At 41.8% G+C, this 1,153,433-nt stretch overlaps 30 protein-coding genes, 5 long non-coding RNA genes and 1 other non-coding gene across 72 annotated transcripts; 17 read left to right on the forward strand and 19 right to left on the reverse strand.

The window, feature by feature from the left end:
- Positions 1-35,635: 35,635 nt before the first annotated feature.
- Toll-6 (Toll-like receptor 6) lies at positions 35,636-74,229 on the reverse strand. 2 transcript variants are annotated; one of them, XM_076692278.1, is made up of 4 exons: positions 69,661-74,229; positions 37,017-37,088; positions 35,777-36,525; positions 35,636-35,716 (listed from the first exon to the last, which is right to left on the reverse strand). In XM_076692278.1, exon 1 carries the CDS (start codon positions 73,331-73,333, stop codon positions 69,677-69,679), a length of 3,657 nt encoding a protein of 1,218 aa, XP_076548393.1. In that variant the 5' UTR covers positions 73,334-74,229; the 3' UTR covers positions 35,636-35,716; positions 35,777-36,525; positions 37,017-37,088; positions 69,661-69,676. The 2 variants fall into 2 exon arrangements, with proteins under 2 accessions (XP_076548393.1, XP_034183784.2); XM_034327893.2 differs by having other exon boundaries at positions 35,644-36,525.
- A 108-nt stretch (positions 74,230-74,337) lies between these two features.
- On the forward strand, positions 74,338-251,339 carry LOC117605989 (uncharacterized). Its single transcript, XR_004581848.2, has 6 exons — positions 74,338-74,491; positions 74,554-74,690; positions 95,599-95,875; positions 168,287-168,374; positions 225,484-225,631; positions 241,695-251,339. It is a non-coding gene; the product is annotated as an uncharacterized LOC117605989 (long non-coding RNA).
- On the reverse strand, positions 150,733-153,956 carry LOC117605986 (uncharacterized). The gene is made up of 2 exons (XM_034327895.2): positions 153,733-153,956; positions 150,733-153,420 (listed from the first exon to the last, which is right to left on the reverse strand). The coding sequence occupies exons 1-2, from the start codon at positions 153,853-153,855 to the stop codon at positions 150,946-150,948; spliced, it is 2,598 nt and encodes an 865-aa protein (XP_034183786.2). The 5' UTR covers positions 153,856-153,956; the 3' UTR covers positions 150,733-150,945.
- Positions 251,340-252,076: 737 nt separating the features above from the next.
- LOC117605987 (solute carrier family 22 member 21) lies at positions 252,077-268,157 on the reverse strand. 3 transcript variants are annotated; one of them, XM_034327896.2, is made up of 11 exons: positions 267,920-268,157; positions 259,179-259,270; positions 257,697-257,838; positions 256,619-256,832; positions 256,435-256,541; positions 255,381-255,535; positions 254,366-254,555; positions 253,836-253,968; positions 253,452-253,758; positions 253,189-253,373; positions 252,077-253,105 (listed from the first exon to the last, which is right to left on the reverse strand). In XM_034327896.2, exons 1-11 carry the CDS (start codon positions 267,943-267,945, stop codon positions 252,929-252,931), a joined length of 1,728 nt encoding a protein of 575 aa, XP_034183787.2. In that variant the 5' UTR covers positions 267,946-268,157; the 3' UTR covers positions 252,077-252,928. The 3 variants fall into 3 exon arrangements, with proteins under 3 accessions (XP_034183787.2, XP_034183788.2, XP_034183789.2); XM_034327897.2 differs by lacking the exon at positions 267,920-268,157 and adding an exon at positions 261,948-262,424; XM_034327898.2 differs by lacking the exon at positions 267,920-268,157 and adding an exon at positions 259,610-260,045.
- A 669-nt stretch (positions 268,158-268,826) lies between these two features.
- On the forward strand, positions 268,827-271,039 carry LOC117605988 (zinc finger C4H2 domain-containing protein). 4 transcript variants are annotated; one of them, XM_034327899.2, is made up of 6 exons: positions 269,146-269,631; positions 269,779-269,950; positions 270,019-270,200; positions 270,284-270,493; positions 270,653-270,784; positions 270,880-271,034. In XM_034327899.2, the coding sequence occupies exons 1-5, from the start codon at positions 269,573-269,575 to the stop codon at positions 270,780-270,782; spliced, it is 753 nt and encodes a 250-aa protein (XP_034183790.1). In that variant the 5' UTR covers positions 269,146-269,572; the 3' UTR covers positions 270,783-270,784; positions 270,880-271,034. The 4 variants fall into 4 exon arrangements, with proteins under 4 accessions (XP_076548416.1, XP_034183792.1, XP_034183790.1 ...); XM_076692301.1 differs by lacking the exon at positions 269,146-269,631 and adding an exon at positions 268,827-268,966 and having other exon boundaries at positions 270,653-271,039; XM_034327901.2 differs by having other exon boundaries at positions 269,142-269,631; positions 270,019-270,146; positions 270,653-271,038.
- A 7,284-nt stretch (positions 271,040-278,323) lies between these two features.
- On the forward strand, positions 278,324-279,285 carry LOC117605918 (small ribosomal subunit protein eS19-like). Its single transcript, XM_034327731.2, has 3 exons — positions 278,324-278,482; positions 278,667-278,737; positions 278,856-279,285. Exons 2-3 carry the CDS (start codon positions 278,667-278,669, stop codon positions 279,247-279,249), a joined length of 465 nt encoding a protein of 154 aa, XP_034183622.1. The 5' UTR covers positions 278,324-278,482; the 3' UTR covers positions 279,250-279,285.
- A 6,025-nt stretch (positions 279,286-285,310) lies between these two features.
- Positions 285,311-310,334, forward strand: LOC117605914 (uncharacterized). 5 transcript variants are annotated; one of them, XM_034327721.2, is made up of 11 exons: positions 285,311-285,607; positions 285,679-285,786; positions 285,947-286,209; positions 290,589-290,804; positions 291,480-291,518; positions 292,585-292,831; positions 301,650-301,867; positions 303,609-303,772; positions 306,361-306,452; positions 308,005-308,197; positions 308,565-310,334. In XM_034327721.2, the coding sequence occupies exons 3-11, from the start codon at positions 286,022-286,024 to the stop codon at positions 308,798-308,800; spliced, it is 1,593 nt and encodes a 530-aa protein (XP_034183612.1). In that variant the 5' UTR covers positions 285,311-285,607; positions 285,679-285,786; positions 285,947-286,021; the 3' UTR covers positions 308,801-310,334. The 5 variants fall into 5 exon arrangements, with proteins under 5 accessions (XP_034183612.1, XP_034183614.1, XP_034183615.1 ...); XM_034327723.2 differs by having other exon boundaries at positions 285,706-285,786; XM_034327724.2 differs by lacking the exon at positions 285,679-285,786.
- LOC117605915 (non-selective voltage-gated ion channel VDAC2-like) lies at positions 295,108-300,145 on the reverse strand. The gene is made up of 5 exons (XM_034327726.2): positions 300,005-300,145; positions 298,617-298,832; positions 298,183-298,408; positions 297,156-297,365; positions 295,108-295,503 (listed from the first exon to the last, which is right to left on the reverse strand). Exons 2-5 carry the CDS (start codon positions 298,773-298,775, stop codon positions 295,238-295,240), a joined length of 861 nt encoding a protein of 286 aa, XP_034183617.1. The 5' UTR covers positions 298,776-298,832; positions 300,005-300,145; the 3' UTR covers positions 295,108-295,237.
- A 6,375-nt stretch (positions 310,335-316,709) lies between the features above and the next one.
- On the forward strand, positions 316,710-327,913 carry LOC117605795 (uncharacterized). Of its 3 annotated transcripts, none has more exons than XM_034327516.2 (4): positions 316,710-317,521; positions 320,746-321,106; positions 324,898-324,975; positions 325,729-327,913. In XM_034327516.2, the coding sequence occupies exons 2-4, from the start codon at positions 320,948-320,950 to the stop codon at positions 326,752-326,754; spliced, it is 1,263 nt and encodes a 420-aa protein (XP_034183407.1). In that variant the 5' UTR covers positions 316,710-317,521; positions 320,746-320,947; the 3' UTR covers positions 326,755-327,913. The 3 variants fall into 3 exon arrangements, with proteins under 3 accessions (XP_034183407.1, XP_034183409.1, XP_034183408.1); XM_034327518.2 differs by having other exon boundaries at positions 316,710-317,291; XM_034327517.2 differs by lacking the exon at positions 316,710-317,521 and adding an exon at positions 317,753-320,502.
- Positions 326,779-454,359, reverse strand: LOC143305385 (uncharacterized). The gene is made up of 4 exons (XR_013062274.1): positions 453,836-454,359; positions 419,268-419,310; positions 360,839-361,035; positions 326,779-326,918 (listed from the first exon to the last, which is right to left on the reverse strand). It is a non-coding gene; the product is annotated as an uncharacterized LOC143305385 (long non-coding RNA).
- Positions 454,360-454,674: 315 nt separating this feature from the next.
- Positions 454,675-539,579, forward strand: LOC117605794 (uncharacterized). 2 transcript variants are annotated; one of them, XM_034327513.2, is made up of 4 exons: positions 454,675-454,806; positions 496,169-496,245; positions 520,615-520,692; positions 537,415-539,579. In XM_034327513.2, the coding sequence occupies exons 2-4, from the start codon at positions 496,243-496,245 to the stop codon at positions 538,603-538,605; spliced, it is 1,272 nt and encodes a 423-aa protein (XP_034183404.2). In that variant the 5' UTR covers positions 454,675-454,806; positions 496,169-496,242; the 3' UTR covers positions 538,606-539,579. The 2 variants fall into 2 exon arrangements, with proteins under 2 accessions (XP_034183404.2, XP_034183405.2); XM_034327514.2 differs by lacking the exons at positions 454,675-454,806; positions 496,169-496,245 and adding an exon at positions 509,083-509,691.
- Positions 539,580-539,950: 371 nt separating this feature from the next.
- On the forward strand, positions 539,951-544,318 carry LOC143305739 (uncharacterized). Its single transcript, XR_013062900.1, has 3 exons — positions 539,951-540,975; positions 542,564-543,001; positions 543,080-544,318. It is a non-coding gene; the product is annotated as an uncharacterized LOC143305739 (long non-coding RNA).
- Positions 544,319-548,560: 4,242 nt separating this feature from the next.
- On the reverse strand, positions 548,561-639,444 carry LOC117605899 (uncharacterized). 2 transcript variants are annotated; one of them, XR_004581825.2, is made up of 4 exons: positions 639,359-639,444; positions 606,757-606,821; positions 573,837-573,954; positions 548,561-552,726 (listed from the first exon to the last, which is right to left on the reverse strand). It is a non-coding gene; the product is annotated as an uncharacterized LOC117605899 (long non-coding RNA). The 2 variants fall into 2 exon arrangements; XR_004581824.2 differs by lacking the exon at positions 573,837-573,954.
- Positions 639,445-664,196: 24,752 nt separating this feature from the next.
- Positions 664,197-734,654, reverse strand: LOC117606897 (uncharacterized). The gene is made up of 5 exons (XR_013062356.1): positions 734,319-734,654; positions 733,987-734,192; positions 733,072-733,194; positions 691,103-691,339; positions 664,197-664,315 (listed from the first exon to the last, which is right to left on the reverse strand). It is a non-coding gene; the product is annotated as an uncharacterized LOC117606897 (long non-coding RNA).
- LOC117605898 (uncharacterized) lies at positions 675,896-677,078 on the forward strand. 2 transcript variants are annotated; one of them, XM_034327696.2, is made up of 3 exons: positions 675,896-676,100; positions 676,179-676,404; positions 676,614-677,078. In XM_034327696.2, the coding sequence occupies exons 1-3, from the start codon at positions 676,018-676,020 to the stop codon at positions 676,671-676,673; spliced, it is 369 nt and encodes a 122-aa protein (XP_034183587.1). In that variant the 5' UTR covers positions 675,896-676,017; the 3' UTR covers positions 676,674-677,078. The 2 variants fall into 2 exon arrangements, with proteins under 2 accessions (XP_034183587.1, XP_034183586.1); XM_034327695.2 differs by having other exon boundaries at positions 675,897-676,100; positions 676,627-677,078.
- TRNAP-CGG (transfer RNA proline (anticodon CGG)) lies at positions 718,009-718,080 on the reverse strand. The gene has a single exon. It is a non-coding gene; the product is annotated as a tRNA-Pro (tRNA).
- Positions 721,392-733,078, forward strand: LOC117606894 (knirps-related protein). The gene is made up of 3 exons (XM_034329911.2): positions 721,392-722,104; positions 726,462-726,539; positions 729,826-733,078. Exons 2-3 carry the CDS (start codon positions 726,462-726,464, stop codon positions 731,011-731,013), a joined length of 1,266 nt encoding a protein of 421 aa, XP_034185802.1. The 5' UTR covers positions 721,392-722,104; the 3' UTR covers positions 731,014-733,078.
- Positions 734,655-734,831: 177 nt separating the features above from the next.
- LOC117606893 (BTB/POZ domain-containing protein 9) lies at positions 734,832-746,933 on the reverse strand. Of its 2 annotated transcripts, none has more exons than XM_034329909.2 (10): positions 746,512-746,933; positions 744,310-744,530; positions 739,449-739,569; positions 738,917-739,082; positions 736,326-736,519; positions 735,891-736,108; positions 735,646-735,828; positions 735,497-735,575; positions 735,259-735,437; positions 734,832-735,170 (listed from the first exon to the last, which is right to left on the reverse strand). In XM_034329909.2, exons 2-10 carry the CDS (start codon positions 744,504-744,506, stop codon positions 734,969-734,971), a joined length of 1,539 nt encoding a protein of 512 aa, XP_034185800.1. In that variant the 5' UTR covers positions 744,507-744,530; positions 746,512-746,933; the 3' UTR covers positions 734,832-734,968. The 2 variants fall into 2 exon arrangements, with proteins under 2 accessions (XP_034185800.1, XP_034185801.1); XM_034329910.2 differs by having other exon boundaries at positions 735,939-736,108; positions 746,512-746,932.
- LOC117606895 (Small ribonucleoprotein particle protein SmE) lies at positions 736,710-737,939 on the reverse strand. Its single transcript, XM_034329912.2, has one exon. The coding sequence runs from the start codon at positions 737,478-737,480 to the stop codon at positions 737,196-737,198; it is 285 nt and encodes a 94-aa protein (XP_034185803.1). The 5' UTR covers positions 737,481-737,939; the 3' UTR covers positions 736,710-737,195.
- A 21,297-nt stretch (positions 746,934-768,230) lies between the features above and the next one.
- fz2 (frizzled 2) lies at positions 768,231-866,366 on the forward strand. Of its 3 annotated transcripts, none has more exons than XM_034330281.2 (2): positions 768,231-768,511; positions 860,591-866,366. In XM_034330281.2, exon 2 carries the CDS (start codon positions 860,638-860,640, stop codon positions 862,858-862,860), a length of 2,223 nt encoding a protein of 740 aa, XP_034186172.1. In that variant the 5' UTR covers positions 768,231-768,511; positions 860,591-860,637; the 3' UTR covers positions 862,861-866,366. The 3 variants fall into 3 exon arrangements, with proteins under 3 accessions (XP_034186172.1, XP_034186171.1, XP_034186170.1); XM_034330280.2 differs by lacking the exon at positions 768,231-768,511 and adding an exon at positions 793,199-793,707; XM_034330279.2 differs by lacking the exon at positions 768,231-768,511 and adding an exon at positions 825,638-826,271.
- Positions 866,367-885,852: 19,486 nt separating this feature from the next.
- On the reverse strand, positions 885,853-895,601 carry LOC117606906 (uncharacterized). Of its 3 annotated transcripts, XR_004582091.2 has the most exons (8): positions 895,083-895,601; positions 893,598-893,859; positions 891,273-891,534; positions 890,822-891,104; positions 890,348-890,536; positions 889,446-889,564; positions 887,132-889,373; positions 885,854-887,058 (listed from the first exon to the last, which is right to left on the reverse strand). XR_004582091.2 is itself a non-coding variant. In XM_076689482.1 (7 exons), exons 2-7 carry the CDS (start codon positions 893,661-893,663, stop codon positions 887,857-887,859), a joined length of 2,436 nt encoding a protein of 811 aa, XP_076545597.1. In that variant the 5' UTR covers positions 893,664-893,859; positions 895,093-895,601; the 3' UTR covers positions 885,853-887,856. The 3 variants fall into 3 exon arrangements, 2 of the variants coding, with proteins under 2 accessions (XP_076545597.1, XP_034185828.2); XM_076689482.1 differs by having other exon boundaries at positions 885,853-889,373; positions 895,093-895,601; XM_034329937.2 differs by having other exon boundaries at positions 885,853-889,373.
- A 4,243-nt stretch (positions 895,602-899,844) lies between these two features.
- Snrk (SNF related kinase) lies at positions 899,845-919,543 on the forward strand. 2 transcript variants are annotated; one of them, XM_034330259.2, is made up of 8 exons: positions 899,845-900,753; positions 909,959-910,162; positions 911,067-911,219; positions 912,297-912,543; positions 913,443-913,794; positions 914,041-914,169; positions 914,259-914,364; positions 914,485-919,543. In XM_034330259.2, exons 2-8 carry the CDS (start codon positions 909,968-909,970, stop codon positions 916,579-916,581), a joined length of 3,279 nt encoding a protein of 1,092 aa, XP_034186150.2. In that variant the 5' UTR covers positions 899,845-900,753; positions 909,959-909,967; the 3' UTR covers positions 916,582-919,543. The 2 variants fall into 2 exon arrangements, with proteins under 2 accessions (XP_034186150.2, XP_076548098.1); XM_076691983.1 differs by lacking the exon at positions 899,845-900,753 and adding an exon at positions 900,777-907,821.
- Positions 919,544-922,404: 2,861 nt separating this feature from the next.
- LOC117607055 (choline transporter-like protein 1) lies at positions 922,405-952,924 on the reverse strand. 9 transcript variants are annotated; one of them, XM_034330263.2, is made up of 17 exons: positions 952,586-952,924; positions 933,443-933,582; positions 929,859-929,972; positions 929,622-929,770; positions 927,823-927,891; positions 927,347-927,440; positions 926,158-926,221; positions 925,970-926,078; positions 925,685-925,793; positions 925,193-925,312; positions 924,715-924,840; positions 924,530-924,636; positions 923,364-923,620; positions 923,082-923,248; positions 922,921-923,013; positions 922,660-922,752; positions 922,405-922,590 (listed from the first exon to the last, which is right to left on the reverse strand). In XM_034330263.2, the coding sequence occupies exons 2-17, from the start codon at positions 933,491-933,493 to the stop codon at positions 922,528-922,530; spliced, it is 1,785 nt and encodes a 594-aa protein (XP_034186154.1). In that variant the 5' UTR covers positions 933,494-933,582; positions 952,586-952,924; the 3' UTR covers positions 922,405-922,527. The 9 variants fall into 9 exon arrangements, with proteins under 9 accessions (XP_034186154.1, XP_034186155.1, XP_034186153.1 ...); XM_034330264.2 differs by lacking the exon at positions 952,586-952,924 and adding an exon at positions 952,390-952,519; XM_034330262.2 differs by lacking the exon at positions 952,586-952,924 and adding an exon at positions 946,478-946,556.
- A 13,763-nt stretch (positions 952,925-966,687) lies between these two features.
- Positions 966,688-1,006,160, reverse strand: LOC117607056 (cell adhesion molecule 3-like). Of its 2 annotated transcripts, none has more exons than XM_034330269.2 (7): positions 1,001,290-1,006,145; positions 999,909-1,000,993; positions 990,097-990,305; positions 984,170-984,305; positions 978,609-978,742; positions 973,726-974,038; positions 966,688-968,693 (listed from the first exon to the last, which is right to left on the reverse strand). In XM_034330269.2, the coding sequence occupies exons 2-7, from the start codon at positions 999,943-999,945 to the stop codon at positions 968,605-968,607; spliced, it is 918 nt and encodes a 305-aa protein (XP_034186160.1). In that variant the 5' UTR covers positions 999,946-1,000,993; positions 1,001,290-1,006,145; the 3' UTR covers positions 966,688-968,604. The 2 variants fall into 2 exon arrangements, with proteins under 2 accessions (XP_034186160.1, XP_034186162.1); XM_034330271.2 differs by lacking the exon at positions 966,688-968,693 and adding an exon at positions 969,906-973,624 and having other exon boundaries at positions 1,001,290-1,006,160.
- Positions 1,006,161-1,028,758: 22,598 nt separating this feature from the next.
- On the forward strand, positions 1,028,759-1,053,656 carry Nhe2 (Na[+]/H[+] hydrogen exchanger 2). 2 transcript variants are annotated; one of them, XM_034330357.2, is made up of 18 exons: positions 1,028,759-1,029,483; positions 1,029,558-1,030,703; positions 1,032,823-1,033,086; positions 1,035,528-1,035,724; positions 1,036,384-1,036,640; positions 1,040,016-1,040,233; positions 1,041,237-1,041,439; positions 1,046,485-1,046,574; positions 1,047,076-1,047,146; positions 1,048,097-1,048,312; positions 1,049,110-1,049,245; positions 1,049,518-1,049,658; positions 1,049,774-1,049,843; positions 1,049,923-1,050,027; positions 1,050,272-1,050,373; positions 1,050,494-1,050,655; positions 1,052,086-1,052,244; positions 1,053,084-1,053,656. In XM_034330357.2, the coding sequence occupies exons 2-18, from the start codon at positions 1,030,268-1,030,270 to the stop codon at positions 1,053,326-1,053,328; spliced, it is 3,072 nt and encodes a 1,023-aa protein (XP_034186248.1). In that variant the 5' UTR covers positions 1,028,759-1,029,483; positions 1,029,558-1,030,267; the 3' UTR covers positions 1,053,329-1,053,656. The 2 variants fall into 2 exon arrangements, with proteins under 2 accessions (XP_034186248.1, XP_034186249.1); XM_034330358.2 differs by having other exon boundaries at positions 1,028,759-1,030,703.
- On the reverse strand, positions 1,047,142-1,058,892 carry LOC117607102 (uncharacterized). The gene is made up of 6 exons (XM_034330368.2): positions 1,058,823-1,058,892; positions 1,058,231-1,058,313; positions 1,058,020-1,058,090; positions 1,056,866-1,056,973; positions 1,051,502-1,051,604; positions 1,047,142-1,047,553 (listed from the first exon to the last, which is right to left on the reverse strand). Exons 3-6 carry the CDS (start codon positions 1,058,068-1,058,070, stop codon positions 1,047,492-1,047,494), a joined length of 324 nt encoding a protein of 107 aa, XP_034186259.2. The 5' UTR covers positions 1,058,071-1,058,090; positions 1,058,231-1,058,313; positions 1,058,823-1,058,892; the 3' UTR covers positions 1,047,142-1,047,491.
- LOC117607103 (uncharacterized) lies at positions 1,057,203-1,061,060 on the forward strand. Its single transcript, XM_034330369.2, has 12 exons — positions 1,057,203-1,057,573; positions 1,057,907-1,057,984; positions 1,058,040-1,058,134; positions 1,058,206-1,058,286; positions 1,058,368-1,058,514; positions 1,058,701-1,058,776; positions 1,058,847-1,059,034; positions 1,059,203-1,059,347; positions 1,059,428-1,059,643; positions 1,060,184-1,060,302; positions 1,060,476-1,060,611; positions 1,060,740-1,061,060. The coding sequence occupies exons 1-12, from the start codon at positions 1,057,271-1,057,273 to the stop codon at positions 1,061,058-1,061,060; spliced, it is 1,905 nt and encodes a 634-aa protein (XP_034186260.2). The 5' UTR covers positions 1,057,203-1,057,270.
- Positions 1,060,609-1,064,621, reverse strand: LOC117607099 (lethal (2) k01209). Of its 2 annotated transcripts, XM_034330359.2 has the most exons (12): positions 1,064,426-1,064,621; positions 1,063,981-1,064,150; positions 1,063,777-1,063,907; positions 1,063,536-1,063,634; positions 1,063,177-1,063,347; positions 1,062,998-1,063,104; positions 1,062,747-1,062,917; positions 1,062,595-1,062,666; positions 1,062,204-1,062,455; positions 1,061,925-1,062,134; positions 1,061,661-1,061,846; positions 1,060,609-1,061,594 (listed from the first exon to the last, which is right to left on the reverse strand). In XM_034330359.2, exons 2-12 carry the CDS (start codon positions 1,064,031-1,064,033, stop codon positions 1,061,277-1,061,279), a joined length of 1,770 nt encoding a protein of 589 aa, XP_034186250.1. In that variant the 5' UTR covers positions 1,064,034-1,064,150; positions 1,064,426-1,064,621; the 3' UTR covers positions 1,060,609-1,061,276. The 2 variants fall into 2 exon arrangements, with proteins under 2 accessions (XP_034186250.1, XP_076548260.1); XM_076692145.1 differs by lacking the exon at positions 1,063,536-1,063,634 and having other exon boundaries at positions 1,064,426-1,064,606.
- A 244-nt stretch (positions 1,064,622-1,064,865) lies between these two features.
- On the forward strand, positions 1,064,866-1,066,643 carry Rab10 (RAS oncogene family member Rab10). Its single transcript, XM_034330366.2, has 5 exons — positions 1,064,866-1,065,434; positions 1,065,770-1,065,830; positions 1,065,886-1,066,024; positions 1,066,105-1,066,194; positions 1,066,270-1,066,643. The coding sequence occupies exons 1-5, from the start codon at positions 1,065,308-1,065,310 to the stop codon at positions 1,066,453-1,066,455; spliced, it is 603 nt and encodes a 200-aa protein (XP_034186257.1). The 5' UTR covers positions 1,064,866-1,065,307; the 3' UTR covers positions 1,066,456-1,066,643.
- A 1,508-nt stretch (positions 1,066,644-1,068,151) lies between these two features.
- Positions 1,068,152-1,071,994, reverse strand: Lfg (Glutamate NMDA receptor-associated protein 1 lifeguard). Of its 4 annotated transcripts, XM_034330364.2 has the most exons (7): positions 1,071,718-1,071,988; positions 1,071,137-1,071,201; positions 1,070,409-1,070,478; positions 1,069,887-1,069,970; positions 1,069,129-1,069,306; positions 1,068,793-1,069,063; positions 1,068,152-1,068,702 (listed from the first exon to the last, which is right to left on the reverse strand). In XM_034330364.2, exons 3-7 carry the CDS (start codon positions 1,070,458-1,070,460, stop codon positions 1,068,343-1,068,345), a joined length of 945 nt encoding a protein of 314 aa, XP_034186255.1. In that variant the 5' UTR covers positions 1,070,461-1,070,478; positions 1,071,137-1,071,201; positions 1,071,718-1,071,988; the 3' UTR covers positions 1,068,152-1,068,342. The 4 variants fall into 4 exon arrangements, with proteins under 4 accessions (XP_034186255.1, XP_034186254.1, XP_034186253.1 ...); XM_034330363.2 differs by lacking the exon at positions 1,071,137-1,071,201 and having other exon boundaries at positions 1,070,409-1,070,490; XM_034330362.2 differs by lacking the exon at positions 1,071,137-1,071,201 and having other exon boundaries at positions 1,071,718-1,071,984.
- Positions 1,071,995-1,083,497: 11,503 nt separating this feature from the next.
- LOC117606901 (uncharacterized) lies at positions 1,083,498-1,084,669 on the forward strand. The gene is made up of 3 exons (XM_034329919.2): positions 1,083,498-1,083,563; positions 1,083,928-1,084,048; positions 1,084,397-1,084,669. The coding sequence occupies exons 1-3, from the start codon at positions 1,083,552-1,083,554 to the stop codon at positions 1,084,561-1,084,563; spliced, it is 300 nt and encodes a 99-aa protein (XP_034185810.1). The 5' UTR covers positions 1,083,498-1,083,551; the 3' UTR covers positions 1,084,564-1,084,669.
- Positions 1,084,670-1,085,285: 616 nt separating this feature from the next.
- Positions 1,085,286-1,090,776, forward strand: tko (30S ribosomal protein S12 technical knockout). The gene is made up of 5 exons (XM_034329942.2): positions 1,085,286-1,085,448; positions 1,085,776-1,085,823; positions 1,085,893-1,085,940; positions 1,089,279-1,089,503; positions 1,089,770-1,090,776. Exons 1-5 carry the CDS (start codon positions 1,085,385-1,085,387, stop codon positions 1,089,901-1,089,903), a joined length of 519 nt encoding a protein of 172 aa, XP_034185833.2. The 5' UTR covers positions 1,085,286-1,085,384; the 3' UTR covers positions 1,089,904-1,090,776.
- Positions 1,090,777-1,093,201: 2,425 nt separating this feature from the next.
- Positions 1,093,202-1,099,296, forward strand: gt (transcription factor giant). Of its 2 annotated transcripts, none has more exons than XM_076689863.1 (2): positions 1,093,202-1,094,828; positions 1,098,157-1,099,128. In XM_076689863.1, the coding sequence occupies exons 1-2, from the start codon at positions 1,094,672-1,094,674 to the stop codon at positions 1,099,110-1,099,112; spliced, it is 1,113 nt and encodes a 370-aa protein (XP_076545978.1). In that variant the 5' UTR covers positions 1,093,202-1,094,671; the 3' UTR covers positions 1,099,113-1,099,128. The 2 variants fall into 2 exon arrangements, with proteins under 2 accessions (XP_076545978.1, XP_034185830.1); XM_034329939.2 differs by lacking the exon at positions 1,093,202-1,094,828 and adding an exon at positions 1,096,961-1,097,669 and having other exon boundaries at positions 1,098,147-1,099,296.
- A 483-nt stretch (positions 1,099,297-1,099,779) lies between these two features.
- Positions 1,099,780-1,101,040, reverse strand: l(2)k10201 (zinc finger protein 511 lethal (2) k10201). The gene is made up of 3 exons (XM_034329940.2): positions 1,100,757-1,101,040; positions 1,100,432-1,100,633; positions 1,099,780-1,100,357 (listed from the first exon to the last, which is right to left on the reverse strand). The coding sequence occupies exons 1-3, from the start codon at positions 1,100,894-1,100,896 to the stop codon at positions 1,099,911-1,099,913; spliced, it is 789 nt and encodes a 262-aa protein (XP_034185831.2). The 5' UTR covers positions 1,100,897-1,101,040; the 3' UTR covers positions 1,099,780-1,099,910.
- A 410-nt stretch (positions 1,101,041-1,101,450) lies between these two features.
- On the reverse strand, positions 1,101,451-1,108,183 carry LOC143305632 (uncharacterized). The gene is made up of 3 exons (XM_076689869.1): positions 1,107,997-1,108,183; positions 1,107,864-1,107,929; positions 1,101,451-1,101,710 (listed from the first exon to the last, which is right to left on the reverse strand). The coding sequence occupies exons 1-3, from the start codon at positions 1,108,090-1,108,092 to the stop codon at positions 1,101,618-1,101,620; spliced, it is 255 nt and encodes an 84-aa protein (XP_076545984.1). The 5' UTR covers positions 1,108,093-1,108,183; the 3' UTR covers positions 1,101,451-1,101,617.
- Positions 1,102,257-1,104,993, reverse strand: LOC117606908 (uncharacterized). Its single transcript, XM_034329938.2, has one exon. It carries the CDS (start codon positions 1,104,804-1,104,806, stop codon positions 1,102,257-1,102,259), a length of 2,550 nt encoding a protein of 849 aa, XP_034185829.2. The 5' UTR covers positions 1,104,807-1,104,993.
- Positions 1,108,184-1,153,433: the final 45,250 nt, after the last annotated feature.

Below are 1,153,433 nucleotides of genomic sequence, written 5' to 3' on the forward strand. Positions count from 1 at the left end.
CGTCATTTTTGTCGCGCCGAACAGAAAACCTTCAAGATTCCCTAGTCATCGTGGAGTGATTTCGCAAGTCAAAGTCCCGGGAGATCTTCGAACTGAAAGGATACTCTCGAGAGATCATTTCGATCTCGTTCGCGCTCGCTTCAGCGAGTCCTTTCAAAGGACCAGGATTTCAGATCGACATTACTTATCGCGCAACTTATCGGACTGACATTACTCGCTCTCTGTGAATTAAGAAAGCGGAAAAGAAAGCGACAACACGTGAACGCGTGCTGACTTGCATCTCGAGTTCAATGCATTTATAGCATGGAATGCGATAAAAAGAAAATTGATTACTTTTAAGCTGACGTTTCTATATTGTATTCTATAAAATATTAAAATTCATTCTTTCCTCCTATACATAGATCAATTACGCTTTCCTTCGCAGGTTTAAAAGCTTCAATTTTTAAACGAACCAAGTTATTTGATTACAAAAGAAATAATTTCAGCCACGGTACGTCTGTTCATTTTCCACCCCTTCGATCGTTACAGTTTACAATCACCTCGGTGAAGCCCGCAACCCCCTTGGGTCCGTTCGACGTCCATAATTCGCCGCGGTAAATCATCCTCGCGTGCGGTCTTTTTTAATAACTTCATTTCACAAGCAGCGTTCTGTGTTTATAAACGGACGGGAGCGACTTTTAAATTAAATTCGATGCACACACGGGGCCGGTCTGCTTTCGCTGATGCACGTGGCAACGCGTTCCGTTCCATCCGGCAAAGAGAAAATCGACGAAGAAGAAAGAAGAGCGAGAAGAGAGAAAGCTTGAAGGAAAAGAGAGCATGGGGACACAAAGAGACAGAGGCGGAGACCTTTACCGAACGGATTATTCCACCCTAAATCGTGTTTTCGGCTCGAACATTGGCATTCGTTGCCGTAAGCCGACACAGACAGGGGGACACCTGCGTGGGCCGAAGGGTTCCGATTCCCTCCCGCCCTTTGTTGCTCGATATTTGTTTTTTCCCTAATGTTGTCCGCTCGTCCCGACCGAACAAAGAGGACCACGGCCCCGGCGTTATTCGACATCGACTAGAAAACGCTTCGAAACTTTACTCCTCCCTCTAACAATCCATTCCTCTACTCGCATCCCTTTTCCTTCTTTCCCTAACGAGTTTCGTAATTTTGCTTTTGTTAACGAGTTTTTAATTTTCTCTCTTAAATCTATGAGCACGTACCGGTTACTCTACCTCTTCGGTATCCTCGCTCGTCAGCGAATCCGGTCTCGATAATAATATATTTTTCACTCTTGCTCGCTTATTTTCTTCGGTTAATTTCAAATTTCTCCTAATTCTTCCCCACTTCTTTTATTTCTATTGTCTTTCGCTTCCCTCGAAAGTTAGACATTTTCATTCAATATCACTCGATTTATATTAATATGAAGTATTGATTGAATTAAGAATAAATTGAAATTTATTTCAATGAAGTTTTCTACTGATTAAGTACTAATTCGTTTATCGGATAAGAATGACGGGATAAATATAGAGGGACGTTTTTTCGCAGGCACGAATCGCGTGGGTTTTGGACACAGATACGAATGGAAGGAACTAAAAATTGGGAAGAGATTGGGAACCCGAAAGGGTGTACGTTCAAAGGATTGAACGCGCAGGTATCCAGGTTTATTTCTCGCTCTTCTTTTTTCTTTCTTTTCACCCTTTGAGGATTTCAAAATGTATCGCTATATCCTGGCTTCTATGTACATCTACGAGTTTTCTATCTTTCATTTATGTCCAGATAAAAAGTAACGAGCAATCGGTACGTAACAGTTACTTTTTATGAATGAACGATTAATTTGAAAATAGACGAACCTCGAGGGTAAAGTGGTAAATGGTTTCATACGGTTCACAAAGAGCTGCAGCGGGTTCGAAATTCTATTTTTTTTTTACAGCAGGTCGCAATTATCGAATATTTGACGCGTGTGCCCGCTGTGATTTCCGGCGAATTAATAGCGACGTCGATCCAAGCTACAAAAAAGCGATTTCGATTTTTGTGTTTTCGCACTTTTGTCGGCTGATGAATGAATTCCACGAGGGCTGAATAAAAACTCCAATCCGCTCGTGTCAGTTCGAACATTCCAAACATAACGCGGAAGAGGGAAATAATTTTTTTTCCTTTCTTTCTTTTTGTTTCGGTATTTGAAAATTGTTAGGAAATTCCTTTGTCGAACAAGAATTTCGTTTGAAGTAATTAAGCGATACAGAACGCACGGTATTCGCATTTTTATTGAACCATTCAAAAGTAATTCTCGAAGTGACCAAACAAGACGTTTAAAACGACGAAAAAATCGACGAACATTTACGATCTTCTTTTCGATACATCGGACATGTTCCAGCTTGTGAATCGACTCGTCCTTAAAACGGAGTATTCGTATATAAAGCTCGGATACGACGAAATAAATCTGTGAATGGATCGTAAAGTCGTCCCACCGCAAATTCCACTTTTTAAAGCGTTACAGTGGACACTAGCGAGCGATCGTAAAACTCTGCCTCCTTTCCGAACTTCTTAAGTTATTTCCGACCGATGCGATGTTTCCTTTCGTTACAATCGAGATCGAATTCTCGATAATTGGCCACGTAATTGCTACGTAATCTCTTTTTATATTACGTTGACATTTCGAATAAATTGATAGCAGATTTATTTTACTAAAAAAATAGTGTAAGGATATCTAGATGAAAGATGATCGAAACGATAAGATTACAGAACTTACAAGTACAAGCTCGGTACGTTTTATTACAGATCTCTTCGTTTGCTGAAAAATACTGAAGCTTTCAGATTAATTGGTAATTTTGTTGAGTGTTGAAAGAACCGAGAAGAGAAACTCTGCACGGTTTCCTAAGTAAATTTAGAAGTTTCTAACCAGGTTTAATGAAGCTGAATCAACATATGACGTCGGAGTGGAAGTTCTTCTATACCAATTCGTTCAATTATTCCCACAAGAAATTTCAGCTTAATTGTTTGTCCCTTCAAAATCTATTGTGGACACGTTCCAAATTAATCAAACGTTTTCGGTGGAAAGAATTCTTCTACTTGATTCAACATCGAAATTAGCAGGTGAAATGTTAAAATCGGGTTTCTATCCAATTTCAAGTTTACTAGATATCTTTTTCACGATTCGTTCTATTACCCTCGAAATATCCTCAGCTCTTCAGGTAAGAGACGCGACTCGCCTCTATCTCTTCGTTCGAATTCATTTGCACGTTTCGGATGTGCAATTTCCGATAAGCGATACAATACGGTTCCGCGTTAAATCGCGTATTCTGGACACATTCTCGAGGCGGAAACGGCACGCGTTTTCGTGTTTCTCGTTGCGTTTGATTCGCGACGAATATAACGAGTGTATTCATCGCGTCGAGCGTCAAACTTCCATCGAGCACGTTAAACGAGTCACCCAGTTGCGAAACTTCACCTTTGGCCCTCGTTAATAATTTCCGCTTCTCCCGGCTCGTTCTACCGTCCACTTCGCGGTCGCAGTTCCGTTTGCTAGGCGCGGAAACTTTCTAAAAAGGCACTCGACCGGGCTCGCGAAATAATGCGAAAACCAGCCGCTCGACGGCTGCTGTTTCAACTTTTAATAACCGACCGGAAATCGTGTGCGAAAATGCGCCAGCTATCGGCAACCATCGTTACACCCTCCACGGATTGACCGACTTTTCCTTGAACCCTTCAGCGATCGGCTCTTCGCCACTCTCAAGAAGTTGTTAAAAGTTGAGAGATAGAAAAAATATCATGGAATAGATGAAAATTAAATTGTATTGAATAATGCATATTTTCCAAGTGACTTTATGCACTTTTGTGCATCGGTGCATCATAAAAATGCAGTTGCACCCTCTTACTACTGTCTTCTAATTTATATTTAATTTTTATTGCATGTCTGTTGTTTGAAAGTTTCAATTTTAGTTTAAATAATAATTAATTTTTAGAAAAGTTTGATGTATATTGTATGGCCACGAAGTAGTTCAGAAGTGTGCTACGAGCACTCAACGAGTTCAGTTACGAAACTGCTTAGTCAATGTAAAGTAATATATTTCTCTCAGGATTTTCTACGTTTTATCCAACAAATGGCGATGTATATAAAAATAACTCATTGTGTCATTAATTTTCATTAATAAATTAACACCCTGTATATCTAATTTACGAGTAAGCAGCTCATGAAACTGTTTCGTTCAATTGCTCGATATTTATCGCGTGAAAAACCCTCGACGGCTTCGAGTCGTCGATGAAACGCGCGAAAACGAAGCGTTCTCCGTTCGACATGGAACAATCGGCTCGGTTGTTCGATCCACGTTTACCTTCGCATCCAAAAAATGTCGCGTTGCTCTCGAACGAAGAACTCTCGACCAGTGCCGACCCTTTGTAAAACACATTTCACACGAAACCCTGCTCAACCCTATCCCGACCCGCGCGACTACTGTGCACCTACATATGTACATTCTACTCTAGACCCTTGTTCGACAACGACGAGTCGTTCTCTACGCTCCAGCGATTTCCACAAGCGCGACGATAGAGGAAATTCGGTATAGCGTGTCTTGAATCCTCCGGCTGGTGAAACTTGTTCAGAAACAACCCCTTATTATAAGATTTAATTATACCGTCGGTCTGTGTTTGCTGTGCATTATTGCCTCTCTTATATATAATCATTGCCAGAACGAAATTACATATCCGCTTACTATGGCAGGTGTGCCATAAAGCTATGATCGATGATAGTTATTTAGCGAACGATTATTACGCTTAACACCGTAGTTATTATAATGTACAAGAATATTAGTCTACCTTTCCAGGTATAATGGTTGCTTGAAAATCAACCCGCGTCTCCATCGACGCGTTTAATAACGTTCGAACTTCGACGAAGGGTTAAATATCAATCTGATATTCCGGATAATGGGAAAACGGTTACGGAATAAGGTCACGGAGGAAGGGAAACCCGCTAATTTCCCAGCTCGTCGAGCTTGCCCTGTGATTTATCGCGTCAAACCGAGCCTCGTTCTCGCCGCGAAACGAAACAACGGCAACTTTCGGGACACCCCGTACATGCAAAGCACAATATTCACCGGTGGAACACGTCTATCCGGAATCTTGAAGGGCTTCAATAATATCTGCGAGCTACTTCCAAAGTCTCGGGCGAAGTTCTAGCAGTTTACGATACGTGCTGCGAAGCAACGTTGCCTACCATCTCGATCCACTTACGTCCAACCCCCTCAAACATTTTCCGCTCACCAACCCTCTGCAACCCTCTCGCCGCGTAGCCCCTTCCGCCCGCAAAGTCTGTTCGCCTGTGGGCACGGAACCGCCTTGTTCATAAATTATCGTTCCACCGTTCGTGTACAATGCCGATAGAGAATGTGCTCTATTCGATCGAGAAGAAGAAAGAAAGATAACGATTGCCAATCTCGCGAGGGTCATCTCCCTCGTTGATCGTCGCGATTGGCCACGATTTTTTGTGAACCACGATCAACGTGTGACTTATTTCTTTATAGAGCATCTCTTTAAAACAGAGACGAGATATGATCGTCTCTGTGTACGAAATGATTTATTTATAAACGCGAGCATTATGAAATTTTTTAAGCAAATATTTTCGAGCTGAGCGTAAGAATAATATGATAGTAAATCCTCCACTTGATATGCATCGGGCTAATATTGTTGCTTCGGGGGTTGAATTTGCATGAGAAAGATACGGGTAGCTATAAAAACTAGCCTTAAAAAAGAAGTATGCCCCGAGATGGAGGAACAGTTAACAGAAACGAGGGATAGTTTGAAACGACAGCATTCGGTGGTTGCTGCGTCTTATTCGAAATTTTCGGCCCATGAATTCAGACCCCCCGCGTTTCACCACCCCCTGGGGAATCAAGGATTATTGTGCCGGTAACGCTGAACTGCCAGCTAATAATAAGCAACGCTTTCGAACCCCTCACGCTCTCAGACACAATGTCTGACGAAGGGGGGAAAGGACTTTAGGAACACACTGTATGGCTGTTAACAACACGCTAGTTGCGCCCGCGCGCGAGTCACGCCGGCGCCTAATTAATTTTCTTTGCAACTTAACTGCGCGCCGCCGCGAAAATAGCGAAAATTATGCAACGGCCCATCGAAACTTTCCCCGCTTTCTCATCATTACTTGGACACGCTTTCCGCCATGTTTCCCTTCTCCCCTTTCCTCCTTCTGCCACCAATTTTCAGCTGCACCCTTCTTCGCTGCGTGTTTCCGCCGCGAGAGACGTTGTTAAACGAAACTTTCTTTTTCGTTGTTGCAAATTTTTACGATAATAGCGGGATTTAAGGGAAATCGCGAATCGATGTTGTAACTTGGTGAGAAGTTTATACTGGTAGAAAAATTGGGTTAAAAATTGTGAAGTGCAGTTATTTCTTAAGAAGACTTAGTTTTTTTTAAGAAAATTAGTTTGAACCTGGCAGTTGTTAGAAATTAAAATACACTTCTTTTGCAGAATACATAAAATATAGAATATGTGTGACTGAAACTTTGACACTTGAAACAAAATGATGAAAAATCACCTTTGTCAGAAATATACCATTGCAATCTTCTGTCCGTTACTTCAGAATTTTATCGCTGTTCCCTGACCGTATTTTCGATCTCAAGAATCCATTCGCAAGCTGTAAGTTTCTAGAACGACCTGTGTCAACAATTGAACAGAAACTCTGGTTTCAAAAGCCCATCGAACACGTTCTTCTTTCTTAACAAACCAACAATCTCGAGAAACCCTTCTTAATCGTGTTCGTGACACGTTTTCCCCCAATGTCGATAGCTTCATCGGGTCGAACGGAATTCCAACGATATCGACGTCGATAGAACACCTGTAAATACCGGCTCGAAGGATAAAAAGGAAGCGGTATTTATTTGTAGCCGAGGTAACTCGCAAGGATGATCGGGATCTGCCTAGGAACCATCGTTATCCAGGAACGCGGCTCTCCTTTGCGCCTACCTTTCATTCAGGACGAGCAACGACGACCAGCTGCTCCAACATGCGTCGCTATCTCACTGAAACACCGTTTCCTGTGACTAACGACGTTTTTTGTATCGAGCCCCGATCCTGTTCCCGCTAGCAGAACGTATTTTCCAAAATAGTTGGAAAGTGGGACGTGTTCACAGATCCGTATCTACCGAGCGCACCAATTAATTTTTCCCTCCCTCATTTTTCCTCATCCTCGCATGTTTGCCAATGGTTTTTTCCCTCTGGATTCAGTGCGTTCACCCTAGTCCAATCAACACCGCCTCAATTTTGATTCCAATTTATATCTCATGTGTTGTGCATTGACGTAACTACTGTTATTTAATTTCAATTTCGTCAAATGTTCTCTTAAATATTGATTTATATTAAAATCAGATTATAAAGAGTAAAATTGACTCTATACAGTGTTTTTTCATGCATCAACCACGATCCTATTAGCGTGAAAATCCGAACAATGCTGTTTCCGGAGGCAAGAAATCGCGGTTTCTCGCGCCTCGATGCCGACCGCATTTCCATATCGCGACACGTGGAAACGAGTGAATTTATTGGGAACACGGGCTAGAACAGGCACTCGTCACCACTAACGACCGATTCTCCGGGACAAAACGACCGTTGAATATCTATTAGCCCCCGAGACAATACGCTCTCGGTGGCGCTAATTACCGACAGCTGCTGACGCCGCGATCAATTTTCGATCCCCGGTTTTCCTCTTTTCTTTCCGCTAATAAGGGCAGCTCGTATACACTACAGCTAGAGCACGAGTTTCTCTTCACCTATTTTTTCCTTACCCGAAACGACCCAACTACGTATGTCGACCCATATGTCGGCCATTCTTCGTCGTTTCCGAGCTGACCCGCTTTAATTACCAACCGGGCGACAGATATCCTGTGCCCGAAGGAATATTTCACGAGACCCCGTGGTCGATCGTTCTCGGAAGAAACGAGAGATTCTTTTTCCTTTGAGACGTTTCGTTGCCGCTTTTGTTAATTTTCAAGTAGGTTAAAAAAAAAAGACGACTCGCTTTGAACAAACGTTCACAAAAGACGATATTAATCGAGCGATAAATAAATAAATTGCAGGGCAAATTGCAGTGGCGAAACACGGATTTCCCGGTCGGCTATTACGCCGGAAATTCGATAAACCGCGTCCGCTTGCGAGCGAAGAGAAAGAAATCTCTCCGGCGACCATCGTCGAGGAACTTGAACGTCGACCAGCAGCAGTCGTTTCTCTGTACACCAACCCCTTAGACGTCTAATTAATTTTCTTTGTAACTCGATTCTCCCCGCAATCGTCAAGGTGGCGCGAAGGTGTTTCCCTTCCTCCACCCTTTCGTCGTGGAAGAAGGAACGAGGGAACTTTCGCCACTGTCGTATTGCGGATTTAATAAAGAGCCGCTCGGCGAAGTTTCTGTGCTCACGAAAAACCGACGGAAAGCGACAGGATCGGGTAAAAGTAACCGGGTTTGGGGGCAGGTCTCGAAAGAATTTCCTTTTTCGAAGTAATCAGCGCCCGCTTCTGTCGCTAAGTTCTTCGTGAGTTGTCGCCCGAACGCGTTGAAACGGAGAGGGATTCTTCTGGATGAGAGTAACGGGGGATGAAACGAGGAATTGGGATAAAGGGGATCGCGTTTGCTACTTCGGAACAAAGAGGGTGAGACCAGGTGGTGGATATGTTGATTAGAGGCATCACTGACGGATTTTGTTTAGTCTGGGGTTTGATACTCAACTTAAACTTTATCACCCTGATATTAAATTGCTAATTAAATTCCTACTAATTAAGAAAAAAGAATCGAGAATAATAAAATCCTACAGAACCTTGGGTTCCCAAATTGCTTTAGGAGAAAGGAAATGTTCGGAACATTGCACGCTTCACTTAGAATCTTCTCATAAAGAATCTCTAACTCAAAACACTCTCAGCGTGAATTGTCGCCGAGGGAAACAGGAAAAGGACAAGATTTCCTGCTAGGTAAAGCGAACAAAGAGAGAACGAGAGGCTGAAGAGAAAAAAAAAAAGAAACGAAAGAGGATCGTGTCAACGAGTCTAGGATACGAGCGGCAGCTGCAGCAGAAGGCCAATGGGAGGCTGTAGCATTTTGGAACAATGTCAGCCCGGTCAGAATCGGGAAAAGCTCGCCCCAGGAAATCGTACGATCGTTCGTTATTTCTCTCCCCGATTTCTCGTCTTCCTCGATCCTGTCACTCCTTGACGTGTCGTGCACGCCCCGTCATCCCGTTGCCTTCTGTTTCCCTCTTTCTCTATTTTCTACGTGCCTCTTACTACAACACACAGACACACACCCCTGTCGAACGAAAATGTGCATCGGTGGGCGTTACTCAGGCTGGAGCTTTAAGGGCCACGTTTTACGTTCCTGGGATTCCCGGGAGAGCCAGGCCTCCCTGATAAATTTCAATTCCGCGCTGTCGTTTAAGATTTTCTGCCTCCACAGGCCCAAATAGAGTGTCTCTATTTTTTCTCGTGATTTTCAGACGAACACTAATGTTACCGATATATTTTAGAAGATGTTCTTCATTAATAACGTTTCTGTAATGAGAGCAACGGAAAATTGTTAGAACGCCAGAAGTGTTAATGATTAACGCATGTTCTAACGCCATGACAAATTTCCTCTCGGAGTTTCCACCCAACGCCCGTCAGCTCCCTCAAAAACAACAACCTGGTCAACGTACGCAACAACTTCCTTCTGGTCGCCGCAAAAACGAGGCCGCAGTTTGGAGACGTAACTTTCTCAGCCTCGAGCCACCGGTTTAGAAGCCAGTTTTCCCAAATTTAATGGACTTCCGTCGTCATATCGGTACAACTAAGCAGTAGTTACCGCAGCTAGACGCAATTGTCTCTGCGGAGCTGTGGAACGAGCGGCAAAGGAATTCCCGGAAGAAAACCGGGACACCCTAATCAATTTCAATTCACGGCGGCGAGGCTTTTACCGGGAACACCAGGCTCGGCCAACTTCTTCGTCAATTGACTTAATTGCAAGGTTGGTGTTTGCAAAATCTCTCGTAGCCCCGTGGAATTGTCCACGAACGATTCTTAACCCTTTCGATCCTGCGGTGACAAAATGAGCTGCTTCGTCGCACGTGGAAGTTCATTGTTCCAGTAAAAGAGCGAATAAGATCTTTTATAACCTTCTTCCCAACTCGTCCAATCGAGCTGTTTGGTCCTTGCTTCTAGAGTGACATTTACCCCTCGCAAAATATGGATTACCGACCTAATCTTCCAAGCTGACTCCAACTTCCGGGGATTCTCAGCCGGTGGTGTGGGAGACCGTAAATACCAGTTCATTAGTTCTGGTCGGTTTTTACGCGAAAGAAACACGTGTACGTTTCTTTCGTTGAGTTTGTCGAATGAAATGGTGTGTCATCTTCCACGTGTCAGAAAATAAATAGGCTGCCCTAATTAATTCGACGTTCCTTCACTCCAAATTGCTTGTCGTCAATAAAATTTATATCGAAAGTTTCGTCGACGTGACTTCTTCCGAAAAGTATCACGCGCGTCTAGTTATTAATTGAGAGGGTACAAACATTTAGGATACCCACTGCGAGTTAATAATTGTGAGCGTCGCGACTTGCGGGCGGACTGGCGACCACTTAATTGTATAATACAGCGATCAAAACAACTGCGGGTCACGTTTCTGGGATAATTTAGGTGAAGAGTGTATGAGGGTTGAAGGGGATACTGTCGTTAATGTAGTAATAATTTTTCGTGGCTGGCTGGTTTACGTAGGATCGCCGGGGCTCGTAATGTACGCTTCACTGGCTGGCCTTCTGTTGATGCTAACTTAATGCGGTATTCGTTTCGTAACTTCCATTCAATAGTTATTGAATTATTGAGTTATTGCTGGTAGCTTTCAGTTGGAAAGACAAATTGGCAGAAATTTGAGGGGAGTAATTTCAGAGAAGATTAGAATCGTTCCAATTCCACAAAAACGATTTTAGACGAGCTGTTTCATTGTAGCGACGTTTAACTCGCGTCAGAAATTCGTCAAGTGTACGGGGCTTTAGATTTTATTACGCTCCGTTACAACAAGAACCACAGCTGCCAAAGTACGGGATGAATTGTAACTAGGACGAGTTACACCCTTGTCTGGTTGCAAATTGAAGGAAATGGTGGAGGAAGTTTAATACTATAATCTTATTACTCGATGCTTCACTTGAAGTGACATTGAAGGACAGTACATGCTGATTTAATAATAAAACTACGATCATTTCTCTATAAATGATTAAAAAGTTCGAAACACTATTTATAATAGCTTCTCCGTAATTAAATATCTGGATATTACTACCGCAGCAGGATTAATTTCATCGAAAGCTAATGATTCTTTAATTACTGCAATCGATACGTCGGAATTAGGTGTAAGTAGAAAAGTAGACTACTTAAAAGATTCAAAACTCTTTCGAAGAAAATTTCGAGAAAATCTTCTGCCAGTTTATCGCGCCTCGTATCTATCGTTGGCCAGATATCGCGCCTTGAGAAGCGACTTTCAGGATTCCCGAGCTACGTGTACCGATAAATCTTCATAAATTCCGATTCACGAGTTGTGTGGGGCAGCTCGCACCATTGTGCTCGGCCCGCAAAGCCACTCTGTGTTTAAAATAAGGGCTCGGCAGGGACTCGACTTAAGCCAGCGTTCAAGACGCGAGTTTACATCGAAATCGCGTAAGCTCTTCCTAAAACTGACTCCTCGGTGCATGGAATATTTCCCTAAACGGTGTTACTTTTAGCGAACGATCAAACAAGAGATGATAATATTTTTAAAGAAATATTAGCAGTTCGTTTCCAACTTAAATTGAGCCTCATAGATCTGCAATAAAGAGTTTTCCCTTCAACTTTAATATCGACAAAATGGCTGCCTCTTAGGTAACCCTTCATAAGTTTTCTTTGCCGTCTCTCCTCGGCTCGTTTTTGTTCAGTGGCGCGGCGGAAACGCGCGACACTTTCCACCTTAAAACCCGGCTTTCACGCTTGCGGCATTCTCGCCGCGTGTACCGATAAATCTTCATAAAATCCAATCCACGGGGCTAGCCGGTCGAGTGCCGTTGCACTCTTCTCGCGACGCCGTCAAGGGCTTAATGAGACCTCGCTGGCGAGCCTGACGCGGATAATTTGATGCCGAAAAAACTGGCAGGCTTAACGACCTCCCTGTGGCTCCTCCCTCTTGCCAAATTACTCGCGAGAATTGTTAATAAACGACTTCTTTTTCCTGCCGATTATATTCGGTTAAGGGGCTTGAAAAACCCTTCACCCTTTCGAGTATCATAAACAAACGTATCAAACTCTAATTGCTAAACCTTAAATTTATAAGTATCATTAGTTTCAAATTTATGAGCATCCTAAATGTTAATTTGTGTTATTTCTACGTTATCGAATTGCGTTCCGATTTATCAAGCACCAAAAGGCCAATTTCGCAATAAAAAGAGAACCGTGTTTAGCCGGATGTCAAAAAAGAAGGAAATATATCGGTAGGATGAGAACATAGGAGAAAACAATTTCACATCTGCTCGTTTCCTGGTGGACCGATTAGAGTGATCGACGACGTGTCGCGTCCACGAACAGCAGAATCCTCCAGCGTGAAATGCATTTTTCATGAATTCGGCCCAACTGACCGGTCGTCGCTACACTCGCGTGTTTGCTTACCATTATTATACAGTTTGCAAACCGGACAGAGCGGAGAAACGGGGCTGACATAACATCCGCGAAACCGTGTTTCCTTTGAGAACGTCTGAAACAACATTGTCGGGACATCGGTCGAGACGCGAGCGTCTGGTACCTCGTTCTTTTCGTTTCTGCACGAGTGGTAACGGGCTTACGGTAAACTCTAATCCCTAACAGGATGAAAATTAACGACGTCAACAACTTTATGCCACCGGGACACCGCTTATGCGCCACCGTGTAGCCGAGGTTATTGAATTTCTGTGAACCCGAGTACCTACGCCACCCTACTGCCGACTATGGTGTGAACCAGATTTCGAGTTTTCAGCGTAATCATAAGTTTCACGCGGGAGAAACGTTACGAAGTAATATGTTAACGCTTTTGATATTGCTCGTGTCGTATTGAGATTCTATCTTTGAAGATTCGACGATGAATAGGTTCGCGATGCGCGGGGATTGAAACGTGTTGGATATGCATGAAACGAGTTCTTTGTATAGTAAAATAAAATAAAATGTATCAAAGTGTGAAACTGTCGATTGAAAAAATAAATGAAACGATGGTAAAATGAGTAATTGCAATTATATTCTGCTTGATTATAGCTGGACACTTTTACCGTGGCAGTCAAAGGGTTAAACGTTTAATATCGTTTTTATCTTTTTCCAAAGATTTTTAACACACCACTCGAACTTCGTTTTTACTTGCACAAAATACTCTCGTGACGAGGATGCTTCTAATAAAGCTGTTCCTCTTTCCGGACTTCTTCGAGCGCAACCCTTCGGACGAAAACTGTCGATGATTAACATGCGCATAAGTTTCGCGGTTCATTAAATAACGCGTTGTCCGGAACGTTATTAAATACTCTCAGAGAATAATTTATTAACAAAGCAACGTACACAGAGAAAAAAAATGAAGATGAAAGATGCGATTTGCTTTATTGCCCCAATTCGCGCGGTTCTCCTTCGAAACTCAAGCGGAAAAATAAGCTAACGATTCCGACCCGGAAGTTCGTTAATTACTCGTGAATTCGGAGAAACGAACGATAACAAGGATGTTTTCTTACCGCCGCGAAGCACTTTTATATTTCAGATTGAACTTTTCTACTTCTCGAGCCTGGCTCTTCTTCCCTCCCGGCCGTAAAACCGTCCGTAATAAAAAAAAATAAAGAAGCGAAAGAAGCGGAACGTCGATATCCCTTTTACGCCTTTAAATACAATTTTCCGAGGCGATGGTGTTGGTGCAATCAGCGGGCAAGTATTTGCACGTGTGCGGAATACGCAGCTTGTCCCAATTCCGCGGAAAAATTCGAACCTTTCGAAGGCGGTCTTAATAACGCCTCGGTCGGATTGAAACGTTTCTCGGCGAGCTTACACGCTTCCGGTTGGGAAAGGATATCGTCGACTGGAAATTTATACGAAATACGTGCTCCCCCTCTTACTCGTTATTGATGGGACTAATAATGCGAGATTTCTCTAGACCAAGTTTTCAAGAAATGCCGTAAGGAAAATCTTTCATCTGTCGTGAACTATAAAATTGTGACTGTCATTCATTTCATAAAATGATCATTAAAATTATCATGCGTTTAACGAATCTCGACTGTGCAAATTATACTGCTTAAATAAATTAAAAAATTAAATTGTTGCAGGAAATAAAGGCATTGGAGTAATAGATCCTTTAATTATTTCAAGCTGAGTATAATTAGAGTTGAATTTAAAATTTAATTGGCACGTTATAATAAGGGGTTAAAAAACGCTTGCTATTGTTCATGGAATACAAACAAATAATGAACAATGCGTTATGTTATGAAAGGATTATTCCAATTCCTTTTTGCCTCCATGTTTTTTAAAACCTTTGTTCTGTAAACTAGCTCGTTAAAAAACATCCTAATTGCAATTCGGGTGGTGTAAGAAAATTGCAAAGATTTTTATTCCTTGCTGCCTCGGTACTTTGCAGAATCTTTGTTCTTTAAGCTGGCTCGTTAGAAAATATCCTAGTTACACTCTGTACACTCTGTACCGAGTAAAAGGACATTGTTTAAAGTGTCGCGAGCTGTAAGTATCGTCGATAGGTTAGCATCTGGAACGAGGTGAAAACTCGGTCGCGGCGTTAAAGTTGATTAACAAAGCGACACTCGAAATTTCGATAATTATTCGGCCCCAGGTTTTGATAATGATCCCTCCAAGGACAGGACCAGCAGTCATTAGCCGCGTAACGCCGCTCGTGCAGGTATTATCGTTTCAATGAACAGTAGAATGCACGGGTTATTAACTCGTGCACGTAAGAGCCGCGAATTAACATCGTAATTTAATCACCATTACAGTGGCCTAATTACGGTCTCTCTGGTTGAAAGTATTCCGTTCATGGCGATGAAAACCTTCTTTCTCTTAGACGTTTCATTTTTCAAGACGGAAAAAAAAATAATAGGCGATAACTTTGGGAATTATTAAAAAAAATTGTCTGATTCGATAAAGTAAATGGTTCATGTAGACTATTGAAAGATACGCTCTGCTTCGCGGATGATGTTGCTAGCTTTTCGCATTCTGCTCACTGGTTTTTACAATCTTACGCTTGGTATACAGGTTATTCTAGTTCGGTGGCTGCCACCGAAGCGGTTTCAAGCGTGTAGATGAAGAGAAATAGAAGAAAATAAGACACGAAGGGCATATGTTTCATCCTGAACCTGCTGCAAGATTTGTTAGCGTACTTTGAATCGAAGTGAAATAACAGGTAGAATACAAGGATCGATATTAATGAAATTTATATTTACTGTGAATTAATATTGTACCAACAGCGCGAAGAATGAAACAAGCTTATAAATTGACGCGTTTTATTCTTTATTGACGCTAACAAATCTTGATCATTGCAGCGTCAAGCTTCATAAGCTTGGAAGAATCCCGTCGCTCCGTCTCTATTTTCACGATATAGAAGACGATCCAAGGAAACACGATTGTTTCCCTTAAAAATTGTGAACGACGCTCTATCAAATCAGAAAGCAGTTGAAACGTGAAAAATTGTGAAACAACGTTTCCTCGAACGTTCCCTGCGCGAAGAGTTCGTCTTCGAACGGTGAAATGCCTCAGGCTCGAATCGTGATATCAAATGAAAGACAGAATCAAACGAAAGACACAGTGTTTTATAAAATATTATTGTTTAAACGTAATCGAGATTATCAAGCACCTTATCGAAACTGCAAAACAACGAATCTCTAATTGAATAATAATTCAATCTACGTCCCTCGATATCTCTTTCACTAATTTCGGCAAAACAATTCGTATTTCGGAAAACAATCAGAGACGCGTTTTCGTACCCCTTTCGCTGGCAGACAGATATAAATTCAGTGGTAAAACTAGTCAGAAACTTCCCGTAGAACGACATTGTTACGAAACCCTAACCATTTCGCTACCAAGCGTACGAACGCACGCCGGAAGCTCGTTTAATACTCGCCCTGAGTACACAGGGAAGCTTTCGGTGCAGGAATCGAGCATCCGTGGTGTCGAGCTTCCCCAAGCAGTCATATTAATCGAAAATAAAGTTCGGCAAACTAAAATAGCCGCGGGTATCTGAGGAAACCGTAGGACTCGCGGCTATAAATTCGTGCGAGCGTTTGCAGAGGTCGATGAGCTTGCAATTAGCCACGCGGAAAGAAGATCTTATCGATTCCGTGCCCTTGTAATTGCTCGGAACGCGCAATTTGCCCGGGAAACCGGCGATAATTCATTTTATTCGAGCCATCTTAAGCCTAAAATGTTGCGGCTTTTGTTCGATACCGAGCTGAGAATTATGGTATCGCCTGGTAGAGAAGGGGTAATCGAGTTTATTAACTTCTGCAAGACGAATGCCTCGTGAATGACGTTATAAAAGGATGCAGAGTCATTTTGACCCATCAAAATATCATTAGAAATACATAGAAAATTTAAAATATATGAAAGAGCTGACGAATGTTTTCGAACATATAGGTATCGATTTTTAAAAATAGTTGATGATGATTAATCAAGTCTGTATGTTGGGTAACGCAAATGTTTGCACTCCAATTATTGCACTTCATTATCGGTAAATAAAGTATGCATGATTTCGAAAGTTCACTGCCTATGGCTTGAACAGGCCCGGAAGTCAAACAAGTGATTTTTAATGTCGACAATTCAGCCACAGATTGCAAATTGGTAAATCGTTGCATTGCTTTTATTGCTTCATTGAAACTAAACACGAAATCGATTCGCATTAAATGTTTAATTGCGGTGAACTCGAAGGGTTCGTTCAAACTAACAAATAAAATACAGTTCTGTTTGCAGGAATATTATTATGTTACACAAGCATACCTACTTATGGTAACTACAGGTACATACTTTATTTACCATTTTCATGTATTTCGAGATAATTAATGTTTGTAAAGTATGAATAATTTTGATACGAATACAAGCTATGGATAATTGCATGTACCACGCACATGCATAAAGTGCAACCTTAAAGTTCTCTGGTAACAAACATGTTAAAGTGGAAAAAATACAACCAATCCCCTATGTGGTTTCGGACCATTCGTCCTACGACACAGTGGGGACCAGAGGAACCATAAAACATGCGACTCACCGAACGTTGAATTACACCACGGTGCCCACAATGCAGCTTACGATTGACCCCTCAATTGACCCCAGGTTGACCGGTCTCCCTTTCTTGTACCACTCGGTAACTGAGACGTCTTCAGCATCTCCAAAGTAATGTCACTTGACCCAAATTTCACATCCCTCCTATGTACGTAGAGCCACGCGGTGTACTGATGCACTTGGATGCACTTTGATGCACACGTAAAATCACACCCGATCACATATGCAAACGCGCGAATGTTAAAATCGCTTCGATGCTCGACTAGCACTTCGACGCGTACAGCGCGACTGTCGCGGAAAGACTGAAATGTTTATCAACACCTCAAGTTCGAGCGTTAAGAATGTAAACACGCCTTTACTCGGCGGTATACGACGAGGCTATAGAAATTCGTATGATTTTAATTCGGAATTTTACTGTTTGATTTTGAAATTATTATAGCTATACAAATAATGGATAAATTAAAATATTACTTGAAATATCCATGATGTGTATTATATGAAAAATTTTTAATTAAATCCGTATTTGAACAGGTTAATTAAACTATTGCTTTACTTATCTGTTCCTCTGCGTTTTATGTCGAGGCAGAGAAAAATTAGCTTATTAAAACTAATGATTTTATGTCAAAAGATATTTACCACAATATCTTAGTAAATACAAGCGATTCCCGAATTTTATCAACAATTTACCTCTTTTCAATTGATTTCTCGTCGAGACCCTAATTGTAGATATTTACCTATTTTTTTCCTAGAATTATGCAGAAGATATTTTCCGTAAATTGTGTAATTACTTCCCAGCATTTAAGCATTTATTTACGATAAATCTTGCAAGGAACACAATTCTGAAACGTTTCAGATTCTCCATTCGGAGCTATTCCTTCAAACTCCCAAGCAACATTGAAACCTTACAACGGCATCGAGAGACAACGACAAATTACGAAAGACAACAAACCAGAATCTCAGCGTACAATAACAATGCTATTCTCCCAAACCAGTATTCGACGAAACAACAGAAGAATCTGAAACGTTTCTAGCAAACGATATCAACCACCCTGCGAGTGGCAGCATTGAAAACCGAAAACTACCCCCGTCATATTTCAGTCTTAAAAATTTCAAACACGCCCATTAAGCCAGCCTCGTAGTATCCATCAAAGAGACATCGTTCTTTCCAACATTTTCCTCTCCATATAAAGTGCAACGAACCCGGAAGCCCGTCGCAACGTAGATCACAAGGTGTTCAAAGCTCGTGGCGCGCATGGCTGGCTGCATCCGGATAAAGATACCCCTTTTCATTTTTTCTTTTTTTTTTCTTTTTTAACGGGTCGTCGTCGTGGCGAACGTAAACAGAAGCGAAACGTTTTATCGTGTAACAGAATGTTTCGCGATGCACGCTCCGTTGGAAAGGTGGATGCGCCGCGTCGGTGAAAAACGTATCCCTCGAATGCAAACATTCCCAGTCCCGACGGGATTGTTTTTAATTATTGTTTATTATTGGACGATCTTACGCCGTGGCCGTGCTTTGTTCCTCCGGGTTGGTTGCTCTGAAAGCAAAGGGTTAATACACCGAACGAGTAGCTCGACGCCGCTGAAAAAAACCTCCGCGCTGCAATGGATAACCTCGCTCTACCCGGTTTCTATTGTTTTTATAAAAAGGGGTAGCATCGCGATTCCTTTTTTCGCTGCTCGCAACGTTACTCGACGTTTCGAGCATTTAGCGGCTAGCCAAGCAACGCTGGAATATTAAACAGGGTAATTTAGATCGCGTTTAGGCACCCGGTCCGCCTTCGTTCTTCCACGAAAATGAAAGTTTAAGCGAGAGCTTCGTCCGAGCATGAAAGCACAGAGAGGAAATTAACGGAGTGCACGTATTGTCGGAGAGTGGATTTTAAATTTGACTTTATAGTCGCCCCTTTTTCTCTTTTGTTAGATAACCACCGAGTTTTCTGATATTTTCTGTTATACAAAATACGTTCACGTATATTTTTTCATTCTAATTACATCCGACATTGCTGTTAACCTTTGGATGATTATTTAAAGTATTATTGAAATATCTTTATCCAGATTTTTCTGGTTTCATTCCCTCAGCTTTAAAACAAATCGCGACCAAGTGGAATGATTTTTTCCACTCGAAACGCAGTTCTTTCAAATTTTTAATATAATCGAGAGAAACAAGCTGAATTTTTTGCATTCACCTGTACCGTAGCTCAATAAAAATGCCGAATCAACTGGCTTGGAAGAATTCCTCTCCCGAGAAAGGGACATAATTTCGAGGGAAACGTAGGTGGAATCGGTTTTTGACCGGTCACCCGTTCGCTCTGTATAACCGTACGTAAGCTTGGAATGCCTAGCATTAAATCTTTATTATTGCACCGAGTGTTATTACCGTTAGCGTGCAATGTGCGAACTGCTGTTCGCGTACCTGACACGTCTACCCGTATATTATCCGTACGAATATTACGCTTTCTATCAGAACTTCAATTTCCAGCGAAATTAACGCGTGCTTCTCCGGGAAAATTTTCTGCTTTATACGCGATACGCGTCGCGTGGGACGCACTACCCCGAAAAAGTAAAAATCACGCGGAACTAATTGAAGAAGGCGACGCCCGAAGCGTTTCCGCCAACGAAACTGGGTTGAGCACTTCCTGACTGACAGCGTTAAATTTTGCGTTAAGATGCGTCTACTTTGAAGCGTTCGTAATTAAAGACGCTTCCTCCCTTTTCACTTAACTGTACCCGGTTCCTCGTGATTCATCTTATTTTGATCGTATTTTCAGCCTCCAAAGTATCGAGAGCATAAATATTTTCCACGATTTCCGTGGAAGTTGCGTTATTAACCAGCGGGGGTTGATTCCACTGTCTACCGGGCAATGACTATCAAGAGAAAGGAGAGAAAAACGGTTGTTCGTTAAAGGTATCGCCAGAAAAGGAATTTAATTTAGCTCTTAACACGCTGCCTTTCGTTTGGACGCGCTGCCAACCCACCCTTCGCTCCGTCCGAGGTTTCACCCCTCGCTAATTGTCGGAGATCGTGGCGCAGAAGCTATGAACGGTGAACTGATTGTACATCGTCGACGATGGGAGGCAACGTTCGCGTTTGCTCAACGTATACAGGAAGGGGAACACAGTGGCTCGTGAAACTGGCCAGATGCACGAACTGACGGCCAGGGGATTGACCGGGGACATAATTGACATGGTCAAACGGTGTGTTCTCCCTGGACACGCGAAATGTGATAGAAGACGTGGCTCGTACTAGATGACGAATTTCGGTCGCAGCATCGCGATTCTGCTTGTTTCCCCGTTCAACATCCTGGAACAACGTTGTTATCCGTGTCGAATTGACTGCTTGAATCTACAACGATAATCACGAGGAGCGACGAACGGAAACGGTCGTTTATCATTTATTTCATAGAAAATTTGGAAAATGAAATAGTTACAAATGCATTCGATTGAAACGAACCGAATAAACCCACCCTTAACCAGCAGATATCATTGAAACTCTCCCCCTATCGGTGAAAGAAAGAAGTTTGACGCTCCCTACGTTTCACGGGGAAGCACCGAACGAATAATCAAAGAGCTTTTTCAGCCGATTAAACGTCAATTGCCGAAGAATGGAATGATAGAAAGAGAGAAGTTATCGAAACGTAGACGAAGTTTCAATTCACGGGCGTTGCATATTAGCGAACGGCAGCGCGTTCTCCAAGTTCGAAGGCGTCCATAGTGCATAAAACGTTTCCTTCCCATCGGGAACGGTCGATTTAACCCTCGGCCCGGATCCGGTCGAACGGAGTTTGCGATCTGGACGTGACAGATCAGGCGAAGTTGGTGAAACCGCAGGCAACGCGAGAATCGAACTTTACAACGCGCGCGACATAACGTCGAGCCGTCGGTGTGTCTGCATGCATGCCTCCCTCACGATGGGAATTCGACTCGAGAATCACATATACAGACACGTATATACGGTATGTACGTGCGTACATAGGAGAACGTCGACGGAAGTGGAATGGAGACGTTCCGCAATCGTACGGAACTATTATTTCGACGGTTCGTTCGTTTTCCTTCTTTTAGAAATCTCGGAATCTCAATGTTATTGGAATTTTTTACCGCTTATTTTTGCCGAAGGGCCGTTCCCTCTCGAATCTCTTAGCTGTTTTTCAACCCGGCTTCCTACCTTTTTCTTCGGAGACATTTTAAGATTCAGATGTCATTTTGAAACGGGCAAAAATTCATCTTTTTGTCGAGTATTCGAAGTTGATCTATGGGAACAGCTAATAAAAATCGAGGTAATCCTCGGAATTGAAATTATTAGACTTGTAAAAATAAAAGAATATTCTTCTATAGCATCCACGTGATAATGCTACAACGCCCGTTTCATACAACAAAGTTAATTCTACTTTATTCCAGTATAAGTTGCGTTGACAAAGATGATATTTCAATACTTATCCGTACAATCGGATCATCGGATTAACCAGCTCTTCCCATTGTTCCGACGCGTAAAATCGATCCTTAAAAAAGCTGTCCCGTATTTATCAATATCCTTAACGATGCGAACGAATCACTGCTCCTCCGTCGAACGGGAAAATTGTGCAGCCTCGAAAGGTGAAAGAGTATCGCGTGGTATCCGATCGTTGGCTTTCTCGCGTTCGCGAAGAAAAAGGAACCGTATCTGTTGAAGTGGCAAGCCATAATCACATGGACCTTCTATAGCCGCGATAGAATCTCCTAGCTTTGGAATTCTCCTTCTACTCGTGACTTTTTCTCTTCGTGAAACGTCATTCAGGAACTCGAGCAAGTCTGTTGAAAATAAACCTCCCCAAAAAAAAAGGAAGAGAAAAGAAAATGAGAAGAGATTGCGAGTTCGTTTTCAGGCTTCCCTATTGACGGTCTCCGCTCAATTCCATCCGGAAGTTGCATTAAACAAATCTTTCCGTGGTAACGAAGACGCGAACGAGCTGGCGTTCTAATAAAGGAACCTCGAGACTCTTTCCTCGACCGCTTTCTTCCGCTCGTAATTAATAATACTCGCGGATTCGTGCCGAGCCAGGGTGGCGTTCCACGGGTCAAAGAACGGCTACTTTTCTCCCTCGGACTCGTCCTCTATCCCGTTGAAAAGCGTAACACAGGGTCGAGATGAAATTACCCAACGTCGCGATGCTCTTTCGTCTGAAACACCAAAGCGGAATTGCGTGTTTTCATCGTTGAAGGAAGCGAGATGGAGATTCGAAAAGCGGGGATGAAGAAGGAGAAGAAGAAGCGGAGGAAGTAGGGTGGTTGCAACGCGAAGGAGCTTGAACTGCTTTCGGGGGTAGCTAGTTTCATATCGATCTAGGTGTCGTTATCAAGCAAGTAGGTAGGGGAAGTTATATAGTTATTGGCCCCTGTACAGTTATTGGCCCGTGGCCCTGGTTACTGCCATTCAGGGGCCAATTTCGTGGTTCATTTTCATCCAGGCGACTTTAATAATAACGAAGGTGCTTCCAACCTCTTTTTTCCTCTTTTCCTTTTTTTACTTTCATCCCCCTTATTTCGCCTCCCCGTCTTCGTTTATCTTTCGCCTCTGCTTGGTCAAACGGCTATTATCGTGACCGAATTATTGAGCTACTTTAGAACGGGCCATCGAGGCAGGGAATTCTTGGCTGCCGCGAAAACGAGAGAAAAATACAGCTGAAAATGCGAAGGAACATGCCACCTACTTTCCAGATTTCGTACATTCTTTTCGAAATAAATCTAATTAACATTCGAAACACATTTCGTAAATTGAAATGGAAAATGATGTTAATGGTGCTTTTAAGCGCGCAAATAGGAATACGCGGGTTTCAGTTATTAAACCATTACCGAGTTGGATTATAAATTAATAAACGCAGCTATTAGCGAGTTCAAAGCAAGATTTTTCCTTACACCGTTTATTCTGCTCTGATTCAACGGAAAGTTGAATGAAAATTTTCTTGAAAATCGTAAAATTTTCCGATCATTGATTACGAGTTTCTGAATCAATCGAAACGAAATTCGATTCGTTTTAACATCGACGGCAATAGGTCGAAACGAAATATTTGGACGGGGCGCGGAATTCCGCGAGGAACGAGGGAAAAAGTTGTCAGGCAGCGAGGAAACAACGAGATAAGGGATGAGTGGCGTTGAAACGATCCGTCTGTCGTCGATAAAATATCGCAGGATCGTCGTAAAACAAAAAGCGCGCGGGCGGTTCACCGTCTCCCTTAAAGAAAACCCCTTTGATTCGACGTCAAAACAATTTCAACCTGGCTCGAGTTTTACAACTTCAGAATTTCCTATAAATATCAAACTATTTCCTGCTACAGGTCGTTCCACGTGCGATCGCTGTTTTCAATTCGCATTCGCAACGAACAATAATGCTTTTGTTCGGCGAACAATGTTGATATAAAAGGATATACCCTAATTATTTGGGAACAAATAACGCGCATCGATTCGGACAAAAGTGAACGATATCGATTTGATCGGGGTCAACTAGCCAGCCAATTCACCAGCCACGGAGAATAATTACAGACATCGACAGGCGTTAACAGGATTATAAATTCTATCCTGGCTGGTAACAGGCGTCTCGACGCTGGGAATCGGTAAAGTGGCGAGCTCAACAGGGCAAGTTTATGGCATCTTAGACCCTGTTCCACGATATTAGCTCTCCGGATAATTCTGTCTAAGATTGTTCGCGGTCTAACCACGCCTCTGCAATCACTTTCGCCCGTTGCTAGGATTCCTGGTAAATAATCGTTATGGTTTCGACGCTGATTACGCCAGGAAACGTCGACGAGCAAGAAACAATACGGTGAACGATGTTTCGTCGCGATTCAAGTATCCTTCGTATAAAAAAATGATATGCCTTGTTTCTTCGAAGGGAGCGAGTTTACAGGTTGTCACTCGTTAAACGAAACGTCGTTAGGATCGTAACAAGGCCAGAATTTTCCGAGGCGTCGTTGATACCACGGGTTAATTTTCGACGCGATAGAGGCGTGAATCGCGTAAAATCGTGGGAGGCAAGTTTCGAACATCTGGTACCGCTTTGAATCGGTCCCCACCTGCATCAGCCATTCCCTTTGAAGGGTTATATTCCACGGCTCCGGTGATGGCTGGAATATGGGACACTGGAAGATAGCGAAAGTACGAAATTATGGAGCTGGAGTTGGTGTTTTGATTATGCAAGTGCTGGAGGATGAAGTTTTTGGTATGGCTAGTGAAATTTCGGAAGTTTAGACAGCTTGGTCGGTTCACATGCCTTGGTGCGCGGCGGAGGTTGAATCTTGATGTTATTATGCGTTATTAGGATGTAGCAGTACTTCAAGTGCTTAGGATGAATTTTCCTATACTCCTACGTCACGAATCGATATTTTCCTCGATAACAAGACTCGAGTATCGTATCAAAGACCGTTCCTATCCACTTGTTTCAATATCCAGGCAAATTTCATCAAAGCGGAGCAGCAATTAGGTGACAATCAGGCACGTGTTCGAACGGGGATACAAGAGAAACGGCGCGCATCAGAAGTTCCCGGATAGAGGGAGATAGAATTTAACGTGCCACGTGCTCGTAACGATCCGAATGTCTGCTCGTACGTCCTGTTCCGGAATTTAATACAGTAACGTACGCGTAATTTAGATCTGGTCCGGCACGGCTAATGCGTTACACCGCAACGCTCGCTCGCGCCTGGAATTTCGCGGGCAAATTATATGGGGCCGGGGCTGGCAGAGAGGAGAGGCGGTCATTAACGCTCGGTGCATCAGCGTCGCATTCTGCCGCCGCGGATTCACTTTGCGCTTCGGGATAGCGATCGAAAAATACCTGGACGTGTCCCCGTGTGTCCCCGTGGTCTCTACAAATCTTTCACCGCGGCAAATTATATCGTTACCCGCTCGAGCATTCCTGAAACGTAACGGTGCGTTTACAGCGGCGATGGTAGCGCGAATTTGTTCCACAAAATTGGGACTTCTCACGGTATCGCGAATAGAGAATATTGTTACAGCTATATCCTTTTTTATTTTTCGTTCAACGCGCTACTTTTAAAGCTGCGATGAAATATGAAACTATTAACTCCCTTAATTTGCTTGTAAAAGAGACATCATTCCGCGCTGAAACTTGACACATTTAGCAAAGTGTTACGTTTCTTTTCTAAATTACAATGTGCGTTCCAAAACCGCGACGTTGCGGAAAGGTTGACGCGGTCGCTAATTTATCCAGCGTTAATTCGTAACACACCAAGACTTCTCAGTCAGCGTTTCACCCGGTAATCGAGGTGAAACACAGCGAATTCCAGCATCCCCAAGAAACCACGAGAAACTCTCTCTCTCTCTCTCTCTCTCTTCTCCCTTTAGGTTTTCTCAAGCTTTCTCGGAAAGAGAAGGTGGTACGGATAAGGAAAAACTGACCTGCGATCTCTAATTTCTCGCGCGATTTTTACCACCGAATTCCTAGCTGGATTTTAGCGAAATTGGAGCGGAAAGTGGCAGAGTAAAAGCGAGGCAAGAGGAAATCGCTCTGTTCTCAGAGCCACGTAAGCCACCAAATGAAATTCTCAAGATAAACTTGAACACGGAAGATGGATCGACCAACGTGCCTCCATTTTCCGCTCTCTAACCGACGACGACGACGACGACGTTCTGTCGCGCACGATTCCCCGTTGCACAAGAATATCGTTCGGCCAAGCTGTTTGCAATCACGACGACGATCGCGAAACCAGTTCAGCACTCGGCTACAACACGTGTCGATTTTCTTGTCCGTGTAACAGCCACAAAGATCGAACCACGCCTAACAGTTGCGACACTTTCGCCTTCCTCGTGAACGTTCGAAGGTTCATAACAGAGAAATATTAAATATTGTTTTAAAAATAAAATTACACATGATCTGATAAAATTTGAAAATTTCTTCTCTTTCTCTCCGGTAATTACTTGATCAAATGAAACACGTATGATAAGAGACCTCAAAATCGAGTACATTAAAACCAAGTGACTTGAACGATTCGATTAATCAGAGCAGAATAGACAAGTAGCAGTGACAAGAAGTCGATGGATAAGCTGGATCGTGAAACGATCGTAACGAATTTCTAACGCGCGTTTAATTATTATCGATCATTATATCGAAATCACTAGGAGATTAGAATGATATTAGAGTGAATCCTGGTGTTGCGGCGTCCGGGCTGACGGCCGGCTATCGGAAAACGATTACAACATAATTCACGGTATCGATAAAATTTAATTGCACTTTATATAATGTAACGGCACAGCCGAGCGAAGAGAGAGAGAGTGAGAAAGATAGCGCCTCGAATCGGTGAATTTATACACCGTTACTTTTGCAACCGTTCGAAATACCGAGTAACAAGGCGATTTCGATGGTAATATGATTCGTTATCGTACGCGTACTCGTTTTATCATTACCACGAATCAAGCTACGTTTTGTATCTTGCCACTGCGACTCGAATCTGACGTTTCCCCGATAACCGCGGTATAAATCTGGGCGCAATATCACCGGGCAAAACCGTCACGAGCTGGCCACCGATTTTCTCGATGAAGATCGACGGATGTGTGACGTAAAAACGCGAAAAATTCGGAACACTCTGAAAAAATAACAGAAACTTTATATCCCACGTTCCATCGCTCTTTCATACTTTTGGATTGCAAATGTTTCACGACGTTTCGCGATGAAATCATCGTCTCTTTCATGACTCCGTACGGCGAATTCGAGGTATGATTATCGAGCTCGTTTCTACAGCTTCGACAAAGCGTTCGCCCGAAGGCGAGAGCGGTTCGCGGACGAATGAAATTTTATCGATTCGCGAAACGCCAACAGCGAGTCGACAACGAGGACGCGTATCAGCGAGTCAGACGTTACTGATAACGTTGAATCGTCGCGAAACGTCTTCAGCAACGCGGATATGGCCCGAAAATGGGCGCATAACAATTCGCGTGCTTCATGCCAGGAAGAGAGTTAACTGAATCCTGCGAAAAGATACGAATAAACGAGAGCGAGTTTAAAGTAAGCGCAGACGTTATTATTTCGATAGAGGAATTTCTTGATTATTTTAGTAGTAGCGAGATTTGAGTGAAGGCAATTCGAAGGGTAACGCGACAGAGATTGGCAAAGGGAATGTGCATCAGGTTTGAAGAGTGAACTTGAAGCTGAGCTGGATCCGACTTGTGCTTTGGGAGGTTTGACTTGGATCGAAGTGGGTTGTTGAGTTACGTTAGAACGGTTTCCACGTAAGTGAAATTTACGTTCAGCTGGACTGAGACTACATTCGGATTAAGAGGGTCCTATACTGAAGTAGGTTAAACTGCAGCTTGATTTAAATACGAATGAGGTTTACGCTGAGCCTGAGTTACTACGAGAGACGACTTTACCTCCGTTTTCTACTGTTTTCAAAATTCTATCCGCAACCATTCAAAATTCATCCGATTTACCAACAATGCAGTCGGCTACGTTCTATCTCACCGACATCGAAAGCGTTCAAGGATCACCAGGATAGCGTTGCCTTAGATGAAAGCGTCGAAGATAACTGAGAATCCTCGAGCAGAGATCTCTCTCAAGTATCGCACAAAGACATCGAGACACTGCTTCGTCTACGCAAACGAAGGGAATCTCGAAAATGTAGAACGATTCAAAGTACTACCAACTCGCCACCGTTTCTACCCTCCGACAAATTGACAAACTTTCCCACGCTACCCTTAATATCATCAGCATTTTTCGCCAACGTTCACGGACTTTCGACTTTCTTAACGAATAGATTACTCCGTGAAAGTGCCTCTCCCTTTCTCCTCTTGTCTATCTAAATGGAAACGGAGAAAGACAGACGTTTTCTGGAGCAGTTTCGCGGTACGGTTGCGCGACGAGGGCATTAGAGATAACAGCAGAAGTGGTTCCATAAGGTAGCAAGAAACTCTGGAAGGAGATACACACACACAGACGGGGGCGCTCTGTAATGTTACACCTGTGGTTGTGTAGGTATGTAGAGGGAATAGGCGAGTGCATCTACAAGAGCCTTTACGTGGGACGCAGTGGGCGAAAAATTTGAACAAACAACAGCTGCAAGAAAATTTGCGCTCGCTATGGTAGAATTTGCTAAAGCACGTGCCTCCTCGCTTTCCACCCTCGTGCGAGTGACACGCTAGCTGAGGAGGATGTTTATTTCGAGACACGTAACCGTTTCTTACCGGGGCTCGATCTTCTCTCGCTTCGATAAACCACGACCGTTCTAAAAACCGTTGCATGCCTGGTGGATTTGTCGAGCGTGGAATCACGCTTTCGCGTCTATTACGCAGCCATTACGCGAAACGTGAATTCCTCCCCGCGGTGATTTTAGCGGGAACCAAAATGTCAGCGGTGAATTCATCCCGACGCTCGTAACATGATTCGTAGGTTTTCTGAAATTCTGTCGGAAAAGGAAATATTTTTACAGAGATACGGATGGAAGAATGTTATCTCGGGTCGCTGACAATGGACACACGAGGGCAAAGGGTTAATACCCGAGCCGTTCTCGTTGCTTCTCGAGAGCAAAACGCGCTCGCGGCCTCTTCTCCCGTCCGTTTGCCGCTTTTTCCTCGCTCGTCGCCGTCTTTATACCGGCATGGTTTCGCGAGCAACGACCGCCGCCTGCAGTCAGCCAAGATGGCAAGTGTAACGCAAACCGGGAGTAAGGCCAGCGCCCGTTCAGCTCAATTATTTTCGACATTTTTCAACGCGTCCCTCGAACGCGTTGCTCGCGTGCACCGGGCACCTTTTTCTATCGGACGTTCCGCGAAACGATCGTGGACGGACCGTCACGAAAAACCGTTCCTTGGCCAGGGAATTACACGATCCCGAGTGGACGTAATGGCCAAGGGATCGTAACAAGTCGCTTACCGCTGCGAATTGACTTCCTTGCAAAGAGAAGCTACTCTCCGCTCGCTAACGGGATCAATTTTTCTACCTCGCGCTACTGACGAGCATCCAGCGAAACATTTCCTGTCTCCGGAACGACAGTCTTTCATTTTACAGAATAATACTTTACCCTCCGAGTAGCTTAGAAAATTTCCCAAGAATGATTTACGCTCGAAGGAATCAGAGTTGGCGCAATTATAAAATTCCACTTTGCACCTACTGCAGGTCACTCAGGTGCAAACTTGGGAAAATGCAACTGCACCTCGTGCATCAAAGCTATAATCTAATCGGAAAATGAACAATTACGACGTCCTCTAATACAGCCTGCATCTTTTCACTGGCACTTCTTTGTACAGTCTCGATTATCCTCAACTTCTTTCACTCGCGTTAAGTCGCACCCTGCCCTGCTATTAAGTCATTCGTAAGAATCTTCCTCGATCTCCGCTTCGATTCAGACTTTTTCCCTCTCCCGGACAATCGCTGTTTTTCGTTCGTGTGTGCTTAGTTGAACAGCCACACGAAGGGAAACGACTTTCCAGCGAGGAACGCTCGCTGGTGCAAATTGGTTTAATTAGAAGCGGTCGAACGGCAGTGTAAAGGTGCATCAGTGTTTATGCACGAAGCACCGCGGTTCCCCGTGACAACTCAATTTTCCATCGAAGGAAAAATATTTAATTATGCGCGACGCGACCACCCCCGCACGCTCCACCCTGCCTCGCCAGCGGCGAGGGTAAATCAATCCGGAGGATCGGCACGGTTCGACTCGCTGCGTGTTCGACATACGAGAAACGCTGCGCGAGTGGTCGATAGCCTATGTATCTTGCAAGAAAATTGTTTTTTACCCGCTTTTGTTACTCTCGATACATAAAATTTGTAAAAGAGAAGCGTTCGAGAATATATTCGACATCCTTGTTTATGGAATTTGTAACGCGCGAAGATAAGCTTCCGATTGAATTCGGAACCATGAAACGATAAAAAAAAGGAATTGATGAACTATTAATGTATACTGTTAAAATTCAAATACAATTTTGACAGTATGCACGGTCGATTTCTCTGAAAAAGAACTGCAGATTTGTTTGAGTACGGTCTATCGTGTAAACATTTGAACCGAAAATATTTATTGCTTTACGCTACAGGGCAGTTTTTAGCTGACAGATACGAAAATGCATTCATTTGATGTTTACAATTAATAGGATGAAATAGAATGGGGAAAGTCACAAAATGGTTTGGATATTCCGAAAACCAGGCTCGTGTGTAAAATATTTATCATTTATATTTTACGGTTTCCACTGATGTTTTATTGTAGGTGTTGAAGGTAAATTCTTTTTTTACAAATATTTAACGGTATAAAGCGATACAGAACGCTGAAGCAGTTGAGCCGTCGTGTGTTTGATATAAAAAAGAAAAAAATTCACGGAAGATCATTATTTCTCCATTTATCCCAACCATGTCAAGATAATGTTACAGCAAATCTCTTATTCAACTTTTTCGTCTCGTAACTTTTCTCGAAAGCATCTCGAAGTGTTCCAAGATCTTTTTTGCTTGTTCGCTTAAACTCTCGACGGACATACTTTCCATTGGTCAGAACGAGCAGAACTAAATATTACTGCGGAATGTTAGCAGTCCATTTTCGCTCCGGCTACGCGAAAGAAATTGCCGAAGTTTCAGCATTCGCGAGAACAGCGCCGGTGAATATTCAAAGTTGGCCAATTTTTTTTCGCCTACTCGGCGAGGAAAATTGGCAGGTAAAATTCCGTAGTAACACTTCGCTCAATTGAAGCACGCTTTTAACTTCTGTAGCTCTTCTTGCAACCGATAAATTCCTTTGTGACTCTTCAATTTCATTTTTCAATTTCGTACTTCGTATTATCGATGTAACGTTAAAAGGTATTCAGAATTTTCATTCTGTTTCCTCTTTGCGGTGTTTAACGATGTTAATGTTAGTGGTATTAACATATATGAATGGCGTTCACTCGAACCAAGACCTTTTTCTCACGCACCGCATTTATTAATTTCCCTGTATCTTACTCCTTGAATTGTGTAATTGCACTGTTACCGTGTACCACCTCTCCTTCCACATTTAAGATCGATAGTTAGCGTCTTCCGTTTCCTTGCTGCAACGTTGCATACCGTTGCACTGTGGCATAATTGAGCCTGCACGTAATGTTTCAGAAAAGAAATCTTGCAACAACAGAACCACTCGAGCAATGGAATGTTCAAATAATGGGTCCTTCGGATAATGAAGAGAGCGAATAATGGTTATGCTCGCATAATAGAGATTCCAATGCGACAGCAGCAGTACCATTGGGAAAAATTCTTGCTACATCTTTTAATGAATGGTTAGTCTCTGTCAGATATCACGGTGTTCGTCGTTATTAGCTATTATCAAAGATCCGAGTAATAGCATTTCAAATAACAGCTCTAATGAATACGAAGCGAAGGCGCAAGCGTGACGAAAGCGAACAAGAAGCGGATATGTAATAAGCGGAATGCTTATAAAATAGGGACTTGGAAATTTTTCTCTTCATTAGCTTTTCTATAGATAATCAAGGATCTGTCCGGAAAGTCGGCAACGCACGGTTCAGACTCTGCACTTTGGCATTTTAACATTCCAAGTTCTGCTTTGCCAAATTATTAAACAGAAAACTTCGAAATTTTTCTCTTTATCAGCTCATTCCTTTTTTTATAGACATCAAGGATTTATCCGGAAAGTCAGCGACGCATGGTACTTAGATTGCACTTTGGGATTTTAAACTTTCAAATTCTATGTTGCCAAATTAGTGAAATGGGAGCTTAGAAACTTTCTCTTTATCTACTTGCTCCTAGCATTATGCTTTTCTATTCGTAACCAAGGATTTGTCCGGCAAGTCGGCGACGTACGGTGCTTAGACTGCACTTTGGGATTTAAAACTTCTAAGTTCTCTTCTGCCAAATTAGTGAAATGGGGACTTAGAATTCATTCTCTTATCAACTCGTTCCTCGCCCTATGCTTCCTTATAAATGCCAAGGATTTTTCCGGAAAGTCGGCGACGCACGGTACTTAAACTCTGTGCTCTGGAACTTAACATTGCCAACTCGTATTTTGCCAAACATCCAACGTGTCATCATTACTACATGATTGGATCTATAATATTCTATTTATCCAATGTTGGAATAAAGGATTCATCTGATTATCATTTCTCGGCCATAAAAACAAAGCGGCTCGTCCAAGCTTCAGATGAGTCCGAAATAAATCAGTATTCGGGCGCGTCCAGCCGGAAATAAGAAAAAATGACGTGCTTGTTATCCGTATCAGGAGCGGAGCTGCGAGTACGCAGGCCGGACTTTAACAGAAGGAAGAGGAGCAAGGCAGCCAACGAAGGGAAGATATATAGACCATTCGCAGAGTCCATTCGCCTCGACGCGTACGCCTGCCTATGGGACAAATAACCGTATAAATTTCCCCGCGCGACACGTCCTCTTATATTACATGGAAATGCACGGGATGTCGTGCCAAATAGTCTCCTACGAGCTTCTTCCCTCGTGCTAGCGTTAATTCTTTCGTCGCTACGATCAACGAATTTGTTTCTTCGAGGATAAAAAACAGAAGAAGAAAAAACTTAGTATCCTATCTCAGGGTAGGAATTAGTTGCAACAGAGCGTTAATTCAAGAAGAATATAAATCTTGGTGGAGAACAACGAGAGAAGATGAGGAGTTAAACTGATGAAGGCAGCTAGTGTTTTGCAAGTAAAATGAGGTATCTTTTACAACGCATCTCAGCAAACATCGCGTAAGCCTCGGAGCGTTTGAAGATGTTGCGAACGAGCTGAGATGAATTCAAATCGGGCTACAGGTGTAGCCAACATATTTTTTGGCATAACTTCATGAATAAATTTTGTATTTTCCTTTTTTCTCTTCTGTTTGTTACATCGTGGAAAAAAGAAACAATTTTCTTGGTCCTCGAACAAAACAGAAAAATAATTTTATATATCATACAGTTTTGCATGCTTTTGAATATTTATGTAAAATTCATTGAATTCTTCTGAAATGGATTAATTTGCATGGTATTTTCGAAAATAAATCGGCACGTCCGAGAATTATTCGGTCTGTAACATTGTTGGGTTATTCGGATAATGAAGATATCGGTTTTGGTACGGTTAATACGGATATCCGAGATATTTGGATAACACAAGTGGCATTGTGAATCGGGCACGACGGCGATACGCGGGTTCGTGAATATATGGAGAGAGCTCGTTGCCCGCTGTTATTCCCGCTACTCGAATATTTTCTTCGATATTAACATCGGCGAGAGCACGGTGGCCGGCGGGGCAAGCAGTTGTGCAATAGAACGGAAGGGGAAGTGCTTCGCTGGAGATTATTGTCCGATTCTAGGGTGCTTGTTCGCTGGAATCACGTTCAATTTGCCGTAAATAGCTTTCGATCGAAGGATGGCTACTTTACATTTCATATCTGATGTACCTATCTCTAGTTTCTCTATAAACTTAACAGCCGGTTTCTTCAAATCAGTAATTAGCTTCGTTACAGAAGATTAGAAGAATAAATTTTCCTCTTCGGGCGAGAAACGTTATCGTTCAAATGAAAAAACCTTGCTCCTTTTGTACGCGCTGTAACACAGTGAAATAATTTCCTCTCATTCTGGTCGGCGCTCTCGTTTTCCGTCAGCTCCACTTTTGGTTGCCATTTGTGTCGCGCAATGGAGTGCGCTGCTCCTGACAGCACTTCACATCCCCTGCACCCTCTTTGTCCGCCACGTCGACACGACAATGAGACACGGGTTCGCGATATGAATGAATTCCTTGCCAACCCCTCGGCAACATCCCTTTCTGGCTGCAAGTGCAGATGCACCCTCTCTGCTCATCCGATTGCTGGTCAAATTCGATATCTCCTTCTCTTTCCCTTTGAACGGAGCATCGTTCGTAAGACCGCTTCTATTTCCTCCGATCAAGTCAAAGGTCCTCGAGCACGGTCAGCGTTTCGAAAGCATCGATCATTAGTACTCTTCGTGCGAGGGAACGGGGTGGGTGGCTTTGATGCACCCTTGCTTTTCTCCCCGTTCTACGTCTTTCGATAATTATGACTGCCGAACGCGTGACTCGCCAGGATTCATTGAAACCGGGGTTGTTTGTCGTTGAATGAAGTCTGCTATTGCAGGGGGATCGAGAAGATCGACTTGGAGAGCTGTCACTGGACGCGGAGTTCGTTTAAGCCGGTATCAATAATGCCGAGTGACGGCGAAAAAGGGAGGAAAGATTGATTCGGTATTACCTATATTTTCCAATAACTTTTGAAAGCTCCTTTTGCGGGTTTATGTGCATTCAAACTCTTTAAGCGGGATTTTATTTTATATACCGACTCACGCGCTGGTAGTAACTCGGCTATGAAAAATAAATCCGCGATTTTTGGCTCACTTTGAAATAAAAAGAAACGCGGGTATCTGAGAGAGAATCTCTGTAAATAAAGACCGGTTCGCTTAGTGATTAACGATAAATCTGCTCGAATGAGAGTCTTTGTAATTGTTTCGAGCCGAGTATTCGGGGTGCATCGCAGCGGCGCGCAATTACGAACGTAACTCGATCGTTAGGACGTTAGAAAGCTGAAGGACCATCGTCGGTGACCGGAGGCTCGACGGAGGAACGAGGGGGGTGGCCAAAGAATTAAGCGTAACAAGGTTTCCCGGCGGGACCCGTTATTACCAGCCAGGCGATGCACTGCTCGCCGACTTCTCGTAATTTTCCGACTCGCGAGCCGACGGGAATAATTATAAAAGTGGGCGAGAGCGTTCCCCTTTACGGATGTGCGAGCAGCTTTCAACGAAGCTCGCGTAATTACTAAGAACTTGCCTTTACGTAGCGCGAACGAACGAGCCAGGACCAGGCTCGTGAAAGATAGCCCGCGATACGAGTCCACCGTTCCATCTGTCCCGCCAAGATCTATTAACCTATATTTCAACAAACCCCTATCCCATTGTTCCGGCCAAGGAGTTCCAAGCGAATTCGTATCCAGCCGTGAGAGCGACTCGATGACGTACTACGCGGACGATTTTTGTGCTCGTTAAAGAGACCTCCGTGGAAATGATCGAGTTCATTAGGAGGATGCTGATGATTCGCGAATAGCGGCGGTTGGATTCGCGGGAACAGAATGCCACCTTGATTCTAGAGCATCACTTTTGCAGATGTCGAGTGTTAGAAATGCTTTCTGGCCTAGATATTCGGTTTCGTTTTGGAAGAACTGCTTCTTCCTACAATGATGGGTGGAAAATGAAACTCTAGTTAAAACGTATGGTATTTTTACATTTGTTCGTTATTTAACACTTTGATTATCAAATTAGTTACCTATGACTGGAATTTATTTTCTCATTGGACCCATGGTGGTCATTAGTGGCCAAAAATTCTATAGTGAACCCCGGGATAAAATAAAACTCGCGTGGCAGTCAAGGTGTTAATATTAGAGTAATTAACGTTAGAGAGATAATCCTAAAAATGTTCAGTAACTTACCGTTTTAATGGTCCATTATTTCCAACTGGTCTGAAATCTCTTGTTAAAGAAAGCAAAAGAGATCGCTGGACGGCGAAGCGAAGGCTGGACTTCTAATGATATCAAACGTCCGTCGTTAACGGGGTCCGTTAACGAGCGTACATAATACATACCGGTTGATAGAATTTTAGATCATGACGTTCCGTGGATCTCACACTCGGGCGGCTGATTAACCGATGAACGTTGAATCGTGGATCGATCCGTGACGGGTCAAAAGGAATACGTTCTTCTCCGTGTTGTGATTAAAATATATATAAATAACTTTATTGTTTATAATAAAATGCCCTATCTATATTACAAATATACAAAACTCTCGCTATGTACAATGAAAATCTCCTGCTCGACGAGAAACAAGAGAACGCTCATCGGAGGAGACACGCTAGACCCCCTCTAGGTTCACCGAATCGATCGATCGATAGGTATTCTTACAATTATTCGATCGATCGGATTTAATAAACTATTCGAGTTCGAGTAGAAAGAGAAAAAACTTGTTTACTTCGTTGCAATTACGAGTTAATTAAAGGTAGTATGCTCTCTGTGTGTGTTTGTGTTGTGTATGTGGTTTTCATTTAATCATCATTCTTCTTCTTTTTCTTCTGCTTTTTTTTCGTGAGTTTTTTTTTACTTTTTTTCGTTTTCTTCGCTCTCATTTATTCCTGTTGTTTTTGTTCTTGTTTTGGTTTGTTTATCGCTGTTCATCGCCCTAATTACATTTGCACACTACGAAGCTATCACGAGTCTCAAAAATACGAATAAACCGTTTACTTTAGGTGAGAACACCGTGTTACGGAGTACAATTGCGATAGTAAGAAATACTTCTTGATAATAAGTAGAGAGAAACGTCGCGCAACAGTCGGGAATCCTGCAACAGAAAATAACGTATCCATGATTAGAGGGAAATGTGTACCGTTTCTACTTCTCTCTTTGACCAAGCTCGAGAAGAAAATTTACTTCAATGCTGTCTCCGTTCTACTTTGTTACAATCGAAGGCGTTGCCCGTGGCATTTTTTAATTTCTTCAATGTTCTACTTTAGCGAAGAATTCTGCTACGAATTAAAAAACAGACGAACTGACGCTGCTCTACTAACACAAAAGAAAGCCACTTTCTTTGCGTTGTACGGAGAAATACGGCGGACCATGTGTCTTGAGACTTTCCTCTAGCAACTTTGAAGTTACTCGAGCTCGGCCATGATGAATTCGACTTTTAACACGTTCCGCAAGAATTACAACGTAACGTCTACTTTTATCTTTCGACCTTTGCCATAAATTTTCGGTATGCGCGCGAACGTGTTGGCCATCAATTTTAATAATCCAGAATATACAGAGGGATTATGCGAATAAAGAGTCACTCACCTTTGCCCACTGCGATTTTCAATTACTTCATGCGTAATGCGAATCGATAATACTTCTGGCAACAGTTCACATCTGAAACAGAAAAAGCGAAACGTCCGGTTACAACGGCGCCTATAAATCACTTGGACGTCGACGACGCTCTCGACGCTCAGACAAATTCTCCCGGCGAACGTATTTTCAGGAAATAAAACTGGGAAACTGTGGTGGTCACCGGGAGACACGACGATTTGTACGCGTGTACACGGGTGCACTGACTTCAATGTGTATGCACTCGATTGTTTCTTGGACCGTCGAGGACAGAAAGAACGTGCTCGCTTCGAAAAAGGAATTGCTATGCTGGAATTAAACGTTTGCCGCGGATCAAAACTCCCTTAGTTCTCGAATTCCGATGTTTTTCGAAAGAATTTTCAATTAAATAACAGAAACGTCGACGTATGTTCAAAATCACACGGTGACGAAAAATTTTCTATACAATCAGACTTCGCGAATGACAGGACGAAAATCGAGGAAAAGATTCAAAGTAGAAATAAATATTTAAATAGAAGCTGAAACACTGTCATGTATCTCTCCTCTTAAAAAAGGAAATATATAATATCCATTCATGGTATTTCGTTAACCAGAAAATAAAACAGATCGAATACGCAAACATGAAAATTGATGGATGTGTTTCAGTGAAATTAAAATGATGAATGATTTCGCGATACCATTGGAACGGACGATGTGTGCAATGAAAATTTTTAATTCAATAGACGGGTTTATTGAAATACCAGATTATTGATGATGAAAGGGATACGAGTATGTTATAAGCCAGCTGTGATAAACCTTACTATAGTTTTAGCTTCGATGCATTCATTCCCTTTGAATCTGGCTATGAAATGATCAATTCAGTTATTTTAGCAACAAAACGTTTTGAAGTTTTGCTGTGAATTATTTCTGAAATTACTTCTGCCTTTTGCTCGTGTTTATCAAAAAATATTTATCAAACATAGCTGAATGATTAGCTGATATTTCGTTAGAGAAACGAGTGAAATTCGTGATTTTAACACCGTCTGATACGGTATCAGGTAGGAAAATTACCGAAAAATTCCATCGAAATCGAGCGTGTCATAACGTCACATCCTCTTTCTTCGCTCGGCCGGACCCGCCTTTAGAAATGCATTTAAACTTCCGCTTCGTTGTGCCCCCTGTCGAAACGCGTTTCCATTTCGCCGCGGTTGTCGCGTCTAGACGCCGGGATCCCTGGTAGACGCGGCGCGGCGTTTGGTTTAGGAAAAACCGTCTCGGGATCGTGGCTCCTACCGTGGATTCCGGTTACTTGAATCTTCTTACGCCTCGATGAACGGACACGTCGGGGCCCGACGCGTCTCGTCCGCTTGTTACGTCGTCCATCTTGCTCGGAACCGAGGCACGAATTGATACAACACGGGGTGGAATGTCCATTGCCACGCCGCCGTTTCACGAGTTGGAATCGAATTGGATCTTGGGACACGTGACATTTTATTGCTGCGTGCAACGACAGTTTTACCGTCCCGGAAGGACGTTTCGATGCTCGCCTCTTGGTATGCCGTTCCTTTTATTGCCGACGTTGAAATGGTAAACGTTCGACTGTCTAACACGAGCCCGATGCCCCTAAATAGCGTTTGCGATCAATGACATTCAATTTTCGGATCCTAAACCGGACGATTGAACACGAAATGGATTCAAACGACTCGTATTTCTCTTTCCCTTTATGCGTTGGGGTATTATTAATGGATTAATCGATAAATATTCTTGACGCCTCTGGATATATTCTATAATTACGGTCAAGTGACTGTAATTACCTTTTGTACAGAGTGACCGCTTAATAAAGGCTGTCTATAATAATGAAAGGGTTAAGAACCGCCCTAACTTTCGTGCGCTGTAACACGAGACCCAACCCTCGACACGCAACCCTTGACGATGAGACTACAAACTGAGCAACGCGACAGGCGCATCGGTGGGAAAAAACAAAAGGCAGAGGTGAACAAAAAGAAAAGCCAACGGGTTAGGGATTGCGAGGAGAGCAGTCGACGGAAGGAGGGAAAGCCGAGCGACTTTGTCCGCTTCCCTGGTGGGCGACAACGGTGTCGCCGGGCGATTTAATTGAACCGGCTTGGAAAATTAATAATGGTTCGCGCTAGTCGCACCTTTTTGTTTCACCGTGCCCGCGCGGCCGTTTGTGAAATAATTCCAATAAACGTGCATCAATAGGATTTTCCAGGAACAAGTTGGCTGGTACAAATGTAATTACAACGTCAGCCTGCTCGATTGGATCTGCTTGATTCGTGAAACAGCGCGTAAACAGCCGGGCGTATCGATCGCGAAAAAATCACTTCCGACTAATAAACGGCAAGTTCGATTAGGAATTGGCTGAATGATCGAAATGACGCGTGATCAGCCTCTCGTGGAAATCTCGTCGATCATTAATTCGCGTACCGCTCAGCTTAGTATTTCTCCACAATGGCCGATACACAATTTCGTTGATGACGATGCGTCAACTTGTCGCCGTTATGAACGTCCAACGGCCCGCTCGCAAAGTGGCCGCGATTGCCCGACTATTATGTTATCAATTTAGACGCAATCACGACAGCCCGATGATTAATTATGCGAGCCGTGCACGCGCGCCGAATAAAAGTGTCGAAATAAAATAATGCGAATACAAGAAGAAACGTAAAATTGAAAGTGTTAATAAGAAAAATGACAATTGATTCGTCTACGATGAACACGTTCCAGTTTCTGTTTGTTCGGATCGACTGAATCGGTGGTTAAAATTCCGGACGAAGAAAACCGCAACGGAGGGAGGCGGTGTTTGCAGCGGAAAGAAAGTAATATCATTCAAAAGCACCGGAAGTTATTCCTCGATGCGAAAGTTTCTCCATTTTACATTACAGAAATGGTCCGCGGTGGATGTTAGTCGCGGGGAAAACTTCATCTCGGCGATAACTTTTCCAATTATTATTAGATGGCAAATGGACAGTCTTTGTGTTTGCCGTGGCCAAGTCGGCCTCCCGGAAGTTCAAGAAGTCTCTGAAGGGGAACTCGAGCCACGGCGCACAATACCTTGGTGATAAACCCCGACGGACCTGGCTTGGAAAATCTATTTTTGATCGAACGCTCGATGTTTTCCGAGCACTTGCACGCGCTCTCTCCACGGACAAAGATTTCATCGACAAGTGGATCGACAGAGAAAGAGAGAAAATGTGCTTTAACTCACTCGAAATCGAACAATCACGTTAACTTCCGCCCACGGTCCATCGATATTCTCCGCGCAGGGTGTCTAGCAATCGAGGCCGCATATTTTAACTGCTCCTCTCGTTTCGAGTGGGGAAAGCGCGAATTAACGCGAGTTTAATTCGTGGAAAATTTGATTGAAAGATTTAGCAAAATTCCAATCTATCCATCGCTGGAAGAATAATAATTCCGTACTGTGTTGTAATACTTTTGTTTATAAAGGCATATGCCCGTACGTATTGAAATAATTAAATAAATAAATGAATAAATAATACCCAGGATACAAAACTCTTGCTTTTGTTTGGAATTCATAATAGCTATGAACCAGGATTCAATTAATAAACAGCCTAACAACCTTTCATCCTCAAGCCTCTTCAAGGAAGAAAATAATCACAATGCTATCAGATACTCCTATCGCGCTCGTCAACGAGGAGGAAACAGGGGATCTTATATACCATTTAAAAAAAAAAAAAAAAAAAGAGGGATCATCAACATATCAGATCGTATTTATCATCCGTTAATCACGGTCGTATCGTTAACGAACAAAGAAGAAAACGAAGAAAAACATCGAGGGGGTAAGGCGAGCGAACGACAGAGGGAACATTAATTACAACCGCGCGAGTGGCGTGTCGGTAATCGCTTTCGTCCTGAATTAAAAGTAGATTAAGATATCTGGCCAAGCTGTGACTTTTAAAAGGGGCGCGAGAGGATGAGTCGCAGCGATAACAACGGCAAAGGTGAGCCCAACAACGGAAATAATGAAATGTTCTAGCGAGCCGATGTTGAAATACCACCCTTGTGTGGAAGTAGAAGTCGTTCCATGTTTACAAACAAAGTGGAACTGGTTCTGAAGGGACAACCCGTACGAGTGGACACACCCTGCCCCATGGCACTCGAGCGTGTGAAAGAGCGACCAGATGAACAAAGAACGCCACTGTCCTTTGTCTCAACGGCTCACGACAGGCTGAATATAATGCGAGCGTGTTAATTAAAGCCGATAGCTCGGCGCGGATAATCGCGCGTGCACACAAGAATCTAGGAAAAGAAATGAAAATGGTCAGCATTCAAAGGATTTATTTCGCTACCGCGAAATTTAACGCACGCTCCGTGGTGATAATAACGTCCCGTTAATTTACCATCTCGCGTATAATAATAACTTTTCGATTCGCGTTACTTTTATTATCCCAATGACCGGCAATTAAGATGTCGTGAGCTGCGTGCCGCATCGGTGGCCATTATTAACCACCATTAGCCGAGTCTCGTTCGTCAATAACGCGATGTGAAATTGAAATTCCCCATTGTTCCCGTGTTGATTAACATTCCGTTCAACTTAAGAAGGTATTTCAGCATCATCTTATAGCAACAGAAATAAAACGTCACGGAGTGACTTTTGCAAGAGAAACAGGCGAGACTGACAGGAGAAACGGACGAGGGGTTAAATGAAAACGATTTCTTCGATGCAGTCTAGGCTGCATCATACTCGGTCGCGGCTAATAAGAGCGTCTCGATAGTTCCGATGCATTATTCCTGTTCATTCGTGGCTCGCATATACGTATACATCCGGCGTAGCTTCGCGTCCAATATTCAGAGTGCAGCTGAAATTCCCTCAGCCAGGATTTTAAGGAATAGAAGAGACAGAGGTAGAGAAAGAGGGCGAATGGAAGAGAACATCGGTAGAAACTTTCCTCGACCGAACACGCTCTCCCTTTCCTACCCTTATTCTATCTGTACTTCGTGCTCGGTTCATTAAAATTGAAGGTTCCTCCGTCGTTGCCGTTGCCAAGTCGAAAGTCTGCAGAAACTTTGCCGATGTATCTCTCTCGCTACCCAGTTTCCTTCCTTCTCCTCCTTCTTCCCTTCGAACAACCGCCCCAACCACCCTTCGCCATCGGCAACGATAGTAACAAAACGTGACGTGGTCCCCTGTATTTCGTTACGTGCATCCGAGTGACGGTGTCGCGACCACGCCAACCGAATTGCCTTTCCTTCCTCGTACCCTCTTCGCGACGAAAACACACCCCTTTTGCGTGCCGACCACCCTCGGACCCTTTCGAACTTTCCGCCCGAGGGGACGCGCACAGTTCTGCCGATATTCGGCCACATGTAAATTCCTCGTGTTTCTTCTTTTTCTTTTTTTTTTTTTAAGAATGTTGGAAAGGTCGACACGACAGAAACTTTGTGTAACTCGCAGTTAGTGGTGGTGTATTTGTACGAGAGTTGACTTGGTAAATTTTGGGGGAAACAAGGATCAGGTTGATAGGGAGAGGTTTTCGTATTTGATAGAAAAATGAGCTAAATGCATTGTGAATATTTTCGGATAGATAAAGGGGGTGGAAAAATTCCAGCTCCTTCTATTTTTTAATTGAACGCATTTGTCTTTGGATAGAAGCGACTTTTGTAAGAGACGGTCGTTTAAAAGGGCAGGCTTAAGGGAAAGGAAGTTGTCGACAGTTTGAATGGCTCCGAGTGGTTAAAGCAGTCGAGATAAAGGTAAGATCCTATTTCGGATCTAGATCTAGCCCGGCACTGAGCCGCAGGAGATAGCTATTTGGCATTATTAGACCCCGAGAAGAGAAGGTCTCGGGAAGGGCTGGATGGAGTTCGATTAGTTAGAGCAATCGAGTCAAAGGAAAGATCCGACCTCGAACCTTGCTCCAACGATCACCCGTCGAACGATTTTTATTCTTATTGCAATTCACGGAAATAGAATTCCGCTCTCCTACCTCGGAATTTTCTATTATTTTTCTACTTCCTACGAAAGCTACGACTTATCCGAAACGAGACAATTATTTAGAGCATATTTGACTTCAACGAAGCACCTTTTCTAACTCAATTTCCTACAACCAGGCTGGTACACGATTCAAAGAATCGCTTCCGTTCAATTCGAAACGAGAATTCGTCGATCACCTACGATTAATCGATGATCAAACGACGAAACGGAACAAATTCAAAAATCATTGGGGACTGTTGGTTTTCGAACGTGTTAAAAGAATCAGCCGTGAACGGTGCTCGACACAGAGGCGGGCAAAAATCTCGTTTCGCGATCGAAATCGAATGAGAGCGAAAGGAACGAACAGTGGACACTATTGACGGTAGGGTGGGTATGGAACAGGTGGAGGATGAGGGGCGCGATTGGAAAAAGCGTCATTCAAATTTCGGCTCGTTGGACGAGCGACGCGGCTTCTGAAGCGGAATGACACAACGGAATGACGACGCCGCAATGGCTCGTTTTTTTCCGGCTTCGGCCGTCGCCTCTGAATGCGAATCGAATCGAATCTATCCGGTCGAAAGGCGGCGGCCACGTTCGATAACGAGCGGTCAATAAACGTGATGGGAAACGCGTCTCTTCTAACGATGGCAAACGTGTTAATTCCTTTTTTCAAATCATCAGACCCGTGCCAAGGAAGCGAATGAACCACCACTTCTATTGTTTCTCGCTTTCAAAGCCTCGTCAATTTTATAACCACCCGAAATCCTAAAACTCCATTAGCGTGCAAGTTTTTATTTAGATGGAGATAATTTGGAAATTTTATAATTTTGCAATTTAATAATGAATTCAGGGATATCCATATCATTTGAAAAATTGTTAAACAAAGTGAACGTTAAAATTGTATTGCTTCCGTATCAAAGAGATTGCATATCGAATTTTTTAACAATGTAAAGAGACACCAATAGTTCCCATGGAAAACACAATGAAATCGAAACGATAAAAGCAGTTATGATCAAAGTAAAAAGTAGCAGAATCAACGAGTTACGCGTTTATACAGCAGCAGTGTCCTTTTTTCTCTTTTTCCGAAATGACAATGCTCAATTTCCCTTCCAACTAGATGAGAGAAAAAAAGATGCATCCACGAATATCTAGTACATCCGCGAGCACACGAATCACGATGTAACGACGTGCCGGCGTATAGAATTCGCGAAAACCAACGAGGGAAGATATTTTTTTTCCGACTCTACCCGGAGGGCCGACGATACAAAACGAGAACGACGCGGCGGAATTAGTCCGAATCGATGCTCTCTGCATCGTGGAAATCGTCAACGTCCGGGTTTAATACGGGCACGAGGCCCTTAAATTTCTATTTGTAATTGTGCGAAAAGGTCGACGTGGAAAAGAGACAAATTCGGGGCAAAAAGAATGATCGAAACAAAGGGAGCAGAGGGTAAAAGAGATGGAAAGGGTGGAAACGTTGGATGGAAATTTCGCTTGGACCCTCTCCCTGGCGGCTCTCGAAGCCAAACGAAATGCGCATAGGAATGACACTAGCCGCAACGTTCCTTCTCTACGTTTCGATTCGACCATTTGCGTCGATCCCGTGGACCAGACTATTCGAGCCAGCACAATGTAAGAGCACTTTTCATGCTAACGAACGCGACCCGTTCCCATACGTCCGAGGTTTATCCCTGTAACTGCATCGACGCGTATGATTTTCGTTTTTCTTCGAAAGGTCTCCGAGTTTTCGACTACGAAACACAGTTGTCCCCTTTAATCCGGGTAACGACCGAAAATACGACTGTGATGTAACATCGAAACTACAAACAAATCGCAAGGTATTCTTGTCATTTGCATTCGCGTTTTCCCCGTCACTTTCGACGTGAATGATTTTCGAGAACGTTTCGTGCTCCATTGAGCTGTTGAACGAGCACTCCACGCGTGTAATTAATGCTCGGTTATGTGTGCTCGCGACTGTGTTTGCAGTTGAATGTATGATGGAAACGTTACTGTTGCTAATTATAAAAACAATGTCACTTCCATGGATGGAACAACCGGCGCTGGATACCATTATTTTTCGATTAAAAATCAAGTAAATCCTTTCTCTAATTTTTATCATTTTTTAACGTTTACGTTGCTGAGCATTTAACTTCTGATCGTTACAATATCATTCTGTCAATGTTTTTTTTTTCCTGTACTCTGCTCCAACTAGTAGGATCCAATATCGATTCAAAGATAAAACGAAAGAATAAAAACGCATGTTGGAAAAAATATTTAAATTTACAAAATTTCTCTCTCCCTTTCTCGCAACTGTAAAATTGCACCGATGCAATATGCAGCCACGCTTCCTTCCTAAATGGAACACCGTACCCGGCTTCTCTTTTTCCCCGACATTTCACCGGGCGAAGTATTAAAATATTTTTCGCGCAAAAAGCATGCGCGACATTTTCCCTGACCACCGCGCGATACAGCGTCGATAACGATCGGGCAATATCGATAAATTCGTGTAGAATTTTGCTTATCGTGACCGGACATCTGCGTGGACCATCGCGCGCCAATTTCGGCAACGTGACGGACGAAAACGTCGCCAAGAACGCAGCTGCTGTGTCCTTTTTAAAAAGAAGGGACAGTACGAATTTCGCATACAATATTCTCTACACAGCAGTGCGAAACCGACGTTTCAGCAACTATCGAGGTAAAAGTCAGGGCTACTTCCAGAGATTAGCATCCGTAGCACCCATGAAAATGGCAACTGGAAATACCGAACGCTTTTCGACAGTTCGTTGAATAATTAGGTATACAGAGCTCTTCGCAATAACTGAAATTAATCACGCGTGTAATTACATTGATTGATTCAATGTATACGTTTCGTTCGTATTCACGTAAACTCTTTGAACGTTCTCTTACTACCGATAGTCGAGATTTGTTGTGTGGAAGTTTCTTCTTAAGTTGACTGAACGGTCAAAGGATTAAGCTAGATTAGCGTGGATTACGTTGAATGTAACAGTAAGTTAATCTCGAAATAGTTTGGAACAGATAAAGTTGTCTAGATCCGGAGCGAGTTCTAGGTAGCGTTACGTTATGTTAAATTAAATTTCTGCCGAAACTTCTAGGCAACTTCTAAAATTCCTATTCGGATGATCTCTTAATTCAATCCAAGTAAGAGACAAATTACAAGTAATGCGTCAAGTTGGCAACTAAACTCGTTTATTTCAAAAAATACCTGGTAATTTTCTATTCGTAGATAGAATGAATCGTACGCGAATAAATGACAGAATGAACAGATCCCACAAATTTTGGTTCGTCAGTTCCCATCAGATCGACGTCGCATGTCCGACACGAGTGTCCCCTTCGTTCTGATTCCACGTCCACCGTGATCCTGATACGAATTGAGCTATCTGACCCGACACAATGTAAGAGTCCTGGATTTATCGTCTGACCGACGCTGACATAGGGAACGGTGGTTTCGTTTTCGAAAGCAGGACAGATGGATATCCCCGTTCTATATTTTCCTGTCCCGTCGTCTGACCGACTATTCAAAAAGACGAAAGTAAGAAAAACTCGAAGTTCCTCTTGAACATGTAATTTCAAATTCGCATGTACTTTTCGGGTGAACGCGTTTCAATTTTAGCAGCCGGAATGACGGGCTTACCTACGGCGTTAGCATCCGATTGAAACGCCGTTGGATGAACGAAGTGCACCCTTGTGACTTCCGACAAGCCTTTATTCGAAGGGCTTGGTAAAACGTAACGATTGGCTGTGAGAAGAAAATAATTTGAACCGCGATGAATAACACACGACTGCGCAAAAATTGGATTCTTTTTATAAAAAGCAATCGTTAGAAACAGCCGGAGAAAAGGGTAAATTTCGATGAACGCGAGCAGGGGTGAAATTTATCTAACGTCAGGTCGACATAATTCAACGAACACCACGTAACTTCCCCTTGGACGAGCGAACACGAAGCCGGATTTATCGTTCGTCCAATGACACGGCCTGGTTGTATGTATGAGCTCGTCGCCGGAAGTGGGATGTATGGACAAGCTCTTTCGCGTTTTCCCTTGTTACACGACCCGCGCGGTGGGTGGTGAAAGTAACCAGCCCGTTGTCTCTTTCTGCGAAACACCATGAAATTACGTATTACCCTCGAAAGAACGAACGCGTAATCTACAATATTTCCATGGCGTAGTGGGTTCTTTTATACGTACACATTTGTGCTCGTACCTTCAATTTGCAGCAATTGCCTGGGGGCTGGCATTAAATAGTCGCTCGATTATGTTTGCCGTTGGAATTTATGAACGCGTCTAGTTACTTTTGTTTCGTTTATAAAAAATGTAAAAAATAAAAAAGCTTTTATCATTATCTTAGATGCGAGATCGAAAGAAAAATGATGGAAAAGTTAAACGAAGTGAAATTCCAAGTAAAAAGAAAAAGAGCACCAAGAATACATAAGGTTGATTCATTGATTTATTCTTCGACTATACCGTCTAGTCTGATTATGATTAAACGCGAGTACAAGAATCGCCGATTCACGATTGTCCGGGGGAAATGGTTCGATTGTCAAACGAACGATAAGTATGTTTGCCTTACTCTGTCGATTGGGCGAAGGGGGGGGGGGGGGTTGAGATCGAAGGGAGACTCGGTCTGTTTTGAAACGACCCCGTCAGACTGTTTTAAAACGTGGCGGGAGTTAAGTGCAGCGCTCGATAAATTTTTTCGAGCACTCTTTACCTTTCCCTCGTCCACGGCTTTGTACTTGTTCGCCACCTACCCCTCTCTTCTTCACCTTTCAACCCTCGTCGAACGTTCGGAGCCTTGGATCTACCCCCCTGAAAACTGCTACCGGATTTTCCGGCTCACCTGACGCGTCTCTCTTTCCCTCTTTCCACTATATTTTTTCACTCCGCCATCCCTTTGCACCCTCTTCACCCCCTGTTCAACGAATCTTCTTCTCCCCTGCTTGTTCTTTTCTCGCTTTGACGCTTTACCACCGCGTTCCTTTCTCTCTCTTTGCCACTTTGCCGTCCACCTCTTTCCGCTCTTTATCTCTTTGACCCTTAACTTCGCTCTTTGCCTTCCCTCTTTCCGGTACCAATTCATCCCATAAGTAATACGGTTTATTTTTCGACACGTATGTTAGATGTTAATTTTTCGATGTTAATGGAAATCAGTTTCAAACTATTCGATACGCTCTGTACTTGTTTTCCCGCCCCAACAATCTTGTTCTTCGGTTCCCTCACCCCTATCCTCTGTCTCTGTCGCTGTCAAATTAACATAGTTTCCGGAGTCGGATTTAAATAGCGATCCTGGTAACCGTCTCTCGGTCGCAACGATTTCGGTTTACCCCTGCTGAAACTTCGCTTCGAGGGGACTCGATCGTGGAACTTTTTGCGGGATTAGTCGGTAATTGGAGCAATCGAGAGCCGTGACAACGGTCCCGGGCAAAAACAATGTCTCCGCGCAGTTAATTCCGTGTCTAGGATAAGGTACGGCGAAGTTTCGCGGGTAACGTTTATCGAAAAGTCCGGACGGGGATCGATCCTCAAGGACGAACGGTGCTTCGCTCGTCTATGTCCGAACGGGATCGGAAAAGGTTTTAAAAAGAGTCCACGTAATTCGCGATGGGCCAACTTGAATTGAGGCTTACGAAGTAATCGGAAAGTTCCAGCCGAAGCTATCGGCCGACACGCTAGCTTTTTGCTATCGGCCAATCCTTCTCGAACCACGCCGGCCACGTATTTCATCCAGACGAGCGTAGAAACGAGTTTACGCGGGAAAAACACCGTCCTCCGAATGATTTTCGCGATAACCTTTGGAAAATTTAAAAATTTCCCTTCCACACCTGCTATCTTGTAATGCAAACGCTTTCTGTCTGTTCGAAATCGTTTAGACGGTGTTTCTAAGGCTTGACAAAGCCTGTTATCGCTAATTTGAACCATAAAGATGAACAGATACTCGACGCTAATTCGCCGGCTAAAATAACAGGTTTTAATTAAGGAAAGTTTACACACTCTGGGATCAGGTATTATCAGGGTCTTCGGTTAGAAGACCCTAAGGTTCTGTGGAACGTAAGGGCGAGTCTGCGATGGTTGATCGGTTCGAATTCGTAAGCAGCAGAGCCGAGGACGGACGAGAGGCAGGAAACTTGCGTGTGTCACGATTTCCGTAATCGCGGTCACATTCTGTCGCGAATAGTTACGTTTTGCCAACAACTTCGAAAGTGCAGCCAGTCGAAGTTCTTTACGCCGTTCGTGCGCGCTTTGCCAACCTATCCGCCTTCTTCAACCGACGTTATGCGCAACTTTCGGGCGTAACTTTTCCCTAGGAGAAAACTTCTCTGTATATCGTCGTTGCAACGACGAATAATTACTGTCTCGACGAAGTATACGGTGTGGAAGTGGTTCGTCGGTTGAAACTTCTCGAAAACACGATCGTTTCACAATTCATCGACCATAGAGAACGAGCAGAGCCAGGAATTCGAAATCGTATGAAAAGAACGATCCAGGAAACGAACACCGATCGTATCGATCGCGATGATTGAAGAAGCTATGCGAATGCAAAATACTGGAGCATCGATTGAACGAGTTAATTGGGAAAGGCAAAAATGAGACTAAAAACGATTAAAATTATATTCATAGTATTCTAACAAGTTCTATCGGTCGTCATGCTGTAGAAATAAAAACAAAGCACCCGCAAGCCCGGTGTCCACGGACAAAACGAGAAAGAACAGAATAAAAATCACGAGGGATTACACCGTCCATTCCTCGAGCAATTTTTCACCGGTATCGTTCGCCGAACAGAAATTCCCGTCCATCATACGCGAACGCGTCAAAGCTTTCGCGCGACTCTTCGAATAAATCTCGCGACCACGAAAAATCTACCGAGCTAGAAAAAAACAACCCCCGGTACACACTAGCACAATAAACGCCCGACCGATAACGGGCCAACCGGGGCTCGGTCGGGACGCATCGACAGATAACAGCGAATGGTAAACCAAAATGACAGAGAAGACTGGTGATTCGTCTGTTTTTCATCGCGACCACCCGAAACTGTCCTGTAGATAATGCTATAGAAATCCGTGAAAAAATAGCCGACCACCGTTGAGATTCGAAGCCGAGTCTTCCGAGGAAAATCTAACTAGGTAACCGACTATTTTCACCCGCCAAGCTATAATAGTCCAACGATATCTATACTTTCACGATTCCTCTTATTGGATCTAGAGGCTCCTTGATCCCATAATATTTTATCGGCAAGTTGGCCAAACGGGGTGAGAGTTCATTCGACTGGAAACGCGGCGTCGTTGGAAAATGGGTTAAGACGATGTTGAATCGCGATCCGGCCGCGACGAGCAGCCAAACTTAACGACTTTCCGCGTGGATGGAACGCGAGAAGAGGTTTTCGAGGGTAAAGGCACGCGCGAGCGAACGCAGAATTGAGGCTGAAAGTCGAATCGCGGTTCGCGAACGAACGATGAACGTTTCCGTTCGATCAAGGACGCGAATGGAATGAGAAAGAAAAGGTTCGCCGACAATTTGGAACGGCTGGAGGGGTTGTTCGAGGCAGAACGGATAGAACGGCAGGAATAAGTATCGCTGGTCGGGTAAAGCTCTCCATTGGATAGGGGAATTGGACGCTCAGCACGGAGGATGGAATCGAGGCTGCACTCAAACAATTCTTCGCCGTGTATTGACCGTGGGTAAATCAATCAGAAACAGTCGTTTTGACCTTTACGATCAGATTCTCGCTCGGTTGCGTTCCGTTCGCTGGGACAAGGAACCATCCGGAACGAAGCTGGATGAACGAGTTTGCCGAGAGATTGGAGAGTAAGAGGAGGAGCAGAAGACGATGGAGAACGAGGAAGCAAGAGGGTATCTAGACATTGTTTATCCCGATCGCAATTACACTATCGAGGACTTTGCTTCAATCGAGCCCGGCCACTCGGTGAAAATCTTTTTACGCCCGATTTAAATCGAACCTTCCGAAGAACTAGCGAGACTCTTCCGGCACAATTTCTCAGATTTCACGATTACCGAGAGAAGCTCCGATGTCCAATATAAATAGCAAATTTCTCCGTTTAACGTGCGCAAAGATAATTAAAGATGAAGGAGCGAAAGTCGTCGGGGGGTTTGGCGAGCTGCTCTTCTTTCATTTCAGCTAAGTTTTTAAATAATTCTTCTCGGTCTGATTATTCTCGCGAAGATTCGAATTTGAACGCGTTAGAAAATCTCCTATTTCATCCCTGTTCGTTCCACTTTTCCTCCCACGTAAATTCTGGTCAACTTTCGCGAAAGGGTATCTCCGCTCGACGCATCGCGGAAAGCCTTCACGGTGGCCCGCGCTTTTATCCCGCTTCGTCGGATCTGTACGCGAACAGCGTGGCAACTTTCGCGAAAGAGTATTCACCCTCACGGTTCCGAGAAATCCCCGCTTCGTGTGGATCGCGGCCGGTGATCCAGCTTTTAAATTATTAGCTTCGGTAGCGGGGCCGGTAAAAAGCGCATAAGCCGATGCAAGGTGTGCGGAGAACGAGAGAGGGCGAAAGAAATTGCCGGCCAAACCTGTCTGTGTGCGAGTTTCGGTGTTGTTCGTTTTCATGGAGAAACTGCTGGCCTTGGAGCACCTGCTGTTCCGTTATCGACGCTCTTTTCTTCGAACTCTTCGCATACCCCGCCCTTTTCCAACCCCTTCTCGCCCTTTCTGAACGCGCGTTCACGGCATCGCGCTTAAATATTTTCAACCAGTGACCGTTCCAACTCCACGCCACGGGGCGAGAAAGCGAAGGGAAGTTTTCAACAACGAAATTTACCAGCTTTCATGGCATCCACCCCCCTGTTTCAGCCCTCTTTATTCCCTACGTAACACATGGGGGAGTCCCGCGGGCCAGATGGCGGTCGCGTTAAAAAACTTTCCCGATCATGATTTTCCAATTTCAATGGTCGGCCACGTGGCGGCTGGAGCGATTAAGCTGCTCGCGCACAATTTTATGTCTCTTCGAGGCGGATTACCGGGCGCGTGTAATTCGCACGTGGCTTTTCCAGCGCGCGAATCGCTCGTGCGTGCACGAGGGCCGGTTCCTTCGAAAACCTGCTCGTACGAATCGAATTATCGAGAGGCGGGTCCAGTCCATGGGTTACATGATCGCCGAAAAATGAAAGTGATCGACGGGGGTCTTTTGCGCCTCGTTCATTGGCTGATTATCGCGCAATCGATCGGTAAAACGAGGGGTGTTAGAAATTTCTTTTCATTTAATATAATATTTCTCAATCTGATACAAATTCGAATTAACTTTTTATTAAAACAGTCTTTATTGGAGCAAAGTTTCTTTATTGTTTCTCCGTGCGCTCGATTAGCGACTAATTGTTCGTGGAATTATCGAGAGCGAGATAAAAATGTGTCGCGAATAAATGACAGCGAGCTTTAACGAACTTCAATCCTGGAATCAAGTGAAACGAAGCGACAGGTTACTTTGTTACAAATTATCGTTCATCTCGATGCAGGATATTTAATCGAGCGTAATTGCGATCAATCGGAGAGCTGAATAAACGACAAGCAATACGAGGCTCTCTTATTAACGCCAGCCTGACCGATATTCCTCGAAATTATCCCCGTGGCCGCGATAGCGAACGAGGCTGAAACGGGGGTGTTCTTTTCTTTTTTTACGGTTTTGCAATTACGGTCGCGAGCGCACGCTAGTATAAATTCGGCAAATGGAAATAGTTGCAGTAACCTGGAATTAAATCGACCAGCGACATTTCGAACTATTTAAGTACAATGGGACACGGATAGCAATTCCGAGCGACAGGCACGCGGCGGTTAGCCAGATAAATGCCGCGTCGCGACGCTCTTGGCTGCCTTGAAATCTCGTGCACTATTTTAGCCGGCAGCCTTCCCTTTTTCGCCCTTGGACACCGTCGAAATTCCGGGCTCTCGCGTAATTTGGAAATTGTCCAGCAAATCGAGAACAGATTAAAATAATGAATCGTTTGAAATATCCGTAGAAAATTTCGATTTTCAAAATAAATATCATGAAAATTAGAATGTAAATAAAAAATTTTACAATTTTACGTAGAGAAAAATTCTAATGATAAATACGTTGCTCGTCCGTGAACAAAGTACTCCTCGTCGAAGAAAAGGAATATCAAATGCAAAGTTAATCTTTCACGCGCAGCAACAATTTCAGTCGAAGTCAATTCTTCTATCGTCAAAGTGCTCTCAACCTGTTTCCATAATGCATAGAGTATTCTTCTGTCCAAGCATTAATGTTCCTTCGTCTAAAACGTAACATCGCTGGCTAAATCCCATTAGTAGCGACGGGTTTCAGCCTCTTACCCCGGACGAGAACGATTCTCTAAGCAAACACGTATTCGGAACTCCACCCCCTTTTCTGTTCATTACCATCGATGCGATATTTATCTTCGGGATAGCCGGTTGAAAAAAGGTGAACGATCGTGGACGAAGTCGTTGAAAAGAAAATCGTAAAGACACCGGCGTCTATCGAGGGATAGATGACTTACAAGTCGCGCATAGCAACCTCGATTCTACGCTCGCTGCTTTACGATCGGGGATTCCAGCGGTCTTCGGGGTAGGAGAGCGCGTATCCGGTAATAACGATAAATAATCGTAAAAATCCACTATCGTTCACGGTTGGTTAACCCCGCCTCTTCCCGTCGACGGAGGGCAAAAGCAGCCTGCTAAGAATTCAATGCGCGGCTCGTCTAATAAATATTTCTTCCCCGACGCGACACAAACTCGCGCGCATCCACGCCCTTAAAGGACATAGATACACGTAAGGCGCCTTGCTTGAAGATCGTCAGTAATTTTTGATGAATTTTACTAAAAATCGTGTTCAACTATGTTTCAACATTCTTTCTATCTGTCCGACCTAGTTTATCAAATATTCAATCCTTCTCAAAATCCTTATTCAAAATATTGAGGAAATATAGCAGGGTGTACCGGAAATGAAGGAGGGAACAGATCGCTGCATTTCGAATACGCTCTCGAGAATCGAGTTCGCTGTCAATAACCAAGGAGATCAGACAAAATATCAAGTATTCCCCGCACGCGAGGATAGGAGAGCCTACGTTAGGTTTTTCAAACGTTGCAAGGTTCCTCTTTCTACCCGAAAAGAAGCCTACGTTGCAGCCGTAGAGAAATATACCTATGTAAGTACGTGTCCCTTCATATAACGAGGAAGATATAATCGGAAGAAGAAGAACGTCACCGTCACCGATCTTCCGGTGAGCGTAGCGCAGCGTACGTAGAAAAGTGGCGAAGGATAGAAGAGGGTGGTTTTCCAAGATTTCGGTGCCGCTAAAACGGCCGGGCGTCGACTCAGCGTGGCACGGCCGGGGATGGGAATGGATGGTCGTTTCGTTATCTTGGTCACGTCTCGTCTGGACCCCCTGGGCGCGCGTTTCCTCGCAGGAAAAGAGATACTCGAATATTTGTTGGCCGTGCGATCTATAACCGCGCGGAATCTATATACGCGCGTGCACGCGCGAGTACGTGACTCGTCTACGCGATACCACGAGACTACACCGTTAACTCCTGCTGCCTTTAAATCACCGGTAATTTCGCCGTTCGCGGTTCACGACACGCAACGTTGACACGGCCCTCTACGGCGACCGTATCTTTTCCACCCTTCGCGATATTATCATCCGGGCCGCGTTTCGTTCGTTAAAATTCATGGTGTTCCGCGAGGCGAGAGCTCTACCGTCGCCTTTCCACGGGGTGAAAGAACGACGAGAAGGGTGGAGGTATAACAGGAATGGTGTCCTTTTGAGGGTGGGCGGCTCTGATGCAGTAACCGGTGAGGAACGTTGTATCAAGGGTATTGGTAGTTCATTCATGGCGGTGCTTTAAATGGAAATTTCACCCTTTCGATACGGAGGGTGTACGCGTACGCTGCTGGCTAACAGAGGTACAGGGTTTATCATCGTGTTAAAGGGTTACAGATGCTTCCTTCGAAACTGTTGAAACTACCGATGTAATTTTTTGGTACAATTACAGTACTTCTTTAGAGGAAACTGCGTTGCTATCAAAGAATGTAAAGATAAGTAATAAATCAGTTATCAGCAGAGAGGAGAGATAGGGTTAAAATCATTCATTCGAGGAGAAAAAAGGAGTTCCTTTAAGGAAGCATGCGTCCCGATGTCTCATGATCGATGAAAATATTAAGAAGATACCCGGTCGGAAGATAAATCGTAGTCGAATGGACGTCTTTATATCGGATCCATCCGGGGGGACCGATACGATGGATTTAATTGATTTCTTTCTCCGCAGCCTCGTGGCATCGTTCTCGATCAATCTTACGCGTACATCGTTACGCCTAGAATGTATACGTTATCTCGAGCGCCAGATAATCGGCGGTTACGTAAAATGATTAAGGGCCGCCCATTACTCATGGAATCGTTCCCTCCTCCTTGAACCACCACCCATTCAACACCGTGAAACTTTCATCGAGTTTCAACCCCTTCCGATTAAGATCTAACCCTCAACCTCAAAACTACTCCTCGCTTTCCTTCCTTTCACCCTCTCGTTACAACGATGTATCCTTCTCTTTCTCGTTGAACAGAGAAAACCAGAGATATCTGTACCGTTCACTCTGAAAAATTCACGAACACGAACGCGAAGCAGGGAGGCGAACGAAGAAATACGCGAGTTAGGGTGTTCGGATAAAAACTAACAGGCGGATATGGACGAATACAAGGAGGAAAGGCCGCGGAACTTGGCGGAACTTATAATGGAATTATCTTTCTGGACCAACCTTAAGCTACGGAAGCCATGCGTCCGCGGCGAACCCATAGAAAACTAGTTGCCTATAATTCCTTCTTTGACGGCGAAGCGACTACACCGTCTGTCTCCTGCCATTACTCTCCCTCTGTGTCTCATCGGTTCGTCCTGCTTGCGGATACACACTGACGCACTCTGGATACGCGGACCGAATGGAATCGCGCTCGACCGTAAACTTGACACAATTGTGCCCCTGGACGTAACTCGGGATTAGCACAATGCTCGCCCTCCCTCTGTTTTCTTCCTCCTTCCGTCGCTATACAGAGAGGTATCCGTACGTCTGGCTGGCAGGAAACGCCTAAGGCACGCGTGTGTCTCGGCGGAGAGATCTTAGAGGTTGGACAAAGCTGAAGGGGGCGAAGGGTGCCGTCGGTTATTTGCAGTTTTCGATTTTTCTGAACGTACAAGGACATCAGGGGAATGGAAGAGCGATGCAGAGTTCCTGCACCCTAATAAAATCGCGCCGAAGGACGAACGAAGACGCGGGATTGCGAGGGTGATTCATGCGAATGGCGAGGGATGTGAAATGCTTACGCGGAGAAGGAACGTCGTTATGCTCTTAAATACTTAAGACCTTGATATTTAGCGAATTACGCGAACACCCTGTATACTCGGTTTCCTCTTATCTGCCGCGAAACAGTGGCTCGTATATCCTTTACAACGTCCTCGTGAAGTGGGGTTGAATCGGTCGTTCTGGTTGAAAATCAGCGATCGAGGGGGCCAGGTTCCGTGAAACGCGGCTACGAGCAGAGGTAAGGGAGAAAAGAATTCCGTGAGAAGGGCACAATAAGATGCTGGAAAGATACACAGAGCGTAGAATAGGGGAGATAGATGCGCGGATAAAGAAAGATGGACACTGATACAGAGTGAAGAGCGGTGAGACGAGAAGGGTAGGGATGCGCAACGAGATAAATGGAGGTAAAGGTGGCACGACAAAGAAGACACACGCTCGACGCACCACCGTTCACAGGGGAAAGAAGAAGGTGGGACCGTATTGAATCGGTTCATAGGTTTACAGGCGACCACCATTATTTTCGTCTCGCATTCTGGACCCATTGTATCGGGGCGTGAGGCTGTACAATGTAGAAGCGAGCATCTGCCTTCTCTTCTGTATGCGCGCCCTTCCTTGCAAATCTTCCGAGAACCACTCGATGCCGCTTTTTGTTCGATCGTGAGCGCGAATTATTGGCGCCAGGGAGAGAGAACAAGAGCTCCGTTTTTGCCGCGAAAAGGAAAACGTCGCCCTGTCCGACGTCCGACCGGTTGCGACGGAACTTTTCACGAAACGTAAACAACCGGGATCGTTGGCCATTTCGTTGGCCATCGTGAAATCGATTTCGCTGTCGACTCGAAAATTCCTCTGCCAACGAACGCTCGGCTTCCGCTTCGAGAATTAATCCTGTCGACGAAACTGACTCCCCGGGTAAATATTTATCGTAAGCGAGGCGGGAGTCCAGTTTTCAGCGAGGCCAGACACCGGTCTCGAAATTATTTATTCGACGGGTAAAATCAGCTTCGTTATTTCGTTATTCGGAAAAGAAAGATCGAATATAATCTATTAAAGACACGATGCTTTATTTCTAATTTTCTGTTTCCGCTCAATTTAATTCGTCGAATTACGTGTCGTAACGTAATTTTGTGGAAAAAACACAATTACAGGAAACTTTGTTTCGAAGCTGAAACAAGAAGTGCGCGAGGATAATTAAAAGCGCCTGAAATCTTTTGTTTATTTAGTTGCTGAGAAAAGAGAGGAGAACGTTAACGACCACTCGAACGAGGAAAAAATAAATTAAAACCCGTCGGCTTCTCGCGTGAAAGAAGCTTATAAAAGATCAAGTTTATTACGAGGAACCGACTGTTTCTTCGATAACGAGGGGGAAAAAGCCAGTTTCCCATTTCTAATTTCTGTTTTCCGTGACCTAACCGCACGAGAGTTGGCGAACGAGGAAAAATAAACGGGAGCGGATCGTCGAGCCGTTCGAGTTCGAGTTGAGTTTTTGTCGACGCTCCAGGAAATTAACTCTTGACCCCATGGCCAGGGGAATTTTATGAAAGCGATAAATCTTCGAGTTTATGTATTTACCTGGCTACACCCGCTAATGGAGAACGTTTTTGCTTTGTCTTTGAAACGTTTCCCCTTGATGAATCATCCTCCCTCTTTTCGCCTCGACTTTCGTCACTTTCGCGCTATTTGCATACTTAATTAACTAACGATTCGAGTTTACCATTACCTGCTTAAAAACGTGAGAATATTTTAGAAAATTTATCGTAAAACTGATTCATAAAATTCCAGGACAGTGACATCAGCGTTGAATCCAACGGAGACGGTCTTAAAAAATGACACATCCAGGACACGTAACGGATCGAAAGGGGTCTATTACGTCTGGGTATTATCGCGTCAATTGCCAGGTTACAATAACGCGTTACGGTACCGGTTCGATGATCGCATTAAGCGTAACAGGATCTTCGTCTGATTTTCTCGACGGACCGTTCGAGGCTAGGAACAATAGCGATTTTTCCTGGTGCTCGGTCGCAGAGGTCCCCTTAGACGAGCTTGGCATCACGGGACACAAAGAAAAGTAATTTCGCGAGCCAAGGCTCGTCCTTTCGCCGAGCGTCAGCAGAAAGTCCCGCAGGAAATTCGAGCGGATCTCCTCGGTCGCGCGTACCTTTTGTTCCTTCTACGAAAACGCTCAAATTTACTTGTTGCGTGCGGCTGGCAGTAGAATTTTATTCTCTACAAATCGTCCCTCTCTATAATTTCCTGGCCAGCTGCGTAATTACAACGCGCTGCATTAATTGCCGCGACAGACGGCGCGTAACTGGTCAAAACGATTCGTTCCGCGAAATGGACGAAAAGCCAACGGTACCGTCGCCCTGGTTCGCTATTAGTCACGAGGATTCCTAGTGGATGGAGGAAATTGACGATGCCATTTACGAATGGAACGTTTCTGAAACGGATCAAAGATAGAAAGGCTCAAGAAATTCCTTAAACCCCTACTTATTCAAATAGTAATGAAAATAGTCCTAAATCGCCGATTCCTAATCGTTCATTGATACATCTAATTTGACACTTGAGAGATACGAATTTACGAGAGACTTGATTCCAATACAAAGGGTTAAATCGAGCTCGGACTGTATTGAATTTTCCATTCAGACCGTATGGTGTTCCAAGTGGAATCATGATTGATGCACATGGTAATACCTTTTCAAATGGCAAGATTTTTACCCGAATCGGAATACAGAATCACGAGGAAACGATGAAAAACTGGTGACGACCGACTGAATTAGATTACTTCTTCTACAAACTTAGAAGAACTTCATTGACTTTCATCGTAACGAGTTATAATGACGACCAACGAACTGTAGATTGATTCTTTGAACTGAATTCACTGGGATTCTTTGGAATTCCTTTTTCTTCTACTTCTTTAACGCGGGAAAGAAAGAACCGGGGTGAAATGAAAATGAGATCAAGAGCCTGGAGTTCCGCTCTTTCTTCCATTTTCCTCGGCTATGGATTTTATTCTACCCTCTCTTTCTCGGCGAACAAAACGGAGAAACTATTCGACGGCGGTGTTTTAATTAATAAGCGGAAATACGGCCGAACGGGCTGGCAAGCTCGCTCATCTCCCCTTGTGTGTTTTATTCGAAACGACGTAGTTCGATAATTTCGCGTATAAATCGGCGCAAATATTTAACGAATCGCACAAATGAAATGCTCGTTAGCGTGGAATTACCGAGCGTTATTCTTCCACGCGCCGGGAACAATTTCAGCGTCGCTTTTCCTAGCGAGAACGCAAGGAATATCCTATGAAATTGAAGCCATTAACATTTCGAATACTCTTGCAACATTATCGAACACAGCAGATTTTTAATATTTTAAAAAACATTGAATTTTTTCCGTTTGACATGCATCGCTTCTTTTTTATACAAAATACGGGGTTAACAGAGGTAGCAGGGTTAGAAAAGTAGGGTTTTTCGCGGGACGTTGAATTTCACGGGATGCCGATCGGACTGGAAGGGTCGGTCGAAAATGCTTGAAGCCAAGCGGATTATTAAAAGGGAAACGTAAAAAAAAAATGGTCGGAATCCTGAGTCTAATGGAACAGAGACACGCACGTGGGTCCCGAGAACTGGAACGAACGGAACGAAAATTACACGGTAGATTTAATAAAGCGAGGATCATACAGGGATCCACGCGTAATTTCGTGCGCAGCCTCAAAGTCTCTAATGACGGCCGCCGGCTCCAACGATTGCAGTAACCATCTCGTTCGGATTTTTCACCTCCGCTTTATTCCACGTCATTTTCGTTCTTCGTGGCGAAACACGGAACCAACGTCCGCCGTGAAACGGCCCTTTTTCTTCATCGCCGTTAATTCCCCCGAATCCCGCGTCTTCCGAATTCTGGCCCTCTTTCCGTCACTCTTATTCGATTACACAAACCCGCAAATTATCGAGTACTCCACGCACGCTTTCCACCTACTGCTTCCACCGACGGGGCTAGTAATTTCATTCGCTTCAAACGTCGCGTGAAATTTGAAATTTTAGACACCCCATTATCGTTGATCAATTTTTCTAAAGTGCCTTTCGGATAATTGTTTCATTAAAGTCTGTACTATTTTAAGAAAACGAATGCACGCTGTTGTTTCACTCGCCACGATAGAATTTCGATTACCCTAACAACGTTTAAGGGAATATTGTGGAGAAAAAAGAAGAATTTTTATAAACGCCCGGACAGGGTAATAGGTTGTAAAAATTGCGATGGACGTGCGGGAGAGGACAAATTTGAAGCGGTACAACCGAGCGACATAATTGACCGACGTACTCGACGATGAATAATAAGAATGGGATTCTAAATGGAAATGTTCTCGCTGCCGCAGAGAAAATTTCACAAAGGCGCAGGAAACATAGGGAATACGAATGACGAAATTGTTAGCAGCGAAATTGCAGCAGAAATACTTTATTAGCACGTTGATGAAAATGGTATAGATATCTGTTATGATAACAATGAGAGAGAACTAAATAAATATGAAATTAAACTGCGAGAATGAAAAGGTAGATAATTCGATTTCAATGTATTTTATGAGAACCTACACACAATCAAATCATAGAGACATCATTGCTTCAAAAGAGAAGAGAAAGAAAGAGCTCTGAAAGAACCTTTACAATATCCTTTCTTGCATCACGTTCAAAGCGTTTCACCTTGGAAAAAAAATTTGTACCTTCTTCCACCCCGCCCAGTTTCCCATTCGATATTCCCATCGCACGTCTCGTTACACCCTCATTGTTAGAGTGAAAACGAGGATGTTATGATAGGCCAGTACGGTCCGTTTTGCGGATTCTTCGGTGGAAAGGATCGAAGAAAGAGATAGAAAGGTAGTAGGGGAAATGCGAATGGTGCAGAGACACGACAACCTCGACCCTCTCACGGTTATCATCCCCTGAATGGACAGAAAGGTAGAAAATTCAGGCTGGGCGTTTTGCTCTTTTCAAACGACCTGGCCAGACTGACACTTCGATGACAGGTAGAGTGCCGGCAATTGAAATAACAAGGGAACGTTAAGGAGGAAGCTCTGCTTGAAAACGACGAAGCAGAGGGAAGAGAAGAGGAAGAAAACCACCCCCCCCCCTCTACCTGGTTGGTTAGCCGCCCGGCTGGCTGGCTGCTTGCATGAATTCCGAAAAAGTTTGTTTGAAAGGAATCCGCCACGATGCTTCGTGGCATTCGTCTTCCGTCCTAGATCCGACGAATTGCAAAGCGCCCTGAAAAATTGTCCTTTTCAAACTCGTCGCCGAGCGTAACAATGACGGGTCGCGGTCGACCGTGTTCCCTCGTTCCACTCGGATATTATCGTTCCTTTCGTATGAATTAAATGGACGGTCCCGCGAAAGCTCCTGAATAATAGACGACTGCACCGAGATACGTCGATACTCGCAGTACAAATGTTTTCGCGAGATATTTTCAATTATTACCAGCTAATTTTCCTGGAAAATATATTTTCAGAAAAGCGGAATAATTAATATCAACCGCTTGGGAAAGATCGTCAACTTTGACAAGGGTTGTTTTTATCACCAACCCCTCGGACAACGCGCTAAAAATAATCGTTCGATAATTATAAAAATGAAACGACGTTACCCGTTTCTGTCAACGGAATTACCAATGGATCGCCCGGGTTTTTCGCGAACTCGGAAAATTGTCATTCGCCCCTCCGAACGCGTTTCACCCCCCACAATTTCGCGAGTGCCCGTTGCACGCGGCCGTTCGACGAGTCCATTAATCAGGCACAAAGGAAAAATCAGCCAACGGAGTCCGGTGAAAAAAAAAAGGAGCAGAAAGTAATTAACACCGAGGGAGAGAATTGCAAAATCATCGGGCGGCAACGAAAGTGAAAAGGGCCGACGAGTTCGAAACTCGAAAACCTTCGAATCCAGGGGACAAAGGATACCATCGTGGTCGGTCACGAAAATTTCTGTTACCCCCCATTGAACAGGGTAGGCATTCATAATCGTATCTCGCGCGTTCGTTTACAACGTAACGGCGTGACAAATTCGATACCGGTACCGGGCATAATTGCCCTCGTTTCTCCCCTTTACGTTTCCAGGGCAAACGCGTTGGCTTTGTATGGAAAATATTCCGGGGAACGGATAATCTCTGGTCGCTAGGACCGCTCATGGATACAATTTCCCGACTGGCATCGTTAAATCGGCCATATGCTTAAGTCTGGTCACGTTCGCGCTTCGACCTGATAAATTGATTGCGTTTCGGGATTCGCCACGCTGTCGCAGCTGTTGGAGACACGCGTATCTGACCCAATTTCCGAGGGGTGTCGCGGGCTCGTTTCGCGAATCAGATTTTCCCCCTCGACTCGGCTACGCGCGAACGTTCATTCATATTTAAAGATACGGAACGTGCCGAAACGCGTACCGGTTGAAGGATCGACGAATTTACACGCGGTCTGAGGCAAAGCAAGGACACTTCTTTAGATCTCGTTCTTTCATGCGCGACGATAACTGCCTGTATCAGCCTGAAACGTAACCAGACGTGGTTAATTCGGCAACGGGCGGCGACGTGCGCGGAAAATTATTCCGCTGCAGGCAGCGAGAGAATGTTTTCGTTTCATAAATAAAACGGTCCTCGTATCTGGCTGCCGGGTCCACGATAGTTCGGCCCACGGTTTACACTCATAACATCTGAAAGTTTGCACCGGTGGCCGTGTTAAGGTCAGTCCGTTATTTCCGCTAGCCGCGTTGCTCTCTTTCGCGCGGTTCCGTTTTCCTTCGCCGTTCTGTTACTTCTTCCTTTTTCGTGCTTGTTCAAATAAACCCTGGCCCATGTCGGACGAAGTTCAAGAACGATCCTCCAAGAAATCTTTAAAAACGCTTCCAGGTAGAAACTTTGCGAATGGACGAAGGAATCAGTAATCTAAATGGAATAATTTCCAATTAAATTGTTTGAATGTTAACAATGTTTAACGATATCGATTCGATCGCTGGCTGTGTAACCCTGCGAGCGTTTTCAGCCCGGAACGTATCGATTTGTACGCCGCCATGAATCCGCTGAAAATTCCTGGTCCCTTCTGGTGAGTCATATCCGATCCTTTGCATTAGCCGAACAACACGCGAGGGGAAAAGCGCAGTAAAAATGGCGAGGATCTGGCAAGGGTAGGTTCGTAAGACCGACCGGAGGGGGGTTGTGTGCAAAAAAGTAATCAACGTAACCATATTTTACGGAAGCTGTATACACGCCATGGTATTACACTGGCCGCGATAAAAATACAACGCGAACGGCACGTTGGAAAAATTCCAGACTTGAAAAAAGGTCTAATATAATATTTCCCCTAGGCAGAAACGAACGTCACTGCAATTTTCTGACGTTCCCGGTCCGATGATTATACCGGGTCAAACGCGACACTATGGTAAATATTTTTCCTTCTACGAAAAAGAGTTTGAAAGGATGCTTTTGAGGGAAAAAAAACCCACCCGAAATGGTACAGATGACTCGATGAAACGAACTTTATAGCTCGTTAGATAAGATACTCAGCGTTTTCCGTGTTCCAACGTGCTGTACAAAGACGTTGCTGTATTAAATAGACAGCACTCTAAGTTCCTAAGAAACTCGATGCTTCAATTGTTTTCGGATACGAGAGTCGGAGCAACGACTTTTTGCTGCGAGAAGCAACAGCTATTCCGATGGAAACTAACGACACGCTTTCAAGGTAAATACCTTTGAATTCCGGGGGAGCAAAACGTTGCCACGATGAAGTAGAAATAATGAAAAAAAAAAAAAAAGAAAGGATATAATCGAAGGTCATTTTTTCGAAGAATCGTTTTATCGTTCGACCGTATTATTTCATGGTGCTTTAAAAAACTAGAGTGGATGAAAAAGTATCGGCACTCCATTATTTGTTACAACTTGTACATTATTCGAAATGAAAGGTGAAAGCTTGTTCTTCGCCCACTCTCCGCCACATTATCTACCAAGATATGAAAGTTATTAGGATGCTCTTCTGATCCAGAGTATCTAGAGAGAGCCCGCGGTAGACGAGACGGAATGGAAGTTAGAGCTAATAAAAAAGCGACAAGAAGGAAAGAAGTTCGATAAGATAAAAAGCACGTATTAAAAGTGGAAGCTGTGCTCTTAAGTGAGACGTAAGAAGCTTCTTCCCGATGTCGATGAAGTTAGTCTAGCCGTGGCTGCGCGACGTGAAACCGTCGAGCGTTAAAGCGAAGGAGACGCTTTCCAAATTGACCAAACACGCCGCGAGATAAGTCTGTTAACGACTATGTTAAAAGAGAAGAAGGCCGGCTGTTCTTTCACGGAGCTCGGGGGAAAAAATCCGGCTAGCAGTCCACGGGACCGCCTAAAAGCACCATAAAGATTCCCGCTTCTCAAATATTGCGCGGATGCAGGTGCTTTCCAGGCTACGGCAACGTGCTCGATAAGACTAGTAGAATTTCTAAGAACTCGCTGCTACTGTCATAAAACGGAGTGCTCTACAGAGACATCCGTTGTTATCCCGCCGGAGAAATCGTTTCGCCGAGCACTTTTGTTCTGCATATTCGCCAAAGAGGAGCGCGACTCGACGAGGGGTGATAATGAGTAACGAAGGTTAACATTCATTTGCTTTTTAGTAAAACAGTGAATCACCGCGAGACTCGAAATCTCAGGGACTTTAGAACACCTTTCAGCTTTAATCTTTGTTTGATAAAATTATCTAAATACTACACGGAGTGGTTCGCGTATTTGTCTAGAGAACAGATCGCGGTAAGCATTATGAGAATTGAAACGGAGCTCGATTTCAAACGTTTATGATAATTCCAGCGGTAAAACGGAGCCATTTGTTTGGCAATTTGGCCGCGGACAAATTTTCCAGCGACCGTTTCCTCCGCGACACAGATATCCCTTCGCCGAGAAAGGCCATCATCCACGGAACGGAAACGCGGCCCGGATCGTCGCTCGTTATTCGTCCATTCATCCGAGCGACGCGATTCATTTGCCGGAATTACACGGCGAAAGGTGGTGCTGATGACGAAGGGTGCCACAAGATGTCGGAAAGCTAGCGGATATCTGTGCACCTTTTACTTTTGCAATCTCCCGCTCGGTTGAAACGTCAAGAGCGACTCGGAGAGGTTCACGCCCGGACGGAGAGATCCTGAGGGAAAGAGAGGAAAAACGGAGCGGAAAGAGAGAGAGAGTGAGAAAGCAGAAGGGAAAACCGGGAGACGTGAAAGCCGTGGAACGAAGCTGGGACAGAGACAGAGACACGTCTAAAAGGTTTTAAAGAGTCGAGGAACAGCGACGGCTTATTCGAGCCGTTTCGTTCGCGGTACCTCGAGTTACATTTATACCGGTGGAAAGAACGCTTCTCGGGGATGGGATCCCTGGCAAAGGCGCGGGCACAATGTGAACCGCTCGAGAGGATAGAAGCTTTGAAACGCGGGCTCGGAAGGTAGCTGGGACCAACCGGGTGACCCGGTGGCCTCGTAAAACACCGAGCTGACAATGAGCAACGTGCCCGAATGACCGGCACCGATCCGGAAACGCGTCTCGCTGGATACATCGAACAATGCAATCTCAGGATATGTAATACTACGGCTGTCGATACGCGGACACGTCGGATCAACCGTGTTTCCTGTTTTCTGATCAACACCCGCGCGGATACACTAAACCATGACGAAATGTCCTAACCGATACGCGCAGAAACGTGTTGTTTTATTACACTCTATTCTTTTATTATAGCCTTATGATTGAAAATGCGTCTGCAATAAACTTTCATTGATATTGACTGATAATCTACTTGAATCTCTCTTCTATTTCTATTAGACATTCTATTATGTTAAATAAGAAAGTCTTCGGAAAAAGTTACACAGATAAGGGTTACTTTGCTTCTCCTATTTCTACCTATGATAGAGCAGGTTTTTGCACGAAGCCACCGTTTTCAGGCAACGACACTGCTCTTCCGGTGTACGTGCAATTAAAGGTGCTTGCTCACGACTTCCTTTACCGAGGATCGTAAACTTTATCGCGCAATTTGCGTAATGCGCGTAGAAACGTCTAAATAGGAAGAAGAAACGCACGAGTGCGCGGTCTCTTTCAATTAATTGTAGAGCGACAGCGTTTAATGGTTGCAACTAAATAAATAATCGAGCATTAAACGTGGGAAGAAAAAGTAATGGAGGATGTTAGATAGAAGAACCAAGTTGAACCGGGAATTAATGCAAAGAGAAACAACCTTTCCCTCCTCGTCTGCTTAATTTATTGCATTCACAACCTGATAATTTATCTCGAAACCTCATTTATGTACAAAAATTGATCGTTGTAAATATATTATCCAAGCTATTCTAACTCGTTCTCACGAAGCGACAAAAACGAAAAAGGATTACGCGTCCTCGTTTCGAAAATCTGAATGAGCGGAACGACCACCCACCGAAGAGGAACGAAGCCCGAAGGAATCAGTCAGCCGGTACAAGAAATCCTCTTTTAATCTGTAACGTGCCTTCGGGATAGGAAAACGCAAGGCCGTTGGTAATCCCATTTGTCTTCTAGATTCGGCCCAGCCGTGGTCAGGTACGAAGGTAAAAGGGGAACGAACAGGTACACGAGATCGTGGATTCTACCTGTTCCAACGGCCCCCCATTTTCTTTTCTTTTCCTTTTCCCTACGATTCGATTCGCTCTCTTTCAGCCGGGATTACGGGACGGTTTTTCCGGCGAAAGTTTCACAATTAGCAGCCGAGACACGTATTCGAAAGCGGGTGAAAAGCATTTTTCACAGGGAATTTTCGTCCACGAGCACGCTTTACGCCTGTTCGTTTCCCCTTTGCGGATTATCACTGGGAAACACATAAATATTATGAGGTGCACGCGAATGTTTCAACCTCTCTTTTAAACGAAGAAGACTACAATTTTTGCGTACCACCGATAAGTTATGGGAGTAAATTACGAACGACCACGTCGAAGTGCGAGCTTATGAAGTGGCTTACGACGAGGCGAATCGATGGAAACTCATTTTTTCCACCAACTCGTACATCATAGCCGAAATCGAAACTTGACAACAAAACCCCCATACGCTACGCGTATGGCGCGTAATAAATCACGGTAAAAAGAGCTCGATCCTTTTTTCCCCTGCAAGCCTGACGAAATCCTAGCTTCTCCTCTACCGTCTGCCTTTCGGCTTGATCTTACAAAGATCCTCTCTATACCCTGCTGGAGAAAACACGCAGGGCCGTAGAATCCCCAACCCCAACCACCATTTTTCTTTTTTTCCCTTTTTCGCTCTGTTTACAGTTAGATCGTCCTCCAAATATTTGAGACACGAAAATAGGGCTCTCACCGTTCGATCGTTACCGAGCACTTTTCTACGAGATGAGAAGAAATTTCGGAGCATTTCTTTTCCCTATCTCCTTCTCGAATCGCTCTCGATAGAACGATAAGGCTACTTTCGATTCGTATACAATTTTGTAAATCAGAAATCCTAAACGAAATGGAACAACAACGTCCTCGTTTCCGCTGTATACCTTATAACGATAGAAAACCATTCTCGCTGATCTATCGTTAGATTATTTATCTCGGATAATCTCGTAAGGCGGATCGAATAGAAAGTAATTTCAGGGTGAAAAGCTGTGACCGTATGCGACTTATCTATGGATCAGCTGTTAATGGAAACTAGGCGTGAATTCGTCTGGTTCGTCGGATAAAAAGGATCCATTTGGTCCCTTCAGGCCCGCAAATATCTCCCCCTCGTGACAAGCTGACCGAGCAGTTATATACGCTAGGAGGAGAACAGCTGAAACTGAAGCGTGTCACGAAAAGTTAACGCGACCAGCCAGAGTTCTCGTGAACGCGAACGACCACCTGACACGAATAAAAGGGACACAGTTTCGTGGCAGGGGGTGCGAGAGCATTGTGTTCCCGTAGCATTCCGAGCACGGGATCGATCGAACACAATTGACTTTCCTAATTTCCTCGTACCGGCCGCGACAAAGTGTGGCTTGTTGCAATTTCGTATTTCGTGCGAGGAGGCGCGGCTCGCTTTATGCGGCTCTGCACACTGCCCCTTTTCAATGAATTCTTTTACACCCGATTCAACGGTCGATGACAATTTTCGCGAGGGATCGAACGGAGCTGATAACCAACTAAACGATATTAGCTTGGCTATAGACGTCGAGTAGATATTACAAATTTTTATCAATGTTTGAAGCTACTTGAGGAGCACTCGAAGCCATCGCTAATGGCCAGTGGCGAACAGGTTGGTCGAATTTCAATCTTCATTCGGGCCGTTAATCGTGTACTAGGTTGTTGTATGATAAAGGTTTCATTGAACGGAGAAAAGGAGGCGTACGATGGAACGTATCGGTTTAATACGTGCAAAGGAGATTGCCCGTATGTCACGGAATAGATTGCCGTGTCTCGGATGGCGTTGAAAGGTGTTAGGCGCAGGGGAGGTGGATGGAACGATATCGGGGACACGTTAACATTAGACACCGAGTGAATAGCTTGTCGTGCAAATGCACCGGGAGGCCTCTATTGAATTAAGAACGACAACGATGCAGCGTGATGATCGATAAAAGGTAATGCGCTCGTTCGGTGTGCGGGGCCGATGCAATTTCGACTGTGTTCCTTTGCAAGACCGTCAGAGGGGAGCCGATAAAGGCGAGTTAATTGGTAAGTGGGTGAGAATTGTCGCGAACCGTGAAGGGGCGAGGAACAGTTCGATCAATAGAGTTTTTCTATAATTCGACCCGACGACAAGCGGCACGTGAACGATGAGTTTCACGCGTGATGCTGTTCGTATACTTTTGACCGGTCCATATGTTCCCGCAAAACCCGCCCGTCCGAAGATGACCCCATTGACGGTACGATCACAATGGCGCGAAATGTGCTGCCGTTAAATCGAGCTATAGGTCGGGACCCGTGTTCAATGGCATGACTACAGTCTCGTTAGTTTGTCATTCGGGAATGATATATAATTTTACAGCGTTAACGTTACGAGAGTAAGCTACTGTTCCCAGTTCAAGCTTTACGAACGGATTCGATCGTTTAATCGCGGTTGTAAATTTCAGCGAGCGATCAATGATTTTCTTACGGTTTAACGGAGCAGACGAAGCAAATTGATGGCTATTTTGGTACAATAAAAGTCTAACTATCAAAGTCACGGACTGTAATTGTTATTGCGTTCCAGCGAAGTGGCTCAGACGCGAAACGAATGCAGAAAACATTGTTCTGTTTAATAATAAAAAGCAGAATATTGATTCGTTCTATTTTTGTATTAGACTCGCTTCGTTTCACTTCCTTTAACCGTATTATACGGTCGTCCATCGTTCTCGCGAACGAGTGGAGAGACAAAAGGTAAAGTAGATAAGACGCAAGATGATTAAATAATGACAGTTCTCTTACCTAAATAATGGCAGTTCTACGTCCATTGATGCTGCGCCGGGGGCGGAGGCGGCGGCGGCAATGGCAGGGGTCTCTCCAAAACAGGAACAGGGGACACGTCTGGCATGGCGAACCTTAGCTTCTGCCAAAACAACTTGTCCCCCCACACCAGCACGGTGTGCGAGGAGATTCTCTTTTTGAGATCGGCGTCGAGATCCCGTGGACACACACCGCCTACCAGCAGCAGGATCACCGAACGGCCCTTCCCTTTCAGAGCGTCCCTAAGCGCCGCTTTAAACTCGAACCTGGCCCACTCGCCGTGCAGAAAGTTCTTCGACAGCACGAGGATGGTGCGCCTCGAGGAATCGGCAGCCTCGGCCACTGCATCCGCAACGTTGCTACCGGCGCCCAGGTCCCGGTAGTGCAAACACAAACGATACGAGGTCTCCAGACCTGGTACCAGGATCGTCGATACGAACGCTTCGTCGACAGCCGAATAGGAGATGTATGCGTCGAAGGGTTTCTCCTGATCCTCGAACGCGGCAGTTTTGTAGCAAGCTCTCAAACCGCATCTGCTCGCTGCCCATGTCCTGAGCGTACGACGATGCCTGAAGGCGCCGCACACCAGCGCGACCATAGCAAAAATCAGCACCGCGGTGGCGAGCAGTAGCGGCAGATAAGCCTCGAGCGGTCGGCTCTCGATGACCGAGGTCGTGCCGGTTAACGCGGCGCAATTTATGACCGATCCGTTGGTCGGAAGAGTAATAGGCACGCCGAGGGAACAGGTGACGCTACGCCAGTCGCTGATCTTTGCTCGGTTACGGGACATCCACTCGCGCACACGATCCAAGTAAGAGCACTCGCAGCTCCATGGGTTGCTCGACAAACCGATGTCAACCAGATAAGGATTCTGTCCGAGTTGCCAAACGGCGAAAGTGCCGAGCCGATTGTTCTCCAGCCGTAACACTTCCAGCTGACGTAGCGGAAGAAACGTTTGGTTATCTATATAAGTCAGTAGATTGTTTTGTAAGTAGAGCTCCTTCAGGTTCTCCAACGGCATCAATTCTACACCGTTGAGCACGCTTATCTTGTTGTTCTCCAGATGAAGGACCAACAGACGCTTCAAACCGCTGAAAGTGTGATTCCGTATAGCGATGATGTTGCTATCGTTCGCGTACAGGATCTGCAGGTTCTTCCGGCCGATGAACGAGTGGGAATTCAATTCCCCGAAATTGTTTCCATCGAGGTAAACCTCGGTGGCGTCCATCGGCAATCGACCGGGTAGCGTTTTGTAGCCGGAGTTCGAGCAATCCACCACGTTCGCCGACCAGGATTGATCGTGATAGCAAGTACAGTTAGTCGGGCAGGTCATCTCGCAGTCGCACGCGTCGAAGTCGCAACAATGACAGAGCGCGAAACAGTGAGCCTTGTACGTGCAGAGAAATTGAGACGGTTTAGCCTCGAGCAACGGTATGTAAGATTTGTGTCGATCGTAGGGAAGCCGGCAATAAACCGACTCGAGATCCATTACCCTCGGGTGTTGCCTCAGCGACAGCGAATTGATTCGTTGCAACCACTCGGTGGTGCAGTCGCATATGAACGGATTGCCTCCTATATAAAACTCGGGCAATTGTCGGTAAGCTGGGACCGGTGTCAACTGAAGCGCGGACAGATTCATCTTGACTATCTGATTCGCGTAAAGATCGACCCTGGTCAGATTCTTCTTGTCGAAAAACGTTTGCGGTTCGACCGTTTGTATCAGATTATCGTTGACGAACAGTAGCTCGATGGAATCCGGTATCGACCTCGAGTGTATCCTCGTTAGCTGGTTGAACGACACGTCGAGCGTCTGTAATCTCATTCCCTGTGGCGCGACGCCGAGATCCATAATAAGATTTTTATGCAGATCCATCCACTGCAATTTCTCCGGCAAGTAACCGTAATCGAACTGCGCGATCATGTTGTCGGACATGTTCAACCATAGGAGACCGGGCGCGCTCGCGAACATACCGGACATGTCCTGCAACAAATTCGAGTCCAAACGAATCGCCTGTAAAGCCGGGTTCGCGGAAAACACTCCGTCCTCCACCGTTTCGATCTTGTTCCTGGCCAAATTCAGGATCTGCAATGCTGGCAGCTCGGCGAAATCCTCGACGGTGACGTTCGTGATCTCGTTCTCGATCATTCGTAATCCGTAGAGACTGGACATTCCACGAAAACCCGGCCTGTTCAAGGTTCTGATTTGATTCTCACCAAGGTCCAGGGTACGGAGCATTCTCATGTCCTTCAATGCGACCGGTATGCTGTCCAGACTGTTCCCGGACAGATTCAGGTCCTGCATACTGGAGCAATTTCGAAAGGCATCCGGGTGAATACCTTCGAGTTGATTAGAATCGAGCGACAGCAGGGAAAGTGCGAACAGCCCGTTCAGAGAGTAAGCGTCCAGGTAAGTTAATCGATTGTACGCTAGATCTAGCGTGTGCAGATTACTCATCGGCGCGAACGTGTCCGCCGGTATCGTCTCGATCTCGTTGTACTGCAAATTCAATATCTGCAGGGTGTAAAGGTCTTTGAAGAGGGCCGGGTCCAACCGACTGATTCGATTATGGGACAGATTCAAGAGGACCAGCCGAATCAATCCGGAGAACGTAGCGGAGTTTAGCCACGAGCTGGTCAACGCGTTCCTCGACAGATCCAACGCTACCAGCTGATTCATGTCGGCGATCAGGCCCGGTGACAGTACGCTGATCGAGTTATTCTGCAATCGTAACTCCTTCAAAGATTTCGCCGAGTCACGAAACATTTCCGTCGGCAACGCGACGATTCTGTTGCTCGATAAATCGAACGTCTCCAACGATCTAAGCCCGTGCAATGCCTCGTCCGCTACCATGGAGATCGCGTTGCTGGATAAGTTCAATACTCGTAGCCTCTTCAACGAGGAAAATCCGTAAGCAGGCAGCACCAAAATTTGATTATTCGACACGTCCAACGACTGCACGTCCAAGGAACATGGATACGGCGACGGTGTGGATTCCTGTTGACGTCTCGGATGTTTCTCCGTCTCGATGTCCCTGAAGCTAAGCTCACCGATGTCCTTCAACATGTTCCAGGAGATGTTCAGAGTAAGCAAGTTCGACAGCGGGCAAAACAAGTGTTCCGGTATCTGCCAGATGTTGTTCCACGATAAATCAATCTTCTCGATCTGCGGGACCGAATCGAACGCGCCGTTCTCCAGCTCCAAACTGTAATTGCTCTTCCGCCCGTTCAAGCTTCTGATCGTCAGATTGCGAAGATCTCGGAGACCGCTGAGAACTTTGGCCGGCCAGTGTACCAGCTTGCATCCAGTCAACCTGAGTGATCGCAATCTCCATAACTGTACGAACCCGTCGACGTTCAGGACACCGTTTCCCAGTGACTCGGATTCCTCGCAGACCACGTTCACCGTGGTCACGTACTCGCTGGTAGCTTGAGAAAAGTTCGTTCTGAGCGAATCGTTGCCGACGTAACGATGCACGCAAGTGACCGCGCCATCCTGTCTCGACTCCCAGGAACAATGCTCGGGCAGATCGAGCCTGGGTGGTAGCTCGCTGGTCACGGCGAACACGTGGTATACCGGGACCAGAAGACAGTAGTAGTAAACCAACGACAGCGAGACCGATCTCCTCAGCCCTTGCGGACCGGCAAGCCCACGCATCTTTAGCGAACCCGTTGCCTTCCCGTATTTCCGCTCCTCTGTCTCCACCCGGTCATCACACGCCTCCCACCGCTCTTATTAACGCACGTTGTGGTCGCTTCTGTACGCCCTCCAGTATTTACTACGAATGACTCGCATGTGTGGCGCTGCCTCTCGACGCCGATCGTTGATCCTCGATCGTGAGTAGTCTTAATGACTCGAATGTTTGTTGTTAAGAATTCCGGAACACGACCACTCGTCGAACTCGTCTGCCTCGTCTTCTGTATACGGTCCTTTTAATCGAGCAGAAGAGGCACAATATTATCGCGTTTCACTGAGTGTTTTCAAGTAGTCTACACTTAAAGAATCACACTTCACCCGACCGGCAAATCGTCCGCGTTTCAAACATTTCGAGCCGAGATACTCGACCGGTTTGACTGAAAGTATCGTATTACCGACTGAATGAATCCTCGAGATGATTACGTACAAACGTCGTGACGCTTAGTGAATTCAGTTCGCGCGTTTCGTTTTCTCTCCTCTTGTCAAAATGATACTTGTTTACGTTGCTTAGTCATCGGGGGATCGACAACGTTCACCGCCTCCCTGTTCATACTTTTGCTCGACGAATTATCCGACACTAACCTAGAGTTCCGGTGAAATTTTATGTTTCCTATTCCGTTCGCGAAATGTCCCATTGCCAACGCGCGTGCATCGCACCGTTTCCAATAAGCAACGTAATCGACACGGTTTGAAATTGCGATCCTTTCTCACCGAGTTTCCATCGCTCTTACGATCAAAATAAATTCGCACGAGTTTCCCGAATATTAAGGACGAGAGCAAGAGAAGAGAATAGAATATCCGTAGAGCACGACACTCCAAACCATAACACTCGCTACGGCGACCACCGCGCAACTGACGGTTGAGATCTCCTCAGCATCTAACTCGACGCATAGCGTCCACGAATCGTTCCTTCCCCCTCCACTGGCGGCAGCACTAACACACCGAGGACCGGCATCCAACTTCAGTGAGCACGCGCCTCTCCTCGGACCCGCCATAGTCGAACGAAGACAGCATACGTTCTCGTCCTTTCCTCTTTCGACCTGTGTGAAAATAACGCGCGCTTTTGTCCACGAACGGTGTGTTGTCTTCCTATCCACGCAGCGTACGGCCTGCTGTAACGTAAGTGCGAAAAAAAGGTACGTCGTGCACGCAAACTATCTCTATCTTGTCGACATTTGCAGGTTGGAGAGTATTACCTGTGCATCTCGAAGATGTTGACTGCAAACGAGACACCTTACACCTCCACGTCCACGGCCACCCTCATCTTACGCGATGAAATCTTATTCTTAACCAGAACGACCACCCTGCTCTACGGAAGGTGAGTCAAGAACGTATAAGATTTTATTCGAACGCGTTTCTCGATCGCTTGCATGCGCACGCCATTGTCGTTGCGTGGGAGTGGAAAATACTTTAAACGACGAATTTCTTTATTTCGTGTTCAATTTTCTAGCTTCAAATTCAGGTCATTCTAGTTGAATTCATTTTTCGTTTAATAAACATGTGTATTTCTATGTAATTAAACGAAACGTTTTGTTGAAACAAAATGGCTGCCGGAGCACGTGCATGCATAGAGAGTATCGAATTCGCGCAATCGATCGAGAAACATTATATCATTCGATATTTTTCGATTCTGTTTTGTTGCGTTGTTATTTCACCCACTCGATCAAATGTTTGCATTATCATTGCAAATATCAATTGTATTTAATAAATTTAAGTAAATATCAAAACGATCGCGAATTAAAAATAACTATTATAGATGGCGCGGTCATCGAAGAGGTTAGTTTTAAACGTGTTATTAGCCATCAGTGTTAACAAAATAACAACCTCAAAATGAAACAATGTACGATTTTACGTTCTGATAAGGATAACGATATTATACGTTCCGAGAATCATTACTCGATTCGATTTCTTTAAAAAGAATTATCTTCCTGTAGCATCCGATACAAGACACCCAGTGTCTATTCGCGTCTACACCCATCTATCGTATCTTTCGTATCGATAAAAGTAAGGATGTGTCGCTAAGGTGGAAGAAAGATGGTCGAATGGGGCGAACGTGCACGAAGAAGAGCGAACCGGTCTCTGCGCTGCTTCTCTTTGCCTCTCGCGTTTCTCTATCGCGATCCACGCGATATTCAGAACACACCACCCCTGTCCAAGGACTGTTCATAAAAAGGTTTCGATCAATTTTTAAGTGGTCGACCGACCAGCGCGCTTGTCTGTTTCTCTTTGTATCGTCGCGGCTTTCGAGGGGGGGTGGAAGACGCGGGAGAGGACGTATTTATACGCGAGTCTGCGATCCTCGCGAACCATCGAGATCTTCGATTTGTGTGTAACACGACGACTGACTCCGCAGGATCGAGTCCTTGATACGCTTTTGAATAAGTCTCGCTGATTCATTCTTGTCCACCCGTCGAGAGACTTTCGAGTTGATCGATGATGATCCCGGATGATTTGTATTATGTATCCTGTCGAGGTGAATTGAATTTCGGGGAATCCGCGCGAGTAGCATGCTTTCCACGGCACGAACAGCCTCGAGAGTAATCGAGATCAGCTTTGGCTTACGCGCGATTCGATTAGCGATCTTTTAATTTAATTTAACGCTTCGATGCTCGATATTAGATATTTCTGACCATTTAATTTATTTCCATTTGAAATTTGAAATTATTAGCGGTATTTGTAGTTCCATAAGATTTCCTTTGAACCAGTTTTCCAATCTCGAGTAAAGAATTCTGAAACTTTCAAGTAGTAGAAGCAATATTCGATAGGGGCGGTTCTTTCACGAATGATCGATCACCTTCTTAATTGATACACATACCAAGGTGAAAGAGATTCTTGGATGGTATCACCTGTTAGGAAGAATTATCGGTCGTGAATGAACGTCAGGAACTAACCAACTGGTTCGTTCCTCCGTCGTCGGTTCGGCCCGTGTATTATTTAATCTACGCGGAGACACTTCATTATTCGAGGCCGGTAATTAACGGGAGGATCCTCCATCTGGCTCGACGAATTACGCAAGTCTTCCGATAAGAATCGGTAAAAAACTGGCTGCTACCTACCTACCGGATGGTCTCTCGAAACGTAATTAATACTTCTTACCGTGTCGGGGTGAGATCGCGCCCTGTGGGCGCTCGTAATTAAAACCGTTAGGAAAGAGAGGATCGTGGATCGTTATAACTGCGATGAGAGGTTCGCGGGAGGTCGAAGAAAGTTTCCTTCGCCAGCGGGAAAGAGGCCGAGAGCAAAGTCAACCGTGGGGAGCCGTAAACTCCGACGTTTGCCAGAAATAGGTCTGCCCGACGCGGCTGTTGGGCGTACGTGTATACATACAGTATTTCTATGTGTGTATGTACACAAGCTTGCCCGGACGGACAGGTGCTGGTGTAAGAAAGGGCCAGGAACACTTGTTCGCGCTAGATAACTTCCGTTTTCCCTCGCTTTGGACGCTGTTTATCTTATTTACACTGTGTTTTACCCGTTTCCAAAGTTTCTCGAACTGAATCGTTCTTCCGTGAACGTAACACAGAGAAGAAGAAGAAGAAGAAGAAAGAGGGAAGGCAATATAATCGAGGACGGTTTCGTTCTTTGGCTCGGTCCGTTCTTCGGCAGGAACTTTTCTCTTCGATTCGGATATCAATTAGCGGCGGATTCAGTTTCCATGTAAGAGGAGGGAATCGCGTCAGTGACCGTTCGTCGCGAAGTAACGGCTGGCCGAGAATGACGATGAAAAAGAAGTTTTAATTAAAGCTAGAATAAGAGTTTAATCGAGCGAAAGGGATTAATTGCCCGGGGGGTTCGAGCGAACGAGGGGTCAAAGAGGCTGCTTCTGCTGTTGCTGCCTGCTCCTCGATGATTCCGTGGCTTCTCGAGTGGCACGGACAAGAGAGCCGCCCCATAAATACTCGCCTCGAATGCTTCTCTCTGAAAGCCCTTTTTCGTTCGCAAACAAAACCGACCGCCTCGATACTCTCGTGCCAATGGGAACCGATGTTATTAAAAGGCTACCGAGCTTTACTTTTCTGGTAGGTAACGTCTAACCTCCACGTCGTTCAGTTCACGAGCACACTTTTCCAACAAGACTTTTAGTTACTCCGTGTCGTATTGATTCATTTAAGGCTTTGTGTACAAGCTAGCCTCCGATAACTATTTGTTGTAGGTACACTCTAAAAATACTTACCGTATGAATTTCTTCTATTCTATTCTTATCGAATAGAATTTTCTTTACGTTTTTCTTTGCTTTCCCCTGTATTTTACAACCGTTGTAGAATCACATTTGTATTTACAATGAAAACCGTTTCGATTGCAGTATTTCGTAAACAACACAATTTCACGATCGTGTAACATCGCTAACAGTTCTACAGAAAAAAAAAAAAAAAAACAAATCCATCGATCGCGTTACAACATACATATGCATGCATGTACGAACAAGCGAGGAAAAATTCGAACCTCCTCTGAATGTCGTCGATTTGACGGTCCTTAGAGCGTATAAATCGCCGCGCGTTTCCATGTTCTCGTTCAAATAACGAATGTACGGTTGAAAGTACCGGGAACACGGTTCATCGATTTGGTGGCAGTTTCGGAAAAACGAGCCGCCAAGGACCGAAAAACATTTTGCCCCGTAGAATATCGACGCGAGCCCGGGCTCGTGACACTCTTTGGGTCGCTTTTAACGGACCGTATAGTCCCGTCGATCTATGGCCGTTCAGAAATTTCTGACGCGGAACATCGTCACCCAGCCACCGGGTGTAATGCGCGACAACAGCGTACTTTACGACGATTTGATTTACATCGAATTTTTCCCGGATTCCCGCGGTATTTCAACGCTGCGATATCGAAAATTCCTCCCACCGTACATACGCGACCCCGATTTCATTCGCTACTTTTTCTTCAACGAATCGAACGGTGTTAATGTCACAAAAAGGAAAAGCGGATACGAATGCCGGTAGTTGGAACATTTAACCGAATACATACACCGGTGTTTAGGAATAGGATTAAATTCAATATGCACGTAGATCGATCAAATATAAACTGGTATTGTTTTGTAGTAATTAAACATGCAAATGTGCATTGTTACAATGATTCGAGGAAATTAATGGGGCTGTTCAGACCCGCTTTGCACAATTCGTTTAGTCCTGCGGTCATCCTGTTGACACTTCGTGTGTCATGTATTCGCGTTGTCGATATTTAACTCTTCACGCTACTGTATTTAATCTTTTTTCACTGTACGACAGAAATTCTGTGCATTAGGTAGAAGAAGGTTCCTCCGATCGTTTCTAGGAAGCATCGACATACAGGTTTCTAGGAAGGTGGTTGGTTTTCTCGAAAAGAACAGCTTCTTCGCGAAAAGTGGCTCATTCGCGGTATCCCAGTTCGTTTCTCCTTCGTTCTACGGAAAATACCGGTGAAACGCGGTTGGATGAAAGCGTTGCGCCTTCTACGGCAGAAGGTTCTTTTATTCTGGAAAACTTTCTCGCTCGTGCATCTTCTGTTACGTAAAATTTCACCACCATACTTTTCCCTCCGCGCGAGGACGTGGAAACGATTGCAACGTAGCGGGAGTATGATATCCATTAATTTCCCTGTTTTCCCGTTGTCCTTCGTTTCTTTATCGCGTCCAGCAAATACAAGCGACGCAAGCACAACGAGGTAAATCTTAGAAGCGACTCGAAAGCTTTGCTCGAGTGCTCATCGACGACGCGATCGACCCTCGAATTCCGATACTACCGTCGTCTCCAAGTTTTCAATCTCCTTTCCGTCGTCAACCCTTTTCGCTCAGACGTCTATCGATAAATTGTAAATACTGCCGAGTGGCTCGATATTGAAAGACAGTCGCGGCACAGTGATTGCCAATTACTTTCAGAACCGACCGTTTCCTTCCCCTTTTTACCAGCGACGCGTTTTATTTTCGCTCGTTATTCGCATCGAGACGGTAGTAATTATTAGGTACAGCCTATATTCATTTATTTTTCCTTACGCATCCTTTGAGAATATTAGATGGTAACTACTGTCGATCGCATTTAGTTACTTCCATGATACATCATCGTTCGTCTCGTTAAAGGAGACGCACAGCAAAACCGATCGGGTAGAACGATTCGAGTGCGTGCAATTTTTTACTGGTACCCGCCATCGATTCGATCGATGCAAGTCAGATCGATTCGAAGGATGCACTTTTTGCAAGAACTGCGTTTCTACTTCGAATTCCGAACGGTCTACTTGGACCCGGCCCTACATCCGTTCGAATTTCGGCTTCTCCTTTTCACTTTTTCTCTGCCGAAAGATTCACTTTCTGGAAGAAGAATTGATATTGCTGATGGTTTAACATTTCTTCTTTTTTCCTGTCATCATATACCGGGTATAAAGGAAGGATAAATTGAATCGATGCAACAATTTTGTTCGAATTCAGAAGAGCGTGGCATGCAGTGGCTAGATTTTTTTTTTTTTTTCGCTGTCGGCCATTCTAGATTGTTAATTTGTCGCGTAGAACGCGCGCCGAATGCAACTATACCAGCGAGCGTACATGATCTGGTTTCAATGCGATGGGGAGCCTCTTTCAAGCTGCACCGGCACAACCTGAACGACATTTAACCGGAAACTTGATATCGGTGGACATTCACCGCTGCGAGCTCTTTCAATCGATCTTGTTCTACAGGACAACAACGGGGATCAACAACGTGGAAGAACGTTGCGTTACAACGGTGGTAGTAAGCGGCCGCTTGCCTCGAACAAACGGACCAGAACTTGCCTCTCCTTTGTGCGTTATATTGGGTTAGGGTACCAACGAAAGGTAGACATAAATGTTTCTGAAAATGGGCTCGACACGCTGCTAACGACATCAACGATAAATGTGAATTCATTTTTTAATATGATAATTTGAAAAAAAAAAAAAATCGTTCGACGAGAGGAATTTGATAGATAAATGAATACTTTAGTATTTGATCGACAATTCGAATCGAAAGGTGGAAACAACGTTGACGCGTCGATCAGGAAACGTTAAATCGCTCTGAATATTCCAAACGCGTCTCTGCGCGACTCGTAATTCCACGCGTCCGGTCGTTCGACACGGCCAATCGACGAGCTTTCGTTATTATTTACATCGGTGGCGGATTGATCGCGCCGGGATTTTTGTCAGGTAACCGGTTTCCGTAGCCGGTAAATATCGAATCGAATTTTTACCCCGTCCCCCGTACTCGTTTCGAAGCGAAACGGGATCGTCGGTCCGGTATTTGCTTATTGCAACTCGACGAATCGTGTGAGCAAACATTTAAACGGGTTGAAACAAGGGATGCGCGCGATGAAAGATTGTTTACGATCCCGGGGCACGTACGGGATACATCTCGAACACCGCTGGCCGACGACGCACGCTCGCCGGACGTGTGTAGCTTTATTGGATGGGATCGGCACGAGGAACGTTCAACGATTTGCTCTGTCGCGTCGACGAACGATTTGAAACAGCAATATGTGTAATGGCGATAGCCACGCGGGCGCGGCACGTCAGGGCGCGATAAAAATTTTTAGGCCACGTCTCATTGATAGCAGTCTCGCGCCCATAGCTCACGTTAACAGTAGCATTACGAGACAGCGACGTCGTGACGGCTACCATAACGGACCACCCTAAAATCCTTCGCCGACGATATTGTTCAAGTTTATACGACTTACAAGAATACCGTGAATATACGGGGCTCGTATAAACGTTGTTATAAACGCGCCCTCGATGGAACGTCGTAGATGAAAATGGCCGGCTTCTAAGATTCTCCCAACCATATATTATCCTTGGTCCAAAAGAATATCTTCGAGCGAGTTCTGATACTTTTCAAACGAATTATTGCAAATTAATATAGATATCCTATATAAATATTTAAAAACATAAACCTTTGGATTTTCTGGAATACGCTCGAATGGATTTGAAAGAAGAAGGACCACAATAGTGTCCAAAGGAAAAGATCTCGAATTACTCGAGTAGGCTCCTCGAATCTCGACAAACTCGTCGAAATTCCAGCTTCTCTGATCGGGACGACGGTGCTGCGAGTTTCACGATACCTCTCGTATACCTCCAGCCACGAAACACCGGTGAAGCTCGACAAAAGCGGCGACAACGGAAACACACAGTGGCTGCGATCGATTTTCGCCGGTCCGTAGAGTCTGGTCCTCGCCGGTGCACGACATCCAGCCGGCTAATTTCGAGACAATGGGCCTTCGGCAGCTTTTATTTCGCTGTAAGGTAGAAAGACGGCAAAAAGAGGCTTGCCGGTTCGTTCGAGAGAGGGAGAGCCTGGGAACCGAGGGAGAGTCGTCGACGAGTTCGGTCCCCGAACGCCTAATCAGCACCGTTACATCGTAATTCCGTGGCGCGGATAACGCGGGATCGACTAATCTAATATCGAAGCGAAATTACGCATAAGGGATGCAAATCCACCCTTGCACCCTTCCACCAGCTCTCGGTTCCTCCTCGTCCACCTCGTCTCTCCGTCGCGCGTCCTAATAAACTCCTTTCATTAGAACCACTCCTCTTTCCAACCCACCCACTCGCTGGAACCGCGCGGCGAATGAACAAACTGTGCACAGTCGTAACACACAGGCCTGGCAACAGCTGCGGAACGAAGCACACGGTAGTCGCGGTTTTCTCTCCTCGCTCGCTCCTTTCTACCTTTCGATCCGTTCCTCTTCTTTCGACGCTTCTATCCGTTGCAACCACCGCGCTCGTGCCCGCTTGCATTGTCTCACCGGTGCAGCGGGTAAATGCATATGAAAAATGCACTCGTGGATCGTCCTTAGGATTCGCAGTCAGAAGTTCATAACTCATTTCGCAAAATGATAAGAATATAGGTCATACCTTAGCGCGATCACTTTCGATCGATTTTACGTTTCGAATCAATTTCTGAAAAGGGTTCCGCCGATTCGAACCCTTACGAAAGCAGGCCGCGCAAACGTATGCATCGAGAAGAACGTTCTAAAATCATTGTATAAGTGGGCGATTACATAAGGGTGCATTGTCGCACGGTTGCATAGAAAGCAGCACGGCTTCGTTGCGCTCGTACGAAACTGCAATCAGAAGAGGAAAACGGAATATCGAATGACGAATTCAAGCTCGAGCCAGGCTGCAAACAAATATCAAATGAATGGGAGGGCGCCGCGAAACCTCGACGTTTTAATTACTGGTATTTAGCCTGCCGCGCGGCAGCCGGACTTTCGTTCTTCCATTTGCAAACGTTCCCTTTAGATTTTTCGCAGGGAAAGCGAGGTAATAACGAGCCGAACCACGGACCGTTCGACTAGTCCCGTTGAAACTTGCAATTTGTTCCGGTCCTTCCAGGGAAACTGATTTTCGAAACGGACGTTCTCATTTCGTCCGGTAATGAGACGGCGCATTCAAGGTTTCAGCGGGACGACAATTTTTTTCCTCCCCTATCCGTGGTTCCCACCGGATTCAGTAATCTGAAAAGTCTAAATTGAATCGGTCGGAGAAAAGCGTGAAAAGAGTTTCATTAATCCTGGACTCGGGCCGAGTTACTTGTTACGCGAACGGCGTAGATCGGGGTCGAAAGAACCGATGGAATTTACACTTTGCTAAACTAAACACGCGATCGTACTTAGGTCAATGCTGGATTAACTTGTTACCGAACTCTCTGACCTGCGAAATCGCTCCGAATTCAAAGTTTCACGGTCCAGCGACGACGCGAGTTTCGTAAGGAACGTCTGTTTTGATATTACCGATAGGATCAAGTGTTTCTCAGGCAAGCTCGAACGTTGCAGGGAAAAGAGAAAAGGAATGAAAGTAAACGAAGGAAGGAAAGATAAGGGGGAGTGTGTGGTAGTTGAAATGATTCGAGTCAATTTTTAACTGGCTTCCGCGTGTTTTGGTTGACGGCGCGCGAATCGTGTTCGAACAGTGAAATATTTAAAGGTAAGCTGTACATCTCACGTCAGCTTATGATACGTGCACATGAGAGCCCTGCTACCTGCGCGATATGGATATCATTAACCGGCCCCTGTTACGTGTGTCACGGACTTTAACGACCGGTACCTCGTTACCAGATAGGAATTAATTATTTCAGGGTAATGAAGTGTCAAGAGAGGGGACACGTTGTTCGAAGTTATTCGACGGAAGATATTTCCTGCTCGCAAGAGGGATCGTTGCGCAGCGCCGAGAGTTACTTCTAATTATATGGGAGCCGCATGATCTTCCAAGTAGATTAGTCGGCATATCGGAACCGTTCAAAGATTGAGAGGAAATTACAGCCCGTGGGCGGTTATGTCACACGTAACATCGGTCATTTTAATTATAACCGTGCGATTATGGCGTTCTATCGTTATTCGCAACGTAAAGTACACGGTGGGGAAACTAAGAATCCGTCCGGGGAGTCGGCGACGCACGGTAGATTTTCAATATACAGAGAACGTTAAATCGTGAAACGATCACGGTTCTTATTTTCTCTCTTTAATACACGATTACATCACAAGGATTTCATCTTACCGACTCGCCATTTAAAGTTCCTCCTCTGATCCGTTAAATTATCTTACCGTACCGTATCGTATCGTTTCCGCGCGCGTTTTGTTTCTTTTTCTTAACACGTACAGTCCGAGTGCCTGCGTCGAGAACGGTCCGAAAAACAGTCTGTGGGTTGTTCCGTGAAATATAGAAAGCTACTTATCCCACCAACACTCCGCGAGGGTTCATTATCCAGCCGCATAATGATATGGCACTTACGTGCGTACGAGCGGCAGCTTGTGCTCCGTGTTCAAGGCGTTTTCAATGGCCGCGAGATCGGTCTGGATGGACGAGGGGTTCTCCGGATCGGTGTTGGGGGAGAAGGTAAGGGCAAGGGGGAAGCACGGAAGGTTTTACCCCTTTTGTCCTTTAACATCTTTGCGAGCGGCGACATGTCAAACGGTCCGTCCCCGTTGGCTGTCCTGGGAATATAAACAAAGAGCCGACGACAGAACAGCAAAAGCAAGTATAATGTCCCTTTCTGATCCTTGCTCCTGTTCCTCTCTGCTTCGTCTTCTCGATTTTACCCCCTCCGGCAAGTTTCGGTCCGCCTCGTTCCTTGTACCACCGCGATTTACCTCCTGTTCCTCTTGATCTTTTTCTATGATCTCCTCTCTCCATTCCTCTCGTCAAAGCTTCTCTTCGTTCATCTTCCTCCTTAGGCTGTTTCGCTTGTCCTCTCGTCCTTCTTCCCTCGATCCATCTTATTCCGATCTACGCTCCCGCTCCCGCGAGGTTCTTTGCATTGTCGCAACGAGAAAGCCTCCGCGAGATCTTAATTCCTCTTCGCCGGCTCCATTCCCGGAGTTGTCGAGCGTGAAATCGGCACCGTTCGTGGACCCCGCGAACCCCTAGCCGTCACATCGGCCACCCTGCGACAATTCGTAAAGAATAAGACCGTGTCCCATTATCGGATCAAGATATTATCATAATTGCCTGGAGCCCTCGACGCTCGATCCCTGTTGGAGCAGGCTGTCTAGGGGTGGCTGGGCTGGAAATTAAAATTAACGCAAATACGAAATCAAGCCTGGCATTCTCCTCTTCGAAGAGGAAATCGTGAGATATTTACTCGAATATTTAGGGCTACGACAGGATCACCGAGTTTCTCCTAATATGGGGCTGTTTAAAAGGCTTCGAAATAGGAAACAACCCTTCGCATGCCACGCAAAGTTTTCAAAGTTTATTTCAAATAGTCGAGATAAGGTGATTCACCCTGTATGTACGTTCTACTATTTCTCCGCCGTTTTCTTGCGGGTATCCTTGACTCGTGCTGGGACGAGGGAATTGCCGGCACGAACGTGCAGGAAGTTTAGCGTGATCTATTGGCTGAGTTTTCGTCCGCCAACGGAAGCACCGTCGGAATTTAACGAGCCGCTCAAAACGAATATTTTGCTCTCGCGGCCATCACGCGAGGATAATTAAACTTTTCTAATTCGTTCGATGAATCAGTGATTCACGATAATACGAGGGCGGAGGCACGGCTCAAGGCAGTTCATTCTCCAACTTTCTGACCTCACGTCCGCCTTTCCAATTTTCGAAAAGCCTTCGCTAACTCCGCTCTTCCAACTGCGCGCTTCTTTTTTTTCTTCGTTATAGCTCCCGAAGAGCTTTCAATGAAACTCGAAAGGATAAAATATTTTTCTTCGGTTTATCGAGCAGCACGTATCAAGCATTATTCCTTTTTTATTCTTCATCAACTATCTCGTGGCACCCAATATATTTGGAAAAAAAATTGGGAATTTTGAAAAAATGTTTTGTACGAGAATCGCTGAATAATTCCGGGAACCTATACGGATAATCCTTGGGATAGTGATATTTTCAGATCGCTACAAAAACGATTGGAATCCCACCACTTGTGTGGTTTATAAATATTGGAGATGCTTATAATATCGTTTCCAAAGTGAGCTTTGTGCATTTTGTGAAATCGATGCAAGAGATTTTCTTTGATTATATCAAAATTATGAAAGCATATTCAAACTTTTGTTAAAAGACCTACAATAAGAGCAGAAAGAAACTAGAAAATTTGCAGAAGCAATTTTCCAATTACACGAAACGAAGAATCTGGGCCAGAAGTTCATTTATTTATTTAAATTTCCATTTGCAACCTTTCCCGAGGATTACGGATATCTTAAACGTTGAGGCGTACGGAAATTGTGTTAAAAGCAGAAATCTTTTGCCAAGAAGAACTTCCAACATTTGAATGAATAAACAAGTGCTACGAACAGAAGCAACAATTACCTAGCGGACGATAATTTTATTTTAATTAATTCCATCCGTATGAAAGAGAATATCATTCACGAGTGGTCTTTATACCCACTTCAAACTGTTCTTCATCTCATTGAATTCCATTTCAACGAACGGGTCTTCGTTGAAATTGGTCGAATTTAATTATTTATTTTTCAAAGTATCGCGAATCTCCGTGCTTTGAAGCCGAGAGCACGGTAGATGAGGATCTTTGTTTAACGAATTGCCCTTCTCGACGTGGCATTAGATTAAATCTGAAGCAAGTTCGGTGGGCGTGTGAGGGTAGCTCGCGTAAATTGATACAAACGACATACTGCCCACCCTCTTTCACCCTCCCTCCTTCCTCTCCTCGAACCTCGAGCTTTTTTTCTTCTCATCTACGCCTTCGTTCACCTTCGTTCTTCTTCGAGGGTTCACGCGATCGAAGGAACGAGAGGAAGAAGGTGTTCGAAGTTATTTTGCCGTCGTCGTATCCCGCCGATCAAAATGCCGAGAGGCACGGAGAATTAATCTCGGAAGTACTTCTATTCCGTCAAACGTCAGCCCGACACGCCCTGATAAGTGTACGGGTTCAGCAAATTGAAATTGAAGATCAGCCGGATATTGGCTTTTGCCCTTTTTCTACCACCTAGACCAGACCTGTCCAGCAGTTTGCCCTCATGGCAATGATCTTATCGTGGCATTGTCTTACAAGACGGATAAATCGATACATTTATTGATCGAGGAAACGGGGACTCGAAAAGTCCTAGTTAAGCCAATGTACTAACCCAGACTCCATAGTATCAAGGTGCATTGTCCTACGTGCAGGTTTCGCCTAATAAAACGCGACCATCTTGCACGTTCGCGCGATATAATATTCGTTCACGGTGGCGGGCAACCGCGTGTCCGTTTGGGTTGGCTGGAAAGTTTTTCGATTAAGAACTAGATAGGATATTTTGTCGCGGTAACGGCGAGGCCGTCGTAACGAGCGAATATTCAACGAGCCGCGAGAGTTCTAGGTTCGTCGTTACTTTTATTGCAACAGCGCAACGGGGCGGGTTAGGTTCCACGCGAATAATGCATTTCCGGGAGGACGCGGAAGTCCGTGGCAAGTTCTATCAACGGGAACGCGCAAATCGTCCAATTTTTTTCCTCTCTCTCTCTCTCTTCCTCTCTCTTCATCCTTCGTTGTTACTCGGCTTACCAACCGATCTAACGTAAACTTCGGATGATTTACGCCCGCGACAACAGCGGCGGCACCCGTTGTTTTTCCTCGCCGTTTATTGCGAGCGAGCGCCACGAAAACTGCGGAACATTTTTCTCGCGGTTTTTCCGAATGGAAATCGGCGATCGTAAACGGGGCTACGTCGAACGAACGAGAAGTTTATTTATTCGATTCGCGGCTCGTTGAGCTTCGGCTCTGCCGTCACTGGCAAGCAGTAAATTAATTTTAGACACCGGCAAAGAAGGGGACGAATAAGGGTGGAAGCAACAAATTCCTTCCGACACAGTCAATGAGATGCGGCAAGTTGCGGCGGGACGAAGGAATGGGGGCTGGTTGCCGCCACGGGTTACCTACGAGAGATTATCCTAAGAAAACTTTCCCGAGAGTTCCCGTATCCGGGCGTTACTGCAGTTAAACAATCTACAAAATTGAAATAATATGCAGATGTAATTTCGAGTAACTTTATATCGTGCAGCCCCCCTGGCTCGCGGAACGACCCCTTCGCTTGTCCCAGGGCGACGGAACTTCCTGACGAGGCCCGATACTTTCAGTAACCCCCTGCGAGAGCATCTCTCCCGTGGTAAACGAGCGTATATTTTTTTTCGAAAACGCCCCTGGCACGATGTCCGTTCCGTCGTCTCGCCGTAGCTTTCTTTCTCCCGCTGGAAACGAGCTTCTTACTTCTACAGGAGAATTAGCTTTCTCATGGCGCTCCTTGAACGGTCTCCGCCGTGGAGAATAATATTTACGCTTATTAAAAGTTCTATCTTTCAGAATTCTCGGACGATCTTCTTTTCCGTTACCGGGGAGATATTACGCAACCGTACGGTCAATGAGGGAATAAGAATTTTTTAATCGTTTCGATTCTACTCGCTGCTCTAGAATTCGTAAGAAAACAGTTCGAATTTGAACCATGGGACAAATTCGCGTGCGGTATTCAGGCAAAACCGAGCGTTCACCGCAACGGGTGATGATCGGTGAGCGGGAGTCGAAATTGTATAACTCATTGCCCGGGATTTCTTGCGCTAAGGAATTCCATTCCCGTGACAATTATCCTCGGCGAGGAAAATCGTGCTTATCCGGCTCCCGATGTCAAGTAAACGGACACGAATGAGACGAACGCGGTATTACGAATTCTTGGCCGACGTCTGCCGTCCATAAGACTTGCCGTAATAACGGAGTCGTGCACGCCGGCTCTTGCGTGCGCGTCCTCCCTTATTTGTGCGAGTGTCCAGCGTGGAAAATGTCCGGTATGCAGGCTCGTATATTCTACAGGAGCCGTCGTCGTCGCGGCTTCCGAAATACCGGGGATACTCGTGTCGCGTAGATACTCGTCGAAAGAAGAAGTAATATCGATCCGGCATCATCCATCATGTCTCACTCTATTAAACCGGCGTACCCTATTTTTCCCTCTAACCCCCTTTTCGCAATCACTTTACTCGTCCTATTCCCTACCACCCTTCCTTACTCCTCTTATCCGGCATCCTTTTCGACCCCAAACCCGACGCACCCCTTCGAACCACCTATCTCCTTCCCTCTCGTCTTACCACCCTTTTACCGGTCTCGCATTTCGCTATCATGGTTACTCCCGAAAGCAGCGTCGTTTCTGACTGATACTCCTTGCTGGAAGCACTTTCCCAGCACGCTTTTTAGAGCCTTTAAACTCGTCCCCGTTCGCGGCCAATCCGAGATTCCGGAGCGGCGGGGTGCGAGTAAGCGATAAGGACAGCTCTGACGGATGCTAGACGAATGCCTTGGGCGGGCTTTACCGCGGCTAATTACGACCCTCCTCGCCGAGGAACGAGAAAAGGGCGTCCTCCGGCTCGAAACGGGGATCCGGTATAATTTCTTTGCACCACCTCTGCACTAGGCCACTGGGTTCCTTCGAAACTGGGACACCCCCGTTGTTTATGAATTCGCGTGCTTATTAATTAGGACATTACTTATAACGCTGCGAAGGAGCGTCTTCTGTTTTAGATATAAGCGTGTCGAATAAAGTCTGAATTTAATTTTTAATCCACGAATAATGATCGCAGGCTACCATTGAATGCGATTAAATCATTGTTAGCTTAGGTAACTCGGTTTGGCCGTGCTGTGGGCTAAGGTAGCCGGGAACGTCGGACTTTATCTAACTTCTGCCACCTAGTAAATTGACTACTAAAGATTAATCCCTTAAGCCCGTTTAGCCGTATCTACGAGCCAGGTTACATTGTCTTCGGAAAACTGGTAATCTCGCTACCCAGTTACCTAATCACTGTAAAATTTTCCCGTAAAATCTTCTTTCGTTCCGGCGACCGAACGTGTCTAAAGGTGAATCATTGTCCACGCGTGACGTTCACGGAGCAGGAGCAAGGATACGAAATTGAGAGCACACCCTAAGAAATTAATTGGCTCGGATATCGAGGCGAAGAAAATAGATCGGGGGTGTGACTTGTTTCCTTTGTAAGGTGTTCCGCTTCGTCATTAGGGGATTCGGCTTGGAGATATATCGGGATTAATGATTCCAACGAGCTAGTTCATCCTTCGTCACCGGAGAAAATTGTAAAGGGTACGGTGCTCCCGGGATAAGGTAATCGGCTTTCAGGCTTGCATTTTATCTTTCGCTTCTTTGATTGCAGAAGCGAACGCGACGCGTCGTGACTGAGATAAATCCATTCGATATGAATCCCTGGCATTAAATTTTGCGGGCTCTCGACAATTTATAGGAAAAGTCTCGTCCATCCGTCCACCTCGATTTTTCCCCCTCCCCCCGATCCGACGGTATCTTGCCACGCATTACCTACTCGCGAATCGAGTAAACGCGAATCTCGGGGAAAAAAGGCGTTTCCAATTTGCTCCGGATTCAATTTACTTCCTTGATTACGATCGAAACGGTGCTGTACCGTGGCATGGGTTGCGTAACGGCTATCTTATCCCTTTATGGTTATCACAGGAGACTAGCTTCTTATAGTTGCTACTAACAAGAAGTTAGAACGATGACAAAACGTTCGAATCCTATTTCAAGTGAATACGACTCGTATACAGAATCGTTACCCACGAAATTATCTCGTTGCTTCCATAAGTTTCTTCCTATCTCTGATCATCCTTTTCCCCTTTAATCATTCCTCTTTTCCCATAATACATAGACAGGGGGACGACGCATTGCCTCTCGGTTATTGCTTATCGTTGAAATTATCGTAACGACCTACCAGAACGATTTATACGGCCCCATAGAATCGACGCTCGATCGTCGCGAGCCACTTAACCGACGTAAAAAAATAAAAAAAAAAAACATTTTATAAGAGAAATCTTTTATGTTCTCGCGTGTGTTGCCGGAGAAACAAAAAGCGATTACGTACAACGGACGGATGACTTTGCTGAAAATATTATTCTTCGTGGAAAATAGCGAACGGCTATTGTACGGCGGCACATAGAAATGAAAAAGAGGAGAAACCAGACCACCGTCACCAGTCGTTTGTAATACTCGAGTTTGTTGGTGAACGAGGACGAAAGAGGGGAAAAATACGAGGAAGATGGCGAGAAATTGGGTGGCCCGTAACGTTGGGAGGGGTTACGTTCCTTCCGTAACGCAGTAAATCGATTTCCTATTATCAAGCCGCTCTTCCACTATAAAAGAGCCGAGTAGATAGATTATCCATAGCATTATCAAACCATTCTTTTTTATGGGCCGCCATAATGGGCAGCCGGAACCAATGACACGCTCCATTCTTGGCCTTGCCACGAGATGACTCGGCATTATCTCCAAGATGAACGCATCCCAACGCACCGGCGTAAATGTCGACGGAGTAAACGTCGAACCGGGCTGAGCTAGATCCTCTCGGCTATTTCGTTGCGACATAAATTTGCCAAGCGATATCATAAACACGTAGACATTTATTGTTCACGCAGGAAATAAAAGGTTTTATCTTTTCACCGTTACGAATGCGTGTATCTTACCGTTCCGTTTCATCCCTCGTTGTACGACTCTACCGATCTTGTCGTGGAGTACATAATCACGTGTATCAAGAACGTTATAACATTTTTAAGTCGCATCGCATTCTATGCAAAACTATTCGAGTACAATATGAAGTTGTCGCTACACGTAGCAACATCTGGTACCCCAAGTACGAAGGAACATTTCTGAATCTGTATGATGAAATTCTCCCTCGCACTGGTCGATTGGAAACAAGTTCATAGATGAATTTGTGTCATTTTCTTAATTAAGGAGAAACGCAGGGAAAGGAACGTTAAATGGGGGATGGTTTCTCACGCTGTTCTGGGTTAATTAAGAAGCCCATCGAGAGAATAGGTCACGATGCAAATATCAATCGATCATCGATCGACGGAATCATAAACTTACTCCGTTAAATCAATTTGCCGTCGACAGATTTCGCATTACACGTTACACGATCAGCTCGCTGATCGGAAGAATAATAATATCGTTTTAAATTATTTTCGCGTTTCAACGCGATAGTCAGCCATTAGACGTCTGTATTAAACGCGGCTGACACGAACACGACACTGACACGGAAAGTTACAGAGAAATTTATTCGCTCAAAGCAGGCCGAATGACAGGCTTGCATTATCCTGTATTTTATATCGAAAATCAGCGGCTGGCTAGTTCGTTAAGATTGATTAACAAAGGGTATAAAGTTACTCCGTTTGATGGGACCGTTCGCTAATGATCGTTATCGAAAGAACGAACTGTTAATGGGAAACGGTAACGAATAAGGCTCGTTATTAAACGAACTTGCCTCGTGTTTACGCGATTGTTATTTTAGTGAAGCTAGGATATACAGTCGGTCATAAAAGTCCTCATATATCCCATAAATTTGGTACATTACAGTTAATAACTTGGCTACCTATTAATTGAACGTAGAACTCGAATTTATTGAACTTATGAAAAATATAATACGAAGAAAAATGTTTAAAAAATATTTTAATTAATATTTTACAGATCCTTCGATAGGTATACGTAGACTTTTATGGCTGACTGTATATTTTATGGAACACGAGAGCATGCACGCCTATTATCTTTCACCGTTTCTATTATCGTTATACCGGACGAATTATTATTTCAAACGTTTTGCGAAAACAGAGAGAAACGCACGAGTTCGCGGAACGGAAAGCAAAAACGAGGAAAACATGGTCGCGTTCGTTGTACAAACGTTCAGTGTTTTCTTTTATTTTTTCCAAAAGCAACTGGTCGGGAAGCACAAATTACCAATTTCTATTTAAAACTATCTTGCACTTTTGTATAAGTTTGACACGGTCGTCGGACGTGGTTTTCAGAAACAACGCCAGAAGCGTTTTCGCAAAATGTTTCATGTACGTACAACAAATTATAATAATTAGCTCCATTAAAAAAATTACTACTAGTTTCCGCATGGCTGACCGTCCTCGGTAAAACTGCTATCGTTTTCGTCACAACGCCGAGACTTCTCTAAATATTTAACCATGCTCCGACTGTACAGTCAAACAATTCTTCTTTCCGCTACTGGCCGGTAATACAATGAAATTCTAGCAGCGGTTCCACTTTGTTGTAGAATTTTCCTCGAGACCCGCGTTTCACCGTTTTCCACATTTTTCTTCGAAACTTTCTCCTACTTCCCAGACATTATTCGGTTGACTCGATGACAGGACCTATTTGTTCGCTTTGTTGATTCAACGAACCACAATGCTCTGTTCTTTGCTGCGTAGCAACAGTTTGCTAGAAAATATCGTACTTTTATACCGGAGGGAAGAATACCTTTCAGGAAACGTCGTAAACGTAAAGATTTAATTAAAACTATCAAATACATCCAAAGTTCTCAGATTTCCAAGAATTTATAACTTGAAATAATAAAGAAGTGTATCCTATACATTTCATCCCTTTGGAAGGAAGAACACCGACAATACACAGATTGCTATAAGCCTACTTTAGGGAGTGTAGGTCAAAGGGGATGATCTCGGTCGACGGAGAGCGTTCGTCGTAAAACGGTCGCATAATTTCTTCACCAGGACGCGAAGATTGTCTAGTTTTAAGGAGGCTAGAGCCCCCGAGGGTTCGCGCGGAGGGAATTTTTCAGTCGATCGAAAGAAAGAATCGTCTGGTCCCTGCGGCTGTGTTCTTCTTCTCCCCATACCACCCCGATTCGTCTCCGTTTTTAACACGAGCCGTGGATCCGGGAACAAAGATCTTGGAAATGAATTTTTTCTCCCCTTTCCAACATCCTCGTGGTTCAATCTCTGACGTCGTTCGATGCGACGTGTTTCCAGCTCGATGCGTTCCACCGATCATGTATTATTTGTCGCTCTACGCCCCAGTTTATCGATACACGCTCCGAACACGATCATGTTCCAAGTTGCAGGCCGATCAAATGTTAATCGTTGTTGACAGTTTTCAGGATAACATCGTCCAACTCGTCGTTCGGTGGATACTTTTACTACATTGTATTTCAAAGCCTCGGGGATTCTCGGCTCGGATCGTCGATCCGCGTGGATCTTTATCGGGATCGATGGACGCGTTTCCAGTGTCGCGGTTGAAACGCGGGCATCCTCTATTTATAAATCGTCGCCGGGCAAATAGTATCTCTAGCAGGAGGGTGCTGCGTACGATAATTAAATGCAGGCCCCTTTTTGTTGTTCCATTTACATATTTTACCCTGTGCATACGTAATTTTCGTAGCAACGCCGAGCGAAACGGGTGAACGCGGTCGCGTGTACGAGCTGTGTGTGGGTCGCGGGGCCGAGGCTCGTTGCGGAGCTTCAATTCATTCAAAATTATCTGCTTCCTTCCTGACCCTTTCTCTGCTGTCGCGAGACAGAGCAACTTGTGTGCGCCACATTTTGAGAGAATTATGCGCGTTCGTGTCCGCGCGGGTTAATGCAGACCCGAGCGACGAGGCGGCAAAGCGAAATATGAAGCATATTTTTCGCTCCGCCACTTTCAACGGAAAATTATAGCGCTTGGTAATTAGAGTTTGTTCAAATTCCTTTCACCCATGTCCCTGGTAGCAGCTCGTGTGAACGCCTCCCCCTACGAAAACAGGCGTTCTAGCTTCAAAACGCGGCCGTAATAACGGCAAACGTTGAAGATTTACGCTTCGCGCCGTTCCAGTATTCCGTTTGCGATACAAAAGGCAAACGCTGCCTCGTCTCTGCAGTTTCACGATTTTTCCGATGTTCCTTGAATTAAAGGGCAACCTTCCAGTTCTTCACTCTCGATCGAAATTAAATATCTAATATCTCCTAATACCATGGAAGAATTTTTCAAATTAATAAATTCAACCTTTTTGTTTCATCACTACCCCTCAAGTTATCGAGTTTTCGTTGTTAAAATCTCCCGGGCTGTATCAGGTTATATAACATAGCTCTTTCTTTGAAGATTTAATCTCGCAATTAAAAACAGCTTTAATCGCGCAGCTAGGAAAAAAGGGAATAGGCAATCCTCTTACGAGGCTCTCGCGATAAGCATCGTCCGCGAGGCAGAGCCGGTAATCTGAAAAATGGAAGCGGTCTCTTAACGAGATAATGCAAAAACGCGAGCGGCTCGATGAAATTACCGGCTGCTCGCCTAACTGCTGCTCGACCCTCGACCGCAACAGGTGAGCTCTGATATTGATATTACAATTCGTAAACTCCGTTAGAGGGAAAGATTTATGTTGCGGCGCACGTTCTGTTTCGCGACGCTCCGTTCTCGGCTCGGTTGCCCCACGGAGAGCCGGATTCGAGCGGGTCGGATCAATACTCTAAATCCCGGTTACACAGCTCGGTTGTTGGTGTTGTTCGACGCTGGCCCACTGACAACGTGTCTTTTGAAACTGTCTCCAGCAACGACCCCGCAAGTTAACTATACACAACCACTTGTTGGCCCTGGCTCCGCTACGTTCGCGACTAATTCACCCCCTCGAGAGTTCGACCATCCTAGTCGATTGCTACGGATCCGATCAACTTCCACATGTACTCACAAATTTCCACCAGTTTCAATGGGAAAGTGTAGCTTCAAGGGATTCGAATGCTACACATCAAATGTTCAGTTCGTATAAGTTCCTTTCGAATCCCCAAAAGGGTACCCCTAGGCGTTTTGTCTTTCGAAAGCATCAAATCTAGTAAAAGTAGTGTTCGAACCATGAAAAGAAATATTACAATAAATGTTCAGAATATTTCGTGTGTTTGTAAAAACAAAAGAAACAATGTTGATTCGAATATCGTTTATTTACCTTCAATCAAACCTGCATAGATAAAACAAAATTCAGAATTTTTATCGAGCAATTTAAAAAGCAAATAGTAGGATTCTGAATTGTAGTCAAATGAATTTCTGTGATTTCGTTTCAGGCTCGAAGGAAGGCGACTATATCGAAACATCAACAAGAGTCATCCGTGTTTATGTCCCTTACGCTTGAACTTGAGGTGTTCCAAATCGTTTCAGTCTTATCGCGTTCGTCGCGCAGTACACACGGAACTGCTAATCGTTTACCGATGTGATTTTATAATTCGCGTGTTTGTATGTGTAATCGCGTGTGATATAAAGAACAAAGGTGAGTGAACCTGAGGTCCATCGAGGGTCAATCGCAAGGTGCAGTGTGGTCATCAGGGTGTAACTCAACGATCGGTGAGTCGCATGTTTTATGATTTATATTTCTTCTTATATCTAGTATACGAAAAATTTCACTGAATAACGAAATCGGTTTCGCTGTATATGCAGAAATTTTAAATCTTAGCTTTATATCGCTTCACGGAGCTGTGATTATTCGAACATACGGTTTTCAGGATCGTTGGCTTGAAAATAACTGGAGCACGTATTCGTATCCGCGGCTTTCTTTTCGCACGTGTATTTTGAATGGCCGGCAACCGCGTCGGGACTTGTTTAAATTTTAAATTCTCGTTTAATTTATAATGTTGTTTTCTTCCCCCGCTATAATATCGTAGCGTACAGAGGCGCAGCTTTAGACTCTTTCTCTCGGTTCTCTATCTCCGTCCCGGCATTGTATGCATATCGTTGTTTATTCATTTCCATATTTCCGAGGCGTAACCGGGGCAAAGAAAGTCGAGGCGAGGCGAGTGCGAAAGCCCGAGCGCACGCGCGTTCCCGTAAAACGTGTTTACCTTTTTAAATGTAATACACATTTCATTTTATTTGCCGCCTCATGTAAATTCGTTGCTTGTACACGCGGTAACACGATTTTTCCATCGTCCCGGGCGACAACAACGCCGCGATACCGACGGGAAAATATACCCGGCAACGCGATGCTTTTTCACCTCTCGCACGATCTTGCAATATTCCGCGGCACCCCTGAGTGCCACGTTATTTACCGCGACGCTTCGATCGTATCGCTACGTTACGCAAGCAATCCGGATGGCTAAATGCGACGCGAAAGTGGATGACGCTCGTTTCTTTCTTGACGCGTTATCCTTACTTTTCCTGATAGCACACTTTTCTATTCTATGGCCATTGCGGCCTCACAGCGAAAAATGGGGAGAACCCTCTTTCTCGGTGATTGCTTATTTAACACGTTGACTGGCATGAAATAAAAATGAGACGTATCGAAGCTCTAATTATGAAGAATAAGAATACTTCATTTTCAAATTTCAAATTTCGAGCATTATATTTGTCGTTTTACATTATTTATTCAGATTAATATTTTTCTATGATCTCTATAACATCCAACGTGTTAATTTTTCAATCACCAAAGATTTAACGCTTCTACGAAGTAGTACAAGTCTATAATTTATTATCTAATAATCCTGTCGAGAAATAAAGGAGCACTTGAAATTTTAATAACTCGTTCTATATCGTCTCAAACTCTGATCAGTAAGTATTTATTTTCCAAATACCGATCACGAAACCTGTTGCTGCCGAGCTTGGGGCAAGCAAACGGAGTCCCCGGTGTTCTGGAGACTAATATTGCACGGTCGAGTTCAAGAAATTGTTCTCGAACCTCTTGTGATGATAGAGGAAAATTATGTTATTTGTTATTTATCGTTCTACGAGCTTGTGTAGCACCGTCTCCCTTGCGGGATATGAGACCTTACATGTAGGGTGTTCCGTTGTCATCCCCTAACGTTAAGAAAGGACTCCCTTTCAGAAACTTTCGACACAAATTAATTTCGAATCAAGAACAGTTTTATTTCACCGTTGAAATAATATAGTAGTACCGTGTAACGAGTAGACACGGGAGAATTAAATAGATATTTCGGCAAACAATAGTTCCGGTATAGCGGAGAAGAGAAATCACGCGATGCATTATTTGGCCGAATGAATTTGTGTAAACGAACTGGTTGCAACGCTCCGCGGGCACCGACGAATCCCGTGCACCGGTTGAAAATCAATCTTCCTGCCGGCTGGAATTTTCATTCCGGTTTTTTGAAAAGTATTTCCATCCGGGGTGGAATTAACTTACACGGCTTGCACGCTCGCGTTACAGCGTTAATTCGCAACTCGCGGACAGAGGCTCTGTTCCGTTCTCCCTTTGACTCGATTTACCGCAAACTTTTATTAAAATTATCGATTGCCAATACAACACTCGAAAAAAAAAAAGAAAAATAGAGAGGGTAAGCGAGACAAAATATAAAAGCAACGCTCGCATAGGTACTATGTATCGTTACAAGCAACGGAACAACCGCAGCCGTGTTTTTCTCGCATTGACTGCATCCCACTGTTGCCCGTTCTTCCCTTTTCCTCTTTTTCAACGAAGATCGGGGTAACAAAGGTACGAACCAATAATAAAAATTCCGTAAAGGCAGCCACGCTATTTCAAACACCGCTTTTTGCACCACCCTCTTGCAGTAAAGGGTGGAAGGTCAGAGAAGTCTGTTCTCCCGTCTTCTTTTCTCGCTTCCTTTCTGCTCCCTGTCGTGTTATGTGCTAGTAAAACGTTCGCCATGCTGAAATATCGTCTCGAAAAACCTCCCTTTTACACGCTCGTTCGGAAATTTTCAAACGCGAGATACATCACGATCAATACACGTTTTGAATATTTTCTAATACGTGTTTCTAAAACTTTGCTGTTATTTCATAAATTCGCTATTAGAAATAAAGAAACGCGCAATAAACAAACTGGAGTTGATGGATGCGCACGATGGTCAGCTGAACAGAAAACGTTAGATCGATAGCGAACGGTTTCTAATTGCTATTAAATGTTCCGATCGGCGCCAGGACACCGGTAACGCGGACGATATATCAAGAGCTACTTTTGACTTGGCTCTCGCGATAATAAACGCGGCGAGGCTCGTCCAATATTGGCAATTCTCGTGGCCGCAGGTATATGTAGGTGGGTAGTACACGTTTCACCGTCAGCGAACCGGCCAGTTAGTCGTGACCAATATGGAACCGGAGAAAGGGAGGAGAGATTTTTCCTGTGTACCTACGTACACGGTTATATCAGCCGATATTACCAAGGGTCGAAAAACTCGGAAAGACCCTTTCCATCGTTGCCGAGCCAAGCCCTAGGGCTATGTTTGATCAGTTAGTCACTGTTCGGGGACACTCCGAGGATATTGTTACCGATGGCCCCGGTTAATATTCTCGGATTACCATCGTGCCGGGTGCGCGGTTTTTCGAAAATACTCCACCGCCAGAGACGGAAGTGACGTTCCATATCGGGGATAGGAAGATAATGAGAACGGTACCTCGGCCACTCGTTTCGTAATTGATGCACTCAACGATAGGTATGCGTTCTTCGGGATTAGGTCGTTTCGAAAAGGGAACAAGTCGGACCTTTGCTTTTAATCCGGGATGCTTTACCGAGTAAACTGACGAATCCGCGTTAACAATGTTCGTTGAACGGGTACGCGTTCCCGTCGTTAAATCGGGATACAGTACGTGCACGCAGCGCGCTGGAAGAATGATAAATTCGATGGTAGTCGTGGAACGGGTGCAGCCTCGAAGCACGATGGTTTATGAGTTTAGAAGAGCTTAATCTCTCGGCAAACCAATATTTTTCTTCCTCTTCCCCTGTGTTTCTCTGTTTCGTTATTATCGTACTTCCTGCCCTCTCGTCGAGCGTTCATTTTTCTCATTTCGAGACTGAACGCGTGTTCCGCCCGATCGGGGAGCAGCGAGAACCGATGGGATCTTGCGTCTTCGAAAATCCTCGCGACGAGTTCGGCAGAACGGTGGTTCGCGATTATGCTTCCAAGAGGCGAACGGTGCACCGATTTTCGCGATTGCATCGGGCCACACGTTTGTTTCCCTTTCACCCGTTCCCCCTCCAGCGACCCACTTCCGTGGGGTTCTACTAATTGAACGCGTAATTGATGAGGCTGCAGTCTGTACTTACACAACGCTCCAATTGTGCTCAGCCAAGCGCCGGCACAGTGTGCCAATATTAGCGATGCACTCGACGTCCCTATAACGGACCCCTCCACGCACAAATAATGCCCCAAGTACCATAAATACTCGACGGCATCCGCAATATGCCCGACCGTCGCTACCGAGAACCTCCACTTTCAAAGGCAGCGAGAGTCCTTCAAGGATCCAAGACACGAATACCGAAGGATCTCCCTTTCACCCGCCCCCCCTATGCATATGCCGCGCTAATGATTTTTCGAGGGTTCAAAGGTGTTTCGCGTGCTTACAATCTACCACCGTCCCTTCGAACGGTCGCAGTCCTTTTTTTTTTACGCTAACGAGTTCACGTATTGAAATTGTATTTAGGGTCGAAAGTGCGTATTATACGTTCATATTCGTATCCAAAAATGAATCCACGTTTAAATAAAAAAAAGTAGTCATGGAATTATGAATCGATCTCTAAAGCTCGATAAATAATTTTCTCGTTACTTCCAATTACTTACGATACTCACGGTGAAAATAAACGTTCCTCCTTTGTTTTACTTTCCACCACTTAACGGGCAAACTTTTTGCGTGCCAATTAATCGAGTCGGTTCGCGAGCTCCATAAAATTAGCGGCCGGGTGGTCTTAATTTCGCGAGCGTGCTGCTTTTTGCGGCGGTGTATAAATCCACGCGACGCCAGCCGCATAGACTCTTTTCCACGTGCAAATAATGCTCTAAACGTCGCAAATAGCCGACCGCTTTCGCGGTATATCTTACTGTCGTTTCGACGTACCCGAGTCGCGGAGAAAACGCGAGTGAAAGGATCGCCGAAGAATTTCCGAGACAGGAATACCAAAGGCACGACCGCGACAAATCGTTTTTACATAGCTGTTAGACGTTAGAAATTCGTGGCGAGTTAAGGGACGAATGAAGCGTGATCCTGCATATTTGTCGAGGAAATTATGCGGCCGGAAAAGGAAGTCCACGAATCACGAAGATTCATTCCCTTTTATCACAATGTTTCAATAAATCACACTGTCATTTACAAACTTTCCTTCGTATATTTCATAAAAAGGAAATTTTATTTATTTAACACTGGAACTACCAAAGGAGTCAGAATGACTGGTTTCCAGTTTCTTATTTTAAATTACAAATTTTATCGAGGCACTTTTGTTGAAATGTATAGAATGAATGCATTATCCTTTATCTATTTAGTAATCTACATTATTTCCAGTGTTAAAAATTCATAATTTAAATCGAATAAAAATATAATTTTGTCCACTTAGTAGAATCTAACCGAAACACTGTGCAACATCATTTGTGTCTTTGTTAATAAATCTTGGTCGATCGTGTAAATCGTTGCTGCTCGTTACCCAGGTCCGTGCTACCGTTGTTCGTGATTGTATTTTCAACGAGGCTCATATTTTCTTTTTTTCTCCGGAGCGAGAGAGAGAGAGACGTGTTGGAGGATCCAACATTCGGCTTGTGTATTCTCGCATCCGTTTCCGTTCCCTCGACCGAGCCGTATCCCCGACGAAAGTTCTCTGCTCGCTTTCGCGGAAGTTGCTCGAACCTCTCGGAGGCGAATCGAATCCGCCTTCTTATTTATTAAACGATCGCTGGGATAACTCGGTTATTCTCGCCCCGGCGAGATCCCTCAAGAGAAAGGAAACCCGCCTCGAGCGAATATGCCGCGAGATAAATAAATCAAACGTAGGTAACGTCGACGAGCTGCTGTTGCTTTCTCAACACATACGCCATTACGAGAAAAAAAAAAAGAAATGAAAGAAGAAGGTGAGGAAAAAAAGAAGCTGCGTGTCCTGGTGCGTGGAAAAAAATGTCCCGAGGGTGGTGAAACCTTGAATACGTTTAACCCGCGTTGTACCAGGGTGCCCCTGTTGAAAGTTGTAGTCGCGTACATGAATACAAAAAGTCCGGCTTTATGAGCTTCCGTGTACAGAGAGGGTTGGCCGGGTCTGCGGGGTGGAAGAAGAACGAGGAGAGGAAGGTTGAACACACGGGGTCGAGTTTGCCCAGAAGAACTTTTATAATACGCACAGGCACGAGGCCATAGATTTGAATTAATTCGGCGGCAAAGTTTTCACCGGTAAATAAAAATAAGTCACTGTATCAATTTAATACCGTTTTATAGTCTGGCCCTGCCTTCTTGGCGGCTACCCTTCGCGAACAAGCGTTTATCGGTCGCTGTTGAAACAAGAAGCGGGGGTGGCCGGGGCTCTTTCGCGTTATATTACTTGGCCCGTTGTTGAAGAATTGGTCAAACATCGGGACTGAAATTACCTCTCCGCTCCCTTCTTTCATTCGTTCGTTCTTTCTTTTCCCTTTCCGTTCTGTTGGGAGAAAATTTTCAAGCGCGGATGAAATTGTCCACGGTACTCTGGCTCTCGGTTGGCAAACAAAAAGTTATTAAAACCGGCTTTATTGCCGGACCTGTACGACGGATCGTCAGCGTCACGTGTTTTACGCGAAGCCCGCTTTAACGGCAAGCAAAATGGACGCTCCCTCGAGAGGAAAGACTGTTTTTACCGTGTACGTACGCGGAGAAAGTTCATGCTTCAACGAGCCTCGACCAGAGTTCCCTTGCGAACAAGAATTATCACAGACGTAAACGATCATGTTCCGCGACAGCAGTTTCGGCTTTTTGGCTGATTGGCCCGTTCTAACGGCGAGGGTAGATCTTTATCCGTCGATGTTGAAACGTTCGATGGAACGTGAACGGAAATAGACAGCTACGAAATTAACTCGATCTTAACCAAACGATCGTTGGTCCAGATTTATCGCGATAAACAACCAGTCTTAATTGTCTACAAACTGGACTACCATTCACCGAGAAGTATAATAGTTATTCCACTTTCTCTTTGCTAAATTATTTCATAAAATTGTAACGTGACTAGTTAGAACGTAAGTCTTCGAAACGAACAACCGACCAGGTAGACTAGACAATCCTAGATGATAGATAGATCAATATCGTGAAGGGAAAAGGAACACTAAAGCGCAAGGTATTAAAAATTCGAAGAACAGATGGGGAAACAACGGAGGCCAGAGATAGCGATAACTATCTCTAGCTGGTTGTCCCCGCGTCGTTCTAGTTGTCCCTTGAAAGGAGCATCGATCAAAAGAACCCCCTGTAGTACAGCATCTACGTGGCATTGTCTTCGGCAGCGGGACGTCCCTGGACTTGTATGCGGCAGGTAACGCAAACAACGGAACAATTTGCCGTGCACTCGTGTCCGGGCTCGGTCGCCTATGCGTAATTCGTTTACCCTTAATTCCTCGTTGAGCCGGCCGTCGAGCGTATTATTCCGACGCATCTCTCGTTGCCCTGGGACTTTGTTTCGCATTTGACCCCCCTTTTCGCGTTAGTCGAGCGCTGGCGCTAGAACGACGCCGCGAGCTGTAGTACATTTTACGGTTGGCTAGCCGGTAATGCAGTAATTAACGTTTCTTTCATGTACTCTGTGTTGCTTTCACCGCTTTAAACCAGCTGCTTGGCGCGAGACCCCGCCCCCACCGCCCCGCCGTCACTGTCCACCGGATCGTGCTTGCACACACTTTAACGCGACGCACAGACGCGAGTATTTACAGAGACAGGAGTACGTTCAACCTTTCTCCCAGTCCCCCCATACCCCTCCCTTCTTCTTCTATTTTCACCCTTGTTCCTGTGTTGGTCAGAGCGGAGACCCCGCGGTGAGCGCCCCTTACACTCCGCCCCTTCCGTCCAGTTGAAAAAATAATTACCCCATAAGCCGGACCGTTTCCGCTGGTGGACCTACTCGTGTTCTCTACGCTGCTCTACGTTCACGTTGCTCCCGTTGCTGCCCGCCTTGCCCTAGGAATCTGGCTACGAACCAGCCCCTTTCATCGGTGAAACAACGACAGGGTTGACGAGGAATCTTTCATGAATCTGGTTGTTGTTGAATCAGGGGTGAGTTCGTAATGCTGGACAGATTATAGGTTTTTTTTTTCATTTCTTTACATTATTCTTTCGGGGATTCGATTGAATTAATTATAGTATCGTTTTGATATTCGATTCTTTCCATTATCCAAGCTTTCGTAAATTTACGATTAATATCGAAGAGTTTGCAGAGCGGCAGCGGTTGCCCGTAACCAATCGATGGTCAGAATAATAACAGCGTGTTGCCTGTTTCGTATCCGGATTTACGCTCACTCGTGACTCGGTTATCGCGCCGCAAATCGCTCTCCTATCGCATCCGTGGATCGTTCTGGCAAACCACTCCGCTTCCATCCGCTTGAAATACCAGATTTTAATTCGCGCCCTCGCGATTGCCCTTTTTGCCGGCCCTTTAATACCCGTCTGTCGGGCGCAGAATCGAGCGGTAGAATCGACGACGTCTACTAATTCGCTGCCGAGCGTCTTACAGGAAGCTCGAGGGTCGTTTTCGTGAAACGTCGACGCGAACCGTTCGATCCCGTGGATTATCATAATATCGGAATTCGGTGGATACGAAGGGAGAAGCTCGACCAGCCCGAAAGAAACGATTCGCATGCGTGAAAAATGAAACAGTTACGTTCGTCCTATCGCGAGTACATTACCAGACGGTATCTCCTAGATTTTTCCATTCCCTCGGGATGATCGCACTCGATTGTCGGTTCTTTTATCGGCATATTTTTATTGTTATATCGGAGGGAGGGAAATTGAGCCCGGATAGAGGTGGCGAACGTTTTGCATTCACTGACGTCTCACGTTTTCCTTGATATAAAAACCGTGTTCGATCGGCGATCGAATAGAGCTGCAGAACGCGGCAGGACGGATCGTAAAGCGGGAAATAGAAAAATCGATGGCAACGCGTCGTCGAGGAGGGATCAAAAAATCGGCTGACGGCAGGAAACACGCGAATCTTAAATTTATTTACCCTTCCACGTCTGCCATACTCGTGCTCGTTTTTCCTTTTTCCTCTTTTCATCGTCCGACCTTGCTCGACCTACATCTGCGGGGAATAAAACTTTATTGCCGCCACCGATCGATGCAATTCGCGCACCACCCTCGAAGAAAAACGTTGCGTGTTGTATTCTTCTGAGGGGATCCTGAACATTTTCCAACTTCGTTTCGTGACTGACCTTTCGCCGATTGAATCGTGGCTCGCGTCGCGACGATCCTTCAATTCCACGCGAGAAAAACCTTGGCAAACTTTTATTGTGTCTGCCAGATTTTCTACAGTTTTTCTTTCGATTTTACTCGTGTACCCTTAGGATCCTGGACCGGGGTAAACTTCGCTAAATTCGGGATAGTTTTCAACTTTTCTTTTTTCCTATTAACTCTTTCTATCCTTCTTCTTGTTCGTTCGTTAATCCAACCGCGACATTCGCACGTTCTCGCGACGGCACGTCCCTCGTTCAAAGTCTGAAATACCTGCTCGAACGTATCGCGTCGCGTTTTGAATACGCGATACACAGGTTCTCATGCGAGCTGAACGAAGCTGACTGGACAAGAGACCGTAATCGTAAGGAAACTCTTGCAAAACTCGGCTCGGTTATTCTCTCTTCTACCATCGTTTCGCGACGAAGGAAGCATGAAAATGATAACTAACTCGATACGGGAATAATCGTTTCGCAAAATACGCGAGAATGATATCAACGATCCACCTTGAAGATGATCACGTTTCAGGGAGACGATACCCGCCTCTGGATTTCCAACTGCTCGAGCGTAATAGAGTTTCCAGCGTTGCTTTTAGCGCAAACATCCGCGGAAATCTAGGAGCGGATTGTAAGTCCTCGCGTTTATGGGAATTCCGGCTCGGAATGGTCGATTGAACGCTTTCTTATTGAGAACAAGTTTGTTCAGGTTGTAGGCCCGATCAGAATGGTAGTTTCTGCACGAGTTATTGTTCACTTTGCGGTTACTTTTCCATAGATCCAGGGAATATTAGGATCTCCATTGTTTCAGGCTCTCGCTTCTATGGCGTTGCTAGCTTGTATTTCCGTTTTGGAATAGAATCGTTCCACGTGGAACTGTGTATAGAGCGCGGTATAGCGTGGTATTATGCGTGCATGCAAATTGAATCTACGCCCGTAAACGTTCACGGTAGCATCACAATGCCTAGGAACCGGTGTCCGCTCGATTTAATAGCAGACAAGAGGCAAACCTCAGATACAAGAAAAATCGAACCGTCAGGGTTATTGTTAGCGATCGGGTAAATGTTCAAATAATCAAGAAGAAAAGATAGTTCTGAAGCTTACATCTCTTTGAACCATTCAGTAATTTCCTCTAATTGCAATGAAATTTAATTAGTTCCCCTTCCAGGAATTACAGTTTCATACGAAACATTGCCAATTATATGTTTCAATGTAAATTCAGGAACATCCTCGATAAGCATCTGCATGAAAATTTTGTTTAATAAGAAGCTTAGCTTCCGAGAAGAACAAATTATTATTAAATTCATCTCGTTCGCAATTTCGACGAATCGATAACCGCGTGACGTGATAAGCATTTTACAAAGAGAATTATTGCACTTTTCCGCGTTTACTGCAGCATGTTATTGGCCCCCTTTTATGTTTTCCTCGATACCGGCAGGTTGGTATCGATGCATCATTCGGATGCAGCAGCATCTCGCGAGTTGCAGCAAACAGTTAGAGCAATACTTCAATCGGCTCACAGTCGAACAGAAGAACGTTTTTGCGTGGTGCATCCTCTCTCACGTATCGCGATCCTGCTGCATCCCCGGGGAAATTTAAAAAATCCCAATATGCGGAACGGGAAACACGGTGAAAACTATATACGTTCCCGGTGTTGTATACATTTTACATGTTTCCAGAAAGATGTATCGCGAATCATTATGTTTCTCGATACAATTCGTGCGTAGGATAGAAAGAGGGAACACGTCGATTCTCAGGAATGAAAATAAAATTGCTGCTCTACTTTGCTTACGTTTGCGTTCGGTTCTCTATACAAGTCTTCGTTCTCAGCGTCAATTATTCAAAAGTATCTGGGTTAATAATCTTCTGCTTCCTTTGGAACAGTCATGCATTACCATAAACTGTAAATATTCAAATTTATCTTATCAACCTAATTATTTATTACTTTATATAATCTCATAAAAACAGGAAGTGCTACAATACAGAAGTGCGGACCATGGAGAGAGCCCGAAATTTACACTGTTCTTCTAATATATGAAATTCTTTCTTTAATATCTTTGTTTGGGTCTCGATTGACCCAGACTCCGCCGTTTAAGGGTTAATCTCCCAAGTTTTCTCCATCATTTGAATTGCCAGGTCGTTAAAAATCAGTCACTCGAATGTCTTGAACTACCAATTTCAAACGAACGATAAAACAACCGCAGACAGACGAGATTGCAGCAAAGTCGGCAGGATGTTAGAAACGATCCCGATCGTGGCCCATATGTTCCTGGCGCGTTTATTTCAGTGGAAGACGTCTCGTAAAGACATCAAAGTCGTATCGTCGACGACGAAATAAAGAGTACGGAAGTCCATAAAAGCGAAGGAGCAAGCTTGCGGGAGCACGTGGCGGCCGTGATCGCTGGCTCGTTGCTGCTCGCAGTTTTGCAATTTTTCGCTCGCGAAACACTCGCGTACGCGATCAGACGTGAAGTACGCGGCTGGGTAACGGGCCGTGTAACGATCGTTAACGCGCTCGACGCTTTGAAGTGGTAGCTTTTCCCTGTTCGCCGTGTCGAGCACGCAAAGGAATCCGTTTTTTTAACCGTACCAGCTACATACTTTCGTCCCCCGAGACGGTGAATAATTGTGACGTAACTTCGCCTGAGAGTAAGTTAGAGTAACAAGAGGGGAAAGTTGGTTAAATTAGAATAATAATTGCAGCAAAGTATGAAGTACGACTTCGTTTCATATTTCAAGGTTTAAGTTTTACGTTACACCGGGGCTGCAGATATATTACTCTCTCGGCGAATTCTAATTAACTTCATTACTCTTTGCAACCTTCTTCAGTCGAATACATCTTCGCGTTACTCGGCATTTCACGACGACGTTTCGAGTATTGAATTTCGCATCACGAATCCGCCCCGGTAACTAACGCGCGGCTAACAGTCGCGCGGAAGTTTACAGTCACGAGGCGGAGAAGTAAATTTTTCACAGAATTTCTCCGCTCGTATTTCGTGGCTACATACGTTCCTATGAATGTTACGCAAGATTCGGTGGGGTCGAAAGCGTGTAGGGGAAAAGCGACGCGTATGCATAGGCGCCATTTGTGTAAACCATTTCATGCGGTCGCTCGTAAAGGCGGCGTAATGCAAACATCCGGTTCACGAGTGGCGCCCTCCACTCGTAAAGCATCGAAGACGTTGGATGTTGCTGCGATGTGAAAAAGCAAAATGCCAAAAAAATCACGATTCACTTCTTTGTAATTTTACAAAATATCCGAAGGTGTTCGGTGTGTTTCGTTCGATTAGCCGCAAAGCGAGTCGAAACGCTTGGAAAATGGCAGAAATCGCGAGAACGGAGTCGCATGAATAATGGAGAACCGGTAGAACGCGGCCAATAGCCGGTGAATCGATGTCGCGGATAAACATGTATAAAATTGACCGTAATAAACGTAGAAACGTTTTATCAGCTTTCACGGCGGGGCGAATTGAATTGTAAACCGAAACGAATCCGTGCCCGTTCACTCTGTTTGGCGATTCCTGAAACGTCGCCCACGCCTCGTCCCGCCCCGCCGCCGGATATTGCGCCGAAATAAACTGAAACAAATAAATGTTCGCCGTTTATGTAAATAACTATGGGAGCCGCGTTGGTTAGCTACGAATTAACCGGCGAATCATAAATTCGATCGCGTTCTGAATCGGCTCGCTGATGAAGTTACAACGCGTTCTTGGAAACGTTGCAACGAAACGATATTCGTGTCGTTCAATGAGAATTTTACAACAGACGTTTCGAAATTTGTATAAATTATTCAAAATTAGATGTTGGGTATTGTTTCTGAAAGAAAACGATCAATCATCGAATGGACGACGATTGATAGCCGTTCGAAGAAAACGGGCAATTAACGAGTGAACGTTGTCGCGAGAACAGTTTCGTGTATCGGTTACGCGTGTCACGGTGGTCGGAATTAGTGGACGACATTAGCAGGCCGACACGTATGCCGAGCATGCGGCCTACTAATAAACATAATCGCAGCTGTACTTGAGTGTACGTTCGCCGCAGTCGAAATGGACAATTCAATTGCCGCATAAACGTGTAAGCGAGCTGTACAACGATCGGTCGACCATAAACGCGACGACACCAGGCAATCACCACGGGTTTAAACGCCGTTAAATCGGTTGCTCCTGTAAAGCATGCGAGACAATTAACCGGCGAATTCGTTCGCCCTCGTTCTGCCTCTTTTTCCCTGCGAAAATACGACTACGTTGTAATTAATAATACTTTATGATTCCGAATTTTACTTGTCCCTTTTAATCGGCAGCTAATTGTACCAATTCATTCTATTCTCGCGAACATAAGTATTTTCATTCTGAACTTAGTGTTTCGAAGAGCATCAGCTTCGTCTTTCACTGTTCAATTATCTTAATCCTGGATCGTAAAGGGTAATCTTGTCGCAATAAAAGAGCCATTATTCCGTGACCGGGGGGCAGAGAACGTCGGTCACGGGAATCATCGATCAAACATCAATCAATTTTAATCGCTCTAAACTGGCATCGAATTTGATCACGGTATAGCTCGATTTCACGGACGGCCGATCGCGTGCAGCTTACTCGCCCCTCGCGGATTTAATCCAGCATGACTGCCGCAAAATATCGTCTACGTTATAAAATTTGATTTGTTTCGCGTGTCACCGGCTACCGGGGCCCATTAACATTTCATCGATAATCCGATCGAACGCAGTTCGTAACTCTCTTCGTGCCTACGCCTTCATTAGCCCGCGTGTCCGAAGGAAATTTATCCTTTTTCCTCTGCCTTTCCTTCGAGGCGACACTCGTGACCCGTTCGCCTACGTTTCACCAAGACGACCGTGATTCTTACAGTCTCTGATTATCCGTGAAAATCGTTTAAGTTTACGATAATTTACGAGCCGTTGCTAGCTTTCAATCCAATACTGCAGCATGTCCAATTTAGTCTTATTGTTAGTACTTTTTCAATGTAAATAATGAGACATCTTATATATAGTTAGCATCAAAGATAAGAAGATGATTTCATTTTTATAAGTGAAACTTCTTTTCAACAGGTGCATCGTTAGTAACCGTACAGTCTAATAGGAACTTCTGAGAGAACAGGTTTTATATGTTAGTAAGATGCATTATGAAAGCTAGTCTTCTGTAGCAACAAAATTTACCTTAGTTCTGTTAGAACCAGTTTACAATGAATTCTCATTAAAAATTGACTTTTAACAACGTTCTCTTAGAATTATTTGAACAAAGTTAACAGAAGAATCACGAATATGGAATAAAGACTTGTAACTTTGTTTTTAACTCGAATCCAAATACACGACCCTTTTCACTAAACAACGTAAAAGGACCAAAACCGGTAGTTTCGTAACTCGTAAATATCCCAGAGAGAGAAAAAAAGAAAAAGGATTACTTTTCCCGTGTCGTCGAAAGGTTTCCCAGTTAGCCGTCTGTCCGCGATTTCGACGCTATTTTTTAAACAAGCCCAGCAGGAGCCCTACAAAATCGGCTTTCAACCCGCGCATGGAGGGCTTTACCAAAACAAAAGCATATACGAGCCGAAGTTCATGTTTTAAATACTGCCCGTCCAAAGTTCACGGTCTCACTTTGCCGGTTCCTGGGAAACAAACTTTTCCAACAGCAAAACCAGCTCGCGTTTCGTTCCACCCCCTTCCACAACCCTAAATGTACACTTTTGTCTCTAAATCAAAAAAGGATTGCGGACAGTCCAGCTGTGATTTGGACGAAACTTTACAGTCTTATCCCTTAAATTTGAATCGTTACAACTACAAAAAAAAGAAAATATTCGTATCATAGCTCGTAAGTAAAATAGCAATCCTAAATTAAATTTGAAAAATGCGCGTACACACCCCGGCAGGAAGTCGACGAGTTAGGTGTTGCCGTGTTTTACGTAGCTTTACAACAGCCACCCAAAGCCATCGTTAACAATATTCCGCGGGTCGGCTACTCGTGTAACCTGTCGCGATTTACATAGCTTTAAGCATGTCGCGGCGGAGGCGCGTGTTGCACGCGAATCGCGCGACCCTCGTAAATCTCTCGGCTCGTAGCCGGTACCAGGCACGAGGAGTCGTCGAAAAGACGTAACGATTATAAACGTCCTGGCACGCGTGACACGCGCCCACGCGAACCGATGGAGGGGTTAATGAGTACCCAAGAGATGCATCAGTCACGAGACCTACGCGCGGTCACAGTATACCCCGAGGCTATTAATGAAGGTGGTTAATTGCTCGACCGGTTCAACGATAGCCGCGCGCGCGCTTCGCGTGAACGATAAAAGTGACCTTGGCCAGCCTCGTTGTCCCTTTTCATCCTGGACGTCGCCGTTGGTATCCCGTGTACGCGAACCTGGTTCACGGCGATCCTGGTACACGGGTGTTGCGCGTGCGGACACTTTTTGTCCGCGCACGTAATTTATCGCCCGGCCGGAAGTATATTAACTGGCGGCACTCCAACTTCTCTGACACGGGGAAGGATTTGTTGGATTTGATACACGTTGGCCGCGGTTTGGTCGGCGAGCTTCGAGCGAATAGTTTGCGAGGGAGACCCGGCGCAGGGAAGCGGCAAGGTCTTTGAGGTCGTTCCGAGGGTTGAAGTAACGGAGATGTGTTACTTTCATTTTTTTCTTCATTCCTTTCCGTAGAAACACGTCGACGTTGGATGTTTAGCTTGTCGGATGGTACCCGCGAGACGTGGGAATCGATTCATACCGAGGAAATTCCGGGCAAGTTTGCGGGTTTGAATACGGATTCTTGGCTTTTTTAATGGTGTAAAAATATTTCATATTACGTCTTCCTTACTTTTAATGGATCACCTTAGAATTTGTCCGATATATTCTCAGAACTATATTATTTAAAAGAATAGAAAAAATTTTCTACAAGAGAACACCCTCTCAAATGTCTGGCACGAAGAAAGGCATCCCTCGAGCCTGAACCTGCCATTTGCTCGAGAAATCACACCTATCCGCTCGTTTCGTGATTTCGCCCTGTATATTCTCGAGGGTGAAATATTTCTCGCGTTATCTTCGTTCATTTCCATTTGTGAGAGCATTCGGTCCTAGAAAGGCGTGGCTGTCCAACCTTCCACACGTGTCAGTCGAGAGGAGCCACTCCGAAACATGTGGCTCATCGCTCACTTAAGTCGACGCTTCTACGTGCGTGCATTCTCTAGTAACGTTGATGAGTAACGAATCATCCTCCCGTGAACTTTTTCTCTTTTCGTCGATTTTTTATCCGGCCGTCGATGCTCCCTGTAGAAGGTAACTGTATCCGCGTTTACGTATTCCGAATGCATCAGAAGTGCATCCTGAATCACGTTGCCTTAACACTTCTCCCAGGTTCTCTTAATTCCTTGAAATTAGGGAAATAAAGTACGCGATTCGATTTAACAGGTGGAGCACGTTTCGACGATCAAAGTATCCTCGCAAGATCGAACGACGAACAATTTAACGGCGGCGAAGTTTTCTTGTCTTTGACGGGACGAGCCAGACAACCGATCAATTTTCAGCCTCGTTGATCGACTTTGTCGGCTGCTAGAAGTTTTTTAATTAATTACACTGGAAGGAGCGGCGAAGGATCGTGCCGAGGTGAAGGAGAAACTTAACGAACGCCTGGTAATATCTGGTAAAGCGAGGGAAGTCAAACAAAATTAACTTTTCAGCAGGTTCGTGGTAGGTACACGTGGGCTACACGCGTTTTCGTAGACGAGGCTTAAGCAGCTTCGAGGACCGTGAGCTTGTGCCTGTGAAAACATCAAAGCTACCATGGGGGGGGGTGGAAGGTATTTCGTTCGCGACCACCCCTAGGAAAATGAAAACCTCGCTACCGCGTTTAATAATCGGTTTACATCAGTCTGTATTCTGTAATGTCGCCGACAGCACGGAAAATTACTTGTCCGTGGAAAAAGTTTTCCCCGTTTTTGTTAGACTTCGCTCCGTATCGATTTGCCGAAGTTACAAAGATTTTACAAGGGTCTCCGTCCAACTGACACTTGCTAGTTTTCATGTAAATTTGGTAAATAACATTTTTAACTCGTCGATACATTTAACAAAATACCCGACTAATTATCCTGTCGCTCACTTGACGCGCTAAGGAAGATGGACATTCATCTGTTACATTAATATCGAACGTAATCCTCGATCTTTCCATCAATCTATGGTAACGAAATTGCAAATGGGCGGATTCGCATGGGCTTCGCAACGATGCCGAGCATCGTGGAAATTCAAAGCCGATTCCCTGTTACGTTTGCGCGTAAACAGGGCGAAGGTAATATCTTCTGGGACTGGCGATCGTTTATGTATTATTCGATTCGGTGGCCGTCCATTTATCCCATTTTCCTTCTTCCATGGGAACGCGCATTAACACCAGCGGCCGGCTAACTGGATTCTCGTATCTCAAAATGCACTGGCTGCATGTGTTGTAATTCGATGTGATTAACAGCGCCGCGTGTTCGTAACTGTATGAACAAGTTGGCGATATTACCCACCTGGCCGTTTTAGCTCGGCTCACCCCTTGCCGCGCCCTTTACTCTCACAGATATCGCCGGGGATATTGCGCTAGTCTGCATTGGGAAATTTAATAACGGACGAGGCTGATTTCCGGCTGCGTTTAAGGTTATTCGTTTATCTGTCCGATAGGATACAGTGGCTCGTTTCCTCCGATGCTTCGGCCACCAAATTCGCCCGATGGGTTCAAGAATTTGTCGAACGATGCAACAGGATAAATGACGAACGACAGAAATTAGTCAAATTTCAATTTTTGAATAGTTTCCGTTGAAATCGATTTACGGTGAAATAACAAGAGGATACTTTTATACCACGTTTGTCGCAAAACTGACAATTGATAGTGGATAAAAAAAACACACGTTAGTTCTCACGGTAACATCTGTCGCGGTAAAATCGCGACACAATTAGACGACGAGAACGAAGCGCGTTGACACAAAAGAGCGAAAGGGTACAATTCAGACACAGTTTCCAACAATCGCCACGGCTACGAGCGATTCAATCTCCGGCTAGGTTTACGGTAAATCCATTATATAAATACGCGAAGAAAAAACAGTCGTTCTCTATAGAAATCCTTTTGCCGGACCCCTTTTCTCGAAGCAACGGCAAAGGAAGTCTGCGGAAGGCGGCGTGGCGAGGCGAGACGAGGCAAGCCGAGTCCAGCCTGTCTACCGCAAATACACTGCTTCCCCTTACCCGGGCATAACTCTATTAAACTTTGAAATATCCTCAAGGTATCGCGCACAATGGTAGAAGCGAAGGAACGCGTCGGCTGTGTCAGCGAAACGGCACCACCCTCTACCCACACACGATCCACCCCTTCCTCTTGCCCTTTCAAAACAAACTGTCACATACTTTTCCTATGGGCAGAAGCTTTAAAAACACCGATGAACTATGTCGCCGCGAGGGCAGAATTGTTCGAACGAAGAAAGGGAGACGATCTCTAAGCACGCTAGGGGTTGTAAATAAAAGATCGAGAGGTGGTCGCTGAACGATGCTACCAGATAGCAACGAACGAGGAAGTGGTGTACGTATTTCAAAGTATATACTCCTTTCGTACTGTTCTTGAATATAATACGTGATTCCAAGTATTTTATAGTCATTTTGAGGTTGAAAATAATTAATTTCGTCCTTGTATTACTCTGGAATTACTGATTCATTTTACTTTAATTTCGAGTAAAATTTACCCAAGTCTGGTGTGCTCGTTTCTTGCACAAAGACACGCGTGTACACGCGGTGCTCGACAACCCTTCGTGTCAGTGCCGTCGGTGCAAGGGTTGCGCGATTTTATCTCCGGTATTCTTCTGCGAAAAGGGTCTCCCCGCTGCATACGTGGATTCGATGTATAGTTAAAATGGAACGCTGCTGTGTGTGCGTGAACGCACACAAGGATCGGTATCGTCCCACGGCCTTTTAAAGGAGCCAAGGAAATCTTGAGACGAACCCACCCTCCTTCCCTGCTAGCGATTTAAGCCCTAATCCCTGCGTTTCCTTGCATCATCCTGCCCGTCTCACTTTCTCTTCTTACCTGACATAGGTTTCCTTCTCCCTTTTCGAGCTGCACTCGAACCGATTCTTCTTTCTCGTTGGCGTACCTTTTCAATTGTCCAGGCGACATCCTTCTTCCTGCGTACAAATATCGGCCGAGCGGATCAACGATTAGATCTCATCTGATTAGTTTCGGGAGTGCGTTAAGGGCTTAAGGGACGTACACACGGTCTGTTTCCATGAATCGTAGCCGGGTAGACGTTCGTCCGATCCCCGATTGCCGTGGCCGATCGCTGCCAGGTCAGGTAAGGGAGAGCTTATTGTCAACGATCAGGGACATCGGGAACGATCGTACGGCAACGAGTTTAAAGGATCAAGGGGTTAGAGAGAAGGTTTCAATGGGACCTAGGGGATTCCTTCGAGATGGAGTCTCATAGATATTAATGCGATTTGCTGTAATCTTCTTCGATTCTTAGGACTATGTCCTCCTTCTTTTTTCTTTTCGTTTATTCTACTTCTTTTCTGAGAAAGTTGACTCTGCTGGACGAAAGTAAAATCGAACCCTTTTTTAAGTGATACAAATTCATTTTCTTTATTTCGAGATGGTTATACACGCAGATAGACCTAACAATAGGTACAGGATAGATGAAAAGAGTTGGTGGATACGATGAAAATTGAATATCCACCCTGTGACATCTTCCCGTTTCTGTAGCAAGCTTATTTCAAGCATGATGCGTCTAAAGCAGCAAACAGAACGCAAAGTTTTCGCGACTGGGTGCAGTTTCTTTCACGATCCAGCGATCGCGAGCGTCAGGAAGCAGGAAAGGCGAAACGAAGGGAAAGTCGACGACGAGGAAACCGAGGGGAAAGCGTTTTTCTCAGCCTGCTGAAAGCTGCAGCGGCCGGTAAATGGCATCCTTGCCGGGGAGCATGGTTTTCAGCCGGATTTCACTCAACTCGACGGAAAAAAAATTTTCCGACGTCTCATTCGGTCGTGTCGCGAAATCAGAATTCACCGGCAATGTTTTTTTCCCCGTGCGTCACCCCTTCTCTGAATTGCTTTACAAGTGCACTCGGTTGCAGTCACGCGAAGCCCATCGCGCGTGTAATACGAAACGGTTCCTTTTCGCTTGGAAAAACAACTCGTTACGTTGTAAATTTTCCTCGTCCAAACGTTGAAAACACGCTGATCCTATTCAACACTCGAATGGAGGAGAATGAACGGCGAGCAATCTAGTTGAACCTAATTTCGTCTCTTTCGCCATGTAAACGACACCTCGGTGACGAAATTCTGGTTACGTTTGAATCGAGCTACGACAGATATTAATTCTAGGATCCTGAAGTTTCATATTGACTCTGGAACGTTGGTGTAACTTGTCGTTCACTTTGTTTTCCGTGATTGTGAATCTCGTTACTCGCTACCTGTATTCCTTCATCTCAGGAACTTTAATCTTTTCAAATTGAAAGAATCTTTTCTAAAATTTCATAATTACCTGTGATCTTCTGAACGCGAATATCGGAGCTACGTTGATTTTGGCACATAAAATCATCGTAAGTAAAGGAGAGAATAGGCGGGGCAGAGAATTTCAAGAGGAGATCGAGAGACAAATCAGTGAAGAAGCCACGCTTCGAGCTCGTAGCCAGTCTTCGGCTAAGGTGTTTGAATAATGCATGAAGAGCGCTTCATTTTTCTATACCGTCGACCATACGATACGAAGTTCTCGGTCCCGAAGGACCCAAAACAAGCTGCAATCTCCGCCAGTCGATGCTTTGTAATCCCCCTGATTTATGGCGTCAGATTTCGACTAGCGAGGAAGAAAAAGGAGTAAAAAGAACGTACGTGTACGTGCACGCAGCGCGAAGAAACAGCAGGATCAGAAAAGAAAATAAAGAAAAAAAGAAGGGAAGCAATGAATGTGTAAAGGGAGAAATAAAGAAAAGGAGTAAAGAATAAGATGGAAAAGTAACTATCTGCTCGATACTCGGTCGCGATAAGCCACGAATCCTTTCCGAGCAGAAGGTCCTGCTGCGAGATTATCGGCCAGCCTCTGTAGGGAATCCTCGATGACCTTGCGATTAGTATCGAAAGTTCTGAATGGAAAGGATTTCAGCCACCTACGGAGTCGGCCGAAAGTCTAGAATCGTTGGCTCAGGCGAGGAGAATGCAACGAACCGATCCGGCCGACGTTTCCACACCGGGGACAGGTAAATCCTCTTTCGGAGCAACATCGAAACGAATTATCCCACCGTTCTCGTAATAATACGGCTACAGATAAATGCTTTTAACTTAAGCGCATTTGAAATTGCCCGACTCCTCTTGCCGCTACGAAATATGCGAACGATTTTGTTGCGTATAACCAACCTGCTTCTCATTTTCTTTCTACGGTTGAAAATTATACGGCAGGATCGAAGCTAAGCTCGAGAGAAGAGAATTGGAGATGAAAATGAAATTCTAACGAAATTGTTAGTTAGTTAATAGGAGAATAATTGTACAAAAGACGACTTACACATACGGTACATTTCCTCTCAGCCTTGTTGCATTTACCAGGAAGCGTTCAAACTAACCGGTCAATTAATCGCGTTTGTTCAATCATGCCCGACGAAGACATTCATTAGGCTCTTCGAGCATGAAATCCGGAACGCTTCGAATCTTTAGATCGTGATCGTGAAATTCACTCGTGCTGCGCGAGAACGATTAGCCGCGGACACGAACGATCCCTCGGCGATGCAGGCGGCGGTATAAGCGTAGGTGAAGAAAGAAAGTAAAAAAAAAAAGAAGGAAATCACCGCGACGTCGACGGGGGTAGGATGATGTTAATTGAGCGTTTAATAAAGGGAAAGCTTCCTTTTAATCCGGCCACGATAAACGCCACTTCGGAAAGAGTAAAGTAAGACCGACGGTAATAAACGGATTAGAGAGTGCTCGTATAATTGCGCCGGATAAACGGGCGGCAATTAAGCGAATACCGACGAAGACCATTAAGAACATATTATTAAAGAAGTGGTAAACGGGAGTGCGTCTTTGGTGACGCGATTAACCAGCATTTACGTACGATACGGTGTTAAATATTTACAAAGAAATAATTACACGGTCCAATTGAAAGTGGAAGAAGGATCGGTACGATTCGATAGGCGGAGAGGATTATTTGGATATCAAGTTGGACGAGTTCCCCAGGTTTCTTCCTTTATTTCTTTCGGTCCTTTTGGAAGACTCTAGCTCGGTTGCTCGTTCATTTCCTCCCCGTTTCAAACGGCTCGTTCGAATGAAGAGGTTATAAGGGAAGCGGCGCGGAACGATACGTCATTCGTTATAGCTTTTTTCGACCGGTCTATCTGTACTTTTTATCTCTGGCCACGTAATAAATTTGGCAACAAATTGCGAGAACACAGCTTGCCTTCAGTGGGGTTCGAAGAAGAAGAAGAAGAAGAAGAGGAGACGTAGGTAGGGGGATGAGATGAGTTGGCGTTGCCACGGTTTAACTGGCCTCTCGTAAGCCAGACTTCAGCCTGCCGCGATTAATGGGCGAAGCCGCGCAGATGACGGCATTAATGGGAGAGTAAGTGTTCTAAACTGGCTCGATTTTTGCCTTGGCACAGAACCGTGTATATAACGCAACCGTCTCGTTCATTCTTTTACCAGACCACGTAACCGCTCGAGAAGATGATCGAACGGCTTCGTGTTTGCCTCGTATCGTTTTTACTCAGCTTCGTATCTTTTAACTCGAGGATGTATGTAAGCACAGGACGTGGTTGATTGCGATAGAGGAAACAGGTCGATCCAATTAATAGAATCGAGGAAATACAAATGAATTAACGAGTCTAGGTGACGTGTATTTATTGGGTAAGAAAGATACGTGGTGAACAGGAGTTAGGTAATCTCGGAAATTAATTAAGAAATTAATTAAGTAATAAATAGGAATAAATTGCTTGTCCACTTAGGGGTACACTTGCAATCAAATGAGAATCATTTTCCTTGGGATAGTTTGATTTAATTGCGAGTATACATTTTGTTGATTAAGGCACTGCATTAATTAGCATAAGGTGCGCAATTACAGAGAAACGAACGACGAATCGTTGAACGGATTAAATCTTTTCTCGTAAGGGATGAAACTGGTAAAAATAATATTCATCGAAATCATTAATAAGTACACAGTGTTACGGAGGAAACGTAAATTGATCGTAATGGAATCCACGTGTTAAAAGCTCTCCATAAAATGTGGGAAACAATAAGAAATCGGTAGCCGCGGTTCGCCAGCATTGTTCCCGCCTGGAATCCCATTCTATCGTAATTAGCAACGTGACTGCGCCCCACGGTACCGGCATTGTTCCTTTTCATATCGCGGATGATTAATGTCGACTAATCGTAATGATCGATCTCTCGACGCTCCGTCGAGGGTAAGTTTAATTCTCTTAGACGCGAAATACCCTAAGTCTCGTTGCCTCGCTCTTTATCAACTTCCGCGTGGCTTCTGTGCTCCAGCTCGTCGCTTTTTGCTCATCTCTTCTTCCTCCACCGACGCTCGCCAACCACGCCGTCAATTGTATCGCGAAACTTTTTGCTCCGACCCCTCCAATCGAACGGATTCCCTAGGTGTCTATTTTTTTTTTATCACCAACATCGATCTTCGCCGCTCGTTAACTCCCGTGCCACACCGCAATTTCGGTTAACGCGCGAACGTTCGGTTAATTTGTTCGACGCTGGGAACAATTTAATAACGTTTCATTGATTAGTCGACTTCCACGCGAGCGATTAATTACATTCGCGAATCGATGGGAACAGGTCGTGTTCGAGTATCTTTATTAGCGATACTCGAAGAACGAGAACAAACTTCGAGTAGCTGAATCGATAACGAGTTACATTCGTAATTACGTATTACTGGAGCAAAAGGTTTGTTTCGTGTATCGTTCATTTAATTAGCAAAATGATTTCTTGAGGAATTTCATTTCATCCTCTGACGTAGTTTGCTAAATATTTTATATATTCTTTTGTCATTTGTTCGGGGTTCGTTTTAAGGCGATCGTATCGAGGGTAAAATCATTAGCGATCAGTTGCAACTCTGTTGCAAGCGTATCCGTCGCTCGATGTCGCGAGAGAAGAAAAATTTGAAAAGTTCCCTGTCAATCGCAGAGGTTCGAATGTCCCGGTGCGGATGTTTAATAAACTCGGCCGTTTCATTTTAATAAAGTCAGACACGAAGCGAGCGACAACAAGGGGAGGCTTAATCGCGAAAGGAGCGTGGAAAAGTGTTCGCCGTGCCGGTGGAGTTTCATTTAACCGGAAACCGTTGTGACAGGGCGACCAAGGGGGTTGGGCAACGACGAAGAAGGGAAAAAGAAATAAAGAAAGGGGGGAAAGGAAAAAAGAGAAAAGAATCGAGCGAGCACAAATTACCTAGAATCGCGCTCTGTTGCGCTCCACCGTGTAATTGCATTTACGTAATTCGATTCTAAATCCTGGCAGATTCACCCGGCGGCGTAATTAATTCTCTGCCGATTAAATAGAACTTCGGCATCGATCGTGCCTCGGCCGATCGTTATTACCGATCTCGTCGTTACGCATACCCGTATTATTTATTGCCAATTAGGATTCTATCGTTCTGTTCCTTACTGTGATCTGTCGCGTCGGAGTTGCTTGATTGCCGCCCGATGCTGATTGCTCGATATCAAACTCGTTTATTTATTTATATATTTATTCGTGTGGACAGGAATCTCCTTGATGCAAACAGCGGTGTAATAAAAATCTGATAAAATATTAAGCGTGAGCAAAGATAATTGTTGCTGTTTTCTCATTTTAATTTCAAAGAAAATATTTCAAGTTCGTTTGGATGTCTTTAAGCGTAAGAAAATTTTAGTATTTTACATACTTTGTAATCTGAAATTGTTTTATTTCATACCATGTAAAAATATCATTTCCGGAACCGCGTTGCGAGAAATAATGTGCAGCAGTGCACAAGGTTCGAGTTGAAATCGGCGCGTTTCAATCGATACCGTCCGTATTGAGTGAGCTGCCAGGTTCAATCCTCGCGCAATTAATAAAGCGGCCTCGTTAATAAATAAAACAGCCGGATCGGTGTGGCCATGATTTTCTTGTCGCGTCGCATCGCGTCACGGATAATCGGGCCACGGAAGAAAAATGGATCGAGCAAATTGAAATCCAGATGGAAAAACGAAGCATAATGGCGTATCGCGTACACCGCGGACAACGAATTAATAAACGAAACGAAACGCGGTACCGACGTTTAAAAATACACGCGAAAATCACGAACAAACAAAAACATTGCCACGATGGAAGGCAATTATAAACGGCAAACACGATGATACGAAAAAATGCGTATTACTGTTTGACGAAAAGAGGGTAATTAACGATTCGTTCGGACTGGATTATCGAGAGAAAATCTAGGTATAACATTTATAAATTTCATTCTATTTTTTGTTCCCGCTCCAGAATATAAATATTAAATTTCATCGCCAAAATCGTTTAATTAAAATACATAACGCAAAAATCTCAAAAAATCTAGAGTATGTTTAATATCGAGAAAAATGATATTAAATTAATTTTACAATAAACGTAAATGCATTTTAGCTTATAAAGGTAAATACAAAAATACATATTTCGAGTATCAGAGCAATATGTTATATGATTGAAAATTTAAAACGTTGAAATACAATTTAACAAATATTTCAAAATAAATTACGATTAATTGAAGCTCAATCCTTTCAGTCACGTACGAAACGCAAAACTTGGTCTCATTAACAAACCATCTGATGCAAATTTCTTAACACAATCTTCCGAACTTTCAAATCAGACCAACATAAAATGAGCGCACATAAAACATACATCCTCTATCGAATAACACGGTAATCGTAGTATCTTTCAAGATACACTTCCAAAGAAGAAGCTATAAATAATAGGCGATAAAACAGAACAAGCGTCCCTGGTTAACACAGCAACATCTTTGGAACTGTTTCCATTAACACCGTCCCGGTACTGTTGATTATTAAATACGGCCAATAAATCGTGGCCGTCTCGTCGAATCGACAACTTTCTTCTTCCCAAAGGGTTCGGATAAGCGGGAGGGCGTTAAAGGTAAGATCGATCGGCGATTACGATCCGGCAGGGTCTTGGCGCGGGTTCCAGCGGCGCGGAGAGGCGGATGCCGGCCTCTGGATTTCGCAGCTTTAAAAAGCTGACCACTTTGTCATCGGGCGGCCGGCATTGGCGTTCCGCGAATCGAGCCGACGATAATTTATAAGAAGGTACAGGACGTGGCGCGATCGTCTATGAAAGGAGAGCAGCAGAAACGTTTACCGATAGCATGTTTCACGGGGCGCTAATGACACCATGAATATGTATACACGCACCGTCGAATGGACGAGAGCGAGAGTGGTCCCCGACCGGCTGTGCATACAGGGTGTCCTTTTAGCGCATACCCGTGTGCGGACAGGGGGGACGAGGGAGAATAGTGGAGGCGGAGTATCGTCGAAAGGCAAGCCAGGTAATGACTCGTCTCTTTGCCTGATGTTTCGTGGAAGCTCGCTAGAAAAATTAGTTGCCCGGCTGGACAGGGTTAGGATACTTTGCGGGATGAAAAATTGCAGATTGCGTGGCGTTCGGCGACTGTTACCTGGCGGATGAATAATTTACCCGTGAGCCGGGACGATTCTAATTAGAATAGAAATAGGTACACGCCTCGTGGAATCTCGGGAAAAGAATGTTCCACGGAGAGATTTGAATCTGATTCAAGAGATTTTAGTTTATTCGTGTAACCGTTAAGGTGTTTTATACATACATTTAGGAGGTGGTTGTTAACATTTTCAATTCACTGGAGATCGTTTTATTTTCAATGAATCTAGTCTATTAGATTAATGCGTGTCAGTGAGGGATCTCGGAACGCAGACGATCTGACGTTTCTCCAAAATAAGTGACAGATTTTTGCGAGAATTCATATGTCATAACACTCGGAGTGTCGAGGAAGGATTGCATCGTGGATAACGGATCGTTACCATAGGGATGAGTGCTTCTCTGAACGGAATATCATTCCCGGGAATTTACGTTTACGCAAATTACTCGAGTGTTCTCTCGCAAATCCTAATTCGCGGGGAACGTGTGTACATACACTTATTCAAACAACGGATGCAAAGTGGGAAACTCCACGAAGGTATTATCTACTCGTGAAAATTTTTGAAATTAACAAACACGATGCAACAAACTATGAATATCCCAACGTGTAATTTCCATCTCAGGGTTCGGTCGAGTTTAATTCAGAAATTGAGAAAGACGGGTCAGTCGAGCGGTTGTAAAATCACGATACAATATAAAAGGCCTCGGAGGGTAGACAGAAAGACGAAGGGCTTTGGAAGTCGAAATTAAAGCGGCTCGATGCTGAACACCGTGTAGACGGGGTTCAGGAGAATAAGGGAGGGCGACTCTCGGAACCTGGCTCCGAAGGACCTGAAGGGAACGACGAGGAAATGGGCGTGTCCTTTCTATGCTGTAAAACAAACAAGACCCGTTAATGATGCGAGCTGCTAGTTAGACGCAGGACCAGCACAGCCTCTCCGCTTTGCATAGGAATTCGTTTCACGTCATCCGCGTGCATTTTTAATACGCTACCCTGAAGGGCTGTCGCGGCTCGACCTTTCATTTTCCTCCTCAGCCTTTGTCGCTATGGGCTGAACTTCAACCATGAGTCGTAGCGTTTATATCAAAAGAACAAATGCAATTTTTATCTACTACGTTTTGCAAGTTGACTACCGTAGCTTTAATGGAGACATTTTTCTATCAATAGTTTCAAACAGTATAATAACTCGATTCATGAAAATCTCGAAACTTGAATTTCCTCCCTTGTATACGCAAGTCGATAGCCGAGATCGATAGACGAGAGCCGCGAGGACAGGTTGCAGGATCACAGCAAGGCTCACTGTTCTCCCGAAGGATTAGCCAGCTCGTCTATTTCTGACGTGACAATTAATTTGCAAATCGCGCCGATAGCGAAGCGGCCCGAAGTTCCGGCGACACCGAGGGCAGTGTGCACGCGGTCCCGCACACAACAGGTATCGGTGGTATTAATCTTCGTTACGCGCGAGAGATGCAACGGTCCGTGAAGCATCGATAGCAGACAAGGAAGATCAAGGCTTATCGATTGCGTCTTATCAGGGAATATTAAGAAGATGGGGTGTATACGCGTTCTTCGTGTGTGCCCGATTACATAAATTGGTGGTCGATTTACGAGGAAGCATCGGCGGGGTTCGGGTTAATAACCCGATTCCAAGGATTTACGATACGCTTTCTAATCGGAATTTACGGCCGGAATATGGTAATCGATAAGAAACTATGCTAATAAATAGCGTGGCTCCTCGTAATTTGGATCCTCCGTTCACCTGACCGATGCACATCGACTGGAACCGGGTTTCGTTTAAATTATTTCACCAGCGTCAATTCCCGACGACAATTTCGGGATTGATTAAAATTTTATTCGAACACGAAAGTTTCAAGATTTCTAAAGTTTTAATTTCGAATAATATTTTCGAGCGATTTAAATCAATTGCTAATCTAACGCTATCGTTAGACATTTCCAAGATCGATCACGTCGTCGTCGTCGTCGTCGTCGTTCATTCAATGATTTGTTATTTATCACCGGTGACCCGGTTAACAATCGTGATTACCCTTGGTAAACGGACAGCATTGCTTCACGTTGAAATGCTGAACAATACGCGACTGTGTTCGCGAATCGACGTAATTAGACGCAAACTAGCCGTGGTAGCCGCGATTGTTCGCCGACGTGATTCACCCGGGAGCAAAGCAACTAACTTCGACATTCGAACACGTCTATTAGCCAACTGGAATCACCTTCGTTGGTTAACGATAAATAATTCCGCGTATACGCTCCGAGCAGATGCTACAGTTTCCTGAACACGTTGATGTACAGTGATTTGCGGCCAGGCTTTGATTCAATCTTCACGATATGTCAGGCCAACAAGCCTTTGTTTACCAGACAGAATACTAATATTCGGAAGTAATTAAAAAATGGATTTCTCTCTCTCTTTTTTTAATTATCCATAAGCTTTGAATTTCTCTTTCTTTTTTTTAATTATTTAAAAGCTTTGGATTTCTCTTTGCGAGCTTTTAATAGACGGCGTTATTACAATAATTCATTTGTTAAAAGACTTTCTCAAAACTTTCAGCTTGACCCGTCCACTTTTTCTTTTTAACGATGTACACACAACATTCATAGCCGTGTAACATACGAGCGAATCTGGTAAGTGAAAAAGTTCTCGATGTTAGCCGATGCGCATAATTAATAGCCATGAAACAACAATTACTCGGGTGTAATTAAGCGCGGATGTGTGCGAGGCTATGGCATACGCGTGCCGGAAGAGGGATCCGCAGCGAATGGTGTAACGGAAAACGAAGAGAATGGCTCCGCGGGTCGAATCGGGACTCGTTAGTTACAGATTCGCGAAACTAGATTAGCCGACTAATTGTCTTGGCAGAAATCTCCGTTCCCTCACGGCCTTGGCCCGCGGATGGCCAAGCTCCCCCGGCTGAATTCACCGAACAAAGACCGTCCAGACGATCGTAATAATCCAAACTATACGTCTCATCGGCCCTTGTCGTGTAAATTTACCGTTCCATTTTGGCTGTAGGCTAATTGCCAACGTGTCTCCATTAACGTGCTGCCCCATGGAAAATGATTAACCGAGAACGTTGATTGAAATCACCAAACAAAAACAATTCAGATTTTTCAATCCATCTTGTCTCATCTTTCGACAAATTATTTGTATGAATTGTAAAAAATTTAAAAGTTAAAATATCTCGTGTAGCTGAAGGTATTATCGTGAATTTCTTTTGTCGGTTGTTAACTTTTATGTTAGCCATTTTGAACGATAAGTTTTGATAGGAAGCAAGTCGCGTTCAGCTACGCTGACGCTGTGTAAAGCTTTCGCTGTGCTAACGAGAAAGGTGTTACTGAATTCCGTGTTCTCCCCTGGAAAATTAACATTTTTCTTTCGTGCGTGCTTTCGCTTCCGGTGGGCGTGGTCGCATGAATATGCGCCACGTATCTCTCGTTCGAGCTTCGTTTTCCTGCTATTCCAGGACTCTCGTTGTGGTAATTTAGGCAGCTTTCAGGTGATGATGTTGGATGTTGTTCTGCTACTGCTATAATTGTCAGAATCTCTTCTAAGTACGTACCGAGATAAATACATAAATTAATAACGGTTAATTAATATATAATATTGTTACGTTAAAAGAGCGTTACGTTATAAATTTCAGGATCCAAATATCGTCTATTAAAACCTACAAAGCTCTTCATCATCAAAACTTAAAAACTTCCAATTTAATCCTTCATTATGCAAATGACCAATTAAGGGATCATCGTCAAACAACAGAATACCAAGACAACGGTACCGGTCATTTGTCACCAAGAATAAATTTCTTTTTCTCCACGAACCAATAAGACAGATTTGCAATCATGGTCCGAGCCGACGTTATAAAGCCGGACTTTCATTGGCCCGGGATGGTCGGTAAATTTATCGCCTGGTCTGATCCTCGGCGATGTCTAATCATTAGAAGGAGCTAGGGATTATTTAATGAGGCGCGCTGTAGGTCGCATCGACCTTCTACCCTTCTTCGTCCCACGATCTCGCCTGGTAGAAAATCCTTGCTCTATCTCTTTCCTCTTCGCTTCTCATATTATCGCCTGGATCCGCTGTCAACGCTGACAAATTATGCCAGGACGCCGCGCCACTTTCCGAGAACGGATATTCATAAAGCAGCCTCCTACGTTCCGCGGAATTTGCGAATTACTTTTTACACAGGCTCCTGGCCGCTCCTCTTTCTCGTTTACCCGCGCCCATACATAAAGTATGGGAAACAAGGAAGATCCGGCAGATCGTTTTCGCAGTATATTTCGAGTACGAGACGGTAGGAGAGCATGCGCGAGCGTGTAACAGCGGAGGATCGATGACGATGTGCACGCGTGTCGTAACGAGGAAGCGTGTTCCAAGCGTGAGTCCCGGGTCATTGATTGTTCAAAGGATCATCGTTTGGTATGCAGGATCGGGGCTGGTAGCCCGTTAGGTGTACGTACATCTGCTTAAATCCGGCTTACGAATGTCAGCCCCGGGGAAATGTTTGCCGCTGGACAATGGAAAACCGTGACGTCCTACCGGTGTAGCCCTTTAATCATGCATCGCCTACACTATGAACCTTCTTCTGCAAATGACAGGACAGACCGCTTTTTTTTACATAATCTTCCTCGGATAAATGGGTCTCCGGTGGATATCATTTGATTTAAGTAACATTTTATGAAATTTTTCATACTCAACTGTCCGTGTTTATCATGCGAATGGGGTTAAATCACGAATTAAACTTGGCTGGCGTTGAATCAGGGTAGAATAAGAGGAGAAGACTACCATTCGGAGGCAACTAGTTTCTATGCGAGACGAAGGATGTGAAATCCCAGCACGAATATCGTGGGCCGCGTGCTCGGTTGATCGCGCGAACGCTCGCAGACGATTCCCGGCGCGGCGCGGCATTCAACGCGTTGATTGCAAATTTGAATCTTCTTCGTCACCCTTTGATGTCGCGCGGCACCCCTCGATGCTCCGATGCTGTATTATTATCGATTCGGTTTCGTTGGCAATTTCGCCGGTTCGTATTCCGTTGTGAAATCGTCGCTCTTTCTGCTCGCTAATTAACAATCGTCCCGTTCCCCCGTGGTTCGTGGCTTGAAATCGTAAGCCGATACCTCGACCGACCGCGCCATAACGCGAAATTCAATTTTGCGCCGTGTAGAAGCTGTATCATTGCTCTTGATCGAATGACGTTCGATAGAAATTATAACAAAGGCAAAGTGCAAAATTTTATACGGTTTTCGTTAACAAAATGAATCGTAGCAGAGAAACGTTTAATTACAAAAGAGAAGAGCACGGGAAAGTTTTTATATTTTCCAAAAAATACGCTACCGAAGAGATGATTTTATCGCTGACTCATTTTCATGGGTCGTTTAGAAAGTAGCTCCCTAATTAGGTGAACAATCTAGTTTTGTACGGGAAGATGCTATCAACTACGCGTACGCGATCCCTCGACGGTATTTTAGAGCTTTCCAAGTTTTAACGATGCAATAAACGAGTGGATAAAAATGTCCACGCGGTGCCATGGGTGCTGAGAACATCTTCATCCGAACGGATAACCTGTTTCTCTCTGCGGAAAGGATTGCTTTTAAAATATACGGAGGACAGTGGTCACAATGCTCTGGAGATTAATATGAAAGATAATACAGTACACAAATTACGATTTCTAAATACTTGAATTTCACGAAAAGTCGTAATAAATAATTAGAGATCCGGTGACGAAGAAAATTCAAATGGTCAGCTCGCGGCGTCTTTGTCGAAAGCATTCGCGGTTTCGTAAATTTAACGAAGACCAAATCTTCTCAGATGTTCCACGCACTTTGTCGTCGAGGATAGTCGTTAACTGAGCCGACTCGAGTTCGTTGCTGCGGTATCAGCTTGCAATTACCGTCGATATCACGGCCCTTGTTCTACCTCTCAAACGATGGACTTTCCTTTATTTTTCCCTTCTTTAACGCGTACCTTTGAAAGACTACCCTCAAAGGAAAGAAGATTCCTCCAGGTATACTGGCAGACCCGAATCTAACGAAAAAGAAAGAAAGCATAAAACATCCCCTTACGCGAGATTCGATCCTTGCGTCTGGTACCTTCGAACCCTTGACACTTGCACCGTCGATTTTAAAAGACGCGTCCTAAACACAACCCTCCGAAGCATTTGACCTTACTTTTAACCCTCGAACGATGGAGACGAGTCAATTTTCACCCAGACGACGGTGTACTTTAAAATGGGAGGCAAAAAATGTTTAATGAAACAAGGTTACCGCCGAGGGAATAATTCCGAAACGAGGACGTCTAGAAACTGTCTCGGAAAACGCGTTCCCGCCAACAGGTGCCTAACGATAATTACCGAAACACCAGTACCAAGAGACTCGGTCGTTGGATAATTCACGATGCAGATGTTTCGAGGCCGCGCGATTTCGTGAGGACGAAGAAAAATGGGCGTGTGTGTCGGACGACTCGGAGGACGAGGGTCGGCGGTGGTTAGAAAGGTGAGACGATGGCGCAGGTAGAAAGTCGTGAAGAGCATGGAAGAGGGTAAAATAGAATAGGAGGAGAGGTGGAGCAACACGAGTCGTCCCGAGCGACCTAATGAGCCCCGGCTCCGGGACGAAAATAATTATAGAAATTTCCTGCCGATGAACGAAGCACCTTAAGAAAGATTGCCCCCCATTAATAAGCCACAGACGTATTTGCCTCCAGAATTATAATCAGGCGGGGCTAACGCAACGCTCGCTTGCTCGTGTTTCCATGAAATTCGTGTGCCTGTCTGGCTGCTTGCTCTTGCTAGTCGCGCGCACCACCCGCCAAGGCACGAAACGATTTAGTTTAGATTAATATGCCACGCTGGTGTTCCCAGCACCGACAGACCGAAAGTAAGAGGGACAAAGAGGAAGAAAACGGCAGAAAGAGAGAGAGAAAGAAAGGAAGAGGAAGGACTTTGCCTTTCAACCTTATTGATTTTCCTCTCTTCTTCTTCTCTATCTCTCGCGGCTTCTTCAACGTTCCCCTTTTTCTCCGGCTCTTCTGCTTATCTTTCTTGTTCTTGCGCTTCCCTCGTCCATGCTCGAAAGGAGACTGACCCAGAGTCGAGCAGAAGTTAAGTACCCCGCATAAATTAAGCGTGTATTAGTTACGGCTCATTGATCAACGCAAGAAACGACGCGAAGCGTCGTCGATCGGCCGGCAAGAAACGGACGTTTGTACAAGGCCAAGTTTCTGATTATTTACGGATGACGTATATTTGCAACTATTAATTTTTTCTTTTTTTCTTTTTTGAGTCGAGCTTTTGCTCTCAGTCGTTAATCAAGGGCTCCCTCCTGTAACGTTGGAATTCCGATTGGTACTATTTTAATTATCGAGGAAAATGGGGTTAATCGAGTCTCTAAGCAACCAGTCGGCACGGTCTGGCCATTGTTCGCGAATCGCGGTGAAATTAGCCTCGCCTCGACGGCGAAGGGTTAATGATTCCGAACACGAAGCGCGCCGGCTGTCTTGGAAGCGGTCGAACCAGCGGGAACACGTCGGAGCGCAAACAAGTCGGCCTGGACGCGAGGTTAAACGCGGACCGTATCGATTGTCGGCGAGATCATTTTTCATTGGAAGCGAGAAGGCCAGGGTGTTCGAGACAGGGTAAAGGCTTGCGAAACAAACGCGTGCCTCGCGCGACCGACACACCATTTGCATATGAAAGCCAGCATCGCTTTGCGCCGCTACCTAGCTTGGTCCACGCTCATTGGCGTAACTAGGTAGGGTCCTGATCCCCCCAAAACGCATACCGACTCTTTATCCCAGAAAAAATTATTTGAATACTCAAGGAAACATTCTTCAGTATGCAAAATATTATCTTAACCCTTTTGGTGCTCCTTTTTCCTACAAGGTGTTTATATTTTAAAATAGCAAATATCTTTCCAATCAAACAGCAATTTGTAAGGAAAATTATTTGATTTATTAGAATTTAGGGAATAACATATAATACAAAATTAAATTAACATTGTGCCTCTCTTCATGGTCCGTCATCCGAGGGTTGAATTAAAAATGTACAAGTAGGGATTCCACTCGCGCCAATGTACATGCTCGTCGTCGGGCCGCAAAAGAAGCATTGATTGGCAGCGTGCTTTATTTCGCCTGGTTTCAGCGACTCGAAGAATCCCGGCAAGTTCGTTGTTCGACTCGCAGAGTGCGAGTTTTCGAGACGAACAAACGAGGAGGATCGAGCGTACACGCGCCACGAGATTCCTCAGGCTCGAAAAGGAGCCTCGACGGGATTGTTCGCGTTATTTTTCTGCCTTGCGTGTTTACCTAGGAACGGCATTTGCACGGACGACCGTGTTCCCTCGTGTGTCGGCCCGATAGCCACCGCTGATTTCGGTATTTGACGCCATGCTGATTTATGCAAATTGCACGTTCGCTGCATTCGAATCGAAAACTTCTCTCTTTACCCCTCCCCATCTCTTTCATTCTTTCTCTTTCCCTCGTAAGCGAGATACGTAACGTTGCTTTTTGGCGGTCGTTTGATATTACCGAGAGCGAAAGCGAAGGATCGTTCTCCTCTCTGTGGTTGAATCGCGAAAAGTTTGCGATTGTTAGGAGGATCGGGTCGAGGAACGAAATTTCAGGAGTAATTCTCTTTTTTATCCTCGCCAGAAGTGTGATTAGTGGGCTTTAACAGCTGGAAACATTGGCCTTTGTGGTCAGCAATTTTTTTTACCATTCATTTACCTTCGAATTTATATTCATGAGGCTGTATCGTAGCGGGGCTTGTTTTTAATCTTCGCCACGGCTCGCTAGAAGAAGCTGTCGGATGTTTGACGATCACCTGCTAGTCGAGGGGTTGTGTTTTCAATCGACCGTTGTCCTATGTAAACTGAAAACCAATTTGCAAACAACTACCTTCCTCTTTCGATCCTTGAATTCTTTACACGATGATTATCCGTTTCGTTCGCTGGCATCGGTAGGCGTTCATTATTCATGGAGTACCTAATTACATTATCCCTAGAATGATTTAATATAAACTTTCGATGCACAGACTTGGATCTTACTCTCGAGTTATAATCTAGCGAGGTAAGAGGAAATTTCTTCGTCACCGTTCAAACTGGGTCAACTCGAAATTCCCTAAAGTCACGTTAAGTCTAGCAAATAACACGATGTTTCGAAGTTGGTCGACGTTCTTCGTGCAACATCAAGCTGACGCTCGAAAGGCTTTTTACGGGAAGGGACAAGAAATTATTCTCGTAGCGGATCGAAAGGTGTGCCACGTCGGATATTTCAACGACACCCTGTACTTTCGCCGGTATAAATGTTACACGCGCACGGTAATTGGCCCGAAATTACGTCGGGTCCAGCTTATGGAGATTAAGATCGGGCCGCGCGAACACGATCACGGTCCGCGAAGAAGAAGAAAAAGAAGAAGATGATGAAGAAGAAGAGGGTGTAAGGAAGGTTCGTCGGTCTCGTGCAACTGAATACTTCGGGACAAAAATGAGAAACCGGCAGGCCGGTTGCCGCAAACGCGATTCAACCGGCGCGCCGCGAATTATGTTCGTCGACGGTCAGGTTGTTCCCGTCGACGTTACAATGCCAGGTAATTTCTCGTAACAGAACCGCGGAACGGCGTAAACAGCGTGATATACGGCGTCTCGAAGCGGATTGCCGCCTCCGCGTACGTGCTGACCAACCGATTAACCCATTTTCATTGGTAAATAAAATCCGACGCGCACGATATTGTTTCGTTTCGACTCGCTGATTAATGCGTTCATATTTCATCCGAACAAATTACATCGTTTAATATTGTAACTCCGTCGATAGCCGAACTGAAATTTATTAATAAACAATTATTGATAGCTCATCCCTGGTATTAACATAAACCGAAACATTAATCACGAGGAGACGAAATGAGCAAAATACCAAAGAGAAAAAGAGAAGGGCAAACGGAGGCGTTTCGCATTCTTCCCGTCCGAGAGCCCCGCGGTTACCCCAGGCAAATTAACGAAACGAGGTTCGATGATCATCAGAAAAAACTCGTATCTTCATCAGTTTGACGAATAACCTAGGCTGCTCCGATGGTCCTGGCTAATCAACGAACGCGAACGTCACTCGTTAGTCGTCCGGTATAATTGCGAAATTTGTCAAGGAAGCCTCCTCCCACGCACCGGCGAAGAGGGAGCTTACCCCGGCCGAAGAAGAGAAAAAGCGGCGCGGCTTGGACAAAAGAGGGACGGGGTCGTAGGTCGTGGCGGATATGAAATTCTTGTATTATCAAGGTCAAACGATGGCCGAAGGGAACGTGACTTTTAGCGGAGCTGTTAGCCACGTCACGCACGACTGGTCATGATAACCGGCGACAGTGGATGTTCTCGGAAGCATCAGTCTTGCGAGCTGAACTCGAGAGGAGACAGAGAGAGTTCTGTTTCTTCTTGCAGACCACGTCGGGGGGGAGCAAAAAATGATTAAGCCCGACGACCATCGACATTCCAGCAGTCGAAAAGAGGGACTGGCTACGGATATCGCGTTCGATATCGTAAAATAAATCGAACTTAAGCAATATCGTGCAGGTGGCTCGTATCCGCTTCACGGAGGAAACGATTTTTCCATTCGATCCGAGAAGGAAATGGAACCGTCTCTTCTCTTGCTGTAGCAAACGAATTTCGTCGAGACTTCTTTTTATCCTCATCAACCCTCAACGGCGAACGCTGACGTTCGATAATTTGTTTTACTCAATTTCATCCGGCCGGTTCGGCAATTATTTACACTGGTTAATCGACAATTTCACGCGTAATTACATTTTCATTTTAAATCATCGGCTTCGACTCGACGCGGCTCCGCGAGATGATCGAGAACCGCGAAACGAGTCGTCACGGGTCGTCGTTTGAGTTATCGGTGAGGTTGGTCGGATTCGAGGATGGAACGCCGGACCCGGAATGAACAAAACGAAACAAACGCTCCTGCGAGCCTGTTATAGCTTTCCTTTCTAAACGTCTGCCAGGTTACTCATCCACGGATCGAACTCCTCTATTTGCCTTCTTTCGAGGATATAATTTAAAAGCGGACGAGCGATGTTGACTGGTCAGTGGGAAGGCATGTCGTATCTTTTTGCTCTGCGCTTGTTTTTCATTAGCAATTAAATTAACTAGATGCATTCGTTTCCACTGGTATTATTTAAATAATTAAAATCCTTACTCGTTAATAATTTCCAGATCGTGAAAAATGCGGAAATGTCGTATCTTTTTGCTTACCTTTATTTTTCATTAGCAATTAAATTAACTGGGTACATCTATTTCAATTCATATTATTAAAATTTTTACTCATTAATATAATAATTCCCAGATCGTTTACAATACAAAAATAGATTAAATTAAAGATTTTTATTTTTCATCAACTTATTTTCATGTAAATTCTAAAGAGTCACCTGTCGCTTCGTAACATCGGCTTTCAGCCGGCATTCTACACGAGGTTAACGAAGCAAAAGGCGTGAAACCGAATCCACCTCGATCGTATAGACCGCTTCGAGATCGAGTGTCCTATCGAGAGGCCGATGGCCAGTTGTTTCGCTACGAAACGATCGATCCTCGTGTTTTAAAATTCGACCTCGTCGATCTAATAACATGGCACGGGCTAAAATGGATTTTTCACGTTTCCACGTTGACTGCCGCGTGGAAGCCGGTATGCGAGGAGGAGTTACGCTCGCAGCGGAGCTTTCCTTCGGGCAACCAGTTCCGATGTTGGACGTTGCGGTGCAGGAAGAAACGGCGAAAAAGGTAGGAACGATCGTATCGGCGGAACGAGTAACCGCCTTTTGCAGCTCGTGAAGGGAAAAGGGGTAGAGAGAGTGAGACGAAGGGAAGAAAAAATAAAAAAAAAAAAAAAAGAATAACGAAAGTTCGCTATACAGTCGGGCTGAGATATTACCGTCCGTAGAATCCATTATGCCGGTCAGCGAAGTCGTTTTCATGCTTTTTCTTCGACCGCCTCGTTCAGGTTTATCGGCCTATCGATAGAAATAGAACGACCGCTTCTTCGTGGCTTTTTGCTCGCCTCGTCCACCTGAGTTCCAGGTAAAGAGCATCGAGGAATCGAGCGACTGTAACGAACGTTCAGAAATGATAGATATTTATCGAGCGTATCATGATTCACTCGAGCCTGTGGAATGGGAACAGTTTCGCTTAGGGTGCATCTTTTTCTAAGCCCGATCCTGCTTATAGATTTATGGAAATTAGATCAGCGGGAGGTAAAAATGTGTTTACGACAGCTTTGAAAACGTCTGACTTCCCCGGGGCGCGCGAACCATCGAATTTCATCGAGAATCCTTGGATCTTTAATCTATGAAAGGGATAGGTGTTTTCGGGTGTTGATTTAGAACAGCTTCGTTATTACTTCGAGCCGTGCATTTGAAATTTTAATTCAAGTTATTTATAGTAACAGCTGGTCCACGAAGCATTTTTAATTATCTTTGAATAATTATAAATATGTATACGAAGAAAGTTTCGAAACGTAATTCATAATGATCAATGTATACGATTTAATTATTATCTAGAGTTCTATAATTACACTCTGATCAGTTTCAATCAGAATTCTCTGGTTCAGCATCGACGAGACGTTATCAGACGCGATGCGGAGAAGGTATCGGCTTCCGTGGCGACCGGAAGCGTATCGGGCGATAAAATATGCATCGCGTGAGGTCTGGAACGCGTCGGAAGTTTGGGTATACCGGAACTCGTGGGGATCGAGTGCTAGCCGCGTAGGCGAGGCAAATTAAAGCCGTAAATCGAGTCGGTTCGCAGCGGGGCCGATTCTCAGCTCGATGAATAGAAAAGTTCGCTCGATTCACCTGTCCTTCGCGTTGAAACGACTTTACGCTTTACGAAACCCTTTGGGACCGAGGAGCGCGTGGGCAGAGAGTATTTTCGTTTGGAGACCTTGCCGCCCGTTCGCGTGGGCTGTTCTTTCATCGAGACGCGGCGAGGAAAGGCGCGAGCTGTACTTACGTATATTTAATATCCTGTCGGTGTGTTCGTAAATATCGTTGATATTCTCTGAAACTTCACAGCTATGGTAATCATGGAAACGAACGAAGCGTTTTCTCACGCATCGTCCACCCTATCGAGATAATTCTCGTAACGATTAATTCTCGTAACGAAATATGATCGATCGCGTCTCAGAAAGGTTTCACACAGGAAAAATTGATCGTTTCGAAATCCACTGCTTCGGTATCGAGGCACGAATTTCAAAGAACATAACACGAGCTGATAAACAGCATCCGATCGGATCGCAAAGTGGTAAAAATTGCTAGATAACAACGGGCCGCTAATGTTTATCGTAATATCCTCATTTTCGCGATGGACCCTTATTTTTCTCCAACCACCTCCTCCTCCTCGTCGAGCCAACGATATCCGGCAAATACGAATGATTAAATTTGGACAAAGGTTCGCGGCTGCACGATGTACACGCAAGCCCGGCTGGCCTCCAATAAAAGGATCGAACGCAAAGTACTCCCTGTAATCAGCGGCAATCTCGACGACTGCTTATTTACACCTCGGGACCTGCGAAAGCTGCGCAACCGGCCATCACAATGAGTTTCGTCTGTAAAAATCGTAAACACCGTGTACGAACGCGGTACTGCTGGCTTCGGGGCCGAAGGAATTACTTTTATCGATGCTGGATCTCGATGTCCATCCTGTGACGAACAATTCGAGTGACTCGAGACCGAGGAATCCCTTCGACGGTGTTTCATAGCGAGTCTGAACACCTTGGAAAATTTCAAACGTATCGTGAAGATCGGTTTTCAGAGGAAGGATGAAAGTGGTGTAGGATTTGATACGTTGTAAAATGAATTCGAGGTTGAAAGGTCTCCGGATGGGAAATCTAACGCGTGTCTCTTGAAACTGAACTTCTAACACATACATAGATCGGTGAACATTTTAGAAATTTGACGTTAACGTTTATTTATTGTAACGTATAAATTTCTGTGCTTCCGTGGGTTCCAGTTTGAAACTGAACATTTCAATTTAATTCTCGGACAGCGGACCATGGAGAGAGCCCTATATATTATTTTCATTCTCTAAATTTTACACTGTTCCTTTAAAAATTATTCTCCAAATATATGAAACTCTTTCATATATTCAATTTTAAATCTTACAAGTTTGGGTCTTGATTAACCCAACCTTCGCTGCTCAAGGGTTAATTCTTCGCGCGTAACGTTACGAATCTCTCCGCCGACATTGTTCCCATCCCGTTGATTTTAATTAATTCGAACGTATGTCGGTTACATTTATGATCCGGCAGGATGCGTCGTCCTGTAACCTCCGGGATCGTTCCAACCGGTTTTAAACAAAGAAACGGGCCGGTGTCGTGGGGCCGCAAAGGCAGCGGAACGTCTTGTCGTTAGCAGAACAATGGCCGTGTTGCGTGGCGATTCAATGGTTCGGTTCTTACGTGTTAATCGAGATTTACATTGTAACCGCGTAATAACACGCTTCAATCTTGAATGGTGCGTCGACGATGGCTCTCCGGTTTCAATGATACGTTTCGAAGAACACGCCTGTGGACCCGTGAGCGAGCAACGCGTGAACGCTTTGTCTCATGCGGTGATTTTCGACGGGCGACCTTTCGAAATTTTAATCCTTTCGACTGTCTTCGCTCGTGTATCGTTTCGAAGGGACCTGGGATCTTCAACGTGATAAATCGGCGATTTATTCACGAATTAATATGTTTCATATTTCGTGATGCTCGATGGATCTTCTTAGGCTTCAGTTAATAATAGGACTAATTCAATGACATATTCATTAATACCAATATGCATTAATTTGCGAGTATTACTGATTGGTCTCGATTAGTGCGAGTACTAAATTTCAAGTATTCGAATAGTACTATTTATTACTCGTACTAATCGAGACCTACCTGTATATTACAGTATCAAACTATTAAATAATTAAAATTACATTGGACACAAGCCATCCCCTAAAAGTGCTGAAGAGGAACCGTAGCAAACGGGAGCATGAAAGCCTCAAAACTTTGATTCGATTTATTATCAAGCTTCTCGGGCTGGATCAAGAGTTCACGAAGAGTGAAGCAACTCTTGAGAGATCCATGCCAAGTCGAGGCACAGTCTCTATTAGAAAATTACAAAGTTGGACGAAGCGGTAGGACGGATAGAATTGATTTGGACAGGTCGATTCGTAGCTGACTAGCGATCACGAGCGTGCAAGAAAGACGCGGGGCATTTGTATCCACGAATTACAAACTTTTAAATCGCTAGCCGGACGAACGTACAATCCCCTGGCTTGTCCGTGTAATCTGTTCGACCTGTCGAAGATCGGATAACCGTCGGATGAGAAAAGGGAAGAAAAAGTTTGAAAAAACTTTGCTGGCTCCGTGGAAAAGCAGTCAGTCCTAGCAGTCGGCCAATCTGTCTGCCTGTAACCCAGAACAATTTTTTTTCTCTCCCTCCCCTCTAACCCGATCCTCTTCACCTCCACCCCCCCGGTCGGTCAAACTTTTCTATATCGAACCGTTCGAGTACCCTTTCCCTTCCTTCTCGTTTCCACGATTCGCGCTCGACTTCCATTGAAATCAATTATACCGACTTCGATACGATTTCACTTCCCTTCGCTTACTCCTTCTTGCCGTACCATGAAATATTCATCCGGTTGCTTCGCGTGCCACTGAAGTACGACAAACACAGAAAGGGAAGATGAGAATTGATACAACGCAGGGATCGCTTCTAACTAAATTCCCACGTGCCTCGTTATTCTGAAACAATAATAAGAATTCCTCTTCTCCTTTATCTGAGAGAAGAGTATCTGTGCATTTTATGCTCTCTATAAATGACTTTGAAATTGTAATTGCCACACGAGAGGGGGTAAAAGTTAAGAGTACGTGACACCGTTCGTAGAAACGTTGATAATCGCGAAGGAATCGGTACTCTTCTTTCCACGAATTTTCCGCACGAGTTTCCTCTACGAATGCGAAGCGATCGCGGGGAGGTGCGATAACCGTTCGTGGGGGAGTCGCGATATGTCGGGGTTGGAAAGTTCCCGCGGACGGGTTGGTATCTCCTCGCGCTATAATTATTCGAGAACGGGGGTGGAATTCGCGGATCGTGCCCCATAACTCAGACAGTTTGAACGGAGCAGTCGGCTCCGGGCAGAAGTCGTGTCGCGGCCCCGTGGAAAGTTGCAGATCTCCGGGCTTCGCCAACTTCCTCAACGACGTGCCTTTGCAAACCTGACAGCACTACCGCTTCTCCTTTAGCTTGCTGCTATGTTTGCCGAAGACGTTTACAATCTGCCGTACAGTTGATCCGTTTCTCGACAAATAACGTCACGATAACGATGCCGGTGATGTACTGTTAATAGCGGATCTCGAGTTTCGAAATGGATTAACTAGCAGGAATTAATTTCAACGCTGTTCGTGTAACGTCTGCTACTCCATACGTATGTGCTTTTTATCCCATGTATGGCTGTATTCTAACAGAAATTTCGAAACTTAGAGGAAGACACTATTGGTACACTTCCGTTATCTCGTAATCCAAGGAACGACAACCTAAGGAATAGAGAAAAGACTCAGGCTCGATTTTCTATGCTACCGCTTCACGTTTCCCATGAATAAAGCAAGCGTATAAAATAAGAATCTAAGACTTATAAAAGAATACGTATCGTCAGAGAAATCACGACACCGGCGCGGCACGAAATTCATTCTGGTCGTTTCAGTTCTCGTAGCCCGACCTCGTTCTCGTTCCGTTGTAAAATCCGGCGACACGGCACATATTTGGGTTTCGTCATCGGACCGAGACAGCCAGCGTGGTATCTCTCGGATTTAATTGCACCTGAACGAGGAACTGCAAACGTTGCACATCCTTTCCGCGGCGTGCCGTGGCTCACGAACTGCTGACTTCCCGAACCGCCTTCGGGATCCAACCTTTTGCTTCTCAATAATTAATCCCCGCCCCACGTTGGCCTGCTCTCGATTATCTTCCGGTGCCAAGCGGAATCGAATCGATTAGTCGTTACGTAACCGAATGAACGCGACGGTTCTACGAAAACTGACTCACCTTGTTTCGAATTTCTTGTTGATCGAGAATCTATCGTCTTATACTCGTTGCTCAATCTTTGCATTGTCTCTCGTGTAAGATTTATGAATTGATAACTCTTGAAAGGGAACGCGGTATCATCGAAATATTTGAAGAGTTTCCAGGAGAATTTCACGGGAACGTCTCCCGATTGAAATATTCACGGAACAACCGAGCCGGATAATCTTGTTCGGAATATTTTAATAAAATATCACTTGTCACACTGCGGAGTGAACGTTTCAACTATCGAAGCAATCAGAATTTCTGCAGAAACTATGAAGCTGCGAAGTTGAAATTATATTCCGGATCGTAGCTGCGAAATTCTTAACCATTTCTATTATTGAAACCATAAGAATCGGATTGAAAGCTTCCACGTAGAGTTATGAATATTACTTCCTTATAGTTTCAGTACCCCTTTCTTCTCGATTCGAATTCAAGAATAGACTCAATTTTTCTTTAATTTAATTTTACTTGGCCAGAAACGCGGTCTAATTAAAACGCATTGTACTACTTGATGGAGTCTGACATTTTAAGAATTTCGTTTTAAGAATTCCTGTCGTCTCTGCAATGTCATTTTCTTCAGGGAAGTCAACTATGTTCACTACTGTGCATTTTTCTATATTTATATCTCGGTTTTTGTAAACTGAGTAAACCTAAGTAACCGACTGGTATTGTTTAAACCACCCTCTTACCGTGTCGGACGGCAAAGATAATTAAATGTTCTATTTCTGAAAGTCCGTCTTATACAGGAAATTAGGTTAAATGTCTGAAAGGAGAACGGTCTCGTGACACAGCTTTTCATTCCTCGCTATTCTTCGCCGTTCTCCACTTGTCCCAGAGAAACCGTTTCACTCTACACGCATGCTCGAGCGCGTACATCTTAATTACTCCGAGCTTCTGCTGTTCCAAATGAATCCTCTGTCTCTACATTCTTCGTTACTCCACAATAAGTCGTTTTCACTCGTTTCTGTGACCAAAATCACATCCAACCATCTGGATCTCCTACATTTTCCAACTTCCCGGGCAAATTTGCAATCTCCGCGAATCGTTGTTTCTTCGAAATTAGAATGATTATTTCAATTATGATTCTTATCTAAATTGTTGCGACCTGTGTCTTTCGGAATGTCGCAACGTCGTTTTCACCGTGTTTGCATCGCGAAGTGCGTCATTTTCTTATCTTATTTGGATAATTAAGAGTTGAACAAACGATGGACCGTTTTTAAACGATCATTGTAATACAGAAAAAAGGAGGTCAGTCGCAGTGTAAATTTTCAGCGACACTTTGAACACTTCAATCTCGCCGGCATTGTTTTGTTGCCCCGCAATTATCGCTCCCGTTGAAACATTTTAAGGGGGAAATTGTTAAATTACACGGACCGACGGCGTGGAGCGCGTTTGACCCAGTTTTCCGTGCCAAGGGACCGCTCGCGGCCAACGGCGAAAAATATCAAATAATATATACATATATATATGTACACGCTGTTCGGAAAACGCGAACGAAAATTGCCGCGGCAGACGTAATATCCCGGCAAATTATAGCTCCGCTCGGAATGCTCGAGATATTGCATATAATCATAAATGCTTTAAGATGGAAATTAAGCGAAGATTGCAAGCATTGTGTAAAGCCACCCCGAGAGCTGTTGAATACATAATAGAACAGTGTCAACACCTGTTTCTCATTACTTCGCCGACTCTCGGTGATCCAATTCAATCTTTTTTTCTTTTCTTTTGCCTTTTAAGTTGGACTTATTAGCGTAAGAGAAGAACGTTCAGTGTTGAGAAATTTAATACAACGATGCTTTTTACAGTGAATTAAGCCGCAAGTAGATTTAATTTTCAAGCGAAGAATAAAAGTATTCTTCGAGATTCGATTCTTTTCTTGGACGTAATCTCAGTTTGTACATTCTTCTTTAGAAAGAAAGCCTTTTCTTTTACCCGTTTCTTTCGAGTTTCGCCCAACTCTTGCTCCGTTCATTCTCGTTCAAGATGCAACAGAAAAACAGTCGATAAAAAGGTACATTACACTCGTCGAACGGTCTTTCGGGTGTGGTAGAAGATGGTTTAACTAAGGACGAGCGAGCGAGAAATTTCATTCGATGAAGTTCGTCCAATGTCTCTCCTCATTACCGACTAATCAGCTAATTACTAGGTTACGCGGTGTCAATTATGCGCTTTTCAACTTCGGAACCAAGGACGACGAGAGACGTACATCTCGATGACACGTAGGGACGCATTGATAGGTTTAATGAATTTATTTAATTAACGGTTGGATCACTGCCACCGCGTATTTTTATAATTTAATCAATCAAACAATTGACATCGAAGGTGATACAATTATTTATCCGTCGTTCACACTATTTTTACAGTGCCCAGCAAATGATCCAATAAAACGTAGAATCATCAAAGTCTTATCAATTAACCGCGCCTTCGTTAAAGCATCTAAGACACAGTTTTCCGTTTCTCCGTTGGAGTAATGGAATTTCAGCGATGATTTATCTTCGCCGTAATCGAGGACGTCGGTTATTATTTCACGCGACAGGCGTAACTCGATTCCCAGGGGAAGCTGGGCCAGGCCAGAAGGAAGCTGTTCCATGGACGATCGACTAATTCATTCAAATTGCTCTCCCACGTGCTAGCTATTTTTCTTGTCGCTTTTCTCTCTCGGTTCGATTCGATCGCGCGAACCACCGGCCCGTCCCGTTTCCATTGTTTCGAACGTTTCGAGTTTTCAAGCCGTCGCACCGCGGACAGCACCACGTCCGACGCGGCGGGAAGATGAGAACGATAAGTGGAAACGGTGAATCGGAGGAAAAAGAAGAGGTTCCCGATCGTAGATGGTGAACCGATCTCCGAGCCCGTGAATAAACGTAGGCGTAATAATATGCGTTCGTTCGAATGTTGAAAGCCGCTTGGCCGGATGAAAGGAACTGAACGATCACGCGAAACGAACAATCGCGAGTATTACTCGCCTGTATCAACGGCTGCGCGGCGGTAATTGTTGCTTTTAATTAACTGACAGTCCTTAGGTGGGTCGATCAAACGAACCGGGTTGTGAGAACGAGCTTCAGTTGAAATTCGCATAAATTGATTAAAAGTAAAGGTAGAAGACGTAGGAGTTTGGAAATTTATCGTTGGTAGCATCAGTCGGCGACGCACGGTGCTTAGCCTTTTGACTTCAGGACGTAAGACTCTTCTTTTCGCTAAATCGACAAAATGATGACAGAAATATTATCCCTAATCGTCCTTATATCCCGTAGAAAACAGTAGTCGCTCGTCTAATGCCTCCGTATAAGCAGGTATCAGCGAACGCGATTTACACGTTGTTCCCTCGCTTGTTTCCTCGGAGGATTCTTAAAGGTAGACTGTTGTGTTGGTTCGCGCTGAATTGCCGCTGGACGGGCATCGCGATTAGCGTGGTGAAGCGAAAAGAGAAGAAGAAGAAGGAGAAGCGGTGTAACGCAGGAATCTCGATCGACGGGGTGAAATTACCGGCGGCTAAACAGCCTTCCCCGTACGAAAGTGTTAACTGGTCCGTATATCCTTCATCGACCGCGTGATTTTCGTTTCGGGCACCGCGTGTCGATCGCGAGCTGCCTGCTCGCGCCCAAGCCGCTCCTAGCGCGGCAAATTATTAACAATCAGGCAGGTGTTTGCGCGGTTCGCAAGATTTGCTAACGAGCCGGGGCCATTTTCGAGGTGCCGACTCGAGGCATATAATTATATACGTGGCTCGCCTCCCCGAGCGCGTATGCATGCACCGACCGACACAGCCGCTCATCTACAGGGTGTTCCAATTACGCAAATCGACGAATCGTAAACGATCAACCGTGAAAATTTGCTTGAAAACCAAGGAAATGTGCAGAAACGATACAGCGTACGCTTTAACTCGGTCGAACGGTTAATTCAAAGGAGAGAAACGTTTCCTTCGAAGATTTCGATAAATTGATTTCAAATTCGTGGTACGAGCTACGTTTCCTGTAGATTTTGTTAATAGAAACTCGACGAGTTCCTCGAATCGGTCTTATCCGAGATCGCGTGTACGTGAGGGAATGAATTTCCTTTGCTGATCGATCTCGAGGTTTTTGGCTCTATCATCGATTCTTTACGTCGAGGAAACCCAACTTTCGATAAGTCGACGAAATTTCATGAAAATCCAAAGGGAGGTAGTTTTTGATACGTTTTGGAAACATCATCCTCTTCGTTAGCTTTTGAAACAATTTATAGAGACACAGCAAGGTGACGTTTATCGCGTCCGCAAATGGTTCTTCGTCGCCATTATCGTCGCCATGTCGCTCGGTGCAAGCGTGTCCCTGTTCTCGAAACACTGGGAATCGACGTGACTGGCCGTGGTGGCAGTCGTCGAAAATTTGCCGACGATTTCGAGCGTACGTTTCCGGGCGACGTGCACCGACTGCTGTCGTACGCGCACGTGTGCGCGCGGAAAATGAAAAGGGGAACGGCACGTAAACGCGAAGCTAGGTCAGAATCCTGGGACCCGGGGTGCCGTCTAATTTCGCCACCCTGTATACCCGAACGGCCGGTCGGCCGCGGCGTGAAACCGGTGGGTATGATTACCCACTTTAGTTAACGATCTTCGCAGCCCCGTGGCGGTTCCGAAAGGTCAGAAAGAAAACCGCAAAGAAAGAAGGGCCGAGCGAAACCTCGAGCTACGCTCGGATCATCCGACGAACGGAGCACGGCGACGATGAATTCCGAAACGTGCACTCGTTGCATCCACTGCGAAACCGATTGGTACCGTTTTAATCCGTTGTCTAACGATCTATTTTAAGACCAAGCGTATGCAGGAAATTGAAATACGACCATGTGTTTGTAGACGTTTATCTTGAATGCAACTGAAAACAGCGTAGCGAGTCGGAAAACATTTGAATTTGCAGAGCGATTCAAACATTAACCTAGTTACGCCGCGAATAAATTGCAACGTAAAGAGAGGGAAAGCAGAAGAAAGGAAGAGAGAACGTATAAAGTTCATAGCTTTTTATAACGCGGCAATTTAGTGCAATTCTTTAAATAAAAACACGGGAAAGGATAATTAAGAGTTTTTGCCAATCCCTAACTAACACGGGACCTTTTTAACTGATCAACAATATCCTCTTAACCTACATTTACAAATAGGTTTTACAACGGTAACATCATTAATTTTTCTTTCACATTTTTTTTTTTTTTAAATTACATTCACCTGATTCAACGGAACAGCCTAAAAGGAATTAATTAAGCGTTTTCATTTGAACCAAACGTCCTGTATACGGGTTAAAACTACACTAGTTGTACACCACGATAATGTTTAATTACACGCGTTCTTTATACTCTTTCGCTCCCTTCGGTACGTGGTGTGTTCTTTGACTCGTCAGCCACGATCGTCTCTCTGATGATACTCTCTTCTCCGCAAGGCATTAACTACCGCCTCTCTAATTCCGACTGCTCACTTTTTGATCTTCCCGCGATTTCTCATTAGCTTGCTGTACTACCGGGTCAGCGTGTACGTCGCCGGAAGTTTCACTCTCCTTTCCGCCCTTCCTTTGCAAACACTCTTCACAATCAGCCGGCGTAAAATTCTCAACCACAAACTCGGTTGCAAACTACGCCAACAAGTTTCCCCTGGCGATCCCGTAAATACGCCAAAGTTTCGCCATTTTTTCAACAATTTCCGGTAGAAAATTGCTGCCTGAAAGTTGACGCTGCACAGTCGTTCTCCGAAGAACGAGAAGTTATATCAGCCTGGTGCATCTACTTGTTTTCTCTGTTTTACAAGCTAGGCTCGTTTTCAATAATTTATTTTATCCTTCTTTATCGTCGTGCGCGAAGAGAGCGAATACCGATGGTTTTCTCGATCGAACGAAAACGTGCAGGTTTAACGCGACAGACGAGATATGCAAATGGAATTTTAAGCAAACCGACCGAGCTCAAAGCAAATATTTGTGTTGCAGTGAATAAGCCGACAGGTTTGTTCCGCGGGAAACGCTAGATTTGCTCGAACGTCCGCTCGTTCTAAATGCAATTTTCTTTTTTGCGAAATCGTGAAACTCTATTCGTTGTTATTTGAACGATAATTTTGTCGAATGAAAGGTTTCAAGAAGGGATCCGAAGCAATTGTAGGATGTGTTTAAACGTTGAAAAGTGAACCTCTTAAAGAAAGTAGATGTTTCCAAGAAGAGAATGGCCAGCATTGGATAACGAGTGGTGGTCCCCGCGGACAGGGTGAAACTAAAACGTTGAAAGTCACATAAGATTCCATCCGAAGCTGGCAACTTTTTTATTACACCGTCGTGCTCTCCGAGGAGATAAGTTTCCGCGGTAAAGAAAAGCTCGACACTCTCGATCGTGGAAAAATCGAGGGTCACTTACGTTGAACAAGTGCTGGGTATTACAAACGAGGGGGTTCGAACAGCGATCGGTGTAAATCCACCCTTAGTCGACTTTCACTTTCAAACGATTTACCTTCTATATGCTCGTTGACCTGTTTTAAATGGGTTTTACTGCTCGGATCGCGTTCGCACCCTGTTAGATATTTTGTTAAATTAAATTACCATTCCTTTTTTATCGATTTCAAATTGAATTCTACAAGATTTAAAAAAATGATTATTCATTTTCTCGCGAAGCAAAATCTCTATTTGCGAACGTCTAAGGCTTAAAGGGTATTAAGGAGGCATTAAAGGAATTTGAAGAATTCCAATATCTAATTTTTCTAAATTATTTTTTTTGGGAAAACGCGCGAAGAAGCGTGAAAGTTGACACGAATCGCGACACTACGCTCGATCACCGTCGTATTTCAGCAAACGCACGCTCGTCGGACAACTAGTATGCAAAACGCGTGCATGTTCGTAAGCGTGAAATTACATAGTGTTCGACTAATGCTTGCGTTTCGACGGAGCCTGCATGACGGTTTGGACATAGGGGTTGGCTCAGTTCAGGACCAACCGAGCTGGCCACCAGCTGACAGCCCTTACTTTGGAATCTCGTAAATGATAGCACTGCTGCAATTAGCGTAATAAAGTAGCGAGCCCGAAATCGCGTATTCACACGTGCCAAACTTGTCACGAAGGGTGCCCGCATTCTTTTAATTGATCTTCTTTCATTGTTCTGGTAACCGAGCTTCGAAAATCCATCTCTTTTTTCATATTTTTCTTTTATTATTGCATAGTTTATTTGATACATGTAAGGTACAGTGTACACTGTAAAAAGGTGAGAAAGTTTCGAATTTACGACGGAAGTTTAATATGTTTCCTCAAAGTTACACGGCTGTACGGCGTGTTAACCACGTTTTCGTTAATTAGATTTCGGCGTCTGAAGAAAATGAAATATAGGGCTGGTCCGTGAAACATTCTACAAATTATAAAAATTCTTGGATTCTAAGATTCTTATTTATTCAAATAGAATTATCATTGCTCAGCATCGAATGAGAATTTTAATTGTACAGATTATGTACAGATATCTACCGATAATTCCCCAATTTATACGTTATCTCGAGAAAATAATTCTTGGCTGTCGCGAAGCTTGTCACCGAGTTGATTCACGAAGCAGCAAGGACCAGGGCGCGTTCAGTTCGCCTAACCCATTCACCTAAGGTCTCTTCCGCTGTTCCAGGTGACTCTGATACGACGATACGGGGAGACTTTGAATGATAAATGGCGCGCAAGCCGTCTACGGATGCTGGCGCGCCTGTACATTTATTAGATGAGATTTATGCCGTTAAAGGACGGAATCAGTAAACGGATCGCGAATACCATTCCCGCGAAGCCGTGGAAAAGCAGTTTGAATGGGAGCTTCCCCGAAGGAAAATCCCGGCTCGATCGTGCTGCTCTCTTCTTATTCCCGCGCGTTCTTAATACTTTATGGGGCCGCGTTGTCGCGCGAACATTTACATCGAATACCTTGCTATTGCCAGGAAAAACTTGAACGCGTACATTTTTACCTCTTCAACCACGATGCCCGTACATAGCGGCAACGACGTGTTTGTATCTTTGTTGGTCGCGTTATACCTTCGCTTATTTGTACTTTAAAGTCTTTCGCTTACATGGAACGTTACGGAAGCGATGCACCCTGATTTTTATTCCCTTTTAGTACAACGTGGTACTTGAAAAATATTTCATACGTGTTATATATTTTATATATTAGAATACAGCCTTTGAAGCTGCAGTCGCGAACCATATTTTATCAATATCGTTGAAAATTGTTTATTAAACAGAAATGGTATGAAAGGAATATCTCTATTGTCCCTGTGTCGTTTAATTAAATAATACCTCCGAAAATTCATCTCGATTATCAGGAAATTAAAATAAACATTTTCACTCATTGTCTCTCATCCTGAAAATTAATTTCGAAACGATAACGAGCAAGTAAATTTAAAAAAAAGGAAAGAACCACCCGCACATATAAAAAGGTGAAACGAGAACCGAATATTCCTGGTTTCAAGCTTCCGTGTCGCTCGGTGAATTACAAGACGAACGCGCGATCAGATACGCGCGGAAACTTCCGTTCTACAGAAAAATTACAAGCCACCGGGCTGAGCGTGAAAAAGATGAATCGAGCGGGTACTGTTTTACATGCGACGAGGTGAATACGCTTCATCCACCGAAGGAAATAACCGAGGCTATATGCGCATCGATGAAAGTTCCGTGGCGGGCATGTTAATGCGTTACAGATACGCCCCGCGAGCTGCTTCGAGCGTTTCTTGCAGCGGCCACAGCCTGGATCGATCGTGAACCGAAAGAAATGCAACAGATGCGAAGAAATTCCGATTCTCCTTGCCGATATCGTATGAAATTGATGCATTTTTTCACAGACAAAGGTAAATAATTGTAATTAATAATCGTGATTTAAAATCTACTCGAGATATCGGTAAGTTTCCACTAAAAATAACAAAATAAACTGAAGTGTGTACCGGACGGTTTATAGTTGTACTCTGCTCTCAGGTGTGATTTTATCATTTTTTCTAACGATACGTTAGATTTTGCTATTTTGTAGTCGAAGTAGTGTCTATAATAAGAGTTCGGTGAAATTTTCATTGATAACCAAACACGTGTCGATAAAATTTTGATATTAATGATAACAGTTTAGATAAAGTTGTCAACACAATTTTTTTAGACTTCTCTTTCATTCAGTTTCCTTTGTCAATTTGAAAAGCCAGCGATGAATTATTCAAGAACTCAGCAAGATAGATGTACCTTAAAAACATGCCACTTCTTTTCTATTCCAAAGATACACGTGTAAATTAAACGATACACGTACTTGAACAGGAATACATTTTAGTTTCACTATCCTTACGTGTTTTACATTTTTAAATACAGTTACCTCGAATACCTTTTATGAAAAAGGATCAATGAGTACTATTTTTAATTCTCCATATTTATTTCTGATATTAATTTGAATAACAATATCATCTGAAATATATTCGGCGAGTGAACCAGGTGTTTGATTGAATGTAAATATTCGATCGACAATCGGCATAATTATCTTTGTAATAACTGGCCATTCTTGTACCAGTTTCCAATAATCAATAGTCTCGATCGAAATTCCTCGTAAAGAAATCAATGAAAGATATCTCCTTGATTGATTAATCGCTTTCAATGAGTTGTTATAACAAAAGAGAATCAATCTTCGTATCAATCTACGATCGGTATATTTAGCATTCTCAATTATCACATTGAATGACGTGATGACCACTCGGTGCCCAAAAAGAAGAATTCCAACTATTCCAGCATTATTTTATTAAACGTCAATCACTGTTCCACAAATTTCCCTCAGACATCGTTAAAAAGAAGAAGAGAAAATATTCGCGAAAAGGAAGAAAGTAAAACGGCAACGCATTGTTGTAATACCGAAAAGACACACAATGCAGTGATTTTCCGATCGACCATTTCTTCCATTTTATTGACTTTCTCTCATCGAAATGCGGCGGAATAAAAGTGAAGAGGAACGTTCGATTCCGCTCGACTCGCTTCTCTCGGCCCGGCCATTATTGCATGCTTTTTGGGTCCAAACAGCTCTTCGGCTCTCACTTGTTGCTGTAGAGGATTTTTCTAGCAACCGGTCGAGGAATCAACGATTTTATTATTTTATAGACGAAGATCCAACGGGACGTACGAATCGTGGCAGGAGGATATGATTTATGCAAGGATTAATGTGTCGGTTAGGAAAGATTGAAAAGGGGTGGATCGTGAAAAGGGTTTTCCCTGATACGACGCGATGGATGATTTTGAAAGATGAGATGAATCGTAGATTCTTTGCGACTCGGCACAGTATAATTTTGCCCAGAAAACGACATAATTTCTCTCTTCATCGCAAGGTTCAAATTAATATTAATAAATGTACACGTTGAGATGAATCCCTTGACGTTCAATTTAACTAAAAGTAATTTTCGGTACGAATGATGTTTAATTTTGTTTCCTATATCCGTGTTACATCAAGGAAACGAAAAAGATGATAAAGCACGGGGTTAATTTAAAACGAGAATTTTAATTGAACGGGAGAAGAAGCAATAGATAACAGTGGGGTGAGCTGCGGAAGCATAAGCCGTACAGGAATATTTAACGAAGGGTGTTGATCTTCAACGGGAGGAAGAATTAATTTTTCAAACGGTTGGTTACTTAGCCGCTTCATCCCGATGAATGCCATCAAAATTCCACTGGAGCTTTGGCTCGATATCCAGAGCCACGATATCGCGATTCCGACCATCCATACAAATTGGATTTTACCAAATTGGAGTACGATTTTCACGAGGATCGGTTCCAAGGCACGCGTGCGCGCAATGGGTGGGAAAAAAACAGAAGAGAGAAAGAGATAAGAAGAACGTAGGGTCAGAAAGACGCTAGAAAGCGAGCCGTGTGGATGATGAAGCGAATCAAGCAACGACGACGGTTTACGTGCGATGCAGCCCTAAAACATCGCCAACGATCGGTGGAGCAAGTTTCCTGGAAACGCGTTAGCAACGAAACGTTTGTGCTTAGAATTTTCAAGCGTACCGAATTACATCCCCGTCACGGAGAATCAATGGTAACTGAAATACGTAAGCGACAACGGATACGACGACATTGTTCCTGCTCGTGAGAATTTTAATTTATTCCCCCGAGGGGTTAGCTGCAAGGATAACTAACAGGTCGTTAGTCACGAAATTCGTAAAACGGAAGTTTCTGTATTTAGATTACGTGGTTCGTCGACGGAGGTTCCCGCGTGAGAAACGCGTGGAAGTTGTGGTGGTATTCTACGCATTCGCTACCAAAGGGATGCTGGTATCACCTTTCTCACTAGTTTCTCACTCGATTAACTATTTTCATGTATATAGAACTATGCAGAGATGACAAGAGGAAAAATAAAAGATAATGAGAAAATAGGATTTTTGTAGAATAACAGAATTTATTTTAAAAGAATATTCTACAGAAAATATTTCATACATTGAGCTTTCCCTGTGCATACTCAGGCCAGTGATGTATGACAAGTTAATTAGGATCCCGGTCACTGGGATGCATCTTACGACTGTAGGTTCCAGTGGTCGTATCAATAGGAAGGGTTGAATCTTCTAATGGGTACCCCGTTATTAGTTTTTGGGCACCTCTTATAGCATTGGAATTAATTTACAACCAAGTCCACCAACGTGCAGGCGGTGGAGACGCTGTAGAGGATGGTTCTGAGCTTGAAGGAGAAGATGGTTGTTCAGAGCTGCTTGGTGGTTCAGCTGAACTCGAAGGAGAAGATGGTTGTTCAGAGCTGCTTGGTGGTTCAGCTGAGCTCGAAGGAGAAGATGGTTGTTCAGAGCTGCTTGGTGGTTCAGCAGAGCTGCTTGGTGGTTCAGCAGAGCTGCTTGGTGGTTCAGCAGAGCTGGATGGGGAAGATGGTTGTTCGGAACTACTTGATGGTGGCGCTGGGCTGCTGGATGGGGAAGATGGTGGTTCGGAACTGCTTGGTGGTGCAGTGCTACTGGATGATGGGGCAGAGCTGCTAGACGGTGGTGCTGGGCTGCTTGAAGGAGAACTTGGTTCTGCGGAACTACTGGAAGGGGAAGATGGTGGTACAGAGCTACCTGCAGGAGATGGTTCTGCAGAGTTGCTTGAAAGAGAATATTGCTCTGCTGTGCTACTTGCAGGCAAGGATGGTTGTTCAGAGCTGCCTACTGGTGGTTCAGGGCTGCTCGGTGGGGATGATGGTTGTGCAGAACTGCTTGCTGGTGGAGCAGGGCTGCTGCTCGGTGGGGAGGATGGTTGTTCAGAACTGCTTACAGGTGGAACAGGACTGCTGCTCGATGGGGAAGATGGTAGTTCAGAGCTGGTTACTGGTGGTTCAGGAGTGCTGCTCGATGGGGATGATGGTAGTTCAGAGCTGGTTACTGGTGGTTCAGGAGTGCTGCTCGATGGGGATGATGGTAGTTCAGAGCTGGTTACTGGTGGTTCAGGAGTGCTTGGTGGGGAGGGTGGTTGTTCAGAACTGCTTACTGGTGGTACGGAGCTACTGGAGGGGGGTGTTGGACTGCTTGAAGGAGCAGTTGGTTGCGCGGAAGTGCTGGAAGGTAAAGATGGTGGTGCAGTGCTACCTGCAGGGGATGGTTCTGCAGAGTTGCTTGAATGAGAATATTGCTCTACTGTGCTACTTGCAGGCAAGGATGGTTGTTCAGAGCTGCCTACTGGTGGTTCAGGGCTGCTCGGTGGGGAGGATGGTTGTTCGGAGCTGCTTGCTGGTGGAGCAGGACTGCTGCTCGGTGGGGAGGATGGTTGTTCAGAGCTGCTTGCTGGTGGAGCAGGGCTGCTACTCGGTGGGGAGGATGGTTGTTCAGAACTGCTTACAGGTGGAGCAGGGCTGCTACTCGGTGGGGAGGATGGTTGTTCAGAACTGCTTACAGGTGGAACAGGACTGCTGCTCGATGGGGAGGATGGTAGTTCAGAGCTGGTTACTGGTGGTTCAGGAGTGCTTGGTGGGGAGGGTGGTTGTTCAGAGCTGCTTTCTGGTGGTACGGAGCTACTGGAGGGGGGTGCTGGACTGCTTGAAGGAGCAGTTGGTTGCGCGGAGGTGCTGGAAGGTAAAGATGGTGGTGCAGTGCTATCTGCAGGGGATGGTTCTGCAGAGTTGCTTGAATGAGAATATTGCTCTTCTGTGCTACTTGCAGGCAAGGATGGATGTTCAGAGCTGCCTACTGGTGGTTCAGGGCTGCTCGGTGGGGATGATGGTTGTTCAGAACTGCTTACAGGTGGAGCAGGGCTGCTGCTCGGTGGGGGGGATGGCTGTTCAGAACTGCTTGCTGGTGGAGCAGGGCTGCTGCTCGGTGTGGGGGATGGTTGTTCAGAACTGCTTGCTGGTGGAGCAGGGCTGCTGCTCGGTGGGGGGGATGGCTGTTCAGAACTGCTTGCTGGTGGAGCAGGGCTGCTGCTCGGTGGAGAGGATGGTTGTTCAGAACTGCTTGCTGGCGGAGCAGGGCTGCTGCTCGATGGGGATGATGGTTGTTCAGAGCTGCTTACTGGTGGCACGGAGCTACTGGAGGGGGGTACTGGACTGCTTGTAGGAGCAGTTGGTTGCGCGGAACTGCTGGAAGGTGAAGATGGTGGTGCAGAGCTACCTGCAGGGGATGGTTCTGCAGAGTTGCTTGAATGAGAATATTGCTCTGCATTGGTACTTTCAGAGGAGGATGGTTCCTCAGTGCTGTTTACTGATGGTGGAGGGGTGGTTGGTGGAAAGGATGGTTCGTCGCTTGGTACCGTTGATTCAGGGGTGGTCGGTGGGGAGGATGGTTCGTCGCTTGGTACCGTTGATTCAGGGGTGGTCGGTGGGGAGGATGGTTCGTCGCTTGGTACTGTTGATTCTGTGGTAGTCACCGTTGTAGGTTCTTCAGTGGTGCCTGCACCGTTTACGGGAGCAGAGAACACAACAAATTTCATCTTAAGTCCAGTGCCTATTTTTCCAATCACTGACACGACTATAAATGGTGTGCCAATACCCCCTTTGACTGGTTTGATCAATACATTGGTAGGGTTGATGTTTCCGACCCCGACAAACGAAATCACTTCTCCAGGAGGAGCATTTGCCCCAAGTGTCACCCTTGGTATAACGAAAGGTATCGGTGGCTGAAATGAATTCAAATTTTGCATTTTTTAATCTCTACAATCTCTACGATTCAATGTTCTCTTAAATAAGCTACACCCTACAGTGGCGTTAAATTAATCTAGGGGTGTGTTGAACTATTTATGTTCTTAATCATGCTAGATGAGCGATAAATTAATGAAATCAAGGAAGCCGTAGAAGTTCAAGAATGTTACTGTTATTCCTTAACTCGAAGTTAAATTGTATAACGTCTCTGGCCAATTTATTCTATTGTTCTATATTATTTAATTTTGTCTAATTAATTTCTTGGTTTATAAAAGCAACAGGTTTCTTACCTTGATAATGACACGACGTTGAATTAGAGTGTCGTTCGGTGAACGATGTCCCAAAATTAAATGGTTAGCCTGCGTACAGGCTAACAGAGATATGCACACAAACAAAAGAACGAGCTTACGCATCTTGGCTGGTAGTTGTTACTGGTCAAATTGTTCTTTTAATTCTGCTATAGAATCGAGCATGATACCATTTATAGTTACTCCTTATCAACGATCCACACGATTCTCCGAACAATGAGTGATCAGTCAATCACGTAACTAAAAGATCTTTATCATCGCGTACGGTGGCAACAACTTACATAACGATGTTTACCTTATGTTCTTCGTCATGTAAAGATAACTGATACTTTCAATAGCCCGTTCATCGTTACTTTTATTTCAGGGCTCGAAATAAAAATGAAAACACGAAGCGAAAAATGTCCGAACGACGTTTAGAAACGCACAGATTTAATCTGTAGGGAAAGAGAAAGATTTCCCTTAATCATCGAAACGTGGCGAAATGCTTCAGATTTCAGCAATTATAATACCATGGAAATCATTGGTAGCTGATGGCATTGATGCCTTATCTTCTCGGTAGCGTATACCGCAAACTCATTGGGGGGTCTGATAAAGCTAGACGCGAGGTAATAAACGATAATGCATCATCTCTTCTTATCGTTGTTATCATCTTATCAATTGTACTAGAAAAAAAACCCTTTGACATCAGGTAGTACAATCGATACGAGAAAATATCCTGAGGTCTTCTTCGAATCATGGAACGTTTTCGGAACGTACAACAATAAACACGGTAGATAAGTAGATAAGCGTCAGACGCAGATTAATTAACAATTTTTCGCGATAGTCCTCCAGACACTTTAGATCAAGAGATCTATGATTTGACGAGGTTCATTAACGATTATCGAGAAATTCCTAAACGAAGGAAACAAAGCTGAAGAAGGGGTAAACATTTGATGGGTGAAAATTCCGTTTACCAAACGCTTCGTTAGAGCGTGGAACAAATGAATTTGTTCGCTTTGTTGATCGCTAACGAACAGGTTAATTCCTGATCGATCATTCCGAGCCGATCTGTCGCCGATGAGGGTTGCCGGTGGACGAAAATCGAAGGGAGATTGAAAATTCTTTCATTCCTATTCTTTTATTAATCTGTTAACTCTTCAAATATTATTTTCTGCGTCACGATCGATCACCCTTCGTTTCGAAGCTTCAAATTCGCCCCTAATACACTTAGATTGGAATTTACATTCACCGTGTTGTCTTGCGAAACAGCAATTGATCTCTTCAGCGGTTACTCAATTTAGCGGTTGCTCGTCTTCGATGCTGATCAAGTTTAACTAACGGTTAATTTATGCGAGAACGTGTTGTGGAAATTGTGTCGTGGCAAGAACTTTGTTGAATTTTAATGCTTCCTGACAGAGGGTTCGCGTAATCGTTAATTTGATCAATAAAAGGTGAAGAAATGCTTTTTCTAGCATCGAAGCTGAAAAGATTAGCTAATTATTTATCACAATGTTTCGTGGCCAATATATTTTCAAATACCTCATTCGATGGTAGATTACTTTGTTGTTATTACAACATCACAAAAGACTCTGTATCTATCACGTGAATTCGGAGAAAATTCTGTTTATATTATTTTCTCACGAATTTTGAGCGTTAATTATAGACTTGATTAAAAATATTCCCTGGTTTTCGATTCATCAACCGTTGTTACGGTGAAAGGTATCTAGATTGGATATGGAAGCGCGATTTCCGTTCTACACAAATTATTTTTCTTTCATACGACTGCGAGAGTTCTGGTTTACAGCCATAGCAGTGTGCACTTTAATTTCACCGGAGATTTATGCAAGCGGCTGCTTTGAACGTGTGCAACACGTAATAACCAGAATGCAACATCGGTTTCGCGTTTTCTGTCCTTTGAAACGGGCCGAAACGACAGCGATCTTAATATCCTCGCGAAAAGGATTTACGCGGTCAAGACTCGTATTTTCGTCCAATGAATGTTTCCACCTTTTTTCTAATTTCGCTGGACAATGGGATGTTCACGCTGTGCGCCATTCAGTTTCGCGTTAGGGTAGGATAACTTTTTCCTTTCAGGTTTTCTGTTCCGATTAAAACAGATTATTATCAAAGGAAGCGTGACACGTTAAATTCGGTCTAACTTAATATTCTAGCTTCAAATATTTCGGACAAGTTGAAATCTGAGTAGAAAAATCTCATCTGGATGTAAAACGCCTGACCTGGCTTCGGATACCGAGAAAGATTTTTAATAAGGGATGGGACTTCGAATAACCGTGGCAGACGGTTGATGGGTAGCGCGCATTTGCATAAAAGCCCCCGTCAACTTCGTCAACCCCCGTCAAGATCTTCGAACGCGTTTTCGTTAGGGTGACGCGACAAACTTCCAACTTTTTCCCCCCGCAAATCGGGGATCGAGAATCGTCAAACGAATCTGAAGTAAAATATTTTCCTATTCTAATCATTAGTTACCATTAACTGACTTTTATCCATCAGATCGTATCTGACAATCGCGAATATAGATAAAAATAAATAGCCAGTCAATGGTCGAATGAAATACGCAGTTCTAAAACCGATCGATTCGGTAATCGTGTTAATTAATCTAATTAAACCGCGCCTGTTCAGGAGATCCATCGCGCGATAAAGATTACACGTTTGACTTTTCTCAGCGAGTCGAAACGATCGGACAAACGGTGAAAAGGGCCTAGTTTTCCCGGCTACTTTTCCGCCGGCTTCTCATCACGACCGGACGCATTAATCCGTCGCGTTTCCGGCACGGCTATGAAAAATCTTGCTCGTGAAGCTCGATGCACGGAACCTGGCTGACCATTCGTGCATATGCGTGCGTCTGTGTGCATGTGCGGCTCGTACCGGTAATTACTCACGTCACGTGGCGACGTTGCGCCAACTAGCCGGCAAGCTATTTTTTTTCTTCCCCCTTTTATTCCCACCACCCTGGCGTTATCGTCGAGAGCTGACAGAACACGTAGGTACATGGTAAACCAGCTTAGAGTGGATAATATCGGTCAGCGGTTTTTTATGCCCAGCAGACCGGAGGAAAGTGAAAAACGCGGGAGACAGAGAGGAAGAAAGAGAGACTGAATCACGTGTATGATTTTTCCAATACTACCTTCCCGAAAAATAACGAAAAATAATTAAGGATACGATTTTCAGTTGAAACGCTTCGTAGAAAGAGGAGGAAGGGATTAAGGAAGTCTTCTGCCTCGTGAACAACGATCAAGGCGTTTCACGTCGTGCGATTATCCCTCGATTTTCCGGCTATCCTGGGAAAACGTTTCACTGTTAAGCCAACAATCCGTCTAACGACACCCTCGGACCTTTGCGCCGAACCGTGGATAGTAATTAGAGGACAGTGTGCGAAACGAGCGTGTTTAATGAAAGAAAATATCGTCGATTGATGTCTCGTATAGATTGTTCAATATCGTTGTGTCTAGTCAAACATTTGAATTTCTATTTAATTTCGAAATTGTCAATTTTAAAATTAAACGACATTTAGATAATGATATTTATCGATCATGATGATTAAATCATAGTCACCATAGTTTAACTTAAGGAGCCGGTTTACTGAAACAAACATAGATTTATTAATTCGTCGACAAACAAAAGGCTAAATGTAGAAACGTTTCTTTCTAAAAATAAGAAATCGCCAAATACTTTATTATAACCTTCTGATAATACGCTAAATTAACGCTATCTGTTTTCTTCGCCACTCACAGAAACAAGACGCACTTGAGAAACTAAAGTATTTATCGGGCAGATATTAACTACCATATCATATGATCGCGGCTTTTCAAACTATCAAAAATTTTTCAAATTTTATTTATTATTTTTAGAACCAGGAATACATAGATGTAAAGATAAATAGGATTTGAATGAAGAAAAACAGTATAGATCTGAATAAGAGCGAAAGGGTTAATATTCCTAATTACTTTCTATGAATCGAAGAAGTTTCGATCCTTCATTCTTATCGGCCCTCGGAACCTTAAAGACCGAGCTTCGATTGTCGCTCTGTACTGATATCATCGTCTTTGATCCGACTCGCGAACATCGAAGTGTCCTTTCGATTCGATATATCGATGCGGTACGATACGCAACCGGGCTCGAATCGTTCGTCATCGTTACTCGAGGCTTGGTAATTAAAAGCCGGCCGCTCGATGATGAACGAGCACGCGAGCCGAGCTGATTTTTCTCACGAGCTGGAAGATGGATCGTGGCTCGAACTCGCAACGGAGAATTATAGCCGATACATTTTTTCCTTGGCCCGCTCGAACGTTGGCCGCATTTGTCAGAATAATCCGTAATTCTGCCCGATGTAGGTCGGTCAATTGGGAAATATTGTAACTCCCTGTATGACGTCGATCGTCGGATCGGTCGGAAAAAAAAATTCGGAACACGTTCGTTCGCTGGATTAGATTGTCGGATAAAAAAATTTTTTCTCTCCACCACCCGCTTTTCTCGTGTTTTTCCTTTGGCCCGTTCAACGAGACAGAACCTAATAACGGTTGGCGAGTCGTGCGAAGGTCGATGTGTGCTTTTGTTTATTGGTTTTATCCGAGATGTTAGCGAACGTCGATCCGGATCTAAAAAAAAGTTCCTGTCGATGCTCCGTTGCAAATTTGATAAAGCCAGGTACACGTTGAGAATAAATTATGCATAGATAGAGAGGCATGGTGGTTTATCCTGGTGACAGGCATGTTCGCTGACAGTTTTATTTAATTTTGCATTTCAAAGAGACAAAAATACAGTTTTTACAAAATACAGGCTCGCCAAAAGAATAAATTGAAATTTAGAAAATGAGGATAAACCTCTGTAGGTATAATGTATCAAAGTTTCCTAATTAATATTGAAATTTTTAGCTGCTCGATCGATCGACGACTTTCATTAAACCTGTGGAACATGGATCGATTCAGCTTTATTTTGAGCTTTCGTTGATTAATTTTGAACCGGTGCGGTGGCTAGATTCCGATCGAATAGTGGACCACGCGGCGTAACTACACGTGTGTCTCGAATATTTCCATAAACATGTCACCATCGTGGCAAATTAGAATATCGAATATCGATCAGCGAACATTGGTCGGTCGGTTCTGGGTCGAGTCGGAGTCGGATAATTAATTCGGTGCCGGATGAAATTTACATCGCGTTCGACGATAAAACACAACGTGCATTAAAAGTTTTCACAATACCGAGTGCACGTTAAAAATGATTTGAACGTTTTTGCGTGTATTTAATATGAATCTCTGCCTCGAATAATTACAAGGGTTTCTCATGGTTTCTTTGCAATTGATCAAATGATCGTTCAATTCGGTGTTCCTTCCGCGCACTTTGGGTAAACGAGACGCGTGATTTCTAGAAATACCGTAGATTATGCATCACTGTTTCTCGTTGAATGGCTTCGTGTTCAGTGATTCGTGAACCGCTATCTGGTCCGCGTGACCGCACGGCCCTTCGCCAAACCAGCGCCCCGATAATAGTTCTAACCGTGCAACTATATACGATATGGAAATGCTCGTACGTACGCGGTCTCGTGTCTGTGCACACGGTGTGCTGGAAAAATCTCGATTCCATCGAGATCAAATCGGTTGAATGATTTAAACGAAATAAAAATAAAAAAGAAGGAATAAAAAATTCTGTTATAAAAGGTTGCAATTCAACTTCAACATTTTGCAACTACAGATTTTATGATATCGATGGATTTTGTAATTTTATAAATTAATTAGAGAATTATATTTGAAAATTTTTGGAGTATAGACTACAAAATTAAGCACCACTTTTCAAATTCGAATCTCTACAAAATACGATAAATGGAAATAAACTGCTGTAAAATGAAAAAAAAAACCGGAAAGCATTTGATTTACAAAGCAGCCTCGATCAAACATTCGAGGAGCACCCAGTACGTGTGTGCACGAATCGATATTCGCATGCATATGTATACGTTGCGGTTATTATTAGATTTCGATGGTAAAGGGCCACGGTTTTCCCGCGGCCCTATGAAAATGGGTTCGAACCATGTCTGACCAGCCTTCTGATCCTCGTGAAACCAACTGACCGGTTCTTGTACCGTCAAGATTTTCTCCATCAACGAATTTTGTGTAACTTTACAAGTTCCACAAACGAATAATGCGTACGCAATGCGTATATTATGTGTTACATGGAAACGAAAGAGAAGAGGTGAAACGTGCGTAGACTGCCAGCGATTTAAACGTCCACTGCACGTTTTATAGGTAAAAAGCTGTATCGAGCGGCCTGGTTATTGTTTGATATCCAATTAAATAGCGAGGCTTCGATGTTTACCCGCGAATGAAAGCGGTGAATTAAACGCGACGGTGTACATACGTGTATCGATATACAAAATTGACAAGCAGGAATGGTAGACGGGGCAGTCGAACAAGGTTGGTTCGTCCTGCAACAGCTCGTTTCACCGATTGCTTCCTGCATTGTTCGAATTCCTCGCTAATACCAATTCTACCGACTGTGTAATAAAATGAAGGAAAAGAGAAATTTACGGGAAAGGTATCGTTCGTTTCGCTTGGATATCATCGAACGCCCTTTGAATTTGAAGATGAAAATTTCGATGAAAATTAATTATAAATTATCTTCATCTCGGTGATCTACCGTCCGAGGTAGATCATATGTACGTTTCATAGGATCGTCGTAAAAAAAGCGTCTCGTTCAATTGACGAGCTGTGTTGCCTCTCTTCGCCAGCCGCGTTCAATGGTCCATTTCATTATTCACGGAACAGACAAAAAGCGTATTTGCTTACGTTGCCGCGTCAGTAAAATCAATGATCCGATGAGCCGTCGTTCGGATGATGCATTCGAAGCTCGTTGACCTCGATTCGCGAAAAATCGGGATTAAAGGTTCTCGTTTGGCCGTGGCCTCCGTCGGGACGAAACAATTTCATCGGCCGCTGTCTCCTCTGAAAATCGTTTCGTCGCATTATACAACCACACCTGTGGGACCGTGCTCGGGAAATCTTTGAGCCGTTCGCAGGAAACCGATCGTTTTGTTTCCCCTCGTTGCCTGTATTGCATTGTCCAATCGACGTTGCTTTGTAGTTTTAACGTTTCCTTCTTTTTCCGTGCTACCACGGCACCCACTGTCCTCTCGTAACCGGGGAAAAAGAAACGGGAAGACGAGCGGATCGTTTGTACAAATAACGTTTAATTATACGAGGAGCGAAAAATGGTTATTTTTAATATTCTCCTTTCGAACTTGATTGAATTTGAAACTACCACGGCGGGGTACTAGCAGGATGTAATAAGATTAAGAATGCATGGAAAAATGTTAGAGGTTTGAGGGACGTTTTCACGGTCTCAATGCGAATTCCTCCTTTTTTACGTGCCTCGGTACTTTTCGAATTGGAAACGCCCCTTGTCAGTCCGCAGGGCTTCGTCTACCTGTAGCTAATATCTAAATGGACCGGCCAGACATGCACGGTCACGCACGAGGCACGAAAATGCGAAGGCACGTAAATCCTTGTCGCGATTAAACGCACGCTCGTGAAAAGGTACGGGGAATGTCGGTGGACTGTGAAAAACACGCGACTGTTTCGTCGGTTTTGCAAAACGATGACGTACAGCGTCGGGCAAAGTAGACTTTCCTCGGAAAAATGGTGTTACAAAATTTTTCAATTTTGACAATTTAGATAGAAAACTATATAAATTCTATTCTTATTTATTTTTGAAATTACCAATAGTTTTTCCCTCGAAATTTATCGAACCACCCTTCCCTGCGGTATAGAAACGATATTCACCCTTCGGTATCCTTTTCCGTATCCTTGTCCATCTTTCTCTTTCAATGGAACGATTTCGAATCAGAAACTAACTTATCGCGCGAAATTCGAAAGGGACCGAAGCAATTTCTAACCTTCTTTCGCAATGATATCCAAGGTGTAAGAAGGTAGACAGGAGGGGCATCGAGCGGTTGGTGAGTCTCTTCAAAGAACAAGCAAAATTCAAGCACGCGTGTATCAATCTCGAGTGCCAATCTCGAGTAGAAGCGTCTCTTATCTCCCTACCTTTGATATCAGAGGTCCGTGCTGCTTTCCTGTCTTTGGACTTTCCTCTGAAGCTGCTCTTTCTACGGAGGGTGTCCCGTATGTAGGAAACACCCTCTCTCTTTCTCTCCTTCGACAGTTTAATATCCGAGCTTGCAGATCAAATTTCTTGCGTGCTTCCGCGTTGTCGACGATTCCTTCGCCCAGCAATTTCATCAACAGACAGCACCATTTTCACGCGATTTTTCCCTTTCACCCCTGGTAGATCTACTCGTTTCTTTTTCTGTTTCTTTCCCTCTGACTCGTATATTAAAAGGTTCGTTCTTTGAATACGTATAAAGGGGATAGTGGTCAAAGGAACACGCGAGCTCGTGAGATGGATCCAAGAATATCCATTGCATCCTTAATTACTTTCGGAACGGAACGATTCTCGAATTACCAGCTTCGAAAGGAAATAAAATCCTGGAAAAAGGGAACGCACCGATTGTGTTTTGCGATGTCGGATAAGGGACTCGAGAAACCATCGTCGACTTCCGTCTCCGCGCTGCGAACGGTCGGTTGAACCGGAAATAAGCAATCGTCGCGATGCCTTCGAGTTGCTCGCAGGATCGGCCGCAGGTCGTTTCTAAAGCGAAGAAAAGAGAAAGAAGGGGTCGAGGTCGAGTCGCGGCTGCGTGAAAATTCACCGTCCATGGTTGTTCATTAAGGGCAACCTTGTGGCTTTGTTAGAGTACCTGGCGAGCTTTATCAACGGGATCCATAAGCCGTGAAATTACGAGGATAGCCGTGCACCGCCTTGTAATTTGACGATTCGCGGGCTACTTAACACCGCCACGACACCGTGTATTCCCCATAATCGGCAGCGATCTGTAAGGCTAAACGGTCAACCCGTCCGTCACCAACGGGCAACAATGGATCCTTTCGACCATCTGATATAGAGGCAGCGACAAAATGACGGGGCTGTTTCGTGGCTGGCTGACACGACGTTCTGAAAAACGCTCGGTTCGTTCTGCACAATGGATCGCTGGGAACGAGCTAAGTTTTTAGTCCATCGCTCTTTTCCTAACTGGAAAACTGATCAACGTCCATCGCAAACGAAAAAATTACCAACCCTTCGTGGCCGTTTTTTCAATTTTTCAATTTTCATTTAATCGAAAGTTTCCTACGTGATTCATTACACGAGTTACAACTTCCATGTTCTATTTCGTTGCTGCAATTAGTCTAGCGTTAATTCGTTTCAATTAATTACGCAGCGTGTTTCACGGCGCCTTTTCCAGGGTTTTCCACGAAACCTCGAAAGAAGTTTCGCAACGAGCTACTGGTAAACAAGGAAGCGCGATAATTTCGTAACAAGCCACATAAACAGTGCGTAGAAGTTCAATTCGAGGAACTGTCGTCGCGATATTCCATCGAAAAATCAGATTATCTTTCGTCACGGCCGGTAAATACTCAGTCAGGTTTAGAATTGTCCTTCGGCATGGAGATTAACCGCTTGTCAAGCAATTTTTCCGCCAACGTTCGATAAACCGGCGCGAATAAACGCGCGGCACTATCTTCTCGCTTGAAAGAGTTTGGACCTTCGTCGAAACGGGATGAATTCACGGATTCGTTTTTAACCTTTCACCGAGGACATGCATAATTTATGAGGATCTGAAACGAACGTTCGCGTCAGTCATTCCCGATATTGCTAGCTGTAATAATCGTTGCTTCGAATGAAAGGTGGAATAGGATTTTTTTAATCAGAGATAGATTGTTTTATGCTACGTTTATAAATCAAAATCACAAACGAGTGCACCTATTCAGGTGTTAATTTAATGCATGTTTATTGATTAATGCACCAGTGTCGATGTGATGCAAATTCGGAACAATTTGTGACTTTAGAAGATATAGATCCTTTAGAATAAATCGGTCGTTTCGTTTGAAACAACCTAATAAATGTGAGCAAAAGGATTTACAAAAAGTTGATTATGGTAAATGGATCGCGAAAGAGTGTCTACTTTGCGGGGCAAATATTCTTTATCATGCAAATTGCCACGATCTTATGAATGGCTGATCAGAACATACGTTGTAACGTGATATCTCATGCAAAGAAAGGATAATAACGTGATTTAAAAACATTACATGCCACTTTGGTATCTCGCGAAGGAACCATGAAAAGCACACCTAGATTTACACGATTTTTCTTTATCGTGCCCTTTTTTTCGACTGATCTTGCCCATCCGAGCGTTGATTTTCACTGGCTCGACGAAATACGCCGTTGTATCTTTTACTGTCAGATAGAAATTCTCAAAATTTTATTGAACAGAAAAATTAATTACACTCTTTAAGACGTTTAAACGTTTACATTCTTCGGTTTTATCAACAGCAGCGTTAATTACTCGAGTAATCAGTTTAACACCTCTCGTTGTTCTTCGCAGCTACACTATGCGAGTAGAGGAAACGGAAGAGATCCATCAAGCTCGTGTTTTCCTTGTATCTTGCGTTGATCTTGAACCGGTATTTCGAAGAAATCAGTTCGTAGCTATGGTGTCCAATGAATTGAAGCTCGAGAATTGCACGAAAAAACGAATAATCCCTTGAGATAACAGCCCCTCGAAGGAATGTTAATCGTTACACAGCTAATTTTCGCATCCGATTTCTCGATGATCGTTATCTGATCGACTTCAACGTTCAAGCACCAAGTTATTTTTGTCAACGACCGAAAATTCTTCAACAAATCAGAGGAAAAATTTGAAGTGTTATAACTTCCGTTTGATGAAATATCTGTAAGTTGCGATAAGACAGTCTCGTGATTAGTTTTGGCAAAAGTTCGATAACGTCGGATAAAAGATTTTTACCGAAATACATTGTGTTATAGATTACAATCACGATTTATCGCTAATTATTTTTTATTGTCGAACTATTGAACAGCACCTGTTTTATTATTACGATTATTAATTGGATGATTTGAAATGTGATTGTTCATTACCGATAATATCGTTACCTGATATTTCATCGATTGATATAAAAAAAGAAATATGGGTCAAAGGATATTGACCTTTTTCATTGTTATTGATTTCTATAAGAAAATAATTGATTTTGGTAATTATAAGGCACTTGGGGTAATCAAAACACGTGCAAGTTTAATACAAAATTAGAACGAGGTTTAAGATAAATTTAATGATCGTAAAATAGATAGTTCGTTTCGAGACAACAACAACAACAACATCAACGACTAGGGTGAAATTGGATTTGAGGGTGAGAGAGCGTCGCGACGAAGATCCCCAGCGAGAGCCTTTGTTTCTCCCTGGCCCGTAGCCTGTTTGCTTCCGCAACAGGAAATTAACAGCTCGGTTCCATGTGCGACGCCCGTATTGTTCGCTCTCCCTGTTGAAAGTAATCTGGGATTTGTCGTGCTCGTGTGTGCCCCGATATTAACGGAGCAACCGCGTGACGTGCTTGCGACGGAAGCCGCGTAACGCTTGGCTGTGGCGCGCGATACTTGTCGCGGTTAAGTAGCAATTTAGTTCACAGGTGAAAAGCGAACTTGTGCGTGTTCCTCCCTCGTAATTGGCAACCCCTTGATCTTCAACGCGGACCGGAAATCACTCTGATTCGATAACTGCGGTTCGAACTAAAATGGTAAACGACGTAAACCGTACGATAAATCGGGTCTTGATAAGTCGAAAAATAATATCTAAAGAAATAGTATCAAATTTTAGTAAAGACCCAATTTGACTATAATATCTAAAGAAATAATATCAAATTTTAGTAAGGATCCGAAGGAACCACCCAATTAATTATTAAATTAAATTTTGATTTTCTAAATTTTAGACTATTCTCTCCTGAAATTCTTTCGAATTTAAAAATTCATATATTTATGCGGTCCTGATTGATCTGGCTCTGCAAGTTAATATAACCTCGCACTAAAGTAGCCACTTCGCAGCGAGGATTACGATTTATCAGTGAATCAAAGAACAGTCAGCGAAACGAGAGCAAAGTAACACTTTAATACTCGCTCGTTGCCAATGCTCGTAATCCGTCTTCCGCGTGCTCATTGCCTTTTGCAATTTGTCGCCGCTTGCGACATCGGCGATGCGGTTTCAGTGGGCTAATTAACGAAAGCGCAGTCTGAAAGATCCCCGTGGGACTGGCAAAAGAGAGGATGTTGGCCGCTTTGATACTGCCGCAGCTTCCTAGCGTTTTGCCGTGGCTGGTCGGTTCAATCCGACCGACGAGCTACCACCACTTTACTCTTTGCTACGTTGAATTTTTGCTCGAATCACGGGAACAGGGCTTTTGATTATCGCTTCCGGGACGTTTCACGAACGATGCTTCCCGGAATGGACAGCGTGTAAGAAATTTCGGAGATTGGCCCTTTACCAGGGTTCGAGTTAAGGTCGGTTAAGGGGCTCGAGCGAAGGGATGCAAGAGGGTCGCAGACGCTTGAAACTGCTCCTTTGATCTCTGTTGATTCTCTTCGTCGTTTGTGTACCGCAATTCGGCGAATATGCTTGGCAAACTGCATGGATGTACGGCATGTAAAGAAAGAGAATTGGTGAGTTAAGAGATGCTTTCACAATGCTGGAGGGTGGTTACTGGAGAAATATTTTCACCCTTTTGTGTCTTGTATGGAATTTTCTATAATAATTAAAAATGAATTCAGTTTATCTCAAAAAGAAAAAACAAATCTAAAAAGAAGAGAAGGGATTCATCCTGTTCAAAGATTTATATCCTCGAAGACCCTCCCTCTTTTCTTCGACTCGTTCGTCGAAATTCGTGTCAGATGAACGAAAGACCGGCCAGATTCCCCATCAAAACACTCTCTACGAAGAGTTATTCTCCATCAACAAAACGGAGAACCTTCGTGTTTTCTGGCAACCTTTCATTACCCTCGTCATACGAATACGTTTCAGTCGTCGGTTTCACGCTTTCCCGACGCATTAACGGTGTGAAAGCCGAAAGCGAGGAGTTGGCAACCCTCTTCCCTTTCGATTCGTGCCAGTCGCCCCGTGGAAACGCGACAAATATTCAGGAGAAACGTTTCTTTCACGAATCGCAAAGATCCTCCAAATTCTTCTCCAATTGCCTCGAGGGAAAAACTTGAGATAAATAGAGTGATTTCTCGCCTCAAGTTTCTTCAGCAACGTCTCGAATCAGGATTCTACTTGTCCCATGATATCCATCTTGCAGTTTTTGGGTCTCCAGGCCATTGTAACTGTCCTACTGTCTCTGTAAACGCTTCCGGATCCATATTCCAGTAAATCCTCGAGCAGTTACCGCGACAAGGACCGATCCCCTCGATCGTTGACCTTTCGAAACTCGCCTAAACTCGTACGGCGAACACCAGGATACGTTTATATTCAAACTACCAGTTTCCCTGGTAAGTAATGGGGAAGATTTTTCCGTTCGACGGCGTGAATGGTGTCCCTTTTTCGCTCGGCGAAACCATCGACTGGCGCGATCGATTCGAATCGTACTCGGATTTCGACAACGCGAGGAATCTGGGTCGCGTCTTTTGTCGAACTCCTTCCGGTCAACCTGCTACGGAATTGAAATATTTTGCAGACGTTCGAACATCGTTGCGAGCGGGAAGAAGCGGACAAATGCTTCTTCTCCTCGAACGATTGATCGGGATTGAAGTTTCAGAAACACGGTAAATATTTGCTGTTTGTCGAAAAACAAGCTACCGCTGAAACGAATTCGGAAATATTAATTTCAAGCTAAATGTTGAAAATTATTTGGAAACTAATAATGCGTTTTATCAAGAAAGTTGTCGATCCTGGATTACCTGGGATTGATTATCGAAAATACTATTAACAGACAGTTCAGCCCCCGGGATTGCACGACGTCGGGATTAGTATACGTGCATCAATATTGAATTGGAAGTGTTATATTCGATGAACGTTAATTAGGGCTAACAAATCCTCAACTAATGAAACAGTTATTGGGAAAAATGATTTGATATTAGATTATCAATATTGTATTAATAGATTTTATATTGATATATGAGAATGTTTGATTTTGAAAATCATATCACTATGTCGTTCAAGGATTTTTATCGAAATTTCGAAAGGTGCATAAAGTTTCAAGTTTGACGCGATGCTGAGACGCTTTAAGAGCCACGTTTCCTCTGTTTACGCCTGGCGCGAAACTTCCCACCAGCATATTAGTCGTTCGGATTTCCACAAATTTACGAGATCCGCTTGCATTATCCTCGCGTTTCAACGTACTCGACCATCTGTCTTGAGAAAACGCGTCATAACCGCGGGCCCGTATGGCACCTTCTGTCGCATGCGAATTTTATTACCTTTTACGGGGCCATTTTTCGCTGGGACCATTTTATCAGTCTCAGCACGTTCCAGGATTCGTCGTCGAAGAATTGAAACTGCGAACGTGCGATCTTGAACCATTAAATGAAACCTAGTAGCGGGAAGCATGAAACAGCATGTTATTACGTGGCGTTTTATAATTACGTAATAATTAACACCAAAGTAATTTGTTATTTGAATAAAAATATCTGACGAATTATTTTGATATTTCAGATGCTGCGTTTTTTCAATACCTGTCTTCCCTTCGATGATCGTCCTCGCAATATTCTTCCCGTGTTACACAGCAGACAATCGGGAAAAGGTACGTACAGGAAGTATTAAAATAAGAATTTCACGTGAAAATGTTCATTCCGTACGTGCATGTGTACCAACCGAGACGTTTCGACGCGAATGCTCGTTTGTTCCAGCCACTTGGCGAGCAATATTGTCGCGAATTCTGCCGATCGAGGAACTTTTTAATCTATCCGCGGCGAGAACGAGCAGATGCTTTCAGGCTTTTTGTTCGACGAGGCCCGCCTCGAGCTTTCCCGATCGACTGGCGAATTTTTCCTCTTCGTGGCGAACTTTCGCTCGAGAGATTTCGAGCTATGCCATTCGATCTTCGCTTCCTCCTTCTTCGAAGCATTAACGATGAGTTAACCGAGATGGAGTTCGCACTTTCCTATTTTTTTTCTTTTACTTTCTCATACACACACACGGTAACAATTTATTTCAAGTATCTTATTTATTTCATTTCAAGGGTTAAAATTTCTTTCGAAAGGTAACTGTAAAAAGTTACCCTCGAAAAAATTAATCTCTGAATTAATTCGGAAACGTTCCACCGAATCTAGTTACTCTGCATCGACCTCAACTTTCTTGCTCGGTATTTACACGAACAGCAAGGCTTTTTTAATTCGGCCGAGCCGGAAAGAGAGGGATGTTTTCATCGTCGTATTCCGTCACGCGACGCTGCAGCTTCCGGCCAACGTGGATCTCCCTTTTCCTCGAAACTTTGACGACGTTCCACGAGGAAAGTAGCCGGAGACGTCGAGCCGTGTTTCCAGCGGGAAGACTTAATCGGGGCTGAACTTTTTCATTCGTCAAACAAAAGCCGTGTCTCCGCGACGGCGATGCAGGGCCCACATCCTGAACGCGTCCACGAACTTCCATACGATGACTATCGGCTGTTCCGCGCGGCTGATCTGCCGACAGTGAAACTTTCGCGAAGAAACAATCGTCGTTTTAGAAATCGTCCGCTCGATTGAATAAATCTAACGTGAAATTCGTCGAACCGCGACGCGTCGCCTCTCGGGAGGTTTCTTACTTTTTTTTGGTTCACGACTGAAAAATCGTCGAGGGAAATTGACGTTCCGTTTTTGGCTGAAAGGTAGCCGGGCCGAATTGCAGCCGGAAACGGTGAATCGGTGAACGTGGCTCGCTTTTCAAGCATTGTTCTATCCAGACAGGAAATGTCCTTGTCTCTTTGATGCCGAGAACATCACGGTTTCGAGACGTTTCAGAGAGCTTTACTTTGTGGCCTCCTTTGAAGAGTTATCCTTTGGTCTTTGCTCATATTTGCTCGGAGGATTGCGGTGCTGAATTATAACTGGTTAAGTACCATTGTTTAGGTACATTAGCACGTTTGTTGGTGCGGTGATTAGCAGATTGAAATAATTTAGCAGTTTTACATTTATTTTTATTCAAGGTATTACCTTCTATTTTCTATTCAATTCATTCGAAATTTTCCACCCGGAATCTTCGTATATACGAGAGTTTAATGAGGATCGTTGCTACTTTGCATGGAACCTGTTTCTCATGTAAAAGTAACAGCGTTTGGCTCTCCGGGCACGTTAGAAGCATTTCTGGAAAATGTCTGACCTGCGCTGTCCCTATTCTACTAGCTACCCAATTCCATTCTACTGTCACGATGCACCAAACGCGTTAATAGTTTCAAATTCATTTCCCATTACAAAGAAAAAATACTTCATACGAATAAAATGAATTATTAGTTAATTTCTGATGATCTTCCTCATTTTATCCTAATGTAGAAGCATAACCGTGATGCTTAGGTTTCGTTTAATTTTCCGGCAACTATAACGGAAACGATTACGGAGCTAGTTTTCAGCGAAGCGTTCGAATTTTTTTAATCTCTCGAGCGTGAACGAGCAGACGCTTTCACGACGACGACGATTGCCGACTTGACGCGACGCGTTAAGAGCTGCCAGCACGCTAGGGGGATGAGAGACGCTCCTTCTCGCCCGCATTTCACCCCATCTGCTTCTCGCACGCCACAGGATTCCGGGATACTCTGGACGTCGGAATGACGTGTCGGTAGAGATTTCGTTCCGAATGCCGGGAAGCGTTGCTCGGGAAGCTCGAATAACCAAGGGAAGCGGAGTGCAGGTTCGCGAGAACGCTAGCTACGCCGTCCTTTAACTGGGCTACGTATTCTCGAGGGGTTGCGTCAAGCGTGAAAATATAATTTTTAACGCGACCCCCGCTAACACGCTCGCGGGAAAATTCGTGTCCTTCTTTCATCTGCCTTCACCTGGCCCTTTTTGTCGAGGATACGCGTCTCGAAATAACACGTTACGATGTTTTATTCCTGTTTCATAGAGCTTCGCCTGTATGGAAGTATCTTAACCCCTCTTGATATATGGCGCTTTGTTGCGGAATATGGAGATGCGAACATGTTCCGCTTTGCGACGATGCGTCTTAGGGATGCAAGGTGTTTCTGTAGTTTACTGTTGTTAGCATTTTTCTGAATCATCGACTCGGATTTTAGTGCTTAGATTTTAATGATATTCTTCTTAACTCTTTGACTACTGAATACTCCAGCATGCTGAGTACGAAATAAGAATTCATTTTTCTTTTTTATTTCATTTCATTTCTCAATTTATTTTTTCATTGTTTTATCACATCATTATAATTTGATAATATATGGCGTGTAATTAGTAATATACATTGATCACAGTTATACTTTATCAACCCCTAAGATCGCTTTACAACAAAGTTTGTCGAACCGCCCTCATCCCCAAAAATCACGACTCGCGACGCATAATAATTCGGGCGAAGCTCGTTTAATCGCGTTAACGCGACCTCTATTTTTCACCCCCTGCCCTGGTGTCCCCTTTGGCATCGCGTATGACCCGTTCCATTCGCACCCCTACGGTCAACCAGCAGGAAATTCGAAGTAGGAAATTGCCTGTCCCTGGAGATTCAAAGAGGGTGGATGCGCTAGGCCGATCTCGGTGCAGATGCCAAGGAAACTGTCCAGTTCCTCGCGATTTTACCTGAACGCAGCCTCCCTATGGACTTTCCTTAACGTTCAACCCTCCTGCAGCCCTAATTCGTCCGTCTATGCCTTCTCTGTTGGCTCGTCTTTGTCCCCGTCCCTTTCCCTTTTGTCTCTCCGTTCACGTTTCGTATCCCACCCTTTGTCCATCTTCCTCCCTTGACGTCGACCCCGAAACTCAGAGGGGATGCTAGTCGGCCTATCCAACCGCAGGATGGACTGGACGGAGAACGGGATACGGTCAAACCAGGACCTGTTACCCTGGTAACGCGATACAGAAACTAAATTCTGTATGTATTCTCAGACTAAGTGCAACTCGGATCGAAATTCCTCTGTTCTTGAGTAAATATTTCGTTAACATTTTTATATGGAATCTCGCAATTAATGTTAGAAGTCGATGATAAAATTTAACTCCAAGAATCTTATAAAAAATATGTAGTAATATAAGGGAACCGAATACTCCGGTAAATTTTAACAAACTGGTCCAAGCAAAAGGCATCATCTTCGACGCGTAATTTTGAAGCAGCTTTCGACCAGGCTCGCGTCAACGTTAATTACCTCTTCATATTTTTTTCCGCGTCTAAAAGAGCCAGTCGTGTCCCTATCTGACGAGAAGGCTGGTTCGCCTAGAGGCAGATCCACGGATTTTGCCTGGCTGGCCACGAATTGCATACAGCCAGGTGCCCTCGTCGTCTAAAGAGGCCGTGAAAAACTTGCTCCGCGAGCGAATGCCACGCTTCTGTATTTACATTAAATATAAAATCATGCAGCGAGAGTCTGAACGAGGCTCGATCTTTTCGAGCGTACCGATGGATTCCTCGTATCGTAATTCAATAACGTTGAGTGCTACACGACAGCCAATAAGGGAAAAGGGCAGTCGCGAGAGGAAACGCGCGTCTACATTTCTCCCTTTTCCTTTTTCCTTTCTCGTCTCCCTTTTCCTCCCTTTGTTTCTTTGGTATTATACCTTCTCGCGCTTTAACGGGCAAACTGTATTCCCCCGGGGATCATCTCTATGAGCTCTGTTTGCCGCGAGTGTAATCGAGAGGCTGACTGTTTAATCCTTTGATCGAGAAAGGGTTAAATTACGAAGGGAGTGCATTGAAAATTGACTGAATTGAAGTTTCAGTGTACAGACATTGGTTTGTATAGAAGTTAGGAAAGTACTTGTTGCAAATATTTGAGGTCATTGATTAACCACTTTACAGGGATGAAATTAACGTTCGAGATTATCGTTCAGAAAATATTTTTCAACTTTGACGATACGATAGAGTGTCCGATAGATTTCAATTTTAACAGAAATTCTTGTTTTCTCTGAGGTGGTGAACAATCGGTAATAGACGTATACTTTTAGTGTCTAAGAAACGTTTCTTCTTCTGTGTTATTTGAGATAACAGAAACAGGATACTTCAAACGAACGAAGTGCTTTATCCTGTATCGTAGTTACACTCTTTCACACCTTTTGATTGCGACTCCGAAGCGAAGAATGAGAAACCGTTTATAGAGAATGTGTGTCTTTGGAATTGCATTTTCTTTTAATCAGAGAACATCACATTTATTTCAATTACCATGAAAATTTTATTTTAATCAAAATATACGATCCTCGGACATTTTTATAAAAGAAAATTAATTATTTTCTTTCTTCCAGTGAATACTAAAATAATTTATAAAAATTCATACCCAATTTATAGATAATTACACTTGATAGATACCTTCACCATTGTTCTTCTTCTTATACATTCAATCATTATCTATATTTTTATTAAAAGAAAACGTGAAGGAAAGACGAGAGATAGGTAGAGAGAAATTGTAATTCTCTAAGAGACTGCCTGCAAGGCTGAGAGGGTTTTTACGAGATTATTAAAAAAAAAAGGTGTGTTTCGTAGAGAAGGGGTCAAAGGGAACAGAGGGGTAGCCGAGAGGAGTAACGAAACTTCCGGTAGCTCAGAGCTCGCTTCCGGCGTAAGTGGTACTTTAAAAATTAACCGTGGGTATTATATAGTTTTTTACAGCCACGGCATCTTAACCCTGGTTCGTATCGCGTTTTATGGACTGGCAGAGCGAAAATCATGCTCGGTGTCGTTGGTTCGGGAGCGGAATGAAACGCGTCGCGGAACATCCGCTTGTAAACGAACAACGTTATCCGACCGTCTAAGATGTATCTAATAAAACGTCAACCCTGTAAATTCTCGTTCGTCGAAAATTCAGAGTGAAATACCGCGCGACACGCCGGCGGGTCGGCTTCGCACGGAAAATTTATCGCTCCTACCTCGAGATTAACGATCGAGCCGCTTCGAGCTTCGAGCGTTCTTAATCGCTCGTGAACGGAGCCGAGTTAACGATCGCGCGTCGCTTAAAATCGTCGCGCTGGAATAATTGATCATATTGGTTCGACATTTCGCTAACCGAGTAATTTAAAAACACGCCTGAAAATATCTGAAGCGACGCGAGTACCGCTTTTAGTTAATTTTTCTATAAAAGTCTGAACGTTTCTATCGAGAAATTCAGTTTGACGGAATGGAAAAATTCGAGAGTAGAGCACGGGGAATTTCAAAGCAGGAAGAAGGACAATGCAATTTCCGTTCGGTGTCTGGTCTAACGCGGAAAAGGAACGTTGCTAATCAGGTCGGCCGGATACCATCGATTCGTCGCCGGGCGGAAATTTCTCCGCGTGATAATTACTCGCGCCGGGAGCAGGAACTATTCTAATTCGATGGAAGCTGGTTCGCGGAAACGCTTGGAGCGCGCAGGATGTCGCGAAATATCGCGCGAGCAAAAACGTTTCACGGTTAGAACATAGACAAGATTTGTAACGCGTTCGATCGAGTTTTCTGAAATTTTCTTGCAATTCACTCGCGCATTTAACTTTTCGAAATTTTCATAGCTCGCTCGATATTCCGTGAAATTCAGTGAAGTTCCTGGAAACGGTTCATATTTCGATGAAATTAAGTTCGAGATATTTGGATATTTTAAACGATTGTTTGTTTATTTATGCTTTTGGTCGGGTTTGAAGTTCCGTTTCGTTTCGTAGCGGCAACCCTCGGAAACTTGTCCAATTAATTTTAAAAGGTGCTCGAACGAAAGGAAACTTTTAATTACGCAATCTGCCCGTCAAGAATCCTAATTCCCGTGAATTTTTAATCCAACCTTGTCCCTCAGAGGTGTTGCCGGCAAATGAGCCGGGACTGGATAACATCGAGACGACGAGCTGATGAGCCCCTTCGTTTCCTTGGAATTGCGCTTAATTAAAACGCGATTGCGAAACACTTCGACAAACAATGTTGAAAGATTTAATGGGCTGTTTTCCTTCGTAAGAGAACAGGGCTGTTCAAGGTGCGCGATGCTGTTTTGAAATTAAAGCCTCGAAAATTTACAAGGCGTACCTACAATAATTACGCTGATTACAGAAACCGCTAAGTTTATAAAATTACATACTGTGCGTCGAGTTGAAAACTTGGAAAACTTAAGTCCTAGAGTTCACCGCCTAAGTACCGTGCGTCGCCGACCATCTGGACAAATTCTTGTTATCTATGGAAAAGCAAGTTAACAAAGCGATAAATTTCTAAGTCCTCACTTCATCAGTTGAGCGAAACAAGAGTTAACAACTTTTAACTCTTTCCGGACGGATCTTTGGTACCCATCGAAAAGCATAATACGAGGAGCAAGTTGACTATGGGAAAAATTTCCAAGTCCTCGTTACATTAGCTTAGAAGGGTAAACTACCCACTTTGAAAATGTCAATTACCTACTTTAATTGCGTCTTCGCATCGAGGATAAAGAATTTTGTTTCGCATTCGTGTTGTACTTCTCTGTTTCATCGTATTTGCCATGAAATCCGTTTTCTATTCTGCCTGTATTAAAGGCAGAACGAGAAGGAACGAGAAGGAGAATGAAATAACTGGTGGTAATATTCGTAAATCGTGATTATTGTAAGGACAATGCGGCAAGACAAGACTGAAGGTAGCGCGAGTTAAGTAGCAACGAGCGAATCTTTGCTCGAGCACGTTTGTACCTTCTTCGTTACTGTTTATATTTAATCCGGCAGCAACATTTAGGGCTCCTGTTTCTGCTTAACCAAGCGTTCCCGTGCATTTCGCCAGGCAAAGTTTGTACAAGTAGAAACTCGACGACGTTAGTTCCGCGCCATTCGGTAATTCCCAGCAGAGGTACTTTCACGGAGGCTAATAGCTGAGAGAAACGATGAGCTTCTTGAATTTATTAAACAAAACCAGCCGAAAAAGTCTTCTTCAGAACTTTTCAACGTATCTTATTTAATATTTTTCTTTCTTCTATGCTACTCAAAGGTATCATTTTATTTTCTATGCTTTTTACAAATTTCCCGTTGCACAAAATTTGCATATTCTATTATAGGTATAGTCATTACTCTTCTGAGATATATTGACAAGATGTCGAAAATGGAATATGGGAGGGCAATCACAAATCTCACCTACTTTGCGACAATCGAACACGTCGTAGCAAGAATCGATTGGCGGACGATCAATCAAACGGTATCGCCGCGTTATCAGGGTTAAATTAGCGAAACTAATTTCGCCGTGAGCCGCATTAACCCGATAGCAGGCTGGACAAGGTAAATACTGGCTCGTGATTGCGCCCGGTTAAGTGTACCCGTACGCCTTAACATAGGCTTGCACCCTGTTTCGAGCACGCTCTAATTTGCCATCGACCGCTTTGGTGGCTGTGAATTCGCCGCTGTTTATACTACGACCGCTTCCAAACCGCTCATGCTCCTTCTCAACAGGAACATTCGTTGTCCCGTGGGAGCACGTCATTTTCCAACCGATTCCAACAGCGCGATTCTGAGGCAATCAGGTAAATTTTCGCTGAAAATTAAATCAATTCAAACCGATATTTCCCGAACCGTGTTCCATAAAAGATTGCTGAAAATTCCAATTCTGGAAAAAACATTAGATATAAATTGCCGGAGATGACGATTCTTCTCTCAACTTCTGTGAGCCTCAGACTCAACTCGATTCAATTCCAAACTGTAACTAAAGAACAAACAAGAAATTCGAGATCGTTCCTATAGAACAAAGTACCATTTCTCTTCGCCTGTTTTATTGTCCTCTGTCCCCCGGCCTCATTTTCCATTACCAGAAAACAGTTTCAAACAATTTAATCCAGCATGGTACAGTAAAACCTGGATAAATTCAACGAAAGAATGCTTGGATAAATGAAACATCGCTATCCCCTCCACTTGGGGGGATCCCCCTAGGCGAACCGAGCCGCTCGACGAGGAAACCGTGTAATATGATCCGACCGTAATATCCGTGTGACTAATACTAATTCAACGATAAAACTTTTTTATTTTTAACTTTTTCTCAATGAAACTGTTACTAATGCATTTGTGAGATTTTTCTGATTAAAATGATACCAAACTCAATATAGGTTGAATTATATTTATAAACAATAGTAATAGAATAAACAACATAGAATTGAGACCACGACTGAATATAAATGATGTCGGCTGAATACAAAAGATGTGTACGGACACAGAATCGGCATGTCGGCTGCAAAGAAAACATGTGTACGGACTCAGAATCGACACCTCGCTTGGGTAAATGAAACATTAAATGCCCAGAATCGACTCCTTGCTTGAATAAATGAAACATTAAATGCCCGGAATCCACTCCTCGCTTGAATAAATGAAACATTAAATGCCCAGAATCGACTCCTCGCTAGGATAAATGAAACCTTTGAAACCAAAGCCGACACCGCGACTGGTTTGGATTTCGATCTCTCTTGCTTTTCGCCAACTTATAACATCAATTTTAGCAAGTAATTATAATTGAAACTATATCGTGTTTGGTACCACTTTACTCACAAAAATCTCACCAATGCGCTAGTAAAAGTTTCATTCAAAAAAAGTCAAAAATAAAAAAGTTTTTTGATTCAATTAGTATTAGTCACACCGATACGTTTCGGCTCTTTCCTTTGATCATCGGACCTCCCTCTTTCCACCACTGTCTGTCCCTTTCTACCTTCACGCTTGGCTGGTCGTCGCGTGTCATCCGAGCTTCGATACCGTGCTTAGGTAAACGCAACCACTGGGTCCCAATCTTGGTTGAATTTATCCAGGTTTTACTGTATCCATTATCCGCGGAATAAAAGAAAAGGAGATAGGTACAGCAGGGAAATGAAACGGTACTACGTAGACGGTGTTTCAATTTCCATCGTGATCGTTACGATTAATTTTCAATTTCTCCTGGAATGGTACCGAATTAATTGGAGCTTCGTTACCCATCGCACGGATCACCGATGTTCCGTTTCGTGAACTAGACCGATATTTTTTTTTTCAAGGATTCGTTCCTTCCGATAACAATTATTGTCTCGTACGAAAGTGTTGCCATTATAATTGACGGGAACAGTGGCGATAAGAACGGTCACGAAACGTGCCATTAATTATCACGGCAGGGCTGACTGAACGATTGACCGTGCAATTTCAATAATTAAGTCGAACGATTAACCGAATAATTATCGTGCATTATCATTCATTATTCTATCAAGCTTCCGTGCCGTGGCCGGGCCGTTATCAAGTATTGATCCCTACTTGGCCCCGGAGCGGGTCACATGCCGTTTCCGAATGCAAAACTGATTAATTTAGGTAATGGAAGATCAGATGAAACCGGACACCGAATGTCATAATATTTCAATAATTCATCGGCCAAGCGGTCAGCTAGCCCCGGATATAAAACGAAAAACGGGCGAAAAGAAAAACAGGAATAATGGCGTTCCAGTTATATCGAGCGTTATAATTTCGAGAGTCGGTCGAAAAATTTCCTACGGTTCTTCATTTCCCCTGTATTTTCACTGCTTCGGGTTTATTGAGCTTTCGAATTTTTCAACTTCCATCGTGGAATCAAAACGAAAAGAAATTGTAGTAAATTTAAAAAGAAAATCTTCTATTTATTAAATTTATTGTTAGGCTTCACCAATTTTTATAAGTAATCTTTCTTTTCTAAATCGCTATCAAACTTCCCAGTCGGAAGCTCCAAGGCGGAGGGTAAAAACGTCGCGACGCAGAGGCAGTTCCGGTGACCTTGTCGCGCCATTTGTCTTCCTCCGGGATCCACAGAACTTTCAATCAAATAGCAACGCATCCACTATTTTCAGATCTCTCTGTTTACCGAAAGTTGCTCGCTGCAATCGGTATTCCATCAGAAGGGGTTTCGAAATTATTTTGTCAAGAAACTCATTGATACCACTTTTTTCTCCACTACATTTCCCCTTGTACTCCAACTGCATCTCCAAACGTGCTTGTTAATTAAATACCGACAAAGAGGCTCGATGAAAGGGGGAAAAGTTGAACACGCCGACAAAGAGGCGAAAAGCCGTTCGTTCCTGTCGTTCTTGTCCTTCGGCAATGGATTCATCCGTGCTTAGAAACGAGCACAAAAGAACGTGCCCGATCGCTTAACTTGTCTGTCCTTCTGCTCTGGGATTCGTCCTATCCTTTCGCGATCAAACGCGTGCTCGATACCGCGTTTTCTCGACGCGTATCCACGTGTCCCTGTTGTCATTGTCCGATGGAAAGCAGACGTAATGTCGTCAGGTGAGGCTCGAGGGTGCAGGATTTTTTCGAAGCGGCACGCTTTGTGGGGTGCTCGAACAAACGATTGCACCGATGGCCGCCCAGATAGGGTGCAACTATTCCGTGATTCTGTCTGCGAACGAAGATGCTGAGGACAGTGGTTCTCGGTGTGCCTTGTTAGACAACGTTTCGCCGGAAATTTTTATAATTGTGCTCTTTGGAAGTTCTCTTTCGAAAGTATAAAAGCCGGATGGAAGAAGGTGAGTTTGGAAAACGAGCTTTCCTCGGTATTGGTATTCTTCGGATTTAGAGGGATTTCGTTGGTGATGGAAAGCGGTGCGATGGGGTTGTTGAATTTTGAGTGGAAATTGGATTTTATAGGATTTTAAGGTCACCATAAAAGTTACCACAATTCTCCCTCAACGCGTCCATCCGTTACATTTCGCGGCGGGGTATTATCACTGTCAAAATTTGTCATACTTTATCACATGACCAGAAACAAGTACCAACCATTAATCAATAAAAAAGCGTAATGTCCCAACTCGGCTACGTACAAGACACCGCATTTGTCACCTCTTCCTTCTTCAGCACACGGGCGGTAGTTACATCGACAGATTAGGGGAAGCTGTAAATGCCTAGGACCTTTGGACACGTTTATTCCCGGGAAACTTTACAACTGCGGGGACCATTATTTTTCAAAGGTCCCTTTATTTTCAGCAAGAAATCGTTATCAGCCACGTTGTCCGCAACTTCTTTCGGGTTGTTGTTCGTCCTGTTGTTACGTTTACTCCCAGGGGTGGAAGTCGTGGGGGAAGAGGGAGGAGAAAAAAACTTTATTATCACGACTAACTCCCGGCAAATTCGTTCATTTGGCGCAGATAGCGAGCCTGGACGAAACTTTCGGCATTAAGGACACCGATAGCGATGAGATGGCCGGCTGTTTTTGACAAGGGAACTCCTGCCAGGACTGCGTCACATTTTCAGAGTAAAACGGGGTGTCAAGCGAAAAGTTTTGTCGAATAGTTTCTACGGAACACGTGGAACGCGTTTTAATTTTATGCAAATATTTTTGTTTGTTTCTCTGTGATTGTTCGTAGGAAAAAACGATTGCTGTTTTAAGTAAAGAAAGTCTCATTTTTAGAATACCTGAAAAGTTTCACAAAGACTTTGATCTTTGAAAAAATGTATTTTTGAAAACTTCCCTGGTAAAATATGAAACAATTCTGATGGAAGTTTCTGTGTAAAAGGTATGCATCAGTACTGAAAGATATGGGTAAATTGGAATTTTTAATTTCACTTCTAATAAACGTTATTAAATGTCTAGAAAAAAAGTTGTACATTTTTATGATGCTTCAAACGGTTACACTAGGCAGAAGTTAATATCGTACTTGCAACAATTGGAGTTCCTGAATCAAGTAGAAAAAGAATTAATTACACAAGTGAAATTAAAAATTCCACTTTGTCTCTATTTTCATTACCGGCATATAATTTTCGCAGAGATAATTTTCTGAAAATTGTTTAATATTTTCCGCTTGAAGCCAGGTTTGCTAATAATACCAGCACTTTCAAAGTTTATAATCTATATACTTTTATTAAATTCGAAGCGTCTCCGACGACCCCAATGGCAGACAACGCGTTAAAGCCCTCCATACACGTTTATTGCTGAAACTTTAAATCAGACCTGTTGAATCACTGAAAGAAAAGCATTCGTGTCGTCTCAGTTTTCTAACTTGTGAAATATACCGCCGCTGTGAAACGAGGGAAAAAGTTTTTACAATCCCGATCCAACGTTGTTGCTAGATGTGTTTTCGAGAAACGAGAAGACGCGTCCTTTTACGAGGAAGTAAATCGTGACGGCAACGTTTCCGCGGCTGAATCATCATCACGGTAAATCCTGATTTTCCGTTATCGCGGTTATTGTACGCGATAATGGTTGTTCGTTATCAGGGACGATGCTCGCCGCAACGTGCACATATTTGCAATAACTTCTTCGCAATACGTCAGCCACGAGCGGAGCACGGTCGTTGAATAAAAATGCAGTCGTGCCACCAATTTCCCCTAGGCACCGTAATAAACGAGAATCGCGTGTTAATGCGTGGTAACGCGCGTTAATAGCGCTGGAAACGCTATGATCGATGTGCCCGATTTGTCGTCGAACCAATGTCCGGCGGATTTTCGATGACCAGCACCGTATTAATTTGAAAGCTTTGAAAATTTCTATCGATTGACAGTTGAAATAATTAATATGCCATCCGATTACATTAAAAAATAATCCAAACGGCTGAGAATAAAAAGGAAGGATCGTGAAAGGAACTCACTGGCAGAGGGACAAAGGTGGTCACTGTACGAAGCAAAGGTTAATTAAAGCCGATGCAGACGAGCCCGTATCTTGGTGGCGGCTTGATCAAGCCGGCTTTAATTAACCGGCACGCGATTTTTGGCAAATTTACGCCACCGATATCGTTCGCAATTACTCGTGCATTTTCCTCATTCATTTGCAGTAATTCAATTATTCCGGAAATGTAGGAATCGTTGAAAGGTCGTCGTGAGATAGACCAGCCTTCGTCCTCATCCCCCTGTTCCTTTCTCTTTCTCTCCCGATGCCTTTCCGGCATTAATTCGTTCGCCGTCTGCAGAATTTCGCGTCGAAACTCGGCTAATTCGATTAACGACGGCCAAGAATGCGAAACAATTTAGCGACGTCCGCCAGACGCCCACGGGGATGCCAAATAAATTCTTCCTTTTAATAACACCATCTAATTGCAGCCCAAAACGGGCCACGATAATTACCTCCCTCGGGTGCATATTTCGAAAATCCACACCTTTTTGCACGATTTTTGGTTTTCGGTAAAAACGCGGCTCTTTGAAGATGATTTAATACGTTTCCTGGTTATTAAGGATCTGATAATTTATCTTGATAATCATGGTTAATTCCAGCCCGTCGCAACATTTTACTCAAAAGCGTCGATAAATATTTACAGGAATTAATATTTTATATCGAGATCAAACGATACGTCGCGGGCAGAGTCAATGTTTCGTGTTTCGCACGGACGAATTTTCGATGCGAGTCGCAGCCGGTGGAAAAAAAATCGAATCGGCCCCTGGGCCAAAACACGAAAAAACACGTTGCACGTAGCCGGCCGAGAACGTTGTACTCGCTGTGGGAAAATGTTCGACAGTGGCACGACGGAGACATAAATTGCCCGTTTCCCGCGGCGAGAACGCATGAATTTATAAACACCAAAGCGGTCTCATTACGGCGGTAAAATCGTATAAATCTTACGCGTGAACAAGTTTCGTTCAACTTTCTTTTTTATTTTCCCTTCATACGACGATGATTAATCAAACGAAAGCACATTCTGCTATCGTTGCAACTACCATCCGGGACATCTCGACAAATCCATTGTCAAATCTCGCAGGGTATCTCGGCATACACTCGCGTACGGAATCCATTTTCTAAAACAAACCAGACTAGAATTCCTCTTTCAATTCACAGTTCGAGATTATCGGGCCGCGATTCGGGGAAGGTGGGCCAGGAGGCCATTCACCGAGGACGACCGAATTGTTTCGGTAGCGAGGATTCGAATCAGGAGTCGATCGTATCGGGGGGGGAGACCGGTTGAATCTCTTCTGGAAGGATCGTCCGCAGGAGGCAATAAGGAAAATGCCTGGACGAGGTAGCGTGCCGCTACATGCTCCATATAAGTGTCGGTCCCGAGGGAATCCGGTCTCCGGGTACATCAGATAAGGTAACCCGGTCCGGAATAGAGCCCTATTATGTTCGCTATAAGTGGCCGAGGGTAGAAAGCGAGGCAGAAGCGGCTGGCGAGCAGATAAGAAAAATGTCTGGACGGTTTGGCCCTCGTAACCGCAGAAGTTGTAATTATACAGTGATATTACTACCGAAAAGAATGAGGGACGAGCCGGACGAGGTAGTTTTACTTGGAAGTCGCTCGTTTCAACGTTTACCCCTGGATCTGGACGAAGATACGTCCACGCTGAGATAAAAGCAACCAGACGACCTGTATTTATTGTCGCTTCCAGTGGCCGGTTAAAGGGTGAGTCTTTACATCTCAGCGTCTCAATTAACCAGGAATTTGTGTTATCCCTCGTCTTCTCCACGGGAGCCAATCGCTTCTTCGTGAACCTTCCCACATCGTTAATGAAAACACAAATTGTAAGGTATTTCTATAATTCGTGCAATTGATAAATGTTTACACGATCGGCTGGGCCGATTCATCTCGCGGAAAGAATTTCGTTCCCCAGTAATTCGGTTAATTTAATTAACAACGGGTTAATTGGTGGCGGAACGAGAGGCAGTCGTTTCGCTCGGCGAGCCGGCAAGCGTTCTTTTGTCACGGCGACGCGTTGTAATTTGCGGGGTCGTCGCGCTTACATAAAGCACGCGATAAATATCGAGCCGTATAGCGGTTCCAGTAAGCCGAACAATCGTAATTGCGAGCCGGTGCACGGCTATTAAAACGAACACGCGACAGCTTTCTCCTCTGACTGCTGTAAATCTGATTAAAGATACCGCGACGCGACGGAAGTACCGCTCGAAAGAAACACGGTAAACGGGTATTTATTGTTATCTAACGCTGAAGGAAAACGAATCTGTCTCGAGTGTTTTCGAGGGCAGCTCGCGACTGTCGCCCGCATCCTTGCCTATCTTTCCTCGCACTTTAATCGCCTTTCTTTTACGACTACTCTCCTTTCCGCTGGAAGGAAATGTAACGATAGACGCACGGGGGAAATTTCTTCTTCCCCCTCGAATGTACAAGTCTTAACCGTGGTCGCGAATGAGAGCTAAGATTCTGCGGGATTTATGGAGATACTTAGATTTCTCGTAAATTCTCAACTTTCGAGATACCTTTTTCTATAAAATTCAACATTCTCACCGTTCTGTGGAGAAACGCGGTGGGATCAATACCGTTGCCATGAACTGGCGAATCCCTGCTGGATGTTTTCAACGAAACAATGGACACGAACACGACATTTTATTCACACTTTTACGCTTGTATGTAAGATTCGGATCATTTATCCATTCGAAATTTTGTTGTAGAATCCATAGTTACTTGTTCCTATTTCATTTTAAAGGGGTGGAATAACTTAGCGGTACTTTGATCTGATACTTTGTCTACATGATTTTATTATCTCGTCTGGTGGACATTATTGAATAGAATGACCGACATTTGCAAGACGATTAAGGGAAAGGGGACGATACACGGTTGACAACAAGGGTTCCGGCTGAGAATCGTTGTTACGAGAAGAAGCCGTTCGTGTCTGGCTACGAGATTACCGTCGAACTGCGGAAATGGCTCTGATGGAAGGACTCGACTTTGTCAACTGAAGCGCGAGGAGAGCTTCCTCCTGTTGCTGCCAGCATTGTTACGTAAATACGTAATACGCCGTCGGTGAATTGCTTGCTTTATTAAAGTTCGACCGCGGCTTAACGCGTTAACTGCTACACTGATAATGGACATCTGTGGAGAGACACGTTCAAACACCGATTGTCAACTACAAGATCGGTCAATTTTAATCGTTAACAATTTTGTAATAATCGAAGGGATAATTGTAAGAGATTGTCTTGCTCCGGGGTGTTTAAGGGTTGTTCGATAAGTGAATCGAGCGAGTATATTTTTCAGCGTCAAAAGTAAGAAGATTTCCACCCCTGTGGTTCTTACATTATGGAGAGGGTCGGACGCTTGGCTCAGCGACTTTCCAAGTTTTTTGATGTCCCGATATCTATAGACGATGGAATCGTGCTCGCGTAGCTTGAATCAATAAGGGACGGCTCGAGTGTTATTTCAGTGGAATAGGGTAATTTTCCTGAGGGTTCTCTAACGTCTACGTACCTTGGTATTTCGGTGCAGGAGTTTAGCTTCGGGCAAATAACATGCCCGTTCTCGGACGAAATAATTGTAAACGATAAATCATTTTCAGGGTATATTCGCGGAAAAACTTAATCTGATTTATGCTACGCGCTCCGCGAAAAGAGGGTCCCGAGCAAAAACTTTCGAATCCAATCGAAAGTTTGTTCAAGCGAAGCGAAGATATGGTTTGTCGAACCAAAAAAGATGATATACGGAACTTTGTTTTGTATCGTTTCTTTCCATCCTGCCTTAAAAAAGGCACACGCAAAGTAACTTCCGACTTCGTGTCAATACTTCGGCAATGAAAGTGAGAAACATTTCCCTCCGAGTGGATGAAAAAAAACAAAGAAATATCAGAAAATATGATTCGAAAGCTGTAAATAATTCAGGAAGAAGGTGAATGAATTTCCAAAAGGACCCGCTGTCGACCGTACGAGTGTTAATACACTCTGTGCAATGGCGAGAAAAAAGAAACGTAGGGGAAAATAAACCCTAAACACCCCTCGTCGACGCACCCTTTACGCTCCAGATTAACCCTTTTAAGCGTGAACCCTCGTGGCGGCGACAAAAGAAGAAACGAAATTCAGGCGTCGTCGAAAAGCAAATGGGACAGAAACCATCTCGTTTCGCGAGCTCCGCCGTTCACGAATCAGCCCTATGTATACACAATGGAGGACAGGGATGAAACCGCGCTGGTTCCCCATGGATTCCTCGAGGAACCGTGACGGTCGTCCCGTGTAGGGATTTGCGGTGAATGGAAGTTGCTCGATAAAACTATGGCAAACGTCCCAGCTCGTCACGCTCGGATGTCCGAAGCGTTTTTGGATCCGATAGCGTAACAGAACTCGTTCGCGACCCCCCAACTACCGTCAGAAAGGTCAGAACAGCCATAAGTTATCGGGAACGACCGATACCCGTGACATTTTTCATCGACTGGTCAAAGGGAAACGGGAACGTACGAGTGTAAAAATTCCAACATCGCGAAAGGTCCCGTTGGAACCACGGAAATAGGAAAATGGTGGTTAAATATAGAGTAAAATGGAACAGATTTGGAATCTCCTCGAATGGAAGGTTTTAACATGAATATTTTATGAAAGTTACTTGACATCACTTGGTGTAATTTGAAATTGGAATTTAACGCTTCGCTTTGGAACCGCTTTTCATTGTGATTAACTTATATCCCTTTCTACCTGGATTGAACCCTTTCATCACTGAATTAACTTCTTTCTCTGTAGAACTTACAGTCGATCAAATTTAATATCTTTTAATGGACGTTCATGCTTTGTTGGAGGTTTCATATGATTTAGGGATTCTTGAAGTTTTATGTATAATTAAGGTTATTAATTATACTCCAGCATTGAAATTTAATTAGAGAAAGGAACACCGAACGTTTCTGTCGGGTGAAGTACGACTGTATGGTACAGTTAGTTGAATTTTGAGAACGATAAGAGGATCAAAGCATTGATAGATTTGAGATGTGGGAACATTGTGTAGTATCTCTTGCAGTCTCTGCAGAGACAGCACAAGAAACCCGGTGGCTTTTGTTACAGTGAATGTAATGTGGTTATAATAGTGTATAAATGTTAATGCTGAAGGATCAAACGAAAGCCCCTAGTCACGGACAGCGGTCCTGGACAAAAGGATTCTGATGTTTGGTGTACAAGGGAGAACTTCCATGTATGTACCACGACGGAAGCACTATTGGATAGCCAACATTCTCTTTGCCACGGGTCACAAATAGCCGGGATTATTTCCTGCGAAATATCTCCTTCTCTTGAATCCTCGATCCTTTAACCGTTCGATTTCTCAAGATTTTGAAACCTTTTCGACGTATTTGAAGAAAATTATACTAACCGCTCTTTCTATACGTTGATCATTTTTAGCTCGCTATTAAATTTCGAAATATTCTCAGTTTTATTTGTCGGTTGTTTACAATTAACAAACATCTCCTGCGGCACCAAATTACACCCGTTTAAAATCAAAAGCAGGTACAAAAATAGTCGATCAAAGTAGCGCAGCCCTGTATTAAATAAACCTTAAAGTTGCTCCAGTTAGGCACAATACAGTTATTAAAATCTGTAATTAAACACGGCGTTGGAATTATTCTCGGGATGAAAGTCTACGCGATTCATCGTCGCGTGGAAGCAATTTCACCCAGTTACCGAGGCCCTTTCTCACCCCAGCGTGCACCTATTCGTTACGCTGTATTTACAAAGTTCGGCGTGGCACGTCGCGCATAATGCGTTTTGTGCCCAACTTTCGTTGTTTTCCGGTTTGAAATATGGGAACAACATCAACGGAGCCGTAAATTTGCGAGAGGGCGAGAAAAAAACCGGGGTAATAATGAATAAAATCGTAGCAAGACATAATATTCTTCGTAAGTCGGTCTACCCTGTAATTTTTGTGTCCGGCTGCTACCCTCTTTTTTCGAGCGTTTGCCTTTAACGGGCACGATTGCCGCACAAACTTGTCATATCGTAAATTTTTCCGGGGAAGCCTTATCATTTACAACCGTACTCCATCGTGCCTATAAAACTCCACTGTCCGAGACAGACACTCGTAAACTGGCAACTACACGATCTGGACGCCCGATTGAGCCACCCTCGCTCTTTACAGACGAACCGGACGAATGAACCGGACTTTACGTTGCAGTTACGCTGGATTTTCGTGTACCCTCTACGTTTCCTCGTTATTTCCTAGAATTCCCTTTAGTTTTGCTTCTGCAGAGCTATTCTCGAGAGGGTATTTCGTGGAAATTAAAAACGATCCCTTAAACTAAGATTTTTATTATTTCTCACGTAAAGTTACATGGATCTCTGTGGAATATTATTTAAAATTTAACAACCCAGAGAATTATGAATGTTTATCACGCTAGTCATCTTCCAAATTACCTCTTCATCTAGTGACCAGGTTTAGTCACCTTCTTTAAGAGCACGCATAACCGCAGGTAAAGCATCAAACACGAACATCTGAAGCCGGTAAGATTTCGAAGAAGAGCATTTCGAAAGTAGCGAGTCGAGGTTGCCCGAAATGGTAGCCGAAGAGATATGGATCTGTGGTTCCGAACCCCGTGGACCCGCGCCACAGGGAGTACGGTCGCGATGTCCAGATCTTCCACAACGATTATTGGCCTGACAAAGAAGCTGGAACGTTCTGGTGGACGAGTCGATCGTCGTTCAGGAATTCGTGTTGGTGTAGCTTTATTCGTTCGGAAATGAGGTCGGAATCCCCGGTGACTCTAAGTCGCGTTTTTGAGGTATGGAAAGCCGGCCGAGGGAATCGAGCGAACGGGTTGCCGGGAAGTTGGTGAACGAAAGGTGAATGGATATTTTCACCTGTACTCGTCAGGTGCGCATCGAGTGACCGGGGAAGAATCTCCGAGGGACAGGAAGCCGCTTAAGACCGGTTAAGCTGCTTACCGAGCAGACTACTCTTCCGAAACTCGGCTTCCAGCCGAAACGTGGACGTGTTCCCGCGCGGGATCCGCTCGAATACGAATGCCGTAGCTCGAGGAATCGCTTCGCTTTACCTTGGCTCGCGTTTTATGCGCAAACCCTGAAGTTGATGGGCTGACACGCTCGTGAAACGCTGATATGTAAATAACTTTTCCTGATAGCAACGGGATCTTACACGATTTTCCGACGGTATCGATGCTGCCCGGAGTTTAACCCCCTTCGTGTATACCTTGGATGTCCCTGGATATTTGGAGCGAATATCTGTTATAAAGTAAAGGCACAATGATTCAAGAAGAAAAACTTAAATTTCCAAGATTCTCAACTATAAAAATATTTTTTTAAATATAAAAATAACCACGTTCGTGTCTAAACGAAGCCTCGCGATGCATGAAGAATTCTCCGCACCGGAAGACACGAATGACACGAAGTATTTCTCTCCACAGAGAACATTCGAGGCGTGCGATCGAGGCCTAAAAAGAAATTAAAAGAAAGAGTCTCCTCTACGAATCGACTTCCACTGTACGCGAAGAAACGCTAGCGGAGCGTAACGCGGAAGCGTGGAATAAAAAGCGTCGGAAGTCGAGGAGCAAAGTAAATGAATGGAATCTTCTGACGAAGTGCAGAGTGGTACTCGTGGCTGACATTCATTTTCCGGGCCTCCTTAATGCCGCGCCCCTTTCGTTGAAGAACTTGCTACAAAACAGAAAGCCACCCCCTCTTCTTCCTTCTCGTTTCTTTCACACTTCCCAGGAATTCGAGCAGCGTGAAAGAAGCAGATATCGAGCCGGAGAGTGAAACACGCGCACGGGCAAATTGTCGCTTTTTTCTTGCGGATAGTCCACTGGTATACAGGCAGTTCCAAAAAAAAAATTCCGTCTAAAAATTAGGAAATTGATAATTGATTATACGCCACGAGAATTCAATTATATTTCAAAAACACAGTCCCATCGAATTGCAAAGTGGTAATTAAATTTTATATTTCTTCGCGCACTTCTTTTGATGCAGCCTGTATAATGGAATAAGGGAAGAGGTCGAGTGGTGGCGAAGAAAAAAGGGCTGTCGCGGCCTACGACCTCGTCTTTCATTTTTCTTCTTCTATTTGCCTCGATCGGTTAGTCTGAAACAGCCTTTATCCGTGGAACGGTCGCGGCTATCGCATCGTCGATTTTCAACGAGAAGGACACGACAACAATAAACATTTCTTCGGGAAGGAAAGAGGGGGATATAGATTCGTCGCGGCGGGACGAATTAATCCGCTTCGTCGATAGTTCGTGTCGGGATGACGCTGAAGTAACACCTTCGTTCGCTTTGGAATTCGAGGGTTCTCCTAGGCGTCGAAACGGTATCGGCGATCAGGTAACGGATTTTGATTTCTATAGAACTATTAGCTTGTTCTTTGTCGGGAATCAATTGGTTCGTCGAAGAAAAAAAGCACCGTGGCGATCTTATTTCTTATCGTTATAGTTTTAGTTCGATCTATACCTCTCAACTGTGAGTCACTTTGACGTTCGAACTTCGGATGATTCAGATTCCAGAAATATTAATCATTGTTTCGCGTATTATTTTGAGAATTCGAGGTGACGTAATCAGTGGGTGATCGTTCAAAGTCAAAACTAAACAAGCCAGAGGACGTCCACCTGGTCTGTACCGAGGAAAATTAATGAATTATACCATTAACTGCGATAACTCTAGGTAGACAGGCGGCTGTGCATTTCCTTATAAAGACTAAGGGAAGGAGTGATGAGCTCAGATGAGCTCCAATGAACGATACAGATACATCGGGTGATACGAAGCGTGTAATAACATTGAAAAAGTCACTGGTAGGTAGTTCTGAACGGAGAAGGTTCCTTCGAAAGGTCTATTGATCTAACGCTTAACACTTAGCGGATGTTTCCCAATCCATTCCGGCGTGTATCGCGTGTAAAACGTTTGCTATTCCACGCGTACCGGCACCGAAACAGTCTCTTAGAACCGTACCGAAGCTCGTTCCTCCATCTTGCTTGTTTACGTGTACGTTTCTTGCGAGTAAACGTCATTTTCCTGAGGTGTGTGTATACAAGACTCTCGGGATGCGCGTTGAAACACTTGGTAGCGAAGTAACTCTCATTTTCCCCCGCCTGTAAACAGCTTCTTGTGTGGCTTCAGCGTTACTCGATGTTAATAAGCAATGAATATACGCGAACGTAGGTGTTGCGGAAACGGGAAACTGAATAAATGCCGCGTCCTCTTAACTGGAAAACGAATGATTACTTTTATTTTGAGAAAATCAAAAGCTATTGGGGAAAAATGATATTCGCGATACATAACAAGCATTAACGTGGAGCGGATTATTTTTTGACAGACTTGGTAATTTAGCTACTATTCAATCTATTATAGTATTATTCGGTTCTAGTAAATAATTGATTCGTATTAGGCTACATTAGCGTAAAGTTCGCGAAGCTCGATAGAACTTCGTTTGTTTAACTTCCATTTGTTTAGTCGGTCAATACCCGAAACAAATTTGTAAACATTTAAATTTCGTTATTAATTCACTTACACGAACGTTGATTGCCTGAGAAGTAAATTTTCCTTAAATCCTTAATCCCTTAGTTTCGCTGTCAAAAGGTACCAAAACCTTTCTGAAAATCATTGAAACCACCAGGGGAAGGCGAATTAATCGATGTCTTTATCACGGGTTACACGTTCGAAATTGGGATCACGTGCGGAATCGATCGAGACTAGGTTTGATCGGAAGCAGATCGAAGCAGGTTGGCCTCGTTCGGGGTCAGCGTAATGACCAAAGGAAGGCTTCGGGGCTGAAGAAAGATTTTTCGAGTGGCCGTTGGAGTCACGTGCACGGCAAACGGAATAAATTGGCCGGTGCCGATCGAAATTCCCATGGACGAACGGATCGGAAATGGGAATGACGTATAAAGGAGCCAGAGCACGTAGGGTCAGTTTACCAGGCAAGGCATATCCTGTACACCGTGAAGAATCCTCGGCAAATCTTGTGTATGTCCAGCTCGTCACATGACCCCGCTAGCCCCTCGCTGAATACTGATCGTCCTCCTCAGAGACTCGAAACGGTTTGCGTCCCTTTGTAAAATCAGTAGCGAACCTTTCAGCCTCCTTTTTGCTTGGCTCCGCGAACAGCCCGATCTCCTCGACCCTTTATACTCGCATTCCTTTCTGTCGTCTTACCTCGTTCGTGTTACGTGTATCCTCGACTACAGACCCGGGGAAACGCGTCCGGATCGTTACGTTACGTTTCGACTATCCTTTCAAAAGGATAAGGAGAAAAAGAAACCCGTTTTCCACGTTAAAGTATCCTTTACCCTTCCTTTATCAACCCCCCCTGAGAGATAAGTATTATAACACCATCGATTCTTCTCTCAGTTGTTCTTTCGTGACGAGGAAATAAATTAAAAAGACGAACGTCAAAGATTCTCGTAACAAGACGTGTTAATTAAAAGCCAGACATCGTTCTCTCAAAAAAAGAAGAGGGTATAATCGTTCGATCAAATTTCTGAGAATCATCCTTGTTCCAGCTTCTGCTACTCCAATTACGAAACGACTTATCAATTCCTCGAATCTCGCAGTGCCTATCACCGAGAATCTTTCTTTCGCCGTTCTGTCGTCCTTTCACGAAACTCCTTCCAACTTCTTCAACGCTCTCGTAATACCTCATCAAGTATTCCCGTCAGATAAGAAGACGAACGTATGTCCCGGTGGATGTTCGTTTCCGGATTATCTCGAAGTCGCGATTTTCGGTGCTACCTCGCGACATTGTTCCATTAACGACGCTGTAATTACCTCCCCCCTCGACAGCCGTCAAATTACAAACCGTGTATCGTGGCTAGAGCGAAAGGGTGAAAGGAGAGGGTCAGACACATTTTCTCTCTCCTACGCGCGATCAGCTGCTAACGATACCAAAAATGAAATTAACCGAGGGAAGCGAAGCCGGATCGAAGCTAATCTCGTCTGGTATACAGCCATCTCAATATCCTTGACGTAAATAGATTACCGCGGCGACGTTAGGTGACATCCTCTTTAACAACCGAGACAGAGAGACGGCCAGAACCAGACGCGACGTAGAAGGAATCTATATGCGGGCTACGATCCAGCCGGAAAATGCAGAAAATTCGTGGAAAAGACAGTGGCGTCGCGGTGGCTCCCATCCCTGTACACTGACGAATAAGAAGAGGCAAGCGGGCGTGGAGAGGAGAAAATTGTACGGGACACTGATAAGTTGGAAGGAACTGGCACGCTTTGACAGCCGGTAAATTAAAGTATATTTCCGCGACGCTAGAAGGCAGATGTGCTGTACGTGGTAATCGGAGAGAATCCGAGAGATGAAAGAAGGTACCGTTCGAAAGAGGGAATTTTTTATGAACGAAATCGGTACGTTGGCTAGGGTGAGCTGGATGACACAGAGAACGCTGGCTGCGAACGATAGAGGGGTAAATATACCGGGTGTTCGAAATAATGCTTTGCAATTTTGGCTGTAATTTCTAAAATATCTACACGAACAGCAAGATTGTTGCTTACTTCCCTTCTTCTCGAAATTGCATTATTATTAACAGCAATATTTTTATTTATTTTTATTTTATTTTATTAAATAATTGCTAATTACATAAAGTGTAATGTGTCTGAAACGCCATATGGTGCTCAGCTGAGAATGCAAGAGACACGAGGACGAAAGGAACACCATAAGAGTAAAAGAAGTTGTCAGAATCAGAAGAGGCTGTAGATCGGGCTACCTTGGCTTATCTGATGGGCCACGAAATGAATCGATGAAACAGACACTCACCGGGAACTTACGATCGTCCTAACAACTTTCCAACGAAATCGTTGAAACGTTACCTTGCTCGATCGAGCTGTCAACCTGCTCGACATACCACGAAGGGGAACTTTGGTATTGCTGGACCGTATTGCTGATTATTGGCCTCTCGAAAGCCATCCTCCATGGATGTCGACTTATTACCATCGGTATTGGATTAGAGGATAGCAGGGTGTCTGAAGTTTGACGCGGTTTGAAAATTTCAGTATTCAAACACCTATGCTTGCTAATGCCTTATAATTAAATTAGACTAACAAGGAATTAATTTAGTCCCGTCGTTCATCGAGATTTCCCTGTTAGAAGCGTGCGTTTAGAGCGTGAAATCCGGAATATCTCTCACGAAACCGTGGCACGTTCCTCGTCACTAAAGACACGTACCGGTTTCCCCGTCATCGACGGAGCTCGCGGGTCCAAGATAATAAACACGTTCTTGTCAACGCGTTCTTTCCCCAAATCAGACCCCTTCAACGTCGAGACGCCAGTCGGCCGGATCTTCCGAGCTGCGAAACCCTGCGGCGATTTCTGAATTGCTTAGCATCGGGGATGTTCCGGCGGATGTGCCCGCACGAAACGGAGGGTCTGTCTTATCTGGCTGAGCGTATTTCTCATCTCTGCGACCACCCTCTTTCAAGTTTTTGCATCCTCGATCTTCCGGGTTGCATTGAAATTCACCGACGATGTATTATAAATTTGAAAAAAATCTTACTTATCGACGATGGGTACAATTTGAAAAACGTGTCGATGAATTGTAGTCGTTGGAAAACACAGTGTCGCGGGAAGCTCTGTGTTGGTGATTTCAATGTAACCCCTTCCATTCGCCTCGTTTCGCTCGCTTTTCTTTCCATTTCGCTCTCAATTTCCCCGTGAAGGGTCTCGCTCGTCCCCTTGTTATTCCAACTCGCGGTCTCATCTTCGTTTCCGCGTTATTTTTTCCTCGACTTCGCTTTTCAACCTCCCTCCTTCATCATCATCCGACTCTCGTTCGAGCCAGTTTCCTCCGAGGCTCGTTTCTTTTCCCTCTCGGCCGACGTTTTCTTTCATTCCGACGAAACGTCTCAAAGAGCTTCGGGCAGACCATCGCGTCGTGCAAACACTCGCTCGTGGAAGAAGTCGGCGACCGCGGGTCTCGGTACGAAAGGGTTGAATAGCTGGAATGATTTCCAGGCTCGGGATCATTCTCGCGTCGCGCGATTCCTCGAACGAGATCGCGCGAGTTCTCTTTGACCGGATAACAGAGTACTCGGGTGTTTGTAACGCTGATTGCACGCGACTGCAAAGAAACGAGGAAAAAATAGAAAGGGATGGAAAGAAATAAAAGGAAGGAACACGCCTCGGGGTAGGACGCGTACGGGTCGTCGGAGAGGGTGAACGGAGGAAGATAAGAGAGGAATCGAACGATCGATAGGGAAGCAGGCTGATTGAAGATGAACGAAGGAGACGAGGAATTTTGTTCGGATAGAATCGACGGAGAATCTTGGATTCCTCGAGGAGTCTGTCTCTCGGGCTGGATTGTCTGTCCGTCGTTTTTCAGCGAGCATTGCTTTCCAGAAATTGACTGTCATGGGCTTTGATCGTGCCTTCTGGATAAATCTTAGATTAATAGAAAATTGAAAAGTACATGCTTTTAACTTGCATCAAATTTTCTTTAAAAAATAATTTCAAATTAATTAGGTGTTCGCTCGTCTCCTCTTGTGAAATAAAATCAGAGACAAATCACTCTCCTCGAATTTGTACGCATTAGATTGAACGCAGTGGTAGATCAGTATCATAGAAAGGATCTGAAAAGCGTGTTCATTCGCCTAAGAAGAGATCGACCTGGTATAATCCTAATATTCTGCGAGCCATCCATTGCGAGGATCAGGAAGTTGTTCGCGGATAAAACCGCGCCACGACTCGCTTTTCGAGTGACTAATCGCCGCGACTTAGCCACGGCTTAGTCGAGCTACAACGAGACATCATAAATTCCCGAGGATCCGGCAGTAATTGCTCTTTCCAGAAATTGAAAATCGTCTGAAAAATCCTTTGAATCTCTACGACGGTGTTAACACTTGTCGACTCTAAGGCTTCGCGAGATCTATCATTTTTCTAATATCAGTTATTAACTTAAAATTTTAATAACTACATTCTCTTTGTCAGTTATTACACAATATTTTCATCAACAATGCTCTTCAAAGCATTTTGCAAATGTCCAAGAGAGGGAGAGGGCCACTTGTATAATTAAATTCACTGTGAAAAGCGTTTTCATATTTCCCTTCGTCTGGTAATTAGATTGTTGGACAAATTAATACAAACTTTCCTCTGTGAGGTCTAATAATAAACGATAACAATGCTTGAATTTGTTTGTTGCTGTAGTATAAAGCAACGTTATCAGCCATGTCCATGTCAGTCCAGTTGGAAAAATTACCTCGCTCGATGTTCGTGCTAGGAGCGATGGAAAAAAGGCTCGTTTATGATGGAGACTCTTTTGTGCTGTTCATTTATATAATTTGTTTCTTCGCTCGTTTTGTCTACGGAATATACATTTTTATTCTTGCTTAAAATTGCAACTTCCCTTCGCGTCTGTGGTATGAATGAAAAATTATATGAATTTTCGATGGATTCTTCTGTTAATATGAAAATTCCAACAAACCGCGAAAGTTCATCGTTCGAACCGGCAATCAATTACGAGAACTTCGATGAAGTTTCTTATAAAAAAAAATGCACGCGCTCGCAAGATCGTAGCTCGTTTCCAGATGTAAATGGTGTCTTATCGACCTAATTACAGTTCGAGGATTTATACCGAACGGAAACGAATCTGCACCGTCTCGATTCCCCCTTCGGGCTATACTATCAGAAGTCTGTAATTCGTTCGCCTTATCTAGCCGATGGTAATGAATGAACTTTTAACATTATTTCTCGACGAGAATCGAAGCTGGTGCCGAGCAAGCACCAGTGGCACCGGGACGTCTCGATAAGTGCGGAGAAAACACGATTTCCTCGGCTCGACTTTTGCTGATCGTAATTCCCCGTGTAAAATCCGTGATCCTGACGCTGCAGATCAGTCGGAAGAGATTTCAAGAATAATTGCCGTGAGTATGAATAGTTTCGTACCTTGAAGAGCTACAGCTGCTTCCATAACGTTAAGAAAAAGCGCGTGGTGCCAAGACGAAGGATTTTCCGAGAGGAAATAGAACTCGAAAATTGTGTTTCGCCGGCGACGTTTTCGCAATCCGGTCAGTCTGAAATCTACGACGAAACGATTGCACATTGGCACGTTATCAATGCAATTGCAAGCCCGCAACCGATATTCGTCGTTCACGTTCTTCTCGCGTCCGATCCATTTGTCAAACGCGTGGTGGCGAACTTTGATATCGAATCTCGTTAAAATATACAAAACATAAATGTGTGCATTTAATATGCATCGTACATAGCGGAAGAAGAAGGTACTGTATTGATCTTTCTGCCGTGTTTGATCATGTAATGGATCGTGGCACGAGCAATTTTAGGAAATTAGGTGAGAGGTGTCTCTAGCACACCTTGACTCGTAATTTTGGAGACTTCAATTAGAAGATAGAACGTTCTGCTTGGTCTTGTAGTGTTCTAGGAAATTTAATTAGATGAAAGGTTGTCGGCGATGATGAAATCGTTAAGGAAACTGCACTGAAACGTCATTTTGCTGATTGAAATTGAATTTAATTATTCAAAGGATCGTTTTGATAATTAGACGTTACACTGTTTTGCGAAAGCGTTAGATACCGATGCACTTTTATGTCTCTGAAATCAGAGGCACGTTTTCCAAGAAGTGTACAACGAAGGAAGCGTAGTTCATCGGAAGAACGCCTTAGACACTTCATAAAATTCCGCAATCTCCGTATTTCTTTCCAAGCTTTCTCCGGAAACCGTGGCTCCGGTTTGCAAATTATAGTTCGCTTTAAAAAATGTCCAACACGTTCGTGGAGATGTCGCAATCTCTATATTTCCTAGCCTCGGACAGGCAACGTTTTCACTCGCAAATTATGGTTCGTCCGTAGTTACGCTTTCGTAATTCGTTTTAATAACGTCTTTCTACGTTCTACGACGAAATGTAGACTTCCAAATGCGGCGTAACGAAAGAAATGGAAGAATTAAAAAATAATCTTCAGAGAATCATCGTACAAAGATAGAAACGTAAATTTAATAGACATAAATACTCAAAGGTTTTAACTGCATGTGTACTTTATAATCCCTTGTGACGATAAGGAAGCTTACAACCCTGGAGGAAATCTCGAGATCATTCAAAGAAATCTTCACAAATCTCTGCGATATTAAAAACACTCTTGAATCCACCAGAATTTAATATACCATAAAATTCCACGAGAAACAGATATCAGTGATAACTCATCTCATACAGTGCAAGTTCACATTATCGCTAAACTCCTATAAATTTAACATAATTTCAATGAAAATAATATAAATATAACAAAAGAATTCAGAAATTATCTAAACGTAAAAGGGAATAACAGGAAAAACTACTGTAAACGTCCGCAGTATCAAAATCAGTGATGCAACCATATGATAATTCAGACGTCAGTCGAATACAATGCAAGTACCATAGCACTTGGAAGGAAAGGAACGGAAGGGTCCTCCTCTGATTTTGATGGAACTTCGTATATTTGTTAAGCAGGTAAAAATAAGAAACAGATAAAACCACCCCTTAAAATTTCGACCTGAAACTACAACCCGAAAACCAGAGGAGATATGTGAAAACTCTTGGTGGACGGATTTCATGGTTTTTTATGTACATTAACAGATTGTTCAAAATACAATTTATTTTCGAGATGGTAGTTTGAAGTCGAAATTTTAAAGGGTGATTTCAATATAAAAAAAGACGAGCTCCTTATTTTTGCTAACAAATGTATGAAGTTTCATTAAATTCGGAGGACATTTCCATGCCTTTCCCTGTCACCGTTAATGAATGATTTTCTTTTTCTGATTTCTTAATTATTTAATCGAAGTCGATCACTGACGATCATCGATTTAACCAACATGCGAAAAACTGTTTGAGACCGCAACAAAATTTAAGAATCTATAAAAAGAAATGACGGGAAAACGTGTGTCGCGTATAACTCGTCGAATGTACACAACTCTGAGACCGTACGAACCGTTCGCTCCGTAAAACCATCAAATCGGTACTCGTCCGGTATTTTTTTCGAAACGTTCCTGGCAGGCAGGTGCCTATTCCGGATTAACGCCTATTGCCTCGAACGCCATTACTTCGCCGTTGCATATTTCCCACAGGGCTCAACGGGCGTTTCTGCATTTCGCCGGGGAAAATCGATAGCGGCCATACATAACGTATAAATCTGTCTGGTTGATACATAATCACGAGCTGCCATAAAAGTGTAATGTTCCACGTGTTGTCGTGCGTCCCATCGTTCGGCCACGGCTCTCGCGCGTATTTCCGCCGTTACCGAAACGTCCGCGGGCTTAACGAAACAAAATGGCACTCACCGGTCAACACGGGACCATTTTCTTCCCGCACGGGCGCGATCTACGCTAGCGTGGAGTCGAGCAAGAACGTTGACAAGCTGGAAATTGCAACCGCTGAAAACCGGCCGCATCGCGATTTTTGCTTGTCCCGCAACGTTGATGCACGTCATTTTTATCTCGTCCATCCTTCCCTCCCTTAGCCACGCAGTGACGTGAAATTAAACACGACATCACAAATTTGGTTTCGAATCGGATGTTTACCGATGTAACCGGCTGTATTTGTTGGAAACGTTTGATGGTATTTCGGGTTTAGGTTGATGGACTCTGTTGGGCGTTTCGTTAGTTTGATCGATATTTGCCGTATCTACATGGGCACCAGGTTTTCGTTTAACTTTAAGCCTCGAATTAATACACTTTAAGTAGTATTTTGTTAAATTATGTTAGAATCTCATTTGATATCTGATTCATTAATTACTAGTGACCTGTTAAATTAGAATCTCAAATGGCGTGATAAATCCTAATTAACCTTTCGAAGGTACACAATCGTGTCCTTCTTCGCCGGTCTGGTAACCGATTCAACAAAGACGAGACGCAAAGTTAAAGTGGAATGTTCGAGCGCGCGGAAGACCTACTCGTTGACAAGTGATCCTCGAGTAAGAGAGCGAGAGGAAAACATTGTTAATTTCCCTTGCAGATTCGAGTGTCCCTGCTCCTCCATCGACGTCGTTTTTCCTCCTCCTTCGGCACCGCTCTCCGCTAGCTGCCGGATGCCGATTGAATTAACGTCCCCGTTGCGACGAAACGATCGCCACCGACACGGCTGCAAATCGAATTTCAGAAGCGTGTAACGCGTTAGAAAGTGACGAGACCGGGACACGTTTTCCCTGAAAACGGAAGCAGCCTCGAAACGCGACCGGTTTCCGCGACTTCCCGGTGAGGAAAGCTTCCTCGCGATCGTGGCAAACGAAACGTAAACGAGTGTCTGATGATGGTGTTCGTTGAAAACGACGCCGGGGAATATCGTGGTTCGATAGCGCGGGAAGAGAAGGGCGATTGTTCTGGGTGAAGCGAGTGGAAATTGAGGATAAGTTTTGCGCTTTTCTTTTTTTCTTCATCGCGCTCCTTTCGCGCCCGAAGGGGATGGATTTTGATTCGGTGAAGCGAACAGCGAAGTATCTTCGAGAGCGGAACTACTGTTCTCGTGAAAAGGCGAAGATCTTTTGTAAGAGTAACGCTTTAATAGTGAAGCGGGAAATTTTCAAGAGAAGCGACCGGTTAAAAGCTTGCTTTGAATTCACGGGGAACATACATTTTTCATGAGTACTCTTTATGGAGAGAACGCCGATTTGGAAAAATCAAGCTGTTTCGGCATGATACCTGCTCTTTTCATCGATACTTTTTAATTCTCCTGAAACTTTCATTCTTTCTTTTTGTATAACTTTATAAAATGGGTAACGGTTGAAGCCGTCATTTTGACACGGAAACGAAGAATCTTGGTGGAAGATTCTCGGTTGAAATAAAGGTGAAGGAAAAACGGCACGAGATAATTATTACAGGTAGCCGCAAATGAGAGGTCAAGTCGGGAATAAAAGGTTCTTTTGAATCGGTCCAGATAATTACGAGTTGGATTATTCGCGATCGAGAAAAATCTTCGCTTTTTATAGACCGACCTCGACACGTGCGATTAATAACTCGGTCACTTAAAAACTGTGGAATATAATTGAACGAGCCCGTAGCGCGAGTTATCGCGATAATAAAATGAAAGTTTCTTTTCAAAAGTACGGAATCTGATAAAGGCTTTTCCTTCGCGCGAGACTCTAGTTTCACGTTCGCGGATTAAAATGCCTTTCGTGTAACTTCGACGATAACATTCCGCTTCGTCGAGCAACGCGATCTCCAGGCTTAAAAAATGCATTTTCGCGGCTACCTGAAGCTTTCTAGAAACTAAAGGCTTGCGGAAAATATTCGTGGTGTAACAGAAACGCGTTTCAAAGAAATATGACGACGATGAGGGATTATTTTTGCCCGGGGGATAATTATTTTCGAAGGATCGCGATGTTTCCTCGGTAAATAGCGTATTTTAATTACCGTACGTTGGGAGAAGCACTTATTAAAATTTCATTGATATTAATTGCAAATCGAAACGATAACATTCGTTTAAATAATTTAAAATTCAGTTCGGAATAAATGGTAAATGGCAAGTAAATTTGCGAGCTTTCAGCGAATTTCACTTCATAAACGACCATATTTTACTGCAGAAGGGAGGAAAAATGATCACAAACAAAAGATTATTGTTTCAAATCGTGCTTAATATTTTGATTTAAAATTATTCCTTCCGCAGAATTTTAATTAATAATTCTGTAGCAACAAAAAGCAACATGAAATTCTAGAATTTATTTAGCAAAATTAATAGCTTCTGTAATTACCGTTTGAATTTTTCATTCTTTATAAAACATGAGAATTTCCTGGAAAGAGAAGTTGAACTTAATATAAAGCGGATATTCTTGAATATTAAGTAAAACATTGAAAAAAAATAAAGAGAAATAATAATCCATCAAAGAGGATATTCATCTAGTTGGTCTGAAACTTTCCCCCTGTTCTCGATTTCATTTCACAAATTCTCGGCTATTGGTTCGATATTGATCGATAGGCCCCTAGCAGCGTTTCCAAACACCGAAATTTCGTATCCGGCTCGATTTAAAATCCGCTCTCAGTGCACGATTCAAATTTCCCATTAGCAGTTAACCCAATTATCCAGGGAAGTAGCCGCAAAACTCCAATCAATCAGGCCTTAACCAACGCGGAAGCCTTTTAACCCACATATTTGATCACCTCTTCACCCTCTAAACGAAGAAGCGATAGAAAGGGAAGAAAAAAAACGGAAGAAAAATAGGCGAAAATCGAATACAGAGGGAGGAGGATTGAAACAGGGTGTCGTTCAAGGTTCGATCGATCTCGTCCGGTAATCCGTTAGATGCGCGACGCTAAATAGACGTAAATCCTATCTGTTCAGGGGCCGAAGTTGGCGTACATGCCTTTAGCATATAATTATCGCGTGTATCTGGCCTATCACGCATGGCTACACTTGCGAACGAACGCAACACGGCTCAGCCGGACCAAAGGGGTGTTAAAGCATTAGGGGATTCCCCCGATCTGTCTGATGATCATTTTATATTAGCCAAGGGGAATCTGCATGACAATGGGTGGCTCCATTGTGTGATAAGCGCTTCACACCGCGCAACCCCATCCATATGTTAATATTCAACCCCCCACGACCATCTCTCTCTCCACTAGGTGCTTACGACATACGGCCAACTGGTTCAACTGAATTATACAACTCTGTTCAAAAAATTTCGGGACAAACTCGTTTAGAAAACTCGTTAAAAGATAGTAGGTGAATGTAGAGGAATCTCTGCTGTGGCACTATGTTTCTGTAGAGGTGCTAAGAATTCGTCAGGAGAGTCGGCGACGCACGGTACTTTACTATACCAAGCGAAATTACTTATAGAATCGCCTAATTTCAAATCATGGTTCCATTCTTGATCTTGTGAATCGAATTGTCGTTAATTGCAATACCAAACGAAATCGAACAATGCATCGTTAGCTATGAGATTTACAAACGAAGCACATACACATTCGGTCTTATCGAATTAGCAGCGATAGCTGGTAGTCGGGAGCGAAATCCAACAAAGTCGCGACTAGCAGCGAATAATGCAGGTGTCCCCGTAATTTACGAGCAATCAATACGACGGGACAGCCGGGTAATTTATATTCATATCCCGGTGCGCGAAAACCGAGCTGCGACTCGCTCGGAAACATCTCTACGGAGGACCATTAGTCACGGACGACCAATAACGCTGTCCCGGAACCTTGATATTTGCGCACGCAAACATTGCACTTCCGACACTGAGCACTTTCCTATCAAACACCTTCTGGCACCAAGAAGTCTCCACAGAGAGATCCGTCCAATGAGAGGAAGGAAAGTATCGTCGAACTCCTGACGAAGTTGCATTTCATATTGACAGAAACTTGCGATTCTCCTTCAATTTCATCCTTTGATGGAATGTTTGTTCATAAAATATTGATAAATTTTCAGTACTTTTGGTACATCGTCACGAACAGACATTTTATTACTAATTCAAAGTGTTCGTTGCTTACAAAACAAACTTCGTACCGCAAATATATCGCGAGGTGTAAAGCAAACTGAAACAGCACGCTTTATTTATCCAGTGACAAGAAAAACCTCGGAGAACCTCTTCACGTTCAACAGAATCTTGTTCGACCTCTCAGAAGTATCTTCTCCCTCGAACACCCCATCGATTACCTCTTTCCCAAGGATCAGCACCCCTTAAGCGGGCCCGTCCATTACCGTGAAGGGAAAAAAAAAGTTGCTCCAAATGGTTCACCCTCACCGCTCGCTCCTGTTGGCACCCTTGACGGAGACGGTTTCGAGACGGCGCACCCTTGATTTCGGGGCTGACAGCGACGGGCTTTTTGCTCGAGTAGCTGTTGCGAATTCCGACACCTCGTGAAAGGGTTGGTTCGCACGTCAGCATCGCCCACGCGCCCCTTTGACAACGACCAATAACCCTTGTCTCGTTTCGGTATCGCGAACCCAAAGGCGCAACAGAGCATTCCGCAGCGTCGCGACGACGACGTCGATCGACGGATTACTGACTCGTGTTACTGCGATCGACCAACTCAAAGGAGAAACGTTAATTTTGTGGTAGATGACCACTTGACGGCTTATAACAGGAATTCCTGTCCCGGGTGATTTTTAAATGCAAGTAGTATAACCAAACGATTAGTCAGACATCGTAAGCAGACGGACGAATTCGCAGCTCTCGCAAATTAGCTTTGGATTAAACAAATAAAAATCATGAGAAGTATTATTAAATATCGTGTGCAACAATCGACAATGCCATTGGGGTGGAAAAATAATTTCCAGCGACAGGAAAGAAGGGGTTGAAATCCAGTGGAGCGTGAACCAAGCGATAACGAATTGACTAGTAGTTACCCGACGTTTTTCTTCCAATTCTCTGCCTATTACTATTAAACTTTAATCAGCGAAAACGTAATACTCAGCTGATCTAATCGTTTGAAGATGAGTCAATATTTCTGGAAGATTTCGAAGACGATGTTCCACTTGAAAGTTCTACGACTCTGAACACATAACTTTCCAGTGAGATTTTCGAGAAATCCAGTAAAATTAAAGCGTTACCACTCGCTACTTTCAGCGATGTGCGATTGTAAAATCCAACGAGCTACCGACGAATCGTATCAAACGAACGTAAAAATAAGCGACGCAGAAATTGCAAGTACAAATTGCAAAGACGATACAAAACGCGAGTCGACCTGATTCTTCTATTAATCTCCGACGTAAATCGCGATCGAATCGGGCAAATTGCCGGGGCGAAGTCTTCGCGAAGAGGAAGAAACTTGATGTCGATCCGTTGAAGTACAATGGAGCCACGGGAACAAGCGCCAATTCCATAGGACCATTAGATAATTGGGATAAAAAGGAAGCGATTGGTGGGTTCGGCTGAAGAGCATTTGATCGGTCCAAGAAGGATTTTTCGCCCGGGGCATCGACCAAATGAAATTGCCGGTGAAAGAGGGCGGCTTTTTATCGAATGAACCGGCTTGCGGTAATTACCAAACAGGAAGTCGAAAAGCGTGCTCGATGCCCGATCCGCTTCGCGAACGAGTTGATTCTCTGCTGAATTAGAACACGAATTACTACTTTTTTTTATTCTTTGCAAGCAGAGTACTTGGGATCTCATCAATATACCTGTACTTATACGGAGAACTACCCAAGTGTTACACTCACTTATTAATGAAACTTTGCCAGCTTGTAGGACTCGTCGAGCTGAACACGCCTATACCCGCTTTTGGGGACAGACGGCTAATTGTATAAAAGATATTAATAATTAAAGTTAGTTACTATTTACATTGAGAAATATGACAGACTCACACATACAAACGGTTAACTCTGAGCACGGTTCAAATCCATGGTTCCCAAGTTTTTTTTAAATTATAATTTGTCTCTTTTTGAATAACTATTACATAAAAATTATCATAAAAAAAAAAAAAAATGTTGGGAACCAAGGATTTGAACCGAAGACCTTTGGATTGCGAGTCATGTGTTTAACCACGGACCGGATCCATGACTCGCAATCTGAAGGTCCTCGGTTCAAATCCTTGGTTCCCAACATTTTTTTTTCTTTTTTTTTTAATGATAATTTTTATGTAATAGTTATTTAAAAAGAAACAAATTATCATTAAAAAAAAAAAAAAAGTTGGGAACCATAGAGTGGCACCGTGGATCTCTAGATTGCGAATTGTATGTGTGAGTTTGTCATACTTCAGAATGTAAGAAGTAACTAACTGTAATTGTTAATATCTTTTAAACAATTAGCCGTCTGTCCCCAAAAGGGGGTATAGGCGTGTTCAGCTCGACGAGCTCTACAAGCTGGCAAAGTTTCAGTAATAAGTGAGTGTAACACTTGGGTAGTTCCCCTTGTTAGATGAACTCGTCACATTTGCGATAGGAGAAATTAAAATAAATGAACGAGATTCGCGCGAAAGGTTTTCATCGCCTCGCGATCCCAGGAGTGTGTAATTGCAAGAAAATTTGCGAGGCCCCCATGGCAGAACTTATCCAAGGCGGAAGCTAAACTTACTTAGGGCGCGAAGTAAAATTTACTTGGGCCGCTAGCAAGGACTTACGCGCGCGGTAATAGAGTCGCGTGCACCTTTGCATGTAGCGGTTTGTACATGCTACCGTGCTCCCGTACATCTTCCGTATAAAACAATTCCCCTCTGAGCAGGATGTACGCGAGTTTCTTCGCGAGTTCGCGAGAAAGTGGGAAAAAATTAGAGATTCAAAAACGGAAAGAGAAAAATGAGAAGATACGTGAAATTGCAAATGGCACAAACTGAAGTGTTACCAATATTCCGAGTCCGACAGATCCTTTATCCCGCAGATCGAAGATGAAAGAAGATAAGGACTCTTGATAAGGTAATCGTAACGGTTAGCGAAGTTAAATCCGCCCGGTTCTGAATCTTTTTTACGTCGAATCTACCATCCACGTCGACGTTTCCGCGCTCGTAAAACGTGGCCCGTAAAAACGTTCTTCCTGTTGCGGATGGCACGTCGCCGAGGATCGGGAATATGGGTCGAGGGCGTTGATCAGCATTCGTAGGATCGTTTCGATCGACGAGCAAGGATGCGCGATCGTTGCCAAAACGTGTTTCATCGGTTTCCCCCGAAAACGGATTCAAGATTGCCGCAACGTGGAAATTTACACGTCCGCCGGGTTGCGGCAGCGTGGATTAAAACGCGGAAATTCCAGAATTATTACGAACGCTGCCGGAAAGAATTGCGAGCGGATCGTGGCCGGTTGGAAACGCTTCCAAAAGTATTTTTCGTCGTAGCGAAACTTCAAGGGCCGCGTTGTTCTTCCGCGTTTCGCGTCCCGGTGCTCGCGTTTAACCACCTCGAAACTGTTATTCCGCGACATAACTCGTGAACTTTTATTTTACCCTCTCTCTATTCCCTGGAATCTCTTCTGCCTCGTCCTTTAATGGAACCTTACAGCGCTTACAAATTCCTGTCTTAGCGTACAAGTCTCCGGTATTAAAATTTACTTCCTCTCTGTTCTTTTTTCTTATTCCTCTTCGTTCCCATTTTTTTTTTATTACTGTGTTTTCCGAGGAAAGGTGGTACAAGGGAAACGGCTGAAGGCGTTGTTAGTAGCACGCTGTTCCGTAAGTACTTTTACGCGCAGCGTTTAGTGGGTCTAAAAGGGTGGGTGTTAAGTTTTGTTAAAATTCGTTCGCACGGTTGTCGATGTAAATTATTAGACTGTCCGACACGTGGCGAACCTCATAAACTAAGCCCTTGAAGACAAGAACGATCCCTAAAGAACAATCCTCGTCGCGGGGAAGTCGTCCCAAAGGCGATTCTCCCTCGAAATCCTCGGGCTTCCCGCATTTTAATAAAGCGGAAACGTTTTTCTACGAGGCACCAGGGGCGGATGGTCGCATGGGGTAGGGATGAATTCCACGGGTAGTTTTTCTGAATCGAAACCGCTGCGTTTCCACGGGACGTCGAGGCACGAAAAACCCTTCGATGTAACCGTTTTCAAATATAACGCGCCCCGTTCTACGGACAAAAAGGGACCGTGGAACGCAACGTGGCTTCGTGAAGGAAGAAGAAAAAAAAAGCGTCGGCAGCGTGTAGCAAGCAAGGAATAGACGATAAAAATAAACAGAAACATGGACGGGGAGAGCGCGGGGGTGTACGTTGCGGGAAATTGCGAAAGAGGGTACCATAAAGGTGTTCCTGGCAGTGTAGCAGAAGCGTTGAATGCGTCTAGACAGTTCCACTTCATGCGATGAAAAGCACCGCAAGCAACTGGCGTCGATGTAAAGTTTCATTATTTACCGGTGTACAGGCCCGACGCATCCTTCTAGCCTAACGTTTTCACTTCTGCTTTTTATATGTATCTCTACGAAAGTCAACGCTGGAGAACCCTTTCGTTCGAAGGTCTAACCCGACGATCCTTTCTGCCGGCATTCAAACCGATATTAATTTTCCGGCCACCTTTATTTCGACGTGCGAACGCGTGAATGGGACACTTCTTACGGCTAGAAGTGTCCTATTCGCGAAGTCTGCGATTCGTCCGCTGTGCAAGGGTTTTTTCTTCAAGGTTCTTCGTTACGACACCGCCATTCATCGTTTATTAAATTAGAAAAAAAATTCATCATTTTACAATTCAAAATTTGACAATATTTCTCTTGGTACTTTGGGTAAGGTAGATTTTTATCTAGACCGATTAGATTGCTTCCTGGTATTTCGCTATCGATCCCGGTTTAATTGATGCCTCTGCTGATCGAGGACGCGGGGGTTTGCCGTTGTTCCGAGGTCGAGTCGAGTCATCGTTACCGGAAGCAACGGTTACCGAAAAAGACCAAGCAGCCAGCAAGCAGCGAGCCTTGATCGAGTTAATCAAGACGTCAGTTGATAGAGACATCGATTAATTGATGCGCTGCACGGCTTCGAGCCGGGCTCACTGACGTGCCTGTTAACATAGACGTTGATTAATCGACGGAAGCCTTAATCGACGCGTTCGTGGACTGATACACGGGTCGAGGGGCGAGAACCGATCTGTCTAATGGAGGAAGAAGAAGGAACCTTGATATCATATCTCTGGACCGAGCTTCTTTATCGAACCACTGTTTCAATTAATCGAGCTTCATCGATGTTCTTTCGAAACTCGGTCCGTCAGGTGCATCGTTTGAAAATTTACTTTTTTATTTCAAATCGTTATCGATAAGCTGTCTTAAAAGCTCAAAATGAATATACAAATAAAACGATCAAGAGTATGACACGTTTCCATGCCAGGTCACCGACCTCGGCTTTATTCAAAATCCAAAAGATCAGAAACCAGAGGGAGTAGGAAATTTCGGTAAATACTGCTTCGTTATGTATTCTTTTTCGAAGTGCACGAAACGCACAGCTGTGTGCACTGCCACTAATTTAAATTGCCGTTTCGTCGGCTACGAATATTCCTAGGAGTAATCGTGGCTCGGTCGAGACAGTCCGTACACGGACGTTCTAATTATTTTTCGCCAGCCGAAAGTTACACAGTCCCGAAACTCGACTGCACGTCGACAACACGCATCCCCTACATGCGTCGAGGATATAAAACGCTTCTCGTCCCTCTCTTTATACAGTTACCACGAGTTTTCCGCGATGATGATATCGACGAATCGGTTGCTTTTCGCCTCCCCCGAATTCATGCCGCGGCGAGAGTGAAAACCGCGATTCCGCTTCGACGGAAACTTTCACCCTCGTGCGAGGGTTACGCTGAAAGGGGTATCTAGCATTCGCGCAGCACTCGTGTGAATCTTTGATGTTGTATTGGATTTTACATTTGAAATATAGATGGCTCGATATTAAACGTATGAAAGTCAATATCTTTATATTTCAATCGCATTCGCTTTCGGCATCTAATTCTCTGTTTCATCCTTTCCGAGATTCTTTTTATTTCTCGTAAGTAGGTACTTTGGGGATAAAATTTGTACGATACTATTAAAAATTTAAATTGCCCTTCGCTTTTGAGATCGAGGAATTTCACGAGACAACATTTGTCTAGGTGGAGCTAGAAAAATAGCGTATCTAAGTGTACTGCATTCACCGTGTGTCCTCGAGACAGACGTTTTCACGCAAAGTGCACATTCCAGTTGGAAGAGACGAAAGCGGTGAATTCGAGTAAACTGAAGTGTCCATTGTCGGTGTCCGTGTCGCAAGAAAACGCGTCGAGACTATATGCTTCTTTACCCTTCGAGCAGCTCGACGTCAAATCGCATGGCTGACTTGTTACCCCTCATTGAATGCCCAGCATCCGTATAAAGACAATTCCCTTCCGGTCGCTGCTTCTGACGTCTCGAGAGCCCGTATTCGCAACGCCCATTCATCTTTGATCTGTTCGGCTGAACATCACGAAACACCGTCTCCAAGACGTTCCATTCCGTTCTCCATTTTTCATTCGTCAATCTCCAAGTCTACTTCCCCCCGTCGCGATAGAAAAGTAACTAGAATAGTAACTAACAAATAGTATGAACCGAAAGTTACCCACATCTTTGATTACAAAAATTTGTAACTTAAATTGAGAAAAATGTTATTATATTTTTATTTGAAATCGTGAAATGAAAATGGAAAACAACAGAATGGTGTGAGAAAATAGACGAAGAAAGAGTATAAAGATGAAGCAGGTTCGGAAAAGCGGGTTGATCGAATTTTTCGCAGCACTTTAGTTCATCATCGCGGTAGCGTGGGCCCAAACTCGCGGAACGACATTACCGGAAATGTAATACCCGTCTTGATTACAGAACGGCCGTAGGGCGTTTCCGTGGCGATGCTTCCTCTGTGAGGCTCTGCCTACGTAATTTCCATCCACCAGCGAGACCGCCTTCTTCTGTGAGGCCTGCTTCTATCGTTACTACCGCCTCGCCGCCGCGTTCCATGGAATTTTCTCTTTATCTTACGGCGTGCCAGACTATGACATTGTCCCGTCTTCCTTCTCGCTTTCATCCCCTTACCTGTCTCCCTCGTTTCTGTTTCACGCGTCGTCTACCATCCCCGTCCGGCATTCACACCCCTCGACGTTTTCCTCCCTCTCGTGCCGCTTTCCAATTTATCCCTTTCGCTGCTTCTCTCTACTTCCGAGATATTAAACCGTAGTTCTGTACCTTTGATCCACGGCCTGGGTACACAATGCTGGATCTTAAGCCGCGTTCCTAGTCCCTGGGTTAGCACCCGGTTCGAATCCGAGGATCCCTCGGCATCGATTGTCGCGTTAATCGTCGACTAAATCGCGATTACTGCTTAATGGAGAGGAATATTTTGCTGTATAGGCACCGGGGACGCGAACCGTAATTCGCAAGATTGTCTTTGTCCGTGGGGTGAGAAGTGGCTTTTCGAAGGGGGTTGGAATTAGGCCAGTGTTCTTTTCTTCGTATTCTTCTGTAGAAATAATGTAACATTATTCGTAAATTATTTCATAGACCATCATAATTTCTATTATCTAATTCTCAACGAAAACAACCCCATATGTTTCCCTTACGAACACAGCATTTATGACAGATATTCCTTGGCCGATCGCATTCCGAATAACCAGTGAATTCAAAGGGGTTGCAAAAAGACGTTTGACATACCCGTACGGGTACGGTTAGTCGGCGGGGAACGAACAGGCAAAAACATTCCCTTCATCTAAATCTCTGTCGGTAGCCCTCAAAGGGGCAGGAGCTGGCTCGCTCGTCTGTCGCGTTAAGCTCAGGGTATTACGTCAAAGCGATCTGTAATGTAAAGTCTGGCCAGATAACGCGAAAGAACGAGAGAATATCGGCGTCAGTTAAACTCGTTAGGGATGAAAATCGGATTCGAATAACGGTTCGAAGGGAGACCGCTGGCGTTGTTTATGCCGGCTCGAGTGACTCCGGTAAGCTTTCAATAATTGTTCCGTTCGACGGCGGAAGCGAGAGGAACGCCGCGCACGAAAGAGGAGGGAGCATATAGAAGGAAGTAATTTAGCCGGTGAGTAAATATCGGCGCAAACAAAGACCATCCCTTCGGCTCGGAGGCTCAGCGAGGAGGGATAAATCGGCCTGAACCGACGCGACGCCCGCGCTTGCTGGTTCGCCTGGATACGTAATATTACTTCGGATACGAACGCGTCGAGATTGCGGGGAAACGCGGTCGTTTACGCTAATCTTCCTTGCGGCAACTCAAGGATTTCAGAAAAAAGATTCTACCGGAGATGCAACCGTAGCTGGATCCGTGTGTCTCGCTGAAACAAATTGCATGCAAATGCAACGCGATTGCTCGAGAGTAATCTCACGTCCTAGGATTGTATTAAGACCGAAGAAGAACTCGAATCAAAATTGTGCGCAGGGAAATGAATAAAATTTTAATATTCCATCTGATAAACTCGAAAAATATAAGCACCAAGGGATCGAGAGGAGCTACCTTCTAAGATATGCCGTAACAAACGTTCCGCAAACGAGCTTCGAAAGCAAGAAAGATCGCGTCGAATCGCGCGCGCATTCGACGAGCAAAAATTCACGAGAGGCGTTCATCCGCGACGAGATAAGCAGCTCTATGCCAGCGGAAAGGCGAGGCTTGTTACCGTGACGTTGGCGAGAGAGAAAAAAAAAAAAGAACCGACAACAAAACGAATCCATTTGTAGTTGAAACTTAACAGGGGATGGCAGGATCACGAAGGCGAAGGACGTTCCATCATCCGGTTCCCCGGGATTGTGATAAAGGAGAGCGAGGCCGTGAAAAGGGGAGGCGTACGGGCGGAAAACAAAAGCGAGGCGAGCGTAAAAATGTCGAGTGGCTAAGAACCGAGTGCAAAACCATAACGTCGGAATGAGATCCGGCTAGAGGTGACGTTCTCTGAAACAATGTCATCGTCTGGTTCACCGCAAGCCGATGCGCAACCGATGCCAGCGGACATCCAACCAGGAAGATGAGAAGTAACAGAAGCCGAGCTTACAAGCCACGGGAAGACGAAGAAGAAGAAGGAGCGAGGTGATGGTTAAGCCGGTGTCTGGTATATTGCGCGGTGACGCAAACAAAAACCACCCCAGCCCCAGAGAATCCACTCGCCCCTTTCATCGCGACGCTGTTTCGCTGCGAAGAAAACTCGCTGGCCCTTGGGTTCGCCGTTAGACCGAGGGATGAACGCCGTTATCTACCCGCAAAACATATAAAGTTGGCCGGCAGAAGGCAAGAAACTTAATTCAGTGGAAAATACACGACAGATAAAGGTCTTTTCAGACGTGCTTCGCGGTGCTGGACAGCAAACGAAGAGCGAGAGGAGACGATGAAACGAGCTCTCCTCCTCTCCCTTCTTTTCTGCTCTTCTTCTTATCGCTATCTTGTCTAAGACCCAGGGTATGACTTCTGCCTTTGCGATTGCGCACCTGTGACGTTCTGCAATTTGGCTGATTTATATATTTAATCGTGCGATGAAAGGAAGGGTGCATTGAAAATATGGAAAAATATCCGATCGAATAGAAGAAAACCAGCGTCTGCATCGGTGAAGTTAAACGAGGCCGACCAGCAGACAGCAGACGCTCCGTCTGACTCTACGTCGACTGTAACTACTCGCCTTAATGCCCGAGCAAATAATCGTAAATATTATCAATGTCAAGCGGCGGTTTTAGCCTCGTTTTACTCTGGCATCGGTATCCAGACGAGCTTAGCTCGTGCCAGCCTCTCCATTCTCGTGTAACAGTGGGTTTTTGAAAAATTTATTACAATTACCGTGACGGGGTGTGCGCGGATGCCACTCGTCGATGCCTATAATCCGTTTCTATGGTCGCTGCCCTGTACGGCATACGTCGGTCGTACCCGGGCTATTCACCCTCCATTTACCCCTAACATTCCGGCGAATTGATCGCGTCGCTTCGCCACCGAGCTATTGCTCGATTTGGCGAACGACGAGGAACTTTATATCTCGAATCGCCACGATCGAACGTCAGCCGTTATCTATCGGCGCGCAGACCGACGATATTTGCCGGGGTTTCTCGCATTTTCGATGCCGCCGCGTAGAGGAGGAACAACGAGAAGAAGAAGCCGGAGGATCGACGAGTGGTTTACGAGTCCACGACGGTGTAATGCGATTTGTGTCGGTGGCAGTGGTTTCGCTGGGCTTCTACAGCCTCGTAAACAATGGCCGAGCAGTAAAACACCGTGATGAGCATTTACCTCGAGCGATTAACTGCTCGAGACGGAACGTTGAACCCGAAGAGGTACGCGAATGCGTTAGGAAACTTACGCCGCTACGAAACGATCTTCTCCGTGCCTTTTCAACGAGATTCGAAATTCTACTTGATACGAATTCATCACGAGTTATTCGTATCACGAACTTTGCAGGTTCGTTCATGCTAAATTTCAGATGCAAACTTTATTCGTTTACTCGAGATAAAAGAAATATTTTGATAAAGCACGTTTTAAGTTTCCAACAACGAATCTTGTTCCGTCACGTAGACGAGCACCGCAAACGAGCCCGTTCTCTTAAACGATTCGCGGATTCGCGAATAATTTGCTCATCCGAGGGCAAGAGTATTTCAACACAAAAGGCAGGACGGAACGTTCGCGACGTTGAAAACCGAGCGAATTAAACTTACGCGAAATGAAACCCCGTAGCCGGGTCGTCTCGGTTCGGGTGCGTCGCTACTCGTCGGTCGGCTTGTTATCCCCGCGGATGAATATTGTTGCTCATGTGGATACGCTAAATAAATTACGACGTTTCAGAAACAGCCGTGGAACATAATTTAATCACATTCCGCGGAAGTGAATATGAAGGTAACCTCCGAATAATTTAATTAAACGCTAAACACGCAGATGTAACGCAGCGAAACGCAGAAAGCTCTCGAGCGATTGTGTGAGCGGGCTGCTACTGCTCTGTATATAATACGTGTATGGACGTATCCGTGTTCCTCGAGAAATTCACCTTTCGACGACTGAATTTTCACCGCGAACGTTTAAACCCGAGCCGCGGACGATTTTCGCTCCTTGTTTCCCATACTCTTTTGACGTATTATAGTTTGTGCACAAACAAAGCACGCCGGGGACCATCTGGTTTAATATGTCTGGGAAATTGTGACTAGGAGTAATTAGTACGGAGGTGGTTGAACAAGGGTGGAAAGAAATACAACGGGATGATATTGTAACAGCAGATTTAATTGATCCAAAAAAGAAACTCCATTAGATTAACAATTTTTCACTTCACCCTGTACATCATTTCGCCGTGAAGGGGATGAAATATCACGAATACATTATTCGCGACATTCCAATAATTCCTGGAGCCATTCCGAACCCGAAGCCATCCCATTTTGTAAATAAATACCTCCTGCTGCTGCTGGAAGCTCGGTCGAATTCCTGTGTCCGTTTGATCTCGTTGTGAACGCGGCAGAAAGGAAGACGTAATGCGATGCGGCGTGTTGCGTGACGTAAAACGAAAAAGCTTTTGAAGTTTCACGGAGGGGTCGGTGAAATTGAAGCGATCGGTATGTATTCCACGACGATACGTACATACGTGTACCCCTTTATTGGCGAACGGCCATAACTTCCGCCCTAGAATGTCGTCGATCGTCGTTAATTACCATCGACGCGTTTCTCGGTTCGAATCGCTTTTCTTTATTTTTTCTATACATATTCTTTGAAAGAGCACGTGGCGACGATGAAGAAAGAAGTTTTCGATACTTACAATTAGCGAGAAAGGAGAGATCGTTTAAGTTCGTCGAAAGTTTTGTATCATTACAAAGCTTTTCAAAGCTTCGGCTTCTCATCTTGAAACTTCGCGCGATGGACGATGGAGTTCTTTGTGAATCTAGACGTCACCCTCTCGCTGTAACGCGGGAGTACAAAGGAATCGGTAGTTTTCGAATTAATTGCTATTCATCAGCCGCGTTATCTATCGTTCCACGTAAACGCGAATAACTTGTGCAAAAAAAGAGAAATTAAAAAAAGAGGAAGTGAAACGATAAACCCGAAATAGAACGGATGCAAAATTTGATATTTAATGTTTACAACGGTGGGTAGAGTTTCGTTAAAACCGCTGGCACCGGCTTGATATGCAAATGTCTCGAAAAAACCACGTATCCGACAATGTGAACGTTACATTATCATTCGCCGCATCAGAGGAACAGGGTTTTCTGCACGCACATGCGGACACGCAACACGAGATCAAAGTCGTGGCAAAATTTTGCCTGCAGGGTCTTTAACTCGACGTTACTCCGGGATCAAACATACCTGCACCTGAATTTCCCTGTAAATATGTACGCGTCCGCTGGATAGGAAAAGGAACGTTCCTCGAGTGTTTTGGAGTTATGCAATAACGTTGCAAAGTATCTCGTGATACGAGTGATTTATTAGCTTCCTACAGTTGTACGGCATTCTCGAGAGCCATTGAAGAACGTTCTGAAATGTTACCAACATAGATGCAAAGCAACGCGAAATGCTTTCGAGTGTTTTATAAAGTTGAAAAGTTGTTCAATAACATCGTAAGACGTCATTTGAGAGCATCGCGTATCGAATATAAATTGTCCCGAAACATTTAATCCTGCAACAATATTGCGAATCGAACTACGAGATTCTTAAGCACGGTATATAACTTCAAAACCGCTCAACAATGTGGCAAGTGTTGCGAATTCCGCGGCGTTATCTTCGGAAGTACTCAACTATGTTGTAAAGCATCTCGAAACGTTCTTAAACGCTTTCAAAAATTCTATCTACACTACCAAAGCTATGCGAGAGATGAAATAGCATCGAACGAAAAGGCGGGATTCGCGTTTCCCATCGATCGACGTATCGAATCTAAACTAGTGAACGGTCCTCGAAACTGGTTCATCGTGCAATTTGATTTTCGAATTATTTGCACCCGACAAAAGCCCCTTGCCTGACGATATTCCACGTTAAATGTCGCTTTCGAACTAATTTACATTGAGCCGCGACGAAACACGGAACAATGCGTTCTGCTGCAAACGGCACAAAGCCGAAAGGATCGTGGCGAAAATAATGGTAACAAAAGGCGACTGTTAATGCAGTTTCCCTCGCGTTTGAGGGATTTTAATTTAATTCATTAACGCGAATCCGTGCGACGTTATAATCGAACGAAATCTAACCGCATTCATTTTATTCTCTCGTTTCTCTTGCCAAAGAATGAAACTATGGTACACGCACTTTGATAGGTAGAGAACGGTAGAGGGCGGGTAAATGAACGGCATAGAGAATAGAATTATTAGCTTAATTTATGGGTCACAACGATGCGCGAAATTGAACGTGCCACGGGAAGCTGTGCGAGCTATAATTAGCAAGGCAGAAATAGGAGAGGCCATCAATGTTCTTACGGCCATTTGCCGCTAATGCAACGTTACCTATGTATATAAGACACTGTCAGGAAGTTCGCTGTGATCACTCACGCTCAAGAAAGTAAACTTTTCTCGATGTAAAGCCGTTGCCTCTTAATGGTCACGGTGCCGGAAGCGAGCTTCATCATCGACATCGTTGTCGTGGTCTTCAAAGGTCGCTTTCTATCGATGATACCGACAGACTGTGCCAAGTTACTCCGTCTAGACGCAATCTATTAACAAAGTTCCCGGTGGCTTCTAGGAAATTCAATTTCCCGTCACCTTTGTACACCATTTTTTCATTTTCAACGTAGTCGTGTCTATTAATACATTAAGCTACAATTTGCTCTATTAAAAAATTCTCCAAGGGTTCCACGAGCGAGGAACCCTGACCTCCATACAAGGGGGATGCTCTACGCGAGGAAATAAGGACCGTGCTTCTACCCCCGTTTGCCTCGCGTTTCCGGCCTTTCTGTTCAACCCCTCTCAATTTTCTCGTCTTTCAGCGTCTCTTTCGAGCCGATTCAAGAGTGTCTCAGCGAAGTGCACCATTAAAATAGATCAACTGTGATCTCGATTGGGAGAGGCGCCAGGAAAAAAGAACAGGAGGCCTTTTCTTACCCTCTCAATGGATGATAATATAGTCTCCCTATTGTGCGTTTATTCTGTCGTTGAATAAATACGTTTTGTCGTTTCCGTGGGTGGCAACGATCTCGAAATACACCGACAACGTCGAATTCGAAAATTTCTCTCTGTTTTTCATTTTTTTCATTCGAGCTCCGATTCTGACACGGATAGCCTCGGGTTACGAGAATATTTCCCGCCGCGTCGCTCGCAATTTGTTCGGTTGCCAGTTATTTTCGAGATAATTAGTCTGCCGATAACGGATACGCGATTAATTCGTTACCAGCGAGCTGCAAACAGACGTCCATTGTACCTTGTCGCTAGAACGATCGGTTCGAATGCACCCGGATTTTTCGTTACCGAAAATTATTCGTGCACGTTTGAGCTGCCACTGGATGATAATGTAAATTTCAAATGATATCGATTAGAATACCATTTTCTTCGCATGTTGATTAATTAACATCCTCCGATATACCTGGCTGAAGAAATAAAGTTTGAAAGTTTCTATTTTACCACGGAAATAGCTCCGTGCAATTACGGTTTCAATTTTCAGAATACCTTCTGTCGTAAATTGTTTCTCCACTTATGAAACTTGTTAAAGGTAACTACGTCTGTCAATCGATACTAGGAAATCTGAAACTTTCCATCCAATAGCTTGGTAATTGTAACGTAAGTCGCGATAAAGTAAACGCACTCGTTCACCCACCCCCTTCGGAGGAAATTTCTTTTCAACCCTTGGTGCCGCGTTTAACCGAAGTCCGAATCGAGAAATTCGAAGCCACCTCGGAAACCTTTCCTAACGATTCGAGGACTCGAGTTACCGGGGAATCGAGTTCACCTGCTGTTACATTTCCGGTTCGCAGTTGTTCCGTCTGTTCGTTGCGATTCGGACTTCTGAACTCCGAGAGGTCATACGCGTTATTAGATTCTTTAAAAATAAATTCTCTTTGGCGAATTTATTTTCGCTCGAAGGTAGGCAAAGGTATCGGGCAGGTCTCGATGAATTCCTAAAAATCTTTTGAAGCAGGGTTGGAAGGGTGAGGACAGGGTTGGAAGAAGAGGAAGAGGGCGATGGTGGTTGCGTGTACACGTCGTCAATGCGCGACGCCCGAGGCAGGCCATTAGACGGCGACAATGCGCACCCTTTTCCCGACTTTTATACGTATTTCCGCCATTACTGCGCATTCTATGTCGCAATAAATTCTTTCTCCGTCGCATTAAAATTCTTGAAGGGCATTCTGAATACTTGGCGCGACGCGACGCCACGGTACGATATTGATGTCCTTCTGTTGGGAACAAAACGGTTTTGCGGCAAGCCTTCTTCCTCTTCTTCCTATCCTCCGTATCGGCGTTGTTCCTCTTTCTTTCTCTGGCGTGTTGTTTCGTAAACACTCCTGGCTACATACGGTTTCGAAAACAAGTACCGGTACTCGCGTATGTGAATGGAAGGAGCCATTAACAGGTACAGCTTTAACTTTTGCTACTCGCGGCACACGTTACACACACACGAGTATCTTTCTTTCTCTCTTTCACGTGTTTTTGAACGACGATCTAGGCTTCTGACGCGGAGCCTAGATCGCGGGCCAAACTGCGCTCTGAATTTCTAATGCGACACGGTGCAAGAGTGCGTTCAAAGAGGCTGGTTCTTTTGTAGAAGGAAGGCAGAGCGGAGGAGGCGTGCTTTTGTAGCGATGGAACGTGACAAATTTGCGGCGGAGCTTGCTCTATTTGTGTTCTGTACTCGACTCCGGGGCTTGCTTTCAAGTATTTCTTCTTCCGAGTGCTGGCAGAAAGGATTTTTTCATTCGAGAGTGCTTCCGCGATTGTTATTTTTGATCGAAATCAGGGAGAATGATTTCTCGTCGAGTGGTGTTTTTATTTTATAAATAAAAATAATCTGACGAGAAATTAACCATCGAACGGATCGCTCGTAACGACGAAAAGTCATCAGCAGATCGAACAATGTTAACATTTATATTTGCCAAAGTGTCATCGATATCGAACCTCCGCCACTCCTGCCATTATCACGCCGATCGACTCGTTTATTGGTAATTTTTCAAGTGTAATCGACGATAAATGATTCTCTGCTAAATATGAATTCTCAAATGTGTATCGAACAGTTCGATCAACAAAGTAGACGCGATACGTCTCTTTAGTTATTTCCATCTCGTTGATCCAATGCCTTCATCTTCTACTCCGCTCTGCTTCCTCTTTGAGCCAACTACATCATGGGCCATTAATGTCGATGCCTGTGGCAGTCGCGGTTCGTTTCATTCTTGCAATTTACTTCGCCACTTAATTCGCGAACAAGGACGGTTTACACGGTGGTCGTGTCTTTTGTGCGATGCCATCGACCGCGAACGAACGATAAAAACGTTCCTCCTCCATCGGGCTTGGCGTGTCTCGAGGATAAATATTGAAGGAAGAGCGACCGACCAACCAGCCGGAAGACAAAGGATCAAAGGAAGGGAAAATCGTGGAGAAAGGAAACGGCGACGAAGTCCTAGCTCGATTAAGTGGAGCTCTGTTCGTTACTGTCAGCCGTAATTAACAATGTACATCCAGAACGCTTAGAAGATAAATGAGAAAAGATTATCCGAAATTATGCCGCCTCCGTTACCCACCCTCTTGGCTACTCCTTTCTTCGGCGTCGAACCTTCATGCAAATTCGAGTTTAATTAAATATCGATTGACGCGACCGGAACTGGTTTCTTCTAATAACGCGGCAAGACAAAGTTTTCGTCGAGCCAGATACCAGGCTAATGAGATTCGCCTACTTCTTTTCCTTCGTTTTCTCTTTTTTCTTCGTCCCGTCGATCCGAGATTTGCTTTGAAATCGAAAGAGGAAGAAAAAAAGCATGGTTGCGAGACTAATTGATTAGGGAAGAGAGTTTCGTGTGTAACGAACGATCGGCCGGGATGAAACGGCGAAAAACTTTGAATGCGCCTCGCTTTTGGAATCCACGGCAAGCGGGAAGAGGGGTATTCTACCGGCGTATCGAAGGGGATGCTTTCATCTCATAATTACGGCTTCCTTTGTGGGCCCTTCGCCCGAAACGTAAATAAGCCGGGTCGAGCCGCCTTCGGGCTACCATTTCATTTCGGAAATAATCACGCTTATTTGCTGTTACATTTCACCTGACGCTTCGTTCGCTTCGTTAATTATTCGTACTTTTGAATTATGATTAACGAGTTCAGTTGTGCGTTAAAACGATCAATGATCCGAGCTGATCATTTTCCTAATCTTTTACATTTCATAATGTGTTTATATAAAATATTGTTTATCTGATAGGAATTTTCTTTTTCCCATAAGGTAACCTACAGTTATTGACACCTGTATAATTATTAACCCTTTTCCTAAAAAAGTAGAAAATATAATATAATGCATTTCTTACATAAACTATAATTCTATTTGGGCTACGAAGGATAATTATATTTTATTATTTAACCCTTGAACCCTTGAACCCTTGAAGGACATTAACCTAAACGTAAAGCTATAATTTTTTAACAAAAGAAAATATAAAATTAATAAAAATTATGGCTCTTTCTATGGTCCGCCCTGCGTCTTAAGAAACGCATTGTACTATATTTCTTATTGTTTTAGGGAAAGGGTCAATCATTGTATAGAAATTAATAACTATATATATTTCTCTATTACATACTATTACTAATTCTAATTTTCTGTTTGCGGAAACTCTGAACATAAACAAGGAATGTCAAGTAACATCACTGCTTGGCTTGTCTGACTTATAACGCACCTGTTCTACTTGTCTGCCATCTACTCCATTGAAATCCATTTATCTTTCTGTACTTCCAAGATGATACAAATTTCTTGTAATATTATTTCAGTATTTTTAATGTAAAAACACAAGTCAGTAGTTTTGCATTACTATTACAGGTCTGACTATACAGCGACTTATTCTACTGATCTGTTAGTTATCTCTGAATCTACCTATCTTTCTAAACTTCTCGGATGAAAATTTTTTTATATTTCGTTTGATTGAATTTCACGGCTGACACTTGGCCAGAAAGACAACAGCAATCCCCTGAATTGCACTTTTCCAACGTTGCAAATTTCACGCGGCCATTAAGCAACCTATTATGGATCGCAACGGGTCCCGGAGACGGCATTTTAATTTTCATGAAAAATGTAATTGCTGTCCAAGTGGTTCGCCGGGATCAGCTGAATTTACAGACGACCGAGTTGCTGGAAAATTGGCCCGGCCATATGCTGTTATTCGCACGCAGCGAAAATATCTGTTGCGGCTTTCCAATAAAAAGCGCGATCACGCTCGGGGAAAAAAAGGAAGGAGAAAACGACACGGACCGTTGGCGTGGTATTAAAAAAAGAGGAAATGACAGGCGAAAACGCGGCGTCCGTTTAATTGTTGCGAACGAGCTGCCGCGCATCGTGGAATATTATTCGCGATTCTCGTGGTTCATTTACAAAGAATTCTACGAAAGTATCGCAGACGAATCGGCATAAATTACGATCAAAGCTCTCAGCCCGTACATTCATAAGTACACTCTACTTTCTCGTCTACTTTTCAATAAATGTCCACAAGACGGAGTTCACCGAATAAAAGGAAAAGCGTGGCAAAGAATTTTCCAGCTTGAAGAATACATTTTCAAATCGGTCGAGGCTAAAAGCGCTCTGCCATTTTCGCTCCTCGACGGAACGCCTTCGATAACAAACCGGAGGAAAAAGAAGGAAGAAAAACGACGGCCAGGAACGGATGCGCGGCCTCTGTCTGTCCCTTTCATCCCTTTCCAGTTAGCCAGTCCTCTCGTCCAGTAATACCTGTTTCCAATCACGGAATTCAATACGGCCTCGCAGATCCGCGCATCTCATATGCAATACCGGATTAATTTACATTCCCCGCTCTGGTTGATCGGGGGGAAAGAGGGGAGACAAAAAAAAAATAAACGGCGAATGGAATGAAAAAGCAATCTTCGCGCGACAATGCGGCGAGAGTTGTGTGTCGGCTTCCTGATTGCTCGTTGACTTGGAAAATCAACTGTACAAATTGCCATCAGCCGCGGCAACGATGCCAAACGCGAAGGAACGGAATCGCTTTTTATAAATATGCGAATATCGATGTATGATCGAGCGATAATTAAATGTATAGAGATGGACGGATTTTAATTGCCGCTTTATACGCATCAATAATGCCGTTTGATGAAAGAAATGGAATTTTAAGAGGGGCGCACAGGGTCAATGAGGGATATATCAAAGGGGGTTGAAGAATTGATTTTTCCTCTTCTTTTTTCAATGAACATCGGTAATCTTTTGTACTGAAATTTTTGTGTTGGTTCAATTGAATATTTTGATCATTTAAGAAAAGACAATAATTTATTAATGACTGCCCAACGTATCGGGGTCTTTTTTATTGAATTTTACGGAGGGGGAAGAATGGTCGAGGAGCAGAAACGAATTACCATGGATACAATTCATTAGTATATTAATAGAGAAAACAGAAACGCGGAACGCGTAAAATCAATGGCGATCGCATCACGTTCCCTCGTTAACTCGATTGAAAAGATCCCATCCCTCTCGGGGTAATCAGCGACCGGTCGTTTTTAATCGCGGCGCCCGTTCGCCAATTAAACATTAAAATGCGCTGTGATTCCCGACGATTCCTGTTTTTCACCGACGATCGTTTGCAACGAAGCTGAACCTTTTCATCATCGGGAACAATATTGAAAGCGATGAAATTAGAAAGTTACATTCTATCGCAGAAAGTGAAGAAGTTTCGAAGTTCGAGAGAGCGATTTGTTTGTTCTTAAAAGAGAAGTTTATCTTCGAACTTTGTTTTCAAGAGAACGAAGAGTTGCTCGAATATTGTTTTACAAGAACGACGATTAAAAAGGTAGGAAACTTCTTCCGTACAGAAATACAAGTTCCTCGAAGGTTGAAAGCTTCGAGCAATTGATGATTTTGAAGCTTGCAAATTTTCTTTCGACTATCTAATTATGAATTACAAAACGATCTCGAAGTCGAATTATTTTAAGTACAATAACCATTGAAAAGACGGAAGAGTTATTCTCGTTTCGTTCTCAATTCGAAGATCTGCCGTGGAGAGACAATTAAATGGGCGATTAGCAAGCTAAATAACGCGTCGTAAAGCCGATCCTCGTCGTAATTTCGAATGCGCTTCGGTTTCTGCATAAAATACAGCCGCAATTAGCGACGGTAGACCCGATAAATAATATCTATTTTCGCATCGTATCCCGGCAACACGGGATGCAACGTGGCATAGTATCGTAAAATTACCTTTCGATCGATGAATTTCATTATTCGTTGCATAATTTCCATCCATACCGCGGCAGGGTGAAGAGAAAGAAAGCTTATCTGTCTGCGGCATTGGCGTAACTGGAGCCAGATTTGGCTACTCCCAGTAATAATTATTTAAAAACATCACATGAATAAATAATTACTAACATAAATAACAGATGTTTATTTAACAATGAACGAGATTTCGGAAAACGGAAATTGAATACCTGTAGATATTCTGTAAGTACCGTCCCGTATGATGGGAACGAATAAAAAGTAATTTGTCATTTAATGCTTCTAATTAAATTAAAGAGCTGATTTATCTGAAACAAAGGTACCAGTTACGCCAATGGTCTGCTGTCGCGACGTTTTCAGTAACCGAGACCAGAATTACGAGGCTTCTAAAGCTTGTAATTGCAGAGACAATTATCGAGGTTGAAGAAGCTGTTTCGCGATGATAAAACCCGGAACGAAGCTTGAACGATGGGAAGTTTCGCGGGGACGCGTCCCCTTCCGATTCCAAAGTCATTATACCATTTCCCGAGACGTTGCTAGGAAATTGTATTCCGGTTCTTTGTTCCAATAGGAAATATTCCGGAAGCTGTACGTACACTTGCATCCCTTTCGTCTGCCTTTCTCTCTTTTGTTTTTCCTCTTCTATCTCTCTCTCTCGCTCTTAGCTACCATCTTCCCTTGAAAACACGAAACTGGGTCTTCGTTACGTAACATAAATTACATTTTCGTTCATTATTTACACGAGCAATACAGCTGTTCCCTATTCTATTTTTGTATTCAACCAACGTAACGTTCGATGCGATTAAGAAAATTTCAACGTTTCTGATACCGTTGGCCCTTCGAGTAGATCTATGGTTGGTAAAATAAAGGAGATCCACGGTTGCTGGAAAATTATGCGAGTGAAATAAAAACAGTGTCCGCGAGAAGAAAGACGAGTACCTTCTTGGAATGAGCTGAATTTTTCAAAGGATACCAGGTCAAAGTGACCCGGCTTCCGCGACGGCCGTCTCATTACGAAGTCGAAGAAAACTCTTTTGAAAATTTTGCAAGTAAAAGAATTAGAAAGTTTTTGAAAGAAAGTCGATCGTGGTTCCTTTCTTGATAGAACACCGGGCTCGATCCAACCAATACTCCAACTTTTGTGATCGTTAATTATTTGATTATCCCCGGGGAAGAATTTCAGCATAAATTTGTTTCTGCAGATTCAAATTGAAAATATTCCGTGGATAACAATGAGCACAGGAAGAAACGCGTAAATTCAACGTCCGCTGCAGACACGTGGAACGTCTTTCGTTGTTCCGGTTGCTCGCTCGTCACGTCAACCGTTGCATCTTCAAATATAATCCCGATTAACTGAAACTACGCGATTGTCATGAATGCACGTCGGCTACATACATACGTTCCGCTCGATTCCCGTCCGTTACATATATACGACGTCCCGTTAACACGCGAACAATCAGGTGTACACGAAATTTACACGCGTGCGCTTAATGTGTCCCGAGCTGGAGGAAACCAGCGTGAAAAGCTGTTTGCCGAGCCCCATTGTTGGAGACACGAGGACCAACGCGCCTGTTAAATATTACGTGTGCACATGCACACGATGATGGCACAGGTGTAACACGCGCCAATCAGGACCACGGGGATAGACGCCGTTTCCGGCCAGCTGCTTCCATAACGGGGTAGAATCTTACAACAATTGTTAGATTTCCAAGAAATTTGCAATCTGAAATAAGGCTTGTAAAATTGGCAAAATTCATCTTCATTTAGTTTTTAATTCTTTATTGTGGAAGTTAAATTTTTCAATTTTAATTGAATATTTTCCTTTTTTATTATCCGATAGAAAATGAAAAATTTTCAATAAATTATACAGCATTTAATTATCACAATTATAGGAAAATATGAAACTGATTTATTCTTCGATTCGTTTCAATTAATAAAATTGATTGTAAATTCAACGTCGTTCTTTGATACATTTTTTTTTCACATTTCCGAGAAAACGAAAGAAATACTGACGAACGATTGAATTAAATCATAATTGGGTGAAACTTCTTTCCTACCGACCACTTCAATCCGTTTCTCGCCGGCAGGCCGCGAATTCCGACTAGTAAATTGCATTAATTAAGGCATATTCGAAACACGGTGGCGCCGTAATGAACTGAATCCAGGTAATTAATCGTAACGACACATTGTTATTCGCGACAGACAGGAGCCGCTGCGTATAATTCTTACGCGTCTGCGATTGAAATCCAATTGCAGCCTGCTGCATCGGCCGTGCCCGATTTAATTAACGAGGGAAAGCGTTAACGAGAGGTTCTTTGATGCCGCGACCGAAAATCACGGAATTTAAAGCACAACGTAACCCGCCAATCGCGTTGGAAAGGATTTCCTAAAATAAAACAATCCCTATTGTTCGATGCGGAGTTTTGCAATACCAGGTTTTCGAAATTGCCAAATTTCACAATCCGGTAATCAAAAATAAATTTCTTAATTTTTGTCAAAGAAATTCCGACTCCTCTTTTTTTAAACGAAGCTCTATTAACAGAGGTTTTATTTGAAAAAATGAAAAATTCGATTAAGAAATTCGTCGAATCTTTCGCGGAAACTGCGACGCAGTTGAAAGTGTTTTAATTTCGAAACGTTTCTTTGCAGGTCCATCGAGCACGCCATTATGATAGTTCAATTACGAGATATTGCCTCTTGGGTTTGAAGTGTTTGAGGAGTGCTGGCCACGGTGGTGGTTCAATAGGCACTCGAGGAAAGCTGAAGACCCTTTCCACTGTTCGAGTTCTGTCCGATCGTAAGTTATGAAACGCTGAATTTCCTAATTAATTCGCCAGCCGCCAGAATGGAAACAGAGATTCGACTTCCATTTGCCGGCTTCTTGTCCCCTTTCTTCGAACGAGAACCACGAAATTTTATTTGACAAAATTTTTTCATTTCTAATTTTACAATATCTTCGTTGCTCTTTGGAATCGTTAAAATTACACGGATCACACGATGTCAAGAATGGTCGATAATTTTTCAGACGCGTTAGACGAACGGTCATCGATAATCGCGGAAACGCGTCGACCTTCCGAACATTGGAACGGAATTAATTGGACGGCCGATAGGCCAATTAAAATTCTACACTTACGAACGGGGACGAGCACGTAGCCGACGCCGTTCCTCCTCCACCGACAGAATAAATAAAGCAATTACCGTGGTCGTTGGGGACGCAGTCGTCCGCGCGTTGTCCAAATAATTGTTAAGTAAAACGTTTATGAATTTTTCAACGCGACGACGAAACGAAACGAATCAGTGCGTCGCGTCGACATCGGCCATCGTTGTTTCCTTTGTGACGAAAATTGAAAAGCGAGAAATTACTTTTTTTTCATTTTGATGACCATTACACTATGCGCAATACGCCACTTCACGATTTCAGGTATTCGAGTTACAGAATTTGTTGTTTGAAATCGTATCAATTGCTTTTCAGTGTAGATATTCCACTTTGTTGTCGTTTCACCACTTGCTCGTGTGCTTGTTTATTTATTTCAAATTACGAGAGAATTACGAGAATATTTTTCCATTTAACAATTAAATTAATTTCTCTGTAAAAGGAATACGATTAATCAACGCAGTGTTCGTGAAATAGAAAAAAAATATGGCAAATATCGTTGAACAGAATGTCTCAGTACCATTTATTTTAATTTTAATTTGAATAAGGTAAACAAGAATACATTTGAGGACGATGGAAGCATTTGTTGACATTATTCCTTATTAAATATTAATTCTGCATTAATTTACCTACGTTGCAGATGGCAGTCGTATTTGCGTGAAATAACAAAAATATCGTTACCAGTTAATTTCGTGCGAATGCTTGAAATATCGTCCTTTATTTCGTTAGTATTTATTTGTTCGATTAAGAAGAGATTTGGTAAATTAACCCGTTACTAATTAATTTCAATTCTTGAAAAAAGGTGGTCCAAGATGGAACAAATATATTTTTCTATAAAAACGCGTGCAGGTTTATGCCACTTTTACTATTTCACATACAAATTCATTATCGAATTGTACGGATCCAGTTCACTCATAAAGATGTCAAACCGTCAAAACATTCTAATCCGAATTGATACTTTATCTAAACGATAAATTATTAAATGATCATCGATTTATTAACGGTGGTCGAAGCGATTTGTGGGAGGCCGTGTGTAAGCAGTGCCGATTCAGCAAACATCAGAGCGTGCGAATGATTAACTAAGCTTGGCGTGGCGGGGGTGTCATGCAAATAGGCATTATGTATTCCTAGTTCATTGGGGACCGATCATTAATATTTGCGTCCCCTGGCTCCTACCCTTCTCCCCATATGTGGCTTTCAGAGGCACGTATGTTATTAACGATTGTTAATGTGCGCGGCATTATTTATACGTGTGTGCATACTCGCGACCGGTCGAGGCCCGAAATCGATACAGATAAACCCTCTTTCAGCTCGATAGCTTCGGATTAACGTAATCGATTTATCCGTTTGTTGTATCCCACTTTGCCGCGCCGAGATTCCACCCCCCACATCCCATCCACGATCATTCGCTCGACTTGCCTCGTTGATTATACTTTTTACAAATTTAAGGATCGTTAATTAACGCTTTCGTACATAGAAATATTACTTGCTACGAAAATAATAATTTTATTAGATCAAAATGTCATTTATTTTGCAATATAAAATGGTACAATTAAGAAGCTTTTTTCTTGAATGGCAGGTGATAATATTTATGTTAACGCGACAACAATTATTTCGATCGGTCGAAAGCTAGAAGCGAAGGTGGGTCAAGCCGTTAACGTCAAAGCTAGATCCTCGATACGTACGCGATGTTACCGGAACACTGTTAAACTGATTCCTCAAGCGAGTTCATGCAAAACGGGGATCTGATGCAATTTACACTGGCTGTTCGAAACTTGTACGCAAATGTTTCGGAATAATCTGCACGCCTGCATCGCGCACCGTATCCGATCTAACTTATCGTTCCACTTACGACTCCTATCCTCCCCATTCCGCATCGAGGAACTTGTCTCATCCGCAATTCTTTTGACACTTTTCCTTCTTACCATCGAATTCACGATGCAACACACTCGTCGATGTGTTAATCTTCCAAGCTTGTCCTCGCGGAAACCATCGATCCACCCCTCTCCGATCAACCCCTTCTTCTCTCTACCATTCGACACAAACGCGGTGGCAATTTTTTCTCGGTCCGCGAACGTCACGGGAAACGAATTTCCGCTAATTGGCAGTTTATTGGCTGGCCGAGGAACGAACGAGGAATTATTTTAGCCAGAGTTCCGCGCGGCCACGCCGACCTGTTCGATCGTTATCCAGTGTGTCAGTATTGATTTCATTAATACCAGTTACCTGTGTGAAACAACCGGGGTCGTCTCATTAAACCAACCGGTCATTTTAATCTCTTTCTACCTTTATCCGACGGAACCTCGAACCTTTCGTTTCAACTTCTCTCCTGGTGTACGTGAAACGCTATTGGCAAGAACGAGAACGCGTCTATTCGAGTTACACACAGTCCAGCCTGGTTTAATCTCATTTGGCCCCGGTGCTCGTTGCAAGGATCATCCTGGAACACACGTTGGTCTCGTTGCAGCCTCGTCTTTCACGATCGTTGAATATTCCACGGGAACAAATACGCCGTGAAACAGGTGCCGTCTGGAAAAGATGAGCGCAGACGTGTTAGGGTAAATGGAGTTGATCGCGACGTCAGGAATTACGGTAAAATGATACGGTGCGCCACACTTTTCATGCTTCGTCGTCTCGCTTTTCTAATATGCTTCTCATATCCAGGCTACGGTATAATTACGAACGTTTAATTGTGATCCTTTAATATCAGAGATCCTTCGAATGTAATTAAGGATACTGTACGTTTCATATAAAAAAGTTTTAACTCGTTCCAGGTGGAATTCTTAAACAGAGACATCAAAAGTATGATGAAATTATTAGTTTACTCGACAGCTGCCGCAGGATTCCTGTGTCCCGACGCGGCACGGATATTCGCGAAGGAACGACCAGGAGGTTTGCTGATTAAGCTTAAATTCGTATCTGTAATTAAGCCCGTGGACGCGAACCGTGGTGGAAACAATGATTTTATTTGCAGTGCACCAGTTGTTTTATTAAGCGGTCGCTCCCGTTTCGTAGCCGGGAAATATACACGCGTGTACCGCAATTTTAGACATCTGGCGGTAGCAATAAGTTAACCGGCATAGCTTATGATAACTGAATTATGTAGCTACAAAACTTCACGTGTACGTTGCATGGAAAGCCTTGTATAATTCAGGGATTGCGTGCAATTTCTAGGCATTTCGTAGGTTGCTGTCTGGCGATACTTTTGGTACACTGCCAGGTACGATCGGTTCCTTCTGTCAGCCGAAATTTAACTCGAAGAGATTAATTATTTTCATATAAATAGAAAAGAGAACGATTGGATTTGCAGTCGTGGATGACATTTCGAGGAACGAGGAGGTAAATCGAGACAAGACTCTGATTCCACGGTATCGCGATTCGCAAAGGGGCATGCAAACAGATCGATAGCCACGATTACCCTTCGCGTTATTTGTCGATTTGCACGGTATACGTTTCCGATAGGGCACAAAGTGGCTTCTAAGCCGTTGCCAAGAATTCCTTTGACGTTTCTTGTTACCTGGCACCGTCACAAGGCGTTTCGTAGACCTAAACCAGCCGCCTCTTCTCTCAAATGTCGTCTAGACGTTAGGTAAAACCCGATACCCTTCCCTACGTTTCCAGACTCCGTGTGCATACGTGTACAACTCGTTCCCGCGTTACTAATGTATCCGCGTTGAGTACACTGTTAATATTTAAGAGGCCGGCTTGATTCTGTACCCAACGCTGACTGCTTACTTCGACCAGCCTCGAAACCCTTCAAGTTTCCTCCCTGTTGATCGACGCCGCCTCCTAACTCCAGCTGTTCCGCGCCGGAACGCAAACTGCATCCTGTAATTTCGGAAATTTCGATACGACATTTGCGATTAATTAATCACGTCGTTCTGAAGCCGCGAGCACAGGCCGTCTGATTGCGCCAACCCGTTTCTGTTTCTTCTGATCTACTAATATCAACGTCGTTTACTAATTCTACTAAATCGATGGGGTTCGCGTTAACATTTAGCGTTTATAATTAAAGCCGCGATTTGGAAAATAAAAAGGAACGTTCGAAGTTGAAGACTACGTCGGTTTCGAGGGTGGTCGTCGACGGGGTATGAAAAGGGTGAGCTCGGAGGGAGGCGCGGTGTTGCCTGACGAAGGACTACTTCGGTTTCGAGGCTGATGGAGTTTTGATGCTGTTTGGGAGGCGCTGATTCGATTATTCTTTGGGAGAGCGTTGGTATGCAAACAGGAGGGGTTGCAGAGACATTTGGATTATGATGTATTATTTTACAGCCGGGAGAAAATTGGATTGCTTGCCTGCTGCATTACGGGGAACACGATGACGCGTTGGTAACAGGCTTATTCGGTAAATAAGGTGAATTAGCGTGATCTTAATAATATTGAAATTTCGAGATACTGAAAATATTAATGGACATCGAAAAGTCTTTTAATTCAACGTGAGAACAATGAAGAAACGAGTTGGATAACATGAATTGCACACGTTGCGGTCGCAAGAAGCGATTATACGAGCGGAATTGAATCGCGCCATCGCGCAGATTGCTGCACCTGCTTTTTCTTCGTGTCGCGGGGACAAAATTGCACGCGACCCAGAAAACCTCGCGAAGTAGAAAGAGGGTATTGCGATTGCAAGTAAAAAAGAAGAATCGAAACTCGTCGAAAACTATTAAGCCACCCTCCTTCCACCCCTATTAGACTCCATGCAGTCGCGAAGAGCGCGATCTTTTGCAGGAAAAAATGGAGAAACGTTCCATATTTCTTACTTCGCGCGTTCAATTTCACGGCAAATGCGGTTAACCACATCAAACGTATGGCTCGGTTCTAACAAACTCCCTTCTTGTCAGATGGCATCAAAGTACCGGGACCAGGTAAGCTCCGGTTCTCGAGGGATGCGCTACGTTTAAACGAGGACTTCGACTAACGTATGTGAAGTCCCATTCAAAAGACCACATCAAAAGCCCCGCTGTTGGAAGCTATACACGGCGACTGTCGCCCATTACCGAAGCTCGTTTTACGCAACTTTTCCCGCTACGAGTATTTTTCTTACCCCGGGGCTACCATCGACCGCCATTAAAAGGGTATTCCCATTTGGAAGGGTCATCGTTACACGATTTTTCAGAAAGCAGAGTGAGATTTTATATCGATTAATAAGAAAATTTGTTCAAAATTTGTTTAAGGGGTAAATCGCCCTTACATTTTGGGGTACGTCTTTTTATTAAATAAAACCATTAGAATTGGTGTCGATCAGAATTTAACGAAGTCAACCTAAATTCATAATTCAATGGAAAACGTTCTCAATCTGGGTGGCTTTTTCTCCACAGAAGGCTATTCAGGTCTCCGCAAAATTAGCTCGGGCTACGAGCGCCCAAAGAAGGGGGAAAAAAAATGTAATTCATACACGAATTCTACTACACTCTCCTAATTATTAAGTCCGTAGACGTAATCTGGACAAGGGGAACAAAGAACGAGCGTTACAAAGGGTGGAAAACAGGAGCGGCTATGAAAAAGAACAGGTCGAGAAACAGAAGAACCGTCGTGTGGTTAAGTAAATCTTTTAGCTACGCGAGAGCCGCAAGAATTCCTTGCCCAGGGAACCACAATTTTCTCGAGGGAGACTGAAAAATAAAAAAAAAAAGAAAATAGAGAGACCCAATCGTCGTTGTTCCAGAAAGGATAGCCAGTCACGTAACAGAGGAGACCAAAGGAAAGAAAGAAAAAACAAACAGAGACGGAAATGGACGTTTCTTGTAAGACGCATTGAAACTTTATTCATTAAGATTTCAAGTTCTCTGTTTGCTACATTGTAAAATTATATTTTTCGTGGTTGAATCAAATCTACTTTCTGTATTTTCTGAAGCATCTCAGCACGGCCATAGAAAAATGACGCTATCAGCGAAGAATTACAAGCATGATCCTCTCTGTGCGCGGATTTTTGAAACGCGAAGCAGCTCGTAACTCGGAAGAAACAATAATCGTTATCGTGCATCCGGCGAGTGTAATGGTGGGCGTTTTTATGCGATCTACTAGACCGCCAACGTGAAATGAAATACCCCCTTTAGCCGTGATCCAGAAAAGGCGTCACGATCGCGATAAAAGTGGAAAAGAAGACCTGGTCGGACATTTTCCATCGTACGTACACTAGCTGCCAGTTACCGTCGTCCATTTTCCCGGCGAAAAACTTGTCGTTGACACGGATTTAAAAAGCGTTTGCGATGCAGTTACCTTCTGTGCTTCGAGGTCGAAATTTTATTCAAACATCTGCATCAGCGGATGCTGATTCTCTTCTGCTTCGAATATCGAGTGAATTGGAATTTTTTGGGAAAGAGGAAAATTGATTTTCAAATTATTTTTAAATTCTAATTCGAACACTGATAATTCTATATGGAGGAGCTGCTGAATATAATCATCTCACAAGGAGAATATGATTTAGCTCAAACTTAGCAGCAAAAGTTTTATTTTATCACCTGCTAATCCCAATTCGAATTGATAATTTATAAAAGCTTTCTAAAATTCCAAGTTCCATTAATTCCATGAAACATGTATCTATCGAAATGTCAATTTTCTCATATCTATTATAATCTGTGATATTTGAGATCCATAGAGAAATAACCTCGTGAAATCCCCAAGTTAGACAGCCGTGTGTATTCTTTTCCACGAAACTTCCGCCAGTCGAATCCTACATTTCGCCCGAAGGCTCGAGCTAATAATAATAGTTATTTTTGCGAACGAATATCATTCGGTTATGTTCCAGGATATTGTGTGTAGCGCGCAGGAAAAGCAGCTTTATAAATTCAATAACAACAGAGACAGCAAGCTTGTCGTGGCTCGTATTATTTCTCCGGGAATTCGATATCTCCGTGGGTTTCACAGGCGAACGATATTTCGTTAACTGCACGCGATCGACTTCGCGATCGTTACTGCCAATTAAAAAATCGTCGATCGCCTCCGCGTTCCTGTCTTTATCGGGGTAACGTTAATGAGAGTAAACCCCTCGTCGCGAAGGAAATTCCCTAACGATAATTCAACGCGATTATCTCGGACGATATTTTTGTGCGAGGTAGAAAACCTCGTTCTTCTCAGTGGCACGGGGAAAGAAAATAAATGGCTAGTCGTGATTTTCATGAGAAAAAGCATTTAATGGTGTTAGTCGCTTAATGGTTTGCTGTTTCTCGGTCTTGAACCACGGGACGTGGCTCGTTTTATCGACCAGAGGGAAACAACCGGACATTAAGCCACGTGTGGGCTATTTCGAAAACTCTGCCGCGATACGTGTCAAGCTCTTTCTTTTCGACTTCGCCCACCACTTTGATTTGAAAATTTCCAGGTAGAGAATCTTGGAAGCTCAGATTCGATGAGTCTGTTTTTTGAAAAGTTAGGGAGGATTAAGGATCCATTTCGAAGTCCCATTTAAAAGTTTGAGATTTCGATGGTTCTTGTCTGGAAATTTCAAGTGGAATATCTTCGAAACACTTGAATTGTAATTTTTGAAACTTACAAGATAATAGCGAAATAGAATTTCAAAGTTTCGACGTAATGATCATTCTCCACGCGCGATGGGCGCTGAAGCACACAGGAAACGCGCAGGGAGTAGTTCACGGAAATGGCGCTCGATAGACAAAAACGTGGGCCCCTTCGATACAGGGTGGCTAGGTTCCGGGCTATTAGCTATCGAAAAAGGGGACATTTATAATAAAAAGCCATAAAGCACGGTTAGGCGAGGGGCAGAGAAATGCCATTGCAATTCGTACGAAGCGGAAGCCAACCTGTCAGGGGTTCTAGTGGAGGCACAATGCCCGATGAAGGGGCGATTTCGAGACCAAGCTGCGAAGTGGTGACACAGGTATAATAATCTGAACCGGTTGGTTAGTCCCGTCGGTTAAGTGGCCACAGATGGCCGAATACATCGAGTCGACGCATTTACAGGCCAAATGATTCACGCTAAACGTGGAACCTTCGTTGGACTTAATTAAGCGGAACCACTTGCGTCCGAACGATCGACGATAGATAATCGCTTCCGGTTTGCGGTGACACCCTCGAGAACGCGTCTCTTTCGAGGTGGATCTGTTATTATATCAGGTTCCATGGTAAATGAGTGTTTAATAAATTTTTTCTTTTCGAAGGGTGAAATAAGAGAGATACTTAAGAGAGTTGTATTAACGAATACCAATGAATTCTAGGAAATAGAAAAATTTATAATCTTCCCTAACGAGAATCGAGTCGATAAACGAAGAGTGATTAAGGATTATTTACACAAGAGTATTAGTATTACAGTTGGAACGAGGGAGCTCGTTATGCAAATTAGAACGTTATTCGAGGATTTAATTGTAAACGCGTTATAATGCCCTCTCATTTAAAACGAAACGCTATCCACGCATATTTCCATGAATATCTGTTGTTCAGCGTTCGGCGTTAATTTTAACGATTATAAGCTCACCCATAATGGTATCAATCAATTAAATCATCGAACGACACCTAAATGTAACTACATTTTCTCGTAACGAGTTTTTAATCACCGATAAACTAGCAGCATCGTTAGCTAGACGATTTTACAGTCGACTTCGCTAAGAATCGTACAGAAAACGCGGAAAGTCCCTGAGGTCGCATTAAAAGGAAACTCGTATCTTGTTGGAAAAGCTTCAGGATCTTGCAACTTACGATAAAAGAAGCAAACAACCGTAAAGAAAGAGTCGAACGTTGCCTCGCAACCAGTCTCCTGAAAAAAAACACGACCAAATATCTGGTCGAGAGACTCTGTAACGCTTTGAATAAATATTCATAAGCTCGGTGGTTTTTGAATAAATTGCACGTAAACAAGCAGACGTTCCGGTAATGCCTGAAACCGATCGATCCTTCGTTCTTGGAACAATTTTCAAGGGAATTATTCAATTTTATGTGAATCGTAAAGGAGCTTCAATAAATGCCACCGGTAACTTTGGTAATTTTTCAAATTACCTGCGCTCTGTGGGAATAATTTAAAATTCAAGAGGAGGAACGGTTAGAATCAATTAGTTTCAACCCTCATAAAGTATAATATTTAGCCTTCACCGGTGGGTTAATCGTTGCAAGATGGTACTTGGTATATTTTTCAAAGCAAAATATACGCGATCGTTCGAAGGGAGACTGGACCCTCGTCGGAATCGAATGAGAAACGTGAGCAAAATTATAAAGTAACTTGGGACGGTTCTGAATCTAAATTCCTCAATTGCCAGAACGTAAGATTTGGATTTGTATCTTGATCCAACGATTTCATTTTACAATCGAAAATCTCTAAATTTTCTACAATCTTCTTTCTGAATCAATTTATCCAACGTTGATGCAATTGCATCGTTGAAATATCCAGAAAATAATTGCCAGACGAAGCCGATCGGCAACGTTTACAGACGATTAGGAGGAGGTGCAGAAGGTGACGTGCGCGACGTTCCTCGTTTTCGACGATAATAACCGTGCAAAGCGACGCAACTGACCATTTCACATTTTATTTCCACTTATCACGTTATCTCCTCTCCCATTACACGGTCTTTCCGCGACACGTCCTATTGTTATTGTCGCTACTTAACGCCGCATCCACGACAGTCGTTCGTGCTTCCGCTATTTTGTCTCGCAGTTTCGCCACCCCCCAGCCCCTTCCCGTCAGATATTGCACCCTTATTGGTCGCGAAATTCGATGTCGTTCGTACTCGATCGCGTGCACCCCTTTTTATTCTTTTATTCTTCGTTAAATCCTCCTTCAGGCACTTTTGTTAACAAAGAGTCATTACAAAAATGCAAAAGATCATAGATTACCTTAACGATTGTTATTTTTCTTGCATTAATAAAAGACTTTTCACGAGTTTATGATCTTTAGTTTAATAATTCAGCACATTCCTATTATTTTCTGGACCACTGCACCTATTGTTGTTATTGGAAAGTAAAATATTTCACGATCCACTGAATCTATGTAAATAGCAGACATTTCTTTCATTTCATAGAAACGTTGAATTTTCAAAATATCACAGCCATTCATGGTCAGGAGGGTGAAAAACTAACTGGGAGAACGCGTTCTACAACCCCCTGTTGCAGAAACTCTCTAGCATCTTCCCTATTTATGTGTCACTGATTCGCATCGCTAAATTGCGGCGATTCGTTCCACACATGTGTCCACATCCAATGTCCCCTCTGTACCGTGAAAGCTACTTAACACGATGATCGATATCCTATCGATTCAATCCGTGAAACGCGATACATCATAGCCAGAAATTCGACACGCGAGACCAAGTTAATCCGTCAGGACTATTCCACGAGACGTTCTCATGAAACGTTACGGTCCTCTTGATCCTTCGAACATAAACTAAGGATTTCAATCCCTAACCAAGACATTAAAGAAATTAAATTATATTAGTTTATTTATTTATTGTATCTACCAAAGAGGTACTTCTTTCGAAAATTCAACATAAAAATCAGAAAAATTTGAACGGGTTATCGAGGGACAACGATATGTTACAGGAAAAAGAAATCAAGAATCGTATCACGACGGTCTTGCGGCTTGAAAATAATTCACGTCCTCCGGGGGTCGTTCGGTAAAATTACCAGCCTGGCCGAAGTATTAAACTTGTTAAGATATTTAGAGCCCTATGGAGATTCGTCGTGAATTACGATGGTAAACGAGCGAAAGGCTGCGTAAAATTTCAAGGCGTCGCCAGGAACTTGAGAGAAAAAAAAGAGGTCCGTTGGTGGAGAAAAAAGAGGGAATGGCTGTCGCGAACTACGGAAAGATATCCTGTTTCGTTATTTAGAACGAGGGACTTCCCTCTTTGGAGCCGAGTGCTCGGTTCCTCTGAAAAATTCAACGCTCGCCGCTGAAATTGCGTATCGACGGAAGTTGCTTGTCCTGATCAAGGATCAGGATGGATCAGGAAACTACTTTTCCTTCCTGGAGCTTTATTTTCAGCAGACGTTCGCTTAGACGGCTTTCAATGATACGGAAACATTAATTTTTGTATCTATATTTGAATGTACAGTGAAAATTTCCAATTTTAAGGTACAAATGTACCTCAGGTGTTACGAGACAGAAAAAATTAGATACCCAGATTGGATTTAAAGAAACAAATAAGTACATAAGACACGAGGATCGATTTACAAACACGTGGAGATTCGACGTAGATGGTTTTATCCGATGGAAATTGAAGTTTCCACGAAACTTCCAGCGATTTAACTCATGAATGCGTTAAGAGGCTTGCTTCGAAGAGGGTAGAAAGAAAATTTTCATAATATCGAACGCAACTGTGACCCAAATTTCTCTCTGTTCGAGTGGTATACTTCTTCGAGATTGCTCGTGAAATGAGACTTCGGGAAGAAAGGAACGACCGGCAATATTTTCCACGTAAAAACTGATTTTTGGACGATTTCACGTGTGAAGGTGATTCGAGCGGAAAATAAAAATTACTTTTTCAGTATGACGAGGGCGAAACTGTGATTTTTCAAAGGAAAATAGGATACTAGAAGGTCAAAAATTTCAATTAACAATAAAATATTTTCAATCTTCTCGGAAATGGAATTTGAAACTAAACAATTGATAGTTATAACAGGTTTCAGCGCGTCTTATTTTGAGAATAAAATGTGTGCTGCGCGTTCATTAAATTGAATACATTCTCTTTCTTTTTGGAATGTGGTACTGATTGAAAAAGGAAAATTGAAACGCTGTGTCGATGAAACACTCAATTGTTATTCCAACATTTTTAGCCTGAAATGTTGCCTACGCTATTGCAAGTACAATGCAACAACAATTTTTCCAAAATAACAGAACGGTTAATAGAAATACGAGTATCGATAAAGGAAAAGCATTTCCTCGTATTTTGTGATCGAAACGAGACTGGAAAAAGGAGAATGAGTAATTTAATAACAAATGGATAACGACGCGAATAAAAACCTCACCGGTGGAAACTGTATCACAGAATATCTCCTCTCTTTTTTTTTTTATTATTTTTATCAACGCGTATTCTTGCCGCGCTAGCTTATGGAAAGCTGCATTCGAATAACGTGGAACGGGGCAATAAGAATCGAACGAGTTAGAAGAAGCAAATTGAAAAATTTAATGGTATATCGGAAACGATGCAGAGAACGCTGGAGTCACCCAGCTTCCTTGTTTCGTGAAATATTCCATCGCTTTTTCTCTTCTCTCCTTTTTCAGTCCCGCGAAACCAGGCTACTGGCACAAAACAGAACGATGGAAATCAAAGTCTGACAGAGAATTGTTACGAGAATCGCAGGTGATTCGCAGGAGCATTCTTTCGCGAAAGGAAGATTAACCCCCGTAAGAAAATGAATTTCAAGAACCGGGTGAACAATATCGCCTCTTTTCGATCCATTATTCAGTGGTTACTTCCACTGCGAGACAAAAATGTTTAATATACCTCGAACAAAGAACATTTCATCCAAATAGCTGAAAGCATTTCCATTGAGATCGAACGGAATTCAGTGAAATAAAGGCTCGATAATCGATACATCGAGCGAACCGTTAACGGGGTCCCAGAGGAACGGTGAAAAAGAAAAGAAATTAACGAAAATGCTCTCGCCGATGCGACGACCGCGAATTCGTTCGTCCTTCGGGAACCGGATGGAAAATCGACGCCGGTCGCGGGGGTTGCGGCGAACGCACCGAACGAACATACGAAGGTTAATCAATTCCAAATGCGGCGTCGTTTCCGCAGACTTAATTCGTGCTTCTCCGGTGCGGCACGAGGCCCTCGGCAGCCTTTCTCATTATTATCCGACGTACGAGAGGGTTGGAAAGCACCCCACAAGGGAGTCTGATGCCGCGAGCTGCCTTCCAAGGATGAGGCAAGACCGCTCTTGTTCCCTCCTCTTCCTCTTCCTTCAGCTTCAGATTCGCCTCCGCTCCTTCTATTTCCGAGTCCGTGCTTCGTTGTAGCAACTTTGTTCTCCGGAGAAATTCCCCGTAGCGCTATCTACATATTTGATGTCGCCTCGTCCACTCCGCTAATGCTTCTCGTTAGAAACTTACCGCTTTACCCGCGACCTACCACCCGTGTGGTTTCCTCTTCCTCTTTCCACCCGCCACCTCCTCAAACCTCTACCCGTCTTTTGGCCACCGTTCCTCTCTCCTTTCTTCCTTCTTTCTCCCTGTTTCCTTCTTTCCACTCTGTAAACTCCACTCGCTCTCGATCACCCATACTCTCGCGGTTCAAGGGTTAAATCATTAGTTCTCAACGTAGAACGGTAAACGTTGGTCAAAACGACGGGCAAAGACAGTTGAAACTTTTGCTACTTTGTGGACAGATGGGAATAATGATTTAAAGACTGCACGTGAAGTACGTATTTAAGTACCGAAAGGTGATTTTTCAGTTTTTTGCTTCAGGGAATTGAACGAAATTTAAAATACTATCGGCAATAATTTTTTTTTTTATCATGAATATAGATTCGAAAAAGGGATCCCATTCGTTTTTACCAAAAATCGCTTCAATAATTCCGACGATGCTTTCAGCGGTTGTTATTGCTGCAATTTTCAATTCGACCCTTTTTTTTTCTATATCGCTGTTCCGGCAACTTCGGTGGACCGTGTTTCGTAACGAGATGATGCGCCGACACAAAAATGATCCGTGTAACGTTATTCGCGTGTACGGTTACGTAAAAAGCACGGGACCATTTCAGTCGGGTCCAATCGAACGTAAAGCGGGCCAGTTTACCGTAGCGACCGCGGTTAAATGATTTCCGGTGCATTAAGGGAAAATATTGCAATGGCATTCGTCGCGCGATCCTGTTCGTCTGCGTGACACGAATGATCGCGTATATTAATGCGCTTGTTAAACGAGAACGAAATTCACCCTCTTTGAAAAAGGGAGGGTTGCAAATATCGAAGTACCATCTGCATTCGTATAACAAAGTATAAATAAATAGAAATGAAAATTGAATTTCTTGGTATCGTGGATAAAATAATGATCTTTCAATTAAAGTCAATTAACCGAATATACTTCGGCGATAATTTCATAATAAAAGTCTGGATAATTACGAAACAGTAAGAACCACTTTTATCGTTCTTAGCAAAGTTTTCCATAACTTAAGAAGCAGTTTGAAAGATAGCATCGGTGTTGAACGTCGTTCTTACTTAAATAAACGAGCAGAGAAGAAAAAAGAAGGAATAGGGTTGCTTCTCATTTTTGTCGCGAATAGTTGAACGATAAGGGAAAGTAATCGCGGCGAGGAGAGGGATGGAACGAGGGGAACGGAACAGTTTTTCCATTAGTCAACCGGTTAGCGAATGATAATGGCGATTTCCATGGGAGGACTCGCAATCAGCTTCGAACGTTGCATCGCATTACGCGGTATTACTAACTGGGGAATCGTCTAATCCAAAGTTGGCCGGCCGGATAGCGGAATTAGTTAATATGTAAAGCAGCCACCGTAGGAAATTCCAGAAATTCCGTGTCGTTGGGATTCGAGCTGTTCGTTTTAACCGGTCTCCGTTTTTCCTCTGATTTTGTTTGCATTTTAACGTGATTCCTGGAAACGACTGGTACTCGTTAAAAAATGAAACCCTGTTACACTATGCAAACGTTACATGCGAGTATTTAACTATACATTTACACGGCAAACTTGCTAAATGTATTTTATTTTTTCGTCGTACGTGAACATTTTCAAAAATGATTTCAAGGCATAGGTTGAAGCCTCGATGTAGAAATGACGCCATTGTGGCGTCGTCCAAGCTTTGCGAATATAAATTACTCCTCAAGGCAAGAAGAAGTCGAAAAGTTTGGTGACGTAGAACAGGATCGAAGCAATGGTGGTTCGATACGGTGATCCTCTATTCCCATTTGAATTTTATTCGACATTCAGGAAACCGTTGACAAATTCCATTCCGCTAAGTGGAGGCGCGACTGACGTGTCTGGTTTCGTTCGTTTCCAAGACTCTGTTCTATTCAGGAGAGTAGCTTGACGACGTGGTGAGACATGCCGAAAGTTTCCCTCCTCCTACGCATCCTTCTCCACCTCTAACTTTCTTTGTGCGTAACCATCTCTACCGTAGTCCGTTTTCACCCCCCTCGTTTCACCCCGTCTTTCGATAGGGAAGCTGCTGAGTGGAGCATCCCTTTTCTGGCCCCTTCACTCCCCATCGCATCTCTATCTCATTTTATCTTTTTTCACCGGTCCCCTTTACTCTCGTTACACTTCAACCCTCGTGCAACCCCAAAACGTTACGCTTAGTTTGATTCAGCACGTGGTACCAGCCACTTGGCCCCTTTCACCCCTCTCTTCGCCCTGTGTACTCTGCCCTACCACCCTGCGTTTCGACACCCTTTCGCGAACACTTTTCACGTTCGCCTGCGTGAATTCGAGCGCTAATTGCGTAGACGAGCCGCGATCCAGGGAATTTTCGCGCCCCGTTTTCGACCGAGCTTTTTTTTCGAAGCGGATCAATTTCGATGGGTGCTTTCGTCGCTGGAAACGTGTCACCGCTCTTTGTTCACTTTAACTACTGCTATTTGAAACTGACATTACATGAATCTTTCGAATTAATTATAAAATACAATAGAGTTGTAACATTTAAATGTTTGAGAGGGTATTATCGCAGTAAATAGAACATTCGAAAATCATGTAACGTTATTTAATTCGCCATGCAGATGAATCTGTGCGAAAATTTTAAGAACTCTTTAATGGCTAACTGGATTTCATAAAAGATGTATCCCAGATTTCAACCGTGAATAATTTTCCGTAGGTGTTCCATGGTAACAACGTAACCCAGTTAACGAGAACGAAGGAGACCGGTTTTCAACGTGCAAGAAAGTGGAAAACATTAATATGGAAATTGCGTGAGTTGCGACGAAGTTTTTTCTTTGTGCGAGAAAATCATTTTTCAAGTGAGTATTATTTTTTTATAATTAAATGCTCGGCTACGTACCGGATTAAAGGCTTTGTTCTTTGTGAGATAATCACTTTGAAAAGGTACGTGGCCGCTTCCAGTTATCTGCAGGCTTCTGGCAACGGTTCTTCCGGGAACAGAAATTTTAATTAGTAGGTAGACGTCTTTACATCCAAGCAACCGGGCGGACTATTAATTTCCCTCTCGCCCTCCCTTCAAACCCCATAGTCGTTTAACCTTTCGTTCTCGACAAACAACCTGTCTTTCCTTCGATCTCGTTCTCGCCAACCTTCACTGTCCAATGCGCTAATTGTTTCATTATTTTTTAACATTCAAAGACATAAGTTTTTTATTCGTATCCCCTGTAAATCACAAACAATTCACCTTCGGATCGAAGTTTCCTATTAACCCTTTTCTTCAAAATTGAGGTGAACAATATTTTACGAATCATTTTCCATTTTCCCATTTTATCGTCCCCTTTCTTCGTCCCCTTGCTCTAAGAAAGATCGATCCGAATATTCTATAGAATCCTCTATATCCGTCGACGGTAAACTACTTTCGACTCTTTTTGCCCTGTTGAAAGAAGAAACTGCCTTTCTAAGGAGCCGGAGCAGTCCGGGATGCCGCATTCAAACCGTCGAATATATACTGCCGGCTCTTTGAACATCGGGAAAACTAACGAGAGGGCATTCCAGGACTCGGCTTTAAGGAAGTTTATTTTCTTAATTCGAGACCCGCGCCCGTACATCAGTGCGGCGCGTTGCGGCGCACCGCGTCGAGTCGCGAGCCACCATTCAAAAGCTTCATTAGGGGAAGTCGCGGATTCTAGAGGCCATTCACTGAATCGCGAGCTGAACTCGCGTGACCTTACGCTATTCTGCGCCCACCCCGAGTATCGGTGTCCTTTTTACGATCTCCTTTAACAAGCTGCCTCTTGACCGCGCTCGGTACTCTCGTTACAGTTATACAATTTTCATTTCAATAACGAAGCCGGTAGATAAAGTTGAGCTTACGAACTTTTCCAGAAAATCTACAATATTTTGAAAGACGATTTGTCAGCGCGTTCGAAACAGCGATATAACAAACGTGCGGTTAATTGAACGTTCACCTTATCGAACCACCCCATGCTTAATGTTAATGAGACAGTGTGATTGGTCGAGTGTGCGAACGCACGCGTACATAGAGGGAAGAGAGTAGAGGGAGAGACGTAACTAGCCGAAGGCTGTTAACCTCCTCATTTGCAACGCTTTGATCCAACCCTACTTTCCAACGATGGCTTGGATGCAACGTATTCCCCCTGTTCCGTGTCTGGTAACCGATTCCGAACAGATCGATCGATCCTCGAAATGCATCCCTGTTTCACGGTGACCGATGTCACCGGCTGAGGTGGACCGCAACGCGATATAAAACGGTACGGTCAAACTGGATTGATTTGCATAAATAATTGCGCACATATCATCAAGACACGGGCGAAACTGGTTAATTAGTACGCCGTTACGCGGGAATATAGCTACGTCAAGGGGATTACCGGCGACGTATACGTATACCGTTGGCTTTACATCGATCCACCCTGAACGGATCAGCTTCTCTGAGAATGGAAATGGAATTATCGTCTAATCGAACGGGCTTATTCGTACGATTATATATCCTATCATCTTTCCTGGTGCAATTATTTATTTACAAAATATTGCTATCAAAAATGATTTAAAGTAACTCGAAACAATGAAAGATAAATTGAACATAGAATTAACCTATGCTAAAGAGAAATTCAATGGGATGGTTTCGAGTTCATTACACTAACGACCCATCATTGTATTCCCATCGATCCTTAAGCGTTTCCGCGATAATCGTTTGCCAAACCGGAAACGGAAAATCATCGCGACCTTCGAGCTGGCGTCGATGAATAAAGAAGGCCAGACACGCTTCATTAAGAGAAGCGTATTTCACGAACAAAGTCCGGCAACCTCCGTCAGGGAGCAAGTGACAATGCGAGCTTTGAACGGAAGTCACAAATCACCCCGTCGGAATAGCGAGCGGCCCGATTCATTTTAACGACCGTTAACCGGAGGAATGGAGAACGCGATGTTACACTTGGCGATCGTTAAAACTTAACGAAATCCTCCGCCTCTTCGCGGTGCTACGTGTAACCCTTTATTGGAGAATGGGCCAGTATGCTAACAGCTGGAAAAATTCGGGTCAGATTAATATAGAGAAGACGTTGCAATTGCGTCCTCGTTCGATTCGACTAGATGCAATGATCATGCTCTCTTGTTAAAGAATGGAAAATAGATTAGCACCTTAATAATTATAATGAAGACAGAAAAGGGTTTAAAATAGAACAAGAAAAATATTGTCGTTTTAATGAAAACAATTTCAGTCAGGTGATTTTCCTTTTAAAAGTTAGCCAACTCGAAGAAGTTGATTCTGCTGTTACAGCCAGGTCATAAAAGATACAAATGAAGTCTCAAGGTTCATTTACAACGAAAAACTACGCAACTCGCCTGTATTCGACGGGGAACGTTTCATTTGAGGGTCGGGTTGCCACCTAGAACCCCCAATAAATCCTGTAATCCGGCGTGTCACGTTAGGAATACGAATTTCTCATGGCGTCGCGACGCTACGCGCTACACGAACCGTACCACCAAGAAAGATTGCATTTTTTTCATATTAGAGAGGCAGCGGGGTGAAGGCTTGACGGAATCCCAACCTTACACGTAACGTAACGCAGACAAATTACTCGATTCAACCCCTATGGCGCGCACGTGTACAGACCGTTCTATAATTGGCTATACGTGTGTGAGATGGGGTGATTCCTCGACGGAGGAATAAAGCGAGCAACGTTTACCTTATTTATGAGGCCATTTTTGGGATTGCTCGTTTAAAGCTGCGGTACATGATTTCCAGCACGCGTTCGGGTATCGAGTAACCGAAGGAAAATGTTTTGAAACATTGCGAGGGACTCATTTAATATAAAGAATAATACTGTTTCGGCGCGACAGTCGATCTGTTAATAAAGAAGAAAGTAAGAAATTGCAAAGCAGACCGTGAAACGCAACTCTCCATTTTTCTGCTGCCATTTAAATGCAGTCTGTAACAAAACAGTGTTCGCTCCATATTTAAATGTCTCTTAGTATACCAGCAAAGTCCATTCGCGATGTCTCTGGGATCTCTCGCGTCTACTTGCGGTTCAAGCAAATAGACAAACGAGATAAGGGACACCGAAGCATCGTTCTTCGAGTCGCCCGAAATTTCTCGCCGCATCCGGAAGCACTCCCGCTTGCATTCCACAATGCTAGAACGACCGCAGCAACACCAGTGGATAGGAATATAAATAATGGAGCAGCAGGCGACGTTCAGGTTTATTTCCCCGTCAGGGATCACCATCCTTTCCCTACCCACCCGCCAATTATGAAACACCCCATACGTGTGCATACACGCGAACGCATCGTTGCCTTACCCTCCCGCCATGTTTCTTCCTTCCCGCGACGTGTAATACACTTTTATGTCGCGTGCAAGAGGGGTCGCAACCCCCTTATTCCCCATGCGATTCCACCGATTTGATACGCTTCAACCTTTGCAATCGTTTGAGTCGTAACTTCTTCTGGCCCTTGCCAGATTTCCTCCCTCTATCTACTAGTCAGAAATCTCTTCGCACGGGAAAGAAAATTTCTCGTTTCACCCTTACGCGATAGACAACATTCATGATTTCACGGAGGAATTTATTTACGAGTTTTTGGTGTAATTTTTCAATTCGAGCTTAATTCGAAATATTAATAGCAAGTTTAAAAAGAAAATCATCTCGCCAAGTGATGTTAAGTCGTGAATCCTAATAAATAAAGTTGCTCATTAACATGACTTTTAGCCTACTCGAGTAAAATCCAGAATTTAACGCGGCAGAAGGTACAACCGTAGGGTGCTGTCGCGATGACCCAATTACCGCACTCGTAAAGTGCAACGGGGCGGCACGTGAGCCACATGAAAGCGGTGAACAACCGGAAACTTTGTTAGTCTCGCAGTCTTTCGACACGTTAAGAGGCTGCGCACGAGCCACGATACCCGGGCTGGGCCGACTTTCGTAATTAGTTAAGCCGCCTCTTAACGCACCGACGAAGCCCCGAGATATTTCCTCGCGAAAACAATTATTTCCGCGTGGCAGTCGATTCGCGAATCCCCGGCAACCGTTTGCCAACGACTGAGAAAAGAAGAACAAACCACGTTTAACAGCAATCGGCGGGCTCAGATGAACGAAAATACCGTACGCGCACGTGTACCAACGAAAATTTAATTAAATCCAACGGTAAGGTTTCGGCGTTTCGGTATTCGAATCCGATCCGTTTAATCCGATCGAGCAAGCAAATCGGTTACCTAAGTAATTTCATCGATATGGAGCAACGAAACGGACGTTTAACCGAGCTCGATAAATTTTCAGCTTCGCTTTCTCCTTCTCCTTTACACTTTATCTCCCCTCTTTCGTTGGATGTCGAATTTTTGGTGAAATTAGGTGCTGTAGGGTGATACTTATTATCAAATGGATATAGAGAGATGAAAAAGGAATGAAAATCTACTTTCCACAAAATTACAGTTATCGTAGTAACATGGCCATTTTCAATTCCGTTCGATCGACTGGCCAAGGGATACGAAACTTCCGGAAAGAGGGTTTCCAAACTGAGCGCACGTGGATACGCGTCGTGCAGTTCGCACAGGATATCGGAGCAACCCTGCTCCGTTTTCCCAAATTACGCCAATAACCTGTCCGATATAATATCTGACTTCGTCGAATTAATTAGCCAGAGCAACAACGCCTGGGAACGGTAACTCGACCAGGGAGGTGCATAGAATCGCGATCGAATTAGCAACGCCGATACCCGTTCGCTCGTTGAATAATGCACGAGTTGACATTCCGTTCAATAACAAACGTCCGTTATTTCATCGTTACTCCCGTCGAGTTTGCTTATTTTAACCAAAAGTGCCTTTTTCATGTTCCCAATCCCGTGAGAGAGAACCAGCACGTGCGCCATTCGCGTCTTGCATAATCGAATTGAAATCGACAGATCGCAGACACCCCCGGTGACAAAGGGGTTGCAACGAGCACGCCCTCTTGACACAATGTCCTGGATTACTCGGGGAAATTTATGTTTTCCCGTGACACAACTCTCAGTGTGGCTGGGACGATAAGTTTCTTAAACGCGTGCCATTTACCGGCTTATCATATTTGTACCAATCCCAGAACTAAGCCTGACAAACGAGACAACACAGGCTTCTCGTTTCTATTCCGGGCATCGTTTTATTATTACGAATGTATACGCAACAAATTTTCGTACGAACACGTGTCTATTAATTAATTAATTAAATGAAGCATGGCAACTGTAGGTCAAAGGTTAATCAATCAGTAATTTGACGGAAGAAACACTTCCAGTGGAGCAAACGGCAACCCTATGTATGTTTCGCGGACGATGCAATATTAATAACTACGCTGCACGCGTCGGTTCGTTTGGTAAATTATAGATACACTGCCGTAACACGGGCATCATCGAAATTTTCGCTGCAATGGGAACCGGCAATAAAATAGATTGACATTATGTAACCCCGTAATGAACCGACGCGTTGTTAATTACAGCCTGACGCGAGCTGGACCTCGCTAATATTCGTCCAACCTGACACGCAACGATTTCATTTTCGTTCATTCACTATTCACGATTCGCGTTCCGTCCAATGAAAGATTATCTTTGCTTCTGTTCAATTTCAAAATTTCCTTAATTTTTCTACATATCCTAGAAATTATAATTATACTCTCGCATATCTATAAAGCAAGCATCGTTGTGTCTGTTGGAATACAGTTTGATACTTTGATGCATTTTATCAAGCTGGCTGAAAAATCGCCATTTTTTAATATCCTCCTCAAGTCGCTTATGAAGCGGAACGAACATAGTTGCGATTGAAACCGTAAATCCTCTTCTTTGTGTCTACACCGGCGAACGACGTTGGCTGATGACGGCTAACAAATACTTGGACAGTAAAGGTTCTCCACGGGAGCTACGAACCTCGAAATTAGCTACTTTCAACCATCTTCCAGCCGAGACGAATGGCGTACTATAGCGAGCTAGACAGCCGGACTAATACCGTACGCTTTACCGTCCTTGTGATACCCGTCCTAATGGAAACCTAGGACACCCGGAATCCTGGCTTCGTCTAATTTATTTGTCGATGGTCCGGTGACTCCACGGTTGGACAAGTGTTCGTTTAAACTGCCAGAATTGCTTGCAGGAAAACGTGGAAGAAAGTTGTTCGTCGCGTTCGTCGAGATTCTTCGAAAAGAGTAGAAGAAAAATGAAAATTAAGACTTTCGAGGAACTTTCAAAGATCCAGGAAAGTCTCCGATAGACTTTTACGAAAAAATCGTGGATTTATCTGGGACGTGGTTGAATCATACCCTCGAGGAAGTTGATACGTCAATCATTTCGTTTCGCAACGTCAGTTACCCTTCGTTTTCTACGTCAGTCCTGACAGTGGCTGATTTATTCCTCGTAACCGGCAGATGTCCTCGATTCCCTTAACGCGGTCAGCTGTGATACCGGGTCCTCCTCCTCTGGTGGTCAGACGATGACGCCGTTGGATCATTCGCGGCCAACGTGATTGATAAGGGGTACTGGCTGATAAACACGAGCGTTAAGCGTGCACCAGCGGCCGCGATAAATCAAGAAATGTTTTCGAGAGGCGCGGCTAACGCCGTGGATATCGGTGTTTTCGCTTGTTCCTGTTTTCTACAAGGTTTTATTGGCCGAACTACGTGGCGCGGTGCTTTCCGACGTATCTGCTGAAAAATGGGGGTGTTTGTCGTGTAATATCGTTGAATTGCACGGTCGGAGCTTTTTTGCTTTCAAAGCCGCTCTTTCGAAGTTTAATACCCTTCGAATTGCTTTCATTACTGTTGGAAATCATTTTTGAAGAATTATAAATATTCAGCGGTGATAGATTAATAACCTAAGAAGTTTAAAATTTAGGAAGAGAAAATGAAATAGAATTAAACATTTTTGAAACGTTTCATTTCTTTGTTCATTTTCGTTCGTTCTTCCAGTCAATATCGTCGATTTGATTCGCTTCGATCATTCCGTTGTACTCGAAGCGTGACACACGTTTGGCATGGCAGGTGACGGGCCAATTGTTTCGTCGGTGAAGGGTTTTTCCAGAGGAAAAAAAGGTCGCCGGTGTTTTCATTAAATTGTCGCCTGTTTCGGCTCGACAAAAATTGAACTCTTCGGCCAGCTGTTCGGCCCGTGTAACACGCGCGAAACGATACGCGTTAATCGAACGGCTAATAAAAAAGTGTGCCACGAGCAAAATCGTTTTCATTTCATGCGCTAATAAAATTCTTGCTTATATTTTATGTGTTAACGTATCGAATTATCGTCTACCGAAAATTCAATCGATATCGTTTCGTTAATAAATATTCCAATATTCTAAACAAAGATAGTAATAAAAAATAACTCAAAAATTCTTTGATACTTCCTAGGATGAAATCAAGATCCCTACGACGCCTTTAATTCAAATTAATGTAAATCTCAATGAGATACATCGAATTTACTTGGAGGGCAATTTTCAGGAGGGTTTCGGGGCTTTAATCTTTCTTAATGGAACAAGGGGTTTCTAGCCAATAAAGGCAACCGAATCGACGTACCATTTTTACGGTGACTCATTTCTCATTTACGCTCCATTGCATGTTTCTTCCTTCACAACTATAGTCACTATTGATAAGAAAGGGTTAATGAGAAAAAGAAAATACTATGACAGAAAAATAATAAGGTATTGTAATAGAGTGTACGAGTGTGCGTTAATACACCCCTACATCTATAACAAAAACTTCTTTCCCATAAGACAAAAGATCGTAACGTCTTCGTTATCTCTTTCACTGTACCACCGGAAACGGTAACTCAAACGAGCTGCAACCTCGACAGCATAAGCAACGTGCATGTCTGTTAGAACAGGAACTTTCGCATGGACAAAGAACAACATGCATACGCGCGCGTATCGAGACTATTTGCGTCTAGAAGCAATGTTTTTTCCTTTTTTTTTTTTCCTGTTCCGTATGGGCGTCGATAAACGGAACGGGAGTACAGGAAGCTGGCTGGATCGAAAGCAAGCCCCCTCCAGGCATGTAGTTAATCCGGGATAAAGGTGGTACATAGCTACGCCAGAAGCACGATACGCTGGTTGAAGATGCATCCAATGCATAGCGCGTATCCCACGGATTTATCGACTTACACGCTAACGGAGAATCCATCTCGTTCGTCCGATCAGACGCGGTTCTATGGCCGAACGGATCAGGCGTCGAAGAAACGACAGACAGGTCGCATCGGATGCACCTGCATTATATTAATTAAACGCACTGTCCCGTTTGTATTTGCAAAGACTGGGATGTTTTATTCTTTTGTCTGGCAGTCCATTATGATTATTAAAAATAAAGGTGGTTTTAATTAATAGTAAGTGGCTCGATATTAAAAATAAAAAAATCATAGAGTGAGGGAGGAGTTAGCAAATGGAAAAATTTGGGTGTCGCGAGTCCTAGAGCCTAAGTACCGTGCGTATCTACCTGTATAGGGGACCATGGTATGAGAAACGAGTTGACGGAACGAAAAGTTTCTAAATCCCTCTATATGTCGACCATCATTAATAACATAAAAGGTATAGTACAACGGTATTACAGTCAAAGTATAGTTTCATTCCTATGTGATCTGTAATGGACTGTAGGAGTCTTTGATAATGATGTTTATTGAATCATGAATGCGTTACTTTATTAAATGAGGGCTTTTGTTCAGAGACAATGCATAATGAGGAAAACGTAGGCACCGGGTAATGTACTTAGTTAATTGAAATTGTTGAGCTCGTTACAGGCTAATTGAACAAGAGTAAAATATCTGTTACTAAATGTAACGAATGATAAAATTTGCAAACGAGCTTCCTTAAAAAATTTATATTATTCTTCACCAGTATACAAACTTAATATAGAAAGGAAATAGAGTGTAAAACTTGAAAATCTATTGTATAATGTCAATAAATTCGATGGAAGATAACGTGCATCCTTCCAGCTATTTATTACTGAATTCTCACAATGGTTACATCCGATCGTGACCGCAACGTTGAGAGTGATACGTAAAAAGGGCTACATTTTCGTGAATAAGAAAAAAGAAGCAAGGACGAATGTGTAGTAGCGAAGATTTGTGGCCCAGTCAACGATATTTATTACTGGCCCGTGGGTCATCTGTAAACATTAAATAACCAGCTGCATCGCGTGCAGCATACTATTCTATTGCACTCCTTGGATGGTTCACGCGTGAACTTCAATTTCCTTTAAGCAACAGAACGACTGAGAATTTGTCAGAATGAAATATCTAAATCCCAGTGTATATTAAAATATCTTCTTAGAACTAATGCGCCATTAGTTTTTCGATACTATGCATCTAACTTCTTCACGTTTTACAAATGGCAACTTTGTCTTTCATTTTCTTCAGGTCGAAAAATAAAAAATTTAAAATTCATTGTTTTGACAGGTTTGATTGTTTCAGTATTACTTATATTTTTGGATAATAGTCGATGTACTCGTGTTTTACTTGAAAAACATAATTAATCTGTCCAAGATTCGATCACCTAAAATCATTAATATATCATCTCCACTTCTTTAAATATTTTATTATTCTCTTCTCATTTAGGAAGATTGGACGGGACAGGGCAAATTATTTAAAATGAATAATTATTTGATAATTTTAGTAATCTGTTGTTTGGAAGAATTAACACCAGGATTTCGTAAATGCCAGTCATATATACTTTATTACATATACATGTTCTTCACTGGATCTTAACAATACGGTTGCTTATAATATCTATAAATGTTTGCATCTGACGTCACGATGGAAATATCAACGTCATTTTAACAATCACTATAACACTCCATACTAAAAACTTCAGAATAATTAACATCGTTCAATACTCCCATATAACACTTATTAAGAAAATTATTTTTCATACCGGTAAAATGTACAACGCGTTCGCAATCTTTGATCGTAATATTTCCATCATTACAAGTATTGATCTTACAGTGAAATGCATTTGTTATTCATCAGAACAGTATCTTGGCTTAAACCAATGCTCAATACACATGCAATTTCCAGTAACCATTGTACTCTATATTCTTTTGTACACTACGTATTCTTCGCGAAATATAAATATAGGCATATATGTGTACATATAGATGTGTGTGTGATTAAATTATTGCTATTGTTCCTAAAGGATGCACTATCATGGCACGGTGATACTCGATGTGACAACAATCGGAATAGTTAACACGTTGAATGTCTGAGGGTCACTAGTAACCCCAGAGTAACTTAATTATACACAAATTTTTTAAAATTTTAACAATAGGTAGCATTAACTTTAGCCCTATAAACACTAAGGGATTTCGTCGAGTCCATCAATTAAAAAATATTAAAAATATTTTTTCTAATCTAGAAAATTTGCAATGAAATTACAATTAATTTTCAATGGGACATTTAACGTGTTAACAGCAGTAGAAGGAAAAACTACCGGGGTTGATAATTAATTACCGATTGATACGTTTACAGACATGATGTACCAATACTGTATAAATACCTGAGCATAATATCGTGTTTTCTCCTAAGGAAAAGAAGAAAAAGAAGAAAAAGCATCATGCAGCAAACTGACTCATCGTGCGTAGACCTCTAGACGACAGATAACGTGAACAACGATAACCTTTAACGAGGCACAATTAATCGTATTAAAAATTCATTATACATCGTATGCGCGATATCTGTCAGCCGAGAAAAATGAAATAACGAGACAACGATTTATCGAAACCGTTCGCGATACCCTGCCAATCCTTCATCCTGTTGATTGACCACAATCGATGAGTCGTTGACTCGTTTGATAAATTTCATGACAAATTGATCGCGATTGTCGAGGATCTCCAACGTTAAGCTCGTTTCGTTTCTTACTTTTAGCTTTCTGAACTTGAAAACTTCTGATATCCATTACTGCTTTTTTATTTTATTTCTCTACAACAAAACGCGTGTATTTTCTCTCTAAGAAGGCGAATCCTGGATCTCTTGCTTCACCTCTGATTTCCCTATGTTCTCCGCTTCCCATACAGTGTCCGGGAGTTTGGTTCCCAGCGTTTCCGGGAAGAATAGAGACAGCAGACCCGCCGACAATGCCATGCAGCCGAAAAGAATGAGCGGTAACTCTGGCATAATTTGTGCCTGTGAAAATTGAAATTTATGAAAACATTTACGTAGCCATTAGGCTATCTCTACGATTCGCATCGTTCCGGTGTATGACTCACCAGAAGGGGAGTTTGGGGTGACAATATTGACCCCATGCGGCCAGTCATGCTGCAGATACCGAGCAGCGAGTGTCTCAGATTCGTGGGGAACAGCTCAGCCGTGTAAATGTAAACGGTGGAAAATGACATCGTGATGCACCATTTCCCTCCCATGTACAAAATCAGTGGCAAGAAACTCAACGAATCTGAAAGAAACACCTTGTATATCAGCCTCTACTTTGATTGTTTCGAATGAAAATTAGTTTGTCATTAAATCAGTTTACCTGCAGGTACGAACTGTATCGCGAGGCAGAATGCACCGCTTAGTAAGAAAGACGAGGAGAGGGTCGCCTTACGACCGATGTAATCGGTTAAAAACCAGGTCAGAAAGTAAGCTGGTATCTCCACAAGGGCGACCAGTATGAAATTGGTGTATTTATCGCCGGCAAAGGCCACGGAATTCAGCGATAATCCATAATAGACGAAGGTGTTCGTCAGCCAGCAAAACGAGCAGGCCATTAAACGTGTAAGCATCACCGAGCTATTCAAAACTTGCATGAACGGTGTTTTATTATCGTTTGCATGTTCCGTCTGTAAGATAGCAAGATTATAGATTATCCGAAAAATCCTCTTCATTTTGATGGTACAGTCAAGTCATTATTTCATACCTTCTCGGCCTTCACCATATTCATATCCTTGAACGCTCCAATCGCCTCTTCCGAGATTTGCAGCCCGTTAATACGCGCCATTTTACGATATATGCTCTCCACCTTCTCGTGTTTCCCTTTCGCCAATAGCCACCTTGAAAATTGGCATCATGTGTTTTGTTTTGTTTACGCGTACGAGATATTTTCGAGGGGAAACGAGTGTATAGGAACACGCATTTATCGATTACCTATGGCGTACATAGAAAAGCAACATAAGAAAAATATCTTATTGAAAGATTGAGCCGTAAAATATTTAAAGGCAGCACGGTATAGAGTACGCGTGCCGCGGCTCGTACAGACCGTTCACGATCGCGTTAATTAATTAGGGAGTAACGGGTCCAATTAAGGGTGCTGTGACGTCAAAGGTCCAGTTAATTGGCCGGATGTCGTGGAGGCATAACTGGACGACGACTTCTTAGATCGTTAAGGGGATCATTAACGAGGATCCCCTCTGGGACAATACGAATTAAACAGTCGCCAAAGGAAATTACCTGACTGATTCCGGGATCAGGAACGGCAGGAAAATGGCGAGCAAAGCCGGACCGTATACCACCCGGAGGATCAACCGCCACGATTTCAACCACATTGCGATCAATCCCAACAGCATCTCACCCACTGCAAACATGCAGCAAATGATCGTGCTCGCTAGAACTCTGCCTTTCACTCCTGCCATCTCCATTCCTGAAAATTAACCTATTTATTGGTACATATTCGCTCACATATAACAATTCTTCATCATTAAATGTGCATGCAAATTGTACGGGGTTTGATTTTAGAAAAGTATTCAAATTACATACATACTCATGTTCATATTTGAGAAGATGAAAGTCATAATGGAGAAAGTCATATTTTTTAGAATATTAATATACATGTCTGCTCATTGAGAGAAATTATATTCCAACAAATAGCAGAGCTAGTAGAATATGTAAGTAGAGCATGTTCTATTGATAATGACAATGGTGCAAGTCAGACTTATACCATTATAATTGCAATTGTTACTAGTGTTTTAACAGTTCTTGAAATTGTGGTCATTTAACTATCAATGTTCGTGCAAATATATGTCCCTCCCCCAAATTTTAATCCTACAAGTCTCGAGATATTAAGTCTAAAGATTATTGTGTCTCAGAATCACAAAAATTTCATTGCCTATTTGTTTAGAAATTTTTTAATATCCAATTTCCTGCATTATATAACTTTGTTTCCAATGTCTTAAAAAAAAATGATTACTCATACAATATGATAATTGTGATAATCTATGTACCAATAAGCGTCTAAAGTGGAACAATTTATCTGCTACATTTATACATTCTAAGGCAAGGTATTAGCAATTTAGATGAAAATTATTGTGCAAAAATTCTGTTCAAGGCTTGCTACGGTTACGGGCGCGCCTCTTTTTTTCGATATCGAAAACATTTCTGCCTGGAAGCGTGTAAAACATGACCGTTATTTATATGAACATTATTCACGTGAAACATCTTCCCATACTTTGCCTCGTTATTAACTCACCTAAAATAAATCCAGCGCTGTAGATACCGGCCGCGACAGTCGCGTCGATAAATTCGAACGCTAGAAACATCCAATAATTCACGGAAAAAGAATGTATCAGGCCGCTGATTCCGCTCAGGGACGTGATGAGTGTCAAAACTGTGCGTCTTCCGTATCTGCAAATAACAAAAAGAATAAGCCCGTTGCACAAGCACTATTTACCACTTTGAATGCCATTGTTAAAACATCTGTGTTCAACCATTCGAATAAGGCGAATATTTCAAATTGTACCGGATATTCAAATATATAATTTTTGAAAGGTAAAACGAATTCAATGCTACGAGTTTGCATTGAACGTTTCAATATGCCGCATTCGTCGTAAGAAACCGTTTCAATGCGAAGATGAATCGCGAAACGTCTAGCAAGTTCAAATCGTTCGTCGTAAATCTCTCAAAGTTTGCCCAAAGTACGAATTCATTTAAATATAATCTCCCACTTCTTGAACGATCGTTCCCCGAATTCGAATCAGAATTCATGAACTAGCTACGGGTAAGTCTGTTTGAAAGCCACTAACTGGAATACTAGAGATCTGCTGGCTCTCTAGTGTACCACCAATCTACGTGGTATTTTAGACACTTCCAATAAAATTGTTAGAAAGAAAAATTAATTCTCACTGAACAGATTTCATGATAATATTGAAATTTGTCAGAAAACATTGTCTTTGATAAAATATCAGAATCACTGATTCACAGAAATAGAAAATCTCTTAATTTTATTGTTATAAAATCAATTACTTCCGTGTACTCTATTTAAAACCAACATTTGAGTCTTTCTACTTATCACCTATCCTATCAAGATCTAAACACTTTGACCGCGTTTTACGAGACTCTCGAAACCAACGACCTGTTGATTTCGATCTCTACCCTCCATGGTTATACAAAAAAAAAAAGAACTTTCGAAAGTGACTTTTCCCTCTGGTCGTTTCATCGATTTCGATTCGTACCAAGAATCTCATTTCCTGGATTCTCGTATCGAAGCAGAAGTAATTAGGACTCCGATGTTGATTATTTCTCACCTGTCCGATATGTATCCAGCGAAGATCAATCCAACGAATTGGCCAACGTTATTTATCGTACCCACCAACGTGAGTTTCCATCGATTGATGTCACAGGTGAGGTCCCACTGTGTCGGAAAATAAAAGAAACTTTAGCGATCGTTGATCGATTTTGAATAATGGCAACCAGTGGCAATGATTTTACCTCGCTGAGCACCGTGTTCTCCGACGGATCGTAGACCCAGGAATCGCAATTGAGAGTCTCATTGCTGAACGACTGACTCGTACAAGTATCAGTATGATTTCGAACGACGTAACGAACGCACTTGGACATTTCTGACAGTTCTGGAACAGAATCCGCTGCCCATGGCACATTGTACTTCGTGTTGTTTGGGGCTTCGCATTCTGGCACCAAACACCTGTTTTTCCCAATGTTTTATTAAGAAATTTGAAAATTTATTTAGTAGATCTATTTAGTGGATTTATTTATTATGTGGCTCTAAAAATATAGTATTTGTAATAATTAACAATAGTATTTAATTATTACTCTTCCTAACGATAGTACTTAAAAAATTACCGAAAATAAAATGAAATTTTCCAATATATTCTCTTCATACCATGCGAATGAACAAAATATACAGATTGAAAAATTAAATGTGTTTTGAACAAAGAATCTTTTTATTTAGCACGGGTGAATTTCAGAATGAACGATGAGTAATCTCTGCTTGTACGTTTGTTCAAAATAATGGATAGGTACGTTAAAAGATGTAATTGTTTGAATCATTAGGGAAGTAGTAAATGGTTTGCCTCGTTCTTGGAACAGACGCGATTCTGAAAAAAGTCTGCAAAAACTGTTTACATATTTTACACTTTGCATGAAATTTGTTCGTAAGAACAATTATCACGTTATTAACGAGAGAATAAATCAGAACCCTGCGTGTATTTCACGCACTGTGCTACTATGGAAAGGTTAATAGACTTCTCAATAAAGTACTTAATCGATTTATCGTCCCGACAGTGTTACACAATTCAATGATCAATCAATTTGTTCCAGCTCGTACACTAGGATCTTCTTCTACGAGTTGTGTTTCCAACACAAAATAAATGATCGCACGGTACAGTTAAATCTCAAAAGGCTGATATAAATTCAGGAAATTTTTATTTAATTTTCTATAACGGTATATCAACGTTTATTGATAATTTATGCTACGTTCATGGAACTTTGTCTCCATCGTGGATCGCATAACAGAGATAATGAAAATTATTCGAATCAGTGTACATACCTGTACTTAACTTCCCCAGCTGTGAACACGTAGGCAAGCGTGAATCCTGCTGACAAGAACAGAGGCAAGCTAATTATCGCGAACATAATCATTTGATAGTATCCGAAGCGATCCACTTCCTGCTCGCTGCCTCTCGTTCCTCCTGCGAAAACATTGATTTCCGGCTATCAAACATACTATTCTTCCGGTTAATTCCATTTGCATAGCACGATACACGTAACGAGCGGAAAAATCGACGATTAACCCTTTCAATGAGTATACAAGATGTTTTAAGAGTTAACCGAGCAATTTCCAGAAAAATAGAATTACAAACTAAATATTATACAAATAGGTAGGCGTCCTTTCTTAGGATAAGAATAGAGGGAAGAACTATCCATTATTTAATTTTGATTCTTTATGAAAATTTAAGAAAAGTCTAATGTGGACCTTTCTAAGAATTGATATGAATAATGAGTAGGTTCTTTCCTTTACATTTTCCCTTAATTCAGGAAAGTTTAGCGAAATTAATATAACGTTGAACCTTAATATGTTACCAAAATTTTGCCACCTAGTTCTCTGTCATTTTATACAATTATCATTAAAATAAAAATGTGGTATCAAGCTCGAGCGGACATTGCCGCGTTTCGTTTCGCCTCGTATATCGCTCTAATTGATTTAGCCTGAACCGTTAATGAATCGCGTCAGCAAACGAGTGGTCGTTCTTCTTCTTCGAGGAAACAGAAGAGAAGAAACAGCCACTCGGCAGCGAGGAAAAAACATTGAACGAAAGGAAAATTGTGCTATATGGCCTGCGCCCGTTTCTTTAGCCTCTTCGTCGCGAGTGTACGCCCGTCAGTCGATTAACTCTAGTTACCATTAATCAACGAGGAAATAGCGTGAAACTTTTGCAGTTCAGATTATTTTCGTCGTTACGTCCGATCATTTTTCCAAAAATAGATGATATTTAAAAAAACAAGAATTTTGATCTTAGGAGAAACCTAAGACACTCAGTGTTTATCAAATTAACACTTTGAAGACTAATGTAATATATTTGTAATTTCGATGCTTAATCCTTTATCTATCTTATATCAATTAGAATTGAAAAATTGAAAATTCGTTTGCCAAACAAAATTCTCAAGCATTCCATTAATAATCTCTAATTACAAGAAACATAATAGCGAATCAGACTCTACGCAGAATCACAAAGGGTTGATAACCAAATAATTAAACAACAAGAAATGAAAAATATTGAGTTAACATTATGATGATTATACAGTGACTCAACTCGGCACGTTGTAGTACACATATGGTAATTTTTATCATGGCAGCATGTTGACGCATGATTGCCTAATTATTTCTAATTATTAACAATAATTTTTTTTCCTTCTATTAAGAATTGGTGATGAACTTTTATTAAGCCAGTCCCTGGTGATCCTTACCAAATAACGCATCAAATGAAATGTCACATTTGAATTCAGGTAACTAATAGGAACTTGCTCTTACCTGTGCAGCCATCGGTGATCTTTGGCGCCGACGACGATTCGTCCTTCTGCGAGCAAAATAGCCTCATACTGTCCTCCTCGTCGCCTCTTAGGCTGCGAACACAGAGATTCGAGAATTATGCCGGTTCACGGGTGGCGTTTCCTTCGTTGACCCCACGTCGGAGGTCAGATTGGTAGCGTTCGATCGACGGCGAATGATCACGAAAAACGCGCGAAACGACGCAATCCCTCGCGTGCATTACATAAAGTGAGATCAACAACGAGCTTTTACCAAACGAGTCGAAAGAGTAAAAAGAAAACCGGCAAGGAACGGGACTTTCACAACACTCTATCGCCTGACATCCGGCTAGCACCGTAGGTGGGAGAGAAACGATCTCGACTTGATATCAAGCGAATACGTGTAATTTGAAATGAAAAATTTCTTCGACTAACACGAAACTGCTTTCGACTTTCGTGATGGACCAACTGGAACTATGTAAATTGAATTGCCGGCTCCGGGTCCAACGATAAGATCGATAAAAAGTGAACCGACTGACCGCGTGGTCGCGCGAGCATTACGCGATCGCGTCCGCAGCAACCGCTCGCGGCGAATACCGATTTTCTACTGGCGCGGAGAGTGCGAACGAAATCGAAGCAAGAAGAGAAGCAACGCAACCGGTGGCGTTCGCCTCGTTTTAACCGTGCATACGTGAAAATTAACGCGTCATGCAAGCTCGCCGATTTCAGACCGGAAGTACCCTGCACACTTTGTCACTCGTTTACGTTCAGATCGAACTGGATTCCATTTCCATTAAGTTCACCGAACGATATCGATCGACGTTCCATAATTCGGTGATTGAATTTAGGAACTAGAAATTTGAAATATAAATTTCAAAAAAGTATTCTGAAAGTTGAAATAGTCTTTCGAATTTTATTCAAAGTTGAAAGTATAGTTGAAAAGTTGTAAGAGATAGTTTCGCGTATTCATTGGTAACGGATGCCTCGAGTTACATGGCCTTCCGTTCGGAATGCCATTGACTTTCTAATATGAAAGAGCGCGTCTGAAAGTGTTGAACGTCTTCAATGATCGGCATTTATATGCGGTCCGCGAGTATCGCCTTGACAATTCTTGAACGCAACGCCATGGCCGATTTAACGTTTCAAGAAGAAGAAGAATATGATGAATCGTTGTCGTTACCCTTCACTCTTGTCGTCGAATAAATATGGATAGAGAAGCGGACGATGCTGTAGAAAATTAGCACATTCGCGTTGTCATCGTAAATCATCAGTTTATTATTATTTATCGCCACGTTACCGCCTACAATTCGCTTGCCTTTTTTATTTCGTTGATTCAGGATAGGCGGATAGATAATAATATTATTGCAACTACTAATTCGTAAATTAATTATTTCACCATAATTTCATATTCTTCGAGATTTGAAAAATCTCGTCCAATTCAGATCTTAAAAATATCTTTGACCTTTAATCTTTCCAAATTCGGAAAGATGATTCTAGTCGATTTAAAAAATATTTCGCAACTGAACTGGAGCAAGATGTAATATATTTGAAGATTTCGACTCGATTTTCCCGACATTGTTTTTATTTAATTGATAATCACGTCGATGTTTCGTAATAATTTTTCGACGTCGGAGATACTCATGTCGATGCGTTGCGCCGGCTGATATTTCGTGACGATTTTTCACTGTTGCCTCCAAACACGAGAGATAAATTCAAAGATACGGTTCGTTGTTTGGCATTGTCGCGCGTAACGAATAACGGGCGGAAAGAGAACACGAGAAACGGAATGACCGTCGTTGAATTAGCCGAAGAGATATTGGTTCACGGCTGCACAGGTTTCGTCCTTCGCATGCAATTTCGCGGTTACTCCGTTCTCATTGACACGGTCGCGCGATTAACATACATTAACGTTTAAACGATCTGCCCGCCGGAGAATCCTAATTCTTCAATAAAGACGCCAGCGTGAAGCCGATATCGCGTTACCTTCGTTGAGACGCTGCGCGACGCTTCGACGTCCACCACTTGCCTCAGCTCTACCCCGATGAATTTAAGCGAAAGGAGTAATTACAACTTTGCAATATCGAACCTAATTCATATTTGACTTTACATCGTCAACAATTTACAAAGTTCACTTTGCAATCGAATTCTTTCCCTACTTACGAACTCCCTGAATCGGATTAATTCCTGATTAAACCAGGAAATCAAATTAATTCTCATACGAAAATTAGTTTTCGAAGAATATAAAATTCGTGGAAATTGAATTTCAACTTTTTAACGACCGTACATGAAATTATTCGTAGAATTCCATTAAACATACGCTACAAAATGGCCAATTGTAATTAGCATCTGTTATGAAATAATAATTGACATACCAAACGAATCCACGACACGGGTCGTTAAGTGTTGACAAACTATCGGAATTGTTCTCTTGTACTCGCGATTTAATTACCAATCGCTCGATTATTGATTAACAAAATTTTTTGATTTCTAATTAAAAAACAGGCGCGTACGTACCGTTTGTAAACAGTGCGAAGTACTGAAAGGATTAAAGCCGAGTTCGAAGCATATCTATAGAAATCGAAGTAGAAACAAATGTAACCAGCTGGCTACCTTAAAACACAGTTCAATTAAACAATCAATTTCAACGATGGACTTAAACACTCTTATCCGAACCCTATTGTTCTTAATTTGCCATGCAATTGGAGCGGAATGGATCCCGATCAAACGCGACACAATTTCCGTCCGGTATTCAAATGAAAAGAATAATAATTACCTTCAAACTTTCTATAACCGATTAATTAAATTTTTCGCGAAACAAATTCCAGGGGGTTAATCACGATCACGTTTTTGAATCAGAGTGTCACTGTTCACTTAACGCTCGATGTTCAATGAATACAAAACGGTTTCGAGATTTTCGACCGCGGCAATATCGAGAAAAATATTGTACAGAATCTACAGGAACGATGTTTCTCGTAGCTTGAATGAAATTGTACTCCCAGGATCACTATGCGTGTCGCTCGAATCGGCGCGGTATCGCGCGTGAAACAGGTGTCCGGCTACTTCGTGTCCTTTCACAAATCGCTTACGCCATCTTCGACGCCTGTTATTCGCGTGGAAACTTGTTAATTTCGCGACGATCGACACACCGTTATGGAAAATCGCGAATCTAAGCTGTGCGACCAGCGCGCAACTTCATCGTCGGTGACCACAAGTCGCCTTGTTGCTGCAGCAACTGTCTTTTGAAGGTAAACGTATACCACACACTGCCGGGTCTCCGATGACCACACGGGGGTGGGGGAAGTAAAATGGTCGAAGAAGGGGAAAAAGGATCGGTCCTTCTTAAGTTCTGCTCTTTACGACCGGATGACCACTCGGTCGTACCTACCGGTCGCGCCATCAACATTTCAGCACCATTTGCTACCTGCTTTCGATCGGAAATTCGTAGATCACTTTTGCAAATCTTGTATCGTTTTTGAAAGTCTTCCCATGAAAAATAATGATTCAGAGCCACTAATTTAATAAAACATCCTAATTTTGTAAAGGAAGAATGAGGAAGAACTTTGGCAAAGTTAAAAGTGGATTAAAGAGTGAAATTTTATTAAAACGTTGACCTTGCATGATATTAGAATCGAATGAATAATAAATGAGAACCGGGTATACTGTCTTGTCAGTCGTTCTCTGTTCAATCATCAAATAAAAAGAGATGGGGAAAAATACGATGTCCATAATTTATGACTGCAAAGCTCTTTGCGATTAACCGGGCGAACAGTTTAGCGACATTTTCCAGCGTTGAAATTTCATTGGCCCTGACGATCATGTTACGTAAAATATCGCCGTGGTATATTTCATGCTTTGCTGGATCAGCACGAATATTTACTAAAATTCTATCGTGTCGAGCGCAGCTTTTTGAACTGTTTAATGACCGATCGTATCAGAGAATTGCATAATTCTAGACGACGAATACTATGTGTGCTGTCGTTTCAGAAACTTGTGGTCAAAGCGTTAAATTGTATTTTTTACGCTAATTCGTTTTGTTTTCAGTTTCACCTCGAGAATTGCATTTTTAAAATGTTCAGGAAAATTCTCGTTAGAAAAACGTCACTTATAAATGACATACGTTACATAAAATTAATCGTTAATAAACCATTACATCGTAACGGTATTATAACATTGAAATTCTGTTAATTTTCCTTCGAACGTTCCATAAAGTCTTCGATGTGACGCAAGCCCATGTACGATGGCACTAGTTAAAAAAATTTTCCTGTTTTCTTCCAACTCGTAATCGTCTCGCTTGAAGATTATTAAAAATCACAGCATACCTCATGTGTTATTAAGCTATGTTAGGATTTATCATTTATTAAAAATTATAAAAATATTTCTATAAAATACTAAACTTCATACCACGAGACCATTATCGTGAAAATTTCGATTTGTTTTTCGAAAACATTTAAACAATGTTCCAATTTTAGGAGAGCCCCTGGCGAGTGATCTCCCGTCGAGCATCGTTTTGATTTCGTTGCCTCGTCGAGAGTGACGGTTCGATCGCGCGACGATCGTGGGCAGAAAATCTAGGCGCGCGATTTCCCGCCTCGAAACCCCGACAGATAACGCGACAGATAAGCGGGAACGGGTGAACGTTACTCAGCTCGCAGCCGCGCTAGCGAGCGTATTTTTGTCTTATTCAGTTCATCGAAAACAACTGAGGAAAAATCAAATAAAACTGGTTTACGCCGGTTTACACCGGACGCGACAGCTTGGTTACAACTATCGTACGTCGGTTTATTGTTACATCGATCGTTCTATATAACACGCTGCAATGAAAATCGGTTTCACGGTACACGAACACCAAATGAGAAAGAAAACCGATCCGAGCCGATCGGGTGATCTGTTTGTATCAATCTGGTTGGCCCGTATTTTTTTACGTTACATTTCATTACATACACGAGCAAAAAGAATGATAGGAAGTTTCAATGAAACGGAAAGAGGTTTGTCGCATTTTGTCGTCGAATTTGAATGAGGAGGTTCGAGTAAGATGACACACCTTGATATAAAGCGCGACGCACCTTATGCGTCCTATATTGTTTATTCCATGATGCACCTTGTGCGGTCTGAACTGTTTAACCCTTTCACTGCTGAGTAATCTAGGTTTAAACGTTCTATATGTACAAAATAAGAATTAGGTAAATAATACTTATCATTTTTTCCATTGCTTTATCGCATCATTATAATTTGATAACATATGATGTGTAATTAGTAATATGCGTTGATAACTTTTATTTGATTACGATTAAGATATACAAGAATCAAACTATGATATTCACGTGATGCATATGTGCGTCCATAGTAGTCAAAGGGTTAATATTTAATATAAAAGGTGACACACTTTGTGGGAGCCTATATTATCTGTATAACATAAACTACCATGCACCTTGTGCGTCCTATATTACCTACCCTATCTAAGCCCTGACGCATCTTGTGCGTCCTACATTACCTACCCTATGTAAGCTCTGACGCATCTTGTGCGTCCTACATTATCTACCCTATGAAATCTACGACGCACTATTTCATACAAAAGGCGATGCAACCTGTGTCCAATATTAAAAAAATTACAAAAAAGATAAGATCGTACAAAAGTAAAGTAAATATTAAATAGTCTAGAAATTATAATCCCAACGCCTGATGACTGTCGTATAACAAGACCCTTGTCTCGAATGCAGTCTACGAGATTATGAATCACGAAGAGAATCAATCGATCTCAACTCCGTTCGATTTTCACAGCGGGAAAATTGAAATCACACTATGTTAACAATTAAAAAGAATAAATATACGGTATGCAAAAAATTCGCAGTTCGTTTCAGATTGATTCGCCTGTTTCTCGTTGGATTTCGCATCCGATGTTTACGACTTTCAATGTATTTACAATGCATCGATGTTTCAATTAGATAGGTGCAATCTATCGCTCCGATTGCGTGGCCGATATCGGTGCACAATTACATCTGCGTACTTTTATGCTACATTTTTATTTTTATTTTTTTTTTCGTAAACGTGTTGCTATAGGTTGATCGTAGGATCTTGTAACGGAACGAATCAGGACGTGATAAACGAAAATAAAACCTTCGCTAATGTTTGAAGACTTATTTAAGGTTTAATTAACGCGTTCTAAATGAAGCATTCTAATTTAGCGATGACTGGAGGGAAAACCAAGAAACGATGTTATTTTCGATTTCGGTCATTACACGCGCGTAACCACTTAAATATTGACAATTGATCGATAATAAAAATAGCACACAACGAGCCGGAGGAAAGTTTGTAATAAGATCAAAGGCGTAAGGAGGTCGACAATCGTTCAATGTATAAATATTTGTGGGTTACTCCACTTTGTCGAAGTAAATAACATTTCATGACCCAGTTAAAAAAAAGAAGAAGAAATCGGAAAGCAGAAGATAGCGGAAATTGGAAAGAAAATAAAGTATATGATAATAAACCTTTATCGCGACGATTGAAGAAGATGCATTCATTGTACGAACGATCGTCTGTTTGCACGAAGATAACCCGCAATTTGTTTAAGATTTCATCTGAATCCGTCGATTGTTCGAGCAATATCTGATAATCGTCAATTGTCGAGAGAAGCGCAGATTTTTCATGGACAAATAGACCTACTTATCGACCTAAAGTTTCCATGATGAATGATCATTGTACAATCGTGTTTAGATGTCGGTCACTTTCGCAAAAACAGTGCAATGCAGACCTTCCTGACAGTTCGATAAAAACTCAATGCGATCTATTAATCACAGTTGTGGGTTTTTTTACCATTATAGAAAAAAAAAATTCAATTGGATTTCCCATAAAACGTCGGTCAGATTAATCAAGTTTCTTGATTATATTACATTCTTCGAGCTCCTCTGCTTCCTTTCAATCAGTACATTCTTTCCAACTTCTTTACCTTTTTTTCTGTAATTCTTTTGGATTACGTAAAAAAGATAATTACGGTGAATGTAGAAAATGTTATATTCCAGATCAATCAAAGATAGAGTATCAGAGACTTAAAAATCGTATCGATACAATCAAAAGATCGTTAATTTAAATCGCTTTATCATTCGGCAAGATATCAGCCACTTGAAAATTCATATTATGAAAGCTATCATTTTATTCATCTTCCATTATAGTTATTATAATTCAATTTCTAAGTTTTCGTGATTTAAGCGATCTTAATGCATCAATAACCAGGGAGATCCATTTTGAAATTTAGGTAATTGAATTAAAGAAATGAAGATGGTACAATTATGTATTCTCTAGATGGAACATATCAACGAAGGAAAAAAATAATCTACTGCCACGATTAAGAGAAGCCGTTGGTTCTAAGCGTTCCTGCAAACAGAAGTTAAGTTCTGCAAACATTTCGAAGGCCGGTTAAACGCGATACTAAAACGCGACTACCCGTGTCAATTAGTCAGTGATGCATAATGACAAGGTAAATGAGCCTGTCCGAACCCTGGACTGTCCTCGTTCGCGATACAACGATTCGACAATGAAACTCGCAGGGGAAAAATCAGTAGCTGAAAATGCAAATCACGAATGCACGAAGTTCGCGACCTCGTGGAAACGTGACTAACGCGCACGCAGTCGAAACAAAGTCTTGCATTCGCCTTCGAATAAATCAAGCCTTAAACAGCTTTCGAATCTGTAATTAGCATTCGTTTTGGTATTCACGAATTACGAAGCGATCGCAGTAACTCTTTATAGCAGATACTTTATACTTCGCCTTGAATTTTGGAAATTTTATACGCAAACATTACCAAAGGTAGTTGCAAATTTTTCCAAAAGTAAGAAATTTTCAAATTTCAGCTTATGTGCTTATTATCTTCATTTATCTCGTCGTACGTAAATACCAAGAAAGCTTGGATCATGCTAATGACACGGTACCGTATCGCTAATAGCCTTTGTTGGGAGATAATGAAAGGAGCGTATAATTATTACTTTCGCTCGCTTAGAATTTTGAAAACTACTTAAATACCAACAAAGCTGATGACATTCTTATTATCGTACCATTATTTCAATTCGTTTATCCTTTATTAAAAGAAAATGATAAGAGGAAAGGCTACTACTTGTATTTTCATTCGTTTCGCTTTTATTTTGGAAATAAATACAGAGCTGTGAAAACAAAACAATAACAATATTGTAATTATTAATTTAGCTCGCGACACTATCGTCGAGTTGACGGATCATTTTCGAGGGATCAACACCAGCCGGGGTACTGTTCGAGGTAAACATCGACGTTATGGTAGCGGATGTGCGCTGTTCGTTTCGTTCACATTCTTATCGAGAGTATAGTGGTCGTGGTGTTTTGAAAAAGAGAAAATCGTCGAACAGATAAAAACAGACTGGCACGATCAACGGTCCGGGACAGCCTGATAAATATGTAGTCGGGCTACCCGATGATGATTTCACTGCGATGACAAAGAATGTAACGGATGAAATTATTTTTAACCGATTTATGACAGAAAATTCGTTTCCATCGACGCAAAATGTCTCTCATTAATGAATGAATTCTTTGATGAGAAACTGAACGATCATTATCGATGATCCAAAGTTCGTAACACGTTCGAAATGAATCGTTACTTATCGATAGACGCGTATGATCGATCATTGTTTCGCGTATGGCTAGTGTGAAAAAGCGACGAACGATAGAAGAAGGGTGAAATTCTCTGAACAGGGTGAAAACACGTGTCCATATGAATTACTTACATTCTAGACCCCATCCTGGACCCCATGGTGCTGTCGCGTTGAAACTCGTCTAATGCACTCGGTCCGGGAACAGAGAAGCTGTCGTTAAAGCGGAAAAATGCTTCCCCTCCGCGTTAGCTCGCGGGGCTAGGTAAGCGTCGAAACCGCTCGACTTAACGCCACGCCGCGCCACTCGAGGCACTCTCCTTTGTCCTATATTTCACAGCTCGCGGAGCTTCAAACACTCGAAAGTTTGTCAGTGTTTAGTCATACGAAGGCGGCAGCAACAGCACAAGTTTGTACACTCGTTATTAAGTAGTAAGAGGAGGAAAAGAAGGAGGAGGATCAGGAGGAGGAGGAGGAGGACTGATGCAGCAGTGAGCGGTGCGACAAGACGAAAAGTTGGGGGAGAGACACCGAGGACATCGTGGGCAGCGTCACATTTTTCCGACGTTCTCTCATCTGGATCGTTGTCAAAGCTGGGTCAACAGTTCGTCTGCTGGGATACCCAGGGACGCTCCATGAAACTGATTGGATATCCCTATCTCTCTATTCTAGAGAATACTTCGCCTCTTCCTCCGAATGTCTCCTCCTTTTTTCGCGAAACACGCGACGCTGGGTCTACGAATCGCTCATGGCCACGTCCTCTTCGCGGATCGTTACAATTCGTAACAGATAACGTCACGAATTCGACAGATGCGTTCTAATCGAACTGATAAATGTTTTGAGAAGTGTGCTTCATCGTCGCGCTTGATTAACTATTCTTCCAGATATACCGACGACCTTTAAACAACGATCGAACAGAGGCAACGCTTCTGTTTCGCGCTTACGCGAAACTGATTGGTGACTGAGATCGTGGCATTCCCGATAAATCGCCGTGGAAATCCTTTCAGATAGAGATACCGATTCCGTCGGTACCAAGACGTCGCATCGACGTGTAATTTCACCGAGCTAGATATAATCGCTCGTCTGGAAACTGATAACTAAGATTCTTGGCTAACTTCCGATAGATATCTAACTTGTTAAACAATTTCGAAGAGTAATTCATTGGAATTACCAAAAAGAATGGTATTACAACAAAAAAATATGTTTAATTAAACGATACAATAATTCAAAGTTATACTTTTGTTAAATTGCTTCATGCTTCATTTTAATTGATAATGAAGTTCATTATTGTATGTAGTATTTTATTTCCCATAATGATTTGTTTTTAAACTTTTAATAACGAAGTTTTAATTAAACTTTGACAAGGTGTATTTTAAACTGGTATGCCTTCTTTCCCAAATTTTTATTTCGAAAGAAGCCGCTCTTTTCATTTTAGTTTGCTGATGCATCGTTGAAAGGCGCTTGCATACGTTCGTCTTCGGACGCTTGCTGCTTCTGATCTATCTCAACATGTTTATTGTTATAATTCATGACAAAAATTATGTTCATTGTGTTATATGTCAATGGTGTTGGTTAATTTTTCAAAACAGAATTAAAAGTGAGAAATCCGTTCAATTTCCAATGAAAACGTTGAATATATAATACCGCAACAATTCCTCAAATATAATAGGCATGATGCCTTGACAGGAGAATCTTCACTCTTGAATTCGTTGGGTTTATTTAATAAACGAGTTGACTTTCGGTTGACAGAGCTGGCTTAAACAAAAAAGTATCAAGTGCCGTTTAACAATGTCTGTCACAGAAACTACAGTTATTTTCGCCAAATTAGAGGCGTTGAAAGATATCAAGTATGTAAATGAGTTTACTTCTGAACAGTTTTCTTTTGAATTCAATAAAATTTTAGAGAAATCTACAAATTGTAAATCATCTCTACATGATACTGACAACTCAGTCTAGAATAGATTAAAATTAAATTTGTATTTGTATTTTGGTAGATCAAAGACCCTGCAGCTGGAGAAAATGAAGCAAAGAATATTGCAAGAGGTAGAGCAAACTGAACAAGAAGAAAAATGTTTATTGGAATACAAGCAGGAAATGGACCTTCTTATGCAAGAAAAGATGGCACATGTTGAAGAATTACGACAGATACATGCAGATATTAATGCGGTATAATAAAGCATGGTTTTAACGTTATCTCCCAAGTAAATGATATATCATTTATGTAATTGTTTTAGATGGAAACTGTTATTAAGCAAGCAGAAGAAGCTAGGAATAAAGCAAGGGAAACTGCAAAATTGATTCATAATAATGATTATCAACCTTTGAAACATGATATTGATCGTATGCGCAGAGAATTTTTGGGGTTGGAAAGATTACCAGAATTATATGAAACAGAATCTGATCTTATTTCACCAGAGTTTGTTTCTTGACTGTTATTAAGTACAAATAATATAAGCTATTTTGAACTGAATGTTAATTATATAAATTGTTTATTTATAGCTATTTTGAACGTCCAATGCAAAAAGCAGAATGGAGGGTAGAAGTCAGAGGTGATGATTTATTACCTCCTCTTACTTTACACCATCCTGGCCACCCAGGTGGTTCCACACCTTTTCTTGCTCCTCAACCTCTTCAGGGTCCAAGTAAACCAGAACCAAGACCATTACCACCAGCCCCGGGTCCACCGGCTCCAACATTCAGGTACCACTGGTATATCGCGATTTTACATTACATTTACATACAGCAGGGCATGTAAACCTATATCCTAATAACTATTAATGATATAACTTTCCCAATTAGTTAAATAATATTAAATAATAAGAACTTGTGTAATAACATGTTACTATTCTACTGTTTCTTTGTTTTTAGGCAACAACCACCACCAATGAAATCATGTTTATCATGTCATCAACAAATTCATAGAAATGCACCAATTTGCCCTCTATGTAAAGCTAAGTCTCGATCGCGTAATCCTAAGAAGCCAAAGAAAAAAGACTAATTGTAATTATAAATGTTATTTATATGGAACACGAAATACTTCTGTCATTTATTTCTAAGGGCATGTGTTAATGGTTTTGTTTTATAACTTATAACAGTTCTACAACCCTATAATGTACTGTAAAGAACTCTATTCTCAACCTCTATCAACAGCAACATAGGTGGACATAATAGGTAATAATTCTATAACAGATATAAATAAAACTTAATGTTTTACGATTTTCATAAAAAAAAATTGTAAAGTTTAGTAATTGTCGTTTACATAAACAGAAAACGTTTTATTACAATATTTGTCCATTAAATAAACCTTTTATATTAATTTTTATGAAATGGAATTAAGGTGATGCGAGCGTCGAAAACTTTACCGACAGTCCCTAAAGAAATCCCTAGACGCGAGTTTTCAAATTACGTCCTCATTTCTAAACAGAATGTAAAAAAATTTGTGGGACGTGTTCAGAAGGTTCTAAAGAATATTTGTCTGGTCCTTATATTATCCAAATCGTCAAAAACTTATAAAATATTGAAATTGCTGTGTGTCAACAGTCAAGAAAATGGCGGATCGGACTCACCTGCATTGATTTATTCGTAATATAAACATTTCTGTGAATCGTATGTCCAAATAGGGACCAGACTGATATTCTTTGGGTCGGATAGAATAAAACGAGCACCCAAGGGATGATGTACAAGTCTCCAGGTAGAAGTAATTTGAAAACTACGATTTCGTTGATTGTTCACTCGCGAAAGACGTCAACAAGGTAAAACAGACCAGAAATTTAGTTTCTCGTTCATTCTGTAGGGCGCAGTTCGTTCGTTTGATTAATAAACAATTGTAAAATTAAAAACAATAATTAAATAATTTTTAATAGAATAATTAAACAAAATTTTGCAATATACCCACGCGGAAATGTAAAGAAATAAACAATTTAAATAGATATAACAATAATTTGATTAATAAACAATTGTAAAATATAAAATAATAATTAAATAAATATTAACAAATATCAGATAGAAGTAGTTAAATGTAACCGGCCGCGGAACCGGTGAAACGGAACGTCATGCTTGATTGGGCGCGTCGCGCGCCGGTACAACGGCGACCTGGAGGAAGGTCAAATCTAATCAGTCTTATCGCGACCGCCGAAGGATACGGATGGAGCTGCCAAACATATACCGGTACGGGTTGACACTATCGATATTCGTGCATGGATTTATCAGTGTGTTACCACAAGTGTTTCTATGTGTGCCTATGGTGCTTCCTATAGTGTTTCCCATGTGTTTTGGAATATTTATACGGATATATTAGTGCGTCTTATGGTGTGGTCACCAATGTGTTCTGACATTTTTATACAAGTGCATTAGTGTGCTGTGTGGTGTGGTACCCCATGTACCTGCATGTGCTTTATTGTGTTTTATGGTGTGGTTTCCTTTGTGCTTTGGCATATATTTACGGATTTATTATTGGGTTTTATGGAGTGGTACCCTACGTGTTTTGGCATATTTATACAGATTTATTAGTGGGTTTTATGGAGTAGTACCCTTTGTGTTTTGGCATATTTATACGGATTTATTAGTAGGTTTTATGGATTGGTACCCTATGTGTTTTACTATATTTTTGCAAATATTTTATAGTGTTCTATGGTTTTGATCTTCGAGTGTTTTGGGATGTATTTGCATGTGGTTTACCGTGGTTTATGGTGTAGTTATTCCCATATAGTTTTGCATGCATATTTTTGAATTATCCTATGTATTAACATATTAACTACAACAAATTGAGAGAAAACATATATCGTTCAAGAATCGTGATTTTTATGCTTTCAGATGAGTGCTTTGGCCAGTGGGGATACCGTTTCTTTGACGAGGCAACATATGAGCTATGGGTCAATCTAACAATAAGATGCGTGGCGAGTGCAGTGGTGCAAGTCAACGATCGGTGAGTCGCATGCTTTAAAGTTCCTCCGGTTCCCATCATGTCGTAGGACGAATGGTCCGTAGCTACACGGGAATTGGTTGTAATTTTTATTTTTTGAGCGAGCATAGTGACCCACGAATATCACTGTATCATTTTATACAATGATAATCGTTCAAATTGCTTTTTTGTGTATTTTATGCCTTAGCTCAGGATAGGGTTTTCTTGTACATATTCACATGTATAGATTTCGAGTTTAAAAATGTAGAGAAGTCGGATGACCCTCCGATTTCACAATACACCTTCTTTTTTATATGTACAAGAATTTATTTCGCGATGAGCAGATTTCAATATCAAAGTAATAAGCATGAATACTTTTAATTATTCCAACTACTTACTTTGATAACGAAATCGCTCTTGAAATTGAAACGTTCTTCCGATTTTACTCGTTAAATTGGCATAAGTTTAGTATATGGGCTGGCCCCCCCACAGGGGGGTGGTTACGTTTACGGTTCTCCGTCCTAAACACTCATCATTCACACCTCAGCCTCACGAACTCTATCACATAATCATTTATCCACCCGCATACCCTTGTGTAGTGAAATATTACCCTGTTAGGATTTTCAAGTTTAAGTAGTGTTGCGAAAAATTTTAAACGAGAGAGTAAATATTACCCCGTTAGAATTTTCAAGTTTAAGTAGTGTTGCGAAAAATTTTCAACGCGAGGGTAAATATTACCCTGTCAGAATTTTCAAGTTTAAGTAGTGTTGCGAAAAATTTCCGACGCGGGAGTAAATATGACTATACACTGATTAGTATTCGGTGGGAATCCTTTTGGTTTTGATTTGATAAAATTAGTTACAAGGATTCCGCGGCATAAGACCGTGAACACCACCTCATGGGAGATAAAACCATGCATTACTAGGCCTTTTCAGGCACAGCCATAGAGTACGGAACATTTAAGTATGTTGCAGCCCATACGCTAAGCTGTCTTAAAGTCCTTTTGCCTATACTATGGGCGTCCACCACTCGGACACGTTGGATGCAACGTGTTCGATGGGTGGGTAGCGCTCTTAGCGAAGGGGTGCACCCTGCCTGGGCCTAGAGCCTTAACAGGCGGGGTGGGTGGTATGTAGCGTCGGGCGTAAGTCCAGGGGGCCTAAGAACCTCCGTTGCCAGCTGATATTAGCAGTGGACGAATGTTTGAGTCATATTTGCTCAATTTTGCTTTTCAGTATTTGCTCTTCAAGCATAATTTAAAGCTCCCCTTTAGTCATGTTGCTAGATCAGGATTTTCTATTTTAATTAGTGTTGCGAAAAATTTTCAGCGCGAGAGTAACTATGACAGTGCACTTACTAGTATTCGGTGGGAATCCTTTTGGTTTTTAAACTCAATGTCTTATTTAATTAATTAAATTAGTTACAAGGATTCCGCGGCATAAGACCGTGAACACCATCTCATGGGAGATAAAACCATGCATTACTAGGCCTTTCAAGGCGCAGTTTAGAATGTGGCGCACATCCATGTGTTCCATTTAATAAACTGCAGTCCTTTTGCCTATACTATGGGCGTCCGTCAATCTGACACGTTGGATGCAACGTGTTGGACGGGCGGGTAGCGCCCTTAGCGAAGGGGTGCATCCTTTCCTAGGCGGGGTGGGTGGTATGTAGCGTCGGGCGTAAGTCCAGGGGGCCCGAAAACCTCCGTTGCCAGCTGATATTAGAAGTGCACCGTTTTTGCGTCATAGTTGCTCTATTTTGCTTTTCAGTATTTGCTCTTCAAGCATTGTAGAAAGCTCTTCGTTCGTACTTCAAATTCATTCTGTCACGTTCACGGTTCTCGACCCTAAACACTCATCACTCACACTCATCATTCATCAGTATAGTGAAATCTTAGCTCGTTAGATGTTTATGTACTAGTCATGGTTTTAGATCAGGATTTTCTATTTTAATTAGTGTTGCGAAAAATTTCCAACGCGAGAGTAAATATGACAATGCACTGACTAGTATTCGGTGGGAATCCTTTTGGTTTTTAAACTCAATCCACTATTTTATTTATTTAATCAAATTAGTTACAAGGATTCCGCGGCATAAGACCGTGAAACACCATCTCATGGGAGATAAACCCATGCATTACTAGGCCTTTGCAGGCGCAGCTTTAGAATACGGAACATATGAAAATATATTACCATATTCTAAACTGTAGTCCTTTTGTCTATACTATGGGCGTCCGTCAATCTGACACCGTTGGATGCAACGTGTTGGACGGGCGGGTAGCGCTCTTAGCGAAGGGGTGCATCCTGTCCTGGCGTTACGACGTCCAGGCGGGGTGGGTGGTATGTAGCGTCGGGCGCAAGTCCAGGGGGCCTAAGAACCTCCGTTGCCAACTGATATTAGCAGTGCACCATGTTTTATGTCATAGTTGCTCAATTTTGCTTTTCTGTATTTGCTCTTCAAGCTTTATATTTGCAAAGTCGAATCACTTTTATTAAAAATAAAACCCCCTGGGGGGGCCAGCCCATATACTAAATCGTAGCCGTGAAATTTCGCGGATATTCTTACTTTTAATAAAGTGAGAATATCATCTTTAGTTTTTGCTAATCATACATTTTAGCTTAGGCATTTCAGCACACATGAAGAAAACTGGTAGGTGAAAATACCTTTGGCCTTGTTCATTTTTATGCCCAAAGCTCATTCGGGTACTTAGATGTACTCGCGTGGGTGGAGGGCGGTGGACAAGGTTTAGTTTTAAGTGTAATAGATTTTGGCGACTGACAAAAGTAGTGAACCAATAGTGAACCACGATAGAAGTTCCACATGTGTGTGTGTGGTTAGGATGTGGGATTTGTATCGTTTATTAACAATCTTAACTTACTATAACATTACAAAATACTTATCAAGAATAAATTGAAAAATTTTTACATTAGATAATTCGATAGAATACGAAAATGAAATGTATTACTTTAGCATAATGTTCACTATTATTTGTCAGTCGATTTTAGCAAAAAGGTATGATTTTATTAGAGTGTGAAAGTTGAATTGAACTCGGGTGTCGGAGGCGTCCCGGGACGTTCTCTCTAGATGTAGGCATTTTTGCACCCGGGTGGTTGTATGAGAACCGTGGAGTGAATTTTTGTGAGAATGATTTTTGCCCTTTTTTAAATATAGCGATAGGCAGGCAGGTAGTTTACTTCTGGTGTGATTGAGTTTAGTTTATAAGTAGGCAGGGCCAGAGCAAGCTTTCATGTTTCTCTTCGTATTCTCCTCTAATACGTGAGAAGCTTGTATCTGGGGTTGGGAAACCAAAAATCAAGAGAAAAGATGAAAATGCAATTTAATTAATTTATCAATTAATTAATTTAGCATTCTCTCTTGATTTTTTCAAGGCCAAGCCTTATTAGTTTGTAAGTCGTAGTCGTGGTAATAGACCCGATTACAAAAATGAAGTATTAAAGTGAAAGTGCAGTGAAGTGAAGTGAAGTGAAGTGAAGTGAAGTGAAATTAAAAAGTGTTTTGTGCTTGGACATTTGCAAAAATTGTGCAGGTATGCGAGTAGCGATTCAAGGGATCGTTGCTCGTTTACGTGTTACGTTTTTACAAATGTCTGAGCAAACGTAAAATTTTCGCGAGTGATTTTTGTGAGGCTATTGCCGAAGAAAGAAGAGGCTATATGCTGAAGAGCCCCGGCAAAATTTGCCCTGAAGAGGGGAACTAATAATGGCTCTCCATCTTCGGATGGACAGTCATTCTGTCACTATGCTCGCTAATTTGTTTTTTCATTTTTTGTGTTTTTCCTTGAACGGTATGAATAATACCGTCCAGGACGTATTGAACTCGACATTTTACGAGTTCAATACCCAGCTCGTTGAATGGTCAACTCGCGATTTTATTTCCCCTATTTCTTTTTCGTTTATTGCTTTATTGAAATAAATTATTCTTTTCTTATTGATTTGCACATCAATTATATTTCATGTTCTTATTTTAATTATGTTCTATTTATGTAAAACATACTCTGAGATTATAATGATAATTATATTTTCTATTTCAGCATTTTATTGTTGAATTATTTTTTAATTGTTACTGAAATTATGATGTTAATTATATTTTCTATTTCAGCATTTTATTGTTGAATTGTCATTTTGTTAATTGTTACAGAAATTATGATGTTAATTATATTTTCTATTTCAGCATTTTATTGTTGAATTGTTATTTTGTTAATTGTTACAGAAATTATGATGTTAATTATATTTTCTATTTCAGCATTTTATCGTTGAATTGTTATTTTGTTAATTGTTACAGAAATTATGATGTTAATTATATTTTCTATTTCAGCATTTTATTGTTGAATTGTCATTTTGTTAATTGTTACAGAAATTATGATGTTAATTATATTTTCTATTTCAGCATTTTATTGTTGAATTGTTATTTTGTTAATTGTTACAGAAATTATGATGTTAATTATACTTTCTATTTCAGCATTTTATTGTTGAATTATTATTTTCTCAATTGTTTCTGATATTAGGATGTTAATTTTATTTTCTATTTCAAGATTGTATTGTTTAAATTTTTATTTTATGTTGTATGTTTTGAATGGTTTCACGTTCTTATGATTTTAGGGTGGGTCACTAACGTAGCCACCTCCATGTGGTGTGACCTGGTAATTGATATCGTTTTCTAAAGATAACTTTTAGAAAGCGATATCAAGCTAAGCGCTACGATAAAAAGATTTATATATTTTTTAATTGGGAAACAATAGTTTAAATTCAGAAAAGTATTTTCGGGATTGCAATATTACCATATAGAACGTATAACTACAGTAATTTTATAGTTCCTAAAAAAGGAACTTGTATGATTTTTGACTAATTACAAATGACTAATTACCTCCTTCTTTTCGAAGTCGATTAAAAATAAAATAAAAACAAAATCACAAAATATGGAATTTAGAAAGAACGAAGTTGTTTGATACGCAATGGTAGAAAGAAATCAACCCTGGCGAAGATATTTCAAGCAGAGAAGTTGTACATTGGAAAGGCCATGACTTTATCCATGACTCTGGTCAGACGCCAGATCTCGCTCTTGTCCACAGAACACATAATTTCTGCTTTTCATTTGATAGAAATTCGCTACGTTGACTAACAAATATTTTTCTTATAACAATTTTCGAGAGGAATTCATTATTGAATGAAAGTAAAAATTTGCATAAAAATTTTCGAGCGAACATGCTTAGATACGCAGTACATTTATTGAGTTCTTTTTATTTCTTTGATTTCTTCTTTTAAAAAGATCTTTCGCTCCTTCAGCCCCGATGTAGTTCCTAAAATCACCGTCCTAAATCATAGAGTGCGCCACAAAATGACTCACAAAAGCTATGTCGGTGTTGCAGAGCGTGCAATATGAAGTCTCATAAGATTATACGTCTATTTTATACCTTGTCTGTGGTATATGCATTCGTGTTTTATCGGCAGATGTCGCTGGAATTCATATAACGCGGAGACGATAAAGTTATTTAATTAGTGATTATTTTTAGATAGAAATATAAACTAAAAATAAAATTTCGTAAACCCAGAATCACATATATATACTTACAACTTTGTTTGACTTGTCAAATAAATAATATAATGAGTAAAGTTGGTTTAATCATTGAACTGCTCTTCCGTATTTCAAATTTTGCTGCTTACTTCCTCTTACGCTCTCCTCAAGCTTGTTGCGCCCTCTAGAGATCTTTCTTTCCGGTTAATTTTCGAACCGAGTGAATGTGTTTTTTGTGCATCAAATTTAGCATCTATTTGTAAGAAAAGGTAACGCAATTTACAATATAATTCAATAAATATTATTCTGATATCATTTATATATATTCTGTTATATTTCTGATTGCATTTGATCATGGTATTGAAGTGTTTGTTGTTATGATGATACACGTGTATCGTTTAGGTTATAGACATATTTTGATTATTAACCATTTTTATAAACAATTTGTTTCAGATGCCTTCAGTAACGCTAAAAGATGTTGACCAACATAAATTTGTAAAAGCTTTTGCCGCGTTCTTGAAAAAGTAAGCAGTTCTTTTTACAGAAGTATATCTAACCTCAAAGTGTGGTATAACCTCGAAAAGAACATATTGATGTACATAATACTTTTAAGATTGAAATATATTGACTTTTGTTTTTTAGAACCGGTAAAATGCGCGTTCCAGAATGGGTGGATATTGTAAAATCTGCACGTTTTAAGGAACTTGCTCCTTATGATCCAGACTGGTATTACATCAGGTGTGCTGCTTTGGTTCGTCACATTTATATCCGCAGCCCAATTGGTGTAGGATCAGTTACAAAGATTTTTGGTGGACGCAAACGTAATGGTACCCACCCCAGTCATTTCTGCCGTTCTGCTGGAGGTGTTGCTCGTAAAGCCCTTCAAAGCTTAGAACAATTGAAACTGATCGAAAAGGCTCCTCTTGGTGGACGTAAACTTACCAGTCAAGGTCGTAGAGATTTGGATCGTATTGCAGCGCAAGTGAAAGCAAAAAGCAAAAAACAACTTAAAATGCAAGAAACTCTCTGCCTTTGATTTTTCTACCTCTGAAATAAAAATGGAAAACTCATACATTGGTAGCTTTATTTGTATTTAAACCTTGTTTTGTCTGTCTTAAGTTAATTAAAATATAATTGTAATCTAAACGAATCATCCTTTTACAGAAAACAGACTATTTTTTCTGTTTACAACATTATTCCCTCTTTTTGTCCCTTGTAGCATTCTATTAATAATAAATCAAGAAATATCTTTTATATTACATAACACTCTGTTTTAAGCACTTTTGACCCTCCTTACGCTTTCCAAAGATCGAAACTAAATCGACGAATCGTAAATCCATTTTTCTTAGAGTAAGTGATATTATCTATCCTATAATCCTTCAGTTATTTACAGAAATTAAAAACAGCGTTCTCGTGTTATAATTAAAAATATATCTCTATACCATTTCTGTGTTAGGTATATCAAATGTTATGACTTTACCCTTTTTAAAATTTCGCCACAATGAATCTATGATCATCAAACGTTAGATAATTCTATTCTAATTGAAATACGGCCCAATACACGGATGAACAGGTAAACTTTCTGAAAGAGATTGAAAACATAAGCTTCCTACTAATCTATCATGTTCTTTCAGGTTTCCGGTGATGGCGTTCTAAGAAGACAACGAGAAATTTCTCGTTCGGGTCCAGAAATCGAGCTCACCAGCGACTAACACCATCTTTGTGTCAGCAGCATCGAGTGAAGCTCGATAAAAAGACTTGACGATGATGTAAGAGGAATAAGAAAGAAGCGGCAAAGACCTATTCATAGATCAGTGGCCCTTTTCAGAATTCGATGAGAGAAAGAGGCGCGCTTCCAAGACAATGGTCCTATCTTTAGATATCACTTAAGACGTCGAAAGAGAAACGCGTGTCAGCGACACCTAGCCTGATAAGGACTGTTGGAGAACCAAACACCTTCCAGGACTAATTTTCCTTTAGCTAATTAAAGAAGACTGATCACAAAAATGCTCAGTTTTAGAACTACAGAGAAAACAAAGATTTGGTCCTAGGGTCTGCGCTAATTTGTGATATTCAGTTACGTATTAACACTGATCTTTCTTTTATTTATCTATCATATACTACTTACAATTTACTAAGAGAAATTCTGAATCTGAAAGTCACGAAAATTACGAAATTTTTTGTTTTGCTTTTCTTAATTTGGGGGAAGAGGGTGAATATTCTTAAACATTTGGCAATTTTTCCTTTTATATAAAACCATTAAAAATCATTGGAAACATTTAGTGGTCCTAATTCAATGGTTAGGGGTAGTAGGACGATGAAATTTGATCAACCGCACATATGGATCGATAATATACTTTGATAAGCTCTCGGTAGGACGCATATATACGTTGACATCACTCAAAAGGTCAATTAAACAGAAAAGACACCGCTAACTGATGTAACCTATCGGCCTCGTAATCCCCCATGGTACATCCATCCCCGTTACCTTACCCCAACCGATTGTCGAATTTGATTAACTCCTAGTAATAAGCTGCAGCCATGTCTTAATCATTTTCAAGCGTTAACGAACGAGCTTTGATGTATCCATGGTAACAACCGCGATAACAGTTATCGATCCCTCGGGCTCGGACCGCCTTCCATCACTCTCGTAACGATAAATAAAATAGCAGGAAAATTTCGAGACACTCATTGGTGTACAATACACTCCCTTGACACTTCCGGCTGGTAACTAGAGCAGGACAATCTTATTCCTAGAAATTGTTCACCACATCAAACGAGTAGGGAATAAATAGAATTCAAATTCACGAAACCAAGCGAATTATTAAATAATTTTGCGGTAAAATTCTATTTGCAATGAGAAACATTTTAGCATAGATGTCATGAAAATTTCCGTTTCATCCCTGCTGTATTGAAATATAAACGCTGTGCGGCGGACGATCATAGACGCGAGTATAGTAATGAAAGGGTTAATGGCCGTATGATAGCGTAAATATTCTCTTGCGGTCGCCTCCGCCGGAAACTACACTCCTACGTTTTTATAGCAGATTATTTAACTCAATATTCCAACGCAGATGAAACAATTTTATTTGCAACGAGAAATTTCTCAGCGTGGGTGTTATAGAAAAAGTTAAATTACATTTCCGCTGTTTCAAGACATAAATGTTTTGCATTGAATGATTATAATAGTTAAAAGGATTAATGATCGTGGAGAGCGAAAATTTACTTCTTTCAATGCTCGCCCCCGCCGTAAGCCGTGTTCCTATGTCTTTATAACTCAATATCCCGTTGCAAATAAAATAATTTCATTCGTAAAATTTTATTTGCATTAAAATTAACGCAAACGTTATTAATAATGTTAACTCAACTGTTCGAACAAAAGCTTATTCAGAAATTCTTCTGGAAATTGCGATCTCGCAATAAACAACTGGTTCGTATTCCCTCGTTCAGTAAATTTAGCGAGTGAGTTCGGTTGATATGAACTGAATTCGTAGGGCGACAGGAAGGGAACAAGATCCATTCGGTTCGTTAGCACAGTGAAGTCTGTTTACAAGCTCGTTCGAGGTCCCTTAATACAAGGTGTTCCACGATAAATGTAATTCAATCATTGATCTGACGGAAATGACAAAAACTTTTTCCATAAAAGGAAAATTGTACCAAAGTTACATTTACATTCAGAACATTGAAATTCACCCTTGTCTCGCATCGTAGTTTCTTTCTTTCCCTTCGGGCGATTTCGTTTTAGGTCTGGGTCTTGTCAAGGAATATAATCTTAAACAGAATTCTCTGGAATCTTATGACGAACTGGAAAGAATTTTCCTTGCTTTCCACATCAACTTCTCCGCATCAAAAGCGACGGATTTTATCGTTGAAAATTGGTTTCCCGGAAACTGCATTTTTAAATCTTTCTTCTTAGTAGATTTTGAATAAATTCTGCTGTTTTTATTTTATTATTCATCACATTCCGAATGATTTCAATTAATTTCTTACGAACGAAGTTGAAAACTTTCTGCTGGAGGTAATTTTCATCTGAAAACGCGTGGTTTACTAAAATAAATCATGATTTCGAAGTTGCGTTAGTACTTCTAGTTAGTAATTGTGGTTCTGAAACACCTTGTACAAAAAGGGAGGAGAAAAACAAAGCTTCTTGGTAAAGGGATAGAAAAAAGGTTGATCCAGCGATGAGATTGACCCCCCGAGAATTAAGAAGGATGAACGAAACGATCGATTGTCGCGCGTGTAAAGTGCTAGAAACGTGCTTCGAAGTTGAATTAAATTTCTTTGCGGTGAGAGCAACAGTGTCAAACGGATATTGCTCGTTTCTGATCACTTGCGATAGAAAGGACCGTTGTCTGTTATATTAGACCGTGTAATTAACATGGTTACTGTCATTGGGGATTATCGGTGACCAACATCAAAATTAGGGGTGTATTTACGTCAATTAATGAAAATTTCATTATTCCTTTAAGTAGAAGAATTGTTTTTACGAAACTTGTTAAATTATACATTTTTTCAACACTAAAGACCTTGGTTTTCGTAGCCAATGATCCTGCGTCCTTTACGTGATTGATCGACGTTTTTTCATTAATAATTCAGAAACTACGCCTTAACGAGCATTTTGGTAAAAAACAAGTTGTTCGGAATCACCCTACCTAGCATCCCCTCGAAAGATTCCCACCCTTAGCCGAACACCTTGAATATACGTCTGTGGCTATCCACCACATAAATGTTTACAAAGAGAAAATGATATTTCAATTACATACTAAAATTTACAATATTTAATAATTAAAAATTATGTTATTTGTTTGTTCGGTACTCTACACGTGTATAAGTTGTTTAGATCTCATGTTACGTATAAATGCAGGTAAAATATGTATCAGAAGATAAATAAAATTGCTTTTGTTTTAGATAAGAAAAGCAATAAACTAACTGGAATATAGTTTATTATAGCCATCATATCAAGAAAGTTCAGTTAACAAACACTCCTATCATTAACTATTCATGTTTTTCTTCTTCACGTTCTACGCACAACATAGAACGCAATAGCGTATAAATTTCAGTCTGTTTTTCAATATTTTTTTTCCCGAACAGTCTTTATCCCGTAAAAAAGCAAAACTAAATTTCGCTCCGGTTCACAGCTTGCTATAATTGAAGACCAGTCGTTTTGTTTTAAGAATTTTTACGAGACGTTTGTTCAGCCATTTTTGCCAAAGCTTAAGCTTTACATTGGTGTACTATAAGTATTATTGCCAAATACTTGTATGTTATGAAATTCTGAGACTTTCTATATTTCAAAATCGGTTATTTGATATGCAACATTTGAAATGGCCTGAAACTCCTACCGACATCTTACGGTTTTTGTTTCGGTTTCTGCTTAAAACGCAAATGAAAACTGCGTGCCACAGATTTATTTTCAGTGGTCGCATTGTCATGACACATTCGCTTTCTTTCTACGCGACACGCGTTTTTCTCGACTACTGGGACACTTGTTATTCATCCGCGGCTTTCGTTCCTGTCGAAAATGAATGTAATTTATGATATTTTAATATGGTTCACGGAAAAGTTTCAGTCGAAAACAAAACATTTTTATTCTTCCTCATTCTTTAGGAGTTTGTTTTTATAAGACGGGCTAGGAAAATCACGAACGGTTCAGAATTTTTATGTTTGAGTTTATAATGCTTAGATTAATTAAACATTTAATTTTAGCTTGATTGAAGACTTCAAAATGTCTGTTACGACGAATTCTTTGTTGAAAACATTTATTTTAGGACCGTTCTTGACCTTTTTAAGCGTCCTTCTGCTAACAAGGGTTAGGCTTTTTATCGTAAAGACGCTTAATTTCTCCAATTAAGATCCTTTCGGGATCGTTTCATTTTCCTTGGTAATGTACTGGGTCTTTTTCAACTCACCATCACAAAAGAACTTATCACTTTTTGTCCACGTAGCTCAGATTCTCTCGCAAATCGTATTTGGTTTTTATTTTTCTCATTGTGTTAACCCATATTTTTTGCAATTTCACATTCAATTTTATAGTTAATGCAAGATTATTGGTAGAATTATGTTTGTATAATTTATAAAGTATAATTGATATTAGATAGAATATATAAAGATAAAATAATTTTAAATTATAAATAAAAATGTAGTCATTTAATAATTCCATTTCAGTTTCTATCTCATACATGAACTTAAGATAAATTTTTCTTCCCCTTTAGGGAAAAAACACTTTTTCATTTCCAAAAAGTTTTTGTTTGCGATAAAAAAAAACTACCCTCGGAAGGCCCGATCAATCTAGTCCGAATGAATTTTTATCCTCAAAGCTGGTCCTGTTGAAGAAAGAGAAAAAAGTGTCCTAGATTTCCCTTTATTGAAACGGGAATTATTCAATCCCCAATGCTCGTTTGCATCATTTTCTCTTAATTCCTGAAGAAAACCTTGCATGAGGAACATTTTCTTGATGTAGTAACATTGAAAATATTGAAAATTGTATAAACCTTATCATTTACATAACTCGTGTGCTTCTACTAATATTACCATTGCTCATTAGCAATGATTCCCTGTGGTATCATCGATAAGTCAAATGCTGATTATTGATGATCCCCATGGTATTATCCCTTTTACTATCAATAACAAAGGTAACTATAGTTATACGTCATTAACCTTTAGAGTCAAACGGGAGAACATATGCGATGAATAATTATTATTTTGCAGCTTAAAATAATTATAATTTAGTAATTTTATATTTATTTATATCAAAAACAAAATTACCTTTGGAAGCTTTAATACCAAGATGTTTCCGAATTATAATCGATGTACATATAATGTAGGTAGTAAAAAATAAGAATGTTGATTATAGAAAGAAATTCTAAATCACGTCTACGTAAGAACATCTATCAAAATGTTAAGAATCTTTGAGGTTTTTTCGGAAACAACAAAGTAGTAGTTTCTTCTGGAACACGATGATCGTAGCAGAAAAAGAAAGATAAAATGGAAAGAAATGGTCACTTTCACCGGGTTGTCGCGTATATTCTTCGTTTCGAGGGAACTTTGGGGGTGAGTCACGCTTGCGCAAGCGAAGCGCACTTGAAGCTAGAACGACGTGCAACAACCATGCGAGCTTCAGTTTTCATCAAGGTCTTGTCGAGACAAAGCCGTTTCGTCGTTCCGTCAGCCACGCGAAAGGGATCGTGAATAAAAAGCATTCCCTTTGATCTATTCCGTGACAGAAATCGCACTCTTAGTTTTTCTCTGCTGTTCTCACAAAAATCACGTGGATCATCAAAAACGATGCAGGGAACTTTCGTTCGAATTGTTCTCCACCCACGTGAAACCTGAAGCTACATCTTCCATCGTGTAATTCAGTGTTTTTAACATTAAACAAACTCTTCGATTCATCTGTGAGATACTGAACATTCAAACTGTATTTATTATCGAAACTATCGATATTTTCAAAGTATCGGTTTTTCAGATTTTATTCTTCTTTTTTGAAAAAAAGCCTTGAAATTTTGCGGATGAAGGTTCAAAACGGATATCCGGTAAAACACAATTGATCTTCGAACGGCGGGTCACCGAGGAGGTGACAATTTTTAATTAACGTTACACTCTTTTTCTCTTTTTTTATTTCTAAATTTTTAACTTCTACCTTTGGATGTTGTTTTAACTAGTAATCGATGGTTTTGCGTTGAAACATTTAATTAGCTCGTTTTATTGGAAGCGTCGTTGTATACGTTCCGTAGGTTTGGGTCATGATTGACCCTGCTCCGTTGTTCGAGGGTTAAAGTGATCGCCTTCGAGAATCGGGATAATACTATATGGAAACGTCAACCGTATCAGGGCAACATGAAGCCGCCGAAAAAAATCCTACAGAGCTTCTTGATCGTATTTCTATGAACAGCTGTCCGCCCAGCAGCTTTCCTGATAAGTTTCAAGACTTTTTCGACGCACTCAACGAAGATTCAAACGATCTACCCAGTATGCTCGAGGATAAGCTGATACCTAGGTAAATACACTGGTTGTTTGTTAAAATTAAGTATTATTTAAATAGTCAATCTCTTATAAATTTGGAATATTATTAATAAATAAATTTCGTAATGGTGATTTATTAGAATAACTTGAGATTAGAAATCTATGAAGGCCTAATATAATTTGATGACATAAAAGTACCATCAAATATTACTTATGCTACATCAATTTAATGTTTAAGGTTTCAAGAAAATAATTCCATAAATCCTTCATCAATATTCTTAATACGAAATTACTAATATTTAGTCACAATAAGTAATGAAGTAAGGTCAGGTGCATGGTTTCTTCTTCAAAGTCTGTAAAAGTCTCACATAACTTTATGACATAAAAGTATTACAAAAGAATGATTATATCACATCATTTTAAAGTGGAAAATTTCATGAAAATTATCACCTACTCGTTCCATCAATATTTTTATTACAAAAGAACGATTTTATCGTTTCTTTGTGATATTCTTGTTTTTCTTTATTCGTTTCATAAATTTAATCATTATTTCTTAATAGCCTTGGAATATGTGTACAGACAGCAAATGTATTAATTACCTGCTACAGATAATACATTTTAACGAAGGAAGGCCATAATACCATAAGCCCTTAGTAATGTTCGAAATGTCCCATGGAACGTGCCATCGGTCGTTACATGATGAAGTTTCATGGTACACGGTAAACAGATATAACCCAAATAGACGAAGATCAGAGAAGTTTCTCGCTATGCAGTAAGATATATTGCTTAGACACGAAGTAAAGAGATGTTAAACAGAGTTCCAAACTACTGAAACGTCGTTGAGAAATGAGATAAAATGTCATCCAAGGACTAATTTATAGTCTCTGTTGAACTATCTGTCTTCTCTTCCTCATTAAATACTAATGAGGAATAATAACGATGATTATGCAAGCATAAGCTTTCAATATACGTGCACACAATTTATCCAAGTTTTAATTCGATTATCTTTCATCACTTTTTAACTCTTTGAATTTAGGAAGTTTGATACTAGGACTAGGTAGGAATCAGAGGGTCTGGTATCCCCAAAATTGGTCTCCTTTTGTAAAATCTTGTTTCAATTAAAAATAAATTAGACGTAGAACAGAGTAGAAGGTTTAATAAAAATGAAATACAATATCTTTTATCCATGTTACAATCGTGCATGCAAAATGGAATGAACGTTTAATAGAATGGAATAGATAGAACAAGGGAAAATTTCTTCAAACTCGATATTCAACTGTTATAATTATACCTTTACTGCTATTATTGGAGAAGTCTGTTCAAAGTTCACCGATTCGTAACCTCTGTTGAAATACCTACATTTTTGTCCTCATTAAATCCTTAGTAATTGCGTAACAATCTGAAGGTAATGAAAATTTTGCTTATTTTAGAATCAAGCACGTTCACACTCCACTTATAGGCACGCTCTAAATTTATTCTGGCATAAAAGTGACGAGATGTTTATTATTACTATCTACAGAAGATGCACTTGAAAATTTGAACAAGATTTCTTTTTTAAAAAACACATTCAAAAATAATTCCCATCTTGTCGCCGAAATTAATTAATCTTTTTTTTTAAATAAGTTTTGAAATGTAAAATAATTTTCTGTATAACATTTCTTTAGAATTAAATTTAATAATCCTGACCCATTATACAGATTTTATTTCAGTTCACTCGAACGAACCAGGCGACGGAAGCTTCCGTTTCCGTCAGTAATTACGATGCAATTATTTCTGGCAGAGCAATAATTATAATCTACGAAGATCCTAGTAGGAAGCCGATGTTGTCTCCAGAGAAAATAGAATCCTTTTAATCGTTCCTCGATTGTTCTGGCTATCCCTTAATCCATGGTTGTAAATCGTTCCTTCTACGATATACGTGTGGGCAATTAAGTGCAATTAAAGTGGTAGAATTTAAAGACAGTTTCCTCCGTTTATCGAATTTCGTTTCACTCTCAATACTAAATTATTGATTGCTTTTATTCTGACGATCCCACCTCTTGTATTCTAATAATTAAATTGTGAAGTTGAACGAATCTGCTAATTAAAAATAAATTTGACAAAGATTATTCATTCTTATCTGCAATTTTCTTATCATTATCAGAATATACTATTAGGTATTATATGTATAACACTACACGTGTTCAAGTTCCACCTAATCAGGTTTTTAATTGGCGAGTTAATCAATCACAAGATGGGCAGAGAGTGATGCGAATGTGGTCGATGTAGTAACCCTGTGTCTCTATTAATGTTGTTAGGGTTCTATGTAATCTTTATGGTTTCTCTGTATTTTCGAGAAAAACAACCCTGGCATTTATTTTATATTTACCTAAGTAATTAGGCACTTATTTAATGGGCACAAAATACCCACCTACTCCTCTCGTCAATTAGTATAAAAATGAAAAGGTGAAATTCCCTTCTTCTTTGAACATCATTGCCACGTTATTGATAACATTTTGTATGAATGAAAGGGGGGTGCGAAATAGCAAACGATAAATGGACCCGACAAAGGACATTAGAATTTTATCGCGAAATCACATTTCCTCATATCCGAATTCGTACAAGTGTGGGACACGTGGAATACACCGGAGACGACCTTTCACGCGGAACGAAGCCACCTCGAGTGGAAGACTCTCAGATTCGGGTTTACACTGTAAAGCGATTTCATGGTAGCTCGATACGTGACAGATAAATCTTTAAGATACGAGCTGAAATAGAATGGAGTTATCGACCAATCCCTAATTTGATTGAGTAACTCGGCCAAGGATCCAGATTGATACTTCAATTCTGTGTTAATTAACCAGCCGCTATTATTCTTTTTTCATTCAATGACTTTCGCTTCGTATTCGCGGATAATGGGGTTACTCTTCACAATTAGATACATTTTGTTCAGAAACCTTTTGATGATTCTTTATGAATATTGTTCGAGGTGTTAATTACATATTATTGTACTGGGTGTTTCGTAAGTGGTAACAATTGAGTTGTTAACTAAATGACACAATTTCATGACATAAAAGTATCGTAAAATAACACTTATGGCATGGCAATTTTAAGTCCAAAGTGTGATTCCAAACATTTCTTATTTTGTTTTTAATGAAAAGGATGAAGTATATTCATTAACACATTGTTTGGTACAAATTTGTTTTGTACAGTTCGTTTGTTTCAACGAAGAATCAACCATTTTGTATCGAGATTATTAACAAATCGTTTACGTAGTAATTATCTGTAAAGTTTAATCTTTAAATTGATATACTATAAGAGCAAATTTGCATTATTTTGATGTCATGAAATAGCGTTAGACTTTTACTCTATCAAGAAACGAAACTTGAATTTTACTAGGGTTTACTGCTTGCTCTAATTGACAACCAATTACTTCGTATTCAATTACTTTGTAGTCACGAGACGATAATGCAGTTGTTTTTATCAAACTTCAAGTTTTAAATTGATGTGGTATAAGTATTACTTTGAGATACTTCTATGTCATGAAATCGTATCAGACTTTTCATCTTTTACAATCAGTCATTTGTGATGGTATTTTTAAATAAAATAATAGTGTTGAATAAGTCATGATCCCATGTATGCAAATCTTCTTTTATTGACTATAAGTCTGATCAATATTTATTGAATTTCTATATTCTTTTTTATTTTGATATATTTCAATCCAAATTCAACGAATAAATTCAATAAACAGATAAATCGTAACGTACTTGACATTATTTTATTTTCGTTTACATAATTCAATATACATACATTCTGTAAATGAAACGCACGTATAAACCAACCCACATACCTGGGGGTAATTATTCACTGTGAGAATTAAATCGGATATCAGCAGGAACGCATGAAATTATTCACAAGTTTCATTTGAACAGAAATTTCAAATTATATTTCTGCATTTACGTTCTAATGTCTCCAATATATTCTAATAAATCAAGCGTAATATCCATACCACTGGCTCACGAACGTATTTAAATATTATGTTTAAAAAAATGCTATTTTATATTTGGAATTATTGTAATATATCGATATACTTGAACTATGAGCACCGGAAACATCAACAGAAGAGGCAACACAAACTGAACCGTGTTAACGAGCGAACTTCTCTTCTAATTCCTCTCGTGTAAACCAACTTTGACTAATATTAACAAGATCAACATTGTGTTTCATCTCCTATCAATAATGTCTTTTCTTGATTTTATCCAACTCGATGAACGTGTTTATCTCGACGAGAAATTTTAAACAAGTAAGCTTTTCCTTTTTGAAACGAGAAGAGAAGGCGCTTCTATCCTCTTGACTCAGCCTGTTTAAAATTGTTGTTGAACAAGGCAAAGGATCAATTATATGTTTTGTGCTAACTCATCATTGTCCTTTTAGGCAACAGGAGGGCTCGAACTCAGACTCGAAGAGCCGACGATGGAGCAAGAGGGCTTTTCAAAGGAGAAGCAGCGAGGTCGAGGTTCGTTTGCATCGCAGCTCATTAACAGGATCAGTGCAAGGACATACCAGTGCCGATGGTCCGAAATCACCAACCCCTTCTAGGCGACGCAGTTCCAGTATAGCGGTGGCCAGACCAACTCCAGATTTGCACAGGTAACTAATTTCATTGGGTTAAATGAATTCATAATCAGAATATCAAAATTTGGAGAATCTTTGTGCGTCCCATTTTCCTATAAAAAAGTGGCACTATAGAGGAAAGAAATTCCACCACTCAATATAAACGTTTAATTTTCACCGGAAAGATTCTGTGAATTATATTAAATTTTCCCAAATTTAATCTTAAATATCAGAATTGAAACAAAATTCAAAAGCCATTCAGTTCTCTCGTGAAAACAAAATTTCTGTAATACAATATAATTTTCATTATTCTCTATTTTCTTTTTTGACCTGATAAATTAAATACGACTTCACAACGGAATATACATCGTATTGTGTTATTAATACATAAATTGAAATTAAATTGCAAAATAAATTATAACAAAACATTTTTCTTAAAGACATTTAATATACCAGTATAGAAATAACATCTGTTGCTTGGTTTTGAAGGAACTTCCTATGAAGGGAAGCTTTTAATTACAATACTTCTTTCAGAAAATAATTAAAAAAGGAATCATTTGAAATTACGTGGTATTCAAGAATCAATATTTTATTATTAGATATTGAATCACCAGAAATAAAGTTAACGAGGAACTTCAGTGAGAACAGAAATATGAAAATCATTTACCCTCTCGGGAGAAGCTTTGAATAATCTGTTTTTCTTTTCTTAAGGAAACTAGTGGGACCCTTTTTACATCACAGTATCGTACAGTTAAGTTCTTGAATCTGATTATTCTCCCACTCAGCTCTGTTTTTAGTTTGAACATTTTACACGGCAATTCTTCTGCCATCGTTCGCTTAATTACTTTTTTAATTACTTTCCAGTTTGAAAAGATTTAAAATTATCTGGGAACTTAATCAAATATTGACACCATTCTTCATCTTTATTTGTTATCCATTGAGCTAATTTTCCAAAAATTATCTTAACGAGTAATTATGATCTTTTAATTGACTTGTGAAAGGTCCAAGTTTAATATTAATTTTTGTAGCTTCATTTTATCGTATCTTATTGTACCTTTTATGGAACCGAGTATAAAAATTGAATATTAAAATAGTATTCATGGAACAGTAAGTAATTGTAAGGTATATTATTTAGTTAATAATAATTGCTAGATACCTTTCTTCTCTTGTTCCCTTTTAGATTTTTACATCCAGGACATTCATTTTAATATTTTTCCTACTTTTTCAAAATTAATGAATTTAAATACGTGCTTTTTTATTATTAAGTCCTGAGATTAAGTACTCTGTAATTTAGAAGTTGAAAAGATTTGTAACTTGGGCTAAGCTTTATGTTCCAAGTACCTCTGAATTAAAAAAATGTTGTTATTAAATTATAAAATGTAGGACACCGTAGAAGCTATAAAAATGAAATTTTTAATTTCACTAAAACGCAATCTCAAATAATATCTTTATTATTATAATAATGACTTACATGCTAATAAATTTAAACGATTGTAACTCTCTGACATGAATTCATGACATAAAAGTATTGTAAAATTGCACTTATGCTATATCAATTTAAAGGTTAAAATGTAAGAAAAATAACTTTATAAACTATTCATTAACATTCTTCATACAGGATAATTAGTTTCCAGTTGTATTGAACAATAACCAATTTCAATGCCCATCAAGTCTGACACGATTTGATAACATAAAAATTTGAAACTTAAATCCTTCAAAATTACGACTTGCTGTTATTCCCAAGGTTAACGTAACAACATCGCAACAAACAAGATCTTTTATCACGAGCTGATAACAATTTTCCTCCAAACAATAGGTTTCTACAGGCAGAAGCTGGCCCATGGGGTCATTTATCACCTTCACCAAGGAGTCCCACCAGAACACCGGCCATTAGTCCTGGAGCAGTGTCTACCTCGTCTCACTTGAGTCCAGGAACAAGTCCAGGTGGTCCAAGTCCGACAAGCCCAGCTGGACCAGCTGGTTCGTCCTCAGGATCTCGTGGTCCAGGACCAAGGCAATATCGTGGAAGGACCAGCAGTATGCCAGCGGTTCCAAGGCATAAGGTGAGTTATTATTTACGTGCATTGATTTTGCGGCCATGTTAATTTCCACTTGCATTGTCAGGATTTGCATTGTTACATTCCGAGCAATTCCCTGTGGAATACTGGTAATCGTGATTAATCGTCCGACTCTTATTGCAATGAAGATTGAAAGGTTGTTTTTGAATTAAAATTAGAGATAATCTTAGAAATGACTGATCCAGAATAGTGTATGATAACGAGTTGAAATTTTTACTTTTTATTTTTATAAACTATAAGAAATTATACAAGAAATAATTTTTTTCTCTTTTTAATCGAAATTTATTCTAAGAGGATGAAATTTATCAACAGTGAGAGATAAAAAATTCTAGATTTAATGATTTATTCAAGGCAAATTTAAAAAAATCATTTCACCCTTTCAGAGCAAATGTCGAATGAGTAAAGAAATGGTGCTTCCGTATTTTTGCCGAAGGTAATAGTCAGAGTTAGTAAGATAACGCGTTACGATTGATTAAGATCGTTCCCCTTTAACTTCGTAAATTTTCATCTGTGCTGTTGAAAAGTTCGCGCAAGCTACTTCTTCGTTTACAATAGAGCTACGCGTTAGCAGCAAGATCAATAATGTTCCTGTACCATTAATTTCTAGTATCGTTGTTAAATTACCAAACTACGTGATACCCTGTTAAAATACGTCCACGGGTATTAATGATCGCTAGGCTAAATATCGTTGAAACGAACATTATAATTAATTGCCCCTTTCAAAGAAAAGAAAACAGAGAAATTGGCTAGCAAGGAAACCATTCAACGGTTCGCGTATATTAAAAATGACTCGATATTGATCGCCTGTTGCATATTAAAAAAAATAATAAATAGATAAGTAAAGAAGGTACTAAGAGTAAGTAAGTATAGTCACGCAGTATTGATCGCCTGTTGTGTATAAAAAAAAAAATAATAATAAAAAGAGGCAATGGAATTGGTTGAAATAAAATGGAATAAAATGTTTTTTTAAAATATCTGTATGGTTGAAGGAATTTTATATCTACAGTCTTTAATTGGATATTCCTATAGCTAAACGTTAATTTCCATGGCGGTCATTAGTGACCAATGCTTGAAATTTTGTATGAGGGAATAATTAGTAATTAATTAGTAATAATAAAAAGGAAACATGTTTTGAGTAGAGTTAATATTATACTAATAATGCAAGATATCAATGTAAAAGCTTAATCAATTAACGTTTTAATTTGTTTTTAATTAAAAATATCTATTTTCTATCTATTTTAAATGTGTTGAAAATAATATTCTTCTCAATATACTATAATCTACTTGTTACGATACACGTAAATCTCAGTGTTACACAATGCAGAATGTATACAAGAAAGTTTTCAATTTACGACAAAAATTTGATATATTACCTCGGAGTTGCACCATTATATGTATACAGGGTTAAATGATGAATAATGTAACGAATATGAATTTCGTATCTCGAACTTACTTTTTACGTATCATAAACTTGATGAAAGATTCAGATGATACTACTTACAATTACTTTAATGTATGGACCAAATGAAGCTCAAAGGGTGAACGGAATACTTTCACATTATGCAAGATTTCATATAAAACTTCAAAGGGGTAAAAGAAAATGTATATTCAGTGATGGAAAGCAACAATCCCTCATGCTTTCATTTTCTTTTTCTTCTTATATTTTGTATCGAACCAAGGGATATGCTCTTTCATTTAATGGAAACTTTACTAGGGATGAATATCACGATACATCAATAATGTACGCAATGGAGTGTGATTAAACGATTTTCTGCTATAAGTGCAACTCATTAATCATAGAAACTTTCGTGAACAGCTGGCAAATCGTTCGAATGTTTCAAGCAGAGGAACAGATTTGAACATGTTATAAGGGATGTATAAAATAAATTTTAAAGAAAATTGATTTTTCATGTCCTAATGATTTCTTCCAATTCAATATTATACACTTTGCATATTGAAAATCAATCTTTCATGTTACGTTTTTGTCATTTCACTACATAAAAATATTTCAATATAGCACTTATGCTACGTCAATTGAAAGTTTAAAGTTCTATAAAATGTTAATTAGTTCTCCATTGAAAGAGGCAACATATCCATATCATAATTTCGGAATATAAAATTCTAAAAAATAAACACCTAATGCTTTGAAAAAAAACTCTACCTGCTATTAATTTCTGTAAGAAATATTGTTCTTCTTTTTCATTTGATCAGCCATTTAAATTACTAATAAATTCGTACTAAATTCTATTAGAATATATCTTTAATATCAATATTGGACATTTGATATGAACGTTCACAATATGCACAAAAAGCAAATACACTCCAAAAGTACAGATATCAAAGAGCATTTTTACAAAAGGAAAACAGGACTAGGAGTGTCCTATTTGTAATTTAGCCTTCCAATTCGAGGGCTAGACCGACTTTGTGACCACCTCTTGTCATATTAGAACAATCGACGTTAAACGATAAGGTTAGCAGGACATGTGGATCGAGTCTGTGCTGCATACTCATACCCAGTTGAAGGTCGGTGTTGAATTTACATCGAAACGTTGATCTGTCGTCGATCTGGCATTTCGCACCGGTTCCAAGTGTCCATTTCTGCATTCCGCCAGTTCTGGCTAAAATACCGTTGATCGCTGCGTCCCAATCCGAGTTCACTTGAAAAATAAAAAGACCATTGTTATTTCGTCAGTTTGAAATTTCATAGAACCATTGTAAGAGATTAGTTTCAAGTGAAATAAATTGTAACAGCAAGTATTTCAAAAATACTGCAATACTAAAAAATATGTAAAATTTTAAGGGTACTATAAAAATAATAAATGCTTAAAATTTTCAAACACTGTGATAGGAAAGATTTGAAAAATATTGAAATAGCCAGGATATGAGAAAACGAAGGCAAGGTATTAAATTCTGGAAACATCCTATGAATAAATGAATGTGGAGTATACTGGTGTTAATTTCAAGAGAACTTTTCAATCATGATTAGTAATATCGATTCACAGCGACAGTAATGCGAATGAAACTGACGTGCATAAATTATGCAAGCCGTTGTTGCACCTACACGATACCATTCCTCGCTTCGAACGAATTGAAATTACGTTTGCGCGGTATTTTCATTTCATCAATGTGTTCGAGAAAAGTTGACCCGGACCAGCATCAAAGTTGAACGCTGTTCTGATCAGACCACACCCGCACAGTTTTCAAATCAGTACTGGGAATATAATTTTCATTAGAAATTCAACAATAGTCTTGGGTGTTTATAGTGGAATATTAATTGGTTAATGCATAGAGTATCATATGGTGATTATACTCCATGCTAATTAAGCAATATTCAGAATAATCCTGCCGCTGTTCTCATTAAGGCTTTCATTTCAGACCCTTGAAAATTCCTTGAATTTTGAAATAATATAAATTAAAAAATCAAACAAAAATTTTTAGATTAGTTCCAGTTATTTGTCACGTAAAAGTTTGACTTGAATAACGAGTATTAGAAGATCTTAGGAAATTCATCAAAGCGTCTGCTATGTTTGAGTTATTTTACTTTTTGAAAAAAATATATTAAAAATTTTTTTTTAGAAGTAATTTTGAGGCAGGTAATCAGGAAAAAATCAATATAGCCCATTATTGAACAAACTTTTTTTTCCGTATAAAAGTATGCAACTCACGATGCATCGTTCAATGAAACTACGTACAACCCCTTTTCAATTTCCTCTGACAGCAGTTTCCTTTGTGAGAATTTCACTCTTCTGCTTGCCCGACATTCGAAACATTTAAGCCATTCATGTAACAAAGTTCGAGAGCAGTTAACGAACAGGGTTCATTGGTCAACCGGAAATCAATGAATTCAAAGGGATACCTGTTTCCAGTGTACTTGTGTTAACATTTGAATCCATCATTAGAATGAAGGATTTCGGATCATTTCGAAAATTCTAGCGTAGGATTAAAAATCGATTCGGGTGTTACCTTCAAACTTTTGAAATGTTATTTACACCCAACCCTTATTTTAAAGGGCAGATCAGCAGCTTGTAAATTCAGATTCATATTTTCGTAGAGGATACAATATATTTTTATGTGAATTTTTTTCTGTCTCATGTACAGAATTTTCAAATCTTTTACTTTTCAATAGCAAAATAATTATAAAACATTTCTTTTTAAAAATAATTAATAACTTATGTGGAATTATCTTTTTAACTTATTTGCAATTGATCAACTTTGAACAATTTAAAATCATTTTAACATACTTGAAATTTAATACATTTTAACTTATATTTGAAATCTAAAATTTTGCAATTAATTAAAAGTTTGTAACCTTTGTATAAGAGAGACAGTCCATATTCGTTCGGTATGGAGACACATCGAAAATGTAATCCGACGTCATGGTAAAGATAAGTCATGCCGATGTCATTCTTCGTCATTCTATTTGTTTCCGTGCTATATCCACCTTGATAACCGATCATCAGACCCTTTATAGCTGTCACGATTGATCCCAATACGTTTATATTCGAATTGAAGTCACTAGCTATAAATAAAATTAATTTATTCATTTAGAAATCTTCCAGTTTTCAACGTGAAATAAAATTATCTGATGGCTGTTACTATTATGCCAATCAACGTGTTAAACTTTTTTTGCTTTATTTTAACGAATGACATATTTCACTAAAGTTGAAATATTCCGTATATGTATAACTCGGTTATATTCAGAAATCTAAATTAATTGAAATTTTGTTTCTCCATGTCAGTAAATTGGATCGTTTCAAAAACTTTTTTTCTCTGTTCCATACGCTTTTATTAGTAAATACGAAACGTTCCATAACTCTGAACCTGACGACAGTTTAAATTCAATATTTGCAGCGTATACACTAAAATTTGTCTAGTGTCTGTGTAAACGAGAACAGGACAAAATCATTAAACGATTTTCGATAATTGTGAGTTCATTTAATCATTAATTGCATAAATGCAAATGCAAAGTGTTGTGCGTAGATAACATGTCAATTGTATGTGCAAAGTTAAGGATAACGATTGTGTCAAATAATTAACACATTCTCAGCTGGTAATTTTGTCGCTTTTCTAATACTGAAAATTAGAAAATTTATTTTACGATAATGAAAATTGCTTGCAAGGGTGTTAAGAGAATTACATTGAATGGCGGGTGAGTTTCGTAAAACCTATTCGCAGTGCTAAAATGAAATTTTATTGTTCGCTTTTAAACGAACCTAAGTTAGCATGCAAATGTAATTATACCAAATTGCAGTTGTAATTGTAATTTTCGAATTCAACTATAATATGCGTAAATTTGATCGTAAATTAATTAATGAAAAGGAGTAAAATCGACTAACAGATCGAACAGACTGCGTTAACGTTTTCTTGGTTGCATTTGAGCCCACATTTTATAGCTCCAGCAACAGTTGCAGGATTGTAGCTGAGTTCTGATAGCAGACCCATACTCGATATTGGGAATCCATTTACGGTGTATCCTAACATCATGGTACCGTCTGTTGACCATTGTTGCCGAAAAATTCCGTATTCGTTCGTGTTGTATTCTACGTGTGCGGCACCACTTAACTGTAATTATAAAATTACCAAAACCTCTAGATTCTTTTTAAAAAGTCAAATTAAAAAAAAATAACATTCTCTCTATCGTAGATCAAGGTTTGTTAAAATTTTCAAATATCTAGCTTTGATAATTAAGACTTTCCTTAATTTTCTGCTCTATAATTATGATCCATAATTCTGTTTAATTTTCTTTACAATTATTCGAAGATTCTTTTACCTTCGAATCGTCGAAATACAATCGCAAATCACTGTCTACTTGCACGCCACCAGATCCTGCTTTACCAGTCAATTTCATGAGACTTTTGCCATAATGGTAACCAGTAGTGAACACATCCCTTGCACTTTTTCCGAGATCTGCGAAGCTCGGCACAGACATGACGTGTTATTTAGAAAAGGTTGACGATGAGTAGGGCACCAACGATAATCGATTTAACTGTAAGAAGAAAGAAGATAGCGGCATTTTTACACGAATAACTTATAAAGAGATCGATAATGTAAAATTCTAATAAAAAATTTATTGGGATTATATTAGTAATTAAAATAATCAATATTGTAATCTATGTTCGATAGGGTTCGATATTTATTCGTGTCACACGAATGCACTTGCATTTAATTCAGGGCAACCATCGTTTTATTTTTTACATGGATAAATTTTTAAAGAATGCAATATCTTTGGAAATATTTCATACAATATTTCATATTAAAAAGGTACCTGAAGTATAGCTAGAGCCATCAATACTATGTAGTCTAGTAAATTTAGTTTCTACACGAAGATTTGGTGTTGATTAATTCTGTTATATGGATCATGTATGCTGTTATGAACAACAGATTCACATCATGCGTCAACATATTTCATCTTCTGTGTCTCATTACCCTAGTGAGACAGGGAAGATGCACAGTTGCCCTATATTATTTTTCTTTCTTTTGTGAGCTGTACAATAGGATGTCACTAGAAACTTCATTCACAGAATAATGAACTACAAGTTGTGTTTGTTCTGTTTCGTTTCATTAGTTTGCACAACTTAAACACTTGTTGCATTTTTTTCTTAGGAGGAAAGGACCAGTTGATCTATTAATTCTTAGAAGTCAGAAATATATTATTTTTAAGATAGAATTTTATATTGTATTATAAACAGCTCCCTTATATTATAACAAGCCTCCAAGGCTTTAAACTAAACATGCTTTAATTCAATGAGTATTAATATAATTTATTCGCAATTATTTATTTATATTTAATTGCGAATATATTTTTGGAATTAAAACTAACTTTGCTCTTATCAATTTGAGAAAATGATACCTAAATTAAATAACGGCCCTAGGAAACTATTCTAATAGGAATTACATTTGGAAATCGGAAGAACGATTAAACACTAATTATTTTGCATTTGACAAATATCATTTCAAAGATATATAACTTCAGCTTGAATTCATACAATACCACGAACTTTCATTGATATGAATCCGATACGTTTCGTAGAATTCGTTCAATAATGCAGTACTGCGAATACATAATCGAAGGAATGAAAAATAATTTCTTCAAATGAAAGCTCGTTGAGAAAGTTCGTGAGAAGGGGTTGCATGTATGAAAGGTTAAGGGCCATTCACCAGATTGAAACGTCGATGTAACTGGACTCGACGATTGACGCGACGACCCTCTCGATCGCGTGCAACATCGCCGTCTTTTAACCTTCCTTTATAACGGCGGATCACTTGCCGAAAACTTGCGATACTTCCAGATTTTTTTTTCGTGATCAGTTATCAAAGGCAATAACAGTGCCGTTTGACGTATCTTCCGATTAACATGCCGCGAGAATCACTGCGAGCTTCGTCGTGGAAGGCAATGATCAACGACTTAAAGTTGGATAAGTATTATAATTTGAAGAATACATTTTCAAATTAATAGAAAAATGAGAAGAAGTGCTAGAAAAAGCAAATGACTATGTTTATAAAAATATGGAACATTAATTTAATTTTTAGAACTCAGAAATTATGAAAAATTTAGAATTATTAATTATAAGTTGATTCATGGAATTAGTTTAACAAGGTAACAGGAATAACCCCTTAATTCTTCTAATGGTCATATTGATGGACAGGGTTTCACTTTGACCTTAATCCCTCATACAGATCACTTATCGAATCCCACAAAGCTTAAAATATTGATTTGATTTAAAATTTTTATATAAACAATTTATTTTGTACCTTTAATGCTAAGTTGAGAGATTAGTGATCTTTTCCTTCTGCAATATGAATGAATTGTGACTAATTCATCCCCTTTAAATTCTTTACCCTTCAAAATTAATAAAAGGAGTAAAATTCGTTTCAAAGAGCAAGCTAATTTTGACGTTTGAACGAATATTTCGTGGAAGAGCGGTTCTAGCCAGTTCAGTTTCGTACGAGGTCCGTGAAATTATTTCCTCGTCTCGTGCAGGTTAATTTCGCAGCACGTGCGCTTTATTTGTAGCTTACGATGAGAGAGAATCGTGTCGCGTTTCGAACAAAAGCGCCGGGAATAGAAGCGTATCGCATAAATCCCTGATGAATTTTCACGCATGAATTCGATACGAATTTGTGCATTGTGACTTTCGCTTTCATGATCGATTTAATTTTTGTTATATTCCAAATGAAAAAATCCTATTAAGTTTATTTCTTTTTTTTTGCATCCGACAGAAGATTATTGATTTGATTTTTATTTATTTGATTTTCGTTGATTTCATTTTTATTGCTTTAATTTTTACGATTTAATTCATACTATAAATGTGTCGCTATTTTTATCTACCTCTTCAACAAATAAAATTTCTTGCAGTACTATTAAGACCCAGAACATATTTCTCTTGAAAATATGAAAGGAACTAAGAACCCTTGCACAAAAGGTGAAACCCTTTATATACAAAATAACAGGTAGATATGATACTTCTTCAATAAAGAAAGATGAAGATATGAATAAGAATTGAAAAATGCAAAATAACAAAAAATCAATAAACTATGTTACGACAGAAGTTTGAAATTTATTTTACATTGAAAGAAGACTTACTTTGTACACAACGTGTTTCTATTTTACATAACTTCCACGTTTTACTTTGATTCTGTATAAGAAATTTCTTTTCCAAGAAATTCAAGTAGACTATTGAGATCCTTTACAAGACAGTTTTATTATAGATAAAATTTTATACATTTTATCTCTGTAGTTGGGCCAAAATGATTTTGTGTATGCCCTGAAAGGGTTAAGAAGGAATGATCGTTGCTGTTGCAGCCAATGCTTGCTGAAACGAAACGCGGTGGCGCCAACGGGACTGACGAGGGTGAAACCGAGAATGGCGTGGAATATTACAGACTAAGATCATTTTCCATAACAGCGAACGGGGTCTACAACCTCGGGGATTCGTTGAAAAGCCGTCGCAGCAAAAGCATCAACAGTGTCACATCTTCTGGCACAAGTTGCAGCAGCACCAGGGAAGCAAGGTTACTTAGGTGAGTACCAAGAATTATTTCAATATTAGAATTTCCGGAAATCAATTTTGTTTATTGCATTCCTTAGAAATATAAACATTTTACAATGTATTGTTATATTTTGGTATCAAAATTTGTAGTATTTCAATATTGAACGATACCAGGAAAAAATTTCTTTTTTAATAAAATAAATATGAAATTTTAATATGTCATTTCGTATAACTTTAGCTCGTCAGTGGCAGCGGATTTATATTTCTGTTTTGAACATTTAATACTTTTTTAATAGTAAAATAAAAAAATAGATGGAAAATGTTGGTTCAACTTCAAATGCACATCATTTTTGTTTGTGGTACCTCCCGCTAGTAAAAGTCATATTAAATAAGATTCTTGGGGATTTTCTTATTTCACTCGAGACTGTGAGTTAATACTGTTTCAAAAGATCACATAAAGTAGCTATTGAATATTATTTAACTTTTCCTAATCTTTAAGAATTTAAAGAATTTTCAACCGGAAATATTTGATACAAAGTTTAAATTCTATTGAAAGCATAAATGCACGGAGAAAAGTTGTGGAATTGAATTAATGAAGATAATTGGTAACGAATGGCGGAAGCTTTCAATTTCGCGATATTGAATATAAACATAAAAATAGAATATAATTGAATTTACATGGGGTAAAATGTTACAATTGTCAGGTGGCTCTGGCCTTGGATGTCGAAGCCCGCCACTTGTCTTTCCTCTCGCGAAGCAATTAACAGCCGTGTAATTAACGTCGAGCAATTACATCCAGCTCGGTGTGTTCGCGGCTCGGGTAACGGTTGACGGAAGCCAAAAGATCCTTCTCCCTTACGATTCCACTTAAAGAGATTAAAGGAGCCTTTCTTGCGTTTCCCTGCTCGTTCGTCTCGTATAATTTTCCACCGGGTTTCCGCGCTCGAATCCCAAAAGGTTATATCGCTGTCGCAAAACGACCCAACTTCCCCGAGCAGATTGCGGTGCAACAAGATGTAATCTCAGCGAGTGCTCTTCTATGAGGAAAAATCTGAAAAACCATCAAGAAATTTTCGATAAAGAACGAAAACTGACCAATTTAACGGTTAGATGGTTCATTAATGTATGTAGAATAATTGAAAAACTGTTTCACTGACATAAACGCAGAGTATTAGGTAATTGCTGGTATAACTTGGGAAAAGGTGATTCAAAATGAAAATGATATAGTTTATATATTGAATTGAAAAATATACTATGTATTTGTTACCCTTTAATTTACTCTCACATTAATTAAAAATTGCAAAATAATTGATGATAGTTTGAAACATAGATAATTGCAGGAGCACTAAGCAAATATTCAAAGACCATTTTCTCAAAAATAAAGTTTCATATGAAAACATTACATTCTACATTTTCATTTTATTTTTTCATGTTAAATCATCCCTCTTCAATGTTTTACCACCAATTATATGATATTCTGTGTATTTTATAATTTTTAATATTTATAGTACTGAAAAACCCAGTACATTTTTATACACAATTTTGTTCCATTAATGCACGAATTTAAATATTATTCAGAAAATAAAAATTCAAATTTTGGTACTTTTTCCGGAGTTTGAATTAACCGGGCTGATAAGATCCATTAAAGAACTACAAGGCAAGCAACTCGCGCAACAAACGTTCTTTCTTTTTTTTTTACTTGCTCGATCGATACGATTCCACCAGTCAGCCACATTTTCACGATTTTTTTTTTTTCTTTCCGTTTGTTTCAGCTCCGCGTCGCAGCTTTCTGGTATGGAAGCTGAGGAGGACACGTGCAACGAACGAGTGGCCACTTACAAAGTCGGCATGTTGGGTGCATCGGGGGTTGGTAAAACCGCCCTCACCGCGCAGTTCACCACCAGCGATTATATCTGCGCCTACGACACATCACTCGGTAGTGTATAATAAATATTTGATATGATGTTCCGTACAATATTGATATAAATGTGAAATTATTATTCCATTATTAATATACCAATTCCCTGGTATATTAATATGTTGAATTTGGTGGATTTAATTTTAATCGTTCTCTTTGTTAATACAATTGTTTCTGTGTTTAATTTAACTCTTTTAGTATGACAGTTTGTACCGGAAATCGCTTCAATATATTTCTAATAAATGGTTGCTTATTAAATGATAGGTTCAGAAACATTGAACATCTGACGTAATTTCATGACAGAAAAGTATCATAAAATGGTACTTGTGCTATATCAATTTAAAGCTTAAAATATAATGAAAATAATTACGTAAGGATTTCATGAATATTCTTATTACAAAATGGCTGATCTTTCATGGGAACAAATAATAGATCATATATGTTATTGTAATTAGTAATCAGCAATTTCGTATAAAAGATATTGAAGAAGCACTTATGTAGAAATTTAAATCAAGCTTTAAGCTTTAAATTGATGTATGATAAATCCTATTTTGAGATACTTTTATGTCATCAATTCGTGTTAGACTCTATATATCTCGAAATTAATTATTATCTGCTGTACCTGGCAACCCGCCATTTTATATTTAGAATTGCAATGAAACATTTATATAAACATTTAATTTAAGCCTTAAGCTTTAATTTGATATAGTATAAATGCTACTTTACGATACTTTTATGTCATGAAATCATTTCAGACTCAATATGTTTGAAAGTTGGTCATTTAATACGATACGAGCTAATATTTAGCTAGTAATTTCGTTCGATTCGCTGAGTATCTTTAATTAATTTTATAAATTTCCCTAACAATTTCCAAGTACATAGTTTGAAATTGTTTATCGCAAATTCTGGAAACCTTACCAAGTTCGTAGTTATTAAAGTTGGCGTAATTTCAAGCGAAATGTTTCCTCGACACAGCATACGCTTCGAGCCAAATCGATTTCAACCGTTTCGAGATTTCGCGAAACGTTTCGAGGCCTGCATTTAATACCTTTCAAAGTTTACTCTTGTCTTTGAATTACTCGATAAGACTGCTGCTTGACCTTCTGCTCTCAGATTCAATATCGCCTACGCGAATGAAATGGTGGACCTTCGAATTCAAAATTCACTTAACCATTTTGCGACCGAATTTCTCTTCTTTTCTCCTTATAAATTATAATAGCAGATATTTAAAATTTTAAGTAATTTGTAAGAATAATTAATTTTGAAATAAAGTCTAAAGGGGATTAGAACAATGTTAATTTCTTTCCAAAATTAGTTATAATAATATTTTCTCTAGTTATTGAATAACAGTTCGTATCTTTTTTGAAAGAAGTAAAGCGTGACAAATCGAATAAGTGACGCGATTATATGGTCAATGGGGGTTGTTCGTGGTACAAGCACCCGTAAATGCAAATTGTAGTCGATCTGCTGGTGTGATTTGTACTTGAACAGGAAATGTAGGTAGGAAAGTGACTTCGTTTACATCCGAAGCGAATGAATAGTCGAATAATGTTGATTGTCTGCCATTTCTCCAACAGCTTTTCTCCCTTTTTGCATTAAAAGCTTTTCATTTGCTGCGAAACAAAAGAAATACGATTCCCAGGCTGTTTGCCTGTAGATAAAAATTAATGTCCCTTTCCTGATTTCATTAGTATAATCTCTGCGATGCTTAATATTCCTACATTAGCAAATTATTAATGAAAAAGGAACAGATTAGCACATTTTTCTTCTTTATAATTATAATATTGTTAATTAGCACAGTCAACCGGAGCTGATTGAATTAAATCAACTGTTTAAGCATTAATTTAGGAACTAATTAAATGTTTCATGAATTACTTAGGCGGTTTACCTGAATTTCATATATCTGTGATAAGTAGCATTCAATTAGAGTGTTTGTTGCAATGTTATAATAAAAGAGTCGTAAAACTAATTTTAATCAATTAAAACCGAGTCCATAAACTAAAAAGTAACATACTTAAAAATTTAGTAATTTTCATTTTCTTTTAAATAGTTTAATTGGGAAAAAAGAATCACAACTGGTAATAAAAATTATTTCTTTCTTTTTCTACGGAATTGTGAAACCTTAATGTTTAATGAGCAAATGAGATCAGATTTCTTTTGATTAAGTATGATAGAAAGGAGACCCGCGGTTCGTTAGCTCTATTCTCATTTTTCTTGAGAAATTTCCCTTTCACGCTAATCCACGATTGTTACGAAGGAATGGATATTAATGTCATTGTCAGAGAAGCCATTTTCATTTGGGCGGTTGTTTTTCTTGAATAAAAAAATGACATCGATCTCCATTGCCCTTTTTATAATGAGAAACTGGAGGAAGGTATCTTCTTAAGAAACAAGTCGTGTCGTTATTTTTCTACTCATTTTTGCAATATTAATATTGATTCCATTTTATTTTTTAATAGTCTGATATTAAAAATCGCGTAAACAGACAAAATTCTGAATACTAATAATTAAAAATATCAAACTTAAGGAATATATTAGGAAAAGGTGGAAATAAATAACTGATGCTATGGAAATTATTATTATTTTATTATTGAAATTTGTTTCAGACGAAGAATACGGACAAAAGACCGTTTCCGTGATGTTGAACGGTCAGGAAACGGAACTAGAGATCATTGATCATCCTGCAGCAGAGATGTCAGTAAGTGTAACGTTGTTAAATTCTGTAATAAAGAAGAAAAATATATCATACTTTATCTATTTAAGTATCAGGTTATTTTATAAATCATGCCATTCTCTATGAAAAATATTTCTCATTTGTTCTTTTTATGATTAATATTTTCGTGTACTCTAAATATAGTGTAGTAAGCAAAAAAGTTAAATGAAAAAATTGTTTGAAAATGTCTAATAATTTTTGTTTGGAGGTATGGAAGTAATAACGTTAATTCTCATTGCCATTTATAATTAATTGATTAAATCAGTATTTAGCATAAGCTTCATTTGAAATATTAATTATTTAGACAATAAAAAATATTCTTTGAATTTCAAAATTTTCTGCAACGCGTTATTTACTTTAGAACGTAACATACATTTAATAATTTACCTGGCATGACAAAGTTTCGGTTAATTATAGAAAATTCATTCTAAACTTTCTTGTTTTCTTCCCGTTTTGCGACCATCAGGTAGATATTTTCATAAACTCTGCCCCTCATAACGAAAACATTAACCAGGTTATTTAAAGCGGTGAACTTATCTCTACTTAACATCGTGTTACTTTTATCTTGCTTGAATTTCACAAGATTACATTATAAATTCAATTTGCCTCAGGTACAAAGCAAAAGGTTTACCAGATTCTAGATTTAATTAAAATTAAACTTAACTGATTCTTACGATCAAATTCAATTTTACTAGCACTTTAAATGAATTTATCAATGAATCTTTATATTTTATAAGATTAACGAGCATCTCTTATAAAATTATGAAATGTACAGAATTAGCAAATGTGATTCTTTTTATAAGAACAAGTTAGCGTAATTAAGGTCGAATGAAAGAAAGGAAACTTTATCTATCCAGCCTTCACCTTTGGATTAATGAAATCTGCGTCCCCCGGAATGGAGACTTCGTGTTAGATCCTTTTCCAAGCACACAGAATCGACACATTGCTTTTCCTCTTATGAGCTGTTTCTCCTTTATGGAGGATCGTTGTATTGCGTGACCAGATTTTCAACCTACACTTGTATCACAAGTTCCGATAAAACTTCGTTAAATGTTCTTTTTCTCGGTAATCTTAACGCTAAAAGTAAAACTCGGAAAGTAATAGTAACAAATTTTACTAAAACTTGTACGACGATACTCAAATTTTTAAGAAAATAGATCTGAAATTAAATTTAAATTCTAAATTTAGATTTCCTGGATTAGATCCTCAGTTTTCTTATTATTATTTGTACAGTCGCGTGCAACTTAGGCTTCTTTTTTCTACGTAGAACAAGAAAATTTAGATTAGGTTTTCCCTGAGTTTCTTCAAGATTCTCCCAAAATTAAAGTCAAATGGCAAGAGGATCCGCTCTGTACCTACCTTCTTAATGAGAAACCTACGTTGCGCCCTTGCTAATTCATTATTAAATTACCCCTCCTTAAATAGACAATTTCCTAGAGCCATTATTTCGTTTACGCGAAAAGGCAAACAAATTTTCATTTCAGTGTCTGAAAATTTAACGAGTTTGTAATATTATTTTTCTATTTGCTCTAATTAGGTAGAAACATTTTGCTCGACCTACAACCCCGACGTTTACGTGGTAGTTTATTCCGTGGTAGACAGACGAAGCTTAAAGATGGCTGAGGAAACTCTGATGTATCTATGGAAAAGCGATTACATGGCAAGCCACGGAGTGATCCTCGTCGGGAACAAAGTTGATCTTGAGCGGAAACGTGAGGTTCCGTCTGTTGGTGAGTTATAGAAATAACAAGGGAACTTTGTAACGAGTTATACACGTCGCTTGTTATTTACATATTAACCATTTTCAACGTGTGTCTCGTTCATTCATGCGATGTATAAAGCGTGTGAAAACTACATCGCCATTTTCCCTAGGAAAGTTTACTATACTCTGTTATCAATGTAATATTTACAAATAAATTTTCTAAGTTACTGGACTTACGCCAGTGCTGAATAATCAACACTTTCTAATAATGATAGATAAAATCAATGGTCCACTGAAAAAGTAGTATCTAACATTTTCCTTAACGAATTTCAAACCAATTAACAATTGTTAAAGTAACAAATTTCAAGCAAAATTCGTGGTTTCTCTCTCAATAGTTGGTCGACGTCTGGCGAACAACTGCGGTTGCAAATTCATCGAAACTTCCTCGGGGCTGGCCCACCATGTGGACGAACTACTAGTCGGTATCCTGGCACAAATTAAACTGAATCCGCAACGAGATCGAGATCAGGCGACCAGACGAAAAAGAAGTAAAAATCGTAGAAAGATCCTGAAACACTTGCTGGGCTTCAAAAGAAAAACCAAAAGCTGCGAGGATCTTTTCGTTCTCTAACGTTCGAAACTACAGGTCTACGAAGAATCCTGAATTTCATTTTTCATGAAACTTTCAACACCTATAATTTTATTTAAATTAATATTTATTAATCAAAAGGTGGTTGTAAAAATCCATGAATCGTTCGAAATTATATATTTCAGTGTTTATTTTAATTAGAAATTTGTTGCATTAATGAAACGTTTGTTTGTTTGTTAATTGTACTTTTCTGTTCTGTGCTGCGTATGTCATTAATGGCATTTTAATTGAACAAGAAAAATGTGTTTCTTAATTTAACTTTAAAAAGGAAATGGCCTATACAGGAATTTTATTTTCATTCATTGTTCACTGTAATTATTTTATAGTAAGAGCATTTGTAAAAAATTTGTGTAGTCATATTCTACAAACTTTAAACTTCGAAACGATGTATTATAAATATTTTGAGATGGCTTTGTGTTATGAAATCTCGCCAGATTGTGTTGTGTCACGAAAATCGGCCATTTGACATGGAACAGTGTAATAGAAGGATTCGATAAAATTAGCATAAGATTTCGAAGACATACGAGGCGTCTGGAGCATCATGAGAAATATATGTTTCTCTTGAAACGATCGTGCATTTCGGAGATCTCCTTTGGGGGATGGAATTTGCATATCCTGAAAAGTGTAATGGAAGCATGTGTCCGAAAGGATTTCCTTGTCGAAGTTGATTTAAATGTGAAAGAGGAAGACGTCCAAAGGAATTATTTATTCAACTTTGAACGTATTGATCTGTAGAGAAACATACCATGGAGAGCTACTAGCAGACTTGACAGCTTTCTAGAGTGAAAAGCTTCTTCAGGAAGTTTTTTCTGCGATATGCAAAACAACAAAGGAATTGTAAGTAGGTATTGGTTTTAGACGTCTCGTATGTGAAACGATATTATAGCTGTGCGATGAAAGTTTTAAGAATACGATTAAGGATTAGAGGATAAGAAAACGAAAATAAAAGTGACTTTGGTCATGTCATATCGAAAGTATAATTTGTTCTTGATACCGATTAGTATACTGTACATTATCGCTTTGTAACCCAAACGAATCAAACTGGCGTCGTTGCCACAACATACTGTTTGATCACCTTGATACAGGGATGAATATTAATGCAATTTTTTGAAGTATGATATATTATAATTCATACAAATTAGGGCGATAACATGACATACTGCTTTAAGTCGCCCCCACACTGCGCTCTTCGGTCATTTTAACACTTTGATGGCCAGACTTTTGTATAATAGTTCTATAATGTATTCTTTTCACATTGACAAGATTATATTTTAAAGTTTCTATAATACATATATATAAATATATATAATAAAAATACCAAAGTTCATATTGTAATTAATATATGATGTAACAAGTGAGTATAAGCAATCAATTAAAGTCATAATATTAAATAATAAAGATTGAATCCCTCCTATATTAATGACTCTAAATAATCTATTAGGAATTTTTGAAAAAACAAAATTGTATTAAATATTCAAGTAAGTGTAGTAGCGGATTAAAGCAACATGTCCTCTCGCATGATTTGTTTAATTGCCCTAATATTCATCCCTGTCTTGATATTTTTGCGATAGTATTTACAATAGTTGTATAAGATTATGAAAAATAATATCAATTGCTGACAACTACCATGGACCAAATTTATGTACCAATTACAGATTAAAACATTCGCAGAAGTATCAAAATGATTAAACAGCATATCGTGCTGGATGCTAAAATCGGCATATGGTTTGTTTGGCCTTTCCTATTCTAAAATGTATTGTAAATAAATATTATTTAGAGAACTACATAGATGTACTTCGTTTATTCTGTATTTTAAATCCTGAGGAAATATATTCATCTTCATTTTCATATCCATTATTCTTATCCTGAGGAAGCCAAATAAAATCCCTTATCATTTTCATGTCAAATGCGACATTATCGGTTCAGAATAGAATAAGACAGTAGCGTTGTTGAAATTGTAGGAAAGATGTGACTACAGATCACCGACGAGAGATTGTCTCTTGAGAACGAGCGCCATCTGCTGTATCCTAGTATAAAAATGTGAAATACTTTGCACTGCAACAGTCTAACGCACGTTGATGGTAATATCAAAAACTATATCCCATCAACCAATCAGTGTCGCTAGCTCTCAGCCTTGCCATATTACCGCAATAAGAGAAACAGCAAGGGGAGGTTGATCTAACCCTTCCCTCAACACTAATCGTAAATATGACGGCTTCACCATTAAAACCGGTGGGGCCGTGAGGGCTGCTGGCGTCAGGAGTTGGGGTTCCGCGGCCCGACAAGCCGGTACCGGGTGCGACCCCCGGTGTCGGCCACACTGTAGGCAGCAGGGGGAGGTCCCAATTTGGACCTCCCCCGAGATAGGGATCCGTGTACCAGGCGTGGAGGGCTCTGGAGAAATATAATAAGATACCAGAGCCCTCCTTTAGCGCCAATATCGGTCGCCGTGGGGTTTTAGTCAGTAAGAATCTGACACTCCCCCGCCATCCTCCCCCAGGGGACGGCGGGGGGTCTTATGCAAGATTTCCCCACGTAAAAAAAAAAAAAAAAAACTTTACAGATTTTAATTCCTTTCATCCCTACACTCCTTACATGCCCTTATTCCTTTCTCGCGAAATTCTCGAAAAAAGCGCCCCCTAGTGGCAAAAATTTGAACTAAAATTTCGATGTCGAATCAGCGCCACCTGGTGTCGAAAAAAGGAACTAAATCATGCTCAATTTCTGGCCCCCTGGCGGCAAAAATGTGAACTAAAGTTTCGATGTCGAATCAGCGCCCTCTGGTGTCGAAAAAAGGAACTATATCATGCTCAATTTTTGGCCCTCCGGCGGCAAAAATGTGAACTAAAATTTCGATGTTGAATCAGCGCCCTCTGGTGTCGAAAAAAGGAACTATATCATGCGCAATTTCTGGCCCTCTGGCGGCAAAAATGTGAACTAAAATTTCTATGTCGAATCAGCGCCCTCTGGTGTCGAAAAAAGGAACTATATCATGCCGAAATTTTGGCCCTCTAACGGGAAAAATGTGAACTAAAATTTCGACCTCGAAACAGCGCCATTTGGCGGTAGAAAAAGTAACTAAATTTTTTATGATTTCTTATTCCAAAGGAGCTTACAGCGGTACAAGGGAGGCAGGGATGTAAGGGATGCAGGAATACAAAGGGTACGAGGATACGTGATTAGAAACATTCAGGGGATAGTCCTTGCGATGTCCATGAAAAAAATGAAAAAAATAAATAACTGGAAAGGGAGACCTTAGTACATAAAGAGTAGGAATGGGATAAACACTGGGAAGGGTGGTCCTCGTGAGGCATATAAAGAGAAATAAAATATAATAAATAATTAGGAAGCGCGGGTTTAACCCATAAAGGAGGATAAAATAATTAATAACTCAAAAGGGTGAACTTTAGTCCATAAGGAAGGATAAAATAATAAATAGCCGGAAAAAGTGAGACGTGGTTCATAAGGAAGGGTGAAATAATAAATAAAAGGGGTGGTCGGCCGAACCCCAGAAGAGAGATAAAATTATAAAGTTTATTCCTCTTTGATGAGCTTGTTAATAGGCGGAAAAAATAAATTAATTAATTAATTAAACTCCGAAGGTAAATTATTAGTATATCTATGGTTGATAGGTTGATCCGCACCCCTCGGCAGTCGCTATAAGACTGAGGAGATCGCACCTCGTTCTAGGTCAAACTTCTTATATTGAGAAGTAGTTACTGTGTTCCGATTTAAATTTGATTTTCATGTATATTATGTTTGTAATTTATTAAAGATCAAACAGTTGTTTTATATATAAATAACTGAGAAATGAAGTTAAGTTCATTGAATAACTAAAATGGTAGAAGAATTTAAGTCAAATAAATAGCTGAGAAAAGAATGTACAAGCATTAAATAAATAACTGAGAAATGAAATTGGGTAAATTAAATAATAACTCAGTTGCTTTTTTCAAATGATGTATTTACCAAAGTGCAAGTTTGTCAAACAATCTTCAATGCCAAGAGGTTTCAATTTTTCTACAGAAAGTCTATGGGTCGCACATTTCAGCTTCGGGGTCTCTAACACCCCAAAATGATATTACGTCGGCACGCAGAGGCATTGGGGTTCGTGACGCCCCAAGACGATATATGGTCGGTACACATGTCGCCGGGGTCCCTGACACCCCAAGATGTATTAGATCGGTGCGCAGAGCACTGTTGGGGTCCCTGACACCCCAAGATGTATTAGGTCGGCGCGCAGAGCGTCGCCGGGGTCCCTGACACCCCAAGATGATATTAGATCGGTGCGCTGAAAGTCGCCGGGATTCCTGACATCCCAAGATGTTAGGGACATTTTACGTCTTATATTTTGCTATTCATTCTTATATTTCATTTGTCGGTATTACCTACCGCCGGTAGGTACATCGACGTCAATACCGACGGTAGATAATACGGACCAGTGAAATATAAGAACGAACAGCAAAATATAAGACCTAAAAACGAACAAATCGTAAAAAATTTGGGATAACGATAGATACGACCGGATCTAGCGAAATATAAGACCTAAAAACGAGGGTGAAACTACCTACATTATATAGTGACTCACCCCGCAGTCGATGTAATAGTCTAACACCTCCATTCCATTCCATCTCTTTTCGCCCCTAAAGGGCCGGTGCTATTGGGGCCTAATCTGTCCCCGTTTTGCCCAACGAACTTTATCGGCCACGCAGCCCCGCCAGCACCAAACCCCGCGCATTTTTTGAATTACCTTATCTTTTTCTTTGTACATTTTCCATCTATCATCAGTTTTACATTTCCATACTCTTAATCGTCTGATCCGGTGTGTGTGTGTGTGTGTGTGTGGGTGCGTGCATGTGTTTGTGTGACCCCTTTTAGTCGCCTCTTACGACAGGCAGGGGATACCGTGGCCGTATTCTAAGCTCCCCAAGCCACAGGGGGCTCCCTAACACCTCAAGATGATATCAGGTCGGTATGCAGACATTTACTGGTGCTTCGGGGTCCCTGACACCCCAAAATGATATCGGGTCAGTATCTAGAGAGCGTTACCGACGATAAACGGAACTATTTTGTTAATTTTACTGGACATAATTAGATGGCGATAGCAGTTCTGTTCAAAGCGCGCGGTAATGAAAGATTACAAACCATACAAAAAATAAGGCTTATAGAACGCTCAGCTTATCACATTAATTATAATACGTTATTAAAGAAATCTGAGATACATGCGAAAAAAGAGTAAATCTTTTCTTAAATATAACAATTAAAAACTATGAATACCTTAAATCTGATATTCTGAAAGATGAATTATAATTATTAGCGTGCCACTACGAGATTTTCTAAAACAACTAATTAAATCAACTTTAGTAATTATGTGAATATAGACTTATAACACAAACCTTTATATGTTCTACAGAATATTTATAAAAATTAAGTTAATTTTACTAATTCACAAATAAAATTCGATGTATTATTATTACTCAGATAGAAGGAGCGTATATATTGTTTAAAATCGAAAAGTAATAATACGATAAAAACAAACCGTTAAGGAATCACGTTCCAATTGAAGCATAAACAATCATAAACGTAAGATAATCTTTCGAATGTTACAGTACAGTTGGAGTAGAAAAGTTTTCGAAGAAAGGTCGGGGAAGACCCGACAGATAACGCTATCTCGCGGGGATGCTGGGAAATCTTGTGGCAGCGGGAACGGAGCAATGGCGTAGGCGGCGATCCATGTGATAAATTAATTTTTATAGCTTCGTGGGTGGCGGCTGTTTCTATTGGTTGCTGATCGGGCGCCTCCCACTTCGAACGAAGTTGCCTTCTCCTGGTTTATTCCATTCAACTGTGATACCATGATATACCATTTGTCTCGTTTTAAATGAGCTAGCAGGAGAACGGCAAGGATGGGTGTAATTGAAATACATTCGCGGATCTCTCTCGAACGATGCTTTAACAAAGGCGCAGCTTGCACGACGTGATTTTTATTCTCCTCTGAGCGCCGCTTTCAAAGAGGATTCACCGTAATTGCGCATTATACGCGATCGTTCACGTTTTACGACGATGAAAACACTGGGACGATTGCATAAGGATCAAGACGATATTTTTTTCCCATCTTTTTTTTCTGATTAGTTCTACGACTGATGAGACATCTGGATAAATTACTCGAGCTTTGATTGCTAATTGCGAAAGGTTCATCCGTGTACTCGTGTGCAATTATTTTATATAAGAAAAATTAAGTACATCAATTTTGAATAGATCACAGAACGAGAATTATTAAGAAAATTTCAAGAACCTATCTGATGGTATTGAGTTTGTATAAAAGAATTACGTTTCTTTAGTGCTTAAACAATGGAAGAATTATTGCATTAGCAAACTGAAAGCTAAGACGGACTGAGTTTACTCGTGTCCGGCAAACCCAGTATTGAAATCACCGAGGATCTCTTCTATGCGGGCATTGAAGTCTCCGGCCGGCTCAAGTAACGCGTGTTAATAAACGCTCGAAATCGTTCTACGACACCAAATAATCGTCCCAAGGAACTAAATATCGATAAATACAAATACTGTAATATTATATAAATTATTATAATTTATTATTATAATATTATAATTTGACAATAAATTTCGATTACAAGTATCGGTGACGAACAAAGTAAAAGGGGTTTTTATTTCAAAGTAATCCTTTATTTTAAATAATTTTATATCATATTTTTTATTAAATCTACACATACGTGCAAAATGGCTGATAACGAGCGAACAAACAAGATTCCCTCGATTCCAACGACGGACAAACCACCTGGAAGCGAAGTGGCGGACAACACTGGTGGAACAAAAATGAAGGGTCGATAAAGTACCCCGGTATACGAGTCGGCGGTGTTTTCCTCGATTACGTTTACGAGGCGTTCGACTGCTATAGTTACGCGAATCACCGGCTCGCGTTGTATCGTAGCGAATTTTATAACGCGCCGCTTTTCCGCACGTGCTTCGAGTTGGAGTTCGCGGGGAAATCGCGGTGTCGAATGAACGGCTCATTAAATATAGATGGTTATCAGGATACCAATGGTGAAGACGAGCCCCGGGAAAACGTACTCCGGGAACTTTATGAACCGTCGACTCGGTTACAAAGGTTAGGAGACATTTTCGCCGTGGAAAGTTCATAATTCTCAGCCTCTGAACACGTCGAATATTTCCTTCGATCGACTGAACCGAAGAAAAACAAGCCGATCGACGGAATACTGTCAGAGAAATTTGTCCTTTGAGTGAGACTAGCGAGACGTTTGCCAAGAGGAGAGCGTAAATTAACGAAGCTGCTGATTGAATTGAATTTTTTCTTCAGGAAAAACATAGGGAGTTCGATTCCCGCAAGTTCGTTTCAAGAATTTATCATTGATTTAACATATAAATTAACACCGTATACAAATGAAAGTGTCTGAAGGAATATAAGGAATCTTGGATCTAATAAAATTCTTTTTCAAATCCAATAAAATTTCCTCAGCTTCTATTGAGCAGAACGCAGAGCAGTATATTGGTCTCGGGACACTCATACACGGTAGAATCGCTCGTTGGCTCGCGCGCGCAGCATCCGTCTGCTCCTCGGAGAGAGATCGACAAGATCAGAAGCAGAAGGAGAAGCGAAGGATCGGAAAGCGAAGGAGGAAAAGGAGGTGGAAGTACGAAGAAGAGAACAACTGTGGAGGGAAGAAACGGCGAGGAAAGAAGCAGCAGCATCCAGCGGAGGAGGCAAAGGAAGAGGAAGAAAAGGATTAAGCATCGCGAGAAGGAGAGGGCCTGGAAGTGGGGAGAGGAGTGAGAAGGAGAGAAGGCCGCGGTAGTCTTTCTCGGTGGAGCAGGTAAGATAAGGACGAGGCGGACAAACGGACTGACGAAGGTGGCCGAAGTAGGGGATATTCAGTCTCGCGGCCACGTGCTACACGAGCGCACGCCCCGAGCCGGCCGGTGGTCCATCCACGACTCCATCCTCTTCTTCTTCGTCCCGTTTTGTCCCGCGTTTCCTCCTTCTCTCCCTTCCATTCTACTTTCGTACACCTTCGACTCGTGTTCCTCTTCTTTTCAACGTGTGTGTACGTGCGCGTGTATCTTTTTTTTTTTTACCTCTTCGATTCTCCATTTTTATCGCGTTTCGCCTCTCCTCCGCCAACGAGAGGCCGGCTTCCGAGTCCGCTCGTCGAGGACACGGACGAGACGAGCGGATTCCCTGGGCGCCGCTCGACTCGCGCTTCGTGGCCGGGCTGACCCGCGGAAACGCTTGACTCAACGAGTGACGTTTGCGAATTCACGGAAAGGAATACCCTGTGACTCAACCCGCGAGTGCATCGATCTAGAAAAGCAGATAGAAAAGATGGAAACGGGCGAGTATCGAGGGGATGGTGCGCGAACTAGGACGTCGAATTGTGTGCTCTGAAAACGGTACTAGATCCAGCAGGACACTCGTCCTGCGACACACCGTACGCTGATGGTACGTGTTACACCCACGAGATTCAGTGAAGAGTTTAAGAAGATTATTCGATGTATGATGCTTTGTGATCTGTTGTGACTGTGCGATCGTTACGAGACACGTGTGCTGAAAATTCTCTATCGTTCAGAGATAGAATTTATTCAGGCCAACGAGAATCTTCTGTGCCTACATTGAAAAAAGAGTCTTCAAACCGCGAAGATTTCTCGGACCGTAAAATATGTGATACACATGTGAGTTAAATTTACTTGAATTTTCTATAACCTGTCTATCGTGATCCGTCAGAAGGTACAAGTCAGCAAATCAATTGTACGAATCAAGTAGAATGACGTATCGCGAAGGACAGTGATCACAAAGAAATCGAGTGTATACGATTGCCGGTGTTTAACAAACCAGCCGCTGGTCTCCTACGAAAAACCTCTCTTTCCCTCGAAACCAATTGGTCAATGATTAATTTGTCACGATGTCCGGCCACAACAATTTCAACTGTCTGCAGTCGGTACCATGATATCCGCGTGACGTGCCGTTCACAACCGGTTCATTAAAGCTGCAGCCACTCGTCACTCATTGGTTGCCACGAGTTGGCAGCGATCGTGATATGCTTGCGATAGGAAAAAGAAACCGCGGGGGGGAAAAAAGCACGCGGATGATGCTGAGGAGCGGAGAAAAAAGCGACAGTCGAGAGATACTTTTGACGCGAGTGTTTCACCTTTCAATCATTATTACGAGGAACGCCGTTGCCTCGAAGGATCACCGGTCAGGGTGAAAAAGTTGACGGACAATTAGGATATTAATGACGCGTGACGGCCTGAGAAAGTTGAAAAAATCCAGCCTACATCGTCTTTTTTTCTTTTCTTATTTCATCTTCGATTACACGAAGCTCGTGTTTGATCCTCTATTGTTGAAAGTGGTATCTATTTTTAGAGGGACCAGTTCTTCTTTTTAGTCCATAAAAGACGGTCGGATTTGACGTTTACGTTCGTTCTTATGGTTATTAGGATGCTTGACCGTAATTAATGGGACGTGGGATTCCCATCAACGTTGGAATTTTTCAATTGTTTACGCGTGTTCGATAAAACAATTTTAATGGTATCTTGCTACACTGCATAGAATCGTAGGATGCTGCTAATCCAGCTTGAAAAGAATGACGCGATTACGTTTGCAATACACGCGGTAACGCGTGCGAGTAAAGAAGCGATTATTTCAAGGACTGCAGGCTTGTTGCGCTAGTAACGATGCACTTCATTTGTCTCTTCTTTTTTCCTCGTTCAAACTAGACACAGATCTATGAAAATGAATTCTCGCTCGAGAATCTTAAGTGAAGAGACAATAGAATAATTCAATGGGAACTTTGACAATTGCTGATAAAATTCAGATGGTGTTATTTTATAAATAGAGCCTTTAAAACTATCTTTATAACGCAATATTGTTTGTGAGTATTTTCATTTAGAAGTCGGTCAAATGGTGAAAAGTTTATATAATTATAGAATGTGTTATATAAGATAACATGGTATTAATAATATTGACATATCCAATTAATTTTAACGCGTTGAATGCTGTGGGTGCCCCCAGTGACCAGTGTCATAAATATAATTCAATAATTGAAAAAAGATTACAGAAAATTTTAAATAGAATTTATATTAATTTCACAAGATAGCTGATGGAAAGTTGAAAATAATAATTAGAATAATAGCAATTAAATCGTGATTTATTTAACACGACCGTGTTCACTGCAACATTTAACACGTTAATATCATAATCGTGTATGAAGTTTGAGAATCGAGCTTAGATTGTGCAACGACAGTGAACAAGCTTCTTATCGGACGGCACTGTAAAGCACAGCAACAATGTAACAGGCTAATTAATCGTCCCCGAAGGTATCAGTTAATTACTCGGGTTATCTGTTGACGCTAAACGAGCCGACGCTTTCGTCGTTAGCTTGAAATAATATTATAATGTTTCTCGTGGGTTATTCATGGTTAGCTCGCGACCACGGGAGATTCATTTCGTCGCGTTATATTTCCCGCACTAAACGGGAACGTTTGCCAGTAGAAACTGGGATTTATAGGAGCTGCGCGAAGGCGACGATGCGAACCGGTCTTTCGCGACGATACGACCGCTTAATTAATTTGTCATTACTTAAGGAAGACGTTCGACGATAAAATTTAGCGACGTCCAGACACCCGTAGTGTTTCGCGTAGCTCGGATCAACGGAGAAATTGACAAATCGAATTAAAAAAAGGAAAAAAATTTCGCTTCTTCCCGGTCTATGCATCATACAAATTTTCGTCGAGCTTGTTCGAACCTGTCGTACGTGGTTAGAAATCAATCTTATACTGTGCGTCATTAAAACTCTACGATGTTTTGGTAATATAATGTATACTATGAATGGTAAGCAGCATTTTAGCATAGAGGAATTTTCCTAGAATAAAATTTCAATACTTTCTTGTTTTATGTGGATTTGTTTCCAGAAATATCTCTACCCGAAATCAAAAGTGTAATCTTTTTCCTCAATTTCTATAAATTCATCAATTTAATTTCTTTTCTCCAGCTTGTTACATAATCGCGAGTTTCACGCAAAAGTGGCATCAATTTTGTCGAACGAGCCGAACAGGAAATCTCGTTAATCGGAAGCGGGCACGCTTACTCGCGTCGGGATTTACCAGGCGTATATACACGGGTTCGGTTCCCGCGCACCGATGAAATTAATACGTGGTCGACGCTGTAATTAGCGCTCGTATTTATGCGGCTCTTACGAGGCGGGCACTGTTAACATGGTAATGGCGTTACACCGTTGTAAACACGACATGTTATCTCGGTTAACTCCAGCGAGATTCGTACAAGAAACGGCGAGCAAGAAGCTTTTGAAATTCGAGACAGCTTTTGGTTTTTCGAGAACTCGAAGAATTCTACGATTTTTTCAAGAATCGTTTCAGAATTTTTTGATACGTTAATCCGTTAACTAGGGATGAAGAGTTAATTTAATGCTTAAACTAATACTAGAAAAATACTGAGACATATAATTGAATAACAGTAAAAATGTACCGTATGTATGTCAGTCATTAACATAAAATTATTAACCAACCACTGAGAAGTTAATTATCACGTTTCGACTTACACGTTTTCTGCGTTAAACTCTTTGCCTTTTCAATTACTTTTTCCTCCAAATTTCTGCTGAAAACTTTCTACACGACGGATTCTTGTTCTCACCAATGTTAGTACAATACTTATGAATTTAGTTCAATAATGTCAAAATATATAGTGTGAAAAATATTCTATTCTTATTATAACGTGTCTTCCTACACTGTGGCAGTCGACGTAATAAAGAAAAATACCATTTTATATAAATTTCGAAAAATAGTAAATGTGAAGTTTGAAATTAAAAAATAAAGTGATCACGTTCTGTATAATTACGATTACTACATAGATATTACAAAAATCTCGTTTGTGATTCCAGTTGACGGACGATAAACAGAGAAGCAACGATCGATGATCCGTTTCACGAAGATCCTGGAAATCCACGAAGCGAGAAGAAATTTTCAACGGAGTCGCAGGTTGTAAGACACGCACGAAAATGTTGGGTCGCGACATCGAACACGGAACAGACGGCTCGAGGGACCGGCGCGAACGGTTTACATCGAGAGATTAAAGAACATCGAATGGACGTGGGCGATTTGTCCAGCTCGGCAGGATTGGCTGGGAGCGGATCCATCCCTGCTGCAACGGGTGTTGGTATCATTACAAGTACGACATCCGCCACCGTAGGGTGGTGGACGCCTACGTCGACGATTGCCACGGCAGCGGCCAACACCGACGTGGTAAGTTTTTCTTTCATCTTTTTCTCTTTTCACTTTCTCCATTCATCGCTTGGACAATGTAGATACTGGGGATTTAACACGTTGACTGCCACAGTGAAAATTGACGTACATATATCGCAAGACACGGTATAATGCAACTTATTAATACATTCCATTACCAGTTAGTAGAATAAATGATAATTGCAATTACTCAATATAATTGATTCATTTCCAAGTTTAGCTTTCCACTTGTTGCTTTATATAAATAGTATAATAGGTTTAATTCAACAGGTAGAAAATTTTCTTTGATTATTTCTCTTATACTTGTTTGATAATATTAGTAGCAATGATCGTGTTAATATTTTTCATTTCTAATTGTAATGATAAATGGAAGGATTTTTATAAAAAGAGGCATTTTGTCGAGAAAAATTCGGGACACTCTGTGTAACAACACATTTTTCGACCTGTACTAATCCACGATCTCTCCAGCTGACTTCACCCGATAAATTTTGCACATCCTTTAAAGGTCGGATTGATCAGCGTTTAACGGATGATTGACTTCGTCTCTCTGCCTCGGGAAGATGGATACGTTGAAATATCGAGGTGTAGCTATCAAAGTTAATTTAAATCGTTAAAAGATGTGATTGGATTAAAAAAAGAAGATCCTGGACGTTCGAAAAGTTCCCATAGGGCAAAACGAAGTTTCGCAACCTTTGCCTCTCTTAATAAATATCAATTACATTTGACAAAAACTTCCATTCATCAAACGAGTATTATCTAAAATTTCTGCGAGCATTCTTACTCGTGATCAATCATATTATCGAGCAACCCTCGTACTATAATAATTCCGTCAGAAAACGACCGCTTTTCAAAGGTGGAATACGTGACACCGGCTGTTTGAGTGTTAAGTAAATCATTTTCTCGGCAAGGTATGACAGTGAAATGATGATGCAAATTCGACATTTCGTATGCATCTAATACAAACACCGAACGAGTAGAAAGCAGAGATAAAGACAGCGTTGTCTCGGCAGACCCACATTTCCCTCTGAGAGACAATAAAAAAAATAAAATGAAATAAGAAGCGTGCGTGCGTGCACGGCGAGACAGCTTGAGCGTAAAGGCGAATCATCAGGCGTATAACGCGAGGAAAAAGATCCCCGGTTGGCACGCTACTTTCATTTCTTCGTCGAGTGCCATTCGTCATCGGCATTACCTTCGCACCTTTGCTTAATGAGACGTCTCCGTGGATGCGGGTGTGCGATTAAGTCGAAGAGGGTCGAATATCGCGCGGTCAGAGGAGCTGAAGGAACGCGGTAAGATAAGTTCGCTCGGTGAACGAGGCAGGACGAGGAAAACCGGGTAGATGATGAAGGAATGGCGGCGAGAGGCCATCGAGACACGAGGAACATTATTTAGTTCCGTTGGTGCGCGACGGGCCGCCGCTGGTGCAGGGATTAGAAGCGAGGTGACACAGCCGCGTCATCTGTTGGACGTTTAACCTTTTTTACCTTGGCTCGGGTTAAGCTTTTACTGGCCGTTCCCACAAGAAGCCATCAGCCGTCGTCTCACCTAGATACGCGAACGGACACACTGCGAAACGGGAAATCATTTTTTAATACGCCGCCAGAACTAACTTTCATCCTTCGTTCCGCGGCATTGTAACGCGGTGTACCATGCTGTCTGCTCATTTTGACGAACAGGGTATTCGGGCTCGAATAATTCAATTACGGTTCGGTATTTGTGACTTTAAGTTTCTTTAAGGGTGTATTAATTTTGACTCAATAATGATTGTCGAGGAAACATACCAGAAATGTACAATGATTCGGCAAAATAATTCAACAGTCTATGTTGTTATGTTTAGTTTAAAATAATGTATAAGATATACCTAATGTGTATCGATAGTAGATTGATAGAACTATGGCTCGATATTTGTAACTTTGATTTTCACGCTGATACAGTATTATTTGCATTTCAAAGGTGGATTAAAGAGACACCTGTATGATCTACCCTATTGTATCTTTAAATTATCATCTGAGATTGCAGAAAGATTTCATAACAAATTAGGAAAGAGATAATGAGAGAAGAAGATTTATCTTCAGTTTCTTTAAATTGTTGCCAACATGATTTGCACCTAATTAAGATAATTTTATTCGAAAATATATATCGTTGATCACTGGTCACTGGGTAAAATATGACAAATACGTATAAAAATGCACAAATTAAACTCCTAAGAATATAAATCATTTACAAAAATAGTGTTTCGTAAATTAAAAAAAAAACTGAAGACTAATTGGTTTTTTATTGGAACATCATACTCTCCATCAAATATGTCATACTGTAATATGATTCATTTATAAAATAGAACACAAAAAATCATACCAACCTTCTCGACTTCGTTTCTTTCTTGTTCATCTATGATTCACAAAAAAGCTGACGCCATTGTGTCCCACCCAGATTTTTGCAACTGAATCATAAACATAACCACATAGACTGTTATTTTGTCGAATCCCTGTACACTGCCGATCATCTCATCTTTTCATCCATTACGATTACCACACAACATTCCAAATGAAATTATCTGGAGAACACGATCGTGTTCGAGCAAAGATAAAGCGTGAAACGCTACAGTAAACGCGCATACCGTCGTTCCATCGGTCGAGAAGAGGAAAAAAAAAAAAAATACACGAATTCCAAAAATATTTCGAAAGCATCCAGCAGGACCTTTGACCCGGTCGGTTATTCCGACAGCTTCTCCTCTGGGCACGCACGCGAGCTGACGTAATATTATATTTCGAAGAACGCCCCTTTTACATCGACGATTGCCTGCCGGTTGCGAAATCGCAAACTAGGATCGATACACCCTGTTCCCGCGAACATCTTCGCGGTTAAACGAGCGATCTCTCCCGCGAATAACGTCCACGTACGATTTTACCTTTCTCGTGTCGGTCATCCTTTCTCGTTTGATCGTCGTCGCGCGTCTCAGTCTGCTCGCCTCAAAGGCTGCTACAGTCTGATTCACCGGTAATGACTGGCTAACTAGATTTTAATAGGAACACGGTCTCGCAACCAAATCCCTCACCGACTATTCTGGTTCTTGCAACAAGAAAAGGACTCCTTTTTATCATGTCTGCGTCGCTTTTCGAGCGTAGACGTATTAACCCTTTCGTTACGGTCACATCTGCTGGAAACCGTGCGAATTTATATTAAATCATCAAATTCCTTACCCAAATGTAGTTCTATCCTAGCGAAGATTCTCAACTCGCGAGCAGCGTGTCCGATGATCGGCGGCCGATGATATTCGAACGGAATCGGCATACCGTGAATCGATCCCATCATTCATGGATCCTTTTCTCAATCGGTCATAAATCACGGGGAACCATCAAAAATTTTTTTTTTTTCTATACACGTCCCGACGCGTCTAAGTTTAAACGTTTTAATCGTTCACCGTTGATGGCAGTCTCGCGGTATACACGGGACGTCGTATCGAAGAGCTTGTTAAACACCGAATGATTAATCCGACGCGGTTAAACGGTGTCCAACGTTCGTCGGTGAAATAAATATCACCAAGCACCGGGATCAGCGTGTCGTCGTCCACCGGCTTTATTTCTTATCCTATCGTCCGGCTCTTGCGTGTGATTCTTTTCTTCTTTTTCCTTCCTTCGTCCCGAGATCGACGCGAGTGAACGAGCAAGAAACTCTTCCATGATTGGCACATATTGCACGCGTGCTCGCGGCATGATCACCGCTGCATTCTAAGCGGAGTTCGGTTTCTTAGCCGAAGCGTAACCACATGTCGCATCTTTTTGTTGCAGATGAATCAGCTCTGCAGGGTCTGCGGAGAGCCGGCCGCGGGTTTTCACTTCGGGGCCTTCACGTGCGAAGGTTGCAAGGTCAGTATCCACCGAATCCCATTGCTCTCTTTAGATCATCAGAGCGAGGCGACGGAAAAATTCAATGGCCGGTTTATATTCTCGTATCTTTCATTCGTTTGTTCTTTCATCCTTCTCCCCTTTATCACTCTCTCGCTTTCTTTCTTTCAACGAGGTACTCGCGAATGCAAATAAAATGGTAGCCTCAAGCGTGCAGGCGCATGCACCGTAACCCTGATACAATTGCTCGTACGTTGATCCACGGGCCTCTGGGTTCGAACTTGTATTACACATATTGGGTCGTTTCAAAAGTTCGTGACGTTTTTCGATAACGAGGGTTAATTCAAAATATTGAATTCTTATGAAATGATCGAGGACTAATTTGGAGGTACTAATTAATGGTACTTGAGAGAAACTTTTGAAATGACATAATTTTCAATACCTTTAAATACTGTGCAGAGACGAGAACTTGATTAATGGAAATGTGTCTGATTTATTATAGTGCAATCTCCTTGATATCTTTGAGACGTATTTAATTTTTAGAAATTAATTCGAAAATTCTATAACCGCGTCAAAATTTCTCACCAGAAAGCTGAATGTGAAAATTTCAAGAGTCACATACGGAATCAGGTGAAGGTTTATCGTCTCTGCACAACAGACATTCTAAGATTCCTTAAAATTACCATCAAAGCGTCTTCAAAACTGGCCTCCAACCCCAAAGTATCGCCCTCCCTTTGTCTAACGGGGCACGTCCCGCGTTTTTCTGCTCCACAGTCGTTCTTCGGTCGCACCTATAACAATCTAGGCAGCATTTCCGAATGCAAGAACGGGGGCGTGTGCGTGATCAATAAGAAGAATCGCACCGCGTGCAAGGCGTGCCGTCTGCGCAAGTGTCTGATGGTGGGTATGTCGAAGTCGGGTTCCCGTTATGGACGTCGCTCGAACTGGTTCAAAATCCACTGCCTCCTCCAGGAACAGTCGCACCAGGCGCAGACGCGTCTGATCAAGGACCCGAAGTCTGCTTACGAGAAGGCGTTCGGCTCGTTGGACGTGGCGAACAATAACAACAATAACGAGAACACTAGTAGCACGAGTGCGGCTAGCATGGTCGGTATGGTGACCACGACCACCACGACCGCGAACAGTTACCATCACCATCACCACCATCAGCAGGACAGGTACCCGAAAAGGGAGGACATGAGGCCGCAGGACATCGGCTCGCAGTTGAGGACGCCCGACGTTCCGGCGAGACCGAGTCAGGACCCTCTTTTGAGGCCAGTCGACTTGGTACGAGCTTCTCACGATCTGATGAGGCCGGAAGTGTCCAGGTTCCCCATGTGGAGAGGTCCTCCGTTCTTCCATCCGGCATTGACGCACATGCAGCTGTTAAACGCGCCCTTCTTCCCGTTCCAGCAGCGATTCATCGTCCCTTACGTGAACCAGGTCGGTGCACCTCAAATGGTCGCGAGTTTGACCAGTTCGTCGAGCGACAGCGTGAGTCCTAGATCGACGCCGTCGCCGAAGAGGGACGAGGAGAACAGGAGTCCCCGGGAAGAATGCAGGGACGCGGATGGATCGTGTCAGAGGAGTCAAACGGAGACGCACGATAAAAGTTTAGCGTTCCTCCGCTCCCTCGGCCCGGAACAGGAAGAACCGATCGATCTGAGCATGAAGAGCGGACGAACGGATGGACAAGCGGTGGCGGACGCTGGTAGCACGGAGGAAGAGAGGTCGACGGACAGCGAGGACGAGCTGTTACAGGACACGGGGCCGCCCCTGGATCTAACTAGAAAAACGTGACCCCGGAACCAGCTCGCGGACAGCTTTTAATAGGAACTGGACTCCGGGCTGGAGTGCGTTGTCGACGGCGTTGTTCAGCATCCAATGTCAGTTTCGCACAGAGACCCGCATTGTTGTCTTTTCACGGAGACAAGAAGATGAGTCGCGACGTCCGTTCGAGTGCCCTGAAAAAAAAAAGAACAGTTGGTTAGAAAGGGTAATTTGGATCAATTATGCAAAGCGAAGAGTCTGCACAGTGGAGAGACCCGTACAGGAAGCACGAAGGAACGGACGTCGCTAGCCACGTGTAGCCTCGCACAAATGACTTTACGATCAGCGATCGGATCGACGTAAAATTGCTCAAGTCCTCGGCATTAGCCGACACGGTCCCTTTGGCCGGCTTTCAGCTTTGCCAGGTGTTCATTGACGGAGTGGTCGAAGATCAAGCTCGATATATCCTTTCGTAGCGAGATGTACGACGGACGATTGTGCCTTAACCGGTGCCTTTGAGCTCTTTTACCGAGCATCGAGAAAGAGAACGAGAGAGTGCCAGTAAAAACCACGTGATAGTTTAACGTTAAATAATAACAGCACGCGTATCATCAGCAACGCGTGTCCACGTAGATAAATACATGTATATGTGTGTGTGTATGCGTGCGTGCGTGAGTGTAAATGCGAAGAAGCGGAAGATCGGTGAGAGCGTACGAAGAAAGCGGAAGTGCTAATGGCCAGTGTTTCGTTAAGCCGCATCGAGATTTCTTTTATTTATGTCAAGCCCTTTATTTAACGCGATCTAATTAGGTATTCGTGTCTGATTGCTTGGATGTTGGTGTGTACTAGCGATCAAATCCCTTCTTTAGGAAAATTTTTCTCATGTTTTTCAGGTTATTTGAAAATATAAAAATTGTAAATCGACGAGAAATTGTGATTAATGCGCACGTGTAACTCTGAAGTAACATATTAAATTTTTGTTGTAAATTCAACATTTTCTTTCTCACCTTTTCAAACATTGTGTTTCAATTATTTTTCTGTGATTTAGAGATTTCTATGGGTATGGATGATTTAGATTAGAGGATGGCAGAGGGAGAGATACAGAGGGGACGATCGCGATCGAACGATACGCGTGCAAACGCTCGCCGAGTGTCCGGCGAAAATACGAAGTAAAATAAAGAATACTGTATAGCCAATACGTGGCGCCTTGATCGTCGTTCATTAAATCTTTCCTCGATCATCGTTTCCCTTACTCGAGCGTCCGTAATCGCGTACCTCGAACTCGAGATGGTATTCGATTACTTTCGTCTCGCGCGTCTTTCGCATTCCAAACCGTCGCCGCGGAACACACGACGCCGGATTCATCGCGAGGCGTACGCGCGCGTACACGTATCCGTCGACTTATTTATTCAGTAATAAATTTGTTCGGCTTGATGTACTACCGCGAAACACGTTTTCTCAGATAATTCCGTTCTAACGCCTCGGATAGTTCGCGAGATCCTCGATGATTGTCGAACGATAAACGTTCGTTAAAGAAAAAAAAATCCTTCGCAAACACGCTGGGATAATATCGATCGTAAGGCGTGTCGGTGGCTAACGTTTGACCCACTCGTTTGACACGGAGAACCTGACGGGAAAAACTTGCATGTGACGAACAGTTGACCTGAGGCGTCTTTGTACGCATGGTTTATTGCTAATTACGTTCGCTTGAAATCGAAAAAATTTCATGATCCTTCGACAATCTATCATAGGCAGTAATAATTTATGAGCACTCGTGAGGTAACGAGAAATCGGAGACACGAGGATTACAGTTTCAAATGAGGACGAAATTAAAAATTTATTTTAAATTATAATTTGCACAATTTAAGATCTTTACATCTGGATAATATTTCAATTTTCATTATTCACCTTGAATAGGGGTTGCTGCGATTCCTTGCCAATTCTCGTTATTTTTACACACTTATTTTACTTCATTTTAAACCATCATCCAACATTGATAATGATGAAAATAAAAAGAAAAGTGCATTCCATAGAAAAAATTTCAGTTTGATGGAAAACACTCTTGGGAGACGCGGAGATTTCAACGACCGCATAAGCGCGACGATTTCCAACTTTTATTATTTACCTTAACACTTTATTAGCCAGAGTCATCAACTCATTTTTATCTACTTTATCAAATACTAATTACAATCCAAAAATTAAAATTAATGAAAAAGAAATGTGTTTCGTAGAAAACGCTTTGGATTCGATAGGTAGCTCTCGGTAGTCCAGGAGATTTCAACGAGCGCAAAAGCGCGATGATTTCCGCGTGCTCACGGTTTTCTCAGATCCGTTCCACACCAAGTATCCGCACACAAAGTGACACAATCGGAGACGCGTTCACCTGCGTGCACCTGCGTGTATTCACGAGCACTCGTGCCCGTAACCCCGGACATTCGAATGCCTGGGATCCCGGCTTGTTGACTTAGGTTGAACGAAGAAGAGGGACCACTCGATGTCCGTCGAACGAGCTCCAGTGGTTTCTTGGCCCGACCATTCAGGTTTCCATGGAGCTCCTGGCACCACGAAAAAAGTACCACTCTTTCGAAGAATCGTTCGTGTACCTGGATTACATAAAATTGTCAAACAGACTTCGGTTCTTTCGAGCTGATCTTAGAACGACCGACGACGAAATTGAGCGAGTTACATAATACTACTTTTTGGTGAAAGAGCATCAGTAATTGATGTTTATCTTTCTTTTTATAATCTGAGGAAGTTAAAAGCTGGTCAAAGTTCTTCCTCTTGGAAGTGAAGAGTTTAATTGAACACAGTGTGTTTCAAAGAAAATAATTAATTGTTTTACTATTTCTTCTTTTGTAATAGTAGCAGCGATAGCAGTTTAAACCTTCATCCTTCAGAAGCAAATGGAAGTTCACATCCATACAATTATATCTTGCTTAATGGATAATTATTCAAAATATGTTTTGACTTGCGATCAGTTTACATTGTTCCTTTCATATTACGATAATCTGAGCGTTGAATGCAGATGCCACTTATTATACGACACCTGTGACGCGTTGTACATCGCGCCCACGTGAATTATCTCCGGAAGATTTACGACGCGTCCGAAGTCACACGTATATCCTCGTGTCTCGAAAACCTCGGACGAGTGGCTGTTATTAATGTCGGAATTAGAAGAAAAAATCGCCTTGCTAGACCGTCACATTAGTAGGTTTCTCGACAACAGAAATCTCTGCTTCCAAAACATCCGATGGCATCGATCAACGGTACCACTTTTGTCTCTCTTTCTCTACCACACAACCGATGTTTCCCTTTCTTCCCGTTCATTCTTCATTTGTCGCGTGTTTTCTCCTGTGTTTATGTAAATTCCAACGAGCACTAACTTGGCGTTGTCGTAAATTAATAAAATCCCTGTTCGAGGACAGAAGAAAGAAAGAAAGGGAGAAGGGGGACCGGAAGAGTCGAAAGGACCGTTTGTTCGGTCAGCTCGTCCCACCTGAATGGTGGCGAACAACCGAAATGCAACGTTCTTAATCTCAATTTTTCAACCCTGATCACATTTTATCGTCCATTATCAATTTCGCGTCTCGTTTATCTAATTGCCCGTTGCTTCCTCATTATTCCCGCTGACACGTCGAACGATAGACCGCGATTTTTCACGTTACGCGTTAGAATATCAAACGAAGAGACGTAACATCAATTGTATTCTGACTGTGATAAATTGTGACGTTCCGATCGTTCGTCCAAGGACTTCTCGATATCTGCGAATTCTGATGTACGTCTCTAACGAACCCGCAGGAATATATGATGCGACACGATGCATCAAGCTTCGACGGCATACGGACGTGCCGTTTGTAATTGCGGAGAAGAGCTCGCAGGTGTCTGATGGTGACCCTTATTCAACGTTCGTTTTCAAAAATTTCCTTCAGGCCACAGTACTGTACGCGATGTTCAATTAACTTTATAAACAGTATTCGCTTATTTTGTCAAGCACATTAAAAATGGCCCACATAGGGTAAGAAAGATTGCGGGTTAAATTTAAATAAAAAATTGATTACTTGCCAAATATAAAAATGTCCCATGTACTTAAGATAATGATAGCGGTAATTTTATGGCGTTATTAGCAATCGATGGAATCTCCTTATTTTACAGTGCTTCTTTTTTTTCTTAGAGAAGCCTATACGTCAATGGTCGCTCGTGTAAAGGACACCTTGCGCGCAAATCAACCTTATGCAAAAACGCAGAGCCGCGTAACAAGAGTGAAGCGAGGATAAAAGACGGCCAGGAAGAAGCGGACCACGACTGGCGATGTAGCATGCGAGGTAGGCAGATGCACGGCACGGGTGTAAGAGGGGCCATTACACGCGAGTGCGTGAGGTAAAGAGGTTTACTACACCTGTGGCCTGTGGGCTTGGCCAAGTCGGGTCGTTAGCGTGCGACGGGGAGGAGGACGATGTAGAAAATTCAAGTGAAAAGTTGCGAAGAGAAAGAGGACGGGACCTTTAAGGTTGACAATCCGGGGTCATCGAGACGAGGTGCGATTGGCCGTCGGGAAATTCATAATAAGATTTTTGACGGACGCTCGAGGAGACGGCGAGCCGCCTGCTCGAACGGACGTTTACGAGCGTTTGACCCTAAGTGTACACCGGCAGGCGGAAGACACGGAGAAAGGGAGAAGTTGATCTCTTGTGGTCTCGCTAATTGGGTACGTTGCACACGCACCGTCGTAAGAGGATCCTCGAGAGGACGTAAACTCAATATCGTCGGCGTGTGAGAAAGGGATGCTGCGCGATCAGCTGATGTTTTGCCGATCACGTGACGAAGGTATAATTCGGAGCTGGAAGGAAAAAGTGCCCCTGGCGAGGGACATTTGGTAAATGACACAGGCTAATTTTTTTGTAACTTTGATTGAAGTGCTATTTTTGTATTTTAACTCATTTGATATTAAGGAAGATTATAATTACTATAATCACTAATTTATCTTCAACGTAAATCTTGAAATATGGATCAGGAAAGATTGATGGATGACTGTATAGTCGACGCAATGTTATGTGTGACAGAATAATAAATAGAGATTAAGTTCTAATTGACTTTCCACTCATTAGGCTCGTCAGTATCTTTGATTAAGCGTGTCCTCGAAGGATAGAAATTTACTGCAATGATTAACAACATTTTAGAAAAGTATTCGAATGATACCACTGTTCTTCATAATTTCCGATCGATAGCTGGTATCGTTTCGATATTTCTCGTTCTCTGACGTTCTTTCGATATGATGAGATTCAGTTTGGTCTCGAATCCTTGATTTCATAGGCTCGATTTGAAAAGATCAAGAAATGAATAGCAATATTACGCCGTCGCGGGATAATATCGAGGACGGATTAATGAAAAGAACTGGTTCTTCCGAAATACCTTGTAAACCTATTATTCACGCTTACACGCTATGAAAATCAATGGAATTAACGACGGCCATATAGCCGATAGTTACACGATTCGTTTTATTTTATTGCTGTTATTCGTGCATCGTGGAAGGATAAAATATTCAAGGAGCCTTTGAACGTTGCTTCATACGAAGACATATGTCCCGGCAAAAATAGAATGCAAAGGAATACACAAACTATTAATAATATTGATGTTGATCCCGGCTTTTTTAGGATACCTCGATACCTAAACCGCATAATTTCGATGTTTGTTCACGTGATTATATATACATCTTGTTTCTCAATTTTTGTCAATAAGTGTATATTGCTTACACCAACAGATGTGAAACATAATCATCGCTATTAATCCTTCTTCGGATTATAGGGGTCGCATATTTTATAATCCCATTAATATAACTACTAATAAATTTATGAAACCCTTTACCTTATCAAATTATAGGAAACCACCTGTTCGAAGAAGGGTTGAACGCTTCGCTAATTACTGAATATCAATGCTTTCGTGTAAATTTTTAGACAGTAGGCTGTTCAGAATGAAAATGGTAGCCTTTTAATTATCCCGCCGAATGAACATCCGTTCAGCTGTGTCATCGAAACTTTCTTGATCGAAAGTTGCTGCGTAGGCGCGGGTCCGCTTTCGAGAAATCACGCGCGGACGATCATTAATAAGAGTCGCATCATCGTTAGACCAGTACCGCGTGACACTTGACAAATATCGTAATTCTTTTCGAGGGAATGGATCGCGGGCAATTACCGAGGAAATCGTGCGCGAGAACGTTCCTCGCCGAAGATCGATTCGCCTCGCATTGTGCCACGTTAATTAATTAACTCTCTGCCTGCCGGTCTATGCGACGACGTTCACCGACGTCGACGTTACCAGGCATACTTCAAGCGAACGAGTTGAAGGAATCGTTCGTTTAGAACCCCTTTCACGTGTATCCGTGAATTCTTCTTCTGGCTGAATCGCGGCCATTTGTAAAGGGGAGAGGTCGGCCGCGATAAGGGAATTCTGCGGTAAACGATGCGCATCGAGAATGCGTATTTTTCGGAGCTCGCGCGTTTCATTATGCGCGGCGTGCCTGAAGAAGAACAGCGAATCGAAGCGGAATCCAATTCCATGGGAAGAACGCTTGAGACGAGCTTCAAGTCACGGACCAACTTGTCCAATTATTCTTGAATTTGTTATTGGCTAATTTCGTTGCAATTTCGTATCGAGCCTTTCGTGATATAATCAAACAGATACATTGCAGAAGGAAAGTGTCGATGCTCTAATGTTGATATTTTAATTATTTCCTTTCGTTCGGAAAGCCGTCGATCGTGGAAAAATGAAGGAAGAAATGTATCGGTCCGGGAAACGCCAGCATTAATAAAACGTTCCCCGGTACACGATAAGGACCCTCCCGCGTGCCTTAGAACCGAGCCGTTAAGGATCCGTAAGTCCTCGCGGCGGGAATGCCGTGGCACGTCCTTTCGCGCGGACTAAGGTAACTTATTCTCTGTCTTTGTGGGCACCCTTTTTGCGCGCTCGCTCTGCGCGCCGGATAGGGTTAAGTGGGTGCGACCCCAGGACGCTAAATAATATCGAGCTGTGCCATCTACCGAGCACGTAGCGCGCCATCTTGAAATATTACGCCGGCCGCTTTATTATTCGTTTATGTGCGACTTCTCTTGCCCGCTTCACCGCTCCGTACAACCTCTTTGACGATCATTATGTGTACTTGGCGAATTCTCGGCCTGGCGGGGAACCGAGTGGCCACGCTCGCGATACTTTCCAGGAGCCATCGGGCTTTTTAATATTCACCTGGTTGTAAATCAAAATTCGCGGCACAACGGGCCATGAAATATTAAATGCCACTTATATGGAGATTTTTGAAACATGACCGAATTATTAGCAAGAGATTGATCCTTTGAGAAAGGTTTTTTTGTATGGCACTTGTGACAAGGTTGCTGATTGGAATTTTTATAGATACGAGAGAAAACTTGATGAAATTCAATTTAACCCCTTAACGCTTGGAGCCACTTTATATTTATTTAATTATAATTTTTATTTAACTTAAATTCTCAAATTTATTATAATCTTGTTAGTATAGGAAACTGATTTCTGCGAATATGATTTTAGAAGGATCTTGAAATTCCATCTTTGGAAGCTTCAGATAAATTCCGAGCGAAGATAAGATAGCCTTCGGTAAACAGAGAGGTTAAACAGGTGGATTTTCTAAAGGTATGTTAGGACTGTCAGTCTCTCCGAACTAGAACCATACGTAAGAGCAAAGAAATATCAGCTTCTAGTCGAGCTGACCGAATTTTAAGGAGCAAACTCGAGCCTTCCCGAGCTCGTAGTTGTAAAACAACATTTGACGAGAAGAAGGCAGCCTTGGATGTGGAGATTCTCCGGCCGGCAGAATTCGAGAGCAAACATGGGCGCGATCCGACGACCGTTTTCGACATCACGACACGGAAAGCACTCCACATTTACGGCCCTCCACTCGTCTCTTCACCCGTCTCGTTAGTATATATGCTCGTACTCTCGAGATTGACATTTGAATTTCAATGAGCCACGTTCTACTCCGTCAGTTCTCGTCTTTCGAAACGTAGCGGGGAGAAGGCGTTCTCTACGGACAACCGTGAGCACGGCCATTAGTCACGTCCGTATGTCGTGAATTTTGGACGAAACGAAAATTGCTAGTAATACACCCGATTCCGTGTAAACGGATATTTGTCGTTCGGCTCGAGATCGGACAGGTGGACCGTCTTGTCCTGGAACTTCGGTGTTAATCGTGCTAAACGCATCGTATGCCCCAGCTGAAATCCTCCTCTTTCATTTCGTTTTTTCAAACAAAAATTCTATCGCGTCTTCTTCTATGATTTACTTCGAAAGTTTAATTAGGCGCTTTGATATTTGACTCGCATTTAATATTAAGTTTTCAGAAATCAGAACACTTAGTCCTCGATAAAATAATTATTTTGAAATATTTTGAAAGTGTGATAATTTCCAATAATTATTTCGAGCTTCTGAATTATAACCACCGTTCTTTGCATAAAAAGAAGTTTAAGTATGGAAAGTAATATGTATCCAAGAACAAATTTTTGCAACATTACACTTTACCTTCTTCGAAACCTGTCCTCGTATAATAATCCAATGATTTATCCCGACAAAAATCCGGTGACCCGCGAAGAAGATACAGACGAGGAACGGGTTTCAAAGGACCCCTCGATGTTAAAAATAATGAACCGAAAGGTTTCAGGAGTACCTAAGTATCCAGCAGAGAGTTTGGCGAAAAAGCGAGTCGATGTTCAGCCAGGATGCGGATACTCTCGAAACCTGGACGATATCGTAAATTCCAGCAATTATCCTTAATTAATAAGTATCCAGTTAGTCGAAATGGGGGATGGCGGTCAGGTTGGTCGTGCGCTGGCGCGCGCTCGCCCCAACACGAATTTAATGTCGACTGCGGGAAATTTAGGTGAGGAGCCGGAGTCTCCAGGTCCGCGTACCGTAAAACACACTGTTTATTGGCGAACCGGCGAAACGCGCTATCCAACTGGCACTTTCATTACCGTCTTTCTAATTGCCCGCCGTTTAGGTAAACGTATACATATAAGCACCGTAATCCGGGACTCGTCGTTTGCTCGCCCGCGATCTCGCGTCACCGTGCTTGAATCCCTCCGAATGGCCTCGAGAGGTCGCGAGAATTGGAGGGAAAGCAAAATAAGCTTCTTCTTGCGTACGAACACCTGGTCCCTATTTCTTTTTCCTTTCTTTCTTCAAAGCACGCGTGAGGATATATTCTAACACGAAGGGTATTGTTTAAAATTCATAAACTCGAAGTCATTACTATTATTTAAAATTAAAATTAATATTCAGCACACTTCCATCGTCAAAAATATTTAAGATCTATGACCTATGATCCCATCTATCATCATTTTTCTAATTCTGCATCAATGCTCGTGAATCCAACATCCGTCGATAGCAACGACCGGAAATCCAGGCGAGATTTCGCGATCCGGTCGTAGTTCAGGTCGGCCGCGATAAAATCGACGTTAAAAAGCCCCCGTGCGTCCCGATCGTTCTGAAAGCCGAGAGAACCTGGCCGTTATCGTGAATTGAGCGCATAGGCAGCCCTGCTACACCTGTAACTCCTCTTCTTTATCTCTTCCCTGGCCTCTCGCTCCCTCCACAGGGGTATCAGTTGCTGATCGATTCAACCTGTGGGTGGTCTCGGCCACGGGTACGTGCTGTAACCCTACTCGCCTCGGAGGCTACCCGGTGTCCAGAACGTTTCGGTGTTAATCGCGACCCCGCTCGGCTGAGATTCCCTGCCCGGAGCATCGAGAAATCGAACGGGTCACCAGGTACCACCTTTACGATTCCCTGTGTCGCGTGTTTTACGGCCTCGTTCCTTGCTACCCGTACACTGGTAGCTCGCACGAGAAAAAATCGTCCCTCGGTGAATCGTGTTTTATCAGGTCATTCCGAGAGTCTCGGTTTATTTCTTTAACCCCTTAGAATTTAGTTTTTCAATATTACTGATTATTGATTGATAAACCTTTTCTATGAATCAATTTTCTGAAACGATCTAAAGCTTCGAGTTTGAAAATTTTCATGTTTGTAATACAACTTTGTTGCACTTCGAAGGATTCGATGATGGGTGATTAATTGTATTTACGCCGAGAGGATACATAGAGGTGGTTGTATAAAGAAAAATAAAAGCAGGGGATGCGGTGTTGTTTCGAACGAGTGATGTGTTCAGAGTTATTGATGACTGGTTCGAGAGTTTTAGAAAAAAAAGATACGCTGCAAGTTTTCACCCGGTACGTGGTACGAGGCTGTGAAGCGGTTCGAGACGGGGGCGTAAAAGAGCGGGAAACAAATGAGGTACAAGGGTGGTAACCTACACTCTTGCATATCGGATCAGGCTACCCTAATATTCGTCAGAGATTTTTCACCTATCTAATCTGACGCTTGCAGCCAACTATAAACTTGTTACACTATGAAATAATCATAAACATATTTCTGTGTACACTATACATTTCCTTTTTTAAATATTATAAAATATTTAAAAAAAGGGTTTCTTATATCAGTGGATGAATTGTCAATTTAACTCGATTAATATTAACCTTAGGTAATTAAAAATAATCGAAAATTTGTCAGGAAAGATACACGTATAAAATAAGACGCAAGAGTTATATATCATAAGACACAAAGCAATGATAAGCAGCTATTAGTCAATTTAATAATAGACGCAATATGATATAGTAGAACGACCAATAGAAAAATGAAAGTATAATGTATAAAGCGTGTTTCTGTAACTCTGACATATCACATCATCGAACTTAATGTTTCTCTGCTAAACTATCAATTATTTCACACTGATCCACATCATAAATCTTATCACAATTTTCACCGTATAAATCATATTCGTAACATCGATTCATATTACAATACCATTAATTTCCTTACCGAATCTAACCTTGTCTCAGGTATCGTTTTCATGATAAGTTATTAGGATTATCAATACTCTATCTTCCCACAAATAAATAACACGTACTTTTGTCTTACAACGACATCAATCATTTTTCCAGAGTACTAATAATAATTCCGTGTCAGAAGATCAATTTTCATTTCCATCGATTGATATTCAATTTTTCCGATCGTTTTCCACGGTGAACCGTGGTACAGCACAAAGAGTAATTTACGGGTAAGATCTTTGGATCTGAAGTATCGCGGATGAAAGCACGTCGGATAGTTGCAGCGAGCGATATAAATTAAGGCCCAGGCTCGCCGGTTACTCACCTGGCGCATTATGGATCGCCGTTACCCAGAAGATATAGTCTCGCCTTTATCAGGTTTAGATCACTCGCAATGCTACGTCCCGGCGTGTGCAGTTCATTAATCCGTATTTGCGATAGGCGTGTTGTGCGTGCAAATCGCCATGCCTCTTTGAGCTCTCACTTTCCAGAGAAGCAAAGTTCCCTCCACGTTTATTCCGCAATTAGCGCTGTCAGATCTGAATCTGTCATTTTCGCTTGAACGTTTCAATATTTTCAACCAAGGCCCGATGACGGATCGATGGGAACAAAGTATCATTATTCATCGGAAAGTCTCGACGTTGCGATGAATAGTTATGCTCTTTGAAGGATTACACGTTGTTGCCGTTTCAGATCACAAAATGTGCACTCCAATTTGGTTAAGATATAATTTATCTGAGCCAGGTACTTTGCGCATAATTGATGCGTTTGACTCGCAGGTAGAGGATTAAGCAACGCGCTGTTTGCAATATCTGATAAATTAAATTCGAACATTGATTGACTTCGATAGATGTTTCCAAGATAGAGTTCCTATCAATTTTGTAAGCAAACTGACATATTACCCAATAAACCTTTCTTTCTTGAATCAACCATTAAAAAATCCGTGTCCCCTATTTATTTTTTCAAATTTGAAAATTAATTATCCATATTTTTAACGCTTTCTGCAATCAACCCGTTAAACGAGCCATGAAAATAAATCGCGTAGCCTCGAGCTCGCCAAGATCGACGCACTGTTTGTCGTCGAACAGTGCGATATAACCAGAAGCCTCGTTTTCATAAGAATCTCCGAAGCGCGCGTTTTCGAACGCGACAGGAATGACGTTCGAATGAGATACGACCCGCGTAGAACGTCGCACGGCCATAATCTGCTTCACGTTATGAATCCTCCGGCGAACGTGACGATACGTATACCGGTGTACCAGCGTCACCCGTCGATGGGTATGCGTCCACGGGGGTGGTCCACTCTTCTCGCGATGGAAACCAGCTGCTAATCACGTTCCCCGTTATAACGCAAAGCCGGCAACCTATTCACGTCCCCTTTTGCCTCTTCGACGATCCTAGCTGGCAATACACACCTATGTATTACCCGTGCTTCTCGCGTCGCTACCTACCTGCCGCTGTCATCTCCAGCCACGTTGTTATCGAATTTCGACGAACGCCGGAGTCTCGTTATGCGGCTTCTTTCACTCGCGCTGCCATTTTTCCGGCTGCGGTAAAGTAAATCAGCCTCGCTTACCTGCCTGATGACCGCGCGAAACGTGCAAAAGGAAACGGAGACGCGTAATGGAACTGTGGTATTTCTTCGATGACAGCAGCTACCAACTGAAACTAAACTTAATCCCCGAGGCTTTTTGTTTATGCGAAAGATTTTATTCAAGGACGATTTGGTACTAATGATTTTTTTTTTAATTTATAGGGGTGTAATATTTTTATATCAGGAGAGATTTAGTGTTTATGTACTTTGGTTAGTAAACTTCGGAGATCTTAAGGTAGGAAAGTATATATTTTTCAGCGGAAGCATTTTTCTGTATTATTAAGGAGGGGTTATTTTTTTGGATTTATTTTGTACATAGAAATTAAGGATATCTACGTTGATTGCCATAGTGAATTATTGAGAATGCATTTTAATTTTCAATTGAACTACCTGGTTACTATCGTGTGCTATCTAAACCTAATTGTAAGTTTTAGATGAAATGCAATATTAAATTAAAATTGTGGCTCTCTCCATGGTCCGTCGTCAGAGCTTCAAGCACAGAATCTAATTCTACGTTAACTTTACCATTATCCTGATATTATCAATCTACCCTTAACAGCATAGAAAGTTCGCCAAGAAAAATTCACCCAATGATTGGCACTTAAATAACACATGGTAGGTAAAGATAAACTACAATAGACTCGGTTAATCAGCAAACTCACGATCCCCGTTGCTCAACCGAAAAATCCCACCATGTCGAGCATCAAAAGCGCGGTTTTTTTCAATCGTTTGGTCAATCGCACGCCAACACGTCAAATCACCAGCTAACCAGAACCTTTCACGAGCCATCCGATCGAACGAACAGGAACGACACCGATGAAGTCACGTTGATAGTCGAAACTGGCGTTTCGAATGCAATTAGCGTCGAACGTTAAACGCTGTCCTGTGCGATGAATCGTCTAGTGACGATTACAAAATCACTCGCCAATGGAGGATGAAAAAATGGTGTGTATACGAGGAGTGGACAAGACGAGGCTAGGCCTGGTGGAAACGTCGGGTACCCGTCTCGTTTCCGTGTGTTGATCCTAAGCATGTTCCTTAGGCTTCACAAGCCGAGCCGCACGTTCGTCAATTTCCACCAGGAACGTCCTCTCACTCGAATAATAGAACGTTCACCGTCGCTTCGTTCGAGCACGAACGCGCCTAATCATACAAGCTGTACGGTCGTTTCGATGCGTGTACCCGCGGGTTTCTCGCTCCTCTAACAGGCACCGCCGTCGTGTACACACAATACCTGCGCGTCGACCTGTGCGTTCTAACGGTGAAACTTGGGAGGATTTCACGCCAGCCTGGCAGAAATCTTAATTCTCGGAAGGGTCAAACGGCCCGTTGCTAGATAGAAAGGTACATGGTACCAGAAGAACGAAGACGACGAACGTACAAAAGCGCGACTGGTAAAGAGGAACAGAAAGGGTCAAACGGGAGTGATAGAGGGGTAAGATCGAGGCATCGCAACGCCCGTTGGTTATACCAGGATAATACAGACAAATCGTAATCCCGGTGGCACGGTACCAGTGCCGATTAATTTCCAGATGAGCTCTGTCAAAATACAGGCGCGCCGTTAGGGACGATGCTCCCACGTACCGGGGGCTAATCTTGACTAATAACTGTCGCAACCGCGAGCAATAGATAAAAAGAGGAGAACCTGTTGAACTCACTACCAGAGCGGTTTGTCCTACGTATGGCGATTCTGTACGTATGTTTATGGCGTGGCTCCCCGTCTCACGACCGCTAGATATACCTCCATAGATCAGAGATTACCGGGACGAACCAATCGCCTGGCTCTTTCCTGTTTCGGAATTCACCGTGGACCGGAATGCGTCTGGATCTTAGCGTCTCGCTCGATCAATCGATCGCTTTCTCGCGCTCCTCTTCGATCTGGCTCTGCCATTACGATAATCGTGTGACGAGCCGAGTGGATCGGTAACGTGGGAATGTTTCGCGGTTTGGAGACCGAGGATATCGTTATGGTGCAAAGGGCAGGCAATTTTTGGTTAGAAAAATTCATCCATAATTTAGAGGAAAATTTGTTCTCTTTTTTAATTTCATGTTTTCTCATCAGACCAAATGTAAAGTAAACTTAAGATTTGATTTATAAATTTAAATCATTCAGCTTCGTTCGAATTTTAATACTGGTACCGATTTATGTAAATTGCAAACTTTAGATGTTCGCTATAAATAAAAAATTACTTGAGATAAGAATATTATTTTCCCGACCACTTCTAATACTGACAAACGGGCTCGACAAGATTTCAGCATGTAGATTTAATTTCCTTCGAATCGTTCCAATAAAAGACTATGAAACACAACTGGAAGCGTTTTCTCCCAGCATTAACGATCGAATCGAGCTCATAAACGGTAATCAAAATGCGAGCAGCTGAGGATATAGCGGAAACGAACGGGATATGCGATCATTCGAGCACATGAGAACATATGTTTCTTTTACGTGGGCAGATCAGATGAAGCGTAGGATTGCGTTGTGTGAAATGTCGTCTCGTTCGTAATCCCGTGAGCCGGGTATAGCTACCGGTTTGAGGAGATGGTTGGAAAACAAGCTTCCTCCAGGACGTTTTCATCAGGTCGACTTCCTACGAATCATCCGTCGGAAGAATCGAAGTTTCCACGATAGCGCAGATCTACTTGCATGCTCGTAAACAGCGTTTTGTTTAGAGTCCGAACTTATCGATGAGTTATCGTAAGATCGTTCGGGTAAGAACTAGCGTGACCGCGAGGTTTGTATGCTCGTTTAATTACAGTGTGCCTCAGCTTTTTATTGCGCCGCGTTATGCCCTCTCTATCGCGATGCACGCGATCGCCAGAGCAAAATATTGCGAACGTTCGTACGTAAAGAGGGATTGCTCGAACAATTATCATTACTTATTTTCTTTTCAACCGTCTCCAATCAGCAGTGCCCTTTCTCGTCTCGTTGTTTTATAATCGACACGATTTTCTTACCTGTTGCAACTTACATTTTATATTCTGCGTTCGGTTAAACACGCGATTCCCGATGAATCCTTTGTTTATTTCTAAAGATTAAAATTTAATTTTCTCGACGCAAGTTACGGTAATGTTGGGAGTAAATTTATAAAAATTCTCAAGATTTCCACGGTCGAAAAGAAGGCTAGTTATTCTAACAGTAAATAATCATTAAACCTCGGCTCGCAAGATTAATATAAAAGTACATTTACTCACCAATTTGGACGATTCGCTATAATCAACTAAACGCGACGTGAATCCAAATCACATTATACCACGCTAGCGGCTGCAGATTAATTCCCATTACGGCTAAACCGCTTCCTGGTGCCGACAATGTTTCTCACCCCCGGAAAAGGAACGCGTCATTCGAACGGAGCCGATTCGTAGCGGCGAAACTCCTCGGTTCGAGGTTGCAATCAAACTCTAACCACCGTGTTTTCATCTCGAAAATCATGACGCGATGCTGTTACGTGATCGTCGTTTGTCTCTCCGATCCAGCGATCGGCCGGTTTTCTCGCACGTACCAGCACGCGTCGAATGAATTTCAACGAGGAAACGCCTGAACTCCGAGGTATCTAGATCGAGATCGTTGGCGAGGCAACAACAAATTGACTTCAACGATGATCCGTACCGACGTGTATATCTCACAGCGATATTGTATGTGTATAGTATATGCACAGCTGCAATTTGCGAAAGAGATCGATGTATCCGCGGCGAGTCACGCGCTTGTTACACGCCGCCGCGATACTTTTATTCGACCCCTTTGGCTACCTGCACCAGCCTCGCAATCCAGTTACCTCTCGTCCGTCGGATTATCGCCCAAGAAAAGAACTCGCTCGAACGAACGAATTTGTAGCACGTGAGAACGCCATGAACTTCTCTGCCAGACTGAAAACCGCCCGTACGATCTGTATCGAGCAGAGAATGAAACGGAAAACGGGGTTCGAATTGATTTTCAAGGGCGTTTTTGCACCCTGTGTCAAACACCTGACTGGTGTTTTTAAAATTTTTGGAAAAGTACTCAGGATATCTAGATTTAAAGAGGTATGTGATATTTTTAGAAGAAACATAAACAATTATTATTAGTGGAAATATAAAAATAAGTGAACTGTGAAAATCTTTTTGCAAAAAAATGTCAAAAAAATCCTGTGTCAAACAATACGTATGCATACTGTTATGTTTCAACTTTCCATAGTTCCTTAACATAACAGCAATGAATATTAAGTCTGACAGACGCAACTGCTGAGAAAATGCAAAGGCAAGGGGTTAATCGATCCAATGTACCATCGATTAACCGTGATCGAACATTGGTTATCGATGGAATAGATCTGAACGAACGGGGCCGATCGCGGCGGTGTTGGTACGATTCACGGGATAGTTTCGCAGAGCGGCGGGGACACGTTTTATAGGCTCGATCGAGATCACGATCTCCCATATATTTTTCCCACCTTCCACCCTAGAGTCTGAGAAGGGAAAGGATCGAAGGAGATCTCTGCGGTAAGAAGGAGGAAGAAAGGAGGTGGAGAACGGTGGTGAGAGAGGAGGACGACGACGAGCCAGGGAGAAGTCTCATCGGCCACTTCCCATGTTAATATCCGGTTATGCGTAAGGTATGGAGGCGTACGGCCAGTTTGCATGGAAACTAAGGCATTACCTTGCTGGACCACCGGCGTCGAACCACTCGTCGAACGGCCCTGTTTGCCGACACCTTGGAGGACGACTCTCCCCTACCTTCTTATCCTTCTTTCTCTTCTTCCTTCATCTTATCGCCGCCCTTCTTTCCTCCTTTTCCTACTTTGCCGCTTTCATGGAGCCTCGATTCCGATTTCAGACATTCGTTCCCTCGTTCTGGCGCGGATCTTCAGATTACGCGCGCGCGCTCCTACTATCAAGCACCGGATCGGTGCGGTTTTATCGACGAGACAGGGACGGGGTTAGCCGCGACCCTGGCGGACCACGGGCCATCCTGCTCCCTCTGACAGATCCTGGCTGTAAAGGCGAGACTCGTCGAAAATTCAGATTTGTTGTATCACACGAAAATATGGAACGACAGCGATTTCGAAGTGAAACCTGTTCGACGAAGAGTCCCGATAAAGGAAGAAAAGGAACGGATGATATCACCGGTCACGACTCTACCGGCCTTTTAAGAGCTCCTTTTTTTCATGGCGGCAGAATGAAAAGGAGACTTTCGGAGCGGTCTCGATCGTTTATATTGGGTGTAGATTAGACGTGGGCCGTCGATTACCGGCTTAGGACAGACTGCCGAACCCTTTCACGAATTTTTTCTTCCACCCTGATCGATCGAGACACTTTCCTTCTTTTACCTGTTTTTGTGGATTCTAGTTTGAAAACACGTAAGACACATTACAGACTCGTTATTCCAAGTGCTTGGATTCATCATTTGAAAATACTTTAATAATTTATATTGAGAAAAAATCCTAACATAATAAAGTATGAATAATGTATTCTATTAACGAACTGGTTGTTTTATAAAAATTATTTAATAAACTATAATTGAAATTGATTACCGTCAAAGTCAAGGGTTCAAAATCTATTATTTTCCAGACACTCTGATAGAATCAAATATTTCCGTACGAGTACCACTTTAAGGAGGTCATCGAACATGCAAGTCACTAATTACGAAAGAAACTTCAACGTCTATTTGCCCACGGGGAAGACTAGTAGATAAAAGTCTAATAAAACCTTCATCAACGCTACTGTATGGCAGAAAAAAAGAAAGACGCGTGGGAACTTTTTCGAGGTTCAATGAAATAGCCAGTTCACCTGTCGACGATGCTGCATTCGCTACGGCCCTGTCTCCGTGACACCTATGCCCCTTCTGGTCGGATCTAAAAGTCCTCCGCGCCCACACTCGGGTTCCTAGGCTTAAAGAGGTTCAAAGTTCCCTCCGTGGTCGTTTACGCCTTATTTATTCTCGTAATTTACTCCCACGCGGCCCTTGCACGCCGGCAATTTATTTTACGACGATCATATCTGGAAGTGGCTGGCAGAGTGCCGCCCTGTCCACCATACAGAACTAACTCCGTGTACCATGGATTCACACTACTTTCCAGAGCACGCTGTTCACAGATACTCTGGGAAAAAGTGTTCTCGCCACAAGTTTTTACTTTTTATTGTCACTTTCAGGAGACATGGTCGAATAAAAATTTATGTAATGAAAATAATTGAAAATTTTATTACAGAGAAAATGTAAACGTTTCAGTCATTTTTGGCAAATAATTAGAATAGAATGGTATGATTAGAAATTATTTAAAAGGTGATAGTTTTGTTTTTAAATTTAAGTATTCTAGTCTTTATCTTTTGCTACTTTGTGTAATTAATCTAAGGCTAATAAAAAATTGTTTATTGGTAAATATACCAAATTTAAAATATTTCTACACAAAGGAAAGTCTATAATCCAGAATTGTCAATATTGTAAAACCGTCAGATAATTATTTTTTCCATCGTTTCGAATACTTTTTCTTATGTATAAATAAATTTCATTAATCCCCGAAAATTGTTGCTACCAAGGTTCACCTCTTCATCTTTCCTTTCAGAAGCAGCAAAACAAATTTAAAAGTCTTTATATTACAGATTTAAGATTTGGAACCTCGTGCCTCTTTGTGTTTTAAATATTTCAACGTTCACAGTAAACTGCATTAACATGTTTCTTTCTTGGCATCTCTCGTTTGCCTGCTTATTAATTTCGCACTCATCTTCGAGGTAGAAATATTTGTCTAAAATAACGCGCCTTCGAGAAAACGTCACAACACGTGACAGTGCAGTTGAGACAATTTTTATTGCATGTTGAACGTGAAGAAAAACACGTTTAAATATTGGATGATTTACGTAGACGTTTTTGTGCGATCATCGAAGGACAGTAATATTTCATATTTATAATTGAGATGTGTTTTGCCGCTACCTTCTTCGCCATACGTGTTAACTTATCGATATTTCTGGACGAAATCGAATAGATGTTTTTAAGAAAATCTTATACTATTTGAACTAATCTGATCGCATCACATGGGATTATAGCATCGATTTATGGAGTATCATCGGAAAATAAAAAAGGTATCAAGCTAAAAGCTGCAATGATGTCTTGTAATTTTGTCTGCGATCTTTTTTACGGTGTTTTAAGCGTCATCGGTTCGAAGAGATCGTCGAATTTATTTCCTTTCATTCCAAGATCTACCTTACATAAATTTTTCAACCACACCGCAACACGAGGATTAAAAATTTCATCGCATCAAATATTTCCCTTGTATCATCAGCGTTCGATAAAAATCACGGCGCACAATTAAAAGTGTCATTAGTTCGAAACATAATAATTTGAAACAAAATTTACGATGCGATATGTTAACCAGTAGCAGTATTCCTCAAACTTCTTCAAAGAAGTAACGCGTATCTCAATGGTGATTGCCTTTTTCTTCATGAAATTTCATGACGTCTACTTTTTTAAAGTATCATAATTTTCGTGTTTAATTATTCATAGCAGAAGTTCATATATTGATGCAATTAAAATAACGACGATCATAATTTTTCGTTTGACTTTCTCCTAAAAAGTAAACTGTAATTAATTTGTCCATAAAATTTCGCAACTTGTGAAATGTTGTTGAAAAATACTTTCAGATTATAATTATATTATATCAACAGACACAATTTATAATACATGATAAATATGCTGAGAGTAGTAGACACTTCTGATTATTGAAATTTGGCAATCTGCTAATGGCACTCAAAAATGTTACAGACTGATTAGCTAAGAGGTTGCCAAACACCGTGCGAATCGATGCTAAAAGGTACTGTTTAAATTACAGGCGAGCCCTCCGATAAATAGCTCCGGATGTGATGGTCCAATTACGCTCGCGTATTTATATTCATTCGCTTCACGCCCGCTCCGACGTTTATTCTCGGTCGCGTGCGCGACTTAATGAGCCCGGATCGTTCGTGACGTACGAAAAAACGAATGAAATTTATACGGATGCCTCGGAGCCACCTTGCTCGTGATATCGAACATGAAACATAAAATATACATAGAAAAAGAGTTTCATCTTTCAATTTAACCATCCTCTAATACTTTGCCTAAGGAATATAAACATTAACCCTTTGATCGGACGTTTCGTTGAATCCTTTCATTCTATGATCCTTTCAATTTCATGCTTTTTTACACCAAATAAATTATTTGAGGAACTCTATGAAATTACTAATTTTCAAATTGGAAGTGGTTTCTTAGTAAAAAGATAATAAAATAAGGGGTAATAGCGTTTGAGGGTTTCGATTCCGTCAATTATCACAATCTGCACCACCAAAATTTTATGAATTCTCATAATTATAACTGCAAAAAAGGAATGCTTCCTCTTTAAAAAGATGATTTACAACTGTCATACAAGAACCACTTTTCCTCGCGAATGTTTCTCATTTCGATGCTGAAGAGTGCCGGTAGCAATTCGGGGGTGGTTTCTCGAGACGCGAACAGGATGCCCATACATGTAAGTCGAGGCGTTAACGGGCGTAAAATGAATTATCATTTATACTCGCGCGTTCGGTCGCGTGTTAGTTTGCGTTGTCGCGCGGCGTACACGCCGTCCGAGCCCCACTTCGCACCTTCCCGTAAACGGTGCCCACTGTAAGGATACGAGTGCTTATTTATTCCAATACGAGCCGGTGGCTTTATGGCGGAAAATTAGCGAGGGTTACACCGGCATTCATCGTCATTCGCAGCTCGAACCGACCGACGTATTCAAGGCTTTTTTAATGGACGCCGACACGCCCTCCTTAGCGCCCTTTAACACCTTGCGAACCTCTTTTAAAGAGCGCCGTTTTTTATTTCGCGAGATCATCCTCGAACAAGGCCCGTTCGCGTGAAAATTCCATCGACTCGCGTTACGTGCTAAAGAGAAAAATGCTCGCCCTCCCATGTCGAGCCGTTCCTCCCCGGGCATCGATGTCTCCGCACGCGGTGGAATTTCCTCGACCATCACAGGTTCGCGGATTTTTTGTTAGCGATTAATTAACGGGCTAGTTATAATTTTAAGGAGGAACGTTAAACGAGATTTTTCCGCATTACTTAGATGGTGGTCTCCGGGAACGATACTGGAAGAGATACACAGTTGCGGAAGAAACATCTGCGAACATCGGAGACGGAAGGAATTTATTATTTGCTAAGTAGCGACGTTTAGATTTTCCTTCAGTTTCCATGCAGTTATGGCACTTCGTTTCGGTGCAGCTATCGACGTCTTTCAATATTGCATTTCAGTAATTGCTTAACAGAGTATTCGACATTCCAATGCACGTTGAAGTAGGGTTTTCTTCGCTGCAATGTTATTGCAGGTTCATTTTTTGTTCAGTTAGGGCTTTTATCATTTTGTGCGCAACAGTGCACAAATTTCAATTATAAATATAAAAATACATATTTTTATAATGACTTAACACATGTAAAACAGAAGTGAATTTTTATAATTTTTTTAATTAGCCAAATCAATTTCAAAGTTTTAAGATGTACTTCAGAAATAATTAGAAAATTTTTGAATCTCTAGGTGTATATGCCTTCTTCGCTAGTCAACTGTAATTATCAGGACCTTGTGAAATTACTGTCTTTGATGTTAAAGGTCGATCTCCAAGAAATTCGTTAACGTTGCACAGTGGTGCCTATCGATAGCCCGTTATTTTTTTCTGCTCATTAAGTAGTCAACTGTTCGTTCGTAGTCGACACATCTCGGAGGGGTTTATCTAGACCCAACGTTACCGCTGACAGAGTTAAATAGCGTTCTCTGACCTTTCGATGAACCGTGATCGCTAAAAGCTTGTACCACGGGATTAACTTAATAACTTCTTTACAAGTGGTTTCTTTCCTAATCCTCCCTATTCTTTTCTCCTCCTATGCGACAATTAATAACCACGAAACGGTGTGTCTCTTCGAGTGATCATCAGAGGGTATGAACAAACATTCATTTCTCCGATTGACAACCAGTGATTGATTGTACTTTTCTACGCTATTATGCTGCCTGCATATTTCATCGTTTGCCTACAAACACTTGCTACAGAACTTTTTCTTTCACGATTTCTCAATTCAATCTCCCGTAACTATTATAAAATGTGTTTACTTTAATCAGCAATCATAGGCAAGAATCATCCCTGAAGCTGTTCGACTTTTGCATATTTCGAAACGTGGAAGATTTGTGTGATAACTAAAATTCATCGTTCGATATGCGACGATCTACATTCTTGATGATCTAACGAGACCATTCATCGAAATGTTTGAAATTTCTTCGAGGAACGTTCACAACGTATCCAGAGAGACGGGCAGACCGCCCAGTACCTGCGTCGCGTCTCTCCGTTAAGTTACAACGACTGGCGCTTAACCCCTGACACAGGGTACAATGGCTGGACGGGACTCCATAATTGTTATTTTAATAAGCTAATTTTCGCCGCGCTCGACCGCGCCGCGATGCGCACGAGAAGGAAGAAGAAGGCCGGCCAAGAGGGTAGAGAAGGGTGTTGGACGCGAGATGCGGAAGAGAGACAGAGGGAAAAGGGACGAGAAGGTGCACCGGCTATGGCCCCATCGACGGCCACGTCGGACGTGCCGAGATTAACGGCTGTACTTCCGAGGGTCCCGACGATTTACCCGTAATAAACGTAGCCACGCTTCTTGCACCGCGATTCGTCCTCTTTCGTATCCTTTTCCGCGAAACTCCTTCATCCTTCCACCTTTCTTGCGTGCAAGTTGCGCGCGTGTCGTCTGATCCTACTTCTATATCTACTGATAATTACTTTCAGCTCATTTCTGCTGATTAAAATTGAAGAAGTGTTTAATTTGGTACTGTGAACTTTAAATTCTGAGGCATTGGAAGGGGATGATTCTGAAAATAAGATGTGGTGTTTAAGATACCAGTTAACACTTAAGTGGAGTATAATTCGAAATTTTTCTAAATTTTATATCCGATATTCCTTTAGGTATTATTTTTCCAATACTCAAGGTCTTTCGTTTAAAAATTTGAGAGTTTCATTATTAGAAAAATGAGTAAATTCTTTATCTTGTACTATTGGTATTAATTGTAATGCCATATGTAATTTCTTTAACCATAGAGTTAAAGTTGATCTGGCGGTTCAGGATTGCCAGGAGAACGTAAAACTTAGATTTCCCGTAGGGAGATCCGTTCGATCCTCACCCAATCGAGCGAACAGAACATTTATCTCGTTACAAAACTTCCCATCTCCTTTGCTGGAAGATCGATAGGGTTTTCTGGCTTTATCGGACACGATGGAAATCCATAATGCCACCTTCCGCGACCTATCCCTGGTACCGTGGTACTTTTCAATCATTGCGAAATGTGAAAGGACTCGACCGCGGCTTTATATGGTTTTCACTCTCTTATTATCTGCCATGGCTAGATTCTATTGTCAAACGCGACCACAGAAGGTTAAATAATGTCACAGCTTATATGGCAACGGGATCTCTACGCGATTCTCTCCTGTTTGTCGTTTTGTACGGATGCCAAAGGATCTCTTAAAGATCAAATCCTCGTACCTGGAACTCCCTTTGGTGGTACAAGAGGAAAAGACACCGTCGGATACGTTGATAGATAACAGCCAATCGTGCATCCTCTTAAGGATTAAATCCTCCAGCTTCATTTGTTTCATTATCGTTAAAATTTCCTTTTTGGTTAGCAATTTTTCCCTCAGCTTTATTATTAACCCCTTACCCTACAATATAAAATTTCAGTTTCTCGAATTGAGAAAATTGTTTGATAAAGGGTTAATAGGCAGATCCTAGGAACCGTTTAATAAAATACAGAGAGGTCAAAGGCATCGGTGGCCGATCGATCAATATCAATCGCATCACTTGCATCGATCACCCTCTATGAAAGTGCAATAGCGATTAATTCGTTCAAGAGGGATCATAATGAATTTACCTCGCGTTCGATACTTTTCTCTGCACGCATCATCGCGCTCGCTCGAGCGTGTTCCATCGGGCAGCATCGAGCGGCGTATGAGTTTCAGCGGGAGGACGTTCACTCGCATTAACGGCTTATGGGATTCCTGCGTAACTTATTTACGATGACAAAAAAAAATCGAGGCTCCCCCTCGTCCGCCTATAATATACGCTCAAATCCGCTATTCTTCAATTACAGCTCTTCTCCTTTCTATATACTCTCTATGTTCCCGCGGTTTTATCGTTTCGTCCCTTTCTCGTTTTCTTCCACACGATCACGGACAGTCTGTTTCGTTCTTATTCTCTATAGAACCCTTTTCTTCGTCGTGTACGCGCATCCTCTCTTTCCTTTCTGTTCGCCAAGCGGTGCACGGCTTGCGTGCATCTGAACGCGTGAGCGCGTACAACACGGGTTAGCTCGGGGTCAGAGGTCGGGTACCGTGTAAGAGAAAAGAAGAAGGGAAGGGGGGGGTAGAGGTGGATGGGCGTGGTTCGTATTTGAAGTAGAATCGACCCTCCACCTTCTTCCTTCTATCCCTTCGACGTAACCTCTTCGCCAAGGCAGAGGATACGTCACGGAATTCTGTGCTATTCGAAAAAGAAATATTCATCGTTCCCGCCATTCTCGTGTCGTACGAGGTCCTCGACACCGACACAGCCGACCAACGTTCGTTAATTTACGCGTTAATCGATGCCGTGAATTTTGTCCCGTTTACGATCCTCGTCCAAGAAACTTAAATACGCAGGGGTAGTTAAGGGAAATTGGTAATTGATGGCTCGTACGTGCAACGATCGGCGAAATCGTACGATTAAATAATAATGTACAAAGATTGAGTCTTCTAAGGTTTAAAACTCAATCTGAAAATTTTTTAACTCAAGCTTCGAAGCTGGCTCCTTGAAGAATCCTTAAAGTTAAGATGTGAACACCATGCAGTCATTAATTGCAATTTGGAAATTTTTAATAAAAGGACAAATAAAATTACTATTATGATTTAAACCCAGAGAGTTTAAACCACACCTCGAGTTTCCAAAGCTGAGGATTCAAACCCTATTCTAGCAAGAACACGGTAAATGTCTCGAGTCATTGTCCGATGAGGATGATACGATGATTCCAGAACGCGCCAGGGAATGGTGTATTAATCATCCTTGTATCAAAGGTAAATCGAACTTTTTTTTCCAAGTGTGGCGTATTTAGAGACACCGGTCGTCGATGTCGTAATTAGAAAGGGAAGTTGCGTACGTTCTCGCGCGCACGATTAGTCGCGGGAATACCAAGAATCTCTCGTAAACGGAATGCTCCTTTAGCCCGAGGTATTGTGAGCGTTAATAAGACCCATAGCTCGTTACGATTACGACGATCGGTGCAAGTCATACTTCGGAAAGAGCCGCTTTGAAAATGCTAATACAACTCGAGATGGTACAATTTTGTATCATTAGGTACGTAAATTGGAGTCAGAGTTCATCTTAGCAGTTAATATTTAAGAAATCTCCAAAATTTCTTTAAAATTCAAATAATTAACTTGTAATAACAAATTTCAGATATCTTAATTTAAATTACAGAAATTATTAAGCTATTTTTGTTGAAATAAAAATCCTGATGCATCCTTAAATGCATAAATAAATTAATTTCACTATTTACCTACCGCTTCTTTGAACACTCCTAAACGAAATTATCCGTTCTCCATGAAACATAAAACCATGAAACACGCTGGAAAATCGCGTAACACCCAAACACCCCTGAGAACTCGCGTGCTGTCGGTCTTCAATCGCGTTGACAACACCGTCTGCGGTTACGATCGATAATTACCAGCGTGTCTGGCGCGTCTCGGATGCCGCGGATACCATCGAGGCATCATTCTTGGTTCCGAGGTACAAATCAAACGGAGAAGAAGACCACGAAGAATGGTCCGAGAAGGTCTGGGAGGGGAATGGTCGCGTCGAATCGATCGGTCGCCGGTCGAAAACAATTAAGAGTGGTCGCACGCGAGATATTCCGAGCGGATAGTGGGTCGAAAGGACGATTCATCGCCTCTTTCTTCTCGAGCGTGGCTTGATCGAGACGTGACGAGTAGTAGATGGCCGTTGCTAATTTAATAAAAGCACCGGGCTAGAGAGAGCGAGGATACACAGGCCTGTATCGATGACCAATTTAGATATCGCGTTTGAATTCGAAACAGGGTAGCCTTGAACATGGCGAAACACGTCAGTTCGATGATCTGGTCCGCAATAGTTCCCGAGGACATTCCGCTTAGTCACCGCGTCCGTGTGGCAATTAATTAACCGGAAAAATGTTAGCGATGGTGGGTGGAATTCTCATAGCCGGCCGGCCGGTTACGATGATTCCTCGTAGCCGGCTTCCCTCGATGATGTCGGCAATTAAAGTCTTATACCCTCCGTTAATCTGCATAGGGAAGTAGATAAGCATAAAGAGGGACGGGGAGCGGGATTGGAAGAAAGAGGAGGAAATAGGAGGGACGAGAGTGTCTCCGCAGGGGTTTCGCGACCCCTTCGAAATCACACGGACAACAGAAGAAAAAGGGAAAATACGAAGCTTCTGTCACTGAGGAATCACCGCGGGAGGGACGTTTAACGGCCGCGATCGCCTTCGAGATTCCCAGGAAAGTTCCTTCGATATTTGTCGAGATGTCTACGAGTGTAAAACCTCTTCCGTGTTAAATCATGACTACGACGTATGTGGATTATCTATGACAGCGGTGTTTAATTATCATAAGCTTATATCGTGGGTATTTTTGGTGTCATAATCAGTGTACAGTAAAAATATATGTGAGAAAATAGAAATTGTATAAAAAGATTATTTTAATGATGATTAATAAATGATTGCAATTAATAAAATGCAATTTAAATTTTGCTTTTACTGAATTGATAAGTAAAACCATTTTTAAAAATTCGAAAGAAACTCATAACGTGGGTTGTATAAATAGTTTCCATAACGGAGCCGCAGATTGCTTATCACTAATTTAGAATTCAATTAAAACCAATTACTAAATAATTCAATTACAAAATAGCATCGGCACTGTTCCTAAGAAAATCTTCGTATCCCAATCGCGGAAAGAATTCAATTTGCAGCAACCTGTCCGCTCGATCGCGGGCTTAATTGCCGTCTGAAAATCTTCGGCATTGATAATTGACACCACGAAATGACTCATCCCGTGGCGGTATAAGCGGTGTCGATTTTTGAACAGTGCAAAGGATAGAAAGCCAGAATATCGAGACGGCCGCCATCACGTTTCCTCCGTCACGTACTTGACGAGGTAATGGTGCACAAGGATTAACCAACACCTAGCCCGGGACACTTACCGCACGGCAACGACAGATAAATTAGCGATGCTCGCATTGTGGATGGGGTAATAGACGTCGCGTAGCTGACATTTAAGCCAGGACAGTGCGGCAAGCTCTGTTTTGTAATCGCTCGATGCCGCGCCGTTCGACAGACACCGCTTTGCCAGTTCCATTTTCCGCTTTTCTACAACGCTGACGGATCATCTCGTTAGACAATGCACTCTCGACGATCGAACAAAAAAGAGAAGAAAAAGAGCCCGCCACGACCTTTTTCAAACGAGTCTTCCAACAGAAAGTCCCCTAATTGCTGCACGCGTACCACCGATGGGAATATTCATGAGCGTTGATAAAGTTGATTTATTGACCACGAATTAATTAGGCGCTTCGCATAATAGGGGACAGAAGAAGCACGTAGAGGATGTGGCGTTGCACAGAAGTCTATATCGGGTTTAACATGCGCCGCTATGGTGAAACGTATCAACTATTATCGTGCTTCATCCCTTCTGCAATGGCGAAGGTATATGGGGGCTAAAGCGAGCCTTAAAACCCTTCAAATATAGATTAGTCCTTATACTTTAACAAAAGATATTAAAATAATTAAAAAAAAATATTTGTCAATTTTTAAAGTTTTATGGGAAGAAATAAATATTTAATAAGAAGCTACGAGAATAGATAGTTGGTACTTTTAGTGAAGTAAGAAAACCTAACTGCCCCGAGGAAAAATCCCAGCTACGCCAATGTTCGTCTGTAAATCTCACAAATTGCAGGCTACGTCAAAGGCTAACTTCACTCTTCTTCCTGTAACTGTGCAATCGACAGTCTCTTCCGAAGATACACGGCCATACGAGGCGATGATGCCACGGAAGCACTTCGTGAAATGCATATCGATTCAACGAAGATGAAGATTTATGCGAAAGAAGTTGAAGAGGATCTTGAAAACATAGGGAAGAAGTTACCGGTGGGAATTGAAAATCTACTGCGATTTGAAGTTCATAAAAATCTTATATCTTTGCGAAAGAGCTTACAGTTTAGCCTGTAAGAGAATTCAGGAAATTTCAATAACAACAAAAGAAGGAGAAGCTTGATCATTGGTATTTGTAATTAAAACCAAGACAAGGACGTTTCGCTGCGAAAATTTCACCAAACATTCGCAATTGCCACGGTACTGAAGAAAAAATGAAACAAGTGAAGTATAAAAAGGTGGACGAGTCAAAGTGAAGGGAAATCGAACGCGGTCTCATTAACGTCCGGCTTTTCGTTTTATGCGATCGTGATCCGCCAAGTTACGAAATAATCGTGGCGTCCTTAATCTTAGATCACCGTGGTGCATCAAAGTTACCGATGGAATATCATTACGATCGAAGAGATTCCCCTGTTTCCATCTTCCTTCGACCCGTGCACCCGGAGGGTCCGAACGTAATTTGTGCGAGCAAGACGGACGGCTAATGATAGTCCAAGTAGAAATATATTATAGATGATGTTACGGGATAACGTAATGAGTAAAACGTGGCTTTATCGAAAAATTTTGCGAGCGCCTTCGTTATAACCCCGCAAGAATGCTCGGCTTATGTCGAGGAAGAGGACAGAGAGTATAAATGCATCCTCGACTTGACTTTTTTACGTTCAGCTGCAGCTGTTTGATAAGTTACCTCAACATCTGTCGAGTTTTAGGCCCATTTTGAAATAGCTTTATGACTTCCACTTTCACTGATTCATAATATTTAAATCAGAAATGAACGTCAGGTAGCATAAATAAACCAAGGTGGCTATATACCATCCTTTCATTTTCCAACTTCAATTTATCTTTCACTCCCTTACGAAATTAATATAATGCCTTCGATTATATTAAATTTGTGATGCCGATGATGATACGTTATATCACCTCCTTGATTTATTTGCTAATTGCTTCGATATCCATGTCCAATTTAAATTATTGCCCCGAAGACAAATCCTTCAAAGTTGAGTATTAAAAAAGTCATCAGTAAAATAAAGGAGGCAAAAAGATAAAACGAGTAAAGCGATAGATTAACGCGTCTAAATCAGCCAACTCAGCACTCCATAAATCCTGCAACTGTATGGGAACCAGGAGATACCCGGTAGCGGTTCGCACAGTTTCCAGGAACCTAAGAAACAGGGCCTCACGAAGGATGCCCGAAGGTAGCTAACGGATAGAAAGAACATAGCAACAACAGATCGAGCCTCGTCTGGGTCTCTCTCTTTTTTAACCACAAAGTCCCTGACAAGGCGACAGCAAGCTAACTATTCACACGCGCGACCCTCGAGGCGTGTACGCGGTCGTACCTGTTTCCATCCACGATGCTCGAGGCAGGTGAGTTATAAGCCGGCTTCTTCGTCTCCGATCGTCGTCGTCGTCGTCGTCGTCGTCGGTCAACAAGTCGGTGAACAGAACGCGCGTATGGGCCTGACCGTCAGGTATGTATCGCCTTGAACGGGCACCCGAGGCTGACCTCCGACCCGCAGGACGCAGGTGAGCCGCGATTTTTGAAGCGATCTTCCCCGTTCCCGTGCTCACACACGCGCCAAGATATCCGCAGAACGCTCGAGGACAAGGGGAGGTGAGGCCAGAGGCAGCGTTTCCCGATTGGTCGGCGCCGTCCTCTTCGCAGCCAGTGACGAGAATGGAGGCCATCCTGACCCACTCCCACCGCGCCTAGTTTATTCTTACCTTTCCTTACCTTTCCATTCCTTTCCTTTCCATTCCTTTCCAGAATCCGCACTGTGTCGCTGCACACTCCCTTCCCCCTCCCCGTGATTCGCGACCACCCCACGGCCACCTGTGTCGCCGGGAATCTAATCCAGGAAGTCGGCAACAAAACGAGGCACCGGAGATTTCAATGCCTGGCCTGACACCGCCGCGTGTTCGGTGGCCAACTCGAGCCTCGCTACCGCTGACATTTCGTTTCCTTTATGGTTTAATTGGACGTTCATGCTTTTGAGAGCACACAAAGACATTTGTAATAGCAGTGCTTTCAGATCATGGCAGGATGTAATTAAAAATGTGTCTAATTAGGCACTTAAATAAAAATCCTGTTGGATGTCAATCTTTGACAAATTGTCATCTATGCTTTTAGATAAATGGTCCATGTCATGGTGTAATAGAAAATGTCAAATAAAAATGTATCAGTTTCATTTTAAAGAGAAAAAGAGATGTAAACTTACAAAGAATCATAGATGCCATAAAATGTGCAAATAAATATTTTTGCAATTTGTTGACCATCGAGTATTGAATTGTTAAATCCTTATTGTTATATATAATAAAAATTCTTATGAAATCCTTATTGCTTTATATTCATTTTAATTTTATTGCATCCTTCCTATATTCTTATAAAGCTGCTACTCGTTATTTAAGTAAAATCGCTCCAACACCCACGTACATCCACCTGCCAGAACCAAGTCCTCTATCCTGATATTAGCTCACCATCCAAGCCGGATTAAGCTCGCTAAAAATGTCTGGCACGCGTTATGTGTGGTCAGGCAGAAACAGATTAGAGCGATCAATCTGCTTCGCTGATCCTACTCCCTTGTTTCTTTGTCTCTTCCCTACCTTGGACGTCCCTTCGTCCCTTTCTGTTCTTTTTACGCCGACACTCTTAATGCCCTCTCCTTTGGCCGGTGCTCCGGCTAATCTCCAGGTAACGCGTTCCCTTACGACGCCACGGTGTCGTAATGCCCCGAGCGCAGGGAGTAATATCTCAATTAATAATGTAATTGCCGGACGGAATCACGGATGCGTGCACCGGCCATTATCAAAGGGTATTCGAAAGGGTATCGTTCATGAACGTTTCACCTGTGCGCTTGGCAGGTTGAAGGTACTTAATAATTGGAAATTAAAAAAATTGGAATCTGAAGGTTTCTCAATTTCATGCAAAGCGAAGAAAATTAAAAATATTAAACCTAATACGAAGTAAGACACGATTAAATTGGATAAAATAAAATTGTTGAGTAATTAATATTGCTACCAAGTTGTAAACGTAAAAATTGAAAAAAGTGTGGGCACCTTGATATCTACTTCTCCTCTGATTCATAAATTTTTCAAATTAAAACTTAATTGCCTACATAAAAGTGAAAGATCTAGAATAGAAAAAAAATGAATCATAAAGTAGACTTGTAAATTCGTGTAGCAAAGAAACCGTAGAAGACAAGAGAAGTTCTAGGGTAACCGTTTTTAGCGAATACCGAATTCCACGTCGCCTAATAAGGAAGTGAGAAAATGGTCGTCGCACGGTGTTACGAATTTTTGCAACATTCCATCGTATTCGCTTACATGTACGTTAATAATTTAAGCGTTTTTGGTGCTGGAAGCACGCAACCCAGACAAACGCACCGCTCTTCTTGCGTCGCTTCAAGGAACGTGTTTGCCCGGAACGGTACTAATTGCATTTGCACAGTAATGGACGAGGCCGCGTGGCAACCGCGTGCGTTTCTCACCGAGGAACGGAAAAAACTCTTCTAACTGAATGACAGGTATGCGCTTCTTGTGTTTCTATTACGTGAATGGACCTCTAAGCGACTGCCACCCAAGTGTATTTACTGTTTCCCATTGGAGATGTTCGAGAAAGAGCAGGCAAAGCAAACGACGTTTTAAACAAACGGGTTTCGCGACGAATCGTCTATTTTAATCTGCTAAACGGGTCATTCGAAATATGATAAATGCACTCGTTAGAATTAAATGCATTCTTCAATAATTTACAAAGTATTTCTTGAAGAAATGACTAAGCGTATTATTACTACCGTATAAGAAAAGAAATTAATAACTCTATATTTCAAAAATTTCAAACGGGCCATATTGAAAGAAAGAATTTTTTAAATAGACCTCTTAGATGATTGAAAAGCAAATGTTAATAAAAATATGACTGCACGGTCTTCGGAATAAATGAAAAAGCTACCAGACAGTAAAAATGTTCAGCTGTAAAATGGCAAAATTCCAGAAGAACGACAAAGCAACGATAGACGCGGCTAATCGATAGGACGAGAAGAAAGCGGATTTCTTTTGTGGTAACGCCAATGAATTTCACGAGCATGTTTCACGGCAACGATGCGGCTTCTACGAAGAGCGCGCCACGCGGAAAGTTATTAGCGGCGATGAAATCTGAACGCGAAAGGGTGAACGAGACGAAGAGGACGGTGGCCGCGTGCGTGAACGCATCTCATTCGCCCATTAGGAAGGTATTTCACGGCGTGTCACGTTTTATGTCGGCCACGTGACTTCGCGTGACACTGGCGAGTAGAGCCGGTGCTGGGTCAGGGGTCGTCTGCGATTCGCGTCGAACCGTTCGGACCTGCGGTTTGTTGTTCGCCTCTAACTTCCTCTCGAAACTAACCGTGGAAACGAAAAACTTCGTACCTTAATGAACCAGCTATCTTCTAACACCGACGATTTTCAATTCCATTTACGATCATATACGCGGGACTATCTGGTAAATTAAATTCCGAATTAATCAACTGCAAGAAAAGGCGAATTGACAGAAGGAAAAATTTCTAAGTACTGGGAAGTTTTTAATTCGAGGTCTTGAACTTCGGGGCCTACAGTCTAAGCACCGTGCGTCGCTGACCTTCCGGATGGATGCTCTGGGTGGTGCGAGAAAGATCCCAAAAAACGAAGGAAAGAATTTCCAAGTCCTTATTTTTTCGTTAATTTAGTAAAATAAGCATTAGGAGTTTTAAATCACAAAGTTTAAGTCTCGCGCGTCGTTAAATCTGTGTCACAGTTTTAGATTTTGTTATTTAATTTACGATATCTTTCTTTGTCGCGAAAGTTGGTCAAGAAACGCGACCCAGGGCGACGTATTCTAATTTGGTTAAACTTTCATAAATGGGACAACGCCGTACGAGACGAGAGCCCGTGTCGCAGCAGGGGTGCTCGCCGCTCTTTTAACGACTCATTTGCGTCTCCGAGAAACTTTACGGTCCGGCTGATCGATTATTTTATTTTATTTTATTCCTGACCCCACTTTGACTGCCGGCATAGTCTCTACGACGTTTTATCGTCTATCATGTTTCCGATACGATCTTTCAAAATCTTCGGTGTTCTTTCTATTCTGTATCTCGGAAAATTTCAGTTCGGGAAAATCTCAAATGTAATTTAAAAAATGCAATTCAAGAAACATGATTCTCGAGAAGTAGCAGAAGAATCATATTTTCATAATTTTCGAATAATTTTGCAGCATGGAAAGGAGCCGCGGGAAAAGCGAGAAGGTGGATAGGAGAAATGGAAAACGTTGTTCACTCGAAATGCAAGTATCAACGGCAGGTTTCACGGAACGGCGGCTACTTTATCTTTACGACGATGAGTTTTTAGCCCCGTCCATTCGCGCCCGCTTGCTTTCCTGACAATTTTACAATTCCGCACGCCGCGCGGGAGTGCTACAGGTTTATAGTACTTACGTTTATAATACGTCTTGGAGTTTATGGTCGACCGTGCGCACGTTACCAACCGCTCCTTCCGTGCTGGACGTAGCTTTACTTCGATGCTAGTCACGGCCGTATGACAATGTCCCCTTTGGGTGGTTCGTTGCTCAGAAACATGCCAATAATTCGGCCATTTACACCAGGTTCACCGTGGTGTTGCGATTCTTGTAGCTCTGAAACATAGTATGAATTTTGTTAGAGGCGAAATGAAAGATTGAAGCTTGAACACAAATTGGAGGATTAAATTAAATCCAAAATTAAGGATTACAAAAATTGAAAATCAGTAGTATTTCATGGCGTTATTCTAAAAGCACACACTCCAACAGAAATAAAATTATACCATAATATATTAGATTTTAGATAAATTATTTATGCTTTAAAATATTCACTTGGTTTTTAAAATTCAATTTCATTAACCCTCGTTTAAAAATTCTTATTCTGCTTCTATATTTATCAACATTTATCATCGTTGCATGCAATATTTCGAAACACCAGTGTACAATGATGCGATTATATTATTTCTTACTATTTCGAATGCAATCGTTAGAGCAGAGATCATCAAGTATCACACCCTTCATTTCTTAACAAGAGTGTGTCAGTAGATAGTAAATAAAATCAACAACAATAATCGCGATCATTCTCCGTCATGTGTATCAGGATCGCTGAAAAACGAGGGTGACGTGGCTTAATTATCGCGTATCAATACCGTCTAATTTAATTATCGACAACCGTGCAGGACGAATGACTTCACGGGAGATTAATGTAATGACGATTCGCGCTGAGAAACGATCGATCACCGAGTATCGGGTATCGACGAGCGTTCGTTTCGAAATTTTTGTTTCGAATGCCACGAGTCACCCCGCGTCTAACAGTCGAAGGATTATGCACGCATAGCAATCGCGAATAAGCATTGCCATCGTACCGATACTTGTTCGTACACTTGGCCAGAATCTCCCGGGATATCGTGATCCATTGGCGTAGACATATTGATCCTTCGCGATCGTTCATCAACCCACGCTTCGATCCGATAAAATTGGTTGGAAATCTTATTATCCGCTCGGTATTCTCGAGATACGATCAACGAAGCCTTGCGATTCAACGTGACATCATCTTTTACAATCTTGCAACTTCTGTTTACTCTGAAACGTTCATTAATTCCAAAGAGACATTCGTTTGGAAGCGACAAGATTGAGAAAAAATTTCATGAATTAATTTTCCTCTGATTTAACAAATTTAATCAACTTAATATTTTTCAAACACCAAAATATTTCGCAGTATTTAATTTCTAATATAAAAAAAAAAAAATTAAATAAAATTCTAATTATCATCATTGTTACATTAATTTTATAAAATAAAAATATTATTCTGAAAAATTGTAATTATAGTATATTGTACTTTACGTTAGTTTTCACTGTTAAATGCGACCGAGTAAGGCTGTTCTCCATCAAGTGTAAAAAAATCAGTAGTATCAGTCGGTCGTGGTCAGACAGGGAGTCTGGCATTTACGCCACTGTCGGTGCACGCCAGTTGTATGCAAATAAAACGGGATAAAAATTGATCAACGTCAGCCACCCGATGAATCTCCGAAGCCAATCAGCGTGTCTCATTAACCCCCGCCCCAGTCGAACAGTGCCTGTCAAATGTTACCGGCGAAACGAGCAGCCGATGGATCGTTCGTTTTGCCAAACGTGTCGCGAGCGTGAGAATCACTGCATCCCAATTGATCCTAGGGTCAATGAAGCTGTTGAATGATGACCACTGACAGGTGCATTCACGGGATTGCACATAATACCTCGCGTTGCCAGCGAGTTTTTAGCCGTGCCTTTGCTTATTTCCATCTCCCTCTCTTTCTTTCTTAACACTTTCTCTTTCTTCTTCGCTCGTCGTTCGTATTCTTTTCACTGCTGTTCCTTCTCTCTTTCACGGGAGAGACAACATTCTCCGCGTTCTCTCTTCTGCTCCTCTTCCTTCTCGTTTTAAGGCTGCTCCTTCAAAGAGAGAGAACGCATTGTTTCGATGGTTTATTCGAGGCTGTTAATTATGAATGGAAATTGGAGATGCATAAACGGGTTGCTGATTTATAACATTCATTGTTATGCTAAATTGACTTATCAGATCAGTAATTTTATTTGCAATAAAATATAACCTGTTATTGTAATGATATTCAGTGTCTTTTATTACTTGTCTTCTGAGATATTTATTAAAATCATTAACGATTAGGTAGAAACGAGATTTTTCACAAGATAGGTAATAAAATTGTATGAAAATTCATACGTTACTTGTATATGATTTTTCTGAATAATTAAGGATTATAATCATCCCCTAAGTCCACCGAATTTTCCCTTATATTTCCGCTTGAAAATACCACAAAGAAGATACACAATTCCCCAGTTTTCGCGTTATAGTAGATGATTTAACAATCAACCACCCTATCGCGCGAGCTCACGAACCCGCGAACGTGCGGAGCTTAACGCTTTAAGTGGTACAAAGCTGTCCGCGATTGACGCCGCGTTCACACCCGCCAGGCGTTCGCGTACCGGTAAATGCAGTCGATTCATCATGGAATCATTCGCGCCGGGAGAATTCATTTATATTAATGAATGACTTATTAATCACCGCTGACGAGTGGTCGTGCCTCGGCTGGCCCCTCACGGGGGTATCAATTATTATTCGCGCGCGTTGCATGGCCGCACAGGTGTCCCTACGCTTGATCGCCTTACAAGGAACCCTTAAATGAAACCGTGGTTAGGTTTAGATTAGCCATGGTACAACTTTAATCATACTAGGGGCTGGAAATTTAATTATCCTTGATTGTGGGGTGGACACGATATTAAGCGTGATTTCAGGTTCGTTTGGATCGAATATGAAAATTTAATTAGGTAAATTAGGAAGAGGAGAAAATTAATTATTTGGTGAACCTGTTTTGAGGTTGACATTAATTTTAATTTTCTAAATTTAACACCATGTTTTTAGGTACTATTACAAGTATTTTCATAAAATTTTATAGAAAAATAGATCTAAACTATTTAAAAGCGATTTTCTCGCAGGAAGGCTTCACGGATAGATTCACATTGACCCAGGGCATCGGGGAATGTCTGATGCCTGACGAACCTTGAGAAATCGACTGGAGCCCTACGATTGACAGAAACAATATGTTTCGCGAGCCCCTCTTCCGTTTCAATTTTAACGAGCTCGACGGGACGGCGCGAACACGGGACCGCGAATTCGGATTTTTCCCGCTGCACGACGGCGAAACGGAGTAGTGATGGATAGGAGATGCTGAGATTTAATTTCGATGATTGGGATTGAATAATTGGCGATACTCCGCGAAGAGAGGAAACGCATATAGTTGAAACTTTTCTCTCGATTACCTGAATGGTTGCTTAGAAAGAGAGCTAGCAGGAAGATTGGAAAGATGGAATGTTACTTTTTCAGATTCAATTATCTGCACTGAAAAACCAGAAAGTTTCTCTTTTTTTCGAAAAGAAAAAAAAACAAAGAAAATTCCCAGCTAAATATGATTATAAGTTCCTCTAATCACATACCCTCATAATTAAACGTCAATTATCAATCCACCAATGGCAAATAATTTAACCAAACATCTATTACTAATTCTATACACCCGAAAGAAATATTCTACGATAAATCATCGCGTTAACAAAAGCTTTTACATTCGTTTTAGCCAACAGCATACTTTTCCCGTTACAGCATCCACGGTACCCACGCTCGAAGCTTCCTCCTCGCAAAAAAAAAAGCGCCTCTTCACCCTCTGGCTGGTCTTCAATTATTCCAATACACGATGAAATATTACAATCGAATAATTTATTCGCTCGATAACGCTGCTTGGCGTTAATGACGATCCTCCCTCGTCCCTTCACCCTCCTACAACCACACTAATTACGAAATAGCAACCGCGTACCAACGATTATCATTATCGTCGTTCCATCGAGTCCCTTTATCCGTCAGCCTGGCCAGGCTAGTCGGCCCGCTACAAAAGGGTTGCTCATGAAAGGGTTGTTGCCTATCCTGGCGAGAACCGAACGCTGATTAACAGCATACCGAGACACTAACGATCTCGTATTACCACGATATAAATGATGATATTAACAATCTTGTAAACTGCATCGTGGGAGTCGGTCGTAGGTGAAACGCTCCTCCTGGCCGCTGGTAATTAAGATCTTAATTAGGTATTCACCGGCTGGTGCGCGTACACACGCGGTTCAAGTACCTCTCCTTCTCTCTCTCTCTCTCTCTTTATTCTCCTTGGACGTTACAGGCTGCTTGAAACCCGCGTTACACAAGCACGAGGACACGTCGTTGGTACTTCTATAAATCCCTCTTCCGATCCAACAGACGGCGTAAATTACGTCCGAGGCAAGCAGTCGTCGATCGACCCGAACGATTGGCTAATTTGCCTGCAATTAATTCCGCTTGAACAGTCTCGCAGCCACGCTCGAGCGCAACAATCGGTTAGATTTCAAACGAGTCAGGGAAACGGCAGTTGATTCATCGAATCGAGCGTTATCGGGGGCGGAATCTCTGGCATACTTTTCAAGAGATCCAACCGACCGATAAACGGACGAGAGGAGTTTCTCTCTTCGACCCGGTGGAGAGAATAGAAGAATCTCAACGATTTGATTGTCCACCGGTCACAATGGTCAGCTCGGAATCGTACCGTCGATCAGAAGGTAGCCCGCGTTAATTTCGTGCTCTGTGGCGCCGAGTATAATTAAAATATTTAGACGAGACTCGCGACCGCCTCATTATTTCACGACTTACGCCGGCCAGGACGATAAAGAACGAGCCGGAATGCCGTACGATCGTATCGCCGCGACTTTTATGCTTTCTTATGTCGACCACACACCGGTGGCCGCGTGAAACGTCATAAGCCACGTAGAAGTACCACGTGAATGTCGTAAAAAGGGGGCTCCTTTTTTCAGGGGATAGAGACACTTTATCGGGGTAACGCGACACCGGGATCTACGAAATCGAGATCATCGGTCGTGTTGAATAGCGGGAGGTCGTTGCTTTTTTATTTTGAAAACGATGGTCTTTTGATAAGGGGTGCAAGATATCAAGGGGTTAACCTAGTCTACTCTTTTTTATTTTGAAAACGATGGTCTTTTGATAAGGGGTGCAAGATATCAAGGGGTTAGCCTAGTCTACTCTTTTTACTAAAAAACATCAAACGTAACAAAATGTAATAAAATTGAAATACAGCAACGTTTACATTTTTATTATTCGACTCCGGAAGAAAATGAACGAGGCAATTCATCTTTAGAAATTAAACGTTGAAAACAAAAGACAAAATTGACTGATAAAAGGGTTAAAGGTTACAATAAGAAATCTGCCAGATTGTTCGGTTACATATCGCGCCACATCCTGGTAACCGTAAACGTAGCGGTGAATCGTCGATCGTTCGATTCGAATGCGTCTACTTAGGAATCGATCCACGATGATCGCGAGAAGATTTGTGCGAAATAGGAGGGAAACGGGCCATGATCAGGCTGGAAGGATTGTAATGGAGCGACCGGTCGCGGCCCTACTCTGCTCCACCGCGAGAAAGATCCTCGATCGTTCGCGCGATCGTATCTCGGGGTGAGATCTTAGGATCGTGCGCGATAGAGCAAGATAATGGAGATAATCTTCGACGCGGCTCCGCTCAAAAGATCGCACACCCACGCGCCCCTTGACCGGAGATCGATTTCGACGCGATATCGATACACTCCACGCGGAACGCTGGCGATTTTGGAAACGTTACAACGATCCTTTCGGAATTTACTGGGTTCGCCCGTTTACTCCTCGACGTGTAAAATGTTATTAAGTCATTCCACTTTAAAGATAAAATGATCAAAAGTACAGGTTTGTTTTTGTAATTGGAAATATATAGAGGGTGGAAGAGCAGCTGGTACATTCGAATTCAAAGGTTCTTAAAAATGAATTTAGTAACTCTTTATTAATTAGTTTTGAAGATATTGTGGTTATAAATTAAGTAATTTTCAGTAGTCTTCAGTAATCTTCTTCATACTTAAAGTATCATCTATGATAAACCCAAAGATTGACTATCACTGATATTTTATTCTGAAAATTATTTTCCATTGCAAATTAATCAATTCGTAAGGACAATATCTCGAAAACTAATTAATAAAATATGTAAAATATATTGTAAGCTACTGAATTCATTTTGAAACTCGTTATCAATTGATCTGAAAACAAACAAGTACATGGTTCCTTTAAAAAAACCAACTGCCAATATATCTGTCCCTCGGTACCATTCAACTCTCATATAAACAAGTTCCTGGTATCTTTAGTAATTAAAGAAATAACGGGACTGTCGGAAATGATCATGGACACCCTGGATAATATTGTATATAAATATGTATCTCTTTTTGTGTGTATGTTAATTAACGATACGAGGACACGTCGAAGGTGGAGTGGATCGGTCACGGAGAGTGTATCGATACTTCGGTGCGTCGATTGATCGAGTCTCGGTGGGAGCACGTGCACACGTACACGTATGCTCGTCGGGGCCGCAGTAAATACACGATGGGAGCGGTGTTCGATATATATTTGATAAGCTGCTACACGACCGGTCGACCGCTGACAAATCGTCCGGAGATCGCCAAACCGATACCACCGACCCGGACGACGTGCTGATACACCGATGCATCGCGGTGAACCGCGTGAAGCTTCCACGACGAGTCCTGGACCACGCTTTCATCGCTTCGCGTTCACCATTCTACGAATCTCGTCCACTCATACTACTCTAATTTATTTAATTCGAAAATATTTGAAACACCTTCTCATTTATAATTTTATTCCAATTCTAAAAATTCTTAAGTTTAACAATTTTTTAGATATTAGCGACTCTTGAGTGTGAATGATATGCAAATTTTAAATCTGAATTGAAATTATTCTATTCAATGCTTCAGATTCGACATTTTCTACCCCCTTCTCCTGGCATTCGAAAATACAACAAAGTTCATAAAATTATCTTGTATACATTTTCTTTTAGGATAAAGTTACTTTCTATTGTTACTAATTGGACAGTAGTACTACACAAGTAGTAAACCATTATTCTAATATACCATCAACATTGATGGGCCCTAAAATCCAATGTTTAAGGTCCATCTCCACGGAGTAGCTCGCTGATGACACCGTTTACAAGCTCGAAACGAAACGCATGCTGTTTTATCGTTCCATCTTCGTTGGTTCGTTTGGGACAGCAAAGAAAAAAGTTCATCGTAGCCCCGAAATGAATTCAAGCTTGATCTGACGAACGACACTTGATATCTTGAATCACCCGATTAAATCGAAACCAGTTAAAAGCACAAGATACAACGTATAACATTTCTTTTTTCTGAAGAGGGGAGGGACATTAAAAAGAACTCGCGATCTTCATATTTCTCCTCGTTTTTTTTCCCCTCTCCGATCTGATAGAGGGAGGTCGATCCTGATATTAAAAGAGCGACCGTGTGTTCTGGCCAATGTGAACGACATACCGTTATTTTACCTGTGTTATGGCCCGAAATTATTTCGACTCCGGTCGCAGGTTCTGGTCGACCGGTTCTCGTTATCTCGATTGATCCTCGAGAAACTCTTTGATTACGAGACATTCCAGCTAAGAGCTAGGATTCTAAGCGTCGAACTTGGCGATTCTACGAAATAAACCGCAAATCGTCATCTAATCATAATTTTTTCACACGAAATGTACGTTATCAAAATTTGCAATCTCTAAAAGTCTAATTAATTTACCTTCATTAAAAATGTTAGGAAATAAAATACAAAAATGTGAAAAGAGCGCTATTAATATATAACTCAAAAAAGGAAACTATAAAATCAGGTCCATCAGGTGCAATATTCGACCCTACCAGACAGCCGGACACAAAAATTGAATTTTTATAGTCCCCTTGGGTGCAGCGGTGAAAAAAGTTTAAGTGGGACGTATATTGGTCAGGAGAGGGTTAAAAAAAGAAACTTTGTTAGTTTACCCATAGTGGTAGCAGTCGAAAGCGCTGGCAATGGGACGAACAGGGCTACTTCGACTTCTTTCTCACGAACGATCATGGCTCGATTCGATAACGAACTCCCATGGATAATCCTGCTTTATCGCTGCGTGCCCGTGGTCCGGCACGTTTCACGCTCGGCGATCTCGATAAGAGTAGCTCGCTGCCACGGCAGCGCCGCCTTCTAAATACTGTGGTAATGGCGCTTAATATATCGCCTGTAGATAACAATCGTCGGAGAAACGCGGCGATACGCGCCTCCGGACTTTTACCGGGCTTTATCTCTGGCAAAGGGCCCTCTCTTATAAAGGATCGCGCGAGAAAACGAGCGAACCTAGCACAGCCCTTCCTCCTCTTTCTCTTCCCTTTTGCATCCCTGATGCTTCCCAGTTCCATCCAACAGCATATCCTTTTCATTGCCTCGCCCTTTAAGACAGATCCGTCTCGCGTGCGAATCGCGAGATCCGCAACAGATACCGTGACAGCCTCGAACTTGGCAATTAAACGTTTCGCACAGATTCTAATCCGATTATTGCGCCGTCCTGTGTCGTGTCGGTTGATTTGAATATTTGATATACGGTATCGTGAAGAGGTGCTTAGAGATAAACGGCGAACACTGGAAGAGAGAGTTTTCTGAACAGATATATATCTTGACGGAGTTCGTCGAACTTGGTAATTAAAAATTTTACAAGGTTCCATTCAACTCTCATTGTGATATTCAATGGGGGTGATTTGAATATCTGATACACAGCACAGGGATAATGGATGATAAATATTAAAATTGCTGTTCTATTTTTCATTTCACTGCTTCATAATCATAATAAATTTAAGGGATTGTCATTAAGGCAAATTACCATTATATAGAAAAATCGAAATTTATCTGAATATAAATCAACAATAAACCTACAGTGTTAGAATATCGTTCAGGAAAATAGCAAAAGGTAGTAATAAAGGAGTCGCAGGTTGTCGAGCGAGCGGGTCTGATGCGACTTCGAAGAAACCGGCCCCGCTCCGCAATTTTCGACGTAATAAAGAATCGCGTATATGGAGATTCCATTACCAGCTCAGCTGTTCCAGGGTCGCGGCGTATTAAGCAAATTTATACGGCACCTGACTGTCATAAAAGAGCGGCGGCACTGTCGAAGCGCGCGTCAACTCTTTCGTCGCCGTTTCGCGCCACAGCCGGGCATCGTTTTCATTCGTTCGCAACGGCCACCGGATCGAGGCGGGCAAGAGAAAAATTCCCGCGACTCGCTAACGAGAAGAAGACGAACAACCTATGAATAAAACGAGGAGAAGAGGGAAGATACGTCGGGGACGATCGTGCCGGACAAGCGACGACACCCGTGTTGTGTTTCAACCATCGAGCGGTTCGTCGCGGGGTCAACCTCGAGGGAGCAGCGAAGAAGGAGAGCGGCGAGAGGGTCAGCGTGAGGTCAAGAGGCTGCCGGCACGCGGGGTTGACGGATAAACATAATGATTTAATGACCATTTCGTACGCGAACGACACGAAATTCTATGATCGCGGTGCCTAATGACACGGCACTTGCCACGAGGCTGCAATTATTTTGCCGCACGTTGGACTCCAGTGACGTCATCCTGAACGTACCTTCTCACGCCCTATGACCGGCTACGGGCAAAGTACACTCCGCCCTAGAACGATCCTCTGCTCTGAACACCTTAAGCTTCGTTCATATCTAGAGATAGTTTCATATTTTTAGCAACGTTCCAATAATTTAAAAAAGAAATGATCAATCAATAAACGGTTCGATCTCTCGACAAATTAAATTCTTCGACTCATTCAAATTTCCCCATCATCCAAGTTGAAACTCTGTTTGAAACTCTCTATCGGCTCGCAAAGAATATTCACCTCGAAACGATGTCGTAACACGGGGCACGGCTCGGTCTACGTATAATTTAAATAAAATATCAATTAACGCGGCGCGAGGCCGCTAAGCTGCGTTGAAAAGCAGCCGCGCGTGTACACGGTGCTCGTGTCCAATATAAATCAGATTGTATCATCCTGGTTGGCGGTGCTTCGCTTATCGTCCATTGGATCTCGCAGTCTCGTTCGTTGGGCAATTATCGTCGATACATCGACGCGGGCAAAATGTCACCGTGCGTCTAACGAAACCGTAAGTACCCACCTCCCTCGCCTTCCCGACGTCTGCTTCGATATTTTTTTCACGCTTTTCCATCCACGATAATTACATCCGCGCCGAGAAATTCGATTCATCTCGATCACCAGCCAGATTAGCTTCCCCCAGCGACGCGACGCTGTCGCGTCCGCAAAGAAAAATGATCCTCGGTTATGTCACCGTGCAGCTCGCGGATCCATAAATTGCACGCGGACGGATCTCTCTTAAGATGGAATTACGCGCGCGTGGATGCGCCATGGTAGCGAAAAATAAACGTGATTGCACGCATCCCGGAGCACCGGCAGGACGATAAATTTTCGATTACGTCGTGATGCTACCAATACACGCTCGAATGATAACACGACAAGCTTCCTCGACAAGCTTTTAACGATGATTGTTTCGCTGCTCGTCCTCGTTGGTAGAAGGATTCGAGTTTGTTTGCAGAAGGAACGCGGAAGGAAGATCCTGGATTCTTCGTTTTAGTTGAAAGAAGCCTGATGAATCGTGTGTGGCTTGATGATTCAGACTAAATATGGGATTCATAGATGTTACGCACGGATTGAAATCATGCTGGGTGATGAATAATTAAAGATTTTGGATAGCCTTCATTTGTGCGGATAGAAGTGTCAAGGATTTATACCTTTATGAATAATACTTTCATAAGTCAGTGTTATTTTATATTCCGATCTACAAATTACAATTAACGCGTGATTCGATAGACAGAAAAATAAATTAAAAATAATAAAATTAAAAGGTAAGCTTGGAATTAGAAATGGAATACGCGACACTGGACAAGTTATAATTCCAATTAGCGTTAATTCAATGATAAGAATCTGGGATTATAGATTGTTATCATATACTTCAATCTTATTTTTCATTAAACTCTACTTCCTTCTTTAGATTCGTTTTATGAATATTTATTAGAAGTTTGAAATTAAAATCTCACTGATGCTACTATCTCCATTAGAGGTACCAAAGGATACTCTAGTTTACACGATAGTACGAGCTAGCCACTTCGTATCTATTCATCTGGTTTTAGATCCCGTTAAAAGCGACGGGATGTAGTCGGGTTACCGAAACAAGACGATACCAAAGAAATTTATGCTTTTGCTGTTCTAGGAGCGAGGACGAGCCCTGTTTCAACGAAAATAGAAGACGAGATCGCGATGGAAAACATGGGTCTCGTAACTCGGGCTGCTCGGAACGCCCACGATGATGATCGTCATGTTTTGGTGAATTCACCATTAAAAAAAATTCCGTTCATCTCATAGAACTTACAAAAACAGCAATATTATTACTATTCCTGTTAACTTTTGATGTAAAAATAATTTCCTTCATTAGACTTTACCTAATTATTCTAGGCGAGTTCCCTTTAAACCTTCTTCTTTAAACCACTATATTTAATCTTTCCTCTAATTAAAAATTGAAATCTATTGCAATTATTTCAAGAAAAATTGCATCTTCCCGTAAAGATGATTCACAATTGCAAAACCAATAAGTGAAAGTAAAATTTTCTAATGAGATGTTTTAAAGAAAATAAAAAATTATTACCAGAATATAATCGAACTAACGAAGAGATCTCATCTTTTCGATTATATTTCGCCACGATCGATCCTCGTGTCACACGAACGTTGGTCCACGTGTACGTGAACACGACACGGTTATACTCCAATTCCAGTTTCACCGAATTATCATAACGACCTCCGTCGGAGCTCGAGAGATGGAGGTCGATTTCTAATTCCCCGTTTGCGGTGTTCAACGGGCGTCTCCATAAATTCGATAGTTTACGCGCCTTTGCTTAGGTTTTACGAGCCGCCCAGTTTTCAAGCGATGCCCAACTCTGAACTGAGTCAACTGGCCAGCAGCTCTCGATCATACGATTGTCCCCATTCGTGGGTTTCACAACCGATTCGAAGATTCCGAAGCATCGTGAAACGCGTCGTCGCGATCGATCGCTCGTAATCGAAGCTATTTTCGAGCGATTACGCGAGCCTCGACGGCCTTCGTTCGTCGATTTCCGTCGTTTCCCTTCTAGATGTTTGCCAGGCGCCTTCTGGAACTGGATTCTTTACGATGAATGATTTAAAGGACGCCGATGATTCAGCCGAAAGGTAACAGGTACCATTTACCTTCAGAATATTCGAAATTGACACCATTTGTTTATAGACGCATTTTGTAGAAATCATTGAAATGGAAGATTTATTTGCAGGACTTCTCGTCGAAATATGCTACAAAAATCTATATTAGAAACTGATTTACAATTTTCTTTGCAACATATTTGAATACCACTCTATAAACGAACATATCGACCAGTCACCCAACGTATCCCCAATTTAATTAAAAAAGCTGATCGAAACCAGAATCAAGTGAATCTTCGCCTAGATCGACGAATTTGTTATTCAAATGCCAAAGGTGTGACACCACTTGCGATGTATCCGCGCCTCGTCTATCGCGTGGCTGGCACGTAGCAATTAATGAATTGAAGAGAAGCCTTAACGATGAAAAGGGAGAAGAAAGCGCGGCTGGCTCGTTTCGCTGGCAAATAAGCCGCCTGCGGCAGCAAGACAATAAAAATATTGACAAAAGCCGGACAGAATTTAATAACGATCGACGGTGCTGCCTGATGATTACGCGTTCCCGGTTGCATCCAGGCAAATCGTTCGACGCGTACCTGCTGCCGATGAAAAGTCGTACATCGTTCCACGGATGACCGGCTAGACGGACAACGAATCAGCCGGCCCTTAACGTGTAATTCCAAGTGTTAACGTTATTATAATCGCTCGGTTCCCAGCCCGAGCGAATGATTGTGCGGTTCAAGCGTGGCACGCGGTGCCCATAGAGCGCCCGGCTACAAAGCAGCTGACTTGTAAAGGATGCAAGGGAACACGCCGTACGTCCGTTAATAGCTGACATCGTGAATGGCGGGAATTTCATGCTTTTCCCATAGCGACAGCCTCCTATCCGCCTCGCGCTTTTCTTTCGTTCGTTTCGCCTCATAATGAACGAGACATCTGTATCCTTGACGGACGCGATCTAGCCCCGGTTTCACCGGGATGCGTCAGAACCAAAGATCAGCTCTGTTTCCGTTGGACAATCCTTCGATCGGTTTCGCCTTGTGTGCCGATTTTCTAACGATTCATCTTTCAATCCGTCGCGACGCGACGTCTTCCGCGTTTGCTAACTCCAAGACTTTTAGACATCTCCTTTCTTTCTCTTATTCGAATTTATTGTACAAGAGTGACAGTTTTCTATTGTCACACAGAGAAATTAGAAAAATGCTCGCTTCTCGAGTGATGGGACTCTTTCAATTTTCCATAGATATAAGGTTGCAGGAGATTTCTACCACTATCTATCATCGACGCACACCAGGGACGTGTCAATTGATTAAACAATCCACCATTCCCATCGCGGTCCCTTCAATTTCAATTTCCTTCGGCGGTGGGTCGCGTTTCGCCATGATCGCGCTGCAACCGGCGGCGTTTCTTTATTTTTTCCTCTCATTGCCGCGCGCGTGCATCTTCGCCGTGTGTTTGCTCACACCGGGATCGGTGTCCAAGCGTGAAATCAACGCACGTGTAGGCGCGTGCACGCGGCCCAACATTCCCTTGCCTTCACCCGTAAACACAGCCGACGGGCTTTTCCGTTTAGCCGATGATTTACGGCGTGAACGTGTCTCGGAAGGTGTCGATCGCATAATGGCGAGCCCTGTCGCCGTCGATCGCCGGCCAATACGGTAATCACGGGGTGGCATCTACCTGGCCGCGATCATAACGATAATGGTCGCTTTGCGGGGAAGTCTTCATCCTACACGCCGTGTCCGGCTACGTGTGCATCACGGCACCGTTGGCCCTCGCACCGCTTGTGCGCTCGTTCAAGTCACTCCGCTCTGTTTCGTCGTTTCGAGCGGAATTTATCTGTACCAAGGGTGGAAACGTTGAACGGGGTGAATCGAGTGTATAGAAGTGATTTCAACTCCTTTTGAAATATTTTTGTGGAATTTATCTGAATTTATTATTAAGAAAATTAACTTTTCCCTACTAAGGAAGAAAGAGACGAAATTCGAACCAAGAATCTTCAACTCTGTGCGTATCATTTTAATTAAAATATTATGTCGGAGATTCTTTCGAAAGTTTCACAGGAGAACGAAGGTTTCCTTTGCTTTATGTAAATCCTCGCAGGAAGATACCGTTTCTCAAATTTCCTGCAACCTCGCAATCAAGATCGCGCGGTCTAAGACGTACTTCTACGCGTGATGAACGATTCAGAAGTTCCCGCGTAGCGTAGATATTAATAACAGTGACTATTTTCAGAGATGAAGCGTCACCAAGAGTTCAGGATGAAAAGTATTCATGAATTCAAAGACGTTTCGCCACGTTCCGTCGAACTGGCGGGGATTATTTATCGAACACCTGTTACACGGACAGTCAGTGAAATTATCATAAGTCGACCGATCTCGACCTCGACTATGGCTCGTGTTGCGCCTCTTCGTACACAACCACCGCGCGAATTATATTTAGACCTTGTCTTCAACACGCGTGCAAGTATCCTCCCGAAGACGATACGATCGCCTCCTAATCGGCCCGCCAAAAATTTGGTATGCCGATTTCTACACCGACCACGTGGTTTAAATATTCATCAGACCCGGCCAGACTAGACGAAGAAGACGCACGTTTCGTGATACAAGTTATTGATTTGCAGAGCGAAGATAACGTAATCATCGTTACAAACAGATGATTTAAAAGTTTTCTAGAAAAAGGACCCACCGTATAAAATGATGAATGAAGTAATAATATAATTTTGTTGATTTAAACCTCTGTTATTAGTATTTTTAATGTCAATAAAAAAGATTCATAAATTCATGTGTGTTTTTTCAACTAAAATCCCCTCAATTATAAATCCCATGGGGGTGTAACTCTTGGATCACGTTACCGTCCAATTACAAACATTTCATCGATGTGTTTATCGCGGCGATAGGCGTGCATCGTTTTACGCGGGGCTTATCGAGAAAAATTACCAAAATTGACAGCAATTTGCGACGCTCGTAATTTCTGGTCCTCTCTTCATTCACACCGAGGTTGGACTAGCGCTCGCGCGCGCTCTCTCGCTGTATCGCCTCGGCACCATCATCATCGCCGGATGAGGTCGAGAGACCATCCGCAGCTACGTGATCGGTGTGGTGTTACAGCAATTTCTACGATACAGCGCACGTTGCCGTACGTGAGCAACGTTGTCGTGAACGCTCGAGCCAACAATAAGGAATCCTACCAGCCCCGCACCTTATGCCTGTTATCCTGCCCGAGAAAACGAGCACACGGCCCGTAGACGTGTTGCGCTCGATCGGAACCGAATGTTAATTCGGACGAATCGATCGTAAATCTTGAAAATTGCCGCGAACTGGAAGCCCGAGCAGCGAGCCGCGGAGCGGAGAGGAACGAAGAAACACGCGTGCGAGTTATGCTGTTTGTACAGGGCGATTCAGCTGACAGATGGTGGCTGTATTGATTCTTGTATTATTCTTCGCTGCACAATTATTTATTAAGCATTGGACGATGCGGCTTGGTATTTGCCGACAAGACGCATGATTTAAAGCTTCAATTTCTTTTCATTGTCATCTTCGATATACTATATTATTTCTTTGAAAAGTGCTGAATTTTTGTATATATATTTTGGATATAAAACCATGTTCTCAGAGACAGAGAAAATAACTGGTTCCCTTAAATAATTGCTCCCCTTCTATGGAAAGTTGCAGAATATCAAGCGAAACTCGGAATATGATGATTAGTTTTTTTGATATCCAATTTTCGTAAGTCGTTGGCCGGAAGAAGGTCGGAATCCGAAACTTTGGAATATTCGAAATTTCAAGGGAATCAGAGGCTTCATTAAAATCATTTTTTACTCGAATAGTCGACACTCCAACTTATGATTTGAAATATCATAAAATAATTTTTTCATTTGAATTAATGATTATTAACTACTATGTTATTTGTTTACCAGAATACCAGTGCTCATTCATAAATTAATCAGCTTAAGATCTAATGAATCCTCTTATACGTTATCGATACGAAATTTGCATTCGACGGCGATATTTTAAAACCCTCGCTTTTTAAAATATTACCAAACAACATCAGAGACTCAATTTTTTTTTTGCGAGATCGCGATCTGAAAAATTCGTCGCCCAGGGCCATTTTCGAACGTCGTCTGTCACTTGTACTCGGTCATTCCGATTTCAAAAGCTCCCCCGGAGGAAAAGAGCGTGGTCACATTTCACGCGAACTCTAGCCTACGCGCCACGATGCCGAGAAATCACGGCTATTAATGCCACGACGAGAGCGTCTCCGTATTTAAACAGTAACTATAAGTCATTGAGTAATCGACAGACGGCGGCCATTCAGTCACGTCGGGGAGTGACGCTTCTGACGTCACCGACACGTGGGAAATCGTGGGTGAAAGTTTTCAAATCTCTTCCACGGACTGCCGTATCGCGTATTCCCGCTCCCTGCAGCGATTATTTATCGCGGGTAGACAAGAGGAGATTCTAGGCTGGACCGGATTGACCGAATTCTCGGCCAGCATATAGGCGTGGCGTTCTCAATGATCGCGAGTCCAGGTGATAAATTTCGATCGTTCGGCTTGTCCCAGCCTCGAAATGGCCAGCACGAAAATTTGATCGGATTCCATGATCCCCTAATGCTTCTGAACGTCAAGGTGACTCTTGGCCGAAATCTTTCGAAACCAGTTCAGGGAATATCGGTACACCTATACCAGTGAACCAGTTGGAGACGATGGAAGAAACGTAAGGGGATGCGTGATTCTATCCGTGGGTGAACCTTCCGCTTTTATTTATGAGTGGAAGATTTCTCTGTGCGGTAATAATTTCTCTAAAGTGTCACGTTTTTACGCCTGGAAAGAACTTTTTTTATCCTTGGTTAAGCTGGAAATACGGCCACGTAACTTGATCATCATCGTTAGTGGATCAATTCTTTCCTCTATTCCGTTTTTTATAATGTCGTCTTCAACATCTTCTTCGATGAATACACACGAATATTCAAATGATGATGTAAATATTTAGTGTTCTATATTCTAGATTATACAAAAGTCACATATGCTGTTATCCACTTAAATTGGGAAGTCACAATGTGCTGACGTACGCTGATTATTTAAATCAGAACAAATAATCTTTAAAAAAAGAAGGAAAATTCCAAACAGCAACATGATTCATCTATCCCAAAAATTTCCTGATTAGTTTCAAAAATAATAATTGAAAGGCTATCTGTAGCAAGAAATTCATTTCATCGTTGTATCATGTTTACAACCAAATCTAACGAGTATCTGCGTTCCCCTGTTATCTCATCGTCCAGCATAACCCCATCCCATCACAGCTGCAGTTTCTCCATTCACATTGTTAACCGTGATTCTCTTCGTTCCTGATCCATGCCAGCAAGTATGCGTGCCTCGAACCGAAGGAAATAGAAGAAACGAATACGGACCACCCGTCCGTCCCCCGTGTCCGGCAGTCCGTTCACCGGGGTCCCAGACCCATGGAATTATTTATACCGTTCCCTCGAAAGGGGAACCCGTGGCTGCCGTTCCTGGTGCATCGTCGCCGTAATTCAACTTAGAAAACAACGGCCGTGAGCGTGCATGTGTCCCAGGTAGCGGTAAATTAGTAGCGTGGGGCCCCGAATTTCGACCGCGGCAAAACGTCCGAGGGGTGTGACGGGGGTAACAGGGTGTCCTGGGGCTGCGAGCCAGGCCAACCGTGGCTTTCTACGCTCCGCGGAGGGACGTCCCGCGGCGAGACCCGGCACTCCTGATTAAAATTACTCTGCCGAGATCCGGCGAGATTTCCGCGGCGAAATTTATGAAATTGTCCCGGTTTATTGTTTTAAATGAGCTTGCGTTCCCCAAGAGATCACCGCCGGATAAGGGGTTGCCTGTAAATCCAGCTACGTCGAGAGCGACAGCGGCGAACGGTACGCCACGATGGGGGCGGTCGACCCCCTAGAGAGGTCCACTCTCGTGAAAATCGTCCGAGGCTAAATCAGAATTAAAACCGACCAACTAGCTGGAGCTTCGATTCTTTCAGTTAGGATAAGTGGTCGCTCGTTTGAGCCTTCGATCGAGGATACGGTCCACTGTGAAGTAGTAGAATTGTTCGAATAGTTTCAGAAATTTAAGGATGCACGAAATAGCTCCTGTCGAAGAAGGATAACTCTTATTCTTTTTTTTTTTTTCAAAGAAGAATGTTAGATCCTCTGAAAATAGCCTCGTAAACCTAACGAGGTAGATACTTCAGATTGGCAGGAGTTTCAGTCACAGAAGATGACCAACGCGTGTTCATGTCGCCGCGAGTTAAACACTCGTACGAGACATCGAAGACGAAGTCAGCCAACGGCTCCTCACGCAGCCGGTACGGCTCAATTAAAAAAAAGAAAAGAAAGATAAAAAAATCAAAGCTCGGTGTAGCACGCTCGCTTACTATCCGACCGCTATTAATCTTCCAGTTAACCTTTATGATTATGTTTTTGACGTTCCGCCAGGAGACCAGTGTCGATCGTTCGAAGGTGAACACACGCGGCGTCGCGTCGATGGAAACGCGACTGGCTCCGTGCGTGTATCGTGAGAAAATTATGGAATCTCATCTCATCTCGCGGGAATTCCGATGGAACAGCAGGTGCGGATCCAACAGTGCCAATCATCATCCTGGACGACTAGTCAGTTCAATGATGCTGAGTATCGTCGTATCGCGTCCGAGTTTAGCTCAATATCAATCTAATTTCGCACGGATAACGGTCCCCGAAGGCATGGGAATCGTGTCGGGATCAGAACCGATCAGAACCGGGCGTAAACCTCGATTATCCGTACGCTCGTTTTACGATCAGCCTGATCACCGTGACCGTAGCACAGGCTCGATCTGTTGCTCTCCTTCGAGTACCTGCCTCGATCGTTTAGATTTTCAAAACGTACTTTCAATTAATTAGCCGCCATTCGTTTATGAATTGCGATGTTGTTGATGCGTGTATCAGTCTGGATATTAGAATACCCGTATCCTTCTTTTCTTTGGAATTCTCATCATTGGTCGTTGGCAACTTTGTTCAAAGAGACTTAAAATAGTCTGATTGTGAGAAACTTATTACACTTTTATTTATTACTATACTGATCTTCGAGGATAATCTAAAGTAATTGGAATGATTTTAATTTGGAGCACTATTCATCTCAATTTTCTTTTTTTAAATAAATAGTTGGACAATTAAAATTTTTTAAATTTCAATCGCAACACTTACTGAACATTTGTTCTCCTTTCGTTTATCTATTTTTATTCACACTGAGCTGTCCAGATTCCTCGAATTAATAAAGTAGCAAGCACGACAAATTCCTCGTTCGAAAGCTCGCAGTCGCATCGAGCATGACGACTTTCGCGCTTGGACATTACGCTTAAGGACGATGTTGCGAGCGTTCATTATAAGGATGGGACTCGGCATGGGGTCCCCACGGACTCGACACCCATCCCTGCGACGCTGCATTTAATTTCCCTTTAAGCCGATCCTAAGAAACTAATGAGACACGCGCTATGGTTACCGGAAGTGGACATATCGAATTTATTACTCGATCCTACATTTTCTTTCTCCTCGAATCGTTTCTTCATCTACTCGCTGGTTGTCTCAATTGTTCAAACAATAACACCTAGTGACTTCTAGTCTTCGAGCTTACCTTGTATATTTTTTTAACGTAACCAAAATGATCAACGAAATAAATGCAGCAATAAATTAAAAGGGAAGAGCGTAACGGATGGAAAGACGACAAATAACCGGAATAACACCGGGGAGCATTGAAAAATCCTCTCTTTTATACGAACGGCCTCAATTAAACACATGTTCACAAGGATTTCTTTATAAGCCGTGTTGTAGCTCATCGATCAGTACGCGAATGATGCAAAAGGCGTAATCGTTGTGTGGATTGCAGAAAGGTTCCTTGTCGCATTTGCGAAGGAAAGCCGTCGATTTACGCGACAAAGCGACGCAGGGTCGACGATCCTTTCGCCCAGGTTAATCCACTTGTCGGCGTTCGTGATTTAACGTGCGGTTGCACACTTTCTGTCATTCGTTGCGGAATCATGTGAAATATTGTGATTAATACCCTTTTATCGCGACGCTGCGTCGCGTTATTATATTTCCTCATCGGCACGCAATCAGTCCTCTCTATCCCCCACCCCTTTTTTTTTAACACCCTTTCGCATAATCGAATGTAATCGATTATCGCGAAACCCGCTAGACTTTCCATGATTTATTGCCAGCCACTGGTGTTCGACGAACATTCGGTAAATTGTTGGATTGATTGATATCGCACGGCATTTTATCCTGAGCAAAAGAGACGGGGATTCTTCGGTATTAAAACGGTTATAATTAGGAACGATTATAAAGCTTGGATTAAGTTTAATCGTACGTGTGGATGCGATTAGGCATTATTAGTTTTGTGACATATAAAGATGAGCAATTTAGTTTCTTCGTTTTCTCTTTGAATTCTTCAAATAAATTTTATTATAACCATAGGTTCATTCGTGGAGAAATAATTAGATGCTTGATTAATGTGGTCCTTTATCTTCTGAAAGATTACATCAGGAAAAAACTCAATTTTGATCTATTCATAATTATCCAATGCTTTGCCATTCGTCGAAGCATACTTCTGATTGATAGATCGCTTTCCGTTATTCAGACTCTAGATTCCATTCAACATCAAATGATATTTGACCAAATTTATGCTTTCTATATCGATCACCATCATCATCCAATTAATAAAACTCATTGCCTTGTCTACAACTTGAACCTGTCTGGGTCAACACATTTATATTTCAACCCCTTCCTAAAGCTAGCTGTAACGCGATATGTATAAAAAATTTACGTTTCTTGAACCCTGCTGAGAAATCAAAGACAGAACTTATTAACATATCTATAATTCAAACAATTCCGGGCTTCCATCAAAAGGATAATAAAATGAACGATGTATCATCGATATTTATTTCAACCCCTTTTTATACTACCAGTATCCCACAGAAAAGCTTTATATTTTCCAATAGCTGTCGGGAAATGAGAGAGCTCTTATCACGGACCATCGGAAAGTAAAGTTTTCGTTGCGTTCGTAGTCGACCGCGCCGGGGCGCCGATGCTCCGGCGTAAATCACCGGGCCACGCGGAGGTTTTCCGTTGCCAGCAGGGCACCGGGGCCCCGGCGCGGGCCCCACGGCGGTGCAAATGTATAAATACCAGCCACAAATCTGCCAGCCGGCTAATTTATAAATTTCACGCCGATCTCGTAAATGCGTTTCTGATTTAGCACGTTTAAATTATCGCTAAACCACTTCTAACTGCCCGGCCGTGTAATCTCTCTCCTCGTTCAACCACCCCCTCCCACCCTCCTTTTGCTGGCTTTACGGCTTTCGATAAATGGCTGTCCGCATAATCGCGAACGATACTTCTGCGACCGGCTACACAGAACGGTCGAGAAATTATGGAGATTGCCAGATAACAGGCGACACTGTGTATATTCTGCATTTATCGCTTGACTCTTTTCGAAGAATAGAATATGTCGGCTTTTCTCTCTTTATCGAGTCTCTTACGGGTTGCATGAATGATTTCGATAGCGGGGTATCTTCTTTTATGATTTTCCTTTTAAAATAGCAGATATCATTTTCTCTCTATTTGAAATTTAAGTGGAACGTATTAATAAATATTTTATACAATTATTAGGTACATTTATATTCCAAAATAGTTTATTTTTCTTTACTAATATGTAAAGAAAAATTGTTCAAAAATAAGTTGGAATGCAACCATAAGTAATTTTTTAAATTTTCCCTGCAACTCGTACTGCGTTAACATTGATTCACCCGACACTTAGCGCGAAACGGTAAAATCTATTCGTACGTTGATTAAAATCCCTCGTAATCGACAATTCCCATTCATAAACACCGTTTGAACCTTGTTCCGCAAGGGTCAACGACGCGATCGTATGCCACGCAATGCGCGGCCACGTTTCATTCCAATCGCGAACGATGGATCGATATCGAGTCGTCGATACTCGGTCTCCTGATCGTCCCTGCAGTCACTCGAGCTGATACAAAGTAATTGAAAATTATTCGGTAATACGTCTGATCGATTGCGACCCGTTAACTCGTTCATACATCACCCGCGTCCGGTGAGACGCCTGCCCCTCAGCCACCCCCTCGACCACCCTCGGCCGTCGACGTTTCTGCGTCTGTTCGTTTTTTCTTATTTCGAGAACACGCTCGCCTCCGCGGCCTTAGCGAGGCGTCTTAGCGGGGTCAGGTCGGCCAATAAATCCAATACGCCACGGTTCGTCCCGTGCGAGAGCAGCAGTTTTACAATTCATGAATTTATTATGGGCACCAGCGAGAATACCGCGGGGCCTCTGCTATTGATTTATCGTTACGCTTGGCCGGCCACGAACGGGCCCAGTCTTCCATCGCGTACGCTCCTGGCGGAACGGGTCGCGGGGGAGGCGACGCGAGAAAATTAAGCTCACCCCCTTTCGCCTTTCCAGTCGACGTGTCCGCGAAACATCGATGGAAATATATTGAATTTTGATCGTCTGAATGATGGAGACTCGATTGGAACTTCAGTATCGAGAACGTCAGAAGTTTCAGAGGGTGGATTCTTTTCATGCTCGATGGGATAATTGATGATCTATGGTTTCTGATACGGTCAAGGAGTACATTAACAGTTTGACAATCACGTGACAGCTTGCAGTGGGTCAATACAGATCCACTCGTATTTTGTGTTTCTTTTTCATTCGTCGATCAATAAGACAAAGTAATCAAACGTAAAAAGAGATACTATCCAAAACGGAAGCGTACACCGAAATCGAGGCCCGAGGAAACAATGGAACGGAAGGGTACCATCAGAGCCGCGATATCCACGAGGAGGAGGCACGCAGGGAGGCCGAGGTCGAATCCAGTACGCGGACTTACCGTAGAAATCCCGTAGTTCATTAATCAAGCAACGCCCGGAGTCGGAATGCCTTCGTATTTCGAGAGTTGCAGTCCATTTATCACGACGGAAACGTATTTGTAGGCAGTGGCTGTGCCCGCTTCGCTAACAAGTGGATACGCTGTCCCCGCGGATGATGTAGCACCGGCTAGGCTCTGGACCCCCTACGGCGTCTGACACCTCGAACCTTACAACCTTCGAACCGAACTCCCTCCCGACCAAGAAGACCGCGTTTAACGAATTTCCTTCGGGAAAAGCATCCGGAGCCGAGAGGAACGGCACCGAGAGACGAACGGTAGAGTTATCACCGCGGGATAGTGAAAGAGTCAAGTGGAATCCTCTTTGGCGGTTCGTTTCGATCCCTCCGGTTTCCGGTTTCACCAGGGACCAGAGATCCGGTGATTTACGGCGAAAAAATGGCGTACGGACGGGTCGCATTCGATCGTCGACTAGCTCGCTTTCAACGAATTTTCTTCGGGAAATCGCGTAGAGTTTAGCGGCCGGTTTAAGGCGCGTGTTCGAGCGGAGGGTGTGATTTATCGAGGCGCGACTATGGCTAGTGACGCGTTACATAAGTTACAGGTTGTCGGCTGCTTTTTGCGCTGCCGTTGCTGCACGCAGTAAATTAAATATTAAAACGCCTGGATGCCGATCCAGGATGTTTACACGGGAAAGAAGCGATTCCTGGGCTCGCGTACAATCGTCCGGTGAATTTATCGCTTCGGTAATAATAAACTGACCGCTCGTGGCTGTTCGCGTCGAGATCGATTGGCTCGAGTAATTTGTCCGCGTTATTGTTTAACGTTGCCTTTGTTCTCACGAAGATCGTGCGATCTTGTACATCCTGATGCGAGAGGATCGGCCCTCGACAGTCGGGATAATTACGCAACGAAATTATTAGCACGATATCGCGCGAAAGAACGCAGTTTCATGACTGACAATTATAATCAACCGGCAAAGGTTCGTTATATGGAAACCGTCGTTTACGGTTTGATTGGCTGAAATTCAAATGTTCCGTTTGATGAATGATGATGAATTTCGTCGGACGGCACGATTACCACGGGACATTGTTAGACAACTATATTAATATGCAAATGTGGATGCTGATTAGAACGTTCTGTTCAATTACGCCTGAGTTTTTGAATAATGCAGAAGGCAGTTTCGAAACGATTGGAAAAGATCGTGTCTATGGTGCAGAGTGTTTAATGAAAATTGGAGAAGAAAATTACAGAAATAAGATAAGGTTGAAATCAAATTATTAACAGTATGATTAGATCATTAGGGCAATTATTAAAATTCGCACTTAAAATCAATTTCTCATTTAATTAATTACTTTTTTAATTAACCTGTAATCTGATTCTATTATCTTATACAACAGATGATCGAAATTTTCATTGAGATCGTATCGCAACTGCGGATCGAACGCGACCGTCTCAAGAACTCGCGGATCCACTGAACTGGATCCTTTAAAAGGTTAGCCGGTCTACAATTCCGCCGCGTGCACGGCTGGCATGCAAAAGGGCAGAGCATCCGCCATAATTTGCAGCGAGAGCACGACCGAATTGGAATCTCGAACGCGCTTTTGTCCGCGCTTCTTCCTGCTCGGCTGGGGCAGGTGAGAAACGGGCCAAGCGATAGGCGCCATCGTTTCTTTCATCCTCGATCCCCTTACGATTGAATTTTCAATCGCTCGCGAAGAAAGTCAGCTCGGATGTTGTACGCTTTGATTTGTTGCGTTTTCAATAGCAGGCGGAACAATTCACGTGCGTGCGACTCGTGCGAAGCGGAATTTTTCTCGCTTCGTTGAAAACGATATGGGTGAGTGAAACGAAACCAACTATCGAAGATCGAAAGCCGATCTCGATCACTTTCTATATTTATAGGCGCTGTTATGGGAGAAGGAAATTGATAATTGAAGGTTCGGTGCGCTGGAAACAACAGGTTCTTACATAGAATGCTATGGGATTGCATTCTTCTTTACTGCTAATTTTGTATGGAATACCTTGCCACTTTGAAAAATGATAATACTATTAATTTTCTAACTTGTATCATGATATTTAAAAAATAAAATATTTACAAAGTACAAAATCCTCTATTTTTCATTATTTTTTCCCAAAATCCTCAGAAAATTCTATATTATTTCGTGAAATTATATTTAACGCTGACAATCCTAACTAATCAAACTACTCATTAAAAAATTACTATAAGTCTCTTAATAGAAAACGTGATGGCAGTAGCCAGAACCCTCAGCCGATCTACAATGAAACCGATGCCGTAGGCTTGGAATAATTCCGCGTAGCGATCGTGCAACCCCATTCTTCTCTCTGTATTCTTGCGCGGCCTTTAACACGCGGACGACGCAATAATGCTAAGCTGTCCGCGCTCATAACGCGGCGGAAGGCGGCCTACGCTTCACTCCGCCTTCTCGCGTTCGCGTTCCCTCGTTTCAGCTCATTTCCAAGCGGCTTGGCACCTCCGTGGGCCAGGAAAATAAATAAAAGGGCAAAGTGGCTTATTGAAATCGGCCCTTGCGCCGCTCGTTGCCCGCTTTGACGGGCCAGGATCGCAGTCTCGAAGCGCGAACGAGCGCGAAAGCTGACGTCTCGACCCCTCCCAGCCGGTGTTGCTCGTTGCTTTCCTACCTCGTTGGCTCGTTGCACGTGCTCGATAGCACAGGTATCGTGCGAGTTAAAACGCTTTGCTTTCTCTTTGTGCACCGTTCTTGCACGCTTGCCAATTGAATCGGGCTATTCTGGAATTGAGTTTCTACGACGAAATGGTACCGACGATAAATCGAGTTCGATAGAATTGTTCAATATTCACAGTTCGTTCGTGTCGATCGCGCGTGCTCGCTGAAAGATAGCTCAGCCCCGAGAGCTGCGTCCCGGGCATCCTTTTCTACCGACGCGTCGCGTCGCCATCGGCTTATCTGTCGTACACACGCTTTTCCCGTACGCAACGTTCAACACCTGCCTCGCGTCGAACGTTCGAAGAATTCCGTCTGTATCGCGTCGTTAATTACCCGTCGTTCGCAACCCCGAGTCGCCGTATTATTACGCGCCTAACAATCGTCGTTCACGATCGATCGTGTGCCCGGCTAACTGTTTCCTTCCTCCGTGTCGGCAGCCGCGATTTTTCCGGCATATCAGATGCGCGCGACCTGTTAAGTAACGAGTCGCTATCCGACGACGCTCGTGCATCGTAAAGCCTCGGTTAGCCGGGTAGGATGGAATTCGGCGATGCCTGAGGAATATTCAGAGACCGTCTACCGGCATCGAGATCTTTGGGGATCTACATATTTAGAGTCGTGCACGGGAACGTGACCGTACTTAAACGATACGAGAACGAAGGTGACGTTCGATACACCGCGCATAAGTCTAGATTTGCATTCCCGTTAAGGATATTTCTACATCTGTTCGCGGGAAACATTGGAACAGTGCCGCATTCCGAGCGTGGCAGTGCATCCTTCGATGCTTCTGCTATTAATTACCGTTCGACTAGTTTATTTTTAATTAAATATTAGATTTTTACCGATTGAGCCTTCTTAAAGCTTCATACGGAAATGATTAGTTCAACTAAGCTAACGAAATTCCAGCCAGCTGTTTTCCCATGACATCCAACCCGTTGGTCGCCCCGATCAACCATCAAACATACGAATGGTGGCGCATTAGAAGAGCGATAACAGCTGGAATCGATGGCGAGGATGGCAAAGATCGGTCTCGCGCTTCCGCGGGATTAGCGATCAACTCGGCTAGCGGTCAGCGGAGGCCGATTCACCGCGAGCGTTCGCCGCGGAGAAAGCACGACGTGGGAATACACGTCGCCGCGGATTACGCCCCCTCCTCGCTTAGCTCTCCCTCTTTCTCGCACGTACACGAGCGTGTTCACGTGAACACGCCGCGGCGCGTTATCTCGCGTGTGCATGTAGGTATACGCGCGCTCGCGAGGTACCGACCCGCCACGGATAAGTATTCACTTTAGCCCGGTGGTTCGTGACCTCGTATCGCCGGGCATTACAGAGCCCGGTTGCCTTTTTTATCGGGGCGCCACGTCACGCGGAGGCTGCAATTACTAATTTAGAGGCGAGACCGAGTCGTGCCAAAACCGTCGGCTCGGCTCGCGGAAAGCCGCCCTCTTTCCCTCCTCTGTTATATTCGTATGAAAGCAAGCAACCGTACCTTCTTCTCGCTCCGCGTACTCCTCCACGAGCGTGCACCGACCGTGGTAGCCGCGGGTACCGTGGCCGGGCATAACGTACGGATGCAACCATCGAAATATGCACGGCCGCAAGGGCCTGCGCTAATTACATGCCTGTCGCGATGCACGAACGCCGTTTCCTAATTGTGAACACGAGCGAGAGGAAGAAAGAAGAGGCTTGGCCGTCAGCGGAGATCCGCTCCGAGCATTTTTCGCGAGTACGACTGACGTACGTGCCGGGGGTAATAGAAAAGCGGCCTCGGATTAATTGCGCCAACGGTTGACCCGTGCTGCTCGACTCTCGATGGCTAATTGGTTTCGAGATTTGTTTAGATGGACGCTATTTTTTCGAATAATGATTCAATGAAACTGTTCTACTGTTCAACACTAATTTTCTTATAAGGATGGTTAGTGATAATGGTTAATATTAAAAATTTAATAGAAATGTTTAACCATCGGTTTTCTTTGATTATTTCATTGAAATGATAGAATATGGAAATGATGATACCCTCGATTTTATAATAAAGATTGTTAAAAAGAAAAACGATCACCCACTCGATGAAATCTTTCTCTGATCATCCTTTACCTGGCACGTTTCCTTGCACCCTCCACGAGTCTGGTGCTTAATTTAAAGCCTTCTCTATTCCTCGCGAGGAAACGAGACATCGAGAAACCGGGATTCGTCGAGCCGACCCTCCGCTCGTATCGTAGAACAATGAAGGGCCGCTATTAATATTGGCTCACTATCTCGCCGGTATCGCGCGTTTCACACACCCCACGCACTCGAGTAACACGGCCCGCGTAGGGACATTTTCATTGCATATTAATGCCCCTCATTACTGCCACTCCGCACCGCATTACTCAATGCTACACCACCGTCCCGTCTAGTGTTTCAAACGGGATCGAGCCGGAAATGCTATTGACCGCCTGAGTTCCTGCCACGTAAAACACGCCCCCTCCAACCCTACTTTCGTTCCGACTTGCTAGAATGCAGCCTAAAAATGATTTTGACGCTGTTCCTATTATCAAATATGAAATTATACAGATGCACGCTGATTTTCAATTTTTTAATTAATGCAATGCAATGAAAATTACTGTTTATCCAATAATATTGGTGAAAGTACCGATAGAAACCTGTTGCAAATTTTCAAAAAGCGTTCATCAAGGACTTTTCCTAAAACACAATTAAACTTTAAGTACTCTGTTATATAAAAAAAAATTAGTTCCTCCAAGTGTATTTCCCAAACGGACAGAACTTATCCGGCAACCGAATACCACCCTGTGCCAGGGACACACGATATTTCTACGTTTCCACGAGAGTCCATTCTTAACCTTGTCCCAGCTAACGAGGCGAGAATTAATAAGATTATTAATAAGCGAAAGTATAGCCGGAGGGATGCTCGATACCTTTCCACAAGCTGGTCGGTCCACTTTCGACGAGTCCCACGAGCGGATCGCGTGCAGACGCTTCCGAGTCGCAGCTTGTAGACCGGTGGTGAAAAGACAACTCCCGAGTAGGATTATTAATCGTGCTGGAGACCTGGTCAGGGTTCAGGTGAACGGGCATCCTACGAGGTGGGTTCAACGCGCGAGGTCGACGACGAGCAGCTTATAAGCGACGTGTCCGGGACATTAGCTATCGAATCCGTTGCCCCGTGTAAGAAATACTTAAATGTCGAGGACTCGAAGTGAGCCGAGGGAGAAACCGTTGGCCGGGTCGTGCTTTTATCAGAGCGATATGTCAGTGCGTGACAGCGCCGTGTGTAGACATCGGTCACGGGACGAGCAACATTTCTCACCTCTTAGAGCTTAGGCAGGTAAGGACGTCGCGGCGATGCCGTGTCGAATCGCTCGATTAAATTACACCATTTTTCATGGCCTCGTTCCCGTCTTCGTACTGCCATCTCCTAGCAAGCCGAACCGACTCCGGATTCACGTTTCTCGATTATACCTGCTTTCCTAACTGTGCTAACCGATAGCTTTCTATTAAACTCATCGATACTCTACGGATCAAAATTTGGAAAAATTCTTTTGTACATTTTCGAATTTTAAAATAATTTATCGTAAAAATGAACAGCACGAATTGTATAAAAGTTCACGTACATGGAGGAGTAAAATTAGAATCCTGATATATTGTCAATTGCGTTGAACGTTAATTGCCAACGTTAATTGACATCTGGACCTTTAGCCATGGTAATTTACACAGGAAAAGCTTATCAAAGGTGCCGATGACAGTTGAAAAAATGTCGTATACAGCGAGATAAAACTTGACAAGGTGGAGGCCCTTCAAAGGACGATTATTGAACAGGCGGCCGAGCCTTGTTTACACGCAGCCACACACCTGTCTTTTATCTTGCTGCCTTTATGCTGTGGAGCATAACATCGTTATTTAATTACGGAGAAAGTTCAATACACTGTTATTTATCGAATGCCATTTTTCGTGATCCCTCAGGCATATGGTTTTAAAGGTCAAATGACTTTATAAAAACAATTCTAAAATTACAATTCTGTATCATTTGACTGTAGTCAATTATATTTTTCTACGGTCTTTCAGTTATGAATAACGTTAAAATTGAATCAATTACTTGGATAATTAATTGTTCGAAACATCTTCCCCCACAAATCAATCGCGATCGCCTCGAAGTTTCCTTCCAAAGTTCTCTCACGCTCCTTGGAAGAAAAGGAAGAGCAGATGCGAAAAAAGGACACGAGCAACGACGGAGAGTAAGCGGCGTGATTTAATTGCGAGGACATTTCTTATATGGAAGTTATCGGTTACGGCGCACGTGCCGGGCCGACGCGGCACGGAGCCGAGCAGAACGGAGCGGAACGCTTAATGGGAGTCCCTTGCGCGTCCCTGGATTCAAATATTTTCAATGGTCTCTTCCGCGCTTCTTATCTAAATGCGATTCCCCGTTATCTAACCGTTGTCTGGACTCATCACCGGGCCAGTGTCTCTCTTACTTATCCCACAGGCCAAAGCTGAGCCAGCGTCAAGAAAACAAGAAGAAAGGGCAGAAGAAAGGAGGCGACAAAGAGGAGGAAGAAGAAGAGAGTTCAAGTAACGTGGTCAGAATTTCCTTCAGATAAAACATATCGACACTTGATATAAATAACATTGTAACTAGCGATTTACAATCTTTTGACTCTATTTTTTAGAAGGATTTAAGCATAGCAATTTTCTTATTTTTTTGAATACTCATAAATGGTTCATATTTTCTGTAATTCAAAATATAATGTTTTTAAGACAGAAAGTCAGGAAATATAAAGTTACAATTTATTATTTTTTAGAGTTAAAAATAGTTGTAATAAAATCATGGTTCCTGGACAGAAAAAAAGATTTTTTTTTAATATGTTTGTATTATAGTTGCAAAACTCTGTAACAAAAGTTACAATGTTGTTCGTATCAGGTTTGTAATACTAAACAAAACTGAAATTAATATAACTTTATAAATTAAAATAACCCTTCTTCTCAGAAGGACTCTTATTTTCCAATGATATAAACAATATTAAGACAAAGGGTGTATATGTTTAAATGATCACAATCACCGCCTCATTAGGTATCAACTTTTCCAGATATCGCGTGTACGCTGTTGTGTTACAGACTGTACATGGCTACGTATCCTTACGGTTAGAGTTCTCCACTTTAACGTCCGCTCTGTCTTCTCCTTCTGGTTCTTTTCTCTCAGTGTTCTGCAGCCCGTAGGTTCTACGTTCCAGCGTATATGCAGAGAGGGGCCCCCGCGTACATACGTCCCCGTTGCAGCGGAGATCGAGATGCAAAGGAGACCCGCGCCGCTTTTAAACTCGCCGCCACGAAGCGGATAAATTCGCCCGGGTCCCTCGATCTATTAATTCGAGCCGCTGTTGCATTCCTTCGGGGTCTCGACCGCTCGGCTCCTCGACTCCGCGACCTTCCTGCTTTCTCGCGATTCCCTCCGCGCTAGCTCGCGACCGGCTACGCCTGTATCGCTTGTACACGCGCGTACGCGCGACCTCTCCTCGCCGAGTTCCTTTCGCCAGCCTACCCGCGACGATACCGTCTCGTAAACAGAATTGATCTTATTGTTATAAATTTATACATTTTTCTAAAGAAATTTAGCTTTAATATTTTAATAAAGAAATGGTTGTAACTTTATCTTGGTTGTTTTTCTTTCAATCTATATAACTCGCACTAAATTTTAACAATTTCCTTTTAATTTTTAATTTTTACATTTCTTAAGAATAAATTGTTTGAAAATTTTAAAAATATTTTTATTCTCTGCCTGATTATTGTCAACAATGTTCGAGGAATTGTAACGAATCTTCAGAACGATAAGCGGGAAACTCTAGGCTGACGTTACGATCCCCTTTTAATAACCACGGGATTAAGTTTATTGTTGGGAGGTAACGCCAATCTAATCTACCTTTTATACCGGTACACCTACACGCCTAGCAGGAAGTATACCCTTGCCAGGCTGTATTATCCTTATTTACGCCGCTCTTGATACTATATTGCCGATAGGTCTTTATCTACGCGCGTCCCTCGTTTGAACGAGGAAAAAAGAAAATTGTTCCCCGGGTCCCGCGTACACGCTCGCGGATTTATACACGCGAAGCGTACGCGGCGAAATTCTCTCCTACGATCTCCGGTTACAAGCCGATGCGAGGGAGATACAGCGGTGAGGAAACAAGTGTAAAGAGCGCTGTAAAGCCTGGTAATTATGCGATACAACGAGGGACCGGCACGGAGAGGTGTACTTTATGTCGACGCTGGACGCGAGCTCGTCAACTTCCATGGCGGAAGTTCAGGACATCGTGTCGTGGGATTGATAGTTTAGGTCAATCGACAGGGTTCATGATATTTCCTGTTTTTTTTTTTCTCACTTTCCGCAGTTGGATCAATTTTTCTTCAGCAAATGTTTCTCAGAAGCGTACGTGTTAATTAAACCGTAGATGTTCATGCAAATGTATATTTTTATAGAAAGTTGCTAATAAAGAAGTTGCTTGTTTATCATGTTAATTTTCCCATGAAAATATTGAAAAATTTGTCACTTTCAAAGGTTACAATTATACCTCATTCTTGAGGTACTTCTTATGTCATCGAGGGAAGGGGTTAAAATGTTACTTTTACTTACGCACTTTGGTGCAACTGTTGGATTGACTGTCAGAAAAGTCTCGGTGCACACTTTATTGCGTAAAATCATCAATTTCGATGCGGAGAGTTAGAACTTCTCTGTCAGAGATTAATTTACCTCGCTAATAGAGGCTGCTAATTGAATTCGAACTGATGAAGTAAACAACGATGAATATAATATATTTGCAGACGTGTTCTGAGCCCATTACTGACAATGTGCTTGCCCGTTGAAATAAAATAGAGAATTTCGCTATTACAGTAAAACGTAATTTAACTGCAAATGAACGTTGCTGCTCGTTCTATTATTTCATTAGAAGAACAAGACTTCACGATCCATCACCATTTAGATCGACGTCTATATTAACGCAAACATTCATTAAGCCCGCTCTCCGTTTCTATTTTTAAACGTTGATTAATAAATACGTTCGCTTCGTTTCCAGAAATTCTTAACTCTAAAAATTAACGTTACGACCATAATCCGTGTCACGAGTGGCGACTACGATACAGCGAGACAACAAATTTGTACAACTTCTCTAATTTCATAGTAATTTGCAAGTCATGAGAAAACAAATAAGGTAAATGGAAATCTTTAAAGGGAGAAACCTCGGCTTACACCGAAGTTCTGTTAGTATGTTACATTGAATCGATTGCGATCGTTCCTTAAGGCGAGAGTCCGGGATGAATGATGCACAATGCGCATACTTCGATGTGCATATTCAAGTCAGAAAGACTGCCTTCAGATAAATCCTTTTGCGCTAAGAATCTATTGCAATTTTTCTACTTCTACGTACTTTGTATTCCACGATGTCACCCTTTTGCATAATATTCATATAGCAGAGAAGCTTCGTTTGACATTAAAATTGAACGAATGATATAGAATGCATTTTATGCATGTGATCGAAAGAGAAAAGTGAACGTAAAAGTTCTATGTAAAAGGAGCTCGTACACCATAGATTCAACGTCAAACATGTTTAACCCGCGGAAGAGCAAAAGAGTAATCGTTAAAACCATCAGTTAAAAAATATGAAATAAAAAATTTCTAAGGTTAATTTGTTGACTAAAGCAACATCTGAAGCTATCCCTTAATAAAAATTCATTTAAAAATGCAGTTCCCTTTTCGATGCCCTAACCGGAAGGCGGTTCTGTCGATCGACAGATACAGCAGCACCGCTTTCTCATGCATTCCGGTAGGTCACGGTTAAGGAGGGTTCCCTGGACAGCGAAGAAAAGCAAGATGGATCTGGCTGATCTCGTTGGAGATCCGCGAGAGTTTCATACGTCAAAGCGCACAGGGACAGCAGCAATGGGGAATGGCGATAGGCCTGGATGCTGGTCGGGGCCCTTTCTCGATTGTGCGTGCCGCGTATGGGTCGAAGTCGCGAGAGGAGCACAACCCAGAGGGTCTACACGAGAGGGAGGAAGAGCATCTCCGAGAGGATGTATGAAGCTATAAATCTTGGGCGACAAATCGCTAGCTCGCTCGTTCGTTCTCAGGCTAATTGTTGGGACGCGCTCGAATACCGCACTGCTTCCTTCCCCGACGTCTCCAGACGTCCGCTTCGCTTTCCGACGTCCCTCGCGGCCAGCCATCGATGAACGCACAATCGATTAATCGATTATCCGCTCCGTAGGCCCCGTGGCAGCGCGTTCCGCACCTGCGTATCCACCGTACCACCGAGACGTCCCGCGGCGCGGATTATTCTGTCGCTTTTGCTCATCAACGCTGATTTCACCCTTCAGGGAGATCTCTTCCCTCTTCCTTCTCTTTCACGCCAACTTCTGTTCCTTCGTTTTTTTAATTGTTCGGTCTTGATTACAGCACGTTTTAATAAAACTGTGACAAGTATTCCCTTGCGATGCGTTATAATTGATACCTCGATCCCATAATATTTACTTTATACCAGAATTATACTATATGTTCTTTCTTTAAAATTGACAAACTTTCACGCCTTTGAATACGCAAACTCGTTGCTCACAATTTCGACACATCAATCAGTGAAGTTACGAAATCACTGAATCCTATCCTGGTGGAAAGGGATTACGTTAATCGCGCGATTCTCAGCCGAATGACAGCGCGTGCGCACGGAAGTGCAAAGTAGCCAGGAGAGAAATCCGCGTCCATTATAACGGCTAGCTGTAAAGAAACTTTCACGGCTAGCGGAAAACAGCACTATCGGTATTACACGCGATAAGTCTAACCGCGGGTCACGATCCGTGGGCGCGCAGGTGCGTTCGTTGCGTTTTTCAACCGAGCCCATGGAACAACCTGTGGCCGATCGTAAACGAATAAACAGGTGCGACTCGAACGGCCAGCCTCTTCTTCGTTCATGGAAAAAATCACTGCCTTACGATGGAACGAGTCACCTGCCGTGCGAACTCTCGCTGCAACCCAACGATTTAAGAACGAACGATCAACTGTGTTACGCGTGCAATTATTTGGTTTTGACTTTAGAAAAACCTTCTCGTTTTTATCGGATACCTAGTGATCTTCAGATCGATGCAAATTTCGCATTCGTGGTTCTTAAATCGCGAACTCGCGGAAAGGACCGAGGCAAGTCTAGTAGAGACGAGTGCAGAATCCCAGAGGACTGATCGGAGATTAATCGTCGTAGGAGGAAAAATACGGTTGTTCGGTGCCGTAACGGTAACCGGATGGCAGAGCGGTTCTCGGCCAGCGACTTTTCCAAGAAGGGTTCTGGCAAATCAGCGGGGATCGTCTCTGTTCGCGGTCTTGTCGTGCGCGCCGAGTCGGCCCCTTTACCGTCGTCGCCCTAGACGCCCGTCCGGAAAGTCAAACAATGCGACGTGCAGATTCCGCCTTATTTACTCGCGGTATCCGCTAGAAGGGCTCTCGACATGCAAAGCACGCGTTGTCATTTGCTCCCATCTCGAGCGGATCGGTTTACGTTCGCCGCGCGCTCGAGAAAATCTCTGCTGGACTGCACTCCACCGAACTCGCGGAGTCCGCTTCCTTCTTCCTCCTCTCTTTCTCCAACCTTCATCTTCTCCGTACATGCTATGCTTTGCTCACCATCTTTCTCTCTGCTTACCCTCGGACGTTTGGGAAGCTGTGGCAGTTAGAACAACGCGGAAGAGAGCATCGTGCAAGTATCTGCTCTCTTATTGTTCGGAACAATGCAACTTTGCGTTTCAGTCCAATTTCTTGACGCTATATTAACTGACATGCTGTCAAGACTTAGAAATCAAATTTCTAACGACACTTTCTATGTATCTCCGTCTTCCAGGGATTAATCAAACGACAAAGCAGCAACGGATCGAGTCCGCTTCACGACAGAGATTTACGTCTGAAAGCTGTCCGAAACAAGGTCGGCCCTTAATCAGAGCGGAACAGGTTCCTCGAGATTCCCCGCGTGGTAATCGTTGTCCATGCGTCATTGGATTAAGATTGTATCCAAATTATTCATCCGGTGGACGTCGCGCGTGTGAGATAGCAAGAGAAACGGGAGCCAGGTACGCGCGAAGGCGTTGCATCGCGGTAAAGCGATAGCACGGACTGATATATGGGGACCACACAAACCGCGTAACGGGAACCTAAATCAGAATTAATAGCGCCCTTCGCGGGACGTTTTCAGTCCTTGGCACGCGTGCTCGAGCCTTTGAGCGACCGCGATAAGGCGACAGATTAAGAAGAAGTCGAGGGAATGGCTGAGCAGAAACGAAGCGAACGAGAGGAAATCCAAGCGGATTAAGGACACTCGTTCGCGGGTGCTAATCCTATGAAGGTTTGCGCAAAATTTCTGCGATTCATCGATGATTTAACGTCGTTCGTGTTCCCACGATTCGTTATCGAACGAATGCCCTTTTCATTCTTCAATTAACCAAGAAAGTTACAAACGACCAAATATTGTCCAGAGAAATTTTCACAAAAATTTAAATATTTCAAGCTGAACAGTATCCTGGCAGAGGGTCGAAGGATCGGAAGTTGCCCGCTCATACTTTCCTTCCCGCAGCTCGACCCCCGGAATCCGACTGAATGGTTTGTAACCGTGCGCGGAATTCCCGCCATAAATCAGATGTTGGAACGAGAAGGAAAAAAAAAAGTGCGGCACGCCGTTGTTCGTAGTCCCCAGTGGGTCGTGTAGTATTTCGCGGATCGCGAGTGTTGGCAGTATTTCGTGGGAGTTTCAACCCTTTTCTCCGCCTCCGTCCGCGGTCCAGAAGTCCCTTGCCGCTCGGGCAAGCGTAACGCAAAGAATCGGGAACTGGCTGGCTCCCAGGACCACCTTGCAGCTACAAATTGCATTGTTCCCTCGTGTTAGTGGTCATGGCGAGCATACTTAATGGTATTCTCCCTATGTTCCTTCGGCAACAATGATTTCTGCTATGCTTATCCGCTTAATCCGGAAATTTTTCCTTATGGTAGAAATTAAAATTCTAATTTTTCAACTTCACGCTTCTAATATTTTAAATTTTTTAGGGTTGAAGTTTTCAAATCTTCAAAACTTTAATAGGGTAGATCTACTTTTCGATCTTATAACCCTTTTGCGATTCCTCAACTTAATACACATGTCTGCTGACCGAATCGCTCGGTTCAAACGGCTATCTGACCGGGGTCAATGGAGAAATCAGCTCGAAAGTCGTCCTCTGCGTGTTCCACCAGAACACTCTCGAGCTCCTAAGCGTTCTGCGGTCTCAATCGCTTCGTCCAGTTCGAAGCTTCGTGACGGAGGGTGTAGAAGAGCGAGAGTGGAGGTCGAGCAATGAGGAACAGAACGGTTTTGCGGTTTGGCCTGCTGCTTCTCCGACGAGGGAAGCCTGATTCTATCCTCCTTGTCCCCTCTCGTGCATACGTACGTAGCAGGCCAGCCAGACCATCATCAAGAAATATGATGATTGCAGACTGCTACCATTTACAGTAGTGCGGTTTTGTCTCGTACCATCGCGTTCTTCGAGGATACCTTTTCGCGCGAACTCCTTCTTTCTACTCTTCCAGGATTCTAAACGACTCTCAAGTGGCACAGATTTTCCACGAGCAACGGTAACCTGTTCGCATCTTTTCATTTTATCGTCTCGATAATGATGGACGAATATGTAAATTTTGTCGGTAATAGATAATTGATTAATTAGTATATATTATATATTAAATAAGAGTTTAAATGGATGAAACAAAGATTCAAGCGATTGTCATCGAAGATCCGTTTCGTTGTCGGGGCGATCGCGATCAGAGTGACCGGTACGCGTTTTCGTAAGCGATAAATCATCGCGCGGCTCTACGGTGCTCGCACAATGCCGTACTAATCTTCCATCACGCACGCACGATATAACTACGCCCGCATGGCGTCCCGTGATTTACCATCCTGCGGCTAACCTCCATTATGTATGGCGCATGCTGGAAACTGTTGAGAATACCGTGCACCTTGCGCGCTCTCGGATAGTTACCAACCATACGTACAATGTACGAGAAGAGCGCCGGTATGGGTCGATTTTCGAATTCCTGCGCCACGGAACCCTTTCGATGATCACAAATCTAGCTTGTGCGATGCTATTTTATTTTTAACATCGAGCTGATTATCGGACCTATTAACCCTTTACCATATGGAAACGTTGCAAAATTTTATGCAGAATTTTCGTTTGAATACTAGACGGATATCTTCTCTTGTACTAAAGTTCCACATCGACGATCACTTATTTTCGAACTCGTCCATTACGAGTTGTAACATTTAAGATTACCTTCGACCGACTGCAACGACCGCCATCCTCGTTACGATATTCTCGTTCTAATGTCCGTCGACATTACTGCAGCACCGTCCTCGGAGATTCTTTATCGGTGACCCGGGCTACGTACCCGCAGAGAAACCCGCGTAGAGAGAGTAAAGCTAGAAGAAGTTACGTCGAAGCTGGAGATCCAGAACGAGAGAGAGTATCCGTAGAAACAAGAAGATAACGATATTTGCGCGCACATAACTCGCATCCGATAGGAATAGGTCGTCGCCGTCGTCGTTGTCGTTAGTAGCTTAGAGCGTTTCGAAGAATGGAGCAATAAAGGGGTTTACCGTATATGCGGACGATCGCGGCTCCCTCCGAGCAACCTACGATCGCTACAGTACAATAATTAAACGTACGCGGTATCGCGATCAAATTTCATGGCTCTTCGCTTGCGAACGCGGCTAATTCGCGAGGAGAACTATCACCAACTTTTGTCTATGATAAATATTGCGGGACGGTATGGTTGCCAATTTAGATGAGCTATCAGCTCATGAATGAAAGTTTGCTCTCAGCTGGTTAACCGGAAAATATGAAATGATTCTCTAGTTTCACTGAACCAATCGCGAAACATCTGCATATATATCTTTCCTAAATTGCACATGATCAGTATAAAATGTCGCATCAAAGTTCACCATAAACGCGTATCCAAAGACTATGAAACGGAGCTGATCAACAACGGACTGGCAAGTATTCTTTAGCCCACTTTCGCGCTCGCACGTAGGTACACGATCGTTCGACACATCGGTTGGAATGGTTCGTTTTATCGAACTTCCGTAAGCGGGTTGAAGAGAACGATGAGAAAGCACAGGGGGACAGGGAGGAGAGAAGAACAGAGGACAGCAGGTTGTATCTTGAAAAGATAAGGGAATTTACGCGTACATAACTCGCGGTCGATAGGGTTAGGTGGTGGTGGTGGTGGTCGTTAGTAGGTTGGCGATGTACGAAGAATGGAGCAATAAAAGGAGGACGTGGCGCGTTCGTCAGCTGCTTTTTACGAGCGATTTTCACGGAGTAACGGTCGTACGATCGAGAATTACGTCTGGACGATCGGCGATCCACTCTCGGTGCTAATAGCGTACAAATCGGGCGGCTGGTATTATCTTTGGTCGGCTTCTCGGATCCATATATGTATCGCTCGCGACCATTCCTTCTTCTCGGTAGTAAGATTTGCGAGCGGCTCGGTTCACCTACCGATCCGGCTCATGCCTTTTACAGGCTCGATCGAACGGACAGCCGAGTCCTCTCGCTTGCCTGCTATTCCCTGCTGCTGAATTATTAAAACGCTGACTTAGGAACTCGGTGCCGTGATAAATTATCGCTTGAATATTGTTGCCCAGAAGACGCATCGGCTCTGCCTCGCCGGTTTTCAAATGGAAATCGAGCCAGCGATCGATCGACTACGCTCGCTTACCCGCGGTTCGCCAGAACCTCGTAAATATGGAAAATAATCTTAACGGCTTAACGTTTCCAGACGGCTAAATTATGGCCGTCTAATCGAAACATTGGAATAACTTGTACTCTCGCCGCGAGATTACCGCCGACTTACACGATCACGTCTGATGCGCGAATTAATCGGTTTTTGCGCAATCCAAGATAATCGAGCTGTGTTCGCGGCTATGTCGTGGATCGCCGGTGTGATTAAGATTGAGTGACAAGTGCCTTCGGAGAGAGTCTGCTGATTGAGCGATTCCTCGACTTGTTCGATTCAAATTATCGGCCAATTCGCGGGAAAACGATCGCGACTAACTGTTAACGATATTGTTAGCTTCATCAACGCGTATCGCCTGCGCTCGGTTATTTATTTAACGAGTACTCGATCAGTTAACCCTTTAACTAGTCCTCCTGGATATTTATCGCTGATACTCGGTGACAAATCATTCAAATTGATTTCATAAATAGAAAATTATGGAGACACTTTGGTAATCTTTTTTCGCGTGATATGCATTCATTTCTAGAAAAACTTGTTTGTTTTTTATTAAGGGATTATACGAAATCCCTATTGGAACTCAGAACTGAAACACGTAAACATCTCTATAAATGCAAAGCTTCCTCATGCGATAGCCATTCTTGAAGGGTGACTTTATAGGGGAGTAGGATTTCTCAGATGATCTGAACAGCTCAATTTCTATAGAAATAGTTCAAGCAATCAGAGATCATGATTCAATTAGAATACTCCTAGATTTGTACGTCTCTATAAATGAACTTTATTGGAGTCATTCAGTTATTACCGAACAGAGTAATCATGGTAATAACTGTAGATAAATGGACCCATCAAGATTCGTCGAGTAGCATCCGATCACGAGATCAATCCTGAATAAATTAATATCCATAAAACTTGTTTACAGTATACCAGCCCACGCTCGGCGGTATCAATAACAAGTTAAATAATCCTTAGAAAATTTGCCTAGAGCCAAGTACTTTTCAGTCATCAGACTAATTACGAATAGACCGATATCCTTAAAATGTGTCATCGATTCTCAAGAAATTTTTTGCGATCTTCAAATTCATCTACAGATGAATTTACCTGCGTCCAAATATTTTCTATCCTCTCGAATAATCAAAGACTTAATCTTGAAGCTTCCGATAAAACCAATTGTTGATCATCGAAATCGAAAATCCTACTCCCACCCAAACTCCCGTACCAGCAATTTGCGGCTAACGAACCGGCGATATTCAACCCTTCGTGTAATTTATATCCACGATATCCGTCGAGCGTCGCTCTTGGCTGTTATTACGCGTATTAATGATGCGCTCGAGCGTGCACCGTGGCCTATGGTCTCTACTCTGACGAAATACGCGGACGTACGCATCGCATGAAGACGTAAAGGATGAGATAATGGTGTGACATAACCAGCGGGTGTACCCTGATCCCACGGTGGATCCGACACCGACCGACTGGTCACCTCTAATGACGCAATCCCACGAAAGCCGCGTTGGCTGGCACTCTTAGGTTTCGTTTTGATTTCATTAATGGATCGGGTGCGCACTAATGCGACTTTGTTTGCCGAGCACTCGTCTCGCATTAAGAAAAGTCACGGCACGCCGGACACACGCGTCGTTTCGCGCTTCACGGTGACGCGAGACCAGTTTCTTCTTCTCGTTTCTCTTCGCTCTTCATATTTCTTATTCGCTTTGTCCCGTTTTCTACGATCTTCCTGGTGGATCTTCTTTTTTTGAAATTCGTCTTTTCAGTTCTCCGCGTTCATAAATCTAACATTCTCCCTTCGGTGCTATTCTTTTAAAATGCAAAATTCATCTTGCGTTCCTCAGCATCTTTTGTACCCTCTTTCACGAAGTCGCATGACCGTCCTCGCGACCTAGCGACGAATTAACACTTCGAGTCGCCTCGTCGGGTTTGCTTATGCTAATCGGCGGGAGCGGTTTCTTGCCGTCTCGCCGCGTCGCCGACGTTTCAAATATATTAATTAACATCGTCATTAAGCCGGCCTGACCGCCAGTTACTGGGTCTTTTCTCTGCATTTCTATCCATTACCGCCGTTTCTGTTCGATCCGACCGCTGTGTCCATTGGCGAGTACGAACGCCTAGAGCAGCTCCCGGAGCGTTTCACGCGCAAACTGTGACTGTTTGCGAAGCTGTCGCTTTATTTCCTCGTGATCCTAGCTCGTGGACATTAGTGGAGTCGACGCAAACGCGTGATTCGAGGTCGAGAGATTTCGCGTGGACGCGCTAGATCGCACGAGGCGATCATGTTAATGGGATTAAGTAACGGACCGTATTTTCGCCGATGAACCGTTCCCGTCTCGATCCGACCCGCGTTACCCGAGAGGATAGAGGATGTTCGTGCCAGAGGTTGGCAAGCTGAAAAATCGTTGGAACGGTATCACACACGGTGTAGCGGTAATTAAGGAGCGAGTCGCGATCGTTCGCCCGGTCTTTGTCGCTAATCATTTTCACCGTGTACCGAAAGTCGTCCGCGGAGAGGAAATATGGCCTATCGGCAGAGGCCGTGCACCGCTCCTTAACTCGTTGTTCGATGCAATCGCTCTGACGATACACGATCGTCCTAATTAGGCGGTAATTAGATTCTGTTCGGTGATTCGAGCTCTCGTGCACCGGCCATGAGACGAGAAGCGAATCGCGGCCACCTTCTCGCGGAAGTCGTCGCGTATGTTCATATACATACACCAGCGAAAGATCTTGCGCTTAGCTTGCAACGAAATTTCCTTCGATTTAACTCGATTCGCTTTAGAAATTCACCTGGTCGATACTTGGGTTACGATCTACTGTAGAAAACGATTTCGATCACGATCGAAGGAAACATGGCGATGGTTACTCTATACTACACGTCTATTAGATCTAACGGGAAGTTCTAATTAACTAAGGAAAAATGAGGTATAATTTCTATTGCATAAGCAGGGAAATGGAGTCAGGTAGACTTCATTATACTTCATTACACTTACAAATGAAAAGAAAGTTGAAAGATCAACCTGATGGTGGTTCGTTGCTCTGAAGATTCACTTGGAGCAGTAGCAAACTTCATTTGAAAGCTGCGTGAGCAGGAAGCTCAGAGAAATCATAAGTAACTTATATTGGCCAGATTATGGATCACCATAATCGAACACTCTGATCTTTCACTAAGAAAAACCTCGTCATTCCTCAATAAAGAAAGAGATTATCCTTCGAAAAGAGTATCGCTATAAAATCTCAAGGATGACGATGTTCCCTCGAATGGTGCCCGAGTATCGTCCCATAAACGACTCGCTTTTGTCGATCGCGAGCTCGTTTCTTCTTTCAAAGACGCAGAAGAAAGGGATCGCGTGAAATGGCAGAGGACTAAGGCGCGTTACCGATTCCTCTCGAGGGTTGGGGACCTGAATTCCTCGAGCTACGGCGCCGGAGGCCACCTCCTGCACCTTCCAGACTCGCTTTGTCCGCTGTTATTTACTGCGCGAGACTCTGGCCGCGTAAATTATGGCGAGGTCGGCTTTCATAAATTTCACCGCGAGATATGGAGCGACAAATTCAAGTCGCAGGACCCGGCGCCCGGGTCGCGGGCTCACACGAGCGACTGCGCGCACGCACGGTAGCGCACACGCCTGCGCTTTAGATCTACTGGCTGTTTCACTAAGCCCGTGATAAATGGAACGTACGAAACGAAGAAGGGGACGCTTGTTTTCGGCTGTTTGATTATTTCCTTGATTTATGAATTTATTATACGTCTTGTGGAATTGAAAATATCTGTATTGATTTAATAATGAATAAACTAAAGGGCCAATATTAATTAGGAATTTTGAGCACAGTACACTTTTGATGCCTTGATTGAATTTAGTAAACTCGGACACTTTACGACATGATCTACTGCATATTGGAAATGTAAGAAAGTGGAAGTAGATTGTCTATAGTCAGACATAATTTGCTTATCTGTTCTATCTCCTTGAAATTTTTAAAATTTTTCCTACGTAATTATCCATATGGAAAACATACAATTAAAAGACCTTCTTCATAATACAAAATCCCTGAAGTAACCTGTAGAAGGTATGAACCACTCCAAAACCCATGGCCCTTAGATTATCATTCGTATAGCGACTTCCTGCTGCGATAAACGCACTACCGGCATCCTCGCATTTCTACCCTTGATACCCATCCGGAATCCAGAGGGTGTCCACTCGTGGCTTGTATGTGGATCAGCCTATCCCATGGACGGAGGAGCGTCGCACGGGAGAACCGGCATATTTTAGCAGGGCGAAGATGCGGGTTTGAATTTATTGGAGTGCTGCCAGCGATAACGGAGGCTCTCTGTTTGCGTGTTTTTCATTCGAGCGAATGGTTTATTTATTAGTGTGTTTTACGGACTCGTCGAGGAACAGCTGACCTATTCTGCATTGGTTCATCATTCAACGGATAATAGTCGATAATTAAGTTGGCAATGTACACGCTTAACAACTTACTACTGAGTTTGCTTCGGAAGTTCATAAATAATTAAGGGTATCACTTAATAGTTTCTTATGTCTGTTGAAAGCTGCTTTCGATACTTCCTAACAGCTGGCTTCATGAATCGATGTTTTCCAAGTAATGATAAACATGTTGGCTGCAGTTAATTATCACTCGTCGATAATATATACAATGTGTATGTACCTTCATTCCGTCAGTTAATAACTATAGAATACAAATGATCATTAATCCTCGGATGGGGGACCATGGAGAGAGCTCCCCATTTAATTTACATAATTATAAATTTCATATTATTTTCATAAAATTCACACTGTAACTTTGAAAATTGTTCTTCCAACATATACAACTCTTTCGTTTGAAGATTATTATTCAAGTTTGGGTCTTAATTGACCCAGATTTCGCTATTTAAGGGTAAATTAATAAAGATCCATTTAAAATATGATTCCGATTAATATATCATTGACATCGGTCAATATTATCAAAAGGTCTGTCTGTTTTCATTTCTTTACCAAACGAAGAGAAAAGGTTACTAATTTTAATTAATCACAAAGAGCAACGGTAAAGATGGAGGAATAAGTAGAAGAGGTACACGTTTCCCAGAGAAAGGGAAGAAGAGAAGGACGGTGGTCCCGAACTACGTGGACGAGAAGAACAGCCATGAGATCCCAATCTTGCGCGGAGGCCTCTCGAGCAGTGAGTAAAAGGTGGCTAACATCACGAACATCGTCCCTGTAATCTAATGAGCACCTGCTAGGACCGCCGCCTACGCTTTTCTACATAGACGAACACTGCTATGCACGGTGTCGCGTACGCGAACCTCAGGGCCGTACTCTCGTCCAACGGCATCGACGAACTTAACAGATCCCCCGAAGGGAAACCCGACACACTCGGGTAGAAATAAGGAAACGTAGGATCATCGAAGACGATCGGAGACGATCGTCGCCGCTTGAGCAACCCTCGGCCCGATTTCATCGTACGCCAGCTCTGACGTACGGGGAATAGGTTGCGAAGCTGAAGAAGAGGAAGGTAGCCGGCGTATCGGATATCAACGGCGAGCAAGACAAATAGCGAGACGCGGCGAGAACGTTCTCTTTGCCAGGCCATCCACCGGCAGGGCCGTATATCCTCTCGCGAGATCTCGAACGCCTGACGGATGGCTTCCAGCCGCGTGTACACGCGGCGGAATATCGGACGCGAGCCACCACGAGGTCAGTGTCGCCTCGAGGACCTGCATCTTCTTATCATCAAACGAACCAAGAAGTATAGATAACTAATAAGTAAGAATACTGATAATTCGGTGATATAGATTCAACCCTGAGGACGATCCAACAATCGCGGATGCGTTCGTACGAGCGAAGATAACGTCCTCTTGGACCCCGGCGAGAGGGGCACGGCTATATGTTATGAGGGTACAGGTGCCGGTTTATCCTCCTTCTTCACCGTTCGCTTCCACCTCCAGCTGAAAAACCTCCTTGTCTCTCCCTGCAGCGTGTTCCTTCGCCGTTGTCTACGGCCACATTGGTGCTGCTGCTGCTGCTGCTGCTGTCTCAACTCTTTTCTTTTTCTCCTTCTGCCCGCGCCTCTGCCTTTCTCATCGTCGTCGTCGTCGTCGGTGTCGTCGTGGTCCATGAATCGTTCGACCGCGCCACAGAATCCATTCGTGTGCGTGAGGTCGCCGCGAGTGCGGGTGAAAGTCTATGCGGGTCACCAGCCGCCCCTACTCCGCCTCTCTGCCATATAGGTGCACCTATATCGCGCGATGGTCAACTCGCGAGGCTTCCCTCGTGAAAAGCAACTAACGAAACCACGCCACCATCCTCTATCTCGATATCTCCCTTCGGATTCGAAAGATAGCCTCGCGTTGATAAGACGAATCTTACAGCTCGCGCTTCCTGCTCGCGCGCCACGAAGCAGGTCTCCTTTGTCCAGCTAACCACTTCGCTTTATTAGCAAAATAACATCAGCTTTCTTTTCTCCTTCCATAACAGTTAAATTAAAATAAAGTTTTGACGTTGATGACCACCGGCATAATCAACGTGATTAACAATAATCATTGCCTGAAGGTAACTTCGGGCTGCTACTTCTTCGAGGAATAATACGAATTGACCTTAAAAATCCCTCCGTACAGTGATAGTTCATCTTCGAGCGGCTGGTGAAAGCGACGGGCGTAACATTGTCGCAAGGCGTGGGTCGCCGAGGTTAGGCGATACGCGCGATTTCGCCTCGTCCTCGCTAACGCGAAACTCTATAGGATCAGGTGGGGATCCCACCTTTCCCCAGGGACATTGATCGTTAGTTTGAACGCGCACGCCATTCCCCGGCTCGAAATCTGCGCGCTACACGCTTCGGGATGTCGCTCTTAGGCCGCGACCCCTTTCGATCCCGCTTTTACCTGTCGCTGTCCTCGCTCGTTCGATACAAATGTATCCTTAATCCGACTGATATCCTCCATCGATTTATTCCCTCGTATTATTCTTCACACTTAACGAACCATAACCGAGCTGGATCGCCGTAAAAAGAAAGGAGAAAGAGTCGCGACGATAACAGGGACGTTTCTTCGTGGGAGTGAAACGATTTCCGAGGACGATTTCAGAACAATGTTGCGATATAAATAAAATGTGTTTTTAAATCTGGGTGTGGTAATTGAAGATGAGAGTGTTATGCAAATTCATTATTGTTGGAATTTTTCGTTTGGGTTGAAAAAGAATGTTTTCGACATTCTTTTTTAATGTAATATTTATGTTAATTTGATTGCTCGTATTTCAAATCAAAAATCATAAATACAAAATATGATGAAGAATATCCTTGTATATTTTCCTGTAGCCAAAAATAACATCCGGATACAAATTATTTTTTTAGGTTTGCGGTATTTTGTACCACTGCGAGGCGTTGCGAATTTTTAATTCGATCGAATAAAAAAGAAAGAAGATTCTGAGGATCATTAATATCTCACTAATAATAGCAAGAAACAAATTGGACAATCAAATTGAAAGATTGACTGATGGCTTAATAATTCTCATTACGGTTTAATGTGTGCCATTTTCACTGCGGCATCGTATTCACTTTCACAGTTCAATTTCTTTTTTTTTTGCTACTTTTCGATTCGCTATTGTGTTCACCTGTATGTAAGAACTTAATCAGAATATATGGAAGATTCTTCGATAAAAAGGTACGAGCGAGCAGTTTCTAAAGCGTGCTAAACGCTCGTAGAACGAAGCCAACGTTTTCACGGAGCGATGCGCTTCGCTCGCGCGTAACTCGCTTCATTCGCCGCTAGTCACGTGTTTCCTTGACAAAGTACCAGCTAGTAATTCGCTTTACAATTAGCTTCGTTCCACGGACTTGAGGACGACGAAACGTCACGAGCTGTGAACGATTCTTCGCTAACTTTGGGCATTAATCAAGGAAAATGCAAAATGACCGAAAGTCCAGTTCAAAGGATAATTCAGGACAAAATGGAATTTCAATTAACATTCTCCTCGTTCGTATTTAATTACGAATCCATCGAGGATAGGCGACAGGGGTGACAAGATCAACAACTCGCTCGCGCCAAGTGGAACACGTTAATTTATAAACCATCCATGTCGGATCGGCAAGCGTCTCGAAGTAATTACCGTCGAGCTGGTCGACCGGTTCGAAGTTGAAATCAGCTGGAATAGAATCGAATCGCGTGGAAGGAGGAGAAGGTCGAGCGAAGAGATCGGAGGAGGAGGTGGATCTCTGATTTATGCCATGCGCTTTATGAGCGGCGCGCTTCTCGCGAGCGCGGCGTATATTTTGTCCACGCCGCGGATACAGGAAATAGGTAGCGGAGGAGACAGAACCGGGAAGAAATCGAGACCTAGCCAGGACCCTCCTAACCTCCCAGCGTTACGACTTTCTTTTTAAACGGTAACCTGGTCGCTTTCCCCGGGACCATTTTCAATCTACGGACGAGCGCGAGGTGAAAAGTGCATGCTTGAATAATGCGATCGTTTGTTAGATCCTCGTCGAAGGTCCGTTTATTGATTTACCCGTTTGCGTGATCGATCTGCAGCTTTGAAGGTATCAATAACCTATAGCGTACCGGTTCGTTAAATTATCGAGGGATTAGGAATTTTCCGCGTTTCTAGGTGTACAGGATATTTACCCGATCGCGAGAGAAAATTGTACTTTCTCTGAAATGCTAAGTGGAAATGAAATGAAATGAAATTTAACGATAAACATGGAAATTGTGTTTACCGATTGCAGCTCTCGGTCTCGAAAGATTATTTGATAACAATTTTTCAAAATTAGAGTGCTTCTAATTTTATCAAATTTATCAAATTGCTTCATCTTAACTGACAGTAGCTAGAAAAAAATGAACGAACGCAGAAGGCAGCTTGGCGAATTCAATCAATGCCTGAGGAGTTGTTTTTTCTCAAGCTTTCAGGTATGTTGATTGCGAACAGCGATGCGCATAGGTGCCCCGGTCGCATAGTTGCGCCGCGCCGACTGCAGCTATGCACTATGCACCGCGCCGGTATAATGCCGCGTGCAGCTCCGTTGAGCGACATCGGTTAAACGATGCTCCGGACCGAGCAGAGTCAAAGAGATAACCGACGGACACGTGGGAAAATTACCGAGCCAACCACCGCCGATTCCTCAATCCTCCGCTGCCCATTGTGACTTCAGCATTTACATACCGCTATTGATTTATTCCAAGGTGCACGCACCGAGACCGCTGTTTCCAGGGAATCCTGCGAGCACGCGAGAATACGGGATTCATCAGGTTCGCGATGCTCGTGAAACTGATTTCACAGGATTTCTTTCTTACGACGTGTGAAATCATTTTCGAGGTTCGTTGTTGATCTTAACACGTTGCCATTATATGCGGAAACGGATATAGCACGGTACACTTTGGGTACTTGCAATTATTCATAATGTCCTGTTATATTTTACAGATTGTTAATCCGGTGTTTGTGTTTTATGACTTTATAATATATCGGAATCTCATGAATTCTGTATACCAATGTTGTTGTACATTCTACTCAGCGATCACGTCTGACTGCTTAATGCATAAAGCCACATAGCTGAAATACAATTCGAATACTGTAAGGATCATTAGAATGCAGCTTAAAATCAAGATAGCTAACATTGTGATCGCATGGTGTAAGCAGTAATACAAGAACCATCCTTGCTTCGGAAACAATTCAATTATCATTGAGATTCCTAAATAAAATATATTCCAAGTACTTTGAATATTAGTGAAACTATCCTTTTGAAACAACAAGTGTTGCATTCATAATACGATAAGATTCTTAAAGTCTAGTAACGACACGTTTTCCCGTGTCACGACATTGTTCGAAGGGGTCACGTAAATCATCCGGTCGCTTTCTAGCGCCGATTTTTCTACGTTCCTGCGATGCGTCGCTTCTTCTTGTCTCGCTTGATCCCTAAGGCGCTGTAACCGATGTTTGTTGTTTCTTTTTACTTTTTTTTATTTTTCATGGTATGCGCGCTTCCACGAACAGCAACGTCATTGCAATCAATCAAAACGGAATCGCAATTAAGGAGGCTCCCGAAAGGAACGACCTGCATAATTAACGACCGACGATTTCCTCCGTGACTTTACGATCGAATTTCACTTTCTTTTACGGCATCGTGTGTTGCGTGGATGTCGTTTCTAAACTCCTCCGCTTCGAACGCTTGCCACTGGAATAAGCATCCGAACCGGAGAAAAAAAAAATTATATAATAAACATTTCTCTTATTTTTCTCCAATGCCGAACCGTAAAGACACCGATACTTTCATATACTTTTTTTGCCATCTAAATACCTCAAATTATGCATTCAACCTCCAAGTCATATGGACGATCAGCTAACACGACTTGCCATTCAAATAACGATACTATTGTAATAGCAATAGCATTGTTCCTATCACGAGCCCGAGATCTCTCACAATACGCTCATCCTCATTAACACGTACCGAACAACATCAAACCTTCCATCAGAGAGGCTGCTAAATCAGCTCTGGAGCTTATATCTCGAACAACATTGCCTGCAACTCATTACCATCCGTCTCTAACACGTACACCACCTCATTACGCAACATCCTCTTGGCCCAAGAGTCTGGTGGAAAGTAGCTAGAAGCGAGTTCGTTCCAGCTGAAACATTTACGACGGTTGTCGCGAAACTTCTGTCTCCGCTTTGTCGTGCAGACGAACCGTGTCGCGATGTCACTACTCTATACCGGTCGCGATGAATGGTGGTCCGGCTGCTTTACGACCGAAATTCCATTCCCTTCTTTCGCGCGCGAATCAGGAGAGGCAGATATCGCGAGAACGAATGCCCAGAAAGCGTGAGTGCCCGCTCGAAAAACTGGTCTCACCACCTACACGGCTGATAGCCGGGCCGAACGGGGTTAAAGGTGAATCGGGGTTAAAGTAAACGCGAGTTTTTCGCGCGACCCTCGAACGCCAATGAAAACCGGGTTATTAATAAATCGATTCGATCGTCGCGAAGAAAAGAGAGAGAGAAGTGACGATCGTTTGTAGCGAGCGGCCATTCGCGCGAGGCCGGTGGGAGGAATAAATTAAAAATAAAATAAACAGAAGAAGGTCAAGCGACGCGACACTGCATTAATAAACCGTGCGAGTCTCCTCTCGATATGGCCGTTCTTTTTGGTTTCCGCTCTGCCGGTGATATCTCATTCGTTTCGCGAGATATTTCGTCGCTTAATTCTCGGATTAGACGGTGGAGGACGTTTCGTTTCGGATCCGCGAATACGATTCCGCTGGAATTATTGAATCGTAAAGCCTTGAATTGTAAACTATACGAATACCTTGTACCGTGGAAAGGGAAGGTGTAATGCGTGGAAGGCATTGAGTTTGGAAAGCTTCATGGTTACGACAGGACGTGTAATAAGGAAATTTGTGTTGATACGGAATTACGGTTATCGTATCTCCTTGACGACCGGAGAGTATGCTATAAAAATTAGATTGGGCAGCTAAAAGGTGCAATAAACTTCTGATTTATCATTATAGTAAGAAGCGAACTATAGAAGCTCGAGTGATTACAATTTGGCGACAAGTAGTATGAGGTGATAACGATAAATCGTTGTAATGAGTATTTCGCAGATAATGAAAGGTTCAAGGGGTTAAACTACCCCGCGAGTGTGGATCATAAAGCAAGCAGCTGGACGTTTCGCGCAACGACACCCGATTTTTCAGGGTTCACCGAGTGAAGCAAGGTAAGGTGGCAAGGAAGGGAACGAAGGGGTCCGGAGGTGTCGTTTCTTCTTTGGGAACGTGCTTCGGGGCCCAAGGCGTACGGTGAGGAGCAGTATCCTGGATACACCGGCATCTAGATACTTCCTTGGCGAGCTTCAGTCCCGTATCTGAGCGTAGATCGGAATTCAGGTACACGGTAGCACTACCTCGAGGCGCACAGCTCGTGAACACCACCTCCGTGGAGAAGTGGCCGGTGAAACTGGGAGAGGAGAGAGCGTAAGGGACGAAAAAGAGATAGAAGGAGGAGACGAGAGGAAAAGACCGAGACGAGAGACGCAGAAGCGAGAAGAAAAGAGAAGAGAACAAAGGGACGGGAGAAGGAGAGAAGAGAGTGCGAGAGAACCAAGAGACTTGAGCCCCGGCGGCTCTTCGAGGTCCGCGGTGATCTACCGTCCCGAGCCAAGCCCCTCATTAACGCCTTTGCTAAGAAATTACACGCAGTCGGTGGCAAACAAGAGCAAGAAGGTGTCGGCCGTGCTCGTTCGAATACACGAGACCTCGGTTCTGCCCCTCGCCGATTCCTCCTTTTTCGCTTCTATTTCTTTCTCTTCTTATCCAGCCGTGTCGTTACACCTTCGCCTTTCGCCTCTTCCTTTCTCTCCGCTCCACTCGTAAACCGTGCGAACCTTCGCAGCCAATTCGATCGAGATTCTGGTCCAGATAGCGTGGCGACCGCTCACCCTCGCGCGGTCTGCTTCGCTCTGCCAAGATCGCGCGCGATCTTGCTTCGTTCCCACTTCCGGCCGACCCGTGGACCATGCTATCTCTTCGCTAAACTCTAACACGTGAATCATTTCAAGATTTTTCTCCAGTCTTTAAGAAAGTATCTATCTTTTCCAGCTGAATTTTCTTCAGAATTTAATTTTTCGTTGACCTATAAGTCCCAGAACTTCCCTCTGCAACATAGTCGTTTCTTCGGGGTCTAGAATGTAGACTCACAGCGATACCGTATTCCGATATGCCATCTCGGCTCGAGGTCGCGTCGCGTAGCCGCGCGACCCGTGTTTCTACGCTCGTGAAACAATCTCAGCCATCCGACAAGATTGGACCGCGCTTTCCGCTCCGCGTGTCTGGCTGTCCCTTGTCTCTTCTCTTTCTCTTCGCTCCTTCCCTTTTCGTCTGTCCGCCCCGCGAGGATCCCTTCCGCTCTGTTTCTTGTTCTTTCTCCGCTGGCCGAGAAACGGTCTGCCTGGCGGACCAGAAAGATTCACCCACATCGGTCAGTCGCGCGATCCAGCCGACGACATTCGACAGCGGGGGGTCGCGATGTTTCCTGTCAGTACGTCAGTCATTTCGATCGTAACACCGACCACGTCCTGGCAACCAGGTGGGAACTGGGAGGGGCAGGTTGGGGGGGCAGGACGACCACGTTGGAATTCGGTCGACCAGTCGGTGGAACATCGTCCAGTCTGATGATCCCACGTCACACGGTCGATCCTTTCTGATATCGATAAATGTAACACACCGGGGGATGATAGATAAGCATCGTGGAACAACGGTACCCCATGAAATGCGCAAAAATTGGAGAAAATAAGTATAATTTGCTCGAAGATTCTATGATATTTAATGAAAGCCATTGATGAGATTTTTGAAATTTTCTTCGCTAACAATTTTGACACCCCTTTCTTTCATTTCCAAAGCTTCGAGTATTAATTTCTTATCGGAAACCCGAGAAGATGAAATCATAAAGACTGAACCGCTAGATTAGTGAAAGAAGATGAAAGCTGTTGACACAGGCGAAGAATCCATCGTGAAAAATCGCGCGAGACGTATCGAGACGGGGAACGATTACAACACGAGCGACGGGACGTGTGTTCCCATAAGGTACGCGCGTTCCGTGGGCCCATAAAACGAGGCCGTAAGAGCGCAAACGGACCGGAGTAAGCGTGTTTCGGCCACGTCAAGTCCGTCCAGCCGGAGACGTAATCTTATTAAACGGCTATTAGCTGCTCGCCGAGGCTTGTCAACATTTAGACATCTGGCAGACACGAGAGAACGCATTCTCTTACGACTCTACACGGCCGCGGGCTTGCGAGACAGAATAGCGGCCCGCGACGAATTCCCTCGCCATTCTCGAAACCATCACTTTTAGAGGACTTTAGTAACAAATGAAATACTTTATACACAAAATTCGGGAAAATCATAGATAAAATTCACTTTCCTTACGGAATACATTCTATAAGGGATGATGGTTAAATAATATATGAGAAGAAAAAAAATGGCCAAGTTCCCTGCAAGGATTACGGTGGTCGCGATTGAAACGCAGCGAGCGGACGCGAAGCATCGTCGAACGTCTCTCTCACGCGGCCATTTGCATTCTTATTTCCACCGGAGAGCGGTTTCACGGGCAATATCGCGAAATTTATCGGGCTGCGGTTCGCGATGATATTTTACGCGTCGGGGCCGGTGGTTCGCGGGCCCACCCATGGCGGGGCCTCGACGTCACCCCATACGTTTGGCCCCCGGTGCAAGAACGCGGTCCCAGAAGAGTCGCGAACGGGGCGGAGGTGGGGCAGAGACGCTCGTGCCATAACCTCGCTATTATTCTGGTATTTATACCAGTGCGCCCGCTGCTCTCGGCCACCTAAATCTTCTTAATACGCGCCGGTTAGTGCACTTTATTAAACCCGCGTGCAGGCGCGCGAGCGCGATCAACGTGCACCGTCAGGTATCCCACGGAAGAGGGGTGGGTGGGCAAGGAGCACCGCAGGATGTCGAATTACTTACACGGTCCACGAGGCATGCCTCTGAACCCAATAAGAGACCGAGGTCCAGGGACCCCCGTCTACCGATACGGTATATTAAATCGGACGTAATGACCTCGGGTGGGGGTGGATTCATGGGGGCACAGGAACGATTTTAATTGCACGCTATTCGTACGGTCCCTTTCATTCTTCGATCTGAATTGGTGATGGTAAATGATACGTTCTATTGGGACGTTAAAGGAAATTTTTGTAATTCGATGCTGAATTAAATGCTTCTTCACGTAAGGTCTAAAATAATGATATTTTTTAACTTCCTTCTAATTTTTCAATGATGCTTTTATCAACATCTATAAAATATGAATCGAATAAATTTACATTGATTTGGCTGACCATCAGTGGAATAATCTACTTAAAGTTTTCCATTATTTTCATTATTCTCATTTTTCATAGATGTTTACGTTGAACTTTGTAATATTCGATTTTATAGAATCATTTATATGAAATTCAAGAAAACTTTACAACCACGATTCAGAATTATCGATCAGAATATTTCAGATAACTTATCCAAAACGATAATGAAATACAATGTGCCATAAAATTAATAGCATTCCCTGTTCTACGAGGTTCAGTTGCAGCTTCTCGTGGCGGATCTTGAACGACGAAGCTTTCACGGTAACGAGGGTCGCGGACTCGCGCGCGTAAACTTGACCTCAGCCTCGCGAGGATCAAAGAGGTATTCTCTCAGTGGGGATTTCGCGTCCATATGGGCGTCAGAGGTGCAAGATAGCAGACCGCGGTGGCATTAAAGTGGATAATTTACTGCCTTTTAAGGAACTCTCGCTGCAGCCCGCCTATTATCCGCTTCTGATCGTCGCGTTTCACCGTCTTTTTTCCAGAACAAATGAGCTCGCTTCCAAGATGCCGCGCTTTTATTCTAGACTCTATAAACCCTGGATCTATACGCTTGACCCCGGTAGAACTGTGGAAACTAATCCTACCCTCTACTATCTTCGATAATCTCTTGAAATGTAATTACACTTTGAAATAAGTCATTTACAATTATAAAATCTAATTAGCTGACTTGCTCATCTCTTACAAGGAGAACTACCCAAGTGTTACACTCACTTATTAATGAAACTTTGCCAGCTTGTAGAGCTCGTCGAGCTGAACACGCCTATACCCCTCTTTGGGGCAGACGGCTAATTGTTTAAAAGATTTTAACAATTACAGTTAGTTACTCCTTACATTCTGAAGTATGACAAACTTACACATACAACTCGCAATCTAAAGATCCACGGTTCAAATCCTTGGTTCCCAACATTTTTTTTTTTTGTTAATCATAATTTGTCTCTTTTTGAATAACTATTACATAAAAATTATCATAAGAAGAAAAAAAAAAAAATGTTGGGACTCAAGGATTTGAACCGTGGACCTTCAGATTGCGAGTCATGGATCCGTTCTGTGGTTGAACACATGACTCGCAATCTAAAGGTCCTCGGTTCAAATCCTTGGTTCCCATTTTTTTTTTTTTTTTCTAAAGTGATAATTTTTATGTAATAGTTATTCAAAAAGAGACAAATTATTATTAAAAAAAAAAATAATGTTGGGAACCAAGGATTTGAACCGTGGATCTCTAAATTCCGAGTTGTATGTGTAAGTTTGTCATACTTCAGAATGTAAAGAGTAACTAACTAACCTCAAAGGACGACGTCGTCTCATTTGCATGTGCACGGCTTGACCCAAGTCACCCAAAAGCGTCCAGCGACCGGGGTCGCATTTATAAAATGTTTCAGGCATCGAAGACAAGCTTCCTCGATCTTCCTGTTTTGCCTTTCCCCTCCGAAACCCTTCTTCTGGTCTCTTGAAGCGTCACCTTGGTTCACCGCCAGGTGATTGCCAGTCGATAATTTATACTGTCGCAAATCCTACGGAATCGTCGCGCGGCCTGCAGCTCCGACAAAACGGTCCCGGGTCAGGATTTATATAAAATTGTAATGCAGAGTCGCGCGTGTAACGAGGAGAACCGTAAGCCGCCGCAAACAGGAACCGCAAAGGGTGAGGGACTTTTATAGCGGCAACCGTGCATCGTGGATCGTTATACTTGCCGGGATTTATAGATTTACTTGGCCCGGCCAGCATGAGCCCGGTAGTTTAGGGCGCTTTTAGGACGAGACGAGTAACGATCGGCTTAAAGTCCATCGTTTAACGACCGTTTTAAATTCGCTCGCTCGCGACCACCTTTTGCAATACGTTCTTGCGGAATTTGTTTTCTCGTCGCCGGATGTTGATTTCGTTTCGTTCTTTTTTTATTTTGCTTCTTTGTTCTTCTGCTTTTTAGAGACGCCTCGAGAGCAAACTACTGTCACTTTAAATTTCGAGGGTGAACCTCGATCGCCGAACGTTCCTTTAATTCCCTTCATTGTCGTCGACGTAATTTACATTAATTTCGGCGCGCAAAGCTCCGCTGAGGTTTACGATCGCTGGAATTACCATGGAATATACTGCTTCACTTCTTGCCGGGTATTCTGCGAATAACACGGGCTTCGCTTCCCAAACGCGACGAGTAATTAGGAAGATCGTTACCGAGACGGAGGAGGTTTAATTTTGACCGCCTTTCTTTGCGACAAAAGTTATGAGATTGCCGATTTCTTTTACTTAACAGCGCTGTCAATTTATCGTGTCTCTTTAAGAAATAAAGAGGACCGAAAGAAGAAATCGTATTATTCTTCGTTTAAAACACAAACCGATACGGGTGATAAGAAAATGCAATTACTAAATAAATTGATATGCCTAATCCTAATCCTACACCATCTCCTATGAACGCCATGTTTAGAGTCGATTACAGACTGTCAATGATACTTGGAAAAATCGCCTCTCGTCAAACTCTTTCCGAAGCCTCTAAACGCGCATACCTGCCGCGTAGATTTATGATGATTTAACGACGATCGCGCTGCTTCCACGACAATTTATTATCCGTGAGGGCTGGCCGATTGGAAGCTTTAATGGAATTGTTCATAATGCTCAATAGACTTTGATATATTTCCTCGGCAATTTCGCACTGATGATAGCCGGCGAACCTTTTTACACGATCGAATTCTCCGATCGAAATTAGCCGGGATAAACCTGAGAACCCTTTCAGCATTCACATCCGACGCCTAAAATTCAATCATCCGCGGAATAACTATACAATTTCAGTGAAATTCGTTACGAGGGTATAGAATCGCGCGCGGTTCATCATCGGTTTCAATTCGCCCGGAAATGAGCGGCGGCGGAAGGACTGGACGAATATCACGGGTGAAACGATGCGAGGGGGATGCGGTGGGTGGTAGGGGGTGGGTAAGCCGGGTACAGGAAGAGAGGATCGTTGGTCGAGTGGAAGGAATAGGTAAGGCCACGTACGCGGAGTCGAGGCGGGTCGACCGGGCACGAACGAGCGAAAGACAGCGTCGTAATCACATTACCGCGATTTTTCCGCGGCGGCTGGCTATTAATTCCGCGGGTGTACATATATGCTCGCCGCGAAAGACCCGGCTAAAGAAGAAGAAGAAGAAGGAAAACGAGAAGAGTAGGAAGAACGCGAAAGGGTGAAGGAATAAGAAAAGTACGAGGAACACGAACAACGAGCGGAAGAGGAGGAAAGAGTGAATGAGTTGGAACGAGCAGAAGAAAGAACCGAACGAACAGGAAGAAGAAAGAGGCTGAGGCGAAGAAGAAGAAGAGGAGCTGGCGGGTATAGGGCCTGAGACCCCACCTAAGCATCTGAACGCGGCCCCTAAGCATCGGTGTGCGGGTGTGGCGAATACGTGCCGGGGTCGACGGGTCGGAGCCCGATGGACCCCTGGACCCATGGTACCTGGATCTTCGTGCCCGTGAACGCACGCAGCATCGCGTACGAGGGCTCCGGCTCGTGTACACGCCGCGATGAACGCGTGTGCGCGCCTAGCATAGAAGAACGAGTCGAGCAGCACACGCACGACCGACTCGGATGAGCGCGAATAAGCATAGGCGTGGGAGAGTTCATTCAGCGAAGATACTATCGCCGATTTTATTTCTAGCCGGATATATCTATGCCCGTTAACCAGCCAGAGGAACGGGCGAGTTCCTCTGTAAGCGATGCGAGCGCGAGCACGACCGCATCCTGCCACGACGTTGTCGGGACTCGCCACCAAGCATTTAAATTAGAAAGATAATTTTCTATTAGTCGCGCCGTTCCTCCGTCCACCCAGACTTGTTACCGAGTTTCCTTCCTATCCCTTCCTTCCGGCTTTCTTTTTAATACTTGTCAATTTTTTAGGACAATTTTATAAGACACATTATAACACAATGATAATAAATATTTTTCTGTCACTCACCATGGACTGCGGGTAGACTGTAGGGCAACCAACAGAAAAGATCCTGAAACAGAACAGATATAACGTGTCAGTAAAGATTTCAAATTAAAATAATTTTGGAAAAATTTTCAATATGGTAAACTCTGATTATATTACAGGAAATGAAAATGGGAAAACAATTAAGTTTCATTATCTATATATGAAGGGTTGAATGCAAGAACCAGGCAACTCTATTTTGACTAATTTTACAGGAACTGAACAAACTGTTTAAGAAATCTCAATTTCTACAAAAAAGCTGCCTGGTTCTTGGCTCAATTTTACTTTTTTCATGAACTTCTAACACCATACTTCGTCCTAACACAATTTACAGATGAAACTGATCGGTGGCGAATGAAAAGACATTGTTGCGAGCGCAGAAAATGAGAGACAGCGGTGTGTAAGGCAATGAGAACGCGGACTGCTACCGCGGATTCAACGAGCACGATTCGTATGAATTATGCGTAGATGGGAAGGAAGAAGCCGGCCATCTATTGTCCATGCAAATCTCTGCCTTTTCGCCGACGGACCAAACATTCTCCACCGTCCGCCATCACGGCCTCTTAATAGTATCGAAATTGCTAGTTAGACGGATAATCGAGTTATAAGTTTTACAGCGAATGATGAAGGTGGATGCCACGAACGCCAGTGGCCTGATCCTGCATCGGGACCCAGCGCAGCTAATGAAAACGAAACCCCTTCGAGGTGCTCGAACCTCCCAGTCGAAGGCGCCTCTTTGTCCGCGGCTACTGTGAGAAGCTATTCCCTGCACCTGCAATTTCACCTTCCCTATTTTCGTCAGCATCGCGAATTGTAGAATATTGAAAGAAACAAACCTACGCAGCATTGTAAATAACACTGTTGTCAGAAATGATTAAAATATATGAAAATTCAAAAAGATATCTGAGAAACTTTGTTCTAATCAACCTAACCAACTCTGTTCACTCTGCTTAAGAATCACTGCAAACACCTGTTTCTGGGGTTCAACTCCTGCGAACAGGGAGTCCCATACAGAAGTCAGCAGAAGAAAAGCAAACAGAAGGAATCCATTGCAAGAAGAGATCATCAGTCATCTTCTCGCTTCCAGCATCAACCCGAATCGTGCAAAATCGCAGCGCAATTTTTTCTCAAACATATCGTCGCTAACAAACACTAATTCGTCGAGGCAGGCCCGCGGGTCGCGGCAGCAACAAAAGGCCGGTTGTTTCAGCGTGACCGCTTATTAGAATATCCGCGAACGATCTTTGACCTCGACAAGAATCCCTGCACGTCCGGCACATGACGAGACGTCGAACGCGTCGCTTTTGTACCGGCATCTATCGCACCGTTCCACGGATCACGTTCGCTTTCCGTGTCCCCCGTGTAAGGAGAAAAAGAAAGAAACGCGGGGCGGACGACACCGATCGCGGGGCATGGACAATGCTTCATTAGAGCATTGTCGGTGCACAATATCGCACAATTAGCTCGAGCCGTTCTCTGTGCTTTTAAAAGGTCTCGCTCGCTTCGACTGATCCCGCGACGATCTCGCCACCAGCGCACGATCGGCATCGCCACCATGATCAAACGATCGGCATCGATTGGCGATCCCCTCGATCCGCCGTTACGTGGCTGCATTATACCATCGACATAATGCTCTTCTTTATGCCGTGCCTCTTACCGCTAAAATCTTCGTGGCATCTTCCGCTCGGCCTCGCGAGGCCCTCCGATTCAGCCTAGAGCTTTATCAACCGCTCTTCCGTGCCCGCCAACAAGTGGAAGAATCGACAGCGTGGCGGACGACGGTATTGTCGAATTACAATTAACGGGTTAACGTCTTAACCCTTTAAAAATACAGTGGTACCTCGGTATACGAACTAAATCCGTTCCTGATGTTTCCGAATATAATTGATTATTAATTTAATTTTTACTCTGAGATAATTATTTTAAAATGACGCAAAATTCACAGGAAAAAATTGTGTTGTATACCGAACAGAAGTCGTACTCCAAAGCAGACGTATATCGAGGTACTATATTATTTTATACGTTTTTATATTTTCAAGCGTTCAACCACCAGCAAGTGATTCCTAGGATATTCCTGTTCGCCAACCCGAGTGAACTTTGCTATTGATTTAAAAAAAATTAGCATTCGTGTAAGTTCGAGCGAGTCGTTAAAGCTTCTCGGCGGATTCTTAGCCGGCAAACGGCACGTTCACGCGTGTGTACATCGATGTTGCCGGGTATAGATACACCTATCCGAGGGAGCCTTTCCGTCACGACAAAGTCGTGTGCTAATGAAAATTCCGGTAAAGCATGTACACATAAAGGGGAACTCGGGTGGAATGCGGTCCAATTAGAAGACGCTTGCCCGACCGTGCTTTCTCCCCTCGACCCGAGACGGAGAGAATTGGTTTATTACATCGAAGCTAGAGATACGGTTCTCCCACTAATGGTGATTCCGTTTCACGCTCTCCTCTCTTCCCTGTTGCGGTATATATTGTGCTCGCTATCTTCTTTAGAAGACACGGCTGTTCTCGCCTCGCCCCAGTCCGCTCGCTTTTCCCTCGCCAGTGTTAACCAATCAATTCGATGTTGATTCATTCACACTTTCACGGTCTTTCTCTAATTATGCAGAGAGTTATTGCTCGATCGGTAGTCCGTTAAGATTGTACGTGTTTTCTTTCAGTGGCTCGGTATCTTTGGTCCTTTGGGCGATAAGAATCCTCGGGAAATAAATATCGGAGCAAAGTGCTGATGTTTTAAATCGAAGCACATATATCTTCAGGAAATGTTCTCGGGTAATTTCAATGTATCAGAAAAGAACCAACACAATCTCAAGATACTGTTGATTATTCAACCATTATTGGGCTCATCAGCATCGGGGCTGACAAGGATCTCCTCTGAAATTCAGAAAGATCGAACGCAACGCTCTATTCAGTCGGATGCACGTCGACATCGATTGTAATCGACGCTATTACCCGCCATTATTCCCCGGACCCGGTTGCATAACGCAAAAAGTGGAAGGTCGGATGGCTGGGATGATGTTGGAAACGTCGGTGCCTCGATCCCGATCGGAAGCGGAGAGCAGAGTTCCTCGAAGCTATTAACGCGAACCGTGATTCGACGAGACGATGGAGGAACAGGGCAGAACTTTCCGGCCCTGTATGTTCATCGGCGAAAGATCGCTGGAACGCCGTTCTCGAAAGCTTTTAAACGATCACGAGGTAAGGAAGACACGGTGAACCTGTCCGTCACGTCGCTGCGGAGATGAGCAGCACCTACTTCTTCTTCTTCTTCTTCGTCGTCTTCTCTTCTTCTTCTTCTTCTACTTCTTCTTCGGGGCGGCTGTTCTTCCTCTTGGAGCGTACTGCGTGCCAGACCCCGGTGGGAGGTGAGAGGTTAGGCAAACACGAGCTTATCTGATGGCCCGTCAGCGGCTCTCGGCCCTTCTGCCGCCTGCACCCAGACCTTCTGCTATCCCGTAACGCATTGTCTGCCCTGCACGAGAAGTAGAGCCCTTGAAAGGTTACACGAGGCCGAGATACCTCTTCCGTTCTGATAGATTCAATTCTGAACCGTACCGCTGCTGGATCGAGACTTCAGACCTGTGTCTACGACCGTGATATCGATTCAGACACACAAGCTCGGACTCGTGAAATCAATTACTTGGCCGGAGATCGTTACGAATAGGAATTTCAACCAATAAGCAGATCGGTACCGTGAAATTGATTGTGCGATCGAATGGTAAGAAGATTCATTTGTCCGATGGAATTTGTATGGTGAAATCGGTTATGCAATAGATCAGGGACACTTGGCGAGATCGTGTAATGTGTATCTTCTGTAACGTCCGACTGTGATACGATGATTGATGACCGAGCTGTTGGTACGGCTGTAACGGTGCGAATTGAAATAATTGAGCCTGTTAGAAAAATAAATTGCTGTACGAGCCGGTGACTGGCGAAATTGAGATGTCTCTGGATCAGCCGCTTCGCGCAAGGTGTTTCGTACACCGTTAAACGTTTCTATTAATAGACGTTCAATTTTAGGAGCAGCTGAATGATTCGCGTTCAATGAACTTGATATTGTATGAAGAGCAAACTCTCTTTCAGCTGTGACAGTATATTGATATATCTTCCTCATGTTCCCCTTCTTTTTAAGTTTTCTTAATATTTCAAATTTCTATTTTCCTTTCTTAGATATTAGTTTGCATAGATTTCCTCGCAATTTTCTGTTTTCCATCTTCCATCATTAAAAATTCGATGGCATTGAATTTCAATCACTTCCATACCTCGTTTCATCAACGAAACCATAATCGACATAGATCAAAAGGATATCGACGATTGAAACGTTCGAACAGCCTCGCTCTAGAAACCCATGACGAAGCCCGATCCAGGGTGAAGATCCGAATCGGTCGAGCAACTCAGGCATCGTAAGAGCACGTCACTTCACGCGAAGAGGAGTGCATCTCCTTTCGACAGGTACATCGACATGCCGGCCCGCCCCCTGTGATCGAGCTCCACCTCGCACTGAACTCATATTCCGACGCCGGAATCAGTCCATTCTCTTTGAACAACTATTCGATGAACTTGCCCATTGTCTTGCCGGTATATCCTCGTCAGATCGACAGTGATACCCGTGTAGAATCTTTTATGTTGTAACGAGCCTTGGATAACCTCGATAACCAGGTATTCGGTGCTAGATTACTCAACATACATATGGTACACGGAGAGCTAGCCAGCACCGAGTAACCCGAAGCGTTTAATGCTCTTTCGAATCGAAAGACTTTCAAAAGAGTAATGGAGAGGAGTCCGGGGCCCGGCGATTCCCTTGATGGCTCTATCGCGAGCGTCCTAGAAAGCGACGAGGACGCGGTTTCACAGACCGGCGTGTAGCCTTGTCCAGCGAAATCTCTCGCAGTAAATTCGAGCCTCGACGGCGTAATTGAGATGGCTCTATCGGCCGTCCACTAAATCCGAACCGTTCCATCCACCCTGTTCACCAAGTAGAAGCGTGACTTACCAACGTGAACGCGTTCTCTCCCCCCGTTCGTACGTGTACACGGACGCATTAACAAATTAATTCCACCGCTATCTCGCTCCCTCTCCATCATCCTGACTCCGGCCTCTCTACGGAGGCGCGTTACATGCTGCATCGCGGCGCTGTACGCCGATGCAACGGACGCGAAATTCCGGGAAGCCGTGTGTCGACGAAATTTACGCGAGCCGCATAAATACGCGATGTGATCATCGCGGCCCGTTCGTTCAGGGGGTGGCGTGGTGTGCCGGTGTGTTGGCATTCCCCGCGGCTTAAGACAACCGGCCGTACCGATTTAGGATCCAATCGGCCGAGTTTATGCGAGCTTCGCAGCTGGATGCACGGCCGGTCTTATTTCACGGTAACGTTATTACGCGACCGTGCATGCGGATCGACCGAGCTGATCACGCCTGTTCCGTACGCGTGTACGAGCCTTACGTACAACGCAGGCTTATCCGACCCTCGGCCAGCTCACAGGGTGTCCCTGGAACCGACGACAGCGAGGTCGATGGGGTTACGTATCCCCGAGACGCGGCGGCCTCGAATGGCTTCTTCAATTATCGAGCCTCGTTCTTCGAGGGGAAAATACGGAAATTGGTGTCGGCCGGTGTGTAACCGGCGAACGTTTTCTAGATAGTGGGAAAGAGTCTTAGGGATGGACGAACGACCGGGTATTTTCATTGCGACTATCGGGGACGTTTGTCCATCGTATCCATCGCTTTCGACGCTGTTCAATTAGCGAGGGATTTAGAAGCTTTTCAAGGCGCGATAGAGTACGATAGAATACGAGAGGCGAGTGAGAATTTATCGTGGTACGAATTTGGAACACCCAGTAGATCCACGAGCAACCCATTGGCAGTGTCCGGCTCGAAGATAGGCTTGTTTGATAATTAGGCGGCCGGATGATGACCGCGGGGGGTCGGTTTCTCTTCGAGCCGAATCGCGTAGGCGTGAGCGGGCTAAAATGTTACCGGCGAAATTGACGAGGACTCTCTAATTAGCCGCGTGACCGACCGCTTCCACCGATTCTCACTAGATTTCTCGCCTTTTCCCAACTTCGACACGGGCGAGAGCGCGGATTTCCGCTAAAACCCATTCGCGATTCTCCGCAAATTGGCGCGACTTACGAGCTATCCGCGCAAAAGCGCGCCGCCGATCTCCTGAATATTCCGACAATGATTTTCTTTTCAAAAAGACGAAAGTGATGGGTTATTTAAATTCCTCCCAAATATCAAATTTTCGTAACTTTGAAACTCCACGTATCTTAAAGATCGTTAAAAAAACGTTCTACAAGCAAACTCTTACGGCAAGTAGAATAAAAGCACAATGAATAATTCCATCCGAAAACTGGTGGGTGGTCCGCGAAAGAAAAAGAAATCACTTCCACCCTATCGCGTTTCTCTTCTGCGGGCTGGTCAAATAATCGAAGCGTGCACGGTCGGACAACAGAGCGCGATGTACACGCGGGGTGTGACTGTATTAAATTATATCGTAATTATAATGAACGCGGCCAGCTCGCTGGTACCAGCTAAAGAAACGGCCCTCTATGGTTATTCTTGTTGGACAGAAAGGAGAATAGCGGTCGGAAGGATCGGGTAAGGAGAGAAAGAAAGACGACGGGGAAGGAGGTGCACGGATACTGCCCACGCGCTCACCAACATCTCTCTCGTATGAAGACATAAATCAAAGGCTTTCGTGGACGATGCTCGCAATTACACACGCGTAAGCGTAACGTAATATATAATGACGCACGCACGGCGTGGGGTAGGTACGCGAGGGCTCGTTATAATACGCGTGCTGCTTCGTTTCCGAGCGGATCTCGTTCGCCGGTTACCTTCATCTTCGCACGCGAGACAACCGATCATAGTGTGGGAGTCGTGCCAATTTGCCCGGTATTTGGACCGCCCTTTTACATAACGAGATGCTGCCCTTTCAACCTTACCCGAGAAACGATCGAGTTTGCGGCACATCGTCTCCTCGATGCTTTCCAATCACGACCAACAACACCTTTTCAACAACGCTCTCGTTTGCTATCGTTGTTTTGACGAGTCTTTCCAAACGAGCCGTGCACGATCATCGAACGACAATTAATCACGCGATCGATTGGAGAAGGTACGGTAGTGTGGGGTGCGTAGGTTACAGCCTAATAGGTACCTGAGGCACACGCGGACGGTTTTATGACTGAGCCACCCAAGATGGTTTCCCGGCGTTGCCGGAGTTAGTTTTTAAATTCATTGTTTAGGCGTAGGGGTATGAATGAGAGAGAGAGAATGAGGAAGAGAGTGACTAGTGACGAGGGTGGTCATCGAGGAGAAAGCAGGCAGAGCGTTTTTGAGAGTCGAGAAGGTCGGAACAGTGTGGTAGCATAGCACGGAGTGGATTTTTAACAGAATAGCGAGTGGATATTTTCAGAACAGTTAGATCAGTTTAGTTTAGCTTCTTAGGGCAATAAAGATACATTTACACAGCAGCTTGTTTTTTGCGAAACCTTCCAATCCCACATTTGACCTATGGCTACTGGCGAGCCTGGATCAAGGTAGCTAGAGTCGATGACTTTAATTCACTCTCCTTTTATGGATTCGTGTGTATGTGTGTTTAGTGTACTTATAAGAGAAGTTAGATGTGTGGTGAAGTAATAAACAGATGGATAGTATAGTTTCTTTTTGTTCAAGAAGATATCTTGAAACACATATGTATGTGTTTTAAGTGAAGATAAGATAAAAGATCTTCTGAAGAATTAATTAATTATACACAGCTGTATGACTGTAGGATTTAATGAAAGATGAAAAGGAAGTACAAGAGTTTAAGACAGTTGAAGAGACGACTTGTTCAGTTACAAATTAAGAAGAAGAAAACACGATAACGGTGCAGGAAACGTTTTACAACTGTTTCGCTCGTTATCTGGCGCGAGCTTTCGGTCGATCTCGTTCGAGTGAGCGGTCGCTTCGTGCCCGATAAATCATCTCCGCGGCCCGATCGATCTTCACCCCGTGTCGACAACTCCAAAAGAGACAATATTGTCGGCCAATGAGTTCTTGGTGTCAGACTGAACCGGCCCTGGAACGTCTCAACCGTGGATGTTTGCCCTCCTTTAACGTCCTCCGAGTTGTCGAAGACAGTCAACGTTTACTCGGCAATTATGTAACCCCGTCAAACTGTTTCACCAAACAGTCGGAGAGTGCACGTTCACACGGCAATATAACACACGGGCCGACGACAAAAGACGGGCCCGTTACAGATCTCCTTCCGCTTGTTTGACTATCTCACGGATGCCACGATAAAGTCATCACCGATTGACGCGAAAGATTCACCTGTCACGTTCTCGCGTGGCCAACCGACATTTTGTCCCCTCGTTCGCGGAAAATATTACTCTTACTTGGATATCATTAATTTCCCCTTTTATTACATATTAAGCCTTTCCATCGTGCGGGGATTAATCGAGCGAGTAACACGCGACGATGCACGTTGACCCACTAACGTGAATCGATCGAGACACGCGTTAACCCACTTTGTGGAAGTATTTTCGATCGAGAAGATCGAGTCGAAGAGGTTTCCGGGTTCGCACGAATCTTAGCTAAGGGCCACGGGCGAGCAGCCCGTCAACAACAAATTATATCAATTTGTTAGTGGCGCAAGAGCGGATAGGTTTGCGGGGGTGGCGCGTTGCATGCGTGTTCCATGGCTATCGATCATTCCGGGCCACGGTTCGCAAAGGCGTGGAAGAAAAAGGATCGCGCGCGAAACTCGTAGGCTTTCGAGGGAATACGGAATTCAGACACAAGGGAAACGTTTAATACAGAGAATACGTGTGATTAAAGGAACGTTTTGTTATAAGAGCTCAGATTTTATGTGCGTTATTGTCATGAAAGTTATTTCTGGTTATTATAGGTAGTTCATAAATTTATGTTGTCAGTAATTATACATCGAAATGAAACGATGGCTTTAAACTAAGAAATAAATTGACAATTTTTTACTGATAAATGAATGACTTTTAATTTTCTTTCAGTGATACTAGTCTTATTTCGAAAAAAAGTTATATTAGTTATAATAACTTAATCTCCTCGACAAATTTTTTAAAATAGCTACACTTATCTTTAAGTGTTTCGTCACGTCCATTAACTCTTTAGGGACAGAGCATTTTTAAGCTTGCACAACGTTAATTTAAATTAAAGAAAGTATCTACATTTCCACTACGTACGAGATTATAAATTACTATGACAATTATGTTTGAAAACAAATACGAGTAGATCATTCGCAAAGGGTTAAAATCTCTCCTGTTAACTTGTAAGGAAAACAAAAACGAAGGAACACAAGGGCTCGATGCCCTTTCCCCTACGGCAAAAAAAATTCCAGAGCATAAGGAACTCGAGAAGAAGGCAGATGCATAATTCGTGCAGGTTTATCCCGAGAAATACGGCGATGAAATAGATCGCAGGTGCGTGGGTGCCAGGGCACCGGCTGTAGAAGAGAGCAAAGGTGTTACAAAATATGAAATTGAGCCCATTTGTTCCAGTGGCCTCTGTGAGAGCCGACCCGCCGTGCCGCAGGGAACCCTGTTCCAGTCTTTATACCTTCCCCACCCCCGTGTCCTTCGACCCCCTCCCGATCACCTCACCCTGGCCTAATATCATAAATCCTTCGAGGTGTTAATACGTTCGCACACTCTTCGGTTCTTTCAAGCTCGGCACCGATTTGGCCCCACGTGGAGAACCACTTGGACATCGTCTCTCACCCTTTGTCCTCCTGATACGTCCATCTTGTTTGTATTCCAACCTGGCACTTTTCTAACGTTCAAATTCTTGCGAACCATACTGCCAATTAAAGTTTCTTCACTCAAGTAATATTTATTGGGAGACGATGTTTTGGTCTTACGAGGCTTTAAATTGAAACTATACCATTGATTGTTCAAGTAATCATTGATAATTTGAAGGCTCGTTCGAACTGTCTTAATATGTCGCTCAAATTTGAGTACAGTGCAAAGAACCTAAATCGTGAACAAACAATAGTAAACGAGAGTTTCATACAAGTTAATCTAACGCTAAGTGATTGTACAAATAGAAGAAACCCTTTGTCTTATAATTTGTTAATTTTGTGAATTGAATTTAATTTCTATTTAATTTTTCAAATGAATACCCTTACTATTTTTAGATTCATAGCTAAAATATTCAACAACTCAAATTAAAATCCTTGGTTAATTATTTACGGTCTATTTACGTTCCAACATCACGACAGGTTTTAGTTCACACAATCAATTTACAGTCAGCTTCACGGCCAAGTAAACCAATTAACGAGATATCTTGTTCAACAAGTTCCTCCAGATATCATTTCGCGATTTTTATAAGCGACGCGTGCACACGCGAGTGCAGTCGGTCGTTCGAGCGAAACGCAACGGTTCTCTCTCGGTGTTACACGAGAGGCCAGGAATTATCGCAACTCGCCGTGGAACATAATAATTAGTTCCAGTTTAGCGGGGTAATGAGCGCCAGACTCCATCGGCGACCTCATAATTGTAACCGAACCCCTATTAAAATCGACCTTATAAACGCGTGCTTCTCCCTCGTTGCCTGGACCCTGTGTTATCTTCCTCGAATCGCGGGATACCCCGCGAGTAACACCCTATAATTTCCGACACACTACACCGCCGCGCTGTTATCCGCGACCGATCCCCGTGGATCTCTACCGATCGCACGGTTTCGCTCGATTTCCAGATGGGATTTCACGCGATCCAAAGCCAGCCACGCATTTTTATTTACGTAGAAACGTAAGATTAATCGCGTTCCATCGATCGTTACCCTTCGCGACATCGCGAAAAATTGCGAAATAATAAATAATTAACTTTAACACGAAAAGACATTTTCGATAATTCTAAGAGGCGAAGGAAGCCAGAAGGCGTTCGTTTGCTAACGGAGTTTGTTTTTGCCCTACACCGTTTTCCTTCGCTCGTGCACGTCTCGCAAACTCTCACGACTTGTAAGTTAGTGGCCTGGGAGAGGCAAACCGAGGCTGTTAAAGATTTAGAGCCGGTCGTTAACGGTCTTCGACGATTTACATTTGCATCTTCCCTGCGTCTAGTTCCACATTTCTGAGCAAAGTATCAGAACAGTGAAATTTCCGTTTTCAGAACGTTGCGTGATGAAGCAACGAACAAATATTGTGGTAAATTTTCCGCAGAATATTCATTATACATTCTCATAGACATAAAAAGATTGACTGACAAAGAGGATAGAAGAAAAGGATATTCAATCTTCTCGACGATATTGATTAACATTCCATCAAACGATGCGTCATACAATCATTTTCACACCAGTCAGAAATTCCCCATTCAAACAATCACGCGATCCATCAATACGTCGATCATTAACACCTAACCTAACCACGTTCTTGCTTACGAGCATAATTAATTTCATCGCTGCTTATTGAAAAACGATTACTTTCTAAAACAACGACTCGCACCTGGTTAGCCTAAAACACCCCATAAACCAATAATAACGATAGAGAAAAAACGATCACAGTCTACTGGATCTCGCGTTCCATTAATAAACCGATAATTAAATATCATTAAACTCACAATTACGCTAGAGTGTATCGGTTTTATCGCGATCGATCAGGCGGTGTGATATCTTTTCCGCACGAGCCACGTTTCACCGGTGCGTAACGAGCCGTCTCGCGTGCGTCAACATTCAATAATTTATGCATGCAGCGCATAATTTAATACCGTGTAATACGCGTTTCGTTCGCTGCGCGGATCGAGATCGGATCAGATCCGCGCAGATGTTCCTCGAACGTTCGTGTCAAAAAATCGCTTAAGGACTTTTAATTATTGTCCATTAAAGATAAAGTAAAGGCCCACATGTGTGCCGTATCCTTGAAAAGATTAAAAGGACAATAAATGTTTCAAAGGGTAAGGACACACGATTCACGGCCAATAGACAACGTGCAAGGGTCGCAAGGTTATTCTCGATTCGAACGGATAACAGCTCGAACGGCGATTTTACCGCGAGCGGCTCGCTTGAAAGCCGACGTGGCACGTAAGTACCTTCGTTCGCGTGAATCCTCGATCCGGATTATATTAAGATAAAGACCGCGGTGGGCGTGACCACGCGGCGCCGCCGACGCCGACGTCGATCGCGTTACAATTTCGGAAAGGTGGAAAGAGATTGAACATAGAGATCGCGATCGAGGATTAGCGAGCTCGATTCTCGTTCGATTCATCGGCGCAAAGGAGATCCAAGTTTGATAAGAAATGCTGCTTCGTTTCGTATCCGCTCGAGGGTAATCGTAGCGAGATATTGTACGATTAATTAGAACTTTTGCGGTTAATCTTTATTAACACTGACAAAGAAAACTAACGAAAAGAATGATGTAATTGGTAAGACAACAAGCATGGTCTTCGTTAAATATCGTAAGTAGTAAGTGTAATGGCTCAATTTGAAAATGAGATGCTAATTATAGTTCTGGCGCTACAGTAGAAATAGGGATACATAGTCAGACATATGACAATTTAAATTATTAAGCACAGTATCATTTTTGCAATTTAATCTCTGGACTCCGTTGACCACATATGTGGACGTTATGGTTTTTTGTGCATTTTTATTGTTTTCCCCATTTTTTTTGCTTCTTGAATTCCTATCAATATAAAATGAATAAATCGTGATAAAACAAAAAATTAAGTCATTCTTTTCTCACAATTAAAAAAATCGTCCCTGAAAAGGCTAAAAATCGAATTTAGTACAATGTAAATTATAGTAGCACCAGTCATCGGTGACCAACATGGCAGCCAAAATGTTCGGATGTATCTACTGAAAGATATCTGACGCGTTCGTCGAACCGCAAGTAGAATAAGTCGACCATTCCGTAGGGCTAGGAAAAAAGAACGCAGGCTTCATTCGCCCGGATCAAAGAGGCAGGAGACGCAAAGTCGTAAGCGCGGATATTACGACTCGGCTGCGGAACGTAAGACTCGTTCTCGAAGCGGAAGAGAGAAGAGGAACGTTTAAGAAGCCCATCGGGATGCCGAAGGGTCCGCGATACATGTAGCAAAGGTCGGGCCAGCACTAAACGCCAGACAATGCCCGTCGGCACCCTTTATACTTTCCTCGATCAGGCCGCGGGATGGCTCGGAAACCTCTCGGTCGAAAGAGTTGCCCGCGATGCCCCGTAAAATCTCTGGCGTTTTATCTCGGCTCACGGCGGACTCATTTACCCGTCTTGCAAAGTGGATCGAGCCACGCCAATCAGGAGCACGCGTTCTCCGAACGTAACGAGCGATGAATCTTATTTCATGATCCCGGCGGATCTCGTAACACTGGTAGAGGAACGATTCCTTGTTAATCGCGTGAGGCAATCGCGAACCCGGTAGAAGAGACGGACACATTGACACGCCTGTTACAAAACGACCGGTCGAGCGAGTAATTACGAGACGCACCTTGCGTTTCGTCAAATCGAAACGCAAATCAATGGATGCTGCAAGCTGATATTTATTTCGAATACTATCGATAGTTGATAAAAGTTCGCGTGATTGAATTCGTTATTGATTTAATGTTAGAAATTTTTTCTCTGTCAACTCGTGGAATTCGACTTGAAATATGTAAAAAATACTAATAATAAAACTTCAACCTTTTCTCTTTTGTTCTACGCAGATTTTCATCACTTTAATACTATTATCGCAATATTCTCACATTCCTCGCTTGATCTAACTCACGGCTAGATGAAAATCTCGGAAGGACAAGGATCCTTCGACGTGCGCAGTCTGTCTCTACCGCGAAATCTATAATTAAAATCAATCAGAGGATCTATTTATACTCGTTCATGGCTGAATCGCCGGTAAAAAGAAGAACGTCCATCGATTCTTCATTCCGATGTCGCAGCTCGTCACGTCGTGTTCCCGCGTGGCGAACAGTAATCGCGTCGCGTCGCGTCGCGTCCCTCGTCGTCGCATCAGCACTTTCATCTACGGAGTCGTTAGAAGACACGTCGTTAAAAAAACGTCGAAGCGTCACCAAGATCCCTCGAACCGTGCCCGATAACGGAGATGCCGGGTTTTTCTTTTTTTTAAATCTCCGTCGACTCATTTCGATAATCGCGCGTACCTCGGCCTCCGCTTGGAACCATTCGGCGGTGAAGCGGGTTCCCGCGGCTCGTTTCGAGGCGTTTCGCGCGCAGAAATTCCTTCCTGGGAAATTAAGCGGACTTTCAGAAATCGACGTGCACCTGGGGGGTCGTTGTAGGACACTCTTTAAACGGAGAACGTTACGTGCACCGTGCAAACGTAAACGGCCGTTACTCCCTGACCTCGTCGTATCTCCTGTTTCCCGGTTGACACCGGCGTGCATACGCGTTAACTGAGAATAGGATAAACCTGACTTTCTGTGTACCGTTTTATGGATTTGCCCGGCCAGCCGTAAAGGATAATGCCGATCCGCGTCGGCAACGTATTACACTCATGCGTGTGTATATCACGCATCTAATTATGGCTGAACGATTCGACATTAAGCTGATTGTTAACGACGGACCGACGATGTTCCGCGTTATCACAATAGAATTTCAATTTTCTTCAATTTTTTTCTCTTTATGCCGAGGATAAATATTTCTATGGATGAAGCGTACAAGTATGCAACCTTTGAGAGGACCTTTACTAAAAAACTGAAACGTTTATTCTAAAATATATAATTCTAAAAATGCCCTATATTTCTCTATTAAAAAATTGGAAATTTTGGCAATATATCATTGCAAAAATTAAAACCTTGAAAGTGAACTTAATTGAGGTAAAATTAAAAAGTGACGCGCAACGGTACGACCTGTAATAAACTCGTGACAATTCTCCGATTACGACTTTGTCCGTTTACGAGGTATGCGAGGAAACTGTCAAACGACGATTTCACCGGCTACATGTGTGTTTATACGAGGCAAGGAATTCGGACGACTATCGATACCGCCTGTCCTTCCTGCCAGCTGCCGTACAATGATCATTTCTCTATGCAAATCGAACCAATCGATGCTACCTCGAACACAGCTACCGTGATGTTGAACGCTGATCATTCCACATAGAGTACGTCACCGAACGAATATCCGAAGCCTTTACGCGTTTCATTTTCAGATACTTCTGATTTTATAGACGTACCGTTTGCGCGACCACGTGTAACAAGCAACTCCGTTCCTTTCGTACAGCAATCGCATACAAGAATTTCATTTTATTATCGATAATATCGTGGAAATTTGTGAAAAATAGGGATTGTGGCAGTAAGATTTTCGTGTTTATACCTGGTTGCCCTATTCACTGTTTAATTATTAGCTATTTCCATTCGAAGGTGGGCATCTTCTTAGGTTTACAATAAATCTAGCGATTAGTATTACTATTTATCACCTACTTTATTAATATAACCTAAGCTTCAAGTTTTCAAGGACCTACAAAAGACTAAAAACCATCCCCCTTTCTGTAATTGTAATTTTATAAGAATACACATCGTCAAGCTTAGAAACATTCTATCCTTCGAATGTTATATTCAACTTAATAACGTTAAGGAGAAGTATCGACTATCGTCTTCCTAATACGTCAATTTCCTATTTGCCCAGAGACATATGACGCGAATACCATGGTCGGTGGCACGAAACGCAATAACACGTTTATGGTGAACCGCGGTGGATAAGGTTTGCGTTTATATCGAATTTCTTCGCCGCGTTACTTTGTCAGTGATAGTCAGCATAAGCAGGAGGAAGAGGTCGGAAAGGAGTAGCGATCGCGAGGCTGCCGGTCGGCAATGCATAAGCGTGCATTATCCAAAGATTACGATTATTTTATAGCACTATACGCGCGAGTCGTAAAATTCGCGTGCCATTTTAACAACTGGCTTCCTGCTGATGCCGGTCTATACCGAACGGTCGATCGTGTTCAGAAAATGGGCGTGCGGATGAACGTGGATGCTTTTTAATTGACGAATAAATCACCGCCGAGGACGAGGCGAGATCGAGAGGCCCCGATTCACGATTCGTCATCCGCGTTTATATCAAAATATTGAAATATTGATACTTTTAATAACAAAAACCTGACTCAACATGAAAAACTTCTGCTACAAGTGACGAGATAAGAATCCATCCGACTCCTATTCAGATTCGGGACACTACAGGTAGCCTGGCCGATCTTTCGAGTGTATCCAGAGCTGGGCACGATGGTATTTCATAAGACGGTCCGCGACAGAAGTTTGACAAAGGGCACAATTAAGGGAAAAGCCGGTGGCACGATACCGCTGGTTCCATATTAATAGCGAACACGACTTTTAGACGTAGCGCAGAGGTTACGGAAGCCATCCACGTAGCGATTATTCGTGTGTGCATTGTGGTCCTCTCAGTGGGAGCTCGTTTACACGGTCTATCGTTTCGAGCGGGTGCTTCTTCGTTCTTTTCGGTACATCACCCGCGGCAGATCTCCTTTGTGGCCACCGACGTCGTTCTACTAGCTCCTGTTCCCTTTACGGTAGCTACTTACGTATCCGTAGCTCGGCTACGCGTTACCGGTAGCCAAGGTATTTACCTACTTACGCTCGTCCCAGCCACACACGTGGCTCGATGTGTGTGCATGCGCTGTCGGGACATAATGCTGGAGAAATATGAGCTCACGACCCCCGGCTATACGGATTCTGATGATGAGAACGAAATGAGGCTGAGCAAGGTAGCTGCATCCGGAGGAGATCGTAGAGTGATTCATTGGGGAGACGGCGGGGATTAAAAATTGCCCAGAGTCAGAGGTGGCTAGTATGTTACTTCGAAAATCGACCGATAGCCTCCCTACTTTGGTGGGCCCCTTTGTTCCTATTCGATAGTAAACGAAAGAACGAGACCCGGCTAAGAAAGGTGCACGCTTGTAATGAGAGTTGCTCGTTTCTACGGTGCGTATGCACTTCGTTAATTAACAGTAGTGGATTGCTTTGGATGTCGAGCAATAGGTTCTCTTTGTTGGTGGCCTTCTTACCCTTGCTATCTTACTCAACTACTTTATTATCTATTTAGAAGGTGATTTGTGTCGGTAGCCGAAGGGATCACGTCGATTCTCTGCGCGCGTGTTTATTGCACTAATTAACCCGACGATTCTAATGAGATTTTATAGATTCTCTTTGCGTTTCTGTGTTTCATCGATTAACAAAGGTGATTAGCGTCTAACGTATCGCTCGGGGGAAGTTCTTTGTTGGTGGGCCCGTTTATTATCGTGAAATGCTGATCGTAAGGGAACTTCAACCTGGAAGATTGCAACGCGATCTCAACTAAAGGAGATGAATAATGGTGAATAATTATTTCAAAAATCGAGCAGAAGCTTTCTCCCTTGATGAACCTTTTTTGTATCGAACTGGTACTAAAAAGCAGCAGGATTCTAACGAGGTTTCATCGATTCTCTGTGCGTGCATCTCATTAAGCAACGCTTTGAATATGCTCGAAATGACTTATACCGATTTCTAAAGTGTTTTTGCTGCTTCATTACAGCGGTCGTCTATCTGAAACTTGATATGCTTCGTACTTAGCTTGATATTAAATTATCAGTGAAGTTAAAAACGAGTCGAGATGCTTCTTGATTAGTTTTTACACTAATTTAACAAAGTTGACCTGAAATTAATGAGTAGATGTTCATCTCAGGCTACGTTTCAATTTATCTTTCTGCGAAACGATTTCCGCTGAAGTTAATTCATGTTCACGTTCATAAACATCAAAGTTACGATTAACATAGACGCGTTGGCGTATTTAATTTAATTACATATTGAAAATTTTCACGAATTAGAGTAATATCATCGCGAGTGCATCACTTTTCCTCGGGTCCATCAATCGAGCCTCGAAGAAGCAATGCCGTGGGAAATGAATAAAAACATTCAAAGCGACGATCGCCTGTTCGCGGGTATCATACAATTATTCTACCCGTTGGTTACCATACAATGCTTACTTAAAGTCAGAGATTTCGTCGCGCGATTTCTAAGAGTTACCAGCAAAACGGCTTCATCAGCCGAGTTGTTTGCATGAGGTCAATCGTTCTGGCCCATTCTCTGGCAACCAACACGCACTGACAGTCAACAGTTTCGCTTAGATTGACTATTCGTGACGAACAGCGTTGAACACCCAATGTTTCGTGAAACCTCAGCTCACAGAGGTGAAACCTGTTACCTTAGACACATTGCATCTTAAAGGTAACATAGTTGTATGACGTTTTCCTTTGGAAATGAAAGGGGTTCGATAATGGCATTAAAGCAGATTGTATGCTCTGCAAATTCTTTCATCATCTTCATTTTGCAAGAGAAATGTACGCTCAAATCAGGCTTCAAAATGGTGATGTCCCAAGTTCCCACCCCTCCCCATAGGTTTCCCTAGGAAAAATGACAATGTAGCAAAACAGGAGTTATAGAAAACTTCAAAAATAATAATTTTGAAAAATTATAATGCGTATCTCTTCGAAATAAAATCATGAATTATCGGAGCGACGTTTTCGAACAGCCTTAAAATAATTTCTAGATCCTTGATCTCAAGGAATAAAGCGTGTTTTCTTTTAAAAATCCAAAGGGGTAACCTTTTCACCCCGGCTATTTTTACCCGCAATTACACACCTCGTAAACGTCCTCTCGCAGCCGCTTCGTTCCACGGCGATGTTTATCGTTGCCCGTAGCCCGATCGTCCGTTCCATCGTCCAATAATACTACCAGCCTCCATAATCCGTCGTATCATGACGTCTGCTCGGTGTCCCTTTGTACGCGGATCCTTGCCGGATCGTATATATGCGACACGTACGAGTTCGACGAGGCACGGAGGACAAGGGAGAACGGTACAGAAGAGTCGAAGCTCGTGTCACGGGCAACACAGGTGCACAATGCACACGTGAGCTAGAGTCCCGTATGGTAGACTACTTAAAATGCATTGGCAATAAGCCACGTCGCGTTACGCGCCGTCGTCCATGAGCCTGCAACTTGTCTATGGCCCGAACCACTCACAGGGCTCGCTGTAAGGCTTCAGACTCTTTTCTCTCTCTTTCTTTTAGTCACATAAACAACCGTGTTGATGCAGCGGTGTTTCATTGCACGCAGAACTGAGAAGGTGGAATAGCGGCGAACAGAAAACGAATGCGAAGTGATACTTGATTGGAAAGGTGTGAATTTCAGGTCAATTTGAGAAAAAACGAGGACTGTCGTGCAGAAACTCTTTAGGAAAAAAGTAGTGATGGTAGATATTCAAAAATTGGAAAATTACTCATAGTAATATTCAAGAATTTTAAGATTATACAAATTTGAAATGTGGGAGAAAAAGCTGAAGACGAGGTAGCATTGACGATATTTGGGTGACATTTGAATTTCCATAGAAAATCAATACCCATATTATCAGAAATTATTTGACTTATCGGAAATATTCGAACTGATGGCTAACTGGAATATCGTAATATTCTGAAAATAGTAAATAAGATTTAATAGAATAAAATTTTCAATAGCATCTACGTGGCAGTCAACGTGTTAAGCAGCTATTTTCTTAATATTTCATTTTCTCGCAATTCCACCGAAACGTTACGCCCTAGATACCATAAAAATCTATTACCAACGAGGAATCTTTTTGCTCCCTGTTTCATTCACGATTCCGATTCTACCTACCGCGGTACGCGTCCAGCCGGTGTCAGAATATTCGACCGCTCTCGAACGAGGTGGTTGAAACGTAATACCGGTAACGAGTACCTAATTCAAGGATGGCCGCGTCGTAAGTCCGGCCAAGTGCGCTGTAAGTTGCCCCCGCTAGTCGTAATGGTGTTTATGGGCAATCGCCGGCGAGCCGTGGGGCAGGTAGCAAACGGCGACGGCCGTGCTTGCTCTGGAAAAGCATCCACACGCTGTGCTACGCGTCCAGCATCCGCTGGAATTCCGCGATGAATGGAATAGGCGTATACCTACCGGCGTGGCTGCTGCCTTCCTTTTTCTCGCGTCGTGCGAACGCGCGTGTTCTTGCGACGCGACGGGTCGCAGCATCCTCGAACGTGCAACACGGCGCCGGGTATTGTTTCCAACTGAACCTGGACCGGGGTCGAGGGTTCAATCCTCGAGACGCGTCGATGTTTGCGTATCTACCTTTCGAGCCAGAGGGTTGTTCGCTAAGCTCTCATGAGTTTTGTTTGCACTTACTGCTTTATTTCTACTTAGTAAAGTATTCTCTATTTCTTCATTTAATTTCGATTTTCAACTAAGAATTATTTCATAATTTTCCACATTCCTAGCCTTCGTTTTAAATGATCTATTTCCGCGCGAAATTACTAAATTCAAGAAATAAGCGAAAGAACCGGAACATTATTCCCAGTGAATCGCAAGCGTATTCTCGAGGTCAGCCTCGCGTTCTCACTGCCGTTCGCGCGATCGTAAAGCGCGTCCATTTGAATATGAATAAAAGGTTCGTCGAGTTAGGTCCGCGCGTATACGCATCCTCTGCAATCGGCGCAGAAGGCCGAGTCGACTCGGCTTGGTCATCCGGTTCGCCCGAACCCGGGAGTGTTTTACGCGCACGCATTTATGGATTGTTTAATGGCGGCCGCCTACAAATTAGACGAGCGGTAAATCAGCCATCGAACGGACCACACGGTGCTCGCTCAATGCACGGTGGGCATTGTTGCGGCCAGCCGTAGCAGCCTCGACCAATAAAATATTGGGTGCACGCGCACGGCGAAAGCGACTTACAAACGAACGAGGAGACGATCCGATCCGAGCATATTGGTGGTGGGTCCTTTTCGCGAGGAGAAAAGCACGGCGAAACTGGTCGTATATCAAACGCGCGCGGATAAAATACACACCGGCAAGTAGAAATAATGAGCCGTCGCGTGGAAACACAACGTGAGAAAACTCGACGAGACGACTCGACCATTGTCCCTCGCCGATGGTAAAATCGACCATGCTCGAGGAAAGGAAAAAACGAGCTTAGCCATAGTTTTCAGCGATCGCGGGACGGTAAACTCTCGCTCTCATCGATTTTCCCATAATGTCAGTGGGTTAACCGAGGCTGTGTTTTCTAAGGAGGTCGCGTAACGCGCGCGGAAATCGTGATTCGCCCGCTCCTGCCCGATTATCGATGCGCTGCTCTCTTGTAACCGTTGCGCATACTCCGCAATATCGTCCGACTTTCTCACGCTGACTATTGTTATCATAATGCCGTTAGCCTCTTGTCGTGAATTACTTTGCGCTTTTTACCGTGATCTAGCTCGCCTTTGATCGAGCCTTCGACGCGTATTTATGCGCCGGTTAGAATCGCATGCGTTCCGATCGCTTAATCTTGCACGAGACTCTTTTGTACTTTCTACATCGAAGTTACCACATAACGCGGTGTTTCTTCTTCTGTGAGAAACGAAGCTGAGAGATTGTTTGTTAACAAACGGAACATTTCGAATAATTTCTCTTTCAACATTTGTCGAAACAACACGACCAAGGAAAATTTCATTTCTTCTACAAGAAAATTTTATCTTTCTCCTCAACCTCGTGTTTCACTTGGAAATTCTGCTTCGATCAACATCACGAATTTCAACTTTTACACGGAAGACGAGTTATCCACGGGGTATAGTTGTTCGAACAGGGGAATCGGTGCACGAGTCTTCCGATCGCTCGTTACCAAGGAAAACCACAGCGATCGTCGGTAGTCGAAGGCTGTTACAAGGAAACTTTCGCGTCGAGTCGTAGGAACATTAAAAGACACACACGGTGCGCGAATAGTGATTACCACGAGGATGCTAGCAGCTATGGCTGCAGGTTGATTATCTCACCTGTCCGGACTCTTTTACTCTCGCTCCCGCTATAATAGGTTCCTCGTCTCCATGCCAGTGGTCTACCGCTGCCACACTCGCCATGCGATTATATTTCTTGCTCCCCTATATCTTTCCCTCCTCTCCCTTCACTACCTCCCACATACCGGTCTATTTCTTTCACCATTCCTTATCCCTACATCTACTCTTTTCATGCTTATCTTGTATAATCAATAGTTTTAATTTAATAGTTTAATGACCTTCTATCTCATTAAAGCGTGCAATTTCCGGAGGTAAAAGAGTGTTTCAAGTATCTTTTCATTTGGATTAGCAAAGAAATCGAGAAATGGATCTGTGATAAATGAAGAAATCACGGGCGTGGTGTAAAATTGCAAGGACTGGCAAGCAACTTCCTGTTAGAAGCTTCCAGGTGGTCCTAGGAAACGATTCCCACGCATCATCGTTATTACAACTATCTTCATTGGATCCCCATCGTAACGATTTCAGCGTGTGTATCGTATTATATGAAACGTACGTTTCACTTCGCAAATGACAATTTTAATTTTCAAATAAGACGCTGTGTCTGCACCGGTGTTCGCAGGTCGAAAACAAATCAGGCATCATGTTCACCGTCGGTGTGGACATTTTCTCAAGGTAATGAGCCTATAGCGAACCCGTCAACAAATAGCGCACACTGTTCACAGTGTACGTCCTCGTAAGGCGGTACATCAAAGGATCGATTCGCGAATCGTTGGCGAACGGTTAGTGTGAACGCGGCATAAGCAATCTCGAGGAACGAGGGAGGCGAATCGAATCGTCGAAAGGGCGCACAGAAAACTCCATTAGACGTTAGATCGTTCATCGTCGCGCGAGTTTGGTCGTGTGTGCAACAGCATGCACGTCGCTCGATGCGTCGCGTTGTAAAGCGAAACGGCTCGTAGAGGAGGAAGAGGAAAAGGGCAGAGAGGAGGACATTGCGGCGGCAACCGCGGTGCCAGCGAGCAGAAGAACAGTCGCTTTTTTGTCCAAGTCAATATATCAGCGCGGGGGCCATGTCTAACGGGTAATGCACTGCTCGATCCCTTCTGCACGACGAAAGGAAGCTGCTGCTGCAGCAGCAACAGCAGCGAGCTGCTATTCGCCACGAACGCTCCGGGCAGCCGAGCGATTGTCGTTGTCAGAGAAGAAAACTACTTCATTTTCCACGTTAACTTCACGGATGTCGGACATCGAATGGCTTTCGCGATTGGAATATTTTCAGCGAGGGAATCTTGTTCCCCTATTCGAAGCAAAATCTATTCTATTGTACAGGAATAGGTGTTCTTGAATTGGAATCTAAATTCAAGGTGTTCATATTTTTTTATACTATTCGGTTTAATATTTTACACAATTTTCAACCGAGTTTCTTCGCAAATATCGTAAATAGGTCACGACAGTCTGTTATTCCTCGACCAACTACTAGATTTGTATTTAAGGAACCACTCGAAGAAAAAAACAACACCTGATGGTTTGAATAATAAGTGGTACTCTAGAATACGCAACGAAAGCGGTAATCAAAGTTTATAAGCGCGCATAATTGCGATGATACGAGAATTTCGACGACGTCATTCACCCATTATAATTTCGAATCGCGACCAAGGTTCGTCATTGTGAACCTTATTAACCCAGAAAAAGTGATCGTCTGCCATTGCGCAAATAGATTGAGGTGTTACATCGTGAAACGGTATATACCTATGATAATCTGTGAAGATTGCTTGAAAAAAAAAAAAAATTGTCGGTAATTCACCTGGTGTGCTTTTAACACCTTGAGCCTGGCTGTGATAATAATACCACAACGCTCTCAATTAACTTTGATATTTCATTACAAAGATATTCTTAGTTACCGACATGAACAGTTCATTAATTAATTGAAATGATCAGTCTGAAGATAACACAAATAATAATTCCATCTTCAATTGAACAAATGATATGTATAAACCTGACGAGGGTTCCCACACTAGATACACCGGACACGTTACGTTCTCCAAGCGTGGAAGAAAAAAAAAAAAAATTCGCATTCTTCAAAATTTACCTCTACGCTTCAATAACCATTTAATTTTTTTCCCCATAGCGCGTACATTCAATCTCAATCACTCGATCGTTTTCAACGTGCAGAAACTTCATTCGTTTCCACGACGACACGAGGCTTCATTAAACGTTGAATCCATCGGTGAAATAGGTGCCACTAGTAAATATACACCCTGTATGCGTACACATATCCTGGTCGCGTCACCATCGAACACTCGCCGTTCAATTAGCCTCGCATTCCGCCAGCGACAGATGTTGCTACCACCCGCGGCGCGGCACCGTGAATTTGATCGAAGGAATATGGATACGCTCGTGGTATCGGTGTTAAAGGTTTCACGCGGCGAGTCGAACGGTGGACGACGAGATGACCGGATGGTTCCGCGTGAAATATCAAATTCATAAACACAATTAATTACGAAATTACGGTAATGGCAGTTTACCGAGCCCGAGCTATCAATTGCAGGAAGAAAAATATCCGACCGATCGAACCCGGATCTTCCGCTTGCCAAATGATTATTTTACACCGATTAAGGCTATCGATACGAATCGATGATATTTCGAAGGGTATCGAGATTTTCGGTGAAAATTCATCGCCCTGAATAACTCTTTCGAGCGTTCTACAGAGATAAGTGGTCTTTCTTTCGGATGCTTGTAAAGATTCGAACAAAACGCTTGCATAGTTGTGTCCCTCATTTTTCATACTCTTCCCTAGAGCATCAAAGCGAGGAACGCCGCTTCCTCGTCACTTCTCTCCTGTACTGCAAATAACTATCGGCTTGGTGTACGATCTCGGTACAGCCTGTGGCGTCGCGTAAGCGGGCAGCATGAAAACACGGTAGCGCGCGGTGTGCTCGAGCGTTTCGCGTGAACCAGATACACAGCCGTCGGGACCCGTCACAGTAAATTATCATTTTCATAGCGGCGCGCCGGTAATTTCGAGCCGGCCACGGCCAGGCCTAAGGCGCACCGGTGGTTACTTTACAGGTAAGAAAAGAAGATCGCCGCGCTTCCTTCGCGGCTCGTTCGTTCGATAAGAAAATCAACGGAGCTTCGCCGGATACGCCGGCAGGGTCTAAGAATGCTTTTCGCGGTGACTTTCGCGCGAACTCGCTGCTGCCCATCGGCGGCATCGTAAATCAAGGGAGAACGGGGGAGCAGGAAACAAGGGGAACGGAAAAAGGGAAGAAGGACGAGCGTTTCAGGCGCGAACCGTGTCTTATAGGTGAAAGATGGCCCGGGTTTGCTGGACGATCGACCACGAAAGCTCGTCCAACGAGATTTCATCGGAAATTCGAGAATTAACAGTTCGACATTCAATGGTTTAATTATTTTTGGAAAAATCCTAGAACAAAGATGAATTGATTCCACTTCCTACCCTCTTCAGCATCGAACGACATCAAAGGAACACAATCTAAAATCAAGATCAGCGCATCCTCGAGATACCGTTTCATCCGTTCGCTTATTTATCTCCATCATCTCCCATCGCGCTGTCCAAGCGAACGCTAATTAATAACAAACATTTATCCACGAGCTGTGCACGATTAGGCCGGCCGATAAGGCCGCCGGTCGGTTCCCACAGAGAGGCGTTCGTTAGAGAGCTCGTCTCAGAAACGTAATCATTACCGTTGTTATTATCGTTATCGTCATTATTATACCATGAATAACTAAAACGCGCGGACGAATCGGCGAAGTCATTCTCGCCCTCATCTGGCCGCGGTGGAGGAGGAAGCCGAGCTTGGCTTTACGGTCACGGCTCGAAGAAGGATGAACGAGAAGAAGAAGAAGAAGAAGACGAAGAAGAAGTAGAAGAAGCGGAGGCCTTCGCGCCTACGTTTTCACTCGCACCGTCTCTTCCCTCTGTCAAGCGTCTCTTTTCCACGCCGTCTCTATACACCGGGCACACAGAGGCCGAGTATTCGCCAATTAAGCTCTATTGAAACGGTCAGGCACCGCAAGGTGGCCTCGCGCCCCAGACCCGGCCGTTAAATCCAGATTAAGAGCGGCCCATGACACGTTGAATCCGCGGCTCGTCGATCCAGAAACATTTAATTTAAACGTTACCGCCTGTTGCCAGGAGGAGATATCTCTTTATTCACGAGGAACGGGCCCGAGAGTCGCGGTCAGGCCCAGGGGCGGATTAAACATCCTCTCTCTGGTTTGCCGAGAATTTATTATGAGCGATTCTTTCGCCATCTACAAGCTATCCTCCTCTATCCCCGTGTATTCGCCAAAACGATTGTAATCTTTGAGACTTTATCGAAGCCGATAGAAATATCATACAAGAGCTATCAAGTGCAATCATTCTAGCTTTACGATGAATTCTACGTGGATCTCGAATAAGCCTCAGCTCGTTCGTCGTGTAAATGAAAAGCTGATCCGGCATAAAGGAGGCGGAGAACGAGCGAAGGGCAAAGAAAATGGTTCGCGGTCGTCGGAAGATTACGATCTTCGGCCACGTAACCTGTAAAGCTGCGTCTCCTCCTCCGCCCACTTGTCCCTTTCGATGTGTTTATTCAATGATAACAAATTACCGAACGAATCTGTGCAGTCATACTCTATAATTGCGACTACCGTGGCCGGCGGTGGCCACGGTTGTCCGGCCGCTCGTCGATGAATCGTTCCAGGAGGTTAGGATCCGCGAGAAAGTCGAAGGTGAAAAAGCTCAGCGGCAATAACAGGGGCCACGGTGTAGATCGACGCGTGTAAAAGCGTCAAAAGAAGCGCTAAAGAGTATATGCCTCGCGCGCCAAACTATTCATTCTATTTCTATCGCGTCGATGATTATATTGCCGGAGCCTTAACGCGATTTCTTTTCCATCCATCGTCGGCATCCTAACGTGGAATTATTCTGCGTTGCACCACCAGGGCCGTCGACCTTTAACAAAACAGAAAAGAACCCCGCAACGATATTTCGCGCCGTGAACGCGTAAACCCGATACGATTAGCATCTTCGACGTAATTGGCGACCGCTTCGCGTACGATCGCCCCAACCCGATAAGCCCTGGAATTTTTGCCAATCCTCCCGATAGGGTAGACGATGATTCATCTAGCTTTATTACTCGCGAAGCTTCTTTCGGCTTTGGAGTTCGAAGTAGGAGGAATATCGTAATCTTTTGCATCTTACGGAAAATTTTACGAAAGTAATTCTAATCAAACGTTTGAATCAATAAATAGCCGATCAACTTTCGATACGAAACGAGACCGCGATTCGAAAATTTCCGGATCATTTTCAGAAGCCTCGAATTTCTCCTGGACGCGTCGAGAAACGCCCGTCAAACGTCAATCAAAGGAATGGCGAGCCACGAAGGTACCATAAAGCATGAGCGTGGAAGAGGTGCAGCTGGAAAAATCGATCAGCTTGCGCGGAAATGTAACTCGTCTATTGCGCGCACGTATACGCGCTGGTGGACGTTCCAGACTGGGGATACAGACTGTCGGGCTCGAACAGCCGGCAAACTCTCACGGCCTCTGAACTCGTACTCGTCATAACTGCAAATGGAATGAATACCTGCCTAGCCGTCTATAGTGGTAGCCACGAGTGGCCATTGCCGGTAGATGGTTACTGGCATTTACGGCACTAACCCACTGAATGCAAGCTCTAAGATTGGCTCGAGATATTAAGCGTGTACACGCGCACGAACGCATTAGAGACGGTAAGAGCGTTAGAGGAAGAAGAGGACGCGACGCGTACACGCACACCTCGTCACTTGCAGAGATACGAGGTGAGGATATACCTGTCTGGCGAGGCGTACGACGGTAGGTAGAGAGCGTAACTCCCCGGAGCAACGAATTACCGGATGACCCGTCGACGACGAAGACAACGACGAAGGACGATGATCGCGATGCTGTGTACCGTCCGGCTGCGTGTGCACGGTGCAACGCGATGATCAGGGAAGCAAGGTGCGAAGGTGGCATCGACTCGAGCACCTGCTACCGTCATTATCATCAGCCAGACGGTTCAGAAAACACGGGGAGCAAGGAGACGAGATTCGAATCTAATTCCTGCCTACGGCTGCAATCCGCTCTCGTTGCCGTCCACGGTGCTGCGGGTCAGCCTTTATCCGATTTACAGTGCCACTCTCGTACGCGCCAGGCCATTACCATTGCCCGCCACCACCGGACTCATCCACCGCGGGCGAAACATTTGTCCTGCAACTTCTCACTGCCTCCGCGCTACGGTCCCCACCGACAAGTTACTTCTTTCGCAGAAATTGATGACACACGCAAAGGTGCGAATCGTCTAAGCGGAGCGAACTTGTCGCGATTTTCTACCGGTACAAAATCTTTCGTCGTAATCTACTTCTGGATACCGGTAATTTTCGATTACTTTCTTTAGAATCTTACCGGAGAGCTATTTTGAAGAAACGAATCGGATCTTGGGTAACTCCTAAATTTCAGATTCCAAGGAATTATGAACCTGTTGCTTTGGAAAGTTAAGTCTCCGGGGTTCCCGGTTATCCAGAGACATAATTCTAGGAGTAACGTGTTTTCTTTCAAAATATCTCGGTGACTTTTGGAAACTAATGAAGTTGGAAGCTGTAGATAGGGGAATAAGAATAAATCAAAGGGGTCCGCGTTGATTCGTTCGCATCGATAACGTTCCGTTGGGAGCGTAAACTCGACTCGTCGCTTTGTAACACTCGAATCTCTTGGTTTCCTAGGTTTATGAGAAATATATGCTCTAAGAATGGCAGCGGATAAGAATGAACGACCGAGAGAAAGGTATAGCTCGACACAATCGTACATTAGGCGTCCCGCGGTGGTTCGACGATGCGAGGAAACGAGACCTCACCGCGGGCAGAGCATTATCGCGCGAAGAACGACGGGAGAATCGCGAGAATTCGAGCGGAAAGAGAATTACGAGGCGCGGACGGTCGCCGAGTGAAATGTCGGCGTGCCGCACGAACACTTCTTTCCAGAGAGAAAACGAGACGGCACGAGGAACTATTCGTCGGTGTATCGGGACGCCGATCGAATTCAAATTATTCCAATCTCGCCCTAGGCACCGAAATCGATGGATCGATTCTAATCCAGAGGACTGGCTTAAAGCCGGTATCGGTATCGAGGTATCGATGTCTCTATTAAGAAACTCTGTGATCCGTATTAGCATTCGTGTGGTAACTTAATTTATTTCGTCCGGTATTGCTTTCTCATCTCCGCATTATTCGGTAGTTTGATTGACGGAATATCATAGCATGAGGTTCTTTATAAATATTCAATCGCGACTTCAAACGGCACCTTACTATTCTATTCTGATGATCGACTAACGCTTGTTATTGGTCTGTAAGAATTTACAAGAGGGCACAGATTTTGTATGATTAAAGTAAATTTTGCTCACAATTGTCTAAGAAATCCTTCTGATGAAGCTCCAACGAAGCTTCCAGTCTCGGTAAAGAGATGGCACTGGCTGCTCTGCTTATGAGGAATCAAGTCCCTAACATCCCCTAATGTCCATCCCTCTTTGTTTCGTTTGCATAACCAAATACTAAGATTATTTCCTTCACAATGCAAACAAATTATATAAAATATAAGAAAATCGAACAATATCATGAGAGAAATATTATTATAGATAGTCACCTCTACCTAATCTGAACCACCCTCCTTGATCAGTTGACTAATTAAATATTGTCTAATTATTACTTTCACTGTAACTTTAATTATACCAAATCAGACCATGAAATCTTTTAAATTCTCAGAGAATCCATTGTTCCCAAAAACTAATTCCTGATGTGTATCAACGAAATCCCGTTCTTCCGAACGATCCTCAACAATGCCTTCGAAAATCTCGCAAACTAAGCCGAGCGTAGCGGATATACGGCACACGTCGTCCGACTATATCGGCTCGTAAAATAGGGAAGCTCGCGCGCATAAAGAACACGGAAGGAAGAGATAGAGGCGAACGCGAGAGCGAAGGTGGAAGATAACCGTCTGGAGTGTGTGGACCATAGGAACGTACCACCCAGCGAAAAATTAATAAATCCTGCTCTTAAACAAACAAACTCCACCCACCCGCGGATCGGATAAGGGACCGGTCATTGATTTATTAATTTAGAGCTGCCCATTCTAAGACACGACCGGGAGAACTGGCCGAGGGAATATACTCTTGGGTCGCGCCTGTGCCCGCGCCCTCGCGCTCCTTCATAGCGCTTCAGGACCCGAAGTTAAGGGATCCGCTATCCGACGTGGTATCGGTAATTATAGCCCTGAACGCGGGCGCGCGTCGGTTACGTTCATTACTGAATTATCGGCTCTGCTCGGCAAACAATGTACCCCTTTCGATCCTCCTTTCCCCTTCAACCTCCATCCTACACCCTCCCTCTATCTATTCCCTTCCTCATCTACCTCTACCACCATTCTCTCTTTTCTCCTTTGTTTTTCCTATCCGTTCCCCTGTTTCTCCTTCACTTCCAATATCTTCTCTCCTCGCTCGCGGAGAAAGAGACTGGGTGCTATCTGATGGGCCACGGGCTGAACTACGACCGGCTCTTTTTCTTTCCCTTCTCTCTTTCTCTTCTTCCTATCCTTCCGCTCTTTCTACACGGTTATCTCGCCTGTACCGCGAAATTCCACGACTTCCTCCACCTTTTTGCAAATAGCTCAGGTAGGTAATATTCAACGCGCGAGGAGACGATTGTTGGATCAAGTTCTATTTTTTTGAATAAAAATTGAATTTTTAAAGCGACTATTTGATTGCGTTAATCGTTATTGTTAACATTCTAAGGCGGTTAGATGAAGAGATAAAAGAGTACGACGAAATGATTGATAGCGTTATGTGCAACGAATTTCGCATAATACGAGATCGGTCAAATTAGATGGTGGAAGCGTGATTCTATTATGCATCGTAGCGCTTCCCGATACGCTGAAATTTAATAAATTCGAAGTTTCGCGAAACCTCGTTACGAATACGAATTTTACATTCGCCACGGTGTTATTAAGTGTGAATCGACCTTAATACCTAGGTGCACCGTATGACTATAGGAGAGACGCGAATCGGAGGATGCGGCATAAACCTTTGCTTCGTCATCCACGATGAGGAACGCAAGAACGCGCATTACCCACGGATCGCAGCGGCTTTTCTGGTCCACCGTGCGACCGCTTCGACCACCACCATCGACCGCTACCACCTCTTCTATCTCTCCTTATCTTACTACAATTCCTCATAAACTGGCTAATATAAAATTATAAACGCGAAATAGTTGGTGATCTAAACACCTCTTCCCACTAATTTAACTAAAATTTATTCAATTTTTTTTCTATTTAGTAGTCTTATAATAGAGATCAATACCTGTTTCACAATTTTTTATAATTATCAGTAGAACTTTTCAAATGTCGAAAAAGAGGAGATTTTTGAGCTGAGTAATGCTTGGAAGAACCGAGACAAATAACAGAATCTTCTCTTTTACAATACCACCCGGTACCAGCCCTTCGGTTTAATTCCTATCTCCAACGAGCATCAAGCTCGTGCTCGGTGAATTGTAAATCGAACCTATCATCCGAATGTAAATCCAGCGTGTCGATAAGCACTCGAGTCGCGAGCAAGAGGCAGGTGCCGATGATTCACGAGGATTCGGTTGTACTGTTCTCTTTTTCGCGCCACGATTTTCTGGTCGTTTCAGGGCGAGACTTTATAGAGTACTCTATCCAGCTTTCGCTCGTAGGTCACGCTGAAGAAGAATTCCGCGAAACCATAGCGGATCTCGACTGACACGAAGTTTATGGTTCCGGAGCTGCGCGAGTTGTGGTCTTCGAAGTTAGCGACCGAAAAAGAGAAAGCTAGAGACGAGGGGAGAAGAGGTTCGCGGCAAAATGTAACAGTCTACGAAGGCAACACTAGGTATAAATATGCAGTTCACCCGTGTCCGAGTTGCGTCGGCGGATAATTTATGTCGCGGTGGCCCTGCACCGCCCAGTTCGCCCTAAAAATTATTTATTTGATTGAGCGTTGCTTCGAGGAAGGCTATTCTGGGCGAACCCAGATAATCGCCCTAGAATCTAGAAGATACTTCTATTGTTTCGTACAAAAGAGGGAGCACGATTCGGTGACTGATAATTGTATCAATTTTTAAGATTATTATTATGAGACCTACTTAAATTTTGAATTAAGTAAAATTAAATAAATTAAATGAAATTAAGTAAATCGGCATCAAAATGAATTCTAAATTGTCCTGATACCTTTGATACCGCTGTTGCACGCGATGCATTATAACAAACGATACTAATCTGGTATAATTAGGTACACCTGCGAGGCTGTTGCAAACAATGTCGAAAGTGCGAGCTTCACGCATGAATCATAATATTACGACCGATGCCTTCGAGGTCGAGTTACGTTAATCACGAGTCCAAGAGATCGATGCAGATGCGCGTTATATACCTGCTATCATTGCCTAGTCGGTGCTCGGCACAAGAAAAAACTTGATTGCGAGCCTCTCAACCTATAACTTTCTACCTTACGACCCATTAGCTTCCCACACTTGACTCATACGCGTACCGGCCGAACAATGCCAAGCATTGTCTCGTCGCGACTATAATTCGTAATTAGCCTCCTGATTAATTATCGATTTATCGGCCAATTATTATAATTATCCCTGGCTTCGCCCCGCGGATCTCGTGCACTAGAGTAATCCCGCCTTTATCTGATAGCCCGAAAGGTCTCTCTTCCCTTTCGTTTCGCTCGACGAGCTTATACACACACATAACCTTCCGCGAGCTTCGTTCGCGAATAGACAAACACAAGTTCACCGGCTGCGAAGAGAACATTCTCGCCAACTAGCTTCACCGTTGCTGTCTGTATCGTGATTTCGCGACGCACCAGGAAACCCTGTTAAATTGGCACAATTACCCTCTCGCGTGGACCGCCTCGATATCTTAACTCGTTCGCAAGACTCGCACGCGAATCGAGCTTGAGCGGAGAACACGTGGCTCGACCGAGACGAACGCATCGGGTTACCAAGGAAATAATTCAACCGGTTAATACGCCGTGATAAATTACGTAGGACGATAATCGATGTCTACGCCTATGTCATCCAAAGTAATAAATGCACCGCACCAGGATCTACGAGCGTCGCGGTTTATCGCGCCACCGGACGCTCACCGGTGGTTTCTCCAGCGTGTGGAATCTTTACGATTCGCGGAACCCTGCTCGTTTGATCGAACCCGGGCCGAGTGAAAAATTAACGTCTTACGAGCTGAATGTTTAACGACGCTCGTCTTTTTCTCGGTATTCCGCGAGTTGCGAACGCATCGAGACCGAGGACGGTTCGATACCAGCTGAACGGCCGATTGGAGGAGTGGTCGATCCCAGATACGAGGGTCCACCTAACTTTATTGTATTTAATTAATTACTCCGTCCAATACCCGATCCTGCAATTTGTACCTTCCCATACCTCTATCTCCCCCTTCTACACCATTCCTCTTCGTTCTTGGTCGCCGCCTCCGCTCCAAAGCGACCTCCGGAATCTCTTTTCTTCTTTACAAGAGAATCCAGACGAGTCGGATTCAACCACGGACGGGAGTATATCGATTCGTTGCAATAATTACCACGAATTTATTAGTGATCTCAGAAGTTGTTAAATTAAGATACCGAGTGTACTCCGAATTTCTTATAGTACGATACCAACTTCTACTAATTTTGATTTTTACTAAAAATCCTACTCTTACTTTCAACGGCAGCCTGGCGTATTGTATGAATTTTTCAAATATTTCTAATTTAACTAATAATGTAAGGTAGCAAACTGAAAGGTCAAATTTGAAAAATAAAAAGAAATCGCTTGATCGCCAATAAAGTAGATCGACGAATCGAATAGTATCGTACGAAGCTGCCAGGATGACATCGTAAATTATAAGCAACTCCTGTCCCTTGAATAAGGAATAAGCAGCGTATAATAGGGAATGGCAACGCGTAGCATAAATCAGAGTTAGAGAGAGCTGATCCTACGCAAGCCGTCTTGCCGCGGATCATCCGTATGCGTGTAAGGTGGCGTCACAACATCGGTAATGCGACCGTAATGCTAATTTACTGTTTATACCGAGCGAATCTCCCTCTTTCATACATCCCCCCTCTCTCCCTATATCGCGTCGATCGTCGTTCTGGTATTAACACTGGTTCCTTCTAAAGACGCTTGACCTTGACCCTAGCTCGACTCGATTCGCGTCCATGTAGAAACATAAATGTACAGGTCTAGATAATGAGAAAACGACGCCCGAGGTATAGGTTAAGCTTCGACTTTGCCTTGTAAACGCGACTATTTTTCTCCTCCCTTCGTATGCAGCTTCTTAACAGTCGTGAATAAGAGGATAGAAACTACCCCGAGATTGATGTATCGTTACACCATAAAATCGGGGTTGTGTTTAGTAATAAGATAAAGTATCGCTGGCGTGGAAAGTAATAGGGTTAAATTTATGTTCGCGGCTTTTGAACGATGCTTTGCACGTGTAACCTATTTCTAACCTAACATTGCACGCACGGTTGCAATTACTCAATACCGAATTTATTTTTGGGAATTCTCTACCTTTTTTTCACTTTGAAATTTTATCTTTAACCCATGGCTAAGTTTAGATTTATTTCTTTGTAAATAAGTTTCTATGATAATTGCTATGATAATATGATAATTTCTACGCTTCCTTATGGTAATATAATGTACATGTAACACATATGATATATTCGTTGAAGTAAAATAATTGCAAAAAGCAGGATGCTAATGTTTTTCTGCTCCAGTGTATATTTCAATATAATCTTTGCCATTGTACTCACCAATCTAGAACTCAGCACAGCCGCCCACCATGTTCCCCGGCTATTGGCTCGAATTTAGAGCTCTTCATCCTTTCAGATTCCTTCGTCGGTGTTCCGTTCTTTGTTAGACGCAGCATCCTGAAGTGGCCAGGAGTGGAGGTCGAACGAGAGCTTCCAGCACGGCTCAACACGCGGATAAATATTCATCCAGCCGGAGGTAGGTCGGTTAAAAAGGCGTTACACTATTGAACCACCGACGAGTGCACTTGTAACGCGACGTTTGCAAGTCACTTCGTGACCGAATCGTGAGAAATACAAACATGGCGTCGACCGGTACGCGCAGTTAGAAAATCCGACTCGTTCGTATTTGTACACACGCGACCCGCTTTGTGTTCCCCCGATAACACCAATCATTGCGAATACTACGTACCAAGACTATTTCTAACACTGTCACGGATAATTTGTGCATTAAAACTCGACGGGAAAATGCACGATCATCGCAAACGTCTTCCGTTGCCGCCAGAAAAAATCGGAGTGAAGACATGGCGACCATGTAATGCGCACTAATTGTGCGCAGTAGACATTAGGGTGAGTGCGCAAGCTGCTCTAATATCGCGCATCAGTGAACCTAGGTTACGTCAAACGTCAACAGAATCGGAACACGTGTTCGTCGATTTTTCGCTTATTTAGGAAATACACACGCGTTTTGAAATAGCACGGAATGTGTACGCGACGCGAACACTAGTGTTTGACTCAAAAATCCGTAAACGTGGCCGAGTTTTCTACTTTGTCGAGAAAAAAGTGTAATTGTATCGTAATTGCGTAATTGTGTGTTGTACCGTATGCAGAGGGGAATGCGTGACGAGTTGGATATCTCCATGAATTTCCACGCACACGTCGTACCGGTGCTCGAGCAAAATGTAAACTGAATTGGAGCAACGTAATTGAGGCGTGAAGGAACGACCACTTACCTTGGAGCGTTGATCCGTAACGTAAGTCGAAATAGTTTGAATACCTTGTTCACGTGTATGAAATAGGTTACTGTTTTTGCTGGCCGTGTTGATACAGTCGAGTAGCAATTATAGAGATCGTTAGAAGTCAATGTACATATATTCTGTTTCATATGTTTGTTATTGATGAAAATAATCTATATGATGTTCCATTGTGGAAGCTATAATTGATGTATTGCTTACGAGCTTCGATGTATGTATGTATACGTGTGCATATACGCTTCTGGCAAACATGGCGGCCTAATTCATATCTATAGACAGCTGCGTTTAAATATAAGAAACATTAACGAATTATTTAATTGATATTGAAAAGAAGTGACACATAGTATGTTATTACGAAATGATTATAAAATCATGGGTTAAACTTTATTTCTGAGAAACTAATTTTTTCACCGTAAATTTTTATTAATCGCTCTCTCTCTTCTCGCCAACTTCACATTATTCCTTAGACGAACTGTATATATGTCTCACTCTTTCTTACGCATGGTAACGCGACGTTTGCAATACTACCTCTTCCATGCCATCACACACAATAATTTTTAATTTCTAGCTATAGAAACCTACTTAAGGTACTACTTTCTGTACTTTTTCGAGGTTTTTGGTGTGGGTATATAAATAATTATCAAAGAAAATGTAATTTTGCAACTCTTCTCCCTTCATAACTATTCAGCGAATGAATTGCTGAACTTAAAATTGGTATCATTACACTTTATTTAATAAATACTTACCATATATACGGGTTTTAATGAAAAAGAATTGATTTCCCAGAGATAAAGTTCAGATAAATTACAATATTTATTTTGACATCTGGTACTAATTGTAAGCCCGGTTTGTATTTGAGATCGTCCAATGAAAGAAAGAGCGTTTAATTGCACGCGTGCGATCTACAATATCATGTTGTCGAGCAAAAGTGACTCTCGTTAATCCAAAGCCGAGATACACGGAATGATTGGCCATTTCTTTTCCCCCCTTGTCGTTGTTCACCCTTTCCGATGAAGAAGGACGCGGTACAAAAGCGAAATAAAACGATGCGAAGGGGAAAGGACGGGAGAAAAGCGTGGAACCTGGCTCCGGGATATTAACATTATAAATCGTGCAGGCCGGCGACACGCCCGGGGCGGAGCCGATCGTATCGACTCGATACCCACCTCTGGGCTCGATATCGATTACACTCCCGTGATTGGCAGGATTCGTAACACGCCACGGCTATCTCGTGGCGCGACCGATCGATCGATCGATCCATCGATCGCGCGTATCGCAGCGTGCAGTCCTACGATGACCGCGCGACTTTGTTACCCTTGAATCGCGGAATTCCTCTCGATCGACGCGCACGCAAGGGTAACCTTGAATCCTCGATAGATATCAACGTCGATAGTCGATGGATTAACTTCGTGGAAAAGTCTTGTCACCACTTCGAGGAATCTGAAGCGATCCATGAAAGAGGATCCTTCAGAAGTTGCGATATTTTGCCTCTTTCCAGTAGCTTTTTGATTTAATTTTCGTAAAGCTTTGTGTACTATGGGAATTTGAATTAAAATTGGATCGAATGATTCTTTTGAAATGGCGTATAGATATGGGAAGGTTAAAATAAGGAAGCATGCAAAGACGAGGCCTTGCTCGCCTTCGAGGTCGATTTTACGATGTACGGAAACCGGGCGCGAAAAATTCCTCTGGAAGTTTGTTATTCCTCTCGCTCGTCCCTTTCGCGTTAACTGCCGTGGCACGCCGAAGAGCGGACCAACTTTGCGGTCGTGATCGTTCCGTTCTTCCGAACAATGGGCAGCCAGTGTTCAGGAGACTGTGTCAAAGTGCCCTTTTATTGGGTCGTATTTTACCCCCTTCGTATTCGAGAAGTTCGTGAACCAAGCCAGACGATTCACGACGGACACCGTCGATCGAAGGCGATCGATGGCTCGTGTTCGTGTCTGTTTCGGTCTCGTGTCCCTCGTGATACAGCTGTGTTAGAACCTCGAGTTATCTCTATCGTCGAGCACGAAAATCCTTACCATTTTCCTCTGCATTGTTCGTAGTCGTATCTTTGGAATTTCTTACCGTTTAACCGCTTGTTTCCCGGTTGAGATTGAAATTCTCAGGTGAAGGGAACTTTCGATTGACAGAACCCTCGGGACGAGGAATTCCGCGGGAAGAAGTCGACCGCACGAGAACGAAGCGAGTATGAGAACGCGAGTGTGGGCACGTCGCGTCATAACTCGCCGAGCATTGTAAATCACGGTGGACGCCTCGTGCACCCATAGAAATGGTTATATTCGGCCATAACGGCTCGTACCCACCGCGACGACGACCAAGCTATATTTTAATAGTAACGATAAATTACTTACGAGGAGGGAATCGCGTCTCTGAACTGGCGGTGATGAAACCCTCACGCGGAGAGGGCGCGATCCTCTTCTTCGGCGTCCTCGAATCACTTCTATCCTCTTTGATTCAGAAATTAGAGCATTCTAGATAAATTCAGTCTATTAGATCAACTAATGACTATTTGAAAATTTATTCTGGATAAATTTTACTGGAATTACCTAGTCGTACTACCTTCCTGGTTAAAGTCCTTTAAACATAAGTGAAGAAATAGCACCTGTACATTACCACAGCGAGATGCTACCACAAGGTACCATTTTCCCACCGTGTCTCAAGGAAGGCGTTCGTTTCCAAGAAAACGGAGATTCTCGTTTAATGCCAGCGATGTACGCGTCGATTATTTTCAGCGAGCTACTGGCTAGTTTAATTGCTGAGGAGTAAGATTTTCGACGCCCACGGCGAAAGAGAATCGCTTGCCACGTGTTCTAGAAACGCGAACTTACCCGGGAACACTAATCACTCGTTTATCTGACCGCGTGGAACTGTAAGATTTTCGTTTTTAGATATCTCGTTTGGTGACAAACCGAGCAAAATGATATTACACCCTGTGATATTTCTTGGCATGTATATTATTTTCTCAGGATAATAATAGTGGCAGTGTAGAATCATATTATCATCGTTGTATTTTTCCGAAAGAAGTAATTGAAATGCATTAATTACTAAAAATTTCGCAAAGTTCCCGTGTTCTTTCTGGTCCAGCGAGGCTGAAAGTCGTGCAAGCTTTGCTAACTGCTCGCGAGCCCATCGCCCACGCGGCGTGCAAGGTGGTCCGAGCACTTGAGATCTTCGGGTCTTGGTCTCTGGACACTTTTATGCCCCCGACGACGAGCGACGACGACATCGCCGAGCACCTTCCACACGGCGTGGGCGAGTCATGGGAACCTGCAGTCCGACGTACCTCTGCTTGTTTCCTACTCGACCATTTGTACAACGTTAGTACCAGCGGACCCGCGTTACGTCCGCTGCGTTATATATTATTGTATTTTAATTGATATTGAGGGAGACACACCCGTTCGGGGCAAACTTGGAAATTTGACAGACGTTTCCTCTTGTCAGCATAGGAGAGGTGTTCATATAGTTACAAATAGAATATAAAATTAAAAATATAATCCTTTAAAGCTGTTGTAGACTATTCACACGCGTATCGTAATGACAGTGAGTCAGTTCTAAATGTTCTTCTCTTATAAAACACTAGTATCCTTTGTACGTAACAGAAACGCGAAGAGAAACAGGAATTCAATGAATTAGCATGAGCGATCTTCAAGCATTTCAAGGTTCAAGTAGACTATAATTACATTTACGACGTGGAGGCGTGAACTTGGAACACCAAATGAAGTACAAAGTAATGTGCACCTTGGTTCTTGCCCGCTCAAACGAGTTATATTCTTCCACCTCCTTCGAAGTATACCTTTATTTATCCTCTTTCTTCAATATCCCTGCGATACTAGAAGATCCTTGAATCTCATCCAGCTTCCTACGTATCCAACCATAAGCAGACACCATAAGATTCTCCTGAAAACCTCAGGTGTCTCGAAACGTTCCAATATTTCGTGCATCCAATGATTTCCGGTTTTGTCTGGTCGTAATGGATTAATCCGAGGGGGTGGAGGTAAGATTTGACGATTGTCCCGGAATCTGCTGATCGATTTTCGATCGTGGGACACGTGGACGTTGCATCGAGCGATTTACCGTGCTGGAATGCGGCGCAAGGTGGTACGCGATAGAGAAAGAGGAGAAGCTGGCAGGTTGTGCGAGGCGAGAGAAGAGAAGCTCCGTGACTCGTACTCGACGTTCCTACATACCCATCTCGTCGTCTCTTCTCTCGTCCATGACGACGCTTCTCCTCCACCTCCTCCTTTTGCACCGTTCGTCCTTCTCGATCCTCCGCTTCGTACGTGTTGGTCAGGCCCCGTGAGAGCTGTACGTAATATACCGGCGAGGGGCCGAGAACGTATAAAACGCGTGTTTGTGCGCGCTCGGGCCAGCTGTTTGTCTAACACCTCGTACCTGCCTGAGGTCAGTGGCGATTCTGTTACGAGTGGCCGGGAACGCGGGTTCGATTCACGGGCCGGGGTCAACGCCACGTTCCTCCTCTATCGACGCTTCTCCTGAAACGTTCGGACAACGGCTCGGTCGCCGCGACGCGACGTCCTCCTCGGTCTCGTGCCCTCTTCAAAGCCGTCATGATTTATGCTTATTCGGTGGAGATGAGTTCTCTGGTCTATGCGAACTCGTGGCTTCACGTTTCTCAAACATTTTCATCAGAATATCTATTAATTTTGTAATTATAAAATTTTAATTAGATGGAGGAGGAGTAGACTGGACCTTTTAATTCCTCTAACGTGTTTTCTAAGGATGATTATCGTTGTTAAAAACTCTAGCTATTAAAGGGTTGATCATTTGTCAAATATAGCCAGTCTTAATTATCCTTTACGAAAGGGATCGTATACTTTCCCAGCAGTGGGTAATTCGTTCAGAAACTCGAATCAGAGTTCCTCTAAGCAAGAAGGTCTCATGCAATATTGAACAAGATGCTGAAAACGACACGTTCCTCGAGATATCGTGGTCCATATTCAACGGATCGTCCAAGTGTTCGCATCTAGACCCGTCGTCGAGCAAGGAGTAGACAGAGTCGAAGCCGTGTCTGCCCTCGGATAGGACGCGACGCGAAGGCAATAACTCGGTCGTGATCTTCTGTGCTAAGGAAAAAGTCGGTCGACGGTAATAAATACATCGCGAAACGGGGTAAGTTCGAGGTAGCCATTGATATTCGCGTGGTTCGTTTCTTTCCCGGGCGCCGCTAATAACTTATCCTGTAGACGGTGGTCAGCTTTCTTGCGCGTCTATCGGGCGTCTGCAGCTCTCGGTGGAGAGGCTGCGAGCAGTCTTGTCCCTCGGGTCGCTCCTCGGGGGCGAGTGATGTTTTCTGTCGCGGCTAGCAGCTCGCTGTGTGGTCCTCGTGTCAAAATGTGTCAAAACTCGAGTTCGCGGTCTCGGCGTCGCCGGTAAAAAGCGGTTCGACGGCCCTACAAATTAACGGGCCGTCCTGCTGCCCTCGCCGCTAGCAGCCAGAAAGTCCCTCTTTCCTCTTCAACGACCGTTCCACGATATCCCTTCCAGGGTTAGAAACAACCTATTCCGTACGCGACCGATGTTGAACGTCCTTGAAAATCGACGGTGTACCAGCTTTTTGCAACGTTCGATCTCGTTGAGCTTTGAAAGTCTCTCAGGACGAGAGGAGACTTTTTCCGACCTCGCTTCGGCTACCATTTCAAGCAGAATCGACGGAAGAATTTCAAGGAGAATCGCGACACGAGCGAAACGTCCCCGCGAAGACATACCGCGCTCTTATCTCAAACGTTACTCGTTGTTTTAGCGGCAATTATCGCGGGTGTTAAAACGATCGTCAACGCAATCGCGGCTTGTCCGCGAGGATACGTGAATATATACGTATGTCGAACCTTTAGAATGCCACCGTGCTATGAATACTCTATCGGATGCTTGAATGAAAACGATTCACCGCGGGAAATTGCTCAACGATCGTTTCTTCGTCGCTGTTGAATTCATCGAAGCCGGAGTCGAACGGTTATTCGCAACGTCGACCTTAACACCGTTGGAATTTTGCGACGACCTTCGCGGAAAGCATCTCCGCGTTTCCTCTGGTACACGCTTCCGTCCCGCCTCTGGGCACCCCCGATTCAGATAAGATCGAGGTTTTAACGGGACACAAATGGCGGGCTATTGTTAAACAGAATCGAACCGTTGATTTTCTATGGGATACGGCAGCGTCATTGTGCGAACCGCAACTGGATGCGCTCTCGTACGCGCGTCCGATTGCGTTCTCAACCACGAAACGCGAGGTTGTTTGACGCTTCTCGATTTCCAGCGATAAACCTCCGCTGCGTTTCTACCACGAAGAATACAACCGGATACGCACGGCGTTACGGTGACACGACATCTGTTGCCGTTCGATGTTTTGATCCCACAGTGAAGTGTTTTCAAACCGAGGAATGATATATCGAGAAGGTGCTGGTATTTGCTTGGCAGGCTCCTTCTACGGGTGCAAATCCTATTGTTGCGTTCTGATATTTGATAAGGTGCACAGGACTTGAGGCTGCTCGGAATAATTGCGAGTCCCTTGTGCGAGGAGCTGGGGTAGAATGCACAAATTATCTTACCTATTGTGCAATTTTATTTGTATTTTTCTTTTTCAAAATTCTGTTTTGAAAATGTCATAGATTACTATTAGATTGTTGTAGATGAAATGGCTGATAAATTCAAAAAATTTTCTGAGATGTGCAGAAATGCATCTATATTCAAGTAGCTGTACTAAAACCAATCTCATATTTTCAATTTCCTTACCAAAAATACTTATCTTTTCTTTGCATCGAGCTATGTAGAGTACTCATTTTCTCCATTAACTTCTCAAGAAGGGATTGCACAATTCCTATAGCCGTAGAGAGACAGATAAGAACCTTTCAGACGGTTGAGAATCCCTTGAGACTGATCCAAAAGAGATCTAAGGCGGCTAACGAGCTTGTCTATCGTGTAAACTCTAGCTCGATTATCGAAGAGGTATCTATTGTGTACGACACAGATCGTTCCACTGCGGAGAACGATTTCCTCGTCGATCGACGATTTATTCGTGGATCTGCAACATTCCTGATAAATCCTTATTCGCGCTCAAGGATCTCGTCGCCGCGCGGCCACTCTCTTTCTGCATTATATACTTGTCCGACATTGTTATTATTGCGAGCACGAGTGCAGCTGCTCACCGGGAATAATAATGATCGTTCGTGCACCCCTTCGTTACACGGACGATATCGAAGTCACGTACGTTCGTTATTGTTATTTAATCGGAGGCATTCGTTCGAATTAATCGCGACACAACCACTGAAACGTCAAATGTCAGAACCTTAGTGGATCGTTAGATCTTACGGAGGCTGCAATATAGTCGGTTCAAAGCTTTTGTATAACAGAGTAGAACGAGTTTGTACAAAAACCCCTGTAACAAGTTTCGGTTAATCCTCGGAAGGGCCTGCTCGTAGATCACGCTTAATTAACTGCCGCAACGTGTTATTAGCCAATTGGTAATACGTTAAGGGAGCCGCGAAAAAGTTGGTGGCGGAATGTTAATTGAAAATTAACAGGAGCGTTTCGATAGGAGGGTCGGACGTATTCGAGCGACACAATGGACGCACCGCGCGGTAATCCTTGGACAGCTTCCGTACGTGCGATCCTGCCGCGGACTCGAGCATCCTCGAGCATCGTAGCTCGTTATTACGAAGGCGAATGGGTCGACCGCACGCACGGTTGGACATGGCAAAAAAGTCGTTTTCGCGTAAAACGATCGGCGTTGCTCGGCTTTCCGTCGTAAAGTAGCGCCCACACGCGCCGATGCTCTGCTCGCGTAAGCACCTCGCCGCCAACAACGTGAGAATGTCCGCGGCACGATAAAAGTTACGCTCGTGAATTTTACTCTCCTCTCCCTGGTGTCCTCGAAGCACGCGAAAAAATCCGATCGCAGTTTGCTGCTACTCGAACTTAACCCTTTTTTCAAAGAATTTCTTTTTTTTCTAAATAAATAATGAAGAATATTAGAAATTATTTATGACACAAATTCTTGAAGCAGGGATCCTTTGCCTTTGGTTTTCAGGGGGTTTAAAGTCTTTAATCGATATTTAATTATAGGGCACCTACTAAATGAATCGATTCATTAATCACAATAAGGTTGTTCCAAAGCATCCCCCATGATAATGTTCATTTAAACCGAGACCACGAATGTAACAATTTCCCGCGACAACTTTCAAATTGGTCGCTCGATCGAACAATAATTGTCCTCGAATCGAGCTTCTTCCATCGAGATACTTTCTTTAATCAACGGGTCAATTGTTTCACCCTCGTGGCTTCTGCATTGCGAATCGAACCGAGCGGAACGCACGCGCCTCGCCATCGACGATTGTTTATATCTGGCTGAATTCCAGCTCGATAAATTCGCCTTTTTACACGCGTACGAATATAGTGCCGGCCATTCAGTCGGGCTGGCGCGGGTCGTGTCGGCCTGTACTCGCGTTGCGTCGTCGTGGTCGTGAGCCCTTACAAGAAGCCCGGTCCATTCAAGAGTCAAGCTTACTGAATTATACCCCGCTACGGATTCGCACGGATCCGCTGGCGCGCGAATTCGCAGCCGGATTCCCTGGTGGACCGTTCCTGACCCCGCGAGGCCAAGAATGCCTCGGGGAAGAAGAGCGGCACGCTCTCCACAGCTTAGACTGCTCTCGCGTGTATGCATCCATGAATGTAATGTTAAGCCACGGTTAGGTGATTTGGAATAATGAAAATAAATATAAAAATAATATTAGAAAGGAACTTTGTTAGAATGCAAGAAAAATACTTGTAGTAACCATTTGATAAAAAGAAGATTATTAACCGTTTTGAAAATATTTTATTAAAATGATAGCCAAGCCTGGTATGCGCATACGTAGAGCAACGATAGTGGAACTCGTTGGCCGCTCGTTACGTAAACGCGCGTGACCTTATCGAGCAGCGAATCGAGCCGCGGCTGTCCGCAATAATATCGATACCGTCGATCGTTATTAATAATAGTGATCGCGGGAATAAAACGTAGAAACGTAGAAGAGAAGAGCATCTTCCTAGAAGACCATTAACGTGGCGTCATGCAAAGATACTCGTATCTCCCTCTTCCTCGGTCGGCTACAGTTGGCCGCGATGTGTTTTCTGGTCATCAGGATCGTCGGGATATCAGCGAGGGAAATCTCGGATCCTGGAAAGCGATCTTTCTCGCGAATAATCTAAGCTCGATCGATGACGATTCCTTCTTCATCGATTCCCGTCGAACGTAGAACGAAGAGCGTGTCGGTCCGCGCACGGAGGAGGTCACAACCACCATCACGACGTTGTACAACGCTCGATAGACCTATTCGAATAATTTATAGTCGCGTTAACCATAATAGACACGAGCGTGCTATCCGTCGGCTGGAAATGACAAGTACCAGCGAGTGTATCGACTGCCTTTTTCTCTTCTCCTCTTCCCGCTCGTCCTTTTTCATCCTCTTCTGCTTCGACTTCGCGGCTACCACCAGGGACGAGCAAATAGAAGCGCGTACAACTACGATAGACTTGCGTTTCTTAACCGAAAGAATGAAACGGAATGAACAGGTGGTTCGATGAAGAAAGAGAAGGATAGAGGATGGCCGACGAGGAGGGAGAGAGTAACTAGCCGCAACGATTACCGATGACTTACGTATGCAGGCAATCTCGTGGCGTTTGCGCAATTATTGGAACACCTCGTGTCCGTAATAAATGAAGGAATATGCCCTGAAAGGTGTTAGTTCAAGATCATCCGGTGATACAAGACCGCTTGGACGGTATCGCCGCTGCCTGTCACAAGGATTTCATCACCGTCCTGCTCATCCTCGCTCGGCTACCTACAAGCGCTGCTTTATGTAACCGGTCGGGACATTAAGGTTACCCTCGATCGTGGAAAGTCGCGCCTAACCCTATTCTACAGCGTTCCGCCGCGTTTTCATAATTATTTTCCAACGAACGCAACCGTCCGTTCTTACGCATAGGCGCTGTTCGAGGATCTACCGATTCTTGACAACTCGTCGAATCATTCAAATCATTCTAAATACGAAATCATGCTGACGAATTATAAAACAGTAGAGTTTCGAATTTTGATCGGTAAACGAAGATTTTCAACGTGGGAGTAATTGCAACACGCGGAGGTACGATCCGATGCACTTGCACAAACGTGTTGTCGCCGACCTTGCGCCCATCTTCCCTGTACGGTGTAATCGTACTGTTTGTGATCGATTACGCGATACCCAGTTTCGTAGCGCTCCTTTCTTAACGACGTGGCCCAATTAAGGACGTCGATTAATGCGATGGTTGCTCGCAAGAGACCTTTTCTCCTGCTGCGACGGCCTCTGACTCAGCGCTCGTTAGCCTTTCGGTGTCTCCTCTAACCGAGTTTCCAAGGATCTAGGCGTGATTCCCAGGAATTCGGGCTCTTTCAGCCTCGTTTCGCGCCTTATTTGACGTGGAAAAAGGATTAGAACGATCCGTCTCGCTTCTTACCCGGGCATTTCTTTGTTGGATCAATCTTGATTGCTAATTTCCTACAAAAGTAACCCGGGAATTTGAATCGAGCCGGCTGATTCAACGAGGTCGTGCTACGTGTCTGGTAATCATCGAATTACACGGTAAAATTAGTGTCAGCTTTCTTAGCGTGGACGAGGTTTGATTGATTAGAAGAAAATTTTATTCGAAATTGAAATTTACGACTTGGCAATTATAAATTTATATAATTGATATAAAAACACTTTAAATGACAAAATACTACAATTAAATAGAATCATTATTAGGCGCACAGGAATCGTTCGATTCCCCTCGTAGCACGATTTACACGTACGTAGGAACAGGCTGGCATCGCGCGTTGCATCTGAACCGTAGAAGGAACCATCGCCAGTTGTATCCTGGCGGAGGATGATCTTTCAAGTGAGAGGACGACTCGTCCTTGTCTGTTCAGCCGGACGGCAAGGTACGGAGCGTGGTACATCATGCCCGGTCCGGTCAGGACGGCTCTCAAGATCAGGCGTTCGCGTGTGACCACACATGTGTAATTCCAATTAACATGGAGTCTGGCAAGCGAGCGAGCTAGCTAGCGCGTTACGTTTGCGTTACGAGTTATACGCAAGTTATTTCGCGCTAAGGTTAACGCGTGCGCATCCGACCGACTGACTTGATTGACTTTTATTCCTTTTCCTCTTCGCTCTCGTTGCGTTCAGTTCGCGTTTTTACCCTCGTCGTCCTTTTCCTCGGCCGACCGCCAATCAAGCCGCGATTTCATACGGTGTCGACACTCGAGCGAACGGAATCTGCTACGATTTCGCGAAAAGGCTCATCACGCTGATTTGCCTGGCTAATGGCTAGCCGCCGCTAAAACCGTAACGAGGAGCCGGTAATTGGACCGGAGCGAGATGGTATCGCGCGATGAACCACGAGGAATTCCCGTGGAATCTTTTCCAATGACCCGGAGTTTTCTAATCGCATAGGTTTCCACGCCTGGCTAACAGCGATCCCATTAACCTTCTCTCTTGCGCACTCCACAGATTATAACTATCTTCGAGTTTCTTAAAACCGTGCAATATTTGAATTTATATAACTGTTAATTGTTTTTACCAATCGTAGGAAAGAGAATTACCTCTGATACAGTTTATGCGAAAGAAAATCAACTCTTCTTACCTTACCTTGGTTCTCTTCAAGCTTCGTTATACCAGACATTCAATTACAGAAGCTAATTTACCGTGTAAAAATACCACCATTCGAATCAATTATTTTTTTCCATACGCGAAGTAATATTGATTCAACCAGTTTGGAATTTTCTATGCTCTCAATGCTCTCACGAAAAAGTAGCAAAAAGGATCTCGAAGTTGGACAAGTTAGGCGTTAAGAGCGATCGTAGGATGATATTTCATCGACCAACGTCCAAGGTGACGTTCCCGATTCGTCTTCTAGTCGCTGTCCTTCTTCCACGACCGATCCTGAAGAACACACGAAGAGCAGTAGACAACGAAGAACGAAATAGAGGAGGAGTAGATCTTCGGACCGGTAGAAAATCTCGAGGCGGAAGAAAAGCGATTGGCAGTGGAAAAACCACTCGAAGGTGGCACTGGGCGCATTCACGGAAACCAAAACATCCATTTTCGAGTGACCCGGGACAATGAACAGCCCGTTGACCCAGCTGACAATAGAGTCAGCAGCGCCGCTGAAAGAGAGACGTCCATCGGCCAGGGATCGACCCATGGTCCAGATCAGAGATAAATTTCGCATTTGTAAAAGATCGCGTGCAATACCGTACCGCAGAAGGAGGAGGATCTTTCGAAATCGTGCCGCTTGATTTTTCCGAGCACAATGCCTCGACCGACGTTCTTTTCTCCTCCAATAATTGTCGCGTTCTTCGGACGATACATAATTCTATGAAGCTTTCGAACGCTTTTGCCGGACAAACGATCAACGAATAGAGATCCCGCTAAATGGAACTGGATATCTCCAGTGGACTCGGTTGTGCACCTGAAACCAGAACTACCTAGGCTAAATATTATTCTGATCTGAGGTACGCCTGGTGTATCATCCGCGAGCGCAGCTTGATGTTAGGATAATATTTTCTCTGGAAATAAAAGCTACTTGCGATACACTTGCTGGCGCCATGTGTGGTCCATATTTCGTGGAGGATTCATAGAGGAAAGGGGTTGTTTTTATACTCTAGATTCTTATTAAATTTATTAATCGTTGTATTTATTCAGCTTTTCTTCTTATTTTCATCTGAATTTTGCTCACCCTTCAATTACTTTGGTGTTAATTCTAGGTAGTCATAAGACTGCAATTATTTCTCCTTCACATGGATAGTTTCCTTGTCTTGATTGAATTCTACTGATGACAATGATTCAGCATTGATCTCTAAACGTTTCAAATTTAATTCATTAACAAAATGTATTACTCTGTTCTAAGAAAATCTGCAAGTATCTTTAATCATTCGCATCTTCAAAATGTCTGCAGATTCTTTCGACTTCCGCGAATTTCCATGAAAAGATCCATTGTAGTCGGTCCACTGAGACTTTAGGCCGCGCATACGGGATCAGGGTCCGAAAGATCCGTCCGACAACATCGAACCGGCCATTCATCACCGGCTTGTTAATTTCTTGTTATGAATCGACGTCAGGTCGACTACTGGCATCGACCTGAATGTCTTTAATAAGCGAACAGGCCAAACGGTTTGAGAGCGAGGCAAAGCCGGGGCCGGTGCACGCGAGATACAGATTGTGCCCGATTGTGACCAGCGGCCATGATTAATCGCGACGATCAACCCTCCTGCGAGGAACGCGCCCCCTTCGAGCTCCCTCAATGCTCGCAATTAACCAAACGGGCCGTTCTTTCCTCTCACGAAATTCAGCCGCACCCGGTTGAAATCCAAACGATTTTTCTCGCTCGAGAACCTGTCAAAGCGGCGCGAGAAAATCGTGACCGCGGAAAAACACGGGCTCGTACCGTTGAGGCCGCGTCAATCACGCTCCGGTTACGTCAGTACGATCCTCTAGATAATTACGCTCGATTAATTGCTCGCCACGACGAAAACAAATATTATCCGATAGGATGGTACAATATACGGGCACTGAAAAATAGGAGTAGGATGTTTTTCCGCGACTCGCCGTACCTCGTGATTTTATCGTAATCGTTTGTTGTACGATTGACTTATTGCGTACACGTGATGCTGAACAATTTCTGAAAACGTAATGTTCTTTTTTTATCGCTTGATGTTCTCTTCTGAATCGGTGTAAGTGGGAATCAAATTGACAAAATATATCGCTTTTAAAGTTTAATTATAGAAAGTCTAGATACATTTCAATTTTAAATTAATGGTAATGAGTAGCTTAGTTTATTCATCCGGGTTAACTTTAAAATATTAAAAGACAGTATCAAATCACGGTAGAAGACGAACGAGCAGCGCTAAATAGGCGGAACACGTCTTTTACAAAGTTCGTTTTCGATTCAACGGGAGTGGTGAACATCTGTCCGGAAAGTCTGCCGGCAACAGGGTCATTAATACGAAATAGCGACACGTCGTTTCGAAGGCCCGTGAAATCCTGAGGATCTCGTTATGCGTAACCGAGTAGACGGAAGTGGCACAATGGTCGGGCGCCCCCAAGAAAGAAAGGGAAGCTCGGTGTCCCTTAATCTGACGGCTCACATAAATTCGCGGGAACGAGTCAGTTTTCGTCGATAGAAATCCGGCTGCGCGTCTAAAAGGGTTTCGCCAGATGTTCGATCGCGTTGTCTGCCGATTCTCAGGCTCGATCTAACGAGACGATTATCGAGCGAACGATCGTTCGATCCGGGGATTACGCTGCAATTTGCTCGGTTAAAAGCTCACGGAACCACGCGGATCGTTCGCGACACACGTTAAAGGGCTCGGCTTCATAAAATCGCCGTTTTATCGTGGCATCGAAGGTAATCGTTGAATCGCCGGGTCTCGTAATGAGAGAACGTTAAAGGGTTGTTCGTGCGTGACAAGCGTTACGATTCGATCGACACGCATATCGGTGATACGAACGGACATGAAACGAATACGCTCGTTTATCCGGATATTGATAAAAAATTGTACCAGCTTATGATCGGTAGACTGCCGAAGGGCGGGGCCGAGATTTTCATTCGAGAAGCGTATTTAATTGGATAAACGCGCCGGACGATTTTGGAATGTCTGATCGTCTCCTGGAACTCCGCGGCGAGTTGCGTTCGCGGAAAAAAATTTGCGAGAACTTCGTGTAACTTCTGTTTAAATGAATAATGCAGGACGGTGAACTGTAAAAACTGTGTAATTGTGAGTTACGCGGGTGAATGGATAACATTTTGTCATCTTCGTGTCACGTTTTAGTTCAGTTTATCGTCGATCTTTATTTTTATGAAAATAAATTATCTATGGGTGGTTGGCTTCAAACTTTTCGCTTTTCACCTTTTGATGCGAGATAAGAAACCGGAAGTAGTACGAATATGACAAGAATCTCGAGGACATTGTGCTTCCGTTAGCGGAGTATGCTGGGGCTGATATGCGCGTCGCGACCGACTGCCCTTGAATTAAAATGGTAATAGAAATGTACGGATTTGAATTGCGAATGTCATAGCGTGCAGGCCGCGGCTGAGCCCGGGATATGTATATGCTAAGCAGCGTCTTGTTTTGAATTTAGAACAGGCGCCATCTTGCCGGCGAGCGGTTTGCTCTTTGCCCCCTTCCTACGGGTAATTCGTGCGCGACCAATGGGGATGCATTCCGGAAACCACGTTATGTACCGGCTGCTATAACCTGCGAGCTATACGTGGCTATTTCATCGGGCGAAACACTGGCCCCTTGCCTGTACCTTTATTCGTGACAGGCAGTAGCAAACTCATTAACCTTCGGGGCTCGTTCACGACCCCCTTTCTCCTCCTCTTGCTGGTCATTTTTCTGTCTCACCCCGACGGTAAGAGGTTGCTTCGCTCTTAAGGGAGAATTTTCTTTTATTTTATGTTTCCACTCGAACGATTATTTGAATAAAGCGTTTGCTGCTCCGTCGGATTTTCTTCGGGTTGTTTATTGGACGTCGTTTGTCGTTTGGATTGAAAGCTTGTGATTTGATGGTTAATGGTTGAGAATGTTTTTTATGGCCACCATTGTTACGAATACCTCTCTGTAAAGTTTACGGTGTGCTTAGGCGAGCCTCGAAAAGTATGAATTTAATAGAGAGTTTTGTAGTTAAATTTTTCATTCTTCTAGCGTTTTAGTAATTTTACTTATTCAAGAAATCTATAATTTAAAACATTAACTTATTTAAAGAAAAGATCCTATTAATTTTCAAACTGCGATATCAAGAAATTACTTATTACAACCCTTCGAAAAATAATTTCTAAATCGAGAACGTGGCAAACTAGCAGGTAGACGCTGACACACTTTCGTGTGGCGGAAGCGTTCGATTCCGAGCACGTCTACGGTTTTCAGAAACGATCGTCAGAAATCTTCTGCAATTAGACCAACGGGTCTTCCACGACGCGCGTCCTTTCGCCCTCTGTTTATCCGGGGCAAACAGAACGCAGGCAGCCGCTGTTCAGCGAGTTCCGAAAGAAAGAAAAAAAAAAGGAACTTAAGAAAACGAAACCGTGGAAAGGGAGGAGACAGAAGGAGCTCGTGGAGGAAACGAAGCGACGATCCTGCCTCGAATCCCGGCTGACACGAATCACCACCCTCCTTTTGTTACCAGGACCTTTCTCTGCCTCGTATTATCCGCTCGCCTAAGTCAACAGGTCCTCCCGAGATGTCGTACCTTCTCCTCTTTTCTCCTGGTTTCTTCCTTTTAGCCGTCGACACCTTTGAGCGATCGTTTCTCGCATCGGGCCGCTGTTTCTACGAAACGTTTCCCGTTCAGCCGAAGAAAGACAGACGATCAAGCTGATGAGTAGCAGGGTTTAACGGATAATTGTTCTATCTAGGCAGCTTCTGCAGATCTGCGATCTAGTCCCGCGCGGTTTGCAACGATCGAGATTGAGCGGTGACGTAACACGCCACTCCCTGACGATGTCCAATTTTAATTATGCCACGAGGTTAGATGTCTGCTTACGTAAGGATAATGAGATCGATTTCGTCCGGATCGAGACACACGGAGAGGATAATGAAGAAAATATTGCACGTCCTGGATACGTGATTGACACGAAACCGAGCAATTTCATACTGACAGGATTTCGCGATCTTTCTTAATAGCAGTCATTATAACTTTGGATTTTCAGTGTAGGTAATTGACCAATTTGTAATAAGCAGAATAAGACTGCTGGTCCTGACATTTTTTTAGAAAAAGATCCATAATGACATAGACGCAGCCGTGTTATTCAAATTCTCGTTACTTAAGGATTTCGATAATAAAATCTTCCTGTAAATGACTTGAGCCGCTTCTCCTTGAAAGCGCACAAGGTCCTCGGCACAGGATTAGCAGCAATATGATATTCACCGATGAATAGTAATATCGTTAACCAATCTCCGAGATGCTCGAAGTCGGTATCGTTATCGCATTAAACGAAAATGCACCGCGTCGTATGGGACTCTCGTTAAGGGTCGACGATTCGAAAGCGTTTCCCTTAGCGAATAAATTCCGCAATTAATAAATCCCCTCTTCTGGACGGAGTATAAAAGCCGCGTAACCCGTTTAATCGATCATTACACTCGGGTGGTAAGCGCGCTGGCCCGTGTACCGCTATGCATTTTCTACGATCTACAGCGGGCGGCCATTTTAATCGATGAAATTTCATTTCCATCGAGCATATCGCACCGCGGCTCGTTACGACCGATAGAGCGTTCCGTGATCCGAGAAGAGAATGCCAATTACGTTTGTTTCCTTGCTTGGTCGAGCGAGGCGAGGCGAGGCGATGCGACGCGTGCATCGTATGTGCGTTTTTCGACTCGGTTACTTCCGCATCGATGGAAACGTAGTCATATCGATGCAGCCGCGAGATAGCCGCCGGTGCCCCGTGTGTGCCGAGCGTTGTTCGCGATCAATAGATCGCTGTACCGGCGGATCGGCGATCTGGCGATCTAGCAGCGGGAGATCGTGTAGCGATCGTTCGTTCCGCGATCGCGCACAATACGAATCGTACGTTCCGGGGTCGTACCGGGGGCGACTGTCTACGTATACTACTTCGGATCCGTGAGAAGTGTGCTGCCTGCTCACGGACCTCGTACAACGCTCGTGCTGCGAGCTGGTTAAAGATACTTTCGACGACGCTCCATCCTGCCGCGTCCTGGCCGCTTGTTCGGGCTCAGCCGATCCTCCTAACGCACACTCGACAAATATTGCAAAATTTAACCCTTCCTCGGATAGATAGAATCGCCGCCTTCCTCGGATCATTCGTTCGTTCAAGTACCATTTTACCAAATTGCTAGATGCAAACAAATTTGATCCATACGCTAAGTTACGTTTATGTATACACAATGCTGTAGTGTTTTGAAATTCATGAATGAATATACCTGAACAGTATGTACGGAAACTTACGAGATTCCGACTGAAACGTTTGAAATATTCGAATATGCAAACACTTTCTCTCGATAGAAGAAATTGTTTGCACTTCTAGACGCAGATTTTTACCTCGCGTTACATGCAAATGAAATACATCAGACTTTTCAACGATATGCCATTTGAAGAAATTACTCTGCAGTTTCAATTAATCCTTTCCGCGCGTTGAATCTTAAATGTCGCGGCGCTATTATTCGCGAACCAATCGATTAGTCGTATAACATCGCCTTTCTCTGCGATAATTATTTGCTTAGAAAGTATTTCGAGAGGCCTTCAGAGCGATTCGGGTTAGAGATCAGAACCTTATAAAACTCTTTAATCAACCGGATCATTGGTTTGTACACGCGTAACCTGATGCTGTTTCTATTTGATACATGTCTCAATGATTCTGCACTAAGCCTTGCAAACTTCAGTAATAATTAAAACTAATTATGGATTACTAGTGCTAAGTAGAAACCTTAGATCTTCAAAAATATTTATACAAAGATTGGTCTCATCCGGATTGCCCAGTGCTTAATCGTTGCGAGGTAATCTTCGCAAGGACATCGAGTCCCAGTCGCGATCTCTTCACCGATCGTCCGGATCGAGAGTTGTCGACTCTGTAACCGGCTAAAATAATATTTTCAAGTAGCACCGATACGTTTTTGCCAACACGGTTACGCAGGCATGCCGGGCATCCGTTGCTCGCGGAAGGTATGCAGCGTCAAGTATCTCTAGCGGGCCAAAGTTATATTATACCGAGCGTATCTGATGTCTACACGCATGCTGCTCGTATACGTATACCAGCATTCACGCCGTCGACGTTGCGCAGGCATGGAGGACGAAATAATGCGAGGATCGGCTACGGCAGCTGCCGCCAGCCTCGCAACGATATCAAAGGATTTGCTGATTCAGAGGCGAGAGAGAGAGAGAGAAAGGCGATCGTCCGTTTCCTCGCGAAGAATCGAAACGTCGATCGATCATCGAGGGCGTAACGTCTTCTCGAGCGCGGATCTAGCATAGAGAGACCCTAGCTGACAGTCAGTCGCTCTTCAAGCCACGGGAAGATTTATTTGATCGTTGAAAACGCCACGATAGCCGTGGGAGTCGGCCGAAAAATCCTCTTGTTGCGAAGGAACGGGAGTTCTTCAGCCTCGCCTTATCTTCCTTCTTAATCCTTGGATTCTATTTTAAATCCGTTTTTATTCCCATCTTCCAAATTTCATACTACTTCTTTAAGTACATTTTTCCATATATCAAAGTCTAACGTTTGGAGATTTGAGTGCTTCGTTTTAGTCGATGCAGAGATTGACCCAGCGATTCGATTTTCCATCCATTCTCGGTTTAGTTACACGAACAAGACTCACCAACGCTGTGAATACGCTACGACCATGTCTGAATCGTTCCTTGTTCTCGCCTCGATCGTGTCTAGAATGTCTCTCTGTCGTGTTTTTTCCCGGAGATCTTTGATTCCTCGCGGACGATTGTCGCTTTTCACCGGGGCAATCCACGGAATTCCCATCCCCATTCGATTTTCCTCGAGGGCAATCCGTTCTCAGCCCGGCTTCGCTCTGAATGCGCTTGTTTCAAGCGACGTGTATCGGCGGGGCGTCCCCAGGGCGACGTTTCGCAACGGCGATTTATCGGCCGTTTATTTATTTTCGCCCGTTCCTGTCAGAACGGAACGGAGCGACCCGATACCGGGGTGTCGATCGCTATCTTAATTTCGTATTGTGATCGGTCAAACGGCGCTGGTCTCGCGCTCAATGGCAGCTCGTGTGTAGGTACACGCGCGACAGCCCGCACCCCCTCTTTGTACAGGCCACGAGAGGCCTTGTACGATGACATAGTGTCGACGAGAAACTACACGAGCTTTTACGAAACGTCGCGTGCAACTATCCGCGTCCCTTGTCAGGCAATCAGCGTCGGCTTGTGCCCGTCGCGGCCAGGTGAAAAGAGTTTTTTGGCCCTGCTTAAGCGTGCCGCTTAGCCACGTCGCGCCACGCCGCATTCCCGTCACGCCGTTCTAACGTGAAAGTACAAATAATTTAGTTAACCGCGATACGTGGCGGACATTAGGAAGCGGGAGGCTGTGTTGTTTAAACGTTTCACCGGTTTCACGGTTGATTATTCCAGGTAGTGATTCATCAGGTTGCCACCGAGTGAAAACCAAGCGGATTTGCACTTTCGAGGGAACCATTTTCTAATTACAATCATCGTGGTTTTATTGTTCCTCATTCACACTCGATAGAATTTTAAAGAACGTCCTAAACAAAAATGAGCATGAGAAGAGCGCACGGAAAAGTCGTAAAGCAGATAATTTACGTATTCGTGTATCTGCATCAACGTGCCCGACGAGCCGAAAATTCTGAAGATGACAGGAGCAGGTAGACCGTTCGTCCACCGGTTTTGGACGCGTCACGATTAAGCTGGTGGGCGGGTCTGCTGATCAGATTAATGACGTCATAAACCCAATAAAATATCACCGAGAGAGGCAACAATGCGAGCGAATCTTGAAGGAATCGGGAGCGAGCCGGTCGTTCCATCGTTTCTTATTTTCTCCCGTGTTGCCCTTGCGTCTTTCCTTCTTCGTCCCTTCGCCGTCTCCCTCGCCAGCCTGATGGATGATGCAAATAACTGTGCCCCGGTCCTGACGCAACCGTCGAACGGTCACGGAGCACTTTTCTCAGCAGGTGGCTGGTGCTTCGGTTGGCAGGTCCGAAAAAAGGGAAGAAACGCACTGGGAGGAGAAAGGAGAGCGTCTCGGGAGAGAGAAGAGGGTGGTTCAGGAATAGCAACGAAGAATGCAGGGCTGTGCCACGTTCTCGTAAGAAAGTCGACCTCGACGAACGATCTTTCTCTTTTTCTTTTTTCTTCCCTTTTTTGTGCGGCCAGATCGACGGATCTCGTCGGTCAATAAAAATGAAAGTCGCTCGAGCGAAGGGTAGGTCCCACGCTTGGGATGCTCGACTTCTTGACCTACCTTCTCCCTCTATGCTTCTTCAGGCTCCTGCTCGACACTTGTTGCAGGACCTATTGTTCTTTTCACCTAGGGAGAAAGGGGGGTGGAACGACCACAGGGATGTTATTTATAGGGCGATAAATGTTCCTTTCTTTCTTCGTGAATAAGTTGGCGTACTCGAGAATGAGAGCAATCCCTTATGCTCGAAGGGGGTTTTCGTTTAGTATGTGGTTTGTGTTAGCTGGTGTTTGAGTGATGGATTTTAATGTAGAATCGTAAATTGTGATTTATTTTCGAAACGATAAATTATTTTGTTTGTGTTCAAGATGTAGTATCATAGCGTGGGTGTTCTTTTATTGCTTTTCGATCTATTACTGATTTTATTTTTATAACAAATCTTCCACTTTTCAATCGAAGCACACGTATAACTGCGAGTACAGAGAAATATTTGCTTATCTCTCGATTTCAACCAGCACAAACGTGTTTCCATGCAACGAATCGCTGAAGCAGACAACAAATAGCCATAAACGCGATCGAACGATCGTCCCTCGATCGCAGAATCACGGGAACATTCGCGGTACATCTCGATGCACGTAGATCGGATCGAGTTTAATCGAGCCGAACTGTCGTTCGAGTAAGCAAATGAGTGTCTAGCAGCGGTCGACTAACATCCGGCGATCTGTCGATGATACCACTCGCGTCCATGAGCTATCCTTTCTCTCCCTCGTAAAGGATGTATCGACAAATTCGTGTCCCGCGGCGAAGGAGGCAGATCTGTCACATCCGTGGAGAGCAATCAGAACCTGCAGCATGTATATTGCGTTTCGCTCCGTGTAGAGAGCCACGGAACCGGGGGTCGTCGGGTCGGATATCGATAGTTTGAATCGACGGACGATGTCTCTCGTCGTGCTCATCAAGACGCAACAGGGCAGCTCGTTGCTTGCTTCGTCATCATCCTCCAGGACGTCTGCTCGATGACCGCTTCCCCTTTTTTCCTGCCCCTTTGTTATTCACGCTGCACCCGCCGACGAAAATAGTCTCGCATCGCGAATCACAGCTGCGTGATCCTAGTATTCTTCTCAAAAAATAAAAAGTTTCGTTCCGTTTTGGTTATTTGAAACATTCCTTATTAGCGTGCGTCGAGGGATTGAGGGTGCTTCTTTTTAAAATACTGAACGACGGAGGTAAAAAAAGGAAACCAACAACTAATGGAAAAAAATTTGACTCGAAATATCCCTTACAAAAGCAATTACCTCCTCGAAACAGGGTTCCTCCTGGTTCCCAGGGGACATTTTCCCGAATTCTTTCTTCCTTTCTCTCTGTCTAATTTTACTGCCTCTAATTGCACGCACACAGTGAGCCGTAAACGGAAAAAAAGGAACTTAAGCCCGAAGCTGATAGTTCGAGTCAGGTACACGGACTGAGACTCGAATATAATGCGGGTCAACTCGGGTCTCGTCGTAGCACCGTTTACAACATTTTTAACCGAACACCACGAGGTAGGTTTGTGTAAGGAAAATAAAAACTTGCTCGGCGAACAAATCTATAACACCTTACCGGCTCGAGGATAATACTTTCCGATAAATCCTGAGTACATCGATTATGTAAGCCCTGTTTAAACAATGTCGAAGAACCGAGCTAAACGCTTAATGTTATCGGAGACGTTCGTTCTTAAAGCAAGAGACGAAGTTCCAGGTATCGTAAGAACGGGTCCTGGAAAACCAGGCTGATCCCTTACGACAATCGAATCGATTATGACCCATTCACGGTGCCCATTGTTCCCCGTTGTCCATGGGCATTAGTAATAACTTTACGACGAGCCAGATGAGGCCGACCGATCGTAAAGAAGGTAAAGAAACAGAGCTGACGTGGTCGACGGACAGGCGGAAATAAAAGAGGGAATTGGAACTGACAATAAAAAGGGGAAAAAAAAGAATACTTTGTAAAAAGTTCGAGGGTGCCGAAACGTGGAAGGAATAAACACGTTTTCTGCTATCGATAGTTGTGATCGCGTCGAACCACGGTCACGTAGTTTCCGGGCACTTGGTACGTTTTTCCGTTTATGACCAACAAAACGATAAACTTCGAGCAGGTGATAAAATTTCATTGTCGTACGATTGGGGTTTGTAGGCTTTTTTCTTCCTTTTTTTTATTTGACCAGCTTTAACACTCAATTGTCGCGTTCAGTTTCGTTTTATAATAAGACTTGTATGATTTCAGTGAGAGACGGGAGGTAAAAAATTGAAGAATAGCTGAAAGTTTGATGGAATATTAAAGAGATTTAATTATTTTGAGGAAATGCAGAAAGGTGTAGGGAAATTGCGATGATTTTCAACCCTTGTGATTTTAACCCTCGGACGCTGTCACTTTGTTTTCATTTTCCAAACTCTGGACTACTTTCTTAGATATTAAACTCCATTAATGAAAGAAATATTAAGGATTTTAGCGCAATAAAGAGAAATCTCCCCCCTTGTGTTTCGTAGGAAATAAGCATTTCTCCCCTGTTTTTTCTTCTTTTTTTTATGACCATTCATCGAAGATCCTTGGATTATCTGCACGACTTTGTTTCGCGTTCTTTAAAGGCGGTCATAAAACGGTCGAATTTTCTAAAACGAGCATAAACATTCTACAAGGGTGCTCGGCTATCTTTCTATGGTCTAACGGTGTCCCGTGACTTTTTGACAACGGTGCAGGACTCCGCTTGCTTTCTTTTCACCTTTCTCTTTGACTATTCTAAGGGGAAGAATCGTACGGTTCTTGCATTTTTATGGCGCGCGCCAGGGGAAAGAATACGCAGACCTGCACCCTCGTTTCGTGCCGAAAAATGTGGGTCAAGTCGTAAAAACATTCGGGACGGCAGAAGGGTTCCTTCCTTTCAGAACAGTCTAATTTTTGTACCGTTATTCCAAGGCGAACCCTGTAAATTCTACTTTTTACCATTATTGCTCCCGAAATAACGCCGACGCGAGGATTACCGTGAATTGGTACCGTAAAAAAATATTCGACGACAATTTTTCGGTTCCAAACGACATCGAAACTCAAAACCAAACGTCGACAATCTAGAAAAAAATGTTAATCCTAAACGAAGCTTATTGCACGAAATTCAGCATTGAAATATAATAGATTCACGATTCAATATTATAAATATCTCAAAAGTTATAACAATCCATTAACCGTGAGAAGCATTAGGTTAGAGAGATTAACCCTCTTTTCCATTTAAAATTAAAATAAAAAAAGGAGGAAGAAGACGAAACGCTAACAAACGTCAAAGAAATATCTCAAACGTTATCCAAGAATCACAGAAACGAAGGATCCTGTTCCCTAAAGGTACAAAGGAAAAAGGGATCACCGTGGAAGGAAAGCAGGGAACAGCGTGAGTAAGCATTTATGCAAAACGCTGGTAAACGTTCGTTTTGTTGCTTGAATTAGCCCGACGTGGTCTGTCGACCTGGTGAAAGGAGAATCAGGGAGGATCTCCGTGGACTTCTCGAGTTTCGGGGCCCAATCACGGGTTGATCGTAGCCGGTCAGAGGCCCTCGGTTCAGGGCAACAGGAGGGTGATTTTTGCATGTCACGTGGGCAAACGGGCGCGCGCTGAATGCCCGTCGTTAGGCTCTCGTTGTGCCACGATGAGTCGGTTTCACGCAACGATACGCCCGTAGAACGCTCCACTTCGGCACCCTTCTTCTCGAGGGGCTTCCATCGACGTGACTCGAACAACCCTGTCCGTTCTTTGGACGTCCCTCACGATGATCAAGAGGCCGGAAAAGTTGCAGTTGTTCGTACGTGGCAGCGGTACAAATTGCAGAAAAATTGATGAAAGGTGCAGTCAGAGATTCTAACTGTTCATGATCGGTTCGTGATTAACTGGCCATAGTGTATCCATGATGAATATTAATTTGTAATTTTACAAGGTGATTTTAATCATCATGAGCACAGTTCAAAAGTGTTATTTTTATTTTACGCATTGAATTGATGTCCAAGTCCGAATAAGGGCTTTGATTTTTTTTTTTTTATCTTTCATCGTGCATCTACTTAGAGATGCGTCAATTTTTTACTGCAATAATAAATCGTGGTATTAATGGAAATAGAAAACGTTGCAACCCCCGCGTACGTCCGCGAGTGTCTCGATAGATGCTGCGTGAATTACCACGAAACGGCACTTCGTTAGCTCGTATATTAATGAGCGGCCGGAACTCGCGGCTCGCCGATCCAAATTACTCTCAATCACCTCGCACGGCCATATGCTCGCCATTAATTACCCGCCACGAAAACCTTTAACGACGCAGGCTGCACGATCGATTTTAACCGTCGAACCTTTCAAGCCAGGCGCTGGCCACGAACGGAACGAGGTTATAATAGCGCGGAGGCGCTGCTAATGATTATCGGCGAAATTAGATAATTATGATGTTATCAATTATGTCGTTAAGATTTCTTCGCGGGATTGTCGTTGCCTTTTGAAAAACATTCATAGTTTCTTTTCATATTTACAGCTGTTTTTCATTTTTCTCGTGGAGATTATTTCAGTATCTTCTTCATTAATTAACGAATAAATGATAATTAAGTTAAGTATAATTGATGGAATAAATAGAAAAGATTCGTGTACTGAATTCATGTAAATAATCAAGCAATTGGGTGCTAAAATGAATACTATAGCCTAATTTACATTGAAGTAACCTGCCAACGCACCCCATTATTACATTTTATTTTATCTCAGTACTATATTAATTATTTGTTAATCATAAACTAGACTTTAAATGCTTGCAAATATAAGATAGTGTAGCAAAAAGTAAGAGATTTTCCAATGGATGAAAATGTTTAAGGCTATTTCCAATTAAGCTTTCGTATAACCAAACAGCCAAGATGGACCGTAACACGTTGTTTTAACCACAGTGGTTAAGAAAAGCAAACTGTATACCTCCGATCGTTCTCGGATGCTCTCCTCCGCAACCCCTCGCAGAAACAGAAGTGCACTCAGAAGAAACCTTCCCTTCCTCTTCCGTCTCGCTTCGCCGTTCGTTGGCAATCGCTCATTCGGGATCACGGTATATCACGCTTCATATAGAATGCCGCGGGGCCGATGAATTATTGACCGGCCGGTGGCATCCGGCCGTTGGTTCTGCAGGCAGAAACGATCGACCATAGCAATCCCGTTCACGGCAATGATGAATCCAATCATAATTTAGTTACATCTTATTAGACTCCTACCGCGCCGGCTCACCGTGAGACCGCCAGGTATATAACCTTCTTAATCCACGAAATGCATCTCGCTGCTACCCCTACAGTCTATCTACCTCCTCGTCTCCTTATCCCTGCACCCTTCTAGCCCTGAACGAAGGCAAACATTCGATTCCTCTTTCCCGCCTGTTTGTCCTTCGCTCGTCTATGAAACCGCCTCTCATCTTCCACGAAGATTGCCCGGTCGAGTCTAATTTCGATCCGGCGCTCGCGTTTCCGATTCATTTCGGTTCCTCCAGCTGCCATTCTGCCATAAGCATGACGTTCGCGCACTGGAATTGATTATTTCGCTGGAGGATAGCTTGGAAGGCTTTGGGTTTGGATCTGAAGGGAGTAATTTGTGTTATTCAATGGTTAATCGTGAATCTGAGCTTGCAAGCTTAGAACATGGAATTCTTTTAAAGTTTGGAAGCTTTTTGATTTGGATAAGTAAACTTGAAACCTCGAATGCTTCTAGTGTAATAAGAGTGTATTTTTTAATTGGAAAGATTTTTAGAAGATTATTTTTTAAAGATAATTTAAATAACACACTGCTTCAGCAGCTCTCGTTCTTTTTTTCTTTTCCATGCATGAACGTCAATTAAGTCAGACTTAAATATAGAGATAAGCTGGAACGTTGAAATTGATGTCAGACCAAGATTGTTGTTTGTGCCTTGAAATGAGTAATTTGTATGTTAATGAAAACAACCTTAGTTAACTCATTGATTGACTGTATAATGAGTGTTATAGAGGGTGAGTCACGTAACTGGCACGAGCTACATCTTCTCTGATTGAAGGCACAAGAAAGATGGCCGAGAGAATTTTACGGCTTAATCAGCCTCGTATCCGAGGATCTACTTCCTCCAAAGAGTGAACTTAGAACAGATCAATTTCACCTTTTGCTCTGACACGATTCGTGCGATAATCTCTCCATGCCTGTCCAACATTTTTATCGAATGCCAAGTTGGTAATTTGCAATTACAGTATATGAATTCCACCTTGGAGGAATCGAAAAATTACCATAAATATAGCAAAGGATTTTCCATTCAAATAATGCATTCTTTGCTAGAAAATTATCTTTTTTTTAAATTTTAATAAATAATTTTCTTCTAAAAATGTATTCACTCCGTCCAAATAAAAGATAACACATATCAAGCTCCGTTAAATCATTTATTATACGATTTTCTTCATACTGACATGTTCGTTCACGAGAAAGAAATATTTGGAACTCAAAAGCTGGCCATGTTTCATGTTCAAAGATTGTCGATCGTTGTCGATATCAGTATCCCTCGATATTCGACCAGGTTCTGTTCGATTTAATACACAGGTGATCTTTGGCACGCATGTGCAACAAGGATCCGGGCCATGCCCGTTGAGTCACGGATTTTATGGTCCACGACCCCGCATTTCGCGGTTCTCACGCTGCCTTAACGTAGGAATGTTAAAAAGTCGTTGCTCATTAAACGAACTGGAACGGAATTCCGGAACGGTACTGAAAATACCACGCAGCACAGGGCTGCGTTTCAGCGGGAGCAATATGGATTGTGCATCGCGTGTTCACGTTCGTGTTGAGCGTGCACACGCGACGCGTGAAATAGAGACGCTCTCGTCGACCTGCCGCTTCTATCCGCCTCGATTCGCTCGAGATGAGAACGTTTCGTCGCGGTTCTCCGCGATTTATCTGCACCGATTTTCCTTGGATAAATTACAGGCTACCTTTCCTGTAGCTGTCTCGAGGATGAAGAGGTGATTAGAGTGGTTGATGTTAGATTTTCTACCTCTTCGTCTTTCATTTTTCTTAGAACAAGTGTTAATTTGTTGGTTCGTGCGAACCGATGATAAATCGGCAGCTTTCGGCCTCGTGTAAGATAACGTTCAAGGTTCACGACCCGCGTAAGGATAGTTAATTAAAGAATGTATGGAGGAATGAGTCAAAGTTATGGTATTTTATTGCGAACCAAGCCCGCTCCCTGACCTTATTTAAAAATGCACGAAAGCAAAGGAAAATATTTCGTGGAAATTTTCTGTCTTTCTCCTTTCATTCTCGGGACATTTTCTGAATAAAGAATAGTCCACTTCCGCGAAACCGTTTCGAGGAAATGTAGTTGCAACCAAGAACCTGACCGGTTCGAAACAATGGCGCCAGGAACGAATTATGCGCGAGCACGTTCGCGTAATCAGCCATGACTAACTACATAATCTATGTTTCAAGCTGGTGGCTAAAGTTTTGACGAAACACCGTGTACCTACCTTGATTATACTTTCTTAAATAATAAGTGAGATAGAAAGTAAATTCTACAGCTCTCGATATTCATTACGGTATTCAAACTTGATCCAATTCGAGTAATAAACGATCGATTTCCTATATAAAAAATTTAAATAACGAGTGGTAGGCAGTGTCAATGCTTTTCCGTTGAAAATTCGCGGAAAACGAGCAGGAAGTAAAATGTGTATCCCGGATGAAAAGCAAGAACGTGGTGTTTCTGCATTCATGCAAACACGCCTTGACAATTTTTCTCTGACTGATTTGTTTATGGATAGTTGCACGGTGCATTCCTAAGAGCATGTGAAACGAAAAGAGATTAGAAAAGAAAAGAAATAGAAAATATTAATGGATCAATCGTAATCGATCGCAGGCTTCGTTGAATTAAAAAGAAGCCACGTTCCGGTTCGTCCAACTTATTTTCGGAGACGAACGATTCTATCTTACTCGCGTGACACCTGTAAACTCGCCAGGTTCCGCTCAAGCAGTCAGCGTGGTGGTTGCAGCAGTTCGGAGCCGCTCCAATTCCTCGACCTCTGACCCGGCCTTGTCGTTGATTTACCGTTCCACCGGTTCCGCGGCGCGACAGAAGACGAAGAGAGATCCTCCTGGAGCGAGAGTAACGGGCACGGGGATAGATGGAAAGAAAGAGAGAGTCGAAAAGGGAACGACGTGGAAACGAAAGCCGCTCCAGAATCGTGGTAGTCGTGCATCCGATAATGAGGCTTTTTCGATCCCGTGCCGCAAATAATCCCTTTTCTCTACATGGGAGGCTCTCATTATCGTGCAGAAACGAAACGGAGCGGGCCGAATACACGAGAACTAGAAGAAAAAGGCATGATAAGCATGAGGGTGCATCCGGACGGATCGATGCCGTTTTATTTTTTTCAGAAGCTGATTGAGATCGCTCGAGATCATTTACCGGTCGACCTGTTCCGGACCTGGGACTAATCAGATCAATCAGACAGAATGATCGCGAAATGAGTTCGGGATCATTATCCTCTCCGACTACGGTTCGCCGTCTCTCTTACTCCGTTTGCCTTTTTCTCCCGTCACGGGTCCAACGTGATCGCAAATCGAATCGTGAAATCGATTTCGAACACGAGCCGCGTCTTTGCTCCGCGAGCAGGGTAGAGCAGGTTTTATTATTAATGAGAAATGTGTTATCGGATCCGAAGACTGAAAGGATGATAAAATAACCGTCCTGTGTATGTAACTTTATAGACGTTTCGGTCAGCGGTAAGGATCTTTATCGGAACAATGTTACTTTTTTTTTGGTTAAAAAAGCGTATGAAAAATTGGTTCAAGTTACGTCGTTAATTGAAGCTTTGCGCTGAACCACGGTATATCAAAAGCATTCCTTCGACAAGAAAAAGAAGGATTGTAAAATGCAGCCTAATGACCCAACCATCATCGTGACTCTTTTAAACAAGACGTTGTAATAATTATCCCGTTCACCAGTACCCAGTCTCGGTTTCACGTTTCTCACGGTAAATCAGCGTGCGGCTCGAAACAATTAGTCGGCTCATTAGGGAGAACGGGGGCGGCGCAGCCACGGTTCTCCTCCGTGTAAATTACTTCGTCTCGTTTGTCGCCGCAAATGCGGAGGAAGCGTGGAGAAGATCGCGCGATTTCCGTCGTTCAGATTTATTGAATCTCTAATAATAAACTACACCATCATAGATTACTATTTTTATTATTTAATACATTTAATTTATTTTTATAACATCTGGTCGAATATTTTTCATACTCTACACCTGTTCATACTCATCAATTTCTATAATTTGAGCAAGGCATCATTAAAAAAAGGGAAGAAAATTTTTTTAGCTCTATATAGCAACCCCTTATTAGCCTGTTTTTCTTTTTTTACAAAATTATCTAAAATTACGGATAGATCTGTTCCGAATGGAAGTCTACCCTAACCGAAACAGAACACCTAATCATCAAAGGCCATGTGACTTCATTCGGTCAAATGATCTTCTCATTTCCTTTGGTGTTCTCTTCTTCGATCGTTTCTCGGTCAACGTTGATTGCTTCATTCATTTCCGTTTGTTGTTTCGATGAAGGTGTTGCTATTACATAGTGGAAATTCTATTTGCTTTCGAAATACGACAAACGTTTTGACTCAGGCACAATAGAAACATTTCAGCAGGACTTTCACACGCAGTGTCCTTTGTCGTGTCGGTAGGCGTGGCTGAACAACGCAGGTACGTCCTTTCGATGGGACTCACCCTTCCAGGACGATTTTGCTTAATATTGATACTTACATTTCGTGTTTTCAAATTTTCTTTTCCTTAAAAATTACTTCAAGTAATAAGAGGATCTTGAAGCTTGAAATGATTTTTGTGATTTTTGGATAAAATATTATATTTCGTGGATTTAACAAAATAGAACCTGAAAACTGATCAAGAGTCGAGAATTTTGAAAGCAATTCCTTGAGAAGATCTCGCGGAGCAAGGTTTAAGTGCAATAAAATAATTTACACGGCATGTGTCAGGAAGTCAAACTGAATCAAAAGTGAAGGAAAGATAATTATCGCGTAATGTTGTACTTTCTCCATGAAGCGTCGGTGTAGAAGCGGTCGTTTACACTCGTGTAAAACGTTGATGCTTAGAATAGTGATACGCGTAATAGCGCGAGCGTGAACAGGTCGCATGATTTAAATCCCGCGATTAAAATAGATAGAAATCAGCCTGAAACGACGTCGTCCATCCTACGTGTTTTCCGTTTTATAGAAAATTTCACTTACCTATTTTACCCTTCTCTTCAAGCTATGAAATAAAAATTAATGAAAAATCTAATATCAAAAATACGCTTGGATAAAATGAATTTCAGGTCACAAAAGAAACATTCCATCAATTTCTTTTCCCTTAAAAAATCATTGAAAAGCTTTTCGTGAAGATTTCAAGAACGATATTACGAAAGTACAACCTCAGGTCCTCTTCGCGAGTACCCTTTCCCTCTCTCGATGAATTTACAATTGGCGCGTAAAATAAATTTCTCCATTTCCCGTCCGTTTCAGCAAGGAAATTTACAGCCTGACTTATTGTCCTGGACGAGGCGGTCATTCGACGCGGATGAATTTTTCCCCAGTTTATTTACGCCTTCGAATCGCACGGGATTACAAGGAAATACAGCGCAGATCGTGTTACCCTCGACCAGATCGAGCAATAATAAAAGTCTCGATGATATATTCCGCGATGCAAGTGCGTCTTAACGATTCAACGGACTTCACGATCGGCGTGTATTAAACGATATCGAGGCTGGTTCACGCGTGTCCTTTCCGCGCGTCGGCCACACCGTTCGCCGCCTCGCCCTTGATCCTCGAAGGACGCGGTCGGCGCAGGATCACGGTCGAGGATTTTCATCGTTCGTCGAGCGGTGAAAAGGCGGTCGGTTTCGTGAGCTTAGCCCCGTCGGAAGACGCAGCGCCGGTTGCCAGGCCGGGCTCATTTTGATTGATCGGGCAATATAGGCCTGCTCGCCCCCCGCGGTTCGTGCATTACCCGCCGCGACGTGGAAAAATTGCTGGATTGAGATGCACTCATTAATAATACTCGCGTACGTGTGCGCGACCGGGATCGAGGGGGGGGGTGGCCCCTCCGCGATGATTCTAAACGGCCGCGACCATGCTCTCGGGTAATTACTCGCGTGAACGAGATTGCGACACGGAATGTGCCGTGAATCGGCGGCTCGTTTCGCTGGATCGATGGGTTTCCACGGAAAATCGAAGGCTCCCTGAGATTATTCTTTCAAGGATAGCGGGAACAGAGTGACAGGAGATAGGATTGATTGGCAAGGTTTTAATAACAGAAAAACTTCTACTTTATTAAATTTCTCGAGAAGCTGACGCGTTATGAATCTCGTATAGAACTCTCAGCGTCATTGCAACATTTCTTCTGTGGAAAATTATAACGTTATTAGAATCGTTATTTTTAATTACAAAGAAAAAGAAAGAATGGGTATAAAATATTTATTCCATTATATTACATTGAAATATTTTTATTGAACAAATCTGCAGTGAACCGAGTATTCTACATATAACACTGTCCAACCACAATACGTATGTGTACAGCAACAAAAGGACAGACCGTGATCCCCTATGGCGGTGATGGCGGATTGGCTTTTAAATAGACGATCGAGGGGATCTACCCCCTTGAACGAAACGCGTTTCGGCCACGTAGAAGCGAGGAGGTAGACACGGCATTCCCGTGAAACTCGATATCCGTTTATCAGGTATCCACTTTGCTCCTTGGATCCGGTGAATTGCTCCCGGTTTCTTGTCGCCGATCGGAACGTAAAGCAGCCACGTACACGCAGCCCTTGTCGGTGAACGCGAACCCGGATAGTTTTATGGCGGCCCTCTGCCTCTCCGTAATGCGTTTCGCTAAGAACTCCCGTGCGAGCAGAAAACGAAGAGAAAGGTGAAAAGGTAGGAGGATGAAGCCAAAGAGGAAGGCAGTGAGACTTTAGCTCCGGAGAGCGAGCGAGCGAGGAGAGAGGAAAGAAAAGAAAAGGAAGACGGAATGGTCTTAATATCCTTTGATTTATCTCGGCTGGGTCACGATGCCTCCTTTGCTCCTTCTTTCTTCCTCCTCGTCCGATCGTGTCTCCATCTCCTCCGGTTTTACCTCCCTTGTCCAACCACCCCCGTGCAAACCGCAACGCATGGGCGGGCCAATCAGTTTTTAAATAACCATAACTCCTGGTTTTATGGGCGAAACAGCGCGCGATGGACCATGGACGCTCTCCTCGCGTCCACGCTACGGTCAAACTGTAGCGAGCAACTTGTTTGCTTTATCCCCCTTTATATTCGATTGGTTTCGGCACTGAATGGCTGACCAACCTGTCTTATGTCTCAGAGTTAATTTATCCTTCGAGAATCCATCAATTTTTCTTCGCTTCGAAGCAATCGTTAAACAGATAGATGAGAACTTGAGTGATAAGGTAGTTCACCGATAAATACTCGAAGGATCTTCTCCAGATAATCCCGAAGAGATATCTCTTACCCTCCGCAAAATCTTCCCGGCTAACAGCGTTACAAGCTTCCATTCGTTTTCTCGTGCATCATGTTCGCATCGGAGGCGATCGGAATGAAGGTGGGTTCGCTATTGGAAGAAGAAGCACTGTCGCTGGGTGAACGAATGGTCGGATACGAAGCGTCGCGTCGGGGTCAGATTCGTGTAGATCATTACAGAATGGAAGCTAGAACAGCGAGGCGCCCGCTTTCTTCGCTCGACGGATGGACGCATGCGGTCCGCGCGCGTTCTACACGCCGTGTCATGTTGCGGAGGCGCTCCTACTAAGTCACGGCCCATTGTTCTAGTCGTCGTTTGATAGACGATCCTCGTTCGCTACACGACTGCTCGAGAGCACATGCCTCACGGCTCGGACGATGATGAGCATCCGTTGCCCTTTCCGTTGCTCCTTTTCTGCTTCGAACGATTTTGTTATTCAAATGCGATCGCGCAGATATGGATCACGCTGGTTGCATCAGTTGGTTCTGAAGAAAAATCTAAGGCTTTATGGAATTTTTGCGTCTTCCCGATGAAGCGGATCGACATTTAGGCTTCTGGAATTAAATTCGAACACACTCGTGATATCCCGCGGGCCTAAACGTTTCTGAACTCGTCGGTGGTCCACCGAAAAGAGAGCGCTTTAACGGCCTGCTACCAGACGAGTGGGTGGTACCGGGACCACGAAGCAGGTTGCGGGCCCCGTGGAACGGGAACGTACTCGGACAACGCGTAGCACGAGCAAAAGCGTTGTTGTTCCCTGTACGCGTGTATGCGTGAACGCGCGTGTCGGGCTTAAGCGCACGGACATGGCACCCAATGAGTTTAAATCATGCCGAATGGCGGGAAGAAGGTGCAGCAACGCGCTCGCGAGGTGCACGCGGGTTAAATCATAGGAGCAGGAAGCCGGGCATCGCACGAGGGATAGAGAACTCGGCAACCGAGGTTCGAATCTCGTCTGCGTGTCTGCAATTCGTTTCGAACGATCGGTGGATAAGCGACGGGGCCGAAGCGAGCGTTTCCCCCGGCCCAGTCGAGCTTCGGGCTTTCGGATCGACCTCCTCCGGCCGCAGTTACACCGCAAGCTGGATGGTAAATCTCGACAGGATTTATAATGGAGGATGAACGAATCGTTAGAGGTACAATGACTGCGGTTAATGCGCGAGAACGATGCGTTGCACGATGAGATACTGGCGGGAATCGCGGATGCGAAACTGGGACGGTCGCATTGCGAGATCGAGATTCAAGATTTTCTTCGTTCCGTTGACGAGCTACTGACAAAGAAACTCCTAACGCGGAAAGATCAATGCTTCAGCATGTTCGTTGGCCGTGGGTTTCCGACGTGCGGGTCGATCGTCCTCTCGTTAATCCTAACAAATCGAAGTCAACCGTCGCGACGCCACGAACACGACGCAGCGGGGTTAAAAAAAAAGAGCGGGAAGCAGGATGATAGCAGGACAACGAAGGAAGGGAAGAAAACGGTCGAGTGTTGTGCTCGGTGAACGCAACGAGGGGTAGAAGGACGAACGGAGGGGGCAAGGTGGAAGGGAGTCGGACGCGGAAAAGGAAAATAATAAAGCGAGTCAGTGCCAGGTGCCAGGTTGGCATAAGAAGGCGTCCAAAAGCAGTGCGTGTCATTAGAGAGCGTGAAAGACGTGACAAATGACAGTCTGTCTCGTCTTGAATGCGCATTGGCGCCCCCTATCGCTGCCATTCGTTTGTTTGCGGTCACACATTGTCGTGCTGCGCGGAGAAAGGCCCGGCCAACGTGGTACTTGTTCGTTTTATCGTGGAACCTCCGCCGTTGGCGTTTTGCCACTCTGTGAGAATGTGATTCGCCATGGATCCTTGGGGATGTTTTGACGGCCGGTTGACGAGCGATTGTCCTTTCTCTACTTCTGACGATGCCCTTCCGAGAGTGCCTCTTCTGCCTTCTTTTTTCTCTCTCTCTCCTGGCCGACACACCGGCAGACTTCCTTTCTGGCCGCCTTTCGAGTGGCCCCGATTAACGAGCCCGCTTTTTTCACGTTACCGTTCCTGATGGATTTCGAGGAATATAAATTGATCATATTCAGCCCCGTTGACTCGGCAGGGATTCACGTATACCGATACTAACTGGAGGATCTGGTGTCTGTTGCAACTGCAGCTATATACATTTTAGGTTTGATGTTGGGGAATCGAATAACATCGAATTATAAAATGAACCGTCGAATGTATCGCATTAATCATGACTATGCAGATAAACGGATGAAAAGGATTGACTGGTAAGGTGATGCTGCGGAAGACGATGTTGGCAGTTGTTGAATGACGTGTATACACATCGTCAGGTGTCTTACCGTGATTTTAAACGGTTTCATAATTTCAATAGGTCATACGTTCTAATTTCCCCTTGATAATTCCTAATGTACAACGAAGACCAAGCGAACAGAAAAGTGACCGTTCACCGCGGAAATGATCGCGTCATAACTTCGTAGACCCCGATCGACCCCGTCCTTGAGAACACGACCAATAGCCTAGTGGAACTACTAGATACACGCAGGATAAGGCTATCGGTCTGCCTTAAATCCAATAACGTCAACGTGCAACGATACTCTTCGTTGGTGGCCGGTAGCCATCAGCGGACACTTAACCGCGGCGACGCGTCCAGCGATCCGAGGAACGGAAAAAACGGGCTCGACCACCTTGACGCCGGTCCGGCTAAGGATCCACGGGGCGCTGTATCTTCTTCGTTTCGTAATTAAGTACCGCGAAACGGTGGAAAGCTCGCGGACTCGTCTACGCCGGACGTCGGTGGACGCAAGCTGCAAGGTTGACCGTGGCGGCGTCTCACGGATCCATGTTAACACGGACGGCCACTAATCGTTCACGTTTTCGCCATAAGGGCTGATTCACTGGCAGCGCCGCTTCTTTACGGCATTGTTCGCCGGTCCGGTCGGATCGCTATCTTAACTAGCCTCTCGTGTGCGCTCCTCGGTTGGGCGCGAGCACCAACTGGTAGCTACCGAGGCAACAGCGGCTGGTAGCTGCCGACCGCTCGTAGACATGATCGTTCCTACGGCCTGTTCTACAGCCGTGCTCGGCCACGGCCTATACGTGACGGCAGTAAAGTAAACGTTCAGGGCCCTGCCGAGCCCCGAACAACAACGACCGGGAACAACAACGCGGAGGCATCGCGGAAAACGTACCGGTACAGAAACAGAGTGAGAGAGAGGAGATCGAGGGACGATAGGAAACGCTGTACGCGAGCAGAAGAAACAGGGTCCGAGGTGCGAAGAGATGGGATTGGCCGGTGCTACCGTGGCCCCCCGTGGAACCCCTATCGCGAGGATGCGAGCAAAGGTCAAGTTACGTCAAGTTGTAAGCCTCCCTCTTTCCCTCTGCTTCTCTTCTCCTCAAACCCCGTACCTGCATCCCTGTTTTGCCCGTCTTCTGATGCTCCTTTTTCCCTTCTTGCCGAGCCTACTCCGTTTCCTCGAGGTCACGTCCTTCCCGCGCGAGACGATTTGCGATTATGGGATCCGCGAGGAATCGTGATCGTCGGATTGGGTGCGAAACGCTTCGTTGCTTGTGTTTCTTCTTAAGGCTCAGTTTCAGGGGTTGGGAAGGGTGATTCAACCCCTTGGATCGGAACATACTGTTCTTTCTATAATTTGTACTCGTTTAATTTCTTATACGATGGAGGAAGATCATCGATATTTTTGATGGTATAGATTTCATTCTTGTGATTCATAGAGATGTTAGACTAGGTTCGGTTTTTGCGAGATCGATCGCCAGAGGTTGACGTGTGTACACGGAGGGTAAACAGAAACCGGATATCGATCTCAATCGATTGTCCATCAGCCGTCATCCATCTTCGGCGTGATCAGTTTCGATGAATCAACGCGTGGCAGTTTTAGCATGCTAATAGTAATTTTCAGTTAAAAGCCCCTCGGTATCGTTCAAACGAATGACGTGCGGACATCTATACGAATTCGACGTACAGCAACGGGCAAAAGTTGAATTATTTAGTATCTGTAACATAGTGTGCTCATCTATCAAAAAGATAATCATTACAAACTTTTGTCTACTACTGTATTTCCGACGATCAATCATTTCGATGCAGGCAAACTTGACAAACAGCGTATTATTGATACCCAAGTGTTAGAAAATCGTAATTTGAAAATGAAAATTATAAAAGAAAATGAAATTTCTTTTCAGCAATTTAAATTCATGCGATAAACAACACGACACGTGGGCTAAGATGTTTCATCTCCGCGATTTCACGATGACTTTCGACTGATTGAAAACAATTAGATGACAGCCAGGAAATTTCACTCTAATGAATGATAATCGGACGCTGGAAGGGGCGTTCCCATTAGTCTGCTCCGTTTCGACGCGTTCCGTCGCTCTTAACAAATTGATTTCACTTTCCTAAGTGAATATTACCATTCTAATGATGATAGCGTCGTGTTTTTCGGCCTGGCCTTAATCCACGAGCATCGAGTACACGTTTCGGCGATGAAATATCGGGACACTCCATCATACGGCGAGCCACGGTTTTTTGCCACTTTACAAGTTTCGAATTGGTCCCTATAATTCAACGTCATGGACACTATCGAGCATGCGTTCATAAGCGAGATCGAGATCCGGCATGAATTTTTTATTGCTCGTCAGTTAATTTGTCACGAGGAAGCGGCCGACTAACAACTTGGGGACCATATTTCGTCTTCCCTCCGTTCGGTTACGTGTAACTGTATTTCGGCTAACTTGTCTTTCTCTTAATATGGGATTCATTACTTTTCTTAATTTTTTTTTCTAAATTTTATATCCATATATTTAGAAAACAATTTTTATAAATATTAAATTGGTGAGGAAGTATGTTTAAGGGTTGTTTTAGAATTTCAGGATAAAAAATAGAATTTTTTATTCAGGGCCTCGATTTTTCAAGTTTAGAGTATTATAACAGTATTTAGAAAATTGACAATTGAGATTCAAGCTAACTGTTCGCGGGCTTTGCTAGTGTCATAAATAAATTTTGTGGCAGAGATTAGCGAGGCGAAACCGCGAAAGTTACGGTCCACCCTTTGAACACGTCCTTCTGCTCTTCTGTCTCTTGTTCCGACAAAGGGTTGTCCCTGCCTCTTTCGCTCTCTCTTTCTCTCTGCTTCCTTTTGTCCCGATTGTGTTCCCTTTCTCCAACGAGGACAGCCCTAAATAAAATTTGACCGACATGCGCCGGCATAATGGACTCTCTCGTACAGATTTACGATTCAGTGTTGGGCTGCGATTGCAGTTTCACTTCGAAACTTAGGTGCTTTGGCTTCCGGCGAGGATGCGGTAGGATGGTTCTTATTTAACCCTTTGCACTCTTAAGTCGGTTCTAACGTGACGCCTATAATGTACTTACAAGGGCTGATTTTGGTGCAATTGTTGAAAGGGTGCAAACAGCCCTCAAGATTAGAGTTGAAATATGATAGATCTGAAACTTTAATAATTAATGCTTTGATTATTTTGACAATATGTATCTGCTTGGATGGCTACACGATTAGCAATTACATATAATTAGAATGCAAAAAATAAGTTCTAGCTTTTTTTAACTTAAATTTCATGCTTTTCTCAGTATTCCCTCGATTTTCTCATAATTTAGAATAGGTAGGCACCTTCCGTTTGAAAGATGCACGAGATAAGACAGAACTGCTTTCAGGTAGAATTTCAGAAGCGAAGGAAGATTCTCGAGAACAGGGAACACACTTTTTTAAAATTTCAACGAAAGATTTATTTCGTGTACAAAGAAACGAAACTTTTCAATAATTTTAATATACCAGTATCTAATGCACTTAAGAGTCGAATAAACAAATTTATCCTATAAGTAGCCACCCGAATTTAATCCAATTTTGTTTTGCAATCTGTATCACGTGCTGCTTTCGAATCTTACCGGGACATTTCTATTGAAGGAAATTCCTCGTCAACCAAAACAAACGAAAGGGCACGTTACAAGGAAGGTAATCGTGTCTCGAGCCGATTCATTGTTCTACCGGTCGGTCGGGAACGACAATTTCTTGCCGTATTTACCAGTATTAGGATAATCCCATTTGTCGAAATGTGCCTGCTTATGGCAGTGGCACCGGGGTACACGCCCCGTCTCAACGATTCCAAGGCTGAAATCCGTGGCTGGAAGGGTGGAAAACGGGTCCAGCCGGTACGTCGACCTCCCCGAGGACACGGCTACTTAAGGGCGCGTTTGTTCTTCCACCGTGATGGCATTGTACGCTCGAACGAAAGCGAACCGCTGTGGAAAAAGGCAATCCGTGGTCTTAAACCGCGTACCGTTACAGATGCCACAGAGAAGGGCTTGGCAGCAGCTCGCACCGCGGGGGCGAGCGAAAGGGCTGTCCTTAATGCCGGAAAATTTAAGGCCAAACTGTTCCCAAGGGAATGCCACCGTCGCTCGTACAATTTGTCTTCGTCTAATTTGCCATTTCGTTGTTCGTCACTCGTTTGCAAGTTGCAATTATTTTCTTATTTCTTTTAAAAGAGGCTGACGTTCAATTTAAATGTTTCAATTCATTTCTATTCACACTATAACAATACCTTTTTGCACCGATAAAAACAGATTTGAACAAAATTAAAAAAATACAAAAAATTCTTTGGATAATAATGAAATTCTGTACAGCACATAATTATTCAGTCCTAAAAGCAATATATTTTTTATAATATTCTGACATCTCAAGTACTCCACCCCGTTGAAAAATCTATCAAAACCATCTTAAATGATCTTAACAAATCTTTCAGAGATCACGAACGAAAAGGATCTCAATAAAGACGCTAAACGTTTCCAATACACACCATCTCTTATTAAATAGATCGTTTCTCATACATCAGGTTCGACGATCTATCGAGCAATTCCTTCTCATTGATTCGTTTAAACGAAACTACCCCTAAGACGGTACACAGAGATCTCTCCCTTAATCCGAGCTAGCCGATGTTATCCTTTTACAAGGATTGTGCTCGTGCTGTATCGCCGTTGGAATCTTATCTCGAGGACTTTAACCAGCAATCTGGTTAACCGGCACGCCGGTTTCTCGCTAATCCGCGGATTGACCGTGACGAGAGCGGGTAATCCGTGCACGCCGCGGGATACTGGGCCGCCTTCCGATCGTCGATCTTCGAAAGCAAATATCGTAAAATAGCGCGCGCCGATCCTACGGAAAGGTGCGGCTCGTTAATCCCAATTTAAATGGGATTCATCCGTCGGCTGGACAAAAGTTTCGCAGAGGAAGAGCGAGAGACAGGGAGAAGCAAAGTGTGGGCGGTGCAGGGATTAGAAGGAAAATCTGCAGAAGAAGATTCGCAGGAAGTCCAGCGTGAAATTGTCAACACAACTGAAGAGGCTGTCGACGGATTGGCTAGCAGATGACCAGAGAAATATCCGTTTCGTTTCGCTTCCACCTATTTCGACCAGATGATGCGAATGCTAGTGAACAGTTCTTCGGGGATTGTTTTGAAATCACGGTTTGGTATGCTGACTCGATAGAGGGGTGAAAGTTCATCTTCATTCGAATTACGTCCTCGTGGGTAACCGGAATGGTAGTTTGTGAAATTTATGGTGGAATGCTTGTTAGAATTCAATTTGAACGGGAAGAATGTCGGAGATAGTACTGTTCGAAGCTTTTGACTTCTGCCGCGGTGGATGAAGTGTAGCTAAGCTACGTTAAGTGTTAAAGAGTGTTCTGATACTGACGTTCATCAATCTGATTAGCAATCATTAACCACTAGTAGCTGCTGCTTTCAATTAGTTTGGTAATTAAAATAGTGAGTTGCACATAGGATTCATTGGATGTCCTACATCTTTGTTAATCATGCAATATAAAATAATAATATTACAAACACTGATTGGTACATGTAATATGCATATTTGTTTTTTCAAATAGCATTTTTTTTACAGATATTCTATGTATTCCAGTCTGGAGCACCCTTAGGTTTCTTGAATTCTCCTTGCAGATATTTTCCAGATCTTCAATGGTAAGTCTGAACCTTTGCAAATGAAATGTATCGAGTAGTGGGTGAACAAATTATATTAAACAAATTATCATGTATAATAGTAGTAATATTATATTTGAAACACACTACTCGCCTTTGAAAATATTAAATAATTCAAGCTGGAACGAAATTCGAATAATCGCGCGTGCCTCTCGAGGATTGCTCGCCGCAACGTCTCAATCAACAAATTAATACATCAAACAAGGCATCGAGATCCATCAACCGGAAGCGTTCGATGGTGCCTCCGTTCGAACGAATTCGCAAGAAAATTAATCGCCACGAATGCCGCGTAAACATCCCCAGTGCCGGTTGATTGATACGCCGCGGCTGAAATGACTGGCATTAACGAGAATACGAAGAAAGCCCCGGCGAGAATCGGCGAAAGATACGAGCGGTCATTACGAGCGAGCATCCGAAGCGGAAACGTTTTAACTGACTCGGAGAACTAGAAACGGCCGGTCGTAATCGCGCGATTACGAATCACCAGATTCGAGGGAACGAAGTGGAGAATCGTGTCGGCGTCGATATCGCAATCGCGTAGCCGCGGAACTCGTCCTCCGAACGCCTCTCGATACTTCCAGGAACCAGTTGACGACCGCGATGACCCATATGATCGTCGATTCACCGCGGATCGCGTCGCGAATACGATTACCTATCGCGGGAACAGGCGGTAGAAACCCAAAGGCACCGCGAAAATTTCCCAGCTTTACGCGTTTCACCTTTGACCCACGTTTCGTCACCGCGCTGACTTTTATGCACCTTTCTACGGATCTCGCATACCGATTTTACGAGAACGAGGCTGCGCTCCTCGTATAGGGGGGCGGAATCCCAAGAAATAGAGAAAACATCGAACGTGCCATTTCTTTTTCGCTTGGAATATTTTAATTCTTATTAACCTACTTTATAAAAAATCGTCTCCCTTATTTCTTGGAATTCTACTCCCCTATTCGTTCATCAGGTAGCCAGTACTTCTCCATATTGAAATTCTAATTTTGAAACGAACGCCACGAGTGTTTCTCGGAAAAATCGAAACAGCAGCCTGTTCGATCGCAAATAGACCGACTCCACCCACTACCAAGGCTTTCCATTAAATGGACAAACAAGTTCAAACATTTGCACCACCTACGGCGTTTCAACCCTTTCTTCGATTCACCGGTTTCTCGGCTTGGAAATTCGGTGTTTCGTTAATTTACGATACGGTATGCCATCCGAATGTATTGTGGCTGACCGCATCCTACTGAGAACGCCACAAAATCTACTAAGAATCGCTCGTAAATCCTGCCCCCTTTGCCACCATCGTGGTACCGTAACGAAATACGGTCAATCTGATTTTTCCACCGGGAACCCGTTCGGCTTTCCTGGCGTTGCGAAACTGCGGGATTTCGAGATGAATAACGGTCTCGATGTTACGTGTTTCGAAAATCGTTGCGACAAGGCATGCTCGTGTCTGGGAGAAGGAATTTTCTATAATGAGTTGGGCGTGGTTTCGTTTTCTCCTGAATAGACACATCGGGATCGAAAGTTCGCAAAGGGTAAGTCGTGCAGTAAATCATAGGAATTTTCATTGAACAGGTACAACGGTATTATGAATTGTAACAAGACGTTTCGGATGTTGAATTAAGGAAATCAATTTATGACCACGTACCGTTTGTTTGACGATAGAATGTTAGAAGGTCCCTTTAAACGAGGACAGAATGAAACTTGTGGGTCATTTTCTTGCCACACTTCTTGGTACTAATTTAAGCTCATTTATTAGATTGCCATCCATGTTAGCAAACTTTCTTTCTTACAATAAGAAAGTTTCACGCGTTTATAATTAACATTACTATGAATTTCTCTGTGAAAATATTTTCCATTTCAAAAATTACAAATTGAGGCTTTAAGAATTTTTTGAACTAAATCAATGCGGAAGATGAGATAATTTCGTATCAGTAACAGCAACTGGTTCGTTAATGAGATTTACATTAAATGATTCGATGACGCGTATCGATACGTGATATTATCGCGTTTTTTCGTCGACTCGTAGCCGGTTGCAACGATCGAGTTTCGTGAAAGCGAGGCTCAGGTCGAAAGCAAAATCGCAAGTAACTGGATTTTCCGATTCAATGACACGGTAATCGGCTTATAAGATCCGCACTAGCTTAGACGCGACGTTTCGACGTGTAACTGGATCGATTAGATCGCCGTGGCGACGCGCCTTCATGGATACCGACAGGGACCTGACTTTGCGCGAAGTAAGCGGATTAACTGACCTAAACGTCGGTCGAACATGTTTGCCAACAGTTCTGACACAATACGCCACGTTTCCGGTTATCAAGTTACGGAAGCATTACTTAAACACTGCTCACTAATCTTTGCGGAGCTGTTGAGAATTTTGACAGGTTGCTGATAGGTCATTAAACAAACAGTAACCATTCTTATATAAATGTACGATATTAATTATTGGGACTAATTGGGATATTTCTGTTGCCTAAAACATGGTAAATTATCACAAAGATACTGAAATATATAGTGTTATAAAAAAAAATTTTTTACTGTTTGCTTATTAGTGTTTTTTTTTTTTTTTTATTATTAAAGTAGATATGTACTTTTGATGAAACGAACGGGAATGTTGTTTTGCAAAAATTCATTGCACGTTTCATCATTTTGATGTGGACGACTACCGAAATTGATTTCGGGAAAGTGAGTCACACAGTCCTCGATTCAACAAAGAAAGAATCATTGCGAGTGTTTTGATTTTATGTTAATTGGTTGAACATACGTCATCTCGAGATGTCACATATTTTCGTTCACCGATGAGTCACATAGCAGGTATACCTTGATCAAAATAATATCTGAGATTACGCACTGTCATGATTAATTGAACCGACCCAAATTATTTAAAATATACTTGCAACATTGAAGTTATTGTAATTATTACAAAAAGTAAAATGTACCAAGATCAAAACATCATATCATACTTTTCACAACTTTAACAAACTCGTCCACGATGAGATCGACTACGGTTTCCATTTGGAAAGCGAGCTCGCTCGAACCCCGGTGTTCGACACCGACGACCCGTTGTTCCCGCTCTTTTACACGAACGCCAATGGAAATCATAAAAAACGCCAACAGTGTCACGACAGTACGAGGCCATTTTAACGACGAGACCTCGGTGGAATGGTTGGACGTGTAGCGTCGTGTCGTTCGAGCGTGGAACGCACGAATTCGGTGCTTGGATTCAAGCAAGACGAAAAGCGACCAGAGAAAGAGGAGAATGGAAACGAGGATGAGAAAGACGAAGAAGATCAGACGGCTCGTTACCTCTGGCTCGAGAAGAGGATTCGTCCCAGACGCTTTATGCGAAGCTCGTAAAAAAGCCGAGGCGATTTATAAGGCGAGCCAACATAGAAATTGGGCCAGCTTACGACAGACGGCCGAGGAAGACACAGCGGTCAGGACGTATCGTTTCGTGGCACAACCAACAGGCGGAGGGAATCACGTTAACGGGGACACACCTGTGTGCGTGAATTGCTCAAGCTTCGATACACCGAATCACCTTCTTCGAGTATATTTTCGCTAGCGGAGAAACCGGGCCTAAACTCTCGATTAATCTCTTCCATAGATCGTATCTGTCCGATGGAAGTAGGGTGGCTGATCCTCGGTGTCGCAACGCTTGCTTCCCTTTACGTGATCTACGCGTGTTCCTACTTATACAACACGGGTCCTTTTTGTGCCCGCGGTGATTCTCTTTTCACGCGACGAATTCCACGCCAAAGATGGTTACACTCGGAAGATGAACGAATTCTTTGTAGCTTCACAGACGAGGAATAATGTGTCGCTGTCTGCTCGCTTTCGAGGCGGTCTTCCATTTTATTTTTCCTCTTTTTAGGTCGTTACGTGGAAGAGATGGTAGATCTCTGCTTTTAATTGTACAGTTAGGTTTCACGGAGCAAACGGCGTCCTCTTTGAATCGTGCCGGGTCGTGACACAGTGATCGGTTTTAGTGAACGACCAACTTATTTCGTGGAAGTTTCGTCATTAGAATTTTCTAATTTAATTCGTTATTCAAGTTTCTAATCTAATAAATATACGACTGTTTTGAGTCCAGCGATTGGGACGTTGATTAGTAGTAATTCCTGTGTCAATCAAAGCGTTAATTACCCATGGAAATAGTTGGTGTATCACTGTATAACTTGTGTTGATTCGTTTTTTCTTCGATTTTTTACTTATCATCGATACACGTTGCGACTGGGTTAATGACTTGCGACGTTTAATTGATAAGTAGGTGTTCGATTTATTGCCACGACTCGGCTGATTTATGGGACGGTTTTGTTGCCTTTCGGAATCGATCGGTAGCTATTTAAATTCAAGCGTGTTCACGTTATCGTTTCGATTCGAAGTTCCAAGAGTATCGGCCCTGTTAAGACACAGCCATTTCCGGATTCATTGGACGAAGAAATTATTGATGTTGGCTTACTTTTTTCTCTTTCGTTGCGGTCGGGTCTGGTTTACTTGAATTTAAAACAGCTTTGAATTTCGTTCATCTGTGTCGCGTTCAGGAAACTGAATACATTAAAGATGTTTAGCGTTAACCCGCTATTTGATACTCGTTAACTTAATTTACATCCCGTATTATCTCCACAAATCTTTCCAACATTCAGTTTAAACTGTTTTTAAATCTATAGAAACTAACAAATTTGCATAATAATCAAACAAAAGCATGAGAAAATTTTACTTTCCGTAAAATAGACCAACTATAATTTCATTCAAGTCCTTTATATCTTTTCTTTTGAATGAAATACTTTTTTTTAATTCAGAGTAGCCTCGTAAAAGGAATTCACGAATGGTCGAGAAAACGGCGGGAAAAAAGCGGAACGGGCAAAAAGGCCGGCGAAAATGAGAGGAGGAGAATCGGATCCAACGGGCTCTTCGGGCACTCCCCCAATATTTTGACTAGCGTGTCAACGAGCCGGCGTCCCGCGCATTCAGCATGCTCGTCGGCCCGTAACGCCATTCATTCAGCCGCGTTAGCGCTCCCGGAGCAGATTTATCGAACGACGTGTCGCCGGTTCAACGCTACGCGTCCATGCGGTTAGATTTGTGGCTGTTGCGGTTTTGTCCCGCGGGATGAAAAGGGACGAAACCGGTGGCCAAAAGGCGCACGGCAATTACCGGGCCAACATCGTGTTCAAACGTTCGATGATGTTCTTCGCTATTGAACTCTATCTATTTAGCGATTTTATGCGACGACCGCTTGAATGCACGCAGTTTATCATGGTTTCTGTTTCGATTTCTGCTCGCTTCGATGATTTTCTTCGGGTTTCATTCTGTGGAAGTATTTTTACCTTTCCGTTCAGATTCTTTATTGAAATCTATTGAAGAAATTCGGTGAATTCTCATTATTTAAACACTCCAGTTATTAATCCTCGGATGGCGGACCATGGAGAGAGCCAGAATTTCAATTTAGTTTTGTATTTCATATTACTTTCATTTTTTAAATTTTACGCTGTTCCTAATCAAGTGTAGATACTTGAGTACCTTCTAAGCAACTTATAAAGCCAGAAGTTTTTTGTTCTTCGAATATAAAATTAGAATAAATAACCTCGTCTCTTTTCATAGACACACTTGAACTTCAGCTTCTCCCGTTCGTCTACGTGATTCGTTAACGCCAGGAGGATATTCATGGCACCGTTCGACGTGGTTACACGAAGGGTCGGTAGAACGCCGCAACAGGGTGCATTTCGTAGCAAGGAGAAACAATGGGGGAGCGAAATGATAGCGGATAGGTCGATCGTTCGAAAGCGAAGCAGCATCGTGATCCCCTAGGTACCGAAGGAGAGCTCAATCGTGCGGAACGATATTCACCGTGTGGTTCCGTGTTATGTACTGGCACGGTAGTTTATAGTTGTCATCCATTAAGCGCATTTAGACCGAGGGGATTCTCGTCACCGACGGAACGGGTCATTGCTTCCTGTCGTCGATTCGAGAGTCGGGAAAGTAGGCTCGGACGAGGAAGCGCGAGTCTACTCGATTTCAATATTAAAATTTAAAACCGCAAATCTAACTGCAATGATATACAAAAGAGGCAGAAAATGTTCGATTCGATGAAGGTAATAAGATTAGATTTAAATCTATTAATCTATTATCTATAAATGATCATTGGATTCGTTTTACATGATAAAAATAATGAGAAGATCTCTGATGTAATGTTATTAGTATAGAAAGTGAAAGAAAGTAAAAGATTTCGTAAAATTACCGACATTACTTTCAGGAAATGTAATCCTAGAAATAATGGTCTCTAATAGAGGAGATGCAATTTGAATTGTGTTTCAGGGGACTTAAACGGTCAAATTGGGTATAAACAAATTGTAAAACAATACTGAAGATAATATATGCAGAGAATTTTAATATAATAGTAGGATTCAATTGTTTTAATAAAACGATTGCGTAAAGTTCAAACTGTATCTCTACCTCACTATCCGAACACGTTTAATCAAGCAACCCTTGTAACATTAAATTATCATCAGGTGAGTTAATTCTCATCTGATATTTGCAGCAACAGCTGCATCAAATGAACGATACACAGCGTTCTCTTGCTCTCGCGTTCTATCTGGAAGGTTTGCTTTTCAAACGAGATCTCGACGATAAAATCGAGCTCGATTGCCGTCGAACTTGTAGCATAGGCAGTAGGGCTGGTCGATCGAAAGCGGTAATTATCGATTCGTTCGCGTTCGGTGATCCTTTACCGGAATTCATTAAGCCTCTTTGTTCGCGAGGGGTTCACGGACAGCGTCCGATTCTGAACGATGCCTGGCTGGCTGCGTAAAACCTATGGACCGCGTGGGGAGGTCCGCGGCGAAGGTCGAACGATTTTCTGTAATTAAATATGCTGGGCCCCGCGAGTGGGCGGTAGGCGGTGGGCAGTCGATTTATCGCGAAAACCGCGAGGACGCGATATTAAATTTCAGATAGGAGCTGGTAGTCCCTGCGCAACGGAGGATTACGTTTCAGGACTCGTGTGCCACGTCTACGGTCTCGTATCGATGCTTTTGTTTCGATTCGAAAGGGCTCTCGTAAACCTCGATCGATCGACGTACCCGATTCGACTCGCTCAGATTGAACTTCGAACCTCGACGTGTTTTATCGTCGACGCGTAAGACGATACGTGTTTGTCTCTTGAAAACAATCGGTATTATACTTGTTCCCTTGTACTACATAGTATACCTACCTGTCCATGCTAAATGTTAACTTTTGTTCGTGGAACGTTTGTCTGTATACAGAAATCTACATTTATTTATATTAAAAATATACATTTTCCATTCCAGTGGTTGAATTATTCAAAAATTTCAAAGTTGAAATATTTTTAAATGAATTTTCTGCAAATACCTTCCGTGTTATTTTCATAATGTTACAAAATCTTTATTTTATCGTTCCTCCTACCTAAGAGCCTGTTTATCAACCTCGCCATTGTACTTCACCGTTTGGGTTCAGCAAACCACAGAACGCGTGCTTCTAATCAACACCTACTATATCGCAAGTTGAAAGCAGTAGCCGTAAAGTTAGCGTTTGCCGGCAGCGGTTCAAAGCGTTTACCTACCGCACGATTAATCAGAAACCCGCGTTGTTATTTAGCTTCGTTGAAATGTTGTGTAAAGAACGCGTACACCCAGCGGGTTTCATCGTTTCGCACCCCGGCCGGGGTGTCATAAATTTCTGCTGATTAGGGGCGCAATACAGAGGCTCGTTACGCGTATCGAATCTATCGTTGCCTAAACAACAGTGTTCTCACGAGCCGCGAAGAGTACTCAGCCGCAAAACGCGCGCGATTCGACGCGGTTACGAGAGCACTCGACGCGTTGCTCGCTACTAGACTCTCATTAGCGGTATTCAACAATTATCCACAGAGACGATCTCGAGACGGCTGCCTAGGGTCGATCCCGTAGGTTGGAAAAACGTTCCGTGACAAATCGGACAGATGTCGAGGTCTAGTTAGACCTAGGCCACTTTGTCACCAATCCTCGACTGTCACGATCGATGTTAATCATTGCCGATCGTTGTCGATTCGTCATTCGAAAAATGTAATCGGCACCCTCTGCCAGTCATCTCGAGTGGGATTTCTTTTTATGCTGGAGGGCTAAACAGAGGTCCTTCAACGATGAATGATTTTGGAAAATCATGGGCTGATAAAGAAAGGGGATGTTTTCGGTTGATCTTTTGTAGATTTCAAGAAGGTTTTTAAAATTTGCTACTCTCATTTTATAAAATCTGAAACATATATTTTTTTCTAATTTCGAAATTAGAAACTTTCTTAGACCTAATATTCCAATAATACCCAACTTTGGTTTCCTTCTGTATTAAAAAATGATCACACAAAGTAAACACAACTCGCCACGATTCTGGCCCCTCGTGAACAGCACGAGAGCACGGTATCAAACGACGACAGTCGCGATCGGCAGACTTATCACCGTCGGTGCCCGGTTGCACCCCTGACGAATAATTCTTCGGGCCAAGGCGACCGTTAGCCCCTTCGGCGTCGTACATCGGCGTATCGATTTCAGCCTGGGTCCCGACGAATTATTTCGAGTGATCCGCGGGAAACAGGATCTCGATCGTGCGCGTGTCCTTCGGCGAAACGCTGGCGGTATCCTTCCGCGGGAATGGGCGTAGGCGAATCTTCGATCTCGAAAGCAACTGGAAGTCAAGCGGCGGCCATATGCGCGACCGGCACGACCCCACGGGAACTGCGAGTGCATCGTCGGTATCTCGAATCTACTTTGTGTCCTTCCACGGGCTGCGAGCGGTACAGGTACACCCCGCGATCCATGGGATATACGTTTCAATGATCTACGGCCAGGTCGTGTCGGATCCTCGCTGAAACCGTGCTGCAGATTCCGTGGACTCGCTGAATCCTTTTGCCGATATCCCGGGGATATTCGATTTTTCGAATCGTCGCTGATCGGTGGGCAACAGTTTTTGGGTACAAGATTTTATTATAGATATCTCAGAGCGTTTTCAGACCTTCGACACCGAGAAACTTCTATAAACCATCATCTTAGACAAAAGTATCGTCGGTTCGAATGAAAAATGAAGGGCAAGTGGAACGACTGGTTGTCAGAAGAAGGATGTTTCTCGGGCATCATCGAAACGCGTTTATCGTATTGTGGGCAAACATCTTTTGGCCGGTGAACGAGCTCGTTTTCGAGTGACCATTCACGCAGGACACCTACCCGCAACAGAGGTCCTGTACCAAAGGATCCTTGCTGGGTCACGAGTCCAAAGTGGCTCATGCTGTTCGAACGATCTCGGACGACTAACGACGTTTTGACCGGAATCCCTTTCGGGTTCCCAAAGAAATCCACGCTAGTACGAATCCTATTAGGGCTTGTTAAAGCACCTTTTTTCGTCCCGCTGGCAAACGACGAGCCCCTGTCTGTGCGAAATACTCGTCGAGCCTCGCAAATCGCCGCTGTAACGGATACCATGGCTTACCGACTGCGACTGCGAAACGACACGGGCTTGGAATTTATCGCTTTCCGTTCGTTTTAAGCTTCTGATCTTCTTCGGGGTTAATCCCGCCGTTTGTGTGCCCCGATCTGCGGAAATTCTTGAAGGATACTTGGACGTATTCTGCTAACATTGAAACCAGGGTTGATATTTTCTTCGAATCATGGGATGCTCCAGAATGTTATCCTACCAATTACAAATGAATTTTTATCATTTTTGAATGCGCTAATTACCAAGCTTCAAATTTAAATACTAGTTTCAAGGAAAGGTCAGGGTTTTATTGAAAAGCCGAGAAATTCCAATACTACTTTTATCAGCAATTAAAGTTTCATTCAGCGAATCCTGTCGAACCGTTCCAAAGATCCGCGACGTGGTTTGACGAATTGCACGCTGCTTAGCTTGGCTCGCGATTAATAACGCGATGCGCGCGCGAGTTCACGTTCGGCCGGAGACTTTAACGCCGGGATCGACGATTCCTGAAGCCGCCTCCGGTGCCGGCTGTGAGATCCTCGAAGAGTTTTCGCAGCGAGAAGTCGCTTCTCGTCCCGGTCCGTGTCCCTTTGACCTCGTCGGGACACGTTTTCTACGCTCGTGGGGACCCGCTTAATAATCCGGCCACGGTAATCGATTACCGCGACGACGAACGACGTCGCGGCGCGGCGTTTCACATAAGCGCGTCGGTGTGCAACTCGCGCCAAGCTGTTACGACATTCCGCAGCGCTTTCGATTAACGAGATTGAGTGCCAGTTTTCAGCGCTGCACGCGGATTGGCCCGCGGAATTCAATTAATCCTTCCCGCGTTCCTGAAATCTCGCGAATACCAGCCACGATGCTTGTCGAGTCGCGCTTGCAAACGCTCGAACGTCATAATTCAGCTCCACGGATAGACTGAATTTCAGCGGTTTGTAATCGTCTTGCTACGGGGAGATCGATCGCGCCGCGATCGGAGATCGATGTCGCGATCGCGCGTTCAGACTTGTCGGCGACAACGTGTGCACGATGGAATTGAGAGGTTTCGTGGAAAACGTACTTGTACCGGAAATGTGGTATCAGAGAATGATTCAATTACCTATAATAAATGCAGTAATTGAAAAAGTTTGGATGATTTTTTGATAACGAGTATACTAACGAATTTGGCTCTTCGAAACTTTGCTACCAAACTTCTTTTTATTTTATTATTTTATTGTGAAACATGTCTTGCTATGGTACCCCCGTTATAAAATATATTGCAATGGTATTGTACATCGAGTAATAATCAAAAGAACTCGAAAACGATATTTTCACATTGTGTTTTGTCACACAAGAGACAAACAGAAAAAAAACTTGTCGAATAGAAAAAAGAACGCAACGATGACACTGCTCTCGACCCCAGCTTTCGAGGAGGCCGTTTCACGCGACAAGAGGTGACCGTTCTCCACGCAGAAAGAACGATAAATCTCGTTTCTTTCCGTGTCGATGGGCAGACACCTTCGTGCTCGCTCGAACGAATGAGTTCATATCTTCGGGGGCAGAATCGAGTTCATATTAGCCCCATCTGCCTCCTCGGGAAGGGATTCTGCATGAACGAGCATGCACATAAGGACGAGACAGCGACAGACAAAACGAAGAGGAGCACTAGATCGACGGACGGACGCGTAAATACATCCGGATTAAGTACGGCCAATTGATCACGAATCTGACGTTGCTTACCGCGCCTCTCGTGTTTGCTACACACCGTCGGACATACCGTACAGTTCTTTCACGTAAGCTCTGTCTACTGCCAAAAGCGGATAAATTATTTATGGCGATGAAAACACGTGTAAACGAAATCTCTGGCTGCTCCTCTTTTTTATTGTCATCTCCGTAGAAATACTCTGGGAGAGTTTTAGAGTTGCTTATGAATTGTTGCCATCTCTCAGAAGCTTTGATTATACGATGACATGAGTTGACTAAAAATTGTTTTGAGTCAATGCAAATGAGGTACAATCACAATTGACGTTGAATCACGTAAACCACAACTTTCTTCAGAATTTTTTATTCCAACGAACAGTTCACGATATCTTTCCTGTACTATAGAATCGACGTCGACATCATCGGCTATCTGACTCGTAAAAAAGCCCCAGAACCCGGTCGAACATAGCGGACTTTCTCAGATTCGTAGTCGCTTCTACTTCGGTATTATCTCGATAAAATGAAATCGGTCGTTAAACGAGGAAGCGGGAGAGTCTCGATTCGAGGGAAAAGAGACGGCCACAAAAAGCAGCGGTCTCCGGTAGGATTCATAGAGTCAAGGTGCGGGCAGAGGGGTCAAATATAACGACAAAGACGCGTAGAGAAACGAGAGAGATAGAACGAAGGATCGAGAGCAGGAGAAGAAGCGTTTTACGTTCGAAACCAGTTTCCTATGGTTTAATTTCTACGGGTGGACATCTTCTTTAATTTATGGCGCCGTCCAACCCCGTCCTTCCTGCCCTCCTGCTCTCCCCTTTGAACGCCTTTCGACATTTTATTGGGTCGACCAGTTTCTGTAACTCTTCGGATTCCTCGTGCCTTTGCCTCGAGAAATTTGAACAGGTCGACACAGACCAATTCATTCTGGTTCTTTTCATGGTTCCTCTGATTGCGATTAGATAGTGTTTAATTGCTGCTGCGATTTCGTAAGGTGGATTCGTTCCCAGCGACAAGATCGATACTCGGTATTTGCTTTATCGAATCTGTACGCTAATTGAAGCAGCAACTAAGTAATAGCTGTTTTTATGTCTTGCAAGCCAGCTACTAAATTACATGGGTGCAGAATATTTCCTAAAATATTATTTTCCAATGTATGAAACTCTATTATTTAAAAACTGGAGCGTCTAATTTAATTCGAAACACCATTGTACATTCTTCGTGAATCTGGATCACAATTCCATTCCGTTAATCAATGATTAAAGAAAATAAAGAAGATAAAAAGAAAATTCGCTGCAGGTCTAAAGACGGTCGTTGTTCTATCATAAAAAGACATCATCTCAGAACGGCAGCGATCGTTTCTCAGAGCAAGAAAGCTGGCCCGTTCATCGCAGGCAGCGATCGGTTGTCTGCGGGGACTTGGTCAGCAGAGAGCACGAGGAACGGTCGAGTCGACGGAGAGTGGAGGAGCGTAGGATAGCAGGAAGTGGGGAATCGATGGGTGGCACCTGGGCAGCCGGTTTCCTGGGACTGAACGGCGCGGGATTGGTGGAACGATCAGGCCCAAGAGGGGCCGATTGGCGGGCAGGAGGACAGGCGTGCACCGATGGGCAGGTACAGCTGGCCCCTGCCACTAGGGGAAAATCGGTTCCCGTCGGTTCGCCGTGGCTCTCCTTATGCGCCTTCGATGCAGTCGAACAGGTCGTAGCGATCGCGAAGCGCCAGTCCTCTCCCGTCCATCGACGTGGCCGCACCGTGACTCGTGGATGTTCGAGAGAGACAGACAACAGGCTTGCCTGTATAGAAAAAAATCGTTGAATCGAGGACGGCCAATCGGTGGAGAGAGAGAGAGAAAGAGGAAGAGAGACAAACGAAGGGAATCACGTTGGGACTCGCGTGGATCATCTCGTGGACAGTCGACGGATTTGCATCGAAGAGAACGGTTCTTAGTTGACCTTCGGTCCTTCGATAGGGTCAGATCGGTCGGGAACGGGTTACCAGGTGAACGATTCGTGGACGCGACTGTCGAGGTGGAAACGTGCGCGCAGCGTGCGATGTACCACGCCACGTGACCGACCGCGACAGGACAGAACAATTTTGCGGGCAGTGTGTGTCTCGGGTAGAAGAACGTTCGCGGGAGACGAGCTTGCTCCGTCGAACGGTAACAAACTAAGGTTATGGTGTTTAACGTGTGACAGAGGACTCGGTCGATCCGGAGAAGAAGGTTTTGTTGGTTTTGTGGTGAGCTGAGGACACCGGTTGGGCCCCTCGTGTGGATATCGTCTGACTACGAAGGTGAGTGAATTCCGATACCGCTCGAGATATCGATGATCGCGTGTACTGCGCGGGCGTTAATGTCCCCGACGCGCTCTTCCACGCGTTGACGTCCCCGACGCGCTTCTCCGGGCGTTGATGTCTCCGAGCGTTAAAACTTTCTCGTCTTTAATACAGTGACTTCTTGCATTGCAAATCGAGTGTTCAACGGGTGTATTGTATTCCGTGTCGTAAATTTATTTTTTATACATTCATATGATGTAAAATGCAACTCGTCTCGTATGCAAGTTTATCGCCGGTTTCTGAACGTCGCGCAAAGAAACGACAGGTCTGACACGGAGAAACTATAGGTACAGGTACGAAGGGAGGGGGCGAAAAGGTCCGACTAATGATAGTTATAAAAACTAGAAAATAAATCACTCGCGTTCAGCCGGTAATCACCGGCGTTTCGTCAATCTTACAGTCCATTCACCGCTCCATTTATCCCTCGTAAATTAAAGTCTACATCCAAAGTGGCTGCGTTGCTCGCGATTATACCACGGCGTGAAATTGATAATGCAACCTAATAGCGGCGTAAGCACGCTTTTGACCGTTAAAAATATCCTTTCGACTAGTAAATTTTGATTGGAATATAATTGCGAAACCGTGAGACCGCGTGCGCTAGCCCCGTTTTGCTTTAACAACGGACGCTGTTATCTACATTGAGTTTTACTTCTCGTTTAGTTTTGACAAGTATGGCTTTTAGTGAAACACCAGTTCTTCTCAATCAAGGGGTATTGAACGCTTCTTAAATAACCTTTCCTCTTGCTTTCTTTTCTTAATATCTCCTTTTTGATAGAAGTAGACAAGGATTTTCTGTTAATAAACGAAATAAAAATCATTCTTCGTTAATATAGGTACGTCTAGAAATCCAGTTACAATATTTTCCTATAACGAATTATCTTTCGAGTGTGTTGATTCGACAAAAATTTTACTGTCACACAAAATATACATCATGAACCGCAATTTTTCATCTGTGCACGACCTTTGTCTTCTTTTTTCGCACTTCGAAGTAAGTACATGCCACGAAACCCTCGCGATCGAGTTGGTGCGGTCGGATGGGGTTAGTCGCAAATGAAAACATTATCGTCACCCCTCGCGGCCGCCTGTTGCTATAATATTTGCCTACTGGTAGACAGTACCGTAATTCGGGTCACACAAAGCCCGACACTTTTGTCGGTGGCATAAAAGCGAGCAAGAGTCACCGGCAACGTACACGCACGTGTGCGACCTATCCAAAGAGAGGACGATTCGAGCCGGGTCGAGCGTTACAATTATTATGCATAGCTTGCCCGACCAGCTTCTCCCATGTCAAAATATATTTATTGCCCCCCTCCTTTTTCCTGCCACTTCTTTTTTAACCTGGTTGCGGTGTGTCAGCCACCATTGTCGCCTTTTCATACGGTTATTACCCACTTGTACGTCGAAAGAAGCTTGAAAGCCTTTGAAAATAAGCCTGGTTTTCTCTGTTCGTTACACACAGTGCCCCGTGAGTGTCTCTTCGTTCATTCAAGACTCTCCCATCGAAATTCTACGTTCACGATACGATCTTTGCGAGCGTAAATTGCTCCGCATCGTAATTTCGGCGATTACGCAGTCGAAGAGCTAGTTTTAGGAGAAAGTTAATAAAAAACTGCAGCCATTATGCGCATACACGGCGCGCTTTGAAAACAACCATCTCGTCGGGAGAAAGTGCGAACATAAATAATGGCTAGGTTTCGTGGATGAAGTCCAGGCTTCGATGAACGTCAATTTGAACTTCGAAGGTATCTTTTTTTTTGGAACAATCAACGGTTCTGAGCGGACTAAGAATTGTCGATCTTCATTTGCATATCAACCCTCGTGTAGCTAGGGTCGTGATCTGACTTAACGCCTTTTCGACGTCTCCCTTTCGGGACGGAAATCGTAAACTGTCTCTCGACAAGTACGCGTATTATCTCGTTTTTGCCCTTGGTTGACACGGAGGAACGGTGCTGACGTTATATCCCTCGAATCCGAGCCCTTTCGACCGGGTCACGTCGTATTCGGCTCTCTATCTGGCGAATCTACGCGGACGTTCGCGAAAAACTGATTTCGAGAGGATAATACGTTTAACAGGCAACCTTTATCTCGATAGTACGAGACATGCATTTAACGGTACACAGTGCTGTCCGATCCAGCTGGCCCGTTACTTTTCTAATCTGAACCGATGCACTTTGTCCGTGCCGCGATAATTCGCGAATTACAGGGAATCACACTTCGTGCCGTTTCCTTCCATTTGCATTTTCACCGGAGAAACAACGGAAGGACTTGCTCTTATCGGGTTTTCGGAACGGTCTTGCTAGAAAGCGGCCAGAAATCTACTTCGAGCAGAGTTCGCTTCTCTACTTTGTTTCAAACGCAAAGATAAGGCAGTTTGAAATGGGCAAAACTGCGTTAATACTTTAAATGTCGAGATAAAATCGTATACTCATTTTATTTCCATTAAATCTAGTAAATATACTAATTTGCAATGTTTAGTATTTTTTATCGATCCAACTTTTAAATATTTAAAATACATTCTAAATCCGTGTGAAAATTTCTTGCCACTCAAATGTAAATGTAATAATTATACTAGACCTCGATTCATCTTCTTTCACCGCTATAATCTAAAGCACTGATCTGAATTTTTTCACAGAACTAGCCTTGACATTATACAAAATAGGAGAATATCTTTTATCTTATTCTTCGAGAGCACTCCGAGTGTACGAGCTTCAAAGGTCGGTTCTCTGTGCGATATTGCAACGGCCGTTAGTGTCGCGCGTTTACGATATTGTAAATCAACGGCGGGCCACTTAATCGCTGTATAAAGGGAGATTAAATTGCGGTGGTTCGCGAGTCGCGAGCGCGGACCGCATAGAGTGCCGTTTCGACGGCGGAAAAGCTCGAGCATTAAAATCTTCTGTAGGGCGACCTACGTTCGTACACCGAGTCGACGAGCGTAAATCAGTGGAGCGTGTAATTAAAGCGGGCTTTATGGCGCGGGAATTGTTCGAATACGACTATCTGTTCGCGTGTAAAACGCGGACGGTTGAGACGCGCGATTGGACGCGGAAGATTTGTAACTAGCTTGGAAAATGAACTATGTTGCGATGAAACTTGCGGAACGAATGATCTCGTGCTGTCATGAATCATTGTTATTGTAGAAAATAATTTTCACGCGGCAGAGTAAAATTTTCGCATAGTTCTCTTCACCGTAGTTGAACGGTGTGCACGGCTAGCGGAGGATCATGCGATTCTTTGGCTGACGGCAACTCTTTATTCTGCAAAGCGTCGTGTTTATACGTTGTCACGCACACGCGCTAATCTATGCACCTGGAAGATGCTATTAACGGTTCAACTTGCGTGTTAGTCTTTCCCTCTCCGTTCGTCCCGCTCTTATTTCATCTTTATTCTACCTCTTAGCGAGAGATCTGTAACTGCCACCTCGGGCGAAACAAAGTTTAACATCTGATCGTCCGCGTTATCTCGGGATCTCCTCGATATATATATATTTTTTATTCTATGTTTCTTGTTCCCTGACGCAAATCGCTCGAACGAAGAACCGTGAACATCCTGATGCATTTTGATTGTGCATAGGAAGCAGCTGCGATATCGAATGAACTTCAATTTGTCTTCCAGCTCATTTACATATAACTGCTTCGAACGTTTCCTGAATGCACACCTTTGACACTGGAAGAACCTTGTGTTACAATTTAGAATCTTCTCGAAGTCCTTCGTTTTCATGTTTATCGACTTTTAATATAACTTCGCAAATAAACTTTGCATAATTATCGGAGAGGCCGGAAATAATTAGTCTTAAAATAGAAATTATTCATTTTTTCAAACTCGAAATTATCCGAATAAACTCTTCGATAGACTCGTGTTACACTAGTAACCTTTTCGATTTTCCATTCGATCCCAAGCATAACGAATTCCGCGAACACCATCCCGGAAGAGTGTTCCCACAAGTGGCAAGGGTTACCGTTGCACGTTCACGAGTAAGCTCGAGTGGTTGAGGAAAATCGAGCGTAAAGATCAAGAGAGAGAAAGAGAGTAGGGCAGAGAAGACGGTGTTAAAAATTGGATCGGTCACGGGCCGAGGAGACGAACAATGTCCTGGTCGGTGCGTCGCCGGAGCCTCCTTCACGAGCAAGCCAGGCAGGCACGAGGTTACGCGGCGAGGAGAACGAGCGGTTTCCTCTTCCTCGGGTCTAAACTGTCGCGATAAATGATCCCACGGAAGGTTATTAATTGTCTTTGACTCCCAACCGGGCGCTTTGTGGATCGCGAAAACATATTAACCGAAAAGGAGCTGCCGTTTCCCCTGCCATATGCTTCGAACCATTCTCAGTATGCGTTTAAATGTGTGTATGCGTGACACGTTGTGGATTCGAGCGTCTGGCAGCGCTGTACACAACGATCTTGAGCGTCATTTTTCAAGGGCCCGATCGACGTGCCAGCCAGGCGCGGCCATCATCCATCAAAGCGATCGTTAAAAACGCATCCCGGCCGATACAAATTGCGCGACCTGTAGTCTGGCCGCATTTCTCAACAGCCACTCCAGTTTCCCTCTTGAACTGATTTCCCTGGACGCGTCCCTGGATCGTGGACAACCTGCGGTGACTGGCAATCAGAGCCGTTCTTCTGGCTCTCGGAACGCTTTTCAGACCCCATGGAGGTAGATCCATCTCAAAGGAATTCGCTAGTAAAAGGAATTCGTAAGCTGAATCCCTTAGCTGGAATTTTAATTATCAGCCGATTCTGGAAGTAATAGATAGTAACATTTCTTAACCATGTTTGGTTAAACACATCATTACTTTCTGAATGACTTAATAGTAAAAATCATAGCAATTAAAATACGGATACGTTTTAGAAGTTAGAAAATTCTAATCTTTCGCGATTCATTTGACGAGGCTTGATTGCGATATGATTGCTAAATTGAAATCGAAATTTTTGCAACTTTCTCAGTTCTTTATCTACCTTCCGTGTTCCTCTACAATACCTTCTTCTCCAGAGGTTTAATTTACTTTCTTTTAATGTGCCTTAATTGAAATATGATTGCAAGATTCCGTGAATCCGTATATCTAACTAGCGTTAAACGAGGATGGTATATTAAAGTTAAAAATTTTTGAAAGTTTGCTATACTAAGAATTCTTCTTCACCTTTCTACGGTTTCTCGCTAGAAAACACTAAATGGTGTTGAAGAGAAGTTTTACCTTTTAGCATCCATACTTTCCTTTTCTCTGAAAGACCAGCATAACCAGCGATCGAGCTCGAAGCTCGCGTTAACTCGCTCCGCAGGGTAATTGGAATCGTATCGAACTGCCCTCGCGGTCCGTTCCTCGTCCCTAATTGGCGATAAACGGACGTAATCGTTGGTATATTCGAACCGTTGCTCATGGCCGAGCATGGTCGCGCGAGCAACGATAAGATCGCGACCGGTGGCCGGTGAGTTTCGCGCGAGAAACTTACTTGACGCGCGGCGTTATACGACCCGCTGATATATCGACTCGTTCTTTCGAGCAGACTCATTAACTCATTAACTTAGCGAGAAAAATGGCCGGCCGTATATCAAGCGGCGGCCGGTAATCAAGCGGTCATTCTTAACGCGGTCATAAATTCGCAAATTAATATAACCGTCAATTAATTAAATCAAGCTCGCCGCGATTTCTCTGGCTACGGTCGCCGTAGAATTGTAACAATTGCCGTTCGCGGACTCTGTCAACCGAGTAATTGCAGTTAACGCGCTCGTGAATCGGACCCGGGAAACTCGTTTGCTCGGTTGGCTCGCGGCGGAAACTCCATCGGACCGGGATCATTCGAACCGTTTAATTGGACGATTATCTCTTACACGCTTTTCGTTCCTCGCTTTTTGCCCTATTCCACTCCCGTCTCTGACAGGTGAAATTAATTTCGAGGAAACGGTATAGTTATTCTAGGCGAATCGGCTCATGCTACACCTTTGATGATCGTGATTGTGGGTTTTGAAAGCCGATCGCAGAGGTGCCGATAATTGTCCGCTTTGATTGCTCTTCTTCGCTTTGAAACTTCAAAGGAATTCCGATTCCCATTGATTTCACTCATTATTTCATATTATCGAGCCGCATTGGTGATACAATTTACCTGCAATTCCGAAAATTTAATTGCCAAATTCTTGTTCAACGTGTATTTTTGATAACAATCTTTTCTTGGTAATGATAGTACCTCTGAATTACAGTGCGATCATTTTATCGTGACTTATGATAGATAGATTGACTGGGATAGGTCGACGTATCTCCTGATATTTCCATCTTCTCTATTAGACGGTACAAATACGATTTTGCAACGACTACATTATTTTCTTGATAAATATCGCAAGGAACAGCGTGGCATAAATGGATCTTGTCGGCTGACATGTTTGTTCTACTGTCATTCGCGACAGATTAATTAATCGAATATGAAACTACTATTTTACATAGCTCACAATACAACAGTTATTGTTTTTAAGCTGCTCGTAACCTACGCAGAACTAAAAAAACTTCAATAGCCATATAACGAACAGAACTTTCCGGTAGACCTAGTTGATTGAACAAACTTGTGTCGTACATTTTGCTCAACAAACTAGTTTTCGACGTAGAAATAAGATTACGTCAGATAATTGTATAGTTGGTTTAACTTATCTTCTAATCTCTATTTAACACTTCGCTGACCGAGACTAATGATCAAACTTCGATACATTGATCACGGTAAAAAAAGTCTATCGAATGTTTGAACCTTTTAATTGAATACCAATAAATAAGTTGGCTATTGTTTAATTAACTCGCTTTATTTAACAATCAAGAACAAAAATTCGACTTTGCATTTCTCTGGGGTTTCAAATAAATTCAATCTTTAAATTATTTAAATGAAAATAAAATTTATTAAAACTGTACAATCTAATAAACTTCTCAACATTATTTATATTTCTTTAATTACTTTACTTACATAATTATCAAAATATTGCCTCAATAATGAATTTTCAAGGAAGCTTCGTAAACTAAAATTTATATATAACAGAAAAATTGTGTATCGGGTCGGAAGTGTTAAATATTCATAGTTCCTCTAGTTCAGAGGTCCAATTCAAAGAATCTCCAAATCTATCATCATCAGCCGTCATATGTAGCTTCCAGTTTCACCCTGGTGTCCCCATCCGGTAGAAGAGTGCGTAAGAAGTCGCTTAAGAAAAGAAAGGGTTGCTCGTCGCCTCGGTGTGAAAGGACAATGGCGAGAGCAGACGGGCAGGGATCTTTGAAAATAAAAAAAACTCTCATAAAAGGGATTAAACGTCGCACGGGACTCGAGTTTAATGGCGCGTAAAGGTTCGACGAGCCCCTTGGATACGTGGAACTCGCGTGGTATGGGGACGAGTCGAATGATGACAGAAGGGTTGCCTGCTCCCCTGACCTCTGTTCTCCCCTCCGGTGTTCGTTGCCGTTCTCCGGTGCACGCTCGAGCAGTCGAGGCGGTCTCTGTAAGCTGATATTTGGAGCAGGTCGATCGACTTCATTAACGAGCGAGTGCCGGGCAAATATTGACTCTGGCCCGTGGAAACTGGGGTACTAGGTGCACGCGCGTACACACCAGGCGGTTCGTTCCTCTTTCATCTTGGACGAACGCTTTTTATCCGCCCTGGGCCAATGAGACATCGATGAACAGATTATAGACTCGGGTCTTGTTGCTCCTCTACAGCCTGCACGCTTGGCCCTCGGCTCTTCTTCGGATATTTTTGCATATCAGTGCGAAGGGACGCTTCTCAGCTGGTTTATCTGATTCTTCGTGCTCGTGATAAGCGTCTCGTTCGAAACGGAACTCGCTACCGCCTGATCTTCCCAACCTCTGGAATTCGGTTACCGGTAAAAGATATTCTGGGATGAAACGATGCTTTTGGAATTTCTACAACCCCGATGAAACACTTTAATAATTGACGTTGTTTTTAATTACAGCTATAATTGCCATCATTTTCGCGAATTTTCTGAGACACTTTAGGGCAGTGAAAGATCGATCTATCGGTGCGAGGCAGACCAGCCTTGGCCCGAATTAACCTTCATGGGATAGCGTCGATATCGATCGTCGCAGACGCGTGTAGATCCTTTGTAAAATCAATAGGCTCGGCTACTTAAATGGTACCGTTCGCTGCTTATGGCCACGGATACGGTTACGAAGGTTGAATCGATGCGCTCCGTGATTTACTGTTTATCGCGGGAGCACTGTTAATCAACGTCGGGCTGCGTGCACGGCCGATCTAGCTTCGAATATTCTTCGCGTGGTCGCGCATCGATGGAAACAACGTCCCGATATTAGCTCCGCGCCCCGTTTTTGCACCGCTTAACCTTTCCCTCATCGAGATCCTCGTTCACCGGCCACGCTGCTGCGAGCGGAAACCTCCGCACCGCTCGAGCATTCTCACGCGGCTCTACGATTTGCTTCTGGTACGTTTACGATCCAATAATACAACCAGTAATATTCGAATAATTAAGCTAGATTAACTAAGCGAATTAACCGAGGTAAAATAGTCAGAGTTTCAGTATGTCTGACCATACTTGTCCATTTCTACTGCGGCAGTCAACGACTGGTATCACGATTTTAATATAATTAAATCTATCCTAATATCACAAATCTTTTCTAAATTCGATCCTAACAACATCTTTGTATGTAAATTCATTTCAAACTTGATATTTTTCACTTGAATCCATCCTAATATCACCAATCTTTATTAAGACCTATTGGAATATCTATGTTTATTAAATTCATTTTGAACTTAGCCTTCTTATTTAAGTGGAAGAATTTTTCTTACAATAGTAATGCAAGGTAGAGTAGGAAAAATTCAAATTGAAAAAATGAAACAATTTTCATAAAAGTGTGTCGTACTTCACACTGACCTACTCTACTGTGAAAGGTAACATTAATTTGTTACATAATCGAATAAAAAATCATCTGGTTAGAGGGCAGAAAATCCGAGAGGAAACGGGGCGAGTAGGTCATTGTCGTGGGCACGGTGGAAAAAAGAAAAGGAACGAGGAAGAAAAAGGTAAAAAAGTAACTATACTCGAAGTCCGTTTCTCCGCGGAGAAAAGAGAGGATGGTCTCGGCTCATCAGCAAGAGGAATGAAAGAAAGAGCGGGCGTCAAACAACTGCGTCGAGAAAAAACTTGGAAACCTTAACGAACCTGCGAGTCGACTTCTCTTTTACTCTCTCCGTCTGCCGTTCCCTCTGGCTCGTCTTCTGCCATTTCTCTGTCCCTCGGTCTCTCGGTTAATACGAGAGGCTACCGTTTGCGGGTGCCAGCTCGTTTCCATTGGAAGAACAATTGCAAAGGGACGATTAGAAGGGCCGAGTGTCGCGGCTTGACTCTAATTACAGTCGCTTTGAATTCTCGTTCAGACACTCGCGATCCTTGTAAAAACTCGTCTTTGTAGAGATTACCATTCTTTTCGAAGGATCGTCATTACGATTCAAAGCCTTTCTTCTGTTCTTCGTACTGTTTGAAAAATACAGCGATATTTGTAGCAGTTCGCAATGTTGCGACTTCTGAAAGGGTTGCAAAGTGTTTCCCGAAGAATTCTTAACGTTATTTTTATTAAAAATTTTGTTACGTCAAATTCTTTCAAATTTTTCTATCGTACAAGGATAATTAAAATCGTACTTGAAAGCCGACAGACGAAGGACTGTAATTACTGAATATAACGAACGGCCGAACCTACTTTGTGGAAACTTGAATTCAACGTAAACAGTGATTACTCGATTGCGGCTGAATTTTAACCAGAAGCTTCAATTATGTAATTAAATATCCTTTTCGGTTCGAGCAGAATTCGATTGAAAAACGCTCGGTTCTGCGCAAGGTCCGAGCCGGCCATCTTTGGCCAGATAAACGTAGGCGACATTAGAGGAAGCCAGGTGCGCTCGAGGTCCCTCGGAGCTTCCCTTATCGGATCATCTATGGTCTAATTTTATTCCAGTTTACCCGACCATCGCCCTGACACCACGACCTACGACAGATGCCTTTTACCGAGATACCACTGATTTATGACGCTGAGGACAGAGAAAACTTCGCCTTGATTCAACAGGGATAAGCTGACTATCCCTTCGATCCATTCTTTGGCAAATCATGTTGGGTTACTATGAACCCTTTAGATATTTGGCCAAAAATAGAAAACCAATAGCAAGAATTGTGGATGTTGAATTATTATTTGTCTTTGAAGCATCAAAATAAATAATAATTACAGAAGCAACACCGTAAAGGGACGATTAATTAACCCTTTGAGGACGGAGCATTCTTAAGCTCGCAGACAATTAATTTAAAGAAGTAACGCCTATATTATAAATCTTTACTGTCAACAGTTGAATATAATGCAATATACGGAATTATAAATTACTATAACAATTATGTTTGGATCCACATTCCTCGATTGTTCGCAAAGGGTTAACACGTTAATAAAAAGAGAATCATGTATATCCTATGTTTTCATGGCATACAGAATCAATAGAGAAAATAATTGGTTGTTGTGAACTGCACTCGAAGCAATGTCAAAGATCACGTCGACGAGAGCAATGCGAGAATACGATGAGGATGGAAGAAAATCGATCGTCGAGAGTGGTTGCACGACGAACGCCTGAAGCATTAGCGCAGGATGAATCGTGTCAGGGGCGATAATGGTCGTAAAGAAAGCAGGAGAATAATTTTTCAAGCTCCTCTTCCCGGTAATCCAAATAGCGTTCGAACGTCCGTAAGATATTGTGAGAGGAATAAAAATCGAAACGAACGTGGAGAACCGGTTCGTCACCGCCTACCCTTGAACGCCAGTCCCGTTTCTTATCTTGCCAAGGATGAATCGGGCTAAACTGACCCACCAATTATCCTTCGAATAACGCTATTTCTATAATTGCAGATGAACCAACAGTGCAAGGTCTGCGGCGAACCGGCGGCTGGTTTTCATTTCGGAGCGTTCACGTGCGAGGGTTGCAAGGTAAGGATCTATTTAATTAATTTTTTCTGAAACACTTTAATCGGTTGATTGTTGATGACAAAAGATAGAATGTATCATGCTGGCAACTATTTTTGCGGCCTTCGTATTTTTAATAACTGCACTATTCTGTGTAAAGGGGGATGCAAACAATTATATTTTTATAGTAAAATTTTTAATCAGAGTCAGAAATTTAATTGCTAATTTATTATTTTCTCACAGAGTTAACTTTGTCGCGTGCTTCGTATTAATTTAAAAAATCCCAATAACAATATTAAAATTTTCCAAAATGGTCAAAAAATGTGCGCATACAAACAGACATATGGTGTCGTGTAATTAGAGAATAAAAGTAATTTGAGTGTAATGAGACAATCGCGACACAGGCATCCACTCGTTGAAATCAGCGACCGTAGATCGAAGCAGCTGCGATCTACGCTTTTCAATATTACCTCAGAGACGAGGCACCTTGTCGTATCCACTCTAGTTTAGAACAGGGGGGACGTTTAATAAGCCGTGCCGAATCGCGAAAAGGAACAACAGGCACGTATACGTCGAGCTATCGACGAAGAAGGTGAGAAAGTCCGATCCCGATAGACGCGAGAGCGGGATGTTCGATGAAAAAACGTTCGGCCGTCTCGAATCCGTAAGTGGTCGAGAGAATCGAGCGCGTCGAATCGATTATCTCAGATCGTCTTCCTTCGGGAACGGTTCCACGGGAGACGCGATTGTTTCAGAAACCATGACACACGATACGGACCAATCACGTTTCCCTATTATACTTTGGAATCGATAATCAAACGCTTCGTTTCTTTTTCCATCGTTTCGATAATTAATTTAATGTGTAACGCTCGATGGCGCCGTTAAGAGATTGAAAAAAACCCTAATGCGCTTGAGAGATCGAGGCAGTTAGCCCATAACGACACTATTAGGGTATGCAAATTAGATTATAACGATAGGAAAAAGAAGGAAACGAAGGAACGACGACACGACGCTATTAAAATATCTCAACTTCCACTCGAGCAGCAATCGGAATACTCAAAAAACATTTTTGTTCGTCATTAGTAAACAGCGAAAGTAACGAAGTGGTTCGACCGGCATCGAGTAACTTTTGAGAAATTCTTCTTTCGTTCGAAGGCTCAGGTGGTGACATCGAAGCCGTCAAGCGTTCTCGCTCAAAGTCTCCCGGCAATCGTAGCATCGATCTTGAGCCGTATTTCACGAGCGGTAAGCGGACTCGTCCGAAACCCAGATCTAACCCTCGAAATCGCAAAAATCCTCCCCCTCGTACGGTCGTACGACAAGCGGGTACGTTCAGTTGTCAGGTAGCCGCGGGATGCAGCAAAGCGGGATACCGCGCGCTTTCATCGCGATGTCCTTCGTGGGTAACCGTGTGCGCCGGCAGCGATCGATAAGGACGGAAATAATATTCAATCGGCGGATTCCGCGACGCACGTGCTCGCGGGAACGCGAACGACAAGACGACCGACCGAGTCTCGTTAGAGGTACGAGGCCGTAGGGTGTTGACCCTTGCTCTTGTCTCTCGTCCCACTAATGTGGTGCACCGTGGAATATCGGTACCGCATACTAAGTGACCCATCCGATAGTAATTGGACCTCATTAAGGCAACAACAGGCCACGGCTGTCCTCTGTTTCCTAGCGGCGCACCGCGCCGGTTGTGCGTTCCCTTCCCTTTACCGAAGACCGAGCCAACAGATAACGCGTTTTAGGTAAATTAGACACTCTCTCTCTACGGGACTAGGATCGAACAGAGCTGCGGGAAAATACGGCCACCGCGCGATACGGATTTATGTGTGGATCCCTATCGTTGCTTACCTTCGAAAGCGGCCTCGTCTCCACGATCGGCATTTTCTCCTCGTTTTCTCTATGTATGCGTCGAGTGCTTGTAGGTGAACCCCTTTAACGGAGATCCATTGCGCTCCGTTTCGTCTTGGATACATTTACGATAAGCACTCGACGTTTACGTGTTTATTAACGCTTTCTTGATCGAGCGAAGCATGAAATTGGAGTGTCTAGCTGGTAAGATCGGTCTTACAACATTCTTTGATCTTTACGTCAGTTAATGAATCCATCGAATTCTTTCAAATCTCTCTGATCTAATTTCTAATTTTTTATATTCAAGATGGTACCGTCAATTTTGAGATACTCTTCTTGAATTTCGAACGATCCCACGATGATTCAGAGAAGTTTCTACTCTGATTTTTCCATAACGAGCGAGTTACCGTTAGCGAATCTGTTTTTTCTTGCTCCTGATCCAGCATCCATCAAACGGTTCGTACCCTGGAGCGAGGCAAACCCTGGCTCGATTGGCGCGCGAAAATTTCTCATACGAATTGAATGTTTAATTAATGATCACGGATCGCCGACGCGGGATCGCAATGAAAGACGATACGCCGGGCCGGGGAATTAATATTATCATCGTGCCGTGGTACGTTGGTCGCTGGCGTAACCGTGTATATACCATCGTACCTCGAGAGAGCCCGGAACGTTGCTCTCACGGCGTTTTCGATGTTATCGCGGGATATATAACGGCGCCATCGGGCCCTGATATCGAGAGCCGCACGAAAGTCCAGAGGTGAGAATTAAAGGCATTCGACTTGGCGACCGCTCTTTCGCATACGATTCTAAGCGCCTCGAAGATTGTCCGATTCTTTTATTCTTCTTGGAGACTTCGTCGAAGGCAACCAGTCGAAACGAGATTTGTTTTTTTCAAAGACATCTTTGAATTCAACTGTTATTAAAAACAGCGGATTATTAATTGGAAATTTAATTGCTATGGATTTCACAATTCACAATTAAAAGGTTACATAAAATATAAATACTTTGTGCCAAATTTTGGTTACCTTTACGGGAATAAAAATGGGCGGTTCGTTGTGGTTTTGTAAGCAAAAACAATCGAGTGAAAGTAGAAGTTTCTAATTTATACTTTGTTTCGACTTTGAATCAAGGGTACATTCTCACGGAGTTAGGGCCTCGTTGAGTAGGGAAGGGAAAGAGAAAGAGACTCGGAGGTTCGGGAAATATTTGAAATAATTTACCAGTCCGCGCATTACGGGAGCGAGCTGAGAAACGAGGGACACTCATTAGCATACTAACGACTGCCTCGAATTCCCCGCGTTACATCGGAGAAGAGCACTACCTCTCCCTCTTGTCCGCCTTCTTCGTTCGGACTTCTTCCATTTTTGGTTGCACCGCGTCCTACGGATGTACGTGAAAGACAACGTATGATCCCGTTCTCATGCTCGACAGTAGAGACCGATTGATAATCCAAGAAAATGAAAATTTTCCTCCTGTACAGAGAATGTTCCGCATTTTAAACATAAATAGCGTCGAGGCAGTAATATTCGTAATTAAAATGTTCCCCTTCGAAACAGAGTAAATTAAAATTCCAATATTTCTAATAATTCCATGCTCTATTTATGTGAAAAATATTAAATAAGATGATACCATCGAGCTCTACCAAGAGAAACCAAAGAATTCCACGAAGAGGTGAGTCCAAGGTCTCCTAAAATCTCCACAAATAGAATCCGAGCAGACTCTAATCCATTGGTCGAGTTCTGCCGTCCAGTTTAGCGGCTCGTGGTATCGTGTGGCGTTCGAATACCACGTTCGTTTGAAAATAAAAATAAAGGTAAAAAGGAGGAACGTCTCTCGGTCAGCCGAAGGCCGATCGAGCGGATCCAGAGTGCAGCCTGCTGGGCGTTCGCGTATGAATATTAACGCGCGGGTGACCTGGCCCCGGCCCCGGCCCCACAGCCCCGGGTCCCTGCTGCACCAATTTGCAAGCCTCGACACGCTCGTTAGCGTGTGTGTCGTTAGCTGGAAGGGGAGGAGAATTCGGGGATATTCGCGACGCGTTGCGATGCAAATCCGACCCGGAGGACCATTGTTTCGCGACGATTATGCGCGACCGACATCGCGAAAAACTTTTCGTCGCCTTGCCTTGCACCGCCGAGAAGAGGCGAGTGATTCACGCGAGGATCATTTGCGTTATTCATCGAGAGACAAGCGATTTCGAGGAGAAACGACGCTTCTTTTCGCCGCGTCGAGTCGACCCCTTTTCATTCGAACCGTGTCGAGAATGGCCTCAGCCTGGAATCCGAGGCACTTCCGGTGGAAGGATCCGAAAAGGCACTTAGCTGACACGAGTGGCGGATTTTCCGGCCGGACGAGCTCGCTTACAACAGGACAACGTCATTTAGCGCTGTTACACGCTTTTATAAAAGAAGATAAAAAACTGACTACTTTTACATTTCCACGAGGAAACTATTCCTTTTTTCTTGCGGTTCCATTTGAAGCAAGATTATGGGGCTTTTGATCTTAAACAAATAGAGAAAATTTTCTCAGAAGAATTTTCAAAAAGGAAAGCTGATTTAAGCTTTCGCGAGGAATTGGACGGAAGAGAAAAGGAATCAATTGGCGTGCGCGTTGTCGGCAATTCATTTGGCCGCGGCGGTTGTTTCGCAAACGCGTCGACGATACAATTGCAAAGACTCGACGCGGGTAACATCGAAAGTCCCGGCGTTCCAGCCTTTGCGTAACCGTGCTCCGAGTTGGCGCGGAATCGTTACGATTTGCGACGCGAGCGGAACGAAAGGAACGACCGATTCTCAACGGTCGCGGTTGCTCGGATAAAATACGGGACGTGACAGTTCTGTCTAAGGGACTCGAGTCGAGTCGATATATTCTGTCGCCGATGTAGGTACTGGACATTCCGAGCGAATCAATATAAAAGCAGCGAAACGGTGGGGCAAGAAAACTAACCGGTCGACTAATCTGTCGATCGTGACGGGAAACGCTAATCGCTCCTCGCGAAATCCACGGCTGCCAAGGAAATCGACCGACTAAACGGTTTCCCTGAACGGTTTCTGGTGCTGTGCCATATCGCTCTGGCAACCGTCTCGTTTCAACTCGCTGTCGCTTTTATTTCGTTCCTCGTCGCTGTCCGAACGAAGAAGAAGCCTTCTACTAGTATTTGCGTGAACGCGTGCACGCGTTGCATAAATCCTTCTGGTAATCCACTTCATCGTGACGTAACGATCTTGCTTCGATACGTTTCTATGTACTTCGGCGTTTTCTAACGCGGGCCAACAGACTCGGACTCGAGCTCTTGCATAAGAATATCTTCAACGAGAATCCAAATGCGATACGTGTCTGTCTATCGCTCTTTTTCTTCCTTTCGATATTCTTTAATCGTCGAGTTTGTCAATATTAAATTAGATATTTTATATTCGTACACTAATATTCATGGAATTATGTCTGGAAGTTGAAGCAAAATTGCTAATTTTTTAATTATATTCAATATCTTATGGAGTAGATAAAGATAATGTGTATAAAATGTTAAGCATCGAACGCACGAAATTGATCACCGTCAATTATAGAACTTCTGAAAGCTCGTTCACCTTAGCAACAAACGTTCCGCTATCTCTACCCTGTCGACACCAAAACGCCGAGCGAAGATTCACGGCCGGAGGTATCGATGGCCTGTTAAATCGACCTCTCGAACTCGCCTTGAAATCGAACGCAGGTGACACGGGAACTCTCCGGTGACCTCGAGTTCCTTCGTGTACGCGCACGCTCACGCTGTCCGACGAGTGCCGTAAACTCGATTATACAGGCAATCTTCGCGGATATCTTTGCCGGCACAATTAGCTCTCTCATAAAGCGACTTAAGCTCGGGCAATAAGGTGGCGCGTGTTAACACACGCGAAGAATCCGAGTGCAGTCCTCTTCCGCCTGCATCGTCGCGTCGTTCTTTTACGCGGCTTCCTCTTCGCCGAGCTACGAGGCGATTCGGTTGGCAACTTCTGCTTAACTGCCGCTATTACGTCGCCTAATTGCCGGCCATTTAAATACCGCCGTTGCAAATAGATCCTTCTTGATAAACAAGCCCGCGATCCATCGTGATGGAACGAGCCGAAGCCACCTTTCCGAACGTCGTCCAACAATTTTGTTATCGAAGAATTTTTCTAATCTTCAGTTGCATATTTTTTTTTTTTCTAGTAATGTCACAGAATCTGAACATTCAGTTTGGTATGTCTATGCTGAGATAATCATAAAAAAAATAAAAATCTCCGTTGGTATTCGTCTTCGAATGCCTGGGCGTAAAACGTGCGACGGGGATGAAACCGCGAACCGCAACGCGTCGCTCGTATAAAGCGGCGATTTACGAGCGAGCAGGGTGGCTGACACGGCGCGGAAAATCGCGACGAAAGTCGCCTTGGCTCGTATGTGGGCCAAATCGCGGCAACGTCCGCTTTACGTTCCTTTTACGAGTCAATAAATCGTGATCTATCGATCGAACGCCACTCCGCGAACCCGTTGTCCGTCCTCAGCTTGTCAGTCCTGCGAAATCGTAATATCTCTGACATAATTTAACGTGCGCCTGGTAATTCAATTCTGTTTAGAGAACTAGGAAGGAATTGCTCGTTCCTAGCACAAGATGTCTCTCGTAGCCTGGAATTTCGTAATGAAACGATGCAGTTAGGTCGATTTTCTGTTCGAAATAATAAGGATGATGAACTTCGAGGATACAGTTCGAAATTTGTCTGACAAATTGATGTTGACGAAGTTGAGATTTATTGGAGGTGATCATTTGGAGTGGTAGTTGAATGCAAGTAACAGATCAAGTTTGTTGGACTTTATAAGGAAGTTAAGTGACAGCTGTGTTCTGGGTAAATTGGTTCTTGTGATACTATTACTGAAGTATATGAGCATTTTTGTCTTTCTTCAAATACAGTGTTTCTGGTACCTCTAGAGATTTTGTAATAAAATGATAGAATATTGAAAATATGAAAAATATTTTTGAAAAAATTTTTCCACTTTCCAAATTTATTTTTGTAGATTAATTCCTGGGGCCATTATTAATTATGGGTATCTCTTTCAAGTATAGGTATTTAATTTCAAATTTTAGAAAACTACTATCGTCCAGAAATTTAAAAAAGGGTTAAGCAGCCGACGATATCAGAAGTCGAAACTCGAACAAAGGAATGGCCCAGTTCACGCCCGAGTATCACTGTTGCCACAGACGTCGCGCCCTTGAGGATCGGTATTTAGCATTCATGGGACGCTCGTGTCCGACCGACGCCGGCATCGCGACGATCTTTTAAGAACGATCGAGCTTGCGCAAACGCCAGAGACGCCGATTGACGCAACCAACGAATTCTCGCGAAACGATCCGCTCTTGGAAGTCCCGTAGACCGGATCCAATTCGCAGGAAAGAAATTCCAGTTCCAGATAGTTTCTTTTTTTTTTTTTTTTTTCTAAACGCCAGTGTCGAAAACGACGCGTCTCAAAGGTTCGACCGTCGAAAATCGTCGGTGAAACGGAAGCACCGTGTAATGAGTTGCGCGTGAAATCGTTTCAACTTCTTATCCGCTCGTTGAATACGCTCGCGCACGAGGGATTGCGTGCCGAGCGGTCGCATTTGCATGCGACATGACTAATGAGACGGGAGATTGAGGTTTCTGGTAGACTTCGCAATGATTTTCAAGACGTTCTACAATGATTTTGGCAATTGCGATTAAAGAATGAGGGTACCAACTTCAAAACTTTGAAAAATAATGAAAACTGAATATTGATAAATCAACCCTTAAACGGCGGACCATGGAGAGATTCTCGATTTTAATTTAATTCTCTATTGAATATTATTTTCATTTTTTAAATTTTACATTATTCCTTCAAAAATTGAAGCTCTTTTCAATATTCTTGTATATATATCTTTTGAAATTCGGTTCCTAATTGACCCAGACTCCGTTCAAGGATTAAGGAATAAGAGAAACATTTCACTTGGATCGAAAATTTTTCAACAAAACCTAATACGATACATTCAAAGTGTACATATGGAGTCAGGATTCAGTATATCCTGGCTTTCACCGGAAGTACGCAAAAGAGACACGCGCCTGGCTATCGTAGACTCGTAAATAAACGCGTCTCGGGGTTGCGTCGCGTCTACGTTGGCGGCGACCCGTTGTCTGCTAAATCTGTCTATCTGTCTGCAAGACAATCGTCGTTCCTGGTTCGCAAACGAGGTGGCTGTAACTTTGCGAGTCACGCGAGCTGGGCCACGGATGAAATATCGAACGCTTAGGCAGCCGTGGAAAGCGTTCGTCGAACGATTATCAAGCTGGAATCGGATTCACGCGAGCCGTCTCAACCGCTGCGGATCCACACGAGGATGATCTTTCGGATCGGGTAAGGTCGATCGTTCGTGTAACGAGGAAACTCTGTATTGTTTTCTCGGGATCGACTCCCCTTATCGCGCCACCTTATCGTTTACCGTTGAAAATTAGCCTCGTATTCTGGCTAACTGGCTTCTGAAAAGTGAAAGCAAAGAGGTAATGGATGTACGAGAAGCGTATCGAGATTTCGGAGCATGAGAAGTTGTTGCTTTTTCATAATAGGTTTGATAGAAAAATGAATTCTACTTTCTATTGTATGTAACAAAAATAATGATAGCTATGAATTGTTAACGTTGAATGCCATGGGGATGATCGATGACCGGCACCGCAAATTACACATGCATGAATGATTAGAAGGAAACAATAGAAAAATATTATTTCAAATAATATTGCTATTGTATAAATAATGTAAAATAGCAAGTAGAAGGCTTGAAATTTAAAAATTAACTATTCCTAGTTTTAACAACGATGGAGGAAACGAACACTGTTTAATGTAATGTACTGTAAAATTTGTAATGAGACACATAAGTCTGTTATTAAGGCATTCTCGAAAACTACCCATTTTCACTGTAGCAGTCATCGTGTTAAGGTTCAGACACTTCAAATGAAAAATTAAGTGATGGAATCAATAATATTTGCTACTATAGAGTGTCTTTCTTCACTATAGCAGCTAATACCTCGAGTGAATTTCGAAACAAGGTTAAATAATAATCCAGTAAATGAAAAAAACTCAGTCACAAATGACTACCGTCATTTCTATTTCTAACAGCAGTCTCATTCCAATGTCCAATCCTCATCAATCGCGTATCAAAAGCTTGACAATTTCATCGTCCGTCGTTATTCATTATTCCCTGTACCGTCCAGTTGGCTTGATGAAATTTGATCCAAACATTCTTTTGCTCCCCGACATAATGGAGAACGTAGGCAGGGAACGATCGCGGATTACGCCTCGATTAAGCAACAGTTCGGTAGCGTATTGATAAACAATCGGGTGGCAGTCGCCGAAGCCGTAACGATTTATCGTTTGCTTGCGAAACCCGGCTCTCTGTCGATCGTTCGACATTTTCCATGCACTTTCCTCCCCTCTCTCAGAATATGATCGAGCAATTAAATCCATCTCGCGAATCGCCTCCGAGATAATGGTATGCGCGGCCTTTGCGCCGCGACATCCGCGCGGCAACACATTTTCCAGCCGCACGCAACGGATAAATCACGAACGCTGCCCGATCGATCACGTTCCTCGATCCTCCCAGAGCTCTTTCTCTTCTATTTTGCTCGTTCCCCAGGCTCTACCCTTTTCGGCTAGATCAAACTTTTCCTTGTTGGTAAAATTTGAATATCACGATCATGAATCAGTTAGGATCGTTCGATTCGAGCGTAGATCGCGGGAGGAAAAGCGAGTGGCCTGAGAATGAAAATACAAGCGGAGATCTCTCGGAGCATGACTTTTCCATCGTCAGGCGATGTTTTCTCGCGATCCGAGAAATAATTCTTCTCTGTATCGAGGATCTCTGGCTGTGCCTCGTCCAGCGTTTTTCTCACGCGCAGAGAGGTCGGTCTTTCTCCAAGAGGAATACGCCTGACGGTTCGAAAGCACGCTCGGTACACGCGTCTTTCGCTCAGCGCGATCAATCCGCTAGCATGTCGAGCTATCCGAGTTTGGATCCTCGCGAGTTCCACTTCCTTCGAGATCGAACTGCGCGCGGCTAATGTAAGCAAATAGCTCGCGCTCAGACAAATTCCCCGCGACCATATCGGGCCCGAGGGAAAAATCAGCTGACGTACGATCCTGCTCGGGACCATAAAGCGCCCCCGGAGGATGCGAGCTTTCGAGACCCGACGGCTGAAACACCGGCTCGTCTCGCCGCGGGAAGATCGATGACTTCCTGATGGAGAAGTTGCCCGAGATGTTCGCTCTCCGCGTCGGGAATACGTTTACCTCGCGTGTTCTTCGATATTTTAAGGGTGTCCAAGGAAAATGAAACGACGGATGAAAGGAATATTTATTACGATGATTATTTTGGCATCGTTGAAACGAATGTTAATATTCTTATCAGTCAGGAAGGTATTAGGGTAATAAATTTCAAACAACACTTAATTTTTCAAACGTTATTTAATTAAATTTCGTATTCATGCAAATCACAATTTTAAGCGTAGAGATAAGGGAAATTTATAAACACATAAATTGTTCAATATTTATAGAAACGATGGAGTATAAATCAAATACTTTCATTTCAAAGAATCAATATTCCATCTTAAGTGGGAAATTCATAAATTATTTAACATGCTACAAAGAAATGGAACTATCGTAAGATAGAATGAAGGATGAATTTTTCCAGACATTAGACAGCCTGCGGTTTCGTTATCATCTAACGCATAAAACATCACCGTCTCGATGGTTTTGTCGGCTACCAAGACGTTGATTTACTTAGTGATTCACCTGCACAAAGCGGGACGAAACGTTACACGGATATATGCTGTTCAGACTTGATTTCCCTTAGTTGTAACGAATTGAAGAACGTAGTCGATACGCCGTAAATTAGATGCATGTTCCCCGTGTTAGCATAAGTATACGTAACCTTTTGCCATTTTATCGTTTCGGATTGAAGTAATAGACTGGTGATAATCAATTGCAGACCACCTAATACTACGTTACACACGCGAAGAATGATAAATTATGATGTTGGTTAAGGGGAGATCAGAGCGGTGAGAGTGTAGCAGCTGGTATTGTTCCCTAACGCACCATAAACTGGAAAATAGTGGCTGAACAATTTATGTTTATTTAGTGTATTTCCTTCGTTTTTTTAAGTACAAATACTGAATTATGAATTGGTTACGATCATCATCGGTAATAATAAAAATTTCTTACACGATGTTAACATTTCCTATCTCTCTAATCTGAATTTACTGAATTTTCATCGATAATGCAGCGATCAATTTTCATGCTTTCCAAGAAAACACATGATTTCACGTGGAACATTGTTCTCTATTAAACTTGATTGCGTCGCACGTAGCGCCAGTGAAACGAACTCGCAAAATCGCGATTGAGAATCAGCATACAATGACGGTCGTTCATTGTTCCCGCGGTTAGGAACTGTCGCCGTGCGATCTGCAATTCAATTCGCTATACCGTAGGACATGGTAAGCATGCCGTGTCATAAAAGCGCGTTAAACTTAGCCAAGTCGAATGACGAGGCATTAAGATCGTTCTGACACCTCGAGTCTCACAATCTGTCTACCTGTTTTCGGTCGATTTTAAAAAATCTCCTTCTTCGTTCATTAATTCAAGAAATAACTCGAATGATTCAACATGGATAGCGAGAAACGATAGCTCGAAATTTCCTCGAACGATCTATCGACATAATCAGTGATCCCGTGTGATCGCAGTGTTCAATCCACGAACGAGTCGACGCAATGCACCGGCTGGAAATCGAAACGAAAACGAGAGTGGCTCAGGTCTTTCATTCAGCATGCAGAACGCACATCAGCCAAGGTCTCGGGACATGACGTCAAGCGGTTCGTTGCTTTTCAGCGATCCCGTTTCGCTCGAGTTCCCCTGGATCTTCGCCAAAAATCCTTTATTTCTTTCGATCTCGTAATCGAGCCTCGAATACCATCCTTCCAAGAATCGTACAATTCTAAAAAGAAGCAAATTGATGAAACGACGTGAATTGTATATCGAGTGGTTCAAATAATCTTGAAGACACAAATGCAAATAAATAATATTTTTTTAAATTTCTAGATGAGAAAAATAATATTATATTCTCTATTCTTTAAAAAAAACTACAATGACCATCACTAATATTGACAGTCGAAGTCTTAATGGAGGGATCGTTTGGAACCGGTGCACTCGCTGTTGCAGCACGTTGCATTCGTGCATGCACAATGAGAATCGTAACTCAGTAACGCGTTCATAGATTCTCGAACAGTGTTAAGTCGATCGTTGGAACGTCGATCGTGCCGCGTGGCCAGTCATGCGCGGAGCCGATCGAGACGCGGAATGAACGCGCGAGACGGGAACGCGCTATTCTCGTGAACGTCGGCGGCTATTTCTAGCCGGTGGATCTAGATAAGTCGTTACGCGGAACGGCTCGTTAGCGATTCACTCTCCATTACGGCGGGCTGAGCGCGCGCGGTCAGAGGCGGAAAAACGATTTTCACGACGTGACGAGAACGGCGTGACCGATCATTAAAAGCGCGCTACCAACAGCAGGTGGTACCAAGTAGTGCCAGGACACGGGATCCAGATCTCGCGCGGCGCCTAGTCATCCTCGATGGGAAAGTCACGGAGGAAGGAAACGCGGACGAGCACGCGGATTTGTCGGAACGAGGATGACGCGCTATCAGGGTCATACCGATGCCGTACGAGTCACGCGCATCGAAACAGCAGCGGCGGGAAAAAATCGTGATGCGTTCGACGCGTCGGTGAACGATTCGTTGACTCGTTTCTCGGATAATGAAAAACAGGTAGCCGGGTTCTTTGAATTTTTCGGGGCTTTCAAATGAAAATGACGAAGTAGTCTGCGGTTTGAATTAGAATGAAATTTCAAAAATTTGGTATGCCTGAAACTTCGTCATTGCTGCATTACTAAAATCAGAGGAATGAACTGTGAAAATTATTTCAACCTCGATGCGATCTCCCCCCTCTAATCGCGTTAACTCGCGACGTAATCGGTTTTTCTAGCGCAAAAGCGTTTGTTTGCAAGCTCGCTTAGCACCTCGAGCAAAGGTCGCGGGACGATTCGCGGAGCGGATTAAAAACCGATCGATCCGTTCGAAAATTACCTTCCCAGAAGGTGGTGCACGACTGTTATTTACGTTCTAACCGTTTCGATGCGCGTACGTAACGTGCGCTCGATTGCGCGCCGTTCGATTCCCGTCACGTGCGAGAAACTATCGGCGTGCTCGTGTTTTTTTCCTCTTCTTGGTCCGCTCGAGGAAATTGTTCCCGCGGCAAGCGCCGTGCCAATCGCATTCCCGACGCCGACTCGAGGAAACGTTGCCCGTGTTCGGCGCTCGAACCGATCGCGAAATTGATCGACCGCTGTAAATCGTTGACCGCCGTGTCGAGAGCTTTCGACGATACTCAACGTGCGAGCCGTTGGTTACACCCTAAAATGGGAAAATTCGTTTCGGATGGAACCTTTATAGGTCGAGGAGTAATTAACACCGATATGGATGCAAATGAATAGTTTGATCGATGGGGAATGGTGGGACGAAGGTTGAGCTGAGCGGGTAATGAGGATGCTCCTTCTAAGGTGATGTTCCAGTCATGTAAATTGTCTTTGTAATGTTCACTTGTTTATTGGAATATACAGTAGCGAATTAAAATTATTATTAATACTAAATATTTTTACAATCAGCTATAACAATTGAGATGATAAAAGTAAAATTGCATATTTGTTTTTGCATAGATCTGTGTGTGCATAGGTTAAATTTGTAATTCTTTAAAGAAATTTAATGAATGACACGCTATAAATAATTTTCAGTTTCATAATTAATGGGAAATAAAATGAAATCACCAAAACAGAGTTCTTAGTAAATTCTGATGCATTCAAATTGACCGTGTGTATTAATGTAAAATGAATTGGTTCACATTTGTTTCTCACTTTACGAACGTCATTGCGATCCTTGAACAATTTCCATTGATAGAGTATGCAAACTTCTTAGGTCAATCTTCAAACCTCCGACTCTTTCATATTGTTCATGCTATTTAACAACAACGTTTCTCGCAACGTTAAATAACGAGGCATAAATTCTAGGATCACTCCGGTATATTTTCCAATAACCGCGCAAGCAATTATTCTATGTTCCCTAGGCTCATTCGTCATCGCTATATTCACAAATATTCAATCTCTACATAAACCAGAGACGATTGTGAAATTGATATTCATCGAAATTCATCATTCCGCGTACGAACTTCCAGCAGAAGTTTGACCATCGTTGCTATACCCACCAGCTATCAACCCACATTCGTATCAAGTTTAAAACACCTCTCATTAATCTCGTTCGCCTACGCGAGATCGTACTCCTGAAAACAATCGTCGAATCGTCATTTATTATAATAAAACTCGGCTGGAATTGTACCGAAAGCGAATGTTAAACGCTTTCTGACACCATTCCGATGTAACCTACGTATCGTCGAGGTGCTGTTGCATTTTTCATCAGCAATTTGTCAAACTTTCCCGCTACGACGGTTGCCGTTCACGATCACGGACAACGGTTTCCCCGCTGGCGTTTCTATATGGCGTTACAAATCGGTCCGGGATTCCGGGCGTGCCGGCTGATTTGCGCTAATCTCGGCTTGTCCATGACGGATTTGTCGCGGTTTCCCGTAAATGGCGACCGTTTCAGAGGTAAGGAATGCTCCGTAACCGAGTCGATTCGTACACCGACCGGTACGTGATTCGCGATCGTACGAGGACCGGCGAGCAAAAACCGGGAAACGCATCGAACACGCGCTCGCACGCATCTTGCGTAATCCTGCGAATCCTGTTGTCCCCCTTGTTTTCTGTCTACGGTCAAGATACGCGCAGCTGACCGCGCAATAAATTGTCAATGATCCCGTTTTCCAACCCTTTCGATTCACCTTCGATCGTATCATTCGATAGGATTCTTTCGTTGGATTTAGATCTGAAAGACACATTTATGTAACGAAATTTCTTCGTGGAAATGCAAGTGAAACTGTGAAAGGATTGAAAGTATCGGGGAATGTTTTAAATGCGAGAGTTTTTGTCTGAAAGTGGATACGCGGTGTTGGTAATAAAGTTAACTTTCAGTACAGTTATACTGTGAGGTAGATCAGAAATGATTGAAAAACAATTGAATTTCATGAAATTTTATTAAAATACAAAGTTCGTAGATTTCTTAGAAATTTTTGCTTCGAGACCGCGTTTACGGATACGCGAGGATGGACAATGAGAGTTTCGTAGGAGGACGCGATCTATGCCGGTTCTCGTGTGCCGGATGGCACCGTAACCTCTTTCACACAGTCGCGGTGACAGCCAGGGATCATCTGGCGTACAGGAGCCATTTCCAACGCGTCCAACCGCGCGATCTAAGATCGTCGCCGCGAGATTTCTGCTCGGTTACCGCTGGTCTGCTCCCATCTCGCGATCATTACCAGCTTGTCAACTGTACGACGTTGTTCCTTGATATCAACGATTAATCAACGCCGCGGGGATCCCTTCTTAACATTTCGAATCTTCGATTCCGCGTTTCTCTAAGAGCGTGTACTGGAATTATAATGAATATAAATTTCATCTATTAATTTCTGCATTTCCATGATTCCATACGATATTCTTTCGTACGTGATCGTCCACTCTCAAGGAAATCACGGTGTGCAGTTAAGTCGGATAATCTCGAAGCATTATCGAGGCTGAAATATGAGCGACGAATCGATAACGTGGACACTATCGTGATTCCTTGGTCTCGTTTCGAATGTTTACCGCTATACGAGCTTTTGGGTTTTCGGACCGTTAGTGGGCCGCCCACGTGGATGCGTCAGGTGAAGCCCAGAATCCGAGCGTTTCCGGTTCACCATGAATTATGGCCGCTGACAATCACGAGTCACTGCGTTGGGACCATCCGGGGAACGTGGAAATTTAAATGTCATCAGATTGAATTGTGGTGCATGTCAAATGGTCAATTTGAAAGCTAAAAGTCTAAGCTCGAAGTTTAGAAAAATGTAACTGATCGAAAGATACTTGAAGGATATCAGTGAACGAAGCATAGAGTTTGAGACGGAGAGAGGAGCAAATGGTAAATTAGTTCGCGATGCGTTTGACGTCAGCCGACAGGCGTTTAACAGTACAAGTTTCGCCAGCTTATTCACCCTCTCGAGAGGATCTGCCTCTATTATTCAACCTTCTAGGCGGATGCATGCTAATTCTCGTGACGCGCGTAACATTAAAGGCTGACGTTTAATCCGCTGGAAATCTGCGCGTGGCCTACGCAGACACGGTTGAATACACTCTCGACCCTTTATATGGCACGAACGACCCTTCCATTCCGGACGTATCTGGCGGAATCGTCGACGAAAAGAACGATGCTTTCCGTACCGTAGTTCGTTTCCACGAGCTTCTACGCCCTGTATGGAAGTTACCGGGATGACTTGCCTTTCGCGGAAACCGTGGCAAAAATTCGTCGCAATAACTCGCCTGCTTTCCCCGGGGCAAATTTATTATCAGTCAGCCAGGCCACTTTTGCCGAGGATTCCTCAGGCGGTACGCTGTTTTCTTGACCGTTTTAGTTGCCAACTGGATACTGTGTAACACCGTGTTCCATTGTATCGATCGCCAAGTGTGGAACGAACGAACAAATGAATTTATGGGTGCAAGCGTAATTCGTTTTGGAATTAATTCATCGTTTAAAAATATAGCAATACGATATTCCTAACAAGTCAATATTTTACTATTTGCTGTATTTCAATAAAAATGCGTTGACTATGATATATTCCCCTGTAAACATCATCTGAAACGTTTCTGAATCACTCGACTCACCTTGCTGTTCCATCTTCTGTTTGCAGTCATTCTTCGGGCGGACGTACAACAACCTGGGCAGCATATCGGAATGCAAGAACGGAGGGGTGTGCGTGATCAACAAGAAGAACCGCACCGCCTGCAAGGCGTGTCGACTGCGAAAGTGTCTGATGGTCGGGATGTCGAAGTCAGGATCTCGTTACGGGCGTCGTTCGAACTGGTTCAAGATCCACTGCCTCCTTCAAGAACAGACCAATGGAAATCAGAACGTAGCTCCAGGTGCAGGCTCGCCGTTCGGGCCGGGCTTCCTCCCGGGTTTCCTGCCCCAGCCTCAAGGCCAGCAAGGTAGCGGAGTGTACAAAGATGGAAAGGACCGTGCTTCACCTAGTCAGGAGGACTTAGCCCTTCAGTCGCATTTGTTACACGTAGCGATGCTGAAGCAAGAACGCGAGAGAGGGAACAAATCACCCCACCCGGACGACGTGGCTCTTCAGAATCAATTACGCCTGTTGGCCTGGCAGAAAGAGCGCGAGAGGGTCGCCGGTAACCCTCAGCAACCACCTGGAACACCTCCCAGAGACAGTACACCTCCGCCTTTTTACAAACAGCAACCGCAGCACCCCGGTTCACCAATGTTCCCCATGAACTTCGCCCAGAAGGAAGGCGTCTGCGTGCCGTCCAGTCCGTCGGATGTCTTCAGACCGTTCCTGCCGACTTATAAGAGGACGGCGGACACGCCGAGCGACAGCGGCGCGTCCTCGGTGGATGGTGGCGACGGCCAGGACACGGAGTCCAGGAGTAATTCGGCGTTGAGCTATTTCAAGACCAGCGCCGCATCACCGACCTTGTCGGAACGCGAATTCCCACCCAGGAAGATCAACGCTACGGTTACGTTGACGACAGGCTATCATCCTCATCAGAGTCTAGGTCTAGTGTATCCACCGCCTGGTCTGGTGACACCAGCAGCGTCCCAGCATTCGCCCAGAGGTGGCGATCGTTTCCTGGTCAGTCCCAGTCCAGGCGTTCCGGCTGTGGAACAGGACGAACCTATCGACCTTAGCGTGAGGTCGAGCAGAAGCTCCCCACGACCTAGCCAATCGTCGGAAGAGGATAACCGATCGAACGATAACGTATGCGACCGCGAGAGCCCGGCGAAAGAGGAGGCCACGACGAAGAGCAAACCTCTGGACCTGACGTTGGGAGTGAAGAGGCCTGCAGAGTTGCCCATGTCGCTGTGAAGCTTCTGACCAACTGGCAGGCCCACGACGGGCTGGTCCCGAATTTCTTTCGTGCCGCACCCATGGGTGCGAGTTGAATCCTCGTTGGAGGAGAGGTTGGACCAAGGGAGAATCGAGACGGGATGGAAACATGGTAGGATGCGTATCGGTTCTCCGATTGCGAGGTGGAAGTTTGGAATGGAAAGAGGTTTGAAGATACCGGAGAATCGAGGAGATCGTTGTGGTGCGAGGGGAAGAGGAATCGTTGCGCAACGACGATCGAGCCCGCCACAAAAATGTGTTCAAATCTGTACATAGGTGTCACCGAGCCGATCCGGGAGGCGAGAGATTAATTTATTGAGGCCTGATGGGCCGTTCGAATGCTTAGTTCCCTGTGCAGACACGTGAAGTTTCTCGTACGCGTATTATGCATAGAAATATCGTGCCCCTGTATAAAGAAACCGGAGAATCGCGGATATACCGGCCAGTAGTGGAGTGCCTTAATATAATATATTTATATGAAATATTCTATATGTATATGTATGTATACCAGCAACGGACCGCTTAGGATCCTTATTATCATCTTTCTCGTGCGTACGATCTGTCGAGCGTCGCGTATTCTTTGCTTTTATTACAGGATCGAGCGCGTAGAAGCGCGAACCGGACGATTGTAAACGCGCCTTAAGCATCCGTGAACCCGTCGCATCGAGAGAGGCCAGTTAAACAGACAAATGACGTCGCGTCGATGTTGTAAAATCATGGTGCATCTTGTAAATAAGCAGAGGTAGAGGGAGAAACTCGTCTGCGAATCAGAGTAACGCTTCTGTACAACCGCCTGATGTACGCGCCTCTCGGCCAGCGTAAAGGACGAACGTTTTATTCATGTTTTTCTTCTTCCGACTTTTTTTCATTTTGTACATAATAGCATATAAACGGTGAACACGAGCGGCCAGTACCTAAACGTAACGCGAAATTAAATATTTTTGTTTAATCTACACGTCTGTCTGTGTGTCACTTACTTCCCTTTATCATTTCTTCCAGGTATAACGAAAGTGGTGCGGATAAGATTGATGACCCTTCCAAAATTACCTCAATTTACAAATTTCCACTCCTGTCCCTGCAACGAGCAATAAATCATGTCACGAAGACATCAAATAAATAAATGGAATATTTATAAGACGCTTTACTCTTCAGCCTTGAGAAGCACTCATCTCGAATCAATAATAATTAATATTCCTCCCACATCGGACTCATAATGAATTTTCCCAGAACAGCGTCTGTTCCATTTCACAAAACAGAACATTTAAAGACGTTCCTCGAAATCATCACGAACCGGAATATGTTAATACTTCCCGGTGTTCCAAACCGCAGGAACCATTGAAAGTGTCGAGCCAACAGTTTCCGAAAAGTCAGAAATTAGATTCGCGGTCAACCTTGAGGATCGTTGAACACTTTTCGATTGCAACAGCCGGGACACAGTTGAGCAGGTACATATAACGCTGCTTGCAGCCGCTATTAATCAATTGCAGCAGGAAGCGCGAGAGCATTGCAAAATCGTCGAGTTACGGATACCTGCCCACGCGGCTGACCTTGCCAGGTCGAACGTTCCTTCCACGTCCGGATCGCGCGAGATCCAGCTGTCCTCCTCGTCCCTCGTCCACGCTTCGCTTGGCACCACGTGACGCGTCTTCTCGGGCCTCGATTATCGATGCTAATCGAGCGTGGCTCAGCGAGACGTTCGCGGCGCGATAATCGGTTTACGTAACACGCGAAAGCCGACGGGATCTTTCAATTCTGGTGCAAATCATTTGCAATTTTTTATGATACCATTCTATATTGATCTTTCGTAATTTCGAAAAATTTTAGAATCAGGCGGAATCTAAATTCTAAATTTTAATCAGAATATCATTCGTCAGATGCGAAATGCAAAGCTTGCTGCAAGGATCGCGATGTTGAATCCATCTTCTCATTCGGTCTACATAGCAGAACAAAGTTGATCCTAGACAGACATTTGTATAGTGTCTCACGTCAGCAGAGACCGCATGCAACCGTGTATAGCACTGCTATCCTGGATAACAAACGGTCGAGACTCGAGGCAGTGCGTCAGTGTTTGCAGGGACTGGTTGCAGCAGCAATAAGCAATCGCTTAGACCCGTCATGACTCTATGCATGAGAGTTGGCCAACTCTGGCACACGCAGGACGATTTTGCCCGACCGGTGCGCGACTCCTCGGCCTCTCGTCGAGTGAAATATCGGCGAACCTTCGGTTACCGGTCAGCTTTCGAAAGATCGACTTCGCTGATCTTGATTCGCTCTGCGGGAGAAACTGGAGCGATGATTCGAAGAACTTCTGCTGAGATTGGAAATAAAGGAACGATCATGATGACAGAGGTAAGATGAATTAATTTAATGTACGCATAGGATTGAAAGAAAGATAACTGATACGATTATTTGTTTGAGGTTGAACATATTAAATTTCAATTGAGAGGCTTTAATGAGATCGATTAGTCGAAGGAAACATTGAATAAAATTACTGGAAGATTAATTCTTTGATAGCCAGTGTTACGTGACTTTTCATATTGAAATGTGTTATAATAATGATTTAATCGCGCAATGAATTTATTTCTTTCAATCGTCTACAATTGCAATTTCATGTCCTTTTTTTTTTTGCTTCTTGCACGTTGCACTCGATCTCCATACACGTCTGCGACAAAAAAAGGTCGGGATTAACATGAACGTACGGTGAAAAACAGAATATAAATTTCCAAACCTGTAATTAATTAATGCTTTACTTGATGACTTGTATACAAGTTACATGCGATACATTCATAGTACCTAATGGAATAGGAGATAATTAATTAATTTTGATCTTCTATATAATTATAAATTACTAAAGCGAAACCTTGTTGCAATATTTTTTTAAATATGAAGCTGTTTCAAGCAAAAAATTCTTGATTCCAAGATAAATACGGTACAATTCGTATACGTTGCTCGAATAAAAATTACCTAACTCCGCTCCGCATCGATTAAGCAGCACGAGTGTCGATGTTGATAGATTCATTTGCACAAAGCAAAAAACGGATCGACCATGGACGGGTGCATTGCTGAAATTCTCGGGACGGTAGAACGGCAACCGGAAATCCTTTAAGATGCACCAGAGGCAACCCGGTGAGCGAGATCGCGAGCGATACCTTTCAAGACCTCTTTTCTCTTTCGCGAGGATCTGGTCTCCGAAAGGAGAGACACGCGTATAAAATACAAGAAACGGTCAGCATAGTGCACGGTGCTGGATGTCAACAGCTCTCCAGGGACCTAGAAGTCCATTGGACACGAGAAGCCATTGATCGACTACTTACTCACGATCTACGCGGCTCGAATAAGAAGTCGCGGAGCTCGTGTATACACAGCCTCGTATCTCATGTCCGTTGATTTTTTTTTTTTCTTTCTTTTATCCACCTTCCCCTCCCCTCTCCGTTCCCTTTCCTCGTTTCCCAGTTAAGCGAATTAACGAGCGGACAGGCGTAGAGGAAAAGGACAACCGTAATGAGCATTAATTGATTACGTTGAACGAGCGGACGCGCAACCGCTGCGCTGGTCGCGAACACGATAGCCGTGAGTCGTGAGTAATGAGCCGCATCTTGGCGTGATTATTAATTCATAAAGACATCGTGTCGCGTGTGTGGCTTGATAGACCCGTCGTGGTTATGAAATGGTCGATCGGTTCTCTCGAAGGTCTGAGACGTCGCTGCTTCCCTTGGGAAAAGACAGTGATTGAAAGTAAAATCTGTACGGTGTACCCAGAAGGATTTAGAAATATAATAGGGTTGAAATTCTAAATTCCAAGCTCTGAATTCGTTTTATAAAAGCAACTTGTAAAAGCATCAATGAAGGATCAAGCTTTCGCCAGTCGAGATACCGTGGATCTTAAACGCTTTTTCACGGTTGATTGATCGACTATCGAACGCGACCTTCTTTCTAGATGAAAGATAGACGGAAAACGGCTACCGTCGATGGGTCCGGATCGATCGAGGCGCTAGATCGTCGAAGATGGAAGCCCGTGTGCCACGTTACAGAATCACGAGATTTCCGTGAGAGCCGACGTGATCGAAAAGCCAATATCCGTTTCGCTCGATCCCGGCCGCAGGGAGAAACGAGCCTGATCCGCCTAATGAACCGATCGCTGTATCGATTAGCGCCGCTTAAGACCGATCGATTGCGTGTCTTGTCAAATTTGTCAACGGGTGCGAACCGGCCGCAGACATAACGATCCGACTGGCCAGTTCGCTGTTGCGAAACACCGACCACGATCGAGGAGAGAGGAGGAAACCGACAAGAGAGCGAGAGGGACGAACAGACGAAGCAGCTCGCAAACCAGAGACACGTGATTGTATATGTATCTGAACCAGATAAAAAATTGGTAATGTAAATTGCATTATTTCAAGACGTTTAAAAGGATGTAGGATTCTAAATCATCTAACTCGTTTCTTTAAATCAGGTTCATCAAATGGTGCACCTGGCGCAGCATCGACTAGGATCTCGTGATTGGTCCCAATGAACCAACGAACCCGACCCTTAGAAGCTGTAATCTGGCCTCAAAATTTGTACAATTTTGTACGAACTACCGGTCGATGCGAGCTACGGCTGCTAATAAGACGTTTCATTTTTCCAAGTTACGCCACCTGAGCAGCGTCTGGCCTGATCCTCGTGTTACACCACGTGCTTCCACGACCGCAACGCGTATGGTGCATCTTCCTCCGGCGCGGAAAGGTTCGGTGCACGTCAGCGTGCGCGTCCATGCTGCTCGATCGGCAATTTACGATCATCGAGGGACGCTGAAGGCAGAGTCGAGGCGAGGTTGTTAAACGCGAGCCGCGTTTCACCCTTGTTTCATCCATGGCGCACCCTTTCCACTTTCCATGCGTTACTTGATAATGTTATTCACCTATCGTGTGCACATTTGTATATAAAATAAAACTGTGGCTATACACGCGGTCCAATTACCTGAAATTGAGTTGTAACCGGGTCGAATTGTCGATAATTAGCGATTAGCTCTCTTCGTCCAACGTCGTTCGCTCATCTGAGTAAATCTCGTGTATGAAGTTATTCCATAAAGTGGTCTTCACTTTGGAGAACAAGAAAGAGAAGAAATAGAATAAAAGGAGAAGGTAAAGAGAGAAGAGAGAGCCCAGAGCACTGGCTTATCCCTCAACAATACAAATTGCTGATTATGCGCCCGGCTTTTACGTGCCTTCTAATTGGGCCGCCTTACCTCTTGGGAAAGATCGACGGATCGCACGATCGGCCCTCGTTAACCCCTAACGCTCTCCATGCACGCTACAGCTTCCCTCTTTCTCCCTCCCTGGCTGCGCCCAACGTTTCTCCTCTTCGAATGATCCTCAGCCTCGACCGGACGCGTATATGGACATGCAGGAAGTCCTACCACGCGTCGGACCAGTTTCGAGTGTCGTCCCTTTTGACTATCGAAATCTGGATCGAAAAGGGACGAGCGAGACTTCTCGTCGATCCCTATTTATGGGACGTTACCACTTACGGCTGTCGATGTAGCTTTTCTAACCCTACAAATTATGGCTTTCAATCCTCCAGTACTTGAATAATATAATTTCAAGTTTTATGCGATGTCAAAATCGCGTAAAAATTGGTAGGTGTTAATTAGATGATAAGGTGTATCTTTGTAAAAAATAAAAAGATCCCAAAAAGGCAAAAATTATGTGAATCTGCGATTGGAAATGAAAGACTAATTGAGTTTCCTTATGAATTCGTTAATGACTCGGTCTCGCGCACGCACGCACGCCCGCCATCTCGAAGACGTCTTCATCGCGCTTCATCTTCGCCGGCTGGTAGCGGCGCGTCCGGTTACTCTTCGATCGAAGGGGCGCAAGGAAGCGTCCGCGTCCCGTCCGCGTGCACGCGGAGAAACTTGATCCAACGACGTGGAAGGCAATTATTAATGAAGATCCGAAGGACCCGACGCTCTGCCGGAACATTCTTCATCCACCTTCTCTTCTCTTCCTGATCCGGCTCGTCTCGGTCCGTAGAATTGAACGCGGCTGCGTGCTATCTCTCGTGGAAATCGAACACGCCGGTTTATCACGCGAGGAACGTTAACCAGCGTCGCGGCATCGGCGATTTTCCAGATTCCAGGCGACGAATAACGCGTATCCCCTGGACGCCGAGATGCTGCGCCGCGATTGCGATCGTTATCGCGGACGGTGGCGCTGATTAAACGGGACGTTTTCATCCCGACGCTGACAGCCCGATGTTTTTCATACGGCTCGACGAATTCGTCGCTCGTTAACCTCTGTTACCGAAGCTTTACCCGCTCGTGGATTTTCCAATGGATCGATGGACAGGTTCCCCGAGAAGTTTCTTCGAAACGGAATCCTGTATGTTCAGGTATTAGTCAACTGTCCAGGATGCAAAGAAGAGCTTCGGATACGTTTAAAGATGATTTAAAACGATAGCTGTTCGTTTTGTATATTCCCTCGATCCTGATCATTGATTCTAATGTTCGTTTAATTGTGTTAACTGTCGACTGTCAGCTACGTGAATTGATGAACTGACGTTAACCTTTCTTTTCGAGGAGCACTTCTATTGTATCTGTAATGGACATCTATTCCCTGGAGAATTGCAGGTAAATTGATGCACGGTAAAATTAGTGTTACCTGCAATTTCGTTATAATGTTGAAAATTTGTATAAGTATTTTTGTAAAATGAGCTTAACTGCATTCATTTTTCGAGGATTAACTAATTTTGCTAATGTGCACAATTTATCGGTATTGGTAAAACAATGATTTTAAATTATTATAATTTATAAATTGTCCAAACTTTGCATTTCGCCAATGACAGAAATTTTATTGAGACACCCTATATATGAGCGTTTAATCTACCAAATTAAGTTTCCAATTTGCCACTTTACATCATTGCTACATCTCATCCTCAACACACCCGCACCATCATTATTTCCCATACGAGACAACAACGCAACACGATTCTCCGGTCGGGGGTCTCGAACGCGGTTCCTATCCGTCGCTAGGCGCAAAGCAATTTCCCTGAAACCCCATTAACCCTTCGGAGATGAACGACGGAGAGGCACGGGATGGTGGTACGATGGTTTTAAAAGAGGGATAAGGATGGACAGGCGCGAGGGAGCGAGCAGAGGGGACGCAGAAGAGATCGTACTTGTCGCTTGCCAGTTCCATGGTGTGTTGCATCGTACAAAGATGCGGCGAGGCTTCCTTGAAGAAAGAAGGAGAGGAGAATGGAGGAGAGGAAGAGCGAGAAGAAGAGGTCCTCGCGAGGCAAGGGGTCACAGACGCTTATGTAAACCATATAGAAGCACACAGTATCTAGCAGCGTGCCGTTTATCTAATAATATTATGGTGCAACGCCAGTGCATCCCATAAGAGGCGCTCGAGATGCACTGACCGCGATCACAGAATGGACATGCCTTTGTTTTCGAGAGGTCATAATTTAGGGGGTCCCAGACACCCCCAGATGAGATTAGGTCTCCATGCAGAGTGCGCAGGCGATATAATAATCATGCCTGTTTTTCCAATCCCTCTTTTATCGCACCTCAGACTGACATGTGGTAAAATCCAATTTTTATTCTCTTTGATTTTATTTTTATTTTCTTAGAAATTAGTCAAAAACTGCCCAAGAGTGAACCAATTATTATCATAATTGTTTGACAAACTTGTATTCACTTTATGCACTTTGGTAAATACATCATTTTAAAAAGCAACTGAGTTATTATTTAATTTACCCAATTTCATTTCTCAGTTATTTATTTAATGCCTGTAATTTCTTTTCTCAGGTATTTATTTAATTGACTAAATTCTTCTATCATTTTAGTTATTCAATGTACTCCAATTCTCTTGTTCACTTCATTTCTCAGTTATTTATATATAAAACAACTGTTTGATCTTTAATAAATTACAAATATAATATACATGAAAATCAAACTTAAATCAAAACGCAGTAATTACTTCCCAATCTGAGAAATTTGACCTAGAACGAGGTGCGACCTCCTCAGTCTTATATTGACCACCGAGGGGAGCGGATCAACCTATCAAACATACATATACTTCTAATTTATCGTCAGAGTTTATTTAATTAATTTATTTATTTTTTCCGCTTATTAATAAGCTCATCAAAGAGGAATAAAATATATAATTTTATCTCTTTTCTGGGCTTCGGCTGACCACCCCTTTTATTTATTATTTCATCCTTCCTTATGAAGCCCGCCTCACTTTTTCCGGCTATTTATTATTTTATCCTTCCTTATGGACTAAAGTTCAACCCTTTTCAGTTATTAATTATTTTATCCTCCTTTATGGGTTAAACCCACGCTTCTTAATTATTTCTTATATTTCATTTCTTTTTATATGCCTCACGAGGACCACCCTTCCCAGTTATTGTTTATCCTAGTCCTACTCTTTATGTACTACGGTCTCCCTTTGCAGTTCTTTAGTATTTTAATTCTTTTCATAGACATCGCAGGGACTACCCCCTGAATGTTTCTAATCACGTATCCTCGTACCCTTTGTATTCCTGCATCACTTACATCCCAGCCCTTCTTATGTCCTGGCATTCCTTGTGTTCCTGCATTCCTTACATCCCGACATCCCTTATATTTCTGTGTCCTTACATCTCTTTGCATTCCTCACATCCCTGCCTCCCTTGTACCGCTGTAAGCTCCTTTGGAGTAAAAAATCATTACAAATTTAGTTCCTTTTTCTACCGTCAGAGGGCACTGATTCGAGGTCGAAATTTTAGTTCACATTTTTCCCGCTAGAGGGCCAAAATTTCGGCATGATATAGTTCCTTTTTTCGCCACCAGAGGGCGCTGAATCGAGGTCGAAATTTTAGTTCGCATTTTTGTCGCTAGAGGGCCAAAATTTCGGCATGATATAGTTCCTTTTCTCGCCACCAGAGGGCGCTGATCCGAGGTCGAAATTTTAGTTCACATTTTTCCCGCTAGAGGGCCAAACTTTTGGCGTGATATAGTTCCTTTTTTCGCCACCAGATGGCGTTGATTCGAGGTCGACATTTTAGTTCGAATTTTTGCCGCTAGATGGCGCTGCTACGAACGCCGAAAGCGTCATTTCAAGGATCTAAGTGATAAAAGGATCTAAGGTACCGTAGAGTGTAAGGAATAGAGTGATTGGTGGGATGCAGGGCTATGAGGGAAGCAGGGTTGTAAGAGGAACAGACATTTAAGGGATGGGGAGATGTAAAGGATTGAAGAGTGTATTGGACATAAAGGTGTAAAAGACAAAGGGATGTAAGGCATACGGGGATGTGAGGGATGCAGAGATATTAGGGATGTTGGGGTATGAAGAAGGAAGGGATTTAACGGATGCTGAGATGTAAAGAATGCAGAGGTGTAAGGCTGACATAGGTGTAAAGGATGCAAGGATATAAAGAAAGCAAGGATGTAATGGATACAGTGATGTAAAGAATACTGGAATGTAAATAATGCAGGAATATAAGGGGTGCAGAGCTGTAAAGGAATCAGGGATGTAAAGGATGCTCACGGAGTAATAAATTCAACACGTTCGTCCTCCTAATGGGTTTATTCAATAAGCTAAGAAAATACAGCAACTTAAATGATCGCTGAAAATAAAATATAGATATATGTATGTTTACCAGGTAGATCTGCACCCCTCGGCGGTCGCTATAAGACTGATGCTGCTTCACTTTGCTCTAGGTCGAACGGATGATAACGGTGTCGCAGCAAGCTACCTGTACTCTAATCAGTGGGTGTAAATAGTTTTTTTTTTTTTTTTTTTTTTTTAACGTGGGGAAATCTTGCATAAGACCCCCCACCGCCCCTGGGGGAGGGCGGCGGGGGAGTGTCAGATTCCTACTGACTAAAACCCCACGGCGACCAACACTGGGGCTAAAAGAGGGCTCTGGTACCTTATACATATTTTACTCCAGAACCCTCCACGCCTGGCACACAGGTGCCCATCTCGGTGGAAGTCCAAATTGAGACCTCCCCTTGCTACTTACCCTGTGGCCGATGCCGGGGGTCGCACCCGGTACCGGCTTCTGCTGGGGCAACGTGCAAAGGCGTCTGGAGCCCCCACTCCCGACGCCAGTGGCCCTGACACCCTCACCGGTTTTGGTGGTGAAGCCGTCATATCTAGTGTTGATAGAAGGGCTGAATCAACTTCCCCTTGCTGCTCCTCTTGTTGCTGTAATATGTCATGGCTGAGCTCGAGACACTGACTGACAATGAGTAATGGAGTACCTATAGTCTTTGATATCGAAGCAATTCAAAACCCCTTAAAAACAAATGTGGGAAATGTCTTATGGGATCTGTAGTCACTGTTGCCATGCATACGAGTATATAGTAGATATACTTAGGGCCTGGCTTACACGCCTCTACAGGGTAATATTTTGGTATATGCCTCACCGGAGAGTGCAAGGTGTACACCGTTTCAGTACCGTGGGGGTGTGCAAGCGCTTGTACAGATGCTATCAACAGATATCCGACGAGATAGAGGGATATACCCTGGCGATGTTATCGTCGCGGAACTAATATGGTTTTCGCGGCGACGCCTTGGAGTTAATGGAGGAGGTGGGCCTCGAGAGAGGACGGTGAATACGCGCTCGTTTTACGAACGTGTCCGAGAATTTCGCACACGCCACACCTTAGGGCCTGTTCAGATCGTACGGAACATCTGTTCTGATCATATTTGTAATTAAACAAGTTCTATGCTGAATTAAGTTATAAGAGTCTTAATTATCTTAGGACCTAAGAATTATTTAAGGAAGAAATACTTAAAAATGCATATTACAAAGGTCAAAGGGTTCGCTTTTATGTTCAGGAGCCGCCCACCAGCGGCTCGAAACACAAAGAGGAAGACGAACGAGTTCCTCTTGTAAAGTGGAACGACGGCACGCGTGATTGCGGCCGATCAACGTGTCTACTTTAAGGGTTAATGCCGGGACGCCAGAAAAATAACGGAATTAATGCGTCGCGTGTGCTACCGGTTGCGTGCCCCATCATCATTCCCGGGGAACCACTGGAAAAAAGGCGACGCTGCTGGTGGAGTAGAACCACGTAAACACGCGTGCAAAGAAATTCGACGCGGCTCGGAAAGGATCGGGAAGTCTGTTAGTGGAATCAGTATTACCGGACTGCTGCTGGCTATAATCGGATCTGGTATGGAATCAACGCGATTACAGGCTGCCGTGGATCGTGTGGTCCACAGCTGTTCTTCGGATACTCTAATTTAGCTACAATGTTTAAAAAAGAACTAGTGTTCGTTTCGCTACTTTTTCTCCAGATTGAAATAGGCAATTGGAATGATTTTAATCTCTTCTCCTTAATTACAAGGACCTTAATTTTCCTAATATTTTTTTATCAAAGACACATAGAATATTCTAATGGTACTAGAGTCCTAGTTTAGTAATTTATTTATTTATTTAAATCATGAAGAATGAACCCTTTTGAACTGTGTGAATGTGTGATACACAATGAATTATGCGAAGTAATGTTTATTTAATGTTATAGAGTTATAAATAAATTGCAAAATACTTAGAGAAGAACATAATTCAAGAGGTGAAAGATTGAAGCGTTGATCCTCAACAGGGCATGCGAAATATTGTCGACGGATACGGCGCGTCGATCCGTCATAAACGCAACTCAATTGCACGGGGTAAAAATGGCCCCGGAGGCCGTAAAGATCGATGATCCACCGGCGAAGTCGTCGAGCTTCGTCTTCACGCGATGATCCACGAGGCGAGGCGGGATCGAAGGAGATTAACGCGCGCGAAAGGTGACGAGAAGCGTAGAAAGAAAGAGAAGCAACCGCTTCGAAAGATAGAGAGAGAGAACACGTGATTCTAGCTACGGCAAACTTAATTACAAACTAGCGTCGTTGCTGGCCCCTGGCGACCTGTCGGTTAATTTATTAGCGAGATCGTGCTCGAAATCGAGACGAGCAGACGTCAAACGACGTCGCGACGGCAAATTGTTTCGTGCGATAGTCCATCGCCATTGTGAGCCGTTCAATTAGCCGACGAGACGGTTTCATCGAATTAATTAGCCGAGCGCTGAGGTTGCTGTACGTGGAATAGGTCTTTTATCTAGCTGGGTAATTGTTGAAGATTGGAAATTGATAATTTGTATAGAAGGCTCTTAAAGATCTCGAAATCGGATTAATATAAAAAATGATAGTTCATTAAAAATCGGTCAAAATTTTCTAAGTTTTCAAACAAGAGTGATGTCCCGTGAAACTCGCGTGCCACGCGACGACGTGTTAATTCGACGCGTTTACTCTGCCAACGAGGGTTCCATTTATCGAGGGTCGGATTTACGAGCGCGATTCGAGGATCAACGTCGCGCGATGGATCGAGGAGACGTTTGCGTGCTAAAGATCGAGAGGAGTCTCGTCCATCAACGAAATGACGTGGAATTAGCTGGCGTTATATCTAGTATTGAGGGGAGGATTGGATCACTCACCCCTTGCTGCTCTTCTTCGCTCTGTCCGTGTTGGGGGTGGCAGTCCTGGGATGTGACATTTTTAAGGGTTGCAGCGGCTACAGATCCAACAAGACTGGAGATGCCTTTGTTGCTGAGATGTGACAGCGCTAAGCTTCAGACACTGACTGTGCGATGGAGTAGGGTCGTTGATATCGAAGCAGTTTACTATTACCGTCAACGTGCGTTACATTGTTTCAGTTTTTATACTAGGATAAAACAGATAGCTCTATTTTAATGTAATTGTGAATTTTCAATTAACAAATTCAAAACCCCTTGAAAACAAAGGCATGTCCAGTCTTGTTGGATCTGCAGTCACTAGTGAAAGGCTGCCAACGAGGACGCGGTACGATATTATTTCCTTCTTTTTCCCCTATTTCGATCTCCTCCGTCTACATTTTTTTCTATCTCCTTCGTCGAATCATTTTCCAACGAGCGATCGTTACTGGTACTCGAGGACGGTGAACGTTTCGATGGTAATTCGCGGCTGAAAGCCACGGACGGACGTCTATTCAGCGATCGGTTCGAGAACGATGATGATTGTGCTCGTGTTACCCTAGCACCTCGATCGACTTGACTTTTCCAATAATTGCGCCAACGGCGACGATGATTGCAACGTCGTCGGATGACTATGTTTTTATGCCTTGTCTTACACCTCGAAGCAACGGTAAGCTGCTCCTTGAAACATGCTCTTCCAGTCTATTATATTCCTCTGACTCGTATAATGCATACATTCCTTGGAATTTAACATGTTATCATTATAGAGAAGTTACTTTCCGTTTGAGTGTCATGAATTTTCTCATGATTACGTGCTATTACAGACCTCGTTCGCGGATTAGAAATCATACTCTTAAATAATATTAAAAGTATAATTTCCGTTGAAAAATTTCTGAAAATTGTACAGCACGCGAGTTGAATCTAAACAGGTGAGTTTCACCCCCCCAAAAAAGGGAAGATGCTTTCACTCTTTCCAGTCGATACGTCCATCGATTATTCCATATCCGATACAATTTCCAAGTGAAAGAAGCGATCCGCGATCAATGAATCACTCGAATAAAGCGATGAAACGAATCTGAAAGAGAAGTAAGAGGAAAACGCGTCTTTTCCGTAACGTATCGATCGGATCAGAATGATACAAAGACCCAAGGGATCTCGAATGGTAAAGTCCTGTTGGCGGTCGTAACAAACGTGACGTTCCCCGCCACGGCCACAGTCGAGGTTCAAGCGGAGAGGAAGCTGAATGAGGATGGAGGAGAATCTAAGGAGAGCGAGATCTAAACCCATGAATATTTAGGGCCCCCGTGCTCCTGCAATGGAGTATTTATTCGCGAATGCCGGTTTTATATCACTCAAGAGGAACGGAGCGGGAGGAGAGCGAGTCCACCAGCGCTGCCGGCTTCTCAAAGAAGCTTTCCCGATGGGGGATCCATGAGCTCGATCCACGAGATCGAGTTTCACCGTCCGCGGGTACCGATCGGCTTGAAATATCGCCGGGATCGAGGCCGACGATCGACGATACAGGGCAATCGACGCGTTGCTAATCGCGGATTACCTGTTATCGCGGTAGCTTCTGTCTGATGGGGCCTCGCCATTGCTCCGAGCCTCGTGCAACCAAGTCTGCTGTGCTCCTGAAAGGAACAGATTATTCATTCAATTTGGCGCTGTTCAATATCAATTTATAACATCTCTTTGATTTATTTATTTTCCTTTTTTGTAAAGTATTGACAATGCGTAGAAGATTAACAAAATGTACTTCAAAAGTCTTTTAAAATAAAAAGAAAAATATCAGATTTAATACTGCAGGATTATTTTCATACCCATCTTCAAACTTCCATAAATAAAATTAAGATGTTCCATTCGACCAAATTTTATCTCTAAATAGTTAATCAGCCTCTCCTATTTTATACACCCATCGTTCACACCCAACGACTTCATTCACCGATCCCATAAAAATTTCCATAATTTTCTAATCATTCAACCAAAGCATCCATGCAACGTCATTCTTTTTAACGTTACAATAGCTGGCTAAGGTTATCGTTAGAAACACTCCTGCGACCTCGAGCGAAGATGGTCGCTCGGCTGACCTTTCGAATCGACCCGGTTTCCGCGATTTCTCGAGCCACGTTTTCTAGACGACATCGGCTCGATGCGTTTCGAACCGATGTGTATCCGTGAAGAGAAGGATCGCTCGCACTGCGACGATTGTCAGGGAATTTCTCCTATTCTGGGGAGCGACTACGGGGCATCCGGTCGCGGACGCTTCCAGCGCACAGTCGCCGCGAGTTCTCTAAATAAGGGTCTGCCGGCGGTGTTGTAAGGAAATAATCGATGAACCGGATAATTTATTCTGGCCGGTGCACTCGGTCGCATTTAAATGGAAAACGAAGGGACGTTGGTCTCGCGATTTCGATCAGGCTAAAATCGAATCGATCGAGATGATGTCGGCGAAACGATCGATCGATCGATACGTCTCGTTCGAAAGGGGAAAACGGTGAAACGAGCTGGTTACGGTTGTCCACGGTAATATGGAGCTAATCAACTCCGTACCCGGCTCTCTGATATTTTACTCGGTTTACAGTCATTTTTCTTGCCCCTCCCCCTTACCCGCCTTCTTCGTTTTCTACATCGCACGGAGACATATTAACGATCTGGGAAAGCTCGAGTAACCGCTGTCTCGTCGGTTCCTTCGGTTCCACGGTGATTCTGTGAACGGTAGAATTACGCTGTCGTAAATGCGCGATTAACTTTTTACGCTTAATTGGCTCTTCGCGGTCCCCTGATCTTTTCTTTTTTTACATTCTTCTTTTTTAATTCCTTGTTTTTATGCAGATTGCTCCTCGCTAATGGACGTAGTTGCTCCTCGAAACAAGAAGGCACACGAAGTGTCCCCCTTTTTCTTCGACGGAATTTTGTATCACGCGCGAACACGGGGATATTTTGTAATTAGAATGAAACATGCGGCAATGTTTTTATGAATATTTTGTTACAAAATATTTTGTCACCCTACTTACGTGAATTTACGATACGTTTAACACTAGATTGCCGGACAAATAGATCCGTCAAAATAGGTATAGCACATATGGATAGTGAAGAGGGGGACGAATTTGTATTTGCAGACATTTCATAATTCTATTAAAAACAAACATATGTTTTTAAAAAAATCATAAATGAGTCAAATTGACTCGTTCCGGCAATCTAGTGTCAATAACCAACTGCATAGAATATTTTCTGTTCATTCGACGTTTTTATAGTATAAATTTGTGTTTTTTAAGAATTTAACAGAGAGAAAGTAAAGATATCTTCTCAACTTTGTAGTCATCGAGCTTACCCATACCATAAATTCAAGATACCTGCTCTCGGTTGCTCTTATCATACGATCTATCGGCAATTTTTGATTAACTTGTTATTCCGTGCAGAGTCTGGCGATAGCTCGTCATCGGGAGACATCGGTCAGATCTCTCTCGTTAAAAATTCCATCGACGGCGGGAGGAGCGTGAAACTTTCCCGAATCGTCCCGGCAATTTATCGAGTCGCGGTTCTCTGATCGGCGTGGAACAGGATGGATCGAGGGGAGGACGAGTTATCGGAGGCGCTCGATCGATAAATTACAGTCAACCATATGAAAGGCAGCAAGGAACGGCGATCCGTGTACCCGATCCTACGCGTGTCCGCCACCGTCGCGCGGTAATAACTTCGCGGACGTTTATCCGCGACAGCAGTGTATTCGTATCGCGCAAATTATCAGTGATAAATTGAGTCACGATCGCGATGGTAGGGTAGGAGAGGGAGAAAGCGGAAGAAAAGGGAACTTAGCGACCCGTGCTCGAGCCTCTTTCGCGTCGAAACTGCCGAATCTGTCGCCGCAAAAAGGGACCGCCACCTTCTGAAAGGTTCCCTTAATAACACCTTACCGTCGTAGCCCGGCCAATATATTAATTACCGCTCAATATATTAATTATCGAGCCTGTAATATCGCAGGTGCGCGCCGTAAGATCTTGCGAAGCGTTTGCGCGACGTTGAACAGCGATCCTCCGCACCTTTCGATCGTCTTTCAGTCATTTTTTATTTCAGAACTTTTTAGTCTCCCCTTTTTCTTTGCCTTCTCGCTTCCGTATCCTTTTCTGATTGCGATATCTCGCGTGTAATTTAGGGTGGATCCTAAGATCGTGGAGATTGTTAAGAGGAAGAACAATTCTATCGACTAAACTGAACAGGTTGTACCGACGATAAATTAGTTTTTAAATTGACATCATTGAACAATGATAGCTAACATCTCTACTATAAACGAGACTCGTCATTATTTTTATTATTCTTCGCGAATAAAGAAATATTAAAAGTCACTATCGATGTATAAATTATGCAGAGACTACGTAAGATCATTCCCAAATTATTTCTGCACGCTAAATTTAAAAGTGATCGAATATTAGTAAGCGCGACGTTTGGAAAGAGCGGTGATTTCAACGCACAGATGCTTTTTCGAAACCGTGTATTCTACGAGTAAATCAGATAACCAATAACAAAGATTAATACCAATCTAAAGAGAAAAAAGCGATCTACATTAAAGATGAAACGTTTCACTTAAACGACCCGAGAGAACACTGGCCAACGTCAATTAACAAGGTTATTATTCAACTTTCGGTCCATCAATCATGCACCTACCACGACCTCCATAACCAAGTCGCGCCACGAAGACTTATGCTTCCGCAATAGGAATCTAATTTCAAGCTCTGACCGTAAGAACAATATCCTTAATCAATCTCTGCTCCTTCTGAATAATACGCGTTCAGTTGATACCAATTAAAAACGTATGCACCGAGCGAACTACTTAAGCTGTACGCGTAAAACGGCACGTGATAATCACGGAACCGGGTATTCTTTTCGTCTTACGGTTCGACATCAAACATGTTTCGTGTTCGAGAAGTCTTTTCTCCTTAACGACACGCTTATCCACGCGAGTAGAACTTATTACACGCTCGTAAAGAGGCTCGCATGTGGGACGAAGTTAGGGTGCTCGCCACCGTGCTTTTTCTCTCATTAGTCAGCCTCGACGGTCGACGACAGCAGGATAATGCACGCCCCAAACGGGACACCCACGTACGGGCTCGGGAAGGATAACGATTTCACGCGTGTTTGCTTTAAAATGAGAAACCAAACACTACGACGGCGGATGTATGTTTCTGGAAGTCATCATTGTTCGATGACCCATCGGAATTGTAAAATCAAGGATAAAAGATTTATTAAAAATTCGAAGGATAGGAACAGGTTTGCTCCTGTTAAAGGAAAGACGTTTGATCGAAATTCAATTTGGTATTGATACCAGATCGGAATCTCCGGGAAGAGAAAAGACATCGATGGAGCATGCTCGTCAAGATCACGTCATTGCACGGAGGTCTTATTAAATCAAAGCAGCCGATTCGAGCGCACGATAAGGGCGTACCTGTCGACAGGTGGATTCGTTTCTAGTTCGAACGTAACAGGAGCGCTCGCTAGTGTTCGATCAAGCGAGATAAGACGGTTTAAAAAGCGGCGAGGACGTCACGAGTGTCACGCACGCTGCCTCGCTGCTACTTGTAACTATGAGTGATCAACACGAACGATACCACGGACGATGTGATTAACAAGCTCGGGAAGAAATTATGGTTCGATCGTGTCGTCGATAGTTTCAGCCTGTTGGCCAGCATCGCGCTGATATATGAACGCCTGGCCCACGACTCAGATCCGCTACGGGGAACAATGGTCTGTTATATTAAGCTTTAACGAACGGGCAATTATAAGAGAGAAACGATTCAGTCTGTTAGGATGCACAATGAGATAAGAAAATTTGATTATTTTAATTCCTTTTCATCTGTTCGTGAAAGATAAAATAAGAAATTGAAATTTCCTGTTCCATCGGAATATTTTATTCTACTGATAAGAAGGAGATTATGAACGGTATGGTGTAAAAATGACGGAATTAATTTAAACGGGACGATAGCCTCGGAGGAAAGGTCTCTCGACGCTCGTAAAAATGTCCAGGAAACGATTAAATCTGAAACAATAAATCGAACCTGTCGAACTATTACATCAGCAATGAATTATACGATTCGATCGTTTAATTAAAGAGCAACGACAATGTCGATTTTATGACAGGGACTCGAATAAAACTAAAATGTACAAGATAAGAGGCAGTGTGCATGGCGAAGAGTAAAAAATGACGGAGGACAAGATGACGACAGGTTATCGATTATCAAAGAAACCGCTGTCGGTTTTTAGAAATATTGCCGTACTCTAAAAACAAATATTGCTGTATTTTATCGTTACTGCCTCATATATACAGAATTTCCTTTTTAAAAAAATGAAAACAAAATTTATTTTTATGGATCCCTAATTTTTTGCCGAACTAATTTTATAATTACTTGGAAAAAAATCTACCGCAACCGATTCTGTGGAAGAATCGGTTTCCCTAGATGTTCACACGCGATGGGAGAAACTATGCCCCAGATATCTGTTACGGACACGAGGAGAGTCCTGCGAGAATCAAAGAAGCCGCAGGAGCGAGGACGCGTCGTGATCCTTGGCGCGATCCACCATAGGACGGTGGGATCCTTTGCTTTCTAATCATCCTCAAGGTTAAACCCTGCTGAACCTGTTGGCTTCTGCACGACTCGGGTTCAAAACCTTATCCCCCCTGTTGGTCCACGTATTATATACATGGTCGTATAAAAGGTACGACCTTAGCCGCGGGAATAAGACGTCGTCGACCTGCTCTCGCCGATTGTCTTTGTCGGTCGAACGACGAGGATATTTCTATACCGTTAACCGATTGGAACTCGCCTCGTTCCATTGTCTCGGTGAACTCTGTTTCCTTGTATGTATACACGTACGTAAGTAGGTGCACATGCACACCGAGCACCCTTGCTCACGGTTCAGAGGACTCTCCTCTCTTTATGGGTTAATTACCATCGGCCGATGGACTCGCGCGTACACGTCGCAACGGCAACCAGCATCGATCTATGAGAGAATCTCGAACCCTACCGCTCGAATGAGGCAACATCCACTCCTCCGATAGGGGCACTCGATTCCGTGGAATCGATGGGAATTCGTGATAAACGTTCGCTGATTTTCCCGAAGGCGGTTTCAGGACTGGAACGATGGAATTCTATCATTTGTGTTATGGGGAATGGATGATCTTGGTATTTACATAATTAAATATTCTCTAATTATCTCTAATTATTTTTAACGAGGAGAAGAAGTAAGAGATTCGACAGTTTTCTACGGTTACGAAGGGGTTGAAGATTGATGATTTATTTTTAATATCTCGAAGAACAAAGTTAAATTGAAATGCTGGTGACAATGGTCCTAAAGAATCATTCAATTAATCCATGTACATCATTTTATATGATTTATAACAGTGAATTCCGCGCGAAAATGCATGCGTGTCCCATGGCGTTCGAGGCCCAGTCCCCTTTTCCATGTGACGCGTAGAACCACCCAGGTAGCCGAGTGTAAGCAATCCCCAACACGGCGTACCGAGTGAATAGGTGAGAACGAATCCAACGAATATGTCCGTCGTGTTACGACAAAGACCACGGTCCGAGCGCTATCGGTGTTTCGCGCGGGCGCGAGATAAGTAAGTGCTTTAATTTATTCGAAACACCTCGGTTATTAATCGTCCGTTCCGTGGACTCTCCTCTCTTCCCTCGTTCAACCCTCTCATCCTTCTCTTTTTATTCCACATTCACTTCCCGCTTCTTCGTTCACTCTCCCTTTCTAAATGTCTTTCTCGTTCTCTTAATCAAGTTTCTTTTGCTGCCTTAATTTTAACACATTGTCACCCTTTCGCTTTATTAATTTCTTCACTGATATTGCTTTTGTAAATATCAAAGAATCGAAAGGGATGACGGTACTTTCCTCAGATTACCAGTCGACAAATTCTAATTAAAGACAAAATATTAAAATAAAACTTCATCCTATATTTTCTATTCCTCCAAAATAAACACCTTGAAGATTGAAATTTGTCGTCAAAAGAGGCACGAAAGTGCAAGTCGACTGCAACCCTCGGAAGATCGATCCTCGCGCGTTCTTCACCTCGCGTGCGGTTTAACCGAGATCGTATATATACGTAGGTAGTTATATATGCATATAAATACGTGGGTACAAATAACGAACACGCGGCCGTGTCTGAGGTTGAGCTCGTTGGAGGCGCGCTCCGGAGCCTGAACCAGAGAAATGTTTTAAGCGAGCCACTCACGGCGCCCACGCTCGTCCGTGGCAACAGACGCGCCGACACGCGCGCGCACACGCCGGCCCCTTATTTCAACCATAAATTAATGTTCTGTCTTCCGCGGATGCATAATTGTGCGAGCCGCGTTGGTCGCCCGGCTTTTCGTGTCCGCGACGCGGAACGAGGCGACCGGACGTGCACCTCGACGACGACGACCACGACGAGGACGAAGCGCTGATATCCCTGACAATGACACGTAACGAGGCTTCTAATGGCTTCGCAAACACGCCGTGTAATCCGCGCATGCTCGCTCATTGCTACGATTCAACTGCCATGAACATCCAGATCGAATTTGTGGAATTTACTAAATTATTTTTATTTAGCTACACGTAGCATTTTTCATTTTCTTTCATAGAATAATTATAATCTTGTATAATTATTTATTGAAATTAGACTAAAAGAAGCATATCAAGGGAAACTACTAAATGATTCGTCAGGCATAGTACTTAAACATTCTATCAGATGATAGCACGCAAAAAAATTGAATTTTTGTAGTCTTCTTAGGTGCAAAAGTAATAAAAATTAAATAGTACATATATATTCTGCTGATCACGAAAGCGTTTAGTGTCTATTGTGAAAATATTTCACAAGCTTCAGAGTCGTCCAGACTTAATTTCTTGAAATCATTTGTACGTGGCCTGGTTCTAAAGTAACGAGACTATATTTATAAAAATTGATCTATGTTTCAGCGCAGCAGGTGCAACAAAAATGAATGAAAATTATTTCACGAGCCGTAGGTAACTCGCTATGAAAGCTAACGAAGGCAGGAAGTGGACGCGTTTGAGATTCTCGAATACACGGCGACGGATAAGGTTTGATGAGATGGAACATCGTTTTTCGTTCCGTTCGTCGAACAACCGTGTGCATCGGGATGGGACTCACGTTCCCGCATTTACATTCGACCTATTGTCTCCGTCCCACTGTCTGCCTCTCTTCCTTCAAGCAAACGCAGGCCTTCGCTCTTGAACTCTCCCCGATTCGCTTTCAACGTTATTTTTACGTGAACCGTCTCGTCTATTTACGTGATCCAGTAAATAGTTCGACCTCTAAGAACATTAACCCTTTCGTTCGAAAAATCGTACGAATTAATTACATTCATTAGTAAGGAATAATTCTGCTGACCGTAATAAATTTAATCACGAGGTTTATAGTCAGCGAAATTTCAATGTTTTTCAATTTTGAATACCAAAAACAAAGGAAAGAATTTGATAAAATTCGAGGTTCTAGCGATCAGGTCAATATCAAGGATCACGAAACGAATCGACTGAAATTCTCAATTGGGTATTCTGTTGGAATTCGATCAGGGTCAGACGTCTCAGGATTACAAGGAGGATGGATTCAAAAATCCGCAGGATTTTCATAGGCGATGCACGTCTGATGTCACCATCATCAGGTGACCTCCGACGGGCGCATCAGGGCCACGCACGAAGAACGCAGCGAGGATTGTGGCTCGCTTTTAAAGCGTCGAATTAGCGTTCAGCTCGGCTTTTAGCATCGACTCCTGTGTCCGTTTTCGGCCGTGGCAGGCTCGATCGTCAAGGTCGATCCAAGACTACTAACTCGTCGACTGCGATCGTCAAAATATCTTTCAACCAGAAATTATTTAATTTATCAATTGTCAATACAAAATTTCTTCTCCTTTTCGAAACAATGTACCTATCATGCAGAGTGGTTCGATGGAAAAGTAGAAAAATCAATTCACACTGTAAATGTTAATGTACCTGTACCGTGTAAGAGAAATGCAAGAAACAACGCATCGAATTGACAGCGACCAAGACAAATAAGAGGGACGAGTGTAAGGGAATCGAGCATGTCGACAATCGACTGAAAACGTGTGTACGGTTGATCGGAGGGCCGCGTGTCAGGAAAGTGGTACGAGCAGATCTTGGAAACATAGGCGGAGGGAAGATCCATTATTTGCTTGTCAGCCGGGAATATCGCGATGTAACAGACGTGACTCGACTTCGCTTCAGGAAGTAAATTGAGCTTTCATGAAGCACGCGGGGAAAAAAAGTATTCGTCGCTGTTCGGTGGAAAAACCGGGTGAAATCGAAGTCTCAATACAAATTGAACTGCAAATTAAACGCGTACCTCTTCCGCGTACGATGAAAAAGGAAAGGAAAAAACGAGGTAGTTCGAACGTGTCTCTTCTTAATTGCGCTCCGAGCGTTGCTTTCTTCTTAAATGTCGTTTATTAACGCCGGCACCGACTTTATTAACACGCCTCCTGATTTATTGTCAAAGAAAAAAAAAAGACGAAAAAATGAGTACGAGCTGGATTTCGTCGATGCTTTGACGGTTAATTAACCAGGTGAAAATGTCGAAGAAATTGAGAGCTGCTGCTTCGACGAATTCTCCTCGAATGCCATCGATAGAGCAGGAAAATAAAGCGTAACGAGTTCGATTCATCTCGAGTGCAAGTCGTGTCTCGATTTGCTCGAATTGGGTATTCCAGGATCGTGCGGCTGCCAATTAATCACGAGATGGTTGATCAACGTTCCACCGAGCAATTATAAAGATTGAACCCGTCTATCACCATTGAGATCTTATTTAACGCACGGTTTTTCTTTTGGTCGAACGTTTGGAAAGATGAAGGAATCTGCTTTTGCTATTATGAAAGATAATTATAGGCAGAAGAACTGTAATTTAATTTGTGATAATTATATTTAAGTATTGAGATATTATTATGAAATAAATCATGCGATAAAGAAGAACTACACTCGTCAAAATGACGGATCACAGGATTCTTATTTTAAATGACCGAAATTATTAAACAGTCATTACATATGCCAATTTATATTTCATTATTCATTTATTAATTTTTTCAAATTAATCTGTTAATAAGCAGTAGAATGTAACATGTAATAAATGTAATGCAACATGATGTACACTTCTTTTAAATAAAATGATTGCACGAAAGCAAAGTGTGTTAATACCTTTTTCATTCACTATACATAGCGAACTAATCAATCAATACTGCTATTTAGCTGGACAATTAATTGCACTACCTAAAGAACGAAGTAATCGATCAGACTCTGCAAGTGATCGACTAGACAATAGGACCATCTAGCTACATAGTGGATCAATCAATAACCAACTATTAAAATAGCAAGAATAGACTAATCACTAGCGCAACCCAGTTAATTGATCAACCTTTAGAAATGCCTTACAAGCTCCCTATAGAAAAATCAGCTATGTCTTTAAAGGATCGTCGTTCAAATGAAAACTCAGCTACCTAACTAGAAACTGATCGAAGACTTTCTAATAAATATATAAATTAATAAAAGATTTTTCTTAGAAATAATGAAATATCTATTTACCCGTGCAAAGGGTTAATGGTCACAGTAGCGTTTGAAACAAGCGTAAAAATGGAAGAGGAAACGATGCAAGCGTTTCTTTGACGACAGAAGATGAAACGCAACCGTCGTGTCGGTTCTACCCACGAGGATCTCGTGTCCAAGACAGGCTTTAGCAACGTCCAGATACGCCAGGGCACACCGAGGTCCTCGCACTCGAGGACCTCGTAGCTCATTCTTCCTGTTTCTCTTCCTCATACCAAGATCAGTGACCAGCGAGTAGTCGAGTGGTCTGAACCCATGAGCGAGAGGTCCTTGTAGGGCATAATCTTTGAACCGACCCCCTCGTGCATCTCCAGTTCTCATTCGGTGAGTCTTAATTTTCTCCAATTACCTGCGCCTACGATTCGCCATTAACATGTATATACGAGCAGAGAATTGTAATACGCTTATTACGGGGACGAACGCGGCTCGAGATGCGAATCGCGAGACCGTAAGAAACGCGCTCCGCGTGTTATCCACCATCTACGTTTCGCTCCTGAATTCACGACCCTTTTTGGGACGCCGATTTTTTCGCTGTTTACGTAAAACTGAAATTCTGAAAAATTGGTGCCGCTAAAATCTGATTATGAATATGATTTACGTCGCCGATACTTTTTAATCGATGAATATACCAAAGTTATGGTATTGATTTTGAATGAGTAGAAAGCGTTACGGAGTTAAATGACATGTAAATTATGCAAAAAGTGTATAATAGCATCAACAAATTTTGTCTGTATGCGTGAAATTTAATAGTAAGCGAAGGTTAATAGCGAAGGTGATTTCAATGCGTGGTAAATAAAATTTTTTAAAAAATCTTTTAAGTTTCATTTATTATTACCTAAATAATATCACGATACCATCCTACGATGCAACGTAGAAAGCGGATAACCTAATCGTAAGAACTAAATACCAAAGGATACAGTGTTCGAACGTCCCTGTGACTGGTTTCAGAACGAAACGTCGTAAAGGATAATTTGCAGCTGAAATGAGGCTCATCAGTCTTAACAGCTCGAATCAACGGAGCGTTTGCGTTCTCAGCACTTACAGAACGGACTGGAAGGTTTCCATAATCGCCTCTGTACCGTTCGATACCTGACATCGATGCTCGCGTACACCGTGGCCCGTTTCCCTATCAGAAAACATCGTCGTTTCGCCGGATAATTACACCGTCATGATAATTTGCAATAACGCGCTCTTCTCTTATCCCTCGTCTTACTCGGCGCATTGTTTTCCAACTCGGTCAATCGAGATGTCCTTCGATCGAGGATCGACCGAGATACCATCGAAATCTCAGGGTCGCTCGACCGCTCTCGAGACTCTCGTGCTAAACGACTCGTTCCAACGACACCGATCGACTGCACCTTCTTCCTTCGACACCTGTTCGCGGCTATGTCTACCTTGCTTCTAAGCTCGCAACAGGTTCATCGCTTTTCTTTGTTGCTTGTTTCTTTTATCGCGGTAAATCTTTGATTGTCGATGCCAAATAGAGAGTAAATGCACTTTTGAGTTATGGATGTTTTCTTGAATCAACGTGATTGAATTTTAATACCAGGAAAGGTTATTCGTTGAACGTCCAAGGTACAGATGATATTTTAACGATCAATGAAAGATTCTACGGATTATCAAAAATCATCTTCTTTTAAACATATTTAGGTACATCTACGCTCTCGAGCATGCAAGTACTCGATCATCAACGTTTTTCTTGACTTTGCAGCGAACGTGTTAATGCAAGAAAAGAAAATAACAGTACTATTATGGTGATAGGTAATATAATCATTTGAGAAAGTTCGCGAATTTGCTAATCTAACGAAAGAAATATATAGTGTGTGTGAAATCTAATTAAATTATTACGCTACCGTGTTGATCGAGAGAATTACGACTTTCTCACCTGCAGCATTCTAGGAGATGTTACAAAACCAACAATTCAGCCAAAGGTTCTCAACGCTTCGTATACATTATACTTGACACCTCTGGGTGCGTCGAGGCAGGCACAGAGAATGCACGTTCGTTTACGCGATTATCCTGTTTCCTTTTGCAGTTTGTTATGCGGCATTTCATTTCGACGAGCAGGTGTGGATGGCCGTGTGTCACGTGTGTTGTGTGTGTCACCTTTGGCATCTCCTCTTCTCGCCGTCATCCTCGTCACCTCGTCATTATCTCGCCGCAATGATTACAATTATTATTCCGATCGGCCAATAATCATGTCCCGCACGTCCTAACTATACTCGCGTGTACGATTGCGATCAAGAATCACGTATGTACACCCTCCCCGTCCTAGTGTTTTACACGCTTCGTAAAATTCTAGAGAACAATTTTTTTTTTTTCTTCACACCCGGCTGAAGTTAAACTCTCTCTCGTAGCACTCTAAATGGCATGCTTGTACAACGATTAACTGATGAATTGACAGTTTAATATTACCAATTATACTGGATATTCAATATTTAAATTACAAGTGTACTCAATATTGTAAGTTCACCCTGTGAATTTGCATTCGAACGCCTTTATTAACTCTTTATGTACTCGTGTGACGTTGCGGTAACGTATCAAATTTCTTCAAGACTTTCTTCCGCGCATTTTCCATTGCACACGTATCATCAGCAATAAATTATAGAGTATTGAAACAAATACTCTGTATCTCAAGCAGGTGGTGTGATTTAAAAATACAGAAATTTTTCAAGATTCCTTATCATTTATCCTTGCAAATGCAGAGAATTCGGATTATAGAGAGTTAAATGCTAAATCAATTATGTAAAGATACCTAAGCCTAATTCTGTAACTACATTCTAGAAAGATCAAGAGAAATTTTTCAAAAAATTATTTGGAAATTATTTGCAAGTATCATATTCTTAAAATAAATTAAACAAAATGCTTAGTGTTCGCTTAAAACACACTTGTGCCTCACTTTTCAATTCACAATTACCAGAGAGAGAGAGAGCAAAGATACCGCGTTATCGCACCTGCGGCTCGGTTTCAACTGAGATTACCATTATCAGAAGTAGCAGAATTAACGAGGCCCGACCGCAGGATCCTTTCGAGATTACCTCGAAGAGGATGCCCGTTCTGCACGGTAAGACGAACCCCGCGAGTACGCGCGATGACGCGCCGCGCCGCCACGATAGGACGCCGAGCGCGTCATGAGTCAGATATCCTGCAGGTTTCAGCGTGCCGGGTCAGGGGTCGATTGCATTTGCTTCTACCGCCCCCCACCCTTCTTCCGTCTCGTCGGCCCGTGTGTCTTGCAGTCCTTGATATTAGAATGGTCCAGGGGAACGCGCATCCAGTGACCGTTACACGTTGCAACGATGTGTACACACCAGGACAGAGGATCGTCCCTCGATCGTCGACTGACGACATCGCTTCATTATGATCCGTTGGATGTTCGATAGAATCGTTCCAGAGACGATCGTTCTTATAGTAGTTCCTTCTACGGTGACCTTTGAGTCGTTTTTTGGGGGATTTTATACGATTGGCTTTCTTAGCACGGTGATTTATAAGGACTGACCTCGTTTTGTGAAAGGGAGCCGGTAAAATTACCTGTTAGCAAGGAGTAGCTTCAGCTTTTTGTGGGATTATCCTGCAAAGGACAACCGAACAAGTAAGTCACGATTTAACAAATGATGCGCGTTCAAAGTTTTTAAGTATCAGGGTCAACCATTCTCATCCGAAAGATCTACGAACGTACATTGAAACTAATTATTTTCAAATTTGAATACTGAAATTGTGTTAATATTGTATTAATAATGGGTCAAAAAAAAGACGTTGAAGAGTAAACCGGTGAAAAAAGTCTTGAAAATGGATAGTTAAATCGATGAAACGGAATAAGAGCTCTAAGCCCCGATATTTATGAACGGCAAAGCACCGTGTGGCTCGGGCAGAGCGCAAAAACTGCACCGAGATGAAGAGCGCTGGCAGCGATGCAAGTTCAAGGCTTCCGCGTGTTTTTAACGTGCCAAGACATCAATCATACTTCAATGCGCGAGCAGCACCGGCAAAAAAATGAAGGCGAAGTAGCAGAAAAAGCGGGTGATTTAATAAATCCAGTCCAGAATAAATAGAGTGCCGTCGGGACTCGAGGGGTCACGGTTGCGGATTTAAATTGGCGCAAGTACTATCGACGCTATTAAAATTGCAAATCGACAGCTGCGTTTATTGCGAAACGTTGAGAAAATCACGTTCGATCGATGCTCCAATTTATTCCATCTTCGTTGAGAAGTTTCAACCTTGAACCTTCGACGATTCCTATTTTTTTTTTCTTACAATCAGCTCGCATCCTTGGATCCTCGCGACTTTTTCGCGTCGTTCACCGCTTACTTGCACTTCGCGGATGCTCAAGGACGCCGATTCAAGCAGGATCGATCGCTTTTCCCGATCCTTATCTTCTCGCAGCATTTTTCACCTCGCCTCGTGATCGAACACCGTGAACGAACGATGCTGTTCACCGATGAACACCGATCCTATCGATGTTTTCCTTCTTTCTGTTCATTTTTTCACCCCGTTACCCTGCGCCCGTTCCGACTACAGCCTCTCGATACCTCTCGTTCGTCGAACCTGACCCGAAATTATGCAAATACGAACCGGTAGCCACGATCACGACCTTGATTCCGCGCGATCGTTCGTTCCTTCTTTTTTAGAAGATTGGGAACGAATCGAGTTTGGTCAAGGTTCCCTAATTGCGAGCCACAATGGGGATTCATCTGGATGGTTGTTTGGATTAACGAACAAAAAAAAAAAAAGAAAAAACGAACGTGACGTGTACCGAACAAGGAACGATTAGAAGGTGTTCGTGGTTTCTTTGTAATCGTTTCGATCGACGAGATGGAAAAAGCTTGGACGAAGATGCGTCATTGTGCCGATTCTTAATCGATTAGTTCATAGGGGAAAGCGTTTATTGCTGGTCGACCGCGTTGAAAATAACGCGTTACTGGATATTGAAATCACTGCTGAAGATGACCAATGTTGATTAATGTTTATTCGCAGAAGAACGGGAATCCAAGAGTACAGTGAGTCGGAGTGATAGATAAATGAGGATTCTAAGAGCGTGCGAAAATGGGAGGAAAATAGAACGGGTGTTCAAGATGAGAATTTTGCGATAAATTGTGAATTAAAATAGCTGATGACTGCTTACGAAATTTCATTTGTCATCCAGATCAAAGTGTTTAATGATAGAAATAACTTCCTCTGTCTAGCTATAAAACATCTGTTATCTCGACAATAAATAATGTTGTTAGAGGAGAAAAAAGAAGACCCTGATCAACATAAGCAAAGGTGAGAAAACATAAACCGTGTTTACAGTCGTTTAGGATTGTACTCGATCCTAATCATTTAAACGAGCGTCGACGTTAAAATAAATCGTATGCAGTCTCGACGCGACGCGTCGCCTTGCTGGATCCTTGTTGCGATTAATGATCAATTAGGTCGACCGTTTTGCATATTCAATACGGGTGACAAGTTCAACGCGCGGTACAAATAGAGAAAAAAAGTAACAACTTTGATCGTTATCGTTAATGAATCGTTTGTACAATGCCCGGAGCGTGGTCATTGTTACGTTTCCTGGTGAAAAAAGTAAAACTCGGACTATCCTTTTTGTCGTTTGTAAATCAATCTTTTTTTTCTTACGTTGAAAACACCTTCGTGCCGGTGATTTAAAAGTCAGCTGGCTAGCAAGCTTTCTAACGGGCTGAGTTACGAGAGCCACGGAGATTTAATAACACCTTCGAGCAGTCAGTCACTTTCGATCGAACCGTTTAATCATGGCGAGTGTGTTCGTCTTAAATTTTGAATGACGTTCGTGGAAATTCCGTTGGCGCAGAGTGTGTTTGCTCTTCTTCCAGCTTCACGGACAGTTTGACCCATTAAATATCAAGGACGGTACGTGGACAAAAAACAAGTAATCAGGCCCTTAAGTACCTAATGATGTGATTCGTTCTGTTCCATCAATCAATTATATAAACGTTTTTTGCTTTAATTTTTTTCACGCCAGGCCGATATTTGGGTGCTAAGATTATTTCAGGTGTAAAATTAAATATGGTAGATTCTTAGTATGTTTGTAATAATAGACTTTTGGGGTAATTATATTAATCCTCGGACGGACCATGGAGAGAGTCCTAATTTTAACCCTTTGCGGACGATCGACGTACATGCGTGTCCAAACATAATTGCTATAATAATTAATAATTCCGTACATACTGTGTCAATACTATATCTCCGTCCCCTTAAAACTTCAACAGCTGGAACCTCATCCTCCAAGTTATCCGACTGTATAACCACCCCCCTTGGGGGGAGCAGCCCATATACTAAATCGGAGCCCTGCGTTATATTCTTAATATTTATAATATATGCTTTGAAGGATATTATAATTACTTCCTTCAATTTAAATTAATAATACTCTGTGCAATGTTCCGTCCTCAAAGGGTTAATTTAATTTTGCATTTCATACTATCACGTATACCTAACTGTACCAAATACAGAATTTGTTAAAAAATACCACAAAGAATACCAGTATGTAAAGGGAAAATTTTGAAGATATCGTTTCGCAACACGTTCTCAGGATAAATAAATGCTTGCTGCAACGGCGAGCGCAGCCTGGATTAAGGACAAACGGTACACGGTCGGGTCTCTCGCGTGAACGCAAGGCGAAAAATGTGTAATACACGGTTCTTAGAGAATAAAGCCGAGAAATCATCCGTGTACACCCCGAAGCGATTCCACGAGCGTGGAATTCGCGAATTACCAAGAGGATACGGCAAGACGTACCGGCGTGTATTTCGACCGGGCACGACCGACCGGTGCGCGATTACGCAAGCCGAAGAGGAGGCAGGTTAAGCGGATCGTCGTAGCCCTGCAGCCGCAGCAGACCCAGTTCTCATCTATTAACTCGCAATTACCCGGTGAACAATGTGATTACGGCCGCGTTTAAGTCGTTACGCGACGCTCGCGAGACGCCTATCCTCTTCCACTCGACAACGCTCGTTGCTGCTTCCTCTTCCCTCGTTTCAACATCGGCTTGTCTCGCTCCTTCGGCGACATTATACTATCGCCGTGCGAAAGACGGAAGTTTCGCGTGAGGTGGCTGGATACAGGCTGTTGTTCCAGTAATAGTAATTCGTGACGAATCATGGTTAGCTGGATGGTGGTAAGGTATTGTGGATAAACCCTCGGGATGTGGGATGGTATTCAAGCGCGATAGTGGATGCGAGTGATGTTTAAATGATTTTTAGACCGTTTTAACACGTTCACTGCGATAAGGATCATCAACGTTATGAATTTAATTCAATGGACCACGATTTTAATCGCTAATTTCAGCAGCACAAATTTAATATAATCCAAGGAAACGAAATTTCAAAAAATTTATTGAGATGTTAATGTTATATTCATTTCTGTTGAATATTTATAGCTTGCTGTGCCAAATACATTCATTTTCACTGCGGCATTTAACGGGTTAAAGTGTGCCGAGCTATACACGACCTTTTCTACTGGCAGTCAGCTTGGTTAAGTGTATTGCAGATGACAGCCATATTTGTGCCTCAGGAACCAGAACGAGAATGATAGAGCTGTCAATGGTGAACCCCAATATTAGAATAATCATCGATCCATTGAATATTCCTTTCCCTGTGGTACTGTGTAAAAATAAATAACAACCAAGATGGTATATATATAAATAGCGTTCAGTATTCGTTTTTCCTGTTTCCTAATTATTCATAGCACCAATTACCGTTGACGATTGAGACTTTATGGCGTCGATAAAAGTCAAGTCGCTTCTCTTCGCTGTCTATCCAGCGAAATTTCACAGGGTCGCAAGAAATAGCGACGACAAGTGGCGCCGAGTGGATCAACGAGGACCCTAGAGCGTCGTTTCTTGCGCAACGAACCGGCGATCCGTCTTCTTGGTGACGACGATCGATCGGTGCGCTCGTTCAATTACTCTGCCGTGCATTCTACGCGAGCGAAGGCAAGGTTCAAGGACGTGACTGAATGCGTTCTACCGGCGCTGGTTTCGCCAAGTTCCGGTATCGATGAGTCACTCGATGTATGCTGAATTATACAAGTGATCTTTGACTGTACCCCTGTTGCATCGACCAACACAGAGGACGGGATCATCGTAAGCGCGAATCAACGATTGGAATCGACAAACATTTCTTTCTCTTTGGGTTAAAGATCATCATCAACCTGTTGGATAGTTATTGTATAAATCCAACTGCTTCCTCGAAATATTTCTATAATATTATTTCTGGTGTCCTCTGTACTTTGCGCCGGAGTTGTGTAACGAATTTAACGCGTGAAATACCGTGGTCGTTTCGTAATCGGATCAGGAAAGGAAAAAGGAAATTATATGGCCCGTTAAACGGGTCCCACCGTCACCCGTTTACCATAGTTAGTCAGACATTCTGGATCACCGCCTTATCCGGTGCAATTTTGTCAAACGTAATTAAATTTTATGAGACAGCGAACGACGACTCTGTAGTTTTTCCCTTTTCGTCTGAAGTGAAAATTTAAAAAGTATAAAATATAAAATTAGCGAAGCAATGGAACGTTTATGAACGGAATCAAATCATAGCACCCTAAGAACCTCCGTTTAACGTTCTTTAGAACGTCGAGCAAAGCTGTACGGGGAATGGCCGTGAAAAGAGAAAGAGTCGTAATCGCGCGATCGATCTTTCGTCGCGGCGAAGACGTTCGATCTGTCCGTGGATCATTGAAGGAGGTCGTGGATCGTTAGAGAGGTACAGGGAATCGGAACGTCGGCGTTACGATGTTTATTCGCGCCCGTTCCTCCTCCGTGAGTCGTCTGACAAACGGGGGGGAAAAAAGCGAATTACGAATGGCTCACAAATTACTGCGCTCGTTCGACATCATTAATTAGAGAGCATGACTCATGTTATCGAACGAGCACGGACGCCTCTTATTGCCGATACGTATTAGCTGGGAACCTTTCAGAACGCCCGAGTTCTCGCTACGATTACGTAATCGCACCCTTTTCCCGACCATTCAGAGGAAGGACACGAGGAACGCGTTGGACGAACTTTATGGGAGTCTAAGATCATTACTTCTCAGTCGAGCAATTTTATTAACTATGTTTCTCCTTGCATTATTAGTATAATAATATCGTGTAGGATGGTTAAACGGTATAAAATAATAATTTATTCAATTTATTAATACAATACCGTTAAAATTCCTACAATTGCTATTCAGATTTTGGCCTTCAATTATTTGATAATTTGAAATTTAAATCAAAATAAAAACAATTAAAACTCTTGAGAACAATCGAACCGAGAAATCAAGTCCTGAACCTTTCAGCATCTCTCGAATTCCGCGATCCACAGCTTCATTCCAGCGCCCGTAAGAAAGGCAGTGGAAAAAGAATAAAAAGAGACGGAGAAAAAATTAATCGGTAAAGTGGAGTGTCGTTGACAGACGGCTTTCACCGTTCGAATATTTTCGTGGCCGCGTAATAATAGCTCGTTGCTGATTCGCGGAAAAGCGTAGCTTGCACGCGCGCGGAAAAACAGTGCTCTCACGGCATAATAGGTGGACGTGGATGCTGGATACGGCGCGTTATGGCCGGTTAATGAGAAAATCTTAATCACGCGCGTGACACGCGTGCCTGCACGTTATTCGCGCGTGTAATAATCCCGGCATGGTTTCCCGGCGCGGCGCGTTGCTCGGCGAACGCATCGCGAGGGGACGCCTCTCGGCATCGACGCGTAGAACGAATCGCCGTCGACGCCGCGCCGCGCCGTGCCGCACCGTATTCCTACGGTGCTGTGAGAAAGGCCGCGCCAGAATACGCGATTAGAGGCCGAAGATGAGAACGATGAAGCGTTGGGAACACACAGAAAACACACGAGGCCGCCGGCTGATAATGCAAGTTACCGGTTACGTGCTTCAAATGTTTCGAGTCCAATTTCAACGGGTCTTCTTCGTCGCATGGGAAAAGATTCTTCACTTGAGAAACTTCGAAGATACTTAACCCTTTCGCTGCCAGGGTGGTCCCATGGGACCGGTGCTTGTCTTTTCATTTGGGCCATGGTGGTCATCGGTGATTGTACCGTCATTTTAATATATTTCGCAGTTCTTTGCCATTATAAAATTTTCAATATGAAATTTGTGGCCCACTGGTGCAAGTTTAAAAATTCGCGTGGCAGCGAAAGGGTTAATACTTCGACAGATACATTCGTGTATTTTTGATTTTTATACTTTTCTTTTTATATCAAGTACTATTTTGCACCTTATTTCTATCTAATCTATCAGATACATAAAGTATCATATAGGATTTTATGAAAAATTACTAATTATGAAAAGGAGTATAAAATTGCAAGATCCTATTTAATGTACCGCGATCAAGGAGTTAGCGCGTAGATCGGCCCAGTAGAAATATCAGTATTTAGTACGACATATGGATTATTAAAGATATCACCACATTATTCACTGGCTGCACACGATTAAACTATTTTTAATTATTAAGTGGAAAATAATTAATTAATCTTTGAAGTTCTCTAGTTTCAGGTCATCACCTACATTTGAATAATTACCTGGTGTAAAAAGATTGAGAAGAAATCTATGAAACACGTAACATAGTTAATGGCATCGATGTAAATTTACACAATCATCATTTCCCATCGACAGGATGCAAAAGAAGAATTCAGACGAGAGGTAGTGGAGCATTGATAAACGGCGTTTATGTAGTACCTACCCGTAACATACGAGGCTTCTGGGCTTGTTAACTACCAGTCTTGCTCGCACCTAACACGCACCAAGAGCCTCTAATTACAAGGCCGCGAGAAACTCGCCACGAGGAAAAACCGATCGCATTACGCACGATAATCTCCATCGAAGCGTCAACGACAGGCTGCATAATAGCAAAAAATAACCGATGCAAATTGACCGCCATCGATCGTGTTGATCGCTGTAGAATGTAGAATGCCCGTTCGATTCCCTGATTCCAGAGAATGAATTAATTAGCGTAATTAGCACGTAAATTCAAGCAGACTGCCTAGCTGTCACTATTAATCCCGATCGAGGAGTAAAATCTGATTCTGTATACGTGATAATTAGCCTTTGACGTGGCTGCCATTTTCTTGTATAAACGATATCTATACTCAATCCAACGAGAGGAGACAGTAAATGCGTACAAACTCACGTGCTCGAAGCAGGCTCGAATCACACCTGGACCGAAACGTTTGAAGAACTGGAAACAACTGAGTCTCGGCCCTGCGTCGAGCGCGTTGGACGGATTGTAGATGGCATCTATGATCTACCTGAAATTTCATTTTCAACTAGTAAACTAGGAGATTTATGAAAGCTCAGGGTACAGATTTGTTAGTATAAAAATTTGGAATTAAAAAATTAACACTTTGAATTCTATCAAAAAATTCTATTCTAAGTAGTCGCAATATTATAGACATTAATTTCATAAAGTAACGAATAGAAAATTTAAATTGAAAAATACAACGATCCTGTATGTAACGTATTAAAGAAATTATAACTAATATTGTACTCTTTAAAATAAATACCACGTGTAATGGTAAAATAATTCAAATTTCGGGAATTATTCATGCTGTGCGGCCGTAATGAACTGTTAAAAGAATTAATGAAATGAGAAGAGAAATTGATGTAATCAATAAATAAATTTGCATTCTGACATTTACTGTTGATTGGATCCCCGTGGTCGTTGTTGAATTCGCGTAATAGTAACGGAAAAAAAAACAAATTAATGTAGTCCTCGGGAGGATCGGACGAATATTAACATTGATTAAATACGAAATTTATGGAACGAGCCATTAATTATTTTGACGAGGAACTATAAACCTGTCAAAATTCTACGACAACCTATATTTGACCCATCGAACGTCTGCCCGTGATAATTTATAATTATGATTGGTTTGTTTTTAATGGTACTTGTACTTTCGAATGCCACATGTTGCTGTTTCATGTTTCAGCAACTACACTGCGCAATGAATGAAATCAATAATTAATCTTTGTAATTGCTCTTCGGTAAATTTAATCAATTAGTTTCAGAGAAATTTATAATATAATATAATCAAAAGTGTAATCTTAAATGAAATACGTAAGATGATAAGTTCGTTCACCCCAATAATGTTTCAAGTTTCTAAGGTAACAGTGAACCCAATTCGACCCCTAACCGGTGCATCTCGTGATCGAGGGGGAAGGAATTTATTGGGAGCCCTTGCACCTGAAAGTCGCTCACCTGCCAGCTGTTTCGAGCTGAAGGAATTTTCGGTGGAACGACCTGATACTCACACGATGCCCATAAATTCTCAAAGGATCTTTCACAGTAAACGGAGCGTAACGTGATCGTGTCTGGAGAAAATATTTCAAAGTACCCCACTGAATATAATCAACGTTTAATTTCTTTTTTGTCGCAATCCTTTCAAATTACGAGATTACTTTTTATTATTTGCTGCGTGTCTACTTGTATTTTCTTGACATGTTATTTACATGAAATAGTGATATCATTTTTAAGGTATGTGCTTGTTCCAGAATGTATAAGAAGAAAAATAAATTGCAAACACATGTACATTCCACGTGTTACACAAAGTATACGACAGGATCATTCTACGCGTTAAGGGTTGAACAATCTCATAAAACATACGTCAGAGTGGTAAATCAATAGCACTGAATTCCTTTCGAAATATCCTATTAAAGTTCAATAAAAATAATTTCTGCGCATAGCGATAATTCCATTGGCAAAACGCTCTATATGTCTCGAGAGTGGTCGGCGGAGATCAGAACGCGCGGTCAAGCGAGTTAGCGGACAGAGCTGGCACGATTAGTGACCCGGTTTCGATCCGTCCAGTCGACATTCGTCACTGTCAAGAATACGTAGCTGATAAATCGCCGTTTAATCGCGACAGAAACCGACCGTCGGTGACACATTGAACGTTCGAGGAAAGAAAAATCACTCTCCCCGTGGAACGAGCGTGGAAGCGGATCGGCAGGTACGTAAAAGGCCTCATCGCGCGACTTTCCTTACCTCTGACAAAAAGCTGCTCCAGTTTACCTCGTCCACGAGAGAGGAGAGCGTACGACAACGACGACGTTCCACGTTGACGTACGTACAAATCTTCGTGAAAAGAGGAGAGACGGTTTAGCCGACGCGGGGAAATAAATCAGCGCGGCGCTTCTGCGAGTACTTTCCCGTTGTGGGGCCGACAGTAGGGACCATGCGCGCGGTTACGCGCGAGACAGCAGCCAACAAAACGAGTCGGCGTTCGCGCCAAACAAGGTTTAATTGCCAGAGCATTGACATGCGTGCGGCTCGCCCTCGGTGACGGTCTACGCAACCGCACCTTTTGTCTTCGGCTTCGTGGAACTTCCACGCGACTGTCGACAGGAAAGTCCGCGGCCCCGTTTCGCAACCTCGCGGAAACGATCGTTTTATTGCTGCCAAAGAGAGGGAAAGTCGGATTTTCAGAGTTTGACAAAAATGTTGAAAATAAATATTTTTTCAAGGTAGAAATGTAACTGCTGCTCAAATGGTTCATAAGTTCGTTTCAGCTGCTCGGGGCTTACTTTTGAATCATCGGCTTGGGAGTCAAGAACAGCACCCCCGGTCTTCCTCTAGCAAAGATGCCGCGGATTATGGGATTCCTCACTTCTTTCGGGCCGAGCGTAGCGTTATTCTTGCCTTCGAGCAAGGTCTATCGCGGGATCGTGAGAAAAACTAGTAAACGATGATTCAACGCTCCTCCGATTCATGAACAAACGCTTTGCCGAGATCTACGACATGGTTTACGATAAAATGACATAATTATGATAAATTCGACTCCATTTTAGGCTGTTCGAATATGCTGCTCTCCCGGATGAACACTATCGATGAGAATTTATATCGCAATATTTTCGGATTACGTTTTTCTACAATAATTCAATGATTTGAAAGTGTATTTTTATAAATAAACAGGAAGATAAGCTTACCTACATATTAAATGCCTAACATACCATTGAATGTTATAAGAGAAGAGAAATATTTTTCGTTGAAAAATGTTTGGGATTCCTTGCCATTCTATTCAGTTTCAACATCTAGCGAGAAACCATTTCGCCAATCGAATGAAGAAATCGATACAACCTTAGATCGAAACTATTTCACGAAGCGTGAAATCGTTGAGGTAAGCAGGTCGATCGACACGATCGAACATACGGGTACAAAGTTGGTACACACCGTATCGGGTCGCAGAATCTTTATTACCGGTGTTCTACCATGAACTTCCTTGGAATGAAGCGATAGCAACGGTTGCAACAGCTACAATATCGTATCGGCGACAATCGATCGCGAACCGATTCCGAAAGGACTACGCGGCTAAGTTTCTCATGATGCACCGTTCTAGGCTGTCAAGGAACTTTCACGGCCCTGAGAGAAGGAACGTGAGGTCCTTGACCGTTTCTCGCGATCCCTTTAATAAATTACGCCAACGAGAGTTATGAAAAGCGATCGGAACGCGGTTGTTGGCTCTCCCGTCGATTATAATCTGACCGGCTATCGATCTGGCGCGATGAAAAATCTCGTAATCGATCTGGCACCATCGGTACGTAATTACGGCCACGATCAGATACGACGCCCAGTCACCTGGTTCGTGAATTTTTCATCGGCTCGAACGGAATCGTGCAACGCGAAATCGTTGTGGAAAGCGTGAATGATACTCGTAGCACAACAGGAGGGAAAAGGTCGACCATTGTGTTGAAGGAACGATGTCAACCTTGAAGCGTTCAAGAGCTTTCGAAGACGTTAGAAGTTACTTTCTGTTCGCTATCCTTCCTCGAGAGATGTTTCATTGAAGTATCTTATGCCAGATAGTAAAATAGAAAGATCATAATCCTGGTAAATGTATCTTGGTGCCGAGCTAACGGTAAATAATTAGATAAGGAACGAAATTCCTAATAATATAGATAATGCCTTCCTTCGACAATTCAAGTGTCACTCAATTATGGGTGAAATGGCATTCAATGTGTTAAATGAGAAAATTTCATTCAAATAGAGCTTGTTTAATGGAAAAATTTCATAAAAATTATTTAGAAATTTCTATTTAAAGAAAAAAGTAGATTATTTCACCCTCGATCGTTTTTTCACTGTACAATTAATTTAAATAAAAGCATTTGAAATCTGATTGTTCAATATTCACAGTCTGAGTTTTTTTACCTTTCACCACTTCTCGGTACAAAAATAAACCCTCGCCGAAATCACAACATGCAAGATCGAAAGAATAAAAGAAACACGAAAGAAACAATCTCATTCGTCATGTTCGATCTAACGAATCGCAGTTCGAGGCGTTAAAAGCGTGCCAGCCTCGCGTCTCCTCGCGGCTTATTATCTGCGAAACAATAAAATTGCCCGATAAGGATCGTCTGGTTGGCGAGGTAGGGGCCGTGAAGTATTTCCTCGTAGCGAGGCGCGGACGTTACCGATGTCCGATTGAAATCGATTTATGGTCCAGCGACAAGACGTGGATATCGCCCGGGGCGGGGTCGAAACGGAACGGAACGTAACGCGTGAGTTTCGGGACGTGGGAAGCTCGTGATTTTTTCATACTTCCCTCCTCCTCTTCACCCTTTCCTCGTTGTTCTCCGACGAGATACCGTCGCTGAGAAGATCGGGTGAGTGGTGAATGAGTCACCCGTAGGAGTGGTGACTCGCCCTGCGATCCGCGTGATCGGCGGCTCTCCGATTCGTGTTTCGTGTTCTCTGACGGCGCAAGAAACGCCGGCCGCGGGCTTGTTAACCGTCAAAACGAATGACGTCCCGACGTTTTACACGACGTGCACGAGTTCGTCTTCCGTGGACGAGGACGCGAGGGAGAACCGATCGCCTGGAATAAGAAGTTCGATCGCACGATCGCTTAAGAAAATCCTACGTACCGATACGCGGTGTGCGCCCAGGGGGTACGGTTTAAACTCGAACGTTCCTTTTCACCATTATCAGTCGCGAGTACCGGATACATTGTAGCAACGAGGTCGCCGCGTGTTTCTCATTAGACATTGATTACCGTACGACGGCTGGGAATAAGAGAAATCTTCATTCTATCGACGGCTTCTTCGTTTGTCAATCGATCGATCAAATCTAACTGCGATGTTTGATATCGGCATCGATCACTGATAACATCGATCCAAAATAATCGCGCATCATTAGACAGAGATTTCTTAACAGGCTAACTAGTCAAGCGAAACGATATGTGCAATGATTGGAAAATTTTGACAGTGAAATTGACGAAGTTGATTCGAAAAGATCTAAGCAAGTATCTAATCTCAGTTTCTTTCCGATCTTATCGATTTAAGCCGTTAACTAAAGACAAGTTAACTCATCGTTCGAGTGATTGACGTTCAAATCATAACAACGTTAATTTATGGAGCTCTAATTTCAATTTCTACTTGCTAGGAAAAAAGAAATGTAATTTCTACTGGGTACCTTAAAATTTGAAAAGATTTCGCTTTCTATGGTAGCTGAGTGGGAGTCGGACACTTTACTGCATTCGTTCCATCAGCTACTCGTCCCTGACCGATGGCCCGCACCCGTTGCTGGCCGTCAAACTACTCCGCGAGAGATCGCGTGACGATAATCGCCCATAGACCAGTTAACCGACCATGGAAAACGAAACGGGATGAGTCGTGTGAACCGATCTTTCGATTAAGTAAACCTCATAGTGACATTTAACCGGTATCTGTCTCTAACTGGAGGACGACCAATCGTTTATCCTCGATTCTTCCGAACCGATTTATCAGGTGGTGATCGCTTTGAATGTCACACAGCTGTTTTATTGCACTTGGGAATGTCGATGCTCAGTTATGATACGATGTAATAACTGGTCGCAGTAACGGTGAGAACATTTTATGGAGAATTTATAATCGTTCTAATTGAGGTTTAGAAGCACGAACGTGCTGAAGATTATGAGGAGTTTCAATCTGTTTTGAATGGCGAGTGGATAATTATAAGAAGAAGGTTAATTCAAATGTAAATTTGGCAATAGATCTGCAGAAAAATAGGAAATTCTCACGTTAATCTTCTGAAGTAGAAGACTCCTCATATTTTATTTTAGTAGACTATATTTTGTAAGCTCAAATGTGCATCTGAAGCACTGATGTCCTCAACGATCGATTTTCACGAATCTCAAACAGCGGTAGATTTCTCACGATTCGTGGCAAAGAATGATCAGGTCGGCAATTTCCCGCGAGATACCGGTAAATCGCGCGGCCCGGCTTCGATGCGGCCGATCTTCGACCGATACCTTTGAGCGTGAACCGGTAGTGGGTGCAGATGGGTGGACACGGCGAGGTGCGATTAGCCAGCCCCGATACGGCTATCTCCATACAAGGGATCCGGACGGTTGCACGAGCTTTCGCGGCAAGAACGCGCCTCGAATTCTTCTTCCCGCTGATGCGCACCCGTTGTTCCCCTCGCAGGGCCAGAGTTGCTTCCGATTCCGAACGGCAGATAGGGCCGACGGTGGAGGAAAAAAATCGCCGAGTTTGCCCGTAAAAATCGGCCGGATCGCCACTGCGAATGCGCTAGAGTGCGAGCTCTAGCGGTGGCGTCGCTTAATTAACGCCGGACGCCTAGCACCTCGGTAACGCCGAGGCGAAGATCGCGAGATACGATAGCGGCTCGGTGGACCGCGAGATCCTCTCCCTCTGCCCTCAGCGAGCTTTTTCTCGCCCCTTTTACACGCTTCGCGCGCTCCTTTTTTCTTCCACCATCCGGCCGATCTCGCCGATCGAAGCCTCCGTATTCACCGGTCCTGTGCATCGATAAATTTCGGAATTGGCGCCTCCGTCGACCTGGGCCCACCTAATTAAGCGGTTCGCCCCGTAATTACAGCCAATTAACGTCAAACTCGGCTGGCGCGAACCGAAAAGACCGCTATCGCTCGAAAATTGCGCGCCTTTACTTGTACCTACGTGCAAAGTCGCCTCGGAAGGGGTTTAATTGCAAATATACGGAACATTCCATCGTTTTTTCAGTGGAAAATCGATCAGGTGATATCGGATTCCCTGATAAGATGAATTTAAGGGTGTCTATCATTGAGCAATCCGAGGATAATGATAGAAAATGGATGTTCCGAGAGGAAGTACTCGTTTACATCAAAGTGGATAAGTATTATTCGTTTTGTTTTCATAGGAAACAAGTATCTATTACGTTAAACACAGATCGTTCGACAAATCTTTCATTCAAGCATCATCTAGTTGTTTCTCAAGACGGTTAATTTGTCAACCCCTTATCTCACACCCACGATCTCCCTCGAAAGCAAGAAGAAGAAAAATACTCCCCGACATTAAGCGGGCGCATTAGCGTTAAGCAAAGCGAAATGTGCACGAGAATCACTTAGACCCCTAATGAGCTCTCGAGCGGATCAGCTAGACGAGCCGTGCACACTTGCCGGTGGAAAAGGTTAAAATCCATCAGCGTGCTCGCACCTCGTGGCAGCCGGAGGCCTCAATTAAACGAGTTAAATCCCCGCGATCCACGCTACGCAAGAAACTCATCCACCGTGACGAGCGTATACTGTACCGACTGGTCGCTCGATTATTCAGACACCCTAATGAACCCGGGGGACGATTTCGACGGGCGTTCTCAGCCGTGGCCTTAATATCAGCCACGAGAGACGATGTTACATAAGACTCGTTCGCGTATTATACAGGGTGCACCATAATTGGTGAACATGAATTCAATGCAAACCTAATATGTTTAGTTCCACAACGCAGCAGTAAATGACATTAATACACTCCAATGGCGTATTAATGAGGGCTACCAGATAATTTTGAAGTCAATGATAAGTCTAGAGATTTAACTATCTACCTTGAAGATAATCATTTAAAAAAATTTCTATAAAGATAGCTAAATAATTAGTACCTACAACACAAAAATGATTATAATTTGAAAAAAAGATGAAAAAGCACAAGTGTTTATAGAAACCTTTTTCATAGTTCGTGTGTGCAGAATCCATCACCGAAGTTATGTCCCCATATTATGACTCAGCCTGTACAAACACACACAAATTAAGCAGAGGGTCCGTGTATGCAAGAAGACGTGACCACGTTGCACGGAACGGAGACCATGCTCGTGAGCCGTGGGCCGGCAACGGCACTAGAAAAATCCCATTAATTGCTTCTATGGTGATAAATTTCCCCCTGGCGTTGCACGATTCCTCTCTGTCTCTCTTTCTTTCCTCCGGACTGGTCGCGGGTCTCCGCTAGCGAGCAAACAGACTCGCCTCTCTTGGCGAGAGTTCGTTCCAACCGACCATATCGGCCGCCTATGTTAATTTTCAGTTTAATAAGGTACACCAGGAAGTGACACGAGAAGCGAGGCGAGCCAGGCGAATGCCAGGTGAAAATGTCGCGGCGGGAGTGACATTTCAATTAATGTGTACCGTCGTTGCTGTTGCTGCGTGGGAAGGGACAAGACGGCGAGCTTCTTCCACTCGCCGCGACAGGTGCGAAAAAGACGAGGATCACGGAATGGTACTGGCTCGACCGGCAATCGAGATAACGGTCGAGGGTGAACAGGTCGGACGATCGATTTAGTCGGACGATAAAGGTGGAATTTCAAGGGAGGTTCTTGGATGAAGATGAACAGGTGCTTTGGAAACCATTTGAGACTAAGCTTTAGGGTAAAAGGTTGCGAATGGCTGTGAGAATGCTTTCTATTTATATTCTTCATTCCTCTTCTTGTTATAGTTTGTTGTAAAAATTTCTGATTTCATTTGAAATAAAAGGGAATTATTCAACAATCAGATAAAATGAAAATTCATTTTCCCTGATTCTGCCCCTTTTCGACAAAAATTCTTAGACAGCCTTGCTTCTTGGCAAAATGGCACATCTACCGCTTTTTACATCGGTCACCGAACCAGTTTCCAGTACCAGGAATACTTTCTCGAAATTTTTGTTTCACCATTTCTGAACACTCATCGATTTCCCAGAACGCATACTCAACGGCGAGAAATTTTTCTCACAACGAAATCGTGCTATCGCCTGTAATCAGATGTCGGTGAGTCATTAATAACCCGATTTAACGGTGAAGCATTTATTCGCACCTTATTGATAATTTAGTCACACTCCCGTTTCATGATCCATTGTTATCGCGTCGACTGATCAAATACTCGGTAAATTTCATAAATTGAATTAAGAAGACTTAAACGATTTGTCGATTTGTCCTATGGCCATTTATTCATTAATTCTGAAACATTCTAACGAATGACCAGCGGCATTGCGTTTCGAACGGATCGCGAAACGATCGTAGCACCTCGAAGAGGAAAAGAAAAGTCGAGTGAATCATCGTCGGATCCGATGGAATGCTCCGCTTCGTTCGCGATCCTTTTTCCACCTGGACGATGTAAATGCGTGCAAACACGGCCGGGTGGTAATGAGCAACGACGGCAATAACGCAGGCGATAACTATTAACCAGATTGTTCGGTTAACGACGAAGGTGATGAGAAGCGTACGCGAATCACGTTGTTGGAAAGCAGGCAGCCAGAGGCTTTCGTTTATCAAGGACGGGACGAAACGAGCAATTCTAATCGGCGAGCGTGGAGATCGCGGCCGAATATAAAGGATCGCTCGAGATGAAATTACCAGGGAATTGTAGCCTCCGAGAGTTTATTATGAATCTGTTGCGTGAATAGGAAATTACTACTTTCGAGGCGCGCAAAATTTTGCACGTTTCAACGTTAACCTGACCTCGTCCGAGGCGCTTTACACTTCCAACACCCTCGCTTCCTCTGCGTTCCTTTTTTTTCTCTTTCACGAATCGAGTCAATTTGAAAGACGTTAAAATATTGACGTTGCATAATGCACGTTTATTTAATAATACCTGGAAGCGTTTTTTATAGAGACGTTATTTTGCTTGGATCATTCGGAAGCTAGTCGTGAAAGTAAGTCTTTGAGATTCTCTGATGACTTTTTCTTCTTTGCGTTTATTCGAAGAGAATAGTAGGATAACAATAATTGAGGGATATATTAACTTGGCGACGAAATAAAATGAATAGTTCAACAGGTAATTGGATGAATCGAGAAAAAAGAGACACCCTGTATAAACGATCTCTTAATTACCCGGACAAGATGAGGAACAGCAGCGTGATCCTTTACGGTCAAACTCGTCCTCGTAGAGGAGAAGAATCGAGCTCGACCCAGGTTCCAATTTCGGTGAGCAGCAATTACAGGCGTTGAGAGAGCATCGCGGGCTTCCCAAGTGGCCCCCTTTTTTTTTCGCCCCCTCTTCGTCCAATCTTATCGTGATTATCACGATCATCGACACGGCCGGCTCCGATACTTTCGTGTGACGCAAGCCGAACAACGAGCACCGCTTTCGTCGCACGGGACGAGACACGAAGAAGCTTCTTCGTCCCTCGAGCATTCTGTCCTTCCGTCACGGTTCTCACGATCTCAATCTTCGCGTTCCTCGCCGAAAATGGCGAACCAGGGCTCCTCACCGTGGCGCGCGGTGAGAGCTCAGCTCGTCGAAAAAAATCAATTAATCTCAATCGAGACGACCGTGCGCGAAAGGGTAATTTCCAATTTGTCGCGGCCCCGAAACACGAGCGTCTTCGAGCGTGTACCACCGAGCAGCCTCCGGGATATTCGCGAACCGGCGAAAGTATTTTTCGGATAAGGGCATCACGAACAGCACTGTCGTCGCCGCAGGTGACGAACGCTTCCACCAGGCCGGATAAACGACACGGGTATTATTTCAGAATTTATTGCGTTAAAATTGATCGTATCCTTTTTTGTTTGCCAGGATTAATCGTCAGATTGATGAAACCTCTTCTCGAAACACGAACGTACACAGTCTATTCAGAACGTTCACGTGCTGGTGTTAATAAAAGTTTAATTTTGCATCTAAACACAAATCCCGCAACTTTTTAAATCGACGGGACTCGATTTTTTCTCGTCTCACTTTTTTTGTTGACACAGCCAGCAGGATGTACTTGTTAAATCGTTACTTCTTTAGATTGTATTAATCTTGAAGCTTCTTAGTGGATTCTCGTTTTAAGTGACTGGTCAGTTTTGTAGAAGAGCTCGTTCTCTTCTCACTTTTCATTTCAATTTAAGTATCATTTTTTATTTTATTTTATTTTTATATTCAGTTACAACGGTGATGATTTTTGATATTCAATGTACTCTCTGCTCGCGTCTTTTATTTTTTTATCCCCAGCTGACGTTTCGATCGTTTCCTTTTACTTCTGGTATCTTTTGTTATAACAAGGGAAGGTTACTAAAATATCTTTTAATTTAGGCTAATTAAATTTATTACTTCCTTAAAAATTTTCTATAATTCTGATTCTCATCATTTGTATGCCGAACCAGATACTTTGGACCAGAGTATTGGGCTGCTTGAAAGATTTATCGTATTGAATTTGCTTAGATTAGCAGTCTCTTGCGATTGTGGGATTAATTAAAAGATATCGGTAGCAAAATGTTTTCAGAATTTTGCATCTTCTTGCCCCGGGGCGAAGAAACAGTCACACGTGTACCGTGAGATCGTATTCTACAAACTGAAACAAAATATTATTCTACTTTTGAGAATTTATTTATCCGAAAGCTGCTTGTGTTAATGTGTCCCTCTGATTACAAGATGAATTGCTTTTTAAAATTCTAGATATAATCGAGTCAACGAGAAGAAAGACTCATTTCTACATCAGGATACATATTTCATGAATTAAAACTTGTTCATTTTAATATGTCGTTTTATCACAGCGTGATATCTTTCATTTATATTGCGGAAAAAATATAAAATATTATAATTCCTTTTTTTTTCTCTTCGTTTCGTAGCACTTATTTCCATCAATCTCATTTTTCAACTCTGGGATAAAAAAGAAACGAGAATTCAGTATAGCAGAGAATAACTAAAATTTGTAAGCATTCGCATTCCTATTTGCATAGATGTTTTTCTTACATACATACGAACCTGTATCACTTAAAATACACCGGAATAACTCTACATACAATATCTGTAACAAAAAATAATCCGTTCTGCTGGAATACGTTGCACGTTCCAGAATCGATGGACCGAACAAGGTGAACAAAAGAACGCGTGAACAAACGAACGATGCGAAATCGCGGTTGTCAATGCTGCAGTAAAAAATTTGCATAATCGCCCGGTGTCGTCGATACGGATTTGCATAAAGAATTCGCTGTCGAACCAGTCGAAGGTGTTCGAGATATGCGAGCACCCATCACCAATGGAATTCGATTTCATTCTCCTTGTTTTTTTACCAGGAGCGCCACCGGTCTTGTACAATGTACATCAATAATATCTTCAGTGTACTTCTTTTACGCGTTAATTTTTTTGTCTTAAAAAAAGAAAATGAAATAATTACTTTAAATATAATGTACCACTGCAAAAATAAATAAACAATTAGCAAATATCATCACAGTATTCGAAAGGAAATGCGTTCACAGTAATTGAATCGATCGCGAAGGCGTTGATCTCGTCACTCAGCGGAGATTTCAACGCCGGCAATAGAAGCGAGAGCGGAGACTTGAACGCCGCGCCGGCAAAAGCAACGAGAGTCCGAAGACTTGAACGGTGCATCTAGTCGCGCGATCGAATCTAGATCGTTCACGGTCCATCAAAGGCGAGCATCAGCGACACGATCGCGATAGTAACGATTACCAGTTACCGATCCAGGAATAAGGCTCGATCCACGCGTCCCTCGGCGTTCGCTCGGACATGATCTACTTACGCGGTAGCCGCGGGATCGGAGAGCAATGAGCGGCAAATGTACCGATCTACCCACGGTCGCCACGGTATCCGTTGTCCAATCACCGCCGCCACGTACAAAAGGTGCACAACCGGCCTACGATCTTGTGTACCTGTGTGTTCGACGTGCGCACACACGTTAGAGAACATACGGTCCATGCCGCAATACGCGATGCACAAGCTTCATTAATGAGTCATCGAGTCGACGCGATGCCAGGTACACGAGCCTCCATCAAACCTGCCTTAGCTCCCCGCGGCGAGACGCTGAAGTGCACGCGAACTTCAGACGATCCTGTTGGGGAAGTTTCAAGAGTCTGACTCGCGGAAGTACGACGAAGTTTCTGTGAACTCACGGTCTCGTGAAATAACGGGTCATCTAGCATTGATACCGACTGCTTGCTTTTATATCTTGGATCCTAGTGGGAGGTGCTTGAAATGCACCGTGGAGACTCTGTGATTAGGTGTAATTGACAGAGGGATTTTTCCAAGGTGCACCGTATACGGGACCGACGAGATATCTTCGAAACAATGTATCCTTAAAGTGTTCGGGTGGAATCGAATGGATCGGAGATGCAGAAATTTAATTCTTATAAAATATAAGTATTTGAATTTTAGTTAAGAATAGATGGGGAATGATCACCAAGCATAGTTGCTTATTTTGATATGTTATAATTGTATAAATATTCACGGTTTAATTATAAGTACAAAAAATTATGACTAGAATTTCAAACAAGTAACGAGAATAAAGGAAGTAAAATTGTTTGTAAGAGTAAGTCAAAGTACCAAATTAGGCAGAGATCTTTTCAAAACGATTATCCTGCAGAATAACTTTCCCCAGTAATTATTATGCATACGTGCCTGTACTTTATAAGATCCTCGCTCTTTAAGTATCCATCGCTGTTCTCCGAGTTATATCTTCTCTCCTATTTGTTACAGTATCATCAAGAAACAATCGGACAACAGAGCGTTATTATATAGTGTCCCTCGTTTATTACAATTTACTTTTAAAATACAAGGAGACGAAATTTCAAAGAAAGTGAAAATTTGTATTTAAATTGTAATTATCTATATTAAGAACACTTTGTCGAAGGGTTAAAAAATTACGTTGAAAATCAAATAAAATGAATGTTAGTAATAACTAGAAGCCTTTCATTACTCTCATTCAGTTGTCGATCTATTTCTTAACAAACTGTTTTCTATAAACTTGCACTCTATCAAAAACAGTTATTATCGAGAGAACACTGATAGAAGATTAGTGAGGGACGATTAATCACCCGCGAATGACTGTGCAACTCTGTACGTGTCGACCTAAGTGACTTTAATGACCCGGCAATGCTAAACGACCTTAATGACTCGGTTGTTGAAAACAAAAAAAATAACTAAAAACGCCCCCTTTGAGAATCATCGAAGCGGATTCGATGCGTCAAATGCCTGTAGCTCCAATTTAATATCTCTATTAAAGACACGCACCTGCTAGATAATGTTACTAGGTAATTCACTAATCGCTAGCAGGCTTAGAACAATTTTCATCTTCTAAGACGACCGTTCACCGAAATTATACTTAATCGTTGGCGATCTACGAACGAAAGTCCGTTCTACTCTCAACTAATCATCGATAGCGAACTACTACCAAGAGTTTGATAATTACATTAAATAATGAAAATTGACTGAAAAAATTTCTAATGCAACGTTGGTTCTTAATATTAAATCACAAAGTTGATTTCTGCCAGCAACAAAGAAAATACTTATTTTTGATTTGTCTCACTAGCACTACCAAGAAACTTAGGTCTCCTAGAATTCGTTTTTACGGTAATTTTTCTCGCACAACGTCATCGCACAAACGAAAAGGAATCTGGAATCGAAACGAGGAGGAGCAGAAGATCGTAAAAAGTCCACCTGTTTGTATTCTTATCTTTACGATCTATCAAGAACGGTCATTGGAAAAATGTGGTCGAGTATGTTCACTTTTGAGGACGACCCCCGATCGTAAACATCGTGGAAGAAAAATGCATTCGTTGTATTGTAAATTTATTTCCAGTTCACACGGGAAGAAAAGAACTTAGCGTTTTATGCTTCGTTAAAAAAGATTCTCATTTTACGTCTAAGGTAATTGGAACAAGTGAAAACCGCGTTTGGTGAAATTAAGCAATTACAGATCCAATCTTTTTCATAAATCGGTATTTATCTTATATAGTGTTAAGTGTTGTATAACGTGTAAAATACATATCAGCAATAAACCAGAAATTTAATACTATGCTGAGTGTCGCGACCAGAAAATCACTATAAAATTGTAATAAAAATGTATATTTTGTAAATTAATTTCATTTAAAAAGATAACGTGTACTTAGTACTTTAAAAATAGAGTTTGAAAAATTAAAAAATTTTTACCCGAAAGTTTTAAAACTTTAAAAATTGAGAGAAGTATAAATATGGGTAAAATTGTCAACTTTTCGAGGTGTTAAAGTATTCACGGTAAATGAAATAACTTGTACAATCTTACGTGATGCTTTCTGTTTTTTCAGAAGTAAAACATAAAATCTGTCGTGGGTTCTTAATAAAGAACTTCATTCGCACCTCACAAAATATCATCGAGCCTTATTTAGTTCTTATCTAAATGAAAATATAAAGTTTCCTGAAACTCCGTATTCACAAAGAAATGATTGAAATTAGCTGAAATAAGACGTCTTTCACGAAAGAACGATCCACTAACAAGGAAGAAAAATTGTCCCCGTCAGAACCGTGCACATTGTTCCTTCGTCTTATCCACTCCGAATCACCGTTTCTTCTTTAACCGTGACAATATAAAAAATATTTATCTCTCCTTAAATTAAGCTTACTTCCAGTAAATAAACCGGCTTATCACGGAAGCCGGCGATCTTCTTGCCCTAAATTCTCCGGGCACACGTACACACGCGTTCCGAAAGAGGATCCAAGATCTAAAGAGCAATCCTCCTTCTTATCGAGCAGCCCATCAAAAAAATACTCGACGATGAAAAGCCAGTGTCCTTAGCCGGCAGCGAAAGAGAAAGCAGACAGAAAGGTTTCCGGCCCGTGGCATGCCGGATCATTACACGAAATCGCTCCTCAGATTCTATCGCCAGGATATAAAGTATATTTCGATGTATGCCGCGGAGGCTGCAGGATCGAAAGATAGTTAAACCGTGGACGGTAGTCGGTTGGTATCGTCCATATAGGGTCGGTGAACGAGAGAGGACCGCGTTCGTGTTGAGTGTCCGATGAAAAATGTGTATGCAAATTAATAAGCCACGACCGAAACGGTGCGGCGACACCTTCCAGCAGGATTTTCTCGTCGTCGGCGGGTCTCGATCGGGCACAGGTAGAGATCCTTCGACTCATCTGCAATGCCGCTACTCGACTTCCTGTTACACGCTCGCCACCCACGCCAACGCGTAAATATACAATTTTGTAATTGGATAGCTAGCTCGTGGAGAGAACCGTGAGCTCGCGGAGGAAATACACTTTGAAGAAGCGTGAGAGGACCAAACCTTGCTGATATTGGCAGGGAAATTATAATGGAAGATCCGTTTTAATAACTCTTTTACTAGATCGAAATTTTGTATTATGGCACAATTTTTGTCTTTCGAATTAAGTATCGTTTTGAAATAAAATTACATTGCAGAAGAATTTAGGAAAATTAATGAAATTCTTTATTTTCTCTATTTTCGGTTCTGTTGTCAGCCTAATAATTAATTAACAATTCGATCAAACACTCTAAACCTCCTCCTTTACGGAATGTTCCCTTCCGTAAATAACGTAACTAGTTTATACGAGCAAATCAACTTTTTCAGAGTCGGCTCTGTACTCACCTACACAACCGTGCGAGAAGACAGAATCGACGAAGGATCGATCCGACGACGTTCGATTCCGAGTAAATGCCGAGTGCCGCCATTAGACACAGGCGGAAGTTTCTTGCTAATTTTTTGCGGATCGAGCGCGTTACAGCACGACGGGACTAGCGAAGCGGGATCAAAGCGTGCACACCGATCAAGGGCACCGATCTTCTGCGTGCCCTTTTCCAGACAATTCGTTCCGCAGGATTGTCCGATCGGTATACGTCTGCCTCGAATCATAATCAGTGCTTGTTTGTCCGGTGTATTACATTCGATACGGCACCAATGCCATTCGAAAATTTAATTGGCATTAATTTTCATTCGTTTAATAAAATAAGAATCATTTTATTCTTTGTATTGATAAAATCATTTTTTGAATTATTTCAATAAATCTATAATAAATGAAAATTCATATTACGATCCTACCTGATTCTTATTTTATATTTTATATTCACCTTTCAAATTTAAACCAAATTTCTGTCCAACACGTTTAATCACCCACTAAATTAGCGAACCCCTACTCCAGCAACGAATAATTCCGATCTTCAAACTGCGTCCAAAAATAAGCCCACGGAAATATGGGGAGCCACGTCGCGGCCACGTAACAACCCCATGAATCGCTCTGCGCGATTAAATAATAATCCTAACAAGGAATCTCGTCCAGCCTCGAAACGACACCGTGTCACTACGGTCGGAGGCCGAGTCGACGGAATTAAAATCCTCTAACTGCCAATCAGCGCGCGGATCAGCGGAGAAAATTAAAACTCGATGGGGTGGAACGATATTTACGAAGGTAAGATACGCAAAGCGAGGATGCGTGGCGGGCGTAAAGCCAGTGGGGAGTCCTTCCGCAGGGTGCAATGATTTTAAACGACCGCCTTCGACATCATTGTAAATATCAGCCGCTATATGGCCTCGTAAACAACCCCCTCGTAGTAGGTCGAGCGAGTCGTCTCAATCCGGAACCCTTTAGCCCCGCTCGTGTCGCCACGTTTAGCCTTCTTTTGCCGCCGATTGCACCCCACTGTTCGCCGCGCCGATTCGCCACTCCGGGTCCCGATTTTTAATGACCCTCGTAAACGCGAAAGCCGACCGCTTATCGTACAGCACTTAACGTCGCGTTGCCTGAAGCATCGTTAAAACTCGTCGCGAGAAATTTTGACGAATGACAATATTGAAAAAAATATTTTTTGTAGAAGGATCGAAGAGAGTAGAATAATTTTGTTCTGTACAAAATTGTAATGTCACTGAAATATAAGAAAACTGTGAATTAACGGTAATGTATTATTTAATAAGATAACGGACTATAAGATAAGGGTCCGATTTTCGGCGCCGACAGTCCCTAATTTTCACGAATCTCTATATATTAAAAATTTTATTGCTGAGATCCTCTGAAGTTACCGTGTCCCGTATCGCCGAATATGATTTTTGTGAGCTTAGCTGTAACCGAGCGTAGATACCCGAATTTATAAAATAAACAAAAATAAATTGGCATAAGAGATAGCAAATTACACGGTATTTCATTTCGATCCCGGCCGTTAATTCGGAATTAAAGCGTGAAAGAGATTTCTACTTTTCAATTTTCACCGTATGCACGGAGCAAGATCGTTTTCTCGCGTTTTAAAAGGTGCCACCTTATCGGTGCCGGAAACGAGACTCGGGGCCAGGATTATGGGGGCAGAGCCGCCGTTAACGGGCTCTCGACGTATCTCGTTCGCTGAAACGAGAGATTAAATGGCAGTTTGTTATAATTGTTATGGAGGCTATTTCACATTGCAAGTCTTCCTTCGAATGGACCTTCTTCCTCTTCGTTTTGGTACGCAACATCATCCGCTAATGGACGCTTGGCGACCATCATCCGCTCGAATTTGCATACTTCTTTCGTTTACCTCGAATCATTGTACAGTAATTTCCTAGATACATATTCATTTTTTCCTCCGTCAATTATTACTTATTGCAGAACGTGTTCATTAGTTTGTAAACAGTTAATTAACATACAAGATTCATCCATGCGATGTTATTTAATACCGTTCGAAAGATGCTCACGTAATTGATTCGGAATACTCCTAATTACACTGTGATTACTTCTTTTCAAATTAAATTGACGCCTGCTAAGTCAAGCGATTTATTCTAACCATTAAAAATTACAATGAACTAATTGAAAGCTGGTAGTTAATTTGTAAGTATGTCACCGAAAAATCCGGTAATCATTTTGCTGTTTTCGTTTGTAATTTTAATGCTTACCGGATAAACGACAGTGACGCTCGTCAGGAACATCATAAAACCGTAGTTACAACTTAGAATCCCATTCAAAGGGACAAGTGTCCTGATACAATCGTATATTCGAGCATAATCGTCGAATCTTCCGTTCATGGGGCTCGATTAACGAACCGGGACCATGCCGGAACGACACTCGCCCGGTTTAAGGTGTAATAAACGAGTCACGGAGCAGCCATTCGGCCAGACCACATTGACATTCCGCGAACGAAAATATATGGGGATTTACAAATGGATATTAAGAAACGGGTCGACAGATAAAATGTTCCTGCTGTTCGGATCAACGAACTCTGCCACGGCATCGCGCACAATGTTACATAGTAATTTCAAGGAAATCCTATCGATAGAATATCGAATCGCTACTATAATCACTATTCGGTATAATGACCTTTATTTGAAAAAATAATAGGTCCAAAATTAAGAGCGAACGAAAGACTACTCTTTATCTCAATATTCCTGAAAGGGGGTAGAACAGTCTACTTCGAGGTCTCGTTATTTATACAGGAAGCTTGAAATGAAATACGAAGGGAGAAAAAGGTATCGATATCGAGACGACCCCCGTACGAATTACGCAATCGTACCGTTTCCCATTCGAGGTCGATAGCGACCATAAATTTCATCGGGTAGATAATCGTAGTGGAACGCGGCACGGGAGAGAGGTCGCGCGGGCAAGAAGTTGAAGGCAAGGAAGAGACGACGTTTCTATTTGTCGTTGATTTATCGGTGGCATCGTGCTGGAATTTCAGATTCGGTCGAGGCTTGTATATACAAGGTGTCCCATAACACAACCCACTTCAAAAATAAATTCCATACGTGAAAATAATTAAAAAAATCCATTGGGATCCCCTTTGGAACATTGATAACAAAATTTTAAAGAAATTTGAAAATAACTGATGTGCATTCGATGCATGAATTTGACAGATGGAATTATTATGAGACACCTTGTATAAGCTCGATGTACCACGCGACTCTTTCTTCCACGAATGGAACGCGAGCGAACAATCTCGACGCACAAGAGCCGGGGGAGAGACTGATACGACAGGTAAGAGAGGAAAAAGAGAACAGACACTTGGAGGAAGCGAGCCGGATGATACAGTGCCTGGTGTATGGAACGAGATGGCCTCACCCATAAGTCTGGCTAATTAAAAAATATGAATTCAACGGCGGACGTTGCGACAGCGGAGGGCTGATTTGCGTCCGACGACGAAACACCAGCGATACCATTCCTCTCGTCTTCTCTCTTCTCGTTCTGTGCGTCGAACCATCGGGGGGAACTTTCTACACGCGTCCTACGCGTGGGTGGGCGAAATCAGGTCCCTCGGTTTTCTCCCTGGGACCGTTTAATTGATATCGTTGGATGCTGCGGTACAAAAAGAGATCCCTCTGCCCCCGAGGGATTATTTCCGAATGAATTTTCCCACCGGCCAGCAAAATAGATAGTTTATTAATGGACGTTCCGCGAAGAGGAATTTCTTTCCTCGATTCTGCGCTGGAAGCAAAGTTAACGAATCGAGACTGAGACACAGGAATTTTGAAGACGAAGTTTTCAATGAATACGAAATGAATTTTTTTATATTACATTAGAGAAGATTTAAGGCGTTCGAAGGATTCTTAAGATATCGCTGGAACTAGGATAACTGTCGTGTCCAATATAAAGATTGTATATAAATATCATATTTTAGTTGATTAAATAGTGGCAAAAATATTTGAACAGGTTTCTTGAAGTTCGAGGTTTTCGGTTATCGATGTAGAGGATCTCATGAAATTTTTATTAATACAAATATTGCGAAGCATAGTCTGATAACGATCAACTGGATACTTGAATCAAACGATTAGCGATCAAGAAATGATTTCAATGTTGAAATGTTCAACTTGGTTGCAAAAATGCGGTAAAATGAGGTCACGTGAAAAAAAGGCGTGTACTTTGATTAATGTGCGCTAATTCGACTACGGAAGTAGAAATGGTTCTGATTAACGTGAAATATTCAGATGAAACGGGATCCCATGCCGGTACTGTGAGAACTATGGCACCGATCGATCGTCGATACACGACGGATAAGCGTATGACTTCATTGAAGCGTGACAGTGGGCGATTATGAGAAATTGAAAATCAGAAAAAACGAACTTGCTACACGGATCGCTATCTCTTTGCTTAAATAATAAATCGCTTTTATCGGCTCGCACGATCGAATGATCCCGATTCCAAACGGACAACTTTCCGAGGGAAAGTTGAGCCTCGAAATTAATTGTAAACGAGGTTCGACATTTTCGGAATGTTCGTGTTGATTATCTGATTCTTCAGAATATAAATGCAGTGTTTTACAACACTTTTGATACAGTTTACATCAGATCGATTGGGAAACACTGTTGAATGGAGATGAAAAAATGGTTTTTATAAATTATTCAACAATGGTTGAATTACAAGAAGATAAAAATATAAACACTATTTAAATGCTAAGAATATCATTCGATTTCTCGCGGTAAATGTTAATCCGAAAAGGCGTTCCTTTTTGTAGTTCTTTATGATCGAATAAATTATTCGCAAATGTTTAATTCGCCATAAACGAGTATTTTTATGCGAGGATTTTTGCAAATAATAAATCTTGTTTGCTCGAAGGAGGATAATTGTTATTAATATTCCACCATTAAAAATTCTTATTACTTAATCGGTAATATACTGGCGATTATATTAGTTTGATACGCTGGTAGTAAAATATTTTAAACAAGTTGAGAAATGTCTGGTGAAAGCGAGACTCATTAAGTAAGTTGATTCCTAACCGGTAGGGTGAAGTATTTATTACACGATTACAATTGAAGCTTCTAATCATTAATCATACCAAACGAATGCATTTCTAAGATGTTCTGATACTGATCATATGACACATTAATATAGTTATTTGATTCCCACTTTGATTAACATCCTAGTTGCTATGTTTATAATTTTCACCAGTTAACAATTAATATTGTTTGTCTAAATATGTAAAATATTAATTTAAATATAATAGACGAAGCAAATATAATTCCAATAACTAAAATTCAAAGGGATCACGTATCTACTATTTGGAAAAATCATACTTTGATTACTAATTAAAGTATGCTTAATCAACGAGACTTTGCACTACAGTGCAATTTCTTCAAAATATACTCCTATCGATAATAACACAAATGTCATACGTCATAATATGTAATTTGCATTTAGAAAGATTATCAACAATTTCTAACAACGATAAACCGAAAAACATAAACGACTCACAATTGTCAGTAAATTATTAAGCCCCCCGCATCTTTTCGCTCGACTGACGAGTTAACTCGTCCGAGTCGATCAACGGGTTAACGAGCAGTCTGAATAACAGGAGGGCTCGTGTCACGGAACCGTGAAAAGCTTGGGCGCCCTGCCAGGAATCTGGATCACCCGTGACACCCATAGAGCCTAAGCCCGTAAAACATCGATAACCTTTCTCGCATGATTAACGTTACAGTTTTACGAGACGGCTTTATGCTTGTCCCGGCGTAGGGCTCCGCTTTCGTAATTCGCTTCCAGCTCCATTAGCCCCGTGCACGAGCGTGCTTTCACGCGTGTCCTCGCCCGCGTATCTTCCCGCTCGTATCCACCTGCGCGTCACGTCGTCCCTGTAATAATATCGATCTTATCAGAGCGGCATCATTATCTCTGCTTGCGTTCCCGCGTCCCGTTACATTCGAAACCCTCTGGAACGGGACCTTCCGAGCCACGGTATGCGCACGCGGGCCCAAATGTCGCGATCGGCGTCGTGTAATTACGTTTCGTAATTGACCATCGCGATAGCTACGTAATTAGCGAGTAACGACGATCGAGGATGGGACGAGACATCGGTAATTGCCGAAATTTCGAGGAAATTCCTGTGAATATGGATCCTTGAGCGGAAGCTGCATTTCTTTGCAATAATCATTCTAAAATGATTATTATTATAGTCTAAAACTATAAGAGTTTGTAGTATTCATCGAGAAAAATAAAGATTATTCAAAATTACTTCAGAAATAATTTATTTATAGATCCAAGGTCCTAAGAAATAAAATTTGCCACTTTTACTATCTTTCAACTATCCAGCTATGTTTTACACTTTGTATCACCATAAAAATTAATTACCAAAATTCTTTGCAATACCTAATCAGAAACGACTTTCGAACTTAATAAATCCCATCTAAAATTCAATTAATTCTCCTGATCCTTTGCTGAAGATTAAACGCAATCCGCACCGTCGTTTACAAAACTTTCTACCAGCAATAACGGATGACGAATATCTAATTGTAATTTATGAACAGGCATCAACGAGTCAATAATTGGCAATCTTAACGCATTAAAAGACCGCGACGCTTCGTGAATTGGCTCGCATTTGTAGGACACAGTTTTTGCGTAACGTGTCCGCGAGATTGTCGAATTGTCGAGCGTGCAATCAAGGGAGGTCAAGAAATTTCAGAAATGTCGGAGGATCATCGATCGACCGACACAGATGCCCATCGGTTGTTCCGAGAAGCATCGGCGACGTCAGTTTCGTAATATAATGAGGATCCTCTCGAAAATCCGGAATCCCTTTCCCAACGCGAGCTGCGAGCGCGGTGTCGCAACTTTCGACCCGATACGTGCTCCCCTTCTGCTCGAAAAGTGGATTTAATCGCGGCCTTTATCGACCATGGGATTCCTTCGACGCGTAAACAGTGCCCATATTTTTCGTAACACTTTCACGTCATTTCGATACTTCATCTTTTCCAAGTACTAATTACAAATTGAAAAATTAGACCCAGAAATTTCAATAAAAGATTATACGAAGTAGTAAAAGTTTCTTTATACTTTTATTAGAAATTGTAAATTTTTTTGAAAACCAGAATTAGAAATATTGGAATAATATTTGTGGCAAAATCCAAGGAATTTATCAGAGTGCCAGGTACTGAGATGCACAGACTTGAATGTTAAGTTCAATGTCGAGAAAATTAACGATACTCTTTTTTTTAATGTTAGGCGAGAAACCTTTTGGGTTCCGATGAAAATTTCAATCCCGTTAGGAATCATCTGATTTGTATCCTTTATAAAGATCGACGATGGCCCGTGTAACCGGTGCTCGTTTACCAAAAACGAAGGTATTAGTCGAAGAAGATAACTGTGTTCTGCAACTCCGATGTCGAAATAAAGTAAGTATAGAGAATTAATGCAATCCGATGCCATAAATATCGTATTATGGGTCAGGTTTGAAAAAGTCGAGACGAAAATCATCAGGTTTCGGATAGCAGTCGAGTTTTAAAAATTCCAACGTAGGTATAATTTATTTCAGCTATCCGAATAGTGGATCCATACGAAATCCTTTCGACATCGTGTTATTATTTGAATAACTAAATATCGTTTAGTTTAATGTGAAAAATAAAAGAATAATTACCTGTCCTGTAATTAAATTCAACGTATCCGATACCTTTAATATTCACGTGTTCGAAAGCGTGAATAATTTATTGGACACCGTACGTATGTCTTTTGCAAATCGATTCTCATCGATTCTCATCGATTACGCTTGCAATCATGGACCGGGCAGCTTAATTGTCCACGACGATGCACCTGAGAGTAAAATGGAGGTCGTCGAGGTCGTTCGACAGGAATGATCATAACGAAAAAAAAAAAGGAACGAAGAAGAAGAAGAAGACAGATATGATCCGCGTGCCAGGAACGTTCCAGGCCGCTCTAATTACCACCTTGGTCCGAGCGGAGCGTAACGAAGCGTTTTACGCGTCCGTAGCGACATAGCTGTATCAAAGCGAGAGGAGTAGCGGGGAAGAGGAATCGTGGAGAGTGTCGTGTACACGTGTAAAGAGATTCGTACCTCTGGACCTTCGTTGTGTAATCGATGACCTGAAAAGAGGAGCACGCTGTGGACGAGAAGGCACGAGGTGAACTGCTCGTTTTTATGCGGCTCTTCTGCCGCACATCTGCGACGAACGAGAGCGCCCCCGTTTACCGGCTCCGGTACAATTAGCTGGCCTCCCGTTTGCTTAATTAATGTGCCCGAACTTCGGCTTAACGATGACGATTTTTTCGATAGTGAAATCGAAATTGCGACACTCGCTTTCCGTCGCCTTTCATTTCTCGGACGAGCATCGCCTCGTTTCACGGCTGCTCATCTTCCCGGCGAGAGGACTTGCTCGCATTTCTTCTTCGTCATTATGGACCGTCCGAGTAAGACTTTCTGCTCGAAATTTCTTTTAGTCAATTATAAATCTTCTCGTCCGATAATTAACCTTCAATTCAGTTACTTATAATTTTACTAATTGACTCGTGAACCGTTTCACCGAGTGAATAAAATTCAACTTATCGAGTAAATAGAGCTTCGAAATATTGAAAAAGTAGAACAGCTGCAACGGCTGAAGCTAATTCGAGTCGTAAGATTAGACACACTCGAGTTCCACGCTTTCTCCACCGAATCGTTCGACGTTGAAACGAAAACTGGAGTTCCGAGAGGGTATCCATTAGGACGTAAGTCGGCCTGAAAGAGCCCAGGGCGATTTTCAAGCTACATATCGTGTCACGAGCATATAGATCTTCCTTAGGGCTCTTCAAGGTTCGGTAATAAAAAGATACGCAGCAGTAAAGACCGATCCGGTCGGTATCTTGTGACATTACCGGTATCGAGGGAACAGGAAACGGCCGGTTTACCGGTTTAAAGCTGCTCGTAAACTCGAATCGATTACGAATATTACTTTTTAATTCGCGGTTATGGCCCGAAGACAAACACAGCGCTCTCTTCACGGTTCGATGATTACAGGCGGTGGCGATCCAGATCAAACTGTTCAACGCTGATGTATTTATGAGGCGAACGTTGACTCACTTCGTGCCTGTGGGAACTGTTTCCGATTGTTTTTGGAACGTGACGTAATTAAGTGCCGTTTTACTTAATCACCTTAGCACTTGAAGGCTGCTTAGGAAGTTTACATTGAACTGCTCTGCGACCGATGTACTTTCGATTTTGAGCTTCGCCTTCACGGATTCTAGGTTTACTTTTCCTTTGAGTCACACCGGTTCAACAGATTTGTTGTTTCAACACTTGCTAGTGATTATTCTAAAAAGTATACCTAATTGAAATTCAATGAACTAGAATAATTACTTTACACTTTAATGTAATTCGACCTCTGTTAACCCTTTGACTGTTGAGTACTCCAAGCTTGAACTTTTTGTGTTTATTTTTTCATTGTTTTATTATATCATTATAGTCTGATAACATACGGTGTATAATTAGTAATATTCATTGATAACTTTTATTTCATTATGATTAAGAATCAAGGGACGCATATGTGCGCCCATAGCAGTCAAAGGGTTAATAACTGATCGACACGGATCGATGGTTGTCGTTCTGTAAATATGAACCAGTTGAAAAGTATGAAAGATCCGAAGTATCTGAGGAATTGTTACCGAGGGAGAGACTGCTCCCCCGGGTGCTCGAAATACGATGGTAGCGATCGATCGGGAAAGGGGTATCCTCGAGGAGATTCTCGGGTCACGAGCATCACGAGCCGACGGCAGTAGCGAACGTGGTAGTCGAGCAGGCTGAATCATGCCCGCTTCGAGGTATATACGGGAGTCAATTGGACGGTTACGTCGTCCTCGGACGAAGGGAGCAGCCACGAGCGAAGGCGCCTTCATCTTTACGACAACGCGTCCTCGTAACTTCCGACGTCCTCCTCGTTGTCCGGCTCCTTCTTTCCCCTTGGCTTTCGGTACTCCGCTTTCCCTCCGGCCACCATCGTGTTGCATACCGAATGCCCGGTATCAACGTTAGATCTCTCTATTCGCGAGAGGATTGCTAGCTCGAAACAGACCGAGAGAACGAGAGAATATTGAGTTGAAACTCGGTTCAGACTTTCAGAGAAGTATGATCTTTCATGTTTTCAAACGAATCGAAACATTAGGTCTACCGGAAAGTTCTGTCCGTTTTGGCATTAAAAGGATACATTTATTAATATTTACCGAACAATATAATTTCTGGCGTTACTAATGACCAATACAATGGTACAAAAAGGCAGCCTTATATGTATCAAACGAACACGTTCATGACATGACAACTTTCCGGCAGATCTACTTTAATAATAATTCATTCACGCTGCTGTCGAAACGTTTAAAATTCCTCTCGAAAATCCTCGAGCATATTTCCAAAATCAAAAAATGCACTAAATCAATCGGAAAACAAACGAATGATTACGATCGATCATCCACTCAACAAAAGTTCAGCGAGCAATAAAGCAGCAGCGCCTTAAACGCGGTACCATAGCTCAAAGTATGGTCGAGATATTGAATACCGAGGCAGGCAAGCGTAACGGAGAATACAGCGTGGAAGGCAGAGCGCGGATTCTCGAAGCGGCGTAATGAGTACCGGTACTCGCGCGAAAGGTCGAGGCGGCCGCGGCAACGCTCGTGATCGCGGCGTGCGAAAACAAGTGCCGATCGCTCCAATTACACCGGGGTACCGATACCGGCTAAGTGGAAGGGTCCTCGCGAGTACCGGAGGCGTCTGTGGAACATGCGGCCCCTCGGCTGCCGACAACGGCTACGCGAGACGTCGTTACACGCCGCTCGTGAGCGTCGATGTCCCGCCGCGGCTGGGGGATGTTGGCGAGATTAAAGCGGCGAGAATGCATGGGAGAAGATAAGATAGAGGATCGAGAGTGAGACGTTGCAAACGATATCGACATTTGCCGCGAGAGTACCCTTGTTAAGGGTGTGGGGGAAACTTTAATCGGTTCGGACGATCAACTGATCGAACTTATTTTATAGTATCTTTCCTAAATTATTTGTACCTATGAACGCATTGTATAACTCATTATAAATATCATTTAACCCTTCATTGGCAATGTTCTTTTTTACTCATGTGGTCGGCAAACTGAGCCTGAGTTTAAATTGTTCTACCCTTAAAAATAATTTGAAAAAATTCCGAGATATTTATTAAAACTTTAAGTAAAATATTTAAGCCTTCTTGCATTAAAAATAAAAACTCGAGTAAAATAAAATAAACATATGTTAAAAAAGAAAGGTATCTCCTCTCATTATTCCCCGAAATAAAATGAAAATTTATCACAAAAGGATAGAAAAAGTAGATAGGACACTGCAACATTAATCCAAATCCCGTCTCGAAAAATACATTCCACCAAAACGACTCCCCATCCTCTCTATCGAGCACAGAAACATCTGTAAACAATATCTTTCTCCGATCGGACAGCAAAGTCCTGCCAAGAGGCTAGCTCTCCCCACATTAAATGCAGCAGTCTCGTTAAGTCGGACGATCGGTTTCCCGGTACATCCTCGAATCCGTCTGTCTTGGTGCACAGGAGGAACGAGGGGCGACGCAAAGGGGACCGAGAGAGGTGGAGTTGGCAGGGGCTGAAAGCGAGAGCAATTTGGTGGAGAAGTCGGCGAGGGCGGTGGGCCCTGGCGCTGACATCTCATTTGACTCCGGCGAGTAGGCTATTTTATTTAATCCGTGATTTACGGACGCGAGCGAGCTGGCCTCGAGGCATCCCGTGTCGGAGGGCCGCGGCACCGGGGCCCATCTAACGCGTATAAAAGAGAAGATGCCCCGAAGATAAGTCCCCGAAGAGAGGGAGGGCCGAGCGAGATGCATAACTTAACCCTGAGCTCGCGCTACGTACGGAGAATTTAATCTCTGCTCGAGCGTGTCCTCCGCGCCAGCGCTCGCGCGACCGACCGTACTCTTTCTTACTCTTTTTCGCTTGAATAAAATAAATAAATAGGACGCGTTCGAAATATGTCCTCCGTCCGGCTGATATATACAGGGTGTCATGTAGCCGGTGATACAATCGAAAAAATTCAGATTCTTCCAGGGTAAAACATTATTTCCGCTGAGAAATGGCAGTTTTTCTAATTTTTATTTAATTCATTAATAATGTTTACAAATTGAAAAAAAGAATCAATTTGTAATCTTAATTTTTTTTCAATTGTATCATCAATTAAATGACACCCTGTATATAGAGCGGACTACCTTTTCAACTGGAATTCCCAGGGATGCTCGGCAACCTTCCGCGCGCTTTTGTTGTTCCGCCCGTTCCCTCTCTCATCTCTCCTCGCCAGCGTGTTTCTTCGGCAAGATCGAGAATTCCTGACTAGCGCGAGATACTTCACGGCTACAACCCTCGCCCTGAGCGTTCCTCGTGAAATAAGCGCGAGCGGTGACATGCGGCGAGTACGGGCACACGGAATTCCGGGCCTCTTTCTGACTTATCGGAAGGAATTCCAGCGCGTCGACTCAGTTGCTAAGAAGGGAAGATGTTGACGGGAAGCGTATCTGTGCGAGGGCGAGTAATCTATTGGGTAATTGATCAATCGGGTGATTTAGTGGCGGTTGGATCGTATCGACGCGATCTCTGATCGTCTAGCAGTTAAGAAGCTTGATATGTTATTTGTGAATGTGAATTGTACATCGCTGCTATTGTGGTATTTGTAATAAATTAAGAAACTAATTAAATTTGTCAAGTGAGAAAACAATTACTGGAAGAATAGCAGAATTAAGAAAAATAAATTTCTTAAGTAATCAGTTTGAAATTTGTTGTGATAGAAAGACCTATTAGCAATGATTTTTCTTTTAAACTAACAATGGAAATTGTATACTGAAGAATTAAAGCGTTCGATATTTCACTACGATATAGCACACCATCGAAGGTTCTTTCCTTCTCAACGCTTCATCGCCCATCGATTCTTATTAACGCCTCAACTACCCCCTACGAGCAGTAAATTGCACGCGAATCATCCACGTAGGAAGCATCAAGCACCGGGACAACGGGTCGAATAAATCAGAGGAGCAGAGACGAGTGGTCTCGACCACGTACAGGTTAATCGAGAGCAAAGGTCCCGTGATCTAGATGTGGAAAGCACGCGTCGTGGACACCTTTCATCATCGTCATCATCGCGAAGCGCATCATCTCGTACGGTTATCGTCCAGCCATCCATCGATCGAGCGGGACCACCTGTTCTCCGTTGTGTTGGTGTAGAGATCGCACCACTTCAACTGAACGTGGACAGGCCGATGTGTGCACACCGATTGGTAAGCGGCTGATGACCTAGCCACGATCAGGCCATCACGTCCACGGCTTGCTGCGGCCATCCCTCGACTCGCTCCATATAATTTGGAGCGCTCACGTGACCCTGGAACGACCAGGGTCAACGCAACATTTGTAATCTTCGAGACGCCGGCGCGACCTGTTCGCACGTTGTTCTCTCGTTGCCCGCCGCTCCGCTCCGCGTCAGCTAGACGACAACGACGTCGGTCACGACCAGACGACGACGACGACGACGACGATGTTCTAGGAACGCCTCGTTCAGCTCCTACGATCTTGGCCAATTGTCTAGCTATTTTGATCCTTGGGAATGGACACTTTGAACGGTGAACCGATCTTTCGTTGGATGTTTTTACTCGTTTTCGAAAGTGCTATGTAAATTACAGTATTTGAAAAATTTGAAAATAGAAGAAATGTAAATTCTTTCTCTAGAAATATTTTCGAGAAAATACGCTGACTCGATTTAAGTAGTTCCACGATAAAAGCAAGAACGTACGCGTTACAAGGATCTCCACGTTTTTATTCCAAGCAGATCAGAGGCTCGCAAGAAACTGCAAGGTAGAAACATAAAATGCATGCAAATAAATTGCACTGTACTTTATGTCTTCAACTAGCAGAGTGAATCATAGAAAGAAGGTCATGACGCGCTACAACGACGTTTCTAAACACTATGTTGCATTCCAGAATCAAGGGGAAGAGCATCGTCAAATAGATCATCGGTTGCAGCAGATGCTTCATTTCACTTTTTCCCCTTAAGTTTCACTGACATAATGAAATTACATAACTTTAGATTCACTACGGTCTCGAGGAGATATGGCCTCTATACGTATTGCCTAAGTGTAAATCACTCTTATCTGTTAACTTGGAATTTATGAAATATAGTCGATCAAGAAGTAGTCATATAGAATAACAGAAAATTTAGTGTTCTAAAAAAAGAAATTAAGAAAGAAATATAATTATAAGTATTAATATTACTATCGACCGGTTTAGAGTTCATAGATAAAATTGCAACTTTCAACGCTCTATACTCTATAAGATAATATTTCGAGAGTTCGACAACGTTAACAAGACGGTTGATACGGTATCAAGGAGGTATCACAGGTGGAAATTACGGTACCGAAGCTTAGGTATCGATGATGCATTGCCAGGCAGGCCGTAGCCGAGCGTACCGTTTCTCGGCTATGCTTTACGAGGAAAAAGTTAAAAATGCTGATTTACACTGGCGACGAGTGAATTAAAATACAAGTTGCCGATCGGGCTGGCGTAGGCGTGCAATCCGATATCGATCTTTTCGCGCGTATAACGAGTCGCTCGCGAAACGAGCGGGCAAAGTTGGACGGGCGACGAGACGCGGCTCTGTTCGCGTACGACTATTAAACGTAAACATCTGGTGGCTCGAAATGTTCGGTCATTTGCGTAAATCACGATGATAAATAATAATCTACGCTCTTTAAGTAAGTTCTAGGCAATAATTTAGATCCGCGGCGTAGTTCGAAGAAAGAACCTGTACAATGGATGAACCGTTGTAAGGAAGATCAAAGGTTATATAATCCCTCTACGTGTCTTGTGGGAACACGATTCATCTCCGTTGCAATCGTAATGCTCGCCGGCGCGGTCGGCTACGCCGTGGCTCGCCATGCTTCTGCTTAAAATTCATAATAAACTGCACGCCTATCCGGCATAAAATGCTTCAAATTAATTGCAGCTGACTACGGCTATCGGACGGTCCAGCGCCTCCATCCAACCTTGCTACCACGCTTGTACCGTTGACACAGAAACAGTAAACGCGAAATCGAACTACGATATTGTACAATTATTTTGTATGCAAGATCGTTATCTACTGACATGTTAAAATTCATTAAAATGAGAATAGTTAAGTTGGGAACTTCTCCTTATAAGTTGGAATAGGTAAAAATGATGAAGTGATGATAATTTTGGAACGTTAGTTGCTGCCGTGGTTCTATCTAAATCATGCCAAGCCTATTTCAAACTCTAAGAAAATCGGCAAGAATAGGTCGAAAGTGATCAAAATGGGCTCTAACTTTTCTAAATAGTTAACCCCTTCTGCTATGATTTTTTCGACAGATTCGTCAGTCAGAGCTAACTGTTCATTGCTTGAATTCAAAATAAAAATTTAAAAAATTGAAATGTTAAGCATACATGGTAAATTAGAATTAGGATTCAAGCATACTAAAAGTACATATCAGCTAAATTTGCCACGTTTGAACTGTAAGTTGCGTCGTGAGTGTCATTCGGTATTACGCGGCAAAGGGTTAAGGGTAGCGGAAAATCGTATGGAACAGCACCGAAAAGCAGCACTGTCCAAGAAGAAGAGTATCGTACGGTGTCGTACATTGCCGCAAACATAATTGCGCAGTCGGCCATCCAGCGAGTGCAGTTCACGAGGGAACAAAAGGAAGAGGCAGCGGAGACGCGCACGAGAGCCGGGTAAACACAATGCATTACGATGCACCGTGGCACGGTCTCGGCGAGCAAGGAACACGCGAGTGGCAAGAGCGGTGGTCGTCCTTTCTACGTCCCTCATGCATGCACGACGTCCACGGCGAGCAGTGTCGTAACTTACGTGGCAGATGGCGATCCTCGCGGTCCCGCGAGCTAGGCACCCAACGGAGATTAGATCGATTTTTCACGGTTGCCAAGAAAATCGCTCGCGAGAACGCGGCTAACAAGCAAGCTGATGCAAATCTCGCGGATAATACGCGAGCGGTCTGGATGAAACGCAGCAGAGCTAGGCGTCCTCCTCAACTAGATCCGGTGTCCGGCTTAATCACCGCAACCACTCTCGGACGCGACACGCTCGTAGAACGCGGAGAACGCGAACCTTGCTAATGCGTTCGCGCAATTAATTATGCGAAATTTACGAGTGCGCTTCGCAGGCAAGCGGTCGCACGGGATAACAGGGCGGTCTTGCGCTAATATTTCACCGAGCTCGCTTATCGTTGACTCGCTCGACTGCCGGATATCGGACGATTTATGGAAACCAGCCACCGTTTGCAACATTACTCACCCGTGACTTTACGGGGTAGAAAAAGGGGGTTCGATAATGAAACGACAGAATGGTGGCATTTTGGGCTGCTTTGGTCAAATGCCAAGCCCATTGCTTGAAAATATTAAATAACGCACTCACCCTTTTCTGCAACATTCTTTGGGTAATAGTCCATATAACATTGCTGCTCCCTTATCGTCAGTCATCTGCAATATTTAATTTTGTATTATTTAAAAAAATTGAAACTATTATAATAAAATTATAGAATTAAATTTCATCGAAGCACGTTAAATCGTCGCTACTTTATCGCTGATAAAATCGACGAAAAAAAATTGATACGCTCCGCAAAATCCGTATCGATCGTCATAATCTCGCGTGGATCGAAAGGCGGGAGGCGAGCACGGTGATCGATAAATCAACGAGAGTGCTGGCAAATGTTCGCATCGGTGAGGGCGTACGTACCCATACAACTTTCCAGCTGCTTTATATGAATCGATTCGGATCATTGGTCGAAAGAAGAGCTCGTAAAGTCGTGGCTCACGGCCAACGATACGAATCTGGCTCGATGTAATATTTAGCCGATCGCCGCTGCCCATATGCCGCCGACGGGACCGGAGAAATGTATCAAGGAATAATAGCCAGGAAATCGTCCGTTCAGCTAATCGTAAATTTAGCACCGACACCACGCTTCGAACGGGATGCGGAAGATTGATCGCGCTTGTCTCTCGGGAGGAAGACGTTAACGATGCACCGGAATGCCTTTTGCGTGGCGCATACTATTTACGACGTGATTCTATTCGCGAATCTATTGGATGTTGACTTTAGAAATTTTATCATTCGTCTGATATTTATTGTATTATTATTTTATATATTTCATAAGTTCTTAAAGAGTGGAGTAAGATTAATTATAATTCAGATTTTACACTAATTATTACTAATTTTTTTCATACTTTTTGAAAATAAAATAGATAGGGATGCGCTATGATCGATGCAATTTTTGCCCAAATGTACAGGCGAAGATACTAGTCCCGATCTCGACGATCGATCACTCGACGGGCGTCGCGACGTTTGATCGCGAATGCAGGGATCTGGCGCACGTGCGCATGCGCAATTTATTACGCGATAAACAAGCCAGTGGCCAGGGTATAGGTATGCCGGTGGTAAAGGGTCCGCGTCGAGCTGGTAGCTGACCGCTCCCGGGAAGCGGTCGCGTTTGGCGCGATCGCGGAGGAGCCTGGCCGGTGTCGCGGCAAGATCGCGTCAGATCGAGGCCGCCGCGTCGAGAAAAACTAGTAGCGGTCCCATAGATCTGTCGATCCGAGCTGACTACGTCCACCGCGTACTGTCTTCCCCCTTTTTTCCCGAAAGGATCGCTCGTTGCCAGCTACCACTCGCTCGCCGCCGGTTAACCGCGGCTCTCCCGTTCTTTCCTGTCGCCTCGCGCCGCGAACTCGCGAGCAAACAATCCCTCTTCTCCTCTCCACGCGATCGCTTCTCTGCAGCCGGCTAATAAGCCGCTACCTTCGGACATTAAAGCTCGTATTACACGCCGGTCCCGTCGGTAATTGGACGCGTATTCAACCGGCCGGCGCAAGTAACACTGGATCTACCATCTCTTCCGAGTACAGCAGATCGCTCGATGCCTTCTTAATGAAAGGACACAGGAAGGATGCGGTACGCTACTCATGCTCGACCGGAGACCGCGAACCTTGCGCATCGACGCCGAGAACAGGGCGCCTTAGCGTTGGGTGAAATGCCCTCGATTGCTTCGAGATTGTTTATTGGGTGTTTAGAGGTTTTCTTTGATGAATATGTTACCGATCATGTATAGAATGCCTGGCGTTTTTGGGAAAAATATGAAATATCCGAAATATTTTAATATTATATGAACTTTTCCTAAGGAATGTACAGATTTTGTAAAATAATTATTGTAAAAATTAGTAAAATAAGAAAGAATCCTAAATAGTCTTTGATTTTAAATTATAATTTTGGGAAAAATTAATGCCTGCTTTTCATACGTTGTCAATAACAAATAATTGAAAATAAAGAATTTTCAAAATTGAACTAATCTGGTATTTGAAATTTCTGTAAATCAATAAGTGTCTTTATATACAACACTTTCTGTTGGATTAAGTTCTTTATTCGAACACGTGTTGAGAAATTGAAACTTTAATCGAATGACAATCCTCTGGAATTAACACGGTTCGGTTTGTCACGCTTGATTAAAGTAAAGAGGCAAGTGCTAATTTCTCGCCGAAATAAGACTACGGTATGCAAGAACCACACAGAAGCAATCAAACGAAGGAATGATACGCGACAGGCTCGATTAATTTTCCCCGAGACGCCGGCGTACATCGGTACGATAGAATCGTCCCCGATAAAAAGCAATAACAGCGTCTGGCAGCGCGTGAATTTCTCTCGCACGTAACCGCGCCGATGGCCGCTTTCGCAAACCGAGCGCGTTTTTGGCCGTTTGCTTCCTCCGAAACAGCGAGACTTTTTTAATGGAGGCATATAAATCGACCGATAATCCAGCGGACGGATTTCCATGTGGCATGCAAATGAGTCGGGCGAGTTTTTTTTTTCCTTTCTTTTTTATTCCGCCAGGATACGTATAAAATCTTCTTAATGGTATAATTTCGCTATTAATCTCCGCGCTGCCTCGTCCCGCGCGAGGACAGTTTCACCGTACGGGTGAACTTTGCACGCGTGTGCGGCTCGATTCAGAACCGGATGACCACGTACGTGTACCGGATCGAAGCTGAAAACACGGGTTGTAACAGAGGCTAATTATACGCGATTCGGTCGCGATTTAGCACCGTTATTCCGCCATCAATTTCGACCTTATCCGAAACAGTCCACGGCCCCTGCGAAGAGACCGAGGACACTGGGATCCATCAGGCGAGCCTCGAGTTTTACGATCGACCAGTCCCAATATCGCACCGACACGAGAATAAATAATTCGATTTCGAAACCAGCGCGGATCGTCTCCGCTTCGAACGGCCGCCTCTTGAACCAGTGTCCAGAGATGGAGACACGAGAAACTCTTCTTGCCGCTTGTCTTTTTCCTTCGCCTCGTTATAATGAACTTACGAAAAGGACGAACGGTCGGAGAAAAGGAGAGCTTCTGATTCTTTGATCGTTCGACGTTCAGGGGATATTTCATGAGCACACGTGTTAGGTCGTCCGGCATTTTATTCTTAATACTCTAACGACCATACATTCCATAGAAAGTAAAACTAATTATAAATTTATATCTCACAGCTGCTGATTCTGGGGTTGGAATTTCATAAATCTAATCTTGTTAATAGTTTGAAAAATAAATTTAATATTAGAAGTAAGGCAATTATTTCATCAAGTTTGTTAGGAATGAACCACAAAATGGAGTCTTTTACTCCTGTAGTAATTGATTATAAATTATGAAAATACATTATGGGGTTGAAATTAAAAAAATCTAAGGGAAGGGATTTAATCATCCGAAGAATTCGTGCACCGCGAAATGACCATAAATTGAATCGTAATTCGTATATTATACGGTATAAGTATGAGATACGTGCGAAGAATAATAACGTAAGATTCCACGAAGTCACGAATGCGTAACACTGGTCGTCAAAGTGTTAATAACAATAAAGCATGTTCCTGTAAGGAGTAAAGTAAGCGAGGACCACCGCGAAGAGCGCTCTCGTAAGATCTCGAGGACGATCATCGAGACCGTCATTGAATTGCCAACAGTTAGCGATAGCCCGGGATCGTAACCAGTTGTACGTTTACCGTAATCAAGTCCACGAAGTTCGGTCTCGATTTCGCGCCGTTATTTCGCCATCAATTCGATCCCTTATATCCGAAACAGCAAACCTTCGAGCGGGTAACGAGCGACACCGGTCTTTAAGGATCCTGTCGCGCGCGAATCGCGCGAGTTTTACGAGCTTCGTCGCCCGCGACCAACAGCAGGGAATAAAATCGCGATTCGAACGCGATCTCTTCTGGTAGAGAAGGAAAGGACCGGGGTTCGCGGTGTTCCGAGCCGAAATTCCCTCGCATACCTTCCTCCTTTTTATATCTCGATCGATATCGTGCGACTGTAAATAATCCCGGGATAGGTACCAGTGCCGGGCGCTTAAAGGAGCGCGTAAACGCTCTTGCAGCCGCATTTTCGTGCATCCAGGAATCCGTTGGACGGGCAATGATGCATCGGCTAGAGGATCGAGCAACTTACCGAGCTTGGTATGCGCGATCGGAAGCCAGAGAATTTTCGACGTCACTGGAATCGCGCAAAGAAAGAATCAGAGCGAAAGAATGCCCTGAGATAAGCATCCCGAACGATCCGATTTCGTGGAAAGCTCGAATCGGTTGGTATCGTGACGATCGCCCGACCGGCAAGGCGTACAAAATTATTCGAATAGAGGAGAGGGCTTGATTTCGGAAGCGTCATTAGTTATCTGGACGGTGGACGGTGCCTCATTTACAACTCTGTTAATTTCGTAAAAGAGCCGGAGTCGTGCCGTGGGGAAGCGGACGAAGAGGCAGGAGGAGAGATAATCGGCTTGCGCAAGTCGAAGAGGCGCTCGATCTCGGCCAGGGAAGATAAAAACGTGAAAAAATAAGGTCGGAGCGGAGGGAAAAGAGGAGCAGATCGGAGCGGAGACGAACGCTAGGTCTGGAATACCAACGCCGACGCCGAGCGTGCGCCTCTTTCCAATGACATCACTACGCTCGGTGACCGAGTTCGTTTGATTTAAACGCGGGTTCGTCGTGTAGGTTGCCGCTTGAAATATCACGTAACCCGCATGCTGCATCGCGAGATTATGCACGAATTATTGGTGCGTTGAAGCGTGTTCAGTAATGCGGATCCACCGTGAATCCTCTATCCAGTTCTCACGAGAACGCGACATCGCTGGACAAGATTTTTATAAAGTTCGTTAGTCACATAGAATACTTTATTGTTGAATAAACAAATGAAAGTTGCATGGTTTTCTTCTGCGTTCGTTTTTTATCAAGTAACCCCCTTTGGGGGCAGACGGCTAATTGTTTGAAAGATATTAATAATTACAGTTAGTTACTCCTTACATTCTGAAGTATGACAAACTCATACATACAACTCGTAATCTAGAGATCCACGGTTCAAATCCTTGGTTCCCAACATATATATATTTTTTTAATGATAATTTGTCTCCTTTTGAATAACTATTACATAAAAATTATCATAAAAAAAAAAAAAAATAATTTTTGGGAACCAAGGATTTGAACCGAGGACCTTCAGATTGAGAGTCATGGATCCGCTCCGTGGTTAAACACATGACTGGCAATCTAAAGGTCCTCGGTTCAAATCCTTGGTTCCCATTTTCTTTTTTTTTTTTTTTCGTTAATGATAATTTGTCTCTTTTTGATAACTAAAATTCTATATTCTATTTTGACTAACTTTAATTATTAATATCTTTTAAATAATTAGCCGTCTGCCGACAAAACGGGGTATAGGCGTGTTCAGCTCGACGAGCTCTACAAGCTGGCAAAGTTTCATTAATAAGTGAGTGTAACACTTGGGTAGTTCTCCGTATTAGTGGTAAGAGAAACGGTACCGTTATCACTGTTCCTATTGAGAACGATGCAGAACTTCAAATTAATAATATAAGTGTAATAAACAAACATTTTCCCCGATAAATGTTTATTTTCATTAAATTGATGGATAATAGATGACGATTTAGGCACTATTAAATGAATAAATGAAACTCGAATGGTTCTTTTTTGCGTTCGGTTTCTATGAGCAAGTGTTCATAATTCAGCAGTGAAAGAAACCAGATACTATGTCTATTTTTATTGCAAACGATGCAAAATTTCAAACGTAAAATAAGTGTAATAAATGATATGTACCTTGATAAATGTTTCAAGTTTATTTTCATTGAAGCTTAAAGAATTTCGATTTCACTGCAGAAGATGCTCACCCCTATCTACCCTTCACCTGCACTTATTTCACAATTTTTTACTTCAAACTTGAAAATTTCTCTAATAAGAATTTATCATAAACCCTGGTGATTCTCAGCAGGCATCACGAAATCTGGCCGCGAAAATGAAGGGGAGAAGTCTACTTTTAAGTGGCACTTTGGATCGTCCTCTCGCGTCTCGAACGGCTCCAATCGAATCGGTAACGAACGATTCGAGATACGGTCGAGGGCGTTATGTAGGACCACACACGAGGCGTCCGCGCTATCCTCGACCCGGTCCCACCAGGTAATGTTTCTTTTAAGTGCGAACACAAATTGTAACTGAGACGATGGGCTTTCGCCCTTTCCCCCTGCGCGGGCCATAGCCCGGGCCCCGGGTCGAGAAATATCTGGTGGATCCGATTTCAAAAGCCGTTCGTTTGGATTCACGATTGTACGAGGGCCCGGAGCACCGAGCGTGTCGCTGCTTCGACCAGCAACCCCGACGCCCTCGGCGTTCTCGTTCACCCTGCCACCATGATCCCTTTCCCTTTGACGCTGCTACACGGTACTCTGCCACGACCAACGAACCTTGCCCACTGTCGCCGATTTATTTCATCACCGTAACAGTAAGAACAAGGCTTTACATCGTGGAACCGCGACCAACATTCTGCAACTGTATATTAACCCCCTTGGCTCAGCGAGAATTTATCCTGAAGCTACGTTTCATTTGGTATATTTAGCACTAGATAAGAAACTAATTTGTTTAATGGTATTTTTATTTAAATAATTGAATAAATATGATGTTTTAACAGATATAAGCATGTTATGTGTCATGGGTTATTATACATTAATCAAAGTGTGCTTAACTCTCACATGGCGGACCATGGAGAGAGCCACAACTTTAATGGATTTTAACACTTTATCTACCGGAAGCCTATTAATAGGCTCGGTTAGTGATAAAAAACCGATCAATAATATTTTGATATTATTGTATCACAAATTCACTTATAACTCGTTAAGTGTACTTCAATTAAGAGGAAATTAAAAGAAAGGGTTACACCTTTTGATCTTTAATTATTGTTAAGTTATAAAGCGCTAGTGCTTATCTCTTTTATTCATTGCTGGTAGATAATTATCAGTGAATCAACGAATTACAGTACACAACTAATCCCCATAAAATTTCAAAGAACAACAAAATAACACATCGATTTCTTTACGACTAAAGTAGCAAAAGAATGACAGTGTTTGTCAAGTCCAAATAAGCAACAGGAGATTCCAGAAGCAGTCGCGACCCCATCGATACGCTTTTCCCGGAGCAAGGAGAAAAAATGTTCTCTCGAACCAGTTTTCGCGTATGACAAACGCACCTTGACACGGCGAGCCGCGTAGGAATTTGCTGCAATCGAGCGAGGGGAAAAAAGTCGCTTTTCCTATAATTGGCACGCGAGTAGCTCGTTTGTTGGCCGGGTCGCTCGCGCGCCGAAGGCGTGGCGTGCGAAAGTGCCACGTGGCGTAACACACCGGCACAATGATAATTGCACCGCGTGGAAATGAAGACTCGCGTGACACTCTCGGCTCTTCCTTCCGAGAGACGATCATCGCCCACGCGTTGCACGCGCGCACGACCGTTTTTCAAGCTTTGCTCGCCAGTGAAAGCGTCGCGTCGCGATCCCCGAAAGCGAACCGGTCCAACGACGATCATTTGCCGATCGAACGAAATTCCAGCGAACGCGGTCATCTTCCTTCACCATCGACGATTAAACCGACTTTTCGGCCATGTTATTCGATTATCGTCGATCGTTGATCGGATGATTATTAAATCGAATTAACGTACGGCTTTTGCATGGAGATTACACAGGAGGAAGCTCGCTGACTTTTATTCGGAAATTAATGCCCTTGGGACTGTGCGGCTCGTTCGACAGCCACCAAGTTTCTCGGGATATACACATTTATTTTTCTCTTCAATATTGTGAAAACCGAGTGCATTGTAAATTATCATTAACACTTAATTAATGATTAATACGTGGAAGTACGGTAACGTTATGGGTAAACTTTCTTTAAAACTTTACAGCGAACCTTATTCATTATTCAATATTACTCAGAAAACATGTTTCATCGTCGTGGTTTGGTTTGAAACTTTTCGAATTAAGAAGAAGAGAATGGTTGAAAGAGAAATGTTAATGCATTATGAAAGCAGTTATAATGATAAAAAACGAATGAAGAGTGCACAAGGTTTTGACTCGGGGCTGATAAAGCGAGTTAATCGAATTAACATACATTGTAAAATAATTGAAATTATAGTACTTTCACGGGCCAAGAGGAAACGGGTTACACAAGATGGGTATCTTCTTAAATCTTCTTTTTCTTGCTAAATAAAAGGTTACTGATCAAGCTTAATGGGTATTTACAGAGAAAACTGTGCACTACTTTTTTAAATTATACGAGAGCTGGACGCAAAGACTAATAAAGAGGCATGGAAACAATCGAGAAAGAAACTCCTACACTATGTTGGGTCATCGATGACCCACAATATTACAAGTGTACTACACCTGATAATTATGTACCGCTTAATAATACAGATCACTGTACACGATAATTATATACTGGTTATTATGAAATGTTTCGAGATAATATACCATTTAACCTTTCAACCACTACAGGTGTACGGATTACTCCATATAAGTCAATTTCCTATTTTCTTGCATCATAGATGAAACACACGTAAGTTTATTTATAATTACATTGAGAATAATTATATGGTGTCATTTAAAAATGTGACGATGACTTTGATAAATTATAATATTGCAAATAGTAGAATCATCTACGAATCGACCTGATATTTGAAATCACCTGATCACTTGTTTCATAGGTCACTAGCGACCCAGAGGATCGATTGAACGTGTTTCTGTCGCGGGCCAAGGTGTCCTCGATACGGTTTCGAATAGGTAATCTCGGCAATTGATCGAGTGGCAGGAAGCGATTAAACCGTGTGTTTTAATACTGGCCGCGGGCGAGCACCGCTTTCATAACTTAAAACGTTGTCCCGCGAAGCATCTACATTTTTACGATAATGGTGGCCGCTAAATTATCGCCGTGCGAGAAATGAATTTTCTGAAGCGTTCACGCTTAAAGTGCCCAAAGGCTCGGCGAGTTCGTCGTTAAAAAAAGGTTGGACCACGCGTGTCACCGGGTCCCGCGGCTTAGCGAGCCGAAAAACCGAGGGAAAAATGTCACAGGTGCGTTATCAACGATCGACTCGTAAACTTTTACGCTTCTTTCCTTACGAACTTTCGAATCGAACGGCTCGCGTTCGAGCTACTTTCCCTCGGATCCTCGCGACGCCGACATAAACTCGCGCGAACGAACAGTTATTGTGAAACGATTCTGATACGCGCCGACAATCGGGATAAAGCGAATGGAAACGGGCGTATTTCACACGGAACGTCCGTACTTGTTCACGGTGGATTAGAAATCATCCGTGGGCGCGTTAAGTGACCGAGGCATTAATTCGTCGAGCGCAACGGAACCGATTAATACGTCCACCCGTTTTAACGCGCTCGTAAATTTTCGATATGGCTGTAATTCTCGAGCTTCCCGAGGCCGGTGTGTGTGTTTTAATACCGAAGGTATCGCGATAAGGCGGCGTAAATTATGCGACACTCGTTCGTGTTGCGCGATATTACCTTCAGATTGTTACAGTTACTTTCAAACTGAGCTTTCGGCCGTGTTGGTGGCCACTCGTCGCGACCTGACAAAACGCGTGGGTGGGATGAATGAAGTTCTGTCAGGTAGACCGTTCGAGGATGGCCTTCTGGCTTGATTGAAACTCGTCGGATAAATGGGGGACAATTAATTTGGCCGGTAATTAATTTGAAACGGAGCTCCTTTTATTTTCTGTTTAAGGAATGTGGATGAATTTAAATTGAACAGGATGTCCAAACTGATGTACAGCACAGGTCAAAAGTTTCGTGTCGTTTCTCAATTTTTAATAAAGTGAAATATTAAACTGAATGTAATTCAAAGTTTATGAACTGCATATGAAATTATATTGAAAATCCTAGAATACCGTGAACCACGGCTGCACCTTGTGAACGAAGCTAAGGTCTAGGAGTGGACATTTAATCGCAAGCCTAACGTGGACCACACCGAAGGCGATACGGTCCGAAGGATATCATCGGACCGCGTTATCGCGACCTATTAGACACGCTTGTAGTCTTACGACCTGTCGTAACCGAGCCCGCTACGTCGCTTTACCAGTTCTCGACTTACACGAAACAGGCCTCGGGTCGGGGGTCAGTTCTTCGGCATCGTGGCTACCGGTAAGCAAGAGGATCGAGGGACGAGTCGTCAGGTGTCCTTGACCGGTACTGATCCGAGAGACCCCGGCGTCATCCGATAGAGATAAAGTTAATTAATTGACGATAAACGTAGCGGACGTGGATGACGTTAAATCCGTTGATCTACGATCGGTACGGATATCTTCTGATTACAAGGATTCCCATGTTCCAGCCTGATCGTGAACACTTTTCAATATTTACAAGTTATGTTCAATGTTTAGTTAGATGTTGCGGTTGCGGAGAAGCCAGAAGAGATAAGAAGGAGAATCATTTATAATTCGAAACGAAAGAATCTCGTTTGAAAGAATAGCCTGAGATTAAAGAAATGAAGGTGAAAAGCGTTTAATATTGTTCAGCTACTCGTGATTATTTGAAAACCATTTGTGCGTTGAACGATCGAGTAAACTCATAGGAATGTTATTGTAAGAAGCAGCGAAGAAAATTTCAAACGCGATAACGAAGATAAAAGACGCGTAACGCGAAGAGTTACTGTTATACACCATTACACCAACTAAGAATACGACACCTTTAAAGAAACTCCAATCTCCGATCGCGGGTATTACCGGGTAAGTTAAAAATCTATTTAACAAATTCTAGAATAAAACTCGATGCGAAGGAAAATTCCAAGGTAATGCAATGCGCGAAACGATATCCAAGACATAAAACGTTATTCCTCTGAAAGGATCGAATACGATGATTTCTGGTATAAAACGCGTTAAATGCCAAGACTCGACGCGAAAATGATCCCACGATCGGGGTTGTTGGTTCTTGTTGCTCGAAAATCCGGGCAAGGCTCGTCCGTAAAGGTCTCCAGATGCGTTGACCTCCGCTAGACCATTAAATGATGAATATTACCGGCAATTACGAGTATACCAGTCATTGTATGCGTGAATCGACCGGTCACAGCCGCATGTATCGCCGTTATCGTGCACACGCACGTAGGATGCACGCGTACGGGGTGAGAGTGCGGATTGAAAAAAAAAAAAAAGAAGAGACAACCGGTTGTGCTATGCTCACGGGATCATAGAGCCCCACTCTCGAAAGCGACCTCTTCGCGGCTCTACCGCGAGAAGATGACACCGGGGTTCTCAACCTATAGTCTAGGATTTATCAAACACCATTTCTAGAATCTTGTTCCATATCAATCTGAATAAAAAATCATAACATATCTTTCATTACGTTGATAACCTTTTGAAATGATTTTACAGGTAATTAAATGACCGAATGTACCTGAAGAGATTAGGAATTGATTAAACAAAAGTGATTTTAGACGGAGGTAAGTATATAAGTAAGTTTACTGTCTGCGATATTTTTTATTTTTCATTTATCATTCATTGATGCTAATGATTTCTATATTTTCATGTTATAGAATAACACCTAGAGTCTCAATGAAGACGCGTTTCAAACTAACCAAATTGCTTAACAATACCAATTTCCATTGCGCCACCTTTTTGCAATTGAAAATGTTTCCATTAATAACACAAGCTATTGCTGTTTCACCTATCCACCATCCATACCCAGTGAAATCAATCAATTACCCAGAAACGACTTAAACGCCTCGGCATTAGCATTCAGGCTGGCGAACAACCTCCCAATCGTTTACCCATCTTCGTGGAAAGCAATTCACCCGATCAACGCCGTGTGGTGTGCATAAATCACGCCGGGCAATGACAGAACCGCTCTGCGAAACGTTGTCCGGATGTTGTTCGATCGTTGAAACGAGAACCGACGCGCGCGCATTAGGATGCCGCGAGAGCTATCATTTTCTCTCTTGAACCACTTCCTCTAATTAATGCGCCGTTTCTCCCGCGTTAATCGTGTTCATTTCAGTCGGCGAACGATCGATCGCGATGTCTCCGTGACGAGAGCAAGCGAGATATCACCATTGTAGGGAGTTTAGTAAAGAGGAAAATAAGAGAAGATGAAGAAGAAAAAAAAGTATTCCGCGTGCCGGAGCTTTGAAACCGTTCAGGCTGGCGAACAGAAAGACTACGGCCGAGCAGAATCGTCGACAAGGTCCCCTCTGACCCGACGGCGATGGCAAACGATCGGCGCGCAAGAACCGGAGCCTGATTTATGGGCCGGTCGCGAGAGGGCTGCGTCTTCTCGCGAAGTCAGCCAGCCGTTCTGTAGGTACTTGCGCGTACCTGCATACACGTACCTGTATATATCACTGATACTGTGTCGCTGTGGACGATAGGTATACAGAGGGATACGAGTACACATCAACAAGCGTAGACAAGGATTCGCATAAGGCAAGATCTGCTTCCGGCCCGGCCGGTGCAGCTATCTCGATCCGCGGGGGAAAGCTTCGCGACTCGCAAAACGCGGCTCGAGCCAGTGCCGCGGCCACACGATATCGTCCTTACCGTTCGCGATCGCTTCCGAGAGAGTTCTGATCGATCGATCGATCGATTTTACCCAACGAAACTCAGCCCAGTTTCACCGATCCATGGATCTGTACCTACTGTGAATCGGTTTCTTGCCTTTCTTGCGTTTCTCTCCCTGTTGGACTTCTGCTCGAGATCACGAAGGGTCGAGTCGAATCGAATCGAATCGAATGGAAACGCGACGAGACGCGACGCGACGCGACGTCCTCTCCATGCCCCCCTTTTCTTCGTTCGCTCGGTCTCCCTCTTGGTCTTCTCGGTTCTGGTCTCGTTCTATACGTGGTCCCCGCACGGTCTCTAGGCTCGCCGGTAGCCGGCAGCGTTTACATTAATGTATGAGGGCAATCGTAAAGCTCGATGTGTACATACGTCTCGATCGGGCTCCCCGGCTACGACTGAGATTTTCTCGTGCGGCCAACGGACAAAAAAAGGCCACGACATGCCGCGACGACGTGTACCCGATCTAATGCACTCGCCTATCCGTCCGTCGAGGGACGCGCGGCCGGGCCACCGGTGAGCCGATCGCACGGCCAACCGACCCATTATAATGTGAAATCGTGACGACCTGCCTTCCTCTGCCCTCTGCCCGCCCCACCGCGCCACGCTCACCCTGATTGTCCGTTTCATTATGCTGATCGCGGTTTCGTCGGTTTCGAGCAATTAACATACGAGACCGCGACCACTGCGTTCACTTTCAACTTCAACCCTTTTCGAAAGAAATTTTTAATTTAACGAAAAGAAGATTGCTTAATCGAATCCAAGTATGAACTATGCTGAATTAAAGAAATTCTAATTTGAATCGATCTTTTCTAATGCCCGCCAGCGAAAATGAGATCCCATCATCGAAACATCACCATAAATCTTCCGACGATACAAAGTTAAATTATCCAACAATCACCGCCGATCAAAGCAACAGCTCTTAATCCTCTTTTCACAAAAGATTCCCACAATTAATCGCAGCCATCAGCGTGCTAACAACCACGAGCAATTGAACGCCCACCAGAGGCATTCTTCGAGCGTCGACGAAAATCACTCGGCCGTGTATACGCTCGATTACGCGAGTACTGGTCCGGGGCTGTTGATTGCGTCAGAGCGTGATCTTCCTCGTGGCCAGGATGAACAGGCTAAGGCGAGGCGATATATACGCGTGTGCACGGATTATACATCCCGATGGATATATATTTGCAAGGCATCCAAGGTGTATTACCCGCGGAGAGGAGGCCTGCTGGAAGAGGTCGACCGAGAGGTCGCTCGGTAAATTGGTCGCTGCGGCGTTACCGTTGATCTACGGCAACAGACGCGATAGTTATGGAAAGGTTACGGCGGAGCGGTCGATAAAGCGTCGCGCTGCCTGTCCTCGGGAATCCGCGACAGCGGGGAACGAATCGTAAATCGCGGAATCGCAACCGCTCGCCGTGGCCGCTTGGAAAAAGAAGAAGGGACAGAGCGAGAGAGTTCTTCTCTCACCGAGCCATTTCCCTTCCTTCTCCTGCACGTATTCCGCGATCGCACGATTTCCGTCCTCTTTCGCGTCCCAGGACCACGACCAACCTCCTCCGCTCAGACCGAGATAAGCGATTGAAGAAGCTTCTGAGTCGAGCTTGAAAATCTTCCTCGTCCTTCCTCTTCTTTCTGACTCGACGATCGAGACAAAAGGATTTGCATTTTATTGTATACATATGTATTCTGAATAAATATATCTGTTATTATAAAATTTTATTTTGAACAATTTACTTCTTTCTACATCCTTTCGATCCCTTATCCTCGTCTGCTCCGAATGCACGAGGAATCCGCGCGGAGCAATCGTACATCATGCGGTCGGAGCGAAGTACTGGAGATAAAAAAAAAATGAATCAAGATTACTCGGAGCTGATCAAGTCTGTCACGTGTCGGAAGCGAGGCTCTCTCGAGGAGAGAGGGCCAAGACAGCTCGGAGAAGATCGAGGCGGGTGCGAGCTGCAGATTTTTGCGTTGCACGGTCGGCCGAGGCCGTTTTAATCTCCCTCGAGGTCGACTTTCCGGTACACCCACGCCCGTGTCATCGATATATCACGCGGGGCGCGTTCGCAGCCCTCTTGAATGCCGCGCGACCGATTCGGCCTCGGGCCCAGAATTCCGCGTTGTTCTCGATTCGAAGAGAAAACATACCGGACCGTGGCCTTTTTTGGCCTGTTACGAGGTGTCGCAATCGCAAGGGGGATGCCTCGGGACGATCTCTCTCGAAAGTGATGCTCCGACACGGTGAAACGGGACGATCGTAAAAATTCAAACCTGGGCCCTTATTATTACCCTCTGACGCACGGCGATACGCTGGCGAGCTTGTAACCGCGAGCTTGTTGCGCGACAGGTCAGCAGGCGTAGGAGTGACACGTTGAGTTACTCGATATGAGCAATACGATCTCGCGTACGAACGTCGAGGCGGTTCTTTCGAAAGAACGACGGTGAAACGATTTTAGAAGGGGATATTTCACGAAAGCCTATGAATACGTCTTTTTCGCGACCAGACCATTGTATCCGGTACAGCTTATTGCTGTTGTTCGATCGTGTCGATTCGGCATTCGAATGATTCTTAAACGGTGCTGAAAAATCGAGATCTAGTGTGCTGCAGTTTTCTGGTATGCGGAGGCGAGGCTGTTGATATACTACGCCTATCGGAAATCGAACTGATTAAGTTCACGGAATGTTCGATGGAAAGTAGGAAAAACTTGACGACGTTTTAAACAATGGTTCTTTTACCATTCGATTTGACATATGCCAACACAGAAATCTTTTATAGGGTATTGTTCGAAGTAGGAACTTTGTATATCATTGCAAAAACTGGTATGTAAAAGAATTTATTTTTTACTTTTGCTCTTTGAGCGAATTTCTATTGATACGATAATAAAGAATCGAAGTACTTTATAGGTATGTAGGAATGTTATAGCTTCATTCAGAAAACGATACCGACGTGGACAATCAATCAGTGAGGAAGAAGAATATCGATGATAAAGGTTCGATATAGAAAGTGGAAAAGCAAAGAACATCGTCGAAGACCTACGCCTATTCCGGATGCGATTGGATCGGGACGCCATTAATAACGACGCACTTACCGATCCCATGGCAGGTGGTAGACCGCATGAAAGTCACGACCTGACATTTGCCTGGGTTGCCCGCGCCCGATCGCGTCCCGAGAACCGATCGCGATGCGATTTTTCTACACGCCGCTGAGCCGCTGGAGAAGCAACAGAGGGCAATTTCAAGTGTAACGACCACCGCTAACACGTGAAACGCGTGGCATACCCATGGCTTTCTCTCTTTCTTCCTTTCTTTCTTTCTCCCGCTACCTTTCTCTATGCGCCGCCGACTTTTCACTCTCGACCAGGCATCGATGTCTCCGTGTTTACTTCAGCCAGCTTGGAGTTACGAGGCGAATCGCTGCTACTTTAACGCGGTTCCTTTTAATTAATTAAGAATAATATAATTGTACGGGTAAATAAAGATTTTATTGGGGTTTTGTAACATTATGCCATATAAGAAATTAAATTATTTATAATTGAAGCAATTGATGGAACAATATTTATAAATATTGAATACAGGTAATGGAACAATATAAAATTGTTTTGCCATTATTTTTTTAATTGAGAATTATTGAATTTCAAGAGAGTATTAACCACCCTCTGGGAATCTCACCCTTCTTTATAAATAAAATTCAAGGGAAATTGAAGAAATTGAAGCCATTAGTGAGTCGGTCGAAATATAGCACGCATTTTTTAAACTTTCATTCTCAAACTCTCTCTTTCTGAACCATTTCACAAGATCGAGTTCTCAACACCCTTTACCGAACTGACATTCTTCTACTCCTCCTTTCCGAAATGCCGACACGTTTTGTTCGCCATAGAACTCGAAGAGAAAGAAAGACAGACGATAGAACTCCGAGTCATTCATTTCTCCCGGGCTTTTAAGAACAATTGTTTTGTTTCACTAGACTGATCGAAGCGTACGCCGCTCTGGGCGTGCACGTAAACCGCGATGACTCTCGCATTTTGTTGCTCGAATATCTGTAACGATACGAGATATCGTATTGTACAAGTATAGCACAGGTCACTCGTTTAAAAGAAGAGGAGAAACGATTTGTAATGATACGAGGGTTGTCCGGAAAAATGTCTTGTCTGATAAAGAAGATTTAATATTCAAATTTTCTTTTTAACTAATGTGTTTAAGTTAACGATGTTCCAAAGCGATTATATCAATTTTATATAATGAAATGTCAAGCTTTTCAAAATAGCTGCTCACAGCATTGATGATCTCACTATCTGTCGAAAATTTCTGACCATCAAGCATTTCAACTTGACACTGATAATTAATATTCTATGTTGAGAAATTAATGAGCAAATGCTAGATATTCTAATAATTATACACTGTACGAAACAATTGTAGGATTGAATTTCTGAGCAATAATGACTAGTGAATCGAAGATTAAGGATCAAAAGAAATACCATGTAATTATAACGTCAAACTTATTATATTGATCCATATAGATTGATCTGTCGAAAGTGTTAAAGCATTGAACGCTTTTATTGATAGTTATAGAAACGAACGATCCAATTACTTTATCTTTCCACTCTGTAATATAAGTTTATTATTGAATAACGTTCTGGAATCATTAAAAGCAAATAATTTATAACCTGCCAGCGAGCAAACACGTATAAAAATTCATACAAATTAATTCATTAAAATTACAACCCATAAAAAAGGCCGCGAAATATTCAAAGCCATTCGTGGACCACCCAAAATATAATATCCATTCGACAGACCAAATAAGGAAAAACGATCCGTTTCGAGAAGACGTATAAAGATGAAGTAATCATTGCCCTAATTTCTCAGCCATCTCCTTTTTAATGATTAAACTTCCGTGGCAGATATACATACATTCCCGGTGATGATCGTTTCACGGACAATGTTGCAACGTGAAATTATCGGACACGAACGACCGTCGATTTTTCTCCCCGATAACGTTGGATCACGCGTGTAATAATGATAACGCGATCCGACGCGGCGCATCGAATTAATTACCACGTGTCCGCGCGAGCGGCCGAGCGATTTTCTGGTGCACGCCCATCACAGCGGCACCGACGAAACCTGAAATTATTTTTCGGGGCGTGCACGCCGTTACAGTTAATTAACATGCGGTATAATGCGAACGGAAATAATTAACGCCGCGAGGAGATCGTGTACGAAGATATACCGCGCGAACAGCGCGCGCGTAAATCGAATCGAATCGATTTACGCGCGCCGCGTAACCAAGCAGATGATATCGACCGTGTCGAACGCTAAATGTCACTCGATACAATCTACCAACCGATCGACAGGTAACATCCGATCGACGAACCCCAACGTCTTTAATTAAAACAATGAATCTTCGTTACGTAACTCTATGGTTGTAGAGAAGCTGATCTGATGCGGGTTTTCGGGGCGTTTCAGTAATATTGTTTGTTCAGTAGTTAGTAATTATGTATGGGGCTTAATTGAATTTTCTTACACCGTGACTTGAACACATTGCGGTGAAAAAATATTGATTTTATGAAAATTAGACCTCTAAAAATAATTAGTAATTAAATTCATTTTACATCCCATAGATCTTGAAAATAATCTCGCCAGAAGTAATGATTGATCTTAACCCAAAGCCTATCTTCGCGCATTAATTTTTTCATATCCTTTTAGATATTTCTATTTGCTCACTTTGTAATCAATAACTGCACAGATCGTAGATAATCTACCGATTGATCATAAGTCAATATAACGTTTAACTGACAACTCTAGCATTCCTGCTTCAAAGTGTGCTTCATCCGTCATCACTCAACTCACTTTCTATTTCAGAATCTAATTTCATAGAATATTTGACTTTCTTCTGGTTTATTAATCGAGGGTTAAGGTCACTATCTAAATGGATTACGAATCAAATGAATTCTGTTGAAATTAATTCAGCAGTACTGAAATTTCATGGTGATTAAAATATTCTCGAGTACAATGGTAGTAACTGGAACACGGTTCGAGGGATCCGAACGAGAAAATCCCATTATATAACGATGCACGGTATCGCGAGGATCGGCAAATAAGTCCATTACTTATTAAGCGTTAACAGGTTTCCAGAGAGCGAATCAAGGTAAGAACACGACCGGCTATCAACGGGATCGTCGTTCACCTATGCGAGCAGCTTAGCAATGATACCTGCGATTGCGTAAGCAACGATCCACGAGAAAGGATAAGCTAAAGCGGGGATGCGAGCAACAAACGGGGCGCGGAATCGACATTTGCCAGCGGAAGGGAGCTAGAAGAAACGAGGGGAATGTTGGTCTACATCGAGAAAACACGTTGCAGGTGCTACTGTTGTCGATAACAGCCGATTTACAAGTAAGTGGCTCGTTAATCATTTTCTTTTTGTTGCTGTTTATCCTTTAATTGCTGTACCAGTTCTAGCTGCAATGTTATTTGCTTGCACAACATCGCTCTCGCGTTATTTCATCTTAGCATTAACCTCTTCAGGATACTGGTACAGAACGTTTTTTCTTTTTCATTCGAACGTGCTTCAAATGTTATGACGAGTATTACTACGAATAGAACATTTCTTACGATATTCTTGAATGAAGATGAAGACATCTCTTTGAGACACTGGCAATGTATTTATGCAATTTTGATTTTTATAAACTTTACTGTTAAAAAATGTGCAGGACCTTCATTTTCTTTCAATAAAGCAGCTACAACGTCAATAAATAAATTCAGCATCAAATAATTATCAAACTACTCATCGTTGTTAGGAAACAAATCATCCAACCCCTTGGCTTTTCAACATTTCATTATTCTTCGACAAACATCCTTTGTCCTCGGCGTATCGAAAGAACAAATCAGCCACGAAATACGCCGAAGCAAGCACGGTAAACAGGAAAATCAATAGACAGGACAACCTTTGAAAAACATGCTTCATCAGAGGTAACACAATTCCCGAGTTCCACAGAGGACAACTCTCGAAAACTCGCAGACAGTAATAAAATTTATACGAGCATCACGATATTTAAAATAGAAGCGTCCATAAAGATCGGAGCGGCTGATAGAGGGATAAATCGAGAGGCGATTCGAGCTGACCTCCATTAATTTCACGGGTTATCCTTCGAAAGTCGTAACAGGGGGACAAGATTCGAAGAGGTTCTTTATTGTAGGCGTAAATCACGGGTGGAATAGCGGGAAAATCCGGCGAAATCAGCTCGCGAATTTCAACAATCGCCAGGAATCGGCCCGCGATCCTCGCGCGATAATCTGTCGAGCCGCACCGATATGCGGGTCCATCCCTCTCTCCGTGGACGCGTAAAGGTCAGCCTCCACGTAAAGGCCTCTTCAGACGTTCCACATTACCGTGCCCGTTGCCATTTCTGGCAAATAGATCCGTGGCTCTTCTTCTCCTTATTGCGATACGAGTTCGCTTGGACGCTCGAGGAACTGTGGACACGCGCTCGAAGGATGCTTTCCCTTCTTCTTCTTGATACACCAGGTTCAACATTACTTTAGAGTCAAGGAATTTTCTTTAAAATTCAATCAAAATTGTTATGTTGATCCTCAAACATGATAATATAAAAAGAATTTATATAAACAATTTTATTTATATCTTCAACAGTTCACAAGATATTTTTGAAAATACCTTTCAATTAATATTACTAATTTCACATTTTTCCGAAATTATCAATTGACATAATTAGGTAGGAACTAGAATAACTCCCCTCCAAGAAAATATGTGAATACTAAGGTTATCGAATTGGCAGTGTGTTAAATTAGCAATTAGATACTTTAAGCACACATCCTCTTGATTTTGCGCTTCAAAGAGCAAGCGAAAATTATCACCAATCCGAACGACCGTGTCAACCGAATCCAGGATCACCGAACGATCTCCAAGCACGATCGAACGCGCGGAAAACGTGAGCAGCCTTGACGCGCCGCGTCGCGACTTATCGCATTAGTCCCGTTGACGAATCCTCGACAGGTCGAGCAACAGGGTCGATCGTATCGTGGCCACGATTTCGACGAGCATACCCCATTAAGCCGGACAGCCGGTGTCTAACGGAAGCGCGTCAATCAGCACGGATACGACGTCCCATCCCGACACGTTTCGCGATCGTGCGAGTGGTCGCGATAGCGTTCGCACGACCGCACGCTCTTCTCGCCAGCGGAGACACGCAGCGTTTTCTCGCGATCGACGCGACTGCCGGAAGGTCGTACCAGCAGCCTCATCGTCGGCACTTGAGAAATAGACACATTATGGGTGCATTAGCCGCGTCGAATCGCTCGCAAGGGCGATATCGTCATCTCGTGGGACGAAGCGCGACGATAAGCTCGCCACAAACCGCTTCTCCTCGAGTCCTGTATCTGTTTTTGTGCGATCCTTGCTTTAATAGCCGTGGTTTTTATATTTCTGGATGTTTGTTGAAGTTTAAGAATGTTTGTAGAAGTAGTGGAAATTGTTTCCTTTATAGGGGATGAAAGAGTAATTAAACTCCTCGAGATTTTAATTAATAGATTAACTATCAATGCGACATGTCTTTTAATGTCATGTGATAACGAACCTTAAAATCCGTGCAGCGTAATAAAAACGTGGGATCAGCAAAAAAATCACTACCATGTAAGACATCGATAAAGAGGCGCAGGCAACCGCAGCATCGCGTGTACCAAAATTCCTGGTCGTTCAATTAACACCGCCCCAAATTACAAATTTCCTTCCTCGTTCTTCGATTAAACGGACCGGACGATAGCGCATTAAAATTTTTACGCTCTCCTCGGCGACGTGGTTGACCAATAACGCCCATTACGATACACAGGGACCCCGTTCCTACACCCTGAACCGAACCGTGCCGCCGATGCACCTGAATGCAAGTGCATCGTCGACTCGGTGAAAGGCCGCGGATTGCATTGCACCGCAACGACGACGAAGAGGACCGTGTCCAGTACACTTATTCGCCACGGTACCGGGGCACGACACGCTCTTCTCCCTGTCCACGCGTTCGAAAATAAATCCACCAATTGTCGCGTCGAGTTTCACACGCTTCGCGTCGTTCGATTCTTTCTGCTCGGTCGGTTTGACCGCAACCAATGCATACTCATCCTGGCACCGGGTAATAAAGACGCGTTCCGCCATTGTAGTGGCTCGTGGTGGCAGGGCGTTTAAAAATGCAACTTCATCAAGTGCAGTCGTTTCGCGTGCTTTTCATCGACGAACGATGAATATACCGCCCGTGTTTCACCGCTAATGGAGACGTATAAAATCCGCCTCGTTGGATCTTGTCGCGAAATTAAGAGAGTACACGCGAAGATTTCTTGTCGAAATTTATCATTGATTCTTATGTATCTTTATGAATTACGAGTCATTGCTTGGAAAAGGAAGATTGTTTGCTGTTCAATTGAGAAAGCAGTCATTCTCTTAACCCTTTGACTGTTGAATACAGTCAATTTTTTTCAAATTTCATTTCATTTCTTAATTAATTTTTTTTCCATTGTTTTATCACGTCATTATAATCTGATAACATATAATGTATAATTAGTAATATACGTTGATAACTTGTATTTGATTATGATTAAGTCCATAGCAATCAAAGGGTTAAACATTATTACAAGTCCTAATTACGTGTGAAAGGAGAAATACTAATAATTGCTTTATGGAACTTGCTATCAAATTCCACGACCCTTATTTCAAAAGCTAAGTATACCGATTAAATTTTTCATTTCGAACAATAAAAATAACAATACCATTAATCAAGATACATAGAAATCATATTCGATCAAAATAAACATGATTGCCATCTAGATAGAACCAGTTACAGTGCCGCGAATACAGGTTAATTAACGAGTGACTCGATAAATTCTCACGAAGGAAATTGACTGCGAAAAAGGATAAGAAAAATGAAGGTTCGTTTTACCGGCCACGTGGTCCCGGGTATTCCGCGCGATCGCACGAGACACTTGGTCGTCGGTCCGACTCCCACGCGTGCACGTGCTCACGCACGATCTCTCGTGCGTGCAACGGATGAGTGCGTATGGTAATGACAGGCCAGGAAACGCCGGTCGGGCGCCAGCGTGCTGCCTCGGGCCATAGCTACCTGCAATCTCCTCGAAATATCGGGCTGACTACCTTGAGAAACGACCAAGGCCGTGCAAATCAAATCAATTTCTTTCTAATTGTACATCGTACCGGTGATGTTGATCCTCGTTCCATCATGCCTCGAATCAACTGCTGCGTGTCGACAAATCACGCTAGCCTTGCGTGTTCCCCGTACTTGTCACTTACTACAGGTTATTTAACACGTTCCCTGTTACACTGTAAACGGACATGTGTAGCAAGACACATTAAAACACCAATTATTGAGAACATGATTGATTAACGCGTTTGCTACCAGCATTCAATCGCAAATTTATTTCTTTCTTTTTTAAATAAAGTAACGTAATACCAGATGAAATATAAGGTTTGCGACAAATTATTTATAAAAAACGATCTGTTCCTCTCGTGTATCAACAATGGGTTAAATAACTTCGAACAGAGCTCCGGCTATCGCGAAAGCCCGGTAATTTCAGCAATTACAAACAATGTTAGTCAACGGTGAAAGCGAAACAAGCGCGAACGGTCAGCAAACATACATCCGATGTAGAAAAAGGTTTCTGGTGAACGAAACAAATGTGCGAGCTACGCGTGCCTTAGCCAGCGATCGCGGCAACCTTTAATCGTTTTCGCCCGAAACGGGCAGGGCACGCGTGGAACCCCAACAAATCTGCTTTTAATCGACTCCGACTGACTAGGCGGACCCGTGTCGCAATCCAGCACCGACTGACAACCGGCCACCACGATTTGTCGCGATGTAATCTTGTTCAGCGCCTCGATTGTCGCAATTCCATCGCTTGGCCGACATCCAGCGAAAATCACGGCTGTTCCAGAAAAGATTTCACACGGATGAACGAACATTCTGTTTCGAGAGCAGGAGTATAGAATACGAGAGAATTTTTCAAACTTTCAATTCTTCACGATATCATGTTCTAAATAAATTGTACGCAAGCTGTATTTTGCATCTTTACTGTGCAGACTGCCTCAGATATACTACAACACACTTTCCCTTTCGTATAACTCAACTCGATCCATTCGTCATAAATTTATCAGGAACATTCAATGGCAATTTGTAACGAAGCACAAGGCACAAAGAACCGACCGAAAGATAATGACAGATTTACAAAAATCCATATAATTGACACAATGTATCGAGAATGGAGGTACTCATAATTCCCCGCGTAATTCAGTGAAGGCATTACATCACGGAATGGCCGAACAAAGAGTCTGCTCGAAGCAACAAAAGTATCGAAAAGAAATCTGGTAAGCAAGCGAAATGATGGTTAATACATTATACACAGAACCCAGGGGCGATACACGATCGTTCGCGCGGATCCAATGAAATCAATCGTCGCCGCAAACGAGCCGGATAACGAACGTCGATCGATGATGAATAATCGATCGTTCGAATCCGAATTGGCATTTCTTTTTTGCCCCCTTGTCCAACGGACCGCGTATCCGTTCGCGTTTCACCGCTTTAACAGCCGAGGAAGTGAACACCCACGCAGCTCGCGGGCTGGTTTCGCGGGCTAGACGCGTTTCACGCTTCGCTTGCGGGATCATTCTTTCAACGTACAATGTGGGAGATCGATATCGACCCGGGTATCGACAGTGTATCGCGTTTCACGGTTGCACGAGCCCGAGATTTCTTTTTTTTCTGTCGGTACGGCTCGATAGCAAGCGGTGCAAGCACTTGCTTCGCAAAGACATTCACACCTACGGGATAAACGGAAGAATTACACGGCTGACGGTGAACCAGCTCGGTATCCGGGACTGATTTATCGAGCAAGCTGACTCGCAGCAACGGCGCTCGTAAAAATAATACGATTCGGTGGATCCAAGTTCGAGCGAGATTTACACCCTTCCCGAGACTTTATAAGACGACTAGGCGGCGGGTTGGCGCTAACCGTGCCAACACGCTCCGGACATCACGGTAATGCCAACTTCACCAGCTCACGGCCATAAAATCGTGAATTATTAACGCTAATATGTATCACGGGTCGAAATGATCGCGTCGCGGAATCAGATTAAACAGGTTTCTTAACCGATCTCCGTACCTAAGTACCATTGTTATCTGTGTCATATTTATTGCAGGGGAATGGAAAAATCGACTGGGCACGTGGAAATTTAGTCCATTTATTATTTTTGCGTTTATGGACGCGATAAAGTGTCGTGTTAAACGACTTCGAACACTATCGGGTTCTTGCAAATTTATGTTGAAAGCGTATTGCAAATGGTAAAAGTATCAATGCTCCCTCGATGATTAGTTACGAATAATACCAGGAAAACAAAAAAATAATGAAGAAAATATGAAGTATATTTTGAACGACTAATCATGGAATTTTCATTAAGAAATTTTTTAGAAAGGATTCGATCGATTGGTGGAAGTAGGAGTGAACGAAGCACCTCGAGGAAATCTCGCGGGACTTAGGCGAATTGAGTGCGCCATAAAGTGTCACGGCGGGAAATGTTTTACGATGATGCAAGTTTGTTGTGCCGCTGGAAAATCGAGGTCGAGTTTGCATGGGCAACAGTGCCGTTGCTTCGTCGTTGGTGGTTTTATGCAGCCAGCATATTTACGCCTCTCTTTGCCCGTAACAGAATGCATTGTTGGGTCATCGTAAATGCTCGCGTGTGACGCGCGCCTCTTGTTTGACCCTTTTCGGCGCATCCAAGTTTCACCTCGATGCACCGATGCTTTCGAAGTGGATGCAACAGACAAGTGTGAATTGCATTACTTCTCAAATGCACTTTCGTGGACAAATTATTAAGTATATTGAAATATGATATTATAAATTACTTATAAGGATTTCTGATGACTGATGACTTGAATATAACATAATAAAATTAATTAATAAAAATAAAAGAATAATTCTTTTTCTTCTAAAATGATTGCAATAAAAAGTAAAAAAATCTACAGCTTTCATAACCGAACCAATTTTGTTACTCCAATTCTATGAACTCTACTATATAATATGAAATCGCGGAGATGCGTTTACCAATTCCACGGTATATTATAAGATAAGTGGAACGACAGCAGAACACGGACGGCATTGTGATCGGGCAAAGAGGGGCGCGTCGAGAGACGTTAGAAAATGTCTTTCTGGGATGGAGAAAAGAGAGTAAGAGAAGGGCAAAGGTGAGCAATAAAATCGAGTTATTATCCTTATTATCGGCAGCGTTGCGAAAGTGTACGCGTGGGCCGCGTGTACACTCATTGTCGTACTATGTGCACCCGCGTAGTCTACCACGATGTATCCTTTCAGTTCGAGGATCGATAATCGAGCGTGTGTTAATTATTATCTTGTCAAACGTGAAATTAGAGAAACAATTCTACAATCGACCAAATAAAGAAAAGTTACAAATTGGTGTATTAACAATGCTCCAATCCTTTCCTTCCTTATTTCCATATTTTCAGAAAAATTAGATATCAATTGTTTGAAATTTCCTAGTAAAAGAAAGTAACACTAATTACATACAGCTCACAGTTATCCCTACATTTCAACAACCTATGAATCGCATAATGTGTCTGTCGCCTTTCCCCTTAGAAAGATCTATCGAATAGTCATTACTCCCTGCATCGATCCGCTTTCAAGATAATTCACATTGTATTACAATTCACATTACACCGTATACAAGGTAAGAGGGGAAAAAGAAAGCAGCCGGAAAATGAGCCGCTTCAAAAGAGGCCGTAAGCGCACACTGATCGGAACGATCATTATCGATCTAACCGCGTGCGGTAACACAAAGTGAATTCCAATAAACTGGCCGGGCATTTTTCCGCATCCCACGTGGCACGCGGAGTTCACGCATCGTTCGCAACCGCGTACGTATACTAGTATCTCCCATTGACAGAATCCAAGATTAAGGATCGACTTCGTTCGTGCACGTGGATGGAATTGTTCGAATTGCCGCAAGTCCATCGGCCACTCTTGTTTACTCTCTATTCGGAGTACGACTGCAGAATTCGAGTGCATCCGTTGAACGCGGAAGACGAACACAACGAGCATTGTAGAGGAAAATTCCAGTACACTAGAGGTGATTTCACGGATCGTTAAGATTTTTAGTAAAGATAATTCAGAATTCCCTAGATTCTTAAAAAGTAGACACTTAAAAAGTAGACAGAATATTTTGCTTCCTTTTCATGGATTATATAAATATAATTATTTCGTCGAGTTATTTTTCTTCGCACGAAAATTCTAAGCATCGAATCGCAGATACCGCGGTAACAGTAGAATCTCCGTACGCCTCTAGAATTCGAGCGGATCCATCGAACGCGGAAGGCGACCCGCTCGGTCGCCACTTGTCCCTGAGAATTCCAGGACAAGTGGCACGGCTCCGCGGATGCTGCACGACGGAGCAAGGTGAAGCAAGGTGAAGCAAGGTGAAACGAAGTGTGGTCGTTCTCGTATACCTTCCTTCCTTCCTCCCGCTTCAGTCTGACGTCTTGCCTCTTCTTCTGCAACGTCGGCCCCGAGGAGCACGCGGCGCGGCGGCGAGGAAGAAGAGGACGCGAGTCGTGAGCATTCAGCCGAAGCAGGTTAATATCTCGACATTGTGGACACAAGTAATGGGGGCCTTTACGCTTCAGGACGCTTTAGCGGATGGTAGAGCCGCGACTCGACGGCGCAGGCGGCAGCGGATTCTCCTATCGCAACCTCTCGTCCTGTTTTTTTTTTTTTCTTTTCGTTTCCTCTCTTTCCTTTTCTCTTTCTACTATTTATTTCTCAGCTGATTTACTACCTGTATTTGGAACTTTATAGTCCGAGACGCATTAGCGGACAGCCGCTTTAATAGCCGTGGATTTGGCTATCGGCTGCCCGCGCTAGCATCTGTTTTTTTTTTTCTTCCTATTTATCGGTTTAATGATCGTGTACGTGTATAGGACGAGAAGCGAGGCAGGATCGTTTGTCGCGGAGAATGGAAGCCTAAATAACGGTGGATTTCGCTGTGGGTGTACCTAACACCTTTCCTCCGTTCATTGCCACCTTCAGGACCACTCTAAACTTCTAATGTTCCGAACGTACTGGAAGAGGTAATGGTCCTTGCCACTTTCGAGTTTTTTTTCTTTTTTCTTAATGTTCGTCCGATCTTCTGCCACGTAATTGACGTTCCGCTTTGAAACGTTTCACTGAAGATACGGAACTTAATAACGCCAAATTTTGCTATTGATGGTCCTAATGATCTCTATCGGAATTACTCGAAACGATCCTAAATGACTATGGCGATCACTCATACCTGTCGGTGATTGATCTCTTCATCGATACCACTGCGATGCCGTATTCCGCACTTGGCAATTACAATTTTTAGAAGCTTCCACTCGCTAGTTATCCGGTCATTACTTTTAACTATTTCAATTTGTACTGCAATTTTCTTATTCTTTTTCTATTAATAAATAATATTATTGAAAATACTTAATGCGATTTACTTTATTCTCCGTTCCTTTCCATTGATTTCTGCTTTCTTTCCCTTTCATAAAATCACATCATCATCGACGTTTATTCGTCCCAGCAATAAAACGAGCCTCAGAATTTTTCGATGTCTCTATTCAATTACCAGAGTCTCCTGTGTGGCACGTTGCTCTCGTGGGAACAATGGCCGCATTCATCCTAATCAAAAGGCTCGAACACCTCTAAGCAGCGCGAATTCGACCCAGCCCCGATATATTTGTCGACGTCAGCCCTGAATCCATTAATTCGATTCCGCATTATGCAAATCTAAGCGGCGAGCTAACGCTCCGCGTCTCGAACAGGATCGCGTGGGCGAGACACACGGGGCCCGCTACTTGTAGCACTCGTTCCAGCTGCCGCTCGGATTCGTTCAAACAAATTCGAGGCTACGACCAGCTTGCTGGTTTCGCGTAGGCCGATCATCATGATGTACAACCAACGACACGTCGGGGACTCGTCCTTTCCGCGGAAACGACCACCGCTTCGCGACCTGTTCCACGGGTAATTGACGAACAGTCACGTTTAAGATTCGTCTTTGCGAAGAAAGTTTCCTGGGCCTCGAAAGCGTGCTTTATAAACAGATTTCTCGATCATGTTTGCAATATATTCCTATTTATAAACCGATTTTTCAATAATAATCATATTTTCAATGGAAAAGCAAAATATTTCTATCCAGAAATCGAGAATTAATTAGAAATAACTAGTTCCGCTATTCGAATCAGGTATCAGTGTCGACAAAAGTATCATCGCGATCCTCTCAGCCATAAACGCGTCGACACGTCGCGCAGTTCCGTAAACAAACGACGACTCGAAGCTACTCACGTCCATTGGTCACTCGTTGATTAAGTATCCACCTGTAAAAACGATCATCCTCGACTGTAAAACGATTATCATCAACCGTCACAATTTCCTCTTCAAGCGAAATTAAAACGACTCGATTTTTTCACGGTAATAAACGTCAAACGTCTCATTTCCAGCCAGAGAAACTTGCATCGACGGATAGCTTTATTCTCACCCGTTCGTTTTCTTTTCTCCTTTCTCGAGTGTAATTAAAACGACTGACCGTTTCGCGACTGTAAACGTCAAACTTCGTGCCCTCGAGTTTAACAGCCTCTACGGTTAGATCCATCGAGTCGCGATCCATAGAATTCGTTTGTCCGCGCTTTCTCCTCGAATCAGCCGCGGTACTGGCAACCCGTTCGACGTTGTTCGTTAAACGCGATACACCTGCGCGGGTGTGACTAATTAGAATCGCCAACGAGACCGACAATCAACGATTCCCTCGGCGGAACGACGCTTTAAACGGCCGCACGAAAATGGTCCGGGTCAGATCGACGTTTACGTAACCCTCTCGTCCGACATGTACGAACAACGTCGACGGATGAACTTTCGTGTAATGAAAGTCGAATGAAAGTTGGCTGTAATAACGGCGATTCCTTCCGAAGGTTCGACCGAGCGATTGTCGACAGTCGGATTGTCTTTAGTTTGCGGAAAGAAGAGTAGGTACTGTTTAATTGTTACTACCTGTGTCGTAGCGTTCATTTGCGACACAGGTGCTTAAGGATATATTCATTTTTCAATTTATTTTACGTTGCATATTATAAAAGAAACCTGCAAGGATCGTTGCAACGACCCGATGTAATTGAATACACCGTTTGAAATCAATCCTCTATCAAAGTGATTACTTTGAGAAGTTAATCATTAATAACCGTGTCGAGCATTAACGAAACATTACGTATTTATCTTGAATAAGTTGAAAGGAATCGTAGAAAAACTTTCATTTTAGATTGTGCCTTTAAACGAGGATAAAGGAGTTGATCTTTAGGTAGAAAGTTCTTGCATTATGTTCATCTCGAGAAATTGGACATGCACTGTAGCGACGAAAAGGAGAATTGGAAACGAGACGTCGTGCTTTTTGATACACTGAAAACACTGTGTCATCTGAAGATCATCTAAGTTTTTTAACAGGAATGACAAGAAGAAAATGTTCCTTCGAGTGAACATTAAACGATTCATATTTCAAATGAAATTACGAATTGATTTAACTAAAATTTTCATATCAATTCATCAATAATCAGTTCTGTTATAATGTTACTTCATTTTAATTTAATTTAATTTAAATTTTCACTTAACAAATGAAAAAAGTGTCATTACGCCTTCTTCACTTTTACCCTACAATTTGTATAGTGTACATGATATCAATCCATCAATTCTGTTGTAATGTTACTACATCTTAAATAAACAAGAAATTTGTATTTCCCACATGTTTCATATCAAGCCTACCAACAATCCCCTTCCAAATTACATCACTTATACCTTCTTCAAAAGGTATGTCCATCAAGGTGTTGATCACTAACCCTGGCCAACATACGTTCTCCAGGCGAAGCAAAGAGAACCGGTGCCGGTAACGTAACAAAAGTCGTCGACCGTGTTCGAATCGCGTTTGTTCCTTCACGAAAATACTCTGGCAGCTGCGCGTGCCGATTGGCCGAGTAAAAGCGGGACACGTTAGACGAGGATGGGATCCGTGTCGAATGGACCCGCGTGTCTCGATCCTCTCCGTGTGTAGAGGCCTGTCGTGGGAACGAGGCGAGCGAAGCGCGGAAGCGTGATGCCAGGCCTCGGGGAAGAGCCTCGCGTTTTCGTACGATGATAAATGATCTCATCACCGGCATTTAGAACGCGCCAGCAAGACGTCGGTAGGCCGAAACGAGTCTGGACGATTTGGCCGGTGAAGGTGGAACGCGAAGAGAGGGGAGGGCTCGTTTAGACAGGACAAAGGGTGAAAGGGCACGGATCGCGTGGAAGCGTTCCTTATACCCAGAGGGTGGTTACAACGAATTTCACGCGAGCCGGAATAATCGTTAGACGACGTGAATCGTTTCGTTTCTAATTATCTATTCACAAATTCGTGCAGTCATGTCGACCAGAAGCCGCGTAACTACGCCTGTCCGATCCGGTTACGAGTCAATCATCGGTTTTTCGGGGATCATTAGCGCTATTCTGTTCCTGAGGCTTGTTCTTCGAATTTCTTCGAGTGATACGTCTTTTTTTTTTCTTTTGATCACTGACAAATAGGGGGTGGAGGGTCACGTCTGACAAGTAGATTTCTTGTTTAACACTTTGAGAGATTCATTTAAAATTTCATGTATAATTACTAATTTTATACATTGTTAATTTATTCCTTTCTTCAATCAAAATTAATATAAAAGATAAAGTTCCTCTGATTTCAATGTAAGAAATAATTAAACAAAATAGCTAATCAAACATCTTTACCCACCATTTAACTCTGAAACTAAATAAACGAATGAACTACAGACGGAAGAAGCAGACTAATTGAATCGCAGACTACGTCCAACGTTATTACTACTAAATCGTTGAGACGGTAGAAGACTGAAAACGCAAAAAACAGCGGACCAACGAGTCTTCCCTCGAGGAAGGAACGAAAGGGAGAGCGAAACTGGATATAGATTATATCGCGGGGGATGCGCGTACTCTATAACCGTAATAACCAGTTAAACGTTTCGCGACGACGGAACGGCGACGGGAGTAGCGGAGATGAGGCAGGACGTGGGGTCAAAAACTAATATCGAACCCCTTGGGAGGGCTGAGCAATTGCGGTCGCGAGGTACCCTCCCGGCTACCGTGAGCCGCGCCACGCCGAGGAACTTTGGTCCGCGTCGCGTCGACGGGCGTCGGCTGCCACCCACGGGATCGGATTCAATAATTTCGCCGCGAGTAGGGCTAATTTTGAATGCCATTAGTTAGCACACGCCGCCTGGGATGATCCGACTGCCTCTGCAACGGATTCTTATTTCCTTCTCTATCTCGCCCTTCCTTTCTTCCCCCTTATCCTCACCCTTTTCTCTCTTTGTTCGCGATCGTCGTTCCAATACACCGCTACCAGTGTTATAAAGCTGAACGCCAACGCGTTTCGTCTCCCTATCCCACCCATCCGTACGTATCTTTGTCTTTCTTTTCATTTTTTTCGTCGTCGACTGAACGACCCCTTCTTCTTCGTCTTCTTCTTCCTCTTCTTCTTCGACGCGGCATGGCGCCACTTCTGATTGAATCGACTGCGCGCGATATGCCAGGGATTCGCCCGTCGTTGATCGTGCCCCGTCCCCGACGCGACGGATTCCACGGGATAGTTTCTCTCGGCCATTTCCCAGCGTGGATCGGTACGCGTGGTATTGGGTCACTGGGCGCGCGGATCGAGATTCCCTTTGTTCTCGTCCTCGTCAAGGAATCGATAGCTCGTCGCGTTTCCACGCGAGACACTCTTCTCTTCCGTCAGTGGGCGATCTCCCGGCGTATCGTGTCGTTAAGAGAAGCTTTGATATTCTTTAACGATCGGGAGTGTCTCACGGAACGAAATTAATTGCATCAAGAATGCAGCTTGTACGATAATTAGACATTTCAACGGGTATCGCCGATATACCGATTGTTAACACTCGATCCTTCCACAACTAATTGATCTCCACTTGGTAACTCGGTAATAATATTAGAACCTTTATGAGGCAATAAAACTCACCGACTCGTGTTGACTAACGTAGGCGGCGAATCACCGGGACAATACGGCATTGTGATCCATTGATGATCTCCACCCTGGCTGAAATCCACGGCTCTGTAACACACAGAAACGTTGTTATTACCTCGATCATTAACGTCGGCAGGCAAAGATTGTGGGAGTACATTAACGTGCCTAACTTTCAAATATTTTCTCGAATCCTATATCGTATGAAAATTGTATCGAAGTCGATACGTATCGATTGACTCGTAAATCCCTTGTTAGTAGTTGAACTTGAAAAGTATCGGGTAAGGAATACGCATGGAAAGGAAGTCACGGAAAAGCCGAGCAGAGAAAGAATAGAGGATCGCGAGACGAATAGAGAAGCGACGCGACGGATCGATCGGTCGGCCATTAGGCGATTCTTGTATCGGCAGCTTGAGCTCTCGGCTATTGCCCGTACAGGGCTACGTAGTCGCTCACGTAGCCCGCTTTGATGTGCACCGCGCCGCTGCATTGTAGATGCATTATAATGCATACCCACTAAGAAAGAAGCCAGGCTATGTTGGTATTATGCCCGCGCGCGACTGCGAGCTCGCCTCCTCTCGCTGCAACCGAGCTTCGATAATCAAATGTGCCTTGCACCGCGTGCGTACACACGCTCAGCCAAGATTATATGAATAGAAAGGCGCCGTGATACGTGATGGGCGTGTGCAATTGAAAATCATATTATGTAAAAGAGCGGGGCAGCTACGACCGGTCGACTGGTGAAAATTTGCCGTTTCTTTTCAACCGCCCCCGTCGCGGCTGCCCTCACCCATTCCGAAGCCGCTGCGCTGTCTCTCGGCGAGCGGAGAACCGTATCGAAACGATATCGCGCGCGGAATTACGATGACCGACACGTCGATCGAACGATAATCATTGAAATAAACGCAGCCAACATCGCAGGTGACTCGAATGACGAGAGACAGACTTCTGATGGAACAAATTGTTCTAGCAATTGTTGAATTAGAGAATTAAGATTTCGCTTTACAATCGGCGATGTATCAAATCTTTAGTTCATGAATACTTGTGAAGTCAAATTACAAGGCAATTCTCATCATCCAATTTCCTTCGGAAAGAAATATCACAATGTTTCATCTGTATAATAGTCAGATCCAAAAGCTGGTAATGATAGGAATCAGCGGGTTCAATCTTCAAGGAATTCAGCTTCGTTTCAACCCTTGAAGATCATCAAAAGAAGCACGCATCTTCCAAGAACGAAATCGTTAACATAGAAGAATATAAAGAAAAAGGAACAGTAGGAAGAATTCCATAATTCGCTTCGGTTTCAATAATTATGCAACCCTTTAACGCTTCGCGACATTCGACAACGATCGAGCTTCCGCGCTACCGTTCTACCTTCGGCCGGCATCTTCGACAGCAGAAGTTGTCGGTCCGGCCTGTAATTTGCGCGGTCGTGCCCGGAGGATCCTCTTTCCGTCGACTGGTCTCGGCGAATGATATTCCCTCTCTCGAAACAGGAGGAAAGCGAGCGGAAAGAACCCTCGCACTGATGTCCGGTAGCAGCCACCGGGCGCCGCGCCACTATCGCTCGCAATTACAAAGCTCCGGGCCGTTTTTAATCTCGGACAACCGGCAAAAAACGTAATAACTTTTTTGCCACCACGATTACGCGTACCCTGCCCTCCGTCGAGCGGGATGAGCCTGCGGGATGAGCCGTTCGCGCAAAATTGAAGACTCCGCCCCCGCGTGCTTCGTCCGACCCAAGGATAACGACCAGCCTGTATGCAAATGCCCGAGGATCCGTAGAATTTCACGAAACGTTATTATATCCTGCCGTTTCGTTTCGCGAAATTGCGTCCATAGACTGAGAAAAGTGTACGCCGTGATGCTCGCAAAAAGATTCACTGGTGACATTACCTCGTAAAACGATTGAGACACAGAAGAGATTCTGACAACATTTTAATGAGCCTGTCGTCAATTTACCCCCTGATCACACGGTACATTTTAGGAATTTCGCCTGCTCGTTTGCTACCCGTGCTTTTTGTGTATTCAAACCCAATGAACCGGAGATGGACCAGACAAAATTTCCTTTAATATCCAAACGGTGAATGGAGGTACCTTGCTAAACATGTTAACCCTTCATAGAAAAGAAAATGTGATGTAAGAAAATGATTTGATACTCGATGGTATTATTCAGAACCCACCACTGGGATGAAGGATTAATTAATATCACTACTTATAGACAGTAGTTTAAGTAAATGACACATGGCATCTCTATTTATATCTCCAGTTTAGGTGTCTGAACAAACCCAGACGCCACTGTCTGGAGAATTGATACCTCGCTGCAAGCAATATACCCTATTCCTGGGAATACTTGCTGGCTGACTCGTGCGATTCCTTCGCCGATTCGTTCGACGCGACTCTCCCCCGCACGTACGGCTAGAATCAATGGTGCGTTTACCTTCGACGTAAGGTGTGAGACGGGTGTCGGCGAAGGTGGAGGCGTCATTGTCGTGTTTCGTTCGTTTCTCCGATTGCGTCACAACAGGGTATGACCGGTACACGGTACAAGCTTCACCGCTCGGGCATAGAAAGCGTACGAATCGAATGGCCGACGATCATTTGTCAAGCGAGAACGTCCGCGTGCCCCAAGCACCGACTATCGCGTCTAAACGCGGATTATCGAAGAAGAAGAGGAGGAAGGAGCAATAGAAGTTGAAGAAGAAAAAGACGAAACTCGCACCTACCGTATCTCGGCTGGGAGAGTGATATTTCTATCGTGGATGTTGAGGTAGGAACGTGTTAACAATCCTTGCCTCGGCTCGCCGCGATTGATGGCCGTAGAAAACGGGATTTATTAATCCTGACTATTATCACTGTTCGCGGAGCCGCGTCGGCGACAACGATGACTCTATCGACGTTTCGCGGGGACCCATTCGCGCGACCAACCTACCTCAACGTCCTTCTAAAAACCAAGTCCAGTTTCTTGTTTGATAGATCTAAGAATCAGGATCGTTAAATCGGAACAGGTGTGACTGATGGCATTAGCTTCAACAGACAAGTTATTAGTCTAATCCTCAAAATTTAATCCGTGCGATACACCTGTTCCATCTGATCCATCTGACGTGTCTAATACCTTTAATTCGTCTAATGTATTTGTATATAATTTCTCCTAGTTCATCAGACTGAGATGTGCACACATTCAAAATACTAAAATGTCAGTCACTCTATGTTGAAGACCGGCAGTTTATTATCATGCTACTACGAATTTACATATTCATACGAAAGACACGTCAATCCTAATTGCACAAAGTTCGCATTCTACCAGTGTGCCCTGTCGTCGCGTTTATTAATCACCGTAACGCGACTCGCTTATCAGCACCCATCGTCGTAACACGGAGTCGCTCTCGGACGATTCGTAGCGATTTTTTCCTCCAACGAAACGTGATCGAAGACAACACGCGATCAGCCAGGATTACGCAATCCGTACCTTTCATCGATCCCTACGGACCCACGTTCGTCTCGAAAGATTACGGGAATCGAGACGTCGATGCGTGGATTGCTTTATTAAATTTTGCGCAATGCAAACGATTTTCCAACGGCGACGGTGCACGAGCAAACGGGCTATAAATCAAGCTGTACAATGACATCGGCACGACCGTTCCGCGGCTATACTCTGCCTCTGTCTTTCTCTCCTGCGGACACGCGGCCAATCCGCGCGTACTTCAATTACGTAAACGCATTCTAACTTGGCCCCAGCTGCTGATTATCTGCGAGTACGAAGCTATCGGTCCGTGGATCGTTTCGCGGCTGGATTAATTTGCGCCTCCTCGATCGTTCGTCTACCTCTAATAGGATTTTTTTCTACCTTTACAAGAATTCGCCACTCGATATTCAATGTTTGCTAAGCGTTAATAATATCGACACGTCCCATTGTTTCAAGCCAATCGTTAACTGTCATCATCGTTGAAGATCGAGCCTGTGACACGTCTAACGTACTCTTTTGTATGCGTTATTAGAATCGCTCGTTGTCAATAAATTAGACGGAGAATCGTATGAATCCTACCATCACCACCTACGATCCTGTTCAATTTACAAAGTGCGATTCGTTTTCGTTTGACAGAGTTCTGTTAAGAAATTAACTGCTGATGGTAAACTTTCAGATTCTATTTAATTTTCTCATTTTTTTTTTTTTTTTCTTTTCATCAAGACGAACGAGTCTCGATGCACGGACAAGCTGGATTGCTCAAGGATTATTACTCCAACAACTCGTGGTTTATCTAATTTACATTTAGATATTCAGATTTTCTGTATTCTCGGAAAACTACCATTAATCAATTACAGAATACGCAATTGCGTTTCAAGATTTTTCCTATTAACTTGGAAGATCCTATCGAATGAGAAACCAACTATAAATTTTACCTAGAACATATCTCCTCCTAGAACTTTCTTAGTCTAAAATATTTGTCGTTATTTTTACAATGGGTAATTGAAAGAATACGCCTATTTCCAGTGTGGCACAACTGTTATTAGAATCCCTTTGAATGGAAAGAAGAAAATTACTCAAAGCTCGAGCAATGATTTGTCTCGTGGGGCGAAGCTCTCGAGGCCACGAAATCAAGTCGAACGGTTCACGAAACTAGACGGCTCGATAAATCACAACGTGGCCTGAGATCGAGTTTCCTGGGCCTGGTGCTCGATAAAATCCAGCTCAGGCGCGGGGCCCATCATTATAAATCCCGACAGCCACTTTATCCCAATCGACGTGCATGCCCGCGGGGCACTGGAAACGTCCATCAGGAAACATCGAAACGTCGACGAGCAGCCGGTTGCGAGGGTGGATACACATCCTACGGCCTTTACGCCGCGTACACCGGCCTCGGTTCTACTTTTTTTCCATCGCGTACAATGTGCTACACGAAGCGTGTGGATCGCGGTAGAATGATTGATAATCGATCGTGCCGAACTGGCCGGAGTCTCGCGCATCCAACGAAGATGAATTCGTTCTGCGCCCAGGCCTAATTGTGCGCAGCCAGTGGTCCATCCTGTGGACCGACCACGAGGTTACCGAGGTATCCACACCTACGCTCAACGAGCACCACGAAATGTAAAGCTGAGTTTCTATAGCCGTGTAATTTGTATCAAATGAAAATTCAACGCAAAGTCCAAATAAATTAAATTAATGATCCTAACTAGATCAGGAAAAATTGTAAACTATTTATTTTTTAAGAAGTTAGATATATTTTGAATTATTATTTCTAAGATTATTAGCATTTTTAACCCTTGAACAGCGGAGTCTGGATCAATCTAGACCCAAACTTATAAAGAGCTGATCAAATTATTACACTTTGAAAAGAAAGGAAAAAATTTAATTTTTATTTTTACTCCTCTATACAATATAATAAGTGGAATGACTTGCACAAACTTCAAATTTCTATTGAAATGCAATGATGGAAAGATGGAAGTTAATACGTGCACAAGAGTGTGAACTCAGCCTAAGAGAAGAGCAACGGATAGAAAAGACGAAGAGGAACAGGGAAATAGAAAGTGCGCTAACTAACCTCGCGTTGACCCCCTATCGATATTTTCCCCCTGTAGTTCGACCCTTGTAACAGCGTTCTTCTTCTTCTTCTTCTTCTTCTTCTTACGTCGTTTCTTTGTTGTTCGATATCGTGCACCTCCCTGAGTGAAAGGGTATTTTTCTTTTTTTCTTTTTTACGTGGGTTCTACCAGGTTGATTCTTAGCTGTGCGAACCCGAGCGGCGCATAAAACACACCTGGGGTTAATGCACCCGCTATAAATATAGCAACATGGCGAAGCAGCTTCGCGTGAAATTAATTACGCAACGTATTTACACCGATGCGATGCCGTTAGGCGTGATCGAGGACCCCGTGCGGCGAAAATGAGACGATACCCATGGTCGAGGTATAATGAATTATCGACCGCCATTCTCGACAATCGTGCTCGGACCTTCTTCTGCACTCTTGATAATTTGATTCACTTTACACCGTCGCTTCGTTAAAACAAGCGTAATTTTGAATTGAAGAAAAAGGGCATGGATAAATATTGTTACGTAGAGAATTTTTGGCAAGCAAATTCTTACACAGATAATTTCACGAACAAGTTTTGAGATAAGCACAAGCCGATTTTCGATCGATTGATTTGCAACAAGGGGTCATCGGAGGTTAAAGAGAAATTTTGAGTAGTACGTTTACGATCGACTGTGCCTCTTCCGCTTAATTAGAAGCTGACTTAAAGAATAGGATGTTAGAAAGCGCGCGTCGAGCACAATAAACGTTTGATTACTTCGGAACGCCTGAAATTTACTGCCAGTTTACGCTTATTCCGTATCGTCAATGAAGAAAATGGACAATTTTCAACGACTATGAAACTTGACGGTGATTGCTATAGTATCACCTCGTTTGACGACTCTTCTTATAAACTTTCAATTTCCGTTTGAATGGACTTTACAATTGCGTTTATCAATTGTGATGATACAAATGAAGAGTGATTTGAATGGAACTGTGAATAGCAGAAGTGAAAAGTAATCGCATTAGGAGGTAGGGTTGTATCGCGTTCTTCGACGATGTATATAGGGGTAACAGCAGCGAAATGAGCCGCCATAAAGCAAGACGATCCTATAAATGCGTTTCTACTTGTAAGCCCGGGTTTGGATCCTGTCGCACGGACATGTACCAGTGCGTCTTCCTTTTAATGCCCCCACCGACAGCACAATGTGAAACCCACTCGCGACAACTTTATTAGAGAGAGTCGCGGGTACATCGTGGCCTCGCTGCGTTTCAGATTATAACGCGTACAACGCTCGTAACTATTACAAAGAGACACCGTTCCCTGTCTTTTCTCCTGTTAAAGGTCTTCCTGGATGAGAGGGGTTAAGAGAATGATCTCGAGACGCGTTGCGAACGAGGGGCTGAGATGCGATATGCTCGAACATTGGAAAAATATTTTGCAGTAAAAGTGTCAGAAAGAAGAGAAAAATTGATTAACAAAGTAAAAAGCCTAAGTGCCATGCGTCGCCGACTTTCCGGACAGATTCCAGGAGTCTATAGAGAAGCATAGTGCGAGGAACGAATTAATAAAAAAATTTCTAAGTTTCCATTTCGCTAACTTGGCAAACTAGAACTTGGAAGTTTAAAATCTCAAAGTCCAGAATCTAAGTACCGTGAATCGCCGACTTTCCGAACGGATCCTTGATATCTATAAGAAGCATAGCGCGAGGAGGTAGCTGACAGAATGAAAAATTTCCAAGTTCCTATTTCGCCAGTTGAAATGCCGTATATAATTACCAAGAGTGCCTTAAGATAATTGTGCTGGGGTTCAAGCAATTAACGTTTAAAGTCTAACGAGACATAAGAAACAAGAACATAAAAGCAACACAATTTCCAAGCGTGCTACTTGCCAGCTCTCCGAACATCGTAATAACTCAATTTTCAAGCTTCTTCAATTCGCATCTCGCACGAACCACTTCTATACCCAGTCAACACCAATACGCTTTCCGATAAATCATAGCAAAGGATAATTAATACCAGTTACGTAGTAGCTGAAACGAACGCGTCCCGTTCAATATAATTGAGTGGCGAACGCGGAAGAGTAGCGTATCGGCGACAGCAACGAATCTCCATCGACAGATGATTTGTTTACGATGATAAGATTTCACGTGTGTACCAAGTACGAGACGGTGTTAAACGCTCGTGAAAGCGGTGGCAAGCGTGGCTTAACGATGTGTAACGAAGTAGTCGAACCTCTGCGTCAATCGTCGTAAAATATCCGAACCGTGATCCTGGCGGGTAGCAAAAGCCGAGCGTGTTAACAAATCTCGAGGAATACGTCGCGTCGCTGCGAGGGGAATGAAAATTTCACCGCGGCGTCGTTACACATAACGCGTCTCGCGGCTGAAAGTCGACGCCTGACACCGGTACGATGCCCATTATCCCGATTGGCAGTTTTCTAAAAGGATTAATCTTAGTCGTAGGGTAGATTGTCGACGTTGCATCGAGCGGACAAGCAATAGGTCCTAAAGAAATCCCGATTGTAATGAAGAAGGATGCTGGATGGCTCGTCTATTCTCCAAGCGAAACCAACGAGTGTCAATTTTAACGCTTCGCCGTGATTGCTTCCTTGTACAGAAGCGAACGGCAGCTCGAGTGGCCACGCGGTGAAACTCGAATTAAAACCTTCCCAGTCAATAATGATAACGACCGTTGTGTTAATAGCCCGACAGCCGTGGATCATCGATTTCCAAACGGCAAAAGTCCTTCGTGCTGATTGAACTTTGTTCTTAAACTGCCTCGTGACAGTCAGTGTCAGTCAAAATCGTGTTTCTTCGGTATTTTTCTTCGTCGGATAAAATGAACGCTCTCCTGTGTAAACGAAGAATACTTATACAAAGATGGGTGACAGAATCATTAATTATCCACGTTGATGGGAGACAACGATCGATGGTTCTTGGATGGTTTTCGCGAAAGTTGCGGTATGGAAATCAGTTGACAGGGAGGAGGATCTTGAATTCCTAAGTATATTACAATAATTTTTAAGGATTCATCGATTTTATAATGAAACAATAACAACGGATTCTCGCTGATGCGATCCGTTTTGTTCGCAGTGGATTCACATAATTTGCTCGAGGCGCACCGTTGTATTCGTTCGTGCCAAAATAAATCAGGGTCCCGGTACTTGAAAAATAGCCCCATGGCATCCTAGTGTATATATTCGGGTCGCGAGGGCGAACGATCCTAACAAATTGGTCCCGAAGCAAATGGCCGCCACGATGCCGATTTATTATTATCTATTTACGATGCGCCTTAAATCACGCGTAGCCAGAGCCGGCGGCGTTTGACCGGCGAAATCGAGAAGAAAGCCGAGGGAACAAGGAGCGGAAAGTAGTACCCGCCGCTTATTATTAGCCGTTTAGCAATTTGACAAGCGTTGTACTTTCGAATCGGCCCCGATACAATCGGCCCGATGCGACCGAGCAAAATGATTTACACGCGGATTCACGCGGTCCCCTTTTTCCCTCGGTAGCGATACAGGTAACCAGCCATTATTGGCTCCATTTCGCGTCCATTTTCAACGATCGATCGTAAATATACGATCCCCGACGTGTGTCGAGTGTCGTAAGTTAACGCTTTACCCCGACCACGGGAAAGAAGCATATTCTATACTTTGAATTTTAATTTACGATCAGTTAATCTTCAAATTCAGGTTTCGAATAATTAATAATAATTAATGAATAAAAAGGGAAAAAAACATTAGGTAAAAAATTAAGAGATTAAATCTGAAAATTAGTTGCCCATGTTCTTAATAACGAGAGTTTCAACGTGTCTGACTACATACGTCCACTTTCACTGCGGCAGTCAAGGTGTTAACGAGTTCCTTTTCTTACTCTCTCCGAATGAACGGATCAAAATCCTTCAGGATCGAGTCACTCCCGGATCAAAGGATCTCCAAAAGCACGTTCTACCAAAACCATCAATCCTGTTTCTCGAACGATCGTGTTCAGGCCGAAATTTCACGCGCGTACTCGAAATTTCGTGCGAAGATTAGCCTTGACGGGGCATCCTGGTGCTGAACGAGGTATACCGGTGTATACCTATCAGTGACGTATTGACAGACGTGAACAAATGACAGCGCCCAGCTGGGGGGAGAAGAGCGTTGGCTCGCGTAGTCCGCTAACAAAGCAGGAGACGGCCGGTCGGGGGAATCGGTGCTCGAACGGCGAGCATTATCATATTATGCTCGTTTGTAACTACAAATTGAGTTACCCCCGCGTGAACCCCGCGGCACTCGGGCCGACCGCTTCGAGATATATATCTCGGCACTGTCAGCCCGCGAACGAACGATAGCCCTCTCGCGATCGATACCCTTCGAGCACCCTCCCTGCCAACGGATCAACCTGCTGTCCGGGAATCACCTGCGGGTGGCCTGCTCTCCACCCGTTCCTTCTCCATCCACTCGGTCAAAGGTGAAAAATGCCCGACTCGCGTAAGAACCAGACGATCTGACCGATAACATTCGCTTGATATATGCGTCGACAAATCAGCCTCGACTGGAAGGTTCGATCTTTCGATTGACGGTTTGGGTGGTGCGAATTTACTCGTGGATGATTTCCTCTTTGTGAAATATGATTTAAACATTTACACTGACATTGATTTGTTAGCATATTTTAAAATAGAATTCGAACGATTTGAAACATTTGCTACCAGCATTTAATTCGAAATCTCTTCGTCGCAGACTATAAATTTTTGGAATGGAAATTTCTTGGAATACGTCAAATCGATATCCTCTATGAATAGTTTCTTTGAAATAGGAAGTCTGAAGAGCCTGGGAGTAGAATGAACTAAAGGCGATTCGCTGTATCGACGCCTACAATGTTGGGAACACCCATCGTTTAATATTTCTATGTAACTATTGAATGGACGTATGAATTCTTATTTAAATTCATAAACGTTCACTCAGTCCATTTCCCAAAAATTTGTATACGTTTAATCAATCAACGAGGATGAAAATCAATTACCAGCCTGTATCATCCCACGTAACTTCTCTATCGTCCTCGCATAATTACACCCCAATTCCTTTTCAAATCATTGTTCAGACACTTCAAAGCTGAGCATGTTACTCGCGAACGTATTATCCCAGAGTTGCAATAATTTTGCAATAGGTAAGCGGGCGGTTCTCTCGGCTCGTGAGATTCACAGGAAAGGGAATGGAAACCGGAAACCGGGGGGGTTCGACGTTGAAAAGGCGCTCACCCAGTGTACATTCACTGAATCTCGTTCCCGGCAGATGACTAATACTTGATTTGACGAGACAACCATGAAGAAACTGTTATACATTGTTCCTTGATCATGGCTGGAAACGGCGTGGGCGGTTCGCGCCGTTATGCTCGCGCGAAACCAGACTGTGTTCTTCTTGAAAACAGAAACGAGGCTGGGCCCATCTTGTGAAATTCGTATTTCGTCGAATGCCTCGTTCGCATACCGCTCGTGTTACGCGGGTGTTTTACGATTCGACGAAAAAGAAGAAGAAGAAAAAAAAATGAACAGGGGAGAAAAACACCTTTTCGCAGTGGTTAATTTATCGTCGACGCATCTTTCTTTCTCCTCCGTGTCGAAGAAGACCGGGAGGCGAGGGATCATCGTTAAACGTTGACGTAACGCGACATTTTACGGCCAATATTTTTCGACAACGAATCGCTCTCTTTAATTGGTCAACGATTCGCGCGGCTTTCCTTTTTTATTACCTCGTAACGCGTCCATCTCGTTAGAATCCTCGCGACGTCGACGTCGTTTTCGAGAACGAAAACGACCACGACCTCGTTGACACCGAAAAATTGCTGGACCAGACGGGGACCTGGTCATCGCTCGAAAACGATGGCCTCGAGACATTCAAGGAGAAACTTCGAAGATGATCCAGATATTCTTCGTGTTTTACGAAATTTCATGTTAAAGAAACTATTAACACTTTACGATCAACGCATAACATAATTGTCACAGCTGTGTTTTGTATCAAGAATATAATGCAATATCTGCAGAATTATAAATTACTATAAGTGTGGACAGTAAAGATTTATAATATATGCTTTGAAGGATGGAATTATTACTTCTTTTACTTGAAATTAATAATACTCTGTGCGCGATTAAGATGCTCCGCCCCTAAAGGGTTAAAACGATGCAAAGAGATGTGAAAACCGAACAACATTGTTGGTCGAGAAATAACATGTTCACTTCACTTAGACCATAGAAAATAGTGAAAGAAAAGATAAAATTGCTACTTTATTGAGTCGTTCAAGGATCTTGTAGAATTTTTTATCTCAACAGTAAGGTCTATAATATTCTTTGTTACCTGATAATAAGTATAATTCCCTTCGACTGGTGCTGCTAGGACAATGTTTCTTGCAACCAGCAAACGAATCTCGATAAAATTGTAATTGTGCAACAAAAAAACCGTGGCGAACACGTTTTAACGAGTGGATGGATCAAGAATCATCAACATAATTCAATGGTACCTAATTGCAACACGGTCATTTTTAAAAGAAACCTCTTACCAATTACCAAACGTGATACATCAGTATTTTGTAGTATTCGAGGCTGGTGAATAGCTTCGAATTGTATCGATTTGTTAGATACACTTGTTCGCGATGGAGCTGAGAATAAACTGCCGGATTTTTCAAGAAAGACAACATGATTATTCATTGAAATTTTTAGATATAGATTCAGCTAGAATGTCTTGAACAGGAAGGATCTTAAAGGCTGAATGTAACTCCACGAAAAATATACAGAAAATCTTCGAATTTTTAGACTCGAGTCCCCTTAATTAATTCCAAATACGGTACATGGATTCAATAATCAGCATTCTAAAGTCTCCCACGTGCTCCGGTGTCCCGTTTTCTGTGTATTCCGCACGAGGTGGCCAGATCGGCCTGGCATAAGTGATCGTAGGAGGATAATAAAGCGCGAACCGACGCGTCATTCGCCGTGAATGCGAATGTTTAGTAGCAGAAGCAACGTTTCCCGCTAGCGCATCTGCATTTGAATCCGTATATCTAAACGGAGGATTGGCCAACGACGAAGGTGGCTTCCTCGCCGGTGGTAAGCTCGTTTCCGCTGACCATTTAGGGTCAGCGGGGGTTGACAGAGGTCGTGTTCCAATTACTCAACAGCGGAGGGCACCCACCTCCACCTCCACCTTCATCTCCATCTTTGCCCTGCTGTTTCGTAGCCGCGAGGATGCAACGCGTTCGAGACGACAATCGAGAGGTGGGAGGACAAACGATCGTTTACCTACGTGTGTCGCCTCGCTTCACTCTTGTCGGCTTCGTATTGTGTCGTCGCGTCGCCTCGCGTCGGGTCCTGCCTGTGCATCGACTCTTTCGCCACGAGGGGATAGACTCGATGAGCTGTCTCCAACTTGGACGTAATTCCGTTTCGTATCGACTGCCTCTATTGTCTCTCGTCTGTCTATAAAGTAAGAGGGGGGCACTGACGAGACTGGCTATGTCCAGACACTTCAACACCTTTGCTGTTACTTTCCATCAACTTGCTTCGTCTTGAGTAGTTTGTTGTCTTTGATTGGAAGTGTTAAACGTCGAGTGATTTGCTCTACTTGGAATTTAAGTAGATACGTAATGCTTCGTCTCATCATCTAATTGTATTCAAAATTTCCTTCCGTTTTTCATTTTTTTCAGGTTTATATTAGAAAGAGTCTGTGTTATGTAGAACAGCATAAAAACCTTAAGACTATCATTGGAGTGTCAACTTGTCTGTACCATGTTGCAAGAGGTGGAATGCTTAGAGCGAGTCTCGTTTACCAATGTGTAATAATGGACATTGTTTGAGAGAAAGGAAATCGATTGCTGTATGATTGAGAGCATTTAGATAGCGAACATTCCTTGTCGTCGGGTCTCGAGATTATTATTATTACCGAATGAAAAGGTATTCCTGATTCATGATTTAGAAAGAATTAAAGAGAATTATAAAACGATCATAGAACTACAAAATTTTCCTAAAAATTGTAAAATAATAACGAACTTCAACTGGAAAAGAGATAATTCTCGTGACTTAATTCAGCACCGCCTCCTCGTTCATCAATTAAGAGATCGTTCGTGTCGAGTGGCGCGAGTTCGCGAGTAACACGCTCGACGAGGCGGGGGATGGTGTCTTTGGGCCGCGCCGCGAAGCGGAAACATACGAGCTAGTTCTCGCCTTATCGCCCGGTTTTACTCGACGCCCGCGCGCTGCCCGATACGATCGCCGTACGATATCGATCGTTCTGTTGCGAGCAAATCCACTTATTTACTTACTCTCGCTTTTACCTACGTGGCACACGCGCGTGCGCACACCAATTCGACCGGTGAGATATACGAGTGACACCGGCGACTATCGAGTAATTACCAGGCGATTCGATTACGGCCTACCAGCTCGAGTATTTCCCTGCTGTCGGTGCTGGAAGGTCTCCACCCACGCTTCCCGGTGACTACGGAGCCACCGTGGTGCTCGATCCCCGTTCCTGCACACCGATCCACGCTGCACCTGTGTGTACGCGTGTTCGATTTTACATCGGTGGAGATAGGGTCGCGTGTAAAAGGCCGAGAATAAAGGGTACGCGTTGCGCCATCGCGGCTCGCGTTGCGCCTCGCTTGCCTCCGCGACAACCGCCATAGTGGCGGAGTTAGTCACCGGCTCGTCATGGGAGAGCCGATACTCGATTGTGAGAGAATGAATCATCGAGACGTGCTACGTCCGCCGCGACGGGGTACACTTCCGCTACCTTCCAGTATTTTTCACATCTACCACCGTGCGGAGGGGACAGCCGAGAGATCGTTACGACTTTTAATGACCGAGCTCGTCGTACGCTTTCGTAAGGGATACTTTGACTCACGGCGCGAGGCACCTCTCTGGAATATAACATGTCCCCGCGGGGATGTTTGTGAATGTGAATTAATGGAACAATGGATCGTGCGGTCGAAGTTTATTCAGCTGGAAATTTTCTTTTCTGTTTGTTTGGCGCGGATGGAATCGCTTCTGCGTCAATGGTTTTTAGTAGATTTTATCCTACTATATTCTCGTATATATATGCTGATGAAGAATATTAAAATTGTTTCATTAACACGTTCGCTATTAGGGTCTGAGAAGAAAATCTTGCACCACAGACTAGGGTGGTTTTTGTTAGAATATGTCCTTAATTGACACGGATTCATTTAGGACTAAAAAATGTAATTATCTGTAGACCAAGGGCATCCTACATCGATTTTAAGGACTAATCAATTTTTATCATTTTATTTGATTCTCATAGTAACGAGAATTGGAGGTCAAGCGAGCCGCGACATGTGTTCATCGTGATGGACAAGATACAGGTTCACCCCCCGCGGTTCGTGGCTCTACAATCTCAATGAAAACGAGCGGACAAGTTTACAAGATGTTGAACGTTCGTAGCCGTCTGATTTCTCATGGTCCCAAAGGAGAGCAAGAGCGAGAGCGAGTGCGGCGCTCGGCCCGATGCGGGCAATCAGCGTGCGCCGATAAAAACGCGGAACATGGGCAAACGACATCGCGGTCGGTGGCTTTCGAGAAAAGAACAAACGCACAATGTTGTTGGCACGGGATACGAACGGATATACATATGTATGTACGCATAGCGTTGCGGCACAGCGCAGCGGAGCGGCAGTTACGCTGATTGCCGTGTTTTCAAACTCGAAAGAACTCCTCCCGGTCCCGTCCGTGGGAACCCAGCTACGTACGCGCGATCCGAGCAAGTGTGCTTGTCGAACGAACGAGAAACAGCGAGAAACAGAGACGATGGCGTGGTAGAGAGGAGGAAAAAGAGGACGAGGAGGAGGAAAGATACTCCGGGGCAGCTCATCACTCGCGAATTAACCCGCAGCTTCCAGTACCACTTCTTCCACTTGGCAGCCAGCCTCGATTTCATCTCTGATGAGACTTTACGAGCACCTAGCGCCTCTAAACGGTAACGAATCGATGCCGAGCCGATCCGCCTGGCTTTTCAAAGGGAATCCTAGAAAATGGATGCGAACGATACCGTTACGGCAATTCCATCTCGCTCGTATTTCGAGCCGAGTCAAAGAACGAACCGAATCGAGAGTTTAATAGATCCTGGCGGACAAATGGAAACAGCCGGGCCCGATGAGTCCCTGTTTGTTTACGGGACCGCGGCGCGACTCCACCGATAAGATTTACGATCAATTAGACGACGTACTCGAGCTTTCTCGCTCCGATTCGTTGGCTTATTAAAGTTTCATTTGTACTTTCTCAACGACCGTCCCCTTTCACCCCGAACCTCGAACGCGGACCAGCTCGCGATTTATCATCGTAGAAAGCGTCTAGCTTCGAGCTCGATTTAATGATGTCCCCCTCCTCGCTGCCCGCCCTCCCTTCCACCCTCGCCGCTGATCGGCAAACGCTCGACACGAAAGATCGGAAATCTGAACGACATAGCCGTGCTCTTGGACAGCCGGCTAGAACACTCGCAGAGATCGAAGATACCGAGCGAAACAACGTTGACGCATTTATGCATGAGCACCGGCCGACCCGTCAAGACTATGGGGGTATATCTACCTTTCCATAGATCCTCGTAGATATACAGGGTGTCCCATGTGTCCTAGACAAATTCTATGTTTACAAATTATTACAAAAATGTTGCATTAATCTCGGATCATTTGAGATTTTCAATGATTCGTGTAAATATTTTTATGTTAATAAAGATATAATGTTTCTTTTCTTATTTATACTTCTAGAATATACTCAGAATATTCAACGGGAAATACCTGAGACACTCTGTGTACAGGTTCCCGTGGCTACGTATGCGGTGCGCCTACCGTGATGGCGTTACCCTTTTGAACGGTCCTCACCTTTTTATCTGACCATCCTATTGTCTCGCATCTTCGCCAAAAACGCGTCGCGTACGCGTCGGCATAATTTTTCAATTTGCTCGACCCGCCCCGAGATTCTATCTACGGTGCCCGTTGCCCGAAATCGTTGGGGTAGCTTCTCCTCGGTTCGCTGCGGCGAGGAACGCAGCTTGCACGGTCTTACGGTAACTGGGATCGAAGAGGGAAAGATGAAGGCGCGGGGAAGGATAAAAGAGAGAGAGAGGGAGGTCAGTTCCTTCGCGCGTGACCTTTCGCACGAGAGGACAGGAGCCCTGCGAGCACGGCCAGCAGCCAGCATCTTTCTCTCTCGTGCCATAACTTTTCGAGCACGAACCCGTATCGGTGCACGAGGAATCCTAAAATTCCCTCACCCGGTGATCCTTCTTTGTTGCACGCTACGCTTCCCTCGCTTGACGATTCCGTGCGAGTTGCCGAAGATACCGTCTAAAGTCTAACGGTACCACCTCGAAACGCGAACCTTAGCCTCATGGTGAATAGTGAATTATTATTAGGGATACGCGAAACTTTCTATCTCCCGCGTATTTATCAATTCTTTCTGGGCAACCTATGAATATCAATTTCGACCTAAGCTTTCCACCTCGATACTGGAGATCTTATTCCTCGCTGAACACTTTACGCGTCGTCATTGTGTCGCCGGGTACGAACAAATTGTCCACGCGATTGTCGACCAACCGGGGCGGGCAAACGCGCCGCGTTTTCCGGCTTGCCCAGCGTGTGTCCAGAGTGCTGCTCGCAAACGACGGTTCTCAAGACGTCATTCGGTACCGTAAGACTTTCAATCTTTCTAGACCATTCTGATTTATCAGTATCATCGGGAACATCAGTACGTCATCTACGTTATCCTAATCATCCTACATGATTGTTTCGAGATAAGGACTATGCCTTGGTTTATCAATGCGCATCTTGTCTGAATATTCTATACCAACATCCTATGGTCATTGTTTATTAAAATTATTTCAGGAACTGAATCTATGTGTCCGTATCGTCGAGTTCGATTGAGAACCACTGCGGTGTGTCTGCGACCCATGACCCTTCGCCCACACGAGGACGCCATGCGCTGCAAACGCGATGCAACGCGGGCCAGGGGCCAGTGGGAGGGCGACCAGGCCCGTTGAGGGTCCGAGGGGATCCGGGGGATCCCCGGTCACCGAGCCCGACCGGCCAACCTGATCGCGCACATCGCTTCGCGCAACCTGCAAACTCGTACCAACTGCAAAAATACTCCCTCGCGCGCAAGACACTCCTGCGTGTGTGCCCGACCACCGCTTCACCCTGGACCCAACTTTGCATCGTCGCTCGCGAGCATCGCGTCGAGGATCAAGCATCGAATGGGCAAACGAGGTGATCGAGTTCCTGAAGAAACCGATAGATTTTGGGGTATTTGGAATTTGTCGGATGATTCGATGAAGAAGAAATTGCCAAATTAATATCTGTGGGTTTCAATAGGTCTAGGTTCATCACCTTGGTAAAGAAATTTTCATAGCAATCAAGCTATGAATGCTTTTCAGACACCCAGTATGCATATACAATTTCGAATAACGCAGCGTGCTTTCTATCTTGATGATTGATACCTCAAAGTGTAGATGCGAGATCATTTGATCTGCAAAAACTGACGAGAAAAATGGAATGACTAAGGAAATTTTGCGCAAAAACCTAGAATGATTCAACGTTATCGTAAACACTGAATTGCCAACTCGGATTCAACTTTCTTTGCGTTATAAGATAGAGCTCAGAGCCATTTACTGTTCTGTGAGAAATCTATGTTTTTCCACCGGACGTTCTTAAACAGTCTAATCGTGGAATAAAGAAACCAATTTGTAAATCAAACTTAGCAAAGAGATAGAAGCCTTTCTCGTTTCTTTCATCCGAACGCTTATGTTTCTTGCGCTGACAGATCCTAAAAGTAGGATAACACTTTTACACATTCTCGTCTTCATCAAGACAACCAATCTGTCAGGGCTGATGTTTATACATTTATCGTAGCTACTTTCACGTAGTGAAACCAAACAAAAAGTGTCTCTCGAGATCAAATACTCCTCTTGCCGCCGTCTTTCGTAGCGATTCTATGTTAAAGGTTCTTTATCTTAAAACGAATCAAATGGCAGGTTGAAAAGCAATTTCATCCAAGTATAGAAGATGCGAATCACTTTGAGTACTTTAAGTGTAATTAATTATATAAAATTATCTTTCATTTACAACATATGTACTACCATTCACACTCTCGAATTTAAATACAACATGACCTCTTTTTATGTAAGTAGGTACTGCTATTTTACAAGTAATTAGATTCAAAGAGCTCTGTGAACGAGGCTTAAACCATCCAATAACATCACAATAGCCACGCGTATCCGTGAACTCGGGCACTCGAGCACTCGACCCATACTTCTTCCTCCCTAGGGTATGGAACGTAAAGCAAGGGGAGGATCGAGTACGAAATTGGCTCCGGGTGTGAAATTATTTGCTCGTCGATGCACGAGCGGATGGCCTCTTTCAGCTACACACTGTACATCAAGCGAGTCGTTACCAAAGATAATAATGAACGTTAAATATGAAACGGCGAGCACAATAGCGCCTCGTTCGCCTCCGTTCACCCAACCCTTTCATCCTTCTTTCTTCTCGATAAGCCACGGCCAACTTTCTCAACCCCGCCTCGTCTGCTTTTCAAAAATTCGTCCTCTGCCACGAAGATAATACAAAAGGTGTCTAAGAGGTACGCTTCCAGTGTCCACGTGGAAAGAAATAACTTGCGGAGAAATAGACAGCCTCGTCACAAAGGCTTGGATCGTAAACTCGAGAACCTAAGAGCACTCGCAGACCCGGACACGATTTCAAGGCATAATTCCCTGCTTGGAGACACTTTCTTGCGATTCTGTCTTTGCTACGCCAGCTCTATTGTTAACAACGCTCGAGAGCACGACTCGCACTTTCTACCAGGACTTCATCTACCCTCCTCGCGATTCCTGAGCCTCGTCGCTGATGATTTCCGCGAAATCCATCGTTAGAACTAACTAGACTGTTAAAATCGATCTACCGGCGAAAGAATGACGCTGATTTATTTATTTTATGAAACTGATCACTCAGAATCAACTGTAGAATTCTAATCGTTTTACAAATATTAATAAATATATTGTTGCGATGACGAGATGTTTTTCTATCACACGAAACTACCCCTTCCGAGCGATTGTTTGCGCGATATTTGAATGAAAGAAGATCTCGAGAAGTCGTCGATTACAAACCTACGAATTGTCTATAAAATACATCTGTTATAATTTTAAATATACCATTTAGTCCATTTAGTATTAATTTATAATGAATTCTCCGAACATCCCTCTCCTCAACAATATTAACAGGTCCCATCTCCGAGTGTTTGCTTATTCGCAAACACGTGAAATTGCTCTTTTGGTTCGTGAACACGGGACTCTTAATTCGCGATAAATCGTCAGTCTCGTTGTACGTGTAAGTACGTATCCACCTACAGTCACGTCGAGGGTTACGGGGTGCCGAGTTATGGAATACAGGGGGCCCTCACCGGCGAAGGGAGTACGAGAAGCCGGTATGAGTTACGACTGACCCCATAAATCGCGCTCGGGTCACCCGATAATTGGCGGGGCCCAATTCTCGCACCCAATCAGCACGGATAGCCTGATGTACGATGACGTCACGTATTATCGGCGATTTACGCGGGAAAATTAGAGCCCTTGCCATGCCATCGATCCCTGTTTACGCGTTTCAAAGCCTCCAACGAAATGAAGATCGCGTTTTGGATATGATTAAGAGACTTGGCTCGGAGATAAATGTTTAATCATTTCATTTCTTTTTTGAGATTGTAATTGGTTGAATGTTGATTTAGATGGTAATTATTAAAAATAATTCTGAATCGAATATACATAGTTGCTTTCCCAGCACCTTACACATTCTACAATTACAACCAACTGAACTCCAGTGGCAGTATCCATTCCAACTCCCACGTAATCGGGTACTTAGTCCAGTTAACTACCCATTTTCACCTACAAGCACGTCAAAGGTTCCTCGAACGAGTTTCAAGCGTTTAATCCTCCCAACCGACGATCAAACAGATACAAATGACTCTCAACTTTCTTTCTTTCTTTCTTTTGTAACTCGGCTAAAGTCAAGATCAGAGCGTGTACAACTTGTACGTGCGACGATTAGAGCTGTGACAGCAGTTTAGCGGTCGTCTACGAAGCGGAGAACAAGACGATCCGCTAGGAAACACAGCGTCGTAATGCAGCTCGTTCCGCGGTTCATAACAGGCCAAACCGCTCTCGGACATCCGAGATGCGACATTACGTCCGGTTGCTGCCAGTTGCAAACACACAACGAAGCGTTATTACCGTAATACGGACAGGTGGCTGGCCGCTCGTGCAACAATCGTGTCGCGGCTAATTAGTAGACTGATTGCATGCTCGGGCGATTAGCGGCCGTCCTGCTCCGAGATGTCTTTCTGCTCGGGACGGAATCGTTCCCGGTGAATTGCCCGTGCTCGAACGTAATGGAATGGGGAGGAAAATGCTTGTCGCAATTAGATCTGTTCATCATTCACAACTACAACTGTTTTTCGTTTCTCGCGTTTTGCACTTGCTTTTTTCATTCGCCTATCTTTATAGGGACAGGGGTTTGATTCGCTTTTCCATTAAAAAAAAAATATTGTTTCTATCGTTACGATGGTTCAATTGGTTTTTGTTAAATCGACAAACGAGAGGCACGATACCGAAAATGATCTCCGATGGCCTCGGTGGCCAGCCAGTTAGAAAGTCGAGGATTCATCGTAGTTAGAGAGACAAGGGGAGCGGTTACCAGCCGATTCGTAGAAACAAAAAGGTTTCACCGTCTCCGGACGGTAAGTAATGGGCGGTTAATTACGATCCGGTTCGAAATACGCTGGCATTTCGATGGGATTGGACGGCTGTAGAGAACCGTAAAACCGCGCGCGTTCGCGCGCCGTAGAATTCGCCAAATGACTTCCTGGTTTCTATGCGTTCACCGTTAATCGGTACGGTTTTACCGATAAACGTTCGCAAAACTTCTCGCTTCTGCGAATCGCCGGGAAAAATGACGGAGATATACGATACACACGCGGAAATACGCAATCTAACGTAACTAGGGGCTGATCGTTTGGTGCGTACCACGAGGAAGTGTTCTCGTGTTCCAAAGATTGGACGAAACTGATTGTTGTTTAAGAAAAAGCATCGCAGTTGACAGCGTTAACGACCCGGTTAAATTTCAGCAAAGAATTCGTTGCAAAATTGCTCGAAAGTTTCCCTCCAGCAGGGAACGTCTTTAGAGAGGAACAGATATAATTCAATTCGACATTTCAATCTCATTTGTCACAAAGATTTGAATAATCTTGTCTATAAACACCTTATTGTTTAAGAACACGTTGTATAATTGCTACAATAAATATCACTTGCAAGACAGTTTGATAAATGATGCCTCATGCTTTTAAACCTAGACTCCCACTCTGAACTAATAGTTTCAAAGATATTCAGCCTTTGATTTGCAAGTCAATAACTCTCTGTGCAGGTATACACGTTGGAGAATGATCGATATCTCAGGAATTCGATCTATCAATAACCAGCAGACCATCTTACAAATTACTTTTACTTTCGATGATAACAAAATTCACCCTTATGGCAACCCCTAAGATTAGAATCTACTCTTCCACCCTTAATTCCCTACTTCCATCCTCATCGTACCAAGTTATTTCTATCCAACAATTACTAAAAGGAAAGAACGAATTTGAAATAAAAAAGGAAAATCGAGTGCTTCCGTGCAATGGATTACACGCAGAAGCGAAGAGCACATCCCGAGGACGTAAGTACACTGGTAGGCAATTTACGGTCTCAATTTGCAGTTTGTACACTTCTAATTGAAACTGCGGGTTTCGGCAATCTCCGTGTTTCTCATGACGACAATTCAACGAGCCCGAGAGCATCTATACGCGGAGTTCAGAGTATCCGCAAAGCTGGTGGCAGTCGGCGACCGCAGAACTGGCCTATTATTCCCCAATGACATCCTCATCCCCCTTTCCCCTTCTGCCTGTCATCGCGCTCTTCGTCAACTTCTTCCTGGGACAGCTGCAGCGGTGATCGCGTATAATGGAGGCTGCGAATCGTTTGAAGGAAGCGACCACTCGTTTATTGCACTCGAGTTCTAATCTTTCCCGCGGCTCGAACGAGATTGTCCCGACCACGGTCGCGTCAAAGCCCCGCTCGTTTGAACCGCGAGATGAGGAAAAATGAAACTCTGTTTTTAATGGCGCTTTCTTGCACTTCCGTGCTCTGATCTATAGTTATATCCTCGGCTTCTGATTATTTTAAGGTAGATTCGTTCGAAATAACTTGAATCTTATGAAAGCGAACGTACGTCGGATGCGTCCGAGGAGGATCCCGAAAATCGCGATTTTCGTTGGCCCACCGTGGAGAGCACGTAAGCGTAATAATCCTTTAACGCGTGTGCTCGCTAGGAATGCATATTTCGCCGGTGGCTCGCCCACGCCAGTCAGTCGGTAGGTCCGATTGTTCTCAGGATATATCCTGGGCTGGTTTGCTCGGCTGGTTAGCCTAGCTGGTTAGTTCTCTGCCCAACCTTCAGCCTGGATACCCAGCATAGTTCGCCTACAGGTCCTCTCGGCGGTAATCTCTTCTCTGTTGGCGACTCGAGACGAGGAAAGAGGAGAAACGTAAAAGTATCGTCTCCTTCCTTTGTCTCGTTCCTTCGTCTCGTCATTTCGCACTGTTCGCCCCTGCCCGTCTCGTCGCGAGTCTTCATCTTTCGCCCGGTTTTCCTCGCCTCCCGCTCCACCGCCGGCATCGAGTCTCTTTTCTCGCGCGATTCGCGTGTGACGCATCGTAGCCACCCTGAGAAACGCGCCCACGCGATTCCGCTTCGCGATTCCTCGCCTGCAGGCTACACCTGCCGTCTTCGACGCTCTACCTGTACCGGGTGATCCCGAAATCGAGCCGAAACGAACCTGGTTACACGCCTCTTCCGCTTTCGTTTCTTTGATCTTTAGGCAATTTTCAATTTTCTAATTTCGTTCAAATCGTCCAAGGAAAAATTAATCTACATTATTAATAATCAAATTATAATAAAGGAGCCATGTCAAACTATAGTGTACCCTGTTAAAATTTGAAAGTTACAGGTCAGAAATACGATGATCCTCGAATAAGGAGTTCACGAAGTTTCGGCGAACGGCCTACGGAGTCGATACCGAATGCAAAGCAAACCAGACGACCCATGGAGGAGAGAGAAACGGAGAAGTTCACAATACGCGTAATTACAGGTTACTGCTCGTTCTCCGCTGACTCCGGAGGCTGTTTGCCGCGTGCGTGCACGTCCAGCGAAATTTCTTCGTAACAGTAGGGGGAGCACGACCCACTTGCTTTGCAAAGGGGCTGGTCCGCATCGACTGATTTATTGAAACGTTCCTTACCGTGACCGACTACTAAGTACTAATCTTCAGAAAAAATTCTATTGCTGATAGATTGGCACTACGTCGTCAGGGAGGATTATTAATATTTGAAAAAAATGAGAAAATCATGAATCTCGTATAATTAAACGTAGGGTTAAAGGAGCTTTCTTCTCGTCTTTCATTCGCAGGACGAAAACTCGTCGCGTTTCAACGACCAGGATCGATGATATCGACGTAACGCCTTAAAGAATTATTCGCGGCTCGGTATCGTAAATCTGCTCGGTTGAGACATATTTTATTGCCGCCACGGCTACGTATGGATGGTACGCGGTCTCGCGCGCCGTGAGTAAAAGCTCTGCTACGGAAATATTAATGCAACTTCATCAATCACCCCGCATAAACAGTGGGGGCAAGAAAACGATTTACTACTTGCGATCTGACCGGCCTACCGACGAATGTATAGCAGCCAGCACCACGCTACGTACACGTTCGCGTCTCTGCGCGAAGAAACTCCAGGCAAACGCGTCCACGGAACCGACGAACATTCGTCAAAATCTTTCATCGCCCGCGAGCCCAGTCAGCCAACATTCCCACAGACGTTGCACGCGCTTCGAACCAGATCAAATTGAAACTTTACGTGCTGTTTACCTTTCAGGGAAACGCTGAGCAAATCAATGCACCGTGGGAGGTGCTCTTCGCTGGTTAAACGAGTTTTCAAACGAATTGCAAGCAGTTTCGAATTTTGAATAGGATATGATTTATATCATTCTGAATTAATTTCTAAGTGTATAAAAAGTAAGCATTGTATGGAATGTCTAGGCAATAATAAAATGTCTGGCGTTTTTGGACAAAGTATGAAATGTCAGAATTATTTTAATATTATATAAACTTTTCCTAGGTATTGTAAGGATTTTGTAAAATAATTATTCCAAAAATGAGTAAAATAAGAAAACATCTTAAAAGGTCTTTAATTCAGGGGAAAATTAATATTGTTTATATCAGGATTTAGATCAATATTGCCTAGGCATTCTGCACCGGTAACATGTATTAATTACAAAATTTCGACTCACCGGAAGCTGTCAGGGGCTGGAACCTTCAGGCTGCCTCTCCTTCACACTAGAAAATAATAAATTTATAATTAGCAATAGGAACTATTTTATTGTATAATTTAAGACTAAATCAGTTTTGAAGAATAAAATTAGTACACTTGGAGTACCATAGATAAGTGAAGAGATAGAATGATCATCGCTGTCAACAATAAATGAAATATGGAATTTCTAATAAATGCAATAAATAAAAAAAAGGAGCACAGATACGTTCGTTTTATAAAAGAATGAGTCAACGAGTCAGCGATTTCGTTCGTTCTCAAGCGTCTGACCGGCTCGCGAAGCGGCAGGACGTGCGTGAGTTTCACCGAGCCTGTATTCCCATGGGGTCACGCGAGAGATTTCTGGATTACGATCCAGCCTTTTGATAGAAACTTATATGGCAAGAAAACGGATGGCGTATTCGGCATTAAGGAAGTACGTGAGTCTAGAGCGCACGGTGGTTATGGGTGCGTTTCAGTCGCTCGACCTGCGTCTCCCTTCGCTCTCCTACTCTTTCACGTTTCCCTCTTTTTCACGAATTGCCTAACGTCGTCCTAAAACGGACGATGTGCTTCGTTGGGATCTGATGGGCCAGCGAAACGCACGCATAATAATCTTTCCAACCCGGTTAAACGAACGCTTTACATCCGGTCACTCGATACACCGGCTTCATTCGTGTTCCCTACGAGGATCTGTTCTCAATATTCCCACAAATGAATGATTAAAAACCGGAGAAATAATTAATTGATCGAATGTTGCGAAGAAGAAATCATAAAATCAGCTGAGTTTGAAAAATCATAAAACCTGATCCATTCATATTGATTCATCTCTCTTCTAATTAACAAATACACCGCCTAAACTCACACTCGCAGAACCTTCTTTTACACGAACAAAATCTCGTTTTCTATCGAGACACGATTGAAAAGCGGATTGCGCGGTAGCACATTCGATCGCATCGTATATCACCTGATCCCGAGTAAAGGCAATCGTTTATCTTCTCGCGTACATCCAATGAAATTCGCTAGGCATTCGTTAGAAAACGAACGCGGGCTCGTTCACCCGACGATTCGTCGAACGTTAACATAAACCTCGAACGCAGGATCGTTCTGCGTTCCGCGGCGAGTTACACGCGCGATATTCACAAGCGAGACGTAAATCATAGGACGAGGTTTCGTGCACCAGCAACGTAGCGCCGATGGAAGAAGCTGTACGCTTCTTCTCGTCTTCGATCCTCCGGCACGAACAGAGCAGCCCATCTCCAACAGCTAGAAACGGGCATCAGCTGGCTGACAAGGCGTATAATTAATCCCTAATGACGCTGGCATAAATCCATCTCGGTAGGCCGTTTCGCTGGTCGCCGCTCGCGCGCCGTTCCCTTTTGCCAGCGAAATCAACGCTAGCTTTGTCGCTGTCGTCCATTTCCCGCGTTATTTATGCGCCCATCATTGCGGACCGTGCAACTTCCAACGGTCGACACGTTGACCAACCACGGGAGGGAGAAAGGATCCGACGAGGATTCGTTTCAGGACGTTCGAGATCGTTTTGAGTAGTTATGTTAACGACTTGCGACAGACACATTTTCTTCTTCTTCGGACACAGTCTTTTTAAAATAAATTTGAAGAGCAAAAAGAAAAGGAAAAGGACTTTTATTTTTCTGATAAACAAACGAAATTGTGTAGAAAGCTTCGGAATTACATTTATTTTATTTAAAATATGAGGGTGGTTGGGGGTGATGTTTATCAAATACTATCCAGAAGATTCTAATGATTTTTCACTCACCCCATGAAACCAACACGAGATAACCGCAGAGTGTGTTCGGGTGACTTTTCCTTGTTTTTCCGATTTTACGATGATGTAAAGTTCGCGGGTGGAACAGCGATCGCTTTGACCGCGACCGGTGACCTCCTGCTCGACCGCTTAAATTACTCGACCGACAAAACGCGACGGGACAATGGAACGATAAAGCCGTTGGTTAAAAAGCAAGAGAGGCTATAAATCCCATGGTGATCTAGTTTACAGCGTTCCTATTTCTCGGCTACACGTTCACTGACGTCACCTTATTGTAATCTCGACCCACGTCGGTCACGTTGTCCGTCGATCGACATGGAAAAATTCTATGAAAAACAGCCGACTTTGATATTGATGAGCGCCAGTTGTTCGAAGAAATTATCTAATTAACATAATTGAATAACGATGAGAACTTAAAGCACTCGTGAAAATTTTATCAGCTGTCCACAATTAGAAGGAAGATTCTGTCCTTCGTATTAGAATTATTAGTGAAATTTTGCAATAAATCTTAAAGAAATAATTTAAAGTTTTTTTTTTAAATTAGCACGAGATTCTTTAGAATTGTTTTTTGTAGAATGACCAAATTGATTATTAAACTTGATTGAAATCTAAGAGCAAGGTTTTTACGATTCATAATGTCTAATTAAAAAAACTAGGTTAATTACAAACGTTAGATGAAAACGAAAAACGAGAACGAATCGTTGATGAAATATCGTCGAGGCTATTTTCAGAACACTGTGAATTATTTGGTTCGAACATAGAAGCAAGAAATAGTTGAAGCGAACTATAATAACCTCTGGCGACTCCAGTAACCCTTTCACCAATTAAACCTTCCTATGACTGAACACGTTCTTGCCTAATAGCTCGCTGACATAACCTTTCTCCCCCTGTTCCTTTCAATTTCTTTAAAAAAATTGAATGTACATTCTTAGATGAGTACTTCATAAAATGTTCTGTACAAAAGATCAACCGATGAACTTCTGCCCACATATTATGATGCACCCTGTATATCGCAATCAATACTCCCGACTTCGTTTCCACGATAGGTCGGTTCGTTTCAGCAACTGCACGTCCAATTCGGCCTCCCCTCGAGTATTTAACCATCACGAAGAACCAGAAGCTGACCCCATCGGAGCGCGCAACACGTGGGATAAAGCGAGGATAGCGCGCAAACGAACCGACGGTGAAAAGAGAGCGGGGAAAATGAAGCGTTTACCGATTCCCGGATAACAGGTCCTTCCTGGAAAGGATCGCCCTGCTTCTCCTCCTCGACCGACAACCGCGAGCGTGCGATGCTGTGTGTAGAGCATCCGAAGAAAAGGGGCGCTGAGAGGAGGAAAGAGGGAAAAGCCAAGGGAGCCGAGCGGATCCGCGGCTGTGAACTCCGCAAAGAGGGAACTGGCGTACCGAATTGATGCACACGAAACGGCATGCCCGGAATGTTATAATCGCGAACCTTTGAACCCAAACGGCCGAGACTCCCACACCAAGCAGCCGGGTCCGTGGCGAGCAGCCAGGCCCAGGTTTCCATCGTTGAAATTACTCGTGTTACTCTCGCCAGGCTTTCGCGCGGGTTCCTAGCTGATACGCTTCCACGAATACACGTCCTTGCATTTACCCTTCGTTACACCATCGCGAACCCCCGTGTAACCAAAATATTCTAATAATTATCAAACTATAATTATCTGTCTCGCGTATTACGATACTTTGCTTGAATATTAGGTACCTACATAAACGATTTTTATTAAGGAAGAACCCTTATTAACATGTCGGCTATAATTTTAACGGATTATAATTGGTATTATTAATATTAACTGACGTTAATAACAATGTTCTGTAAATTCACGTTAATAGCGAAGGGTTAAACGAGCACCACCGCCTATAATAATTCTCTCAGTACGTTTCAAGCGATCGATATATAACCAGATACGGGTCATAGACGAGCATACGAATGGAATGCAAAACGATCTGGAAAACGTATCTACGCGGTAGCACGCTCGATCGCCGCTAAAGGACACAACCGACGGAATTTTATCATCGGTTCAATATGAGCACCGCATTTACGGAGTTTCCGCGCGATGCCCGATAACAGCTGCGCCCGTAACCATTGGAAAGCGCGTCGCCGTAATTAGAAGAAGATATCAAACTGTTGCCGTGATGGGAAGAACGCGGCTTTCGGTTAATAGGATAGGAAAGAGTTCGTTGAGTCGGTGGTTCGTTAGCAATCGTGTCGATAAAACGATCGATGTCTCCTTTTCGGCCACCGTTTTGTATTGGATCATTTATCACCGTCGTGCTTTCTAATTCGAATTAAGTTTCACTTCCACGGAATTGTTCCCGTTTTAAGAGTATCAATTATTTGTACCCTCAGACGGCGGACCATGAAGAGAGGCACAATTTTAATTTAATTTTGTTCTTCATTTACTTAACTTTAGGTTAATATTCTTGAATCTAGATTAACCCAAGCTCCGCTGTTCAAGGGTTAATTGAGAAACTTTAATGCCCCCGATAGATGGGGCGTGAGAAACGTATCGGTAAAAAATAATAGGTGGACTGGAAGAAGCGAAAGGATCATTTCAAGAGGAGTCGAAAATTTCACGGTATCACAGTGTACAGCGAAGCAGGTAAGCGGTGTTCTACTCCCACAAATGCCCTACGGGAGTCCCCGCCGCCTTCGTTCCATTGCACGGACGCGGTGGGCGTTACGGTAATTAATTTTTGCCCGATAATTAAGATATCTCGTGCAGACGCTGAGATATAGCCCGCGGTATCGTCATTTTTCAGGCCGAGGTATCGCGTGTTCGTTCGCGCAACCTTGCAATTCCTGATGTCCTGGCCGAGCTGCTATTATGTCCTCGCGGGAACGATCCTTACGCTCAATTTTCCAAAACGATCGTATTCCTGGCTGCTGTTATCGTGACTTATGCTTTCCTTTCGCATGCTTTACAATATACGTTTTACAATCATTATTATTACTTATATTTTCGAATAATTAAGAAGTATAAAGGTGCACATTATCGTGTATTACAACAGGTGCATGATTTCAGCTTTCAACTTTGCCCGCAAGCATTATTAATAACCATCGCAAATCGCTATGTTAACGCAAGATAATGGAACCATAATTCTAGTCAAAAAATTCTTAACGATGCATTCACGCGTAACGCAGTAAGTTGCACGAATACACGGAAAAGTACTTCTCATCCGGACATTTTCATCGAGTTTCGAGTGGCCCGAGTGCAGTGGTTGAAAGCACGACAAGCGCGGCGGAAGAGGCCAGAGAGGGAGGGATCGAAGAAGAGGAAGAAGGAGCGAGTCGCGACGAAGAAACATCTGGCCCACGGTGCTGGTGTTTCGTGGGGATTATTAATTGTTTCATCTGCGCGCTTATCCGCGCCCGCTTGATCGCGCACGACTAAGCAAATACGAGAGGCGTAACCCACGTTGGTGATGTACGAGCTTAAAAGCCCTCACGACTGGCCGCGGAGCCGTTTTCTCCTTCTCTCCTTTCTTCGACTCGCGGCTAGCGACGAGCTGCCGCGAGAGGAACGAAGAGGGAAAACGATAGAGCCGAGGGGTTATCGTCTGATTTATAATTTGAGGCCCCGGCTGCTCCACCATGGAATACGACCCGACGTTTTCCGGTTCAGCAAACGTAATTGGTTGCCGGTACGATTGCAGATAGCCGCCGCGGCGCGGCGCGCCGCTTCGAAGCCCGCCAACTCGCTAGCTGTGTCCTGCTTCTCTTCCACGCGTCGTTATCTAGCGGAACACTTTTTCGCTGGCGACTTAAATCACGAATAGAACGGGGAAGGATCATTCGGCGTCGAATCGACCTCGGCAGCTGGCCTCCGAGCCGTTCGCATCGCGATCCTCCTCTTCGATTATTTTTCCAATTAGCCCGACGATTTTGCACGAGACTGCTATACGAGCGAGCGGAAAAGCGCGATCGCGATACACGCGCGACAAAGAAATCTCGAACGATGCATGGAACGAATGAACCGACCGATCTCGATGCTCCAGCTCGATGGAACAAGAACGCACTTCGTACTTAGACGATCTGTTATAACCGCGAGCGTGCAAGGCTCCGCATTTGTATCTTTCCGCGGCGTGGCCTCTTGAAACGTTAGCGGGAACGTCTTCATCGCGGATACGTCCGGTTGAATCGTGGACCAGGAGGAGCAGCGCGGCTCTCGACGCCGCATAAGCACGGAGGCAGAACGCTCGAGCACCAGCACACGCCCGGTGAATTATGGAGTGCAGCAACACCCACTTCCTGGTCCTCGAAACACCGACTCCCACGCATACTGATGGAGTCCCGGCTCTGCCAGGGGCGGCCTGATGGATCCACCGTCGCGTCATCCCTTCACCCCTCGAAATCTCCGCGATATCCGAGCAGGTCGGAGCCACCTTCGTTATTATCCGCCGAGAGATTAATCAATCGTACATCATTCACGAGCGGTTTTTCCAATTTACTATTCCTACCTTCGGGAATCGTGAAAACTCGCCGATGGGCGTGTACCTACGCGCAGAAACGTCGCGGGACGGTTCAAACGATATTTTCGTTCCAGGAATCTGTAGAACCGATTTACTTGCGACGCGGGGGACGGTAGACGGGGAATCGTAAGAACATACGTGATATCGAAAGGAAATGCCTGGCCGGACGTCGCGGAGGCGCCGCCGCGAGTACGAAAAGGGAGGAGAAAGGAAGAGAGAAAGAAGAGGAGGCTCACCGGCGCGGAGAGTGAATTCTGAGATCGGGCATAAATTGATATGCATCCAGCATTCGACATGTCGGTCGGATGAAAGAGGGAGCCCCGGAGACAATGCCCGTCGGCCACGAACCCCCTCGCGCATCCGGTGCGTTTTCAAGGAAGCTTTCGGAGCATCGTGACACATATCAATTGATTTTCACGGGCGCAGGTCGGCCACCGCTCCGTTCGACATATCGAAAGCGTGCAACAACCGCGTCGATTTCGTGCCACGAAATACCACCGGGACGAACGACGAAAGTTCGAGCGGACGGGTTCGACGATTTCTTTTCGACGGGATCCAAGTAATGCCTGTCGTTGGCATTGCGTACCGCCATCACGCGGCAGTTACTAATTTAATTACAATGAGACACCGATTGCACGATTAACATATCGTTAAAATACCGCGGCGCGGTAATTATACGCTTTCTAGGGGCACGGGTCGCGGCCGATTTGCATACCGTTCGGAGAATATAAACAACCGCAAGCGCGGGAAGATTTGACAACGATTGCTCGTTAGAACGTTCCACGGTTGTGCAATTAAATTTCTAGATCGATTTGATTATGCTTCACCAGAGATACCTCGAAAAATGTCACCCACGAATGCTGAAGTATCGAGTAATTTATTCTACCTGGTGTTCACGAAAATGTGATTTATGCCTAGATGCGATAAAAAGCATAATACTGACAGAGTCGCACTGTTTCTTTCTGTTTCTCGTTCACCTATTAATTTTAAGAAACGAAAGCCAGATCACGAAATTCTCGTCGCTAATGAACGGTGCGAGTAGCAAGGATATTATATAGAATAGCAAGCCTGAATTGTATCAGATACCATTCACCTGACGCTCAACGTGTCAATAAAGCCCTGAGCAGCCTCGGTTAATTTCCGAGAGCGGCGCCGAAAGGTTGCGACTTCGATCGTCCTCGACGTGTGTCTTCTATAAATTCTCGAGCATAGTTGCAACGTCCCTTGGTTGAAAGCACTTTGTTTTACAACTCGACACCCACCTCTCGTCTCTATGCGTACGCACGCGCGTTCACCGTTCGCACACTGTCGCGCCTATGCCAGCCGTTCAACACAATCATCCACGGACATGTAAAACCGGGCCCGACGTTCTACACAGAGCACGCGCTGCGTTCAATGTAAAGCGTTAAAACGGTACGTGATCGAATTCGACAAACGACCGGACACTCGCCACTCGGAGCCACCATTTCGCGCTCGTCGCCGGAATATCAAGCAGAGAGATCGTTAGAAACGTTTTAGAATTAAGCGGGAGGCTTTTGTCGATGCCTCTCGCCGTAACCGAAGATCGATTAGAATGGAACGCGATCCCGCACGGTGAAATCCGGCTAATGAAAATCGGCCGTGCGACACATTTGCCCTCGAAACCGAAGGACGGATGCAAGCGAAAATTTGGCAGTACCCGCCTGTACAAGTGGCCCGCTTGCGTAATCTCGCGTAACGCGAGAGGAATTTCGAATAATTTCATTTCATAATTCACCGAATATTTATAAAAAAATATGAAGTAGCAATTTTAAATTTGCCTGTCCTCGGTTGTCAAGAGCTACCATGCGGGCGTGCAAATGAATTAGGATGTCGGATCGAGTCCTTGGTCCGACTAAAGGCAGAATCTTAATTCGACGACCTTCGCGTAAAGATGGCCCCTAAAGTATACCAATGTCGATTAACATCGGAAGAAACGAAACCAAGTTAACCATTGATACGGCCCTGCCTCAGGTTCGAGCGGTTACAAGGTGTTCATTGTTATTAGCGACGGTCACGAGCCGTGCCAAGCGGCAAGAACAACTTCTTCCTCGAGATCCAACGCCTCTCGGCAGGCCATTAATGTTAGGAAATCCCTATTCATTCGGTTCCATCGTCGAGTCTGCTCGAAAGTCATCTTTCGAGAATTTACGGAGGTGTAATGTTACAAAAGCACTTGGACAGCTTCCATTCGAAACAATGCATATAATCGTTGTGCTCTCGATCGAGCGCCGACTATTTTAAATACTTTCCCACAGGCTTCCCGTTGAAAAATCTATTCAAAACGTCGAGACCCCGAACACGTCCACGCGTTACGTGCGCCTCTCTATGATTCACCGAGAGCAAACCGTATAGTAGATAGAAAGACTCATTATCGTCGAACGAGCATCAAGTTAACGTGACTCCGCGAAATAATCGCGGCCGCGCGTTAACGCGAAATCAGCCGTTCCGATCGTGAGACGAGAGCGAGAAGAGAGAAGAGAGCGAACGTTTCTGTGATGCCATTTCAAGCAAACCCGGTAGGTATCACCTTGATCCCTGAAATGTTAGGTTCAACGTCTTCTGCATAAACTATCTGTCTCCATCAGCTGGAGAAAGAGGCTGCCGGGCCTCCTCCGCTCTCGACCCGGCTCGAGCCTCTCGCTACTCGTATCGCGGAATTAGATTACGTATCTGCCCCGGCTATGTCCGTGATTTATTTATCGAGCCCTGGGCTCCTCCAGGCGTGCTGCGGTTTCAACACCTTTTGACGCGTGTATTTACGATTATGAGAATTACACAAGGCAATTAGAGCCGTCCGGACGGTATAAATACGGGTAATTGTGCGGTGTTCCGCTCGCGGGCGTAAATTACGCGGTTGCCGGCAGAAAATCGACGAGGATCCTTCCTATGATTTTTATATAATCGCAAAATTTCCAATCGCGATCAAACTCTTCGAAGAATCATACATCGATAACTGAACTATTCAAAGGGGGTACCTGATTTTGACGTTCAACCTTCGACGCGTATATCTACTTTGATTCGTGCAATTTTGCGAAGCATCGGTGGCTAATAAAAATTCCCGCGGAAAGGAAACTCGAGTAGGTTGAAGTCTACTTTGCAGAAGGGGGGCTTTATTGCGCTCCAAAGTGCTACAAAATTGCAGACACCTCGTGATCGCGGCGAACAGCCATCTCTGAAAGATCTCCCTAAGGTGGACCATGAGAGGGAGAGGAGGGACGAAAAATACGTACGATCGACGGATCGGTCGGTTACCGTTCAAGGGTTAGAGGCTTACACAGAACGATCTCGCTTGGACGGCTCATTTTCACCTGGGGTTACCTTTGGCACACAATCATCCGCCATTAAGGTCGTCTGCAAAAATCCCGAAAACACCGGAATATCCCTTTACACGGGGCAAGAAAAGGCGATCTCTCGTGGTACGCGGATAAACCGTGCGCGGTGGGTATATCACGAACAGCCCCGTGATCTCGCGGCATGATCTTTCAAGATCGAGAGTGGGACGAGATGGTGGAAGGAAGAAAATAAGACGGTGTCGGCTTAAGAGGCGAGCGAGAGACATGCGAAGCGCGAGAAAGAGGAAACGAGCGCTAGATCTCGAGCAACGATCGCAGATCATCTTCCCTCTTCGACCGGTCTTCTCGTCCTCGATCCTAGAAGGAGGCGGCGGGGGCGGAATGTACCAAGCGTTGCTACGCTCGCTGGCGTCGCTCCTGCCGCCGCCATTATCAAATTATTCACTCACACCGTGCGCCATCTATCTTCGGCCAGCGCGATCCTAACGTGTTATTATTTGATCCTCACTTTGTTAGCGATCTGACTCTAACAGCCCCGCGATATGTACCTGGGTAGATCCTGCTCGCTGATCTAGAGTACTTCTCACGATCTCGCGCCGGCAGCTGAGATGCTGACCGACGCTTTCAAAACGGACCCTTCTTGCACGCCAGGAGCTGCTGCCTGTGCCATCTTTGTCGCACGAAATGGACGATAGAATGGAAACTAACGGGGATCGGTCGCCCCCGAGATCGTACCACGATAACGTCAGGATTCTTGAAAGAATAACTTATTACGATTACGGTCCTGGCAAATTTTAATATTTTCCCGCTGTTACGGAGGTTCGAGGATCGAAAGAGATCGGCAACAGTGATAGGAGAAACGGAAGTCGCTTTGATGGGAAGAGATTCGATGCTGATGGTCATTTTTTAATATCCATCATCCTTCCAAGAATTGCAAAATATTTTACTGATAAGTATTGAATTTGAAAAACATTGTTTCTAAAGGATTAGAGATGTTTCGCTTGAAAATTCATACTTTTAATAAATGATTCATTTCTGCAATAGATAACGGATGCATCGAGTGCAGTTGCATCAAAGGTCAAGTGCTTATAAAATATTTCAAGAAGAATCGCAGGGAACTTGGAACAGTTCAAAGTTTTATCATCCTTGTATATTAACAAGCTCATGAACCTGTGCAAAGTAGTAATTCAAAGGGATGCAACGTAGAATTATTAACGCATCAAATGAAATTCGTAACAATATGATGCTTCGTGTCTACGATTCCTTGATGATCCTCATAATCTTTCTACTCAAGGAGCATGGCTCGAGCGTTTACTAGAAGAAACAACATCGCACGGAAATTATAAGCTTGTAAAATGTAATAAAGAATAAGTTTGGGAAGATCTGGATGTTCAAATGTTAACACCTTAAACTACTATAATCGTACGCTTATTAAGGACAAGATCTATAAATAATTGAACATTTAACGATGGCTGACTGGGATCACTTTTTAGCATTGAAGGGGTTGAAGGGGATTCTTTGTTATTAATGTTAAATTAAGGTTAATACCTGTGGATATTAGTCGTCGAACAAAGAGGTAAAAAAGATATTGAACTTGAGACTGGCATTCGGAACGAGGGAAAAGTGAAAGGCGCGAAACGACGTTAAACACGTGAAACACAATAATAATCGAACGTTTCGTGTAATCGCTCCCTGTATAGCTGTAATCGCGGAACTCGTTAAAAGTCGTCTAACTTAGTTTTCCCTTGTCATTAACGCTGGCTTCGCCCTTCCCATTGACATTGTTTTAATATCGATCGATGTTACGAAACGAATAAACTATTTACAATAAAATAATAAGAAATTGCAAAAACAGTTTCTCATAGGAGCGAATCCAAAAGTCGACAAAGGGTAAAACATGTAAAATTATATAATTTTGAATCTTTCTTGTTTGCGCAAAAGGTGGCGCACAAGATGCAAAGAATCGAGCGTGATCGAAGTAGATCGATCGATCAACGATAGTCGTCCTTTTTTAAACAGAAGAATAGGAATCAACATTTGGCTACGCGGATATTTCGACCAAAAATTCTAAGTAAATTTATCGAAATTCGTCAGAGTTCCAGTCTCTGATCCCCGAAATTCCAAGAGATCTATTATGCAACTACATTACGTGAATAATCCGATGTACGCACTGTGTCTTTTGGCAGCAGTTTGCGTACGGCAACATGTACAAAACGGGTACGTATCGTATGAAAATGGCTGTCGCGTACATAGAAAATGAATTTCTTAACAAATTTATAATTCTATCGATCGCAGAGGGGTTCAACCATTGACGAAGGGCGTATCACTGCAACGTCCAACGTCGGTGTTTATGAAACCAAACAAAGCCAGCCTGAAGTCAGTGAACGATATTGAAGAAGCGGTGTCTGAAATAAAATCGAAAAGTTGCAAATATCCGAAAATTGAAGAAGCGAATGCATTAGTTTTGTGCGTGCAGAACTTCGGAAAAAAGAGTCAAAGAATTATCGATCTTCAATCACCGGTAAGACGATATTTCAAAAGTCAACTAAATAAACTATTTGTAAATTGTTTTATAAGGTGTTTAAGATACTTTGTGGTATAATCTGAAAGGGGATAATTTTCTGTTGAAGAAATACAGAGCAGTTGTTTTTCCAAATTTTTAAATTATTTAGCTTTTAAGAAAAACGATGTACTTTTGATAGATCTTATCTTTTTCTAAAAGCTGAATAGATTTTCTTTTCAGGAAAAGGACGAATACCGGGATTCCTCTTTCCCGTACAACGTACCTAGCTGGGTGCATTACTTATTCAACAACGTCGGCGTGAAATGGCTGGCTTAAAACGAAACATGTGAAATTAGTAATCAACCGAAGAGCCTGCAAACGATTTGACGAAGATCGAAGCGGATATAGGGGGTATTCGCAAATGATCTTTGTTAATTTCGATGAGGTAGCTCTTTTGACGTGAGTCATTTGAATTTTGTATTCATTGACGAACCAATCTTTCTCAATATTTTTTGTACTTCAGACGTCGTGTAAAGTACATTGTTCATGTAAACGTCGCTGCGATTAAATTAAATTTGGTGTCGCGCGCTTAGATTGGCGCCTACAAGCGCGTTGACACCAAGTACGCGCGTGTACTTGGAACAACTTTTTCATATATAAATATTCGTTGCAACGATAATTATAATTTAATAAATATCCATCACATATATATCAACTTGTTTCATTAATTCTAACATTTCCTTCTACTCATAATTGACGAATGATTTTTTCCCTATTTCGATCATTTCTGGCGGCATAAGGGTAGTTACGCCAATGGTTCCCGGTCTTGTCTCGCAATTCCATCCGTCAGAAAGTGGCGGCTCGAGCAGATTTCCAAATCTCCGGTACGTCGACGCCGGGCTCATTTGAATTTTCCCGGACAGGATGTGCACCGCGTGCATTTCAAATCCTCGGGGACACCCCGACGACGAATTATGGTCGAGTAGGATGGCCCGTTGCGAGAGGAAGAGGAACGAACGAGGACGGAACGACGTGACGGTCTGCGTGTATACGCGGATGGTAGTTTAAGAGCGAAACACCCGGTATCCAGAGCACGTCCGGACCGCGAAGAACTTATTGTCATGTGCAGGACTCGCCGGGGCATTTTAATATTTCCGCTGAATGCGACGAGAAAACCTGGTGAACGGGATGAGACGTATAGGCGTAGAAGGGAGCAACGAAAAAAGAAGAATAACCCGCAGACCTGGTGGCGAGGAATCGTTACCGGTAGACTGCCACTGGTCTTGCTTTTTCGACTCGGTGACAGGTGGCTGCGTACGCTTCTTAAAAAGGGGAACCCTTTGTTCTTTTTTTCTCTCACAAGCTATCTCTTACGGGTCGAGACAACACCACCGTTTAGAGAGGCTGGCGCCACGAAGCGCATAACGATACTCGAATTTAAATATTCACCGCCGGCGCTGGAAATGTATTGCTCACTGTTTGTTCCTCTTCTTCGTCTCACGACGGTTGGCGTAGATTGTTTTCATGTCGGACAATTAGCCTTGAGTTTTAATAGGGATGGTTAATTCTATCATACGAGTCATTTTTTATTAATCAAAGCAGTCGATATTGAATGATACGTTGTTATACGGGACTATCTTATTTTAGTGGAAAATGGCGTATAATATTAACCCATTAACTGCCAAATTTTTATTTTTGATATTTTTATTTAACATTTTATTTAATATAATCCTATTGCAAGTGATAAAAATATATATATATATTCAAATCCCCATTTGGGGATCGTGATAGCAAATGGGTTAAAAGTACAAAATTGAAATTTTATATTCTTTTCTCGTACACATTATTATAAAGTACCCCTGAAGAAATCATTTTAAATGAAGCGTTCCAGACCCTAATTTACCCCATTCGGTCTACAAATTTTCACAAACAGACAAAAAGCTCGTCAGCGTTCTGGCAACCGTGTAAATGTATCTCAATGAATTCGACAAATTTCTACCGTTCCCCCGAAACAACGGGAACGGAAGCTTGATTTGTATCAACGTGGCGATTCCCAGAAGTCACCAGTTATCCGCTGCGTGCGAAGCACACGCTACTTCGCGTACATATTTCACCGGAACGAGCAGATCTATCACTCGAATTCGTCCTGTTGCTCCAAGTGATGCACGATACTCGCTGCTTTCGACGTGCGACAATCCTCAGATAAATCGTGCTCGATCGCAACGCGTGTCAGCGCGTTACCGTGCCTCTTAAATGCCAGCTTGCGCGGTGCAAATCGTTCTGGTAGCCCGAACGACGATACATTTACATATTATGCGTACACGGTAGCTGGAACCTCCGGTTGCACCACGAACTGACTCTTAATGCCGAGAAGACGAACCCTCTTCTTCGGCTTAGACGTTACCCTAAGACGTGAGAATTTTAAGAAGAGGCTGCTTTTTCGGGGGTTCGCGATCATTTCTTGGACCATTCGTTTCTGGGATTCTTTTTAGAGCTAACGTTTGCCCGAAAATAATGAGAAATATTTAGATTCTCAGGAAATCTTCTTTTCATTTTATAGATAGAATTTATATAAAAATTGTTATGAAGCACTAATAAGCCTCTAAATATCCTCGAATTCAAAAGTATCGAAACTTTACGTGCGAAATCTCGATGCATGAAGCAACGCTTACTCCCTGAGAAAAAGAAGACCCTTGTTAAACGCCTGATTGGAAAAGTTCAAGCAACGGATACACGTATCAAGGGAGTTGCAACACGCGTCCTACGGTCGTGCAATTGTTATATTGTAGCAATAAGAGTTGCATCGTTCCTGGTCGTGGCACGCGATCGAAGTAAGTCCCCTATTGGTAAGCCTAATTGCAAGAACCACGGTATTTTCTCTGTGGGTTACATAACGAAATCACCTCTGCCGGCGTATCCGGATCTCGAGTTGTTTGTCGAAGGAATCGGTGTGAATCACCCCTCACGCGAGAATCGATCGGTGAACGTTCGTGTTCCGCGGTGTTTACAACGAAATCTACATTTCGTCGAACCGTCTTAAGTTCGACCAAGAAAAAGATGAGTAATTTATGTAGAATAGATTTCATCAAAGAATTTATCGATTTAAAGATCGTTCATTATTTTCACCTCTGTATTTTGCATATTTTAATACGTCATTATTGCATAAACGTTATATACTCGCAAATTGCTGCTTGGTATTATGAAAATATAGACACACGCTATGTAGCGAAACCATCGGAGGAAAATGAACCTGCAAATGGCTTTCACGCTTGCTCGAGACCATGAAACAAGATAAACAGGGTCCACGTTTCATTTTTTACCCTGTCGATCGTAAGTTCTCCGAGTCATCGTTCGAATCCACGGGATTAAGAAAGAAATCTTACTTTTCCCGCGCGACGAAACAAGGTGGAGAGGATCGTATCTTGCGTAGACGTCTCGCATCGCCGGATGCGCGTGTGCCTCCCTCGTTTCCGGCCGTAAGGCTGCTTAAGCTCATTGCCATGCTCGTCGCCACGCCCGCCCCCGGAATATGAAAACGAAATCATATTCTTTGTTTCGCTGCCTACCGATCGGCTCTTTTATTTCTTCCATTTAACACAATGAATGCTGTGTCGGTCATCCCTGACTATCACCACAAATTTAATATATACAGGGTGGGCCACGCAACTGTTTCAGGTGATAACTCTATTATTAACGCATTCATGAAAAAATGCCAAAGGAGAAAGTTAAATGATTCAAAGAGCTCTACATCGGTAGGTCCTTAGATTTTTTTAAATGCAAATAATGCACGTGCAATTAACGATTGCATTATTTTTTAAAATGGAAATGCATACTTTTTTCCCACAGATTGAGTTCTCGCGATATTTACGAAAAACGATTTTATTTTCCAAACTTTAAACAGCCCTCTCTCTCTCACTTTCTATAATCAAATAAAAATAAGAAATATAATAACTACCAACAATAATAATCAACACATTTTTTTTCAATGATTTCAAAGCTACAATTCAAAGCAACTCGACTTGCATAAATTATTCCATAATCAGAATAACTGAATTTCTGCGGGCATTTTACGCAATGAGTCCTACTGACGAGGCGAGATAGAAAGAGAATAGCAGCTATTTTAAAGAACATCTTAAAACATAAACCGTTGTGTTTTTTTTAGTATTCGATAAGAAGAAGCGATACCCGTTCGCAAACATCGACGACCATCCCAAGTCAATGGTAGCTTTCGTCAGGGCAACACAGTTTCTCAAGATCGCTCGTTAAGCCGGTAAAACCCACAACTACGTAATTGCAGCGATCATACGTTAGTTAGGTTAATAACTTTGCATTATAAATGTATTAAGCTCGAATCCAATTACGTCGGTTGCGGATTCGTTGCGAGATGTAGCCGGGGCAAACGTTCATTTCTCTCAGTCCGACGATTAATAACTCGGAAACGGGGCTACGAGGGGAGGGAAGACGTGCTAATTTTTGAACACTGAAATCAACCATTCGTTCACACGCTTCGCGAACAGGTATCTTCGGATTCGCTAAACCGAAACCCTATCAGCTACACTTCTGTTACTTCGTTTCGATTTCCTCAAACGCACGATGTAATATAAATGTAAAAAACTAACAACGCGGTTAAATTACGTAACCTGAATTTTAATGAAATTCTTATGAAACTATGCTTGATAAACTTTATACAAGATTAATTCCAGTAAAATTCGGTTACCTAACCGAAGCAATCTATAAGGAATAAATAATAATTTTTAGGATGAAGAAACTGACTTAACTGAAATGAAATGAATACCAAGTCTATAATCAAAATGGCTGAATTTAAATTCGATAGAATACTGAATTTCAAACTAACTACCCTCGCATCAATAATCATCAATTTCCAATCAAGTGTTCGCGTCTCATCCGAGACCGATAATTTCGTTGAAAAAATCTGGAACAGCAATTTGTCTAGATACGTTCCAACTTTTTCTAGCGATTGTAATAAGATAGAAAGGAAATCCAATCGATGTTATACGAACTGGCGAACGATTCGCCTTGCATAATCCGCTCGGAAGGCCCAAAGATCGCGGTAAAAATCCTTTAAAGTTACACCAGCTTAATTAGAGGTGAAGTAAGACGGCACTTTCCGCGTCACTGCTTCGACAGCGTGCAAGAAAAATCAACCGAACGACGCCGTCCACCGCGACAGCCCCGGATGCTTTCGAATGTTTCCCGCAATTTGCAATCATGAACGCCCAGTGCACGCGATGCGCATCTGGTGCATTCGAACGTCACGCTCTCGAGCGATTTTAACGCCTGTCAAAGCGGCATCGCGCTCGTACGGACGCAGCAAAGCGGAACAAAAGTTTCCTGGCTTTTCTTATATTTTCTAATCGATTTCGTACCTATATGTGTATCGAAATTGTGCCTGAAAGATTCCGAGTTATTCGAATATTCAAATTTCGAATCGGACCGAAGAACCTCCCACGATTTCGTGTATCTAATTACGCTTCTCTTCGCCAAGGAATTTCACAAACGGTCGATTCGAGAGGCGAGCAAACGACCGGAAGATTAGAGTCGAAAGGGGACACAATGGAACAATACGTTACGAGCGACGCGGAGGATGCACCGAACGAGATGACACGCAAATAAGTGTGCGAACGGTGACAGTGAAACACGGTCGCGATAGAGAAAAAAAAACGCGAGTGCCGCCGCGGGTGGCAATTAGTCGTGTGCTGGAAAAGTTGAAAAGTTGCGGGAGAAAAACGTTGTACCAGAAGGAGAGAAAGAGAGAAAAACAGAGTCGATGGACGACCGTCACGGAAGGAGGGCGTTACACACACGCGTGTACACGATTGTGTCACAGATGTCATAATCTTACGTAATTGGGAGCCATCGCCGGGCATTTGTAAGCCGCACGCATGCGAGAGCGAGCTGGCCGAGCGGTACGCACAGCAATTTGCTTTGATTCGGTATTGTAAATTGTGTCGCGGGAAAAGTGATGTCCGCTGTTGCAAAAGCACAGCTCGCAATTGTTGCTAACGATAACTTCTGATCCATATCAGCGATTTCGATAGAATCGTCCAAGGACCATTAACCCTTTCATTATGGGCAGTAAACTCTAATAAAAAATCCACTCTATTTTATATGAAATTTTATATAGACACAGGTATTTAAAATTATTTCCTTCGGTAAATCTTCTTTTAGAATTATGCTTCCTTATAGATATCAAAGATCCCTCCGGAAAATCGGCGACGCACGGTACTTATTGGTAGGCTATAAGCTTTAGAGATTCTTGTTTCGAAACTGACGAAATTGGAATCAGGAAATGTTTCACGCAAAATTTTAACTATTTCCTATTATAGTATCGTGGAAAAAATAAATCAAACGTAGTCGGAATAGTTCAGGAGCAAGGCTTGGAAACTGATATCTATCTTGTCATTAATCAATCCATCTACCTACGTTACAATAAATTTTTGCCCTCCTGTTACCCTCCGTTTCACCTGGTTGACTCATGGCTGGCGTCCAATCTAATGGTAACCAGGCTGTTACGGATCGTGTCGAAGCGTTTGCTTCCCGCGGCACGAGGTCGGCCAATACCTTTCGTAACTTGCCCCGATGATATGCGACGAGCGCACCACCCGCGGCCATTATGAAATAACGATATATATATTCCGCGCGAGACGCGAGCACGCCTCGAGTTCTGTATCGTGCTGTTACGATATACCCGTTCGTTCCGAGGAACACCAGGAATCGTGTTTCAACCGTGCTTCGTTCGCACCTACATACATAAGTACTCCGGCTACTCTCACGTATCCATTGTTCTTCATAAACATCCAAACGGTTTCTAATTTTTTCAAATTCCCATAAGAAGATTTTCAAAGATTTTAACGAAGAACGCTGCCAGCCCTTCGGTGCTCGAAAATGAATTCAAGCGAAGATAGGAGGAGCTTGCTTCTCATTATTTAAACCACCCCCAGGAAAAAGCGGTCTCGCGAACCGGTACCACCCCCTCACGAAGAATTAGCAAATCTAACGTAATAATTAAATTATCGCCGCGGCGAACCGTTCATGGCAGTTAAAGGCGCGTTGTTCGCCGCGGATCGTGCTAATGAACCGTCCCGCGCAAATGGCAGTGGGAATAAATTTGAATTTACATTACGTCCACGGTGGCGTGTAGCTGCCTGTCTGCGAACAGACGGATCCTCTTGATGAGCCGGCTTTGAAGAGCAAACGAGACGAGTGGAACGGGGCAAATAACGATCATCGCTGCTCGCAAATGAATTCAAATACCGTTCTTATATGTTTATCGAATTGATATTTCAAATAAAATACTATTTAAATATTTTCTATGATGATTATTTCTTTTTAATTTAAAATAAAATTATTCATTTTCGAATGGCAAGAGCCAAGTTTATTTTTACCTAAATCTCTGAAATATGCTTTAATGATCAGATAAGATTTTTTATTTTAAAATCGAGGAGTATCGACACCTTATCTACCTACTAGTTCCTGATTCAGTTATAGATGAATCAGAAACGATCAAAGGCTTGTTAATTAGTTTGCAGTCAATAACCGCTGGTCTATTAATAGGTTTCCGGTCTCTACGCGGCGTTTAAAATGCGAATCGAGGCGTTTACATAGATAACCGAGCACCCACCTAAATAATTATCCCCCTTAATTCGGAAATATAACGAACGTCCGGCCGTGAGTATCGTCGTGGCACGGCCATAAACGCGCTACAAATATCTGACATTTACATCGTTGCATATTTATTGACGTCGCTTTGCATAAACGGTCCTGAATATACATGCGCGTCATCGAGGCGAATTTCATTGACTTCGAGAGCTCGCTTCGTGGGCAATTATACACGACTTCGTCGTAATGCGACACATTTGTATTTACATTTCATTTTCCCCCGGTCTCGCGCCTCCAATTTCTACGGCTAGTTAATTGCGCGCCTCCATAATGAATACCACGAATCTAACGCGTAACAACGAAAAAAAAATAATCAAAAAAGAGCAGCATCACGCGTTCGCGGGTTAAGAAAGCAACTACGAACCGTGGGAGGAAGCCATTTAGAAACCTAATCCAATCTTGCTGCGAACAACTCGAGAACGTCTTTAATTGAGTACCACCAATCTCGACGTCTAGTGTCCTGGAGAACACGTATCCTGATCCTTGTTTCACCTGTACAATTCGAATTTTCTACGTTTGCAAAAACGAATGATTAAGCGCTTTTGACGAACAGACGATTAAGACACAAAATTTATCCTGTTACTTTGTAATTGACTTGTTACATGCGAGTCTCGATTTTGAATGACGAAGAAGAAAATTTGGAATTTATGACAGATAAGCTGACAGATACGTTATATCAAAGTTGCACGCGTGTACAGGGGATTAAATTAGAGAATCAAACACGATTGACAAGGATTAATCAACTCGGTGTCTAATAAAACCATGTTTTCATTGCAACATTTTCGAAGGAAGAAGAGAAAAATGAAAGGAAAGGGTAATAAGGAATAAAGACAAAGGTGACAGAAGCGGGAAGATTGCGAGAAAGTGCAACGCGAAGGATCACGAAAGGTATTATCGCCTTATTTTCATTTCTGCGACCAGAGAACGTGTATCTTCGCGTAAAAGTTCAAGATGTCGATTACGAAATCGAATCCGCGTTGAGCCGTGCGTGGTGAGGTGCCAGGGTCGACACGTTTGAGATCGAGCTATCAGCCTGGCCGCTCTAACGAAGATCGATACATTCGTTAATTAACGAATAACCATTTTTTTTTCTCCATCTCCTCTTCATCGTTCTTTCTCTCCCTTTAAATCTGCGTACACGCTTACGATGCTCGTGCAATTAAATCCGCGCGAGAGAGTGACGCACGAGCGCGAGGTCGTCGCTCGAACTAATTAGCACATTCCACGCGGACGATCTTACGAAACGTGAGATAGACGCTCTATAATAGGAGCGGTGATACCCACGTTGAAATAATCGATACCCGACGATTTATTGCGCGGATTTTCGCGCGAACTCATTTATTACCGCGCGCAAATCGATGCCGATTTCTTCCGCAAAGAGAAAAGTCTTTCGAAGCTACTCGTTCGACCGAGTCCATACCCGTTTCGCGATTAATAAAAGATGATCTTTCAAACGCGTCACGAATCGCTGCGATATTAAATTGTTATACCCGACTTCGTCAAAAAGAATTATGAAATTCTAACTGAAATGTAAGCCTTCGATATTGAATTAACCCTTTTGCAAACACCTAAAATTTGACATAGGTCCTTAGAAATAAAAAAAACTATGGTTATAGCCATCTTTACGGCGAAAGTATTCAAATCTATGTTAATTTTAAACAAAATTATGTTTGAAATGTTTGAAACGTTACCTCCAAGTGTGTACTGAGCTTTAGCACACAGAAAGGATCGAAAACAAATAAATCGTTCGATGGGTTCTTTAAACGACGCGCTACAAACGAGGATCGAACATCAATTTACCTTACATAATGGCGATGAAAAATTCTCGCCCGAGAAAAAGAGCGTCGAACCAAAACGATCGGTACGAGGCTGGCTAACCGAGCGTCGCTATCAAGATCGTATTGCCTTCGACACCTGAGCCCAACAGCTATCCGGCACGTGTGAATTAACCCGAACACGATCCACCAGCGGGATGAAACCGATGTAATCCTAATTCGAATTTTTTCCATTTCGCGTTCGCCGGTATGGTGAAAGAGAGAACGGGCCACGCTTGCCGCGAGCCGAAGCGTGCAGCAGCTGACGCGAATTACGGGAACTCTCATCTTTACAAAAGCGAATTGGCTCGGTAGAGTAAACACGTAGCGTTAGGTTAGCAGGTTAGCTCGTTATTTCACGGTGTACGCGTTAATCATTGCCTGTTCGCACGATCCGTACGAGGGATTTTTCGTGGCACGGAAATTGAGTCGATTAGCCGGTTGAAAAGTTCGTTTCCAGGCGTGCGGAGGAACGTTTGTATCGCGAGCAAGGGCTGAATCTCGGTTACGTTGCTCGTCTAATAATTCAACCAACGCGCCTTCACGGTCCGTTTGCTCGATATTGTCTCATCGTAATGACGACTCGTTGACCGCGATATGTTTCCGGAAAATCGCACGCGAAACGATCGCGATCGACGAACATTTTGACCGATCATGGATCGCGGTGAAGGTTTTATCCCCCTTTATTTCCTGTGTCTATAATTCAAGTAAATACCCAAGCATCCTCTTATCCATGCAAGGGTTAACCCGTCAACCTAATTTTCTACAATGTTTCAAGCTTACCGAGAAAATAAATGAAAAATCCGCGAATCGAAGAAAATTGTGGTATCAAAAGCGGTAAAACAGCGGCGCTCGTACGTTTCTTTCGCTACATCCCTCTTTTTTTCATGTAGCTACGCTCGTTTCGTATTCCCGTGCGACCATCGGCCACGACGCCACCGTACATTCTAAGAGACTGACTCATCCGCGTGCAGTGCCTCTTCTTCATCGACACAGGACGCTCTACGTCTGGTCACGTCCCGTGGCACGGAGAGCTGCATTACGCACCCTTCGTACACGCTTCTATGCGCTGCGCTCTTAACCAGGTGCCTGTGATGTATTATCTCTGGCGCGCAATGAGACCTGCTAACGCGGAACACGTCCGCTCTCGCATTACAATGAAGAAATGACGACGGCAATAAGCAACGGAAAGGGACGTTGGCGAGAGGAAATCCTCGATAATTCTATTCGCGATCCTTCGAATCCTACCTGACACTCGAGATCATGACTCAAACAGTCGGGGTATTTTTAAATATTTTTAAATATTTTTAAATATTTTTAAAGCGTCCATTTTTAATCCATAAACAGCGGAGCCTGGTTCAATCGAGTCCCAAATTTACAAAACATATGAGTCGTTTAATGCAAAACTGGTGTAAGTCAATTTTTTGCCTATTTAATTTAACACCGCATCTCGAATGCTTGAGCATCATTCTCCTTTTGGCAAAAGTGATGTAAGCATATTTTCATATGTTCAAAGATAGTATCAAGCTAAAATTAAATGAACAATTTTTTAACGAAAGAGTTTGAATTTTTCAAGAAACAGTGCAGAATTTAAAAAATTAAAATTGGGGCTGTCTCCTTGGTCCGCCGTCCAAGGGTTAATGCTAAAATTCCCAAGTTTCATCCCTAATACTGATCAAATGCCATCGGTAGCATAATTTCTGACATTCTTCGGGAAATTGAAAGTCTTCTCGGTTTCACCCGAGTGGACGGATCATCCATCACCGAGGATGATGTCTTTCGAGATCAGTGGACCGGGAGATCGCGACGAGATGCGATTACAGCTGATTCGTTGGTCGGATCCGGGCGCGTGTGTGGAACGGCCGATAAACGAGCGGTGTGGTTCGCGGCCAATGGCATAAATCTCGGTTCGCGAGGCACGTATGTGCGTGAGGTACGAGCCACGCACTGGGCGTGTCGCACGCAACGCCTGGCACGTGGATAGCTGGATACGCATCGACGGCTTCTCTCGTGCTTGCATGAATCGTGTGCACTCGACTGAGTATGTGCAGTGCACCGCGTTGTTTCGCGCGTTTACACGCGATTCCAGATATGCACCGCCTTGTCTCGCTTTCCGGCGAGAAATTTCAGAAAAACGCGGACAAAACGGTGAATTTCATTAACACATTCGCTACCAGAGTCTGAGAAAAAAAATTTTGCACCACAGCCCAGGATATATTTTTTGTTAGACATGGTTCCTTTTAGGACTGAAAAATGTAATTATTTCTAGACCAAAGACATCTTACATCTATTTTATTATATTTAGCCCAACCATACTGTTTATTTGCAAAGTTGCAACACCCCAAATTTGTGGGAACAAGAATCGGTCCTTCTTGAGTACCAAACAATGAGCCTCGATGAATAGTCTAAGAGAAATTATTATGATTTCTAACTCTTTCGTTGTGATTTATATTGCAGAGAATTATTTTTGTCGAAAGAATTCGCTAATTTTGAAATAATTTTCTTTTGCACTAATTTTCGTATGAATCAGCAAGGTGACGGACAGGAAGACAGGAAAATGAGTAAAGAAAAAAAAGGTAAGATTTGCTGGTTCGAGTTAGCAGGAGTCGGCCCTCCTGAGCGGCGTCCTGGTACGGAGGCTTGCCGGATACGCGTTCCCTGCATCTGTAACGAGGGATGCACTTCTCCGACGCGGTGCGGCGCGTCGGTGGCAGCGTCGTTGCGCACGATGAATAAAAGCTCGACTCGTCGTGTATCGGCGGTCTGGCGCGCTCTCGCGCGTCCGCTACTTATCCAGCCCGGGGCATTGAAATGCAATCCCTCGCGCGGATGATTTATACCTCGCCAATGCCCGCCCGCGGGGCAGGATGTCGCACGTCTCTTCTTTATGTCTCTATCGTTCGCCTTCGAAAATATCCCGCAGCGGCGAAGCGCGTTACGCTTGACACGTACGTACCAGCACGATCGGCGCCACCGTTCCGCCCGCGGATCGAATCCGAACGATCGAGTGCAATCGATGGATGCTAACGAAAGATTCGAAGTTTCTTCGCTCGCATCGAAGCATATCTCCTTCCTTTTTATTTCACAATTCGTCTCGATGATTATGGGATGCCATTTTAGATGGACGTGTTGTGAAAAAAAAAAGAGTTGGATAAAATAGATAATTTTGGTCGTGTGCGAGCAATCGGTCACATGTAACAGTTATTGCTTCTAGTGATGGAATAACAATAATGTTTTGGTACAAGTAAGCTGGGGCAATGTTCTTTAATTAATTGTAAGTGCGATGATATTTTGACTGTTAATTAATGAGACTTTGAGTAATTATCGAAACTCGACTGCCTGCAAGAGATAAGATACGTGTCGAAATCACCGAAGAAAGAATAAATAGAAGATTTAAATTCTAATCCCGTTTGTTAGGTGCTCGATTAATCTACACGGTCTGTTGACCAATTTCCTGTTCCTAAATTTAATATTCTCCGTGGCTGTTGCTTGTAGGTCAGTTAGTCGAATACTTTAATTCTTAACCATCGATCACTTATTGCATACTCAAGACACATAAAAATAAAAGTGCTCTAATTCTTAACGTATGTGTATTATGGAACACCATCCATGAGGTTGGACGAATTAAACAAACCAATCACGAAATGTCAGATTTTTACAGGCGTAACCTCGCCTTTCGAACGAATCAGCGGCGAACTATTTCGCGCGGGGTTCGTTCAGAAATTCGGCACGCGGTCGTACGAAACGGCGATAAACAACGCCATTGCCACGAACGCGATCCGAATATCGATTCCAAGTTCACGAAACGGAGTAACGAACCGAGGGGACTCGTGACTAAAGTCTCGGGAGAAAGTCGAGCGAGGTGTAACTAGTCGTAACGAACTATTCCTTTGTTTTCGATTAAAATTCGAACGTCATAATTACGTGGGAAGCCCGGCCACAGTATCGGGAAAACGCGAGGCGTCGACAAGTATCCGCCGCGATTACGGACTCGATCGAACGAGAGAACGTACCCTGGCGATTCGTTACGCGAGCGGGTCGCGTTCGCTCTACATCCGAACGCATTAGAAACGGTCGAGCGTGTAATAAGCGGAGACCGAAAAATTAGCATCTGCCGGCCGGGAGACAATGCCTGATTTGAATAACAATGTTCGCTACCGTGTGGGCTTCTAACTCTTAACTATGGGTTCTAGACGCGATGCGAGTCTGCATATCGCGGCTCGCATACTCTCTTACCGCTCCGCGGATGACAATGCGTCTACCTCCACACAATTTCCTCCCGCGGTCGTGTTGCTCCCGCGACTCCATTAACGAAAAATAAAAAGAATAAATAAAAGATATTCAACTTTTCGAAGCCGTGTTCGATCTTTTCTCGTGTTTTATAGTCCCGGTTTCGAAACAACTGCTTACGAAACAGAAACAGATCTCTTAATATATTCTTGACGGGGTTGATACTGGTAGATAATACTGCAATGTTCGCCGTTTGTCTGCGATGTTTCTTGTAACCGTGATCAAGAATCAACCGAGTTATTTCAGTTTTGTGTCTTGGACGGGTTTAATGATATGAATCTCGAACCACGCCCTTCCTCAATTAAAATTTCAAAAACATAAGAAATCGTTGAACGCAAAGTCAATTTTATCAGGTTACTGCATATCAAATGGCAGATTTCGAAATGTACACTAATACGATTTGATGAAGCAAAACGGTAGATACGTATAATCCAATGTTTAAACTTACTATTATACAAATTCATTAACCCTTTGACTGTTATCGGACGCGCATCTGCGTCCATATATTATTTCTTGTATATATTAATCATAATTAAATAAAAGTTATCAACGCATATTACTAATTACACACCATATGTTATCACATTATAATGATATGACAAAACAGTGAAAAAGGAAAACAAATGAAAAAATAAACTGAGAAATGAAATCGAATAATCTTGATTCTTATTTCGTACATACAGAACGTTCAAGCCTAGAATCTTCAGCAGTCAAAGGGTTAAAAAAAATCATAAATTACTTCCTGTAAAAACATGCTTAATGGCAACGCACGTATCTGTACTGTGTCCTTCGCGATAGAACGCACGCGAGACGCAGTTAAAACGCTCGCCACCCAACAACCCTAGATCAAAGCTAGATCGTTCATCGAACAGCTTCCGCAATTACCAATTAATACGAGCGTACGTGTATTGTAAAAAATATCACGGACTTACCTGAGTGCCAAGAAGCGGTAGCTAAGCCGTGCTGCCAGTTAAGCGTAACATAAGTATGAGCCGTTGCGAGCTGTATACGAGGTCCTCATATCGATGCGCAGATGTCTGACCCTGAAGTGTCTTCACCCTCGGTCGACTCCTGCTGCCACGGTTCGTTCGTTGGCTGTGTGTTGTCACATCACGAGCCTCGTTACACCATCAAACTGACCGCCGGTCACTTCAGGTCCGTGTGTGCCCCTGTGACGGTGAGACGAATATAGTTTGTGCGTGACCAGGGCGGTAAATGTCATCTGCTGATGCACGATCGTGACACGCACAACTGACACACACACACACGCGCGCGTGTGTTTGTACAACGCGTACAAATAAAACGAAATTCCAATCGCGAACACCTACCGTATGATAACCGATTTAACGAACGTGACGATGCTCGCGATCCGACGTCCGAATACACACTGAGCACGATAAGGCATGTACCGTGTTTCGAAAAACACCTTCACGATATTCGGAAACTGTTTACATGGATCCTCGGTATGCGCGACTGCTGCTCGACTTTATAAACACAGATGGGACGAAGTCTGGTTGAAAGTTAGAAATCTAATGTATAAGTTCCCTTAATATGTTTGAAATTAATAATTTTTGCTATTGATTTGAAAATAACGTTTCCGTTTTGCTTTAACCCTCGAACGACGGACCATGGAGAAAGCCTTATTTACATATAACTTTAGGTTAATATACGTTTTGTAAGTTTGGGTCACGATTGACCCAGACTCCGTCGTTCAAAACGCTCCCAAAATGGCGGACCATAGAGAGAGCCCTAATTTTAATTTAATTTTGTATTTCATTTTCTAAACTTTACAATGTTCTTTTGAAAATTATTCTTCCAATATATGAAACCCTTTCGTTTAGAAATTATACAGTGTTCAGTTTAGAATTTCATGGTAAGTGTTCAAATACTTTCGCGAGTCACTGTATATTGCATACGTTTTGTAAGTTTGAGTCAATCTTGACCCAGGCTCTGTTGTTTAAAAGTTAAATAATATTGAAATTTATCTTTATCGTAACTAAGAAAGTTCGAAAGATAAGGATCTCTTTAATAAGATCGCATGTTTGAACGGAATTATACAACGTAAAAGTTCGGTTTTACGGGGTCGTAAATAGCCGCCGGTGTGCACGGTAGCTCGTTACAGTTTATGACGAAGCTCGCGGGACAGTTATGGTTAACGCCAACGATGTCATGTCGAATAACGCGTGGGTGCGAGCGGCCATTGTTCCAAGGTGTCGCCTTCGTAATTTCTCACGACCGGAAAGGAGCAGACTCTTCCCGATGCCGTCGTTCGGACGCGTATCGCTCGCATTTTCGAGCGGAACGACGCTCAAATAAAACGCGTTTCCAGACGTTGTTTGCGAAGGATAAAATTTTAGCGAATCGCCAGGGTGCTGCGGAACGTCGATGCGAACATAACCAATAAACTCTGATTAGTGTCCGAGCGTGTGTATTTAGAATGAACGTGGAGGAAACAGAAGCCGATACTGCCGAGCGGATTTACAGTTCGAGCCGACAAACGTTGCTCTAACGCTGCTAAAAAGAGCAATTCCTTCGGTCGGCTTCTTAGATCGCTGGAAAACGCGTCCTAAGCACACCGTCCGACAATGGACGATGATCACCTTTCCTGCTGGCCGAGTAAGCGTAGCATTTAGGCCGAAACAGGTGCCCGCTCGGCCGGGACCATAAAATCAGAACGTTCCAACAGGTAGGAACGGATAAGATAGAAGCTTAGGGCACTTTCGTGTTTACCCGACGAACGAATCACTTTAAGCTTTCATTTTACGGTTTTATTGCGATCTTACGATGAAAAAGGTCGCCGCGATATCCAGGGAAGAAGCGTTTTTTTCTCGTTCCTATACACTTTCCGTCACGTTCGACCCCGATCCTACGTCTACCCTTTCTACCAGCTTCTTTTTCGTTCCAATCTCTCTCTACTCTCATGATCGAACATTATCGTTAATCGACACGATGAATTTACATTGCCGATTCGGCGGCTGGCATTTCATTCCTCCTCCGTGGACGAGGATGCTTAAATTTCTCGTCACTCTCGATCGGATAAGTTCTTTTACCCCTTCGATGCATCCGCGCCACGAAGGTCGCGTCGTGTTTCGAGAAGCTGCCGGATCGAACTCGTTCACCAGAGTGTATCAGCTTACTTAGTCGTAGATCGTGCCCGCCAGGCCTTGTTGCCAACATTTATTTTCTTCTTATTGGCTATGTACTGTCGATTTCTGGACTACCTAATCGTAAATCACGGTGCTCGGCCTGTGTGTACCTGCACTCTTCGCTGTACAAGCTGTAACACGACGATCGGCGTATAACAGCCGCCACGTATACGGTGCACGGGGATAAGGACGATTCGATAAGAACGATTAACGCGACGACGATATTAATAAATATCCTAGGCGCAGATTGCTCGCTATCGCAGTTTAACACCTAATTTTCTGTACCCTCGAACTTTATAGGAAAAGAGGGTTATCGTTGACTTACTACCGATTTGTTTTACACCTCTCGATCATGTATTGATTAATTGCAGAAGTAAATTACTCATTTTGCAAAGTTATTTCAACACATTAAAGGATGATAAAAAATATCAATTAAGTACATAGTGCTAATTCTGCAGGAGTAGCGCGCGTTTTCGCCTCGCTCTGGCGGGCACCGAGAGAGCGGCAGGTCTCGATCTCGATGGAAAACGGTTTCAAGGTTCCGCGCGAGCTTTCCGCGCGCCAAGTAACGAGGGCGCGAAGCGCGTCTCCGCCGCTTCGACTAGGTCAAAACGCTTGCACAAGAGGCAACATCCTCGCGGACGATGTGCACACACGGTACGGGGCGACACGCCGCGACTCGACGAAAGGAAAAGTATATGTATCCCGCGATGAGAATGAAAGCGGAGGTTATCGAAAGGAAAGAGTGAGAGAAAATAATATGTATCGCGAGATTCGACTTTGTTGGCAAGGACCCACGCCCGCATTGTGTTTCCTGTCCAACTTGTCGTTCTCGCCCGTTTCATTGTGCTTCTTCCTCCTCTGTTCAGCCCCTTGCCGCTCGAGCAAACGGGCACCGGATTAGGTGGGCAGACGCGTATGACTCACGGTGCCCGTGCTGAAGCAAGTGAGATTTTCTTGCACACGGAGAGTCGACGCCCTAACCCACATAAATCCGTGCCATTAGCTGGCCAGGAAAGGCCTTTTCTCGCACCTATCCGCACGCGAGAAGGCACCGCAGTCTCCGGCGAGCAGAGTGCACCGAGGCGAGGTGGGAGTTCGATCGACCCTTTGTTCGCCCGCGACGCTTGGAATCTCGACTGGCGTAATCGGGATTCTTTTATTAAGTCATTCAGCGCCGATGATGCACGATTGCGGAGGAGGCGTGCTATTATACTTGTAATCGAGGGCGTTGCGCTTCGAGTTCAAAGCAGATGCGTAAGCGTGACGAAAGCGGACACGTAAAGGATTTTGGTGTGTCAGTGAAATGCTTCTGGTCCATTTTCCGTCAACTTACTATCCACTGAACTACACTTAACTTTCTTGTATATAACTATCCGCTTCTCACCTGCTTACAATTTCTCTAGCGCGTAAAAGTTGAGGCCATCGGTGTTGATAAATATATATAGCATTTTAATCAAACTTATCAGAGTAAAACAAATTTTTCCTTCAATATGTATTGCTCAAGACAGGACATATTTAGTCGCGTTCTTTTCATTCACGAAGAAAGAACCCTTCATGGAGAACGAACCCCCTTCTGTTATGAAAAAAGAATCAAGGAGCGTGGGTGTGTGTACCAAGCGGTCATTCTCCCTCAGTCAACGCGCCAGACAATGCTCCTCTTTTGTCAAGTGCAAAGCTTGAACGATGTTTTTCCATTTGGAATAAGAGATATTTGCTTGTCTAATTGATAATTTCTCCCACCGTACCGCTATGACACAATTAATTGATTAATTTAAATAGCTCAAATAGTAGAAATCGTTATTATTCGAAAATCGGGATCGCTTCACTGTCGAAGAGAAGACGCGATGAATGAATTTTTCAACGAACCATCATTAGCGTCAACGGAGAAACGGCTGGATCATCGGGAAGGATCGAAGGGAAATCACAAGGCGATCGAAGCGGGTCTGGATCACGGAGTAAAAGGGACCACGTGGAACAATGGGCAGCACTGTCAAAGAGTTGGTCTCGCTGTGCCGCGGCTCGAAGGAGATCCGATAAGATAGGTGCAACTCGTCTCTTTCTCTGTCTCGCGGGGCAACCATTCATCGGCGCCGTGGTCGTGGGTACCTCTTTACCCTTTTCACAGTGCGCCGTATTAGAGCCATTGTGTTATCTGTCATGGCCGAGATATCCGAAGGGCCAACATACACCGGCGACGGCTTTTGGTGCCTCGGCAAAGGAACTAGTCGTGTCAGAGGCGTGAAAAGCCCTCGCGTGGGTGGCACGAGGCAGCTCGATACATCCGGCTGTTCCCTTTACACCCTCCCGAAAACCGACCTCGCCTTCCTTTTCTCCTTCATTACGTCAGAGAAATTTTATCATTTTCAATAATTTTGTTCATTTGTAATTTGCATCACTTCAAAATAGATGAAAATATTATTTTCGAATATAATAAATATAATTCCACGATAGAGTATTCGATGATGGTTAAAAATGGCATCAAGCTTCGGGCATTCACCCGACGCGTCAACAGTCGCCAGTCGAGTCGGTCTGAAGCCTGGATACAGAGGTAACGAGCCTGTCACACGGTCGACGACAGAAAGACACGGCGTTACCTATCGCGCCTACTGTCAATCCGTCAGCGACTCGGCGCGCTGTAATTTTCACACCGACAACGATCGCGAGCACGACGATCGAGCGAGCGTAATTCTCGGAACAAAAGGCAATCGACGGTGAAAAGTCGAATAGTTTTCCCCCGTGTCGACCCAGTGAGAGAATTGATTTCAAGCTCACAGCCACGGTGCACACACGCAGCCGTGACAACGGTGAGCAGGACAACGCGACACAGGGAGGAGCCACCTACCTACCTACGTGCTCACCTATCTATCCGTGCGTCCATCTATCTATCTACCTACCTACCTACCACCTACCCACCTATCCGTTCGTCTATCGCGCGTGTTACTTTCGCACACCGAATTGTAAAAGGCCGTGTAACACTTGCAACGAAAACGAACCGACATCGCCTGTCTGCTTGCCTGCCTGCTTGTCGAGCAACAATAGCAACTCGAGCTCTGACGTTTCTCATGACGATTAATCCGCGTACAATGCACGATTGCGCCAGGACAATTAGCGACAACGCTTTTGCCAGGTACGAGGTACAAGCGGACGAAAAAGACGAGGGCTCACGCACGAGCACGCACAATCGAGGCTTCGTTACGCGCGTGCCTACCGTGCTTCGCGTATGTGGAGCATGGGATCACCATTGTCTATTGTTTGACTGCTTTATTGCCGACGGGTCATGGTCGCGAGCTGACACTTCGCCGATCCAAATCACCGCTGCCACGCTGTTTGTCCCGTTTATCAAGATAGAAAGGATTACGCGTTGGTTCGTTCCGTGACCGGTCTTCGGAGCCGGCGCGGCGCGACGGTGTTTCGTATCTCGGTTAAATGCACTCGTCCTGCACCGGCGAAGAGGATTCCACTTTCCTCTCGCGCGATGATTTATGCAATCCGCTTTTCGGCCTGTCACGCAAATGTCGAGTGCTAAAGAACCGGCAACTCGACCGTTCTCCCGGCTAAGGATACGTGCTTTCATTCTCACCGCGAAACGCGTCGATCGTTTTCCATGAAAATCACGAAGAGATACGAGGAAGATTACGAAAGGGCTTGATTTTTCGAGGGCACTCGCCCTTTTGTTGGCAGACGTTGCTGGAATGAAAGGAGGATAAGAGAGCGAACTCAACGGGACAGCGGGGCAAAAAGAAAGAGTTGAAATGGAAGGGCAAAGGGTTCTCGATCGGCGCTCTGCTCATTCGAGGGCGAAGGCGTCGGAACGGTCGCCCGCAGTGCCGCTGACTATTTATCATAAGATCGATCGGTATCTCGAAACGATACCGGTCCGATCGGCGCCGTATCGATTCTTCTAAGGGCTTCAATTAACGTTATTAAAGCACCATTAATCTCCGGCTCGACACGACGGCATGCTCGGCATCCCGTGTCCCGATCCCCTGGCCCCTCTCTTGCCCCCCCTCGTTCGTTCACAGGTCCAGCGAGAGGAAACGAATATCCGCTGGCGTTCCTTCGGTCCCTTCATCTTCGATCACGGCTGGCACGTGCGAAACACGCCGGCTCATAACTCGCCCGTCCGCGCCAGAAATTACGACGTGTCGAGAAACGCTCGAAAAACTTAATCGAAAGATTTCAGATTGCAATCTTCTCGGTGGATGATGTACCCCTTTTAAGAGGTACGTAAGAAAAGCAATAGATAGAAATGCGTGTGTCGCATGAATTTCAATGGAAGAAATGCTCTATCCAAACCCACAAATCCTTCTTGGATAGCGAAGTATCAGTTAAAAAGGGTTAAGTTAGATTAACTTAGGATCTTCTGTTGTAATCTTCTTATATTCATAATGACGAACCCCAGGGTAAGTCGAAAGGTGTACCACGAAGAGTTATCTTCGATTTACTGGTTAAACAGCTTTCCAATCCCACAAATCTACTCGTAATGGCTTGAAACAGAGGAATAATCGCAATTATCGGTCGAGATAGAATCCTCGGGACAGAGCTCCGAGCCACGGTCGTGGGTGGATAGTTTAAGCAGGATTTTCAACGATCCGACAGCTAACTCGTTATCGACACCTATCGGAGTAGACGAGCGAGGAACGAAATATCGTTTCAACAGGGACGCGGATCGATGTAGATGTGGCTCAGCTAGCTGATGTAGTATGTAAAGTCCTGGTAAGCGTATATGCTCGCTCGGTCCACGCTAATGAAGTAGACCAGACACCGGGGCAAGAAGCAGGCCCGGCGCTGCACTACCGGGGCGTGGCCGCATACATGAATACGAAAAAGCTGGCCTCCGAACGAGTGCGCGAGTCGTTCCAGGTCCGTGAAAAACGTCCAGGCCCACTCGTTCGCCACCTTCGAATGGCGGCCAGAAGAAAAGCTTGCCTCGTACGCGTCGTTGCGATGAAAAACACAGAACAGGCCTCTAACGAGCCCAAAACGCCCGACGAACGCGTGGAAGTGTGTTCGAGGCGGATCGCCGCGTTTTTACGAGGACGATCAATGCGCTCTTCGTATCGTGTGAGGTCGGTGATATTTAATTGACGAGCTCCTCGAGTCTGTGTATTATTAATCATGAAAATAATCTAATGATTTTGTTAATTAACTTAACGAATCACTGTCAGTTAAATACGTTGAGAGTTTCTCGGTTAGAACAGAGAATGTTGTTTAAAAGAACCCCGTGAAACAATGGTCGTTGATGGCAAACGTCGAATTAAGTACACGGCCAATCGACGCGTTCCTTATCGCGAGGAAAAGCTGGTAATCGACGAATTAGGATCTCCTGTGCGCAACGTATCGCAACAGCACAATCAGGCCTCGTGTTTTACGAGCGTTTCCGTTGAAGAATACTGGAAGGAGGCGACTCGTTGGTATTCGTCAGTCAATTTATCTTCGCGACCCCCTTTCGTTGCGTTACGAAAATCCGCATTATCCGTATTGTTAGGAGTACATCGTCACGACAGGTCGCACGAGTGTACCCGTGTGCACCAGCCGCGAAGTTCCGTTTTCCAACGGCCGGTCGCGGCACGTAAAAGAAACCGCTAGCTTGTGCAGCGAAGGATGCATCTGGCGCGAGGTCCCGGCTCGTCCTTGTCCATTCCGTCGCCGGAAACGCAGCCTCTTTATACCCCTACCCCTGCCGTCTCTGCCGCCAGGCTTCCGGTAACCGCGGCGGGCAACACGCGCGATTGGTCCAGCTAAGAGGAACACGCGCGCAGTGCCGTGACTCTAACCGTATCTAGCACGATAACCACATGTTTCTACACCCTCTTTTCAAGCATTAAGGACAAATCTTAATTACATTTCATTAGATCTAACCCCTTGTAGAGAAAATTCTGAAATACCTGCAATACGACCCAAATTGCTTATGTCTAATTGAAATTAAGAATCTAGGATGGCTACGTTAGGACCTACGATGAAAATGTAATAAAATATTTTAGTACCTTAGATTACAAAAATATTTTATTCAGTTAACAGTTTACTGAAAATATTAAAAGTTCAACAGCGTCTAGATTGATTGAATCCGTATATAAACGATAGCTGGAGGCTAGATTTCGAAATTCATTTACGATGGTGCACGTTGGTAGTTAATTACATAGGAGATCCTCGAAGCGACGACGTGTTCGTGTCGTTAAAGGATCTGAATAGAAGTTTTGCAGGGAACGACGCAATTCACAAGCGATGTGGAAGGAGGACAGAGGCGACCAAAAGGATGTCCAAACGGAATCAGGATCAGCATGGGCACGGACCGTGCACCAGGCAGCCTCGTCGACATCCTGCCTTTGCCAGGATTGCGACACTCTTCGTGGCTCATGCACGGAGAACACACCGTGCCCCGGCAGCGGAAGAAGATCTTGCGCAATCGGCCGCCCATTGTCTCAGGATCCTCCGCCTCGGGGTCGGCTTCGACGTCGTCTTCGTCGTTGCACGTAGATACACGTAATAATACCGTGGATTCGTTTGAAACTGGGCCCCGGACTAGAGATGATCTTGATGATCGACGTCTCAATATGATACCCGTAATAAGGTGATTATTATGTTTTTGTAATCATTGGTCGATTAAATATTGCAGAATTATCTCTCGTATGTCTTAAGATTTGCTTATGGCATTTCGTTAATGGCTTTAGACACGTTTAAAATTCAAAGACGACGAACTAATGAAAGGGAAATCGTTAATGACCGTGTGCACGGTTGATCGATCGACGAGGGAGTGGATCATCGAATTTATTCGCGGTTACGCGACACCCTGAAAGCGTAACAACGCTGGCATTAACCTGGTGAATAGAACGTGAACGAGAGTGTTTCGTACGAAAAGGCGATATCGCAAGGGGTCCGCGTACGGTAATCCTCGTGAAGGCGCGCGAAACGATTGCCACACTCTTTTCCTCCGCGCGCAACGGTTACATCCGCACGTGGTGGATACGGATGTGGGACGGCCACTAGGAAAGCAAACGTACGCAACAGATTTATGAATCATCGAGGAGCCTAGTGATACACATGAAGCGGTACAAGAGATCCCCGGCCGCATCTCCGTCGCGCCACGCCGCGCCGCGTCGGGTAATTCCGGCTGACCGAAAACTCGTTCTTTGTGCCGCGCCAGTTCACCGCGTGGGAGGATTACGTAAAAGGCCGCTCAAGGAAACAGCCGCAGGTAAATAGGTGCAAACGTTCGCCGGTTACACGCTTCGAACGATCGAACACTCGCTAACGAACTTCTAACGAATTCTGAAACTTTCCAACCGGATAATCGACGATGTTCTTGCGCAGCGAACGTGAACTATGTTAAATACAAATTGCAAGGATTTTTGAAAAGAACAGGAAAATTTTTATTCTAGAATGGGAAATCGATTTAAATAAATTTTGTAGATACCCATCGTCGAATGATTCGAAAGTCAAAGTGTTTCATTTACCAAATGTTTTTCTAACAACACTTTCTCCTCTTGTAACAGCAATTGGACTGACATCCCGACGTTCGCCGAGTTCTTTTGCCCCGCGGATCGGTCGGCTAATTGCACGCATACGGTCCACCGAGCTCGTTACACGAGACAAACCACCAGGCTAATTAGACCAATTTGCGACATTTCCTAACGACGTCTTCGCGGTGGTCTCCGGCTCTGTTGGAAGCTGAACGACTCCGCGTAGTATCCCGGTAATTGAGATGTGCCCCATGCGGCGGCGAATTATTTGAATGCAACGGACCGAATGACCGTCCGCCTTGAACTTCCTAATAGAGGTCTTAAATAACAAACGACCGAGGTTGCTTCGTTTCCAGACGACGATAAAACGATACGAAACGTTCGAAATCGGTTTTTCAGAGGGCGATTTTTACCCTTTCAAACGGAGACACCGTGAAATTGGATCTTTACGATCTTTACCTATCGAACAGATCCTCTTAATCTGTCCAATAATTCTCGCTTCTACTGTTGGATCGCGTGCGAGCGTAGGCAAAACCGTCGCGGGTAGCGTGTAATTCGCGAATCGACCATAAAACGTGTCGTTCGGTTTAAAATCAATTACTCACCGGTCGGCTGTAACGTTACAACTCGCTCACGCCTAACGATCCACGATATTTTCGCAGACCACACGCACACACACGCGAACGCACGCTGTTTTGTAAGTGTCCAAGAGCCGGACGATCGCGTAAAGTATCAATCTAGCGTAGGGACTTGACCCCTCGCGCGTACCAGCATTTATATTAACCCCCTTGGCACCGAGATCGCGCTCGCAGGCCAACGACGATTCTATTTATGCGTGCAACCAAAGGACCCGGGGTTAATGCGATCGTATTACTCACGGGATATGCTTGCCTACCTAAGTCGATTAGCGCTGGAAAGCTCCGGGACGAGTTTTGCGGTTCGAAAGCGCCGCGACGCGGAGCCGAACAGCCAATCCTCGAGGAGGGTGGCCGTGAAACACGAAAGGGACAAAGCGAAGACGAAACTAGTTTCTCTGGTCGTCTTAGAATGGCGTTTTTTGAGAAAAATTTATAAACAATTTCAACTTTATAATATGTTGATTATAAGTAATAGAGTTTGTCTCTGTTTCTGTTTAACTAAAAACAATTTTATATGCGCTGAGTTTTTAAAAATGAATCAACTTATCTTCGTTTTTTGATTTAGAAGAAAAATAAAATAATTTGTACACACTGTACTTCGGTCTGCGAATACGTGTACCCTTTTAACCGGTCATCTAGCAACGCCAGGATTCCGTCGCACTTGTCCCGCGATTACGAGAAATCCTCTCGCGACAAAAACGATCGCTCGTGTTGTCGTAGACTCGCGGTTACTCGGTGATTTTTCCACTTTCTATCCCGTGTTGGGCGCCATTACGCCACCATTCGCAACGAGCTAGCACGATTTGTTCACGGACGCAAATGCGACGTACACCGGCTAATAGATTTTCTCTAATTGATTGATGAACAACCGCGATTTTCCACGGAATAAATTGCTAACTAATTACAACGTTTCGCGCCGCATAATCGAATACCGTCATTAATACGCGTCCACGTTGGAAACGCGTTAACGTAAAACGCTCGCTCCGGGCCGAACGTGCCCGGAATCATTGTGTTGGTGGTGATTCGTCGCGTACGTCACGGATCATCGTCGAATGCTATGCAAAGCCTGTTTTGCATAAATTGACCTGAATCGGATTTAAAGGCGAGCCGTGCCGCGATCCCCCCCTGTTTCGCCGTTGCGTGCCTCCTCACCGCAGCCGAAATATAGTTATAAATATTTCTCTGTCAAAATAAAGAACACTTGGTACACCGCAAATCCCACCCCACGGACGCATTAATTTTCTACGAGGACAGCGGGTGAATTTTTTGCCACGGTGTAACCGTTCGCTGAGAAGATAAACGATTTACTTTCCGACTTCGTATTTATACCAGGACTAATTCATACGGTATAATTTAGTTTATGGATGTTCGTGCAAGTGCATATTCTTTATAAAAAATTGATAATTAAGACCTGGATTGAAATTTGTAGTCTCTTCTTTTTATTTTGTGTAATTTGTACGCTTTGATAAAACAGCTTTGTTCGTGTTGTGAATCAGGTCTAATTTAGAGCAGCTGTGTTTCTTTTTTATTTTCAATAGCAGACTCTAATCTGTCAGCGTTCTCAAAAGTAAGCTAATTGTCCTCTTAATACAATCGCATTTCTCTCAGTCTCGTGGTGTTAATATAATCAGATCCAGGCTAGAATATCACAGCTTCAAAAGGAAGAGAGATACAATGCCATGAAAAAAAAAAAAAAAAGAAAAAAGCGTTCAAACGTCAGAGCGTTCAGATAATAATGCATTTGGATAATGAGAACTCGAGTGACAAAAGTGGCATTGTATAGCGAACGATTCAACGCGTGGCTTTGACCAAAGTAGCTTGAAGCATTCTATTCTATGCGACGAAATGTCAGGGTACACGATGACAGTACTCATTCAACGAAAAAGATAAGAAAAAAAAAAAAATAGTCTGAAAGCAGACCATCAAGTGTGAGAACCAATTGCAAAAACGAATGACGAATAATTCCCCTTTAACTACTACAACCTTCGTGTCCATTGTATTTTTAAAACTGAGACAAATCTGAGCGCACATTCAATTACACGTTATTCATCTTTCCGGCTCTCCGACAGAGATACTTTCATCGTCCATTAATTTTTTCTTTAACAGGCAGTATTAACTACATGTTGTGACGCAACAACTGAATATCCTGCTGGTTGAACTAAGTTTATCCGAGGTAGAAGAACTTGGTTGCTCTTAACGTGGCTGTTTCTACTCTGCCAGTCGAAGCTAATCATCTGAATTTCTTTGAATATTTCAAAATATTCCACGATTATTCAGCGAAGCGAATATCAGTTTCTATTTCCCCTTCGATGCAACCAACCTCCTGAATACACCTCGACGTTAACAAATTCCAGCCGAAGGTCTAAGCAAACTGAACCCTTCTAATCCTGACTAACGTCCCACTGGTCGTATACTCTTGAACCGTCTCTAAGGTTAAGGTTTTCGAGCTCGACCTTTCTCGCGTTATCCCCGCGAAGAGGGGAGGTTTCAACGTCTTTATCGGCCCCCATCTACGGCCTGGTGCACGCCGCATAATGGTGGCCATAAAGTTTCATCGTGCGACTACTATGTCGTTTAAATGTATATCGAACGCCGCGTCCTGGTACGACGCATGGCGTGGCAAGCCGAATCGCGTGCACCAACCACGATTTATTTTATCGTTCAGCCGTTTTATATGCCTCCTCGTACGGCATTTGCATACCGCCGCCCCTGACTTACGTGTGCACGAAATTCGTTTTATTGCCCGCCCATGTACTGACGGACGCCAACACGTAGTCGTACGTTTAGCTGCTTTTGAATTAACCCTTTGACTGCGAAATACGTATATGTTCATTAGCGGGCATAATAAACGATCGTCACCGTTGGAAATTTATCCTTCTGTAATTAGCGGATAATTTTCGCAAACCTACAGCGATGCCTGTAATAATAGTAACAGGATGTTGAAATAGTGGAATAAACTAGGACATACGTCTCTGAAATCGTAACCGCATGTATTAAAAGTCCTGCACAATATCAATATCTTTCAAAATATTGTCGTGTCAACCGATTTTGCAACTGTGTTAAGCAATCCCCTACTTTTTCCTCCGTTGGAAAATAAATTGCAATGGAAAATCACGTTTAAAAGGCAGGCTGGGTGAACGACCATCTTGCCCAAGTACCACCGAGCAGAAAGCTATCTGGTTTCCCTACATTGTAGCAGGTTTAACAACGGATTCAGGCATCTTCCAATTAGGCCAGCCGAAAACAGGCTGCAACTATGTTGTTTGCATTTCTGTGGATAACTTAAAGAAAGGGATACTGAAATCGGTTGTTCGCGTTGCCTTTTGCTCGCGCGTTGTTTTTGACTATGTTTTGCATCAGCATGCGTTCGTTTCACGGTTGCAACGATTGTTACGTTGCAACATTCGCACGGTAACCGAGAGAGACTCCTTTGTGAAGACACCAGGGTACTTTATGACGACACAATGGCTCATTCTGACGACCGGATTTCGGACTTCTTCTGAATGGACCCTAGCCGAGGCCAACGAGCAACATTAAGGTAATAACGTGCATGGGTGTCAACGTATTAGGAGCGATTTCCGTTACATTGTTGGTCGTCTTTTTTTTTCTTTTTTCTTCTCCTTTCGTTCGCTAAGATGCCCTCTCGTGTCTTCGTTGCAAAAATTATACCGCGTGATGATACAGGAGAAAAAAATCGACATTCATTTCCGGCGACATTGTCGCAGACATACGTGACGTGTAAAGAGAATATGGAACAATCCACGAATTAATAAGATGCAAAAATGAAATGGATAAGGACGGTGATCATGCGGACATAGAACGAATACATAGTGGAACTTGGGATAAATATTTCATGGTACATGACTGTTAAATCTTTCAAAATAAAAGAAATTACTTCTCAATATTCAGTTAAGTAGAAAAATGATATCTTACGTTTGCATCGACTGATAAACACGCTTATTCACATAATCAGCGTGGTAGGTCGTAAGAAACGTGGCAAGAGTGTAACAATAAAACGTTATCCGTGTGTTCATCTAATGCCACGATATTACCTTACAATTATCTTAATAAACAATTAAGATTACCGATTGTTGCATTTCCCATGCGGCAATTACCGGCGATGCTACGTAACCGTGCAAACAATGAACGACATAAACGAATACACGTAACGAATATAGACCACGGAACGTAAGGCAAGCCATCTAATGACCGAGTACACGATCAAGCAGCGATTTTACGTGTCACGTTGACGACGAAAAGACGAGCAGAAGTAGGTGACCGTCACGGCCGAAAGTATTCTGTGAAACGACAGGACGGTATGAAAAGTCACGGATTTACTGGGACGTCCTAGCAAAGAACGCCCACGCTGATTAAAGAAGACCGTGTACGCGTAGCCGCGCACGGATGCTACGTAATAGATAATTGCATTACGCAACCTTGATCCAGTTGTCTGGGAAAACAATTGTTCAATGTTTTCTAATCGTCAGCCAACCGGATAATTTCCTGTCCCGACGAATGTCAGAGTAGAGGATGTTCCGACCACGATTAAATAATAAAAGAGAATTGATTTAGAAATTTTACTAAGGCGACCTCGTACCATTTCGAATTATTATTACAAATAATTTGTATTTTAGATGCAATACAAAAAGCATGATATTTAGGTCAGAACAGTTTCGAAATGGATCCAATACTTTTGAATAATAAATTCAGTTTATTTCGAAACTATTTCGCGTATATCTTATCTAACCATGAGTTGTCTCTACATTCTCAAGGTTCCACTCCCATTTCCGTGGTTTTATTTCATCGTGGCGGTTTAGTAAGCGGTTCGGTCGAATTCCACCAGTCATGGGATCCCCTTCGGCTAACAACGATTTCGAAAATTCGAAATACGTTAGGAGAAATATTTATGGTCACCGTGGAATCTACTCGTCCCTCGTGCTCTCGAATCCTTGAATTCGAAATACACGTAATACATTAGCGGTCGGATAAGAGGAACGGTGATAAATGTTGCGCTATGTCGTCTACACCATGGCGGAGGATGTTTTAATAATTTAGAGACCCGTCACGGACATCGGCGTTGCAATAACGATTACGTAACACCGTCGCGTCGTTCCAGTCTGTATTTATTGACGGAGAAGCTATGGCAGAACGGTCATTACCGGTTGGAAACTTGTGCAAGATATATAAGTGCGATATTTTGTCGATACTTTAGTCCTACGAGGATTTCCAAGCTCTCGAACAGCTGCGAAACGTTCGCGGCTCGTGCTTTCATCGATCGCTAACAGCTTCGGCAGATTGTAAATCGTTGGTTCGCGTTAAAAGTCGGAGAAACGGCCCAATGCTTGAGCTATCTCATACGATCTAACGAATTAGCGTTCGTAGGTGGTGATATATCGGAATAAACGCTGTTGCTTTTCACCGTTTGCTTCATTTATCGCATACAAACGCACCGAGTGCACTTATTGCATTTTCATCGCTCCTATTGTCCAGTCAAGAACTTTTTATGAAAAATGCATAAGAATCTAAGCTGTACGCTTGAATTTTCAAATATGTATTCTAGGAAACAGCGTTGACCATTTGCGATTTTCTAATATTACAGGCTAGCAATGCGTTTTAATAAACGACCGGTTGCAGCCGCGGTAACGATCCTTTCGTCCAAACGGAGTCGAAAAAATCGAAACGTCAGAAAGTGAATACGGAATAGGAGGAGGTCCACGGTTGGCAAGAGGAATCTTCCAGTTCGTGAGAGAGATTCTGAACAGGCGAAGAAGAAGACGAAGAAGGTGGAGCATGAAGAAGAAGAGGAACAAGAAGTGCACGGTCGCGGTAGCAATCGACAAACCCGTCATTAAAAATCAGTTAACCTCGCAATTACCGTGCGAGTCCGAGCCTATTAAGTGCGCGTAATCGGAAGGGACTTTTTTGGAATAATCGTTTGCAGCGAGTCCGCGCGGAGAAACGAGCTCGTAGGACTTGCAATCAGATCTGCGACTATTAAGGAGCGCTTTGTTTCGCGTTAAAGCGAATGGGAATAATGGGGACGATGCTACGGATTCTTTAAGGGAACGACACTTAAGAAATACGTGCTATACCTTCCCCGTTCAATGGGAAATGCTCTGTTAAAGACTGTCGGGACGAATATCGTAAACCTGATGCGAATACCTTCGAAGGTATTCAAAAACGAAGAAAACTAATTAACGTTATATTTATTCGAATTGGAAGAAAATATTGAGACGATGAATATAAATTAATTAACACTGGAATGGATAATTAATTTTATGAGATTCGTGTAAAGCGATAGATTCTTAACTTCTTCATAATGTAATTGTTTGACACAGGAATTTAATGAAGGTTAATTAATCTTGAATGTGTAAAATTCTGATACCAATCTACTAATGATTTACTGCGGAAACTCCGTCAAGATTAAGATAAAAATTTATTCTACGCTTTGGTAAACTAAGTTTCAATAAATTGTTTGCTTTTTTCGACTGACGCGTTATATCGAATTTCGAGCACTATATAAACATAAAGGAAAAGCCTGTATAATACAATGCGAGGGACCTGTAAGAGTAGTTACGATACGAATCACCGGCATTGATTCTTCGATTCAGCAATTGGAAGCTCGAAAGGGACCGTTAGACAGGGAAGCTTTCATTTGCCGGCTTAAGTGGCCACTTACGAGTCTATAACCCTTTCTTTACCTACGTTATTGCTTCGTTAAAGCATCATTTTCCTCTCTCTCTCTTTCTCTTTCTTCTGATTTCCACCGTGCGACTCGACCGCTCGATACTCACCGAAGACCCATTCCACGCGAGTTATTCCCGACTGTTCCGAGTCCGTACTTAACTCCCTACCATATAAGACTTCCGGAAGAGCCGTTTGCTCTCGATATGTTGCTCCACGTTCGACCGCTACCTGGTCGGAGAAGTTCAAGAGAGAGCCGATCGGTGGAGTAGTTACGGATAAGTTTGTCGGCGCTTAAGTGGCGCCGAATACGGTCCTGTAAATACAACCTGCTCGTGGCGGCCACGTTGGCCGCGTATGCGCGCGTAACCGGCGCCGTTTCTACCAACAGAAATGCCCTGGAAATCCTCTTAACCTGACTTTCGATTTGGCTCGGTGAAACAGGTCACCTTATAGGCGATCAAACCTGCACCATTATCGCGCCAACTTTAGACGATTTCAGGATTTCAAACTTCCAACGGTGTGCATCCTCGACTCGTTCGAAGGAATGTTGGAAGGTTAAAGGAAATAAAGAAATTCGTGAACGAGGCCCGAAACAAATAGTTACAAAACTGGCGTGGACGGAAGACAAAGTATTTGCTCGCGAGACGAACAGCCTGTAGCGTCGCTGGCTCGTTTCGAGCACGTTGCCATTATCTCGAGAAAGGATGGCAGAACCGGTCGTACAGAATCCCGGGTTCGCGATAATATTTGCGACACTACGTGGTGGAGGAGGCCGCTAAAGCGGATAGGTTAAAGGGAGACCTAAAAAGCGAGTGATTTGGCCGGTTGGTCCCGGCTGATTAATGTGACCCACTATACGCGCCCGCTATATGGGCCGACCCGTGGCTCATTTGCATTTCCATCGGCACGGACCACCGTGTTCTCCGCTCGCGGACTTCTTTCGGAACGAACAAGCTCGTGTCCCGAGTGCACCATTCAACCGGCTACCATTTCCACTCCACCTTCGCCCTAACCCTAAACCCCATGGACAATCTCGAAGGAGAGGACGACGATTATCCTTCGGTGGAGAGAAAGAAAAAAAATGGGGGAGACCTAATAAATGATACGGGCGAATCTAAATCCCGCTAGTCGTTTGCTCGCTACCGGCGCTTTAAATCACCGTGACTAACCTGTTTGCTTGCTAGCTCGCAATAGAACGACGCGATTCGGAAGGTGTCGTCGATCGTACGCGCGTCTAACCACGACCACTCGCAAACTCGCGTGGGCGTTTATTGGCGACCTGCTTAACATAGAGTCGACGGTTAGTGGATTCAATGATCGTGTAATTGGCGACGGGAAACCGGACGGTTGCTTCTTCGCCTTGAATGAAACTGACCGCATAGGATCAGAATTTGGAAATGTTTCAAGTTTCGCTATTTTTTATTTATTGCAAGAACATCTATGTAAATTTCATTTAATACTGTTTTATATTACTACAGGAATTTAAGTTTGTTTTAAAGAAAGCGATTACATATTTCTACCTTTTCTTCTAAGCGAATCTTAAATCGTTCTCACACTTTGTAGCAATGATTTGTACGATGATGATAACAGTCGGGCGATAAAATCACCGCGTAGAAAAATCATCGAGCCACGAGTGAAATCATCCGAGAAGAAGAGTCTTCCTTGTGGATTTGTGCACGCCCACGCGAGAGGGCACGCGCTTCCATGCAGGTGCGTGGCCACGGGTTCGCGAGGGTTAATGTGCCGGGTAATAATTAAAACGCCGTTTCGAAGAGGAGAAAGGCGAGACGAGTCGCGTTTATAAAGTCTCTGCCGCGCCTATATCTCGTAACGGTTTAGCAGATGAACCTTTTCGTGGACGACGACATTATACCTGTTCCCCACTGTTATGACGACCGTACTATGAAATAGGAATTTTCGATAATTTTTCGTCATATTTATCATAATTTTTCTTTCGAACCTAATTTTAAAAGGCTACTACACGAGAAATCACAAATCCTTGCAAAATATGTGCGTATATTTTAATAAATCATTCGATCAGTTAATTTATAGATTGTCACCTCGAACCGTGTCGTTCATCCAGCATCGAGGTCTCCCAATTGCGACATTGGTATCTCGCTTTTCAGGAATATCGAATGAACGCGTCGCGCGTATCGACACGTTTGTTCTTTACTTTTATTTTTTCCTTCGAACGAGCCGCTATATCCGGCTATATTTTATTTTGCAAATCACTGCCGCCTTGAATAATGGCATCCACAGTCCGGTGTCCTTGTAACGTTCCAAGGATGGTGGCCGAAGTGTTGTGCGAAATTCGGTTCACATGTTCGCGTGTACGTAAGCGACAGTTGCATCAAACCACGAGCATACATTGTAACAAGTTACCCGTACACCGAGCGGCATCGTAATTAAGAGTTGCGCAACCGGGTAATTGAGAAACGCTGACGCCTTTACAAGTCGCTACCTCGTCGGCAAACAGTATCGAGAAGCTTTTAATGATAATACGCTGGTTCCGCGATGATCGAACGTAATTCCCGACAAGAGAATCGATTCACGTCCCATTCTACAGAACCGATAATCTTCGAACCTGACGTAATCGCGTGCACGCCGCTCTTTTTATTAATTATGCTCTTCGTCGTACCGATCAGTCGCTCATCCGCATCGATGATTCCTCGGTTCCCCAGTCATTCTTATTGTATCGAGCCTAATTAACTCCTGCATTGTTACAAGAAATTTTAGGGAAACCCCATCAGACAATCTACATCCGGTTGACTATCCTCCTAAATAATTACCTAAGTTCTTCCTCGTAACACTCGAATTCGGACGACATGGAAGCGTTCGTGTTAATGAAACTGAACGCTTTCCAAGAACCGCATCAATCAAGTTACAAAAGCGTGCGAGTAGTTGGTCTCAATTGGAATTAACCAGCGCTACGTTCTGCGAGTGAAACATAATGTCAGCCGTAATGAAAACGTAGCCGCAACAAAAAGAAGGGGACGACGCTAAACGAGCAGGGATAGACTCGTCGTGGGTGATAAAGATGCCTCGATTCCACGGTCTAATTACCCTCGATTATTCGCGGGGACCTAACATTCGCCACGGACGCGAGGAAAGGTGGAGGAGTGAGACGGTGCGCGAGAAAGAGAGAAAGGAAGAGGAACGCGTACACGCACGATGAAGAAGTAAGCATCGACTGTTAACCGTCCCGGGCAATTATTAATCGCGTCTCAGGCTAATGACGAACATGCTACACGGAAAGGGATCGTTGGAGTGAGAAAGAGAGCGCGAGTGTATGCTAATGAAGAAGCGCGAGTAGCCAAGGGATCGTTTTATTTTTCACGTGGATAATGTAAGTTTGGTTGCCGTCGCGGCCGAACGGCGCACGAGTGATTAGCATCGGCTCTGACTCGTAGCACGATGAGGCTATCTCTCAAGGTAGAGCACAGGATAGGTGCAGAGGGGAATATCCCTCAATGTCGCGGTAGCCGATGAAGACTTCACCGGGGGTAGCTAAGAGCCTCGACCGTGTGTGCTGCACACACCTATGATATATATCTCAATCTCGGCGAAGAGCCGACCGAGCACCGGTCAAAGTGCGAAGAAATAAGCGGCGAACGCGATCGAGAACCGGCGAGATGATGATGTTTCGCCTAGACAAGCTTTATTGGAAGAGATTTTTCAGCGAACCTTAAATTCCATCGAGGTACATTACCAACCGTACCTGTGAAAAAAGGCTGATGCAGGGGGTAGAAAGCCTGTTCGTTCGGTAATGAGTAAAATCGGTAATGACTTTGATTGAGATTACCAATCGAACCGATCGATTGACAGTCGTCGAATCGATTTAACGGGACGAGTTCGGGGTACTCTGACGCGATAAAGCGTTTAATTAATCACGCTCGTTAATCGAGCTCGGCTCGCAACGACCGCGGGACGTGCGTGAAATTGATTTAAGATCGACGCGGTTGTAAACAGTTATTTAAACGGGAAGAATAAACCGGCGCTCTCAGGCTCGTTACGCTTCGTTCCGATACCTAGGGAAAGTGTACACACGGTTATTGCGAGACAGTTGAAAACGTCCGCTGGCAAAAATGCCACCGCTAATCACGTCCGATCTAATCATCCCTCCTTTCGGCGTTCAGGCCGTAAAATCGAGCAACAGGCGCGAATGTATCAACGGGCACTCGTTATCCGGATGGCAGAAGTACCAGTAAAGTGTACGAAGTAATTCCGGAATACCGTGAACGCGTGGAGTCGATGTTTTAAAGCGAACGACGCTATTTTACAAACGATGAAATATACGTCGGGCGGGGATTGCCGCGAGGATAAGCCGCGCGAAGGATAAAAAAGTGAGAGAAAGAGGGAGAAGAGAAACAGAGAGGGGAAGGGAGAAGCGTAATTACGAATAAAAGTTTCAATTAGCTCTGAGGCTAAACGTGGGCATCTCGGCTACGTGATTCATTGGCCATATAACTGTGTGCATAGCCGGGCATCGTCGTATAAGATCGCCGAAGGATGATGATCGCACCGTACTCCTTTCACTTTGTTTTCCCAGATACCTTGGCTAAATATTAACCTCCCGTGACAGTGTTGCTTTTCCCGACTGTCGTGTCCCATGACCATTGCCGAACATTACGGCGCGACGTCTAGAAATCCAGCCGATTATGAATCTCCCATCGAACGTACGGAGTGCCTCCGATGAATACACGAATTGGAAATTTTTTAATTTCCAAGTATGTAATTTTAGTAGATAAATAATATAGTTCCAGTGGATATAGAAATATCTAGTACGGCAAGATAATAAGATAGATTATTAAAAATAATTAAAATCTAACTGAATTGACTGTTTCGATCCTTGTTCCTAGTTGCACGACACCTTGTACATAGCTCACCCGTAAACTCCTGAACCCCATCACGCGTGTTACATTGTGGCGTTAACCGCAATGGCGGTCGTCCTGTACGGCAAATTAAACGCAGATATACTGCTGTTAAACATCCCGGCTGCATTCTCGCGTCGTATCTCGGCGTTTTTTAATCGACGCCACGTCGTTACCGCGATATTTTTATCGTGTTTAGAGGGAGTGCCACCTGTTCTCAGCTAACCGATGCCAACTCGGTGTTTGCAAGGTGTAAAAACGACCGTGAGCCTAGACGTGCTGACGATTTCTCGAGTTCCAAGTTACCAATCTCGAAGTTACAGCTGCCAAAGCTGTTATTAACGTTATTCAATCATCGCTCGAGTTTCGACGCGAGGATTCTACGGCCTCGTTCGCGAACGAACTATCCGTCGCTTCGACGAGAGTAATTTTCGCGGACACTTATTTCAGCTAATTGTGTCCATTCGATGGCGTCGAGTACTTTCGAAAGGTCGAATACCCGATAGAAAAAGCAAAAATCCTCGTATATTCTGCGCTGTCATTCCTCGACCACCTAGCTCGAACTTTTTTCGTACGCTTTCGCCGATATCGTCGAACTATTACTTTCGACTGTCAGTGAGAATTATAATTTATCGATGCTAGCCGTCTTGTTCTGTTCAACGCGATATACCTGTCAAGATTATCAAAGTTTATGCTTATCAAGATCGAACTGATCGCGCCTGTTCGAAGGTGAAAACAGTTTGCACTCATAACAAAGGAATTTCAAGGAAATTGGAAGTCATTCAGACATTTTATAGTTTTGCTGAAAGGTGTAAATTGCATAGATATTCTATTCTATCCCCGTTTCAACCCCCTTCCCTTTTACAAATTCGCAAATTCACAAATTCTTTACCAGAAGCCTGATGATTTTGTTCTAAAAATTCTTGGATTTTAAGCTTTCAATTCCAGAAGTATTCGTTTGTTGACCGCGAAAAAATGTAAAACGTGTCTCCGGGCGTATAGGAGCTCGTGCTCCGTGGATTCATGGAACGTTTGCGCGAATCGGCCAAAAATACTTTTTCCGCATCGTTCAGTGAGATTTCAGTCGGATGACGTGCATTCAGGCTCATCCGGAACGGGACGTCGTTCAAGCTCGTAGAGACGGGGCCCCAGGAGTGACGTTAACGAGCGACGCGACCCGTAATGGGATTACTTTGCGTAAATCACAAAACTGGCCAGTCGTCCTGGCCTGTACGCCTTATTACGTGTGCGTTCGACGACTTCCCCTCCGTCCCTCGACAGCCCCGTTGAGATACGTTCGACGTTTAACCCCAGGGTCCCCGCCACGCTGGAAAGCCTAGGTGTATCGATCCTCGAGAGTGAGCTAGGTGCGCGCACCGAGACGAACGCTCGGATATTACCTGGAACTCCGAGAATTCTATCCTCCGTCTCGTCTCGTCTCGTACCGTCTTCTCTAATCGGGACTTTACGAGTACCCTGTATTCCGGCATGCGTGCCTCGTGCACGACCTCAGCCGACCTAAGCCGACCTCTCCCACATTACCTCGTCCACGCACCGTGGCTTCGACGCCAGACCATCCAAGATACATCCGCGGTACCGTGAAGCGTCGAAACTACACACTGGGATTACCATCGAGACCTAAGTCCTAACGCCTAGCCGCCAAATTAGCTCGTGTTTACTTCCAGTCGATCCTTTAGACGTCTTCGAACGCGAAGCGTGCACCGTCTTATAACGCGCCGCGGTACGCCTTTGAGAGAGAAGATTTCTCCTGCCTCGTTCAGTTCGAAGAGAAATTTTCGCGAGTATCGCGAGATTACGCCAGACACGTCCGATGCTGTTCCCGTGGATACCTCGTTCAGAGAAGAATTCCCCTGAACTATCTTTAATTAAACTACTGACAAGGTGTAGCTTCGAGGAATCCAGGCTGAGAGCGAGGATCGAAAGATTTAACGCGTTCGTTGCGGACCGTGGCTCGTGGATACTTTCCGGATAAATAAAATAAATAAAAATAATATTGTTAATATTGATCGAGCTTGATTTACATCTATCGATTGTAATTTGCAAATTGCCATAGATTCCCTGAAGCTCAGAGCCCATCGATGTTAATGATTTAACGCGACGAGCACCTTCGACTCCGAAGTTCGTTTAACCCGACCTTCCTGTCGACCCGTCCATTTTTGCCGATGAAAAGGCTGCTATCTGCCGAAAAATGAGAAACTAGATTGCTGCGTTTGCGTTACGATTAGCGAGTCGCCCTTCTAAATGGCGAGGCAAACGCAGATGAGGCTTCTTCCCAAAAGCAGCAAAAATTCCTCACACGAAAGAGCCACGCGGAGCGGAATTCTCTTGGATATTCCGTTCTTTTTTGCCTGGTTGCTCGTCATTTAACGAAAGCAGCTGGTGTTTGACTTAGAAATACTTCGAGGCCGTTTTAATTGGCTGATAAAGACAAGCCGCGTGAACGCCGGATTTCGTGGCCGTAAAAAAACCGTTCTTCGCTAACCTGTCGATATCTTATCGTTGTGTAACATGCTTTCTAGTTCCAGAAGAGTATAAACGACATCTATCTCGAGTTGACCAGGGTAATTGAAAGAGGTGGCCACGAAGCGGGCCGAGTAACCACAAGCATCTCGCACGTAGGTGCAGGTGCGTCCCTCGTTTCCTCTGCACATATGTAATAACGAGCATGCGGTCGGATTTTTGCCCTAAACGGCAGGAAATCTGCCTCTGGACACGTGAGGCAATAAATAACGTATTTTCCTTGTGGAGGAAGCGAAGAAACGCGAGAAAATCTCTTGCGGTTCAAGTAGAAACAAATCACAATGATAATATTTATAATTGATGCAAATTCTTCTGTTCGATTTTGAACAATTTTTCCACTAATTATTCCCGTTAATACATAGTACTTAAATAGAAATCACTGCTACGTAATAACTATGTCTAGGGTTTTCTGGACACAAACAAGTTCCTGTTACAAATACTCTATTCAATATTTCAACACGTTAAAGTCAGACGGAAGTGAATTACGAGCGGGTCCATAGTTGAGCCTGTCGAAAGAGGATTGATAATGGCCGGTAGCATCCCCGTGAGATCCGACGCGATAGAGGACAACAAGGCGACGGTGTTGAGAGTGTAGGCCACACGTAGAGAAAAATAAATTAACGACTTGGCCCTAATTGCACGTTCAGAATTTTACGGTCGACCCTGTCGTACACGTGACGTCTACAACACTACGAACACTAACACATCTCGCTCGAAAGAGACGGCAGGAGGAGAAGAGTCTAATTACACTTTGAGCGTGGTTCCCGTGGACGATAAAAAATCAGAATGAAATGGTGCCTTTATTAATTACCTATTACTTAATCACCGTGGCGAAAAAAAAAGGCGTAAAGAATGGAAGCGCATCCTGGTTTCTTTTAACGGACATGCTCTTTTGCTCATCGATGAAAGAACCCACGATCCAAAAGAGTCCTGCTGCTCGGTATTATGGTACCCGTTGACGCGCTACGTTGTGATGGCCCCGATTGTTCGTACATTTTTGGCCAAACATTCACTTTTAGAAACAAGGATGCCTCCTTCTACGTCGCGCGTCTGGCCAGATCGTTGTGTAACGGCCGACACACACGTTTTTCTCTTTGGTCTCGCGCGTCTGTCTGTCAAGTGTCGAAACTTTGCTGCCCCGAATTAGCTACGATTGTACGGACTGAACAGGTGACGGCTTTGAGGCTGCTCCATTGTAAACAAAGGAAAAAGGCATCGTAGCCAGGTGTAATCAGATTGTTTACAAGCTATGAAAGGCGATACGAGGGAAGAGTTGGAGTGAACTATTCTTGCGCCAATGCTAAACCCTAACCAAAATGGTTTAGAAGAGTAATATGCAGGACATGGTAGGATTTTAACCTACCCTGCGTCTTTTCTTAGTATACAGGTGGTAGTCTTTATAATTTTCATTTTTTTATTAAAATGAAATATGCAGAATGAGGTGTATACGTTGCAACCTAGCTGTGAATAGAGAAGGTATGAATTTAAGAAGGTTTGAGAGGATCAAATCTAAGCCTTTGATGGTACCTACCCGAGGGTTCCAACAGCAAATAAAACAAAGCATAGATAATAAAAACAGGTGTTCCTAGTCATTGCCCCGATATATGTCCCTGATTAAAAGGTTGCAAATCTACAACAACATTCCCAAAAGACACGTGCCTTGATCGTATTCCCAAAATGAATAAACTAAAAAACAAGCGTATCTGCAAGATGAAAACTTAAGTGGTCATCGCTTACAACGCCAGATATAAATAAGTTACGAAACATTGCGAATCCACTGAGTATCGCATCTTTGCTCCCTTATCTCACGTCGGATATGTTTGTCGCAGAAAAATGGACTTTTATTCAGTCGTTAATGCTCGCCTTTCCATAAAACGTCGACCCAGCGATTTTATCGTTCCCGATGTTCGACCAACGGTTCGAATCGACATCCATAACGAGCCGGCCTTCGTAAAAATCCTTCGAAGGCAATAAAACGTGTTTCGGGGACGCTGTTGTACGTTTATTTCCGTCACTATGCCCGGAGAAAGGATTGTCGCAACTCGTACGCACTAGGACATCAGACGTTGATCATCTCGCGGTCATCTGACACGCGATTCGACTGAACTTGAACGACAGATTTCGATGATTTCAGAAGTAGCGTCATCATTGATCGATTCTCAATTGATCAGTTTCGTCTATTAATAAAATTATGGAGGATTCATTGGGAGACTAAAAATTTTCAATTTTCCACTGTCCTTACAATTACAATTCAATTTTAACTAATTCCCACTCGATATAAAATTTACACCAAACTTCATCATCAAGGATTCAACAGTTGACGTAAAAAAAAGATTGCGTAGATGTAACGCAAATTGAGTATCTCGTGTTACGTGTGGGACAGGATGATGGCACACGAATTACGCAGGTTCGCCACCGTTTCGAATCGCAGCCCGTGAAAGTGGTAAAAAGTAAAAGTTAAAAAGGAGAGAGAATTAATTCTCTTTCTCCGCGGGCTCGTCCGGGATTTGAACCCGGGACCTCTCGCACCCGAAGCGAGAATCATACCCCTAGACCAACGAGCCGACTTGCCCAACTTTTTCTCAACTACCTTAATATCCTTGAATCAATATCATTAATTGTAATCAACGATCGCAACATCTTATTCGCGCTCGAACAATGTAAAAAAGATTGACCAATTAAACAGACAAATTTCGTTGATCCCCGGCATAGATATCGCTAGGATAATTGACCGATTCAAAGGCGGGAAAACCTGATCGCATCCTGCGGTTCGCAAAAACACAGCCAACGCGCATTCCTATCGCTCGTTTCCCTAATTGATTAGCTCTAAACGTATCGACGTGTCGTTTCTTGCCGCAGCGTCGAGAATTCCGCGTCGGCCCTGGGAAGAGAGCCGTTCGGGCTACGGTTGAAAAGAAAAAGCGTTAATTAGCTCGTTTGAATGGGGGCCGGGAACGCGAGTTTCTCGGAGTTGATGCACGTGGCGCCACCTATGGTACAATCGTTGCATTCCTGATTAAGCATGTGCCTGTCGCAGCTTTGAGATCCTTCCTTTCGATTACTATCTCGCAACAAAGTTGCAGGAACGTTGCTTTATATCGTGGCAATGACAATCACCTTTGTTCTGAACCCTTTCACCTTGATATCGGTGCATAGAAAATTGTCTCGGAGCTTACTGCATAAAATTTAAATATCGAGACGTATTAAGTAATTATTTTTGCTATAACCGGAAACCACAATCGAATGTTGTAAATATTTTAAAAATTGTAACAATTTCTATCGGTATAATCATCCCAAGGAAATTAATATCCTACAGGCGCGACAAATCACGCGTCCCTCTCAATTCCCTCCGTTAAGGGTGCAGGCTTCTCTACCGGAAGTCCTGGAGGAGAAACGAAAGCGCGAAGGTAAATCTTGCAAAGATTCATCGCCATGTTCGCGATACAACGGCCGAACGATTGTTATTCAAGGTAAAACGCGTCGGTGGCACGCTCGAAGCCAGAGAATACGCTTTCTTCTTTTTTCCCAATAGGAAGAAATTGCGGAAATTTCCCAGTAGGTTACTTTTTATTTCCATTTCTTCAACTACGATGGACAATGTCGTCCATTAACGTACGGACGGTTCGCGCTCGTAAAGATTAGCAGAGAGGTACGTCGTAAAGAGTAGAAGCGTTGCGACGAACGCTTTTATTGTACGTAGGAATGTTTGAGACAGTTTTTACAACGGTGCGTTTTAAGGGTGCCGCTGTTGGGCGACGTGCATATTTTTTTAATTAGAACTAAGCTCCGACCGTAAAAGACCATGGGACGGACCGATTAAACGATTCCATGACCACCATCATCGCTTTACGACACCCTCCTTCTTTCTCGAGCTAGGCATAATAACGTCTACCTATTGTTCACCGGTTGACCCACACTGTCTCGGCTTAGCTGACCATATTGTGTCTTCGTTTCTAGGTAAAGCAGCGCGTTTTCTTAGAAATCCCCTAATATTCTTGGAAATAAAAGCAGAGCTACGAAAGGACGATTTGTGTTACCTACTCGAACTATTGCTTACCCTCTGCAGGCACGCTCGATTAAACCATAAAACACGGTTTTACAAGTGTTTTAGAAACTGCCCTACCTCCGTCGTGAAAAAAATTCAATATTCACAATGCTTTCTATTCTTTCCGTTTTCTTGTAGAATTATTTTGTAACGAGTAAAACGAAACGGTATCATCGGTGCTAGTCGTTAAGATCCACCCGAGGGGTCGTTCTAATTATCCTTTCGACGGGCTACCCCCTGCTTAATTGCTTAACGATCAGCGATGATAGTACAGATCGATATCTTATCGATAATTCGGTGAAAATTCGAATTTTCGAAACGCGTTTCCATTGCTTGAGGGGGAACACCATTGTTTCGTGAAACTGAAATGTACTAGAAGAAATGAAAGGCGAAGAGGAATGTGCGCACACGCTTCCATATATCACCAACACAAACCCTAAAGCTGTTATCGATCATTAAGATCTCTATGATCTACGAGCTGCCATGGTTGGATCCTCAAGGATACGAGGAGAGAGAATTGTGTTACTCTGCACAAGTACGCACGGGGTATTTCTTTAAACTAATTTTAGCGCCGAGCAACTCTATGAGTAATACGAATCAGGTACCTCGTGAAAAGAACAAAGAAAGGAAAAAAAGTTTACCACGGGCAATATAAAGATGCAAGGTTAAGCCGCAATTAAGTTCGTTTCTTTTCCTGTTCGAAAAAAATCGCTTTCAAAGATAGATTTTTATGACAGCATTTCCGCCGAAACTAGAATCGTTCCTCGCCTCGCTTCTTCCTCTTTTGTTATTTCTTTTTTTAAGTCCCTCTCTACGCTCGAACAACGCGTATTCGATGTTGCATATCCTCGATAAATAAAGAAAAATGATACACCACGGGATGCGAAGAGCAAAAAATCTCTACAATATGTTTCGATTCAACCTCGAAACGACTCTGTCCGAAACGGCGTTACATAACCGATCGTTGAAGCAATCGTCATCATGAGGCACCATAAATGTTTGGTACAACAGAAATCCATCTACTCGAGAATGTCGAGAAACATGGCAACTTGAATAACTTATAAATTCAACTAATCAAAGGTCCATATAATTGTGAATAATAACTCCTTTCATAGTAATCGATGTTTGCCAAGAAATCGTTACAAGAAGATAGTATCTACTACTGTTGCAATAAATTTATGCAGTTCTTTGTAAATGCCTATGACAATAACTGTGTCCAAAGCAAGCAGAATTCTACAAAGACGTTAAATAATTGAAAACTGAGAAGAAGAAAAGGAAAGCTCATAGATTTTCAATTTAGTAAGACTAAAACAAATAAAATTCTATAAAAATCCGCTCTGATCGCTAAAAACTGAGAGTAATAAAGGAGAAGCTCAAAAACCAGAGCTTACATTTCAAGTTTTCATTTTGGATGAATAAAAATCCAGCGATAACTCTAAGACGTCTCATCGTCGCATAGAACCTCGTCGGCTTCGACAGCCAAAGTTCAGATAGAAATGGAGTCCTGGCGGGTCGCGACACTCCTACCAACGATCCCGGAGCAGAGTGACGAAGGGAGGGAAAAAGGTGCAGCGAGAGAAGGTCCTGGCAAACCGCAGGATCGTTATCGATACCGCGAGCAGCTTTGTCGCGCAAACCTGTGCGTCGTGGGTCCACCAGCTACGAGAGGGTAGGAGGAGAAAGAGAGGCATAGAGAGGGGTAGAGTGGTTGAGGCCCCTCCCTTGTGCCCCCACCCCGTCGGCCGAGAGGATCCCTCCGGTCGTCCAGCAGGACCCCCCACCAAAGGTACGACAGGACCCGCGGGCCCACCTGTGCCGCGGATGGACCCTGCACGCTTCTCCGCTGATCCGACGCACAGTGTGCCCATAAGGCCCATTCGAAGTATACTTACGAGAGCGCGCGAGGCCTAGCCTGGCTAAGCTGAGCTAAGCGAGCGAGCGAAGCGGTCGACCGATCGAGCGAACCAAGTGGGACCGTAGAAAATAATTGGAGGTGGGGGCTGATTCAAGAATCGACGTGGACACCCTCGCCTTCCAAAGTCATTCACCTAACGGTCATCGTCGCGTCAAGAATCTTCTTTTTCTTCTTCTTCTTCTTCCTTCCTTCCTCTTCTTCTCCTCGTTCTTTTCCTTCCGTTATCCGGCTGGCCAAAAGGGATTCCCTGATCGCGCGGGATCGTTGAGTCTTTTCCTCCGAGCATCGATAAAGTGGACTTGTTTTCGCTTCGATCGAACCAAGTGACAGCAGTGAGAAAAGAGACTGTTATCAGTTTGCTTGGTTCCTTTCTGGACATCTGTGTGATCATCCGTTTGATGGAACAGTGGGAAGTGTCGAGAAGGATTCGATGTGTTTATCAGTGAACTGAATCGAGGAGTTTCGAGGTAGCCGACGGTATCCGGTGGCTACGATCGGAGTGACCAGTGTCGCGGATATATTATTCGCAACGTTATGGTGACAGAGTGTCGGATGCTGTGGGGTACAAATTGAGAAACGGACCACCGTTGATGATCCTCGTGAAGCATTGAACCTCGTCGCATTTAAGGTAGGCAGATTATATCCATCCGGTGATAAACGATTGACTCGGTGTACACATTTCATTCGCGCGATCATCGGGCTCGTTTGAAACTTATAATGTCGCGCGACCTAATGCAATCGCGTTCGCATTTTGTAGGACACTCGTTTCGTGGAGCGAATCGCGCGCACACCTAACGAGTCGAGCAGAAGAAGCGAAGGACGCGTGCGTTTCGTAATTTTCAGCGCGTGCCGTCGAACGATTTCTTTGTCTTTGATCGTGACACGAACCGAAAAGTGTCACGGTTCGACAAGATTCCGCCACGATACCGCGTCTGACTAATGCGAAAATTCGAGGCGGTAAGATTGCGCTAATTATTTATTCATTAGTTCGACCGAGATCTTGACAGCGTGTTTATGATGGAAATTTCTAGCCTGGAACTCGCTCGACGAATTCGCTATAGAATATGTCGCATATTTTACGGTGTTTCAACAGCCTATTGCGCGATCGTTAGATACGAATCTGAGCGAGCCGGTTATCGAACAGCGATAGAATAATAGCATCGGAAACAAACGGTCCACGTTGCATCGCGCGAAGGCCGATCGCCGGAGCACGCGTTGCGGAACGCCGTTTCGTTTCGAAAGACCGGAAGTCGCTCTCTGCAAACTAGATCGCGTTGTTTTGCGAAGATGAGACGGAAAAACGCGAAACGCGGATCCTTGTCGGGTAATTTCTTAATAATTAACTCCTTGCATTATGATTCTTTGAATTACTTGCGTCACTCGGAGACGCAAGGTTCGTAATGACAATTTGAAAACTTTTAATTATTCGTGAAAATACGAATCGAAGCTTCAAAATCAACTGTAAGGGACATGATCTTATAATGCAAGGGATTCAAAATTAAAAAATGAGTCCATTAAAAATTTTCAAATACGATTATTTTTGGAATATTAAGTGTAAGTTGAATGTTAACTACCTCATCGACGACACCGAGTTATTATTAAGAAATTAAACTGATGTTAAATTAAACCATTCGTATGGTAAACAAAACGAACGTGATAGTAGATAGCGTACTAACAAAATTATCGACAGCAGAGAAAAGAAAAGTGTCGCAGAAAAGACCGCTACTTTTTATTACAAATTGCCCCCGATAATTACAGCCGACAGTGAGCAGTAAAAAAATGACCTGCCTATGTCCCACCCTGCCAATCCGACCCGGTAAAGCTTCAGCTTAGCTTTAGTGCTCGAGAAAATAAAACCCGAGCCATTTTTCGCCAATAAAAAGGTGAATAACGGTAAAGTCGGTACGAAAAAGCAACCGGGACCTTTTTTTTTTACAGTCTTTCCTAGTCCCAAAGGTGTAGTTTAAAAATCGTCGAGCATAAGCATGGCGACGGGGTGGAAAAGTACGCTGAGTTTGTTAGAGCGAGTGGTATAGGTGATGGTCGTAAAACTTAATCCAGGATCGTAGACTGAAAAACGGAACTAAACTCATTTCCTGACCAGGCATGGCACGGTGTCGTGAGAAAATGGAAAATTCTACGGTCGTGCCTGGTGCTCGTCGTAGACGCGGACGAAAGTAACGAGGCGTCGGTCATTTAAAATAGTTCCGCTAAAACGGTCAACGTGCTGCGACTTTCACGCGCATGCAAATCAAGCAAAAATCTGCTAATTCCGAAAGAAACCTATCGCACGTGTGTTCGAGCACCGATGCCGTTTAATTAATCCTCCTGACGATTCGTATTAGTCTGGTCGGGCTGCTTTCAAGAAAAATCACCGATCGTCACCTGTTAACTTTATAGAAATTAAATCAGGATACTTGTCGACTTCATTAGTCCAAAAAAACATTGAAAGTACGTTGTTTCTCCCAAGATGGGTACTGAAGAAATAAATGATTAGGTACTAGGCTCCGTCTTTCTAGGGTTAATTAAGACGGAAGAAGAGAACGATAGATGTTTTTATCGAGAAGGTCAGCTCTAGAAAGGAGCACGATCGTTGAGCTGCTAAGATAGGAAAGGAACTTTGATCGATCCCTTTGAACGTATCAACAATTGCACCTTTAAAGTATTTTTCCATAGAGTCGGCGATGATCGGAATCGATCGCACTGAAAGTAACGAGCCGTTACGATTCTCACGGCTCGACTAGCATAATTACGACCTCGTGACGATCCTTGATGATCTTGAGGACGATCAGTTTTACCCCTTCTCGTATACGAAAACGAAAACCTAAATTTCATTTCGACAATGTCTCGTTGGGATTCTCGGAAGAACTGTCCAACTTTCTCTGTCGCGAATGAACCATATCTCGGGGTTCACCAGAAATAATTATCGTGCCGATGTTTTGAAACCATTAGCGACGTGGAGGCCAGCAATTTCGTGAGGAATAACTTCTAAAGCGGTAGATCTATCGACTCGTAAACGCGAGGCACGCTTAATTAATCACCTTGTTTTGTCGTGACCGTGGATAGGCCATAATTAAAAGTCATTTATTAGGGGAACATTAAATCATCTATCATTCTTTTCGCGTCGTGTATTCTATTAAAGCCCGCTAAACCGCTCGGTATCACCACCGTACGCTCTCTGTGTATGCGTGTAAGTACATATTGCGACAGACGGGAACGTAACAATATTGTATACGCTTTTAAAACGTTGCAAGTTGATTGGACGTGAAACGTTCGAGTATGCAGGCACCCCCTGAATGGCTCACCGGATGCACACCTGCAATCAGTGCAGGTTGCAATACCTCGGGCGCATCGGAGCCGAGCGTTTTGTTGCTCGACGCGTACTCGCACCCGAGCGTCGAATCCGGCGAGCGTCGTCCCATCGGTAATTAATAGCACAGAACAATCATCGTTCAGCCGTGCCCAGTATAAACTGTACAAACCACACTTCGCTTCCCCTCTTCTGAAATATCAACGAAGCCTGCAGGCTGTGTTTAACGAGAATACGTCGTCATTTAAATTCAATTAACCGAGACGCAAGCGATCTCCTTCTCTGTTTCTCCGACATCGTGGCTCCGTGTGCCGGCTCGATTTCGCGAGGGCAATCGTCGAGGTCCAACGAGCAAACCGCGACGATTGCCTCACGCTCGCGGATACGCTAGTTTTTCCGCACGATTCGAAAATCCTACTCTGTAGCAACGTTGGTTAACACGATCCCGTGAAAAGATTACTTCGATTGCTTTTTTTCTGCTAGTAGAAAACGAGATCGTTTCTCCGTAAACATTGTTCGAGAATTGATTCATCGTTCAGACGTGTATAAATCCCGTCGACGGGGGGATCGATGCGGATGAAAGTTAGCAGGCGACCAGGAAGCGACGGAAAACGGAGAAAAAAGAATCGAACGCGGAATTAAAAGTATGCGTAGGCACGAAGCGTTTCCAGGCGTACGGGAACGTCCGCGAATGAGAAGTGTCAACGACTGTGGGGTGTAGGTCAGGAAAGAGAGACTCCGTTGATCAAACAATCGATGTCTCTTCCATTAGCTGAGATTTACTTTCCCATTTAGCGACAGTCCGTCATGTATGAAAGTCGCCGCGGGTGACACCGTGTACCCTCGGGCTACGTATGTGGGTCACCGGCTATTGTTGTCCCATATTCTGCCTTCTATTCGGAATTCACCGAAACGATATTTCTGACAAAACCAGAACCCAAAGATAACGTCTGTAACCATTTATTTCTAATATTTCGTTTTTGAAACCCGAATTCTCCTCGCCAAAAAACGCAAAGGTAACAACCCTGATGGTGGCTCGTGCCGTTTCGCGAGCGACGGAAAATCTTGTCGGTGTTACGTGATTCCGAAACGAAAGGTCGTTATGCAAATGGCCACGTTTACGGCCGATGGGGAGGAGAAGAAGAAGACAAAGTAAAGGAACAGAGGCGGCGAGGTGTGAAAACGAGACCGCGGGGCCGCAATCTGTTTTCTGGACGAGCGGCCAAAGAAGGCGAAAGGAGGCAGCGAGAGGGAACGACGGAGACGAAGAGATTCGAGAGAGAAAAAGCAAGCGCACGAGGGTTTTCCGCTCGTTGAACGTAACACGCACCGCTTTGCCACGATCCAGCGATTCGCGCAAACCGGCGAATTGCGTAACGAGCTTCTTCTCGGTTTCCCAATCGCGAGCAATCGTTCGTGGGCGAACGATAACGCTTGTGCATTGTGATTTCGTCGAGACACGCGGCGACATTACGCGATCACCGCGGCGGACCATCGATTAGGTTTTCTACCCCCTCGGTTTCGCCATTCGCCGTAACGGAAGCCGGTAATTGTCGAAAGAAATCGCGGCTACTCGAACCACCACCAGTCTTATCGATGCGAACGTAGATAGGAAATATCTTTTCAGCTTCAAAACGACGACCAATTCAAATAACCTTCTTTATCTCTGTTGCAGATGAATCAACAGTGCAAGGTGTGCGGCGAACCCGCGGCCGGCTTCCATTTTGGTGCATTCACCTGCGAGGGTTGCAAGGTGAGTCTTCAACGAAAGATGATCGAGAAATTTTCTTTGGGACAAAACTAACGTTTGCAATAACTTATTAAATTTATAACCATCATCGTTTGATTTTATGACAAATTTTCCACGCATTTTGGATTAAATAACAATTCAAAGGTACTTTCTCTTGATGTTCGAAAGTAATGGAGCGGCGAATTGATCGGGAAAAGAAAAAAATATTCAGCAGCGCTCCAGTTGGAAGCAAAGAAACGAATTACTGAATTTTTTACATTTCGTCTCCTTTTTTCTAAATCTTATTGGCGAATGACTTTTCCGTGGTTTCGCAAAGCCGAGAAACGCTGATCGCTTTCACGAGCCGCTTCGTGGCCGAGGTTAAACGTTTGACTAGGCATGCGTGTCAACCGGGAGCCCCCCCGAAAGTAGCAGAAACCACGTTTGCTTGTACCACTGAACGATCACTGTGCAAGGGGAACCACATTTCTAGTTTAAAGAGCGGACTTTCGCGGAATAGGACGACCAATCGATTTCTCTCATTTATGGTAATTCACAGATTTCGGGGAAATAATCAATTGAAGAAACTTGGGACACCGATTGATAGGTCAGAGTCTCTTAAAATAGTAAGGTGTACCAATTTTAGAGAAGTGAGAATTAATGTTAAGGAGAACTGTAATAAGCGACAGTTTCTACATGCTTAAGAATTAGCGTCTCAAAAGCAGGACATCAATTTTCGTAATTCCTTTTTAAGTAGGGCGATCTTTCTTCTAAAGTAATCGTTTATTCAAACAATCTAGCTAATACACCTTAATATCAAAAAGATCTATAATACACCCTCTATAAATGAATCATTACCTTGACCCTTTTACTCTCGTTTATTACATGTGTAATAAATAGAAATTCTTTTAATCTATTGCGTTGAAACGTGCCGTGTTTCAAGGAATGGTACCAAAATGTCCGCCGATGGAGAACGCGTGACTCAAAGTGTTAAAAGCAAAAAGATGAAGATCGATCTACCTTACGCAAAATCGAACAGCCACAACACGCGCTGGAATTTCGTACTACAGGATTCCGTGTTTCACGCACGAGTCGAGCGTAAAAGCAAATGATGCCACGGGGAACAGAGTGTGTTTCTGTATGGGTGGGGAAGAATAGGGGGACGGAGAAGGGGAGCTGACATGCTACGGTGGGCCTGAAAACGAAAATAACGAAACGAAACAATGTCGAGCTGACGTAACGGTGAACTAGGGCGGAAACAATTGTGGCAGACAAGTGCGAAGCGCCGGAAGCACCGCCTCGTGATACGAACGAATTGACGAAACGTGCACGTGCTCGCGTGGCCACAATGTCTTCCACTGGATCTGTCTCACGATTAAACGATCCTGCACGCGATTTCAAACTTCAGCTACATACGTAATTAGGTCACTCCAAAAATTATTTCTTTCGTTTTTAAATAAAATTTAATCTTTTAATTTTGAGCCACACAAAATAAAAAAAATGTTATATGCAATCACAAAATTTTTAAACTTGAAGTAATTTGGAATATAATCTTTGATTCCCCCCAAAATTAGCTACAATAGCTTATTTCTGATTCAAAGTACAAAAAGTAGTTATATGCAACCAAATTACAAAGCAGAAAATTAAAAAATTTTTTAACTGGTTAAAGTTACTTGGAGTGTAATTTCTGATTTCCTAAAAACTCAGCTACGATAGTTCAGATTTTACCCGAAAATTCGGTTATTTAATGCTAAATCACAATTCAATTTTCGCCGACTAACCTGTAAATGATATTCGATTCGCGATTAACATCTAGGCAAGAAAAGCAGTGGAAACGATACAATGCTTCATTATCGTCCATTGAGAACGAATTTCAGTTTTGTCCGTGTTGTTCCTCGCGTTTTTTCCGCCGCGTGAGTCAGAGAGATACTGTTTCTTACGGTAGGAAAGTTCACCGTGGCGTAATTAGCCGGTCTATTTATCGGGCGGTTTTCGAAAGGAAACCGTAACAATCGCTGAAACGTTTTGACGATGAAAAGGCCAGCGCAAACATTGTGTTGGCTGCTTTGAAGTTTCAAAGGCGGAGGAGAGACGTTTGCATAATTCAAGTGCACTTGTAGACCGACGGTAGAGAGGAACGGTAATAACGGTAGCATTTTCTCGATTGTGTCATCGCTCCTGAAACATCGTCGCGTATATGTTATATCCCCGTGATCCTCCCTCTTGGTCCCGGCAAGAAACGACGACGCCGAGGACGATGCGCCGGCTGATGGACAGCAAAGACAAGTGGAACACGGTGTCGGTTCTCGCGATGCGCGCGTATCGGGACCAGTGGGCCGCAGGAAGAGCTCGTTTTCGGAACAAACGAACCAGAAACGATTAATAATATAGCGTGCGTACGAGCAGAAAAAAAAAGCGAAAGTCTCTGTGTACGTTCCGCGTCTCTTTAAAGGCTGATCATTACCGCGAAGGGCGAAATTTTCTGTCGGGTTGCACAGGAAGCCGTAGGTGTTTCGGAGCAATACTCGGCGACTTTAAATGCATAGGTTCGAACGCGAGGCCGATTCCGATGTATGTTATAAAGAACGAGGTCTTAAATTGCACGCGTTTCGTAAGACGTCCGCTATCATTGGTTCTTCGTCGTTGCCTGCTTCACGATCACGTGTTTTTCAAATAATTAAAGGCGTAATCAGAGCGGTCTCTAGTGCACGAGGAACCCGGAGCAAAAGTAGATAATATTGAAAACAGTTTAGAATCTATTTTAATAAAACTACAAAACGATGTGAAATTGATTCTTCCATAAATGAATAGAATATCGCAAGATAAGTAAAATACGGTTCGCGATTTCGTTCGCGGAAAGGAAAGGGTTAAGTTAACAAAGAGAATAGAGAACGAAAGGAGATCGGTGCTCTGTAACTCTGACACGGAAAGGCAACGGTGTCGGAATCATGGAATTGCACCATTTGGGCAATTAGCACGAGCACAGTAGGCCGCACGCGCCTACACCGGTTGGCTCCCCGCTGTACAACATGAATGAGACAACCGGAGCACGCTATTATGACCTAACGACTTTACTGTACTCATTACGAGGGTTACAATGCCGTTGCATTCGCATAACTCGCCTCTTACAAGGAGAACTCCGCGAGTGTCTCCGTAAGACTTTAATGAGCATTTGCATGTTGATAGATAGTGTTATTACGAATCTCCCTAAACCATACACATAAAGTTTCTATCAAGGCAAAACGGGGTTTGCTTTGAAAAGAAAATATACGAAGAATAACAAAAAAAAATTGTCTTCTGATTGTTTCAGTCGTTCTTTGGGAGATCATACAACAACCTGAGCAGCATTTCCGAGTGCAAGAACGGAGGCGAGTGTGTCATCAACAAGAAGAACCGAACCGCCTGCAAGGCTTGCCGTCTACGAAAATGCTTGCTGGTAGGCATGTCGAAATCGGGCTCGCGTTACGGACGCAGATCGAACTGGTTCAAAATTCACTGTCTACTTCAAGAACAACAGCAGCAACAACAACAACAGCAACACCATTACCAACAGAATCTCCCCAGTCAGCAACTAGCGCAACAGCAACGAAAACCTATGAGTCCACCTATCGGCATCCACGCGGGTCAACGAAAGGACGACGTTTTGATGCTAGGTCTGGATGACTACAAAAATTCAACATCACCCAGTATCAGTTCTCCAGAATCGCATAACAGCGACAGTTCTGTAGAGATATCCGAGAGACGAGCCGCGTTCTCGGGTCATCCAGGATTCAGACCGTTGCATTCTCACCTGCAGCCCTCTGTGGCTGAACTGTCCGCGCTCAGCAAAGAGATGATGAGCCTACCACTTGGTTTCCACCTTGGTGGCATGTCTCTGATACCACCAGCTTTTCTGCCACCACCGAGCCTAACAATGTTCTCTCCGTATCATTTGTACGCGACCTCCCACGGGGCTTCCCATCCGTTGGTATCTAACCATTCGTCTAACCTACTTCGGCATTCGCCAGTGATCGAGGATTGCACCGGTGCAACCACCACCGCGGCCACCACCGCCACAACAACCACCACTACCATCAGCATCGACACCAAGGATCCATGCGGGAAGAACAACAATAATAACAATGACACATACGCGCATAATCATAACGTACAACCGTCGAGACGAAGCGCCTCCCCTAATCCGGAGATAGGAGAAACTTATAACAAACGATTCTACCTTGACGCTGTGTTAAAGAGCCAACGAACACGCGTCGCGGGTTCTCCAGTAGGGTCTGTGAAGCAACGTTCGGAGGACGGTTCTCCAGTTTGCAGTCCAAAACCGGAGACCGATTGTCCACCCCCGCAGGACAATCCTATAGACCTGTCCATGAAGTCTACTCTGACTGCTACGAGCGAGGAGAACGAGGATGACGAGATAGACATGGAGAGCGTGAGTGACAGAGACAGCCCTCCTGTCAAGAAGAAACCAGCACCCATAGATCTGACAACGAAATCCTAGGAGGTTCAGTTGGGTTCGTAGGTGAAGCTGAAGTTCGCTCGAGGCGCGATGAATCGCGTCCGTGTCTATTTACCGCGAAGACAGGACGGTCTGGCTTGGAGCGTGGAAAGTGGTTAGCCTGTTGCCAAATACGGCGTGTGAGAAAGGGACGCGAGACGTCGTAATCAATTACGTTCCCGTTTTACCCCTCGATCGTCAGTTGACCGCTCGAGCGAGATTCTTCGAATTACGTTTAATTGCCTTCCAGATGGTGGCGAGGAATTACCGGATCGACCTGATCGTTCCCGCGCCGCGGAGACAAATCATTCGCGCCGAATCGTTAAACGCGATTCGCGAACTGTTAATCTCGCATAAATATCCGTGGGCCCGGTTGCTTGGAAGAATGAAGGATTAACGTCTCAATTCCTAGTAATCATTGCGCGGATCGCGAGTCGCCGATCGATGGCTGGTTGCGCAAAAGCCAATCGACTTTAACGAGAGTCCTCCGCTTTAATTAACGAGCGGCAGCTCGCTCGCTCGCGCGGTAATCATGCGGGAGAGTGCGACGGAGAGACGTTCGCGGAAGCAGGAGGAGAGCAACCGTGGCCGGTGTGCAACCGTGGTGCATCGCTTGATAAACACGTCAAACTGCGGGGTGCACGTGTTCGAAACGTGCGTTACAAACCGGCGTACACGTGTAAGAACGTTGCCAACCGCTTTATCTTACAAGTGTTCGACGCCTGCCAATGTAAACGCCTCCGTCGCCGCGCCGCCGCCTCTTCGTTGCTTTTGTCCCGCGACTGTTTGCTCTCGCGGCCAGGAATCTCCTTCGATACGAGGAATCGCGACCGACGACGGACCGTGTTTACTGGAATCCATGACGGATCCCGCGAATATACGAAATTTTCGGTGAAACGCGCCCTCGCGTCGCGATCGAAGGTTTACGCTCGGTAAAACGTGATCCACCCTCCTCCCAATACTTTTCGCGGACGTGATCGTGACAATTTCGTGACAACGAATGATACCATGTATTTAATACGAGTGGAGCGTTCGAGACAAGAGGATCCATCATCATGTACATAGACTGTAAATATCGAATGGAAACGTGTATGTTCTTTCACGTTTACCATGGATCGTAATGCGGAACGCGTTTCTTGTTACTTAAATCATTGTTAACGATTTTTATACACCTAAGTTTTGCATTAGATACACGTTGTCGAAGATTCATCGAAGTAGTCAATAAATGGCCAGTATTTCGTTCTAAAGGATAATTTCGTTGAACGTATTTAGGTAGCGTATTTCGGACACGTGCAATCAGAGGTCAAAGTTGGACTCTTTTCATTTGAATAACGAATATGATATTCGACAATAATTTTGTATCGACTCTCAAAGTAATCACTCAAGAATCTTAAGCCGTTCGATATAGCTGCCATTTGAAATAAATTATAATTCTATTAATATTTCTTAATCATCGTTCAAATAAGAAGTGGTCAACTTTGATACACGTATTCTATTTAATTAGTTGCCTACTTGTACGCGGGCACGGTGTAACTTGATTAATAGCGAAATATCTCGATTAGCAAATATAAGGCGGGGACACAAGTGTAAATAATAAGTAGGCGAGGTTTGCAAACGGGACCCGGGCCAGTAAGTACTTACTTGTATATAGCCAGTAGATGATAGAGACTAATGAACTACAGTGTTCAAATTAATTGAAAGATGTTACTAAACGATTAAAGTATAAAGATAAAGAATACCACGCGTATCGTTTCAAACATTGGTTACCATATTTAAATAAAAATCTAATTGGTTACCATATTTAAATAAACGTCTAATTGGTTACCATATTTAAATAAACATCTAATTGATCTGAGTGGTGTATTTTATAATTTTAAAGAATTATGTAAATCAATTGATGCGACATCTTTCGTCAAGAAAATGAATTACAAATAGAAATATATGATACATTTAAACCATGCTATTTCACAAGTAAAGTACAAAATCCATCGAATCCCTGGGCCCTTTTATTGTGTAAATACATATAAATTGTTCGAAAGATATGTGTTCGAAACTACTTACATAGTTCTGCATCTACGTCGGTGCTGTCATCTAGGCTGGTCAACTTCTATCAATATAGATTGTCCAGCCCTTCCTTAGCGACGTTGATCGATCGACACTCGTCACGGTGATAATAGCAAGAACCTGCAAAGCATTGACCATTAAATTGTAGAATTAGCAATTCCTTAGAGTTACAGTAAGCCACTCACTGCCAGGTCGAACTAGTTAACGAGTGAAAACTAGAGCGAGCTATTGTACAGAATTTTTAAATTAACGAACAAAATTGTTAATAGAACGCGATCGATTGGAAATTCGTTAAAATAATGATTAAAGAAACAATTTTTATTTTATTATACTCGATATCATGTATTCACGGCAATCGATAACGTATAAATGGATTTTTGGTGATAACCGATCAATAAAGATTTTACTTTTGTTATAAATTGTCGATATAAACATTGCTGCGATAATTTTTCGTAACGTTTCTGTATCCTAACAAGATTATGCGAAATAAACGAATACGAACGTACATGAGATTCGAAAAAACGTTAAGAGCAAGCGATACGTAGTGCATTAAGGATACAGAAGAAAGATGGCCGCTCTAACTCGCGACGCTTCAACATGAATATTCAACGTGCACCAAGCATAAATTCTTTCGGTTCGAGAGTCCGTATGCATATGCAGTTGACGAAGCATTCGCGCGACGAACATTAAAGATTTTCGTTCAAATATTAATTGCTTTAGGTACAATGATGTTTTTAGAACTTCGTGAACCGTGTGTTTCGAACGAAATAAGCGCACTTATGTGCATCACGCGGGAAAAAAAATGCCATGCGCAAATGTACGGGCCTTTTCGCAATATCTCTGCACGACAAGCGCAAATATTACGTGCACCGGGTAAAATGGTCAATATTCAATCTTTGTTGTGTAACTTACCTGCAAACACGGCGTCTATTCACGAATAAATAGTTAATAACGACGAGCACTGGTTAACACTTCCACGCTTTTCGAAAACTACCGGAACACGTGGAACGCGAAACAGGAATGTGCAAACCGGAACAATCGAAGCGGGAACATTTAAAATCATTTTTTAAGCATTTATGTTCTACACTTAAGGAACATAATTTTGCATCTTTACAATCCTGAAAAATTATTACATTTGAAAAATGATGGAAAACGAACATTTTATATAATTGATTAAAAAGAAAGTGACAAATCAATATTCACTTGCATACTATGTATAACCTAGAACTAAAATAGGTACTTACTTCGAATTGTTATGCACATTAGTACTAGAACAAAATTACAATTTTAATTGGCTAGAAGTAGAATTTGTGCGACTTTATTTATCGAACATACATCCGTGTCATCGGTGCCTTTGATAACCTAATACCTATTCAGTAGTTCGCATTTTTCCGTGGATTTTCACATTTCACGTTTACTTTCGAACGCGCCACTGTAATACAGATTAGATTTCGAAGCCATCTATTCACATAGTAATTTAACACTCGGTTTAACAAGTTTCCTGAGAATCGGCCTGTTCTCCATAGTATATCAGATACATCCATTATGCGGAACACGAAACATCGTTTGGCATACTTTGATTCCTGTCGAGAGCCAAAGTCTTTAATTGCAAGCAAATATCGGTCGATTTCAATCGACTACCACTTGGTCATTCTAATGAAACTATAAATTACAACTAAAAACATACGATTTATTCTTTATTTATGAATAGTATAAAAAATTACAATGCGTATTAAAAATTTACTTCATACATAAACAGAACAACAATTTCACTTTTAACAATATATTTAAGTTCTATAGTAAGCTTCCGGAAGTTGTATGAAAGTTATTATTTTTATAAATGTATGCGATCGTATATGTACAAGCTCGTGAAATTAAATATACTTATACGTTGTTAATGAGTGGATTTGGGAACTGGATGGCTAGGGGTAAAAACTTCGTAATCTACTACAGAGAAATGATAGTCTCCCATCAATAGAGTATTCGAAGCGTGTTCACCTTCATAGCTGTGAGGAAGATTACTATAGCTTTCCATATTCACGTTACAATTACTAGAAATGAGTAAATCGGCTCCCGCTCCAAAAATTGGTCCAATACTGTAATATCATTAAAAAAAAGAACAATATTATTTTACTAAACGTTAATGTACTTTTTTATACTTGTAGATGGAATGATGATATTTACTCTGGGTGATAACAAATTGCGAAAGGTTTTTTCACGATGTCGTATTTTGTTGGAGGTACATCTTGGTTGTTTGTTAACGTAAACAGGAAAGCTTTTTCTGAAAAGATGTAGTGTCCTTTAGCATTTGTCTTGCCCCATGGTGCATCACTGAAACCCCCACAAATTTCTCCTCGAGTTCCCTAAAGAATTATTTTAAAATTTATCCATTTATATAATATGAAATATTCAAATTACATACCAATGCAATTACGTATGTTGGGCAAATTCCATCGCAATGCCGGTGAAACGATGCTGCTGAGTAACCATGACTAGAGGCTCTGGAACACATTAATAATGAGCGTGCTCCATTAGCATATAATTAAGTTTGATTGAGCACATTAAACATACCGGTACACTAAACGCCAAGTCTGTTTCGGTGATCCGTACCACTGATTCAGAAGACGTTGGAAGCCCATCTTATCTCTAGATAAGATTTGTGATCCAGGGAACAGTAATGGACTTACTCTCGGTTGTAGCCGTTTGTCTGCGCAAATTTCTGCATACTTGTTCGGGAGCGCTGCATACCTATACCTAAAACAAGACGTACGAATCGAAAGCCTCCAGGATAAACAAAACTTCCTGGCAAAGCATACCTTGTGGGTTTTGAGCCACTTGATCGATCGGGATTGAAAAATTCGTACCTCTCCAAGGAAAGTTCTATAGGCACCGCTCCCGTCGGTTCTACTTCCTCCGCAAAGACTTGACTGTCGATTAGCAGCAGGCGAACATGATTTATCACTCCCGATAAATGTTGGCAAACCCTCACACGTTCCTCCTCTGTCCAGTGTTGAGTAGGCTGCGTCACCCCTGCCTAGGAGCGTGGTCCGTACGGTTAAGCGTTCCTTAACTCGTAATTCTAAATTCCGATCCAAGAACCTAAGGACCCAAGGACCCGGTAATAATCGTATGCGACATAAGGTCTAAGACCTTGTACGACATACGCACGATCAGAGCGTTAAGCCTTCTTGGAGTTTTCAAAGGGAATCAAAGTACTCGGAAACGGAATAGAAGTTTCAAGGAAAAAGAACCTGATATTTAGCCCAGTTTAGTACCGCTCTCCAAACATCTTCTTCCTCCAATCCCAGATAGTCTGAAGATATAAGCTTCACCAATGCATCCTTTGGAAGATTACAAAATGCTGTTGTTTTGACTATGTCTACAGCATTTTCTCCTATGTAGGTAAAGCATCTCTCGATGAAAGAAGAACAAGCTCCTTTACCACCTATGGCAGAAAAATATAACACCAACAATGTTTCTTATTAACTTAAATACTGTTGTCTCATAAACAATGATACTTAACTTTTAGAGAAACTAACATTATGTCTGCTTTTTGTTAAACAATAGAATATAAAGATGTAACAAAGGATATTGGAATATAACTATAAAAAAGAAATTGTAAGATTTGATTCAAAAATATTTATTCAATGTATGTTTAATTCACATTAGTTATGTTTGCAGTTCCATCATATATTTACATGTAGGGTTCATTTTAAAACTAAATAATAGTATAAACCTGAATACAGTTTGATATCATTTACATACAGTCTTCTGTCGAACAAGATACAAACATGTTACAAACAGTTTATAATGCTTGAATGCTTTTATTCTTTGAAAGAATTGTTCTATTACCAAATTACAACAACAAATACATTTTCTAATGAAGAATAATACTGTCATTTCAACATGACACTGATATTTTCAGTTACAAATTGTGCTGATCAATTTATAATTATTTATCCTAATGGATTCAAATGTTCTCCACATTGAGGGTTTTCGGGTCACTTCTCTTGGCGTACAGTTTATTCACGTGAGTTTCACACACGTAATCTTTGCACAAAATAAAAAACAACGTGTTTGTTATTCGTCCTAGAACGTCCTCCGAGGTTATGGTTCAACATCTAATTCCCTCCTGGATTCGTATTTTGTATTAATGTTATGTTATCGCCTTTTAACATGATCCGTCCAAGTGGTTTTCTGTTCTTAGTCTTCAAATGATATTCCTCCGCATCGTCCAGCACCAAATTCATGTATTCATCAAATCCGACGATATGACCCTCAATCCGTAGATTTATGTTTTCAAATAACCAAACTTGTACCCGTGAACGGTTTTGTAAGTATCGAAATATAAGGTTGATGGGTTGTACCATCACCTTCTGAACTTTCTGTGGTCCCTTGTATGACATTTTTGTGATGATTTTTAAAAAATTAACAGGCAACGCTCAATAATCGCGTGCTTCGTAACTGCCGGACGCCGGAAGATGTGGCGTCGTTGTCGTACCAACTGTTGCTCCTAAATTTCACTTCGCACACTTTTTTACAACGAATATGTTTAAAATTATTCCTTCTTTAAAAACAATTATAATCGGTAACAGGGAAGATATAGATCCGAAATAAATTTAAAATTTGTGTTTTCTAATATTTGATAAATATGGGTAGTAATAAGTACTTTTGTATTGGTACCACTGGAGTTTCATGGCGGTTTCCTGTAGCGTGCTGTTTCGAGTGTGAATAATGTCGCTTACATTACAAGTTCAAACAAAGTGTAAAATAATTCGTTTACGTAATGAGTTTTTGTGCGCCGCGAGTTGGGAGAATCTGGAGCACCTTCATGATTTTTGTGTCACGATATATTGTACCAATTGCAACTGGCGTCATATCACAACGCTATTGAAGGTAGGAATTCGAATCAGGAATATTGATAAGTTTACATTATTTTAAGCCATAAGTAAAGCAGATGGCAGCTAAATAATTTAATAAGCTGCGAATATTCTGCAAGCTTTACTTTGATATGTTCTTAAATTTTATATCAATGCGAACTTTAAACATGTGACTACAAGCGTCCTTCAATGTTGAACGAAGAGATTATTGTCTTGTAAAGTTGCATTTTTCTGACAAGATAAGCAATATTAGTGCCTAATTAAAGCGAAAAGAATATTATAGACTTCTAATCTAACTATATAATTGCATTACGACTTGTATAAAGCGTTAAAAATGATAATCAAGGCATTTGCATTTTCGTGAGGATTAGAGTAATATAGCCCTCTAGCAGTAAAGTCCAGAACTAGTGAATTCAAACTTTCCTTACTTTTTCTATAACACTTGATCATTTTCGACTGTCAAATATTTCAAACAACATTTGAACATTATATTTATATTATACTTACATAAAAATTGTTAATTTTGCAAAAACAAGTCATTTTTTATCTCATTAATTGTGCCGCTTTCTAGTAGATGGCGTTAGCCATACTGTTTGTAAATTGTATTGATATAAAATTTAAAAACATAAAAATATTGTTAATATTTTGGATGATATTAATATCAAAAGTAATTTACGGAAAAGTAACATTCATTTTCATAATTAAATACTATAAACTTTAGTATACAACTGAACAGTGCGAATGATAAAGTAAATATTAATTTAAATTTTTCTGCGTAAGCGTTTATACACAAGTGGTGGGTGGTATAGATCTCTGTATATGATCTATACACCGGAGATACCTATATCCATCATCTATTTGAAATTCCGCGATTTGCTTCATTTTAACAAAAGGCATCGAGTTGGGGAATAAAAATTTCATTCGACGCATAAAGTTTGAATAGTATCTCGTGAATAACTTACTAGGAACTCGCTCTTGGGCATCCAAAGCCGCAGTCAAAAGAGCACAAGCGTTTCCGGGGCTGAGAGTAGTGGAGACGTGTTCCACGCAACTCCTTCGAAGTTCTTCGACACCGAGTTCGTGAGCGAGTCCTAGCATCTCGAAAATGCCACTGTCCTGCAGCATAATCTATAGTAAAGTTGAGAGAGTGAAACTCGGTCATACTCTTTGCTGAAGTTTCGTTTAAATTTTTATCAGAGGTTTTCTTTACACGTCTCTTTAACTTATAAGAAATGGGGCTACAGAGAAAGAATGTGCATTTGCTCTTTTCTAAGGTTTTATCGTTATGACATAAATGGATGTAAGCACTGAAATAGAGGACATACATTGTGAATTTTTTACTATAAAAAAGTAAAATATCTTTTTCTTTAAAACATCATAATTTTGCCTTATGCATTTGCCTTAAGAAAAGTTCAGTAATTCTCTAACACTTGGTACTGAAATGTTGTTTTTAAAAAAAAGACTCTTCCTCTGTAATTTTTAAGTACTATATACCTTGCCCGTGTAAATGTAATGAATGAACTGTCGAAACGTCTCTGAATGAGCGTGTGGCATACGCACTGGCGTTGGATTTCCGGGTGTCCCGATCCTCTTCGCAGCCGTGAAGTTCTTGCACCTGAGAAATCAGTCGAACGACATCGGTTCTTAACGACAATAATTGGCATGATACGAACAGGATACGGCGGGGTGAGGAAGACAATGAAAGAGGAGCACCTCTTTGAATCGCGCGAGCGTAAATGTGCTGTGGGTGCGTGGCCGTTCTCTAACGAACACCCACCACTTCGCCTTTCGTCATCTCCGCTTCTCTACTTCTGCCAGTGTTTCTTGTTACAAAAGGGCTTAATTGACTTCGTCAGGAAGCTCCGTTGCCACGAGAGTATTCGTAACGTACGCGGTCGTGCTTTAGTTTTACGTTCCTCTAGAAATTAATGGCAACCTTCGAACAGTCACTTCTCAACCCCTTTTTCTCTCCCTACGGCGAAACTCCGCCAGAATTCGAGAAGAAGAAATTTTTTACTGACACCCCGATAGCTGAAAGCGGATCCCCCATGACCCATTGGGAGAACATTCGATCTCGGCTTTTCTCTCTTACACCATTCCCAACCTCGTACGATACTAGATACACAAAAGGTGAGCTTTTAATATCGACAAGTCTAGAAACGAACAGTACGCTTTTCTTTATTCCTGAATCGTCGATGCACTTCACGTATGTCCTTTCGCGTAAAAGCTGGCGTATCCTTCGGGGTGTATTGCAACGATCTTTTCGAACTCTTCATCTACCATTTTCCATCGATCGATTGATTTTAGACTCTTCATTTTCCTTTTCGAAAATTTAGTAGGTATCGTTTCCTAATCTATGGAAGTCTTTCGTTTGAACATCTCAATGCCTAATTCTAATCGAAGTACCTTCGTATTTCGTAAATTCGGATCACCATTGACCCAGCTCCGCTGCTTAGAGGTTGAGAAAAAAAGTGCCTTATACTTCACGTGTCAGAGAGTTGAAGATCGCAAAAGCGCGTAAATTCTTAAACGAGCCTTTCGAATGCTCGAAGACACTCGTGACAAAAGTCAGCCCGGTTTCTAGTGCCTACCGTTCTAAATCGTGAAACGTAAAAAGATTTCGTGTGCCAGAAACGAAAGAGGAGGTCGTGGCACGGGGTTGCAAAGGGGAGGAGCGAGGAGGGGATGGAAGCTCGCACGGGCGTTCGTATCGAATCAAAAGAAAATCCGTCAAAGAGCGAGCGCAAATGGAAAAGGCATGCACCGTGCTGCTTTGATATTATAACCGACGCGTTAACAAACGCTCGGCTTCGTCGACGGGTGAGCGGGAAAGTTGGATAAAAAAAAAAAAAAAAATCATGGTCGACCCATGAAACATGGTTGCCGAGTCGACAGAGGAAAACTAGTGCTCAAAAAAATTAAAAACACGGCAGAGGAGGAAGTAGTAGGCGCACAGGTGCGAATATAGCCTCGCGCGCAACGGGTCGACTTTTAACGGATCGAAAAGAGAAGAAGGAAAACTCGGGCTTTATGCTTTCCGGTGTAGTTCGGAAACGATGCGGGCTGCGCATAATATCAAAGCGACAGTCCACGTATTTATGTCCGCAAATTAGAGGGAAATATATTCGAGTACGTATCGAGGATTTCTCTTTTTGCCGGGTTTCCTCGTTCTCACATAGCATCATATAATTATCGCTCGAACGTCGGTTTCCGTGAAACTCGAGCAAGGAACAAGTTTCTCTCGAGATCTAACACCTGAACATCTAAGACGCGTACGTAGCGAAGAATTTCGAGAGAACCGGCCGCGATATCGGGGATCGCGCGAAGAGGCGAGAAGAAAAAGGAAAATGAGAGGGGAAGAAAGTATTAGGAGGAAAAATCAAGGCACACCTGCGGGTGTTCGGCGGTGATGGATGGTACGCGAACAAGAAGCGTGTAGAGAGGCGAAAGAAGAAGGGAGGTAAAAAAGAAAGGAGAAAAAGGTGGGAAAAAGAAGAGAGGAAAGTAGTGGAGCGAAGCTTTTCCCTAATCACAGGCGAACGCCGCAGCGGAATCAAAGAAAACCAAATATCAGCGAGTGACGCCGAGAAAAGAATAGGGCACCGCGCGTCTGGTGTGACGACGAGGTGTCACGGGGGTGGTAACGTAGGTTCACGAGCCTCGACGTGGAAAGAGGATGTTAGGGGGTAAAGAGTAGGAGGACGCTAGGCGGTGGCGGGAAACGAGGGTCGTGGCTGCTTGGTTTTACGCCGGCAAGGGTTGAATGTCGCCGCGGGCTCCGCTACTAACGACCAAGCGTGTGCGATTATATAGCGGCTCCGTCGATCTCCGTGCAAAAACCGCCTCCGCTTCCGGTGCACCAGAGGAGTCAAATTCCCGCCACACCTCCCTCGTTTCCCGTACCCGATCGAAACGACTGCTTCTCTCCACCGTCCATTATCGGGATCCCGGACTCGAACGTATAGTATAGTCGAATGCGTAATTACCGAGGGAAAGTGTGCCGGTAACGAAGGCTCCTTTTTTAATCGGAAGCTCTTTTTCACCCCGGGACGAAGAAGTTTGTAGAACAGATCGGTCTTGAGGTTTATAATTGTTTTAAGGAAGCCTAATATTAATTTCTGATGAATTTAAAGCTTTCTTATATGAAGGTTTATGTTATTTATTTTCTTCTTTTCTAATAAGGATCAGCGAAATAGGCGACAGGTTCAAAGAGGGATGTTTTAATAGGCATCATTTGGTATTTGTATGTATAAATTAATTTGCTTTCAATAAAGCTGAATTAGCTGGTTAAGTCGTATCAGCGACGAGTCAAAGGCACGACGTAACGTAAGTACTCCTTGAAGTGTTAATAGCGGTCAATTCAACGCGGAATCCTATAAAAAGGACGAGTAACGAAGGGATTACGTTGGCGAGTACCATTGAACGGCACCGGAGCCTGAGCTTATTTTTTCAATTTCCTTTCTCCCGTTTTCAAGCATCGTTCTCGTCCGCGTCGCGTTTCGAAATGACAAGGATTACAAGAGGCAGAGAGAGGGTAGGAAGGGCGGGGTCACCGGGTCTTTGTCAGGATTTTCAGCGTACCGAAGAGCACCGCGTAGAGTTTCGAGTGCGGTCGCGTATTGTCCATTCGTTTCTCCTACGGACGCCTGTCACCGGCATGCGTAACTTAATTTTCCGAGGCCAGAGATGGAAAAGAGAGACGACGACAAAAGAACCAACGACGCTCCCTTCCGCGTCGCGATATCAAAAGGTTTCACGGGAATATCGTAATTGACATTGCAATTAGCATCGAGTCTATCCGGACGGAACGTCGAATGCCTGGCTCCCTAACACGCAACGCGGAATCGTCCTAACGACAATTAGAATTCCGTGGAGTTAAAACGCGGCCACTAGCCGAGACTGAATCCTCGAATAGGCTGCTTTTCTCTTATTGTCCAACTAATTAGAACGTTCAATCGATTCATTTCGCCGTAACAATCGGGAGCTCCTCTTAATTAAAATTCATCGCCGCCGCGGACTTTCCGCGATGGAGGAAACTTTGATGACTTGGCAATTCCATTTTTCTCTCTCCCTCTCTACCTTTTCCTGTCTACCGCGAGTACGCCTGTTCGACCAAGAATTTTCATAGAGTTTTCGCTGATCGAACCGGTGTTTCGCGAGTCGAGTACCCTTCCGCTTGGCTAGTCTTTCCCTTTTCTTGCGAGACGAACAGGGGAACAGAAGGTAAAGGGCAACGGAGAGGGTATAGGTAAATTATGTATATCTACAGGATCGTCGGTGACTTTGGAAATTTAACGAAGTTATCATTTCCTTGCCGTTGCGTTCGTTTGCAATTCCGGCGGGAACTTTAAGCCCGGCCATTTTATCTCTGCCGTTCGAGAGAAAAGTTTCTTAACGCGGTTACAGCGAAGCGAGTTCCCTCGGGCCTGTCGGATAAACGACAAGTTACGGTGCTCGTAAGCAAGAAAACACTATCGCGAAAAAATTTGTAAAGTAATCTCCATTAGATATTTAATTTTTCACACAAAAATAATAAATTTTCCGGTAAATTTTACGCGAAGATTTTAAATCTTTGGTTGGTAGTGTATTTTCCAGCAGATTTGTTCTCGTGTCTGGAGAATGAGACAGCATAATGCGTCACGTTTCAACGATAAATTCCGCAATTTTTCTGGAAGACGTCGAGGCCCGTTGTCTCGATAACACGACGTCCCGTTTTTCACGAGTAACCGCGGAAAACGCGCGAGTTTCTCGACTCGTTCGTCTCCCGCGTGATTTCACGCATCCTTTCGATACCTTTTCCCCTGTCCCCGAGGGAATCCTGCTTGGCTGCGAATCGATCGATGAGACGCATCGACGTGGCGGTTTTAATAAAAATTACGATTAACAATTAATTAATCCGGTCCCGCGGCGCGCTGCTCGCGGTAATAAAATTTCTGACTTCGCTTGCTGTCTATTCGTGGGAACGCGTCGAACCTGTTCCCGTCCCCAGAGGCGTTGAATGATATCGACGAGGAAAAGGAAATAGTATAAATTGTCTCATTGTGTGCCCCTCGCGTGGAATATCCATTCGGCGAGGACATCGATGCAGGCTGGTAAATTATGGTAATGCCAGGTTAGTAGTCGTAAATTTACCCCCTTAGCAGTTGTAGGGTCCACATTTCTGCACCTCCATCAAAGATGATAAAAATATTAACGATATCAAACTTCTATGTTTTTCGATTTCTAGTCATGAAATTGTTTCAACCATTTCGTTACTTAAAGGTAACCATAGGCACTCGTAAAAATCTGACCATTGACCGGACCTAATTGTCATTCAGCATTAGACTGTGAGCATCGTAATGCATCGGGTACTGACCTTGCTTTTAAGATAATTCTGTGAGCGTACACCGGCGTTTCGTCCCGTCCTAGAAGGAATACTATGTCAGCTGTATCTTTGTCCTCGGAAAGTCGGGCCAGGTCCTCCAAAAGTCTCGGTACACCGGCTAAGCCTGCTTCGCCGGATACCCCTGCTGCTCCTGGTGCCGCCCCCACGGCGACTGCTCTAGTTCCCATGATCTATGAATTCGAAATCACCAACTGCGTGGGAAACAAAGAAAAAAGAAATTATTTAACGAAGTCACATGTATGTTATCCAGGGGGTTCTTCTAGTTTGTGAGAGAGCATCTGGTTTGAATATCGAGGCTAATTCGGTAGCTGTTGACAGTTTAATATTTCTATGAATACTTGATAATCCCTAAGCGAAGACGTTTAATTTTAATAGAATTCTCAATCATTAATCAAATTTTCTTCATTTTCAATCGTGTCAAAGAATCGATTAAGTCAGCAGCAGTTATCGAATCCTCCTCTTTAAAGACATCCTTCCGTTCAGCAATGGTGGTACCGATCGCGAGAGTATGCGCAGCCGGTGATACAAGCAATTCGCGATAATCCGAAATTAATGGGGCCGCAAACAGGAATAAACCCGTGACTGATGACGGGATGCGCGAATGGCGGTTCGCGTGTGTCATCGTCTCGAACGCTTTCCGGTGGCATCCGCGAATCGCGAGCCTGTAACAGCAGCGACAAACCAGGCGTGGAAAAAAAGCAAAACCGATTAACGCACAATCGGCGCTAATTGCGCGATTAATATTTGATTTGCACCGCGTCGCGTCGTCGCTTGGCTCTCCCTCGCACCGTCCCTTTCTCGCTCGCTCTTCGCCGGTCGGTCGATCGACGCGGAGATTTTGTGTCAGGGCGGTTGGTTGATTCCCTTTTAATTAGTTCGCGTTTTGTTGTTTTCGAACGCGTCGATCGGGAGGGCACGCGATCGCCGGTCATTTGCCCTCTTTGATTTCCCCGCTTCGACAACGAGTTTCCATTAAAAAGCCATCCGACGAAGCTTCTGTTTATTCCCGACTGAGCAGGTTGCGCGTTAAAAAATGAATTAACGACCGGGATGTCGTGGCTGCCTTTGCTTCCCATTTCGACAAGTTACCGATAGCTATGGATATTTCATACATTCTGCTGCAAATTTCTTGTACAATTTAGAATTATTTTCGTAATAAATTATTCAAAATCAAAAAAGGCAAGAAGCGTAATAATTTAAAAAATGCTACAAATTGAAAATTCAATTTTCCAGTTTTCTTCCTTTTAATACATTTTTTTCCAACACCCTGTATATTCAAAGTGATTGCTAGCCCCGTCATTAGTTATTGATTCGGGCATGAAAAACACGTATTACGGATAGAGATGGGATCTAAGTACATTGCAAGTAGGTTCGAATCGATAGCTTCGCACAGTTCATGAATACTTTGAAGCAATGCTTTCAAGTAGATTCAAACCTAGATAAGATGGATTGAAACTTCTTAACACATTGATTACAGCGGTAGAAATGGACACATGAAACTTTCACGGTTCAAGATTCCTTCGAACGATAAAGTACTTATAAGTACTTTCTCGAACCCTATAGGTACTCATCCTGGGCTTCGAAACCAGTTTGTATAATCTGAGTACTTATACACAAAATAATATTCAAGTATCGTGAAATGTAACTTTTGTATTGCATTCGCGAGTGTTTAATGAATTTGATCTTATCATTGGACACTTGGGTGCCAAGTCACCCTTACCTGAATGATGTATGAATTTCTATAATGATCTGTCATCTCACTTACCTAATTACGAGTAATTTAACTAAATACTAAACTAGATTCACTGAGAACGAAATAAATAGGATTGCGTACGATTTTGTCTTATTCAAAGAATTAATCACAAGTATTATTATCACAGTAACGATTTCACACAATTATATTAAATATTTGTATACTTTCGAAGGTACTTTGACGAATGATTATCGCGAATCCGCGTATCAGCTACAACTACGATAGCTCATCAGCTCTGATTTGAATTCGCTTATACGTTCAATATCATTCTTCAAATAAATAAACAACCGTCTACACTCTGGAATGCTCGTTACCAAACACTGTCGCTGTCGATCGCTTCGAGATTCCACGAACTTTAGGTTGTCGAGGCAAAGGAAACTCACCTGACGATCGTGATTCCGCGTTTCAGAAGCTCTTACCTTCGAAGACGTGACGCGATTATTCCAAGAAACGTCGAAGAGCGTCTAAAGGAGCCGCGATGGCACACGTGGAGGAGCGTTGGCTTTACACGCGAAACACTGCATCTTCTAACCGATCCACGGCATATTACACTCTCACGGGGCGAAACATTGTCCTCTGAAAAGTAATCCGGTGGTATTGGTTGCTCCAGAACGCGAACGTACTCCCGCGAGGATCACCGCGTGTAGAGAGGATCGATATGAAAAAAATCAGCGAACGCGGATGAAGAGCGACTGCCTTTCGGCCGGAAGTTGGCAAGTTCAACACCAGCTATTTCTCAGGCACGAGACGAGTTTTACGAGAGCTGGACCAGGCCTGCTCTGTACCCGCCGTCTTCGTAGCTCCTTCTTACCGTCTCGTTCTATCGTTCCCTCAGGTGTGCTCGCACCTCTTTCGACCGTGGCCGCTTCCCTTCCTTTCTTCTCGTTCTCGCGTGGCCAATGCTCCTGCAAGATCACTCCTTCTCCAGCCGTTGTTGCCAGATCCTCTCTGGAGCACCGATCACACGATCAAAAAGGATACACGCGTTGCCTCATTCCAGCTAGCAACGAATGCTCGTCTAAAGGCCCATTTATACGTCGATAGGCTTAACTCGGAAACGTTACACTTTCCTAGAACTAGTTCATAATATTTCTCATTGTTCTCAAGCAAATTCGCTGATAACGAATATTTCACGAACTTATGATGAATCAACAATCGGGCTCGTCTGAACGGCGCTGTCGATGAAAAATTCATTGAAATGACGAGAAACGTTATATTTTATACAATTTAACCCATCCAAAATACCGAGGGTCATCAATTTCGAATGATGATGTGGAAAAATGCTTCTGACACGCTGGAACATTAATTATTAACAATTCGATGGATTAATTTTTTAAATTCAAAGTTTGTCACCTTCTGTTATTAGCATATTACCGAAGCTATTCGAAGATGATCTATTCTCTTCTTTTATTCATTATTCGAGGATAGAAAATTTGAAACACTGGCCATCGATGGCCACGTCGGTTAACGTATTAACTCGGCCCCCCTTCATCGACAGGATCCGACATTTTTGCGTGTTTCAGACCGCCAGCGATCTTCTAGCGTCGCATATCTTATCCGCATTCCTCCCTTTGTTCTTCTTAAATCGTAGCAAAGGCAAGACCACTTGCTCGTCCATCTTCTACTCCTCTCGTCCCTTGTTTTCCAGACGGACTTCCGTGGTTTTGCTCGGTTGAGCGATACTGCCGCAATGCGGTGCTTCCTGCTTTTCCGCAAACAAAACGAGATCGTCCTTTTATTTGCCACGATCTGGACAGTCTTGTCCTCTCGTGGCTCAGCCGTGATTTCTTGAACCCAGCCTGGATCGTGACTCGCAAATTCTAGAATCGTGATCTCAAGGAGGTTCAAGTGTTTTCTGCAGAATCATCGTTTCATTTCTCTCAATAATGGCAATAATTACTTAGATATCGTAATTCTTGAAAATCGTTCAAGAGAATTCAATTTTTAATTAAACCTGACTGAGAGAATAAATACGTTTATCAAAGACGCTCCTTTTTCAGTCGTGAAACAAGCATTTCAGAATCTCGCCTGTTTCTCGGTGTAATTTGTACTGCTGCCATTCTAACAGGATATGCTTTATCTTTCCATGTTTCTCATTTACTTTGCCGTTCCATACTTTGGAGCATTACCGCGTTACGCGACGAAAATGATAAATTACAGGTAGACGTTGCGCCTGTCTCGTTAAAATGTAGGGATCTACGATTAAATTTCTAGTCTACTACAGTGATCGATCGACGGTAAGGCAGACGTTTCATTCTTGTTAGTGTGGTATCGATTGTTGGTTCAATGATATCGATTCATCGATAAATGTAATAATATCGATGCATGGTAGAATCGAATTAACTAATGATTTAAGAAATTCCCGTTTAGGGTCCCTCTTCATTGAGGATCGAAGATTCAAATTTTATTTGGGTAATCAAATAATTAACAAAAGAAATAGGAAAACAAACGTTGAACAACAGTATTATTATGTTAATAATATAAGATAAACAATTGAAAGCTTGCATTTGAAAATTATGTATTTGTATTCTTAGTAATTATAGCTTTGATGTCTGACTATTTATATCCACTTCTATTGTGGCAATGAATGCATTAGCACATTGAATGCTATGGGAGTAGAAAAATATTTTAATACTGCTATTGTACAAATAATGTAAAATTCCTAATCTAAATAATTAGAGCTTCAATATGTCATTTTCACCTCTTTCAAAGTGTTAGCTAATTTAAATTCATTATTAGCATAATATTAATGCCACTCAAAATAATACTGAATATATTAAAATTGTGGTCCCCCTGCAGTCAACCCGTTAATCAACATAATTTCAATAGCAAGAGGGAGAAAAATCTCCATTCGTTTCGTTTTTCCTGGCAAGTGTTTCAACAAGGAAAGCGATGAAAATTCGCTGTCGCCAGGTGGATCGTACATAATTTTATATAATATGGCACACATTAGGCGTGAAGTGTCTCTCGTGGGGATGGGACGCGAGTATCCAGCCTCGGTAATATCCGAGGCAGTTTTTTTCTCCGTGCTGAAATGGAATCCCCGGCAGTAATAATCGGGGAAAGATCACTTAACGGGCCCTTCAGTGTAAGAGCTCAACCACCGTCATTCGCACCTCCGCGAATTTGCTGGTAGCGCCTAACGAAATTGCCGCATTATGTCGTTTAACGGCCTCGGAAATACCACGGATCGGGAAGCGAGAAGAGAGAGAATAATAAAACACGGAAGAGAGGGAAAGATGGAGTCGCAAAGCTGCCACCGGACGATAGTGAACGAGGCGAAAAAGAGACGGAAGAACCGGGGACGAGAAAATTACACGGGATGTCCGCGTGATAGAACGATGCGACGCGACGCCATAATACAGTAGGTTTCAGAAGCATACCAACCCCCAAATATTTCAATGTTTCGCCCTTTCAGGAAAAAATTTATTACACCTCATCTTTTTCTATTAATGTACATAATACCATGAAAGCGAGTAAGAGAGAAGAAATTATAATAAATTTCCAAGTATAACAGTTTCTGCTGTAAAATAATTATTTTCAATTGTTTCATAAATGTAGAAATTTTAGTTACTTTTGTTAGATTTCTACCACTGAAATAATCAATTTTTAGGGGGTTGGTATATTTTTGGAGGGTAGTGTACGGGAAAAGGTGTCAGAGAGTGCGAACAAGCGGATCCGAGGTTCGCGCTGCATAATAGATGCGTCGGCTGCGCTTTAGCGCAAACAGGAACAAATTCCTCGGTGCACTCGTTGCAACAATTGAATCGGTAATCAAGCCGGTCCCGATAATCGAATCAGAGCCGGCTACACGCGTAATTGAAATTTCGCAGCCGACCACTGCAAATATCGCACCGCCTACATCCCTTTTCATTCGTTGCGCAGCCCGAAATTACCCTGCACCAGTTTTCCCGAATCGACGTTCGAATCGAAAATGTTGTCCGTCGGTTGTGCGGCAATCTTACAAATTGTCGCATAGCCGCGGACAGGGGTGAGGAGGGAACGAAATTGATCGTCGACGAGGGGATGATCGATAGAGACGCCGATGTCACGGACCGTTCAACGTTTCACGATATAATTCGAGCCGATGCGATTCCGCCGCGTGAAATCGTATTTCCGACATCGAAAAGTTCGCGCGACGGGACGACGTCAAATACAGACGACTCCCGCCATCCTGGGCAGGGGAGTCGCGTAATATCGGTCTGTTTCGAACGTCACTCGAGGGATTTCTGAGAACCCGCCAAGGAACAGACAGCTGGGGACGTTTTCCGTTTCCATTCATGAAGGAATATCGAAATTCGGCCCGTTCGTTGGCGTTATTGCGGTTGACAGGAAGATGAATTATCTTTCGCGTTGATGCTCTACCATGGAAATTAAGTCAAAGTCCCAAAGTCCACAGCCTAAGTACCGAGCGTCGCCGACTTTCCGGACGGATCCTTAGTGTCTGTAGGAAACCATAATACCAGGTTCAAGTTGACAGAGGGAAAAATTTAAAAGTTCCCATTTCACTAACAAAGGGAACTACCCAAGTGTTACACTCATTTATTAATGAAACTTTGCCAGCTTGTAGAGCTCGTCGAGGCGAACACGCCTATATCCCCTTTTGGGGGCAGACGGCTAATTGTTTAAAAGATATTAACAATTACAGTTAGTTACTCCTTACATTCTGAAGTATAACAAACTCACACATACAACTCGCAATCTAGAGATCCACGGTTCAAATCCTTGGTTCCCAACATTTTTTTTTTTTTTTTTTTAATGATAATTTGTCTCCTTTTGAATAACTATTACATAAAAATTATCATAAAAAAAAAAAAAATTGTTGGGAACTCAGGATTTGAACCCATGATATTTAGATTGCGAGTCATGGATCCGCTCCGTGGTTAAACACATGACTCGCAATCTGAAGGTCCTCGGTTCAAATCCTTGGTTCCCATTTTTTTTTTTTTTTTTTTTTTTAATAATAATTTGTCTCTTTTTAAATAACTAAAATTCTATATAATTCTAAACTAAAATTCTATATTCTATTTTGAGTAACTTAAATTCTATAAAAATTGCAGTGTATGTAATTAATTATTAATAAATGCAATGATTATAGCACGTGCAATGAGTACCGTGTGTTGCCGACTTTCCGGAGGGATCTTTAATATTTGTCGGAAACAGTGCGAACAGCACAATGTGTATATAGTTAAACCGGACATGCTGAATAGAATCGAACGTATAAAAGAATTCACTTTCAATGTTCAAATATAAAAGCCTATCTTTTAACGTATTTTACCGAGAGAAAATGAGAATTAATTATGGCAGGATTTAAAAATAAGCACTTGATTAACGCGGCTGACCGGATCAGATGTTCTTGCTCGTGAGAACGGGATGCTTTCTACGAGCGAATTTCATTTCGCAAACCGAGAATAAAAGAAAGCCTGGAAAAGAAGATGCAACCTCACCCTTCGCAGGTTTTTCGCGTAAATTGACCCTGACGAAGGAAGCATTTCTGTAAACTACTTTCATTCCCTCCCTTTTGTGCCGTTCCGTGGTGGCTTTGGCTGAAAAGCTCGTGGAAAATGCACGGTCGGCGACTCAGTATCAATTGTAAACAGTAATTATTAACAACGCCATTGTCGTTGACTAGAGACCGCCTTAATAATCGGCCCAACGAATCCCAGATCGTTTTATACGGCTGCAGAAGATCACTCTTCTCGCCCGACCGTGGCGCCAGCTCACAATGTAGGATTATTAACAGAGATTCTTAGAATGTGGAAATCCTCTTTAATTAGGAGCAGTTGAAAGCGCGACAAGACGAGAATGATGTCCAGGAAGCGGTCGAAGGATGCGCGAGTAACCTTAAAGAAAGTCTAAATAACATTTCTTTAAAAATAAGAACCCGAATATTACTGAAAATATCCATTTTTTTTGTAATAATTATCAATTATATCGTGGTTATCTATAAAATCTCATAGCCTAATTATTCTTATGGACATGAAGTTGAAGTTACGTGAATCGTATGCTCAAACAAACAACTAAAAACGAAGGCAAGTGTAACAGTGTTCCTGTCGGTTAAAATTCGCTCTTTCAAAGGGCAAGATAGCTACTAATGCTCTCTCAAAATTCTCTTTCTAGCCACTCGCTCTAAACACTTTTTCACAACTGTTCGCCCTTAAGGAGGCTCACCCCTTTGCGTACAAATAACACCATACATTCATAATCCCCTCTTGTTAGCCGCGCTGACGTATGCGCGCGCTTTCAGATTTACATCCGACAATCGTACACGCTTCATTCTAAATTAATTTCAACAAAATATCTCGAGAAATTAGAATAAAAAACGGTAGCAGTCTCCTCGCCGTTCTTCTCGTCATTCATACCCGGGGGTGGAATTACAAGCACGCGTTCTACCTTTGCGTTGAAAACAGATTGTACTGGCAATTCAAAGAATCTCAACGGACGTGGCAGAGCTTGCAACGGGATCGACGTGAAAGAAAGTCGTTCCTTCTGAAAAGGGAAGCACTTTCGCGTCGATGTCTAATTCATTTACCTCAAAGCACGAGTTGCGGTATCGGTTTCGCGATAAACGCGCCGCTGCCGGAGAATCGTAGTCAGCCTCTATTTCAACGGGATTGAATCGAGTCCGGAAGGCTGCTCGAGGTTATTCTTTTATTTTTTATTTTTCAAGCGGTTGCACGCCAGTCGAAGCGGGGGAACTGGCGCATCCTATTCACCTGCTTGTGCCGCGTCGCGGCGAAAAAGCATCATCCCCCTGGCAGTTTTCGCGTGGTGTAAACACAAAACTCGCGTGACGGAAGGGAAACAGGGAAAAAGCGTATCGCGGAAGCCTCTTGCCTCGCTCGCGTGTGTACGTATGTAAGTACACATCTCTCTGTACGCCTTGCGAGCTGTGCCGAAGGGTTTTTCTAAAGACGCGACACACAGAGAATGCGTAATACGCGGAACAATGCCCGACACGCTTTCCTGCGAGTCCGCTCGCATTCACGTATCCGTCCGCTCCATTATCTTTTCAGGAACGTCCACTTTGTGTCGTTTTCACGGGCCGCCCCGTGATACGTTCGCCCGGCTTAATTCAACCCTCTGAAAATGTACAAATGATCGCGTTACATCGCGAGCATCCGCGTTCGGCCCAGTTGAATTCATCGCGACCGCTCGTACGATTTATCGACGATGTAAATCAACGAACGATACGCGAACGTTTAACGCGGGCAACGGAATATTTATGCACGACCGTCCAGAGTGCGGACGATTTATATCGACGCCCGCATCCAACGGAATAAACCGATCACGCGGAAATTCGTTATGAACCGACCGGTTATGAATTCCCTTGTATCTGGCAGTTCGAACGGTTACGGGAAAAAATGGAATTAATTTCACGGGGCCATAACGTTTCGATGCTAGACGCAGCGAGAGTTACGGCTGCGAATCTGAGGGAAGTTGAACAAGTTAGAATTGATGGGAAATTGATGGAGATGAATATTTTTAATGTTAAAATAACATCGTGGGATTTTTGCCATGATTTTTTGCGAACATAAATCATTGAATAACAGCCAACTCTATTAGGGGTACAATCGCGACGCCTGTTTTCCAGCATTCGAGCCTGTGCAATTGATAAAGGATTTAACAGAGACGTAAGCGGGAAATTCAACGGAGGGAATTCGAGCGTGTGTCAACGCAGGTTTCCGTTTTTGCGCGAACATAGCCGTCAGTATCTACGGGCTCGTCTGTGGGACCTATCCCATGGTGTGATCGTGCTAAAGCCTGCTGCTCCATCCAGCATCGGGTGTAGTACGGCGCGAGAGGACAGCGTGTGCGCGGTCCCTCCATTCTCCGTCGTAGCCCATTATGTTGCCGTGAATGGAGTCCGCGTTCGAGTAGGAGATTCGAATCGGCACCCCGACCATCGTCGACACTTCGCCTCTGTTCGAACTGTCAATGGAGAAGCGAGCGAGACACGGGAACGAACGTTTCACGACAATGGAAACTCGCGCCGCGCTAGACGAGCCACTGGCTCCCTGTTTTTTTTTCTCCTCATCGACGCCTGGTTTGTCGATCACCCGACTGACACGTACTCGAGGAAAACGGGATATCGATGAAATAACCGCCTAACACGGACAATTTCAACGTTTTCGTTAGGAAACATCGATGTAATGGGAAATCTATCGCGAAAATTTCCGAATCGCTTTCAATTTTAGGGGAATTCGAAGACTATTAGGTTGTTCCATGTTAGGAGGTCTAACAGAATTCGATGCTTCGTCTACGTACACCTTGTCTAATAGATTTGATCAGCAAAGGGAGCATTAGAGCGTCGGGACAAATCGAGTGACAAATGAGTCATTTGCCGGTCGGAGCGGCAGCAATTGGATTTTTGTCAAGCTGTCTCTCCTCCCTTCCTCGTCTATGAACTCGTACGCTGCCGAATCGTAGACTCGTTCGCGCCCTGTCTCTAACTAAAGTGACTCTTATTGCTTTCTTTTAATTTGTGACTGCTCACACGTGCGGCCGAGTTCCCCTCATCGTCGTTGACGATTTCAACTCGCAAGCGACTCGGCTTCGATTCGATTGCCGGCTAACGTTATAAGGGCAGAGGGAAAATCGGTCCGTTGACGATCGGCGAACGGCCGTCCCTGCCGAATCGCTCCTCGAATCGTCGAAACGAGTAACGACCATTCGACGAACGGTAACGAAGAGCAAGTTCACCACCACCCGCGGCGACCAATTACTCGAGGGGAGGGCGAAGAATTTTTCAGGGGTTCTCGCGGACGCATTGTGTCTACAAGATCGTTATTTCTTGTCGATTTCGAGCATGCTGCCTCTCACGACGATTCCGTTGAATACCGGCACAATTAAGATCCCCGACGGGGGTAATGGGAACGTTTATTCTCTTCTTAATACTTCGATATCCCGTACCGGGGCTTTCGTATTTTTCTCATGATCGTCCCTCATTGAGAGCAACCTCATCGTTCGTTATCGATTTTATCCATCCGCAACGCGTGACTCGTTTTCTCCGTCCGTTCTGTCGTCCGTCGAGTTTCGTTCGTTTAAAGAAATCGATTATCGTTTCGCGTGGTCACTTTGGTTTTTAATTCGTTAACTGGACGAGACGAGTTAACTCGTCGTTTAGTCGTTTAGGGAATCCACGTTTTCTTGTCCTCTTCGTTTTTCGGTACAAGCGCTTTATTGATCGGACAGTTATCCATTTAACCGGTTAAATAAAATTATTCCTTCCTGAAGATTATTTTGACGATTAAATAAAAACAGCCATATTTGCCTTTGAGTATTTTTGCTATTTAGAATCACTAATTTGAATTTTTCAAAGCATAATTTTAAAAAATTTGAACTTTCGCTTGATTTAAAAAGGGAGACATTTTCCAACTTTCGGTCAACTGTTAAATTACGCTCACTTATCCTAATGAAGCAGTTAAAGCGTTAACAAAAATTCGAAAACTCGAGGGAATCGTTGGTACAAACGACGATAAAGCACTCGTCTCTCCGCAAGCTGAAACTCTCTCGTTCCATTTTCGAGCGCGCAAAGGTTGCCCAGGGCGATTTCCGAGCACAATTTTCCCCGGCAATTCTGATCTCGGTGGAAGCGGTAAAACCACTAATGCCGCATCCATTATAACGTCACATTCGATTTGGCATATCCGCAGAGGTACTCGGTGTTCGACAGCAAGCACCCTATCCAGCTCGCTAGGGGTGCGTAGACGCGGTGCAAGCCGCTCGAATTTCACCGGTGCAATTTCAAGACCACCTAGGCAACGCGTCGCTATTCTCATTCATATTCATTGCGTCAAAGTTGGCCGCGTGAATTTACGCTCCGTTGGCCGAACGGAATGAGCTGGCGAGCTTTTTCGATCGTCTTTGCGATCGATGGGGTTCGTTACGCTCGGACACCCTTGAAAATAAGTTCGGGCTGTAGTTACAGACACGCGTTTCATCGAGAAATATAATAGATCTATTTGAACACTTTTATAAACTAAATTTCATATGTTTTGCATTTTAACCCTTTGACTGCTGACCACTCCAGGCTTAAACATTCTGTGTGTACGAAATAAAAATTAAGTCAATAACACTTTTTATTTCATTTCATTTCAATTTTTTTTTTATGGTTTTATCACATCGTTATAATCTGATAACATACGGTGTGTAATTAGTAATATTTGACGCATATGTGTGTCAAAGGGTTAATAAGTTTTACATCTTCAGAATACCATATAGCACTGTAAATGATTTAACGTAGAGGGTGGCAGTTCTTGGGATTACGAGACACAATTAACTAGTTCTGATACATTTACTCTGCGTTACACCATAGTTACACAAGAATAAGCCGATAATTCTATTTCAAACATCCCGAAGCCCCCAGCTTCGCTTCTTCAACAAAAGGTTAATAACCGATCACTATACACCCTCTGATGCTACTTCCAGCAACGGAGGATCATTGTTGCAATCGAACAAATACAGAAATGAATATAAATGAGTCGAATAACAGTTGTCAGCTACTGTCTTATTCAAAAGAGCCGTAAAACGAGCTCGGTTCACCTTCGTAGATGGGTTCTGGGTGCGAAAGTTGGTATCGAAGCATGTATATTGTAGATGCACGTGCGACGAGAACCAATGGAACGGTTCAGGACTGACGCCTCCTCGATCGAGGGGGATCCGAAACTGCCCCAAGGCAATGTCCCGATTGGATCCCACATTTCCACCATTCCCAACCGCAGATAGTAATACGGGCTGTGTACGTGCAAGCACACAGATCTCTGAACACGCTCGGCAATGCCAGGTATTTAGTCGATCGACCGTTAATACGAATTCGCGTGGCTGACTGGCTGGCCGAATCGGTACGCTAATTATCCCTTGGTTAACTTTCTCGTGTTCGCCTGTGGCCGTCGATGCAGCGACTTTGCACGAACCCGATCAGTCGATGGATAAAATAACCAAAGGTTTGTTCTACGTCGCTTCCACTTTAATTGAAAACACGTTTTCGGAAAATTAACATCTACCGTACACAGCATACGTTCGCGATTTCTATTTTAATAAATCTAAAGGGTTTAAATTAACGACACTGAAAATTATTGTAGGAATTTTTCCGCTTAATCTAGTTTACTAATCTAGTAGGCGTTTAATTAAACGTTTAATTGCTCGATCGTTTGTATCCGGTTCACCGTTTGATCTCGCTGCGTTTCTTTGATTAAAAGACACGAATCTCCGGGTGACAGCGATCGTATTCATAAAGGAGTTTCCATATTTTCCCCGTTACAACATCTCGATGAACGAGAGTCGCGCTGATTGGATCGTTCAGCACCGGCTGTAATTAACAGGGGGGTAATTATCGGGAAACAAAGAGTGGGGAGAAGAAAGGAAGAGAGGAAGGATCGATTGTTAACTGAAGGATTTTGCGTAAGAATCGTCACAGAGAAGACACTTCGATATCGAGGAACTTGCAAATCGGAGCCCACTCGAATTGATTAATCTTATTGGAAAGGTTCGATCCGTTCTCAACGAGTGACGCCTAGCACAATGACGGACTTTATTGGCCCCGAGTCGCCGGTACAAACATTCGAACGAGAGAAAAGAGAAGGTCGCGTGTTCGTGAATTTGCAATTCCTTTTTCGCGTTTATCGGCGCGATTGACAAACGCATTGCCGAAGCGGAAAACCGCGTTGCTGAGTTTTTTCCTCGATCTCGAACAGCGTTCAAAGCGATCTTTCTCTGTCCTCTCGGCTCGATCGTCCGTCTCTCATCGATCGGTTAAAAGCACGCGGAGCGGGCCTAAAAATCGAGATTGAACGCGGCGCGCTCTCGGATCTCGTTTCGTTGGAACATTAACGCGAAACGAGCAAAGGCGATTCGAGGAAGAGCGGGGTCAAAGGGTGGCAAAGGTACGGGAAAAGCACGGAGAAAAACGGACAAGGGAAAAGCCGTTGGAGAGGCGAAGAGGAAGAGATTGGGCAAAGGAGGAACGAACGAACGAACGGACGGGCGTGTTTGGAAAGCGATGCTCCTGTCGCAAAAACCCCACACCGCGCTGGTAGAAGCGAGAAACGAGAAAACGTCAAAGCCCAGCACGCATCCTTTAATCCCTTAATCCACCGTTGCCTTGCGAGAACTCTCTCTTCGACACCGGAACCTGTGAATTTTCAAGATCTGCCGCTGCCACCGCGTCGAGTCGGTAAAAAGAGCGCGGAAGAGGATCGAAAGGAGAGGAAACGCGTCGAAAAAGAAAGAGAGAGAGCCACGTTAGGGGCGGGGGTCGAAAAGGAAGGAGACGTTTCACGGTTCAGACTTTTTTTCAGGGCTGCGATGCGGGAATTACCGACACGCTGTTTGAAATTAAAGCAAGAGCACCGGGGCAAAGGGTTGTGCACGTCGAATCGCCAACGTGTGTACACCTTCAAACCTTCTGGCGACACAGAGAACGAAAGAAGGAAACTCCTTGCTATAGGTTAACGTAAAGGTTCTTCAAGATATTCCATGACGATGCAAATTTTCCCTCGTTTCTCCTTTCACTCGACGTTTCTCGCTCGTATCCAAGAATGAAACGAAATTTAACGTTATACTTTCCTCTTATTTGTTCGTAACCTCCCTTCGCTTTGAGTCTCGCCTCCTTTCTCCCTGTGATCGTTCTTTCTTCTTTTAACCCCTTACCCCTCTTCCCACGCTTTTCCTCCACTATATTGCGTTTCCGTACGCGCGCCTCCAGCCGATATGAAAGACGAAATCTCCGAGGGCTTTTCCGACACGCTCTGCAAATAAAGCTGCGCAGTATTATGTTACTTGGAACATATGAATAGTTCTATCGGGGGATCGGGCAATATAGGTGAATCTTGCTCCCCCTATACTTTCCGATTTTTCCTTCCATTTTGCACCCCTACCTCGTGAAAAACTAATTTTCTTCAGCTACAGTTTCACGATCGTTAAGAAATTCTTCAAATTTATTACTGAAAAAGGCGCGATGTGTTTCTCTTGTTAAATCAATATTTTCATCCCTGAAGTGTAACATTTTCTTGATCCTTTGACGGACAAGACGATGGTGACCCAGCTACGATCTCAAAGTTTCGATAATAGAAAGGAAGAACATTTCGTTGTCCAGCGGCGAAAAAGAAACAGGCAAGTTGAAAGAAAACATCCCCGGGATCCAGAAAGCGTCGAAGAAGAACAAGATAGTCGCTTCTGGTTCGCTGCACGACACGCTAACTTTTTCCTCTCTGTCCCTGCTAGCTTCCCTGTATTTTCATAATCGATTTCGCGTCGAGGGTTGTACACGAAAAAAGAAGGGCGAAAGAGGGGACAATCGTAGCTGAGAGACGCGCAACGGATCGATGTGACGGCTTTTATGTCCGGTTTCAAGACACGGCGGGCACTAGTTTCCGCGACGATCGTCGCGATACCGCCGGGGAAACTCTTCCTTTTCCTACTCGGCTGAGATAGCCGGCCGATAAAAGGGGTCGAGTTGAATCAAACCGAACAAGCGAAACTGCCGTTCGTATTTCGACGAGCTTTCTCCGAACCGAGTATCCCCGATTTACGAGGACTCGAGTATAATTCAAAATCTATTTCAAAATGTCTATCATCGGTATAAAAGCCCTTTAGAATCAATTTCCCGTGCCATTTCTTCTCCCCGAGCTTCCCGAAGCGCATAAAACAACCCTTCGAGATGATTACCCTCGTTCGAGGTGCGAATTTCACGAGTTGAACGCTGTAAAATGGGAGAGAGAAAGGAAAAACAATACTCGTGAACAGGATTATTTGCACGTTTCGAAATTCAACCGTCGATGATCGTCGGCGTGACAAATTAGCTGCATCAATTATCGTCTAGCGGGGTTGCATTCAGCTTGGTTTTGGTTATCGCTCGCTCAGACAGCCAGAAGCGAACGTGTACACGGCTGTATGTTCGACAGCAGATCGCGGAAAAAGGTCGAGCTGCATATTCGCTTTGCATCGTATTTATACATATATATATATTTAAAGGCGAGACCACGCAGGACGCGATAAATACGAGGGCACAGCCAGTCGCGCGGGTATCCGTGAATGGGAACCGAGGAAGAAGACCGTTGAGCAGAGGCATGGTTCTTTTTAGTAATTAAAAATTACGCGCCGCGCGGCCCGTGTGCGTCAAAGCGAGCTGCTTCGTTAATATATATTCAGCGAGTACCTTTGGCCTTGCAAAAAGACGCGACAAAGTTAGTGACTATTTCCCTGGTTCTCCACCTCCTGGCCCCTTCATTCATGCCGCACCTCTTTCTTCTTTTCTTTCTTCTTTCCTTTCTACGTCACAGAAACAGCCACCATTCGACGATAATCTTTCCTGATTTTTCGACAGGAATTAGCGACGCAATCATAATTGCCCGATTCAAAGGTCGAACAATTTTCTTTCATTCCTTATTAGCTTTAGGATATTTTCTTCATTTTTGTTAATCTTCAGAAATATTATTTAAAATTTTTGTAAATATTTTAGTATTTATTGAAAAAAAAGAGATTTTAATTTCTTAATAGGGGACTAACTAATCCCTCTAACCCCTCATCCCCGCATCTACAATTTAAATATTATATATATGCCATTTTTTGAAATATTGGGTTTTCAGCCGGATCTGAATTGTGCTTTTAAGGCAAACTGATAATAAGTAAATATTGCACAGTTTTCTGGCGTAGGATATTTACACACCCGTATTGAAATTAATACCACACAATATTGCTCGGAGTACAGATTCTGTTTGTAAACGAATAGTCGAAACCATCATACACTTCAACCAGACGGTGGTATCAAGCTCGAAAAAATGGAGCGGTGAGAATCGGACACATGTTTCACGGTTTTCGGTTACGACCCTTTGGATAAGGTTTCTTGTTAATCGTTGTCCCTTTTTTTCTGTCAAAAACACTGTCTACACAATTCTAACACATGCAACTGTTTCACTTATAATGTTACAAATGACTGTATTTCTTACCATAAATTTACAAAAGATCATCTTTGTATTTTGGAAATAATTATTTGAATATTTTTAAACCTGTGAAGCAATGTCTTCTTGAAATGAAACACCCTGTATTTATATCGAGGAAATGGCGTACCGTTTAGTAGATTTCTTCGATTTATTCCTACTACTTTATCATAAACATTTTAATTAAGCCCACGAAGAATCGGCAACAGATTGAATGGTAATTTAATTTCCAGGAAGTCTCCGACGTTGCAGTTCGCTTTCAGTTCAATTCGCAGTCTAAAAACGTATTCACGGGATCACCTTTATTCACAAGTCTGTCAGCGATGCTCGGCTGGAATAATAAACGGTAGCCGAAGAGGTCGACGCTGCAACGCGGATTATTTTTCTGGCCAGGACATAAAGCTGTCAGGTACATCGTCCAGCAATCGTCACCTGCAACCGTAAATACGTGAGTTTGATACATCGTACTTTATTCCACTCGCATGAACTTTACGGAAACGAGCTGTAAACAAGACACGTGACGCATGAGTCCTCTTACAAAAGTAGAAACAGAAGGGGTGAGGAACATTTTACGGTGGTAACTCAGCCTCTCTATTGGCTGATTCTCACTGCGAAGAAATATCGACTGTCAGATTTTAACCCCTTTTACAAACCCTCTTTTAAAATTAACCCTTTGCAGTTGTTTATCTAGTTTTTAACCAATTATTGATTTTTGTTTCAATTGTTCAATATTATATTAAATATAGAGATTCGTTATACGTTATTGCAAAGACAACGGTACCATGCGCGATACTGCACATCTATATTTGGTACAATTATAAATGCGAGTACACGTTGAAAATAGCTGGAGACTACAGAGGGTTGAAACTATAATAGTAACGATCAATATATAAAGGTATGTGAAGATATAGCAAGGGTTTAAAATATTCTTCTCTTACACTATTGAAGCGAAAACAAATTAGCAGCAGCAAAAGTTAATTCTTTCCACTAGAAATTATCGATAAACATGAAGTGTTATAAATAACAAGAAACATTGGAATTTATATTTTTAGCAATTCATAAAATATTGATTTTTGCATAGCTTGAAAAAGTTATTAATAATTCAATATACTTTCTAAGAGGTTTTACTGCACAGATCATTGAAAATTCTTTTTTCACATTTTTGTAATACAACATTAAAGTAATAGCGTACTCTATACCTTTTAAGAACTTTTAAGACATGAAATGAAAGTATGAAGAAAAGTTATCGACGAAAACCAATCTCCTGAAAATTCTTCAAAACTACAGTCGATATTTCCTCATTTCTTCTGAGAATAAAGGGAAGATATTTTTCCTGGTATAGAACTGTCAACAAACAGAAAACAGCATTCACTTGGTGGATATATTTTATGCACACCCATAAACAAATTCATGAAAATATTTATATTTTTATTGAATTTTCAATTGTGCTGGATCACCAGTTTTTCATTCTTTCTTGTTTTATATTGGTTTCTGTTTTTTCTGTTTGAAAAACGTTCAAAAGAAGAACTGTAAAAACTAAATTGTAGGACTGTCTGTATTAAGGCTCCATTTATCACCTCGCGAAAAAAAAAGGAATGGCTTGTCAAAAAACTACAGGTAGAAATGCATTGAAAAGCGTCCAATGAATCGAGCCGCTGTGAAAAACGCAGTCCTTTTTTTCCCTGCATTTAATTTAATTTGCAAGCCAAGGGGGTTGAACGATTCACCGGAAACTTTAGTAATTGATTGTGACTTTATTCGCGCGTTTCGTTTTTGTTTCCGATGGACAAAGAGGGAAGAATTTATCCACCGTTCACGATTCACCTCTCTCTCTCTCTCTTTTTTGCTCTTTTTTTAATTTTTTGTTTCTCATCCCCCGAACGTTTAAAAACTCGCGCGACGATAAATCGCAATTGATGAAATTCATTGCGCATTCTTCTGGCGGATTCGATTGGTGGCACAATTTTATTCGAAATTTACGCGTCGTTGAAAAACTGGCTGCCCGAATATACGAACCGCGATGTTTCTGCCCGCTCTTTCACCAACCATGCACATTCGACGCTGCTCGCTATATATGAAGCGATGGCCTGAAAAGGGCACGCATTTTTCCCATCGCAATGATTTCCTCTCGTCAAACTGTTCATCTCTCTTCATCTCGTCATGCTGCACATACATTTTGGAAATCACCGCGATACAGCTATGCGCCGACTGCAAGGGAGAGCATCGACTGCTATCGGCTAGCTGTCTCGTGGTTGGGGGGCAAAAATATGATAATTATCAACTTTTGAGCCATAATCAGAAGAAAAATATTTTTCAATAATTTCAACGCATTATTTTCGACATTTAATATTTGAAATACGATTTATGAAATACGATTCCAAATATCTGGTGAAATAGTTGGTAATGGGAGCAAATGGAGCCATCACCTATGACTGAGTGATGGAACGTGGGAACATTTAATGGAACATCCGGAATCGTGGAAATAGAATTTAAGATTTTTGTAATAATTTCAAAGCATTAGTTTAGTCGTATTCGATATTTAATCTTTGAATAATTAAGGTGGTAATTCAAGTTACTGAACCACTCTTTAGAGGTTTTAACGATTTTACCGACGTTAATAACAAATGAACCTAGCAATACTGTAGAACGTTGAATAAAGGATTCGACGAACGAAAGTTCAATTAAGAGAGAAGCGAATGGAATTCTCTAGATATGGATTAGGCTAACAAGGCTCGCCGATCGAATTGAAGTCGATGTTACCGGTGAAAGGTTCCATTACGCGTACGCGAATCGAATTTTATCTCGACTATTCGTCGCTCGCATTCAATAAATTCAGACTCGCGATCGATTTCAATTCGGCTGTCTGTCGTGAATTCAGAGATAATCGGGGTCGAATCGAGGTGACACGAATGGTTCCTCGGTTGCAAAATTTCCTCGTTTCCCCGGGGGATTAATCGAGCGTGAAGCGTTTTGCATTCCGCATTATCGATCCGTGTCGCCCTAAAGTGTAGCCGATTAAAAGTTGAGCGACGCGTAACCTAGATCAACGTTGGCTTACCGAAAATTTTCCGGACTAATGAAATTCGTCGCTTGGTTAAGTCACATCATAAGCTTCATATTTATAGTAACCTAAATCTCCTCTGGGACAGACTGCGCTGAGTTTGCACACTATTGAACGATGCACAACTAAAGTTAGCATGGTAAAGTTGCAAGTATAAAGTTAGAGTCTTTGAGCTGGCCTATTGGATGCGTCGCTAAAGTAACTTTGTGCCTTTTATTTAATAACATCGTTTAATAGAATCTCTTATATTAATAAAATTTATATAAACATTAATTTAATAGAACGTTTAGTTAAATTTTTTAAATTACCCTTGTATTTTATACTCTACTATGACACCTCTATTTAAATGACACATGAATTTTAATATTACAATTATCATTTATTTTTATTGAAAAATTTTAAAAAGGTGCTTTTGTCATCTGGAAATAAATTTTCAGAAATATAATATTGTTTCAACCGGTCAAGTTGACGTAACCCTTTATCGTACACCACTGACGCGTGAACTATTTTTGCATGTATCTAGCCAACGAATAATTGGCTGTGTCGCGATTTTTAATCGGCCGCTAATTTTCGCGGACAAGAGTTGCCATAGCCAGTACCGAGCCTCGACCCCTCGGTTGCGATCGTTATATAATGTTTCGCCTTAATTGCGGATTCGACCCCTGACGGTCCGTACACCGGCTGGCTTGGCTGGCCTGCAACTCCCGGGCGATACACTTTTAATTGCGTCCAGATTTGCAATTTAGATTCCCCAGGCGCAGCCCGACGCCTGGCTCTTGCATATATCCGAAATTCGAAATTCGCTCGAGTGCGGACGGAAGACAAAATACCCTGTACGCATCCTGTCGAAGGGGAAGCCTTCGATCACCTCGGCTATCGCCACGGAAAAACGCGATGCCGGCGTCGAAGTGTTCGGTCATAGAAATAACAGGAAGGTCGAATCGATATAGTAACGTTAGGGACGACGTTAGACGGTAGGAAGATTAATTGCCGTTAGAAAAAAAAATTGTTTGCAAAAGGGGTGTCATTTAATCTTGATACGACATAGAACTTAAAAAAATATTTTTTCTTCATTTCAGTTAATTAGTAAAATATATTATCTATTGAAAAGAGGACTCCATCGAATATGAATCAACATGTGGTGCACCTTTGATTTCTTCGTACACGATCATCCTGAAGGGTAGCTTTCAGAAGCAAATCGTGCGTTTTACAACTGGCATAATTTCTTTCTATACACCTTATCTCTTTTCCAATATATGCCAGGCAGATGCTACCGTTCTTCCGATAAGATGACCGAGTATACTTGGTAGCGTATACCGCAGGGATGGAGAGATCGATCGGAACGGACGATTCTCCTTTTGAAGGAGCCGCCGTTAACCTCGTACAAGATCCTCGAACACCAACGATACGTTCTCATTCTCCGTATTGGCGGTGCAAAAGGGGGCCAAAGGCGTTCTCTATCGCGGCGGGTGTTGCCATGACACCATGAAACCTCCAAACCCCCCCCCCAAGTCTAAATCTTTCCTTCCCGCCTGCCCTTTCTTCCTCGTGTACATACAGCCCTACGGCAACTACGATTCCTTGCTTCAAATTTGCTGGAATCACTCGTAAAACACGAGCTTCCACGTACACCTAGCCATTCGTCCATGCTATTTATTGCCAGCAGTCGCGTTACTCGTTTCATTCGATTTGTCACCGTTCGATCGTTCGACTGCGATCTTTCTGATCGAGTAAATTGACTTTTTTATCGGCTTGAAGAATCGCGAGGATTTTTATTGTGCGGATAATTGATGAATCGCTTACGAATCCTTCTATTCCGTTGCTTGTTTTAAAGTGGAAACGATTTCTGATTCCATTGGGGTGTATTTGTAAAGGGTTGAAGAAGAATGGTTACGAGTGCTTTTATTTTGTTGCGGATCAATGAGGATTGCGATAACTAGTTAATATCGAATTACGATGAGGCTTTCAGTTTTCTTGAGAGAAAATATATTAGCTATCAAGATATAATAATTTAACGATAATAAAATTCAGTTGTGGAACATTTCAGTCTATAACGATAATCTCATAATTAAAATAAATACATTATTGGTACAAAATTCTATAAATTTGACAATCTTTGCATCTTTTAGAGTTCCATATCTGTTCTCAAATTCTACGCTATCAAATCTTATTAAATTTCGTCTTATTAAGCAAACCGGAAATCATATACAAGTTCCGTTTATCCGCTTATCAAATTCGAGTGTACAGCAATGCAGGCAACTTGGTGTTTATTCGTAAAGGAGTTCGTCTTCGAAAGGAGCCAGGAGAAGGGTGGTTCGTGACATAACACAAGCTAGTCTCGTTCTTCACCGAAGGGGTAAAACGAGGATCGCTCATGAAACGTTATACGAGTGTTCCCGGTCGAGAATTTTACCAGCGTACCGAATTCCGCGCCATTACGCTTGCAGAGCTTAAAGCCACGATGCAAAATCTCTTTCTGGCAAGAACTCGAAACGTTCCTATCCATTCGAAAATGCAAGCCTGGCTCGGATCCAAGCACGTTGCTCTTTCTCCTTTAGTCCTTTCCTCTTTGACGCCGCGTCTTCCGCGATGTCGTACATCCAACCTTTTCTGCGCATTTCGCAGTTACTCGGCCTACCCTTGAATACTATTCCGCAGCCAGAAGGTCCGGGCACCTTTTTTTTACCTTATCGTTACGCAACCTTCGTCGAGTGACGGATGATCGTTGGAATTTAGATAGAAATATTTTACCTGGCTAAAAATACGTTCGTTGGGAACGTGAAACTTTTGATTTAATAGAATGCACGACGTTAATTAAAATTATCTTAAAATTTTCTCTTCGTCCGTCGAAATATTACCCCTGCTCGCGAACAATGCAGGAAGGTGATTTAAATCCAATCGGCAATAAATAATCAGCGATGATCGATGTTATAGGGTGGCAGCGAGAGCTAGCTTTCCTTCGTTATGAAAATTTACCGTTGTGTACGGGCGGATTTATCGGGGGTTGAATTTACAGGCTGCAGCTCGGCCGGGCAGCTAGCCTTTCCAAACGATAAATTTCTTGGACTTTATCCAGCCACGTTTATCCGTGTTTGTCTTACGTTTAAATTCGCCCGGTTTTCTCGCTCGACAGGGAAAGGGGTGGACACCCCTTGAGATTCTTTCCGCGGCATAGCTCGTCCTCGCTTGTGCGCTTAATTAGCCGAGAACACGTTCTGAAATCGTGTGCTTGCTTTGATCGTCTCCAGGCTCGAAGGGTAAACTTACGCGAGCAAGGTGTGCAAACCACTCTCACCCCGGTTTCATCTTCTTCTCGTCGATTCGGATCTTCAACTTCTTAACGCGGCTCGACTCGAGCAATAATGAAACGAGCTCGTTAAACCTTTCGTCCCGAGTGCTGCGCGACATATAGTCATTCTAAATTCCACAAGTTATACTATTAAAACGTAATTGAAGACAAAATTTCAGGAGGAAGATAAAATATTCACGGAATCGTAGGTACATCGAAAATTTCTCAAGGAACTGTTTTTCATTTCTCTTGGCTGATAAACGAGCGCATCGATTCGGACCACTTTGACGATTAGCTAGGCACCCGCAGCCATTTTCATCGGCAGGATAAACTCGCCTCTCCTAGACCTCCTTAGCCTTTGTTGTTAAGGCGGTTCCGCGGCCAAAGGAGAAACAAGTCGTAAGGGTGTTTCAACGACGAGCAAAGAGTCGTGGGATAGGGTTGCGCGAGGGTGGTGATGGTGGGTAAGGGTAGTTCGAGGATGAGAAACAGAGGCAGCCTTGAAAAAAAAAAAGGAAGAAAGACAAATAAAAAAAAGAAGAAAGAAAAAGAAGGACAGAGACGGCAAACGGGAAAAGAAATTCCCATTACTTCGGGGGAGACGTCTAGTACCGTTCTTCTTCATCTTCCTTGCCGATGGTGGTGCTTCTCTCCTCTGCTTCTTCTTCGTCTTTTCTGCTTCCTCCTACGGGTCCGCTACGCGGTCTCCGAACCCAAAGGGACACGAGACACGCATGTGCCGGGGTCATTCTATCGATTTCTCTGCTTCCCGCGTTAGTCACCAGGAGGCGTAACAGAAGTCGCGCTCTCGCTGCACCAGCACGCCACCCAAAACAGCCTCGCGTATCGTCGCAACCGGGTTGCCTTTTCAAGGTTAACCGACACCTATATGTATACGTATACACAAAGAAAAGAGAACACGGTTAGCACCGAAAGTGCCGGAAGTAGTATCGCCCCGTCGAGTGTTCGAAAACAACCCCCTCCGGGTACGCTTGTTTTTCTTCGTCACGTGCGTGCCGGTGAAAACGAACCCGTTCGATTTGTGATTTCGAGCGGATTCACGGGGAAAGAAAACAGTTGTGCTCGCAGTGTTTCCAGCCTTTGATCCGTGTATTTCTTTTTCATCTAAGGTGAGTAATAAAATTATAGTCTCAAGCCTAGTAACGTTCGATAGAAACGAAAATTCAAACGCGGAGTTGTCATGTTTTTTTTTTAAAGAACGCTGACAGTTCGGAGCAAAGTGCGCGACTTTCAATTCCCCGTTTTGCCGCTTTGCGACGGATCGTTCTAGCTGGCTAAGTCTGTCAAAATTGAACGATTGGATTGTATTTTATCGGACAAATAATGGTCGCAGTTAGAATCGCAACGTTGGTAGAATAAATAGCCAGGTTCTATAGGGGTGAAATGAGCTACGACGGTGATTAACCAACGGCTAATTAACGCGATCGCGTTTACCGAGCCAAGTTTTGTTTCTGCTTCCGTGAAATTCTAGAATAGTCGTATTGTCCGACGTAATTTCATGTAAATGGATAATCGATCATAGCGTCGATATCACGCGAACGTGAAACCTCCCCCTGCCGCTTTCATGCTTTTAGTTATCCACGAGATCGTGCGCGAGGGTAATGACCAGCGTTTCTTTTTTGTTACTCGCTATTTTTAATCGCCGTTAACACGGTGTAGATTAATAGATAATCAGGTGCGTGCCAGAACTAATGTTGTACATTAGCAGTAGGCAACGTCACTTTGAATTTCAGATTACTCTTATCTTACTGTTTCCTAAACCATCATTTAATTTAATTTAAACATTCTATGCCAGGTGATTTTAAAAATAACAAAAGTCAACCTGTTCAATAAGGCGTTATATTTGAAGATGATATAAATCTAATTCAAAAAGGAATTGAATTGAAAGCTAGTAAATATTTCTTTCAAGCCTTTGCCATTCGATACTATTCAATTCGACAAAGGTCGACAGTGGTATGGAACGGTGATTTAAGGGAAAAATCGTCGAATGTTAGCCTGAATGGTAGAATACAATTTATCGTTTTGACAGAGTGAATCGTTTGCCTGTAGAAACGCGATTGCTCGCGGTGAACCGGTCGGAAGAGAAGCGCGAGCGTACGCGCGGTACAACAATGCGGCTGTAGCGAGTTTTCAGAGAATTTTTCTCCCTGTTTCCGGCGCGCGATAAGCGCCCGTTATCTTTTGTCGCGCTACGATAATCCAAAGAACCGTCGTTTCAGTTCTTTAGGCAGGTCGGACTGGCAGGCACCATCGGCGATGAACTAAACGCCTGTGGCTATGTAACCAGGCAGCGTAACGTCGGCCGAGTAATTCTCGAGCTTGTTACGAGGAGCACGTCGTGGATACACAGAAGAGTATCTTCCTCGTTTTCCCTCTTTTTTACTCGTCCTCCTTCCACATTCTTTTTTCTCTCTCTCTTTGTTCCTTCTTCATCGTTGCCCATAGACTCTGCTTTTCCTTCCATTTTCTTCCCCCTTTTTTTTCCACCCGTTTCTTTTGCTCTCTGCACCAATCGCTTTGGCCGCGTCCCTTTCCGCGTAGCGTTAGGTAATTCGAAAGCAATTTGAATTGACGTACAGCCGGCAGAGGAAAGTAATTACGAGGCGATGGCGAGCGAGAAACGCAAATTCCCGACTAGCTAGACGGATCGTGTACACGTATATACCTGGCATGCGCCACGCACAGCGTGTACACGCCGTGATCTACATAACACTGTGTACACGTATACACGCGTCTCTATATTACGGTTCGCGGTTAGATTGATTAAAATTTACTATGCAAATTAGATTGCGCCTCGGAGCGGTGCAGGCGGAGCAACGTAGGAGGAAGATCCGGCTACAGCCCGCAAGCTGAAAAGATGAATCGTTATCATTAACGTTTTCAGCATCGGTAGCCAGCTGATATCGAGGTAGTTTGAACAAGAAAGCCATGGTAAATCGAAATTTCCGCTTCTTTAGAAATTCTGTATACCGAGTATTACAATAACTTGAATATTTAACAAAAAATTCTGCGTCTCATCACGCTATGGTGTTATTCAAATTTCTATGGATACAAAAAGCGATTTCCGGTTCAAAATTATTAAATAAAACCTTATATTCTGAGCTCGGAGAAAAGTCACCCCTAAGGAAGAGTTTCTGGTTATTTCTTTATATTTCTTTGCACCCCCTGTTTGTAAACGCGGTATCACTTTCCTCCGAAAATTCCATCCCGACGATCATTCTACTTTCCCGACTCTTTTCGTTCGTTTTTCTGAAATTTTCCTCTTAACGATACAATTTTTTTTCCACGGCTCCCCTGTACGGAGGCACGTAACCATCGAAGAAATTCGTCTTTCCGCTAGATCGGTCGGAAGCAGCGCGATTCGCGGCGCGGCAGAGCCGAGGGTGCGCGAGGGTGAGTTTCACCCCCGAGGCGTGTACACGCGTGGCAGGCGAATTGATCGCGTTGGGGTAGAATCATCCATCACCGAGTGACAGAGCCGAGCTTACCCCCCTCTATGAAAAGGTGCCCCTCTTCCCTTCCTGACAAGAGGAATGGACAGAGGTGGCGTAGAAGGGACGAAAGGAAGGGTAGGTGTGCGAGAGAGGGAAAATGGTGGCGCCCTCGAACGACGGGCGACGAAGCAAACAACCCCCTCAACAATACCCAACAGATCCCACGGGACGGCGTATTCTGTATTTTCTCTTTTTCCTACCTCCTTCCCTCTACTCTTCCTCTCTTCGTCATAGTTTACCCTCGTTGCCGTTTGCCGGCTTGCCTGGCGACGCTGCTGACGTTGGTTTCTCGCGAAAATCGAACCACTTAATTGCGTGATCGCCCCAGCTTTAAATTGCCACCTCTATTTATTGTGATGGGGTTGAGGAAACGGAGAGCCCGGAGTGTGTCGCACAAGTCAGGGGTGTATTATGTGTGTTAAATTTAAGAAGCCAATTATTCTCTTCGAATACGATTATTTCTAAATAAAATACGGTTTGAGAGAATAAATAAGATTTTAAGGGGTAGGTAAAGAAAAGCTTCAAAATTAGAGGTATTAATTCCATTCATTTTCATGATATTAATTAGTGTTTTGTTTTCACAGTTATTAGTTCCATTAATCAGGTGCTTGTGATTGAGTTATTCCAATATAACTTACGATGACTTTCAGGCAAGAAACTCCTCCCTATTCAGACTACTAGGGTCAATAACACACATTTCGCAGTATCACCCTTGTATGATTTATTACACTCAGCACAAAGCAATCTTCTTTTGGATTATTTCTATCCCTCGTGGAATCTTTCCAAGTTTTTACAGTTTCATTCGATAACACCTCAATAAATGCCACGATTCACTGTCTGACCCTCTGTATTGTCCAAGATCTCTCATAGATGCTAGATAGACCGATGCTGGTACGAACCAACTTCTAATCACCGCGTAGAAAATTCACGATTCAGCTAGAGCAGTGATTTGCCGATCGTTAGCTAGCGAAGCTGAACTTCTTGGTCGATGCAGTTACTCTATCCACGTCGAACGGTGCACTCTCCGTTCAGGGGTAGGTGCATCACCATCCCCTCTTCCATGAAGCTCGTTTCCTGGCATTGATGTGCTTCCTCGCTAGCACCATGGCAATTTTCTTGATCACGCGACACAAAGGGCGGAAATCAATAATACGACGCAGCTTAAATTGAAATATAACTTCCAGTCATATTCTTTACTGTTTATTGTGTAATTCGCTGAATATTCGGAATAGAATGATGCACGATTAATAGTCGCTGGCTGAGGATCTAATCGCGATAACTATTTAGACAGATACAATTTGTTATAATTTAGCCTTTTTTTAATTAATAAGAAATTAGAAAAGAATCTATGTTAGACTCTGTTCAGACTTTTTCAAAATTCTTTCTTGGAAATTATTGTATTTAAATACGACCGAACAGACTGAAATGATGATACTCTGATTCCGTGATACTTCGTCGAGTGGTATTCCTGGAGAAAAACCAGAGGAATCACTGAGGTCGCGATATTCGGAAATAGCAGTAGGGAAAAGCTCGCTCAAGAGACGGATATTCAAAACATACAGGAAAAAGAGGGAAAGGCTCTTCGCGGAGGATAATACTTTGAAAGGACCGGATGCGGATATCTCTCGGTGTATTATTGTAAACAGCAAGGGTAGTAGTACTCGCGTCTGTAAAGCGTCGTAAAGCGACCAAAGCTTTCGGCTAAAAAATTTATACAATTTTCGTCAGAGGAATTTTCCAAGAGACTGATATTCGAAAATGAATATGTGTATCCGACACAGAACGACGTATAAATTTTCTCAGTTAATACGTTGAAGGAAGACTTCATTCAACAGATGCGTTAAAGAGAAATTCAATTTGTACTACACTGTGTTCTCGGCTACCATTGTACGAGGTGCAAGAGCCGATAACAGGATACAAAAGGAAACGTGGCCTAGATTAGAATTGCACTTCGAGTAGCGTGTACACACGCGAACTCTTCCTTATTCATCCGTGTGCAAACTCTGCGCAGGCTGGAACGAGAGTTTGATACACGAGGTGAGGGAGCATTATGATCCCGTAATGGACCAATATTTGGATACGTACGATAGAACGTTACCACGATTCACGCGCGCCTCCCTTGCGGCTGTTCTGTTTGCCAGATAATAATTCAAGGATCGATACACGTCTTATCGAACTGGTTCTCGAATAAATTCAGCTCTGCAGAAACTGGTATCAAAACGATTCTCTGTTCTCTAGCAAAAATTATTTCAAACTCGAATCGTGAAATTATTACTCCTCGAGTCGATATATCTTTTAAATCAAACGAAAAGAAAAATGAAAGAGGCGTTGACATATTTGGGTCAGCTCTCCGAAGAATGGATCGGAATTAAATGCACGAAGCGTAGGGACAGTCTGCTCTTTTAATGGACGAGAATTTCTAGAGCATACGCAGCAATCTCTCTATACATAGAATATAACAGAAAGTCCACGCAATCTTTGCATCATTTTGCTATACCCATCAAGCCCCGAAAATAGAGTACACATCTCGCGAACGACACAATTTTTCAATCCTATCTACATGACAAATTCTAGCAACATACCGAAAGCCAAAGATCGATGGCTCGAACGTTTCTTTATCGCGAGAATATCTACCGTCACGGTAGGTTTATGTAGCAAAAGATTTGCTTAGGCTCCCGTGTTCCCCTAAAGTTTGCTTTAGAACGATTCCCCGTACGGTGAAGCCAGATTGGTTTTCCCTTATCTCCGTGTCTCTCGCGAACCTCTTCGCAAGTCGTTCGATAAGAACGTGGAAAGAACTCGGGTACGAAATCGATGAAATTTCTGAACGAGCTCTACCGGCAAGACTACGCGGGGATTAGTCGTGTAGAAATGAAAAAACTCGGTGCCTCGTCAGCGGATACATCGTTTCATTGCGTTCGTAGCCGGTGTAGAGTACTTTAGGTGTCTAGAGTGTCTCGATTCACCGGCTGTTCAGTCTCACGCGCTCGAGGATCCATAGAACCGTGTGTCGTTGTCATAGCCAAGTCCTCGGCCTGGATGCGTAAAGAGGTTTGCAGCTTGTCCTCCTACTCTGTTCAAACGTATCGATGCGATGCTGTATTCGCCTAAGTGTCTAACGAAACACACGGGTGTGAACAACACGCGTTGCGTGTCACTGCTTATCGATTCAGTCTTCGTGACCATAGTACAAGACACTTGATAAAAATATTGAAACATTTTGACGGTCTGTGAAAATAATGAAAATTAATGAAAGCTATCAGATATAATTGTATAAAAAATCTATTAGAAAATTCAAAATAGACAAACGATTAAGGGAAAATCTTCCAACTTGGGGGTGTCATAAACAAAAACAAAAGGGCATACTATCGAAGGTATCCTCGCGACAAAGGATTTTAGGCAACGGGAATTCTTATTCTAACTCTCACCGTTAACGGTGCGATCAGAATAAAGAATTGATATTATTAGTAATTTTCACCAGTAAACCTCACTTATCCGTTCGATTATCTTTACAAATCTTCCATTAGGTATAAAATGAAACTTGTAAAATTGCAAAAATTAAAGCAGCTGTGCTGGTAGAGTATAATGCACAAATGGTCGCACGCGACTGTTAAGATATTCGTGAAAGTAAGAGGGGTAGTACCGAATTTTACGAGACCCTTTCCGCATTATCTAATATCGTAAACTATCCCGAACGACCATTACCAGATACTTAAGTTGGTAAACGAAGCAAAGCAGCGGCTCGTGCCTTCTTTTATCGAGTCCCCCGGAAACGGTGCCACCCTCGGACGCGCAACGGGTGGCGCCGTTAATTCGTTATATACGTCGTAACCAGGTCGAAGGATGTACGAAGATGAGCGACGGTGGTCGGCGACAACCCCAGCTCGTACGAACGCGACAAGTGGCTTTTGGGGTGCGAGTTTTACGAGCGTTTAACCGCCGATTTATCGGTCGTTGAAAGAACGAGACGCGTCCTAGACGGCAGACCTGTCTGTCGCGGTCTGTTCGCTCGCGTCAAGCCTCGCCACGTGACACGGCTAGACGCTCGATTCGAAGATTTATCGCTTCCGATTTTCAAACGAGCCCCCGTTACTCATTCCTCCCGCGTCCGCTTCCACGAAGCTGCTGTCCCCGCACACGACACGGAGATTTTCTTATTACCGTCCCGTGCGAGTGTCGCGGGACGGGTCAACATCCGTTCACCTCATCCGCTCCTCGGGATTCCTATCTTTCTTAGTCATCTTTCACGGTAGCGTTCCATAAAAATGAGCCTGTATGAAACAAAGAAATCCATACGATGCAGTGAACGATTGCTATCCGTTGAAATTATCGGAGAATTTGTTCGTTGTTCGATCAATTAGCCATTACTATTAGGTGCCATTTTCAACTTAAGAATCAGATTTAAATAAACGAAAATTTTCTTTCTTTTTTTATTTGAATATTACATCTTCTAAATCTTCCAATAGGACATTAGAAAATTATTAGAAAACACAAATCACCCATTAAAATCTTTCCAAACCGAACAAACGTTTTTATAATTTCTCCCGTGTCAGGAAGTCAAGCATCTCGTTGATATATCATTACAAACGTTCTCCGCGTCGATTCGTAGCTAGAAATCAAATCGAACACGACAAAGTTGGATGCCTAAACGGGTCGAACACGCGAGAGCGATATCGAGGAAATAGTTGGCGGAGAATTTGGAATTCCAAACGGTCGAGCTCTCCAGTTCGTACCGAGTGCTTCTGTCTAGCGCACACTGGATGTGTTCTGCCTGCACGAGAACACTTCGATCGCTGGCCACGGTGCTCTGCAACGGACAATTATCGGTAGATCCGTGAGCTGGAATAAATTTCCACCTACGGAGTCCTGTGCGACTCGTAGGAAACGATCAGTTCCATGAATTTCGTCGAGCCACCAACGGACGCGTGAATTAAGATGTACGGAGTGTCGCAAGCACAGTGTCGGCGAACCGTCCTGCTAAGTGGTCATTTTATAATATTCTAACGGGACGAGAGTGTCAAAGCTGTCGGTGTTTACTGTGACAACCACGGGACACTACCGTTACGCTCTGACCGAAACGCTTTCACGCTTGTCCAAGAATTTCCCAATGGAAATCAGATTTTCACACAAATTATTAAGCCTTTCCGATCACGTACTTCTAAGATTCGAAGAATCGCTCTCGCAGAGTGTTTCTAATAAAGTTAATTCGTGTTTGATCGACGTGACGACGGTTGTTCTTAAGATAGAAATTTGTCAATTAAGTAATTAAGGGATTTTTGAAAGAGATTGAATAATTTTATTTAATAAATCATATGAATTATAATAGAAGTTCTTTTATTACATTTTCTTATTAAAATTCTAATTTTAATATTCCTCCGCGTTCTGAACGGAGCATCGGAGTAGAAATCTCACACAGTCATTTCTGTGGATGACAACGACGTGACTCCTCCAATCAAGCGTTCATAAAAGAACTTCTGTGCGACACTGTATCAGCAGGCTTTGGGGTCCTCGATGTCCAGCACAGGATGACGTAAACGCTTGTTGATACGTCGCTAAATAACCGATCAGATAATTTTCATCGCTTCCATCGAATCTGTCAGAGCCCGGTTGTGCAGGCTGCGCGTGGGAGAACCGTACGGTGGGTCGCTGGGTCGGCCATTGGTATGAAGACGTAATTGGACCGGTTGACAGTTTCCGAGCATTCATTTGACGTATGACATGATTCAGAAGCGTCCAGCCGTTGTCACATCTTCAATTGCCTTCTCCGTCATAAGCAATCATCGTCCTGCGACTCGCGAGAATCGTATCGCCTCGCTTTTGTCCGACTAGCAACACGATTTCCTTTCTTATCTCTTGCGTATATATACCGTGTTACGTTTCTCCTCGACCGTTCTCAGAGCTTTCGAAACGGAAGTTTCCGCGTGATAACGTTTTCTTCGGAACACTGCTGCGTTTCATGGAGAATAAAATTATTATTGTAAGTTAAAGAGTTCTAGGAAACGATTGTTTAGGAGTTATTTTTAAAAAGAGCTGAGAATGTGGGACATTTCTGTAGATAACTCTTTGAATCCTCAAACGGCGGACCATGGAGAGAGCCTCAATTTTATATTCCATATTATTTTCATTTTCAAAATTTTATACTATTCCTTTAAATATTTAGTATTCTTGTATATGTTTCTTAAGTTTGGGTCTAAATTGACCCAGGCTCCGTTCTTCAAGGATTATACTTAGCACTTTCGGTCACGTTAGACCCGTCATAGCCATTCGAAGTTTAATAATTCTTGACCGGCGAATTTCTTTCCTCACGATATCGGATTCCGGATTGAATCGTTCTCGCATGGAACAGCCGGAGGTAATGCACGATCCGCTTCAGCAAGTTTTCTGGGATAATATTTGGCCGGAGGAAAGCCCTTAATAATAGAGCTACGATACGGTTGGTATCCGAGGGCAAGATACAAGAAGTTAATCGTTGCATTCGCAGAGTCGAAGGAAAGGATGAAAGAGAAAGAGTGCAGCTTTCCATCGAGACAGTGATTATGTTAATCGTTATGCCGGTTCCAGGTATTGATAACGGTATATTGCGACAGCCAGCACGAGATCGTGCACCTTGCAGCAGATTATACCTGGCTAACTCGACGGTAAATAGAAACCTTACGCGATAACGAGCGCAACGTTTCGTCGGCGAGCTTCCATCGCATCAGGTGAATTATCAGCCTGGATGGTATGCTATTCGGTGTACTAAATGTGTCCGACCGTGCTTCCAAGACGTCGTGGAACCTGTTTATCGAACCGTTTAGTTGGAAGCGGTATTCTTGCCAAGTATTAATTGTAATTATAGACCCGGCGCTAATTGCACGTTATTAGATAGCCGAGTAGCTGGCAAACAGAGACCACAGTTTGCTGCGAGTAACCCGTCTCACTTCTCACGTGTTAACGCGACACATCCAGGCTACGAGTTGCTGGAACTTCCTTGCTACGACGAAACTTACTTGCCTCGACGTGAATAGAGAATTTCTGTTCCGATGCTTTCAAGTGATAAATTAATGTAGCGGGAACGAGTTCTTCGACGCGCTATCCCATGTGCAATGATTTAATCAGTAAGTATATTTCTGTCTGGGAAAGTTAACGCGTTCAACCTTTCCGATTCAACGTCGATTGATTGACACGCGTGTATTTTATTTTTAATTACGCTTAGCTTGCTCACGATATCGAAATATAATAAATTCTGGCTCCATTATTTTATCGTTTCTACACTGATAAGGACTGTCGAAATGACAGGAACGAACCGATAGACGCTGTAAAGTCACTTTTCGCCCATCCATTACTTTGAGAAACAACGTCATCAGGATAGAATTTCCAGAAACATTTTACCTTCGTACGTGTTTTGAAAACACGTCGGTAGAATGTCAGGATTTGTTGATTTTAAATGTACACGTGTTCACGGTGGAACATGGACGCGGAGGGTTTGCACCTTATCAGTTCGGACGGGTCGTTCGTGCGAGAGAACATCGAAATATTGTGCATCGAGTCGTGTTCGAGATCGTATCCCGCCACCGGCGAAGAATATAACGAGTCCTGTCGACCCGGCTGGAAATTACATTTTCGTTTCGAAATCCGATGGCGTTTCGAGTTTACCGTCGCGTCGATGTGTCCGCGATACGTATTGCATAATTGCACCCACCCCTCCTTCCCGTCCCGTGTATTCATATTCATAGAAACCGGCTGTTATTGGATTTTTCGATTGATTCGAGCCCGTCCACTCGATAACTATCCTCCACCGGTGTAATTTCATCGATTTTTTCCTGTCATAATCATCGATCGGTCCACTGTACCTTTCGAAACGAGCTTCGCTGTAATGCTGATTTATCTTTGCGTTGATATTCAATTTCATCGAGGATTAATCAAAATTTTCGATTCAATTACCGTACGGGTAGGAACAACTTAATATCGGTGGAGAATAAATAAATTTCTTGTCGATTATTCGTATTGAATCGATAATACGCGTTCATAGTAGAATGAGAAGAGCGTAGAACCGTGGAGCTGGCACGGAAAAGGGGATTACGAGATATAACTCGATTACAGAACCTCGAGTATCCTTTATATTTCACTAGCGTGTTTTCTTTTTCCTCCACTGAAGTACGCTTGCGACGGGGTTAATTTTCTACCCTCTCCTCTCCCTCCCACCGCGATTTCCTGTTCTCGCTTCTCTCTGTTTCTCGATTCTCGCGATTTTTACCCCCCACTTGCCAGCGTATACAGAATGCGCGACCGATAAATGCAAGATGAAGATATTATCTCAAATAGCCGAGCTTATTGTGTTCGTGAAAGAACTGAAACGCGGATACCGGTATTTTAAATAAAATAGTGTTTTATACAACTTTTCGTACGAGAGAACGAATTTCCCTTCTTCTTTATTTAATTCTCGAACGGCGGACCAGGGAGAGAGCCCCGATTTTAATTTTTCGCAAAATTTAACAAGTTATTACTCAATCAAAGATTTCAATTGAGATAAAGAGTTCACGTTCGAATCGATCGCTTCCCGATTGAGCACCGCTGCAACAAATCAGCATAACAAAAGAGTAGAGAAGGAACAATCGTAGGGCTTTGGCAGCGGTGTACGTTGCAGTTCGCTGGCAAAAGGGTGTGCGTGTGGCCAGCGAAATCTGTCACCCGGATGTCAATCAATATTTCGAGGGGTTCCAGACCGCCCCCTAACCCCCTTTCCTGGCTTTCCCTTATTCGAAACCCTCGTGACGGTGGCTGGCACTCTCCTAAAGCGTTCTGCCACGTAGATCAACGGAGCGAATCCGGTCGGTCGTGTAGCGACGTGTTCACGTTCGTCTCGCGAGCCCCAACGCGGTGATTAATTTCCACTAGGAAATTAATCAGACGGAAAGAATTTGTCGCGCGTGGACACGACGCGCAATGATCCAGCGACAGATGGTAAGACAGGGTTGGATTAGAACGTTGGCTTCCTTAATTTACGACATCCACCCACGACCACCCATTTGCTCTGTTTCATAAATCACTGCTCGCCTCGCACGAATATCGAGTTGACACTGGTTTATTTGTTATTTACACTCGCGGTACTATAACGGTACGGGTAGATGAGTTTATTTAGCCATTCTCGAAAGCAACCGCGACAGTGGTTAATGATTTCTTACTAGAAAATCTGTCGATCCTTGTTTTGTGATTTACTCCTAATTATTTAACAGCCAACGGAGACAATGTAAAAAGAAGAATTTGCAAAAATTTATAGAATTGTTAAGCCGTAAGAAGAAGAACAGATTCTCCAAGACGTCTCGAAGAAGTCGTACATCCTTTCCGCTTAATTTGTCTCCGTTAAAGATCGATTTCGCCCGGTTGCTCGTCCCGTTGGCCTCGAACGATAATCTTCCGGTACGCTAGCCCGCGTCTCGTAAACAGACTGTTTAAACGATCGACTAACAATCGTCGATCGATCGGACAAGGCGAAGCACTCGAGCGGGAGCGTGCACCGAATAATTGCGACACAGATGTTACGGGCGTTCCTGGCGAAGAAGCGAAAGCGAGGCTCGAAGAAAGGGCGAAAGGGGATTGGTCGGGGAGCGTAGTCGGTAATTCACGAATTATATACATATAAGCTGAGAGGAACCCTAGGCGTGACGTCAAACCCACCCCGGCAACCCCTCGTCGTCGTCATATAACCGTTAACGTTATCTGTGCTGCGGAATATTGCACGGGGGTTGGGGCGCCCGGGATAGGCGGTTCCGCCGGCATACAGGAACCCGTACATCGTGCATGTCCCTCAAAATAGAGTTACAAACTGTAACTACGTTTCGGTGCATTAATGCCGCGTGGGGGTTGCCACGGGTCCCGATATGCCTTCGTCGGAATTCGCGGGGGTCGAATCGATCGCGGTTACATCGCTTTTCACCAGGGGGATGAAGCTAGCGTTAAGCTCGAAAGAACCGTAGGCTGGATCAGTAGATCGTCGTTTCATGAGCCACTTTAAAATTTAAATCGACCTTTCGCTAGCATCCAGGAAAATCCTGCATACCGGTGTGCGTATATTACTTTGTCCCTTTGGCGAACCATGGCCGCGGCAAGACAAAACACTAGACAAGAGCACAAAGTTACGACTGCAGATCGGCTTCCATTTTGTCCTTTGCAATCTGTGATTTATGCAATATTCCTTCTTCAAATCCCTCGGCTACTTCTCCGTTCTCTTTCACCGCTGTTTTACCGGTCTCGATCTTCTTTCTGTAATGGATATCGCGTTTATCAACGATTCCTGAGAATTATTGTTTCATTCTGCGAGAACATTATTTAATGGCCAATGAATGCGTTAGTTAATTTAGTTTATTTGTTGTATTATACGTGGAACGGTGATTTGATCATTCTGTACATTTCTCTTCCCTAGATTGCCTATTTCATTTCCATAGATATTTCTTTGGGATGGAATCCAAGCAATAAAATTTTCTTCCCGGAAGTTCAGACACAAATTGTTGCCGAATAAAGTATACTTACAATTCCGCTATGCAAATATACCGAGCGAAACGTTATCCTATATTCGAAGTACATTTTAATTTATATGAGGTAATTTCTGACGAATAATTAACGACTGAATTACACGATTAAGGAAAGTTTCCCGGGGCGAACCAGCCGGAAATAAATATTCAAACAGCTATTTTGAAACATTAATGAACTCGTATCTTTAAGAAGTTCACAGGGGTACGCAGATGAATATTTATTTTGAATTTTCGCAATTTCATTCGAAGTCTGCTTCAAAAGTTTACGAGGGGTGGATTGTTCTCGTCGTAGTCATTGTTGTAATTTAAAGCAAGTCAAGTGATATTTCGTGAAAAACTGCAAAGCCATTTTATTATAGACCGTGAACAGATGCCAAAAGATCGGTTCAGCTTAGTTCGCCGTTTCGGCCCACTTTTCCGCAACGTTCGTGCAGAGTTTGTGTTACCATTCTCTCGTGTAAGAGGATTAAGATATTACTCGAGCGTGGCGGCGAGCAAGCGTCATGAAAACACGGGCTTTAACACGCTTTATTCGCTTCGTGAAAATTCACGTCTGAAAGTGCAACCCCATCCTTGCGCCCCTACTCGTGTCTGAGGGTTTACGCCACGCGGAAAGAGGGTTGGCGAGCATAAAATCGCTCGTGTACACGCGCGTGCATACACCTACTTGCCTATACTCCTTCCTTCCTTCCTTCTTTCTTTCTTTTCCTTTCTGACTTCTCGAAACGGATTTCCGCCTCGTACGTCGCGCATTTATCGAAAATGTTTCTTCCGAGTTTGCGCGGGAATAGTCAGATTTCGGGATTTAGAGGATGGTACGAGGGAAACGCTTTTAAGAGATATGAAATGAGTTCTTTCTTTTTATCTTAAAAGTGAGAGGTTATTCTTTAGGATTTATGTAGCCGACATACGTGCAAGAGAATCTAACAGCCGGATTTCGAGCATGAATGCTCCGGATTGAACGTGAATTCTTTTTGAGATCAACTAATACATATACAAAAAATTCATGTAAATTATTTTATTTAACTCTTGAACAGAGGAATCTGAGTCAATCAAGATCTAAACTTACAAGTCATAGGTACTTATGCAAGGATATTAACCTAAAGTTAAATGTATAATTTTTAAACTGGCCTCTCTCCATGGTCCGCTGTTCGGGGGTTAAATTACAATATACACTTTTTCGATTTCAACACCGCGTATCAATAAATCTCTATGACATTTTCTTGAAATAAAATCCAGGAAAGAAATCTCGGTATTTCTAACACAAAATTATGTACATCTACTGCAAAATGTGTTCATCGTACTATCGTGACCGGAATTTCGCAAGTCTTTAACAATGTTCACCCTACGATCTGCATTCCATGAAAGAGGAAGTAACGGATAGATAGGGAGTAGCTAGGAAACGATCCCACGAACGCGATTCCGTAGAAATGTACGGCAACAAAATCGTACGGTGCAGCATGTACATTCGAGAAATGAAACTATGTTGCATTCGAACCGGTAGCAAGCGAGTCGAGTGGCGTTCCGTTTATCCATCGGCGCTCTTCCCGTGGATGCATTAAATTCCCACACCGATACGCGTCTTCGTGGAAGCAACGCCGTTACAGGACGCCACGTACGACGACATCCACGACAGCGACGACGACGACGACGACGACGACGTCGTCGACAAGGATGGCGGCGGTGCTTTGAGGGCGTGGAGTGCCGCACTCGACGTGTCATACGGCGCCCTCCAACACTGGCGTAGTGCTGTCTTGAATTATTTGGACCGTTCTTTGGCTACGTTTTCGCGTGACACTAAAAGTCGTAGTTTTTCCTATCGTGACACCGTGACATTTTTTCAAATTGTTTTCACATTGTTTAACGTCATGCCTTTATGTGACATCAAATATTATGAATTTTCGCTGTCACGACACTGTGACATTCTTATCAGAAAAAAATTTTATATTAGTTGAAACATGAATTCTAGTTTGATCTTCTAAAATGTCATTTCCTTTAATCTGCAAATCTTCCGGCCGAAAAGTAATGTTGCTTTGAAGTAATTGAAAAGACTTTAATAATGGAAGACTAATATCCAAAATCTAAACAAATAATTTGAAATTTAGAAAATGAAATTGAAAAGAAATTCAAAATTAAACTTAAACTAACATTATTTCAGTAAGGGTTCATTTCCACGCAAGACCTCGTCGTGAATTTTCGCTATCGACCCCCAGTAGCTCGTCTAGAATTCATAGATCCAAGCTATATAGAATTTCAATTTCGACGTGGAGGAGCTACGCCAATGGCAAGCTAGCCGGCAATAGCGCGTGGCGGCGTCGACGATAGGGGTGGTTCTCCCCTCTACCTCTTCTTTCCACCACCACCATCTTTTCTTTCCTTAGCACCGCCACCCTTGGCTGCTGCCCCCGGTGAGCCCGGCACAGGGCAGAGTCGTACTACTTTGATCGCCACTCAAACATTTTCGCTACCCACACCCCTCGGCAGCCTGTTTTGCCGGGGTGCTGCTAGCTTCTGCTGTTGCTGGGCTGGCTGCAACGGGGAACAGGGGGGGATTGGCTCGCTGCGCGTTGCTTGCCACCAACTAATTACAGTGTGGATCAAAGAATTCATCGACGCGGCCGTCGAGCCCCGACGCGGCTTCCACCGTGTACGTGCGTGCGTGCGGGGGTGACGTGCATGCGCCCGATGCCGGAGGAGAAGAATGATGCAAGAAGGGCGCGAAAGGGTGAGAGCCAACGGGAGAGAGCCGGTAGCCCCTTGCACCCTGCCTGCAAACCTTGTACGTTCCTTCTCTGCGTACATATGACGTTACGACTTTGTGTCTGAGTATTTCTGGACACGTTACTGCAAACGGGGCTATATAATTCCCTGTCACACTCTTATACGATAGGCAATATTTGGTATAGGTTTCAATTCTACGAGGGTCAGTCGATAAGTAAGTCACCTCAATTAACAGAAATAAGAATACAATGCAAAAATGTATCGTAACGGGGAACTATTCGTGGCCGATTTCTTAGCACCATTTTAACGTTGCTTCTTCCACTTCATTATCTCTTCTAAAATGATTATCAGTCGAATTTTTCTTCATTTGACCAAACACATTAAAATCGCATGACATCAAATTGGATTAAAGGTGGATCCTTTAGGCAAAAATTCAGCCAGTTTTGGAGTAATTACTTATTGAGTTACCTTAGTAGAAGTATATTCATATTTCTTATATTTTATTTATAAAAACATACTCGGATTTAAAAGAAAGGATTATACAATGCTTTATTCGTCCAATTGATACAAATTAAAAAAATAATTAATGCACCAGGTTCTGCATACAGAACACGGTGTACTTGGTTTCGTTGATAGGAACACCGGAAATTGCGAGGTCGGTAAACATCAGATTAGGTCAGTCCACGGTATAATCGTTTGGTAGCTGAGAAAATAAAGATCCTCAGCTCGTGGAAACGCTTTTTTATTCCGCTTGCTCCAGATTCATCTCTCCCTACTGCATTGGCGTGCAATTAACAATGGCTGCGTATAATCCGTCGGCTGAGCCGACGCAGGGACCGACACTACAGCCTCTCGTAATAAATAATCCGGTTCGCGATAACAACTGGAAACTGTTTGCGGTAACATCGCTTTGTGCCGCGGGTCGTTTGAAAAACGCGCTTGTAAATTGCCCGAGTGGGCCGCGGGCTTCGTTCTGTACACAGCGAACCGTTACGTTGTTTTTCATTAATTCTAGAATAAAAGCCAGACTTTTTAAATTTACTCTTCAACGATGCGACTCCTCGTTTTTTCGCGTCCGGATCGCAGAAATCTGTACGTTCGACGTTTCGCCCAACAGAAAACGAAGGCAGTGGCTAAATGAATACTCGATCAGTCGAATGATTTATTCACTCGCGCAGATGTCCGTTCGTCGGCCTCGAACGCGACGGGGAGAAGAGCTACCGTCGCGGTATCGATGCCGCGTAATCAATTTGTATAACCAAACACAAACTGTGCGCGTTGCTTTTTCTCCATTTTCTTGTTTCTCTTCTTTTTTCCCCATCCGTTCGTAACTTCGAGTTTCACGATGACATCGACGAGACTGGAGTGCGATAGACACTCTGTGTACGGGGGGTGACTTTTCAAACTTTTCTGATACTATTCGAACGTACACCTTTTCAGGTGCGAGAACAATTGTTTCGAGAGCCAGCCAACCGATGAAAATGTTGGTTAGTTTCTGCTACGTAGGCTCGGGAGCTCATTTGCCAGCGGCTGAACGAGACCCAGACCCGATGCTTCAGATGCTGCTTCAGCAATTTTCACGTTCGCTAGCAATTGGGTACATAGACGGGTTGGAAATTCCGTTTGCGCATTAGTGGCACGCGAAACAGATGCTGTGTGCCGGGTGCAAACCGGCGACGACGATCCTGCCTTCCCGTGGAATCGTTTACGCCGTGACAGCTGTCGAGACGGCTCGAACGAAATTAACAAGTTGGACGAAAATTGGACGTGTTAACTCGTTGCGCTGCGACTGTCAACTTGGCTCACGTTCCAGGGATTAAATGTTCCAACGGGTTGCAGGAAGTGTCTGTTTCTCAGTGGGTTTAACTGAAAGTGTCTCGCATGCGCAAGATGAATGGAGAAAATTTGGGATGGGTACTGATTCATCAACTCGATTCAATATTTCAACTGGACTTCGTATCTTAAACTCTCATCTTTTGCTCTTATTGAAATAATTTTCTCAGTTCATAATCGTTTCTATATTTTCACACGACCCTCTATCACGCACCAAAAAATGATCCAAAGATTCGAAGATCGAATTTAACCTGTGACCAACGATTCTCCGCATAGAACTTCTTACAATCTTTCTCACGAACGTCTGAGAGATGTCATTTTCAGCTGGATAGCGCGAGCAGGGGGTGAAAGGTTCGAAAAAAAGGGGAGCAAAAAAGAGGCGTCGTTGGTGACAGGCGACGAACAAGGGAACACATAGAAAATACACTTTTTTCTTTCCTCGGTATCTTAGTTAGATACACTTGCTACAACCTCGCTCGTTTCGACCTCGTCTGATCGACGACCCTTGTAACCGTCCCTTGAACAGAAGCGCGGACCTCAGAGAGAATCTTCGAATCCAGGAGCAACGAAGCGAATATATTCTCTCTGACGGAAAATTGTGTCTCTGGATATCTTTGAGTCGTCTCGTTGTACTTGCGGTCTAATTCGACCGTGACGAGAGGGTATTTCGTATCAGAAGAGAGTACTCGAAGATCAACGTGTCTCTGAAAGTAGATCACCGATGTTGACCGGTAAAATTCGTTGAAGCCTGTTTGAGGATGTTTGTAGCACGCTGACCCTTCGTGTTCGACTATGCGTGCGTTGTGTCATCGTGCTCGACGATCTTTCGTTGACAGAGGGGCTTTTGGTCAGGTTCGCGCAGCTCTTCGTTCATCTCGTTGTTCGCTATGACCGTGGAACGCGAATCAAAGGAAGAACGAGCGACGACAAGCGGCGGGTGAAAGGGAGAAAAACACAGAGGGCTGGGGAACATTTTCATCCATCCACGCACGCGGAACGTCCACCGTCCAATTGCAGGAAGAGAGAGCGGAGGCTGGATAGTCGACGAGGCTCGGGGACCGAAATCGTAATTGGATTCGAAGAGGAGAAAGGCGAAGCGCGATAGAGGCAACCAACAGATGGATAGAGAACGAACGGAAGGGAGTGGATGCTCTTCGGCTTCATTGGCCGACCCCGGCGATGTCACAAAGTATAATACGAACTAATTACCCCGTCGTCGGCAAAGCTGTACTCGACTACCACTCCGGGGACAATGAGTGGCCACTTCCGCAATGTTTTCTGCATACGCGGCATCGAAAGCAAAGGCACGGCCGCGAAAGAAACGCGTACGATGGCGGAAGGGTGGGAAGCGAGAGGAACCAACCTCGAGTCTACGTGGATAGAGGAGGAGCTGGAACGCAGAAGAGGATGCTGTAGCGAAAACGTGGGCGGCAACGGTTGAACGACAAAGAGGGAAAGGAGGAAGAAGAGCTTCTTTTTGGTTGATTAGCCCCCGCGACATGGAAGACGGCAAGCCGAGCGGAGTACACCTATCCTGACGCGGTCGTCACAAAGCCGCGACTCTCTCGTAAAGGCATAAATCAAAGCAGGTACCATCCAGCCTGGTACGATGACCATCGTGCGAATCTTGCCGGGGAAAAATACTCGGTAATTAGCCCCTTAAGCATCCTATCCTCCCGTTTCCATCATCTATCTTCTCTTAGCAGCGGCAAGTAGCAGCCCTCCCCCTCTTTTGTCGAACATACAGCCAACGTTCGACCGCATTATCGTTGCGTTCGCAACGCGTGGGTGGAGAGTCCGGACCTATTTCCCTCCCCCACGGGATCACTCGTCTCACCCCTCGCCACGCGGCGGACCAAGCACCGTGTCACATCTCCATCCTCGACGCCATACGCGCTCCCGTTTGGTCCCCTTAGCTTATACCGTACATATATACCGTACCGCGTACGCTGATGGAGAACACGAACGAGGCGACGAGGGGACAGGCGGGGGCGTGTAGCCGTGGAAACTTCAAAGCTCCCGAAACGATTGTTCGGCAACGCTCCCGCGTGTTCCTCGTGTACCTCGAGAACAGCGGGGCGTTTCGAGGAGGGGGTAAAGTACCCACGAATATACACCTACCCCTTTGATTACCTCGGCGGTACTCTCTCTCCTTGGTCTTCTTTTTTTTCTTCTTCGAGCTTCGACAAAAAGGAAAAAAGAAATGAGTGAGTCGAGCGAAGGAGAGAGAGAGGGAGATAAAGTTGCCGGTTGCATATGCGATGGAAAGGGCGAGCCTCTCGTGCAGCGGGAGCTGTAAAGAAAGAGGAAAAAGGGTTGGAGGGTGGACGAGCACCGTCACCGAGATGAAGAACAAGATGCTCCACATGATGCATCTAGCCAGAAGGGCCGTTTCGTGAGTACATGTGGGAACGCGTGTGTGTAGTACGCCTCGTATGACTCTACGTGTGGCCCCGCGAGAGAAGCTTCGCCGGTGAAAAAGGTTCGTTGCTTCTTACGAGCCTCTCTCGTTTGACCCTTGTATTACGGCACAAAGTAAGAGCCCGCGGGCCTGATAATTAACCTAACCTATCGGTTCTCCATTCAATTTATTCCGTAAACTTGAAGGATATCGAAGAAGAAATTAGTAAAGTTGCTGTATCCTTCTTTCTCTGATGCAAGTATAAAATTTGAACGGTGCAGAATTTAAACAAACCGTACGTTTCATCGTTCCGCTTCGATACATTATTCACACGTTCATTTTGATTCCACGCCGCTGGTAACGAGCTTTCGAAAGCAAGATCCACGGTGTTGCAACACCATCTCCGTCTCTTTGGTTATTAATTTCACTAGCAGAATTTTTTCGACAATACCGGTCCGTCACGAAAGTCGATACGAGCGCGACCAGTTTCCTGGACAATGGCCACGCACGATTTCAATGCCGATTCACGGTGCTATTCATCAGGGTGCATCGCGCGGCTTATCTCGTTTCCTCGTTTCTCCGTACCGCTCTCGTGGTTCTCCATTGTGCCTCGTATCCTCGGGGTTGCAGTTCGCTCACGCGACGAAAGCGATGCACGCGAGAAAACGAACGCGGCTCAGCCGCGGAAGCATTTACAGCCGTTTAATCGTATCGCCGAAGGAATGTCCGATGAAGGAGCATAAATAAACAGCCCGGGTCGCCAGGCGTCGTACTTCCTTCGTCGTCTAACTACTTTCTTCGCTTCCTTCGCGCTATTTCTTCTTCTTTCTTTTCTCACCCTCTTCGATTCTCTTCTCGCGTGATTCCGTCGTGAGTTCACCGATACTCCGAGCATCAGGGTCTAAGTACCTGCTCCAAAGGTATAACTCATTTGGTATCGGAGCCAGGACGGCTTTCCCTTCGACCCCAGCCCCTCCGTTACTATCGCCGAGAATTACGAGCGTCATTACCATTAGTCGCGGTAATATAGTAGACGCTCCGTTACTCTCGCGTCTAAACAAGATACGGTGCTCCAAGTTTCAGCCGGCCTCTCGTTGGCCGGTCACCCGTCTCCTTCTGCTGAAAGGAATGCCACCACGAACGCCTTATGCTTATCGCGTTAAATGGAAGCCAGAGCCGGTCGGAGTATGACGTCGAAATATACGCGACACGTTCCGAGAGCTGAAGAATCGCTTCGATTCCTCTATGCCCGAGGGGTAGGGCTTTCTTCTTTGTGCCTTTGTAGCTGGAAACGCTTTGTACCGACTCGACCGAGCAAAATTGCACCTTTTCTTGATTCACTTTTTTTAGCAATTTTTCATCATTCTATCAGTTAACTAGTGTTTAACCCTTGAACAGCCGTGCCTGGGTCAATGGAGACCCAGACATGCGAAATGTATACAAGGATATTAACCTGAAGTTAAATATTTCAACGAAAGGAAGAATAATTCTTGAGAGGACAGTGTAAAATTTAGAAAAATTAAATTGTGACTTTCTCCATGGTCCGCCGTCCGAGGGGGTTAATATTCTAAGTCAGTTTAAGTAGGGTCCAAGTGCACCGTCAGGTAAATTTACTAACGAGGCGCTCGATAATTAAATTTTTAATACTTGTCGGCACGAATGAAACGGTAGCAAGCGTTTAAGAAGTCGCCGACGAAGAACAACGCCGCTAAATAAATGTTTGCTGTTGCTCGATTAAAAATGTTTGCCAACGAGGAAAAATAAAAACGGAAAGAAGAGAAAAGCGAAGCCGCCTATCTTGCTACGATTACAAAATATTTATCTATCTGCACCGACGAGCAGCGATTCGCCAATTCGAACCTGGTCGCCGATTCGCCTCTGTTTTTCTTTCATTTTTCCGTCCCTCGGTTCGCGAATTTAACGTTCAAAAACGCCGCTATCCGCGACACCTACCATAGTCGCGTGGCGCATCGAAAATTTACGATTCGTTTCGCGAGCAATAATCTCTGCCCACGTGACGCCGCAACGCCGCTGCGAATTATCCCTTAACCCTTGATGAATTGATATTGGCTCGAGTGTTTTGCCGCACTTTTTCCAACCCCCACCTTCTCGCCGGTGTCTGCCAGAATCGTCGTTGAATATGCAATTGATTACACGATCGGGGCTTACCAATGGCCGCGATTAATTCCGATTCCACGGAAGCACCGCGCCGGCTGCGTGTTCGATTTAACATATTTGATCGATACCTGTGCCCCCCTCGATTATTCCCCGGCACATTCGCTCGGAATTATTGGCCCGTTACCGTCCGCCAGTTTCGTCGTTACCGGGATCAGGTTCTTTGTTTGTGAATTAAAAATTGCTGTTTCGAAGGTTGCATTTTATGGAGGCCCATTCCGGCTGAAACGAGCCAGAATTGTTGCGAATATAGGATGGGAGGAATAATCTCACGATTTAGGAGGTTCAGAGTCGTCCAGTTAAGAGGTGTTTGTATATTCAAGGAAGTGGCTTTTGCTCGTTTCTTTGTTACTCTATTTTAATAGAGGATCGTAAGGCACATTGGTGCGAAAGGGTTTTGTTTTATTAATTCTCCCATAAGGAATAAACCATAGAAATTTTTCTCTCGTTTTTCTTTTCTTTTGATAAATTACATCCCAATGGAAAAAAGGATTAATAAGCATGCTAACGTTCGAGTTTGAATATAACCAGCTATACTTAACATCCATCTCGTAAAGCATCATGAATGCTGTTAATCGCATGCCTCGAACAAGACATCATACATCAGAAGGGAACACGTACGTCGAAAGAGGATCGCGGAGGACGTGGATTTAATCCCGGGAAATCTCGTCCTGTCTTGTAATACTGATCGACCAGACGTCCTCGCAAAAACGAGTCGAACGTAATTAAGATATTAATAACTCGACGAGGGCCACGCCAATGATCGCCGAATGATGTCGAACAGATTTGCATCGGTCGGCCTTGAATTAACAGCCAACAATTTCCAACGAATCGAACCATCGAGGCGTTCGCGTGTGATCAACAAGCGGTTTCCAACGAATGTTAATCGAATAATTACCTCCAATAGAGAAGGTTGCTTCGGTGAAAGAAAAAAGAAATAGCCGACAGCTTGAACGGTTATTTAGAGCCTCCACGCTCGCTTTATTCTTTCGATTGTTGAGGGCTGTGAATAAGGTACGGACTGGGGTTAATTGCGCTGATACGAAGCTTTCTAGTTCGTAAATTTATGCGCAATTGAAATGGCTAGTATCTCGTGAGTGCAACGTGTCGATGACGAGTGAATCAACTGCGGATTAATATATCTTGTTACGGATTATTTCACGAACAGTTTATATCTTGAATGGTAATGAGACTCGCTTCGAACGTTCCTCGCGATTTTCTTTGCGACTCGCAATTTAATACGTTTGCACAAATTGACAGGTTCGATGTACGTACCAGCATACGTCAATTCCAATTTGCTTGCTTTTATTTGAACGAACTCAGAAATTCCTCGAGAACCATAACCAGCCAACTATGAAATAAAAATGAAAATTACAGAAGTTTCTGAATTAGATTAGATTTTCACAATTTTTAGTGAAAAATCTTTTATTCGGTACGTGAAAATGAGCTTTTTAATGAAAATTAACGACGGTCATTTAAAATGGTATTCTCATTCGGTACGTACTTTGTTCGCTTGTACATTCAATTTATTAACACCCCCTGGTTCGTTTCGTGGACATTCATAGTTCACGCGTATTTCGCGGTTTTATATCGCCGTTTTTTTACCGTCGACATTTATGAAGCTATAAAATGCACACCGACTCCTCCTGGAACAGCGCACTCAAAATTTTACAGCGTTTATATTATATTCAATTATTCACTGCTGTCGTACATTATTATTTCGCAGTTGCATTCGTTTAGGTTGAAAATTTTTGACAATCGGGGTACGAGAGATTTTCTTTATTAATTTTTTATGATCATGTAGCAGTACAGGTGAATATCCTAAACAATTCGACTGAAATTTCAACCTGAATCAATAGGAAATCTCTTTATAAATTTTACACTATTCTTTTAAAAATTATTCTTTATTGAACTATTATAAAAATTCTAAGGTCAGTCATTTTGGTCTAGGACTAAAAAAACTTTAAATACGAATTTATTTTCCATTTTAGAATAATACATATGATTTTGTAGAATTATTTCTTCTGTGATATTTTACAATTGCGCCAAATTTAAAGCAAATCACCGTCACACCGTCAAATCATGTTAAAAACCACCGTCACCCTATTCGAACGCAAAAAATACTTCCATCTTCATCGAAATCGAAGCGGAAGGAAAGAGCAGTCGGTATCAAGAAACGAAATGAAAGAGCATCCTCTTTTGGAGCGTGTTTCGCGGGCGGAAGGCGAGTCGTCGAAGCGATCCGGGGCTGCTCGTATCCGGTCGCGGATCGCGCGTTTTCATCTATTAAAACGAGGGAGAGTTACGCGAGCGTCGGTTTCTCGGCTCGGCTTGGGAAAGGTCGGAAGTCGTGGCAGATCGATGGCGCGAGGCGACGAAAGAAAAGCATCCGCGCGAAAGGGGCAGCCGCGTACAGGCGATGCGACGCGTCTTTATCGGCGGCGGTGTGCGTACCCTCGTCGAGCCGAGTGTGCGCGTCCTCGCACACACGCGTGTCAAAGCGTCGCGCAGAGCCGTGAAGGAAGTAGCTTCGGTTGAAACGAGAGCCGTCGCGAGTAGAAGAGAGAAGGAGAATACGCTTGCGCGAGCTCGAGAGCGCGGTTCTCGCGAGCGTCGATAAAAGCGAGCGCCCACGGGCGGAGCGTACATTTCTCGCGCGCCTTCCACGCCGGCAACCCGGCCGACGTGAAGCAAACACGCGGCGAATTGTTCAAACTTTCAATTTCAATTAAATATTCGTTAATAAAATTTCAATTTTATCGCGAGGACAAAATTTATCAGCGTTTGCATCGGTTGTTTCTAATTGAACTGACAATTTGGTGGTTTTGAAAGGACTTTGCGGTGATGTTTTAGTGTCACTGTTGAACTAGCGTGACTATTTCAAAGTGGAAGTGCGGTGAAGTTTAATGAAAGACGAATCGTGTAGATCCTGTTTGGACCGAGTTGATGGAAGTTCGTGGAGCAGGATCGTGGTGGTCGATGAATTGTTAAATCGTGAGGGGTGAGTTTTCGCGTGACATTTGTTCGATGAATCGAAGCTTTCTATCGATGCGGTAAAACGTTACTATGTCGGGAATCCCTTGTTGTTGACTGTCTACGAAGAGGGACACGCTACACGTTCGAGAACACGCGCGACGATTTAGCACGATCTGATCGGAGCCGGCAACCAGGTAAGAGATCGACGAAACGTGGAAAGTAGATGAGAGCTCGCGATAGGCTTGTGGTCACGTTTTCTCTTGGGGGATCAGTGATTTTCAAGTGGTGAGACGATTGGCGATAACTTTGAAGGTTCCTTGGTTGAATTTTAACTTGCTTAGAATGATCTGAAATATCTGATTTTTTTGCTTGATACAATTTCATGAGGTAAAAATTTCATAAAATATTTGACATCTAAAATCTGGCAAAAATAATTGTGCAAATTTTTATTAAATTGCTTATACAGAATACAGAATGCCTAATTATGAAGTACAATGAAGTTCAGGATGAAATTAGGAAAATTATAAAATTAAGTATCAAAACATTAACTAAGTTTCAAAATTAGCTTCTCAGGATCCTGTTAACATTGATTCAATTTATTACACAAACAAAATTACCTAACTCCTTCAACAAATTACCCAATATCACCAATTATCTCTACTCTTACTTTCACACAATCAATCAATTTTTCCTCGAAAACACTGGTGCACTACATTTCCGTCAGTAATCTAGAAATATATTCAGGTGAACGCAAAAACCGTCACGCGATACAAACATTATCGCAACATTAACTCTATGAAAACTAGGAAGGGGAGGGACTTATCGAGCCTTCATTAGTTATAAAATTGAAAATATATTTTCGTTATCCAGAAAATTGTCAAGATTATTACTGAAGAAATAACTTTAGTTTAATACAAATATTATTTAAGAAATGGGATGTAGGAGGTTTCTTTTCGAAACATCCCAAGGAAAAAGCGAAAACATTCATTCGACGCGGTCGGTTTCTCGCATTTTGCCGCGGGTTAACCGGAACATTTCTAGTAGAAAAGCATCTTATCGAGACGCGTTCTGTAACAGGAAGAGGGTTGCGAGTGTTCCTCTTTGTTCGAGGGAGGCAACTGTGCGGACCATACCCCAGTTCGTCACGGATCGCCCCCCTCGTAACGAGCGCTTTGAATCGGACACACTGTCACGTCGAAACACGACGTTTCTAAGTGGCGGTCCTGCTTCATTAAATTCTGTTATCCGTCGGACCGCATTGTCCGCGGACGCGTCCCGGGGACACCTGGCGGTCCGACTGTCCCGACAATGGAACGCCACCCGCGCATTATCTCGCAATTATGCGAGCGTGCCGCCTCGCGTATTCGAGCGATCACCGCCAGGGCGTGGCGGAAGAAGAGCCATGAGCGATCCACTCGTTACGACGCATTGAACCGGCTCGAAAAACGCGTATGGGGGTCGCGAACCAACCTCGAACAGGGTGAATTGTACTGCTGCTGAACAACCCCTTCTACCATTCACAATCAACTGGAGTTGCACGATTAAAGGGGATGTATATAATTTTGCAATATGATTTTGTGGCGAGTCGTAAGGGACAGAGTGTTTGATTAACCCTAGGCTAGCGGATCTTAGAGATAGCGATCGTTCAAATTCAATTTTATACTCTGTATTATACTCACCCCCGGGGTATAACGAGGCCATGATTTAAACCCCCCAAGAAACAGTACCAGGTAACGTTGTCACACCGAGGGTTGTATCTAGTTAGATTCGAACCTACCTGCAGTATACAACACTTGGATCCAGTTTCCAAAAGCCACCCTTAGTACACAGTAAATAACTATAGCTACCTTCAGTGTCAAAAGGGTTAAAGAGACAGAGTGACAGACCTGTTCGACCACGTTACGCTTCAATCTCCACTGGAATAGTCAAAGACTGTAGAATTCGATACGATCGAAGCAATAAGACCAGCGTGTACAGCTAGTACAAGGGCGATTCGCCAAAAGGGAAGGTGGTTAGCTGGCAAGATAAAAGGACGTCGTAGGGTGGTTTATACAAAGGACGAGAGGAGACAGGTGTGTAGAGGAACAGTATCTAGGCGGTACAATTACCTGGCCGTAGAATTACCTACGCGCTTGTGCATCACAATTAATTCGTAATTAAATCCTTTGGCTAGGAGGCGTGGTCCTTTTCAACAGCATATAGAAACGTGGCTCATGCCCACCGGTTGGGTTGGTGGGCACCCACGTCCGACCGCTCGACGTACCAAACGACGTCGAGCGTATCGTCGAGCCGGGGTGACAGCCGGAAATAAAGGGCCGGCCGTGCATTAGCGTCGACGGTCAAAGGGTCGCTCGAATATCGACCGAGACGGTCGACAGCGTTAAATTGCCATTTGTCGGCCGGGGAATGCCTCTGATTAGTACGCGGAGGCTATCACCCAATATGTCGCTCGGCTGGTGAGATCGTCGATGAACATTCGCTATATCCTTCTAATAAAAACCGAGCCATTCTTCTGATACGCTATCGCTACCATGAAAGGCTGATAATAACCAGCAATGGAATATTAAATGAAAATCCACGTTGAAAATTGATTGCTATTTTGGCTATGATTATCGAAACTTTCAGCGTTCATGAAATGTGCAGAAAAACAGGAGCGAAAGAGGAGAAAGACAGGGAAGAAAAGTGTCGAACAAAGGGTCGAGTGGATTGTATGGCAGAGGGGGTTGCAAACGAGTCGAATAGCCGATATTACGGCCCCGGGCGGCAATTCGTATCGAGTTTTCCGTGTTGGCCGACCAACTCGATCGGAAACGCGATCAGGATGGCGAAAGTAATTTTCGGACGATCGAGGCTGATCCGACGATAAGGAGAATGAAGTTGTACAGAGTGTCGAGCGTGAAATTTATTCCGCTATATCTATCCCCCGGCCACGGAAACGGGGGAGCCGTTTTGCTTTGATCGAAATTGCCAATTTAGCCTCGCTATTAATCGTCTTTGTCGCGGATATCAGTGTACCGATTGGTCCTTGTTCGAGAAATAGAAATTCCTATCGACTTGTTAATCGACGGTGGAAGAGAAATAGAAGCTGGATTATTTGACAAAGAATTTGATAAATTAAGAGAATAGAGAAAAAGGGAAAATACCGATAAAATCGCAATGTCACGCCTGGGGCATTCGTTTTCTATTCCCTTTCGACCTTCTTCATCATCCAGGATCACCGTCGTTCGTTTTAATCGCGGCCAAGTTTCTTTGTTCCGCATAAAACAGTGTTCAACTTGATGACGTTTAATACGCGTGCTTAACAAGACCCTGAACGATCGGTAGCCGCGTTTCTCGCGCATGATTACCACCTTATCAGGAACAGGAAGATACCTGACGAGATTGAAAGAGCCCCGGTGACTACATAAACATGCAGATGGAACTAGGGAAAAATAAAGCTGTCTGTACTTTTATGCGAGCTCGCCACATCCGTCTTGTCTACGGACGAATGTACATTACTCTGGCCGCCTCGGTTTACCCTCGATTCGAGTTCGCGCTGTCTGCATAGGGAAGCGACGGGGTTGCTGCCATCCCCTGTATAGTCTCCGCCTCGCTAACCCCGTATCCCATCATCCATCCTTCGTGCAATCGTTTTTTCCTTAAATCCAAGACGAACATCCGTTCTTTCTATCTCCATCGAGCTATCTCGCGATTTTTCTTCCGCGAAATAAAGCCAAGAGAAGAAAGCATCCCCTAACGGAAGCTGCAGACTGGATGTTAATCGAACCTCCTTTGCGACCGGTCAAAGCTCGAGCACCGAGAGGAATTTAATTGTTAGGAAACACGCTCCTCTGGAATGTATTTGTTGAGATATCAGTGAGATCTGGTATGTTAGTGGTTTCTTGATAAGGCCTTCGTGCATAGACGCACTAAGAGGCAGGAACGTGTTTCTTTTAATTACAATTTATTCGAGGAAAAAGCCGTGTGAACTCGTGTTCTATCTCGCGATGCAAACGATCCGTTTCGAGAGTTTAGAAGTTGTTTGTGCCGGCTAATACGGTGACAAAATGTCTTCATAGATCGATCTTGATAGATCGGGAATGCCATTTGGATGCTCGATAAGGACGGTGAAACGTGCTCGAATGCTGCCGCATGTTTCTTTCGATCACGATTTATTTGGAGATACCGGTGAAAGTTTGGGAGGTACAGGTTTTATGGTATAAGGACGGACCACTCGAACGAGGAATTCGAAAAGTTGTCAGCTGGTACATCGGTAATATGTTTCTATAGATGGAGCACGATCGAAACGCGGATAGTGCGAGTCCAGAGATAAGGAAATGTAGTTTCGAGCTTCTGTTATGGTGGGACTTTATATATTTATGCAGCTGTATTATCGACTGCCAGAACGGCCCCAGTATTATATTAATTTAAGACAAACAATTAGCAATATTTTAATTTAATTTTGCATTTCATATTATATTTTATTTCAATCACTTCATAAATTTCTGTAGGTATATTTTCCTCTATGTTTTGAAATTTACTGTGTTAATCTGTGCAAGCTGTGAGAAGTGGAATAACAGATCATTTATAAACTGGTAACTAGCACTAAGAATATTACATTTGGCTGCGTGTTCGTTTCGAAGCTGAAGCATCATTTGCAATTCAATTATTTCGCGTTTGTAAACGCAAATTCAGAAGAAAGTTGCCTCCAAAGGAATCCTCGACGTCTATGGTCGTGCTACCACGGCAACGATTCATCTTTAATGTCTTTGTGGCACTCCGCTTTGTCTTCCAGCTCTATTCTTCACTTTGTTACCGTTCAAGTTTCCCGTCTATTTAAAGTTTCTACTTGCACGTAGCACTTTTCTATTTAATCTTGACTCAAGCTTCACTCTAATTCTTTCAAAAGTCTCTCGCATGGCTCGTGTCGTGTTCCAGCATCGACTGCAATTAGATTATCAGTCGCGATATCAAAGGATAAAGCGCGGCAACAAATCAAAGCGAAAAGCTACGTTGCCTTTCATTTTCGCGAAATCATCCAGGTAAATCACAAAGAGGTCCATTTTAAAATTGACTTCCATGGCTTATCAACCCATTACCGGTATCTGTTTTACCTGCACACAATAGAGAGTCAAAAACTTCATTTTTCATGCACGTTTCATCAAACATGTATTTTTCCTTTGTTTTTCACATTTTCTCTGCTACTCTTTCAGTCTGGCAAAGAGTGGTACTAACGATCATTTTCAGTGATGCTTAAATTTCATTTTTTTTCGCAACTTTTTTTGAAACTTCAATTAAAAAATAAAGCGGTCATATACCATGTTAGAAATGGTCGTTTTTCCCGTGGTAGTAAAATTACTCGAAACGCGATCGTTTTCCAAAGATGGCGTATCGTTTCTCGTCTCGCTGATAGCGCGAGGTGACAAAAGGTTCGCGATCAGAGACACCCAGAAAGGGGTAGTAATATTACAGGTAGCTCTACCGCGGCGTGTAACTTGCAGGTACACGAAAAACGATAGTGGTACGCGTCACACGAGCCACACGATCCATGGTGCTCGTTAAAAAAAACCTCTGTCGCCTTATATACATATCGGAATGGCGGCAGTTCAGAGAAAAGCCTGCTAGGCCGCCTTTGTGGCCCGTAGTCGCGGACTCGCGTGAAACGCTCTGTATGGACGAGTTCCGCTCCCGCTGCGCGCTACCGTCAGCGTACCACGCCAAGGGAAACGGTGTTCGTAAACTTTCTGTATTTTCATGCAAATTCTCTCGGTTCGTTCGTCTGTTCTTTTTTCTCACTTTATTTCGTTCTGTTCAGCCCCCTTTCTCTGTTTCCTCGTTTCTCAATGCTCGGCCGCGGTGTTCCTTATATTCCTCCTTTGTCCATCCGATTTCTCTCTTCCTCCTCGTGTTCCTTAAAGCGACGTAAAACTTGGCCTCTCCTTTTTCGTCCCCTCGACTTCGCGTGCTTTCTCGTCGAACGTTTTTTCGGTTTGCATGACCGAATAATTAGTAGTCGTCGTACGTTCGCCGACCGGGGCCCCCTCCTTTTTTCGTATGCTGCTCGACCAGCATTCGGGACCACCGAAATGCCGTGGAATGCTTTCCACGATTTTCCTCGGTTTTTCGATGCCACGTCGACACCGGGACGTGGTCGAATCAGCACGCGGCCACGAGCTACGATCTCGTACGCTGCCACGCCGATGCTGCTTGAATGCGAATTACTGTTTACGGTTGGCTGGGACCGGTGACCCGAGGGCTTCCACGTTTACTTGATTGGTCCGGGAGGGTTGGGCGCGATTAGGTGGGCGCTTCGAGGAGAAATTCGAAGGTTGTATCAAAGCAAGTTCATTGCTACAGATGATGCTCTTGAAAATTTCAGAATATTTCTCTTATTTCATTCCAATCTTAGAGGGTTGTAGAATGTTTCATTATAAAAATTGTACGATCTGATAGGGTGAAAACGTGATTCAAGGTTTTTGATATAAAAGTGTGTAATCTTGGAGTAGGGAATAAAAAAGAACATTCTTTTTCTGAAATTATTGAATACATTTTTCCACCAGTTTTCTCGATATAATAAATCAAAGGTCTCCTAATCGATAAGTTAGTGTCCAGCCTTCTTTGTGTAAATTTTCCCCCTTGATACACCTTGCATTATCGTACCGTAAAATGTGCAGCCGACCGAGGGGAACCATCGATAAAATCAGCAGAAATTTGTTTCGAGAAAAACTCGATGCCGGAGCGTTATTTATCTAACGTCGAAAGGCAGTGGAAAGAAGGAAGACGAGCAACGAAAGGGAGGAGATTCAGATTTTGATGTGTAAAGGGGAATCAGCTCTCTCTCATATTTTCCCGTAAACATTCAGGAAGACCAGACACGTCGAATTCATTCGTGAATAACACGTTTGTTCCTTCCAAAGAGGATTACGGGTTTTCCTGCTCGTAAAGATTTCGGCCCTACAGTTAAAAGCCGTCGCTTTACGCGTTCCCGAGGGAATCTCAGGACCTGACTATGCATCCACAATTTCAGAACGTTCTTGTTTGGGATTAGGAACGCGTTCGCCACCTCTGAAAATAATATCATTCCACGTTTTTAAGAAAGAAAAGAAAAAGAAAGGAGAAAGAAAAATTAATCGGGCAAGGTGTTTGAATAGACGAGACTTAAATCCCTTCGGGGACGAATAAGTCCTTGTCAAAACACGATTGGAGTCGCTTTGTAAAAGCCTGTCACCGTAGGATTTTTCGTCGACCATTTTGTCGCCCATTTCCGACGCCTTCTTCGGCTTGTCGATCAAGATACGACAATTCTTCCTCTAATCCGTGAAACTTAAAGTGTCAAACGCTTTGGCTCCTCAAGGGTGATTAAGTCGCTTCTTAAGGATAGCTGTGAATTTCTTAATCTAGTTCAAAGTAATTATTAATAATCGCAGTTTAAGATGACTCAAATTTAACCCCCAAAATTCTAAACATTTTTACAAATTTTTCTTTTATAAAATGTTTCAATCATATATTGAAACCTACTCCAACTCTTGAACTAATAATAGAATATCCGGTTAAGGGTTAATATATCAGCCTGTAAATGAAACTCATTAAAATCTATATCTTCAAATCGATTTGCTTGAACCCGAAAAAAAAAAGAAGAATTCTACCGTGTTCATAATTTCCATCAATGTTTTCTTGCACCTCGATGTAACGCAACTAGAGTTCCATTCAAGATACTCGTCCGAGCAAATTGTTCGCCGATAAGATCTTCGAGAAGCGATTATTTCCATCGGTTAACGAGCCACGAAAGGCCGTTAGCCATCGGCGATATATCGGGAAGGAAGAAAGCTGATTGAATTAATGTGTCCGCCGATGAGAAGGCGGGAAAGGGATGGCGATAGTGGATGGAAGAGGGAGGAAAATAATCGAAAGCGCGTAGCTCGTGTAGCCGGTCAGAGAATATCCATTTTATCCGTATACCGGATCCAGAGGATTGTTCGTTGGTCCGATCGTGTCCTGTCCAACGTCGGTATCCCGTCGTGCCTTGGTGGCTGCCACGCAAGCGATAGGTATCTCGTAACCGAGGATAAATTGGCATTATTTATATGCCCGTCACGCGCTTCATTGTCTCGTAGCTCGGCGAGTAGCTCGTTCGCGTAGCCGCAATAAAATAATAAAACGTCTGTCTTCCCTTTTCTCTTCTACACTCGCGGTATCTTCTTTCTTCCTCGCCTCTCTTTTCCGTCTATCGTATCTGCTTGAAAATTCCCTATGTACAGTAGCCTTTCTCGTCAAAAGGCGCTCTTATGCATCGATCGTCGAATGCGAATCATCCATGCTCTCGGCCGGAAGAGGTTCTCTCTGACTTTGTCCAGGATTCCGGCAATTCTCGCGGAGCGAACATTTCAGGGTGGATCGAGGCGAACGGGATAGGAGAATTTAATTTTCTAGTTGATACAAAGGTAACAAGACGTCGTTACCCAACTTTGAGCTCGTTACCACGGCTGTGTATCACAGAAGAAGAAATTTCAGAACGTTTCCCTCTTTGAACGCCGGTCTGCCTCTCTGCCTCCTCCCCCTTTCCACTTTTCTTCTCTCGCTCGCTCAGCCTTTTTCTTTCCATATTCGCAATATTCCCGTGGCTTCGTCTCGCGAGAGCTTTTTAAATCGTACCCAGCCCGGTTGCGCCGCGTTACCTTTTTCCTACGGCGAAATGATAAATTAATTCTACCCCCGTAATCCAGCCAGCGTCGCGCAGCAAACCGAAAAGATTTCTTTCGCTCGACGGAACGTTCCCTTCGGAGATTTATCGCAGCCAACCAAGCTCCGAGTCAAGGGAGAAAGATTATAATTCCCGTGCGTTGTAAGGCCCTGATAAAATGGTCCCGACGCGGAGCGCGGACCTGCCAGAGACTCCGCTCGAGCGGACCTCGCGAGAAAAGGAGCACGCGAGGAGCAGGAAGTCCGGTATAAAAAAGGGGGAAGGAGGAGAAGGAGAAAGTGCGAGACGGAGGTAGCGGACAGGGAGGACCCGTGTCTAACGCGGCGTGAAATCCAACGGGCACGCGCCATTTCACTTAGCCCAAGGCGGCTCCTTTTCCATCGGACCGACTACTACTTCGCTGCTTCTTCCTCTCCGCGAGCTTTAACCTCTGCACCTCATTGTCCCGTCGCCTGGGGTCATCGATTCTTCTTCGGTGGACGCTTTACGCTCGTCACGAGGATTCACCGCGCGTGGAATCGCGCAAAAACCACGTTGCTCCCTTTTTAAAGCCCCCGGTTCGAGGGTTTTTGTAGCAAGCTGCTGTGAGATTGATTTCATTGGTTAAAAAAGAAGGTGACTTTTTGGGCTACTTTGGTTAATTTTCTTAACCCTTTGCGGACGATTGTTCAAACATAATTGTCATGGTAATTTATAATTTCGTATATCCTACATTATATTCTTGATAAAAAATACAGCTATACGTTCAGGTAGTAAAGATTTTTAATTGTTATTTCTTTTACTTTAAATTAATAACACTCTGTGCAAGCTAAGAATGCTCCATCCCCAAAGGGTTAACATCCTTTACTTTTGCAATAAGAAAATTGTCATTTTTTAGATTTGAGAAAGAGGTGTATGTTAATTAGCTTGATTATTGGAGAATTAAGTTTTTATTGGACCTACGTGAAAACTATCTAGGAATGTAAAATGAGGGTGTAGCTGTATGTTAAGTATTTCGGGGTAGGATGTCTGCAGATTTATTTGAGTGTACACGGAAGTAATAAAGCCATAAAGTCTGCAAATCTGGTGGCCACATTTTCCAAAAGAGATTCCAATTTAAATAAAACTTCGAATTTTCTGCAACATCTGTTTCCATAGGTTTATTGTTACCACGTGTTGTTTTAAGACTGTGAAGGATTTTAAGAAACAATTTTGTAGTTCTATGATTATTTTCATTTAATTGAATTTAAATTAGTTCTCATCGACAGATGAAAAGTAGAAAAGAAATCGATAGAACATTCAAGATACCTTCGTGACTCTAATAGCAGAGGGTAGTTAAATATTGAAATATGAATCAAGGTGGAAGATTAAGAGTCTATTACTTACATTTTCTGGAAACCAGGATAGCTTGATATTCTTCCGTAATTACTCTTCTCACGGTAAGTCAATGTAAACCGAAGTCTAATTATTTCTGCTGCGATACCCCCAGCGAAGTACAAACTGCGCGCACTACCCCTCGCGAGGGGATATTTAATCCAAGTTTAATCCAAACCCTGGCACGAGTAGAATGCAAATAATTACCGCAACTATGGTCGTCTACGGAAAATTCACAACCTACCCGGTCTTTGTTTTCTCGAATTATAGCGTCTGCGAGCGCTAGACATTCCATTGTTTCGCGAGGGTGCAACGAAAGTGCCCTAATAAATTTGATAAACTTGTACCTCGCCTGCATCGTTTCTGCAATGTTCTGGTTATCCTTTCTTCTATAACTTGCCCCTAAAATTTTGCTTATTCCGTTCACACTATGGCTGATTATTCTCCAAAGTTATATACCAATTAAACGTTCAAAGAAATATCAAACGTGGCGCCACTCTAGATTCAAAGCACATTTCGGATTTGCATTTATTCTCTATTATTCCTTTCCATAAAGAGTCAACGAACTGTACCTAGTCGTTGATTTTTCGGAACCGACTAAGCGCAGCAAACAGTGGTTTTTGCAATCGTTGCAATAAAATTGTTTACACGCGACGATAGCCGAGGCCTGGTTAAAGGAACAATACGACGCGAGCGTTGAATTTCCATTTAAATTTTCGAGCTGAACGCGAAAATGGCCTCGGGCTATTATTGTACGCGATAAATCCGTTTGTTCTCTCGTTGCCGGTTTTTCAAAAGCCGCGGGAACTCGTGACGCGGGAAATAAAACGAGAGGCTCGTACGCCCCGTAAAGTCCTTTATATGCCACCGAAATCGTTAATAGACTCGGCAGTGGCTGTAACAACGGGAATGTAACCGGTCGAATACCACGGACGACCCGGCTCTGCGACAGTCTGCGCCATTGCACGCGATAAATTCTCATTCTTTTCTCTCTCGCGTTCTTCCAATCCACCCCTTTCCATTATTTCTTCTCTCCTTCTTTCTCCGTTCCGTGTACACCTTCCTACATACCGTTCGAGAGTTCTTTTCGCCACGCGGTTACCACGGACGGAGGGTCGAGGTGTGAACGAAGAACCACAAGTACCCTGGAAAGTGGCAGACCTCCTTTACCCCCTTGTAACCCGATCTCCCTCCAGGACAACGGCTTGCGGACGAGTTTTACACGGTTACGCATTTTCCTCCCACGTTGCGGTCGACCGAGCCAGTCTCGTTCACCTCGCGGACGTTCGACGGGCTACGATCGGTCACGCTCGATCGGATCGTCGACGCCCTCTCCATTTACGAAGAAATCGTTTCAAGGCGTTCGAGTCCGCGATCTGGCGACTAGCCAAACCCTCGCGCCGCACCGTGCCCGGAAATTCAGGTGCAACGAACAATTGGCCACACTGCCAACACGTTTCGTTCCACGTATTACCTTTCCCAGCCGTTACATCATTCTTGCCGTTGCTTTTTACGAAGACATCAATTGGTGATCGAAGATGGTTCGATTAATACTTCGAACAGGATAGGGGTAGTTTGACGTTGGATATGATAAAAGTCCTAAGTGTAATTTTAATAATAATGACCCAGATGATGGGTGAAGGATAATAACATAAATTTTCTTTATATGTCACAACATTGGTCCAATGGACCACCATGACATTATTAAGGTAATATTTAAGATTAACATCGCAAGGTGTTTTATACAAATTTCCAAGAAGTCCCAACTAACGCCAGCCTCCTTCCTCGAAACCGAATGAATACATCCCCGTGAAAGCAAAGACACGGTCGAGAACGTGCCGTATTGGGCGAATAAATCGCGCGATACGCGTATACCGGTGATTTAGTAGCGATAATTCCGTAGAAACGGACGGATTAACGCGGCCGATTCGGTGGATTTATCGGTCGGCCGATGAAATTTATTAGCGGCCCGTCGGGATCCTCCTTTCCTACGAGGATCCGCGATACACGGGGATACCGTTAATTAAAGAAGATTATATCCATGCTTTCGATCATTGCGATACAAACAGGGTGGGGGATGGTCTATAGATACAAGCGGCGAATATACCAGACACGCCCTCGAACGATCGAAACGCTCGTTTGTTCGATCATTCCATCGCATTGTTGAACGTTCACCGTGAAGAACTATTCGAGATCTGAATTTTTAACGAACGCGCGGTAAGAGTTCTAGTCTAATGGGAAAGTTGGCAATTTATGCACGATGTTGGTCGATCGATTTTGCAAGCGATGTGCCGTTTATCCGTCCTTCGTACGACTTAATCGGGCAACGAGCTGCGAAGCTGACTCACCGATCGCTCCTCCTGTCACTCCACGAAGCACCGTTTCGCTCTTTATTATACGCTCGAAAACGGTGCAGTGCGGTTTTTTTCGCGGGCAATATTTTGCATTCCTTAAGGGTCAGTCGAAAGCTCGCGTTGTCAGTACGTTGGTGGGCCGCGAGGTATTCGAGGTTCGATTTACTGCACTATGAAACCGGAGACACGCCTTTCGAACCGGTGTTCATTAGTCATCCGCGTCAGAGGATCACGGGATCTCGAGTTTGCAAGTATAATATAAGCGGAGATGGAGCAAGGTAATCACGAGCAACGTGTTACGAAGCCCTTCAAAATTTTCATGGGACTGGTCATCGTTCTTTCGTCGACGAAAGCTTCGATGGTACCATCGCGTCTCGTTCGCGATTCTTCCTCCGCTTAATCTCCGAACAGATACGCCAAGTCGAACGTGTGCCACGGAGAAGACTTTAATCTCGCTCGACGATCGTTCCCTCGGGATAAGGAAGCACCAGGTACACGCTTGTCCGAAGAACGAACTCGTGGGCGTGCGATAAACATCGACAAACGGACTTCCAGATTTCACTCGATCTCTGTGGACCGGGTAATGATTTTTCGAATGGTAAATTCGGTGTCAGCATCTTGCTGTCTCGTTTATTCTTGAATTTGGAAAATAAAATTAGGTTTATTTTTTAACTGTCAGATAAGGTGGAGTTGAAAGTTTTATCATTGTTTAACTCTTGAACGGCGGACCATGGAGAGAGACCCCATTTTCATTTCCTAAATTTTATACTATTTTTTTTAAATTATTCTTCTAAAATTATACATTTAATTTTAAATTTGTGTTACTATTGACCCAAGCTCCACTGTTCAAGGGTTAATTGATAGGTTTAAGTCCGGAATGAATCATGGAGGTGTTGAATTTTGAACAAAGTATCTTTTATTTGTAAGATGATTTTTATTACACAATGCAATAATCAATCTTAATTTTCGTCGAGATAAGTAGGATGGGTAGGCTGCCTTTAAATATCACCCTTAATGAATTTGCCTGTAAATTTTCGTAATTTTCCATCGAGAAATTCAATTGCAGCCGAGATAACTCTCTTAAATGAATTACTACACTCGTTTGCCTGCGACCAAATTGATTCCACTTCGCGACACGTGCGACCGCTACTTGAACCCGCCACTTGGGAATTGAAAGAAACATCGGTGCATGTGGGTAGCACCGCGGGAAGCGGCGAAATTTCAACGATGTAGCTTCCGTCGAGTGTTTTCGGCCCGCATGCGGACTCGTTGTTGAAATTTAAGGACACCGCAGGCGTGCAGGACTCGTAACAGCGTGTTGTAACGCGAAATCGAGGAGATCGGAACAGCTAGAAACCGGTGAACGTACGCCAGCTGCCTACGGATCGTAATTGGAAAATGACTAATACCTAGCGATAGCAACGTTCGGACTGTTTGCGCAACGAATCGGTGGTAAAAACGATGCAGGCAATTTCCGACCCTTTTTTGGCTATCAACTGGTCTCGTTCGCGACTCTCTCCTACGATCTCGTTACCCGAAGTTTCACTCGATCGCGAAATCGGTCAGCAGCATCGTCGTTTGCTGACTTCCCGGTAGACCGGATAAAACTGTTGATTAAAAGGCGTGACCGTAGATAAGAATGTAATCGTGCGTTTGGATCAATTTATTTTACTCGATGCTCAACATTTCAGTGCATTAAATTTCAAGTATATTTAATCTGGTTTTTATACGATTAAAAATTTTCCTTAGTTTTAATTCGTGCCAGGAAATTAAGATTTTATACAGTATTCTAAGAAATTCATTTAATAATAACCTTGTTTACTGATAACGTAATAATAGCCTGTCTTGAAGAAATAACAAGTTAAGTTAGAAAGGTGCAGCAGGAATTCAATAGAAATTGAGAAACCTACTACTAAACGGTGCATATGAAATAAAATTCCGCTTGTCCTCACACTCGTAATTATAGATTCTAGTCTGGAAATACTGGCAAAACGTTCACGTAGGTGCAATAAAAAGTGTTACACTCCTATTAATTAACACGGTGATTGCCGCGCTGAAAATGGCCATTTCTTACGAGACGTATCGAAGCATTAATTATTAAGAATAGGAATAGTTAATTTTCAAATTTCAAATGTCAAGATTTTAGTTTGGTACCTTACATTATTAGTATGATAGCAATACTATTGAAAATAATATTTTTCTATGTTTTTTTTAAATTATTAGAGCACTGACTTCCACTGCACTCAACGTGTTAATATCAAATATCTATTTTGCATTTGGATATTAGTACCTGAGACATCAACACTAAGCAATCACATTTCTCAAATCACTATCTAGCATCTTCATTAATACCCATATGAAAACTTCTACCTCGAAGAGTGTTTCTTAAGCTTCGAATGGGAGGAAAGAAATGTCTGGCTGGTTTCGAGGCCGGTCTGCATGAAAATCAGCCTGCCAGCGATCGTTTTCGGGGAAGCTAGCCGCGACAAGTCCCGGTATTTGCTTAACAACCGGTTTTCGTTTGCTTCGTGATGCTCCTTGAGACGCGGCTCGCGATGAGAACCCCTGGCATATCGGTCGTCATAAGTCACTCAGCGTGTGGCGTACAAGGTACATGGGTCCGTACGTAGGACCCGGTGGGCCTTTCTCCTCTTTTTTAGCCCTTTTTCTCCATTTCTCCGTCGCTCTCGCTCTCCACCGTAACGGCTCTTACACTCCGGACACTCCCAGACTGTTCAGGACATCGCGTCGTATCCCGCTGTGTCTCGCGTCAGATCTAAGTGGTTCCTCTCATACGTTCGCTCGCTGATCCCTGCTCTACCCTTAATCCAGCATCGAATTCAGCCGGTCCGAAGGAAGATGGAAAACGTTGATAATTGATTCTACCGGCGACCAGCAGCGAGATACCAACCGAGAGGAACCAGCAGCAAGGGACCTAGGGAGACACGGTACCATGGATGGGATATGGATGGGAATGAAGGTCGTAGATCCACGGTGATTGGAAGGACCCGAATAACTTTACACTTTTATGTACAAACGATGGACATTATTTTATTCACAGTGATCTTAAGATACACTTCGGTAAGACTTGCCGATTGATCTCTGATAGGTATCAAGTTAACACATTAACTCCTACGCTAAAAATGTTGAAAGTTTCTTGAAGGAATCTTCAAGTATCAAATCTTATCTATTATTTTTATTATTTCTACTATCCATAATTCTAAATGTCTAATACGAGTAGGATTTCTAATTATGCAAATAGAAGAATTCCTTATACTATGTGATGGATTTTTATGAAAAACTACTTCAATTATTTCTACAAGCTTGAAATAAGAAATCAAAAATCAATTTTGACAGATGTAGTTATTCTAGTGTTAATTTAGACGTTCCATTGGATCAAGATATTTCACTGGGAGTCCGCATAAATTACCGGTGTTAATTGGTAATCACCAGCCTCGTAACCGACCGTATTCTTAATTATTACGATCGTCGGTGTCATAAGCGGACGATCCTGACCGTTTACGGCTGATTTGTGACCGGCATTCGTCTCGGCCAGCAACGTTGGGTAATTAACGCGCGATCCGGCTTGGAACAGCGGCGGGAAAGTACGGGATAACGTCGATAATTGATTCCTGGCGAGTCTATATCGAGCGTGAAACAGGCCGAACGGAGGCCGATAGACTCCGTTAATCCAACAAATAGAATTCGAGCCACCTCGTGTCCGATGCAGTTAAGCCAACCGTGTAGCCTGATCCTGGTGTGCGGATACAATAAGCTCGACCTGTACCTACGTTCTTTTGGATTATTTTCCACGCTGTCCTTAATCCGCCACACCGTTTGCTTTGCATTTATCGAGAAATCGAGCATGCGATTAGCACTGTTACATACGATTTCTGTACCTGCCTTTAGCATTTTTTATTTAAATTCGTCTGATAGCGAAAGTTGATTATAGGAGCTGTGAGAAATTTTAATTGATTATTTTTCTATTTCAATCTCGTAAAATCATCGAGCGATTTATTAATTTTACTAATTTCCTTCGGCTCCGTTTCCCTCCGCGTTAACTCCCGATCATTGGCGTCGAATTAATCAATCAAGAATCCCGTGTCGACGTTGCCGTAGCTCGAGTATCGCTGTCTACTCGATCGAATTAACACGACTCGTTCGAGAGTCCGTCATTCAATTACGCCGCGTCCCTCGTTTTATGCGTCGCGAAGGGTCCGTTGCATAAAAATCATTTATCCGCTCGTTAAAGATTGAACAGGCATCGGGGCGTTCGGACAGGGCAGCAAGATTTAAGGGCCTCGTAAAAGGTAAAAAGAGGATTTTTGCGCTGCTTCATGGACGCGGGACTCTCGTGTTTCCGTTTTTCGAGACTGGCTTCTTTCCTTTCTTATATTTTCTTTTTTTTTATTTTTTTCTTATTTTTCTCCAGGCGTTTGCCGCTACTTAGGTAGACGACAGAGGGGAACACGTTGTACCTTGCGCGACAACCACGGTGTCGTGTAACACTTTATTCGAAGTCTCGTGTTTCCCAGGCAATATTTAATCGATCCTGCCACGATAGAAAATGAAATCCGTCGAGGATCTCGACTGTGCGCATCAAGTCCCGAGATTTGACCTCGCCTCGTCTACTGGGTCACGCGTGTCTCACGACGTACCCCAACCGTTCGCGAGTAATTATTTCTCTGGATAAATTGATTCGATTTGATAGGAAGGAGATAACCATAGACACAAGCAAGGTTGTCTGTAAAACTTTTTGTACAATTTTGATTTTCAACCCTTTGGATCCAATACCGATACACTGTATTAACTCCAAAAGGTGATAAAATAAAAAATTAATTATCAAAGTTAATTAGGTAAAATAAAAGAAAATTTAACAGATACATTTTATTAATGTTCAAGCATTAATTTACATCTGTTTCGAATTCGTGCAACAATAATCAACTGAATACAACTTTTGATACGTTTCTAAATCTGGACGATTTCTTTTGCTAAAAGAATCATCGCCACGATTATTTCATCTCACAGTCTGGAACACGAGGCACCGTTGAAAAGATGGAAGAACATCCAGACGGAGTGTTTCGCACGTTGTAGCGAATTTTGCCGAAGAAATGGCATGGGTCCGATGCTCTTGAGGCTTCCATCCGAAAATAGATCCGACGAGGACGGATCTGGCGTTCGGCTCCGGAACATCTGTGAAATCAATTCCGCACGACATCCACCGGGGTAACAACGAATTGATCCGTTATTCTTGCGTCTCTTTCACCCTGTTTCCGGTCTCGAAGATATTCCAACGGTGAAATATCTGACGCTTGTCCTTATCCAAATGTCCTTTCTGACCGTTGTAGCAGTAAATTCTCCTATCTTTCGCATAAATAAAATCCTGACGACCGTTTGATACGCGAGCTTGTAGTTTTCTGCCCGGCCAGGCTACCTCGACAGCCTCGAACAGTGCTAATGCGTGGAATCGAGGTCATAGATAAACGTTCTGTGCCGGAAGTCGACTGTCCATTCACAGGGGAGGTTGTTCGATTCTTTGAAAATTCAGAGAAAATTCATCAAATGGCTATAGTTTTGTTTCTCTAAAATTCTTCTGTCCGAACTGATCTCGGAATGCTGTATCTAGAAATGAAATTCTTTTTCGATAAAATAGATACCTGTAGTATTTTGTCTGCTGGAATTCTTCAGGACAGATAAAAATGAAAAAAGAAGTAGAAGAAATGTCAATTGTGATAAACAGTAATAAGTATCGCTAAGTAATAACCGACGTTCCAATATGATCTAACCATACTCGGAGGAATATTACAATTAGTAGTCACCTGCTAACGATACCATTGGTAATAAAGTGCTAATGTCTCCAAAATATACCACTCTAGAGTTCTAATGGACATCTGAGCAAACGTTCGAGTTACACTAACTCCTTTTCAATTTGTGAACCCTTTTCTAACGGGTATACTTATAGAAAATTTCAAAATAGTCTCTTCTACACAAAACGTTTAACGAATCTAAAAAGAAACAAACCCCAGGACTACCATATTTCTTCCCGTCCTACCTAATCTACGGAGCATCGATCACACCGACGTTGCGCCAAGGTAACATCGCGAAAGGCAAATAAAAAGTTGGGCCAACACTCGATTAGAATTTACAAATAGACACGTCAAATCATCGTGAACGATTCATGGCGAAAAGAAAACCGCTAGACGTACACACAGTCGAGTGACTGTTGGAGGAGCCGTTCTTATAGTTCGTTACACAGAGATCCATCATCCATTTGGCTGGATCGCATCGTCCGGTTTAATGTTTTACAATGTTGTTTGGCTATCCCATTCACGGAATAACAGAACTATTTCTCTTCGACGCGATTGTTTTGACTGGCGTTGAATGCGAGACGCTGGACGAACCGCCCACACCTTATCCACTCGTTGCCATTTTTCTTCCATTCGTTGTCCGTCGCGCTCCTCCTCGTCATCTTACTTCCCGTTGCTTCTTTTTCCACGAAGAGAGCCGGCTTCCGCTTGCCACTCGAAACAGACGGGATGGAAGGATGATGATCCGCGTGTGGAAGGAGAGGACGTACAATGTCTATTCATCGGCGATCGAAGATGGACGTCCCTTCGACTCGGCTCCCATAGGCTCAGGCTAGCGCCCATTGGAATATGAAAATACCGCCAGGAATTAAAATAACACTGGCACACCGTGAGCACCGCGATCTTAAATAATTCATGGTGCTTTTTACAGCCATCGGATCTCACGGAACGCCCCGCGCTCTCTTGTCAGCCGTGATCGAGCGTTTGTGTGCCCTCGGCGCTGGTGGTATACGCTTCTCGGGAGTTGCTTGATTTTACTTCTGCTCTCGAGAGTTTGGTTACTTTGACATTTCAGTTTGGATCGGTTAACTGTTTCGATACGAAAGATTTATGTACAGGATGTTGATTGTAATGGTAGTCGAAGGAAAATAAGGAACGAACTTAACTCGGAATGTTCTGCGCAGATAATTTATGACGGTAAAAGTTTAGAAGAAGAATAGCGAAGATAAGAAATAAACTCTTCCATTGTCTTCAGAGCTATTCGGATAGCTGATCTTGAAATGACTCATCTTTGCAAGCTGACTGCCTCATCATACAGATGATATTTTTAGTTTCTCGTAGGGTTTCGGCAATCATAGTTAAGGATGTTGATTTTCAAACAAACTTTATCTTCTGCACTGAAATAATAGTTACTTTCCAAGTGACTTTTCGCATTTTAGATAACAAAGATAACTCTCTATTTATTTCTGTATTAAACTTTCGAATGCCCCTACTTGAAATTCTTTCCTCTTAAATCCTTTCATTTTAATTTTCAATTCCTGGTACGTATAATTTTTAAGTAAACAAGCGATTTAAATAATTAAACGTATGTGAACATGAAATATAAAATTAAAGAGGCGCCGGAACGAGTCGGGATCGAAAGCAATTTAAGAAACTGCCAGTCGCTTCTCTCCTTAAATCAGCTTGGTTATCGTTGAACACGCGTCGCGAGATTTCATTGGCACGCTGTTCGCGCGATTAATCAAGCCGCTTGCTCGTGTATCAAGATCGAAAGTGAAACTCCACGGCGTTCGTTTATTAACGGAGCCTATCGATAACTGTATCGCGTTCGACCCATTTGTCACGACGCCCCGAAAAACGCTCGCGGCCTCGAGTCGAGCGACGGCCTGGCTCTCGGGCTACTCGCGTGTGAGAACCGATCGTACGCTCGTTCCTCGCTAAATAACGCGATCGTTAATTAACCGCGAGAGGTTAAAGCAGCTACCAACAGAGCGGGCAGCATCGTAAATTAGGCAACACGCGAGCGATTCTTTCGAAAGCTCGCCTCTCCTGCAGCAGGCAATCGAAACGACAACCTCGAATCCGAGGAACACGCGCGCGTTTAATTGGAGGAGGCGCGATTTACACGGAAATTCTTACGGCTTTTTTTTCTTTAAGACTCGATAAATGATATTTCAGAATAAGTAGTTAAGTAGATCTATTGCAGCAATTTTTTATTAAAAAAAAGGCATAGCAGGATAAAATGATCAAAAGCGCCCTTCAGTCGATTTTACCCGGCGCCATTTAATATGTCAACCGGGAGGATAGTTCGGGGTAAAATAGAAAAATCAGTGTTCAAAAAATGGGAGAAAATTCTGAAATATTCTAGACAAGTTTATTTATGATTGTGAATTTTTTCAGACGTGAAAAATCAAAAAATAGAGGTTTAATAAATACAAAAGTTTTTAAATTCTTTCTTTAATAAACGAAATTACCACTTTTTACAAGTGTGCAAGAGATCCTATTCCGTATGAAAATCCTTGTAATCTTAAACGTGAGAAATGCTCTTTCTCGGTGCTAACAAGACCTATTTTATTCAAAAGAAGAAAAACCTGAACTGTTGTCAAGAACAGAAGAGAAAAGCATTATTCTTCCATTGTTTGAAATTAATTACACCGTAACGGGAAGAAGACAGCGTTCCTGGCGCGAAAACAAATGTCGTACAAGCGATGGAAATCAGGGAACGAGTTACACGACGACTCGTCCAGGCTTTTCTCTTCGTTTGAACAAATAGAAATTCAAAGTCCCGATCCAGCGATTTATGAAGGGGCGCCGTTTACGGTAGTCCCTTGGTTATCGCCGGCCTAATCTCGATCCGCGTAAATCATCGATACCGTGGGGTCAGTTTCGTCTCTTCCGACTTCACCGTCTCTCTCTCTCTCTTTCTCTGTACACCTCTCGGAGCCAAAGCTGATTCCGTGTAAATCATACGAAACGTAGCCGCTCATTAAACCCACGACTGTACATTATCGCGTCCGTACGATACTTTCTCCATGGTGCCACGACTCGCCACACTTATCTTTATTTATCTCGGCTGACTCACGGCTAACCACGCGTGTACACACGACGAGTATGTCCGTTCAGAGGTAGACGGGCATGGCTGGTGCGTGCAATAATGCGAGGATTTCTGTTCGTGGCACGTTCGACCGGTCGAACGTCGCCGAGGACAAGCAGATTCTGGATCCCTACGAGCGTCAGCTACCCGTGTTACCTGCCGGATAAAAAGGTTATCCGGTCGATCACCAGGATCGTTATAATCCTTGCTGGCGTTTCCATTCGAAACTTTGCAACAGGATGAACGTCGGTGAAGAAGCTGAGAAGCAAGCCAACTCCAGTTCTCTGTAAAAACTAAATGAGAGGTCAGGTTGATTCAGCAAATAGGCTCGTTACCAATTACTTACAGGTCGAGAGTCTACCTTGTAAATAGAATAAGTATATTTACTTGGAAGTTGAACATCTCTAAGAAATCTTGACAAGTTTGAGAAACTTGGTGGTTCTGATAAATTGGCTTTCTGCAAAGAGTCTACATTTCTTGGAAGACTGAATCGTTTACTTGATAATCTTCGTAAATATAATAATTTGATAAATTGATTTGTAAAGTAGTTTGTTGCTGAATTTCGAACGACCTCCTTATTGAAGTGCTTCAATATGTTGATTCTAAGGATGCAGAAAAATTTTGTGAAAGTATTGAAAAGTTTTGAAAACCAGTTAACTTTCATAAATTGCCTTGTACGTATTGATAGATGTTTGTAACTCTCGTTGCAAGTTTCCAAACGAATCGATCAATGTAGAACCTTGAATTGTTGCAGTGTACTTGTTTAAAGTTGAATATTTTTTGAAAGTCTTGGAAAGTTTTGAAATCATGTTAATCTTAATAAATTGATTTCTATTATAAGTAACGATGGGTGTTGATACAAGTCTGTAATTGTGAATATTTATAAAAGTCAGAGAATTTTAACAAATGATTTAATCAATTCACTTGTAAGTAATGAATAATTCCAAAGCCCGCGATCAGATACGATTTGCTCGATAAACGGGCCCCGTGTCGATTCCCAAGGACCCCGTTCTACAGGGCACCGTAGAGTTCTGCTGAAAGTAGATGTGCTGGTCGATAACCGGTAGCCCCTGCAGTTCGTTCTGGTTGAAGGTACTTCATTTTTCTATCTTCTTATGCTAATGGTCGTTCAGCAGAGATCTTATACGGCTTAGCTGCTAGTAACTATCCATCTGTGGGTCGAGATTTAAATTCAATCGTTCTTCTTCAGAGCCAGAAGTAATTCATTTTCCCACCAAAACACGGATAATTTTTATGCACAAACCGTCATGGTTTTTTAAACAGAGTAAACAAAAATTTAACTGGAAATGAAAGTTAATTATTTATGTAATTAGATAGGAGTCAGGTTGGATCCAAAATTCGTACTATCTTCCTTATTAGAAATTATTACTCTTGGTATATTTAATAAAAATAAGAAATTTGCTTCACTTTGAACAAAAATTCTACTTATGCAAATGAAATAAACTGTTACACGTATCTCAAGATTAAAATTCAATCGTTCTTCTTCAAACCCAAAAGCAATTAATATTCTCCTATTACAAGACGAATAATTTTCCTGCTCAAACGTACGCAGTTGTTTAAACAGAGAGGGCAGAAATTCTATTACCATCTAGCAGGATCTAATCCCAACAAATTACCTTAATCCTCCAACTAGGATAGCAACAAGAACATCTACTTAGCGGGTCCGTGCAGCGTATAGGTCCCATCGAAGATCGAGATAGCATGCTTGATAACCGTTCCTCGCTCCGGCAAACAGGAACGCGAGCTCGAATGTAAATTAGAAAGCCAAGTGGAGGCGCGTCTCGATAGGAAGGTGGTAAAAAGGTCCCAAGGACCCCCCACGGAAGCGAGTAATATCGAGAGACGCGACGGGGCCAGGCTCGTACGTAATACGAGAGTATCGATATGGCGCACGTGAAACGACCCGTATAGAGAAGAACCAGGGTGCCCGGTTACGAACGGATCTGACACGTCGGTAAATTTTCTCGGTGATCACCTGGCCGCGACTTTACGGCAAACGAAACAGTCCCGTCCCCCCGTGTAGCTGGTAATATTCTGTCGAATTTACGGGGAGAAGTGCGTTACGACTTTATTATGGGACGCCCGTGCCAACCTGGCAGCGCCCACCTTCTCTCCGCGCACCTTTCTCCGAGCGAGTGAGGAACGCTCCTTTGTAAATTCCGGCTTTTTATAACGCTGCCACGGAGTCTATGGGAAAAACTCGCCCGTGGCGACGAAACTCTGGTAGCCGTTTAAATCGAGCGAATTCGAGCGAGAGAACGGCATCGAGTCACGTTCTCGCGCGGATACGGGAAGTTCGAAGGGGCGAGGGTGGAGGTTTCAGATTTAGTGAGCGAAATTTTGGGGGATGGAGCTTGGAGAGGTAATTGATTATCGTTAATGATTGTTTGGGAAATGAGGGAGGAGGATGTATAAGAGGGTAGAGTTGATATTGTCCTGTGGTAAAATTCATTTTATTGGAGAGGATTCATTTATAGTTTTGATTGATTTATGTATTATATTAATTAGAATTATGATGCAATTAAGGGAATCGTAGTATTACAGCAGGTAGGGAAATTCAAAACTTTTGAAAAATAAAATGTTTTATTTAAATTCAAGGAAACAAAAGCGTCTGAATTTTTATGTAAACGTTTTCAAACAAACATTCGTAAATAATTTTTGCACATGACTAGGTTTCAAAAAATTATTTATTATTCATTAAGTAAAATTCGTTCCCCTAGAAACTTCAATTTTAAACTACATTAAAGAATCAATCACCTTACAAATTGTAGTCCTTACGTCGTAAAAAATCTGCATACAAAATATCAAGAAAATTGAGTCACCATGAATGCTGACCAACGTTTAACATCCTCGACGTTTATTTTTTCTGTTGTCTGAGATGAACGCAATAACGAGGAATGATTTTCAAAGTAGAATGCAGTTAGTGGCCCGATCGCGCTGCTCACCCCGAGAAACAACGTATTTAACGATGAAACGTACGATCGGCGATAAGGCTCGTTACGAGTCACGATACAATAAGTGGCAAATTATCCGTAAATTGCCACTTACCGCAACGCTCGGACGAAAAAATCTGAAACTCCTCGACGCGTCGAACGGAATCTTTCGCGGGCAGCCCACATTTTATCGGTTATATTGCGCGCCCACGGTGTTTACGATCTCCTCGCGAACACTTTCTGTTACAAAATAACGTTCGATCGAAACAAACACGGCCCGGTTAACGTGAAACGATCTCTATTTTATTGATACCTTTGGAGATCTCTCTGTTTCCAGAGGAACTTGAGAATATCGATCGAAATTATGACGGTTCGATCGTTTCTCATTTTTATCCCCTCGATTTTACAACTTCTAACGCGAACAATGTATTTCTGTGAAGGAATTTATGCCTGAAATTTATTCACCGCTGTGTTGTAATCCACACAACGTATTCTCTAAAGGAATGTATTTTGTGCTTTATTCGTGAAAGTGTGGGATACAGAAGAAAATACGTGACCTTTATAAAGTATTTCGAAATGTTAGATTATACAAAAATACGTGAGAATATAAATATAAAAATAAATAAATTTAATTTATGGGATAAGAAAAAGAAATTCCCAAGTAATGATAAAATAATTCATAGTTCTACATTCTAAAATACTTTCTAATTAAAATTATTTCAGTTAATTTTCTTATTTCACGGTAGAAAATTTCAAATATTAAGTTTCAGAAAGTATTTGAAATACTACTGAATAGAAAAGAAAAAGAGAATGCTTGGATGAAATAAGAAAAGCTATTACAAGAAAAGAAAGTACCTACAAAAACAAGGATTCAATTAAACGATCCAGCGTTTCGGCATTGAATCCGCGTCATTTCATCGATTGTAAAACGAACATCGCCGGAAAGCGTGAAGAGGGTGGAACGAAAGCTGGTCCCTTTCGAGCGGACGCGACGAGTGGCCGGTCGATCGGCTTCTTTGCATAAAAATGGCCACGAATTAAAGCTCTTTTCAAGCTCGAACATTCGACCAACGCGTGAATAGCAACATTGAGCGACGTTCCACGACTCTGGGAAAAAGGAAGGGTGGTTGGTTGCGGCCGATTCGTATAATTTCAGCGCTCTTTGTAAAACGCACACGTCCACGCGTTCAAGTCTCCGAATACGAAATTTTCGATCGTGGCGCCAACGTCTCGATCATGTCTATACCGATTAAAAACGATCAGACGATCACTCCATCAAGTCGTACGTGAAAAATTAAATAATTATACATTTCATAATGTTGCACATAAAATGCACATGATTTGAAAATTGCTATAAAACACCCTTGCAATTTACAGATGCAAGAGTTTGGATTAAATTTTCAAATTATGATATGGAATTGTTATGGTATTGATATTTGCCTCGTCCCTTTTCTTGAAAAATTGCCTGTTTCCGGTGTGCTTGCAGCGCAACACCCAGAAAACCGTCGGAACGTTTTCGGTTACCGTAATAATAAATGCACTCGTTAAAAGGACTCATGGGTGTCTGTTGGCCAGTCAGAATTATCGAAGTCTCAAGGAAATCCGACCTCCTCGTAGGCGGCTTTGCGGTGCTAAGACGCGTCGCCTACCTGTGGCCTGTGGCATTTATTAAATCTTATTCTGGCATCTTCTGCCTTTCCTTCGTCTCGGGTTACCCCGTCGCTCGTATCCTGGCCGCGTTCCCAACCAGACGCATTTTAGATACCAGCTTCGATTTTGCTGTCTTTTGTTGCGCGATTTACGGCCACCTTTTTCTCCTCTTCATCTTTCTATTCCTTTTTTTTTCTCTCTCTATCTCCCGATAACTCGTCTCAGCCACCTGCTCAATCGAACGATGTTTCGATTAAACGCTGAGTGGAAATCGTTGGAGCCTCTTCCGTAGGGAGGGAGTCTTTCTTCCGGAGAAACGGAAGAAGATTCGACTAAGGGGGTGGACTTTATTAAGTTCCTCGTGAAAAAGTCCCCCTTTTCGTCGAGTGAATAGGGATTGACGGGAGGGAGTAATATCTTCTATAATTCATCGTCATAATTTCGAGTCAGCCAGGAATCGTATAATCCGGTAAATAGAATCGGAAAGGTTAGCCCGGTCGGATGAACGAACGTGTCTTTTTCATTTTTGATAGATCGTCCATCTTAGGTGGGCGATGATTTATTTTCATAATTTATCCCGTGCCTGTGTAGCTGTCAATATGGCGACGAACGTACAGATCCTACGGATAAAGTTCACGTTTCGGTTTCGAAAACAGTGTCCCGGCCATTTCCGAAACGATCCTCGTCCATCATCGTCGCGAGACAGTTGCGTCCTCGTTGCGAGCCAGGAGGTCGGCCGCAGCGGTGTTTGCAAACTTCTGTGAAACGTCCGGTTTGGGTGCGTCGCATACGCACCCTTCACATGGCGAACAATAGGAAGGAAGCTCGGTTTCGAGCTGGCAAGAAAGAAACAAGTCCATTCTGAGTGAAATACGCGCGTAACTGCGTCTTTTTTCGGGAAGGCTCGAGCGAGAAATGGTGTCCAGAAACTGGTCGGGAATGGACGGAATCCCGCAGCGTCGGTCTATCGGTCATTTAAGTCTCTCTCCTTGTTCCCTGCACTCTTCCTTCCTTTCCCTCTCGCCCGAGTATGGCGAGTTTCAAGAGGAAAGGAAGGATGACTCGACGGTCGCTACTCGCTCCGACCTTTCAAAGACACGGGGCTTTCGAAACGGAAGAGAATAGCCCGTAACTTTAGACCAACTGTATCTGAAGAATTTTTGTCATTGGACGCGTTGCTTTCTACGCTCATTTCCTTAGAACAAGCGGGGCAGATTGGGACTCTTCATACAGTTTTTGGAATTTCACGTATCAACTTCTCTTAAATGTTACTTATAGAATTTTTTCTTTTTTCTTAACGAATGCTATATATTTACAGTTACATTAATCTTTTACAAACGTAGTATTTGAATTCTTAAATCAGTTTAGAAAAATGAAGCGAATTATTTTCAAAGGGTTGAAAATAAATAACACATTGCTATGATGGTAAGAATTAAAGAGAAAATTTTATTCATACAATCTTCAGATATACAAAGGAACTTAATATCGTAGATCGTTGAATTTGTCCTCGTAATACTTATCATGCTAGTGGTTGCTATTACTGTTCCAAGAGAGGAATACTTCTGTAACGTATCACTAAACCGTGAACAGATAACGAACCTCCTCGCTGGAACGCTCGAGCGTTGAACCGTTACAATGGAAAGCTTAAAAAACAGAGACTTGCTCTGTGGCAGAGAAGAAGAAAGGAGGAAGAACCGAGTGCGGGAGACAGTGTGCCCCGTATATATTGCACCTGGATCGCGTTCCACGTTGCGCCGATATGGTCGCGTTATCTGTCGGTCCCGACCACCCGGCCGCGTCCCGTCGTCCGGTCAGCACACGATACACGCTGTTGTGTACACCGTGGAAGATAGGTCGCAGGAAGTCGTAATCTTTAGCTGCTGGAGTATCTAACCCCGCGTTTCTCGGCCCGTGACCAGGTTGGATGACGCTCGATTATTCACCCGTTAACCCGAAACCAGGCATCCGTGATTCGCACGCTGAAACAATAACCCAGGAAGTTGGCAAGTAACTCGTGGGAGCGATTAGAAGATTTGGAAGATTCGTCGAAACTTCTTAAGTAGTTTCTGGTGTACTTGGAACAATTCCAAGTAGAATTGATATTATAATTTTTACCGATACGAGATCACGAATGCTCGTCGTTCGCGCTCGGAAGGGAAGAGCGAGTAATTCACGCGATCGAAGCGTGGCAACGCGAAACGTAAGCTAATTTCACGTCGAATGAAAGCGTCTAATGCCGAGACGAAGAGAAAATCCGTTTAGCTTGGGCCGGGCTTCTTCTCAAGATAAATTGGTTTCGGGGGGGGGGATTTCTAAAGCGGCTCCTACCGCGCACCAAGTTGGAGGGTGCAAAAGCGGATCCTTTTGTAGACTGGCGGCCCTCCCTCGAGTGAGGATCGTCGGTGACGAAGAAGACGACGAGGAGGACGGGCTGGACGCTGTGAATGTCAACCGTGACCCAACAATGGTGTACGAGGAAGATGGAGCCGGGCTGCGACGAGGGAACAGACTTTCCAACTTCCATCACTTACAAAAACCTGTATTTCCGAGCTGCCGGTGGACGACGCTTCTGAGGACTTCATCCCGATAGACCGGGGTCTGTCACGCGTTGAAAAACACGGGAAAACAGAGTTTCCTTCCTCGCTTCGGTGTCGGTGGTTGCTTTATTTGGTCGCGAGCCGATGAAGGCACACCGAGACAAGCACAGCTGTTTATTACTGAAAAGAACGTGGTTATGATTTATTTCAATTTTCTTACAAATTATAGTATAATCATCTTACAATCTTAACATTTTTACGACCACTAGCTCAATAAGATTTACGACCTCTGTAATTTTATGTGTGCTTTTATATCTTAGCAGAGTCTACTGATTAGATTATCTTTGAATAGTTTCATTAATGCGTCAAGAATACTAATTTATAAAATTTTTAACATTTACGTATTTCCGAATAGTCCAAGTTATCTAACCTTGAGGCACTATCAAAAATATTTAAATTATTTCGTGATAGAATGTAGTTTTCAAAGCTTCCAACAACGTCGGAAATACACGTTTCCAAGCAACGCGATGCGATAGTTGGAAAGCACCTGAAAGGACTTCGTTCCAATGGGGTTCGCTCTGTCACAGGTATAAAAACATGGGAAAACAGAGTTTCCTTCCCTTGTTGGTCAGCAGTGGCTTCATTTGGATGCACGAGACGTAGAAACACGACGTGATTTCATCGAGTCTCCTTAAATAGGGAAACTCGAGTCGCAGAGACGCGAGGAAAAAGTCGATCGAGGACGGCGTGCAAAGTTTCGTTGGCACCCTTTTGTCTTGCCGTGACTTCCCTCGCGAAAATCGTTCGTTTGCGCAAGTTTTTAGGTTTCTGTTGGCGACGAGGACGAGAAGTATCGCCGCCGAAGGCGTTATTATGGAAAGTTCGCTTTGACGCTCACCCTCGGTCAGGTACACCCTCTCTCCGTTTCGATGAAAAAGAACGAAATTGAATTCGCGGCAACCACAATAAATTCGTCGAGGAAAAACCGTCGTCGCAGACGAGCGATCGGTGCCGCTGAGAAAGATCGATGAAAAACGGAGAAAAGTTGATCGAAAAGTTTCCTCTTTCCACCCTTTCTCTTGAATTATTCGTCGCGCGGAAAGTAAGGGTTCCTCTGGCGAGCCGCGGCTCGTTCGAGCGTAGGGAGAAACGCTTTTTAGCAAGAAGCTAGGTCGGCAAGTCCGTTCGTGCTAGTGACTCTTAAAATTTAAGTTCGACGTCGAGTTCCAAGCATTGTTGGCCAACGAACAATCGTGAATTTCTTCGGTCGGATCGACTTTTAGCTAGACTTCAGTCGGATACTTGCTGGCTATTGTCGAGAGAAGAATCTTTACGGCTCGAGATCGTTAATTAATATCGCTACCTATCAATCAACGGGTCGAGACTCGAGCCCGTGTACTTTTCGAAAATCCACCAACCGAGAGATTCGACTCGAATCGTTGAGCCTTGATGAATTTAATAAGAAGAGTTCGCCCGGTTGGCGAGCAACCATTTCATCGTCTCTCGCCGTCGCACCTTGCAACGTGTTCCAGCTGAAGAATCATAATAGACCACCTTGTGCGTGCGCGGAATTACAGTCATCGTCATTGTCGCGCTCCTTACCCGTTGGGGTGACGTGAGATCGTAATCAGAACCAATCCTCCGTCGTGGTCGTTCGTCATTCCTATGCACCATAGTTGGATGGCTGCCTCTCCGGTAGAAAAGAGCCAACCCTCCGTTTTTCCCGGCTATTCCGGGGAGAAAGTGTCCGCGTCCCTAGGGCTGGGCGAGTTCCCTCGCGGCGCAACGAGACGCCGAGGTTACCGTGCAAGGGGACACATGGCGTGTACTACTCGCGATGGTACGTGTCTGCTCGTCAAATGGGATTTTTTACCACGACGTTTCAAACGCGGCTGGAGGAATAGTTAATTTTTCCTATACGATGACCGTGCAGGCTGGAAGCTACGAGTTAGGTGGGTCGAGAGTTATTGATGTCGAAAACGCAGGGTGCTCGTAGGTGGTCGGCTGTTTAACCATTCAGGCAAATCATTTCGCTTTTATTGCAGAAAGAGAAGGATGAGAGAATGGATAACCGTTTCAGAGAAATCTATTGCAGGAGTGGGATGCGTGTAATAAAACAGTTCGGGATTGTAATTTAGCTTGAAATATTAACCCTCCGAACGGGGGATCATTTTCCTTCTGGATAGGTCTCTAACTGGTACTGGAATTACCATCGCTATTTATTTATTAAGATATCCTCTCGTAAAAATGATACATGTTATATTTGTTCATCTTGAATATTTTTGAAACACTTAAATGTTAAATTAACTGCTGATGAATGATGTTTCGAGAAATCAAAATACAACGTAAGTTTCATTATTTATTATCAATTGCAATATTATAATAGTACAATCATTATTAATGTATGCTTGCAAAAGAAACGAAAGTACCGGATGTATCTGTCACGAAACTGCAATATCCTGTATCGCTCGTCTCCTATTATTACTCGTGAACGAGTGCCCGTCGTCGGTCATATCTCGTTCCATAGGGTCGCGTTAAAAAAGCAAGAGTATAAAGAGCATGCGAGAGGTAACGAGCAAGGGTGATTAGCATTTTATTGGTGACGCGTCTCGCGATAGCTTTGGGCAGAGAAATAAAGGAGGAAAGGACGTTAAACTTCATCGTCCATCGGACACGCCTTGTCGCTGCAGGTGTGCTCCGCTCGGACGTTATTTATTGCACAAGGTCCGCGAGCCTCCTACAACGGGGTGTTTCGTTATTTATACGTCGGACGCGACGCTCATTTTTGCGCGGGCCGGTCCCGACGCTCACGGAATTCGTCCTCGTCCAAAACGACGACGAGCGCCGTCGTTGCAGCCACGACGACACAACACCATCGGCGCTCGAATGCATCGGCTCCGTGGTCCATGCGACGTGTTTTACACACCGGGTGAAACCTTAGATGGGGATTGTTCGGGCTCTCCTCGAGGTCCGTCCCGTGTCCTCGAAGTCGCTAGTAGATACTCGATCTTGATAGGAGGTAGGTCCCGTGGAACCGGTCGTGACTGTACCTACACGAGACATCATTAATGCCACCGGGGAACGAGCGGCGAACGAAAATCCTCGTCCGTGAGGCAAGGGTGACTGCCGGGTGCCTTCTCGGGCCAACACGATTTCTCCGTCTGCCAGCAACCGGCGAAAGAGAAAGGGGGAAAGAAAGAGAGAGATAGGGAAAAAGGAAAAAGCAAAGGAGCCAGGGAACGAGGCGAAACCTCTAGGACGATAATTAGCGATCGAGGGTCCCGAGGAAGACTCGGGCCATCTCGTTATCCACGCCACGGCGCCCAGCGTGACGTCATCGCGCGTGTGGAGTCTGCCGCGAAAAGGTAAGGCGGTACGCGTCGCGTGCACGCGCACGCATAAACAGGTGTGCATGTACGAGGCACACGATGTTGGCTGGAGTAGCAGGTAAGAGGGATAAAAAAAGAGATAGAGAATAAGAAGAAACGAGAGAGGAAAGCAGTTCAAATACACATAGAAACTGATTCCATGAGGTTACATAGAGGTTGAGAGAATCTTATGGTTGTGTGAGATACGCTGGTTACTGGACGAGAGTGGAGAGGGAGCATGCGCGGCGAAGCGTCCCGAAGTCGACCGAAAGGCTTCCCCCACCCTACCGGTTGACTCGATCGGATCTCGGATCTCCGCTTTCGTGTTTCCTCGGTTGCGCATTCACGTCAGTGCGCTCTTGGCCGTTGTTAGGGGTGGTTCGTGTTCCGAGCCGATTACTCGCACGTGTATCGATATACCCGTCGTGGCTCGAACTAAGCGTTGTGTCGTCGGACGCGTCGCTAGCGGGAGCGTGCGCACGAAGGAAAATATTTGGAGAAACGTGTCCGGTGTGTCTGTGCCGAGGAGGGGAAACGCGTTGTGTGATCCGCGCTGCCGTGTGCAAGCATTCGACTCTGTTCACCGTGACACGTTACCGTGCATACGTTTTACGGAGCTGATTTAGTGGCGGGCACCGGCCTCTGGTAGTGTATATACACGATTCAACGAAACCACGAGATAGAGGGAGAAAGAGAAAACGAGAGGCTGTCCGTGTCTGCGAGAAGAGAAAAAGCAGAGACCGGAAGAAGAGCGTAGAATCTGAACGGTGGTCTGCTTTTCTCCAGCGCTGCTACGTTTGCTGTTTGTTATTTCGTTTTCGTTTTCGTTCGGCCGATAATGGATTAATTTTCGCCGGGGAGCTCACCCCGGCGGCGGCTGTACCCGAAGAGAGGCCCCCCGAACCCCCGAGAGCACAGCACACAGCACCGCGGCGGCTCCAGAACTCTGCGATAAATCAAGGTGAGATCCGGCTTTGTTTTCGAGAAGGGTGTTCCGATAGCCGGCCTACCATTGACCAGCCTCCTCGCCCGAACCGTTTCGCGTTCTCCTTTCTTCCGTTTCACTTTATCCGTAGCCCGGTACACTCGCGATTATCTTCGTCCCTCCTCGAACGCTGCAAACGAGCATCCACCGGCGTGCAGCATATATTTTGCGGCCTCTCGCGCGCCTCTCTATCTCTCTTTATTCTTTACCCTGTCTCACTGTCTCCTCTCCGGGCTCCGCTGCACTCTCGTGCATAGGGACGAACGAGAAACACATGCACGCAAACTCCACAGGCCAACCGAGCCAAGCACCCTACGTTCTCTTTCGGTCCTTCTGCATTCTGAATGCCGAACGACAGACCTTGCTTCCAATTCCCCTTCTATTTTACCGATGCCTACCGAATCTCTTTCACCCAACCCTTCTTCCGCCTCCCTCTTTCTACCCTCGCCTTTGCCTTCGTTCCACGTACCATCTTCTTCTTCGAATCATCTATGCAAATCCGAGTCTAATTTTACGGATATACTCTCTAACGATAAACAAACTTGTATCAAATTGTCGAGTTGATCTCTTTTTGGAAATGTATCTGCTTGTCGCGATGCACGGTTACGGTCATGAAGGTAGCGATGGGTAGTGTAGCGATGCCAGTTTATGCGCCATTGTTTCCTCGTGGAACATAATTGATACCCTTTCGAGATACATACTTTCGCGAATATATATAGGCGCGCATCGATCGTACGTGTGAATCGAATACGCTCCGAGTTGGCTTTATGACGGGCTGGTTATCGGAGCATCACGCGGTACGTAAATAATATACCACGGCTTGGACACGAGAGGTGTATTATGGGCATACTGCTGAAACGGGTCAGGTTAAACTTATTGTCTGATAAGTATTGACGATTATAAAAATGACTTACCCCGTGGAAACGGAGTAGTACGTAAAATTTCATATGATGAAGTTTCGAGGCTTCTAACAAGGAAGGATCCTGACCCTGAAAATTCACAAGTATATTCACAAAGTTTCATAATTCTTTTAATTTTCTGGTTCAGGATCATTCCTTGTAAGTATATATAAGACAGATTCAATAGGAAAATATTAATATAAGAAAATGATAAATTATAATGAATTTTAGATGGAAATTTCCTGTGTTACATCGGTGCATAAAAACATTGTCACAGAGATATTTACCCAAAAGTGTTTTGTTTGGCTGCCGATCCGAATCTTCGATGCTCCATTTCGAACGATCGTTGCTCCGTTTAAAACATTTGGTAATCGAGGTGACAATTTCGATCGCGATAAATGACGATAGCTTACGGTGGAAAATTAATTTTGTGGAACATTGTGTAAAATCAGTGTTCATTTGACCAAGTAACAATTTCTTGTCGCTGCTATCACGAGTTTACTTATCTATGAAGTCTCGTTTGCTGAAAATGAAATTGAGTACCGAATGACTCAATAAAATTAATAGATTAATTGCCTCTTATGATTTATGACTGATATTATTATTTGCAATGTTACCTCAATATTGGATTTATTATTTTGTAGAAAGTCCTTTGCATTATCAATAATCAGAGTGATATAAAAATTAATCATATAATTTTACTTTTAGCCAACTACATCAATATAGTGTTTTAAGATTTTCTTTAATTTTACAGGCACGAAATAAATTTCACAATAATTCATCAATGTTAACAGAATCCCATTTAAATGATTTATAACAAGCTTAACTCGAACCGTGTTCGCCGTTTGAACGTGGAAAATAAAATTAGCAGAGGCAAAACGAAATCTCCCATAAATTATGCATCAACGATTCCAAATTTGGCCGGATGCTTGTTAAACAAGTAGCCAATCACGGTACACCAAAGTTAGCCGGACGAGTCAATGCTAACAAGGCTAATTTGTATACCGTGATTAATCAAAACGCGCGAGATGGCGAAGAACGTAACAAGCGTAGCAACAGCAATCAATCCGAGCAACGTGAAGGAGAATCGTCGTTGCTTATTTCGTGACACACAAGCGTCCGGTTGTCGTATATATCGTTTTTCTCGAAATTTGCATAAACGTACGTTCGCCGTCGTGCATAGATACGAGCCGTCCTTGATCGAAGTCCTTATTCGTAAACGGAGCCTCGTTGCGTATGAATAACAGGTACGCAATTACAAGAGCGAACAGATGTCATCGGTAAACAAAGTTGACGAGTCTGCTCGGGTTCGGGCAGCGATTGTCGAGTATTAACAACACGAAAGCGTACGCTGGTCGACTCGTTTCTGTGTTGCAACTATACGCGAGCACCTCGTTCTGTGACCAATGATGATAGGCTAGTGATCACTTGGAATCACTTGGAATACGTGTACATACGCAGCGAGCTGTGTAATTTAGAAATGTTAGAGAGTTTCGAAGGTCTTGAAAAATCCTGATCTTTCGCAAGATATTGATTTTATCAGTGTTTGAACGAGCAACAAGTTAACCGGTGAAAGACGGTCATTCTATCAGGTCATTTCATAATTCCTTTATGTCATTTTTCTTTGCAAACAGATATATTAGATATGATCGTTAACGGGATTTTCTACTTAGGTAAGGGTAAAAACTGCTGAAATGTTTCTTTTGTATAGGTGTACTCAAAGTTGAAATGTTGAATTTTTTATTTCAGGTATTATAATTAGATATTTTTAAGATAACCAGGTATCTATGATATATCCAGCTAGACAAAACCAGGTATCTCTAAGTTAGACAAATTCTAATACACTCATCGATTTTAATATAAAACCCATGGAAGTCTGTTTTATTTCACGTTCATTCTCTATTACTAAATAAGGAACAAACTGCTGTTCACTCCAAAAATCTACAAATCTCTCAAATGAACAAAGTGAACGAAAGAAATAAATCTACCAGACGGTTGCATATTAAAGTCAATCTTTCCAAGTACATCAGGAATGAGGTGTCGAGCTATTTCAACTCTCAATAGATCTCGTCCGAGGGGCACATATATTTCGGCGTTGGTTCGGCTATTAAACGGACGGAACGAGGTAGTTACGAGGAACGTATTCATCGCGTTGTCTCCGTTCGTGGTTGTCGGTGAAACGTGCCAAAAGGATCGCGACGAGTCCGCGACATCACCCACCTGGACGACGATATATCACGCGAAACGAGCACGGTTCGACTTCTTATTGGCTTGGCAAGCAGCGCGAACTGTCACTCGAGCTACATGACTAATTATCGTTGTCCCGTTTCGCTACCGTCTAGTTCACCTTTGCCGTGGCATACACTCATGCACGCACGCTTTCCCGCTCGGGATTTCTCACGCGGAGAAGCTAAACCGTGGTCCGGTTTCACGCGATTCGCACTCCTTTTTCGCGATCCGGTCGAACGGGTGCCAACACGGAGAACAAACTCGCTGACGCCTCCGGGTTGCAACGGAATACGGAACGATGTCGATGGAAAGTAGGCATAGATTGTTTTCTAACAACGAGACTAATGCATTCTCGGTTTCATTAATTTTATGATCTTTTTACTAGGTTTATTAACACCAAACCTACCGATGCTTCGTGTATAACTATTACTACCGTAAATGGTAGGAATGGCACTTTTTTTTTACAAATTATAGAATTCTTGATTGTATATTTCCTACATACGTATTTTGAAAATAGTAGGTTTAGTGTTAACACTAGGTTTACGGGCATTTCTTGTCTACCTGTTTCAACGAAAATCTGTCAAATTGACAGGTGAACATAAACATGTATATTAAAAAAAAAATTGATTTAGTTACTTTAGAAACAATTTAATTAACTGCAATTAACGTTTCCCATAAACACCGATGCAACTTCGATCGCATCAATGTATGGTTGTACTATTATTGATAGGAAATAATAGTAATTTTGTTTGTGAAATTCAAAAGTAATTAAGATTTAGATTTTTTTAAATATACCGAATGGAATATAACACATCAAGATGGAAATTTTGCGGTTATCGAACGAGAATGTCACAACATATTTAATGTACGAAAAATACGAGGCGTTTCGATTTATCATGTGGGCGCGTTTCCGTTCAAACGACACGCGCTGACGAATAAATATCGGGGGCGGGCTGAAGGAAGAAAAAAATATACTGCCGCAAATATCATCGCCGTCGCGCGGCCTGCTGCAAATTTAACGAGACCGTCGGGATCTCTGGGACAGGAAGGAAGCTGGGCGATAGTCGTAAAACAACTGAGAGATAAACGACAAACTTTTCTCTATTTTCTTTCGCCTTTCTACTTTTCCTTTCTCATTCTTTCGCCTCGGGTTCTCCAATAAAATTTCAAACATGAATATTTTTGCTTTTGGTTAGAACATTTGAGGGACGAAACGTTAATTAATTTTCTGTTTCGTTTCGGGGTAGATAGTTATTTGATACATAGTATTACTTTTTTATGGGGGTTAATTAAATGATCATTTAGGTAGCGTTGGTAAAATGAGATTTGATGAAAGTTCATGCGGGATAATATTGGAAATTTAATGATTAATTAGTATTCAGTTGCAATAGAATATGAGTAGATTTGATATCAAGTGTTAGTAATTAATTACACTGTAGCCAAAGGGTAAATTTGAAGTTAATTTATATTCACTTTTTTCTTACTCCTTTTTTATAACTATTTCTATTTTGATCGCAAAGTATCAATCTTACAGAATATTCATCTCACCATCAACCCCCTTTGAATTACTCCCTAGCTACTTTCTTCAAACATATAATCTATTTAAAACCCGTTTTCCCATCATTTTAAACGGGCAAATAGTCTGTATAAACAGATACATAGGAGCAAAACCACACGGAAGTGTATGTTTTTTCCTTCGATCCACACGGTAGAAAGCGATGAGATCAGCGTGTTCGCGACTCGAACTCCGCAACCTGTTACACGGATCGAAACTTTCTAGCTTCCATTTGTCATGTTCCTCTTCCCCTTTTTCTCCCATCATCCGACGTGTCTTAGCTTTTTTATCATTCATTGGACCGATCGAATCGAGCCATACGTCGGGGCACACGCGGGCCCCGAATAGACGGCACCCGGAGTCATTATCGACGGCGTTTCGCGCGTCGTCCCACTTGGACCGGTGGCAAAAAACCGCGTTCCACGCTTTAGTATCCGGTAAACCTACATCCAAAGGTGTCTCCCATTATACGAACGGGTTCCCCGAGAATCCATGGCCTTTTTTGGTCCACCCTCGAGACTACCCGGCCCGTGAAACCCCATGAAAGGCGAAGGTGAACGATCCTACTCTCTTTCTCTCTTTCTCCTTCTCTGTATACACTCGCATTCTTTCTCTCTCTCTTTCTGTAAGTCAGCGTGAAAAGAGCGCTTAATGAAAGAAAGAAAATGTTTGGAAAGGGAGAAAAGTGCGTTCGAAAAGAAGACCGGCTTGTGACACGCTTTCAAACGAACACGAACAATGGCTGTTACACTACCTTCGGTAAAATCGTACGAACGGGTGGCTGGAAGAGGAATGGGAGAAAGGACAGAGGGTGGTTTCGAAGTTTTATTATCGTTTGAATCGTCGTTCGTCTACCATTGAACGAGTTGCCGCCGTATCGATCGTACGACTCGAGCTTATAAATTTATTCAACTTCGATGGCGGCTTAATTGACGACAATTCGACGACAACACTTTTTGTAATTCAGTCGTTACGCTCGGGAAGTATCTTCTGGCCGGTTGCGCGTCTAGCGTTCTGTCGTTCGTTACGCTTTTACCCTTTTATCGGTTTTTCAAGCTGATTCGAGACTTTATCTTGTATTTTATATGTTACATGTAAAAATACTCAGGGTTTCTAAATGACGTATTTAACCAATCGAGGAAATTAAAAATCTGTTAGAATTTTTAAATTAATTAAAGCAAAACACAAATTACACAGGTAATTCCTTAAGGGTGATATTTTAGTCTCTTTACATTTATCTGCTTGCCCGTATACATATTAAAAATTCCAGTAATTTTCTCGTTACGCAAAACATGCAATCTCGCACTTACCATCTGTTAAACATAACCATTAACGCTAATAAGCGCAAAAAGAAAGGACTCGTGCTCGCGGAACATTAATATCAATTTCCAATTTTTCACTGTCTCCCTAACTTATATTCCACGCTCCAATAAAATAACACCTAGGGGATATTGATTTATTAAAAATCAAATAAAAGAAACGAATAATTTACACATTACACCAGCTGCAAGGGAGAAAAAAGAGGATTCCTCTTCCTAGGTATCCTCTTGCAATGAAACCCGTGGTCTCGAACAGGTTAAACGAGTACAAACCTCCGGCGCTAAAAACAAAAGAGTTCCAGTTCTCTGCTGCAATAATGTCAGCTTCAAAGTATACATACCACCTTCGCGATCCCGTTGCACGATACTTATTTATTGCGTTAATTACAACAGCCTGCCCTCCCTTGTTACCCAGTATCGTCGCTCTGTTATTGTGAACGCGTTAGGCGGGGGTGGTTCGTGGTACAGGCAAGACAAAAAGAAAGATAGATAGATGAACTGGAGGGGCGGTGAGGGGGTGCGTATCGCCAGGGGGTGTTCGTCGCGCGGGCCTCGGTGTTGGTCGTCTCACAGAGTTTGCTTTTCGCACATCGTCGAAGCATTGTGGTTAAATGAATTATTTTTTAACGAGGTGGCATTATGCCAGTACCAGCGTTGTTCCTCTCCCGTTGTTTTCCGGAAAAACTTGGCGAACGTGTCTCGCTGTACACGGGACTTTTTCTCTCCCCCTTCGCCTTTCTTCCCCTCTGCTCGAGCGCTTTTCATGTCGCGTCAAGCTCGCTTCTCTCCGCCCGCAACCCCAACCCCTTCCCTTGTCGCTTTTTTTTTTTTAACCCCTCTTTTTTACCCGTTGCTTGCACACAGGCACGCAAGAAGAAGCGTACGCGACACCGTCTCTTTGACTCTTCTCTCCGGTGGGCAGGTGAAACCGTAATCGACGTACGAGGCACAACCGGGGAAGCCTCTTCCTCTCTTTCTCTACCTCCTTTCCTTCCCTTTTACCCCGTTTCACGATGGAAACCCGCAGACGGCTGGATTAACCTTACCCAGGCTCGAGCTGTGTATATCCCGGTCTCTCGTTTAATGAAATCGCGCGTTAAATGCCGAATAGAAGGTCGAATTAAGTGTTCCCTTGGAACACGGAGGCACAGGGACGCCCTGGGTTTCGAGGATTTTTGAAGGTAGCCGAGAATGAACCCTCTATGCACTTCAGATCCTTTTGGATTCGGTTCGTCGGTGACTTAAAGTATTGTTATTGGCAAGGCGTGTTTATAAAATGGGTGTCGGTACTTCTTGGAATTTTAGTGGGATTCTAAGTCTTGTTAGTCTTGAAATTTTGAAAGTGTAGTAATTATTAGCAAAGTATTTTATTGAAATAACGATAAGCTATGGAATTGATAATTTTAATGCTAGTAAATAATTTTGTAGGGAAAAATGGAATTGTCAAGTTAATATAAATTTAAATTGTATTTTTTAGAAATTTTTTATTTAGTTTTTAATAAAATTATGTTGAATACGAAACAGGTTGTTGGATAGCTATTTTATTTAGATCGAGGAACGAGTTGAGTTTTGATAGATGACGTTGCTATGCTAGATTGAAAACGGTACTTTCCGTTTGACATTATTTCCTTACTTATTAACTTTCCATTCAGCTCTGAAACTCTTATGTTCTTGGAATTGCAGTTTACAGAATGACTTCATTCGTGGTCGTCAGGAGCCAAGTCATAAATTTCAGTTTTAAGTTCTCGTTAAATATTGACGTAGCAATAATTACACGAAGAAAAATATATATATTCGCACAGTTATTGGAACTTGTTTCCCAGTCCTGCGAATCCGGCTCGACACCTTATTTTGATTCACTTTTTACAATACCTGAGTTCTTGAAAATTACACGCTAGCCGGTTCGTTATAGTATATTTAGCACGAAGCAGTTATTTTAATTAACTGAAACAACCTGACAAATGTAGGAGATTTGTCATCATGATTGGGATTAAGAAGCAGATTGTTGCACGTATTCGTCTTCATTTAAGGAGATAGAGATCGAAGATATTTATCATTTATGTAGATTGCAACTGACAATCGGGGTAGGTTAGTATCTGTACTTGAAACTCGCGTTTAATTCAAGAAAATCAGGTATCTTGTATTTATACTATATTTCATTGAACCAAGTGATTTAATTTCAAACATATTTTAATTGATAATCTTTATATTCTTGGCTGCCATAGTAGATAGAAGCATATGTAATATGTAATATTGAAACTCTAATTATTAACCCTTAATTGGCATCGTCTGCAACTGTTCAGTTCTTGATTCTGTGGTTACTAAAATTTCTATTTTCATTATTTGCATAATTATTCGCATTACTTTATGTAGTTAATAGTATACCTAAGAGAAGATTTTAAAAAATTCATTCTCATTCCATTTACCTTTTGTTTCACCAAAATTCCACCATACCAATTATGGATTAATTAATTTTCAGATTTTCGAATTTCTAATACTTCCCATTAGAGTTGCAAATTATTAGTGCAATTTTAATGATTTTTAAAACCCTCTTTCTTTTATTTTCTAATAATCAAAGTTTTAAATAATCTTGAAGCAATCGACCGAAATAAAAAACCAGGATAAATATACAATTTTTCGCAATCCCTCCATAAGTCAAAAATCATCCCCATCCCCTAAATCACTCAAGCATCGAGACAGCAAACCGTTCATCACTCCTCGTGTAAATTCAGCGCGCCCTCCCTACGTCCATTTACCAGGCAATCAGCATGCATTCTCCACACATGCCCGCGAATCCGCGTGCACACCTTTCACGCGGAACGCTAGAAACAAGATTCATCTAGTAGCGAAATTTTTTTCACCCTATTCCGCGACACTCGTCCCGGCAATTCCTACGTGCGCCGAGTCCACTTTTCATCCGGAGGTTACACAATTCAGCATAATTCCGCGCGTGTCCCTGCGGATCTTTTCTACGTGTGTTGGACGTCCGTGTAGGAAGCACGATTCGCGGAACAGCGCTCGCGGAGAGCCACGTATCTGCATAACGGGTGCGCGCCGCAAAAGGGTCGAAAAAAATGGGCACGGCGTGCTGGTCGTGGTCGTGGTCGTGGTCGTGGTCGTGGTCGTGGTCGTAGTCGTCGTTGTGGTCTTCTCCGGAGCCATGCGAGTTAACACCAGTTGCGAGACGGTTCCCTCTTCTCCCTTCTCCCTTTTTTCCCCTCGGTTACCGGCCGTTTGCTCTCGGTTGCCTGTTCGTTGCTTCACCCTTTGCCTCTTCCACCGCCTTCTTTCTCTTCCTTTTTTCCGTTCTCCATCGTCTCTGTTCCGTTCTCCTGTTCGTTGGCTCGAGAGGCCAGCTCTGGCCTGTGGAATCTGCATCGAAACGCGGCGGGAAAAGAGGTGGGACGGGGGGGGGGTAGGGATGGTCCCTTCGAGAGGTCAGGAGAGCTCGGTGAATCCTGGCGAGATCGGTGATCGTAACTCTTCGAGGGTGGAATCCGTGTGGTTCGCCGTCTCGTTCCACGAATGACCGATAGATAAATAAAGGAGATAGCGGTCGGAGGGGAAAGAATTGTTCCTTTGTTGTCTCCGTGGCTCCTGTGCGGCCGGAAGGGTACCAACGGAGAGAAGAAGAACCGCGATGGAAATTGAAGCAACAAATAAGGAGAGTCGGGGGTGGTTCATTGATAAGGAAAGTGAAAAATTTCTTAGAGGGATGAAATAAAAAAAGATTGATATTTTTGGGTTTATCATGTATTTATTTGAAGTTTCATTCTAAATATACAGAAATTACATTTTGTTGTAGTATATCACAGTAATATAGTTAGAGTCACGGTTTCTAAGCTCGTACACCATCCACTTGCCCTTCTCCGTTATCTTTTATCTCTTCAGCGTACCTTGTAAGAAGCTAAGAAAGAAAGGAACAATATCCTAGCGAAACAAAAGCGGCGGTTAAGGAGTGAAAGCTTAAATGTATGAATGAAGGAGGAAGAGGAATGAAAAGAATAGTAACAATAGTAGTTGAGAAAGAACCTAGCAGTCTGTGTGGGTATTAGTTTAAGTATAACTCACAGTTGAGTGGACTCCTTTAAGCAAGTAGATCTTGAGCTTTTTAAAAATCATGAAAATCTGCTAGTTTTCATAATTTTTATTAAAATTATGAGACAGAAAATACGTCTTCGATTTTAATCAAATTTTGAGAAGTACATAAATGAAATACCCTACAGATCTCTACTGATGTCAGTTCGATTTCCTGCCCATCGAACAAAGGTTCACAAAAAATCAACGGTATAACACCTTTGAAGATTCTCCATGAGACTTCTGTTCTTGAACGCGCTATTTGTTTAGGCAGTGCTCGATAGTACGCCGCGGACCCCTTTGAATCCCGAAAGTAACTCGAAACTGCTAAACGTTTACGGGCTTTTTAAGGCTGGCGGGCAGTTTGTGATGGGGCACGCGTTCGATAAGGATCAAAGCCACTTTGTCGGGCTGTTCTTACCGGGTTCCGGTGAAACTCGCGATATTTTCCGTTCGGTGTCACGTTACCCGTGGAATCCTTGGAAAAAGTGCGGTAAACGCGAAGATTATACTGTATCATGTATCCTGTTTTCCCTTTGTGTAGCCCGTTTACTTGGAAGAATATGCAGGTATCACAGAATTGGCGGCGAAGTTAAAAAGTTTCTGAAAGATCATTTGAAAGAAATCATTTCATTGTACCTTTCTTTCTTTATTTTTTCTTATAATTACTTTATTAAAAGATAGAAAAAATGATTTTCTTACATTTGTTTCTTATAGAATAAAAAAAAATTAAATTTAGAGTGGAAGGCCGGGAAGGGGAAATTAGAATTGTTATCTTGTATATTGCACGAATTATCCGCATCCATTAATTGAGAACCGCTGATTTACACTAATATTCAACTGTATAAAATATGACTAGGCAAAAGTACATTTGTAACGGGTTATATTTCTATCCTGTTATCGCAACATAGATATTGTTCATAAAATTACTGGTATTAATGGTTTGTACGTAGGTGGGTTGGGCGAAAGAATTTTCACTCGTTCTTCACGATCTGATCTTTATTGCTCTTTATTGCCCTCCGCTCTAATACGCGCTCTCACGCACACCGCCTATATTTTGCACCTGTTTTTCATCCTACCTCTTTCTCTCGACCGCTCATTCACTCGTTCCACCTATCGCCCGTTCGCTTTGCCGATCATTAGCATCTTCCTCTCGCTCGTTTATCAACACTTTCTCGCTCGTGTTCACGTTGGATTATCCGTTTCGCAAGCGTCGCATTTGCAATTATTATTTTCTATTTGCCATTGGTATTCTTAGTCGGAGGATGAAGCAACGAGGACAATATTCAAATGTCTATGTTTAGTCACAGATGCTTAGAAGTCGTTACTAGAATTAAATTGCTTTGATTTTATCGAACGATCATAAAGTCATTGTAATTTTAATTATCGAAACAGTGTTAATTTAAACGAACATTTATCTATACAATTGGCACGATTATGGTTCTTTGAAGTCGTCGAAATTTCGCGTATAGTCCTTGCGGGAAACTGTTGGGTCGATAGCCTCGGCACGGTCGGAAAGCTTCTGCAAGGGGAGAAGCTGATGGTGGTGGGTGAAATGACGGTGGTTGCGACGACGCTGGTGGTGGAGTGGCGGCCCTATCGACCGTGTGCCAACGAGTAACGTCGTCGCCGCACCATAAGATTTCCCCTTACGGTCTTCCCGTCGCAACGGTGCCTGCAAGGATACCACCGCATATTTCCTAGACGACAGCCGAAACTTCCTTTTTCTTCCGGATCAATACCATCACAGCTCGCCGTGTATTCGATTGTGTTTTCGGGCTTGATAGACGCTTCTCTTTGACAGGGGTTGGTGCACAATTCTGTTTTCTTTCCTGTCAAAAGAGATAGGGGGTTTCGCTATCAAGCGTACACGAGGTGCTTCCTATTTTCAAGCAAAGGAACGAAAAACGAAGGAAAATATTTGTCGATTTCAAGGTGAAGTACATTCGATGCAACTGTGTACAATAAATTTCAGGGATAACAAGTATTCATAAAAACAAATTACAATCTTAAAATAATAATTATATTCATGCTGAAAATTATAGTGGCAATGATTATCGACAAATTGAACAACTTTAATTGACTCGCGCCATGTAATTATCTTCCTGTTAACATAGGCAATTTCAATATTGAATCTCATTGGACTTTCACCGTGAAATTACGTCCGCAAATTAATAATATTTGCATTAATAATGTCGGTGATCTACCGTGTCTCAACAGCAGCGTTTAATAACACGAATTTCATTATATTTACCTCGGAAGTGCGTTATTTAATCATGGTATTAAATTTGGATGATAATAAATTTGATATAGAATTAATTGAAAATTTGCAAATGAGTCGAACGATCGCAAAAACGTAAGGGATGTCCTAAATAATGATGAATGCCCTTACTATGTTACTTGTTGTGCATGCCCGTTTTGGACCCACTTCACTCATCCGATGACCACTGACGTACCGCGTAAACAACCTCCTCTCTCGTCCGCATACGCATGGAAAATCTCCCGGCGATTCCTGGAAATGGAAGTTCGAAAGGGGGTTGTCGGTGTTAACAGACGGACGGAACGCCGGTGCCGGTTTCGTGATAACCCGTAGTCGGGTCCGTAGAAGCGAGGCGGCGCGCCGAAGCGGAGTCTTAATTAGTGTTTTCCTCGCGAGTCAGCGGCAAGAAGCTCGGCGGGTTGGCGATCCGAGCCGAAGAAACGACCTCGTAAGTCCTGTATTGGTCAACGGATCGGTAGAGTACGGCTTTGTCAGCGATCAATTAAACCGCGTTCGTTCTCTTTCTCTGGGGGTTCGGTGGAATCGCAGAGGTCGAGCGAGAAATGAGATTTCTCCGCGTGTCGCAGGAAATTCCGCTCGCGTCCCGCCGCGTGCATACGTATATATATACATACGCGTTCTGTCGGCGAACAGGTACTTTTTTCCGCGATCGGAGAGGAGAGAGTTTCGAAAAAGTCACCGTTTCCTTAAACGAGCCGCTAAATAATGACGTACTTGCTAGCCTCGTTCGTCGTCCTGTTTTTCGCCGGGCGTCCGTTTTAAGCCGCGTGATAAGGCGAGAAGAGTAACCGAACGAGCTGCCTCTAATCCAGCGATCGATGCTGTTTCGAAAAAAGTTGCTGCCCTCGTCGATACTCGAATGGCTTTACGAGCTTTTTATGGAGATCCAACGGCGATAAAGTTGAGCCAAGCCTTGCCGAGATTAAGGGTAAAAAGAGGTTCAGGTTGAACGGCAAGCAAGGGTGTTGATTTTATTTTGATTTTTATAGTTTCCGAGATATTTCAGAGATTGATGTCCATTTAACCCTTAAAATCCTTGGGTCTTCTCAGGGGGTGAATGTGGGATAAATGTGCTTTTTCTTTCAGTTATAGGATAACGTATACAGTTATCGACCCCTATACGATTGACCCTTTTCCTAAAATAGCAGAAAATATAACGCATATATAAATTCTAATTCTATTTGGAACAAAAAGTATTCGGGCTACGAAAGATAATTATATTTTATCATTTAACCCTTGAACAGCGGAACTTGAGTCAATCGTGATTCAAACTTACAAAACATACAAGGACATTAACCTACATTTAAATATATAATTTTTACATAAAAGAAATTAATATAAAATGCAAAATTAAATTAAGAAAGATTCAGAAACCCATTTCATTTCTTACTTTTTTTAAGAAAAAGGGTCAATCATTTATAGGAGTTAAAAACTGTATACATTATCTCAAAATAAAACAGTTAAGACATAAAATAATACGGTTATAGGTCATAATGATTGAAATAAAAATTCAGTAGCTTTTATTACAACACTCGAAGTATGTAATAAAAATTTGAAGTAAAATAAAGATTGGGAAGCTTTACTGCAGGGGATTGATCGGAAGAGGGTCAACGTACACAAGGGGCGCGTTTGTTCGGTGTATTTCCACGAAAAGGGAGGTCGATCGCGACCCATCGATGGCTCGGTGTCGCATCGACCCAGCGGATGCTTCCTCCAAGTGAAATCCGCCAGGAGCCTTCCTTTAATCACGCGTCGACGATGAACCTAGCCGATTCCGAGCGAAGGAACGTTTAATCTCCTCTGATTCGGCCGTTTTCAAACAGTAGAAAATGGATAGAAACGTCGAGTCAGGCGTTTCCACGCGATTTCTGCAGGGAATGGGGCGATGATGCTCGAAGAAAGTCGCCTGTCTAATTATCTTTGGTGTGTGTGTTTTCACTCGTTTCAACTCGGTACCTCATCTTCGTTCGAAGATAATAAATTTGAAATTTCTACTCCTTTTTATTTTCTTCATTTTTCGCTTGATTGAGCATATTGATCTACTAGCAATCAGCTTTTTATAGCCTTTTTATGCTTCATGGTTTTAACGGTAATTCCATTAGAGAATTTCTAGAAATAAAACTTAGAATGTTAGAAAAACAATAACTTGATTTTAAGTTAATTTAATTGAAATTTTATCCCTTATAAATCATTAAAATTCGCAAATGATAAAAATTAAATAAGATAATTTCGATTTTCAACTGCAACAAATGTAGAGTTATTTGGGATATATGATTTACATCTTCTCAAGGTCTGAACGTTGTTTCTCGTTCTCTGCTTGGTTCAATACCAAAGATGAATGGAGGAGAGAAAGTGTTGCTCGTTTCTTGGCTTTTCTTATGCGCATACGAAAATAGGAATGGTATCAGTAATCATCGACCTTGGTATTCATGAAAGCAGCCCGTTGTAAATGTAACGAAAACGATTCACGTCAGTTTGAATAAATGATTCGATGGTTTTTCCTCAATAATTTAACTTCTCCAGTCCCCGTGACTCTTATAGGCTTTTCTTCGAAAAATTATTTGCTCGAAGCTTTAGCAGCAAGTGAAAATAAGAAAGAATATTTAAAGATGTTTGACTGAAATCTTCCATCAAACACGAATAACACACGTCTAATCGTATCTAAAGCAATATTATCTATCTATGGCGATTTTAGTGAATCTGATCAAACGCTACCTTGATCATGTCAAACAGTAAACACGACTTAAACAAACAGATAAGATAAACATCGTGTACTGCATGCTCGTTTTATCAACGACAAACCAGTCACTATTTCTTTTTTCAGGTTTCCTATCTCCTTGTCCCTTTTTAACAACGCGTCGTTAGACCTTTTATTTGTAGAAGATTTTTTTCTTCCTGTTTCTGTAGGTAGAACACGCTACCAAGCACCAGTTTGTTTAACAGATTTTCAAACATACCTTATGTACACGGGGTTCCGTAAATAGATAAAGACCGTACAAGAAAAAGGTGTATTAAAAATTTAACGTGACACGAAATTTCTTCGTTTCGACAAGAAATACATATCTAATTGATTTTTCGATTCTACAGTAACGTTTTTCTACATTTTATCAAGGTATGCGTAGTTTGATAACAAATTAAAAGGAGATAATTTTTCTTAGAGGTGATTAGATAATAATTGACTAATTGCTGTGAAACGTTTTCAACACTTGACAGGTATAGTTAAATATTTCCAAATTTCAATTTAATATTGTCGAAATTTTTTTTTACAGATCATAACCGAATATTTTAGTTCTCAAATAAAATATTATTGCATACTAATCAAATTCACCATTTCACGATAACAATCATTCCATATCGAAGACTCAGCCCTTCGCTTCCATCCCCAATCGAAAGCTCAATATTTTCCCTATCTCGATGCAATCGTTGGAGCATCCTCCCAGATGATGCCGAATTATCGGAATCTTGCGGATAAATCCAGGAATATTCGTCTCGCGACGAAACTAAATGTAACATCCCTCGTGGGATCAACCCCTGGCCACGTTGGCGAACGACTCTATTGTTTCGCCATTTACAACCGCGTAAACGTTATTTCGCGGTGTTGCTTTCGCAACAAGCTTCGCTGTTGCTGTTTCTATCGGGCTGGTGCAGGAGGGAAAGAGGCATGTTCCTCCCCGCCGGGCTGGATCGAGGGGACGAGCGGGAAAGTTTATCGCGAAGCAACGAACGGTTGACAGGTCGGTGATGCATCGGTAGCGATTTGCATTGGCGTCGACCAGGACGGAAACCAGCAGCCAGGCCTCCTCCTCTCATCCTCCTGGATATCTCGACTCCTCGTGGACGAGCAAAAACGAGCCGTGAAGGTCGGGAATTAACCGCTTTACCGTTGAGCGACCGGATGCCGGGGAGGACGCTTCTCGATAACTGGTCGTGAAATTCGGACGTGGAAATTGATCGGTTGATCGTTTGTTATTTCGTTGATCGATGCAAAAAATTTTCGGGCGTTACAAGTTAGATCCTTTACGTGCCATTGGCGTAGCTACTGCGTCATGCATATGCAATTCGCAGAAGCGTTTCAATATGTGAAATTCAGGTTATGCAAATTAACGAAGAAATAAGAATAATAAATTCACAAGCATTTATCATTTCTTCTTTGCAAGATAAAATTTGTAGGTTGCGAAATATTCATCGTAGAAACATACCTAAAATCGTATAAATGATTTTATATATGAATTCATAAAAAAAAAATTAGTTATTTTTTGTCAGATGATTTGTTTAACATTTTCTATTTTCATTTTCATTCTACAAAAAGTATCACATAGCTCGCAAATGATCAATGAGCAATAAATACATCAATGTCACCCAGTTGTTCGAACGTATCCAGCCATAAAAACAATGAAACAGTTCATTTATTATTCAGAAGCAGTATTGTTTCAAGCGTTACCTGATCCCACAAATAAAAGCACCGTGTACATAAACCAGTTGCTATCGATAGAGACGCCTATCTTCTAAAGGTGCCATTTATTGGCACATCGAACAAGTCCCCACAGTCGTTCTGCCTATTTATAGACGATAGAGCAGTCACTGTTGCTTCATAAAGAAAGGTGCAATCGATTTTCTCCATATTCAAACCTATCTCTTTGTCGATGTCCCTAAACCATCGATCAATTTCTCCAAAGCAGATACGAGAGTTGTACGGGTTGAAAAGAATCCCAGAAAATCGCTGTAAAAACCCGTAAAGAAACTCTAAATCATATCCATGACAAGAGAAGGTAAATTTCGGTTGTGATGCAATTATCAGGGAGGAAGAGTTTCGCAGCGGGCAACAGATTCCTCGCGTTCCGTTCGCTAAGTTCTCCAATTTGTCTCGCGAGCCACGCTTCCCACGCGCTTCAGGAGTCGTTTAGTCAGCCTTACAACGCTCGTGGTCGCGCGATTTATCACGTGTCCCTCTCACTGTCTCCGTCGCATTGTTTCCAACGATTCGAGCCGTTATCGATAATCCTTTCGTCGCATTCGTTACGTCTAGAATCCACGGTTTCGCCACGTCACGCTCGTGCCATTCCATCATGGTCTCGTATACTAGTCTCGAACCTAATTAAGTGACAACGAGCCGTTTAAAGAGCTTGTAAACACGAGACACACCGAGCCGAAGGTTTATCCGCTTGCACCCCCTCATTAAGGGAGTGCCGCATCCTCGCCATAAATCCAACTGGCATTGGGTTCGCCTAATTAAGGGCGCATGTGGACGACACCTTGGCCCAGTGTCTCTCGCGGGCTAAACTGGTCGGTTCTACCATCTTGATGGATAACAGAGCTTCCGCCATGTGTCCTACAATATAGGAGGATCTCTCGAAGTTGTCGAGGATCGTGCAGGTCGTGAAGAGGCATGGTTGGGTGTCGTTGGGCGATGCGCACCCTGGGTTCAAGGCTAACCGTGGGTAGGAGACAGATCGTCGCGGATAAGAGCAGCAAGAGAGGTATAACGAGCACACCAGAGGTCCGTCCTTTCCTTCTCCTCCTCTTCTATCATCTCCTTATGCTCGTTCTCTCTCGTAGCCTGGTCTCCGGTTCGCTTCAGTTTCTTTTTCTCCCTTTTCACGTTCGCTCTTCGCTTCCTCCCTTTTCCATCAGATGCGTCATCTTCGAACAAGCGAGAGCCAGGCTCTGGCTGGCGAGAGTGGGACGATGATTTACGGTCTCGAGCCTCTTTCCAGCTCCTCTATCCGCGTCGAGGTCGAGAGCAGGACCTTCCCTTCGTCGTCCTACCTGGCCGATCTTTCGAGCTGGTTTCACCGTAGTATATACGAGCCCGAGGTGCACGCCTGCTCGCTCGCTTGTCTGCTTGTCTGCCTGCTTGCCTGCTGGTCGCTCGTGAAAAGTAAACAGCAGACCGTGGCAACGACTTGCCATGGTGTTCCGGCGCGTCATCGTTGCACCGCCTCCCTTGGCCGCTGGCTAAACGATAGAGATAGAAGAGTGGTGAAGAGGAACGACCAGGTAAAACGGCTGTATGCAAGCTTTCTATCGAGCCCAGGGACGCACTCGTTGCTCGCTTATTCGAAGACTCTTGCATATCACCGTGGCACTTTTAGCTCTTTCTACTTTGTGTTTCGCAGTTTCAAGAAAAGGGTTGGAGACTTTTGTGGTATTTTGTTAGGTAGGATATATTCTTTCAAAGTTCAAATTTCTAACAATTCTAGATTTACAGATTTTTGAAGGATTATTTAACCCTTTGGTTAGGTGAAAGCTGTCGGTGTCGAATATAGACGCAGATGTTACTATGTTACTAATTATACCATATGTTATCAGATTATAATGATGTGATAATACGATGGGAAAAAAATAAGTGTTATTGACTTAATTCTTATTTCGTAGATACAGAACGTTTAAACCTAGAGTACTTAGCAGTGAAAGGGTTAATCTGATGGATATAGATAGTATCTTACTTTGTATTGTTCATAGTAACGGTATCGTGGGGCAACGGTTATTACTTTATTGTGAAATCTAAATTGCAAATTTTTCCGATTAAAATCACAAATATATGGATCGTCAAAATATTAATTTTCCCATGAATCCTTGCGAAGCGACCGTGCGGTTTCGCAAGACGGGTCGAAGTAACCGTAGCAAGATTGGCCGATGATAAGTCGATGGTTGCGGCCCTGTTAAACACCGGCACGGCAAAACGGCGCTCGATAACGTCGATAGCGCACGAGTTACGAGCGTGTGTACACCGGGTCGTTTGGTGCATCCGCCCCGAAGGAAGGAGTCACGGCCTCGGTTGCCACGGCGAAGAGGAAACGTCGAACAACGGACACGCATCGGCGTCGTTTCCGCGACGGTAGTAGCAGCAGCAGCGACGGATCCAATTAACGGGGCCCAGCGAATCCATAATTCACTGCTAATTAATTAGCGTACGCACGAGTACGGCCAGATGGAAGGGGGTTAGGAGAGATCGAGAGTTGGTATACGGGTGAGTGGGAAGCTAGCTAGCGTTGAACAAAGGAGAGAAAGAGAGAAGGCGTGACAGGGCCGTGTAATCCTTTTCTGGTCGCGTTTACTCATGCCCGACGAGACGAGCGAGCTGTAAACTCGCCAGCTAGGACAAAAGCGGCTGCGAACCGCTTCTGTCCTCGTGGCACACCGCTGCCATTAACCCCTGGATTATTGTTCGCGGTGCAAAATGCCAGTACTAGTCGGTTGCTTGGCCACCGACGCGTTTCACAGGCAAAGATCAAAATGTCACTTGCACTGGAAACACAATTGTCCAGATAAATGTTAGACATTCCCTGGCTTCAACATTCTTATGGCCGGTATTACGCATTTTCAACGTCATCTTATCCTTAATAATTAGGGTTTTTAATTCCAAAATGATTCCTTATTACTACGTTACACAGATTTCTTATTATTTCTTACATATGTTACCGACAATGTATGAAAAGCAGGCATTGCCTGGCATTTTGGGGCAAGGTATGAAATGTCAGAATTATTTTTCCTAGGCACTGTAAGGGTTTTATAAAAATTAGTAAAATTTTTAATTGAAAATTTCAATTTAGAGTAAAATAATTATTGTTTATATCAAAATGCAAGTCTATTTGAATTTCTATGAAAAATAGATAAAATAGGATTCGATTAGAACGGATATTCCCGAATAGATTCCTTCACAAATTATTTCAATCCATCATTCGCCGAGCTGTCTCGCTTGTCCATCTCACGCCATCCTCCTCTTCCTCCACCTCATCGCCGTCCATGCAGCACGCATTAAATCCCAGGGCTAGTATTTCGCGATTAACAAGAGTAGAAAGGAAAGAAGGCGCACGGTGTCGCGTGATCAGGATGCAGACAGGCAGTAATCGCACACCGGAACACGCAACCGGTATTTTCGGCGGGAACCGTGTGCCTAACCCTTCTAACGAGAGCCGCAGAAAACGGGCCAACGCGAGAGGTGTCAACTTTAAAGTGGATCCCAATACCGACCACTTCCTTCGCGTACTGGACTCCTCTCGGGTTTCACCTTCGCGCTCGACTCGCTCGAACGTGCAGGGAAAAGGGTGAAGGGTATATGTACCACGGGAAAGAAGAAGCCGTTTGCTAAAAGGAACTCTCACCGTGGCCAGAACCCGTCGCTGGTTAGTGTCCCTGGACCCAGTAATACGAATACGTGTTTGTTTTCTCGCGTCGTGAATACCGCGCATCACACGTTGTCGTATCCTGTTTCCGAGTCGACGTGGAAACACGCATTGAAAGGGTTGGCTTGAGGCAGCGACGATTTGATGGGTTGAATTTCAAGGAATCGATGAGAAGCTTGAAGACGACCTGGCTGTTTAGTTATTTAGAGCTGTTTAATTGGCGTTTCAGGTTGATGACCGGTTGAATCAGACTCGGTCGAGTCGATATCTTCAGACCGTGGTCCAAAATTTGGTTCAATGGTCTTATTGCTCGAGAGAATATCGTACACGAAAATTAATTATTGTATTAGAAATCAAATTTTAAATGTATTAATATTCATTTAAGAAATAATTATGGCATTTACAAATATGAATTATGACAGTAAGTACAGTGAAATAAAATGTGAAGTGAGTAGGCTGGCGTCTTCATCCACTTACTGCGGTCTGACAAGATTTCGAGGCTGGCGTCTTCCTCTACTTACAGTAGTAGTTTGATAATATCTAATGACATAAAAGTGCCATAAATTAATACTTGCTCTACGTTCATTTGAAGCTTGAAGTTTGATGACCAAATAAATGTCAACTAGATTAGATTGACGTTGCCTTTAGGAAATACCTACTTCATTAATTGTATCAGCACATCTTACTCTATATTTTGATTATAAAAATAAAAAATGAACTTATTTATCATGTTTATACTAAAAGAATGAAATCCGGAAATTAGCCCTATTGGTCATTGCGTTGAGTATCCAAGTTTACCCGGTTTCATTTCATACACAAGCATTTCATTATGCTTCCAGGAAACTACTTCAGTCTGTAGGAAATTCGTCAGATTAACGTAATATACACGTGTGTCTGAGTGTTGCCCGTCTGTTTCGTATAACACAGCCTCGCGAACTACTCTCTCATTTTCCTGTAAAACCAAAATTACCAAACTTTTCTCTGCCTCGAACAGTCTCGACGCGGTGCTAAACTTTTACGATGCTCGTCGCTCGTTTTTCCGGTATTGCAACCGGAACACCTCGACGATTTTACACTCGCCGCGAGTGTTATCGCGAAAAATAACCTGCGCGCCAGCGCGGTCCGAGCATTTCTAAGATTGCTTTACGCGCGGCTCTACTCGTTTCCAGCTACGGAAACTTCTATTCTAACAAGTTTATTAAGCCTTTCGCGGAGAGAAAGATAGCAGCTACGTGTATTTTTCGCCTTCGGTACTATTAGACCAATAGAATTTGGATTTCGAAACTTTTTCCTCGGTGTTCAGGGTCTTCTTGGTACCATGTCGCCTTACAGGTACAAAAAGAATCCGTCCGGAAGGTCGGCGACGCACGGTACTTAGATTTTTGTTCCTTCCGTTTTCAATAGAACTTACTGAACACGCCTATAGCCCCTTTTGGGGGCAGACGGCTAATTGTTTAAAAGATATTAACAATTACAGTTAGTTACTCCTTACATTCTGAAGTATGACAAACTTACACATACAACTCGCAATCTAAAGATCCACGGTTCAAATCCTTGGTTCCCAACATTTTTCTTTTTTTTTTAATGATAATTTGTCTCTTTTTGAATAACTATTACATAAAAATTATCATTAAAAAAAAAAAAAATTATTGGGAACCAAGGATTTGAACTGAGGACCTTTAGATTGCGAGTCATGGATCCGCTCCGTGGTTAAACACATGACTCGCAATCTAAAGGTCCTCGGTTCAAATCCTTGGTTCCCATTTTTTTCTTTTTTTTTTTTTTTTTTTTTTTTTTTTTTTTTTTTTTTAAATGATAATTCGTCTCTTTTTGAATAACTAAAATTCTATATAATTCTAAACTAAAATTCTATATTCTATTTTGACTAACTTTAATTATTAATTTCTTTTAAACAATTAGCCGTCTGCCCACAAAACGGACACTTGGGTAATTCTCCGTATCAGATTGTTGGTCTTCAGTACCATTAGACGAATAGAATTTGGACTTAGAAACTTTCTCCTCGGTGTTCAGAGTCTTTTTGGCACCATGCCATCCTATAAGTACATAAGAATCCGTCCGGAAGGTCGGCGACGCACGGTACTTAGACTCTGTTTTGACTTGAAGTGACCACTCACCACTTTTTCTTTCATTCAATAGAATCATTCTCGACTACAGAGATCTTTTCCAAGCGATTCTTACTGTTTATTTTATATTTTCCAAGCCTGACCGGTGTTGTCGATCCATGGTCGACACTAATAACTCTATATATCTTGTTCCGGGACAGGCAGCGATGGCGTACGCTCCTTTTTCGAACGAGTGACACGCGCTGCGCGATTACGCGGTCGCGACCAATGGACCGGTCAATAAAAACCGTGTACAGGTATTCCTGATACTCGCCCACGTCGCACCGTCTACTAAGCTGAAATACGAGCTTGCTCTGTTCGACAGGGAACAGAGTCGTAGCCACCGTGAAATTGTTTCGCGAAGTTGTCTTTCCATTCGAGTCATATTGTTTTGGGGAATTGAATCTTATTCGTAGCGAACTGAAAAGATGGTTTATACGATCTACTTAAAATTAGAAATAAAAAATTTGAATTTCTACAATATATGCTCTATTTTAAATGCTGATTGTTTCAAATGGTTAAATGGATCAATATCACTACTATTTTCAATTCTTTTTAACTTCATTACGAATAACAGAGCAAACAGAATACATAGTATATTTTAACTCATCAATTCTATTAAACCACTTCTAAAAAAGAGGTAAATTTTCATACACACCATCGAAATTCACACGTGATTAACTTTCAACCTCGCTGGCAACATGCCTCTAAATTTCCAAACGGGGTACGGTTTAGTATTCCCATGTTTCGATTGCCATTTTAATCGCAATCCGCGATGCATCACGTCGATTAATGAATAGAGTACGTTCATGGAACAGAAGTCGACCGGAAACACGATGTACCATGATCGATACATATTCGATTGCGCCGATTCGGTTCGTTTCTTTCGCAATATCGTGCAAATTACAGGGCTCGCCATCGCTGGAAACACGGTCCATTAATCACGGTTTTCCATTCGCCATGAAAATGGACATCGAACCGAACTGGACATCTGTAAGAATCTCTGACGCGATTCGTTTCGATACTGCGGTTTATTTCATTCGAGCCGAGTGTCGTGTTTCGAAATGGCTTTAATTTGAATTTACGAGCCACTTCTCGTGTCGCGACGCACCACCCAGTAGTGGCGTTAATTAATACCAGGACATCCGGTTATTAACACGCGGATCATGAATTGTGTTTACATGAATCGCGTTAATGATCGGTTAAATAGCGGCCGCGTGTCGCGACACGGGTTTGCGAAATGTTTTATGGGACCACCGGCTAAACGTAGCGGAATATTTCGTCGGTGATGCTCGACGAGTATTTTGGGAATTTGTACATTGTGTTGCCTTCCTGTTGGAGATATTTGAACGTGATTCGCCATGGATTATGAATATAGAGTAATATAAAAATGGATCAATTTATCAAGGATTCTTGCACTGTGCTTCCCTAGAAACACATGGCTTTGAATTATTAAAGATCCCTGCACTATGCTTCCCTACGGAGATCACGGATCCTCTCACTATACTTCCCTAGAAATTCCAAGAGCTAGAAATACTAAACTTTCCCAAAAATTACCAGGAATCCTCATACTATCCTACCCTAAACCTCGCCACCAAGGACCCATCCGGTAGGTCGGCGACGCAAGGACTCAGGCATAATCAGTTCGTTATACAGCATAAGGCAATCAGATAAATAACTGTACCATTGCAATCGTATAATTTCGCCAGATGCGAGGGAATCCTCGTAAAGATCAACTTCCATGGAGAATTGGACGTGAAGGGAGGATGGATCGATCGATCGACGCGACGAAAGAAACGCTATGACAATTTTTCATCGTACAACGCACCGCGTGTCCACCGAGCGAAGCGAAACTCGCGTTTCTTTCACGACCAATCGACGTATATCTTCGTCGAACGTAAAATGTTCCTTCGACAGCGAACATATTTTACCTGTCCCCTTTCGTACGGTTACGACGAGTCAGTGCTTCTCATTCGTTCGACGATAATTTTAATTAATTAATTCGATACACCAGTCTTTCCTTATTTTCAAACGAGTGGTTATATTAATCTTTGGAGAATTTTCGAGTACTTTGAATTCCATCCAGAAGGAAACGGGGGAAGAGGAATTCTGTTTCAGACTGCTTACTTGCGCGCGGTGGCCACTTTGAAGGGATAATTTATTATTGTCGTTATTTTTAATATAGAAAGCGTGAAACCCAACCGCGAAACGTGATAGTGAGGTGGAGGTATAGAGTTTCAAAGTGGAGACCTGTCTGTTAACTTCCTTTGCTCTCGATATATTTTTAACGCTTCGTTATTAAAACTTTTCTGTGAGATGATTTTTTTTTTTTTTTCATACAGTCTTGGATAGTTTCATTATCATTAATAAAAAGAAATTTCGAAAGTTTAAAGTTACCTTCCTGCTTTGAATAATTACGATACAAGATTGGTATAATAAAAATTTGTAAATTAAGATAATAGCAGGATCAAAGTGTTCTCCGGTGAATGAATTTGAATAAAATATCGCGATATGCAAATATTGTGATTAAAAGTAAAATATCGAAGGATGCTAGACTTTTTTCTTAATTCCATATCTCAAGGCTTTATAAATTCCAGAAATTCAATATAGCGGCGAATATGCATGTGATTATCATATCAATGACTTCAAAATTTCATTTAATTTTGTAAAAGAGGATAATATTTCATGTAACTTTTAAGCAATTTTCCTAAAACTGAATACCACTTTCAAAATCACTGTAAAAAAAAACCACCCCTTTCATAGTATCGATTACTTTACCATATAAAAATGCATCAACCCTTTGTTACTCTCTGAAGACATTTACTCTACGAGAAGAGAGGGTTGGTTCAGGATGCAGTCTTCAAATTCTGATCGCGGTTAACATTTTTATCGGCCACCCTTCGGTCGGAAAAAATATCTCCGCTCGTATATTTTTCGAGAGGTTGCCGGGGTTCGTGGCGTTGGTTCGAATCGAAACGACCCCGTTGAAGAAACAAGAAAAAGAGCAAAGACAAAAGCGAGAACGAAGGAAGGAACGGCAAGAAACACGAAAAAGAGGAGCCAGAGAGAAGAAAGATGAGCCGGGCAAGCGCGAAATAAAACGAGCGTCATTCTGTCGCCGGATACGCGGCAGCTTCTCCACGCTCGCAAATATTTCCCCTATCGAGAAAGGAGCAACCTTGCGACGGACCTCCCGCGGCAACAGGATTGTAATTTATGCAAAAATCTTGTAGAAGGATCGAGCGGGGGTGCGAATAGAATTTATTCACCGCCAAATTTGTTTCTTCTTCTTTTCGATAAATTCTTTGAATTAAACTTCGATCTTTATGTATTCGAAACAGAGTGACAGGCGGTATATTCCATTAGGTAAATTTGGAAAAATCTGAGGCTTAATCCTTTGAGGTTGTATTGTTCTCAATCGCGCGCTCTCTACTGTGAAACCTACAATTTCTTTTTATTTTAATTAAAGTTTTTTTTCCATATAGAAAATGAAAATAAAATCGATGATCTTGCCACGTGTTTGCCATAGACTGACTCACGTTTAGAACGGTAAAAGTGTTATGTCCGGTATATCCCGCCTTATATGATTGCAAAGGGTTAAAGGGTTAAGCTATCAAAGAAAAAGCTACGTGCTTTTGCATTGCAGATACTTATTTTTTATTTCTAATTATCGCTTGTAAATTGCCATTTGCATAGTCGTCTGTCACGAGCGATCATAGTTACCCTTAGTAGCGAAAGGGTTGAAATCGTTCCCTCCACTTTTGCTATCATTCCACTTCTTTATTTTCTCTTATCCTTTACATTTACCCTTTAAATATTCTTCAGGACTTCTTCGAAACTCGTCGGTCACTCGTGGTCAACCGTACCCACCCTTTCTCCCTGTTTGAATTCTTTTTTCATCCCAAATCTCATACTCGCAGCATCTTTTCGCAGTTTCGCCGATCCATCATTTGACGACACGACTCGCAACGGGATACCGATTTGAAATTCCGCCTTAAGATTTCCGTCGCGATCGAAGGGGAGAATGAGCCGAGGAAACGAATCGCGCGTGTTTCGTCTATAATTAACGCCGCTGCCACCGATCAGACTTCTCGGAAGGAATTCATTTCGCTGTTTATGGAGGCCCATGTTCTTCGCCATCCGCCTTCTTTATTCATTCGCGATGAATTATACGATTCTTTCATGCAGAGTCTGGCCTTTTTGCCATTCTTGGATACGAGCGATTTCGGGGAACGGGAGATCGATGAATCGGAATGGCGATCGACGATTGGCGATGCAAAGAAATGAACAGATATGGGTTCCGATGGAAAGTAACTCTTGAGATATAAGGAATTGATATTATACTTTGAATTCTCTTTTTCAACTATTATAAATTCTGGGAATTGGAAATGGAAAGGACGGGAACTTGAAAGAGAAACTTATTAAAATTATTATACTGTAATTATTGCAAAAATTATCCGTGTGCCATTCAGCTGGCTCTCGCGTGCAATTAGTGGTACATGTACCACTAATTAATAACCGCTGATATAGTATATAAAATTAAATTTAAATTGTGATTCGAAGCTTAATAAATGAGAGTTGTTAGCGTTTTCAAGGTGGTTAATTGTGTTTCAAGCGAGAGCTTTTTATTTTTGCCAAATTTTGGAGGGCTGAAGTGGAAAGAATGACGGTGGAACGTGTTGCAGGGCAAAAGTGGCACATTTCCTGGCTAGAGGCTGTAGACGGCAACAGGTGTCTAAAGTTTTGCTCGTTTTGTTGAATATTGTTCGAAATAAAGGACCGTGGTACGTTTAGATAGCAGAATGTTTATTAAGCAAGTGAATAGGGACGATGCTTTAGCACAACAGGTCATGTTGATTTTTGTCTTTTACTTTCATTCTGCTTAGCAGAGTGTACAAGATTTGTGAAGTTCCTGTTGCTTCCTGAGTACTATACTTATTCGCTCTCAATGAAACTTTACTATTCTTTATTTTAGAAGATTTTCTTAGTAGCTTTCATCTTTGGAAGTGAAAGAGCTAATCAAGCATACGAGGTTCAATCATCGTCAGCCGAATGATTGGTACCTTTCAAACCAGGCATAAATCTTTAAATATGAACAGATTACAGTTATCCATCATTTTCATTACTCATCAGATTTTTTTTATTCCAAAATGAACCTACATACCAATAGATACAAAAGTCATACCTTTTATTGAAGAATTTAAACTTTTACCAAATTAATGATAAAAAAAATAGAAAAATATTTAATTATATAACTTATGGTTCTTAACTTTAAATAATAATTCAGTCAATCAAATTTCAAGTTAAATTTAAATAAAAATCTGATCTTTAATGGGTTCATTTATCATGGTAATTATTTCATGAACCTCTATGTATCAATATTTTTGTCATCCACGTTACATGAACAGACACAGGTAGGGGGTGAATAACCCGATTTACAGAAACATATCCATATCGTTGAAGCCATACAAAGAGGACAACAAAGTAAGCGTGGAATCAGCGATAAAGGAGCTTTTCAATTTCCTCAGTTAGCACCTTAGGTCCTCGTTTCATGCTCGATAATCATGCCACGCGAAGCAATAACCCGTCGAAGCTCCATTAGAGTTGCAAAAGGGGTCCTCGAATCGGACAGCGTCGCGAATGGATTAACAACTTTGTTTCATCCCGAGCTGATAGGCTCGTTGCATCTTCGGTTATTAACATTCCGCTCGGTTCGAAGGTACAATGAAAGGAGACGAGTCCTCAGCGGAGAAGGTTGCAAGCGATTTCGTTGTCCCCTTACCGGATTCATGATTAATACGTCTGTGACGTGCGCGATTTGATATAAAACCCGACACCGTGGCCCGTCAGTTTTGCCAACTAACGAGCGAGCAGCGAGGCTGGCGCGTACCTTATCCATACCTCGCCATAAATCTCGTCGACCGCTTTGATTTATGCATCTTTTCGGCCCCGTCGTTTCTTCCTTCTCGCTTCTCCGCTTCGTCAGAGGCGCCTCCGGGCGAAACTGCCTTTACCTTTGACCGACCAGATTAAAAATCTCGGCGTCGCGCGTGTTCGCTCCCCGTGTACGCTCGAAACGCTTCAACTCTTCTCCTCGGCGACTTTTCGCGAGCTTCCACGACGCCGCGCCATGGAGATGCTCGTTCGCCGTGTGAGTTATGATCACCTGGCGTCGACAAATTGGCCGCGATCAGCGAGCTCCTTCTCGTCCTATCGTCAGACCTTTCTGCCAGAGAAAACGCACTCTCTAACGAGATAAGCTTCTAGAAGCGAGATGAATTCTTAACTCTTCCTGGCGTTCCACAGAAGCGGAACGAGACTGAGCATAATTTCTAGGGGTGCCCGGGTACTCGAAAAATCGACTCGGGAATCTTTTATTCAGTTTCAAATGATCTTTAGGTATTTGAACAAATTTTAGGGTTCCCTTCTTAAATTTAGAAATTAATATAATACAATTTTCACATTATTAAGAGATTTATTTTAGCAATTGCTTCACACATTTTTGTACACGTCCTTTATGAAAGATGTTGAATGATCTTTCGTTCACTTCGAGCGGAATTTACTTTTGATTTTTCCATTTGTTATACGGAGTGACGTGTTATTTTGACAGGGTGACTGTTCCGCTGCGTCATGCTTTTCGAATCGAAAGCATGCTCGGTGTGAGAAGAAGGAGAAGGTGATTGTTATTTCATGTTGGTTCGCGATGTTCCATTTCACTGGTCAGTGATTTGTTGTAATGGTTTGGTTATTTCATAATTCTATCGGATTTTGATTGTGCAATCGAACACAGTGTATTGGTAATATAATTACGTTACAGGGCAGATTTAATCAAGGTAACATTAATAGTTCAATTTCAATATGAATTGTATGGAACAATGGTATACATGTAGAATATTAATAATATAATTACGATGCATAATTAATTCCACTCGTAATAACGTTAAGAAATTAGAATATTGAATTTGTAGATCACTGATATTGAATATTGGCAATACAGTTAATGCGGCTGAAGAATTCCGATCGGAACGATATCCGATATGATTTATTGCCTCTGTAGCTGGCTTTATTCAGAACGAGATGCTAATGAAGTATCAAGGATAACGTGAACCACCTCGGTCTATGCATACGTAATGATTTACGGGTGTAAAAGTGTTCATCAGCAGAACACATTGTTCTTCTAGCAATAATAGCCGAACGTTTCCACGATTTCCATATGAAATTGTTGGTGTTACTCTCATCTTGATCTGCATTGTTTGAACGGAAACAGGTAGTATGCATCAAGAATAGAAACTCATATTTAACGTCATGTAACGTTTCATTTAATCGTGGCATGCATTGATAAGAAATTTATTCACAGTGAGAATAATTCGATTAATTGAAACAATATAAATTCGAATCATTCAATTATTTTAATTATTGAACAGCGAATAATATGAAACAAAAAATTCAATTCAAAATTGGGCTTTCTCCATGGTCCGCTGTCCGAGGGTTAATAGAGCAAATAGCAAGCATAGTTTTGCTTGGAAGCTATTTTAATTATCATATCCTGTATATTAAATTTCGAAGGGTATTTTAGGGTTAATATCGTCGTTCCAAAGCAGATCGCTTCGACTTGCCAAAGAATTCTCTATTTTCATCACCTATCCCCCAGCATTATCTTCAACAACCCTCAACATTCAAATCCACTACATAAATCATCCGAAAGCTTCAACCAATCAGTCAGAAAAGCATAAGTCTTCTTGAAGACAATTTCTGTAGACGAGACATCCAGTTCGCGTAGGCAGACAAGAAAGAAAGGTAAAAAGGGAGAGAACTGGAGGATTTACATACGAGAAGAGTAAATCATAACCCAAACAACAGAGGCAGAGCACCGTATTCCTGGCAAGGGCGAGGTCTTTGAAACTGATTCATTACCCTGAAACGATCCGGCATCCTCTTCACCATGAATCCCCCGGTACGTCCAAAGTATACCGCGAAAATGTTCCTTAATGGGAAATTATAGCGCAAAATGCGCCAAGGGAAAGCGTATCTCCGTGGTCTGTTCGCATTCCTGTCAGTGGTAGTCACGTAGAAGGAAGCAGAGTAGATCGTTCCGCGGTGAGGTAGGAATAATAAGCGTGTTCCCTCGAACGATCGAGCTGCATCGCGTTTTCGAGCGTGATAATTTCTCGATCGTGGGCCCAGCGTCAATAAGCGGCGCACGTTGTTGTACGGCGATTAACGATCGATCGGTTGGATCGCGCGTGACCGTGTTCCGGTATAAGGCACGTGAGATTCGTTTGGCCGGATGAATTACGATGACTCGGCCACGTGGCGATTAATAATCGAAAAGGCGTGCGCTCCTTCCTCCTTGTTTCACCTCCTGAGATGCACGCGTGTGTAAAACGTTGTTTAAGACGTCGTTCGGACACCGTGGGAGTCCACCTTCGAGCCAGTCGTTTAATTCAATCGATTTTCATGTTTGTTCAACGGACGCTTCTTTTTTTCACTTCTAATACATTGAAAAATTAATCTTTCGCGGTGTGTTTCATCGTCAGCCAATGGATCATTAGAGAAACTAATTTGTTTTGGAGCAAAAATAGTGTGTGTATAAGGTAAAGAAATTTGAGGATGAAAGGGTTAGAAGAAATTAAAATTTCAATTTAAAATTCTATATTGATGAGAAGAGAAAGAAATTTAAAATTATAGATTATCTTCCTCATATGACCAAGTAATCAATTATATTATTAATTAAATGTATTTGGAAAAGGTTTCACCAAACACATAATCACTTATGACTTATAGTAATGAAAAGTGTAACCATTTGATTAATGAAACTAGTTTTGTTTTAACACAATATTTCGATGTTACATTGTAACGAAACGCGCATACATATACATAATTCTCATCGCGAGTGCAACTCGCGCTTGTCACATTAGTTCCAGTTAATTTGCACGAGTGTATCTCGATATAGAGCAACGGGTTTCAGCTTGAACAGTTGTGCTGTAGTAGAAATACCAACCGCGATAGATCATTTCTCCAGACTCTACTTGTTTAATATGTACGAGTGTGTGGGTTTCCATGTGGGTTGCTAATACTTACAAGGAGAAATTCGTTAAAACATAACAATTTGCAATTTTAATTAGAAAATCAACTAAAATTTACAATTGGCGAAGTATGAAAATTTTAAATGACTCGCACGAATCGCCTGGACGATCGATCGAGAAATTCGAGACGCAAGGGGCGTCGACGTCGTCACCGTGCCTCTGGCGAGGGGGTGGTTGTCGACACGGAAGAAAAATTGTGGACCCATTAGTCGCGTGTCGATTAACCATGCCGAAGGTGCACGTTCGCAGACGCGCTCGTAAATCCAAGGGGGTGTCCATCGTGGGCGTGGGGACCGATCGAATGAGTCACGTGTTTCCAAATACCAGGGAGAAGTGACAGGGTTGGCGGAGTGTAGTTACCCTGCTCGATGAATCCTGAGAGCGACGTCGATGCATCGCAGGAGACCGATTAAAATCCAGCATTCAGACTTCGCCAGCCGTCGGCCATGAATATCGAATTCTTGTTCCGGCCGGTTGACCTTTCCTCGCGATGCGAATGTGGGAACCACGGGAAAGAATGTTTCTTTAAACACCTTTTCTGTTCATTAAAACCCTGAACCTTTGGATAACGATCGCTCTGTTTGAGTATGTCCCATACATTTGCTTAATTTTGTTAGACTTTTAAATTCTTTAAATCAGTCATTGTAGATGATTCTAAATAGCTAATTATCAAATAAGGGCCTGTAGATTTCCTCCAATCACTCTACTTTCATTAACACGTTGAATGCCGCAAATTACATATGCCTGAATAATTAAAAGGAAACAGTAAAAGAAAACCTTATTTTTGAAAGCTTGAAATTTGATTAAAAATTAACTATTTCTATTTTTAATAATTAGAGCTTCGATACGTCCCTCAACAAATGTCCATTTTCACTGCGGCATTCAACTTGTTAACGTATTCTACTCCCACATAAAAAATCTCATTTGCATATACTCGACCTTCGGAATACATACACGAGTTGATCATTCACAAAAGATTAAAGGTCTTCGATCTTAGAGGTCTGAATACAGTTCACGATCAACCTCGCTGAATGCCATTGTCTCACGAAGCGAGGAACGTTGGGGATATTTTCTGCACCCTAAGGCGCCCTCTATTAGCCACTCAGCCGGAAGCGAGGCGGATGAAAATACAAAAAAGCGTCGCATCTCCGTTGACTAGACATCCGCGATTCGGCTGCCGGTGGAAGCTCAGTCAATCCTTCCGTCTGGTGCCGGGTCTACGTCCGTTTTCCTGATCCTTTCCTCGCACGCGTCAATCTCCGCTCGTGCCGCGAAGCCACACACGTAGCTGGCTCGTTGAATCGGGGATGCTGCACGGTGCCGGGTTCCTCGGCTCTTTATAAATAGCCAGCGAGCGCGTGTCGGGGTGCTAGCAGTTAACAAACGGTAAAACTAACACCGCCTCCTACAATAACATTTCGCTCCGGTCACGTGTTTTCCGCGGCCCGACTATTATAAGATCCACGACTGTCGTCCCGTCTCATCTCCTCCCCACTGCCTTCTCGCTGCTTCTCGTATTCGCTCAAGTCGCTTCTGTCTGTTGCGAGACCAACCCTTTCCATCGATCTAGGCACCGTTTCCCGGAGTTAACTTGCGTCCAACTATCAGACCTAACTCGTGCGATATCATCGAACGCGTAGATTTCTACCCTCCGGCGTTCACGAGGGATCTCCAAACGAGGATCTAACCTCTTTGAACGCGTTGATTTATGCGCCGGCCGACCAACTCCCGCGCCCTTTGTTCGTTAAGGTCGCAGACAACCTTTCGGCGGCCCCTTAACGATCGAACGAGCGAATCGAGATTCGGTCGGCGGGTGGTTATGCAAATACGCGGCTGGTTAGATCGTTTCGAGCGAGTGCCCGTTATATAATGCTAGTTCTGGCTGGACGTTGTCTTTTTTCCGGCGAGAAACGTCTCGTTGGGCTTAATTAGGACCACCGTAAAGGCTCGCTGAGATTGGACACGTTTTTGTCCGACCCGGCGTACGGAGGAGTAACTATATTTAGGGGGAAAGGGATGGACCGATGATGCGGCGAGATGGATGACAAGTTGGGGAGAGATTTTACTTCTCGTCAGACGGTTTTACTGCGGTGGTTGTTTTTTTACGGGATTTCAGGGTGGATTTATTAACGAGAACGTGGTGGATTTTGATTCAATCCTAAACGATTATTTCTTGAGTAAGAATCACGTCAGAGGTTTTGTGACTACTTTTGTATTCGAGGAAATGTATTTTTGGAGAAACTGAAATAATAACAATTATCGTTACTTGAAGCATTTTCTATTTGACCAGCAAAGTGGATACACGTATCGAGGAGAAACGTGCTAAAACGTGCATCAACATGAAAGTAATTCACAGGATATTAAAGTAAGAGGTGTGTTTTTTAGGATCATTATTCAAAAATCCTTGCGAACTCGTTTTAGCCTTCCTGTTAACTAAGTGAAGCTGTGTTCGTTTATTTTCTTCCTTTTTTATCAGTGAAGAGTAGAGATCCTTACAATTAATGATCATACATGCTGGGGTATACACAGATAAGAATATGAAAAGTGTGATTTTTATTTATAGAACACTACAATGAAATATGTTTCATTTATTGTTCCAGGCCGGAGTGATGCGAGCCACGCAGGAGTAAATCAAGGAACCTTTACAATGGGACTCGTTCGACGGACGAAGTTGCTTCCAAGCCGAACGATGGCGTCCCTATTACCGCTGTTGCTGCTAGCAGCGTTACCGAACGCTCGATTAGAATCAGCAATCAGTCCAGTGAGTAACGTGGGCTCGGTATCGAGCGGTTCACCGTCGTCCTCTTCGTCCTCCTCCTCTTCGTCGATGGTGGGCGTCGTGTCTAGCAGTGGCACGGGTTCCGGCAGCATGGTAGGATCTGGCAACAGCGTGGTTGGGGGTGGCAGCAGCAGCGGTGGACACTCGTCTCTAAGCGGTGGAGCGGCTAATGGAAACGGCAGATGCGAGGAGATCACTATTCCGATGTGTCGCGGGATCGGATATAACCTGACAGCCATGCCAAACGAATTGAATCACGATACCCAGGAAGAGGCTGGCATGGAAGTGCATCAGTTCTGGCCTTTGGTAGAAATCAAATGTTCACCGGACCTAAAGTTCTTCCTCTGTTCGATGTACACACCGATATGTCTGCCCGAGTATACCAAGCCTCTTCCAGCCTGCAGAAGCGTTTGCGAGAGAGCGCGAGCTGGTTGCGCGCCGCTGATGCAACAGTACGGATTCTCTTGGCCGGAAAGGATGGCATGCGAGAGATTACCCGCCCATGGCGACCCAGAAAATTTGTGCATGGAGCAAGACAATCGTACTACGACCACCGGTTACGGGTCTGGTAACGGGGGTGCCGCGAGCAGCGCTCCCTTACCAGCGGCAGCACCGCCACGTCCAACTAGGCCGTCGAAGACGACCCAACCACCGCGGTGCAAGCCAGGCAAGAATCAAAAAAACTGCCAGCATCCCCCGGGGGAAAGGGCGAGGGACTGCACGTGCCGGTGCAGGGCACCCCTCGTACCCCTGGGGGCGGGGGGCACGGTAATTCCGGGTCCGATAAGCGGCAGCAGCACCGGCAACATAGGCAACGGGGCTGGACTGGCAGGCATGGCCGTAAGTGGGGCCATACCGGCTCCACCGATAAGCATCGCTCGGAACATCATACAGGACATTGCCGGAGTACCGAATTGCGCGCTACCCTGCCACGGGGCGTTTCTCACCCCCGAAGAGCGAGGATTCGCAGCCGTGTGGCTGGCTCTGTGGAGCGGCCTGTGCGCCGCAAGCACGCTCGTGACCGTCACCACATTCCTGATCGACACCCAGCGCTTCAAGTATCCTGAGAGACCGATAGTCTTCCTCTCGGCCTGTTACTTCGTCGTCTCGGTCGGTTACCTGTCGAGAAGCGTGTTCGGCCACGAGGAAATCGCCTGCGACGGGCCAGCGTTGAAATCAGGGGCGCAAGGACCTGGAGCATGCGTCACAGTGTTTCTAATGATCTACTTCTTCGGCATGGCGTCCTCGGTGTGGTGGGTGATACTCGCGTTCACGTGGTTCCTGGCAGCGGGACTGAAGTGGGGCAACGAAGCCATCGCCTCGTATTCCCAGTACTTCCACCTGGCAGCTTGGCTAGCGCCAACGATACAGACAGTTTCAGCCTACGTGGCCGGGGGAGTAGCCGGGGATCCGGTGGCGGGAGTCTGCACGGTAGCACCCGAAGGAATACGCTCGTTCATTCTGGTACCACTGTTCGTGTATCTTCTATTGGGAACGAGTTTCCTTCTGGCGGGATTCGTGAGTCTGTTCAGAATTCGATCGGTCATCAAGCGACAACCGGGAGCGAAAGCGGACAAACTGGAGAAGCTAATGATACGAATCGGCGTGTTCAGCGTGCTGTACACACTGCCGGCCGGAGTAGTGTTGGCATGTCACATGTACGAGACAGCGCTAAGAAACGAGTGGCTCGCCTCGCTGGCCTGCCCGTGCGGCCCGAGGGCCAGACCTCTCTACTCCGTCCTAATGCTCAAGTACTTCATGGCGCTCGCGGTAGGTATCACGTCAGGCGTGTGGATCTGGAGCGGCAAAACCGTCGACTCGTGGAAACGTCTATGGAGGCGCTTGTTCGGAGGCGGGAGCGGAGGAGGAGGTCACGGAGGAGGTGGAGGCGGTATGGTAGCAGGCGTGACAGGAGTCAGCGGAGGCATCGGCAGTACCAGTATCAAGGGCGTCGTAGGACGTGTCGGAGTGCCGTATCCACCGGCACCGGGACCGGGAAGCGCGTTACTTCCGCCTGGCAGCGTGGCCAGCGCGTCGCAACACCATCTTCATCATCACGTCCTCAAACAACCCCCTCTTTCGCACGTATGACGTCACCAGTCGGCGGGAGGCGACATGAACACCGCTGGCTGCGATCAGCAGCAACAGCAACAACAGTCGGTGCAACAGGAGAGGCCTTCCGCCCTTAGCAACTACGGGCCCATTTAGCCCTTCGCCTCGGCCTCGCGCAGGCACACGCCTCATACGGCGCCTCACACGGCGCCCCATACGCCCCACTCCGCGGCCACTATATACTCGAGGAGGTCGCTGGCGTCGACAACGGGCCCCCTCACGCCAGCACACGGACTCGCACCCTCGTACACCCAGGCCACCGAAGTATGAATCGATTTTCCATTACAACCTCGTCTCCGTAGCGATGCTGAAACGGTAATAAACGGGTCGAGGGAACGATGATACGGTTCTCAGTACCTCCGTCGATCAACTCGCGACGGTGCTTCTCGATTACCCGATATACGTATTAGCCCGTACGTGTCTTTTCCGTGGATCTCGAGTCGCTGTCTTAGCTGATTTTTTTAACGGAATCATCGACGATGTAAGAGTGTACGTTCTTTTACGATAATTCAGATTTTCGACGCCATAACGTATGGACCCTCGATACACCTACGTCAGAGGGCGACAGTTAGAAAATGGCACTCGAGACCATCCGGTTAGTGAGATTGTGATGTTCGCGCGTGGATTTTAAGATAGTGTCGACGAATGAATGGTATGCGCGAATGCGAAACGCGTGACAGTTCAATTTTTATTCGTATCTATCTGTACTTTTTTCTTACTTATATTATACCGTAGCGGAGCTCGTACAGTCCGCATGTCCGTCTAACGTGTATCGTCTCGTCTATTTATCTAATCTAGCCATTAAACTGAATATAGGTGTAAAACACGATTTTTCTAGATATCGTACGCGGCTACGGCGGTGGTCCGGCATTCCAGACGCGCGTTTTTTGTAATTTTGATATTTTAGTCACTAGTCGAAAGGTCGATAGGAGCTAGAGCATACAATCGACGACGAGCAGCCGACCGATCGTCTCGACATGGTTCACGGACAATGAAAGTACTCGTAGCCGAATACAGGTTCACCGCCATCGATCGTGCGATGGTACGACGAGCAACTGTTGTATAGCGCAGACGTTTTTAGCTGATCAGCAGCAGAGAAAAGGCGGAGTAACTAAGCGAGGTAAACTGTAAATATCATTCTTAGATGTTAGGTAAAAGCGCTGTAAATAAACAAAATAAGGAATACGGTCATCAGAAACGATTTATAATCGATCGGCACACGAGATGCTCGAAGGTGTACAGATGCAAGCATGCGCGATCGCGACGAACACGCGTTCCTTCTTCTCCTTTTTATTCAAATCTCTCTGTCCGTGGAGCTTTTAAGTCTTTCGAAGAGGATCGATCGTCTCGCAATAGACATTCACGGTACAAAAGTTACAGATTCAATTGGTTTAGCAACTCTCGGTTGAGAATCGATAGAACTCTCGGGGTCGAATGGGTATTGATTAACCCGGCGGGTGCCGGGGTGAAATTTTCTTCATCAAATCAAGAACTATCAAAGGTTTCAATGAACGAAACAAAAATTAATTTCATCGGGGTATCTGATATCCCATTTGGCATCCACCGGGTTAACAAAGATAGAAACATCTGAGGAAGAAAGTGCCGCTAGTCTTGCCACGGACGAAGGAACGCGCCGATCGAAGCGTATTCGCGTCCGGAAAGAGCGTGATATATATATACATACGTTATGTACACATAAAAGTTAAACGAACCGCGTAAATTTTACGCGTCGAACACCATTTTTTACCGCCGAACGAATTCTCCCAACCCCCGAAATCCTTCACCGTTTTATATATATATTTACTCGTACGTACGCGTCTCGAACGTAGCAGACAGAAATGAAAAAGAAAAATAGAAAAGAAAGGTACAGAAACAATACGACCCCAAACAACACCTGTTTCATATACTTGGTATATGGTGTACAGGTCTCCGAGGCCCAAGCCATTCGTAACCTACGCACACGCATAACATCCTTACACTCACACGACACAATCGTATGCATACGCGCACGTGGTAGAGGAAAGGCAAAAGGATTCTGTGTACCCCGAGTAAATCGTAGGTAAAAAGAAAAAGAAATGGAAGAAAGGGAAATTGTGTACATGGTTCACGTGTGTCTATGCCACGTGATAGACAGGTAGCTGTTGACACAGCTCGAAATCGGATACACGCATAAACGAGTGGATCGTTAAGCACGTAAATATATATATAAATATATTACAGATACATATAAATATAAATAAATATATATATATGTTCGTGGAAGCGTGCGCGGGACCTCGAGACGAGGACGCGTTCGCTTCTCCGACGCGATGTCGATATCTCACAATTTTTATAATCGCTGAAGAAGAAAAAATAAAAGAAAACGGGGAGGATAAGAAGGTTTCTTATCACGACCACTCTCGGGACGTCTGGTGGTTGAGGTCGCGTGCGAAGCCCCCGATGGATTCCTTCTACGAGGCCACGAAACACGCGGCAAACGAGATATATACACTTTTGCCGCTGTTTCTTCGTCTGACGGTTTCCTTCTTTTTATTAGTTTTCGTTTTACCTGTCGTTGAAATTTCGACGGCTCACGCGATCGTTCCGCGAGATGTCTCGCGAGAGGAGCAGGTGATGAGAACGCGGGAAGGAAACGAGAAAGCAAGAATGAAACAAAAGGACTGAAAAACGATAACTGCCTCAAGCAACTTAAACAAAAAGAAAAGAAAAAAATGAGTAAAACAGAAAAGAACACGAGCCGTATCGCATCTCGGACGGTCACCCCCTGCCAAACGAAACGTACACGTGTAATGTTGTAAAGTAGTGAGAGTAAAGAAACCTTTTAGTGTTACATATCACGCCAAGCTGTTACGAGCGGAAACGGACAATGTCGCGTTCGCGGACGACGAGTGATGATGATAGCGGATAGTGGAGAGAAAAAAAAAATGGCGGGAAGTAAGGAGATTGTAGGCGGCGCTGCTATCGCGACGGCAGGTATGATTGATAGGGACTTATATGAACGAACGCGACTTTAGAGAAAGAAGAGGGAGGGAGTTTATAACGAGTATCTGTAATCCACTTTTTGTCACGATGATTGTCAATAAAATTGAAGATAATGTGTGTAACGAGTGTGTCCCGGAATTTTCATTCACGACGATCGAACTCTGGTATGTTCTTCTTTCTGTTTCTTGTTTCGTATTTTTTTGTTTCATAGAAAAAGAAAAAACGCTTCAGTGATAAGAGAACACTTATCGAAGGCAAGGTCTAAAATAGTCTCCCTCTGTTTTTCTTTTGTGCGTTTTCCTCGTTTCTTAGCTTTTACGTTCTTTCCCCCCATGATAACACCATTCTGTCTGGGTCCGATTTTTATGCTCGCCGCCATCTTTGTACAACTTTACGTTGCCATAGTAGTTAATCGAGTATCCGACGACCATATCGTTATACATATATGCATATACTGAAATCAAAATTGTATACGATTTTTAATATACTTTATTATTATTTAAGTTCCTTGCGTTTATTGCTTGCCACCTCAGCGTCTTCCTCGATCCTCGCAATAGTTACTGTTTCTTGGGCCATTATAGGGATCTTTTTATTGGATCTTCAAAATATTTCAATCTAGAAGGGAATAGATTATAAATTAAAGTATACTTCAAATATTCTTGTAGTGATAAAATTTGAGACATAAAGGGTAGTAACATTTTTTTCTTCAGTGTTTAAGTGGAAGTGCAGGAAATATTTAGATTGCTCTTCTAGATAATACTTGAGCCATCATTGTTTAAAGCACAAACTATCTTAGGTAAATATTTCTCTTATTAGATCGTGGATGAATATAAACAGGGGTCCTGGAGACGAGCACTTCAGTTTGTATAAAACAAAAAAAGGTCCCTCCTGTTTAAGTGGTTCGAACAAGTGGCTACATTCTTCTGTCTGGAAGTTGAATAAAGTAACCAAACGAAATGGCGCCGTAAAAGGAGTTCAAGTTTGAATAATAGTTTCATGTGTTTACTGTTTCAATATTGACGTTTGTTGACTTTTTATGTCGTTTAAAGAAGGGATAAATGTATTTTCAATTTTATCGAAAAAGTTTCTTTTGGACTTAAAAGATACACAGTTTAGATATTTGAATAAAAAAGAAGAAATGATTACCAGTAGAATATTTTAAAAGATGAACCGTTTGTCTAGTTTTTCACTTTCGAAAATACAGGTAAAGCTGTGGGTCAAAAGAGAAATTTATTTTACAATAGGGAGTGAAAAGAAACATCCCTGAATCTCGTTTCAGCTAAACGTAACCATAAACTGTAAACCCCGTACCTATAATCCGTCCAACGAGACGAGTTAGTATATGTTTACAAATTCGCGCGCTCGACGCAGGGTCGAAGCTCAGTTGTTTCCGGTTCTTCAAACGGTTCGGTCGAGGTTTGTGCACTGTGAATTTGTACGCATTTACTGTCTCGTCTCGTTGGATGGGCTGTAATCCTAGCTGCTCGTTGCTATAATAAAGTGCCTGGCTAAGAATACTTCAACCGTAAAGGGGTGAACGCCGAAGAATTTCACCCTTTCCTTTAAGGAACATTAATAAAGCACCCCATTACATGATCCAAATTCGTTTTTAACTTGCTCATTATGATAGTGTACATAATAGAGACCCTGTTCATATTATTTTGCAACCCCTAATTTTCAGAATTTTTGCTGTCTCTACGTATAATTCAGAGCTTTTTATTTTAATTTCCATTTTCCTAAATTTCATATCATTCCCTTAGACATTATTTTTCCAATGTATAAAAGTCCTCCGTTGTACCCGTTTCCCAGCTCTGGGTCACGTCTGATCCGGCTACCTCTTTTCAAGGGTTAATGCAAAGGCAGACGGCTGGTTTCACCGGTCACTGGACCTCTCTATTTACACGAGATTACGAATCGTCCGGTGAAAATCGCAGTTTAACCCAAAACCTAAGTAAACTAAAGTCCGTGACTCATTGCTGTCGGCGGAGTCAGCAGCGGAGGGTGGCAAACACCCCCGCGATCGTTGAATTTACGAGCCGTCGTTGCACCTCGAGTATCAACGCCATAAACAAACGGTATTAAACCGACTGGACGTTTTACGGTCCCCGGTGGTCGGTCCGGAAGATAAGGATCTCCGTTAGTCATTCACTCGTTAAGTTAACTGGCGGTGTGTTGTGTTGATTTCCCTAATTGCAGCTACCCGATGCGCCTTCCATGGCGACGATTGTCCAGCCGACCATACCGTGGCCGATTCGCGTGTCTCTGATGCATTTGCCGGCACGCGGCTGTCTCTCGTTTAATTAGCCTCGTGAGAAATTGATTTCATTAACCCTTTGAATACCACGCGTTACTGTAAAGGGCAGCTAGATTTTGCTGAATGAATATCCTTTGCTTCTGTTTGAATATCCTTTGCTTATTTTTAGATTCTATAATTGAAAATTTATCAATTTTATGTTGCGTAATACGTTTCTATTTTTCTCTCTCGACAAACAAGCAGAAAACAGTTTTCGCTTCGATAATCTCCTAACGAGATCGACGTATCGTCGACCTTAGACACGCTCGACGAAAATAGACGTTGAACTCCATTATTTACCGAGAAAGAGGCGTTCAAGAACGATTTACGAGCAGATTTGCCGAAAGGTTTCACAGATCGGTAGCGAGCCGTGATCGACGACGACTAATTGCGCCTAAGAAAACTAATTTACGAAGGCGGAAACGGATCCGGGAACGCCCTCGCTGTTTGTCGAGCGTAGGAGGAACGTTTTCCATGCGGCGAAGGAAGGACCTCTGAATTTTCAGAGGATCCCTTCCAGCCGTCTAACATTAGATCGTATCGTGAACACGCACTCGCGTTTCCCGCTTTTTCCTCGAATACTCGTTCATTGCCGCTCGTTTTCTCTAAATCTAGATCGTCATAACCATTCGGGGTTAACGCTGAAATAATATCGTGTCCTGTTGTCGGACCGGTTACCTTTTTTTACATCTATTTTCTGAATAGAAAATTAGAAAACTCTGGTTCATCTTCAAAAAGTTTTCCTTCTCGTGAATATTTATTAATATGTAATTCTAGCATTAATATATTCCATTTTTGAAAATTATTTTTAACAACTTATGTTTAATATAAAGCTACCACGTTTAGTTTCAATGATTCTTTAAAGATCAACAGAAGAAGTATTAATTTAAGACAGTAAAGAAATTGTTTGCTATTGCAAGATTTTCTTGAAAACAAGATAGAGTCGTGAAAGCAGCTCGATGTCCGCTTATCAGTTATCTCGTCGCTCATTATATTCGCGCGTGTAGGCAATTTATGCGTACAAACGTCACCACATGTCCATCCCTTATCATCGTGTCAAGGGTCGTCCCGGCATTGAGATCGTTTCTCGCATTCATTCCAAGGGGAGATTAATCGCTTTCTACGACGATAATCTATCGTCGTATAAATTACCAAGAGCGAGTATTAAGATACGGGTTTGTAAATTGAATTTTCTTTTCATCGAGTTTCTTAGCCAACAAGTGATTTACTGATGGTTATGGAATTCAGTTTCCACATTCATGCTAAATCTGCACGTGTAGGTCAAATGCATTTCTAATTGTTAATTTAATAGATAAATTAACAGAAAAATAGGAATCATTTGAAAAGCTAAAGACGAAAAACAAATTTCTATTTTATTTAATCCTATATTTCTCCATTCACGTATTAAAAATCTCCCCCAAAAGGATCCGTGTTCCGCAATCTTTGGTCGTGAACGTCTTCGAAATGAAAGAGCCTTTAAAAGGGAAACCATTTTATATAGGTAATAAAATGGTCAGTTCCGGTAGTCATAAACTACGACCACGAGGCAGCCTGAAATTGTTTCAGAACCGATTTACCAAAGGGTTGGTCGATAGTCGAATGCCGGTCACTTCGAATAGACATACTACGGAAAGAGGTACTATACCTCTTTTGAGAAAGGCTTTTTGAGAACCCTCGATTCCATTGAAATTAGATTCCCTTGTACCGTTAATCCTTCTTTGCGATGCCAACAGCTGCGAGAGACGACGGCTGATCATTAATTATTTGCGCGTCGCAGATTAACGGGTTAAACGAACGCTTCTGAGCCTACTCTAACGATTACGTGACTGTTGATACTTGAAATGACTATTTTTGCTCATTTTATCTTACACTCTTATGTTAAACATAATAAAATTAATTCATTTATTAAGATACTCTATATTCAAATCTCCTCGCATTCTTTTTCGAATTCATAAATTCTTAAACAATAATTGATATTTATTTATGTTAGTTGCAAAAAATTTATTATATAATTCTGTAGATAGTTATCGTAAAGAATATTATTTAAAATGTCATGTTTGCTATACTTCTTCCTCTAACTATACAGTATAGTCAGACGAGGAAATGTAGCAGATACACATTTAAATATATATTGCACCTTATCACTTAATTTTCCCCCGTATCCAAGGTACAAACCTACTAGATTGCTTCACTGATGAGCCCATTAGAAGGTCCTGGACGAAAGGTCATACCCTTTCTCATTTTATTTCTCGCAATTCAGCTGCCATAGGGTTGAAGATCCCCTATTTGTCCCACGTCAGAATGGCAGAACGGAACGAGACCGCCTCGAACTCGGGAATAATAGCGGCCGTAAAGACTCTGGGCTCGCGTTGTTGAAACAATATTTTCACAAGGGGCGCCTCGTAAGCCACGGATCTCGCCGGCTTTATAATATCGTCGCATTTCCAAAGAAGCTGACGTCCAAAGAACCTTTCGCTGGTCATTAATACCTTAAATTAATGTCATAGCGAAAACGAGCACACTGTAATTACAATTTAACCCTCAAACGATGGATCCGCTAAGACAACGGTAATTGAAATTTTATTTTCGTTTTCTAAATTATATTTCCATTTGTTTAAAAATTAATCGCGCTGTTTTCCACGATGTCGCGACCGGAACTCGAAAACAAGAGGATGGGTAACGGCTTTCGTCGACGCTGATCGATTTCTCGTTGGATTCGAGTCTTTGTTCGAGATGAGTCGAGTACACCGGGGAGGCTGTAGTCGAGGGTTGATTGGGTTTTCTGTGTTTCCAGGGAGAAGGAAATCGGAAGCTTTTTTGGAAGCTTATTTGCCCAGGGATTATGGGTGTTTAGGAAAGTCTTGACGTATCGTTTTAGGCTGATTTTGTAGGTTTTAGGAATGTGAAGATTAGAAGATGGTTATAACAGAGTTTAATATTAATATCATTTATTTTATATAAGGGTAATAATATTTTGTATTATGTTTCCTTTATCTCATTTAAAATTGCCTACTTTTATCCTTTTCCACAATCACTGAACCTAGGATTAAAATTTCAAAAAAAAAAGAAGAGAAACTTAACGTTTAACCTTCTTACCTTCCAAGAATCCTTATCAGCCAGGAAAAAACGTAGCGCCCAAAAGGTAGAAGGAAACAAAGCTCGTATATCACCTAAAACGCTTCGCCCATTTGTCCCATTTCTTCTCCAAGTTTTTAATTCCGTGGCAAATCGTCGAGGCAGACGTATTTTTTTTTTTCTTTTTTTTTCATTTCCCTGGTAAAGCGATCTTTGTGCGTGTTGTCGACGTCCAAACGAGCGGAGCACTTTGCTCGCGACGCTTTTCGCGGCTCGTTTTGCCGGCTTGGTTTTTACTCGCGTCTGACGCGATCGGGATTAAGCGGGAGACGGGAGATCATGGGCTTTGCGTGGGCAGCGAACGAATTACCATGGGGTTCCAAGGGCGAAATCGGGGCTCGTTTGGCTGTCAACGCGAGGAAACATGCGTGTCGCAGAGGTCTGCTTGTTTGGACCGTGAAACGGAAGACATTTCCCTGAATTGTTCCCACAAGTGTGTGCACAAGGGTCCTAGTGTTATCACCAGGAAGAAGTACCTTTAGTGAGATAAAAATGAGACGGTTAGAAATATCATTTTTTATCTTCCACCTGAAAATCCTTATTTTGTTTATATTTTACCTAGCTATAAATTATTCAGTACACTTGAATGAAATATAAGGTTCCTTTCAGTTAAAAGTAAGGATACCATTTTGAATGATATTTTTAAAGCAATCAGACTGACAGTTCGTACTTTTGAAGATTGGAATGTTGCAAGGAATTTTAAATAGCCCCGGCTAAAAATAGTTTAATTGATACAATCGTTTGAAAGCGGAGGTGATCCCTGTCGAGATACGCGTCGGAATAAAGGGGAGAAGCTTAATGAACGTGGATATGAAAAATGTTTCGTTTTCGAGTTACACGGCCAGTTCTCATTTATCAGCTGTCGGCTGTTTATGGGGCCATTTAAACAGTACAGTGTACACGTACGCCGGTTAAATAGCTTAGCACATTTGAAATAGCCAGCTTAACGCTGTTCTGAGGGTATAAGCAGAATATATGGAATGCTGAAACGAGTTCAGCATCCTTTTTTTATATTTATTTTTCATTAATAGTGATAATCTGATATGTTATATTACCTGAAAAATTAAACTCGATCCCAGATTTTTAATTTTACTGTTTGCAGTTTTAGTTTTTTGTAAATTAATATATGGAAAGTAAGTTGTTACTGACAGAAACAAATTTAAATACAAGAAATTTTATTAGTTCACGTCTTAAACGATTTAATCGTCTTTGAAAGGAAGCAATAACGTGATTTCTGTTCACTCGGACATTACTCTAATTAATAATCTTGAAGATCTATCGAGCATTAAAAATGTCCCAAGATCTCCAAGTCCTTCGAAACAGCGAAGAATTTCAAGACTTCCGAGACTTTCGAGAGTTTCGAGTCTGTCGAGCTCGTTAACCCAATTTACTTCATCACTGGGCTTCCTCAAGATTTCAAGGAGCCACACTTTTTACACGAAATCCGTTAGACAATGAAACGAATTAGCTGATGTGCACGCAATTTGAAAAAGCATCGATGTAAATTATAATTTGTCTTCTCTAACGAGCACAGGCCGATCCTTCGGCCTGTTCGGAGAAGTTGAATTATGACAAGATTCATTGGTGAAGCAACACTTGAAGGACTTTATGAAAGAGTCTGGCGAAGTTCAGCAACAGAGCGGAAGATGAGAATGATCATCTGTACCTGGAGGATGTGGAAAGAAAACCGTATTTCTTGTCAAGTGTCGTAATACCTTAGTCAACGGGGACACGTAGGGAGGGTGGGGCCTTGAAATGGACAGTAAATCTTTGTTATTTATAGGTATATGAAAAAAACATTCGATATGAATTCGCACTGAGATATATTCTCAAATATATTACATTTTTGACATTTACAAAAGTGATAATGAAAAATTCTTTTTTTATTCTCAAATTATAGAATATTTATCAGTTTCGATGGAAATAGTTGTGAAATTACCTTGGAAATCAATCGCAAACAAAGTACTCATAAATTTTTAATTATCTTATAATTTATTCCCTTCATTAAACCATGGATAATGAACGTCAAATATAATATAAACCAATAGTAATAATTTTAGATGAGCCTCGTATTTTATTGCATATTTTAATTCTTTAAATTATACTAATAAGAGAAATAAAGTTGTATATTTATTCTCTAATTAAACAATTCTCCTATATGGTGTGTATAGAGGATAATCTAGGATCATTGAAAATTTATGAATCCTTTTTTAAATAGAATTAATTCTTTGTATGCAATTCATTTCCAAGGTGGTTGCACGACTATTTTCGCGAGAAATCCTTGAATGCAGAAGCTGAGGCATGGATTGTGTGCTTGGAAGCTCGGGTCAAGGGTATGGTCCCCATAAACCTGTCACTTCTTTCCTGGTACTTAGTTACGCTGGTTCCTCGGGATTCTTTTTTCCCTTTCTTTTTTCTTCAGGAACGCTACAGTTGGGAAACCTTCGGTCACAAATCATACAATTTTTTTTCTGCTTCCTTGGCAAGTTAAAGGAAAATGAATTCAGACACACGACGATTTATTATTGAGCTTTTCAATAAAATTCTTTCAGGTATTTTATTTAACTTTCCAAAAATTTTGGTATCTCAACGCGAGTAATAGATATTAGCTAGAGAATGAAATAAATAAAAATAATATTTCTATTGATATTAACGTCGATAATAACAATATTAATTAATTTTAACGCGGCGCCGCGTCGTACATAGCGAACGTATTAACGTTTAAACTGTAATTGACATTAATTAAAAGCTGTTAAGTCGTTTAAGATCGAGGATGCGGAATAATAAGATTCGCGATTAAAAACTGATCACCATCGGTCGATTTAAGGAAAACCATCGCCGTCTTTCGATTTGATTGAAGGAAACGATCCGTGAATAACCGATCAGCCTCGCGGGGACGTGTAAAAGTGTCGATGAACGATTTTCAGCATCGGGGGGGTCGTCGTGAGACGATAAGTTTATAATAAGATTGTAATTACTTGTTTTAATAAACTCGACGACAAACTGGTTCCCATCGTGGCCGTATCGATCAATCCCTCGGGTGAAACAGGCTGCAACTTCTTATAATAGCACGGCCGTTTCAATTAATTCGATTCAACGCCACGGTTTCGAGTTTCCTCCATGTTCGACGAGAAGTTCGTGCAGGCTAAAAGGGAACCGTTTTACGAGCCCCAACGTGGTAGAGCCTTGAATTCCGTCGTTAACGTCACACCCCTTGATCGCCGAGACGAAACAATGATCAATGTCGATTTATCACATTCCTCGGAAATCTTTCCTTCGTGATTCGACTGTTTGCGAGAAATTTCCGGGAAGCCAGTGATCGATCATAAATTTTTAACCGGATGATAAGAGATTTTCAGCAGTTTTAAAGTTTTAAAGATTAAAATTGTCAAAGTGACCAGTTTCAGATTTCTTATTTTAAATTAGAGAATTTGTTTTTGTTAACACGTTGAAGGGCCACCGAAGACCGGCATTGCAAATTACACATGCCAGAATAATTAGATGAAGACAATAGATAAACATTATTTTGAATAATATTTCCATTTTCACTGTTGCAGTCAACGTGTTAAAAAATAATTAGGCACTCAATGGTGATCGTTATAGTGCTAAGGATTTCTTGGAGCGTTTAATTACAGGCAATTTAATTATCAGATAGTTAGTGATTAGAAATAAATATATTTTTGTTTGTAAAATAGTTGAGATTTCCTACTATTATTTCAAAATATTGCTTTTATTTTTACTTAAATATAGAATATTAATTCTGAAATATTATCATTTCAATTTGTTACACATAAATAACACATTTTCATTTTACTGAACAATTTTTACCTTGTTCAGATAATCTGTTACTTATCTATTCCATGAATAAAATACATAAAAAGACATGCAGAATAACGAAAAAAGGGGGCTAATAAATGTACCCAGCAATTAAGATGGTGCACGATAGTAAAAGAATTCACGCGATCCAGACGAGACATGAATTTATGCTCGTGTACAAACATCAGTATCGAATCATCGATTTAAATCTTGCAGCGTGTAATTATGAAGAAGCACGCGATAGAATTTTTATAACGATTCGCTCGATATTTTCCATATACGTCGAAGGAAGTCACCCTTCTACAGGGCTATTATTTCTCACATAGTTAGATTTATTCGCAATTTAAGAGAATCCGAGGAAACATAGGAAGGAAAAGGGAAATTAAGATCCGGTAATTTGTTGATATCTCATTTAACGATCGCAAGACATAATTAAGGGAAGATCGAGCGTGATTGTATAATCGTGTTCCACGTGCAAGTTAAAATGTTGTTCACGCGTCGTTATGGTTTTCGCACGATTCATCTTCTTACTGAGCAGCTACCGTATGCTTTTATCAGATCACGCGATCAACAGAAGCAAATTTTATTTTATTCTTGAAGATATCAAATTTATGGGATGAAATAGTGCTTCTGATATTTTCTGAACTTGTTTCACATGTCATGAAATACGAACGATGTTCATTGAATATTTATCACAGAAGGCCTCTCAAGTGTTTCTTTCGATCAGCTTCTGCTACTTCTCTGAAGTTTTTCTGAGTTTTTGCAAGACTGTTGGTGACGATTCGCAGTATTCATAGTGTAATGACCTCTTATTGAATACTGCTGCACTTAAATCATTTACACTTTTTTCAAGGAATAATTGAACAGTTAATTATTGAATCCGGATAATTACACTTGAGAAAGAATACTGAACGTTATTATACATCTTGAAGTATAATTTTTCTGCTACAATAGGCAATGAATAATACATTCAAGAGGTATACTTAATTTCTTAATGTTAATTACATTGATTTTCTTCATTATAAGACTTTTCATCAGCATTGTAAGAAAAATTTCTATAAATCTTCCAAGGTGAATAAGAAGTAGAACAAAAACTTTGTATATTTAATCCTTTAAAAATGTAAAAGATTGTAAAAGATGTTCTTTCGAAGCAGCAGCATTTCTATCTGTTCATCCCTTTAAATCATAACCATGGTGGCGCCATGCAAAACCCATAGAGCTTGTAGCACAACACACACCTTGGTTGCATTTCGACATACCCCGGTCAAGAACCTCACCGATCGAGGTATACTAGTGACTTTTACCGTCGGAAGTACCGAAGATTTATGATCGCGAACGACGCTAAATTCGAAGTTATTTTTGCAGCATTTTACGATCCTCGATATTGCTCACCTTTGTTATATACGGCCCCCTGTTCGCTGCTTTTGCTTTCATATTAAACAAGAATTTGCCGTCATTTGAACGAGATAACGAAGGATGTTCATCTCGGTTATACGACTATCTCCTTGTTTTCCAATCATTTTTCTACTTTTCGTTGATATGATTGACTTCTTCAGGACGAAAGTCCTTAAAAATAGCCTGTCACTGAGAAATCATTGATTTTAACGAATGATTTATAATTGGGAGAACAAATAAATCAAATTATCCCCAGGGTGCGATTGATAATCATCGACATTCTCATGACTTCCATTTTTATTTTTATTTAAGTCATAATGAACAATCAGTACTTATCATCCAGTACATAATAAATAATTTTCTGAAAATATTCTCCAGAATGAAAGGGTTAAAAGTCCAAGTAATTAACGCCCAAAAATATAACGATATTCACCCTTAGCTCCATTCTTACATTTCTAATAAACCTCTTCATAGCAATAAAAATAATTTCATTTGAAAATAGTGATAATTGCATGGTTAGAAAAAAAGCTACCTTTTTCTGTCAGTCTTGTTTTCTTTCGCGCAATGGCTCTGATCGGATCCGATCGGCAAATCGCTTAGGGTAAATCGGCTTGGATTAAGCTGTCTGTTTCTATGCCAGCTTAGGAATGGAACGCGGTAATCCGACACCCGGTTAATGCTCGACAGGAAGTCAACGGGAAGACGAGGAGAGGAAACACGGTCGATGAGTGATACCGGCCGCTTTACAGCTATCGCTTAGGGAAAAAGGCTTATGATGGTATTTTTTTTCATTTTTACCCACGATGTATCGGTTTATTATATCATTTTGTGGGTCTCTTTCAATAGAATGCACTTTTCCATCAATTCACATAGGCTAAGCTCTATTTGCGAAAAAATTTGCTTGCCTCTGGCACTTTGGAAGATTAGGAAATTTGATTTTAAATTATTGTAAAATTTTTATATTAGCGTTGCGAGATAGTTAGCTGATATAAAATTGAAAAATGAATGAATCTATTGATTTTATATTGATAGTAGATTTAATATAATTGCTTTGAATTGCAAAATGCTCCTCGAACTCGGACGATTTCAATTAGATAAACATATTTCTCCATTAACAGAAATTAAATCTATTTAATTGCAGCTGGAAATTGATTTCCAATTAATGTTTTCTAAAATAGCTTCAATAGAGAGGGAAACCACTTCATATCCCAACTCGGCAGTTAAGTATCTCCCTCTGGACTTAAGAGCACTTTATTTTGTTAAGAATAAAAAAGATTCAAAGAGCCTTTCATAGAACTCGGTTGTAAAAAAAGGATGCACTGTAAGATGACTTGTCTGTTTATCGGAAAAGAGCGGAGAAATTCTGGATTAAAAAGGCGGAATTCAACAATTTATCGCCGAGCTGGCGCACGCAAATGGTAACGCGCGATGAACACCTCACGCACGCAATTGTACGCGCGAAGAAAACGCAAAATCGTGATCATTCTGCCAGCAGTCGCATTGTTCGCAATTTTCTTCGCGCGAAGCCGATGATGATGAAGGTGTTCTGCCCCTCGGCATTCGCGTCGTTCGAAGGAAAATAGAAGAAAATGTCATTGGCCGGGTGCGTGAGTGTTTCCCTTTGAAAGGTAACCGCAAGAAAAATCCTATCCGTTGAAAAATTATTAAATATTAATATAATACAGTGAAAATTATTAAAAATTTGTCAGAAGATGGAGGTCTTAGAGATGTAAATTATTATAGTTTCCATTTATCAATATTATAAAATGATTTTAAAGACTTAGAGGGTTGATAAATTTGGAAATTTGAAAAAGGGTTAGAGCAATGGAAATGAAAAATTGTGGACAGCTGCAAGTGAAGACCATAAAAATCGCATTTGGTTAATCAAGATGCAATCTTCTTGGAAACAAGACGTTTCTACATGAAAGTTATCCCTCGTGTAACTTGCAATTACTGTTTAGATTGCTTGTTGCTCGAAGTAAGAATTGCGAGTTGTAGGTGTTGGTCGCACAATACGTAGCCAAAGTTATCTTGTAGCTTCCCTAATCCAGGAAATTGCTCGTCTCAGCGCGGCGATTTTGTAACGTGTACAAGGTGAAATGAGTTTCCACCAAGAGGTGGAGGGAAAATTTCCGAGGGATGCGAAACAGGGGAAGGATATTGGGTGATATTTTCGCAAATTTCGCTGAAATTATGAGATTGAGGGAAGCAGAATTTTTTATGCAGGAAAATTTTACAAATTAAATTCATAGTATAATCTTAAATATTTGGAATAATATAAAATGTAACTTTGATTATTTTTCAAAACCTTGCGTGGAGTTTATAGAAATTCTATTAAATTATCGACACAAAAATATATAGATATTTACATTTATTGCAATATCACGTCTAAACAAGATCAATTCCAACTAAAATCGCGTGGAAGTTAAAATTAGATCGAACGATCTGCGAACCATGAGTGTAAAAAATTTGAATAGAGATTAAACCAGCAACTATAACAGTCTGATAAATTATACACCCCACGTTGACTCGATTCAGCAATTATCTCGAGCACAATTAAAACAAAATCATTAAAACACACGTCTCCTAATTGCGGATCGACGATCGTGCGCGAAATAAATAGCTTAATCTCGATTAAGACAATGATAGGCGGTAATGGATCTGGAAATGACTTCCCATCTCATTAAAATTGCAATCGTTTTCGCTGAGCCTCGCTGAGAAAGGGAGAAAGAAAGGGGGACAGAATCTTGTAAAAAGACTTCCTTGAAACGTTATCGACAACGGATCATTCTGACGATCGCGTCATCGATGACGGGACATCGTTAAACACGCTTCTGCTCGTCTATCATCGTCGATCGTGGCTGGTTCTCGCTCCAGAAAGCTTTTATCGCGATTCTGAAACGCGTTACAACGTATTACATCATACTCGACACGACGCTCGTCTTGACATTAACGAGCGACAGTGTTCCCCATCGTGCAAACTTTCGCCATCGCGAAGAACATCGTCGTTCATGGGAAAATATCGAAACCTTCTGGCTGGACGAGCAATCATTTCTTATTGCGAATGTCGTTTCGACGTGTCTCTGGACATTTTCACTGACAGCTTGTACAATATCGTCTCTCAAAGGCGTGAAAAGTGAACAGTTAGCTCATCAATCTTTCCTTACAATTAATTGTTTAAAAATTGAATTACCCCGTTAATTTATTTTTCATATATGGAAATTTTTTAATTTATCCCAATGGAACTTTGAAATTATAAATGGCACTTGGTCCGGGTTTCAAAATTGATAGGGGTAGTTTTCTCGGAGGATACGAGAATAAAGTAGCGAAAAGGAAGAAAGAAGGGCGGTATCGTCGATTGTTTCCCGCGGGATCGGGATAAGTTCGAGGACAAATAGACGCGGAGGTAGGCGGTGACCGTCCAGCCAGGCAAATTGAATTTAACGGGCGCGACGCGCGAACATGGAAGAACAAACAAAGAGAAGGGACCGCGTAAGGAAACGGTGTTTCACGGGAGTGCCGGTTTTCGTGTCCAAACAATTATGCAGAGGGGTGCAGACGAGTACATGCTCACGGTAACCCACTTACCGTTCGCTAAAGAGTGAAACGCTACTCGGCGAAGGCGGTTGTCGTATTAATGGCCTGTCGCTAATGTGCGAATATTCCATTACGCGGACTTGAGATATTTACCAACCTCTCGCGGTACGGATTTTCATATTTTCAGACGGTGAAATTTCTGTCCATAGGTTGTAGAAAACACGGCCGAAGACGCGGCGGACGAGAATTTCGCGGCGAGGAATCCTTAAGCAAAGCGAGAGAACGGACAAATTGAAATATGTATTTTATTCGGTGCATCATTCTGAAGGAGACGTTGCCATCTTTCATACCTGTTCCGTTTGCGCTTCGTGGAAGAAAAGGGGAGGCTCGAGTCGCGACCAACCGCGTTACGATGCTTGAAAGACTCCGCTGCTCGTGGACGGTAAATTCGCTTGCAATTGGATGCTACTAGATGAGTGCATCAAAACGAGTTCATTTGAAAAGATTGCTCTTTCAAATTTCTGTTTTTTTTTTTTAAATTGTGTTTGAAGACGAACGACAGATCGATGATAGTGATGCTATTAACAAGGAATATACAAGTTTTTGTACTTTCTACAAAGTTATTCTAGAAATTATTCAGATCGTTATCTTTCATACAGGAAGAATGAAAACTTTCTATGCATCCATTGAAAACCAAGAGGATTACTGTACATTCTCTTCTATTGTTCCAACAAATTATTGAAATAGTGTGTTTATAATTATCGACACCCCCCTCGCGCTATTATCCCGGTGAAAAGAGTCGGATGCAAAGTGTATCCTCTTTCGTTCATCGGCAAACGTGTCGCCGTGCACAAAACCAACCCTCGATGTGCAGTACGTATTGCAAGAACGTTCGTGGTGAGAAAAAAAAAAGAAGCGCCAGGTTTTCCCGGCAAAAGAAGACCCCTATGCTATTAACATCAAAAACGAGCGTGTGGAAAACGCAGCCTCACAGAGGCTCGGCCACGACAAACGCAGGAAAAGCGGAAATTCCTTGCAGAAAGTGCGAACGACGCCGTTTAACGCGCTGGGTACTCCATATTTATACCATTACGATCGCAAAACTCACGTAAACGCGCGTACACGCTTTCAGTGTCGCGCGCAGACGAACGCGTACGTCGTGCTCTTAATTCGCGCACAGTCGAACGGATCGCGGAGGGGGTTGAAAGGCGCGGGTATCGCAACATCGTTTCCCTACTACTAATTGCTAAATGCTAATGTACGCATACGCTTTGGCGACGCCTACTTTCGCGACAGACCGTGGATATTATTCGCGGCTGACTTCACCGATCGCGGGCGGAGGAATCGTCGCGGATGGCTCGTCATCCACTTTCCTCGATGCCGGTGTCGCGCGTCCTGGGACCAGCCGATTGGAATTTGCATTTTACCATCCCCGCCGTCGTCGAGGATTAATCATTCCGGATCGCTACTTGCTGATTTATGAAAATGGAGAACGTAGAGCCGCGCCCGCGAATGAGATTCGACGGCAACGCTTCCTGTCGCTTCATTTTTTTTCTCTCTCTTTTTCACTTTTTTCTGGCGCAATGATAACACGGTCGGAGGGATGTTTATCGTGATATCGAGCTTGAATGCTGCTGGGTTAGTCGCGGACAGACCCTTTGTGGACGGCGCTTTGTATGACGTAGATAGATGTACATCCGGGGGTGAGTTTTGATAGATGAACATATGCTGTGATAAAAATTTCAGGCAACCTGTTCCGCTCTTATAATTGCTGTGATGTATTGGTTGTTTGACTGGTTAATAGAAGGGTTGTATTGTTGGTTGAAATTATGAGGACGTTTGGATTTATTTTCGTGGATTTTGTATTTCAGTGAATTTTCTGTTTGAAAGAAAAAAATAACAAATAATTTATTCCTGGTGCAGCGATATATTTTATAAATTAATCCAGTTCAATGAAATTTTTCTATATAATTATTATCATAATATTGAAATAACTGATCAGTTTAATATGCGAAACGCACACCCTATGTTTACAAAAAAGTAATGACATACAGTGTCCCCGTTTCCACCTGCTTGTACTTTCATTAAAAAACCATCGTAAATTCCATAACCACATTTATCAGCCACGATGATCAGTTAATGCCCATAATAAGAGCATCGCTTAATTGAAAACCTATAAGAACTCCATGTTTCGCGACGAAAAATGAGTAAGAGCCAATCGTACCATCGCTCAACTTCCGTTCGCCAAGAGGCGTGTTGCGTTATCATAAATTTTTGAAAGGAAAACAGGCCATTAGCCCGCGCAAGATAATCTCGAAACCCGCTGAATTTCCCCCCCACGTATCTCGAATCTCATCGTCCTGGGTAACAACCGCGCCCTGAGACGAGCCTGAGATTTCGAAAAGGATTAAACCGACTTGACCCGACGACCTTTTTATCGTTCTAATGTTTCCTGCGAGGAACGGTGAGGAGAACCACCTTAGATACCAGCGACGATGACCTGCGAACCGACCCCTCGTGCCAGAATTGCTTACTTATTATCACGGCCAATTACCGGATCGCGAGTTAATTAACGAGCTCCACATACATGGCTGTCGGGTATACGTAGACGATGAAGTTCTTTCCGAAAATCGTCACGATTCCTACAGGTGTTTCCTTCGTTAGTTAGGGTCTATTTTTATCGCATGTTATAATTTTATTGGCGCCTTTAATGGGTATTTAACGAGATAATTAAGTTATTTTATGGATACAAAGGGGAGTTTAGTCTGAAATTATACACCTTATGCGTCTTACGTTACTATTCAATGCAAGTGACGATGCATCTTATGCATTTTACGCTATGCATTCATTGCAATTAATGACGCCCCTTATGTGTCTTACAATATTTATCCGATTTAATTGACAACTCACCATCTGTGTCTTTGATTACCAAGTGCAATCGACGGTGCATCTTATGCATCTGACGGTGCATCCTATGCATCCGACGTTACATTCTATGGTATTTGAAGCAATCAATGACACACCGTATGCGTCTTACCTTGTTTATCCAGTATAATTGATGACGTATGCGAGCTACACCCTCGGTTCAGTCAGTAATCACAATGTGCATTCAGGATACAATTATATGCGTTGCATTGATTCAACCACAGCGATGTATGTAATTACACGTGAAGGCCGTGATGAACACATTGAAGACAAGATCGTACCGTGATATACCAGGAATCGTGTGAATTAACATCGAGCACGAGTGATTTGGAGCGTGTTACCGGTCACCGCACACGAATTCCATTATAAATAGAACGCTAGCTGAGAATTCGTATCTGGATCGTGTCGCTTGCGGATCAGTTTCGTTTTTCAAACAAACCAGTCACCCGACGTTTTAATCCTTTTTCGGATTTCCAAATTTAGTTCCATAGATGGTTTTCTTGGTACGCTCGTTTAATCAAATTGGTAAATGCAAATTAATTTTAAAAAATTGACAAAATAATACTTATATTCACACATAATTATATCGAGATGTATTAAAATATGCTTGATTGAAAATTTCGAGGGGACACCGCGGCCCCCATAATCCGAGAAAGGGTTAACCAGGATACAGAAGCCCGTCGTCGATTTCCTCGTGCAGGGGAGGCCGAGTGGTGCCATTAACACCAATTGTGGTTTCATTAATTTTCATCGGCACTTTGGTGCGTTAACGACGAACGAAGGTGACGGCCGGGAATCTCGAATTGGGAACCCGTTCCAGGCCCGCGTTCCATGGATTGGGTCCAGCTCTTGGCCGCAAGGCCGGTTGCTTGAATGTATGGATGGCTTTTTTGCTCTGGGTGTCGTCGATGGTGGCGGATTGATGCATTGGGTGCCGGCCGAGAGCTGGTTAGACATCGAATTTGCACTCGGGGAATTTTTTAATGAGGATGATTGTGTAATTAAAATTGAGGGGGATATTTTTGCTGAAGATGAGGATAAGATGTTAAGGTATAAAAAAATATTATGCGTTGTTTTCGCATCTTTATTTTGCGTGTCTTTAATCAATTACTAATAGAACCTTTTTAAAAAACAGTATTTTTAAAATTACAATTAATATCCAGATTGAATTGATATCAATTAAATCAGTAAAAGAAATTCAATTAGCTTTAATTTTATAAAAAAAGTATAAAATTGAATTAAAAAACAAGCTAAACATGGAATTTATCAAATCCAGGTAACTAGTATAGCTTGGATCAATTGAATCTACTGAAAAGGAAGAAACTGATAATAATCCAAGTTAATGTTCCATATAAAATCCTCTAAAAACGCGTCAGAAAGTCACTCCAATATAAATCATCATGACCCATAATAATTCACGATGATATCACAGCTGCAACACGATTCAGAATCCCATAACACCGGATCCCCATAACATAGTAGCTTAAAACATGAAACTCCGTTACATTAGACCCCCGTTACTCGCGTCTCCAGCAGCCTTGAAGCATCATCCATCTAATCCCCGCAACGGTCCACGGAACCATCATCAATCATCCGAATTCATCCGTACCGGCGACAATTAAGCCTTCTCTCGGTTCTCTCCCATCCGAACTTCCTCCGTCGGCAGAATGATCCGCGCCACGGGAGCATTTCCGATACCGATACTTTTTCTTTTTCATATTTCCAAATTTTATTAACGCTGATTTGTAACGTTTATTGCACCTTGAAAATTTTATTTCCAAGTTCATTTGACTTTGAGATTGATTTCTACATTTTTAACTCTTAAACAGCGGGGCCTGGGTCAATCTTGACCCAAACTTACAAAACGTATACAAGGGTACTAACTTTTTAAATATTATAATTCTCAAACAATAGAGTTTATGCAAAATGTAGAAAATGAAAACAAAATTGAATTAAATATGGGGTTCTCTTCGTGGTCCGCCATCCGAGGGTTAAAGCACAACTTAGCACAAACAGAGAACACCCTTATTCTCGTCGTTGGTTCATCTTATAAAGCTAAAAAATTCCTTAAAATCGACAGTAAGAAGTAGATGAAGATGAAATTTCAGGGTGTCGAAGGAACGATGGTTGATCCTGAGGAATCGTGTCAAAGCGAGTGGTTTGGTCTCGTTATGTCTGCCCGGGGGCGTTGGCTGCGCGCGGGCTCAAAGACGACGTAATTGCATCTCCTGCGCAATATACGCTACTTAGGTATCTCTTAATTAATTCGCGCCTCGCCCCGCCCGGTAATTATTTTCATATCGCCAGACACGTACCCCCGTGACCCTCCTCTTGGTGGCTGAGTCGACGTCGCCTCGACGGCGACGACGACGAGGTGGAGGACGAGGTCGAAAGCAGAGTCGAGCAGAGCCACGGGACACGCATAAGAATATCGAGCATTTCCGAGTTCAACCGGCGTATCGTTACTCTTTTTCCTCCCTTTTTTTTTATTCGTAATTAATTACGCGGCAACCAGATACACCGGTTCCCGCGATCGCGGAAAAACGAACGCCTTTTATCATTCGAGGTACGGTTATAATTTACCAGCTTCGATTCTTGTATCTTTTGGCGCCGCTAATCGGATGGTTATTATTAGAGCCACGTTGATTTCGTTCGCGAACGATCGTGTCCGTTTTTAGAGCATCGACTCGTGCTCGCGGTCAGCTACAGTCCAGGGACGAATAATGTGAATCGTAATGCTCTTTTGTATTGCGAGTATATGGACGGGTTCTTTATAGGCTACTAAAAGGAGACATGTCTCTGTTTTGATTGCAATTGGGAAGACATGTTCGAGGAAAAGGATGAATGGTAAAGAGGATTATAATTTCAAGACCTTATTTCTTTTTAATTAATAAATCTTTTATTATCTTACACAAAGAAGTATTAGGATACAGTAATTAAAAAGTTTGTAACCCTGCAGGGGTGATTTCTTGAAAGGTATTTTCGCCTGTTGCTTGATTATTAAACATCCTTTATTTTGTATTTTTTATTTTCAAGTTAAAACTATAGGTAAAGCTTAACACATTCTATGTCACATGATTCATTAATAATTCACGTTTATCGAAGATAATTAATATGGTACAATCGCAATGTCTTATAATTAATTTTTTTTTAACAGGGTAAAAGGATAAATATTAATTAAAAAGGAACAAACTCTAGTACAATACATAAGAATCTAATTGGAAACTGTACAATTCAAAATATAGGAATGACTAGTGTTCTATCTTTCACTAATATTTTTTTAATTTACTTTAATTTGAAATATGACCTACACAAGTGGATAAACTTACATATGTATATACATATAAGCATAATTCACGCGAAAAGACCTTGAAACATCACAGAAGAATTTCCTAAGGCAACTGCTCGTAACATTTCATACAGTTCACCCTTAGCTCGCAACATTGGGTGCCATCTGTGATCTTTGCCGTAAGACAACTTGCTTCGTGTATGCAATCTTTCTCCCTATTTTTATTCAAGAACAATACAAAAAAAAAATAATCCACTACCGAGGAAAAAAATGAATTCTCTTCATACAAAATTTAATTTTCTTAAAAATTATTTTTCTAACATATTGCAAGCCTAAATTTAAACATTAATCGTCTACGAACATTCATTTTCATTATGACAGTCGAGTGTTAATAATAACGAAAAAAAGAAACAAATATTCTAAAGCATATATTCTATCTTTAATTATTATTTATGGAATACAAGATATCTTTCGGATCAATTTCACATTAACATATTAAGCATACATCTTGAAGCTAAAACCGCCTCGGTAATTTAAAGATCACTCTACTAGTATCACAATTAATCGAATTCACGTCACAATCAGTTGGCCACACCTTGGACTACCCACGATAAAGTTTGTCGTCGCGTGTGCACCGTAATATTTACGTTTCAATTACGCTAATGCCGTTTGAAGGGGTGGTGGCGATCGAACGAACGGTTCGATCGCGAGACGACCAGGCGGAGAAACGCGGACGCGTACGTTTTCCGGGAGCAACGTACCAAAATTCGTTCCTGGCCGATCGACGTTCGCGTGTAAATTGTTCCTGAAATACACGACACACAAGTTCAGATACAAATAAAACATCGGTGTTGGTAGCCGCGCTCGATCGTCGTTACCTTTCTGTCCGCTTCAATGATTCATCCTCTGGGGCGCAATGAAATAAAATAATCCGTGAATTATTCCATGGAGCGTAGTTTGTGCAGCAGCTACATAATGCGAGGACCAACGTGAAGGGACAAAAGAATCGCTATAATGGACCTTGCCATGGCTCGTTTCCAACAAATGGAAGGAAGACACTAAACGGTGCATCGTTCGATACAAAACTCGATTATCCAGTTTGATTTTCGTGTCGAATCATTTGTCGATTGCAAGTATTCGTAGAGAAAAATTCATCTGGCTTCTTAAATAATATTTTGGTAGTTATAGTAGAAGGCAATCTTCGATTAAGTTCATTACTAGCATCAAGTCCTGTTTAGCATGGGTCTATCATGGGTCTGTTTTCTACGATAATTCGTTAAAAAATCAATCTACTATTTTAAGAAATATTTAAACAGCCGTAACGTAGTATAAATCTTTCATATTTTGAAAATGTCGTCGTCCAAGAACATTTCATTTATTCCACCTATAGTAACCATATATTTAATTTCTTTTCAGATGTAGCAGAAAAAGCGGATCCTAATTAGCAACATCCATTTTCCATTCTTCAGTTTCCATCCGCTCAGAGCTAACCCGCAGAAACCGTTATCAAACCAGAACACGATGTACGTATATCCAACATCCAATCGTCACTATTCAACATTTACATAAATTCTGGTGCAATACCAAAATCAAACAGGATCGTTCAGTTGCTAGCGGATCTGCTGCCGCTTTCAAGCGAGCCACGTCTAGCATTCTCACCCCTCATGATCGCTCCCTGGGCGATACCGTAATGTTCGAACGGATCTTTCCCATAAAACACCGTCTCCTCGGTTCGTTGATTCATCTTGTGCCTCGGCGGTGTGGACGTTCTTACGGGAGTGGTCGTGGGGCTGTTCTTCGGTGTGGACATCTTGCTGTGGTTGGAATTTGGACTGTTCCTTGACGAGGGGGGCAAATTCGAAGTCGAATTTACTGGAGTACCAGAGTCGTTGGCGGCCGCGTTGATGCCCTGCAACGCGTTGAAGCTCTGCATCACGAGATGAGAGGCGACCGACATCGTCAGCGGATTTGTGGCCGCCAAGGGAACTAGCCCGGTCGCGGATTTCTCGTTCCTGGCCAGCTGCAAAGCGTTACTCGATTGATTCTCCACTCGAGCCGTCGCCGGCAGCATTACCGTGGATTGATTTTCTACTCGAGACATTGATTGCGCCGCGGATCGATTCTCCGGCTGTGGGGTCGACCTTTCGCCCCGAGCCATCGTCGTTGCCGTCGACGATTGCCCGTTCGATTGGTTCGCCATCGCGGTTGACCTGTCGGTCGATCGATGGATCGTCGGGGTCGATCTTTCCGTCTGCCCGGTGGCCAGTACCGTGGTCGACTGGCTCCTCTTGGCGGACTCGGCTCGACTTCCGTTCAGCACGGGCGACGTCGGCGCCGGAAACGGGGCAGTTTGCGAGCGATGCTTTCTAGCCGGTATCTGCGGGCTCCTCGGCAAACTTCGATCACCTCCGCCCGTTGCCGCGTTCGAACTTTGATCTTGAACGTCCAGAGAGTTGGCGAGTTCGGGAACAGTTTCCTGGATGGGTAAGTTGGACTTGAACCCGCTCGTGGCTAACGATTCGTCTCGAGAGACGTTCAAACTCTTCGAATTATTCAGCTGCCCGTTAGCGTTCCCGACGGACCTCGTTTCCTCCGAGTTGGAATCGATTTTCAAGGGTAACCTGGCGGAGACCGGGTTACCATTGGTACCGTTCTTCAGCACCGCTAGATTAGGGTCACCGTTGGGGAAACTGGCGAATCTTGCGATCGTCTGTCGTTCCTCGGCTACCTGAGGGGCGAACGGAATTTTCCTCTCGGTTGGTTTGACGGATTGTCTCTTCCTAGCTGTCGATGCGTTCGTTCTGTGCCTGTGTCTTTTCGATTCGTTTTTCGCGATCGGACGAGTCTCCGGGAAGTGTCTTCCCTTCATGGAACTCGGTTCCTCGTCCTCGTCCTCGTAGAACCGGATGTCCTCGTTCAAATCCGACTCGTCCTCTTCGTACTCCTCGACTATCGCGCTCGCTTGGATCCATTCCCTGATACGGTCCTTCTTCTTCGCCCTGTCAACCGTGGTTTCGATACCGTACGTGGTCAGAGTGTGAAGGAGCTGGTTCTTCTCCTCCAAGGAACTGTGGAAGCTGTACATCGATGGGCACAACTCGTCCCTCTCGTCGGCGCCACCTGTGCAAACGTTTCAGTTCAATCAAGCGGATACGAGAGCCAGCTAAGTCTTTAATTTCGTTCGATTGTTACCGTTCATCGCCTTCTCCACACCCAGTTTCGCTAACCACCTGTCCTCCAGGTATTTGTTTACCTCCAGCACGCTGACGGGCCTCTTCTCCGCCTTTGGATCCAGTAGACGCTTGAACATCCTGAAGAATGTTCAAGGGGCTCGGTAAAAATCCTTGGAATTAATTTTAGGATAATGGGACGATGCTGGGAGGTCTACAGTTGTTGGAGATTTATTAAGGTAACATGGTGAGTTCGTTAAATTAAGCCATTTTATATGGTAATTCATCAATTTTGCGATGTTCTTTGTTTAAAATTAATTGCTTTTACCGTCAGTGTGATATATGTAAAATCCAGAATTTTTCTCTCGATACATTTAATAATCCCGTTTAGTCAGGGACAATAAACGACGTTCATGGAGGGTGACGCGATTGTAATGATTCACGCGGTTGTTTCAAAAACAAACTGAAACCAAAATGGAAACATTTCTTGGTACTGCTTTGTGCACTCCCTCGGAATGTAGTCTATAATTCTCTCTGAACCCTTCTGCTTGTTTTGACACGTAAACTCAATGCTGAAAAAGTCTCTCCTTTTATTAGCTCTCTGTGAATCAGTATGCTTTAAATCTTTCACGGTGACTTTATAAAATATACTTTTTAAAAAAAAAATAAATCAAGATCCTATAATTTATTTAAGTGTGTTTTAATTTTCTAATTCTTGGTTTTTATAACTTTACTTTGATCTAATCCTAGGTTCCCAATTAGCTATGGAACGTATGTCCAAGTTTGAAATATTAAAGCGTAAAGAATCGCGTCGTTTCTTTATCTAATCGTTCTGTATTGTTTCAGGAGCAATTAAGAAGCGGCGGATGAATGCAATCTGGTGCAGGCTGGCGCTTGGTACGCGTCACCCATACAGAAACTGACCTCTGCGCCCGTGAGCTGATCAGCTGAAATAATTTCGGTTTCTTGGCTATGTTCAACGTCGCGTTGTGCCAGTTTTGATATCTGGTGTAACGCGGGTCGTCCAACGCCGCCTTCTGCCACGGCAAGCATCCGGTCAGACAGACAAATAGGACAATGCCGAATTGCCAGACATCGTGCGACGTGAGAGCTCTGAAAAACGTGAAAGTCTAAATAAACGCTTATACTTTTATCATTCATGATCATGCAAGCCACGATTTGCGGAAGTTATTCCAACTTCGATTATAAATGCTTTCGTCAGCAAAAGAAATATCTATTTTAATTTAACAATTTCAATATTTTGCTACTTTAATAGAGTTCTCCTATAAGCTGTAATTATAGTTTTGAACTAATGTTATCCACTCGGTTAAGAGTCTTAAAATTCCACCTCTTAATTAGGGGAAGGTAATTGCTGGTAATGGTCAATCGAATAATTACTTGTACGTCTCGTCAGTGTCGATCTGCAATACCTCAGGCGGCGAGTACGGCAGCCACTCGTTGTGCCTTCGCACCACAGTGTTAACCCGCCTGGTCTCGCCAAAATCACACAGTTTGATCCTCGAGAAATCGCTCTTGAACACGAGGATGTTGTCGAGCTTGATGTCACGATGCACCAATTCGCGGCTGTGGATGTGATGCACCGCTGCAGCCAGTTGTCGGGCCACCCTCTTCGCGTGCAGCTCGCCTAAACCCGTCTCTGTCACGTTGGACGTTAAATCTCCTGGAAATTGAACCGCGAAATTTGTAATAAAAAGGGAACGAAAGGGTTCCAATGTCCCTAGAAGATTATTACCGTCTCATTGAATAGTCATTCAAGGTTTAATTTCTTAATCTCACATTTCTAGTGAAAAGGAAAAGGAAAATTCAAGATCAGTTTTGAATTTCTCACCAAGGGGAGCGTATTCTTGACTGAAAACGTAGAATCCAGCGGTCTCGAAGGCCACGTCGTAGGTGGTGATGATGTTCCTGTGGGCCGCCAGGTGTAACCCGTAATGGAATTCCCGAAAGAAGTCCGATATCCCGGTGTACGCCTTCGGTAGCGCCTTCAGCACCATCTCCGTCTGGGTGCTTCGATGTTCGGTAAGCAAAATCTTGCCGAACCATCCCTCTCCGACGATTTGCAGGATATCGAACTCGTCGATCAGATTCACCTGTTCGAAAAGAGGTAAGAGAGCACGTTTCAGCTGTTGTCCTGGGTACAGGATCGTTAGTCGTGGTGCGACGTATCGAACAGCTGCGCCCTCGATTTTTCACCGTGAATCGTGGATGAAAGCAAAACCGCGAACAAGACGGTAGTCCATTCTTCTATTTTTAATTCGACGCACGACCCGTTTTGTGTGTCGGACACGTTTCGATCGACGGATAACGCGGTTCCGAATGATTTCATCGAGGGTGGGTGAAAACGAAACTGCGGAAGATTTGTTTTCTTTATTTTTTTACGCAATAACCAGAAGCCCGTCGAAGTTCGTGGATCCGATGTATAATTTAGCGTGGTGCGTTAAAAATGTGTTCCGTGACTTTTTATCCAAAGTAAAATCAACGACGCAGCAAGAATTCCTAATTTTAATTAACCAGAGGACTTCTGCTGCATCTTTGGTGAATAGTAAGTAACCCTTTCGTTATAATTCAATGACAATTTTCATTCGTTTCAGTTTATATCACAAAATCAATATTTTCGTATATAATTTCAAGTGACAAATTTAAAGGTGAAAAAATAATGAAACTACTCCATTCATTATTTCGTGTACAATTTATCGGCGTCGAGTGCCATGTTCAAAAGCTATTTCATAATATTCTGTGAAACATGGCCCATTTTCAGTTCGTCTGCCAACTAAACAATTCATTTCAATTCATAACATAAAATAACATTTCAAGTACCACGCTGAAAGTTAATATATTTAATTAAAATGTATCACGCGTTCAGGGAATTGGAAACTCGTTTCGAATAAATATGTACCAGTTGCTCGTATTTCCAATTTCTTTCAGCAGCAAAAAATTAGAGAGGAGAATATCACGTTTTCAGATGAAAAATAATGGAAATATTCGTGCCATATGTTTTATTACACGAACAGTCGCGAACGACTGGTCGTCGAGCAATTAACCGAAGTGTTAAAGGTTACAATTGGTTCCTGTATTGTCATAAAGTGAGCATCGAGGGAAAGTTGGTTTACTGCCAGAGAGAAGGAGATTGCCCGTTCCTTGATTCTGAGGTAAATGTTGCACACACGTCCACTATTTCTGGATCCTCGACGACTCGCGACTGGAAACTCGGTCGCGTGTTACCGATCTGTCGAGAATTCGATTCGTCACGAACAGTAGCTCAAAGGTTCGTTCTATTACAGTACTCTGTTCATTTATTTGAAGATGCTTTTTCGAAGGGACTTCTGTCTGGGATTCGTTGTCCGACACACTTTCAGCGAAGATTTACATAGATCTCTGGGCGTGACTGACAGTGAGTTAACGAGGCACGATCTTAAGTTTATGAAATTCAGCGTGTAATATTATTATATATTTATCAATTTGAAATTAACATTTTAAAAAAATTAAATTTGAAACTTAAGAATGGACACTTAATAATGTAAAAAATTTTAATTGATCAAAAGTAGATTTATACTTTCTTTAATTGCAAGGAAATACATATTCCTAGGAATTAGAAACTCTGTAAATATTTTATAATTTTCCAAATTTATAAAATTGTAATAAAATGTAACAATTTCAAACCAAGGTATAATTAATAGAAGATAGTAACGTTGAAGCTAGCAAGGGTAGAAATTATCATCCCTTTAATTTCTTATTTACTTCGTCTACCCAAAAATGCATCTACCCATTCAATTCTTGATTCATCATCATTAACGGAAGCAATCAGAGACTTCTACCAAAAGAATCGATAATCGTTTTACTCTAAATTTTGCATTCGATACATTTGTCTCTTCCTTAATTGGGTCAACAGTTTCATTCTATCAGACAGATTGGAAAATCGTATTAACAGAGGATCGTTCAATTCAGAGGATCCGTTCAACGACACGAGTCAGGATATATTTACAAATTTATGCGCTCGACACAGGGTCGGATCTCAGTTGTTTCCAGTTCTTCAAACATTTCGGTCGAGGTTTGTGTGCTTCGAGCACGTGAATTTGTAAGCATTTACTGTCTCGTCTTGTTGGATGGAGTATGGTTCTGTCACGTCAGAGATTCGATTCGTCAATCGAATTACCTTCTCGAGCTCGAATTCGCGTATCCTGTGAATGGAGCCGCCGATCGCCTTCTTCATTAAGCTCATTCTGACAGACGGTAGTCAATCGTGTGCCACGGGCTCGTGCGGAAGCCAAAAGTCGAAAATGAGCTTAACAATCCGTTTTGATTAACGCAGAGATATTCACATTTTGTCATTTCGTGGTGAACGATGATCATTGGACTTCCGCTAGCTCGTTGTGATCAGCCATTCGATCTTGCGAAAAAGTCGATGAACCCTGAATCTGAAAAGACCAAGTGTACAACAACAAAAATTAGAATGTTAGAGAAGATTCTGCCGAGAATTACTGCATTCGCGAAAGTGCTTGCCCCATAGCGAGAGGGTTAAACTTTGGAACCACTTAAACTTTGATCACGTTCGCTCTGTTCCACAAAGCAGAAGCGTGAGTTTTAGATAATGTTCCCTTTGTGCCATCGTAAAGTAACTACGCGATTTTCACGGTATTACAAAGCTTAGAAACAGAAAGAAAAATATAGGTTTCGTGATGGTTCGCCTTGATGAGATATTATCTTTTAATTACAAGAGGATGAAGGGGTGTTGGTAAGTTGAAGATGTGTAGGTCTATGAAAAATATGTTATGATTAAATATTAATTTTTTAATTATAAAAGAGAAAGTTGAATTAACAATGATAAATTTGGAATATGAAAATTTATGGAAAATATATATATATATTATGCTTGGTATTGTAATTATTTTTAGGTATTTTATTTGGAAATAAATTGTATTTGAAAATTAATTTAGCGGAATTTTTTGAACAAAGTATATGAAGTTTCTTTGGTGCCTTGAAAAAGAACGTTGTTTCAACGGAGTGCACGTGTCGAATACGAAAATAGCATTACGAATTCCGAGCTATAATTCATAGTTCTGTATTATTGGTTCGAATAAGTAGCTCGTGTGTAATTTCGCGGCAAAAGATTGTATTTTCTCTCTATCGAGTGCTTTTGCATCGTATTTTCGAATTGCGATAATTGTTGCGCAAGTTGGACAACGAAACGCCGCAAAACTCGGCCGGCATTACACGAACCAACCTCTCCATTAGCCAAATTCCATTTACTATATCGCACGCATATAATATCGAGATATAAATTTCCTTTCTCTAACATATGCTTCTATTTCTTACATCTTCAAACGTTTGAAAAATCTAATAATTTTCATTAATATTTGCATATAAATATGAATTCTTATGTCTTCTGTTCTGTAGCTATTTTTATGAAATTTAGATTTTCTACCACATTCGTTATAGTATTATATATTTAGATTATAAATTTATATTATATCGAAAAACTATAATAATACAAATTTTCTATAGAAATCCACGTTTTTGACAATATTATTAAAAAATATCTAGAATATAAATAAAAATAGGGCGATTAAAAAATCAACAAAGCCAAGCCACAATTCAACAACACTTATTTTCTCAATAATTAAAAAATTTGAACACGTACATAATCGTACCAAAAAATAAAACTCGACAAAACGATGTTCTCGTTGGGGAACAGTTGCAGCTTATAGTAGGATCACTCTATCATTTCTTATCAAACTTCCCCGAAACACGGGTTTCTTATCACTTTTCTCGAATACTATTCACCAAGAGTGTTCTTTCCCAACTTTCGTTCACCCACTCACACACACACACACACACACACACACACACGTGTACACACTGTACACTTTGGCACTTCGTTCCAAGAATTCGCTCACGAATCCGAGACACAATTAATCCATGAAAATGTCACCACTACCACCGCTAGCCAAACACCTTTTCTTCAACTTCACGATATAATAATTTTATAACGTTATACGAAACTTTGAGGGTTTTCTTTTTTATTCTATCGGGGTTAGATCAGATCGCGCAACAGGCAACAACTTTGTCCGTCGGGATTCGTGATTTTACAGCAACTACCGTGTTCGCTGCACTCTTCGACTGTCTGCAGTATTTATAAAACACCGACCGGAAAGCGCGACTGGCGAGCTGATTTTGGCGCCGAGCCGGCTTGGCCGCGCGCTGACGCCTCGACGCCGACGATGTATTCGTCGACGACGAGGAACCCAACGGACTCTAGAATTCCATAAAAATCAAGGATAATCGCGCGAGTAGGTCGGTGTCCGTCACGAGACGTCGAGGTACCACATGGAACCACGTGGCAAACGCTGGTTAAATGTGTCATCTTCGTCCCAGGCAATTGATGCGTCGGCGTCGCGACGCTACCAGCCTTTTACATGCTCATGGGATCGATAAGTAATTTATTTTCACACGTGTGGAAAAATATCAGACATGATTTAAGTTAGACGTTTATGGTAGCGAAATTATGTTCACGTGGGTGCTTTGGAAGAATATTCTTTTATATGTGGGTGTTTGCAGAAATATTTAGACTGGCTGCGTGATATTCGGGGAATTTTACTAATTCACTTTTAAAGAATTTATATATTCACATGATTTGTCATTGAATAAGAATATTTTTCTTAATTATGTGAAAAGTATTTTGATGTTAATCGTGGTTCTGTTTATCTATTTGTAATGTAAGGTGCATGTTTGAAAATGAAATAGTGAAAACACGTTTTCTCTTTCTTATATAAAGTATATTTTCATAAAATTATAATTATTAAATACAGAGATATAATTTTTGTTCTGTCAATTTAAAGTTCCGCTTATAAATGGAAATCAAATATACAATTGTTATTTGTTATACATAAAAGTAATAAATTTAAACTGTTCTTATATGTTAAGGACATCTATTGATGACTTATTGCACCACAGACGCCGTCTGTGATAGAACCACTGAAGATATATGAGATAGATCATCAGCCTTGTTGTAGTTCGTGTTTCAGAATCTCCAATACCGACGTCGCTGAAACTCGCATTCGCGCAATAACTACAGATCCAACAAGCAGTAAGTACAGATTGTAGAAGACTGGACATGCCGCTGTTCTCAAAGGGTCTGCATTATCCTAGTATAAAAATCAGAAATACTTTGTACTGCAACAGTCTATCAACCGTACTGCAGCACCGTTATCAACTGTTCAACGTAGAGCGAAGTGAAACACATCAGTATTATAGCGACCGCCGAAGGGTGCAGATCTACCTGCTAAACATACATATACCCTTATTTTAGTTTCTGCATTCATTTAATTTGCTGTGTTTATTTTTTTAGCTTATTGAATAAACTCATTAGGAGGACGAACGTTTTGATTTTATTACTCCCGTGTGCATCCTTTACATCTCTGCACCCCTTACAAACCCGCATTATTTACATCCCAGCATTCCTTACATCACTGCATCCTTTACATCCATTTTTTTTTTTTTTTTTTTTTTTTTTACGTGGTGGAAATCTTCAGAAAGACACCTCCAGCCCTTCTGGGGAGGGGCCGGAGGTAGTGTGGGATTTTTACCCACTAAAACCACCACGGTGGCCTGCACTGGGGCTATAGGGAGGGCCTCGGAACGTCTGACGAACACACCGAGGCCCCTCCACTCCTGGTGGCCCGATCTCGGGGTAGGGTCTGATCTTTCATACTCTACTCCCCCATGTGCCAAACTCCGCCGACATCGGGGGCCACACCCGATGCCGGCACTCCTCGGGCCGCGTGCAGTGAAGACCGGGGCCCCAGCCTCGGACCCACGCGGTATTCCTTTACATCCCTCGTTCCGTTACATCTCTGCATCCCTTACATACCTACATTCTTTTCATCCCTACATTCCTTTCATCCCTACATTATTTTCATCCCTGCATTCCTTACATCTCTTCATCCCTTAAATCCCTACATTCTTATCATCCCTACACTCTTTTCATTCCCACAATCCTTACATCCCTACATTCTTTTCATTCCTACATTCCTTTCATCCCTACACTCTTTTTATCCCTACATTCCTTATATCCCTGCATCCCTTACAATAAATATATTATAAAGACTGCTTCGAGTAAAGGTAAGTAAAGGTAAGTAAAGGTAAGTTAGTTCCTTTTTTCGCCACCCGAGGGCGCTGATCCGACAGCGAAATTTTAGTTCGCATTTTTGCCGATAGAGGGCCAAAAATTGAGCAAGGTTTAGTTCCTTTTTTAGCCACCAGATGGCGCTGATTCGACATAGAAATTTTAGTTCGCATTTTTGCCGATAGAGGGCCAAAAATTGAGCAAGGTTTCGTTCCTTTTTTCGCCACCAGATGGCGCTGATTCGACGTCGAGATTTTAGTTCGCATTTTTGCCGCTAGAGGGCCAAAATTTGAGCAATGTTTAGTTCCTTTTTTCGCCACCAGATGGCGCTGATCCGACATCGAGATTTTAGTTCGCATTTTTTCCGCTAGAGGGCTAAAAATTGAGCAAGGTTTAGTTCCCTTTTTCGCCACCAGAGGGCGCTGATTCGGCATCGAAGTTTTAGTTTGCATTTTTGCCGCTAGGGGGCGCTATTTTTTGAGAATTTCGTTAAAATTTCGAAAACACAATGCCCTTAGCGACAAAAATTATAATGGATGTAAGAGATGCAAGGATGTAAGGGATGCAGGGTTGTAAGGAATGCAGGGATGTAAGGAATTTAGGGATGTAAGGAATGCAGGGATGTAAGGAATGCAGGGATGTAAGAAATGCAGGGATGTAAGGAATGCAGGGATGTAAGAAATGCAGGGATGTAAGGAATGCAGGGATGTAAGGAATGCATGGATGTAAGGGATGCGTGGCTATAAGGAATGCAGCGATATACGAGATTCAGGAATATAAGGGATGGAGGGAAGTTAGAGATACAAAGAATACGGAGATACTGAAACGGAATTAGTAGTATATCTATGTTTGGCAGATTGGTCCACATTCCTCGGCGGTCGCTATAAGACTGAGGAGGTCAGACCTCGCTCTGTCATATTTCTTCATCTGGAGGAGTAATTATTATGTTTTAATTTAAGTTTGATTTTCGTATATACTATGTTTATAATTTATTAAAGATCAAACAGCTATTGAATGCTGTATAGATATAATACAAATGAGGAAGTAACAACAGTGAATAAATAAAAGAAATTTGGATTGAATAAAATTGAATAAGATAAAAGAAAATACGTGCATTAAATAATTAATTCCGACATGAAATTGGATAAATTAAATAATAACTCAGTTGTTCTTTTAAAATGATTTATTTACCAAGGCGCATGAAGTGAGTACAAGTTTTTCAAACAATTATAATAATAATTTCTCAATCTTATCTTGCTTTTGACTGATTTCAATAAAAAAAGGAAATAGAAGCAAAGGGAGTGAAAATTGTGTGTTTTCAGTTGTCAGTCCGAGATGCGGTAAAAGAGGGGCTGGTCAAACAGGCACAATTATTATACTAGCTGTGCTCTCTGCATGCAGGCCTAATCTCATCTGGGTGTGTCTGAAACCCCTAACCTGGTTTCACCTCGAAAACAAAGGCATGTCCAGTCTTCTTGTATCTGTAGTCAGTGCACCATGGTAGTTGGTATAGTGGGATGCGATACGAAAATAGTAAAGGAAGCCCTTCGAGTGTGAAACATAAAGAGGCCTTGGGTGCTTTATCTCTCTCATACCTTGTCTATGGTTGCGCATGAAGCATATTTCCGCTTCGACTCAGTCGATATCTGCAATTTCTCTAGAGATTTAAGGGGGTAGACACGGGTAATGCAGCGAGATGACATTACCGGCAAAAATGGGCCTATCTAGGAATAATTTATAAACTTTTATGATTGATTCTTAATCTACATACTTGTAGCGACTTTCTAATATAGGTTTTGTAAGAATTCAGTCACTAATTAATTAATTATGAACTCTTATAGGGACGGCGGCTCGAACCTACAAGAATGATTACTAGACCCTAAATAGGTTTCTAGGGTCTGTCGGTAAAGTTTTCAACGCTATAATTTTTATTTCTATAAATCATACAGAAATTAGAATCAATTATATATCACAACTAGCCAGTGTTTCTTATATAACAATCATAAAAGAACTCATTCATAATTTTTAAATATCAAAAATATCAATAATACAGTTGTACCTATTTTACAGATACATATTTCAATTCATTTTATGAATCTTAATCAACCTAATAACTCTATTTTATATATTTAGTTACACAGTACAAAATAATTGTTAAGAACTACATACGCTTTTTATATTTTCGCGCTACGGAGTAGCGTCCGTAGTACATTGCACTTCCTGTCAGGTGGCGATACTATGAAAACGCAGACGCCACCAGTGTTCGTACGCCTCGAGTCCGGTGAATACATTTTCTCGGCTTTCCCGTGTCACGGTGTCGCGAGCGCGTCTGTCGTCGACGCTCGCGGTGTCCGTCGTTTTTTATCTAATCGCTCGAGGAAAATTCGATTCCGCGAGGGTGTTAGTACCGGTCGCGAGTGATCGGCCGAAGTGTGCGTGGCGTGCACGAGATCGAAAGGGTCGTCCAGGTCTTTCGAGGAGCGAAGAAGACGAGCGACGAAGGCAGTCAACGGTGAGAGACGAGTACGGGAAGAGAGAGAGAGAAAAACGGCGTGGAGCGAGAGGCCACAAGCGAGGAGAGACGACCAGAGAGAAAGAGAACAGAACGAAAGAGAGAAGAGGCTAGAAGTGTGTCGGGCCACTATACACCGAGGAAGGAGCAGGGAAATCTTGCTTTTCCTCTTCGTACAGTTGGATCGAAGGGCAGAGGGGTGGGCTACTCGTGGGTGGGGTGCCGAAAAGTGAAGAGACAGTTCGAAAAGGAAGAAGTAGAAGCCGCGAAGGGTGTACGACGGGTCGTGTGTATTTCTTGTGCGAGGGAAGAGTATCTTGTCCATAAAACGAGAGTGCGAGAAAGAGACAGTGCTGTGCCGTGTAAACATACATCCTATTGCCGTAAGTGCGTGCGCGAGTGGCAATCAGCGACGACTTAACATCGTCGTCGACGTCGTCGTTGACCGTAGTCGAGATTGTGCGAGGTATCTCTTTGTGACAACTAACGCGTCGAAGTCCAAGAAAACGTAAGAACAAAAAAAAAAAGAAAAGGAACACGGAAAAAGGTCCGAGGTTGCGTATTAAATCGTCCGTATATTTGACACGCTTATGAGCCTTGATCACAAATGACAGTCCATCGGACGAGAGGGCAAGTCGAGTGCTGGCTGGATTCGTCTGTCTAGCGGGCAAAACGGTAAGTAAGCGTATTTCACTGAACGGTACATTTAGTGGACTCTCCTGTAAAAATGGCCTCTGACGTGTCTCTTCTTTTTCTTCACCTTGCATCAACTTCCGTTTGCTTGCTTTCACAAGATCCATATCCGTACCTCACCTTTGACCGGATCATTTTTTCTTCATTTCTTGGTTAACCAAAAAATGATTCGGAATTAGTCTACCATGCGACGGACTCGAGTGTCAGCCGATATGTGATTCGTTTATAAACATTCGCGACCTACCCTGCACGATACAGCGCGCTGCCTGCATGCGATAAATGCGTGAATGACAGCACTCCATCTGTGCGCGTGCATCTATCGTCATTCGAACACCCGTTACGTTTCAAGAAAACTATCCTTTTTGCCTCCTCGCAAGACAGCTATTCCGCCATATTTATTTCCCACGGGTGCATAACCCGTCGCGACCTTGAAACGAAATTATTAAATAAATAAACGTTGAACTTACGAATATTCAACGTTTTCTATGCAATATGCACGTCACGTGCGGCAATCGGTAGAACAGTCGTATGCTTCCTACGATATAATCATTCATGTGTGTTTTTCTAATATGTAGGTTACAGAGGTGTGTCTCCTTTTCATTGCAAAAATAAAGAAAGAAAAAGAACCGATGAGAATCTCGAACGATGGAGCTTAGAATAGTCGTGAAAGTATTTGCTGCAAGTCATCGCACGGAAACTAGTACAAAATCGCATGTCCGGTCTCTTTTTCCAAGCGCAATTAACGCGGCTTGAGAAACGAGCTGGGCAGCCTGTATAATTCATTAACATTCCAAGCAAAACGTTCTGTAAAAAAAAAAACGGAAGAAAAAAAAAGAGAAAGAGGCGAGGTCCTCGATATTTCGATGGGCAGGTTAACGAACCGGGAGCTCTCTGAAATGTTAATGTCTTATTACGTCACGTACGTTTACCGTGGTCAGAGAAAGGGGTCAAAGAGACGAAAGGAAAGGGAGGAGGAAAAGAAGTGCGAGACGACTAAAAATGGCGTGGAACGGTATACCATCGTCTCACGGATACAGATTACAGAGTCTCTCTACTTCGATCGTCCTTCTCTCTCTCTCTCTCCTCCGGATGTCGTGGAATGCACGCATGCACTTCGTCGCATTGCACCCGTGAAATTGTCTCACCCGAGCGCCATGGTCGCGACCAAAGAAACGTTCTAATCGTTCCTAATTGTCCACGCCACGAGGACGGAACGCCGAAGAGTATCGGTGAACGTTTCATCCAGCTTGGCTTGGGTTTCGTATTACGCCGCATTCACAACAGGTGAACTGCATTCACCGTCGGTGTGAACACCTTTGCAACAATGTTCACTGAAGAGCTGGTGCACTCGAGTGCAATGGTTGCTTCTTTTGGCTGAGGTTAAAGATAAAAGGAGGAACCTCTTACCATTCTATTCCTGTTCTAGGAAAATCTAGGAAAAATTTAACATACACTTTTATATTTCTCTTTAACCCTTTGTTCTCTAATATTAAGTCACGTTCGTGATGCAATTTTAAATATATCAGATTTGGCTGGTACTTTCATTATGGATGAATACTGATTATAATTCTAATTAGCTCAATCAAAGATCGTTGAATGCCATGTGTGATATTACAATTTTATTTATTTGTTTTAAAATTCAAGCAATGAATAGTTAGCTCTATCGAAAAAATTGTAGAGAAGAGATTAATTAGAGATGCGTAGGTTGCATGCAAATGTACAGTACCTTGCATAGATTTCTCTAAAGAAAATGGCAATATAGAGAGATGAGGTTCTGTAATTTGTCTTCAAATTTAAGAACTTAAACCAGATATTTTTCTAAGTAGTTTTGGCTGGTGTGAATGCGGTTTTAGAAACTCCAACGTACCGTACAACCGGCACCTTCCGCGTGTCAAAGACTCGAGGAGGAATCTTGGTAACGGTACGCGGGCGCGCTACCTGTTACACACCCGTGGTGGTGCGTTTACGTTACGCATTACCATAAGTTATCGCCTCTTGAATCGTGAATTTCGAACTTGGTGCGTACACCAATTGCCGTTCTCTTCGCTTTTTACTCGCACTTGTGAAATGCCATTCTTGCGAAATTATTGTGCAACCGGTATCATCATTTCGACGCTTTTCGACGATAACAAAACGGTTCAAGGATCTTGCAACGATAATAAAATCGTCTTGGAGGATAATCGTTTAAAAATGAACGATGTTTATTTATCTTTTGTTAAATTTTTTTTCAACTACGAAGGCTCGCGTTTGAAGAATGCAACCGATAGTGTTATCACCGAGACACTTTGCGATTTGCAATCAATGATAAAGAAGAGAATCGAGGAAGCGTCGCGTTATTTATAACTTTCACAGGTAAGGCTCGTGTCGATACTTGGAAAGTCGTAGCTGCAATTAATTCGCTGTTCCATTACGGAAAAGTAGGCAGTGCATTATTCATTTTCCTTATTTATTACCTACGTTGCGCGAGTGTTGGCCATTTTTGCCTGTCGGATACGTCGATGGAGATGTAATTTATGGGAGAACTCGGTGTCGGGAAGGGGATGCTTATCGGCGGTGTAGGTGCGCCCATTGCTCTTCGACTTTCATCAACGAAACCTGTCCTACCACGAGAAATTACGACCTAATGAAATCCAGTACTTTTGCAACAAATTACCGTGCTTCGTTTACTCGATTTCTGTTTAATCGAGGAACCTGGAAATCAGTTTACCGTAGCAACGGAAAATTTAATCTTCCCTCGTTTAAACTGGAGCATCGCGATGAAACGCATTGACCTTTTCCAGCCGGCAGCGTAGCCTATATACGAACAATAAAATTTCCTCCACTTTTAGACCTAAATACGCGATCACGTACAGGTTGTTGCTTTCAGAGTCGCGGTTAGGGTATTACACGGGTAGATTGCTGAATAGGGGGCGTAAATGGCGTGTCCTTGCCGTGAAATTGACTACGGATCCTAATTGAATTACTCTGGATAATCCTACCTGCGATTTCGCTGGCATCGTTGGATTAATTCGCTTGCCACGTATAGAAATCTAATTGAATCGCGTTCAAAATCATCTGCTTTCGATGCGTGTCTCTATATTCCAAAAACGATTAATAAATTTTGCAAATTTAACCTCAGACTCGATCGTTTTCTACGGGGTCTTCCCTTCTTATTCAAAGGATCCTGCGTTCCACGGGGTCTCACTACGTCTATTCACGGTGTCCCCGTGTCATATGCATCCGTGCAAAAACCGATACCGTGCACTGAAAATACCGAACGGCTATTTCGTTCGTTTTTGTTCGAATCACCGATACGAGTCTGTCGTCGAGATAAATTTGTCGCGTTGTCTGCTGGCCGAGGAATGCAGCGATCCGTGTATGTACACGGCCCGTATGTACACTTCCCCGGATGTTATGCAACGCGGACGCGTCGATAACACAGTTTCCGTGAGAGGACGCGTGTCGTTTCGTCATGGTGTTCGAGGGGACATCGTAAAACTTTTATCTCGGATTGATAGGCGCACTAGAGACTTCTTATTACGACGAGGAAGCAGGTCGACGGACGTGTCACGAGCAGGTGGATGCCGTCGGCCTGTAAGTTGTTATCGACAAAACGTCGCGTCCGATCAATCGTAACGAGATATTTGGACGAATCGATGGATTGTGGGTTTTTTTCACGCCTACAAATGGAACGCGTAAGAGCTAGTCAATAGCTTCGTATTCGTTTCTGTACATACCATAAACACGTGGGCATTCAGTTGCAATGGAAATATTTTAACGTGGGTGTTCTTATTTCTGATGGTCGGACGAAAAATGTCCATTGTATGCCTGCTATTTTGAATCACAAACCCCCTTTGTAAGGGACGATTATAGCGGGTCGGAGTAGCCGGTGATCTTTTCATGGTGACTGGCTAAGTCAGACATAATAGCCAAAGGGTTAAATGAGCTATTCCTCAATAAGTGGATCAGTCTTAGGGGTCCAATTGCCGAAGTTAAATTTACCAGGTGCTACATAAAGTCCTTAATTTATAACGCAGAAATACTTAACGTTCACTTACTTCGACTGTGTTGGAGAAGTCGTTCCGGTTAACTCCCAAGGTAGCCTGCATGTAGGTGATAGTGCGAGCTCCGGAATATCGGCCGCTCGATAGATGCAAGTAACCACCGATGAACACGATAAAATTAATTAGGTATACGGTAATAGAGAGCTCCATAAGATCCCCTCGAGTCTGTCAAAGGGAGGAGAGGAACGTAGATGAGATTAAAGGAGGCACGCTCTACTGGATCTTGTTTCGATATTGCTGCACATTGCAGGGACGACGTAATGGCACGTGCAATTTTGGTCATCATATTCTCTCGCTCGTAATTAATGCTTAATCGAAAGTGTTAAGGAAAAAAGGCGATTCGTGTGAGAATTTAAGACTGAACCTTTGAATTTTTAGTAACGAAGTCTAATATTAGATATTCTTGGAAAGAAGACTTGGGTTATGGAGACGAGGTACATAGAGTAGGATTCATACCCATTAAACCATAACAATCAACTACCTTGGGTTATAGATACTCTTTCACACACTATGATCCTAAACAATACCTATATCAATTACACAAGAAGGCAATAGCCGTGAAACCTTTTTCCACATGTAGGAATCTGAGGAAAATAGGGACTAGGTCAGACTTGTGTCCGGACCTTCATGTTTATATTTGGCTACTTTATCCATTACACCGTCGCAGTCCATTGACATTTCAAAATTCTTGTTATTAGATTTGGAGGTCCCGAATCCCATGCACACTTGGGTGCAATGTAGGTTCAGGGAGAGCCTAACTCAGTTACTGCCTCCTAAATAAAAATATTCTACATTGCAGTACGCTGCACTCTAAATTCTAGGGCTCAGAATTTATCGTTTCCTTTTATAAAATTGAAAATTTCCTAATGGAGTCCGTTTACCCCTAAAGGTATGATGGTTTGCCTTACACCTGAAGGTGTCCAATAGTGCTATAGGACTTATCCGTCCTTTATATCAATTTAACAGTTTTCTTATCAAAAGTTCTGTTATTATGTGCTGGTGAACTTACCTGAGGGTCTACAATTTTTATCTACCAAACACCATAGAAACATAGAGACTCATCATTCTTGATCACATGAAGCAGAGATCGCCTGAACCAAGGGACCAGTGTATTTTAATCGGGACGAACGTTTGTCTGGCTGTTGTACCTAGATGGCTGGTAGAAATACGCGTCGTGACAGAGCAACTCGACCAAAAATAATGGGCGACCAACTTTGTAACATAGACTGGCCTCGGCTGTAGACGGACCCGACCCACCATGCTCGCTTTTCTTAGAATCTTAAGTTGCCTTTTGAGCACGTGCTCCTGTATAATTATGTATACCATTAATTGATAAGAAACTTGCATTATGTTAATATTCGATCGCACTCTGTGGTCTCATTAATCATCAATCACTTATGTAAAATCAGTCACGTGCGTCTCTCGATGAACAGTTCATCCATTTACGTCATTATTCTGTGAACAGGTAAACATAATTGTTAAACGTCGAATCGATGGACAAAGTGCTGTTCAATAGGAAAAAAATATATTTACTTGTTACACGTGTAGTTATGTAAGGTGCTTACGGTAAGGATCATGGAACCGTATCATTAAGTTACGAAAGATCGTACGATGGCGGTGTACGCTTATAGTAATTCCATCAACTAGCTTGTTTTCGGTAGAAAATTTTATAAGATTGATTAGATTAACTTCTACTGTCACTTCGGCGCGCGAATGCTGTTATTATTTGAAATTTTCAAGACTTAGAATTTTGAATAAAATTCGAAACCGAATTGCTTGAAAATTTCGTCAAAGTCGATTTATGAAGAAAATAAGAATTTGGTAGAATTTTTCAGTTCTACCAAAATATTCTCTAAGTACATTACGTTCGATTCAATCATTTTCGGGAAACAGAGAGGATCATCGCTTTGTGATTGTTACTGCCTGCATAAATTTTCCGCGCACCGTGTTACGCGTTTAATTTTAACTGTTGCACGAGCGCCCAACATCGACCGATCTTATTCACGTCTTTGTCCGTTCCTTTCATACTTCCGTGCACTTCAAAGAAACGTATTTTTGAGTCAGTTCCGTTTGAATATCAACCAGAATAATAAATACCATCCACCGTCATTCTCAGACGACTGTACAGAACGTGTCTCGTCATTAAAGTACAATTTTATAATCGTGACTCCCGATGAAATATAGACAAGTGTTTCGTCTGATCGCTTCTCTCCCGTCTCGTAGATTTAGTTCGAATTAAATTTAAGTTACATTTGAGCTGGATTGTAAATCTCTATCTTATCAGTTTGTTCATTTACATCAAAATATACGGAAAATTTAATTATTAATTTAAAAATTAGATTTGTTTAATTATTTCGTCTAAACCCACGAATTCCCGAAGTTGAGATTTGGTATTTGAAGTTAAGTTAGGCTAGTGCCCACTAAAGCTAGGGAAACTACGATGGAGTTCTTCAAATTCTCCGAGCTCCCCCGCAGCGTCCATGAAAACCTACCCTGGGCGTTTTAGAGGGTAGAAATACCACTCTACCCTCTCTTCTTTCCGCAGGAAAGAGGGTGTCTGGAAGATTTCCTCCGTGTAAAAAAATGTTAGGAGTCAGCTGCCTTTTTCCCATAATATCCAGAAAGTTTCATTTCGATCGTCCACGAATACCATCTGAAAAGAACACTCAGTTAGCTTCAAAAATATAATACGGATCTATGTTTCTCAAGAGTAGACTGTAATTAGTAGACCTTATCATTAATTTATATAAAATTAAAAAAAGTAATCTTTCCTGAAGAGTTCTTCTCATCGTACTGTCTTCTCTTTGACGCGCATGCACGTATATGTTAGTCCTGACGTAAATGTGTTCCGTAGCATGGCACGAAAAAGAAACCGGAACTCGCATGACGCGCGTCTTACATCGTGAACAAATATTCGTGAAACAGACCACCATCATCATTGTTCACCGCTGTAATCACTCCTGAGACTGGCTTCACAGGCAGTGTTTAATATTTCTAGGATTTACAGGTCAGTTATTTTTACGGTACACTGCAAGCTTTGCATTTAATATTTACCTTCAAGATAGAAATATTTGAGTGTTATTCTTAACAAAGTGTTCATTGCATAAAGTTCAAAATTGCCATTTAATGAATGAAGAAATTTCTGCTATCTACATATTTTTTTGTTTTATTTCTATAGCTCACGTATTGTATTCCTCATAGAAATGGAATATCAGGTAAATCTTCAATTAACCCTTTGACTGCTATCGAAGCACATATACGTCAGGTGAAAGCAGTCGGTGCTGACTATGGACGCACATATGCCTTCACACTTTGATTTTTGTAGATTTTAATCATAATCAAATAAAATTTATCAATGTATATTACTAATTACGCACCATATGTTATCAGATTATAATGATGTGACAAAACAATGAAAAAAAAGTTGAGAAATGACATGAAATAAAAATAAAGAAATGATAAGTGTTATTGACTTAATTCTTATTTCCTACACACAGAACGTTTACGTTTAGAATACTCAGCAGTCAAAGGGTTAAGGAGAATGTAAGGTGGGAGTGTAAATTTACTTGGATAAAATATTTCGTAAATGTGTATTTTTTTAACATTGTACGTGTATCATAATAGCTTTATCATCGGAGAAATTGAGAATTAAATTGGATTAATAACTAGCGATAAATCTTTCACGCATGGTAAATTCCATTCACCTATAGATACATTTACTAAAAAAATATACGAACGTTGTTCTGCAATAATATGCAACAATAAAAGAAAGTCGAATGAAACAGGTATTATTATGAAGTGGTAGATAAGAAACATTTCTGAATATCAGTTTCATTAATTCGTACATCAAACATTACGGACAGGCAAGATTAGCATGACGTTCCCGCGGCGGTATCAGCAATTTGATTGATTAACGGCTCAATTCCGCCATAAGCGCGGCCATTACTGCTCGAAATCGGGAACGGTGCATTCAAATCGAGTCATCAATTATTCAAGCCTCTTTTCAACGACAGACACTCGTTCTCGTTACACGATAAGGAACCAATTTCGCGAGGAGTCGAAACAATCCACTAATTCGAATCGCAAATTGCAATCGGTACGTGACCGATTTCCATCGGACCTCTTTCAATCCGTTGAAATTTTTTCCGTTCATCGATTTTATCCGTGAATCGACGAGCCGTTTAATTATTACTTCTTTTTGATAAAAATAATCTTGACCCTGTTTTCTGGTGGACAAGGAAATAGCTTCGAAAGCAGATCGATGGATCGTGCACGATAAAGTTATTGGTGTAATTAAATAAGGATCAGGGTGGACCTAGTTTCCCAAAATACGGATTGACCTCTCTTCTCATAAAATTTTATCTTAACTCCTTATCTGCCGTATTCGGATATAAATTTCTATAGAAATCCATCACCAATATTATTAGAAACTTGGTTCGCTTAAAAAGAAAATTCTAGTTACTGCTACGGCTAAAGCCTCCAGGCGTTTTCGGTTTTCCGGAAGCCATCACCGTTACCGGAAACGCTACTCGTTTGCCCTTATACGCGAGCACAGCGCCACGCTCATCGAACCAGTAAACGCGAGGGAAAAAGTGAGAGTATACATGACTACCTTGAGCCTGATCCCACACGCGTGTGTTCTGTGGGCGCAGACATTTATTTTCTATATATGGTGAACAATCGATTGGTCGTTGCTTACAGATGCAACGTTTGCAGCACGTGCACCTTGTTAGTGCAATCACGCTTTCGAATTGTTTTGACCGGCGATGTGCGACCACATTCTTACCATTCGTTCATGGTTTATGCTAATGGGGATGTTTATCTTAGCTGATCCTTCTTAGGATCACGGAGATCGTATCGTATCCGCAAATATTTAAATTATGTGTTAATGTAATTATTTGCAAATTTATGCAATTCTCTGTTATCTCGGTCCTAAGATTGAATATGAATCCTGTACTTCATTGTAAGTTTATTTAAGTTTCGAATTTTAGATTTGCTAAGAATTCTAATAAATTACCTTTGATTTAACAGATATTTTAGTACTCTTTCTCTATGCCGAAAGGGTTAAAGGAGGTCCCCATCGGCTAAACGCGATTCGAAAGCCAAGTTTTGCTAAATGATTGAAATTAATTTTCTGATTTCAGCGACACGAGATGCATCGTAGGGTGGGGTACAGCAACTACGATGGCAAGATCGCCGGCCTCTACGACCTGGAGGAAACCCTCGGCCGCGGTCATTTCGCCGTAGTGAAGCTCGCGCGACACGTTTTCACCGGCGAGAAGGTTGCTGTTAAGGTCATCGACAAGAGCAAACTCGACGAGGTCTCAAGAGCGCACCTCTTTCAGGAGGTGAGCGTAGAGAAAAGCGCGTTGGACGTGTTCTTTTATCCCCCGGCCGACGGCGCGACGCCCGGCATCGTCTCGTCGATACAAACCGTCGGAGACGACACACGTATCCTTCCTACTTTTGTTCCTGTTCCCCTCGTGTGTCGCGTGAATGAGAACGAGCAGCACAAAGAGAGGACCGAGGAGGAAATGGAAACGCGTGCTAATCTTTTCCTTCCTTCCGTTTGCTCGCTTAATAACCGTGCAACCCCGCGTCTGCTTGGAAAAAAATTCCTCCCATGATGGAGATAGTCCCATGCAATATTCTACGTGGCGCTGTAGAATTCACCGTTAGGATATATTTTTGCACCAAGTCATTATTTAACCCTTTTGATGCCTTACCTCGTTCACTCTAATGAAAGGGTTAATTAGTGTTCTGTACTATTTGTGATACAATAAATTTCTTTATCTAATATTAACGTGTTAAAAGAAAATTTCCAAATTTCCCAATAGTATTTTTATATTATTTTATGTAAATTTTTTAAGTAATTTGCATTTCCTGTAACCGATTTAAGCCCCTTTTCAAATTTTGCCACCATTTCGCGTGTCCTCGAGTTATATTATCAGAAATATTTACTAAGACATCGATCTTGTCAGTGTTTGAAAAAAAGAGTTCGATAACTCTTGTACAGCTTCCCACGAACATGATTTCCGACGTTCGACGTTAAATATTAACGAGCGATTACGTAAGATCCGCTCGACGACATCGCGTAGGAAAGATCTACGATCCGCTTCGAACTTGTAGATCTCGTTAAGGTCAACGAGATAATGGCACTGGAGGGAAGGAGCAAAAGGGTCGTTGACCAACCACGTTTATACGACTCCGGCATCGGACGTGTTGCTTTATCCTCTTTGTTTCTTCGTGCAGGTGAGATGCATGAAGCTGGTGCAACATCCGAACGTGGTCAGGCTTTACGAGGTGATCGACACGCAGACGAAGCTTTACCTGATCCTGGAGCTCGGTGATGGCGGTGACCTCTACGATTACATCATGAGGCACGATAGCGGCCTCAATGAAGAGGTATTTCTATATATGATATACAGAGCGTTTCAAAAAGATTGAACAAAAATTTTAATATATGTTCATAAACGAATATTAATTGTAAAAAAATGCATTCAGTGTTCTATACGAGTGAGGAATTTTTCATAAATTTTGACAATTTTTTCACTATTAAAATTATTCCTAATAAAAATATACAAACAATCCTCTGGAAAATTATTCTAAAATCATTCAGAAAGTTTATTGAATTCTTATTGATAGATATTAATTGGTTTATTAAATTCTCAGGTATTATGAAATGTCCTTCGCCTCTGGATAATACTGTCGTTCACACCTCTTTAACACTTTACCGTTAATTGTATCATTAGCTATATTATCAATTGTAACATCGATCGGAATCATTAGTCACTTACGACTAGTTCGAAAGATTACTTCATTATTCATTGAACGATCGAAAGTTGAATCATACACTGACTAATAAACCATTATTACGCATTCTGCATAGTATTTCAATTCATAAGTAGAGTGCAGTTACGAGAGTTCTTTCAGTAGTTAGGTAATCGATCCACTTCCATTGATACGATCAATGTTGCAAAAATAGACTAGAAAAATTAACTAATCGATTGTTTAAGCAAAGTTTAAGAGACAGTAGTGAAGTCTTTCAATGTGGTTTTTCTAGGTGAAAATATATTTTCGACCCTATCTAAAAATAGTTGAAATATGTATACATATAAATATAAGGCTGCAATAAATTTGTCGTTAAGAATTTTTTTATAAATGTAGATACTTAAGTCTTGATTGTTTTTGAAAATTTTTGAGCACCCTAATATGGAGCCCAAGGAGTCCTCTTCTACTTTTTACAAAAATTCGCCATTAATATATTTTTTACTTCCTATAAAAATTATTCAAATTTATAATAATTTATTTTCCCTTCCCTCAGCACGTTAATAAATTATTTAAAAAATAATCATAGAACACAAAAGTAATTTTTCGTCCTGATCTGAAATCTTGTAATCAAATGGTTAATCGCGATTAATGGAAGTTCAAGGACATACCTCTTTGTCCAAGGTTCACTGATAGGCTTTTGATCGATCGCAGGTGGCCAGAACGTACTTTCGGCAAATAGTCAGAGCCATATCGTATTGCCATCGATTGCACGTGGTGCACAGGGACCTGAAACCAGAGAATGTGGTGTTCTTCGAGAAACTCGGCACCGTGAAGCTCACCGACTTTGGATTTAGCAATAGGTTCTGTCCGGGTCAGAAGCTCGAGACTTCCTGCGGCTCTCTGGCGTACTCTGCGCCGGAAATCCTGCTCGGCGATAGTTACGATGCTCCTGCTGTCGGTAAGTACGATTAAATGGAGAGCTTGTTTGTTTTCTCATCGATTCTCCTTGATTAAACTTTATAGCAATGGTTCTCAACTAATGGTACGCCAAAGTTACATGATCTATATATGAAATTTCCTTGATAAATATTTAACTTAAAGTACTGGAAGTCTAAAGATAGAGTTAAACCTAGAACTGGCAAGATGAATAAATAAATAAAGAAATACTATATCTGATTATTATTTATACTAGATATGACTAAATATTAAATTTAACCTTTATAGCACGTTGATTCTCTAAAATAATAAAGACTTAAATGTTCAGAATTCGTGAATCATACGTTTGAAGAAATCTTCTTGATATTTACGAGTACGTATTATTTGAAATTCAGAGTAGGCTCCTTTTTGTATGAATAATTTTTGAAAACAACAAAGTAGAGTGCAGTTTTCTTATGGATCGCTTGTGATATCGTTGTACAGCTGGGGAAGTGGCCTTGAGTGGCCAATTGATTTGAACAGGGTATACTATATCATCATATTCGAACGTTTGAAGCTCAGAGTATCTTATTGAGCAATAGAGTTATTGCAATAAACCCCTCCAATTATTGTAGATAGCGTGTAAAAGATAGAAACTTGTCGATTGGTATATTACAGTATGATCACGATTGTAATTTAACACTTACTGGAAGATGAAAGTCATCTTCAGCAATAAAACTGTAAATCAAAACGTACGATATTCAATCAGGATCGCATCAAATTATTTTATATTCAATGTAAATAAAAGAAAAAAATACCTTATGTATTTATATAATGATCTGATTGAAGAAACCCATGTTTCCACTTTCCTTTTTTTTTGTCATCTCCAGATGGAGACTTTTTAAATAAATTCGTGCAATCTGTTTCTGTTCGGCTTTTCAGATGTTTGGTCGCTAGGAGTAATTTTGTACATGCTAGTATGCGGTCAAGCGCCTTTCCAAGAGGCAAACGACAGCGAAACCCTCACCATGATAATGGACTGCAAGTATTCGATACCGCCGCATGTTTCGGACGGCTGTACACGATTAATTGCCAAAATGCTTGTCAAAGAACCCGAGGGTAGAGCGACGCTCGAAGAGATAGCCGCTGATCCTTGGCTGGCGATCGGGTCAGATTCGGATTCCGTGGAAACGTTGCCCCTCGTCTCGAGGCAACAGGTCTCCGATGATCATCATAATCATATCATAACCAAAATGGTTAACGGTAACATAGCCACCAAAGAAGAAATATTGGAGTAAGTGGACATCGAAGATCGACGACTCTTAACCCTTTTGGTATAAACAAAGAAAAAAGAAATATGCGAAAAAGCATTTGTTGTAATAAAATAAATTCCCATTTAACCCTTTTCTTTCCCTATACGTTATTTTAACGACGATCATAGTCCATCGTCTTTTCCGATATCACTTCCCTGCCAGAAGGGTTAATTTTTAATTAATCTATGATAATTCATGCATAACACACCTGTTCAATCTGATCATAGCGCCCTCGACAAGAATGAATACAATCACATAACGGCGACGTATTTCTTGCTAGCGGAAAGGAAACTGCGGGCTCATCGTCAAGAGCAGGTGCAGAAAACTCGTCCGGAGATCCTTGAAGTCTCGCCTAGGTATGCGTCACGTCAACACAGAACTCGTCCAACCAAACTATCCGAATGTACATCGATTTATATAGACGAAACTATTCGGTTATTTTCAGCCGACAGGATGACGCGGCAACGAACTTGCGTACCGACCAAAATTCATTGAGCACGGTGAACCAATCGTTGTTGAGCGTGCCACGAACGCCCGGTGACGTTTCTCAAGTACGTATTGCACGATCATTTTAACAAATAACAACATCCGATCGTTTAATTATGAAACGTAACGAGTAACAAATTTTACGATCTACTTTACGACACAAAAGGTGTCTGTTCTCGTTGCAGAACATTCGAACGCGGAAGTGCAGCATCGTCCAAGAGGAGGAGGACGAGGACGACGTGTCCTCGTGTTCGGGTCGGGACGAACGAGGCAGCAACTCCGCGTTAAACTCGTTCAATCGGCGCGGTTCCAGGTCGGAGGGCAAGCTATCGCATATCCTGCAGGAGAGGCTGTCCCAGCTGCCGGAGAAACCGAGCCACAAGCCACTGTCGTCTCAGCGGAACTCGCAGAAGGACATCAACGTCGCTCCTGTAACAGATGGGAAAGAGAGACTGAAGTCTAGTCCAAAGAGTGGGAACAGCAATGATTCCTCGTCGCCTGTCCACGCGAAAACGTCGGGCAGATCTCAAACGAGCAATCAGCTCGTGGACCAAGTACCTGCAGCAACGAAGTTCGATCCTACGAGCCAGGAGAACCTAAAGAATCGACTGGACGATGGGTCGCCTAGCTGGGCTAGGAAGGGGACTAGTACAGAGAACAGGCCAAAGTCGGTGTCCGAGTGTTTGAAATCGGTGGGACCAGTACCAGCGAATAAGTGGAGGATGGGGGCGCAGCATCGATCGTCTCTAGACTCTTCTTCGACGACAGGTTCGCCAAAATCCGCAGAAGCTAGCACGACGACCACCACAACCACTATCCTGACGGAATCGTCCACAGTGTCGATCCCGCTCCGACCTTTAGGCGCGTTCGGCGACAACGTGGGTTCGTTGACGCCGAAATACAAGACCATGCCGTCGCCAGGTAGCACAAGCGCGACGTCGACACCGTTGAACGAGATCCTGGAGGACGGTGACGCGTTACCAGTGGCCAACAGCGATAGTAGCGGTGGGTCCAAGTGTCGCGTAGTCAGGAGGACGGGATACGAGCAGAGGAGAAGTAAGTTCCACAAGACGCGTACAACCTCTTGTTCGAGCTCGGACGCTAGCGACGATGACAGCGAGAGCAGGAAGAAGAGGGCTCACAAATTCGGCGCGTCGACGGGTAAACCTATGCCTTCCAGACGCGACAGTCACGACGATTCCAGTGATTCCCAGGATCCTGGTGGAAGCGGCGGTGGCGGTGAAGGGGGTGGTGGAGGAGGGGTGGGTAACGGGGAGCACACGACGGAGACACCGTCGAGCGAGACGAATCGCAAAGACAGTGGTAACAGAAGCAATACGACGACCACGACCACTACAACGACCAGCGGAAGGCACAGATGCGCGGAGAACCAAGTTATATTCGGCAGAAGGCATCGCGCGGGCAGGAGAAGAGCCGGAGAAACGCGACTGCGAGAGAGTCAGTCGTTGAACCGTATCACGGAAGTCCAAGAAGCTGAGGGTCCGTCGTCGTGTCACAATCACTGTCACGTATCACGTAACTCGGCTGTCCTAGGGGTTCAAAGCATGTCTTCGTCGTCCTCGTCGGTGTCACAAAGCAGCACGGGCTCTCACGGCATAGCTCAGCCCATGTCTCAGGCAGCTGCCACGGTGCAGAAGGCGAAAGGCTTTGGGGCTAGGCTTCTCCAAAGCTGGTCGCTCAGCACTGGCAAATCCTCGTTATCGCAGCCGTCTAATAAACAGAATAATTGTAGTCCGAATGGAAGGTGCGCCAAGCAGGAGGTACAAAGAGACAGGTGTCAGAGGATCGAGATCTGTTGCGACGATAAGGAGATAAACGGCAGCTCGATCAATCAGATACCGTCCAATGATAAAGAGAACCGGAACGGGTCGGTGAACAGGAACGATTGCAAAAGCAGAAAAATACGTCTGCTCAGTCGTTACTTCGCCGTGCACAAGAAACTCTGCGTCCCTTTGCCGGGCCTGTTCGGCAAGGGACGTCTGTACAAGGCTAGATCGTGCGGGAGCATCGCACGCGATCGCGTCAGTCCACCGTCGCCCAAGTCCGTGCTGTTCTGCGCCACGGCGGACGACAAGTGGCGGGAACGTCGGCAGTGGTGCGACGCGAAGCACCAGCATCGCGGCAGCGACGGGGACATCAATCAGAATCTCGGTCTGTCGCATTTGGTCCAGGAGACCGTGGTCGGGAAAGGTTGCGGCGCTCTGCCCACGGTCTGTCACATTCACCTCGGCGACGCGTCCAAGTGCTGCAGCCTCTGTTGATGAAAGCGCATAGAGAGTAAGTCGATGCACAAACGATGGAAGACACGGTACGATTGTGGACGAGCCGTTGTTACAGGATGGATAACGATTGCCGCCGTTTCCAGCGACGAACGCGCGGCAATCACGAAGTGCAATCTATTTTATAGTAGCGACGACCGATTCGCGGGAACACGTGGCCTCGTCGGTTATGCGGAGACCGGACATCTCCTGGACGCCATACGCGTCGCGACGATCGTCACCCCCGACCTTTCGGCGATTAAGCGGCATGCGTCAATGGTCAATGCGTTTGATCGATCGCCTCATGTATCCCCCCCTCCCTCGTGCTTCACCGTCACCATTACCTTACCCCTTCCCCGAATGATGCGTACCGACGAGAGTAAAAGGGTCAAGTCGAAAAGGAGGGCGTTATCGATCGATCTATCGCTCTGCGGGAAGTGTATCTAGTCCGTGTGAACAAACCTATATTAAACATTACAGAGTTTATTATAATTATTATTATTAATTTTATTTTTACTATTAATATTATTAATATTATTATCACGTTTATTATTATTGACTACGATTAATATTATTGTCATTGTCTAATAGTACGACTTAGATATCGACGTGAATCGGGTGCAACAGAGTCGTAAAATCATCCGGCATCCGTGGTCATTGGAATCTCATAACCATGGAGGGTCTTCCTCCCCGTTACCCTTTTATTTAACAGTCCGTCTATTCCATTCTTTTACCGGTTTGTGATTACCGTACTGATGCCACCGTAGCACGATCGTCGCTCTCGCGGATCTCGCGTGACTATGTCACGAAACACGAGCGACACGATATTTATATGTAACGCTAATGAATTACATTTACGCGCGTATCGTTTTCGACGGGGAACATTGTTAGTGGTGCTACACGCGGATGCTCGGTGTGGCGAGGAAGAAAGCGGAAAATGAATTCAAACGACGCTCGTTAAGGGGAGGATTAGATTTGATCCTAGTGATGAATTAAAATCCACACGGTAATTGCTGGGGTTTTATAAAATAAAGATATTTAGTACAGGAGATTTAGATACCTAGTGAAAGCAGAAAAATAAAAAGAAAAACTATAGTCTCGATCGAAGAAGTCTTGAAAGTATATTACAGGCTTATATTTAAGTCTGTCATCTGTAAACTAGAAAATAAGAGATTCAACAAATTCAGCCTATACACTGAAAAAGAGAGATGCAAGGAGTAAAAAGAAAATAAGTTATAAGATACCAAAAATACTATACAGTTATATCCAGATGACATTGTGTTCTAAGTAGTCTTCAGAATTCCATCGAGCGTCGTTCCGCGATTTTCTTCTCGTCACAAGCTCGTTCCCTTTTCGTACATCGCAGCGTAAAATTGAAAGCAAGTCGCGCGCTTGCCGGCTGAGCGCGTTCCTCCATCCTCTTCGTTCATCGTCGTTCTCATCCGAGAAAAAACAGCAAACTCGTTGCTGAATTCATCTTATCGAACAAAATACCATGAGATCATAACTGACGGATGTTACACGCGTCTCCACGAAGCGAGATGAACCGTTGAATGATAATTATCCATGACAAAACACGCTTTTCTTCTTCGTCGATCGACGAAGCTGCTGAAGACTCGATCAGGATGGAGTTTCTTGGATTAACTTTGTCTGCTTCGAAGATCGAATGCGGGTCATTCGGCAGAGGTAACGCTGAGTCTAAGGGATGCATGTGCACACCTTTTCGCTTTTCACCCTCCCTTTTTGTATGTACGTCACTGCGAGCGGTACAGGGGTTGAAGGTCGAAACACAAATTTATTTTTTCTATCTTGAATAAATTTAAGTATCGTTGTTTAATCGTGTCACTTTCTGGTACAAGTATAAGACGGAATGATTTTTCAAAATTTCTTTGTACAAATTTTGAATTGAAATTTGAAGCGAAGATTGATAGTTGAATTTTGTAATAATACTTGAAGTATCGACCTTTAAATCTCGATGGTTGCCTCCTCGAAGCTGACGTTTCTTGTCCCTGAAATAGCCCAAGATCGTTGGTATGTACCTAACACGTATCAGGTGTACGAAACCCACGCGTTACTGTATGTACCGAGCCAGACGTTTATAGTGTAATACAATTTATTTATTATATACATATATACATATATATATATATATATATATATATATAACCTGTTGAGAGACGATCCTTTTCTAAATCGTCACTGCCCGACGATCGTCGACCCTATTTTACTTCTCTCTCTCTCTCTCTCACGTTCTTCTTTCACCTTAGTGAAAAAGTTCATCGTCGGGACGAATTGTTTGCTTCCTCGACAAAGACTGAGCAAATTGTACAATAATCACCGAGATCACTAAATCAGACCAAAAAGATAAACGAATGGTAAATTCGAGCGACGCTTGTAACTTCCCTTTCAGTCGCATCGATTACGAACGAGAAACGCGTTCTACTGATTCAACGAAGTCTCGTTCGTTGTTCGTTTCGTGTATCAACGAAAGAAACAAAGAAGTGTAAAACGGGCATTAAATGGATTTCCGTTCGATGGAAATGTTATAGGAAGAGAGCAGAAACCATGACACGCGAACATCCCCTATTTTAGCTGATAAAAGCTGCGCGATACCGTTAGTGGTGTGCTTCATTGTCGGGCATTAACCCCTTAAGAGATCACTAAATTTTCGAAGAAAACTCATCTATTAAAGGTTACTCAGTTTCGGCTATAGTTCTGGATAAACGGACCCGTGTAATAATGCGAGAATGGTACAAAAAGGGGACGTCATATTTTCGTGGAACGTAATATTACGGGGTGAAATTTGATGCTGGTACGAGACTAATGGAGGTGGTCCTTAAGGGGTTAAGGGTCACCGGTGAATTCATAAGCTTGACCAATAAAATAATAACATTCTATCCTTGAAACGTTCTAAGGTTACACTTTCTATACGCGATTAGAAGTACCATATTTTTTTTTTTTTAATTTTTTAATGTACCGCCTGCAAATTGTAAGTAATCTAGCAAATTGTTGCATCAATATCGAGTTGTTCTTGACAAATTTCCTGTATGCGGAGGACTCGTGTCCGGATGCCGATATTATCTATGGTAAATAAGAGATATTTTCGTGTTGTAAAATGAATCCACTTAGCGACACCCATGTGTTATAAAAAAAAAAAAGAAGAATGAAAACGAAGGGATCGTTGCTGTTACGAAATTTTCAAACTGATATTCTGGTTTACTAGTCCCGTTAAAATTGTCCTGGACAATGCTATCGTATAGAGTACAATGTGCCCCATGGTGAATTTTTGTAAGTCGAAAAATACCCTCGTTTTTTCCACCGATATGCCGTACTAACGGATGTCGTCAAACGTTCGTGTCCTCGGGTCTCAAGTGAGAACGGTTAAAAATGAAAACAGAATAATTAACATGGAAAAAGAGTATATACATACACATATACGTATATATACATATAAGACAAGTGTCCGCTTTAGATTTCATAAATGTCGGCCCAACTTACTGCCAGCTGAATGTAACAAGACAAGAGAAACAACAAACAATAAGATCCATTTTGTGTGCACCTGACGACGATCGAGGTGTGTCGTCGTGACGTGCGCATAATTATTCATGCAATAAACTGTGTGCCCGAAACGAATAAATGAAAATGAACGAATCGGCGAGATAGTCTCTGCTGACGTTGTCTAATTTCTCTTATAACGCCTCCCTTACCTTTTCATTTGTATTTATTTAATTTTAATATCGTGTACGCTTGATTTACTCTAAAAGTTTTGAGAATCAGAATTAAAATGATAGGATAAATTTATTTGGACCCAAATTGAATGGATGGTGCCACAAGATGTAATAACTCAAATTTGATTCTTAAAACTTTCAGTAATTCTTTCACTAATTCTTTTATCCTCCTGAAAATTGCTCGCGATTATTGTCCGCGCCTCAAATTGAGGAGTCGGCGATTCAAACTGTATCGGCACTGCTACGCGTTAAAATCGTGATTTTGGAATAGGGAAAATATCAAATTTCGTACCAGTGAAGTCAGTTGTGACAACGTCTTCAAGGCTTAAATCTGTTAGAGCTCGTCTCTTCGTCACTTCTGAACTCGGGCAGATTAGCTGCAATTTGGAGAGCAGGCTAGGGTCAGCAATTAAGGAAATTCACCTTCCAGGTTATCGTAAATGTGAAGATTTGAGGAGCGAGATCCACCTCCTTTTATCGGGTGCCTTTCCCGCCCCTAAGTCAGAGGAAAGATTATTTATTAAAATCTGAAGTTGTTTGACAAAGAGAGTAAACATCCTGTCCTCTGTCTGTTTCTTTTCAACATTTATTAAAATTATAGTACTATCTTTAACTTAAGACTGTAACCGTTTACAAATGACATTGTACTTGTTCTTGTGGATCATTATCGGTCGAACGATCGACGCGTTAGATGCATCATCATTGATGGGCTGATTTCACGCGAGAAAGAAAAATATATGTAGGCACGATGATCGATGTAATTAGCTCAGGTAGCCACGAATTATCCACGCCACGTGTCTCGTGGACAGTTCTGTTCGTGGCGTTACAACATTTAATCAATTCTTCAGCCTTTTTGGCACTTGTTCAGCCTGGCTCTTGGCAACTTAGTTTCACTCGTCCGTAAGACGCTTTCAAAATATCAAAAGCCTCACAATGTTGCGTCGATTCTTTCCTGCTTTAAACTATCCGAGTATTATTATATCCGTACGGTAGGAAACGAGATATCCTAATTGAATGTTAAACGTCATCAACGCGAGTAAATGCATATAAACAGCTCGTACGATAAGTCTATGTACAAGCGAGCGACTTGGAGACCAAAAGAAAAATGATACATGCTAACATTTAGGAATCGGAATGTTAAAAATTTGTTCGCGCAAGGATATCGCATATTTAAAGCTGCAACCATTCAGTCGACTTGTTCGTTTTGTAGACCTCTTCGATAACGAAGATTTGAGGTAATCGTAACTTGAAGGCAACGTTAACAATAACTATGATCATTCTTCTTCGCAGAAGAATGTTAACGAGTGTGCGTACACAGTACTTATCGTTTTTAACTAACAATTAGTATACGAACAATTGGACGTGACTAATTCACGTCATAGACAATTCTCTTATTATACTATTTTGTCCTTGAGAGTTTTTAGACTTTCAAGGTTCAATTTGCAACTATTAGTACGGTTTAAGGCTTTCGAAAATTTCCATACCATCAGGGTTTAAGTAAAATTACAAATCTCTGCATATATGTACTTATATTCTAAGGTATTTAAGTCATCGCCTATCACTGCTTGCAACTGTCTTCGTTAGAGGTCCTCTAATAATGATAATTAAGTATCGTGATACTTAATGAAATTAGCTGCAATGTTGGGAAAATATTCGAAACACTTTCTTATAGTAAATCTCTTGTACCTGAAAACCTTAAACAGTATTAACTGTAGCATTTTTACCATTCATAAAGATAAATTTGATTCACTTTTCTCTTACGTAATCTGTTTAAAAACAATTGTTACAATCGTGTACCTCTTTTACAACCTCGAGGGTCGTCTCGTTCATTCTTGGCTACGATTCAAATAGGAAGCGTATTCTATATCCGTGTGCAAGTCTTGCGGGCGATTTGTAAAAGAGGACATTTTGGAAATGTGGCGTAATTAATCACTTTCTTTCCCTGTACGAGGACACCGTGACAAAGAGATTAATACTTCCTGTAACCTTCGATCGTGTCACGCTTTCGGTGGTGAACGTAAAAAGCAGAGATACCTCCATTTCTGTTCTTCAAAATAATTCACGAAAATATCACTATGGGAAGAGCTTGTAAAGTGACAAAAAAAAAAAAAAATACGACAGGCATTTCTGAGTGCTTCATGCCACACTGAGTCGAAAGGCACGTATTGAAAGTCCTTCGGGTCTCTCGAACGCTGCATCGGTTTTCTAACGAATGATACCATTACGTGTGCGCTGCTTGATGATCCAAATGATGCAGAGCTTTTTTACTATTCTCCACGAATTCCTGGAACGGAAACACGAATTTTAATGATGGAAATAAAGAACAGAGAGAGCAATCGACGAGAGCGATTACCATCAATCCACGGCTCATAAAGTATGGTCTGCTGATACCATCGTTCTTTTCACAATCCTCGCAGAAACAAAGGAATATCGTGTCAATGATCATCTGTGACGGAAAAACAAATTATCCTTTCATTTTTATGAACACAGAAAGAAATGAGATTAAAGATAAGATTGCAGCCTGGAAGTGATTAAAAATAACTATATTTCTTCTCGTGTTTAATGCTAGATTTATCAGAGAGAATTCTAATGCAAGGCAATTTGGGAAAATTACCTCATAGATGGAGATGAAACAATGTGCCACCAAAAAGGCAAACACTCCTGCTAAAGCGATTGGTACCCATGGATAATGCAGACCTTCCTTCTTCTAAACATACAGGATAATTAACGGATCTACATTGGATAGAAAGTGTTTTGATAAGACAATAAACGTACCTGTATTAGATAGATTCCTGAGACGACTGTTAAGGTAACCACTAGGACCTTCCCTAAAAATAGAACGAAATCTCCGACACTGTTAATCGCAGCTACCCTTAAAATATTGCTCGATAAGGCCTGGAAGGCTTTCTTTCCTCCCACGCAGAAATTGCATCCGTAAATGGCTGAAAATAATTAGCATGAAATTAATGGAAAATAATATTGATATACATTTTGCATAGGTTTCTTGAGTTTCTAAATTCAAGATGAGAATGTACGATTTAATTTTAAATTGAATACCTGTCTCGATGTAAGCGTTCCTGGTGAGAAATTTCAAAGCGCACTCGAAACACCAAAAGCAACACTGACAACACCATAATATCCCTCGCACGAGGTCGTTATCGTAACGCTTCAGGCGGTTCTGAACGAAGTTAATTATCGCCCTTATCAGTCGGACTATGCCAATTATCAGCGCGCCAAATGCAACGGTGCCCAGGTGATAGCGCACCAGGTAACAAAAGCCACGAGTTACAGTCAGAGAAAGTTGCTTTTTGTCCCTGTTCATAAACATTTAACTGACGTGATTTATAATTACCATGCGTTTGAATTGCTTTCTGTAAATACCATGCCGAATTAGATATGAATTTATTTCCAAGAAAATAGGGAAGGCTAATATTGGTTAATTCTAAAGATTTTGTAATTTAAAGAAAAGATATTAAATGAATTTCTTTTAGGGTATAGAGTTGTTAGTTTTTAAATTTTGAATCTGCGCCATTTGAAAGTGCCACTAGCGACACTTAGCAGTAAGAGGAGGAACTAATGCAATAGAAAATGTATTTTTTTTTATATAAAATAAGCAATTTTTGCGTAGTGTTAAAACCTATAGATTCTAAAATCATAATACCATTCAGATAATAGAACTAAGATTTGTTTTAAATTCATATTCTTCACAATAATTCAAAAAGACTGTCACAGTGAGCGCAAAATGCATTTTATAAAAAGTTATTCATTCTAACTTCTTAAATGAACTGTGAAGATATTATATAAGTTGTATCATGATCAAAGAATATTTTTGATACGCCAGTAGTGTTCAAAAATCGCTTATTTTATAAATAAAAGCGATCTTCTATTTCGTACGTTTTGCCGCTCTCTGTAAGATGGCACTGCTGGCACCAATTTTAAAATACGCGTCGACATAAAACTTAAAAGCCTATAAACATAATAAATTTTAATTAATCGCGTTATAATAATACAATTTTCTCTCTTACCACTGCACAATGTACGCAGCTATATAATTAGTTAAAATAATCCAAGACAATTTTAAGATTATCTTAATTTTCCCCACGAAGATGAGAAAATTATTCAAGAATAACAATGTAGCTATAAATTGCACGCAAAATGGAAATTCGCATGGTGTGTTCAGAAAGCAATTCATATTCAAAGTGAGATATCGATCAAAGTGTCACCTGGTAAAGAACCAACGTGCAACAGCCAACGCGACCACCATGTGTTGGCAACCCAGGAGAAACTCGCAGGTGACGAAGAAGAAAAATAAATTGTACCATCTAGTCGTCTGTAATATAATTAAAAGTATTATCTCATCATTGTGTAGATTCACGTAAAGTTTCTACCGAAAACTTCATTTTCGTACCATTAATAAAGTATCCTTTCTGAAATGGATATGGTTCTTTCGGTTCTTGTAGATGTTTCCCGCGCTTTCTATCCACATCGCACAGTAGATCCAGGCACAGACGGTGAAACCAATTAACAAGTATGTCTGAAACACAATTTAATCTATTATAATTTGCAAACACAAAATTGTAACGATTTAATTCTTAGTCAGGAGACTTTGAAGATAGCGATAATTTAAATTTAATTTTATACTTTTTATCTAACAAAAGTAAAAAATGAAAAAAGTAAAAATTTGGGAAATAGCAGTAAAGGTAACTTTGAAATTTAGAATATAGAGAGCAATTGCTATGAATAGTATTGCTTTCCCAATTTAGTTTTTGGAAGATACTATTTTTCATCCCTCGAAAAATAACGAAAGATAAGGCGCTTCCTTCAGGTATGCTGAACTGTTGGCTTACTCTATGTACCCATGCATCGTTTTGTTATCAAATATTTACGTATATAGGTTGAAGTAACAAGGCTGGCATCGCGTAAACAGCTTTTCCTGCTTCGCGGAACAGCTGCATCACCAAGGCGATTCTTTTTCTCATCACCAGTATGATCAGAAGTGTGATGACCTGCAAATTACATGCGATCAATAACGTCAATATTGCTTCGTTAAATATACTGTCAAATGGATACGGTAGAATGTCGATTATTGAACGATACAGGAAGACATTATCGTTCGAATAAGGCAATTTGTCGACGATGAAATTCTCATGAAATATTAACCGAGCAAGTAGTAATATTTATTTATCATATGAAGAAATAGAAACTGTATATATTATTAACATTTCAGTTCCACAGAAATATCTATTCATATTTCTGTACTTAGCTAATACTAGGAACTTTCTATGTAATTCCCATTTCATTGTTTTATTTATATCGCATGCATTGTTAAAAGACTCTTCAATTATTTGATGAGAATTTCATACTAGTTAATTCCTTACTGTAACGACGGAGAGTATGATCGCGTAGACGAAGTAAGCCTGCTCGCTTGAATCCTCTTCCGGTATTTCGCGCGTCTGTACTCCTTTCCTCTCGTTGTACCACGCTAGCCTGCAACACGATGTCTTCAATTGAGCAGAGTAATAAAAATGTAGAATTTTATTTAACAAAAATTACTCGAATCATCAGCAAATAAAAAAACGTTCGTTTATTATGAATGACACGCAAAATAAATATAATTTTAGGCAAAAACCAATTGAATTAATTAGTTTTAATATAAAACTTACCAAAGGAAAGTCGAGCCACCTATACACGCCAGTATAACGCCGATCAGCACAATGTAAACCACCCATTGGACCATGTAACGAAAGGCGATTAAGATTCCCACCGAGATGGCTGAAAATTACATATTCGTCAAAAATTGATCAGAATTTGTTGAAAGTGTGAACCGGAGAGGTATCCACAAAACGCGTACCTAAAGCGATTAAGAGAAGGTAGACCAACTCCCTCCACGCAACGCTCAGATCCCTTGAAGCCTCCTGAAATGTGAGATATTTCTCTGAACATATTTTGGAGAAGAAAATTGACCTTAGAGAAATGAGATTAACCTCTCGCAGTAGAAAACCGCGTTATATTTGACCGTAACATTTTGCTGCTTCGTTCAGGCAGCCAGAACGATGAATTATGTTCGACTCGCGAATATTTCTGGTGCAATATTTTATAAAAATAGAATGCACTTTGGTATATTCGCCGAATTCGTTCTAAATATATGGATTCGATTTTGGGGAAGTTCGACGATCTGATACTCACCATTTTATAAATCCTCTTAAGATTGGAAAAATTCATTATAAAATGTTTTTAAGGGATCTTCTGTTTAATCTATTAAAGCTTTGCAAATAATTCAAAAGTTTCGAATTTTTATATTTTACTGTGTCCTTTCAAAGCATGGCATTAAATTATCAAAATCAACAAAATATTTTGTATAAATCTAAATTTTCTTAAAGTTAAAGGTAATTAATATTGAAACCATGAAAGTTATCTGTAATAGTTTCAGAGGATCTTGAATATAATACCTTTAACCCTCGGTTGCTCGAGTGAAATATTTACAACCGCTGGAATTGGCTCAACTTGACCCCAATAATAGGTTTGCATGAAATACACAGGGTGCCCCATTTTTTGGGATTATAATAACCGAAATAAGACCGGTATTTCGATCGAAGTGAGCCCGTCTTATATTTATGAGCAACATGTTCTATTCCCAAGACAAATTACTTCTTTCCTTCTATAAAATGAATTTCTTAAAGAAAAGAAAAAGAAATTAAATAAATAAGTTGTACCATATTTTTTCGATTAAACTGTCATATAGAAAAGGGAAATACTTAATCAGCGAAGAGCAAGCAATTCGCAAAGATCATCATTGGATTGAAGCTAATAGAGTGACAGTTTCGATCAGACAGTTGATATAATCAATCAAACACCATGCTTTGGAAGAACAGTGTGGTAGACGTCGACGATCAGTCTACCACACAATCAAGGATTAACACCTTGTATCATTAACATCATTGTTCGACGATTGATCATCGCGCAGACAGTTTTGGAAGCAGCGGAGACCATTACGCTAACAAGCAGCCTAACTTTATTGAAATTTCGAAAAGTTTACAAACCCTGTAGAAATTATCTAACCCGAGCTTCCTGATCAGTGAAGTTGCTGTCTCGGAATACTCCTTGGGTACACATCGGTTCAGGAACGATACGTGTCTGTTTAAAAATGGTATACATTAAATGAGGAAACAAAGGTTTAAATTTATCCAAAATTAATTGAACACTCAAGGCCGTTTAAGGTATTTAATACCTTCAAGATTGGAGAGACGTTTAAGAGTTGAAGAAATATAATATTAGATAACTACTCTCTTTTATATTTATATCTTACGTAATTTTACCTTACAACTACATTAATTAAAATTCCAGATAATTAAGCAGTGATGAGGAGTTCATGAACGACCTTGAGGGACCATTGATTTTGGACATATGTACTATAATCCCAGTCGTCTGGTCGCGTTTCTCGTTGACAAATTGTCGCGATGTTTCGCCAACGATCAACGGACAGAGACCGGAAGCTCGTGCATTATGGAATACTAACTGATCGGAGCAGTTGGCCACGCAGTTGCGTGACTTCACCCCATTCGCATCCATGGTCATCAGCAGATACCTGGGGAAATGAATAATGAATGAGCATGGTGTTAACGAAGCGGCGGCCGCGAAAAGTGTTGCTGGGAAATCGGAAAATTCGTTGAAAAACACTCGCTTCAGTCGAATTTATGCGCAACGTTAACGCTAATTAGCCGCATTATTTATCGCGCTTTGGGCGCAACCTCTCCCTCGAGATTTCTAGCTGGATTTTAAATTATCATTCTGGCTAGACTACGCTTCATCCGCATCGTTTAAATATTTTCAAATTCCAATCAGTAATATCTGATGAGATTTCGTGGACATTTCGTAACTGCATTAATCAAAAGGATCATTATCGTTTTATTTAATTATGTGCTTCCCGGGAACCTTTTCCATTTGTTCGTTACAAGTCATTCGCATCGAAAGAATGATGTTTTTGCAAGCAAAATTTTTGTAATTTTATAGATTTATTTTATTTGTATTTAATAAAGATATAATTGAAGATACTTTCGAGTTTTTTATTTTTTAAGTTTTTAACTTAATAACATTTTCTAAAAAAAATTTCCTCTTCATTCCCTCCTTTTTTAATCCACCGTTATATAAAAGAAAAATTAACACCGAAAGTGTACGAATAGACAATCATTTTCTTCAACCATGATGCATCAAATACCATACACGAGCATACGAGGAGCACATGTGTATGACATTTGACGTAGGGGTCAGGTAAAGGGTTAATCTATTGCGAGTACCAGTACGGATTATGGCAGATTGTGTACTGTTAACATACCGAGAAATTATTAATCCTTAGCGGACTATCTTTCGCGCGGCTTCGTTTCATTCATCGGGACGAGTTCGCGCGTAATATTGAATTCGGCCACTGTTATCGGGTATGAAGCTCGATGTTAATGCGTCCGCGAATTATTAATCCTTCGGGGACGTCGCGGTCAGAGGGGCGAGATATTGTACGGGGCGAGGTGGGTGTGTTGTTCGCGATTGGACGGTGTACCCCGATAGGTTGTTAGCCGAGAGATTATCGTTAATGTTTATCGCGGTGAAAGAGATTGAAACCAGTGGAAACAGTGGCCGTTAACTTGAATCTCCGATGAAATACCCTGGAAAATCGGTGGACAGTTTCTATTGATTTGCTAACTCGACTTCGTGGAAACTCCATTGTTAGAACTAATTGGAAGATACATCTGTTCGGGTGATAGAATCTTTGGTGAACGGAACGGATGTTGATATCTTCTGTACCATCAAGAGATACAGTTCACGTATTACAAAGTGAAACGACGAAAATATCTTGTACGAAACTTCTTTGAAACTGAATTATGTTCTTTCTATTCTATAAATAACGACTCTCAACAATTCTCAACAATTTTTCTAAAGTTGTATGCTAAGATTCCATGAACGTTTTTCAACGGAAAACTGTTAAGGGTCACTTGCTCCGAAGAAAAGCAGTTTTCATTTAGTTGCTTTCATTGTATCCGATAGAAAAGGAGTGGTTTTAGCTAAATTTCGTGAGAGTACTTCTTAAATCTGATATGACAATTCCGTAAACTTTAAATTTAGAGAAAAAAAATAAAAAAATAGTGAAGTATTTGCAAGAAAGTTTTGAAAATACTTGAAGGTTTTTTGGTCATTAAAAATTTCCTTCCTTCGTCTGATAATTCACGTTTCTCTCAATTATTTCTAACAACGAAGCTTCCACCACATTTTTATCTAACCACAGGACGCACACGTTTTATAGACAGCAGGTGGAGTTGTACTTACCGCATATTCGTCATGTCTTTACCCTTGCATTGAAATTCTGGATCAGTTTCGCCCTTTGTGACACGACCACAGACATTTCCACAGTTATCATAGCCATTTATTACACGAAAAACGTCACCTTTCTCCACCGCGTTTCTAACTAGGAAGCCCTGCAGCAGTAAGAGGAGAAAAAGAGCAAAAGTATTTTCGCGTTGTCTCGATTGAGAAATGAAAGAGAAAAGAGAAAAAGAGACATACGTAACCAATGGCGAGACCGATCACAAGGATCAAAGTCAGAATATCGGTGCAGGATCGATCGGTGACGAAAACGTGTTCCGAGTGTCTCGTTGATATGCCCTCATTTTCTGGTGTCTGAAATGAAAAATAGGGACAATTTTGATGATAGCGAATTCGGCTGAGGCCTCTTCTTTCATGGAAAAATTCATTGGTGATTGTTGGTGAAGAGGGAAATTAATCTGACTTAATTAAATAATATTTGAATTGCGAATTGAATTGAATTGAATTGAATTGAATTTCTTTCACATTTTGCCGGTGTATCTAAAGGGTTGATTTTAAACCATAGAAAGTCTTACCTGATTTGATGACAGAAAAGTATCGCAAAATAGCACTTATGGCACATTAATTTAAAGGTTAAAGTTTAGTAAAATTGACTGTATAAAAATTTTAATAAATATTCTTAATACGAATTAGTTGACTTTTCGTTAAAATAAATAATTTACAGTTTATCGCGAATTAGCAAATATTCAATTTGCAAGCAATTATATCTCAAAATGATACAAGAATTTTCGATTAATTTTACCTTGAAAATTTGCAATTTATGGGTTGTATAACGTTTTATTTTCATGCTGAGGTGCAAATTGATTAATCCATTACTCGTTTCAACGAAGAACCATCGCTTTTATATCAAGAACTTTAATGAAAGGTTTTTGTTATCATCTTCATTAAACTTTTACCTTTAAATTGATGTATTGTAAGTGCTATTTTACTATACTTTTATGTCATCAAATCCAAAATTAATCACTTAACCGTCACACGGCGGACCATGGAGAGATCCCCAATTTTAATTTACTTTTGTATTTCACATTATTTTAACCTTGCCAGGCTCTATTGTTTAAGAGTTAACGAACAACAATTATGACTCTGCAACCAAACTACCAGACCTAATATTTCATCTCTAAACTAAACTAAATAACATTAATCCAAATCTAAAACAAAATGTATTGTTAACCTCTTTTCTTTCATACCACTAATATAAATTTGACTACACTACGAGGATTCTAAAACTATATCTCTGCTGATTAATTAATATGTTTTTAAAGCAAATCTGTCGAAATAAATCGGCAAACCTCTTTACTAACGTTCACGGAAAAGTCTGTGGATCCTCTTAAAGCCATATTAACTGGAAGAAATCGATTTCTTGTCGCAACAATTTCAAGCTTAACATCCGCCCGTTTCTCAGTACGTCACAAATAAGCTGGAACCGGAGAAAAGAGATTTTAGTCGTCGGGTTGTCTTCTTGGCCGAGCTGGTACGCACGGTTTCCGTGTAACGACCGGAAACGGAGGATCTATCGGTCGCGGTCAGCATTCCAGTAAATTTTCAACCGGCGAAATCGAGCGTAGCTAATGCTTTCGACGAATCTGCGCCGACACGAAGAGAGAGCTTGTAACCGTGCTACGAGCGGACGCGCCGGCCACCCTTAAATTAATTAGACTGTTCGACGGTGACCTTGCATTACAGTCTGACCGTAATTAAATTTCTGCCCGCCATATTAGAAGCGTGTCAATTTCGTTCCGTTGATAACATCATCACGTTCGCTACGATCATACGGTGTAAACATTTTTATTTTTCAACTTTCCGCGACGGCCCTGCCAGCCACTGATCGATAAAAGCGACGAGCGATAAAAGGAAAAATCGATTTGCAGTAACAAACAGCGGTTTCAGAAATGGACGAACGAAAGATTGCTGAACTTTGCGACGCTTGTTTTTACGTAAAATGAGAGTTCAATTAGTAGTTCGGGTGGTTTCTTTGGTAAGAGGTTGTTGGTAATTGTTGGATTGGAATTTCTGATGAGTTCTCTGTTGGTTTTTAATTATTCGATAGGAAAAAAAGCTACTGGCGGCGCGGAAAGTATTGGTACACCGATCAATCGCAAACAATGCCTTATAAAATTACTCTGCTATCCACTTTTATGAAACAAGGTCTTTAAAACAGAGTTTATAGAAACAGAATCGTGCACCCATATAATTTACAAAATTAATTAGAAAAATTCAGAAGTATTAGTTAAATTATTTGACCTTTTCGAAAGAACAAATTGAAAGGCACTATTTTTAATCACTTTTTTCCAATGAGAAAATCAAATTTTCTCGCTTTGTAAAATGATGAAAAATTATCTTTCTTTTATACTAATGAGATACAGTGTTTTTTAGATAACGAGAAAATGAATTCGACCTCGGTACTTTAAATAATATTTTTAAAATAATATTTTTAAAGTTAGAGTGAAAAGGTAATCTTTTCGCGGTTCTTCGTACGAAAAATTAATGCCAGAGAAATCAAAATGTAGGAACGATGGAATTTTTTGGTAGAGGATAACAGTTTTTTTAAATGCATATCCAATATTTATATTGAAGAGCGTTTCACCTCTAAAAATCACTTTTTAAAAACGTGAAATTGTTTTACATATCGCGCGCATATCGAATCTATCCGCGAGAATGCAAAAAGAGTGATAAAAGTTTCAGAGATTTTTTTTAAGGTAGTTACAGATAGTTATTACTTGCGTTTCTATTCACTTCTAAGCAATTAACAATTTTTACGATAATATGATAAAATGGCACAAGAATGAAATTAATTACTACAGAGATTGAGAAACGTAATAAATTTAAACAGAAAGGAAATTATACTTCCTTTACAAAGAGCGATTACCCTGATAAATAAAATATTAATTATAAGACGTAATTGTATAATTCTAAATTTGCCATTTTAATAAAAGAAATTAAAATTCTTCTCAAAATTTATTGAAATTTGTAAAAATCAAAGAATTGTCAATCATGACTACCTTTAAAGTTCTACATATTACATGAACGCGTTGCTCAAAGTTTTGGCAACACTATCGATCAAATTTTATTGCATGTTTAAAATTGCATTCTGACGGCAAAACAGAATAGAAACAGCGACAAAATGGAACCGTTCGTCTGCTGCAATATACTTTCCTTTCTCTGCAATTCTACGCGAAAACCAGACAGCCACGTTTATCAAGAAAATCTCACAAATTTTTAAACTCGATTCTCTTCAAAACGTCCCAACTAATTTTACCTGGCAGTATTTTGTCACGACAAAATTCATTTCATCGCCATTTCTGCCGCCATATTGTGTTAGAAATAGTTTAATCAACCCATAAAAAAGCACCGCTAATCAATCCTTTTACGTACACAAGATGGCAAAACTTGATTCTGAAAAAAAATTCTTTTAATAAACCACCCAGTCTGGTCTTTAACTTCTTTCAAACAACTTTTCTCGAATTTTTCGACGAAAATCAGTGGCCCAAACGAGCCGCAAAATACCCCAGTTTCTTCCTAACGATACCGCCCAAGCCGGAAGTTTTATATTAAAATACTTCCGCGGAAATTACTTAGCAGAATCTTGGAATTATAAAAAATTATTTATTAGATACCAAGCTGGTAATCAACAATTTACTGTCTACATCATGTTATAGAATTATTAATTTAATAAAATATTGTTCGAATCGTTGCAAAGGTAATAATAATTTTAATAAAAGCAATAATAATTTGATTGTTTTATTAAATTTAAAAATCATACTTACTGTTGGTTCCACCTTGGACGATGGTTCGTCCGAGCAACCACAGCAGCCCATTTTCGAGGAAGAATTGAATCCTTGGAAATGGGCGACCTCCTTAGGATCCTGGCCGTGTCCAGGAGTGGCCTCTGTCACGGATGCGCCGGCTTCCGGGAATAAATTAAAACGGAAGTTCTTTAAAGCGAGTGAAAAACACGGGACGTTTACGGTTACGCGGCGCGAAAATGTTTCGCGAAGCTTTCCGCGCTCGTACGAGTGAAAAATGAGAGATAACGAGTGAAAACTCGCGTTATTGAAAGAGATACGACGGAGATAAGGAGAACGGAAAAATGAGCACATCGATTTCCGCCGTTGATAACACCGGAAATGAAGGTTTTAAGCTACCCCCGCGGGACGGTTTTCTATTTCACGAAATGAATTCAATGAATTATATTTACCGAGATATAGAAACACCTAGGTGTGATTTCAATATTTAAACTGTTAATTGCGTTTATTGTTTTTCTCCGTAGGTATGATAAAACGTCAAGGAAATTGAGTTCATTTATTCATAATGAACTGAACGTCATATAACGGATCAATAAAGTTATTGGCACACCCAGTTTGCCATTGTGATAATTGTACTTAACACGAGAACAACCGGCGTTCAACGTATATTTACCTTCTAATTGAAAGAAAAATTAAAAAATTAAATAAACGAATTAAAGATTATCATACATAATCAGTGTCTATCTAAAGAAAAATGAACATATGTATGTTTTGATAAAAATATTTTAACTATTTCTATAATTATGCAAAATTCAAAAGGGAAGGTCTAAATCTTTGACGAGTTTCAAAATTGCAACGAAACTTTAATCCAACAAAAATTAGCAATCACTCAATCTTCCATACGACTCGAATTATTGCAACCACTTTCGAACTACACTTTCAATCGGCCACTATCGATAGATAAGCGAACGATAACAAATTTTTCCTAACATGAAGCAGTTTCAAAAAATCGTTCCGAGTATCTGACGGTCTGAAACAACGACGAAATCGTAGGCGAGAAAGGAAAAGAAGAAACAAGTCAATTCTTCGATTCCTTCAATAGACCCACTAATTGCGAACGAGATTGTGGATCGTCGTATAGAAAGCGTTCTAACGATCGGGGTCTGTCGCGAAAAATATAATACTTTTTTTTCTATGCTAACCGAGCGTCGTCATTAATATTTTGCGAGACATCCTCTCTCTCTTTCGACGCGAGTCACGTCAGTTTCGATCGATTAATCGAATAAGCTTGCACGCCACGTTGAAACGAGTGGTACGTAAGATTCCAGCGTGAGGGTTGACGGGTCACTGTTTTTAGCGACAGAACCGACGGAGTATTTTTAATGACAATCTTCGTTCTTGTCACTCCAAACTACCTAATTGTTCTTTAACATATGAGACATATTTTATTTACAACCAGTGTTAAACTTAAGAGGTAAGACAGATCTTGGAATATTAAAAATTTGTCACCTTCTATTTTTTAATTACCTACGAAGCTAATAATAGTTGACTTCTCTTATTCTAGTATGTTTGAGAAAACTAGAATTTAGGGAACTTCAGACTCCCAACTTAGTCTACTGTTTTCTTGCACCTTTATAGATATCAAGATCTCGTCCGGAAGGTCGGCGACGCACGGTACTTAGGCCTTGTTCTCTCTATCTTGAGTAGAATTTAGATTTCTTATTTTTGGTACCATTATATAGATAGAATTAAGACTTAGAAATTTAATTCTCTGTCAATTCGTTCCTAGTATCAGCTTCCCTCTAGGTACCTGGGCTCTAAATTCCCAATTTTTGCTTTGCCAAACATGAGCCAAAAGTACATTTGTTACAAATTTTTAACAATCAAATTACAGTAATAAAATACAAGGAACTTCGAGCAGTTTTTCTTGAATTATAATTGTATATTCACTTTTGTGTATCATTATTTTTTCCGGTAATAAACCTGGTAGTTTTATCATGGCTAGAATAAGTTCGGCAGTTTCGAAGAGGTTTTCTGAGCGAAAGGTGACTCAACGTTGACTTTTTACGGCGATTCGAAGGAAAGCCGGGAAGTTCGGTGCAGTTTGTTGAAACATTGTCTTCGAGGGGAGGAAAGTATACGTTTGAACGGAGGAGTTAAACTTGTTGAAGATTTCAAGGAAAGTCTACACTGATCCTCCGGTAATGGAAGGGTGAGGTAAAAATGGAAAAGAATGCTAAGTTGAGGGGGTTGGATATTCTATTTTCAAACTGGAGGATAAGCAATTTTCGTGAATTCGACAGCTTTCAAGCGTAAACTACGAGTTTATATTATCAACCGATTTCAAATCTACCTCTGTTTTCGACAACAAATATATTTCACGATTTGGTATAAAAGAAAATGAAATCAACGTTATACTTTTTGTGATACAAAAATAAATTATACCTCGAAATATGATCTGCATACATATTAAACTAAGGGTTTCAAAAAATCTTGTCCTGAAAAATGGAATGAAAAAAAGGAAAGAAAATAAAGTGAAAAATCGATAAGCCGTATACGAATCGTTGGGCCAAGTTTTCAATGAACCCGTTCGCGCATCAATCAAGACTGCACGACGCACGTGTAATTGTCCTTTCTCCCGGTAGAATATTTTATCCGACCGTTGGTCGGGGGAAATCGTTCAATCGGACGATCAAATATTCCACGGGCAAATGACACAGTTGCTGGTCGGTAAATTTCGCATTATTTGCAAATTGCTGCGACTGTACGCTTCGTGCCACGTTTCGACGACTATCGTTATTCCCTATTCTTGATCGAGACGTTTAGTGCAGCGATTTCTATACTTACTATTAACGAGTTGAATGTTATGTGGTTCGCCAGCAACCAGTGTTATAAATGTAATATAATTGAATAACTCGAAGAGAAAAAATAATATTGTGAAAAAGTTCTTGTATTTATTTAGTGAAATAGCAAGTGGAAATATAAATTATAATTAATTAATAAAAGGGAAGGGTAGATAATCTTTGAATAATATTAATATCATACGAATAATGTAAAGTATTAAATTGAAAATCAACCTTGTATTATTAATAATTAGTAATATTAAATAACCATATTTTAAATAATTACAATTACAGCTTGCTATACCATATACGTAAATTTTTACTGCGGCAGTTTAAATTTAACATATTGGCATATTCAGCGACGAATGAATAATTCAAAATAGTAAAAATTTAGTATTTCAATTTGTTACTCGAGACAGCAAGTGTAATTTCAGTAGTATTCATGATTAAGTTAGCTGAGTTTGCTTATATAACAACATTGGATCGATATAATTATTTAAGACACGGCACATGAGATAAAATCCGAGAATAAAAGTTTGTGAAAAATGAATACAACTGTGCTTTGAGATATGAAGTTCTTCTTTCTCGGTGGAAATTTGTCGCATTTCACAAAACTATTTAACACCCGAGATTTGGATCAGTTAACTTTTTCAAGTCATTACCAACGGATTGCAAATGATGCTATGAAAGTTGTGGAACTTGCGAAACAATTCTTCGAGGATTTCAAGTATCTATGGACTTTAAAAGTTTCACGCTGTAATCCATCTCACCGCGCTAAGTACTACCAATTGTCTGAATGAGTAGAGAATAAATTGTTGCGAGGATAAACCGCTATCGATACCATTCTTCACATCTACTATTATCTATAATTTTTCTCCTTAATTATGTTCCATGACCATTTTTCAATTTTCTCGTGAGAATAAAAATCTCAACTATTTCTACTGTGCCAGCTAAAGTTTAATAGCAATTGATAGAACTACGTTATTCTTAAATATTTTTCAATAAAATTTTTGTGATTACTAGAAGAACATTTAATTTCTCTGTAATCTCAAATGCTTCTGATAAATCCTCCCAGTGATTATATAATCACAACATCGAGATAATCTCATATCATCGTTATCTTCGTTGCAAAGTGACTTTCGATCGCTCTAACGTCGTTAACAAATAGCCGATATTAATAATCGAGGTCACGTGTTTGTCACTACAACGTTATCGAGTGATCAGGTAACACGAAACAGATCAGTTATAGCTATTGTTATAGTTAGCCATTGGCAGTGGATCGATGATAACGATGATTACTCATGGAAAATCAGCGGCTTCTAATGAATTCACAGTGATTTAAGACTTATAGCAACCTTACTTTATTTTTGTTCATTAAAAAATGATAAGATCGTAGTCTTTAAAGTGCTTTTAATTGAACTAGATGGCGGCATATTGAAGGAGAACGTTATTAATTGATAAGGATTAAACTTGTTCGAATCGATTCGAAGAAGATTGCAAATGATAATTATTCATTGAAATTATCGTGTTATCTTAATTTCATTTTCATTTCTAAAGAATTTTAAGTAATTAATATGCGGGGCATTAGATCTTTAATTTCTTAAAAATTTTTTTTTAAGGCCAATGATATTTTCATCTTCAGACGTAAAAATTGCAATTATTCATTCTTCACCTTTAAAATAATCTTACATAATTTGAATGAGCTAAAATTATCAAATGTTTATTGGATTTCTTGATTTTCTTCAAATCTGAGATTTCATGACAGAATTACAGGACAATTCGGTTTACTAGAAATATTTGTATCTGTTTAATTACCAAGCATCGTATTCATCGACAAACCAAATTTATCTTGATTTCAAAATAATTATTGAAAGCAATAATTTAATATTAATATAAGCGTATGAATGTACACCGAATCGGGATAAGACTTCAGATTACATTGATCGAAATCTATCAATTTTGTATAAAAATTCATGGTATATTATGAATTCTACGCGTTGTTATTGACACCGTGAAAACCTGTGACCAGAAACTTTTGAATATTTATAGAAATGATCGATCTATCTGTTTGATTATTACATTTAAAAAAAAGAAGGGTACGATATACTTTTCTCGTTTCAAAAGTGTCAGACTAATTACTATCGTTCTGAAACGGCGTTAATCGAAATTAATAAAATGCATTTAAGCCTGCTACCATAAATCATTGTTAAGCTGTTCCGATAAAATCGTTCGTTTAATTTATAACCCTGTTATCGGACTTGATATTCACGTTTTGCATACCCTCGTTCGACACAATACTTTGGCGGGTATAAAAGTAAACATTTCTTGGTCGCTTCCGACTCGTTAAAATTTCATGATACGATTACCACCATGCCAGAGTAAAAAACCGAATAAACCATTGGTATGAAATTAACAGTATTAATGAGTATTCTCTCCGAGTGTAAACAAACAGTACTCTGTTGAGTTGTTTCCGATTAAATTAAGCTTCATAAATGGGGGATGTAACTTCGATATAATATTAACACTTGGAACATTTCAAATACCAATTTGGTGAAAACTAATTTTGGAAACAAATAAATTCAAAATGTACACAATATTCGGTGTACAGTTTAACATTTATGTCATAAAGCGTTGTATTTAATAATTAAAAATTATTCTGATTTTATAGGAAAATAGAAGATTAATTGAAGTTGATTTAAGGTAATTGCACTTAACTAGGCAAATGTGTTAAGGCGCTGAAGTTTGAAATTAAGAGGAATCATGTAAGAAGGATGAACGAAAAAATAGCAAGGTTCGAGGAGTAGAATAAAGTTAAGCATGAAAATGCTTTTACAAAGTTTCATAGCTGAATTTGTTTTCGACATTATTCCCTGCACGATGCGATCGAGCCTGTTATCTCTTGAATAAAGCGGTACGTTGACAAGTTTCGAGTACCTTTCACACAGGACCATTTTCCTTTTAATTAACAAACACTCGTGAGTTCTGTTCATTTCAGGTTCTCGTCATCATTCTTCTTTCCACCCCGTTGTTTTATACGTTGTTTCAATCGGTTAAAATCTCTAAGCGAGCGTGACTGTTCGTAAAAGCCGTGGTTATTAAACGATATCCCCGAACGATAAATGTTCGATAACAGGACAAACATTACTAGGAATCAGCTAATTAAGCGAATCTTGTCAATCGAACGTTACGTGTAGTTATAATCTAATCGATTTTTAATCATTCTTTGATTCACAATTCATATTATGTGAAAATTTTATACGTTTTACCAGTCTGCATTCTTTGTACAAAATTTGAAAATAACAGTGGCATAGAATAATTTTGAATCATTCTGTTTTCACTCAAGACACCTTACAGTAAAGTAACAATTAAAGTTCTTTTTAAATACCTGTCAAGTACCAAGTGTGCAGTCGGGTATTTAATTTGTAAAGTGCTCCAAACTGTTGGGGAAATCACTTACTCGAATGAAGGGGCTCAATTTTTGAAGAGCTACTTACGTTTCACAAACTTTCCCTCTGTATTAATTCAGCAGCCGAGTACCATTTTAGTCGGTTACCAGTTTCATTATTACCAACAACGAAATTCTAATGCGATCAGATTTAAATGCCACATGTTTTAAACTGGATTTATAATTAGAGATTATTCAATGGTATAATTGAAAAATTAAAGCAAAATAAAAGTTATGAATACCACTGTTATTATATTATTTAGCTGGAATAGCAAATTGAAAGTTTAAATTATAAAATTAAATAATAAGTCATCAAAATTAGGATTTTGAGAATTCCTACTTTCTCTATATCACCATTTTTCCTAAAGAAGCTTGATAAAATTGAAATAAAAAAAGGAAAACTATTAATACCCAATAGATAAATGATAAATTTTTAATAAAAATAAATTCGAACCACGAAAGGATTAGATCGCATGGTACTTGTGTCTGGTTATTTAAAGTCGTGTCCAGTAAATATCCAGCGGAAAGTCCGTGTTGCAACAATGGTGGAAACGGAGACAATGGCGAGGACGAATGTCGAAATCGAGAAGGAATTGCCGTGAACTCGTTGCATCGTACGCGAGAGGAATTAACCAGCATCGTGACTCATCGATTGCCACCACATTCGCGTTAACAAGAGTCTTCGCCGTGACACCATTGTCGAATACCCGCGACTTCCGGCAACCTTACGATACGACCTCGCTTTCTTACTAACGAGCTCGGGTCACACTTATCGCTGCAATAATTCCGGATATCTTGCGAGGACACATGTATTCAATCCTATAGTGGCATAGGATATTTTTCGAATACCGACCTTTGAGATGATTCTACGATTGGCAAGTGTGCTCGACGATACGGTATCTCAATGGCATTGTGATTTTTTAACACGTCCGGTACATTGTCCCAAATAACTGGGTCAAACTGTACTTCTCAAATAGTAGAAGATGAAAGAAATGATCATTAGACAGAATTTGTCATTAGACAGAAATTAATGATATTGCGTTGGCTCTGGAAATGAGACATTTCAAATATTCTAAGGTCTTCTTCGAATTTCTAATTAAAATGATTTCTTAGAGTCATTATTTCTTTTAAGTACCATTTTCCCAAATTGACAAGTAATGGCATGTTTAATTTAATTCTTCTTCAAATTACAGGGGCCAGAAATCATTAAACTAAGCATGCTTTAATTTGTGTTAATATAATTATTTGAAAATTTACGTAATTCGCCATTATCTCATCAAATTGTTCAACGTGGCAAAATAAATTTTTTTGCACTCATCAATTTGGGAAAATGATACTTCAAAGAAATAATCGCCAAAGTAGCAGTGCCCGCTTAGTCTGAATAAGGATGAAGAATCATTATGCACACTTATAGAAAAAGGAAGATGGAGAATTTTCCTATTTTCTTCTTTTGTTAGAATTATAGCACGTGTTGATCCTTTAGAGTAGTACCTTTGTTAAAACAGAAGGTGGTTTAAAGTGCATGGGTGAATAAACTTCTTCAACGTTGAACGTGAATGAATTCCTCGTGAATTAGATGCAAGTGGTTGAGATAGTAGGAAAGAGATTGAGTGGCTGCTTGAAATGCGAGGGTCTGTTTCGAGAGGAGTGTGCGTCTGAATGAATGCTAGGAATGCATATGGAGGAAAATCCTTTTTGGCCTGAAAGCAGACAAGATGTAAGCGCGTGTTCTAAGAGCTGAGTGAAATCAAAGCAAAAGCTTAGTTATTTCGATGGAATCGGAAGGTTTAAACTGAATGGAATTTCGAAAGATACAAAAATTGTCTTCAAACAGAATTGAAAAGAAGCTTTTTTCTCTGAATTTAATGAAGTCAAATAATGAAATTCACCGAGGGTCGAAGAATTAAAAGTTTAATCAGAGAATCGAAGAGTTTAATGGGATTTAATAGAAGTTTTAGGGTCGCAGTAAAGTTTAATGAAACTTCAGTTACTTTTGCTTCGATTTTATTTATAATGGATTAAAATTTAATCAAAAAGTTCAAAGTCAAAATAAAATAGCAGTCGAAGAATCGAAGAGCGTAAAGCGAAATAGCTGTTAAAGAACCGACCGAGTTCATTAAGAGCAACGTGATTGATATATCCTATTCATATAGCTCGCTTATTCATTTAAATCGATTTCACCTTCCATTTGCTTCATTATGAATAATTACATTGAAAGATCATACTCCTACGCTTTGTACAGTGTCGAGCATAGTAGGCTTCCCTGGGAAAAATGGCATACAATGAAATTAGAAATTCAGAAATATTAATTTTCAATATGAATATCAAAAGTAATTTAGAAAAAAAGAAATAACATAACTTTTAATTACTAAATATTATATAATATATTATCTTTCATAGATTGCTAATGAATTAGAAAGCACTGTATTTTATATATTTTGTAACTGACAAATTACAAATTGAATAAAGAAAGAGAAAATATAATTTTCTCTTTAAAACGCAACAGATTTCAACATAAACCGATTCGTAACAAAAACCGCCCATTTCTGTAGCCTGTGATCATTCACCTAACACTTAAGCAAATAATAATAATCTCAATGCTGTTATGAATTTGCTAAATCCTTCGCGTGGAAGCCTAATAAACGGTGCTCGTATTAACTCAACCAGCCGCGCGTGTATTCCTTCAACTTGCCAACGGATTTGCCGACGAAAACTGGCAATCGAAATTCACGATCTACTCGCGAGTGACTGCAAGAACGCAAACTTCATTTAATTAAACTGCTAATTAACGACAAGAGGGGGAAAAAGCGATTCGCTGCGAGCAACGTCGCTAAAAAAGGGAACGAAAAGAAGAAGAAGAAAAAAAAAAAAGAAACGTATGATTTTGTTTACCATCCTCCAACCCCGGCAGCGGGGTAAACAAGTTCGCGTAATTGAAAGGTGGAGTGAGTTGGACGTCGATGTCGACCGATTTTCTTCGAAACACTTGTCCTTTGTAACAACGAACCAGTGATTTACCTAGCGTTTAATACCTCCAGAAACGTAGACCGTCTACGTTTACACTACTTACGTTCCACGTCGTTCTAATCGGTTCAACTTGTTCTACGAGTATGACAAAGCTGTTTGCAAATATCTCTAGACCTTTGTATTTGCTCGGATCGATAGATGTAAACGAAGGAAGTTTGTTTGTCTTACTGTTCTCTATTTCTTTCTTTTCCTTGATAAAAAAAGCTTGTTTGCTTTTAACAATTATTTTTCGATAAACAAAGTAATTTCCTTTCAAAGTTTGGATGAAGAAAGTTATTGAAAGGCTACTGGAACATGTGGAAAATGATGACAAATTTTTTTAAATATAAATTGTATATCATATTGGGGGAAGAAATAATTTTGTATCATTTGAACGAAGAAAAACTGTAGCGAAAGAGTTATGAAAATATTGATCATAGGAAAAAGAGTAATAAATAGCACAAGTTTAAGTGTAGTATAAACAAGGTATAGGTAAAAAGCGTAAAGAATAATTTTTTCCTATAATTTGAAGCAGGGAAAGAGTGTCATGAATGGGAAAAAAACGTGGAGAAGTACGAGAAACTTTTTAAAACTATTTACGTTCAGAAACAGAGTGATCTACGATAAAAAATTTAATTCTTCATTTACATTTTCTGAAAATTCAACTTCTAATTTTCTATTAATAAAAAGGAAAAATTCTCAACGTATGATGTTTCTTTATGTAAAATGTCTTATATAATCAAATGATTTTATTCGAATATGAATAAAATGTAGGATGGAAAAGCGTGTACGAATGAAAAATTCAACTTATTGATTAAATTTCTCGGAATTCTCGACGTACCTATAGAGCTAGATGCGATTGGCCGATTTCCATAGATAGATTCGAACATATCCAAGATTTAATTTGATTTTTGTATGAATCCGTGTCTGACCATCGGGAGACGACCATTCAATGCCCATGAATTTAATATACATATTCCCTGGTCCTCCGATACTCCATCGAATTTATCGAAACAATAGCGCATCGAATCAAAAAGTAACGCGAACATGTTTCTTGACAAAATATTTTTCTTTCACGAAGAAACTGTACCCGCTTCAATATCGCATGTCACGAATGCATAAAGATTCTCGTATCAATCAAATGTATGTCACGAAATTTTACCTGGTGATTTTTCACAGGTATGAAACAACCGTGTTTCTCAGTATTTAAAAAAGAAAAGGGACTTTATCGAAAATGAAATTCCCAAATGGACGACCGGTTCAGAGTAACGTGGTTTTTCGCGGGGAATTTCAATGCTCGACGTTTCGTCGATTTCAAAAGGGACTCACACGTGTTTTATAAAAAAAGAAAAGGGAAGAGCTAACGTTATCTTGTCGCGGGTGTCTCGTCGAACACGTGATTAAAGTTTCATCTGAAATATTGGTCGGTGTCGCGCGTTGAAAACGAGCACTCACGCTTTCGCGGTATCGTATTCGATGGAAAACAACGTTCGTACTTTCACGCGTCAACCCGATTTCCGTGAAAATATTCGAAGCACGACACACTTTGACCACAATCGATGACCTCGCGGTTCTGGCGGATGCCGGGTGTCATTTCGACCCATCTGATACAACCGTGGGGGCGGCAATTGCGAATATCATCGCTCCCTCTACATATCCGGCCAATCTTTGTTTTCGATTTTCTCAAAAAATGTTATTCCATACTTTCCATTCGGTTTTGTACAACAATCATTCTTCGATGGCTTGTATATCCCTCAAACAACGGAGCCTGGGTCAATCGCGATCAAGGATATTAATCGAAAGTTAAATGTACAATTTTTGAAAGAAAGAGTTTCATATATTGGAAGAATAATTTTTAGATACAGTGTAAAATTTAGAAAATGAAAATAATATGAAATACAAGATTAAAGTGAAATTAGGGCACTCTCCATGGTCCGCCGTCCGAGGGGTACGGAATGAATCATTCAAATGGGACATTGTAATTCCTGTACACTACCAGGAGTACTGTAATATTATCGCACAAAGCGCTTACGATGAGTCAAAGTAAATATCACTGACGCAAGATAATGACGAATTCAATGACATTACTGATAACACCTATTCATATTAGGATTAATTCGCAAACGTTATGAACTATCATTTCTAATCACAGAAATGTAATTTTCAGTCAGAATATTAATAGGTGCAAAATTCTATTCTAATAAAGTTAGAAAATTTTATAGCATCAAACTCATATCTGAAAGATCAACGATTAAATTTTGCTCGAATTCTAACTAAATTCTATTAAAAATGAATCAGATTCTGTCACAGAAAGTCAAAAGTTATCGCAAATATAGCAAAAGGTTATCGACTCGAATGGTGCTCGTTAATTCAATTCTAAGAAATAAAGAAAAGTGACGAATTTAATTGTGGATCTAATAAAAATGGAACATTGTATCTAACAAAGAAATAGAAGAATCATAAGATATATAAATGATACCAGTAAGAATGACCCACGAACGCGGTGTATGCTGTTGATAATCGATTTTTGTCTACCTGGCAGGGATATCGGATCATCGAGGCTTGGTAACGCGAGACGGTGTTGCCTGGAAGCGTGAATTTTGGTCGAGTTCTCGCATGGAATGGAACACCCACGAGGAAACAGAGCGAAGCACGAACGTTCCGTGCGATGATGCGCTAGCAAACGCTTCCGCAGGTAAACTGCACGACGCTCGCGGGTTGAACGAACGCACCTGGCTTGCTCTTCAGGTAAATCGTATCCCCTCTCCCCTAGTCCGTTCCCTTTCATTGTGGAACCGGATAAAGGGTCTAGAAAAGGTCTTAGATCTAGGAATGGAATCGTTGTTGGATGACGCATGGTGTTGCCATTTATGCTGGCGCGCTTCTGGCGACGAATCTTTTTACCCGCATTCTTCGTGGTCGTTAAGGAAAATTAGAAACGATTTATGGAAAGTATGATTGCGTATAATAGAGGTATGTGTCGTTCAAAAGACTAGAAATGAAATTTTTCAAAGAGTATCCACCACATCTAGATTTTATTATTTTGATGGAATTATGATTGAACGAATGGTCAAAGGCTTATTAATTGGCTTTCTAGTAAAATAAGAAGAATTTAAATCCTGTATCAAGCTCTATGCACTTAGTTCTCATTGTCAGTCAATAACTGTTGACCTCAAAAAGTTTGTTAGCTCAAGTTTATAAATAGTAAGAAAAGTACGATCATATGTTGTTATGTTTTGTTATTAATTCATTTTAAATTGGATTAAAATTTTAAATTTTAAATTGGAGTTATTATAACTGGTCAAAAATAAATCATCAATTAGAAAATGAAAAACCACCGAATTAATTTGTACATCTAATATTTGTTCATTGAGTAATTATGAAAAATTAATTAAGGATAAGAATAGTGATAAATCTAGAGCTTAATATGAGAATATGAAAAATGAATTTTTCTTAATATTTTCAAACGAATCTTTGAAGCAATAAGTGCAATAAAGATGCATTACAAAATTTATCGTTAATTATTTGAGCAAAGTGTTATTTTTAGTATATATTCTCTAAAAGAACTAATCGAAAAATAATACGAATAAGGTTATTGTCGCGTTCGCACGATTTCCATAGCTTTCCAATTTAAAGGTTGAATTATTTCATGTAAAGCTTCAGGAACGATCGTGTAAATTGCCGGCGTTTTCCCGTTGAAAATTTTCGAACAAAACATTCGCAAATACTCTGGCTACCAAAGTTGCGAGTTACGTTTTTTACCTTTCATGGACCGCAAAAACCGCGCCGACGAAGCAAGGACATTTTCATGCAACGAATGCTCCATAATAACATCCTTGTCACGTATGATCCACCAACGACGTATGAACCATGAGCTGGAAACGCAAACGTTTTTGTTGTTACACCAGGCTGCAACGAGCAGATGATCGCTCGTTGTGTAACAGGCTTTATTTTATCTTGGTACCGGCGTCGCGGTTTGCGGGTATCACCGTCGATTAAAGCTTATCTCCAGGTGATAATACGATTTCGTTCAGCGTTGGTGGAAGTTCGATATGACGAAGAAATTCGGATCGAAAAATGGTAGAAAACGAAGCATTAAAATCCCGTTTAATCTCACGTTGGATTATCTTTAAATTTCCATGCATTTTGGTAAATGAAAAATTCATTTATTATTGAATTTTTCCGAAGATGAAAGATAATTTTTAAATTTCATTTTACCTCACTTCATTCAGCTGTATGTCGTGAATTTTAATAACCTTCGCCTACGTTTTGTACGTAGGCACAAAGCAATTGAAGCTTTGTACTGAGCTATGACCTCCTCTTCTGCGAATCAACTTTGACCCAGCAATAATAATTCAATTCTGACTTTATTCAGGTATTCATTCATTTTCTGTACCTGTTTCTTGTATCTAATTAATTTCTGGGAAGTGTCTTGCAGTGCTCAACATTTAATATTTTGTACTTAATAGGTATTATACTGGTGGAATTTATTATTTAGAACTTGGTATTTTGGATTTAACATTCGACCCTCCAACAGCAGAGCCTGGATCAATTGTGACTCAAATTTACAAAATATGTACAAAGATAATAACCCAAAAATGAATGTATAATTATTAAAGAAACAGTGTAAAATTTAGGATATGAAAATAATATGAAATACAAAATTACATTAAAATTGTGGCTCTCTTCATGATCCGCTGCCCGAGGGTTACCTAATATGTACATCAATTTTCTTTGTGTGTAGTATTAGTAGCAGAGCTGCGAGCATGTTTGCATGATCAATAGTCATATTATATAATGAAAACAGTACGTCAAAACACAAAAAAACTGGAGAAGTAAAATGAACGTAATATAACTAATTGCAATGTAGGATTTAGGAACAGCTTGTCTAATTAAAGTGCAAACAAGTCCCGTCTGAGCTTTTTTAGTGAACGTACGAAACGTCATGAGACTTCGAACAAAAATCAATTTTAATAACACAATCTCTATTAAATTAAATAATTATCATATTTTTAAATATTAAAAATTCAAATATTTACAAACGAATCTAACAAAATGTACGGAATTTTATCTTGAATCATAATAAAGATAATTAGAGCTTCTATTACTATCCATAAGAAAAAGCTTTTCATTTCTTAACTCCTTACACAATTTCTCGTTTGTAGGGCAGCTTTGCATAAACGCGAAGTCTACCGAAAAGGATAGAACTTCGTATCCCGAATATCTCCAAAGCCACGTAACTTCACAGCAAACTTTCCAGAAGGTGTAAAAAATGCAGTCTGTATAAACACGAAGAATGAAAAGAAATGTAGGTCGGAAGCAGAACGCGTCAAAGGTTTTGCAATAATCTTAACGCTTAACGATACAACGGAGCTGCAACGTGTGTTCCTTTATTTATGAATTCTCCTTTGGAACTGATTTTCGTCTATTGTTCCCCTATAATAACACGGATTGCTTGTAAAAAAAAAAGAATAAATAAAAAATCATATTCTTCAGAATAATGCTGGATTGGAGGATGGTCGTCGACCGCGATCGTCGCACGAATCTCGGCTAACTACTTTTGCGCAACGCGTAACATGAGCTTTTGTAATCCTATACAAGCAATACCTTACAAGGGGATCATTCATGCTTCCTCAGGGCCTCAGGATTATTTGTGCAGCTACGAATGCATCGACATTGCACTACCTTGAGACCTTATGCGCATTAGTCTAAATAATTAATGACACACCGTATGCGTCCTAAAATTTCACGTTGAAAAATTTTTAAAATTGGAATTTTGTACTTTGTTATACATCAATGGAAGCGTTTTTTAATTCTCTACAAATAAATATTATGGTACTTTGGTTGAAAATTTATTTCTAATATTTCTACCATTTTATAATGAAATATAACGAAATATATTTCGACCATTTATTCCAGTTCCATGGAACACTCTGTGTAAATAATAAAAAAATTTCTGGTACTTCTGGGGATTATCTTGTAACAAAATACCAAGTTCAAATGGGTTAACTCTATCTGACACTTGGGTTTATGTTTTGCTTACATCACCTTGAGTGGTAGGTATGCATGGTCTCTAAAAAATGGCCACACAAACTGTTCGAAGGAATGTTAATCTTCCTGTTAGTGAACATATCAAGGAAACTATTCAAAATGGAGAGCTGACGAAAGTTTCCTTGATTCTTGATCAATTTGTCACTCGTTAAGGCAACAATAATTGACTATACGAATTCTCTTTTATAAATTATTGTTCATAGACAAATTGCAACAAATATTATGAGATGCAGTACACGTACGTTTTAATTGCCATAGTTGTAGCTCCTAATTTACAAGTTTTAATAATATTATCTTCTCATAAAACGTGCATGTTATTTGACAAAATAATTTGAGGCGTTCGCATACATCAGAGCCGAAAATACCGTATTTGCATGTGACACGGAGCCACGAAATTGTACTAAATGCGACAGTTGACATTTCTGTTAATTCGCAAATTGTCTGATAAAAATGTAAGCATGAAGAATTCACGACATATGTCGTTTAATAAATTTTTATCAAAAATCTTGCAAGCTTAGTCTCTGTAACGATCGACTCAATCACTGAAGGATTAATAACCACAATAGTCGTTTACAAAACTTTGTGCAAAAAGATGCAAATATATCTAAGCAATTGAAACTAATTGTGACCATAACAAATGCAATACCTTTCGACGATCAGTTACCCAAATCCTCTTACACATATTTCTTCGTTAAACTGAAATTGACTCCGTTTCATCCCCCAACGATTATCTCGTTCTACCATAGACTCGACGTACAAAAAAAAAAGATGAGAAAAGAATGGTTTCATCGAACCGAGAAAGTAATGAAAAAAAAGGGGGAAACAACAACGTAACCAATAAAACAACACCGATCTAGTTGTTAAACCATTCCGTCAAATTGAAGCATCCGTCGCGCTAGGTAATACTGTTTACGAGGCCGTTCGATTGCACGCAATCGATCGTAAACGGGACGAGACGTTGAAGTCGAAGTCTCGTCGTGGCTGTCGCGAGCAAGGAAAAATTGATTTCGCGAAAAACAGGGAACAATGCTAGCGACACTGTACGACGAAAACACAACGAGACAGTGCCATGAAGAAGGCTATACAAGAGAAAGAATAAGAGAAGAAGAAGAAGAAAGGGACGGGGTTCAGAGAGAGAATCTGCCATGTGCTTTGCCAGTTCCTTTGTGTTCGTGCGAGTGGACGATTCGTTGACCCGCAGCTGCAATTCCTCTGAGCTTTTATGTCGGCTCAATTGGCCGGCAAAACTTGTAGTACTGTCCTTTTACGCTACGAAGCCCGCTTTCTTACAATTTCCTAAGCAACATCAGATAAAACTGCTCGACGGAATATGTACTTTCGTTTCTCTACGGTGACGAATAGAGATGACATACAAATACAAGGTGTTTCAAAAAGAATAACCAGGAATTTGAGTGTAAGTTGTCTTTAAATGAAATTTCACCTTTTGCGAGTTCGAATTCCATCAAGTGGAACTTATATTGGAAATGACTCGGATTCGAGAGTACATATTGAACTTGACCCCATCCCTGGAGGCGAACACTCTGGTGTCAGCTGTAAACACGAGTTCTAGGTTTGATGATCGTTCGAAGATACATATTTGAATTAAAGCGTTGACGATTGCGATACAACAGATTTCGATATTACTCAACCAAGTTTCTTTTATATTACTCTTCATTAATGATATGCGACAAATAGGCAACTGAAATCTAACAAAATAAATTATTCTATAATTTACTGGCAACGGTGGTCATCGATGACCGCAGCCAACATTACACTAATAATGTAAAATAGCAAACTGAAATTTTATATCTGAAAATTAACCCATCGCGGGCTTAGTAATTAGTGGTTTAATATGTCCGACCACACGGTCATTTCTACCATGGCAGTGAATGCATTAATATAATAACAGGGATACGATAAGTTTTAATATTACCTCTGTTCCATATTTCTATTCATTAATGTTAAAAAACTGACGTGCAACTGCTACCCCATGGAATCTAATAAAATACACTACTTCGCAAAGTTTCAGTCCTCCGTTCTAGTTTTCAGGAGTGAAGTGCAGCTATTTGTAGCTCACGCGAGGACTAAAAAATTCATTAGACAGGGAGCAGTTGATTCGCGTAGTAAAACGAGGAAATTTAATTACTCTAAATGTTATTATAATACAATGATCCAGAAACTTAGTAATTTTGTTCGCGTCTTCGAGTCAGCGTACGCGAATGAAACCACACAGAGAAGAATACGTAACAACACGAATGAGTCACCAGTTCAATTCTCGTTTTGTTCGTCTCGTGATGGACTAACGTTTCCCGCAAATATTTATTATTCAGACGGTTGTTCCGATCCGAGGTCAGAAATCCTGATCGCGACGATATTTCGCAGAAATTCTCGTTCAAGGACAGGTGATTTTTTAACGAGACTTCCTAAACTTTCGCTTAAATAACAATCCACTCTCCAACAGCCACAGTTAACATCCTCTAAGTGGCGCCGGGTATGGATAAATCGACTTGCCAACCATTCCGTCGGTTCCGGAAGATCCAACACTCGACTCTTCGTCGCCGCAAGGAATTTTAATTTTGGGCCGACAAAGCTAACCTGAGTGAGTTAGTTACTACACCCACCAGGTGCTTTACGCCCGTTTTCGTTCAAGGACAGCCGCGCGACACCGTTTGTAACACAGTTTTACCGCGTGTTGTCTGGATGACTCTCCATTAAGCACCGTTTCCACCCGAGAGAGTCGACAAAGAACGATAAACAGCCTCGTAGGTATTCCTAATCGATCGACCGAATTGCACGTGCATTTCCGCATGTGCCACGCTTTCACCGCCGCGCCGATGAACAATGCCGATCGCGATAACGGAGCTACACTGTGCCCGAAGCCGAGAGCCGGCTGTCGATATTCTTCTCGCGAAGATCGCGGAATTCAATTTTCAGATAACACGCGGTGGCCGAAAAACAACATGATCTGTCGATACATCCGCGTACGTGCCGGCGAAATTCTGTCGGCGGAGAATTAGCGAGCAGGCAGACAATCGACGTCGATGATATCGTTTCGAAGAAGGTGAAAACAGACGGTGCTAGGATTCAAATATTATAACTTCAGCAATACTTGTTTTACTTGACAGCAGTGTGAAACGAGAAATGTAATAATTATTCGTATCTTTAGGTACCTTCCAAATAAACTGACAAGGGATCAATCACCAGAAACCCATTTTCGGATCATGAGAACCGCAAATATTTAAACTAAGTGTCATCCTTTTTTAGTGATATGATTCATTATTTAACTCTCTTTACGCTATCTTATCAAATTTCGAAACATTTTTAGCAGTCTGTCAGACTCGTCAGTGGGGCTGACAACAGACAACCCTGCCCCAGACACCTATTATACCGCGGTTCGAAACTTGCGAGCGCTTGCGAGAAACCGTTCACCTCGCCGCCACCTAGCGGTCCCCGGCCCGAGCTCAAGGCGTCCGGGAAGACGAAACCCCTTCCACTAAACAATTGCGACACATTGCAAATTCGTTTGCAATCACCAATCAGTAAAATGATACTCGATAATGGTCCCTGTGACGGATACGAGAAAGGGTTGAAATAAAAAAAAATCACGCGTTACAACGTGATACCTATGGAAGTTGATCCGATCAGTAGTAAAGATCGATGGATTGGAAACGTCACGGTGACCTGATCGCGTTACTTCGCGATTAACATTGTTCCGTGAAACTTGGTTCGTTCGCCGCTTCGTACAGGCTGCCGGTGAGATTGCACATGCACGCGAAACTCGCTGGTAACGAGTTCGCTGAAACTTGGAGCGCGACGTACCTCTCTATCCCGGCGTGTGCAGCTAGATTCCTGCCGACTAACGGACCGATCTACCGTGGATCTCCTTCGCGTACAACACTCTTTGTGACTCCCGTTCCAAACACTGGCTACCAAGTCGGTTTCTAGCAGCTGGCACACCGAGCACGGAAATAGACCGCCACTAATACATCCGATCCGAGCATCGACGAGATTCTTCGAAACGTTTCATCCAAATTTTCCCGCCCCGATCCCAACGATACACGCAGCGCGTCTAACAACACTATTACGAATAAAAGTGACGGCAGAAAGGAACGACGACTTGCGTGTCGACCGAGTTCGCTCGCGATACTAACCGCCGTCTCGCTGCCACTCTTGCACGCTGGAGAACGGACTCTTGTACCGGTTAACGATACCAGTCCCTCCGTGTGTGTCCAACGCACACACACGACCTCGCTCTTTGTTACTCCTTTTACTCGCGTTCTCCTTTACCCCACTCCGTTTCACGATTACTATTCATCGAATGAATTATCGTTGGGATAGTCTTCTTGATAATTATTTATTTGTTGGAACTGTTAGGAAGTAAGAGTGATTGGAAATAATTCTTTAATTCGCACTCCCTTTTGTCATATTTTCATTTCTTTGTTTTGGAGTTTTCATCATTTGATGAGTTCTTTTGTGGAGGTTGTAGGTAGAGGTTGCTCAATATGAAAAATTTGAATGAATCGAGGGTAGAAGGTGTTTACATAATTCAAACGATTTTTCTTAGTAATCTGCTTACTTTATGTAGATAAAAGTAATCCTTTTATTCCGGTTTTTTTACTTGCTCCGATCGGGATCAGTGTTCAAGCGTATTCAGCGAGATATGAATTATCTTACAGGAAGGATTTAGGGATTTCGATCGTGCTACCTTTTAGGTCAAAGAATCTTAGATAAGAAAATTTTGCTAAGTAAGCAATAAGTAATATGAAAGTAGAAGATAATTGTTTCCTGCATTTTGTACTTGTTTCGCGAGCTTCTTCATGGCAATCGTACAGTTATTTCTTCTTTTCTGGTACAAGGACGATCCAAGTAGTCCTTTTATTCCCATTTCCTTTTATCTCAGTTCTGCTTGTTTTATTTGCGATTCCTCTTCGTCGAGGGAGCATGTTCAACACGTGAATTATCTTTGAGGGAGACTTATTGTTAGCGATTTTGATCATAGTAACTCTGCGTGGATGTTGAGGAATTAATTGCTGCAGATATTAATTGCTTTCTAGATATCGTGGATTTTTTTCCTTGGTAATCGCGTGCTTGTTGTTTTCTTCATTTTAATAGAACCCTGATTAAAATTATCGAGCATAGAAATTTTGTTTCCCACCATTTATTTACTTCTTTGCAAATCTATTATTTTAATTTTAAGTCATCTATTATTTTAATTTTAGTTTTTGCCAATTAGCGCGTTAACGATGGAAGTTATGTATCAACCGATGTTATAATACTGTGTACTGCGCATACGAAAGAGAACGATACCTTATTTGAGTTTCTATCACTAGTATTAACATTTTTACAGAGGTTTAAAGTTTTAATGAGGAAAAAGAGTACATGTGTTAATGACCTTTAAAGCTCATTAACTCGAGAACAGTTAAACAGTGGCCCAAATGGACTTCAGATTCATGATCAGCATTAAAAGTTACATAAGAATCATGTGTCAAAAGTATCAGATTCTAGAAATAGTTTTTGGACTCCCATTTAAAAGGAGTTACAGCCTTGGGCGATAAACCTTGCATTTATTTTATTAAAAAATATTGAATAAAATTTTTTGACTGTTATCCTGTTTCTTTATAATTAAATGTTATTTAATTTCATTTAGAATAAATTTCAATTTTGGAACCAAGTTTATCAACCAAGGGGGCCCGTGAAGGTTTGATATCCTTGGGCCCTAAAAACCTTAACATGGTACTGCATTGTATTATTATTTAAATACTAGTATCATTAAAAATTTGTCTTCTATTTTATTTTATTCGTCGCTTTAATATATTGATGCCTTGATCACTGTTGGCTCTTGCAGCATCATGTTAAAGTATGCACAGAAATAAAAACAAAGAATAACAGGATAAACAGAGAATAATTTTATTTCTCTGGGAAGAAATAAACATGAGGAATAAATGTCCTCGGATAAAATACTTTCACTTATGTTAGTGTACCGTGTAACCGGGTATGCATTGCTCCAGGCGGTTTCACACCTCACGAAACACGCAGATTACATCTAAAAACGTGGAACAATTACGGACACAAATTGATATAAACTTGTTTCATTATTTCCAGCTACTGAACCTATGGAAAAATAAACTTGGTTTTACATTAACTCACTGTCCTATTGTATCTCACATTCGCGGGATATACGCTTTTATTTTAATCCACGATAATTTTGTAGCCCGTTAATTAATAAAGTGGCGTATTTCGTATCGTTGAATTCTCTTTTTACGTGATTCGTACATCTGAACGGTAGAATAATGCGTTAAAAAGGGAGGTTCACGATGACTCGGTTGAAAGAGAAACGGTCGGAGTTATATCTCGTAAAAAATAACTCGTTAAAAATTTCGCTTTGTTCGACGCAACGAGTTTATTTTAATTATACAACTGACATTACGAAGAAACTGTTCGAGAAACAATGAACAACCCTTTCACTGAATACCTGAAAATTTGTAAAGGTACTCGAAAACGCATTTGTAATTATTATGTTATTATGTCACTAGAATAATTGATGTACTTGTATTTTTTTTTTTAAATAAGCTTTGATGGTTTATAGATTCTTTAAACTGAAGAATAAATTTTGAAAAGCAACTTTCAACAAGAAAACATTTCCATCAAACCCTAAGCTGTAAATTGCTATACCATAAATGCTATTTCACAATAATTTGATGTCATTAAGACTTCATTTACCTCTGAAAAAGTTTAGAATATCCAGTCCCAACAGCTATCCAAGAAAATGGCGGCTCACAATCGTTCTGTCCATCAAAAGAATAACGCCTCGGTACACTTGAAGATCGGTCGGACTGCCATTAAAAATAGTCAAACATAAAAATGTAATGGAATTTATAAATACGAGGTACATTAATAGTCTTGAATCATTGTCGAGAAGCGACAGAAGGAACAAGCTCAGCGTCTCTTCCGTTGAAAAAGATGCTTGAACGACGAGATTCAAGCAGCTTGCAGTTTGCCGGGTCCGAAGAAATTAATGACGACGTCTTTACACCACCCTCAAGATATCTTGGTCTCGATTCTCCTTTGATCGAGGGGTTGCATTGAATTAATTCCAGAGACCCAGAGGGCGTTGTCGTCGCCGTCATTGTATCTATCGTCGCCAGTCGATGCCCAGAGAAATTTGTCGATCAGTCGAATCGAATAGGACCATTGTGTAGTTCATGATTTCCAATCGATTTTACTTGTTATCCTTCAAAGGAACATTATCTTCTTTTCATTCGACCAGCTTTTTCTGCTTCGTTCGACCACCGGACGGATGATATTTTTCTCACACTATTACAGACACGGAAGTCACTTGCACACGTGTATTTTTTACCGATCAAATGTCATGTTCTTTCGAATATAAAGGACAATTATTTTGGAAAATTTTTCATTATTAATAGTTGGTCCTCTTAATTTTAAAAGAAATCACCACTGTTCTTATTTCCTGGTGTTTCTGTATATTTATAATAAGAAAATCGCACAGAAAGAAGAAACTATATATCAACCGTGTGAAATGTGACAATTATATCATTCTTACTTCACGTTTATTCATTATAACTTTCTCATCGCGTTCTGGCAAATAATTATACTCTATCCAACGGGACGAGACAGTAAATGCCTATAACATTCACGTGCTCGAACCAGGCCCGACTCACATTACACAAACCTCGACCGAAAGGTTTGAAGAACTGGAAACAACTGAGGTCGACCCTGCGTCGAACACGTTTGTAAACATATGACTCGTCTCCTAGGACGGATTATAGTCATTTCTGATTGCATAGAATATGCATAATAATTTAGCGAAAGAATTTTCCCTTTTTCCTTTAAATGAAAAGTAATTAGTAGATGAATCATAATTTATGCATTTGCTTGTTTTCCACAGTTTTCAGTCTTGGTCCTTTTCAAACTTCAATTTAAAAGTGAATATTGTATATACATGTTAGATGTTCTCACTTTGAAAGTATTGGGTTAAGTGTCGTGGGGTTCACCATAGTCCTGTTGCCAAATGGCAATGCTTTCTCCACTTCGTGGCTAGATCTCTCAGGAACAAAGTGCTCGTTCTTTAGCAACACGGTGTCGGGTCGCTTGTGTTCTCTAAACACTTTTCATTCAAACAAACAATCCTTCGATACCTGATAGCTGGGAGACCCAAAGTGGTCATTAGCCATCCTCGGTCACCAGGACTGTTTAGTCTCACTCACCCCCTTTCAAGACCTCACGCAGTCCAAGTCTCCATCATAAATCCATTGGAAGTAAAATAGCGTCGGGCTATCTGCCTTCGATTTCTGACAAGTATGCCACCTCTGACACGTGAATCTCTTCTATAGGAATTTCGACGCTAATATATATTGGTGTATCTCATTTAGCTAATCGATAGAACGAAGATTTAACACCATTTGTTTCATCTTTTCAACGACCAGTTAATTTGAAATTTATTCCAATTTTCGAACAGAAATTAATTATCTTCCTGCAACATTTATCGTGATTATACCGCCTTTGTACACAATCAATTTTTTCTTTTAATTTAGAAAGGATACGACCACTCGCAGTGGTTTGCAGAATTTTTATCAATTTTTACTGTTGATTGCTGCACCTCTGCAACGGTCATCGAACTCTGGTTAGTATCTTGTTTATACAGATCAATTAAGGTACCGAACGATCGTTACGCGTTGAATTTTTAATTCGAACCCAATAGGTGGTCACGAACAGACCGCTGACGTTGCATTGATAAAGTGTACCCGGTACACACGAAACGAATAGGTTGTGTACAAAAAAAAGTTAGTACAATTCACATGAATTCATTTTATGTACGAACAATTTAGGTCGATACTCTTCCGGCAACGAGTGTACAACTTTTAAGACGTTCATAAAATGCAGAAGTTTTCTTAACCCACGAACAACGATAATCTTATTCCTTGGTTGTCCACTCAATCTTCTAGAGATTTTCCTTTTATTAGGCCGTTTGGAAAATTTTTAGTGGAATTTAATGACGACATCAAGGTAAAATCTTAATACTATGAAACGTTCACAGGATTTGAAAACATTTTTTTCAAACCTCACAGAACCTCGCATTTATTGTTATTGTATGTTTTCAGGCTAAGTATGAAAATTTATTTTAAAAAATTTTATTCATTGAAAATAATTTTTCAAAATACCCACTGAATTCTAAAGAAGAAAATTGCTTCTATTTTCTAGGGAAACAAAGCAAATTCATTTCTTTTTGCATAGTACATTAACAAAACGCGTGTAAATTGTAATTAGCAAAGCAAAAATGAAAATTAAAAAAATTGTTTTTGAAGTTATGCCAAAAAATATGTTATCGCGACCTAGTTAATTATTGTGCTAAGAATAGAATGCACACATTTTTCTAAGTTCAAATAACAAATTACGTTTGTTCTGCGTTAGTGACGAGGAAAATATATACGGTATAAAATTACGCAACGAAACTCCGATAATGAGATAGCCGTGAAATAGAGACGTTTCTTCGAACGCAACCTTATCGCGTGTATATAACCGTACATACGATTATCTCCATTGATTTTACACGATGGAAGCCTTACACCGTGCAACTTGTTGATATCGGCATTGATTTCACGAATTTTTGTCAGCCACATCCGTGACTCGGTAGTAATCGTATTCGATAAACCCGATGGCTCGGGACACGTTTTATTCTGGAATTGTATTATCCCGCGCGAGGGAGAAACGAGGTCGGCGACGTGAGCGTAAAACAAAAATTTTTAATCTAATTCTCGCGTTAAATATAAATTTCCAGTTAAACCGTATCGCACACTCGTGCACGCAACGTGGTGGCTACCTGCCAGCGATCTCTGAAAATTACGTTGAGCAAACATGGGTCATCTGTTTCGAGAGAAAAAAAAAAATATCGTTCTGCGGGGAAATTTCATCTGTACTAGGATCCACGTATTGAAACGTTTTTATTGAGTAGTATTTCGCCGGAACATCACGTGGCAAGATTATACAGTAGGTCAAGATTAACCCTCGTTAGATTATTTTGACCCAGTTACAGAAATAATGATGTGCAAAATATAGAAAAGTTTATTTGTCGAACTCGTGCATGGAATAAGACTGTTGTATGCACTATTTTGGGGGACTTCGATAGCGTCTCATTTATGGATCCATCTGTGGATCGATGGAGCTATCATCGATGTTATTTATATATAGTGATCGTAAAGATTACTTTGAATTATTTATGAAATATTACAATTGCAAATTAAATGTGATTTACATCGGAATATTTCACCAATAATTTAATTTTCAAGGAGATTTCACTATGGTACCAATTACACTGATACAAATGTTAATATTAAAATTGGTTCGACTTGTAATTTTAAAGATAAGAAGGTTAAATATCAGATTAAACAGAACAATTATGTAAAGTAAAAGGTGGAGCGTTTAGCAGCCAAAGGTAGCAATGTCGAACGTTACAATGCAATGCACACACGTGAAACGAATATCTCGACTTCTATTTCTCTTCTTACGTAAAAGTACTTAAAAGCCTCGAATCGCGTGCATTTATCATCTCGTCCATTGAAGTTCACGACGCCTTTGCATGGCATTAAAGGAAAATATTTTGACGTAGAAATCGTCGCGATGAATCAGCGACCTCCGTCGCGTATACAAAGCAGAAACGCGTCGATAGCTGTCGTTACATCGACGATCAGTGACGTTAAAACGGCAATGCACTATACTCTGAACCAGTTTAACGCGATACGCGGCAACAAAAAGAAATTAATATGCAGTGCGTTAATTCGATTCTCGCGAGAGGTAGCAACAGCAGTATCGTCTAACGAAAAATAAAAAATAAAATATTCCGCGGAAGTAATCCATCAGCGGTGATTTATAGTCAAAAGGGGGCTCATTTGGCCAAACTAAACAATGTGGGTTCATCTGGACGTTTTAAAAATTGAACACGAACCGACCAGACGCATTTATTGATTCACCTTCCTGTCTGCTTCCTAGTATCTACTCGCGATATCCGTTCGGCATATGCATATGTATACATGTATCTCCCTTTACTAACGCGAATTACCTTGTCCGATGAAGATTATCAATACATCAGGAGAGTTATTGACTGGTCGGAAACGATGCATGGTTCGCATAGCGCAGAGAAAACGGAACACGAAGTGTGTTGGCCGTTGTCAGGCCATTCACGGTTTCGACAGGTTTGAATCAATAATGAAACGCGATCATAATAAATATTTCCGTGATAATAGCCGAAGGATTATTTTTGAAATATCTTCCTGACGAACATATTGGACAGCCCTGTTATACGCTTTCCTCGTGGATGCATCCACTGGCGCAAGTAGATAGGGGTCTGCGTGAACCGGGTTTTCATCTAACCAGAAATTATTAAAAATAAATATAGCTGATTTAAAAATTTCAAATTTAAATCTTTCAATTTACTACCTTACATTATTACCATAATAAGTAATATTATTTGACGAAATAATATTTCTTATTATTTCCGTTTTCAATTTGCAATTTTCTATGGTGGCTCATAAAAATGTAAGTTGCTCAAGTGGATTATTAACGAAAGGTTGACAGTTTTCAAGCAAAGTAAGCGCTAGTTGTAAGCACCGCTGGCAAAAGAGCAGCAGGCGTACCACCCGGCATACTGCAGCGAAAGAGAGGGGACTACCCGGGCTTCAAGTTTATAAGATCGGTGGTGCCATCCATTGACATGTAGTCTCATTACGTATTTCTGCTTGGATAGTTTGCAAGAGTTAGCGTTACCAGCAGCGCAAGCGATGTCTTCGAAGTTTATAATAGAGTAACGGAACGGTTATTCCCCGCGTTTAAAAGCGCCATTACCGTAGTTGTATACGGCCTAGTTCGCGAGCAGTCGAGATTGCTGAATCTTGAAAATTTTATCAAGCGAAACAGCAATTTTTTTTATTTATTTATTTTATCTATATTATACACCGAGAGACAGGTACAACGTATGTAAGGTACATGGACGATCGTGCAAAGCTCACTGTGTACCACAGTAAACGACACATAGCACGAAAATAGAAACACAAAGGTTTCTTGACGAAACTTACTTTCCATCGATACCATCTCCATTGCTCGACCAGGCAATAGTCCAAAAGTCTTGCAGGCAAATTTTCAAATCCTTGCAACACGAGCTACGTATGACGAGCCACTGATACGGCTGGATCGGGGCCAAATTGTTTTGTGGTCGTTTGTACGCGTCCATTTTTGAACGCGATGCTTTTTCTGTGTTCGAGAGATATGCATGAACGAAGATTTACATTTTTCCGTGGAACGTCGGGGCTATAATCAATAGCTGATAAATAAAAGAACGCGTGAATTTTAAAGCGTAATGGAATTATTTAGAAAGCAATTAAACCGTCGGATAAATTAACGATACAAAAATATCTTCTTTATCGTAATTTCATGAAGATAAAAATTATTTCCGTGTTTCGACGACGTGTTTAGCGCGGTCGCTGCGGCGAAGATTAAACAATTACAGAAAACAATGGCCCCGCGGTCGCGCAGAGATGTGACGGAGGCTGCTATCGTGATTGCGAGAGAAATTAACAACCCTTGTATCGTAACAAAGTATAGTTGGCCAACTGTACGGTAACAGGCGGGCAAGGATGCACGTAAATCGAAAACTAGAGGAACAGTGATGGGGGAGTGAAAAAAAAGGGGGAACAAGAAGCGAGAAAAACAGTGCGCGTTTCATCAGGGGATACACATCTGCTGCATATGAAACACGGCTCTCTCAAATAGACCACGTGACGTGTACGACTAAAAAGAATCCATCAGATGATTTCCATGAAAGAAGTCGATCCCCATTAACGATTCCCGTGGCATCTGTGCCACCTACATCTCGCGCAAAATCGTTAATTAGGGATCTTCCAGGTGGTCTACGGATGACTTAGGTTGCCTTCCAAAATATAACTAATCACCACTGCATCATTGTTAATTCATCATTTAAAACGTGATCAAAGTTGTTTCGAAACTTGATCATTGATGATGGATCGTAGATGATCACCAAAACGGTTTATGATCATAGTCAGACGCATGCGTAGCGTATTTTTGTGCTTTGGTCCTCATGCACCAGGACATTTTAGTATTGATCATATCAGTGATGTTAAGATAAAGGAGTTATCGAAGTAACTTATAATTTGATAATTCGTCCATTTTGCAGGATAACCCTGTTACCGGTAAGGGTAACTATGTTTATTTGCGAGGGATGAACGCTGGGTACTATACAATTAGGTACAATCGTCCAATACAAAGCGTTTCTAATGAAAATGGAAAATGACAATTCAAGGAAAATAATAAGCATTTTGGAGTAGAGATAGCCACAGCAAAAAGGATATCGATAATTAAAAAAAACTCTACCAAACTTGAAAAATAAATGACCGATTAACATTCATTGCTATCACAAATTTTCAACTAACAACACAGTATATGTTGAATGACATTCTTAAATATTAAACAGTTTCTTGATTTTCAATGATAATTGATGATCTTGATAACTTGTTTGGCAATCACGTTTGAATGGAAAGATTTTGGAAGACAACCAAAGAAAATTTAACTCACAAGGATCGAAAGTGGTTCACGTCTGGGTTCACAGCAGTTCGCGGGGTGGCCGTGTAGAGGTTAGGTGGTGCACTTCGCGGCTGAATTCAGAGAGGAGCCTGGTCCCGGTTCGATCAGTTGCATCACCCTTGAAAGTGACTGGGAAAGAATAGAAGAGAATCTAGTGAATTCGAATCGATATCGCGACGTTAATCATCAAGGGTGGATGAAAACTTTCTGAACGGTATTCGCGTGCTGGCCAAATAGAACGATGACTGTAGCCCAATTTCTCTCCCTCGGTGTGCTCCTCCGTGTTTCCTGTTTCCAGGCAACCGAGGCTCGTGTTCGTTCGTGTGTGGTACATGTGACTCTTACACATCGATACCCGGACCGTTTGTGCACACCCGTCTCTACGAACACTCGTACGTACACAGGGAAACAGAATCGATTGCCTTTTAGGCAACGAGCGCATGGACCCGTATTATCTGCTCGCCAATCCCGGGCAACGCGTGCACCCCTGATATGTTCCATTAACGCTTAATTTGATTGTAAAATCGAAACACAGGACGGGACAACTAAAAATGCCGGTTTAAGCGACGCGACAAGGTGATCGGTATTGGCTCCCCCCCCCCCCCCTGCAAAATAGGGCCTCGACACAATGGTACACGCGTAGATACCTTTTCTCCAATAAAATCAGGTAACAAATGAAACTTACTTAAGATAAGTAGTAATTATATCTAATTATAGAATAACTAAACGTTTTTATATAACATTACCACATTGACTGCCACAGTAGAAAAGGCCAAGTATAGTCAGACATACTAAACCTGTAATTATTAAAAATATGATCAATTAATTTTCAAATCGATACCTTACATTAATAGTATAATACTGAAATTATTTAAAGTTTATCTTCTCTCTTCTTTCACTAATTATTCGATCGAACAAAATTTAAGGCCTCGGGCACTGGTGACCAACATGTTAAAATTATATTGTTTATGCAAAACAGCAAGTGAAAAGCTTAAGAAATCAAATAATTATATTTGTCCTGAGTAATTGTAGTGATAACATGTCTGACAATGCTTGACCATTTCCACTGTGGTTATCAATCTGTTAACACGTCGACCACAACGTCAGTCACTGACATTCTGAGTTTAATACAGTTAAATAATTAAAAATTAAAAATATTAAAACAATGTGTAAACTGGAGTGCTATGTTAAAAAATTCATTCTTCTATTTTAAAATGTGTCTGACTAAACGCGGATATATCTACTGCAGCGGTCAAGCGTTAACACGTCAGCTGTTACAGTGGAAATGTACATCCTCGAGCATGGGCGTCCCTCTAGGGAAAATGGTGGTCTAAGCCAGCGGAGGAGAAGGTGTCCCCACCATTGGGTATGATACCTCGAGCCAGCAGGCATTTTCTCAGAAAATTTTATTCTTTCTCGAATACCAAAGTGTCTTCTATGAATTAGGGATAATGTCTGTTGGCTTGAGGTATCATACCCAGTGGTGGGGACACCTTCCCCTCCGCTGGCTTAGACCTCCATTTTCCCTAGAGGGACGCTCTTGCTCGAGGGTGTACATATGCGGTCAGCCATATCGAGATTCTAATTATTAAGGACACAAATAATTAATTTGCCAATTTGATTGAAAAATAGATAACCTCCTTTCCTTAATTAAATTAATGAAACTTATTTAACGAGTTACTGATAAATTGATTACCTATAAATTTAATTCAGTCGAGTTATTGGAAAATGATGACTGTACGAGAATTTTTAGTACCACAAAGATTCCAGTGATAATTCCACATGGGAGATTCAGTTATTTAATTAAAAAAATTAATCCTTAATAATCTATAGTATTTTGTGCCGTACCAGGCACGGTTAATTCCACTGTCGCAGTAAACGCGTTAACAAGTTGACTGCCGCAGTGAAAATGAATACGTCTGGTCAGACGTACTGAAACTTCGATTATTAAGGATACTAATCTTCGAGTTTAAACTATGACTTTATTATCTTCTATTATCAGTATAATAGGAAAAAATTTATATATATTATATTAATATTTTTATATTATAAATTTCATCGAAGTACTAAATCCTTTTTTTTCAATGAAACTATGGTTTCTTATTGTTTCAATTCTGTGCTTTTAAAGAACGTAACTCGTTTTTAAAACAGTTCATTATAAATGTAGAAAGAGCAAATGACTATTTTTAAGAACAGATTCAAATCGACATAGATTCCCTATTTCAATTTTCGTTGACCCGTTTGAAACGCGAATCGGAAATGATATCACCGACAATCAATAGATGAACAGTAATTACATAGTTCGAACAGATTTCGATTTTACACGTTAAACTGTAATCTTCCATGATTAACAATCATGGAAGATTTTAACTAACATTAACTAACTTTTGCTATTTACATTATTAGATTATATTGGAATCTCGATTAACAGTAAAAATTAATTTATAAATCAAAACTGACCTTCGAATCAGTTGGCTCTTCGAGGGTAAATAAAACCCAGTAACTTTCACAGGAATAGAATATTTGATTAAAAATCATCAAATATTAGATTTATATTTCAACCCGAACAGTTCTTTATGAAGACACTGTGTTTAGTGAATCCAAACAGTAGTAACTATTTTCACCATAAAAAAGGTTCGGACAAATCCAATGGTTTGGGCATGTTTCGTTCGACACTGGTTCTCGAAAGGCTGATCCAAAAAAAAAAAAATAAAAAAGAGGGAGATAGGTGTTCGGGCGACAAGCGTTTAAGCCTCTCGGTGCACAGCGAGTGTAAGTAAAAAGCGTAACGCGTCGGGGCGTACCCTTTCGAACGGAATATCGGATTTTCGGATTTAAAAGTGTAAACGGATTAGTCGGTTGTGAATGGCGCATCTTTGAAGGATTAATAGGGTCGAAGTTAGACGGAGAGACCGTGCACGTAGCCGGGCGCTACGGTTGATCGTGTATCGCATGTGAAACGGGTAATTGAATTATTTCATCAGTATTATTGGCAGTGAGGCGGAAACAAATGGAGTAATAACGTCGGTAACACGATTCATTCGACGCGAGCTTTTGATAAAATAACGTTTGTTACCGATACGTTGCACTGCTCGCCGTCTATGACTTTCATTGGTACACACCTGCCCATGGATTTCGTTGCTCTGTTAACCAGCCGGCAAGAGGTCCCGAATTATCTCTAATCTTGTACCGATACGTAAAATCACGATTAACACGCGTAGAAATTGGTCCGATCTATTCAATGCTAGGTTTCCATGAATATTCATTGATCAGTTCCTATTATTCTGAATGAAATCGTAATTTGCTGAGAGGACCGGATATCGTTGAAGGTTTGTAACTGTCAGCTGTTTCCTGCCCAAGCGATAGTTCTTTAATCCTTGGATGACGGATCATTTTCAATTTAATTTTGTACTTTGTATTATTTTCAGTTTCGAAATCATAGACTGTTCTTTTGAAATTATTCTTCCAATATACGAAATTCTTTCGTTTAAAAGTTATACGTTTTATCTTAAATCCAGGCTCCGCTGTTCAAAGGTTAATTAAATACTTAAAATTCTTCAATTTTCTTGCGAATCTAAGCATCATTCAAATGAATTTTTATTCATCGCTGTATTAGTTGTTACTGGTATTATTATTCATTATTCATGCTATTTTTAGTATTCGTGGTTCTATGTATTCGTTACTTACAGTCATCCGTATCCGTGGACAAATCTCTGTGAATTTATTTTTGTGGTGAAACTTCTTCACACCTTATCTAAATAACGCTGCAAATATTTGGAATTATTCAAATAAAGTTTGATTTAAATACAACATTTATTCACGATACCAGATCAATATTTTACTCGTACGTGTATAAAAAAATATTCATGATGCATAAATAATGCTTTATTCGAATTAACAATGATTCGTTAACCACAAACTTCTTTTTCATAATAAAATTAAAAGATTCTAAATTTCAGGGTTTCCTATTTAACATTATGTGTTTGAAAATAAAAGTGGATCGAAGGGGATGCATGATGGCACGAAATGAAACGATTCTGTGGTCATATCATTATTATTATCATAAATATTCTTTCGTATCGTGACAAGCTGAGGAACATAATGAGCATCGATACCAAAAAATTGGCAAAAATTTGACTAGCCTCTTCTCTGTCTCCTTGACACAACGAAAAAATCATTAAAACTATGCTGCAGACACGCGAAACACCTCTGACACTTTACACTCTCGCTTACATTTATTTCTTAAATCGTCGTGTATACCGATCGGTTCGAAAATATTCTATCGCTCTCGTGCGTTCACCTTCACATATTAATTTCTTTTTTTTTTTTTTTTGGCTAATCTCGAAATTGAAACGCGTCCACCTAACGAACGGTCGCTCGCTTTAGCTACATACGTAGAAACGATGAGGTTGTTTTTTCAAAAATACTTATTACAATTAGAAAATCATGTAGAGTATTATTCAGTCGTTGCGATTCTTAATCGATTAATCCATAAACTAATAGCTAGCACACATCGCTCGTTAATATATAATATACATATACATATATATATATATATATACGATTTCAATCTTTTTTCTTTTTAAATTCTTTCAATCGTCGCGTCTCGTTCAAACAACGACCCAATCAATCGAACCAGAATGAATTTCCTCAAAACGTTTCGAAGTGAAGGAAAACTTAATACCCGTTCGTCGATGTTCCAGGCCGTACGCAACCAGGAAACGCAACATTCCGGCCGGAAGTCGAGGGTAGAGAACGGTAAGCTCGATACACGTGGTATATTCACTGTAAACAGAACGTGACTGCAAATCGCTTTAATCGTTCAGTCGCGTTCGAAGTCGTGTGAAACGCGGCTGATAAATGTATCGAAAGAGGGGAACGCATTAAATTGAACAGCAAACAGGTATTAATTTAATGAAGCGAACGCTTAATGAGCCCCGACATGAACGTGAATCGTAACCCGTGAACGAAATTTCATTTCGTTACAGAATGATCGTTTCTCGTTGACTCTCAAATGATCGAGCTTGTCTCTTTTTTTCAGAACTTTATTTTCTTTCCATTTTCCTCCTTTCTTCGTTAAAATTTTTTTTTTTTTTGTGGCGAGGAGTATTCTTAATATACGAGAAAGAAAAGATGATGTTTTGACATCGTTCCTCGTTATAATACATACAGTATCCTCATCCGTTTCCTCTTCCTCCTCAGAACGCGAGATCCTTGTTGGAAACACGAGAACAGTGGCAACCGCAAAGCGACTACTCGTCGAATATCCGATTCATCAGGTACATCTCCTCGCACACTGTTTCATGTACTTTCAGGCGAACCGAGTGATGTCAGGCTAATCGGGGTACGGATCAAGAGACAGGATGGAGAAATAGGGATTGAGAGCGACGAAGATAGATTATACATATACAGGGCCTTTCAAGAATGATGCACGTTGTTGAAATTGCAATTGTAAATTCCAAATCGAAAGAAATCGAGAAATTCTTCGCCCCTTTACAATTTGAAACTCCTATTAATTCTGGTGTGATTAAATGATTTCAGTATCTTTGGCCATAGCATAATATTTTACCTTCACAAAATAATTTTAATACCGCAATAAATAATCCACTCTAGATTTAAAAAAGTCGAATGACAGGAAATCAAATTTTGGAACTTGATTTTCAAAATTCTAAAGAATCAATGGATAGTCTGCACCAATTTTGAACCAGCCTGTATAATATATCCACGCTAGGTCAGTCGTTTCGAGTTTATAAAAAAGTACGAAAACGAAAGGATCCATCGCTCTTTCTTCGAAACGATACGACGTAAAACGTACTATACGGTTCTATCTACACACTGCAAACACATGTATTCTCGTCGAAAGGAAGCGACATATACGGTCTAATAATAAAATATACCCCGAAACATTCCTCTCTTATTCTCTTTGGTTTCGTCGTTCTTACATCGACATTGGCGGACCACGAGTACCTTTCGTTGATCGTAAAGAGACACGAATCTTATCACCCGACATCCTTTACCATTCACGCTGATCCCGATCGAATTCAGCGTTCGTTTCCAGACATTTCTTCTCCGTGGTTCATCTCGCACCGTGGTCCGAAAAATGGCGCGAAACGTGCGTCGTCTGTCGCCCGAGGATGATCAGATCACACAAAGCGGCCCGGACTTTCTTACAAGCACGTCGATTTATATAAAACAGCTCCAAAGCGCGCGCGTACTTAATTGCGTTACGGTTAACGAATGGCGATCAGAAGAAACGCGAACAGTCCGAGCACCAGCCTCGAAGACGGTAGCCTTGGTTCCGTCCTGGACGAGCCGAGAACTGGAAGCAGAGAATACACAGTGTTCTGCATCGAAAGTTTCATATTTGGTATCGTTATCACCTTTTCTTTAATCAGAGGATCGATGTTGATTGGTGGCTAAATCTACCCAATATATATCCGCGAATAGCGGTTCGTTTAAACAAAACGATTTTCGATGTACCAATATAAATATTATTCCTCCGCACTGTCAAACTAGGCAATGGATCTGGTATCGTACCGATGAAAAATAAATAAAAACATGGAAACAATATTTGTTTCATTTCTTTGCTTACGAACAGGATTATTTTCCTTATTTACAAATTTTTCGAGCAGAAATAAACAGACATAAATAAAAATAAAATTCCCGTCGAACGTTGGTATCGGAGATATCGGAGTAGGATATTACTTGAATGTATGCAACGAGGATACTCAATAATTCTGATGAACGCAAATTATCGTATAAACGACGCGAAATCGTTTGGAAAATGTACGAGGTAATTAGCAACCGTAAGCAAAATGAAAATAAACCGCATCGGTTTGGTAGAAAGGGGAGTGCAATTTGAAATCTTTCGGATAGCAGATAAGAGACGGAAATACGTCGATGGTTCGAACCAAACGATATTCGTCGTTCCACGAATTTTCAGGGAGGGAAGAACCATTCGAATTCTAGCGTGGATAAAATTGTAGATCGATGCTTTTCGTTGAACAACCTTCTCTGGCTGCTTTGGTCGGGGAATAAAGCGATGGAAGCCGGAAAATTCGAGCGCATCGCTTCGGCACCGTTTACGAGAATCTCCTCCTTGCGTGGACGCGCGAAACTTTTGGAATTAATTCGCGCCATTCACCCCGCATACACCCCCGCCACGCCGCTAATATATCCACCGTAGTCAGCGAATATATGGCCGGATGAGAATTGAAAGTAATAAAACCCAGTTTCCTTCGAACATAATAATGCAAAAAATTCGAATCGACGGAGAGAACGCTTCTGCTTTAACAGCCTCGTTTCGGATCTACGAAAGCGGGCTAAAGTTTTGGGCCGTTAGATTATTTTGTTACATTTATGTTGGGCTGAATTTAGTTTAAATTAGAATGACTTTCTAATTAAAATTTATTTTAATTTGACAAGATACTCATTTTTATTCATTAAATCAATTTAATTATTACTATATTAAATGACTTAGTCATTTTGGTAACGAAAATGGTCGAATAATTGCAAGAACTAAGATTTCCATACATTTTTTATATCTTTCCCGTACATTAATAATACAAATTTTAATTTGCTTAGAAAACTGTAATTTCAAATGTTACAAAGACAATACTATATTTTAATTCATATAGCCTGGATTTTACAAATCATGAAAATTAATATTGTATCCTATATCAATATATATATTGTCAAGGAAGTCTTTGATGACCGACAACCATATAGAATGGACCCCCTTGAAATGTCATTTTTATTCGCCACTGTAGCTCATCAAATTTCCTCCCCATCATTCGGCCATCGAGAGGGTTAATGAATTTATCTAACAACCTGTACGAAAAATCTTCATTTTTTCCCCTCCCTTTCGCATCAGCCCGATGAATAATGATTTTCAAGCTATCGACAGGATCACTTTGCCACGCCTGACCCACTAATTAACCCTCGACCGTACCGTGACTCGATTTACACTGACAGTCTCGATCCTGTCACAGGCTCGATCAAATATTATTCAATGCTTTTCGAGCGAATTAACTAACCCGTTGCCGGCGTTTCGGTCACGGTTCCAGGCCTCGAATAACATTTGAACGAACTGCAAGCGAACCGTGACCGTAACTCGACCAATCTCTCTTTCGTTCATCTGCACGTTGAACGCATCCTAATTATAACACGCTGCGTTAATCGTTCGGATCCCCGGGTTTTACAATGCTCATTTTCGTTTCCGGTTAATTTAACAAGTTTCAAAGAGCCCAACCGAGAGGAGACACGCAAACAACGCGGTAAATAAAATAACGACACGTTCGCGGTGATTCGTGCGGCCCCCGTTTAATTATCACTACCCAACCTTTTCTCTCTTGTTATTATTATATATTATAGTTTGTATACTATATTAAACCAGCTATTTATCGTCCCGATTACACGCCACGACAACCGCCATGTTAATTCGTCCGCAAATCTGACCCTGTACATTCGCGTACACTTTGAACCGATGCGACGGAACAATTGTTCCCGGTCTAACGAGCAAATATTTCATTTATCAGATAAGTTACTTTGGTAACGACCGGTCGAGGAAACGAAACGACCAGATGGTTGCAAGCTGGAACGATGAAGAGACGATCACGAATGAAAATCAAGGGAGCTAGAGAAGTTCTATAACTAGGCAAACAGTTAACTCAAATAACGAAACGAAGTTTTTTGCATGCCACGATAGACCGATTCGATCGTGACTCTCGTCCCTCCTTTTTATTCCTTCTACGATGATACGATTTCGATTGAATTGTTCCCATCGTGTTATTGTACAGGATATACCGTAATACGTGTGGTAGATTCACCACAGATAAATAATAAAAAGTGTTCGTATAAACGTTTGTCCTATCTGAGCTTGTCTCTGGATTATAAAACGTTTTTCTCTTGCAGTAATTGCTTTGATAAACTAAGCTCTTTACTCGGTGCTTGATATTTCAAACATACTAGTCTGACTTTACGACCGCACTATATTTCTTCCTCCAACTACATACCAAAAAATGCATTGTAATTCAGAAACGAGATCAGATAGAACAAAAGTTTATATGAACTTTTTTATTATTTATATGTATTAAATCCTCCACTGAAGTTACGTTCGCGTATTACGTGAAGGATCCTGATATACCATGAGGTTTTCTTCCTCCTTGCACTAATAATTTTGTCAAACTAAGCTCTTCAATCAGTGCTTCATATTTTAAGTATGCACCGAACACACTAGTCTGATCGATTTTACGACCACGCTATATCTACTCCTTCAACTATACACCAGAAATTGCACTGTAACTCGGAAACGAGATGAGATAGAACAAAAGTTTATACGAACTTTTTTTATCGTTTATGTATACTGAATCTACCATTGAAGTTACATTCACGTATTATATGAAACTGATACACCACGAGGTTTGTTCCTTCTTTATAGCTTAGCGCACAACGATACCATCGATCATCGCGTCGTTATGAAATCGAAATTCCTTGGTCAGATAAGCGTGGCTCACTTGACGTCAAATAATCCGAAGCCGCAGCAAATAATCGTGGAATGCGTCGGGAATTATCCTTGCCGCAGGCTCGGATTACCTGGCGTGAAACGAATTATTTGATGGCCTGCCGAGCTATTTGACGTTAACCAGGATAATTCGGCTGGTCAGATTATCCGAACCGCGGGCCAGACAAACAGTCGGATATTCAGGTGACCGCAGCCTCGTTTAGAAGGAGGAATAGAAAAAAAAGAGGAAGAAATTAGGTAACTTCGTTTGGTTGATTTCATTGGTCGAGCGATTAGTTGGCCCGTTAACGAGGAGACATTCGTTTTCGTCCAACTTTTCAGCATTCATTGATCGAATAATATTCTTTTACAGCATTTTACATCCGATTTCAAAAATGCACGGATGTTATGAAAATATGATTGAAAGGATTCGAGAGATTCCAGTTTATACATTTTTATCTCGACTTCTCTTTGAGTTACAGCTACCACGATAATGGCAATGTTTTACAAAAGTTAATTAGCCAATTACCAATTTCCACCCATAATTCAGTACCTATTGAAAAGACATTTATTCCTAATTAGCTCTAAATACAAAGGTAGCTCATCAATCTGAGACATAATTAATTTTAATAACCCAAGAATACCTACCAGAGTAGCACACTTATTCAGACAGCTATTTGAAAATTTACTAACAATTGCAATGCTTCTCTTCGCCTGTTTAATAATTCCCTAACTATTATTCATCAGTGCATAATTCTTGATTTATTAAAACTTCGTTCTCGTATTTGATTTCATTTGTAAATAATTTCACTATATCAAAAGGAGTATTATTATGAAGTTGTAAAATAATATAAATTAATACACCTCTATTGTAATTCTACAAACAAATATACTATTGTTAATTTTATATGAAAGGGTTAGACAGGGTGAATTTGAAGTTTACCTGTGCTGTACGTTATGATTTTAAATGTTCAGAGATACGTTTTATTTATAAAGTCGCTTTTAACCTTCGCAGAAATGGCACGTATCGTTGCCTCGTGTTCCATGACCCTTGAACTTAAAAAATGGAACACTGTGAGGTGAATTAATTAAAAACAAGAAGTACACAAGAACGAGATGCTTAAACAGGACAATCGATACTCCGATGTTTAACGAAGGTATACAAATCTTATATTCAGGGTATGTAAAAATAAATGAATTTTACCCAGGCTTTCGCTCCAGATAAACAAGAATAATTTACACGATTACCTTTTACTCATCTAAATAGGCTGTATTATCTTCGACGACTTTCTTCTATCGTACAACGAGGTCATTGGGATCTTTCGTGCAAAATTGTGTCGACTTAGCCTTAAAATACAGTACAGCTTCGAGAGTCCTTCGAATATCGATGTTTCTGAAGAGATGATAATTTATTGGACAGAAAGGTGGCTACTAAGGCATAGTCTCTCGATTTAACTTTCAATCCTTCTATTAGGTAATTTCTAACAAAACGACTATTTTGCTAATTGTTCCATTAAATTACCTTGGGTTTATTTCCAGGCGAAGCTAATTTTCCTAACTATAAATTCCTTTGTTAGAATCTATGATTTTATTATAATAAACTTTGTCGAATATAATAAATCTTATTTTGATAAGTAAAGATGTTATTTAGGGTTGAGTTTAGTTTAAATATGAAATTAAAAATACTTAGAATTCTTTACTGAAGTTTGGAGAAAACCGGAGATAGCGCCAAAATAGCAGACAATTACCTAAACATAATTTAATTATAAAATAATTTCATCTTCCTTTCACCAATAAAATTTTCTATAGAACCTACAATTAAAAATATATGATAGCAAACTTTCGTTACCTTTAACTCCGACATGACCGTCAGGTTTCTTTTGGCCAGTTTGAAAGTTCGGTGGTGGTTGGAGATAGTTGATGCCGACGATTGTGGCGGCTGGCTCGTAATGTATCACCCTGGGCCTGTCCTCTTCGGCGCTGACCTCGGTACTCTTCCAGTAAATGTCGTATATCGAGGCGCTGCAGCGTATCTTCATTTTGCCGGTCCTAGTGGCGAAGTGTTCGTGCGTAACGAGAAACTGAAGTCCGATCTGGGAGATCTGCCACTCCGATTCGTTCGTGTCGAGGGGGCTGTACGTGCGGACGTGCGGCTTCAGCGGCTGTGGCAACGGAACGTGGATGGTGGTGGTTGTCGTACGGGTTTATGCTCGAGGAATCCTGGCGAACCAGCATTAAAATCGGCCAACTCCCGCTGGAGTAGACGACTTAATTTCGATAATTAATTCTCGCCGAGTTTAAAGCCGGCCGCCCAGTGCCGTTTTACACGACAAATTTCCACGATTAGTCGAACGATCCGAGCGCGGAGTTCACTAATCGCCGCGAGCGTATCCGCGTAATTCGGCTCGTTCAATGTTTCAAAGATCATCGTCCTAATCCTTTGCGGTCTGTTTTTCACCGATCCAACGAAACTTACCGGGCTCGGTTCGATTTTAGACAGAGAAATAGCTTTAAAATCTACTATCCGTCTTTGCAGAGTTACTATATCACGATGTAATTGCTCTCGATTTGTTCTCTTTTTATTACTAGTAGAATTTCATTTTCATTCGAAATAACACAATGGCATTTATAATATTAAGGCTACAAATTAATTGGATTGATAATTACTATTTTAAATTTGAATATTTTCCCGAGCTTCTGTACATTTGAAAAGTGGTACGAAAATATAATGAGAATAATAATTACTTCAATAATTGGAATTACCATCATTTTTAAAAAGTATATCTTCAGTTAAAAAAATGAAAAGCCGCAGAATTCATTTCTATATATTCAATATTTTTGATTTTTCACAAAAAAACTGATTGTAGAGACTCTCAGAAAATGATTGATAAAAAACTTGTATAAAAAGCAAAAAGAATTTTTAAAATTAAGTTTCAAGCGTGTTAATTAACCAGTAACAATAATCAATCAATCGGGACTGATTCTGATTATCGAATCCACGATTGCTGTCGATTTTATTCATCGCGAAACAAGCTTTTGAAATTGAATAAAAACTTGAACGAATCTCGTTAATTTAGCCGATAAAATGTTTCAATTGCCAAAGCTTCGATCTGATTGATAAAAGTAAATTAAAAACGGATGTAAAGCAGCCTAAATGCTCGAGAGCACAAAGTGCTTATCGACGATACGTTATTCGAAATATTCAAAGCAATGACTACGAGTTATTATTTTAAGCAGATTTCAATGAAAACGATCTGGACACCCGTTTCAAACACAAAGGATAAAGGGACAATATTGTACAAAACTTGGACTAAAAGCCAACGGTAACATAAATACACGTACCGGTAACGTGTGCCAGACAGAGTGTTTCAGTTGCAAAAGATAACAAAATTTATAGCAAATGTTTGTCCAAACTTCGATGCTGTTCGCGGACACGGCAAGACCGCAAAGGATTAACGATCGGGGCTGTTACGTTGAAATCCCTTCATTTTGTACCGTGAAGAAAATTGATCTATCTTACAGTAACAACATCCTGTAACACGTTTCACAGATACCCAAGGAAGTTTGCTGTTTCCTTTTATTAATTATCTAATTTCAAGTACGAGGCTACTTACTCTGGAAGGAGTTAAACATAGAGCCTCGAAGCAAACCGAAAGATAAACAGTTTCTTCCTTTTCGCCCTTTTGCGCTCGTAAAACTGGCGAAAGAATCGATTCTCGAGTATGTACCCGATTTTTGAATAACAATAACTATTTCATCGATAAAGTTGAGTTTCGATGGTTCCTCTCGAACTTTTCTCGCCTGATTTACATTCTATTTTTGTTCCTTTTTCTTTTGTTCTTTTTTACGACATGATTTTTGAAATGCATATAGTTCATTGTGTAGATAGACGAGGGAGAAAAACTCGTTCATAAGGTAGCGTCGCGTAACTTTTCGCTACGAAATCGAATCGGCATGGTTCAGTTGCAGCCGGAACATGGCTATTCATCGCGGAGAACAGGTGTCCAAAAATCGACCCCGTGAAATATTTTACCGTGAAACAATGCCGCCACTTCGATCTATATCACGAAAATGTAATTTTCAATCGCTACTGGGATTCTCTGCAGCAGAATGTTCCATCGGTTTTTCGGAAAACTTTTGTAGCTGTATTTTATGACTGAAAATAAGTCCAATTAAATAGGAAAATTAAATAAATGTTTAATCAGTGCAGTGATTGACGTTGCACGTCGTTATAAATTTAAAACAATTGAGCAATTCAAGGAAATGGAACATTGATGGAAATTTTTAAATAATAGATAGAGTAATTATTTAAGATACGGTTGAATCAATTTTCAATTCTAATTTTTCACTTGTTTCCTTGAGTAAATTATGTATATTTGCGATTAAATCGAGCTTCTTCAGAAAAATGGCGATGTCTTGACCGCCCCTCCCACCGGTTTTCCGGATTCCCGACCTCTCCTGTAAGTTCCCTCGGGTTCTCGGCTTCTGAAGTTCCGGGGTGCTTTACATCGTTATTGTTAAATAACTCTATACTTTTTATTAGCAGTGTACATTTTTTTCAGAAATATTGTTAACCCCGCTTGTAATAATTGAAGCATCGATAAGAGTTTATTGATATTTGAACAATAATGAAAATGTTAAACCAACGTAAAAAGAGCAACGTCAATTGTTTCATTTGTTTTAAGCTATTCAAATTAACGATAGCCTTTCTTGAATGTAGTTTCGTGTTTTGAGAATGGGCCAGTCGTTTGATCAGCTGAATAAATGTGGCCGTTTTTCGTTGGAGTAAAAAATAAAATGGAAAAAGTTGGAGTTTCGAGAGAATGTGAAGGTAGAATGTATAGGCAGCTGGATAAATTTTACCGGAAGAAATTATGGGGTTGAAGAATGACAGGTTAATTGGATTGTTCAATGAAGCTTGGATCAGGTATCTGGTTTTTTATAAAAAAATTACCCTTCTAATTCAACTGTTCTGCTTGCTATCGAGGTCTTTTTCATATCAAATAACTGGTTTTATTTCGAGTGTACTTACATTAACTATTATTTTAATTGTTATAAATTAATAATTATGAATTTGCAATTTTGACCCAATATTCATCGCTATGCTGAATAATTGTTCTATTATCCCAGATATCGATGAAAAACGAAATCCTTGATAAGCAAAAATGTTCTCCGATTCGATATCGAGGGTGGAAGAGAAAATGAAACCATAATGAATTGAGTTCAATCAAATTCTAGTCGGCCAACTTGAACGCGAACAAACAAAAACGCGTTAACCTATTTTCTGCCATAATTCAAGCCCGTTTCCTCTACACCTAACCCGGTGCACTTCAATCTCTTCGTTCAATTCCGTTATATATCGAGGATAAAAATAAAGAAAAGGAAGGCAGTATTGCATGCAATAAAGCAAACATAGGTACATATACCCCAGGTATACTACGACTGTTAATTCAATCTCCTAAATTCGATCCGACTTGGAACAACATAAACAAAACTGGACCGGACAAATCGAATATCCGGAAGCCGGTAGCCGAGGATTGTGTGCAAGAAAACGCGTTAAGCCGTCCGACTCTATATAATTCACCCTGCTTTTCCTACCCATCTCGAGCTACCGGTTCTATATTCAATCTCTTAACTCGATTTCATTCGACACCGAGGTAAAACGAAGCGGAAAGGCAGTGTTCGCGGGTTTCGCATAATGAATCCACCTCTACCCTCTTCAACATCGCAACAAGGCGTACCTGAAAACGAGCAACAACCACGATTCTCGAAAGCTCGATCCTCGAAATCTCAAACACGAATCCCTAATTGTTCGGAGCTGTGTAGTAGATGCTTTACGCCTCCACCATTGCCACCCCATTTCTATTCCTTCGAGGAACGATAGGGTGTTCCGAGCGCAAAAAGGTTTGTTAACTGATTACGTGTTACAACTTCGGATGGGATCAAGCTCAATGTGCATTCGTAAATCTGAAATGTTTCGTTATGACCAGTCATGAAATATTAATATAAATAACTAAAAGAATAAAAAGAGGAAGCTAAGTAGTGTACAGTACTTTCTTTCTAAATTAATATCAATATTAATATTTTTAAAATTAAAACTTTATGAATTATCATTTTTTATCTTCCTCTACATTAAAGGAATCTTCTTTCACACACCTCGATTTCCTCAAAGGAAATCTATTCTTTCTCAGTACTGTACATGAAATGTATTTGGTATACAGTCGTGATCAAATCAGACTTTTCCAGGAAAAATGGTGATATCCCGCATTCTCACCCTATCCTGTCGACAGACCTCGGAAAAATGACGATATAGGGGAGAGAACCCGTGTATATAAGTCTGTGGCTTATCATCACTTACACCACATAAACATTTATCTGGGAAAATTTAAATATTTACTTTATTATTCGTACTTCTCAGTTATATACTAAATTGTATAAAATTATATCATCTTTCCCTCTAAATTATTTTTTGACAATTCTTCCTTTCCCTATATCGTCATTTTTCCCAGGGAAGCCTACTTTGCTCGATGTTAATTTACTTTTTTCTGCAATTATTCTATTAGAAATTAAAAAAAAAATAGTTAACCGTATAATCTGTCTTAAATTCTTCTGTACAGAACCTATGGAAGCCTGATTTAATCACGAATGTACACTCGATCCGAACCGTGTTTACAGGAAACGGTCAACATGCATCACCACGATATATCCCGGGTGTAATAAGCAAAATCATACTTGTCGATCGTTGATGTACCAGGTGAGATTGGCCGCGGGTTTGCTCCGTCCGCATGTGCAGTTCAAACGTAACACATCGTTGATCCGGTATTTGCTCCTTAACCCGTGTATCGACGGATCTTGAGAGGGTAATTCTGCGGAACAAGAGACGTCAGGTACACACACGAGCGGAAATATGCGAAGCATGTTCGAAACGCCGCCTTTGACGTTCGAACGATCTGTGCGCCATTCTACATGGTACGAGATATATACACGTGTTTGTTCGCGATATTCGGGACCGGAGGCGGGGATTGGAAGTTTTCAAGATTCCCGGATGCACAGGCGTATCCCGATACTCGCTCGCTGATGAAAAATTCTTCTTTTATGCCTGGCAATTCGCGCTCGCCCACCCCATCGCGTTTCGATACTGGAATAATGCATTCGTAAGAGAGACGCCGATCCCTCTGTCAGCCTCTCTGAAAAATAGTTCCGGCGAGGCGTTTTCCAGCCAGGCGTTTGATGTTCCAGTGTACCGCGTCAACTACGGGATACATTTTACTTGACACTGCGCTTTCTTTGACGTAACGACGTAATTACATAGATTTTAAAAGGATACAGGATAAGAAAAAGCTGCGAGTTAACGGGGTAGTTCTTTCGAGGAAGATAAGAGAATTGGTTAAATAACAGATTCCTCAGCTCGTTTCCTTTATTCTTCCTTCTATTCTGTTGCTTTTGAAACGCGCCAGAGACTTTCGAGTCATTGTTTCTTTCACGTATGCTCGAGTTTCGAGAGACTATGCATCCCGGAAAAATGTTAGTTAATACTATGGCTCTTACGTGGAAGTAAGGGAGACGTCTAAGCAAAGAATTTGTGTATGTTTCGGAGGGATTCTAGGAAAATTTGAGTTGATGCGGTTCTAGGATGAAGATAAGAAAATCCTCTAAGATTTAGAGTTTAAGTAGTAGATTCTTGAGTGTTTCCTCCCCCTTGTTTTCTTCGTAACACTTTGAAACTTAGAGAGACTTTAAAGTAGTTATTTTCCCTAACACTTGCTCGTATTTTAGAAGGTTATGCATTTCAGATAAATTTTAATTGATATTATCGTTCTTTCGGGGCAATAAAAGTGTTTAAAAAATTGAGTTAATTCTGTGATAAATATTACGTTTTTCTGTCCTTCAACAGCACTGTTTTTGCTAAACGAAAAACGAGCGTTTTTCGGTCGCAGAAAATTTCATATTTCTAAATTCTCCCCTGTAATTATATGGAGACAATGATAAAGCATGAAAAAAAGGAAAAAAGAAACGAAGAGATTTTTTATCATACCAGTAAACTCATGTTCTTTCGATGTTTTATCGGCGATGGTGTTCGAAATATAAATATTAAAAGTGTTTCTGTACGAGAATTCTTTCGCGAAAGTTTCATATTGCCTCCCTTGGGGATTTTTCCCGTACGAGTTCCGGGAAACGAAGGACCGAGGAAAGTTCCGTTCCCGCGGACCAACAAATTCTGATTCTTTCGAATGTATTCGCGCGTGAAACGCGATACGACCGGCGGAATTAGAAACAAACTCTTTATACTTAACACCTTGCGGCTCGCATTTGCAAATATTACCATTGCTTCGATCATTTTTCATGGTTCATGCAATTTTAAAAATCGCACCCGTTTTCGAACAGAATTTTAGGAAACAACAGATGCGAGATTTAAAAGATACTATACTTGTATATTTTTGCAAGTGCATCGATGCGTGTACATTTAACAACTGCATTATTTTGTAAAGTGAAATTGCATTTCCTTCCTTCTTTGTAGATTCATTTTTTGGAACATTTTAAATTTTAAAAAAATTGTAAAAATCAACAATTCATGAAATATTTTAAATTGAGAATTGAGATATTTCGTGTGAAAATGTTGGGATTAGTATAAAATAATTTTTTGAATTTTAATTTTGAGAGCTGCTTTCAAATTTTCTATATGCTAATAAAAAGGAACACTCGTCAAAGATTTTTTTTAATTCTCCATCATAGCAAATTTGCATCAGAAGCAGAGTGTCAATCAATGCTAGCTAATTGAATTTCAAATAAACCACATTTCCTGACCCTCTAAATTCTAAATAGATGAATATAGAAATCTTAAACAAATTATCTTCTCTATAATTTATTTATTTTTATTATATTTTTAAATAAAACACACTTCCTATCTCTCTGAATAAATAAATCTGAAGGTCTATAAATACGCTAAATATTTACGTGGAAAGAGATTCATTGATTTTCTAGCAAAATGGAATTTAGATACCGTGCAATACAGGCCATCGATCGTAAATTTGAGACCGTCCCTTAATGAATCGAAAACAGATTACTTTATGAAAATTCAATAATTTCTGCACAAAGCTTCTCGTAAAGCTCGAATGTTCTGCTCCTTATTAAACGGCCGGAATGTTGCAGTTCATTAGTCCTGTTTTCGTTTAAATAATTACTTTTCGACCGCATAATAGTCTGCACCGTTTCACCCATTCCCTCTGTTAATATTTCAATTAGACTTCCTAAACTCGTTACATTACCTCAATCCGAAATTCTTCATTCTCGAATCGACGGGAAAGATGATTTTATCGATAAATCCTGTTCCCTTGGTTTCGTTGGTTAATCGATAGAAAAGTTACTAACGAGGAATTTAACGATGCCGTAAAATGGTCATTAAAGCATAATTCCAGAGAAACAAATGGCAATTACGTACAACTTGATGCAATAAACTAGCAATTTCAATAAAATTTTCATCTCTATAGAGTTTGAAAATACGTACAATAATCGAACAGTTGTTTTCTTTCATAATTTACAATCAATGTTATTTTTAATTAAAATCTTTTGAAAAATTATTTTCATAACTGTGAATTCAAATTTGATCGTTTGTCACTCGGTTTAATTATACATCCGCGGACTTCGTCGTTAGTTTTCGAAAGTGTTGGTACGCGTTTAAAAATTTGTCAGTCCGCGGAAAAAATTTATTCGCGGCCGCGCGACGCTTTATTGCAAGCCCCTCGTTTCTCCGTTTTTTATTGTTTAATCTATGCGAAAAATACAGACGAGGAATTTAACGGCCCCATAAAGTGCTCATTAAAGTATTATTCTACTCGAACAAACGGTAATTATCCGCGAATGGATTCTGTAAAATAGTTATTCCCTTCGTCTTTTTGCTTACTCTGATTATTCAGAACGTAACAATAAGAGAGAGAGAAAGAGAGAAACCCTATACAAATTAACAATCCATACCGTACTTACGCTGCATTAAAAACATATTATTCTAGAATGCCCCCTACGTTTATGCTTTATATTAAACGTTTTGTCTGTTGATATTTTAATCGCGACCTTTAGGAAAGTTGCAACTGAAGTTTCCTCGCCCAACAAAAGGGACGATTTCAAATTCTAATGATCGTTATACCTCCTCGATTTCGTCGCTTCAACGTTCCTCGACTTATTCTACATAAACAAGCTGCAATTACGTAAATAAGATACGATAAAATGGTAATTTAGACACCGTTTTCGATCACTTTAAAATTGTTTTTTTTTAAAGATTGTGTAGTTGTTTCAGGGGTGTGCAGGTACTTGAAAATTCAAGTCAGTGTCAAAAATTTTTTTGAATTCAAGTGAAATTTCGAGAACCAAATATCAATTAGGGATTCGAATTCGATTCGAGTCCTAAAACTTAAATACATCCAATTATACACGATAATATATGAAAACACTTTGAACCTGAAAAATTTGAGATAAGTGCTTCGAATGCAATTACAGGTACCCGAACTTTTGAAGTCCCGTCCGAGTCGATCCGACCCGACCCGACCCGACCTGAAACTCGAGTACTCGCATACCCCTAAGTTGGTCTCATTTATTATTTATAAAACAGCTGTTAATCTAACATCATAATTGATCGCACGGTGTAAACTAAATTATCCATAATTCATTCGAATCTATAATCTTGTCATCCAATGTTTTCCTCAAATAAATGGTAATCGAATAAATATAGATACGATAGAATGATAATTAAACTGGCCTTGTGATACTCTGTGTTTAACATGCACATAAACAGATGGCTTCAAATTTGACATATTACACGGTATTCAGTGAAAATCCAATTCTCGTTGTTCAACGTTATTCAATTCACACAAATACGTAGCAATTACATGAAAGTGGACACTCCGGTCTAATTTTAGACTCCATTTCTCACTAGATTATTTATAGGATACACTAAGTACACTATGCAACACCTTTAATATTTAATCACAGTAGAATGACAAACTAACAAGGTTTCAATCTTCTAAATTTGATTTTGAAATTAATCAATTTATTTGAAACACACCATATTTCTTGTGTCTGATTTCAGATTTGCTATCAAATGAACTTTTAGATTTTCTATCAAATAAATTCCTAGAATTTAAATGAAATAAAATGATTAAATACCTTCATTTTGGGCAATTGTCAAAACAATTCGAAACTTTTATGATATCAGATTGTTATAAAAATCAGCAAAATCATTTAACACGAAACAAGTTAATCAGTTTCAACCCTTCATATATAGAATAGATTTTTATCGATTCATGGGATTGAAATTTAACAAATCTAAATCTTATTTATAGTTCAAAAAATAAATTTAATATTTGAATAGAACACGACTGAAATTAATTAATTTATTCCATATTAAATGGTTTTGTTGATTTTTATAACAATCTGATAACATAAAAGTTTCGAATTGTTTTGACAGTTGTCCAAAGTGTCTAATAATTCTATTTTATTTTATTTAAAATATTATATATATATCAACTGAATTCTTACATATATATGCCTCTGATATAAAAAATTTCGTGCCTAATGACCCGCGTAATTTATCGTTCAACGAGCAGCAAGGTATTACAAAAAGAAAAAAGGAAAGATCTACTTCTTAATCGTTCTCCACCTTACTGGTGGTGGTCGAAAAAGCAAACGAATTACCGAAATAAACTGGCGGCAGTCAGCGGGTTCGATAGAGATAAAAAGGAAGCAAAAGGCATCGAGGGGTAGCTTCAATCCCCTGTACATCTAAGACACCTAATTCCCGTTCATTCCGCCGCGTATACCCGCAGTATTATCTTCGGCTCGGTCCACAGCGATTCGCGTAAGCTCTTAAGTCCACCAAGCCGGCGGCGCGGCGGCTGGCATTAATTCGCAGTTCGAAAACGGCTGCAAGCTAACACTGTCGACCGGCTGCGTGACATTCAGCCTCGTGTACAGTCGAGAAGATTGCCTTTGAAAGCTAACAAGAGGCGATACCACTTCTCACACGTGTGTTCCAATCGCTACGCTACTATTGTTCTCGTTAAGAAACAGTGAAATGATCAATTGTTATGCATTGCTTTTCACAGCCGACAGACAATGACGTTTTAGTTTTTGTGAACCATTCGAGCTAAACGAAAAGTCATGTACATATCTATAGCTAACGCGACAGTCATGATATTAAAAGAAAAAAAAAAGAAGAAAAAAATATCGCGTCGCAGTAATAACAATTTAGTATCGTTATTTATGGAAACACGAGCCATGCACGAGTAGCAGCGTTTTCTTACCAACGACGTTCATGGTGGCATAAACGATGGCCGTGTGGAAGGAAGGCGCATCCGCCGACACCTCGCAGCTGTACACACCAGCCGCGTCCAGCTCCAGGTTCATCAGCGTCACCTGGGTCGCGTTGCTCTCGGATTTCTGCAACAGAGAAACACACGCATATAGAGCCGTCCTTCATCTTCCTCGATGAATCTACCGGGGATTTATCACCGGCACAACCACAGAGTGGCATGCATGGAGTATGAAAAAAAAAAAAAAAAAAAAGAAAAAACTAGGGGAAGAGAGAAGAACAACGGACAACCGCAAGCATCGATCAATCGACCGGAAGACAAAGGACAGGCCGCATTGTTTCATCGCCAGGCAAACGAACGTCGAAACAAGAAGAAGCTAACGTTGGACCAACGATGAGTACCTCCTTGGTGATATTGATTGGGGCACTGGGTGTCACTCTCGGCTGCGAATACCAGCCAACCTGGCAAGCTCGCGAACTGCACCGAGCACCCTTTTTGGCGCAGTTTACGAGCGGAATTACGCGTTCTCGTAACTGGCCGCGGGTAGCACCGGTTACCGCGGAACTCTGCGACACAGAGCGATTTATTCGAGCCCGTTCCACCAGGCCGCGAGAACTTGCCCGGGTTAACACCGGTACAACAACGGGCCATGCTTTAGCGGGAGGTGTAACACGGGTTTAGAAGGATTTAGCTGGACCGATGAAAAAGTGACGCCGCTTCTTGCGACTAGCGCGTTTACGTTGCCTGTATATTAGGGCGGGTTTCCAGTGAAACGATCCCCGCGTCCGGGTTAACGGGTTCACCGAGATACGACGGCCGTATATGAGCTGTATCGTGCTGCGAGATCGAGACCCCAAGAACTTAATAAGGGGAATTGTAAGGATGATAGTAATCTGGGAGTGACGTTAGTGAATAAGGTAGACGGCTATGAAATTCTTATTTACCTCAAATATTCTTGCGAAGATGTGTAAGACTTAGGCTTTAGGTTACAGGATTTAAGACTTCCAACTTATTGTTAGCAATTTTCTGAGACTTAACAATTTTTTCTATTGTTCACTTACTTTTTGCATTATGGTTCTTTATAGACATCTACGACTCGTCCGTAGAGTCGGCGACGCATGGGACTTAGACTTTAGGCTGTAGGACTTTAGACACCCAACTTAGAAATTTGATAAACTTATGAACCTTAACTAGGGCTTTTGGGATTTAAGATTTCCAGTTTTGAAATTTTATGGAACTTGAAAATGTTTCTCATCATTTACTCACTCCCTGCACTACCCGCTTCTATACAAGATATACATGTACCAAGGATTCGTCCAGAGAGTCGGCGACGCACGGTACTTTGAAGACTTTGGACTGAAGAACCTAAGACTTCCAACTTAGAAATTCTTACCCTGGGTGCTACTCTTAAACAGAGAGTTTCTTTTTTGTTTGAAGTTCACTCTACGAGAGTTGAATTATTCCTTATCTTATCGAAACAGAATTTAACAAAATACGAAATTCTACGAGTAAGTTTTCACATTAAACACCCCATTTTGAGTGGATCACTAATGACCTCACGATACCTCAATAAACAGAAGCATTTATTGCTTAATCTTTTGCGGTGAATTAAACTAATAGAAACGTTTTTATTGGCTCAGCTAGTAAATGGGATATAACCAGATTAATTAATTTTGTATTCGCAACTGGTGGAAGCGTTTAATACTATCGGTTACAGTTCACTTGCTAACTAAATCAATTATGACGCTTTGTAATAATAATCTAGTTTCGATTACCACGCGAGCTGTAACAGAATCAATTAATTTTGTATTAGGAATACGTTTGATGCATTACAGTTTGTAAAACTGTACAATAATCGACAAGGAAATTAATGTGAAACAAGAATTGAACCCTATCCAGCGATATTAGCGTTCGAGAAATTCTCTTACATTGCGTTATGGGTCCCTATAGGCGTCCAATTAAGTTTGCTCGGTGTAAGCCATTTAACTATGCTCCAGCAACGAAACTTTCCTTACTATTGAATATTGTATCGTAATTTTTGAATTAGATTTCAGACCTGATTACTTGTTCCGATCGCTTGAAACGTGCTCGGCATTCGGTATTCCGAAAGAAGGAGACATGTAAAGCTTTTCATTCGTCAGTTGCAATAAAGAGGATAAATCAGCTCCGATCGCTGTCAATGAAAACTCGATACGCTTGGAAAATTTAATTTCACGTCGGTCTTGGTTTATTTCTGCGGACGTACTTGTTAAAAATTCAACTTTTCATGACATCATCTCACCGAAATAGAGTCTATTCAAATCGCTATAATTTATTAGGCAGTACATTTCCTAAATCAAATATACGATTACCGAGTGAACATCTTGTAATTGATTTTTCAGAACTCGAAATCGGAGCTTTATGCAAATATACAGTCTGACCTGGTAATATTTGCAGCTGTTATTCATAATAAAGTTATTGAAAACTAATGGCAAATAGTGGATCGTGTGAAGTATTGATGAGTATGGGTTGAGATACGATAACCAATCGCAATGTTCCCAAGCAATCGATAGATTTTGCCTGAAAGTCAGAACATGTTAATTAACCGTGTTTCGAGTTCCATTAAAAATTTCAAACTTCATTATCCTTCGGACGCGTGAAATGATATCGATCGTTGAAGTTCAAGCGCTAATAAATTTATAAACGTACACTGTTAGCTAAAAGTAATGGACCGTATGCTCAAAATTTGGTTTTGTGACAAGACCATAAAGGATTACTGAAGTTACTGCATCGCAATTAATAATAAAATTTTTTTTACATTTTCTAAGTGGAAAAAGTGATATATTTTCAATATTTTTTAAATAGGAAGTTTAATCAACCCTTTCTTACCCCTTTCTTTTCCTAGAGTTGATAATAATCTCAAGTAATTAAGGATTTTATTTAATATTTGAAAAAATATAATTATGCATAAATTCTACATACTTTCATTAAAAGATTAAATAACTTCTTTCACGTTTTCATCAAGGGGTGGTTCTATACTTTTGGTCGATATTATACCTGAATACATTTTTGCTCTTTCTATCCGCAGAACGCATCAGCGTAGTTTCGCGTTTATTAAACAACAGATTATTCGCGTGGCTATTTAGAATTTCGAGTTCAACTAACTTCCCCGCTTTCGTATTTCGATTTTATGAAGAATTCTATATAATCCGTGATACTGGGTCGTTCTAACTGGTGAAACTGCAGCAAATAACTTCCTACGCGGAGAATTGAAAAACATTTGGCGTTTATCCGTCGGTTCTCGTTAGATATTTACTGATTCGCGGAATATTCGACGATGAAAATTGTACGCACGCATAATCTGAATTTTTCTCTGCGAAACGAGCAATTGCGTAATCGGAACAACGCTAAGTAATTGCTTGATAATGTATATATTTTTTTAGAACTTATTCCCAAAAGTTCAGCTGGATTTTCGAAAAAAAAAAGCAGAGCTGAATACTTTTTTGCAAAAGTCAAAAGCACGATTAAAATAACATTCGCTGCTCGTTTTATCAGTTTTATACCTGAGGAAAAAAGTATCTCCCGTAAACCGTGGAAAAGCGAGATCTAATTAGCCTGTTCCAAGCGGTTCTACTACTTCCAAAGGAAGCAGAGTCTGTCGAAAAAGAAGAAATACACTCCGTCCAGGTTAAAATTTAGGTCGATTATGAAGCTGCTTTCTCCTAACCACTATCTTACACACGGGGAAAAGAACTTCGAAGCGGAGGATATTTAACCCTTATCGCTTCAAGAATATTACAACTTGTTTGCCAACCCCTGGCGCCTATTCATTTTCCGAACTTCAACTTGCTACAAAAAGACGTCAGATAATTTTTACAAGGTGGTTGATTATTAAGAAATACATATAAATGCAAATAAGTGGTTAGAGTGATAAGAGTTAACAAATGGTAAATGTTGTGTTATTCAGGATCTAACTTTAACTCTAGAAAGGTGGAGCTTTGCAATAGCCATTCATTAGCAAGCTTAATTGATTATTAAACTGTAACAATTTTTTAGAAATAATATATTTTTAATATTTCTGATTGGTGGGCTTGAAGAGCCCAAATAATAATTCTTCAATTATACAATAAATATATATTTTTATTTTAATTATTATATAGCAATATAATTGCAAAATCTAATGTGAAAATTTGCTTAATGACATATAAGATAAAAAATTCTACTATCGAGCCATTCGCTGTCCGAGAGTTAAGCATTGATAGAAACTGTTCAATAGTGTATCAAATATATTTCAATACCCCATTTGCCAGGTGAGTTTCATCGAAATTGCCTCGTAACCACTTTACGATGCCAGACACCGTAGAAAATATGAACTATTCTATATTGGTTCGGTAACTGCTTCTCCTCCACTGAATGACACATATAATCTCTTATTTTACAATCTTACCAGCTCTTCTACGATTGTTTCCCGATACATTTAGGACAGCCAATGTTCGACTGTTTCCCGATATACAAACTTTACACTTTTCCAAGTGAAAAACGAGCAAACGAGAGACAGGATGAAGGACTAGGTAACCATTATGGCGAAACGTATCCGTCGATACTTCCGACCACTTACAATATCGAGCCGGGAAACGAAACAAACGCAAAGTCGTACCCGGCTCAACTTCCATTTATCAATCTTTCATTTCACGTCTTTGTACATTCGAATGGGGCCAGCTGTTGATAAATCTGTTGATTCTGATAGAAGCAAGGAGCTGGTAATTGAATCTGGAGATTGAGAAATATGCAAATGATTCCGCCCGCTAACAGAAAACTTATTTAAATGAGAATAAAGATTTATGAATGCATCCCTTTCGCACGGATTCTATCTTACCGTTTGTCCCGTTTAATCCCATCGTTATTAAAGGTAACACCCCTCACCTTAGATTGATCTTTGTATACAAAGCGAATGATAAATAAGAAATGAAAATAACAGGAGTAGAGAGATTTAAATAGATTAAAATAAATTGAATGGAACTATAATAGAACAATATAAGTGATAAGGTCTATTTGAACATTTCTACAGCGACGCGCATAATTTTAATTTTCAACCCTCGGACGGTGGCTCGCCGAAATAGCCAGAATTTTAATATAATTTCAGATCATTTTTCAGTTTTATTCTCGACATTTTAGAGTGAAAAATAAATGCTATTTACTTGAATAATACCATCCCTCTAGAATTAAAAGAAAGCATCGCCGTTTTGTTAATTTCCTCAGTGACGATCAAAGAGATCGTAAGACGAAGGGGTTAAGTAGTTCAGACGAAGCACAAAACATCTTGGCGAGTGGAAAAATCACTTTCCACGATATTACCTACGATCACTTTACCTCGATCGTCTGGGCCGTCTATCAAGAACAGACAACTCGACCCGATCGTCCGTGTCGAAGAAGCCGTTTCACTCTTTCCGATCGACGAGCACATTCACCCCACCTCGTGTTTACGATATCGTCGCGAACGATCGCGTTGATATCGCGAGATAATAGTCACGTCGAGGTCTTTCGTCATGCTGCTCCTGCTAAATAGAGAGGCAACCTCGTAAAACTGGCTGAAAGAGGGTGGAATAATTCACCGACGGATTGACGGCGCTGCTCCGCGAGGATCCCTCTTTTGCCGGTGCTCATTAGGGAGGCCAGACAGAACCGAGGAACGTTTCAGCAGGGGTGAAGGGAGGGATATCTGCTCGCCATATTTTACAGCGTTCGGTTATTGTTCCATCCAACTTTTGCCGACTACGATAAATCCTCGCCGGGGTTGCTCTCTCCCCATTGCTTGGGGGAGTCTTTCTTTTTTTCGCCCTGGCGTCGGGTTGGCTCGAGAGAGTGAGAGAGAGAAAGGGAGACTTGTCGAAGCCTACAGGTCGACAAGGGAATGAGAAAGGAGGCAATTCGATGCTCACCTTCACCGTCAAGTTCCCGATGGGGAAAGTCTTGACGACCGGGGTCTCGTTCGGGGCATAGCGATAAAACTCTCGAGTCACTTTGTACCACTTGACGGCGTATAAAGGATCCCCCTCGGTGTCGTACCAGCAGTTCAGTACCGCGGTGCCACCTTTCTTCACGGCCGTCGGTATCTTGACGCGTACCTCTCGCAAGCCGGAGCAAATTCCTGCAACAGATCGTCGATTTTTGTTATTTATCATACTTATGTATCAACGACCATCTAATGATTTAGTACGAATTATTTCGATATGAATTATTCCGTCTTCCGATGAAGAGGAAGCCCCCCAAGTGTCTCCTTTAGATTTCAGTGAGATGCCGATTGATCATATGGTCTATGTAGGGAGTTGATGGTCAAAACATTTTTCATACTTTTGGGACACTTGGGGTGGTTTCCATGTTCATACGTATAAATGCAAATAAAATAGTTTTAATAGTTTCAATTACACTGATAATTAAAAAAAAAGATTACAAAGCCAGATATAAAAATGGATCCTTCATTTATTTTATCCTATGTCTGACTAAATATAAGTATTTCTACTGCGTCTGATTAGATATACATATCTATTGTGTACTACTGTACACTCGCAAGCAAAGCAAGCTTCCCTAAGAAAAATTCTGATATCCCGAGTTAAATTATATCCTAAATCTTATATTTATTAACTAAAAATTATATTATTTTTTTCTATAAATTATGTTTAATATTAATGTTGTATTTACTTCCCCTATATCGCTATTTTCCCTAAGAAGATCTAACTTGATCGCGAGTGTACCTAGCAATGTACGAAGGATTACTAATTTTTTAATTAAAAATTTTGATTTTCCAATTAAACGTACTAGTTTACTAAAATTACTAATTTTCCAATAAAAATTACCAGTATAATTTAGAATCTTTTTACCCTTTTCATTTTCGAAAGAATGACACAGGTATCTTCTTCTTCAATGAAATTCATTACATCGATATTAATCATCGCTAACATTGTTTATCAACATAAAACAGAAGAATAGGGAAAGCTTGCGGCTTTCAGCTTTAGGAACGCATGAAACTGTTAACCGCAAACTTGTCCATATTTATTACAAATCCGGCAGGTGGGATTTACATTTGTTATGAAATAATTCACACGGTATTGTACAGGTGCAACTGGGGCAAATTGTATCGTTGGTTTGAATGGAGGTGAGAAAAATTGCTGGGGATACACGGGCGAATTGTTGGGAACGGGATCTATTTTGTCGCGACCTCGCTGTTTGGTAAATGCAACCGCACGCGATATAATGCGAGCATATCTTTCGACCCTTCTTTATATTTCTTTTTTGTCTGTTTTATTTTTTAAACGCGTAGAAGCGGCGTTCCTCGTTAAATCGCGTTGTAAAGAGTGTTAGGGATAGGTATTCGGAAAGAGTACGGTTCGAGAAATGTTTCGCATTCCGTCGCGAATTAACGAGACGAGTTGAAATTAATGCAGATAGACTTCCCGAGTTTTCTGAAGAGTTTCGCGAAAGGGGTAGAGGTAGAAAAAAAAAGTTAGCAGTGTATATATTATTTTGAGGCAAAGATAACGTGATTGGTGGAAGAGATCCATGGAAATAAGATTGATTTTCTTCAATTATAAAGCTCGCTTTTTATGCTAATTTGCGTAACATTTTTATTGCAGCAATGTTTAATAAATTGCGGTAAAAATGTTTCGTTCGTACCAATTCATCGATAATATGAAAATCATTGCAGAGATATTGTCTGGAAAATAGAAAAATAATATTCTAATATTTTATAGATTATTCGTTGTAAAATGCTGTTTTCTTTATTTTATTTTAATTGAATTATATAGATAACGATAAACAATTTGTTTACAAAAGAGATAAAAATTCTGCAAATGATGAGATTTTTATCATTTTTGTAATTTTCAGAATTTTTCCCTCTGGTGTAAATAATTGCACATGCTGTTGTAATCAAAGTAAAATAAAGAGGAATTAGCATGTTTAATTACAAAGAAAATACAACAGAAATGTTGAAATTTTCGTTGGCTACGTGCTTGTAATATTTCTGCACTGCATTCTTCGAGGTGCTTATGTTTCTTTGAATACAATTGAATAAAAATTCCAATGGAAATATTTCACTTTTTGAAAACATGTATCACTCCACTCAATAGAGCTTTTTTCACCCTCAACGTACTAATCCGAAAAAACGTTTGAATTTTTTATTCTATAAATTCCACGATTGTATTCTGAATACCCTCGACTTTTTTCTAGATATCCCTTTTTTCAGTTACCTATATAAACCTATCAAAATGTCAACTTTTTTTCACCAGCAAAATTCCCATTGACATGGTTTGTGTTTCACTGTACATTTATCGATAACTATTTCACAGCAAAATAGAAAAAAGGAGAATGCGCTTTTGGAGTTATATTGTTTAAAAAATTTTCATTAAAATATTTCAGTTACGGACAACTAAAATTTTACCTATACACGGATCTTTTTTTTCGGTAGTATTTGTTCGGTAATTCAAGTTTAATTGATTAGTAACTACATTTTTTGTGCAATTTTTATTGTAATTGATTTGGAAATCAAGTAATATTGCTTTTTGTCACGAAATTCGTCTCTAATATTCTAATATTTTGGTATTCTAGTATTCTAGTAGCCTAATAGCTATTCTAATTCTGCTGCACTCTTCTCTTAATATTCTTACATTGTAGCAACTATTTAACTAATACCCGTTACCGCTAATTTTTAAATATCATTTCATTTACCCAAGATATGTCCATTCCATAATAAAAGCAAAAAGTTACGCGATATTTTCCCGAGGGATAGTCAATAGTCTAAATGAGAATGATCGTTACCAGAGATCACAGAACATCAACAACGATTCCTACTGTGCAATTGCAGAGGAACGTCCGTGTTTGTCATCAATAGCAATCGCAAAAGGGTTGGAGGTTTCTCAATAGACCTGTCTGAAACAGATCCACTACTTTGGATTCAGTTCAGGGCACAACAAGCAAACGGCGCATAAACTGGGCGAAATGAATCTGACTAGAGGTAAATGGGACCTAATATTCTGCTGGTCGTGCAGATACAATCTCTTGAACGATATTTAAATCCACAACCGGGTAAAAAGGGCGAGACCAAGAATTATTGCGTGATCAGACTTTCTACGATGTGGTCGTTGTTAATCGAGTTCTCGCGTTCAACGAAATCCCTTCGACGATTAAACGCATTTTTCACGGTTGTTGCTATTTCGTTTGCTTTTAAATCCACTGACGACAATTTTCTTCTCTCCCCCCGTCCCTCCATCCGTCGAATAAACGATTGAAATGTATTTACAGAGTTTTGCAGTTTACAGAAAATTTATATCGAAAGTTGAAACTTTGCTCCCGTTTCACCGTTCACGCTGTTAATTTTCTCGTGTTACCGACAATTTTCTGTTTTTCTTTCCCTGATTGTTTTATTACTTCGGACATCGATTGGTCGATCGAAACACGCTGCAAGGAATTTTGTGTTCCACCTCGAAAGTTAAAATTGCTTTTTATCCTTGGCGATTGCGTTGCTATTAGTTTCTTATTGTCCAATGTAATACCCACATTTGTTCAACTCTCATTTCTTATCAATATTTAATACTTCGCGGACAAAGTTATTAAAATTGTGAATACTCTTGTGAGGTGTGTGAAGCAGTTTGGTTTTAGTCAGAAGGAAAAATGACGGTAACAATAACGGAACGATCTGAACAAGGGTGCCTGCATTTCTCACGAAGTCATTTAACATTAATTCTCAATGAACGAAAGTGCGTTCCAATTGTACTTGGCTACGTATGCCAGGCTTCTCTGTAATATTTCAAGAACCAATCTTATCAAGAGCAGAACAGAAATTATTCTCCATGTAAAAATATTGAAATCTGATTTAGGTGTGATTAATCACTTAACAATTTTTATTATTTTTAACACGTTCCCTGCCATGCAGTTGAAATATAATGTGGCACGTGTTAATAAAATTTGGTATTTTAAAAGGAAAAATAGCATACCGAATTTATGTCCTTATTTTTGAAGGTGACAGAAAATTATTCTTCGTTTATAATAATATAATTATAATTTCGCGCATATTGTTCTGCCAGCGACGAAACAAATATCCATCATGCTTCGTCTCACTAGGCGAAGCGCGATCCTGTCAAAGGGGTTGCACGATTAGATCCAATCAGTGATGGCTGCCCCACAGGTGTCCGAGTGGCCCAATTCCGTACATAAAAGAAGGTAATTTCAACGTTGGGAAGCTTTAGCTGATCGGCCAACAACGCTTCCAATTTCAGCGTCGAATCGAGAAAATCAAAAGGGAACGGAAAAGGGTGCAAGGAATGGAAAATAGCAACGGGAGGAAAGTTGAGAGGGTGGGATCGAAAGGGTTGAGCATCGAAATCGAGGCAGGGGCCTCGGGAAATTAGGTTGTTAAGATTTAATCGGACACAGAGGCATTTTAAACGTCATACGAGGGGGGGGTCGCGAGACGATTTAAATTGCACCAACTTCCTTCAGCCGCGATCCAAGTCGCCGCGGCACGTTGTCCCAGCTAGATAACAGAGATCGTTAAGATTTCTGCCGGATTCCGTTCGCTGGAATTTCATTTGCCAACCCCGTCTTGACTCGTTCTGCCTTTTGCTCAGCCCTCGTAATTTCATCGTCGATACGATTGGCAGCGAATGTTTAAGAATATCCCCTCGACTAGTTTCCGACGATTCCTGCACCTTCGCGAGACGTCAGCTCAACGTGTAAACTTATTACCTCTATTGATTTTTTGGAAAACTCTTGTAGGTTGGACATAAAGATAGAATTTGAAAGATCAACAGAATGATTGAAATTGATTTAGAGGAATGATAGGGGTTGAGGATGTCTGAACAGAATTTTAGTGAACTTGGTATAGAAAGTATAATAATCTTCTGTCCAACGTTTTCTTTATAATAATTTTTCTTTTGAATTGCACCAAATAAGATATTCGAGTAAAAATATGCAAATATAACACAGAGCGGTGCGCACAAGTATTGCAAGTCACTCTTTTCCCGGTGCAATTAGAAAAAAATGTTGCAAAAAGATGGTGAATATTTCAAAGAATTTGTAAGATTGTATATTTTCCGCCAGTGCGACACAAGGTTGAAAATATTTTTTAAAATGCAGAGTATATGAATTATGCAAAATATGCAAAATAAAAGCTACGTATTTAATACAATTTTATGGCGCTCGTGTGAATTTCAAGTGTGTTGAAATTTTGGAAAAACACGCTATTCGCGTTCTAAATTCAGTTAGATCTTATTTAGATGTTATCAAAGCCGAAAGCCACGAACGCTTTGTTCGAAAACTAAATCCAATTTCTCAAGATGCTAACTCACCCCGAACAACGGCATTGCCAGCGAGCCCATTTTCCTAAGTAACTCTACTATTCAGAATCAGAGAAAATTCACAACTACCCGGTTGCAGTAGCTGACGAAACAACCCTTCTCCCGTCAACCAAACACTGTCGAACGCCTTTCTGGTAGAAAACGACTAAGCATAAGGCGACGGAGAATTAAGATTTCTGGCAGACTCTTGGAATTTCATTTGCGACCCCGTGCCTCACCTTTGCCCGTCCGCTCGTAATTTAATCGCCGATGCAATTGGCAGCGGGTGTGCCAGCGCGTTTAAGAAAATCCTGGCGAATTCATTAGCGGACGACTATTAAAACGCCCAAGCAATCTACAAGGGAAGGCTGATATTTAACCCTTGCATACGGAACACCGGCTCATTTCCAACTGTTCACGATTGTTGATGTATCGATCAAATGACACGTTTCATTGGCAATCATTTTAAATCATATTTCCGCATATTTCTTATAATTGACAAATAAGAAATTTTTAAATAATGGTAACAATTTAAGAAATAATGGTAAGAAATTAAAAAATAATTACAATAAAATTGAAAATCCCAGTGTCCTATGATTAAATACTTTCAAAATCATTTTAAAACTACAGAAGGAAACCTTTTGTACATTTTTAAACATCGTCGAAGAAAATATTTAAAGAACGATAACGCAGGCAGAACTGAAAATGTCTCGGCATTTCTGGTGCATTCAGTGTCCCCGGGGTTAAATGGTTTCGTCCGCGCTCGAAAACGAAAAGGGAGACGAAAGTATCCCCCGAGAATGCAAGAAGGTACTCGATTGTCCGTGGATGACAAACAACCAGGCAAATTAGCCAGATCGAGAATCGTGCGGGGATTACAGTGTTGAGAACGAGACGACACGGTAGTCGCGATAAATCTGCTTGTTTTGTTTAGGGCGAACAACAACAGCAACAGCAGGAAGCATGGATTCAGAAGTAATTAAACGCCCCAGCACCCTTGTCGTCTCTTTTCTCTTTCTCTCTCTCTTTCTATCTCTCTGTTTCCCTCCGTTGGCGGAGATTCTTTCGTTCTGCGGTCGGGGGACAACATTTTCTCGGGCCAGCGCAGCGGAGGGTAGTACCGGGCGCGAAGAATTGCCGGTTGCGTAAGAAACGGCGAGCCCGTGAATAAATCGGGTCGCTTGCTCCAGAGAATTACTCCATATCCCGTATAAAGGGACGATCCGCATTTCAAGTGGCGACCCATTGAAACGGGGGTCTGCTGCCAGCACGACAGAACGTCGCGGCCGTGCCGCATGAAAAATGACAATCGTAACACACCGGCTCTTCGTTGGAAGGCAGAAGAAGTAAAGAAAGAAGGGAAAAAAAAAAAGGAAACAGAGAAATATCAACGACCACGATACGAACGAGGGAGGGAAAGGAAAGAAAAGGGTAGAAACGTTAACCGGAAGTGGGGAACGCAAAAAGAGAAAAGAAAGCCACGAGAGAGAAAAACGCAGGCGACGAAGTTGCGACACGCTCCAGCGGGACGACTTGCATTTTTCATGCGGTCGTGTAAGTGCACGTGTATCGGGGGATAGGATTTAAAAGAATGAAGAAAAAAACAAAACGAGAAAAATGGAAAAAATAATAATAAAATGTTGCCCCCGGAGAAAGTATAGGAAACGGAGACGACAGGGACTGCAGGATGGAAACAGAAAAAAAACAGAGGTAAGGAAAACAATCTCGCTGTGGTGTAACGAACGATCGAGAGAATAGTTGGGATAGAAGAATAAAAAAAGGGTGATCGGGAGAAATGGAAAAAAGAAAGAGAATGGAGGAAAACGGAAAAAGAGGAAGGAAAGAGCGTTCGATGCTGGTGAAATCGCTACAATGGAATCGACAGCTCGACACTGCGCGATCGTATTTCACGTTCGCGATCGACGAAAAGGGTTGCTCGTGAGTTACTCGATGTACACGGGGTGCAACCTAGTACGTGGAACCCACTTGAGTGATGGATTCACCACTTGGAAGCGATAAAAAATAAGGCTTATATAAAGACGTGCCTGACTCGATCTTGTTTTCCAACTACGAGTATTGTATTTCTAAGATTCGTGGTACGAAATGAATAAGAAAATTATTTATGCGAAAATTGTAAGCTTTTTCTAATGTGTTATATGAAACTCATTTTCTGGTAACTGATTTCTAATTTTTTGTTTTAAATTCTAGAATTTATTCATTTTTTTAAACACAGATATGTACCGGTTTATATTTCATTTCTTTTAATTTTCAATGAAAATTTAACATTTACTTTTCATATTCAGCCGAAATGAAAATTTAATTGTAAATGAAAGCTGTTGTAAGAAAAACTTCGACAAGTAGATAAAAATAGTCACATGAAATACTAAACCTCAAAGTGACACCAGCTGTCGAACTGTTAATAAACTTCATTAGTACGTTCGAATACTTAATTATTGATCCAGTTATTGAAACCGTCTTATCTACAAATTGAAGGAAACAGAGTTCTACTGTATTTATGAATGAATCCACCCCTAAGGTGTCTGCTACACATTACATTATACCCAGCAGATGAGTTTCATCGTTGGTGCGAACTCGTAAAACCGGAATAGATTCGATTAGGCAGGCCGGCTGATACGGTTTTTCCGCGTTGAGTTTCCTTCGTTGGCGGCCGGAGCCGAGGCGAGAAGCGGAAAGGAAAAAACGAAGAAAAATTCGATGAAGTGGCAATGAAATAAGCCAAGGGGAACAAGCGCGAGCGAGAGGGGGATTGGCGGTGAAACAGGGCTAAAACGGGGCCACGATTTGTTGTAGCGAGCGAAGTGGAGCGAGGAAGTCCTGGCCTGGAACCTGGTGCTCGTTCGAGCAGCGTTAACGCAATTATCCATTGACACAATTATTCGTCAAATTCATTAAATTTCCATTATGGGTAACGCTTGTCCGCGTTTTACGAACCGCGGTAGGAGCAGTGACCCCTCGGTGCCAGCGTCTCGTCTAGCGAATCAACCCCTAGCGAGTTCAATGCTCCGATGGATAAGAATCCTCTCGATTCAGCTAGTTGTATCTTCGTCCCTCTGTTTATCCATCCACCGTCTCTCCCTTATTTCCTGAACCATCCTTCTCGATTTCCACTTTTTTTTTTTTTTCTTTCCTCTTCCTCCATGTTTTTACGTTCGTGGGTAAAAGCGCGAAGCAATTTTTTCCTCGTCGCTCGATATCGTTGTTTGTCGACAGGATATTCGTTCGCAAACGTGCTCGCCAATCGAGCTGTTCAATTCGTATCGCCGAATAAATAGTTGCTAGGACAAATATTTTAACCGCTCGTTGACGATTCAGCTGCCGTATCGTGGAAAACGATCTCGACATCTGACTTTTCACGGTTCACCATTCTCTTTCCCTTTTCCACGCAGATCCCTCAATCCGCGTGTTTTTTACACACGTACCTACGTGTACGTTCACTTTTTTTTTCGTTCCTCCATTTTTTTTTTTTGCTCCTTTATCGCCTGTTTCAACCCCCGATTTTTTTTTTTTTCATTTATTTTTTAGCTTTCCTCCCCCTAAACAAAGAGTCGGTCGATACACACCGGTCGCGGCACGTGAAGCGAGGCGAAATTACAAAATTTCACGGAAACGTTGAACATTTTTTTTTCTCCCTCTCTTTCCCTTTCGTTTCGTGCGTTCATTTTTAATCGAAGCCAGCTCGCAAAGAGAACAGAGCCGAGAGAGAGAAAAAAATAGAGAGTCAGATTTTAAACCGTCTGTATCATTGAAATTTCCATGCACGTTCACCCCCGACAATCGTGCACCCCGGTGCCGAAAGTTCCCGTCGTTTGAACGGTGCCTCGTCATGACTCCTAATACGAGGAAGGATAAAAAATGCAAACCGTCGCAGCAACGATCTTCCGCGCACTCTGAATGAAGAGTTGAAGAGCTGGAGGGGAAAAAAACAGTCCTGACGACGCGACTCGTGCACAGTGGAAATTAACCCGTGTTTCAATCCCCTCAAAGAGACGGCCGCACGCTTTTCACTAAACAACCCCCGTCGCTGTTGCGCGAAATCGTACTTAAAATTCATGCCTCTGATCTCGTCCGTGTACCGTGGATCCTTCTGTCCTCGAGTTCGCTTCAATCTCGCGCTATTAAAGAACAAGCATCGAGCGAAAAGAAAAGGACAAAAAGAAACCCGGTGTACGGGGGGTTCCGCGAACAGATCAACTTCCTCTGTTATGCTGGAAGGAAACTCGAAACACCAGAATTCAAAAAAAAAAAAAGAAAAAAAGAAGTAGACCACGAGGTGGCTAATCGGTAGAGGACACGTCGCGTCGGGCCAACGTCCCGGCGAGGAAGCCCGATCCGATGGGTCATGCGGTCGTACTCCGGTTAAAAAGATCAAGGAAGAAAAGAAAAACACAGTTGTGTTTACTCACCCACTACGTGAACGAGCAGAAGGATTTTCAGTTCCATCGATGATCCTGTCGCGTCGTGTACACGCGTTCCTTATTGTTTCTGCGTTCGAATGTCCTTCGGTACGTGGTGCGACGGCTGTGTGTGGTCGTAACGCGGCCGACGCGACGCGTCTCTTCGCATGTCGCCCTTCCAGTTCGGCTCGTCTCCCCTTCAGTAGCCCTGCTGCGTGTCCACGTCGACGCTGCTGCCCGACGACATCCCCCTTACATAATAGCAAACGAGGACGGTCGCTCGTCCGACGACGGTGTGTGCCTTCGGTCAGCGTCAACGCGAGATGTACCTCTGACCCCGGTGCGGTGTGTACGCGGTCTGCGGTGCCGGGTTCTCTTCTGTTCGCTACTCCCTCCTCCTACACCCTCACTCGGTAGGGTTGACGCTCCGCGCAGAATCAATTTCCTTGCAAAACGACGTCGAGGAACGGCGCGAGTACGATTGCGCGCGCAACCCGTACCAAACTCGAGGATCCTCTCTATGACCGGCCGGCCAGCGTTCTATCCTCTGTCCCGTAGCCGTCTTTCAGGATCGTTCGCGTGTGCCGGTAAGCCGGAGACTGTGTCGGTGAAAATCTGGCCCACCGATAGATTCCGAGCAACCCCGAGCCGATAGGCCAACCACCGTCACCCACCCACGCCAACGTCACCCATGTCTCTCTACGGCTGGCTGTGTATTCACACAGGACGAACGCAGCCAGCTCTTGTAACGTGGAACACGCTAAACTCGTAACCAGCCAGCCCTGAGCTTCGTTCTTCGCGACACGGACGCATCCTTGCCCTTTGTGCGAAACCCTATTGTTCTCTTCAGCTACTACGGGCCATCGATACCGGCAATTCCTTTTGCGAATGCCGCGATACAGATATATGAACAGAGGATAAAAGAGAGAGATTGGGTGGATAGAGATGCTAGCAAGTTCGATATACCTATACCGGCGAATCTCAGTCAATTCCGATGCGAAAGTTTCATTTTGTGGGATTCGAACGGTAGTTGAAGGGGATGATGTTTCGTTTGATGTATTTTCAAAGTATTTGTATCGCAAGTATCTCGAATCCTAAAATAAGTACCTGCGATTAGAGAATTGTACAGTATCGAAACTTACAGTAGACTTACTTGTTTAATTATTATAAATTATGTTATTTTCTTCTAAATCACTTTTAATATTAATATCGTCAAAATTAAGATTTTTAGAATTCTAGTATACTATAGCTATTTGTTATGATTGCCTAAATATTTTTCTTGAACGCAAAAATAGTTATAACTCAGAAATGAATCGAAATAAAAATAAACATTTTTACAAACAATTTGTATTATTTGCTGTGCTGAATAACCATATATTGTTATACTTACTGTACAATAACAAGGATGTCTGTGAAGGATACTTCCTGTCCAAGCAATGATTCTAACTGGAAGTCACTCGAAGACACGGTCCATTCTATTGATTGGCACCAGTCGAGTGGCTTGTTCTCCAAGAAAGTCTTTGTGTGGATTTTTAATGAAATTTTCTTTACGTAACACCTGTTGGTTGGACTTCGAGTACATAGGTAAGTAAATAAAGGTGAGCTTGTCGTTCCAGGCTATTCCAACGCTTTCGTTTCACCGACGAATTGCGTTAATTTGTTACCGTGTCGCTCACTTACGATTTCCGTTAATTAGAGAACTACGCGAAACGTTCAACACAAATTGGAATTGAAGTTACGCGCGGACGGGAAAATTTTATACATATATTACTTGAGAAACGATTGTGCGGATAGTCGGTGGTTTACGGAACATTCAACAGCAAAATTATGTTTCGAAAACAGTATGGGAGTAGAATTGGAGCCGCAAGATTTTATTAATTATCGATTAAACGAATTTTGGTAACTACCTTTAATGTAATATTTCCAGAACGAGTTTGTTTGTACGCAATCACTTTACCTTGTTATCCTCGTTCTCAATATTCTTGATTATTATTTTTCTTTTTTCTTTTAATATGGATATTTCTGTGACATTTATCATTTCTGAATGAATGGTAAAATATTTACCTATTCGATGCGTTCTATGATAAATTTGTATAATTAATTAATTACTTGATTTTGTAATTTCTTTTTAAATCATTGACTCATATCACTTTTTTGTGGAGGGTGCAATATATGTTTCAGAAGTTTTCTAAAAATAAAAATGAAATATTTCAAAGATCATGGTAAGTTGAAAAAATCTTCCACATACATATGTAAGAATGCTGCTATCCATCGTAACTTAGTTTCCTGGTTCTGTCCCGTTTCCTTTTTGAATATGGACAGAAAAGAAAAGGTCTTGCACGGTATAATTTTTTTCCATATATTATAACGAATTTGAATGTGGTAATTACATGGTCCAAATACAATGCAAAAGTTGCAAAAATGTTTGCAAACAGTTATGTTTGTAATTACCTGCTAACGTTTACTATGTTATTTTTGAAACAGGGTAGAAATTAATTACATACATTTAGTTCTTTAACTTCCATCCTATTGTCTCCAGGTAGTCATAGAATAATAAAGTGTATTTATATAAAAATTTCCAGAAGTTTAATCTAATTTTTTAACTCGTTTTCAAAATTTCATGCATAATATTTTTCTCATAAATAAAAATCTTTAGTTGAGAAATTTGAATACCTAATTTTAATCGATGGATCAGTTGTCATGATTGACCCAGTTATTACCGTTTAAGAGTTAATTTTGGATTTCCATTCGTACAATCGCGATCCGGCTTTTCTAGAAAAAATAGACATGTCCCGGGTCTCTACCCTTCCCCATAGGCTTCCGCGGGGTAAATGACAGTACACTGATCCATGGTTCCCCACCATGAGGATATAATTTTCAATTATATAACTACTAAATTTGATAGTATTTAATAACTGAAAATTATGTTATTTTCCCCCTTAATTACTTTTAATATTGATATCCTCAAAATGGAAATTTTTAGAACTCCTGTATCTCCTATATCCCCATTTTCCTTACGGAAGATTGGTTTGATCGCGGATGCATCGTAGAACTTCCTTTCATAAATAACTAAAAAAAAATCCTCCAAAGTTTTAAATAATTTTCCTCCCAAACCACACACGATCTCGTTGAAAGGTCCTCCAGAAAAGAAGTAGGGGGTGGTAGAGTGAAAGATTAAAAGGGTAAAATCCATGCGGCAGCACAGCCCAAACAATATTACACGCGAAGCATCCAATTTCCTGCTAATACGAGGGCAGAAAGTACAGGAGATGGATTTCAACGATCTCGCTTTTTGCCAGTGCAATTTTTCAGAATAATCTGTCGGAAAATTTGCCGCCCTCTGCAAGGTACGTGACTTACGCGTGACAGTGCTTCGTCACACTTACCTTCTTGCAGATTGCACATTTTTCAATAACGTCCTCTCAGAATGATGGATAGGATAAGCAGCCACCACCGTAATGTGGTCTCCTAAGTTGCTCTCTCATGACTCCAGTCTCTTACATTTTTATTTAATATCTCTCACCCATCACTATCCTTTATGAACATCAACCATACAGCTAGATATTTATGCATCCGTTTCATACTATTTTGCATAATCACCAAATTTCTCATAAGAAAATAATTATCAATCTAACGCTCATCGAGTGATCGATTCAGAACAATAAATGCTAAAAATGACAGAAGGCAAATTGTTAAATTCTGCACAATAGCTTTCGAAAAATATTTACAAAAGGTACATGTGTTCAATTGTGATGCGTGTTAAAAGGGCTGACCGTCTACTTTAATTTGAAGCAACTTGAAAATTGTGGCTGGTTTGTTTTGCTCGTTTATAAATGTTGTCGAGATGTTAAATTGGTCGAGATTGAAATTTCGACGACGAGTTTCGCGTGAATGTGGACACTTTCGAGTATGTAATTGAATTTCAAGTGGACAAATTGTTAGATCGTTATGTAGACAGGTTTTGTTTGCGAAAAGCAGTAGCCTGCTTGTGTTTCGATACGGTCGGAAGCATTGCACGATTTAACGTGGTAAAAAACACCGGAAACCGAGGGCAGGAAAAATGGTAAGCGTCAAGTGTGCCCTGTTTTGCTTGGAAATAACACACGGAAACCAGAGTACCGGCGAACGGTTCGAGGTGGAAAAAAATATTAAGCCCTGGATAAGAAAGTCTAATCCATTCGCCATATTTTTGGGAGAGATGAAAGGTCTTAAGAGCAGAAAACGTTGAAACAGTCGTAATGCAGTTTTCACGTTCTAACGGGGAGTATTTTTATTTCCTCGTAAAACCATCTTCATGAAAAATATTGATTTTCATGCCGATTACCATAACTCATTGTTTGAAGTAATAATGTCCGGGTACCTGCCCATTGATTACTTGAAAATCAATTCTTTTATTAATGAACCATTCAAAATGTTCGAATCCCTTTAATCAGTCCACGAACTGGAAAGTAAAAGAATCAATTAAATTTCTCAATCCATTGTGTCTTATATCTTTAACCACGATCAGGACCATAAAAATGCAAAGATATAGAACGTGAAATAAACTTCATTTAGAAGGTATTACAGGCTAAAACTATTCAAAGGCATCACGCAAGTAAATTGGGAAGTTTCTTAATTAAAAAGATGAACCTTTAACAAAACAATGGTGAAGACCCTTACCATGTTTTTAACCCCCGGATAGCGGACCATGGAGAGATCCCGGTTTCAATTTAATTTTATATTTCACATTATTCGCATTTTCCAAATTTCACTTTTTACTTTCTTTTTTAAACTACATTTTCGTGTGTAAATACAATAAAGTATTACACACAGAAGGGGATATACGATACGTACGTATACTAAACTGAAATTGACCCTGCATTCAGTTTGCGAGGGTTAATAAAGATCCTCCTCAGGGACTGACGCAAATCCTGAAGAGGCTCAGGAATAACGTAGGTACTTTCTCTCCTTTACCTCGTCGTCTTACGCAACAGGGTGCTTTAATTCGAAAACTATAGACCCTTCGGGCGAGATACTGCCGTTTCCTTCGTGCTCCCGTGGTTTCGATCGAGAAAGGTGAAATTATTTTCACGGAATCACCTTAAGGCTCCTCCAGCGGAGCTTTTATCTCCTCCATCTTTCCCCGGCAACCGTCGGTTTCTTGCATTACACGTGTTTATCAGCCAGCACGAATACTGCTGGCCGTTCCACGGAAACCAATACCGTGGAAACTGTTCGCGTGCATACGCAGCCCGAATCTGTCCTACCGATGGATACCACCCTTGCTAACCCTGCCTTGCAACCCTCCAACGTTCCCTGGACTACGACCACCCCTATGGACGAAACGATAGCACCCCATGCACAGTTGTGTCACGCGAAATTTTCCCTTCTTTCACCCCTTATCTTTCACTTCCTCTTGCAACGACGCGACGTCGTACAATGAGAGACCTAACGACCTTACGATACGGTCGAAATTGCGTAACTTTGTTTCTATTTTAAATATTGATTTATTCTTATACAGTTTCGCTTGTTCAACTTGCAAAATTTTAAAGAAACACCACTTTATTCCATAAATTTAATAGCACTAATATTTTTTCTATTTGGAAAATTATAAAAAATCATCTTTGATTGCTGTTAGTTTGTTTCACCTTGTGGTATTTCAAAGTCTTTTCTCTTCAGTTGTGTTTTTCGCATTTTTAGAAAGCGATGCAATAAATTTCGAATGTACGAGCGCGTTTATGACAAAACGTAGCGTTCCTGTCGTTAACCCTCGTCGGTTCGACGAATTTCTTTCGTTTTCTTTCCGAGAGACACGCGGACCGGAAACCGAGTGGAAAAATAGAAGGAAAGCTAGCGGTGTTACGGTGTCGTTCCCGGTTCCTTCAATTTGCTCGAAGAGCTTCAACGTTTCTTAGAAGCTGCGTCAGGGGTTCCTGTCTCTCTTGGTTAAATGATAATTGGGAGAGAACGGTTTTTACGAGGCTAAGGGGTTCGATTGGAATTTTTATTTTTATTTTTCACGATATCTTTGATGTTCTCTCCTGATACTCGTATAATTTGGGGAAATTGCCAGCCACCGAGGGTGAAATGTTTAACTTTAACACTTTATCTACCATGACCTTACAACTTATCAGTAAACTGTGAATATTTGACCATTTATTATTTCATTAACCGATCAAAATTAAAATCCATGTTATTAAGAGCTTTCCTAGTTGTAGTAAAAAATTGTAAAATTCCAATTAGATATCTTGTAATCACTTGATTTTTCAAAATCTATTTCTAGTTTGAATTATTACATTTTTAAGTGATAATTTTAATAATAAACGAACATATTAATGAACATTTCCGAATACAGTCTTCGCTTTAATATTTTCCAAAGTCTCCACTTTAGAAAGCTCTATTTCCATAACATTTCCATTGGATACGCTTCCTCAAATTTCAATGCAATTTACAATATTTCCGCATTATCCTGTCAGATTCTTGAGACTTTACTGTTTATAGGATTAGAAAGTCCACGGTGGAACGCCTAGTTCTCTTATTTATCATATCTTCGTTCCGCTGAATTTTCAGTTACTCGAAAAAGCGCAGGATTTGCAACTTTTCTGTATTTTCGGAAACTTTGATTCTTTTAACAAGGTGGGAGAACAGCGGAGTTCGCGGTGATTGTCGATTTTCTCGCGATTCAGACAATTTTCACGCTTTTCCACGACGCGTATATGGGGGCAATGTTAAAAAGCACGAGGACAAAGTAATGGTTCTAGAAGGGCGCAAGCGTTTGCGGTAGAACGCGGAGTTCCCTTCTCGGCTATATTTTATGTTTCCAAAAGACTGCATCGGTTACGCTACGACACGGTGGACGTTCAAGAATTTATCCTCGCGAAGATAGGGTGGTAAAACTTGGTTCTACGTGAACTAAATAGAAATAATGGCGTTCGTTACGGAACGTAGAGTTCTTTTCTCGCCGCCATCTTATACGATATTTTACGTTTCTGAAAGGCTATCGTGAATTGTTACCACGTGTTGCATTTGTTTCGTACAAAATAGCATCGTAAAATTCGCATTTGGTGACATTGAACGCTGACGTTCTTCAATGGAACGTGGAGTTCCTTTACACCCCGTAGTATATGATATTAGTATCGTAATTAAATATTATATATTGTATTAGCTTTCTTGGAAATATAATCAAAAATTAATTCTGGTAACGAATTAATGTCAACGTTCCACGATGGAACGTAGAGTTCTTTATTTTAAATTGCTTAAATATTCGTGAAGCGTTATACGTTAAAGACGTGGCATTAAAACCGGCACGATACGAATGCAAGTTTCTTGAAAATACGACGAATGCTCGGTTCTCCTGTGAAACGAACGTTGATGTGCGCATTAAAACGCGAACTTCTTTGATCGTAATAATTTTATTGCGGAACATTTTCCATAATTCCACGGAATTTAGTCGGGTTTTTACGCGATGAGATCGCAATCTTTGCCAATGGTGGTATAGTAGAATCCACTTCTCACACGGAATGAAATCGGACGTTTATGGCTGAACACAAAGTTTCTTGCTTGTATTTTCGTTCATAAGGATTTTCAATACTTCCTAGAAGCTGCATCAGTTTTGTTAAGAGTATTAGCTTGAATGCCGGATGAACAGTTCCCACAGAAAATCATCTTACAAAGCAAAACTTATAGTAAAACATGAAATACCCTATTCACAATATTTTCACGGAAATTACATTTTGCACGCAATATAAATTATGATATTTATCAACAAAACAGAGTTTTTGTTTCACGATATTTTCACTCTTACATTTGAAATGGCAAATCGAAAAATTTTACCGAAAATTTATATGATCAGAACTCGTGTTGTGTACAAAATAAAGTTCGACATCCATCAAGTAACTCTAAGCTGTACGTTCTCACAGTTCTTCGCTCGTGTATCTTTGATATCCCGAAAAAATTGTGTCAAAGTCGTCGCGATAGCAGGTTTGTCGAACGTGTAACGATGAAACTCGTTTGTCACGCGAAATGAACTCTGACGTTTATGGTGGAACGCGGTGTTCCTTCTGCGCGAGGTTGTCGCCGATGGCTTCGCCATGTCTCGAGGAATTTTCTCCGTTCTCAAGGAACTGTACTGGGATTTCCACGACGTCTGCGAGTCCCGTTAAGGAGGCAACAACAACAACAACAACAACAACAAAACTCGTTTCGGACGCGGAACGAAACCACTGACGTGTTGATGGCGGAACGTGGAACGAGCCTCGGCGTGGCTCGAATGAGATTTCACGGAATTGTCACAGATACGTGCGACTGCGTTTGTTTACCACTGTTCTAGCCGCACAGGAATCACACACGAAACAGGCCTTCGATTGAACACCGCGTTCGCAACCCTTCTCGTGAACGTTCTATGTGTGATATCACGTGAAATCAAACTGTCACCCTATTCGAGGCAATTTTATGGAAAGAAATATTGATTTATTTAGCAACCCTTTCTGTGCTAAATACTTTTGATGAGAAGACTGATCAAATTGCCACTCTATTTTAGGCAATTTTATGAAAAGAAATATTTATTTATTTAATAATCCTTTGGGTACTAAATACTTTTGATGAGGAGGCTGACCAAATATGAAATACTCTACTGTCTTTGGCAAGATACAATTTTCAAAATTTCATGCCTACGTGAAAATATGTTAATTTTTATATTTGCAACAAACGAATAATATGTTTCTAAAATACCGTCATTGTATTTCGATATCTGGTTAATAACTAGTTCTAGGAATAAGTGTTTAGAAGTAGTTCCATGAACAAGCGTTCGTCTGTTTTTCTATATTTTCAGAGAAGAAAATTTTCGCGAAACTAGCAGGCAAAAAGGAGGAAAAAGTATTTGCATGCCTGCAAACTGTCAGAACAGATCGGAATATTGAACGTGTCTGAGAATTCAAGGCAGAGGAAGCACAAGGTTGGTTAAGAAAGCCCGGTATTCCCTTCAAAACTTCAGTCCACGTTTCCTTCACTGAATAATGAGTGGACTTACGGTTTCATTCATACAAAATTTTAATTGCACAGAAACTGCTGCTCGTCGATATTCTTGCTTGCTCATCATTCTTCGTGGACGCTTTATTGCATTCTTGATAAAAAGAGAACAAAGAAATTCCTTTAGAAAACACGGTTTTATTATTCGCCTTGGCTATACGTGATTATTGTAGATTATTTTCTAAATAAGATTATTCTGAATAAATATTTCAAGCTAACGATGAACAAATAAAAATGTTTGAAAATGCAAAGAATTTTAATGTAAAGAAATATGTATATAGTATATAATATTGAATAAATAGAAGAAGATCTAATGCGTACAAGTATATTAAACATTTACCCTAAATTTTCTCTCCGCTCTTCCGGATAAAATACTCTTTCCAAACTTTTCACCGAAGACACCCTTTTTCCAGCTTTCCCTCTATCCTTCTTTTCCTCTAAAATTCCACCTTACTCCAAACCGTTTGCTCTTAAGTACCTTTGTTACCTTTTACACACACACGTGAATCCATTTTTACCTACATACACACGGACACATACTTGAAATCTTCAATTTTGAAAATTTCCTACATCTCACCTTTCTACTCTCATCGAAAACCCCTTTTACCTTTACGTCCTTTAAAGTTGAAAGTAACAATGAACATATTATATGACCAGCTCTCATTCAATATGAAAATGAAAAAAAGATGTTCGTAAATTTTTTAATTTATTTTTGTGAATTTTATAATACTTCGTCCGATGATCCCAATAAAAATACTTTCAATTAGTAGGTAACGTCATGAACGCCGCAGTGGAAATGGACTTTTGCACTCAGACATGTTGAAACTCTAATTATTAACACGTTGAATATTGCAGTGAAAACGGACGTGTGCAGTACGGCACAGTGTAATTGCAATTATTCCAAATTTCATTGTTTCGTTTTTCAGTTTAAGGGCTTCACTTGTTAGCTCCGGAATTTAATACAATATTAACACCCCTATTTTCGTTTCTTAATTATTTGATGAAACCCTTTCAGTGTACTAATTGAGCAATTTAATGCGATTAATAATTGGTGAAATTCGAAAATTTGGATATTTGAACCTCGGGTCAGATCGGGCAGAAGCCGAAAAAAATTTCGGACCCAAATTTTCGGGTACCCGCACATTCCTAATTAATAATGATAAATTCTTTCAACAGGTGCACCTTTAAAAAGCACCATTTGGTGATAAGACCACCAACTGTAAAAGGTGTAAAATCATTTACAATCTTTTTGCACCTTATAGTCCGGATCCTTTGCGATAAGGCTTCTTTTTGTTTAGTCCTTTCAAAGAGTCTTTACGCGCCGTCAAGTTACACAGCAACAAAGAGGTGAAAACAAATGTCTAAAACTAGCTCAGACTTCAAAGAAGAACTTCTTTGCTAGTGGCACAAGCAAACTACGTAGTAGAACAGTAGGGAATGGGTGTAATTCTAACACGGGGATTATACCGAAAAATAGATAAATTGTTATTTGTCTCGTTATCCATTATTTTTAGTGGATGCCGCAATATAACAAGTGTAAAATAATTTGCAACTACAAATTATTTTTCTTTTTTTAAGTTATTCAGTAAAATCACTGCATGGAATTATTTTATTTTTTAATTTAAGCTTTCCATATCCTTTCCATATACCTTGCCTTTCTATTATAATATTAATACGATAAAATGTTATTTTTTTAAATATTTTTTCCTCCGAGTATCTGATTTTTGCAGATTCGTGGCGCCAGTCAGAAATGAGCCGAATGGCAGCGAACGGGTTAAAGGAAGCAGCGTCGCGTCCTCTTTAATTACATTAGAAGCCACGTTTTTTGCCAGACGCGTTTTGCACGAAGGATGCTCCTGCACCCGTGAAAATAAAAAAATAACAATCATCGTTCCGGGTAGAGAGCATAACTGGCCCCGATTCGGATCGCCGTTGTTTTGATTAAGCGAAACTTTCGAGTTTTTCCTGCTTCCAAGTCAGTCCGATGCGAAACTTCCGCGACTGGTTGGCTGTTACTCTTATCCTTTCCATCTCTTCCCCCTTTTTTTTTTTACCTCGCTACTAGTTTTTCCATTATCCGACTTTATCTGCCGGCCTGTTCTTCCTTAACGAAAAGCAGAGCTTCTTTGGAAGAAGAAGGGTGCGCGATGATTGTTATGAATCTAAAGATAATAAAAATTGACTTGTATCGCCCTATGAATCTATTCTAGATAACATTTGCTCCTCTTAACTCTTTCAATTTTAAAATACAATTATTTGAAAATTAATGCAATCTTCTATTATCTCATGGAAACGCGATTTTACATTGCCTATTACTACCCTCCCATGAGATACAGGGCTGAAACTTGATTTTTTTTTTGATAAACTATCGAATGAGCCATCGCAAGTCGAATTTGATTTGAAAATATTTTTCACCACCTTATTCGGTTATACCCTTTTCCAATATTGAAAAGCAAATTACTTTCCGTTTATTAATTAGGTGAAATTATATTTAAGCACATTAATAATCTCAAGATTCCATCTGTGAAACACAGAGGGGTTGAATAAAGTTTTTATAAGGAAACTGAGATGACAGCTATACAGAGTGTCCTATTTAAATTTAAATATCATGGTGACATTGAAAAATGTTTCAGACCAAAGTTCAATGCTTTCCAAGGGGTTATAATTTGATGGTGATTCATCATTAACCCTAAAGTAGGTGAACAGTTTATTTAGCAAATATTAAACCCTTCTGCCTGGAACGATTATACGCGTTCATTCAAGGGTGAAAGTGTAACAACTGTTAAGATATTTGACAGGTATATTTATTCATCTCTCGAAACCATTTTTCGAATTCGCTACTTTGAGAGACGTTCGAGTGGATCGAGTTAAATGGGACACCGTGTATACCGGGGGAATGTAGAGATTAATGAACACAGAGTTCGGCACAAGAATGAGAGCGGTAATGGATGACTGTAAAAGCGAAGGAATTCGTATACTGGTCGTTCGATAACTTCAAGATGTCAGTGTCAACTGAGAAAAGAGTAAAATACTTAGCAAGGAAAAAAGAGATAGCAATTAGCGAGGGATGTAACGTCGAGGAAAGGGAATTTTTGAAGAAGTTGAAAGAAAGGAAATAATTATCTATTCTGTAAATGCGTGTGTATAGAAGAGATGTAGAAATTCTAGTTTATAAGCAATTCCGTGCCATTTGCCGAGATAAAGGTCGAAAATTCAATATCTCGAGGGCTAATGAATAAGTACAAATCCGCTTCAGCTAAACAATACCTACAGCCTGCACAGTCCAGAGGACGATTCCGGATTAGCCGACGTTGGGGCTTAAACAATCACATTTTCGAGGCCTTCAAACAAAGGGCCTCGTCCCTCGTTATCTCCTCCCTCCGTCCCCAACCCCCCCTTCCCTTTTCCGTTTAGATGACAGCGGCGAGACAGGGTACACAGACCGAAGGGTTGCTCGAGGGCAAAGTCGAACCAGAGGAAGAGTTAAAGGACAAAAACGCGTTCATATCCTTTCGGACCTGGCATTTTTCGTAAATCGATTAACGACCTTAGGGTAGTTCTTCCAATCGGGCGAAAACTGCAAGCAATCACATTCCATAATGGTCAATTTTCTCTGCAATGAAAGAGGAAATTTTTTCCTTACTTTTTAATATCCCAATAATGATCACTGGACTTTTCTTCCAATACAAGGGAGGGTATTGAACCATCATTTCTTGATTTTTACGAACTTGTGAATTTTTAATTATTCCCATCAAAGGAGTAAATTTAATATAAGGATAACTTATTTTATAGAAATAATGAAATCTTATTATCAAAATAATTAAAGAGCTTAATTATTTACAAAATTCGGACGATTATATCCCGAGTAATTACAGTTACAGAGAGTCTAATTACCACAGTGAAATAGATCGCTTAATTATTTCTGGCACACTCTATATAATCACTTTGAAAAATAGAAGAGAATATCGTTTAAAGGCTAATACACTCGAAACGGATCCAACAAGACAAAAGAAACAGTTGCTCTTCATCAATGAAGTATCCTCTGGTGGATCGTTCACTTTCCAATTTCCACCGATTTTCCAGGTAAAATCGCGTGGTAATCGATTAAAAGAGGATGGTCGGTTTTTCCGCAGCATCAAACGGCGCTGCGGCGAGCGACGAGACCGCAGAAGAAATCTCAAACCGGTGTATTCGAACGCGCAACTCACGATTTCGTGGACGAATAATATGAAAGTAAAGTCTAATCTCGGTAAAAGTTTATTTCCATGAAATCGTGCGGCTGCTCGGTTTCAGGGATCGGATCGGTCCGTTTATGCGGGACGCGTCTCGTACCGTTAGCCTTTTACATAATCAGAAAATAAGATCCATCGAGCCCGACCGGTGGTAGGTTCTTCACAAGCGCGCGCACCCTCATTCTCTCCTCTTATTAAATTGATTGCCGCTCGCTATGGAATAAAATTAGCCGGTGTATCGTGATTAAAGTTGTCGGCTAAATCAACGAACGCCGGTAGCTTGGACCGAGCGAAGAAGAAGAAGAAGAAGAAGAAGAAGAAAATGAAGAGAAAAGAAAGAGGATCCTGGCGTATCTAACCGTCAGAAGGAAGGTATCGAGGCCGAGGATTGTTTCAACGAAGAGCGTTGCAAATATAGGAAACTTCGGATGCATCGATGTCGCCTGTAATTTACGTGCAATGCGAAAACTTCTGCAGCCACCGTTATTTCCACCCTTCCGCCACCCCTTCTCTTCTCGTTCCATTTCCCCTGCGCTTGTTCTCCGCATTCGCTTACCCACATTCAACCTCTCCGCTGCTCCGCAGGGAGAACGGACGAGACTCGTAGTGAAAAGCAGAAAGAGAGATGCAGAGAGAGAGAGAGAGAGAGAGAGAGAGAAAGGAGGGTGAAGCTGAAGAAACGAGTCACAGGGTGAGTTAGATGTGAGGGTGAGAGCAACCAGAGAGAAAGGGGAGAGGAAACGACACGATGACGTGTCTCTATATTAAGATCTTGGAAAATGTGATTGCTTGAAAAGAACGTCTCTCCCTCTATCCTGGTGTATCGACGATACACGAGTGGTCCCAGGATAAAACGAGTTAAACCGTTTTAATGTCTTTCCCTTTCGATTCCGTGTCCGTCGGTCGACTCGGCCACGGATGTCTCCTTAATGAAATGAAGCCTGTAATGAAAAGGGTGCACGCCACCGTGAATAAAGCTCCAAGAGTCGAGCTTGCCGCTCGCGAAGAATATTCTCGCGGTAATTGCGTTCTGGATGCGAGACCCCGATTCAACCGATCCACGTATTTAGAACCGCTTTGCCGCCGCGATGTAATTACTGAAAACGCGTTTCCTCGTTGTTTGGCCGACGGATTTCTGGGTTACTTTTGATCCCGGTTAAAGGTTAGAAAAGTCTCTGCACACGTGCAGGGGTGTGAAAATCTTTCCGACACCCCGGGGGAAATACTAGTTAGAATTGTTTCATGCTTTCATGTCGGATTGAATTCGCTTCAATGTTTGATGCATTGAATAAATAGGGACGTCTTAACCCTTGAACCACGGGTAAGGTTAAATTGACACGAAATGAAAATTTAATAATTAGGTGGATGTCTCTGAGTATGTTCATTAAATATTGCATATCATTAAATTTTCCTACTGAAATTAATTAATATTAAATCTTTCAATGAATCAACTGCGATAGGATAGTACACATGATCTTTTAATAACTTCTTAATGAAATATTCCGTTTATGCAAAATCCACTGACTTTCATTAAAGGTATTCTAAAAAGCATAAGGTTTAAAAAAGATAAAGACGCTTGAGTAGTATGCAAATATTAATTAGTCGCTGAAGGTATATAGAGGGGTGAATTTCATCATACGGAGCGGCCATTCTGTCCATATCTTGACCTTTCGCTTCACGTTTGCTCCGCCCTGTTGCTTTGCTATTTTAGAGATGGGATCGAGATATTAATACATGGGGAAATAGATGAAGCATAGTCGATGAGACGTAAATTACAGTCACCAGGTTCGTTCGAAACAGTAAATTTACTACCAACCCTCCTTAATTCAAATTTTGTTAAAAATGATATTATGAAAGTACTGATAATAGTACAAGGGAGATATTTTATATAACAAATAAAAATTGCAATTAAAAATATTAGGAAGCCTACTTTGGTCGATAGTACACATAATCTGAAATATGGTGGATAAGTGTCGATGACTCATGTACAAATAAATTCACCATAAAGGAATCTTCCAAACACCCTCTATAATTTCACCCTCAATTTCGAACACTCAGAATCACTTGTTCTTCCTATAGCAAAGTCAACATCGTTTAGAAATAATGTTGTAACTACTTTGGGAATTGCGAACGTTCTGTAGATGTTGTACTATCCTATCGAGCGTTGACAATAAATTGTCGAATCTTTACCCGCGAAAGCAGGATTATTCGAAGGATCTTGTGTCAATGTTTAAGATTTACCGTGCGAAAGGTATTTACAGAGTCCTAGGAATTTAGTCGGTTTGATAGGAAAGCAAACCCGATTCGAGTTGCTGTTGGCTCTTAAGTGTTTCTTCAATTCGCTTCCGATCGTTCCAAAGTGCAGATGCATTTTATGTGCGCCAAATTCCCAGTCACCGGGGACACTGTAAATTCTCAAACAAACCGTTACCTTCTTCTTTTCTGAACAACTTTATATTTTGATAATTTAGAGATCAATATTGTACGGAGAAATAATTCGCGTTTACGTTGTTTTTTTTTCATATTCCTTCCCATTATTTATGGGAAAATATGCAAAAATATTAACCTAAAGTTAAGTGTATAATCTTTAAACGAAAGGGTTTCATATGTTGGAAAAATAATTTTTAAAGGAACAGTATAAAATATAGAAAATGAAAATGATATGAAATGCAAAATTAAATGAAAATCGAGTCTCTCTCCATGGTCCGCCATTCGAAAGTAAAAACTTATCGTAAATTTGCTCGACACCCTGAACTTTATCAGCAATCCCTTGAACAAACCAACAAAACTATCGTTGAAAAACTAACATCCTTTCCTCGAAGGAACGTTCTGAATGCAGAAAAATCAATCTCCATTCGGACGGTAAGGTACCTTAATGTTATTATAAACCTCACCTTAAGGAGAACAAGTCTGGTAGACAAAGTGAACGCTCGTTACACACGAATGTAGCTCTCGAAACTGTTCGAATTTTTCACCCAGCCCGGTTTTATGTCTCAATCGTGCCCGATAAATTCGCGGGCTTGTCGTTCGGCACGCGAAACGGTCATTTTCCCGCGGAGCCATCGAAAAATCTTTCTCGTTCGTTTTCCGCGCCTTTCAATCCCACCCCCGATGGGCCGGCATCAGGGCCCAACCGTCTTACCGATCAAAGAAATGAAGCGTGCACTGCAAGACGTCGTGTTACATCGAGTATTAAGAGAAACAAGCCCCGTGAAACGGACTTCTTTGAACTTGGAAATGAGGACGAACCTCTCGGCCGTGATAAAGCGACGAAGAAAGCAGCAGCTCTCCGCTGCAGTTTACACCTTGATTAACGGGACGTCCGTGATCAAAGCGTGATCAACAACCGACATATAAAAAAAGAAATGAAAAAAAAAAAGAAAACAGAAAGAAAAACGACCCGGAGGTGATAGTTCAATGTTTCGACCGCTTCGAAAAAGGAACAGAAACGAGGGTTGATCTTTTGCCTCTGATGGAGGTGGACTTGTCTTGAAAAATGTTTAAACTAGAAATTCAAGCTCTTCTTCGTGTTTTTTTTTTATATTATTTTTTAATAGTTTGTTTGATTATTGGAAATTTTTCACTCAATCTTTTCATTAACTAAATGCTATTAAATTAAAGAAAATATAATTTTGTTCTATTCAAATGTAAAGTAATATTTCTTTTTAATTTAAGCAGTCATAATAATACACGTGATCATTGTTTTCCTGTTGAAGGGTTATTGAAAGATTTTTTGTTGAGTTTAATTTCCATTTGAATTAAAATTCGAGCAATATTTTAACATTGTTAAATGAATGAAAAATATTCTATAATCCTTGTCGATCCATCAATATTTAATGAAACGAAAATATTATTAAAAGATCCTTTTGAATTACACATTATTCCATTGTAAGGAACAAGGTGTGAACGTTAAAGGTTTAAAGTGACTTCTACGTGGGTGGAGCAATTCTCGTAGGTTTTAAATCTGATCGCACGACTCTTTAGGCCATTTTTTATGGGAAGGTTGTCGAGTAAGCCATTGAGAAAGTGGAGGTGACACTTCTACACGAGCACTTACAGTCGCTAAATCTAAGGGTTGACAGGATTTGGTGAGGTCCATTCCTCGCACACTTCTCAAAGTCGATTTTTCTGATAGCGAAACGACTTGAAAACAAATTTCAGTCTTTTCAAGTAACTCACTTTTCCCAACTTCGTACTTTGAATGATATTACACGTCGTGTTTCATAATAATTGAATCAATCAATTAAAGTTTAAACTCGTAAGAGTTCTAACTGAAAACACTCAATTCTAAACTTTAATACAATTTTTAACTTTTTATAATAATAAATAAAAATAATTTATGTAAGAATCGAATTGGTATTATCTTTTGAAAAATTTACAATTCAGTAAGTATCCAATTATTATGCAAGTTATTAAAAATTTTACGTGCAAGTGCAAACATTATTGATAGCAAAATTATAATAATCTTTTATCCTATTATACTCCGAATAATTCTTGGTTTTCTCTGATTCTTTATCGTTCCTAACAATTCTTTCTTCTTTTGTTTTTCGTTCAACTTAAACCTCACATCCATTTTTAAAATCCATCCGATCACGTTCGCCTAAGAACACCCGATGCTTTCTTCTCGTTCCCTAACACTCTTCTTCATTCATATTTAAGTCTCTCGAATTTTGTTATACACTGTTCGCTACACTTTCCTAAATTGTGTCAAGAGAGAAGCCGTTTAACAATTGGTTGAATTTGAAGGAGAAGCTAATCGTAAGTTTGTAGAATGCAAAGTGTTATTAAATGAATTAAATTTTCTTCAATTTTTTAATCAGAAGTATTTTTCCTTTTTCTTAAATATAACACGATTTGAGTAATTTGAGTAACAAATTGTAATATGTATAATTAAAATTCTTCAGCATAATATGGTGAAAAAGCTTGCTAATTTGAGAGATAACCGGGATCATAAGTTTATCTGTCGTTACGAGAACCTATGGACTAAGTAGAGTCAAAATTCGTCTCTTTAGCTGACAACAGCTTGACGGACGAGGTAATTAAATGGAAGAGTGGTTGGGATTAGGTGTTAGGGTGGGTCACCACTCGTAGCCACCCCCACGTGGTGTGACCTGGTAATCGATATCGTTGTCCAGAGATTGTTAAATTTGACAAAGTGAAATTTGTTGAGAATACTATCCAATTAAAAGATACGACTTACACCTCACATTTTTCAAATACAAGATTTAAAACCATTACCTAATAATAATGTAATATATGAATCTATGTCGATTAAAATCCACTTTCCTCCAATATTATTTTAATATTAAGCTACCATTGGTTCATTAACGAATCAATATTAATTTTATAATTAAAATCAAAATCGTCGCATTTCTACGCTGTGAAATTTAATTTTATTCTTGAAAATGAATATCTCGGGGGAATATTCTCCGATTAATTATACAACTATTATACGATTAACAATGAATGATAGCAGGATGCAGTTTCAGTAGCAACAATAAGGAGCTCTAACTTGAAAACTAAAAACTGAATGCTTTACCCTCTTCATTCAGCATCCACGACAAGAGAAGTTCCTCCAACAAGTACAATAAGAGTTCTTTCCACGAACACGACAGCGTATCGATCTGGCAGGTCTAAACAGTCAGTATAATTACATTTGTGGCAATAACTCTCAACTCCTTTCAAAAATACTCTGACAAGAATGAGGGGAGTGGGGTGGGTGGAGGGGAAAGAAGAAAATTCTCTTCTGTCTTTCTCCGCGTTCCCAGCATCCATTTATCACATTAAACTATAAGATTTCGCGGGTCTCGATTCCTCCAGGATTTCTCATTTCTCCTCCTTTGTATTACAAATTTATCTACGTAATTTTACAAACATATTGCACTGTTATACACGTCGGCAAGGGATACAGCATAAATTTTTACACTGTGCCCTGTCTCCAGTCACATTATCGAATAAATCTCGAAGAGCACGTTAAATCAACCGTGAGACAACCCCGGGACAAGCACTTTTATAAGGGGATGAAAAAAAGCATAGTATCGGATCTGACATTTCCATGTAAAATGCTCAACGGATGAACTCTGCTCTCCATATTGTCAAAGATTAATTTGAACGTTTCAGTTGGAAGAATTGAATTTCATTTATTAAAAATTATTTGGAACTTTTGTGATTTTTAACTATAATTTTTATTTATTTGATTATGCATAGAAATTTGGATGCAAAATTAATGAATTTTTATTTTTCAGTACCCATGAAATTCTAAATTTATGCAAAATATGATGAAATAAGATTATGAATAAAATTATGTTCCGGAAATATTTAAGAAATACGTAACATTATTGAGAAATATTCATGTTGCAATATCTATGAAGAAACTTCCTTCGCGATCGTGAATTTCCGGAGAAGCAAAAGTCACCCCTTGTGCGAGACGTTGCTCAAAATTCAAGAAAATTAGCATTATCGAACAGAATATCCCCTTTCAGAAATATTCAAACAACTTCTGCAATGTTAAATACATAAATGGAAAGCATTATTCATTAAATGTTAAAACTACCCCTATGAAACGTATTACTCAAAATTAAAGAAAATAGATATCAAATAAAATAATATTTCTATAATCCATTCTAATAACTTCTTTACTATACAATAAATGAATTTAAAGCATTGGCGAACAACCCCTATTGAAATATTTCAAAAATATTTTAATTTCAATCAGTAAACTACTCCTATAAAAATATTCTAATTCTAAATTCTTAATTTCTGATGGTCGGTACATAAACTAATTGAAGAAGATTACTGATAAATCTTCCTCTCGTAGGATGTAAGAAGAAAGTTCGAAACGCTATCGTGATTTTGAATAGAAGCAAAAGCCACCCCTTATGGGAGATGTTACCCGAAACTCAAGCAGATATGCATGACGCTAAGGAATGCCAAGGATCCGTAAACGTCGAACGGAGGTTTCGTGTATCGCCTCTCAGAGTCGGTCATTGATCAGCGTCACGAGGGTAAATCTTGATTTTAGATGCGTCATGGTACGCATGGTCAACGTGCTCGGTTCAATACAGTTCTCGGTCATTAAAGTACCATTAGCCGGTACTCGTCCGTCATGAAAATTAATGTTGTAAATCCAACAGTTTGGAAACGACTGTTAGATTTCACTGATAGTTTTTTTTCTCTTTCTCACCCTTATACTTCAACTACTGTCATCGCGACATCACGTGCCCACTTTCTTCTTCGTTTATTTTCAATTTTATTTCGAATACCTGTAATATTCATTTTAGCAGCTGAGATATTAATCATAAACTTGTGTAAAGATTGATATTGTGTTCCCCAATCATTCATCTTACTCTTATAATAATTAAGGGTATCAAAGGGTGAAAATGAATTTCTTACGTACTGTAACGCGTGGAATTCTTAGATTTCACTAAAAGAAAACTATTCATAATTTTTTATATTATTTCAATTATTTGAATGACAATTTCGTAACTAGGGTCACTGCTCATCATTACTTTGTCTTTGTTTCAATAACCCATTTTCCTAATGTCGGATATGCCGTATAAAAAAAAAAGATTTTTAGTTCTTCAATATTACTTCCATTATCTGAACAAGTTACACATCTGCAAACATTTTTGCAGACTGAATTTCGAAAATTTTCAATATTATATTACTTTCAATAACCCATTTCTAAAATGCAAAATGTATTTTATGATAAATAAAAAATTATCCACAGTTCTTCAATACTACTTCCATTACCTAAATGACAATTTGATAAACAGCAAAATCACTGTTCATTCCTGATAACACCTAAATCAAATCACATTTTTATTCCCTTTACAATAAATAAAAAAAATTATCCACAGTACCTCAATACTACTACTACTATTATCTCCTGTAGATCTCTGTCTATCACTGATAAAATTTTAATAGAATCTCATTTATATTCCTTTTCTTTCACTAATCTATTTTTCAAATGCAAGATGTATCTTGCAATAAACAAAAAAAACCTATTCCTCAATATTACTTCCCTTATCTAAATGACAATTTCATAAGCAGGAAAATCACTATTCGTTACCGATAACATCTCAATCGTGCTCGCATGCGAGGTTTTAGCGCGGAAGGGTTACTCACCCTTGACCGATCGCTACACCAATGTCAAAACGCGTCCTTCCGGGACGATTGTGCCGCGGGAAAAATTACGAATTCCAGTCACTTGTCGAGTAGAAGAATTCACGAACGACTTTCACAGCTTGAAAACGTGACGGTACGTGGAACACGAAATAAGATCTCGAAGAGTACACGCGACCAGTCAAGGCTGCACGTGGCCTAACGTAAAATCGATATCGGCCCGGTTGGAAACGCGAGACTTTTCCCGGTCTGGCCGAGTTACTTTTATCGTTCTGCCCCGATTTGTCTCGCCGCGATAACGAGGATGTAAGCGAGGACAGGCTTGGAACGCTTCGTCATTCGTCGACGTGGTTGAAAAATCGGCGACCTAGGGGTTACTTCCGTTCGACCACTCTATTTCTTATCATCCAGCTACGTTCGAGCCAGGATTATCACTGATAGAATACCATTGCATAGAGTAACCTTGGAAATAAGGACTTTATATATTCTGACTGTTAAGTAAGGATAATGAGTTAAAACTTTGATTGGTACAGTAGAAATGGCCAATATATAGTCAGACACGTGACAATTGCAGTTTCATTTTTCAGATCAAACTTGCTACCTTGAATAAATAGCATTATTTTATAATAGCATTAAATATGTGTCACATACGAGTATGTATACTTGTTAATTCGTCGCTAAATGTTTTGGAAATTGAACATATTGAATGCTGCGAGAGATTTACAAGTATTTGCGCGTTTTTTCATGAAATTATTCCACTCGATATCGAAAGGTAAATAAAATAATTTAATTTGAAAATTTTATTCGCAATGAGAAATTTTGTGGCGCAGATACTTGAATTTTTCACTGTCACACGAAAAGTGATAATTTTCATGATAATATGTAGCAATTGAGAAATTATCTGTAATTTAATAATACATAATATCAACGTTATAAGTGTTTAATGTTCGATCGTATCTACATTTTACATTTTAAATTTAACAGACGATTTAATAATGAAACATTCATTTATCTGTAACACCATTTAATACCTATTTCATAAAATCATAAAATGAAGATATTTAATAATATTATCTGTATTATAAAATGAGTGTCTGATTTGATCTCTAGTTTCAATTTTAATGCTGAATAAAATTCATCTCATTAAAAAGCACCTTAAGAGTTAATTAATCTTAAGAACACGTAATAAAAACATAAAGTAGTCTGTCTGAACGCGAAATGACTTCTTGACGTAACTGTTTCGAAAGAAAATACTGCATTACAATTTCCAAAGCAGACGTGTCCTCGTGAACAGAAACTGACGACTCTGTACACGAACACGATACTTCCGTTTCCTTGAATTTCGCTGATGACAGCAAAAATCACAACCTATGTTTCATAAAAGTTCATCGAGCCATCAGGCTATTGCATTATGTCTGCTACACATAAGAGAAGATATTTTAAACGTTTCCTACGCGTTGCGATTAAAATAAACAGAGATAGTTTCAAGGCTGAATAAACTGAATGAAATAAAGTGGATCTCAGCCAATATTTTTGAACTTGTTATTCATAAGAAATTCATAAACTAAGAATCAAAATGGCTAAATAACTTGCAGATGAAGTGAAGAAATTTGGAGTGAAGAAATCTTTATATTATAATTACTAAAAAAATGTAATATTACTTCTTTAACTGTGGCTAAATATAATTATTGGCATAACTAGGATCGTTTTCTGGAGGGGCTAGATTTTTTTAGCTTTTCTAAGAGAATTCTGAACTTGTAGAATTTTAGAATTTGGGATTAGGAAATTCTGAATTTTCGGAATTTTAAATTTTTAGAATCCTGTAACTTTGAAAATCTTAAACCTTCATTTCTAGAATTTGGTATCTTGGAATTCAGAAGTTTTTGAATTCTTGAATTGTGGAATTTTAGAATCTTATAAACCATATGACACATTTGGAAATTTCTCTGAGTGCATGTATAAAAAAATGATGCAACACCCTAAACATTCACATGGCGAAATTTCGAATGCTAAATCGTTTTCCGCTCATCACCAACGAAATAGGCTGAACAAGCTGAATGAAATATCTTCCTCCCAGTTAGTACTCGTTCATGAAAATTTATCTACCGATTATCGATACGATAAAAAAGAAGTTTAAAAAGCATTATGTAATTGCGAATGATCGATAAAACTGAAACTTTTTCGCGAAATCACTTCCCGAAGTGGTCGAGCTTCGAAAGGCTAGCAATATTTCATGCAATCCTTGTATCCATCGAACGAATTGCTACGGATGGTGAATTAAATAGCATCCGACCTTTTAAATTTATCACGATCCGTCCAGGTGAATTTATTTTTCTTATCCGCGAATCGATTATCGTCTCGGTACAACGATTGCATCGGACGCGTGAAAGAATATTATTTTGCACGAAGACGAATCGAAGTTGTTCGAGAGTTTCCCTCCCAGCTTTCCCACCTAAGAGACAAAAACAACCCCGTCTGATAAACGCCGTCGTGGTCCGTGAGCTTCCAAAATAGACCCCTCTTATCAGTTTCAGCATGAATCCATATGTCACGCAGCACGTACTTTCGAGGAGGAAATCAGTTTGCGTGTATCGGACAAATTAAATGAACGTTCGCATAAATCACCGTAATTGATATTATAATTTCGAACACCCTCCTGCGAAAATGTCTTCAGCCTGTTTCGTTTAATGCTGAAAGTTCGTTGGTTCGCCTCGATACACGATAACGTGGTTAAAAAGTTTCTGATAAATTCTTCGGTAAAATTGATACACGTGATTATTTATGAATAATCAATAATTTGAAAAATTTCAATTATTGTAAACTTGAAATATAGGGTGTTTGCAACAAAAAGACGTAAAAGTTAAATTTCGCTATGGATGGCAAAATTTTGAAATGTGAATCTTATATAATGGTGTAAAAATTACAAGGTTATCGATTTGATTAGGTAAAGGCGATTAATATTTTAATCCTCGAACGACGAACCAGGGAGAGAACCACAATTTTAATTTAATTCTGTGCTTTACGTTATTTTAATTTCTTAAATTTTTCCCTTTTCCTTTAAAATGATAATTTCAAATTTAGGTATCCGATAATTATTAAAATTACAATTCATACATAAATTGGCGAAATTGTCATCAATTATTACAGTTGATTTATCCTTTCCATTTCTAAGGTAACAGTTTGCAGCAGTAATTAATTCCGAAATACCCTCATTCACCATTGTTTTAATTACTGCACTTGTCATTTATAGTATCGTTAATATCTCGTTATATACAACATAATAAAGTCGATAACAATTTGTTTGTTACTTATGAATGGGATAACACCCATTATTTCGTGATAAATGCATTTATAATAATGACACAGTCAGACGTCATGAACGATATTTATAAAACGTGTGAATACAAAGAATAGAGTTGCAAAACAAAGAACAATTTAAACATCAAAAAACCGATTAATAGTCTTTCCCATTAATAAATTGGTAATATAATTGTTTTTGAATTTCGAAAAATATCTACAAACTTAAATAGAAAATTTGCAATCTGCGATTTGGTTGTTCCAGAATTAAGAAAACACAATTAAGGATAAAACGGCGAAGGCGAGTGAATCGCGACTCAAATCTACGATACTTGAATTAAAATTAAGCGGAAAAATTTTTAGAAAACACCGTGCATTGAAAAATAATGTCTACTGATCGAAAATTTAGAAAATAGAAATGAAATTGAGTCTACAATTAAATTTCAATTGAGCTACCTCAGCGATCTCCTATCCAACGATTAATTTGATAAATAACACATTTCATGAAGAAACAATGCTGTTATTCAATCAACAAAATTTCTCTCATATGAAACGAAAATTTCATTCGAGTACAATACACTGCTTCTGATAAAGACAGAATTATTTACGAGTCAGTAGAACTAGCAGGCTGCTTCGAAATCGAAATGGTCTCGTTTTGTTCGTTTAAATTGCCCCCATCAACGGCAGACTTCCTCTAATAAAGAAGAAAATTAGTTCTTGCCGTAAATGAAACATATGCAACATGTTACTATTGTAACATGAACAACTGAATCAATCGTGCATGTAAATAGCCTTTAATATCAACAGATGATCACAGTGAACAGATACTGAAACTCTAATTCCGAAGGACCCGAGGTGTGCGGGTACTCGAAAATTCGGGTACCCTAGCCTCGGATCGGGTCGGACGGGACTCCGATAGTACGTTCAGCACATCATTTTATTCGGATATCTGTAATTTCGATAGCCAAAACTCAATTACATCCGATTCTACACGATTACATATGGAAACACTTTCAAACTTAATAATTTAATTAAACTCCCAAAGTGAGTTTTTATTAACGGAAAATTTTATTTTGATACCTATAATTTTGGGACTCGAAAATCAATTCAGAAGTTGAATTAAATTAAAAAATTTAAAAGTGTTTTCATTAGTTATCGTGTAAAACCTGATGTAATCGGGTTTCGGGTCTCGAAATGACGGGTACCCGAATAAGTTTATGCGCTGGACGAACTTTCGGGGTCCCGCCCGACCCGACCTCACCCGATCATTGCCCAACCCAACCTGAGGCTCGAGTACGCGAATTTCTTATACCAAAAAAATTAATTTGTATATATTTAATGAATAAATTAATTAATTAATTTTCTTATCGTCGGTAATTGATATCAAATTCGAGCAGCCGGGGATAAACTCTTATCCGAAGCTCTTCTACGAAACATTTGATTGGATTGAAGCATGGCAGAATTGAGAATGACGAACGTTCGAGCAAGTTACGCAATCTGTTTGTTATCAATGAACGGCGCAGTGGAATTCGATTCGAATTAAGCTACGAGCTGCCTGGCTTATCAGTCAATTTATTATCTGGCGCCTCGTTAGGAACGGACTTGATGTCGTTTGATGAATCGATGATACGAAAAAAAGAAGCATATCGATAGGAAGATTGAACGAAATTATCGATTCTCAATAGTATCTGGTCAAATGGGTTTTTTTCATTTTTCTATTTTTAAACGAAGCACAGGTGTGCTTTTTATGTAAATTTTTTTTTTCTTTGGTGTGAAAATATTATTTATTTAACAATTACTTCACACTATCAAGCAATCCTTTTGGTTTTTGCAATGAAAAATAATGAACAAATGATATTTTGTTCATTTTATATGCAGAATGAAAATTCTATTTGAAAAATTCTGCATCCATAAATTCTTGGAACGCACAAAAATAATTCAAATGATATAGTAAATTTGACAAAGATATATTAACACAAATACGTTCAACATAAATAAAACAAATTATTCCATCCCTGTGCTACGATAATTTATAATATAATAATCCTGTTAATACAACACTAATTATAACGAAGCAACTAATTAAAAAAAAAATCATACCCGGAATATGAAAAACGTATCACGTATCACGTTTCTTTATACGTATACAAATGCCATTCACCAACGAAATTATTCCCTTGCATCCATTGCCTGAGCGAAACCATAAATAGTAATAAAATAAAGGAGTTTCGTACCTCGGTTTTCTCAATGCATACAAATATAATTGAAACGCCGGCTTACATCCAATAATTATAATCCAGCTTGTTATATCATCTCCTTTCCCAATAGAACAGACCCGCTTAAAATATACCTTAAAAAAGGAATCAATAATTTCGCTTGTAAACCAAAATTTCCAAACGCAATATTTGTTCAATTATCAAAACATTATTCAATATAGTTGCACTGCAATCATTTGCCATTGACACTGTGAAAAATTATAATGGATCTTTTTTTATAATAAAATTACTTTAATTTAGAAAATTCCTAATTTCCTCCTTCGATCAAATAAAACTATACAGAACTTTTTAATTTTAGAAAATATAATGTAGAAATATCCCAAATAATTAAATGTAGGTCAGGTTTTAAAATAAATAAAAATAAAATATTATTTGAAATTATAAATAAAAACTATTTTAGTGACCTGTACCTCCGACCTCCCCCTCAAATAAAAATCTTATTTACAACAATGTTTATATTTGAAAAATACTACTGACAAAATCTTATAACCCAGTTATTTACCTGTCACATCGGCTGAAGAACTCGTGAAACATAGGGTCGTCTAGCTCACGCGACACGTTGGAAAAGGTAAGTAGGGTAGGTTAGCTAGTAGGTCGGCCGAGTATGATCGAAAAGGCTGGCGAGTAGCAAGCTTGAATGTCGAGGCAGCCGTATTTTGCTAGAGCAACACAGAAAGTAGCAAGGTCAAGGGTAAAGGTGTCTCCGAGATCCGACGACGTGACGCTGCTGGTTTAAGGTCGCTTCTCGCTTGAATACCCTGACGCGAGATACAGGGTGTCCTAAAATTTCCATTCAAACCTAACCGACTACGCTAAAAGAAAACTAAAACGTCATATAACAGAAAAGAAACATGATAAAAATGCGAACTGGTTGAATTTCAGTTGAGGTAGATAAAAGTTCTTATAGATATCTTCGAAAGTTAAGGATCCAAGGTAAGACTTTAAAATGAAGAAATTTTCATATTATAATTGATAGGAAAAAGAATTAAAGTAGATAATTGGATTTCGTAAAATTAAGAAAGCTTGAAGTAGATAAGTAGTTTAGCTGTATAATAATTCCTACAGGTACCCTCGAAAATTCATGACCTATTCTAAAAGACTTTCAAGTGAATTTTCACATGGTAATTGACAGAAAGAAAAAGTTAAGATAGATGATTGAAGTTAAAAAAAGTTTAGACTTGTTAAAAAATGTTGTTCCTACAGTGAAAATTCTATCATGTACTCGACCCTTGTCCGATTCTATTGCTTCATATATGTATATATGAAAATCATCAGTTTATCAAAAACTGAATGATAAACAAAACTGATGAACAATTTTCAACAAACGTGATTAGGAAAGAGATCAATACATCTACTCGAACATTTACTCATCCATCCCTGTATTTGAAAATCCGAAATCCATAAATGAAAAATAAAAATGAAATAAAAATTCCTTCCCATAAAATCACCAGATGGATATGAAAAATAAGCGGATCCCGTTGGAAGACGCTGTAATCCCGTGCTCGCTAAACAAAGATGCATCCCCGGCAAATCCTGGCCTGATTATCGATCATTCCGCCGCTAGAATTCCAATGTATCGCGATTCGGCATCGCATCGGGACGCGATTCAGGGGTCGGTTTTGTGTCCGTGCTCTAGTGCGCAAGCAGCGACGCGAAAACTCCAGGCCAGGCGGCGAGACGCTCGAGAAGAGAAAATCCTCGAGGCGTCTCGAATAGGTACAAGCACACCCAGCGACGTCGTGCGAGACCGTATCGAAGCGTCGCGACGCCTGCGCGGGTTCCCGCAACGATCAGCTGGGCTGGAAGCTCTGGGAGCGGAGGGGTGGAACAAGGAAGCATATAGAGAGCAGCACGAGTTCGATAAAGAGAAATAAGCGAGGCGTCGCGACGGTGGAAGCGAGAAAGAGGAACCGCGTCCATCGACGATCAGTAGCGACGTCGAGGGTGGCCTCGTCGACAGCAGCGCACGTTTTTTGGCACCGTCCCCGTGCCCTTTCTTCGCTCTCGTCACGATGGTGTCCATCGTTGACGTCGACGTCGACGTAACTCGCGAGCCGGCGCGCGTGTCAACGATTTAACTCGCGCAGTGCTGCCGTGACGGTCGATCGAAGCGCACCGCCTGAAACCTGGGAACGCTAACTTCCGTCTGCGACTCCACCATGCTTCGCCTTCCTCACCAGCTTTATTTCGACACAGTATTCCCAGTATTTCTCACCTGGAGTGGCATCCGGAGGCTCGCGGACCTTCGAGGGGCAGCGTGAAGGTTTGGATATCGTCCATTCTCCCCCATCTACCGCTTTCTAATTGCTCGTCCTGAACGCAAGAAGACTGATACCACAGGTAACCAACCCTTACCGAATCGAACCGCTGCGATTCGATAAAGAGCATCGGAAAAAGCCGGGAGGATCTTCAGTGCGTGTTTCACTGATGGCATTGGATCGAACGTGTGATTGCAAAGTGCTCGAGATCTGTGCCCGTGATCGTGCAGCTTGCTCGCAAAAACGACGCGTAAACACGATCGTTAGACGACCGGAGTGCTTCGGTCTGTTGCAGCTGCGTACGAGGAGGATCCTCTCCGTCGTCGATAGCCGACCGATGAATGCGCGGAGTGCACGCTCGAGCTGAGGTTTACCATCGAACGACGCCGTGGTAAGTAGGAAAACAAATGTGTCCTACACCCAGACGATTGTCAGAGGTGATTACCTTTAACATTTTTCCATGAGAGGAGAATGGATGTGGATTGTACGAACGCCTTAGCTGACCAGTTCTTATTTGAAATGGTTCGTTGACACGAGGCTGGAAAAATCGGCACCAGAAATTACGCTGACTGCCGAAAAAGGCGAGAGGATACAAATATAGCTCGACGTGGAAACAGGCGGCATTCGGAGGAAGCGCGGTGTTGCAAACGGTACATAGGTGTTTTGCCTCGACAGCAGGATTTCTGTAAATCGATACTCGAATACAAGGTGCATTGCAAAGTGCAACGGACTTCTGAAGAACCGCCGAGTTTTAGTTCCTATCGCGAGAAAAATCCTATAATCTCTGCCGTGAAAGCAATAACGAAGCGTTCATAATTGAATTTCGCTCAAGAATCTGACCGTCTAGTGCAAAGACGCTCATCTAGTGTCGCGAAACCGATCGTCTTCCACGTGCGATAAAATAGCCGAGTGAGAAATATATAGAAATACAGCTTGATCGATCCACGAGACGCCATCGTCGAGAGGGTGTCCCACGCGAGAAATCGCGTCAGAAAAAGGAAACGAGGGTGTGGTGAAGCAACTAGGGTGTCGGTTGGGTCCCTACGAACAGCAGGAGCCACTCTCAGCCTGGAGTTTTTTCGTTCCTGGAGTTCCCTTCTGATGGTGCTGAGAGTGACTCAGCACCGGCGTCCCCGCCAGCAACAACGACGCCATCGTCGACGCGATACGTCACCATGGCTACAACACGTGCCGTCTCGATGATCCTGTTTCTCGTCTTCCTCGCCTGTTGGCCATGCGGCCAAGCTGGCGTGGTCAACTTCTACGAGACCCAGGAAAAACGGGTTCCCGTCAACGATTACGCGATGCACGGACCGATCGCTGACGACCATGAGTTTCCTCGCGACCTGAGGGAACCTTATCCAGGCAAGAGTTTCGGACCGATGGGTCCCGTCGATGGTTCTCTGCCCGACGATGTGTCCTTTCGAAGCCTCTCCGGAGGGAAGGACGATGATTTAGTGGAACATATGGCGGCTCACGCGGTCCAGGATGGTGTCAAAGCTCGAACGTCACCGAAACGAGAGTACAATATCATCACCGTGGAGTTCCACAGGACCGAGACGCCGTTCGTGATCGGTATATGGATCTTCTTCGCCAGCATCGCGAAAATAGGTAGGGAACACGTGGAAGTTGAACTTGAACCGGTGGCCTCTTCGATGGTCTCGTTGGTAGTCGGTGTGGTCAACCCTGTTCGCTGTTTGCGCGGCGAAGTTGGCGAACTTTCAACTTTTGACCTTCCCCTCTTGCTGGGAGATCGTGTTTGGCTGGGTCACTTTTGATTTATAAAATGGTGCCACCATTTATTTGAAATTGTTCTTTGAAATATGTAGAAAAGTATGTTGGAAATTTGATTGATTCGTTCCAAGAGAGAGAGTTGAATTACGTATTGGCACATTGTGTTGAATGACACTTGCTACGTTACACTACTGGGACAATTTCAACTATCGAATTAATTTTGCAAACAAATTCGGACAGTTTCAACGCATTAATTAATTTCTTTCTATCAAACACTTTCATTTTTCATCATCTATATTTAATTTTTGTATTTTTCAATTCCTTTAACTACTTCATTTTGAATTCCATATTTTGCTGACATGAACCTTTATGAGAAACTGTTATCCGTTAGAGTGGGAGCTTAATTAGCCAATTAGAAATAATTCTGTTAAACGCTTGGAGATTTATTCTGAGTGCTAAATAACATGTAAATAATATACCGGATTTATAGAAATGCATCTATCTAAGTGAAAGGATTTTCTACAACTTTATCGTGTCATTCAAACTGTTTAATGTTAATCTTCAGGGATTATATGGTTACATAAATGGTTACAATCCTCGCGTTAAATCGTGCGCAAAGAGGTACATCCTATTATTACACTGAATTACCGTCGAAACCCCGTAGAATATTCCCGTTTCCAAAACAGATGCAATACAACGGTATAGACAGATACCAGAATAGTCGGATAGTGAAACATCGGATACTGAATGTTCAGATAATGGAAATTCTACTCTGATCGTCTTTCAATGGTTTCGATCACATTAGTCACAAACCACTGTATTCGTGTTGCAGAGCTTTTCACGAGAGTCTACAAGAATAAATCTTCCTTCTTCTCTCTTACAATAGATTTCTGATAAAAAATAGTTTCGTTTACATTTTTCAGTACCTTCTTCTATTGGAACAAATGGGGTTGTTAGAGAAACATTCCATAATCTGTCTAATGGATAATTTTTTTCAATCTTTTATAATTAATTCTCTGAAATCATACAGAGTAGAGTTCATGAATATTATTCTTAGAACATGATTTATTTATATCCAAACGATGGCAAACCAAGGCCTGGTTGCAACAGGCGGTTGAACAGAAGTGGCCCAGTACAAATGAGGGTTAACCCTTTCATTACGAAAAGCTTCGATGCAAAGCGGGCATTCCAGGCGTCAGACTTATAATAGTGAGTAAAGCTCTTTAGCAAATAACGTACTACGTGTTGATTGTGGAAAGAAAACGGTGCAAACTACAGCCGTTCAGAAAACCTGGCAAGCGTCGAACAATTTTAATGAGATTTATGAAGAAAAATTACTTGGCAAACTAGCCATATCTGGTAATAATATGATCAATCGTGACCCAAATCTACAAAAAAAATATTTCAATGAAAATTAGATACTTAAATATTTTAACCAAAGATTTTCTTATGCTGAGATAATTTGAAGTTTAAAAAAGGGGAAGGAAAATTAAATTTAACACATTCAATCCCAAAGTAATATATACATAGATCATTTACCTATCTAGGTAAATGGATCATTTACCTAATAATACACATTTGGATCTGAAAGTATTAAATCGTTCTATTTCCATGGCGAAAGGGTTGATATCAAATTTTCATTAGCTTTAGTGATTGACGTTTAATTAATCGCTTTTAAATAGGGGTATGCGGGCACCCGACCTTTGGGTCGGGTTGTAATCGAGATACATATCAAACTTTGGACAAACTTTCGGAATCCCGCCCGAATCCGAAAAATATTCTCGATCTGAACCCGACCCGAATTTTCGGGTACCCGTACACCCCTATCTTTAAACGTTCCGTAGAATCTCTAAAACGCCCATGAATACCCATTGCAAAAATTAAACGATTCTCCTCCCATTAAATCGCGCAAACAATGAAAGGGTTCCAAAAAACACGTTTCATCCCTTTTTTGACAACAAAAGAAACATGGTTAAAGTTTCTATTGTACATGCAGGCTTTCACATGACACCGAGGCTGAGCAAGATCTTTCCGGAGTCCTGTTTGCTGATTGTTGTCGGCGTGGCGGTCGGGGTCTTACTGTTCCAGGCGAGCAGTGTCCACGTGTCACCTCTCACACCCGACACCTTCTTCCTGTACATGCTGCCGCCCATTATTCTGGATGCCGGTTACTTCATGCCGAACCGACTGTTTTTCGACCACCTGGGGACGATACTTCTATTCGCCGTCGTTGGAACTATATTTAACACTTTGTCGATAGGTTGGTAAAAATGGGCCACAGAAGAGCGTCGACTATGCGCGAGTGGGAGGATATTTCCTTTTTTTTTTTTTTAACTTTATTTTCCATCGAAATATCTTGTCGGCTGCCGTTTTCACGTTCGTTTTTATAACTTCATTTATTTTTGTCTGGCCCCCCTGGCTGCGTTCGCGCCTTCCCTGGAGCTGGCTCGATGAAAAAGCACACGAGCTGATTCAAAAATTGGCTGATGGACGTTTTAAAAGATCTATAGTGCAGCTTTAAAGAGAGATTCTATCGCGTAGAAAAAAAGCAGGATTTTATAGAGGCAAGCTGGCGTGCACATATGGACCGCGATGAAGTGAAAAGAATTTTCCTTTGTAGTATTAATTACCGGATATAGAGATTCTTTTTTCTACCAGTTATTTTTGCGTTGCTGCTTTATTGGGGAATATTTAAATAAAGATTAAACGCGGAGAAACTCAGTCGCATTGAAAAATAAGAAAATTTTGTAGAAACAACTTGACGTAGTTAAATAGACCTTAATAGACTGAAAAGAACTTTTCTTTTTGTGCTATTAGTCACTGGAAATAGAGTTTCTTTTTTGTATGGGTCAATTTTACGTCGCTGTTTTATTAGCGGAGGTTTAGAAAGGAGTTTAAACGAGGGAAAACTCTATTTTAACGAAAAATAGCGAAATTTTCTAGAGAGGTAGATTGAGGTCGAATAGACTTTAATAAAGTGAGAAGAATTTTTTTAGCTGTTGGGAAATAGTGTTCCTTCTCTGCAAGAGTAACTTTTTCGTTGCTATTTTATGGTTAATTTTATTTTTGTTCCTTTTCTATGCATACGTTTGTAAAAGATAGATAGAGTGATTCTTTGAGTGGGTAGACAGACCGTTAAATGGGTTATTTATGTAAATGGGCTTAGTGATAAATGTAAATGTTCCTCTCTACGTTACACGAGTTGATGGAGTAGATTTTATACGTTTCTTTTTTTATTTTTAATCGTCCTCCGAGTTCGTGCACATGTTTGTGAAAAATATATGATCAGAAGACTCTACTTTTTGAAAAATTAATGACGTTGGCTGAGAAAAATCATTATTTTTTAGAAACCAACAAACTAAAGAATATATTATTATACAGCGATTAACCCTTGAACAGCGGACCATGGAAAGAGCCCCAATTTTAATTTAATTTTGTATTTCATACTATTTGCATTCTCTAAATGTTACTGTTCTTTATAAAAATTATTCTTCTAATATCGAAACTCTTCTAATTGAAAATTATACATTTAACTTTAGATTGATATCCTTGTTATATGTTTTGTAAGTTTGTATTAACATTAACCCAGGCTCCGCTGCTCAAGGGTGAAGTAAATAATTTTTAATAATAGTACGTTTTATTACATGCTAAGATATTCAAAAGTTTCTAATATTCTTAAAGTTTGAAAAGAAGCAGAAAACAATTTTATAGAAGTTTGAAGGTTTTAAAACAAGTACAAATAAGAGATTCGTAAACATGAGTTTTATACATGCCATGAAATAGAAGAAAAGTTTAAAGCAGATACTGAAGTATGTAATCAGACTTTCCAAAGAATTATCGAGAACTCAATCTAACTTTTCAATACTTGATAGAATTAGTAAATACACATGAGAATACCTCATCCAATCATTTTAATAAAATAAAAATTTCTTACTGTTGCTTATAGCATCAAATTAAAAATTTCATCACTCTTATTATTAACAGATGTTACTACCTATATTACCACAGCTTAAAATTTGCGAACAGTATTCGTAATCCGTCAATTTTGGCCGAACATTTCGTAATCAGCCTGTATATAGAAACGCGAGCGAGCTTTTCCGAGTATCGAGAGTGAAAACGCGAGGACGTCGAACCGCCCACGCGATTTCTGTTTACGGATCAGAGTGTTCGCGATATGGTTACGAAACCTCGACGATTTCCTTCATACGACACGGTTATGCTGCGTGATTATTAAAGACGCAACGTGAACATGTGCTGATTCGAAGTACCAATCAGCCCGGTTACGTTATAATCGTCGGTTGACTTTTGTCACGGTGATTTACAATGATTAAAAATGATATTAATTATCTTTACGTATGTCTGATAAGATTCTCGACAAGAAACAACCCTGATATTTTCTAAATTCTATTTTTCGTCTTAATTTATGTATCTGATAATTGATTTTATCTATTACATATCAAACAATGTATGACAATCACGCTTGTGAAATGTTTTTAATTAAATAGCTCTCAAGGTGAGACATTTCAATTTTGACAGAATTAATCTTTAAATACTTTCTTTCATTAATTAATGAACTCGGAACGGTTTAAAGAATATTTATAAATGCCTATGCAAAAGTGTTGGTAACTTTGAAGTAGCTCAAAAGGAATTTCAACGAACGATGCTGAATGCTTTATTAATGATTAATTAACTATTTTGCAGGTGCTTCGTTGTGGGTGTTAGGTAAAAGCGGACTTTTCGGCTTCGAAACACCGCTACTGCAAATGTTCCTTTTCTCGGCGTTAATTAGCGCCGTTGATCCAGTCGCTGTGTTAGCCGTCTTCGAGGAAATTCACGTGAACGAAATCCTGTACATCGTCGTCTTCGGGGAAAGCTTGTTGAACGACGCTGTCACTGTCGTAAGTATCGATCATGAGTGATTGTATTAACTTAGAGTCACTTAACCCAATGCCTTCTGATTTTCTAAACAATTGTGTCGGTCAAGGCTAAAAGCCTTTTGACATTGTGTCTTTCTATGTTTTATTACAGAATGCCTTATTTTCTTTCGCATTATTCTATTTCCTCTTTTTTATTATGCACTGTTTATGTCACTCCATTATGTACGATTAGGATCCCTACTGGGCGTTAATTGGCCATGTTTTCCTTCAAAATCAAATTTCTCTAAAATTAAAGGTACTGATGAAATACGGGTTTTCAATTTATATTTCACCCATGGAATTATTTCCTATACAAATTTCTAGTGTTTAAAGTAAACCCCTTTATAACACCATTAATATGTCATATCATATCTTGCTCAGTATTAAAAATACTGATCAAGACCTTATGTGGTCACTTTGATCAAACTTTTAAGTTTTAAATTGACATAGCATAGGTGCTATTTAAGGAAACTTTTATGTCATGAAATTGTGTCAGACTTCCTCCATGTATCTTGTCGGAGACATGTGTCCTATCCATTTCTACGGTGTTAAGAACGTTCGTTGCCCGGTGACATTACCACTAAACATCTTAATCGTAGAAACAGTTGAAATAAGTCGTCTTTGTTTGAATGGACACGCAGGTACTGTACCATATGTTCGAGGCTTACAACGAGATAGGACCGACGGAAATAATTTACACGGACCTGTTGACGGGGCTGGCTTCGTTCTTCGTGGTGGCGATCGGGGGCACGATAATAGGCGTGATATGGGGCTTTGCCACCGGTTTCGTCACGAGGTTCACCCATCAGGTTCGCGTGATCGAGCCCATCTTCATATTCGTCATGGCTTACCTGGCCTACCTGAACGCGGAGATTTTTCACATGTCCGGTATCATGGCGTAAGTAAATCAATTCAATTCTTCTTTCACTTCAACGATAAAAAAGGGATCATTGAAATAAATTATGATAGATTGTGATCGAGATCAAGAGATTCTTGATACTCTTGAAAAGACTGATTAAACGTGAAGTTGGAATAAAACTGGCTTTTACTAGATTTACGTCTGAAGTGTTTGATTCTTTTAATAAATGATAAGCTTTCAATTTGATGTATAATCATTAAATCAGATTCAAAGAAAAATACCTTATTTAGTATGATAACTGTTTAGGAGAAATAAATTTTAATTATACAGAATTGAACTAGATCGCGACGCTATCATCTCGCTAAATTTGATTAAAATTTTCATTCATAGAGCTTAAAAAACCTTTTGAAAATCTTTTCATCTGCATTGACAAACTGAAGGATATTATAAAAACAATGAAATTTGGCTTTGAAAAAATTAACAAATTTAGAAATTACCTTATAAAATGATTTGTAAAAGTATGAAATATATTTTCCAACTTTCTTCATCCATTTTCAATTTAATTTCATTCATTTATTTCCATTCTAGTGGATTTTAGAGAAGCTTTTAGAGCAACCTGGCAATTTCAAGTTGTATACAAACTAATTCTAACTCAATATTATAATTAGGTACACCAGGTACATGCTACACCTACCTGTTATAGTGTAATAGATGCTACAGTAGATGCACCATAATCATACTAAATGAGCGCATGTAATATGTCTAACCAAGACCTAATCCAAATGTAATCCAGAGCCTTGATGAAGCGAGATGAAGCGACATTGATGGTGAAATATTAGAATACTCGCTTATGTATACGTAGAAATCTCGAATAGCATTAAATTTGGAAACTTAAACCGTGAAAGCTTTGAGTAGCTGAAAACGAGGGATGAATGATACAGTTTACACACTGCTGAGCCAATAAGAATGGAATTAATTAATTAGAATTTAACTGACAGGTGTTGTATAACCGTCCCCATGAACGTCCACCATTATTCGAAAATCAATAATAATATCCTATTGTATACCAATTTTACTGAAATGAAGATAGCATAATAAGGAATATGGAATTTTCGTAATAAGAAAATTCTATTAATTTTAAAAAATTCTAACAAAATTCTAATACGACGTTCGTATTTAATAAATTACGTTCTGAATTTTAAAAATTCTTTGAGCAAAGGTTAAAGGAAAAGTACTCTCACTAAAAACGATGTAGATCGAATCAAGACACTTGTTTCATTTCCATCGATAAAATCGAAAGTCTGGCACGTGTCCGGATCGATCGAGAGATTTGCAAAACGAGCAAAGCTCATTTCTCGACACCCTCCAATTTTGTACGGCGATAAATTTCAAAAAGAACTTTCCACCTCTCACGCGAACTGTCATGTAGCTTCGACCAAACGTGCATGCCTTCTTGTAATAAGAAAAAAAGAAAGGAGAATGTACGTTCTCAACAGATTACACCGTACACCTTGAAACTTTTCAATAACGACGCGTTACACGGAAATTTTCTGCGTGTTTCCAGCGTCAGATCTTCGAGATAGGAGAATATTCAACGAAAGTACTTACATTTCTACCGGGTTACCAATTTACTCGATGACACGTTGAACCCAAGCCAAGGGTAGCCTTGATTCTATCAGAATAATTGAACGATAAGGCAAATCCTTTTAAAACGTCACCACGCCAGCTACTATTCTCGTTAACTTTATTATTTACACGTATCCTGTACCAACTTGAAACGGCGATCATCGATCCCGATGCAAAGTATGCGCCATGTAATAACTGTTCAAATAGGCTTAGCCCGAAATTGCTCTCGTTCTCGATCGATTTTATTGATTTTTTTATTTGGACATTCAAACGGAGTATCCAAACTGTTTGATTAACAAACAAAGTGATATATGTACGGTAACGGTGATCCGTATTCGGTAAACCTGGTAATTATTTATTTAGAACGCTTCGAATAGGGTGATATTTAAAGGGTAACATTGATAAATTGATACGTGAAAAATATCATTTGACTAGTGGATGATTGATATATCAGTTTTCAGAATTTTTAGAATATATAGCCTGTAGATAAAGTGTCAGTAGTGAAAAATGATAGGAAAGAGAGATAATTAGAAGAAATGTAAAAATAATAATAATTTCGTAAGGATAGTTCAAATCGATAGATGAAATAATCGTATTCTAAGTAATTCAATAGCTATCAGATATCTTTATAACAGGGTTGCTAATCTTTTTATTAAATTAATGTATCATAATATAATATGTGCAATATAGTCGATGGTTAAACTTAGAGCTGCTATTAATATTGAGAGCAGAACCCTCGGCTTCTCAAAGTTCATCGTGTGAAGCTATTAGATTGGAATTAAATTATGCGAAGCAACCCTATTAACACTTTAGCTACTAGAAATAGTACGCAGAGTGCCACATTTTAATCAATTTATGCAATTATCTCCTAAATTAGAAATCGTAAGTTATGAAGGTCTTGGGGTCTTAAATTTCAGGACCCAAAGTTAAATTTTATAAATCCCGAAAAATTACTAAGGTGGGAACTTTAAATTCCTGAATCGAAAGCCTAGGTTTCTAACTTTCTAAGTTGAAAGTCCTGTATTGTACCTATAGCTCGTACAAACATGAAAAATTTAAAGTGTAAGGCATTAATATTAGAGGAGTTTTATTTTCGTATTCCGTCAGGCTGGGAAAGTTAATTCGGGGTACCGGAAACGTCGTGTCACGTGAATCCCAAGTTTCCTGCTCGCCAAAATGTAAAGTATTGGAAGATCGATGTTGCCCTGTCCATCACGGCTTCGTTCGAAGAAGAACGATGAATTATTCATAAGATAGTCACGTTTTCATCGAGCTACTTAACGTTCTGTAGTCTACTTCGACAACCACTACGCTGGATCCGAAGAAAAACTAAAACAGCCAATGATATCGGAAATACTCCAAACCAATACTTACGAAATATAAATCTGAAAATTTGGAAAATCGCCAAATTAAATAATCTAATAAACAATCCGATTGAAGGTGTAGGGGTTCCCAGAATAGAACACGAACGTACATTAACGTAATCGAAAGTCAAACAAAAGCTCGGGCTGCCATTTAAGTCCCTCTAACAGTTTAGAGCTCTCCCTCTACCCTAAATCGTGAAATGAAGCGGAACGGAAGCGTGTAGAAATTAGTGGCTTTCAGAATGGTGTAGACACGTACGTGTCGTAAATCCGAATCCACCTCGTTGATCTTCCACCCTCCAGAAACGTCGATTTTGTAAATCGTCAGATCGTACGTTCGAATTAATTTCGACATCGTACGGGAGATTTCCTATGATCGATATCGTACAAACATCCCCGTTTAACCCTGACCTCTTTGCCGCAGGATCACGTTCTGTGGTATCACCATGAAGAACTACGTGGAAGCGAACATATCGCACAAATCGCACACAACCGTTAAGTACACCATGAAGATGTTGTCCAGTGGCTCGGAAACCATCATCTTCATGTTCCTCGGGGTAGCGACGGTGAATAATCGCCACAATTGGAACACGTGGTTCGTCCTCATGACCATCGTTTTCTGCTCGGTCTATCGGATCGTTGGTAAGTAAAAGGTCGAGGTCGAGGCAAGCTCGTAGATGTCAGACCAGGTGTCAGAACTGCGGCCGGGAACGCGTAATCGCGTGGATCGATTGAATCGTGAACGATAGAGGTATGATTCCGAGCGAATTGAGTAGCTAATGGAATCAGGAGATAAGAGCCTTAAGCTAAACCGATCATCGCTTATCGCGTGTCACTTGATGCTCGGTTACGCGATTCCTCCAACAGGATCTTTCAACTTTCTTGTCTTTGCTCTTTAGTGAACTTCGAGGAGGGTTGAAAGTTGCTTGATAAGGGTCAGACTTTCTGTTAATTTTGTTTTGGGTGAGAGGGTCGAGGTCGAGGGTGAAATTGGAATTCGAAAACTTCAATCTAATCTCCAATTTTTCATTTTAAATAATCTTCAGATTCCAATAGTCTTATCATGAAACTTATGAAAGCTTAATTTCCTTATGCTACTTACTCCCGTATCAATTACCTAAAGTTTTCTAATAATAAAAAATCTACAACTCCAAGAAAATTTTAACTACAAAAATGGTACTTTAGATAAACGTCCATGGTAGAAAAAGCAACAAGAAAAATAAGAAATACTATTAGAACCCCCGATACCAAAACAAGATCCCCCAAACGTTTCCAAAGTTACAACCCTCATACTGTACACCCTAACTCTAACGCGCCACTCCTTCTATTACGAAAATGACCCTTACTAAAACCGATGCCCGCCCTCGAACAATATCTTCAAGCAGAGAAACAACAAGTTGAAACCTTCCCTGACTACTTCTCGTTTAAGTTACGAAATCTCGAAAGACTCTTAACAAGATTCGTCGATCTTCTTCTATGATCGACCATTTACATCATAGCTTACTGTCACCAGCTTACGGCTTCTCCGTTCATCATCGATTTATCGTTAAATTGTTCATCACCGAGGACGATTAAAAATTGAATAGCCCGTACAGAGGCACAACACAACTGCAGACGTTTGATGGGAATCGAAATGGAATTTCAGGGGTGATCGTTCTGACAGCTGTGGCGAATCAGTTCCGGTTGCACAAACTGGACAAAGTGGAGAAGTTCGTGATGTCTTATGGTGGTTTGAGAGGAGCGGTTGCGTTCGCATTGGTCCTGTTGATCGACCCGAAACACGTGTCCCTGCAACCAATGTTCGTCACTACTACTATTGCGGTCATCTACTTCACTGTCTTCATACAGGTAAGAAACAGTTGAAACTTAATTGATTGATAGGAGCACTGTTCAAATTTTTATCACATTCGTCTCATAAAAGTGGAACTCTGGATCAATGAATTTGCATCATGAATTTCATTGAATCATGAATTTGCATTTTGGGTTACTTTGACCCGAACAATGCACAGGGGTTGAGGTGTGATTTTGAGAGAAACGATTAAGTGAGAGATCAAACATTGCTGAGTTATCTTAGCAAACAACAGATGTTACAATTCTCATGATAACAGCTGCTATTAAAAGGGACTGAAAGTACTATTGGCAAGCTTTTGTGATTCAGAATGATGAATTTAAGAAATACTTTAATAAAATTAGAAGTTCAAATCATTTATTCTAATAATATGTTATTTATATGATTTATTGATATCTTTGCAAATAGATAAGTGATCAATAATTTTCATTGATTCTCTCCTGATTTAAACTTTAATGGATATATTTTCAATGTTACTATAATTCATATTTAAATTAACAAATAACAAAATAGCAAAATGAAGGAAATAAAATATTAAAATTGGTAGGAATGATAGGACACAATTATAGAATTACAAGTACAATTGTCAAAATGAATGATTCGATAATAAATATAGAAAGATAAAAGGAGATTGATTGAAATTTTGAAAGATACATTAAAATTTTAAACCCAATTTAAGATTCCATCTTTCAATAATATAATTATCTAATGATCTTCTAACGAATATAAAATTCTGAAATATGACCTCAATTACTGACTATCAAATATTCTACAAATGTTCAACAACTTTTATTCCACTTAAGAAATCTAGCCAATTTGTCTTCTGCTTTGAAATTTACTTAAGTCATCTAATTTTCATTCTACTTTGAAAATCTGCTTAAGAAGTTCATGTAATTTTAATTTTACTTTGATACCTAATTAAGAAGTCTGTTAACGTTTCTTTGAAGCAAAAATTTGGGGGGAGGGGGGAGGATAATAGAAATTGATTACATTATATTATATCTCGGTCTGGCCAAAGCTTTTCGTTATTTTCAGGAAGGGAGCTTTTTTTTACGTTCCTAGTTACAACTTTCTGTTTTATATCTTTCATTAGGATTATTCTGACGTGTCGTAGAAATACCTTGCAGACTACAAAACTGACTTTACCAAGGTGGTTTAATATTTCCTACGTTTTGTTTGTCGGTGTGCCCCCATAAAAGTTTGAATTAAACTTCAGATGCTATGCTGAAATAATACACGATGCACTCAAGGTAATACATTTGAATATTTTCGTTGCATTCACAGTTATATAGAGGAATAACAATAAAAGAGGTTGCTTGATTCAAAGAGGATGGAACGATAAGTCGGATGCTCTTTCTTTAAATCAACATATCCCAGGGTGGGCTTCACGTAGCTTTGATGCCCTGGGGCTAGCGAGATGTAAACTTCGAAAAATGTTGATTTAAACTCGAGGAGCCATTCGGTGGTATCGCGAGATCGAAATTTTCTTTATAAATTTTCCACCACTCCAAGTAACAGGCAGAACATATGCAGAACTTTGAAGAAGAAATTGAAGGATATACAATTCAGGGTGGGAAAAAATATTGTGGACGTAGATGATAAAAAGTTTCTTCAATATTCTTCTATGAATAATGCTAAATTGTTTGACAAACTGAGAAACTTCTAGACAAGACTTATCCATAATTCATTCGAGTAAAAAGAAATTGTATTAAGCCGAGATTGTTTGAAATTTTTAATTGGGTGTTTATTCTAAACGGATAAGCGATCCTTTGAAGTGTGACACTTTGTAAAATTAAACTATGTATTTTAATCAAGAAACTTTGAAGAGATGCTTGATTAACATAGAATAATAAAATTATGTGTTTCGTTTTGACAATATAATTTCTCAAAAATATTACCCATATATTTGTGCAATTTTCAACGCCTTGAAGTTCGAAATAGGAGAATATTAATAAAATTCAACAGGTGCTATGAAATTACTAATTTTCCAATTGCAATTAGTATAATGATCAATCACGAATACGCGAGGATACAGCATCAAAGTGGAAATTCTACCTAACTTCTGAAAAAATATTATTTATCTCCTCTTATAATATTTTTGTTGCACTGTACACAGTATCATTTCTCGCAAAAAATAATTCATTAAAGAGGATACAATTTCCTGCTAGTAATGGTATACTACCTGAAAGCTAAAAAATTCTGTAATCTGCAGATAATATATCAAACGAAAGCAAAGGTAAAAGCGAAACAAAGCTACGTTTGTACAGTTATGGACGTATGTAGGTACATACGTTAGTTCGGACATTACTAGGTAGAATTTACTGAATGATATTTCACAAAGGACTACCTAGAACGTAGGAAAATATGACGCAGTCTATTATCAGGATTTCTGTTGTTATCACAGCGTATGTTAGCCATAGAATACTAGAACGTTTATTACATGCCTCAGTCATTTTGTCATCATAGGCAACTAGGGATAAACTTGGAATCTGTCCCGAAGTAGCTATTTTATGACAATCCACGCATAGTACACTTGCAACCAAATCAGGCTGTTGTAGGAAAAATGGTGATGTCCCGGATTTCCGCCCATCCCCTTAGACGTTTCCGAGGAGAATGACAATGTAGGGGAGGATGCCTTCTTAATATTTATTTTCTATTATTTCTTTTCAGTTCTATATCAAATTTTATAATATTTAATAATTAAAAGTTATATTATTTTCTTCTAAATTACCTTTGATATTAATATCGTCAAAATTAACGTTTTGAGAATTTCTACTTCTACTATATCATCGTTTTCTCTAGGGAAGTCTGATTTGATCACGAATGTACCAGCACATTCACCAACACAAATATATGTGCGTGCCACCAAAAGAATACGTCCCTTTCCTTCTTTTATATACCATAAAGTTTCAGAGGTTTCTTCCCATTACGACTGACACGAAAATACGAATAAAGTCTTACGACATAGTCATTCTTCTCTCTGAACGATTATTTTCTACAATTTTTCTGCAAAAGAGCATTTTCTTTGTTCTCTTACTAGACAATAGTAAGTGTATACTATAGTATTCTATTCTAATAAAAAAACAAAATAAAATTTGATAGATTTATTTATCTTCTTCTTTCTCATAATACTTAGTTCCTACATTTCTAATTTTCTAATTTTTTAATTTTACTATAATATTAAAAATCAAATACCACTTTTTTCATTAAAAAAATAAAACAAGTTTAACACCTTCATTTTCTAATTTTGTACAGTGCCCATCACCCAGATTTCGAATTTTCTTTCTTACTCCAGTATCCCATTCTACTGAAAGTCTAGAACAAAGTTTATATTATTAATACATCTATTATCTCCAAGTTTGATGTATCAATCTTTCATGATACTCGATTCTGATTGTCCGAGTTATAACTCTCGGCTAATACATTATTTAAAAGAATCAACGGCACACGAAGCATCCATCACAATTAAAGAGAATGCAATTAACTTATCCGATGAAAAAGTTTCATTTATATTTAACAAAGAAAGCCGTGAGAAGCGTTCGGTTGTTAAACAAAACGAATCCCATTAATTTCTACTTTTCACGTAGCCCGAAAGAATCGTTCGCGTATAAATTCGAGGGAGTACCACGAACGAAACTGCAATCAACTGTTCTACGCACATGTTCATTATGCAAAAACATTTGCGCCTGGCCATTTCATTCACGGCTAAATTAAGATTAAAGCCCCATTCATAACCCCCGTTCAGCCTCGTTTTACTACATAATTTATCAGCAATAGCCCCCTTTTTCTCGGTAACTGTTCGCTTTAATTTCAACCTTTATAGGCTGGAATTAAATCGAATCTGAATAAAAATAAAAAGAGAAAGAAAACAGTCGGCAAATAAAAGTGGCAGCTTAATTAGAGCTGCAAAAGGTTGAAGAGTACGTGGACGATAAAGGGAATGGAGAAAAAAAAAACAGAGCTACTCAGAGAAGGAGCGTCCTGTTTGCGAACGTCGCTGATCGAAGTCCCATTAATTCTAAAAACACCATCGACTTTGTCGCGCAATCGATCGGAAACTCGATGCTGATGGCGTTCCTGAACACGCTTCGCAACGTCGGCTCGATCCGTACCGATAACTTACACACTAAACGCTTCAATTCTGCTCGAAGGAAACATCGTCGACTTTTTCTTCCAAGAGGGCACGAACTTGGAAGAAACTTGTTCGAAGCGTTTCGCGAGAGAGAAAGATGGTGTTCGGTTGTGTCGACGACGGAAATTAATCAAGAAGATAAATTGAACTAGGAAATTTTTTTAAGTAAAGCTCATGTTTTGTTTTTTAATATTTCAAAACGATAATAAGATTTGATATTGAGAAGCACCGTACTCATCGTATCGATTGAGAATATTATTCCGTATGCAAGATTAGAAGCTCGGTCTGACTAAGAATGTCGAGTACGCGGTTTCTAATTAACTACTGTTCTAATGTGGTAGACATTCGACGCGACGCTTTGAAAGATCAGCATGGATCATTTGAACTTTACCGCGCTAGTTCCGAGTTAAATTTACTATCCTGTGGGGATATGTTTAACGTGCTTAGAGCATCGTTTAGCATAATCTTAGTTTTACGTTGCATCAGGGGTTGCATCTAATTTCGCGGGAATATACGGAAACTCGGAAGGAAAAGTTGCCTGTAAAATATGCATGGTTGAATGGACGAAGGAATTTCAGATGTGTACTGAAATAATTTCATACAAATGAAACAGATAGATCACCTATGAAATAACAAACAAATTATCATATTAGTTGCTAGACTGTGCTATGAATAAAAATTTTAAATTTAACACTTTTTACAAATAATCAGGAGTGTGAGGGTACCCGAACAATTTTATATGCTGGACATAGTTTCGAGGTTCTGCCCGTACTCGAAATAAATTTCCAACCCGAATTTTCGGGTACTCGCACATCCCTAGTATCAACAAAATAACAAAACCTTACGATCGTTTATTATTCCACTCACGTTCCCCATCAATGATCCAGAGCTATCAGAACATTCTGCTTTCAGGGTATCACGATCAAACCTCTCGTGAAGATCCTGAACGTGAAGAGGGCTGAAAGGAAGAAACCGACCATGAACGAAAGGATTCACGAGCGGGTACGTGTGCTATTCGTCCTCGTATGCATATCCTGCTAGGCGATCGAGCGTAACGAGCTAGATTTCGACGGTATATCATGCGAGAACGAAGGATCGATCGTTTAATAAAAAAATACGGCAGGCGTGCACAAAGAAGGTCGTACAACCGCGAACGTTGTATAAATTACAGAGGTTGCACTCTGTTATCGTTAAAGTAAATATCGGCAAATAAAAAAAAAAGGAATAACAGTAAGACCACGATGCAGTGGGAGAACGATGCAATCAATAATTCGTTGGTCGCGAACGCGTGCAAGGATCGCATTGATTTTCACCTGGGGTACCCTTTTGTAAATGAACGTGTCGAGAGAAGAACAATGGGCCAGTAAATAAGAACGTGTTCCTTCGTGGCTGATACTCTCTCCTTTTTTTCGGGGGGCTGCATATGTATACGTATTATACGAGCCGGGTAAAACGGAAATAATGAGCTCCAGCTAAACGGAAATGACTTACACGGTTTTTCAGATAATGGACCATGTGATGGCCGGGATCGAAGACATCCTGGGCAAACACGGAAATTACCATCTGCGAGACAAGTACGTATACTTTTTTAAAATACATTTTTAGAGAATTTTGATTTAATTAATAATTGAAGTCTAGATCAATGGTGATCCAAACCTAAAATTAAATGTAGGTATAATCATTAAACAAAAGAATTTTTAAAGAAATAGTACAAATTATGGGAAATGAAAATAATATCAAATACGAAATTACATTAAAATTGAGGCTCTCTCCAGGGTCCGTCGTCCGAGGGTTAAGGGTCGTAGATGATTGACACTATAAATTTCATTAACAGTAGACAACTAGAACCTCCTATTTCTTATTCTAAATTATACACATAATTTTTAGTTATTTGTACCTCCACTCGCTCCTATATTGACTTAATCTTCAAATATGAAATCCACCCTTCCTCTCTTTAAAAAGTCTTCGAATTTGGAGAAACCTGAAACAGAATTAGTATTCTTGTCAATATTACAATGATGTAAAATAGCAAATTATAAAATTGAATGTTTAAGTTATCGATAATTTTTGTTATAATAGAAAAGCCAAACCATAAGTTTCAGCGAGTTGGTTCCGAGATTTATTAACCCTTACGCCTCTACTGGGATACATACGTTTCACGAGATGCTCAAAATGCTCTCGCGGGACACGTACGATCTGAATGGCTACTAAATTCGACTATAATAATAGATTATAATCAGGTATATGAATAGCGGGGCGAATGTTGCTCGGATGTTGCCTGTAACGTTGACTGTAAGGTTGATAAATCGTTGAGGAATTTGCGCTGTTTGCTCTTCTCACGAATTCACGTCACAGGATGCTTAAATTTCACTGTTCCGTGAAGATACGTTCTTACATTTATCACGAAATAATGTATCCTTTGAGGAACATTTCTTATCGTTTAACAATTTTTATTTTACGAATGATTTTACTATTTCTTCCTCTTCTTATCTTTTCTTATCTTTTCTTCTCTTTTTATTTTCAGGTTCAAACGGTTCGATAACAAATTTATTCGTCCTTATCTGGTGAGAAATCACTATGGAGCCGAGCCGAAAATATTGGAGACGTACTCTAAACTCGCGATGAAAGACGCCATGGATTACATAAGGAGGAACGCGTCCACCATTGGTAATATCAGCGGTACTGAAAGCATGTCCGCGATATTCCGCAACTATAGCAACACGGGCCAATTCAATGGAAGGTACGGTTGTTGTTGTTTTTCATTTTATTCCTGGTTCGTCTCATCCTTTTTTCGTTGCTCCTCGATCCGTGGCGCACTGAATTATCTCCCTCGTACTTGACCTGTTTACTCGCACAATAGGAAAAGCAAAGAATGTTCCTTTGATCACAACAGGTGCATAGCATCCTCTCGATGCTCCAGAGAAAACATATTAATTATAGAGAAAGTTTTCTGTCGGAGATACAACAGAACGGTGAACCAGACTCTTTTTTATCTCTGACGTCGGTAGATTTCTTTCTGTTTTGCTTGACTTAATGTCGTAATTAACGTGATGGAAAATTCTCTTCCTACCTATGAAACGGCTGAAATACACCGGAGAATAATCTTATTTTCTTGGTTTGACGATGCACAGAATAAATAATTAAATTATTCAACATGTATCTAGAATCTAAACGTTATAAAATTGCAGCTCTCTCCATGTTCCGTCGTCTGAGGGTTAATAGTAATAACCAGATATCTAACTGATGTACTACAAATGCCATATCCTTTCAAACATTTGATATTTCTAAATTGTCCATTTGATATTTGCAATAATTCAATACGTATCCATTTCATCCACGAACAAAACTCCATAGATATCACTATGTAGAATAGTAGATAGAATAGAATTCAGTTCGTATGCACATCGTAAAAAGAAGTATAATCAAAGATAAGTCTGCGTTGTATCTGAATTGAACGGCAAAGCAAGCTCGAAGCAGAGTATCGATCTTGAAGTGGTAGCCCATCATAAAATGCAGTCTCATTCTTTCTCCTTCCAGTCCAAGTTGCAGCCAGCTCGATACGGGCTGGAATATTGATCTCCAAGAGCTGGAGTACAACCCTTCCAAGAAGGACTTGACGGACGCCAGGATCCACCACTTATTGGCCGAGGAACTTTGCAAACCTTACAAGAGGGTAAGGAAAGTCATGCCGAGGAGGCTGTGAGCATTTGCTGACGAGGAATGTTTAGAGGATATCGCATCGTTGCAAAATTTCGCTCGTCGATATCCTTCTCTTGAAATATACCACAGAGGCGTACAATTTGAATCTAGGATACTTGTGAATAGTCAAACTTTTCGATTATTCATTTTATCCTTGTAAATGTCGAATGAAAATTAATTAATGTCAAAGAGATGGTTTTATACGGAGAAGAAATTATCTGAAAAACAAAATTAAATTTCTTGCAGCATCGTCGTTTCAGCTACAGTCGACACGCGGTGAACGATCGCGACCTCTCGACCCAAGTCAATTATAAGATGCACATGAACATCCGGCGTATGATGGGAGAGCACAAGCATCGTCACAAGCGCAGTAAAAAATTGCTCAAAGTAAGAGGTCGTCATTCTATTTACCACAGGGTTGCAATTCACTCGGCTTCTTTGGCGATTTGCAATTAAAGCAATTCGTAATTAAAAATCCTTTCCCCTTTTCTCTTCTGTGCAGGACGGCAAACAGAACCACGTGAGTTTCCCCGAGTTCCAGCAGAACGGCTCGACGAAGCTGTTCACCCAAGGTAATTTTGGCGAAAGAATAATCGATACCGGTCCCCCGGCAAAGGCTCGTTTCACCAGGTGAATTTTAATTGGTCGCAGATTACATCAACGGGGTGCTGTACGAGCTGGAGAACGGGGACACCTCAAAGCCTTCGAGCAAAGAGGACTGGGACTCTGCGATAACTTTCACGGCTCGTACTTCCGGTAAGCAGTCGACAATCTTTTTTTTTCTTTTACCTCGATTCTCATTTGACAAGTTTCTGGGCTGGCTCGTTAGAGCGCCAACTTTCTGGACAAATTTTCGCGCTATTCAGTGCATCCTTTGAAGAATTAGTCGATCCCCCCCTGCTGTATTCAAATTTAGATTCGTTGCAATCTTACGCCGGATGAAAGGAACTAATTCCTCGTTCGATTCATCGAGGAATTTCTTATCGTATGATTTCTTTAGACTCGTCGAACGTGAACGTGGAAAATCACCATGGAGCGACCACCACCACTTCGATGGACACCATCAATACCGATGATCCGGATATGAAGCTGGGACGCGATGGTGAGTCGATAGGATTTCAATTAAAGCGTTATCTGTACAAGCGTTAAAATTGGAAATTGGAAAAACTTTCGTTTCACGAAATTCGTTGAACGTGTGGTGATTTTTTTGAAAAAATTGTAGATTGCTACAGGGTAACCACACCGACAGCTACGGAAACCATGCTACCATGGAAGAGAGAGGACGATTACGAATCCGGACATCCGATTAAACAGAACGAATTTCCTGCCTGGTGTTCCAATAAAGAGTACCTGGCTTATAGTTCTCCATCTGCAACATTTCTAGGTACGATTGATTAAATAAAGCCTGTAATATCAAAGATAAAACGGAAGTGATATGATATTGATACAGCTGCCAGTTTCCACTACATTACACTCTTGAAAACAGACACTTTGTGAATCTATAAAGTGTTTAAGAAACGATGGTTTCGATACTTGCATTATATTCTAATTTGAAATGGAAAATTGCAAGTGTCGAAGCATCTAACGCTTTATAAAATTGATTCACTGTAACACTATTATTCTGAAGACTAACACAATTCTTTCAATAGGGTTTGGGTAATCCTCGAAATTGCTATCCACAGTTTTTGAATTTTTTCCTGTTGTTTTAGGTGTTTTCTACTGTATTGCAGGTCCATTTTTCAGTATAATTTCTCTTTAATTTTTAATTAATTTTGTGATGTTTAGTCTATTTAAGTGCTTGTGAGATCAATTTTACTTTCTATATCAGAGGGTTATGTTAAATAAATGTTTGGATGTTATTAAAAATTATTGAAGAATGATTTCATTCGGTCGATTAAAGTTTTATGATAAATTGCGTAAACAATGAAAAACGCTGCTTTACAGGAGAGCTGTATTTGTGAGGCCAAGCCAGCTTGAGCTCGGAGGATACTAGCCTCGGACTTCCGGCCGGAGAACATGTAAATGTTATGCATCAAGTTCTTCAGACTTTTCTATCGTTTTCTTTCTTCTTTTCCAACGAACAAGTCTGATTTTGGGTTACCCAATCCCTTTTGATATTCACGCATACACACACACATACACACACACACACATAGAAACATTCCACTGTTACACGATTAGTTTTGCACCACACCGGAAATTCTACTGAATTCTTTTGATTCTATCTTACCTATACCTTGGGTATAATCTCTGTTTTTTTGTTGCTTTGGCCTTTCACGAGCACCTGTTTCACCTTTCCGCAGTGTAATGGGTGTTTCAATTGTTCTGGTCACCTGAAATAAAAAACGTTTGTTAGTATTAAGCAAGCAGAGCCTTGAATTTTGCAACTTTCAAGAGGAAGCATTGATAAATTGTTATTACTATGAACAAGTCTTATCAAGTTCTAGTTTTGAAGGATAATAAATGACTATTTCAACTATAATCAGAAATATTACAACCCCAGGTTCAACCTATAATTACTTTGTAAATGATGAAAATTTCTATGGATTACTTGAAGCGTTGAATCAATAGGGTCACTAAGATCAATAAAATAATCATTTTAACTCGGATCCTGTGAAAATCTCAACTCTGTAAAAAATATTTACAGATTTCTGAAGTATCATAAATTACATCTTTGAAGTAAATGATTTCCTCTATAAATTTAATTTACTTTAAAAAAGAAAAAATCAACAACGAATACATTTCAGGAGGTCAAACGAAGCACCCTAAAGATTCCATTAACTTCTCTATTAACATGTTTTTTTATTATGAAAGGTGGAATCGAGCAGCCAAAAATCCAATCAGTGATTGGTCTATTTCGACGAGAAAGTGTTTGCACCCCAGACAGTATGGATTGCCAGGAAACCGTAGACGAGCGTGACGAATTCATGTTGACGGAGACAGAGCAGATAGAATCGCCCACGAAAACCTCGAGTGAGTACAAACATCATTCTCCTCGAAAGAAAAATCGAAGCTGACTAAACGAGAATATATGTTTTCTCTATTACTCGAGTGAACTTCAAGTACTTTGCTAAATTTGTTCTTCCAATCGTGCTCTCCGAAGTACGCACATCCATTTAAGATGAACACAGTTCAATTAATTACTAGTAAAATATATTTTCAATTGTGGAATTTAATAGCCTCGTTTCAGAGTTCATTTAACGCGTTAACGAGATTCATTGTGGCAGAAAGCTTTTAATTGCGTAAGCACCACCGGTTACCAGATGTAAATGAAGGTTATATAACAAGAATCCATGAAAGCTTGAAGCAATATTACGAAATGTTATGAAAACAGGGAGACAATGAGAGTGTTTAATTTAGCAAATGCATCAATAAATATAGTAGAATAGAAATAAAAAAGTATAAGAAAATTTGAAATATTCTTGATTTGTTCGCTTTTTAGGGGTGGGCCAGATCCATAGAATTTTAGAATATTAGAATATTAGGATATTAGGATATTAAAATATCAAAATCTCAAGATTTTAGAATTTTATAACTTTAGAATCTTGGAATTTAAAAATGATGAAGAGACTACTCCACATTTTTTTGGAAGGAAGAGAGGCCCACCCTGACTCCATCCTAATTACGATCTGAACGATAGGGTATAGATCATCAACCGCTGATTATGACCTTCTCTTATTCAATTTCTATCATTAGACAGAATACTTTTCCTATATTGCGCGTGGCATTATAGCGAAAGCCGACTCTCTATAACATCTATATACTAATACTATCACAAAATAATAAATATAAAGGATTAACTATTTTTCCAGTAGGGGGAAAGAAACCTCCAACCAGACGAGTATCGATGATGGAACTGTGCTCCATGGAACGATCCAATTCAGAAAGGGGAACAGAAGATGGCTCCCATTCGTTACCAGAGTGTTGGAATCATCCCCAAAGACTCAGAATGAGCTCGTTCCCCTACTCAGCCCAAGTTCCAAGTCTCTCGACCGCGCTAATCACATCTTCTTCAGAATCGTCGGAGGAGATCGACGAGGAAGAAGAGAAAGCTTGACCTCTGGAGGTCGCCAAGGGGCAGACGTCGTCCTACGCGGACGTCGAGCGTCGTCTGCGTCGCCCATGGAGGCGACCACCGCGACGCTCGTTGCTCTCGTCGCTCCTTCGACGACCTAGCGCTCCGGTCTGATGCAACGTTACACGTTTTCAATGGGAATCGAGCGATCTCTAGCAGGAAATACCACAACAGCTTTTCAGGAAGATTTCAATAAACAGTTTTCCAAGAAGAAATTTTTAAACGAAGAATTTTCCAAATAGAAAATCTTCTAGGGGATAACTTTCGTACATAGAATTCGTTTCGAAGAACAGTTTGTTAATAGCGAATTTTCCAACAGAAAATCTTCCAGCAAAGAATTTTCCAAGGTAGAATTTTTCAGAAAAAGAATTTTCTAACAGAATGCGACTGCTCTAACGCCCCTTCGAAGACAAACGCTTCGACAACAGGAAGAGGATGAGTATCTCCTTGAATTAATCAGACGAACTCTCCCCCTCGTAGGACCACGATGACGGAAAGTATCCTCGTTTTGACTACCGTTGCTTTCATTCGCACGCAGAAACAAGTGTTTCGGGTCGGTTTTTTTTTTTGTAGATAGTCTCCGTGAAGAAAGAATATTTTCTCGTTTGATTAGGTGGACGAGGTACGAACGAAAGGTAGACTCGAGTGTGAACGAAAATTGGCGGTGAATCAAGATTGCGTTCCTTTTTGATACTCGGTGATCGTGTGAATCCTTTTTGAATATGAATGGTGATAAAAAAAAGAGCGAAAGAAAGAGAGAAAGCTATTTTTTTAAAAGCTAATATCGTTTCCTCCGTGCACGACTGACGCTGATGAATTCCGACCATTCGGAGGAGTTGATCTTTCTCCTAGTTGATTTCTAATGCTTCCTGAAATAATCAGACATGGAAACGTTTACGATGAAGGATGTTGACGACCAGCATGGCGTGACCTTTTGAATCATCCTCGAGAAGGATCTCTAAAAATGAAATATATATCATGAGAAATGTCTCTTTCGTAAGTGCAACAGGTTTGAGAAGCACAATACCCTACACGTACAATGTGTCCCATTACGAGATATCGATAGTTCGATTTATCAAAAAATAATTTTAATAGTAATTGTATGTTTAGATAATGAACATACATTCGTTTGCAAATTACGTATATTTAAAAATTGTAGGTATATCATTATCTACTTAAAGCCATTTTTAAATTAAATTCATTTCTAATTTTTATTTACTAACAAATTTATTTATTAGTATTACCAAAGATTTATTCCTTCATAAATTTATATATTCAATTTATATTAATAATACAAAGTTTATTTTTTAGTGCTAAAAAATTTATTTCTAAAAACATAAGTGAGCTATTAATATTTCATAATGGGACACCATATGTATACATGTATAATATGTGAAATTGACGTCTTACTATGGATCGTCGAAATTTTATTTGCGGTAAATAGACACGTGGAAGTTGTTTAATGAAACGCTCCTCTCCTTAAGTATGGCCTTAAACAAATAATAACTAACTAACTAATTAAAGAAGTAATTAACTAAGAGTCACAAGTAGAAAAGCAACCGCGAAAGATGTCGTAGGTCAGTATCTAACCCGATGATACCACCATATGTACATAAAGTAAAGAAGAAATAAAGATAAGAAACGTTTCTTAGCGAGGTATACGTAGCAAGTTAACGCGATGACTATTATTGCAATCATTTATCAGACATAAAATGAGAAAATAGGAACATTGGCGTGTCAGAGTGTGTGCATGTGTGCAACCAATCGGGTTGGTGCAAAGGGAAACACTAGAATTCGGGTTTTTATGAGAATTGAAGGATTTTCATGTGCTTATGGAATTGAATGATACACTGACCCATTATCCTTTTATTGTTTAGGATTAAATGAAATGGTCGAAAATGCGATTGTCCAACGAACTTGAGTAACTAGAGAAGATCAGTGGAATTATTTGATGTTAATTTCTCTCGACAAACTGAAAACAATTAAAGAAAAATTTATAGACAAATTTATTTTTATTTTTAATTTATACTAGGGTCGTTCAATAAGTATAAAGAAAAAAGCTTTAAGATTTTTATCTGAAAACAGCCTATGTCGTCAAGTTCACATTAATTATGTATTATAATAAAATAATTTAATTTATAAAAAAGAAACAAATATAAAAAGTGTTAGAATCTAATCAAATAAAAATACTAGAATAAGTAATTTTATTTAACAATGTAAATTAATCTTTTTAAAATTTCATAAAATTCTTTACTTATTGAATGACTCTTGTAATATTCAATATTAATTCTTTATGAAATATTTATAGATAGTTTACCTCTTTAAACTAATTGATTCAACGTACGGAAATGAAGAAAGTTCGTACAGACATTTCTTTGTTCCTTTGTTATTTAATCGTAAGCGACTTTTGAAAATCAAACAAAGACATTCGTAGAATTCGAAACCGACGAGAAATAATCCTAACCGTAGTGTAAATATACTATAATTAATCATGAGTCTTAATTTGCATTCCAAAAGTCGCTTGTTAGTCTTAAGATTTCCTTGGACGTATTGTATGTGTGATAAGAACATTCTTCTTATTGAAACACGTGGAATCAGTGCTAAAAATATATTTATAGTAACAGAACATGAATTCTACACGTTCGAAAGAAGCATCTGTATTGCGTTATTAAATTCCAACCACGATAAAGAAAAGAATCTTAATATTACAATACGTTCATGAATACTTTTTACGATACACAAAATTTGTCTAATTAAATAATTAACAAATGTTCTCGTTGGGACGTATGGGTACCCGAGCCTCGGGTCGGTTTGGGTAACGATCGGGTCGGATCGGGTCGGCCAAAACACCTAAAGTTCGTCCAACAGATAAATTCATTTAAGTACCCGAAATTATGGATTCTCGAATAAATTTATGTGCTAGACGAAATTTCGCGGCCCCGCCCAAACTCGAAAAAAAATTTCCAATCCTAGCCCGAGCTAAATTTTCGGATACTGGCGCACCCTAGTTCTCGTACATGATACGCACCCTCCCTTTTGAGAAAAGGGAGTACAATTTACTGATTTTTCAAGCTTTGAACACGCTGCTTGTTCACATTGAAATTGCCCTCAATAACGTACAACAAACATTTTATTATTTAAATAAAAGTGAAAGATATTTCAAAATCGTGGATACTATGAAAATGACAAATGATGTTATAGTTAATGTGAAACCATGTTTCTCGTCAATTAGGAATACGTACGTTAATTTAGACTCATCGTTTAGAGGGCAATGTTTGTCACGCACATTCAGCTTGAAACCGCGTGCTTGAAACAAAGAAGGGGAGAGATATTTCAATTTTCGTAAAAATCGTAAACGAGTTCGAAATTTCCCTTCGCGCGATATAATTCCTGGCGGCCTCTAGTTACCTAGGTCGGATGAAACGTCAGGCTAGTCTCTAGACGCTAGTCTTTATGCTGTTGATTTGTTAAAATAAATGTTTATTTCGTAAAAAAGAATGAACATCTTAATTACATTACCTTTGAAAACGTTCTTGTTCCTTCTAGCTTGTTATTTTTCCTTAATCTTTCAAAATATAGTTCTCTTTTGATAAAAGCACAAATAATTGAATCACTTAATTTTCCTTCCTAAAAACAAAATATGAAAGTTAACAACTGGTTAGAAGAACTTGAAAACAAATAAAAAAGATCAGGCATAACAAAAGCTCCGAAAATATTTTAGAAGAAGAATAAGCTCCAACTAGCTCTTCCACGAAGTCGCGTTAATTAAAACCAGAGTAGTAAAGTGATTAGCGATCGGTTAATGAAATTGGTGCTTCTACTCGTAGTCAAATGCTACAGAAAGAAGCATCGCGTAACTGTGACACGACATCCACAGACTGAATCCAACTGAACAATTATTAGTTTAAATTATTTTACCCTACGATGCCTGGTGGTGTCGTATTTCTAGTCTGCATTCCCACGTACAGCTACGAACACGAATTGATATTTGGTGTGCCCTCGAAACTAAATAAGAGGAATGAAAAAGGAAAATTCGTGATTGGACCAAAAGTGAATTTGCGTCTGAGAGAAACAAGAACGAGAACTCGATTATTGACGCTCGATGACGAAGACGAATTGCAAAGTATCGTGGAAGCTGAGGATGATTCGACTGGAAGAAGAAGAGGGCAAGGGCGCCGAGTTCCCGGCCAAAGGGACAGAAACCCGGTTTTCGTGTCCATGGAAACGGTAATACGATTTGAAAAACAAAATCTCGGGTGTGAAAAGCTCTCGAGAGCGTTTGCAAGCTTTCGAGAGGAACCATTTGCTAAGGGTAGGTGTTTACTCGAGAGTAGACAAAAAACTCGCGCGAGAAACTGTCGCTGAAAGTGATTATTAATCAGCTGAGAGTAACTCTCAGCGCAGTGTTCACTGGCAAAAAATCCTATCGAGAGCTACTTCCGTAAGTTTTACTCTCGACTGAGTACACGTACCCTTAGAAATTTCTATCACCCTTATAAATATGTTTTTCATTTTCATTTTAAATATTAAAAACCGACAAATAAATGTTAACTTTTTAAGGTTCTGGATGAATTGCTGAAGAAATTGAAAGTAGAACACGTCGTCTGGTGCAAAGACAAAGAAGACATGTATTACCAGGTAAGACAATACCAATATCAATTTTCGTTACTTACAGTCATATTTTCTTGTTCAGGTGATATTTCCGGTACCAGCTGGAGAACCATGCGAGAATTGTCTGCACTGTCTAACAGAAATGGGGATTGGTGTGAAAATGAACTCCATAGTAAGGTGATTCGCCTCGAATATCGTTCTCTACTATACTAAACGTAACATGTGTCTAAATTCTCAATGATTTTTAGTGTGATTCCGACCCAGTGCACGTACAGTGGCGTAGGTGGTGGTTCCGCTTACACGGCCATCAAGGATGATCTAGCACGAAGGTGTCCATTGCGAAGAAATTCGTTCTACTAATCAGAGAAACAATATAATGGATTATTAAATTGTTACTGCAATTTTTTCAGACGAAAAGAATCGGAAGATAGGAAGAATGCCTGGAAAGCGTTCGTGGAATCAATACGGTCGAAATTGACAGTGAAACAAGTTGTGGATGGCGTTCGCAGTGGTGGTGATCTTACTTTCGATTACGTGTTGCTAGTACTGACAGCTGAGTGAGAAATATTTTATTTTTTATTCTTATTCATTTTATTTTCTGGGAAAAGAAAATTAACAAATAAATTAAACGATAGCAGGGGAATAATTATATTAGGGATACATAAAAATTTAGTGAAAGGTGGTGGATACTGATGGAAAATATTTTCGCTAAATATATTACACTATTTTTTTATCTTTCATAGTTGTTTAGCAGCACTTGGTCTCATCGAAAACAGTGCGACAAACGTTGTTGCGGCCATGTTGGTCTCTCCCTTAATGGTAACACTCAATTTCATTTAATTATATTAATTTTCTATTAACTTACTTATTTCTTAATCGCTATCTCAAGGGTCCCGTAATGTCGTTAACCTTCGGGACCATCATAGCCGATAGAAATCTTCAATGTGATGGCTTAAAAAGTCTGCTACTTGGAATATTTGTCTCGATCCTCTTTGGCTTTATATTTGGTCTGATTTTGGGCACCACAGAGATGCCTTGGGGTTACAACGACTGGCCGACCGATGAAATGAAAGGCAGGTATGTATTTCTACAAACAAAAAATTACAAATTAAATTAGAAAAAGCTTCACAATAGAATAATTCAATTAACCGTGCTGCTATTTAAATTTTTTATTATCTTTCCCTTTTCAATGTGGAAATATGAGTCTTGAAAACCTGAAATCTTATTTCTGTTATTTCCTGGTAGAGGTAATTATAGATCACTATGGATGGGTGTATTATGGGCTTTGCCATCAGGTACTGGTGTAGCCGTAGCTTTATTACAAGGAAGTAATGGTCCTTTGATTGGCGTTGCCATATCCGCTTCTTTACTACCCCCGGTAGTAAATTGCGTGAGTAACGAATAACAAATTTGCATTCTTGAAGCAGCAAAAACCAGTCGATTCAATATCTATAATTTTCATTCTGGTAGGGTTTATTTTGGGCTCTAGGGTGCATATGGTTAATTTATCGTCCGATTAAAATGCCACACATAAAAGGGGAATCTTACACCGACTACAACTCCTCGTACGTCTACGTGTATACTGATTATCTACCAGTAGAATTCTTCTGCAATGGCATAATCAGTGCCTGTCTGACATTTATCAACGTAATGTGCATCTTTATCACGGCAATCATAGTGCTAAAGGTGGGTAAAATAAAGAAATTGAAGATTAATCTAATTTTCACAATAATTACAAAAAAGTGAAGTTATTAACTACTTAATAATTATACTAGTTAATTACATAATTGTTAATTACACAATCAATTTGGGGGTAGAAGTTACATAAGAAACTATTAAGAGCCTTTTTCACAATTGGATATTCTACTTCAAGCTAAAATTGAAACAATGCCACCTTATGAATCGTGCCAGGAACCAAACTTCCGGTAGCTGGGAAGCAGCAAAGTAGGAGAGGTATTTTTAAACTCCCATACGTGACTTCTCGCACGAGATACTTGTTCTTATATACCTCCTGTGTTTACTGCTCTCCAACTACTATATCTTTAGTTTCTTGCGCCATCCGCAACAAACGCGTTGCTCTGATTTCTTTCTTTTATTATCTGAAACATAACGGGATAAGAAATTGAATTCGTACAACAAAATGTTTCTAAATATATCGTATAATATTTCTCTTTTCGTTTAGCTGGTACAATACCATTCACAGTACGAATTATGGTTTTCTTCTAGATTAAAGAAGTAGCTGCACCGTACACATCTACACCGGAATTACGTCGCTTTTGGGAGCACGATATCCGGCTGGTTCGTGATAAGAATATTTCACGAGATAACAGCTCGGTAGACTCGAGGTAACAGAAATATTTTCAGACCACGTGATGTTCGAGTTGAACGAACAAATTAACACAACCAAACGAATGAATATTTCTGTACTTATTTGATTTTTTAATTTGATCGTTTAATTCGAGACTATTTTGCATTCGTGTAAAAATTTCACGATATTAAAAATAATCATCTGCGGCAGTTTTTACGATGGTCTGAGTAAAACGAAACAACGCGCATTAGAGCAAACGTTAAATGAAGCATTGCGAGAAGCCGCAGACGACGAGACGTTTCGCAAGGTTCAAAGAGTGAGCTACGGCCAACACGGCCCGGAAGAGGTAACATAAATATTTTATGCATTCTATAACAAATAATGATAATAATATAATTACACAACCAATTAAATTCACTGATACATAAATCAAATACTTAATACAAACACTTGCGTCGAATACCATTGTTACAGTTCACGCCAAAACTTGGTCGCCACACCGCTGGTAGTGTAAGCAACATTGCGAACACTGAACTCAAAGAAGCTACTGGATCCGATGGTTTTCGTCCAGCAGATGGATTAGAAAATTCCGTTAGCACGAAAGAGGACTTGGCCGCTCTTGATCGACTGGTCACGTATCTTCTTGGACAGTCAAACAACGCCAATTCTGTGAACTTGGATTCTTGGCGACGTTCCCGTCGAGCAAGTTCACGAGGTTACAGACAATTACGCAGTACGGGTGCCACTGCTGAGGGAGGCGAGGTTGGCTCCAACGTCGACACAACGCCGCTTTAACTCCAAAAAATTTAGTAAATAAAACTTCATTCGATTCGTCGAATTAATTTGCACTTGTATTGACACATATGCTGCTCGACCAGCACGGATGTTGCCCACGTTCCTCGGGTATAACACAACTTTTTATTAAAGATACATGGAATTACTGCATTTGCTTTATAACAACAGAGATTAAATAATTAAGTAGATTCATGAATCAGATCCTTTTGAACCGTGTTAATCTTCGAGAGAAGATGGCTCGGTACCGAAGTACCGATCTCCAAAATTACCGATACCGGGTAAAACGTAAAATTTCTCGTTTATCACAGGATCCAGGGCGGAAGTAACAATTTTAACGCGTGGGAACGCGTAGGCGATTGAGTGTACACCAGATTCTGCCATAAGCAAAGATGCAAGTAACACATTCTCTTCGGCAACATCGTGGTCCAATAAAACTCTGATTGCCATGATGGCAGCAGCACCTGTTGCCACCGTTGCGTCCATTAGTATTACCCTGTAGTCTTTAATATCCTTGGGTAACCGGAGATAATAGAGCTGTAAAAAGTATTAGTGATATATATATAGATTTTATTAGGAAAGGAAAGATCTCCGGCTAATTACCTCCGGCTCTCCAGTTTGTTGGTTCGTTTGTATAAGTATCTTTCCTATTCTTATATCTTTACATACATCTCTAACAGCTTGTTCCATGGTTTCACCGGCACGTAAAATAGAGACACCACATATCTTATCTGTGGCCCCGCGTTTTCCGGGATACAATACACCCTGAGGGGTTTCTACGGTCACGTCCTTTAAATACGCGACGAGAAATGATAATAACGATAGAAAGAAAGTTGATCAATTACATTTTGACAATATAACTCTTACCTCAAATGGCAAAAGAGATAAGGCGTACTCGATGACCAAACGTATTAAACGCTTGGAATAAAATATAAACTCATCTCTGTACGTTTCTTTGTTCCTTATAAATGTATGCAGACCCTTAATTTGTGGTGTGTCTGGAAGCAAGTAAAGAGAAGAGGGTAGTGGCTGACCGATAGACGAGTGGGCTAATTTTTCTCTGAGTTTGAAACCCCTCTAAAATTGGAAGTAATTATAAGTAAATACAATACATTAAAATAGTATTCAAGGAACAGTTGATTTTACCAATTGAAGCTGAGTATGTACATGCTGTACAATAAGTTCTATCGCGACCTCGTTTTCTCCACCGCGTGGAACAATAATATCCGCGTGTACCATTAGGGGAGCTATATAATAGTAAAAAGCGGGTTGCACCATAGTACTGTACTGCTTTAATACACCCTCCAAATCCCTTCCTCTTTGAGATATATCTCTACGTAATCTTCGTGCAAGCCTCACGTCAGCGTCAGTATCAACAAACACCTTCATGTCGCACATCTTGACCAATCGAAGAAAGCAGATCAGTGGTAATTTGTGTTGTTTTTTTATTTTTTTTTTTTTTTATTTTTTTTTTAACTTTTGTATCTTATTGCGTTTGTCACGCCCATTCCTCCCGCTTTCCTGATAGTCGGCTTACCTTCAAAACGTCGACATTGTAGAAAGTGAATATTCCCTCAAATATAATAACATTGGCACCGTACATTGTTTTCTGTAAAACAAGAGAAAATACCAAGTACATACAGCACATTCAACACTTAGAGAATACTTGTATCTTTAGTATCAACTTACAGTTCTACTTTCTCTACTATGTGTTACAAAATTATAAATAGGAACTTCCACCATTCTACCCTCCTTCAAACGCTGTAAAGTCGTCTTAAGAAGTTCGAAATCAAAAGCGTCAGGATGATCGAAATTGTATTCGTTACGCGCTGCCATGTCGTGCTGCTTTTCGTTTAATACCTATACCAGAAGTTGTTCACGTCATGATTCATCGGTTTATTTTTAATATTCATTAAGAAAGAAACAATAGTTTTTCATACTTTGTAGAATGAATCCATGCTAAGTAACGTGACCCATGGTACATCCAAAGATTCTATGATTTTTGTTGCAACTGTAGTTTTACCAGATGCGCTACCCCCGCAAATACCTGAAATGAAACTAGTAATACCATTAAATTCTCTTCTAGGAAACATTAGTAAACATATATTATGTTACCAACCTATCACAAAAGGTTCTACTTGTTGTCCAGCTGAATTATACCATGGTGGTCTACCAGCTGTGTATATTGTTCTTGTCTTACTTCTAAGGATGGACTCTGCAGAGGTCTTCTTACTGGACTGTGTTAAACTGGTAGTACGCTGCCTTCTTGATCTTGGAGATCTCTGAGATCCTATTACATAATTGAACATTTTTCGTTAAAATACATTAAATAATTTATTATAATAAAGAAGGAAGAAATTTTATATAATTAGAAGATTCAGAATATTTTATGAAAATGAATAGAACATAATGTTTATATCAAAGAGTTTCAAAAGAAAAGTAGGAACAAGAAAGGTAGAAGGTAATAGGATATGGTACTTTTGGAACATTTAGACTTCTTCAAATTACAGAAGGTTTCTACTTCAGTGCGCCAATTACATCTTGATTGCCAAATACAAGTACTCCAAATCATTGATTCTGTAAATAATTATAGCGTGTAATCTATTGTTTGTGAAAATAAATAAGAAACACCTAATTTTTACAGAAATAAGAAGGTGGTAAACGAGATATTGTATCAATGATAAATGAGATTATTTTGAAGATTAGTAATTTATTTTACCTCTTGAAGGTGGCCTCGGAGATTGCGGTGTAGGAATTCCGATATCGGAACGTTTATAATATTCAGCATCTTCGCAGAGCTCATCAGCTAGAAAAATTTCTCTTTCGTCCACGCAAATTTCTCTATCCTCGCTAAATTACGGAAAATCCAATACTGTTAATTCACAGACGAGAAACCAATAGTAAAGAAATGTTGTTAACCCACCTGTCAGAACTTGCTGAGCTTGGCGGATCGAAATGCTGCATCTTTGCTGCCATACTCTTAATTATACGTAAGAAAATTTAATGTAGACCCATGCGGGTACGATTTTTGTTCCCCAATGCGGCAGACCGTTCGCCCTCGTGCTACCGCTGACTGCCAACAAAAACTGCAAACTGCAAAGGAAGGTGACAATAATAGTATCTTCTACAAATCGCCATCTATCTTTCTTATTCTGAAACAAACTCCTTCGTATTTATCGCCTAGTGATGGGCATTCTATCGTCTCTATCAAAAGCAATTTAACTCGATGCAACTTTCACCACTTAAATTAAATCCGCATACTTGAAAACTTTTCTAAACTTCGTTGAGCAATTGGATTGTTGAAAATTTCTTAAATTCTTAAGATATTTCGTGCACATATGTACAATCTAAGACATTTTAAAACTTACATTATACAGTTTCAGGAGTATTTTAGATTTTGAACCCATTACTACCCTTTACGATTTCTGCTTGCAAGTGCATTTAGATGCATAATGTATACTGTGATCAATTAATTATGTACTCGTCGGCACATCTTCGTGCCGTACCTAGAGGTGATGAATAATAAACGAATTCTATTACAGAGATTTTAATTACTAACGATATACTTTATCAGCTTTAAATTTCGATATGTAAATATTTGAAAATGATCCATGGAAAAACATCACACCTCTTCAATGATCTTAAAATTGCTATTGACATAACAATTATCTTAAATGTAAGAAAAAAGCATATTGCGCCGCAAACTATTAATGTCTTATTTTAACGCATATCGATACAGAACGGATAAAATATACATAGGAATCAATAACATCAAATCGATAAAATAAGCAATAACTTTATAGTCTCTTATCTAGTATTCGAGTAATTTAACATTATTCTTGCAGTGGTGGTGACCTCCCGTGGTAGCTGGATTATTTGCAATTGAACCCGAAACAATTTTCTGATTATCACTAATTAAGGCGAAGAAAGGAGTATTGTAGGAATCATTGTTTAACTGATGTCGTGACGTTCAGGTTTTGTCAGAAGTGCAAAGTTACCCCGATGCTTCTGCGTGCTGCTCTGTTGTATGACGTCGTATTGTCTTTTAATAGTCAGCCCCTGTGACCGGTTTTTCCGTCGTTAACGAGGCATCGTTGTACGTCGAGACGCGCCCTCGTCCGACCTTGAAACCTATAATCGTTCATAACGTTCGATGTTCGAAACATCGTCTGGAAAACTGTTAATCGTGCTCCACAGGTTCAACTCTTTTTGTTTTCTTCAGCGCCTCATTAACGCGGAGCAACAGTGAAATGGCGAAAAAGACGTACGATCTATTGTTCAAGTTATTACTCATCGGTGATTCCGGAGTCGGCAAAACTTGTATATTATTCAGATTTTCAGACGATGCTTTTTCAACAACATTCATTTCTACCATAGGTAAGGAATCCGTTATGAATAATCGTAGTTTATCATATCAGTATATTTCGTGAATCTGAGTCGTTCGACATTGCGAATTTCTTTCGGCACATCAGGTTATGCTACAAGAATGGAACTAACACTATGAAATAAGATCATTAAAATGTTTAATGGATAACAAATCTTGAAGAGTAGTTCCATTGTATCGATCTTGTAACCATGGAGAAAGCATTTCTGTGAAACGATTTGTTATCAACATTGTTGATAAAATTGAATGTTATTTATATACATATATAAATGTTTATATACTGTGAAGTGTGTTATGTAAATAAATTTTAATGTTTTTTGTCGTTCAGGTATCGATTTTAAAATCAAGACAGTGGAATTAAGAGGAAAGAAAATCAAGTTACAGATATGGTAAGTCATGGTATACTTAATTTTTCTAAACAGCCCTTAATCTATACTTTTGCAGGGATACAGCAGGTCAAGAAAGATTCCATACTATTACTACATCATATTACAGAGGTGCAATGGGTATTATGCTTGTTTATGACATTACTAATGAAAAAACGTTTGAAAATATTGTCAAATGGCTGAGAAATATTGATGAGGCAAGTATAGTTGTAAACTACTTCTGATCGTAGATGCAAGTACTTGAATTTCATTTTATATACTTTTAATTCATTTTTAGCATGCAAATGAAGATGTAGAAAAATTGATACTAGGAAACAAAAGCGACATGGAAGACAAACGTGTTGTTAGCACAGAAAGAGGAGAAGCGGTAATAAAGTAGCTGAAACTTATATTTTATGAAGTTTGTAAATGTTGGAAATTAACATGTTAATATGTCCTTTAGATAGCAAGAGAGCACGGAATTAGATTTATGGAAACATCTGCTAAAGCAAACATCAATATTGATCGTGCGTTTAGTGAATTAGCAGAAGCTATATTGGAAAAAACACATGGTAAAGAACCGCAAGATGCTCCTGATAGAGTAACAGTCGATCGAAGGGTGGAAAGAAGTTCGAATCGGTGCTGCTAACTTTATATTATTTATTTTAATGGCGCATAATAATAAACTATATATCAGCTCGTGCCACGCAAAATAGATTTGTGGATAGATTTAGAGCATAATTTAAAGCATAATAATATAATTAAACTCTTCGCAACACTGCCTAATCAAATTCAATTGAACTTGTTTGATAATTCTTACAAAAAGACATCTAAAATTTAATTTTAATTATAAATGAAGTAACTACAGTTTAAAAAGTGAAGTTTTTTAATTATACCTGGGTTTTAAAGGGTGGGTTATAAATGCTGTTTGTCACATATATGATTGTATTTATAAATGTGTCTGTTGCATGTACTTATACAAACGTTAAAGCTCCATCACAGCTTTTATAAGGAACATAAGGAACAAGCATCAACATACACTGTTGATGGAGCTTTATTTTCTATGTAAAATTTCATGCGTTGTTGCACGAACAAAGTCAACTAGAAACAATTTATTTGTTATGAGGCTGCAATTTGTTACCATAATGAGAAGAGTGAGAATGAATGTGGGCTTTTTAATCTTTAAAATCTATGTGAACATTGAATGCTTTTTCATACAGACGTTGCACTACATATACTTATTTAAACTTTAAGTTAAAAGTCTGAAAGCTGAAGACCAAGAGCTTTTATCCTATTTGTGTAAAACTAATTTACTACAAATATAAACATTCACGATTTCGAGAGAATTGTTTTTTATTTCCCTCAGCGATAAACAATATAAAGAATATTAAATATTTACCAAGAACTGATTTATAATACAATCATTTGTGTTGTTAAACTTAACATTTATGTTTTTTTTTTCGTAATGTATACAGTTGTGTTTTTGTTCTTACAATGTATCAACATAGGCTTACTGTAAGATATTACAATGTAATAAACAACTTTTTATCTCAAGGAATTAAAATATTAATCAATATTTTACAATATTTCTTTTATTACGGAAATATGATCAAATAACATATTTTTTCAACACACATAACGGATAAATATGAATGCGTATATACGTCTAGAATAATTTGAAATTTTAATAACATTCAAATATTATATATCACTAAATCTACTATCCCGACTTTAATGTTACTAAAATATATTCATTAGATGTGTGCGGGAACTTGAAAATGTCGAATACCCAACACTCGAGTCAGGTTTTATGAAGTACCTCGTGAAACATAACGTTGGGATTCCTGAGATTTCGAGAAACCAAAAGTCATGTAACAGAACAAGCTTTGTTCAATATGTAATGAGCGTGAATTGGAAATGTTTGCAAATAACTATTGAATGGCTGTATTAAACAAAGTTCGTTCCGAACCACGACTCAGAATCCTGATATTCGGGTTCTCACACACTTCTAGTATTCATATTAGATGGATCATTGGTTTACTGGATCTATGTAATATTTTTTATGTTATGACAAATTTACAAAATGTAAATCTATTTTTCAGAAAATAAATTATTTCATTAAGTAAATTCAATGAAAATGAATATAATACTTTCCTCAATTGAGAAATGAAATGAATACCTAAACGTACGTATATATAACTTTTTATGTTTTGTATATTATTATTTGCATTCACATTCTTAACTGTATTAACGATTTAGCTTATCTTTCTTTAGTATGATAGAAATTATTTGACTTACGAGACTAGAGGTCGAACATTAAAACAGTTTTTTGTGTTAACTATATCTTGAAAAAATGTGTAAAAGCTATATTTCATAAAAATTAACTTTTTTTCTGCCAATATCATCTTTTTCACATCTCTAATTGCTTCTTATCTGTAATGTACTCTCTCTTTGCCCAAAGAGAGTCAAAACAGAATAATAGTAAGTAAAAGCATTATGCGTTCGAGATTAACGACAAAAATGTGTGTAATACTACTTAATCTCGTGCGACGCCAATAATGGTTAAAATATAAAGGAAAATGTTAACAACATCGATGTAAAGAGTCAGTGCTGCAAAAATGTACTCTTCCGGAGAAATCGAATATTTGTGATTACCACCAATCATCATTTGCGTATCGTAAATTAGATAAATAGAGAACAGCAAAGCTCCAATCGATGCATATACTAAAGTCATAATCTTACTACTCCAGATTATTGCGATTATTCCAAAAAGCATAAAAATAATCAGTGCAACAAATAAAATACTATTGAGACCAGTGAAATCAAATTTCGTTTGAAATGCAAATAATGTCAGTGCAAGGCAAACAGCTGCAGTAATTCCAACAGCCAGTAATACCTGTAAATATTTTTAATTATTATTTTATACTTCAAAATTTAATATTTATATCAAATATTAATATTCATATATATATTCCTAAGACCTTACCTCTTCAGAATTGTATGTTGAAGCAGCAACAGCTAAAAGAAAACCTTCTGCTATTGTAAACAGAAACAAAAATATGAAATTCATAGGAGCTTTTCGTCTCACACTTGTACAGCAAGCCATACAAATAATCAGAACAAAAGTTGCTACAAAACAAATCCAGAACATTTCTGGATGAGCCATCGCCCACATTTTCGTTGGACGATGATAAAGGAACAACGATATCAATGATACTGTGATCAGAAGCTGACACATCAGTATGCTATATACTTTTCTGAAAAAAAAAGGAAAAAATCGATTATACAAATGTAACAGGATATTATCAAGTATTATACAAACCTAATAAATCCATTTCTGATGGATTTTTCACTGAATTCAAACCCTTTGACTTCGGGTGGCATAGAGTCGTCTGCATAGTTTGTCCCGTACATGCCTGGTTGTGGTCCTGCAGCAAATCCTGGACCAGGTGGTGGAACGTGTCCGTAGGGAGGAGCGCCTGGAGGAATGAAACCAGGACCTATAATAAAAATACAAAAATTGTTAAATTATAAAAGAATAAATGAATTACATGTTGTATATACAATATACAGTGAGAGGCAAAAGTAAGTATATACTGTTCAGAATAAAATACCTCGGTTAAAATTGGACTAAAGAACTTGAGGTTTTTTGAGAAGCTATAAAAATTAATTGACTAAAATATGTAGTTTCATCGTTTTAAAAAATTACAATTTGTTGAAATCGTGAAAAAAATAGTGAATAGTAATTTTTCAACTTTTTTATGAGTCTGTAATGAAAATTTAAAATATGTCTTTCGTAGATTCAGATAAGTTATGTGTTGTATGCTGAAAATTTCATCGAAATCGGTCAACGTATTTAAAAGTCATAAGTAATTAAAATTTCCGAAAATCGCGACTTTTCATCTAAGAACGGAACTAGTCACGTTGAAAATACATATTTTAGTGAATTAATTTTTATAGCTTCTCAAAAAACCTCAAATTATTTAGTCCAATTTCAACCGAGGTATTTTATTTTGAACAGTGTCTACTAACTTTTGCCTCTCACTGTATATAAATTAAGATATTAAAAATTTAAGTGACCTGGTGGATTTGCACCGTAAGGAGGTGGATATCCTTGATTATAGGGTTCCTGAGGAGGATACCCAGGATTTTGTTGAGGGTAACCTGCACAAATGAATTGTAATCATATAAAACATTATGTTGCAGTAGCAGTTTCATTCTAATTCAAGCATCAATTTTCATAAAACTTTGCACTTTAGTAACAGCTGCTAAATGTTGATGCATATCTGCTTTTTAGTGTTAATGATACAATTTCTTTTTAATTTGTATAGTGCTTCCTAGATGATGCAATCAATATTTCAATATTATTTTAAATTCTTTGATAAATATGCAAATAGTATTAATTTTCTAATAACTGCTACTAAGTATAAATTATGACAGGTGGATGAATGGATGTGTTATAGATGGTTTTGATCGATGATTGCCACTTGAAACAAGCATCACGATACTTAAAGGTTGCTAAATATTCTGTTACATGTTAAGAACATACGTAAACAATATGTGACAATAAAGAATATTTATAATTTAGAAAAAGGTCAGAACCTTGTTGCCCTGGATAATATCCTGCACCAGGTGTACTCTGCCAAGTTGCCATCTTTTGAGTTTGGTTTAACTAAAAAAGAATCTACCATTATCATAAAGCATTGTTAAAAAAAAAATTTCAATGGAACACCAGCGCACGAATGTATCAGCAGCCTTAAAATGAAATATGTAAAATTAGTGAAAAAGCAATTTTTCACTTTGCTTCATACCATTTTATTTATTTAGAGTATTATTATACATATTAAAAGCATCTAACAAACATATATGCATAATACATTTAGTACTTCAGTTATTTTAAGTTACAATATTAAACAAAGTATTTTTTTATAATAACAACAACATAAATGAATAATTTAATGTAGTTATTATAATCAACAGAAGTTAGTATTTAAATACATTAGTACTTTAAATATTGTTACTTTTAATTCTCTTAATATAAATGATAAACAAACATATATACATATACATATTTTGTGAGCATTTTTCAATTGGTATTAGAGAAGTTTCAACGTAAGATAGGTATCTATTATCTTATCTTAAAATGACTGTATTATCACATATATGGGATAATATAAAAATAATATCTGAAACGGTTAATTCTTAGAAGCAGAGATTAATGTAATCATTATTTGTTCAAATACTGTAAATGTAAGTATAATTAACGTGTGTTAATTTTTCAAGGATAAAGTCAGCTGAAAATAACGGTACAATCACTAGTTAATAATTACCACTATATTTACGATCTATGTACGATTTTAAACGTCACATCGCTGTCACTTATAATCCGGCGTCACTGTTAAAAAAAATATTTCCTTATTATAAAAATAGATATAGCATATTCCAATTGCAACTTTACGAGAAAAAAAGAGAAGCAAAAAGCAGATCGAATTTCGTCAAGCCTAAGTGAGACGTAGGTTGAACGATATCGTCACGTATCTTACTCAGTAACTAATAATGACAATTTATTTTGGCTTCAATTAACATTAAACTACACCGGAGAAGCTTGCTCTGGTCGAAAAGCAAAGTCATGACATTATGAAATAACATCCACCAGACTAAAACGTTTCCCTGCATTAACAGTTAGCGGAATGAAATATCAAAACGAACAGTTCACGATGATGCCAATATATTTAAATAATATTTTTATTATCATTAATGTTATACAATTTTTGTTTACATTTTTATAAACAATATTCAACCGGAAAACGTAGTAACAATATACGTCAATTAATGCGTCATGCGCACTTTCTAGAAATGGTTACAATCGATAACCACATTCGTGCGCCGAACATAAGTTAAATTTATTTACCTGTTTATAGAAGTATGTTTCAGATCCTTATACAAACAATTGATTGTATCTGCTTGAAATGGTAATTATTTCAATCAGACTATATCATTAATCAGATTCGCCTATTTACACAAAGTATACGTGCTGTTGCGTGTTGTACGAAGAAGTCTCAGTCGCCCACTTCACCAACCGTCAAACTGAATGACTGAATCTGCTACGAGCAACTGATATGAAGTACGTTGAATATTGGAAAACGAGACGAGACTTTAATACATTTTGCGCCTGCGTGATATGTTACATATTTCTACTGTTTACCAGAGAGGAAATAAATGCTCATGTTTGGGAATTCCTCGTCTCCGAAGTGCTGCACCAAGCGGCCAATTCCTTAAAAATTAGAGATCTACAGTATCGAGCGCAGTAGTTTTCTGTAGGGAAAATGGCATTACAGAGATGGAAATTCTCAAAACCTTAATTTTGATGATATTGAGAGAGATGAATGGAGAGTGCTTACACTAAAGCAGTGATTACAGATCAAGTTAGGTTTGCATAGGTAGTATAACAATCGTGTCTGATTTGCCAGTCCCTCTTCTAGCACACCTTGCAGTCACAACTGAAAAGACACAATTTTGATTGTCTCTAATTCTATTTCTTTTTAAATTAATCAGAATCAGCACAAGACTGACAAATTTTTATAATAATTGGTTGACAAACATGTATTTTAAAAACACCGCTATAAAACAAATATTTTGAAAATTCGATCTTAGCGCTATCTATATGAGAACGACTAAAACTATTCGACAACTTACCGATTGATTTTCTGAAACTATGGAGTAGTTTCAACCATTTTTGTATAGATACCGCCATAATCGAATTTAAAACATACATGAATTATGGCGGTCTTTCTATTTTAAAATACAAGTTTGTTAAATAAATATTTATCCATTTTATGGTCTTGTACTGATTTTAATGTCCACCAAGGTTTTACCTGTCGCGACGCATTGGTGTTGCAACACGCTGCTAATTCTTGCAAAAGAGTAGAAATCTGTAAATGGCATGCAAATCTCGCAGCCAATTCGCTCGTATTATTTGCTGTATAATTAATAAACGTACCATAAAAATAATGATCCATTTATTAATTACCCATCAAATAATAACGATTGCCCAGGTCTCACCACGAGGAGGTTGCTGCGGGTGGAGACCCGCCCTATCCTCATCCCATCCACCCTCCATTTATGCAAATTTTTATATACAATTAACAATATCATCCTCTTGATGCACATTTGCAAAACGCTTTTCATTTTTGTGCAAACGAACAGCAAAAGGAGCATTATTCTATTTACTACCTGCCTATCTACTTGTCTACTTACATTTTTGTTTTTTAATCCTACTACATTTTTTTTTATATTGATTACAGATCTGTAATTAATAAATATGCAATTGCATATTTGTCCTACATACTTACAAATACTAAGAATATTTACGTATACGAGCGCTCGTAATCATCTTAAAAATACACTTAACTATAAAACTTAAATCTAATTAAACACTGCAGTGCTTAAGACTACTCATTATATGTACTTTTTCAATTACCTGATTATAATGACTTTATGGTTAGAGGATTGTCCCATATATCAATAAACTTACAATCAGCTTACATAAAAATTTAAAAGGGTATAAGTAAAGACGTATAATGAGTCTGTGGATTTTAGTATTCTTATCAGACTACTTCCTGAAAGAAAATAAAAAGAATTAGACAATTTTCAAAAATAATCAGTTCTTCCTTTTTCAATCGTTTTCACATCATCTTAATTGGATTCACTGAATTCCATCTTTCAATCTTATATTTCATATTAAATTTCTTCCAGTTCAAATCCCCAATCCACACTTCCTATAAAGGTACTTCTGTAACAAAAACTCATTAATTGAATCCATACAAAGACAAACAAAATTTAATGGCTGAAAAGAAGATGCATTAATACAAATAAAATTTTCCAAATTTAGAGTAGTTGTTAATAACTTATTTCCAATGAAAAGAGGAAAAATCAATTGGATTTCAGTACCAAAATAAACAAAAGAAAGATTTAGAAACGTATACTGTCATTCAATAAATGATTTGAGTTAGGAATATTAATTATTTCATTTTATCAAACTTAATGTTCGTTCATTTATCGATAAACACTACGCAATTTTTTAATTGAAACAATTGTATTTTATTGCAATGTAAGTACGTACAATCATGACTCTACCGAACTTTATTGCATTATATTAATCAATACACCTTTATAGTGCAAGTTTGTTGTAAATAGTAAAACTAAAACAAAATCGCGATTGGACTTCAGTTTACAGGAAAAGAATTTGAAAATTTATAAAAGAGCACTACTTTAATTAGCTTCTCCGTAACGAAACATCGCGATCAAAAATTAAAACTGAACAACTCGAACAACAATTATCCACTACTTTTGTTTAAATAAAGTAAAATAAAAATTAATAAGCTATCTCGAATAAACAAATATTCCGTGAAATAAATTATCACCAATCACCAAAAAATAAAATGAATTTCCATTTTAAATAAAACTTCGAATAAAGTTCTCTTTAAAACTTTATCGTATCTAATAATATCCTGAAAACATTAAATTCATATATTATTTAACAGTATTTCCAATAACCGAATGCTCAAAATTTTCAAAATTAAAAAATGGGAAGAAAAAAGAATGGGGGCGTGGCAGTGGGAGGGAAGGTACAGGGGAGCCTGAAAAGAAAAGTTTGACTGCCCATAAGAGCAATCCCTAAGCAAACCCTATAAAACAAACCGAAATTACACGCAACACTAATTTCAAAATTGCAAACATTTCTGAACTATGACAAAACATCGGCTGGCAACGAAGGGTCTCACGCCCCCTAGACTTACGCCAGACGCTACATACCACCCACCCCGCCTGGACGTCGTAACGCCAGGACAGAGTGCACCCCTTCGCTAAGAGCGCTACCCGCCCGTCCAACACGTTGCATCCAACGGTGTCAGATTGACGGACGCCCATAGTATAGACAAAAGGACTACAGTTTAGAATATGGTAACATATTTTCATATCTTCCGTATTCTAAAACTGCGCCTGCAAAGGCCTAGTAATGCATGGGTATATCTCCCAGAGATGGTGTTCACGGTCTTATGCCGCGGAATCCTTGACTAGCAATGGATTCCCACCGAATGTGAGTCATAGTTACTTCCACTAATTTAATAAATGCAAAAAAGTAAAAAATTTAATAACAATCGCGAATTCAGTCGCAACACTAATTTCATTAATTATATAATATGTACAAAAGCGTACGCGTGAAGGCTGCTCCATTATGCGCAACGCTAAGCTGAAAAAAAGAAAAAAAGAAAATACGCGAACTGTAACGCAACACTACTCAAATCTACCGAATTTTGTAAAACGCAACACTAATCTAAAAAAGGGGTACAGCCAATCCAAGACTGTACCACGGCTGCTGATCCATAGCTGCCTTATGGACCATGGCAACTCCACTGGATCATTTTGGGGGATTTCATCATATATCGCAACTCTAATGCAAAACGCGAATATTCATTACCGCAACACTAATTAGCAGGGAACTCTATAAACTAATGTAAAGCAATCGCGTATTTATAAGTCGCAACACTGGGAAACAATCGCGCTAATGTCTATCGCAACACTATCTTTAACAAACATGCAATTAAAATGCAAAAACGGGGGATTCTCAAACCGTGAATTTTTTACTCGCAACACTAATTTCATTAATTATATAATATGTACAAAAGCATACGCGTGAAGGCTGCTCCATTATACGCAACGCTAAGCTGAAAAAAAGAAAAAAAGAGCAAACGCGAACTGTAACGCAACACTACTCAAATCTACCGAATTTTGTAAGACGCAACACTAATCTAAAAAAGGGGTACAGCCAATCCAAGGCTGTATCATGGCAGCTGGTCCATAGCTGCCTTATGGACCATGGCAACTCCACTGGATCGTTTTTGGGCATTTCATCATATATCGCAACTCTAATGCAAAACGCGAATATTCATTACCGCAACACTAATTAGCAGGGTACTCTATAAACTAATGCAAAGCAATCGCGTATTTATAAGTCGCAACACTGGGAAACAATCGCGCTAATGTCATTCGCAACGCTATCTTTAACAGACATGCAATTAAAATGCAAAAAAAGGGGATTCTCAAACCGTGAATTTTTTCTCGCAACACTAAAGCAATCAACATTAAAAAGCAAAACTCTCAAAAATCTTAAAGCAACCAACATTGAAAAGTTCAATTCTATTTTAAAGCAATGCAAGAATGAAACGCGATATTTAAAGTTCGCAACATTAAATGAAAATCGCGATAATCATGCATACGCAACATTAAATTGAACCGTGATCGATATTCATTCGCAACACTAAATTGAACCGTAGTCAATATTCGCAACACTAAATTGAAAACGCGATTTGCCCAAAATCATGGGGGTCACGGGCCCCCTCTTGTCCTGAAATTACAAAACTACAACTACAGGCGAGCACAGTGACAAAGTAGTAACGATAATGATTTCCCATCCTTTTTAGCAAAAGGATGCAAAATCATTAGTAGTTCCCCTCTTGAAAGACAGTTTGTCGGGGCGCTTCGGCATATAGCCTTTTCTTTCTTCGGGCGGTCCACCCACCTGAAACTTATATCTAAAGCTCGAGACTTGCAAATTCGCAAAACAAAAAAAAAAACAATCAACAAAAAAGAAAAATCGCGAAACTCTAATTGACACGTGGACGAAAAAGGACTTTATATAAGTCGTTGTTCGTGCACACGTGCCATGCTCGAGCAGAACTTGTGCGTTTCGTACAATCGCGATCGCGTATGACGACTTATGAAGTCGCCAAAAATTTGAAAAATTGTACAGATAGAATCGAAGACGAACGGCATACTCCGTTCGTATCGATGGTATCGTCAATTCTTCAAATATATTCCAGGTACAGATTGATCACGCGAAATCGCGCCTACCCGACCAAGAGACTGTGACAACCTGCCCCGGCCCTACCTACTTACAATCTATCACACACACCAGAAGGTATACTACCTACCTACCTAACGCTATATTTAAAAAAGGCAAAATCACATTCTCGCAAAAATTCATTCCACGACCCCCATACACTCCACCCGGGCGCAAGAGCCTAAACTAGGGAGAACGTCCCGGGACGCCTCCGTCACCCGAGTTTCATCTCACATCACACTCTACGGTACGTACCATTTTTCACTGAAATCGTCTGGCAAGGCTAGCAATCATTGCGTATAATGATAATTACAAAATTTAATTAACTACTTTGATATAGAATATTTCATAATAATGGTAATAATCATGGTAATAATAATGGCAATATTGTAATAGTAATGGTAATAATACTATTTGGTTTGTACGTTCATTGTACATCTTGTTGAATAAAATATTATTTCAAATTAAAAGTTAAATGAAAAAGTTACTAAACCGACGCAATCCCACAGCCTAAAAACACACACACCATATGTGGAGATTACGTCGTGCACGATATACTAACACAATACCAGCCGCTTATTAATTATTATTCTTATGAACTAGGTCATCGTGCCCATTGCCTCTACCCATCCAAGTAGCACCTGGGCACGTGAATGGGCTTTGGCAATAAACACGGAAGGGATTAAACCTGAAAATCCTGATCTACAAACATGATTAGTACATAAACATCTAACGGGCTAATATTTCAATATTTTAATAAAAGTGACTCGACTTTGTAAATATAAAGCTTTAAGAACAAATACTGAAAAGTAAGATAGAGCAACTATGACGCAAACATGGTGCACTGCTAATATCAGCTGGCAACGAAGGGTCTCACGCCCCCTAGACTTACGCCAGACGCTACATACCACCCACCCCGCCTGGACGTCGTAACGCCAGGACAGAGTGCACCCCTTCGCTAAGAGCGCTACCCGCCCGTCCAACACGTTGCATCCAACGGTGTCAGATTTGCGGACGCCCATAGTATAGACAAAAGGACTACAGTTTAGAATATGGTAACATATTTTCATATGTTCCGTATTCTAAAGCTGCGCCTGCAAAGGCCTAGTAATGCATGGGTATATCTCCCAGAGATGGTGTTCACGGTCTTATGCCGCGGAATCCTTGTAACTAATTTGATTAATTAAATAATACATAGGATTGAGATTAAAAACCAAAAGGATTCCCACCGAATACTAGTCAGTGCATGGTCATAGTTACTCCCGCGCTAGAAATTTTTCGCAACACTAATTTAATAAAAGCAAAACTCTAATAAAAAAGAATTTAATGTCAAAATTTAACTTGATACTTTATTAAAAGTGAAATGGCTCTAATTAAGAATTCTTTGAAATGAAAAATGAATTTATTGTGAAAATTAATAAAAAATTAAAACACCCTCGGGCGACTCCCTCCTCAGAGTAAATTTTCAAGAATACGCAAAATGTGTTGAAAAAGATCACTCTGACTTGGAAATCTACCCGTCACGAATTGTCTTCTTGCACATAAATTGTTCACTTTTTCATGAACGTGTAAATAAGCTAAATTTCGATTTAGAATGAATGAAATTTTACTACTTGTAAAAACTTCTCAAACTATATTTGAATTTACAATGTACAAAATGTAACTAAATTTAAGAGTAAAGGAATCATTAATATGTATCTCCAGTATACATATTATATTACCAATATTATATCAATTTGAATCTTTGCAATAACTAAATCAGACGGTATCTGACTTCTTCGTTAAAGAAAAAATAAAGAAAATTCTTTCTATATTAAAATACTTCATATTCCACATTTTATTATAAAATTGTAACATTTAAAAGTATTCATATATTTCATAAATATCTATTGGAATATGTGGAATTGAAATGATATTAAAACGCGGAGTGCAAGAAGACCTAGCCTAAGTTAAATGAAATGAAACACAATAAAAATGTTACTACTCATGGGTATGTATAATCATACCCATGGTCACTATGCTCGTCAACCACGTATGCAACCAGTAACCCGTGTCGATTCGGACCATTCGTCCTACGACATGAATGGGCACTGGAGGAATCATAAAACATGCGACTCACCGTTCGCAGATATACTCTTCTTCCAACAGTCAAGTAGGAGGATGCACAATAACCAGGTAGGAGGATGCCCAAAACGAGGTAGACTGAAGACGGAAGTCGTGAAGAAAGCCATCAGGATGTCCGGCAACTCGGCAAAATCAAAAAATTCATCTGTAACAAAACAAAAAAGAATTACGGTTAATTTTGCAAATTATCAGTTTTTATTCTAATAAAATTATATATAATTTTCGATTTTATAAAGTATTAGCTATTAAAAAAAAACTCTCAATTATCAAGTTTTGAAATTGTAAATTATTCTATTTTAATTAAAAGCAATTGAATAAAGTAATAAGATACTTACACTCTTTCCTTGTGGAGCATCGCCCAAGACTCCTCTTCAGTGGTGCCGTGACTCTAATATACCGAATATATCGAGCAATTAAAACAAAAGATTAAAAATGAAAATAAAGATATAAAGTACTAGTACGCGACCGTGAATAATTTTCGGCGAACAATTGTAGACTCTACTTTCGCGATGGAAAAAAGTAAATCAGAGCCGCGATGCTCTAGAAAATATTTTATAACACGCAGCAAACACTGACTCTACTATCGCGTGATTCCTAATTGTATAAACGCAACTCTATTCAGGGCCAGTTCACCCTTGACAAAATCAAAACATTGAAAGTACGTACGTACAAACACTGACTCTACCGACCGCCTTGCGCGCGGCCACAACAATTCCTGGAAGAAAAGATTAGCATGGAGGTTGGGGATGGGTGGAAATATGTATACAAAAACAACATTCTTTCTATTGAGTGTTGGTTAGGGAAATACTGTTGTATGGTTATTAATGACTTGTAAATGAAAATATCTGTGTTCGTAAAATATCTTCAACGAACACAAATGTTGTTAAAACTGAATATTGATCCTAGATTGAAATGAAATGTTTTAAATAACTGCTGGTAATTATTTCAATGAATATTACATCGATAGAAAATCATTTTGTAATAAAGATAATAGACTATTCTATTAAAGTAGAGGATTTTCGTTGTTAAGGTTGTAAGCATATCAAAAATTGTTGAAAATTTTATTACGTCATGATTTATAAATTATATAAATTCTTTTCAATAAATGAAATCCGAAAATTAATCATGCTTAAATAGCATGTGATTTATTAACGTGATTCTACTTCAATTTAAGCTTGCACCGAAAACTGTATATTATAATATAATTACGATGATTTAACAAAAACAAATTGTTGAAAATAATGAAAATTAAATTAATAATTGCAGAAGAGAAGCAATCATCTGCAGTAGAATACAAATTGTTTCAATTTTGTACTAATTTAAGACACGTGTATTAAATTGCTACACGAAAATATTTAATAAAATGAAAAATTAATGATCCCTTTTGCGTTAATCGATAAAAAGAAATTTCTTTAATCTTTCCTTCCTTAACTTTGGTACCAATTAATTATTAAGAATGCTTACAAGTAGTAACAACGATCCAACAAAAAAAAAGAATAAATATTAACAATTGATTACAATAAATGAAAACGTTACCAATCCTTTATGAAATTATTTCAAATCAATATGAAGTGTCATGACGTTGTTTCAATATCAACCAAATATCTGTAACAAATAAGAAATACAAATTTATGTAAATAAAATTTAAACAATAGCAATAAAATTATGATTAACAAACGATTGAATTTTATAGTTTATGCAAAATATTTGAATAGATAAGCTGTGCGTACCTATTATGTACTACCGGCATGTAAGAGAGGACGTTCTCAACGCGTCTTATCACCTCGACGTTCACGAGGCAAATGACGAGACCTTCCTACCCCTCGAAGACCAATCGGTAACGTTCGGTAATACTCGGTAATAATCGTTCGGCACCGGCTGGACACCGGCCGATGTCGAAGCAGCTAAACGAACAGATTATACGATATTACGATGCTCAAGGAAGAACGTTATTGAATTCTCTTGTTAAAATCAACACGCGGTAGTAAACTTTAACAATTTGAAACAGTAAATTGTGGGTACATTCAATAATGTTTAAGAAATTAACGATATAATAGGGAAAGTAATTCTGATTCTGTAATTCCAACCTCATTGTGAATTCGCGACAAGATCAAGAATTTTCAACTCACGTATTTTTGAACAAAAAGTCGAATTAATGTTAAAAATCAACAATCTAGACTTCTCTTCGACGTTTCTTTCTGTTTTTTGTACTTCGAACACCCAAAAGGCAGTTTAATTTAATATATGAAGATAATTTAAGCTTACCTGTTGCAGTCGCGTGCAAAACCGTCGAAGCTTCGAGGGGGGAATGAAGCACTACGCCACATTCTGTTCACTAACCGTACAACCGACGACTCTGATTGGTCGAAATGGGAGGACGCCATAATGAAACGACCAATCACAGCCGTTGGTAGAAACTTCGAATTGCCTCAAAACTTCAGTACTAGAACAAGGGAAAGGTTAGTTGAAAATTATCAACGCCATATTGAAATAAAGTCAAGATTACTTTTTGCAACTTGAAATACGAAAATATGGAAAAGAAAGTAGTAAAACATACAGGATATTTATGGTATTTAATAAATTATCGTGATAAAAGCAGAATAAATGAGGAATGTATTATTTTAATTCGTATCTATGTATATTGGCAGAGTAGACAAAAACGACGAGATCAATTATCACAATTTATAATAATAAATTATGGGATTAATGTATTAAAAACATGAAGAAAAGTTAATAATATTCAAGAAATGATTGATATAAAGGAAACGTAATTCAGCAAGAGTAAAAAGATTTCACCTTAAGCATTTCCGAAGATAATGTAGAGTTGATGTCAGAAATGATGAATCTGGACTTCTCTCCCACTTTTCCTTCTGATTTTTGTGTTTCTTATATCACGAATACAGTTTAATATAATATTTTAGTAGGATGTAATGTCACTTATCACAAGCACGTGCACGCAGGACGGAGTTCCAGAGGAAAGTGACGTAATGAGTCAGACCTGCGTACATCGCCAATAGCGACGATTCTGATTGGTCGAAAGTAAGGGGCAATTGCCATTGGTGGAAATGAAAAATTGTCAGTAGTTCATAAAGTTCAAATAATAAATACAGAAGACAAAACTAAATTATGTATTTTTTTACCTTGCATACAATACCCATCTTGTTTTAAACTTTAGTTATTGTAATTAACTAATGAATAAAATCGCATTTACTATTTAACCATCCTCGAACGTTTTGCCTCGTGTAAATTCTTAAAATTATGTACCGTCCTGAATCCTAGAGTACGTAACAAAACGACAGGCAAAAATGCAGTTGCAAACTATGTCGGTATTTCAGAACATGAGATACGAAGTAGGTATCGAAAAGGTAAAGAAATGTGTATTCAAGTACTAAATTTGCAAAAAATATTATACCTACATATAATAAAGTGTATTAATAAAGCGGGACTAAATAGAACTATTAGAGAGGTTTAGCTCCAGAACCAGGATTTGATAAACTAACCCTTTAGTTCCTTAACCCTTAAAGGCTACTATGATATGTTTCTCTTAAACAAATTAAATTCTTAGTGAATTATCAATTTTATGATAACGTACTATCATTCCTAACAATCTGAATAAATATTTCAATAATTAAAGTTAGCAGTTGTAATGTCAATTACTACAGGCCGCAGAAATCTTAATCCGGTCCTGGCTTTGGAACTCGTTGCAGGTAATTAAAATACCATCTCTTTAATTAACCCCCTTATGCGGTGAATAATCTGTACACTTACATACGACCTTACTTTTTGCTAAAAGAAGCTTGAAATTCAATTCAACAATCGTTTGTACTTTTTTCTTCAGTATTACCTCTTGTCACCTAGAATTCCTCTAACGTATAAGGAAGTACCAGCATTGGACACAAAGAGAAAAACGCTGTTCCTCTTTTTACGTAACGATGCAACCGAAAACCGTCCCCCTAGCACGTTATAACAGTGAAAGTTTCTCTATGGATGAAATTCGAGATGCGCGGAAAATACAACTTAGTGTTTCTATGAAAAATCTCGTCAGTTGACGTGCAAACAACTGGATCACGGAAAGAATAATCAGTAATAAAGGAGGGAAGAAGCCCCCTACTATAGACATGCCAGATATCTTCAACAGATAGATCACCGCAAACGCGATACAGGTCGATGAGGTTCGAAAGTATTTCTACAAAGTTCGACCAGGAAGTTATTGAGTTAGAACAAAGTAAAAAATAATCCACTTAACGATCTATTCGGATGAGTAACAGAGGCTCGTACGAGTTCTTTTTATGCTAGATTAAAAGATTATATTTATATTTCGAGCAATCACTTTCAAAAACAGAAAGAAAACAGGCCGTTGCGGTTTTACTAATGACGATTGCATTTTCTATCTTACAATATATTTATCGATCAATAATCTTTATAATTGACCTATTTCTTTCCAACTAACTTGACCAGCCCCCTTCATGTTATATCTTCGCACGGTCTCGTAATAAAACGACTTGAACGACAACAGTACTTACGTGTAACGTTGCTTTAGAAAGGCGTGTTTGGTACACCCGTGTGCGATATTACAACAGTGTGACACACATGCATGTGGTAAGCTACTTTGGCGGGATGCGATACCGCAAGAAAAAGACCCACCGTGGTATAAAAGGGGGTGTATTCTCTGGAGTAGGCATCAGTTTCAATTGCGAACTGCCTAACGCTACATAACCAACATGAAATTCCTCGTAAGTAACTCGAACGACTTTAAACTGTAAATTAGTAAATTGTTTAAAGACTATGAATTTAAAAATTTTAAATTCCTTGTTATACTTAGCAAGAAATTATTAAATCATTGTGACGCACTGTTTCGATTTTTAAATTTGTTTCTATGAATGGTACCATGGTTTCATTGATGATTTAGAGACCTCATAATTCAAAGATGAGTTAATACTTCCCTGTTAGTCAAAATTTATACTAAAATAATTTTTCATGAAATTTTGTTAATTTCATTAATGTGAGAATTTTTTGACAATATTTTTAACTTTGAATAATAATTAATAATTGGGTTAAAGAAGTACTATAGGATTTTTTAAAATATTTCTTTCTTAGATCGTTCTTGCTATCATCGCCCTTGTGGCTCCCATCTACGGCCAGGAAGCCGAAGAAAAGAAGCTCGAGAAAAGAGGCATCAGTCTTGGATTGCATTCTGCAGGCATAGGATCTGGAGGAGGTAATGTAATTTAATTTTCAATAAAAATTTATCCCTAATCTAAAAATTTATCCATCATTCGAGTCTTTAAACCATCCATAAAGAATCTATAAAGCTATGATATTGCCGAAAAAGTGGGATGAAAATAGACTTAAGCAGGTATGAATGCGTATTCTCACAAAAAGTTCTTGCGATTCAAACTAATCCATTTACTTTAGTTTACAAGAAGTCTAATTCTTTATAAAGAAATACAATTTATAATTAGTTAAAGTACCTAACAAAAACAGTGATTGTTTAATTGTTTTTACAGTAGGACATATTGTGTTTTTAACTGATATGCCAATTTTGACTGAATTATTTCAATTTTAGGACTGGGAGGCGGTTATTCCTCATACAGTGCACCGATAGTTCGTGTTTCCAGCGGATATGGTGGTGGATATGGTGGACATGGACTCGGCGGATACGGTGGAGGACTTTCTGGAGGACTTTCTGGAGGACTTTCTGGAGGACTTTCTGGAGGACACGGTGGCTGGTGAAGAAGGCAATATTAATCGGTGCTAACACGCATTGATACAGTTCTAAACTTTGTCTGGAAATATTATATTTTACATTTTCTACATTTTCTACTGCTCAAATGAGGTTTTGTACTGATATCTTAAATAAATTTTGATACCTTTTAATTTTGATACCATCATTTACCCTATCACTATTTAGCTGTTAAGAGAAGATTTTATTACACTCAACTGTGAAAGTATAAGAGAATATTATAATATTACTTCCCTATTAAATTTTTAAATGTTATAAACTTAATTTATTTGTCCTTACTAATATGGTAAAATGGTACTTATCGTTAGAGGAAATCATTCATGGAATGAATTGTGGAAATCCCAAGGAACACTAATTGCTTGACATTACAAGTAACAAAGGTAAAGAAATATTGTAAAAATAATGGATGATTTGCTAAAAATAAAAATACCATTCTTATAGAAGAGGAAGTCCCTTACTATCAAATGGGAAACGTATCTATGAAATAAATTGTGATCCTTAGATTCTAATTCCCTAATACCTTTTACAATTTTTGCATCACTTTTAGAACATACATAATTATCGAATAATACTAAAACGGAATTTTTCTATTCTATTCAGTATCAAAATTGGTCCCTTCCAGTATTCTTCCTTCTCATTAAAGGGTTTGAATCTGAGAAGAGACATGATAATATAGGAATGTACGTTATCTACATACAGTTAAAGACTGCTATGTAGTTCGATGTCTTCTCGGTAGACAAAAACTAGAGAATGCCCAAGTGCATTCTCTAAATGTGGTTAATTGTCAACAAAACATTTAATTATAACAATTATGAATTTCTTGACTAAAGGTCTAGCGAACATAGCTAGATCTTGCCTCACTAAATCCATTCAAGGTATGGTCATTATTTCATAGTAATTACACATTTTATTGCATAACCTCTAATGTAACCTCTCCGTAAAGAGATCATTTTTCTCTTTTATAAATAATATTTCACAATTATCAATAACCATCAGCTGATATTTATATGTTATAAAGTATTTGCAGTAACTATATTTTGTTGTCAAACGAAAATTGTAGAATGCTACTCCAATAACTGAGTGATTAATATTCGTGTTTATGTTTATTATTTGGCATAGATAAACAAATTATTTAATAAGTTACTGTAATTAAGTATATATGTATGCATACATATTTATACCTAATGATATTTATTTGATAGGTAACAGCTCACAGTTAACAAGATTATGTGCGCATCCTACTCCTCAAGGTACTTTTTTTATTTATCAAATTCCAATTTTTATAATTTGAAGTAATAAACGTTCTTCTTTTTAACCAGGAAGTATAGTAAGCACTGCTAACTCATATATTGGGAACATAATACAAGGTAATATATTAATAATATATTGATATTTTAAAAAATTAGAGCTCAAATATCTCATAAAAATAATTTTCATAACTTCAATCACTCCAATAATTAAAAATCTAAAATTTTAAGCAAGTATTAACAACATTGCTGAAAATGATACAAAAATTCATAATTTTTATGTATAATTCAACGCAAAATGGTAAAATATTTCAATAATTAATTAACAATAGTTAACAATCTAACTATTTATAAAAGATCTAAAATGTAAAGTAAAGATAGGCAACTCTGTCCAAAATAAGACATAATCTACGACGACCCATTTGCGTGAAATTGTGCGAATATTCGTGGGTCTTTGTTTGCGTTTCCCATAAGTGTAACGAGGTCGGACAATTCCATGAGAATTCGAGTGACGTCTCGAGTTTCTGTAAACCTTTTGGACAGATCGGTATCTCTCTCCGTCTGTGGAGAGTAAATGCGGTAAAAGGGGTGGTCGAGCTAAAAAGGGACTACGGCTTTCCGGCATTCTTCTTCGCGAAAATACGCGTGGCTCGCAAAAGCGCACGCAGTCTTTACCTCTTTGATCCCTACGAATAGAGAGATCTCGAAAATGCAAAAAGGGATCCGGCTACTCCGCAAGAAAGGACACGAATTGAGGGGGGGAAAGCGGGCTTTTCCTTGGCCAACAGCGAAAATCGCTGGGAATCGAAGGGGGTGACGTGTCCATTTGTGGTTGACCAGTTGTCAGAAGTGATCTGTGAAGGGTATAGGGCTATGGTAAGATTGTTATTCGTATTTTCCCATTTCTCGCGACGCCACAAAGGACATTCTCGTGGGATAGTCTCGTTCTCGATAACCGTGAACAAAATGTTAATCATCTCATTGGTTTTCCTGAAATTTTCTTAAGATTTCTTATAGAAACCGTAAAAATACATTTAAGGAAACTAAAATATAAAATATATTTCATTTTATTTTTCTGAGCAGCACGTACTGAACATCATTTTTGAATAAAGATTCAATGCATTTGCAAAAATACATAGTATTTCTTACACCATTACATCTTCTTTTATACTCTTTATTATTGGTGATCAACACTACCAATTTAATTTGGCCAAATAATTAAGAAATTAAAATGATAGGATAACTTTGAATACCATTCAAATCATACTAATAATATAAAACAGCCATTGAAGCATTAAATTAAAAAATTAATTTTCAATATCTTTAATAACCCATTTTATCATATGTCTTACTGGATATGGCTATATCTGCCTTATCACTCAACATGATAATGACATTTTAGTTATAAGTTTAAGAGCCCTGCATCCGTCTATATCTTCAAACCCTAAGCATCCGTTTTTCAAGGGTTAATCATCATGAATCTTCCAATTACGCAAAATGTTCCTTCTTTTCAATCTCAACTAAGAGATAAGCCGTAGATTTGGCCTGTTGCTACGTGTCTTGGCTGCGCGAACGCGACAAAGGCGCAACCGCGACTTGGAAAATTTTTCGCAATGTAATCTTGCGCATTGATCTTCGAGAAAAGGGGTTGCCTTCCATGCATAATAGGTTCTGCTGGTCTCTTGCCTTAGTTAAGTCCGAGTTAGGTCGGATTAGCAGCGGCAGGCTTGGACATCTGTCGTATTGACGGACGGTGGTCAGCCAGATCTCGAAATGAACAACAATGGTACAGTCTCGACTAACAGACCCTGCTAAATCGTGGACTACTGCTATGAACGAACAGAGTATCACGAAATTGTCGTGTCATCCTCGACATTTCACTTAAACTACCTTCGGGCGAAGATATGTACCGTAGTTTTGGTCCAGCTCTTGTAACACCGTTAATGATTGATTTTATGCAATGATTTTAATACATTCTAAATTTTCTCAATACTGTCCATTTTATGAAATAATAGAATATTCGAAGTGAATTCAATTTTTGGTAAGAATTCTATTAGTGGCATTTGAATTAGTGAAATTAGTTAATTTTTAATGTCAAAAAGGAAAGAAATCATTTTTTGGATAATTGTTTTCTTCAATTAATTAATTCCAATTAGCTGTTATTCAAGTTTTTAATTAAATTTTCTGTTACTTAAAATATTGCCACTATACACTTCACAAATATGTTTCTACATTTTTTTTCATTGGTACAACCATAAATGGTACTTTGGGTCATTTTTTAAATTGAAGTACTTTTTTAACAAAATATCTAATTTCTTTAACATAACAGAAACATCCTGATAATTACCTTAGATCTATTTTTATTTTTCATAACGAAACAATAAATATTATATTTTCTTCTACCAAACTCAACCAAAGCCATCCAGAAATTAATTTCCATCCCAGATTTCTTTCGAACGAACGTGACCAGAGAATTTGACAATTGCATCCGAATCCATTTTTACAATTTTGCGAATTGAACGGTAAATTGCTGTTCACTTTCATCCAACGCGATCTCACGGATGGTGAGTGTTTTGTGCAAGGATGAACGTACCTTGCCTTGTAACAATGTTGCTTAATAAGCTTATGCACGCTCGAGCGAAAAAGGATTGCTTTCGTTGGGCGGCTTGCAGATGTCAAGCGTCCGTCATATTTGATATTCCATCGTCGGGGACCCTTTTCCCTCAGGTTATTTGCGAAAGAGTTTTCAGTTTCCCGGTACCGTTACCACGCAGTGGGTCTACCATTTTTCCAAACCTCTTGGACAATACCTTTGACTAGGACCCGATGATCCTTCGGGACTTTATTTTCTTATCTAATTCTTCGTCCTTTTTGGTATTATTCAATCCTTCCATTAAAAATCGTATCAAATTTTTTCGAAGAAAAGTGTATTCAGAAAAAAAAAAAAATGGAAAGTATTTCCTGTGAAGAATTTGATTTTGATGGTTCCTCTTCGAGGTGGGCAATAGCTAATCTTGTCTCGGGGCGAGATTTTATAATAGAAGTGTCTTCAGGTGTGATTAGACTCAACTGGTGACGTAACACGAAGAATTTCCAAAGAAAACGTAACTGTTACCATTCACCCGATTATTACTTTCCATTTATGGGTGCACACGTCTCCACGATGCGACGGGAGTGTACATGTTTCTAATCACATTACTGGTTTTAATTCTTTGGAGACCAGACGTGATTTCTTAATGCACAATTAGTTTTCATTTGATAAGAGGGAAAAGACAACCGTTCTCTGTGTTAGAAGTTTCAATATAATAGTATTTGTTAAAAATACTGAGTATCAGCTCAGTATTTAATAATTAGCACAAATATAAGAAAAATAATTTAATGATTAATTTTTAAGTGTTTCTGAATGTTTAATTTTTAATGTTGAGATTCACCTTGTTATAAATGTTTAATTGAATTAGGTTTCGCACAGATAAGATTCGGCTCGACGTTGATGCAAATACACGTACGTCGTAAAAAAGATATAAAACCAAAAAAGAAAAAGAGGCCATTAGATGGGAAACCATTCTCAAAAGGTATAGTGATAAAGACACTGATTAAAAAACCCAAGAAGCCAAATTCTGCGAATCGAAAATGCGTACTAGTTCGGCTTTCAACTGGCAAGGAAATGGTGGCTTATGTGCCCGGTAAGTAATTCTACTTGTATAATATATTAATTCATTATTCATCGTTACAGTCATTGGTGTAATTTGAACCTTCGGGGTGGGCCAAATTCCTTAGAAATGTTAGAACTTTAGAAATTTGAAAATCTGGAATTTTGTAGTTTTTAAATTTAAAAAAATTTCATATTATTGTAAAGTATTGCCAGCTTTCAATTTAAATTCCTATAATGAAGTATTGCAAGCCTTCAAATAGCTTCAATCAATCACCTGTTCGTATTGTTTCATTTCAGGAATTGGTCACAATCTTCAAGAACACAACGTCGTATTGTGCAAGGTGGGTAGACTGAAAGATACCCCTGGTGTGCGAATAAAATGTGTCCGTGGAAAATACGATTTACCTCATGTAGTTAAGAAAACAAATTGATTACATAATTCGTTGAATTTTTTATAAAAGTATCATTATTGTAAACGGTGGAATGCTATCGTACCTTCTTGTATCAATACCAACAAGCAACGTTATTAAAGCATCGTTCAAACTGCTTGTATACATATAATGATAAACATTAATTTTTATCACATTAATCCTTGATCAGAGTTAATTCTTTGTACTCCATTGGCGCCACTATAGTGACACATAACTTCTAAAAAAATTTCTAAATGTGACATTCGAGGTGTATTCATAAATCTTTTGTAAAAAATGCTTGGAGCGCAAAGGGTTAAGAATGCCTCGATATCGCACGAATTCGATGAACGAACAAAGGGGGTGCAGTGAGGTCACGCTTTTCGGATCTAACGCCCCACAAATTGCAGCCTTTTGACACACATTTCGACAATTCGCCCCCCGCCATGGGTTTACCGTTAGATGGACCATGCGTCGTCCTTCGAGACACAGGCACAATGTATATTCTGGTAGATCGGGATGTCACAATGCAGAAAGGGTCGTGGTGCAGCCCTCTTCTCTCGACATTATTACGGAAGGGTTGCTCGTGAGCCTTCCTGCATCTGCACCCTGGTGCATCCACCCACGCGGCCACTGGCTATTGGCCACATGACATGCTGACCAACATCCTGATGTTTTCAAAAGGCTGGCTCTCAACCTGGTCGTTTGAACGACACTTCGAAGAAACTCGACTATTTTAATCTTGTCGATACATGCGAACGGTAGGCGTTCCACGATAATGGATGTGCTCCTTCAACGAATATATAATATAATGAAAATTATATAAGAAGCACTTGGAATTGAATTTTAATGAAGATGTAGGATGAGAACCTAACGGAGAATGGTCAACCCCTTGGTAAGGGCGACGATGACACAGATTGTTATCAGACTTACGCAGAATAAATTTGGGGTTTGTTAAGCTATACAGTTCTACCCTTTACTGTTGCCTGATTTGAAGCGCAATTTTTTGACCATGTAAACCCAAAATATTTATCAAATATCAAGATTGGTGATGAATCAGATTGGTACACATGGAATGTCATTTTTTTTAAATAGAACTTTATAGATAAGGTAGATGAAAAAAATATTGGCATACCAAGTTTTATTATGACAATTATAATTAAGCATTAATTAATACGTATTTAAAAAATGACTTAAAGAATTAACATAATTCATAATAATTGATTGTTACACATTGTTTGGTACATGAAACAAATTCACGAAATTCAAACTTTAAAAAAATGACATTTCATAATATTCAAAGAAAAGCTTTCACTAGAGGGGTGGTTGATCATAAAAGATCCACAGAAAAAATGACGGGATAAGAAAAAAATGCGAATGAAAATTACTTTAATCCGTATACGAGGAGGACGAAGGTAAAGAGGCGAAAAGTGGATTCCCTTTTTTTGCGTCCTGGGCAAAAATGGTCGTTAACTAATTTAAAACCGTTTTCGAAGTCAGGCGAAGTTAATCCGTTATGCTATAATCGAGTTTCCTTCAAATCCAACCGATCCTCTTCTTCTTCTGAAGCGTTGTAAACCCCTCGACGGATAACGCGGCTAATAAAAACCAACGACACGGTATTTTTGAAAAAGTCCGCAGCAAATCCATACTGCTTTTATTGCGTTACACAGGACGCGCGTGTACCTGACTCGAGTAACGCGTACATTTACCATTTACGACCTCCCTTTTTCGCCCTTTTACTTCACACCATGGATCCTGGGATCCTGATGGCACCACACTGGAACTGGTTGCTTTATTACGGTTTTCCGCAATAATCACGGTTTCTTTGTCGATTGCACTTCGCCCTGATAAATTACTTTCACTCCTGAGTAAACTTGTACATTAGTTATTCCCTCACCGATTTCGATCATTTTTAAATACATTGTAAAATTGGACATTTTAAACAACATTTTTTTTCACGAAAAAAGAAAATTAAAAAAGGATTAAACATTGATTTCAATAATTTTAGGTTTTGACTTTCGTGGCCGGCCATTTGACAGTGTAGGTATAGAAATGTAAACAAATTTTAAAAGAAAGTAAATGTAGAGAATACGGGAGCTGTTGCAATTTTTGGGGGTTGTAAAGGATGTTTCTAACGGGTTTTCTTGTTTCGAAGAAGGAGAAATATGGTTCAAGGAGAACAAAGTGGGGCAGCAGTCCACAAAACGCGGAAATCTTTCAATGACCGCGTCACTCTTTTCGAAGAACCTTCAAATAAATAGCATGTAAATGCTTTTCGTCTCTTCTCTCTAGAGAGATTTTCAACTCTTTACCGTACGGATTAGTAATCGGACACCGAACGATCTGCTCTCGAAAGTTTTTGTCCTCGACTATTTTTGCCAACATCTCTTTACTATTTTCTATTTTTCCAAGCAATTTTTGTAAAATCAATTATAAACAAAAGTTTTTTATGGAATTAAAAACAATATGAAAATTTTCCAACAGCAAAAAGTACACTGAAATAAATATTTGCTATAAAAAATATTTCAAGCATATTGTATTAATTGAAATAGTGACTTGCTAATTAAAAATTAAATCGTATACCTTCGAATATCTATAAAAATAATTAAAATTCTCAACAATGTAATTAAAATTAGTTTCATAAATTACCTCAATGAATAACATTTCTTTTTGCAAAATATATTTTTATTGCAACGATAGTCTCCCTATAGAAAATAATTTATTTTTCTCAGACATTTTCAAAAGATCCCGGCGATCTCTTTGGCAAATAAGACGTATCGATAAAGACGCTTTAACTGAAAGGTGTTCACTGAAAGGTGACCACTCGGTCAAGGAATAAGATTCGTTCTCGAAGATCTATCCGAAGGCGTGTCCTGCGATATGAAAGATCCTGAGGAAAGAAAAGGGTTCCCGCGGGAAAGGAAGGCGTACGCGAGCACCGGAAATAAGCAAATCTCGAAAGTCTGTTGGCAAAACTTGGCCGGTGGTCCGACCGCAAGATAAATCGAAAAGTAATTACTTTGGCTCACGTTGAATGACTTAATGTGTCTGTAACCACCATCACGTTTTTCTCCAGTCGCTCTGGACTGCTTTGGTGTCGAATTCTATTAAAAGGGCTGATGTCTGTCTAAAGAACTGACACTTTCAGACCCCCTACTATGCAAAATGAAAATATATATTTGGAGCCATCAAATGGTAAAAGAAATTTCTATCTAGGATCCATTTCTCTTTCTATTTTCAGCAAAAGTAGTTTAGCAATTAACCACAATCGATCGTTTTAATTTTCAAGCAAAGAAAATGTAATTCTGATTGCAGCAACTATGCAATTATTTGATACTCGATTTGGAACAATACGTTTGGAATCAGGTGAATGGTAAACGCAATGTTTACACAATTTTGAACCCATTTCAGCGAGTTCAGTCGATGGAAAACCATTATTACGTTACAAGAACTGCGATCGTTTTATTGGTGGAACTTAATTAAAATAGTACGGTCCCATAGAGACCTATAATGAGTTCTCGAACAAGAACACTGTTCCGTCTTTGTGCGAATTGTGTTACCGTCAGGGTAAAGGTAAGTCGAAAACGATTGTCTACTTTAACGAACGGTATGGTCAGAAAATTTCTCAAGGTTTTATTGCACGTTATTTGGAAGCTATATGCCTTTTACCTGACAATATTCCCGTTTAATACGAAACCATTTCGTCTTTCAGCGAACGCCACATAATGTCCATTGACACGTTGTACAGGGTGTTGCCGATCTGGTGGCACAACCGGAAGCGGGGTGAATCTGCATAAAAAAAGTAAGTAAAAAATGTAGGGTGATGTTTTTTTATGAAATTTCTTCTCGTAATAAATCAATGTTAATTTTTTATTTTCATTTGATATATTTAATTTTCTCTTTTCGAGGCTTTTAAGTTATTGGGTCTAAAGGACATGATAATTACCGATTATGACCCCCTTTCAAAAGCAGCATTGACCGCTCCAGTTATATTTTATATTCCGTTAGAAAATTCGGGTCATTTTCACGAATGCTTGACAAACAGCCTATAAGTCGAAGTTACTTGACGAACATCTGTTTAAGTTTCTGATAATATTCAACGTGGTGTGAATACAAATGGAAATATTGCATGAACTTGGTTTCCACTAACCATTATCGTTACGAAACACCATTGTCCTCTACCTTTGGGAAATTATGAAGAAGTCGTTTCGAGTGATTACAGTTGTGAAATTACGAGACACTTTCTATTAGCCATTTGCGTTATCTAACGATGTATGTAAACGGTTAAAATCATTTACAACATCACGATTGCATGGTTCTGGATTATAGTTGATTTAAAATGTTCAATGATCAAAACTCGTAGACTATCGATTTTTAAAATTTTTGTATTTCTCAAAAAAAAAGAATTTGATTGATCTCCTAACCATTTAAAAATTTTAAGATACCAAAATTTCAGAATTCTAAAATTTCAGAATCCCAAAGTTACTAAGGGACTTGGCCAATTTAAAAAAAATCCTAGTTATGGTACTGGATAGATTTTTATTTCCATTTGTTTTAAAGCAAATAGAACAAACAAATGTGATCTAAAAAAATGATATATAAAAGTCTAATAACAACCCTTTCGTTCATTCGTTTCTCACCGTAAGAAAAGCGACAACTCACAGCGGGCCAATTTAAAAGATTTCAACGTGGTACGTCGAATTGAGACGTTTCCACGACGAATCATCATGAAGATTTTGCAACCCGTACCGTTACATGGTTTGTATACATTTCTGTGAGAGCAGAGCAGATGCAAATGCGCGGACCATTCATCTGTCGTCGTACCGATGCGATGGCCACGGGAAAAATCGCAAATAACGGGTTGCGGTCGTCCCTGCACCATAGAAATGTGGGTTATGTGGCCAAAAGAGCAAAAATTTGTATACACGAGAATGGGAGGCGGTGCAGTGAATTGAGCGCCAGGGTGCTTTTCTATGGGTAGGACACGACGTTTTAACGGGGCCCAAAACGGAGGACTAAATTTGGCGTGATCTTGGGACGAAGACATGATGAGACGTCTCCACTATATCGAGCATAACTGTACCTTATCCTTCGACGTTTCTCGTTTCATTCCTACTTTTCTCACACTCGAATTTCTTCGAACTTTGTCGAACACAAAAATTTTAAGATTAAAAAAAAACTTTGAATTAATTGAAAAATTTTGGCTCGCTAAACACAGGAGATTTGAAAAATTAATTCTTTAATTTATAAAATTTATTGGATGAAAATCCAACTCAATCACAGAAAGCATTGGCATATGAATTTTTATAATGAAAGGGTTAATAAAATATATATTATATTAGAGTTTAGAACACAGGATAAAATTATAATGAAATTTTAACGACTCGTTAGAAAGCTATGAAAAACAATAGATGCCAAGGGTGCTGCAGTGGAAAGTGGCTGGCCCAACAATTAACGAGGCAGCCGTGAAACTAAACCATTAGTCATCAGGAATCGAAGAAAAGAGGTTCATCTTCCGGTGCTATGCGATGAAAATTGCCATATGTTGTGCATCCCTAACGAGCAACAACCAAAGATGATCCATCGAGCATTTCCAAAGGACGAATGTCAAGGTGCAATACCGTTGTCATTGGCGTAACTAGGATTATTATCTGGAGTAGGCTAAATCCTCCAACTTTATTAAAAAATTGAAGTGTCTAGTGATGCTTAATTCTAACATACTTTTTATTCACAATTTTAGAAAATTATTACATGTCCATGTAATAATGGTCATTGGACGTAAGTAGGTTAGAGTCAAGGTAGACATAGTCTACCTTATTTATTACAATAATTTCTAGAGGACTAACTTCATTTTGACCCCTACCTACTTACGCCAATGACCACTGTCCATCCCCCAGCAACCACCATTCAGATGGACGCATAAAAATTTCGCAAATTTCACTAGGCCGCAACGCTTTCGCTGCATAATTTATGAGCACTTTACGCAAATTCCGCGATTCTTAACCCTTTCGCCTGTTCCAGTCGTAAATCATCGGACACGGGCCAGAAACAAAAGGCAAGCACGAAATACTAGGGAAAATAGACATGGAAAGGACCGGAGTAAAGGGTTATGCAGCGATTCTATGCATAACCGTAAGGACAAGCTAAGCGTTATACAGACAGACACCCCGCAACGCGGATACCGGCTACCAAAAATGTCGAAACATTCAACCCTTTGCCGAACAGTTGCAGAAAGTGAATGTTACCCGTCCTTACGCGGGATTTAAGAGGACACCGACGGAAGGATTTAGTGTGCCAGCCGGTAACTGGATGTTTGGAAAGGCTGGAGAGGCACGCTGACTACGACGACCGGATTAATTTAGCGGGATTCGATTGTTCGAGGTCAAGAAGCTGTTGCGATTTGCTCCGAGAACGATAAAGACACGGCCACGACAGGTACGGTGGCAACTTCACGAGTATACCTAGGACTATAAATATCGACGCAACTTTAATTTTAGGAGACACCGAACCTGCATTGTATTTCGCGACACGCCTACTTGGGTCTGATAAACGAATTCAAGGCAGAACGGAGTATTCATGCCATCTCCCCCTCCGATTTTACTCTTTATGTATACGACTTGATTGGCTTGACTAAGCGCTACTTCATTTTATTATTCCCATTAACACTTTGACGGTCGCGCATTTCGTGGAATATTAATTTTTCTGACTTTATGTTTCTTAATACCTACTTATGTCTATTAGGATGTTATCAAGAATTATGCTTGACCATTCTGTTTAACGTAAGCAGTAAAATTGATAAATTGTAGAGTTAAATTGTAATTAGTATTTGAAAGAGTACACAAAGGTAAGGTTAATTAAGGCACTCATATTTGCAATTTTATTAACGATTTCATCCCTTATGTACTAACTTAAATATTGTGCCTATTTCATTATAGTAATTCAATAATAATAAACAATTTATTGAGTCTATCTAATATTTCTTCATTACAACTCAAAAAGTTTTATATGGAACTTTCTCAACCCAAGTATTCATTTACATATTTTTAAAAATAATTTTGTATGTCTTTGTAAAAACATTGTAAAACCAGTTTCAATCTCCATTTTGTAGTAATAATTTACGTTTTCAAAATAATAATTTATACACTTACGGGGTTGATCGGGGGTGCATCGTGAACAATTCCAAAAAAGATGGCAGTTGTCAAAGCTAAATAAAAAAATTAATAATAATTCTTAACACGTGAACATTACGACGTGAAATTATATATTCCTCGTTTTAAAATAATTAAAATCTTAATTTTAAGAATTAGCTAGAACTTTAAACTTTATTTTATTAAACGTGCAAGGAATTAAAGTAGTCATTATTGGTCCCAAGTACCTACCAACGCGTATTCATTATCGCGTTCCCGATGGTGTCCACGTAATCGCGTAAACGTGTCATTCCCTAAACATTTTGGAAATAGGAAGTGGTGAACGCGTGCCAGTCGGCATCCCGGCGCTATGGTCATCAGGAGTGTACCCCCTCCATTTTCTAAGGAAACCTCTCCTACCCCTGGGGTCTTGCAAGGGTTGGCCAGTATATAAGCGAACTACACCCCCTCTCGTTCTAAACGATTTTGGCGATTCGCTCTGTGAACACGATTTACCTAAAAACCGTAGGACTGTTCGTAGGAACCGACTGGATTGGGCGTCCCGAACGTGTCGGGAGACGCGCACCATTCGAACGACGACGATACATACATGGTGTTGTGATAACAGTGACCGGTGTGTGACTTTGGATCGATCATTAGGTAAGAATCATTTATTGTTTACGATCACAGTTGTCTCGACGAACGGTGTACGGAATTTAAACTTGCGCAACCAGTGGATACGGTTAGCATATGTTTACTAGTTTTTCTTGAAAAACGAACCGATTTTGATATTCAGTAGTTTACGAATCCTCGATAGGTTACATCGAACGAAGAAACTCGGAGGTATTGCTCAACGTTCAATCAGTGTTTCGTCGGTGGGTAAAATCTTATTTTCTAACGCGATTAGAAGATTGTTACGCTCGACTTTCCATGATTTTCCGAGATTGTTATCCGTAATCTACACGAGAAAGTTTCTGTTTAGTCGCTATTACGTTTATCGCGATCGGCATATTGAGTAATTTATAATTAATTCGAAAGTTCATTGGAAAACTGGCTATTTATCGTTTTGCATCGGGAACGTTCAGTCAACCGGTCAATTTGGGAACGGTTTAGGAAATGATGGTTTTTGTTTTGCAGGCGGTGGAAGGTTGCAAAATGGAATCGTATTCCAACTCCTTGAGGGACAACGCACAAGTTCTCGACTTTACCTCCTGTTTGAAACGGGAGAAATGCGCAGAATCCTCCGAGCCACCGGTCCTCGATCTTTCCTGCAAGAAGCAAACTGTTCCAATGTTAAACAAGTTGATCTCGCATAACGAACCAGCGGACACGGAAAAAGAAGAAATAAATAATCATTTTGTAGATCCAGAACGAAAGAGTCCTTTCGAAGGACGAACGTTCATGGTAACGCCACCATCCGAGTCGGAATCGCCGAAAAAAATCAAATTCGAATCGATTTATAACTGTTCGAATGCGTCGGTTAATGTCATCGGTCAACACGGTGATTTCTCGGCTCTACCAATGAATATTCCAATCCCAGTAGTGCCTGCAGTACTACCAGCACTTTTGAGCCAAAATGGAGGGACGGTTAAACCAATTCAAGTAGGCGCCACATCCAGCATATCAACAACGACGCCGACCACCTACTGCAAAGAAATGGCACTGACAGCTTTGTCTCCTGATACCGGTAAAAAAGCACCGAGACCCTTCAAGGCTTATCCGAAAGACCCGTTGTCGCTTACCGTAGGTACGGCTGAATTGATGTATGATCAAAATTCTACCGAGGCGTATTCGGAATTCCGGAAACGAATGCTGGATTCGGTCAGACGGTCGAACGAAGGTACCAATATTAAGATGCGTAGATCCACCAAGAGCCCTGGATTACCTACCAGCACTGTGGACGAGAAAGACGCAGCTTATTGGGAAAGGAGAAGAAAAAATAATGAAGCGGCTAAACGTTCTAGGGATGCGAGAAGAGCCAAGGAGGATGAGATTGCGATCAGGGCAGCTTTCTTAGAGCAAGAAAATATAAAATTAAAATATGAACTTGTAGCGCTTAGAAATGAAACGGCTAAACTTAGATGCATGGTTTATTCAACTTAAATTTAGGATATTTTGTATAGATTTCAGTCATAAGTTGTTAATATTGTTTTGATATTGAAGGATTCAATCAGTTTCTCTAAATACTGATTCGAAGCTTTGTATTTGTTGCTGATGAAGAAGCAAGGAGTGGAATATTTGTAAAAATCTGTATTGCACTTTGTAAGCAACAAATTTTTTGTAAACGTTTCATAGCTTTTTCTTTTGTTTTAGTATTCTTGATAGGATTTCAGTATTGAAGTATTTTTTGTTGCAAAAATTTTTTGATTTCTGTTTAGGGATTATTCTTTCTTCAATTATGGAAATTTTTCAGACTATTGTTACATGTTTATAAAAAAATCCTTTCATAATATAGTCTGAACATTTGGAAATTAATTTGCCATGAATATGTGAATTATGAGTGCCATTTGGTATTGTTACAATAGTTTATCACACTGCCAATACCATAAAGTTGTTTACAAGATAACGATGATTGTGCCAAACAGGCAGTCTGACATTAGCTTTATCCAAAGTTTAAAAATATAAGAATCTTTAATTAAATGTTATTCGTACTTTAATACAAAAAGTATTCTGCACACTGTAAGCAAATCAAAATAATTAAATTTGTGTAAGGAATGTACATTATACAACATGATCGGAGGAAACCTGTAAATAAATGAAAGTAGGATAACAATAGCATGGAAGTATTCAAATTCCTTAAACTTCATTAGACATGTAAATATTGTTACTATATTTAAAATATATTTATAATAAAAACTTCTTTGAAAAAATATGATTTCTTATCAAATATTTTTATTATTACTAATCAGGTAATGAATCAGCCAAATCCACCATACATCCTGTTTCAAGTACATTTTTTTCATTACTCTGATTCTTAGTAAGTGCTTTTGTATATGACTTTTGTACTTGTCTTGGAACAAAAACTAAAGAAGATTTATCAGTGGTGGCATTTGATGGATTTGATTGATTTTCAATGGCACTAGTGTCTCTTGGTACTGTAGTTTTTGCTGCAACTGTAAACATTTTCTGTTTCTGATTTTTATTTAACCATATTTTCTTAGGTTTTAACTCCTTTTTTCCACTTGCAGACTCATCAATATCCATTTGTTCTTTTGACTCAGTTTCTACATGATTTGGAACATTATCAAATCTAAAATTCTTTGGAAATTTGTGTTCATTAATACAATGAGTTCTTCTTTCAATTGGATTACTAAATTTTAAATCGCACTCAGAAACATAACATTGATACTGAAAATAAAATATAAATATTATCTAATGTTTTTATACATAAAATATAATATAAACATAAGGTTTATAAATACCACTGGTTGTCTGGTACATAAAACTTGAAAGAAACTATCATGAGTCTCTTGAACATGGATGTCTAATAATCTGGGATTTGGTAAAGACTTTTTACATTCTGCACAAACATATCGATGATTGCTGTTATAATGCATCTCAAAATCAAGCAATGTTTGGAATGTGGCTTTACAACCATTGGCATAACAAGAAAATTCTCTTATGCTGAAATGAATAATTATCATTTTATTAAAATCTCTGTATTCATAATCAAAACATACTTCCACATCTGACAGGTTATGGTAATATATCCAAATTTTGTATATAGAATAAGTAATTTTTATTTACACTTCATGATATAATTCTTCATCATCTTCAACAGTAACACCTTTTCGTTGAAAAATTTTGCAAGCACTATATGAATCTTCAAAAAAAGGATCGTTGATGGGCCTTAAACCTACGCCTACGTTTTGCAAAAATTCTTCCATTCTTGCGAAATTGTAATTGTCAAGCTTTGTAAAAGTAACTTAATTTCTAATAATATATTATTCAATACATGTTATATGTTATTTGACAAATAAAAATTATTCTTTCACACAGCTATTCATACTTTTACCGACATTTCGCAACTGTGATGCACTCTGGTGGCAGTATATTTGAAAATTATAAAAGGTACCGTCGTCCGCCGAAAAGAATAACGCAATTTGAATAGTCGCGCCTTACCTCAGCTATCACGTGATTTCGGTTGTAACACATGATTGGTCGAAGTGATCACATCTATTAATGTGTGTGTAGTATCGCACATGGCCTTGTGCTGTCGCGCGAGACTCTTCTCATCGGTGGACGCTACTAATACGTAAATATTTTTTATTTGTTCATTACTACGCGTCGCGAATAGAGTGTTGTTTATAGTGGTACTTATTAAACTGAAATAATGTGTCAAAAGTGGTCATAAACTTTTAATTATGTGATAAATCAAGCTGGATTGTGGTCGTTTACATTCTCTGGATGCAGATTCTGGCTCAAGGTTATAAAGAAGCTCAGATTTTTGAAAAAGAAGAGTGGTGAGTACGTTTTTGCATTTACCAAGCGTGAATCGTTAATTCTGTTAATATTATGATTATGGCTTGAAATCAGTAAAATTTCTGATTTCAATGGTGTTTTAATTATTCGTTTTATCAAATATATGAGAATATACATAATAATAGTTTATTCGACTAATAGACGCGTCTTCAGATTTTCTAAAATATCGGCCATTTTGTTTTCCAATTCGCTACGTCTTTGCATCTCCGTTCTCTTATCCTGTAACATATTTACAACATTATAATTAAGATTGTCATAAATGAAGTATGAAATATGTGCAAGTATCTTTCACAGTAAATTTTCCTAACAAAAATGGTGTTACAGGGGAAGTAGAAATTCTCAAAGCGAATAACAAAGTAGATATTAATGTAAATTTTCTCGCGTGAACGTTTATATACAAGTGGTGGGGAGCTATAGTAGGTACTTAAACTATAGATGAATATCTATATATGAATAATCAACTATAGATGAATAATCAAGTAAGTTGAAATTAATTTTTTTATTAATTTATTTTAAGGTTGTATCAACCTTTATATGGTTTATTACCAATCCTAATATTATTTCTTGCACAAAATAAATTAAAATAAAATGTATTAATATTTTTAACAATTTTTCCCAAGTTAATATATTTAAAATTTTATATAAAATTCTGGGGAAGCTTTGTAATAATTTCTCTTTATTTAGATTTTCTCTAAACATTCAATTTATTATTTTCAAATACCTACACATATTCGATTACAAAAAATAAATCAATCTGAATGAATATTATAAAATAGGAGGATAACTGATGTAACTAATTGGTATAGTTGAACTGATCTCTTCTTGTCCCAAGGCTATCATAGCATTACCAGCATTCTCGTAATCTGTAACTGCAACTTTCCTATCTTTGCTTTCCGGTCCACTAGTTAATTTCGTTAAACTTTCGCTATATTGATACAACCGTTGGTCATTGGCAAAAACTCGAGGCAATTTCTCGTGTCCTCTTATATAATCGACATCATAATCATTAGGTCCAACCCCGAAGTAATCATAATCCTTTCCAGGACTTTCGGGTACCGTAATTGATTTCGAATTCTGCATAGCAATTTGAAAATTTTGCACTCTTTGATTTTTACCATCTTCTCTACGTGCTCCAGGATATATTTTGTTAAAATAATTCTCCATGGTTGGCTCAATATTTTCCGTGCTCCGTTTCGAAGATTCTAATCTCTTCGAACCAGAATTTTGTCCTTGAACAGAGGACTTTATTCTCAAATTTGGTTCTTCCAAATTTTTATAATCGTCGTTCAAGGTATATCTATGACGTTGCCAGAAATCTGGTATTTCTTCGGCTTCAGATCGCGTCCGATTCATAATTCCATCATTCACTGGTCTGTGAAACATTGATTGTTTCGAAGCACCAGTTCTAGATTCAAAATTCTTCCCAAAACTTTGATAATAGATATTCTCAGGATAATCGTAAGTCCTTGGTGCTGGAGGATCAACAGGTGGCGCCATTCTTCCAGGAGGTTGCCCCTGTTTTCCATTTCTTTTATCATATGGTTTAGCTTTCCCTGAAGAGGAACCACCAGAAGTATCATCCGCTTGAATCGTGCTATCCAAAATGAAATCAAAAGGCGGGGGCCACATTTGCAGCTCCTTTTGTTCGCCATGATGAAGCTTCCTGGGCAATGCTGGAAAACCTATTGTTGGTTTTAAGTTCTTCTTAGGTGGCCTTAATTCCTTACGGGAAACTTTTTTCGTGGCTTCCGGTACAGTGTTATCCTTCTGCGACTTCACAGTCGTCGAGAGTCTTACCTTGTCCAGTTCTTCAGGGGCGGTTAGGTACCTAACTGGTATAATCAGAGGTACGTGCTTGCTGAAATCCAACTCCTCATTGATTTTCTGATCCTTGAAGAAGGATTGATCTTCTCCATTGGAGGGAACTTTGCTAGAATACTTCATTGGAGGAGAGTCATCTTCCTCGGAGTTTTCATCCTCCTTCATCCCGGAGTCCGTATCTTCTTCAAGAGCATACTCCTCGTATTTGTTCCTGGCGGGAAGGTATTCTCTGCTCTCATCTTCATTTTCCTTAGAAGTTTCTTCCCGTGAATTAGGAGTGATAGACGAAGTACGGAAATCGTTTTGTTGCTTCAGTTTGCTGAAGTAATTCACAAATCCATCATCCGTCAACTCGCGATTATCCAAAGGCTCTCCGTAGCTGTTTCGAAGTTGTTCAGGTCTTCTCTGTTCGTCATCTTTGCTTATTGGTAGTTCACCGAAGATACCATACTTGTAAACATCATCGTCCTTCGACTGCTCTTCTTCATTGCTTTCCTGAGGCTCTTCCTGATCCGTCTTCTGTTGATTCTTAAAACTCTCTCTCGATCCTTCCTCCTCCTCCTCCTCCTCCTCCTCCTCTTCCTCCTCCTCTTCCTCTGAAGGATTCTCATAATTTCCATCCTCTTTTCCCTGGCAATCTTCATCTCTGTGACCCGTTTGTTTTCCTCGATTTCTCTCGTTCCCTTCACTGCTATAATTGTCATCCTTCTCACGGTTTCTAAGATGCTCCTGTTGTCTCAATCTCTCAGCCTGCTCTTGCTGTCTGCGTTCCAACTCGGCAAGTCTCTCTTCATATTCCTCCCAACGTAATTTATCTGCATTTGAACCATTCGTGTCCTTCGAACCCATATCGTTTCCTTGTTGACCCCGCTCCTGCATCATGCTCTTGTTTCTCGCGTTGCTGAAATTCTGATTGCGGTGAATCAGAACCAGTGGCCTGGGGTAGGACAGTTTAATGTCCTGCGGCGGAATCTCTGGTAAGGGTGGCTGAGGCATGGAGGGCAGGGATATGTTCGGCAAAAGAGGAGTTCTTGTATCGATCATAGGTGTCTGGGTCGACGGTGGTCCAGATGGTGTCTGAGTAGTTGAACTACCATTTCCATGGAAAATCTGCTCGTATTCCTGCAAATGATTCAGGATATTCGAATCGTTGCCAAAATTTAAGACACCTGTTAATCTGATCGTTTCTCGCTGTGGGGGTCTGCTAGTAGTTGAACCATTCTGATTAGACATGCATGGATTCTGGGTATTATTACACGATGTTTGGGTCGATTTCGCATCGTCTGGATTGGGCAATGTCGCCAATTGAATAGGATCCACCGTGTAGCCGAAAACCTGGGCCAGTCCTGAGAGGATCAGACCCAGTGCTCGCTTATCCCTCGTGTTATTTATTTCTGGTGATAACGACGAACTTGACTGACTTGCCCCATCGATATTCTCCGATAAGGTAAACGTCCACAAGCAACACAGAACGTAGAATGTCCTAAGCATCATTGTTGAAGATTTAGTCTTCTAGTTACACTTTATGCACCGAGTAATCGCGTAATGAGATTCCCTTTCTTAGACACCGTGACATCTTTATCTCTTCGAATGATCACTCCATCGAACGGTAGCACGTGTAGTAGAAACGTTCGAGCGATTCCCGGTTAAATATCATCGAAGAACAAGCAGGAGAGGTGTTCCATCGCGTGACAAAGCTTAGGCGGTATTGTACCTCGGGACCTCGCGAGGACTGCGACGAGCGTTCCGCTTCAGCATCGTCAGCCCGTGTATACTTGGCGGGGATGAATTTTTGCATAACATCGGAAAGAAATGTCGAGTTTCACCTCAATTGCACGTGGTTGGCTATTGGTTAGCGACAACTGAAGCGTCACGGTGCAGCGTGGAAAAGAAATGTCGTAAAACCGTGCAGGATCGAACGGTGATTGTCCTTTTGAAATAGGCGCAATAATTGTACGTGGAGTATAATTATGTGAGGCAACCGGTCGATATTCTTTTAATGAGAAAGGAATGGATCATTGATTTTTGAATGGAAGGAGAGAGGTGAATGATTGAGTAGGCGTTGTTTGTTACAGTTGAATTGTAATTGAATTATGGTGTATTTTCTTGGGGACGAGGGGTAATTTTTAAGCTGGAAATTTTATTTTATTTAAATTCAAGGACTTATCTATTTTAGTCTAACCAAATCTAATCTAACAAATTCAAATAATTTTTTTTTTAAATTGCATATCAGATACATAGACTACTTTGATAATTCTTATATTTAATAATTTACACAAATTCTGATCCAAGGGTCTTTCCGAGAAGCTCCAAACACAAAAAGCAAACGGTATCTCCAACTTTTCACTTTCGAAATTTTATCGGATAATAAATTCTCCGATTGTTGCATAAGACAGGAAACGAGCCAATTAAAGGCACCCGTAGAGATCAGTTCAATCGACCGATACTAGAGAGCAAGCGGAAATGATGTTATTCTATCAATTAAATCAATTCGTTGAGAAACAGGATCATCCAATACATAATGCAATCTCTGTATCGGGATATTGTTTCATTATCTATTATAAGTCGAGTTTAGGTATCCATAGAGCCTACTTTCGTAAGTGTGTCGATTATGTTACCTGTTCTCCACCCAGAGAAAGTTCGTACAAACGGTATCGCTTCAATTTCCTGGACTGGTGTGACAAAACCTCCTTAAGGGGACAATCGCGGAAGGGAGGTAGGGATTAACGAGTCGCGATACAAATCGGGAGAAGGGTACATATTTATGTAACAACGAGTTTCAGTTAAATGCAACGAGAGGAAATGGATTTGTTTCGGGCTTAGCTTCGATCGAATGGCATGCCTGTAATTGTTTAATTACCTGCTACGTGGATAATTACACGATGCGTGAAACGATGTAAATTGTCTGTACTGGATTTGAGAACGTTCCCAGGACTATTATCTTTATTATCTTTCTTGTTTTCACGAACAATAGTGGATATAAGTGTTACGGTAGCTGGATTGCTTGGATGTATTATTGAGATTGTTTTACAATGGTGAAATTATTGCGTGACACGCGATTCTCATTTACACGGTGATCACTGTTTATCATTCTTATGTTTAATGGTTAATTACAAGCTTTTTTTAAATAATTGACTGGGAATGCTGTACAAACATTTTATTTTGTAAAACTCTGTGTATCATGTATGCATCATTTTGTTTTAGTTAGATAAATATTATTCAATCGTAGAATTTTTTAATATTCATTGTCTTTCAAAATTCATTAATTTTAAGAATACTAAAGGTATTAATGAATTTGTAATTATTCGTTAACATTTCGATTACATCCACCAGTGTTTCTATCAATGTTATCCATTTTAAATAGCTCGAATTTCTTGTTAACTCGATCCAAATATATTATCAGAGCGGTTTGTTACGTGGTTCAGTGATCCCATAAATGGTATATGTATCAGACTTGTCAATCAGGGCGTTAGAAAACACACCGGTATATCTAGAATTGAGTGTACATAACAAATTGCAAATGATCTTCATAGGATATTGGTATAAAAGAACTGTCCACCCTTTTGATCATGGTAGTTCGATATTCAGCTAGATTGGTATCATGAATCTCCTGGTAAGCGGTAGTATTGTGTTCAGAGTTATTCCATTTTACCGTAATAGTGTCTAATCACTATATTGGTGACTTAGTGACATTCGATCATCATTTTAGTTGCTGTTATTGTTGGCTCTTGTTGCCTTGGGTACAGGAATCACTGTTCCTGAAAAAGTGGTGGATACCAATGATGTGGCTCAACAGGTAGCCAACGATAATCAACCACAACTCGAGTCTCAGGATAACGGTGGTGATAAAAAAGTGGCAAAAAGAAGTTACGGTTGGAATCCGTGGATTTATTCAGGGTATAGTTACGGTTGGCCCTGGTAGGTAGATTGTTGGGAAACAAATTTTTCTTTGAGAAAATTTATCTGTTTACGTCAGACCTTTATATCTTTCAAATTTCTGAAGGGAATCACTTTTAAAGCCTCGGAGATTCTTGCTCTATCAACATAAATATAAAATTCAATCAAATAGGACATTCGATGCAAGAAAAGTTTGAACGACAGTAATTAAATATCTAGGCATTCACGAGTTACGATTTTAGGTATGGTATTGGTTCAGGACATGGATGGTACCCAGGTGGATGGTACACTGGTTGGCCGGCAATTTATGGCCACGGTTATGGTGGATACTTTGGATACCGCGGTTACGGTGGTTGGTACAAAGGATGGTAAATCGGCGAAAATCGAATAATCGGTTTTATAAATAATGTAATCCATTAACTTTCGATATCTAAGAATTTTCAAACTGAATAATTACAAAGTTACATTAAGTCCTAATCTTAAATATAAATCAAACTACAATTATAAGATTAAAATAAGATGATATTCATAATCTTCGACATTCACTAATTAAAACATAATTTTATATTCATTCAATTACTTCGTGACTAATCATCAGAGAAATAAAATAACTAATTTACATTAGAAAAATAAATGAAATCATTTTTCACATACCCTTAGGCGTTTCCTTATATAAGTTGCTAATATTTCCTCGCAAATGGTCAGGTTCTTATCAGTATCCTGTAAATTAGAAATCGTATAGTACGAGATGACGATGTTTCTCTAATTTTTACGTTAATTAGTTAACCTTTATGATACTCGTTAGCTCCTTGATCTTTTGTAATTTAGCCTGTTGCTGCTCGGATGAACCGTTGCATAGTTGATGTCCATTCGTCGCGTACATTTCAAGCCAAAGAACGTTTTACGTTTCTGAATTTCACATTAGAACACCATAACACTTGTCGCTCGTCGTGACACTTCTATGCATCTGATAATGCGGCATACTGTTGCTTGGAAACAAATTGAACAACAGAAACTTTATTGGATTTTTCCTATCACCTTTCCCGCATTATTTCACTTTGTGTTCATATACATGTTACTCAGTACACAATTTAATTTCATTCATAGATTTTTCACAGTGTTTGTTGAAATTTTTGTTCATTTATTTGTATCGTTCATCGATGTAGAGAAATCTATTATGCTTGCAGTTGATAGTAAGGGTAAATGATTTATCGACATGATTAAGGTTAATTATAATAAATTTGTTGGAAAATAATGTAGATATATAAGAATTTTATTTGAAAATTACTTAGTAAAATAAATAATAAAATATGGGATTATATATTTATATATTTTACAAAATTATTTCCATGTAAAAATTAAGGATTTATGTAGGAATGAAGGTGTAGAAAAATGAAATTAAGTATAAAAATTCTATTAGAATTGAAATAATTTACATTATCATTTAAATAATTAAAGAAGAATGCTACTTTTAGCCTAAGTCGTTAAAGTAGAGTTCTCTATTTACCACCCTTTTTTCATAGCTTACCATCAAACTTGTTAGAGGGTGTGCTGTAGGGTTGAAAACGTACAGGGTAAAATTTTTGCCGCGGGATAAATTTAAAAATGAACAATAATAACTTTCATTTCACCATTGTGAATATAACACTTACAATTTTTTGTCTATTAAATAAAGTATTTTGCCAGAAATTAAAAAATTAAATTGGAATGTAGAATTTTTTAAATATTCCCTTTAATTTGAATCATTTAAAAATTATTCCACGTGTGATATTACAAAAGAATAGTTTTTAAATGGTAAAAAATTAAATTTAGAGTACTTTTATTATTATCAAAAATAATATTGACAATCCTTTAGAATGTTTCCCAAATGCATTTGAAACAATTAAATTGGAATCTTAAATTTTCAAAATACAATAATTATTCATGCTGCGTACGGGACCTTAAGCACACCCTTCAGAAAAAATAAGGGGTTCTCGATCACCCTGTCCCAACAGGAGTCAAAGGCTAACCGGCTCCAGTTTTTGTGGTTCGAGTTTATTGCTCTTAAGTAGGCACTGTCCATCACTAACAAAAGGATGCGACAGCATCCCCCTTTCGGTGGACCAGTTCTCTGTCAGCGGAAATTGACCGAGAAGATTTTTGAATAAGAATCAAAGGTTAACTGGATCCATTTTGCGGTTTGACTCGCCGCACAATGGACAGTGGTCAGTGGGCATTGTTGTTGAGAGACGGCAGCATCCCCATCCGGATGGTCCAGTTTTCCAGCGATACAGGATCCGCGAGAGTGTTCTGTAGGGCAGGACCTCGCCACGCGAGCAAACAGGTTCCGAGGGATGAAATTCTGTCGACGAACGAAAATGGATCGTGCTCCAGATCAGGTGGAAAACTGGTCCATCGTTCGGTGTCCCTTTCAAAAAATGGGAGCAACTCGTCCACGTGCTATTTGACCAAAGATCAGGGATCACTGAGAGGAAACATAGTCAACAGGTTCATGATTCGTGAATAGGAGCAGGTTGTCTTAGAATTAGTTAGAAATCTGTAACAATGGTTTTTTACATGATTTTTATGGGGAATCTATTATGGTTTTATTAGGTTAAATTTGGTCTGAACTCTAAATTACTGCTCAAAATGAGATCAATATGGTATAAGAGAAACAACTTAATATATTCTATTTTCTAAGTTAACCTAATTTAATCCATTTTTAGTAGATGGTAGATAGTGAAATGGGTATACAAATTTAATTAGGAATACGCTAATTATTTTTTACTGAATTAATTTCTTCCATAATTCAAGGGTATAACAAATGGAGAAATGAATAACACTATATTTCTTAAACATTTGATTTATCCAAGATACCAAAGCTTCCTGTTTATCCCCAAAGGAAGATTAGAATGGAAAGTCGAAATTAGTTGTCCTTTCGTTTACGTCTCGCATTATGATCAGAGAACCCGTTCTCTTATCCCCGTAGCAGGCAGGCTGCTTCAATTTCCGCGGGCTTGTCCCAAAGAAAATTCTCGTTGTCGGTGAACGAACTAGCTGAAAAGAAGGGGAGGTCGAGGCAAAGGACAAAGGAGCTCTGGTACTCGATCAAATGTGAAATAAAAAAAAAAAAAAAACAAAGACCAGTGACGTGTGTGTCACATGAGACGCCGAAACCAGCCCACATTGGCCACTTCTTTCACCTGTCCATCATTCGTTGCCCTCCACAGAGGACGTCTCGCTGAAAGAGGACATTTGCGTTTCCGTGCTCGTACCAGTCATTGTACGCTTTTATCGGCCGTTTCGCGTTCAGTTTCTACCGGGGATTTCTCGTGCTCGTCGTGAGGAATACTTGAAAAGGGAACCACTATAATTGACTGCTTTATTTCGGATTCCAGTCTGTTCCTCCGCGTCGATATACAATCGCGATCCCATACGCGGATTATTATCATATTTATATTTCGGGATACACGTTTCTTATGGGGTACTTTTGGGATACTCTTTTAGTGTAGATTATCAGTAAAAAATTTGTTGCAATCCAAATAAGAAGATGTCATTTCATAATTTTTTAATATTCCTATAAGAATTTGTTGCCCATAGTTTAAGGAACTATGTTCTAATTCTAATACATTTTGTCTGAGTGCAGTATATGTTGTTTCTCTTATATCATATTGACTTCATTTTAAACAGTAATTAAATTTTTAGAGTAGATTCATTAATGAATAAAGAACCAGTGATTTTCTATACGCTAATCATCCATTTTAAAAACCTTTATCCACAAAAATCAGCGGAATCCATATTGAAGTCCTTCTTCTATAGTTTTTTACTTCCAAAGACTTCATAACAAGTCAAATTATTAAAAGGTCGATTTATCATAAGACTAAGAATATAAATGGAATAGCATAGAGCTATGTCTCCATAGTCTTTCCTTCGAGTTAATTTGACTTTCGTCTGCAAAGACCTGTATCCCCGAGGAGGCCATGAAAAGGTTTCACTACGTATACGCTGCATTACCTCCATTCGTATCGGTAACGAGGTCGTCTTCGACTCCCTGGGATTTCGGGGTACGTAGACACGCGGTATTGCCCGGGACACCCTGTATATAGGAAGAGGGCGTATTTGTTTTACTGCCTGGCTGTCGGCATTGGTTGAGAACGTGCTCTGCATTCTTGAAATCGTGCCACCCTTGTTACGGCATAGACTCTCCACTACCACCCCTTTGCCACCCGTGAACATCCACCGCCATCAACCTGGCTCTCTTCTTTGCTGGCACTAGCACCAGCAGGATCGGGTGAAGGATCGTCATCCTTGCCTCTTATCTTGGGCGGTCATAAAAATTCTTCAACTCCTGTAATGGTCACACGGTGCAGAGACCCCGAGGAATACCTCTTTACCGTTATTTTTGTATAAACCGCGGAACTTTGGATCGACTCGGGGAATTTTACTTTGAAATCGTTTGCGAAGTAATTGAAATCGAATTTCATGCTTTTTATCTTTGGTATTGAACCTTTTGGTGAACTTTGGGTGGTGAAAAAGATGAGGGCTGTAAATGGAACAGGAAGTTGAGAAGTGATTATAATTTCACGTGATATTTTTTTATAATTTGTCGCACTATTTCTAGTTAATTATAATTAAACATTTTAATTTTGTGAATCAGAATTAAGCTACCAAGATTTATTAAGAGAACTTATTATAGTAAATTATTTTTTAATTATAGTCATTAGGAATAAATTTTATTCTATTATTTTTTTTTTATTGTTGACTGATTATATTTATTTTCTCTATAGCGAGCAATAAATGCAATTAATTTTTTTTCAACTTAAATCATTGATAACGCTCATTTTTCCTCATGACAATAAAAGTAAAATTCTTATCTGCCATGACAATCCGGATGTTCCCCTTGAAACGATACGGTGTATCTGATTTCCTACCTCGCGAAGGGGAAGCAGGAAATAAGTCGTCACAAGGTGGACTGACTGTATGTCTTTCAACTGTTGGTAAAAATATTAGAGAATCAAGTCAGAGGTAGAGTGTAAAAGAAGGACACGAAAGAAGAGTCCGGCATTCTGTCGATCCTAATTTACGACAGGATTTCAGGCGTTTATGTCTTTCCGATAAGGTCGTTCACGCAGATGCTGCGCCTGCACCGATGGATCTCCTTCTTCTGCACTCTTTTCTGCAGATCCCCTTCGTCTGTTGATTCCCGTGCAAAAGTAGAATGAGAATTCTATTATTTTTTTGAAAATAAGATGAAGTTTGTGGAGTTAGGAAATGGGGGTAAATAAATTAAACACATAGCTTTCAGATTTTTAGTTTCTTTTTTTTTTATTATTATTTTCGATACTGTTAATGATCTTCGAGAGTGATTATTTTTTAATTAGGTATGGGCGATTTTTATTCTGCTTTTCATATAATTATAGAGAAAAATAATAAATTTTGCAATTAATTTAATTAAGCAGATTTTTCTATTACTTACTTATATTATTAGAAATTAGTTTGATTTGTATTTCTATTCAGTTTCTTAATATAATATTTTTAAAAATAATTAAAATAATTTTACATTTTGAAACAATGATTGGTCAGTAATTTCTATTTGCAAAGCATTACATTTCTTTGCAACGATTTTCCCAACCCTTTTTCTCAGTATTTTCTATTTTGTTTATTTACAGCACTCTTTATGCTAATTCAAGTGAAACGAGAAGTTAAATGAGAGTCGAATACTTTAGACTTTTTTCTTTCGATGTTACTTAGAAACTTCAGTCTCTTCGTGCTTGAGTTTATATCAGAATAAATTATCTGCACTTTCTTCTTGGTACCTTCTATAAATAAAGGCTATCTTCATAAAATATTTAATTGCCGATAGAAATAATTCTCGTAGTATTTCACAGATATTCCTTAAACTTTTGTTATTATTTATTTTCTAAAAAAAATTATTAATCTCTTTACAACTCACTTGAATCTCCATATAAAAATTCCCTTTTAATGATTTATGCTTTATAGATCGGTGTTAATGTATGTATACATTATTCATAATTAGATACCTACAAAGTAAGTGGGTACATTTTGAAGATCAAACGATTCCGTTCAGTTCACCGAATTTCTGTGAACCAGTATCCCTCTGTTTCATCAATATGTAATTAAAACAGTAATCCTGGTTCAATATAGATACAGATAATTTCTTTGGTTGTTTTTTTCTTTAAGTACAATTTTATCTAAATAACTGTAGATTAAATAAATCCTCAAATAATTATATAAATATTTATCAAAGTATGGTTGTATCGTAGATGGTGGATGTCTAAATAATTATAGTATAATGTGATCTTCCCATAATTCGGAAGAGGATTCAAAAAATTCATCAAATTTCTAGGGTTAACAAAACTGGTCACAGGATTAGAAAATCTAAATCGTGACAAATTTCATTCCAATTTCCAATCGATTAGTCAGCAACCGCGGTAATATTTGTTTAAGGGACAGACGACCGGAGATTCGATAAAATTGGAAATTTCGGCTTTTTTCCGTCCACCAGAGGGGTGTTAAATTCTCTGTGAGATTCGATTGGTCTACGGTCCGTGGCGGGTGAAGATTTCCTGTCCGGAAGAACCAGTAAGATGGGTTTGTTCGTGGCTTCTCATTGCACCGACACAGCTTCCTCTCTTTCGTTTTTATTTTGTGAAAATCGATCAGTTTCCTCTGCCACAAATAATAGCAGATTTAATCAATAAACGATAAAACGAGCGAAATTTAAGTTTACAATAGCCGTGATTGATTTTCTAACTATTTTTAATCTGCAATTTTTGTTAATTACTGCCGGGGAAATTATAGTCTTCATTATTTAGGGAACAAACGATAATCTTGTTCATTGGATACGGATACAAAGTTAAAGTTTCATAGATTTTTTATTTTTACAAAACTTTGTCTATTATTTTCACAGTATTCCATTAACACCTAACATCCATAGTTTCAAGTATCCAATACATACAAGTATTTCTAATTAAATAAGTCAAAGAATTTTTAATAATAGAAAATTCCTATAAAAATTCAAGCGTCATTCACATGGATGAAGTGATAGTCAATGTCTGAAATTACTCCAACCATATCCAACCAGGCATTGTTTAAACAACCCGGTGTATCGTTCTGACGATCGATCAGGGAGAAATTGTTAAAGCCATTGAAATCCAGGTCGTTCCTCTCGTCACTCATTTTTCCGGCCATGAATCAGGCCAGTTTACGCTCGAACCAGCGTCCCGACAAGGATGAAAGCGTCACAGCAGCACTTTGTGTACCGAAGAACTGCAACTTCCAAGGGAGAGAGAGTATCGATATAGCTACTCTTCCTTACTTTTGGCCACTATCCTCGGAAGTCGACAAGGGGTAGGGGGGGATAGGATGGCCAGAATTTATAGCGTCTTTTGCGATCCCGCCGGGGAGGGATGAGGCCACCCCTCAGACTCAATGTTTTCTGCAGGGAAAGTCGGAAGTCGAGTCGAACCCTGGCCAGGACTAGCCGTATCCCATACGTCTTGCTAACAGACCGGATAGGTTTGGTCTTGTTCCTTGTTCAAAGAAAAAATTCTTTAAAATCACTCGAACGATCTGCAATTTGATCTTCAACAAATTAAAATAAACCACCTTTTTATCAGCTTTTTACGACCCCTTTCGTTTCTTAACTCGTTCGTACAAGGGCGAAATTGATTTTCAAACGTAGTGGAACGTGGACAATACGTGCACGTTATCGGGTAGATTTAGTTGGACGACCGGGTCCCTCCATTTTCCGAATGGACTTCTGACCCGACCATCCTACGGCTCACGGGGATGCTTTTTATTAGACTCCGGCAGGATCACCCGGTATATCCGTACGTGTGTGTGAGCTTGCACACGCATGCGTTCACGCGTGGAGGAGTCCCGTGTATGCGACGGTAGTGGCCATGTTCGGGCTGAAGGGACAGCCCCATTCGCCAAATTAACTGCGCTAAACCGGAACCCTGGAATTCTTTACGCTTTCCTCGACCTACGACCGGCCATTTTACGCTGGATTTTTCAACGAAAACGATGGTCCTTTACGGTTCCCCCTATCAAACGATCCTGACTCTTTTTCTTTTATTGTGTATTTCATTTAGAATTCATTGGGAACTTTAAAAATATGGATGAATTTGGTGGAAACTATAACTCGTAAAATTTTAGTTAATTTTATTGATCGATGAGTGCAATGATTTGTAATTGATTATTAGGACTATAGATTTAAAAATTAGGAAAAGTGATAAATGTTAATTAGTCTTGTACCATGGATCGTGAATTGTTTAATATTTTTTAGCATCAGTACAATCATTGTTAATACTAGAACTAGATGAACTAGTGTAAGTAATAGATTAATAATTTGCACTATTTTCTAAAAAATATTTTTGAAAATAATCTTCATTTTTAAAATCAAAATTATGATATTAATCCTAATTATAGAATAGCCAATTTGTCCCTATTTTATATGATACAATTAGCCATAACTATAACAGACGCAACAAAGACGAAAATATTTACGTTTATTCGTGTCTTTAAACTTTAATTGTTTCGTTACACTATGCCGGAGGTCGGTGTTTCCGGCCACGAGAGGCGGCCAACTTCGTCAGGGAAGTTTTTCGAAGGCGGTGAAAGTGCATAATGCGAGAAACTTAAGTAACGATTTCACTAGGAAACTTTCGCGCGACGAGACTTTAAAGGCGAGCGGCCGAGACGGCGGCTTAATCGAATCGCTAATGTTTGCAAAATCTTTGTTCCGAGACGTCTTAAAGAGAAGGAGACGAAGCGACGTTCAGTCGGCCTCGAGGAACAAGGATCCTTTAATCCAAAGTAAAGAACCAGCAGCGCCCGTTTGAGAAACCGTTCCTCTTTGTATTGCGGATTTCCGGATAACGAAATTTACAAGATTGACCACAGTATTCGTCGTGATTCCTTTTACTTTACTAATTATTTATTTCACGGTGTCTATGATCAATGAATAGTCAAAAAGCACGGGAATTAATTAGATTAAAAATATCTAATGCTTTAAAAATATCACAATTAGATTAAATTTTGAACATAAAATTACAAAAAAATTAATTTTGTTTTTTTACCAAATTCAAAAACTGAATTTTCTTCGTTCAAGGAAACTCGCACGAGAGGTCATTAAACGTATCTCAATCATCGACAGAATCTTCCCAAAACGATCTAAATTTCTTATTCCTCGCTGGGGATCAATTATATAACGCCCGTTAAAATTTCATCCCCAAAAGAGGAACGAAATTGGTGGAAGGTTCGAGTTGGAAGCGACTAGCAGTGATCGGTTCTTGTAATCCTAAGTGGCCCGAAAATCCCTATCAAATCGACGGGAATCGAGTTCCGGCTCCTTTCCTACGCGGAATCCTTTCTCGTTATATCCTTGAGCCTTTGGCGGCCAGTCCATCCGTCTGTTCCGCGACGGAATATCCGTGTTCGATCGCGAATAACTTTCTGAATAGGTGATCACGTAAAACTGATTTAGCAATTTGCCCATTCCGGAGCGGCGCGATCTTAGTTCAAATTGAGTATAGTCCAAGTCTTACTCGGGTGAACCACTACTAATCCAATTCCAGAGATCCCAAGACGTTCTGGTGGGTATAGAGGGGGGTGGTGGTGGTTGGTGGGTGGAGGAGGTCGAAAGAGAAAGAGCCGTCGGGATGCGAGACGTATAGACACAAGGACGTCGACAGAGAACGAGAGAAACGGTGAAAAGCAGGAACGAACGAGGTGGATAAGGGTGGTAGGGTGGGACGAGGTGGAGTTCCATGGCGAAGATATAATATCGCCTATGCAAATAGCCTTTGGACTTAGACCGACTGAATATACTTTAAGGGTCGGTAGCTCGAGTTAGACCGCATCGTATTTTCCGTCGGGTCGAGTATTCCGTGTGCAGGCGCTCTTAAAAAATTCCATCACCGGAACGTGCCTCGTTACGACGTTGTTCGACAAAGTCCTCTACGCGAACAGACCCACCGTGGTAGTCTGCTGTTTAAGCGAAAGTTTCCCGAGTTACGTGAGAACGGCTACTTTGTTCGCTACCTCTTACCATCTCCTCCTTACCTTTTTCCCTTCTTTTTATTTTTTTTATTTTCACCCTCTTTCGTTTGCTCGCCGCTTAGAGGACCGAAAATTCTCGCGCAATCTTTACGTCCCGTCGCGTCGTACCGAGCATCGATTTCGACGTACGAATTTTCTTGGAAAAATTATCTACCTGGAACTGGAACAAATGTGATCCGTTAAAAGGATACCTTGCTTTGAAACAATAATTCTTTTCCAAACTAGCCTGAAAGTTCGAAATTTTCTGTAGAAATTATTTTACAATTCTTGTAAAATTAAGCCAGTATTATTTCACACGAAATAACGTAACAACGTCCATCACGAAGGAGAGAGAACAGCGTGCAAGAGGCAAACGTAACCGATGAAGCGAAAAGGGGTGCGAAAGGGGAGAAGAACGGGGCGGCTGTAAAGCCGGGAGAGAAGTCGGGGTTAGAGGGGGGGGGACAACATTAGGCAGGCTTTCCAGACGAGACGAGGGTAGGACGTTTGAGGTCAGTTCGGGGCGGTTTTTTCAACCCCCAGGACCGAGTCGCTCAATACCAAGCCGCCCTTCGACTGACCAATGGTCGGCCTCCGACCCCCACTACTTGGTCCGGCTGACCAGCCAGCCGATTGGACGGAAACCTCCCGAGGGATACTCTATCCGGCAAGGATACTCACGGCCCGAATCCTCGAGACCCGCTAACTAACCGTACAAGAGAGATTACGTACCGGGTGGTACATTCGATATCAAGGATACCGTCCAGCTATTTCCTAGCCACGGAATTCTAGAGGAGTCTCATCTGGCAAAGGAATCTCTGATGAGGGATTACAACGAATTTATAGCCGTGAATTCTGGCCTAATTATTCGACTTTATCTCCGTATCTGGGATAACTCGCGAGGCCAGAGCTGCACGAGTGTTGTAATTGAAGACAGGATGGATAAAGGTGTCGTAACATTTTAGAAAAGGTTGATTTTTTTGTATAATAACAGTCATAAAGTAACACTATAACTTCCTGCTATTTAAAAAAAAGAATTATAGTTTTGTCTCTTAAAAATTATTTAAAAAACTTAATTTTTTTTAAGTAGCTCTGTTATTTGTAGGTATCTAATGTATATAAAAATCCAGTTGAAAATTTTTAGATCAATTTTGCTCCAAATAATTAATTTGTTACAGGACACGTTTATCCACCGCTGTCTTAAATTGATTTTAGGGAAACGCTCCTCCAAGTTCCGTTTTACGTGCCTCCGAAAGGGTGGACGACCAGTTTTATCCTTACTGTGTAGGGTTGACTAGCTGTTCATCATGCACAATTTAATTATATTTAGAAAACGTGGTGACATTATTCATGTCTACTGAAAAATTAATTACGTTTGTTTATTTCTTATATGACAACAATCTTTACGGGGTAGTATGTGTCCTCATCAATGACCCTTTTCTTTTTGCAATTTAAAAATCCTCGCTGTTGAAGCATCAAAACATACTGTGATTTATAAACTACCTCTATCGTCAAAGGGTTAATTAATCTTAGATTAGACAAAAAAATTCAATCTATTGAACATGTTATTTCTATCAAGGGTAGCATAGGTTTTGAAGAAGAAAATCATTCTAACAAAAGTCGACGTTTCTTGAAAAAGATATATTTCATACCGGAAAGGTTCAGCATTTCCTCCCGCGTCACCCGCTAGACGCACGGAGATGGAAACGGTGTTGCGTCCTGGCGAGAACGCCGACGCGGACCGTCCGTCGTACTGTTTACGAATGTTATCAGCATAATAGTAGGACACCCTATATCCGTCCAGCGGCACCGCTAGTTTGCTCAAGATGATATCGGCGTCTGCTTTTCGTTAGATTCCGCCGTTACCAAAAGCGGACGGAACTTGAAACCCTGCCAGAACTCGGATCAAGACGCTGACTTAAAGACACCTTAAAGCTCGTAAGGGTGGCTGCGAAGGGCGCAGGGACGAGTCGCGCGGAAATTTCGAACGCCGGTTGTCGTTCACGATGGAAATGACGTCGCGAGTTAATTTGGATCGATTTCCGACCGCGTGCTTCCTACCGGTGGACCGCGTCTTCCTCTTTGAACTTCCGGTCGAATGGTTGTTTATTGGCGTATTGGAAATTCCTCCTGCATCCCTATCTATATTTTCGTTTTTTCCCCTTATTTCTGGACGCATAGACAGATTTATAATTCATAGATACAGTATTATATAAAATATTGATTAATTTTTGGGGGTGCGTGGCTACCCGAAAATAGGAGTCATTAAGATTGGTCTTGAAAATTTATTAATAAATATTGCTTTGGTTTCGACAAAGAAATGATCGTTCGATTGTTGAGCCTTCCGAGCCAAAAATCTTTTTCCACAGGTATTTTTCTCGGGTTATTTTTTTTTTTTTCTTTGCCTCGGTCGGGTCTTTACTCGTTCTCCGTCGCAGACAGGGTTGGTGGCTGGCTGGGCCGGGGCTCGAGCCCACGGGACTGGGATCAAAGGAAGAATTATCAGGGTTCCGAGCGCGGCGGTCCGGGATTTGGTCCCGTAGGAGACTTACCACATGTAAATAAGGACAGAGCTTCTGTAGCTCGCTCCTGCCCTGCGTAAATAACATTTTTCCGATAGCGACGGAATAACCCTCCGAGTCTCGTCGCGTATTTCCACGATCTTTTGTCGCTTGTTTCCTTCGTCGTTCGATCCTCGGCTAAGAAACCGAAAGATTCGATCGCGATCGATCGATGGTGCCTAGCTCGATTGTTTAGTGGGCGATGATGATTTATCGTCGCTTCTTTTGCGACCAGATTATTAGCCATCCACGGATCAGACTGTCTTCTACGATATTAATACTTTCGAGACTGACGACGTGGTATTACGACTTTTTTTGCACAGCCAAAGACGAGAGGGAGGGCCTTTGTCGTTCTACTTTGCCGCGGAGACAGAGGACGCAGATAAAAGCCACTCGACGGCGCTTTTTTTTCACCCCCTCTGTTAAATATTAGAGCTACAGCGGTACTCGCTGATAAACAGGAGTAAAAGAAACTCGTTACTGTCTGTGGCGGAGGATATTTTGCAGATTAATGCAATAAACAGATTGTTAATTATACCTATATTTAAGCGACTCTCATTGGTTGAAGGAGGTCTATTGTCAGAATTATTCGGAAGGGTTCCAATTCATTAAAGGTTATAAATAGATGTGTATGGACATCTTTCGCTTGGGGAAAATTAAGTAAAAAATTCATTAGATGTACAAATGAATCCTCGGACGGCGGACCATAGAGATAGTCTCAATTTTAATTTAATTTTGTAATTCATATTATATTTATTTTCGTACAAAATTTTAAAAAATCTGTTTTGCAAAACTACTACTATCTGTAAATTAAAATCACATAACTCACAATTAGTTTAAAAACAATCATTCCAATTTTCAGACAGCAGTCATTTTAAGAATCATGAAAGTAACGCACACCATTAAACGAGCACAGTTCTCTACGCACGCGTCATTGTAATCGAAAAACAATAGAAACTCCCGAATAAAAAAACAAGAAAAACAGAGCAACAAAAAAAAAAGAGCAGAATTTTAATGGACCGTACCGTTGCGTTTGGAAAAGCACGAGGCGGCCCTTGATTTTTCGCGTTTCTCGTTTACCCGTCCGTTTTTATTCCCTCACCCTCTTCGTTCGCCGTCCCTCGCCCCTCGTCCTTCCCGCGTGAAAGAGAGACGGGCATTTTTGTTTCCCCCGTGCTCCTCTTTTTTCTTGCTCGGCCAGCATATTCGGCGCGGTGGCGGCTCTACGTTTCAAAATGTATGCAAAAGACCGGAGCACCCCGCGCATCCCTAACACGGTACACACCCCGAAGAAAGTCGATTCACCCTTCCCATTGTTTCTTCATCGATTCGTCTTTACTCACCTTGATTCTTTTCCTCGATGAGAAAAAAGTACAACTGAAACTAGCTTATCGCGAACAGCTTAATTAAGACTGATGGGGTTGAGGAAAGGGTTGATTTTCACCGATAGGTCGAAGGTCGAGGTCTGCCTGAAAATTTTCACGGGACTGTACCCGGGTCCGGTCGGCGTAGTTACCATCGATTCGTGGCCGCAACTGTTTCGTCGTTTAAAAAAGGAACGCCTCGAGTCCTGAGGGGTGGAAAGACATCTTTTCCCGACATATATTTCTGTTTGTCCAAGGGGCCGAGGCACAGCCTCCCGAACAATATGGGGTCATTTTACGTGTTTTCTTACACGGATGCAGGTCGTTGTACCTCCTTGTCTCGACCACGCGATATCGATATTTTCACCGGAGGACCGTGCTTCCTTCGAGGCTGAATATCGAACGGTGTTTATTTCGGTTTGGCCGGTCTTGTCTGTGCTTCTTAACCCTTCGAGGGCGATGAACTTATTGTACGGGTCCGAAGAAAATTATTATGCAGTAATTTATTGTTATCTAATTATTATCCAATAAAATTTATACACACTTTAAATCCTTCCATTAGATTCCGAAATAGAAGAAAATTAACGTAGGCTTTCTATTCTAACACCATCAACCCCCTTGTTCATAAGTTAGAATAAAATTTGAAAATTATTAATTTCCACTAATGTAGTTTATTTCCACTTACGTAGTTTGAAGTTAGAGGTAAATTAGATTCTTAAAGGTAAATTCCTATTCATTCGATATGACATCAAGCTGATATTCGAAGTACTCTATATTAGCTTGAGGGATAGATAACAATTAACTTTTCCAAGGGATTTATGAAAGTCTTGGTGGCAACTGTACTTCTAACCCGTGCCACGAACCTGGCGAAGTGGATCCTCGTTGGCGCATATTGATTTACGATAATTTCACTATTTTCCTGGGGGTTCTTGTAACCGATTAACGTCTCTTCCGGCCAGCTGTCCGCCAATTGAAATGCAAACGATCCCACCGTTATCTAGTCTTTTCGTTTTTTTTTCCTTCGCTCGGCCAATTCGACTTGGTTTCAAACTTCCTAAAGTCTTGCTATCGTTGCCAATTCGCTACTGCTCTTATTTCCTTCCGAGGAAGATACAAACGAACCAGACACGTATCCCTCGAGTTTCCGCTAAGAAACGGACAAAGAAGTCGCGAAGAAAGGAAAAAGCGAGGGGAGAGAAAAGAATTTTATTGGCTCTGACTTGGCGCCCCCTAACGTCTACTCGTTTGCCTCTCAGATTTTCATATGTTTTCATCCGGCTGGAAAATTAGGAAGTTATACAGAAATCGGCTTTCCACAACGTTTTTCTTTCTCTTTTTTAAACGAGTTATCGTGGAATAATGAGAAATTAGAAACGCGAATAGAAATGGAACGCGATCACGCTGTCACCTGTACGATTCGTTTGATTCGAAATAGCACTCGAATATGTGGAACAAATTGAATAATTAACGATTGTGAAAGTTTAAATGTCGATTCCTCGTTTTTGGAACAAAAGCGTTAGTTGGTCGAAAAGTTACAAGCGTACTGTTCTCTCTACTTTCAGTTCTGCTTTATTGAGGGATGGCAAACAATTTAGACGCGGGTATTTGGAGTTAATGAACTCTTAAATTATGCAATCAGCTACGAGATTTCTCGTGTTCTCTAATTTATATACAAATATAAATAGTTAAATTAATCATTAACATTTCAATTTTCCTGTGTAATTAAAAAAAAGAATTTTATTTGATAATCAATTTGGGGCGAAATTTAAATTAATATTAAATATTAAAAGAAATATTAAATAATTGAAGAAGAAGAAAAATTGTATTCTTGTAAGAAACTTTTAGAATTGAGATCCGCAGTCATCTTGAAGTCAAGAAATTCAGCATTGACTTTGAAAGGGGTGGGGGGTGGATACTTGTTGGGACACGGGTACATCTACCGCAGGATGGCGCACATAAAAAACATATTTCGAGGTCCTGCCAGGGCTGCGGCAGGGTGGACCTTGCTTCTAATATATCAAGCCAGATCGATACTATTCCGCAGACTTCGGTTGTTCGGAAACCATCCGGAGCGCCCTTCCTCCTTCTTCCTCCTGTTCTCTACGACGACCACTCTCTCAAATATCTCCAAGTTCGAGCACCGGGAAGACGAGGATAAGCCACACGTAGATATAACGTGGAAAATTCGAGCAGTCCCTCGATAGGACTTTTACCTTATTATTTCTGCCCTGGCTCCTCTCGTTTGTTGCTATTGAGGATCTGCTTTTCAAAATTGTTTAAATAATCGAAGGAAACTATTTCATCAGTTTTGGTAAATTTTGCAATTAAAATTGATAAGTTAGTAGGATAATGTAATTATGAAGAATATATTCGCTCTTTAATTTGTGCTTTGCGCTTGCTGTCTTGTGTTAATATTAGGTGTACAATTTAGTCCTGTTTCTTTAACCCTTTTTCCAAAAAAGAAGATAAACTTATTTGCAAAAAAGTACATTAACTTACCTTCTCTTCAACAACTATTTAGCTACTTTGAACAACACAAAAGAAATTTACCAAAAATCACATTTTCTTTTTTAATACTTTGCTTAATAAACACTACACTTAATTTAAATTTCAAGTACAATTTAGATCCCTAAGACTAGAGAATATCAACTTAGACAACTTTTTCTTTTTTTAAATTAATTTAATTTAAATTATCAGAACACTGCACTATAAGTTGTCAATAATACTCGATGAAAAGAAACACGAATTACGTGCTTGTAAGTGTAGAAAATAGGTTAACGATCGAGAGTGCTACCGAATCTCTGTATCGATCCCGATGAAGTGGCGGGAGGGCAACGAAATCAGATTACACAAAGGGCTCTTACCTGATGCGCTGCGTGCGAAGTCTGGCCCAAAACTGGCACCCCTTTCGTGGCGTGGAAAAAGGGGTAAGCTTTTTTCCGCGGTGCCACGTTGATCGTCCTATGTGTGAGTGCATGGATGCGTTCAGGTACACGCAACTGGTTCATCCCCTTCCTTCCTTCCTTCCTTCCTTCCTTCCTTCCTGATGCTTATGCTGTTACTCCGTGTATGCATGTGCAACGTGTTTTCCTATTCGTCCATCAGCTATATGGCAAATTTTGCTCCATATTTTGGTTAAAAAATTCAGGAATAACTGATACTCATCGATTTTACCATTTCAAAAAATAAAAAAAAAATTCAAAATTATACTAGGTTCAATTAGTTTTGGTGTAGTCTTTAAAATTAATTCAAACTTCTTACTCTTCACAATCAGAAAATTTAATTTGTAACAAATTGAAATAATCAACAATGCCATATTGCATTTTATTCAAACGGGTCAAGCTTCCTTCCAGCATATGAAACGATTTACTCAAATATTCCCTGCATCGAAGGATCGCTAGTTTTTGCCATCGGGGGAGATTTCCGACGGAGAAATCCCGGATTCGAAGGAAAAATTCGGGACGTAAACGATAGCCATGCGCGATAGCGCGCGAATTCGCGCGGTCCATTGGGCATAGGTCAGGCAGAAGCCAATCCGACGAAACTCTCAGATATATGATAAAAATTGACTGGAGGCGTCCCTGTCGTTTTTCGTTGGAGAAGGCCGAATTTTCGTTGGTCCCTTTAAATCCCTGGGATAACGCGTTTCGTGGAAGCCCCTCGTCCATTCCCTTCGACGATAACGCGGCGACGAGCCTTCGGCTCTTCGATGGAAGAGAGAAAGGGAGTGCCGAGTCATCGGTGTACGATCAAAAAATGATCCATCTGAGAAACGCGCGAGAGAGGAAAAGGAGGGTGGCTCGTCCTCGCGGCTCGGCTACGATCGTTGTTTCGTCCGAGGTGATATCTCATCGTGGTCTGACGTGGGAGGAAGGCCCCGGTTTAATGGAAGAGGAAATTGGAGGATCGTTTATTCGATCCCGATGTTGGGTGAACAGTGCTCGCCTCGCTTTCTATTGCCTTTAGATTGCGGAGATTGTAAGCCCGGGGATTTATTCTACTGGCGAGATTAGATGTTCGCGTTTGGCGATTGATCAACACCTCGATGATTTTATGGAACATTTTGGGGATGGATTATGCGGTTCAGAGGTATCAAAATTAAAATAGATATTGTTAAGTTATTCAAGGGTTAACTCAAAATACAATGAATTACAAATCTCCAGAATTAAATAAACAAATTCAATACCTAAAATTAATAATAAAATCAAAAATTTCATTACTAAGTTAATATTTTTGAATTGTTCTGACATACAATTTTCTAATTCTTACCATCTTCCACAAGTACCAAGCACTTGTTCGATCTCGTCAAATAAAAAATGAAAAAACGAGTGATTTCACTGCGTAATCGATCGTGCACCAGAATGGGGGAATTTAATATCAGCGGAATCCATTTTCAACGGTGTTCAGGCATTATGATTCATCTCGGACGAATATGTCCGCGCGTTTTAACCGAGCGAGCCGGAAGCCGGTGCGCTCTGAACGCAGACAAAAATTCGTGGCATCCTTTCTTTTCCCGAAGGAACTTACGTCGTCGCGGAAATTTCCTTTCGCTCTACATAACGAAAAATATTTCCTGGCAAAGGCAACGTGGAAAATCCGCGACACGGCGAAAGTTTTGTCGATATTTTTTCACGTCGAAACGAATCGCAAAGGGTGATCACGATTCTTCGATCGGAGTTCGTTAACGGGTCACGAGCGGAAATAACGCTCGAATCATTCTCTTTATTCGAAATATTTACACCGTCGGAAAATATTGCCTCCCGGAACAATGAATACATATTTTTCGCGTACGCCGTTCCCGTTTTACCGCTAGGATCTCTTTTGTTGGCCGGAAAAGCCGTGGAAATAGGGCAATACATATTCCGGTTGATTCCAGCCATTTTTGTGTTTGTTTGAAATTTTAATGTGCCCTCCGCCGGGACGGTCGAGCCGTGCCTCGGGAGAGGGGGCCGCAAAGGGTGTGGGCGCAGGGTTTGGGGCGGAATAGCGGGCGTAAACCGGCGGCCATTACCTTCGATTTCGAAATAAATTGCGCGCCATAAACAGGGTGGTCCATAAGAATACATACGACCGGCTTACCACGGAGGTACCCAATGTTCTGAAAAATGTAGCCTCGCCGTGCTGATATCGATCCTTACCTCTCCTTCCTCATCCCTCGCTATCATCCTCCTTCTCTATCTTTCCACTCCCCCCCTTTTTTTTGTTTCTCTTTTCTGTTTTCCTTGCTTTGATTTTGAGTCGCATAGAACGGTAAGAGTAACAGGGTCGGCTTAATTTCGGGCGCATAGTCGAATTCATCTGTTCGTCGAGAAGCAACGTCTTTTGAACCGTCGGTCCCTTTTCGCGGCATCGTTTTACCCCTGATATCTGCTCGACGAAAAATCTTCAAGTACCCTGTCAAAGGATTTTTCGGGTGCTTTTTCCGTGTCGACTGGGTATACGTGTATTACTTTTGTCCGCTCGAGATGATCGTCGAGTGGCGAGGAAAAGTTGAGGTAATTAAATTTTCATCGTCGCCGTTGCGTTCGGGCAAAGACACGCGGAGATTTTGGGTAATTTCGTGGACGCTCGATAAACTGTTCCGACCATGACGGTAATTCAACGATTGAACGAGGCCTGGAAAATAAGAAGAGGGAACCACGTTGCTCTCTCGCGACACAGGCCGAGAATTAAACTGCCAAGTAAACGTGTACCTTTTCATTTTATTTCCTGATCTTTTCGTCGAGAGGTTCGCCGGGGAAAAATGACGAGTGCGGTTTGGAAAAGGACACGGTTTTGAAAATGGCCGCTGCCGCGGGCTGATAAGAGGAGAACGCTTCTCGCGCTGTCCGAAGGACTCCCTCGACAAATGGCCCGTCACGATTCTCGTAAATCAAGGCTCAGAAAGACCAGGGTCCTCGTGGCTGGATTCTCTAAGTCCTTGTTTCGTCGTTCTCTCTTTCTCGCTCTATCTTTCTCGTCTGCTGTCACTTCGTAGAAGGAATAATCCGCTTAACGGACGCACCCCTTCCGGCGAAAGTTTCCCTGTAAAATTAGCGCGTCTACCTTGTGATCCTTAACGAGCAAGCATCGATATAATTCTGTTAATTACGCGGCGGATTAATAGTTCTTCCTTCATCGAGTAAATAATATACCTCTTCTTTGTTGCAATATTTATTTATTTATTTATTCTGTTGCTAGCTAATACATTTAATCTCTTGTATCGTGTATATATAAAAACCAAAAATATTAAAAAAATAGTATTCATAATAACATTTTAATATGTTGATTGCCAATATTACAATTTAAATTAAATTAAATATTTTTCATACTTAATAAAAAATTAATCAATGAAATAAAAAATTAGGTACCTATATTCTTAATAACTTGTATTACCTGTGAGAATCAAGGTCTCAAATACAACTTACAGTAAATCTTTAAAGAAATTGAATTACACTTTAAAAGAGAAAAGAAAAAGAAATGGAAGTCACCATAGCCCATTAACCTGGCGACAGTTTATCGTTCCGTCTAAAACGAGCCGGAGTAGTGCGCGACGAAACGCGGGCGCGTACGCGAGACTTTCGCGTTTTCTAGTTACCGATGGGCTAAGGGGGTGGCGAGGGAGCCGCTTGGAAACTGGTATGTACACTGCGGGAATCACAGGGCAGAGTGCGCAGAACTCGCTGTCAGCACCCTCGTTAGCCGAGGCTGCGAGCCAACGAGTGGTTCGAGCTCGTTCCGTAACGATAATGGAACCCTTTGAGGATCGTCGAGTGCAGCAGCACGCGGACACGCCGACACGGCGCGCCTACGGAGCAGGGTCGTCGGGTTATACGACTATTTCATCCGGAAGGCTAGAGTTACTAGTCCCAGGTATACCCAGCCGCGACAAACGAGAAAGAAAAGACAGAAAAGGGTTAGATGACGATGATGGGGTTGGGAAGGGGTAGGCTCAAGTTCAATATGTACTCGCAAATCTAAGTCAATTGCAAAGCTCAAGGCTCAACTTGAAAGTTTCTAATGGTATTTATAAAAATTTTTATTATTTTATGCAGTATTTCAGATGTGTTGATATAGCGAGAGGTAGGGGTGGGAATATAAAATATCTTCTCAATTTTCTTTTTTATTTCTTTAACTTATAAAGTTTATTTATTTCTTAGAATAATTAGGGTATGACCCAAGTATGTCCAACTAGTTAAGGGTTGAAATAGGTATTGGTCGAAGGACAATTAGTCGAAGAATTATTTGATTTTATTTTCTATGGATTGGTTAATTTAGGCAACTTCTGGTTAAGGATAAGGGTAGACGGAGAACTCATCCCTCAATTCCTTTCGATTTTGAAAAAATCTAAAAGAGATCCTCATGTCTAAATTATATCGATACTGATAAGTATAAGGGTTCGAACATCTTTCATATGGCATCAACGCTACTTGGTGTACGTATATTTGATCCCACCCCTAGGTTCAGGCTTCTGCCGTTACGCGAGAAATCGGTACGCAGGAGAAATTTTAAATATTTGAATTAAACCCCCCTTCTGGCGGTGTCGTGGGTCCCGCGTATACCTGGCTTACCTATTATTTTACTTTCTCTTTCTCTTTTGCATCTGGCATATCCGTCGATATAATGTTTCCCCATGACGCGCAACCCTCTTCTATCCATGTAAAATTATGTTAATGGATTATCCTGGGAGGAGGTTAGCGCGATATTTCCAGGTAGTCCGAAGGAACGACACGGGGACACCCTTCACCCCTTTACCGTAGAACTCTTCCTTTCTTCTCTTTTTTTCCCTTTCCGCTCGCGGAAGTAGGTCGAATACGCACCGGCAGAAGAACGACAGATGGGGTTAAAAAATCGGTGAAGAGGATTAGGGATGCGCCGAACTTGCATTATCGATTTCACCCCAAATACGCGGCGGCAACAGCACCGTTAGGTTCTCTGCATTTTCATTTCGGTTAATCCTGAGAACCCTTCTTCTCTCCTTTTTTTTCCTGAGGCTTTCTTTGGTACGCTTTCAGAGAAACCGCAACTTCAGGCAATGAACGGGGTTTCTTAAGGGCGGTTTCTGTTCTCTGATAAAGGACCAATCGATCTTGTCGCAAATAGAAAGTTATTTATATTTTATTATATTATTATATCATTTTACAATTGGATATAAGGGAATAACTGAAAAAAAATTAACTACATGCATTATTATCTACCTACATTATTAAAGCTATTAGAAATTAATTTTTTAATACAATCCATTCCTTACTGTTTCAAATTATTAGCTTAATTGTAGATGTACTCAAAATTGTCTTACTATTTTAATAAATTATATAACAGTGAGGAATAACATAAATTCAAGTCGAACATGAAGATGTTTCTATGTTTCCAGAGGGATGAAATAATTAATTAGATGCTACTAACAGGTGTAGGTTTGTATTTTGATGTCTCGATGCAATCGGACAGCAAAAGTCGAGTGTCACCCTTTTTTCGAGAGCGGTACGAGTGTCCCTGATATAGATTAGCTGGAGTGAATCCACTCGAAGTAATTCGGAACCAACCATCCCTCTCGTTGAACGTGTCAGGCAAAAGCAAAAAAAAAAAAAAAATGAAATGAGAAAGAAAGGAACTCGTTACCGTTCGGTTCGACAATGAAGATCTCGATCGGTTACAAGGATTTCCTTGTTGAAAGTCGCTAGCGTCTAGCTTGTCAGAGATTTCGGATAATTCTGAGAAGCGTCCGACCGAACTCGAGGGTTCTAGAGATGCCCGAGATAAGGCATTCAAAGCGTTTCGAGTATTTAAGGGTGAGTTCGCGTGTTATTCTACCCCGCCTCTACGCAAATATTCTGTCCGTATGATCGCTATGATGGAGAGAGTGTGAAACATAGCGCATGGGGTTGCGCGGATATCTTGCCGGCCATTTCTATGGTCAGCAGGGGGGTTAAAGTTATCCAACAACAAGAAATAGAATTATTAGGTGTATAAATTAATTTGCTGCCTTAGGATTACGTCTTCTTAATTACTATTTCACATTTCAATATTCTTCTTTGCTTTTTTGAAAGGCGGCGTGAAAATATGATGTGTAGTTTAAATAATTATCTATATAATTTTTAATATAAAGAATTTAATCGAATAAGAAAAGTTATTACTAGCAAGTGTTTATTATTAAATCAAAAGATGTTCAACTTTGTACAACCGTATTTTCCTTACCACCGAATTCTTTAAAATATAAATCCTTTTACTTGTCATACTAGTGACTGTTGCACGAAATTTCTATTCTGTAATCAGCTTTCTTTATGTTTAATTTATAAATTCCGGATACCTTTTCTGTTACCTTCCATACAAAATATTAATTTGAGAGTTGTATCGAGATGGAAACGGTACATTTTAGCAACCAGTTTCTTTAATATTTCACGTGAAATTATGTGTTTAGTCGCGAAAACAACCTGCGATGGTTGGTCGATTAAAATCGAATTTAACCTGACGTTAGAGAAAAAAAGAAAAAAAAAAGTGTACGTAGTTCGCTTGGGGTCGATCATGATTCGGATATCGCTGCTTTAGCGGTATTATTTGCCTTCTTTGTCGACAATTTCTCGCTCCCCGCCTTGTTTTGGGTGTCGGTTTTCACGTTTTTTCACCCAAAACCGCCCTTGGCCCATTGTGTGCTCGACACTTTTTTTTTGAAAAGCGCGTAATCCGGTACGAGGGGTGAATTCAAGCACTTCTACTTTTATCGTTGTTGTCGAAGCAGGTTGGCCAGTGCAGGTACACTCGTCAATAACAAACCTGATTTAATGCCACTTCAAGCCGAATTTAACGCCATTTCGAGGGAAATTCTTTTCCCAGCAGGTGGTGTATCCCAAAAGTTGTCCCCTTGATTTTCTATCCTCCTATGAATTTTCTATCTTTTAATTTCAAAAATTGTTTTTTATATTTAGATTTTTTGCAATCCTTTCGTTCCGAGAAATTATGTTTATAATGGAAGTATAGCTTACAATGTTAATTAATTTGGATTAAGATTTTTAGAGTCAGAGGCTATCAGACCTTCGAGGAACTTCTTGAAATTGCAATCTATTTTAAATAAAATGAAATAACATTTAATCATAAAGAAAAAGGGCAACAATATAAAAAAGTTTCATTCCATATTTTTTAATATACTAAATGGAAGTCTTATAAGGGGTTTCCCTGCAAAATGAGGCCCGAGGCTGTAACTTTACCTAATGTAACTCCAAAAATAATAATTTTACAATATCACTCTGAAATTAGAGATTCATATCTAAATTTCCTTAATTTTTAATTCTAAATTCCTTTTCATATTGATCAAAATTCTTCTCATGTAGTTAAGATTATTAGTTTACATTACTGCAAAATTATTAATTTTTGAATTTTAATTAGTGTCTGATAACGTAGATAAAAGTAACAGTAAAAAATTAAACATCAAAGTATAGGAGATTAAAATTGGAAGAGGAAATTAAAAATTACAGCAGGGAAGGGGTTGCGTTTTTTCTCAACGACTTATCAACGAGCGATGAGAAAAAAGGCGCCAGGTGACGAAAATGTGAATCGGTTTCGCTTTTCATTCAGGAAATTGGAAAACGTCATCTGGTGCGTTCTGAACAGAACGCAACCCTTTACCACGACGGACCATCGCCGTAAACCCTCGCAGCAGGGTAGAAATAAATTGAATTAATTTTCTTCCTGCAACACACTACGATAGTGCATCTTTCTTATGACCCACAAAACATTGAATTATTAAATTATAAAATATAAAAAATATTCAGGACTGATGATTTTTCTCTGTTCATTATTATAAATTATTAGATTCTATTTTTCAAATTTATATACTTTCTATTATTTCTAATCATCATTTTTGAAAATTAAATAATTTAATAATTCCAAATTACATTTTATTACCGAATGATTTATATTTTATTATATTTCAAATTTTCTTGACTTTTCTTTACTATAAGTTTTATCCTGTTGCATTATTCGGAAATGCATTTCCTGTAGGTTTAGAGCAATACACACATGGAAACTGTTTCGATAGAAAATTTACATGCACACGTGTCCTTTTTTACCCTCCCCATTCCCTAGTAACACAATCAACCCGGTAGCTTAGAAATTTTTCGCGTATTTGCATCTCAGGTAGTTAGGTAACCCTAGCCCACGTAGCCAGTTAACTGGCATTTGCATCCCAGGTAGCCAGGTTCTAGCAGACGCGCTGAATTCCGCTGAATGAATCAGACGCAAATGAAAAAAGAAAAAATCGTATTGCATAATAGGGGGTCCTGGGACGAAACCCTTTTTCTACCTGATCCCCCTCTACGTCGCAAAGGTCGCCTCAGGTAAGATTTTCGGGGTCCTATCACACCTCTTATGAGAAGCGAAATCTTCTCGCAGAGCTCAGTTACGTTTCGAGCCCATGCTAGAAACGATCGTGTGTAATTGCATCAAGATTCATTCTTGTCCTCGAAATAGAAACAGTTTTGTCTGATTTATCCATAAGATTTTAATAAAAAGTTATTTGTAGAAGATGTGCAAGATGGAAGTCAGTTCGTGGTATTCGAGTTTGTTTCTTAACCCTTTTGTGAGGTGCATAAAAATTATGCGGGTGGTGTGATTGGGTATGTGGTACCCTTAGAATTTGGGTTAATTGTGATAGAATTATTTGAGGTTTTGAAAATATTTTTGGGTGTACCTACTGAGGTTCAATGAAGAAAATTAAATTTTTAGTTTGATATTACAACACATTGATTTCCTTGGAGGATCATTGATGATTAATGTAATAAAATAATTAATTTGGGTACCTTAATTTGGGATAACTTAATTTGAAGAAATTTTCTACATTTATTAGATTTATTTATTGTTTTTCTGTATGATCTAATATTATTTATTTTAATCAAACTACATTTGATTGATAATTGAAATTTAAGATATTCTTGCAATATCATAATGAAACTAAAGGTGTTAATATTTTATTTATTTGCTCCAATTTTTTCTTTTTAAATAACACTTTCATTCATGAGGGACATTGTATATTTTATACAAAACACTTTCACATCATAAACGATCCTCAGTAACCATCTCTTAAACGAAAAATCTTAGAATAAAAAAAAGAGGAAGCTCTATCATTCGGTTTAAAAGTTTCCCTCGAAGGCGAGAGTTACTCGAGGAAATAATTTCTATTTCGAGGACGACAAGGTCGGCTCTTCATCAAAGAGGTAAACTTGCTGAATACTTGCAGCAAGTTGTTCGTTTCTGCAGCAGTAGGAATCACCTCGAAGAAGATATCTATAAAAATTCATACAGCCTTAGCATACCCGGTAAGTGTTATACAGATTCTGTTGCTTCCCCTTGAATAATTATCACCCCTAATTGGTATCTGGATAAAGACGTATTTTGATGGGACAATTGACACGGAGTACGCTAACCACGATGGAAAGGCTAGGCGAGATAAACGGCGCGATAATTTATGGTCGTGAACATAATCAGTTTAGTCGACGCGATTTGCCCGCTCTAATTAGGCCGGCTGTTTCTCCTGTCATGGACATCGACAAAGTCGGCTTCTCTTTTTCTTTATCATCGCTCGAAATCGACGCGACGCATGTACAATTCCGCTCGGGGGTCGAACCGATTCGAGTGACGGATCAATGACGAGTGTCTAATTAACGATCGCGGTTCTTAGCGTCGTGCTTGCTACGACTAATTGACCGTTCGTCTCCGTTGCAACGCGACGTCCTTACTAATCAATATTCACCGAGTGGCGTAAGAGAGTTGTCCGACGAGGATGGAAAGAAATCGACGAGAAAAAGAGAGATCCGCAGGGATAGGACCAAGGGTGGAACAGAGAGGAGGCTGAAATGTCGAGGGTGCACTTGGGTTGCGTGTAGGTGCGAGGGTGCACCGATGTCCGTGTGTGAGTGAACGAGAATTCTAGTGGGTGCTCGTGCTTGGTCAGCATTCAAGGGGTGAGGTCACCCTATGGTCCAGCCGGCCAATGGGGCGAGCGTATTTTTTTTTATCAATACCACGTACCCGGGGGAGGTTGGTACCACGGGATTGGAATAAAATGGCGGTTCTCTACCCCCCTTGTACTTGGTACACCAGGACCATGTATGTTATGTGTCGAAATTGCATGGCTACAATTTTTATTCCATGTAAAAATATAGTGGAAGAATTATTGATAATTGGAGGGGGGTTGCTTCAATTTTAACATTTCAGACACTTTTCGTTTGGGGGTGAATTTTCTTACAAGTTAGTATCAGATATCGTAGCATGGTGTTTAAAATATCTGCAATTTTTTGGAGAATAAATTAATTTCTTTTATGAAGTTTTGCATAAGGTTTTCTGATTTGTATTTCCTCTATAAGTACTCAATTTTACTAAAATGGGAAATGGGAAAATAAGGATAACAATATAGATGGTTAAAGAAATATTTTGCCAAATGATCTGATATTTTTAAATATCTGAATAACAAATTTTTGTAATATTTTAATCAAATATTACTTAAATTTATTAACAACAAAGAAATTGTTAGGATACTAATCAAATTAAAAATTAGCACATCTCATTAATTTTTATTTTTCAACCCTTGTCAAGAACTGAAATGCTGAGTTTTTATTAAAATAAAGAACTGAACATTTCAAATATTTCTTTTTCCTGATGTCTATAATAGACCAATAAAAAAGAAATTAAACACTTCTTTTAAAAATTACCCAAGGAGCAAAATGAAATATTATTTAAAGGAAGGTAATAAAATTGGTCGATTGACCTCTTCGCGATCGGCCTTCGTACACGATGATCAGGTATCTCTGTGCTAGCGGAACTAGAGCAAGATGGAAAAAAGATAGAAATTGTTAAGCTAAGAGGTTCCGGTGTCGGAGTAACCTTAAGGTGATTTGATTCCGCAGATAGCGAGGTGTTCCACATTATCTGGCATCGTTATTTCCGAGCCGAGTCTTCGATTCACGCCCGGCCTTCTCGCGAAATGAGGGTCCTACAACAAAAGTAACCCCTGAGTGCCGCGAACGTTGAATACGGATTATCGGTTTCCACGAGTTCCGTGGCTCTTCTACTCTCCAATCGATCTTTGTTCCTCCACGTGAAATTAAGAGAAACTAGGTGACATTTATCAAACGTAGTCGCAGAATATTTTAATCCTTTCCCTTTGACCAGGGCAAATGTTCAAATCATAAAATTTTAGAGAAATTTTCAGTTAGTCGGCAATATTATTTGGGCATTAATAGTTTACGTGTGGGGATGATAATAGGTATGAAAGATTGAAAATAATGGAGGATGAAATTAGTTGACAGATTTTTATCATTTTGTGAAAAATGGTATTTTCTGAACCATTATTTTTGTTAAATTTGTTTTAAATTTTTACACAGTTTCTTTTATTTCTTGGATGTGGTTTTAATGAAAACAAGTAATTATTTTTGTGAATATTTCATAGAAGAATACACTAAATTTTGTATTAATTTATAAATAATGTTCAAATACTATTTGAGATTTAATGGTTAATAAAGGTGTATTATTCTTCTCCTTCTACAAAATACACGGAAACTTCTATGAATATCGTAACCATTATTATTCGAAGAAACAGACCAAGAGGTAAAACAAATATTTTCGCACTCAAGTCGCGCACACGATCGTTGTTCTACATCAAACAAGTAGCTTCTAGAATTAGGTAGAATCGGTTAGTTATTTTACGATAGAAAGCACCTCGTTTAATCGTCACTTGAAAACTCGTTGTGTATACTTTTATTTAGTTACGACCACTTTCTTAAAGGGGTTGGCGTGTGCCGGCCGGTTTTTGACCCGGAAATAGTCCACGTAGACTAGAACTGACCTCGTAGACCCCTGAAAACCCCTTAGACGTGCTTTGAAAGCGGCAAGAAAGCGAGTTTTGACATCTCTTGACCACGTGCCAACACCCTCTTCCGATACGATGTCTTATCCTTGCCCAAAAGTGCGCCGAAATTATACCCGGTGTTCCAAAAATAAGTATCGTTTTTAACCTTTTAATTGGGCATGACGAGTTAACTCGTCCTATAACGTTTGATAGAATGCGCTTTTGGTAAGTTAGCTCCTCAGTTAAAAGGTTAAATATTCAACATACTAAATAAAAAATAGATTAATACTTTAACAATAAATTCATTGATAAATGGCAAAATATATAATTTAAAAATTTTTAATATTTTTACCAATTTTATTTGTATAAAATTTCTGCTATTTTTCAGTCGGTTAATTTCCTCTACAAATAAATTGTATCACAGAAAAGTAAATAGCCAGAAAATTGTATTGAAAGTTTAGAAAATTTCGTTTGCTATCAAATCGACACACGCGTGTCTGTTGTATCAAAGGGACCTTATTTTCCCAGTTCCTCGGTGTAACACCGTTCGCTCTCATTACCGGGCGGTGTCGTTTGCGAAACAACTCGTGTTTTCCAGCTACGAATAACAAGTTTGCCACGAGAACGCGTAACAAGCCCTGCCTCGAAGAACAGACAGACAGAACGATTCGAACACCTCGCCGCGTATCTTTCTGAAAATTTTTGTTCGCTTTCCCCCGCCTCGAAGGGCGCTTCTCGTTGCATAAAGGACGATTCGAATAGTGCGGCACAAAACATCACTTAGAGAAGCCCGGTTCTCGTTGCGCAAACACGCTAATGGAGCCTCCCATACATACAGACGAACCTTCCTTTCGCACCTATCCGACCACCCACGCGCGGCTACATCGATACGAACGTTCTTCCTCCTTTTCCCAACGAATAACTACGAGGAGAGCGTTTTTCAAAATATATACTTGGACTATGATGTTTTGACGGGACGCGTTTCTGCCGAGGACACCTCGCTTCCGGTGAAGAATAATATCGAGAACCCGTTGAAACGTTTGCAGAAATGTCGGATGATCATTTATAATAGCTGGAATTTAATATTAGGTTATAAATAAATTTTTCGATTGACAGATACATCATTATTTTCAGAATAATTTAAACTATTGTAAACATTATAGAAGTTTAGAATTTCAATTTTAGAAGTACTTTGTATCAGTTGGTGATCCTAGGGTGCAAAAGGTTAAAGTTCAAAGTATTTTACCTTAAAAGCACCCAAGCTTTATCTCAGAATTATTATTAATTTCCATAATATTTATTTTCATTGAAAATAATTTTGCAGAAAATATATGGGGGTTGTAAATATAGTTATCAGTCTAATATAATCAGTTTATTTTGGAATATTTATCACAAAAGAATATTAGGTAATTCTCAGCCCCTAATATATCAGAACCACCTTTCGACGTCAAGCAATGAAAATATAAATTCGAGGTACTAAACGCGAGCAAAAATTCGTGATATCAAAGCTTCATGAGAGAGAATGTCCGAGAAAGGTATCGTCGAAATATTGGTCCTCTAAAAAAAAAAATAGCACGAATGGAAGAAAGGGTTAGAGAAAGATACAGGATCGCGTGTATGGGGGTGGAAGGAGTAGTGGAAGGTGGAAGGAGGCGGAGAGCTACGGGAGTTTCATGTCATTCCACGAGAGGACCGAGTAGGATACATAACTCGTCCCTCGACACGAGTATGTACATATATACACGTCCATATATGTACGTTTGTGTCCGTCTCTGTGTGAACGTCTGTCCCACGCGCCAACCTCGTCGTAGATCAAAACGATGTACCAATTTCCCGGGGTACGGTTACGCTGAGATCAAAAAAAGTAAAATAGAAAGAAGAGAGAGAGAAGAAAAAAGAGTAGCGTCCCATGTATATCTGAATTTAAATTCGGAATTCGAAGTTGGCATATGGTCCCCGGGGACGCAACCATCGGAGTCCCCTGGTCAGCCATCGGATGCAGTTTTCGGTCTCGGCGTCCTTCAATTTTTGAGCAGGATCGGCCGAAGGTGTCCCACGAGACGGCAACGGAAAGACCTTTCCCCGATGTGTATACATATCCGGGAAACGCTGGCTCCACCCTCGCTGTAAATTCCAAATAACCCCGTAAAGATACATCGCGTAGTCGCCATTTTCGAGTTATTTACGAGGAGGATACCGCGTGTCCCTCGATATCGACGACGATTCCCGTGAAATAACCGTGAATGTATGTATTCAGTAAACTGTGAAACGCATCTGGAATTAGAGATGGTAAAAAGGTAGCCATGGGAGTTGTCGGCGCTATGAATTTATATATTGAGCTGTTGGAAAAATTTATAGAGAAATTTAATGGTAGCGTTAAAGTTAATACGTTAGTTTCTAGAAATGCTCGAAGATCAGAAAATTTCAGGTACCCGATACTCGGAAATTGCAATTACGAACAATTTCCATTCGACTCGGTTTTCGCACATCTCTGTTAATTGTCATAGCGATCGTCAGTGATCGATGTCTCGAATTTTATATAAAAATAATATTATATTGATAACCCAGTAAAAAATATTGTCCAATCGTTGGAACATAAATCAACCTTAGCTCGTTTTCAACGAATTCCATCGATTTGCTTTTCGGGACAGACACGGAGAAGATAAGATTCTCACGGGTCGGTATCGTTTTTCTCCTCGTTTAACAAATCTTCGTCGACATTAGACGCCTCCCCTCTGAAACGAAGTGGATCGCGTCTCTTCATTTTCTCCGGCTTCGAGTAGGATACCTCGTAAATCTCGATGACTGCCAGTAATTCTTCCTCTGGTACCGGCTTTCTTTTTTCTCTTCCAACGGAATCCACCGGAAGGGTTTCCCAAGAAACGGTCCCCTTTTCTCTGCGAAAAAAAAAGTGTAACGCCGACCATACGATCCCCTGTTTCGCGAAACGGACCGAGAAGAGGTCGATCGAAACGATAGGGGGTTGAAGGGGTAGACGAGAGAACCGTCACCCCAAATATCGCAACTGACACTAAATCATTAATTTGGTAGGTCGCCTTTTTTTTCCGCAGGTAGTGGAAACCCCTTTCGTTCGTGCAGGTATGCCCGGACCCTTTTGTGCCTCTTCTTTACCGAGTTACGAGAGAAAAAAAAAACTGTCTCTCTCTTCGACGTTTCCACCCCGCGCTGGCCCATCGCGACCCTCTCGTGCGTCCCCGAAAAGAAAACACTCCGCACTGTCATATCGGGGACTAATATATTTTTGATCGATACCGTGATTCAGGAGGACCCCGTTTCCCACGAGGCGGAGACGAAAGGTGATGCTGCATAGAACAGGAATTGTCCAAACAAACACACCCAGGGTTACGTGACTTACGGATCGAACGTTCGAATTTTGTGTAATCATCATGAGAATTGGTTAGGATTCGATGAACTGAGAGATGAAATATTTTGCAACATGTTTTTGAACTTTCGTCGCGTTTTGACAGAAGTGTTCATTAGAGAGCAATGAATTCATAAATAATTTTCTTTTTCAGTGTTACGCTGAAAATGCAGAAAATCCTTTTAATTAATAGATTTATTGCTAATGATTTAAATTTGCCTAAGAGTTAATTATAGGAAATTTCGCAAATTTAAAAATGATTCTGTCATTCCCTAAATGCTACCCTTATTTCCCAGCGGTTTAAAATTAATTTTCCAAGTTCCCATATATACAAAAAAAAGAAATAAATTTAAAATCGTGTTCCTCCAAGTTGCCGAATTTTTATGAAATTCCAAAATGTCAGCAGCGCAGATATTATCGGTCGTATTAGGAGGAGAGTCTTTCGTACTTGGGGGTTCGGAAGAGACTCCATTAAAGGGTCGAACGCGACTTAATATGCGACGTCACGAAGTCTGCGGCAACGGGAGGAGGGGGAGGGAGGCATAGATAGAGAGTCTGGTCTCTCGGTTCATACAATGGACATCTAATTCGAGTGGCGGCTCTCGGTGCTGACGGAAAGACGGAAAATCGGGAAATCGGCTTTGGTCCAGATGAAACGCGAAAACCAAAATCCCCGATGTAATCCTTCCTTTCAGCCTGCGATTTTTTTTTTACTCTCTTGTTCGCTCGTCCCGCACTTTGCAACCCCTCTTCATCCCTCTCTTTCTCTCTCCGCCGTCTGTCTCCTTCTTGTGCATCGTCGAACCCTTCGTCGACTTCCGTACCCCGTATGTGTGCAAAAGCTTCGTGTACCCTTGCACGAAATTTTAAGGGTTAAAAACTTGCACTCGACTCGACGATATATTACTGGTAAAAAGAAAAAAAGGAACGATAGAGAAGGGTAACGTCGATCCCCAGAAACGTCAGTATTCTAGCGTCATCTCACTTTCTCTCGTGTTATTTTCCTCTAGCGACAACGAAAATAAATAACAAAATAAATGACAGTCGTTCTGGAAACTGTTTTGGGTTTTGTAACGTGACCGTGCTTTCATGCAACCAGCCGGGGCATCCTTTTTTTTCTCTCCTCTGCTCCATTGTTAGGGCGAGAACCTTCTTCCGGTGAAAATGTGATCCCCGCGACCACCCGGCTAGAAATTTATTAGATATTTATTGCGCCTCGGTTTTGTACTGGAATAGAAAGATCATATCGCTTTGAAGTTTGTAATTCTGATGGCTGTTGCTCCGTCCTGAGTTGCTGATGAGTTTCCTTGAGAATCTGTATTTTTTCGTGGACTAGGTCTTTTCAAGTAAATTAAAACAATTATGAAATACTAATTTTCTAAAAGAAGACCACACATTTATTTTTTAAATCAAAATAATAATAGTTTTTTAACGTTTCAGACTTAATATTAGCTTCTTTTTAAATTCCATTAACTTTTAATCCTTGGATAGCTAATCATAGAGAGAACCCCAATTTCAATTTTAATTCTTTTAAAAATAATTCTTTCAATATATGAATCCCTTTCATTTCAAAATTATACATTTAAATGTAAAGCTAACTTAAATGTAATTTGTCTTAAGTCTTTCTTTCTTCATAAAATAAAATATTAAATAGACTTTTTTGTTGAAGATGAAATAAAAATGGTTTTAGGTGTGACGTTGTGATAGGGGATGTATAAGAAAGTGAACGTTTTCGTATCGGGGATCGTTAAGCTGAAGTGCAAACAAACTTTACGTGGAAAACCCTTTTGGTTTTTGTATAGAATCACCCTTTGATAATGTACTCCAGGGTACCCTCATTTTTAATCAAACAAGATCTGATTCTATAGATATTATTTACACGTCATAGAGGCGTGCACACACAGAAAGGGTTAATAATTTTTATTAAAATAAGTAATTCTGACTATAGTTCTACGTTAATATAAAATAATACATCAAAAATTGTACATAAATTTCACCACAGAATACCTATACATACATTCACCATCGTTCCTATGCAATTTCTCTCAAATCCACCCCCTGTCCATTAATTCAGCGAACAGGTGTACAGCATTTTTAACGCATTTCCATTGGTGGTCTGGACGCTTGAACGTGAAATGAAAATTAGCATCCATTCGAGTCACCCTCTGTCTCGCTACTCCCTTTCCTCCCTTATCCGCGTTTCCTCGGCGAGGAAGTTCGACGTCGCCCTCAACGTCGGGCCGAGAAAGAAGTCAAAAGGTCGGAAAGAATTTAATATTAAAAAACTGTCATTCTGTGTCGATATGAAAATTCCAAGGATATCAGCTATCTCCTGACGTCTGTTTCCTTCACCCCCTTCGTTGCCATCCTTATATCGCGGATCCTCCTTTTTCCTTCTTGTATCTTCTTACCCGCAGCCACTTCTCTATTGGGTGTCCCGATTGTTTAGCAACCCCTTTAACCACTCTCCCGAAACTTTATCGGAACGATGGCTGTTTTCCGACGACGAAAATTTATAATTTCCATGGAACAGGGTGTAGCGTGTAACTACGGGCCATCAGCCGCTAATCGATGAGGCCATTACTCGGTTGCAACTTACCGGAAACTGAATTTCCCCGCGTGAAATTCAATAAGCAAGTGCACCACGGTTTTACACCACCTCCTGTTGCAAACGTACGATTACGTTTCATATTGATCTGTCAGGGTAAAGAGGTCGACAGTCAGGCCGTGTGACACGCGAAAGGGCAGCCACCGAGTCACCCTTTTTTTTTTCCAGCGAATTAAGGAATTTTAAAGTCCAGAGGGGACCAGTGTCCGTTGGACCGTACTAACGCGTGGATTTATTGGCAATTTTTTTAAAAAGCCTCCCAAAGATTTATCGTACAACGTGCGTCGATTCTCGAAGGGATTGCTGCTTACTTTGTTTGAGTGCAAGCAGTAAACATTTCCAGTTATCTGATGGATAATTGAATGGAATAAGGTTTTCTCGAAGTTTTCCTGGAGTTTCGAGCAGATGGATAAGTTTTGTCGACGTTGACCTTGCGATATTTTTAAGCGGCCTTTAACTGAGGGTTAATCGATACTGATCTTTGGTGCGAATTCGGGTTTAACGGGCGGAAGTGATCTCTTTGCACTATAATTATTCTTCTACGTTAATCCTTGTCAAATTTAGAAAATGAGAGCAATATGAAATACAAAATTAAATTAAAATTAAGGCTCTCTCCATGGTCCGTCATCCGAAGATCAATATAATTCCATGAAGGAATCTACCCTTGAGCAATAATAAAAATTAATATTAATTATGCATTCCTATTTTAAACTATGACCTTAGAAATGAGTATGTCAATCAAAGCTACTACTTCTCTTCTGAAATATAACGAATGGCCAAGTACGGTGCTCTATATACGATTAAAAATGTATCGCTGGTTACAAGTGGGAAAGTTGAATGAAAAACGGGTTGCCGGTGTGTTGTACGCCGGAAAACAGGGTGTTAGCAGTTAGGAAACTTTAGAACTCGCCGACGCGATACGCGCGAGTGTGACTTACCCACGGAAGTACAACGACGATCCTGACGAAGTTTCCGACACCGAGGACGCTGGAACTTAACCTAAGTAGTTGGAGATCGTTCCTTATTGTTAGACCTTTCGTTGGACAACGACTGGCGCAACAGTAAACCAGTTAACTCGGAGATATTTCGTATCCGGTGGTATTCGACCATTGATCTTCGACACTTATTCCATTTCTTAAATCCTAACTATGAAAACAATTAGACTAAGCAAACTTCATAAGTTTATGAATAATTTTATATATATGAACCATGTTTGGATCATTTTTGATTCAATGTTGGAATGAATTCTTTCAAAAAATGATTCAAATGAATTTTAATCAGGTTTATTGATTACTTAAGGTACGCGGTCAAAAATTTTCGTAATTTTTCAAGTTCAAAATCTGTCATATCTTGTCCATCAAAAACAACCAAGAAACGCGAAATGTAAACAAATTTCAAGACACCTGAATTCTGCTAATAAATTTTTATAAGTCTTAGCAAGAAAAGTTCAGAACGGTGGAAAGATGGTAGAAAGGGAAAGTGTTCGCGTACATTGGGAAAAGTAAAAGTAGAATAACGCGAGGCGGGTTGGAGCGAGTATTTTTAAAGCGAGGATCGTTAGGCAGCGGTGTTGCGAATCAGAATATGGGCAGAAGCATCGTGGAGGACGCGGCGAGGAGTAAGCGAAGTGGGATGGATGGGTAGGTAGGTGGGTGGGTAGTCCTCTAATCGATCGTGGCTGTCCACCCTTATCAGGGGGTTGGGAGAGCCAGTATATAGCCGAGGTCGGTCGTCGGGGGGTTGCTGCTGGCTGCTGTTACTCTGTGCTTCTGCTTTGCATGGCCGGCAAAGCTCCCTGCTCGACCCTCCCCTGCGACCTCAACTCCCCCCCTCGTTCTCTCCACCCTCCTACAGCGTCGACCAAAAAACCAACCCTTAAAATAGGGGCCACAGACCACGGCCATTGTTGCCAGATGCCCCGCGCATTTGCATTTTCCCGCAGATTCCTTGAAAAATGAAGCTGCCGTCCCTTCCGTCGCTGGTCGCCGGTATTAGCACAAGCTCCTGCAACATTCACCCCCGTACGACCCTGTGTCGGCATTACTTTTCTCCTTTTTAGCCACCCTCCTTCTATTCGCCTCTCCGTGTGTCTCAATTTCTTGATCAATATTGAGTTATGCCGTTTTTTCGTCATGGAACGAAACACCTTTGGAACGGAACCTGTTCGTCGGTCTATTTAGATACGTTTCGAGAGACATACGATTGGTGTGAAATTGAGTAATTCGAGGGATAAGAGAAAAGGATATAACGAGGGATTTCGTGGTACGGTTATTGATAAATTAGTCGATCTTATTATCGGAGCAAACACTCGTGGACTCCATCTGTATTTGAACGGGCGTTGTTTGAACGAGGCGCGGGAAATCCGTATTTACGCAAAGCCGACGCCACCCTATTGGTCCAGGACTTATATACGAGATATTCTGCAAAGGACTAAGAACTTGGATACACCGGCCGATCTGCTTCCTTCTTCTGCTTCAGTCTATTTATATTTTCTTCGACTTTTAGATGTCGAAACAGTTGGCAAATAATCAGGAGCAAAATATTTGAAATTTTTCATATTTATTGATAATAATAAATTATCCTTCTTTTTAATTTTGGAAGGTTTAAACTTTCTTTCAAGGCTTTCTTCGAGTTCTTATTAGAAAAATGAAAAATTGTTGTAAATATTATTGTTATTTTCGGTATCTTGATCCCAGGTCAGTTCAACAAATTTGATTAATCCAGCGGAGCAAGATACGCGAGAGAAGGCTTTTCTAAGAGGAGGTGGGCAACCCTCAATAGAGCGCTCGATACGTTTTACAGGATCCCGCGGTACGGGAATCGTAATGGGAATCGCTTTACAGAGTCGAAGCAGGTTTTTCCGGGACTGCAACCGGTGATAGATTTTCGCGTCGAGAAAATTTAATGGAAAAATCCGAGGTGTCAGGCACAGACACGCCGACGATACGTCAGACCATTCACGGCTGGAACCGTCTCCCGTTCTGTCGACGGAGGAACAAGGAAAGAGAAAAGAGTTTCGGAGAGTACACATTCGTAGAAGTAACATTCGTCTACGGCCGGAACAAAGGCTCGTGATGTCAACTTTCTTCGCTTTCTTAGAATTTTCATCTGTTCATAAATATGCATTTACATTAGGCAACAAAATTACAATTAATTCTTTGATGATCGACGGGACTTCAGGAACCTTGATTCAAATCATCATACTATTAGTAGTATTTTATTAATTAAATCTTCTGAGGTCGAATTGGATCGGGCTGGATCTCGAAAGTTTGCCCAATACATTTTATTCGGGTACCCGTCATTTTATAACTCGAACTGGACTCGAGATCTGAAACTCAATTTAGGAGTCAAAAACTTAAATTTCTAAGTTCGGAAGCATTTTTATATGTTATCGTGTAGTTTTGAGTCTCGAGTGAGGTTCGGGTTTCAAAATTACGGGTACCCGAATAGTGTATGTAAACCTTTTAGTTGAACAACTCGCTTCGGTCAATCCCTAATATAAACGCTATTTAACAATCGACTTTGACTCAATCAAAACGGAAAACATCTATTTAAGCCGCGTATCCTGTTCGAATAGAGTGGTCGGATAAGATTTCTTGGAAAAGGCAAGGATAACATTGAACTCGCGTCTATTTACATATAGAAGACGGTCACGTCGTCGACGATATTTCCGGGCAAATTGTAATTGGGTCAATAAGGGAGCGTTTCTGAATTACCTCGCACAGGTCACTAATTATGTGCCCAGGTTGTCGCGTAATTAGAGTGGCTCCTACTTCTCTCCGGCTTCGATAAGTGTTTCCGTTCCGACGTTCGCGAAACGTACGGTCACATTGAAGGGGTAAAAAAGTTCAGCGACGTATATATACGTCGGTGACACTCGAACCGCTCGTTTTCTTGCTACGTTCATCAAATTATCGAGCGTCAAGTGGCCTGCTGGCGGGGAAACAGTGTTACAGGGGTCGGTAAAATGTTGGTAACGACATCTATGGATGGTTAACAGTCAAATTCATCGGACCGGGATGATACTCCCGGGTTTAGGTAGTCGGTAATGCAGACGTGTCTAGTTTCTAGTTCTAGTTTCTAGATCCTGTTTGTGTCTAACAGGGTTGTCCAACGCGCGCTTCTCCCTTCCTCGTTCGAAGGGATGTTCCTGTTTAGGGGTGCGGAAGGAACGCTGGGGGACTGCACTGACTTGATTGGGGGAGGGTAGTAATGGCACGGGAACACCATTGACAGGGTGCAGAGGTACGACGAAAGTTTTAAATGAAACTCGGTCGAAGGAGGTCCTAGCTAATTTTTTCGTTCGGAGAACTTAGGATTGGTCGATTTTAGAACAAATTATTCTTATCATTTTTAGATCAAGAATTCTGAAACAAGTGGATTTTATTATTTTATTAGTGTAACTTTTGAAAAACAACTCTCTTATTATGTTTATAAAATTTTACAGTATTTTATATTCTTCAAGTATGAACTTACAAACACATTTAGAAACAGAGAGAGTACAAAAATATGATTTCAATGACGTGCAAAGTAAATAAATTATATAAATTTAAAAATATGATTTGGTCACATAGATTGGAATACAACAGTGGATTTCTTGTTTTAAAAATTGTAAATATACTCTTAATTTTTAATAATCAGTTTAAGAATTATTTTTCGAACCTAAAGACCTCATATTGAAAAACACAGTACAAAGTTGAAATATCCATCAATATCCATGAAAAGAAAAAATATAAAATATTGTAATGAACCTAATATCAAATTACTTGCAAATATAGAATGTCTTCTACATTGCTCAGAAATTCAAATTCTAAAACCCTGACGAACCCATAGCCAATGAGATGAGAAAACATCCATAGGATGGAACTCACGATTCGATAGCCCTTTTGCATGAAAAACTCCATCGATTTTGTCAAATTAAATCGGTAATTCTTCCGTCGAGTCCGATAATTCGATGTCTACCCATGGAAGACTACCTAATTCGGTCTGAACCATAGTGCATCCATGTTTGTCATCTTCATTCCACGTGATAAAAGGGGGGTTCCTCGTACCTGTAGTCTGCTAGAAGGGAATTCCAGGTTCCTGGTCTGCTAACGTAGCTAGTTCCCTAATCGAATTAGAGGAGTCAGGATATTGCGTGTCGCTATGTAGCTCGGCCCCGCAATTGTTTTAAGTTGACATCTCCGCCGAACTGCTTCCTTACCGCTGTTCCCGGACATCGAATTTGAACTAAACTATCTAGCAGCCGGGAATATCGGATTATCGCGACCGCCAGGAAAAAGCTTGGAACGCCCGAAACTCGCTCATCCGCTCCGCCTCTCGATCGTCACCGGAAATCGGATTCATCGGGAACGAATGTTCTTCGTACGACGCGTCTCTCTGATCAGGATGTCTTCTGAATTCTCGTTACCAAATCACGGTTTATTAAAGGAGAAACATTTGAGGTTTTTGCGAGAATTGGCTCCTGAAAATTGAATCAGTTTTTCGTAATAGAAAGTTTACTTTTATTGCTTCTTGATCTCAGGATTAAAAACGGGAATTTGAGAAGAAATGATTCTCTTTTCATATTTTGGAATTTCCTGAGGAGAAAATTGTAATTATGTGCTGGCAAATGAGAGACAATAAAATAGAAAATTAAATTAGAATTGAGGCACTCTCCATGGTCCGCCATCCGAGGGGTAAATTCATTTATAGGCAATCATTTATAATAAAGCAGGTATTTCGATATCTACTTCCGTGTCAGATTCAAATAGCTGAAATTTACGTAAATTTCCGTTCCATTTGCAAAAGTTCAAATTGTAATTAAAGGTCGAGGTCCTTAACAGAAACTGTGTTTTTTGGATAAAGGTTAAACATATACTTCTGCTTCTCTAAATCATCCTAAATCATCCCCACATGAATTCATGCTTAATGATTTTTCAACATCTCCAAAGAACCCGCGCATTAGAAGAGTTACAAAGGTTAAATAACGACATCCTGCAGAATTTTACAAAGGCTCTCTGTATGTGTCAACGAAGCGCGAGTCATTAAGCGAGCGTCCATCAGCGTATCCATCTTCTATTACAGAAAATGACTTCGCACGGTCTGGCGCGGACGACGGAGAGGGTCGGGCTTTTAACTTCCACTAACGACCGAAGTTTTTCGGTGTCCGAAGGGCCGAGTGGCGGGGTATCATAAATTCAAAATGGCGGACCCTTTGGGGACGAAAACAAAAGCCACTCGGGTCGAGCAGAAAGGGGTTGAAGGGTCGGGGGCGGGTGGTGTCGGTGGGCAACCCTTCTGAAGTCCTTTCGCGCAGGGGGGGTGAGTTAGGAAACGATGAGGATTTTCGAGGGGTCGCGCTACCGAAAATGGCGGACCCAATTAAGTGAGTCTAGGCTGGCCGTTATTTCGCGACGTACACGCGTCATGGAAACCAGAAGAGAAGAGGAAGAAAGAAGTCCTCCGGAAAGGACGCGTGCGTTCCCTTCCTCTTCATCCACCTTTGCCTCCTCTCTGTTGATACGAACCCTCGGATTTACGTCTTGTTGACCTTTTTCAAACTGCCACGCCAAGGATGCCTACACGACAGTGCATAATTCTTGCCCTCCTGAGTAGCTAGTTAACCGTTTCGTTTTACAAAAGAAGGATTTTATTGAAATGTGATCGGTGGAGATGGGGTTTAAATATGTATAGTAATTCCTTTTATGACTGAGCATACATTGTCTAACTATCTTAACATTTAAATACATGATTGTGTGATTTTGTTTTAAAAATTGTAGAGATACTATTGGTGACAAAATTTAACTACCCTTCAGTGAAAGAAATTCTCCAGATTCAACTAGTGGTTAAAATTGTACATATAATGTCCTCATGCTTTTTTTCTTACGTCCAAATTCAAGAAAAATATTTTTAATAATTATTATTTTTTAGTCCAATCATAATAGTCTATTTCAAAAAATATTTTTCCTTTAGCAATTATCTTTACATTATAGCTTAGTAATTTAGAATTAAAGGACAATGAAATACGAAAAATTAAAACAAATTTTATTCATTTGTCACTGGATCTTTTTAAGATACATAATCATAAATAATTATCTGTACGGCTAAATCAGCAATAAAGTATCTCAAAGGTAAACCAAAAGTAATTTTCGTTCAGCTAAGAAAGTTAAGAAAGATTATTGAAAACTCGGATTACCATGATCGGAGAACTTTCCAGGCAAAGTTGCAGACTCGATTTTACTTGGAAACAACGAAGAAAAGCGTTGACCATCCTCGGTACATTTTGTCGAACAACAAAGATGTTTGCGAGCGAAATCTGCGAGGCATGCCGTAGGGTTTCAGCCAGGAATGAATTATGATTTGAATTACAATCTCGTTTAGGATGTCAACGGGAATAGCTAAAGGGAGCATCCCTCTAAACAGGATCCTCGTGGTCCAGAACTGGATGGACAAGCTAGAGAAAGATTAATTCGTGATCTCTGATCTCTGATCTTGACCAGATGCTGGTCCTATCTTTAACCTGTTCCATTGAACAAGTGCTTGGACATTTATTATAGATGCATAGTGCATCTATATTTAATAGTCATTCAGTCTCCTTTAGTGCTTATTTTTAGTTTAGGATATAAAAGTTGAGATATTTTTGGTAGCTAAAAATAAGATATATTTTATAGTTTTCGTGATCTTTTGTTTAAATTAAAAATATAGGTAGTGCGTTACTTGAAAAATGAAGTATAAAAATTGTTAATCTTTGGAAGATGGATGTAATGTACTTGGGTCATTTTGATTCATAATTAATTCATTAACTTTATCATCTCAATTCCAACATTTTACATATTTTATCAAATTATTACACATAGGTATTCAAACAAAACATCTTAGAATTCTAAACAAAAATTTATTAACCAAGGAACTTCAAAATTCCATAAAAATGAAATGCTTGAAAATCTTCGAATGATGGTATCAAACACCCATTGCTACTTCCTACGTGTCATCTTGGAAGGTCCTCGCGGCAGAAATTCGCAGATTCCTCGATACAGGGACAATAAGGAGTAACATCGTCGTTCGCGCGATTTTTCACATTATTTCCTACTCGAGACACGTAGATCGAACAAAGAGAAACGTGAGGTAGGGTGAAATGATCGTGTAACGCAGCCGAAGTAGAAGAAGACGGGCGCGACAGTGAAAGGTGAAAGTCGGCAGGGCGCGCTTCTTTGAAGCGGCATTAGCCGGCTGATTCCATCGAATTTACCGTGAGGCCTGGGTCTCAAGAGTTCGATCACGGTACGCGATAGCTTGTAATATTTGCAGAAGTAATAACGGCTACAGAAGGGAACCAAGAGGTGGAGAAATGGGGGAGGAGGAGGAGGAGACACGGTGGCTGTGTGAGCACACGAAGAGGTGGGTTTGTCGCGAGGAGGTAAAAGAGGTGGAGGGTGGCTTGGCGACGCTCAAGACCTCTCTCTGTGTCTGCTCCTCTCTCTTCCCCGTACGCTCATTCCTCGTCCGTCTTGCTCGTTCGCTTCTCGCTGCTGTACAAGGGTCCATCTCATAGCAACGCCCACGGAAACTCGAATCGATACGACGCACTGTTCTGGAAATTCGCCGCACGGATTTTCCTGCTCGTTTTTGAATTTCGACCGCCGCGACGATCGTCGACGATCGCTGGATCGCGTGCGGCAGAGCCGGCTGGCCGGCTGACGGCGTCGCGACGCGTCTTGACGCCTCGCCGGGCGGCTGGAATTTTCCTAATAACCCGACCGACCGGGCTATAAATTCGAGAATCACGACGCCCCGAGGGAAGAGGGCCGAAAATTCCACCCACGCTCTGTTTGCTGGCTACCTTGGGAACGCGAGGGGTATTTTTTGATAAACGCGGCCTTATCAGCGACCGGCACACGACGCTTCTCCTCTCTGAAAAACTGCGCCAAGAGATTGCTAGCCCTCGTAATGCCCGCGAATCCAACGTCGCGGCTTTTGCATCCCTCTCTGCGCTTCGATTATTACCCTTCTTTTAAGAGAACCATGTATTACAGAGATGGCTCGTTTTTCCTACTTACAGACGCTTTAAGCGTTCAACCGACTGTTCAATCGGTGGGATACAGGTTGTGGATAAGAATCGTGATGTTCAGCACGGTGTTTAGTGGTATTAATAAAATTGTGAATAAATACATAAAAATGCTACATTATATACTCGAATGCGACACAAAGCACCCTTTCTTCTTCTTTTCTCTTTAACGAGTACCTTCTCCTTCAGACTGTATGTACTTTTTTTCGTAGCGGCGATCGACGCGGATTGTTCGACGTCGAACACTGTCTGTCGCGAAAAAGCGGAAACAGAAAGCGAGCAGACAGAGAGGAGAGTCTTGAAATGGCGCGAAAGGAACGAGGCGAGTTTGTATTCTCCGCGTTTTCCTCGTTTTTACTGGCGTGGCCAGTCAGGCGTCTTGTCATGCATGACCGATGTCGATATGTGTGTATACGAGGATGTACAAGGAGCAAACCATCGTTGCAAAAGTCCTCTTTGCTCCCTTACCCATCCTATCTCTTTCTTCTTCTTCTTCGAGGACTTCGTATCACATTCGTTTCCAGATCCGTTGAAGTTCGTGCACGAGAAATCCAGAAAATTGGACAAAGCGATCGCTTCGACTAGCATGCAGGACATCTTTCAAATGAACGATCAATCAATATTTCATAAGTAGACTGCTATTTATTCAAATATTAGTTAGTTCAGTTCGCATTTTTTAGCACATATTTTATACATTTCCATGTGCTATAAATAATTAAACAATACCAAATTTTCTCTAAAGATTCATATTATTAACTTCAAGGGTTAATTACTGGCAATAGAAAATATTTTAGGATTTCTTCATGTTTTAGAAAAATTCAGTCGAATTGTGGACAGAATTTTTTCCTCTAAATAATATTTTAATATCTTTTGATAATTTTTCAATTTTTGAGAAAAAGTGAATAAAACATTGTAGTATAGAATGAAAATTCATTGTTAAATATTTTACTACCAATGGTATTGAACTATGATGTAAGGAAAGGGTTGATCACCACTGACGCGAATTTGTCTACACGGGCGATTGTGGTCAGTCAATGCAGGAATGACAAGGCACAGCTACTCGTTAATCCTGTTCCTGGTCCGGTTTCCACGTTGAACTTCGCCCTTAAAACGGGGCCAGCCCTGTCAACACAGAGGCGCGCGCATAGAATGACAAATGTTGTGGCGACCGCTAATGTTGCTGTACAACAAATTATATTCGAGGTGATAAAATCTATCTGCGAGTTAGATAAATAGTACTTGGAGACAACAGGCTGCTTAAGGGTTCGATGATTACCAGATTGAACTCTCTTTCTTCGTTCACCCCTTCCATTGTTTGTTTAAGGGAATCTTTCAGAATTTTGATGAAAATGAGGATGACTAAAATATTTTTAATGACTTTGATGACTTTTTAATGACTAAAATATAATTAATTTAATTTTTTATTATTTGTTACAGATGCCAGACCGAGAGTGACTTTCAAAGAGCTATTTGACCACTTGGATTTATTAAAATAAACTATTATGCCGTGTGTGTTACAATTCATTGAATGAACATTGTGGGGAGTGAATGATTTTTAACGCGTTGACTGTTATTCCATTCTCGTGTATTTACATCAAAGTAAAGTTGAAATTAATTTTCTATTATAAATTTTATATTTAAAATTGATAGTATCATTAGTGAGGACCATTGGTACTAATCACAGTTAAAATCCCACTAATTATTAATGCAAAAAGCATATTATTAAAAGATGAACAATTCTGGTTCTGTTTTTCTAAAAAATTTAAATTTGTTTTACCGATGGTCCTTAACGACAGTCAACGCGTTTCATCACCGAAGAAAGTTTGAACGAGTGCAAGAGAACGATCGAAAAGTCCACGAAATAAACGCAACAGGAAAAGTTCCTGTCCCAAGGATTCATCACGTTCCTGTCCTGCATTCCCGTCGCTCGACCTTCCTCCTGCACGTTCCAGTATTAATTTTATTCAACGGCCAGACGGGGCACGGTAAGTAAGTGCTACATTATTAGCCAATATCGGCCAGACACGAGGTTTCGAGCCGTTCCGGCTAGGCACGACCTCCATTAACCGCGCCATAAACAGATAATCGCGAATTTCCCGGGCGATACCGTTTCGCCCAATCAGATAAACCCGAAGCCGAGATATGGAATTATTGTCTACGCGTTTCTCGGCTCGTTCGCATGGAAACATGGCTACAGATTTCATTTTCTCCTTGAATCAGAATTACAATATACACACTAGGATGGGGGGAAGAAATATAATAGCATTTTAGAAAATTTTTGTAGAGTACGATAAATTTTGTCTAAGAAAATATTTGCAACCTTCTATTAATAGGATATCTTGGTATCAATGCGCGCTTCAACCCCTTATGACGTGGTAATAGTGGCAATAGTGGCAAATATTGG

The sequence above is a fragment of the Osmia lignaria genome, chromosome 2 (genome assembly GCF_051020975.1).
Source record: "Osmia lignaria lignaria isolate PbOS001 chromosome 2, iyOsmLign1, whole genome shotgun sequence".
NCBI lineage: Eukaryota > Metazoa > Arthropoda > Insecta > Hymenoptera > Megachilidae > Osmia > Osmia lignaria.

Coding starts and splice junctions, on each gene's coding strand:
- LOC117605794 (XM_034327513.2), top strand. Junction 520,693..537,414: donor TCACGTGCGAGGGTTGCAAG/GTAAGGATCTAT, acceptor TTCTGTTTGCAG/TCATTCTTCGGGCGGACGTA.
- LOC117606894 (XM_034329911.2), top strand. CDS start 726,462: ATGAATCAACAGTGCAAGGTGTGCGGCGAACCCGCGGCCGGCTTCCAT. Junction 726,540..729,825: donor TCACCTGCGAGGGTTGCAAG/GTGAGTCTTCAA, acceptor TGATTGTTTCAG/TCGTTCTTTGGGAGATCATA.
- LOC117605915 (XM_034327726.2), bottom strand. CDS start 298,775: ATGTCTGTGCCGAGCTTCGCAGATCTCGGAAAAAGTGCAAGGGATGTG. Junction 297,366..298,182: donor TAACGCAGTCTGTTCGATCT/GTTAGTCGATTT, acceptor TTTTATTTATAG/CTAGTGACTTCAATTCGAAT. Junction 295,504..297,155: donor ACTGTCTCTCTTATACAAAG/GTTACAAACTTT, acceptor TTATTTTTCAAG/TGAACTCGGATTGGGACGCA.
- Nhe2 (XM_034330358.2), top strand. CDS start 1,030,268: ATGGCTACAACACGTGCCGTCTCGATGATCCTGTTTCTCGTCTTCCTC. Junction 1,035,725..1,036,383: donor TGAACGACGCTGTCACTGTC/GTAAGTATCGAT, acceptor ATGGACACGCAG/GTACTGTACCATATGTTCGA. Junction 1,050,028..1,050,271: donor TTTCACGGCTCGTACTTCCG/GTAAGCAGTCGA, acceptor TGATTTCTTTAG/ACTCGTCGAACGTGAACGTG.
- LOC117606901 (XM_034329919.2), top strand. Junction 1,084,049..1,084,396: donor AGGCATAGGATCTGGAGGAG/GTAATGTAATTT, acceptor TTTCAATTTTAG/GACTGGGAGGCGGTTATTCC.
- LOC117605795 (XM_034327516.2), top strand. CDS start 320,948: ATGGACGTGGGCGATTTGTCCAGCTCGGCAGGATTGGCTGGGAGCGGA. Junction 321,107..324,897: donor CAGCGGCCAACACCGACGTG/GTAAGTTTTTCT, acceptor TTTTTGTTGCAG/ATGAATCAGCTCTGCAGGGT. Junction 324,976..325,728: donor TCACGTGCGAAGGTTGCAAG/GTCAGTATCCAC, acceptor TCTGCTCCACAG/TCGTTCTTCGGTCGCACCTA.
- LOC117607055 (XM_034330260.2), bottom strand. CDS start 945,572: ATGCGTCATCCAACAACGATTCCATTCCTAGATCTAAGACCTTTTCTA. Junction 929,973..933,442: donor CGTCCAAGGTGGAACCAACA/GTAAGTATGATT, acceptor TTTTCATTTCAG/ACACCAGAAAATGAGGGCAT. Junction 922,753..922,920: donor GTTTCATCTCCATCTATGAG/GTAATTTTCCCA, acceptor TTTCCGTCACAG/ATGATCATTGACACGATATT.
- LOC117606893 (XM_034329909.2), bottom strand. CDS start 744,506: ATGGGAACTAGAGCAGTCGCCGTGGGGGCGGCACCAGGAGCAGCAGGG. Junction 739,570..744,309: donor AGAATTATCTTAAAAGCAAG/GTCAGTACCCGA, acceptor CTGATTTCTCAG/GTGCAAGAACTTCACGGCTG. Junction 735,438..735,496: donor CAACATACGTAATTGCATTG/GTATGTAATTTG, acceptor ATAATTCTTTAG/GGAACTCGAGGAGAAATTTG.
- fz2 (XM_034330281.2), top strand. CDS start 860,638: ATGGGACTCGTTCGACGGACGAAGTTGCTTCCAAGCCGAACGATGGCG.
- LOC143305632 (XM_076689869.1), bottom strand. CDS start 1,108,092: ATGTACGCGACGAATGGACATCAACTATGCAACGGTTCATCCGAGCAG. Junction 1,107,930..1,107,996: donor AGCTAACGAGTATCATAAAG/GTTAACTAATTA, acceptor TCTAATTTACAG/GATACTGATAAGAACCTGAC. Junction 1,101,711..1,107,863: donor ATATAAGGAAACGCCTAAGG/GTATGTGAAAAA, acceptor AATATGTTACAG/GATAAGAGAACGGAGATGCA.
- LOC117605918 (XM_034327731.2), top strand. CDS start 278,667: ATGCCTTCAGTAACGCTAAAAGATGTTGACCAACATAAATTTGTAAAA. Junction 278,738..278,855: donor TTTGCCGCGTTCTTGAAAAA/GTAAGCAGTTCT, acceptor TTTGTTTTTTAG/AACCGGTAAAATGCGCGTTC.
- LOC117607099 (XM_034330359.2), bottom strand. CDS start 1,064,033: ATGGCAGCAAAGATGCAGCATTTCGATCCGCCAAGCTCAGCAAGTTCT. Junction 1,062,456..1,062,594: donor ACAATGTCGACGTTTTGAAG/GTAAGCCGACTA, acceptor CGATTGGTCAAG/ATGTGCGACATGAAGGTGTT. Junction 1,061,847..1,061,924: donor TATCTCTTTTGCCATTTGAG/GTAAGAGTTATA, acceptor GCGTATTTAAAG/GACGTGACCGTAGAAACCCC.
- LOC117606906 (XM_076689482.1), bottom strand. CDS start 893,663: ATGAGCTTAATGAAGAAGGCGATCGGCGGCTCCATTCACAGGATACGC. Junction 889,565..890,347: donor ATCAGCTCACGGGCGCAGAG/GTCAGTTTCTGT, acceptor AACATTCTTCAG/GATGTTCAAGCGTCTACTGG. Junction 889,374..889,445: donor TGTGGAGAAGGCGATGAACG/GTAACAATCGAA, acceptor ACGTTTGCACAG/GTGGCGCCGACGAGAGGGAC.
- tko (XM_034329942.2), top strand. CDS start 1,085,385: ATGAATTTCTTGACTAAAGGTCTAGCGAACATAGCTAGATCTTGCCTC. Junction 1,085,824..1,085,892: donor TGCGCATCCTACTCCTCAAG/GTACTTTTTTTA, acceptor CTTTTTAACCAG/GAAGTATAGTAAGCACTGCT. Junction 1,089,504..1,089,769: donor AATGGTGGCTTATGTGCCCG/GTAAGTAATTCT, acceptor GTTTCATTTCAG/GAATTGGTCACAATCTTCAA.
- gt (XM_076689863.1), top strand. CDS start 1,094,672: ATGCAAATGCGCGGACCATTCATCTGTCGTCGTACCGATGCGATGGCC. Junction 1,094,829..1,098,156: donor CGAGAATGGGAGGCGGTGCA/GTGAATTGAGCG, acceptor AGGCGGTGGAAG/GTTGCAAAATGGAATCGTAT.
- Lfg (XM_034330363.2), bottom strand. CDS start 1,070,460: ATGGCAACTTGGCAGAGTACACCTGGTGCAGGATATTATCCAGGGCAA. Junction 1,069,971..1,070,408: donor ATATTATCCAGGGCAACAAG/GTTCTGACCTTT, acceptor TCATTTGTGCAG/GTTACCCTCAACAAAATCCT. Junction 1,068,703..1,068,792: donor CAACATACAATTCTGAAGAG/GTAAGGTCTTAG, acceptor AAATATTTACAG/GTATTACTGGCTGTTGGAAT.
- Rab10 (XM_034330366.2), top strand. CDS start 1,065,308: ATGGCGAAAAAGACGTACGATCTATTGTTCAAGTTATTACTCATCGGT. Junction 1,065,435..1,065,769: donor AACATTCATTTCTACCATAG/GTAAGGAATCCG, acceptor TTTGTCGTTCAG/GTATCGATTTTAAAATCAAG. Junction 1,065,831..1,065,885: donor AAAATCAAGTTACAGATATG/GTAAGTCATGGT, acceptor ATACTTTTGCAG/GGATACAGCAGGTCAAGAAA.
- Snrk (XM_034330259.2), top strand. CDS start 909,968: ATGCATCGTAGGGTGGGGTACAGCAACTACGATGGCAAGATCGCCGGC. Junction 913,795..914,040: donor ACCAAAGAAGAAATATTGGA/GTAAGTGGACAT, acceptor ATCTGATCATAG/CGCCCTCGACAAGAATGAAT. Junction 914,170..914,258: donor ATCCTTGAAGTCTCGCCTAG/GTATGCGTCACG, acceptor GGTTATTTTCAG/CCGACAGGATGACGCGGCAA.
- LOC117606908 (XM_034329938.2), bottom strand. CDS start 1,104,806: ATGATGCTTAGGACATTCTACGTTCTGTGTTGCTTGTGGACGTTTACC.
- LOC117606895 (XM_034329912.2), bottom strand. CDS start 737,480: ATGTCATACAAGGGACCACAGAAAGTTCAGAAGGTGATGGTACAACCC.
- LOC117605987 (XM_034327896.2), bottom strand. CDS start 267,945: ATGGGGTCCAGGATGGGGTCTAGAAT. Junction 257,839..259,178: donor GATCACCGATGGCTGCACAG/GTAAGAGCAAGT, acceptor ATGTTTTCGCAG/GAGGAACGAGAGGCAGCGAG. Junction 254,556..255,380: donor CAGCGCTGGATTTATTTTAG/GTGAGTTAATAA, acceptor GTTAATTTTCAG/GAATGGAGATGGCAGGAGTG.
- LOC117607056 (XM_034330269.2), bottom strand. CDS start 999,945: ATGGAACTGAAAATCCTTCTGCTCGTTCACGTAGTGG. Junction 990,306..999,908: donor TCTGCTCGTTCACGTAGTGG/GTGAGTAAACAC, acceptor GATCTGTTGCAG/GAATTTGCTCCGGCTTGCGA. Junction 984,306..990,096: donor TCGGGAACTTGACGGTGAAG/GTGAGCATCGAA, acceptor TCTCTGTTGCAG/AAATCCGAGAGCAACGCGAC.
- LOC117605988 (XM_034327899.2), top strand. CDS start 269,573: ATGTCTGTCACAGAAACTACAGTTATTTTCGCCAAATTAGAGGCGTTG. Junction 269,951..270,018: donor TACATGCAGATATTAATGCG/GTATAATAAAGC, acceptor TAATTGTTTTAG/ATGGAAACTGTTATTAAGCA. Junction 270,494..270,652: donor CCAACATTCAGGTACCACTG/GTATATCGCGAT, acceptor CTTTGTTTTTAG/GCAACAACCACCACCAATGA.
- LOC117605986 (XM_034327895.2), bottom strand. CDS start 153,855: ATGCGTAAGCTCGTTCTTTTGTTTGTGTGCATATCTCTGTTAGCCTGT. Junction 153,421..153,732: donor AACGTCGTGTCATTATCAAG/GTAAGAAACCTG, acceptor AATTCATTTCAG/CCACCGATACCTTTCGTTAT.
- Toll-6 (XM_076692278.1), bottom strand. CDS start 73,333: ATGCGTGGGCTTGCCGGTCCGCAAGGGCTGAGGAGATCGGTCTCGCTG.
- LOC117607103 (XM_034330369.2), top strand. CDS start 1,057,271: ATGCCTGGTGGTGTCGTATTTCTAGTCTGCATTCCCACGTACAGCTAC. Junction 1,057,574..1,057,906: donor TTTTCGTGTCCATGGAAACG/GTAATACGATTT, acceptor TAACTTTTTAAG/GTTCTGGATGAATTGCTGAA. Junction 1,060,612..1,060,739: donor GCCAACACGGCCCGGAAGAG/GTAACATAAATA, acceptor CCATTGTTACAG/TTCACGCCAAAACTTGGTCG.
- LOC117605914 (XM_034327721.2), top strand. CDS start 286,022: ATGGAAACGTCAACCGTATCAGGGCAACATGAAGCCGCCGAAAAAAAT. Junction 301,868..303,608: donor AGGGAAGCAAGGTTACTTAG/GTGAGTACCAAG, acceptor CGTTTGTTTCAG/CTCCGCGTCGCAGCTTTCTG. Junction 308,198..308,564: donor ACGTGAGGTTCCGTCTGTTG/GTGAGTTATAGA, acceptor CTCTCTCAATAG/TTGGTCGACGTCTGGCGAAC.
- LOC117607102 (XM_034330368.2), bottom strand. CDS start 1,058,070: ATGGTTCTCCAGCTGGTACCGGAAATATCACCTGAACAAGAAAATATG. Junction 1,056,974..1,058,019: donor CTGAACAAGAAAATATGACT/GTAAGTAACGAA, acceptor TTTTGTTTTTAG/GAAGGAAAATTAAGTGATTC. Junction 1,047,554..1,051,501: donor AGATTATACCCAAGGTATAG/GTAAGATAGAAT, acceptor ATTCTGTTTCAG/GTTTCTCCAAATTCGAAGAC.
- LOC117605898 (XM_034327695.2), top strand. CDS start 676,018: ATGCAACTACATTACGTGAATAATCCGATGTACGCACTGTGTCTTTTG. Junction 676,101..676,178: donor CGGCAACATGTACAAAACGG/GTACGTATCGTA, acceptor TATCGATCGCAG/AGGGGTTCAACCATTGACGA. Junction 676,405..676,626: donor TTATCGATCTTCAATCACCG/GTAAGACGATAT, acceptor TTTTCTTTTCAG/GAAAAGGACGAATACCGGGA.